Genomic DNA, 1,093,585 nt, shown 5'->3' with positions numbered 1-1,093,585 from the left:
GTGTTGTATCTTGTAGATATGGTTTACTCCTACCCTTTTCTTTTGACGTGGCCAGCACCCCTAGAAGGCTTGTGGCACTGCCCTATGCCAAAATATTGCAAATATGCCCCTTGGTTTTACACAAATTTGATGTGCACCCTACTCTTATTTGATTAATAATCTTAGACACTTTCAATGATATTGTACTTCTCTAAACCTTCTTCAATTTCTCCTTTACACTACTCTTCAATATTTCTTTTTACTTTAATACCCAACCTCACCTCAGATCTCAACCCTGCTAACTTTTCGTTATTGTTTTCATACAGTTCACCTGGCTGTTTAGAAACTAGGGGTAGTGCATTCATGTTCTAGTGCAGTCAGTGTCAAGACACCTCATAACATAACAGTTATCGTCAACCCAGACGCTAATGTTATCACTGGTTTCTGTTGGCCATGCCCTACGGGGAACTTCTTGCATTTTCACTTACTTAATGATGATGTTGCTTATTTTTATTCATCACATCAGGAATGTCTCTGGACCTTGTATTACAAAATCCTTGAAGCAGGTTACCAGTATCATCTTTCCACTGATTACAGAACACTCCTATTCCTCTCAGATTTTGACCTGGCTTCCCAAATCCTGGAACAGAGGAACTATAGTGCCACGGCTTCTCAGGCACCTCAAAGTGCACCATTCCATTCATGCCAACTATTGTTCAATATCATTTCTACCATAGGCATCCAAAATCGTTTAATCCATTGTTTATACTCAAACGTGACAGATATCCTAGCCGCAGTACTACAAGTGCCATAGGATCCGATGCACTTGTAATATTGCAGCCAGGCTATCCGTCATATTTGTGACAGAGTATCCCATCTGCCAAAACTCTACATTAGGCCAGCCCTCAGATACTTATTGATCTCATCCAAAGCCAGTTTTGACTGCATACACAAATTAAATGTGTAATTACTGGACTTTGGACAATCTCTTTTTCTGGACATGGGAAGCAGCTGTGCTGGCCCTCCAGATAGGGTGACCACCCGTCCGTAATTTCCACAGACTGTCTGTAAATTAGCCCTAAAATCCTGTTGTCTGTGATTGATGTCTTAACGGAGGGCATTTGTCCATAATTTTAGTCTCTTGGCTAAAGGAGAAAACTTAGGGGCATATTACCAACCAATAGAGATAATTTTTGTCTCTAACTTATTTAGAGACAAAAATTATCGCCGCAAATCGGCGATTTTTATCGCAGATAAACCTTGCCATTAGCAAGGTTTATCGCAAATGCGATAAAAAACGGCCGCAATGCATGAATATCACTGAAAAGTCAGCAATATTCATGCATTATCGAGCAAATGCTCTTAGCCATGTTATCCACCTCCCATTGGATAACATGGCTAAGAACTGCTCCTGGGCAAGTGTTAGCTTTTGGAGATATTCGCGCTTAGCGCGAATATCTCCAAAAGTTGGTAATAGGAGATAGCGATGTTAGCTACTGTTTTCAGTCGCTAACATCTTGGCACGCCCACTTTGCATGTCATTAGTGATAAATATCACTGACATGCAAAGCGGGGCCCAAGATGGTCACTATCTCCTATTAGCTGTCGCTAACTGGTGTTAGCGACAGCTTGGTAATAGGGAGATAATTTTATCTCTGCTTTCTTGGCTTTTAAAGCCAAAAAAGCGGAGATAAAGCCCCTTGATAATATGCCCCTTAATTCCCACAATTGAGATTCCCCAGCTGAAGTGGAAGGGAGGGAGTCTCCTGTGCTGCATTCCGGATGTAAAGGCTGCTTGGGAGGCGTTAACTAATGGAGTCACTTGAAGCTTCCTGATGACAAGATATTTTCTTTCTGAGAGGGTACTATAAGAGTGTTCCCAACCAAGCTGTGGAATGCCTGTTTTTAATGACAGGTATAAAAAATGTTTGCACTAGGTATAATCGGCATATAAAAAATTCTTCTAAAGTATAAATTTATACTTTAGAAGAATTTTTTTAACTTTAGCTAAATGTATATGTCCATTTAGTGGCAGCCTGTAGTATACTCTTTATAATGCAGGTTTAAAATAATGACAAACATTCATAGTGCTTTCATGGATCTCCTAACACAAAAAATACACAAGCCACTTTTCCCTGAGACACTAACAGAGGTTTCATGACATAAAATGGTGTCATTCCAACTGATTAGTTCAGCTTTTATTTATTTTTAAGCTAAGGTTCGTCCTATTTTACATATAGTTACATCGTCAAAGTACTTACAGATTATTTTGCTCTTTTTTTGCTCTCCGTGCTCACTGACCCCGTCCCAATGGCAGTATCCATACTGTTTTTAATGCACTTCTTCCACTGCATTGAAAAGCTTTGAGTTGCAAAAGCCAACAAATTAACAAGGAGATCGAGTCAAGGGTCTAGATGGGATCTTACATGATTCAAGCCCTGATGTGTTTGTTATGTAAATCATATAACAAACATCATGTAACATATGATAACATTTAAGAAGTGTATTTCCGTAACATGTGAAGCATTGACATTAATACGTCACATTGAAGTCTGTTGAATCAACCACAATAGGTTTTTAACAACTAGTATTTGAAACTCACGTATTACATTTTTTTTTTTATTTATTTAGGCAACTCCAGTTAATAGATATAAAAAGAGAATAGAAATACATATCAGTGTATAAATATATATAAATACATTTGTGATTCATAGATAAAGGCACCAGCTCTATACACACAAACAACATCAAAATGGAACCATAGGCTACCGAAAGAAATAATGACTTTAAAAATATTTTAGAGACAGATCCTTCATTAAGAGACATCATTAATAAACATCTTTCTACAAATGCGGTTATCTTATCTTACGGCCCTCTTACATCCCTAGACCAGGCCGCAATTGGTGACCAGATCTTGTTGCCGCGCATTCTAGAGTGTCTCCCTCTGGTGGAGTAGATGGCTTTTTCCTGGTTATACACGCCCAAGAACCTAGCTAACCACATTTGAAAGGTTGGGGGATCGGCATTCTTCCAATTAGCTGCCAGTAAAATTCTATATACCGCTGTTCCAACAAAAAGACAGGATTCCTCCTCAACTCTTAGCCCCAGAGTGTTATCATGGCCAAGAATAAAAAGTGTAGGTGATTACGCCACACTATGCCCAAATACCTCCTCCCAAAATCCAGACAGTATCCTTTTAAGTGGTGTTAATTTAGCACAATCGTAAAACATGTGGGGCAAGGTAGCTGGCCCTGATCCACACATGGTGCAACATTTGTTTATTCTTTTCCCCCATGCAAACAGCTTGGCAGGGGTAAAATATAGATTAAAGATGGTTTTATACAGCTGGGCTTTTAAGTTAGAGGATAAAATAATTTTTGATGTTAAAGATAGACTCATATCAATGTCAATATTGGGATTAGCTAGTGGCACAGCCCAGGACGACTCTGTGTGTTCCACGTCGTCTGGTAGTTTTTCAAGGAGCAGGCCATATATTGTTCCAATTCTTGTTGAGTTCTTAACTATGATATCAAAAAATTAAATCTTTTCAAGTGTGATCCTAGGAGTTTTTAAATTAAGAATAGTGTTAACCTGGATAAATTTAAAATAATGACTAATAGGAATTTCAAAAGTTCTCTGTAGGGTCAAAAACCGGGTATCTGTCTCTCCCTCCTAGAAATCCCCTATTGTTCCTAAACCTATGCCTTCCCATTTTTTAGCCATGTCGTCATTAGCCTGTAGGGGTAGTAAAGAGGAATGGCAAAGAGGAGTATACCTGTTAAACTTCGAAATTGCCATAAATCCAGAAGCCTTCCTCCAAACTTTTCAAGCCCCGGTGATTACCTTGAATTTAACTTTTGTATAGTAGCTTGGTTCTAGTTGTTTCAGCAAGAGCCCTTGGGCTTTCTTTCCAACCGATAATTCGTATATAGACGGTATTTCTGTGCCTGATGTATTTTCGTACAGGGCCATGTTATTAAAAAGAGGTGCCATTTGATGAAGAAGAGCAGCCCAGTAGTATAGCATTATATTAGGCCTTGCTAGGCCACCCCTATTTTGTGGTGGGGTAAATATTTCAATGACCTCCTAATCTTCCCATATTGCCAAACAAAATTAGCAAATTGCGATTCTAGTGTTTTTATAATATTATCTTCGACAATTAATGGAATAGCTCGAAACAAATACAATATCCTAGGGAGTACATTCATTTTTAAAAAGTTGCCCCTGCCGATAATTGATAGATGAAAACTATTAACTCACCTAAGATCTTTTCCTATGCTCTTAATTAGGGGTTCAAAATTCAAATTGCTAATATTTTCAATCTTTGGGCTTAGGCATACCCCAAGGTACGTAGCCTTATCTGTTTTCCTGGGGTCATCATAATCAATACTGTCAGTACATAACATTACCGTTTTATCTTTATTGAGAGAGTATCCAGAGTAGCGATCAAATTGCTGAGTAATTATCTCTATTTCTAAAATTGCCTCTGCGGGGTTCGATGTTAATACTGCCACATCATCGGCGTACACTAGTATTTTGGTTTCATACGCACCAATAATAACTGGTTTAATATTCTGGGTCTGTAACTGATTAATAATCAAAGGACTGATGTACCAAGCAAACAATATCGGAGGACAGGGTCAACCCTGTCTCGTTCCTCTCGATATATTAATGGCGCGAGATTATATACCCATTAGTTGCAGCCTGGCTTTTGGTTGTTGGTACATGGCTCTAATCGATTTAATAAGCCCAGGCCCAAATCTGTTTAGTTCAAGCACACCCCAAAGAAACTCCCATGATACCCGATCAAAAGCTTTCTCTGCATCATGGAGAATCATTGACATCTGGCCCCCTGTCCCGGACATGATATCAAACGGCGAGATAACTCTGCGGGTATGATCCGTTGTACCCTTACCAGGGATGAAACCATGTTGCCAGGGGGAGACCAGATGTTCATTGACCCTCCTGAGCCGATTAACTAGAATTTTGTCGTGGAGCTTAGAGTCAGAGTTAATCAGGTAGATTGTTCGGTATGAAGATGGATTCTCGACGGGTTTACCCTTCTTAGGAAAAATGATTATATTTGTCTCTTTCCAAGACTCTGGAGGGGTTCCACTTAGTTGTATTCCAGTAAACAAATCCAATAAGAGGGGTAAAATATTTGTGTTCCTAGTATTTTATAAAGTTCTAAGGGGATTTTGTCGGGGCCTGCAGCTTTCGAAGCTAAATCAGACAGGGCTAATTGTAACTCTGTAATACTTATTTCTTTATCAAGATCGTCTCTAGTCAAATCGTCTAGGGCTTTACACAACCCTGTATCTACTGTAAATTCCCTTAAGGCTTTCCTAATTTCATCCGGACCAGCTAAAGTATCATTTTGATATAGCTTTTGGTAATATCGTTGAAATCCTTAAGCGATATCCTGCCGTTTGTTTTTAATAGAGGCTATCATATTATATGAGATCTTCTGCCGAGTGCGTAAGGCCAACTGTTTACCCGCTCTCTCACCATTTTCATACATAGCACTTCGGTGCGACTGAAAAGTCTCTGCTATTTGCTGGGTCAGCCAGCTGTTTAATTCTGTTTTTAGGATCAGTATACGACGCAGGGTATGTTCCCCAACTTTTCCCTGGGCTATCGATAAAATATGTTCTTCTTCAGCACTGGCCAGATTTTGCATCAGCAGGCGATTTTTTATATCACGCAGTTTTTTTGTTCTAGCCACATAGCTGATTGTTTACCCTCTAAGGGCAGCTTTAAAACAGTCTCAAACGACCCCCCTAGATGCACTGTAACGGTTCATGTCAAAGTAACTTTGTGCCCAATCTCTAATAAATTGTATATAATCATTGTTTACCAAAAGCTTTCTATCCAACATCCAATTTGTAGAGTGTCTGGTAAAATTGGTAACATTTATTGTCAAAATTAGGGGATTATGGTCCGAGATTATTTTTGGACATTTCATAACTTCGGCTTGACAAACCAAATCACTTGTCACTTATATATAGTCTATCCTGACATATTTACTATGAGGGTATGAGAAATACGTATACCCAGGGTCAGGTTGATTTTTGACATCCTAGATATCTCCCAAAATCGTAACTGTCTCTGAGTTGGCTGATAGCTCCATATACCCTTGGTTTTCGACCTGAATATCTATCCGACGTGTGTTTCCTAAATGCAGACCCCAAGGAAATATTTAAATCACCACAGAAAACCAACAATCTTGGCCATGAGGTGAGCTCTAATTCAAGTTCCTCGAATATTTGTGGGTCCTCTTGGTTCGAGCCATAAACCGAACAAATAGTTACACCAGATATTAGTTCTATAATAACCCACCTCCCCAGAGTATCCACAGCTTTATGCTTAGCTAATCCTAAGGATATTTTGACTAAAATAGCTACCCCCGAGTATTTGAGGTTTGTGTTGTGCAGGCAAGAATATTATAGTCCCCAACACTTAATAAATCTTTTTTTTCCCAGGGCAAGTGTGTCTCTTCTAGACAGATTATATCTGAAGGTTTTTGTTTAATAATTTCGCCAAAGCGAGCTCTCTTACCCCTAACATTTAGACCCGCCACATTCCAAGAACAAATTGTTATCTTCCCCATTACAGTTTGCTACATATTTTCGAGGATCTTATCAACCTAATCTCAGGGCCCTGATAAGCTTTCAAAATACATTGTGCTTTTTGTTTTTCATTTATCAATGCTACAAATTTCACCATATCAGTATCAGTAATGTTAATGGAGTCGCTTTTTTTATATTAGATCCCTGTCCCACAGCCACCTTCCCCCCCCCCCCAACAACACCCCCAGCACCTAATGTGAGGCGTACAGGCTCCAAATGATGAACATGCAACACATGACCAGAGCTCAGTAATTATATCTTTATATAAATAGCACATGCTGAGCTCCCAGTTTCATCTCCCTTTTTTATTTTTATTTTCCGTTATTCTTTGTTTAGTATTGTTGTAACCAATTTAAAAGTATCATAATCAAAGCATTTCTGTGCTAAATCTAGCTTAACACATCAAGATACTCTTTGGCCTTAATTTCGGAGAGAAAAAACTTAGTTTACCCCCCCCCCAAATCACTTTAAGCCGAGCAGGATTGTTAAGGAAAGCCTGTGCTTTCTTATCTTGGAATGGCTTAATTAATTGGTGCAGCCTCCACCGCCTCTCGACGGTGGAGTGACAAAAATCTGGGCGCACAAAGTAGTTATTTTTAGTTCGTTTCGACTCAGGTCTAGCTTTCTCAAAAACCGCCTGACGGAGCAAAAAATTGCCAAAATACACAATAATGGCGCGGGGATAGGCCCCGGGTTTCGCTGGTTGCTTTAAAGTGAAGGGTACACGTTGGACTTCTAAAGCCCAATTCCACCCAGTAAGTTCTGACATAGAATCACAAAAAAAGGTCCACCAATAGGAACGAGCATCTTCCCCCTCCACCCACTCGGGGAACCCTAGAACTCGCAAATTATTCCTCCGCTTCCATCTAACATCTGCTAGCTCAGCTTCATGGGAATCCGTTCCTGGTTTGCCGCAGCCTCTGATTCGTTAGAAACAATCCTTGATTCTAAGTCAGTCAATCGATCCCCAAATATACTACAAGTCCTGGTTAGTTTACGAACAACCCCTTGTACTTTGCGCAAAGCAGCTTGGGCCTTGCGCCCATCCTGGCATGTCTCCTCGCGATGCAACGCAATAGCCTGAAGGATAGTGTCCAATGTTGGGGCAGCTGACACTGGGTGTACCGACTGAGCTGGTTGTTGACCAGGATTTGACATACAGGGGGGATTAGTGAGTTGATTAGTCAGAGTATAGTCCCAGGCCAAATCTTTTATTTCATGGCGCATTTTTTTCTTCTTAAGAACGGTTTTAGGTTTAGGCACAGGATCTTCCGTTTTTTCACCACCGCTCTCATCTGTAGTGCAGGAGGTAATATCATTGGGGTCCTTCTCCAGCTCTGTGTTAATGCTGCTCTCGATATTTTCATTAGCGAGGCCTATATTCTGTGCCCTAATAGGGTCTCCCAACATTGTATGATGCACTTGAGAGGTATTGGCTAAGTTATCGGGCTGAGTCACTTGAGTCACTTGAGTAGTACCCACAGATTTAGTCAGGTTGTTAGAGCACATTGCCCCATCAGTCACAGAATCTATTAACGTCAGAGGGGGTAGCGGTGAAGACATACCTTCAACTCCACCTGTATCGACATCGGCATCGGGTTGGTCCCTCACACTCTGCTCAGGCCTCGGCTTCAAACAATTACTTTCACCAGCCTCCGCTGGCATCCGTGCTTCAGGGGCACCGAAGGTGTCAGAGACAGCGTCTACTGAGCCAGCGTCTCTGTGCTCACTCTCGATTGTTACTGTGGCAGCAGTCTCCGTCCCGTTGTCAAGTCTTGCAGAATGCTCTGTAGATCCACCTTATCAGTTTGTTCCCAGTACCTATGGTGTAGAACATCTGGTACACTTCATGTAGGGTTGGTGCTAGGTGGCAGACATGAAATAGGGCATCCTATGATTGTTTAAGGTATTCCTAAGAAAGGAATCGACCTGGGTGAATACTCTAGTCTGACATAAGGGTTACAAACAAACAACCCAATTGTGACATACCTGCAGTATGCCACTGATGGGCTTGTCCTGAGCGAAGATGTTGTGTGTAAGTAGGAAGGCCTAGCACAGGTACTGAAGGAGCGTAGGGTTTCTTCGTAGAAGTGATTTTACAGGTTCTATTAATGTAAAAGAAATCCGGGTGGAATAACCCTGTGTGGTGTGGGGTAGAATGGTCAGTTAGAAACAATGAGTCGTGCAGTAACCCATCTCTAAAGTTTTTATGGGTAAGCCCAGTCTTATGCAGACAACAAGGAAAACAGCCAGTGAAGCTGTGATGTTAAGTAATGGTGTTCTAAGTCTAGACAGGCTAATCCACACCCAGTCACGAGTGGAAAGAGCTACCCGGTGGCACCCAAGGCCCTAAATCAAATGTGGGACATGCCGAGGGGTCTCAAAAAGGAACAAGGGATGAGTAAGTGAAGGTTTGCAAAATAATAGAATAACTGGGGCAGTGCTTAATTTGTGCCTGTGGTTTCAGGTTCCTAGCACCAGCACTTATTTCTCAGGGCCGGGTCTACACTCTAGTCGAGTCTACACTCAATATTGGTAAAAATTGGCTGAGCGCTGGTCACTAAGTTCAGAGTAGGTACCACTGTCCCACTCCCCTCCCGCCATGAAGAGCTGATATTGGGTGTAAAATATTTCAAATTGGATCAAAGCCTGACCACCTGCCTTTATTGTGAGCCACAAACATCGCATTACCGCCAGAAAGTTAAACTGTCTGGGTCAATGCCTCGGCATAGGTCACCGAAACGTCACACGTCACACCCCGTCTCACAGTCGTTTATTTGGAGCGCACTATCCTGGTGCGCTACCAATGAACGATTGCACAATATATTATAAGCCTGGCCCCATCTCTCCTTGGCGAATAAAGTGTGTGCTCCAAGTCGAAGCATGGAGTAGTGTTTTCGCCCGTGGCCCACCCAGCATAGTGCACAGCTGCAGCGCTAATCATTAGCTGACGACAGACGCAACCAGCGTTTCGCGCAGCAGGCCTGCCGCGCAGATTAATTGAAACTAAAAAGGAAGGCTGTCTCGCAGTCCCGGTAAATACTGACTGAGTCTTTGTCTACAAGCAGCGTCGGATTGGTAACACGGGCATTCGGGCGATGCCCGAGGGGCCGGTGTCCGAGTTCTGCTGTGGGCTGCTTTTTTTTAGCAGTCTGGGGGGCCATTTGGGCGCTGTCTCTATTGTTCGATCAGCCAGCGGCCCAGTGGGTGTCTGAGTGGCCTTTCTATAGGCAGATGGGTGTCATTACCTCCGTTTTACAACAGGCAGAGGTGTCACTCCCTTTGTCTGGCTGGCCGGCCCCTTAATGTGTGCACATACTGAGCAGGGGGCCTGAGTAGAAGTGGCCTCACTTGTTTCACTATTGTAAACTAATGCGTGCATTTTTTACCGCCCGCCCCCCCAAAAAAAGTTTTTTATAAGATTACGCCAAAGAAGTGATTTGACTGAGGAGTGATTATGCAAATGTGGGACGATCTTTTTTGCGTGCCCGGGCCGATTTTTAATCCCAATCCAACCCTGTCTACAAGTACAATTTAAGCACTGAAATGGCTCATTATGCTAAATAATGTTTTATAGTGTGTTGGGCCCACGGCTGCAGCCCTTCCCCCCCTGCTGCTGCCTTTTAATTTTGTGGCGAAATAAATCTTTTTTTAAGTTAAAAGGCAGCAGCCATGGAGGAAGAACTGCAGCTGTGGGCCCATACTATAACACGTTATTTAGCATAATGAGCCAGTTCAAGGCTTTATAGCCGAATATAACACTGTACACTGGTACACAGCTGATGGCAGAAAAACATGAAAAACAAGACTTCCCGAACGTGCCAATTGACGCAATATTGCCTTGAGTGGCATGTTCAGGTAGTCTTGGTTTTTTGCCATCAGCGTGTACCAGTGTTCATTGTTATATTTGTCAACAAAGCATTGAAATGGCTCATTATGTTAAATAACATATTTTAGTGTTGGGCCCACAACTGCATTTCCACTGCTGCTGGCTTTTAACTTTAAAATAAGATTTCTTTTGCCTCGAGTGGCACGTTCCGGTAGTTATGTTTTTCTGCCATCAGCACACATACTTGCAATTTTAGAAAGTGAAACTATAAGTCCCACAATGCAAAGAGCTATGCTAGTTCTTCAAAGCCTTGTACTGGCTAAAGGTAGCACACATTATGGGGCCAATTGGACGTTAATCAAGACAGCTCACCAACCTACCCGTACCAAAATGCTGCTACATAGATAACACAGGCAGTCATCACTGGAGTTACACCTTCCCGCACCGCAGGTTCCCATCGATAGGTGTGCTTAACTGAGCGTGGGGGAGTTGTTTTGGAAGTGGTGAACTGCCAGTGGCAATGTCTTGTGCAACTGCACCACTGCCAGTCTTTAATTGCTAGCCTTATCACATCTGGCAGTTGAGGATGTGGGTGGAGCCAATAGAGTAAGTGGGTGGAGCCAGTGGAGGAAGTTGGTGGAGATGGGGGACGTGGGTGTGACCTCCTACAAAAATGTGAGCACCTGGACTTTATATTTTAAAAAATTGAGCACTGAACGGGGGCAGCACCACCATCTTCACTGGTGCCATGTGGCCCATTACGGAAAGTGGAAGAGAAGACCAAAAAGCAAACTGGGCTCAGAAGGCACGTGTCACTCTGCCCCGATTTCCATCCTGCAAATCAGTGGGGTTATGGTAGACCTTAACCTCTTAGTATTGAAAGGTAACTGATTCCCAGTTCAATATGGGTTCTAATTCTACATAAAGGGGGCAAACACTACCATATGTTAAAAAAACACTTCTTACGTTATAGAATCGTTATAAGGTTGTTACATTTTGCTTATGCAATTTACATCCCAAATATTATGAAGATTCTGCATGTACTTTGGCTCTTAGGGACGAGCCAGATCACATGGTCAGCCTAGGCTCAACTGCAGAGCCATTTTAAGACGTGGAAAGAGTGATCAATTTCCCAGCACAACCTGGTCTGGCCCCTGCTCACCCTTCACAAGCACGACCAGTGGACCATTGTGCCAGCAGAGTTTGCCAGGGTGGGTGCTGGTTGTTAAACCATTTGACAGTGCCTCTTATGTTTCTGTGCTCTGCTGGTACACAACATTTTCTGACACTCGTGGCGGCCCACTTCGCCTGATTTTAGGAATTTTAGGATTTTAGGAATTTGGCCAGAACTTAGCTAAAACCCTTTGAATCAGTTGCTGTGGATCTCCCCCTCTGATCTTGATTTCATCCTGCTCTTTAATTCTCTTTGTCTGGTATTCTGGGCTCTCAGTTCTGAGCTAAATGTAGAGTCCTGGAAGCACACGCTATTGCTTTGAAACTACAGACAAGCTGTGGGTACCTCACATTCTGACATTAGGTGTGAGACTGTGACCACATCTGCTCTGCCTCATTAATTTTTTTTAGGTGTAATGTCAACTGGAGGTTGAAGTGAGCTAGATGCTTTCTTTCAACTTGCCTAAATTAGCAGATGGGCACTTGCCTTTATGTTTTCCAAACTGTTTAGAAACATAATCAAAATGTTGCTGTTACTTTCTCTACAAGAAAGTTTGGGTAAATCTGGATAGGGGTGAAGCCCTTGACACTCAATGGCATTAATTTACTATTGAACAAGGACATAATGTGCCACCTGAATGTAGCATACCTGGAGGCAATCACATTAAGATCAAAGTGAATACATAGCACTATGTAGAAAATAGTAAATAAATGCACTGATAAAGTAGTGGGATATGGCATCTCCCTGGATGTGTCTGTGAAATGGACCTTTTGTCCTGAATTTTTGTCCTGAATTCTGAACCCTCTGTCCTGAATTTTTGCCCTGAATTGTGACCCTTTTTCCTGATTTTTTTACAGTCATGTCCAGAATCTGCCTCCATGTCAGGTGGTCACCCTACCTCCAGGCACCTCTCAGCAGCTTTTGATATTGTCTCTCACACATTTTCCTTTCTCACTTGCACAAGGCTGGAGTAAGAGGTGGTGCACTGGATGGGATAAAATCTTTTGTGACAGATCGACAACAAGTCCTGGCTATTTCCTGCTTTCAGTCAGTCTTTTATCAGGTGAATTGCAGAGTTCTGTAGGGGTCATCTTTTAGCCCAAAACTCTTGAACATCTATTAGAGTCCCATAGCAAAGTTGATTAGTCTTAGGAGACTTCACATTTTCTGTAAAGCCAATTACACTCAATTGGTCATACGTCTACAGCACAAAAATGAACATGTTAATGTCCAGTCGATCTTTTGGAATTGCCTTGTATGGGCATTTCAACATGGATTTATGATAAACACCTTAAATATAAAATGGAGAAGAATGAAATCCTGATTTTGACCCATTTACCTCAATTTTGGCCCATGGTTTGTTGAGTTCTGACATGGTACCTGTTCCTAAAGCTCGTATCTTAGAAACCATTTTTGATCAGTAACTGCCTTTCAAGTCTCAATGAGCTAAGATTATTATTTTCATGTAATACCCACCTTAAGGAAAATAATCTCTTGTTCCACCTAACTTTTGGAGAAACATGTACAAATCTAAAAAATATAGAAAACATTCCTGATGGTTCTTTCCCCCAACAGACACAAGGAGATCCTGACACTCACACACATACATGCAGTACACACAGCATGCATATGTTGTTCTACTTGGTGTGTAACATTAGGGTATTTTCCTTTAAGAAAATTGTAGAGCTATGTTATGCTATGTTGGTTGTTTATATTAATGCACTGTGTACATAAACGGACCTGATGATTTATCTTCAATCCTTGGGTCACTTAGGGCGATGAATGAGGTGGACGTGTTCGCTCTGTTAATGTTTCTTGATCTCTGCACTGCAATTGACACACTCGACCAATATGCAATTGACACACTCGACCAATCACTCTTGCTGTCTAGGATTGAAGAGATATTGGGGAGTCACAGAAACCACAAGTTGGTTTCCTCGCTTCCCAGACAAAAGATGGTGCAGTCTACCTAGGAAAAACGTATGTCTCCCTGTTACCAGTCCTTTGTGGGTTTCTACCCTTTTCCATGACTTTCTGCAGGCGGGGCATCGACTCATGCATAATCTTGCTTTTCTGTTCCATATTTGTGCCAATGACATAGAGATCGTTACTAGGATTTCTTTTTCTCCTGAGCAAGATCTAGGGCCACAAGTATGAAACAATTTTGCATTTGCAAACGGTGCGAATCGTTACGTTTTGCAGTTTGCGAATGCAAAATAGCCATTCAAGATTTATGAAAGGAATTGTAGTCTCACTTTCAGATAATCGCAATTTTTTGTGATTACCTAAAATTGCAAATGCAAATAGGGAATCGCAATTTGAAATTCTGTAAGCACATGTGCCAAGCATTTTCTAGATGCAAACTCTGCATTTATGAAATGCTATTACCATCGACTCCAATTCAGATTGCCATGTTGTAGTGCACACATTCCCCTAGTGCATGTGTGTGCTTTACTTGTGCCCATTTTATTTTGGGGTGCTTCAGGCGGACCTTGGGAATCAATATTAGGTTATTGCTATTTTCTTACATACCGTTTTCCATCCCTTAAATAGCAATTACCTAAAATTAGCTATTTCAAGAATGCAAAATAGATTTTTGATACAGGTGTCCCTATGTCTTTATCCAGTCCTTTTTTTGCTACAATTAAAAAGCAGATGATCAACGACCCAGTGAGTATCAATGAGCCCAAAACTACGTTCCTATTTGTCAGCTTCACCAACATCACTTGCAAAATAATACAGTCACGCGTCACCAACAGATAAAAGCTATCACACTCACACCTCAGTAGAAAATTCAGACTGCAAGGACCTAATTTAGTGTTGGATGGATACAGAAAATCCTGCCATTTGAGGAGGAAGTGGTAAATCGTCTCTTGGAAGATTCTTTACTGATGGGGAATTCTTCGGGGGAATTACACCTGCATTTAGGATAGAATGGCAGGGGGAAATCGAGACGGACGATTCTCCACCAGAGCAGAATACTCCCTGAGGAGACTTCTCACTTTGACCTCAAATCTGATGATTTTCTCTAACTGCCCCAAAATTGGTATCATTTTTTGATTCTGCACACCATTGGAAAGCCACACAAAAGTAGTTTTACCTTCCCTTCATCAAACTACGACCTCAAAGTTTTATAAAGACTTAGAAACTTGAGCGATATGGAGAAGCCTTGCCTGTTACAGTCGAGAAACACGAGCTGTTTATTCGCCAGGGTCAGGTATGTATGGTCAAACGGGACTTTTACAGATACCACAAATTTAATTATTCATGAAAGTGCACTCGAGTCAATTATATAGGCATTCGCCATGACGTGTATGTTTTATAATGAATTGCCCTGTTTCATAGATATAGCACTGGCTTGACATCTGTAAACAGGAACACTGCATTAGTCAGACAGCGGCCATTACAGGAAAGATCAACAAAGAGGCATTGGGCTTCGACTTGTATAGAGGGATGGATTAATAATGAGACATTGTTTGTATAATGCTATAGGAAGATTTTTTTTAAACTGCTCCTTAGTGTTGCTTATGTTTGTAAGGACTTTATTATGGATTTAGAAAGGGGCTACTTGTTTTTCAAAATGGAGACCATGGAGCTATTTCCTGGCTCTTTTTCTGCGGAATGTAAAAGCAATGCCTACTTTTGTCGATAAGTGTTTCTCATACTTTAGGTCCTGGGTTAGAAGGTGTGGCAGTGAAGATATTTTGCCAAAGCCATCCTCCAATGTAAAAGGGATCCCTTGCCTGGCATCATGACTCCATGCGCCACACCTGGTTTTCAAGGCAATCAACAATGGCTCAACTGGAATCAAAACTATTACACTAACTTAGTCAAGACAGTCCACCCGCTGGGCCAGTGCTGCGGCACTGCAATACAACATAGTAAATAGCAGAGGATTGCTGTATGATAGTTTAAAACATCACAGTATAAGAAGAGATCCTGGCGAAATGGAACCCCGGGGGTAACTTCATGGGGGTGTTTGGGGTGTTACATCCCACGCCCTGATCATCTGCATGTGATGCTGGTATTCCGACTTTTATTTTTGTCCTGGCATCACAATAATATTGTAAGAGCCAGGACCAGAATGGGACGGGCCGCCATTATGGCGGTCGCCCTAGCCACGGGATCCACAAGGAGGGAGGGGGGGAAAACGCGTCATCAGTGACGCTGCCCTCGCCCCCCCCCCCCCACTGTAGGCTGGCAGCCAATCGGCACCGCGCACAGACACCCGCGAACCGGAAGCACTTCAATGCTTCCGGTTCAAGATCCATCCCCGGAAGTACCCCCTGGCTCCCCATCCCTTCCCTTAAAGCGGGAGCCTGCGAGGGAGACAGCCTCTTGGTTCCGCTGCTGCCTCCCCTTTTGCATCCACGCGCGGGCCGGCTGGCCCACACCTGTCCTTTATAATCGTTTGCCCACCCACCATCCCCTAAAAGCAGGAGTTCTGGGTAGTTGTTTTTCTATCCATATTGTATACAGTTGTTTTGATGACCTCAAAAATGTTTATATTCCACAGGTTGTGATATTGGAGTTGTAATACTGTAAATAAAGTGAAAGTTAATTTGCATGTTTTAGCTATTGTCGTATTTAGGTGTCCTTGGTCAGGCGGTAAGGTCAACACTGGTAAGCATAGTCTGCAGTCTTAGCGGTCAGCACCATGTAACTCCGGGGGTAGTGACAGCCGGTAAGTAGGCTGTCGGGGTATGGGGGCCGGGGGAGTCATCCTTCCCTGTGGGCCTGGGGCCACCCCTGTATGCGCATGCGCAGCAGTCTGCGGCCCCCTTTTATGGAGTTCAAGGACCGGGCGTAGGGGGGGCCCGGGGGAAAAAGATCCATCCGATAAGCTGGACCCCTTGCGCAACCTTGCTCCAGGAGTAATAGTGGCAGTACCCTTGGGACTGAAGGAGGGAGGGGAGAGAAGCTTGCCAGATGTTGACTTTGCCCTCAGGCTCAAAGGGACACGCAGAAAGTCATATCGTCCATTGTTAGATTTACCGTAGGAGTGCCTTCTGTATTAGCATGTGTTAAGGTTAGCTCTTGCAACAACATGTGTCTATCAATGTAAACTGTATTTTCTGCTTTAAATTTTTCTGTAACAAAAAAAAAATGTTTTTTGAATATTGTTTTGTACTGTTAATAAATACGGCCGGGGGGGGTCACTCCCCCCTAATCCAAATAACTTACAAACTCTTAGTCTGGTTGTCCAATTCCTGGGGCATGGGGGAAGAACAGGGCGGGACTAACCTTGCGCCAGGGGTTTTAAATTGTTGATAGGGGTCCTAGGGAGTACCCGGCCATATTGAATTTCTGCAGAGAACAAGGCCAGTCCATGATAATGTGAGGTCCAGAACTCATTATGTGACTTGTAGGGGTGCACAAAGCATGCCCTCATGATGGTGATTGGACTACTATCCATGCCCAGACGTATCACTTAAAGCAGCGGTGGTGGCAGCATAACATGGGCCATATTATCAAGAACAGGTGATAACATTATTGCCGCTTTAGCAGCAGGAAACTGCAGCTAAATCTGCGATAAGAGGCTTGATAATATGCCCTAAAGAATTCCAATAGAAGCCCAGGTTCTGGTGGGAAGGACATCAAACCTGGGCTTCTATTGGAATTCTCTAGGGCATATTATCAAGCCCCTTATCGCCGCTTTGGCGGCAGTTTCCTGCCACTAAAGCGGCGATAATGTTACGCCCATTCTTGATAATATGGCCCCATGTGTTATGAATCAATGGTTCAACCAGGCATTTTTCTCTGTGTCAAGGACCAGCACGCCTAATGACTCCTGGCAGGTCATGTTCCGGTGGTAGGTGAAACCCAGAACCTTGTGCTGTGAACGTTGAATGCCTGTATGTGCAGTTAGTGTGTATCATATGTGTGGTAGTAGGACTCTGTTTGTTGTGTGATCTTGAGTGCAGTGGTCATTGAGGTCCATTTTGGATGTCCTTAATTTAGCATGGCAAAAGAAGGATGACGTGGAAGAGTATTGCCTGTATTCCTGTGGCTGGAGAGTAGAGACCCAGAACATGAAGGGAGGGAGAATGGAAAAGGGCTACCTTTAGAAATTCAATTAGGACCTTCTTAGCAAAGGCCCGCTGTTTAGTTCTTCCTGACCATTGCCATATGGTAGATGGTAGGGGTGAGAATTGCGACTGCAGTCTCTGTTGTTCAAAGTGGGAATATTTCAAGGTAAGGCCTGTCTTTTTGCTTGATCTTGATTTCTGCTTTAAGAAAGATAATGACAAGCTAGGTGCAGAGATATCGCACTTCATTGCTCACAGTTTTCTATACTTGCGTTTGGAGGCAGTTCTGATTCTGCCTGTTGTGAGAACGAGATCTTTGAACAAAGGCTGTGTCTGAGGAGCAGAAATTTGTATAAACGCGTGATACCATTCCAGATTGTTCCAAGTTCTTCTTGACCAAGGAAGGGATTGGTCCATGGAAAACTCAAAGAGCTGCTGTGCAACCAGGGCTTGTAGTTACCTGACTGCCAGTCTCATAGAGGTTTGGGAACAAGTCTGCACTTTCTGTTGGACTGAGGGTCTGCCTAAAGTGGCTAGACACCTCCCTGCCTGCTGAGCGAGGAAAGGCTTGTGCCTGGCCGTGCAGGAGGAGAGACTGTCTAGGAGGATAAGACCACCATGTTCCTCGTTTGTGGAGCACCAAAGAAAAATTTACTATTCCTGAGAATGATGCCAGGAGAGTCCTAAGCCAAGAAAGGGTCCCCAGTCTAAGCGGTTTTCACATGTGAGCCACACTAAGACTGCTACACATTGAGTACCAGCATGATGCCCAGCACTCTGCTGGTGCATCCATTGCTTTATTCTAAAAAAATAATAATAAACAAGGGAAGATAATCGTACACTAGATAGAAAGTATGACTTTTGTCCAGCCGGACAAGAATTTATTTTCATAATATATTTCAATAAGTAGCTTTTAAGAAACAATCAATAACAAGTGGGCACAGCCGTGACCCACAAAACACAAGACAGAACAACGAAAGGGATTGGCCAAAAGGCAAGCCAAAATGGGTCTGTATACTTGTATTCAGTTTACACAGACATATATCAACTTTTAAACACCATTGCACACTCTGATACAGCTCAATCTTAGTGCATAAGGTGTCTCGGTGTCGAAGACGTTTCGATGCCCCTGTTAAATACCAGGCATCATCTTCAGGACAATAGAATTATACATTGTAGTCTTGACAGTTATATACTGCGCCTTTTTATGTTACTTTACATTCTATGGCAGGAGTTATAAACGAGTCTCACGTATTTCTGTGAGGTGCGCGGGCCTTCACAATGCAGTTAGTAAGGGTTGCTTGGCCAGCAGTCAGGGTATCAGTTCCACTTTTTTGGGTGTCAAAGCATCCCTGCGCAATTGCGTATGTTGGACGCCAGTTAGTGGGAAATGCACAATCGCATTATTGTGGTAGTGGTGAGCCAGATTGCTTCATCTACTTCCGTGTGACCCGAGAGACTGGCCAGTCTCTCGGGTCACACGGAAGTAGATGAAGCAATCTGGCATGTGCAGGCGCAGCAAGCGAGGACTGAAAAAGGAAGGTGCATGTGATTCTCCCACCGCAAGAACCTTTTTTGTAAAATGTGTTCAAATAGTGGGTATTACGGCATACAGTAAGTCACTGAAAACTTTGCACTTCAGTGTAAGGCAAAGAACAACAGCACAGTGTGCAGTCTTTTAACCAAGACATAACAGTACACATAAGTATGCACAGTCAAATTGAAACCCGTTTCCTGGCTTTGTACAAAGAGAAACCAGAAAATCTGGATAAATCGTGGCTTCCCTGCTTAAATTATGTGATCCTAAGCAAATTCTTTATTTCACCAAAACTTCTTTTTTTTTTTTTAACCACGTATGAAGGCACTTTTGAATATGTGAATTCAGACTACCTTTTGTTCAAAACTATCACTTTAGTTAAGTACTTCTTAGTGCAGTGCTATAAAGTGCCCCATTATTATTAAAGCTTTCTCATTGTAAAGAAAAAATTTGAATTTTGAAGAGACTGTTCGTTGCTGGAATTCCATAGCAAATATTCCCAGAAATGTACTCGTGCATGGACTCTAAGAACTTTGACTCGGCCCGGACTGGTAATTAGTTGGCTCGCCCACCTCTTCAAATGTATCGCCTGCACTGAAGCCCAAATAGACCGTCTTTCGTGAGTAGCTCTACTTCTACCATTGCAGCCTGAGGTTTGCTTGTGGACTGAACACTAATATGAGAGGGATGAAAGTGATGTGAGCAGAGCCGGACTGGCCATAGCCCCCCGGTGGGCCGCCAGGTTGGGGGACGGATTTGGGCCCTAGGGGCCGTTTTTGTTACCCGGGATTGGCAATATCAGCTACCGGTAACAAAATCAGCCGAAACCGGCCTTCGCACACAGCTCGACTACACCCTCCCTCCCCCCAGGGGGGACTAGCTGAGCAGTTTGCCATGGCCGGTTTCAGTTCCCAGTCCAGCCCTGGATGTGAGAGGGAGCGTTTTTGTATATGCTGAACAGCCCACTCCAAAAAGCACCGAGTTATGATTTCTTACTCATTCTCTTTGGATGTCCTTCTGAATAAATTAAACTAAGGAGACCCAGGTAAGCATGATGAAAGCACACAATACACAACAAACACAAAAACATTTACTTTCTTTCTCTCACTTTCCACCCCTCAAACACTACTCTCTCTACCCTAGCCCCTCTTTTCGCTGTACTTTGATTTCATGACGTTACTGTCTCTGTAGCTTACTGTCACCGCTTGCTGACCCCAGGGGGGGCCTGTAATGTGTCAGGGTCGCAACAGACAGACCAAATGCGTGCATGCTCACGGAACAATCAGACTGTGGCTTCTTGGGAAAGTTTACCTACTGAGTGATGATGAGGGCTCTTAAACACACACCTGTGCAATTTTACTGCTATCAGTCCACGCCTGTCTCTCTCCCAAAAACCAGAAGCGCTGCTAAAAAGGGGCACACACATATTTCCACTGCTCACCATCACCTCATCACCAGGGGCGTAACAAACGCCCCTGCGGGGCCCAACTCTGTTCAGTTAAATAAGGGGGCCCGCCCCCCTCAGCTCTTCTGAAAGCTGTGAGAGAGAGGCTTGCGCTAAAGCAAAGCCTCTCTCCCTCTGTGTCTGAAGCAGGTGCAGGCAGTCTGTTGCCTGCTCCAAGCCCCTCGCCCCCTCCCTCTGACTAAAGAGAAACAAAGTATCAACATTGTTTCTCTTCAGTGGACAAGGGTGGGGTGGGGGCCCCAGAGACAGCAGTCTCCACTGCTCCTCTGAGGCAGCTCAGAGCTCGGCCCCCACTCTCTCCTCTCCAAAAGCAAAGCCCACCCCACAAGAGAAGACAGGGACAAAGGTGGTGTGGGGGCCCACAAGAGAAGACAGGGACAAAGGTGGGGAGGGGGCCCACCCCCACAACAGAAGACAGGGACAAAGTGGCGTGGGGGCCCCACCCCACAAGAGAAGAGAAGAGACAGGGACAAGGATGGAGTGGGGGCCCCACAAGAGAAGAGAAGAGACAGGACAAGGATGGGGGTGGGGGTGGGGGTGGGGGTGGGGGTCCCACCCCACAAGAGAAGAGACAGGGACAAGGATGGGGTGGGGGCCCAGAGACAGCAGTCTCCACTGCTCCTCTGAGGCAGCTCAGAGCCCGGCCCCCACTCTCTCCTCCCCATAAGCAAATCCCACCCCACATGAGAAGAGAAGAGACGGAAAAGCATGGGGTGGGGACCCCAGGGAGTAGGAGGCAGCACAGAGCACTGCTCAGAGTCAGGACCCTGACATGGGTGGGGGTGGGGGCCCCCAGACAGAGCATTCTCAAGGGCAAAGCTCATATGATAAGGGATGATGCAGCACAATGGGGCCCTCAGGTAAGCACTCTTGTTAGAATGCACCATGGGCGTCCGTGGTGAGGGGGGAGGGGGTGCAAGGCAGAGGGGAGAAGGGTGCAAGGCAGAGAAGAGAAGGGTGCAAGGCAGAGAGGAGAAGGGTGCAAGGTATAGGGGAGAAGGGTGCAGAGGCAGAGGGGAGAAGGGTGCAAGGCGGAGGAGGAGAAGGGTGCAAGGCCGAGGGGAGAAGGGTGCAAGGCAGAGGGGAGAAGGGTGCAAGGCAGAGGGGAGAAGGGTGCAAGGCAGAGGGGAGAAGGGTGCAAGGCAGAGAGGAGAAGGGCGCAAGGCAGAGAGGAGAAGGGTGCAAGGCGGAGGGGAGAAGGGTGCAAGGCAGAGGGGAGAAGGGTGCAAGGCAGAGGGGAGAAGGGTGCAAGGCAGAGAAGAGAAAGGTGCAAGGCAGAGGGGCAAAGGGTGCAAGGCAGAGAGGAGAAGGGCGCAAGGCAGAGAGGAGAAGGGTGCAAGGTAGAGAAGGGTGCAAGGCGGAGGGGAGAAGGGTGCAAGGCAGAGGGGAGAAGGGTGCAAGGCAGAGAGGAGAAGGGTGCAAGGCAGAGAGGAGAAGGGTGCAAGGCGGAGGGGAGAAAGGTGCAAGGTAGGGAAGGATGCAAGGTGAAGGAGAGAAAGGTACAAGGCAGAGGGGAGAAGGGTGTAAGGCAGAGGGGAGAATGGTGCAAGATAGAAAAGGGTGCAAGGCGGAGGTGGAGTAGGGTGCAAGGCAGAGAGGAGAAGGGTGCAAGGCAGAGGGGAGAAGGGTGCAAGGCAGAGGGGAGAAGGGTGCAAGGCAGAGGGGAGAAGGGTGCAAGGCAGAGAGGAGAAGGGTGCAAGGCAGAGAAGAGAAAGGTGCAAGGCAGAGGGGCAAAGGGTGCAAGGCAGAGAGGAGAAGGGCGCAAGGCAGAGAGGAGAAGGGTGCAAGGTAGAGAAGGGTGCAAGGCAGAGGGGAGAAGGGTGCAAGGCAGAGGGGAGAAGGGTGCAAGGCAGAGAGGAGAAGGGTGCAAGGCAGAGAGGAGAAGGGTGCAAGGCGGAGGGGAGAAAGGTGCAAGGTAGGGAAGGATGCAAGGTGAAGGAGAGAAAGGTACAAGGCAGAGGGGAGAAGGGTGTAAGGCAGAGGGGAGAATGGTGCAAGATAGAAAAGGGTGCAAGGCGGAGGTGGAGTAGGGTGCAAGGGGGAGAGGAGAAGGGTGCAAGGGGGAGGGGAGACTGGTGCAAGGTAGAAAAGGGTGCAAGGCGGAGGTGGAGTAGGGTGCAAGGCAGAGAGGAGAAGGATGCGAGAGGAGAAGGGTGCAAGGCAGAGGGGAGAAGGGTGCAAGGCAGAGGGGTGAAGGGTGCAAGGCAGAGGGGAGAATGCTGCAAGGCAGAGGGGAGAATGCTGCAAGGCAGAGGGGAGAATGGTGCAAGGTAGAGAAGAGAAGGGTGCAAGGCAGAAAGGAGAAGGGTGCAAGGCAGAGAGGAGAAGGGTGCAAGGCAGAGAGGAGAAGGGTGCAAGGCAGAGGGAAGAAGGGTACAAGGCAGAGAAAAGAAGGGTGCAAGGCAGAGAAGAGAAGGGTGCAAGGCAGAGAGGAGAAGGGTGCAATGTATAGGGGAGAAGGGTGCAAAGGCAGAGGGGAGAAGGGTGCAAGGAGGAGAAGGGTGCAAGGCGGAGGGGGAGAATGGTGCAAGGCAGAGGGGAGAAGGTGCAAGGCAGAGGGGAGAAGGGTGCAAGGCAGAGGGGAGAAGGGTGCAAGGCAGAGAAGAGAAAGGTGCAAGGCAGAGGGGCAAAGGGTGCAAGGCAGAGAGGAGAAGGGCGCAAGGCAGAGAGGAGAAGGATGCAAGGTTGAGAAGGGTGCAAGGCGGAGGGGAGAAGGGTGCAAGGCAAAGGGGAGAAGGGTGCAAGGCAAAGAGGAGAAGGGTGCAAGGCAGAGAGGAGAAGGGTGCAAGGCGGAGGGGAGGAAGGTGCAAGGTAGGGAAGGGTGTAAGGCGAAGGGGAGAAAGGTACAAGGCAGAGGGGAGAAGGGTGTAAGGCAGAGGGGAGAATGGTGCAAGGCGGAGGTGGAGTAGGGTGCAAGGCAGAGAGGAGAAGGGTGCAAGGCAGAGGGGAGAAGGGTGCAAGGCAGAGGGGAGAAGGGTGCAAGGCAGAGGGGAGAAGGGTGCACGGTAGAAAAGGTGCAAGGCGGAGGTGGAGTATGGTACAAGGGGGAGGGGGAGAAGGGTGAAGGGGGAGGGGAGAATGGTGCAAGGTAGAAAAGGGTGCAAGGCGGAGGTGGAGAAGGGTGCACGGCGGAGGTGGAGAAGGGTGCAAGGCAGAGAGGAGAAGGGTGCAAGGCAGAGAGGAGAAGGGTACAAGGCAGAGGGGAGAATGATGCAAGGCAGAGGGGAGAATGGTGCAAGGTAGAAAAGGGGCAAGGCGGAGGTGGAGTAGGGTTTAAGGGGGAGAGGAGAAGGGTGCAAGGGGGAGGGGAGAATGGTGCAAGGCAGAGGGGAGACTGGTGCAAGGAAGAAAAGGGTGCAAGGCGGAGGTGTAGTAGGGTGCAAGGCAGAGAGGAGAAGGGTGCGAGAGGAGAAGGGTGCAAGGCAGAGGGGAGAAGGGTGCAAGGCAGAGGGGTGAAGGATGCAAGGCAGAGGGGAGAATGCTGCAAGGCAGAGGGGAGAATGGTGCAAGGCAGAGGGGAGAATGGTGCAAGGCAGAGAAGAGAAGGGTGCAAGGCAGAGAAGGGTGCAAGGAGGGTACAAGGCAGAGAGAAGAAGGGCGCAAGGCAGAGAAGAGAAGGGCGCAAGGCAGAGAGGAGAAGGGTGCAAGGTATAGGGGAGAAGGGTGCAAAGACAGAGGGGAGAAGGGTGCAAGGGGGAGAAGGGTGCAAGGCGGAGGGGGAGAAGGGTGCAAGGCAGAGGGGAGAAGGGTGCAAGGCAGAGGGGAGAAGGGTGCAAGGCAGAGGGGAGAAGGGTGCAAGGCAGAGGGGAGAAGGGTGCAAGGCAGAGGGGAGAAGGGTGCAAAGCAGCGAAGAGAAAGGTGCAAGGCAGAGGGGCAAAGGGTGCAAGGCCGCGAGGAGAAGGGTTCAAGGCAGAGAGGAGAAGGGTGCAAGGCAGAGGGGAGAAGGGTTTAAGGCAGAGGGGAGAATGGTGCAAGGTAGAAAAGGGTGCAAGGCGGAGGTGGAGTAGGGTGCAAGGCAGAGAGGAGAAGGGTGCAAGGCAGAGGGGAGAAGGGTGCAAGGCAGAGGGGAGAAGGGTGCAAGGCAGAGGGGAGAAGGGTTCAAGGCAGAGGGGAGAATGGTGCAAGGCAGAGGGGAGAATGGTGCACGGTAGAAAAGGTGCAAGTCGGAGGTGGAGTATGGTACAAGGGGGAGGGGGAGAAGGGTGAAGGGGAGGGGAGAATGGTGCAAGGTAGAAAAGGGTGCAACGCGGAGGTGGAGAAGGGTGCAAGGCAGAGAGGAGAAGGGTGCAAGGCAGAGGGGAGAAGGGTACAAGGCAGAGAGGAGAATGGTGCAAGGCAGAGGGGAGAATGGTGCATGGTAGAAAAGGGGCAAGGCGGAGGTGGAGTAGGGTTCAAGGGGGAGAGGAGAAGGGTGCAAGGGGAGGGGAGAATGGTGCAAGGCAGAGGGGAGACTGGTGCAAGGTAGAAAAGGGTGCAAGGCAGAGGTGGAGTAGGGTGCAAGGCAGAGAGGAGAAGGGTGCGAGAGGAGAAGGGTGCAAGGCAGAGGGGAGAAGGGTGCAAGGCAGAGGGGTGAAGGGTGCAAGGCAGAGGGGAGAATGCTGCAAGGCAGAGGTGAGAATGCTGCAAGGCAGAGGGGAGAATGGTGCAAGGTAGAAAAGGATGCAAGGCGGAGGTGGAGTACGGAGGAGGAGAGAGTGAGGGAGAGTGGGAGAGAGTGGAGAGTGGAGAGAGGGAGAGTGGAGAGAGAGAGTGGGAGAGAGTGGAGAGAGGGAGAGTGGAGAGAGAGAGTGGAGAGAGAGAGAGTGGAGAGAGAGAGAGGGAGAGTGAAGAGAGAGAGATCGTGGAGAGAGAGTGGAGAGAGAGAGTGGAGAGAGAGCGGAGAGAGAGAGAGTGGAGAGAGAGAGAGGAGATAGAGTGGAGAGAGAGCGGAGAGAGACAGTGGAGAGAGACAGTGGAGAGAGAGAGTGGGAGAGAGAGAGTGAGAGAGTGGAGAGAGACAGTGGAGAGAAAGTAGAGAGAGAGAGTGGAGATAGACAGTGGAGGGAGAGAGAGTGGAGAGAGCGTGGAGAGACAGTGGAGAGAGTTAGCGAGAGAGAGAGAGTGGAGAGAGAGACAGTGGAGAGAGAGTGGAGAGAGATTGGAGAGAGAGAGAGGAGAGATTGGAGAGAGAGTGGAGAGAGAGTAGAGAGAGAGAGTGGAGAGAGAGTGGAGAGAGAGAGAGAGAAAGTGGAGAGAGAGTGGAGAGAGAGAGTAGAGTGAGAGTGGAGGGAGAGAGTGGAGGGAGAGAGTGGAGGGAGAGAGTTGAGGGAGAGAGTGGAGAGAGACAGTGGAGAGAGACAGTGGAGAGAGACAGTGGAGAGAGACAGAGAGTGGAGAGAGAGTAGAGAGAGAAGGGAGAGAGGGCGGAGAGAGAGAGTGGAAAGGGAGTGGAGGGAGACAGTGGAGGAGACAGTAGAGGGAGAGAGAGAGAGAGATAGTGAGAGAGTGGGGAGAGAGTAGAGAGAGAAAGTGGAGAGAGAGACAGAGGAGAGACAGTGGAGCGAGAGTAGAGACAGAGTGGAGAGAGACAGAGTGGAGACAGACAGAGTGGAGAGAGACAGAGTGGAGAGAGACAGAGTGGAGAGAGACAGAGTGGAGAGAGACAGTGGAGAGAGACAGTGGAGAGAGAGAAGGGAGAGAGGGGAGAGAGGGTGGAGAGAGAGAGTGGAAAGAGAGTGGAGGGAGACAGTGGAGGGAGACAGTAGAGGGAGAGAGTGGAGAGAGAGAGAGATATATAGTGGGAGAGTGGGGAGAGAGTAGAGAGAGAAAGTGGAGAGACAGTGGAGAGAGAGTGGAGAGAGAGAGTGGAGAGAGTGGAGAGATTGGAGAGAGTGGAGAGAGAGAGAGAGTGGAGAGAGAGAGAGTGGAGAGAGAGTGGAGAGAGAGTAGAGCCAGAGTGGAGAGAGACAGTGGAGAGAGACAGAGAGTGGAGAGAGAGTAGAGAGAGAGAGAGAAGGGAGAGAGGGTGGAGAGAGAGAGAGTGGAGAGAGAGTGCTGAGAGAGATAGTGAGAGAGTGGAGAGAGAGTAGAGAGAGAGAAAGTGGAGAGAGAGACAGTGGAGAGAGAGCGGAGAGAGAGACAGTAGAGATAGAGTGGACAGAGTTGAGAGAGAGAATGGAGAGAGTGGAGAAAAAGTAGAGACTGACTGACTGACTCAGAGACTGAATACTGACTGACCGAGAGACTGACTGATTGAAAAACTGACTGAGAGAGAGAGACTGGCTGACTGAGAGAGTGACTGACTGACAGGGAGAGAGACTGACTGAGAGAGAGACTGACAGAGAGAGGGACTGACTGAGAGAGACTGATAGAGAGAGAGAGGCCGACTGGCTGACACAGAGAGAGAGAGAGAGAGAGACAGATTGACTGACAGACTGACTGACTGAGAGAGACTGACTGACAGAGAGAGATAGACTGACTGACAGACTGACTGACTAAGAGAGAGACTAAGAGAGAGAGAGAGAGACTGACTGACTGACAGACTGACTGACAGAGAGGTGAATGACAGAGAGAGAGAGACTGACTCACTGAGAGAGAGAGAGAGAGAGAGAGAGAGACTGTGATGGAATTGGGGTCAAAGTGTGTATGAAGCTATGCAATGCCTATTAAGATTGCTATTGTCTACTAATAAAAATGTATTATGAAAATGTGCTCTTTGTAGTTACATCTGCTTTTGAAATACTGCATTGTCGCATTGTCTAATGTTTTCAAACGAAACGAGAAGGAGCAGTGGATGCACTTTTGTCAAAACTGAACGATGAGTGGGCCCGATGTTGTATATCATGACAGGAGTCTGCATCAGGAAACCCACCTAACATTGGGCAAACTTCCCCAGTCTACCGATGGCATGGACCCTGTAATGAATGGACCACCACGTATGGTAGCCTGCTGGCAGACTAAGTCCAACATTTGACTCCACCATCCAGTGTTACTTATAACGGCTGTATTGGTGACAGTGGCGTAACAATCGCCCCGCACCCCCTGCAGTATGGCGGGTCGCTGGCCTGAGAGCTCTAGACTGGCATGGAGGATGGGAGGGGGGCCCCATCCATGTAGTTTGCAGGGGGGCCCCCTCCAGTATCGTTACGCCACTGCTCATCACAGCAAATATTGTTTTAAATTATTTGTCCCACCATGGGCTCCAGTCGAGCATTTGTTTCGCAGAGCAGAAAGGTGAAAAGCACTGTATTAAACATAAAGCGGTTCTCTGCAGGGGATGACTACAAAGTAATCAGTGAGAATGTTAACAATGCACTTAGATTCCCCCTGCCCTCATGTTTGGGAAGTGGAAGAGGTTGGTCTAACCCGCACTTAATTGGGAGAATGTGACAGGCTCTGGTAGAGTGTTTTATACCTTCCTAACTGAATTAGAAGTGTGCGTGCTCCTGGAACTGAAATGTACGGTGGAGTAAGAAGAGCTGCGCGGCCATTCAGGCACGCACCTTAGATGGAACATAGGCCACCACTGCCAAAGATACAAGTTGCCGGGTTACACCTGGCACAAGAATTTAAGGCACGCAGAGGAGTTTGTCACATATGCCTGCGTCTTTCCCGGAGTGGTAAAAAACATTGGGGCAGATTTACAAGGAACTGACACATCTGCATAGATGCGTCAATTTCCTTGCGCCAGTGCCAAATGTTCTCGTGCCACCATGGATGAACTGTATTTACAATACAGTGCTCCATGGCACAAGGATTTAGAAATGCGTCAGAAAAACTGACGCATCTGTTGTCACAAAAGTGACGCATTGCTGGAATTGCTCATGAAAGTGATGCAACTCCAGCAATGTGCCACAACACATAGCTGAGTCCCATACAAAAAGCCCTGTGTCATTCCTTACGCCTGGTCTGAGCAGGCGTAGGGATTCTGGCGCAGTGAAGGCGCAGAGTGACGCAGTGAAATGTAAATTTATCTGCATCAGTTCTACACGGCGTTTTGCCTGGGAAAGCCTAGCCTGCATACATTATACCTGGCACAGGTATAATGTGATGCAGGGCCTTACAATGTGATACATCTCCCTAGATGCGTCACGTTGTAAATTGGGCGCATTGTTTGGGCCGCCATTGCGTCAAGAAAAGTGACACAGTGGCAACGCAAGAAGGCGCAAGGGGCTGGTAAATCTGCCCCCTTGAACCAAGTTGCATTTACTATACACATTGGATCCGTCAACAAGGGGAAGAAAGGACGCCAGCAAAGAGGGCAAGGTGTAGTGATGTAATGTTAAATGCAGTTTATAGTATAATCCTGTATTACATTTTAACTGAATTCTATAGGATTGAGTTCTGATGCAAGATTAAAAATACTTTTTTTACATAAAATATAAGCATGAAACTACAATATCGGCAGGATACTGCATTACGATGTCTGACTGTTGAGTTCTGAGCTCTTGTCCCCCACACTAATTCACAGAGAAGCCTTGGAGTACTCGCCCTCAAAAGCATGAGAGTCACATGAAAAACGGTTGCATTTGGACAACTTTGCAGATGCACCACAGGGCACCAGTGGCAAACGTTGTCATCCACCACGGTTGAGGCCCAGTAGCTCCTGAATTGGTTTGGACACCCGCTCATAATACACTGTACATCAAAGTGCCTAACTGTGTCAGTAAACCTACTGTTTATGTCTGCCTTGACTTGTGGTATTATTTTTGACATCTGCATTTCTCCTGGCCGGCTCAGGCAGTGTGTGAAAGGTGTGATCCACTGTGCCAGACAGTTGAGTTTGACTCTGGTTTTAGCCAAAGGGTGAATGCTCTGAGTTTTGTCCTACTTTTTTGTTCTTGTGAAACCCAGTCTTTCCCATTCCCCATTGAGTGGCCTTTACTTAGCCATCTTTTTCATTGGCTTCAACTATCATATAGCACTGACACTAAACCACACCAAAAATACAAGGTCAGGCTCTCTACCAACAAAGCTGAACCCTAGTAAATCAAAAGGTTTGTTCATTAGTCTGAGAAGTAAATTTGATTAGATTTTATCACTTGGAAAACATTTTTAAATCCTAAACCATGGCTGATTTCCATCATTGATCATTCAGCACCACCAGAGGATTGTGAGAAGCCCCCATAGTTTCTTGTTAAGTATCACAATCACTACGTTTTAGGATCCTCTAATTGTGCCAACAGCCTGCACTGCATGGAGGCCTTCTGTGACCGTACCTGCATCGTGCACACCATATTGGAACCTGTGCTACACCCATTTGTTCATTTGTAAACTTTCCTAATCCTATTTGCAACCAGACCCATTCAAGATTGCATTCTGAAGTATACTTGCCGTCTACTGTTGTATTCTGGTACTTGTATGCGGTATCCCTTCACTGAAGTCGAGAGCTTGAGAGAGGATCTTCAGAGAATTTGATCATATTTGGAGTCATAGGCTTTCCTTCCAAGTTCTGGCACATGATGCATTTCTCATTCCATTCTCAAGGGGGCATATTATCGAGAACGGCGATAATAGGCTTGATAATATGTCATTGTGAATTCCCATAGCAGCCCAGGTTCTAATGTTAACCTGGGCTTCTATGGGAATTTACAAGGGCATGTTATCAAGCCCATTATCGCCGCTTTAGCAGCAGTTTCCTGCCGCTAAAGCGGCGATAATTTTATTGCCGTTCTTGATAATATGCCCCAAGATTAGTTAGGTTCACTTGCTGCTTCCTAGATTCTGTCTCTTTGAGGTGGAGAGATGGAGGAGGGACCTTAACTGCTGTCATATGTCCTGTATTTGCAGCTACTTTACCAGCTACCTCACAACTATAGTTTGTTGCAATTAGTTCCACCTTGTATGGGTATGAGCTAGACAGCACTATTAAAAGAGAGGCTTCTTTCTACAAAATGCATTCTAGCAAATGCCACTACTGTGCACTCCTGCTTGCTACTGCAGTTCCCTGTATCTTTGAATCTATATTTGACAACCTCGAGAATCCAGATTCCTGCTTGTGTCCTGCCTTCTTTCTTGTGGCTGCCTTGTGCCACATTCTGCTTTTTCTGTGAGCTCTTCCTACTTGCTCCAGCAGACACCAACATTAATCATGTTCATGGTTGTGTCTAGTTCCCCATTTTATACTTTCCTATGATAACTGTTCACAATATGGAGTTGCTTGGTAAATACAGAAGTGTGTCTTACTCCCATAGAATGCGTAGTCCTTTATATATACCACGTTAAACTAATGTATCAGCTACTTAATGCAGCCTCATATATAGTCTATTCCTGTAATTATAGTAATAAAAAATACAGTGTCACCATTTTACCTGAAGAATAATGCTTCAGATAAACAATAGTGGATAAAGATATTTTCAGAAATGTTTACCTGGACTTACATAGCTGACCATAAATGAAACCTTGTCAAATTGGGCATGTGCCATGCCATTCAATTATATTTTTTAATTGAAATATTAAATACATATAAATGGTTTACAGCATAAAGTTGGACCCTCACTTCTAAACCATGTATAAATGTATGAATGTATGTATATAGTATTTCTATAGTATGAACCTATCCAAAAGGCTGTGGAGTGCTCCACATACTCAAAGATATGCATAAAGTCAAGAGGAGGACGCTGGGTTGTGGGCTGTTAAAACATTGTGATACAGTGTTCTCCAAGGAGGTGAATCTTCAACTCTTTGCTGAATTGGAGCAGCGTTGGAGGTGTCCAGATGTATTTGGGGATGTTTCTCCAGATCCTGAATGCAAAAACGGAAAAGTGGTGATGTCTTGTTTTTTCTTTTTTACACTTCTTAATCTGCAGTTTGAAGGTGTCTTAGTTGTGGCTGTACCAAGAACCACCAAAGATGGTGAGCTTGACTGCAAGGTAATTGTGAGTGCTGGTTGTGATGGCTTTGTAATAATGCAGCTGGTTTTGAAGATGGATCTGGCTGGCAAGGGTAGTCAATGGAATTCCATCAAGATTGTGGTGAAGTGATCATATTTCTTAGGGCCCTGGATGAGAAGTGCTGTGGCGAGAAGGCTGCCCCAAAAGGGTGCCCATGTGGAATCTGGGAGACCACAGAGTAGGGCATTACAACCATCCACGTGAAAAGCAGTATGAGGGCTTGAACAGCAGTTCTGGAAGAAATCATTTGACTGTATTTAAAAGAGAGAGCTAGTACCAGGTGGTTTTTGTTGTTTTTGGCAATGTATTCCTTGAGGTGAGGTTTTTGTCCAGAGTGAATCAAAGGGACTTCTCATTCGGTGAAAGCGGAGGTTGGAAGCTGTCAATGTTCCTATCATTGAGCCAGATTTGTACTTGTATCTTGGGGGGCATATTATCAGCGGCCAGCGATAATTATCGCGCTTAGCTATTTATCGCAGGAAATTATCGCCATGCTTGTGCTGTATCAACAACGCCTAGTGCAATGCGATAATTATTCCTGCAATAGCGGTGTTTTCCATGGAACATCGCTGGTTTTCCAGCGATGTTCCATGGAAAACGGCTATAACCTTGCTGATACAACCCTGTGGTCGTATCAGCATAATCCACCCTCTAAGCTGTGAATAGGTAAATCAGGATTTTAGCAGATGTTAGTTTTTGCCAAAAACGAACGCCTGCTAAAATCCTGAGGGCCACCTTGTAAATATCGCGATGTGCATTTCGAGATAATTTACAAGGTAGTCTGTCAGGGGTACGCCCAGTGACGCCCACTTTGCATCTCATTAGAGATGTAAAGCGAGGTGTCGGCAAAACGGGTGCTAACATGCGCTGATGCATGTTAGCACCGGCTTGCAAATAGGGCGATAAGATTATCTCCGTTTTTTTAGGCTTTTAAAGCCAAAAAAGCAGAGAGAAGCCCCTTATTAATATGCTCCTTGGTGTTGGAATTATGTCTTGGTTAGGTTGAGCTTCAGGTAGGCCCGGACATCCAGGTGCGGTGATGTTGGAAGCAGTGTTTGAGGCATTACAGTCCAAATTTACTAAGACTCACGCAGTGCTGCATTGCACAGCACTGCATAAGAATGCGTTGTGCTACACCACTTTTGTGCACCATGGATGTGCCATAATTACTAAATGGTGCACCATGATGCTGGGCCGAAAGATGTGTCATGTAGCAAGACACAAGTCTGCAGTTCCAGTGTATCGTGACGTAATGCAAGAGCTACCAGCATGACGGAAAGCTGATTTGTGTGCCGCAAGACACCTTTACAAGCTGCAAGTCAGATTTGCGTCATTCAGGTGGCAGTTGCGTTGAGCGAAAGTTCACAATGGGGTGTAGGGCCAAACAATTATTAGTTCCAACATACCACCATTTTGGAGGCATGGAAGGAGTGTCAGGAAGGCAGGAGGGCACCAACCCTGAAGATGGGTCTGACATCCAGACCAAAAGGAAGAGGAGGGTCAAGTTAACAAAGGAAAAAAGACACATTTTGATCACCTTTTGTCAGTAACCTCTAAATTATCATTAGCCAAAAACTATGCTTTAGGGCAAGCATTAGTGGACAAGATCAACTGCGTGGCACCAACAAGAAGGACTGTAGCTGAATGCAAGAAAAGGTGGCATGATCACAAATGCAGGACAAATGGAAACTGGCCAGGAACCTGAAGGCTGCAATGAGGATCGGAGGTGGACCAGATGTCCAATAGGAGCTGAACCCATTCGAGGAGCAGATGGCATTTCTCATTCAAACTGAGCTGGCTACTGGAGTTGGGGCATGGACAGTACAGAGTGAGTGATAACATAATGCATGTAATATATATGCTTAAATTACCAATATCATCACTTACAAACACAGGGTCAGATTTACAAAGATGTAACAAAACGCAGCGCAGCAAGGCAACTTTATATTGCAACTACATTAACTATATTAAATTTATATTAAACTTTAAATTATATTAGGGGTTGACATGATGTCATAGGGCTCCCAGCCTTAGACAATATGTGCTGCAGAGTTGTGTTGGCAAACCCAGTACTGGAACATTAGTGAACAATACAAGTAAGGGTTGGCACGAATTGACATGGCTTTCGACTGCAGGGTTGAGTTCTAGTGTGCCGGGTGAGTTCTTTGAACTTTCAGTTTCGAAACAGCAGTACCTACTGCTAATCAGGGTTGACTTTTAAGTAAGAAAAACGTAAATCATTATTGTTCAAGGTTAGTTACAACTGGTCCAATAATTACTATATAAAGTTCATTGATGATAGCATATATTACTAATACAATATTCAACATATAGTTAGAAATGTAAAAACAAATACAAAGCATATACAATGCGATGGTTGCACTATTAGTAAGAAATTTCATAAAGGAAATGAGTTAAACTAACCAATCTATTACACTAGGTAAATACTAATGCATCTTAACGACAGGGAATGGATATTATGTATAGTGAAATCTCTGACCCTCCCAAGGAAACATTTCCTAGCTAACGTAACGGAAAGTTACAATTCTATTAAGGACTCGTAGGCGAGGATTATGCTCATCTTTCTTCATTTTAATGATTAGCAGCACTTCAAATTTAAACAAAAACCACTGTTCCCATGAACCAAAGGGAATAGTAACATAGAACAATAGAGAGTCTATGGATAGATAGTCCTCCTTCAATGCACCAATCACAGGGCTCCTGGGAGTATGTAGTCCTCGGTCCCTCTCCATTCCTCCTCTTTGTTCGCTCTAGGCCAGCCAATCCCAGATCCTCACGAGTCCTGTTTACCAGAGTCGCCTGCAGAAGTAAAGCACAGCATAAGCGGGAGCGGTGGCTAAGGTTTAACCCTACAGGGGGAGGAAGGCACTGTAACATATTCAATGGGTACACAAGAAAACTCAACAGTCTGAAAACCAGTTACTTACCCCAGTACGAGGGCGGGAAAGGTAACCACAGAACTGTTGCCCTGGGTGGGATAATCCTCACCTCCGAGTCCTTGATAGAATTGAAACTTTCTGTTATGTTAGCTAGGAAGTTTTTCATTCTATGTCAGGACCAGAGGTGAGGATTATGCTTGTTTAAAGCTTGCTCACCACCAAATGTGCCATATCCAGCACTGGTTTGAAATAAAACCACTGAAAGGCGGAATCCGAAGACCAATCTGCAGCATTGAGAATGTCTTCCAGGCGAGCTCCCAGGGAAAATACTTTAGAGGCCATAGCCCATCTGGTAGAATAGGCACTAAAAGCTCGGAGATCAATTCCTGCCTCCTGCATCACCCACCGCACCCAATAGGCTATTGTGGGTGAGGAGACTGCCTTGTGGGGTTTCTTGAGTGCAATAAGCAACTGTTGCCCCCCCCCCCCCCCCGGGGGCGGAATTCCTCCGAAATTTCTTCGTAAGCCTTGAGGCAAGACACAGCGCAGAGCTTGGGAGAATCCGGAAAGGCAGGGTATGATATGGAAGTTGTACCGCACTTCATCCGCCTCCGGACAGTAAAGGTAACCCCAGAAGGGGAGAAAATCCTGCCTGAGACATCCAGGGCCCGGACGTCTGAAACCCGCCTACCGGTTCGGTTGCCATGACAAAAACAGGTTCAGGACTTGATTGACATCCCCCAGCTGGGAATTAACGAGGTTCCAGTGGCAAAGAAAGCCGAATGCCCCGAAGGAGACGACAAACCAAAGGGTGTTCGCCCACCCTGGAACCATCCACCATGGAATGACCGGCTGAGATGGCTGGCCGAAAGGAATTAATGGTTCTATAAGCTAAATCGTCTTCTGCTAAGGTAGCTAAAAAATGTAAGATCGAAGTCACATCTGCAGCCACGGGATTGAGACCCCGTCGCACACACCAACTAACCCATCGTCTCCAAGTGGAACGGTACCGCTTGACCGTCCATCTTCCCCGGTAATCTGCCACGCCATCAGGGCAAGGGATCCCTGTGCAATGAGCGGATGAGGAACTCCGTCGGGATCGAGGAGAAGAGTCGGAAAGTGGGGGAGTGGGATTGGAAAATCCCAAGAAAGTTCCAGAAGAAATGGAAACCAAGCTTGAGATCTCCAAATTGGCAATATTAGCACAATGTCTGCTGCCTGGCGACGAACCTGGGCCGAGACCCTCGTCAGCATGGCGAACGGGGGAAAGGCGTAACCTGCCTCCTCCCTCTAGTCCTGTAGGAACGCATTGTGCTCATCGCCAGGGGGTCCGGCCTCCAACTGAAGAACAGGGGCAGCTAGAATTCCAAACAGGAGGCAAACAGGTTCACTGAAAACTGACCCCAGATGCTCTGGAGGTCCGTGAACACACCCAGGTGGAGTTTCCACAGGCTCACGTCTTGCAAATGCCTGGAGTGAAAATCCGCCACCTGGGTGTCCTGACCTGGGAGATACTCCACCGTGACCGAAACGAGATGTTCTAAGCATTACTGCCAGAAATTCGCCGCCAGGTCAGAAAGGGCCCGCGAGCGGGTACCCCCCAGATGGTTGATGTAACGGACCGCTGATATGTTGTCCATCTTGAGAAGGACGCAGGATCGGACCGAGGCCTTGGTCCAGCACCTGATCACGAATGAGCCCGCTAAGCGCTCCAAACAATTGATATGGAGCTGCTGCTCCTGTGGAGTACTTATACCTCCTATAGTGAATTCTCCACACCGCGCGCCACATCCAGACCTGCTGGCGTCGGACTCGATAACGATATCAGGCGCGGAACCGAAGATCCCTCGCCCATTCCAGGTTTCCATGTTGGCAAGCCACCACTGAAGTTCCTCCCTGGCTGTGGCAGAGAGGGTGACTTTCTGAGAGTACGAAAGGCCCCTGCGAAGGTGGTGGGCCTTGAGGCATTGTAGGGCCCGGTAATGCAAAGGGACCGGAAAGATCGCCTGGATGGAGGTGGATAGAAGACCTACTATACGGGCCAGCTGACACAGAGACAGGCGCGACTGGAAGGCTGGGGGTGGATGCCACTGAGTCGATAATGAACCCAGGAACACCACCTGTTGAGCTGGCACAAGGGTGGATTTCGTCTCATTGATAATGAAGCCCAAGCTCTGAAGAAGGTTGACCGCTGTCTGAAGTTAACGCAATAAGATCCGAGGACACTGAGCCATGATCAGGAAGTCATCTGGGAAAATGATCAGATGCATACTGGACGCCCTCAAGCGTTCGATCACTGGCCGGAGAACCTTGGTGAAACACCAAGGGGCGGAGGAAAGACCGAACGGAAGGGTGGTGAACTCGTATACCTTGTCCCACCAGGGGAACTGCAAAAATCGTCTGGGCGGAGGGAAAATTGGTATCGTGAGATAGGCGTCCTTGAGGTCTAGGCGTGCCATCCAATCGTTCAGCCTGAGGAGGTCGCGCAGGAGATGGATGCCCATCATCTTGAAATGACGGTACACCAGCCACCCATTGAACTCCCGCAGGTTGATGACCAGACGCTGCGTCCCATCGGTCTTGTCGACCAAGAAGAGGTTGCTGAGGAAGCCGCTGGGGTGCGGAAGCGTCTCCACAATCGCCTCCTTGCCTAATAAGGCAGAGACCTCTTGATCGACTAGCGCGTTTTGGCGGCCGAGAAGGAGAGAGGACGCAGAGGGACCGGTTGCGAAGGCTCCCCATGGAATTCTATATGAAACCCTTGGACGGTTTGCAACATCCAGGCGCCCCCTGTGAGAGACGTCCAGGCCTGGAAAAAATGCAGCAGACGGCCTCCCACTTTTAGAAGGTAAGAAGGGAAAACACTCACCGGAAGAGTTGGAGGCTCCGCTGCCCCAGCCGTCTATGTTTTTCCTTCGACGCCCTCTGGTCGGATAGAAGTTTCCGAATCTGGCTTGGTCTTGGTAGTTGCCGTTACCGGAGCCGTGCCCTCTGCCCTGATTAGGCCGGTCGGACGAGTGGCCCCTGCCTCGCCCAGCCCCCGGAAAACCTGAGGGCTGAAAACTTTCCTGATGGAAGACTGGGCCTTATCTAAAGAGGTAAAAGTATTTACAAATTTGCCCAGTTCTTTGATAAAGGGTTCTCCAAAGAGACCGCCTTGAGCCACGGAGCTCGCTTTCGAATCGGCCAAGTCCCCAAGCTCAGGGTTCACTTTGATGAGTAAGCTCCGGCGTCTCTCCGTGGAGAGCGCGCAGTTGGCGTTCCCTAGGAACACCACCGCGCGCTGGGCCCAAGCTTAGAGGTTGTCTGGGATATCAGGGAGCCCGACAGTTTAGCCTCCTCCACCATATCGAGAATTTTTGTAATGCGGCCAAGGGCATCGAGGAGCTTGTCCTGACAAGCGGACCAGGATCTGTCAATGCCCCTCTTGGGGTCCTTAACAAACTACTGTAAAAACGTCACCATGCGGGGATCTATCTCTGGGGTAGAAGCCACTTTCCCCACCAGCGAAGGCCGGGGGCATTCCGCCCTAAGACAGTTTCTGGCTGTGGCCTTTAACGGCCAGTGGATTCTGCTGGCGACGTTTTGGCCAACTTTCTCTGAGGGTGCCCAGTCAGAGGAACAGGGTGAAGGATATCGGCAGGGTCTAGCATATATGTGCAAAGGTTCTGCACATCGGGAGCTGGATCTGGACGGGTCGGACGCCAGGGACGGGACGGCCCGCCTCATCACCTGCAGCATACCCTGGTGTTGTGGGTGTCACAATTGTGGGGTTGCTCACTAAAAACGCCTGCTTAAGGTGGGCAAAAGCATCCACGTGGACCCCAGAGTCTTTAGGACGTTTAGCTGGTGGGAGCTGAGAATCAGCGGGGGTTCCGCCGGCGCTGGGAGAGGGAGGAGGGAGGGACTGCGCTGCTTTGGCCAATTTCACACAAGCCTGCTCTATTCTACAAGACAGGCGATCCTCCAAGGGCGCCATGGCCTGCTCCACCGCCTTATGTATAGAGTCGTCCACAGCATCGTAAAAGTCATCATCCCATCGAAGGGCAGTGAGGGGGTCCTCCTCCCACTGATCATCCTGTTGGTAGGGCTCATCGTCGTACGCTTCCATGCGAACAGGAAGAGGAGCATCACACAGGCGAGTGGGTATTGTAGAGGGTAACCTCAATATCAAGGGGGCAGGGTGTCAGCCTAAATCAGGTGCGGGCAGTGCTCGCTTAAAAGTAGGGTATAAAACCCGTGGGACAACAGCCCTGGTGCAGAGACTATAAAAAGGGCAAACCTGCCAGTTAAACAATGTCCCAATACAGACTCCACTCTGGAGCGTGGCTTCAAGGCCTATGAAATACTGATCCCAGGCGATGAAAACCGCCGAGTTAAACTCTGCCTAAGGGCAGGTACAGACTGGCGTTATGCGAGCGTTCGCGGATGCACGAAATAAAGGAAAAAACGCTGCCTCACGGCAGGGACAGACGACCCAGGTGTCACAGGCAGGCAAAGGCTCTCTTTGGCAAAGCTTCTCCAGCTGAGGAAAGCGCAAAATGTGCGGAATGAGGGGCGCACACAGGCACCCTCTGGCGGCGGGAGGGAGCGCCGCAAGCCAAGCACCACAGAATGATGGCCGTTAGGGAGTTCGATCATTCCCACGGCTGGGCGAGGGAAACCGAGGAGCGGTTACCTCGCTCAACACTCGAAATTATTAATACGGGTGAAAACTCTGTAGCGGAAAGCGCGTTAGCGGCGGGAAGCCACGCAACAAGTTAACACAGAGCTAAGCGCTAACAGGAAATGTCATAACCATTTTAAAATAAAGCGGAGCGATTAGAAACAGTCAGTATTATCGCAGAGAAGCATGAGAAAAAATCACACATTAACACAAATGTCCACAAGTTATGAGGAGAGAAGAAACAAGGCACTTATCTGGCTTCAAGCAGCGAAGAAAGAGGAGGAATGGAGAGGGACAGAGGACTACATACTCTCAGGAGCACTGTGATTGGCGCATTGAAGGAGGACTATCTATCCACAGACTCTCTATTGTTCTGTGTTACTATTCTCTATGGTTCATGGGAACAGTGCCTTTTGTTTACTTTGAAGTGCTTCTAATCATTAAAGTGCAGAAAGATGTGCATAATCCTCGCCTCCTGTGCTGACATAGAATTGAAGGTGAAGTGTCCTGACACACAGTATAACAAAACTAAAGTCAATGTTAATTAAAACTAGACCACCACATTGTATTCCTTCATCTACCTTTGCCTTACCTAATTCTATTCAACCTTTATCCTGCTTATAAATTAATACATTTTGCTCAGTTGTCCGTTTTAACTTTCCATGTTCTTTATAAAACTAATAGTCACTTGCTCATTAGATACACAAACACATATTGTGCAACTGCCCCATTTTGCAAGGTGCGCGCTTTTACGCAACCTTTGTAATGCTAACGGATCAGACCATAACGTCAAGACTTGCTGTGCTGCTTGCACGGCCAGAGTCCTCAAGTAACAGCTTGCCTGGTAAAATGTATCATCACTGTGGAGCAACTATTTCAAGTGGTCGCACAACCAAACTGAGGAACTATTTCCTAAAGGCCTTCCCTTCTTCATCTGCACTTTCCACACCCTGGCACTTTACCTTTACCGCTCAATCAAGGAGATTTACTGAAGACTACTCTAGCGTTTAGTATGTAACTGCACCTTTCAAGTGCTTCATGCTGTTAAAATGCACCCCATTCCTCACTTTTATCTGCTGTGCACTAGCTGTTTTAGGTCGGATTAGAGACAATTATTGAAGAGTCCCCGCACAAGCACTTTTTCTGTGTATGTTTGCATTAATTAGGTCAATTACTGCAGAGACCTCATGTTTTAAAATGTCATTGTTCTGATTGTATACTGGTAATACCCACACCAATCTCATCTGTGACACACTAGCTCTGGATGGATCCTCATGCTTAGGGCCTGTTACTGTATTACCTTCCATTGTGTTCTTTTATCATATAAAGGTTTTAAATAACTATGTCATGATTAATAAAACACTCAAGGGTAGATACACAAACAGTTGTTCAGTGGTTCCATACTAGCATTAACACACATTTTTCTATGTGAATGTTTTATCAGCAAGTAGGGTCTGGCAACAATAGACCACAGGGAATAACATTTGGACAGCCTGCAATGTCATGGAGGAGACATTTTACAACCAGTACTTTTGAAATACCAATCTCTGAGTAGAAATCATGGTCTAGTAAACTCATGCAGATTTATTTTGCAAAAAGATTAATTAAATAAGCTTCAAAGCCAGGAATCCAATACAAATCAATGACATATTTTGTCTTTTTTTTTTAACATGTGGATGGTGAGCAGGTAATGAACTCCAGAGTTCTCCTTCACTATTCTCCATGGCTTGTATAATGGTAATATAAGACCAAGGGCCAGATGTAGGTAGCCTAATACCGGTCGGTAACGGCCGAAACTACAGAATTTCGGCCCATAGTTCTGAATGGGAATTACCGAATCAGTAAATACCAATTCGGTAAATATCGAATCGTACCAATTTGGTAATACTTACCAAATGTTTTCCTACATAGCATTTACCGATTCTAAAATACCGAATCTGTAAAATTCACTATTTTAGAATCAGTAAATTTGGATTACCTACATCTGGCCCCAAGCATCAATACATTCCTGAAATGCTCTACCAAAGCCTTTGAAACATTATGTATTCCAATAGCAGGGCATTCAGTGTAAATAAACTGATTAAAATGGCCAACCTTTGAGAACTCTAAAATGAGGGGGAGTGGCCAACTGTATGGCCGGGTAGGACGTGTCTCTGAGAAGCTCCCGATGTCCTTCATTAAATCCTTCATAAAACGAATTCCAAACTTCACAAAAAACTGCAAATAGAAAACTGGAACTGTCGCTGTACCTGGGGAGCTGGGGAAACTCTAAATCCTGTGGAAGGTGAGCAGATAGCTCCCGCGGAGGAGTTGGTGGCGCGAATCCCTTCCACCAAGATGGCGGCCGGACGAGTCCTGGCGGACCAAGAGTGACTCTTCCCCGGAAAAGAAACCTCTGCCAAGCGGTGTGCCCTCCTAATTGAGGCTAGCAGGGTAAGGTCTGCTGGTGGTGGCGGGGCCCACCCTCCCCGGTGGAATCTGGCCGGAGGTGGTCTGTGGCTGTGGGAGCCGGGGAGACGCCCGGCTTTCAACCGGCACCTGATCTGAGACCCGCATCGGGTCGGGCGGGGACCACGGGGGACCGCTGCGGAGGAATTGATCGGTCCCCGAGGATCGGGGGCGCCGGAGGAGGGGGACCGCCGGGTAGACACTGCCGGTGAAGCCCATCTCGACCGGAGAAGTGCCGCGGCCTGGTGCGCTAGGAGCTGTCGCAGTGGGGTTTGGCGCCGACTGGGAGAGGTTTTGCCGAGGGTTGGGCTGCCGACAACAGAGAGCCGCCATTTTAGAAGGCCCGGCGGCCGACGCCCAGACACAGACTGACTGCCTGGCCACTGGGAACATCGGCCTGGGGCTGCACTGAACACACGGGGCGAACTGGCGGTGGGCACGTTTGAGGAGACTCACCCCGGCACGAGGGCCCCAGCACACTCCTCTTCGAGTTCTGTACCACGGAGGTGGCGGTGCGCTTGGAGCCCCGGCCCTCCCTGCCTTCACTGCTCCCTTGCTCTCCCCCAGAGCGACCTGAGGACCGGAGGGGAATTCCAACTGTACGGGGAGCGCCACTGGGGATGATTTGAGTGGCGACTGCGGTGCAAGCTGCCTGAGAGCCCCCACCAACGCCTACCAGGAGAGTGTGAATGACCACTGACCCCGCAGGGTGTGCACCACTGACCCCGTACTGATTGAGGCTCTCGGTGGACTTCCTAGTTAATACGAACTTAGGCTGCGCTCCTGCTCGCGACGGAGAGCCCTGATGCCTGGTGTGGCCCGACCGCATACCGCGACCTAAGCAACTGAGAGTCGCGATTCCCGCTGCGGTTCCTCGGCCTCTCCGCCCACACTTGCTCCTCCGCGGAGGCCCCCCGGGATAGAACAGACAGGAAAGAACCCTTCACAGTACTACTATTCAGAGTTGGGAGGCGACATGGGGAAAAGAGATCCGGTGGCAAGAACCGCACGACAGGAAACCATCGAAAACTACGCCACGACACGTGCACAGAGGGAGACGATCCCGCCGGCGCCGGCTGCACGCACCGACACCGCCATGCTGCTGGAGGCGATCCAAGCCTCTAGGACGGACATACAGGACTCTAGAGCAGCGCTGGAAGTCAAAATAGGCAAGGTGGGCTCAGAGGTCCTACTGCTGCGCCAAGACTTTCGGAACCTAAAGGAGAGGGTGACGACGGCGGAGACTCGTATTGGTGAAGCAGAAGACTCCCTCTCCACCCTCCGAAAAGACATGGCGGAACTCCAAGCATCTCACAGGCAACTGCTATGGAGGGTGGATGATGCGGAAAACAGGGCGAGACGCAACAACCTGCGCTTCGTGGGCTTTAGAGAAGGAATCGAGGGGACGAATGTGGCGACTTATTTACATTTCTGGCTCACGACAACCTTCCGCAGGCCGCAATCTCGAACTGTTTCGTCATAGAAAGGGCACACAGGGCTCTGCTGGTGAAGCCACCGGAGGGAGCACGACCGCGACCGATCCTCGCACGTTTCCTTAATTTCGCAGACAGAGACCTCATATTGAGAGAGGTCAGAAGGAAGGGTGAAATTCGACTGGAAAACACGAATATCGTGATCTTCCCAGATTACAGCTAAGAGGTACAGAAACAAAGACGCTCTTATGACTCAGTGAAAGCAAAATTACGTGATCTACACATATCCTACATGCTGCTCTTCCCGAGGAAATTGAAAGTAATTTTTAAAGGCAAGACGCACTTCTTCAATCGACCAGAGGAGGCTTGGCACTGGCTAGAAGAACACCCGCTTTTGAGCGAGGCCAAGGAAGAGGGACGCAGGATACGATCTGAAATGGTGGCCACCAGCTTCCGGAGAAGCCCTCCTAATCCCCAAAGGTCCCAGGTGCCGAGGTCCAGAAGGCATTCGCACACGTCCCCGTATCCTGACCCCTCCGGGTCGGGACGTGGGGGGCTGCATCTAACAACGCCTGCAGAGAAAACAGCAGCACCGGGATCCAGGTTTAGTTGCCTGGTGAACCACACTGGATCGGAGGCGGACGACGACACGGGTGGTCATATATCAGATGGAGAAGAACTTACGTAACAATCCTTACATCCTCTAGTCACTGGAATCCGAGAACTGGAACAGGGAGCGTCCGGCACGCTGGAGGAACCAGACATTGAGACACAGGACTCACAATCCTGATGAAGAATGGAACTGATATCCGGACCAGCAGCACATCGCTATGGGGGCACGCAAGTTACAACCGCTTACCCCCTTTGCTTAGACTTGTCCTGCTACTGTTGGCTTCTTGGGTTTCTTCTAGCTGTTTGCCCGATACGGGGAGCTCTGTGCTTTTACTCACTTGATAGTCAAGATACGGAGAGCTCCCTGGGCTGTTCAAATAGAACCTCAAAGATAGCTTAGTTGGGGTTCTACATTGGGAGGGCGATAGACCTTCACCTCCTGAAAGTCCAGTAGGTTACCTGTTATACTGATGGAACGGAAGGGGGGAAAGGTGGGGAGGGGGCGGGGGGGTTAGGGGTTGTTGCACAGTTCAGTTGGGGAGGGTGAGTTGGGGAGAGGGGGAAGCAGTCAGAATAATGCAGTCATGTGCCTCAGTGTTTCACACTATGCATCCACACCAGAGACCGACCACACTGAAGTATCCACATCTCGAATGGCGAGTGATGTAGCTGCGTCACGGGAGTGCAATAGGGGGGTTAGTGTCCTGTCGTGGAATGTGAACGGGCTGGGTTCTAAAATTAAAAGAGGTCTAGTGAACTCCTACCTTAAAAGACTAGATCTGGATATAACCCTCCTGCAGGAAACCCATCTTAAGGGAACTAACTGTGCCTTCATAGCCAGGGGTCACCACAAAGTTCTGGCTCATGCGGGCTACACGTCTGATTCGAGAGGGGTAGCTGTCATTATAAAGAAAACGACCCCATTCTGTACTACACGCACTTGGATAGATCCTTTGGGGACTTATGTTGGGGTCCAGGGGACATGGAATAGACCCACATACACTATCATTTCAGTATATGCACCACCCAAGTTGCAGGCAAATACGCTCAAGGCTCTCGCTCACATACTCCTGGAAACAGCTGACACCATTCAAATCTTAGGAGGAGATTTCAACAACGTAATTGATATAGGGCAGGACCGATCTGGGACGGCAGCTAGGGAAGGGAACCGGATCACCCTATCCCAACAGATTGCCAATATAGGGCTCACAGATGTCTGGGGATGGTTGCACCCTACTCAGACGACCTACTCATACTACTCAGGAGCACATAAGGTATTCTCGAGATTAGACTATATATTTATGTCTAGACAGTACTTGACAGTGGACGACTCTGCAGACTATAAAGCTAGGGGCATCTCTGACCATTCCCCATTGTTAGTAAGGGTGGGACGAACTCGGGGTACTGTGGGGACCACCTGGCACCTCGCAGCCTGGGATCTTCAAAACGCGACTATTCTGAGAGGCCTGAGAGCAGATATAAAGGTCTATGTTGCTGAAAACGAGGGAACAGTGGAGTCGGGGGTCACCTTCTGGGAAGCCCTGAAGCCGGTAATGCGGGATAGAATACAAAGTAGATTGGGGGAGGAAAGAAGAAAACTCCAATCTGAGGTCACTGGAACAGACTATCCTGGTACTAGAGAGGGAATACCAGAGTTTGAAAAATGCTGAGACTCTTAGAAGATTGATTGATACCCAGAAACAATATAGGGAATTGGTGACTAATGAGGCTAAAACTCAATCCCTAGCCACCCTCCACCGCCTCTATGACGTGGGGGATAAGTCAGGCAAACTACTAGCGTGGCTAAGTAAAAAGGAGAGCGCGACTAGATGGGTGGATCACATTAGGAATGCAGATGGGATGCTTGTTAGTTCTGATGCACAAATTGCTGAGACATTCGCTACACATTATGAACTCTTCTACGCAGCCAGGGATCTGGGGACATGTGAGGACGCTCTACAATATATGGCGCAGACGTACCTGCCCCTGCTGTCTCCTGAGGCCCTTCTGGCGTTGGAGGCTGAAATTACAGTAGATGACATATCGGGAGCCTTAGCCAGATTGAGACTGGGTAAAACAGCGGGACTGAACGGTTACCCGGCGGAGTTTTTTAAGCGTACGGCGGACCTTTTGGCTCGCCACTTGAAGGGTCTCTTCGCCGGGGCCTACCAGGAGGGGGGCTCCCCCCAGACCTCTCCCTGGTGACAATCGTCCCAATACATAAAGAGGGTAAACCGCGAGAGGACTGTGCGTCCTACCGCCCTATTTCCCTCCTCAACACGGAGGTGAAACTCCTAGCGACTATCTTGGCGCTCCGCCTGAGGTCGGTGATCCCAGACCTTGTACATCTGGACAACATGGGATTTTTGCCAGACAGAGCAACTAGACTGAACCTTCGACGTACCCACAATTGGCTGTAGGAAGTGCGGAGAAGAGAAGAACCACACTGGTTTCTCTCCCTTGACGCTGAAAAAGCCTTCGACGCGGTTCACTGGCCGTTTCTACATGCTGTTTTGCAAAAGTTTGGTTTTGGCCCTAGGTTCCAGAGGTGGGTCCAGCTCCTCTACACTGCACCAAGAGCCAGGGTGAGGGTGAATGGGAGACTGTCGTGTGAATTCCAGATCCAGAGAGGGACCCGTCAGGGCTACCCTTTGTCCCCCCTCCTCTTTGCACTCACTATTGAGATCCTTGCAGCCAAGATCCGACAAAAGGCAGGCATCTCCGGTTTTAGGAGAGCTGACACAGACCCCGCACAAGAAAAGATATCCCTCTATGCGGATGATATACTCTTGTATATTACAAAACCAGAGACCACTGTCCCGGAGCTATTCCGGGAATTAGAGCAATATGATGGGCAAGCGGGATACACAATAAATTGGCACAAATCGATATTGTATGACCCGGGGGGACGAGGCCGCTGGGGGAGGCTGCCGGGGCAACTACTGACGACGGTGGAGGGCTTCCAGTATCTTGGGATATACATCACCCTTGATAAGACACAATCATTCCAAAAAAACTTGGAGTGGATCATAATGAATTCCACGGCGGATATGGACCACTGGAGACAGCTCCCACTTACACTTCTAGGTCGAGCGGCCATGTATAAGATGATTGTCCTACCCAAGTATCTATTTGCCCTACAGAACGAATACTATCCGCTTCTGGCAGCGTTGATAGCTAAAATTCACTCGGATCTGAGAGCTTTTCTCTGGCTGGGTAAGCAACCTAGAGTGGCCCTGACTACTCTCCAAAGACACCAATACAGTGGGGGGATCTCACTCCCTAACCTGGAGGCCTACTACTGGGCGGAACACATGGTACCGATTAACGATTGGCTACATGCCCCGGCAGATCATCCCACTTATGCCCTAGAAAGGCTTAAAATGTCATCACAGAACTTACTATATTATCTTTATGGGGGCACTAGACGGGAACTGCTCCTCCCAGCGACGGTTATTAAGCTACTTGCATGGACCAAGGCCACAAAACGCATAGGATGGGAGAAGAAGCCCACCCGGCAAACACCGATATGGCACTGTCAGTGGTTAACAGAGCTCAATAAACTACGTGGCTTCCGAAGATGGGATGACATAGGTATTTCCACCATAGGGGACGTGATTGCCAAAGGGGAACTGAAATCCTTTATGGTCCTAAAGTCGGAATTTGGGCTTCATCACTCACAGCTCTTTAAATATACGCAGCTGCGACATGCTTGGAAGGCCCAGAATATCCAACTAAGCGACATCCCAGAATATGCACCTCTGGAGGGACGGCTCCTCCAAGAACGAATCCAAGGGAAGGCGGTCTCCCTCACATACAAAACCTTAACTAACAATATGCTAGGTGATCTGGCAAAGCTTAGACAGACATGGGAAACGGAGGTGGGAGGCATGGATGACCTAGACTGGGACATAGTACTAATGCATCCACGGGAGGTGGCAATTAAGTCCAGACTATGCCTTATTCAATTTAATGTGCTTCACAGAACCTATTACGATAGGGTGCGACTCCATAGAATGGGGAAAATAGAAGACACAAACTGTCTTAGATGCCGCCAAGATGATGGAGACTTTTATCACACCATATGGACATGCGACATGATAAAAAATTACTGGACACGCATCTTCACAGAACTTGGGGAGGTTTTGGGGGGTCCCGCTCCAACAGGAACCCGAGCTGGCATTACTGGGTATGACCAATGACGTGGACCTACTGCGTCCACTCCTCACCTTCCTGGTACTAGCACTAGTGGTAGCGAAAAGAGATATAGCGAAGTACTGGGGGTCGCCGGAGTCGCCAGGATTAGAGGAATGGAGAAGAGGGTTGGACCTTTACATGGCAGCCGAGAGAGTGACTTATAAAGCAAGGGGGTGCCCGAAGAAATTCCATAGGGTCTCAACCAAGTGGCGGCACTACCATGGATTGGATGGGGGGTTATGAGGGGGGGGGCTTAAATATCTGGCTATTCGGTCACGAGAGCACCTCGAGGAGGACTCCGGGTGGGACACAAAGAGATGATTGTACTTTGAATCTGTAGACGTTGAACCAGTGTGTTACGTATTGTGACAGAAATTTATAACTTTGGGGTGGGTGGGCGTGGGAGTAGAGGTATATGTACTGCTGACTACATGACTGAAATGTTGAGTTATGATAAAATGCAAATAAAAATATTTTTTTAAATCAAATGAAGGCTTCCATCTTGTCTCCTGCCATCTTGAACCTCTACATTGTGACCTTTGGGTCCTCACTCACCGATAATAGTATACAAATATATCAATCGCCAACACACAACTATATTTGAAAGTCTCCTCTCATATTGAAAGCTACCGCCTCAAACATGGCTTGTGCCTCATTCAATCCTAGATGTTCATCACCTACCCGAAGCTTAACCCCCAAAACAGAATTCCTGCTGTTTGCAAATATCAGCAAGCAAAAACTAGTCCAGATCAGACTAAAGGACATGACCTGGATGGATTCTAACCCCTACGTCCAACAAATGCCAAGTCTCTCAGTTTCACCATGCACACCAACCTCACACTTCAAAAGCACATTGACAAGAAAACCAAGACAGCCTGGTAGCAGGCTTCTCAACTGAAGATGCTGGGTCTGGTGGCTTAGTGCATCCACTGTAGGGGCCTGTTTTCTATCTCATGGTCACAGGTTCAAATCTCAGTGGGTCAAATCAGCTTTTCATTCTTCTGAGGTCACAAAAATGAGCACCACTGAGGTGAGAAGCAATAAACATCTGTTATTCAGTACCAAGATACCCTTGGGTGAACGTGCACTTTACAAAAACACATGCTCTGTTAAGAAAGTGAAACCCTTTCTCTGGGAAAGAAACTTGCAAATTGCACAGCCAGCCCGCGTACACTCTTATCCGGAAGTTGGAAATGTCCTGTTTTAGAGATCCCGGACTCCACACTTGCCACTTGTAGGGCACCCTCATGGCCCTGAAGAAATAGGAGCACATCACCTCGACTCTGACATACCTCTAATGGCTTCCTTTGCTGACCCCCACACCATTTTCAAAACCTGCCGCAATGCATTATCTACAAATGTATCAAGACCGCCATCCCTGCTTAGCTCCTTCTCATGTGTCTTTCGCAGAGCTGCATTGTCATTGGCCTTTTTATTCGCCTGTGAATGCTTTTTGGTAGATTCCTGAGGCTGTAAGCCATTGATGGTTGAGGCTTTCATTCTTTTGTGACAGGAACGTTTGTCTGGTGGCTAAACCCAGCAGATTCCCTAGTTTATGAACTTTGAAGTGAGAATGCAGTGGACTAAGTTAAAACCTAGTCTGCATCTAATAGCTCTTTAATTGCAGATAGTAGAACGTGTTAGCTTTAGTGTTCGCTTGACTCTTTGTATCAGATGGTTAACAGTCAAAATATCGAATTTTAATATCGAGATGGCAACATTTCAAGTTTTAAATATCGAGGGGACATATCGTCTTTCAAAAATATAGTGGTGCAGAATATCGAAATGCAGGTAAGAAATATCGTGTTGTATAATATTGCAGTTAGTAATATCGACAGTCATAATATCGTTGTTAAAAATATCGATTTTTTTAGTGTTTTAAGTGTTAGTATATGTGTTAAAAGTATATAATATTTTTGTAATGTATGTTCGAATTTTTTTTAAGTAATTAATTTTAGATTACATTATTTTTACGCATTTTAGTTCCATAGCGGGTTGTGGGTTTATAGGAGAATAGGGTGGGAAGTAATTTAGTTATAAAATATTAATTATGTTTCAAATTAATTAATTATATGTTAATTAATTTTTGCGTAATTTTATTCCGTAGCGGGTTGTGGGTTTATAGGGGAATAGGGTGGGGAGTAATGTAATTGAAATTGATAAATTAATACATTAATTCATTAACATTTTTTATTTAATAATTTATATTGTTAATTGTGTTACTTAATTATAAATTGATTAATAACTATTCATTTATTAGTAATTATGTTTTAAAAAGTTATTAATTAGTTATTAATTTGATATTAATTATTAATAATTCATTTGTTAATATGTTAATTGTGTACTTTTTTAGGAGTGGGCTGAGGGTTGATAGGGGAGTAGGGTGGGAAGTAATTTAATTTTAATTACATTTTTAAATATTTTTTATATAATAGCTATTTAAAGTTATTTTATAGTGTTAATTGTGTGAAATCATTTATATTTGATGGTTATTCATTTTATTGTTAATTGTTATTAGTTAAATAATTAATTGATAATTACGTTAATTTATTCATATTTTACAATATTGGTGGTGAAGTTCATAGGGGAATATGGTGGGAGGTTATAAAAAATTAATGAATTAATTAATTGTTAATTAATGTTAATTATATTGCCAGAGTGGGAATACTAAATTAATCCCCTCCTTGGTGGAGTGGGAATAGTAAACTATTCCCACCCACTATCCAACACTTTCCCTACTGTTGCACTCGCTGGAGTGGGAATAGTAATTTCTACCTACCTGCTAGTCAACACAACCCCTACTGTTGCACTCGGTGGAGTGGGAATAGCAATTTATTACCCACCCGCTATCCAACACTTTCCCTACTGTTACACTTGGTGGAGTGGGAATATAAAATTATTCCCACCCGCTATCCAACACTTACCCTACTGTTGCACTCGCTGGAGTGGGAATAGTAATTTTTACCCACTCGCTATCCAACACTTTCCCTACTGTTGTCCTCAGTGGTGTGGGAATAGTCATTTTTACCCTCCCACTATGCAACACTTTCCCTACTGTTTCATTTGGTGGAGTGGGAATAGTAAATTATTCCCACCCACTATCCAACTCTTTCCCTAATGTTGCACTCGCTGGAGTGGGAATAGTAATTTTTACCCACTCGCTATCCAATACTTTCCCTATTGTTGTCCTCGATTGTGTGGGAATAGTAATTTTAACCTACCTGCTAGCCAACACAATCCCTACTGTTACACTTGGTGGAGTGGGAATATTAATTTTTACCCACTCGCTGTCCAACACTTTCCCTACTGTTGTCCTCGGTGGTGTGGAAATAGTAATTTTTACCCTCCCACTATGCAACACTTTTCCTACTGTTTCACTTGGTTGAGTGGGAATAGTAAATTATTCCCACCCGCTAAGCAACACTTTCCCTACTGTTGCACTCGCTGGAGTGGGAATAGTAATTTTTACCCACCCACTATCCTACACTTTCCCTACTGTTGCACTCGGTGGAGTGGAAATAGTAAATTATTCCCACCCGCTATCCAACACTTTCCCTACTGTTGCACTCGCCGGAGTGGGAATAGTAATTTTTACCTACCTGCTAGCCAACACTACCCCTACTGTTGCATTCGGTGGAGTGGGAATAGTAATTTTTACCCACCCACTATCCAATACTTTCCCTACTGTTACACTTGGTGGAGTGGGAATATTACATTTTTCCCACCCGCTATCCAACACTTTCCCTAATGTTGCACTCGCTGGAGTGTGAATAGTAATTTTTACCCACTCGCTATCCAATACTTTCCCTACTGTTGTCCTCGATGGTGTGGGCATAGTAATTTTCACCTACCTGCTAGCCAACACTATCCCTACTGTTGCACTCGGTGGAGTGGGAATAGTAATTTTTACCCACCCGCTATCCAACACTTTCCCTACTGTTACACTTAGTGGAGTGGGAATAATAAATGATTCCCACCCGCTATCCAACACTTTCCCTACTGTTGCACTAGCTGGAGTGGGAATAGTAATTTTTACCCACCCGCTATCCAACCCTTTCCCTACTGTTGCACTCACTGGAGTGAGAATAGTAATTTTTACCCACCCGCTATTCAACACTTTCCGTACTGTTGCACTTCCTTGAGTGGGAATAGTCATTGTTACCCTCTTGCTATGCAGCAATTTCGCTACTGTTACACTTGTTGGAGTGGGAGTAGTAATTGTATCCCCTATGCTATGCAATGTTTTCCCTACTGTAATGGTTAATGTAGAGTGAAATATATATATTTTTTTAAATAATAATTTTAATTAATACATTTTTTATATATAAAATTCATTTTTATATTTATATTACAGGTTTATTTAGATATGTATGTTTTATAATTTTAATTATGGTTTTAACATTTTATAATTAAATGTAATAATTATTTATTATTAAGTTAATATATATAAAAACATTTTGAATTAGGCATGTTTATTTTTTTACATTACATTTATAATTTATTTTAATATTTTTTAAATAATTCTAACTATGTTTTATTTAATTATATTAATAATTTAATACATTTTATATTAATTTTAAGACATTTAAAAAAATAGATATTTTTATATAATTATATTTTTAACAACGATATTTTGGTATCGATATTTTGGTACTTACATGTATGGAGATAGGAAGTCGACATTTTGTCCATCGATATTTTGACCATGATATTCTGGTACCTTGAGATTCTGACTGACGATATTATGTCAGTTGTCCGTATCCAACAGTATGAGTCACTTTTTACTAGGCTTAAACCTAAAGTCCTCACACAGGTTTTCCAATAGGGTCAATCCTGTTAAACTCTTGTTTTTGTTTCATGTAGTAAATAATCTGCGCTCTCATCTTTTTAGTTTCAGCAAAATCAAAATGGCTGCCGTAACTGACTCAGCCAATCTCTTGCCCAAAATGGCTGCCGGCAGCTCAGGCACAGACACACCAGTTAGTAAAGGTTTCACTGTTTCGGGATATAGCAGCCATAGAAGATTAAGGTGACAGTCCTTATGGGAAACTTTATGAGACCAAGGGAGAGGAACATCTGTCAATTCAAAATAAAGCAAACATTTGCTGAATTAAGAAAAGAGGTAGAAACTTCAAGCCTTGTTACCCAAACTGGAACTATTCAGTTCCATCAGTTTACAAACCTCAAACATTAAGCAAAGAAAATAAAGAGGAACCTGAATGGACCTCCAAAGCTTCATTCCACAAACGATTCCTCTTGATTATGTTTGGCTTTGCCTATCCTTGCAAACGTATCCTTTGTAATGTAAATAAAATCTCAAGGGAATGTTTTACTTCCACTCCCTCCAACATCTATTTTTTCAGGATTACAACTGAAACAACATCCAGAATATATCACTTCCCCTCCTTTTCTGTCTTTGGCATGCTTCAATTCTAACAAAATGAAATGCGGTTACTCAGCTCCCTCTTATGAAGGAAATGTATTATTTAACTTGTAGGACAGAACGCCTGAGGATGAGACTCGTAATACCAAATGCTGGGCTGGCAACCAAAAATATGCATCAGCTTAATAAGATTAACATCCTTTCAAAATCTCTGGTTCGATTTTATTTTTCATAAATAATATGTATTACAGTCCAGGAAACATTTGTCAATTCTATGCACTACGGATATGAGACAGCCAGTAAAAACATGTCTGCATAAGTCTATTCCTGAGCAATAAAGGTGTCCTTGTTGTTTTATCTGGGCAGGGAGGATTTACGATAATTAAGATCTCTGCTGGAATGAAACTACTTCCCTGTGGCTGAGTAAGTGAGCCTGTGCATGTATGTGTAAAGAGCACATAGTACTTGCTGGCTTTCCAGTATCTTCTATTCCCTTCTAATCAGTAGTGGCTGCTCCGGGGCAGTAGTGGTGGGGCAGGGAAGGAGAAGGGGGTGGGTGTTTAAAAAATAAAGAAATGAATATATTACTCAGATGCCAGCCGGCCGGCTGGTCTCAGTCCTCTTCTCTTCCTGGCAGCACGGAAGCACACAAGCTCCCAGACTCCCCTATCCAATCACAACGCTGCTGTCACCCGCATGACAACCGCGTCGTGATTGGTCTGAGCAGCCTGGTTCAGACAGGGAGTGGGAGCCTATGCAAGTTCTCCACCCAGGCTGTGTAATACAGCCAAGTGGAGAACATGCTAAGTGCGCATGACTGTTTAGCCAGCCCAAGATGGCCGGCCAGACTGTCATGTGCACTTAGGTTCACCAACCACTCCTCCCCATGCCGACTGTGCCGACAATCAAGCCCCAACCCGGCCCTAAACTGGCTTCAGCACAGAAAAATAAAATGATGATAACATAGTGTTATAATTTTCTTTTTCCTTTGTTGCACTGCTGAAAAGCAGTGTGGCGACGCTCCTCTGCCTTAGCGGAGGAGACGACACTGCTTCTACCTCTGTAAGCGCTAGCTAGGAAAAAGGCTGTAGTCTACTTAAAAAAAGACCCCAGTACTAGCTACTTTGAACCACATCCCAAAAGGTTTTGCGCGAATGAGAAAACCCTAACTCATTATTGGAAGGTTTGTTAGAGGGGTTGGGTGGGGAAGAATGTTTTTAAACAAGATTGAGAAATAATGTATTTTACATGACAGAACAATTTGAAAACAATCTGCCCAAAAGCTACAGCTTTTCCTAGTAGATCACACAGAGCACTCATAACATAGCCCAAAACTTTAAAGACTGCCTACCACGGCTGCCTCTCCAGGGAATTAAAGTTTTAACACCAAGACAATTCTGAAAAAATGGGTCAAATCATGTATTTACAACATTGACCTAAAAGGTGAAAGACTATACCGCCAGTTCGGAATAGGCTTTCAGAAAAGGTTACTTGCGCCAGGCAAGCTGATTCTTTCCAAGTATTGGGGGACAGTCAACCCTCCTGAAATCAGGCATATCTGGTGACGAAATGAAGCATTTTCAGTTCAATGTTGGCTAAAAAGGAGGTTGATTTTTACTGCCAGTTCACATAGTTTGGGTATGCAATTTGGCGTGGACTCCTTTTCTTTTTCAAGATGGATCGGGCATGTGTCCTCTCTAGTATCTTACATCTCCTCTCCTAGTCCATCACACCTCTTTCAAGTGGATTTCCAATTGATGAAATGCCTTCACCTGAATTCTGAAATAACAGCCATAGCAGCAAGTGACCTCTAGCAGCAAGAAAATAACATTGTGAATAAGTATCCCCAGCTCACTAGGAAATACTTCTTAAATATCTGCTTAACATATAATACGAAAATTCAATATGTTTGACCCCAAAGCATCAGCTTATCATTTCTTTTTGAGTATATACACCCAAGTCTTCCAAAAAAAAAACCTTTGTAGTTATCAAACTAACATCGTTCCATTTTAAGTCAATCTGCTATTTTGTCTCTAAATAAAATCTTCCATTTTCCTCAAGGACTCGTGTGTACAGCTACCACAAATGAAGAAAATATACCTCTGATAATCACAAATCATGGATGCCCATAATATGATCGCTGTAGCCTCCAAATGTCAGGGAGACCACTGATGCCCCTTTTCACAATATAAGCCATGGGTGGCCATCATATGACAGCGATCGCCATCACGATCGCTGGGATGGCACCAATGATGGCAGATATGCTCAAAACAAGCAAGTCGTTACTACTTGATGTCAGGGTCAGCAATATGCCAGGGATAATGAACCTGGTGCCTACGATTCCTTCAATGTTCCAATGCCAGTCACATTATTCCAGGGTCTCCATAATGCCTAGATTACCCAAAGATTACCAAGGAAGGCCACCTTATGAAGGTCCGTCATAATGCCACCACATTGCCTCAAATGCCCACAATACGTCCAGAATGGTGAGGTTAAGGGGGCCTCCGTAAAGCCTACAATGCTCAACATATTCCAGAGAGGGCCAGTGCAACCATAATTCCTAGAATGCCCACAATATGGCAAGAAGGGCCACACTAATGCCTACAATTACCCACAATATGCAAAGGAGTAAATCATATTGGTAAAATCCTGCAATAGGGGCCAATATCATGTTTCAATATCGATTTTTCTCACCTTTATTATCACAGATTCTCTCTCACCTAAATCCCTACATATCACTAATCCTGAATGGACCAACAGGAAGTGTCTCAGACTTCGGGGTCTCAGCGATGGATCCACTTCAGAGACAACAAATTCTTGCTTGGGATCTAGTCGGGCCAAGTGACACTTTGGCAGGTGTAGCCTCTTCCAGCTAGTCATGGCTTCAGTAGTTGCAAACTTGCGCAGGCCATGTACAGAATGCAGTTGCAGCCCTGCAGAGGCTGATCACACCGGGCAGTGGCAGCCACCCACAGGCACATTTCTTCTGAACAAATGTAGCCATGTTCAGGCTGATCACCAAACTTGAAAGTTGTGACTGTGCACAGGCTGATCAAAATATTCAAAAGTTGAGTCCTTTAGCTGCTATAAATCAAGGGACATACGGTCGTCCGGACGATTCGGGATACACCATTGACAGATGGCTCCTCCCAGGGGGGATTACAGCAGAGCACTCTATTCTAGGCCCCGTAAATACCCCCTCACAGGTCCGACCGCACACTCAGTCCACATATGGCATGCGGTGAACAGGCATCTGGGATGGGACCGCAGACTCACCCTGGCAACACCCCTGTGGAATTCCGAAAAGCTGGGGCTTTGATAAATGGGATCTCATTGGGATTTCCCAGATTAAAGACCTCTGGGTTAAAGATGAAATCATTCCTTTTGCCTCCCTCCAACAGCAATATAGCCTAGCAGACACTGAACACTATAGATATCTCCAAATTGGTCATGCCCTCGAAACTCACCTTACTAGTAGATCCCCCCTCCCAGGCACCTCCCCCTTGGAGGATAGAATACTTGATGGCCATCTTCCCAAAAAAAACATCTCCCTGATCTACAAAAAGCTAATTAACAATTTGGAAGACCCACTCCAATCTCTCAAGGAGAAATGGATAAGGGACGGCCTTGAACTAGATGAGGAAGACTGGCAAGAGGCGGTCTCCTTCCCGGGGGAGGTGGTGGTCCAGGCCAGACTACGTTTAGTGCAACTTAAAATTCTACTCAGGATATACACCACTGGGCCAGGGTTGGTCCTTATTGGTAGAACAGTGTCGTGACCCGACAGATAGGGCGACAGGACAGGAGGACACTAGGACCCTGTGGGTCATGAGGGAGGTGACCAGGTCACCGGACACCACATCCGGTTAGGGACAGGAAAGGCAGCAGACTGACCAGGACAGCAAGCAGGGCGGACATGCCTGTAACCAGCTACGATACCAATAAATAAAGGAAGTGTAATAACCCAACCTGTGTCTCTCCGTTTGGTGTATCTCCGAGCTGCAGTGAGGACACTACAACTGGCGACGAGGGGAAACGAGCCGACGCGTAAATCGACGCGTAGCGGTCGACGGCGCCATCAGGAATAACCAGGTGCCCACCCTGGATGTGCAGGAGAAAGAAGAACAACGAGCGACACCGGAGCCCACCCGACCACTTCTGAAGAATTACCAGCAAACTGCAGTAAGCGCAAAGGAAAGCGTGTTCTCGGAATAGAGGCGCGAGCTCTCGCGAGAGTCTCGGCGGCCATTTTGGGATCAGGCGGCTGGGCCAATCAGAGGAGAGATCTGGGAAGCGGCCATTTTTAAGTCAGGCGAGTGAGATTTCGAACGCGAAATCTCGCGAGAAGAGTGGCGGCCATTTTGAAAAAAGGAGATAACGAAGAAACACCATAGAAATCAACAGGGCAGCCATATTAAGGCCAGGCAAAACAGAAAAGAAGCCAAAACACAATGAAAAAGAACAGAATAAAGGAAAAAAGGACCAAGAAAGCACAGGAGAGGCTAAACAAAGTAAAAGGAAGGAATAAAAAGAAGAAATAAAAGGGACAAAAGATTACAAAAGAGAAAAGAAGACAAAAGGCAAAAAAAAAAAGACAAAGACGAAGAAAAGCAGAACAACAAGGAAAGGAAGGACAAAGACCCCACAAAGTCAAGTGAAAGAAAATAATAATATAAAAGAAAAGAAAACTAGAGGAAAGATAGAACAACGCACAAAAGAGCGACAGAACAAAAAGAGAAAAGAGCACATAAAGGCAAGAAGGCAAGGATGGCAGACCCAAAGCCCAGCGCACAATACAGGAGGCCACTGCCGTTCAACTTATCGGAGCCACAAACAGGAATAAGATGGGGGAAGTGGATCAGACGGTTCGAAAGATATATGGAAGCAACAGATGTAACAGAAGGAAAGAGACTAGGGTTGCTGCTGAACTTAGCAGGGGATGACATCGAAGAACTTCTAGTGACACTGCCAACCGAAGAAACAAAGACATATGAGAAACTAAAGAAATGCCTAACGGCCAAATTTGACCCACAACGGAATATTGACTTCGAACGATATACGTTCACTATTGCGTGTCAACAAGTGGACGAGACGCTGGATGACTTCGCGACAAGGCTGAGAAAATTGGTGACACATTGTGAGTTCGACAAATTCGACAACGAACAAGCAATAAGGCTACGGATCATTGAAGGCTGTCGTGACACAGGATTCAGGGCAAGGATCCTAAAAGAACCGACCTCATTGGAGAGCATCCTGTCACTGGCAAGAGCAGAGGCGAGAGCAACGGCACATGCCAAGGAAATTGAAAGAGGGAAGAACGTCGAAATAGAAAACGCACACTACGTGACGAACAAATATCGCACAGGCCGGTGGAGGAACGACTGGAGGGAACAAACAGAGAGGAGACAACCTGAAGGAACGTGCTACAGGTGCGGAATGGAATTTCCACACAGAGGCCCGTGCCCAGCGTTTGGCCAGACGTGCAAAAGATGTAATGGAAGAAACCACTACGCCAGTATGTGCCAAGGCGTACAATTCAAAGATGACAGAGGAAGAACGGGAAGACCACAAGAGTCGACAACAAGACACGTCAGATATGTCGACAAAGAAAGGAGAAGTTCATCACGAGGGTCAGGCGAAGAAGAGGAAGAAGAGAAAGTGGAAAGGCTATATTACATGTCGGAAGCACACACAGAACTGAGTGGGGGAGATGAAAAAGGAGAAACGACACACCCAACAGACAAAAGCACATGGCAAAAGACAGACTCGGCAACAATAGGAGTAGGAGCACATGAAGTGGAATTTGTACTGGACAGTGGTGCAACATGCAATGTCATGTGTGCATCAGAATACAAGAAGATGGAAGCCAAGCCAACACAGAGAGCGTCCAGGGTTGAGGTTTTCACCTGGGGGTCAAAGAAACAGGTAACAAACCTGGGAAAGTTCACAGAGGAACTGAAGTACAAAGACAAAAAGAACAAAGAGGACATCCATGTGCTGAAGGGTGATGTTCCAGGACCTTGCCTGCTGAGCAACAGCACCGCCCAAGCCATGGGTCTCATAACCATGACATATGACACGGAAAAAACGAAAGACACACTGAGCGCAAGCGAAGAGAAGATGCAGGGACCAGAGAAAGAGGAAGAGAATGAAAAAGAATCACGGAGGGAACAAACACCACGAAGGGTGGCAGGAGAAAGAGAGGAACTTACAGAGATAGTGCCAGCCGGCCCGCACCACGGGGCACATGGCAAGGAGCTAGAAGCAGACGAAGAGAGGCTGGCAAGAGGAGAGCAGAAGGAGGACAACCGACAAACAGAAGCAAAAGCTGATGGCAGAGAACAGCGACCAAGAGAAGAATGCGAGGGGACAAAGAGACTAAGTGATGAAACGTAGGAGTCAGAGACTGGAGAGACGGGTCGACCAGACCTATGTACTCTCTCTCTCTCTCTCTCTCTCTCTCTCTCTCTCTCTCTCTCTCTCTCTCTCTCTCTCTATCTATCTCTCTCTCTCTCTCTCTCTCTCCCTCTCTCTCTCTCTCTCGCTCTCTCTCTCTCTCTCTCTCTCTCTCTCTCTCAGTACCTGTACCATGAACATTTGTTTGCAACAAAGGGGGAGATGTTGTGACCCGGCAGATAGGGCGACAGGACAGGAGGACACTAGGACCCTGTGGCTCATGAGGGAGGTGACCAGGTCACCGGACACCACATCCGGTTAGGGACAGGAAGGGCAGCAGACTGACCAGGACAGGAAGCAGGGCGGACATGCCTGTAACCAGCTACGATACCAATAAATAAAGGTAGTGTAATAACCCAACCTGTGTCTCTCCGTTTGGTGTATCTCCGAGCTGCAGTGAGGACACTACAAACAGATAGTGGGGAGTGCAGACGTAGGTGTGGGGAGGATGGCAGTTTCATCCACATTATATGGGAATATACACATACAAACTTACTGGCATGCCATACATCGCACTCTTAGTGAGGTACTCACAATAGACTTACAGCCAGAAGCACGCAGGTGCCTACTCAACATTTGGGCACCGACGGATCTTACCTCCTATACTAAGCAATGGGCAACTCTAGCAGTAATGATTGCGAAAAGGAACACAGCACAAAATCGAGGGGCCCTCCAACCACCCACATTAGGAAAATGGAAAGAAGATTTAGACTGGTGCATTTTCCGGGAAAAATCAATCTATGTTGCCAGAGAGTGTCCCAAGAAATGGAAGAGGGTATGGGGGCCGTAGAACACGAACAGAGGAGATATTTGCACCCCTGAATGAAGGCGAGACTCTTATAACCTCCTAATTGTAATATATTGTACACAATGATTTGAATCTCTGTGACCCTGCTCGGAAGCTTGGACAATGTACTGTCTCTTGATCATATGTCAATATGGTGAGTTATGTTGATGATGTTTAATTAAAAAAAAAATATTTTTTTAAAAGTTGAGTCGTTGCACAGGCTGATAAAGACAAACTATTGCACCGTCCAATGGGTCTCTGTATTGCTGGTCACAGAGTCACGGTTGCCACCAGGATTCTCCAAAACGAAACTGTAGGCTCGCAGACACTGGGGGTCCAGGAGATTGCTCTTCTCAGTCCTCTCTCTGGACACAGTATAGATATTGGGAACATGCTGCACCTCGCTCCTCCTGTACAAACATTCCCCCTGCAGGGTTGACAGACTCCTCCCTTGACACAGCAGATAGGATTTCAGGTACTTTTGGGCATGTACACACCTTTTCCAACAAGAAATCAGATGATGTCCCTGGACCTCTGGAAGACTGCCTAACAGTTAGACACAAGCTCTGGTTGCACAGTGGTACTCTGAGTACTCTAACGAGCACTCCCTTCCTTGTCCATGGACGACTTGGAACTGGAACAAAATGTGGAGTGGTAGAGTCCCACTTGTCTACACAACTGACAGACAGGGGATGTGTATCCTCTGTCTGAAAGTGTTGCACTGGCTTAAAGTGATTCTCCTTTCAAGCATCCTTCCCTGGCTGTTCTCCAGATGCTGCCTTTGTGTAGAGTGATGCTTCTCATAGCAGGGTGGTCGCCAGCATTAATCAAAGAGGTGTACAGTTTCTGCACCTGGCCCAACTGAAGGAGAAACCAGGGAAATACAAAAGGCCTGGCATCACGTTGCACAGCAAAGTCTGCAGTCCCACACCTCACCCTTACCATCCACCGCATGGAATACTAATCATGAGCTTCTTGCATAGCAAAAGGCCTAATCTCATTCAATAAGAACCCCTGCCTCAACTCCCTTCACTTCGGCGGGTAGGTCTCCTCCGTCCAGCTTCAGGAACGTAGCCAATACACATCCACTGCCTAGGAAAACAAACCTCATCTCCATCTTGTGCAAGGAAGACCAGGGGAATCTAAAATGGATCCCACAGGCCTCCATCACTTTGGCTCACTCACACACACCATGCAGCATGCACACTATGCACATCAACATGCATAACACGCACTCAGGTTATTAGTGCTAAAGATTGGGTGAGCGAAAAGAAGTGGAACTTTACACGAGTGGGTTAGTAGGCTTGCGCCTCTGTGACTGAGATAAAAAGGTCTTATTACACTATGGATTCTAAAAGTACAGTATGTTGCCACCACCATGTGATATGCTAACCCCATCCTTCCTGGAGGAGAACTCATTCACCGGTTTTGTCACGGACGAAGCACACCTTTGGAGCACAATTTGGAGCTTAAAAAGTGAAACCAAAGATTGAATCGGCTGTTTTACAACGTCCGCTGCCGTTCTTCAACCCGATTTCATAACTGATGTTTAAAAAACCACTCACCAACCAATTTGAATATGAAGGCACACCGCGTGAGCAAGAGTAAGCGATCTACGAGGCAGGCTGTGCATTGCCCTACAATGCAATAGACGGCTACCTGATGAAGGCACGTATGCCGAAACGCGCGTAGTTGACATCTGCCGCACTGCCTCCATTACAGATTCCTATGCAGAGACAAACACAGATGGTTCTGGTGCATTGGATCTGTTCTGTGCACTCCAGCATACATGTAGTTCTTCTGTTTCTGGGAGAAATCAACACATTCACCCTTGTTTGCACCTGCTTCCAGTAGGCGTCAGTGTTTGTAAGCAAACTTGGGGCGGAGAGAGGTAACCACTGGTCTTGATGTCAGCTGCCTAACTGGTCATTATGAGTAGCCCACTTAACCACTTATAAAAGTATAATTTAGAGCTGAAAACCTATACATTAATTTCAGGGATGTAACTTTCCTATAAAATTACAAATATATTTGAAATTAGGCGTATAAAGCAGGTGCCACCACCAAGGATAGGTGAAGATATATTTTAATGCAACCAAGAGTTTATATAAAACCGAAAGCCTGTAGTTTCTTAGTGTAACTGGTACTAGTCAGTCCAGAAAATTAGGTACTTTTTAGGAGAAAGAACAGGTTTTCCAGCCTGTTTAAAAAGTAGCATTATTCCTTGTGGGGGTGCCTGCTCCCATGCACAAGGGACAGTTTTCAATGTGCATATTACCTGTTCTATTTTCTAACAAAGAAGGCCATCCACTGGCGTAGGAATGGGTGCGGGCCGCCCCGAATGTCATCACTGAGGCCGGTGACAAAATGGCAAAAATATGTGTTTCAAACACATATTTTTACCATTTTGTCAAGCCGGGGGGGACAAGTGTCATCTCTGAGGGGGGTGACAAAATGGCAAAAATATGTGTTTTAAACACATATTTTTACCATTTTGTCAAGCCGGGGTTGACAAGTGTCATCTCTGAGGGGGTGACAAAATGGCAAAAATATGTGTTTTAAACACATATTTTTGCCATTTTGTCAAGCCGGGGGGGACAAGTGTCATCTCTGAGGGGAGTGACAAAATGGCAAAAATATGTGTTTTAAACACATATTTTTACCATTTTGTCAAGCCGGGGTTGACAAGTGTCATCTCTGAGGGGGTGACAAAATGGCAAAAATATGTGTTTTAAACACATATTTTTGCCATTTTGTCAAGCCGGGGGGGACAAGTGTCATCTCTGAGGGGGGTGACAAAATGGCAAAAATATGTGTTTTAAACACATATTTTTACCATTTTGTCAAGCCGGGGTTGACAAGTGTCATCTCTGAGGGGGTGACAAAATGGCAAAAATATGTGTTTTAAACACATATTTTTGCCATTTTGTCAAGCCGGGGGTGACAAGAAATTTTTCGCACCGGGTACCTTCTGAGCTTGCTATGCCACTGAGGCCATCAAGTACAAACGCAACTCTATCCCAGATCAATTACCTCACCTCACATTACTGCCTTGGCTGCTTTTCAGATAATGCTCAAAGTCACTCCCTGTAGCGCATTTGTACATTTACATAAAGCAGGATCCCTTAACAAGAAATCATCAATTTCCAGTCAGTTGGTCTTGCATGCACTGTCACTCACCAGTCAGCTATCATGGGCACAGGTGCATGATCTGATAGCACCTATTCCCTTATCTAGCATCTTTGTATCCATGAAAAGGTAGTGTAGTCTGGAGTAACCCTTTTGAATATGTGACTCATGAGTGGAGTCCTTCTCTGATACTTACAAATTACACCTTCTACCCATGAGAGCTAGGTCCCATTTATTTTTTTCTAGAGTCGTTTTGTTTATTTTTTGTACTACTTGTGTCCAATTCACGAGCACTGTGCCTTCACACAGTGGTTGACTCTGTTTCACGCTTGCATGACAGCACTACCATTAGAATTTGCTATAAATTATTTATTGCATGAATCTCGGGCTCACTGCTCAATTATTTAAAGTAAACGTATTGGGAGAGTATGCAATCTCGCTCTCTAGACACTGATCATTTGTGTGGGAGAATATTTGCCACAGAAGTTAAACTTTGAGCAGGTGGATTCTTCTATGGAGTCGTATGTGGGAACATTTTTGACCTTTAAATCATTGCCACGCCCAGACATAAAAATGATATGTAGCCCCCTTTTACAAAGTAAAGTATCTCACTGAGAACCTTCACAACTTAACTGCCTCCTACAGGCCCCTAATAACTTGACTTGCAGGTTAACCACTTGATGTACATGATGTGGTATGGGCAGGGCCACTGGCTTTATGCGATTGTGATGACTTTTGAATATTTATCGATTTGCTGCGTTTGCCACATGATCCATCATCTACCACATAATCTGCAGATTGTTTTTTTTAAAACTGTTTCTAGCTCAAACGGTTCAAAAGTTACAAAAAATGTGATGACTCGAGATGCCGCACAGTGGAAGGCCCTTTGCTAACCTGAATTTGTCACTTTTCTGTTGCATATTGCTCTATTTAGGTGTTAAATTGGTACTAATCAGGTGCAACCAATGCCCAGCAAGTGTTACAAAATTTAAAAATGACGAAATAAAGAAGAAATACTTCAAACTGTGCCGCCTAATTTGCCTTTTCCTGCCACATAATTGTAGTGTCCCCGCTCTAGTGTTCCGTCATCATGTGACAGTAGACGCTGGAGCGTGGGCGGCCATATTGTATTGATTCGGCAGCCCGCCCCAGATAGATCCGGAGCCTAACCCCGGTGCTCCGATCGGTACAATAAGCAAATAATTAAACCCAGCATAGTGTCTGCCTCCTATGTATAGAACCCTCATTACAAAGTGGCGACGAGGGTGGTAGGAGGAGACACGCCTGCAGCCGCACGATACGCGGCAGCCGCAACCACCAGCAGGAACCTGAGTTGCAGCGGGGCAGGGGAGCCGCAGGAGCCCAGTGCGCCCTCGCGAGCCACATCAACATCAGCGCCCAGAGGTGCGCACCACCGACACGGGGCGGCACAGCTGAGACCACCCTTGACGTCAACCTCACCACATTGTGAGTACTCTACACCCTCGCCGGGAGAGCACACAAGGCGCAGTGGGGTGTAGGGGGACACCGCATCCTCACAGCTAGTCCCTGGGATGCAGAGGGCGGGCAAGAGCACCCTCCCCGAATGCAGGCAAAGTGCTGACGTTAGTATAGCCAGAGGGACATCACCAAAACCCTGCGGCAGTCCCAACTCAAGGGCAGCAGTGCAGAGCACACCACGACCACAGGGAGCACGCCCATTCCCCGACTCAAGAAGAGCGGCATGTAACAGGACATACTCAGGTACCAAGGAGCTAGCTTCCAGGCTGCGCTCAAGCATAGAGTCACCCCGCCTGGCTGCAGTATAAGCAGCATGGGAAGGGGTAAGCGGCCGGCACACGTGGGCACCACAAGACGGGCTATGCGGGAGCTGACCAGCCGCCACACGGCAACGACACGGCCGGGAGGCCCGGTGTAGGACCCCACTTGTTGGTAAAACAGCCAGGCAGGCCCACACCTGACATGGTGAAGGACCGCGAATGGCAACCACGCACCCACACATCTGAGGAGGACCGCGAGGAACGACCAAAGCACAACTGACCCTGGCGGACCGGGCACAAAACAATGTGGCAGACCACCTCAAGCCCCAAGCAGGCGCTGCAGGTTCACACGACCAGAGAGCGCCAGGGAGCCCACCGCGCAGAGGATGCTCCACCCAGACGGCAACCAGCCATGTGTGCACAGACCTTCTCCCTCACGAACCCTGTTCCATTCCTTCCGAAGCCAGGGGAACCGGCCATGAAGTGGGAAGATTGGAAAGTGTACTTCTTGAACTATTTGTCGGCACTGGAAGACGAGGGTGGGGAAGTCTTTCCGAGCAAACGAAAGAAAAAGATCCTATTGCACAACTTAGGTCCAGAAGGCTTCAGGGTGTACGCGAACTTGGTGAAGTCCTACACGATGACTTCATTAGGGATCAGATCATCATGCACACGGTGAATACATCCATTCAGGAGAAGTTATGGGTCAGTGGGGAAGCCCCCCTCAAGGAAATAGTGGCCATGGTCAAGAAAGTGGAACTCTCTAAATGGTGCGCGGAAGCTGCTAAGAAGGACAGCACCAGCAAAGCCGTAGTAGGAAAGGTATCCGACGCCACCCCCAGGAACGCAAGCAGTTATTCACGGGAAGCTCAAGACAACCTAGAAGGTACACGCCCAAGACACCACCGAACCGGAAACCCCAAGGAGAGGACAAGAACGCGTGCTACAGGTGCTGCAGTCAAGCAGATGCAGCGAATGACAAACGATGCCCAGCCTTCAGAGCCAAATGTATGTACTGTGGCATATTGGGTCACTTCGAGAAAGTATGCAGAAGTAAACCCAAGAAGATATCAGTCAAATATGTGGCCCAGGACTCAGAGACGGAAGAAAGAGGCGGCGACGATGACGACTGTGTGCTGTGCATAGATGACCAGGTACTAGGCATTGACTGCTCACGCACGAGGAAGCCATTATGCAAACTTACAATAGGGAGAGTTCAGGTAGCAATGGTAGCGGACACCGGTTCGCCATACACCATCATACAACGCTGCGTTTGGGACAGGGACTTCACTCAAACCATAGGCAAGCACCTCCTAGCTCCGGACATCCGCCCGGATACCTTCACCAGGAAGCCCATCCCCATGGTAGAATACCGTCCCCTACGATTCGAATTCAAAGGCCGCATGGCGGAAGCAAAACTCTACATAGCAGAGAAAGGCCCATCGGTCCTAGGATGGGTGGACCAGGGGGAACTTGGCATCCAACTGAATCCGGGAGGCGCGACGCAAGTCCTGATGACAGCCCCAGCATAACCTAAGCACGGCACTCCGATCGGTACAACAAATAAATAATTAAACCCAGCGTAGTGTCTGCCTCCTATGTATAGAACCCTCATTACACTAATTTGCACACCCTTGTCACATATTTTGTCCATCTCCTGTCGCATAATACCAGGGGCCCTGGGTATGATGTTTCTTTATACCAGAATATGGTATACAGAAACATCTTCTTCTGACACAAATATAGTGGACTAATTATTGTTTAAACCATATTCTGTCATTAGCTGTATATTTTCTAAGCCTTTTTTTAAGTTTAGGAAGTAAAGTGTATTTGGTAAATATGCAAATACAATAGAATAAAAGATTTTCTAAATCTAACCCGGAGGTATTTTGTAGGTGACGTTATGGACATAACATTTGCATCAGAGGATGTTCTGACAATGATATTCTGAAACTAACCAATAACGGTAGTTAAATATGACGTATTAATTTGATCACCAAGGGTTCATCGCTTTCAATCCAAAATTAAAAAAATAACATGTCCTCGCCACACGGTATCTTTTGTAATAGAACATCGCTTCAAAAAATAGATCTGACGCACAGTGTGCAGTTCCCAGATATTATTCGTGGTTTGTGTTCGCAAATCACCCTTTTCTGAAGCAAGCGACGCGAGCCTTGCCCTATAAATAATTCACCTCGCTCAGGAGTATCTTTCCATCTTAGCATTTTCATCATTACTCTTTTAATGCTGCTGTATCTTGATACTGCAGCCTTCGGTGCACGCGGCAGCATTTTGTACATTGATCTGGACAGCAGGCCAAGGCTCTGTTTCCGGCATCTTTTATCTGTGGCTAACAAACTGACTTGGCATGACAATTGGAAATTGACACTGCTCGGAGCCCTGATCTCCTGTTCAGCCGCGTCTGGCTGACTCTTTTAACCCTTCACGAAATGCTTTTGCAGGAAGTATACGTCCGCTGGCCTACTTTTTACACACCAATCAAGATGGAAGGCGAGTCTGGCGTGCGACTAGATCACGCGCCCCGCCCTCTTGCTGCTCAATGGAGCGCCATGGCTAGTATTAATACCCGGTACCAGTGCTGACAACTTCACAGGAACAGTTCTGTATTTTTTTCCCAGCAGGGCTATTCGGATTTGCAGATTATGGATTTAATTAAAAACAGAGCATTTTGCTTCCATCGACTAGGGCTCTCCAGAAGTCCGCCTAATTCATTTTTTAGGTTTCGCATAGCGTTGCAGTGCAACGCACTGTTCGCTTTGCGAAAGATGCAGTATACAGTATAGTGGGGGAAGCTCCACCCACTTGCCTTCCATGTTTTTCATTAGCTTTAATCAGAAATGCTAAATTCCGATTTGTTTTTGGCTTGTTTGTCCCTCCTCCTCATGGCCATGGAAGCTTGATTCCGGTCCAGGGAAGACATGGCTTGGCAGTTCGGGCTGGACTGTTCCCATGAGGCACAGGGTCAGACTGATTTGCATATGGCCATGTCTGAACTGGGGTGGCTGAGTGGGCTAAAGAATGGTGATGGATTAAACCCAGATCAGTTGACTGGGGGTGAGTGTTTGATTTGCTCAAACGCTCCGTCCATCATCCCCTTTTGTATCGCTTTGTTCGCCCTAAGTGTGGAAGGGTATGCTCAGACGTGAGTCCCTTGCTCACTTGGCCACTGGATTGAAGATAGCCTGGCTGATGAGGATTATGAATCCGAAACCGGTCCCAGGATGCTTGTTTCCAGTCCATGGAAGACATGGCTTGGCAGTTCGGGCTGTACTGTTCCCATGAGGCACAGGGTCAGACTGATTTGCATATAGCCATGTCTGAAATGGGGTGGCTGAGTGGGCTAAAGAATGGTGATGGATTAAACCCAGATCAGTTGACTGGGGGTGAGTGTTTGATTTGCTCAAACGCTCCGTCCATCAACCCCTTTTTGTATCGTTTGTTCGCCCTAACTGTGGCAGGGTATGCTCAGACGTGAGTCCCTTGCTCACTTGGCCACTGGATTCATGATAGCCTGGCTGATGAGGATTATGAATCTGAAACCGGTCCCAGGATGCTTGTTTCCGGTCCATGGAAGACATGGCTTGGCAGTTCGGGCTGTACTGTTCCCATGAGGCACAGGGTCAGACTGATTTGCATATAGCCATGTCTGAAATGGGGTGGCTGAGTGGGCTAAAGAACGGTGATGGATTAAACCCTGATCAGTTGACTGGGGGTGAGTGTTTGTATTGTCAACGCTCCGTCCATCACCACCTTTAGTTTTTCTTTGTCATTGTAATCCTTCCATGGCTATCATTCCTTTTATTTTACAAACTCTTTTGTTCCTCTGGCCCTCCCCCTTCCCTCCCGCAGTCTGTAACTTCTCTGCCCACCCCACCCCACCCACTCCCGATCATGCCGTCTTGGAGTCACGCACTTTTGTTTATAATGCAATAGGAGGGCTCGAGTAATACGAGTCCTATTGCATTTAGAAATGCTTGTTTTCTCATCGGATTGGCTGACTGGGTCGCGCACTTTATTTTGCCTGACCTGGCTGTCTAGCAGCCGCTAAACAGACGCTCCTGCGCATGAAGCAATATTTTTTCCCGTTCCCCGCCCGACGACAACAACTTAAAACAAACTGCGGAGTGAAAGAACTGAACTAGGAGTGCACAAGAGCTCTTGTGTGGGCATAGGCTCGTAATTTTAGATAATGACACAGCCCGAGCACCGGAAACATGGGGAGGGCAGCAGAAGCAGCCAGGAAGTTCTGCACGGTAAGCCGAGGTAGAGGGCCAACTATTGTATTTAACAATCGTAATTACATTAAGTACATTGCAATGGCCGGCCTCTCACAGAGCACTTAAAATACATTTTCCGAGCATGGGAGCTGGAGTGTGGTGGCTGGCCTGCCAGGGGGACTCTACAGGTAGGTACTGCGCAAAGTTTCCTGCTGGAGAAGTTGCTTTGAAGTGCACTGTCAAAGGTGCACGGGAGGTAATATTGACTGGTAAAAACATTGCTCAGCCCTTCAAAGTGCTTCTAAAAGCAATTGTGCTTCCCTTCAAAGTTTTCTAAAAGCAATTGTGCTTATTAGGTCCTTCTCTGCCCACAAAGAAGAGGAACAGGTCCAATTCTATCCAGCGGTTGGAAAAAATAGGTACAATTAAATTCGCCTGTTTTGCTTTCCGTGCGGGCATTGCATTCGCCTTCAATTTCGAGCACTAGGCCCATAGGTTACATACGATTGAACATATGTCTACTGTTCCTTTGTACTGATCCACCATGAAACAATAATTGGTGTGATGTGCTGGCATCTAGTGGTTAATTATAAAATTACATACAAACGCTAATGGTAGTTGCATGATTTTTGCATACTGTTTTAATGTATATTACGATAAAAACTTTTATTGCACATGAAAATGTTCACAATTCCTTAGGCAGTGTCTTTGGAGAAAGCAGGCTAAACTTTGAGGCAGAAAACTGTTGGCCATCCGTATTTTATACATTTCTTAACGTGCCATGTTATCTCTGGGATCTAATTTACACATTTTAAATGTTTGCATCACATTGTTTTCTTGATTTTTTTCATTACAGTTACATGTGGGAATTACCACGTCTACAGTAAATTTGCTGGGACAAGAGCTTACATCTAGCTTCAGGAGTTGAGCAAGGGAAATCTAGTTAAGTGAAGGAGAGATGTTTCCTAGATGAGTCTCCTATTTAGAGAACACCGTACTAATATTTCAAATATGAAATCAAAATTTTCAAATAATAATGATTCACAATTTGTGATTTTTTGTTTGGAATGTATTCAGATGTATTCAGTAGAAATTATTGCAATTTGCACACCGCCTTCTGCTGAATGCATTGGTATTTTGAGAACTAACCTACGTATTAAATAGGTTGGCTCACAAAATACTGAATTGAAGTGGGTCGCAATTCAACCAAACATAATTATGCATGAGGCAGGTTGCAAATTATGACCCACTGCGACTGACTAGTTTCATAGGCTTGATGATAGACCACCATGCCTGAGATTACATTTAAATAAATACATCTTTTCAGGTGTCGCATAGGTTGCAGTGCAACGCACTGTTCGCATGCAGTATACAGTATAGTGGGGGGAAGCTCCACCCACTTTCCTTCCATGTTTTTCATTGGCTTTATTCAGAAATGCTACATTCTGATTTGTTGTTGGCTTGTTTGACCCTCCTCCTCATGGCCATGTCGTCATTTTAATCCTTCCATGGCTATCAGCACTTTTACTTTACAAACTCTTTTGTGCCTCTGGCCCTCCCCCTTCCCTCCCGCAGTCTGTAACTTCTCTGCCCACCCCACCCCAGCCCCCCACTCCCGATCATGCCGTCTTGGAGTCACGCACTTTTGTTTAAAATGCAATAGGGCTCGAGTAATACGAGTCCTATTGCATTTAGAAATGCTTGTTTTCTCATCGGATTGGCTGGCTGGGTCGCGCACTTTATTTTGACTGACCTGTCCAGCCAGCTATGGTGCACATGCATCATCCAGCAGCCGCTAAACAGACGCTCCTGCGCATGAAGCAATATGTTTTCCCGTTCCCCGCCCGCCGACAACAACTTAAAACAAACTGCGGAGTGAAAGAACTGATCTAGGAGTGCACACGAGCTTTTGCGTGGGTACAGGCCCGTACGTTAGATAATGACACAGCCCGAGCACCAGAAACATGGGGAGGGCAGCAGAAGCAGCCAGGATGTTCTGCACGGTAAGTCCAGGTAGCCATGCCTTGTGCAAAGCTACTTTAACCATTGCACTGTAAACATACTTTAGCCTGCTTCTATTATCCAAAAACAAGAGCGGCAGTTGCACAAACTCGAGGTGTTTTGCCACCCTAGGCGAGAATTGAAAAATGCCGCCCCCCTCCCTTTAACTACCATCACTCTATCACCCTGTCATCCAGGTGTTGGGGAATAGAGGCCTGCTTTAGTGCCTCTCTGTCTAGTCTGGACTGTCAAATCCATATTAAAGATTTTATCCCACATACTACACCTTTCACTCATTCTCCCTCCTCTCCAGGTTCACTTTGTGCCATGCTCGAACACGGTCCAGTGCTCAGCTGGTCATACTTCTACCTTCTTAGATGGTCTAAGCCCACGCTCTGCACAACCGACCCTTACAAAACACTCGCTTTACAAAGACAGTTTTCTATGCCGCATTCTTAAACACTCCCAAATTAGTCTCGTGAGATCAATATATGAAACACCGTCCCAGGGAATTATGTTCCTCTATTTGACCTAGCTGTGTCCGTGCTGGTTGTCCCGGGGTCATCTTTGGTAGAAATTATAACAATATGCAGTTCAGTGATGTCGTCAGACCCCTGCTGCCTGCTACCTGTCCTGAAGGCCTGGCTGATGATCTGTCACTGACAAACAATGTCGTACATCAAAGGGGAGAGAGTGGGTTCACAACAGCAGAGGAGACTGGCCTTCACAGCAGGGTACCGCTGTCACATTGTTACTTTGATGCACAGTCTGTACTATCCCATCTGTTGAAACATACATTGCATTGTGCTTGTTGTCAAACACCAGTTGGCCCACACCCCTCTCCCGTCTCCAGCCCAGCCCACAGCGCTGTTAAGGCAGACATCTCTGCAGCCCCTGATGGAGCTGCGGCCCTCTCCCCTTCCTTCATGTGATGTGCGCAGCCATGGGAGGAGATGTCTCTCAACGGCCAGAGCTCTCCACTACCTTTGAAAAATTAATCCGACCTTGTGTACTGTAATCTGGCTGTAGTGCTTGTGTAAAACGCAAGTTCGCCCTCTATAAAACTGCAACAACACAAAAGACTTGGATATATTTACTGGGGTTCTGGTGGTCTCATTTCTCACTGCTCAGAGTTTTCTTCAGTTATAAATTGTTTGAGTTTAACGGACTCGTGGGAGCTTTGCACACTTGGGAATACAAAATATGTGATTTGGACACCTGGCGAGATTGTTTAATGGCGTGCGTGTCAGAATCTAGTCCCAAAGCATGCACTGGGTACCCATGTGTCACGCGCTGCCTGCCCCTGAAGCCCTGCCCTTTGCTTTGCTAACAGGCTATGAAAATATGTGAACGCTTGTGAGCTGCGGTGATTTATACCTCCTAAATCCATCTGCTTGTCTGACAGTTTTTTCTCAATTTTCTTCCGAAGTGTCTATCGACTGGTACAACGCATGATACACATTTCCAATTGGACACAACAACTTAAATGCAACGGTTCGCAAAGTGCCCCCTCCCACGCATATGATATTTTTTGCCGCCCTCCCCCTTGTGCCGCCCTAGGCAGCCGCCTAGGCTTGCCTAATGGTAGAGACTCCTCGATCACCCGGGCCACCACTAAAAATATACATTTATTATGTTCTGAACGACCACACTTTTTTAAACTACGGGGCGGATGATGCGGATCACATGGATTTCCTGCGTTTATAATCCCCCTAGTGGGAGTGCGGACTGCAAAACCAATGAGCACATCAGAATTCTGTATAGCGAACTAGGTCAAAAAACCTGCGGTTAATGCTCCAATCCCAGGTGACTTTCCGCAAGGCGAGATCCTGACGCCTTCAGGTCTATGTTCAACCATTGGAGTGGCTGACGTCAACCCGGAAGTATCTAAATTGTAGGCAAATCTATCGTATTAAAAGGTCAACAACGGACAGTAGCCTGAATTAATTTTATGTCAAAGGCCCGGAGGCCAACATTATGCATATCCCTTTTATTACTGCCAAAACACAGCAGCAACAATATTATTAGCCTCCGTGCCTTTTTTATTAAAATCATGTTTTTCTTTACATTAAAACTGTGGAAAATCTGCATTTATGTCCCATCTCTGTAAGTAATGTTCTGGAGGCTATCTTGCTTATACGGAGGGTGCCTTCCCACTAATTACTGTACTTATGTGAATAGTTTCCGACTTTTCGAACTTGTGACAGCAGTTTTGTCTCACCTGCATTAAGGTTACTTCTTCATTTCCATCTCAATTTTTTTTTTTTAAATCTGTTTTATTGACACACTTGGCATACAGTTACATTTCTTGTGTGCAGAATTCAAAGGGGAAACAACAATTGGAGCAGTTCGTACACCATCAATGCGAATGTTGGCGACAGTTGAAAGTTGGTAAATGCGCTTGTTGTTAAAGAACTGCATACGTTGTCATGGGGTGGTCACTGCATTCACCAGACCATTCGCTTCACTGCTATCGTACTGCGCAGTGCGCCCCGCCTGCCTTTCTCTAGTGCCTGACCTCTCCTGCCGGGGCGGGTAGCTTGATGGCCAGCCGCACCCTTGGCGTTCGGAGCTCGCTAGCAAGTGACATTGCTCGAAGCCCCTCAGTGGTGGGAATAACCCTCTGGGCTAGGTTCCGGGCGGCTTGTATGTGTGCTGTGGTCTGCTAGGAGGTTCGGTGGTGTGCCTCCGCGTGGTGGATGGTTGCGGCAGTGGTTTGTGAGTGTGCTGCTCCCCTGTGTTTCGCCGCCGTGTATCAGAAGTGGGAAGTGTGCGTGGGGGAGGCAGAACCAGCGCGGACAACTGGGGGGCGTCCTTGCTGTAGATGCCACCAATTCGAACTGGGGAAAACCAGGAGAATGGGGGAGGGCGTAAAGATTCCGTTCTCGGGGTAAGGAGGGGGGGGGTGCTGCAGTGCGGGTCCTGTCTGGGTAGTTTCGGGTGTAATGGTCTCGCAGGGTGCTGGCCTCGAGTGTGCTCGGGGAGGAGGTCCTAGCGGTGTGCGGTTGTTCCTGGTCTCGGGTGGGGGCATATTGGTGGGGTCGACTGTGTATGTGGGCTCCGCCAACCAGTGGGGGGGGGGGGGTGGGGGGGGTGGGGCAAGGCGGGATGGGCAGAGATGTTGGGGGGGGGGGAGGGGAGTGGAAAAGAGAAAGAGAGGGGGGGGGGAAGGCCATGGGGGCGAGTAGATGACCGCATGGGCAGCGCGTCATGCCCGTATGTGTGTGGTTCCCGATTCTTCCCTTTCCCACTACGCAGCCTGTGATCCAGTCATGCCTCCCTTGCTCCACTGGGGAGGAGTCATCACCTTATGACATCCCTCGGCCGTGGCAGGCCCTGGTGAACTCTTTCAGGAAGCCCTCCCATGTTTCAGCTATTGGTATGGCCCTCCGCCCCGCCGTCTCCTCCCTACGTAGCACCGTGCCCTCTGCGGTTGCCCAGTAGATGAGGGAGGCACTCCAGTGTTTCGTCAGGGGTGGTTCCGCGGCCTTCCAGCGACGGGTTATGAGCCTTTTGGCGGTTATCAGCCCCAGATCCCAGAACCTCATATGAGCCTTGTTGTGTTTCGTTCTGGCTAGGAGCCCCAGCACACAGGTGTCCCAGTCGTGACGTTGGCCCAGCGCCGTCCCTTTTGTCAGCAGCGTGTTGACATCCTGCCAGTACGTCCGCAGCTTGGGACATGCCCACAGCATATGTAGGAGATCCGCGTTCAGTAGTGCGCATCGCGGGCATTTGGAGGTATCCAAACCAAAGTAGCGGTTAATCTTGTCCGGGGACAGGTATGCTCTGTGCATGATATAGAACTGTATGAGTCTGAATCTCGAATTGCGGGGAACGTGTTGCGGTCCCTCCAGGATCCTCTCCCAGTCTTTATCCGACCAGTCCCTCCCTCTGTCTGTGGTCCACCTGTCCCTGAGCGACTGAAGGGAGGTCGCCGTGTGGGATCTCAGCGCCTGTGTGAGCCAGTGCACCACGTGCGAACCCGCCCCCATTACGTGTAGGTATTGTACTAAGAGGTGCGTCTCGGGTTCCACTGACATATCGCCCCAGTGTTCCGTTAGGACCCGCAGCATTGATGTGTGCAGCAGGAATTGTCCCGCTGGCAGACCTGGATTCTCCACTAGTCCCTCGAACCGTACCAGGGCCCCGTCGTCATATAAGTCCGCCAGAGTCTCAAGCCCCACTAGCGCCCAGTCTTGCAGGCGTGCTGCAGTCACCACTCCCCCGGGCCTCGGCAGACCCTCAAGTGGTAGGGCCGGAGCGTAGGGGGTAGTGTCCTTGGTCAATCGCAGTGCTCGCCTGTAGCATCTCAGCGCTACTGCCAGGTGTAGTTGCGTCTCGCGTGTCGCTCGTCTGAGGGGGTGGAACAGTGCGAGAGCCGCCGCGTGGGTCAGTGCTGGGACTGTTGAGGCTGTGTCATTTAGGTTCCTACCCGCCAACCAAGCCACCACCCATTGGAGCTGCGCGGCAAGGTAGTAGTGCTCCTGGTTCGGGACTGCGAGCCCCCCCGAGGATGTCGGGGCATACAGTTTCTTCAGGGCCACTCTCGGTCTCCCCGCATTCCAGATTAGTGTACGCGTCAGGGTCTCCAAGTCTCGAAAGACCCGAGCTGGGACATACACCGGTATGTTTGAAAAATAGTACAGGAGTCTGGGTAGGACTATCATTTTGGTCAGGGTGATTCTGGCTGGGACATTGAGCGGGAGTGTGCCCCAGAATTGGATCTGGGCTCGCAAGGAATTTATGGCTCGAATCAAGTTGCCATCCAGTATATCTGCTGCGTTCCTATATACGTGGATGCCCAGGTACTTGAAGGTACCGGCATACCATGTCAGCGTTGTGTCTCCTAGTTGTACTGCGCAGTCCTGCATTTCCGGGTGAAAGGGGAAGACCCCAGATTTGCCCCAGTTGACCCTCAGTCCCGAGTGTGTTGTGAATTCACGGAGGGCGTCGGTGAGTCCCGGGGGTATCCGTTGTAGGTCTCTGACGTAGAGGAGTAGGTCATCAGCATACAGCGAGACCGCGTGCATCCCATCTATCAACGGGATGCCCCATTCGGCGCCTTGCATCCTCAGCACCTCAGCCAGTGGTTCCATGGCCAACGAGAAGAGTAGAGGCGATAACGGGCAGCCTTGCCGTGTGCCCCGCCCCACCCGTATGGCCTCCGATATCAGACCCCCTATCCGGACCCTGACGGTTGGTGTTTGGTATAGGAGTCCCACCATGTCCAGGTATGCGTCGCCCAGGCCAAACCTCTGCATAACTGCCCTAAGAAACGGCCACTCCACCGAATCAAATGCCTTCTCCAGGTCTAATACTATGCAACCCGATCGTGGCCATGGGCCTCTCGCGTACTCCTGTACTCTGAACAGCCGGCGGATGTTGTGTGATGTGCTGCGTGTGGGCACGAACCCGTTCTGGTCTGGGTGGACCAGGGTGGGTGTGTATTGGGCCAATCTCCTCGCCAGTGTAGAGGCTAGTATTTTGTAGTCTGTGTTTAAGAGGGCTAGGGGTCTATATGAGCCCACAAGCGTCTCTTCTCTACCTGGCTTCAGGAGGGAGACCAGGGTAGCTTCACTCAGAGACGGTGGCAGGGAGGAGTCCTCCAGAGCCGTCTCGTACAGTTTTACGAGTTCAGGGATCAGGAGGTCCTGGTATGCTTTATAGAACTCCGCCGGGAGTCCGTCGGGGCCAGGGGACTTTCCGTTGGAGAGCGCCGCTATGACTTCCCGGAGCTCCTCGGGGGATAAGGGTGCCGCTAGGTCAGCGCGCTGGGCATCGGTAAGTGACGGCAGCAGTACCTGGTCAAGATAGTCCTCCATATCCGGGGCGGGTGTGGGTAGGCAAGAGCGATACAGCGTGTTGTAGTGTGCGGTGAATGCTCCGTGGATCTCTGCCTGTGTGTGTAAGGGCACCCCGTTCATGTCTATTACTTTCGTGACTGGCTTCGTCCGGTCTTCTCTATTGATGAGCCACGACAGCAATTTACCAGGCTTGTCCCCCCTATCGTGTGTGCGCGCCGCATGAGCCGCGAAATTCAGACATCTGAGCCTCTCCATCAGTTTTTCGTGTGTCGCCTGCGCTGCCTGAAGCCCAGTGTCGTGTCTTCCCACCGAGTCCCGTTCGTGTCGGCCCAATTCCTCCTCCACCCTGTGTAGGTCCCTCTCCACTTGCCGTTTGAGGTTCCCCTGTGTTCCCATGCACTGTCCCCTAATGACCACCTTGAACGCCTCCCATTCCATCTGTAGTGAGGTGGCCGTGCCCGCATTGTCCTCAAAGTAGTGTACAATGTGTGCGAACAATGAGTTCCGGAAGGGCGCGTCTAGCAGGAGGTCCGGCTGCAGCCTCCAGGTGGGGACAGGGGGGCGAGTGTTCGCCCATGAAACCGTTAACATGTGTGGGTTATGGTCGGAATGTGTCCTGCCCATGTAAAGCGCTTCCGTCACTAGTGGGAGTAGATCATCCGTGAGCATGAACCTGTCTAACCGGGTGTGTAGGGTGTGGGCTCCTGAGTAGTACGAGTACATCTTGGCCGTTGGGTTCCGGTGGCGCCACACATCGTGTATGTTCCAGTGTGAGGCCCAGGCTATAAGAGCTTTCATGGCACCCACCACTGGTGCGCCGGGTAGAGGTGGGAATGAGCGGTCCAGTGTGGCATCCAATACACTATTGTAATCCCCCCCCAATATCCAGGGGATCCCGTGCCAGTGCGCTAGGGTTGTGGACACCATTTCGAGATATCTCTGTTGGTCTGTGTTGGGGGCATAAAGCGACGCCACCACCAGTGGCCGGCCATCCAGGCGTCCCTTCACTGCTACCAACCTCCCCTCCGTGTCTATGTGTGAGTCCTCAACTTCAAATGGGAGCCCTGGTCTTACCCATATCAATGCTCCCCTGGCATAGGAGGAGAACCCGGTCGCATAGATCTGACCTCGCCACCGCCTGCGCAGGGTATGTACCTCTGGGGTTGTCAAGTGTGTCTCCTGTAGGAGCGCTATCTGCACCTTATGTCTCTTCAAGTATGAATAAATCATGTACCTGCGTGCGGGTGTATGTATTCCGCGTACATTCCAGGTACACAGTTTGACATCAGCCATCAGCGTTCAACAAGGCAGTCACACCCGTTCTCTCCCCCGTCTCAGGCACCCTCCCCATGGGGCTCTCCACATCCAGTTTCAGAGCACCCCCACCCTTGTCTGGGCAACCCCTGAAGCAGTCCAGCGAGCACTCCTGTGGGTCATGCATGCAGCGTTTCACAATAGGGAAAGGGGGGGTAAACATTAACTGGGGATAACACCATCGGGTCGGTTGCCAAACGGGCAGCCGTCCAAACATTCCGCAAAAAGAGCGAACAATCCATTCTGGGGGGTTGCTGTCCATCACGCAGTGCAAGCAGCAAGTGAGTGTCTGTTGAGCGTGCAGGCGTGAGTGCCCTCCCAGGGGGGTGTAAGTATAGGCCCGGGTGGCCAACAGGTTGGCCCATCGTCTTTCGGAGCAGTGTGTTTGTAACGACCCGGGGCCGCCACCCTGGCCAAGTTTGTAGCAATTAACCATCGCCCACCCATGTGGACCCTCTGGTGTGATGGCCCACGTGGCGCGGGTGTCTTGGGGTGTCAGCACCACAGTCTGTAATTGCGGGCGGGGCTTCATTTCAACTTACTGCATATTCAGTGTCCGTCTCCGCCAGGCAGCATCGTGTCCATGTTTCCACCGCTGGGTGCCCCATATTGCGGCTCTTCCTCAGCCGTATAAGTCCGACGTTTGTGGGGTGACGTCTGGTAGCCCACCCGAGAGTTGCGAGTCTGGGAGACCATATATCGCCTCCTCGTCGCTCGGCGACATCCTAGGGCTGGTGGCGGGCGGGGAACGTTGTGGTGGGGAGCCGCTGAGTTCCGAGACCATCCGTAGGGCTTCCCGTTGTTCCCTGCGTACCTCCTCTTCCGGCGGGCTCGCGCCGTGTTGGCTGCTGCTGGCCGTGGGGGAGGGCGACCTGGCGCCGCGTCTTCTCTTGGATCTCCTGCGTCTCCTAGGCCTGTCCGTGTGTCCAGGCCTCCCCGTGCTCTTGTCCGTCCCATTGTCCAGCCAGGCTTCCACGTCTTCCGAGGAGTCAAAGAAGTGCGTCTTCTCATTCGCAATCACTCTGAGCTTCGCCGGGAAGAGGAGGGAGTACGTAAGCCCCAATTGTCGTAGCCTTCGCTTTACCATTAGGAATGAGTGCCTCTGGCGCTGCACCTGGATTGTATAGTCTGGGAAGAACATTATGTTTGCATTTTCAACTTGGATGGTGCCCAGTTTTCGAGTTTCTCGCAGCACAGTGTCTCGGTCCCTATAGTTCAGAATACGGATCAGGAAGGGGCGTGGGTTTGAGCCGGTGCGAAGGGGCCTGGTCGGGACCCTGTGTGCCCGTTCCACCACGAAGTATGGCGAGAGGGTGCCTTCGGGTAACAGGGCGCGTAGCCAGTCCTCTACGTGGGCGGTTGGATCCTTGCCTTCCCACTTTTCTGGCAAGCCCACTATTCGGACGTTGTTGCGTCTCGCCCGTCCTTCTGCATCCTCTGCCCTATCCTCCAGGAACTCCACCCTGTTGAGAAGGTCTTTAATTTGTTTGTCCGACTGGGTGACACGAGGTTCCATGCCCGTCACTGTGGTTTCCAGGGTTTTGGTGCGCTCGGCTAGTTTCTTATGGTCCTCCTTCAAGTGCGTGAGGTCTATGGCGACTCCGTCTATCTTCGTCTCCAGCGACGTCCGGGTGGATTGGATGGAATTTTCCAGGCGTTCCATGGCCGCCAGCACCGAGTCCAGCCTGGCCGCCACCGGGTCCGTGTCCGTCTGCTTCTGCGATTTGTCCATTTTGCCCTTTTGGGATGTGCTCCCCGTTCCTGTGCGTTTCCCGGCACCCCCAGACATGAGAGGGAGCTGGTTCTCGGTGGGTTCGGATGGGGCGGTGATCCTTGGGCACGGCGGGGGACAGAGCCGCTGGATGAGGTTGCGGCGATGTTTCCGGGGCTGGCTGTGCGATCGAGCCGTCTAAGGCTCAGCGTGTGTCGGCGGTGGTCGTTATTCCGCTCTGCACGGTCTCAGGCTCTGGTAGTGGATCGTGTTGCACCCCTCCCGCAGTTGGGCGCGTTCCGGGCTCCTTGCTTACCCCTTGCCGTGTCCAGCTGCGCCGCGATCTCTAGGGCGCCTGTGTTGTGTTTAGCGCGTAGCTGGTGGTGTCCCCCCACGGCGCCTGCCGCACTCCGCAGCCCCCACCGTCCGGTGCGCGCGGTCAGTGACAGTGCCCTTCGGTCGTCCTCAGCTGCAGTGGGCGTCGTGGGTAGTCGGGCCCCGTGTCCTGTGAGCGGCCAACGGCTCCCTCCGGCGTCACCCCTCGGTCACCTTGTGCTGTGGGTCGCGAGTGTGGTCCGCTGGGCGCCCTGGTGGGTGACTCTCAGGTGGCAGTGTGGCAGGTCTGGTTTGTGTCGCCTCGTGGGTCTGGGCCGGTAGACTCCGCTATGTATGGCGCGGTGAGCCCACGCTCTGTGCCCGCTGGGCAGGTACTGCAGGGGGTGCTAGGCGCCGCAAGCTCACGTTCTTTGCCCGTCGGGCAGTTGGTGCATCTCGCGCCGCGGCACTCACCACCCAAGGCCACAGCAGGCTGCGTCGGGGAGCAGCCCTCTGTCTCGGGGGCGTCCTGCTGGCGATCCGACTGTTCCCGGGTTGGTAATTGCAGCGTTGACCCGCTCCTCGGGCGTGGGCCGAGTGGGGGATGGGCTCCTCCTCGTGGTCAGGCCCGTCGCCGCAGTCCGGATGGCGGCCCCGGTAGTCCGCTGTTGCGCCACTTCTCAGCCCTCCGTGTGTTACCTATCGGGACGCCTCCGCCTCCGATGGCCCGCCGAGAGGTTTGATCGCTCCTGCGTGCCTCAGAGCCGCCGCCTCAGCTCGCGTCTCTCCGGCGCTCCGTCAGTGTGGCCTTCGCTTCCGGTCCCTGCACCGGGCTTGCCTGGCGGGCCTCGCCGGGCTCGCGATCACTTCCCCCGGCGACGGCGGCCTCACCGGTGCCGGTGCGGACCCGGGGCTCGCTGGACCGTGAGAGTTGGTCCGGTGCCGGGTCCGCTCTAGTTGTCCACTCGCTGCAAGTTTGGGCCACCTATGTGGGGGTTACACAGGATAATTTAACCCCTGAGTGGGGGAGCACTCCGGAGCTCCGCTAATGTGCAGCCAGTCTCGCTGCACGCGTAGCCACGCCCCTTCATTTCCATCTCAATGCATTGAGAATTTATATTCTAGGAGGGTCATCCAAGAGATCTGGTATGTTTTTATAGAATAAGTTAGTTGAAAGGAGGGTGGATCCTCTGGCTAAAGTCAGCTGTAATACCTTTTTGTGGGCTAGCGGTAATAGACAGCACCCAGGGCTTTAAGTGGGGTAAAAAGACTGGGGGCTCGCAAAGGGCCGTGGCCGATGTAATTAATGGCGTGGCTAAAAACACAAACTGAAAATCTATGCATAGCAAAGTGTGCCGCCTGACTGGTATTGTGCTGCTTCTGTCACTACATTCGGATATATAATACAACTAGTAATATTACACCTACAACAAGCCAGGGCTATTGGCTTAGTCAGTTGCATAAGATAAGTAACAACTATGGCTTCGTAGCATAGCATACTGGGGAGAGGATGTGGTCTGACGGTTTCAATTATATTGAATTAATTATCCCCCCGTTCGAGCCTTTAAACCTAATTGCACCTTTTGAAGCAAGTGACCTCTGTTTTCTGCTACGATTGATGTTTATTTCTGTTTACTGCTTTTGATGTTTTTTTTCTGTTATATATTTTTAATAAAGTAATTAAATAAGCTTCCCTGATTTCTGCATCATTTTAATGTCACCTTACTTGCTTGGTTAAATGTGTATTTAAAAATGCGGAAATCCAGCCACGACGAGGGAATTAAATGAGTCGATGTGCCCAGCTTGTGACCCGAAGGTCAGGCCAAGTTAATCTGTGATTTAGGCTCCATATGTCAGCTCGGTGATTTATCCAATCGGAAACCACGATTTCAGCACAGTTCGAAAAGAGAACATGCCAGTGTGCAGACATTTTTACATACTGTAAAACTCATCGTCCCCCCCCCCCCCCCCCCCCCCCCCCAGGGTTAACAGAGTTTAAGAAGGCAGTCACTGAGAGAAAATAACTTTTGAGAAAAAACAGAACAGTTTAAATAATTAAAAATATAAAGGACTTACCCCCAGATTCATCAAGGACACATTTTGCTATTCCTTAATAGCGAAAAATACCGAATCGCTATTAAGGAAGAGCAAAATGGTATTCATCAAGAAATCACTTACAAAATAGCGATTTCCAATAATTCCTTAATTGCGACTCGCAAATTGCGAGTCGCAATTAAGGAATATCTCCCCATTCATTCCTGTGGGCCTAGAGGCCCATAGGAATGAATGGGAAGACAGTCTCAATTTGCTAATCGCAATTAGCGATTCACAAATTGAGATTGCGATTTCAAGGGTGCAGTGGTGTCCAAAGGACACCCTGTTGCACCCCTGAAATTGATGTGTGCACATATGTTGCGCACACACATGCCCTTAGGGCATGTGTGTGTGTGCAACATGAAACTTTGAAAAAAGCACTTTAGTGCATTTTTCAAAGTTTTTGCTATTTACCACCTAGTTAGACTTCGCAGTAAATAGCGGCCCCAGATTGCGAATTCGCAATTTCAAAATGGTTCATGAATTGCATTTAGGAAATCTCAAATTGAGATTCCTTAAATGCAATTAATCGCAATTTAGCGATTTCTAGAATTGCGATTTTTGCATTTGGGATGATGAATCCCAAATGCAAAAATAGCGCTCGCAAAGGGCCAGATTCTCAGAATCTGGCCCTTTGCGAGCCGATTCTAGTTTGATGAATTTGGCTGCAGGTTCTTTGCATGTTCAGTCAATCACGATTTCCAGCGTCTGTCCAATGGTTTCTCCAATGGCCTTTTCCCAATTTCCACTCGTTGGCAATGGGTATTATAGTCACACGCATTATAACTATTTTCCACACAACCGGCATGAAAGATTGAACTAAGACAACACATGATTGGTGCCCACCTCGAGAGAGCACCTATGAAGGAAACAAGCATTGACAAAGCCAATAGGTCTCACCTATGCAAGAGATTTTGGCTTTGCTAATGTGTTATAGCCATGTTGTAAAACAGCATGGCTGCACTTCAGCACGGCTAAACGTTAGTGGTGCAGAGGAGAGTGGAGTGCAAAGTTGTAGAGTGGAGTGTCTTAGAGTGGAGTGACATGGAGTGGAGTAGGGTGTCGTAGAGTGGAGTGGCCTAGTGTAAAGTGGTGTGGCCTAGAGTAGAGTGGTGTAGAGTGTCGTAGACTGGAATGGAGTAGAGCAGCGGTTCTTTACCTTTTGACTTCTATGGATGTCCTTTGAATCATTACTGGAATCCGGGAACCCCATTGAGTCGTTATTTGAAGCTAGGGTAAGCAATTTCTATGATTTGAACCTCTAAACAATACACAAACAATGCAAAAACACATATACACCGACAGTTGGTCAAATATTGATTTTTTAAAAATAGATAAGCAACAAAAGGGGGAGGTAGAGGAAGAAAGGATGAGTACTCCACGTACTTAAAAGTATTCTCACACCCCCATGTGGGAAGAGAAAATATTTGCTTGTAAATAACCCTTACTCACCAGGGTTACCCCTTGGTGGCATGCTTCATCAAAGAGTTCTTCCCAAACCAGCTACGGACCGGGGCTTGCTGCGACCAGCGGGTACGTGGGAGCCCTGATAGTGTAAGAAACTATCCAGATGAGAAAGGTATAAATAGGGGTGGGGGTTTCTTTTGAAAAAGGTTACAAATATCTAGCTAGTATGAAAGTATTATTTAATAGCACCCCAAGTTGATATGATTAAAATAAGGGGAAAGTGAGAGACTTTAGGGGTCACGTCCCTGAGTGTCTCTGGTCAACTAGTTTCAAGCCTAACCCCAAGGTTTTTCACAGGAGCTATGGAGGTTTACTCCCTGTTACCACCCCTTCAGTTGTGGAGATCACAGTGTTCTTAGATGAATGCAAAATCAAAAATTAATATATACAGCACCTAATCGGTCTGTTCCTTTGTAATGTGTTAGAAGCCTCATTAAGGCATCATGAGTCCAATACGGGGGAGGAGGGACGGCTGTAGTCACACTTTCCTCAAGGCTACTCCCTCGCTATGGTAGAGATCCGTACACCCATTGCTTTTTTAAATACACAATCAAATATAAAACGTTTTCAGATTTTCAATTTTGCTTCTTCACTTGTATATACTTAATTAATTTTAATTTACTAATTTTAATATCATTTAATTTTTAAAAACAGTTTAGGACCCGAGTGGTCCCCGGACGACAGGTTAAGAACCACTAGAGTAGAGTTTTGTAGAGTGGAGTAGAATAGAGTGTTGTAGTGTGGGGTAGTATAGGATAATGTCCTCAAGTGAAGATTTGGTGAAAGGAGTAGAGTGGAGTAGAGTGCAGTAGAGTAGAGTGGATGACAGTGGAATAGGCTGGAGAAGTGTAGAGTGAAGTGGTGTAGAGTGTCAGAGTACAGTGACATAGAGTGGAGTAGAGTGTTGTGGAGTGGCGTAGAGTGCCGTAAAGTGGAGTAGAGTGCTGTAGTGGAGTGGTGTAAAGTGGAGTTGTGTAGAGTGAAGTGGCATAGACTAGTGTAGAGTTGAGGGGTGTAAAGTGCCATAGAGTAGAGTTGAGGGGTGTAAAGTGCCATAGAGTGGAGTAGAGTGGTGGAAAGTATAGTTGAGTGGAATTTTAGAGTGGAGTGCAGGGAAATGGCGTAGAGTAGAGTATCAGCGTGGAAGGCATAGAGTGGAATAGAGAGTCACAGAGTAGAGTGGCATGGAGTGGCATAGAGTGCTGTAGAGTGGCATAGAGTGGAGTAGAGTGTCATAGCGGAGTAGCATAGAGTGGAATACAGTGTTGCATAGTGAAATGGCATAGATTGGAGCGGCTTAGAGTAGAGTGTCATGGAGTAGTGTGCAGTGTAGAGGGCAGTGGAGTAGAGTGGAGTGTCAGAGTGGAGTGGCATAGAGTGGAGTTGCATAGAATGGAGTTGCACAGAGTGGAGTGGCATAGATTGTCATAGAGTGTAGTGCAGTGTCAGACAGTAGAGTGTGGTACAGTAGAGTAGTGTGTCGTAGAGTAGAGTCGAGTGTCAGAGTGAAGTAGCATAGAGTGGAGTAGTGTGGGAGAAGAGTGTTGTAAATTGGAGTGTCATAAAGTGGAGTGACGTAGAGTGTCAAAGTGGAATTTCCTGAATTGTCATGGAATGGTGTACAGTGGAGTGGCATAGAGTGTCATAAAGTGGTGTGGCGCAGAGTGCAGTAAAGTGTCGTAAAGTAGCGTGTCATAGAGAGGAGTGTCGTAGAGTGGAGAGGAGCTTTGAAAAGTGGAGTGTCAGAGTGATGTGGTGTGGAGTAGAGTGGAATGTCAGAGTGCCATACAGTGGAATGTCAGAGTGTCATAGAGTGTAGTACAGTGTTGTGGAGTAGAGTGTCAGATTGGAGTTGTGTACAGTGGAGTAGTGTTGTAGAGTGGATTAGCATAAAAGTGGAGTAGAGTGAGTGGTGTACAGTGAAGTGGAGTAGAGAGAGGTGGTGTAAAGTGTTGTAGAGTGGAGGGGTGAAGAGTGGTGTGGAGTACAGTGCCATAGAGTGGTTGTAAAGTGGAGTAGAGTGTTGTGGAGTGGAGTGGCGAAGAGGGGAGTGGTATAGAGTGGCGTAGAGTAGAGTGGCGTAGACTAGAGTGTCATAGACTGGAGTGGTGTACACTAGAGTAGAGGGTCATAGAGAGGACTTGCAAACAGTGTAATTGCGTGTCGAGTAGTAGAGTGTTGTTGAGTGGAGTTGCGTAGAGCGTAGTATAAATGGTGTGGTATTGCATTGCCATTACAGCGAACACATTTTCAATTGAAATGAACATTACATTTGCACAGAGATCCAGTTTTACTGATAAAACTATACAGTGCACAAACGATAATGTGTAGGAATTGGCATCACCTAGTATATTGATTTGCTTCGGCCTATTGAAATATGTGTTTCCATCACACTTCAGAATTAGGAAAAAATTTGCTTAATTTGTGCTTTCCCAATTCTGATATATTCTGAAATAGTTGTACAAATAATTTACAAGCATTTAAATGTTGTTGTGTGCTAGACAAAATAACACCCTACAGCCTTCCTACATTTCCATACCCAACAAGATTGCCATATGAATCCTCTCACCTTGCAGTGGAAGAGAAAAGTAAACACCAAGTTCTATCTATTTTGTGACAAGATAAAAACAAAACTTAAAGGCCTGTTTATTGTTCATTCACTTCTGAATTCCAGCATGGTTATTTACGGGGGGTTTCAGTACCCCTCGTCCCCCAGCTCCCAATGCAAAGGGCATGGGCGTAAAATTGAGAAAGAGGATTGTTTAACCATTTGGGTGCGTCCGACGGCCCCCGGCCGTCTGACATCACAGTGGGTGTGTGCGGAGGCTGGCCGGGGGCTGTCCGAAACACGCCCACTCATTAGTTCTCCAGCACCGCGGCATAATTTGCGCCGCGGTCAAGGGGTTAAGTTATGATAACAATAAAGAGCCCTGACCAAAGTAAACAAGTTCGTAGACAGAGCATTGTTCCTCACAGGCATCTGATAGTGGCAGATAAGTTGAATTGGTCAAGGAGAAATATAGGACCCAGGAAAACTTTTCAAAGAAATACAGCAATTTACTGCTGTCAATGCGCATACAGGAGACAATTGAAAACACAAGTACTTGCCTGGAGTGCATGACGAAAAGGAAAAAATAAATCCCAGAAAATGAGCAGTCATGGAGGACCACAAAGAGTCAGTCAGAGAGGTAGTACACAGGCTATGCTCCACGGTAGGGATAAAGATATGCTGGGCAGCCTAAGACAAATGAAGCCAGCAAAGAAAAAAAACAAGCAAGTATGAGTTACAAATCACAAAGCCAGCCAACGGTAAGCAATGGGCAGAGTGAATTTCCAGGGAAGCTTTCACAATGTCCACAAGAAGCGTTTCCAAACCAGACAGCTGCACTTTTTGGTAGACTTTGACCTAATAGGGCTTGGGGGGGGGGGGGTGGAGGCCTGCTACCCCTGGGGGGTTTTTGGGGCACGGTGAGGGGGGGAGTTAGGGCCAGCACGTACGTGGGCTGTTTTTTTCCCTTGGGCTGGCGGTAGGATTGGACTCCTGGTTGGGCTTTGTTTGGGCTGGCTTGGGCTGGGTAAATAAAAACAGCCCATTTGTGTCACTGGCCACCATTTCAGTGGCAGTGACACAGCAGCTTGGCAGGGGATCAGTGGTTGAGCGTTTTTTCCTGGTTTAGAGGTGTGGCCTGCACTAGTTCGGTGTGTGCCTCGTGTGGCTTACCTGGCTGGTTTTTCTCCGTGCCGCTTTTCACTGGTGCTGCTCGTTACATAGGGGTGCGGTGGTGCTGGGCATCGCCTGGTGCGCGGTGAGGAGTGGCCACAGGACCGGTGTTGGGGCGGTGCAGTGGAGGATCGAGGCAGGCGCGCTTGCAGGTTTCCTGGGACCCGGGAGACATGGCGCGTGTGGATGACCCGGGAGTCCGGGAGGCACTCCGGTTGCTCGGGGAGGCAGGCCCCATGGATCTATAGGAGGGAGGTGACTGGTCCGGGGAAGGGGATTTTGGCGGCCTGTCGGGGGGGAGATAGTTGGGGGCTGGAGCGAGGCGGGCTGGGGGTGCGAGGCGTGTGGGGGAGGGGGGGTCGGGTCGGGGGAGCCCGGGCAAGGGGGAGTGGGGGCGAGGAGGGGACATGGGTGGGGGTTGGAGAGTGGGGAGGGGACAGGACTGGGGAGCTGGGGGGGGTGGGGGGAGTGGCCGGCGCAGAGGGGTTGTCATTCCGCGGGGTGGGGTAGGGGCACGTGGAGGGGGTGGGGGCAAGTGGCGAGTTTGGGGGGAGGGGGGTGTTGGACTTGGCCCTTCTTGCAGGTTCACCCCTGAACTTTTTGCTTTTAATTGTGACATGGTATTAGTGGTTCTTGGTTTCTGCGCACTTTCACTGTGTCCCAGTGGAAAGTGCATGCGCACTCTGAGTGCGTGTGGTGAGATAGGTCTGCCCTCCCATAGGAATGCATGGGGAATGTATGTGTCCCTGGTAGTTCCTGATGCGTGGGGTGTGCAGGCTCGAGTCTGGTATGTGCGGACTCGTGTGATTGAATGCTGCAAAATGATGTATGCGGCGTGTATGTGTCTAGTGTGGAAGTGCCACTTCTAGACATGGCTGTGCGTGTGCTGTAAAGGTGCTGGCGTGTGATTGGCTGGAGCTGGCTGGGGTGCCTGGCTCCATGAGTCATGATGGGTCTGCCCGGTGGTGAGTGTTGAGATTAGCATGTGTGATGTGAGGGAGTGGTGCACCTGGGTCCTGAATAGGGCTGGGCTTTCCCCACACAATGCTGGCTCCGCCCCCTGTGGTGCATCTAACGACCCTTGCCCTGCCAGTGAATACAATGAGGGGCCGAGCACATCAAGAGTGCTCACAAACCAGCTGCGACTGGTTTTTCCCCTCACCCTGAGCAAAGGCAAAGGAATTCACTGTATAAAAAGGGGCTGTGTCTCCTTACAAAATGTTCTGGTTTCCAACTTGAATCTACCAGGGGCATGCTGCTGCTGGGGCCCTGGGGAAGGCTTGCCTCCCTGGGCCCTGCCCAGCCCCTGGACTGCTGATGTCCTTGACCCCTGAAGGACTCTTGTTGCTGGACTTTTTGTTCCTCTTGCGCCTGGGGGCGCTTGATTCCTTCTCTAAGCGCCTGGAAGCGCTTGTTCTTTGCCCTAGTGCTGTGGATCCCAAACTGTGCACCGCGGCGCCCTGGTGCGCCGTTATCAGTAGCCAGGGGCGCCGCGCACGATGTGAGAAAGAGCTTTGGCCGCGATATCAGAAGTGCAGAACGCCCGCCAGAACACCAGAGTAATAGTGTGTTGAAGCCTTGGAGCTTTCGGCCTCAAATCTGCGCAGTTTTTTAAAAATACTTTTATTTCTGCAGCTTCGATAGCTTGAAAGAGAAACTGTGGATAAAAGCCACGCAAAGCTCTGTGACTAGGAGTTACAAGTAACTGAGTGTGTGTGAATCAAGTATTGAATCACACAGTGAAAGCAATTATGCATGAGCCAGCGACGAATGAACGCCCTGGAGAAAAAGTTAAAGTTGCTGAACTGAATAAGAGACTGATGTTTAAGCATTCCTTTGCGACCATTTCCATTTGCCTCCACCATTTCCCGGGCATCATTTCTCGTGGAGCATGCAGATGGGGGGCTTGTATGTCCAGCTGCACTCAAAATAAAATATTATGCCACTTGTCTACACTCTTTGGGGCTTTTTGCAAGCCCCTTGCACCGCAAGTGCATCACTTTTAACATGTGTAAAGTGATGTATGGGCGGCGGAAGGGGCTTGTAAATAAGCCCCTTTATTTATAGTATTTGTTATTTTAAGAAATTACTTTTACAAGGATACGGTATGTTGGTGGGCTTTCAAACTTCAGTCACAGGTTTGAATCCCCTGCCTTAGCCATCTCAGTTCCAAGACTGACAGCTATTGAATGGGAGGCAGTTAAACTTGTTACTGCAGTGCTTACATTGTAGATATTGATTTAGGATTTTTTCTAGAATGGTGATTGTCATCTTGTGATAATTAATCAAACAGGGAGAAGAAAGAGCAAAGCAAACAATGAGAACAGTAACCAGTGCGTGGTCGCATGGGTTTACGCAATCTGCCATGCTTCTTTGCGAGTGACCCTGGAGGAAAAACTTCAAACAAATGATCCCTTGAAAAGTTCAGGTTTAAGCAGTTGTCAGAATAGAAGGTAGCATGGTTCACCTCAAAGTGTGGCATCCAAGTCAAACTTCATCACTCTCAGAAAATGACTGCCACGATCTGCTGGCTGAAGGGTCTTTGGGGCATATGTACGAAGACTGGCAATATCTATCGCTAACATTAGTTAGCAGCAATATTTTATCGCTGCGTACCTCACGTACAGGAGAGTGAAAGGGGGAGATTGACATGAGGGTAAAAAACAGAGGAAAGACACAGAAGGAGTGTGAAGGGGGAGCTTGACATGAAGGGGAAATGACAGAAAAAGTGCAAGAAAGAGTGGAGGAAAGACACTGAGGACACAGGAGAGTGAAAGGGGGAGATTGAGATGAGGGTAAAAAACGGAGGAAAGAGTCAACACTGGAGAGTGAAACGGGGAGCTTGAAATGAGGGGGAAATGACAGAAAGTGGAGGAAAGACCCAGAAGGAGAGTGAAGGGGGAGATAGAAGTGAGGAAAAAAACGAGTGAAACAGGAGAGAAAAAGCGGAGCAAAGGAATGGAGACAGAGGTCCACTGGACCACCAGGGATGAGGCACAGGTGAAACCTGCAGGTGGAGGGATCCGCCAACACCAACACTCAAGAGTGCAGGGGCTTGGGTGGGGAAAGGCTTCACTTAATGGGGATCTTGGAGGGAGAGCAATTTCACTGACAATGAGTCAGTAGTCAGATCCCCACATCTGTAGATCCACTGATGCCCCTCGGCTATTGCATTTATTTGTTACAACTAGCAGCCAGACTCACCTTTCATGTGTGAAAGTTTGAAAATGATTAGACCAGTGAGCTCTGCCAATATTTATCAGTCTTTGGCATGGTCCAGCAGGTAAAATTAAAATCCTGAATAAAACATGAAAAAAGAAACTTGCTGCATTGAGGATAGACAAAACAAAAAGTATTGCTTTGACCACAAAATGCATGTATGAAGTACAGATTATTAATCTGTGTGCTGTGGAGAGTTAAAATTATCCCGCCTGCATTCCAGTGCACAAACTCCATAATAAAAGGTGAAATGCCAATGGTATGAGGTGGGAGAGTGGGCTCTGGGTAGGCCACCATGTCAAGTCAACCCAACAAATATGTGAACCACCACAATATTTGAGTGCATCCTGTATCTCGCCCTACCTAATGTGCATCTATAAAAAATATTTTTTGTGTTTACTTTCAAAATGAATAAAGTGCTGTAGATGTGCACCCCAGGTCTTGCCAATATGCTACTCATCACCTTTAATTTAAAGAAAAGGTGAAAAATCATCTGTCCAGTGTTCCAAAATGTGCACTGTGATGCTCTCCGGGTACTACTTGATGTGCTTACAACACCTCTGAGAATGACTAATGGTCTGCTGGTAGTTTGTGAACAGCTAGCTAGCAGCTGCTATCCTTGTTATCCCTAATACCTTCATTGCATCCCAATTAATTTAAGGAAGCCAACAGGAAGTATTCCCGAGGTCTGGCTTACATCCCCCCCACCCGCCCACCGGTAAAAAAATGGTGGGGAACCACAGCCAACTGCCAGTTAGGTCAAGGGAGCCACGGGTTAAAAAAGTTTGGGAACCACTGCCCTAGCGCTTGGGAGCACTTTATCTTGCCATTAGCGCTGGGAGCGCTTCTACTTTTGAGCCCCTAGCGCCTGGAAGCACTTTATTGAGCCCCTAGCGCTCCGAGCGCTTTATTTTCACATGTGCGGTTGCCCACACCGCTTGTGGCCGTACTCCGGCCTCTTGAGTCCCCTGGCAGGTGCCCACCCCGCCAGGGACCTTGCCGCTGGTTTGTGGTTCCTATTTTGAGGGAGCCGACCCCTCGTGATATCCCCGAAATCACCGCCGCAAAGTGATTTATACTTTATGTTCTAAGTGCTAATTCTAACAGTATTTCTAGTTCTAAAAGTGCTGATTCCTGACAGTGGTCCAGGTGGCCCTGTCTTGTACATATCCCCTGTAAATTCTGCCCATGCCTGTTGGCACATTGTAAAGTGTGTGTGTTTATCTAATGTGTTTTGGTGTAATACAAAAACTATTTTTATACATAACCTTGTGTGGAGTTTCCTTTGTGGTGGGCCTTGGGTGTTGTTGCTGGGGGTGCGTGCGCAAACACTTAACTCACATTGCCTCCGAGTTTAGCCTTACTGCTCGTGCTACGTTACCAAGGGGGTGAGCAGGAGTTATCTTGGCGTGTAACTCCCTTGCCCCAACGTGGAAGTGGTGGTCTCTGACTGACTTTGGCGCAAGCCCCGGACAGCCAGGGATCCCATTTCAAACATTGGCTGGCAGCGAAAGGGATCCGGATTTGTGTTTGCGCTGTACCACAGTGGCAACTGGCCGCACTACAAAACTCTGAATTTTAGATGACCACATTTTGGGGATTATTGTTTTAAGTTGCTAAAAATGTCATTTCTGTGGAAATGTGTTTGGTGTGCACTTTGAGTTAGGTGTCCCTAGCTCGGGAGGGTAGATCATCCCCCTAAGTGCAGTGTGTTTTCTGGATTCACCAGAAGGGTGGGATCCAGTGGTGGCAGCATAAATGTGTCCAGTGCATGTGTCCCCGTCCCTGTCCTGGAGTAATGGTACCTGCGTCACGTGTGGTCAGGTTGAGAAATCAGGGGTGGTAGAAACTGCCTTACCTGTCTGGGGGGGGGGGGGGCGTGTGTGGATGAATGGTGTGAGAGTTCTCTGGATGGGGAGCTTGTTGAATACTTGTGTACTCTTGTTGTTTTGCTCAGATACCTAAGTCCCTTGTGTTGAACTTTTCCCAAGAACGTCTGCAGAAGTGGAGCCTGCTTTTGATTTCTGTGGTCTCTTTAGAGACATAATTATTTTGGAGTTGGTAAGGTTCTGGGAGGAGAGAGACAAAGGGGATGGAGTGATTTCAAAAGGAGTGGCTGAGGTGTCTTCCAGCCCAGTGTGGTGGAAGAGGTTCAGTGAAGCCCAGCTAGGTCTCGGTGTAGGGGCTCGCGTCCTGTCTCAGAGGAGAAGGCGTGGGTGGGACTTCGTGTCTCCAGGTGCCCGAAACCCAGTCTCAGGGCCTGGAATGTTTCCGAAGGGAACGTCAGGTCGGGGGCCTAGGCTGTACCAATAGGTCATTTGAGGAGGATCTCCCAGAGTGTTTGAAGAACATAGAACATCAGTGCACAGGGTTTCAGTAGTTCTGGTGTCTGGCAGTACCGCTCCAGTTGAGAGGGTGCAGAGGTCCAGATGGAGGGGTGCGAGGGGGATAGGTTCCCCAGTGGAAGAACCAGTGGGTCAGGGGCCAGCCAGAAGGGTTGTGTTGCCAAGCAGTGACCAGGGTGATGCCACTTCTGTCCTGAGTGACAGGCAGACTTGTACACGACACATTAGGTATGTGTCTCCCTCAAGTAAGTCCTGGTGTGCCAGGCATCTGACCAAAGGGTACGTCCCTCGGTTGGGGAGCCAGTAGCCGGTGTTTCCGGATCTGGACGTCAGGGCAACTGTACGTAGTGTCCTGAAGTTACAAGAAGGAACTTCTGCCTGAAGAGGAGGAACCGGGTAAGCTGCATGGGGGATTGACCTGCAGTGGTTGCCTTACTGCTGAAGGAGGAGAGGAAGTCTTAGATTTTTGTTTTCATCTTGTAGAAGTCCTGGTGCGCCAGGCATCTGACCAAAGGGTACGTCCCTCGGTTGGGGAGCCAGTAGCCTGTGTTTCCAGATCTGGACGGCAGGGCGACTGTAGCCAGTGTCCTGGCCGGTTTGTCTTCTAGGGGTACCCCTGTGAACACAGGTGGGGCTCATCTTAAATGAAGAGACCCTGGGCCTCATTTATGAGCCCTTGCCTCACTTTTACGCCGCCGGTGCGTCACTTTTTGTGACGCACCAGTGGCATAAACAATGCGCCTTGTTGCGCCATATTTACAAAGTGACGCATCTAGGTAGATGCGTCACTTTGTAAACCCCTGCGCCACATTATACCTGCGCCAGGTATAATGTATGCAAAGGGGGCATATTGACGCAAGAAAGGGTCGTAGAAGTGACGCAGTGAAATCTATGAGATTTCACTGCGTCACTTCTAGGACACTGTTGCGTCAAAATCTTGCGCCTGCCTCACAGCAGGCGTAAGACTGACGCAAGACCTTTCACATGGGGCTTGCCCCATGTGAAAGGAAGCATTGCTGGAGTTGCGTCACTTTTGTGACACACTCCAGCAATGCGTCACTTTTGCGCTTACAGATACGTCAGAAATACTGACGTATCTGTAACTCCTTGCGACATGATGCGTCATACATTAAATATGACGCATCATGTATGTCGCAAGGAGTGCACACTGAGAAGTGACGCATCGCTGCTTTCACGCAGCGATGCGTCATTTCTCATAAATGAGGCCCCCTGTGTTTCCCAGAAGGGGTGGTACAGGCCTAGCAGGGATCTTTAGGGTTACTTGGCTGAGTGTTGTGGTACTACCCTGAGAGCAGGTGGGGCCCACCTTAAGTGGAGGCACCCTGTTTTACAGTGGGAGGGTGGAGAACTCTGGAAGGGGGTCAGAGGAAGTCTGACCCCTGTGCATCCGGTGAGTTTGGATCCCAGGTGGTAGACCAGTGGAGGGAGAGAGTCCTGAACTGGTGGGAGAGTTGTGTTCTGGAGGGTGCTTCTCCTGGGAGAGTGTGCAACCCCCCAGAAGTAGAGGTAGGGTGGGGCATTCTTGCCCGTGACCTCTGGTCAGCCTGAGGGTACGTACCCTAGGTTGAAGGATCAGTGGTAGTTTGGAACTACACTGAGAAAGGGAGTGGAGAATGGCTACTGTATGCCAGGGGTTACCACCCCCCACTCTGGATTGGCATGGACCAGTGGTATCTGGGTGGCCTAGGGCCTGGTCCTAGCCGTGGACAACTAAGGAGTACCAGTGGGGTAGCCTGGTTGGGCCTGTTTTTTTAAGTATGCTTGTCTATAGAACAACAGGGCGTAGAACCGGAGGGTGTCCCTGCAGTACGGGCCCCCATCCGTGTTCTATCGCCCAAAGCAGGGAAGTCCATCACAGTGGTAATTGGGCTGCCCTGCGTTTTGGCTGGAAGGGGGTTGTGTTGGACTTGGCCCTTCTGGCAGGTTCACCTCTGAACTTTTTGCTTTTAATTGTGACATGGTATTAGTGGTTCTTGGTTTCTGCGCACTTTCACTGTGCCCCAGTGGAAAGTGCGTTCGCACTCTGAGTGTGTGTGGTGAGATAGGCCTGCCCTCCCATAGGAATGCATGGGGAATGTATGTGTCCCTGGTAGTTCCTGATGCATGGGGTGTGCAGGCTCGAGTCTGGTATATGCGGACTCGTGTGATTGAATGCTACGAAATGATGTATGCGGCGTGTATGTGTCTTGTGTGGAAGTGCCACTGCTAGACATGGCTCTGCGTGTGCTGTAAAGGTGCTGGCGTGTGATTGGCTGGAGCTGGCTGGGGTGCCAGGCTCCATGAGTCATGATGGGTCTGCCTGGTGGTGAGTGTTGAGATTAGCATGTGTGATGTGAGGGAGTGGTGCACCTGGATCCTGAATAGGGCTGGGATTTCCCCACACAATGCTGGCTCCGCCCCCTGTGGTGCGTATAACGAACCTAGCCCTGCCAGTGAATAGAGTGAGGGGCTGAGCACATCAAGAGTGCTCACAAACCATCTGCGACTAGTTTTTCCCCTCACCCTGAGCAAAGACAAAGGAATCCACTATATAAAAAGGGGCTGTGTCTCCTTACAAAATGTTCTGGTTTCCAACTTGAATCTACCAGGGGCATGCTGTTGCTGGGGCCCAGGGGAAGGCTTGCCTCCCTGGGCCCTGCCCAGCCCCTGGACTGCTGATGTCCTGGACCCCTGAAGGACTCTTGTTGCTGGACTTTTTGTTCCTCTAGCGCCTGGGGGCGCTTGATTCCTTCTCTAAGCGCCTGGAAGCGCTTGGTCTTTGCCCTAGCGCTTGGGAGCGCTTTATCTTGTCATTAGCGCTGGGAGCACTTCTACTTTTCAGCCCCTAGCACCTGGAAGCGCTTTATTGAGCCCCTAGTGCTCCAAGCGCTTTATTTTCACATGTGGGGCTGTCCACGCCGCTTGTGGCCATACTCCGGCCTCTTGAGTCCCCTGGCAGGTGCCCCCCCGCCAGGGACCTTGCCGCTGGTTTGTGGTTCTTATTTTGAGGGAGCCGACCCCTCGTGATATCCCCGAAATCACCGCCACAAAGTGATTTATACTCTATGTTCTAAGTGCTAATTCTAACAGTATTTCTAGTTCTAAAAGTGCTGTTTCCTGACAGTGGTCCAGGTGGCCCTGTCTTGTACATATCCCCTGTAAATTCTGCCCATGCCTGTTGGCACATTGTAAAGTGTGTGTTTTTATCCAAAGTGTTTTAGTGTAATACAAAGGCTATTTTTATACATAACATTGTGTGGAGTTTCCTTTGTGGTGGGCCTTGGGTGTTGCTGCTGGGGGTGCGTGCGCAAACACTTAACTCACATTGCCTCCGAGTTTAGCCTTACTGCTCGTGCTACGTTACCAAGGGGGTGAGCAGGGGTTATCTTGGCGTGTAACTCCCTTGCCCTAACGTGGAAGTGGTGGTCTTTGACTGACTTTGGCGCAAGCCCTGGCCAGCCAGGGATCCCATTTCTAACAGGGGGCATTTTTTCCCCCCGCATGCTGGACTCCACCTTTTTCTCTTGGCAGGAACACTTGGCTAGACGCTCGGGGGAGCAGCATGCGGCTCCAATCCACCGAGGGGATGGGCCGGCTCTGCCTTGTACGGGCGGTCGTGCTCCACCGAGGGACCGTTCGTGGGAGCACGTTGAGAAAAGGGGCTGTAGGTCCCCGCCAACCTCACCCCGAAGGGTCGAGACGGCCGCCGGGGGACGGGGATGGAGATCGGACGCTGTGGATCAGGCCGCGGTGTCATATGCGGAGGATGTGCGGAGGGAGAGTGTGGACTTGGGAGACTTGATTAGGGCTTGTAGGGAAAAGGTGGGGCTGAGCCGGCTGGAGTCCCTAGGGGGCGGCCGGGAGGTACGGTGGGAGATGGGGGAGATGACGAGCAGGGGGAATGAGGGCGGCTTGACTATGAGGAGGAGTCTGAGGAAGAGGGACATTCGGGAGGGGAGGGGGAGAGGAGTAATGTTGTTGGAAGTGTATTGCAGGTACGCCCACGGCAGGATGTGCCAAAAGTGATTCCCCCCCCCCAGCTCAACTGGTTAGGCGGCGGGATCCAGCTCGGACGTCGGCCTTGACGCCAGGTAAGGATGATGGCAGAGCGGGGAGTGGTTTGGGCAAGCCCCGAGGCGCGCAGGTGTCTGTGGGTACGGATGCTTGGGGGAAGGACCTGGTGCGTCTGGCAAAAGGATGATATGTGAAGGACACAGGGGTGGGCCCGGAGGGGGCATTGAGGAAGGACAGCAGGGGGTCTGGGAGCCCCGGGGCCTGCGGTGTCGGGAGTGCTGAGGTGGGGAATGCGAAGGCGGGTGAGAAAGCCATCGGGGACATCGGGGCGAAGGAGAGTTGCAGTGTCCCGTTGTACAAGCTCCCATACATGGGGGTGACTAAGCCCCTAGGGGCCCACCTGTCGTCGGCGACTAAGGAGAAAATATGGAAGGGGGAGTGTGTTGAGATCTTGAAGCTCCTTCACAGGGAGCTGACGGTGAAGGAGGGGTCGAAAGAAGAGAAACAAGAGTTGGCCAGGCGTCCCAAGGTGCCTCTGACGATCGACAATTGGTCGGCGGCGTTCCTGATATACGCTATCGTATATTGTGAGAAATATCCGGACAGGGCCATAGCTCTCTTCTAGTACATGGACGTGGCCAGGTGGGCTCTGGTTACATACGGAGGTTATGCCTGGTCTCATTATGATGAGAAGTTTCCGGCATGGATGGTGTCGGACCGGGAGGTGAAGTGGGGCGAGCTGGATTCGGACTTCTACCACCAGACTATGAGTGGGGCAAAGTTTGGATGCACTTTCTACACGGCCAGCGGTTTGCCGCTTACGCCGATCCTCTTTTCGGCCGGTGGGGCAGGGACAGAGCGCCGCGCAGAACACAGTCGGGGCATGCTGGGATTTTAATAAGGGCCCGTGCGGCAGGCAAGTGTGCCGTTTCCGGCACGAATGCTCCAAGTGCGGAAAGAGATATCCGGTGGTGCGATGCTGGGGAGTCGGGCGTGCCCAGGTGCAGCAGCCCACGGCGGCAGGGGCTCCGGCCGCGGAGTGGGGGGGAGGAAAAGGGGGGTCAGGATCCATGGGAAAAGGCACATACACCGGTCAGGCTGGCTCGGATCGAGCCCTTGTTGGTGGCTTATCTGCGGACGGAGGATGCAGCCGTATTGCGACGAGGTTTCTGAGAAGGTTTTCGTTTGGGATATGAGGGTCCGCGGATCGCCCGGTGGGTGGAAAATATGAAGTCCGTCAATGCGTACAACTGGTCATGGGGGAGAAGTTGTTCAAGGAAGTGAAGGAGGGCCGGATGGTGGGCCCCTTTCCAGAGCCGGTGGTGCCCAGGTAGGAGCCGGGGCAGTTTTGCTTGATACAGCACTTGTCATGGCGGGAGGGGGCATCGGTGAATGACTATATCTCGGCGGAGCTTACGTCGGTGTCGTATTCGTCCGTGGATGTGGCGCAGAAGATTGTGGCGGCGGTTGGTTCGGGCGCCCTCATGGCAAAATGCAACATTAAGTCGGCGTTCAGGCTGCTCCCGGTGCATCCGGAGGATCACCAGCTGTTGGGGATTCAGTTTGACGGGGGCATTTTGCAGACAAAGTGCTCCCCATGTGGGGCTCGATATATTGTGCTATGTTTGAGAGGTTCAGTTCCTTCTTGCAATGGGCTTTTTCCTGGCACACAGGCTCGGAGACGGTGACACACTATCTGGACGACTTCTTCCTGGTGGGACGGCCGGGTTCGACGGACTGCCAGCAGCAGCTGAACGGTTTTACGGACCTCATGGGTTACTTGAGGGTTCCCCTGGCGCCAGAGAAGATGCACGGTTCCAGTACAGTGTTGTCATTTCTTGGTAAAGAGCTCGACTCAGTGGCCATGGAAGCTTGCCTAAAGGAGGACAAGAGGACGGCAATGTTGGCATTGGTGGGAAGCATGTTGGACAAGCGGAAGGTGACCGTGCGGGAGGTGCAGGTCTTGTTGGGGCATTTGAACTTTGCGTGCCACGTGGTGTGGATGAGGCGTACGTTTTGCCGTCGGCTAGGCTTGGCGCTGTCGGGTTTGACGCTGCTGCATCATCATCTGCGGTTGTCGATGGGGACGAAGGAGGACTTGCGCATGTGGCAGGCATTTTTGGGGCACTTCAATGATGTGCCCATGGCGCCCCCGGAGGATTGGGAGTGGGACGTCACGCTATCGTTGGATGTGGCGGGGGTTGGCGGTTTCGGGCTCCACTGGGCCGGAAGATGGTGCGCGGAGCAGTGGCCCCCGAATTGGCAAGCCAGGGGGCAAAGCATTGCCTTTCTCGAACTGTTCTAGTTGGTGGTGGCCGTTACGGTGTGGGCGCTGGATTTATATATAATAGAAGGGGGTTCCCAATGGGATTTTTTGGTAGTGGGCAGGAAAAGAGGGGATTAGAACATATCAAATAGAACAAAAATAACCCTACCACATGTGGCAGGGTTATTTTTGTTCTATTTGATATGTGGGCGCTGGATTTGGCACATAAGCGGGTGTTGTTTTGGGTGGACAATAGGTCAGTGGTGCAGGTGGTCAACAGGCATTCGGCCAGGGACCCACAGGTGTTGAAATTGATGAGAGTTTTCATGCTCCGTTGCTGAGAGCATGATATCTTATTTCAGACTCAACACGTGCCGGGGGTGGACAATGACATTGCGGATGCTTTGTCTCGTTCACAGTGGAAGAGGTTCCATGGGCTAGCCGCGGACGAGCGCAGGACGCCGGTGCTAACGTATCTTTGGTCGTGGGAGACGCCGGGTCGTGCAACTGGTGAGGGCGTCTGTGGCGGCGTCCACCTGGAAGGATTATGAGCAGGCGTGGGAGGAATTCCGGCCGTTTGGAGCGGTAAGGCAAGGGGACCGGTGGTGGCGGGAGGAGCAGGTGGTACACTTCATGTTGAGCTTGATGGACAGGGTGTCTGTCAAGGGTAATGATTGCGGGTAAATTGTCGGCGGTGGCGTTCATGGGGCAGTTGTGATGGGGTTATTCGCCGTCGGCGGGGGAGTTGGGGGGGCGTCTCCTGGAAGGCTGGGAGTGGGAAAAGGAGGCGCGGGTGAGTCAGCGGAGGCCCATTACGGAGGATCTGCTTACGTCCTTGTTGCAGACGTTGCCGTCGATTTGCCGTGATTGGGGGGAGACTACTTTGTTTTCCACACCTATGTTGTGGATGTTTTTTGGAGCCTTTATGGTTTCGGAGTTGGTGGGTCTGAAGGGGGGACCAGGTGTGCTGTGGGAGGAGGTGGACGTTCGGGAGCAGGAGGTGGTTGTGTGCCTGCGACATTCGAAGACTGATCAGTGGGGGGAGGATACGTGGTTGGTGTTGGGGCCGGGGAGGTCTGCAGCGGTGTGTCCGGCGGTGTGGGGACGGCGGTTGGCAGCCGGACAGAGGGTGCTGGCAGGGGAGGTTTTTGGTCGGGGGATACGTCAGGGTGACTGCAGCTCAGGTATTGTGGGTCCTATTGCATGCCCTACGGTTATGGGTGAGGACCCGAAGGCTTTCGGGACGCATTCATTTCGAATTGGGGCGGTGACGGAGGCGGCACGCCGAGGATGGGGGAAAGAGGACATCAAGCGGCTGGGGCGATGGAAGTCGGATTGTTACAGGACATATGTCAGGATGCGAGGGTTAGGGGTGGATCACTGAAATGATAGATTTTCCCACCCTCTTACATGTGTGTCTTTACAGGTGCTGTGGCGGGGCCAGCTGCGGCGGCGTTGGACATTTACATTATAGGACACTCTTTTGTAAAGCGAGCAGAGAGGGAAAAGCACCGGAGCCTTAACTTGGAACTGGATGAACGGTTGTTTCAATGTCATTGGCAAGGAAAGGGGGGCATGCGCTGGCATGAGTTGTTGCCGGCTTTGAATAAGGTGGTAAAAGGGGGAGTGTGTCCAGATGTTGTGGTCATACACTTAGGAGAGAATGACCTGGTCCAGTGCAAGGGTTTGGCGTTGGTCAAGCAGATGAAGAGGGACATGTTGGAAATAAGGAGTAGATGGGCGGGGTGTCATGTCATTTGGTCAGAGTTCGTTCCCAGGAGGGTTTGGAGGGGGGCGGAGAGGCCAGCGGCCATAGATAAGACACGGAGGAAAATTAACAGAGAGATGAAGATTTTTTTTTTTACAGGAGGGCTTGGGTAGAATGGAGCACCCAGAGCTAAGGTATGGGGCGGGTGTACTTTTTCAGTGAAGATGGTGTACATCTGTCTCGGTATGGGATGGAACTTTATATTGTCCATTTGAAGGAGGCACTGGAGCAGGCTATTGGGGTGTGCAGATATCTGAGGGTACAGGCGTCCTATGGGGGGGTCGAAAGTCGTTAGTACGTCTTTCGAGTGGCGTTTCTTCCTAGTCAATGGGGGAAAATGGTAGGAGGCCTGGGTTGTTTGACAGGGGGGGGATTACATATGACAAGTTATTTAGTTAGGTAGTGAGGCATGTTGCAGTTGGTAATGTGTGCTTATGTTGTTCTTTGGGGGGAACCATTTTAGGGGTGGGGGTGGGGGTGGGGGGTTGTTAGGTAGTTCATATTTAGTGAGGTTTAGTTTTGTAAGGCACAGGCCAAGGGTTTTTGTGTTTGTAAGGTGCACCTGCTTCCAATAAAGCGGCCTTTGTCACACCATAAACTGTGTATGTGGTCGGTGCTGCCTCCCCCTCCCCCCCCCGATGGGCCCCAATAGGGCTTTGGGAGGGCGGCCGACCGGCAGGAGGCCTGATACCCCCGGGGGGTTTTGGGGGCCAGGGAGGGGGGAGTTAGGGCCAGCACGTACGTGGGCTGGTTTTTTCCCTTGGGCTGGCGGTAGGATTGGGCTCCTGGTTAGGCTTTGTTTGGGCTGGCTTGGGCGGGGGTAAATAAAAACAGCCATTTTGTGTCACTGGCCACCATTTCGGTGGCAGTGACGCAGCAGACGGGCTGGGGGTCAGTGGTTGAGCATTTTTTCCTGCCCTCCCTCCCTATGTGCATGGGGTTTTTTGTTTGCTTTTTGGGGGTGGGGGGTTGCGCGTTGGTTTGGCAAGAGGGTTTTGTAGGTGTGAGGTGGATTTCGGAAGGGTTTTCTTGGGAGCCGGTGCATCAGGGGGGTTTTTATTGCAAGGGATTTTTGTGTCGCTGGAACAGGTGCTGGTGTGCGTTGAAGACATTGGGCGTTTCTTCCTAGTCAATGGGGGAAAATGGTAGGAGGCCTGGGTTGTTTGGCAGGGGGGAATTACATATGACAAGTTATTTAGTTAGGTAGTGAGGCATGTTGCAGTTGGTAATTTGTGCTTATGTTGTTCTTTGGGGGGAACCATTTTAGGGGTGGGGGTTGTTTGGTAGTTCATATTTAGTGAGGTTTAGTTTTGTACGGCACAGGCCAAGGGTTTTTGTGTTTGTAAGGAGCACCTGCTTCCAATAAAGCGGCCTTTATCACACCATAACTTGTGTCTGTTGTCGGTGCTGCCTCCCCCTCCCCCCGATGGGCCCCAAAAACCAGAGGCAAAGAGGATACAGTGTCTGTTGTCCACTGTTTTCAGACTGCAAGTGTTGCTGAACTAAAGCAGACCCTTGTGCAGCAGGCATGAAGTGAGCTGGTCTAGCAGGCAATATAAGTAGGCTCACAACTGTTGCGGCACCACTGGGGGAGAGAGAGCAAGGAAACTGGTTGCCACATGTCTACAGCCAATTTAATTTCAAAAAGGGGGTGGTGATGGACAGAGTATCTGAGTTAATCAGAACACTCCTACCCAGTCAACAGATCAGGGCTTGATCCATCACCGTTTTTTAGCTCACTGCACCATCCCAGTTCAGAAACTGGCTATATGCAAATTAGTCTGTCCCTGGCCCAGTGCATCATGGGAACAGGGCAGACCAAACTACCAAGCCAATTCTTCACTGGAAAGGAAACAAGCTTCCGGGGACTGGTTTCTGGCATTACAGCCGTCTTCGGCCCGGCTTGCTTGAATCCTGATGGTGCAGTGAGCAAGGGACTCACGTCTGAGCATACCCTTCCACACTAATGGTGGCCAAAATAATTTCAAAAAGGGGGTGGTGATGGACAGAGTATCTGAGTTAATCAGAACACTCCTACCCAGTCAACAGATCAGGGCTTGATCCATCACCGTTTTTTAGCTCACTGCACCATCCCAGTTCAGAAACTGGCTATATGCAAATTAGTCTGTCCCTGGCCCAGTGCATCATGGGAACAGGGCAGACCAAACTACCAAGCCAATTCTTCACTGGAAAGGAAACAAGCTTCCGGGGACCGGTTTCTAGCATTACAGCCGTCTTCGGCCCGGCTTGCTTGAATCCTGATGGTGCAGTGAGCAAGGGACTCACGTCTGAGCATAGCCTTCCACACTAATGGTGGCCAAAATAATTTCAAAAAGGGGGTGGTGATGGACAGAGTATCTGAGTTAATCAGAACACTCCTACCCAGTCAACATATCAGGGCTTGATCCATCACCGTTTTTTAGCTCACTGCACCATCCCAGTTCAGAAACTGGCTATATGCAAATTAGTCTGTCCCTGGCCCAGTGCATCACGGGAACAGGGCAGACCAAACTACCAAGCCAATTCTTCACTGGAAAAGAAACAAGCTTCCGGGGACCGGTTTCTGGCATTACAGCCGTCTTCGGCCCGGCTTGCTTGAATCCTGATGGTGCAGTGAGCAGGGCCGGACTGACAATGCCGGGCACCGGGCAATTCCCCGGTCGGCTGGATGGGTTGGGGGCCGTTTTTTTTGCAGGGGGCCGGTTTTGGTGCTGGGGCCGATATTCGGTCCGGCCGGGGGCGTTACGTTACAAAAAGAAATCAGTAAATCAGATAAGTTTACACAATCATTCTCACGCTCCTTGCAGGAAAAAAAAGCAGGCACAACTCTGTGAATGTCTGACTCTCTCGGAGTCATTCAATTATTTACATAAATAACGGTGGCATGCATTTGTATATTGGAGCACTGTGAGGGTGGGTCGCGCTCGCGCGCAGCCGCAGATGTCTCCACGACTGCTGCCGCGGCTGCGTGGTCTCTTCAGTTCACCCACCTTAGGGTGGGGCGGCCGGTGGTGATCATGCGCATTAAAAAGTGCGCGTGACCGGTGGTGAGGCCAGGTCGAGGTCTCGAGGACCATTCCAGAAGTAAGCGGCCCTGCAGAGACTGAGACAACGTCAGACTCGACACCTGGTGAGAGAGCTGCCCATAATTTAATTATTTCTAGCCCCTGCCTCTGCTGTTCCAGTGCCACTCCCTGCTGTACCTCTACCTGCCTACATGGTGGTTACCCACTTATCTACCCGCGGGACGCATAGCTGTTCAATCTCTCTATCACATCACACTGGGCCGCCTGTAGAACTACATTGCAAAACGGAAGTGTGCATTTGTCCATTGTTTGTTTCCCCCCAGATTCCAAACATGATCAGTTTAGAAGTTGTTGCACATTATTGTGTATGCACGAGCGTGACATTTGTATAATGTTACCTTTGTGCCTAGTGCAAATAATGCAAGTCTCTTTGGTAACGTAAGAGCGCAGCGTTGGGATAATGCTGCACTCGTGTCTGTATTATAAGATGCATTTTAGCAAACTGTCAAAATTAAATGATGCTGTTATGCAACGGTAACGAGGCATTATCGGTTGAAGGTGTTGTTCGAGGGAACGGGAGCGTGGGATGGAATGCAGGGAGGTGATGAAATGAATGATTATCGTTCTGACTCGTTGACTGGATTGTGACTGTACCTGGTGTATTGCTGTTTGTGGAGTAAACTGCATAACGACAGAAAGTTACCTCCGTCTCCGTGGAAGTTATTATTCGGTGTGTGCACTTTCTTTTCCTACAAGAGTGAGCTCCAGTGGCATTTCCAGGGCCTCGGGCATCCTACGCTGGACCCCTCCAGAAGGAGCTTAGTCGTGGACACTCCCAGAGGGTAGCAGTGCTTGACTTGCTGTGCGCATCCCCTTGAACAGCTGTCATTTGGGCTCCTATTCATAGCTAATAGCGCCCCCTTGGTGAAGAGTGCCCTGTTGTATTTTGAGCCGGATAAGTCTGAAACCTGCCCTGCTCGCCGCCTCTCCTTGGTAACGGCAGGCCTCCCTCAGTAATCATCTTCCAATCTGCCGAGATATATCTCCTATCAGTCTCTCGGGGCCTGCAGCAGGGAGTTGGGGGTACTGTTGGCTGGCAGTGTGTTGGATATTGCTGAAGTGACGTGCTTGTGTAATGCGGTACCCAGCACTCTGAATTGTAGAGGCTCTCCTCTGGGATGACCTCGTTCGGGTTTATACATCCACTCAGAATGTGTCTTATTTGTACGCTTCACAGATATTGGCTCCTGGTTAACTCATATTGGGATTGAAGGTCTGCAAAAGTCACCATTGTCCCCTTATGTCCAGAGGTCTCCCAGCATCAATATCCCTAGGACATCCCATTTCCTACATTCTTCCACACCCTGTTGTGGTGCCACAGCGGGGTTTCCAAGGCGAGTGTGCCCTACCATCCAATATGTTTTTTTGTCCCTCCGTCAGGACTTGATTGCCAATGATGTCTAAGATGGTATTTCGGTCAGTTTCCCATTACTGTACAGCTCACTGATGTAATCCCCCGGGTCCATGGCACGCCTGTCTGCCATTAGAAAAGCATTCCTCTGTTCGTGAATGACCAGTAATTAATAACCACCAATTGGGTCGCCCAGGTGTAGAGGCATAGGTTTGGAAGTGCAATTCCCCTTTCAAATGTCATCCTGGTCAGCGTTGTCAGAGGAATTTGTGGCGCTTTGCCATTCCACAGCAGAAGCATGGTTGCGGCATTAACCAGCGTAAAGAAATGGTCAGGGATCTCGAAGAGGGAGCTCTGAGATTTAGGTGAATATATAATTTTAGAGAGAGATGCACAGCCATTAAGGATAGCGGCATTCTGTGCCAATGCCTGAGGTTTTTTTAAATTCCTCAAGCCAACTGCCTAGATTGTTGTCAAAAAAGAGTTGCCGGTCCAGATACTGGATCCTCTCTCTTCGGAGTAGGTATGGAGCATTGCCAGTTTTCCCTGGCTATCCACCCCACAAGTGGGTAGAGGCAGAATTTGTCCCAGTTTATACCTAGCCCAGAGAAGAACCCAAAGATCGGAAAGGTCTCTAGTATTTTCATATTGTAATCTTCCAATTCCGCTAAGTACAATAGGATGTCATCTGCAGATAGCGAGATTACATCCTCCCAGTCATGGCTCTACCGCAGTCCGCGGCCCAGGGCATCACAGGTATCCAGTTGGATACTGACTCCACAGCGCTCGTGAAGAGGAAGGGGTATCGGGATGCCCAGTCTTGTACCCCTCCCCACGTCAAACTCCGTAGATGCCATGCCATTCACTCTGATTCATTCCAGTATTGTAAAACTGTAGGGCCATTCCAGAGAATCAAAAGCTTTTGCTACATCTCGTGTGAGGAGGAGTACCTTCACTTGCTAGACATCGGTACAAGCGTCTGAGATTATGCCTGGTTGACCTGTAAGACATGAAGCCTAATTGATCACTTGATAAAGGCGCTTCGTCAGCACCTTAGCAAAGATTCTTGTTTCAATGTTGAGTGGGGAAAGTGGTCTGTAGGAGGACCAGAGATCTGGAGGCTTTCCCTGTTTGTGTATTTGGACTGTGGTTGCCTGTCTAAGGTCTCCTGGCAGATCACCCCCTGTCCTAGCCTCATAAAGTATTGTTCAGATTGGTTTTACCACTTGATGCCTGATGCCTGATGCATTGAAAAAATTCCAGCGGCAGGTTGTTTAGGCCTGATGCTTTCGTTACCCTTTAATTACGCCAGGGCATCCACAATTTCTCCCTCTTGCAATTTTCCTTCTAGGGACTTTGATGCCTCTCTCTCCAGTTTTGCTATTGGAATATCATTGAGGAAGCTATCAATGTTTCATCTTTGCTTATTGTTCGAATGCAGGGTGTACAGATCTCTCTGGTATTCTGTGAAGGCTTGTGCTATCTCTTTTGCCACTTCTACCGTGTTTCCCTCCACTGTGTTTACCCTCTGCACCCATCTCCAGCCTTCCCCACACGCCTGCTCCATGACAGACGTGACAGCCGTGCTAATGGTTTCCTCGCCGACTTACTGACTACTTTGTACATCTTGTTTTGTTTAGATTTGTAAATCACCCCAGCTTCTTGACACATCAGGCATTTATAGTCCTTTCTCATGCTCCCTCTCTACCCAGTTGCCAGTATTGCATTGGAGTGCGCTGCATATTGTGCCTTCTAAGCCAGCAACTTCTCCTCCAATGTCCTGCCCACTGTGTCTGTCTCCCTTTTTTCCGTATGGTGTGTGCAATTAGGTGACCTCTCAACACCGTCTTGTGTACCTTCCATATGCTGACCTCCATTAACAGACAACCCTCATTTTCCTTAAAATATGTCTTTGTGAAATCTTGGGGGAATAGTTTAATCTACTAATCTGTCAATACCATAGGGTCCAATCTCCACCCCAGAGTAGTATGAGGTGTGGACTGCATCAGGCACATGGTGAAAGGTGAGTGGTCAGAGATTCTCCGCACCAGGTATTGTGTGTCTTAGCACTTCCCTAGTTGTCAGGCCAGTGATATTGACTATATCAAGGTGTCCACATAGTAGTTTTGTCTTTCTTCCTGGTGCGCAGCCTTCCAGGGGTATTCCATACTAGGCCTTTCAGAAATGTGCTCAACTTGGTTTTTTCTCTGGGTAGTCTCCCCCCGACACACTATCTAGATTCCTGGGAAAGGTTAGGTTGAGGTTGCCCTCTATTATCAAAAGTGCCTCAGGGACCTTAATAATCCATTCTCCCTCTAGGCTCGCTGACTGTAGGCCGGCGGAGATACCATTGTGCCACATATAGCTCTTCACCTTGCCAAGTGCCTTATGCTGCTGCCCAATATCGCTGGGGATCTACCCACTTCTTGGTCACTAGATATGGTAGGGATTTGTGGTGTAGTATACATGTGCCCCAGAAACCTGTGTGTGATAGCACTGTTTATCTACCAAGGCTTGGGAAGACACAGTTGTTGCCCAATAGGTGAGTTTCATGCAGCCGGATAAGGTTGGGGTGAACCTGGCCAGGGAATTCAATACCATCCCCCTTTTCAATACCATCCCCCTATTAAAGTTGTTGTCTATCCGGTTCACATTCCAACATAAGATGGTGAAGGATGTTCTGGTCTTGCTATGGAGTCGCGGTTTCTCTGACTGATGCGCTATCTTCCGGGTGGTTCCTTAGCATCTTTCCATTGATTACCATTGTGTCACTCCCCACCAACTCCCCACTTTCCCTGTCACTTCACATGGTGAGCTTATAACTACCCCCAACCCAAATCCTGAGATACCTATCACCCTCCCCAAATGTATTATTTATTACCCAACACAATCTGTAGATATATAGCTTCAAAGGAGGAAGTCTTGCCCTGCAGGTCTGATGTCCACTGTCCACTCCAACTCAGTGTAGCGATACTCTGGGGATATTCCCAATCAACATCCCCAGCATTAATACCATGTTTTACCACCCTAGACCATTTAATCCACAGTCATGAGGGTGACCTCAGGCGGTGCAAACTCCGCTGTCTCATCACCTGTCAAACAGTTGCCACTACACTGTTTCAATGCTCAGTTGGTTTCCTTTCCATTGGCAGTCAGTTAATGCCCATTTTCCATAAGTGAGCCTTCTGGACCTCCGGCACTACTTTCAACGATTCTGGCTTCTATCCCCTGGGACTGCCGGGTGGCCTGCTTCCGGCCTGCCACTTAAGGATCGACTTGCCAGGCAGAGCATGTGGGAGCCGGCAGCATAACTAACTCTGTGTGGCTGCACTAGGTTGTTTGCATTCAGTCTCCTGTGGCGTTGGAGGGTGTCTATGTATCTGTGGGGCCGTACCTGCCCTCACTGGGTTGGCTGTTTTTTTCAACCTGGCGTGGCTCCCACTTTGGGGCCTTCGCACTCTGGTTGTGACCTCACCTGGTCTTGGTTCTGGGTCAGGCTGCACCTCTCTCTCTCTGGCCGGATCCCCCCACTGCTGGGGTTATCTGCTTGCTGCTATTTCCCTTTGGGGCTTGCTGGTTGCTGCTCAGGCCTGCACTGGGTGGACAGGCATCAGGTTTTTTCCCCAGGAGGCTGGAAGGGTGGGGGCCAGTTTTGCAGTAGTGGGGGCTGGTTTAGTTAATGGGGATCGGTTTTGCAGCGGTGCTGCGATATTATCTCCCAATAACAAAAGCAGCAGTGCTTCACACGTGTGCCCCTCCCCACCCCTGTCCCCTGGAGGCTGGTCTGACAAAATTGCCAGGGCTGCTTTGAGTTCCCAGTCCGGCCCTGGCAGTGAGCAAGGGACTCGCGTCTGAGCATACTCTTCCACACTAATGGTGGCCAAAATAATTTCAAAAAGGGGGTGGTGATGGACAGAGTATCTGAGTTAATCAGAACACTCCTACCCAGTCAACAGATCAGGGCTTGATCCATCACCGTTTTTTAGCTCACTGCACCATCCCAGTTCAGAAACTGGCTATATGCAAATTAGTCTGTCCCTGGCCCAGTGCATCATGGGAACAGGGCAGACCAAACTACCAAGCCAATTCTTCACTGGAAAGGAAACAAGCTTCAGGGGACCGGTTTCTGGCATTACAGCCGTCTTCGGCCCGGCTTGCTTGAATCCTGATGGTGCAGTGAGCAAGGGACTCACGTCTGAGCATACTCTTCCACACTAATGGTGGCCAAAATAATTTCAAAAAGGGGGTGGTGATGTCTACAGCCAGCACCAATGAAACATTTATCTTTCACCTTTCATAAAGCACAAAACATGACCATTTATATAATGCACACCACAAATGAAACTTTCCACAGTGTGTAAATAATGGTTATTTTCATTTCCGACTACAATGGCATCCATTTTTGACAGTCTTAGGATGAAAGGCTGAGATTGCCATGTCAGAGTCCAAATTGTGACCTGAAGTTTACACACAAATGTATGCAACAGGTAATTAATTCATTCAGTGTTTTGCTGTCTTGTTCAATAATGCAATCCATGTGTCCAATCATCTTTTTTACTCAGAGGTGAGAGTCTCGCATTCTAGTGAGTGTGATTATATGGCGTTGGCTTTTGTATAGTTTGCTATGTGCACTCTGAAGCTTGCTTCAGACCATCAGAAGGGAAGATAGCCAACCTCACTCTTGACCACTCTCAGTGACTCCATTCAGTTGATGATGAGTGGCAAGAACCTTCTGACTGCGGGCAGCCACGTGGAAGGGGCAGTTGGCGGTAGCCAGCTGATCTCAGAGCCTTTCAGAGGACAGAGAGCCTCAGGTCTTGCCGCACTGCTTCATTTGGGGAGATTCTCATCCAGTGGGGTGACATTTCAGTCTAGACTTGGGAAGCAAAGTAAACCTGGAGACAACGTAGAGGCTTTGAGTAAAGAGCAAGGAGTTTGGGGACCTGATTGTGACTAAGAAGTTCAATGATTGGCAGGGCCGACCTCACCCTGGCAGAGGTCCCGTGCATCCGCAGGAACAAAACAGGTGGGAGAGCCTTCTCCTACATCACAGCCAAGACCTGGAACGAGCTCCCTGTCAACATCAGACGCTCCCCGACCCTGCAAACGTTCAGGAAGTACCTCAAGACATGTGAAGCATAGTAAACCCGGAGACTTCATCGAGGCTTGGAGTAAAGAGCAGGGAGTTTGGGGACCAGATTGTGACTAAGAAATTCAATGATCAGCAGGTTGAACAGGAACTTCAAGAACAGCAAAGACGATGAGCTGTAATGACCTGCATTTCACCAGGAGCCTCAGAGGCCTATGGTGAAGAGCAGCTTCAAGTACCCAACACAGCGCAGGGGGCCCGAGCTCCAGAGAGCCCCTTCAGCACGGTACCCGGGCGTGACAGCTCCTGAGTCCGGGGGGGGGGCCTCCATGTAGTTTGCAGGGGCCCCGCAAGTTTCGTTACGCGAGTGACCCAACAGTGAGAAATGTTATAGACTTGAGGGTGAGCAGGAGCCCTTTGAAACTGAGATTGAGGCTGGATTCTTGGAGACCTGGGTGGAAGCGGGAGCCTAAAGAACCCAAATTGAGCTGGCCCTCCACTCAGACCCCAGGTTGGGAGAGAAAGAGCTTGTGAGGTTTGAGAGGGCAGGAGCTATAGAGACCTAGCCAAGAGTGGGAACCTCAGGTCCACGGTGTGTGCAGAGCACTAGGAGAGCTGAGAGTAAGCCAAAGCCTCAAGGAGTCTCACGGCGAACACGGTCTTCACTGACCTGAGGGAGAGCAGCAACTTTCCAGTAAGAGTGGGAAAGAGATAAAGGGCCTGAAATAGGACAGGGCTAGAAGCAGACCTGAGGGTGAGCTGGGTTGTAAGAGCACCTGAGAGTGAACAGGGGCCTCAGGGGATCTCAGCGTGAACAGGAGCCCCAGCGGTCTGAGTGTGAGCAGGAGCCCCAGGGGTCTCAGTGTGAGCAGGAGTATCAGGGTGTGTCACTGTGAGCAGGAGTCTCAGGGGGTCTCAGTGTGAGCTGGAGCCTTAGGGGATCTCATTGTGAGCAGGTGCCTAAAGGGGTCTCAGCATGAACAGGAGCCCCAGCGGTCTAAGTGTGAGCAGGAGCTTCAGGGGGTCTGAATGTGAGCAGGAGCTTCAGGGGGTCTGAGTGTGAGCAGGAGCCCCAGGGGCCTCAGGGGATCTCAGCGTGAACAGGAGCCCCAGTGGTCTGAGTGTGAGCAGGAGCCTCAGGGGGTCTGAGTGTGAGCAGGAGCCCCAGGGGTCTCAGTGTGAGCAGGAGTCTCAGAGTGTCTCAGTGTGAGCAGGAGTCTCAGGGGGTCTCAGTGTGAGCCGGAGCCTTAGGGGATCTCATCGTGAGCAGGTGCCTAAAGGGGTCTCAGTGTGAGCAGGAGCTGCAGGGGTCTCAATGTGAGCAGGAGCCCCAGAGGTCTCAATGTGAGTAGGAGCCCCAGGGGTCTCAGTGTGAGCAGGAGCCCCGGGGGTGTCAGTGTGAGTAGGAGTCTCAGGGGGTCTCAGTGTAGGCAGGAGTTTTAGGGGGTCTCAGTGTGAGCAGGAGTCTCAGGGGGTCTTAGTGTGAGCAAAGCCTCAGGGGATCTCAGTGTGAGCAGGAGCCCCAGGGGACCTCAGTGTGAGCAGGAGCCTCAGGGGACCTCAGTGTGAGCAGGAGCTGCAGGTGATCTTGGTGTGATCAGGAGCCCCAGGGGTCTCGGTATGAACTGGAGAGTGAGGAGTATCAGTGTGAGCAAGAGCCCTAGGGGTCTGAGTGTGAGCAGGAGCCCCAAGTATCTCAGTGTGAACATGAGATGCAGGGTATCTCAGTGTGAGTCGGAGCCCTAGAGGTCTCAGTGTGAGCAGAAGAGTGAGGGGTCTCATTGTGAGCAGGAGTCTCAGGGTGTCTCAGTGTGAGCAGGAGTCTCAGGGGGTTCAGTGTGAGCAGGAGCCTCAGGGGATCTCAGCAGTAGACGCCGGACATTTCAGTGTGAGCAGATGCCTCAAGGGATCTCAGTGTGAGCAGGAGCCCCAGGAGTCTCAATGTGAGCAGGAGAGTAAGGGGTCTCAGTGTGAGCAGGAGCCTCAGGAGTCTCAGTGTGAGCAGGAGACACAGGGGATCTCAGTTTGAGCAGGAGCCCTAAGAGTATCAGTGTGAGCGAAGCCTCAGGGGATCTCAGTGTGAGCAGGAGCCCCAGGGGTCTCAGTGTGAGCAGGAGCTGCAGGGGTCTCAATGTGAGCAGGAGCCCCAGAGGTCTCAATGTGAGTAGGAGCCCCAGGGGTCTCAGTGTGAGCAGGAGCCCCGGGGGTGTCAGTGTGAGTAGGAGTCTCAGGGGGTCTCAGTGTAGGCAGGAGTTTTAGGGGGTCTCAGTGTGAGCAGGAGTCTTAGGGGGTCTTAGTGTGAGCAAAGCCTCAGGGGATCTCAGTGTGAGCAGGAGCCCCAGGGGACCTCAGTGTGAGCAGGAGCCTCAGGGGACCTCAGTGTGAGCAGGAGCTGCAGGTGATCTTGGTGTGATCAGGAGCCCCAGGGGTCTCGGTATGAACTGGAGAGTGAGGAGTATCAGTGTGAGCAAGAGCCCCAGGGGTCTGAGTGTGAGCAGGAGCCCCAAGTATCTCAGTGTGAACATGAGATGCAGGGTATCTCAGTGTGAGTCGGAGCCCTAGAGGTCTCAGTGTGAGCAGAAGAGTGAGGGGTCTCATTGTGAGCAGGAGTCTCAGGGTGTCTCAGTGTGAGCAGGAGTCTCAGGGGGTTCAGTGTGAGCAGGAGCCTCAGGGGATCTCAGCAGTAGACGCCGGACATTTCAGTGTGAGCAGATGCCTCAAGGGATCTCAGTGTGAGCAGGAGCCCCAGGAGTCTCAATGTGAGCAGGAGAGTAAGGGGTCTCAGTGTGAGCAGGAGCCTCAGGAGTCTCAGTGTGAGCAGGAGACACAGGGGATCTCAGTTTGAGCAGGAGCCCTAAGAGTATCAGTGTGAGCGAAGCCTCAGGGGATCTCAGTGTGAGCAGGAGCCCCAGGGGTCTCAGTGTGAGCAGGAGCCTCAGGGGATCTCAATGTAAGCAGGAGCCTCAGGGGGTTCAGTGTGAGCAGGACCCCAGAGGTCTCAGTGTGAGCAGGAGAGTGAGGGGTCTGAGTGTGAGCAGGAGCCCCAAGTATCTCAGTGTGAACATGAGATGCAGGGTATCTCAGTGTGAGTCGGAGCCCTAGAGGTCTCAGTGTGAGCAGAAGAGTGAGGGGTCTCATTGTGAGCAGGAGTCTCAGGGTGTCTCAGTGTGAGCAGGAGCCTCAGGGGATCTCAGCAGTAGACGCCGGACATTTCAGTGTGAGCAGATGCCTCAAGGGATCTCAGTGTGAGCAGGAGCCCCAGGAGTCTCAGTGCGAGCAGGAGAGTGAGGGGTCTCAGTGCGAGCAGGAGAGTGAGGGGTCTCAGTGTGAGCAGGACCCCAGAGGTCTCAGTGTGAGCAGGAGAGTGAGGGGTCTCAGTGTGAGCAGGAGCCCCAGGGATCTCAGTGTGAGCAGGAGACACAGGGGATCTCAGTTTGAGCAGGACCCCAGAGGTCTCAGTGTGAGCAGGAGAGCGAGGGGTCTCAATGTGAGCAGGAGAGCGAGGGGTCTCAGTGTGAGCAGGAGAGCGAGGGGTCTCAGTGTGAGCAAGAGCCTCAGGGAATCTCTCTGTGAGCAGGAGAGCGAGGGGATCTCAGCATGAGTAAGAGACGCAGGTGATCTTGGTGTGAACAGAGCCCCCTGGGGTCTCTGAGTGAACAGGAGCCCCAGGGGGCTCCGTGTGAACAGGAACCTGAGGGGTTCTCAGTGTGAGCAGGAGCCTCAGAGGATCTCACAGTGAACAGGAGCCCCAGAGGTCTCAGTGTGAGCAGGAGCCTCAGAGGATCTCACAGTGAACAGGAGCCCCAGGGGTCTCAGTGTGAGCAGGAGCCTCAGGGAGTCTCACTGTGAGCAGAGACTAAGGAGATCTCAGTGTGAGCAGAAGCCCTAGGTTTCTCAGTGTGAGCAAGAGCCTCAGGGAATCTCTCTGTGAGCAGGAGAGCGAGGGGATCTCAGCATGAGTAGGAGACGCAGGTGATCAAGGTGTGAACAGAGCCCCCTGGGGTCTCTGTGTGAACAGGAGCCCTAGAGGTCTCAGTGTGAGCAGGAACCTCAGGGGTTCTCAGTGTGAGCAGGAACCTTAGGGGTTCTCAGTGTGAGCAGTAGCCTCAGAGGATCTCACAGTGAACAGGAGCCTCAGGGAGTCTCACTGTGAGCAGAGACTAAGGAGATCTCAGTGTGAGCAGGAACCTCAGGGGTTCTCAGTGTGAGCAGGAGCCCCAGGGGTCTCAGTGTGAGCAGGAGCCTCAGAGGATCTCACAGTGAACAGGAGCCCTAGGTTTCTCAGTGTGAGCAGGAGCTCCAGGGATGTGAGTCTGAGGAGAAGCATCAGAGGATAGGATCAGAGAGTGGAAGGAACTTCCGAGACCTGAGGGTGAGTGTGTAACTCTGAGACCAGCTGATGACGGGGAAGAGTATCACTGTCTTAGGGAGAACAGTGCACCCAGTCCTTGAAAGTGAAGCGAAGCCAAACCGAAGTGTGGACATTGTCCTCTGGGGACCTGTAGGTTAGTGGATATGAACATGACTGAGCGGGGGCTTTACGGCCTAAGAGCAGGGAGAGTGCTCACTGATCTGAGGGTGAGCAATGGAGAAGGCTGATTCATGGACCTGAAGAGGAGTGCCACTAGATCAATAGGTAAGACTTAGTGAAATATTGGAGTTCTTAGACTTGGCCAATGTTATTGGCCCTACAGGCTATACAAGGCTTAATTTACCACAAACTCTCCAAACTAGCCCTTGGTACCAATCAAGCAATGTTTCATGTAATGTTGCAATCTACAAATATGGGCAACTTTATTGGTGGTACCTGTGCCTATTTTTTCCCAATCCTACTGTGTGTGTGTGTGTGTGTGTGTGTGCGTGCACATGCATCTGGGTATGTAGGTGTGTGTGTGCATATGTGCATTTTGGTGTATAGATCTGTCTGTGTGTGTGTTCCCGCGTTGTGTGAGTGTGTATTTGCGAACACATTTGGACAAGTAGATCCGTCTGTGTATCTCATTGTTCGAAGGGAGGGGAAAAAAGTACGGGAACTGTGGGCGGAAAAAGTACGGGAACTGTGGGCGGAGAATCAGAGGGCGGGAATAACCCAAGGATGGGATCAGTGGACAGAGTCAGAGGTGTGGCCAAAATGCACAAAACATTCAAATTTTCAATATTTGTTTGGCATTTTACTGACCAGTTACAGCTTATTATGTTATTTAATTCAACCAATGGATACATGTGATTATTTAAGGTTTAATATGACTTATAGACATTAAAATACATCCACAAAGTGGGAAATGTTTCCAATCAATTAATGTCCCAAATACTCTTAAAAGTGAAGGCACAAGCCGTTTGCTCCGAGCCATGGTGTTTCTGTCGTCACTTCTCCTCCCTTTTTCCACAAGATCAGTTCAAACATGAATGGCAAAATATTCAAGTTTGCAAATGTTTTCTATATAATTATGTCTGCCATATTTGCCACATAATACATAATCTGCTGCATAATCTGACAATTTTAACAAATAAATTGTTTGTAGCTCAAACTGATAAACAGTTACTAAAAACTGTGAACTATGTTGCTATGAAGTGGACGGCCCTTTGCAAAGGTTGGCTGATCACCTTTCTCACTGCTGCATTTTATTTTACACTGGTAATAATAAGGCAAAATATTTGCAGAGACTGTTAGCATGTGTTAAAATGTCAAAATAATAAAGTATCAGAAACGATACTGAACTAGGCTGCAGCTTTTTTTGCTGCATAATTTAGTCAACACTGCTGCATCAATGTGTCCTCCTTTGCTGCATAATTCCAGTGCCCCCAAAGAAGGCAGCACATGTTAAAAGTGCATGTGCGTGAAGCAGAGAAACTGTGAATTTTGCAAACTTAGTTTGGTGTGCGTGAGAATCCTGCATTGACGATCCCTGGTGAGTTGCAATTACTACTAATGAAACAAAGCCAATGGAGGTACCAATGGGTGAGGCAGACTGGCCTCAAGGGCATGGCTGGCTTTAGCGCTGGTGACTCCCTGGGCAACAATGTTTGTTGGTGCTCCCCAATGACCACCTCTGTCACGGATTCCCTCACTACCACCCTTTAACAGTGCCCCTCAAGTCTCCATAACCGCACACTCTCTCAGATGCATTTAATTTGATTTACAGCGCCACTCATACCAGTGCAGGGTGTCAGAGCACTTTACATCACACACATTACACAGAGACATTCAATTATTTGTGTGTAAATCACTGTATAGAAAATACTACATATGACTAAGGACTACAAGGTGTAGGAGTCACAGGACAACCATACTAGTAACATAACATAACATGTGTATTTGTAAAGCACACCTTCACCCAGAGGACTCTTGGCGCTGAATAACAGATGTTCATTGTTACCCAACTCAATGGTACTCATTTTATCGACCTCAGATGGATGAAAGGCTGAGTGGACCCGCCGGGATTTGAACCTGTGACCATGAGGGCGAACACAAGCCCCTGCAATGGACGCATTAGTGCACTGAGCCACCAGACCCGTATAGTTTAATAGTAATTGATCTGGAGAAACACAAACTCAGAATTTAAAACATAATACCATGGTTGAGGGTTCTCTTTAATAATCAGAATTGATTTCTATCCAAATGAACACTTTTTTTTGCAACATTAGGATAATCAAAGACTGGGGGAAAAAACATAACGCTCTAATATATACCTTGTCGTTTGCATGCAGCTCTTATATGACAGTCAATAGCTCTTTGTTCTATGTAACCCACTGACCTATTTACATTATGTGCACTTTGTGATCTGCATGGTACATGTTCTTTGTAACAGGCACATTAACGCTCTGCGCTACCTTTCTATAAGTCAAAACTTCCACTAGTCAAAACTCTGATCTCTCTCTAGAAAGAACATTAATCACCGGAGTTATCATGACATTTTTATTGTTGCCGACGCCCCCACCCAAAGTCAGCTCCCGTTGTGGTCACACCGGTCGCACCAGCCCTTCTCAAGGGTTCTGTGGCCTCAGTGACAGAGTAACTGTTGCTCTAGGGTGTGCTGCTTCGTAGGCCTGCCCGCAAGACTGGAGGTGAACTTCAGTATCGATTGTGATGGACAGGCATCAAGGTTAACTCACGCTTGCCACCTGTAGGGTCCACCTGCTGGTGCTAAGACACCAGGGCCTCTAAGGTGTTGCGGGGTCCTCTAAGGTCTAGCATGGGAATGTGCTCCCACAGGAGAGTGGTCTGGGGAACTGGCCATGAAGGTTTAAACCTGTTTCCCCAGTTCCAAATTCAGCAGCTCTGACCATAGTGCCACATCCTCTCCCCACTGAACACCATACTGCCCAGCTGAGAGAAACTTGCACTGCCTTCAACTACAACCCAGTTGTGCCCCCCCCCTATAAACACCTGTATGCAACTCAATTCAAATTACGCATTAGACAAGAGCAATATGCTGCATACACAATAAGTAACAACATCCTGAAAAAGCAAACACTCATAGGGAACGCTAGATTAAGTAAAGCATGTGAAATGTAAGCAGGAACACCATGGTTACCTTAACACTTTCACACTCACTATTCAGAAATCAGTGAGTGCTTTTGCCTGAAAAGTTAAGGACAAGAATACAGGGCCAGGAATGGACCCAATTCAATGTCCATTGCTTATATTCTTACTAAACGTAATCAGTGTGGTTTAAAAAGACCACGTCCATGAACACAGAGCTGAAGTACACATTTTGTTTTCCAATTCACCCATCAATCAGGCATTGTAGTACCTCCAGGATTGATGTACTTCCCGACTCTGGAAAACAATGCTGTTCAAAGAAAGACAAGAACACAAAAGTAGATTTTCACTGGCAAACTCTGTAAAGTGACGCTAATGTGTTTGGGTGTGAATACAATCAATCTGGCCACTTTGCGACCACTCTGCTAGTTATTCATTTATTTTTCATATTTTTAACCATTAATTCCCGAGGCTGCACTGTGGAATAGAAAATGTTCAATTTTTTTTTTCAGCAAAAGTGTTTTTCTTTTTGGGATCCATTTCACAGGGTAACAAATAAACAAAAGGAGGAAAGAGAGAGTGAGAACCGATTCTTGAAGTCACGGTTTTCAGTGAGGAGGAGCTAGACAGAAAGAGAGGGAATAAGAGGAAGAAAGAGTGGCGGGGGGCAGCTGCCAGCAGCAGAGAGAAGGGGACACTGCCCTTGTCTTCTCTGGGCAAGAAGAAAAAGACAGAGTCCTCTGCTCACCCCGCCCATACCGGAACGGCCACGATCGCCGAGCCTTATCTGCAGGCCTTGGCTATTTCAACCGTCCTGGGATGCATTTTTAAATTTAAAAAGTAGGGGAACAGAATTTATTGAATTAGAGAAGTAGGGTCACTCCGTGCCCTGCCGATACCACCCACTTAAACCACTGATGTGTCTGCTGGTGTGTGTGCGTGTGGGCATGTGTGTGTGTGTGTGTGTGTGTGTGTGTGTGTATGTGTGTGTGGGTGTACGCGCGCCTGTTGCGCGTGTGCATCTTGCTATATAGATCTGTCTGTGTGTCTGCTTATATATGTGTGTGCACGTGTATCTTGGTGTAGAGATCGGTCTGTGTGTCTGCTCACGAGTATGTGTGTGAGTACGTGCAGGTGCATCTTGGTGTGTACATCTGTCTGTGTGTGTGAGTCTGTGCCAGTGCACGGAGACGCCCATCTTCGTTTGCTCCCCTACACACCAACAGGTGCATTAGCCCGGGTTCCTCCCCGTGAGCCCCTCCAGGTGGTGCTACGATGAAACCCAAGCTCGTGAGGCTCGGTGCTGGCCATGGTCCTGATCTCTCTGTGGTTAGAATGCAGGAAAGTAAATAAAGGTTTGTGCAAAGTCTCTCTGAAGCCCCACTGCGTATTTATTTGGTGTCCATTGCCTCAATGTGTTTATTATCCTTCCAGGCCTGAATACAGTAAATCTGGGATCCCTAGAGGAAACAAGTCTGCTTTTATCCCCTGGCTGCTGACCTGGGCACACAGCCCATGCTGGGTCCCTAGCCAAGGTTGGCATCAGGCCCATGCACTGCGGATAAGATGCTCTGTGTCCAGTGCGTGGTGTGCAGGGATGGACATACCGAGGAGGTGATGGTGAAGCTGGGAGAGGTCTAAAGACCAGAGTTGCAGACTTTCAAACTGGGGTACCAGGTTTGAGTCCCGGCGCTGGGGCTCATCATCCTATGATTCTGGGCAAATCACTTAATTTCCCCTGCCTTAAAACAAAATAAGAAAATACCCCATTGGTCTACAAATCTGCAACACTTTGACACAGTTCATACATCACTTGAGTGTATGTATTTCTGTGTTTCATAGTTTCTGCAAATGAATCATTAAACATTAGTTTTAAGATGCAAGGAGCTAAACCGACGGAAAACAATATATCAAACCAGTGAAATTAAACAGTGCTTATTAATAAAGGCAGTATCCGTCTAGCAGGTAGAGCAAAAGGTGTCAACCATCCTTTTGGTGAGATCGTTTCAGATACGGAATACACCGACTTTAAAACCCTTCAGATCTATGCATGGAGTTTCGCTATGGTTCTCGTGGAAAAGTCCAGTAGTTAAGATCAGTCAGTCTGATTCAACAGACATGGGGGGAAAATACAAGCAAAATGGATTATGTTACAGCCTCGTTAATGCTATGATTACGTATGGTAATCCCCATTACCCTTAGTCCTACTTGTCCTCGACCCAGTCATCACTCATGAGGTATTTCACAGACAGGAAACAAAACAGGAAACGCTTTTAGGCTCCACCCCCCCTCCTGCCAGGTGCTATATCACACCCAACCACCAGGAGCACATCCTGACACACCAAGCAACAAAGGCCTGGACAGGGAGGGAGGGTAGGAAGTATGACTGGGTCGAGGACGAGTAGGACTAAGAGTAATGGGGATTACCATACGTAATCATAGCATTACCTCTACGTCCCTCGTCCTCGACCCAGTCATCACTCATGAGGCATACCAAAGCAACGCCCAAACAGGCCTTCGGCAACCCACACACAACAAAACACAGACCAGACATAAAGGAGTGCAGCAAGAGAAAGTTGCAATAAACAAACAGAATCAGAGCGGAGGGGGAACCCCCGCAGCCAGCAACACCCCACGACCAAAACTCGGTCCGGCCAGATAAGGCACAACCCAACCAGCAGCGCCTCACAAACGTGGACTCGGAGGCCCAGGTCCCAGCCCGACAAAGCTCACCAAGAGACACACCCAGCAGCAGCCCAGGAGGCAGACACGCCCGAGCGGAACTCGCCTGGACACCCGCCAGACAAGGCAACCAGCACCAAGATAGGCAAGAGCGACGACAGCCGGAAGCCAGCGACCAAGAGCGAGCCCGGAAGTAGCCTCACCCATAACAGCCAAGCCAAAGGACATGGAGAGAGAGTCAGAAGAGCGAAACACCCCAGAACGAGCCACAGAAATGGACAAGGCACGTCGGAGGTTAAAAGAACCAACAGAAAAGCCACCTGGTATGACAGAAACCCAAGGGCCACAGACTCCAAAGGTTCAAAAGGGGAAGACTGCAAAACCCCCAACACCAAGGAGAGACCCCAAGGGGGCACCAAAGAGCGAATTGAAGGAGAAGAGAGAGAGAAACTCCGAAAAAGGCGAGAAACCAACAAGCCATCACAAGGAAGAAAGCAATCCGGGGCCCGGAAGGCAGGGATAGCAGCCCATTGGCCTCGCAAGGCAGAGAAAGCAAAGCGCTTCTGAAACCCATCCAGAAAAAACAGAAGAACAGAAGACAAAGGGCAAGAGGAAGGCGACAGACCAGAGGAGGAACACCACCTCGAAAAAGAAGACCAGTGCCCAGAACAGGAAGACAAGGAGACTCCCCACGAGAAGCCTGCAGCACCGAAACCAAGTGGGCGGGCAGACCACGGGCCCCAAGAGACAACCGTCCAACCACCAAACCGCCAAGGCGAGGGGAACCAGAAAGAGGGACGGAGACCTCAGAGGAGAGGGGCGGCAGAGCAGAAGCTAAGGAGGCCCCACCGCCAGACTCAGTAGCACAGGAAACCAGGACCACCACGGCCAGTGAGGCAGCACCGCCATCACCAAAGCCACCTCCCGCAGAACCCGCAGCAGAAACGCAGGAATCAAAGGAAAGGGAGGAAAGGCATAGAGAAGTCAAGGAGGCCAAAGGAGAGACATGGCATCCACCCCCCATGCGCCCACCTCCGGAGACCAGGAACAGAACAGGGGCACCAGGGAACAGGACCCCGAGGCAAACAAGGCCAGAGCCGGAGTCCCGAACCGCAGGCAAAGCAGCCGAAAGGGCCTGGGAGCCAGACACAGGGACAGAGACGAGGGAAAAACAACCATCTCAGGGAGACCGCAACCACAGTGTCCACACCCCGAACGTGTGGAGCAGACAGGGCCAGAAGATGAAGTTCCGCCCAAGCAGAGATGGAACAGGCCACCAGAGTCAGGGAGGAACTGCGGGACCCCCCCTGGAGATACAGATACGCCACTGTGTAGCTTGATCGCACCAGGACATGGCAACCCTCCAGATGAAGATGGAAACAGCGAAGAGCCCTCACCACTGCAGACAACTCCCTCAAGTTGGACGACCAGCGAGACTCCAACGGGAGCCAACACGCCTGCACCACCCAACGGGCCAGAGTCGCGCCCCAGCCCGAGGCGCAGGCATCTGTGGACACAACCAGAGGAGGAGGGAGACGAAACAGCATCCCCACGGAAGGCGGGAGGGGTCAGAACCTGGCTACATGCAAATAAAGAAAGGAATTGGCTTGGTAGTTTGGTCTGCCCTGTTCCCATGATGCACTGGGCCAGGGCCAGACTAATTTGCATGTAGCCAGGTTCTGAACTGGGGTGATGCAGTGAGCTAAAAAACGGTGATGGATCAAGCCCTGATCTTTTGACTGGGTAGGAGTGTTCTGATTAACTCGGATACTCTGTCCATCACCACCCCCTTTTTGAATCGTTTTAGCCACCACAAGTGTGGAAGGGTATGCTCAGACATGAGTCCCTTGCTCACTGCACCACTAGGATTCAAGCAAGCCGGGCCGACGACGGCTGAAATGCCAGAAACCGGTCCCCGGAAGCTTGTTTCCTTTCCAGTAAAGAATTGGTTTGGTAGTTTGGTCTGCCCTGTTCCCATGATGCACTGGGCCAGGGCCAGACTAATTTGCATGTAGCCAGGTTCTGAACTGGGGTGATGCAGTGAGCTAAAAAACAGTGATGGATCAAGCCCTGATCTTTTGACTGGGTAGGAGTGTTCTGATTAACTCGGATACTCTGTCCATCACCACCCCCTTTTTGAATCGTTTTAGCCACCACAAGTGTGGAAGGGTATGCTCAGACATGAGTCCCTTGCTCACTGCACCACTAGGATTCAAGCAAGCCGGGCCGACGACGGCTGAAATGCCAGAAACCGGTCCCCGGAAGCTTGTTTCCTTTCCAGTAAAGAATTGGCTTGGTAGTTTGGTCTGCCCTGTTCCCATGATGCACTGGGCCAGGGCCAGACTAATTTGCATGTAGCCAGGTTCTGAACTGGGATGATGCAGTGAGCTAAAAAACGGTGATGGATCAAGCCCTGATCTTTTGACTGGGTAGGAGTGTTCTGATTAACTCGGACACTCTGTCCATCACCACCCCCTTTTTGAATCGTTTTAGCCACCACAAGTGTGGAAGGGTATGCTCAGACATGAGTCCCTTGCTCACTGCACCACTAGGATTCAAGCAAGCCGGCCCGACGACGGCTGAAATGCCAGAAACCGGTCCCCGGAAGCTTGTTTCCTTTCCAGTAAAGAATTGGCTTGGTAGTTTGGTCTGCCCTGTTCCCATGATGCACTGGGCCAGGGCCAGACTAATTTGCATGTAGCCAGGTTCTGAACTGGGGTGATGCAGTGAGCTAAAAAACGGTGATGGATCAAGCCCTGATCTTTTGACTGGGTAGGAGTGTTCTGATTAACTCGGATACTCTGTCCATCACCACCCCCTTTTTGAATCATAATGATAATCAATGGGCAGAATGCATTACCAGGGCAACTCTCTGAAAAGGCTGCAACCTAAAAAACTTTTATGTGAAACCCCACTAAGATAAGCAGTGGCAAAGCCAATAGGTCTTGGCAATACAAACACTATTGTCTTTGTCAAAGTCAATGTGGTTCAGCATTGCATGGCCAGATGGTAAGTTTTCTCCAGGCAGATGCAGCATCCAAGCATCCACAGCTGATGCGCCGTTACGGCTTTGTGTAACCATTGGCATACACACCAGTGTTGGTACCACCCCATGAGACAATCGTAGCTCAAATGCCCGAGCTTTGGATACCCAGCGTTCCGGCAGAACTCGTACCAAAGCAGCGCCACTATGCCAAAACCTCTGCGTCCTTCAGAAGACACAGTATACTGTAATGCATAAATGGAAGAATATTGCGACCTGACACAACCAGGGTTATGCCCAAGAGACTTTTGGGAACCGTACAGATCATAGACAGACTCAACCACCATTGATATAAAATGAGTTAATTATTAGTGAATTGCATAAAGTTGAAATATACCATTCGACATGCAAAATACTAATTGTGATTTCAGAGTGATAACACCTTACGTACACGCCAAATGTCTTGATGTGATGTGCACTATATGCTATGAATATGAATTGTAAAAATGTAAGTGAAAAGAAAAAGTAACATATCAGAAAAAAAGGATACAGGTCACTGAGGATGTCTGGAGTTTTATACCAACCCTGACCTCAGAGAGTCAGGAAACGGAGGGCTCAAAAACAAAGAAGTAATGGAAGAAATGCTTGAAATAATATCAACCACTGGGGATCAATTTTACCGCATTCCAGTGCATCGTTTTTCACCCTCTCATGCTGTTCAAGACAGAGAGTAGCCATATGTGCTGCTTCTTAATAATTACCCAAACCTCCCTGCTTCAGAAATATTTCATAGAGGCATTACCTCTAGGTTCCTCGTTTCAGTCATTACAATTGTAATAACAGGGACAAGGACGAGTAGGATTAAGAGTAATGAAGATTACCTGTAAGTAATCAGGCAAATTGAGACGAGATTGTAAGCAATAAAAGCTCCTATTTTATTAGCCTCTGAATTGAGGCACAGATAAAACTTACTTTTTTGGGTAAGTGATATGACTGGTGCTAGTGTCATAACTGGAGGCCATGCTGCTTCCTAAACTAGCATTGATGCAATAGGTCTCGCCTTTGAATAAGTTAAAGCCGCTTGCTTTGCTACTGGTATTTCATAGCAAAACAAATGGCTTTAACTTAATAAAAGGTGAGACCTATTGCATTTTTAATGCTTGTTTAAGGATGTTGCGTTACCTTTTTTTTTTTTACAGGCAGCATATTGCTCTTGTGTAGTGCATAATTCAAACTAAGTCGCGTCCAAGTGTTTATAACGTGCACAATTGAATTGTGGCTGAAGATAGTGTGCACTTCTCTGAATTCCTGTCAGAGGCATAAAGGTGTTCAGAAATTGGGGTTGTTTAATCTTCAGCGCTGCTGCAAGGCAAACAGAGCAATGTTTCGGTATGCCGGTTGCCTTTTTAATTCTCTCAAATGTGTGGGATTAGTTGTTCTGAGTACTCGAGTGGAATTTTAGTGTGTATGTTTAAGCCACGCCCTTAATTAATTTAGGCTCTGACATTTCAGTGATCACTCCCCCCCCCTAATTTTTTCATCCCACTTAAAGCCCTGGGTGTTGGTGTGTAGCAGACAGACTGCAGAGTAAAGTAATGTGACTGGAAGAAAGGGAATTATTGAGACACTCTGAAGACTACCAACCCTTCTGCAGATCTTCAAAGGTTTAATTCACTCATATTTTCAAAACTGAACGATTTTTTAGTTCTAATTATTCACAACAAAATAAAATATCCAATACTGGTTACAAGCACTGGCAAAGCCAATAGGTTTGGGTTGGTTTAGGGGCATGTCTGTTACTGCGTGATAGGCCCTTGACAAAAGCTTAACGAGAAGCTCCAAAAAACTGGTGGGGTGGTAGTATGTAGAGCACAGGATTTTACTTTACATGTTTTAGTACTGAGTACGGTAAAACCCAGACAGATCCACTTGCCAAAAGACACAGATCTAATGGCAAAAACAGGTAATTGACCAAGTAATGGTGGGAAAACAGCAGCAAGAGGTGCTGTAATTTCGCACTCAGTATGTTATTCCGCATTGTGAGCCACAAACCAGTATCAGCACAGAAGTCACAGGTGATACACGCTGTAACTGTAATTTCAGGAGGGGTTGGCCTCCCCCCCACCATAACAGTAAAAGTCATAATTAGGCCCCTATTTTTCTATATCTGTGCGCACAATAGCACTCACCCCATGATATGCACATACTAACACCCATCTGAACACACAGGAGACACCCCCAACCCCATCTGTGCAGCAGCAAACAGCAAAACACCCACAACGACAATAATAATGTTCTATTGTAATGCCGGACCATTTATCCTCCAAATCATGTAGCCGTATAATTCCGGTGATGATCTCTCATGCACTGAGAAATGAGCACTGCATGTAGGGAAATCTTTTGCTGGCATATGTAAGAGATTGGATGTGCACAGCCTGAAAGTAAAACATCCTAACCAAGAGCGCTCCCTTTCCTGAGACTGCACTCGCCAGGCAGCAGGACTAGTAGTGTATTTTGAAGATGAGCCGGCTGTCCATTACCACCTGTCTTGGGAAATACAGCTTCTGCTGGGACAGGCCGCCCTCCGCGTTAGAGCTTGCCTCCCAGTGGCGCTGGGAAAGGGTTCAAAAAGGCTTGCTGGAGGAAAGGATTAGCCTACCTGCAAACTGGTCACAATAGATGTTCAAACTCCACTTTCAGAAGTTCAAAGAACCGCACTACATCAAAGGTCCCTGAATGGTGGGCAGATACAAGGCCCTGGAGCCCCCATGCACTAACGCCCGCCTCCCAGATACTTGTTTGAAAAAATTATCTGAAAAGTTCAATAAAAAACAAAATAAAGGATTATGGAAGCATGGAATGTAAGGGCGGAGCATAAGGACGAAGGGGAAAAGTGCCTCACAGGGATCCCAAAATATTTAATGACTAAGGGGTGGAGCCGGTGCAGGGGCATCCCCAAATAGAAATCAGTGGTCCTAGGCGATGGGTTTGAATACCTCACAGAGATGGCATAATGAAAAGGGGAAGTTAAACACAAAACAAACCATTGGAAACAGGACTATGGGGGCCCAGGGGTATAGGGTCAAATGTGCATGGGATGTGAAGAGGAATCTGAGCAGTAAGGAAATAGAAACCCCACCAACCTCCTGAAACAAGCGCTCGCCAGGCAGCCGCGGTTGATTTCTGCATCGCGCTTTCCCTTTTGTCTTTATGGGGCCATGTGTTTAAACACATGGCCATATCTAGGGGGTGGGATGTACTCTGTTTTTTCAACATTTCACTCAAATTATACATTCTGTGACGAATCTGCGTGCGTACTGGCTCAGTGTCATGCCCAAATGACACGCTTTAGACAATACTCCAATAAATGGGTAGACCTTTCCCCCCAACCAGTGCACATCAATGTAATGCCATTTGGCGCATTTTACTCCATGTCCATCAATTTCTTAAATGTTAGTCCTGTTTTTCTCCATCTTCACACTCACTTAGTAATTTAAGTCCACATGTGGGAATGTGAATTACTAAGAGAGTGTGAAATGGAGAAAAACAGGATTAACATTTAGGAAATTGATGGACATGGAGTAAATCTACTGGTTGGGGGGAAAGGACTCCCCGTTTATTGGAGTTTTAAACCCATGGCCCCATAAAGATAAAAAATCGTTTGCGACGAACGGAAAGCAGGCGAGCCGGTCCATCTGGGACGTCAGAAAAAGCCAAAAGTACACAACACATAAAGTTCTTTTCCAATGGCTGGCCACCATTTAGCATAAACAGTGATGCCAGCCAATGGAAAAGAGGGGCGGGGCTTGAAGCCCTTCATTGAAAGTCCTCAAAAACATTAAATCTCACCAAGCGAGGTACGCATGTGCGAAGCCACGCTAGCCGAGACCTAAAAAACAGTACAGCAACTTAATTAGTTAGCCAGGTTACACAGACAAGCTTACTTCACTGGGTAACTGAAGGCATCACCTCTCAGTTGTCAGACTTTCAGAAAATGAGTGAAAGAAAACAGTTGTAAAAAAAAAGGGCATTCACTCTGAGCCAATGTAGTCCCATTAGACCTAAAGTCAAATATCACCTGCACATTGGTAATCTTACTATTGGCTGCATTTACATACACAACCAGTCTCCAGCACACTGTTTCTTGAGCACTCTGTAGACATTGACGACATTGCAATATTCCAGGGATCAATTGTGTACCGGACAACTGGTTGTATAATCAACCCTATGAAGAAGACAGTCTCTTATTTATAACGGCCACACAAGATAAAGCAATTCTACCAGGAACACGTTCAAGTGACGTCCATTTGCTCGCTGCTGTGACAGCAGAAATGACATTTTAAAGCAAGAACATGATTATGCGCGACCCTAATAACATCCAGGGTCTATCACACTGCCTTAGGGTGTTTTTGCCAATAATACGCCACTTAAAATAATAAGCACTTGTCTCGGTCCAAGGTTTAGACACTGAACGGTGTCCACGGCACACAATCATTCACAGGGGCGTAGCTTCAGGGGGGTGTTTGGTGTTTTACACCCCTCCTAAAAGATGTATTTTCTGGTAAATAGTTGGGTACAGGTGCATCAGTCGGGTTTGGTGAGATTTCGGATCCGACACTGTACCAGAGACCCAGAAGTACCCTTAACACCGGTTCCAGATAGGTAGCCCTAATATTCTGTCTGGTTAATATCACTTGAATGGCACTAGCTGATTTTAGTGTGGCCAAGCCTATTTTCGAGTGCTCCAGGGCTTCATCATTGAAGGGACTGAAGAGGCTCCTCCTATGGGATGGCAAAGCATTAACCTCTTTGTATGTCTCAAAATCTAGGACCAAAGACTCCAGTCAGGCTTACAGGCCCTTGGACTGAATTATCTTCCTTGCCCAGGACACAGATTGATGAGATTCCAAGGCACAAGTAGGTTCTGCATATCTGCTTCTTTGCCTAAGGTGAGCATGAACCTATACTCTGCCTGGATATGGTGTAGCAGCGAAGAGCCACCACAGTTGAACTCATTTTTTTTTTAAAACATTTTTATTGAGGTACTTTGGAGTCAAAATAAATCAAAACATGTATAAAGTCAGTCAACTGAAAAGAGCAAAATGATCTCTCAAGAATATTAATTAATAATACTAAAAGACGAATACAGAGATAGAATCATAATATGCTTTTTGGACACCAAACATACAAATACACTCTAATCAAAAACAGAATTCCAGATTTTAACGAACTTTCTAGTCCCTCCGATTCGTTGTGCATATAGCAGTTCAGTCTTTCTTACTCTTTTCATTTTATCTAACCATTCCTGGAACGAAGGAACCTGTGTTGACTGCCAGCTCTGGAGTATCAAGGATCTTGCTACAGCTGAGACTATATATAGCAGTTTAACCAAATGATCTACCAGCCCAAGAGCAGAGTCGTAACCATATAGTATTAATTGAAAGGAGGAAGCAGGAGCAAAATGTTTACATCTAAAGCAAGTAGCGGACGTATTAGTATACATTTTAGAAATTAAAGCAGGAGTACGATATAACATCCATTTGTTGAAAAAGAGCATTCTGCGCCAGTTGGCCCCTCTCAATACACTAAAGTTTAATGTATTTCATGTTTTCCAAGTGTTCAAAGATATATTATGGTTCTCATGTTCCTGCCATTTTTTGATTGCTATTATACTGAGGTCTTTCTCAATACTTTGTGCGAGACAACGTTTCCATTCCCCCGGCTTTCTAGATAGTGAGGTTACAAAGAGGTTACAAAGAGGTCATATCTGATTTGGGGTACTAATTTGTTCAAAATCTAATAGATTCAGCGTTTTATAAAACCTAATATAGAAGGCACTTAGCAGGAAATTCCCTTGGATTAATTGTGACATCTGTGCTGGAGTTAGCCACCTGCCGTCTCTACAGAAGTCTGCTAGTTTAAGAAACCCCGCACGGTGCCAATTACCTACAATTTCTGAGGTCATTTTTATCTTGGTGTATGCAAAAACTTGTCTTAAAGGCGTCAGAAGGTTAATTTGTGGAAGAGAGTATCTTTTAAACATACCATCTCGTCTTTTGAGAAACCAATTCATTGTCTTGTATCTGACGAGTTTCGGGGATCTAGGCACTAATAGCGGAGAGGGAATTTGAGCTTCAAGACTAATTAAATCCATTAAAAAATTAATAAATAACTCTGGACTTTGTGTTTCGGGCTTAAATCTGTGTAGATATTGGGCCAAATAAGCATTATAATAATCTCTAACGTTAGGTAGCGCAAGTCCTCCTTGCTCCGTGTCTGCATATAGTGTCCTTATTGCTATACGGGGAGTTTTCTTACCCCATATAAAACCAGAAAATAGAGACTCTGTCTTTAAAAAAAAAGAGCTTGGAAGAAAACATGGTATTGTTGAAAATAAAAAATTGAAAAGTGGAAGGATAGACATTTTAATCAGGGCGACTCGGCCCAAAATAGACAACGGAAGCGTATTCCATCTAATAAACATGGAGCGAACTCTCTGAAGAAGCGGGTCAAAATTGAGTGCGTACAGATCCGATATAGACATGGAAAACAGAACTCCTAAATACCTTTTAGGACTCGGATTAATACAGTTGATTAGGTCTGGATGTAATTCTGGATCTGCCCCCCCGCCCCCCCCCCCCCCGCAGACCAGAATCTCTGTTTTTTTTTTATTGATCCGATAGCCTCCCAGTGCTTCAAATTCTTCGAAAATCAGTAAGGCCTGGGTCTGGGATTGCAGGTCAGGTTGGATTAATAACATGATGTCATCTGCATACAATTTAATTTTGGACATCGAAGTAATCGAAGGCGTAATAGTGAAGGAATTCCTAATTGCAGTGGCCAATGGTTCAATAAAAAATGCAAAAATGATAGGTGATAAGGGACACCCTTGTCGAGTCCCACTTTGCACCCCGACTGATCCCACCATAACAGAATTGATAATAATATTGGCTTTGGCACCCGTGTACAAATTTTTAATTAAGGTAATAATCTGTAAAGGAATTCTAAAGTGAGTTAAAATAGCAAAAAGAGTGTCCCAGACTACCAAATCAAAAGCCTTTTCAGCATCTAAAAACAAAATCAGTGCGGGAATACTCCTTACCTGAAAGAAATCTAATGCTTCAATTAAAAAGTGTGTGTTAGTGATTAATTGACGACCTGCAATGAAACCGTTTTGGTCAGGGTGAATTAAATCAGCAGCGATAGAGTTAAAAAGGATAGATATTAGTTTGGTAATAATTTTGTAATCGGAATATAATAAAGTGATCGGTCTATATGAGCTGGGATCTTTAGGATCTTTCCCCTTCTTCAAGAAGCTCACTACCCAACCTTCATGAAAAGAATCTGGGACTCGACCTCCATTTAACATAGAATTTAATAGTTTCAGCATCAAGTCGGATAGAGAGTTAAAAAAAACTTTGAAGAATTCTGAATTCAGCCCATCCGGGCCACAAGCCTTGCAGAGCGGTAAGTCCTTAATTACCGATTCTAGTTCAATTTTACTAAAGGGACTAAGCATTTTCTCCTTCTCAATATTCAAAAGAAATGGAATCTACCAAGAAAGTTCGAAAGCTTTTGAGAGTCAATGGTTTGATGTTTGCTATAGATCTGTTGATAGTGTGAAAGCATTAAGGAGCGAATTGCCACCGGATCTGATATCTCAATATTTTGTACGGGACATTTTAAACTGCGAATCTGGTTTGCTGCCGCCTGTTCTTTTGCTTGCCAGGCTAAAAGCTTGCCTGTGAAATTGCTTTCCTCGTAAATTTTTTGATTCTGTCTAAGAAAAATTGCTTCGCTCTGCAAGAATAGTTTAGAACAAAGTTCACGCTTGGCTTCATTCAGTTGGTTCTGAACCTGATTAGAAAAATCGGCTTGTCGTTTTAGGGTTAAAATCTGAATTTTTTCCTGTAGTAAGTTCCTGTCTTTCTTAATATTCGACCATTCCGCTGCGTCCTTACTTATGGCGATAGCTCGAATAAATGCTTTCAAGGAGTCCCAGATTATATACAAGGGGGCAGTGTCAGAATTCCGGACTATAAAATCCAAAATTTCCGTTTTAAGAAAATTAACCCAATCATTGTCTTGTAGATATATTTTATTAAATATCCAACGCTTCGGGGTTCTAGAATCTTCTCCCAGATCAAACTGGGCAATCAACATTGCATGGTCAGAGAAACCATTATGGAGAACTCTTTGCTGAGAAAATTTTAATTGCCGAGAGGCCAGGAAAAAATCAATCCGTGAGGAAGATTTGAACCTGCCTGACCAGATTTTTTTTTGTTGTAAATATTTTTATTGAGTTTTTAACACACATAAACCCCCCCTGCATTTAAAACACAATTTTGGTGGGGGCACATTGCTTGGTACAGTGCATGAGTAGTCTTTTTTCTCAGTAGGGTTAACATACTCACCCTGCTCAGCGCTACAGTAAACTTCCCAACCTCCTCCCTTTCTGTCAATATCAACATCAGTACATGCAATCAGTAACATCTCACCACAAAATGGAATCCAAGCTTGATGCCCCACATATGCTTGCCTCTCCCTCCCCCATCCTCCTAGTCCCTTCCACCGGTGTGCTCCAAGTAAACTAAACAAGGATTAACAATCATCAACATTGTGCTAGAAAGTGCGGATCTCCGATTTTGTTTGGGGTACGCTCTGATTCATGCAACTTCTGATCTAGCTTCCTTTCCACCCTAGTCCGGACGCGCCTATCTACGTTCCCTGTGCTCCAACATTTTGCTGTGTAGCCTCCGAGGAGTCGGAATCCGAGTCCGACTCTGGTAACTTCAGTAAGGCCACCAGTGCTTCCCACGCTTGCGCAGGTTCCATCCCTTTTTCATTGCTCGCTCTCCTGGCCTGTTGGAACCTGAACATACTCTCACTAGCCACCCAGTTCATGAATTCCACCCTCCACCGTGCCACGCTAGGGCCCTGCTTAGACTTCCACTGCCTTGTTAGTTCTCGTTTAGCCAATAGCAACCCCAAATCAATGAATTTGCTTGTGACCTTAGTTCGCGCTGTATGCGGAAACCAGTGCAGTATGCATGCTCCCATATCCGGTTCAATCTGCCTAACTGTCACTCCGCACAGGACTTCAAAATCCTCCTCCCAGTACGTTCCGAGCTGCGGACAACTCCACATCATGTGTTGGAAGTCCGCTGCAGTCATGTGACACCTGGGGCAGCATGCTGTGTCCACATTGAAATATTTATTTATCTGTCCTGGAGTTAAGTATGCCCTATGTATAATGTAAAAATGGATAAGTTAAAATCTAGCATTCCGCGAACCCTTCCATGACCTTTCCACTATTTTAGCCCAAGTCGTCTCAGGGATATCTTTGCCCAGGTCTACCTCCCACTTTCCTCGCAACTGAGTTAGCGGCTGTAGTCCCTCCTCCACCATCTGCCTATATAGGCAAGTCACTGCTTTTACCGTCCCCGCTGTCATTACAACATATTGACATGTCAAGGATGTTTGTAGTTCCAATAGCCCTTCCCCCCAGTGTGTCTGGATCGCGGACACCAGAGCAGCATGCAACAAAAAGTCACCCCTGGGCAAACCGTACCTCTAACACAGAACCGGATAAGGAAAGAGGGTCCCCTCCTCATATAGGTCCCCAATCATATGCAGCCCCAGATCCTCCTATTCTGCCAGTGCAGACAAGTCTCCTCCATGCGGGAAAGCCGTGCACATGCCCAGGGGAATTTCCGGTGCGTACGGGCGAGAGACGCCAGTCCTCCGCCTGCTCCTATTCCAACACGCTCTCAGCGCTTTCTGCTCACTCGTCAATTAGTCGAGTCGCAACCGTTGGCCAAGAACAATAAAGGACAGAACATGGCGCGGAAACCATCGGCCCACTGGGCCATCTGGCCCCCTAAACTCCCGAGCCACCGCCTGCATGAGCCACTGCAGTTGAGCTGCCAAATAAAAGCCTTCGAAGTCCGGGACCGCCCACCCTCCCTCTGCTTTAGGCCTCATCATCGTGGTCAGTGCCACTCGCCATTCCCCCAGAGAAATCCCCCCACCATGGAACGAAGGTTCCGGAACGCCGAGCCTGGGATCCAAATCAGTAGCGTCCTGAAATAATATAAGAGTCTAGGCAGTGCTACCATTTCAGAAGTGTTACTATCCCTGCCACCGAAAGTGGCAAAGTACTCCAAAACGCCATACTCCCTTTGACCCCTCGCACTGCTCTATTCACATTGCCCTCCAATAGATCCGCCTGCTCATGGTAGATGTTAGTCCCCAAGTATGGCAGACAGCAGTGCTCCCATCTTATTCCGTCCAGCTCAGCAGGCATACCCATCGCCCGGCGCACCGGGAACAGGAAAGTCTTCTCCCAATTCGCACACAACCCTGATACTTCCCCAAACATTCTTAACAGATCTGTCGCTCCCTTTAAGGCCTCGCCAGGGACAGCCAAAAACATCGCAAGACCATCTGCGTAAAGCGATATATTATGCACTTCTCCGCACATCTCCAACCCAGCATAATGCCTCCCTGATCTAGCCTGCACCACCAGTGGTTCAATCGCCAGCGCAAATAGGAGTGGAGACAGCGGACAACCCTGGCGCATCCCCCGTCCCACTGAGCAGGGTGATGACACCGTCTCCCCCATTCTCTCCGGGGCCGTCGCCGAGTTATATAGTATTTAAGTCCATCCCACGAATGTCTCCCCCATTCCCATCTTGCGCATGACCTGGAAGAGATACGGCCATTCCAGACTATCAAATGCCTTCTCTATGTCCACTGAGAGAATCAAGGCAGTCGGCATCGGGTCTTGACATTCTTACAAAATTTGCAGTAGCCGTCTCACATTAATAGATGTGTCACGCTTATGTATAAAACCCGATTGATCTCGGTGCACTAGCTGCGACATATATGGGAGAAGGCGGGATGTTAGGATCCTGTTCAGGATTTTGTAATTGGTTGTCAACATTGAGAGTTGACGACACGCCTTCATATCTGTAGATTCCCTTCAGGTTTCATTAGGGGGATGATAATAGCTTCCCTAGCAGTCTCAGGAAGTCTCTCTGCTTTATGCGCCTCCTGATAAACCACTTGCAGGGGCGGAGCCAGACAGTCCACGTACCTGGAGTCGAATTCTATTAGTAGGCCATCCACCCCAGGCGTCTTGTTACGGGCCATGTGCTTAATCGCACACCTGATCTCTCCCACCATAATCTCATTACCCAGCAGGTCTCCCTGCTCCTTACTCAAGCTCGGATTGGCCACCTCATCCAGATATTCCCCTATGCCATCGGCATCCTGAGTCAGTTGGCTACTGTACAGCCCAGTATAATACTCTAGGAAAAAGCTGCTTATCCCTGATTGAGTGCTCACCATCTCCCCCGTGGGGGCCATCAGGCTCAATATCGGAACTCCCCTGGAAATCGGGTTAGCCAACCACGCCAACAAAGCACTTGATTTGTCCCCCTCTGCATGCATCCTTGCTCTGTAACTCTTATAATCAAAGGAGCGCAGTCTCTCCATCTGTACTGCCACTCCCTCTCTAGCCTCTGAAACCTCAGCCTCCAGCCCCGGCTTCCCAGGTCTGTCTCTCTCCGCATCCCGCAGCCGACCTTCTGCCTTCTCCAGGTCATTCAATATCTTCTTCCTTACTCCCACCACCTTGCCAATACAGATACCCCTGATCACAACCTTAAACGCATCCCACTCAATTACCGCCGTCCCCTTGTTTTTCCCAAAATACTGGTCAAAGCCCGCCCCCAGCTCCTCACCAAATACCGTGTCTTCCAGTGCCTCCAGCCGGAGCCGCCAGGTCGGTTACCGCCCTCTCTCGGCTCCATCGTATTCGCACTAGTAGCGGGTTGTGATCTGATATCGTTCTCGCTAGATACTCGCTACCTATCATCTTAGAGTGAACATCAGGGGAGCATAATATTGCATCTAATCTCACATGCAAGTTGTGAAGGCCAGAGTATAAGAATAATCCCTCTCCTCCAAGTGCTGGGCGCGCCACGTATCAACCAGCCCCCAATTAGTTTGCCATGCGCTTCTCGCCTTGGATATCCTATGTACTGGTGCATTAGATAGCGGGGGATGGGATCTGTCCCGTTCCACATCTGCTTTTGAGTTAAAATCCCCCCCCATTATTGTCGTGTTAATTAAGTATGGCGCTAGACTCCCCGATAAGCTCTCAAAGAAAGAAGGCTGGTCCACATTGGGAGCATACTCGCTGCACAGTGCCACATCTACTCCATTTAGCTGCCCCAACACCGCTACAAATCTTCCCCCGTATCAATCAGTTGCTGCATTGGCTGAAAAGGGACTCCCGCTCTAATCAACACCAAGGTACCTCTGGCAAAGGCAGAGTAAGTTGTGTAGAATAATTGCTGCGCCATCGTTTCTTCAACACTACTCCCTCAGACCGATTAATATGTGTTTCTTGAAGGCATGCCACGTGTACCCCCGTCGTACCAGGTAAGCATGCACCTTGTGGCGCCTTTGCATTGTATGAAGCCCCCTTACATTCCAGGAGATACATTTTAAATCATGTAAAGTACCCATTAATCAAGCAGTCCCTCCCCTGAGCACATCCCTCATCTAAGAGCACACCGGTGGTACTAACTCCCCCCGCTTCCTCCCAAACCCTCCCCACCTCCCTCCCCCCAGAAAAGGCGCTACAATATTAGAACCCATCCAATCTACTACCCAACTACTCCCACTAGGCCCCTATCGAGCTACACCCACACAAACTTATGGGAGGTAAGACCTAAGCTTCAGAGAGTCGGACACCCAAGAGGCCTCCAACCTGCACTCGACCCCCTTAATGTTGAACTAGCCCCTTCCGGGGCTGCATAACAGCGGGACCTCCTTCACACAATTTCCACTGCCCCGACATACTCCCCTGCTCCCAATAATCAGATCCTAGCCAACCATGTTCATAACTGGCCCCCTCCTTATACCCATCCTCTCGCTTATTGCGCTACCCATGACCAGCCAAAGTCTACATCACCCATCTACAATCTCATCCGACGTCCCATCCGTCACATGAGGCAATTTCTGGCTTCCGGTGTCTGAGTGGTCATTGTCCTCTTCCAAGGACCCCCCTTCCGATTCCGTCCTTGTCGGAGATGTCCCCCTTCCACCTGGGAAATAGCTGTGACAGCCTGCAAAGCGGCCGCTCGCTCCTTCTCCGTCTGTGTCTCTGTCGGTTTCTGGGCCGCTGGTCTGTCTGCGTGGTCAGGTCCCCTCTACGCCTGCCCTTACGCCACTCCCTCCTTCTCCGATACCTGCTCTATACATCTCCAGCCAGTCCCAGGCCTCCTCAGGGCTGTCGTGAAAGGACATCTTGTCGTCCACGGGTTATCTTCAAGCGTGCTGGAAACATCAGAGAGTATTGAAAACCTTCATCCCGAAGTGCCCTCTTAACTGCCACAGATGATACTCTGCAGTGCTGGACCTCAAGCGTATAATCTGGGAAAAAAGTCACCTTGCTGTTGTCCACTGTGTAGGGGCCAGCTATCATGGCCTTGTTCAGCAGGAGATCCCTATCCTTGTAGTAAAGCAGCCTGGCCACCACCGGCCCCGGCGTTCTCCCAGGGGCCAATGGCTTGGCTGGTACTCTGTGGGCTCTCTCTAGAGTAAAGAAAGACGGTAGGCCTCCCGGCGCAACAGTCCCTTTTAGCCACTCCTCCAGATAGTCCACCATGTTGGGTCCCTCCACCCCTTCAGGTAGCCCCACCACCCGGATGTTGTTCCTTCGATTCCTCCCTTCAGCATCCTCTGCACGCCGCTCCAGGGTCTGCTGCCTATTTTGAAAATCAGTCATCTGTGCTGCCATAGACTTTTGAGCCGGTTCCAGGACTTCTATGGCTGTCTCCGTTTGTTTTACCTTATCTGCCAATTTGGCATGATCCACTTGGAGCAGCCCTAAGCCCTGCATCACATGTGCAATATCCAGCTGTAGGGCCTCTCTGGTGTCTGTTATGGCCCTTAATATTTGATCGACCTGTTGCTGGAGCTTCCCCTCCAGACGCTGTTGCATACCCTCTTGCGCCTCCATAGTGGCCGTGTCCTCTTCCTGCTCCGCTGGCACCCCTACCAATTTCCCTCTCGGCTTCCCCATGTTCCCCCAGGTCTCGAGTCCAGCCAATCCACCGGCCCCTCTTCTATAAGTCGCTGTCTCTCTGCGATTTCCCACTGTGCTGCCACGTCTCGCTGCTCTGCTCCCTATGTCGGGATCCCACGCCACTTTAACGTCGCACTCCAAACACGGCCCCGCTACACCACAGTCTCAGCCCTCCAAGTGGACCTCTATCCAGCTGGGTATCGAGGCTCTGTCCCAGCCCTAGACCCACTCAGGCCAGCGGTCGACAGCTGCAGCATCTCCTTCGTTGTCTTCGTCCACGGGCCCCCCACTTCATGGGTCAGAAATGCTAGACCCCATCACCATCACAATGCCCATTCCTGTCGAGCCAACAGCACAATCACTTATCTGTGCCAACTGAGTGAGTGCTCCCTTTGTCACTTCTGCCAGCCCTGCTGCTCTTCCTCCAGTTACACTGCCCGTTCACCTCTCACCGAGGTCACTGGTGTCTCCAGTCGCCTCTTCTTCCAGCCGCTTGTTTTCTCTTCCCCCACCTGTCCTCACCAACTGGCCATATGTCCTCTCCTCCTCAGTCCTCCGGGGTCAGTCGCACATGCTGTGGGCTCCCAAAGAGGGGGGAGACATCCATATGCTCGCCTGGCTCCACTCAGCCACCAGACCCCTCTCGCTGCTAGGGCACCCCCTGCCATGGCCGCACCGTTCTCAGGGATTCATCTGCCCCCCGGCTAATTTGCAAATGTCTGCAGTATGCCTCCTCACTGCTATTACTATGAGGGTGGTTCTGCCTAGATAGCTCTCTCCCAGGGCCGTCGCTCTGCCCCAGCTCTCCTCAGATTCTTCCGGCTGCCTCCTTTGTGCATGCCTGCAACCCCATGGCTCCAGATTCTGTCCAGCCACGCTGGGCTTTGCTACCTTCTTCTGCATCTGCTGCCCCCTGAAGTTTGCAGCTTCCTGCCCGCTCTGTTGCACAGCGAGCAGGCCCCCCCCCACAAGTGGCGTCGACTTTCCACGCCACTAAGGGGCCAGCTCGCGGCTCCTCTCAGTCCCACCAACGCCTTCTTACCCCTCCGCCTAAGGAGTCGCCGTGGGTTAACGAGGCAGTCAGGTCCTTCAAAGCCTCCACGAGGCTGCAGATTCCGTCCTCAGAGAGGGCCGTTATGCGCGCCCCGCTCTGATCAGTGGTTCAACCCAGCCTACCTTCGCAGACCTCCAGCATGCGTCCCGGTCTCTGCGGCAGCAGTGCAGTCCTCAGGGCCCGCTCGCGGCTTCAATCCTCTGCAGCTAGGAAGTTCTATCGAGTCGCTCCCGCCGCCATTTTCTGTCCCCTCTGCTGCCGGAGCCATCACTGTGCCGAGCGCTGATCGGGCTGATATCCTCGTCCTCTGTCTCCGTGGATGACGTCCTTTTCCACCGGCCGGCCTTGCCTGTTACCACAAGTCGAGCCGCCCTCACGGCTAGCTAGGTCACTGAACCCTCACGCCGCCATTTTGTGTCCGCACATCAGCTCCTCTTTCATTCTGCAATTTTCCCCCGACCGCTCTGCTTCCAGTCTCGCCTTCCTGGCTTCTGGTGCCTCCAAGCCCTCTCCTCCTCTGCCCCAGGAGTTTGGGGCTTCTTATGATGTCCCTGATCAGAATAAGAGAGGGGGTCGGCGCCGAGCTCTGTGCTCACGCATCCGCTCCCATCCGCCTCTTGGCCAGGCCCCCCACCACAGTTGAACTCATGCCACAATTATAGCCCTTAGATTGCTATGATGGCATTGATTTGCCAGAGTAGGAGGTATTCAGACTGATAAAGTGTCACTCTATAGTATCCAAAGTGTTTCGCCTCCTTATTTACATTGTAGGATCAGATTTGATCCTCTCTGGAAGCTTCAATTACTAACAACAACAAACAATATAGTTAGTTCCCAAAAAATTATTGAATCCTTTGATGGAATTGTGTTACTCTTCTGGAAATCTAGATTTTGGACTCTGCCAGAGTGTTTCTTGTAAAGGATTCTGAGCCCCCACCCACTTACTGAAGTCGCAAACTTCGTCACCAGGACAACTCCTCGCCATGGCGCTGGTTGCCAATTTCCCACTTATGTGAGTTCTGATAGGAGACACATAAAGCTTAAAAAGATGTCTCCATCTGCCAGGAATGATCCTGCTCTCTATAGGAAGTTGTCCCTAGGAGTAAGGGAGTGATGGACCTGTAACACTGTTAAAATTAGCTCATGGATAGAAGCAATCATTTTATTTTGGTCTTCCCGAAGGTAAGGCTAAAAAACAACTCAAGTGGCAGGGGGAGTTTTAGCTCTATAGTTTATGGTCTTTGTTGTTGTAGTTAATCAGGGTGGATATATGGCTGGTTGTAAGACTTACATGGTCTTATGCTCCTTTTTGTTTCTCGTGTTAAGCTTCAATATTCACCACTAGCTGGTCAGAGAAGTAGTGGGAAACAAAAATTGAATTTATTTGGGTGCTGGTTTGTCCAAGACAGTCTGAGATGGACAGTGGGTGGTGGCCTTATCCAGAACGTATGAGTACCGAATTCAGATGAGAGTGGGTGGTGTCAAAGCCACCACCAACACATACGGTGCCCTCATTTTCCCTTGGAGTGCCACTAAAAAACCTTTAATTAGGAAAGGGATGCATTTCTTGATGGTTAGCCAAGCAGGTTGTCTTGTGAGAAGATGGGTTGGAAGGTGGATTTGCTGGAGGTTCCTGTGCATCGAGAGGGCCAGCTAGGGAGTTCATACATGGCAGCTAAATTAGAGTGGGGAGTTTGACCGTTAGAAGGACAGGTAGTGCCACTACTCTATGATCTCTGTGTGTACCATTATGAATTTAGAGCATGGGTTCCTGAAGCAGATGATGCAATCTCCTGAGCCCTCCGCTTATCACTCAAAGCATCCAAAAAAAGAATCTGAAACGAGGGATCACCGTATGTTGGAGACCCCTGGCTGCGGTAGCCAAAGGTAGGGGATTGTCATTGGTGTCGCATGCCGACGACACCCAATTGGTGATCGCCTTCTCTAAGAAATGTAGCACCAATGTGGACAAGTTCAAAGAGGACCTTTTAGTGGTTGTGGACTGGATGGTGGCAAACTGCTAAGTCTGAGATCTTACTGTTCGGGAAGGACCGGGAGTTGTGGTCCGAGCAGTGTTGGCCGGATCGTCATAATCCCGCCCCCTTGCCCAAGGAGGCTGTGAAGAACTTGGACGTGTGGTTCAACAGTGGCCTGACTTTCGACATTCAATTTAAAGCAGTGGCACTTGTCTGTTTTGGGCTTTTGCGAGGTTTGAAACCGCTGTTGGGTTTCTTTCCTCCCAAAGTGCGTCAAACCATTGTCCAGGCGTCAATTCTATCTAGACTGGACTATGGCAATTCAATCGACCTGGGCACTAATAAGTTCAGTATTAAGCATCTGCAGAGAGTACAGAATGCAGCGGCTTACATTTTGGTGGCACTTCCGAAATCCTGCTCGGTTTCTCATGTGCTTCCTAAACTTCATTGGTTACCTGTTGAAAAGCGCATTCAGTTCAAGTCTCTGTGTGTCACACAGGATCCTGACCCTACAGGCACCTTTGGGGCTGGCCAATTTGTTAGAGTTTTACGTGCCGTGGTGCCCCCTTAGATCTGCTGACCAAGCATTGGTCAGCATTCCTCGAGTTCTGAAAGCTAACGCTGGTGGCTGTTCTTTTCACAGTCTGGCTGCGAAACTCTGGAATTTGCTCACCTGCTTCGATCAGAGCAATCCAGAATCACCTTGCTTTTCGATAAAAGCCATAAAGACCTGGCTTTTCCCTGTTTAACTTTTCATTTTCTTCCCTTGGTTCACGTCTATGGTCTTTGGTGGTGCTGGGATGCCCCGTTGCTGGGGCAGATATGCGCAATACAAATCTGACTAAATAAATAATAGCCATGTTAGGTGGGAACAGAGTAGCAATTCGCATCAGCTTCCTGCTAGTACTAATCTGAGGAACTGTATGAGTTCAATGTGTCACCGTTGCTCCCAACTTTCCAGGAGCCTACTTCACAACTCACCAGCTGATGGCTCAGACCCCCACAACATCTCCCAGTAAAAAGTAATTCCCAACAGCTTCCCTCCTATGCATACAGGGGACAACCCTTTATCAATCAGCCCCATTACGAAGTTCACTACATCATGTATAAGATTTCGACCCTCTGTCAATTACCATCCCTGCAGTTTGCTCCAGATCTCATTAATTCAATCCATGCTTGCTGATAGGCTCTCCTCATGGATGGTGCCAAGGACCTCTCCATCAACTTCGGCAATCTGCACCTCCTAATTCCCAAAGCTCCTCTGGTATGTGCGTTTTCTCTCAGTCTGTATTTGGCACTAACACACAGAATCTACTCCACTGCGATCGAGATAAAGCATTCGCAATGTCATTGTTGACCCCGGGGACATGCTTTGCCTGAAAAGTGAAATTTTAGAGTCTTCGACTCTCAGCTGCGATCCTTACTCTGTGTGAGGCAACTGTTTTCCGGACATTACCAAACCCAATCTCCTACAGAATGTCTGCCCTGCTTTCACCACACGACAAGAAAAATTCAAATGTCCTAGTAAAACTTGGACAACATGCCATCTAGCAACTGCAGCAATGCTTTCCTTTTTTCCTCCGGCAGCCTGGCTTTCAGAAGCTACATATCAATTTCAATACATAAATATAACAATGCAAATATGACAGTACTCTATGTGAATCAACTGCCTTTTCTGGGGCAAGCGTAACTTTAATATCCGCCATTGCTTCTTAAAATGTAGACAGCATTTCGTCCCACACTGCCAGGTTCTGGGATCCAAATAATAAAAAAATTGTACGGGTAATAAGTCACTGCCATGCAACCTGAGTAGCGCTCAAAGGCCACTGTAGAAAACAACTAAACGTCTCAAAAAGAGCACAATAAATTGAACATCGGTAAGACAAAGCCTTGTCAACAAAAAAAACTGTCCCTGAAACTGAATGCTCAGCAGCTGGAAGTCCTCCTGGTGACCCGGCAATAGCCGAAAAACAAACTTTTTTTTTAATTTTTCTTTTATTGCAAGCAGATCAGGTTACCAACATTTCCAAACAAATACAGAGAAAAAAAAAAAGCAATTACAATTGATACATTGCATTTCATTGCATTCCGTGAAGATTCCCACAAAAATATTGCATATGCAACTAACGAGAAAAAGGAATATACAAAGTACAATCAATATATCTCTACCCCAATTCGCCCTCCATCCAACGCTCAATCGGCGCCCACATTTTTTTAACCTAATGCTCTTTTTTTGCGCCCTTTCGTTCTATAGATAGCGCGCTTTAAAATAAACATAGCCAGCAGGCGTGCCCTCCATGAAAAAAAAGATGGCGGGTCTGAGCTAATCCAGTCTTTAGTGACACATGAGCGAAGGATTCCCATAGCAATAAATATTAGCTTCCTATGGGCCTCAACAAAAGCTGCCGAAGTAACTCCAATAAATACAAGCTCCGAAGTCAGAGCTATTGGGGTACCAAGTAACATAGAGAGAAAAGTTTGGATTTCAGATAAAATTAGGGATAGATGCGGACAAAGAAAAAACATATGCATGGTGTCCGCAGCATGCAAGCCGCATCTGCTGCATGAGGTACCGACAGAAGTTCCCCATTTGGATATTTTAGCTGGGGTGTAGTAGAGGTCAAACAACACCATGTAATGTTGTGTCCGGTTTCTTCCCGATAATAGAATGGAATTAGCCAGCTTGATAGACTCCTCAATCTTAATATGATCTACTCCCATTTTCTCAGCCCAGGTTTGTTGCCTGGCCACTACATCATCTGGGGAGAAAGACAACAATAAATTGTAGAAAAAAACAATCTTCCTTTTGTTATACAGAGAATCAATCAAAGGAATCCGCTGCAATCCTGCGCGTTCCTGAAAGCTTAACGAATTGAGCAAACTATGCCACTGAAAATATTTCAAATAATCGGCATTCGAGAGCTCAAATTTGGTTTGTAAATCCTGAAAAGATACCATATGATCATTCTGCCAGAGGTCACTCAGGTATATAATACCATGATTACGCCATCTTCTCAAATTGCTATTCCTACCAGCAGATGAGAAAATATGTTGAGACGCCAAGGGGGTGTTTCGCGTGATTTTAGGAATATCAGTGATACGCCTAATAATTTTCCAAGCCCTGAATGCTGCTTTTAAAATCTTACATTTTGTTTTTTTGTGGTAGCTGGGCTCAACCATTTTTAACAACCATCCCCTGGCCTCTACTCCTAGGGCCAGCTCATAGATGGACGGTGCATGTGCATCTGAGATCGGCGCCTTATCTCCAATTATTAAGGGAGTGATGAATTGCAACACCGAAGCAAGATAATAAAATAAGAAATGTGGGATGCCCCATCCCCCCCTAGCCTTTGGAAGTATCATTTTCTGATAAGCTCTACGATGACGCTTATATCCCCATAAAAATCTCCCTGTCATTCTCTCTAATTGTTTGAAAGTTGAAAGAGGAAACTCTAAAGGGATACATCGGATTAGATATAAAAATTTCGGCAGAATAAGCATTTTTAACAGGTTATTTCTCCCATAGAGTGACAAATGTAGACGGTTAATACGTTCGAGTGTAGCATTAGACATTTTAATAATAGGGTTGATATTTAATTCTAGGATCTGTGATATTGGAGATGTGATCTTAACCCCCAGATAAGTCACTGTGGAAACTATATTAGGGAGTGCCAGGGGCGACTGACCAGTAAACAGGATTTGTGTCTTTGACAGGTTCAGCTTGTAGTCCGAGAAGGCACCAAACTGAGTAGCAAGTTCCTCTATCTTTTGGATAGCTTTTATGTTATCCGTGGTGATAACCACCACGTCATCTGCATAGGCCAATGCCCTATATAGTGTGCCTGCCACCAGCACTGGTGTTATCTCCCCCGCATGACTTAGTTCATTTAGAAGAACATCAATATATATTGCAAACAATAGTGGGGAGGCCGGACACCCTTGTCTTGTTCCTCGGTAAATGGGAAACGGAATAGATCTATTTGACCCAATTTTGATGCAGGATGTTGGTGCTAGATACAAAGTTTTCACAGCCCTGATTATACCTGGACCGGCCCCTTTAAAAGACAGGATATCCTAGAGGTACTGCCAGGCCATCCTGTCAAATGCCTTCTCGGCATCTAACAGGGTGACACCTTTGGGTGTATTTGTACACTCGGCCCAATCCAGCAAAGCAATTACTCTCCGGACATGATCCGACGTGTCGCGATTAGGAATAAACCCATGTTGCCAGCGAGAGACTATGCTAGAAATTACTGATGATAAGCGAACAGCTAATATTTTGGAGAAGACCTTGCTGTCCGCATTAATGAGTGATATCGGCCTATAAGAGGCCGGGTTAAGTGGGGATTTGTCCTTTTTAATAAATGCCATTATGATTGATTGCCCCCACGAAGGGGGGGCAGCCCCTTTCTGTGCCTCCAAAAAAGTGGTTAATAGATCTTGTTTTAACACATTTCTAAACATTCTATAGAATTCTAAAGGAATCCCGTCAGGTCCCATGGCTTTACCCATAGCTAGAGGTAGTAATGCTGAGTCTATTTCTTCCCATGTAATGTCTGCATCTAAGATCTGAGCCTGCGCAGATGATAATTTTGAGATATTGTCAGATGACATAAAGTTCAAAAATAACTCATTAGAATAGTCTAAGGTGTCCTGTTCATAAAGCTTACTATAAAATTGCCGAAAAACTTCTAGGATCTCTTCGGCTTCAGTATAAATATGACCTGCCTCATCCTTGATTGTGCCGATAAAACTTGATGCCTCTCTTTGCCTAATCTTTTTTTGCCAAGATTTTCCCAGAGTGCTCCCCCATTTCATAAATCTATGTCCGCATTACTGCTGCCTGTTCGCCCAATTTAGATGCAAAGACTTCGTAAAGCTTTGCTTTATAAATGGCTAAGGTTGTTTTAATGTCTTCAGTGTCCTGATTAGATGTAATAGCTGATGCTAATTTCTCTTCCCACTCCCGTACTACTTTGAAATGATGATCCATTTTGTCCCGCTAATTTTCTGCTTTTTAATCGAATAAGCTAAGGACTCCACTCTCACCCCCGCTTTAAAAGCGTCCCACACAGGATGTACTTCCTCTATTAAATTAGAGAAATTCCGTTATCCATTTACCCATATATTCTAAATATGTTGGATCCGCCAATAGTTTCCTGTCAAAAGACCACGATATGTGACTGACAGCAGCACCAGCCTCACTTTTATTATTATTATTATTATTTATTATTATGCGTTCTTATATAGCGCTCGATTACCCGTAGGCATCTCGGCGCTTGCCTTGGGAACCCGTCCTGGCTTCCCCAAGGTGAAAGCCAGGCATCCCGCCGCGGGGGGGCCGTAGTGGAGATTAAGCAGGCTAATGCCCAGAGCTGCAGAGTGTGAACCCGTGATTCAAGTAGGCACCGAAACGAGAATTATCGAGTCCGTGGATATTTGGCCTCAAGACCCTGCCGCGTCGGGAATTGAACCCTGGTCCCGGGTCTGACCTCTGCTTCAGGGTCTGCCTCCTCTAACCAGTGAGCCACACTTCTCCACCTTTTAAGCTCAATCAGTATTGGATTGTGATCCGAAATTACTCGCGGAAATATCTCCAGTGCAGTATTAGTTAGGAGTGCGTAATTTATGAAAAAATAATCCAACCGCACCATCTTCTGATGCGGGGCGGAGAAAAATGTATAGCCAGGTGAGGTGGGATTTTTAGTGTATCCAACATCAGTCAGTCCTAGCTCCATAACTATGCCTTTTAATGCCTTATAAGTCTTTCTCTTTAAGCCAACATATGGAGCATTGCTATAAATATCCAAGCCACCTTGTAAGTGAATATTAAAGTCACCGCAAAATATTAACGGGGATGGCCATTGAGCTAATTCTAGGGTTAAAAAGTTCAACATTTCTGGATCGTCTACATTAGGAGCATAGATTGAACAGATAGTCCATGTTTTATTATCAATAATAATCTCAGATATAACCCATCTTCCATATTGATCGACCTTGATACGCTTAAGATGCCCTAGCCCTCTCTTGATGAGAATTGCCACCCCTTTCGTTGTCGTACCTTGACGGGTGCACCCCAACACATACATTCCCATATCATGTAAAAGAGGCCTGTCATTCCAGGTGAGATGCGTTTCTTGCAGACAGAGTATGTCTATACGCATACTCCGAATCATTTGTGCGCACATCCCCCTTTTTTTTATTATTGAGTCCACATATATTCCACGAGCAGATCCTTAATTTACCCACCATAGTAATTTATTTGAGTATACCGAAGGTGAACCCCGCATAACTTTTATGCAACATGTTCTTTGTAAAGATCCCAACCTTAGTGTTACATAATTCATTGTTAGACACACCATCCATTTGGTACTCCGCTTCATATTCAAATGACTCCAAATTTTTTCCACCTGACCTTGCTTGCCCCATTCCCACCACCCTGCCCCCCCTCTTGCCACCCCCATGCCCCCCATCCCTCCACTCCCTCCCACTAAAGGGACTAAAAAGTCCCTCAGATTGATGACGTGACATGCAACTTGTGTCTCGCCATTCAATCTCCTACACATTACCCAGCTAGACAAAATATTCAGTACCCAATACATTGTGGAGATATCAAGAGACAAAAAGCCAGAAAAAAAAATGTAGATAGCCAAAACACCACAAGTCTGCCTAGAGCACATAACTAATGATTCAAAGATACCAGAGATTGATATCCTAATCATGGAGTACATGAATACCTCCACAATCACATTGACAAAAGAACCTTATAGCCAACTAGATCATAATGTACTTAATAGTTCTTTCGCAGCCCCCTCAGACGTTAAAAAGTATGATCTCTCTTTAAATATAATTTTGAGTTTAGAGGGGTTAAGGAGAAAGGCCTGGGCGCCCTTCGCCTGGAAAGACGGGATTAACTGACGAAATTGCCAGCGCTGTTGTACAGTAGCATGGCAATAGTCGGGTCGAACAAAAAAGTCCAGGCCTTTTCCCCTGCATTTCCTATCAGGTCTAGCTAAATCATAAAGAGCCTCCCTAGCCCAAAAATTATTCAGACAGATCAATATGGCCCTGGGCTTAGTATTTTAGTCAGTTCTGATATTCTTTTGGAATGGAAATCTATGAGCTCTTTGGAGTTCCATATCCCATTTCCATTGGGTGAGCTCTGGAAAAGCCTCTATGAAGAGATCAATAACAAATTGTCTAATGTTCCCCCCTTCACTTCCTTCACTTCCTTCAGGAATGCCTAGAATTCGTAGATTGTTCCTACGTGATCTATTTTCGAGGTCCACCAGTTTCCAGTTGATCTCCTCTTTTAACCCCTCTAGCGAAGATAGCTGAGTTTTCTGCTGTGTCATTGAGTCTTCAATTGTCGATATCCGTGCTTCTGCTTCCACCATTCTGGCAGATACCTCATTACAAGTTTTGCCAACCCGACGTAGATTATTTTGGAGGCGACAAACCGCCCCCTGGGTGCGCCTGTTCTCCGTCCTGGTCTCCTCCCTATGCTGGAGCATTAACTGATATAATGTGCTTAAAGTCACTTCAGGAATCGAAGAGTCCGAAATAGCATCAGGGGAAGGAGATAAAGAAGAATGTTCACCATTGGCGCCCTGAACCATGAGTACCGTATGCTCATCAGCGCCCCAGTCTGGTCTGTCCGGTGCCTCATCTAGATCACTCTCTGAGTCATGTGGGGAGCTATGTACACTCTTGCCGCTCCCCTCATCCCCCCATTCTCCCCCTCCTTCAGCATCACCATCCGAGCTACCAATTTCCAAAGCAGTGTCCGACATTGAGTAGAATTGGCATGCAGAATCAGTTGAGTCAACATCCTCATGCAAATTCAGCGGCTCTGGTGCTCCCTGTATATGATTACCCAGAGACGGGACTTGCTCAGCCATAGATGAAATATTATTGCTTGATACATCCGACTCAATCTGTGAATGTAACTCTGTCCCAATACTCTCATTAGTTACTTGCACCGTAAAAGGGCGCTCTTTTCCAGTCTCGATATTACTCAGAACAGCAGAGGAGACAAGTAAGCTAATACAGGCGTCGTCATTAGATGGAATAGGGCTATCAGCTAATACTGAGTCTTTACCCGCCTGAATCACTGGTTGTTGTTGTTGGGTTTGAAATTGCTCTGCATTACTGGCTTTACTGACTTTATCATTGCAGGCATTAATGGTCTTTTTCATAAACATTTCATGAATCTTGGGATTACCGCCAATACCAGTTCCAGCACTCTGAGTCCCAGAATGCACCTGTGATACTGGTGATACCAGTATTGCTGGTGCTGGCTGATCCAAAGCCGGAAAAAAACTTAATATCAGACTTTGTCATGTAAGATCCAACATCAGTGTCTGCAACCAATTTAAATGGCACATCAATGGATGCTTATCACACTTTTGTCAACTCTATACTCACCTTGCTGTTTTTTGGCACAACCTCTATCGGGGAGATAATTAAATTCTGCAAAGGCCAATCCCTACATGGTCCTTCCATTCACCTTTCACTTTCCTCTTTCATGAGCTTAGACCAGACCACCTTGGGCAAAGTCTTAGCAGAACACAAGTTCTCCGCGTGCTGTGCCTTCTGGGGACCACTATATCGCAACTTAAAACGAATAGAAAACCCTTGCCAGAACATCGTTGCTTCCTTTTTTTTGTCATACTCTTGTAACTACACCTCCAACCTCTCCACCTTAATTGATGCATGCGCCCTTTCCCCCTGCAGAATGGGGCCTCCCCCTGCAGAATGAGGCCTCCCCCTGTCATTCCCTGTTGTGCAGGATCTATAGCTGACCCTCTCGCTCCTGTTTGCATGGGGTCTGCAGGCACACCGCAATGGGTAACTGGATGGTTGCCACTGCACTGTGAATATTCATGCCAGAACCAGCAGTACTCAGAAATTCAGTATCCTCTTTTGCAACTCCAGCACATGCCTGATGTTCCTCACGCTCCTCCTGCTCTATTTCCAATATCCACCCCTGACTGGGTGGGGCGCCTTTGAAAGGGCTGATAAATCAATGGCAGACCTAGTACCGTGCAGGTCATGGGTGCTGGCCGGCTTGGGGACATAGTGTAGAGCCATAGGTCATTATGCAGCTTCCATTTCTCTTCCGCATCTGCTGACAACCTAGGCCTATTTGATTCTTTCTTATTCCATCCATGTATTTAAACAGAGCAATGCTACTCTCTGGGTATTTTTCTCAGTACACATGGTAGTAAATTGAGAAAGGCATTGTCCAATTCCCTATAGTCATTGGCACCCTAAGCAGGCTCATATTCTTCTTCCCTTGACCCTTCATGTGTTCTTACCTCTGTATGCAAGAGCTTAAAAACCTCCAGATACATCCCTTTCCATGTTCTTTCTTTCATCGCTGTCATCAAGTGTGCGCCCAATGGCTTAGTAATGCCCATCTAGGGCAGTCCTTTATGTTTCACTTCTTTACTCTCCAACTTCCCTTGTCCCAAGTCCTTTGATCTACAATGTATTTACCTTTCCACAAATGTGCATTCTTGTGAATCTCCATTGCTATGTACCTCGAGCGCTACAGAGTGCACTGCGCAGTTCACTTGAACCAAATATCTCTTACCTGGTTGTAGGACTGGGGCCTACTCCAAAGACGTTCGCCCAACCATGGTTGGTCTTAACCACCTCCAGTGATCTTGTCCATGACACCTGCCATTCCTGAAACACACCAATTCTCTCCCTAATAGCTCCTCCCACCCTCTGATCTCAGCCACTGAGAATCGCTCAGGCTGCATCCCAATCCATCGTTTTTTTGCCCAATGTGCCCCCTCAGTTTGACTGAGATTAATTCAAGCATTCCATCCATTACCTTGTTGTTTTTGTATTTGCTGCCCTAAGTGCGCTCGGTATGCCCAGACGTGGGTTCCAGGCTCACGGTGCCACTAGAACCAAGCTATACCTGGCTGAAAATCCCTAACTAGGGTGAAAACGTCCTAGGATGTTTGTTTCCCGTCCAAGGAAGACCTGCCCGGGCAATTCGGTCTGGACTGTTCTCCCGGGGAGTAGGGTCAAGACTGATTTGCATATGGCTGGGATCAAACTTGAATGGCGTGGTGAGCAAAACAATAATGGATTTAGGCCCAGATCTCTGACTAGGGATGAGTGTGACATTGTTCAGCATGCCGTCCATCAATTATTTTTTTGCATTTGTCACCCCAAGTGGGATGGGAATGCCCAGACGTGGGTCCTGTGCTGCCATGCCACTAGATTCAAGTTATCCTGGTTGATGAGAGGTGATACCCCAAAACCAGTCCTAGGATGTTTGTTGCCGGTCCAGGGAGGGCCTGGCAGTTCGGGCTGGACTGTACCCATCTTTACGCACAACTTGTTAGCTGGTGAGTTCTGTACAGCTATTCCCATTGGGCACAGGGTAAAGACTCATTTGCATATGGCTGGGTCCAAACTGGAATGGCATGGTGAGCACAAAAACGATGGATTTAGGCTCAGATCTCTGAACTGGGGTGAATGTATGACATTGTTCTGCATTCTGTCCATCAATTGTTCTTTTTGCATTTGTCACCCCAAGTGGAATGGCTATGCCCAGACGTGGGTCCCATGCTTCCATGCCACTGGAGTCATGCTATCCTGGCTGATGAGGGCTGAAAGCCCGAAACCTGTCTTAGGGTGCTTGTTTCCAGTCCAGGGAGCACCTGACCTGGCAGTTTGGGCTGAACTTTTCCCATTGGGCGCAGGGTCAAGACTGATTTGCATATGGTTGGGTCCAAACTGGTATTGGCGTGGTGAGCAAAACAACAATCGTTATAGGCCCAGAACTCTGAGTGGGGGTGAGTGCTTGACAATGTTCAGCATTCCGTCCATCAATTGTTCTTTTTGCATTGTAGCCTAGAAAACATTATATAACTCCTGTCTGCACCTCAGACAAGACATGGGGGACCATGGTTTTCCCTCCCGTGCCAGGCAAACTTTCTCCAATCCTTCCTTACCCCTCTTCACCATTTGTCCTCAACCTGGCAAATTTAGGTCGGAAACACATTTTCCATTCTATGGGGTTTAACTTGTAATTTCACATTACTAGTGGTTGTTACCTCATAGTACCATATAATTACTGGTGCAGAATTTGAACCCCTCTAGTACTGTTCAACTTGTAATTGACACATGGTAGGATTCTTTTAGTGCCTGGAAATAGATCAACAGGGATGAAAGGATTATCTATCACATCCCACCAGATATACAAATACACAACAGGAGTACTTCACCACATTTTAACTTCAACAAAAGACAGAGGATAGATTCAAGAATCCATCAGAATGTAATAGAAATAAGCAGTGACATTATTTTCTTTTGCCAGTTGCACAGCACTTCCCTAACACTTGAGAGGTCCTACGTGCAGATAGTGCTTAGTTTTATTTCCTTAATTCTTTGAACCCATTGATAACATCAGGCACTATTTAAAAGGAAACTGAATGAAAAAATTATATACTCTGTCACCGGGTTTTATCACCGATTCTTATTAATGCTCCAGAACCTCCAAAGCCTATCCAATTTCTTGATGAGAGATGTTGCCTTACGCAAAGTGGGTGCCGTAGACACAGTTGCACTGTCCATAGGCGTGAAGTTCATAGGGAATTTTCCTACCACATAGGCTGTTTTGGGGTTGACTGAATTCACTCTCAGGCTTCATACCTGCCTGAATCCCTGAGTTTGCATCACCCAAAGGTAGCTCCCTTCAATTCAATGTTTTGCCCTTTCTTAGCCCCAGGTTCAATGTGGTTCATACTGAATATACACAGATGTCTCCACGGATGGCAGGTACTGGCTTCTGCAGCAGCGTCTTACCTTAAACGATTCTCCTACACTCATGAGTCAGTGCAATGACATACTTGTTTGATCGAGGAGCGGAGGCTTGCAGACCTAGGCTGAGAGGCGGCGATCACGTCAGTTATCATTCCAGGACCTAAAGGGTCCATCTGCCCTCCCTCCTATGAGGCGCAGTTTACCTCATCATAGGAATCATTAAAACCTATCATTACAGACAGTGGAGTGTGAGTATTGATCACCCCACCAAGTGGAATGCTCTCACCTAAGTTTGGTAAGAGTAGAGCCCTTTATATTATGATCCTGATGAATGCCGCGGACTCAGTTGGGCCTACAGGCAGAAACATGTTGATCTCACATACAGCGGTGGGGGGGACACTAATATCCATATGGCACCGATCACTTTATTTTAAACTACCATATGGATGTCGACACTATTAAAATTAAGTAGACACCCATAATGGCCTTTTAACTCACTGTACATTTTTCTTTGGGCCCCCACTTAGTTTAGAAGTGCATCCCTGTCGTCAGGTGTATGCCCGCCCTCTATCAAACCAAGTTTTTAGAGGGCGAGGACTGGTCAATGATGAATAACACATACACAATTATCCTCAAAGGAATCGTTTTCACCAATTTCAATAATTCATATTGTCACAGAAAGTGATCAATCATTTAACTGAAAGCAAGGTACATACAGTTTCTCATACTGTTTTATTATTTTTCAAAAGAATCAAAAATGAATTTATGCATTATGTAGTGTGCAGAAGGTGTTAAATACTACTGGAAATCAATTATTTATAGTAGTATTCTGTTGCCATGTTTGATAAATTCATTTTTGATTCTTTTGAAAAATAATAAAACAGTATGAGAAACTGTATGTACCTTGCTTTCAGTTAAATGATTGATCACTTTCTGTGACAATATGAATTATTGAAATTGGTGAAAACGATTCCTTTGAGGATAATTGTGTATGTGTTATTGATTATACCCAGTCCTCACGGGATTATTGGGTGGCTCTTTTTGTATACATGGTCAATGATGAAGCATGACACCCGGTGGTGTGTGAGACCAGTCCTTCACTTTTTGTGAGATGCCAGCACTCACAAAATAACACTTCACTTACACTAGTAATATTCTTACTGGTAGCGGTTCGTTGTGGTATATAGTTCATGTTGGAGGCTGCCGTCTACCAGTACCTCGTGCCTCTGGTTCCCTTAGCCCAGATTTATCTGGACATTGTGGTTACATACTTATTTTTAACACAGTTTCAGCCATATCCACACACCAACACATTTCTAACGTGGGCCAGAATGCACTCCCACACTTCTGTCCTTCAAATCGAATCGAATGTTTAAGCAACCTATCTCTCACTCATTTTCTCTTCAAACTCATGCAGAGGCATAGCAACAAAATATAACTGGCCCTGAAACAGGACATCAAAAAACTCCCCATTTAAGCGCACAACAAGCACGCACTGCTCCATCTATGGCATTCTATCGAGTAGCATGTCAACACTTCGCAAATGTGCTTTGGTGCCTCATTAGGAGGAGGAATCACTGTATAAATACAACTACAATACAAATTAACATGCTCAAGCCCTACAGCACTGAAAGGCCATAATAATATCTGTACAGAGGTAGACAAATCTCTATTGACATAACCTAACCCTGCTTTCTCTAAACTTCCGGACATTGCTTAGACCAGGATTCAAAGTTATAATTAAAATTCTGAGACATGTGCAAATTGATATTTGCACACAGATTTTGCCCCGTTTACCGCAATTTTCTCCTAACAGATTTCACCAGAAACGTCCGGAATAAATTCATCAGGGTAGAATACTAAGACGTAAGAGCAAAACATGCAGTAATCGTTGTGGTAAACACCAGTTGTTAGTTGAGCACGAAGATGTCTTACCAGTGTTTGTTTCACTTTATAAGTAACAACTCAACTCATATCTTGCATGTATATTTTCAATGTATCTACTGGATTCCCTCAGGCACTAAACACAGTAACGGTGGCAATTTTAGAAGAAATCAGGAAGAAATGTCGAGTTGTGTCTCTTGCCCTTTGGAACTGGATCATTGTCACCTGAGGGATAGCTCAGATGTCTGGGGTGTGACCTGTACCTGGACTGAGAGATAGCTCAGCTATGTGAAGCCTGAACATATCATTTATGTCTAAGCAGAGGCATACTTCTGCCTCCTAAAGCAAACACCTCTATGGTCAATTTCTCAGAATGTATTATAAGGCAGATGTAGAATTTGGTTTGAAGTATGCCTTGTATGCTTCTTCTCTGGGGTGGAGTATATGCAGAGGTACACCAGCACTTCCCATGTGTATGCATTGCATTCTGGCCTGCTCATCAAATTAGTGTAGTTTGGCAACAAAATGCTTCTAAAGCCTTTTTCGGATGTCAAACTCAGCCTAGGTCTGTTAACAGCAGGATCATTCCGATATAGGGTATAAGAGGCTACCAATACAAAAGCATTGCACAATAAAAACACTAGTTTGGGTACTATTTGTTCCAGTCTTACAATGGCAAAATGCAAACCATGTTTTCTGCCTGGTGTCTTCCTTGTGCTCTATTCAGGTGCGTTGCCCTTTCTCTACCCGGACCAGGCTAATTGCTATAACTAGCATAATCATTTAGGAACAACTAATATAGAAAATACGGTACCTCTCAAAGGATTTTTTTTTTAGAAAGTTCGGATAAATCGGTTGCATATTATTATGCACATCGTCCCTGCAGGATTTAAAAACAACATTGATTTGCTACTCTATGTGCCGAGGGCTTCAGAACAGAATTCACAGCATGGTTAGTCTCAATTTCTGTTTCTGTGGACGATATCGTTGCACGACATTGTCTGTCAGTCACACACTTTAGAAGTTCAGGAGCTTAAAAGAATACTTGTAAAACACAATTTTTGCTCAGTTATTTCAAGGCAACTATCTTATTTGCTAGTTCTTTAACCATAGTGGTTCCTGAATGGATGTAGCTCTGTCATCTCATATAAGAACTGCTCGATAAAGTGTGCTAACACCTATAACAAACATAGCACAGATTCCTGCCAGCGAAATTAAAAGGCGGTAATATGTCCAAACTGATTGGCACTCACTTATTCAATCTCAGACGGAAAGAAAGATCCGTTTAGAATCAAACCTGTGCCATGCCAGTCAGAGATCCCAATATTTGGTATGTTAACCCACTAAGATCAATATTCTGAGAACTGTACCTATGTCCGGCCTCAAACAAGCATATGTTGCAACATCCTAAAGAACAGATTAAAGACATAACTTTGGTCAGTAGTCTAGTAGTAGCTTCTTTCTGAAGATAGAATTAAAAAATATTTCATGAGCTCTTGCATTTCACAGAAGGAAATGAAAAAATGGCTGTCTTCTTGAATTAGCTCCTCGAAAACAGTTTTTAAAGTCCTTTGCATTGAAATCTGTAGAAGCTGCTTTTCTGTGTAGTCAGATCACTCATTCCTCTTTTAAAGATTTGTCCCAGTAGCATATAAACATTGTCAAATGTAGTGAGCCATGTTTGTGGTACATATATTAGGTTTGGCAAGTATGTTAAAAGGCACAATGTATCACTCTAGTTTCTTGTATTGGCTCTAAGGATAGCACTGCACCATTTGTAGGTCTCGTCTATTCCATAGGGATGGTAGGCGAGATTATAGTGAGGCTTCCGAAAAGTCTTCCCAAACAGCAGATTCGATACAGTTCATGTGAGCCAGGCGCGTGCACATCACATCACACACCATTTGTTATCAGCTTGTGAGCCTGGGCATCAGACTTCAAAGGGTCCGCTCAGCCCCCCATCAGACTTCAAAGGAATCTACTCCGCTCCCCAGCCCCCCAACAGACTTTAAAGAAATCCGCTCCGCTCCCCCGCCCCCCACGCAATGCCGAGAGCTTGTTTTTCACTGCTCTGAGAGGCTTCTTTGTATCAACCTGACTGCATGCTTGTTTAATGTGGTGGATACTCACTGCCATCTAGTGGCCATATTTTATTGTGAAAAGCTTCAGCCTCCTGCCCGTCCCCGAGCCTCGTCCTCCCCGCGCGGCCTCAAGCGCCATCGCTCCAGGGCTTCCATCCAAAGTACGTCAACAAAAAAAGGGGCATATGTTTGTTTAATCACAGTGGGAAGTGATAATATAGATACTTGTGTCTGTGCTGCTTTTCAGAGTTTCATTTAATTACATTTATCTTGCGCTTTCTCCGCCTTTAACAGTAGACACACTTTATGCAATTTGTTTTTCATATCACGTGATTATTCGTACATTGCAGTCCCTTAATGTGCACAGAGCATCTGTATTAATGTTTGTGTGATTGAGTGCATAATCTCACTAGCGATTTATTTCTGATGAACTATTTCCTGTTTTAGACTTTTGTTCCTTTGGAGATTCCAGGCTTTTTTTTTAGAAAAAGAGCATTGGATCACCTTTGATGGAACTATCATGGGCACCAACATTGTGAACTCCAGAATTATAACAAAATCCAAATTTACTGCTTGCAAAAAAACCAGAAAGCAGTCACAAGAAATGTTATAACTGTCAACAGACATGCACATATCACCTAATTTGCAAAAAAAAAACAGCTGTATCTGCAAACTGGAAAAATCATAAGCTTACGTACCAGAATTCACGAAATCTTAGGTGGACATTACCCTCCTTTACACAGGAAGAATCTGATCCACTTAGTTGTTAGAACTTTGCAGTATTAAAATCAGGTGACAAGAGCATTAAAAAGGTGCACCATTTTATATGACAGCCAACAAGTGCTAGATGCTATAGGAATACCAGGAAATGCCAACAACGTTCTATATGAATAAACACCTTCCTTTTACCTAATATTCACAATCAATATTAGCCTATAGTTCTGTTTTGGGTCAAGTTTAAAAGAGGAATCATTGCTTGTCTTTTTCCTCCCAGTGGGAGTTTTAACTCCTCCCTCACCCTCACACCCCCTCACCCTCACACACACCCTCACCCTCACACATCCCCTCACCCACCTTCTCACCGTCACACACCCTCACACCCTCTCACACCCTCACCACCGCACACCCTCTCACCCTCACACACCCTCACACAACCTCACACACCCCCTCACCCTCACACCCTCACACCCCCACACCCTCACCCCCTCACACCCACACCCCCTCACCCTCACACCCCCTCACTCTCACACCCCCTCATTATCACACCCTCACCCTCATACACCCCCTCACTCACACCCCCTCACCCACACACACCTCACACACCCTCTCACCCACACATATCCTCTCACCCTCACACCTCCTTACCCTCACACCCCCTCTCACCCACCCTCACCCCCCTCACCCTCTCTCCCCTCACACACACTCAAACTCATACCCCCTCACCCTCACACACCCTCACACACCCTCACATCCTCACACTCACAACCCCTCACACCCCCTCACCCTAACCCCCTCACACCCTCACACCCCCACACCCCTTCATCCCCCTGACACACCCCCTCCCCCACCCTCACACACCCTCTCACCCTCGAACACCCTCTCACCCTCACACACCCTCTCACCCTCACACCCCCTCACTCACACCCCCTCACCCCCACCCCTCACACCCCCACACCCTCACACCCCCTCACCCTCTCACACCCCCTCGCCCTCACACCCCCTCGCCCTCACACCCCCTCACACCCCCTCACCCTTCACACACCCTCACACATCCTCTCACCCTTTCTCACCCTCACACTTTCGCACCCTCACACCCCCTCACCCCCATCACCTTCACCTCCTCACCCTCACACCCCCTCACCCTCACACCCCCTCACCCTCACCCACCCTCAAACCCCGACCCTCACACCCCCTCACCCTCACAACCCTCTCACCCTCACAACCCTCTCACCCTCACACCCCATCACCCTCACCCTCACACACCCTCACACACCCTCTCACCCTCACACCCCCTCACCCTCATACCCCCTAACCCTCACACACCCTCACCCTCACACCCTCACACTCACAACCCTCACACTCACAACCCATCACCCCCCCTCACCCCCTCACCCCCACACCCCTCACCCCCACACCCCCTCACCCTCCCTCACACCCTCACCCCCTCACACCCTCCTACACCCTCACACACCCTCTCACCCTCACACACCCTCCCCCTCACACACCCTCACACCCCCTCACTCTCATCCCCCTCCCCCTCACACACACCCTCACCCTCACACCCCCCCTCACCCACCCTCACCCTCACACACCCTCTCACCCTCACACACCCTCACACACCCTCTCACCCTCACACACCCTCACACACCCCTCACCCTCACACCCTCTCACTCTCACACCCCCTCACTCTCACACCCCCTCACCCCTCACAACCCCACACCCTCTCACCTTCACACCCCCTTACCCTCACACCCCCTCACCCTCACACACCCCCTCACTCTCACACCCCCTCGCCCTCACACCCCCTCACCCTCACACCCTCACACCCCCTCACCCTCACACCCCCTCTCCCTCATACACCTTCACCCTCACTCACCCTCTCACCCTCACACTTTCTCACCCTCACACCCCCACCCCATCACCTTCACCCCCACACCCTCACCCTCACACCCCCTCACCCTCCCTCACCCTCACACAACCTCACCCTCACACCCCCTCACTCACCCTCACACCCCCTCTCTCACCCTCACCCCTTACCCTCACACCCCCTCACCCTCACACACATCCTCACCCTCACACCCACTCACCCTCACACTCACAACCCATCACACCCCCTCACCCTCACCCCCACACCCCTCACCCTCACACCCACTCACCCTCCCTCACACCCTCACACCCTCCTACACCCTCACCCACCCTCTCACCCTCACACACCCTCTCACCCTCACACCCCCTCACCCTCACACCCCCTCACCCTCATCCCCCTCCCCGCACACACCCCCTCACCCTCACCCATCTCACACCCTCTCACCCTCACACACCCTCTCACCCTCACACACCCTCTCACCCTCACACCCCCTCACTCACACCCCCTCACCTCTCACAACCCCACACCCCCTCACCTTCACACTCCCTTACCCTCACACCCCCTCACCCTCACACACCCCCTCACTCTCACACACCCCCCGCCCTCACACCCCCTCACCCTCACACACCCTCACCCTCATACACCTTCACCCTCACTCACCCTCTCACCCTCACACTTTCTCACCCTCTCACCCCATCACCTTCACCTTCTCCCCCTCACCCTCACACCCCCTCACCCTCACACCCTCACACAACCTCACCCTCACACCCCCTCACCCTCATAACCCCTCACTCACCCTCACACCCCCTCTCACCCTCACACACACCCTCACAACCCCTCACCCTCATACCCCCTCACCCTCACACACACCCTCACCCTCACACCCACTCACCCTCAATCACAACCCAGCACACCCCCTCACCCTCACCCCCACCCCTCACCCCCACAGCCCCTCACACCCTCCTACACCCTCACACACCCTCACCCTCACACACCCTCACCCTCACACCCCCTCAACCTCATCCCCCTCACACACACCCTCACACACCCCTCACCCTCACACACCCCTCACCCTCACACACCCTCTCACCCTCACACACTCTCTCACCCTCACACACCCAAACACACCCCTTACCCTCACACCCCCTCACTCTCACACCCCCTCACCCCTCACCACCCCACACCCCCTCAACTTCACACCCCCTCACCCTCACACACACCCTCACTCTCATACACCCTCGCCCTCACACCCCCTCACCCTCACACACCCTCACCCGCATACACCTTCACCCTCACTCACCCTCTCACACTTTCTCACCCTCACACCCCCTCACCCTCACCCCCATCACCTTCACCCCCTCACCCTCACACCCTCACACAACCTCACCCTCACACCCCCTCACTCACCCTCACACCTCCTCTCTCACCCTCACCCGCACACCCCCTCACCCTCACAACCCTCTCACCCTCTCACCCTCACACCCCCTCACCCTCACAACCCTCACACACCCTCGTAAGTTATAACTATTGGCATTGTAAATGACAAAGCTATTAATTACACTATTTTCAAAAACAAAACAATAATGTGTCATTTACAATACCAGTAACTCAAACTTTGCTAATGCAAGACCTATTGCATTGCAAATGCTTGTTTGAAGTGTTAGCCCTGTCTACATTGGTTGACATGTTAGTTCACAAACCCTAACCCCAAAAAACACTTGGGTCTAGTTGTGACCCTGATGAGGACAATACTATCAGTGTAAAAAACAGAAACAAAATCCAGTTGGCTGTGTTATTTTTCCTTGTGGTGACATACATTGAATGGATGCATCCCTTTAAGTCAATCCACCGACAGTGACGAGAATTATGCAACTCCTCAGCTGCAGTCATTTGCTTTCCGATATGTCCATTAGACACCGCTGCAGGTTTATTTCCCTTCCAAAAACCATGTTTGCATAAACCTGAAGAAGATGCACACCAGTAGTAGTCCAATCCTACCTGCCAAAGCCATCAAAGAAGGGTGTGGTGCTTCTCACAAAGGTGCCTTATTTTCATGATTGAATGATTCATTGTTGGCGAGCAGGGCTGAGGCAGGCATCTCCTGAAATATCCTGAGAGGCAGAAGCCATCAAACAATCACACTTACAGGGCTGGACTGTGAACAAAAATCAGACCTCGCAGATCAGCTGGCCCGCCCCAGGGTGTGAAGGGGTGGGTGCCAGTGAGAAGCACTGCTGCCGCTTTTGTTACACGGGGCTAATATTGCAGCACTGCTGCAAAACTGAAACCCAATAACACAACTGACACAGGCTTAACATGCTGTGTAACTCCTTAGGCCTGCCTCAAGCAGACACAGGGTTTTGACGCAGCATGGACGTAAAAGTGACTCAGTGAAATCTTGTAGATTTCACTGCGTTACTTTTAAGGGGCTTCCTTGTAACGGAACATCCACTCTGCATACATTATATCTGACGTAATGTAGCGCAGGGCTTTACAACCTGACGCAACTCACTAGATGCGTCACGCTGTAAATCTGTGGCGCATTGTCTATGACGCCGCTGTGTCACAGAAGTGACGCAACAGTGTCCTAAACATGTCGCAAGGGCTAGTAAATCTGCCCCTTGACTGACAAATAAAGTTAACAAAGACAGAAAAGCAGTGTAAAAATGAATGCAGAGGATTTCAAGTAATGTTCAAATTAAGACGCATTTCCAGGCCTTTGTGGAATCTTAAAATGAGAACAGATGGCCGGTATTGTTCTCGGTGAAAAATGGCAACCCTAAGGCCAAGTCATGCACCTAGATTCATCATTGTCTAGTTTTGCGAGTCCTTAATAGTGATTATTAAGGAATCGCTATTAAGGACTTGCAAAACGGGATTCATGTAGAAATCGCAATTTTACTTGTGATTTCTACAGCTTCCTTATTTGCGATTAGCAATTTGCTAATCGCAAATAAGGATGCGATTTCAAGGGTGCCTGTAGCACCCCTGAAATGTAAATGTAGCCAGATGTTGCGCACACACATTTCCAAAGGACATGTGTGTGTGTAACATACCACTTAGAAAAATGCACTAAAGTGCATTTTACTGAGTTTTCGCTATTTACCACGAAGTCTGACTTCGTGGTAAATAGCGGCCAGAAATAGCGAATTCGCAAATAGAAAATGGTTAATGAATTGCATTTAAGGAATCTCAAATAGAGATTCCTTAAATGCAATTCCTCGCAAATATGCGATTTCGCAATTAGCGATTTTTGCATTTGGGATGATGAATCCCAAATGCAAAAATTGCGCTCGCAAAGGGCCAGATTCTCAGAATCTGGCCCTTTGCGAGCCGATTTAACAATGATGAATCTAGCTGATGGTTCTTTAAACTTTCTTCTTTTAAATTTCCATAATTCCCCATTCGAAACTGTCACTTCCTTTAATTCTTAGTCAATTCACACGAGAAGGTAGGGAGGAGAGTAATGACGACCGGGTCTAAGACCGGGTCTAAGAGGATTTGGCCTCCGAGTTAGTAAGACTTAGTTAAGACTTAGAGTTAGTAATACTGCTGGTGAGTATGCAGGCCATGTGCAATATTCCACCGGATGCTCCTAGGACCGGTCCCATTATTCTTAGCAGCTCATTCTACAGTGCAGGGTAATATCAGCAAAATAACCATATTTCCGCAAATGTTACCCCCCCGCCCCAGTGTTGTGTTCCTTACTCTTCACTAGTTTTACTGATTGGCATGAGGGAGAACTCAGCAATTCTGCATGTTTTCCCTTGCTCCAAGTCGCAAAACTAAGAATGCAGCCGTTTTTCCTGTACAAATTTCACCAAGTAATAGCTGGCAAAATTTGTGTAGGGAAAAACTATTGAGTTAGTGCAAAAATTTGCACCGAACCTGCAATGCAGATTCAAGTACAGCCTATTCAGTCGTTACGGTGAACTTGTGGAACGTCTGCTGGTACATGAATGTGGGGCGCTGAACATAAATACCGTAACTTCCTTATCTCACATCACATAAAAAGCCAAGATTCAATCAAAATCTAGTAACAGAAAGAATTATTCTTTCTTCGCCAATGTAGAGCGAACTTAGGGCCAGATTCATGAAGAAACCGTTTTGCGAATCCCTAATTGCAAATCCTTGCGATTCGCAATTAGGAAATTGCAAAACGGCATGCATGAACGTGTGTTGAACACTTTTTATGATTCTTAGGTGATCGCAAATGACCTACCGCATGAATATTAATGAGGTAGGTCGCAATTTTTGTTGTTGAAATGCAGCCCTTTTTCCTTAATGGAAAACGGGATGCGTTTCTAAAACAAAAATTTAAAGTTTTCTTTTCATTTTTTAAGAGTGGCAGATGGTCCGTGGGACCACTGCATGGTCTTAAAAAATGCAGTAGTAAACATTTACAAAGGTTCCCATATGCGAATGGGTTACCACCTTCTAGGTGGTAAAAAGCTAATGTTTTGCAACCGCATTTCGGTCACATAACCTTCCTACATACCACTTCGCGATTCAGTAACAGGTTACAAAAAAATAGCAACTGAAGCATGTTATGGGTATTTGCACCAATTTTGCATGAGCTGTTAATGCCCTATCTTTAATTTGTGCTTGTGGTCTGTAGGTGCTCAAAACTGTACAGGTTCAAACCTCACATATAATTTACCCTCAGCTTTAAATCAGCGCTTCTGCTGCCTGCGTCCATTTTAGCACCGCTGCCAGAACCTAACCAAGGTCTTTTGTGTATTCTAAAGAGGAAGAGAATCTTCAATGTGCTCATAAGACTCAACACAATAGAAATTTGGAGCAGGGTCCAGCTACAGATCAAACTGTGTGAAGGGACAATGAAGTTTGCACACATCAAGGTTCAACAAGCACTTAAAAAACAAAATCAAGAGACCTCTTTGCATCAGCTTCTTTATTCTACAACACAAGCAACATAAATACATTTGTGATATATTTAGTTTTTTCAAAATATTTACTTTTTTTGAAATTCAGATTGAACAAAATATACACAAAATACATACATACTGCACATCTGTCTGGAGTGACCAAGTGGACCGTGAACAGTAAGGAACAGAATCAACCCAAAACCCTGCCACAAGCAACCCAGGGAAAATAAATTGGGACTCAATTGCTCACTTAAAAGAAATGATAACAGAAAGAGACAAACTCATCCTGACTGGCAGTGGATCATGCATGAAACGGACAACAAATATAGCAGCAGGAAATGAATACACACTGGTCCAACCCCCATTTTGACTGGCGCCTTCATCCCACTGCCCTGACTTTGAGCAAAATCCCATGAAACTGTGGTAGATGCTCTCTATGGAAAGGACCAGGGCACAATTAACAAAGATGATGTTATGAGTAGATGTGCACTGTTCTTGTAGTACTCCTGGCTTACTTCTGGCTTCAGAATTCATAGGTAAGCCTGACTTACTCTTGGAATTGAGAAGCAAGTCAAAAGTACTACAAAAGTAAGTCACAGCAAAATCTTTGTGAATCGTGCCAAAGAACAAAGCTCAGAGATTGGGAAAGAGTAACACTGGTGCAATAGGGAAGACTCTGAAATCGACATCACGGCCTTTCTCATTGCATCAGATACTTTTGGGTGAAATTTTGAGGAAAAACGGCATACGCAGCCGAACCAGAACCACCAGGTGCAAACATGCATACATTCAATAATTATATGATGTCCTGGATGCCACGACAAGCATCCAAAATATCTTCAGCAGAATATGGATGAGTGTTCCAAACTTTACTGTCCCCCATCAGTGGTTGCCTCGTCAGAACCAACTTAGCAGCTGAATAAAGCACATAAACACAAGGTACTCAGAAAATACATCTCCCAAAGATCTACGATTGTGTGCAGATCTCTACTCAACTCCAGTACTAGAATATGTACCAAAAAAGCAGTTGCTAGGAGTTTTATGCACATTTGGGCCAAACTTTAGTTTGTCAAAAGGGTCAGAACATTAACATTGCTTCTTGTGGATACAGTCCTGCCAACTAAATAAATGATGAAACCTTGTGAGGAGGGGGCAAGGCCTTGGAGAGGGCTGGCCTCATCCTGAGAAGCACCCGAGAGGCACTTGTGCCCCCAAACACGTCCCCAAACCCTCTCCTAAAAAAATTAATTCAACAAAAACATAAGCTTGCTGAGGCTGTTAACAATGTCCTGGGGTGTTTTCACACCCATTAAAGGAAGTCAGCAGTTCCAAGCCTCCGAAAACGAGCTGAAAACCACTGTGGTTTTGAGCTTGTTTTCCCTGGCACTGTGTGATATCGGCTCCTCACCGGGTGACAGTGTGAAGGGAGTTGCTGTCATGAGCCACAAGGTGGCATCATTTGAGTTGGCAGGTCTGTAGATAACAGGTAGTTTCATCTTTGGCCATTTGGAGGGGATGTGGAGTGTGTGCTTCTTTTTAGAACTGGAGACAGAAAGTATGTTGTTGTGCTGTTTATGAAATCTGATAGCAGAAGACACAAATAGCGAGTGCAGATGGAACACACAGAAAACCATACTGGGCTGTGCTTTTTGCTAATAGTCTGCAATCTTCGAGATGCTAAATGCTCTGAGGAGCTTTTACGGAGAGCTAGAGGTGAAGAAAGGCACACAAAGTAAATAACCAGATTTTAATGCTTATGGACAAACAATGGTTATATAGAGGACCATGTTTTGAGTGAGTGTTGAAAGGGCACTGAGATGGACATAAACCTGAAGGAATGAAGCTGGCATAAACAGAAGTGCAAAGGCTTGTGATCAGACAAGATCAAAGAAGGGAGAGTGGAACATGATCGGAGTCTAAAGATGTTACAGAAAGTGAGGAAAAAAGTAATAGAAGGAGGGACAGAAGGATGAAGGAGAACAAGGTAAATTCATAAGACTTAAAGTTCAGGGTATGGGTAAAAGAAAAAGACTTAAGACTACTTATTAGATGATGGCATTTAGATGTCCTTTTGTTCAAGCCTGAAGCATGAAGAGGGGAAGAAAGTGGTGAGGAGGGTAAGGGTTGGTAGAAACATGACTGCAGCAACGAGACAAAAGAGCAAACTGAGGGGCAGCAGACACACAAGACTGAAGCAGAAAGGGGCGGAAACAGAAGAAAAAGGGCATGGAAGAGTCACAGGAGACTGCAGAATCCGGAGGGATAATACGACTGAATCTGAAAGAGCACGCATCCTGTGAAAATCAAAAAAGGAGCGGGACAGAAACAGCGAATGAGGGGGGCATTAACCCAGGACCAGGATTAGGGAGAAGGGCAGTAAAGGAATACTGGAGTAAGGGAATGACAGAAACAGAGGAGCGAACTATGGATTTTGCCAGAAATATACGACTGGAGTAAGAAGTGGTGCAGATGAACAATAGTGGCAGAAACATATGACTGAAATGAGAGAGGTAGTAACTAAGGATTGCGGTAAGGAGAAGCAGGTGTTGTAAAGTCCCAGGAAATAAGCAGCTGCTGCTCATGGAGAGAACCCATAAAGTGTGAAATAATTAATCACACTGGCCTTCGACTAGTGTCATACAAAAGGAGCAACACAAAAACACCAAGGGACTTCAGCTGAGAAATCTTGAAATGCAGGCTTGGTAGCGAGACAAAATTAAACATTCATACCTTTTCTCTTGCACAGCAGGTTGGAATATACAAAATGAGAGGTTACACCAAATTCCACATTTAGATATAAAAGAAGAAAACAGACTTTGTGGATGATTTTTGGTAACAGTGGTGGCCTGCACCTATAAAATGGTTACAATCGCTGGCAATTTGTCACTTGCTCTTGAAAAAACACATTTCCAAAGAAAGCGATGCAGTCTACATGCTATATCCCATGACTGACATGTTTTGTGTGTTAATCCACTCGGCAGAGTGAATTAAAATATGGTTTATTCAGTGATACAGGAGAAATAACAGAGGGGGCAAACTAGAACAAGAGAGACAAATGGTGGATGATGCCATGCCCATGTCCTACTCTGCCAAGAATTTTCCATAATGAATCAGGGGGTTAATGCTGATCTCCAGTGGATGCAAAGACAAGTAATCTCTGACCAATGATGTGCTTCATATGTTCAGGTTGTTGCTTCTAGTGTTCAGGTTGTTGCTTTTGCCTGTATTGTAAAATGACTGCGAATTGTGAGGCCCAGATTCACAAAATGTTGTGCTCGACTAAGTAAAAAAACATAAGTGCACAAAAATGACTTCTGTAAGTACAAATGGCAGAGCCTGGTTCACAGATGCAGGATCTATGGTCATTCACATCTGCAAGTGGAACTTATACAAATTCTGCCAGTATGTTAGATTTGCTGCAGTAGTAGATTTAGGGGAAGGGACGGGAACATGGGTGTTCCCATAGGAAGGGCAGGGAGTGGAGCTTTTCTGATGAAGTCCAATAACAAGAATTTGTCTCAAACTCATACTTAGAGTTAATTTAAAAAGTAGTGTTGTGGAAAAATCAGAGCTGTGATCTTGTCATACATTAGCACAGGACATAGTATGGCTCATGTAAAAACTTGTGAGAGTTCATGATTTTGACAATAATACAAAATAATATAATTAAGAGCTCGTGGCCAGCCTGACATCATAAAAAATATCAAGACGGATGAAATAAGAGACCAAGGGCCCGATGTAGGTAGGCATTTACCGGTCGGTAACGGCCGAATTCGGCCGTTACCGACCGGTAAATGCCCTTTCCAATGTAGGGGGCATGTATTTACAGATTCTGTATTTTTACCGAATCTGTATTTACCGAATCGGTAAAATTACCGAATTGGTAAATACAGACTCGGTAAAAATACCGAATCTGTAAATGCAGATGTAGGTGGCACTTTAAACAGTGCCACAGGCCCTAAGAATTCGTTATTTACCATGTAATACTATTGCATGGTAAATAACGAATTCAGGTGTACATGCAGATCTGTGCATGTACACCTGTGCCATGTGACACACAGACATGCCCTTAGGGCATGTATGTGTGCCACATGGCACACAAGCCTGACATTGGGGTGCTACAGGGTGTCAAAGTGACACCCTGTTCCCCCTGGCAGGATTCGGTATTTACCGATTCTGTAATTACCGAATCGGTATTTGCCATTGATTCCTATGGGCTTCAAGGCCCATAGGAATCAATGGCAAATACTGATTCGGTATTTACCGAATCGGTAAATACCGAATTACCTTCATCTGCCTACTTCCAATTTACCTACTCTTAAATACCTACTCTTAAATACCGAATCGGTATGATTCGGTATTTAAGAGTAGGTAAATAGATTACCTACATCGGGCCCCCAAGTGTGTTGATGAAATAATGGCTGTGCGGGAGGCGTAAGTATAATTTGACATTTTTTTTCGGCCGGTAGATGCAACTGAAAGTAAACAGGCATCTGTTTTAATCCTCGTACCACTACAATTTCCTCAGCCAAGAAACACCAAGCAGAGCAGAAACTCAGTCAGAGGCACTGGGCTTTACAGGTCTCCCGATCATAATGTTTATTCATGTATTCACTTTAAATATCAAAAGGTAGTTCGGCTCGGTTTAAGTGAAAACAATATCATCCGAAATCCTAATTTTTTAACTTTGTAAAAAGAGGTCCAAAACTAAGCACTCCTTCACTTTATAAAAAAAATGCTGAAAATAAGTCTGCAAAGTGCTAAATCTTAAGACAAGCACTTTTTGAGAATTTGCTTTAGAAGCCTTAAGAGGAGAAGAATTTAGAGGATTATGTTCAGCCCTCGCGAAAAAAGGTGAACGATGAACACTGGAGAGGCAACTCCACAGGAGTGCGAGCTTATGCGTAAGCCCCCAGCATGCCGCATCGCAACCACTGAGTACGAAAGAGCAGCTCATTACCCCTGCTGGTCTCATCTTTGGAACACTGGGGCGGCAATGCCAGTTTTATCCAGTTGTCATGTTTTTGTTTGCCAAATGCTACCTTTAACTGCAAACAGTACCATCAATTGTTTTCACATTTGAAATTCCATATATGTGATCAAACCACATACAAAAGGCTTACAATGGTGTCTCAAAAGCCAGCTCCTCGTCCCACTTCTACACCATTGTACCCTAAAGTTTAACCGGCTGCTTTAATAGAGAAAAAGCTAAATGGAGTTTATAAAGAAAGGAAAATGGAGGCAGTGTTTTTCTGAATCAATTCCTAACAAGATATCTAAATTTTAAAAGTTAAGAAAATTAAGTAAACCTTCAAAAAGAAGTGAAGTTAAATAAAAAAATAGCTGGTAATTTTGTATTGGCCACATCTCACAATTAGCAAACAAAATCGCACTAAAATCCAATCCAAAGATTTGCCAAGAGGGGCTGACTTTAGGATCTCGGTTTTTCTCTTGATTTATCACAAGCCTCATTTATTGTATGTACGAGGTAGGATACTACAGTGCTTTCACTAGAGCGCTTTACCATACTTATCGAGATGGTATCATAAGAGCGCTAGCAAGTTAAACAGTGTAGAAGAAAGAGAAATAGTAAGGAAAAGAGAACAGCAGGGAGCTATCAATTTGGCAGAAAACGAATAGAAAAGTCATTTAAAAATAAACAAAATTACAATTAATAAATGCTTAAATCAACCCCGGTTCTCTCAGGCCTCCATAGAGACAGATGGATATATTTGGCAGCATCTCACCCTCACATGCCTAATAATATAGGCTTTGAAATCGTGCAGTTCTGCCTGTATTTGTCCAAATATTATGTCTGGAAGTAAAGTGCACAAAAATATGTAGGCATAAAAAACTTCATTGTTTATTACTTTGGTTTTATGAAAAATTGTTTGCAAGGGGGTGGAATAAGGATAGCAGATCTAGTTAATAATCAGAAGTGGATATTTAGTGCCCGATTTACAGCACTTTTAATTGTGGTACATGTGCTCAACGTTTGCCAACTTTAGGCATAAAAGGCAGATCCCACTTTATAAAATCAGAGTCAGTGGACACAAAAGTGTGCAAAGGCAACTTGCGACTAAGGAAAACATTAAGTAGCCCACATTTTACACAGTCATACATTTAGGACTGATTTAAGACCATTTTTGGTCCCTGGAGATGGGCAGATGGTGGCCATTGAGAAAGTAATTAGCCTTGTGGTCATTCACAAAAATATATTATGGCCTTTCACATCCAATTTCCACAAGAGAAAGGGTAAGGAGCATTTCCACCTTGATCGTAATGGTAAATTTGCTGGCTACATATAAGCCATGCATGCAGAAAACTATGTTTTTTTAAAGATTTAAATGCATATGCATAAAGATTTTTTAAACTCCCTAACACATTTGTACCTTTACTAAAATCAAGGGCAAAAGACCATGACTGCTAAAGCGACTGCAAGGTTGACCTCAAACTGAGTGTAATATTTTGTGCTAAACACAGTTGAACCCTGAGTCTTAGAAAACAATCGAATCAAACCAACTCCTACCAACAACAAGACACAGGCCTTTCTTTACCACTTTTTCTTATAATGGATAGAAGCCTTTATCTCCAACAATAATGCTGCAGGACAAAAAGACAGGTGAGTCTGAGCCAAAGGCAGAAGAATCAGAAAAAGTAACAGTCCCTTGATTGCTCATCACTCACATCTCAACAACTAGAAACACTCAAATATTTTTTTCAAAATGGGGCACCTTACAACTGAGAGAGGGGCAAATTAATTGATGTTTATAAGGTTTTCTGAAACAGATGATAAAATCACAGATATGGGTTTACCCCAATAGCAGCTGGAAAATAACTGTACAGTGCATCCCAACCTCCACAAAGCTTGTGTTGGAATATTGCTAATTTGGTGCACTGAACTGTTTTGCATTTAAGGCCAGTACCAGCATATTTATCACCCAAGGACAAGCACGACTTTGCCGCCACTGGCCCACAATGCCTTGGCAATGGGGTTGTATTTACAGCTTCCAGGGTTGCTTCCTGCTGCTAGCTGAGCAATAGCAATTCCTTCCCCCCTATAAGTGGCCCACTTATATCTTTTTTACTGGCTAAATGGGATTATAACATTAAACCATGCTACGCTTGGGACATTAGAGAAAGCGGGATCTAAAATGTGGTCTTACAAACCAGAGACACACGCACTGCCTACCACAGCACGAGGTAAAACTGTGAGTGTACTCAGTTGTCCCTGAAGGGTTTTTGTACAAGAGCTTTTATTTTTGTTTACATTCTGTCTGCAAGCTAAGAGGCAGCTTGCGGTGCAAAGAGGAGGCAGGGGATACTGGAGGTACATTTTATCCTGTCTGCACTTAATCAGGTTTCCTGTGCCTGAAATGCTTGGTGGTCAGCACAACAGCACTCCCTTTTCCCTCTGTTCTGCATAATGTTGCATAGCATCACCCTGTGATATGCCATAAGAAAACAATATGTTGAGTAGAAAGACCTGAGTTTGCTCCACATGCTCCACATGCCACCTGCGTGCACGCAGTAACGTAACGCAGAATCATGCTTCCTTCCCCACTGCAAAATGTGATGAGGGACCAGTGAGTCCCTTATATCTATGAGATATTCACTGTCTTTGAGTTTAATGTGAGCACAGTGAAGGGTTGGAGGCCCACCCTGCACCGTAAAGACCTCCGTGACGCCTCTGCGTGGAAGGAGGTGGGACCCAGGCTGAAGCACCTTATGACATCTTTGGACCATCGGAAGTGTGGGCTCAGTTGGAGGATTCACAGCGTATGGCATCTGATTTGAGTTTATCTGAGTTATAACCTCATTGACTCAGGCAACGTGCCTATATCCTTTTCATTGTGAGTAACGTGAGCATAGGAGAGAACTTGGTTCGAGTCTCGGTAACGACGCCAAAAAAAACCCTGTGATTCTGGGCAAATCACTTAATCTCCCCGTGCCTAAAATGAAAGTGTGTCCTCATGTAACGTAACTGGTGCTATGTAAAGCGCTCTGATAACTGATTCGGTTCGGTTCTAGTTCGCGCTATATAAAACTCTGCAAAAAAAAAAAAATGTGTACTTCTGAAGCAGAGCCTGTTGGATGTGGAATTTCTTTGTCTCTAAGATGCCATACTCTTGTTGCTTAATTTTGAACATAGAGGTCATACAAAATGCTAATAAAGGGAATGTTAAAAAAAGGACTAAAGTGGCTAAGGCGCTCGACCTCCGACCTGGGGAACTTGGTTCGAGTCTCGGTAACGACGCCAAAAAAAACCCTGTGATTCTGGGCATATCACTTAATCTCCCCGTGCCTAAAATGAAAGTGTGTCCTCATGTAACGTAACTGGTGCTATGTAAAGCGCTGTGATAACTGATTCGGTTCGGTTCTAGTTCGCGCTATATAAAACTCTGCAAAAAAATAAATAAAAAATGTGTACTTCTGAAGCAGAGTCTGTTGGATGTGGAATTTCTTTATCTCTAAGATGCCATACTCTTGTTGCTTAATTTTGAACATAGAGGTCATACAAAATGCTAATAAAGGGAATGTTAAAAAAAGGACTAAAGTGTATTCCTCAACTAAGACACCTACACACTTTGAGAACCAGGTCGATAAGTTCATGGGAAAAAGGAGGGGAAGGAGTCTACATCTCTAGTGCCTCCTGCTGGCTGGCTAGAGAACAGCCCTGGATGGGCGTAAGTCATTAGCTTGTTCAGGCCTAAGGAAGTTCACAAGGTGCTCCAAAGATGGGTAAAAACAGGTACAATGCAGACACTGGAACACAAGGAATCAGGATGGAAAGCGCAAAAGCTACAAAACAGCTTGGACGTCCATGTGGAAAAAACATTAGCGTATTAATAGTACCACGATATTGTGCAATCCTCCTGCTAACCCTAAGTGCACATTACAAGTTACTAATGAAATAGAATCACTAAGCTGAGTTTTTAAATTACAAAGTGTGAACGGTACTACACTGTCTCACCAATAGCTCCCTAGCACTTCATATGTCGCAGGTTGTGGGTTCATGAATGCCATCACCATGCCCTATTTTTTTTAAATGCATGTAAATGAAATGATCGTTTTCCTGAAAATCTGAAAAGGTACCGGGTCTCGTCGACCATCGATGCACACCCCATTCTTACTCCTATTGATCTCACATAGTGTTCGCACTTTGCATCTCCTATAAGGTTACATAATAACTTTTTAATTTCAAATTGAACCATTGACTGCATCTGCTCTGTATTTAAACACTTCTTTCTTTCTTTGGCAGAATACTTTGTGATCACTTAACATCTGAACAGATACATAATGAAATGTTTTCCCTTGTATATAATTTAAATATATAATTGCTGCCTTTTTCATACGCTAGCCTGGCTTACAATACACAATCACAGTGAAGGTAAAAGTTACTTTGGTTACCGGTTTTCTGATGGATTCTATAGTTTTCTGATCTTTTGAAATGTTCTTCTGGTACAAAAATGGTTCTGGAACATTTTTGTAAATGCAGTCGTGGCACTAGGTGGCGCCGCAGTAATTAGGTATCTTAGAACAACTCTGGCAACACTACCTAACGCAGTACACAATGAAGGCAGAATCTTCCAAACAACATTCCCTTCCACTGTCTCCTCTCAAAGGCAATTTGTGACCTATCATGTTTGCCAGAGCCACAGAAACTAGAAAAACCGCAATACACAACCACAAATAACCGAAGGTAAGTAATCGGGCTTCAGACTAATAAACTTTCACTTATATTTCTATTTTTTTTTTTAAGTCTCCCATGTGAAGAAGAACTTGAGGGAGACTAAAAAAACAAGCATCTGCAATGCAATACGTCTCGCATTTACGAGAGTTTGAGCTACTGGCATTGTAAATGACAGTCCCTTTTATTTATGTGTTGTTTTTAAAACAGATAAATAAAAGGCATTGTCATTTACAATGCCAATAGCTTAAACTCTCGTAAATACGAGACCTATTGCATTGCAAATGCGTTCAGCGCCTGTGCTATAAAGATTTTTTTAAAGCATTAGGAGAGAGCATGTCCTGCCTGCAACAACAGGCAGGACAAAGCTATTTGAGAAAATAGTGCTCAGAGGCTTTAATTAAAGCCTACAGAGTACCAACACACGTAACAGGGTGTGTCCTCATGGATGGTTACAAAATGAGACAAGGCAGTACTAAGGAGGGACTTCTAAGTCTATTGACCAATGAAAAGCCACAGTTTACAGTGCACAATGACAGAAGCCAATAAAAAATATGGGTGAAGAGTGGGCCGAGCTTCAAGTCCATACCTGACTACAGCATGCCTCGCAGAGCAGCGCATGCGATGCCCAGGCTCGACCTAAAAAAAGCAACTGAAAACTCTAGACAGACACCTCAAATGAGATCACGTTTCTTGAATTGGAGTAGTCAAAACATATGTCAACTTGACAACAGACCCAAATTAGGACATGCCCGTAGCAATGCCAAGGTAGCAACTCAAGCGGACGTTTCAAATGTAATGTGAAAACCTCCAGAGGTGTTTCACTGACCAAAGTTCTCAAACTGGTGCACAAAAAAATCAACCTTATTGGCATCTATTTAGGAGGAAAAAACGAAGATTTCCCTTTGGGTCTAACAGAACCTTTCCACCATTTTGGAAGTAGAGAGATGGGGAAATGCATGACGTTACATCTTCTCTGTCAGAGTGCACCCAGAAGGACATAAAAGAAGAGTATGACTGTTGTAGTCACTTGTTCCGGGTGAAAAACAGCATACATCTGATAAGTACAAATGGCATTCTATTCAATAACTCAACTGACAGAAAAAAACAGCCTTACATTAAAATAATTTCAGGCACAGGTTTAAAAGGGGAACACAAGCCAATTAAGGACCAGATAAAAATACCATATGGCTAGAGTAAACAAGGTTTCAGAGGAACAATATTCATCCACCCTTTCACTGCCTAGATAACTAGGCGTCTTGCAATAAGACTATAGTTCAGGCGTCCTCTTAATGGATGCCAAAAATAAACCCCCAAGAAGCAGGAGTGGGGCAAGGCATTAGGTCTTCTCCCTTGGAACTGCAGCTATTACCCTTTAACTGGTATGAGTCCCCTTAAACTTTGCATATGCACCAGATCCATTTCAATACATTATGTGGTAGATCAGTTTGTTTTTCCCTCCTCTTTGCACAGGGAAACCCCGGTGAACCTAATTTCCATAAACCTGCATGTTCACCATCTTCTGAGGTCCAAATGCAAGATAAGCCCCACACTGGTAAGATTACAATCAATGTCATGAAAAGCATTCTATTTGCTTAGAACCTGGAAACTGTAGGTAACAGAGGGAAGGCTTATACAAACTTTCAGTCTAAACAAAAAATACCTATGGTTTTCTGTTTGAATAAGTCCTTGATAAAAACTATTTTCATTTCTTAATGTGAGCTGTTTTGAGAACTGTGAGAACACGCCCGTAAGGTAGGCTTCAGATAGCCAAGAGCTGTTGGATCGTGTCCACACGCCTATCCTATGTATGAAATTAAGCCCGTCCTGCTCACAGAACCCACTTGTGACCGGTTTTTGCCAACACAATGGGACGGTAACCACCAACAGCACCTGTACTAGCTATGAGAGTCATACGCCCTTACCTAATATTTGTACTGCTTGCAAGGGTCAGCCCCAAATTTTAGTAGTAAGCATTACTGAATGAAAATCAAAAGGAGATCTTATTGAAAACGGCCAGAAATCCCAAGTACTTCCAATGGGAGTGGGGCATCAAAAGGAACTAGCATTAGTGGTATAGGCAGTGTCTTTAGTGTACTGGGATTTGCAGCATGATTCCTGGCCACAGAGGAGCTCTGTCTTTTCTCTTCTCCCCACCTGCAATTTCAAGATTTTCCAAATCTAATCCGTCTTCTGGTTTAGACTTAAAAAGCGAGGAATCGATGCTATGCATTAATTTGAAAAATATAAGCCATGGGACACAGGTATCCAATTGAGATTCTTATGGATATTGTTAACGTCTGGGGGCTCTTACGCCATTAAAGAAAAACAGTTAGATCTCGGAAAATGGTGATAAGCAGAGACGCTTCAGAAAATGATAGAAACTCTTGAGATCTGTCCATTGACTAGCATATTAGGTGTCGGGTATTTAAATCGGACTACCTGCACATGCACATAAAGGAGATTTAGTCTGGAGTGTGGGTGTTACAAATAATCAATTCGTCAACCAATCATACTTCTCAGTGAGACCTCAACACAGAGGCCCACCCCCAAAGAAGTCTTTTGTCTGTTTTTATTTTGCGCAGAAAAGGTTACCGCCCCAAAAGCAGAATGCGTGCTACCCCACAAATATCAATTAGCAATAGGCTGTAGATTTCAAGTGACATGTAGAGCTAGGGACAGCTCTTACCATATAGCACATATATACACATATAGCAAGGGCACAGGGTACATAGTACATACAAAGAGAGGGTTGTCCATCACTCTTGTGTAGCGGCAACTAGAAGCGGTGTGGCCTTACTGGCTGCCTGTTTCCTATATCCTTCATTTTCTTTTGAAAGCAAGGACTACAAAAGGAAATGCACTTGCTTGGCATACAGAGTGATCCACACCAGCCCAAAATGACACAAATAAACTGTCATCCTTTCTTCAGTATGGTGCTGTTTTAGAATTCACAAACTCCAAAGACTCGACTGTACTCATGTCTTCTCCCCTGCAAGACAACACACAAATCTGGCGGTGTCGAGTTTGGTGCTGGAATGGTGTCTTCAGAATGTTCCGTACGTCCCCACCTTCTACACCATGATTTCATAGAGCCGGCCCACTCTGCCTAGCCACTCCCTCACAGCCTGACGCACGCGGATGTCCGTCACATGACATGTCAGCTGGCTGACGCATGGGAACACAGCAGGCTGGAGGGCGGAGAAAGTCTGGTCTGGCAGCATCTGAATCTGGTTGAGGACAGTAAGGATCATATTGGTCCAGGCCTAAAGAAATAAAAACAGGGAGTGCAAATGTAACTACAGGCTTATAAACAATGGAAAAGTAAAACCACAAATATATGAAAATAAACATCAGACTGTACCCTATGCATGTGCAAAAAAATCAGTTCTCACACAATGGAAGACTATACTCTATCCATTTACACTTAAATTATAGTAATACAAATCAATGCAAGGTTTTAATTGGGAAGAAAAAAGTGGAGGGGTCTCTTAAAGGGGTGTGGTCTATGTAACTAAGGGTTGGCTTAAACATGTATACAACATTTCTATGATTTCCCCAGTGTGCCTGGTATTTTGGTTCCTCTCTGAGCTTTCTGTTATTGCATCCAAATATGTAACACAACTGACATTTGTCTAAAACAGCCAAACTATTTGCTTAGTCAATGGTTGTTAGTGGTTGAAGCTAAATGAGTAACACAAAATAAGTTTGTTTTAAATAATTAATATTGAAAATTGTTCAATTCTGAAAGTGTGAGATTATAAATTAAATATTATTGGGAGTGGAGTAACGCCAAAAGATGGGGCCTTCCTACAGAATGTGATTAGGTGCCCCTGAGTCTCCCATATCTCACGGAAATTAATTAAACTTGGGCTGAATGGGGCCCCCTTGAAGATGTGAGGGCCCCTTGAAGGGTTGGGTGCGTTCTTGCACCGCAGTGACAGAAAGGGCCTGCATTAACTCCTGCTGCAAGAGGTAGTGGTCTTCATAGTGTCTCAATCATCCCTGACAACCTCACATCATTAGACATATTTGACCTTTGTCTCTCATCTCCTCCATCCAGATTCAATTTAAAGAATCGGAAACTGTGAAAAATAACGAGTCAGAATTTGCAATTTCTTAAATGGAATGTGCAAAATTAATTTGTTAGAAGTGGATGCAATTAGTGCACCAACTTCTAACAAATCCATTTTGAGAACTGATCTATGTATTAATGAATTGCTTGGCCGCCATCAACCAGTGACCCACAAGGATTCTCTTCGATGGATATTGCTACATGTTTTAGTTCTCTGAGACCTAATATCACCTTCACTGTTCAGAAATAGGGTACCCTGTTATCTCTTTAATAGGGTTCAGCGCGTCTTTCTAAAAAGTGCAATTTTTTGGGGGCACGTCCACTGTATATGGGCTACATAGCCGTCAACTGATCCACATGTCCAGCATTTTCTGTCACCCCTAGGTATATCACCTGCAATCGTTTAAGTTCCTATAAAATATACGCTTGCGACAGCCCAGCTTGTTCAGCTGGAGTCCCAGGCGGCGCAGCTCGAAGCAGCTCAACTCACTAGCTACGCGAAGGATTCCTCCCACCAACTAGCGGTGGTATGCGAGGAGATCAGTTGGATCTCGTTCGGATCCACTAAGATGGTTTGGCGTTCATCGGTTGCTCGTATTTATGGGTGGGGTGACAAGAATGGCATGCTCCTCCACAACCTGGTGTCTTACCCCATAGTTAACCGTATTATTCCGGAGGTCCGCTCGAACATCTGGACCCTCCAAGTGACGTCCTCAGCCATCGCACAAACCTTTGCTGCCTACTACGCGACCCTCTACACCGCTCGTCCCCCGGGAGCTTCGCTGGCTGACTGGCTGGACGGGACTGGTACCCAAATGCCGTGTCTCTCTCCGGAGACTGCGGAGGCCTTGGACCGCCCCTTCACTCTGGAGGAAGTCCAGGACGCCATCGTGCTCTTACACCCCGGTAAAATGCCAGGTCCCGATGGGTACCCCCAGGAATACTACGCGGCTTTTCGTGATATCTTAGCCCCCCATTTGGTGGATCTTTTCCGCCATGTAGCAGAGACAGGATCATTCCCGCCCGAGTCGGATGTCGCCACGATCGTGGTTATTCCGAAGACGCAGCCGCCCTCCCTGAACTGTGCGGATTACCACCTGATCTCGCTGATCAACACAGAGATCAAGGTCTTCGCCGTGGTATTGGCTCAGAGACTTCAGCCCCTCCTGCAGGACCTTGTCCACCCTGACCAGTGCGGGTTCATGCCTGCCAGGGGCACTCGCCACTGTATTCGTCGGCTCTACTTGGTGCTGGCCCACCGGAAGCGCCTAGCCCCGTAATTGGCATTGCTCTTCGTAGACTTTGAGAAGGCTTTTGATACAGTGAATTAGGAGTATCTGCAAGATGTGCTGGACAGGATTGGAGTCGGTCCCTCATTCCGCCATCTGATCCGAGTTTTATATAATAACCCCAGAGCCCGAGTACCCATTAATGGGGAACTCTCTGAAGCATTCCCGATCCGGCGAGGTACGTGACAGGGGTGTCCACTCTCGCCACTCTTATTTGCGCTGGAACCCCTGGTGGCCCTTATCCGACAAGACCCACTTATTCAAGGCTGGGCCTGGGACTCGAGCCAGGTAGATAAGATAGCCTTATATGCAGACGATGTTCTGCTTTACTTGGCAGACCCGGATAGCTCTGGCCCCAGATGCATGGCGGCGCTAGCCGCCTTTGAGCGGGTCTCCGGACTCCGCCTTAATCCGGCGAAGTCAACTTTGATCCCCCTACATCTCTCCAGAGACTGCTATGACTGGCAGTCGGACATCCCCCTTAGAATACACTCTGTCAAATACCTTGGCGTCTGGATAGCTCTCCTGCAGGAACTTGAATGGGCTTTAAATGTCACGCCTTTGGTTGTCCGGATGAAGGCGGATCTTAAGAGGTGGCAAAACCTTCCCCTTAACCCTCTGGGCAGGAGTGTCCTCTTCAAAATAATGATTCTCCCCCGTTTTCTTTACATACTGCAAAACACTACTATCTAGCACCCTGGTAGTTGGTTCCGCGAGCTGGACGGTGTCCTCACCTGGTCTCTCTCGGGGGGGGGGGGGGGGGGGGGAGAAGACCACGTCTATCCTTGGCGCACTGTCGTATTCCCCCCTTTGATGGAGGTATGGGGGTCACCAATCTCCACCTCTATTACCTGGCCACGAAACTCATTGTCATTCATGATTGGTATGCGTGCAGCTGGTCCGACCCGGCATACCGAGTGGAACTCAGCGCGTCGGACTTCCCACGGATCCAGGCGTTTATGTATGGTAGCCCAGTGCCACAGGCCCTACCTTCGGTCACCGGGACGGTGTTTCTGGCCTGGCGTGCGGCTCTCCGCCACGTGCGGTGGGACCGGAAACTCACTCGGCAGACGCCACTTTGGCACGGGTCCTGGATGCAAGAGGTTTCGTCTCTGCAGGGGTTCCGACGATGGGACCTCATTGGAGTTTCAGTGCTCGGAGATGTATGGTGGGGGACCACATTTGCTCCTTTGCGGACCTGCAGCAGCACCATGCTCTTCCACACTCCCAACACTACAAATACCTACAACTTAGTCACGCCCTTCTTACACATGTCTCGCCACCTATTTCCCTCCCAGAGTTCTGCCTGCTGGAGGCCCAGTTGATGATGGGAAATTTGGGGAGGGCGGAGTGTCCCGTACTTATCGGTCCCTGGTCAATAATGGTCCCGCTTCCCTAGATCGGCTCAGGGCCTGATGGGAGGGCTGGCTGGGCCCCCTGGAAGAGGCGGATTAGAGAGATGCCCTTATAGTACCCAAAACCCTGACCATATCCTCCAAGTTGTGCCTGTTCCAACTCTATTACCTCCATGCAGCATATCTTACGCGACCCGTCTATTCCAGGCCCGACTGAAATCCTCTCCGGCATGTGCGTGTTGTGCCTCCGCCCCAGCCGATTTCTACCACGTGGTATGGTGCTGTCCAGCACTGGCGCCGTTTTGGGGGGAGGGGGTGTGTGGAGCTTGAGGTCACGCAGGCCCAAGGATGGGAGGTCCCCCATGATCCGCTGCGTATTCTGTTGGGGGTGTTTGATGGCTTGGATGGTTCTAGGGTGGACAAGGGCCTGTTGGGGACAGCTGTGGTGGTGGCCAAGAGAGATATAGCGGCCCACTGGTCCCAGGCCACGGCGCCTTCCGTAAAAGTTTGGAGGAGAGGAGTGGACTGGTGTGGGATACAGGAGGAGGCCCTATTCGAGGCCCAGGGGTGCCCGGACTTATTCAGTAAAGGGTGGGGTAAATGGTTCAATATGCTTACACTCTGATGATCTGCATTTTCCTTAGTTTATTTCAAGTACAACTGTACCCACTGTATGGTCTGTCAGATGTGCTCTGTTGGACCGCCTTTTCTTTGTCAACTGTATGCACTGTTATGTTTATCCTGATGATTGAACTGCAACCAATGCATTTATATGTTGTGAGGAAAAATTTAAATAAAAATTGATTATCAAAAAAAAAACATACGCTTGCAGCATTGTTCTTTATGCTGGACAATTTCACAGTTTCTTACTATGTTCTCCCAAAGTGTATACCCTTCCTCCTCGCCAATCTTCCTGCTCCCAGGATGTCAGGTATCTCCAGTTACCATGTTTCACCTTCTTTTAATTGTTTATAAATATTTTAGATTGCCCACCTAGGAGAGGTGCACCTGATCACTGTCTCAAAGGCTGATAATTCTGTTGTTGCCTCTTTGTTGCTTTGTTACTATACCCAGTGTTTTAATTGAGCACAGACTGTCTGCCTCTGTCAGATTAAACTCTTGCTTGCATTATCTGATATATCTCCACTTTTCACTAGAAGACAGGTGTCGTATAGTGCAGCATTCTCACCCTTTTCTAGTTTGAAAATGCCTCACTGAGAAGGAATTACAGTTTTTTGTTATCAAACTGGAGTGACTGGTGATAGATGAGTAGTAAGTCCCAGTTTTTAAGCTATAGAGTTCCAAGTAATCAACACTGTGTGTGTAATGGCACTGGCATGTTTATATGGATTTCTAATCTCAGCACCCACAGTGTCTGTCCTGCCTACCACTGCATGGTCAATAAGAGCCTAATTTTTTTAATCTTTTTCGCTGGATGTCCACAATTGTCGGAGTCTTAGGTGGGCAGCCTGATATCTCGAGAGGTCTGGACTAGCCTGGCTGCCCACCTGCCAACTTGAGGATCAAGCTCACAGTGTGAGGAGGAGACGGGGCCTTCAAAGAGGTGGAACCTAGTGCCAAGAAGTACCTACGAGGCACTTTTGAACTCCACTCCATCCCCCTCTTCCCGAAAAAAAAAGCAGCTTGCTGAGGCAGGTGCCGATGTCCTCGAGTGTTTTCACACCCCTTAATGGACGTTGGCAGTTCAAAGCCTTGGTAAAAGTGCTGGAAAACCACTATTTACAGTGGTTTTCTGCTCGTTTTCCCTGCCACAGTGTGATATCGGCTCCTCACCGGGAGACTGGGTGATGGGAGCCGATATCGTTTGTCACACAGTGGCAATATGTGAGTTGGCAGGCATGGCTTAGGTCTCAATGCCATCATGATTGTCTCAGACACCCTTGTCCTATTGGCCCCCCTGCCACAGAAAGAGTGCAGTATTGTTATTTCATTGTTATTTCATGTTTGAGAATTGAAAAGAGGAGTGCCTGAAAGAGATATAGAAGCCTGGGCAGAACATTCATCTGTATTATCTCGAGCTAATACATTCATCTTTAGTGTGGCTAAGAGACACAACCAAAACAAGAACCTCTGCTGGACTTCTGTAACCCTGAATAGCTGAGTGAGTATATTTTTCCACTCATTGGAATAATTTTCATAATACATTTTACATGGCCTAATATTCACCACCTGCATGCCATGTTTACACTGGGTGCTGTGAGAGTATTTTGTTTTAATTGTGAAGACATAAGACACAAGCCCAGAATTGGTCTTTTTATATTTTGAAGGAATAGGGGATAAATGATATTAATTCCAATGCAACATTATGAGTCATTATTGATAAACAATTAGTAGACCTCATTTGCTGTGAACGCAGGATCAACACAGAAACCTTAACACTTCCAATGTTTTAATCTATTTTATTTTACTTTTTCCCCTTTTGTCACCAACACATACTCACACACCACATCAAACTACTACCTGACACATGCAGCAACGTAGGCTTTTCCGATTCCTTAATTGCGATTATTAAGGAATCGCAATTAAGGAATCGTAAAAGCCTATGCATGTAGGAATCGCTATAAAAATTGCGATTCCTACACATTCCTTAATTGCGACTCGCAAATTGCTAGTCACAATTAAGGAATGCTGTCCGAGGCCCATAGAAATGAATTGGAGATTGCATGAGCAATTTGCGAGTACCAGTAGGTACTCGCAAATTGCTCATGCAATTTCAAGGGTGCAAGGGTGTCAAAATGACACCCTGTTGCACCCCTGAAATTGATCTGTGCACATATGTTGCACACACACATGACCGAAGGGCATGTGTGTGTGTGCAACATGAACCTTTGAAAAATGCACAAACGTGCATTTTCAAAGGTTTTTGCAAATTACCATGAAGTTCAACTTAAATATTGGTTGAAACATGTTGACCAGCTAGCTAATGGATACAAGCAAATGCTTCCATCCTCAGTGCCTGCCACTAAGTTTCAAAGATGTCGAAGGAAATCAACATAACAATTAATATAAGGTCTACCACTAGGTAATTGTGTCTATAGTTACGCAGGTGCTTTATCATTCTTTCAAAACTGGCAAATCTATGATAGTGAAAATGGAGAAGGGCCTGTAAAACAAGAAACTAAACACCTCAGAAGTCTCTTGACTCGAGCCCCTATTTAGGAGACCACCATGGAAAAATATCTCATCCACGGTGAGAAACAAACTTGGTGATGAAGCATGACACTTACGTGGATTAGGGTTTTACATCCTTCACTGAAGAAATCGAATCCGACTAACCAGGCTCGACTGCTATAAATTCGGCCTAGGCGTTAAATTCCGTTCCGCTCGCGAAATTTGCGGAATTTGGGTAATTTCGCATTCTGCGGAGAACGCGGAGTTGCAAAGAATTCCGCAATCCGTGGCTTTGCTGAATTTTTTGCTTGTTCGCGCTTTCAAAATGCGTGTTCGCAAGATATTTCCCGCCGAGCCCGCAAACAGCATACGCGAACAGGAAAAAAGCATCACGAACGGGCAGAACAAGCAATTCCGCATGTTCACAGAACTCTGCGCGTGTTCACGAAGATTTTTTACCATTTTGCGTAGGTTTGCTTATCGCGACTACGTAAATTTGGCCCACCCCTAAAATGTAATATGAAAAAAAATCAATACTAGTTTCACTCTGAAATAAGGTCTCTTACACCTTTAGTATGCTGTCAGTAACAGTAGGGATGTTGTACAGCTAGACTGATACATTTTGATTATTAGCCATTGATTATACCCCATCGTTCACTGATACATCAGAGTCCAAGATACAAGGTGTTTCTTTTCAATACAGCCGCGTAATATGTAAAATGTGTAATTGTCTGGTGGAGTGGTTGTAGACCTCTCTTTGAGAACTGCCCCACTGGAAAAGTTTAAGCCACTTTGCACCTGCAGGTCTTGAATTGTTTGAGTATTGTATATTATTAACCCCATGCTCAACATACTTCTCTCCATTCTCAGAGCAATAAACTCACTACTTGTTCTGACTCGGAAGCTGAATTCTGCTCTGCTTCATTTTTGTAGATTCTCAAGTCTAACTACGTCTCAGATGCGACTGAACACAATATCAGGGATGCTGCAGAAGTCTTTTGCCCTTTGCAGAGACATTAAGACTCCAGTCTGTAATGCAAGTGCTTGCTTGGAAACGATACTAAACATATATTTTAATTGGTCAGACGACTGTGCATCACTAGATTAATTTGATTTAAATCTCATATTATTTGCAAAGGTCCAGTAATCTGGCTTCTCTTGGAGTTTTATTTTGCAGTTAACGAGCCTCCTTCATCAATTTTGTGTCATCAGCAAATTTTATAACAATGATGTTCATTAACGTATCTACAATATATATCCATATTTTATTATAACATTAAGCGTGGTACTAACCCCTGAGATATTCCATGCATTACCCTTCCAGAATCTGCATCTACTTCTTTAACTATAAATCAATTAACAATTATTGTTTAGTACCACAATGCTATTATGGATGAGTTGGGAGAGCATTTCAGTACCACGTCTACAATATACTCAAGCTATTTGGCGGACAACCTATAATATACCCTAGTCTACAAAAAAAATATCATTATCAAGACTTCAGATCCAAATCTGGTACTAAGATTTGAAAAGTCATTAAAGTCACCCAATATGCCATATTTTCGACCACTGGCAGAGATAGCGTTAAGGATTTAAAGATGGACTCAGGTTTATTAAAGCATGCCAGCAAGCTTTTTGTGCATGTATAAATTTACTCTCAATAGGATGATGTGAGAGTTGGATGCAGATCCTTAAAGGGCTTCTTAACTTGCTCAACATATGAAGCCTGTCTTAACCAAGGGAATGCTATTTAGAACAACAGCTTATCCTATCCCGTCTCTTTAAACATTAAAGACACACTTGTTCTTCCATACCATTATTTAAGAAGATGCCATACCATTATCTGCGCCTCTGCATCCCGTACAGAAATGTTCATAGTGCTGACTGTTGAACCTGAACGAGACCTCTTGCCTTGTCGCAATATTTCGGGACCTGCGCTGAAGGAGTGCCTCATTTGAGTTTGGTCACCAAGATGCTGAGGTCGCTGAAGCATGGGTGAATCTTGGCCCCTTGAGCCCAACATGTCTCCCTTCTTATCTATCTTGGAATCTTTGACAAACGTATTCAAGTTATGCTGCTGCTTTCGTTTCTTGTACTCGGTCATGAGCTTCGATATGGTTTTGTCAGTGGCTATCGTGTAGATCTTATTGCCAGCACTCTCCCACCATTCCTTCTTCTTGCCTTGCTCCTTGGCCTCCAGTTTAGGGCTTGGTGGCATTTCCTCTCCTATGACCCCCAGAGGGGTCATATTTTCTGTAAAGTGATCCTTGTATTGAAGTCTATCGTCTTCTGATGGTGTATTCTTACCAGACAACCCTCCGGTGGATGGGGTGGAGGATTCTGACTGGAAAGATGGCAGGATGAAAAATGGATCACCTCGAAAAAGGGGGGGTTCCTCGGCACTGCTCTCCAGGTCGAGATGCATTTGTATATAATTATTACACAGCTCCATGATCAGTTTATGAAGTCTTTTGACCAGCCACGCCCAGTCTGCATTGCTGACTGGCTGAACGCTTAGAGATGGTATTCTGGTTCTCCACTGCCTTTTCTCTTTCCCTCTTGGCGGACTCACCTGAGCAGTTTCTTCAAAAATATCTTCATCCTCTGAAGAGCACTGCTGAGAAGAATCTGTACTGTGTTCTTCATCCTCAAAGAGGATCTTCTTGACTTGCTCACCTGTGATGTGCTCCTGATTGGTGAGGAGGGCACATACGAGAGCCTGGAAATAAATGTTGAAGCTCATTGCAGATTGGCGGTAGAGGTTGGCAGCTCCGCCAATGCCAGAGACCTTCATCAGAAGGCACTTTAGGCCAGGTCGAGTATCAAACTCTTGGGCGGTCCGGTATGAGTCTAGAAGTAGATCAAAGATGACAGCAAGATTCTGCATCGATATGTATCTGAGGAAACCAGCAGGTCTTGCTTCTGGCACAGTAGTTGTCTTTTCATCCATTTGTACGGGTCCTTTGACAAACTCTTCCAATAGGACATCATACAAATTCTGAAGAAGTACTTGGTGAGACAGCAAACTGACAACAATGGTCCTAAAAGGGATGCTTTAAGAAAGAAACAATATGTAAGTGTAAATAAGTTTATGAACGTTACAGTTAACAACACACGTAAAAAAATAAGCAAACTATATAAGTTTTAATAGGTCTATGGATCTTAGTAAAATAATAAGTCTATGGATCTTAGTAAAATACTTTAGAAACATGTTTAACCTGTTGAAATCATACACAATTCAGCATAGTCAAATGATGTATTCTATGTCTGTGAAATCCAGCAATACCTATCTGATTTGTTGTTTTGAATAAACTGTTCTAGAAACATTCCAACTAAATGTTTGTTTAATCAATCATTACACACCGTTTAAGTGACAATCTCAGTGATGCGTATCAATAGGGATAGCTATTCTGCGCACTATAATTAAGACTCTGAATAGCATAATGTCAAAAGGACAAAGCACTTTCCTTAATTACATTTTTTGTGATAGCTGTGTCTTAAACAAGGGCATACTTAAGTCAAAAAATCTTTAAATCATGGTGATAACCTTCTCAGATGACAAGATCTCAGAGTCATTTCACAGACTAATGAAAGGAAAAGAACTACACATTGTACAAGTCTGTTCAATTCTTTATCAGAAACGCCCTTACTAAACACAGCTTTCACAGCACATACAATAAAATAAAATTAGGTGACACAAATAAAATAGTAAAACAAAGTTAAGGTAGACTGAATTAATTAAAAAGAGACGGTAGAATGTTAACAACCAAGGATTTGGAAAATAAGACGTGGGAGGTGAAGGAGGGAGTGGGCCAATAAAGACCTCGAGAAGGATGGACTGAGGAGTGACATTTGTTGCTAGAGAAAAATGTTCTACTTTACTATGACCCTTTTTAATATCACCACTTGGCTTGAAAAGTTGTTGGCCTACACTGTAGATGGTAATGTATCACAGTGGGGAGATGGGGACAGAGCTGCTCCAAGGCAGGCAGCTTTCCATGGCGCTTCAGTATGGCTCTCACTCTGAGGATCGGAGTGGTAGCCTGGGACAAGAGATGAGTGGGGTCTAGGCCGCTAGAGCTGGTGGAGGGGCCAGGACATGGAATAGTCCAGCCCTGGGCCTCGGATCTCTATTTCTAACTCTGAAACACTGAAAGGTGACTTCTCCCCCGCCGCTGCTGCAGAGAGGAGATTCAAGATGGAGCCTTGGCTCCTTGGGCAGAGCCAGTGAAGGGCAGGATTATGCAGTGACCTGCAATCAGAGAGCCTGATTGCAAACAGAGGACACAGAAGGGACCTGAGGACCCACATAGGCCTGGTGTTGTGGGCAATATGCCCGTTTCTCTCCACCTGGTATAGCAACATGGTGAGCCCAGGGGGAGGCAAGAAGAGCTCAAGTGGGACCATAGGGCATGGAGCGGCCTCCAGTTGATAACAGATGCCTGCCACCACGAGGGGTCGTAGAGGTATAGCTGCTCGGTTGCCTGATTCTGCCCTTCTCAGGAGAGGTTGGATTTGGTGGGCTTTTGCTATCATGCTCCCTAAAGAGATGAAACCAAAGACTGCCAAATGAGAAAAAAACCTTTTTTGACACAAGCCATGCGGTGCAGCTCAAAGCGGACTGGCGAGAACGTTGACAGGGCCGGAATGACTACCGGGCAGTTTGGAATGCTGTCGATCTGGGGGCTGACTTCATTGCAGTGGGGGCTGATTTCGTTCATTGAGACCTACGTGTGCTTCAAAATAATGAAAACAAAACAAATTTCATTTAGTACACGCAGATCCCCATGAACGAAATCAGCCCCCAGCTCAGCAGCATTCCAAACTGACCGGTAGCCAGTCCGGCCCTGAACGTTGACCTAAAAAATGCACAGAGTAAAAACATGTGCTCTGAAAAATCATAACAATTATAAAGACAGTGATGTCAGACATTACTTGCCGTGCAGTATAAAAGAATGAACAGAAGATGATGCGACTTGCAGAGGATGTAAAGAAAGTATTGTGCATTAAGCGATGTGCGGTGCCTCACCTGGCCTATTTATAACTGCCAAGGCAAAGCCTGTAATATTTATTAAGGAAGAGAACTTTATATAAAAGGTGTGGGCTGTGCCTTACCCACTGTACACGGCTACCCTAGCACATTAAAGATATAGAGGCATTAGAATTTTGGGGTAACACTGTACAAAACATACTACATTCAAAACAGACAGCCCTTACCCCAGCTTCCTGTGTAAAAGTGCAGCGTTAGTGAAAGAGCAAAAGAAAACAGAAACTGTTGCAGCAGAATAAGACAAGGTTTGTACTGTGGTTACAATGTCAACATGCAAGAGATGGAGAAAGCATGCCAGATTTTGGAGAGCAAAAAAATCAGAAAAACATTAGAGTGCATTATCCTTCCATTTGTTATTCTCGTGGTAATCTGTCACTCGGGGATTGATGACAGGCAAATAATCTAGGAGTGATAATTTTAGGATCCTATTTTCAACTGTATTTTTTAATTAATTTAGTAAATTATGAAGTAAATCTTGCTTTCAATGTTGAGGTCTCGCCTACTAGAGAGTGCATGCACTGTCTGTTGTGAGACTACTGTTAGCTAACAGTTGGCTTGGTGCCCAGTAATTCCCTACCAGAGGTTGGCTTCATTGTCACTCTCATTTACTTACTTCCTATTCGTTAGCGTGTGTGGGCTTCCCTTCCTCTTCTTGTGTTTTTTCATACCCTGGAGCATGGACATATTACGTATTTCCTTCTACTGCTCCCTTTTCAGATGCTATTTTTTCTTTTTGTTTCAGCACGCTATACAGTGTTTGTGATTTCCAGGAGTCTCCCTTGTGTACTTCTCCCTCTTGGCCATGCTCCTTCGTATTGGTCTGCCGCTGCCTGTATGGGACATCCACACCATTCTCTGTGAAGCACTCGTGTGCTTATCAACCCACTCTGTTTTTTCACACTTGTGCTCCTCCTGCCTAGCTCCACGTAGAGCCTCTGTGGTCTCCCCAATGTTTATCTCTCTCTATCACGGTTTGCTTTCCCCGCCTGTCGCCTTTCCTGTTCCTTGCCACCACCTGTCCCATCCGTGTTGCTTTTATTCCCATCCGCACCGCCTGTGCTGCTTCGCCCCCCCCCCTTGTTTTGCTTCCACAGCCCTTCATGATCCCAAACACCCCCTTTCCTCTATGTTGCCAATTTTTTTCTTGACTGATACAACTATGATTGGCAACCAAAATAAAATAAAAAACCAAGTGTCATCTTGTAGGTGCATATAAGTCTGCGTGTTCCTACAAAATGACACGGCTGTTTGCATCATAGACTTTTTTTATTTTTAAAAGCCAAGCTCCCCAGCACAGCGATGCCGTACAACAAGGCTAGAGCCATTGGCGAAGCCAATAGGCCACAAAGGTGAGACCGTTTGGCTTTACCAATGCTTGTTTTGTTCTATGGTGGAACATCACTCCTACTTGCCCTTCAACTTTTCTTTTTTAATGGTTTTAATAATATTACCTAGTTTATTATTTTTGTAAATTACTTTTTTTATAGATACTTTTCAGTTACGAGGAGAGATGTCTGTCCCTCTTTCCCCTACTTTTCCCTACGATTACACCTTAGCTATACCCTTAAACCTTTAAAATTACATGTCTCTTCCCATTTTGCTCTCTCTAGTGTTTTGCTTTCCCAGTATTATTTCCCCGAGATTTTTGCAACTCAAGATTATGATACTTGACGTGCGGACAGCGTTGTTACTTCAGAGGTATTATCGACAGGGATATTCAACCCGTGGCCATACGTATGGACTGGGGTGAATGTATGACACTGTTCTGCATTCTGTCCATCAATAGTTCCTTTTGCATTTGTCACCCCGAGTGGGACGGGTATGATGGGAGTCCCGTGCTCTCCATGCCTCTGGAATCAAGCTATCCTGGCTGAAGAGGGGTGAAACCCCGAAACCGGTCCTAGGATGCTTGTTTCCAGTCCAGGGAGGACCTGGCCTGGCAGTTCGGGCTAGACTGTTCCCATTGGGCGCAGGATCAAGACTGATTTGCATATGGCTGGGTCCAAACTGGAATGGCATGGTGAGCAAAAAAAGATGGATTTCTGCGCAGATCTCTGTACTGGGGTGAATGTATGACATTGTTCTGCATTCGTCCATCAATAGTTTTTTTTGCATTCCTATGGAGAGAGCATAACATAAGGACTTATTGACGATATATCCTCTAATACAAAGAGGAGGAATCCTATCTACACAATTATTCAATTCAAGATTAAGTGGGAAAACTTCAATTTTTTATATATGGAAGCCCTGACGAAGTTCAAGTAACATAAATTGAAGGAAACGCGCTGGATGGATGTTTATAATGAAAAAAGATCAGAAAATAAAATAAAAAGGAATATCCATCATATAATTTCCTGACTTATTATTTTGGATAAGAAGATTACCGCTGCACCATTCCATATCATGTACTAATATTAAAAAAATGTATAAAATACATTTTAATTATCTATCAACTTAAGGTCAGCCCTAGGATTGAAATGACATTTAAAATACAGATGAGGGTCACTGCCAGCCCTACATCAAATGGCTCAGCTAGTCTTGCAAGATCATTTAAGCTTAACTTGACAATAATTCACCCCCTCTGTTATCAGTCATGTTGAGCTAATGCTTGTTACAGTGCACCAATGAAAATAGTGTGTAGCTCTGACATTGTTTTCTTGCATCCCACGGTGATTAGTTCTAGGTACCTATGCACCCTCCTCTTAACGTTTAGTATGACTATAGCAAACAGGAGCAGTCTTTGTCAGAGGAGAATTTATAGGAATGAAATGCACTGGTAAAGCCAATAGTTCTGCGTTTAACGTAACACAGGCAATATTAGAGCATATCACGTGGGAGAGATCTATAAGGAGCAGAGAGAAAAGGCTATAGTTGGAAAGTAGGCCCTCATGCACTTCAATGCAAGCACTCAAGGTGAGGAGGAAGGATACACCCAAACAGCCAACACTATTAGGTGAGATGGGAGACAAATTCTCCACTCGACTGAGCGTGACTGCCAAAGAAAGTCAATAGTTGAAAAGGGTGAACTCAAATCCCAGTCTTTGTGTATTGATTACAATGGGTCTGTAGGACAACTGACTTGTTAAAAACAACACCTAATAGAGAGGCCCTACTCAGTAATTGAAACAATGTAGTTTGGAGCTGCTGCAAAGAGGTTACTTTTTTTAGTGCTTGTTGGGCACTACTTCCAGCACTGTGGTTTTATGTTTTCCGTTGCTTTTAACATCTCAGGTTTGTAACTGTGAAGTTCTTACTTATTTAACTCTGTGTGCACTTTCATGATACACTAAAACGTGTGCCAAAGGGCAAATAAAATAAACCAGCGTTTTTTAATAGGTTCTCAGGCTAATGTACCAGGAGCTCAAAAAGAATGAACACTGGGATTTTAGATGAAACTCTCAGCCCATAAAGGAAGACTTTTGTTGAAAGGAGACAAAAGTATAGCTTGGATTTAGTGATCTTCCTTGTATTAGAATATTATCGACTTGCATGTGATTCAGGGCATACACTGTTTTATTTGGAGCAAAGAGATCATAGTTCTCATTTAGCTAAATAGTGTGATTGGGGTCAGATCACATAATATCTCTGCCTCCCTGTCCCTCTGTTAGAAAGGTGAACCCGGGGGCGGCAGAAGGTGTCTGACTGACCACCCCTAGGTCTACCACTCCTTCAGAGAAGGGACCGAGCGATGTCGAGGGGGCCTCCGACGGGGGGGCCCTCTTCTAGAATCGTACAGCAGAGTAACTACACCACTACAAAAGTACACAACACGTAGATAGAGTTTCCAAGCTTTATCTGGCAATAAGTATCGTTTCAATATATACAGCCGATCCTGGGACCGGGAAAGTCTCGTGACAAGGGGTTAGGTAGCGGGACAGTCTTATAGATGGTCGGTGGCAAGGAGACCCTACGCACAGCTCTCAATCCTCGAGCTGGGGGGTTCCGGAAGGTTGGGCCGCGGCAGCGCCAGCAGGCTCCAAGGTGGTTACTGCGAAGATGGACCGCGGCAGCGCCAGCAGGCTCCAAGGTGGTTACAGCGACGATGGACCGCGGCAGCGCCAGCAGGCTCCAAGGTGGTTACTGCGAAGATGGACCGCGGCAGCGCCAGCAGGCTCCAAGGGGGTTACAGCGAAGAGGGGCCGCGGCAGCGCCAGCAGGCTCCAAGGTGGTTACAGCGAAGATGGACCGCGGCAGCGCCAGCAGGCTCCAAGGGGGTTACAGCGAAGATGGACCGCGGCAGCGCCAGCAGGCTCCAAGGTGGTCACAGCGAAGATGGACCGCGGCAGCGCCAGCAGGCTCCAAGGTGGTTACAGCGAAGGTGGACCGCGGCAGCGCCAGCAGGCTCCAGGTAGGGCAATAAGGTGAGTTCGTCTCAGGGTCAGCCGACAGCGTCAGCAGGGCTTCTCGACTCCGTGATACAACTCCCGTCCTACTCCGGGGCTGGCCCAGATATAGGTCTGGAGTCCTTTGATGTCCGGACCCTCTCGCCTGGGGGTCAGAGGGGCCGGGATGATGGTGTCCAGACACCCAGCAGGGGGGTGGAGCCAGCGCCCAGGGAGGCCGGAGGGCGATCGCTACCAGGCGTCCGGGGATGGTTGGAGAGCCATCGAAACTCCCCTCTCCTTGTCTCTGGTTGAGTGGCCACTCTACCACCCGGAGGTTCTTGGTGCCTCGATGGCGGGCTCGCTGGGGCTGGGGTCGCGGCTGGGCCGGAACCACGTGCCTGTGACGTGATGGGCCCAAGATGGCGTCGGGCCTGGAATGTGGGTCCTTGGTGGGCACCGGACCGGTAACGCTGGGGCGGCCCAAGGGTGCCGTGACAGTGGTGGTGGGCCGCCGGGGGGCGGATCGGGTGGTTTGTAGGTCGTGCAGAGGTGTGCCCAGGGCCGACCCGGGCTGGGTGGAGGGCCGATGTCGTCCGGGGCCCGCCATGCGGGAGGGGTAGGACCACGCCACGAGGCCGGGTCCAACACACGTCCCCTCCAGCTGAAGGCAGGGGAGAGTCACCCATCTTCTTGGGGATTCTCCTCGCCAAGGCGGAAGAATCTGGAGAGGCCGCCAGCGTTGGCGTGGTCGTTGCCAGGGCGATGTTCCACGGTGAAGTTCATCCCTTGGAGGGAGATGGACAAACGCAGCAACTTCGGGTTCTCGCCTCGCATCTGCATCAACCACCGCAGGGGCCGGTGGTCGGTCTGTACTCGGAAGTGGGTGCCGAAGAGGTAGGGCCGGAGCTTCTTTAGGGCCCATACGACGGCGAAGGCTTCCCTCTCGATGGTGCTCCATCGTTGTTCTCTAGCCAGCAGGCGCCGGCTGATGAAGGCTACCGGACGGTCGACTCTGTTAGAGGTCATTTGGGAGAGGACGGCCCCAACGCCATGTTCCGAAGTGTCAGTTTGGACGATGAACTCTCGGCTGTAGTCGGGGGCCTGGAGCACCGGGGCGGTGCACATTGCAGTTTTGAGGGTCTCAAAGGCTACTTGGCACTCGGGGGTCCAGTGCACCTTCGGGGGTAGTCTCTTGGAGGTTAGTTCTGTGAGGGGCCCCACAATGCTTCCATAGTCTTTTATGAACCGCCGATAGTAGCCCGTGAGCCCCAGGAAGGCTCGGACGGCGGTCTGGGTGACGGGGGGTTCCCAGGCCTGGATGGCGTCGATCTTGGGTTGAAGGGGAGCCACTTGGCCACTCCCCACTTGGTGTCCCAGATAGGTCACGGACCCTTGACCGATCTGGCACTTGCTGGCTTTTATTGTTAGTCCAGCCCGTTGGAGGGCCGTCAGGACCTTCCAGAGGTGGGACAGGTGTTCATCCCACTGAAGGCTGTACACGGCAATGTCGTCGAGATAGGCGGCACTGAACTCTTCCAGCCCCGCCAGCACCATATTCACGAGTCTCTGGAAGGTGGCCGGGGCGTTCTTCATGCCGAAGGGCATCACTTTGAACTGGTAGTGGCCATCCCGGGTCGAGAACGCGGACCGTTCCTGGGCTCCTGGCGTGAGGCCGATTTGCCAGTATCCGGCCGTGAGGTCGAAGGTGCTGAGGTACCTGGCGGCTCCCAGGCGATCGATCAGTTCATCCGCCCTGGGGATGGGATGGGCGTCGGTCCTGGTGACTGCATTCAGCCCCCGGTAGTCGACACAGAACCGCAGCTCCGGGGGCACTCCGGGGGCGGCGGCCTTAGGGACCAGGACGACGGGACTGGCCCATGGACTGTCTGAGGGTTCGACTACCCCTAGGGCTAGCATTTTGGAAACTTCGGATTGGATGCAGGCCCGCACTCGGTCGGGGACTCGGTAGGCTCGGTGCCGCACGGGCGGACTGTCCCCAGTGTCAACGTTGTGAACACACCACTGTGTGACCCCGGGGGTGAGGGAAAATAAGTTCGCAAATTGACCCAGCAGTTTCTGGCAGTCCTGGCGCTGCTTGGGGGTCAGCGTGGGAGAGAGGGAGACCCCCTCGACCGAACCATCTTTCTCGGAGGTGCTCAGGAGGTCTGGTAGAGGCTCGGAGTCATCCTCTGCTCCGTCATCGGTAGCCAACAACAGGCTCAGTTCGGTGCGGACAAAGTGGGGCTTGAGCCGGTTGGCGTGTAGGACCCGGAGGGGGTTCCGGGGGGACTCCATGTCCACTAGGTAGGTGACGGGGCTCTTGCGCTCCACCACACGGAAGGGCCCTGTCCATTTGTCCTGGAGGGCGCCAGGGTCGACTGGGGACATGACCCAGACCTGTTGGCCCGGCTCGAATTCAATGGACGAGGCGTTTTCATCATACCAGCGCTTCATTTCCTCTTGACTGGCTTTTAGGTTGGTTTCGGCCAGTTCCCGGAACTTCCGAGTCTGGTTGCGGAGAGTCAAGAAGTAGCGGAAAACATCGGGTGGAGCATCGGAGGGGGCCAGCTCCCAGCCTTCTTTGACCAGGCTGAGGGGGCCTCGCACAGGGTGTCCATATAATAGTTCAAAGGGGCTGAACCCCAAGGACTTCTGGGGTACCTCCCGGTAGGCGAACAGGAGGCACGGCAGCAGAACGTCCCATTTGCGCCGGAGTGGTTCTTCTAGACCCTTGATCATTCCTTTCAGGGTCCTATTAAACCGTTCTACTAGTCCATTCCCTTGAGGGTGATACGGGGTGGTGAACTTATATGCGACCCCGCACTGCTGCCATAGGGACCGCATATATTTTGATATAAAGTTTGTGCCCCGATCACTTACGACCTCTCGGGGGAAGCCGACTCTAGAGAAGATCCCCATGAGTGCTCGCCCCACTACGGGGGCTGTGATAGTCCGGAGAGGGATAGCTTCTGGGTAGCGGGTGGCATGGTCCACCAGGACGAGGATGAAGCGGTGCCCCTGAGAGGTTGGAGGATCCAGGGGCCCCACGATGTCGATCCCTACTCGCTCGAAGGGAGTGGTCACCACGGGAAACGGTTGGAGTGGGGCTTTGATTTTCCCCCCACTCTTTCCACTGGCTTGGCAGGTCGGACAGGTTCGGCAGTGGTTGTACACATCGCTGCGCATCTTCGGCCAATAAAAGTGGGTCACCAGGCGGTTGTAGGTTTTGTCCTGCCCCAGGTGCCCAGCGAGGGGCACATCATGTGCCAGATTTAAGAGAAAGCCCCTGAAGGGGAGGGGGACGACTAGCACTCGGCCGGTCCCCAGCTCGGCGATTTTCTGTTCGCTGAATAGGAGGTCCTGGTCCCAATAGACCCAGTGGGACCCCAAGGGGGTTCCTGTGGCTTGGGTGGCGGCTTGTTGTCGGAGTCCCTCAAGGGAAGGACAGGTCCTTTGTTCCTGACGGAACTGCTCATGGGTGGGGCCCCCTTCTTGGCGCCACTGGGCTAGTTCGGGAAGGGGCCCGAGCTCGGAAAGTTCTTCATGGCTGGGGCCCCGCGGCCCCAGTTCGGGTTCGGTTGTGGCAGTGGCGGGTGGCGGAGGTGCCGGCCATTCCGGTTCTTCGGGCAGATTGTCTTCGGTGGGGACGGTGTCCCGGGTGGACATGGATCGGGTCGTTACGCAAAACCATTCAGGAAGGCCTAGCATCCCCAGATGCTCTCTTCGTTCAATTTGTGCCCAGGGGGAACTTTCCAGGTCGTTCCCTAGGAGGCAGTCTACTGGGGCATCGTCTCGGACGGTGACTTTCAGCATGCCGGACACCCCTCCCCACTCGAAGGGGATGCGGGCCATCTGGCACAGGCTCTCGGAATTGTCCGCTGACCGGACAGGGCACAGAACGTGTGGCAAGATTTGTTCTGGGGTCACCAGATGGCAGCGGACGGCGGTTATGCTGGCCCCCGTGTCACGGAGAGCCTCGGCCCGGCGTCCGTTGATGGTGACCCACTGGCGGTACTTCTGGGTGTTGATCGGAATCTGGTCCCGAGGGATCATGTCTTTGTCGCCCAGGGAGGCGAGGCACATGGCCGCGGACTCCCATTCTTCTGGTTCCATAGGGACCTCTTCTTCTTCATCTCTTTCTTCGCTTAGAGCGGCGGCAGTGATTTGTCGACCGGGGGGGCCGGTGGTGCCGGGCCGTTGGTTCATGGGGCAGAGAGGGTCATTGGCATAGTGACCCAGCCGTTGGCATCTGTGGCACGTAACGTTGGGGCGTGGTCCCGGTCGGGCCGGAGGGGCCCCCCTCGGGCCGGAGGCTGGGGTAGCGGAGGCGGGCGAAGACCCTGGCGGGAGGTCTCGGCCTCGGCTGATGCCCGACCCGCCGCCTCGCGGCCGGTGGTTCCCCGGGGACCCTCGTCCGTATTCTCCTGTGGGGTTCCGGTGGACACGGGTGCTCGCCCACCGATCTGCTTCGATCGCTAGTTTTCGCGGCTCGGTCAACTTGCTGTCGAGGAGGTGTTGTCGTAGTTCAATGAAGCAGTTGTTGGAGAGGTGCTCCCATAATATCAGGTCGACCAACTGCTGGTAGGTAGTGACCTGACTGCCTTTGACCCACCCCTCGAAGGCTCTGCTAAAAAAGTTCACATATTCCACCCAAGTTGTACCCGGGATTTTTTTACAGTCTCGGAACCTCTGCCGGTACATCTCGGGGGTGAGTCCGTAGCGTGTGAGTAGGGCCATTTTCATGTGTTCATAGGAAGTCATTTCGGTGTCAGGGAGTTCCAGCAGGGCGTCCCTCCCTTCGTTGACGAACTTTCCCCACAGGCCGGCGCCCCAGTCCTTCAGGGGCACCCGATGGGCGGTCATGGCCACCTCGTAGGCTTTGAACCACTGTTGGATGTCGTCGTTCTTGTAGTATTCTTTGACTACATCTTTCGGTAGGTGAACCTTGGTGTCCACGGGAGGGGCCGAGGTCTTGGCCCCGGCTGTGCTATCTTCGCTTAGTTTGGCTTTGATTTCGAGTTCTTTCAGGCCTCGTTCGTGTTCATAGGCTAATCGTTTTTCTTCGAGGTCACGTTGTCTCCGTTTTTCTTCTAGATCCCCCTCCAGCCGTAGTTGCTCGAGGGCTATCTTTCTCTCTGCTAGCTGGAGTTCTCCGTCTAACCGGAGTCGTGCAAGCTCCAATTCGTGTAGCCGGTTGCGCTCTCGTTCTCGAGCGTCTTCATAGATGAGGTCCGCGTTTAGGGTTGCGGTTCTTTCCCCCGTCGGGGGTGCGCTGGTTTTCGGTTGTCCATTCGGACTATTCTCCTCTTGGGGTGGCCCGTCTCGGGTTTCCACCCAGGCTTGTAGGGCCGATTTGAAGTCCTCTTTTGTATTCAGGCCAGTGGTAGCGATACCCATATCTTTACAGAATTGTTTTAGTTCTTTGTGGCTGTATTCTTCCATCTTTTCTTTCTGGAATTCGGCAGATGGATTTGTTCCTTGGGTCGTCATGGTCTCCGTGTGTTTTTTCGCTGTAGCGGGAAGATCCTTCTCTGTACGATTCTGCGTGAGCTCGGATCGCAGCGCCTGCCACCAATGTTAGAAAGGCGAACCCGGGGGCGGCAGAAGGTGTCTGACTGACCACCCCTAGGTCTACCCCTCCTTCAGAGAAGGGACCGAGCGATGTCGAGGGGGCCTCCGACGGGGGGGGCCTCTTCTAGAATCGTACAGCAGAGTAACTACACCACTACAAAAGTACACAACACGTAGATAGAGTTTCCAAGCTTTATCTGGCAATAAGTATCGTTTCAATATATACAGCCGATCCTGGGACCGGGAAAGTCTCGTGGCAAGGGGTCAGGTAGCGGGACAGTCTTATAGATGGTCGGTGGCAAGGAGACCCTACGCACAGCTCTCAATCCTCGAGCTGGGGGGTTCCGGAAGGTTGGGCCACGGCAGCGCCAGCAGGCTCCAAGGTGGTTACTGCGAAGATGGACCGCGGCAGCGCCAGCAAGCTCCAAGGTGGTTACAGCGACGATGGACCGCGGCAGCGCCAGCAGGCTCCAAGGTGGTTACTGCGAAGATGGACCGCGGCAGCGCCAGCAGGCTCCAAGGGGGTTACAGCGAAGAGGGGCCGCGGCAGCGCCAGCAGGCTCCAAGGTGGTTACAGCGAAGATGGACCGCGGCAGCGCCAGCAGGCTCCAAGGGGGTTACAGCGAAGATGGACCGCGGCAGCGCCAGCAGGCTCCAAGCTGGTTACAGCGAAGATGGACCGCGGCAGCGCCAGCAGGCTCCAAGGTGGTTACAGCGAAGGTGGACCGCGGCAGCGCCAGCAGGCTCCAGGTAGGGCAATAAGGTGAGTTTGTCTCAGGGTCAGCCGACAGCGTCAGCAGGGCTTCTCGACTCCGTGATACAACTCCCGTCCTACTCCGGGGCTGGCCCAGATATAGGTCTGGAGTCCTTTGATGTCCGGACCCTCTCGCCTGGGGGTCAGAGGGGCCGGGATGATGGTGTCCAGACACCCAGCAGGGGGGTGAAGCCAGCGCCCAGGGAGGCCGGAGGGCGATCGCTACCAGGCGTCCGGGGATGGTTGGAGAGCCATCGAAACTCCCCTCTCCTTGTCTCTGGTTGAGTGGCCACTCTACCACCCGGAGGTTCTTGGTGCCTCGATGGCGGGCTCGCTGGGGCTGGGGTCGCGGCTGGGCCGGGACCACGTGCCTGTGACGTGATGGGCCCAAGATGGCGTCGGGCCTGGAATGTGGGTCCTTGGTGGGCACCGGACCGGTAACGCTGGGGCGGCCCAAGGATGCCGTGACAGTGGTGGTGGGCCACCAAGGGGCGGATCGGGTGGTTTGTAGGTCGTGCAGAGGTGTGCCCAGGGCCGACCCGGGCTGGGTGGAGGGCCGATGTCGTCCGGGGCCCGCCATGCGGGAGGGGTAGGACCACGCCACGAGGCCGGGTCCAACACCCTCATTGTCGAAGTGAGCGGTGAGTGCCTAACGACAAGCAAATCGCAAGGTTCAAGCACTACATTAAAAGAATCGACATTTGCCGATGAGTCATATGGGCTGGGAGCCTCTATTTTCAGATCGTCTCTCTGGAAGTAATAATGCCTTTTATTGGGCCCAAACAAACAACATATCGAGTTATAATTATATGTATTAGCTTTTTATACTTTCCATATACTTGCTACCCAGGAGTGAATCTGTGCATCAGTTTAATGTTAAAAATATGGTGAACTGGATGTAGCAATTGGACAGCGGTCCAGATAACACTGTGAAATTATCATCCATAAGCTGTTCTGATTGGACGCCTGCAGCCAATCAGAATAGTCTGAAAGCATGGGAAAATGCATCAATGTGTTAGAGCCCTTTCAACTAATCACAATAGGTCAATATGTTAGGACCAATCTGACTGGCTGCTGGCGGCGAATCAGAATCATTGTGGACATTCCACACCGTCCTGAACCACGTCTTGGGAGGTGCAGGATGCCTGAACATCTGTGATTATCTGTGTTTGAGCAAAAAAAACACCCTTTTACTAGTTTGCCTGAAGATCAGATTTTGTTTATTTGCTTATCCCATATTTCCTCTGCCGACAGCAAAAAAAAAAAACAAATGTAATCGTGAATCGCTTTATGGTCAACTTTTTTGCCTGCCCTATGCACAAGGCGGCTGAGCACATATCTGAAGCGCGATCTGCTTTACAATTCATCCATTATACAAGTCTCTTTTAAAGTCATTTTAAATAATCGCTGTTCACATGCGAGTTTCTCTAACCCAAGATCATTGCTATCCTTAAGTCTCTGTTCCATTACACGGAGGAGCTTTTTGCAACTGTCTGCATTCAAGCCCTACTTGTGTCCTGTGCTTTCTTGATGTAAAGACCTCAGCAAGCTCCTCAAAATGTGGTCTGGCCACTTCTGTGGTAGCATGTCCTCGTACACGATTGCACTCTCGAATATAGTACGCAAGAATATCGAGGCCAGAATATTGAGAGACAAAATATCGAAAGGTAAGAAGGACAGAAAGAAATACAGATATACTATTCTTAACTCCATAGGTATGTATGTTGATGATACGTAAGATCACTATCTTGGCTGGCTAGCCAAGCCCCCTATGTATTTCTATTATTTATTATAAATGTTTATATAATATATATATATATATTATAACATTGTTTATTATGTTATTTAAAGTTCAAGTACCAGATGTAACGTTGTAACACTGCTTAACCTCATGTAAAGCGCTTTGATACCTCCGGGTCTAGCCAGCGCTATATAAAACTCTTCAAATAAATAAATAAATAAGATACATATATGTGGTGTTAGGTATAGAAACTCTATACATACTTACCTTTAGATATCTTGCCCGATATTCAGGAGCCACACCTGGTACACTCCATCAATGCATAACCATAACATTCATCGCCTAGTCTAAGCTGTCACTACACACCCGTGCTTAATTTGAGCCGGTGGTTTCGGGTGCTCGGCAGCAGCACTGCCTTCTCAACACCGGCACTTTTGACAGCCGCCACAAGGTGGCGGTATCTGGCTAATTTGGAGATCACCACAACAACAGGTAATTATTCATTCAATACACATTAAAAATGACTATTGGCTGTTGCTCAAGCCATTCTTAAAGGTTTTAGGGCCTGAAATAGTCCAAATTGTCACACTAGTAGACGTGTGACAGTTAGAAGTTGTATTGTTATTATCGGTGGCAGCATGGCAGGGGCATACCAGAGCCCTGGCACTTAGTTTATTTTACAAATTAAGCACTGCTACACACTATACAGTAGGACAGCAGCACGCAGGTGTGATACGGCACACAGGGCATACCTTTTCTGTGTGTGCCCATTAGGCTTTTCATCCTGTGGCAGCTCAATAATAAGCACACAGGACTGAGCATGTTCAAATCCCTCCTTGTGGTTGGGCGTCTTCGGGGAGCACTGGGTATCCAGCATGAAGACCTGAGAAACAAAAGGCAGTTCTCCATTAACAGTTGGTACTTACATATGGATGCTATTGCCAAGTCTGCAATCGTCGTCATTTTTCAGCATCCTGTTAAGGGTAGGCAGTAGAGCCAGTCGCGCCAGGTGTGTTGCCTGTTAAGTTTGTGTTTCATATATTCAACAGCTAATGACTTAACTAGCAGATTACGTTTTTACCTCTGTAACACACCTCGAACTCTTTTAAGGGGCAAGTGGGTTCACGATTGAGCACGACAAGTAGGGAAAATTCATGGTGATTGTTATATTCAGTAATAACTTGACAAGAGACGCCCATCTATACACGAACTACTAAGTTTTTACCAGGCACCTACCTTTCGGTTCACCTTAAACTGCAGACTCACAGTCTTTCACACTTGGTAGGGGCACCTGTCTTTTTACACTTAGCCTCGAGCCATTTGCAGTACTTTAGAAGATTTGAACATATGACTACGACCACCTCCCAAGGTAAGAGCGCTACAAATCATTACACTGGTTGATCTAGTTATCAGGCTTTATGAGAGAGGCAATAGATTGCCTCTATACATTGGGCAAACAATATGATTAACCACACTCCTTCTTTTATTAAACCACTATCAATTCAATTCAGTTGTTTGTTGACTTGCTTTATTGTTACGTATAAGAAAACTCAATAAAAACAGAATAGTATGGGGAAAATGGGATGTGGAGGTACTTCCCAACTATATCATGTCCTTATAGGTAATGCCCCATAGACACTGGAATTGCTTCAACAGAAAAGAGAGGAATGGATTAGGGAACTGGAGTAGGTTGAGTGGTGGGATGCATGTATGGCCCCTAGAGAGCAAGCGATTTCAGCCCGCTTGCATTTTGTATTACCTACACCAAAGCTATATAACTCCCCAACGACCGGTTTACAAAGGTATCCGTTCAGATGCTAGATGTGCCCGCTGTGAATCTCAGCCGGCAGCCGGGTTGACAGCCGGCGGCGTTCTTACACGGATTCACTCCGCGAACGATCCCAGCCCGAGCACGGCCCTGCCTGATCCCGACGGACTCGCTCCAAGCCGGACGCACTCGCGCGGCTTCTCTCGGATTCAATTACTGTGGATATATCCTAAATCGTCACGGACTGTTCCCCAGCCGGACGCTTTTTCATTACGGCAATCTGATTGTACTACACTGGTCTACGGCTCCCTTGGACCCCCACCACTATCGCCCTGACATCCATTGTTACTCACACGGGTGTGTGCCCCTCCTGTCCTGATGAAGACCCTCCGGCAAGACAAATATTGATGTCTGCATTCTCGAACAGGGTCGAAACGTCGACATACGTCTACCTTCCATCGCCAACTCCATTCCCTACTACTTTCATTAATTGAACTCTTTGGAGTATGGCTTTTTGTGAATAACCCATGAACTTTTTTGTCTCATCCCAATGTACAGTTTTTGTAACATTATTGAATGATTGACAATTGTTGATTTTACTGTCTATTTTGAAATCTCACTTTGTCCTTCACCATTTCCCCACAACCACCATCACTTCCCTCCCCTCCCGCTCTCGGGGCACCATGTAAATTACTGGTTACTATATATACTAATTGCATATTCAAATGCGTATTCCCATTGTGAAGTAAAACAGTGCGAGTTCAAGTTATGTTTCTTTGATTATTTTACATGGTTGTGTCTACATTTCCTACTGTGACTGGGACCCCTCTCTCTTCACTGTGTGAATCTCAGACAGCAGATTTCTTTAACATGGTGTGGCAATGCATGCAGATAACTCGTTATTGGTCCTGGATTAGCGCTACCCTCTCTACCATCCTTGCTACACTGATCCAACTGACCATAAAGATGGCACTACTGGGTATAATGGACAACTTTGGGGAATCCCGTGGTGATAGAACTCTGGTCGGACTGGCGACCCTGGTGGCCAAAAGTGATATAGCACAATCTTGGAAACAAACCAACCCGCCGAAATTGAAGCTATGGCAGCGTGGTATGGATTGGTGTGCTGAGCAGGAGAAACCGATCCATATTGCCAGGGGAAGTCCGAATAAGTTCTCAAAACTATGGGGAAAATTGTAGGAGTATTATGGGTTGTCCTCAACATTTCATTCTTTGCATTTTAATGTGGTTTGATTTGCAGGGGAGGTGGGTGGGAGAGGGGAGGGACTGGCATCGAAAATGAGAAGCTTTATTTTTGTTCAAGATTTCCTAATTTATTTGAATTCCACTAACCAAAACCAAATAACATTTATACAAAATAGAACAGAATAGTTTAAAAACCGTAACTAAACTTTTAACAAGAAATTATTTTTATGAACATTCACAAATATTTTTAGGCTAGTCCTTTTCTCCAATCAATGTATCATACCTCCTCTGATTTGTGAAGTCTCAACCAGCTCCACTTTGCACCTGGATCCATTAATCCTGATTCAACCAAAAGATGCCATATTTTTCATCCAACCTTCACTCAACCAAAGTTAAACAACTCACAGTTCCCATTAGGTGGCCATTTAGACAGTTCCTATTAAAACTACCACCAGAGATATACACAGGAAAGAGAACCCGATCTTAAGATTGCATCCCAAAAAGCAAAACTAAACTTGGTATTCATTTAGAACAAAAATGATACACAGTGATAATTTCCCCCACCCACTAACAGTATCATGTCCTGATATCTATCTCTTTCTATCTCTCTCTGTCTCGCTCTCTCTCTCTCTATATATATATATATATTTATTTGCCACCAAATTACCGGGCGTTCCCTGTAATTAATTGTTCACCAACTTGAATTATACTCGCACTCCACCAGGATGATTTTCTAAAGCAGGTTTATTATTAACCAACGCGTTTCAATCTTTCGATCTTGCTCACGGTTACAAACATTTGTCCCTTGTTAATTTCCACATTTATACCAGATAATCATGCTTGCATTATTAGGATGCATTATGGTGCTGGTAGTTACATCAGTCATTTAAGCATATTTTCTTTACCAGGATACTCATACTAGCATTGTTATGATGCATTATGGTTCTGGAAGTTACATTTACAATTTCATCAATTGTTTCAATTGTTTCATGTTTACGGCAAAAAAACAAGGTATCGTGCAAGAAACTGGTTTAGGTCAATGTGTATACGTATAAATCCTTACATAATTTCATTGCGCTTATTCTGCACATGAATATGTGATCTCTAAGTGAGAAACATTCAAATTTGATTAACACCTGCAGTTTTGATGTAATTGCAAGTTTTGAGATGAAATTAATACATCACAATTTCAAAATTCAATGTGCTTTTCGTTAGTACGTATTGCGCAGTGTTAATATTATATAGGGACTAAGTGCCCTAGTTTAAAGATGTTTATACTATCTACATATTAGACCTGTATGTTTCTTGTTCCCAACCAAAGTGTCTATTCGGGTGTTAAGGGTCATCAAAGGTGCACATAAAGTTCCTCATCGCCATTTAATCCTCCAGGGATTTTTGTTTTAAATCGAATGATGATTCTTGACTCTAATCTACGTAAGGTCATCAGTCTATTTCCACCTCTTTCTTTTATAGGCACAGTTGCTAGTCCACAGTATGTCATGTCCTTCCATGTTTTTTTCTCCTTTGCATGGGTTAGCATGTGCTTGGCCATAGCATAACTTAAGTCCCTGTTCTCAATGGCTCGGATATGTTCCAATATCCTTTTGTGTAGGGGACAGATGGTGCTTTCCGATGTACCTCTTTCCACAAAAACATTGCAGTAAGTACACCACATGTGTTGTTTTACACGTGATAGTACTTTCTACCATAAAGAATTTTCCTTTCGGATCCTTTATTTTCGATAGGTTTCGTCCAACTTGGCATGCCTTGCATTGCATGCATTTGGTAAAGCCATCCAACCAATTCTTAGTCTTTTTCTTTTCTTCAAAATGGCTGTTGACCAGTTTGTCCTGTAAGGACGGTGCTTTTCTAAATGTCATTTTAGGAAACTGGCCAAGTTCTTTTCCTATGTCCGAGTCTTTTTGTAAGACATGCCAATATTTTTGTAGTACTTACCGTATTTTCTGACTTTCTTTTGAGTAGGTCAATATCATTCTGATTGGCTCCTTCATGTTTTTTCCAGTTGTTATTTCTTCTTGCGGTATCAATGTTTCAATCCGATTCTTTTTTCTTGCTCTTTGTTCACCTCGATCTATATCACATTTTTTGTATCCCCTGTTGCTGAATCTATTCGCTGTTTCTTTGAATTTCTTGTTCATTTCAATTTGGTTGGAACAATCCGATTTCGTTATTGTTCAGGATTTCCATATATTTCAGAAATTCATCATTCGGTCCATTCCATATTAAAAATAGGTCATCAATAAATCGCAGCCAGAGGATTACTCTGGCTGTTAATTGGTCATTTCCTTCTCTCCAAGCCACCAATTTCTCCCACCATCCCATCACTAGGTTGGCGTAGCTTGGAGAGAAGGAAACTCCCATTGCTGTCCCACAGATTTGGGTGTAGTGTACCTTGTTGGAAAGAAAAACATTATTGGTAAGGCACATCTGCACCATGTCGATAAGCATGTCACAGTGTTTTAATTGATCTAGAGGTTTTTGTTTCAAGAAGTACTTTACTGCTGTCAGCCCCAGTTCGTGATCTATAGAGGTGTAAAGAGATACAACGTCTATGGTTGCCAGCCGGTAACCATCCATCCATTCAATGTTCATTAGATTTCTGAGGAAATCCCCCGTATCTTTTATGTATGATGGTAAGGTGGGCACTATGGGGGCTAAAAAATAATCAACATAAGTAGCGACATTCTCATACAGAGACCCACAACTGGAGATGATTGGTCTCCCGGGGGGTTTGTTCAATGTCTTATGGACTTTCGGGAGAAAGTACAATGTTGTACTTTCTCCCGAAAGTCCATAAGACATTGAACAAACCCCCCAGGAGATGGATGGTTACCGGCTGGCAACCTTAGACGTTGTATCTCTTTACACCTCTATAGATCACGAACTGGGGCTGACAGCAGTAAAGTACTTCTTGAAACAAAAACCTCTAGATCAATTAAAACACTGTGACCCAAATCTGTGGGACAGCAATGGGAGTTTCCTTCTCTCCAAGCTACGCCAACCTAGTGATGGGATGGTGGGAGAAACTGGTGGCTTGGAGAGAAGGAAACAACCAATTCACAGCCAGAGTAATCCTCTGGCTGCGATTTATTGATGACCTATTTTTAATATGGAATGGACCGAATGATGAATTTCTGAAATATATGGAAATCCTGAACAATAACGAAATAGGATTGAAATTCACTCACAATATAAGTTCAAGTGAAGTGGTATTTTTGGACACAAAGGTCTATATTCATAATGGTCAACTTGAGACGACTGTCCACAGAAAAACTACAGCTACTAATAGCATGTTACATGGACGAAGTTTTCATCCTGAGGTGTTAAAAAAGAATATTCCTTATGGAGAATTTATAAGGATGAAGAGGAATTGTTCCAACCAAATTGAAATGAACAAGAAATTCAAAGAAACAGCTAATAGATTCAGCAACAGGGGATACAAAAAATGTGATATAGATCGAGGTGAACAAAGAGCAAGAAAAAAGAATCGGATTGAAACATTGATACCGCAAGAAGAAATAACAACTGGAAAAAACATGAAGGAGCCAATCAGAATGATATTGACCTACTCAAAAGAAAGTCAGAAAATACGGAAAGTACTACAAAAATATTGGCATGTCTTACAAAAAGACCCGGACATAGGAAAAGAACTTGGCCAGTTTCCTAAAATGACATTTAGAAAAGCACCGTCCTTACAGGACAAACTGGTCAACAGCCACTTTGAAGAAAAGAAAAAGACTAAGAATTGGTTGGATGGGAAACGACATGGCTTTACCAAATGCATGCAATGCAAGGCATGCCAAGTTGGACGAAACCTATCGAAAATAAAGGATCCGAAAGGAAAATTCTTTATGGTAGAAAGTACTATCACGTGTAAAACAACACATGTGGTGTACTTACTGCAATGTTTTTGTGGAAAGAGGTACATCGGAAGCACCATCTGTCCCCTACACAAAAGGATATTGGAACATATCCGAGCCATTGAGAACAGGGACTTAAATTATGCTATGGCCAAGCACATGCTAACCCATGCAAAGGAGAAAAAAACATGGAAGGACATGACATACTGTGGACTAGCAACTGTGCCTATAAAAGAAAGAGGTGGAAATAGACTGATGACCTTACGTAGATTAGAGTCAAGAATGATAATTCGATTTAAAACAAAAATCCCTGGAGGATTAAATGGCGACGAGGAATTTTATGTGCACCTTTGATGACCCTTAACACCCGAATAGACATTTTGGTTGGGAACAAGACACATACAGGTCTAATATGTAGATAGTATAAACATCTTTAAACGAGGGCACTTAGTCCCTATATAATATTAACACTGCGCAATACGTACTAACGTAAAGCACATTGAATTTTGAAATTGTGATGTATTAATTTCATCTCAAAACTTGCAATTACATCAAAACTGCAGGTGTTAATCAAATTTGAATGTTTCTCACTTAGAGATCACATATTCATGAGCAGAATAAGCGCAATGCAATTATGTAAGGATTTATACGTATACACATTGACCTAAACCAGCTTCTTGCACGTTACCTTGTTTTTTTGCCGTAAACATGAAACAATTGATGACATTGTAAATGTAACTTTCAGAACCATAATGCATCATAACAATGCTAGTATGAGTATCCTGGTAAAGAAAATATGCTTAAATGACTGATGTAACTACCAGCACCATAATGCATCCTAATAATGCAAGCATGATTATCTGGTATAAATGTGGAAATTAACAAGGGACAAATGTTTGTAACCGTGAGCAAGATCGAAAGATTGAAACGCGTTGGTTAATAATAAACCTGCTTTAGAAAATCATCCTGGTGGAGTGCGAGTATAATTCAAGTTGGTGAACAAAAAATATATATATTTATATACACACACACACATATTTACACATATTTATTCTTCCCTGCTATTCTATCCCTCACCCCCCCAAATATTAGGTAGAAAATATCACTAATTTGATGACCAGTTTGTAAAAATGTCTTATTGTCTGCATAGACTTTTATTAAATAAATTATATTTTCTGTATCCCCTGTTGCAAGGAGTCACATTGTACCCTCTATACAGATAGAAGCTCACACTCCCTTGTACTGCGGTATTACAACGTGTGTAATTTATTATTCCGTTATTTGTTTAGACATGTGAGAGTTCCAATTTTAGGGCTAAGAAGCAATATCATGTAGACTTTTCTCTACTGCTCATCCAGCTTTAATTAAATATGATTTCGCATTCTTTCTGATACCATTATAAAATAGTTTAGACAATTTTTGATTCACTTTTTAAAAAAGAATCCATTTTTTAGTGCCACTTTATTGTCCAATAGTACATCAATGCAGAACATTTTGTTGCAAATATACTGGTCTGTCCATATATTATTGAGTCCCATTCCAAAGTGTATACCTTGATTTCACCTTAGCCTTGTTCATAGCTTCATTTAAAATGTCTTCCAAAACATGCCTTTCCACAAAGTTTTGTAACATTTCTTGCAGCTCTTTTAATGCTTGAGGGTCACATAACTTTATTATAATCCAGGAGAATAAAACCATTAATCATGCTTTGTGTCCCAATGACAAACTATGGTGAGCTGTCATTCTAGAATAGACATCTGTGTGTCACTGGGCAGCCTGCACTGACATTTCTACATTTAAGAAGTGGGTTTCTTCAGAACAATGTGTTTCTGTGATTATAATTCTTTCATGTTGGGTATTCAATTTAGCACAAAACTCTGAACTCTTCCTCCGGTCTTGTCCAAACACCCAAAATATTCTCATAGAAATACACACGTCTTTATATTTCAAATTCTTACATGAATGTATAAATGTCTGATTTGGATTACATTAGAAGCAAAAGCAGTTCCTGATATTTGGAGGGAATATTCTCTACTATATGGAAAGGAATACGCAATAGGAGTAACAAAAACATTTCAATAACTACATTGATGTTATTCCTATTAAAGGCCGTACAAACATGCCTATGTCCTTACTGTATGAAATATGGGTGTACAAACTAAAATAATTCAATGTTAATAAAAAAGAAACCATCATCCAATGGATTCCATTCTGTTTAATGAAAAAAGTGAGCCATGCCATGGATTTATGTCGGTGTATTGTCAATAGCTATTCTATGAATTAATTTATGTCAGCTCAACTGGATGGCAAAGGAGGAAAATATTGATCTTTATGCACCTTTGGTGTCTGCCATAAGACCTAAATCATAAGATTCTCTTGATAGATAAATGTTTTAAGCATTGTTAGAAAGAAAACCCTTTTCTTGAACCGTATCTAATTCAAGTTATATTCCTGCATTCCGCAATGTGGTCTTTTTCCAAATTTAAGTAGAAGACAGATATTGTTTGGAAGATTATGAAACGAAATTTGAGTTTATGATGTTGAAGGCTCCACACACTCATCTCCCATTTTAATGGTAAGCAATTTGTTTTGTTTCCTACAGACCTCTCAACATTTGATATTAACAAATAAATACCCTCTATTATTTTTTTATTAGCCCCATCCATGCCTGAAGTGGACATAATTCCTGGGGAGAAGAGAAGAAACTGTGACAAGAAAATATACTATGATGAGCTCAAATCTAGCCAACACAGGGCAGGAGACTAAAGTTGCCCAGATAGTTATGAAAGCCCCCTTAAAACAAATAATTTTAATGCTGCAGTACTTCATATTCAAGTTGAGTCAAGAGAAGAGTGTTTGTAGGCTACTATGCCAACATGTCACCATTGGTGTTCAGTGCTGGATCTATCAAAAATAGTGAATAGAACTTTAATGGGGACAATAGAGAAATTATCTCAACATATCTCATAAAAGAGTAGTCAAATTTAACATCTCTACATTTGTTCTTTTACTTCTGAATGCATCGAGACTCCCTATGCTCAAAAGAGTACACAGAGGAATTGCACCAACTGTAGAACACCACTAATGTTACTGAAAAAACTAGTTACACAATGCTTCTGTATACTAGAGAAAAGTAGATGGTTTTCAGGTTTCTTTACTTAAGGGCATTATCTACATCATCACTTTCTGCCATACAATGCAGTAATTTTCAGGAGCCAATGGAGAAGTTGCACCAGTTCATCAAGAGGGCTATATCTGATTGAATAATTAAGACAACTCTAGACCCAAGTAACATTGAGACTGCAAGCCAAAAGTCCTGGATGCCAATTTCACAAAATGCCGAATGGGAGGCAAATTTGATAATACTTAAGTTAGCATTGATTTACATGCTGATTGCTTAAGATGTCTTAACAATTAGATGAGCCTGTACGACATAAAACTGTGCTTTGCAAATACCCTAGAATAGCAACAGTTGACACTAATTTGACATTTGGTGGCCATGTTACGCTATTATTTATTTTTCAGTATTTAGTGGGAGAAAGCATTCAGTCTTCAAGCATTGGTCAGCAGGCACTAAGTACACAAAGCCATTTGATGAAGCTAAGTCATTGGAAAATAGTTACCTGCTGTGCCATGGCACGGATTCTCCAGTACTCTGCCTCGGCATTGGGGCACAGGGAAGGAGCGGCCACTTTCACTTCACAGGCATCTCCGGAAAAGCTCTCAGAGCCACTGTGGAAATACCCTAATAGGTTCTATGGACAAAGAAAACATCTGCTACATCATCGACTGAAAACTGGAAACACACATTACGTATTTCATTATGTTACAGGAAAATGCCACCTCACTGGAAAATTTGACTGAATCAAAGAACCTGCAAGTTACTTTCAGTTACATGACAGACATACTGGAGACCACAGTACAAGACTTGGTCCAATCCCTCTTCATGCTGCAAAGAAACTTCCCTGTTAAGAGTTAATAAAGGCTCAATGCATCAGCACACAAGGAATAGGACGTGTTGAGAGTTTTGGCCACCACAAGCGTGGAAGGGTATGCTCAGATGTGAGTCCCTTGCTCACTGCACCATCAGGATTCAAGCAAGCCGGGCCGAAGACGGCTGTAATGCCAGAAACCGGTCCCCGGAAGCTTGTTTCCTTTCCAGTAAAGAATTGGCTTGGTAGTTTGGTCTGCCCTGTTTCCATGATGCACTGGGCCAGGGACAGACTAATTTGCATATAGCCAGGTTCTGAACTGGGATGGTGCAGTGACCTAAAAAACGGTGATGGATCAAGCCCTGATCTGTTGACTGGGTAGGAGTGTTCTGATCAACTCAGATACTCTGTCCATCACCACCCCCTTTTTGAATCGTTTTGGCCACCACAAGCGTGGAAGGGTATGCTCAGATGTGAGTCCCTTGCTCACTGCACCATCAGGATTCAAGCAAGCCGGGCCGAAGACGGCTGTAATGCCAGAAACCGGTCCCCGGAAGCTTGTTTCCTTTCCAGTAAAGAATTGGCTTGGTAGTTTGGTCTGCCCTGTTCCCATGATGCACTGGGCCAGGGACAGACTAATTTGCATATAGCCAGGTTCTGAACTGGGATGGTGCAGTGAGCTAAAAAACGGTGATGGATCAAGCCCTGATCTGTTGACTGGGTAGGAGTGTTCTGATCAACTCAGATACTCTGTCCATCACCACCCCCTTTTTGAATCGTTTTGGCCACCACAAGCGTGTAAGGGTATGCTCAGATGTGAGTCCCTTGCTCACTGCACCATCAGGATTCAAGCAAGCCGGGCCGAAGACGGCTGTAATGCCAGAAACCGGTCCCTGGAAGCTTGTTTCCTTTCTAGTAAAGAATTGGCTTGGTAGTTTGGTCTGCCCTGTTCCCATGATGCACTGGGCCAGGGACAGACTAATTTGCATATAGCCAGGTTCTGAACTGGGATGGTGCAGTGAGCTAAAAAACGGTGATGGATCAAGCCCTGATCTGTTGACTGGGTAGGAGTGTTCTGATCAACTCAGATACTCTGTCCATCACCACCCCCTTTTTGAATCGAGAGTTTTAACTTATGCAAAGAGGCAGAGAGTTTCTCTGAACAGTCTCTAAATTGTTTACAAGATATAGATGTGAAGCAGCAAAGAGAATCGGTGTATATTCATGAATGGTTGCTCATACCTTCACTGGTTCAAGGGTAGCTGAAAAGGCATCTTGTAAGGCACAGCATGCAAGACGCCACATTTCTTCGGTAAAAACTGGCCCAGATGTTAGGAGAACATACCTGAAAAAAGAACAGGGAACAAACCTTCACTCTTTGTAGACATGGGTTTTCCAAGGCACTCTCAATAAGCAGCTCAGTACTTTGGCATATGAAGTTTAAGTGATCTGGAGACAACCGTACCTAAAACAATCACCCAGAATATGAAGTATTCTGCAGGGGTTGGGGCGCTAGAGGGCGCGCACACAGAATGGCCGCCTAGCAAGGAGGCTCCTGTACCCTGGAGCACAAATCCTACATCTATCCTACCTTACTGGAAACCTACCGACCCAAAATCCTGCTTGACTGATCGAGGGTGCGATTCCCCGGACTCGATACGAGTTTGGGGCGAATCCGAACGGCTGTGCCTTCGTGCTGGGCAGCGGCAGTTCCACCGGCGATGACGCCGGAACTACGTGGGAAAGTGAGCTCGGCGGCAGGAACTAAGCGAGGCCGGGGATGACCGCGAGGCGGTAGGCCTCACCACCGGACGGGAGCACCCGAGCCTCTGTCCCCCCTGTGTGCGCTCTCGCCTGGTGACGAGAACTGGATCGTGCACTTGCCTACTGCCTGGGAAGGCGGCTGCCGCGACTTCTGTGCCCATGATCTGACCGGAGCTGCTGTGAACGGTGCTCCCCCACGGCCGGGAGGCTGCTTGGTGGAATCAGCGGGGGGCACTGGCGAAACACATCTGGGGATTCCTGTCACTTGCCTTGACTGGTAAGCACCCCCGAGAACCATGCTAAGGTGCTGCTAACGGCGTGGACCGTGATTGCCTGCACGATCTCTGCACCGCCACTGGAGGCTCCTACTCCTACCGCCATCTTCGCGGGAAGCCAGACAGACATTGGCGTTGCGCGTGACTGGCGCATTTGAAAAGGTGGTGGGCCTGAGTGCTGGCCTCGCACCGTGCAGCCATTGTGCCGCCCTATGCTGCTGTGGATTTTGCTCCCACCGGCCCAGGCACTAATGGTGGGTCCTCGCTGACTTCGGCAAGCCGCTGGACGCTGGCGACATTCCTTGTTTTGCTCGCGGCTTGTGGGGCGAGGAGTCTGGCACGCCCGACTACGATATTACCTGATACTTTAAGCGTTGGTGGACCGCGTCTGCTGTGATAGCTCCTGTCTTGAGTCGATGAGTCCGGGGTAAGGCATATTACCGAGGTTTGCGCCCTTCCTACTACCCCTCGAGGAACATAGCGCTGACCACGGAGCCGCAATGGTTAGGCAAGACCACCGCCAACCGAAACTATCCCTTGAGGACGCGAAGAGGGGGCAGAAGGCGACTGTTGAGAAGCCCAATGTGGGTGGGTCGGGTGCGGCTGGCGGTGCCCCCCCTCCTGACAACCAAGATCTACAACAGATCCTGCAAGAGATGCGACAAGGCTTCGCCACGGTAGTGGACAAGGTGAACAGGATGTCCTCCATTATGGACGCCCTTGTCCACAAAGTTGATCAGCACGAAGAGAGAATTGTGGCTGCTGAACAAGGCATCTCGGATGGCGATGAAACCACGGCCTCCCACACCACTCAATTGGCCAGGATGGACAACCTACTGCGGGTCATTGCGGCCAACAATGAGGATTTGGAGGCCCGCAGTAGACGCAATAACATTCGCGTCACGAGTGTGCCGGAGTCCACAAACACGGGCAGAATGGAACTCTACATTGAAAAAATGCTCCTAGCGTCAATTGGTGAGGATGCGTTCTCCCCACAGTTCATTATTGAGCGAGCACACAGATCCCTTGGACCGATGCCTAAACCTGGAGCACCGCCGAGACCCATAATAGCTCGCTTGCTGAACTACCGAGACCGCGACACAGCCCTGAGAGCGGCGCGTGCGAAACAGACTCTAGCCTACAACGGTGTGAACTTCTCCATTTACCCTGACTTCACTCCCATGGTCCAAGAGGAGCGACGTAAGTTTCTTGCAGTAAAGAAAAAGCTACGGGAAGCACAGATAGACTATGCCTTACTCTATCCGGCGAGGCTCCGAATTACGCACCAAGGGAGGCAACGCTTCTTCACTAACCCGCAGAAGGTAGAGGACTACTTGAAACAACTTAAAAAGGCGCAGAGAGGGCCACGCGCACAGGGTGATGCGAAGGGAGACGGAGTGCCAGAATCGGATGGAGACGCCTAAGCCAGTGTGGACGTAACGATCATCGGTCAGCGGGAAGCGACCTTGCACTGCTGAGATGCTACATCCTATGTACTATGTGCAAATACTGGAACTAAGACGAGGGACGGGAACTACTTCCAGTGGTAATGTACTCCAGGGTCCACTAACCCCCACCTTGGCCTCACTCGAGGGCGTAACACACTAAGAGGCTAGTAGGGGGAGTTGTGGTTGTGTGACCTTTGATGCTGTTCCCCCTGAGGATATACCCCATACTTCTGTTTGGACTTTTTGAGGCTTGTTTAGTTTGGGAAAGAGTAAAAAGGGTGTGGATACAAAGAACCCTCCCAGCGAGTTGGGGCAGCTGAGGAGACCTGGGGGGTGGGATGGGGAGGGTATGAGTGGCTGCTGGCATGATTGGGATGCAGGGAGGGCCTGATGTGTGGAGCAGGATGTTGCATATCCCATCTGAATAGTAATGTCTTACATCGACTACTTCATGGCGTATTGCAATGTTACAGAATGTTATTTAAGCTATGGCAGGAACGGGAATTGCTACACAACTAAGTTGTATGTCGTGGAATGTCAGGGGGCTTAATAATGCCAGGAAATGCCGTGACGTTATTGCATATTTGGACCGTCACCAGGTTCAGGTTGCTATGTTACAAGAGACGCACATATCACCACAGACTCGCCCTACTTTCGCAAGTAAATGGGCCACTACACGTTCTTTCTCATCTTACTCCTCATACGCAAGGGGGGTGGCTATCCTAATTAAACGCAACTTCCCCTTCCAGGTGTTAGGGGGGGCCTCGGATGCCGAAGGGCGCTTTGCTATTGTATGGGGACGTCTTGGCCGTGGCACTTTTACGCTGGTGAACTGCTACGCCCCTAACGTGGATCAGCCCGAATTCTTCACCGCACTTTGGGGCAAGATCCTCGATGTAGGTTCCCAACATATCATCTGGGGGGGGTGACTTTAATGTGGCGCTAGTTCCCCGACTGGATAGAGCTGATGGTGTGGCACTCTACAAGCCCAGGTCGAGGACAGAACTTACAGGTGTGATTGAGGAGGGAGAATTGGTGGATAGCTGGAGACACCTATACCCAACCCAGCATGGAGGCACATATTTAACATCACTGACTAGTACATGGGCACGACTGGACTATCTGTTATTGTCTAAGGATTTGAGTATTGGTTTGACCAGGGCTGACATTTACCTAGGACATATTCCGATCATAGTCTGGTTTTGATACGCCTGCAGGTACCAGGCTGGGACAAACCCCCGGCCGCGCTGGCGGTTGCAACCTGCGGCGTTGCTAGATATGGTGTTCCGCGAGGAACTGCGCGATGAGATCGCTGCATTTTTCCCGCGCAACAAGGGGTCAGTAGACTCGGTTGACTCCATCTGGGAAGCCTTCAAGGTCACGGTTAGGGGATACTGTATATCGAAAAGCTTTGGAGTGTTGCGTGATATACAACGCACAATCCGTGCCCTGGATAGAGACCCAAAGAGCCTAGAAGCTAGGATGGTACTGGATGACGTAACTGACATACATGCAGAAGTATGAAGAGGAAGCGGCTAGGGGAGCAAAATTTAAAGGAAAACATTGGCAAGCGAGGAAATATTGTGAGGGAGATAGACCTGGTAGGGCACTGGCAGTACTAACTGGTCCTTCTAATTCACCCAATTTGATACTCGAAATTATAGATGACCAGGCTCAAAATGTTCGTGACATGGATGGTATACTATCTGTGTTCTTGTCACATTATCGCACGCTATACACCACTGCCACAACCGAAGACGTGCCATACGATGATTTCCTTGGAGAGGTGGCCCTCTGTTGGTTGGGGGATGCTGACAGGTCCTTTCTTGCTGCTCCCTTTGAACTCAACGAAATTAAGGAAGCCATCATGTCCCTCCAAAATGGTAAGGCCCCTGGCCTAGACGGGCTACCAGTAGAATTTTACAAGGAATACATTGATATAGTGGCTCCTGTCCTTCGAGAGATCTTTGAAGAGTCTCTGGCCGACGGAATCCTCCCCCGCTCAATGCGAGAAGTCGTTATCACATCGATCCTTAAGCCAGGTAAGAACCCTAACAATTGTGATTCTTACCGCCCACTGTCTCTCTTGAACTGCGACGTCAAAATATTGGCTAAGGTACTGGCCACCAGGCTTTCCCTATTGATGACTCGAATCATACTTCCAGACCAATCGGGTTTTGTCCCTGGCTGGTCCACCTCCCATAACTTGTGTACGTTGTTTTCCCTGATTAGAACGATACACCCAGATCTCCCAGTCGCAGCGGTATTTTTGGATGCCACTAAAGCATTCGACTCGGTCGAATGGCCGTACCTATTTACGGTCCTGACACGTATGGGATTCCCTACTTTATTTATCTCTTGGATTCGGCTACTATATACGCAACCCACGGCGAGAGTACTGATCAATGGCTGCCTCTCCCCCTCGGTTGCGATCACCAGAGGCACCAGACAGGGATGCCCGCTGTCCCCTCTCCTCTTTGCGATTGCTGTAGAACCTCTGGCTTGTAGGTTGCGACAGTTGCATCGGGAAAGTGCATTTCGCTGCCTTCAACGTCATATTGACGTGTCATTGTATGGTGACGACATGACACTTTACCTCAAGGACCCGGCGCAGAATCTTAACCCCTTGTTGAGAGAATTTGTCATTTTTGGCAGGCTATCCGGGGTATGCATTAACTGGGCCAAATCACAATTCTACCCCATCACGGATGCAGTCACCGACTTTCCATTGGACTTTCCTTTGGAATGGTGCCGAACAGACTTGCGCTACTTGGGAATTCAAGTCACACGCGATAAGGATGAAACACTGCGACTCAATTATGGAGTTGCGATCACAAAACTCACTGCATCAGTTGATCGCTAGATTTCTCTTCCCTTGTCTATGGCGGGGAGGGCATCACTTATTAAAATGGTGGCTCGTTTTCTATACCTTTTTCTTAATATTCCCTACTACCCGGGCGCTTTTTTCTTTAAAACATTACGGATGGAGCTGAGTAGGCTGTTTTGGGGCGTCAAGCACCCACGGCTTCGCTGGTCGATACTGATTCAGCCATATGATCAGGGAGGCTTCGATATACCTGATTTCGAGGCCTACTACGTCTGTGCGCAGGCACACTATGCGTACCATTGGATGCGCCCCATGCCTTTTATGCCTCAACTAGCAGTCGAGGACTGGATTGCGGACCCCCTACCGCTGAGTGGGCTCATTCACTGTTCAACGACGGCCATAGAAACGCCGTTTACTACGGTCACATGCACTGTTGACGCTTGGCGTCGACTGACTAAGATGTTGGGCTGCACTATGCCAAACTCTCCTCGACTCCCATTAACATTCCACCCTGCGTTGGAACTCCTCCAAGAGCGCGGCTTTCAGGCACTCTGCCAACGCTTGCAGATCACCTGCTGGGGTGATCTTTTTACTAACGGCCAGTTCAATGCTGTGGACTTGTTTTTCAAGACCCATAACCCCACTCCTCTTGAGTCATTCTATTACCTACGGCTGCGTCCAGGGATGAGACAGATTCTGCCTGACTTTCCTAATGAACCCGCGGTCCTGCCCCCCTTGCATTTCATGTTGTGCTCACAAGACGGCTTGCACTTGGTGTCGGGCATGTACCGACATGCTCGGACATCTCGAGTAGAACAGGGTAGCTCGGCCCGGTCACACTGGGCTTCCGACCTGGGGATAGAGATTACGGATGACCAGTGGTCCTACTGCAGCGGTCTCACAGCTCGTATTTCAGCTAGCTGTAGGCTCAGGATGATACATTTTAAGTTCCTTCAGCGCCTAAATTATACACCGGTCAAGAAACATAAGTTACGCTTATCCAATGATGACAGGTGTGAACGCTGTCGCGCAGAGCATGCTGGATTCCTGCATTTGTCCTGGGAATGCCCCTCAATCCAAGCTTATTGGCCGCAGGTACATGTTGCCCTTGAATCAATTAAAGAAACACCAGTATTTTGGGGGTCAAGGGGACAATATTTACCGACCTCGCCTAGTCAAAAACCCCTACTGAGAACGTGAATAACAAGAAATAGACTAGGAGGTCTTTATTAAATGAAGGAAAACGACCACAAAAAAGTTGACCAACACTTCTATCACAACTAACGGTGAGGGTCCATCAGTGATGAAAGAGTCCTATCAGCCCACCCATTCGGCGGAACCTCGTCATCTAGGACCTTTCCAGCAGGTGTACATCTGGCCAAGTTCAGTTGTATTTACTTGTTGCCAACAGTTCCCATGCTGAAAGAAGATGAGTCCTCACTGCGAGTGGTACTGATAGGGTGCAGTGCTCAAGAAAAAAATATATGTGCATAATTAAAATGGCGATCAGGGTAGAAAAAATTATTTAATGGTATCTCCCTGGACGCCAGGTTAAAACAGATGTGGCAACAGTGTGAAAATATCACTGTCAAGAAAGCATCTATAAATAGGCCAACATGTTTCTGCCTTTCATGTATCGTTTTACAGGCATTCGTCAGGGCCAAGCTGTGAAAATAGGCTACTGCAACATCTAATTAAATTATCATTATAGAAAAATTTAAAGAACACAAAACAAACTATAAAGCATGGTATGGGATGGTAAGTCTTAGTCGTGTGGCTCAGTCAGCCACCTTACCGTCTCCGATCTGGCCACCATGCAAAATACAATCCTTTCCCAACTCTGTGTGGGAGTCAAGCCTCACCTCACCCGGCAAAGGCTCGGATAGAGAGGCCCCGCTCTGTCCGTCGGTACCTCAGTGTGGGTTCCAGAACCGAAGGGGAGGCCTCCCCTTCGGTTCTGGAACCCACACCGAGGTACCGACGGTAAGGTGGCTGACTGAGCCACACGACTAAGACTTACCATCCCATACCATGCTTTATAGTTTGTTTTGTGTTCTTTAAATTTTTCTATAATGATAATTTAATTAGATGTTGCAGTAGCCTATTTTCACAGCTTGGCCCTGACGAATGCCTGTAAAACGATACATGAAAGGCAGAAACATGTTGGCCTATTTATAGATGCTTTCTTGACAGTGATATTTTCACACTGTTGCCACATCTGTTTTAACCTGGCGTCCAGGGAGATACCATTAAATAATTTTTTCTACCCTGATCGCCATTTTAATTATGCACATATATTTTTTTCTTGAGCACTGCACCCTATCAGTACCACTCGCAGTGAGAACTCATCTTCTTTCAGCATGGGAACTGTTGGCAACAAGTAAATACAACTGAACTTGGCCAGATGTACACCTGCTGGAAAGGTCCTAGATGACGAGGTTCCACCGAATGGGTGGGCTGATAGGACTCTTTCATCACTGATGGACCCTCACCGTTAGTTGTGATAGAAGTGTTGGTCAACTTTTTTGTGGTCGTTTTCCTTCATTTAATAAAGACCTCCTAGTCTATTTCTTGTTATTCACGCCCTTGAATCAATGACTAAAACACCAATGGACCCTGACCCTCTATTAATGTTACTGGGGTACACACCGCACATCCCTAAGTCCTGTAGAAAATTCTTAGATATTGCTCTCCTCCTTGCTAAGCGCCGCGTGGCGTGTCGCTGGGGACGTGGCAGGGCACCGAAGTTCAAGGACTGGCTAGATGATCTAACCTACTGCCAGGAGCAGTTCACTATATTTACTGAGACACTTCCGATCTCTAGTAGGCCTAGGGATGTTTGGGGCCCTCTGACCACATATTTACTTACCCAAGCACATGGGGATGAGGACGCCTCTGGGAGGGATATGCGAAGTGGAGGTGAAACACCTGTAACCGAAGCCCTGCCCATGTCATGATACTAGCTATGGATGGGGTTTATTGTTGTACATTTTTCGTGTGTGTGATTGCATAGCTGGGTATCTTGTGCCACGTGTCAACTATCATTGCTAATTTGCATGAAATATTGATTACTGAATACTGTGATTATCTGGCTCGAACCGCACTACGATCCTAATGTGTTGTTAAAGTCCTCTGGCACTCACCCCTATCGAACATACATTGCGCCTACTCAGGCGCCTGTCCCTGCCTTGGTCCTACTAATGTGCTGCCACGATTTATTTGTATGATGTGATGTAAACATTGCTGTAACGCTCCACGCTGCTCACCTCTGTTTTCTTGTTTTGCAAAAAACTATAAATAAAGTAAAAAAAAAAAAAAGTATTCTGCAGGGGTTGAATTCGTGTTTTAAAATCCAGTGTCTCAATTACTAAACGCTCAGTCAAGCCAATAACCATGATGCACTGAAATCCAATTTTCATATCACAATTCCTTTCAAGCCAGCAACAACAAAACATTCTGACCTCCTCTGTCTTCATCAGACTTGTTACCCTTCCAACACCCCTTTCCTTTCACCCGTGATGACCTGACCCTGCCCAGTCAAGTAAGGTGGAAACCAATGGAGAACACTTCTACATCGGATAATCCAGCAAACAATACATACTAGAACAGGGACAGATATGGAGTAATGGAGCAAAAGGGAGAGATAGACTTACTTTTCCAATAAGTAATGCACAAGATTTTCAGTGAAGCAGTTTTGTGGCATAAACATTGATAATATTAGAACTGCCCCATCCACATAAGGATGAACAGAGGGCTTTTAGATACTTAGAATGACATTTATGGGGTACCTACTAACTACAAGTATTGAATTTAAATCAGTCTTGGAGTATGTGTGCTCAAAAAAAGAAAAGAACATAAAATATTTTTTTGTTGAAAGTAACTATACTTTTAGTTTTACTTAAGAATACCAAAATGTTGTGATTACAAATAAGGATCCAATTCCTGTGTGCACTTAAAAAAGATACATGACCTTTGAATAAACTCCTGTGTTTGCTAAAATGACTCTTCACAAAGAACTTCTTCACAGATGGATTGAAGGCGGAACATGTCATGAATGCTTCCCTCACCTTATACAGGAACAGCCGACCCTGGAGATGCTTTCTGTTGGCTCGGCCACACACGCTACCAACAAGTTGAAGAGGTCCTTCAGCATTGTGTTGATCATGTTCTCATAGCCAATGTCTAGTACAGGGATACATAAACCAAAGGAGTACTTAAGGGTACAAGGCAAAATAATGCTTATCAATGTTATTAAAGCTTTTAGTGGGTATAGAATGCTGTGGTATTGCCAACAGCGGTCACTGGCATAATTTGAAAGTGACTGCTGTACCTCATTTACAACACTGCTAAGTTGGTTCAAACTTACAGTTGATGGGAGTAACCTCAACAGGTGTCAACATTAGAATCTTCTACCTATCCAACTTCAGTCTGGACCCACAGGTTTGATAAACCTAGAATTGAGCCCTCTACCAAAGAATGTCACCTTCTTTCAAAAATACGGCCTCTGGCACATCTTAATTGAAAAGGTGTTAGTAGGGATACGACCACAAAGCATATTGGGCGGTTAATGTTTTTTTTGTTTTTAAATGAGCAAAGGAGTTTTAGACGCAGACAAACTCAAAGCAGCTTGGAAGCCAACTCGATGCAAGTCAAAAGTTAAAATAGAGTCTTATAATAATGTTGTGATTACCAACAAATATGTAGAAAGAGCTGTGGGATACAGCACATGCTCTAAAATATGTAAAGGTTAACAAGTTCTTCTATATTGGAGAATGACACTGCCAATTGGCCATCCAAGATCGGTAAAATCAAAAGTCATTTAGTACCCTTGGGGCACAATGCACCCTCATACAGGACTTGTACTTGGTAGATTATATTATTTATCGCCGTATATTATTTTGGTTTAAAAGTGGACAAATAGAAATCTGTTGATACTATACAAAATACATTGAAAATGTGATATGCAACAGACTTCAAACAAAAAAATTGTAAAAGCATGAGATTATATCTCAATTCCGGGTATTAGGGAGTCTCAGTGACATACTCTTGTTCCCTTCTCATGCGCCTCACTCTCACTGTCCCACAACTCTCTTCTTCAGATTGTTCCCTAGTTTTACAGTAGTCTTTCACACTATGTCTCCTACATCTGAGGGCTTACCACTTCGCTGCCTCCCATCAACATTCAGGTTCCAGATCTTTATAGCAACTTTTCTCATTTACTTCTCGTGAAATCTCTTCAATTTTTTTCAGTTCCTCGTCTTGGTTTAAGCTTCTTTAATAGTTTTCCTGTTGAGTAATTAAGTTCTCCTCTCTCTCAATCTACAACTCCATTTCCACTGTAAAGCTTGATTCCTCTATCTACCCATACAAAGTCTCTCACGTGACTTTTTAATAGCTGTTGTAAATGTATGTATTAAGCAATTAGATCTTCTCAGAGTTTATTACCCGAGTGGATGAAGCTTTGCACATGTTCCACAACTAGCTCGCAGGACAGACCAATGGCATGTTTGAAGTTAGCAGAGGCGATGTCCCAGTAGGAGTGCTCGCCATGACTCCGACGAAGCCAAAGAGACATCACAGGCAGCAGAAGGTGGACAACCGCGTAGATGGCAAACCCAGGCCCTGAAAGAGAAACACAGCCAAGTTAGGAACAAGGATATTGTCAACACACAAATGACTGCGAAGGTGGTACTGTAAATGGCATTATGTGAAAACACTTTAAGCAAAATCAAAGACATACAATATTCACTTAACCGCAAATCCAAAATGAAGTAAAGCAGAATAATGAGATATAATAATGAAGAAAAAACAAAGAACATTGAGTCCTCATACATTTAAGAAATGTAAAAAAACAATGTAGCATAAATAAAAAGGAGTTAGAATTGAGCCAGATTAGGGTTACAAAAGGGTTAGGATTAAGATAGGAGATGTTGTAGGGGAAAAGGGTTAACATTATGGATGGGGTTTAGGTAGGGGCTAGAGGAAGGGTTTGCATTTGCATTACGTAAAGTGAAAGTGTTCAAGGATAAGGGATAGGGAAAGGTTTACGTTTGGTGATATATTTAGATTTTGGCATTTTAGATTATAGATTCTTCATTATGTTTACCGTAATGTAAAATTAAATATTTGTAGTGCTGGTTTATGGTGTAATAGTGTAGAATTTAGGACGATCTTTAGTACAGAATGATGCATTTTTTCATAGATCCATATATATACGAAGGTCATTCATATCCACTGGGAACTCAAAATTCCACCAAAGTATGCAATTCTTAAAGATTTAACTATTGCACAAGTATGAATTTTATTACATAGAAAGGAATGTTTGTATAAGTATGAGGACATCTTGAGAAAAACCTTCTAATTCTGGGGCTTGGGTGTGTTCATATGTACTTTTATTGGCATTTTAGGTTACTGCAATCCTTACAAGATCATGGGAGTGAGCATATTTAATCTAATAGCAGGCCCAGATTCATTTACAAAAGACTATTCTTTCGATGTAGATTTCCCTACCATACATGGTTGTTAATCTTGTGAGCTTTTGTGGCGCTGGAAGTCTGAAGAAAGAAAAATCTCAAGCCATCCCAATTAAACAACCAAAGGCATACATTAACACGTTGCTTACCTTCTGTAATGCATTATCTCGTACATACACTACCTAGCTGCAGATTCCTTACCTTAGAATTATCCCCAGGCATCACACTGGATTCGGAAAATTTTCGTGAGCACTACCCCTGCGCGCCAGCAGGTGGAGTAGTTCAGATACGCGTGGCTTCGTCCATGCCGGAAGTGACATGTGCGGTGCCTATATAGGTGCCACCCCAGCACGCTGACATCAGTTTCTTTTCATGACTTTCCACATGCGGGGAACGCAGCTTCGAATAACACTGACAACTGGTGTGGAAGACTAGAACCCTGATGGGGAACAGACCCAACCATAGAAATGCATTCGCGGGGAGAATGGGTGGGTTGGAAAGGAATATGTGGCTAGATATAATCTCTACCAGATAAGGCGTTACCAAAGGTAAGTAACTTGTTCATCTGATAGACTTAGAAATAGATTCCTTAACTTAGAATAGATACCCAAGCAATACCTCCCCGGAGGTGGGTCTGCAAAACAATTTTACATTAAAAAGTCTTGGAGGACCGAACGGGTAAAGTGCCCATCCCTACGGACCTGACTGTCCAGGCAGTAGTGCTTAGTGAACGTGTGCAGGGAAGCCCACGTTGCAGCATGGCAGATGTCCAGGACCGGAACTCTGCATGCTAACCCAGTGGTCACAGCCTTAGCTCTGGTGAAATGAGCACACAAACCTTCTGGGGGTTGCTTCTTGTCAAATGCGAAGCAGATTTTAATGCAGAGCACGATCTATTGGGGGATGGTCCATATCTGAACGTTCTTCCCTTTCTTGTTTCGACATATTCCATGAAGAGTTGGTTGTCCACCCAGAACTCTTTTGTGCGGTTTAGGTAGAACAACAACGCATTTTTTAGGTCCAGTTGATGGAGTCGCTCCTCTTCCTTAAAGGGATGCGGCGGAGCATAAAAGGTAGGTAGGGTGATTGACTAGCCTACATGAAAGGGAGTGCCAGCTTCCGTCAGAAAGGAAGCTCTAGTGCGAAGAACCAGCTTGTCTGGAATGATGGTTAGGCTTGGATGACAAAGCCTGAAGTTCACTGACCCTCCAGGCAGATGTTATCACCACTAGGAAGGTCGTCTTGATGTTAAGGAGCTTGAGAGGATAGTTATAGAGTAGCTCAAAGGGAGCACATATCCCAAATGTAAGCACAAGATTGCGGTCCCACTGAGGCATGCTAAAGAGTGAAGGTGGAAACATATGTTCGAGGCCTTTCAGAAATCTATTTACCACAGGTGATTTGAATAGACATGGCTGATCTGGCAACCACAGACAAGCTGAGATGGAAGACAGATAACTCTTCAACATGCCCAATGCAGAGCTTAGCTAGGCTCGGGTAAGAATAAACAGAACTGGGGAAAGGGGTGCAGATAAGGGTTCAACCTCTTTGGCTGTAAACCACGCCACAAACGTTTTCTAAAGGCCAACACATATTGTGTTGGTGAAGGGATGCTGGGCTGCCAAGGTCACATTGCAGACTTGGGGCAGAAGGTTGAAAGCTGTCAACTGTCAAAGCTCAATCCCCACGCGAGAAGGAAGAGCATTGACAGGTTCAGATGGCAAACCCTCCCCTGCTTCTGCAACAGAAGATCCTCCCGAAGAGGCAGTCTGATCGGAGGACCTATGGCCATGCTCAACCTCTCGGGATACCAAACTCTCCAAGCCCAGTTCGCAGCTACAAGGACTTTGAAACTGTCGTTCCTGATTTTCTTGAGAACACTTGGCAGGAGTGGTATAGGCGGAAAGGCATACAGGAGGTCTGAGCTTCACGCAAGACAAAAAGTGCCTCCAAGCGAGAACAGCCTTGGAAACTCCAGCGCACAAAATCACTGGCATGGAGTTTTCTCGGCTGTGGGAATAAATTTAAACAAGGGTCTCCCGATGGCTTAAAGAGACCTTGCACCACCTCCAGATGGAGATACCACTCGTGATCTGCTAGGCATCTTTGGCAGCGTTTGGCCACCCTGGGCTAAGGTGTTGAGCCACCAGGTATATGCCCTGACATTCTAGCAACGTCCAGAGCCTTTTGACAAGCAATCCACGGCCCCACCCTGCCCTCTTTGTTACAGTATCACATGGGGGTGGTGCTATCCGTAAACACTTGAAATAGCCTTCACTTGATGGACAGTAGAAAGGCTTTCAATGCCAGTTGGATCACCCGGAGCTCCAGTAGGTTGATGTGGAGTCCGGATTCCATCAGAGACCAGAGTCCTCTGATCTTCACCTCTCCCAGATGGCCACCCTATCCCAGGAGCGATGCACCTGTTACCACTGTCGGATCCGGTTGGGGAAGGGAGCGGGGTCTGCTGCTGACCGGATCGCGATTTGTTAACCACCATTGCAGATCTTTTGCAGTTCCCGCCGAGATCTGAACCATGCCGGAGAGATTTTACAGCTGCTGCGCCCACTGGAACTTTAGGTCCCACTGCAGAATACGCATATGCAGGAGGCCATGAGATCCAGCAGAACAGGAGTACATCTCCCAGAAACCCAGGAAAGGGGCTATAACATTGGTATCATAGCCTGAATATCCTAGATTCCATGTCTGGGAGGATATGCCCGAAACTGCATTGTGTCCAGAGCAGAGATTGGAGAAGACTGACAACCCTGATCTCCGCAGATGAGCTGCAATCACCGCCATCACCTTGGCGGACACAAAGGGAGCATAGCAAACTGAAAGTGCTTGTGACCCTCAGTGAACCGCAAGTAGCGCCTGTGGGTAGGCAGGGCAGGAATGTGTCCTGCAAATCCAACGCCACCATCCAGTCTCACAGATCGATGGACCGATGCCTGGTGGAGATGTCCTATGCAGCTATACAGGAGTCTGGCCCCTTGGCCGTCACCTACCCAGCCGGTCATCTGACATTGTTTTTTCTTTGTCTCCACGTTTTTGTGTCTCTTTCCCCACCCTTTGATGGAACTATGACGACGCCCCCCTGGGCGGACCCCTAAACTGTTTTTACCTACCGCAGAGCCCGAGCAACCTTGGCCGATGCCCGGTGGAGCTGTCCTATACAGCTATAGAGGAGTCTGGCCCCTTGGCCGTCACCTACCCAGCCGGTCATCTGACATTGTTTTTTCTCGTCTCCCTGTTTGTGTCTCCTTCCCTCCCCCTCCTCCTCCCCTATGATTCTTTGATTCAAATTGATGTAACTATGTAACATGTAACTCACTGATTCAACTGATTTAACTATATATCCTGTAACTGGCTGATCCTCATGTAAAGCGCTCTGATACCGCTGGGTCTAGCCAGTGCTATATAAAACTTTGAAAATAAAATAAATAAATAAATAAATGAGCATTTTTAATTTCTCCTTTCTCAGGAAGAAATTGCGGGGCCCAGGTCAAGTATAGGATAAAGTCCTCCGTTCTTTGTGGGCACCAGAAAGTAGCAGGAATAATAACAACAGCCTACTTCTGATGTTGGCACCCTCCCTATCGCTCCCTTGGCCAAAAGAGCCATCACTTCCTGGAGGAGAAGGAGACCTGGTCCTCCGTCAGCCTGTCGTGAGTGGCATGGATGAAGGGGTAGCCACAAAAGGGGGGGGGAGTTGTTCCTTTGGACAATCTGACAAACTAAGCAGTCTGATGTTATTGACCTCAAGTGGTGCAAGTGATGGCATATCCTGCCGCCCACAGTTTGTTTCAGACTTTCTGAGGGGAAACTAAAGGGGCTTGGAGGCTGCATCTGGCAGGCAGGAGGAGGACTGGGCCGACCTCAGGCTGCCTGACCCACGGCGTCTGTGGGAACCGCACCGTCAGCAACAAACAAGCTTGGAAGCTTGTGGGCAATGGTAGCTGGAGGGAAAAATTAAGCTTGGACATCTCCTGAAAATCCAGGTGTTCTCAGCGAGGTGTGGTGCCGCAAGGCCACAGACGAACAAACCACTCTGCCCAGCGAATCGGTTGTGTACAGCCCATTTCTGATTGTGAACTTAGCTTTGTCAGTCCCATCTGCCATAGCTTGAGAGAATATGGACCAGGCTTCTTTCGGGACCATGGGCAGAACCTGTGCAACTAAATCCCAGAGTGCATAGGAGTATTGGCCCATAAGGAACATGGTGTTTACTGACCACAGTGCCAGGCTGTTGGTAGAAAACATTTTCTTGCCTAAATTGTCCAACCTCTTGGATTCTATATCCGGTGGGGTGGTAGGAAATGTGCCAGGGATTACATGGAAGGTGGAGGCTTGGACCACCGAGCTCTCTGGGGTAGGGTGTTGTATCAGGAAATTGGGGTCCCCTAGGGCAGGCAATGGCGGCGGGCAATTGCCCTGTTTACAGGAGCTCTTGTGCAGGGCTTGGACCAGGTCCCAAGCAGAACATCTGTAAGGGCTTCATTGAAAGGAAGAAGTAGTTCTGAGGGGGACAATCTCAGTTGAAGCACCTCTGTTTAGACGTTAGTCTTACCTGCCGCTGAGGGCAGGCTAAGGACCATGACCTCAGCAAAAGAGGCTCCCTCCTCCATAGCCACGGTAGGAGGAGAGACCATGCAAGTATCTGGAAAGATGTCCTGTCCACTGGCGTCCACCAAGTCCTCGACGAAGATCGATGACTCAGCGACCAATCCCGGGATCTTCCTTTCAAACAGGATTGAGACTGTTGCGGTGTCGCACATTGAGCGACTAGGAGCTTGAGGGACCTCTCCCTCAAGGCCTTTCGGTGCACGGCGACGCACTCATGGCACCAAATGCAAACAAGATGCGGGTCTGTCACTGACATCTATCAGTAAAGGGAGCTGCAAGGTTTAAAGCCAGCCTTCCTAGTGGACATCTGTGACACACCAGGAGAAAGATCTCAAAAACCTTTGACAAAAAGTCAAAAAATGACTGGGGGTAGCTCTCTCCAGATCTGCGCTGACTGGTGAGGAAAGAAAAAAAATGACGCCAGCAAGCAGGTGTGGCGATCTCTATATAGGAACAGCGCACATCACTTATTGCACGGACATAGAGGGGGAAGGGGGCCGCACGTTCAACACCCAAATGGAAATACTGGACAGCTTCCAATCGTACTATGAAACTCTTTATAAGAGTGCGTTGGAGGGACAGGAATGCGAAATTGACACCTTCCTGGAGGGGCTGCAGTTGCCGCAGCTAGACCAAGAGCAGGCAGAGACCCTGGGCAGAGATATTGATCTAGCGGAGATCAGGAGTGCTGTGAAGCGGATGGCTCGTAATAAAACTCCGGGCTTGGACGGTTTGCCCATAGAATTTTACAGTAAATACCTGGAGCAGCTTGCGCCACGGCTCCAAATGGTATATAATGAAGCCAAGGTCAGAGACCGGCTGCCTCAGTCCATGTGTGAAGCTCTAATGATTCCTTTGCTGAAGCCAGGGAGGGAGAGCTGCAGACCAGCATCCTATCGGCCGTTGTCCATGCTGACAACGGACTACAAAATCCTGAGTACCATCCTGGCGACCAGACTGTTACAGCACATGTCGGGACTGGTCCATAATGACCAATCTGGTTTTATCCCTACGCGAAACACTACTATCAATATTCGACGACTAATACGACTGCTGGGAGACCCGCTGTCGAGTGCGCGGACGCCTTTAGTATTATCAATTGATATTGAGAAGGCGTTCGATAGTTTAGATTGGGAATATCTGTACAGGGTCATGCAGCGCTTTGGCCTTGGAGACGGTTACATATGTTGGACGAGGGTGCTGTATGCATCGGCGATGGCACGGGTGCGGGTGGGCTCCCTCATATCGCACCAATATCAGGTGTACCGTGGAACTAGGCAGGGGTGCTCACTATCGCCCCTGTTGTTTGCATTAGCGATAGAGCCCTTTGCGGCGGAAGCCAGGACGGTACAATATTACAAGGGTCTAGTCTACAGGGGAAGCCCCCAGTTTATCTCACTGTATGCGGATGACCTCCTGCTATTCCTAGAGGACGCAAGTGAGGCGCTGGAGGGCGCGGAGAGACTTCTCGCGCTTTTTGATAGGCTGTCTGGTCTGAAAGTCAACTGGTTCAAATCCTGTTTATTTCCGCTGCGACAGGGAGAGATGCGACCTGCCACCCGCCCGCTACTCAATTGGGAACCTAGTTGCCTGAAATACTTGGAAGTACATGTGTACCACACGGCTGCGGATATGCTGGAGGGCAATGTGGGCCACTGTATCGCTGTATACGGGCACTGAAGGGCAGCATGTCCATTTGGGCCACCCTCCCGCTCTCGGTAACGGGACGAATTTCATTATTGAAAATGATAGCTTTGCCACGCCTTCTCTACTACTTTCGCACGCTGCCTGTGTGGATACCCGGTTCTGTCTTTCAACAGCTGAGATCGATACTGATATTGTTTCTGTGGGGCACGGGCAGGCGCAGGATAGCGTTGGCGACGTTGCTCCGCCCGAAGGATGAGGGAGGCCTAGCGGTCCCGGATTTTGAGCTTTATTATCTGGCGGCTCAACTGCAGATTTTCACGCAGGAAGTGGCGAGGGTGTACCGGAGTCCGAGCACGAGAGGGACGGGGGCATCCCCCGCCATGTTCTGGCATATATCACCTTACAGCAGAGGCTCGCCCTCAGAGATTTGTCCCTAGAGGAGCAGACGTTTAGGTTCTGCTGGAATCGATCGCAACGTCGAGCGGGGGTGCGGCACCCGTACGCGCCTGAAATACCGCTGGGGATGGTGACGGCGCTCCCCCAAGGCGGCGACTGGTCGCGTTTACAGGTGTGGGAGGATGCGGGGCTGCAAATGCTAGGTGACCTATACGAAGATGGGGTGTTAATCCCATACCAAACCTTGCAAGATCGATTTGACCTTCCAAGCGGGGACTATTTGATGCACGCTGCTGTGACCAGGGCTATGCAGGCATACTGGGGGAAGGGATTCTGGAGCCCGCTACGTCCATGGCTTGCCAATATACTATGATGTCAGCTGGCACTTATAAAGCGGTAACGTGCCTTTACTCTAGAATGCTGCGTGAAACCTTGCAGCCCTTAACGGCACTGAAAGCTGAATGGGAATTGGAGCTTAAGACAGAGATCCCTGACACCACTTGGGCGCAAATAGTGAGGCGGGCAAGGAAGAGCACGAGGAACGCACGCTTCCAGTTGATACACTGTTATGTCCTCCACAGAGCTTATCTCACACCAGGTAAAATTGGGAAATATTTTGGAGTGGAGAACGCGGCATGCCCTAGATGTACTACGGCAGGGGCGGACTTAGGCCATATGCTATGGGACTGCCCTCACCTACGGGACTACTGGCGGGAGATTGGCGAGACATTAAACGAAGTAACGGACAGAGATTTACAATACAACAAGGCTGTCAGCATATTGCACTGGTTTCCTCACACGCCCAAGAATAGGATCACGAGTAAATTTATAGATATGGGCCTGCTCTTGGCCAAGAGAGCAGTAAAGAGGATTTGGAAATCGAGGACGGGTCCCACGCACAGGCGGTGGGTTAATGAGTTTCTGAAATGGGCGGCGAGCGAAAGCACACTCAGGTATCAGCTGGCTCGCCGCAAGTCAGACGACAGGGCATTGGAGGCGGCAGCGGCGTGGGAGACGTTGGTGCAGGCATTGCGAGATAGCACGTTGGAGGAGGAGGAGGGACCTTCCGACTTAGGTGCTGACGCTCCCATAAACACACCAGGTACACTTTCTCCATAAATAATCATTCACTCCTGTCAGTACTCATATATACACGCTAACAGTGAGCTCAGGCGTAGGTGGGGGAACTTGTGGGTGGAGAGGGGAGGGGGTTAGGGAGTTAAGAAGTTGTGGGGGGGTGGGGTCCGAGGGGGGGAGAAAAATTAAAAGCGGACTGAAGAAATCCTTGCATGAAGAATACAAATGTTAAAATGCTGCTGAGAATGGTGATCCATCGCTTGACACCGCCCGACCTCCGGGATGTGGGCTTAAAGGCCGTGTATGAAGACCACATGAACAACAATAGGCACTGGTGTTAGCAGTGCAGGGTCTTGATAAATGTATGCTGTATACCTTGGTTCTGCAATAAAAACGGTTAAAAAATAAATAAATCACTTATTGCACGGACAACGCTGACGATACCATGTGGAGCTGAATAATGCCACCTACCGGTGCCCAAGGGTCCTGCTCACGAAAAGTTTTTGGGCCCAGTCTGACACCTGGAGATAATTCGAAGGTAAGGAATCTGCAGCTAGAAGTCTCTATCAGATACTGACATTTTGCTTTACTCATTCTTAGCAGTTAGGGAAAGCATGAGAAATACAGATTCGTTTGGTTGCTTAAGTATTTATTCAGACATAATAATAGACAAGAGGGTTGTAAGGTGACCTTATGTATCCTTTGCACAAATCAAAAGCTCAGTGAGCTGTAAAGAGCACAACAAAGGATTTATTTCTCAAAGATAAAGAAACATAGTAAGCTCTAGCATATTGCTTTGTCTATTTTGCTCCTAATGTATGCTCTCTTTTTGTCAGTGAATACCATTGCTTTAATTAAGGTCACCAATTCTCCATAGTAATGTTTGCTGTACTTGAGCATCTACAGCAAATCAAGGAAACAATTTTTTAGATAGTCGTGGACACTCTGAGTAGGTGCTGCAGACCCCAGGGGTTCTCGAACCCAAGGTTAAGAACCACTGTCCTAATGCATTCTTTTATTTTTAACTAACCACTATTAAGGACTAATTCCTATTGAAACGCACAGCCAAAAATTCATCATTCACTTTAAATTCTACCAGAAGCACAAGTTACTTACCTTCAGTAACGATATATCTGTAAGAAACAGTAGTTAGTGTTAGATTCCTTACGTTAGAATATCCCCAGGCGTCAGACTGGATCCGGAAAGTTTTACGTAGCAGTACCCCTGCGCGTCGGTAGGCGTCGTCTGCGGCTCCGCGTCCGTCGTTGGCTTCGTTGGCGCCGGGATGACGTCGTCAGAGTACTTAGACGCCGCCCTCGCGCGCTGACGTCAGTTCTTATTCACAGCTTTTCTGCGCCAGAAACGCAGAGCCATGATAAAAACCAACACTGGTGCCATGAAACTAGGGCCCTCAAAGGGAAAACCTTAACCCTAGATATCGGTTCGCAGAACGTGGAGGATGGGTGGGGCGGTGAGGTATCTAACTAACTAATGTTTCTTACAGATATATTGGTACCGAAGGTAAGTAACTTGTGCATCTGAAAGAAACAGGTTAGTGTTAGGTTCCTTACCTTAGAATAGATACCCCAGCAATACCAACCCCGGTGGTGGGTCTGCGAACAAATGATCACACCAGAAAGTCCTGGAGAACAGAACGGCCGAAAAAGCCATCTCTCCGGACGTGGCTGTCCAGGCAGTAGTGTCTAGCGAACGTGTGCTTCGAGGCCGACGTAGCTGCCTGACAGATGTCCTGCAAGCAGACTCCCAGACCCAGGGCAGTAGTAGCCGCCGTGGCACGAGTGGAATGGGCCCGCAGCCCCACAGGAGGCTTCTTTTTAGCCGGTGAATAACAAGCCTTTATGCACAAAATGACCCATCGAGAAATGGTTTGTTTGTGCACCGCCCGTCCCTTTATAACGCCCACGTAACCGACAACGAGTTGGTCATACACCCGGAACTGGCGAGTGCGGTCCAGATAGAAGGAGATCGCACGTTTTGGGTCCAGACGGTGGAGCCTCTCTTCCTCTTTTGAGGGATGCGGAGGCGGAAAGAAGGTGGGCAAGGGTATGGACTGCCCGATGTGGAAGGCTGTGACTACTTTGGGCAGGAAAGAGGGACGTGTTCTCAAGACAAACTTTGTCCAGATGGACAGAAAGGAAAGGATGCTTAGAAGATAGAGCCTGGAGCTCACTCACCCTCCTGGCAGAGGTGATGGCAACCAGGAATGCAGTCTTAAGAGTAAGAAGACAGAGAGGACAATTGTGAAGTGGCTCAAAGGGAGCGCACATCAGATAAATAAGAACAAGATTCAAGTCCAACTGAGGCATCAAGAAAGGGGCAGGAGGAAACATGTGAGTGATGCCCTTCAAGAATCTATTTACAACAGGGGACTTGAAAAGAGATGGCTGATCAGGAAGCCTTAAGAAGGCTGAAATGGCAGAGAGGTAGCCTTTGACAGTGCCCAGAGCAGAGCCCTGCTGGGCAAGAGAAAGAAGAAAGAGGAGAACCTGTGAAAGGGGGGCAGAGAGTGGATCCACAGCCTTTGCTGTGCACCATGCCACAAATTTGTTCCACCTGCAGGCGTATACCGTTTTTGTGGAGGGACGCCTGGCTGCCAGAATGGCATCACAGACTTCAGGAAGCAAGTCAAATGGCCTCAACTGCCGCTGCTCAATCTCCACGCATAGAGGTGGAGGCTGGACAGGTTCGGTGGAGGACCGTCCCCTGCTGCTGCGACAGAAGGTCCTCCTGAAGAGGCAGATGAATCGGGGGATCGACTGACATGCTGCGTAGCTCGGGATACCAGTATCTTTGTGCCCAGTCCGGAGCCACAAAGATCACTTGGGCCCGGTCGTGCCTGATCTTCTTCAGCACTCTGGGCAGAAGTGGTATAGGCGGAAAGGCGTACAACAGACCGCAGCTCCACGCGCGACAAAAAGCGTCTCCGAGCGAGTGCCGCCTTGGAAATTCCAACGCGCAGAACTGATGACATTGCGCGTTCTCTTCGGTGGCAAATAGATCTAACCAAGGCCCTCCTCTTAGCTGAAAGAGGCCTTGCGCCACGTCCGAGCTCAGACGCCATTCGTGATCCATCATGCACCAGCGGCTGAGTTTGTCCGCCCTTGCGTTCAGGGAACCTGCCAGGTGTTGAACCACCAGGGTGACGCCCTGGTGTTTCAGCCATTGCCAGAGGCGCTGTAAGGATCCAAGTGTAGTTTCCACAGGAGTGCCAGGAATCGTCGACAAGATCAGCCCTTCCCCCCTGCACCTATTGCGTCTATCAAGCACTAGCACGCAATGGTGGTATGGAGGGAAAGGAGGGAACAAAACAAGGAAAGGCGGGGATGAAAACAAGACTCTTCGGGCTAGTATCCCTCAGTTTGAAGGCAGACGCTAAAAGTAAATGGGTTAGGTTACTACCAATCAACAACTGACAGATATTAAACATGAAACCTTGTACTATATCTTACCTAAAAGACAGTGAGAATGTTCGTCAGTAACTAGTCGAAATGACATAGGTTGTAATACTGAACCAGCAACTGTTGGCAGTCTTGATACCTAGCCACAACATTAATGGACATTATACCTCTTGGTGACTGTAGGGAGTGTGCAAGAACTGCAAACAATAATCTCTTACCATGCTGTACCAATATTAGGGATTGTGACTGTCCAGATTAGAGGCAATGCGAATGATTTATGTCTCATCTATGAATGCAATGGAATACATGGAAGATTGCACAATCTTGCTACAGGGTAATAATAATAAATGTGGCGCTACTAGCGCTTTACCCGTTCCTAATGCCACCACGCTGCGACGGTTGCCAGTCTCCGATAAGACACCAGTGAGTCCAAAAGAAAGGAACAACATAAAGAAAAAAAAAGATAAAAAATTCCCGGCGGACCACAACTCCCACAATCCCTTGGGGCGACCCCAGGCTCCACAAGTCCGGCCGGCCGGCGGAACAACGAGTGTCCGGCCGACAGGCAGAACGGCAAATACCCGACCCGAAATCCCCTCGGGACCGGAAAGGAGATAGCCGGCTCGGGAGGGAGACCTGTTCTAAACTTGGTTAGGTTCAGTCCAAGTTTCAGGTAAGTGAGGGCGAACCGCCATGGGACTCAGGATAACAAAGGGACAAGGGCGGTTCTGAGAGGGACAATCGAGAGATGGACAGGCAGCCGAAAACCGCAATAGAACGGCACACGGCTCCAAACCCAGATCAGGAGAGAACTACTGAAGAGCGGAAAATGCCGTAACACTGACAGCTCCCAAAACAACGGAAGCGGCTTCCACGGAAGTGACGTAATCTCTCTAACGACTGACACACTAGAACGCGAAGCCAAGAGATGCGGGAAGGTCAGGCTTTTGACTCAAGCCCGTTCCCTTCGCGCATGCATGTGATATGGACAGCGCGATCCGATCGGAGGACTGGCAGGCGTGACAGGCGCAGAGCCTCCAGACAAAGGGTCCACGACCCCACCCCGCCCTGTTTGTTGCAGTATCACATGGCGTTGGTGTTGTCCGTGAACACCTTCACTACACTTCCTCGGACAGAGGGAAGGAATGACGTCAGTGCAAGCCGGATCGCCCGCAGCTCCAGAAGGTTGATATGGAGCCGGGACTCCGCCGGAGACCAGAGGCCTCTGATCTCCGCCTCTCCCATGTGGCCCCCCCCGCCCAGCCCAGGAGAGACGCATCCGTCACTACTACGTGCTCCGGTTGCGATAGGGAGAGGGATCTGCTGCTGACCCAATCGCGGTCTGTGAGTCACCACTGCAACTGTCTCACAGCGCCCTCGGAGATCAGGACGTGGTCGGACAGGTTGCCCTGATGCTGGGCCCACTGAAACTTCAGGTCCCACTGCAGAGCCCGCATCCGCCACCTGTCGTGATGCACACGAAGGATGCAGGAGGCCATCAGACCCAGAAGCCACTGCGTCAACCTGACCGGGACTCGGGATAAAGGCTGAAAGATCAGAATCAGAGCCTGAATATCCCGAACCCGCTGCTCGGGAGGATAAACCCAAAACTGCGCCGAGTCCAGAACTGTTCCGATGAAGAGGAGCTCCTGAGAGGGACACAGGTGTGACTTCGGCACATTGATGGAGAACCCCAGCAGGTGCAAGAGGTCGGCCGTAGTCTGGAGGTGGCTGACGACTGTCTGGGGTGAGCCCGCCTTCAACAACCAGTCATCGAGATAGGGGAAGACTGACACCCCTAATCTGCGCAGATGAGCTGTGACCACCGCCATCACTTTCGTGAACACCTGAGGGGCGCTTGTAAGGCCGAAGGGGAGCACGGTAAACTGGAAGTGCTCGCGGCCTACAGTGAACCGCAGGTAACGCCGTTGGGCCGGCAGGACGGGGATGTGAAAATATGCGTCCTGCAAGTCCAACGCTACCATCCAGTCTTCTGGGTCTAGGGCAGCTAAGACCTGAGCCAAAGTCAGCATCTTGAACTTCTCCTTCCGGAGGAAGCTGTTGACATTCTGCAGGTCCAAGATAGGGCGTAGGCCCCCTTTGCCCTTCTTGGGAACCAGAAAGTAGTGAGAGTAACAACCACACCCTACTTCTGGCTCAGGAACGCGCTCGATGGCCCCCTTGGCCAAGAGGGCCGTAACTTCCTCTTGCAGAAGTTGTAAGTGATCCCCTGACATGCGGTGGTACTGCGGTGGCATGGATGTAGGGGTCGCCTCGAAGGGGAGGGAGTAGCCCCTTCAGACGATTTGCAGCACCCACCTGTCCGAAGTGATGGAGCGCCAGTGGAGGAGGCAAACCCTGCCCACCACTGGCGTCGAATGGGTCTGAAAGCTCGGACTAGGAAGGCTTTGAGGCGAATGCTGCAGGGGTGGATGTGGACTGGCCTCGCCGCTGTCCCCTGGCACCACCACGGTGGTTACCACGTCTGCCGCCACGCTGGATGTTAGTCTGTGACCCGTGGCTGGCAGGACGTGAAGGGTGCCCCTTGCTTGGCCACGAAAGGAGCGAAAGGCAGAAGTTTGCTGTCGCTGGCCCAACAGGCCCAAGGACTTGGCTGTAGCCCTGGAGTCCTTAAAAACGCTCAAGCGCACTGTCTGCCTTGTCGCCAAAGAGGCGACGGCCATCAAACTGCATGGCAATGAGGGAATTCTGGACATCAGCCGAAAAGTTGTCGGACCTCAGCCAGGTGTGGCGGTGAACCGCCACAGTCGTGGAAATCGCCCTGCCCAGCGAGTCCGTAGTATCCAGCCCACATCGGATAGAGTTCCGTGCTGCATCCTGCCCTTTCACAAGGGCTTGAGCGAGTTTGACCCGGGCCTCCTCCGGGCAAGCTGGCAGCACGCCCGCGACTCTGTCCCACAGAGAGTGGGCATAACGGCCCAAAAGGCAAGCGGTGTTGACCGGCCGCAACCCCAAACTAAGTGAGGAGAACAGCTTCTTACCAAACTGCTCATACCTTTTGGATTCTCGATCAGGTGGAGTTGTCGGGAATGCGGTCTGGGAGTTAGAGGCCTGGATAACCAGGCTCTCAGGGATGGGGTGGGTGCACAGGAAGCTAGGGTAGCCCGGGACCGGGTGGTGGCACCTGGCCACGTTCCGATCTACAGGCGGACCTGTAGCGGTCCTGGACCTAGTGCCCAACAGAAAGTCAGAAAGGGCCTCATTAAACGGCAGTAGAGGCTCCGAAGAGCTTGCCTGCGGTTTAAGGACCTCGGTGAGGAGGTTAGTCCTCACGGCCGCGACGGGGAGCTCAAGACCTAAGGCCTTGGCCGCCCTCGTCAGCACCATGCTGTAAGCAGCCCCCTCCTCCGTAGCCACGGTAGGAGGGGAGACAAAGCCAGTGTCGGGCGAAGTGTCCAAACCACTGGCCTCCCCTAGATCCACTGCCCAGTCCTGATACAACTGACACTCCCGTGCCAGAGGGTCCTCAGACCCCTCCCAATCCTCCTCGTCTCCCATCCCCATGATAGTCAGTTGCAAAAGATGGGGCTGGATCATAGAAGAATTGCTCTTCTCTCGGTGTCAAATGCGGCGTCGAGCGACGCCGGTCCGACGCCGGATCTGGACCGAGGACGACGACGTCCGGGGACGGCGTCGGGGGTGAAACCCTGGGGGTCGGCGCCGGCGGAGGGGTTGTAAGGTCAACCAGTGGCGACCCGGATCCGGACCCGGGTTCGAAGTCGCCGACGGCGCCGAAGCACCCGACGGCGCCAGGACCGAAATCCCGGCCCGCTTGGGCTCCCAGCCGGGGCCACGGGGCCCGGAGGCGCCACAGCTGGACCGGACGGAGGTGAGAGCGGCCTCATGGCCATGAGGAAGGCATCGATCTCCTCTGGCGTCGCGTTCAGCCCAGCCACCGGCGGGTATGGGGCTGGCAGTGGCGCCTGGGGCGGAGCCGCCAGGGCGTTGTCGTCTCTTCAACTTCTTGTGCCTCTTACCTGAGGACTTGGAGCCCGACGAATGGTGTCGACTCGCCGAGCTGCGATGACTGTGGCCCCGCTACCGGTCCTTCGACCTCCTCCTCGACCTGGACCGTGAACGGCGCGGGACCGACTCCCGGAGCTCGAGGCACTTACGCGACCGCTCCCGCCTAGCCTTCGACGTCAAGACCCGGCAGTCGAGGCACGACTTGTCGTCATGGTCGGCCCCAAGGCAATACAGGCACCGGCGATGGGGGTCCGTAACCGACATCAGTCAGTTGCAATCGGCACAGGGCTTGAACCCGGGCATCCCTACCGGCACCGATAGTCTTACGACTCGAAACAGGATCAAAAAAGATCGAAAAAGTTAGTCAAAAAGTGACTAAGGAGTACTGCTTTTTCCGGATCTGCGCTTGCTGGTGCGAAAAAAAAAAAAAGAAGAACTGACGTCAGCGTGCGAGGGCGTCATCTAAGTACTCCGACGACGTCATCCAGGCGCAAACGACACCGACGACGGACGCGTAGCCGCAGACGACGCCTACCGACGCGCAGGGGTACTGCTACGCAAAACTTTCTGCATCCAGTCTGTCGCCTGGGGATATTCTAAGTTAAGGAATCTAACACTAACCTGTTTCTTTCAGATCAAGGATGCTTCATGTTGACAAGGGCAGCTCCCAACAGATTTTTAGGATATCCACACAGGAAAAATTCACGTGCAATGCACCTAGCTAAGAATAATGTACAAAGTAAAAGAATATCCTAAAATAAAACTGGCAGAAATCTTAACCCATGGACCAACATGGACATACTGAATGAGTGGAGTGATCAAATTGGAATATAACCACAGCTAGGAATGTAGGGAATGGTGTGTTAGTGATCCTGTGGCACTATTGACTTCCTATAAGCTATGCTATAATTATCTAACTCAATACAACATAGAGCTATAATCCTCCAAGCCACCATCCAATCAAATTATAAAATCATGTGCTTTTCCAGCGGTCTGTAGTTCTGCTCAGTGTGACAAGATAGGAAGTTACTGCCAACGGGAGTAGTGGTGCGAATTGGAAAATCTGCACCCACACTTTCAACAGATTATATTTGAGTATGGATGTGATAGTGAATAGCCTTTTAAGTAGTTAATAGCAAGTACTTGAAGCAGTGGGTCAGAGACCTGTAACAATCACCAGAGAAAAGCTAGTCTCAGAGACGGTTCAGGTTGAAACAGCACTATCACTTGAGAAGACAGAGAGGTGGGGTGCACAGACAAATAACTGGATGGAGAGAGTTGTTAACTCTCATCAAGATAGAAACCAGATTGAAAGTGCAACACACAAGGTGGCAGTGACGTTAACAAAGACAAAAAATATCCTACCCTTTCAGCAGTTGCAGAAAGCGGAGAATCTCAAATCACAAAAACCCAATAGCACCATTGTTTTCTTGAAATGCCTTCATCTCAAGACCTCCAAACCGCAAAATTAAAAATTGATTGAACGCTTTTCGGCTTTCCATGTAAACACTTGAAAATAGACTGGACAGCTTTCCACTTTAAGATTCCTTGTTTCATTCTGAAACATCTCATCCACTCCTGTCATACAGAACAGACGTTCCCAACCCCATGCTATGCAACACCAATTACTTCTGAAGAAGTACTCAACGGGTCTACACTTGCCGTCAGACTTCAGCTTGAACAGAAATGCCCAATTTTGGTCTTATTTGTGGTAAGCATGGATCGCAGTGCACTTAGTGGCAGAAGCTAGGTAGCTTTCCAGATAAACCAAGAAGTATTACATTCAAACAAGATATTTGCTGCACATTTCACAATACTATAGTTAGCTAAGTGCAAATATCATTGCTGACGTCACACAAAGTGTGGTGCCTCTGACCCTGGGCCCTTGGAGAGAGCCATTCAAAGTTTTGCCATAAAGCATTCATGGTACATAGTGCCAAAAGTTTCAGTAGGGACAACCAATATATGGAGGAGATGAGAAGGCCGAGCAAGGACTGCTCATTGACGAAAGGACTTTCACAACCAGCTAATACGAGAAAGAGCCACTAAACAAGAATTTCAGCAGAATCAACTGGGAAGATGAGGTGGCATGGAGAGTCAGTGAGTCGTCTAAGAAAGAGCGATGAATGAGAAATAGATGGTGTAAGGCCACATCTCAGTGGAAATTTGTCGGTAAGATGACTTCACTGAGCCAGAAGTAAGAAATCACCATGCCCTACCCTTTACACCTTTATCTCGAGTAACAAAAGCCTTAAAAAAATGTTGCTAAACTGTGAAGGAACAATTAGAATAATTACAGCTATACTTTTGATAATACTGCTATGTTTTTGACAATAATACCATGATGAATATAAAAGAAAATGTTGTTAAATGAACAATAACATTACATATACACACCACTTAATGAACAGATAATGCAAAATGAAAAAATAAAAAATAAATACGTCAATAAAAGAATCATAAAATGATATACTGTAAAGCCATATTTATTTCGGCATTGTGCCATAAAAGACAGAAATCAAATAAAAACAATTCAAGTACAAAATGTTACATAAAATCCACCAATAAATTAAGATTATCATCCTTCTCCATGTTCATCAAAAATGTTAAAAAGGCTTTGAAAATTAGAGTAACACAACTTCACATAATGATTGTACATGTGTGTTTGGTAATGTGTGGGCAGTTGCTCTCAAACCGGTACTTTAAAAGAACATATCCCAGTCCATATCCTAAACAAGCAATAAAAATACTATTTTTCCAGACTTTAATAATCAAATATAGGGAGCAAGCTCTAGGTCTTTAGGTTTTAAACTGCGCACGCGTATTTTGTCCCAATATTACCATTCGCGGTTCTAGGTGTGGTGATCAGCTGAGGCAGTGAGGATGAACTTCTTCCTAATATACCCTATTGTGAACAAATATTTTGACACTGCAAATACATTATGCTGGGTTGTGTCTATTTGGAGTATTCTCAAAGACTCTGTGTGCCGGACAACTACCAAATTCCTACAAATAGTTCTAATCCATTTTGTCCTGGCCAATCTGTACCCTGGACAAAAGAACATAACATGTGCCAAGGTTTCAATAGACCTGCCACAGGTCGGACATACCTGGTCATCTCCACTATAAGAGGATGACCATTTGTGGGTAAAAGCACGCAAGGGTAGTGACCCACGTCTAAACTGTAGGTACAGCTTTCTAGCAAGATTGGGCTCCACCTCGTCCATGAATGTTTCAGCTTTGTATTGTTGATATACTTACATAAAAAGAAAAGAAAAGAAAAACAACTGACAATAACCTCATATTAGTACCATAGAGGTAATGCAAAGTATTTAAATAACAATAAAGTTACTGTAGCAGCTCAGAGATGCAGGCAGCAGCACGGCAAGTTGGGGCGGGAAGTGGGAAGGTAGCACTGCTGATTAACAGGAGGCTGGGAACACTCATCTGATTGGGTAGAAGGAACTTGGATATGAGTGGAGAATAGGCAGCTGCCATCACAAAGAAAGAGACGTCCACCACAGAAGGGCCAAGCACAAAGCATCTTCTGTAAAAAGTAGTTGCTGGGTGCTTCAGAAAATCAGAGGTTTGGGACTGCTGATGTCCCATGTGCCAGTGGGAGTATGATGAGTAACTAAGAAACTGGGAGAGGGAAGGCATGTCCTAAGAAGCAGTATAAAGGACAGATGCCCCTAGGATGGATGTTCATGTCCTCCTGTTTCACCCTGCAGGACGATTGACTGGCACCTAGGACACCTTCTCGGACACTCCCTGAATGGCATCGTAATGTACTCTCCACGCCTGGACTTATCAGAGACTTTCAGACTCTGATAGGTCCAGGTTTCTGCCAAACTCCCCAAAGTAGAAGGCCTACTCTATGTCCACAAAAAAAAAATAAGTTACTGACAAGACTAATGAATGTTACTTCTTTATGCACCATCCACACATTGAAAATAATTAATGCTCCAGCCCACTGTGCTGTGGGACAAGTTTGCTGGTCCACTCTTATAAACACAGATCACGGCTATGCAATGCTCTAGTTCTTTTTACATTATTAATAACATTACAAACAATTCTAGGAAGTTACATTCAATCTGTGTAGTAAGCCTTAATGGGCATGGAGAAAGAAGTGTATACAATATAAAGCATGCTTTCTTCCTAGACTCTCCTATAAATGATACATTTCCCTGAACTTCCATATATTTTCTGGGAATCGTCCACTCTTCTGCTAGCAGCCATAGTAACTGTTTCAAATGTAGCAGACTGTCCCATCTCTTTCATCCACTTAAGTATTTTATGGTGTATATGTATTGATCCAGAGAGGCTGGCTGTGGCCTGTGTCTGTTGGACCACTCCATTAAGCATGTATCTATTAGTGATACTGCTTGCAAGGGTGGAATATTAATTGTGGCTGTTGCATCGATGTATTTATATCGAACCACAAAGCAACTTTCATTGCCACACATCCTCAAGATAGCTTAAATGCGTCAAAAGTAACAGCAGAATATGGCTCCCTGGGTAATCACTTCAAAAATGGCTGTGCACTGGAATGAACGTGCCCTTCCGTAAGACTCCAAGTGGATGTGGCTCCGCTCCGAGTTGAGCCGTGAGCAGCTCATGCACTGACTTATACAGATACTGAGGTAATGTAGGAACTGTACATGGTGTTGAAAACTCGGTCGGGTTAAATAACTGCAGTACAAAGCTCTTGATTAACAGTGTACATATAGCAGAACAAGTATTGGCAAAGCCAACAGGTCTCGCCTATGCAAGAGCTATGGGCCAATGTCTTTTAGCCGTGTTGTACACCAGTGTGGCTGCTGGTTAGCATGGCTAAAAGTAGTATAGAGGAGAGTGGTATAGAGTGTTGTAGAGTGAAATGGCAAAGAGGGGAGTAGAGTGTTGTGGAGTTGCATTGATTGTTGTGAATTGGAGTGGCATAGAGAGGAGTACAGTGGAATGGAGTAGTGGGCTGGTGTAGAGTGTTGCAGAGTACAGAGGCGTACAGCGCAGTGGCATAGAATACAGGGTTGTACAAGGCATCATCGTAGAATGCAGTGGCATCGATTATAGTGTTGCATAGTAGAGTGCAGTGGTGTAGAGGAGAATGGAGTGGTGCAGATTAGAGTGGCATAGAGTACAGTTGTCGAGTAGAATGGCATAAACTACAGTGGTGTAGATTGGTGCAGAGTGCAATGGCGGAGAGTGGAGTGATGCAGAGTAGAGTGGTGTGGAATGCATTGCCACAGAATGCAATAGTGCAGAGTAGAGTGGCGTAAAGTTCAGTGGCATTGAGTGCAGTGTGGCAGAGTAGAGTGTCAGAGTGCAGTGGTGTAGAGAGGTGTATAGTGCAGTAGCATACAATAGAGTGGAGTGCAATGGTGTACAGTTGAGTGGAGTGGTGTAGAATAGATTGGACTGGTGTACAGTGCATTGGGGTAGAGTGTTGCAGAGTATAGTGGCTTAGAGGTCAGTGGCCTAGAATTCAGCAGCGTACAATGCAGCATCGTAGAATGCAGTGGCGTAGATTAGAGTGCTGTATAGTAGAGTGCTGTGGTGCAGAGCAGAGTGGCATAGAGTCTAGTGGCATAGACTGCAGTGGTGTAGAGTGACGTGGAGTAGAATGGCGTAGAGTAGAGTGGCATAGAGTGCAGTGGCTTAGAGTGGTGCAGAGTAGAGTGTGGTGGCGTGGAGAGGCATTTAATGGGGTAGAATGAGTGGAGTGGCGTAGAGTGCAGTGGCTTAGAGTGGTGCAGAGTAGAGTGTGGTGGCGTGGAGAGGCATTTAATGGGGTAGAATGAGTGGAGTGGCGTAGAGTGCAGTGATGCAGAGTAATGGCGTTGAGTGGCGAAGAGTACAGTGGCGCAGAGTGGAGTATGCATGGTGTGGTAGCACACTGCCATTACAGACAACATATTTTCAATAAAAATTACAATTACATTTGCACAGACATACCGTTTTACTGATAAAACTATACAGCGCACAAACGATTATGTGTGGAAATGGCATCACCTAGTGTACTGGTTTGTTATGATCATAATAAAGTATTTGTTTCCACCACTCTTCGGAACTAACAAAAAAGGTGCTACATTTGTTCTTTTCTAATTCTGATAAATTCTGCAATACTTCCCCCCCCCCCAGTATCCAGCAAGATTGTCAGGTAAATTCTCTCACTTTGAAGTCAGAGAAACAGACATAAACACCAAATTCCCTGGAAGACAGAGCCTGTCACTTGACCTCTGTCTGTGAATGCTCAGCAAACATGACAATATAAGAACAAGATTTACAGGCCTGTTTACAGAAAGGAGTACTCCTGGAAGAATACAAGGAGAGGTAGATTGAAAAGGCATTGCTCCTTGGGACGGAAAAACTGAAGCTGTACAGGCTAAAAAAAAGTAACACCAGCAAACAGAAAGCCAGAATTATAAGTTACAAACCACAGAGGCAACGGTAAGGAACCAGAGGAATGCATTCACAGAGAAGCTTTCGTAATGTCCTCAAGATGTCTTAAGCAAACCAGATAATCGACCTGAAAAAAGCTCAGAATTTCTCCCATTTGAGGGAAAGCCTTTCCATTTTATTCTGGTTATGGCCTGGGTGTGTGACATTCACGTAATTGGCTTTTGCGCAGTTATGCAACATTTTTGCAGAATTCTGCATAAATATGCAAAATGCAAATACGTCATTTCACACTATATTGTAGCGTGAAATGCATCCTCGCATCAGTGTTTGACACACAGACGCTTTTTGCGCTAAAACATTTGTGCAAAGAACACAAAAGCACCAAGAACAACAGCTGCTCATGTTCAGTTTGTGTGCGTTCCTGATAAATTTCTACCACAAATAGTGCATGATTACACACAAAACAAAATTCCAAAAATAAGTCAATTATGGTGGTACAATTTAAATTTTGCCCAAGCCTAGCCATGGTTATGTAACTGGCTTTTTCTACTTACCAGGTACTTTGGTGACTTCTCGCAACAGCTCAAACAGCAAATCCAGGGTGGGAGGCTGGTGCTGCCGGGGACAGTTTGAGATGGTGGTTGTCAGCTGTTCCAGCAAAATGATCCAGACTTCTATTAGGCCTACAAGAGAGAAGACACATGAGGGCTAAAAACCAAAGAAGCAGCAATCTTCTGGAAAAAACACAGCAAAATATACAGCCATTTCCAAGCAGCATGGCTGTGGCACTCTTATTAGAACCGTTTGGGCCTAGATATCTATGCAAACACCAATAACGGGAGAACATGTTCCCTTGACTTATGTGGCAAAAATAAACAATGTGTTCATTTTCTGTTGTGTATTCTGCTCAGTGGTTGTACCACTCAGGTCAGAAGAGAGACTCGACTTTCTAACCAAGCCATCAGGTCAGAAACAACACATCACAAGAACTAAGACCTCCCACTGACTCAGGAGAGTCCGAGGCACCGACGGATAGGGTGAGGTCTCCCATACCTGAGTTGTTACCGGGTGAGGTGAGGTTTTTTATCTCATACAAAACAGGTGTGAAGATGCAGTAGCAATCTTGTATTTAGGTCCTGAAGAAAGCCTGGGCAAGGGGCCCTTAAGGTTGACCATATTGTGAAGTGGCCTATTTGTTGAAAGCTGCTTTTGCACTATTTTAATAGGATTGGCAGGGATATTTTTATTAAAGTAATTTTTCTCTCCCAAATCCTTTTTAATCTCACTCACATGCACTACACTGACAACTCCATCACCCAAGCTATTGATATCCATTCTTAAATGGAGATAATAGATGATCGAGTAATAATCTTCTTTTTTACTTACACTTCCTTCTGTTGCTATTTATGTGACCTGGTCGCAACCCCATCCACAGAACCTCTCACAGTGATCTGGAAGAGTTGTGGTAGGAAGGAAGGATATCCAAGTGATGACACTGTCCACTCTTTTCGAAGTTGATGGACATCCTATCATCCTGTGAAGGTCGTTTCTCCTTCTACACTTCTTTTTGGGTTCATTACACTTTGAATATGCGCTGGGTGTTTGCAATCTTAGTTTTTGTGATAACCTGTTTTGCTCGCTTCTCAGAGACCACCAGATTATTTTGTAGTTGTGATTAATTGTACTGGGGATTACATCTGTATTTGGTCTTTAAACTCTCCCTTGGATCCTTCTCTTCCCTCTGGAGGTGTAGTAAATGTTCAGAAGAAATTCAACACAAAGCACAAAGCATGGAAACATTACAAACAAACCTACTCTTTATTTTGTCTTGTGTTTCTTGCAAGGCCCATTGCAGTTTTCCCTATGTTAGCCTAACTGCACACCTTGTAGGCCTTATTTTCCTTTGCCCACATTACTATATACACATGCTTGTCTTTGTGCCACATTGTAATTTCACACGGAACCTGTATATGCTTTCACGTTCTGTTCTATTCCTGGGATTTAGTCTGAGCCGACAAGGTCAGACAACAATGTCCATTGTTATTCTTTCTGGCCAGGCACTAGCACCTAGACATAACACAATAATGCAGCTGTTGTGTCTGTGCACACATGTCCTATCATATAGATGAGTACATGAGCCACAAAGGGGCATATGGAACAAGAGTTCTGAGACAAGAGCACTGAGTCTGCTGAGATGTAGAGCATCCGTATGTGTATGCTAAGGTATGGGATCTACCGGTAATCCCAGAAATCATTCATACACTCATTTAGCTTCAGTAGCAGGGGAGAGGGTTAAGTTACTCTCTCACATAAAATAACAGTGCTTTCATGGTATATGGATTATTAACAGTGCTTACAACATTTTCATTATGCATCTGTTTTCTAAGTGTGGAACGTATACTGCATTTCAGAGCACGATAGTTTGAATAAATATTCAAAACTTTCTTCGTGTCTCATGGTTATCTCATTGTGGACAAAAGCGAGTGAGCGAGCAAAAGGGTGTGTCGTGTTACCGCGATTCCGGTGAGGGTCAAGAGTGTTGTGTTCTGGGGGTGCTAATCCACTTCTCTTGTAAGGTTAGGAGGGCAAGTGAGGCACGATAGCTAGTTGGAACCGGACTCATGGACACTGAGGTGGTATAGTAACTCAGTCCCTACATACTGATGTTCTATGGTTCCAAGCATAGTTCAGTTTCAGAGCAGAATCCCTGCAACAGTTTAAAATTATTTTATTTAGAGAAAAAGGGGAAAAGGAACTCACGAATGAAAGGGATATAAATGCAAATGACAATTATTACACCCTGGTTTGTAATCTCCAAAGAACTGATTGTTGGACAGTGTTTCATTAATCGCTTCACCATGGCAGGAAACGAGAGCAGCCTCGAATGCATGTCAGGTTACACCGAGTTTGCATTCAAATCAGGTTCCGCAGTCAACAGCGGACAACTGGGTAATCAATATGTCATAAAGACAAAAGTAGATATATTGGTTTAATTGGTGCAAGGATTGGGCCAGTGCATTGCAAAGCTTTGACCCTACACATGAAACTTCATAAAGTGACAACCTGAAAGTGCATATTTAGTCTCTTTCTACCACTGCTGCTAGAATACATTTTTAGCAGTTTTATGCAGCCCGAATGCGGCCCAACGGCACTAAAGCGCTTTACAGGAGCACTAGAAGGGCAGATTCTTTTTTTTAAGACACAGGGAGATTAAGTGGTTTTCCCTGGCCTGAATCACAGGACATTGAGCAGATGCTGGGACTCGAACCTGGCTCCCTAGTTCGGTCAGCATCTCTGACAGTTAGGCCACATCTCCTCCTCAATATATACTCATAACCCTTTTTATGGAAGCAAGTTTACATTTTGTTCCAGAGTCTCCCCTCTACTGTTCCAATTGTCCTCTAAGAGTGAACTTCTTGTAAATATGTAGCCTCCATTCTGTGCCAGTTACTGAGTATTAACCCTTTCCATGCTGATGACGGAACCGCTCCGTCATCAGCTGCGTTTGGGCTGTGCTGATGACGGAGCGGTTCCGTCATGGCCCCGCCGCCGCGCCTGTGCGGCGCTGATTTCGCGCCTGCGCGGCGCATTCTATTGAGCGGGCGGGGCCATGACGGAACCGCTCCGTCACGAGCACAGCTCAACCGCGGCTGGTGACGGAGCGGTTCCGTCACCAGCATGCAGCCGCCGCGGTTGCGATGCGGTTAATAATCAGTTAATACCAAGATGTGTACTTCTTCACGCAGGAATTCGGTGACTGCATGTATCTACCCCTACAAGTGAACGAGCGGACAAATTAACTGGAAGAGCCGAGCCAAAGGCCTGGATCGACTCTAAGAGCTTGTGCACGAGCTGAGCCCTGAAAATAGTTGGGACTGAAAATATGCAAAAACATCATGTGGAAATATGATTGTGTATTTAAAATTAAAAGGTGTTTCTTTAGCATGCAACAGCGTTTCACCTTAATACACCAGAATATTTTTGTACAGCGCACACCATGTAATCGCATACTACAAGGTACTCTCAGTTAAGATAACAAAGAAAAAGGAGGCTCTGTGATATAAAATATTGGCCAAGGGTCACACAATTTGGTCAAGAGGGGAAGCCAGGATTGGTCCGGGGTTTTCTGGTTTACCATTATGCAATTCACCCAATAGATGGTACCTCTTTCTCTCCTTTTTAAAACCAAAGGTTTATGCTTTGTTTTTAACTCTATGCATATGATGTTAGAGGTAGGTGGCAGGCAGAAGCCACTTTAAAGTTTGGCTCATTTTGGGCTTGGGGGCCAAGAGGAGCTCGAGCTGAGCCAGGCCTCAGAATCAAGCCTTAAGTAGCTTGCCTACCTTTAGTCATTCATTACTAAGTCATCTGCAGGGCTGCAATGAAGCGGATGGGTACACAGATACAAATGAAGATAGAGACCTGTAAGCATGGCCAGACTGGGAACCTAAACCAGCCTTGGCAACTCCTCTCAACCGCCACCCCCACCACCCCAGGAGGGACGATTGGGTGCTACTCAGAAGCTCCAGCCCTCTGGTGCATCGCTACCACTTTTGTTACAGGTACCAGCCACCAACCTTCCAGCTCACCGGAAAAGCACGGTGCCCGCTATGGCCCTGCCTGTGAGTAAAGGAACTGTGGTGTTTTATTTCCCAGAAATGATTTGAATAGATCTGCTGCAACAGGGACTGGACTCTGCCCTGTTTTATCTGTGTGTCGCCTGGCAGAAAGAGAAATCCCGGGCATTAGGCTTCTTCTCTTTCTTCCGATTGGCTGCGGCAGATGAGCAAGCTACAATGCTAAATGTCTTTTTCAGGTGGGTCTGCTGAGAGCATGGCAAGGGCATTCTAACAATCCCCATCAACCGCGCAGCATTGTCTGTGCATGTTCAGATTTAACACCATCAATTAGCAATTCTCAATACATACTTAGATTTATCACAATGCAATAAGAACAGATGATGGACGTAATGCTGAACAAATCAAACATTCACCTCTGGTCACAGATCTGGGTTAAATCCATTGTTTTTTTGCTCACCATGCCTAGCCACTTATTTATTTATTTATTTATTAAATTTATAGAGCGCACTATCACCTTACAGGCATCCTGGTGCTAAGCAGCTCAAAGACAGAGGTGAAACAGAGAACAAAGACCGGTCATCTAATTCTTGGGGAATAGCCAGGTTTTTACGCGCCTCCTGAAAGGGAGAAGTTCCCTGATTAGCCTGAACTCCCAGGGAAGACTGTTCCACAGTCTAGCTGCTGCCACTCCGAAGGATCTACCCCCTGACCTGACTTTCCTAAAGCTAGGCACCTTCACCAGTCTAGCCGAAGACGAGCGGAGCGGCCGGCCTAGAAGGGGTGTACCAAACAAATTTTTTACGCAAGATCATAGGCAGTGGCGGCTGGTCCATGGGGGCGTTAGGGCGCCGCCCCACTGCTTTCTCGCCGTGCGAGAAGGCAGAAACACATGGTAGTTATTACCGTAATAACTACCATATGTTTCTGCCTTCTCGCACGGCGAGAAAGCAGAAGTTAGAGTGGGAGGGGTTACTCGAGGGCAGGGGGGAGCGGCTTGCCCACTGTTGTTAATACTGTCTGTTTGGGAAGCCTGAGAGGCTGCCAAACAGACAGTATTAACAACAATGGGCAAGCCGCTCCCCCCTGCCCTCGAGTAACCCCTCCCACTCTCCCTGCTCTCTGTATGCTGCAGCATACAGAGAGAAATGACGTAGGTAGGGCAGCCGGCCGATCCAATCACAGCGCTGGCTGCTGTGGAGGGGAGGGAGGCTGCCTGCAGCCTTCCTGTTGACGAGAGCCCAGACGTTTTCAAAATCCAGGACGCGGGATTCGGGAGTCTGCAGTCTCGGGAGAAAAGCGGGAACTGAAGCCAAGGTAAGTTTTATAATATTTTATCATTTATTATCGTCGATGTCACGGTGTCTTTCCCTTCGTTTGTATACCAGTCTCCCTTCCCTGGAGAGCTTTTATGCGCCCTCCTGATTCCTCAGCTTTCACTTCTCTTCTCCTTCCCGCCTCATTTTTTTTGTCCACGCGCAGGTTTTCTACAGGCTGTTTTTCTTTTCACTTTTTTCTCAGTCTTGTTTTCACATCCTGGTCTTCTTAATTCCCTCCTTTAGTTTCTAAATGTCACAACCCACATTTCGCTGCGCACGTTCTACTGGATGTGTTATTTTATTCCTCAGACGTTCACCATAAAAGCATAAATCAGGCGTTGTGAAATTATGCCGCTAAGGTGTTACTGCGTCGAGATAATAAACAGAAAAGACACACGATTAACAACAAGCGCATCTTGGTGGCTGGCTGACTGGCTGGCAGGTGAGGGCTCCCCTGGGCATGTCCTCTGCCTTTGCAGGATAAAAATCTGTGCCGCCGCCGGGCCTCCAAAATCTACGGTGCGGGGGTGACATGAATGGCGCCTTCAGTAAACATTTGCATAACCATTTCTACACTGAGAAATTATGGCAGCCAGTAGAAAGGTTCCCCGAGAGTCGGTGTGTAAGATTGACTTCAGTGTCTTGGTGGGCCTATGTAATCGTGCAAAAGGCCTATGTTGGCATGAGTCACTGTAGAAAGCAGGTTCCCCCAGAGTCGGTGTTGTCTTAAGTTCAGTGTCTTTGTGGAGGGCTATCTATGCTATGGCGGCATGAATGAGTCACTGTAGGCGTGCATATCATCTCGCTGTATATCTGGAGTGCATTGTTGCTGCGCGTGCCAGCTGGGGATTGTAGGATAAAGGTCGGGATGACAGCCCTGTCAGGCCTACCAGCCCACTGGTGCAGATTACAAGCAGATGGTCAACATCAGGCGCTCAAACACACCGAGCAATGTTACCACCTTTAATGTTCGCCACAAACAGCGTCAACTCTGACATGAAAACATGTTGTGTCTGCGTGTTTTTGAATATAGGGATGTCCTCGTTTGTACTGTTGCTTTAAGAGCGAGAAATTTTGTGCTCTATTCTAGGAAGTCTGGTTGAGTACAAAACCTCCCTGACAGCTCCATGGCAGAGATGCGTGCTGTAATTTAAAATAAACTTTGAGCACCAGCTGTGCTTCTCATCATTTTGATTCATTTTGTATCCATCTAGTTTACAATCTATTCATTATCACTCAAAGTTTTAGCTTGGTGCTACAGAAAATCATTAATCATGGATATAATTTAATGACAGCGGGGTCATGTCCCACGAGGTACACCTTTGTTTGCCTCAAAATGCTAATCACTCCTCTGCAGCATTAATAAGGGGCTCTGGTTATAAAATGTGATAATAATGTGTGGTCTTGTTAAAATGCATGTAAAGTGCAGTAGATTATAAAAGTATAAAGCAAAACACTTTCACAATTGCTTTATTACCCTTCCTGCTTTCTTACATTTGCTTGAAAATGCATCATTTGGCCACTCTTTTTTCAAACTTTTCTCGGGGGAGAACTCCCCGAATCCCCCTCTAGGTAGCAGTATGGCTAGCATTTTACGCCCCTCCACTTTCAAATGTCACCAGCCGCCACTGATCATAGGGCCAATCCCATGAAGGGCTTTGAAGACAGGCAGATAGATTTAAAATGCACTCTCTGTCTCAATGGGAGCCAGTGAAGTTTTGCCAGAGCTGCCGAGGCGGAGGACCTTCTAGGCAACCCTAAAACTAGTCTGGCTGCTGCTGACTGGATCCTTTGTAGTCTATCCAACAAGAAGTTGGGGGAATCCAGCAGGAGGGCGTTGCAGTAGTCAAGCCTACTGAGGATGGTACATCTTGCCACTTGAGCGTGCGCCTGAGAAGGTAGTAACGGAAATTTTTTACGGAGGGACCTAATAATCGCGAAACAGGAAGCTGTTGTTTTTGTCACCTGGGCTTCCAAGGTAAGCTTGCTATCAAACATGCTGCCCAGGTTATGGACAGTTTTTTGCGGCCGGACTGAGGTTGAGAATCCTGGAGGCCAGAAATTGCCAGGCAGGAGATACTTAGGACCTAGCCATTTGCAAATCAGTCTTGACCTTGCTCCCCATGGAAACAATCGAGCTCGAACTGCCAGCCCAGGTCCTCCCTGGACCAGAAACAAGCATCCTGGCACCGCAGCTTACCATAACTGGTGATTTCTTTGGTAGATTTTAATTTTCATATCGTTAACCATAAAGTCCTTTCAACACATATATTTACGAGCTGTACATGAAAATACCACATGATTTAGAACAAGTGTACTAACGAGCACACTTCCAAACACTACTTGAATGCAAAAGTTAAATTATGCGTTATCACCACAGTGCAGAGAAAATGACATGAGAAATTACTGTTTACTTCCTGACAGATTTCATGTTACAATGACTTGACACAGGAACGCATCCTGCTAAGTCGCTTGCACTCATCAATATGATTTAATCAGACTCGACAACTTTAACCCCTTGTATAGTGATTTGTTTACATGCCTTTTAACTAATACACATGTAAACAAGATGTAGTATATAGAGTGACTTCAGGTTTCCGTGCCATGTTATCCAAAGAGATGATCAACATTTATCAGAAGAAAGGGAAGTACTCATATATATATATATATGAGTGGTGTTTCTCCGAGGTATCGGATTTCTGCTGGACCGCCTTCTGACCACATCTGGCAAGTGACCGCTGTAAAATACAGCCCGTGACTGCACGGGGAAAAGGGATCACGGCATCACCGATTCACGGCCCTGCTTGGTTTGTGTATTCAGAGGCAGAACGTTGGGGACTTGAGGGAGTTCCAGACTTTGGCATTGGGGTCAGTCATAACTTTAACTTCCGCCATTACTTGGCAATTCAGCGTCCACTGTCGGACATTAATACAGCTCCGTAGCAGGTATTATTGAAGTGATGACTTCTGGGAGCTGCAGTTTGTGACATTGGACTGCAGCTGCAACCTATTCTGCGGAACTTGCTGACCTCACGACATTGGTAGGGGTCTCAGTATATTAATGGAGGAAGTTGGACTCACCTCATTTCAGCTACGGCATCTGAGGAAGGCTCATGCGAGCCGAAATGCATTATGCCACACAAGCTGCTGAATAAAAGAACCCCCACCAAACTCCCCGCTGTGTCCTCTTGCTTCTTTTTGGAGAGGTGGATCTTTGATATATATATATATATATCAATGCTCCAAGGTGTCCACCTTTGAGTAGCACGCGAACAGCAGCTTGGTTTATGTATAGGTGAGGACGGGGATCCATTCGTAGACGCCGCTCCGTACGGGATCTGCCGGACGCGTTTCGAAGCTCCATATGCTTCTCTTCAGGGGCTTTAACGGAAGCGGTGTGCGCAACCGCCGACCCACTTCCCCATTTTATATATAACACACCCACCAATGGGAGGCTCAAATGAGACTGTGCATTCTGGGAAGTGTGGTCCGGGAAGCACACAATCAAGTCCTGTATGGACTCCACAATTGGGCCTGTCCTCGATTCCAAGTACGACTGCTGCTTCACTTTCGTGACCCCCAGGGTACCGGGGTGGTGCATACTCCACGGCTGGACGGCCGCGTATAAATCAATGCTCCAAGGTGTCCACCTTTGAGTAGCACGCGACCAGCAGCTTGGTTTATGTATAGGTGAGGACGGGGATCCATTCGTAGACGGCGCTCCGTACGGGATCTGCCCGACGCGTTTCGAAGCTCCATATGCTTCTCTTCAGGGGCTTTAACGGAAGCGGTGTGCGCAACCGCCGACCCACTTCCCCATTTTATATATAACACACCCACCGATGGGAGGCTCAAATGAGACTGTGCATTCTGGGAAGTGTGGTCCGGGAAGCACACAATCAAGTCCTGTATGGACTCCACAATTGGGCCCGTCCTCGATTCCAAGTACGACTGCTGCTTCACTTTCGTGACCCCCAGGGTACCGGGGTGGTGCATACTCCGCGGCTGGACGGCCGCGTATAAATCAATGCTCCAAGGTGTCCACCTTTGAGTAGCACGCGAACAGCAGCTTGGTTTATGTATAGGTGAGGACGGGGATCCATTCGTAGACGCCGCTCCGTACGGGATCTGCCTGACGCGTTTCGAAGCTCCATATGCTTCTCTTCAGGGGCTTTAACGGAAGCGGTGTGCGCAACCGCCGACCCACTTCCCCATTTTATATATAACACACCCACCGATGGGAGGCTCAAATGAGACTGTGCATTCTGGGAAGTGTGGTCCAGGTAGCACACAATCAAGTCCTGTATGGACTCCACAATTGGGCCCGTCCTCGATTCCAAGTACGACTGCTGCTTCACTTTCGTGACCCCCAGGGTACCGGGGTGGTGCATACTCCGCTGCTGGACGGCCGCGTATAAATCAATGCTCCAAGGTGTCTACCTTTGAGTAGCACGCGAACAGCAGCTTGGTTTATGTATAGGTGAGGACGGGGATCCATTCGTAGACGCCGCTCCGTACGGGATCTGCCCGACGCGTTTCGAAGCTCCATATGCTTCTCTTCAGGGGCTTTAACGGAAGCGGTGTGCGCAACCGCCGACCCACTTCCCCATTTTATATATAACACACCCACCGATGGGAGGCTCAAATGAGACTGTGCATTCTGGGAAGTGTGGTCCGGGAAGCACACAATCAAGTCCTGTATGGACTCCACAATTGGGCCCGTCCTCGATTCCAAGTACGACTGCTGCTTCACTTTCGTGACCCCCAGGGTACCGGGGTGGTGCATACTCCGCGGCTGGACGGCCGCGTATAAATCAATGCTCCAAGGTGTCCACCTTTGAGTAGCACGTGAACAGCAGCTTGGTTTATGTATAGGTGAGGACGGGGATCCATTCGTAGACGCCGCTCTGTACGGGATCTGCCCGACGCGTTTCGAAGCTCCATATGCTTCTCTTCAGGGGCTTTAACGGAAGCGGTGTGCGCAACCGCCGACCCACTTCCCCATTTTATATATAACACACCCACCGATGGGAGGCTCAAATGAGACTGTGCATTCTGGGAAGTGTGGTTCGGGAAGCACACAATCAAGTCCTGTATGGACTCCACAATTGGGCCCGTCCTCGATTCCAAGTACGACTGCTGCTTCACTTTCGTGACCCCCAGGGTACCGGGGTGGTGCATACTCCGCGGCTGGACGGCCGCGTATAAATCAATGCTCCAAGGTGTCCACCTTTGAGTAGCACGCGAACAGCAGCTTGGTTTATGTATAGGTGAGGACGGGGATCCATTTGTAGACGCCGCTCCGTACGGGATCTGCCCGACGCGTTTCGAAGCTCCATATGCTTCTCTTCAGGGGCTTTAACGGAAGCGGTGTGCGCAACCGCCGACCCACTTCCCCATTTTATATATAACACACCCACCGATGGGAGGCTCAAATGAGACTGTGCATTCTGGGAAGTGTGGTCCGGGAAGCACACAATCAAGTCCTGTATGGACTCCACAATTGGGCCCGTCCTCGTTTCCAAGTACGACTGCTGCTTCACTTTCGTGACCCCCAGGGTACCGGGGTGGTGCATACTCCGCGGCTGGACGGCCGCGTATAAATCAATGCTCCAAGGTGTCCACCTTTGAGTAGCACGCGAACAGCAGCTTGGTTTATGTATAGGTGAGGACGAGGATCCATTCGTAGACGCCGCTCCGTACGGGATCTGCCCTACGCGTTTCGAAGCTCCATATGCTTCTCTTCAGGGGCTTTAACGGAAGCGATGTGCGCAACCGCCGACCCACTTCCCCATTTTATATATAACACACCCACCGATGGGAGGCTCAAATGAGACTGTGCATTCTGGGAAGTGTGGTCCGGGAAGCACACAATCAAGTCCTGTATGGACTCCACAATTGGGCCCGTCCTCGATTCCAAGTACGACTGCTGCTTCACTTTCGTGACCCCCAGGGTACCGGGGTGGTGCATACTCCGCGGCTGGACGGCCGCGTATAAATCAATGCTCCAAGGTGTCCAACTTTGAGTAGCACGCGAACAGCAGCTTGGTTTATGTATAGGTGAGGACGGGGATCCATTCGTAGACGCCGCTCCGTACGGGATCTGCCTGACGCGTTTCGAAGCTCCATATGCTTCTCTTCAGGGGCTTTAACGGAAGCGGTGTGCGCAACCGCCGACCCACTTCCCCATTTCATATATAACACACCCACCGATGGGAGGCTCAAATGAGACTGTGCATTCTGGGAAGTGTGGTCCGGGAAGCACACAATCAAGTCCTGTATGGACTCCACAATTGGTGCTTGTGTGCTTCCCGGACCACACTTCCCAGAATGCACAGTCTCATTTGAGCCTCCCATCGGTGGGTGTGTTATATATAAAATGGGGAAGTGGGTCGGCGGTTGCGCACACCGCTTCCGTAAAAGCCCCTGAAGAGAAGCATATGGAGCTTCGAAACGCGTCGGGCAGATCCCGTACGGAGCGGCGTCTACGAATGGATCCCCGTCCTCACCTATACATAAACCAAGCTGCTGTTCGCGTGCTACTCAAAGGTGGACACCTTGGAGCATTGATTTATACGCGGCCGTCCAGCCACGGAGTATGCACCACCCCGGTACCCTGGGGGTCACGAAAGTGAAGCAGCAGTCGTACTTGGAATCGAGGACGGGCCCAATTGTGGAGTCCATATTGGACTTGATTGTGTGCTTCCCGGACCACACTTCCCAGAATGCACAGTCTCATTTGAGCCTCCCATCGGTGGGTGTGTTATATATAAAATGGGGAAGTGGGTCGGCGGTTGCGCACACCGCTTCCGTTAAAGCCCCTGAAGAGAAGCATATGGAGCTTCGAAACGCGTCGGGCAGATCCCGTACGGAGCGGCGTCTACGAATGGATCCCCGTCCTCACCTATACATAAACCAAGCTGCTGTTCGCGTGCTACTCAAAGGTGGACACCTTGGAGCATTGATATAGATATATATATATATATATAGATATATATATATATATATATATATATATATATATATATTACCTACTGGCGATAGCCAGTAGGTATATATAGTTAGGACCTAGCTACCATAGGAAATCCGCAACATTCTATTGGGAATAACTTTGGCGCCGGTTGAGGAATTTGCGTGTAATTTTCCAAAATGTTGGCCAGCTCCGCTGCGCTCCTTCCCTGAAAATTTCAGGGAGATTCGTGAAGTGGGGGCTGAGAAAAAAGGGGGGTCCCAAAATGTGTTTTCCCCATGTTAATTTCCATAGGACGTTCTGACAAGGCTACAGCCCGAACCGCTGAACGGAATTACACCAAACTTGGCAAAATTATAGGGACTGGTACGCAGAAGTGCCTTTGCTATATTTGGTGAAAATTGCTCCAGTGGTTTTTATGAAAATTAACTTCAAAAACACATATATATCTGGGCGGAGCCTAACCACACATCTCATCGTGAGATCTGATTGGCTGTCAGCACTTCATCCAAGAAGTGTTGGCAGCCATCTTGGGACCAATATACATGATAGCACCTCATTAAAAAGCATTGTAGTTAATAGAGGGTTTTAGGACGTTAGTTACATTATAAATCATTTGTTGATGGTACCATACTCATTTTAGGAATTGTGGTGTGTTCTAAGGTGATTTTACCATGTGAAAAAGCCTTCTGCTGGGATATCATGAATCATGTTTGAAAGAAAACTATTATCTCATGCTTTTCCCACAGTGGTTTGGAAGGGGATCTATAAGCTAAACGGAAAGCATATTTTCTGTAAATTCACATTATCTTTCTCAGTCATGTGAGAATGAAGTCTGACATTCTCAGTAAAACATGTGCATCCAACGAGGACAGAGACTGTCAGTTGATTCCTTTGTGTTCTACTGCAGCCTCCTAGACTGTTCTAAAGAACAACAAGAGCGCTAACAGTCCTACTTATTACAAAGGTATGGCACACCTGAAGCCATCTTGAGTGGAATAAAGTGGTAACTCTTAAAACATTTAATTTAATAAAAAGGAACAAAATGAGGGGTATATTTTGCCATAGAAAGTATGATTAGTGCTGCAGAAAGAAAAATTAGGGCACATTTTGAGTGACTTCCCAAATCCTCTTCTATTTCATTAAAGAATTCTGACATGCAGTCTCCCAAGATGGCCACCAGAGACAAAAGAGCCCAAATGTAGCCCAAATATCACCCAGATGTAGCCCAAGTATACCCAATGACAGAATTTCCCAGAGTGTTCTAAAGAACAACTAGAGCGCTAACAGTCTTACTTATGACAAAAGTATGGCACACCAGAAGCCATCTTGATTGGAATGAAGTGGTAAGTCTGAAAACATTTAAGTTAAAAAGGAACAAAATGAGAGGGTTCATTTTGCCATAGAAAGTATGATTAGCAGCAGACTTCCCTGGTGAGCAGTAGCTTTACTAAAGTGATCTAATGAGCAACTAGAGTGCTAACATTCAGAATTTATGGCAAATGTGTGACACATCTGAATGCCTTCTTGATGGAACCAAAGTAAGCAAGCATTGAAAATGCAATAGATCTCGCCCTCGTTTAAGTTAAAGCCATTCTGTTTGTAATGAGGTGGCTTTTAGCTTTGCTTTTATTAGTGTTTTTAAAACTTTCATGTAAATAACATGCATATGTATGTATATATGTATATGTATGCATGCATTTATATTTGTATTTATATAGATATGCAGATTATATATATATATATACACATACATAAATGCATATGCATATATATGCATATATATATGTGTATATGTGTGCGTGTAGAGAGAGGTAGAGGTAGAGGTGTAGAGGTGTAGAGGTGTAGAGGTGTAGAGGTAGAGGTAGAGACTAGTAGAGAAAGAAGTAGAGAGAGGTAGAGAGAAGAGAGTGAGTAATAGAGTAGAGAGTGAGTAGTAGAGAGTAGTAGAGAGCAGTAGAGAGAGTAGCAGAGAGTGAGTAGTAGAGTGAATAGTAGAGTGAGTAGTAGAGAGTAGTAGAGAGTGAGTAGTGGAGAGTGAGTAGTAGAGAGTAGCAGAGAGTGAGTAGTAGAGAGTAGTAGAGTGAATAGTAGAGTGAGTAGTAGAGAGCAGTAGAGAGTGAGTAGTAGAGAGTAGTAAAGAGTGATTAGTAAAGAGTAGTAGAGAGTGAGTAGCAGAGAGAGAGAATAGTAGAGTAGTAGTGAGTAGTAGAGTGAGTAGTAGAGAGTAGTAGAGAGAGAGTAGTAGAGAGTGAGTAGTAGAGAGTGAGAAGTAGAGAGTGAGTAGTAGAGAGTAGTAGAGAGAGAGTAGTAGAGAGTGAGTAGTAGAGAGTAGTAGAGTGAGAAGTAGAGAGTGAGTAGTAGAGAGTAGTAGATAGTGAGTAGTAAAGAGTGAGTCGTAGAGAGAGAGAGTAGTAGAGAGTGAGTAGTAGAGAGTAGAGAGTAGTAGAGAGTAGTAGAGAGTAGTAGAGAGTAGTAGAGTAGTAGAGAATGAGTAGTAGAGAGTGAGTATTAGAGAGTAGTGGAGTAGTAGAGAGTAAGTAGTAGAGAGTAGTGGAGAATATTCAAAAGTTTGGCACAGCACCACTTGCACAATAAATCCAATCAAATCATATCACTTAGAGTCCTTATTGAAGCGCTGAATCTTGGTGTATATTCAAATGCTTTTATTTTCCTTAAGTTTATGTACCACAGCCAGCTGACGCGTTTCGTTCTGTACAACAGAACTTCTTCAGGGCGTTCTTATCTCCTTCAAGTTATGTCGGTATCCTGTTGTCATATAACTAGATATTTCTTCCAAATGTTAGACGAGACGTAAGTACATTCTTATTCAAAGTGACTAGGTATCAATTTTACCCACACAATTCGGGCAGACTTGAGTAATTTATAGCATCCTCAAAGTCAGTCTTTCAAAAATTCCAAAGTATAGGACATGATAATCCAAATCTAAATGTTTCTCAAGAAAAGTCATTTTCAATCGTTCGGAATTTCGGCGTTTGGGCAGATATGACCCAGGGACCCCCCCTCTGCAAACGCGCCAGTGGCCTGCGTTGCAGAGACATGTAAAAAGAGGCATAGCCTCATTACACCTCTGTGCAGTGCAGCCCCCTGGCGCATACTGGAGGTTCCAGGTGGGCTAGTTGGCCCCTAGGGACCCCCAGTATGCAAGGGGAATTAGTTCCCCCTCTTCAAACATGCACAGGCGCTGCGTTGCAGAGAGGTGTAAAAAAGGGTGTGGCCTCATTACACCTCTCTGCAATGCAGCCCCCTGGCGCATACTGGAGGCTCCTGTGGGCTAGTTGGCCCCCAGGGACCCCCAGTATGCAAGGGGAATTAGTTCCCCCTCTGCAAACGCGCCAGGGGGCTGCGTTGCAGAGAGGTGTAACAAGGGGCATAGCCTCATTACACCTCTGCAATGCAGCCCCCTGGCGCATACTGGAGGTTCAAGGTGGGCTAGTTGGCCCCCAGGGGCCCCCAGTATGCAAGCGAAATGAGTTCCCCCTCTTCAAACATGCACGGGGGCTGCGTTGCAGAGAGGTGTAAAAAGGGGCGTGGCTTCATTACACCTCTCTGCAATGCAGTCCCCTGGCGCATACTGGAGATTCCTGGTGGGCCTTCAGGTCTTATATAGTTAGGAATTAGCATTAAAAAAACCTTTGAAATTCACTGAAAAAAACATAGGTTTCAGGCCTTATATAGTTAGGAATTAGCATTTAAAAAACCATGCAAATTCACTTAAAAAACCATAGGCTTCAGGCCTTATATAGTTAGGAATTAGCATTTAAAAAACCTTTCAAATTCACTCAAAAAACTATAAGTTTTAGGGGTGTTATAGTTAGCTGGACATTTCACTCATACAAAACCATTGAAATTGCTCCTATATAGTTAGTTGTACTAACTATATTTCGCACACCCGCAATCCACTGCTGATGTCACATATTGCATCATTCATGACATGGTCAGTGACATCACTGATGACATCTCAAATGACATCACTGATGACATCACTGATGACATCATCCACGTGACAATCACATACACCTTTTCATACACTAGTAAAATCTTTCATCACTCTTTGTAATATACAGAGTATCATATTTGAATCCATTGTTACAGCAATACAAGTATCTAAAAACCCACTCAGTGATTCAGAGATGTATACACACATCTAATCACTTACCTGTAGATTCACTCATACATGCTGTCAATGAACAATAGAACACTATCAAAAATACTTATACACCTAAATCGACATTACACACCAGCACACATCCTATTCACATATGAAGTCATCCTACTCACTTATGCAAACAATGGATCATATTTACTTAGCTACACACTTATACAAACACAACTTCATCTATTCATTTAGATAGTAAGTCATACTTAGTGAATTATAAAATCATTATTACAAGTATAAAGTTATCCATACAGTCACTCACACAATCATTGAGTCTTATGTATACTTATTAATATACAACAACTGACACATACACTGCCTTTTATTTTTCTAGTTTGTTGGACATGTACCATTGAGAAATATATTTGCTCATCACCACACCCATAAAGATATTCACTCACCCAAACAACTGTTAGAACATGTAGTTTTAACTTCATATATCTAGTGAATCAACTTTTCACACATCTTTGGGCAGTCACCCCCCTCCCCCACCGAACCACACACACATTCACTCTCCCATACAAATACTCAGTTAACGAATCAATAACTAATACAGACTTTCACATAGCTAGTAACCAACTGGAGAACCAGTTTACACAACAACTGACAAAGTGATACAGATATTCAAACAGTTTAGTCACTATCCACTATATTTAGTGAGACACTATAAATTGGTCAAGTAAACAGTCAATTACACTGCTACTAAATCCTCCATCCAAATATTTATTTTTATATATCCACTCATTCTTCAATGCAAATTGCTATATATATAATGCATATTTAAATAACGAAGCAAACCACATTCACTGGATGATGTCATCAGTGATGTCATTTGAGATGTCATCAGTGATGTCACTGACCATGTCATGAATGATGTAATATGTGACATCATCAGCAGTGGATTGCGGGTGCGCGAAATATAGTTAGTACAACTAACTATATAGGAGCAATTTCAATGGTTTTGTATGAGTGAAATGTCCAGCTAACTATAACACCCCTAAAACTTATAGTTTTTGAGTGAATTTTAAAGGTTTTTTAAATGCTAATTCCTAACCATACAAGGCCTGAAAACTATGGTTTTTTCAGTGAATATATATATATATATACATATATATATATATATATATATATATATATATATATATATATATATATATATATATATATATATATATATATATATATATATAACAAACTAATTGATTTGCTAGCTTTCATCAATCCAGTTAACTTCTTCTGGCAGTATCCACCCGAGCTTTGAAAGAAACATGCAGAACTTTTAGATGAAAATATCTATCAAGACATAATAAAGGGGGAAGTTCACTGAAGATCTCTAGACCTAGAGAAGTCTTTGGATACATCGAGTCTGACAACACAAACAGTACATAAACTTCCAAACGTCAACCGTGGGATTCTTCCCATTTTATCACTTTTGTTGGGGCAACCATCAGGCGCCATATTGCGTTTACCTACCGGTGTCATCATCAAACTCAGCAAGGACCGACTCAATTCCATCTTCGCTGCTAGTGGACCTTTCCTGGACCCTCCTGGGCAAGTTAGCAAGGCGTCCACTGAGGAACACTGGCTTCAATGGCATTTTGTAAATTTTGGCAAGCAACTGTACAGGATGAAAGACAAAACATATTACAATGATACAATGTGGGTTGAACGCTGCATCGGTACATTTAAAGTAAAGTAACATACGTAGGCAGGCACAGAATCGAGGTAACTCCTGTTACCGCACATATATGAATGATACGTTTTGAGATTTTTATCAAACCCAGTAAATAAACGAACGGTGTGATAAAAACTGCATCGTCTGGAAAAATTCCGGCAGGTGGAACCTAGCGATATTTATTGGGGAAAACTTTCCGGTAAATACTGAGACATGCATTTGCGTGCAATAAACACCACAATCTGCTTGTTATTTCCCATTAAAGGAGAAAAGTTTGTAATGGGTTCTATTTATAGTATCCGATAAATAAGGGCCACCAAAGTATTGTTATTGGTTATCACAAATATTGCCCCTTATAATGATGGCCTACATCTAATTATTTTAATCTTGCAGTAGATACCAAGGGAGGACAAAGTTAGAAACGTTTTCCCTTCGAAATTTTATTTTATTTTATTTTTTAATTTTCCAATCTTGGTCTTTTTCTCAAAGTTAGCAAAACTTCTATTAGAAAAATAAATAAGGGGTAATTATCTAAATTAGGTTTGAAGAAGGAAAAAACCCTGCTAAAATCTACATCCAGCAGGCAAATTATCTTGCAAAAACATTTTGTGATAAAATTATTTCGCTCGCGAAGTTGGAAAACTTGACAAAGTTCACAGAGGGCGAAGCTTGACACCGCTCAACTTCAAAGGAAATGATTGAACCTTCGTTAACTCCAGTTCATTGACACTCCTTATTTTTGGGTCCACCTTCTACAGTGCATAAGGTGTGATCTTTGGATAGTGACCTCTTGAATCTATAAGGCTTCAAAGTAATACTGTCCCAGGATAATATTTGGTCTCTAGCTAATAAATGTGCTATCTGCTCTTCAAACTGTCTTCTGGTGCCCAGAGTACATAGAAGTGGCATGTTGGCATAATACAAAGATACTCGGGTATCCAACACAATCGCAGCAAGCCAAGTACACTGATGTTTTCTTAGCGACAAAAGTGGGGAACACACACCTGAGAACATCTCCTGAGATAATCGAGGGCAGGAAGGCACAGATCTGTAGACATGGGTCCCAAGCTTGGCACGCAGTCACCAATCTCTTTACAATCTGCTTCCCCTGGGAAGAAGGAGTAGAGGGAAGGGAATGAGGGGGTCCGGAGAGAGAGAGAGAAAAAGAGGAGGGGCAGGAAAAAAGACCCGAATATGTTAAACATACAGAATAACGCAACATTTTATAGCATAGATATAAAACGGGTAAAATCACATCACGCTGGGCTGAACGTCGCCGGAGAGACTCTAGCCGACTGAGCATAGGAACATCTACCAAGCTTAACTGTCAATGTACAAACAATTGATTTTTTTATTTAAATGTTACAGGAAGACGTTAATTCTTTTATTCAGACAAGATAACATCTACTAATATCCAGAAAACACTCTTTCATGTAATAACTGATCTTTCTGATGCCACTCAGATACATCTAAATTATACTCCTTCAAAGAAATTATGTGCTGAACTCAATACTAATTATATTAATAAAATTAAGATTCTGAGAGGAGATTCACAATTGTAATCCCCTCCTGCGAATACTACCCCATTGCCTGCTGATAATTCTCTTGTGACGGTCTCTGCTTTTTTTGTCAGGACTTCATGGATTCTTTTGAAGCGCCCAGGTCAGGGTCTCCAAGAGATCTGTGCCCTGTAGAACATTTACACAACTCAAGCATGTGATAGGAAGTGTGGTTATGTCTCTACTCAATATATCTCTGGAAAATGGTGTTCTTCCCTCAGCTTTTAAAGATGCCCGATTTTGAGTTTGGCAGCTGAGAATTTACTCTGTCAGGACAATGGACTAAAGTACTTCGTCATCCTGAGGGAGGACCTGCCCGCCAAATTCTGAGATGTCGGCTGGCCCAGCAGACAGCTCTTGCATTCACAGGAACTGCCATCATGGTGGTTCCTGCAAATGCATTGATAGTTTGCCAGCGGGACGTTAAACATTCAACTTTTTTTTTATTTTCCAAAAAAGAATCCCAAAGCGTATTTTTTTTTTAAAATATTACAAACAAAAATCCCTTTACCATGGGAGAATTTTACCATGCTTTGGGGGTCAACTTACCCGTTCGGGCCGTCAGAGGTGTTTGTAGGCAGCGGAGACAAAGTAGTCTCCACCATCGACATACTGAAGTTCCAACTGTCTCTAAATGAGGCAGGCAGAAATTTGCTTTGGCAAAGAAGGTACTCTGTTGATTCTGTGACGGTGTACCCTCTCCGCCAAAGTCTATATCGGGCCCATAGTTATTCCACTTATGAAGAAACCAGAGGCTGACGCCTCTATTTCTGAAAAGATTTCGCCCAATATCTCTGCTTCCTTTCGCGACCAAGAAACTAAAAGAAGTTGTCACTAAACAACTTTGCAACTACCTTCGAGATATGAAGTGTCTGGCCAATACTTGAACAGGATTTCACGCAGTCCATAGTACTGAAACTGTGACTTTGTCCAGTATGGATGAACTAGGATGGGAACAAGACAAGACCCACACAAATGTCTTGACACTATTAGATCTATCTGCCGCTGTTGACATGGTCCACCACTTCATCTTTTTAGACCATGTCGAAGCTGCTGGCATTGGAGGACAGGTCCTTATGTGGTTTAACTTTTTCTAATCTGACCATTCACAGACAATCATGCTGAGTACTTTCACATCGCAGAAAGTAGACGTGGCCCCCAGGGGTTTTCAATTTCCTTATTTGTTCACTATCTGTGTGATACCTCTAGCTAATGCCTTAAATGAAAGGCATGTTAAGTCATTCAAATATGCAGATGACACACCGCACTTACGACTACACACTAAACCCCCCATACATTATAAATTTCAATAAAATATGTCTTTTATATGGCAGTGCAAGGGAAGCATAACATTTACATTTAATAAGGAAAATACAGAGGTAGGGATTGTTAATGGCCTAAATAACATATGGCTGAACATCTACTGGTCTGTAGAGATGCGATCTGTACCTTCACTTGCCAAGTGTAAAGTGCCTTGGAGTAAAAGTCGATAATTCGGTCTCTTGGCTTCCCAAATCCGCTCAGTAGTATCCTCCTGCTTGTACCACTTGAATCCTTGAGAGACACTGGTCCGGCAGAAAGCCCACCCTCTATAAGACAAGCCTTCCAATTTTCATTTTTTTTCCGAATTGGAAGTCATGCAAGGCAGCCAAAGACAACAATGTCCTGTCACACTGGGAGAAAACTCACAGTGGCTCAGGGACATTTCCATTTTAATTTACAGAAACAAACCGTAACTCAGGAGTTTGCTACTATAAAAAAAAAAAAATCCTAGCAGCTACCACGAACGGTGGTCGAGGCGGCATAACATTGCTGAGGAATGTGATACAGGCAATTGTCTGAAGCACTTTAGTCGAAAGTAGCCCACTGAAGCGGGCAGCCTGCAGAGGGAAGGCTCTTGTGGGGAGGCCAAAGCTGGGACTTTGTCTCCCCAAACATCTGGCAGGAAAAGATATCCCGACCCGCCCACTTCTCAACAGATCTCAGTCCTCGTGTGTCATTATCTCATTTGGTCTGTGCTGCACTGCTGTTAGATCATCATGAAGCCATGATGGCGTTGTCCAGTGTTCTTGCTTTCTGTGCACTTTCAATCAGTCATTTAGACCACAGGGATACAGGACATCACAGGTTTCATGTATATTTTGTCCTTCGATGTGTAGTTCATAGACCTTCTATTTCTAGCCGGTGCCTTTCCTTGTTTACCTTACTCCTTCAATGAAGATACATGGCAGATAAAGAACAGACACCGCACATCCTAAATGCTGTTTCGTAAATGAAGACAAAGTCAAAATAAGACACATACCTAATCCTTTGACGAACTTCATAAGGCACATTATGTAGTCAGTGGCTGCGTTAGCAAATACTTGAATGTTGTCGGTGTTGAGGAACGCTTCAAAGACATCAAAAACCGGAGCCTGGCGTTTTCCTGTTAAGGGAAGAGTAAGAAAGTAAGGAATGCCTTTTGTGTCCATCTTCATGACCATGGTGTGGGCTAAAGGTTCCAAAGTCAGCGCCAGGAGGTAGTCACACTATGATCTTTAGAAACTCCCCAACCTTTCCTTATCTCGGTCATTCTGCCACTCATATGAGGTGGGGCTAATGGAAACCACAGTATGACTGTCTAGGAACCTCTTGAATACCTGAGTTCATGTAAAAGCAAAAGCTCTCTGATAGGTGAGACCTGCTAGCTCTGCTTATGCTTCAAATCGTCTGCACGTTCTAAGTAGAACAGGTTTTTTTTAACTATCATATGAGACTCCGTGGTTAAAAATGTGTGAAAACTCATCAATTGTGTTAATCTTAAACATTGGAAACAAGTCCATTCAAACATTGCTCTGAAGTGCCTCGAGTGATATAAAACTATATAAGTAAGTGCTGCTGGGGCACCAAGTGATGCAAGACAAACAACATATAGACCATATATAATCAAGAAAATAATGTACCCATTGAATAGTCTCCAACTAGATACTCTTTGACGTCCGACTTGGTGCTGTGAACAGTTTCCAAAGCACTGAACAAAGGCCTCCACCCCGACTGTATCCTCGGGGAGCAGACCTCCACTAGCTCCCCGATGGATGTGACCACCTGCAAACACAAAGCAGAAGCACCCCAAAAGATGCACTTGTTAGCGATGGTATGCCACTATTTCTGGTTCAGCTTGGGAGCTTAGTGAAAGAGTTTATGTTACGCTCTAGTGTAAGTGCACTCCGATGGTAGGCCAAGAGTTATGTTTGGTGAAGGGCACGAGTAGGCAAGACAGAAGGCTTCATCGCTGCCTGTGGCACTGAAAAACACTGAGCATGTGTTCTTCATTGGGATAGGTCAATGTATGAGATCCAGTTTTAAAATGAGGGACTCTAGTTTAAAAGGATTTGCATCACTAATGCAAGTGGACTTGCTATATATCTTTTAACCAGGTACAAATCAACCCTGCCACAACATGGCCACGTGGAGGGTGGAGTGAGGGTTGACTGCATTATTACTGAAGATGCCAGTACAGAAGGACTCAGTGTCTGATGGGATTTTCAGCTGCGGATTAATCACTTGGAATAGCCCAACTGGCTGGTTTTGATTAGTCCCCAAAGTAGGAAATTTCAGTAACTAACAAGCATGCAATGGTAAGAATGTGAAGTAGCAGTTAAGAGTCACCAAACCTAAGAATCACCTCCTCTGATTTCTTTACATAGGATGTAATCACACTTTGTAATCCTCTACAAGTAGGAGACAACAATATACTCTGGATTGGATACTTTCTTTGGGAGTAGAAAACACTGTCTCCAAATACCTGGAGTGAGTTTGTCGAAGCCAGGAGAACAGGAGCCAAAGATTCCACATTGCCTGGCACACTGCCCTGTGAATACATATGTATAACACGTGTTCACCAGAATCCCTCTATGCTGGTTGTGTGTAACTATACATGGAACATGTTGCCTTCCAACAGTGATTGCCTGTACATGGTGGGAGAGGAGTGGGTCAAGTTGCAGTCAATCGCAGATCCCAAGAGATTCTGGGCCCTAGCTGAAGAAGCTGTGGGGCAACCCACACCTCATATAGCGGTAGTCTAAATACCTTTATGTCCAGTGATGCCTCCTTAACATGGAGACGTGTGGCACTGAGGGACAAAACAGAAAATGACATCACCTAGACCGTACACACAATCCTTTCCTAATATATGTGGTTTCCACTCTGTGCTTAGTATTGCTGGCTTGTCTTAGAAATGATTGTACATGTAACAATAATAGCCAGAACTGTGTGGTAAAGAAATCAGGACTCACTCGCTCTGTGAAGAGGAGCCTGGAACAAATAACCTTCAGCAGTGTCAGTGAGGGTCAGTGGGGTAAACAACGGAGACACAAAGTCCCTGATTAGGCTATTTTCGTGCAAGATTCCCCAGTAGCCTTCTATTATTAAATCCATTTGGTCAATGTTTTCATACAAGCTAATAATTATGGACCAAAATTCATAAACTACAAGAAGCTACAGAAATTAAATGTGCAAAACACTGATCTTCTGGTGGACACTTCAGATCTGATTCACACAATAAGGCTCAATAGACACTTTCTCCTGATCAGAGGGCTGAAAAAAGACTTTCAACTATGAACAATTTGCCACTATGGCAATGAATCTGCAGCCATTTTGTTTTTGTAGATGCACGATAATTAAAATTGTTCATGCAAAATGTGACGAATATCCATGAACTCCTAGGTCTGTTGGGATTTACAAACACATTGCAAGCTCTTTTTTCAACCTGGAAATATATTAATGTAAAAAGATGGATTAAGTGCCTTTTTTAGCATTGGAAAGAAGTAGGTATACCCCAAAGTCCGTGGTGGTTTTCCAAAGGAGCATTGTCCCCTTTATTTTCGTAGAATGTAGATACATTTAAAAAGAAAAAATGCCTATTACATATTTCCTCCAGGTATACCACCAGCATTTTAAAATTAGACTTGTATCTCTTTTGGGCTTCCCAAAGTTACGTTTCTTGACCCAACACCAACAACTATTAAGTAAATCTGTAAGGGTAAGCCTAGGCAAAGTGTACTAAGGGAAAGTGTTTACCACACCTCACATGGGCATTTTCTGTCAGTACTTTGTGTAGGTTACGCTGTACATACCCTTCTTCATGGCTGAGGTTTGCTTACCTGGTCTTGAACATCGTCATCGCAGAGCTCCAGCTGCATGATACGCTCAAAGGGGCGGAACAGCGCCTCGTTGAAGTGAAAATGAGCTGGCTCATTCCAGTCCAACAGGATTTCCGTCACAATATCGTGAATTACAGAGACGGCCTTTTGGGAAACATACCGCTCTTTGTGGCAGGCAGCCTTAGGATAGAGAAAGGAGGAAAAAATTTAAGATATGTCTTTGGAATGGTACAGAATTAAATTTTACATGATTTCCCACCATCAGTTGCCTAGATTTACATACCAACCGTTAACTTTGTGGCTCAAAGTTAAAACAGTATCTAACTGTGGGAGAGTAAGGATACAAAGGTAAAACAGTATCTAACTGTGGGAGAGTAAGATTGCAAAGGTAAATCAGTATCTAACTGTGGGGGAGTAAGACTGCAAAGGTAAAACAGTATCTAACTGTGGGAGAGTAAAGATGCAAAGAAGTTAAAACAGTGTCTAACTGTGTGAGAGTAAGGATACAAAGGTAAAACAGTATCTAACTGTGGGACAGTGAGGATGCAAAGGTAAACCAGTATCTAACTGTGGGAGAGTAAGGATACATAGGTAAACCAGAATCTAACTGTGGGAGAGAAAGGATGCAAAGGTGAAACAGTATCTAACTGTGGGAGAGAAAGGATGCACTGGTAAAACAGTATCTAACTGTGGGAGTGTAAGGATGCAAAGGTAAAACAGTATCTAACTGTGGGAGAGTAAGGATGCAAAGGTAAAACATTATCTAACTGTGGGAGAGTAAGGATGGATAGGTAAACCAGTATCTAACTGTGGGAGAGAAAGGATGCAAAGGTAAAACAGTATCTAACTGTGGGGGAGTAAGGATGCGAGGCAGAACTCCAATTACTGTTTTCAGAAAGTACTGGCAAGCACAGATCAGAGTTCAAAGGACTCTAGAACCCAAACAGTCACCATGTGTCCATTTTGAAAACAAATTGGGTTCTGGACACTAGCTGTCAACAACCGTGGTCGTGAGTAGGCTCCCAAAGGGACCATATTAGCTAATTACAGCTTCTCTGTCCTTGCATGAACAACCTTTCTATTCAGTTTTACAGTATCAGGACAACCGAGTGAGTATATGCCGGCCTCTGTGCATGTGATGTATAGTTCTCTTTTTCGACATGTGAATGAGGAGTGAGATGAAAGGGCGAGGTGAACTCTTTTGCTGGTTGTGCTGATATTTTAGAGTTGGCTAAACCTTTTCATAGAGTGCCCCACCTTCTGAACACATTATGGGGCTCCATCTTTGGCCACACCACCTAATATTCAGAAAGCCACATTCTGCATTGCAACTGCACTAGCACATGTACATGAATATATCCCTACTGTTGGAAAATTCAAAGCATACAGAATCAAAAGCATTTGGGAATCCCTGGTATTACCACCCAGGCTCTAATATCCTAGCAACTGTCTTGCAGCTGAGATCACACCATGAACATCTCATTTACGTAAGCAGGAATTTGACTCTTTATCTCCCTAGTATATTCTTTAGTTTATCATCATTCGGAATATAAAATCCCAAATTCGAACTGGGCACCCACAAATTTGAACTTGCCACCCCCCACAAAGCCAATGGGTCATCGTAATGACCTACTGCCCTGCTCCTTAGTGCAAGGACTGGCACCAACCTTCGAGAAACATTACCCCCCCTCCCAACTCCAACACGAAGCCTAGGCTATTGCAATAGGTTTACTGTAATGAAATAAGTTTGAACAAAGTCAACAGGTCTATTAGCCAATGCAGACATAGTGACTTTTCTAATGCTTTCTTTGCCTATGATATTCAGCATCAGCAAAAAATAAAAAAAATAAAATGAATGCTGTTCGACAACAGCAAAAAAATGTTTTTTATCACAGATGCTGAACAGCATTGGCAAAAAAAGAGCAAGGTACTTACCTTCCGTAATTCTCTTTCAAGTGGATAATCTATCTAAATTCAGACACCTCACCTTTAGAATACTCCCAGGAACACGACTGGATATGGAGACATTCTTCAGCAATGCTCCTGTGCACCAATAGGTGGCACTATATGGCTTGACAGTGACTCTGTACTGTCCTAGCTGCAACAGAGAGGTGCTGCATATAAGCTCCAGCCCTTAATATTTCTTTCTCTGCGCAGTTAGAAGCAGAGCACTTTAAACAAATTGTTGATTGAAATGTGGTGAACTTGAGGCCCTATTAAGATATTAAGCAGTCCACTCCACAGAACAGGGAGGTAGAAGGGCAGTGAGGATTCTGCAGCTGGATAGAAGAACTAGAAAGGTCATTACCGAAGGTAAGCAACTTGTTCTTCTGTTGGATACCTCTAACTGAAGATTCCTCACCTTTAAAAGAGATACCATAGCATTAACTCCCAATGGTGGAGGGTCTGTGTGGTGGACTTAAAACAAAAAGTACTGCAGAACTGAAAGCGAAAAAGTGGCGTTCTTGATAGGGACCAAATGTCAAGGCAGCAGTGCTACATGAACATGTGCCCTGATGCTCACGTTGGAGCTTGGCAGATTCCTAAAACCAGCACCCCTTGTGTCACTGCTGTCATAGCTGCTTGGCTATGGTGCAATGAGCCTGCATGGAATCATGGGGTCGCTCTTGGCTAGTGCATAGCATATACACTACAAAGTTCTGTTGGTCCACACAATTGTCTTTGGCAGTCACTATAGAAGTTTTCTCACACAATAGAGCGGAGAGGGTCAAACAGCTACTCTACCACCCCGAACCCCCTAAGTCACTATACTACACTATACTACACACGTAGAGGGGTGGAGAGGACAAAACCACAAATAGTGAAATTTTATTTGACCGTGGCGGCATCGGATTTAGGGGCACGAGAGGTGACGGAGGCGTCCAGCAGAGCAGTTGTGCTCTTTGGAACTCCACCCCAACCATGCCTTTTCGAGTTTAATAGGTTAATAAACTCGTTTATGTACTTCGTGTTGACAGAATTTCCTCCACTTGAACAAGATCAACTAGATCTAGCATTATCTGATTGGGGGCACACTCAAGTCGAAACATGTTGACTCCAGCAGTTTAGGAGGGGTGTTATAGGTTCCTAAAATTCCTTCCCTAACACCACCATCCGTTATTGAATTTTAATCCTGACCTTGGAACCAACGAATGAAGGGATATTAGGTATCCATGAGACAGTTTTAAACTACTTTTTGTGACTGTACTTTGTCTTATCACTGTACCCAGTCTTGTACTGTTAATGTTAATGTTATAGGGTATTTATACAAGCGCACGGCTACTCCAAGGAGTGTCCCGGCGCTGCTGTAGTTAAGCAAGAGACCCCAGAGAGAAAGCCCAGCGCTTCCTCCAACTGATACTCCCACAGAATTATTGCTGGAAAAGCCAAGTTTTCAGCTGGCGGCAGAAGCACAGAAGGTCTACTTCTTGCCTTATAGATAGTGGAAGCTTATTCCATATTCTGCTCACAACCACCTGAAAGGAGCGACCGCCTCTCCTGGTCAGGTTGAATTTAGGCACCCGCAACAAGTATTGTGTCGATGATCGCAAAGTCCTGGCAGGAAAGTAAGGCACAATTCTTTTCCTGATATACTGGGCTACACTGTTATTCAATGCCTTAAAGGCTAACACAAGTGCCTTAAAAACCACTCTGTTTCTAACAGATAGCCAGTGGTGTGATTTCAACAGGTTTATCATGTGGGTTCTGGGTCCCACCATAGAAACTGCTCTGGCAGCAGAATTCTGAACAATCTGAAGACGATTTAACAAGTATTTGGGAATGCCCAGATAGAGTACATTCGCATAATCCAGATAAGACATTATCAAGGCCTGAACCACTGTCTTTCTATAGGCTACTGGTAATAACACCAAAACATTCCTCATCATTTTTAACATCCCAAAACAAGTTCCAACCACTGACTGCACCTGTTTCTTCATAGAGAGATCACAGTCCATCATCACTCCCAAATTCTTCACTACCGTGACAGGGGAGGCAGGCGTTGATTGATTCGATGGCCACCAATTTTGCCATTCATCCGCTGGGGTATGGCCAAAGAAGATAATTTCCGTTTTAGCGGAATTGCAAGATAACTGGTTTTCCCGGAACCAATTAAACACAGCCTTTAAACACGTATGTATTTGGTTTTCATCAAAAGGCCCCTAAACTCTCAGCCAGCGCCGCCAAAGGGGACATATAAATATTAAAAAGAGTAGGGCTCAGCACTGAGCCCTGGGGCACTCCCACGCTCAGTGCCGGGATATCCACTGTAAAGGGTGGTGTCCAAACCGCCTGCTGACGGTCCTTCAAGAAGGAAGAAAAACATCTTAAAGCTGTGCCCCCATTCCCGCAATCCTCCAATCTCTGGAGGAGTCGCCCATGGGGCACAGTATCAAAAGCAGCCGAGAGGTCCAGCAGTATCAAAACTGCCTTGCCCCCTCGGTCTAGCATGCCCTTGATATTTTCTGAAACCTCTAGCAGAGCTGTCTCTGTGCTATAATTCGCCCTGAAACCCGATTGACTGGGGTGCAGGACATTGGTGTCCTCAATAAACTTAGTGATGACCTTGTTTACATGCTTCTCCAAGGTTTTTGCGAAGAAGGGTAACAACGTGATGGGCCTATAATTAGTGGCCACCAGAGGATCCGCTGATGGCTTCTTCAGAAGGGGGATGATTTTACCCACTTTCCATCTGGCCGGGACCTGGCCGTTAGACAGAGAAAGGTTCAGGGCTTTATTAACTGCGGGGTTTAACACTTCCACAACACCGGCTATTATCTTAGCTGGACAGGGATCTATAGGGGATCCAGATTTTATTGTCCTCATAATCGCCAGTGAGGTCTCCAAGGTCATAACAGGAAATTCCCGCAGTATATCTTCCCTAAGATCTTCCTTCTGAAATAGACAGTTTTGATTCTGATCGACCGGCACGTCAAAGGTCTCTTGGATTGCCTTAATCTTATTATAAAAGAAGTCCGCAATCTGGGTAGCCCATTCAAGGGTTGGAACAAAAGATCTTTGGATCACTGATGGTGAAGCAAAGTCTTTCACTATCTTAAAAAGCTTTCTACTCCTATTGCTGGCTAAATCAATTTTTGTGGCCAGGTACCTTTTTTTCTCCTCACGGACCTTATGGTAATGAGCTTTAAGTGCCAATTTGTATGTCTGTTTGCTGTTGGAATCAAAGCTTTTCCTCCACAGACGTTCCAAGCATTTACAGGCACTCTTGCTTTTCTTCAAGGCTTCTGTACACCAGGGGGTGAAGACGTTGCCTCTCTGTACCCTAGGAGGGGCTAGATACAATGCCCAGTTCTGCAGCCATTCCTCTAGACTAGATGTAATGTCGTCTAGAGACCCATCTCCAGGAATCGGATGGGAGTTCAATATGGTAATCAAGGCCTCAGGTGTAATAGACTTAAAAGACCTGGATTCCTTAATTTTCCCCCGACCTTGCCTAGCGTCCTAGGGGTAACTTTCTCCAGATAAAACGTTAGCACACAATGGTCTGACCATATAATAGGTAAAGGTCTGTCAAGAATAACATGACATGTGGAGAAGATCTGATCGAATATATGCCCCTTTTCATGAGTGGGGGATATTACGTACGCTCCCATATTAAAAATTTCTAAGCATTCACATAGCTTCTTCGGTTCAGGGGCATCAGTTTGGTCAAATTGGAGGTTAAAATCTCCAAGTACCAGACATTGGCTGAATCTTGTGGCAATAGGTTCTATGACATGCTCAAAGGACTCAAAAAAGCGTACTGACACGTCTTGGTCAGTACACTGTTTGTCACGTTTAGTGTTTGTGATTTCTTTCCGTTATATGTTCCCCCTCCGTATGTGGCTACGCCAGGGCGTTGCAGCAGACCCGATGATGAAGCATGTCACACACATTTGTGTGTGAGTGAGGGCAGTTTTTTCAAACATATGAGTTAGTCACTATAGAAGCTCACCACCCTTTTAGGAAGGGGCCAATGGATCCCCTTCTCCCCTTTCGAGGGGGTAAAGGTGAAGTAAAAATGATTGGCTGAGGATTGGCAATTGTGAGAAGGAGTCACAACTTTTGGAAAAAAAAACTGCCTTGGTCCTCAGAACCAATATGTCTGGGTAAAAAGGTGCTGTAGAGCAGTTGCACCGAAAACGCCTGCAGTCACTCACGAGTGATGTTAGCAATGGGACAAAGGGTCTTGGGCGTCAAAAGTCACAATTAGCAGCAGTGCATTGACTCAAAGGGTATGTCCTTGAGAAATGTTACGGCTAGGTTCAAATCCTGTGGGGAACATGAGTCACACCTTTCACAAAACATATCACGACAGGCAATTTGAACAGATATGGAGGACTGAAAGGGCAGATAAATAACCTTTTACTGTACCCACTGCAAGGCCTTGTTGGGCTAACTAAGGTATGAACATTAACACAGTAAAAGGTTTGGCAGCAGAGTGTCGGTATGTCTAGCATCATATCAGCAACACATTTCTTGCAGGTTAGATAAACTTTGTGGAAGCACCTCTGGCCGAATGGATAACATCCACTACCTCTGTCATCAAGTTCAATGCATTTAACTGCCACCTCCCAGTCTCCACATATAGGGATTTAGATTGTGGGGGCTAAGGTGCATGACAAACATGCGGCCAACCTTGTCTCTAGCCACCCTGCTCCACTTGTTTCACCCTTTTACACAATCCAACGCACCTGAAACTTTGCTTCTCAAGGTGGCACACAGATGTTATTGAAGGTGCCTAGATATTACTCGGAACACAACACCATACGCACCTGCCTTACTGCTCCTGGGCATGCCTAGGGGTCATGCTGTCACCACAGCAGCCAACCTGCGCAGTTGGGGGGAGGTGGGAATCCAGGAAATGGGAGACATGTATAGAGATGGCACCTTGATACCATATGCCACGTTGGTCAAGGAGGACGGTTTGAAACCAGGCCAGTTCCTGCTGTATCATTAGCTCCTGTTTCCCGGACTTCCAAATGGGGAGATATAACTAATGCACTAACAACGCACCTAATGATCCAATAGCTGCATGTGATGGGTTGCGGTGGACACCTCATACAGTGGTTTGCCACTTCCCTTTGGCAACACACAGAAATCCCATTAACACCCTGAGGCTCCATTGCGAGGGGGACCTGAATCGCCCATTCAATGTTCCCCAGTGGACGGCTGTATTAGAGAGCCCCATGCCCATTCACCGAAACATGCGTTTCCGCCAGATACAGTATTACATTACACAGAAAGCATATCTCACCCCAGCCAAGATCAACAGATATTTTCATCGAGTTGATGCCGCCTGCCCTCGCTGCCACCTTGTTGACCCGGACCTCCTACACATGTTATGGGGCTGCCCCTCTCTTCAGGGATACTGGCCTGTGATTGCGGATGTCCTCTTCCACTGCACACAACGTGACATTCCTTTTGAGTGGGAGACTTACATCCTACACTTCTATAGCAGAAGTAAAAAGCACAAAGTAACTTCTTGCTTCCTAGATTTAGGCTTGGCAGTAACCCAAAGGTTGATCACTAGGAGATGGAAAGCTCCTGAGACGCCACATGTGCTGGCCTTGAGGCGCTCTCTATTTACTTTGGCCGAAGCAGAGAGTGTTGCACTACTCTGGGAGGATATATTGGGCATCTGCAAGCTCCCAATTGCTACAAACTGGGATGCAATATTGATTGAGTTGCACAATACACATAGTGCTGAGCTGGATGCACCAGACTCGAACGACGGCACCACCTCTGAACATACGCTTAGGGACTAACACGGGGCCTGATACAACCATAACACAGGGTCAAGGGCTGGTGTGCGTGCTTATGCTATGCTTGTAGCGGATCTCAGAGAGGGCATAATAACTTCACACGTGGCACAGAGGACAGGTGGACAATTGGGGATCATAAGTGCTCCAGCTCGATACACAAACCCTCCATTATGTTTTACTTTGTACCGATTCATTACTGTCCCCCTCCCCTATTACCAGACCACCACAAAGTAGACACTCACTGAAACTACTAACACAATGTACCCGAATGCTCAACAGTTGCAGATAACACCTGAACTCAACTATGATATGTTTTTCTTTTCATGTTGCACATTAGTGCATGATTATTGTTATTCCAAATTGCAGCCATGTCCCTTCATATTGTCTATCAAAGCCGCTAACCTAATATGGCTGGGGCGGAAGATGTGCTACACTGTATATGTCTGTGTTGTTAATCAAAATGAATAAAAACAGAATCAACCAAAAAAAAGGAGCAAAAAGGGGATTTCCTATAAAGTGAAATAGTAATCTTAACCACAGAGGAACAACTTCACCTGGATAATATATTAATATATAGTGCAATAAAACAGGTCTCAACATGCTGCACACATTATTTTAATAATTGAAGGAAACACATTCACTGTAAAACCACTATTTGACACAACTGTAAGTTAAACAGTAGATAGTTAAGAACACTATTTTACTAAAATGAATAAACATTGTAGTGAAAATGGCACATCAGTCACACATAAACTTAGAGACATTGTACAATGTGTCAAATAGCAAACAATAAATACGTAAGCCCCCCCATTGTAAATGCCTTACTAATGTCATATACCTGCTTGCAAGAAAAATGGAAAGTAACAATGTGACAGCCTACCTCCACCAGGGTAATCAACAATACAAGAATGTTTGAGATAGTCATTAGTGCTTTTGCACCATCTCACCTCTACTAAGTGAGGAGCCACCACGCTCCAGCAGCGCATGAAGTGGAGCAGGGGGCGGGATTTACTTCGAACAATGCGAATCATCACATCCCCAAGGCGAAAGAGGTGGAGGGCACTTCTTCTGTCCTGGGTGGATTTAATTTCTCCTAAAAAAAGAGAATGAAAAAAATATTTGAGGCTAAATTTGGCCAATTCATTTGCATCTGAAGAACAGAAAGTTAGAGGTTAAGCATCAAAAATATTTAAGGCCACAACCATTTGTGTTCACAATTACTTAACTTCGGTTACGATCTCTCTGGTGGATACAATGTCTATCTGCAGATTCCTAACCCCGTTGAATATCCTTCAGGCATCAACCTGGATCTGGAAAGTTTTATAGCTCTCCTGAACTGGTGGGGACCCTTGTCCCATCTCAGCATTGGAAGTGACAACATGGTGGCATGACTGAAGAAATAAAGTACTCATCTCAGGGCATCAACATACGTTCCCAGTCTGTTTTTTCTGTACTCTTAGAGGCAGAGACGAGGAAATGACAGCAAATGATAGACTGCATTTCAATCTCCACTGGAACCTTTTTCATGTGGCCTATGACCATCCTTCAGAACAGGAAGATGTGCGGGATCAGTGTGGAGTCTGCAGGTAGATCGAGTATCCACCAGAACGATTTTTATCAAAGATAGGTAACTTTTTTTCTGATGGATACTTTTACCTGCAGAATCCTCACCTGTAAAACACATCCCAAAGCAGTTCCTCCTGGGTATAGGATCAGAAGGAATGTCAAACAAGTGAAACTGAAGCACAAGCATGCCACATGGCCATCCCTCCTCACGTCTGAATCAGACAAAAAATGTTGCCGAACATATGAAGAGAAGGCTATGTAGTCGGCCAACAAATCTCAGTCACGGAACACCCCTGGCTACTGCTGAAGTGGAAGACTTTGCCCTGGTGAAATGATCTCAGACTGCCTCTGGTGGCTTCTCCTTGACAAGGGCATAGAAATCTTCATTGAGACAATTAACCATCTGGATAATGTCCTCTATTGGACTGCTTTGTCCTTGTGCTGCCTGTCTAGCCAACTAACTGCTGATCGGCTCTACAAATTGAAGCCAAACTGATACCGTTATAGGGTCGATTCGATGTAGCTTCTCTTCCTTGGTGGGATGAGAAGAAGTATGAAAGATGTGGACAGTAATGAACTGCCCCAGATGGAAAGGGGTCGCTATCTTGGGAAGAGAAGTCACTTCAGTTTGGAGTACCAACTTGTCTAGAAAGAAGCATGTGTATGGAGGACAGACGCTCAGTGCTTGTAACTCACTGACGTGTGCCGCTAAAGTAATGGCTAAAAAGAATACAGTTTTAAACATCAACAAAACAAAATACAAATCCCATTAGGGAATAACAAATGGGGTAGGTGGAAATTATTTGTTATTCCTCTTAAAAACGTCATCATTATCGGGGATCTGAACAGGAATGGCTTGTCTGGGAGGCAGAGAAACGCCAACACTATCCCTTGATAGTGCCCACTGCACAGCCCTGCAGGTCCAATTACAGCGCAAATTGAAGGACATCAGATTGGTTGCCCTCAAGGGTTCCTCTTGATGCTGTGTACACCAAGACACAAATATATCCCACCTTCAACAGTATACCGTTGCAGTGGAGGGGCAACAAGGAGACAGGATCACCTCTGGTGGCATCTGAGATGTGTTTAGGAGCCCCCACTGAATCTCCAGGTATGGAGATTGATGCTCTGGAGGTTGGAGGTACAGAATTTGCCCCCCAGATCGGGAGGGGAGGCATGTCCTGAGAGGAAGATGAGCTGGGGACATAGAGAGAGGTGCAGAAGAAGGTCTGCGTACCACCCTGATCAGCCAGTCGACGGTGATGAGAAATTACCTGCTACCAGTCCTGGTGAATCATCCTCAGAACTCAAGGAATGAAGGGTACTGGAGGGCACAGAACTGTGGACACTGAACATGGCTGCAAGGAGCAAAGTGGTCCTCCACAGATGATCGCATGATGTCAACTTAGACTATGTATACCCATGGTGGTGTAGAGAAGGGTGTCAGTGGCTAAGGAGTCGGGATAGGCCCTGGTGCCTTCACCAGCACCAACGGCACCATTGTCAGACGGTCCACGGTTGAAGTTATCTCCATCAGCTCTGGCGAAAACTCCCCAGGCAGAGAGTGCTGAGGTGACTTATTGTTTTGATTGGAAACACCAGTTTACCGAACAATTTCCAAGCATCTTTTTTGTGTGTGTTTTTAAATTTTTCTTTTGAATACTTCGTTGAAGGACAGGATCTAGAATGAGCTCTCTTGGAGTGCGAACAGTGAGCAGACCAGAGTATGTTGCGGGTATGAGCCAAAGAAGTTGACCTTGCCCTCTTTAATGGCAAGGCCAAGGATACATAAGCACAAATTCAGCTGCATAATTGTTTACAGCATGTTTTGGTGGTGGTTTTTGTGTACTATTTAATGTATTACATGTTATAAATTGTTCAACTCGTCATCTATGTTTAAAGACATGAGATTACTGTTGGTTACTGAAGGGTCTTTCTCGAAGGTATTTTCGCCTGAAATGCATTGGGTATATCAGTATGGTTACCTAAGATGAAAAGTGAATTCCAATATGCTGTGGAAATAAGCCTGGATGGACATTTCATTTGCATTTGAAGATTGGAATCACGTTGCCTCTGTACAAACTTTAAAACTCTGAAGAAAGGGAAATAAATAATTGATTACTTGGATTAAACTGGACTCTCATTCTTCAACATATGGTTGCGCGTCTTGGGTTTGGTGCGTAACAGTGCACCACTTAGTTGTGACATTTTTTACGTGCTACGGGAGCAGAGTATAAGTCGCATCTGCACGCCAACATTTTGCTTGGAGCATTTGTTCAAAACTTATTGTTAACTATGGTTAAAACAGTAGAGTGCATTCTACCACTTACTTTGATAAAATAAGCCTTTTGCCAGGCCCAAACCGCCCCTTTTTATTCATAGAAGTCACCCTAAGGTACTCCCTGGACAACACACAGGGCAGGGTGCAGTGTATTTAAAAGGCCGGACATGTACGTTTAGGTTTTACATGTGTTGGTTGTGAAAAACTCTCAAAGTCGTTTTTCACTACAGCAAGGCCTACCTCTCCCGTAGGATAATATTGGGATTACCTTATAAGATTTTATACGCGTAATTTCCAATTGGGAAGAGATCAGACCTCCAAGCCTTGTGTCTCTGGAATCCTGATTCAAAATTTAAACTTATGATGAAGTCAGATTTAAAATTACAAATCTAAAAATGCCACTTTTAGAAAGTTGCAAAACCAACAGTTGATGGACAGAATGCAGAACAATGTCATACATTCACCCCAGTACAGAGATCTGGGCCTAAATCCATCGTTTTTTTTGCACTCCACACCACCCCAGTTCAGACATGGCCATATGCAAATCAGCCTTGACCCTGTGCCTCATGGGAACAGTCCAGCCCGAACAGCCAAGCCAGGTCTTCCTTGGACCGGAATCAAGCATCCTAGGACCGGTTTCTGGCTATCAGCTATCATCAGCCAGGATAGCTTGACTCCAGTGGTTTGGAGAGCCTGGGACTCACGTCTGAGCATACCCGTCCCACTCGGGGTGACAAATGCAAAAACAACAGTTGATGGACAGAATGCAGAACAATTCCATACATTCACCCCAGTACAGAGATCTGGGCCTAAATCCATTGTTTTTTTGCACTCCACACCACCCCAGTTCAGACATGGCCATAAGCAAATCAGCCTTGACCCTGTGCCTCATGGGAACAGTCCAGCCCGAACTATCAAGCCATGTCTTCCCTGGACCGGAATCAAGCATCCTAGGACCGGTTTCTAGGAGTCAAGCTATCCTGGTTTCTAGGAGTCAAGCTATCTTGGCTGATGACAGCTGATAGCCAGAAACCGGTCATAGGATGCTTGATTCCGGTCCAGGGAAGACATGGCTTGGCAGTTCGGGCTGGACTGTTCCCATGAGGCACAGGGTCAAGACTGATTTGCATATGGCCATGTCTGAACTGGGGTGGTGTGGAGTGCACATAAACGATGAATTTAGGCCCAGATCTCTGTACTGGGGTGAATGTATGACATTGTTCTGCATTTTGTCCATCAATTGTTGTTTTTGCATTTGGCACCCCGAGTGGTACTGGTATGCTCAGACGTGAGTCCTGTGCTCTCCACACCACTGGAGTCAAGCTATCCTGGCTGATGACGGCTGATAGCCAGAAACCGGTCCGAGGATGCTTGATTCCGGTCCAGGGAAGACATGGCTTGGCAGTTCGGGCTGGACTGTTCCCATGAGGCACAGGGTCAAGACTGATTTGCATATGCCATGTCTGTACTGGGGAGGTGTGGAGTGCAAATAAACGATGGATTTAGGCCCAGATCTCTGTACTGGGGTGCATGTATGACATTGTTCTGCATTCTGTTCATCAACTGTTGTTTTTGCACTTTTAGAAAGTTGGCATTTTCTTACTTTAGCCATTTAGTGCATGCGGCCTGTCTCTGGTCACATGTCTGGGCTGGGTGGCAGCTTATCTTTGTGTATTCCCCCTATACAGCCACAGACAATGGGAGCTTAATGTGATTTGATAGGCCATCGTGGCAGTATGGGGAGGAAGAGCTGGACCCAGCCTCACTTACACCTGAATAGGATGTATCCTAACCACACATGAAGGGCTGCATATCCCCCTGTAGGGAATCTGGAGCCAGGGCAGGATCTCTGTGCACTTTAAAGCCCGGTCTCTGGAGTCTCCTAACTACTGGACTACCACTTCAGTAGACTTCTGGACCAGTGGATACACTGCCAGGAAGAAGGACTTCAGTGCTTCGGAAAGGACTGTCACTCATCTAGACTACAACTCTGAAGGAGCTCCTACCTTGCTGTTCTGACCTACTGCCCTCTTGTCTGGGGAAGAAGAACTGGTCCTGGAATCCATCTTGTACTAGGACCCCAGAGTGACCCAAAAGGCTAGTTTACTGACCACTTGATCTTAGCCTCAGGGACATAACAGGCTCCCCACAGCTACTGTACCCGTCTTCAATGAGCTCCAGACCGCTACGAGGCGAATCCAAGGTCCTGGGTGCTTGGTGTGTCTCTCAAGCCCTTTAAATCAAGCTTTGCAGTTCTTCATGACCGAGCCCGTTCGCATCGGAACCAAACAGCTCGCACAAAGAATCAGTGCGGGCCATTGCAAGTTCGTCTCTTTGCACAGCAAGTATTGTTCGCCAGCGTGGATCATCATCGTGAGGCTCCAGCTCACCCATCCACAATGCACGGCCTGCTCTTCGTGCCATGCCGACCATCACCAGTAACACTCTCCTAGCTCCCGAAGACATTCTTCTCCACAAGCAGGACTCTTGGCACAAAACTTGAGACTGTAAACCTTCAGCTGGACTAATCTGGGACTGTATCCGACCGGCGCTCCATCATGATTGTCCTGAACTTTTCTATTTGAGTCAGTCTACCGTGACCACATAGCCCGGTTGATGCTATATTCTTTTAGGCACTATTTTACAATTTCTTTCTAACCTGGTGTGGGATCTTTTTGTGTGGTGTTTTCACTGTTTTGCAATTTGAAGTGTTGCAGAAATACTTTATACATTGCCACTAAGTTAAGCCTGACTGCGAAGTGGCAAGCTACCAGGCAGTTGAGCACATGTTAATTTTGGGTTAGCTTGTGCCTTCCCCTGACTAGGATTGTGGTTGCTGCTTGACCAGGGCTAACACCCCAGTCAACCAGTAATTCAATTTTTAACAAGATGCGTGCAACAAATTAAGCAAACAGAATGCCGTTAGATGTTTTAGGGCATTTGAGAACATATTCAGAGTATGACTAACAGCTGACAGGTGGAACGTTGGGGCATTTCAATGCAATGTATACAAAGGTGCTGGTGAGGCAATGAGGACATTCAAGCAAATATAGCAAGACTCTATTCGGCTTGTCTCCGTGGGCACAAGTATGTGCTGGCACTCCAGCAATTAATTCAATGCAGAATCGTTCAACTTTTCAAAGAATTTAATTTTTATTTTCAGTTCAAATAGCGTTCCTTGATGTTAATTCACATCGTTGTAGAAATTTTCCATGATTTCACATCAAAATAACTTTCTTATTCATCTCAGTGAGTAACCTCCCAATGCATTTTGGCGCGATAGCGCCTTTATCAAGGGATCTGTGGATCAGAAATAAATTTCATTAGTACTACCCTCTTTTCGCCATCCACAGTGTGTTTTTTTAAAAACAAATCCTCAGAATATAACTAGTGACGTGTGTGTAATGATACGTTTGCCCAATTGATACAGTTCAATACAAATTAGTTAACATGTTATTCGTAACTGTTGCATATTAGACTGTTCAAGAAAAACGAAACCAAAATCGTCAATGCGCAGGTTTGTTACGCGTTACTGAGCTCTCAATCCTGACGGGGTTGCTACGCTTGTATCGCGGCTAGGGGAGCGGGTTTCGTGCGGTGATTGAATTAAAACTCACAAGATCTTGGGAAAATGCGGTATGCCCGGTTGTAATAATTCCGCCCTCCTTACAGATGCCTGGACTTAAAATCCCAACCCGCTTAAATGCTTAGTGCCGCTCAGTTGAAACTCTCGCTTACCGCTGATCAAAGTTGAGTGACGCGCTCTGGTTACCGCTTCAATGAACTCCGTTTCGTTACGGCGGGGTTCTGGCCGGGAACCTATATACAAACGTCACAGGGACGCGTTGTGTGATACGCCTGTGCGCAAAGAATGTTGGGACATGTATTCCATAAAAAATTAAAGGGCAAGTTACACAAATTCGAACAACCCGGTCAAAACATAGCAAGCAGTTCATGAGTTGCATTCATTGAATATCACGAACAAATTATAGATAGCATAAAAGTTCCACTCTTTCATTGAGCCCCCCAGGTTTTAATGAATGCAAACGATAAATTCATTGATTTTCTCTCTTGAGAAGTTGCGTTTTATTGTTGATTCCTTCATGTCTCTCCACAATTTCCAGAATACACGCTCTCAGTTGGGTGATATCATGCTTGGCTTCCATGAAATGTGTGGCCACTGTAGATTTGAGCATTTTAGTCCTTATGTTACTTTTGTGCTCGTTTAGTCTCACTTTTAACTTACGCTCTGTGTGACCTACATAGTGCAGATGGCAAGGGCAGCTTAACAAATAGATGACGTTCATGGTGTCACATGTCCCATTAACCTTTAAGTCTATTTTTTCCTTGAACTCAGGAGGCAATACATAAAGTTTCAAATAAATCTATAGCTTTATGGCTGATGGGAGCCATATATGTACTTTTGGGTTTCAATCCTTTGAGTTGATCTTGATCTTGAGTGTCACTTTGTTTATCCCATACTGGAGGAAGCAAAACAAAGAATTGAGAATGTAACAAGGGAAGAGCTACTGTCCACCACATCTTCTACGAAAGAATCACGTATCACATGCGTCAGTAAATTTTCCACATCGAGCCAATCTTTTAAAAAAATCATCAGAAAGCACTGGTCAATTCTACGTGCAGAACCTGATTTCAAAGGAGCATTTGTGGAATACCCTCTGTTTGCACACACAAGGTCCAGGAATATAGGACAGTTGCTTAAGCCCACCAACAAAAGTCTAAGCACCACGATATACAAGGGAACACAACCGTGTTTAAATTGCCACAATTGTGCCAACATTACTAAAGGCAATACGTTATTGCCTCCTGAGTTCAAGGAAAAAATAGACTTAAAGGTTAATGGGACATGTGACACCATGAACGTCATCTATTTGTTAAGCTGCCCTTGCCATCTGCACTATGTAGGTCACACAGAGCGTAAGTTAAAAGTGAGACTAAACGAGCACAAAAGTAACATAAGGACTAAAATGCTCAAATCTACAGTGGCCACACATTTCATGGAAGCCAAGCATGATATCACCCAACTGAGAGCGTGTATTCTGGAAATTGTGGAGAGACATGAAGGAATCAACAATAAAACGCAACTTCTCAAGAGAGAAAATCAATGGATTTATCGTTTGCATTCATTAAAACCTGGGGGGCTCAATGAAAGAGTGGAACTTTTATGCTATCTATAATTTGTTCGTGATATTCAATGAATGCAACTTATGAACTGCTTGCTATGTTTTGACCGGGTTGTTCGAATTTGTGTAACTTGCCCTTTAATTTTTTATGGAATACATGTCCCAACATTCTTTGCGCACAGGCGTATCACACAACGCGTCCCTGTGACGTTTGTATATAGTTTCCCGCCCAGAACCCCGCCGTAACGAAACGGAGTTCATTGAAGCGGTAACCAGAGCGCGTCACTCAACTTTGATCAGCGGTAAGCGAGAGTTTCAACTGAGCGGCACTAAGCATTTAACCGGGTTGGGATTTTAAGTCCAGGCATCTGTAAGGAGGGCGGAATTATTACAACCGGGCATACCGCATTTTCCCAAGATCTTGTGAGTTTTAATTCAATCACCGCACGAAACCCGCTCCCCTAGCCGCGATACAAGCGTAGCAACCCCGTCAGGATTGAGAGCTCAGTAACGCGTAACAAACCTGCGCATTGACGATTTTGGTTTCGTTTTTCTTGAACAGTCTAATATGCAACAGTTACGAATAACATGTTAACTAATTTGTATTGAACTGTATCAATTGGGCAAACGTATCATTACACACACGTCACTAGTTATATTCTGAGGATTTGTTTTTAAAAAAACACACTGTGGATGGCGAAAAGAGGGTAGTACTAATGAAATTTATTTCTGATCCACAGATCCCTTGATAAAGGCGCTATCGCGCCGAAATGCATTGGGAGGTTACTCACTGAGATGAATAAGAAAGTTATTTTGATGTGAAATCATGGAAAATTTCTACAACGATGTGAATTAACATCAAGGAACGCTATTTGAACTGAAAACAAAAATTAAATTCTTTGAAAAGTTGAACGATTCTGCATTGAATTAATTGCTGGAGTGCCAGCACATACTTGGGCCCACGGAGACAAGCCGAATAGAGTCTTGCTATATTTGTTTGAATACTTTACTCCTGGGTAGGGAGTTAACCTTGGAGCACAGTGAACTATATTACACAGGCATTAAACGAGCAGTGCTCAAACTTACCTATTTTTTGCAATGAGGACATTGCCAGATCTAAACAGATCTATGAAACAGAGATTACTATGTGTGCCCCAGAAATGTGAATTGAACAAATCTCTTCATATTGAATCTGATGACACTGGTTGAATTTGCACTTTATGTAGCCAGTACTTCAAGACTTCTTACTTTTCTGAATCTTTATTTTGTAAAACTATTGTTTTTTCCCTTTCTCAAAAGTATTCTTCTAAATGGAAGTTCTTTAAAAAGGCTTTTCCATTGCATATATGTGTTAGCACTCAAGTTTCACTGGGACTGGGTAACCTACTCATAAAAAACCAAGCTGTATGGCGTAGATGGAGGGGAATTGGGTAGAGTTCTAGCTTTCATTCACATCAATAGGGTGACTGGTGAAGTGACCAATATCTTCTTCTCAATTGATCTGCAATTGAAGTGGGGGCAAACTTCTCACAGCATGTGGTATAATGGTGTGATTTATTTTGTCCCACTTGTCAAAGTGGGAGTAAGTGCTGGGTACTGTCCAACTTGGCGGGTGCTGCTTCCGATTTTCACAGATGAGATTTTCAGTTGGGTCTAAAGGGCATGGAGGGCCAGTTGTATAGTCATAAGCTCTGCGGCACTGATATAAAAGTTTCTATTGAATTGAAAATGGTTTGCTTATTATCAATTTTTCTAGATGTTATTACAGACCTTCCAAAGTAAGCCTTCAGGCTTGGAGGCTTGAAAGATGGTGCCTGTATGGACAACACAACAGTCGCCACATTCTGTGAGCTTTTCTTCAGGATTGTGTTGATACATGGTTTTAGAGGCGACCAGAGCATTCTAGCCACGGTCACTGGTCCAGTCTGGAACTGCAAAGTTGAGGTGTAAGAGTAGTATTCGGGTCTCCAACTTCTGCTGCTTTGTGCAAGACACCGCACCACATGGCTACGGTGAGAGAGCAGTATGAGGTTCTCGGTCTCCTGGGGTCCTCTGCAGTGCAGAGTACCACAAACCTCTGGTGTGTGGGCAGTTGATTATTCTCCAACTCCTAGTGCTCCAGACAGTGCACAGCACCACAGAATAAGGGTCTGGGAGGAGCATGTGGGGGGAGGGACACCCAAGGACGTCCTACTGTCAATTCAGGGCCCATTACCAAGCTGTAGAGCATAATTTGTTTTTTATGTTTCAGACATATCTGTGAGAACCACACTGGGCTTAATCACCTCCTTTGCGTAACAATTAAGAACCTGGACTATGTAGATTGCCGGTGGGGACAGATGGAAGTCAGTGAGGGAGGGAAGGTATGTTATGTCATCCCTGTCCTCCACACATGAACAACAGGGGATACTGAGATACTTCCACTTCAAAAGAAAAAGAGAGAATTCAAGGTCCCATCAAAAGGATATTAAGACTGAAAGACAGTGACATGAGAGAAATAATCTGAGAAGGAGGCTGCCTTCCTTGGAAAGGTCAATAAAAATGTACCACCATAACTTATGTTAGCACTTTTTTTTTCTTCCTGCTGTGAGGCTATTTCTAACCTGTGGTGTTATAAGAAAAGGAAGCTACACAAAAAGTGAACAGAAGAAATGTTGCATCCAGAACTTTAAGCTAAGTAGTGAGTAGTCCACAGATTATTCTATTTAATTCAAATAGTATGGATGTGTATGCAGATAGGAAGACGTGCCTTCTGTATTGTATTGAATTGTATTGTATTGATGATTTGTAAAGCGCGTTGGCTACCCAGGGGCGTCCCAGCGCTATAGAAAAGAGTGAGTTGGGCTGGAGAGGCTGGAGTAAGAGAAGCTGAGTGAAAAGTTAGATTGGAATTTTGCTGAAGAGCCAAGTTTTTAATAGTTTACGGAATGTGAGAAGGTTAGGTTCTGATCTGATAGGGAGGGGAAGGGAGTTCCAGATCCTAGCCAGGTTGTAAGAAAGCGAGCGGCCTCCACATCTGGCCTTCCTAATGCGTGGTACTGAGGCGAGGTGGGAGGTCGTAGACCTGAGTGGGCGGGAGGGTAGATAGGCTTTCATCAGGGGGTAGTTAATAGAGGGGCCTGTACCCCAGTAGGATCGGTGTGCGATGCACATGCTCTTAAATTAAATTCTGGATCTCTGCCAGGCATATAATCTACAGGACATTGGTATAAACCTAGGCATGGCATATTAGCATTTCATCCTTCTAAGACTGATAAAAGAGTGTCACTGATTTGATTAAAAGGTGAGACTGATAACATTGCATCACTGTTATGACTCACAGGAACAACTTGGTATTTAAATTGCTAAAATACGGCACCATATGCTATAGGACAGCAACATATAACAAGTTAATATGTGTTTATTTACTGGGAAAAATATAGATTTCACTGGAAGTTGGCCTATCGAATGGCTGTTGATTTGCACACTGCTGTGAGAGACAATTACTCCAAAGTTTTCATAGAACTTATATACACATAGGAGGGGTACTTAACTTGACATTTGTGCCCCACACCTACGATGTGCAGATGTCTTAAGGACATACTGTGTTAAAGATTTTGTATAGCACCATAATGTGTTTAGTGCAAAAGTAACTTCATTTAATTATTTCACTGTATTTTAAGTGATGTATACTGCAACTACCCAAACCACATGGGTGACGTTTATACTAATAACCCCCCCCCCCCCCCCCCCCAGATATATTCAAATGTAGGGTTATGGTGACATGATAATAAAACAAAAGGCATACTGGTTTGTAAATGTCACCAGAACTCCCAGATATATCTAAAAAAACTGAATAGGAAAATGAATATTAAAAACGACACTGCATAATGATGTTGTATGATGTAGTATACTTTACTACTTACCAGCCTTCTAATGTGTTGAAATCGGTAATTCACAAGGATACTGTCATTTCCATGAATTATTAAAAAGAATATAAATACTTCGTAAGTATGACATTATTCTTGTGAAATGTAGGTTCTAAAACCACTGCTGAAATGTCATACCATACCAACTCACATTCACAGTGTCTGCACTTCATACATGCTTTGTAGCGTAACTTGGTTATGCCTAGCTTACAATGAGCAAAGGTAACCAGCAACCAGTACCTGTTCGGCTCGGCCTTCAGCTATACCCTGCTGGCAGGGAACTTTGTCTGAACTAAAGTCCTGTGCCCAGTACACCTGCTTACTGTACATAGAACGATGATGGATTCAACCCAGATATGTGACTGGGGTGTGTGTCTGAAAAGATTCAGTGCTCTGTTCATCATCTCCTTGTGTTTGCTTTGTTGGCCCTGAGTTGGCAGGGTATGCCCAGACGTGGGTCCCTTGCTCACTTTGCAACTGGATTCAAGCTGGCCTGCTGATGAGGGGTGTTACCCCGAAACCGGTCCAAGAGTGCTTGTTTCCGGTCCAGGGAAGACCTGGCTGGACTGTTCCCATCAGGAACAGGGTCAAGGCTGATTTGCATATGGCTGGGTCTGAACTGGGGTGGCAAAGTGAGCTAAAGATCGATGATGGATTCAACCGAGATCTGTGACGGGGGTGAGCGTCTGAAAAAATTCAGCGCTCTGTCCATCATCTCCTTGTGTTTGAACTGTACAAAGTGGGTACTGGGCATGGCTAATGGCAGCTCAATTGGAGGCTAATTTCCGGGAGCTCCCTGCCCCGCCCACCTTCTAGAGAATGTTCATTACCACGCTCGCCATTCTAAGACGAGATAAGAATAGACTGATTGAATTTACCCCTGTGAGCGCCCCAACCCATGGAAACTGGACTATAGTTGCAGTATATATTTTAACCTGCCAAATATTGGCGCCTAAGAAGCCCATTCGTCCATCTTCTCTATTTTCATATGGATCCTTTTGGTTGAGCTGGTCTCACCCTAACCTTCCCTATCCAAGTCTATGTACTTGGATGCCCTGCATTAACGTGGCTCCTTCCTTGTGTCCCACTTTTAATCTGGTCGCCCTGATGAAGGTGTGACCCACATTGGGTTAGACACCGAAACACGCGCTGGCGCTGGATAATATTGTGCCTCCAAATATTTCTACAATCTTCCATTGAGAGGGCGCATGATAGTTGTTTTTGTTAATATTAATCCCTTGTATAGAACCCTTATTTACCTTGGATTCTGGACGGCATTTCCTATGATGAATTGCTCTTGAGTGGTTAGAGTGTATGAGTATGTGTGTATTTGCGGATGTGTTTTTTGAGTATATGAACGTGGGACCCTATTTATCTGTTTTGTTTGCTGTAACAAAATTATGTCTTATGTTATTGTTTTGGAAACTTTGACAAAATGTTGTAAATACCAAAAATAACAAAATAAAAATATATCTATTTTGTCATACATTTAAAAAAGAAAAAATCTCTATTTTTTGGGGGGGAAATTTGTTTTTGTTAGCTCAGTGAGGAACGTATTTTGCATTGACCTTGACAGGCACTCCCCATATTATCGCTAGACAGGTTGGGTTCTTTGATTGTTACTGGTCAGCTCAATTAGACCCAAACTTGCTAAAGATATGCAAGTTTAGCTCCTTACGCATCTCGACACAGGAGCGACGCTGTCAGGTCTCCGAAAACCCTTTGTTGATTTTTTGCCAGCTCACCCATGCATCTCGATGGTGCTCACAGACCGAGTCTTGAAACGGGTAAAATGGTGGAACTGTGCAGAAGAGTAGAAGACAATAATCTCTCCCACAGCATCATTATTCCATATGGGTAAATTCTCAACCTCATTCAGGTCTTGAGGGCTGTGGCAGGAGGTTCTCCAACGGCTGAGAGGTTTCTGCTTGTGAGATGGGCAGAGTTTAGAAATTGGAGAATTCTGTCTCAAAAGATTCTCCACTTGTTGATATATGGAGGACTGATAAGTCTTGCTGAAGCCTTCACATTGGAAACATACTTTCTGAGTGAAGGAAAAAGATGGGTAATTCGCAAATATCCGTGCAATCAGATTTTCACTACAAGAAGAATTCTCATTTTAGGTTAGGGCAAGGGGGAATGGCTACATAGGGAAAGAACCCCCCTCCCTATCGTGTGTGGCAGCCATGGCTGAGACAGCTTCCCGGGAACACACACACACAGCCGCACCAGAGTATTTCACAGGTCTTAAACAGACTATTTACTTTCTAACGATGCTCTGTTGTCCCGACCATGATCTTCGTCACTCAGACCCAAGAGCGAGACAAAGGCTTGTTCGGTTTCTGCCTTGACAGCACAGTGCATCGGCCTGCGTCATGCCACCCTTCTGTCCCCATTCCTTCATGCACGCCTTACACTCTTCTTGAATCCCAGATACCCTTGCTCTTTCTAGTTTACATCAAGAGGCCTCCTTCTGATACAGGCCACGATGTTCGCATGTGAACGGAAAAAGGAATCGCCAAGTACCGGAAAGGGTGTAAAGGCAAACGCCAATGGATACATGAATAATGTGAAAAATACCAGTCCTGTCAAGTATCACGCATCTCGTGTGACGCTCACGCATTTCAGTGCGGTGTTCCGCATCACCGCACTGAAATGCATTGTCACGCATTGTGGGCACCTGCCAGCGCGCGCCACCGTCGGCGCCTGGGAAGGCTCTCTCCTACTCCGAGAGACGTGCTGCTTGCTGGGCTTTAAATTCATAAATAGTTAATTCTGCGCTCAGCTCTATGGAGTGGCTGAGAGCGCTACAATTTAATCACTGCCCAGCTGCCTGCTGTGTCGCCTCGAACAATCAATGCGCTGCGGAAATAGTGGCTGCCGCCTGCGGTGCCGCTTACACACACAGTCTCACAAGTGCTCCGATTAGGGGGGAGGGGCTGCCCTCCCAGCAGTCGATACTGCTATCAGTCAACTGTGGCACACCATGGGGGGCGGGATTAATTATCAGGATGTGCTGGGCGGCGGTAAAGTGCGCCATCATGTCCGGAGGAAGTCAGAGGCAGTAGGCGGCAGAAGCGGCGGGAGACTCATCTGAGTCAGGGGAGTCCTGCACGAGACTCGAGTCTCTCATGGACACCCACCGCGCAAGAGAGCATGATCGATTGCGGCGGCAAGCAGGAAATTCTGATTTTAAAGTAAGTGTGCCATCAATGTGCACTTTGCCTCCAGTCTTCACCCCAGGCTGCTGGCACTCGAGTCGACTCGTTCCGGCCATCGACTCGAACATAAGGCAACACTGACTACTACTATCAGTGGGCTGCCTGACCAGCAGCCAGCCCACCTTGCATATTAGATCACGAGACCTCATGATCCGATGATCTAGAAAATGCCGCGGCCTGCTCTGCCACCTATAAACGGCGCCTAGCTAAGTAAACACGACATGGCATGCAGGCTGCTCTGCCACTATAGAAGCAGCTCTAAGTGTGACAAATTCACCTCCTGTCAGTAGCTGAGTGTGATCCATATGCCAGCAGGTGTTGGGTTCTTGCGCAGACTTGTCTACAAGTTGTTGGAGTGACAATAGACACAGAACAGTGCAGCGAGTGCGCGCTTTTGTGCTGCTCAACTGCATAAACAAACACAGTACTATCAGGGTGCTTATGCTGAGCAAAGAAAGTACTTGTTCAAGTTCAAAGTCCTGTGTCCAGTGCAGGCACACAGCATCGGGCCGCACGGGCGCACAGCATCGACCCGAGACAGCGACTACACTAGTCACTAGTCTCTCAGACTGGTCTGTCTGGTCAGTCTCATCAAGGCCGGGCTTCCGACACGGCATCATCAGAGGGCTGAGGAGGATCATCGCCGGATCCCCGGCGTAGAGAGACAGTGCCTGCACTGGACACAGGACTGTGAACTTGAACAATTAAGTACTTTCTTTGCTCAGCATAAGCTCCCTGATAGTACTGTGTTTGTGTCAGTGTTGTCTTTATGTTACCTAACCTCGTTATAATGTCAGCAGCACGGCGCGCACACTTGGCACTGCAGATCTCATGTGTGATCTAATCTGTAGGGCTGCTCTGTCTCGTCATCCTTCACACCGTCCGTAGCAGTGCGGCCCGGGACCGGGCCCGGGATATTATCATCACTGACGATGGGCAGGGACCTGTAGGTGATCATGCTCCTGGGCAAAGCCATGTGTTTGAACACTGTCCAAGCCCAAGAGCAGACCTTCCTCACTCTGCACCCCTGTGATCCCAAAGTATGGCCCCAGTTAAAAGATTATTACAGCTATCGCCTGGCTCAACCCGTCGTGACTGTCATGCCTGGTCAGCATCAGTGTGCACAGTGTCCAAGTGTAATGTACAGGCAGTGTTCACTTTAAACTGCATAAAAAATACAGAGCACACACTTCAAAATGAAAGACAAGTGAAACTTAAATATTCAGAAGGCAATATATTTATTTACATTACGAACGCTTAACCTTTTCCATTATGAAATGTTTTCATCACATCCATCATAATACATGAAAGACTAAGAAGAAACGTAGCATTTTATTTTGATTTCTATTTTGTTTTCCATCTGACTGCAATATTATGTCATTCCGAATGTTGTGTAGCTTCAGTCAAGTGCTCGCTGGCTGCAGAGCTGCCCTGTTCTTACTGGCGTTTCTCTGTACTTTCAGTGAACGTTTTCAATAACACTAATGTGCACTCTGGTATTGTTGTTAGCATTGAAGCTGAGACTTCCAACCAGTAACAAGTGGCCTGTTGGGGACAGGGCTCTCTATGTGTCATGTTGGTTAGTGTCCTTCCGTTTCTGGTGTCTAGCAGCAGTTTTAAGATCTTTTTAGAGTTTCTTGTTGCTCAGATGGGTCTAATTTCTAATATTTCTATGTTTCCCCCGTCTTCATTGCATGATTTTGCTCGCGAGAAAGTGTCACTCATAGTAATTGAAATGTCACTCCTAATCACACTAAAATTATGAAAATGTCACACATAGCAATCTCAAATCTTGGCAGCTATGAAATACGCATGTTCACTTTTCCTTTCCAGACACTACTGCGTGTTGTGTGGGGTAGCATCTCTTGCTTCTAACAATGAACAGGTGTCTTGAACCGGAATTTTCAATACCGGATATTCATGGGCGCGTGGACTGCTTTCTGAATAAGACTCTGGGGACATCTCGTGGCTGGAAGTGGGAACTGCAGCTCCTTGATATCGCCTCAGAACCAAATTGAAAGCACATATTTTCCAGTCTTATTCAAAGAGCATTTTTCTGGCTTTTTAACGCATGTTTAACTTTCTATAGTTCACTTGCTAAGAGTACGATCTTTTGGGACGCCAGTTAGCACATTTTCTAAAGAAGTTCCACTTTTACACTTGCTTTGAGTGGGTTTTTTGTGAAAGGTCAACCCGGTATATGTGTTCTTGCCATTCCCATGGCTGTCAGTTCATTCCCCAGTGCACAAGATTCTAATTGTGACATGGTCGCATAGCGCTAGATGCATTTGCTGTAGAGTCTAACCTGCAAAAAAAGGGTCCAAAACAAATAATTTAAACCACTGCAAAGATGCACCACAACAAGAAATTGAGCAAATTACAATGCTATTAATAAGCATGTATAAGAACGTTTTGCATTGACAGGATGTTGTTAATCTTCAAATGATCTTTATTTTCAGTGTATTCAAAACAACAATGTACAGCCGACGCGTTTCGTCCCAAGCTGGGACTTCTTCAGGGCTTTTGTAAATGTGAGCTGTCCCATAAGGAGTGAGAATATGACGAGATTGCCTTGGCCACGTATTCACAGATTCAGTCATCCAATGTGTATGAATTGATGTATGGAAAATCTGATGTTTCCTTTTCTCATTCGGTATGGAACAAACCAGGTTGTACTATGTATCTATTTATTAGGTCGGGACTAGGTCAGGTTGGAATCCTGAGTTTAGGAAATAAGAACTCCTCAGGAATTCATGTGTGAGATCTCACGGGTGTTTCGGCGGGACGGAGGTCTGGTGGATGGGCGCCGGCTGCTTCTAATACAAGCGGCCTACTGGAATACAGTGCCCACCTCCTTCTTCTGGGGACTTATAGGATTTGCTTGTCCTTGGTTTCCTTGTTAATTATTACAGAACATGCATATGATGTTCAAACACATGAATTCCTGAGGAGTTCTTATTTCCTAAACTCAGGATTCCAACCTGACCCTGCTGGGCGTCTGGGAATTCCCGGACGCATCTCCAAAGGATCAAAGAGCCAACCGCCAGACCTCTCCAACGGCCAGCCCCCAAGGCCTGAGACCTCCGCCGGCGAGGGTCCGGAAATCAAAGGGCCACTGGACTATATCAAGGTCCGCACCACAACTAGCCGGCAGTTGTATCCTGGACAAGAAAGCCCTGCTGATCTGATCGCGGCTTACCCTTAGGAAAACTGAACCTGTGAATCCTTGAGCCCTGCTGACGCTGTCGCGGCTCATCCTTGCAATGACCAAACTAAGACTTCGGAGCCCTGCTGACGCTGTCGCGGCTCATCCTTGCAAGGACCGAACTAAGACCTCCGAGCCCTGCTGATGCTGTTGCGGCTCCTCAAGTACATCTCTGGATCGAGCCCTGCTGACCTCGTCGCGGCTCGAGGAGTACTCTGGTCCGGCTGGACCATCGTCACTACCACCACGACCTGAGTCGACTCGAAGTGCGTGAAGCAGCCAGTACGACCATCATCTTCCGTATCCCCCGGCTCGAGGACTGAGAGCTGCGCGCAGGGTATGCTTTGTATTGGCCTAAAGACTGAGACTGTCCCGCTTCCCTCTTCCCGAATCCCCAAAGACTTTACGATCCCTCGATCGCTTGTAAAGAAGAGTGCTAATTTCTTCTTACTGTTTGATAAAGAACTTGTTACTGAAAACCTACGGTGTGGTGTCCGTTCGTAAGTGTGGTGTGAGCTCAGTGTGTATGATCCTAGACTCGAAGTCCCCCCCCCCCCGGTGGGGACCTCACGATAAGACTCGGGAATATCCGTGGGAGAGGTGGGTCCCGGGGTGGTCGGGTGAGCATAACCTGGCCCTCTGAGATCGCTCCTTCTATTATTGGTGGCAGCGACGCGATAAGAACCTATGTCTAGGGATCGAACAGTAACTGACACACTACCCGAACGAAGAACAACCATGAGTCTCATCCTAACGAGCGACAAGACCACCTTCCAGATGGACCTTCTGGAAGATTATACACACCGAGAGCTAAAGCAGTTTTGCAAAGACCTTCATATCACTACAACTGGGTTAAACACCAAGGAGGACTTTCAAAAAGCCCTGACAGCATGGGTAGAGGCCGGAGCCCATCTTCCCCCGCTTGCAGAAGACGGTGGAGAAGGAGGACCCCCGACCGAAACCCGCGGCCAAGAGGGTGAGAGAGCAGAATCCCCGACGCGGAGTCCCAGCACGGAGAGAGGTCTGTCATCGGAGGAGATGACCGACCGAGAGCGCAACCGAAACCACGAGCTAGAACTAGCGCGCCTGAAGATAGAAGGAGAACTCAAGTTGGCCGAGAAGAAACTGGCCATCGAGCAGTTGCGGCTGCAAGGAGAACTGGAGAAGAAACTACAGAGAGAACACGAAGGCAAACAACTCCAGCTAGAGCACGAGCGCGGCCTGAAGGAGATCGAACTGAAGGCCCGGAGCGACGACAACCGAACCTCGGGGACCCGAGAAGCTGTTTCCTCGGCAGAACCCAAAGTCCACATCCCCAAGGATGTGGTCAAAGAGTATTACAAGAACGATGATATCCAGCAATGGTTCAAGGCCTACGAAGTCGCCATGACCTCCCACCGAGTTCCGCGGACGGATTGGGGAGCCGGGCTGTGGGGACGATTCCTGAGCGAGGGGAGGGACACCCTACTCGATCTACCGTCCTCCGAGCAAACATCCTACAACCACAAGAAGGAGGCCCTCCTCACAAAGTACGGGCTCACCCCAGAAATGTACCGACAATGGTTTAGAGACTGCAAGAAGATCCCCGGCACAACATGGGTGGAATATGTGAATTTCTACAGCCGGGCCTTGGAAGGGTGGATCAAGGGCAGCAAGGTGTCCACCTTTGAGGGACTCATTGATCTCCTCGCCTATGAACATTTGTCCACGAATTGCTTTGTGGAACTGAGACAGCACCTTCTGGACAGCAAGTTGGCTGACCCCCGGAAGCTGGCCGTCGAAGCAGATCGCTGGGTGAGCACCAGAGTCCCCCGGGGTCCCGGGGGAGACTATGGCCGAAACGAGCAAGAATCTTCCCGCCAGAGGGGAGGGGGGGGTCAGAGTAGACAGAGGGGGTCCCAGGTAGGGTCCCCATGAAGCCCCCCAGAAACCAGTCCTGGACCTCTCCTCCCACCGCTAGAGCAGGGTTTCCTCCAGCCAGACCGGGATCCCGAGTCAGCCAAGCCTGCTTCCATTGCCAGCAACCAGGGCATTATGCCAATGACCCCCGCTGCCCTCTGTTCAAGAAACCCGCTGCTGCAGGTCCCTCAGCGCGCCAGCTAGCCTCCGTAGCCCTAGAAGTAGAAGGGGGGGAAGATTTCGAGGAGGGTGACTCAGCCGCCATGATTTTAGTCTCCCTGGGTGATAGGGAGATGGTCCCCGGAGCCCCCCTGCCAGACAACACTGAGAAGTACCGACAGCAGGTGACCATCAATGGCCACCACATAGGGGCACTCCGAGACACAGGGGCCAGCATCACTGCAGTAAGGTGTCACCTAGTCACAGAAGACCAAATTGTACCCCAAGCCTCCTGCAGGGTGATCGCAGCCGACAATTCCATCCGCACATGCTGGATAGCTCAGGTCCCGTTCAAATGGGGGGGGGTCTCCGGAGAGTTACGAGTAGCGGTCCGCACCAACATGCCCGTGGACTGCCTACTCAGTAACGACCTGGAGAGCTCCCCGTGGAAGCAGGTAGAACGAAGGACCCACCTGGAGATGGTGGGCCTGCCCGAATGGGCCTGTGTGAGCACCCGTTCCATGACCGCCCGAGTGCCCTCCCCAGAGGAGGTAAGCCCCGAGCACTCCCAGCCAGTCCCCGAGGATCCCGAGGTCCTCGGATCATGTGAAACCCCTGAGCTGTCTCCCAGTAAGAGCCTTGTCCCCGACGCAGGTCCCCTTGGCCCTGACGTCGAACAGACCCCGAGCTTGGACGACCTTCCTGAGTTGGCCCAGTGGCACCAGGAGGGAGGACCGCCCCGAGAAGAATTCTGCCTAGAACAGACCTCCTGTCCGTCCTTGGTTGGGCCGCAGCAGCAGGCCGCCGCCCAGGCCGCCGGTGACCAGTCCGGCTCCCACCTTGTCTATTGGGAAAACGGCCTGTTACACAGCGAACAGAAGTCTGCCGAGCTAGGGTCAGCCCGGGTGCTGGTGGTACCCCTACGCTTCCGCGGCTTCCTCCTGAACCTGGCCCATGATGTACCCCTGGCGGGACACCTGGGACAAGACAAAACATATCACCGCCTGGTCACGCACTTTTACTGACCCGGCATGCGCGCCGATGTGGAGGCCCACTGCAAGTCCTGCCCCACGTGTCAGTCCAGCGGGAAGAGCGGCGGGAGGCGCAAGGCCCCCCTCCAACCCTTACCCGTGGTCAGTACCCCCTTTGAGCGGGTGGGCATCGATATCGTGGGGCCTCTTGACCCCCGGACCAACTTGGGTCACCGATTTATCCTCGTCCTGGTGGACCATGCCACCCGAAGCCATCCCCCTCCGAACGGTGACGTCCCCCGTAGTAGGGCGGGCCCTCATGGGGATCTTCTCCCGGGTGGGATTCCCCCGAGAAGTAGTGAGCGACCGAGGAACAAACTTCATCTCGAAGTACATGAAGTCCCTCTGGCAACAATGTGGGGTGACGTACAAGTTCACCACCCCATACCACCCCCAAGGTAACGGCCTGGTTGAGCGATTCAACCGGACCCTCAAGGGAATGATCATGGGTCTCGAAGAGCCCCTGAGGCGCAAGTGGGACGACCTCCTTCCCTGTCTCCTGTTCGCGTACCGCGAAGTCCCCCAGAAATCCTTGGGGTTTAGCCCCTTCGAGCTGCTCTATGGGCACCCCATCAGGGGGCCCCTCAGCCTGGTCAAGGAAGGTTGGGAAACGGCAGCCCCAGAGCCCCCTCCGGATGTGTTTCGATACATCCTGGCTCTCCGAAACCAGACTCGGAAGTTCCGAGAACTGGCCGAGGCAAACCTCGAGGCCAGTCAGGAAGAGATGAAACGTTGGTATGACCAGAATGCCACTCTGGTCGAGTTTCAACCCGGCAGCAGGTCTGGGTGATGACCCCAGTGGAACCCTGTGCCCTGCAAGACAAATGGACCGGGCCCTTCAAGGTGGTGGAACGCAAGAGCCAGGTGACCTATCTCATCGATGTGCAGTCCCCCAGGAACCCCTTGAGGGTCCTCCATGTGAACCGCCTCAAACCCCACTTCGTGCGGTCCGAGCTGAGTTTGCTCCTCGCCACTGACGACGGAGAGGAAGAGGAAACGGAGCCTCTCCCCGATCTCCTGTGTGCAAAGGAAAATGATGGCTCAGTGGAGGGAGTGAGTCCCTCCTCCTCCCTCACCCCTGAGCAGCGCGAGGACTGTCGCCAGTTACTGGGACAATTCTCGGACCTTTTCTCTCTCACCCCCGGCGTCACCGGCTGGTGCGTCCACGACATGGACACCGGGGACAGCCCTCCGGTACGGCACAGAGCCTACCGCGTCCCTGACAGAGTCCGGGCCTGCATCAAGGCCGAAGTCTCTAAGATGCTAGCCCTAGGAGTGGTCGAAGCCTCTGACAGCCCCTGGGCCAGCCCGTGGTCCTGGTTCCGAAGGCGGCCGCCCCCGGTGCTGTTCCCGAGCTGAGGTTTTGCGTAGACTACTGCGGGCTCAACGCAGTCACCAGGACCGACGCCCATCCCATTCCCCGAGCAGACAAGCTTATTGACCGCCTAGGGGCTGCTCGCTATCTCAGCACGTTAGACCTGACCAGCGGATACTGGCAGATCGCCCTCACAGAGGGGGCCAGAGAGAGATCCGCCTTCTCCACCCCGGATGGTCACTATCATTTCCGGGTGATGCCCTTTGGGATGAAAAACGCCCCCGCCACCTTCCAGAGGCTGGTTAACCAGGTACTGGCTGGGTTGGAGGAATTCAGCACCGCGTATCTAGACGATATCGCGGTGTTCAGCTCCCACTGGTCCGAGCACCTCCAACACCTCTGGGAGGTGCTGACGGCCCTGCAGAGGGCCGGGCTCACCATTAAGGCAAGCAAGTGCCAAATCGGACAAGGGTCCGTAGACTACCTGGGGCACCAGGTCGGAAGCGGCCTCGTAGCCCCCCTCTAGCCCAAGGTCGATGCGATCGTGGCCTGGGAGGCCCGCACGACCCAGACGAAAGTGCGGGCGTTCCTTGGGCTCACGGGGTACTACTGAAGATTCATAAAAGGATACGGCAGCATCGCAGTCCCCCTCACGGAGTTAACCTCCAAAAACCAGCCGAAGAAAGTCAGCTGGACCCCCGCCTGCCAAGAGGCGTTCGAAGCATTGAAGGAAGCCATGTGCACTGCCCCAGTACTACAGGCCCCCGACTACTCCCGAGAGTTCGTGGTCCAAATGGACGCGTCCGAACATGGCATCGGAGCAGTACTATCCCAGATGAACGACAAAGGCCTAGACCAGCCAGTGGCATTCATTAGCCGGAGGTTACTCCCTCGAGAACAAAGGTGGAGCACCATCGAGCGGGAGGTATTCGCGGTGGTTTAGGCCCTGAACAAGCGGAGGCCCTACCTGTTCGGTACTCACTTCCGGGTCCAGACCGACCACCGACCCCTCCGGTGGCTAATGCAAATGAGAGGGGAGAACCCCAAACTGTTGCGCTGGTCCATCTCCCTCCAGGGGATGGATTTCACTGTTGAGCACCGGCCTGGTGCTGACCACGCCAACGCAGACGGCCTGTCCCGATTCTTCCGCCTCAGTGAAGAGAACCCCCAAGAGGATGGGTAGTTCTCTCCGCCTTTCAGCTGGGGGGGACGCGTGTTGGACCTGGCCTCGTGGCGTGGTTCCCCCCCATTCCTCAGCACCCCATTAGCGTAGCCCTGCAACCAGAGTCCCCTGGTCGTCCTGCTCCCTGTACGCCCAAACCCCGTAATCAACGACCAGCCCCGCATGTCCCGTCCCGCTCCTGGCTCCGAGCGCCCAGAACCTGCATGCCCCACAAGGCCCGGCAGCCATTTTCCTTCCCCGAGACCCCTTACTCCCTGGGCCTAGCATGACCCCGGCCCCAGCGAAACTTAGACTGCAAGGCGCGCCAGTCCCGGCTGGGGAGTAAAGGGCTCCCCGAGTGAGATAAGCCGGGGAGTTTCGATGGCACCTCCGGCCTCCCCTGAGAGACTGGTTTTTGTCACACCTTTGGCCCTCCCCTGTGGGCCAGTTTTGATTGCACCTCTGACCTCCCCGAGTGCTGGCTCCAGACCCTGCTGGGCGTCTGGGAATTTCCGGACGCATCTTCAAAGGATCAAAGAGCCAACCGCCGGACCTCTCCAACGGCCAGCCCCCAAGGCCTGAGACCTCCGCCGGCGAGGGTCCGGACATCAAAGGGCCACTGGACTATATCAAGGCCCGCACCACAACTAGCGGGCAGTTGTATCCTGGACAAGAAAGCCCTGCTGATCTGATCGCGGCGGACCCTTAGGAGAACTGAACCTGTGAGTCCTTGAGCCCTGCTGACGCTGTCGCGGCTCCTGCTCGTAACACGGAACTTGACCATCGGAGCCCTGCTGACGCTGTTGTGGCTCATCCTTGCAAAGACCAAACTAAGACTTCGGAGCCCTGCTGATGCTGTCGTGGCTCATCCTTGCAAGGACCGAACTAAGACCTCCGAGCCCCGCTATCGCAGCTCCTCAAGAACATCTCCGGATCGAGCCCTGCTGACCTCGTCGCGGCTCGAGGAGTACTCTGGTCCGGCTGGACCATCGACGCTACCACCACGACCTGAGTCGACTCGAAGTGCGTGAAGCAGCCAGTACGACCATCATCTTCCGTATCCCCCGGCTCGAGGATTGAGAGCTGCGCGCAGGGTACGCTTCGTATTGGCCTAAAGTCTGAGACTGTCCCGCTTCCCTCTTCCCGAATCCCCAAAGACTTTACGATCCCTCAATCGCTTGTAAATAAGAGTGCTGATTTCTTCTTACTGTTTGATAAAGAACTTGTTACTGAAAACCTACGGTGTGGTGTCCGTTCGTTAGTGTGGTGTGAGCTCAGTGTGTACGATCCTAGACTCAAAGTCCCCCCCCAACCCCCCCGGTGGGGACCTCACGATAAGACTCGGCAATATCTGTGGGAGAGGTGGGTTCCGGGGTGGTCGGGTGAGCATAACCTGGCCCTCTGAGATCGCCCCTTCTAACAACCTTTAAAATGGAAAAGGTTAGGCGATAATGTAATTTGTGGGGTGGGATATTAAACAGTATTTTCTGGTGTCTTAGAGGGGGAAATGTCTCGGTAAGTAATGCATCTTACCTGCTACTAAGACCTGCATGCAAACTGCAGCTTAGATGTCTAACACTAGTGAGCACCGTTAAAGCAAATCCCATTAAACATTGAGAAATCAAGACAGGCTGATACCTCTAAAAGACAAGTATGGCTGGGAAAAAGGAGGCACGAGTCCCATGTGCTTGCTTCTGACTTTGAGTATTACGAGTTGTAATAACGAGGAATCAGGGATGATTTCAAAAGTCTTTATTCAAGAAGCTCCAGCTACGTACTAACTGTAAAAATGGTACTCCCAAATAAAAAACTCATAAACATTCTAGAAAGACAGCGTGCAGCAGGGGACTCACGTACAGATATGAAAGGGAGGAAGGACAAGGGACAGGAAAGGGGATGACGGGGAACACAGAACAATGCGTGTACATTTATGAAACCACATTTAAGTAGCAATCGAGCGCATTACATCTTTTTCCAAAAATGAATTCAATACGTAGGGCCTGATTACGATCTTAGCGAACAGAGTTACTCATCACAAAAGTGACGAATATCCCGCCCACCAAATTACAATTCCATAATATCCTGTGGAACTTGTGACACGGCGGATGGGATATCCATCACGTTGGTGAAGGTGTATCCCAATCGCCAAGTTCGTAATCAGGCCCATAGTCTTTAAATCAAACTGGTGAATTTGCAAGTCTCCTGGCTTGAATATTGTTTGCGAGATACATGTTACCTACGGCTGTTGAAGCATTCACTGTCTGCTCCTGCAGACCTAATCTCATCATAGACACCATACTTCACCTTCTTAACTAACTCTGGCATACTGACTTGTGCAGATTCATTACTGCTTGAAGGCTCAGGTGTGTTTAGGACAACAACCTTAGACTCATTCCACCTGTCTGTTGTCTAATAAAACAGCTGTACCTTTTGTCTTTACCACCTGTCTGGGCTCACTAAACTTGCTCATGTTCATTCGTTTTCTTGGGTAATTCACCCAAACTTTGTCACCTACACTTACATATATTCTTTCCACAGCATTTCTAGCATTGTAATCGCTATGCATTTGTTTCTGGGGTTTTTTATCCAAAGGATCGCATTTTGATATTCTTGTCTTTGGTGTTCTCACATTCCTATTTGTTACATTTTAACTACCAGTAGGGTTGCACTGATTGAAAACCCACCCTTAAGAAGCTCAAAAGGGCTTCTACCTGTAGTATTGTGGGGAGTGTGCGATAAGACCACAATCTGGTTCTGAGTGTTGCATCAACTGGAATGTGAGAACATAGTGCCAGTTAAATTGTTTCTTTGACTAAGGGATTTGCTCGCCCAACGCGCTCGTTACTTTGTGGATGATACAAGGAGGATTTTAGGTGGCTTATTCCATTTACCTTCAAGAAATTCACCATTTCCAGTGATATTGTACTCCATTATCACTAACCAATTGGTGAGGAAATCCTTCCCCGCAAAATAACTCCTTAAGAAATTCAATTACCTTTGATGTAATTGGTTGGTGTAAAAACTTAACTAGATCCACTTGCTGTAGTAATCTATTAAAACAATGCCATAACGCTTATTAAGGGGTCATGCATACTTAGGTCCTATGAAGTCTATTCCAACCTTTACCCAAGGACTTTCTGGTAACTCAACCAATGTCATGGGGCACTTGTGAGTAGTTAGGGCTTTGTCAGCTTGGTTACAAGAGGCACACTGATTCACTTACATATCTACATAACGGCCCATTGAGGGCCACCAGTATCTTTCCCTAAGTGTACTCTTACTTCCCATCATACCTACATGACCATCGTGGGCTATTTTTATCAATTTTCCCTCCCTTAATGCACGGGGTACAATTAATACATCACCTCGCATTACAACTTCTTCAAATATGCTGAGATCATCTTTTATCTTCCAATACGGTCTAACAGTTTCATCCACCCCTTTAGAAAATATTTCTACACTTCCATTAGGACATCATCCTTCCCAACAACTTCCATCCAATCTTCTTTTGTGACCACACCCTCAGAGTTGTCATTGTCAAACAAGCAAGCAATCAGCATGTCATTGTCATCTTTACTTTCATCGCAATCAAAGTCATCGTCACATGGAGCAGATGACAAGTAATCTGCAGTGACATTCATTCTTCCTGGAATATGTTCTACATTGATTTGATATTCTTGAAATTTGCATGACAATTTGGATATTCTTGGTGACATTTTACCCTGCTCACCCCCTTTTAGGATGCTAACAAGGGGTTTATGAGCTGTTCAAATTGTAAACTCTTCTCCGGAAAGGAAACTTTTAAACTTATTGACTGCCCAAACACAAGTCAATAATTCCCGTTCAATTACTGAATACTTAGTTTCTGGACTTCTTAGTTTATGCAACGCAAAATAAATAGTATTTTCTTTTTTCTCAGATGTCTGACTTAGTACTGCCCCTAATCCAATTTGGTTTGCATCCGTGGTCACAACACATTGTAATTTTTCATCAAATGACTGTAAAATGGTGTCATTTCAAGTTCTTATTTAATCTCATTCATACTGTTCTCACATACATCAATCCACACACATCGAACATCTTTCTTAGTCAGTCTTCACACTTTGCTTGCATAGATTTTTGTAAAGATTGAATTAAATTCACACATGCCCAAGAAGGACAATAACTTTTCTTTGTTTCGTGGAGCTGGCGTAGCAGATATAGTCTTTACCAAGGATGGCTTTGGACGCACATCATGTTCATCAATTAAGTCCCCAAGATTATCTACTGTACTTTTTAAAAATTTGCATTTACTTTTTGTAAAGTCAAACCATTGTCTTTTATTTTTTGTAATACCTGGTTTAGTGTACGAATATGCTTCTCTAGTGTTTTGCTGTATATTAATATGAAATGTTCTTACACTTTGCATCCCTTCAAATAGGTTGTTCATGACACGGTGGAAAACCGCAGATGCCGAGCACAGCCTAAATGGTTGTCTGCAAAACTGGAATGCTCCTTCTGGTGTGATGAATGCTGTGTAAGCGTTGGATTTTTCATCCAATTGCATCCCAAGATAGGCTGCGCTGAAATCCAAGGTTGTGAATATTTTTGCTTGGTTTAATTTCATAACCATTTTATTTATCAAGGGCAATGGTTGACAATCTGCTATTGTATTGCGGTTGAGTTGGTGCAGATCAATGCACAGACAAAGCATGCCATTTTTTTCTTTACAACGATCACAGTCAAAAGCTATTCTGATGCATTAAACGGTCTATCACTCCGTCGTCACACCACTCCTTGAGAATGACCTTCACTTTACTGCGGACCGACAAAGGTATATTTTTATCGTGCTGCTTGAGTGGGCGTGCGTTAGCCTTTAGTATTATTTCATGTTTGAAGTCATTTAAACACCCTAGTTTTTCACCAAATACTTCCTTATATTCATCAAGAATTGTATCTAGGTTGTTTCTTGAATACTAAAAAAGTAAGGTGGCTGACACAGTTTTTTCATAATTTTCAATTCTTGTGGCTCTAGCTATCCTAAAATGTTTACATTTTAATCCAGCACATATACCTTTGCATATATTCTTCTTTGAATGCCAAATGTGCTTTAAATACTCCTTCAAGTTTAATCCAATGTCCTTTATATGCTCCAAGAAGGACTCTGCTTTGTTTTCAAGGTAACGGTAAGAGTCCTTTGAAATCAGTGTTATTCTTGACCGTGTGTCAACTAATACTTCAAGTTTTTCTCATTTACTTTGACTCAGCATTTTGGTTGGTTCTGGCCTTCTTTATTAATGATTGCCACAAGCAGAACCACATTTTCAATTAATTAGTTTCCATCAGAGTCTCCTCTATTTCACAGTCTGTTACTGTGTGCACCCTTTTTTGCTTGTGTAGTTTTACACACTTTGTAGAAGTGACCCTTTTCTCCCCATCCTGTGCACATTTTATTCCATGCTGGGCAATCCTTACTTGATGCTACGTGTAAAGCAGATCCACAATGGTAACTCGTTACTTTGGAACCATGACATCTTGTTTCTTTTTTAATATTTCTGCCTGACATATCTTTTGAAGTTTCTCCCTCTTTGTGAATGAGATTTACCTCTGCTTGGCGACCATCTGGTTTGAGAAGCATCTTAATGCCTTTAGTGGACCTTTCAATACTATTGATTGTAGAAATCACCTTTTCAAGGCTTGTATTTCTGTGACATAGTTTTTTTTGCACCCTGACATCTATTTTGCATCACTATTTGTTCTCGAATCCTCTCATCCATGTCTTTGAAAGAGAACGTAATTGCTATCATTCTTAGTGGTGCGACATAGGATTCTATTGGTTCGTCAGTTGCTTGGTATCGGTAATATAAATGATATATTTCCATTATGACACTCACGGTTGTGTCTAACTAATTCTTCATTCTTGTAATTGCCTCAATTAATAGATCCCATTCCTCATGCTCATCTTCTTTATCAATTGGGGCAATATGATCAATTAATCTTCTCACTTTAATCCCCAAACAGCAATACATCATAGCTTGTTTTCTTGCTGCATTGTAATGGTTGCATCAATAGCTTCCAAATGTTTTCCAAAACACCTAATCCGTTGGTTCCAACTTTCACTTGGTGGACCTGGGACTACTAAAAATGTACATAGCATAGCTACTTCATTCATTACACCAGACACTTTAATATTATTTATTTATCAATATTATTTTTGATATCGACTGGCTGAAATTAGTTCCCTATCCTCGTAGGAATTTTGGGGCACATGCATCAAGAAAGTTTGCGATCGCAAACAGTGCGATTCGCAAAAATCGGCCATTTGCGATCCCAAAATGGCCTTTTGCAATGCATGAACGTTTTCACGTGTGCAATTTCGGTAATCGCAATTTTTTGCGATTTCCCAAATTGCAATTGCATTTAAGGAATCGCAATTTGAGATTCCTTAAATGCAATGCTAGAAGCACTATGAAATAGCAATTTCACTATTTGGGGCTGTAAATTACTGAAAAATTAAACTGGTCGGGAATTTGCAAAAACTTTGAAAAAATGCAGTGCATTTTTCAAAGTTTCATGTTACACATACACATGCCCTTGGGGCATGTGTAGGCGCAACATGGGTGCACATCACAATTTCAGGGGTGCAACTGGGAATCCTTTTGACAACCATGCACCCTTGAAATTGCATGCGCAATTTGCGAGTACCTATTGGTACTCGCAAATTGCGCATGCAATTCCCCATTTATTCCTATGGGCCTGTAGGCCCATAGGAATGAGTGGGAAGCCATTCCTTAATTGCGACTCACAATTTGCGAGTCGCAATTAAGGAATGTTTAGGAATCTCTATTTTTTTAGTGATTCCTACATGCATAGGCTTTTGCGAGTCCTTAATTGCGATTCTTTAACCCCTTCCATGCTCATAACGAGCTCAGCTCGTCATGAGCCATGGTGGCCGTGTGCTCATGTCGAGCTAAGCTTGTCATAACGGCCGCAACGCTCGCACGCGGGGCTAATTCCCCCGCTGTGCTGAACGTTCTACAGGTACAGGTGTGGCCGTGACGAGCTCAGCTCGTCATGAGCACACGACCACCGTGCCTCATGACGAGCTGAGCTCGTCATGAGCACCGGGGCGCTGTGCGCCCCTCCCCCAGCACAGCGGGGGAATCAGCCCCGCAGGCAAGCGGTTAATAATCACAATTAAGGACTGCAAAAGCCTACCTTGATACATGTGCCCCTTTATTTATTATTTTATTATGTCATTAGTGCTCCCTCAAGTGGCCATTTGACGTAATTTTTTTTCACAAATTGCAATGTGTGAATAGCTCATTACATTGCTGCTTCACTTAATCAGCACGGTAGATGTGAAGTGATTAACCCGGCTCTATACCGCTTCTCCACTCGTCACCAGTTTTGTAATAACAAGGAATCGGGAATGAGGATGATTTCAGTAGTCTTTACTCATGAAGCTACAGTCACGTGCTAACTGTAATAACGGTTCTCCCACATCAAAACTAACCCTGGGCGTAGTATGCGTAGTGGGGCTACGCAAAGCTACGCAAAGTGGATGAGGAACTACGCCCACCTACGCACTTCGCGTAGCCTCACTACGCACCGCCTGCCCCCCTCCCCTACATACCTAATTTTTGTAAATGGTGAAATAAAAGTAAATAAAAGGCACTTAACCCTGCCCGCTGCGTCCCGGGGCTCCCTCTGCTCATTCGCGCCGCCGTCGCCGCCATCTTGGATAGAAATGCGCATGCGCGGCCGCCTGTGCATGCGCATTTCTCGCGAGAAATGCGCATGCAAGGGCGGCCGCGCATGGGGAGGGAGGCGGGTGGGGAGCAACTTCGCTACGCCCACGGGGAGGGCGTAGTGTTGCCTGCTATGCCTACTTTGCAAAGGGCGAAGTAGGCAACACTACGCCCACTCAGTGGGCGTAGCGAAGTCCTTCACCCAGGGTTAATGAAAACCCCCCATAAACATTCTAGAACGACAGCGCACGGCCCGTGCCTCGTGCACAGATAAGAAAGGGAGGAAGGACAAGGGACAGGCAGGGGGAGGACGAGGGTCATGACACAATGAGGGTAAGCCACATTTAAGTAACAGTAGAGCGCATTAGAGAGTACAAACAAACAACTCAACCAACGAGCGGCACACCTCATACTGACAAAAGCAAAGGAACACTGAAGAGAATGAAGTGTTGAGGAAGCAAGGGAATGTCAATGGCACAACTGAGCGGAGGAAGCAGGGGGATTACAGAAGGTCGAGGAAATGAAGGAGGCTCATAGCCCTAGAGAAGGTAGAGAGGGGTGCACTTCATGAATGTAAAAGAACCCAGGAGAGTTCAATAATATTCTAGTCAAAAATTACTTCAATAGTCTCCTGGGTTCCTTCATTAAGAGACGTGAGCAGGTAGTTTGGATGAAGCCGTATGCCTCAGGAGCAAAAAAGCTGCAGTGGGTAGTGCCACAAGGCTCCTCCCTAAACCCCACGCTCTTCAACATTTATATGGCCCCTCCCGGGCAAATTCAGTTGAATAATTTAACAAAAAGGTTATCTCATATATGGATGATTGCCAACTCCTGCTCACGTATGGTGGGGATTCCATGAAGGCAAAGGATGCATTTGCTCGATGTATGGTAGCACTGCTGGATTGGCTGAAGGCCAATAAATTGTAGTGCAACCCCAATAAAAACGGAAATCTTGTTGTTCGGGTGGATACCCTTCCAGGATGGGTAGGAGCTTGGCCCAACACGGTGCCCAATTCATCCCCACTAAAAGTGGTGGCTAGGAATCTGAGCATAATGTTTGACACCCAACTTTCGTTTAAGGCACAGGTAACAGCAGTAGTAAAACATACTTCTGGATTTTTCGCATGCTGAAGAAGTTTCACTTGCTTCAGCATCATGCCCAAGTCACAGTGGTCAGGGTACTAATTCTTTCAAGGCTGGACTATGCCAATGTGTTATTTCTGGGCCTCCTAAACTATATGCCCCAGTGGTTACAAGTTATGCAGAATATGGTAGTCAGCCTTCTGTATAAAATATCAAATATCAGTATCAATATTTCGGGAGAGACTTTACTGATTGTCAGTCGAAAACACAAAATGTAAACGCACCAAGCATTTCACAATAAAGGGGCCTGCATACCTTAATGAACGAATTAAGGCATACAGCCCTGCAAGATCCCTGCGTTGCTGAATTATCGGAATAATTGCGGTTCCCCGTTTTAAAAGGCTACGGAGGGGAGGTTCTTCCTTCACTGAGTGGCAGATATATGGAATCAGCGCCTTGAACATGTGAGGTCCATTGCAGATGAAGCAAAATGTTAAAAAGAGCTAAAATCTCTCTTACTCAGACTGCAATGATGACAGATCAGTGGTTTATGCCTCAGTTCCGCTTTAAGTTGCCTAAACAGCATCGGGATACTCTTTTTGAGTAGCCGTGTGCTACGCAGAGTGACCAGCTGCACAGATTCCCTCCAAAGCATTACCAAAGGGGATGATGGACGGAGTGCTTGAGCAAATCAAACACTCACCCCCAGTCAACTGATCTGGGTTTAATCCATCATCATTCTTTAGCTCACTCCAGCACCCCAGTTCAGACATGGCCATATGCAAATCAGTCTGACCCTGTGCCTCATGGTAACAGTCCAGCCCGAATTGCCAAGCCATATCTTCCCTGGACCGGAAACAGCATCCTGGGACCAGTTCGGATTCATAATCCTCATCAGCCAGGTTATCTTGAATCCAGTGGTAAAGTGAGCAAGGGACCCACATCTGGGCATACCCTGCCAACTCAGGGTGAACAAAACCCTTTGGTTTTGCTTTGTTTGCCCTAAGTTGGCAGGGTATGCCCAGACGTGGGTCCCTTGCTCACTTTGCCACTGGATTCAAGTTAGCCTGGCTAATGACGGCTGATTAGCCAGAAACCGGTCCTAGGATGCTTGTTTCCGGTCCAGGGAAGGCATGGCTTGGCAGTTCGGGCTGGACTGTTCCCATGAGGCACAAGGTCAGACTGATTTGCATATGGCCATTTCTGAACTGGGGTGGCGGAGAGAGCTAAAGAATGATGATGGATTAAACCCAGGTAAGTTGACTGGGAGTGAGTGCTTGCATTGTTCAACACTCCATCCATCATCCCCTTTGGTTTTGCACATTCCCTCCAGGCAAGCAGACACCCTGGCAAGAAAGCTTGTTTCGCTGTCTGCCCCCCCTCCAACTTCAGTTTCACAGCTCAGTAGACTTCCTGCCTTACACTGCAGCTGAAGCATTTCAACTCTCGGAATTAACAGCCTTGGGGCGGTTATCTTTTCACAAGTAGGGGAACTGTTTTTCTTAAATAAAAAAAGTATGGGCACGTTGCACCCCTCGATACCTCCTACTTTGACCACTGCTCTCGACCCTCCTAGATGTATCACACCCAGAAGACAGCCTATTTGGTCTACCTCCTATTGGTCAGGGCTATGTAAACATTTCTTTCCTGTTCGAGGAGGTTTGCAGATATTAGAGCAGTTTTCACCTCATGGAAGCCTGGAGCTAGAAGAAATACTTGTAGCTTCTGTGGTGTACCTGTAACACTGTGTGGTGATGTACTCTTCATCCTGCATCCCATATTCTAGTGCTTAGGAATGTGGAATGTGCATGAAGGATCGATAAACGAGGATTCTACCTCTAGCAGTTGAGGCCTGAGGCTGTTCGAGACTGTGGGCAAAAAAAACTATTCTCTTACAAACATCTTCAGTGATCATTGTCATCCTTGCTCCTGAATCAACTAACAGGTTTAACACCTTCTCATCAACCACATTATTTTCATACGGGTCTACACAGTTGAATTCACCACCCTAAACAACCAATACCACATCCCTTTCACAATTTGTGTTCGTCCTCTGAGCTATCACTAGTCACTCTGGCAGGCACTGCATTCACCTTATCCTTTACATATTAACAAACTTTGGCAAAATGTCCCACCTTCCCACATGATCTACACTTGACATTTTTGGCAGGACAAGGGTGACCATTGGGCGCATTATTGGGATAACCACACCTGAAACAGACGTTTTTTTGGCTAAAGAATCCGTCCTTGACTTCTTTCTTTTTAATATACTTCTTATTCTGCCCACTTTGTTTTGAATTCCAATTATCTTTCACAACAGCGAATCCACTCTGCTCTTTGCATGTCAATTCATTACATGACTTCCCAGATAATTCTATGCTATTTACAATATCTGTAGTTTCTAGAAGTGTCGGATTCTTCACAGTCAGCAGTTTTTCTTGGATGTTCTTGTCCCAACAACGCACGACTATCTGATCTCGGATAAGTAGAGGAATGAAATTTTCACACTCACATTCTGCTGCAGGCATACGCAAAGCTGCCAAATAGCAATCAATCGATTCATCTTGATGTTGTTCCCTAATAAAAAAAGTTATATCTTTTTACAATTAGGCTAAGTTGTACATCAAATTGTTTTTCTAATTTCCTCACAACCAACCAATATTAATCTATATCTTCTTCCTCCTAAACTAATTCATGCGGTGGCAGGTGTTCGTGAATAGATTGTGTTTAGGGATGTGGGAGAAGGATTGATGAACAAGGATTTTACCTCCAGCAGCTGATGCCTGAGGCTGTTGGACACTGTGGTCAATATACCTGTTCTCTTACAAACACCTAAATGTGGTGTTTTGGATGTTATATGTCCTTCCATTTAGTTTGAAATCAGTATCAAGGGTGTTCACAACATTGATGCTCTGCTGGTGGCCTCCCTGCACAATCAATTTGTTCCAGTAGATCTTTACTTAGCTGATTGGTCAATTTATTCTCCGTCAAAGTTTAAGACCAATGATGAGCATTCTCTTTTTTTGCTGCAATCCCACTGTTTCCAGGTAAATTGTGAGAAACTGAAGCTCGAACCAGCACAAGACAAGGAAGTTGTCATGGTTAGATTTAACACAGACAAAGGTGTAGTAGTTCTCCTTGATCAGAGTGGCAAGCTGCAGATCTCATCGATGCCTCTTATCGATCAACTCTGCCCCAAACGAGGTCCTTGTTGCAAATTCAGAGAAAGACAGAGTCAATTTGACAGTGTTAAATTTGAGCCGTTTGAACCGGTGGTTTCTGGTGCTCCCAGCACTCTAGTATCAACGCCGGCACTTATGGCAGCTTGCCACATGGTGGCGTTGTCTATCCAATTTTGTGAAGAGCACAACAATAGTGTTTTAATAATTCAATATATATAAAAATGACTAAACCCGTCACCCAAAGCCATAAGAATAGCTTAGGTGGCAGGTATTAGTCGTTTTAATGTATACTAAAAGTCTGAATTGTCACACTAGTAAGAGTGTGAAGGTTAGTTGTGTTGGTACGGGCACTGGCAGGGTCTATAGGTGGTGCTAGCTGCAGTGGCCTCATGAGAAGGGCCCTGGCACTTATGTTTTTCACAAACTAAGCACTGCGTGGAGCTTGGGTCAGATTATGCTTGATGGTAGATCCCTGGGTCACAATTTGCTTGGTTCGTTATGTACTATCGGCCTGGAGACCAATTTCCCAGAATGGGTCAGCATGCCTTCTCGGATTCAGAAGGAGTTGTATTGGTAGTTACAACCCCTACAATTCAGGAGAGGAGCCTCTCTGTGGTCAGCATTCCCACCAGACGCAATCGGTTATGGGTGGAGAGTCACTCAGGTCTGCTGGTCTCTACAAATTCAAAAGGCGATCACAAGAGTTCTTCTGGACTGTGCTTCTCAAATTCAGAATGCAAGACTGCTGATCAGGATGGACAATGTGACAGCAAAATCACAGATCAACAAGCAGGCAAACATACTCTTATGGGACATTGCAGCACCGATTTGTCAATGGGAAAACACATCATCTTTCTTTGACAGCAATTCACATCAGGGGTTTGGAGAAAGTGACAGCAGACGGACTGAGCAAACTATTCGCATAATGTCACAATTATAATCAGAATCCACACATTTCAGAGAAATCTGCAGGAAACGGGGAACACGAAAGTTTAACTTATTTGCCAGTCAAGAGAATTCCCTAACTCAGCTACTTTTCTTAATAGTTAGGATGAAGTAGGTTTGGGCTGTCAAATGTTCTTTCTTATCCTTGGCCTCGTAATCTTTTCTATACGATTTCTCTTTTTTTCCTAATATTAAGGGTTCTGTTGGAAATCAATAGGCAAAGGCTTCAGTGGTACTGATTATTTCTGCTTGGCCCTGTTCATTTCTTCTTTGACTGATATGGGAACCATAATGGGTATTTCAAACGCAAACATCACGTTTGAGATATCCAAATCTTCCAATATTACACCTGTAGCATCCACACTTGTTGGCAAGGAGACAGAAAGGGTAGGGGCTCAGAATATGGGGTTTCCCTTACAATTAGCAATCTCTGTTCAGGTTTCTAAAAGGTCGCCCTTTGAAAGATGGTGTATGAAGGGGGTCAATCCCATTTTACAGCCGGAGGTTAATATTCCTTTGTTTTTATGGGAGGGGTTTGAACTGGGCAACTTTCAATGGCCTGCAATCAAGATTTTTGGTGAACCCTGGGAGATGATGAAGCTTTGAACCTTATGCTGTTCGACAACCCCACACACAACCAAACAACCCCACACACAAACCCACACACAACCACACACACACACACACACTTCCATACAGTACAGAAGACCATCTTCAGTTCTGCTGTTCCCCACACAGATCTTGAGCAGGCATACATAAGCAGTGGCGGCTGCTGTGACATAATAGTGGTGAGGCAGCACAGGGAGAAGTGGGGAGCAGCTGGGTGGAATAAAACAAAAAGGCATTAACTGCTGGCTGCCGCCTCGATGCTCTTCTGCACCTCTCCTCTCAACTCCCAGCAGGAAGTCCATGCCATGAAAGGCTCCCAGTCCCCTATGCCAACCACAGCGCTGCTCTCATGCTGGTAATGCATGAGAGCAGCAACGTGGTCAGCCTGAGCATGCTGGTTTACTGCTCAGTTAGGGCCTGGGAGCCTCTGCTTGTTCTCCACTAGGCTGTGCAAAACAGCTCGAGTTGCAAAGATCTATGTTTGCATGCCGGTTTGGCCATCCTAAGACAGCAGGACAAATCATCATGAGCACTTGCAGCAGTGTCCACCACTCCTCCCCCTGTCGCAGATGCTGTCTATCAGCATAACCCAGCCCCGCCCTGTGCTTGACTCTGCTCAGCGTGGAAATATAAAATGTTTTATGTTTTCACTGCTGAGAGGAGCAGTGGGGCGATGCTCCTTCGCCTTAACCGAGGAGCTGCCACAGCACATAAGTCTTGTCTGTTATGCATCGCGCCCAGAGGTCAGTTCATTGACAATCATTTGCTTTGTAAAACTCTAACAATACATTCTGTTGATTTTAATGTACCTATTCTCAAGAGGTAGAAAAGGCTGCAGTAGGTGGTGTGATTACGGGTGCCCCGTAGGGCAGGTGCTGTTTATCGTACCCAATAAAATCAGACTCCATGGGCTACAACATTTATTTCCCACCAAGCCCTTTCTCAGATGGTCAAAGGCCACCCTTTAAATGTACCTTCTCTGGAAGTTGTACACAACTCTTCACAAAGGGTCTCTCCTTTGACCTGTTTTGCAGCTAATGCTGCTTTCCTGATTCTAGTACTAAAGCTTGTTACTGCTCTGGCTGTTGCTGCCTCAACTTCCAGTGGCTTCCCATTCGCTTATTCTCTGTAAAAGTACATGAAACCCTGGAGAGATGTGTGGCAGGCAGTGGACCCTGTGGAATAAGCCCCTCCTAATTCCCCACTCTTATTTCAGGCTGTACCCAATGTATGTCAGAACAAGCTGCACAGAAGTGACTCTCTGCCAGTTGCTTCATTAGACTGAGGTTTGCTGTCACCCCATTTAAAAGTTTTGACTTCATCTGTAACAGTGTAAATGCTAACAGTCTTCAGCATATATGGATATAGGCTGGTCAAATCAGTTGTATATTTACGCTTCAGTGGAAGGTATGGGTCAACTGAAGCACTAGCAGCTTTGAGCAGGAGAAGCCGAATACCACTAGTGCTCAACAGCCCCACAGACAGGAGTCAGGCGAGCTGATCAGTGGCAAAAGGAAGATGCAACTAACTCGTCTCTGGCGTGCAGTGCTGTGCTACACATGCTGCTCCGGCACGATGACCACCGACTGCAAAAGTCATTTGCCTTGAGCAGTGCTTAATTTGTAAAAGTATAAGTACCGGGGCTCTCGTCGGGAAGCCACTGCAGCTTGCACCTCATATAACCCATGCCAGCGCTGCCAAAGACAGTACATACACAGCTACTAATCTTCACACTCCTACAAGTGTGACAAGTCAGACTATTCCAGGCCCCCAAAGCCAGAAGAACGGCTTAGGAGGCAGATATTAATCATTGTTATTGTAATTTGAATAAATAAACTGCTGTTGTTGTGTTCATACCGAAATTAGCTGGACAGCGCCACCATGTGGCAGACTTCCATTGCCCCGGTGCTGACAATAAAGTGCCGGTGCTGGAAAGCACCGGCTCAAATTAAGCACTGGTCATGAGGAGTAGAGATGAGAAAGGCACTGCGAGGCATATTGGGACCATCCCTCTTCGAGTACAGAGCCTGCATGGGACACACACTATAGTCTAACACAGGAAGGTTGGCCACCCTACACTGACAAGAAGGACAAGGAAAGATCAGGAAAGGGTTTGTGAGGTTGATGGCCAGGAATGAGGCACAGTAATTAAAAGGTTCATGGATTGACTGGGGGATAAATAATGCAGCACTAGGGATGAGATTGCTAAAGTCTTGTTTTTCTCTCCCACAGTTATGTGTCAATTTGCATAATGAGGTTCATCAGGCCATGCTTATGGCAATGCCCTTGAATTGAAAATAGCCTTTGTGGGAGAGCCGGCACTGACAAGGAAGAATATGTTGACGCAATGTGTTACTTTGTGGCTCCTGTGTTATCGTCTTCAAACATCACTGAAACAAGTGTACATCAAACACCATTGTGCAAAGTGTGGTGGGGTGGGAGGCTAGAGTGAGAGGAATCCCCAAAAGATACAAATCAGGAGTGGACAGTTGTCCCCTGTCCCAGTATTAAAAATCAGACATTAAAGATTTTAAAGAAAAACACAATGGTGTTTTTATTAATGATGTTTTCAGCTAGATCTCAAGGCGACAGAAGAACACCAGTCATAGTCACCTAGCAAATATCAAGATACAACAATACCATTCTATAGGAATTGAACCAATTATCCAGTCTAGGAGTTCAACCTAAACATCTAAATGGCTGTCCATTTTACCCCTTAACAGAGCATGATATTTCAAATCTGCCCTGGACCGCTGAGACAATTGCACCAAAGTTCTATATGACAGAGAAAAGCCAGATAACAAGAAGTCTTTTTACATCTCCGATTAGATATTTGTTGAACAACAAGCATAAAAACCAAAGGACGAGCAAGATATCAACAGTTACTAGCATCTATGTTGATCACACCTGCAGAAAACATCAACCATCAGATATACCTCTATTTAGCTCGCACGTTGGGTTTCATTTTCATTCTCATTTTATAGGAGTCTTTGATCAAGGTGAATGTAGAAGACAGACCAATATGCTTGTCAGCAGATGAGGCTTTATTACCTGGCATCGTCAATGAGTAGTCAACAGTGTCTGTGACGGAGTGAAAGAGCTGTGACTGAGAAGCTTTCTTCAGCTGGTAGAGGAAGCCTCCTAATGCGGCCAGGTTCAGCTTGTCCGCAGCACCATCAAAGAGCCTGCCGTGAGGGAATAAAAACAAATCTACATGAGTGCTTGAGGCACAGACTCTCTTTTCTGCACATCTTTACACTCATTGATCACAAGAACAGGATCATATAAAATCTCTGGTACTGCTCTTGTGTATCAATTCACCCTTTCTTTGAATGGTTCTATGTAGACAGTTTATCCTCTTAACTTTGCTGTTTCTCAGAGATCGTGCTTTTGCCTTCTCTTTTAAGTCTATATTATTCCATTATGTAATATTATTTCTCATTCGGCTTCGAATCACATCTTTATGAGGTTGACTCATAAACCTTTTTTTCCTTCTCTTCTTTTTCTTCCCTCAAACTCTGCCTTCTTCAGTGCATTGAATGTCCTTTCATTTTCCTAAACTCAACCCTAAAACGGTCTAAAATTCAATCAATTCCTGACTCTGTTTACTACTACACCTCCTCAAATTCCCTTTCATCCTTCACAACAACCTTTCTCTCCTTCTACTAGTAAACTAAGCTTTGTATTTGATTCTTTACTTAATTTATCTTCTCAACCACTTCTATCCCTAACATCTGCCGCTTTCATTTGTACAACATTGAAACATTGAGATCCTTTATTCTTTTCTTATCTTTGAAATTGCTTCTTTAAATGTTAGTTTTGTATCATCCTTGCTGCCTTATGTCAATCTTCATCAATATGTTACTGCTGCATTAGGGAACATCCAAAATTCTTGCACTTATCTTCTCTTTTATCTCCCTTTTCATGCACACCTTTCTCCTTATCGATCCTGGCTTTGCTGGTTCCCTTTATTTTTACAATTTATTTTTCACTTTCTCAGCCTTTAAGTGTTCAGTTGATAGTGCCCCCTCTTTAACTTTGTTCATTGGTCTCTATATTGCATTCAGTTACTCATGAAGAATTAACTCCTGGTTCAGGTCATAAGTGTCCTAACTCTGTCTGCATTTCGGATACCTTTGCAAGGACTCACGGCAATTGGCTATTAGCTGGAGGTTTGATCGTATTCTGTGCCTTGACATAGTTCAGAAAATCGGCTCTCTCTTGCTAAATTCCCAAAAATGGGAAAGTGGATCTTGCTTCGTTTGGCTTGCAAAAGTAAAAATGTGAGAAGGTGCATTCAGCTCAACACTGAAGAATACATCTGGAAAATAACCTCCCGACATCAGAAATATCAGGAAACATATTTGCTTTAAGAACTGAGACGGGAAAAAAAGAAATCTCCTCACTGGTCAAAGCTTGACCAAAGCTGTCCAGCAGATGGAACAGCAAACCGATGACTTGCTAAGGCATTCTGGATGAGCTGAACCCCAGGCCAGCCTGATACTTCTCAAAGAAATATGAGGATAAGCATCCCTAGCAGGTGTGGTCGGTACAGGTAAGAGCAGTGGGGCAGTGGGGCAGGCTGGGGGAGTCGACAGATGACGGGATAGGTAAAATAAAATAACAAATAAATAAAACCACTTACCTTGCGCTTGCTGCATCGCCGAGCGTAAGGTTTTAAAAAATAAAAAAAATTTACTTTACCTATCCCTTCGCAAACTGTTCCCGCCATGTCCCACCACCCAACCGCTCTTACCTGTACAGGCCGCTTCTGATCCCTAGTGGTAACCTCTCAGCTTCCAGACTGCCAGGTCTTGATTAGCACTGCCCAGCCCACCTCCGGTGTCTTACCCCGTTTCAGTTATACAAAAGATAATTTGTCAGTTGTCTACACATATTCATTAATAGTTTCTTACTACTCAGTTAATTTCTCTTACCCGCTTAAATCCTAATGGCAGACTACCTATGATCTTGACTATAATAATAATAATAAGGGAGTTTCATAAAGCGCCTGGTTACGCTCAGATGGCGTGTCCCCGCGCTAAGACAGATGAACTAATGCCGGCCGGCCGCAGGGTCTGCTCGATTACCGTGTATAGAGGTGTGTTTTCAACTTCCTCCTGAAGCCGAGCTCAGATGGCTCCAGGCGAAGGTCCAGAGGTAAGGCATTCCAGCTCTTCGCCGCCAGGTAGCGAAAAGATCTACCTCCCATGCGAGCCCTTTTTATCCTAGGGACCTTTAATAGGCCTCCATAAGAAGAGCGAAGGGCGCGCGTGGGCGCATATCTAGAGACCAGACTCTGGAGTGGTGCTGGTGCCTTCCCAGTAAGGATTCGATGGCAAGTACAAAGGGCCTTAAACTCAACCCTGGTCCTCACTGGGAGCCAGTGAAGGGTCTGAAGGGCAGCTTTGGAAGCCGACTGAACTATTACTGCTAAGTTCTTATGGAGCAGTCAGTGTTTACATTCAAATATATATGCAGTTGCCTTGCCTGGGCATTCTGTTTATTGTTTCTTGACGATTCTGAAATATTCTCAGTTGTCCGTTACATCCCAGGACCGTACTACTACTCACTCAAGTTGTCAGGCCAATGACATTTTTGTAGGCACGTCCAACGTCTCTGTTGTGGCCTTAATATCGCTGTTATGAGCATAGATGTCTGTGTTTGGACACAGTAGTTATGATTATAGGGCAGTGACAGTAATCAATGTATTAATGAGATTATTTGATATTTGCGAACCTACAATATTCTGACCACCAAGCATTAAAGAAGGCCCCTTAAATTTGTAAAGACTTCCTTTTTTCTGAAACGTGCAATATGTATCTCATCCCTCCCTTGCTTATTCATGTTTATTCTTTATATATTTATAGTACTATTTTTGCTGTGGTTTTCCTCTGCTGACTAGCACCTTGAAATGGCCACTGAGCAGTATGTGGCACTGTACAAATAGCTATGTAAAACAAGATTTGGCAAAGAAACTTCTGGTACACTTTTTAAAGAAGTCATTGATGGTTTATTCTGCTTTATCACCAAAGCAATGAGTCAGTTGAAGTACATTATTAGCCATGTCAGGGTGAAGTCTTCTATTTCCGTGTACAATCCATTCTCTTCAAAAGAGTCAACCCTCACAAGCGACTTCTCCAACCCCTAGAAGTTTAGGTCGACTAGCAGAGACAGGCATGTGTGAGCAGTGAGACCGAAGAGCCAGAGGGCTATCTGATAGGGCCCATGTTTCTATAATGCTATGTCTACCAAAGACTATAATGCAGGTGAGAGGATAATGTGCCGGGCTGAAGACGATAGAACACCTATTTCCTTAGAATAAAAATGGTGTGAAAAATAGATTTAAAAAAAACAAAACAAGAAAAAACAAAAAAATAGGGCCTAATTACAAGTGTGCGGTACAAAAGGGGGTGGTGATGGACGGAGCATCTGAACCAATCAAACACTCACACCCAGTTAACAGATCTGGGTTTCTGGCATTTCAGCTGTCATCAGTCAGGCTTGCTTGAATTCAGTGGCAAAGTGAGCAAGGGACTCACGTCTGAGCATACCCTGCCAACTTATGGCGAACAAAGCGGTACAAAAGGGGGTGGTGATGGACGGAGCATCTGAACCAATCAAACACTCACACCCAGTCAACAGATCTGGGTTTAATCCATCACCGTTCTTTAGCCCACTCTGCCACCCCAGTTCAGACATGGCCATATGCAAATCAGTCTGACCCTGTGCTTCATGGGAACAGTCCAGCATGAACTACCAAGCCATGTCTTCCCTGGACCGGAAACAAGCTTCCTAGGACCGGTTTCTGGCATTTCAGCCATCATCAGCCAGGCTTGCTTGAATCCAGTGGCAAAGTGAGCAAGGGACTCACGTCTGAGCATACCCTGCCAACTTATGCCGAACAAAGCGGTACAAAAGGGGGTGGGGATGGACGGAGCTTCTGATCCAATCAAACACTCACACCAAGTCAACAGATCTGGGTTTAATCCATCACCGTTCTTTAGCCCACTCTGCCACCCCAGTTCAGACATGGCCATATGCAAATCAGTCTGACCCTGTGCCTCATGGCTTTGGACTGCCACCACCTGTCCGCCCAATGAATTAGGAGTGTGGCAGTGGGACAAGACCGCCGCCTCTGCCGGGATCAAGGATCCCGCTGTGGCGGCTGTCTACAAATGGCCTGAATACGCCGGCAATGCCGATGCCAGCACTGCGGAGCATATTACGACCTGCATATCCACTGCCCATTCTAAACTAGGTCCCCACTATGAAAAGGGTGGAAGACGTGCAGTTTAGGGGGCCGTAACAGGGCCCCCGGATGAATATTCACCTGAGGATGCGTTTGGGGGGCACATGTTGTGCACCCCCTGGAATAGCACCCTCGTTCCTCCGCGGTGTGGAATGCTCGACATGGTGCATACCACACCATGCAGGAACGTCCTGCAGACACTCTCACGGCGGTGGTATGCTGTTAAGGCTCTCCTATGAGACTAACCCAGACCCCGCCGTGAGACAGCCCCCACACCACCCACCCGCAATGGATTAAGCTCCTAATCCGGCAGGTGGGCGCACCATGGCCTTAGAGGTCTTCCTGGTACCGCCGTGGTGGCAATCCTATTGGAGGACTGCCAAAGTCATAATAAGGCCCTAAATATTATCCTCAAGGAGCCTGTAAATGCCCATGACAAGGTCATTCTAATCACAGAATGTACCTTGAGAAGCTTGCCAGGGGCTCAAATGCTTTAAACTGAAATGCTCCATCAGAAACAGCACTGACTCACTCCCTAGTTACTGGCAAGATGTTAACATGTTAGATAATCATGGAAACCAAGCTTACCTTTACTCCCACCATAAAGTGCATGCCGAATCATTTTTCAAATTCTGAACAAATTAACTGCAAAACTGTACCTGTCTGCTTGTGCAGAGAGAGTGCAAACTGCCTTGGCGGCAATGCTCCCGCTCATCAGACTGCCTCCGCGGAAGTCAAAAGCTCTTCCCTTGCTGCATTCCTTGACAAGATCCTGTATTGGGACCGGCTGGATAATGGGGAACTTTCCCAGAGCAGCATCATGCTCGGACATCGCGTTTTGTTGATAGCCCTTGCAGGTACTGGTCTGCATCCCCTCTGTGCTCTGTTGCGATTGAGTTATGTTCACCGGTGGTTGGGAAGTGCCATCACTGAAGTGGGTGTGCTCCAGGGTGCTGATGTACTCGCATACCCTAGGAGAAAAATCACACAGACAGCAATTAGTGATGAGGCAAAACAACCGCCGAACGAAGTCTGAGTACTCATCTGTCAAACATTAAATTCCTTCAGATTAACACAAACTATCAGCTCTGTCTTATTCATGCACTAGAGCAGATATAGGCTTTCTGTAAAATGGGACAATATTTCTTACAGTATTGCAAATTAAGAAATAAGCTTTGAGTTGGAATAGTTTACCACTACAATAATGATTTTAGTTAACATGTTAGCATTACTCCAATGTCATTGGAAAATTGATAAGAGTGGCTGATCTGCTAAAAAGAATTCTGCTACCTTGAGAGCAGGGATGTAGCTTGACGAAGGGTGGTGTTTGGGGTTTTACACCCCCCCTAATAACCGTATTCTCTAGTTGATACCAAAAGTACAGCCCAGGGGCCGCATGCGGCCCTCCTGATCTTTACATGAGGCCCCTTGGGCAAGAGCAGCATTAGGTTGCTGTTTACTAGACTCAACAATAACAATAAAACAATGCTAAATAAACGTGCAAGAAATTATTTGAAGGATAATTCAAGTAAAAGAAAGGAAGTAACTAGGGTGTCCTGCGCCACTAAACTTTAGAAATGCCTCTTTCATTTTTAAATGCATCTTGTAGCAAAAGTGTAAAAGTATGAGAAAGTCTTTTCAAATTACAAAAAGTGTATTACATTAACCCCTTTGTTGCGGGGGTTAATCCCCCGCTGTGCTGGGGGGGAGGGGGGCGCGCACAGCGCCCCCATGTTCATGACGAGCTGAGCTCATCATGAGCTATGGCGCTCCGGTGCTCATGACGAGCTCAGCTCGTCACAGGTGTATTACCTCCCGTGGAATGCTCAGCACAGGAGGGGACTTCTCCCCGCACCTGAGCGTTCCATGGCTCATGACGAGCTGAGCTCGTCATGAGCACCGGAGCGCCGAGGCTCATGACGAGCTCAGCTCGTCATGAGCCTCAAAGAGGTTAAAATGCAGAACCATTTAACCTTAGTACATTAGATTATATCAGTGCATTGAGAAGATTTTTTTTTTTAAAGTGATCATTTTCAAACATCAATTTAGAAACATCAGTTATGTGAACTCTTTGGGCAGCCTGGGTTTCTATTATACGTGAACAATATAGTTTATTAACTCATACACAGAAGGTTTTGTAGCACATCCTGAAGTCATGTATGTGATGAAGAAAAAGAATGTAAAGTGAAATAAAACAATTGCCTAGGATCACACAATTTGGTTAAGCGAAGAAGCCAGGATTAAACCCAAGCTTTTGGTTCCACAATATGCAATTCATACACTAAATGTATATGCTTCACTCCCCCTACACACAAACACACACACCTTGCCAAACCACCCCCACCTCCACTTTGTCCCCATTCCCTTACCGCCCCCCTGCTGGCATCAATGCATCCATCGGTCATATCACAGACCAAACTTTGTGGCCCCTGGGAACATGTTTGTCAGTACCCGTGCCAGTCTAGTAAATAGTGGGGTACAGGTGCTTTCAGTTGGGTATGGTGAGGTAGCTGTCGGTTTTCACGTAGGATTTTTACATGCACCCACAGACTAAAACTTACACACACACACACTCTCATCTGTTTTGAAGTTCTTAAAACTGATGGTTATTTTACAACATATTGCCTTTTAAGCAACTCTAACAATTCGCACTGCTCTCCCTTTCCAATGCCCCTTAAGCACCCTCCTGCTCTGCTTCCCAAATAACTTATTGTACCATCATATGCCAGTGTGATTGTTGGGAAATTTGAAGCTCACACAATCCCCCGCCAATCTTACTGACCAAGCTACGCCACTGCTTGAGAGGTTCAGTTATTTGTGGAACCAAAGAGTTTGTCTGTTTAAACGTAAAGAACAGTAGAAAGTACACTTTATTTCTGAGCACAGAGCAAGGACAGTCAGGAAGTATTCAATGAGCATTGCCAATGCATCAGCCTGTAACATAATCCTAATTCATTATAATCATCAAGGGCAACCATAACTCTCCAGATAACACTGATTTGTCACTGGTCTCCCAAGAAGAGTGTATCTGTGCGCCAAGATTGACCAGAAATGAATGTCAAACCCCTGGAGAGGAATCAATGCCTGATATGAAGTACCTGCCTCTAGGCATCATTAGCAGTACTTGACACCAGTTTAGCTGACCTTCTTTCCCATCAAGGCTCAAAGAAGGGCAGATTTCCTTTAAAGAATCTTAGCACTCCGGTATTTAACTTTGTCTCTACCTGTTCTTCAACAGCGATTCAAGAAAAACACATCCCTCAAGAAAGGAGTTCTTCCCCTTCTTCATTCCAAAGCATATACTGGGAGGTTGATGCTCCAGGAAGCATAACTACACTGGGTAGACAGAAGAATCCATGAGGAAATATCGGATATTCCAGTGTAGGACTTGGCTTGTCTATTCCTCCAAAATATTGTTTGAAAATATTGTGAGACACAAATATCATGTCAAAAATATTATGGGACTGAACATAGATCTTATAAGAATGTCATTTTTTGAAATTGTTTATATTGGTTTTTTTTAAGTATATTTAAATATAATTTCGGTTTTCAATTCTTTACTTGAGTTTTATTTGTGATATGAAATATTTTTTTAATGTTAAGTATGTTTAATTATTTGTTACTGTGTTTTTTTGAAAATATTTTGTTTTATTGTCTTATGTCAATTTTTTAGCAGATTGTTGGGTTTGTAGGCGAATAGGGTTGGGACGTTTTTAAAATATTTGTTTTAAATTTATTATAAATTTTTCTAAGTTTTGGATTTGTAATTACATAATTATGTGAACATTATTTTAGATGGTTAACAGAAAATATCAACATTGTAATATTGTATTATTTGTTAACTGGTTAATAAGATAATTGATTGTATTAAATATGTTTTGTAATAAATTGAAACATGTATTGTTATTTTTTTGTTATTATTTTAATGTTTTTTGTGGTTGTTGGAATTTTAGAGTAATTGAATGGTAACTATGTTAAACCTATTCTGTTTGAGTTCTTAATTGAGATAATCTTCAATACCGTTTCCTGTATAATTGTATGTTAATTTTGTGTTTTTAATAATTTAAAGACATTATATAATGTTAATATTTTAATATGTTTATGGAAATACATTTTGTCAATGTATTGTATATATATGGAATTTATTAGGAAAATTAAATATAGGCTTTCTAAATGTTAATATGTTCCCTACTGTTGCGCAGGTTGGAGTGGAGTGGTAAATGTGACGCCCCAGAGACCAACACTTTCCGTACTGTTGCTCATGTTGGAGTGAGAGTAGTAAATCTAACACTTTCAAAGCTCAAACTTTCCCTACTGTTGCTGATGTTGGATTGGGAATAGTAAGTCCAACATTTTCCCTCCTGTTAGTCAAGAGGGAGCTAAAGTGGTGAATTTGACCACTCAACGTATATTTGTATCTGATGTTTTAAAAAAAATGTAATATATATTTTTGTTTACATTTTGAAAATTACATTCAATATCAATTATTTTTATTTATATTTTATAGTCACGATGTTAATAAATGTACTTTCTTCAATATCTAGATTTTATCATTATTTTATTAGTATTGATTATTATTTATGTTTAAATATTTTTAAATGCTGTTTATTTTTTGCAATATTTTGAAGTGTCTATTTTTAATGTTTGTAAGTTATAGTTTTTATACATTTTATATTAGAAGTATATTTTATAAATGTAATATTTTTAAAGGTAATATATGTTTTATAGTTAATAAAGTGTATAGTCACCTATTTGTTTGACGATATTGTGGTCTTCCATATTTTTGTTGCCCATATTTGTGACTTTAAATACATACTATGTATGTATGTAATGTCGATAGCTGTGTCCTCAGTATGTTTTTTGGCAATATTTATGTCAACAAAATTTCATCATACAACCCTAGCTTGTGTTTGACCTTCACCTGGCAACAGCTGCAAACTTCCACGCATCACATGAGCATCTCTCTCCAGTGCCAACGAGATGGTTTATAATGGTTTAGAATCTAATTGTCTCCTTCCTAAGAGGGTTCCATAAAGGTTGGGTTTTATTAGAATTGAGAGTCAGCAAGAAGTGGACATTGAAGCCTGCATTTAATTTACCGCCCACTTAGAGTGACTTTCAGAGAGATGCATGCAGTCCCCTTTATTTATGGTCTGGAGACACCAATTACACGTGTGTGACATCCATTGTCCAGCGCATACAGACATAGTGTACAAGATATTAATTCAGATTAAACCAGAGCTTTTATTCTGGCCACTTCTCCATCGCCTTGTGATATCTTTGCCTGTAATTTCTAGAAAAAACACACAAGTTAAGATGAGGAATTGTTTGAAATGTTTTCACAAATGACTGTTGAAAATGCCTTTCCAGAAATTCTGCCTTTTAAAGACAAAAGTGGGAGGGCGGGGTTGCATGTGCATAACAAGCAAGCATAGGCTCCACTAATTGATACAGCCATAATGCAAATGTGAAAGGGAAAGGGAAGGAAAGGAATCAAAAGAATAAAAGTGTTAAGGAAAATTAACTTCAGCTCTAGAGATATATGGAAATAAACACACACAAATTGCACCAGAAATATGTGACTGTACATCATCCTTCCCCAAAATGTTTATATGTTTATGTTTATGTGTTTATATTTGTATAGCGCATATGTCACCGTTCGGTCTCAGAGCGCTTGCTGAATCTAAAAAATTAGAGAGACGAGGGGCGGTTAACAGATTTAAAATAGCCAGGTTTTAAGATTCTTGCGGAAAGTTTTGTGGTTTCTGATTTCTAACCACTTCTTTACACTAGAGAGTTTAGTTTCTCCTGGGACTTTAGGTATAGGTGGGCAGCTGTCCAACCTCATTCCAACAGACACCCTACTCCAGTCCAGCGTTGCATAACCCAAGCCGTACTGCACACCGCACATTCTTCATTCAGCAATGTGGGTATGCTTGAAGAACCAGTCTTGGGCTGATTGTGTTCTTTTTCAGAGATGACCTTTGGACTGGACTGTTCCTATTGGAGAAGGACTGAGGCTGATCTGCATGTGGCTGTGTCAAATGTGAGGTGGCAGTGTGGGCAAAATAACGATGGGTTAGAAAAATAGTTGGACTACCCCGGAACGTTCAATAGCCCATCCACTGACGAATGACTTCTTTCAAGCATATAGTAATTCACATCTTCAGGTTTCAAAGCACAAACCTGTCCACCACTTGAGTCAGGACTGCACCTACCACTGTCGTGTTGGTATCTGTAGTGAAAATCGAGTGCCTCTTGACATAAAATTGGCTTGGTGATGGCATCCAACAACTATCTCCCTTGATCAAATGAAACACCTTCTTGAACTCATTCAACCACTGAAACTGAATATCATTCTATATCATCCCAGTTAATGAATCCTCCTTTTTCGGAGAGTCCATCACAGATTACCCTAACTTTTATCGAATGCTAGTTAGGAACTTGCAGTTCAAGTTGCGCATTTGTAGGGAAGGGTGCAGGACTCTCCTCTCCATCCATGGACCAAAGAACCCTTCTCTGACAGATGTGTTCTCATTAAAGGAGGTAGATTGGAAAACCAGACTTGACAAAGCCAAGCAAGGTGCTTTAAAAAATCCAAAACTTCATTGGTCCGTAGGCCTACTGCCATAAGCATGAACTTCACTCCTAAAAGCATGCACCTGAAGGATAGGTTTCAAGAGCGGCAATACAGTGATATGGATGTGCAGGTGTTAAAGTTATGACATTTTCCATCATCCAATTTACATAGAATACTATATGTGTATCTATACCATTCGCTCCTCTAGCAGCTAGTCCGTCACACTTCTAAAGTGCTGCGCTTGTACCTGAAAACATGGGGCCAGCAGTCCTGGTTGTGGCTTCCCATCTCGAGCCCCACATTCAAGATGGCGTCCATGCACAGCACGTGCGCTGTGTGCAGCCGCACACCTGGTGTCTTCCCCATCTGCTCCAGCTTCTGTTCTACCTTCTGTTTTACTGAAAGGAAAGCCGAAAAACAAAATCACTCTTACACCGTGCATTTCTGGCAGGTGGCCTCAGATTTGCATTAGCTGGCAACAGGAACCACGATTACGATATTTCACACCAATATTTTTTTAATTTGAAGCTAGGGCACCATACAAAATCGTATATTAAATGCACTCTCACTGAATTAAGTAATCATCCCCTCATGAGAAAATAAGTTTCTAAGCAGCAACAACAGGATAAACATTAGAACTTTAACATTTCAGCACCAGAAATTCAGACATTTATTTTTGTATTAGTTAGGGATTTATTACGATGGTGGGCAGACAAGCGTCTGACCGCCATCGTTGCAGGAGAGTAACCACCCGACTAGTAGTTGGCTGTTCTACCCAACATATTACGATGTGACCGCCATTTAGGCAGTTGGAAACATGTCCTTTTCTATTGCGGCTTGTGCTACAGCCTGGAAAACATACGCACCACAAGCCACAATAGCAAAGGACATGTTTGTAAACATCCATGCAGCGTATGCCAGGCACTACGTGGTACCTGGCACACGGTGCATGGATGTTTAAGGCGGGGCACCCCATGTGCCCCCTGGGCCCATAGTGGAGGTCCATGGGGGCCCTGCTAAGAGCCCCCAAAGTCTCTTTCCGACTGCCTGTTCATGGCGGTGAGACAGCCATAAACAGGCAGTCAGAAAGGGATATCCTAATCCCTACTGTGGTGCCGGTGCAGGCACTGCCCCACTGTAGGGATTAGGAACCCCGCAGGCTCCATGAGCTTGTCGGAGGTGGTGGTCTTTTCTCCCCGCCTACCTCGCTCCGACCACCGGAATCGTAATTTGGCGGTCGGACCAATGGCATAGATGTCTGTGGGACCGCCACTGACGGCTTGTTGATGGCGGTCCCACCGACATCCTAATGAAGCCCTTAGAGAATTGATTGAAATAAAACCGAGCTCAAAAGGCTATTGCATGCGGAACAATAAACAGAATACAAAAACAGCCAAGAGGTACCCCAGTGGAGTTGGTTATGTGAGCTTTCTTGGGTATGGGGAGACTTTTCTGAAAGGAAGAATATGTGTTCGGGTACAGGACAGTAGCAGCATCTGCTTACAATCCAGGAGGTTGCTTAGGAATCTTGCGGTACAACTTATCGGAGGGCAGTTTGACATTGTTGGTAAGAGTATTTGTGACTGCTGAGGAGGCACGCATGTTCTGGACTCAACAGGCGAGGTGAAAGAACTGTCTGAATAGAGGGATCATTTTTATCTCAGCATTCATCTCTGGAATCCATCCTTGGCAAACATCTCAACCTCCAAAGTGATATATCATCCACTGCCAAGAGTGCTTGGCTCCAGCTAAGGATGCCTGGCAGAATCAGGCACCTGATCCCAGAGCAGGACCTAAACTCAGTTGTCCAGGGGCTAGTCCTATTTAGACTTGACTATGGAATCATTCTCCTATCAGGCATCCCCCAAATCCATCTAAGACTGTTCAGAGCAGTGCTACATGCTGCAGCACCCTTTGTATCAGATCACAAGAAATTTGATCACATCATCCCTACTTTACGGTCGCTTCAGTGACTTCCCATAGAGGGGAGAGCCCAATTTAAAACTGAATGCATCACACGCCAAGCACTTCACTCCTCTTCACCCTCGCACCTAATGGAAAAACTGAACATTTCAGGCAGTAGTTGAGATTCAAGGAGTGCTCAGTCCTTTCTTCTTGAACCTTTCACCTTCAAAAGTGAGCGTTACATGTCCAAATCACTCTCTGAAAGTGCCACACGAATCTGAAATGCCCTTCCTCAGAGTCTCCTGTCACAGCGCCTTCAAAAAGATACTCAAAGCTCTCTTATTCGAACAAAACTCTGTTAACTACCCAAACCCCACGTCACCTTTGGGTGCACCTTATCCTATCCCTGCACTATTTATTGATGAATCTTACATAGTAGCATACGCCATTGGTTAATAGTACCTGTTCTTCATTCTATATTTTTATGTGCATTTTCCCCTCATGAGGGGTACCTTGTCGTTCACTCTTTCTAGGGTAATCCTTTCATTTGTCAATTTGTTACCGGTCTGTTTTGGCTCTATTGTAAAGCGGTCTGATGCTTCTGGGCATATTCTGCACTATATAAAATCACACAAAACAAAAATACATCAAATAAAGTGTGGCCTTCTCTCTTTCTTTCTCTACTTTTATTATTAAATTGTGGGCACAGTGGCAGGAGCAGAAATTGCTTCTTTAAATCTACTAAACAAAGATACAGAGCCGGTACCACGCACATGGGTATATGTAATCGATTGGCAATTCCAATGTAGAGGTGCTCAAACTCACAAGTTTCACTCTTTCAAAAAAGCAGACCTACCATCTTACACTTTGCCACCATATGTCACAAGGTCACTCACTGAAGAGCTCATATCACAAGGTGAGCTGGAAATCCCTGATCAGAGTAGGTTTTAAACTCATGTGAGGAAACTATGCACAACTGAAAGTATAACTGATGTTGCAGCCTCTCCATGACACCGGAAGTTACTTTCAAAGACTTTTCTTTGTATTTTGGGGCATTGGAGGAGTGGTGAGAGAAACATAAAACTCTCTCCCCCCTTCAAGCCCACACCTGTCAATCCTTAACCTCCTTGCCCGCATAGTGAAAATGTTCCAAAGTTGTCGAGTCCGAACAAGCACTGGCAAAGCCAATATCCTCCGTGAGAACCATTGGCTTTGTCAATGTTTTGTTTAGCTATGTTGTACAGCAGTGCCACTGGTATGCAGCATGGCTGAAAGTAAAGAAGGAAAAAAGGAATATGACGCGGTCAGTGGTGACTAAGTCATAGCACTTTTTAGGTCCCGTATAGCGACGCAGCGCATGCGCTGCTCGCTTGTGAGATTATTGTGGTCGTTTTGCTTCGGAAGCGGGGTGGAAGCTCCCCCCATGCTTCTGATTGGCGTGCGTTAAAAATGCGTGCTTTTAATTGGAAGAGAGCCATCTTTGTTTCCTCCCTGTCTCCTGTTTGTCGTGCCAGCCCGGACAGGGGCTGTGCACGCGCACAACATCTCTTTGGCTCACGGCGGACTCAACATTGTTCGTTAATAGAAGAGCGAGGGATATATAATCTAGCCTGGCGGGCGTGGGATGCAGGCAAAGGCTTTCACAGGTGGGTTTATTCATGTTTTGAGCCTGTCTTTTGTGAATCTGACCAGTCCCTGTTAACTTTTGGGGAATTGACAGCCCCTCGTTAACAATGACTTGAGATGTATATATCTCATGACTTCAATCTTTGTCTGACCTCTGATGGGCAAGTAACAGAGAAAATGGACTTCTAGGTTACTAGCTCTTCGGCTGTAAGGGGCTTCCTGTCGGCTGATCTCTTCCTGTCTTCTCCTCGTCACGTGCGCTAGGTTCTTCAAGATACGTCACAGGTGCGACTAAAGTACGCTATATAACAAATACCTGATTGACTTGAGTGAAGCTGATTGGCCCGTGTGTGCAGCTTCGAAAGTAAGGCCATGAAATCCAGCATTTGGCTGAAGATAACACCAAGAAGCTGGAGGGAAACTCTCTCCTCTGTGACCCACGTGCACAGCACTCTTATTCCGTTGCATGTCTCATTAGTGGAAGTGACAACAGAAGCCTAGCTCTCTTTCTAACCCAACCCGCCCACCCCTCCCCCTGCGACCTCCTTGCATCTTGGGATGGTGTTATTAATTTTCTCTTCCTTTTAATGGCTTATGCTGCGCGATGGGGGGGGAGCAATAAGGCGTCAGCCTATAGTGGGGTAATGCAAAGAAATTACAGATCTGTGGCTCAGAGGATTCTGCAGAAGGCCCAGCCTTAGCGCTAATGCTCACTAGCCTCGCAGAGCCCGGAGATCAGGCTAATCGCCCTATGGGTTTCTGCGCACGCCTATTTTAGAGTCCTCTGCATTGTAGGGTCAGTTGTGAAAAAATAAATAAATAAACAGGCCTTTGTTCTTCCATGAGGGTAGAGAGGATATGTTCTTGTGGAAGTCCCAGCGGGGATAACGAAGCATGTTCACGATCTACCACTGCATGTCAACAAACAGTTCTCTCTATCTTGTTTTTTCATTTATTTTCTTTTGTATTGTATTTCTTATTTTTTTTGTATAGCATTGCCACTGCTTCGTGGTACTTCCTGAACACAGCAGCGAAGGATGTAGACTGGTCCTACTAATGCAAGTCACCTGATGATACAAAATCATCCAGAGTTTAGACCCTTTGGTTCACCAGAGGATGTCTTCCCACCTTGCTGCGCAGAAGGGCCGATGGAACTAATTCACAGGATGGAAGTCTCGTTTTCACAACCGCTCCAGGATGTTCACTAACTTGGCATTTAAGAACATAGCCAAGAAAGTAGCCCTAAACCAGAGGTGATGTAGGCTCCCAAAAGTGAGCAGGAAGATCTCAAATTTAAATGTATTTTGAAATGCTAATGAGGATATGGGTGCCAGCAGCGTGCATTTGATGTTCAATTATTATGGGGCTGCTTAGGTTGGTCGGAATAGAGCCAATATAAGCATATTAGGATGTCAGATGGTACCAACACCTGCTGAATTCCATACAAGAAATAAGGGGTCTCTGAGACCCGGTTTTATCAGCAAAAAAGGGTGTGTCAACAATAATCGGAACAACAGGATTGTGGTGTCTCCAACTGCATAAAGTGAGAATAGCCAATGGATGTGGACATTCTGCCTTGTGGTTTTTTGTGTCCACACCAGCAAAGATGTTGAGGAGGATGTGCACTAAGGCATCCGCAGAAGTTGATATGATGAGTTGTTCTCTTTGCAATGAGTTGATGTTAGGTGCCCTCGTCCCTCTTGTCCTGTGGCTCTCTGCAGGGTGTCCATGAGAGATGTTCCTCTGTTGACGACATTGTTTGTTTGTACTACTGCTCTGTCGGCTAAGAGATAACTTGTCTCCCTGTCCTAGGTTTTTGCACAAGAATGTACCAAGTTACGTCGTATTCTTGTATAGCGCTGAGACCACCAATTCTAAACCTTTAAAGGAAAAAAATGAAAGAGTGAACAAGAGAGGGAAAAAGGGGAAACAAACTAAAGAATGAAGGTTTTGGGGAAAAAAACAGAAATAAACTTGATGGGCACATCTGAAAAAAAAACGGTCGTCCCCACTCTTAGTTTTCAACTTCGTATGAGTGAAAATGAAACTGTTTGCAATTAAAAAAACCTTTTTCAGGTTTACCTACAAAACTTTGCCAGTTTTCACTGTCCAGTTTCAGGTAAGAGGGTGTCTACAAGGGATTTTATTCAAATATTGATTAGCTTGTTTCTTGACATTAATCTTTGAGTTTGTTCTAACAAATCTAACTCTCATATACCCAAAGGGTAACAGTAATCACTCTTAATTGCATAGAATAACGAATTCTATGCAATTAAGAGTGATTACTGTTACCCTTTGGGTATATGAGAGTTAGATTGGTTACAACAAACTCAAAGATAATGTCAAGAAACAAGCTAATCAATATTTGAATAAAATCCCTTGTAGACACCCTCTTACCTGAAACTGTATACTGCCCAAGCCTACAAGGGTTGATTGGGTTACCCTCACTCCTATCAGTTTTCACTGTCCAGGCATCATTCTGAAAGAGTTTTATAATGTAGTTTTTCGACATTAAGTGGTCAGCAGGGTTGGAGGATGACAGCGGGGATAGGACAAATGCACTCTCTAACCTTTTCTTTTTTTTCTCTCTCTTTGTGCAAAAAAACCCCTCTTATTCTACATCACCATCGACTTTAGGGTGTGCTCCCTTCTCACCCTAAAAATGTAAATATGCATCTCTTTCACTTTTCATCTCCTTCCCTTCCTCTTCGTCACACCACCATTGTGCAGATGCTTTATTTCCATTCCTCTCCTCCACCTCACCACACATACATTGGATCTCTCTCCTTGTGTGTCTGTTTTCACACTGCCTTTTACTTTAATTGGATATTGCGACCGTTGTGTACATCGTACACACGTTTTTCAATAAAATCATTATTCCACTTGTCATATTTTGCACAGAGGCAGCATCTGGTGTTGGTGCTTTAGTATATATGGCTAAGGTACCTCGGTGGGTTAAGGCGTGAGCTGAAAAGAATTCTAACCTGAAGGTCAAATGCTGGAAATATTAATGATATTTACATTTCAGTCACCTGATCTTAATACGAGTGCATTACGTTCAGTAACAAGAACTTCAATCCATAAGTTATCAGCTCGTTTTGTAAATTGTCTATTTGCGGAAATGGGAAGGAAATGGGAAATGTTTTCTTTTATCACGTGTGGAGATCACAGGCTGTGTAGTATTTTTAAACATGCTACAACACAAATTGCATTATAACAGGTCTTGGATATAACAGCACAGCATGCTAAGTTAAGCACATGAATATAGAGCCTAGTAGGGAGCCTTTTCAATATCGTTTTTAGGTCGAGCCTGGGCAGCGCATGCGCTGCTCTGCGAGGCATGCCTTAGTGAGGTATGGAATAGAAGCTCCGCCCATTTCCCGCCCATCTTTTCAATTGGCTCCTGTTACTGTCCTTTTGAAATCTTTGCTTTTGATTGATAAATAAGCTTAGTAGTCTCTCCTGCATTTGTAACCTGCCATAAGAACTGGACTTTTTTGCTTGTGTTGTTACACGGTCTGCTTCATCTAGCCTGTGAGCACTATTTTCTTTGATGATCTTCCACAATTTCACACACGACGTGCTTTCCTACAAGGCAGCGTGACGCCCACTTTTATATTTTTAATAGTAATGGCAGCGGGTCTGCTTTAACTATAGCGGCCGCGTTTATTTAATTAATTTGCAGCGCGCTCCGCTTTCACTTTAGCGGACATGGTTTTTTATTTATTTAATTTTCCAGCACGGTCCACTTTATCTTTAGCGGCCGCGCTACAGAACTTTTGTTTATTTATTGTTGGGTGAAAGCGTCCCTTACCGCGCTTTCACTTTAATGTTGGCAGCGTCCCTTTCTTTAGACGTTGCTCATTATAACCTGAATACGGTGAACAGTCTAAAGAACGGGGCGCGCAGACACCATTAAAGTGGTCTTTCATTTGCGGGAGTTTGAGCTATTCCCATTATAAATAACAATGCCTTTCATACTTGTGTTAGTTTTTAAACACATGAATAAAAGGCATTATCATTTAAAATGCCAGTAGCTTAAACTCTCGCAAACGCGAGACCTGTTGCATTGAAAATGCTTGTTTTTCTTTACTTTCAGCCATGCTGCACAGCTGCAAAGCTGCTGTACAACGTGACCAAAGACATTGACAAAGCCAGTTGATCTCACACAGGTGAGACCTATTGCCTTTGACAGCGCTTTTTTTTTGCTTGTGTAAAAAATAAATAAATAAATTATGGCAACAAATAAGCGTGGCATACAACTTTTGAATTGCAATCAAGAACTAGGGGCTAATGGGTCCCGATCCTTTGCAATCCTTGGATAATACAGCCAAATAGTTGTGATTCACTTGTCCTTGACAATGGGAGACCCCTTCCCCATTATGATACTGTGCTTGAAGATGTGCCAGAGCAAGTTAAGATCGTCACTCTTTTTTAGGAAAAAATTCCAATGTAATGCTTTTTTAAGTAGTCCTAATGATGCTTGCCTCTTTTACAGAATTCAGAGTCATGTACAACAACAGTGGATCAGGGATCCATAAATCAAAAAAAGGTAAAGTAACAGTCAACACGTGTTTTGCCCCCTTACAACGGCCGTCTGGCCTGGGGCTTCCTTGGGGCGTAATTTTAAATTAATGGCGGAATGAGGTCCTTTGGCAGGCACTGCGGAAATAAGGGTATTTTGAATGGAGAACGTTCGGTCACTGCCGTATCGTTTTAATCGGTCGGCATTAGCCCCAGGCCAGACGGCTGTTTTAGGGGGACGAAACACGTGTTGGCTGTTACTTTATCCTTTTTTGATTTATGGATCCCTGATCCACTGTTGTTGTACACGACTCTAAATTCTGTAAAAGAGTCAAGCATCATAAGGACTTCTTAAAAAAGCATTACATTGGAATATTTTCCTAAACAAGCATTTGCAATGCAATAGGTCTCGCATTAGGAAAGTTTGAGCTATTGGTATTGTAAATGACAATTTTTTTATTTATGTTTTGTTTTTGAAAATAGCGAAATTAATAGCTTTGCCATTTACAATGCCAATAGTTATAACTTTCGCAAATGTGACATCTATAGCATTTGTAATGCAATACTTACATGAAAGTTATTGTAATTTATAATAGCACTAGCTTAAAGTTTTGTAAATAACTTTTGTGAAGATTATGTTCAGTGTATTTTATTGTGACGAAAATCCAAGAACAGAAGTGAAATATTAATATATTTTTGTTACATTTGTAATAAAGTTTGAAACATTGAGAGGCCATATGTAAACCAGTTGTTGTTGAATGGTTGCACAGGTTGATGCTGTGGTGGCGCTGAGTGATGTTGTGATGGCGAACGAGTGATGCTGTGACCTTCAGTGATGCTGTGGTAGCGCATAGTGATGTTGTGTTGCCCCTGAATGGTGATGTGGTGGTGCAGAGTGATGCTGTATGCTATGTTTTGTTTTGCTATGCCATGTTTTGCTATCCTATGCTTTGATTTGTTATGCTGTGCTGTGTTTTGTTATGCTATTCTATGTTTTGTTATGCTATGCTATGTTTTGCTATGCTATGCTTTGTTATGCTATGTTATGCTTGGTTATGCTATGCTATGTTTTGTCATGCTATGCTTTGTTTTGCAATGCTATGTTTTGTTATTCTATGCTATGCTATGTTTTATTGTGTTTCGTATGCTATGTTTTGCTATGCTATTATATGTTTTGTTTTGCTATGCTATATTTTGTTGTGTTTTGTTATGCTGTGGTATGTTTTGTTTTGCTATCCTATGCTTTGTTTTGTTATGCTATGCTATGTTTAGTTTTGCTATCCTATGCTTTGTTTTGTTAAGCTATGCTATGTTTTGTTGTGTTTTGTTATGCTATGCTTTGTTTTATGTTATGCTTTGTTTTGTTAAGTTATGCTATGTTTTGTTCTGCTATGTTTTGTTGTGTTTTGTTATGCTATGCTATGTTTTGCTATGCTTTGTTTTGTTATGCTATGTTTTATGCTATGCCATATTTTGTTGTGTTTTGTTATGCTATGTGTTGTGTTTTGCTATGCTATGTTTTGTTTTGTTATGCTATATTTTGTTTTGCTATCCTATGCTTTGTTTTGTTATGCTATGCTATGTTTTGCTATCCTATGCTTTTTTTGGTATGCTATGATATGCTGTGTTTTGTATTGCTATGCTATGTTTTGTTATGCTATGCTGGTGAGGGTGTGTGCGGGTGTGTGAGGGTGAAGGTATGTGAGGGTGAGGGTGTGTGAGGGGGTGTGAGAGATGGTGTGTGAGGGCGAGGGGGTGTGAGGGTGAGTGAGGGGGTGTGAGGGTGGGTGAGGGGGTGTGAGGGTGAGTGAGGTGGTGTGAGGGTGAGGGGGTGTGAGGGGTTGTGACGGTGTGAGGGGGTGTGTCAGGATGAGGGGGTGTCAGGGGGTGGGGGTGTGAGGGTGAGGGGGTGTGAGGGTGAGTGGGTGTGATGGGAGGGGGTGTGAGGGTGTGTAGGAGTGTGAGGGGGTGTGAGGGTGTGTGGGGATGTGAGGGTGAGGGTGAGGGGGTGTGTGAGGGTGAGGGGTGCGAGGGTGTGAGGGGGCGAGGGTGTGAGGGGTGCGAGGGTGAGGGGGTGTGAGGGGGTGGGACGGTGTGGGGTTGTGAGTGTGTGGGGTTGTGAGGGTGTAGGGTTGTGAGGGGCAGGGGGTGGGGGTGTGAGGGGGAGGGTATGAGGGGGAGGGTGTGAGGATGAGGGTATGAGGGTGAGGGAGGGTGAGGGTGTGTGAGAGTGAGGGGGTGTAAGGGGGTGAGGGTGAGGAGGTGTGTGAGGGGGTGAGGGTGAGGGGTGGTGAGGGTGAGGGGTGGTGAGGGAGGGTGTGTGAGGGGATGAGAGGTTGTGAGGGCGAGGATGAGGGGGGGTGATGGGGGTGAGAGTGAGGGGTGGGTGAGGGGGTGGGGGTGGGCGTGAGGGGGTGTGAGGGTGAGGGGGTGTGATGGTGAGGGTGTGTGGGGGGGTGAGGGGGGGTGGGGGGGTGAGGGTGTGTGGGGGGGTGAGGGTGAGTGAGGGGGTGAGGGTGTGAGGGTGGGTGAGGGTGAGTGAGGGTGTGAGTGAGGGGGTGTGATGGTGGGTGGGGGTGGGTGAGGGTGAATTAGGGTGAGTGAGGGTGAGGGTGAGGGTGAGGGGGTGTGTGAGGGTGAGGGGGTGTGTGAGGGTGTGGGGGTGTGAGGGGTGAGGGTGAGTGACAGTGAGTGAGGGTGTGTGAGGGTGGGTAAGGGAGGGTGGGTGAGGGTGAGTGACGGTGTGTGAGGGTGGGTGAGGGTTTGAGGGTGAGTGAGGGTGTGTGAAGGTGTGTGAGGGTGTGTGAGGGTGTGTGAGGGTGAGGAAGTGTGAGTGTGAGGGTCCGAAGTAAATGGTGGCAGGGCAGACATCGTAAGACCGAGAGAAGAGACTGGTGGTGACTGCGTTGGTCAATTACAGAATCAGGAGGGGCAGAGTCAGCACAGTCTGCGAGGGATCAACGCGTCTGGAGGCAAAGCATAGCGGATGTAGCATTGCAGCTAGCAAGTCGAGTGTTTTCAAGCTGAGTGTCCCTAGATGGATGGCAACACAGCAACAACATTTGAGGAGCAAAGCTACTGTAAACAAGCACAGTAGGCTTTCACTTTCGTCCAGAAACAAGCTCTCGGCATTGCTGTGGCGGGGGGGGGGAGACGGGGGAGCGGCAGCCTTTAAAGTCTGATGCCGAGGCACAGACAAATGGTGGTGCGCAATGTGCACGAGGGGGGGAGCGGCAGCCTTTGAAGTCTAATGCAGAGGCAAAGACAAATGGTGGTGTGTGACGTGGCTGGCATTGTGCACGTGCTTGTCTCACATGAACTGTGTCTAATCCGCAGTTTTGGTCGAGTTTTCGTACGGCTTACTAGAATCTCGCCGCAATGCTTAAGCATTGCTCAGCGAGACCTAAAAAGTGTGACGATCTTACCTTGTTCTGGCACATCTTCGAACTTTTGAATTGCACATCGGTATGGAGTTTACACTGGGCAAAAAATAAGAAAACATTTGTCCTAAGACAGGCATGGGTGGCCCTACCAGAGCCTTTACTTTCTGTCGCTCAGCGTAAAGTAACGCTAGTGAGCTGCACAGGCGCCAGCACCAGTTCGAAACCTCCCTCCGACTGTCCCCAGGAGCAGGCAGGTGGATGGAGGAAGGAAAAGAGGTTGGCAGAGAGCCAAGCTGGTGGCAAAGAGGAGACAGCACCTTTCTTCCAAAGCATCCCATACTGTCATCAGCACCCTGCCACTGCACAGCACCCATTCCCTTGCTCCAGTCTCTCTTCTATTTGTACAAAGGGGTGGGCCCTGCACATGAACATTCTTTGCATAGAAGGGGTCTGTTCTGGGGAACGAGGAGACTTGCAGCCAGAGCTCCACATAAAAACGCTTCTCTCCCTAGAGCCCATGGGAAAAGACATTGTGTAGAGTTATGGGGTACCATGCTGAGCTCAGCAGTGAGAGCAGGAGACAGCGACAATATGTTGCTCAGTGGTAGTCTTACAGCCCTGGCCACATACACATTTCATCTGATGGAGCACGCTGACTGAGTGCCTCAAAGCTCTCTGGGAAGCAAGGTTAGGCACTCCAGGTATCTCCTGTCAATCTTGATTGATGTTACAGGGGTCACCAGAAGCACTGTCTGACCCTCTGTGCTAATGCATAGGCAGCAAGTACAGAGCGGGTGCAAGCAACACAAAAAAGAGTTATGGTGCAGGAGGAGACAAGTAAGAATGGGGCATGAAATTAAATTTAAAAAAGTACTTCAAGCCGAGCAGTGGACGGACATCAATAAAGAGATTATTCAGTACTTAGTCCCTGCTACAGGGAAAGCACGAACACACGAAAAGAATGTGAATCTGGCACACGATTACCAATGAGAAGCAAGGACATGAGAGTGATGTGGAAGTCAACGAAAGGCAGGTTCTAAGCCCCCCGTAAGTTAACAGAAGATCTTGAAAGTGACAGTGTATAAGCTGTTTTAGGCGAGGCCCATAAAGTAATGTAGCGGTATACATTCCAGCCAGTGGTTGGCAGGGTGCTGCCAATAACGAGAGAGTCTAAAAGTAAAAGAGACACCATACAGATAACAATACTCAACTCTTATCTCCTGGTCCGCTCCTATTTTCATGCTGCGAGTAGATCCCAAAGCAAAAAGAATAGAGTAGGAGGGGGAGAGAGAGCAGCGTTGGTCAACTTAGATCGAAGCAAACAGTCTGAACGGAGCGTCATAGCAAAATCGTGCATTGGAGCTGAAGATTCAAGAGCACAATGACCACTGAACATGTGGAATAGTCAATATGTACAATCTTCTTATTTCTTTGACAGGTATACACCTGTGGAATGCCACTGGTCTTGTCTTAACTCAGCTTGAGCATACTAGAACACAGAATGGATGGCCTGAAAATGCAGAAGATAGCAGTAGAAAATAAAGGATATAATCCACCTGACCATAGTGGCCTTAGCAAACGCCTTTATGTCACAGTTGTCCAGAAAACTCATGTATTAGTAAGCCAGTAAACCGGAGAGATAAGGGTCTATCCAAGAAAAAAAGTAAGGCCCTCCAGTTATCGAGATTGTGCAACATCATCTAAGCAAAGGAACCATGAAAACGCAGGACATATGCAGGGAAGAATATCTCTTTGCTGAGGTTAAATGGATTTAATAACTTTGGAAGAAAAAGGTAAGTGGGTGGAATCCTTAGTACCACTATGTCCTGATGGAACAAACAGTATATAAGCCAATAGGGGTTGAAGCTCTCTTGTAGAGGTAGCTGTAATGATTACAAGTAGGAAGTGTTCCAAGAGCATCAGTTGGCCAGAACTATTTTTCATTTGCAAGAGACCAGAGACTGCTTAAAAAGAGGAAATGGGTGTAACATGGGTGTAAGATGTCATGATTACTTTACTGGTGGTGGAGAAGGATTCTCCATGCCTGTTCTTGTAGGACCATATGGCAGGGCTCAGAGTCCACTTGAACACCTCAATCCATTAGATATCTAGAGAAAAACAGGGCACTGAGCAAATGAAAAGGCTCATATTTTTTAGTAAAGCCCAAAAACAGAAATAGGATATGCTCTGGTAGAGGACCTTCTGGAAGTCACAAAGATGTCTAAGGTCTTTGGAGAAAAGCTGAGGAGGGCACAACCTAGCTACTCAGCTCAATCACTCAAACTGAGCGATGGCAGGAAGAGGTGCAGGAGCCTTCCTACCACTGTGAACAGGAGTTCCCTTCGCTGGGGGAGGCAGATGTGTTCCACTGATGGAGGTAAAGGTGACTGGAAAACCAGACCTGTCTTGGCTTAGAGGAGGGTTCCTAAATAATAGAGTCCAAGAATTATTTATTTATTTATGTATTTATTGAGCTTATAAAGCACGACAGCTACCCAAAAGGGTTTTCCGGCGCTACGAGACAGTGTGCTAGAGGACCGAAAGGTTAATACAATGCAAAACAGAGGGATTTATTGATTGAATAACCAGGTCTTGATGGCTCTGCGAAACTGGACATAACTAGTTTCGTTGCGAATAGTTAGAGGGAGAGAATTCCACAGTTTGGGGCCCAATAAGGAAAAAGACCTGCCGCCCATTCTGGAAAGTCGGACTCTAGGCAGGCTAAAAAGGCCATGAGATAAAGAACGCAGGCAACGGACAGGAGTGTACATATGCACCAGAGATTGTAGGTATCTCGGGGCACTACCCCGTTTTATTTTATGCATGTAGCTGAGAGTTTTAAATGTTTTTTTATTTCTGCAAGACTCTCAAAATCATAGGGGCTGAGAAAAAGTCTCCAGTCTAGTGTTAGCTCTTGCAACTGGTGCTGGTGGATGGCAAAGATGGCTGAACCTATTCATGATTTAACTGAACACCTCTTGGTGGAAATCTCACTAGTGGAAGATGTTAAGATACCTGCTGAGACAATGTCCTTAAGGGGTGGTGGTTGTTATCCTGTAATGTGCATGACCAGCACAAACATGCCCCTTGTGATTACCCATTCCCATAAATCCTACCGCAAGCCCACTGATGTTTATATTGCTTTGTTAAGTGGAAGAGGGCTGTGGTACTACTATTGAGGGTGTGAGCACTGGAAGGAAGGATTTTGGACCCTAAACTGATTTCATTCATAATACATTTATGTGGAGGGTTGAGGCTGTGTTTTCCCATTTACAACTGCAGGAGAGATCCCCGCAGTGAGGCTGTACATTTAAATCTTTATGAGTCAGGAGTGGCTACTGTAGAGAGAAGGGGTGGCCTAAAATTGATTGAGAACTAAGATCAATGTTCTACAGATGGCTGTGCCAGAAATGGCAGAGAATGAATGTTCAAACACCTGATCCTAGAATTCTGCTAGCTGTAACTTCAGAGAGCGCTGCTTAGCTTGGCATATTGTACACTACGCCCCAGAGTCTGTATCCCTAAAAGAGCCTGGAAACACTATGCCCACTTGACAATGCTTTCCAGTTAGTGATAATTCAAATATTTTGCATACTTTTCCAAGTGGGAGAGTAGTGCCATGTTATAAAGAGAAGCATGGGAGGGGAGGGGGGTTCACATAGACACAAATGGAGCTGTTTTTGAGTTCCCAATATTTGTTGTCAAGAAAATGTAAACTGTGTCTTCTAGCCATCGTGAGTCTGCTTGAGGACTGGGGCTTAATGGCAAATGCAGCTTTCATTAGAGGTGCTAACGAGCAAACACTCACATAAATACACTCATTTTCCATAGGGAGCCCATGTCTAAATGGACAGTGCTTCAAGAGCATTGGCTAGTATTGGTAAGTGTGACTTTGTACAGTGAAGTCATCATACTCTCTGGTAAAAACCTCAGTATTAGTGCCTCAGTCAGTCTGCTAGTTCTCCAAGAGTGGCCTCTTTTTGGTAAGCTATGCCCCTTCATGGTCCTACTGGGGTTTTTGGGATTGAACCAGGAAAGGTCAGATTGGCTGGCACAAAGTTTACTGGGAGAGACAAAGAGATTGGTGTCTGCAGGAGCTAACCTCTGGTGCAGGGAACTTCTGGGAGGGCAGTCCGATTTGTGGAGGAGTTGGTCCCAACAGAGCAGGCGCAGTTTTCTTAGCTTTCAGCATAGCTCACAAAGCAAGAAGAACATCAGAATGTTAGAGTCATCAGCCTTATTCAGAGGGAAAGGAAGGCAGACTGAGCCAATTGTAGAGCCACTATTTCTGACATGATGGGCCAAATGAATCAGAACTGTTCCCATGCGGAATCAACATTCCCAGCAAGGGAGAAAACTAGATGCATACTTTGAAGCAATGAAATTCTGAGGAGTCAACATTCCCAGCAAGGGAGAAAACTAGATGCATACTCTGAAGCAATGAAATTCTGAGGAGGTGATACACAAAGTGCAGGAGCCTAGCAATGCATGAGTGGAGGTCAATTGTAGTGGCAGTCTCAGGTAATGCTGGTGCTTTTTGAAGCCTCGGTTTCTTATGCCTTTTGTGCACAAAGAGTGAAACTTGATCCAAAACTGTAATAGAATATCTGGCTAAATAGAGAGTTTGAGCTTTGTAGGGACCCAGCCTATGGTTATTTAATCAGGTACTTTCTGTCTGGGTTATTTAGACCATTTATGTACAGCCAACGCAAATGATCACATAGGAGGTGTACAGAAAGGTTTTTCTTCCTGTTGGCCTGTTGATGAAATAGAACCTCTCCTTGGATAGGGTCAGGGTTACTCTGAAAGCTTGCCAGGCTGCCCTAGAGAGACCTCATATCTAGGGTAGCGCACAGTGTATGTACATGCATACATACATGCATTGGATAACTTTAATCCATGCAGAGACTATATGAGACAATTGCTGCAAACAGCCAGTAACATGAGGAACATGGCTTAACACCCGGGTTGAAGCATGATCTAGGACAGCTGAAAGAAGAAACCGGTCCGGTCCTCGGATGCTTGATTCCGTTCTGGGAAGGACATGGCTTTTGTAGTTCGGACTGGACTGTTCCCATGGGGCAACAGGGTCAGAGCTGATTTGCATATCGCCATTGTCTAACCCAGGGTGGTGTGGAGTGCAAAAAAACGATGGATTTGGGCCCAGATCTTTTGACTGGGGGAGTGTGTGACATTGATCCACATTCAGTCCATCATTTGTTGTTTTTGCAATTGCCGCCCTAAGTGCGCTGGGGATGCCCAGACGTGGGTCCCAGGCACTCCACACCACTGGAATCAAGCTAGCCGGGCTGAAGAGAGGTGTTACCTCGAAACCGGTCCGGTCCTCGGATGCTTGATTCCGTTCTGGGAAGGACATGGCTTTTGTAGTTCGGACTGGACTGTTCCCATGGGGCAACAGGGTCAGAGCTGATTTGCATATCGCCATTGTCTAACCCAGGGTGGTGTGGAGTGCAAAAAAACGATGGATTTGGGCCCAGATCTTTTGACTGGGGGAGTGTGTGACATTGATCCACATTCAGTCCATCATTTGTTGTTTTTGCAACACCCGGGTTGAAGCATGATCTAGGACAGCTGAAAGAAGAATAAAATCAAGACTGAGAAAAAAAAGCATGATTGAGAAAAAAGCAGGGACAGATCACACGGAGTAAGCCAGAGAGTAGCAGGTAGTGCTCCACATTGTAGGTTGCTGCACACCAACATAGGAGAGCAGGTGTACCCATACACCTGCTTCTTTGATACAGGGTACACAAAGGTCTTCTAAACAGCTACCAAAACAGTTCTGGTCCCAACACCACATGCAGGGTACCCACAGCGAATAACGGTGGAGCGCCATGACGTAGATGAAAGTCAATCAGACAGAATCTGTTCTAGAGGAAAAACTTGCCCCGTCTACAATTTTGGCAAACAAGTATTACATAGTTTTGGATAAACATAGGTGTTCACCAAAAAAACAAAATCACAAAATATAACCAAAAATATAACTATTTAATTGTAAAACAGTAAAAGAAAACATTTAATATGGAAAAATAAAGCAGCGTCTGTTAAAATAAAGAGCATTAATCTCTGCTCTCAGAGTCTTTCTGCAGAGTAGTGGTAAGTCAAAGCCAGGTTGTTCAGTGAATATGTTACCTTGTGTTATAGCATCACTGGGTTCCTGAGTTTCTTTGTCTTCTTTTTCTTCCTGGACACAGGATGCAGCAGCCATCTGAGCAAGCGCTGAGGCGCAGTTGGCCGCAACACCTGAGAAAATGAACACATTTCATTTTAGGTGACTTTTTCTTCTTTTCTTAACTTTACTACTCCACAACAAAATAAAAGAACTAAACTTCTATCACCAGGTCTAGGATTTACCAAGATAAAACTATTCTTAGCATCGCACACAGTACTCAGCTGCTTGTAAGACAGTAATAGAGGCTGCAGTATACATGGATCAATTTTATTGCTGGATAAAATTCATCTATGCAGCAGTAGAAGCAGAGCAATTCTTCTCGGAGGGAATTCTTTAAATGCAGTATTATCTGTACAAGGCTCATCTCTTGTAGGTATTACGTGTGACAACAGTACAGATAGGACGCTTCACCAACTCTGTATGGTCTACTCAATTAAACAAGCATTTACAATGCAATGGTTTTGCCTTTGTTAAAGTTGGAGCTATTGGCATTGCTCTTGACATTATTTTTATTTATGGTTTTTTTAACATAAATAAATGGCATTGTCATTTACAATCCTACTAGCTTTATCTCTCGCAAATGACACACACAAACACACACAGAGCCCCCCACACACACAGCCACACAGAGCCCCCCACACACACAGCCACACAGAGCCCCCCACACACACAGCCACACAAAGCCCCCCACACACACAGCCACACAGAGCCCTCCACACACCCACACAGAGCCTTCCACACACACCCACACAGCACAAGCAGGCAACAGGGGCACACGGAGGCACAAGCAGGCAACAGGGGCACACGGAGGCACAAGCAGGCAACAGGGGCACACGGAGGCACATGCAGGCGACAGGGGCACACGGAGGCACAAGCAGGCGACAGGGGCACAAAAACTGAGGCACAAGCAGGCGACAGGGGCACGAAAAAGGAGGCGCAAGCAGGCAACAGGGGCACACGGAGGCACAAGCAGGCAACAGGGGCACACGGAGGCACAAGCAGGCAACAGGGGCACACGGAGGCACAAGCAGGCAACAGGGTCACGAAAACAAGCACAAGCAGGCAAAAGGGTCACAAGCAGGAATTGTAATTTAGACGGGGCTGAAGTGGAGAACGGTCAGTAGGGAAGTAGTGCGGCTGGTGCAGTGGTACCAGGCCGAAAGGTGAGAGGGGCTGTCTGCACCCCAGTTTGGACAGTTTCCACTACCTAACAGGGATTGGTGGGAGGGGGGCGTACTTCTTGCTTGCTTTAGGGCTGTTACTTCGGGGACGCAATGCACGCTCTTGCCTGCTGCCTGCTGCCGCCGGGACACGACAACAAGCAGGGAGAGGACAGGCTGGGAGAGGGCAGGGAGGGGACAGGCTGGGAGAGGGCAGGCTGGGAGAGGGCAGGCTGGAAGTGGACAAGCTGGGAGAGGACAGGCTGGGAAAGGTCATGGAGGGGACAGGCTGGGAGAGGGCAGGCTGGAAGAGGACAGGCTGGGAAAGGGCAGGGAGGGGACAGGCTGGGAGAGGGCAGGCCTTTTTAATATCTAGATTACGTTTGCAAGTGTGTTCCCTTTTCAGTAGGTGAGACTCGTCACTGAGATGTATATAGTTCAGGGCTAGTGTACCTCTTACATGTCTGTGTATATGTGTGCAGGGGAGGAGTTGTGCTCGCTTCATTTAGGATTCATCTCCTCTCCACCGAAGGAGCATACCTTCCTCTCCACTTAACATCCTCTGGAGCGATTGCCTTTTTTCACCCTCGGGAGGTGTATGTGTTTCTCCAGAAAGTGGAGCGCTCATCTGATGTCATCAATATGCTTTGATCTGGGTAGAAGGAATAGCCGTGTGACACGTGCTCTTTTAGGCTGTCATTTCCATTCATTCCCAGGTAGTCTAAGATTTCTGAGCGGCCTGTCAGCTCGCCCACCTTCTGCGTGTGTGTAAGATTATCCGGAAGTTACGCGTGTCTATGGTCTGCTGCGTATTGTTTTCGTTGTCAGATTAAACTTGCTTTTGAGATGGGGTCACCGGCACATGCGAGCGCTGTGACCTGTGTTCTCGAGACCTGTCCCGGGGTATCATGCGTGTGGCTGCGCGCCGTCTGCATGTGTCGAGGGCGAGGCCAGGACACGGACTGCACCCTGGGAGCGGCCAGACGCCGGCACATTCTCGCGCCTGCCAGCTGTATCTGAGTCGGGCTGATGCGCTGTGTGAGGGCAGACACCATCAGCAGGGGTGTAGGCAGAAAGTAATCTGCCAACTATACCACAGTAATCTAACACACACTGCACAATTGAAGGGAAAGCAGCCTCCGCGGCCACAAACAGCAGCACTGGTGTAAACTGCGGCATGGACCGGGCGCGCACAGCAGCACAGCGACTCTGCAATGATGTCCATTTAATAAGCGCTCATCGTGCAGTAGCAGGCACACGCATGACGACTGGCTGCCTTTTAATGAAGTGCTTTAGAGCAGTAAACGCGCGGCGCTGCAGAACCACAGCTGCTGGCCGCGTGCACACCAATCACTGACCAGAACATCTGGCAAAATTGAAAGGCTCGCTCATGGTGTCCCCTCGGCTGCAGCCTGGTCCAACTCTGCCCCACATAGATGCCCCAATCCGCAGGCGCTGCCCTGCGCCTGGGTCTCAGCAGACCTGCTCACCCGTCGGACAAACAAACATTGGAACGAGCAAGCAGCGCCTTACCTTAGCGCGGGCTCCTGTCGCGGCAGCTCCTTCCTCTAAATATTGGCTCCGTTACTCCAGCCACCGCCGGTACGGTGCTGTAGTCTCCTCAGACGGTGGCCGCGGGGAGGGAGGGGGCAGTCCCTGGAAGTTTGGTGCTCCGATAGCGAGGGGAGGCTGCGGACTCGGCGAGGCAGGGAGCAAGCGTCTCCTTCTGGTGTCTCCATCTGCGTGATTCATTCAGCCCCATCTCCCTGCCTGTCAATACTGCAGCGAGGTGACGGATGGGTGGTGGGGGGCTGTAAGGGAGGGCTCCGGACGGCTGGGCGCGAGCAGTAAGGAGGGAAGGTGGAAAGAGTAAGCCGGCAAGGGACGGTATTGAGGGCGGGTGCCGTCAATGCCGGACCAGATTCGGGGGCGTTCCCGGCTGTTGGCTGACGTCGCGTGACGTAGCCAAAAGGGAAAAATTCTCGGGAACGCCCCCGAATCTGGTCTGGGATTGACAGACAGAGCCCTCTACCAATGGCTAGCCTCCATTTATGGAGCTAGCCAATGGGAGGAGGGGGCAGATACCCGACCCCACATAGAGAGATATCGAGATATCATTAGATTTTGCTAGCGCATGCGTACTTCGTACGCATTGCGTAGGCAAAACCTAAAAAGTAGTACATCCGATGCAGTTGTGCATTAGGAAAAGTGAAACTATGCGTCTCTCTGCTTTACTGGCCAGCGGTCAGGTCTTAAAATGAGGTTGATAGGCTACATATATTGAACAACTATTTAAATGCAACTGAAGTAAAGATAAAAACTATTGAAAGAATTTGACTACAGAAGATTCCCAGCCTAACAACGGGAAAATAATTAGAGCATGTAAATCTATAAAAGAACAGAAGCCAGAGAAGTTATACTTAACTAGGAGAATTTTAACCCCTGAAAGAATTGTATCTTAAGCATAAATATGTACAAGCAATCCAACGTTTGATAAGTGTGACACTATACCTATATTTATATAGAATGTTAAACATGGAACACTCCATATTTTAGAGCAATTTATCTAAACAGCAGTATTTGTCCATGCATGTTGAAAAGGAATTTTCGTAAGGGCAAAGAACACAAACTCTTCCTCAGTTCACAGTCTAACACTTTCCTCTGCCTACGCCAATGAGTGAATGACCTGTGCAAATACATATGTCCTGTGCTGCTTTTAGATCTGCACAAAGATAGATCAAAGAAGTCAAAGTAATATAAAAATGACAACCATGGCGCAAGCCATACAAAACAATCGAGGATAAATACAGGGTGATTTTAAAAACATTTTGGGCTTTATGAATGTTTATGATCCAAGAATTGTGGATGTTCAGTATAGGAAACAGAAATACCTTGTAGAGTGTTACACACTACCTACACACATATGTCTATATTATTTAAAAGCAAGAGCAGGAGAAATACAACTGTCCTTACACACACATAAGTACCCTCATATCTATTTGTATCCTTGGATTGTCTAGGACTTGATGGAGGAGAAAGTATTATTCATTCAGTTCTTAACTCATCAGTCACTAATCCTAGTGAATGTGTTAATTAGCATAAAATATTAATCTGGTTGGGACTGTGATGAAGGGCACACACACCTTTAGAAAGGGGGCTAACATTAAACGCATTTGGCACAATCTATCCAACATCTGGCAGATGTCCCTGAGTTACATTCACTAGTGACATTGTAGAAGGTAACATTTGTACACTAGATTACACCATAGAGTAGTTGCTAAGTGCTGAGAGAGTTGCCAATATGGTGCTGAACCCGAGGAGGTATCTAGTTGAATGCAAGTGAAGCATGCGATAGATAGAAAAGCTTAGCATCACACCATCGTGTTCTCGAGTACATTGTTGCCTCACTCTCAGCTCATTGATGGACATTCTTCTAAACAGATTCATTGCTCTGATGATGTTATCTTCTTTTCATTGCTCCACTCAAAGCATCTTTTGGGAAAGTTGTATACTAAACTCATCCAACCAATTCAGATGTCAGAAATGCAATCCCTTAAACCCACTCCCTCTTTGATAAATAATCATGGCTTCTCTCTAAACACCTGGAAACAAGACAAACTAAACATGCCCTGGCGCTGGACCCACCCATGTGTCAACCTTTTAGCAGAAACTCTACTTTTATTTCTTCAACTCGCAGTACAGTACCTAAGGCACAGCTGAGACGGGCAGCCTTCCTGAGCCCATCGAGGCTCATGCATATGGAATCCCTCTCCCTTTGGCTCTGCTCTTTCACACCCTCTGCCCCCAAGATGAAGGCCAATCCTTTGGAGCTTCCAGCCATTCGTCCTGTCAATGGCATGGATAAAGTATCGATCAGGTTCTTCCAACATCCGATCAGGAGGTAACGGGCAAACGTAACACCTGCAGAAGAAAGAACAGTGGAAAATCACTGAAGATAACTGCAGTACAATAAAAAAAAAAATGATGTCACTAAAGAAACAAAGTTCAAGATTGGGTATAAAGTACACAGGAACACAAAACTTGAAAATCAAGTGTTGATGCTAATGTACCGAAATTCTTACGGTATAGTACATGACTGAGGGAGGATAACAAATAAGGACCGAGGCACTTCTGAACAATCGACCGGGGATTCAAAACTTCTTGTGATGTAGGAAGGACTTGTTGATCAAGACTCCTGGATCATTCTCTCTTAAAGAAGGACCTTCCATAAGAGTGGCTGCTTGGTTGATGGAGCCAGACCTATGCATCTTCTACCACACTATTTTGGAACTGCAAGACTCCAGGAGCAACTTTTGCCAAAGACACAGTCTGTCAGAGCAATAAATGCAGGAATAGGGTATAAGGGGCATGTCATACCTAGCACTGTATGGTCACTAAAGATTCAAGAAAGTATTTAAATAAGGACAATTCAAAATTGATATCACTCACTGAGATGCCGGGGGCGGGACCCTAGACAAGGATGTTGTCGTAGGCAGTGCCTGTTTTTCATTTTGTATAATGAAAAAGAGCTGCAAAGGCACCTGGGGGAAGTAGACCATGATAGGGGTGAAGAAATGCGAGTATGACTCCATATATTTGGTCATATGGGCACTATGAGATTGAGTCTCTGGTTAGGCATGAAAAACACTTCTGGTTCACCCTCAGTTAAGTTTCTGCAAGGGCTGCATGCCATTGACTGCTTGCATCATCTCTGGCGTAGTACTCATGCAGAGAAAGAACAAGTCAGTGAGACCTTCCCCCATGCACGTTTACAGAACACCAGAGAAACATGGATTCCAAATCCAGGTTAAAAAAAAGGATCATATATGTAACATATGTGGGTGGAGAACTGATGCCCCTTACACTGTGAACATTGCCTATGTAAGGAAGCCTCTAAGAAATTGGATTTTCAAGACTGTGTTGAGTGCTCACCTCCTCCTGCTCCCCAGGGGAGAGGCCACAACTATATTGAGGGTTGACGAACAGACACCTACACCTACAAAAACACAATTAGAGTTTACACTATAGGTGAACAAGCAGGACTCAAGCCTGGCTCAGGCGACTGTCCGGTTTGAATCTGGCCTTGTTCCAATATGAGTGTAAATCAAAGAGCCAAAACCAGTCTAGCAAGTTTGCGTCTCTAAAGCAGGTTTTGGAAGATAAAAAGTACTCCATGAAGAACAACTGGCAACAGTGCTCCGCAGGACCATAAGTAGCATTTGAAAATGTGACTTTGTGCTTCAAATTTGAAGCAATGAGTTTGGACTTCAAATGCAGAACCTGCAAGTTAACCCATGTCAACAATCTGAAGCCATACTGCACTTCTGTTGTGCTCCACTGAGGATTTGTCAACATAGAAGTTCCAGGGATCTTTGTGACCTTTCTCTTCGTTTTGGTAATCCATCTAATTGACTCCTCTGGTATACTGTAACCATCCTGAAACAGCTTTTTAAATCAGGGGCGCTCTAGATAATATCATACAAATACTGTGTTGTATTGACTCCCTTACTCTTAAACTTCAAACTATGGAAAATAACTCACATGTATTTTGGATCCAGTAGGTTTGCTGGATTGCCTTATGTGTTCCAACTATTAATATTATTTTGTAACATTGGCAGTTTGATAGAACGTGCAAAACATTTTCTAGAAAGCTTCTTATATAGCATCAGCTTGATTTATTAAGTATTACATGTATTATTGCGATTCATGTATTTTGAATAGTATACTCATTTAGCTCCTGAAAGACAATTAAACTCAGACCACTATTCTTTGGTAATAAATTGGAGAGAGGTGATATCCATCCAGTGATTGGATTCAACAGTGTGTATCCTGGAAACCTGGGTTCAAATTCCAGCTTTCACATTTCTAATTATTTGGGTGGTCATTGGCAAAGCAATTCCCTTCACCTTCCTTGGCTGTCAAATCTGGGAACGTCTTGCTGTAATTCAACTTAGGATGTTCTCTATATCAAATTCCCTCTTTTGGGTAGTTTAATGTAATGCAACGTTGCTCCATACTTAATGACAAAATTAGGCAAATATATAAGTTGGGTTTTAAAAACAAATTCTAGCAACCTTTGATATTTTTCACCAAACTTACGCAAAGTTTGCCTACCGTATGTCCTATGGACATGAGCTTTTGCATTAATAGAGGGACTTTTACAATTATTTAATCATCGCATAGTCCCAATTTAAACAAAAAAGCTTTCCAGGTCTTATAAACGTCAGAGGAAAACTTTCTTCATTCTTTCATGCACAATTTTTTATAAACTAATCTAATCTGTCACCTTTTACTCACTGGTGTCAGATTGCACTTAATTTCACCGTAACCTAGCGACAAAATGCTTCACCTATTTTCAGCATCAAGTAACTCTCATGAAAACTATCTAGGTAAGAACAGAGGAAAACTACACTTGGGCATAGTCACAGGGCAAAAATGAAACTTAGCAAACTACGACAAAGACAACAATCTTAGCACACTCCTTCATGAGGCAAACTGATTTGCTCATAGCAATGTAACCACTGATTTTAGGTTCTTTTAAAAAAACTAGTACCTTAATAAATATTTCTTAGTGCAGCAACATAATGTAGTGTACTACACAAAGCCACTCACAAAAGTTAAAGTAGTAAATGTTTGAGAATTTTAGTCTTCATGACATTTAGGCAACTGTTGCATGATTTAAATGCCAAATATTGCAATGGCTAAGCTTGTGGTTTGGCTCTTAGGGTCCTGACTCATCTCCTCCACTAAATTTGCTGGCTTCAGAACCTATAAGGGACAGAAGATAACTTGTGAGTCGAACATTGGTACCTGCCAGGACGGCGCTGTCGGTACTTCTGTCCTGGTTGAGAGGCGACTGTGTTGATGCAGAGGACAATAGCTGTCCACCTATCGCACTGCTCCCCAAGCCATCCATATCTGAAACACAAGGTTAACAACAATGAATGCTTTCTTTAGACATAAACAGTTGGCTGGAAAGATTTTGCAACACTGACAATTTGTTTACCACTGCAGTAATACAACTTTAAAAATCTTTGATGGATTGTTTTCTAGTAGTTTTTTCGCAATTTGTATCTGCATTCTACCATTGGTTTAAATTGACAAATACAAATCTGGTTGTGGAAAGGTTGTATCCCAGTGGTCAATACGTACCATTGGACGGTGTTCACCCGCCATCTTGCTAATCCTCATTATGAATGACTGTAGCCAACGTGCACATAGCTAAAATTCTGCTGCTGATGCAAGATCTTTTCAATTTCTTCTACTGGATAAAGTGTGATGTGGATGAGGGTGTTAAATGTTAGGAAAACCTGTACCCCAGGGCCACTTTTCTATTTATGGCCTGTGACTAAATCTTTCAGTGCTACTGACATGTTTGGATGATTGGCAGATTAGCAGTATCCCAGGGAAGTAGCTGCAAAACCAGGTTAAGATCCAGTAACAGTAGGGAACTCAGAATTATCTATTGGGTTTCAGGGTAGTTTTACAGCCATCAGAGGACAACGCACTGTGATCCATCAGTTACCAGAGAAAGGTGCCACCAGTTATAACAGTACCACAGGCGAATCCTAGGAAAAACACCATCCTGGAGCCTCAGATGTCCATTCTACTGTTGCATATAAAACTCAAGAGAGGTCACCAACAGACCTCCCTCAACCCAAGGGGCTAGTATAAAACTTCCTGCACCTCAAAACGTGCTCTTGCACAGGTTCAAACAGATACCTATTTCTTCATGTCTCGTAATGAACTGTCCCCCGCCCGTCCCCCCAGACTCCATAAATTGATCTGTTAACTAAGGCAAAATGATATAACTGAGCAAAGATACACGCGAGCTCCCTAACATGTTGTTCCACTGCAAACGTATTCTCCCAACATAGAAAGAGATTGGTTCTTATTTAATGGAAACATTTAACACACAAATTAGAATTTCGCAACAATGAATTTGCCAATGCCCACATGGTTTAGATGAACCTTATGCTAATAAAAGTGACAAGACCTAGTCTGTTAAAATGAAAATCCACTAAAAGTCTGTCAATACTTATCAAGTGGACTTGGCCCAAGTTGATGCTCGAACTGTATATGTAAATGGTTCCTTCACTGACTAACTTCCATTTTAAATACCCTTCTGTTTAAATCATCACTTCAAATTGGTAGCAAACATGAATCACAATTTTGGAGCACTTTTGTTATTTCTTTGGTGTTTAAAAAATGCAATAAATATATCTGATTTTTTTTAACTCAGTGTATTGCACTGCACTGTATTTTCAATGAGTCTGTTTTAATGGGTGTGGAAAAAAATGTCAATCTGATACTTTATATGACTGCTCCTTTTCACTGCGCTGTTCCTGAATGTGCTCCAAATCAACTGATTGCATCAGTGATTCTGAGTGTACCTGTGGTGGCTCTAGGGGAGGTGTTCATTTCTGAATAAATTTAGATACCCACATTTGCGCATGCCTAATCGCTTTAGTGCGAGGCCGTCTCAGTGTAACATTGGCCAACTTTCTTTCTTGAAAGCTAGGCAAGTCTGAAAAGAGAATTCGCTATGGCTGGAGCTAATAACCGTTTGGTCCAAAGGAAATGTTTGCAAAGGGCATGGCTGATAGAAAAACACTTCAATAATGTTAGGGAACAGTCGTATCACACTGCTGTGGCCTTCTGCCAAAGAGTTCCCCTGGTCAGATTCTGCCCTCTACCTTCCTCTTTCTCCTTCTTACCTTTAACCTTTCTGGCCTTTTATTCTCTGTGTCTTGCCTACTAGCCCTCCCTGGACCAGCAGATAACTTGGACACAGGCCAAGACAACTTTCGCAATCACCACTGAACATGTCATCCACTGTGACCAGTTATGCAGGTTAACAGGTGAAAATGGTTTAGTAAAAGAACGCCATTCAGAACTTATTTTAAATGTTATTCTGGCTTTTGTTACTGTTCTATACTAATATTGCAGAATTTCTGAACAGATCTATGTATGCACTTTCAAAATCAGGAGGAATAAAAGTAATATTTAAACGCTGCATTTGGAGCATCCTCTCCTGCTTATGTGAAAACGTGACATGCATTTGCACTTAGTGGTGTTGCTGTAACCCTGCTTCAGCCATGTTATCTTGCTTAGGGTAACATTCCCCACAGGAAGTGCCTATTTCAAACTTTGAAAACCATGGTGCTTTGATTCATGGGGAGTGAAATAATGTAATAACTTGCTCAGTAGAAAAATGTTACTAGTTATGGAAGCCTGTTTTATTTTGTGTGGAGTCCATCTTGCCTAGTTCACCTCCTGTTATATTCAGTGATGACAGGGCCTGCAAAATGGGTGCCAAAGTCTAATAGCCTCAGATAAGCTAATATACCTGGCCTAATATCTTGTAACACAGGGCTTGCTCAAAGACACCTCACATGACATGCATTGCTTCAACCGCCAGACATGTCGATGTCCACATGCAGCAAACACCAAATGTTGAGAATTGATTAAAAAGGTATCGTGTAAAGCCCTGTATGGACACATTTGATGATCCTAGCCACCAGCACAGTAGGCACCTTACCTGTCCTCATCTGCATCACGCATATACCAAATGGTGTTATTTCACTATGACTGGCTAGGAGCTTAATGTTTGCACTGCATCGTCCAATCAGCAACAAGCCATGTATTTGTCCATAATAATGGAAAAATCCCCTTTTACTGTATCATGATTGGATAGGTGTTTAACATGTCTTTTTGAGGTTTTTGTGTATAAAAGATCTTTTGAAGGTTCTGAAAATTGGGCATGGTTCTATTTTGCTCATGCCCCTGTGACTCACGTATAAACATGGCCCATGAAATTTGACAAGTGTCTGTGTTCTTTGGTTTAGCTTCTAGGAAGGTTCCTCCCCTATTCTTGTGAGCTCAGCTAGTCACCCACTCGTATTCTCATGTGAAACGTACCATGTGACCAATACTAGAACCTCTGTGTAGTAAAGTAAATCTGGAACTTTCCTGTAGTCTATGAGCTTGCATCCACCAATCATTTGAGTGAATCCCTGGCAGACAGACTATGTGATCCATGGAGTATTCATTTTTCTTTTGTATATAAACATTTGCAGAATCTCATCTCATCTTACAGTGTTTGCAAAGATTTATTTCACACATTCAACCTGCTGCTCTCTGGGCACAGTGGAACACGCAAATAGTTGAATTATAACTTTTAAAATGGAACCCTGCTAAGAATCTTTTTTTTTTTTTGTAGAGTTTTATATAGCGCGAACTAGACCCGAACCGAATCAGGAATCAGGTATCAGAGCGCTTTACATAGCACCAGTTACGTTACATGAGGACACACTTTCATTTTTAGGCACGGGGAGATTAAGTGATTTGCCCAGAATCACAGGAGGTTTTTGGCATCGTTACCGAGACTCGAACCCAGATCCCCAGGTCCGAGGTCGAGCGCCTTAGCCATTAGGCCAACCCCTCTCCCCATCTTGTTGAAATAAGTTTGACTTTGTTTCATACCATAGTCACATAATCCCAGGATTGAGTTCTGCATATGCACTTTCACTAGGTTTATTATTTTCTACTGTTGAACGCTATACTGATTACTGGCCAAGTGTGTCCTTCATTCCCGGATGAGTCTCATTTCAAGAGGTACCCACTCATCGTCTACCGGATTCTCTTTTCAATGCCAAGCTAGTGAAAAGAGTTGCTCTCCATTCTCTTTCTCACAAACTGTTAAGACAAAGTACAGACAAAGAAGCTACTATTAGAAACTCCTAAAAAATGTAATCCATATAATGGAGGAAAGTTTGCCTGCGAAGCGTCCCCCAAATTTAGCCCTTCTTCCACAAATCGACCGATTTTCCAATACTACCTATTTCAAATTTAGGACATTTGTCAGCTAGTTACACTAGACCTGCAGATTTCTGTAATACCTGTAGTACTGGGGTTCTATTAGCCACTGCATTGAATGTCATGATTCAGTTTTTTGTGTGTTTCCCATGCTTATTAACACATATTAAAAAAAAATCTTAGTTATTTTTGATCTAAAAGCTAATTAAAGTGATTAATGCATTTGCTAACATTTGAGTAGCTAACCAGTAAAACAGGATGTTCCCTTGGGTGTGGATAGATGAAGTGAGCCAAAGGGTCAAGAGAAAATAATTACAAATTACAAATTAAGTCAAGAATTCTTACAATTTATTGAGAATACAAAAAGTTTTTTTTTAAAACGAAGAGTGGACCAGAAGGATCCCACTCCACACAACTAAAACCATAAAAAAGTTTTTACATTCAATATTGGCCAGCAAGATTGAAACACAAAAGACAGAAAGGACTGTAAGACATAGAATAATGCAATACTGATTGTATATTCGGACCCGTTTGTAAACACCTAAGCTATGTACACCATAATTTTGTCTATCAGCAAAAGATGTCGAGATCATGAATTATACTTGGTGTAGCGTCGACGCATTTCGGTGGTATTTCAAAGTTATATCCACCTTTATCAAGACAATGTTTTGATTTCTGTCAGAGTTCAGGGGTCGATATAATTGCCCTAGAAAAATAAACATACAATAAATTCCGATGCATATCAAGTAATTTATGAGCGTTATTTTTAACGGTGTTATCTCTTTAGCCTGTAAAACATACAACATGGCAATACATTTATATAAACCCACTCTAAAATATCTTGGTGGTATTGTCACTGATGTTTTTTTCAATACATCATACACGTAGGTATACCGTCACTGTTGAACAGATTATGGTTCTTCTTACAAATTTATACCAAGGGAATTAACAGTTATAATACATGTCTTTATGCAGGATCAATTATTTACCCTCCTTTCACAGAGATAGAAAATTCAGTTCGTTAACCATTTACTAGTTTCTTTATATCACTCTCTTTGAGGAAAACCTGTTCTTATTTGAGTGGAAATTAACAAATATTGTGCATCATCCAAAAGGATGAAAAGCTGAAAGGCTTTTAAAATATACAAATTTGATACCATGTCTAACCATCTGTAAATTATTTCCTGCCTCTTTCTTCGAAGATAAACTATTATCTTAAGGGTATAGGTTACCAGATTTTATGAGGGAGAAAGACAATGCTTTTAAGAAATGCGACTGGTTTTTTATAGTGGATATCCATATGAGACCGTATACCAGATTAAGAAAGCCGGACAATTTAGTCTATTTTAAAGTGTTTATATAAAGTGAAAGATAAGTTTACCTGGGAGTCCGTGTTAGGAAGATATTTAAAGATTCTATGTTATTCGGTATTTGTGTAGAAATTGTTAAAATCGCAAAACAAGTTGAAGCTGCCTATAGAGTGCTCTTGTGGATCGAAAAAGGATATAGGATAATCATAAGGGGGGGAAAACTGTGCTCTAACGCTTTTTTAATTAAGAAGATGTAATATCCCAGGCGGTTAGCTAGGCATGATTCGTGACAACTGGACCTACCTGCTCATATAAGCTTTTGCGCATGAAGTATGGGCTATCCAGAATTGTTATGCTCCATGTTGTTTTGCTTCTTTTCTTTCTAATTTTAAAACCCAGAGGCGCCAAAGTCTTGTCCTAGCAATGTCAGCGTTAGTTTCGCTAAACAGTAGATGAAAGAAAAAGGGGAGATGCAGATATGGCAGATAAGGGCATTGCTTTTAACCTCATGGTGTTACATACTGCCCCAGTGTTGACTTGGCTTACCTATTTATCTGCAAAGGACTGCTCGCTTCTCTGTTTATATATAGCCTTAAGGTAGCAGAACCAGAGGCATACACTTCATGTCCTCCTGTTTAGTAATTCTTTTCCTAGTAAAAAAGTAAGAGGAGAGCTCAGCGGTTGGATCTAACTTTGTCTTATTTGATAAAGTATCCCTCTGGATTCCTATTTGTCTATTTGCGATTTTAACAATTTCTACACAAATACCGAATAACATAGAATCTGAAAATATCTTCCTAAAACGGACTCCCAGGTAAACTTATCTTTCACTTTATATAAACACTTTAAAATAGACTAAATTGTCCGGCTTTCTTAATCTGGTATACGGTCTCATATGGATATCCACTATAAAAAACCAGTCGCATTTCTTAAAAGCATTGTCTTTCTCCCTCATAAAATCTGGTAACCTATACCCTTAAGATAATAGTTTATCTTCGAAGAAAGAGGCAGGAAATAATTTACAGATGGTTAGACATGGTATCAACTTTGTATATTTCAAAAGCCTTTCAGCTTTTCATCCTTTTGGATGATGCACAGTATTTGTTAATTTCCACTCAAATAAGAACAGGTTTTCCTCAAAGAGAGTGATATAAACAAACTGAATTTTCTATCTCTGTGAAAGGAGGGTAAATAATTGATCATGCATAAAGACATGTATTATAACTGTTAATTCCCTTGGTATAGATTTGTAAGAAGAACCATAATCTGTTCAACAGTGACGGTATACCTACGTGTATGATGTATTGAAAAAAACATCAGAGACAATACCACCAAGATATTTTAGAGTGGGTTTATATAAATGTATTGCCATGTTGTATGTTTTACAGGCTAAAGAGATAACACCGTTAAAAATAACGATCATAAATTACTTGATATGCATCGGAATTTATTGTATGTTTATTTTTCTAGGGCAATTATATCGACCCCTGAACCCTGACAGAAATCAAAACATTGTCTTGATAAAGGTGGATAGAACTTTGAAATACCACCGAAACGCGTCGACGCTACACCAAGTATAATTCATGATCTCGACATCTTTTGCTGATAGACAAAATTATGGTGTACATAGCTTAGGTGTTTACAAACGGGTCCGAATACAATCAGTATTGCATTATTCTATGTCTTACAGTCCTTTCTGTCTTTTGTGTTTCAATCTTGCTGGCCAATATTGAATGTAAAAACTTTTTTATGGTTTTAGTTGTGTGGAGTGGGATCCTTCTGGTCCATTCTTCGTTTTAAAAAAAACTTTTTGTATTCTCAATAAATTGTAAGAATTCTTGACTTAATTTGTAATTTGTAATTATTTACTCTTGACCCTTTGGCTCACTTCATCTATCCACACCCAAGGGAACATCCTGTTTTACTGGTTAGCTAACCCCAATTCCCTTGACTCTTGTTAAGGGGTACCTCTCATACCTACCGCAACATTTGAGTAGCAACTTAAGCTGCTGGTGGAAATCAACCAAGATAGAGGAGTGATTTCCAGATTTGACAAAGCATTGTGTGCCAATACACCTAACTAACTACTGCTGGTTTGACCAAAATAGAAGACAGGCTGTGGGTTGAAATTCACAATTAGAAAATGAAAGAATGCTCAACTGCTGGCATGCCAGATCTCCTGTAATGCTAGACTCTGCGTTAACTACTTCAATCGATTGCATAGAACATGTGTATCCTGGAGAAACCACATAGCCACACTAGCAGCCCAAAATTAAAGCAGACAGATATCATATTTTTTCATTTGACTTGGGCTGTCCAATTTTGCCGTCTTCTTGGGGTGCTAAAAGAAACAGACTACTGGAACATATCCACACTGACTACACCCATCTACTTAAATCTAACTATAATATCAACAAATAACTTTTACTTGTACACTTGCTGGCAAGTAAGATGCACTCAATTACAGGGGATGGCCCCTAGGGCTACCAAAGTCAAAGGCTGGATACCAGATGTCCAAGAATGGACATTAGCAGAATAAAGATGAAGCTGACTAGAACTGATAATAAATTACCAAAAGACAGGGATATGTGGTAAAAACTTTTTGAAATCTGATATCCAATCCAGATTTAGGCCCCTCCCCCTCGATTGACAAATCCCCCATATATGTAACATGTAAGTCATATGTATACTGGTGTAAAGCTCATTGTCTTTTGTGACTGTGGGCCTATCCTGTTGAATTACACTGCGCCTGATGATACGCCCTTAAGTGTAATGGCACCAACATTGTATGTTACTTGTTTTCAATGTGAGAAAATAAGAGAGTTTAGAAAACATTTGAGAAGCATCTCTGTCATACACCTCACCACTTTTAAGCCACTAAAGACATTTGTATTCTGTATTCGTTAAATACAGAAACAGTTAGAAACTATGTAAAAAACATTAACTAGTTAAACAATACATTTTTGTGAGAACTGCATGAAGTATAAAAGCTCTTTTTATTGACTTTCTCAATGGCAGATCAGGAAAGAATAGATAAGTTTGAACTATGTAAGAGTTATTTTAGAGTGGCAGTGCACCACCTACCAGTCAGCATGGTGATCAGAGGAAGACCGTGCTCTTCGGGGCTTCCACAGTATCCGGATTCACCCAAAATATTTTTGTCCAGCACCTGGTGGTAGAGCTCTTCAATCCAGATTTGCGAAAAAACCAAAAGCACTCCGCTGGACTGCACTTGCTTGAGAAACTCCTTCTACAGAGGACACAGAAACCAGATAGTTCAGGTGGCAGCATTAGAGAAAGTAATACAAGAGTCAGTATTATTTCACAAGTTGAGGAACATTAGAATTTTTGGGGATAATCAATCCGGTCTAGATATCAGAACCTTGTACATAGATGTCCTGTGACTCATACAGCTTCAACAATATATGCTGGACAGAGTATTTCCCATAAAATAGATTGGAGTTACTTTTACTGCTCAGTTCCTTTGGTCATGCCAAGGTGAGGTGGTCCGTAGGGGAGGCAGGATGATACCTGCAAAGATTCAGTAGTGTGTCTACCTGGGCAAGAACAGAACATCTGTTTTGAAGCATAGAATGTAGCTACTCTTTCTGACTTGGAGACCGACCTATACATACAACTATTACTTTGGCACCCTTCTTTAATAAGACCCGGTCACAATGATGTTTTTACTGGAAGGACTGGGAAGCTGACTGGAGAATGCTGGATGGTCGACTCTACAGCAAATATGCAACTATCTGATGGCCAAAGCTCAGATAATCAAAAAAGTGCTCTTAGAATAATAATGGGATAGAATGTAGCCACGGGTAGGTCCAGGGCCGGACTGGCCGTAGTGGGCACCGGGCAATCCCCCGGTGCGCCGTAGGGGTTGGGTGCCGGTTTGGGGCACCTGGGGGCCGTTTTTGTTACAGGGCCATTTTTGCAGCAAAATCGGCCCTGTAATAAAATCGGCCGAAAACCGGCCCTGGCAAAGAACTCAGCGGCATCCCCCCCCCCCCCTCCTCCACTCCCCCCCCCCCAACCACCACCCCCCAGGATAGGGGGGGGGTGGCGGACGAGCACTTTGCCAGGGCCGGTTTTGGTTCCCAGTCCGGCCCTGGGTAGGTCCTGGCTGCAGGCTAGGGTTCCAGCTTAAAGTGGACACTACTACTGTTCATATCTAAGTATGTGATATTAAATATTCCGGAGGGAACACCATTTTTGCATTTTCTGTTTACAAAATATAATAATCAGGCAAGTAACAACTATACACATGGTGAAGAAAGTAAACTTAGTGTTTTTTTAATGTAGATATAAGTACCATAATGTGTACTGTGATGCCATCAATGACACTGTGAAAATGGCATAATAGTGTGAGAAATATCATTGTTTGTCAGGTCAAGATGCTTTTTCCATAGGAGATGCCCTTTTTAGGTCTCGCCTAATCAGCGTGCAAGCGCTGCTTAGGAGTGACCTCTTGTAATCGGTCTGCACTTTTTGGAAAACTCGTGCATGTGCTGCCCTGTTTCCAATAAGTGCTGGTTCATTTAGGGCATCCGACTTGCGGAAGCGAGCAGCTTCGCCATCTGTTTCCAATTATCGTGCCTGCACCGCGCTTGCTAATTGGAAACAGATGGCGCTGCAAGGTAGATGCTGTACATGCACGAGTGCTTCACCTTGTTCCCGTCTCTTTGTTGCTTTGTCCTGCTACTGGCTCCTACCTCGTCGCCTCCCCTGTTCTCACTACTGTGCTTTCAGCTTCCCAGTCTACTTAAGTCAACTTTCTGTGGCAACTTTCTAAATCTTGCCGTACCTACCAAGTAATAAATATGTCGTTGTAACATAACTGGTGCTCATGTAAAGCGTTCCCAAAAGTTTATAGTGCTTTAATTTGTACAGCCGCTTTTATTTTTAAAATTTGAAGCCCTCCTCACGGGGAAGTTTTCCATAAATCTTTGTGTCCCTCTGGTGCACAGTTGCTGAAAACACCATGGAATGGCTCCAGGGCGCGCTCTGCTTCAGTGCTGAAGTCAGTGACTTTGCCCCAGCCCTACCTAACACTCATAGAGTGGTGCTGTGGAGTGGTGTTGCAGACTGGTGCTATACAGTGGTGCGGTAGAGTGGTGCTGTAGAGTGGTGGTTTAGATTGGTGCTGTAAAGGGGTACTGTAGAGTGTTGCTGTAGAGTGGTGCTGTAAAGTGGTGCTGTAACGTGGTGCAGTAGAGTGATGCTGTAGCGTGGTGCTGTAGAATGGTGCTGTAGAGTAGTGCTGTAGAATGGTGCTGTAGAGTGGTACTGTAGAGTGGTGCTGTAGAGTGGTGTTGTAAAGTGGTGCTGTACAGTAGTGCTGTAGAGTGGTACTTTAGAGTAGTGCTGTAGATCGTTGCTGTAGAGTGGTGCTGTTGAGTGGTGTGGAGTAGTACTGTAGAGTGGTGCTGTACAGTGGTACTGTAGAGTGTTGCTGTACAGTGGTGCTGTACAGTGGTGCTATAGAGTGGTGCTGTAAAATGATGCTTTAGAGTGGTGCTGTAGAGTAGTGCTGTTAAATGGTGCTGTAAAGTGGTGCTATAGAGTGGTGTTCTGGAGTGGTACTGTGGAGTGGTGCTGTGCAGCGGTGCTATAAAGTGGTGCTGTAGAGTGGTATTATGGAGTAGTACTGTAGAGTAGTGCTGTACAGTGGTGCTATAGAGTGGTGCTGTAGAGTGGTGCTGTAGAATGGTGTTGCACAGTGGTGCTATAGCGTGATACTGTAGAGTGGTGCTGTAGAGTGGTGCTTTAGATTGATGCTGTAAAGGGGTACTATAGAGTTGTGCTGTACAGTGGTGCTATCGAGTAACTGTAGAGTGGTGCTATAGAGCTCTTCAACACAGCTTAAAAACATTGCAAAAGCCAATCGCTGTGGACAAAAACTTACAAAGGTCCCAAAGGCGAGACCTATTGGCTATGCCAATGCTTGTTTTATTTTCTAATAACTCTGGCTTTGCTGGACAACTCTGTATGGAATTTGGTAGTAACTTGATGCGCTCACCTGGCTTTCTTCATCTCAGTTAGATCGGTCAATGGACAACAACGTTTATTTAGGGTGATCGAAAAGTAGCATGGCCAATCATACATCCCATATGAATTTTGGCTCTCTGCTACATCAGGCACTGAATGGAATTATGCAAAATATGGGACGAAGGAAGAGATTTCCCCATATAAAGTCCATAGTCTGTTTTTGTATAAATCTCTTCAGTAGTTTGAGACTTTTCCATTAAACATTGCCCACATGGCTTATTAAGGGTTCAATTATGTACATACAGATTTTGGTTTCCAAACTTGTTTTGAATGCTCCACACAATCTGATATGATACTTGTCCTTACGTTCATTAACTGTCAGGAATCAAACATTTTGCTACAGTCTCCTTTACATGAAACAGGAAGTCTATGAACCACTCTAGAACCCACATTGTGAAAAAAATACATTAAGCCAAATGGGACAAGGGGGCACATCTCACTGCAAATGAAGGACTAGAAGTACAAACATCTCCTTTATTTGTCAAAACAGTTTAAATCAGGATTCTAAGCTTGAGAACAAGAAAAAGGGTTCTCAAACAAATTCAAGGAGCGTTGGAGAAGCAGAAAAAAATAAACTAATGGGAAACCACCTACACGAAATATAAAGTCCTACAACATCTTGGAAACATGGTGGCAAAGACGTTCCAATCTTCTGAATGTCAGATGTGGGCCAAGTGGGTAGACGCTGTCCTAAGGTCTCTGGTTAGGGTACACTAGAGGTTTATTCAGATATTCTGGGTTCTTGCGCCAGTAATCCTTGTGGATTATGTATAGGACCATAAATGTCATCCTTGCTTGTACCGGAAGTGGGCAAAGTGTCTTTGGCTGCCTTAGTATGGTCAAGTTTGCAAAGGTTTAGGACTGGTGCACCTGCTTGGTTCTAACCATTGCAGCGTTGCAATGATTTTCACGAATAAGCCAAAGTAAATGTTTTAGTAATAGATGAGTGCAATAGCAGTGGCTCTTTTCAGCGCCACCCAGTGGTCAGTTTGCAAAGAGGAAGGATTTTGCAGTGAATGGTGAGCTGGCGTTTGATGCCTACAACTACAGTGTTGACTGGGGAAAAGGTTCTTGAAGAAGGCAATAGCTGCGAATTGAAACTTTATGAGTCCATCCGGTTACACAACATAACAGGTGCTAAACAAAAGACAAAAATTTGGACCCAAGGCCTTGATCAGATGAGAAAAGAGTGTCAGATTAGATCACAATGACGAGTTAGAATATTCTCCCTTACAGTTAAAAATAGCACTTCCTTTCTAAGCTTCAGGAAATCTGAGAACCAGAATCTGTTGAGCTACATGGGAGCCAACAGAACCATTTATTATTCCTGATAACTCGCAGGAAAGATGTTCTGAGTAGGGTACGTTCTCTAGGTGAAGACATCTCTTAGCCCAGCTAAAAGGCAAACTGCCTCACTCTGAGTCACCCTTGAAGGTAAAACACTCTATAACAATCAATCCTGTGTGTGAAGAGAATCACCACTGCTTAGTTTTATACATTTGAGGTGTTTGCATAAATCGCATGCACAATGCCATCAAGATGTTTATGATGTATTAGATAAGTGGCCGACAGTACAGTGTTCATGTTAAATAAAATCAACATTTCAACTTCAAGCTTGCATAAATGGGTGAAAGAGTATTACTCTTCCGACTATTTGTAAAAACCTGCACCGGGTCCTTTAGGTCAAAGAAATAACATTTAGCCTCAACAAGATTGGAAGCTATACGCCTTCAGTTGACCCAGAGTGCCACTCCACCTAAAACTGGAAGCACTACATGCAATTCACACCTCTTTTCAGCAGCAAAAAAACATCTGTAGCAACTCTGTGTTTAACCACATCCCACGTCGACTATAATTTACCTAAAAATAGATGCCATCAGGCTGTGATGATTTATGTTCTCCCCTCAGCAGTGTGGAAGGTTGCATGAGCATATGTCATGCCTAGCAATTCCCCTGTAAACAACATACATTGGATAGGAATCAGAATTGACTTTGCCTTGATCACCAAATGGCGCAAGTCAAAAAGTAAAGACACCACATCATGAGGTGTCCAGAGATTTCTGAGTAGGCGGTGATGTTGGAGGCGCTCTCAGTAATTAGTTGTTGAGATATAGCTATGGATGCAAACACTCTGCTAACTCAGGAAATCAGGATGCTTTGTTTGCAGGGCGTAGGCAAGAATCTTGAAAAGCAAATCATTTACATGTAAGGTGTGGAGCCAATATCACATCTGAAAAGCGGAGAGTAGATCTGTCAGCATAACAATGAAAGACTCCTTCGGAAAGAATGTGCCAAAGCTGTGGATTTGTAAAAAAAAAGCTGCTGAGAACCCCTTCCTCAAGTCCACAACAAATAAACTGGAATATAACACCAGCCTGATTTTCCCTTTTTATGTCGCAGCCTACCAGACAGCACAGCTGTGTGGTACGCGAAAGACATCTCGCGTAGTTTCCGAAAATTGACCTGGGACTGCATTGTGACTGTCGCTTGGCTTTATGGTTTGTAACTCCCCATTTTCTGGCTTTATTTGCTTTAAGATGTCCAGCTTGAGTTCATACCTCCCCATGTGAAAGCCGCGTTTACAGTATTCTTCCACAAACTCGTTTTCTGTAATAAATAGGCGTGTAAATCTTGCTCTTATCTCGTCTCATATGCTGGGAATTCAAAGAATGATGTGAAATGTCAATCTGTGTCTTTAAGGGAGCCTGATGTTTATTTTGCTTTCAGCTGCCTTGAAAGTGAGAGTGTTTACAGGAAAGAAGAATGCAACATACTTTCTCCATGGACCTCGCTTGTGCCCTTTTTTAAATTTTATTTTAGATATTGCCATTTCAAAAGCTATTACATTATACAGCTGCACATAACATTTGCCTTTCATTCTTGGGGTATGAAGTTCACTATTGGCATTATCAGGGTGGAAGCATGAGCGTTTCCAAAATCATGTTTGAAAACTATTACTTGCAACAACAAAAAAACTTGCACTGCTTTAGCCTGATGTACTAGTTACTTGCTGTCTTTCACATTGATTAACTTGTAAATAAATGCTTAACCATTTTCAACAGGAGTTTTCAATGGGGGTGCATGCAAAGCTCAGGAGGAGGCTAGCGGACAGGACTCATTTAGTCTGATGTACTAGTACTACTAAGATGAAACAGTTCTTGCATGTGACTAAAATACATTTTTGGAATTTTTATAGAGACTTCTTTATATTTAACACGTTTATTGCAAAATTCCTCTTCTTTTGTAAGTCCATTTAATTTGTGACCCTGCCTTTTTTAGTAAGAAAGTACAAAATAGCACTTCAGTCTCAGCTTCATCCTAACATACGGTGATCTTGGGCAATTTACACTGTTTATGGCCCATTTGCTGTCAATCAGAAGATAAGATATTTTCTCATGAAAGATGCTTGGTTTTCACTTTCACGTGGAAGCAAATGCTTTATTTATGGCATCTGTGGCAACTCGTTTTCGAGAGTTGGAGAACTTTAAAGTCACTTTTTATGAAAAGCTTTTGTGTTTAGGATTAGCTGCACAATCATTGTGTATTCCATCTGTAACTGTGCCTTTTATAGAAAACTTATATTACTGGATATAAACGATTTCCTCATGTGTCCTTTCAGGCACTAGGGTCATGATTTGAATGGTGCAGCATGTGCAGTGGCACAGTGGCCAAAAGCTCTAGGAAACTCACTTATTATTGCCATACTTTACTACTAAACAAGCAGTCACAAGTGCAATTACCTTTCATCCAATAGGGTCCTGATTTGAATGGTGCAGCAGGTGCAGTGGCACAGTGGCCAAAAGCTCTAGGAAACCCACTTATTATTGCCATACTTTACTACTAAACAAGCAGTCACAAGTGCAATTACCTTTCATCCACTAGGGTCCTGATTTGAATGGTGCAGCAGGTGCAGTGGCACAGGGGCCAAAAGTTCTAGGAAACCCACTGATTATTGCCATATTTTACTACTAAACAAGCAGTCAGAAGTGCAATTAACTTGCAAGCACTAGGGTCTTGATTTGAATGGTGCAGTAGGTGCAGTGGCACAGGGTCCAAAAGGTTTAGGAAACCCACTGAACACTGATTACTGCCATATTTTACTAATACCTCCAACTCAGAACCAGCTCTAGGCGATATTTCTCTGCTCCCTACCGACCTTCTGCCATCCCACTGCTCCCTGTGGTGTAGTGTGAGCACTGCCTCCTCCACAGCACCACTTCCTGACCCTTCCTCTATCCCCTCCCAGGCTTTCTCCCTCACAAGCTTCCTCCTCTCCTCGCCTAGGACAGTGGCACACCTTAAAAGTGTACATATCACCTTTTTTCACAAGTACGGGCAGCTTTTATAAAAAGCACTTAAAAGTTCTAGAAAGTATTTGAGCGCTTTATGAGAGCACCCGTCATATTGCAAAGACACTTTTTTATGGCACTTGGGAGATTCAATGATTTGGCCAGGATCAGAGGATGTTGAGCCAAAGCAGAGACTCGAACCCGGTTCCCCAAATCGGCAGCTCTTTCTGTTATTTCACATCTTAATACGATCTTGAAATGCATGCCTTCTGGATGTGCGCTGTACTGAAACTCCTCCAACATTTTATTTTACTAAAATGTTGTCCATGTAAAATGACAACCAGTCAATCCATAGGGTGCACTTAATGGACTAGTTCACTATTGGCACTGTCAGGGTGGATGGAAGCACGAACGTTTCAAAATTCATGTTTGAAAACCATTCCTTAAAAAAAAATACTTACACTGATTTAGTCAGATGTACTACTATTAATAAGATGAAACAGTTCTACATGTGAATAAAATACATTTTGCCACTGGATTCAAGCAAGCCTGACTGAAGACGGCTGAAATGCCAGAAACCGGTCCTAGGAAGCTTGTTTCCGGTCCAGGGAAGGCATGGCTTGGCAGTTCGGGCTGGACTGTTCCCATAAGGCACAGGGTCAGACTGATTTGCATATGGCCATGTCTGAACTGGGGTGGCAGAGTGGGCTAAAGAACGGTGATGGATTAAACCCAGATCTGTTGACTGGGTGTGAGTGTTTGATTGGTTCGGATGCTCCGTCCATCACCACCCCCTTTTGTACTGATTTGAACAGGGTGGTCGCATGCAAAGGTCAGGAGTGAGCTTGCAGCCCCCAGACTATAGGTCTACAGGGACGTTTTAGTATAGATTATACAGCAGCGCTGGCTTCAATGCGCATAGCAGCAAGTAAACAAAAAAAAGCTATAACGCAGTCAACGCTGGCTTTGTCATAAAGCTTTTTTCTTTACTTTCAGCCATTTGCAACATTGTTTTTTTTTTGTTTTTTTTTTAAAACCTTTATTGAAATCAAAAAGGAGAGACAAGTCAAGGCCTACAACCCAGCCGGCCGGCCGCAATGTACAAAACAATCAGGAGTCATCAGGCAAATATCACATAATCAATCAATACAAAGCAGAGGCCGTACAATCATAAAAGGGGGGAGAAAAAATTCAGGAACCAAAGGGCTAAAACACAGGAGTAAATAAGGCTTAATTTTATAATATGGGGAGAAGACATATGACAGGCGCACTTTCAATACGGAGGCATCCGATATCCCGTAATCAACTGCAACATTAATAAGGGGGCATGGGGCCAGAAGATCGGGGGGGATAATACAATGCATTCAAGAAATCAGGATATGTGAGACACAATCAGCCCCTGAGCATTCTTCTCGTAACATGCCCGCCACCCAAGACACCACCGAGCCAGAACAGAGGGATCGGAAAGACAATAAACCAAAACCAGCTCGTCATAATAACTTCTAGGACACCGAGAGGAAAAAAGGGGGGGGGGACGAGGCAGGGAAGGGGAGGGGGAAGGGAAGGGAAAACGGAGGGAAGACAAAATAAGACAATCAAAAGGGAAATAAAGAAATAAGAAAAACGAAAGGAAGAAGACACGCCGACCCAGGCCCCCCGTGGCAGGAAGACAGGAGACAAAAGGAGTAGCGGCCCAAGTGGGGGTATGGCGATCGGGGAGAAAGACAGCCGAAACCTATCAGGAGGATTAACGACGCCACACCCCCCACCCGAAACACACCAGAGGAGGTCAGGACAGACGCGGCCTCACGAAAAAGAGATAGAAAAGGGCCATAGAACCAGAGGACAAACAAAAAATAGTACCCAACCCACCCGTCCCACCCTGCACCCCTGTACAAGGCTATGGCCTACCCTTCAGACAGCGTGCCTGTCGCCCTAAACCAGAACCCGAAATATAGCGAGAAGTAAGAAAGAAGAACAAGACAAAAAAAAAAAACAACAAAAGCGAAGAAAAAAGGACAGGAGGGAGGAGCAGAATAACTATAATCCGAACGGGCGGCCGCAGCCCTCCGCCCAACCAGAAAAGCACAATCAAAAACAGACCAGGACGACACCCCATCACGCGCTATAAAACATTGAGAGTAGGGGACCGCCCACCTTTCTACGATTAAAAACAATGATGCTACTAAATCGTATACCGGGAATCAAACAGAAGTCGTACATTTCACCCCCAACCCTTTCGAGCGACAAACCCCACCCACCACATGGCAATGTAAAACCACATACTAAATACGAAATCAGCATATAGTCGAGTGGAATGGTGACTAACATACCTACGTGGGGGGTAGATAGATCCACAAGGGAGGAATAGTCCGAACCGAAAGTGTAGATGCATCAACAATCGCAGCACGATCAGTGTAAAACAGGAGTTCAGTTGCGCCACTCGATCGGGCGAGGTGGCCCCAATTATAGACACAGGCAAAGTCGTCGAAACAAGCACAGGAGGCAGTCCACCAATAGTTTCAGGCAACAATGTCGAACATGGTCGCAGTACAGCATCCAAGTCCCCGGGGTCCGAACCATGAAAAGCAGGGTGCCCCAAAGTCACCGGCGCACTACACGATCTTCGATCAGTGGCGGAGACACTCAAGTCAATCGAGGGGGGCGAGGCAATGAAGTCATCGAAACAAGAGGGTGACAAGAAGAAATGGCCGCCCAAAATGGCGGCAGATCGTGGCGGACCCACCGAGACTCCCAGGGCCAGGGAAGCGTGTAGGGACCTCAGGGCCTCCAGGATATCTCTGACCGTCGGCTCACGTCCACCAGATCCGCTCCCCACACGATTAGGCAACACGGGCCCGCCGCCACAGGGTGATTCTCGTTCCAAAGGGTCAGCCGCCATTTCGTGAATCAGCCCAATCGCCGCCCACCAAGACCCCCGGAAATAACAGTTCGCAAATGTAGGACTTTACAAGCTCCGGGGGCCCCAGCAAGGGCGGCCTCGATGCCAAAAGGATATCCGCCCAAAACGGGTCTCCGCCAGCACCAGCCCCGGTGCCCCAAACAAGCGGAGTCCGGGCCCCGAGGACCAGGGCCGCCGGACCAAGCAGCGGCGGAGGGAGACCCCTTCACAGAATCAGGTCCCGGGGCCTCTCACCCACGTCGGCCGCGCGGCCACCAGGGCAGGCCCGGGTCAGGATCGCCGGGATCTTTGCACATCGGCTCCCAACACTGGTTCTCGCTCTCGGCCGGGCCGAGAGCCGTCGGATCCCGCCGGCCAGGTCCCGGTCCAAGTCTCGCAGAGGCCCCGATCCCTCGGAGGCCACAACTCCGGCGCCACTGCACACCGAGACCCCGGGGTCGGATGGTAAGTACGAACAAGCCGTTATGTTTCAATGCCCCAAAAGATGTGTCGTCCTCGGACAGGATAGAAGACAGGATAGTCAATCAGGACGGAGGGCTGCGGGAGCCGAGCTAAAGGGCGACCATCACGGCTGCGAGCTAGCCATTTGCAACATTGTTAAAAAACATTGACAAAGCCAATAAATCTCACATAGGCAAGACCTATTTGTTTTGCCAATGCTTGTTACTTAAGGACCACCTGTGTGGGGCCCATATCCATGTTGGCAGTGGGGACACTGGAGATAAGTGAGGAAGCGAAGAAGCGGTCAGGTGATTGTCTGAATATTTGACCAACATAGAGTAAACCAAAGGAGCCTTCATGAAAAACAGACACACGTCTTCTCACTGGAGTGGAGTGGTCTATAAACGCAGGGTGATGGCCAGCTTTGCTTCTTAGGCTCAATATGTATGGGGGAATTTAAGAGGCCCTGTGAGGATAGTTGATAGTCCCTCATTTCCCCACTGTACTATTTAGAAATAGGACAACCCCCAAATCAACTGGGAAGTCTAGATCCAGATACTAGATGTTAAAAAAAATCCAGAGGCAATATTTTACATAATACATGGCCACTATAAATACAGTGAGGTAGAGTAAATTCATATATCTACCCACAGAAAACATGCACCATAAGTTTTAGTAAATTATTTTCATAACAGAGTCACTATCGAAACTATAATTATCAAATACATATTTAATTAAAATAGCACAAGCTGAATTATAGATCAAACATGATATGAAAGAAGTGAGGGAAAGTGACATGTCAGCATCTTAGTGAAAATGCAAACAACCTGAAGTAAACTACAATTAACTGTAACAACAAAAGAATGGATGTTGTTGAGACACAAAGATACAATTATAACTGCAACCAAACATTTGTAAATGTTTTAATACTTACTAATCTAACAAGGTGGACGACCATCATGACACACCAATAGAAGAATGCAATCTTGAAAGCACAGTTAAACTACAGCAAAATATCTTTCTAAGCAGCGACTTAATATGTAATTGGAATTCAAATTAAACCCCTTTCTCATAAAGAGCATGTGATCAGAGGCACCAAAACGCCACACGATATTAATCTATGTGAGGTATTATGAAGGTTACAACATAAACCATTATAGTATTCATGTAGCTAAATTTAAAGACTCCATGAAGCTTTAAAGAAAAATTGTATCTACGGGAAGGCAATTATAATCTGAAAAAACAGAAATACTCTAAAAGAAGACAACTGTACAGACCAATGTCTACAGATAACAAAACCAAAATCTATGGAAGGAATTCTATTCTCAGGAATAACTTTTGCTGAACTTTGATGCTTGTTCTCCTGCCATGCACTTAAAGGTCTGAAGGATGAAAGCTTTGTCCTGGTTGATTGGAACTGAATCATGCTTCTGCCTTCCTAGAATGCCCCTCTCCAGCCGATTTTGCAGCCAAGTTAAGAATAATTGTAACAACTTTTTCCTCAGCCTTGCGCCAAAAGTGAAATGCCTATGACCTTTACCCTGGCAGTAAATGTGGGACACGTGGTCAGCCCTAAATCTAACATAGGGCTATTTTTAATAGCTCAGCCCATGAATAATTCAAGGGGAGGAAGTGGAGTGCACGAGAATAACGCGGCCCCACCCTTCCCCTCTGGAAATACTGAAACTGTGACCTCGGAGATGCCCTTCCGCTGACGGGATCTAATTTTGACAACATGACGAAATGGCGCGGTTAATTTGTAATCAATTGTAAAGCGTACAAGATAACCCCAAACCAGCCGTGCCCTTTAGCTCACAGATAGCTGGCTTCCATTGTGCGTAGAATGACTTGTAAAGAAAAACCTTAAAATGCTTAATCAAATGCATTACCATAATGACGGAAACAGATTATGCAGTAAAATAAAAAAATCTATGACTACAGTATTCGCCCTGCATGCAAGCCAGTGTTTTGAGCCACAGATAAAAATGGAACTCATTTCAAACCGGTACAAGTGCCACATTATAAGAAACTTGACAAAATGGCTGTCAGAAGGATGCTCCTTATTTATTTTTTATTTTTTATTTATTTATTTTATTTAATGCGAATTTATATAGCGCGAACATTACCCGAAGGTGTCAGAGCGCTTTACAAAAGAACCAGTTGCGTTACATAAGACTTTGGATTACACAAGTTACATAAGAGATACAAACAGAAACTAGAAGTAAACCTCTTCTAAAATGAAAACAGGCACCGTGGTGAAACAGAGTACAGTGCCCTTCTTCATTAAAACATTTGAACATTCACCAGGTAATTCATTATGCCCACAAACATCAAAAACGCTCTACACACACTAACCTGCCATTCAGCATAAGTGCCAGTGCCCAAAGCTCTGCTCCGAAACATGCAGGTTAAGAACTAAAACACCCGGGGCTACGAGAAAAGACCACGGCACCCGTCTGTATAAAAAGCATGTGCGTGGCGGTCCATGGTGTATACATGGAAGAATACATTCTGTGGGCCAGCTGCGAGTGTTGGTGACCGTAGAGCTTGCGAGAAGCAGGAAGCAGGAAACAACAAGTCGGCCTGGAGCGGAGAACAGCCTAAGCGACGCGGGAGGGCAGGAGCGTGACGCCGTGAGCGTGCACGTTGGCGTTCCCTGCAGCTCGTGCCAGTTGCGGCGCCTGCAAAGCGCCTCTTAGAAGCGCGTTCACAGACCGGTGTCTGCTTGTGCACCGGTCTGTACCACTTGGGGAGGCAATACAGTGACAATAAGGCTCGCTGGCGGCAGCGCTTTGCGCTGCAACGCCAGACGAGCCCTAAAAAGGAGACACCGAAGTGCAATCAGGTGCTTTCAAGAATATATTAACCTCGGACAATGTTTTTTTTTTAAAGAAATGAACTAAAAAGAAGTATTATTTCCTATGGATATATTTATAACAACTGGAGTTCATCAATTGCAAAAAACAACAAAATGGTGCAAGGAATGCTTGAATGAATCCCAGTCACTGTTGAGTGCTACGCCCGCATTCCAGAACAATGTTTTTCGCCCACTATGCCACTCTAGACAGAGACCAGCCACATGCAAAACAGTCACCGCCTAGCTCCCATAGGAACACTCCAGAACCAACTGCTTGGCCAGGTATCTTCAAGATGGAAACACAAGCAAACACAGACCAGGGTCAGCCTTATAGTTTTTTCATTGTGTTATTGCTTAAATCCTGTGGCACACTGAGCACAGGATTCAGGTCTGTGTAGAAAGGTGTTGGGGGTAGGGCCCTAAATAGGAAGGCACTTCTGACGCAATTCTTACTGAAGGTGGGTCTGCTAACCAGTTATGTGGCTGACATCACTGACCTCTCAACCAATGAGAAAACCACCATCTCCTTCACTCCAAAAGGAGGCAATGCAAAATGTGAGCAGAATAGCTCGCACTATTTCGCGTCTGTCGTGTTACCACCCATCTCTCAATGAGGACTTCTTTCTACTTTCTGCTGCCAAGACGAAAGGACATTTCCTCATGGGGTTTGGCTCTGCTTCCTTCAGTTTGAGGCATATGGGTGTGCCATTGAACAGCGCATGGATAAAATGAACCCTACTAATGCAGTTTTTCTCAACTTTGAGACTGTCACTGTGCCATAGTGCTTAATTGGAGCCAGTGGTTGCCAGTGGCGGCCACCGTAACTCATTTTTAGCAACCAGGACGTATTTTTCTTGATTGTTTTTCTCCCTCTAGCTCTGGAATGTACAAACGAGAAAGAAGGAGAAAGACGGAAAAAACGCCACAAAGCGACATAGCAGGGGTTAGCTTTAGCCTAGAGTGAGATAAAGGTGTGTCTTGGAGTGGATTAAAGAGGCAGATCAGGACGGTGACCGTCCTGACTCGTGCAGATCCGGTTGCTCCCCTCTGTCCTCCTGGGTATCGTAGCGCTACTCATAAGCTGCCTGTGCTCTGTGCTTTGTTCCTAATATTTCATCACTGCGCCGCATTGTCTCTCATCCTGGCTCTGACATTAGCGCTGCTTTGCTGCTTTGTTTACTGATTGCACTGTGCTTAATTTCATAGCGCCGACTTGTACTTTCAAGTGCTCTGTTCATTGCGCTGCTCTGTGACCCCTCACTGCGTCCACCACTCAGCCATTTGATTTGTGGATTTATTATTTCTGTAATAGCGCTCCAGTGCTCGCCCCAACCTCTCCCTGCTTACTGTTGTTGTTATTGTTGCAGCCATTTGCTGGCTGTGACGTCCAAGCCCGGCCCTCCAATCACGCTCCCGCCTCCCAGCTGAGCCTGCCTCCCACTGATAGTATAGGACGACCCATCCCCCTCCGAGAGCTGTGACCGTCCTGACTCGTGCAGATCCGGTTGCTCCCCTCTGTCCTCCTGGGTATCGTAGCGCTACTCATAAGCTGCCTGTGCTCTGTGCTTTGTTCCTAATATTTCATCACTGCGCCGCATTGTCTCTCACCCTGGCTCTGACATTAGCGCTGCTTTGCTGCTTTGTTTACTGATTGCACTGTGCTTAATTTCATAGCGCCGACTTGTACTTTCAAGTGCTCTGTTCATTGCGCTGCTCTGTGACCCCTCACTGCGTCCACCACTCAGCCATTTGATTTGTGGATTTATTATTTCTGTAATAGCGCTCCAGTGCTCGCCCCAACCTCTCCCTGCTTACTGTTGTTGTTATTGTTGCAGCCATTTGCTGGCTGTGACGTCCAAGCCCGGCCCTCCAATCACGCTCCCGCCTCCCAGCTGAGCCTGCCTCGCCCCTCCCCTCCCAATATCCTCTTATGACAGAAGCTTTTGCGCGCAGCGTTCACGCGCAGCGACCGCGCCCAACCTGCGCCGAAGGTGCGCCAAAGGTAAGCCCGTCTACGCCCGTCCGCGCATGGACCGCGCCCAGTGCCAGACCCCCTGCCCCTCGCGCTGCCCAGCCCCCCCGCACTACCTACGATACCGCCACCCTCCTAGCCCTTAACCCCGGTCGCGCCCCCAACTGCGTCCAAGCCGCTCCTGGACGCACCCATGGACCGTTCTCCTGCTACTCCTGCAAATTTAGCGGCACCGACAACATCTCCGCTACGACCACACCACAGATTCCCGACCCCAACCACCTACAATGCATCCTTCTCAACACCCGCTCGGTCCACAGGCACGCCATTGACCTTTGGAACCTACTAGACACCATCTCTCCTGACGTCGCCTTCCTAACGGAAACATGGATGAACGCTTCCTCCGCCCCTGACATCGCCATCGCTATCCCTGATGACTATAAGATCACACGCAAGGACCGCACCGACCATACAGGAGGAGGAATCGCTATCGTCCATAAGAAATCCATCCGCATCTCTACCAGCTCCGACGCCAACCTCGCTAACTCCGAACACCTTCACTTCCAGATCCACTTCGACCCCAAGACAACTCTCAGAGGCACCCTCCTCTACAGACCACCAGGACCCCGCGCAAAATTCAGTGAAGACATCACGGACTTCATCACCCCACACGCGCTCCCCTCCAAAGACTACATCCTTCTGGGAGACCTCAACTTCCACCTTGAAAAGATCAACGACCGCAACACCGCCACCCTCTTAGACAACCTCGCCAACCTCGGACTTAAACAACTGGTCACTTCCCCCACCCACATCGCAGGTCACACACTCGACCCCATCTTCACCTCCAGCAACCATGTCTCCTTCAGCCACACTACGGATCTCCTCTGGACTGACCACAGCTGTGTTCACTTCACCTACAACAAGCCGAAACCCATCATCCACCTCCAACCAACTCTACAAAGAAACTGGAACAAAATCACCACGGATCAGATCTCCACATCGCTCCTTCGAACCTCCCCAGCCCTCTCCTCTAACGCCAACGAAGCCGCCTCCAACCTCACCCTTTGGTTATCCAACACCGCCGACACCTTAGCACCACTGAAAAAACGTCAACACAAACTTGGCTACAAGAAGGCCTCATGGTTCAACGATGATCTCAAGAAGTCCAAGAAACTGTGCCGCTCCCTTGAAAAGGCCTGGAAAAAAGACCCATCCACCAGCAACAAGGACGCCTTCAAAAGCGCCACCCGTACTCACCACCAACTGATCCGAAAAGCCAAGAAAACAGCATTCAAGGATCGACTTGACAACAACGCCCACAACAGCAAGGAACTTTTCAACATCGTCAAGGAATTTTCCAACCCCTCGGCCAACTCCAACGACATCACCCCCTCTCAAACCCTCTGCGACTCCCTAGCCTCTTTTTTCCACAACAAGATTGCTGACATCCACAACAGCTTTGACAACCAACCCGGAAGCCAACCCACCCTACCATCTGCTGACCATCTTCCTCCCGTAAACACCCTTAACGCCTGGAACCCAATCTCCACTGAGGACACCATCCGCCTGATTAATTCCATCCACTCTGGATCCCCCACAGACCCATGCCCTCACCACATCTTCAACAAAGCAGACTCCGTCATAGCTCCGCACCTCCGAGACGTCATCAACTGCTCCTTCAACTCCGCTACCTTCCCAGAAGACTGGAAACACGCTGAACTCACCGCCCTTCTGAAAAAACCAACAGCAGACCCCACCGAACTCAAAAACTACCGCCCCATCTCGCTTCTTCCATTTCCGGCCAAAGTCATCGAGAAAGCTGTCAACAACCAGCTCGCCGCCTTCCTCGAAGCCAACAAATCACTCGACCCCTCACAATCTGGCTTCCGAGCCAAACACAGCACTGAGACCGCCCTCATCGCAGCAACAGACGACATTCGAACTCTACTGGACAATGGAGACACAGTCGCCCTCATCCTCCTCGACCTCTCTGCAGCCTTCGACACAGTCTGCCACAGCACCCTTTTACAACGCCTCAGAAACATTGGAATCCAAGGAAAAGCACTGGAATGGATCACCTCTTTCCTCACCGGAAGAACACAGAGAGTCCGCCTCCCACCATTCAAGTCCGAGGCCTCTGAAATCATCTGCGGCGTACCTCAAGGATCCTCACTCAGTCCCACCCTCTTCAACGTATACATGAGCCCCCTCGCGGCCATCGCCCGCCAACACAACCTCAACATCATCTCTTACGCGGACGACACTCAACTGATCCTTTCTCTCACCAAGGACCCCAGCACCGCCAAAACTAACCTACACGAAGGAATGAAAGAAGTCGCCGAATGGATGAAACAAAGCCGTCTGAAACTGAACTCAGACAAAACAGAAGTCCTCATCTTAGGTACATCCCCCTCTGCATGGGACGACTCCTGGTGGCCGGAAGCCCTCGGAAAAGCACCCATCCCGACAAACCACGCACGGAACCTTGGCGTCATCCTGGATTCTTCACTCTCAATGAACAGACAAGCCAGCGCCGTATCCTCTTCCTGCTTTAACATTCTTCGCATGCTCAGAAAAACATTTCGCTGGATCCCCTCCGAAACAAGGAAAACAGTCACCCACGCTCTAGTCACGAGCCGACTGGACTACGGAAACACCCTCTACGCAGGTACCACCGCTAAACTCCAGAAGAAACTACAACGAATCCAAAACGCCTCAGCCAGACTCATATTAGACATCCCACGCAACGAACACATCTCTGGTCACCTTAAAGACCTCCACTGGCTACCCGTCAATAAGAGGATCACTTTCCGACTGCTTACCCACGCACACAAATCACTCTACGACATCGGACCAGATTGCCTCAACTCTCGACTGTCCTTCTACACCCCCTCCCGCCAACTTCGCTCTTCCAGCCAAGCCTTCGCCACTGTACCTCGCATCAACAAGACCACCATGGGAGGCAGATCCTTTTCATACCTGGCTGCCAAAACATGGAACTCACTCCCCGCTTACCTTCGCCTCACCCAGAATCACCTAGCGTTCAGAAAGCAGCTTAAAACGTGGATATTTGACAAATAATCCTCCTCCCCTTCCTAAGCGCCTTGAAACCCTCTGGGTATGTAGTGCGCTATACAAATTTTATGACTTGACTTGACTTGACATCAAAGACTACGCAGCTTTGGTGTTGGCTTGCTGGCACTTAATAGCACCTGACCCAGGCTGTTGGGCAAAACTTTGGGCATCGGCTCTCATTCTGTTACAAATAAAGTATTGATGTGCCATGAGATGTGATAGAAAGAGAAAGAATGGGGACGGGTCTGGGCAGTGGGAGAGCACCTCAGAACCACCCTGACGGAGGCTCTTGGACAGTGTGTTATTGTCAGACCGGTGCCTCCTATGTAAGAGCCTCCACAGTGATCCTGGAAATGGGATCTTGAAATGAAACCCCATTGATAAGGAAGACTAGGAAGGTTCTCAGTCAATCATGTGGTGCTTGAAGCTGAGGTAGGTCCAATAGATCCATGAGGATACAGAGTGAACCCAGATCATCCATAGCTAACCTTGGCTTAGAAGGCAGACAGTCTAGGGGGGGCGGGGGGCTCATTGTTACCACCGCTGGTTGATTCAAATCTCAGTCACGGGAAAAACCCTGGCAAGTGCTGATGTGGAAGACTGGTGGATGAGCATGGATTCCCTCAGGCGGCTCTTTCTCGACAAGGACAGAACATTCATTTGAATGCACAGGACAATCCAACGTGACAAGGCGCCCTTCTGGACCGCACTGCCCTTTTTGCTGCCTACGTACGGAACCAAGAGCAGGTCGACGATCCTAATCTCCCTAGTTTAGTCAATGTTGTAACTACTGGGGAAAGGAGGAGGAAGAGAAAGTAGGCAAAACGAGGACAATGGGAGAAAGTAGAGGTGAAAAAGAACTGTAAGATTGAGATGAAGAAGTCTAGTGGGGAATTAACAGGCTTTGATGTGGAATCAAGACTAGGCAGCCTTAGGGCCTGATTACTAGTCTGGCGGTCCGAGGAGCGCCAGACTAGCAGTAGCACGGCAGTCCAGCCACCACCGCACTGGCGGTCCGGCTGCCGCATTACAACTTTGGCAGTTGGACCACCATAGCACCGTTGCAATTGCCAGGTCTCACAATATGCTGGTGGTGCCACTGTGACACAACCACGCATATTACGAGTTTCTGGACCCCAGCAGTGTCATGGAGGTTCTTCCGCCATGTAAATGCTGGCAGTGATTAAACAAAGGGGGCCTGAATGGGGCCCATTCGTGCCCCATGCATGTGGATGCATGAGAGTGTGCGTGAACCCCCAGTTCCAGCAAAGCGTGGACTTCGTAGTCGATGCAGTGCTGCAATGCGGTGTTGCAGTCCTGCAGCAGTGCCTTTTCAAAGCATACATAGGTGCCTTTGAAAGGCATCGCCACAGAACCGCCATGCCGCCCGCCCACCAGACCACGAATAACTCATAATCTGACAGGCGGGTGGCGGCCCTGTCTGGTGGTCCTGGAGCGGGCAGTGGCTTGGCCGCCCGCTCCAAGACTACCAAACTCTGTAATGGGCCCTTAGTGTTCAGCACACTGACCTTCAATAGCGCCAGCTGTGAGATTCTAAACAAAACCCTGGGCACTGCCACTTTCTCTTTTACAAATTAAGCACAGAAAGAAAGGAAGAAAGCAGCAAGCATAATGATTACCCCAGATGGAAAGGAGGAGCACCAATTTAAGCAGGAAAGTCACTTTAGTTCTCAAGAACTATTTATGTGGCTAGGTGCATGGGAACAGCGTATGGATGCAACTCGCTGAAGTGATTGGCGCAAGAAAAAACATTTTAAATGTCAACAACCCCAACTAAAAACTATGCAGCGGTTCAAAGAATAAGTCAGAACAAGATTCAGATACCATTGGGGCATCACAGAGGGTGCATGTGGGAACACATAGCCATTGGCTGCTTCAAAAATCCAAGCAGACCTGAAGACTTCAACAAGGAGGCTGGAGGGGAATACAAGCAAATGCTGCAGGAACAGCAATGTAGCTTTGACATTGCTCACGGCACAACCCTGCTGGGCTAGCGAAAGGGCAAACTGCAAAGCATTAGACAGATGAGCCTTCAGTAGGTTCACATCCTGCTCTGTACATCCTGCATCACAGCAGATCCACCTTCCTCAATAGGCAGATTTTAGGGTGGGGCATAAGCTAACAATATGACATAGATCAAATCCAAATGCAAATGAAAGAACTTCAGGTGTCTGTGCCTAATCTCCTAACATGACCTTGGCACCTCTGGAGGTCGTGGTACAGAACCTGCCCCTTCTACTGGGAGAAAAGGTCTGCTTCTGAGGGAAGGTTCAAGTGAAGAACACAGGGAGAGTTTCAGGAGGTCTGTATAGCACACCCTCTTTGGCCAGTCATATGCGAGAAGAATGACTTGGGCCTGATCCTGGAACAGCTTCATCAAAAAGTTAGGAATTAAGAGTATGGTCACTTACTTGATCCCTCTCAAACCGGCTTTAGGCCCAAGAACAGTACAGAAAACAACCTTTTGGCTGTCCTACACAGTATAAGAGTAGAAGTAGATCAGGGCAAAGCAGTTGTACTGATTCTACACGATCTGACAGCAGCATTTGAAACTGTCTCACACAGCCTTTTAATTAACAAACTCCATGAGTTTGGGTGTCATTCGACTGCCTTACGATGGTTTGATTCTTTCTTGAATAATATGACTCAGTCAGTCCAGATAGGCACTATAATATCTTCTCCGCATAGCTCCAACTGCGGGGTGCCACAGAGCGCTTTGCTGATCCCAACCTTTTTTAATGTGTATGTTGCAACCCTTGCAAAGCTGGTGTTCAAGTGAGGCTTTAAAATCTGTTCACACGCCATTGGTCATCTCCTTAGCTGAGCAACGTGTAAAAATCAGACAAAGCCTTCCTGGCGGCCTCAAGGAGTTAGCCAGTGGGATGAAGCTGAACGTTTAAAAAACAGAGACTCTGCTTTTTGGAGGTGCCCACGATATTTGGGACCTATTATGGTGGCTGGGCACATTGGGGCCCGCCCCTAACGCAAAAACAGTGGTAAGAAATCTGGGGTTCTTGATCGATGAGCCCTTCGCAATGTGTGAGATAGTTATTGCTACATGTGGAAAATACTATGGCCTGTTGATACCTCTTAAGATATTGTTCCCCTGGATTCCAGTCAACTGGCGTAGAACCATAACCCAAGCCCTTGTGGTAAGTAGATTGGACTAGGGTAATGCCCTCTACTTTGAGATGTCGGACCATCTTTTTTCCCGCCTGCAGGTTATTCAGAACATGGCTGCTAAACTCATATGCAACCAAGACAGATCAAGCTCTACATCTGCCTGCCTTAAAACCCTGCACTGGCTACTTATCCGTTTAACACTGTGTGCCTTTTCCTTTGTCTCTCCCCCCTCATACTGTAAGATGTGCTGGGCGGGTTGATGGTGGCAAAAACATATCCCCTGGAGTATCCCCAAAACGTACTTCTAAAATGGTCTGTAGTCTTGGGCTGGTGAGTGAAACACCAAGACAGGGTAATAGCCCTTGCTGACTTGAACCTTTCTAAAGCTGAGTCAGCTTTGTTTACAAAAAGGCGAGCCCCATGAAAGGGCATGTCCATGAGACCCATCCGCACATCACAGGAGGAGCCGGTGGACCGCAGCCATGGGTGCCTCCTCGGGGCTATAATAAGACAAATAGCCAGGAATCCCCGATTATGTTAGGAAGCGTCCTGTCCATTAATCACCACTTCTACAAAATGTTCCTTTGGGTGGTCTAATAAACTTGACACCAAATTCACCATTTCTTTCAAAGCCATGGTATACCTGGCGAGCAGACATGTTAAGTCCATGGATCTGAGCGCTAATCTGCTGGCAGAGAAAACTTTTTTCCCTTCTGCCTCCCATTCCTTGGAGTTCCTGTCCTCAAGGGCTGTAATGGTCGCATCTGGGTTCTCCTTGGTGCAAGACAAGGCCTTCACCCCCACGCTTTCTGGCAACAGATCGGCTGAGAGGAAGGCAGGATCTACTGGGAGGTATAATACCACCTGGCAATCAGCCAGTTTATGGCTGAAGCAAAGGTGGGTTTGGCCCAAATTACTCAAGTGGGTTCGAGTACACCTTCATTAAAAGGAAGCAATGGCTCTGACGCTACTGAAGCAAGCTTCAAGACCTCTGTCTGTATATTAGATCTGCCCACTATGTAGTTAGGGGCAATTCCAACACTTACACTGCATAAACAGGAACAGGTCATGGGACCAGAACTGGAGCCGGCACTGACCCTACAGCACAAAGGGCAGCTGGCAGTGGGCCAAGGACAAGCACTGGGGATGGAGCCAGTGCTGGTAGAGCTGCCAAGAGTGGCTACTCTGGTAGAGTCAACAAGCTCTAGCTGTGAGGAGACCTCTGCTGTAGGCAGACATTGCCAAAGAGACCTACTTCAGGAACTCAAGGAGAGTCATCGTTCCTTCTTCTTCTCTTCTTGTGCTTCATTCGTTTCTCTTTGGCTAGCTAGGATGACAGGTGACTGTGAGACCAGCCTTAAGAATGACCAGTGTTGTGTCATAAAGAGTTTAACCTTGCGCTTCTTAATGGACTAGGTATACATGACATCACATTTGTCACCTGAGTTATGCTTCAGCCTCAGGCCCCAAAGGCTGACAGCCTGAGGGTGTTCTATGCGGAATTTAAATTCCATTGCAGGAGTGGCAAGGCTTGAATCCTGATTTCTTGGGGGAGACATGTCTCAGAACAGCACAACAGCAATTTTTCTGAAAAAAAAATCACAGGGGAAAAACAGAGAGCACCTCTGGATCCTCGTCTCAGAGAGAAGAGTAACCGAATGGAAATCCGTGTGCTAGGGTGGTGCTATATGGCTCCAGTGACTTCATACCGGCCCCTCTGCTGGTGCTTGGATGGAGCCAACGCCACCTAACAGAGGAGGTTAATTATGACAAACATTTCTGTATCCAGTTTGATGCCTGGTGATATTCAAAAGAAGAGGAATCTGCAGGAAGGAGTATGCATCAGAAAAAAATAGACAAATGTTTGGATACAAACAAGATACATTTTTTATTAATTTGGACTTCTCATGTGTGGGCACACCTTTTTTGTAAATATATCCAAACTAAAATAACCAAGCCTCTTTACTGTATCTACTAAAGACAAGTAATGTTGATCATTTACCAAAGTCACCGGTGCCAGGGAAGGTTTCTTCTTGTAGTAGTCATAGTTGGAGAGCTTCAAATTTAGAAGAAGTGTGTGATAAGAAACCATGTAGAGGCTATCTGCATTTAGAAGCGTCTGGAAACTAATGTTGCTGTTCCCTTCGAAGCCTGGTGAGTGCATTACACCTGCAAAATATAGAAGAAAGAAATCCTTATGTACTGATGCACTGATATAAGGGAAACTGCAGCTCTGTCAGTGACCAAGCTGATTGCAGTGCTTAATAAAACATTAATATACAGTTCATTTAACTGGTCATCTGATTATTGTTATTTATAGTAAGAATACAGTTGAGCTGAACCACAAAAAAGGTAAACATTTAGGTAGCTATGTACGGACACTAAAATCCGTGCTATTTTAAAGATTAAGCAATGTGTAATTCAAACCACTTTCTTAGGCCCAGGTATAACAGATGTGTCACTAGACCCCAAGTGCTCAGGACCTGGGGTACCTTTCTGTAGTCACCACAAATGTTAAACACTATAGGATGGGAATGTAGGACTAATTTGGATTGATAGGACCTCCACTCCCCCAAAGCCCCTCTCCAAAATGGTTAAAGCAAAATGTATTATATACGCATATATATTACCCATTAATAAAACTCAAGGAGCAGAGCAGGTGAGGATATACTAAATGGTAAAATACTCATGTTCATTATCAATTTATAAACACAAGGCTTATAGCCCAGTCACAACATGTATACATTTGTGCTTGATCAGCTAAGCTAGTTTCCACAGTGCTACGTTTGATACCTTGTCTAAAGCTTGCATGCCAAGCTAACGTAAAGATGTGTTTATCAAATTGCATATCTACATCAGATACTCAGCTGATCAAAATAGCAAACCATCCCCAAATCCATGCATGTGGCCTAGTATCCAATCATGATCCTGCATAAATAATCACTATTTTAGCAGAACGTTTGTTGGACTGGATTCCAATAGTCCTGTTGTTCCTCGCCCTGGCTCGCCATTCCCAGAGAGAGAGAGAAGAGCAGAAGGCAGCACTGCCATGTTCCTGCACCATGAAAAGCCATATAGCAAGAGGACACAAGCCAGCAGCAGAACAATAGGGGATCAAAGGTGGAGGAGATGGAGGTAGTAAGGAAGTGTATGTTTTTGAAATGGCGCAAGTGAACATGTGAGGAGGTGCACAGGAAAGTGATGTGGTGCATGTGAATGTGCTATCCGATGGTGAAGGCAAATTATTCTTAGTCAACAAGTTTCAGTCTTTGTAATTGTCACTAAGGTCAAGAGGCTTGCATCAGACTGTGTGTGTCACTTCAGTGGTCCTGGTGTAGAGATTACACATAAACCAACAGAACAAAACAAAAAAAATAATGCAAAGACAATCACTCTGTATCTGGTGTCAGGATTTGTCCTGTACCCAAGGCCAAGAGGTATATCTCCCTGTGGTCACACATGACCAGCAAGGAGTGATGCACTCAACGGGTGCATCAATCCCATGATGAATGTGTGAGTACAGGGAGATGTTATATTTGTAATCTCTGAAAAAAATCCAAATGCAGTAAAGTATCACCTTGGATCCCTTTCACAAAATATTAAGTGCTGCCATCTGTGATGAAGTCTGTTTTTTTGCAAACAACCATATATCGTGATTTGAATATAGACTCCTATCAAGCCTCCTATTTAGGGAGCTAAGTTGTACTTTTGAGTGACAATAGTTGAACTTAACCAAAGGAAACTATGACTGGGCAAGCGAGGCTGTCCAGGGGTGTATGACGGTTGTTCCTGAGCATCCTGTGATTCTGGGCAAATCACTTAATCTCCCCGTGCCTAACAAAAATTAATGTGTGTCCTCATGTAACGTAACTGGTGCTATGTAAAGCGCTCAGATACCCCACTCGGGTCAAGTTTGCGCTATATAAAACTCTGCAAAAAAAAATAATGAGGTTGTAAGTGAGAATAGACAACTCTGTATATGAGATAGTATCTGGGTGCAGGATGAATGGCCCTGGGCATATGATAGTTGAAGCTTGCCAGAGCGAACAAATCAGCTTCCCAAGGGTGTTTGAGGCTCTTTCTATGATAGAACAGAAGTGCAAGCTCACATGAGGCATTACTTAGGAATGTGTAGCAGTACCTGAACTGTCAGGTTATCCTTAAGCTGATTCAGTTGCACCTGAACGCTTACGGTTGTGCACAGGTATAAAAGTCCCCTTCCTGGAAATATGAAGATATAGTTGTACGTGTGAACCTGCTCCTGCCACATAATGGCAGCCATATAAAGCAGTCACTTTCCCCAGCATATAAAGAAGCATTCCTAAAGCTGTACGTTCCACACAAACAAAATGTTACTCCCAAACTAACTAGCTGCTGCAGCGGTTAAAAGCATGGGTTGGCAGTCAGTATTTGGGACAAAGTGGCAAGCTGATATTTTGAGGCAAAATGAGAACATATTCAATGTTTTTCGGGCATATATTTGAATGTTTTTTCATTTGACATCAACAATTACTAAACTTATTTCCCCAGTGCTAAATGGCACTTTGTTGTTGCCATTCATGTTATCAAATAGCTTCTGCAGAGGCAGTTCATGAAATATATATTAATAGCTATTATGACCTTTTTGTGACCCCCCCAACCACAAGGACCCTTAAAGAACACCCCTTATTCAAAGCAGTTCAAACCCTTTCCAAATAAGCCCTACTTAGACCAGACCCTCCCCCCCCCCCATTACATTGTTTTAGGAGAGCTAACAAGCTCCACTACTGTCCTAACACTATTCACACGTTTGGGTTAAGAAACCCAACCAGGTCTTCTTCAAGTAGTTCCTTGTGATCAGTATGCCTCTCAAATGTGCCTTTAATTGGCATACTATGCCCTTTAAAATAGGGTACATCAAGCCCTGGACCTAGTGGCACTTTTGAAATGTAGTAGACCTAAACCCAGCAAACCGAGGATCAACAAATGGCTCAAAGGCAACCACCACATTGCAAAATGCGAACAACTATAACGTTTGTAGAGGAAAACTACAGACTTCTCTGATCTCAGAGCCTGTCATATGCACAACCAAGGCCACAGCTGATCTAAAATTCAGTGCAGCATATTTTTACAACAGTATTACTAAAGATGACGATTCATACAAAGTTACACATTTCTAGTGAGCTCACAATACTTGCTCAGACCTGTTCATATCCTTGATTACAACTCTATTGTAATAAACACTCTGCTATAATGAGAATTTTAATAATTCAACACTGCGGGGAGAAAGCTGTATTCCCCTGGGCCAATCCATCAACCAACTTCATTCACCTTTACTTCTAGCTACCAACCTTGTTCCGAATTCTGTGATAGCTCTCACAGTTTTCACTCCAATCTCAGAATTCTACACTGCTAAGACTCTAATGGGATCCAAACTCTCACATGCACCTTCACAGAAGTGACACTGGATCGCTCAGCTTTCACAACCATCCTTACTTAACTCATCAACATGTCTATTCGAGAGTATTATCCCATGTAAGTACAAGGAGACTGTCATCACCCAGTCATAAATCGCCCTCTCCAGAGGAGGTGTCCTATCGAACTTCAGGTCTAACTTGGGCCCACCCTGTGCAGTCAAAGCACTAGAAAGTGTGGCAATATGCAGGTCTTTGTCTACTCTCACAGAGTGGGCTACTCAGTGATTACAAGTCTGGTTTCCTATGTCACTGAGGTACTGAAACTACTGTCTGAGTCATTGGAGAAGAGCTGCTTGAGACCAGAGAACAGGGCACAGTGTGCATTAATCATAATGGATTTATCTCTGGCCTTTTCTGCAGTTAATCACTGTATTCTCCATCACTGCAGGAAGGACTTTGTGGATGTTGATAGAACATCTCGCTAATCTTGTACATACTTAATTGCTTATTATACTCCCAAAGATATACTATGTTCTCAACATCAAATATAACAGGTCAGGTGCGACAAGGCTCTCCCCATATGCAACCCAGATCAACACCTGGGTGGTACGATTTGCACACATTGCTGATACAAGATTGGCCTCCAGGTGTATGTCAACAACACTCAGACCTCAGCGTCTTGCTGGCTGCTCTGCACACACCCAGGACATGACAAATGAAAATGTACTCTGTCCAAATGATTTTGATGCTTAAAGTCACCCTCCTAGATCCACACTAGTTAACTGACCTTAATTCACCATTCTAGTTATTCGGGGATAAACCCCACAAAACACATCTTAAAACAATTTACAGCATACATAAAAAGTTAAATACAAGAGAATGTTAACATTTACAAAACAATCAATAAATGCACAATATAATCACCAGATAATGCTAATATTAAGTAACCTAAAAGTCCAGTCATACACATTTCCTGTTAACTCACACACAGTATTAACAATTATTCCAGAAGCACACTATTAAAGGCAAGGTGCCAGTGCATATTATTTTTAAGGCTGGCATGAAGTTTCTAAAACCCAAAGGGCAACATAATGGGAGTATCCATCTTTTTCGGGAAGGGTGATAAGCAGAACAGAAGAATAGTATGTGGGGAATCGCTTCTGTGGCCCCCCTCGTGGCACATTAAACAACTTTACTGGGCGAGAATGACATATTCCACTTGTATGTAGAACTCTTATTTCATAAAATAATAATAATAATAATCCACATTTGTAAAGCGCACAATCACCCGTAAGGGTCTCTAGGCGCTGGGGGCCGTCGGGAAGATTAAGCAAGCTATTGCCCAGAGTCACATGGTGCTGGGCTAACCTGCCGCCGGAGCCGGGGATCGAACCGTGGTCCCCAGATTCCAGCGTCAGTCGCCCTGGCCGCGGCGCCACACCTCTCCCTAATACCAACTGACTTTACTTAATGGCCTTGCCCTTGACCCTTAGAATTCATGGCTGTATCTTTAGGAAAACCATGCCAACTTGTATTTCATATAATTAGTGACACAGATCACAAAGACTTCTTTTTGCCATACAGGACCTACCCCACCTACAGCTGTACCATACGATTTTATTAGTAGGTGCAGTTGTCATGCCCAGACTCACTTTTTCCAGCTACGCAAGGCTCTGGGCTACAAACCTCAACAGCTTGCAGTAAGCCACAACTATGACACCCATGTCATACTTGGTTTAAAGAGATTGGGCCATATCACCCAGTCCTCCAGACAAAAGAATGTGCTGACATCATCATCCTGTTCCTAACCCACAAACCTCTTTAAGGACACACACACAGACCACACGGCTAAAATCAGCCTGCCAAAGCCGCATGCCTGTCTGCCATCCAGAGTAAATCCCTTTTGATGGCACATACCTACATTTACAAAGGCCATCCCTTTTAATCTCACTCCTTATACTCACAGAAATTTATGACGTTCTGAAAAACACGAAGACCCATCTATTCCACTTTCCAAGTAGATCTTAGAACTATTACCCACTCGGCAAATTTACCCTAAATCTCTATAACTTAAACATTAGCTATGCTATGTGACAATGTAACTTGAGGGCCTGACATAATGAGAGCTATGAAAACTTTCAATTTCCTATCATGTCTCTCCAAGCAGATTCAAGCCTTACAATACAGTTGAGAATTTACTTGGACAAGACGAATTGAAAAGGAAATGGGTGGCCAGAGTAAAAGGAGATGATTTTATAAATTACAAGAGATCACAAGAAACTGCATACCCAGATATCTAAACTAACAGCTAACTTCTTTGGAAAACAGCAATATAAACATTGTTTTGCCAGAGTATGAAAAAAATAGTGTTTGGGAAGGACTGCCACAAGAGTCAGTGTCAGTAGGCAGATCCCAAATTATTTTGAATTTTCATTAGTTCCCCTTCAAATCTGGCTTAAAATGTAATGCCTTATAGACAATTCCTTTGAATGATTGTCTATTAGGAAGAAAGCTTTGGCCCCATTTTTAGGTCTCGGCTAAGCGCGCGGAAGCGCGTTCTCGCCGAAGACCTCTTGTCGGCGTGTCTGCTTTCCAGGAGACAATCCTGGCCGCGCGCATCTCCTTGGAGGCGATTTGAAACTGGCACGCGCACGCGAACGCGCTCGCTGTGGCCAGCTGCTGTCTTGCATTCACACAGACACACACGAGCGCCCATGCACGCATGCACATACAGACCCCCCCCCACACATACACATGCGCGCGCGCACACACACACACGAGTGCTCCCCCCTCCCCCCGTCGCACACAGACACACACACACACAGACACACACACACACACACACGAGCGCCCATACACGCACGCACATACAGACACCCCCCCACACACATACACACGTGCGCGCGCACACACACACACACACGAGTGCTCCCCCTCCTTCTCCCCCCACCCCGTCGCACACAGACACACACACAAGTTCACCAAGACCCCCCAGCCCTTTTTAACTTACCCGGCCAATCTCGGGGGACTCCGCCACTGCGGCTCTTGCCAGCTCCTTTCCCGGGGCTCCCTCTTGGTCAAGGGAGCCCCGCAACACTTTCGTAACCTCCTGCTGGCGGCCCCGGGGCTCTCCACCGCTCACAGGAGCCCCGGGCCGCGATACGCATTTACTCCGCCTGCCTCCTCTTCCGGTCCGGACGCGGCAACGCCCCCGTCACAGGCGACATTGCCTGACTTCCGGTGCGTGCGCCAATGGAGCCACAAGACTGCAGAAAGGTGTGTTTTGAAGGAAGTTCATGTTACCCTTATTTTCCAGTCTTTTCATTGTCAAGTAATGTAGCGGTATTTGTTAGGGATAACATATTTTAAAAGTGTGAATTTAGTTTCAACGGAGGCGGCATAAAGAATGTAGCTTTGTATTTTTCTTCATGCCCAGTACCAAACAATACACTTCCTGTATTCCAGTCTAGAGGCTAAGATTATTGTGTATCCAAATGCAGTGTTGTCAAAGTTGTTTTTTTTGTAGAATAATGTCCTGGTGTTCACCATCATGCTGTTTGATAGAGAAGGTCCAGTCAGGCCCTGGCATGTCAATCACATTCACACTATCGTGTGCATTTGTGCAACCACAAGGAATCCAGGCAGCCCCGTGATCGCACCAATTAAGAAAGCCATGGGGGGTAACAAGTTCAAAATGCCTTTAATCCCACCGGAGTCTTTTGTGTGAGTGTCTGTTTATGTCTGTGTGTTTTTGTGTGAGAGAAAGAGGGAGAGATTCTGGACATTCTTAGGAGTTATTTTAAAGGAAATGTGTGGAATGATGTGTGTGTGCTTGCCTACTTATTTCTGGTTGTGCGCATGCTTGAAAATATATAGCATTATTCCAAACAACAGCAAATAATAGTACTGAAGCTACAAATATTACAAAACAAGGAAATGTTAACAGATAATCACATTTGCCTTTCATTTTGTGAAACGGCTCTGTTTTGTTTATATAAGCACATTTCTCATGTGCTTTGGGATGTGCTGCAATTGGTTTAGAAGTCATTAAGTCTCATCGTGTGTTGCCCTTAACCCCGCCCCTAGCCCCGCCCACGTGCACAGCCCTACCTCATTTTAATGAGTACCTGCACTTACATTTTTCATTTAAAGCACTGGGTAAAAATTACTTGCAAAAATCCCCAATAATTTATATGATAGATTTTTTTAATTCACCCCTTCACTAATATTTTTGTAGCTTGAAACTCTCTATAAAATTGTGTTTTAATCCTAGTCGGTCATGACCCGTGCTACTGGACAAGAGTGCTTTGAAATCATCATTTAATTTGCCTCTACCTCTGATTGTAGCAGTCGTTCCTCCCACCCACTACCAAAGCCAGTCTCCATGGAAAGTTGTCCTTAAATCATTTACACTCAGTATTTGATGGATACTGAGCTGCAAAATGCACCATTTGTTGCACATTTTCAGTTCTGTTTCCCCAAGCATTGTGTTACCAAAATCGGCGTACCTCGTAAATACAACATTGACCAATTATTTCTGAGTACTCTGCCTATTTGTTATCCCACGTACACGCAGAAAGGCAGATTTGAAAATGATTTAAAAAAAGTAGGAACTTTGGTGAAATACTGATTTAGAGTGTGAGATCGTTATTGGTACCACCAGCACACAGTACTTATGGCTCATTCATCAGCTGGGATGTCCCTTGCCCAGTGCCTGGCTGGTACATTCTGTTAGACCATTCACCTTTGCACCCCCAAAAGGATTTAAGAGGCTGAAGGGTTGCAGCTTTGGGGTTGGTACGGTCAGCTATGTCTGTTGCATATAAACAATGGTGAGGCGGGTGGAGAGGGTGCGGGGGGAGGAACGCGGGGGGGGTATTAATGAAGAAATAAAACGTATCGGATTCTGCTTCTGCTGTCTCGTGGCACGATGCTCGAGAACAAGAGGCTCCCTAGAAACTTCCTCTAGACCATACATTTTGAAATTTAGCAAATAGTTTACAATCAGCCACACTTTTGTGGTTTCCAGGAGATTAGGCCTTTCATATTTTTCAACCTCCGGTGTGATGGCTGTTCTAGTGCATGGTCCAGTTTCCATGTGGGGTACCACTGAGATTATTTAATTGCAGTGTTGATATATTTTGGGTTTAGCCGGGGAAGGATTATGGTTGTCTCTGCCACAAAATCTTTCCTGTAATCGAGCCTCAGAGAGAATGGGTTAACCTGATGTTGAAATGGACGAAACCAATTTAGATAGTCTGATGTATTCTGAAAGTGAAGATTCTCTACCTGAGGACCTGTGCTTGGAATTCCAATTGTGTCTGCAAGTCCGTGACCTACTGCATTACTTAGAATCCCTTAGAGCAATAGATGCGTACCTTTCATTTTTCCGGAATAGAGAGTCAGTGATTTATCATACAGCTTTCTACATACCACCTGCATATACAATAAGGTATTAGCATGCCTAACATCTTCACACGAGGACAATGTGAGCCATGTGCTGAGGTAGCGAAGAAATGTGACACCTTTATATCTCTTTACAGGTATTTTACCCAGTGAAGGAAACACACACCAAGAGTAATCCCTGAGTGGGGTAGTAGTGCAAGACAGGCCCCTTTATACAGAATTAGGCAGAGTGAGATAACTTTGGTACAAATTGTGAGTGTCCAAAAAAAGAAAATGGGGGGAGATTCCATTTGAGGTTCATGAATTCCCCTTTGCTCAACTGACTGAGCAATTGGCATCAAATGTGGGTATTCTGTGGTAGTTATGACGTAGTTGGTTGTGTCACTAAAAAAACTGAAAAATAACAAACAATGACTGCCTCCAGCATGGGAGAAGGACATTATTTTGTGACATTATCAGGCATGACACCGTTGGCTAAATTAAAACAAAAAAAAAGTTTCCCACACTTGAGCATGCAGCTTGGAAATCATAACTAGAGTGCAGATTATTCTGTGCATAGCACTTTGCCAGCCATGCTTCAGTCACACCCTGTAGAGCCAAGGCCCATTACAGATAAAACAATTGTTACCAGTCCCCCGCATGGATCTTACAGCTACCCATAAGAGACTGTCTGAAAAGCACCCTCGTGCACATTATGCCTCATGTGGTAGGGGTTGCTGTCCTTAGATTTCAACCAAGCTACACATCTCCATTGGCTCCCTATTCTCATTCCTCATTTAACCACAGAATCTAATTTTCCGAGGTCAGAATTGTTGTAAATGTGGCTCAAAGCAGCAAAAGACCTGGATGGCAACTCATGCAACTAGTGGGGGAATAGGTTCAAAAGATTTTCCTTACTCTCCCAAATACCGGGGATGATGCGGATAAAAAATTGTGGTTTTGCTGCTCGCCATCAATGCTATGCCCAGACAATACCAATTGCAAGGTGTTCTTACTAATCATGGCCAAAAAAATCCTGGGGAATTTACAACTACTTTTTAGGTCTCGTGGCGATTACAGCGCGAAGCGCTGTCTCGCTAGGAGATCTATTGTTACCGACGCAGCTTTCCAGGAGACAGCACCTGGCCGCGCGCATTTCCTCTTCGAGGAGGCGATCGGAGCGGGCCACGCGCACCCGAACGCGCTCGCAGTGGCCAGCTGCTGTCTCCTGGGAAGCTCCAACACCACACACGCATGCGCATACACAGAGACACACACACGAGCGCCCATGCACGCGCGCACACATACAGAGAACCCCCCACCCCCGCCGTCGCACACATACACACACGCGCACACACACACACACACACACACACACACACCGACACACACACACACACACACAAGTGCACCGAGACCCCCCCGCCGTTGCACACATACACACACGCGGGCACACACAAGTGCACCGAGAGCCCCCCTCCCCCTCTACAACTAAGGCCCACTTACCGCCACTCCGGACTTCAGCCGCCACCGCGGGGCTCTCCCTCGGGCATGGGAGCCCCGCGTCACCAGCACTGCTTCTCTGGCCATCCGTGGGCACGTGCGCGGGCTTCCGAAGATGGACGTCCCGCCCCACGGAAGGTTTCGGTTTCGTGTTGTGGGAGCAGAGAAAAAATTATTGTAAGTACCTGCGTGTATTTTTACTGTTGTACCCGAATCATTAATGTACTAAGAATCATCAATGTTGGGTAGTACGGGTAAGAAACATTAAGCATGATCTACCCCTAGCCTTCGCATCCTTTTGTTTGTAGAGGGTCGTGCCCAGGCTTGAATGCTGTCACCCGTATATGACTGCGGCTATCGCAGTGTCGTGTCTCAGTGTGCATTTGTGTCTCATGTCTCACGTCTTGTCTTGGTTACTGTGTTAGACTTTGTAATGATGCCAGTTTGTGTTTCTTTTTATTGCTTTTAATTCTAACAGACTAGTGTTTCCATCGCTATTGCTATATACCCCGCCCACTTCAAGCCCCGGATGTACACATATCTAAGAGTTTTAGAAGCGGGGCAGTTAGAGGAGGGTGCACCGATGATGTCTCTTAGCCTCTTAAATAGTAGATGGACCTGGCCCTCGTGAGGTTTGTTGAACGCACATGGCTCGTATGTTTCCCCATCCCCTGCACGTCTGCTTATCCCGTATGTGGCATTAGCTGTCAGAGTTGTCATGTTGTTCAGGAATACAGATATGAAGGCAGGAGTATAGCAGGATGTAACGTTGCTGCCTCGAGTACACCGACGTCAGTGCAGGCTGTGTGTCTCGTCCTTCTGCCCCCCTGCCTCATGGCAGCAGCTTTGGCAGGAGGGGTGCGGGTCGTGCCCAGGCTTAAATGCTGTCACCAGTATATGACTGCGGCTATCGCAGTGTCGTGTCCCAGTGTGCATTTGTGTCTCATGTCTTAGTGTGCATCATTGTCTTCCTGGAGCTGTGTATTCTTTTCTCCTATCCCCGTGCCCTGTTGTCCTGTTCCTGTGTCTCCCTGTCAAAGTATGGTTAAGGGTCTCCCTTCTCCAGTGATGGTATTGGTGCTTCCTTGTGCCATTGCCTGTCACTGTCCCTCTGTCTCCGCGTGCATTTCAGTGCCACCTGCCTCAGTGTACGTCTGTGTCTCCATGGTATTGGCATGCCCTGTGGCAGAAAGAACGGAGTCTCGGTCCCAAAGTGCGTCGGTGTTTTACAGTCACCGAGCATGTCTCCTCTCCAATTGAGCATGTTAGTACTTCCCATTACCGTGCGCTGTCACTGTGCCCCTGTTCCATCCTCCCTGTGCGTATATCAGGGTGTCTTTGCGCCTGCCAGAGCATGTCGGTATATCAACACGAGTGTCCGTTAGCGTCTCCTGTGTCGCTATCTACGGTCTCTGAATGAGCCTATCTCTCCCAGCCTCAGTAAAATTTCAGTGTTGCCTGTTAATACTTGGTCACACTGTGCTGTGCTAGTGCCTGTTAAACGCCATGTGACAGTGTCTCCTTCAGACAGTGCTGTCCTTGATACCCGTCATTGCACCGTCAGTGTCTCATTGCCCAGTTTCAGCTTGTTAGGACAAAAAGCATGAAATAGTGACAGCAGGCTCTCCCTATAGTGTGCTGTCACCCTATAGTGTGCTGTCACCCTATAGTGTGCTGTCACCCTATAGTGTGCTGTCTCCCTCTACTGTGCTGTCTCCCTGTACTGTACTGTCTCCCTATAGTGTGCTGTCTCCTCTCCTAGAGTGTAGTCAGTCTTCCGTGCCCAAGTGTAAGTGAATGTCGGCCACTTGACTCAATGCCTTGCCATCCCAATGCACATAAGTGTCTCCCTAATTGAACATGTCAGTGTCTCATCTCCATTCTGTCCGTTTCAATGTCCCAGTGTACTGCATGCGACTCCTGTCCTAGCAGTCACCGTCTCTTGTTCCAGTGTACAATGGTGTCTTATTCTCCAATGCTCGCATAAGCAACAGCTAACCATTCACAAACAATGTTTATATACCAATTGAAAAAACATTAATGCAAAGCATTGTCATTTACAATGCCAGTAACTCAAACTTTAATGCTGCGAGACCTATTGCATTGCAAATACTTGTTCTAAAACCTTTTTGAGGTAGGAAACCTTTGAAAAAATCTTCAGACACGCCCACTTCCCTCAATGTGGTGCGGTTCGTGCATACGTCTCACTTGACTGAAAACTCATAGGCACCAGAGGATATCAGCACTTAAAGTTAGCAATTACATGTGAGCTTAAAAACCAAAGAGTATGAAGATCCATTGTGAGTTCTGAATACATTTATGTTTTTGCTCTTACATTGTTCAGATATTTATACGATAGTCAATGGTTAATGGGCAGGACAGTGATGGTACCGTCACTTACCACTGGTCTCCCAGGGACTCAAACATTACTGTAGGTCAATTGTATATATAATAACTACTGTTCTACTCTTAACACTTCAAGGGCAACCTTCTTGAGCAGTCAAGGAGTTGATCAGAGGTTAGGAACTCGAGAACAAACACAGTAATCACACACTATAAAATGAATATGCAGTCAGAGATATTACATTTTAAAATAATAGATCATTATAAAGACGTGACAAAGGTAGGTGCAGAGATTTGGACTTCCAATAGGTACCTTCAGGGGAATCCAACTTTAGGAGTCAATAGGTTGTGCTAAACAACATTCCAGTTGCAGGGCTCTTGTGGGACCTGGAGCACCCACCGGGTTGTATCAGCTCCTTTATGGTTAGGGTCAACCTGGATTTCAAATGTCGATATCTCCAAAATGTAGTGATTAAGTAACATTATCGAATCGCTAAATGGATTTAGAAAATTATAAAGAAATCATATTTGGAAGGCGCATGTTTAGGGCATTTCCCCCAAACTGTAATTTCTTGTGGTATGTATTAATATTTTGTGACCAAATGCTGGATGTGGTAAGCCATTTGCAAAAGGGAAGGTGTCCCTAGCCCCTTCCTCTTTGAGGATGTAAAACAATATATATATTTTTATGAAATATATGAAAATAACCCTTGCCTATTCTTAAAAAAGGAAAGTAAAACGTTTCATTTTTGTTTTTTTGAACACATCCAGTTTTCCTTTACAGAAAACGGGTGCATTTCCCAAATAAATGCTTTATTTAAAAGCAGTCATGGACATGGTGGTCTGCTGACCCCAGTAGGCCACCATCCCTGTAATGACTGTCATTCCTAAAGGCTCGCAAACTGCAACAATCTCACTAAAATTAATGAGTTAGGTCTATTTGCAACCCACTAGGAATCGCTAATATAAAAAGAAAACTTTCTTATATTAAGAATAGCGATTAACAAATAGCGTTTAGGAAAAAATTGCTAATTGGAAATTGCTAACCTAAACATTCTTACATCTGGCCCCTTGTCTTACCGTCAGGGCACAAGGGCAGGGCTTTGCGAAGGATTAGCAACTTCCAAGTTCTGGTACGGGTCCGATATCTCTCCCAGCTGAAGATGCAAAACTTGTGTTTTTGTGTTCTGCTAAGAGTATATATATTGTAAGGGAATGTCTATGTGGACTTTTGGGGATAGGAATCTTGTTGGTGTTCTAAGCCTGGGTGTTGCTGCCAGGTTGGGGTAGCCTGTGGGTGTTTCAGTGTAAGTTGATTAAACTTGCTGCACCTTTCTCTGCTTGATTACTGCTTCCTTTCAGCTGGCTACAGGGGTAATCGGCACAAAAGATACTGAAAATATTGAGGAACATTGGAAGGACACAGTTTGGACATATTGAGGAGCACCAACAGCAGGGTCGGTCTCGGATAGGAAATAAGACCACCAGAATAAAAGTGCCCCGCCCCCATTGCTGACTTAGATAGTTACAAAAGTGTGCTGTGTTTGCACACTGGGACAGTTATGAACTTGAAAAGACACACAATATAAGTGATTTGCAAGGTATGGAAGAACGGGTGCATTTGTGCTTGCTGCAGGTAATGTTTATTTTAATACCAGAGAAATCAACATTAAAAAACAGGCTTGCAGACCATGAAACAGACCGTCATACAGACAAAAAAACAGGCCCATATACAGCCAAAAAAAGACCCACACACTGACCTATCAGTCTAGCCCCTTGGGCACTGCCTGCTTGCCCTACAGGCCAGTCCGCCCCTGACCAGTGAGCAGACCCAGGGACAAGGCTGCTCAGACACCAAATCGTTTTAGTCAGTCCTTTACAGGCCTGAAGAAATCTACTCGCTCACTCGCTACGGCGAGTCAGACTTTACCAGGGTGAGCTATTTTTAGGGCCTACTGACCAGATATGGTGAGAGAGCTGGAGCTGGAAATGAACCAGAATTCTGTTCATTCAGAAAGTGAATGGGTGATACAGATATATGCTTTTTAATCTTGTATTTATCTTGTCACATTTGTTGTGCATTCAAAGACAGAGGTGAAATGTCAGCTTATGTCTTCTTACAAATTGCTGAATTTAACCTGGAGATTGGCATTTTCAAAATCCTCTAACTGTGCAGTCACAGAAAGTAAAGTGAACTGCCTGACAATTGTGCTGGGGTACAGACAGTGTGAAATGAAGGCTGTAGGATGTATTGTTTTTTATAAGACACAACATTTAAATAGCTTGTAAATCAACTGTACAAACATTTCAAAATATATTTCAGAAGTTACGAAAGCATTTTCTTTGTAATTCTGAAGTGTGATAGAAAGAAAGATTTCAATGGGATTGAAACAAATGAGTACACTTTACTTGGTGATGTGCAAATTATATATATTTGCTGAAACCCAATTTCCACACATTATTGTTTGTACCCTATATAGTTTTATCAGTAAAACTGCATGTCATTGGGAACGCTTGATCAATGAAAATGTGGGGTCTGTAAATGCCAGTGCGCTACCACATCAGTTATATATTTATTAATAGTGAGTTTTTATACATGAACAGAGAAAACATTCCTGCCCCCGCCTTGATAACAATGCGATTGGTGAACAAAGAAGCAAGTCAGGGGTCATTTGTATTATATATATGGCTAGATTTTTATTATACATGCAACAAACGTTCGGTCTATTAAATCAAACAAAAGGGTTTTTATATAGCAGATATGCTGAACTCATATATTTGAAGGCACTGTCATACATGATTTACAAAAATCACCAGGGCACATCCTTTGTTAGTCACTATTATCCAATGGGCATCCGGCCACGTCAATCCAATATCTCAATTGTTCATTTGATCCACAATTGATACGCACGCCCTCCGCGGGCTTTTTCAAGGCGAACACTTTTCAGTTGAGCAGCGTGTGTTCTAAGAGTTGATAATTAGTAAAAACCTTTGGGCATTGTTCCTCCGAGCCTTTCGCTTTCACACGTAAAGATGCTGTAAGTGTAATTCCGTGTTTTAGGATCCATCCCCATGTGATATATCAGAGTTCAGGCGCAATAATTGGAGCCTCGATAGGTTCCATCGCCATTGCGCGTGTAATGTTGTCGGAAAAGGTAGCCTCCTTCCGCGTTTCCCTTCCCGGGAGGAGGCTACCTTTTCTCGGAATAACAATGCCCAAAGGTTTTTACTAATTAGCATTTTCCCCTTGCAATTTCCCATCGGGATTTTAGACACAGCTACAGCCCAAACCGCTAAACAAAATGACACCAAATTTGGCAGAAAGGTAGATATTGGTCCAGAGAATTGCCTTTTACTGATTTGGTGTGAATCGTTCAGTAGTTGAGTTAATAAAATTAATTCAAATTTTTATATATAGGGACGTGGATCCCCCTAAGATTCAACAGACCCCGTGCTGAAATCTGATTGGCTGCCAACACTTCTTCCAGTATGTATTCACCGCCATCTTGAGATTCAGCTTCTGCCAAGTCCCACAAAAAACCTTTTTTTTTTAAAAGAAAGGGGACCAAGTCAGGGTAAAAAACATATATATTTTTTTTAAAGATGTTTTGCCGCAAATGTGTGATAGGTGTTGAGAATCTGCGGTAAAAAAAACCTAAAAGCACGGTCTCATTTTTAGGTCGAGCTTGAGTTGCGCACCTATTGTTTTTAGTTTCCTGGGAATCTGAGACAGCATTTGGCCACTCGCCTCTGCGGTCTCAGATTTGTCCGTGTGAGCGCGCTTTCGTATCTGGCTGCTGGCAGCTTGCTGGAGACAGAGGCACACACACAGGCACAACACACGCAGGCACATACAAGTGCACCCCCCCCGCTCACGCGCACACACACAGCCAGGCACGCACCCCCCCCGCCGCCGCGCGCACGCACATACACAAGCACACACGCACACACACAGACAGACAAACAGAGACTCAGACGCGCGCACAGCCCCCCCCTCACCGGGCTCTTTCCGCGTGGTACCTCTCCCTCCGCAGCCGGTCAGCATGGTCCAATTCACACTCGGAGCTCGGCGTGTCTTCTCCTCAGCTTGCGTGCACGCTCACGGCGACGGCCGGTAACCACAGTAATGAGCCTTACGTATGACGTAGAATGTAAAAGGCGTCAATTGAAATTGGATTGGCAGTAAGCAGAAATGGGTGTGCGAAATGTTGGCCACAATACTGTTAATCCTATGTCGAATAGTTTTCTACAGCAATATTCCAGTTGTAATGAACATTGTTTATAGCAGCAGATTAATCTGAGTTTCTGATTATTCTGTCATTTTGTCGACGGTACGTAAGTTTGCGTGCAAACAGGATGTCGCTATTAAAAGCAGTCTTTCGAAGTGCATTTTGTAAACCTGCTTCTTTTTTTACTTTGTTCCAGCACTAGCAGAACCAGTATGTCCGGATTTTAGTGCTACAAACAGCATTCGTACACGTGAAAGGAGCTTGTGAATGGCTGCATGCCAGACAGCCATACCCCAGCAGAGCGTGCAGCCTATCGACGTGCAAGAGGGAGGGCGTAAGGGGGTCTCTGAGGGGCGTCGGTCACTGGTCTCTTTCATGGCCGGTCATTTTAAAGTCCAGATTTAAAATTTGCTTTTGCAACGACAGGCTCAAACAAACACGTCTTTCTGAACCATGCTGTTGGTGTCTGGACTTGGACAGGCTTGAAGCCTTTAACATTTGGAGGTGTGGCCACCAGTTGAAATGTTTGACATCCCAGTAAATGACCCTGGGGCACGCCCCCTTATTTCCTTTAAACGTGCCCTTCAGACATTTCACATAATCTTGGCACCGCTTCAAAAAGTGTGCTTTGGAAAAGCCCTTGCGTAGTTTGTACAGGTCAGTGCGCTTATAAAAACGGCACAGGGAATTCCAGCTGTATTTCTACTCAAGTGTTTTATTGGAAGGATATAGTCGATAATTCTTGCACGTTTTATTGTTCTTTCAGGGCATTTCTGGTATCAGAACGCGCCTGCTATTAGATGCGAATTATAAAGGAATAAATTGCTCAGCTCCCTTGGTCCTTTCTGGCAGCACCCTCTTGCCTCTGCGCGATTTCAGAAATCCCTGCTGAACTATCATCAGAGTTAAGGGGACTTGGTACCTTGTGTGATCTTATGACAGAATGTTACTTATCTGGTGAGTAGTCCGTGTTGGTACACATGTTATTTCTGAATGGACGGCGCCGCGCGCTGTTTTTTCCTGCGCAGCGCTCCTGGCAATGCGGATGTCTGCCCCAGACAGGCTACCTGTGTGAAGGGTTAAACACATTTTCTCACAACCTTCCTCATTTAAGAATTGATTTGGGGGCTGTTAATGTGATTCTGTATTGTTATTTTTTTCCCCTGGGCCCCCATATAAAATAAAAATAAATCTTTTCTGGTGGCTCCTGCCCGAGTTCTCCTGTGGTCACTGGAGATTGCTGTCCTTGTATCCCAATGTTGAAACTTGGGGAAAACTGAAATATATTCAGGCATCCCACCCACCCAAGTCATCCCCAGTGTTTTCAACTGTTGCGACTCAAACGCTGAACAAGTGTCCCACCCCTTCTTGAATGCGTGTGTTTTATTGGCTAGTATTTCTGCAATTATGTCTTCTCGCGCAGACCTGTGGCCGGACCAATAGGGCAACTTTTTTGCGGGGGAAAAACCCTTCCATTGGTTTTTGTGGCTTTCAAACAACCCCTCCACCTCCCCCCCCACACACACACACACACCTCAAATCTTCCTGAATAAAATACAATCAAACTGCTTAGTTGCAGCCACTGGATGGTCCTGTTCCATCTTCCTCCCACTTAGTCTTTGATTGTATTCGGTGCGTTGTTCTTTAATGCCTTAATCTTTCACACCACACCAGTGGTTCCCGTGTCCACCAGCAATGCAGCTTCCAGTAGGGCGCTTCAGGGAGCACCTTCCAAAATTTGGACCTAGTTACTCACTGTATGTCTTACTTGGATGTATATAAAAAATGATCTAGGTGAAGTTCAATTCCTTCGCTTAATTGCTTGAACGACATCCTCCAGTATCTCCCCCAGAAGTCTCCTACTTTTAAAACATCTATCTATCTATCGCCCTCCCTCTATCTATATATCTCACTCACTCTATCGCATCACTCAGAGCCACCCCTGCATCACTCAACGCCACCCTAGCATCACTCAGGGCCACCCCAGCATCACTCAGGGCCACCCCAGCATCACTCAGCGCCACCCCAGCATCACTCAGCGCCACCCCAGCATCACTCAGCGCCACCCCAGCATCACTCAGCGCCACCCAGGCATCACTCAGCGCCACCCAGGCATCACTCAGCGCCACCCCAGCATCACTCAGCGCCACCCCAGCATCACTCAGCGCCACCCCAGCATCACTCAGGGCCACCCCAGCATCACTCAGCGCCACCCCAGCATCACTCAGCGCCGCCCCAGCATCACTCAGCGCCACCCCAGCATCACTCAGCGCCACCCCAGCATCACTCAGCGCCACCCCAGCATCACTCAGCGCCACCCCAGCATCACTCAGCGCCACCCCAGCATCACTCAGCGCCACCCCAGCATCACTCAGCGCCACCCCAGCATCATCACTCAGCGCCACCACAACATCACTCAGCGCCACCACAACATCACTCCGCGCCATCACTGCATCAATCTGTGCAACCAATAAACAACAACTGGTTCAAATATGTTCTCTCAATGTTCAAGCTTTATTACAAATGTCACAAAAAGATGTTAATATTTCACTTCTGTTCTTGGATTTTCGTCACAATAAAATACACTGAACATAATCTTCACAAAAGTTATTTACAAAAGTTTAAGCTATTGCCATTATAAATTACAATCACTTTTATTTAAGTATTAATTATTTAAAAAAATTAAAAGCCATTGTTATTTGTAATACCAATTCATCTAAGTCACGTAAATACAAAACATGTTGCATTACAAATGCTATAGGTGTCACATTTGCGAAAGTTATAACTATTGGCATTGTAAATGACAAAGCTATTAATTTAGCTATTTTCAAAACCAACAAATAAATAAAAAAATTGTCATTAACAAGACCAATAGCTCAAACTTTCATAATGCGAGACCTATTGCATTGCAAATGATTGTTATTATAGCTCCCAGGTGGGCCATGTCCCGGGGCATACTACCAAAATATTAGGGGGGTGTACAGCCACCCCATCCTAGGGTATATGAAAGCCGCAGGACCTGCCATCTCCCCAGGGCATAGTAAAATATGTAGGTGGGCAGGTCGGCCATTTATTCAAAATAAGGGGGACCGCTCAGCCCCTCTCCCCCACAGCACTGGAGACTGTCACCATGGAGCTATTTATGGCCCTGGTGATCACCACTCCTCAGAGTCGGCTTCTCGTACCTGCCGAGGTGCCAACCCTCAGGAGGTAGCTTTTGCTTGGTTGGAGCTAACAGCTCTCGCCATGCAAAAGCAAACATAACTCCGCTTTCTGCAAGCCGGAGCTATGAAAGATTTACGGCTTGCAGAAAGCGGGGTTTTCAGCTGTTCCCTTGCACACAAATATGCGTGCAGGGAAACAGATGGAATGTCGGCTCCCACAGGCAGCTGGGTCCGCAGGTACCCCTGAGGTTCCCCTATGTTCCCTTTGCACACTGAGTGCCTTGGGGCACACAGTAGACAAGGCTGGGCCCGGGGGTGGGGCCCCAAGGCCAAGATCGGACCCCCCCCTATATAAATAGAAATTAGCAGAAAGAGGCTAAATAAAGGTGAGAAACGAACAGCAAGATGCAGAATAGAGGTCAGAAACGACCAGAAAGAGGCAAAATAAAAATGAGAAATGAGCAGAGAGAGGGGAAAGAAAAGAGGTCAGAAATGAGCAGCAAGAGGCAGAATAAAGGTCAGAAAGGAGAGCAAAAGGAGCTGAATAAAGGTTAGAAACGAGCAGAAAAAGGCAGACTAAAGGTCAGAAGGGAGCAGAAAGAAGCAGAATAAAGGTTAGAAACAAGCAGAAAGATGCAAAATGGAGGTCATAAATCAGTAGCAAGAGGCAAAATAAAGGTGAGAAACGATCAGGAAGAGGCAAAATAAAGGTAGGAAACAAGCAGAAAAGGCAAAATAAAGGTAGGAAATGAACAAAAAGATTCGAAATAGGTCAGAAAACAGCACCAAGTGACACGGCCGGGCACCCGGGGATGAGATCCCCTGGCCAAAATTGGCACGAGGGGTGGGGCGTGGTTGCGCTGCCCCCCTTATCCATTTCAATTATATATTTTTAAAGGCTGTGCCCTGGGAATGTCGTACACAGGGCCACAATCAGGCCAGGGAGGGGTGGGTTGAGTGCCCCCCCCCCCGAGTTATGGCTAGGCCTCGGGGAATAGGGTCTTTGAGGCTGTATGTGGCCAAAGAAGGGGGCCTCGCGACTTCCTCCCACTTTAATGAATGTATTTGGCCCCAGGGAGATGGTGGTCCCTGGGGTAAACAGCGTTAACAATGCATGCGAAGCAACGCATGGCGTTACAACGCGGTCGTTACAACAACCGAGTTGTTCGTTCGCATACCGTTGCAACGCAAGTCGGAACAACGATTTGCGTCGTAAGGGGCAGAAAGTGTTGGATTTAAAATCCAACACCTTCCCTACTGTCCACACAGACTGGAGTTGGAATAGTAAATTATACTATTCCAACATCCAGCGCCCCTTACAACGCAAGTCGTTGTTCCAACTTGCGTTGTAACGGTATGCGAACTAACAAAGTGATCGTTGTGACGACCGCGTTGTAACGCCATGCGTTATAAACGCATGCGAAACAAGGTACCTTGTGCCCGGGTGATCTGCGCTCCCCTCATATTTTTAAATAAAAAGCCCCAGGGAGGTGGTGGTCCGCGGGCCCAGGGATCTTCTCATGTCCCCCCCCCCACATTCATATAAAAATAAGCCCCGAGGAGGTGGTGGTCTCGGGGGCATACAAATGCCCATGGACGGGGCCCCATGCGTCCCCTCCTTTAATTGTAAAATAAAAGGACATGTCCCCCGGCCCCAGGCTCACCTGGGGGCTTTTTCCTAAACAAGTGCTGGAGCCCTCGCTTTTTTTTCCATTTTTGCCACAACACTCACACACCCACTCACACCACTGAGACACTCACACACCCACTCACAGCCCCACTCAGAGACTCACACACTCACTCACAGACCCAGTGAGACACTTATGCAGCCACTCCGAGGCCCACCAAGACACTTAATTAAAAAATCTATGAAACTCACTGAGAAAAGCTAAGGTTACAGGGGGTCATAAGCAGTGCATTGCGCAGGGGCGTAAGTTATAGTTACCTCAGGTAACTATAACTGCTGAATTTCACTGGTTTTGTACGAGTGAAAATCTGAGTCTAACTATAACATCAGTGAATATATATGTGTGTATTTATATATGAAAAACATACAAATTCCATCAGGACCGTATGGATTATGAATGTGGAAGAATATTCACGTTTGCCAAAAAATATGACAAACTTAAGGTTTCAAAGTATGGAGATGCTCAGCAAACACACAGGGAAAACCAAGCGGCCCCTAGCACATATCCAGATGGAGCCTCTAGCTCGGACCTCAGCTTGGCATTGGAGAGCGAGACAGAAATGTATTCTCGCCTAAAAAAAATGAAACAAGTTCCAGCTAAAATCTCCTTAGAAGATGTAGTGGATTTTTTTATGCAGGGAACGCAGGGAAACCCTGCGGCCAAAAAAAACAACAAACAAAATGTCCGAAATAGAACAGTCAAACGCCGACAAAGGAGGCAGGCAAAACGAAAAAGAACAACCAAAACAGTTATTGAAAAAACAACAGAAACGCAACTGGAGGCGCTAACTCAGACTCTGACATTAATCAAACCATGATTAACCTGAACAATGTAGATTTGAACAAAGCTGAACTCCAACTGCTACAACTTGGGTTGTCATACTGGCCTGAGAGTTCCTTTGGATATGCTGCAACAAGATGTGATATATTTAAGAGCATCAGAAAACTTAAACTAAAGAAATACTTTCTCCAAAAAAAACAAGAGTCTGATAAAACCGAAACAGGAACAATGCTTGGCCTAATAACCAGTCCCATAGAAGCACGTTTTAATGCCAATGACATGACAACTCTGCACACTATGATTGAACTTGCCCAAGAAAGTAATAGAAGCAACCTCAACAGTGGCAATGCTGATGATACACTGGTGCAAAAAAGACCTTCATCACCGTTCAAATCCCCGTCAACCTTTAATCCCATTACTATTAGAGACTCTATAGAAGTGTTCAATGAACAAGTTACATCTAGCCTAAAAAAACTCAACTATAAAACATGTGCCTCAACCAAACGCAAAGCAAACAAAAGAGACATCCAATATTACAACCTAATGACCAAGCTCAAGAACAATAAAGATATCATTATCCGTAATTCAGATAAAGGAGGCAACTTAGTCCTCTCGAACAAAATAGACTATGTTGATGAAGAAATGAACCTGAAAGACAAAGGATGTTACCATCGAAGTGACCAACATACACTAAAAGCCATGTACAATGATTTTAGGATAAAATTGGTAGCTTGGAAAAATGGGGGATTATTGTCACTGAACAAATTCAAATTCTTAAAAAATGACACTCCAGTAAACCCTATCATGTACTTCATATCAAAAGTACACAAAAATCCGACAAAACCACCTGGCAGGCCTAATATTTCGGCTCGAAATAGCCTCTTGGAAAAACCATCAGAATACGTGGATTTTTTTCTGCAAGACCTTGTACAACAGCTACCATCCTATATCAGAGATACGGGGAGTTTCTGGCTAAAATACAAACAATTGACTGGCAAGACAACTATTTATTGACACTAGATGTTACATCCTTGTATACATCGATTCAACATCAGGATGGTCTCAAAGCCATACAGTACTACCTGGCAAAGAGAGCATTGGAATTCGAACTCCATAATACAATGCTAATCAATATGATTGAATTAATCTTGAAAAACAATTTTTTCATGTTCCAAAATGTCATTTATCAACAGCAACGGGGAGTTGCCATGGGGGTTAGCTTCTCCCCCAGCTACGCCTGCTTACATATGGGCTCGTAAGAGGAGCTGGTCCTATGCAACCAGTACCCAATGTATTTAAATAACAACATCAAAACATGGCTAAGGTTCATCGATGACCTTTTTATCATTTGGCAAGGCACCAGAGATGAGGCATTAAAATTTATTGAGGAATTGAATGTCAATAACCTGAACTTAAACTTTACGACATCTATTAGCTCAGAAACTGTGAATTTTCTAGATGTACAAGTGTATGTGAAGGATGGCCTGATACAAACCAGAGTACATAGAAAAATTACTGCGGGGAACTCAGTACTCCATGCCAGTAGCGCCCACCCTCAACACCTTGTACAAAGCATCCCCAATGGGGAGATGCTGAGGCTTAAGCGTATCTGCAGTGAGGCTGAGGATCTTAGAGAGGCCCAACTAGCTAGTAAGAATAGATTTGTAGCTAGGGGATACTCCGTGCCATGTATTGACAAGGCTATTGAGAGAAGCAATAAGATCAACCGTGATACTCTGTTGATCAAAAAGCCTAACACGGCACTAGAGACAGAAAAACAGACTGACACTTTCAGATTCATTCTGAGTTACAATAAACAGAGTAAAGCCATTAAAAAGATCATTGACAGAAACTGGCCTATAATTTTAGGGGACCCTATAATAGGCCATTTACTGCCCAAGAAAGCAGCTATTACGTATAGCAGTGCCCCGTCCAGGAGGGATTCATTAGTCCATAATGACCCTGGGGCAAATACCATCACTACCTGGCTAAATCACTGCAAGGGATTCTTTAAATGTAGGTCCTGTAAAGCCTGTACACACGGGGTCAACACCTCCAAATACAAAACGCCTTTTGGAGAACATGAATATCCTATCACCAACACCCTAACCTATAAAATGGACCACGTGGTCTATGTGCTGGAGTGCACTTGCAATCTCAAATATGTCGGCAGTACTATCAGGGCTCGACAAATTCACTCGACCGCTCGCATTTGCGAGGTAAATTTTATGAGGTTGAGCTATTTTTAGGTCCTACTCGCCCTTTCTGGCGAGTAGGAAAACATACTAACTTTTGTCCTCCGTCTTTAAAAACGGAGCAAATGTGACAAGATAACAAGATTTAAAGGCCTTTTTATTGCTCACAAAGCAAATGAGCAATAAAGATGCCTTTAAATCTTGTTATCTTGTCACATTTGCTCCGCTTTCAGAGACGGAGGTCAAGTAGATTACTGTTAGGTCGAGGAGTTTTTTTTTTAAAGTAGTAGACCTGCAGGACTAATACAATTTTTCAGATTTTTCAAAATAGAGATCAAACCTCACCCGTTGCCCGACATTTTGAAGAATGCCATAACAGCAATCGCAATCTTTTAAAATTCTTTGTGATTGACAAACTACCTCCCATGAAAAGAGGTGGGGACAAAATTTGTAAGTTGCGGCAACTTGAAAACAGGTATATTATAGATCTAGACACTTTGATTCCTGGTGGCCTCAATTCTGAAGAGGAAATGATCTGGCATCTCGGGGAATAACATCTCAATACTAATTTGGCATTGTTTACCTACTGTCTATGCTAACTTTCCTAAAAGTACACATCCAATATACAACTGAGTCTCCTACCTTATACTCCCGTTGTTTTTAATTGTTAACTTTTATATGTTGGTGTAATGCACTTTGATATTTTAAGTTCGTTTGGTAAAATGCACTGTTATGTACTAAGAACCAGAGGCCTATATTTGATGGACTAGGTGTCTTGGTGATGAGTCTGATTGGCCTATTTTTCATTTTTTTGCCCAGGTATTTATGAAGGAGCTACATACCAGAAAAATGTTGAGTCCCTATTTGAGCATTGAACATGGAGATTATTGGTTCTGTGCCAGAAAGACACATATAATTGTTCTCTCACTTGGGATGTATTAACAAAAAAGCTTTCTAAAAGTTTCCAATGGCTTTGCATTGTTTTGTAATTTATGACCACTGTTTGATTATCCTCCCACGTGGGTTACACATTAGTATACTGCATTTACAAGATCAATAAGATTAATCTTGTCTTCAGTTGGCCACAATATATACGTCATTTATTTACGTTAATTTAGTATACAATTCACTATGCGAGCCTCCTAAATTGCATGTTTTGCTTATATGTTATTACAGGGACAAGCTCATGGACATTTATCCGCAACATATTTGTTATTATGAAAATATGTGGCATCATGTTATTTTGGAGGGTAATATGTAATTAGCCAGCTAGTATTGAACAGCAACTGGTAATCTATAACTAGCTCGCACTAACTACACCACTACAAGATGGCCCCCGTATATTCTGGTCCTTTATTTATTTTTACACATGGGAAATCACACGAGATTGAGTGTCACTGAAACTTTATTTATTGTTTTCAATTTGTCATACAACCCACCTGTGATCAAGGCGAGTTTTTGCTGAAACGCGTTGGGGCTGTTGTTCCATACCTGATTTATCATGCTGGAATTGAATTAAATAAATAACCCTTGGAACACGCAATTGGATTATTGGCGATTTTTTGGACTGGAGTGCATCGGCGCAACCCTGGTTGTGCTGGGTGAAAACTGAATATATATATATTTCTCAAATTCCTGGCACACTCTTCTTTTCAAGATACCAGAGTCGAGGCCCAAGTCGTTAGTGCAGTGCTAAGGATTATTGGCAAAGGAACAAACCCTACGCGTTTCGAGGTAAGCCTACCTCTTGCTCACCCGAAACGCGGTAGGCTCACCTCGAAACGCGTAGGGTTTGTTCCTTTGCCAATAAACCTTAGCACTGCACTAACGACTTGGGCCTCGACTCTGGTATCTTAAAAAGAAGAGTGTGCCAGTAATTTGAGCAATTTTGGGGTTTGGCGATCCCGCCGAGTGCCCGCTGTGAAAGAAAAGTGGCAGAAGCACGCCACCTTTGTGTTTTTGATATATATATATATATATATATATATATGTATATATATATATATATATGAGCACAAAAGTTCCTCCTCTGTCTGCTCTGTGCTCGTGGTCACAGCCTCCGCGCCAACAACAAAAAGGATACGGACCACCAAATCAGCAAATGATGTTATTTATTTTAGTTACACAGAACCAAAATCAGCGACGCGTTTCGAGCACAAGTGCCCTTGTTCACGCTGCAACTAGATGAACAATCACAGGCTTTTTATAAATGCTAACACTCTATTACCACCCCCTGGTGGTGACCTCCGGTGTCACGTGAGTAACAACAGTGAGAAAAGACTTTTGCTGCAAATGTCAAATATAAACAGCGCACATAAAAAACAACAGTCACAGGTTAAATCCACATGATGAAAGTAATGACATAGTGGCACAGAAAAATGTTTGTTGATAACTGGTTAAATCCAGGAACTGAGATTCAAGAATGAATTATTAAAGTGCAAATACTCAGTACATCACAATAAAAGTGATCTACTAGCTACATTACTACCCATCGAAATAAACGATGGTACAAACAGTTTAAATTCCCAAACCAACGCTGATAAATAGGGAAATGTAAACATATCGACTGTCATGTGCAAAGTAGCAAAATTTGGTAGCAGCAAAAGAGAAAAAAGTGCATGAATAGATAAAGTGCAAAAAAGTGATTGTGACGAAAAGTGCACAAAGTGCATAGTGAGCCGCATTTTCACAGGACAAGAGATACCATATGAGATATAATTGTTCATAAAAATTTAGATCCCTGAGAAGAATGAGCAATATATATGATAAATAACAGCACTCAAAGTCACATATGATAAAAGCTAGTATCAAAAAAGCATATCAAAATTTAAAAATGGATATATATATAAAAAGCACTATATCCCATATGACTACAAGATAAAAAGACAAAGCACAATATCAAATACACATTTCATAAAGCACAGACAAGTATATATAAACATTATATCATGAATGAATAGAATAAAGTAATGTACAAAAATTCTATCTACATAGTAAGAAACAGTCCATTAAACACCTATTTCAACACCAGTGTGGGCAAATATGAAGCATATCACAAATAGGGCACCTAACTTGTGAAAAGGATGCTCCTGTTAGGGCTAAGACCAATAGAAAGGAAAGCAGAGACTAGAAATGCATGTACAGAGATCGATAGAATGATAAGATAATAGGTCATTCTAAAAAGTGATGCATTTCTTCAATATTATTTAGCCCGTTGGGCCAACGACTGTCGAGCTCTAAGATAAACCGAGCTTCAAGCTTTCTCAGTAACAATTCCCTGTTACCTCCCTTTCTTTGCAAAGGAACAGACCCGATCACAAAATAAGTAAGGCAGGATAGGTCCCTATTGTGGACCTGATTAAAATGCCTAGCGACCGGATAGGCAGAGTCGTTGTGCAATATAGCCCGTAAATGTTGTAATATCCGCACATGCACCTGGAGCTTAGTACTGCCAACGTACCTAAGCCCACAGGTGCATGTTAGGACATAAACGGCGTGATCCGTTTTACAGGAGTAATTGCCTTGAATGGATTTCGCCACTGTGCTGAAAGGAGTGTCATAATGTGAAGTGGTTATGCCAAATTTGCATGCCCGGCAGCTTGAGCATTTAAAGAAGCCCCTGGTAGGTCGTAACCAGGGTGTTTTGGTTTTAAGCTCAGGGGCTGCAGTGTCTAGATAGTTCCCCATAGTCTTCGCTCTTCTGAAAGTGACAAGAGGAACAGAAGGTAATCTAGTGTTAAGCACATGGTCACTAAGCACTATTGGCCAGTTCTTATTAAGGATGGCCCTAATTTTTCTTTCTTCTTTACTGAAAGTAGTGATCATGCGCGGGCAAGATATAGGGGGCTCACTAGCAATAGGAGTCACTGTTTCTAAGATGTTAATGGGAAACAGGCTCTCTCTCGTCCGAGAAAGAGACTTATTGTAGGCAGTTTTAAGCACTGATTCTGAGTACCCCCTGGCTTTGAGACGTGTAATGAGATATTTAAGACATACCTCATAATCAGATGGCGAACTACAAATCCTCTTTAGTCTCAACATTTCGCCATAGGGGATGCCAGCTATCGTGTGCCTAGGGTGCATGATAGCAGCGTGCAGAGTGGCATTTCCAGCAGTCAATTTTCTATGTAGGGTAGTGTTGATTTTATTAGCCTTAATGTACACTTCCACATCAAGAAATTGAATATATATATTTTATGTATAAGCAGCTATTGCAGGAGCAGCCCCTGGTACAGTGGAGATCTACTTATTGCACGAATTTGGATATTGTGAAAGAGCTGAATGTAGTCACTCACAGCAATACTGAGTGAATACACGTGTCCGCTTGCCTGTTTGCGGGAGTTAGTTTGCCTGCCTATTATCTGCATTCACCCCATTTGTTTTGTTAACAATACAACGCCGTCTGCATACGGCAAATAGAGGCTATTAACTTTAATGAGAAAAGTTGTCAAGCGTGAAAAACAGTTCACCTAAAGCAGCATGCATCGAACAAGACCGTCATTTTTAACTATCGGAAATTCACTGAATTATATTGATATTCCTAAACTGCAGTGGTAACGACCGGTAAAGATCACACCAGGTACAATCATACACAGTGTGTCAAAGGGGTCATATACGAAAAAAATGCACATTTTTAACGATTTCTCTTGAATTACCTTCTTATGTGCATGACAGTACATTGTATGCAAGTGTGAACTGCAGCTACGCATTAGCTTCGACAGGGCTGCTAGTGTACTGCAGACACTGCTTAATAATGTAATAAATATTGCTCTTTTTTTTTAAACTACATACATATAGGTCCAACAAACACACGCTACTTCAACATTCCCTCTAAAAAATCCATTAGTCCTATACCGCTTATAGGATCTGAAATATGTCCACCATAGGATATATAAATATGTCACTGCTACTTTATGGGTGCCTGTCTGCATCTCCATACTCCATAGGCCAACTTCTCCTATATTTTTGAGGAGTTTGGGTAAAAAACACTACATGAGTGGCATGACTTCATACCAGATTGAAACTCAAAAAATGATTTCCAGCGAAGAGAACGGGTGTCCTTACTTTTCATTTTTTTATGCGCATGATCAGGTGCCATCCCATGACATTTACATTTTAGCTGCCACGTCATTACTAATAATAAAAAAAAGGGTAAAAAGATTTTGAAGAAGGAACTTGTGCCCAGCAAAAGCTGTAGCCTGGGGGCACGCTCTTACGCCCCCCCCCCCCAAACACACACACACACCACCAGCTATGACATCTTTTCTATTAGATTTTTTAGATGTAGCTTGACAGAATAGCTGTCTAGAAGAAATGCATTGGGGCGATTTTGCATCTGAAAAGTACAGTGAATCATCAAACATATTTTTATCTCATATGTGCACTATGGACAAAGATCAATCATTCTTTGCTTTGCTTTTTTTTCACTGCAGCAGTACTTCTTTAATGTTTTAGTAAAAAAGAATGCTGGAGTTGCATACAGATTTTTACACCGAACACCCTCCCCCCATGCATACAACCATGAACAAGGGCACAGAATTCAACTGCTAAAAACAAAACAAACATTGGTGTGGTGGTAACGCAAGGAAACACAGACATGCACAAATGCAGTCAGCTTGAGTTAGCACAATAAAGCCAGGCCTATTGGCTTTTCCAATGCTTGTTAACAATAGGCAACCTGTTCCTGGAGTGGTATGGTGCTCTGCCTGTCTAGGGGTTGCATGTCATTTGCATTTGTGGAGCACTCAACAAGTAGGTCTCCCACGTCTCAGGGCAGTCTCTAGCCCTAAGGCACCAACAGACTGCTCTGAGAGTCGTGCACTCTTCAGTGGCTCACGTACAATATCTCTCATTCAGGCTTTCATGAAGTGGCAATACTGCATACTCACTGCTCTAGAAGCACATGGATAGAAAAACTGCACCTCCACAAGAAACAATGGAGAAGATATAAGTATTTGTTTCATCTAGCGCACGAAACATGATTGGTCCTTGTAGACTGGTTCATCACATTATGAAAACAGAGAGTAACACCCCCCACCCCACCCCCTTCCTCGACAATTAACATACCCGTGCAGGCGCTAGACTGTACATACAGATAAAATTCCCAATTCCAGGGCTGGTTGAGAGAACCTTTTTACAGTGTTAGGGACAACACCTCTGTGGTGATGGTTGGGCCACAGGAAAACACACTTTGTTTCAATAGTAACCTTGGAGCCAATATCTGACTTGTTTTCCGAGAAATTCAATTTACTCTTGTTTGATTATTTAAATCTTGCAAGTCTTAAGCCAACTTGTAAATGGGGGAGGGGCAAAGTTACAGGCGGAATGTGTGTGGCACCAAAATGTGGTCTCACCATTTGAATTCTCATATCGATTTTAGGAATGCGTCACAGAGAGAACAGCCGAATGGAATGACACCAAATATGTCATGAGCACAGACCTGGTTTCCTATAGGTGCTTTTCCAATGCAACTTGTCATAGGTTACTGCCAAGCCCAGAGCGCACTACACAACCACAAGATCAGTGCACAGTACATATGCAACCAACACACTTCATGCATGCCATACCCAACTATCATCAGCAGCACTTTATTCCAAACAAAAGCCACTGAAGAACACCTTTCTATTTAAATGCCAAATTTGGATTACACAAACTGAACACGTTACACATAATAACCTTGGCAACCTCATATGCCCAAAGCAGCAACAAAACCATTTAGTTGGGAAAGCTGTGCACATTAGCTGCACCTATCATACACCACTCCAACATACATCCTGAAAATATTCTGATACAATTAAACCAAACAAGTAACATTGATTTCTATTATGATATAATTCAATCACTTTTAATTAATTCTATACATCATGTTTAATAATGAATACATAATTAACACAATATATTTTCTCACTTTAATGTAGGTTCAATTTGTTCACCTTAAGTTTAATTTTAAAAAATGTCATTCAATTTAATATATTCAAAATAATTGCATTTTAAATTTAAATTAAGGTAGTAATGCTGTAACATTTTTATTTGGTTCTACATTTAAAATAAATATATATCATGTATGTTAATTAATGGGGGGCGCTCGTGAACCCCGCAATTATCCTGTAAATCGACCCTCTTGACCCCCCCCCCCCCCGAGTAGCCACGGGGGACATGAAAGCGAAGGGTGGCTGCCCTGAAGGGAACCAGTGATTTTGGACGGTAAAATCCGGAGATACGGAGTGATTTTCGACTCTGTGCCAACCGTGGATAGAAGATCTAAGATGGCGGAGTCACCCTCCGGAGCGCCCACAGACCTGGCGGAGTGGTGAGCGAAGGAGCTAGCCTGGAGTGTGGGACGGATCCCTCTGAGGACAAGCTAGGAACATTTGATATCTGTAGAGAGTGCCCGGTGGTCACTGGGTTGGCGCCATCCGGAAGCCTGAGGTGCTGGAACGGCGGGGCTTACGATCGAAGAACTGGGCGGCCATTTTGAGGGCCTGCTACGCATCAACTTGCCCTGCGTCTCGATCGGCTATGGAGGGCCCTGGAGGCTGCTGATATGGGCAAACCCAGAGGGAGGAAAGATGGGGAGGCGCCGCCCTCCAATGCGGACGAACAAGACACAGCTGGGCCACCGAAAGACCAGGGACTGCAACTACAGCTCGATAAAATCCTGACCGCCATATCGGAATCGCGCACTGCCCTACAACAGGACATTGTGCAGGTGGCGACTGGACTGGGCCTACTACGGGCAGATCACTCGAAGTTGGCAGAGAGAGTGAAGCAAGCGGAGATCAAGATTCAGGAGATTGATCCTGCTCAAGCTGCACTAACTAATGGCATGGCGAGCGTTCTGGAACGAATTGCAGTGCTGGAAAAGCGGGCGGAGGATGCGGAAGGGAGGAATAGACGGAATAATATTCGAGTGGTCGGCTTGCGGAAAAGATTGAGGGATCAGATATGGTGAACTATTTGGAAGCCTGGCTGCGGGCAGTGGTGGCCCCGGACGGCTTATCTTCCTTCTATACCCTGGAGCGTGCACACCGAGTTCCCGCTAGACCACCGCAGCAGGGGCGTCCACCTCGGCCTGTGGTGGCGCGCCTGCTGCACTTTCGGGACAAAGACTTACTGCTACGGAAGGCCTGGATGATGGCCTATTCCAGGTGGACAACAGCAGAGTCACCCTGTTCCCAGATTACTCGATCGAAACGCAGCGGTGCCGTATGTCCTTCCAGTCCGTCAAGAAGGAACTCTGCGTGGAGGGGATTCAGTATTCCTTGCTATTCCCGGCCAAGCTGCACATCGCTTTGGAGGGGAAAACTCACTTCTGTGAAACACCGGAAGAGGCATGGACATGGCTGGAATCTTATAGGGCAGGTACAGATGGACAGACAGTGAAAGCATGAGAACTGGCTAGAGATTCCTTGCCCCGTCGATCCCAGCGATTGCGACGCAGCAGGAGGGAACTGCAAAAATCATCTACTTCGCAGACTGAACTGGAGCGCAGGGGAGCACTGCAGGCGGTGACGCAGATCTCTGGTGACTTGTTGCAGTCCTCCCCGAAAGGATCGGATTTGGACACTGATAAGGGGCAATCGGAGGCGGACTCGTTAGCATCGGACAGTGCACATCTGCCGCCGGTTACTCCCGGGCCGGCGGATGGCCTATTAGATGAGTAGACTCGATAACTCTGGCGCGATGCGAGGGGTTTGGCACTAATTAGGGACGGAACAGGACACGATAGTTCCTTTTAGAAAAGTTGGATGCGTGACTCGGTGGGTTTTCATAATGATTCACTAAGTGCGCTATTGAATGGGGGGGCTTGGAGGGAGGGGGGTTTAATCTGGGGGATTCTGAGCTGGAAACAGGGCGATGCGTTGATTTACCACAGACTTCTTGTTAGGCTCTATCCAGCCCCACCGGATGGTCCTAGTTTATCTGCCTTAGTTTAATTGAGGCAATTGTTGGGTTGGTTTGGATGGGATTCACTATGTTGGTGCCTGTTCTGGGGGGGGAGGATGAAGTATTGGGTGGGGCGGGTCTGTTGGGGAAGGGTTGGTTCTGGTTACAGGGAAGAGCCTGCTGGCGCAGCAGCAGAGGAAGGAGGAGTGCTGGGGATATTTCGCACCTATAGAATGGGTCCAATGCCAGACCTGAAATGTGTGACTTGGAATGTGTGGGGATTACACTTAATGCAGTGGAGGTATAAGGTCCACTCCTATTTAGTTAGAAGGGGCCCGCAGATAGCGTTCCTGCAAGAAACACATTTGACTAAGGCAGAGGGGGCAGCGCTGCAGCGAAGATGGCGAGGGCAACTGTATTACACTACTTATTCCGCTTTTGCGCGAGGGGCCTTGATTTGGGTTAGAGTGGGGGTTCCGTTTCAGATGACCTCACAACTGGTTGACCCGGAAGGACGATATGTGGCGGTTGAAGGCCGCCTGAATGGACAGGAGGTAACCCTCTGTAGTGTCTATGCCCCCAATGCGGAGCAGATACCGTTCTTTGAGCGCTTATCTGATGTTCTGGCGGGCTATTTTACGAGGCCGGTGTTGCTGGGGGGAGACTTCAACTCCATTGCGGACGTGGACATGGATAGATCGCACCCGAGATTGGCTGGTGCTCCGATCCACAGAGTAGCTAAATTTAGAGCCCAATGGCAAGAGCATTGGGGGTTTGTGTACATTTGGAGAGCACAGCATTTGGCTGAGAGGGATTACTCCTTTTTCTCGGCTCTCCATGGCCTGCACGTATGACTCGATGCGCTGCTGTGTAGTCCTGGCCTGGCTGATCTGGCGGCAAGCAGCGAATATTTGTCCCGCACGATCTCGGACCACAATCCCCTGTTGGACTGAGCCCCGCCCGGCTATCCCGACCTGGAGACTGCGTCCGGAGGTGTTGGAGGATTCTGCCTTCCGAGCGGAGCTGGGTACGGGCATCGCACAATACTTTGCTGAGAACGAGGGCACGGCTGGGACGACTGCATTGGAGTGGAACGCCTTTAAGGTGGTGACCCGGGGGTTCTGCATTGCCAAATGGGTCGGGTGCGGAAGCAGATATTGCAGGACGTTGAGGCCGTGGAGAAAGCCCTCAGGGAGGCTGAACGCGCTTTATCGGCTAATTCTGCTGAGCGAGATGCGGTCCAGGCCGGGAAGGAAGCGGTAGTGGTTGTAGTAGAGCAGTTAAGATCTTTTGACCATAGAGCATATCTGACCCGTGCGCATGCTGAGAGAGATAAGGTTGGCACATTGTTGGCATGGTTGGCTAATCCGATACCTAGATGCCTCCCAATCTTGGCGTTGACAAGTTAGTTTATATGCAGCACCAAATTAATGACCGGTTCCACTCTTTCTATGCGGACCTCTATACGAGTCGTCTGCAAGCTGCGGAGACTGACATTCAGGCGTTTTTAATGGGTCTGGAGCTGCCTATGATAGAGGAGGAGCAGGCGGACTCCTTAGGATGGGATATTTCGCTTGCCGAAATTCGCTGTGCGATTAAACAACTGGCACGGAATAAGACCCCAGGAGGAGACGGGCTGCCAGCGGAGTTCTCCTCGACCTACATCGACGAGCTGGCTCCTAGGCTGCTTTTGATGTATGGCGAGGCCAAATTGCTGGGGGTGTTACCGGCTTCCGCAAGGGAGGCGATTATCATTCCACTTCTCAAGCCTGGGAAAGATCCCACGGATCCAGCAGCGTATCGTCCTTTGTCGATGCTCACTACGGATTATAAGATCCTAAGTCAGGTGCTGGCTACTCGGTTCCTTCCTTTAATGACGCAGTTGGTACACACCGATCAAGCTGGGTTTATCCCTACCCGAAACACTGCTGGCAGTATACGCAGGCTTATACGAGTGCTGGGGGGAGACAGTGCCGATGCTGACGAGGCAGTGATCCTCTCTGTGGACATTGCGAAAGCATTTGATAGTTTGGAATGGCCCTATTTGTTTTCGGCTATGAGGGTGTTTGGTCTTGGAGAAGGATACATCCGTTGGACAGAAATATTGTATTCTGCTGCGAGTGCTAGGGTTAAGGTGGGTCAGGTAATTTCCGCCTCATGCCCGGTGGGACGAGGCACCAGGCAGGGTTGCCCACTCTCCCCGTTGCTGTTTGCTCTGGCTATAGAGCCGTTGGCGGCCCGCGCTAGAGCGGGGAATGCTTACCGGGGCATACGGCTTCGTGGGCGGACGCATTATATTTCATTATATGCGGACGATCTGGTGCTCTTCTTGAACGATGCGAATGAGGCATTGGTAGGAGCGCGGGAACTGCTCGGCCGATTCGGAGAGGTTTCGGGCCTGCGAGTCAATTGGGCAAAGACTTGTGTCTTTCCACTAACCAGAGATCGCAACCCGCCTGTGCACTTGATTGATGTGATGTGGGAACCCCGGTGCCTCCCCTATCTGGGGACGCACATTTGCCATTCTCAGGACGATTTGCTTGAGGGTAACATTGGTAGGGCACTTAGGGGGCTCAAGGGTAGCATGCACTTCTGGAGCACCTTGCCACTCTCAGTGGCAGGACGGGTGGCGCTGTTGAAGATGGTGGCGCTCCCACGGTTGCTGTATTTTTTCCGTACCCTGCCAATACGAGTGGCTTTATCTGGGGGACGGGGAGGCGCCGGGTGGCATTGGACACGCTAATACGACCTCGGGCGGAGGGGGGCCTCGCGGTCCCTGACTTTGAACTGTATTACCTAGCGGCGCAGTTTCAGTGCTTCACCCAGGCAATAGCACAGGAATTCCGTGGACCGGAGCGGGAATATGAACCTGATGTGCCGCGACATGTCTTGTCATTTGTGGTATTACAGCAAGGGTTGAGAGCTGACGGACTGTCGATTGAAGGAGCGTTAAGGCACTGCTGGAAGCGCTATCACAACAGGATAGGGATACAGAGACCTTATGCCCCAGAGATACCGTTAGGTATGTACACGGCTCTGCCCCATGGGGGGGATTGGTCAGCCCTAGCTGAGTGGGAGATGCTTGGATTGCAGATGGTTGGGGATTTATTCGCTGACAGCACACTGTTACCCTACGGTGACTTACAGGAGACTTTCGGACTCCCACAGGGGCACTTCCTAATTCATGCGGCCCTAGTTACCACTATTCAGAAACACTGGAGGGCGGGCCTATCGGAACCTACAGTAAACGCAGCATGTCAATATGTAGTGATGGCAGCAGGCACCTTCAAAGCTGTAACTTGTTTATACAGACGCATGCTGGGGGAAAGGTTGACCCCATTACAAAGGCTACAGGCGCAGTGGGGGCGGATATAGGCAGAGAGATCCCGGACTCAGCCTGGACACATGTGTTGAGGAGGGCATGGAAAGGTACTAGCAATGCCAGGTTCCAGTTAATTCAATTTACATTTTACACAGAGCATACCTCACACCAGAAAATATCAATCTGTATTTTCACACAGACTCTGCGCAATGACCCATATGTAGATTGAAAAATGCAGATTTAGTGCACATGCTTTGGGATTGCCCACAACTTGGTACCTATTGGGAGGAGGTCCTCACCTCGCTCTGCAAGGCGACGGAGAGGCAGATTAACCTGGAAAAAGGGGCTGTCTCTTGCATTGGTTTCCACACACGAGCAAAACAAAGGTGACAAATAAGTTCCTGTATTTGGGGCTGCTCCTTGAAATCACGTCCCACTGGAAGAATAAGGTAGGTCCCAACTATCTTAGATGGAGGGCGGAGATGCTTAAGTGGGCCAGCAGTGAGGGTGCGGTGAGATTGCAGCAAGCTCATAGATCTCATAACGATAGGGCTTTGGAAGACGCTCGGGCATGGGAGGCATTGGTGATGGACTTGAAGAAGGAGGATGAGGATATTGACTCAGAGATGAATGATGTGTCTGTGGAAGGGGACTAGTGGACCACACGCCTAGCTGATTGGGATAGGAACAACGTTATGTCTCCCCGATTCCTTAACTTGTCACACTGAACTAAGTGGACGCCATGATGGTGTCAATAATCGACCCCTTGGTACTAATAGACCTTTTATAACTCTGATTACAATCATAGTTCGCGCCGGCAGGGGGGAGGGTAGGGGGGTTACATGGGTGGGGGGTGGATGGGTTGTTGCATGGACTATTCTGTCAAGAACACTTGTTACTTTCTACTCTGCGAAGGCCTTAAAATTATACTGATGGCTATATTAGATACTTGGGTTACACCTGCTGGGTACTCCTGAATAATGGACTTGGATGAGTCGTAACTGTTCAGCTATGCAAGACAATTATGCTTTGTAATACCGTGCTCAAACTTTTTTGTTTGTTGATGTTGATGAAAATAATAGAGATTTATAAAAAATAAATAAAAAAATGTATGTAAATTAATATTAACATAGACATATTTTGACCTTTTTTTTCAAGTTTAATACATTTTTTTCCACTTATCCCTGTACATCACAATAGTTAGAACTCCAAACCCGAGGTGGAGATCTCCCTTAGGTAAATTATATAGAAAATATTTTTATGTTAAATATTAATGTAAATTCATTTTACTTATTTATTTTAAATGTAGAACAAAAGTAATACAAAAGCTTCAGCACAACTTACATTTAATTAACTATTCAATTAATTTAAATATATGAAATTAAATTATTTTAACGATTTAGAAATTAAAATATTCCACATAAAGTTAAAAAAGTATTAATATAAACAGTGATAAATGGAATTAATTAAAAGCAATTTAATCATATTTTAAAAAAATTAATGTTACATTATTTATATAAATTAAAAAAAGTTTATTAGATATGTTAAAATAAAATACATGTTTTGTTTTTAAATAATGTTTTACCCTTATATAAAACGTATTTATATTTTTAACTAGTCATTTAATTGACCCATACTTTCTATGGGGTTTTATTTTAAGTCCCTAGGTTCATTATTTTCTATAGGAGGATGTTGCAGTACCAGTGGTTGGCCATGTGTGGTCTACTGCTCCTTTCAGGCAGTAAATAGTAACTTACACATGTACATTTGGGTCCACCCCCTGTTTCAGGGAGTGGAGAAAGATAAGACTAGACTTTTGATTAATGTTACACTTGTAGATGACAAATAGCCAAAGTACAAAAGTTACTCTAAACTTTAAGAATAAACTTACATCTATAAATAACTCACAAGAGTAAGTTATGTTTGTGAATAGCCCCAAGCGTGTCTGAGGGCATGTTAAGGATCGGCATTGCTGATATGGAAAGGTCTATAGCTTAGTCAGAGGCTGTGACGTTCTAAGAAAACCCAAACATGTATTTCAAAAATTGCTATGGCCTAAACATAACTTACTTCAAAAGCTCATAATTTCAATCATAGTTAGTCTGATGATGTGGCGGGATAGTTTACTTTAGAAATGCCGTCTACAGCTCCAGCCAAGCGCCCAGTAAGGTGAAAATGGCCTCTACGGCAGTTGACCCATCCTTTGAACTAGGAGCTACAGTGCACGACTGTGGACATCATTCTCCTATCCATATTATCGCCATATCAGGATCTATACCTTCGTGGCGTTTAAAAGTAGAATCCTATCTACGCTGAGAGCTGCAATCTCGCATCACATTATGGTGGAGTTTTTCCTGTATACAGGATTTATACATCTGTGACTTTCCAAAGTAGAATTCTTTCCATGCTGAGAGCTCCAACGCCGTGTCACATTACGGCAAAGTTTTCCTTCTACTCAGTTTGTATGTACTTGAACTATTGGACATCAAAACAACATATTTTACAGTCTCGATTCATATCCTTTTTCCTGGTTTTACAGTACGCTAAGACAGTGACCTGATGAAGGCGATCTCACCGAAACGCGCGTAGTCTATACTACCGCCTTGCCACCATCATTTGTGTCTATGTTTTATTTTGTACTGTGTACTTGTATCATATAATAAGAAAAAATTGTTCACCATGATTGAGTAGCAATATTTTTGATATCATATTGTAAAAACTATAATCTTTTTTTTTTTATACAAAAACAACTATAAATTAAAAATGATTGAAATTATGAGCTTCTGAAGTAAGTTATGTTTAGGCCATAGCAATTTTTGAAATACATGTTTGGGTGTTCTTAGAACGTCACAGCCTCTGACTAAGCTATAGACCTTTCCATATCAGATTCTTTCCCTATGTATAGCTAGTCCACTCACTATAACAGGGGTCCCCTGTTTTCCAATTAAAGGATCGGCATTGCTACAGAATTTTTATGTACAGTTCAGTGGATTGGAAATGTTAAGATTATATATAAAATAATGATAATGACGTTATTAGACACAACATAACAATTACATCACCTAAGATATTGGATATGTCATATGTGAGGTCAAGAACTGGTGCATGAGGAAGTTATGATTGTGTAGGTAGATGTTACTTGAGAATTTTAGTGGCTTTTAGTTTTTAGATTTTAACTATAACACCTCTTCAACTGAAGTTTTTTTCTGTGGATTTTTCTTTGCTTCTTTGTTTTTATAAAAATAAGTGACCGATTTTTGTTTCTAAATGGAACAGTCTTCTTTACAAGCTTGTTTTCTGTGAAAGATATATTTTTCCGAAACGTATGTTGAGAAATATAAGTAAATTATAGGCATCAGTTTGGATGAGTGTAGTGAAAAAAATGCATTTTGAAATCAGGAAGTAAAATTAAAAAAGATATATCCGTATTATGAAAACCACAGAATAAGCTAGAAAGTCAGTAACTACTGAAATGATAATACATTACAATCAAAATCAGTTGTTTGTGAAACGTGACTGAAATTTGGTTAAAAGTCATTCCACCCTGTAGAGGGTTTTTAATGTGCACCTTGGCATAGTTACATTTTGCAAGTATTAGTAAGCTTATTTGTTTATTTGGTGTTTATGGCTTTAATATGGAACTACTACACATAACATTGGGTTAGAAACAGGTTATTCACTTCTCTAATGTAAAAGGAGTGAAATTGTTCTTATGCCTTATGTACGGGTGGTGGTGGAACTGCTGATCCCCCTCTTCAGGCCCAAGGGAGTTAGGGAATTGTAGGAAAAGCTCTGGCACCCACAGTTGTCAACTACTCTGAGGGCCAGTGCAGACATGTGGCTGACATGGGATTGCTCTGTGTGTGGACAGCGGCTCATATACAACGGAGAATGTGATACGAGTAAATATCAATGTAGGGATGATGTTCACCTCAGGGATCCAAGTGGGCTACACAAGATGGCAGCTTTGGTCACTGCTGTTAAAAGATGAATCCCAATAGAGAAAATTCCACTGCTATAAAAAGTAAGCTAGGAACTGACACACTCAGGTAAAAAAAAATAACACTAATGCTAATACGCTTCAATGGTGGCAGATATATGGCTGTCTATCGGGGAGATGGCTACAAAGGCACATTATGTCCCTATAACTAAAGGTGAATTTTACATTCCAAGGCAATTTTCCAAACCACAGCCGTAAGATGTAATACACATCTAAAAATGAAGGGGAAAATACCGAATGCAATTATTGTTTAGCCTCCTATGGGATCCCATTTTGAGTCTGGCTTAACTTAAGGGACTAATAACACCAGGTGATAATTCAAAAGCTGTGTTTTCAGTAAATTCAATTTGAACAATACTATAATTTTACAGTACCTTTGCTGTGGGTCACTAAAAATGAACTGTCATATGTGAATGTATTGGCTTTTTTCTGAAAATGTGTTGGTGTAATTAAGTACCCGTTTCCTTTTAGGTTTTGAAAACACCGTACCCAATTTGCATCACTTGGAATTTGGAATCATCATGATATTCTTTATTACTTATCATAATTGAAAGGCATCACACAACTATCATTATGGTGCCTTAACCTAGGATCCATGACACAATTGTTCTAATGAATGGGCACAATCCATGTTGGCACTACCATTTGTGTTAAAGAAAGAATGAGAAAACCTGGTAGCAACACTAGTACTAAGATGGACTAGTCAATGAATAGTTGCAAGTGGCAAAAGTCCACAGTCCCTCAAAAACCATCAGGAGTTCATAGGGGCCATAATGGAAACAAATCCATAGCCTCAAGGTGGATATAAGAAAGGTGGCAGGAACTGAGCGCAGTGCCAACGGCATGCGGATAGGCTACACTGTGCATTGTACATCCTTATTTTTTTACCTGCTAGGGAAGAGTTTCCAGTCTTGTCACTAGATGATTGAGGTTTTCCCGGAGCTGGGGAAAAAAGAAGGTCGGGCATATGAGTACTTGATAACTACCTGTTACCATCCAGCTCGAGACTCCTACATTGCCTTCAGTTTCTGACACATCCTAAGTCATGTAACAATGGACCTCTGCAGCACATGCCTCCCTAATCAACTCTGTGTATGACCCTCACTACAACTCTGTCATTTATGTGCTTTGCCTGTTGTGCTGTGATTTCTTTGTTTTCATTACAACAAAAACCCTTCTTCAAAACCCGCTTGCATAACAGATACAAATAAATCACAGCCATATAAAAAAGTATAATAAAATACTGTACCTGCTTGCAAACCTGAGCAAAATGTAGAAGCAAAGATCTGGATTGCAGAATCCACCTCCTCCATTCTTTGGAAATTTAGTAGCCGAGGAAGAAGTGTCTCAAGGGACTGTACAAACAGCCTTGCACTCTGTTGATCGGCTTCCTGGTTCTTAAGTAGTTTCAAAGAGAGAGCAGCAGTACGTAATGATCTATGACCAGGACAATCCTTGGGCGTCTGGTCTTCATCCGCCAGGGAACAGTTGTCAGATCCCATGTCTGAGACATCAGACCTCCCAGAATCCTTTTCTGCAGCCATAGAGTACTGATCACATGAGTCAAATTCTGTTCTAGAAAGATCTTGGTCATCAACGCTGAAATTACTTTCACTGTATCGTGAACCATAGGAACGCGTCCTGCTGTCAACTGAAAGAAAGTTAGTTATGTCTGGGTAAACCACAGTGTGACTTCGCTGGACAACGTCGGGCTGGTCTACCGAATCAGTCTCTTTGTTCTGATTTTCCCTGCCCTCTTGCCCAGCTGGTGAGTGCAGACCATTCCTTTGAACATCAAGGTTATCCTCAGGAGTAGTTTGCCCTAGGTCGCCTTCCAATGTCGTTTGCCCTGTGTCTGTAGTGACACTGATACTAATATCAGGACTCTTTTCAGTTCCTGACTCCCAAGGTGTGTGCTCGGAGGAAAGGATATGCCTCTGCCACCTGAAGTCTGCGTCGTTAATCTCCATGGATTCTCGGCTTGACTCAGCACCATCTCTCAGGTCCTCAAGGCGCCTGAGAAGGTGGTGAATCTGTTCTTCCTTGAGGCCTTTTCCGTGACTCATTTCGTCTAACGCTCCGAGCAGTGCACAAACACAAGATACGGATGTGTAACATGCCTCAATGCCTCCTTTCATACAAGCTTCTGTCATCCCATCCATGACTCTACAAAAGGTAAAATTGAAAATTAAAAACTTATCAGAAATAGATAAAGAATATCTCAAGCACACTGAATTAAAGGCAGGGGTGCTGAGCTCAGGATAATGGCATTTAGCATAGTTAAAGTTTGAACAGTAATGAAGACAATTGGTACAGCACATTTCCGAATCTCTGTAACAGCAAACTGCTTCTGATTCCACAGATATTGCTTCCCCCATAAATGGGGCTCCATGTTTGTCTGAGTTATTAATATTCCAAACCCGACAAAGAAAGCTAGTGAAATGCGTCTCAGGCTTCTTATATACAGATTAAGCAAAGTTTATTCACCCCATATGTTTTGGTTGGAACTGATCTTAATCATCAACGTTCTTGTGAGCACATCTGCTGAAGGAACCAGTACACCAGAACTGTAGGTCAGTGACCACCTGGATCAGCTTGTTTGTCTTGGCCCAGTGTGGACTGCACAATGTAAACTATTATATTTAATTAAATTTTAAGGTACAAAGATGCTTTCATGTGAACGGTAGCACTTTGTAAATATCAATACTAAATAAAATAATGAATTGTGGTAAAGAAAGAGGACTCCAGATATATGAAACACACTTGGCTTTAGGTTACGGGCAACAGAACTGTGTGACAAGGTAAAAAGCAAGCAGGTTAAGTGATGCTTAGATAGTAAATAAGTGATTTTTTGGGATGGATATAGACAGGCTAAGGTAATGTTATTTACATCAATTGCATATTATGAGATCAGAGCTTTAGAACCCCTACCAACATACTTAATGCTAGGAGTTCAACAGGAAGGCTCAAAGTAGGTCTGGATTACAGGTCTAGATTCATGCAACATTTTCAGGATAACCACTATGTAAATGATTTACATACAAATGTATCTTTGGGCACATATCTAGCCCTCCCACTCCTACATAGACAACCCTAACTAAGATGACCAAGGCCCTTCACAAATGCCCTGCAAGATGTTAGTAATGGAGATAGGAAGATACAATGCTCTCTGGTTTGCAAATGACAGAAAGTGCAATTGTGTGCCACTTTCTTTTACAGTTGTTGAATTCTGAAGTCAAACTCATCATGTTTTGGGGGAGGCTAAGCTAGTAGTGTCCTTCTACCATCTCTGTGAACCCAACCAGTGGCTGCTGTTAAAATGCCTCACAGAGGAAATAATGCAAAGGTTTGGTGTATCCTACCATTGTGTATGATTAAATATGAATTGTAAACAAAACTCTAATTGTGAACTGTGAAGACAAAGTATGATTTAAGTTTTAAGGTGGCTCATCTCTGAAACAATACGACACGATCACTAGGGCAATGTCCAGCTGAAGCATCTGTAGCAAGCTGCCTAACTTGTTTTCTCTTCCCTACCTGAGTTCATATGCACAGAATATAAGGAATGCACAAGAAATCCATGTAACCTTCATACCAAAAATCTCTACATGCTGCTGTATTGCTTTTTCTGTGATGTAGAATGTTTAATTTTGATAACAGACAGATGTTCATACACATCAAAAGATAGTGGCCCTCATAGGTGACTCTGATGCTGTCGGGCCTCTACTTTAACCAAGGAATGAGGAAACATAGGATCACAGAGTGGTGGAACTTGGTAAAGGCCCATGGTATATAAATACCATTGATAAATAAAAACGTTTTTTTTTATGTTACTAGTGTTTCTCAACAGTGATAGCCCCTCATTCAGAACTTTGAACCCATTATGAATACAAATGTTTGTAATTTTGAGACAGTATGGCCTGTGTCTTTGAAAGACAGGGAGCGAATGTGTGTCGATGGACCACGGTGGCACATAGAGACTCAAAATGTGCATGCCTCAATATTTAATCTGATGAACATGTTGGATGCCAGATGCCCCCCTCCTAAAACCCACAAACTATTAAATGATAAAGAAGAGCATACAATTTGAGCAGGTCCAGGTGTGATTTCCTTTTCGAGATGGACCTCTTCCTGGGTTCCTGCTCATGGGAGCAAGGTCCTGCCAAATCGAAGAGACGCTGAGGACTGCCAAGTATCTGTAGATAAAGACAAATGCATACAGATAAATGGAAAAGCACATCAGGGAAAACATTTTAGTTCAATTGACCAATTAGATCCAAGAAGAACTCCAAAATTAGGAGGGCTGGTTCATATAGAACAAAGAGATTTATAGACAGGGCATTGGTTGGGGCTCAGTCTGTAGATTATATCTTTATTACATTAATGGAAGCAGCATTGCATTTTTTGTAAGTACAAGGATACTGAATTTAGATAACATCAGGTAGGTCTGTAATTCTGACCCAGGCTAGCAACTAAAGCTAAGAGCATATTTTGCCACTAAAGGCACAGAAAACAAAAGTATCTAGAGTGCATTTGTTTACTGCATGTTGTATATGCTAGTATGATACAAATGCTCACGCATGACATAGAAGTGTGTGGTTTTTGTTTAAAATCAATTTTTCTGCAAAATGTTGTGTCAACGTTTTGCTTTGTTTCCCTTCATGGTAAGTTAAGGGGAGTGATGAGGTTAGCGTGCATGTAGGTTTACCAATTACATTTTAAGGGGGCGTGACATGATGTGCGCATCTTCCTAATCCTCCATTTTATCATTATGCTAGTAATTGAACTAACTTTGCTTGATTCACAAAAAAGATATTGAGATAAATCTATCAAATGAAGTTTACTTTTGCAGAATTGTACAAAATCCATTGAAATTATAACATGTTTACACAAAAGTCGAGAAAGAAGGATAATTATTCATCAAAAGGCTCATATTTAGTTGACAAAATGTCTATCCATCTAAAATCACAGACTCTTGTCCCTATATTTAATATGTATACGGAAAAATACCATTTGCCCATCTACTGGGTGAAGATATCTGCTGTCCCACCTCACTGGATTTGTGATGCAGATTTAATTAAGACAAAACTGCACTGGATTTTGCACAATTGCTTATTTCCCTTCACACTAGCATGCTACACCCGACGTGCAGCGGCTGCACTCGAGAATGTGACTCATGATTGCTTTCATCTTTTCATGGCTTATTGGCCATAAGCCAATCAATCCCTCCCCCCCAGGAAAGTTCTGTTGTTTCTCTTTTCTCTTCCAAGGTTCATCCAATAGTCATATATGTGGACCCCTTCTGACCCACTTGATATAAGAGGCAGAGGCTGCATAAGCAACACATCACCCTGCCCTTAACACTTCCAGATTCACCAGTTTCTTCATCTGCTTCTCGCAGTAACTTCTCTCTCCACTCGACACCTGGCTCCAAAACATGGGATCTGTTTATTCCTTCAAAGGAAAATTATTCGCATGCAGGGCCATCTCGAACCCAATAACGCAATACAGGAAATTAAATACCACTGCACTTATTAGTCGTACATATCTAGCATCAACAGAAGCCAAGACAAATTGACTGTTGACCTATTCAAACTCAAGCAGCACTGGCTAATTTTTGTAACAAGCAGTGTCTTTTAGCCAGACAAATAAAAAGAGGGCTAGTGTATGGGCCAACAGTGTGGGCTGCTGCACATAGCTTACTGTTTTAATTTGCTATGGAATATTATGTACATAAGACCAGTCCACTCCGCGGGGAATGCCAGATCGGTTATGGGCACTTCGTTATATTAGGGTGCATTTCTTTGGCATGAGTTATAGACTATTGTACAGCATTTGTAGGGGGGGGCAGACGAGGGGGGCAGCAGTGCAGATTGCCATGAGAACATCCTTCTATCATGTGTGATATGACCATGGTGGTTTGTAGCTTTATAAGATGTAGCCATAATCCTTGAGTGCGACCAGGGAAAGGACTGTTAACTTCTTCATCACTTTGCGTGCTGGAGTGGAAGCGGGTGGATTATGGTGTACAGGGATGAATGCATACAGAAAGTACACACGGTGGGAAGTAACTGGTGAGGGGGTAACTGAGTGGGTGAGAGGCTTTGCGTGCTGGAGTGGAAGCGGGTGCATGATGGTGTACAGGGATGAATGCATACAGAAAGTACACACGGTGGGAAGTAACTGGTGAGGGGGTAACTGAGTGGGAGAGAGGTGGTATGGCGAATGAAAAAGGTCTGTATTCTGTGATGCATTCTGTGGGACTAGAAGTTTGACAAATTTGCTTATGGCATACCGTCTCGTATCCTTGATTGTAAACCTCTTAATCATGAACATGATTATGGGATGTGCTTGGGGGAGGTAAAGTCTGAACTCACTCAGTTGCATACAGTGTCCTCAAATGAAGTGCCTTATTGAGTGAATGTACCCTTCTCTTTGGTATATTTATGGGAGCCTAACACCAAGTATAAAGTGTTTATGTACATAGATTTTATTTGCATCAGACCTTTAGTATATCATTTGATCATGCAATTCTTTTTCTTCTTTCCTCTCATATTTTCAGTTTCTTTCAGTGCCCGCAAGCAATTATACTGCAGCACAAAAACTTTACAAACACTTAACGTATCAAATAGATTGGATTTCCTATGTATTACTTCAAATCAACAATGTCTAGCATGTAGTTATCCAGTGAGGACCAGGGATAGTGGGTGCTGTTTAGGAAGAGAGCAAGATAATCATGAGCCGGCCTATCTAAACTGTTGAATATGGGTGTAGGAGCTCGGCCTAATGTGTTGTTTTGTAGATTTATGTGTGGCATTAAAAGAAACTGTATGCTACTCTATACCCAAATAGATGGCATTTCTGTGACCTTCTGTCTAAAGTCTTTTTTGAATGTTGTTTTGTTTCTTAGCGGTTAGTGATATTGTGAGCATAGTGGTATTCAACTACATTGAATATCTGTGTTGTGTTAGATGTATCTGTGGTGTCTTCTTGCATGTTATGACGTTGCTTCAGTTACATTTAAGTTCTGTGTTAAATACTCCCTAATAGAAAGAATTTGACATTTTTCTATCAAATCTTGTAATGACAGTTGATGCTGCTCAAAAGTTACAGAAATTGATTATCTTCCTATTCATTTCCATTTTTTGTCATAACTATAGACCTAAATATTAGGTAATTAGCACTAAACCCAACAGATTCCTAATCAACTGGTGTTGCTACAATATATGATCCCATTGTGTTTTTTAAGAGATGGTTTAGGAGTTTGCAAAGTAGAGCTTCAAACAAACATACCCAATTTATCGCTAAAAGGAAACATTTTGTAGGACCAATTTCAGACAGTGACAACTTTGGAAACAAAGCACCCGGTAGTAGTGACGAGTTCAGAAGTGGAGAACACTTGATGGCAATTCTATACTTTATAAGTCTTTAGAAATTTGTCTGAGGAGGATAGCCAAACCCCAGCATTTAACTCTAAAATATATTTGAGACTGTGCTTTAAAAATGTTTCCCACAGTTATCCCACAACTTTTTTTTAGCATCACTGACAGAAAAGGATATGGTTCAAATTAGTACATTGCGTTAGGAGTGGAAAAAACTACATTACTGAAAGGTCATGGAATGGCTGCAGTAATGGGGAGATTCACACACTACAGAACAGCTTTGCAGACTATTCCAGTTGGCTAATGCTTATGTTATGCCCAACATCTTAAACAGATAGTAAGAAATTCCGGTTTTAACTCACTGAATCTTTGCGCATTATGAATTATAAAAACATAATGTCTAAGTAGAACATTGACACTATATAACCAGATAGATACCTTATAGAATAGCCATAAGAAGTTACAAATCTTAAACATGGCTTTTTCCAGTAAGCATTAATCCCACCCATGATTATCTGACCACCCCAAGATCTGTTGTTTCATAGCTTGAGGTTTCAGGAATGAGCTAAAGCACTTTATAGACATGTGCCCATCGTAATTGTCTGCGAAGGAGAGGGCGCTCACTTCTTCCCCCTAGACATCAATGTAGCTAGTTTGGGGTCCAAGGTAATGTAAAGGACTGGCTTGTGGAGGAGTTAACTCACAGAGCACCCAACACTAGCATTCAGTCAACAACACCTTAGTTACCTCTTTCATGATTTTAATGGCTTCCACTCGATGCTGGGGCGGAGGATAAAGCAAAATGCGGTGATATAAGGACTGCAGCACAGGTTTCATAGACTCCACCGACCCCATCAGGCGAACCAGCTCTGCAGCAATGTAGTATATGGTGCGTGCTACAGGCCCGCTTAGTGCTGGTGCAGTGGAAGAGCATCCCGATCCCCGGCCTTGGTCAGAAACCCCTGTGCAGGCGGATTCAGAATCAAAGCAGATGTTGTTGTGCGCCGAAGTGATGGTCTTATCATGGATAGGATTCCCCAGGATCACAATGAGTGCTGGACACAGTTGTTTCCTAAGGAAATTATAGCAGCAGAGAGAGAAAGAGCTGTTAGGATAGGGGCATTCCATAAACCTCAGCAATACACAAATCTGAAGGCAAGACCTTTCTTTGGGACGCGATAACTGACACAATCATCTGAACATAGATATATGATTTGGACTAGATTACAACATAAGCCTAGACCTCAGCAGAGTAAAAATGTACGATACAACCACATTTATTTAAAACAATAAGATATCTGTCAATGTTATCCATAGAATAAAATCATAATAAATACTAATACTTTTGTGCACATAGTTACTTACTATACTTTAAAGAAAACTAATCATGGCTTTGCTTCCCTATAGAAGGCGAGATACTCCTAATAAACTCCCAGAGTGCCCAATGTGCAAGATAATTGTGTGCTTTATCATAGCAAAGACCCACGGACTCACTATATGTCTGTGTACTTGGTGTTTGCTGAAACAAAGGGAGCACAGACATATTTCCTAAGCATTATAGAGAAAGGCCAAAATAATAAAGTGAGCCATTGAGTCAGAGGCCAGATTTTCACAATCAACCTACAGTAGAAAACTTGCCAACATGCTCAGAATACATTGCATGCGCAAAGGGCACAATTCCAGTCGGTTACCTTCAGTCCAATAGTGTTAAACTTCAACATCATATTAGTTGATAAAGTATCTATATCTACTTATAAAAGGTTAATCTACCCCTAAGCAACAGAGATCTCTGCAGTGTGAGGAGTGATAACGGGGGTGAAACAAGCATTGTTAATTCATTTAGAGGTTGAGGGGTTACTAGTGAATCATTCAGGGTCTGCCAGAAGTCTGATGACAAGCTACCTCTTCAACTCCCATTGCAGCTGAAGGCCAGAGAGTGTTTGCCGGATGTACATCAGGATAGAATCCCAAATCCTAGCTGAGTGGTAGAAGAAGGCATGTCATCTGGTTTTCTTTCACATCTAGTTTTCAAGTCTGGTATTTTACTGCCGTGGATGTTGTGAAGGTCTTCAGAGTACCTGATCTTGCTGCCCGGATCGTGTGGCATACTGAAAGGTCGCAGTCTTGAGGTGAAGTTCTTTGAAAGTATGGATGATCCAGTCAAACTGTTTATGAATTGTGTGTCTGCATGGAGGATGTTCTTCGGTTGCATCAGGTGGAAGCCTGGAATGCCAACGATCAGGGTGTCGCTAATCTATAGGTGAGAAAGGACGAGTGATTGTTTGAATGTACTGAAGTGTAGATCAATGATGGGTATATAGGGGAATGCCTTGATTCTAAACAGCAGATAGAGCTGGCGGCATGGTGTATGCAGCTTCCTAATGATGACTTTCTTGAAGGTGAGGCCATTGAAAGGCGCAGGTGCTGGCTGACAGTTCTGGGGTAAATATTTCAAAGGTTATTGCCCAAAGACAATATGCACTCTATACAATATCTCGTTTGAGGGACCAATATTCTGCCACGCTCAGAAGTTCACATGACAATCCCAAACCTTCTCAGTCCAGTGGGATCCAAGAGGCCATCCACGGTGACTGCTGCACCGCATATTTCCAGAAGAGGAAGCGCCCAGATCCCAGCTAAACTAAAGCCCAGAGACACCAAGTGCCACACGTATTCCTACTGGTCTCTTGAAAAGGCCCTCACCGGTGTCTCACCCTCTATAGAAAGGTGAGGTTCCAGAGCCTGCGTGCTCTACTTCTACAGAGATTCCAAAGAAGTTTGTGGAGACCACTGTGGGTCACTAAGCACAAAACAATGATAAATTGATCTAAACCATTGTGTCCAACTGTTAAAAATGATTACTGGATCTCAAAAAGTGCAGTGAGATGGAAGTTGCCTGTTTTTTATTTAAGCCACTGACAACAAAATACCAAAACACACAGTCACAATATATCCCTCTAATGTTGATATGGCTCAGGGCCACACCATTTTGCGGATTGGGATTTGCGGCATACAAAATCTATGGCCATGCATGATATATGATGATATGCAATAGAAAGGGCTGAGAGGGGGTGTTATTATTATCCACTGTTTATTTCACTAGTATTTGGATTCATTTTTTGAGCATCTTAAGTGCGGTAAGTCTATGAATGTGCTTTGAAAATAAAGGAGTTAGAAAGGGCTGAAGACTATGCAAAAAAAAATGCAGTGTTAGCCATGCTATTTATTAGCATAACAACAACCCTAATTTTGATAGATTACTACACAGATTAGGGAGAGATTCCTATAAATAACGTGATAATCCATGACGTCAAAACCTTGCATCAACACACAATATTTAACCATGTAATTTGTTTAGACAAAATCTTCTTTTGACCAGACAGACATCTTCTCCTGTCATGCTCCGACCTTTCCATGTTGTCGTTCAAGTGTGGAGGCAACCACATATGGTGGAATATTATCTCCCACCTTCTTTCCATCCCAAAGACCGAGTAAGACAGTTCCTCCCTTCAGCACTTCAATGTGTCCCGGAGAGAGTAGTTTGAAATACAGATGCACCAGTTTGAAACTCATGCCATGCTCACAATTTACCTAAGTCTCTTGGAAACCAGATCCAAGCCATTTTCCATTTCACGGTTCGCTGTTGCACTGTGGGACTTGAAGGTCTTCCCTGAGAGCCGGAGGAGATTTTCAGGGAAGCTAATTATACTTTGAATGCTGTGTTATCACAGCAAGCATGCTGCCGTGCTCCTTTGCATGCTTTCCTGAGAAGGTGAGCAACAGGAGACATTTGAAGCTCCATTCTGAGTTTACTTCCATCCACTTGTTACTTCTTGGAACTTCCATGTAATCCTTCAGGTAGAGCGCAGGAAGGTGAACCTTAACTGCTCTTACTTGCACTGTGTGGCAGCTAGCTCACATTTATTCTGTGTTTCAATCAGTCTCACCCTGTGTATGAGCTAGAAGGAGGAAATACAGACTGGCTTCTTACTTCAGAACTTCTGATATCACCTACTTGCATGGGTAATCCTTACTTTGAGTATCTGAGAAAAATCCAGATTCCTGCTACTACTGTTATAGTGACGTTCCCATGTTCCTGTGACTGCCTTGCACAGCATTCTGTTTTCCTTTGTTTCTTCCTCATTTCAAAGACTCAACTTCTTTCTGCCCTACCTTTCTACCCTAACAGCCTGCATGTCTGCTCTTTACCTATTAGGTTTTGGACCATGTGGTCACTAAGTTGGCAGTTGTTCCTTTCTTCCTTGAGTCTGCTACTTTTACCTGCACCCTTGTTCTTAATTCTGGTGCTAGTGTCCATGGACCGCTATCGCCCTAGTTGTCCCATTGCCTTTTAGGCACATCCCGGAGTTCTTTGTTCTGAATCCATGTTCCAGTTTACATGTGCCATAAGGGCGCATATGTCCCTGTGCTTATTGGGCACATCCTTGAGTTTCTCGGTCGTGTTTCCTTGTGCTAACAGTGCATTATTTGTAACAGTGCCTTTTGGATACCGCCTGATCGTTATCTCTGAATTCCTATTCATGATTTCTGTAGCCCACTTCTAATTTGTCTGGATCGTCTCACTAGCTCCTTGCCATCTCGCTGAACAGTTCTAGTTACCTACCGTCTGCCTCCGTCTCCCATTCATTCCTAACGCCCGGATTTCTAGTTTTGATCTAGGTCTATACTATAACTTTGTTATTCTCACTCTGGTTTTCTGTTCCATTCTGAAACTGGCACCCTCTCCCTTGAAGCCCACTATGCATTTAAGTCTTATCTCTTGGTTAGTCGCAAGGTCTTTTGTTGCTGCACTCAGGTCTTTTGGATTCTTACCTTTCTCAGTGTTGTTGGCATTTTGGTCCACCTTCAGGAGTACAATAGCCTCTATACCAGTGAGTCCAAACGGTGACTTTGTTGTTTGACTGGCATCCATTGAAGGGCTTTCTCAAACTACCTGGAGATCCCTTATCGTATTCCAGTACATCCCTTACTTTGATCACACCTTGTAATCCAGTGCTATTGCATCTCTCCTGTCCCTCATCTCTTCATACATCAGGCGCCTATCATGGTATGAGCAATGTGCCTTCACTCACTCCCTCACACCTCCACACTGCATATGCTGGAATTCATAAACATTAACCCTACCCATTCTTTCCCTTCTGTGACTGTGGTGAGACATCAACCCCCTTCCCCTGTCTTACATGGACTGGAAATAATTGTCTGCAAAGGCATGGATGAAGGAGCATAGATTAATTACAATATAATTCCACTGCATAGTTGAACGCTCAATAATAATCACTGGCCAACCAATATTCTTGTGTGTGTGATAGATTTCAAGCACTTGTCATATTTACAGCTGGGACAAAATGTTCAGATTATCCGAGCTCTGTATGTCTTAAAATAGAGAGCCTGGGGTCTTTTCAGAAGCGGTACAACCAGCAATCTACTTCAAATTGTTCCATACAAAGCTTTCCACAAGCGCCAATCAATGCTTTCACAGTGAGGCGGATCATTTTATTGTGCATGTACCCACCAGATCAGGTCAGTGAAGCCTTTGTGCTGATGCATACTGGGTGAGGAACTGTTGAGCATGGACAAAATGCACTCCAGGTACAGCAACTGCAGCTGCTGGTTTTCACTGAGCAACAGAGAGAAAAAACAGTCATAGGCAATACAAAGAGACCTCTCAAGTACATTTCTTTAGCTCATTTGAAAATCTCTCTGCTTATTAGTTAAAAATGCTAAAATTTCTATGTTATTTCTGCCTAATTAGATGTTCCAATGCAACATATGTAAATAGGCTTCAAGTTTTAAGCTCCATGAAAGATATGGTGCTGCTCATGTCTATGGAACAGAATAGAAAGTTGGTAAATGCACAAGAATTCGCAGCATATTTTACCCTGTAACTGGGACTTGACTCCGATGACAAAGTCTGCTGTTAGTGTGAAATATTTACAGATTTTGAAGTTTCAGGGAGCATTGTCTCTGCTCACAAAGAAACCCTTCCCCAGTCCATCTACCTCCTACCAAATACCAAACATAAGCAACAGGAAGAGAAAACCAGTAAACATTCTGGTTTCATAAATCTGCAAAAATAAACATATATTAGAAAGTCCTCATTTCGAAGCATTGCCAACTCATGGACACACCCTGGAGCATCCAAGAGCAAGAACATAATTATCACACTGATCTAATACCTTGCCTGTATCTTTCTTTTTCTATTTCCATGCATTGTTACAAAAATGGCAGTAAGATTACATTAGTACAAACTCTTTGTCTTGATGATCTTCAATGACCCTACGACAAAACCCCTGATGCAAAGTCAAGTTTTCTCTCCAATTTACTGACATTCTATCTGAATTCACTCATATTTTTTTCTGAAATTGTGTTTTAAATTATGAACATATACAAACACATCCTTCCACATCTGCTCTACTCAGATTTGTAACTCCTCGTGGTATTTCGGTTATGTAGAGTTCTGATGGAAAATATTGCCAAATGTTTTAATTAAAGTGGTTCTAAACAGACACCACCTAAACATATTGGAGACAAAACCTTTGAACTTTACTTTCAAAATTTCAAAATCATTGAATCAATTGGAGTTATTCCATGACTAAACATCTCGAACTTAACTGAGTTATCTCAACAATAATTCTGTGCACCAACTTCTACAGTATTCTCTAATCCTATTTTAATTCAATTAAAACAAAGATTGGCTAAAGCCAAACTCGACAGCAGACATGACTACCACCATCCCCACTGGCTACAAGATTGTTAGGAAAAACTGTCAGCACAAGTCCAGAGGCAGAGTTTTCATCATATTCAAAGATACCATCAGCTGCACTACCTGCACGCCCCCCCCCCCTACCAGCTACATGGAGCACCTGACGTTCAAGATAAACATTACAGCCAGCTTCTCCCTCAGCAGAACCCTTGTATACAGACCACCTCAAAACCGTGCCAAATTTGTCAGCGACATAAAGGACTTTGTCGCACCCCTCATCATTAAAGCCAGCGCCTTCATCCTCCTCGGAGACCTTAACTTTCACCTAGAAGACCAGACTGACCCAAACTCTATGGCCCTTCCAGAAAACCTTGTAAACCTTGCAGCACCGAACATGTTACCGAACCCACCCACACTGATGGACACCCAATGGACCCAATTGTCTCCTCAATCAGCTGCATCACAATCCTCAAGCCAGCAACTATGACCTGGACCAATTTCAGTATACCCATCCTGCACCTTCACAGACCTAACACCACAATAACCGCCCACCAGAGCTGGAAAAGCATCTGAGAAGAGGAGTGGGCTTCCACTCTCTCCAAGCATCAGCCGGAGCACACCAGCACCTTGCTAAAAGTCATCAAAATCCTCAACAACTAGATCATCGCATGTGTCGACACATTGGCTCCCCTCAAGCAAAACCCAAAGGCAAAAACCTGACCACAGACCAGCTGGAACTCAGGCTGATGAAACGCCACTGAAAGCAACTGGAGCACAATTGGAGAACAAGTTAAGACACCACAGATAAAGACATCTCTAAATCACCCCTAAGACGCTACCACCTGCAGAAACGGAACACCAAGTGTAAAGCTCTTGCAGATCGTATCGGCGCTAGCACTAACAGCAGCATGGACATTTTAGACAATTATCAAAGACTACTACATGCCTCCTGTCACCTTCAGCAACATTACCCCCTCACAAGATCTTTGTGCAAAGCTCTCGGAATTCTTCTGTAACAAAATCACCCTCATATACAGCAACTTCGATCCTCAACTGGAAGCAATCTAGTTTGCGCTGTGTGCCACAAAAGATCCAAATACAGTAGAACATATAGGAGTAGAAATAGAATAGGGAAAACACATATTTCAAATCACAGTTGAAAATACTTACTTTATGACGGCTTGTAGTTTTTCACATAGGACAGTGAAGACAAAGACAACATCGTCACAAAGGGATTCTAGTGATTGGCTTGCTCCTGTGTGATAAAGAAAATGGTTTGCCTGTTAGTATTGTGTAAGGTTAGAGTCCATAAACACATTTAATTATGCTTAGACTGACTGTGTTGTCGTAAGATTTTTTTCACCTGATTTACAAACAGACAAGACTAGAAACAATCTCTCTGTAGACGCTATAGCAGGATAAGGCTAATTCATGGTATACTATCCTAGCTAGGGTCTGCCAATCTGAAATTTTAAGAAAGTGAATATGTGGAAAGAAGTTTAGAGTGTAGGCTTCATCTCTTAATGTTATACAAATTAAAATCTTCTAGCTTGAAATTATCGTTTCACCTGTATATTATGTGAAAGCATCTCTTCTTGCTTTATTTGCTCTCTGAAAGAAAGAGATAATTTAAAAATACTAAGTCTGATCTCTTTGTCTATTCTCTATGTGTGTTAAATACATATATATTAGTATATGTATCGCTCTCCAATTTGGCGATCCTGCATTTTTTCTAAAAACGTGAATTATAAACCTGGACCAACCCCAATTCTGGACCAGACATCGCAATCGCCTTCCCGATGGCTACAAAATCACTGTAAGGACCGCACTGACCGACCAGGCGGAGGCATCACCATCGTTCACAAGAAAACCCTCTGACTGACCAGGCACTCAAATGACCCAAGAACAACCATGAAAGATCTCCACTTCCAGATCAACCCCAAGACCTTCCTCCAAGGCACCCTCATCTGCAGGCCCTCTGGCCCCGCCACCCATTCACCAACACCATTGTAGACCTCATCGCTCCCAAGGCTCTCGCATACACCCCAATCCAATTACTTACACATACATTTGATAGAGAAGGTCTTCTTCGACAAAGAAGATAAATACTGCTTACTTACTCTTGCTATCACTAGAATGCTGAGAATGCCAGCTCTTTTTCAAATAGGGAAATATTAAGAATACTGCAAATATGGGACAACTTTATACTTTGTCCTGCTCATTGCCTAACATTTTCTATTCTGGTTGTTTTTAAATAAAGAAAATTATGTTTTTTTTTCTTTTTAGGTTATGTTCAGCACAGGTTTGTACAGTGGTTTTTGATTGATATTCCTCAGAATAAATACTAAGTTAATTATTCATGGCCTAGCTCAAGCTTTAAAACTATCTATAATAGCAGTGTGCAATGTGTTCTTGTTAAGGCGAATAAAATTGCATAGCATTAACAAGAATGTAGAGGAAGCCGGTGAATCTTGAATAGCGCTGTACCAGACACTCTTGCATGCATATATTGTGGGACTAAAGGTCTAAGGAGCAAGGGTACTTTCCCTATGAGAAGCAAGAAAATCAAATCAATCACAGCTGCATCTAAACCTATTCCTGGCACTGAACCACTACCACTACCATTAACTGTTCTTCCAGAAGACATCAGATGTCAGGAGGACATTGGTGGCTTTCAGAAGGAACTCAAAACACAGCTCTTTAACTTGCACCTAAACTTCTAAATGTGTTTCTCTCCCACATTCACTGAATGAAAAACTGGATACATTTTCCCCATTTGGTTTCGTTTTACGTGCATTTTCCGCACTTTCTATCTCCTCTCTACCTCTGGACTGGACCACGTCCTTCCTCTCCGGCAGAACCCAGAGTCTGCCTCCCACCTTTCCAATCCAAAGCCACCGACATCATCTGCGGCGTACCCCCAGGGCTCATCCCTCAGCCCGACCCTGTTTAACGTCTACATGGCCCCCCTCGCAAAAGTGGCCCGGAAGCATGACCTGAACATCATCTCCTACGCCACGACACCCAGCTCATCCTCTCCCTCACCAAGGACCCTCACACCGCCAAAACTAACCTCCACGAGGGAATGAAGGCTGTTGCCGAGTGGATGAAGAGCAGCCAGCTGAAACTGTACTCCGACAAGATGGAGGTCCTCATCCTCGGCCCCACTCGATCTGCCTGGGACGACTCCTGGTGGCCGACCACACTGGGAACAGCACCGACACCCATGGACCACACACGCAATCTAGGATTCATCCTCGACTCCTCCCTCTCTATGTTAAAAAATCTCCTCCTCCTGCTACAACATCCTCCGTATGCTCCGCAGGATCTACAAGTGGATCCTGACCGAAACCAGAAGAACGGTGACCCAAGCCCTCGTCAGCAGCAGGATGGACTACGGCAATGCACTCTACGCAGGAATACCGACCAAACACCTATGACGACTGCAACGCTTCCAAAACGCCTCTGCCCGCCTGATCCTCAACATCCCTCATCGCAGCCACATCATCCCCCACCTAAGAAACTTGCACTGGCTCCCTGTCAACAAGAGGATCACCTTCAAGCTCCTCACTCACGCACACAAAGCACTCCACAACACCGGACCAGCCTACCTGAACAGTAGACTCAGGTTCTACACCCCCACCCGCCAGCTCCGCTCCGCCAGCCTCGCCCTCGCCGCCGTCCCCCGCATCCAACGAACGGCCTACGGTGGCAGATCCTTCTCCTTCCTCGCCGCCAAGACCTGGAACACCCTCCCGACCGAGCTGCGGCAGACCCAAGACCTGCTCACCTTCAAAAGACTCCTCAAGACCTGGCTCTTCGAGCAGTAGCACCACCCCCTCCCCTCAGCGCCTTGAGACCCTCACGGGTAAGTAGTGTGCTTTACAAGTGATTGATTGATTGATTGATCTGCTTAAACGCTGCTTTTCCTAACAGCAGCACAATATCTTCATGGTTTCTTATCACTGTACTTCTGAGCCCTGGAGTCTAATTTAATTGCTCTATGTAAAGTAGTCCGACACCAAAGGAGTAGAGAAGGACTATATAAAAACCTTACATAAAATAAATAAATATGAACATTATTATTATTTCATTTTATTTCTTGTAGTTATCAGGAACTTGATAGTTTTCAGGCTTGCGCTTTTAAAAAAAATGAGAAATAATCAGTTTTCACAAAACAAAGCATTGGTGGGAGGTGCCAAGAAAGTGTAAAAGGCACTTTAGTATATGCATAAAAATAGTTTGATTTAATCACTGTTAACTCATTTAAAAAAAAAAAAAAACGAATGGATACCTTGATTTCTAATTTCTGGCATGACTTCGCTGCTTTCCGGGTTCTGACAAGTGAAGATAAATAAAAAACAATTATAAATACAGGAAGTCTTCAAAAACATAACTTTTAATGGACACAATCACTTTAGTTTGCAGACCCTGGAAGTTAAAACCAGCACTCATTGTGTTGATCAGAAGCGTCTGAGTGCATACGTGGAAATTCGCCTGTGTGATAAATGAATTTGCCAACAAGTTGCAAATTGATGGTGAGAGCAGTGCTAAATTAAATTAGCAGATACCTAATATTATAATCAGCTGTTCAACAAGCAGATTCATGATATTACGAGTTCCTAAATGCCAGATATGTAATATTAGTATGAGTTCCAAAAAATGTCTTTAGTTATGCTTTTTCGCCATTATAGACTGTTCCAAGGTTAAGTACCGATTTAATAACGGATTTGAATTTAGTGCAGGGTGTCCAGGAGTATTTAAAAATGGCGACATTAAAAAAAAAAAGTCTGCCCTTTAAGCATCTGAACCAGTGCATCACCAGGTTTCCAGTTGAGACAAGAGAATCAGTGTACACGAACATAGCGCACATTACAAGGTATCTGATTAAGAACAGACTCAAATATAAATCTAGGCAAAACTGTTAACCTGGAACAGGCAAGTAGGAAGTGAATGGAAACGGTGCGTTGATTTGATAAATGAAGTAGACAGTCCTACGGCTTTGACTAATGAGGAACTAAAAGACTGTGCAAAAAACCTCAAATGGGTGGCGCATGCAGCCTATTATCAAACATTAGCGCAGGAGGCCTGCTCCAGTCAAAGGATGGTTCAGGGATTCTTTTGTGGAGACGTGTGTCAGCACAGCTGGATGCTCACACATTATGTCTTCACACTCAGCAGGCCTTAGGCCAGTTTGCCATCAAAGTGACAAAAGGGATAAATACATATGTACACTTCACGTGCACGCTCTCTCAACAAATGCAAAGGATTTCCCAAAGAATTCTGTGGATGGCACCAGAAGAACAAGTGGAGACAGCAGAAATTTAGGGTGGACTATGTTTCCAACTCACTAGGGATGCTGTTTCCAGTACTAAACTTTCATGTGACCACCATGTATTCTGGATTTCAGTCTTGCTTACCTCCCATTGAACTAATTAAATTAAGACACCTGAAAACAATGATTTGTTTGTAGAAGGGACAGACAGGGCTGGAGTTTGTCCTTAGTAACCGGGAGCGAGATGGCCACCTTACTGCAATTGCTTGCTGCAAATTATGCTACATTCTGTCTTATAAGAAAAATGAACATCACAATTCAAAGCACATTGACAGTAATGTGGCATATGCGTGGTAAGTCACGCAGCAGTAACCAGGGTAACAGTAACCCCAGATGTTAACTGTGCATTATTAAGTCCTACCCCATCCAGTGGTACTCATTTACTCTTACTCCACGCAAAAAGTCTTCGAGTCTGCCCGGCAAGGACTGTTTCTTACACCTTCATTTTGCGCTCTTTAAAAATATTTTGAAACCCACTGCGCTACGTTATAAGGTTTCAAATAAGATCTAGAAGTTACTGAAATGTAAACCTTATTGGTCACAAGCAGATATTTGCAGCCCGAAAAGAGCTTCAACATCCATCAGGGGTAACAAGTGCTTTATGAATGCAAACCTTTCTTCCCCTTTTATCCCTCCGCTATCCTTCTCACTCCAAATGATCTGATTAAATATCCACCACTGAAATTACTTCATATTTCACCATATTAATTCACCACTAATCCTTTATGGGCTTCCTGAATAGCGTGCATCAACAAGCGCTATATAAATACAAACCTTTTTCCTCCTCTATCCTTTCTGCTATCATTCCATAACCAAATAACTGACTAACCTATCCACCACTTAAAATGTACATGCATGTTTCACTATACTAATTCAACACTAATCCTCTATGGGTCCCGGAGTAGCGTGCTCCTCGCCGAAAAAGCGCTTCGACGCCTCGTCGTGGCTAGTAAGCGCTATATAAATGCAATTACAATACAATACAATACAATAAGCCATTGAACTACTTACTATTCCAGGATAGGAACTTGTGACCTGCTGGCTGCCCAAGGAGCTATTAAAAATGATGGTGATTTTATGAGACGACTTCTAAGAAGTGAAGAACAGGGAGTAGGTTTAATGGAGGATGAATGGGTTTAATGGACGGCTGCAATTTAATGCGTATTGTATTAGAGAAGCAGAATATGTGCCTGCAAGGCATTGCCACGGAACTATTTCTCTTGAATACACCTATTTAATTTAAACGAGCTTTGGTAAAGCATAAGGTTGTTAGACCGGCGCCACCAGGAAAGCCAGGCCATCAACATTTAAAATTACACCTGTAAAGAATTCTGGGCAGATTAGCACGCCCCTCCCACGGCACACCGAGAACAGGTTTTGTGTTTGCAGAAGGAAAGTCTATTTCGAGCTCGGTGAACATTCCCTGCGCAGGTCCCACTGTTTTAACTACATTGCCCGCTATATATAATTACTCAGCACAACATCCACTGTGGAACAAATGAGGCTTAAGAGAACTCATCAGTTACTGTGACGGGGATAAATCTCCTGTGCGGGCGCAGACAGCGCGAGGAGAACCTCAATGATTATGTGACACACGAAAGCTCCTGCACGAGGGCACAGAGGAGGCGTTCGGACGTCAGACGATCACGTGGTGCCACGCTCACCGTGTTTTCCTGCTTCTGACGCAGTTGCAGAGTCAAGTCGCTCAACATCTGGCTGAGCGTCGCGCGCACCGCCGTGTTGATGCTCCGCTGGTGACAGCTGGTCACGTAGGTCTCGATGCATACCTGGGGGAAACAAAAGAACACCAGATCGTAGCACGTTTATCACGCAGCAACATACATTTCAGTTATGTGCATCATTATATGTGGGATAAAGTGCTGGCTAACGTCCTTTAGAGGATTACACACGCGCCTTCAGTCACTATAAAGAGGTCTGATGCTCAAGACAGTACCTTAAGGTATCGGTACTCTGACGCAGTGCGGCGTGAATTCTCTTTTTAACTCATAGTAAAAGGAATATAATTTTCTCGTAAAATATGTGACTTTCACAGATTTCCATATCTGGTATCATGCTTCCTCTGGAACAAGAACGACTTCTGGGAGCAGGTAGGTATGAAAAAACATGAAAACCATACTGTGTAAGTAAAATAAACGAATAAGCAAAGTCGCACGAAGAATTAATAAGTTTAGTTCCCTCATAAACTAATTAGTAGCCTCTTGTAGAATTTCTGACGCTCTAGATGGGGTGTGCTGTAGCATGTAGGATGGTGTTAAGGGGGCCAGTGTGTGCCATCCAGGCCCCATTAAAACTCAATGTCCCTCTGTACATTTCACAAGCTGCACTGCCTTCCTGTCTGTGCACACGTGTGTCACGTGCTGTCCAGTCCTCATTGACAGTTGGATGGTGAATAGCCCTTGTGCAAGGTACAAAGTTCTTCTCTGTGCCTAGGCACAGCATAATTTGGCACGCTGTCGTCACAGACTTCTGTGCACTACAGACAGATGGATCCTAGTGTTACCATACTGTAAGATGTCAATGCCATACACTAACGGAGCCTAGAGTGAAGGTTGTTTTTTTAATCCAGGTTTCAGTTATGTATAACCGCTGAACATGCTTTTTAGGTATCTCAAGTTGTGTATTACAACGCCATACCTCCACATTTGGTGCTATGACTGTGCAATGTAGTCTCTGTGTGGATTGAGGTCTGCAACATTTACATAGTTATCCATTAGCCTTTGCACCCAACGTCCCAATGCTAATGGTTTGCTCAGACACCAGTGTTGCTATTGTGACCCACTTATCTAGTGCCATGGTGTCTTGTGGTTAGCGTCATCCACCAATGTCAATGTGTTTCTTTTTTGTCCTTGCTGTCCTTACTTGTGTCATTGTGCTTGGTCATTTCACATCATCTGCATATTTTCATGGAACAGGCAAGTCAAGTCATGTGTTAACATTTTCTGTTATGTATCAAAAAGAGAGGGGGGGACCAAGGAGCTTATAAAGGTCCAGTGTCCATGCTCCGAAAATCAATATTTAAACAACAAGGAGGACAAAGTTCCTATGCCAGGGTGCAAAAAGTCACCCATGCATCGTGGTACAAAAAGTCACCCATACTTAAAAAAATGGAAGAAAAAGAAAGGAAAAAGAGAAAGGGGGATTCCTAGGTATAAAAGACCCAAAATTATGAGAGGGAAAGACATTGTGTTTCCTCTGTTGCCCTCACACACCCCGAAGAGTGTCATGCTTCATCATCGGGCGTTTGCTCCTCGTAGGGCCGGCGCTGCAATTCCCTACGGGTCCCCCGAAGGGTCACTTTATCGGAGATCTTTTAGAGGAATGCCGGATGATGCATGCGGGTGTGCGGGTAATGAGTCAAGAGGAGGGTAAAGAAAATCGTGCCAGTGTGATGAATTGAAATTAAAACAAGGGTAAACATGCAGCGATATGTTTGAAAGTATACCCTTGGCAGTCAATACTGCTAAAAATTATTGACCCAAGAGGCCTATTATGCCTAGGTGTCAATTGTCAAGCTCAACATGTTTCGCGCTTCCGTTGCCCATAGGTCGTTAGCGCTTCGTCAGGACCATAAAGAATATGTAAAGTGCACATGATTTAGTGAGTATAAAAATTACCCTCTTATCTCAATCAGGGTGGAGTAGAACCTGTGTACCCTTATCATGGTCACAGCTAATAGGTGGAAGCCACTCCTGAATGAAGCCTTCACTTGGAGGTGTCTCTCGCTCGTGCCCCGGTCCACCACGGGTTTCCCGATTGCTGTGGAGGGTGTGAGCGATCCTGGGACTCAGTTTCCGGCTTGTTGCCCAAACAGGCCTCTTGGGTCAATAATTTTTAGCAGTATTGACTGCCAAGGGTATACTTTCAAACATATCGCTGCATGTTTACCCTTGTTTTAATTTCAATTCATCACACTGGCACGATTTTTCTTTACCCTCCTCTTGACTCATTACCCGCACACCCGCATGCATCATCCGGCATTCCTCTAAAAGATCTCCGATAAAGTGACCCTTCGGGGGACCCGTAGGGAATTGCAGCGCCGGCCCTACGAGGAGCAAACGCCCGATGATGAAGCATGACACTCTTCGGGGTGTGTGAGGGCAACAGAGGAAACACAATGTCTTTCCCTCTCATAATTTTGGGTCTTTTATACCTAGGAATCCCCCTTTCTCTTTTTCCTTTCTTTTTCTTCCATTTTTTTAAGTATGGGTGACTTTTTGCACCACGATGCATGGGTGACTTTTTGCACCCTGGCATAGGAACTTTGTCCTCCTTGTTGTTTAAACATTTTCTGTTATGTCTAATCATATTCTGCCCTTTGCCATTTTTGTCCCACAGTGTTTCTTGGTGAATTTCCTTCTTTGTTTCAAAGATTTGTTTCCTCTGCTGTAATTTTATTTTCCCCATGATCCCGCATTTTTTGGTACTGTGTTGCATGCCACCCTAGAACATGTGCGCATGGCCATAGTTATGACTGGGGACCTTAATTGTGTACTAGATGGTAGGATTTATCACTATCCCCCAAAGGTAGACACTAACCTAGTGATGACAGGTGCACTGCGCAAATTGACGAAAGATCTGGGGCTTCAAGAAGTTTGGAGAACACACCATTCACAGAGTAGAGTATACTCCAGCTATGTTCCGGCTACAGGGACATATAGATGTATTTATTACTATCTAGTATCGGATGTGGCCGTACAGTGGGTGGACGAGGTTACATACCTGGCTCGCTGTAATTCAGATCATTCACCACTATTGGTCACTTTCCATATGCATGTTCAGGTCCCTGCGGTGCCGCTGTGGAGAATGAGTGAGGGAGCGTTGACAGACCAAGTATTTCCGGGCGAAGCGGCAAAGGTGCTAGATCACTATTTTACTGGGACCTGGGGCAGTGCGACCACTAGAGCCATGGACTGGGATGCAATGAATGTCATCCTGAAGAGTGAATGTATGAAAATTACATATGGGGTCAAAGAGCAACTCACCAAAATTCTGGATAGCCTAGAGAAACGACTGGGTGCCTTAGCAAGGTATGAAGTTTAGTGGCCCCTCAGTTTAGCAGCATGGCAAATCGGCAAGGAAACAGTGACACACTACTTTGACGACTTCTTCCTGGATGGTCATCCCGGTTGAACGGACTGTCAACAGCAGTTGGCAAGGTTTTACAAGCTCATGGGTGAACTAGGAGAGCCCCTAGTGCCAGAGAAGACACAAGGTCCAAGCACAGTGTTGATATTTCTGGGGATTTAACTGAATTCAGTGGCCATGGGATGCGCCTCCCGGGGGACAAGAAACTACACATGCAGACAGATGTTGCATGACAGTATGCCGGCAAAGCCAAAAGTGATGTTACGGTAGTACAGGTACTGTTAGGGGATTTGAAATTTGCGTGCAGAGTAGTGAGGACAAAGAGGACATTCTGTAGGAGACTGAGTCTGTCTTTAGTGGTGCTCTTGTTACCATTCCACCACATGTGATAGTCAGCGGGTACCAAAGAGGATCTACGCATGTGGCGCAGGTACCAAGAGATTTCAATGGCATCCCAATGAAGATCCCAAAGGAATGGGATGTACAAATTTGTGACACTGCAGGGGGCATCGGTTTTGGGTTGTACTGGCACAGTAGGAGGTGTGCCGAAGAGTGGCCAGGGTACTGAAAGCATGGGGCAGGATCATTGCCACCCTAGAATCTTTTCCTATAGTGGTAGCAGTCACGCTCTGGGGCAGGAACTGGCACATAGGAAGGTCATCTTCAGAGTAAACAACATGGCAGTGGTACATGTGGTGAATAAACAGTCGGCGAGAGATGCACAGGTACTTAAGCTGCTGTGGGTCTTCGTAATGGGCTGTTTGAGACATGGTATAGCATTTAAGGCCAGACATGTGCCAGGGGTGGATAATGACTTCACGGATGCTTTGTCTCGTCCACAGTGGGAGAGGTTCCATGGGCTGGCCACAGAGGCAGACAAGGTCAAGACAACTGTGCCAGCAGGATTGTGGACCATAGGCGAGAAAGGATTTTGCAGTTGGTGGTAGGGTCTTTGGCAGAATCCATTAGGAAATTGTACAGGCAGGCTTGGCAGGAGTTTCTAGCCGGTGGAGCTAGGCAAAGGTTTGGGTCAGGGAAGAATTGTTCCTGAAGTTGATCAAAAAGGGATTATCTCGGATTCCGATTACAGGGAAGCTGGCAGAGATTACTTTCATGGGCAAGCCGTTTTTGGGTTATGCACGGTCGGCCAAGAGAACTGGGCAGATGTATGCTAGAAGGATGGGCAAAGAAAATGGGTAGCAGGCTACAGTTCAGGAGGCCAGTGTCGAGGGAACTCGAAGGTAGCGTATTAGGAGTATTGCCAGAGATATGCAGAGGAAGGGGGGAGATATTCTTGTTTTCAACATTAATGTCTTGCATGTTCTTTGGGGCGTTCAGGGTGTTGGACATATTGGGGAGGAAAAAAGTTGCAGGGTGGGATTGGACAGAGGTGGTGGGGTAGGAGAGGGGAGTGGAGTGGGGTAGCTTACAGCTGCGACTTCATCAATCTAAGACCGACTAAAGATGTAAGGGCAAGACAGTTTTGTTGCGTGCTTTCCAAGATGCAGACTTGTGCCCAGTCAGGTGGGGAGTTAAGCTCAACGCAATCAGTGGGTACCAGTTATGGGGCATTTTTTGTCGTGATAATGGGAAATTGGTGACTCCTTGTCAGTTACTTTGGGCAATGCTGAAGGTGCTGACAAAGCTGGGAATAGCTTCAGGAAACTACAGAACAGCTACTTGTGACATGGTGACAGGTTAGGATTAGGGATGTGAAGAGAGGTGAAGCAGGAGAAGAGAGGTGAAGCAGGAAAAGGGGGGTGGCAGGAAAGTTACAATGGGAGGAAGCCACAAATGATAAGTTAAGCTGTAATATACTTACATAGTTAGATGTGAATAGAAGTAGGTTAAAGGTTACAGGAGTTAAAGGCCAACAGTTAAATACAGAGTAGGAGTTAAACAGTTGCATAGAGAGGATGTAAAAGGGGTGCGAATGTTAGGGGTGCGGGGAGTAAGTGAAAGTATGTAAATATTTGTATAGTGAAGTTTAGTTTTGTAAGGCGACGGCCTAGGTTTAATTTTGTGATGTACACTTGTATGCAATAAAGCGGTCTTTTTCACACAAAAGAGGATCTGTGTGGTCCGTACTTCCCACCTTTGGCCCAAAAACCAAAGTGATGGAAGAGCCTTGATAATTTAAAATAATGGTCCTTCACAGAGGAGGTGAACCTGGAGCATACCAAGATAATTAAACTGTATCGAAATGCAGCCAAGTTTTCCTCATCATTAAGGTTAACGTCATATATTCATTGACATGGATTTTGTTCTTATGGCAGAATGAATACACAATATGAAGCTCGACTCCAGTATGGGCCACTAAAACTCTCTTGCCTGCCTCTTATTTGCCACTGGACTTTAAAGACATGGATTTGAGTTAATAAACAAGTTATGCTTATTATATTCTTTCACACCTTCGCTAAAGAAAAAAAAATGGCCAGTGGCATAGAGTTTTATATAGCACAAACTCAGATACTGTTTACGTCAGAGAGCTTTATATGGAGTGTACTTACATTCATGGGTGCATTCTCAAAGGGGGGTGGAATATTTGCCTTAACAAGCACACCAAAAAAGTAAGCACTGTATAAACAGAAAAGAAGTGAAGCAGGAACAACTCCATTCTTAGCCCCAGGCGAAGCATACACAAGTTTGGCTTTGCTGAAATGAAGCCAACCCACGCCTTGCAGAGCAGGGACGCACGCTTTCTCCACAGGATGGCTCAGTTCACACGATCGACCATGAAGAAATCAATAAAAACACAATAGAGTGGGGCCAAAAAAATGCGCACATCATTAGAACGGAAACTAAGTGCCAAATGCTGACCTGACTTCACTTCTTGCCTAATTAACCAGATTTGTTCTCACCATTTCTTTTCACAAATTACTTCTCTGCAGCAATTTATCAAACACAATAGAGCAGAATTAACACAAGGCAATCATTTGTGAAAAAGTCAATCAATTTACACTGAACGCCTTGCATATCTACAACGTTCAACTTCACCGCTGCCGGTTCAACCCTGGCTGTTATTTTATATGCCTGGTTTCCGTCTACAAATATATGCAAGCTCCGAAATTAAAGTAAATACAAATAAAAGGAGGGAATGGACCAGGTCAGACAAAAAAGATGCTAAAATTATTAGCTGAGGAAATCTGGTGAGAGATTGCATTTAGTACCCGAACAAAGTACCCTTCCTACAGTGGTGTCCAGGCATCCGTTCTACCAAGTGCGCCTAGTATTCGTCCTCTCAAGCCCCTAGGGCCTCACTTCGATCTATTCTCCATAATATCATTTTTACAGAGCCCCAAAGTAACCCTTTGCACCCAATATTCATAATATTATTCCTACAGAGCCCCCAAGGCAGTGGTGTAGCGCAGGCGAGGCCACAGGGGCGGTTGCCCCGGGCGCAAAATTCTTAGGGGTGCAAAATTTAAAAGAAAAAAAGCTTGCAGGGTAAGGGTCTCAATACTGGACTCAGGAAGTGCTAATGGTCCACGGGTGAGGGGCGCAATACATGCCATTCCCTGGGCGCAGGCAACCCACGCTACGCCACTGCCCAAGGGCACGTCTCCTACCAAGTATCCAGAGTATTCTTCCTATGGGACCTCAGGGGGTACCCTTTCTACCCTGTACCTAACATATGATTCCTACGGAGCCCAGGGGTACCTTTTTTACCCAGTATCTACAGTATTCTTCCTATGTTGTTCCGGGGTACCCTTTCTATCCAGTATATTATTCATATGGAGCCTCCTGGACACAGTTTCCATATACTATTAATATTAAAACCCCTAGAGTACCCTTTACACTCAATATCCAGAGTATTCATGTCCCCGTTGTATACTTTCCCCACAAACTTCAAAATACCCTGCCCGCTGAGCTCCTTTGTCCCTCTCCAATTTAATGACCATATTACTTTCTCTGTACAATTCTCACAGTACTCTTCCTTTAATCAACAACAGTGCCCATTCAGCACCAAAAGAAGTCCATCTAAACCACCTTAGTATTATTCTTTGAAACTCCATGGTAACACCCTTTAACTCTTTTCGAACAGAGCCAGCATATCACTCTCCCTGCCATGTAGGATTTTCAATAGGCCTTCTGTATGATTAAAGCTGCATTATGCAGAATTTCCCATGCATTTCACACTTTGGCAGCCTCATATCCTGAGAGTACTTTGGAGAGAGCATGCTGTACCAGTCAGCCAGCTCATTAATGCACTCCGGTAAATAAATAATAGAAATGTAGACCTGTCTTTACAGGTGCACGCGGTCGGTGGCTGGGCCCTGGAAATGTTCCACGCTCTTTCTATAATCTAATCCATCAACATTGAGTTGCCTTCAGTTCTATCCGGTTTGCTTTTAAAGTGGAATCTATGTTCAGAGCAGGCGTGGTGCGCGTGACACAGGCGTGAAAGTGGCGGGAGGGGGGCGCTGGCTTACCTCAGCGATCTTCAGAACCGAACTTCCATTCAGCTCAAATGTCGAGGAGTAGGTTATGCAGAGAAGAACCTGTACAAAAAATAAAGAGGTTATTGAATTGTGATCTTTGGAAATTTGGTGGAGCGGAGTTGGAGGGGGGATTTCGGTGCAATTTGGGGACATGAGGGATGACAGAGCAGAAATCATCGCAAATTCTAATCGGGCAAGATGATGCAATCCAAACACTACAAAACATGTGTAAAATGTAATGAGACATGTATACCTTGGAAACTGGCCTGCTAATACATAGTTTTTACCCGCCCAACAACCTGTCCCTCAGCCTAGCAAAATCCTCTTTTTACTTCAACAACTGCCCCCCAACCAACCTTTCACCCTTCCTGAAAAAAACACCTTTTGCCCCACTTAACTGTTAAACTGCAAACAACTCATATTTGTATGAAACACCCCCTGTGCGGATCCGCCTGTACTACAGGGTAACCAACCTTTGTTATCTGCCCTTACCTAATGTAGCAAAACTGCCTTGCTCCTGCTCAATAACCGACAACATCCTAATTTGACAAAAAAACAATGCTATAAACGCGCCTGTACCATTCCAGCCCGTCACTTACCTCACAGGTTTAAAGAAAAAAAATCCTCAAAGTGCCTCTATTACTATTACATACAGAGTGGCTGGGTAGGCAAAAATATTTGCCCTGGGTCGTTGTTCTCCTGGTGACTGACATGCAACCTACCTAAAGGAAACTCAAAATGTCTTACCCAACTTCTTACCCCATTCAAGCCCCGCCCCACCCACTCGCCCAAATGGCCAATCTTAAATCCAGCAAGCACTAGCCTGCTCCACTGGCTAGAAATCCCCGGGAAGCAATGCTCCTGATTCGCTACCACCTAGGTCCCCAGACATCACGCAGACACAGGATTGTTTTCTGAGATCTAACGTGTTTACTCGCTAAAAAGACTTGCGCATTACAAAAATGCCAAACCAGTAGGAAAGGAAATTAAACATTATGAAGTGTTTTGCTTGATGGGCATGTCATATACACCAAAAAACAATAAAAGGCTTGCTTCGTATTGAAATAAAATAGACTTTGTCCTGAGGATGAACGGGGATTCATTTGTGTATTAACACCTTGATGCTCGTGTGCTCATGACGAGCTGAGCTCGTCATGACCGTTGGAACGCTCGCATGCTGGGCTAATTCCCCTGCTTTGCGAGCGTTCTACACAAACGGGTGTGGTCATGACGATCTCAGCTCGTCATGAGCACACGACCACTGTGCCTCATGACGAGCTGAGCTCGTCATGAGCACTGGGCGCTGCGCGCGCCCCCCCTGCCCCCAGCACAGCGAAGGAATATGCATGGGGGCTCATATCATACATCCTAGACGAGAATATTTAGACAGGGGTGCCAATTGTTTTATTTGGTAGTTAAATTACTTATTATTATGGAGTCCTTACACACAATTATAGTTGCTGGGACCAGCAATCTGTAGTACGCGCTGAGGACTTCACCCTTCAGGTTAATCCAAATGTCATGTGAGGGCATGAGGAGAGTAATTCATAAACAATGGTCTTAAAATGTATATTTTCATATTGGACTCTGGTATTAACGAATCAGGAGCTATCACGTGTCTTACTGTCACAAACGTTGAGTCAGTTGCATTCTCCTGTTTTACAAGTTGCATGTTTACATGGCATTTTGGGGTTAATGAGCTGGGAGGTGCAGCACCTGAACTTTACATGTATGCTAGCTTTGTCAGCCACAAAACAATCCTGCAAGTGCAGAAGGCAGCAAGTGCCTTATTGATGTCTGTAACACAGTCAGGCTAACCCCGGCAATTAAAACCCTGATGCTATGTCAGTTACAAATGGATGCAAATACAGAAGCAGGGCACCTTCTTGGCATGCCCACTCATATTCAAGTGCCTACTCAGGCAGGCTCCCAGATACTAAGATGAGGTTTAAAATCTGCAACAGAACTACCAGCTCCTTCAACCAAATCCTGTACCAGTTTCCTTAATCTGCTGCTGACAATTTGCTGGAACAGTCCCTCTACTAAAGACCTTCTAGCACCCACCTTCCTGACTGCCCCTGATTCTCCCTTTTCCTCGCATTCAGGAAAAACCCCAAGACCGCTCCTCTAAATCCCGCCCACAAGTCCTTGTCATGCATGAACGCAGAGCAAGTGGATTCATGTGGCAGTAGTAGCTTGGCTGAATTAAGCAGGACAAAAAGACAAACTATGAAGTATTTTAGACAATTTAATTCATATTGTTTGCATCACATTCTGTGACTTTTTTGTTATCTGTTATGATATTTCAATACATTTTGATACAAAAAGGTCCCAAAGCCATAAAATATACTTAAGAGAAAAAAAACTGTACACATTCAGCAGTTCCTATTCAAACTGTTACTCACCATGCCTTTTTGATGTTGCTTTGCATGAAATTAGAGCAACAAAATGTTACTATTATTGTCCTTGCTAGCTTCCTGAGTAATAAAGATTGTGTCAACCTTCTACAATACTGCCCTCAAAATTAGGACCTCTTCTAAAGATGGACGGGAACGGAAAACCTGCAGAAAAACTAGTGGGTTCCCAGACCGCCAACATTTACAGGTGGGGAAGCCACATAGTTGCCGATAGTTGAACCTCAGCCGGCTCTGCCATTGCAAACAACATGCACGCTGGCAAGTCACCAGACAGCTTCAGACTCATCAGCGTCTGAAGTTTCGCCCTGGTGAGAGAAGGCATGTCCAAGCTGTGTTTCTTTCTGCCAGGGACTGCCATGCTTTGCAAGACATCTCATGAACTTAGAAAAATACACAACAATGCCCCCACTAAGGTGGAGAACAGGGTCTTGGGAGGCAGCCGACCACCAGGAGGTCTGCCCCCAGGATATTTGGGAAAATGGAGCAGTCTGTAGACTGCTGGCAGTTAGGGCTATTTTTATAGCCAAGGGTATAGACCGGGCATTTTGTTGCACCATCCACCATTTTGTTTGGTAACACAGTGACAGGTAATGTGTTAGCGTTTTTGGGTCTAGTGGAAGCGTTTTGGTAGTGTCGCTGAGGTATTATTGCGGCGGTTAGTCAGCGATCTCAGTTTCAGATGTGCGTCTTTTCAGTACTTTCAATTTCAGGATGGCGGGGACTGAAACTGTGAGGTTCTTAGAGGAGATGGGGCGCCTCGATCTGTTGGCGGTTCAGATCTGAGAAGGGCGCCCAGTGCGTAGAGCATCGCAGGGGGCTGCGGCAGTGGTACTAGTGTGTTCCCTGCCGCGCCCGCCCACTCCCAGTGGGGGAGTTCATGCAGGTGAGCCTGCAGGCCACTCTCGTGTGCAGAGATTGGCTCGAGAGGGCACACGGCCTGCTGCAGGGATTGTACGGGCCCAAGCAGCCCACCCTGGAAGCAGTTGCGGCAACGATATTGTGCACCCAGCCCTCAGGGGCCTGCAGGAATGACGCAGGTGCGGGCGAGCAGGCTCAGCAGATGGGAGAGGCCTCACGCGTGCTCGGAGAGTCATACAGGTGAGCACGTGAGTCCCGGGAGAGAAAAGGTGGTGCATAGAGTTTTCCAACACAGGAATGGCAGGCCTGTGAAGGCTTTCCAACTGTTGGCTGTGTTACGCAAGGTGCTGGCGCGGGTAGGGGTTGAGGCCAAAGGTAATGCATCTCATTACTTTTGCATCGGGGTGGCGATGGAGGCGGGCAGGAGAGACTGTTCTGAAAACAGTATTATGGGTCTCGGTGGATGGTCATAGGAGTGTTTTCGGCGCAATGTGCAAGGAGGGAAGGTGGTGATGAAACATTGCTGATGGTCAACTGCTTGTTTGTATCTTTCAGGTTCGGACATGGAGGCCAGCAGATAGTCCATATGGATCGTGGGCCATTCTTCTGTGATGTGGACGGACAGGCAGGCAAGGTGGAGCAGCCATGGGTGAAATCTGGGCCTTGATTCCGCCACGTATCATGTGCAATGGCACAGGAAAGATTGTATGCACGGAGGAACTGTTGCCTTTGTTTGAATAAGTAGTTTCCTGGGGTATGGGCCCATATTTGTTGTTACTGCATCTTAGGGAAAACAACCTAGTTAGGTGAAAAAGGGCTGGCACTGATGAAAACTATGAAAGAGGATTTGAGGGAGATTCAGCTTCAGTGTTCAGGTTGTCATTTGATTTGGACCGAGTTTATCGCAAGGAGTGTTTGGAGGGGCTGCCATAAGCCAACAGCCATAGACTGGGTCAGTGGGAAACTGAACGAACAAGATGAGATTGTTCTGTAGGACCGTGGAGTTGAGCATTCGGATTTGGGGTAAGATGAATTCGAGTTTTTTCCAGGGGACGGGGTCCACCTGTCTAACTACGGGATGGAGCTGTATTGCTTCAAGGGAAGGAAGTTTTAACTAAGACACTGAAAATCAGGCAGTGAGCATCAGCGGTGGGGCTAGGGGGGCAGAATAAGTCATGCAGGGCCTTTTTCTGGGTGGTGCTTGGCTGAGAAGTTGCCACGTTTAACAAAGTTTATTGTTGTTCACTGTGGCAATCCAGGCTGGAAGGGAACTGATAGACAAGTTCACGCTTGGACGAGCCAGTTAGAGGTTAATAGTTGCAGTAAAGCTGGAAGGGAGTTTAAAGGTCTCAGAGGCAGAAGAGCATCATAGGAGGAAGTAAAGACTTACAGAATTAAGTTGTTGTGAGGGTGTCAGTTTGGGGTGGGAGGAAGTTAACATAGGTGATCAATTTTGTATAGTGAGATCTTAGTTTTAGAAGGCGCCAGAGATATTTTATGTGATGTGCACCGGTTTTAATGAAGGGGAGAGGATGTAGCCTTACGACTAGAGGGGTTGACGTGGAAGCTGGGAAACCGGATTCGAGTCTCAGCAACGACGTTCAACATCCTGTGATTCTGGGAAAATCACTTAATCTCTCTGTGCCAAACAAAAATGAATATGTCCTCATGTAACGAAACTGGTGCTATGTAAAGCGCTCTGAAACCAGATATCTTCAGGTCTAGTTCGCGCTATATAAAACTCCTCCCCCCCCCCCCCCCCCAAAAAAAAAAAATGAAGTGACCCTTTTCACACAAACTTGGTGTAAGCGGTCAATGCTGCTCCATCTCTTTCCCAAGCCTGTTACATCGCTAAGGACATGTAGAAAGAAGCGCTATCTTTGGCTTGTTTCTGAAAAACAAAAACAAAAACAAAAATGCTTCCCAGTCCGCCATGCCTCTATGACCTGGCAGAACGGACGAAATCAAGCACTTTTGCTGAAAAATCATCACCAAGCCCATAGAAAAGGCTAAGTCAAGTTGGTGACCAGCAGCAAAAAATGGAAGTGCCTTCAAACAAACACAAAACTTGCCGGCCAACACTTTGAGATCTATAGAACACCCCCAAAAGTCAAAATGTGCACCTTCTCGAAGTAAAATGCATGTCTCCTCCAATGTGCACAGCCCACTAATGTTTTTGAAACTTTTCTTCAGTTTCTGAATTAATCTATGTTCAGCTAATAGGGCCGTTGTTAGAACTTCTTCTTTCATGTAAAAGGCCCCACTGAACTGTATATTCATTGCAAATGTATTATGTAAGTCTCTAACTTGGAATCAAGATACCAGATTTTTTTTAAAGTTAAGAAATACCCAGGGATTTCTACACTATAAGATAAACATGGAAAACTGCTTGTGTGAGGACAGGGTCTGCGAAGTGAACATGTATTTGAATGAAACGTGAAACAAATTATTTCTTACAAATAAGGAAGTATTCTTCTCCACACCTGAACTGCATTTAAATATGGAAGGTACTAGATTCCTGCTGCACACAAAGCCGTTCATAGCCTCTCTCAACTGGGACACAAACAACATCTAGATCAAATTCTTACCTCTTCAAAGCCTGAATACAGTAATCAACCGGTGACAGATGACCAGTTAATTATTACAAAGTCTATGAAATCTTCAAATTACGAAGCATAGGTTGGATTATGTGGCAAAAACACAAGTACCTAGAGATGCTGTGACATCACAGAATTCTAGATGCCCGACCAGCGGGTGAGCCACCATCCCCCTCTTTACCCAGTCTCCTAGTGGTAATAGGGTACACGTGCGGGTGATTGATGACCCCGATCTGATCCTCCATGACCTGCAAAATGCTGCTGGCCTCAGGGGTGGGCGTCAACCGTCACCCGCCTCTCTATAGGGCAAATATGGCTAAATGCAACTGAGCTCTCAGGTAAATCTACAACTGTCGCAGACTTCCTTGAGTACACAAGGGATTCTTTGTGAATGCCATGAGCATCATTTGATCCGAACATTCAAGCAATCCTACTGGAGCAAATTTACGCCTTTCTAAACAAAGCGTTTTTAAATCTAGCACATAGCAAGGTTATTCTATTGTTTTGAACAACCGTGTTTCCAAAACAATGTGGCAGATCATGACTGTCCTTTCCCATACTTATTATAATCTTTGTAATCCAACTGCACTTGGAAACAACTGATATGTGGTGCACCACACTTTACATAGCTAAAAACATTTATACATATTATTTTGATAGTTATATTTCAGAAGTTATATCTTATACTCAGACCCATTTATTATTATGCATCACATATGTGGGTGCTTTTATTGCACAAAAGCATTGGTTTCATGCAATGGGCAACCTAGCCTCAGTCTGATGATGACATAATTCCAGTAAAAACAAGGATTGCATCAAAAGGATGCCTAGGCTAGGCCTCATTTACTTCCACTGGCTAATTCATCTCTAATCATGACAGTGCACTCTGGAAAATGACACCCCAAACAACCCTGTTACATTTTTCCATTGCTCTTCACTTAATCCCCATTCTGTTGATGAAAGCTAAACATTCTAATTGCAATTAAGGCCCATCGTTAGCTTTACATTGAAGATCGCAGCTTCACAAATCTCTCACTTCTGCAGACAAAGTTTTGTAAAAAGCATAATATGTCTTTGGTAAAAGACAACTTCCGAACTCCATAATTAAATATGTTTTACTCATTTTACCACAGACAAGAACATAGTGTGGTACTTCACTTAATGTTTTGAATAATGGTTTAACTTTTTAATAAACAAGAAAGGCCATTTTTATGCTAACTGTACGAAAATAAACATGTAATGTAAAAATATGTAACAAGAAAAACAGATTATTAGGTTCTTTATATCAATCTAAGGGTTTAGGTGACACCTACATACCACTCGGAATTTAGTTTTTTTAGTTCACTAGATATTAAACAGTTAGAGGTTAAGATATCCTCTCTATATTTACTAATTTTATTTTTATTTTCAATTTGTTTACAATTTGTTTATTAAAGGAACCAACTTATCAAACATACAGTATACCTATTTGATAAAAGTCTGTGGTGTAGGTGCATTTGATAAAGCACCGAAGTAAGTAGGGGCACATTTATTGTGGGTTTCCCTAGATCATTTTTGGAAAAATGTCTGGAACTAATATTTCCATACGTTTTACTTACTAGGTGTAACAGGAAGCATAGGTATGTGAAATATGCATGCCTAATTAATTTATGCACTGCGGATACCATAACAACATTTGATAAGGATAACAGGCGAGGCTTTTGTTTACAGGGAAAACTATACACGTACAGCTGTTCCTTATGATAGTTGTAAGTTATGTCTACTTCGGGAGGAAAGTAAAAGCCCAAAACCAATTGTAACTTACCATCAGACACATTAGTAAATAAAGAGGGCCCGTATTTTCTAACGCAATTGGCTGCTAAAGTATATATGGATTCTTGCTTTACAATAAATGGAATTGTTTATTTAAAATAAAAAGGCCAAATATTCAGGGGACAGCTCACTTGGTAAAACTATCCTTTATCAAGGTCACCTGTCGGAAATAGGTGCGGCACAACCCTGCCCCTCCAGTAGTCACCTTTTACAATTAACTTATCCATATTCAAACTCCCAAGGGAGATGTTACTCTTAAACACCATTTCACAGCCTGTTAACTGGGGTCATCCAAACCTCTCTGGGCACTTCACCCAAATAGAGGAGGACTCCTGTTAATTCACTGTAATAACACCTGCTACAGGACTTGGAATTCTGTCTGGATTGAGGATTAGAGTCTGGCAGAAAGATTGTTGATCTAGCAGATGTTTGCATGTTCTATGTTCTGGGCAAAGGAGGAACATGGCACATAAAATCGTATTGGGCCTCGCAGACTGCGATATCTGGTGTTTTATACTTTGCATCTCCCCTGGTGCTCTGGTCCTTGCTTCACAGCCAGTTTGAATGTGCTGTATTGAATGTTGGAGTGCATGGTGTTGCAATAGAAAGCTTGTGTGCTTGTGTGGTGCTTGAGTGTCAGTTGGGGTATGGGCTGAGCAGTGGGGAAGCTGCTCCTGGTGGGACTTATCACAGAAGCTATCCTAAGGGCTAATCCAAGAACCTATGATTATACTTGCCTGCAGCTAAGACAAATACATCATTTTGTGTAATCTACACCTCGGCTAATGGACTCACAGACCTATATAGATTGATACGGGTTAGATAACAATCAGTCAAATGTATTTAATTACGTTCGTGTTTTTTCATTCTCTGCAATCTTCTATTCTTAGGGAGAAAAATCAATTTACCAAATGATGTTGCGCAGTCCGCAATAACAATCAACTTTATATATTTAGGAGCAGAATTAACTTCTCAACTATCTACAAAAAGAAAAGGATCTCATAGTTTACCTGCAGGTGACTTTACGGTCAACATATGGCCATCCTTGATTTCACAGTGAGAAACCAATTAATAACCGCAATTTGATTTTCTGTTTAACTGAACTACAGATCTCAATTAAATCGTCCATCAGCCTGCAATATGGCAATTCTTTTGCTTGTTTAACAAGATACAAAATAGACAATTCAAAAATAACAGAGACCAAGATTCCTGAAGAATTAGAGGATACAGATTCCTTATATTGTTTTTCATTACCAAATTTCACATAAATAGCATGATCATGGGCCTGACAATAAGTAGGTCTGACAATAAGTAGGAATGCAACTGTTTAGTACAGTGGTGTCCAAAGAAGGCCCAGAACAGCCAGATATTCAGGATATCGGCATCAAACGATAGATACCATTTATCAAAATGGAGCCCCTTTGCATAGTTAGTAGTGATCATGAAAATCTGGAAGGTTCTGGCCCTCCTGGGCATACGCTGGAGATCCCTGGTCTCGTCTTTTTGTCACGCAAGGTTTTACATACCTCATACCAGCAGGCAAAGGTACTGGATTCTACAACTGACAATTTAGGAAGCATGGGCAGGCAATTGTTAAATAATGCTTCAAATGGGTTTTCAGCTACATCTACTCTACTTTCTATTGAGGCTGCAGACTCAGTTATGTAGTTGCTAAAGGGCAGCAGATTAAAAGGCCAGGCTGACATCGCTCTGTGCTCCTATGTGCACTATGTTCTCAAAAGAGAGAGAAGGCTCTTCCTGTGAAGAATTGAAAGGCCTGCGTCTCTTATATTGTTGTCATATCAATTTTAATTTTAATTCCAAAGTAGCAAGACAGGGCCCAACCTTTATCTTTTGAAAATGCTTTTGTTAAAGAGCATTAGGCTCAGAGCGAGTGTTCTTTGAATATCATTTTACCTTTCAAATTTTGATTCATTTGTTAAATACTCCTTTGCTCCGCTCAGCTAGCTGCAGTTTGATTTAGACTTAACATAAATGGAACCTTACTTAGTACTGGTGAGACAAACGAAGAGGAGAAAGTGCAGATTTTACTTCCAGTGCTCGTCTCAATCACCTGAGAAAGACCCCTGTCAAAGTCAATAGGTCTGCACTTAGCTAGCATGCATTTACAGAAAATATATCATGCCACAGAAAGAAAACCTTTAAAAGTAAAAAAAAGGTACATAAAAAAATAAAAGGGTTGACTGGCCCACCAGCCCTGGCACTGAAGTGCACTACATTACTACATTTGTAGGGGATATTAACTTGTGAGCAGGCTAAAACATTATTCACATTGCAAGTGAGCCAAGTGGGATGACCCATTCCCCGATCCAGGTTGCTGGGCAGGAGCAAAATGTGAATGGCACTCTAACAGAGCTGTGGAAGAAGGTGACTGAGGAAAAGCCCTTCAATTAATGTATATGCGACTGCATATTTATGCTTTGTTTGACAAATGAGGCTGGCAATATAGTTAAAGCTGTCTCTAGGCCAGACCTAAATAGGCTGGATTAAATAGATCTGCTGCATAGAGAATATTCTGTTCATTTTTTCAGTTTTCTCCCCAATAATTAACAAAGCTATAGTTTTCTAAAAAGTCTCAGAAAGTAAAGACATGATCTTGGGTTTGAGTGCAGAGCAATGTCATGTCAACCAGAATCTCTATGATCTCTATGCCAGCCGGGAACCCCTCTATGCCAGTCAGTCAGAATCTTGCTTACACAAACCTGGACTTAAGGTTCACAAACCCAGCCTGTAGGGATGAATGCGATTTAGTAGCTGCTAAGCTCCAGCTTGGCCTGCACTTTCCACAAGAGATGGCAGCAGTCATGTTAGGTCTAAATGGACCACAATCCAGAGATGCTTTACATAGTGGCTTCTCGACCAAGATAATAAGGGCACTTTATAATGAACAATAACTAGTCAAAACATAGTAAAGGATTCACCATGACATATTTGTCCAACACTTTCTACCATGGCGCCCAAAGAATGGAGTCACAAATTTCCCCACAGCAATTCCTTTGCTACTTCAACGATTTGTCATGTAGTTCCTATAACTCTATATAGGATCTGCGCGTTTAGACAATATACACTGCGGGCTTGGTGTCCAAACTGATTCCAGACACCCCGCCACATATGTCAGCCTGTATACCAGCTAGCTCACAGTGCCACTAGAAACCCCTCTTACAAAGGAGAGAATAGTTCTTGGCAACTATCGAACTTGACAACTCTGTCCCATCAGGGATCGTGGAAACAATGCTACTTTTCACTCAGTCACTTGTGCTCGCTTTGTCTCGGAGACAGATACACCGTATAAATGATGGGGACGTTTTTCAATAAGTATTTATTGAACCAGCATCATTCTAGTGCAAAAAAGGTGTGCTGAAACAACCATCAGACAGTAACGGATATAAATGATTATAAGCACTAACAGAGTAAAAGGATGGTAGATTTCTACCATAGTGCTAAAACAAATAATACAGACAAGTATAAAAATACAAGACAGTAATAAAAAGCGTACTTCTACGATGCAACCCTAACTTGATGTACCTAAGTGTACCTAGCATGTATGTAGGTGTGGAAGCCAAGAATCGCTCTAGGATCAACACTATTATCTGAAGTGAGAGACTGTGGCACCCCGTCTTGGTCTCGAGATGGACATCCCGGGAAGGATGTCAGACCACTGTGAGATGGAGTGTCTGCATGCAGGATCCCCAGTGTCTCGCGTCAGTGTGTCGGCATGGAGGTCCTTTTCTCCTCTGACTATCTTAGCAAGAGATGATGTATATATACCCAAAGTGGTAGCCTCTGGGGATATACCTTGCTGTGTCATGTCGGACTGGGATGACAGAAGGAATGACCCTTATACATAGTTTTTTTGCAGGAGATGATAGACCTGCTGTCCAGCTGTGATTTCAAGAATCCTCATGCATAATGAATGAGGCTTAAGCTTTTCTGAGAAAACCCCATGTCCTCTAGTCATTACCATAACTAGGTAAAAAGTCAGCAATAAGAACAGTTATGTAGTGTAATATCAGGGCAATATAGGTGAAAGGTGCATCCAGTACCTGAGCTGATATTGGTGTACCTATATGGAACATAACAGATTCTTAGTCTATTTTAGAAAATGTCCACCCTTTGCTTCCCCCACGTCCTTGAGATGACCCTGCAAGGTGAGTCCCATATCTGACAATAGCTCTTTACGATCCGATACGGTCGCACATTCAATCTTGATTGACCGCTTGGAGAACGCAGGTATAGGAGGAATGGTGCTGGCATGGCTCACTAATTTCCTTCTCAGAGACGTCAGGTAATAGTACTAGGTGACTATAAATCTGAGGAAAAGATCATCAGCTCAGGGGTCCCACAGGGCGCTAGTTTGAGTCCTGTTCTTTTTAATCTTTATATGGTCCCCTTGATTGAGCTGATTGCGTCCTATCAGATTGAAGTCATATCGTACGCTGACGATACCCAGCTGATTTTAGTGCTGGATAGGGAGCTGCCTGGGGCGGAAGAAAATCTGATGAACTGTCTAAGGGCTACATTTGAGTGGATGACTAACAATCACCTCAAGTGTAACTCGGGGAAGACAGAAATAATATCTTTTGGACCTCAAAATCTGTTCTCCCCCTCACAATGGTGGCCCGAGGATGCAGAAGCACCTCCTAATACTATTGCTTCTGCGCGAAATCTTGGGATTAAATTCGACGACCAACTTTCATTCAAACAGCAAGCGGTGGGCGTAGCTGGCTCGTGTTTTCAGATCATCAAATCACTGAGGAAGTTTTTTGATCTTCTTCCTCTGGCAGCCCGAAAGACTGTGGCAGTAGCCCTTATAACATCCAGATTGGACTACTGCAACAGTCTTTATGCAGGCACTAATAAAGCAGTGCTGCACAGGCTGCAGATGGTCCAACATGCTGCTGCTCGCCTGGTACTCCGCTGGCCGAGAAGGTCATCTGCTTCGGCGGCGCTTAAGGCCCTACACTGGCTGCCCATCCATAAGCGTGTATTATTTAAGATTCTTGTCATCACCTTTAGAGCCTTTCAGTTTCAAGGCCCCAGATATCTTCTGAATGGCTTTAAACGCTATGTGCCAGCACGCTGCTTGAGGTCTGCCAATCAAAATCTCTTGGTGATACCCAGATTCAGACTGGCCACCAAAGGGGGGAAATCTCTTTTTGTGCTAGGATCAAGAGCTTGGAATAAATTGCCAGCTCAGCTTCGCCGTATAGTCAAGGAGAGTGATTTTAGGAAATCCCTGAAGACATGGATCTTCTCACTCTCCGATGCGGCTTGCAGAACATTAGTGTAAAGCTTGTACTGCGTGATACTGCCTCTTGTCCACCAACTCATTCCAGCAGGGTTGGGTGCTGAGCGCCAAGATGCTCCTTGGAGCGATAGTAGCGCTATATAAATGTGTGCTTACATTACATTACATTACATTACTAATTCTCTTGAACAATAGGATGATCTCAGTGCCCACAATGAATGTAGATGATAACATTCTGCAAATGCATCTCAGGAATGCAGACAATAGTGACAGAGCAAAATCAAAGGAACCAGTCATGCCTCATTCCTGGTAGGAAGGCTGCATCATGGTTTGATCTAAATGCACAAGACTATGCATTTTCCTAGCTGGAAGCCAAAAAGCATTTACACTACAGAATGTGACTGTTATTTAGGAGCTTGAGCATGGCTTTCAGTCAAGGGATGGTTGGTTGTGTAAGATTTCTATAAAATATTCCAATGAGCAAAAGCAGAACTGGTTGCTTGACCTATTACAGCTGGGCACTCCAAAGGGGCACCCAGTGACATTGTGTGTTTTACCATCTGCTTTTGGTACTCTTGACCATTGAACTCTACTTGATAGGCTGTTGGTGGTGTCCGATCTGCGCTGCATTGAATTCAGTCCTTTGTATCAGACACGAGCAGGAAAGTTGCAGTAAGACAGAATTTAACAAACACAGTCAATGTGCACTGTGGGAAAGCAGCATGGATCTTGTCAAAACATGTACCCCCTATTTGAATCCCCATGCGGAGGCACAGGGGGCCCTACCAATAATGAAAGTGGAAGTTTTCTGGGAGGACGTTTTAGAAAGTCAGGGGGATGCTTCATTGAGTAAGCTGAAAATAGCAAAGGTGTCTGGGATGTAAGTTCTGTGCTTGCACAGAAGGGTTAAAACAGAAGGATAACAAGGGAAAGACAGATCAATTATTGATTTGTCAGGGCAGCAACCTACCAAGCGTTTCATCTGTCACCCTCACATGTGGAGGGTGTCAATCTGGTGAGGGTTTGAACCATTACACTACTAGGATTGACCCATCTGGTGGTAATTTTGTGAGCATGAGAAGGGCCTGAGGAGTGAACCCATACTCACATGTTTTGCCTTCTTGATTCAAACAGAAGTAAGAGAAATCTCCCCCAACACCGAGCCTCGGTTCTTCCAAACTGGACAACATATAAATAGGTCTCCTAATTTATGGTACTTTTTTTGACATTCATCTGTAAATATCCATATTTATTTTACCTATTTTTGTCAGAATTTCTCAGGATTTAGCGTGTTTTATGAAAAAATAAACCTGAAACTAGTACATTTCCACATTTATTTGACTGATAAAGGGCAACTTTCTCCTGTAGGGCTAGTCTTCTTGCTTGGAGAGACAACTTCTTCTCAATCTCAAGGAGGGCAAGCTTTCCATCCAGTTCTTTGGGTCTCCCTATGAAAGTGAAGCTCCTTTCACTTCCAGATAGTGAACCATTTCTTGATCTAGCTCTGCGGCCCACACAGTTGTTGCCCCACTCAGTCTCAAAAGGGCTTATGAAATTGTCCTCTTCATTACCACTGTCAGTAGTGACTGCTCCTGCGAATTGGGCCTCGGCTCGCCTTGATTCTTTCCATCCTCTGAAGCTTTTTCCAATTCCTCCTTTTTGGCAGTCATGCCTAGACCAAATCCCCTTCTCCTGCAGTACTCTCAAATCATGAATTTTCACTATTGACAGGGTAGCCAAGTCAATTGCCATGTTATCCATCTTTAAGCCTTTGCAAAAACTTTTTTTGCCACTTAGGAAAAACTGGTTGTCAACGTCTCTGGCTCTTGGAAAAACAATGCCTAGTACATACAGAACATTTGGCAAACATCTGAAACTTTTTCTCAATGTCGACTTGACAATCTCTTTCAGTGGTTAGAAAAGTATTAATTGTATGGGACAGCTAAACACAAGTTCTAGATCGCACCGCTAGGCACCAATGTGAGGATCTGGGTTTACTATAAGATACAGCTGTGGGGCCTTATCATGGAGTACAGGCACGATTGTATCTTGGTTTCAGTCAGTATTGTTTACTTAACCTTAGCTCAACCCTGGGTAGCTGTGGCTGTGAGCAGTAAGGATTGCCAAAGAAAGTTAGTGTGAAGCATTTAACAGCACCAAACAACAGAATAAGAAAATCACACACCAATAAAGAGACACAAGAAGAATTAATAAAAATAGAGTGTATTTTTATAAATCTTTAGAGACCCTGATCATCGAAATCCACCAAAGGGTTCAGGAGACAAAGATTTTAGAAGCTTTTATCACTTTTAAATACAACCACAAACAAGCATTGTTCAATGAAAAGTTTGTAAACTTTTCAAAAGTATGAAAGTTAGTGCGAGTATTCCAGCCTGGGTGGAGCAACCAATCCAGCAGGGAAAATGTCTACGGGGGAAGAAAGGATACTCTGGACAGTTACTTGGCCACCAGAGCATTTTTAAGCTAATTCCAAACTTTACAGGATGACCACCATAGACTTCAATGGAGTGGTCCTGATACTGAGGATACAGGCAGAAGATGCTAAAAAATTGCTCCGGTTGTGATGCCGTCGAAGGGTGTGTCTCTGTGGTGGGTCCTCGGTCCCCGGGTGACGTGGGGCGACATTGGCCACGAGGATCAGATCCCTCAGTCCTCTACACTGCAGTAAATGGACAGCTGATGATGCGCTACTGGTCTTGTTGCACCACGGTTGGAGGCAAAGCCTTTGGTGTGGGCTGGTCTCCCATGAGTGCGACGATTCTGACTTGTATAGCACTTTCAGGTCCGGCAGACATGGGTGCAAGTTCTGGCTATCTTGGATTTGTCTCGTCATGCCCGGCAACTGGTAGCAAAAACAACAGGTGATGGACAGAATGTAGAACAATGTCATACATTCACCCCAGTACAGAGATCTGGGCCTAAATCCATCGTTTTTTTGCTCACCATGCCTTTTCAGTTTGAACCCAGCCATATGCAAATCAGTCTTGACCCTGTGCCCCATGGGAACAGTCCAGCCCGAACTGCTAAGCCAGGTCCTCCCTGGGCTGGAAACAAGCATCCAAGGACCGGTTTCGGGCTTTCAGCCCTCTTCAGCCTGGATAGCCTGATTCCAGTGGCATGGAGAGCACGGGACTCACGTCTGAGCATACCCGTCCCACTCGGGGGGACAAAAGCAAAAACAACAGGTGATGGACAGAATGCAGAACAATGTCATACATTCACCCCAGTACAGAGATCTGGGCCTAAATCCATCGTTTTTTTGCTCACCATGCCTTTCCAGTTTGGACCCAGCCATATGCAAATCAGTCTTGACCCTGTGCCCCATGGGAACAGTCCAGCCCGAACTGCTTAGCCAGGTCCGTACATCACCACTCCCTTTTGTACCGCTTTTGGCCGCCATAAGTGTGTCAGGGTATGCTCAGACGTGAGTCCCTTGCTCACTTTGTCACTGGATTCAAGCAAGCCGGGCTGAAGACAGCTGGAATGCCAGAAACCGGTCCTCGGAAGCTTGTTTCCGGTCCAGGGAAGACATGGCTTGGCAGTTCGGGCTGGACTGTTCCCATGAGGCACAGGGTCAGACTGATTTGCATATAGCCATGTCTGAACTGGGGTGGCAGAATGGGCTAAAGAACGGTGATGGATTAAACCCAGATCTTTTGACTGGGTGTGAGTGTTTGATTGATTCAGATGCTCCGTCCATCACCACCCCCTTTTGTACCACTTTTGGCCGCCATAAGTGTGGCAGGGTATGCTCAGACGTGAGTCCCTTGCTCACTTTGCCACTGGATTCAAGCAAGCCGGGCTGAAGACGGCTGGAATGCCAGAAAACGGTTCTCGGAAGCTTGTTTCCGGTCAAGTGAAGACATGGCTTGGCAGTTCGGGCTGGACTGTTCCCATGAGGCACAGGGTCAGACAGATTTGCATATAGCCATGTCTGAACTGGGGTGGCAGAGTGGGCTAAAGAACGGTGATGGATTAAACCCAGATCTTTTGACTGGGTGTGAGTGTTTGATTGATTCAGATGCTCTGTCCATCACCACCCCCTTTTGTACCGCTTTTGGCCGCCATAAGTGCGGCAGGGTATGCTCAGACGTGAGTCCCTTGCTCACTTTGCCACTGGATTCAAGCAAGCCGAGCTGAAGACAACTGGAATGCCAGAAACCGGTCCTTGGAAGCTTGTTTCCGGTCCAGGGAAGACATGGCTTGGCAATTCGGGCTGGACTGTTCCCATGAGGCACAGGGTTGGACTGATTTGCATATAGCTATGTGTGAACTGGGGTGGCAGAGTGGGCTAAAGAACGGTGATGGATTAAACCCAGATCTCTTGACTGGGTGCGAGTGTTTGATTGATTCAGATGCTCCGTCTATCACCACCCCCTTTTGTACCTCTTGTGGCCACCATAAGTGTGGCAGGGTATGCTCAGACGTGAGTCCCTTGCTCACTTTGCCACTGGATTCAAGCAAGCCGGGCTGAAGACGGCTGGAATGCCAGAAACCGGTCCTCGGAAGCTTGTTTCCTGTCCAGGGAAGACATGGCTTGGCAGTTCGGGCTGGACTGTTCCCATGAGGCACAGGGTCAGACTGATTTGCATATAGCCATGTCTGAACTGGGGTGGCAGAGTGGGCTAAAGAACGGTGATGGATTAAATCCAGATCTTTTGACTGGGTGTGAGTGTTTGATTGATTCAGATGCTCCGTCTATCACCACCCCCTTTTGTACCGCTTTTGGCCGCCATAAGTGTGGCAGGGTATGCTCAGTCGTGAGTCCCTTGCTCACTTTGCCACTGGATTCAAGCAAGCCGGGCTGAAGACGGCTGGAATGCCAGAAACCGGTCCTCGGAAGCTTGTTTCCGATCCATGGAAGACATGGCTTGGCAGTTCGGGCTGGACTGTTCCCATGAGGCACAGGGTCAGACTGACATATAGCCATGTCTGAACTGGGGTGGCAGAGTGGGCTAAAGAACGGTGATGGATTAAAACCAGATCTTTTGACTGGGTGTGAGTGTTTGATTGATTCAGATGCTCCGTCCATCACCACCCCCTTTTGTACGGCAACTGGTAGCAGCAAAACTCCTGCAGTGGTTACCAACTTGTTGGTTTGGGCTCTTTCAGCTCTTGTGTCCCTGAAGCTGGTTCCAGGAGATCAGCTGACTGATCCTTGCGGTCACTGCTATAGGTGAAGGCAGGAAATCAATCTTTCTCTATGGAGGGAACCGCCTGTAAAGTGCCAATCTCAGTAGCCCAAAAGTGTGGCAAGTGCAGTCCTCTCAATGGTGTAGCTTTTTTGTGCAGGTAAAAGGCAGCAGGGCAGTCCTTCTGTCCTATCTTAATTTCCAGTGTGAACTGAGGAGCAGGGTGGCAGGGGTGCCCTATTTATTCCAGAAAACAGCCCAGAGAGCACCAGGCGACAACTAGCCAATAGGCAAACATGCCTGTAAAGTGGTGGGGAGACACACACACACACACACACACACACACACACAAACCTCCCCCCACCTTTGCTATCCTTTCGTAATTATGTTCCAGCATCCTCTAATTTTGTCTTTGTATAAGCTCCTCTTTCTTCGAAAAGGCATTCTGTTGTCTGAATAATTTTACCTTGAGAGGTCAGCTGGTGCCTGTAAGGTTTTGGTTTGCATTTCTGAAACCCCAGCTCCTTTTCAAAAGCCAGAGAGCACTCTGGGAACAGCCTGGGCAGACTGCTTGCTCAGAACGTTCAGCTCTTAAAATTCCAATTACCATTTTCATGGCCACTGCAGCGAACTTCTCTTTTTTATGAGCAATAAAACTGCTCTCTATTCCCAGGGTAAACCCGGTCTTTATGTGCGTTTATGTCAATCAGCTGTCAGAGCACACGGTGCTGTGGAACATATACCTTGGAGGTAGGTAGGACTTTCACGCGTAATCCCAGCTCTCGAGGATTATTAAAATGGCTTCCATGAATCAGAACACGCTGACGGACATAAGTAGAACATTCCTTTTTATCCAGTTAAATAACTATATATGTGCTGATAAGCCTGCGGGTCTGGCTGTGCGGCTGAAGATCCAGTGGGTGCTGAAGAGTGCAGGAATTGCCCAGTTCCATATACAATTCCATTATGAAATGTTTAACAATCAAAAGAAATGAGCATGTGTGGTGTATGATTTTTCTACGTATGGATAAAATGGGTGCGATAAACTCGAACATATTCCAATATTAATTCTTGTTCAGGAAGACTGCTAAATTTTCTGGACATTGAATCCTTTAATGCAGGGTTCTCCAAAGTCAATCCTTGGCCGGATCCATGCCAGATTTTTTGTATATCCCCATTTAGATAAATATAGTTATCCTAAAAATCTGACAAGCCAGACTTCAGAGAACCTTGCTTTAATGAAGCTCCAACTCCGTTGAATCTTTGGAAAAGCATTTGCTTTCTTCCCCGAGACTTTGCTTTACCTCTTGGGAGAGGACTCCTTTGGTCCCTGGAGACTCTACTTAATGGGCTGGAAGATTATTTTTCTTTATTTCTGGAGACGCCAAGTCATCTATGAGGGACACATTTCTTTATTCCTTCAAAGTCTACTTGATTATATTCAAAGGTAATTCCTTTATTCCCCTGACTCCCTTAAACTATTGGAAGATGAATCCTTCGCATTTTGGACTCGGAGGAACTGATTCTTTATTTCAGGCAACGGTAATCTGCAGAAAATTGTTCCCTTTATCCCAGAAGGTTTAACTTAATCTGTTAAAGGAGGAATACTTTTTAAACAGTTTATGATGGGATACACTCAAAGTGCCAAGGGAAAAGAGAAGGGCTGAGAAACATCTGAATAGAGCACAATTAGCAAGGAATTTCACAGAAAAAAGCATGTGTGAAGTTAAAGTTCTAACTCACTGCTGGGGCAATGTCCCTCGGACTCAGAGGTAGGTACAATCATGTATGTATGTATGTATGTTTGGATTTATATAGCGCTTATAACCCAGGGGTCTCTAAGCGCTTTGCCTTGGGAACCCGTCCTGGCTTTTCCCTGTGAGATAGCCCCTACAGGGCATCCCCAAGGTGAAAGCCAGGCATCCCGCCGCGGGGGGCCGTTGTGGAGATTAAGCAAGCTTAATGCCCAGAGTTGCAGAGTGTGAACCCATGATTAGGTCAGGCACCGTAGCGAGAATTATCGAGTCCGTGGACATTTGAGCTCGAGACCCTGCCGCGTCGGGAATTGAACCCTGGTCCTGGGTCTGACCTCTGCTTCAGGGTCTGCCTGCTCTAACCAGTGAGCCACACTTCTCCATCTTCATTGCAACAGCTCCTGTACCCTTCTGTGCTGTATGTTAAGCATTTATATAGCACAGTGCCCTCATTACGGGAGCTGAAACACCAATATCCTAGATTTTAATTTTCCATCAATATTGTGAGTTCACTATTCACTCCTCTTCTTATTCAAGACTTTTTGTGCTTGTAGCTCTTTTACAGCTTCTCTTTTCCAGAAGTCCATTTTTTCATTCACTTACTTTGTATAAAAATGTAATATCAAACCTTTTTTTTAGTATTTTTTGCTTTTTCCTGATGGAACCAAATGTTATGTTATGTTATGTTATAGCTGTTTTTAAAGCGCGTGTACACTCGGGTTTCGTGGTGCTACATGGTATGAACAGGAAGGAGAACAGAACACCTGACATGTCTGTTGCAGATGCAAGTTGTTAAAGCATTTTCTAAAACACATGTCATCTGTCTCTCCCCTTAAAAATTTTGCAAAAAAATCCGAAGTTTTGGGACGCAGAAGGAAAAACCCTTTTCCCTATAGTATTTCGAGTCCAGGAACTTTCAACAGATAGTTGCCTGATGATCGCTGACTTCTGCTGGAACAATATTTCTCAAGACTTTTTTCTAAAAATGTTGGCACCCTTTCATTAAGTGCTTTACAAAATGAGGCACAGAGCCTTGGATTGTGTTTATACCCGAATTAAATGAGAAACTATTTGTGGTGATCTGGCTGGACTGTATCTTCAGCCATGTCATATGCCCATGTCACCGGAATCTAGAATGTACAATGCTTTGCCTGCCTGAGACATTCCATGGATCTTCAGTTACTCAGGACCTGGTACAGCTGTGACTAATAAATACTCTACTTGTGATATCAAACTATTTGTCATCTTTACATCTTCACAAATTGGCGACGAGGTGGTCAAAGAATCCACGCAAAGAAAAGAATTTTACTAAAAGAAAGAGTTTTAAAAAGGAGAAGATTGATTTATTAACAACTTGGAACAAACTCGTTTCAAATCAAATGGAATAGGCCTGTATATTTTCATATTTATAATCTAATTCAGCGCAAAATAACTATTTGTCATCTTTACATCTTCACACTATTCCTCTTGGAAAGTAACTCCAGAACTGCTGTCAATCCCTTGTACTGTTACATCTGGATAGTCACAACTCCCTGTGCCGTGGCCCTCCAGACTCCACAATGGTCCATCTTAAGGACATCACACAAGCCACAGCACGTCTCTTTTCTAAGGCCTACAGAAAAATGACCACATCACCCCCACCCAAATGGGAATTCTCTGGCTTCCTTTGCCTGCCCAAACCATCTTCAAAACCAGCTGTATTATCCGCATTAGCGAGACACTGTTCTGGCGGAGCACTTTTGGGAGCCGGCACTAACCTGGGGAATTCAGCGGTCCCACGCCACACCGTATCCTGCCTCGGAGGAACCAGCTCAGAGACCGCGAACACCAGGCACGCCACCGCCGCCCCGGGACTCCAGGTCCCGGCAGCCTTTGCGGCAAAGGCGCGTTCCCTGACGCCTGACTAAGGCGCCAGGAGGGGCGGATAAAAACAGGAAGCCCTCAGCTACGCGGGACGCGAGCGGGACACCCGGGGCTAAGTCCGGGCAAAGGGCGGGCCCTCTGTGGCCCTCAGAGGCACGAGAAGGCCAGGCAAGGCCACCCCCCTGATACCTACCGTACGAAGATTATAAGGTACTGTTCCCAGTTCGATATTTTATTCACTTAATACTGCATTGATGACATTGGCCTGCCATTTTGCTGCCGCTGATTGACATCCACCTCACATCTCATAGTTACCATATACTGAATCCATTTGTGCTTAGTTTTGATAGACTGTCCAGCTTCAGCCTCAGACAACCTTTACAGTCTGCAGTGAACATGGGGAAAAAACTGGTACCTGCCCCTACTGAGCCACTGAACACTTTAGACTCCTACCTAGTACAAGTGGTTAGTAACATCAATAACAAGAGAAGGCAATCTATTGGTTTGAGCCAATCACCTATCTTGCCTCCAGAAAGCCCGTCTACAAGCGGACTAAGCGCAATGACATCTGAAACTCCGCTTGAGAATCCCTCGATAAACCTAGCAGATTCCATTCCTCAAGATAATGGTATCGAGGCTGTCGACGACTCTGACCCATTAATAGACCTAATAGACTTATCAGACAACACTACCGCTGATTCAAACCATCAGGTATCTGTTACGGACGAGGCCCTGCCACCCCCGCAGCCTGCTAGACGGGCTGTTAGAGCATGTAGAAAATTCCCAGCCAAGCGGGGGGGGAAACAACTAGGTAGGAAAAAGCCTGCCACCCCACCCCCAAGACGGGATGGGAAACATGTAGAGCCCGACATTGATGTAGAGTCAAGACGCATTATTGACGACGACCTATTTAATAGGATTCAAGACATGATAGACATTAAAATCAGGACTATAATTAAACCCCTGATCGGGAAACTGGATAAATTAACATCTGAGGTCAAAAAGATGGGCGGGGCACATAGCAAGCTGGCTGATGAGGTAGAGAACTTATCCTCCCTTGTTACAAATCTAGCAGTCACGGACATGGAGGCTATTTCAACCGTAAGCAATCCACAGTCCACCCAACAAGGGTCGCCGCTACCGTTACCACCTCCTTTACTACCTGTTCCTGGACAGGATGTAGATGTCGGAGACTCCCACATCAGCGCAACTGCCGCTATAGCGGTTTCACTTCAAGAGGATGTCTCAGCCCAATTCATTTTGGAAGCCTCACCAGTAGTACTGGTTTTGGCAAATGTTCCTGTTCTATCACAAAATAAAATAGAGTCCAACCAGGGTCTGAAAGATAAAGCGTTACATTGGCTTACCAACAACATGCACATGGCACATCAAGGGTTCGATAAATTGGCAGGGGATATCGTCATGACCAGGAGGGTATCTTGGATTGGAAGTAAGCCAAAAAAGTTTAAAGGGGACTGTGTTATTCTAAATTTTGCTAATGCGGAGGTTCTCCCTGATATTTTGAGTAACGTTTTCCCACCCCAACGTCGCAGTGGCTCCATAATCCCACTTACTCTCAAGTTTTTCTACAATGAGACTCAGCTTGCAACCTTACCTAATATCCCCAGATATAACAGATATAACAGATATACTAACATCAGTAGCTGGGGAGGGGGCACTAGATCTCGAAATCCTAATGACTATTTTCAGCCCATAGCAAACCGGGAGCCAGGTAGACTTAACTATCCGAATGAGCTAAACATCAGGCCTGTCCTGGCACAGGAGCCAAGAACAAATGGCTGGGGTCCTGGTGTCCTGGGTTATGATCATAGCGCGGGGGCAACATGCCGACTCGCTGGCTGAGAAATGACCAGTTTTCAACACGCTCAAACATCCCACAACCCATGTGGAATTCAGCCCTATATGGACAGGGTCAGGTAGCTACTCCCTTCGAGTGGGGTTTTGGAACAGGAAATAGGTTTGGTCCTTTATCAGATCTAAATACCTGTGATTGACTTGAAGTAGGAGTCAACCAAGAAAGGGAGGCGCTGAATAACCCAATATTAAAAAATGGTGGTCATAACATTGTCGAACATCTTAATGATCCTACCCCAAATGAAACACCAGAGTCTCAAGTGCCAACAAATCCCGACCATTTACCGAGTTTACATCGGTTAGAGGCCTGTGCTACATCAAGTACGATTGGTGAGGAAGCACAGAGCCTCACTCACGAGGAATCTAATGAGGGAACATTAATGCAACAAACAGTTGAAGGGGACTCAGAGGGTGTAAACGAATCAAGGGCATCCACTGACTCTTGCAAAATTATAAGCTGGAACGTAGCAGGTTTAAACGCAAAACGTCAGGATCATGCTTGGTTGAGCTTTGTCTCAAAACATCATATCATTGCCCTGCAAGAAACTTGGGACACATCCAACAATCTTTGGTGGGATGGATTCACCAGTTTCACTAAACCTGCAGTTCCTAGTAGAGTGGGAAGAGCTAAAGGTGGTTTGGTTATTCTGTTTTCTTTGGATTTAAAAGGAAGCTATAGGCAGATCAGCACTGATTCTGATAACATCTTAATGGTTGAAAGGGTGATCAACAAAACCAGCCGGACCTTATATGTTAACTTTTATAATTCTGGGAACAGCGACTATAGAGGTCGCAATATCGCCTGTCTGGACAGTATTTTAAACACAGTATCGCAGAATATCAAGTTAGCTTTTGAGTGTATTTTATTAGGCGATTTTAATATTCATCTATGTAACTTAGCCTGTGAGGGAAGAAGTGTTAACGAGGCTGACGACGCGGCTTTACAGGGACCTCACTTCGAACATTCTGCAGAGGGGCAGGAGCTTGAAGACCTACTTGCTAACTATGACCTATTTGAGCCTGACTGTGGCCTGAGATTGCCAACTTTTACTGGCGCCCAACATGGAACGGTGATCGATTACATTTTTGTCTCATCAGGCATTCTAAATAGGACTACGGTCTATCGTACAGTTTTTACACACTATAGCGACTATAACCCCGTACTACTTGAAGTGGCCTGGGGAGTTCAGATGGGGCCGCCACCAACAACTGTAAAACCCGCACATCCCCTGAGGACTACTGATCAAGATAGACGAGTGAAGTGGGCTAAAGTGATCCCGGAAAACTTTTATGGAAAATGCTTCCCTAAAATTAAAGACCAGGTAGAGCTCTGTAAAAATCCGGGCACTCAAGGGAAAAATATAGTAGCAGCTTATGAGGCAATATGCGACCAGGTCTCAAAGGATCTTCTAGCCAAACCCATCCAGGGAGCCCCAGGACATAAGCGATGGTTCGACTCTGCATGTTCGAAAGCCCATAGAGAACTGTTGGCAGCCCTAAAAAATGTTCCTAGGGTCAAAGAGGATATCTCGAGACTAAGGAAAACCTATAAGGTAGCCATAAAGAATCGTAAAGATACCATTAAACGCGAAACATGGGATAATCTCCTCTCAGCGGCAGTGCTGAGGGACAGCAGGAGATTTTGGGAGATCATCAAACAGCCCCTATTCTCTGAAGAGTCTAATGCACCCATGGACTGCGTGATTACAGATGATAAATGGCTGTCTTCCTTTAAAAATGTCTACGGGGGTGACGATGAGGGAATCAAAAAGGTCCCTTTGGGTAACACAGTTGTACATCCTATCACCTTTAACCCCCAAGAAGTGGAAAAAGCTCTTCTGGCAACCACCAAACATAAGGCACCTGGTCCCGATGGAGTTCCCGCTGACTTCTTTATGTATTCACCTAAATTGTGGGCGGAGGTTATGTCAAATGTGTTTAACGCAGTTAATGGCAATTCACCCCCTGCCTCGTGGGCCATATCCACCATCGTCCCTATCTACAAAAATAAAGGCCAGCGGGACGATCCTGCGTTCTACAGGCCCATATCCCTTTTGGACTCAACCATAAAAATTTTGGGAAGAGTCCTTTTATCCAGGTTGAGGGAGAACGTTGAGGGTTGTGGTGGGCTGTCCGAACTGCAATATGGCTTTAGAGAAAGAAAAGGGACCATTGAACAATGTATTAATTTGCATTTACTCATCTCTAAATATACGGTGGCCAAGGAGGGTTCCGTGTTTCTTGCCTTTATGGACCTCTCCTCGGCCTGCGACCTGGTCAATAGGTCAAAACTATGGACAATTCTGTTGGAGATGGGTATCGACGAGGCTTTGGTCGCGTTCATGGCCACTTTGAATCAGGAGCTTTTTGCAGCCGTCCGAGTGTCAAATAATGGCAGATGTACCCCACTGTTTAAATCTTTAAAGGGGGTACGACAAGGTTGTATCTTAGCCCCCACGCTTTTTACCATCTACATTAATGGCCTGGGGGCACACCTGCGAGGCCAGGAAGCGGACGTTCCGCGTGCAGGAGATACCCAAATTCCGGCACTCCTGTATGCGGACGATGCCGTGTTGATCGCTCGCACTGGCGTTGGTCTCCAGCTCCTTTTGAATGCCTTTGGTTCTTTTATGGACAATTTGGACCTTAAGGTTAATGTCTCTAAGTCACACACGATGGTTATGGGGCGTGAGTGTACTAAAAAAAGACATAAATCATTTTTCTGTAGAGGGGTCCCTGTCTCTAAGGTCACCACATTCCCCTACTTGGGTGTACTGTTTGATCAAAAAGGATCGTGGGGGCCACAGATAAGAGCAAAGAGGCTGGCGGTAATTAGATCTTCCTCAGCGCTCTTGGGCTTTGCTGGCAAGTTGGGAGCCAGGCCCATGGAAGCCCTTTTAAAAATCTATAAGTGTAAGCCTGTGGCTATTGCACTATATGGATCCCCTTTGTGGGGGTATGTAAATCTTGACCCTATTCAGAGAGCAGAAAATAGATTTATTAGATCTCTCCTCTCCGTACCCCAGTCAACCCCAACCTATTCCATCCATAAAGAGGTGGGCCTACCCTACCTGTCAGATTTACTCAGCCTAGCCCCCCTGACCCTGTGGCTGAAAATGTGGCTGAATGAAGATCTTCCTTTGAACCACAAAATTTTAAATGATGTTTTATCCCTTGATAGACATAGCAGTATTCCATGGCTGGCCTATTTACTTAAATCATTTACAGATTTGGGCCGTCCAGAACTTTTTTCATGCCCAGGAAAAATTAGAGCTCAGGATATAGACTATATAAAAAAGTCATTCAGGGATAGGAAGGAAGCTCGCCGCGAGGAAGTTGAACTGTTGAAACCAGCAGTTAGGGCACACAGCCTTTTGGTTAGTGTACCCTCCCTCGCACCTTATCTTAGTTTCGTCACATTCCCTTATCACAGGTTTTTATTAACGAAGTTCAGGTTCAACCTGTTACATTTTTATTTAGGTTCTTTTAAGTGCTGGCAGAAGCCAGATCTAGCCCCTCCCTGCAGCTGCGATCACTTTTCCGTGCAGGACACAATGCACTTTGTCATGTTTTGTAGCTTGTACCATGAGCATGGGAAAAATATTTGCTCCCCATCCTGAAAGAAGCGGGATTCACACAGGTGCGTCCGGCGCTGCTCTATTTACAGCTCCTGTCAAATCCTCGCACAACTTTTTGCATTGCTAACTTTTTAGTGGCTGCTGCCAGGGTGAAAGCTGTTGGCCAATTCTCGCCTTAATACTTAATGGTTATGATGTTCTTCTTGACATGGAATGTAAAATCTATTTTTAATTCTGTATATAGTATTTTTAAATGCGCATCTAGTTTGATGCTTTTTAGGAAATGTAGGGTTATGTTTTGCATGTCATGTTTTATTGTTTTTGTTTCTTTGTATGACTTGGAATAAGTCGAATAAAGATATTCTGACTGACAGCTGTATTATCCACACAGCTATCGCAACCAGCACCCCCAACTATTTAATTAAATAGCTCACCATCACCAGTGGCTCTCTGCACATCCGAATCCAGGATACAATCAGAACGGAGACAAACAAGGGCAAATAAGAAACAAACAAATCTACAGGCCTTCTTCTTGTATGCATAAAATAACTGGAACATCCCCATATTAATCAATCAATTATTCAATCAAAACAGGGATCTTGTAAAGCACAATTAATCACCTGTAAGGGTCTCACGGTGCTGCAAGGGGACTGCTGATCCTTCAAAGGTGCTGAGGATCAGTCGAAGAGCCAGGTCTTGAGGTTCTTCCTGAACTGAGGCAGTGACTGTGATTGCCTGAGGTGGAGAGGCAGGGCGTTCCAGGTCTTTGCTGCAAGGTAGGAGAGACGATCTTCCTCTGGCTGTGGTCTTGCAGATGTGTTGTATGGAGGCCAGGGCCAGTGGGCAGAGCGGAGGTCTCTAGTAGGTGCGTGGAATGCGAGGTGGTGGTTGAGGTATGCAGGTCCTGTGTTGTGTAGGGCTTTGTAAGCATGTGTAAGGAGCTTGAAGATGATTCTTTTATTGACTGGTAGCTAGTGGAGGTCTCTCAGGTGGCCTGAGATGAGGCTGTGGCTGTGGCGCAGGATCTTGAGGATGAGCCTGGCAGCGGCGTTCTTAATGTTTTGTTATTTCTTGAAGAGTTTATGGGTGATGCTGGTGTAGAGTGCATTGCCGTAGTTGAGTCTGCTGCTGCTGAGTGCATGGGTGACCCATCTTTCTGGACTTGGTGGGGATCCATTTGAAGATCTTTCGGAGCAGGCGTAGCGTTTGAAAGCATGATGATGAGACAGTGTTGATCTGCCGGTTAATGGTGAGCTCGGAGTCCTGGTCGATGCTGAGTTTTCGTGCATGGTCTGTGGGTGTGGGGGGGGGTGTTCCAAGTGCTGGGGGCCACCAGAAGTCATCCCAGGCGGAGAGGGTGGAGACCAGGATGAGGACTTCGGTTTTCTCTGAGTTGAGCTTGAGGCAGCTCTCCTTCTTTAAGGAGGCAACATCCTTCCTTACGTAGGAGAAGTTGTTCTGGGAGACTGTGGGTTCGTTGGTGAGGGAGAGAATCAGCTGGGTGTCTTTGGCATAGGAGATGATGTTAAGCCCGTGTTTCCTGATGATGGCTGTGAGCAGGGCCATGTAAACATTGAAGAGGGTGGGGCCACAACCATTATGACTGCCCCAGTCTTGCTCCACTTTAGGAAAGAGCTGAAGACACACCTCTTTATAGATTAGTATATCTCAATGCAGTCAACTTCCTCTTCAGAACCCGGCTACTCCTCCAATCACAGTTTTTTTTGGGGGGGGGGGGGGTTTACAGGTTGACTGTAGCGTTGCGTTTGACCCTCTACTATGCTACACTGCCTTTCAACGAGGCTTGCACAATACCAGTACCACATATGTAAGTATTCTTTCCAACTAATGCTTTGCTTGGGCTGAGTGATCTCTAGAACGAAAGTGAGGAGGGCTGAGAAGAAGCGGTCTCACTGCTCCTGTCTAACTCTCGAAAGTATCCAGGTCAGATGCTCAGTTACTATATAGCATGCAGTACTATCCCTTTATCCGGTCTCTACACATAACAAGCTTTGGCAGATGGGGAACCTTTGCCTGCCTTGCCGAATGTGCTGGGAGTAGAATTGAAGGGAAATTCAATACATATTTTAAGAACTAATAGGCAATAGCAAGTTGTTGAACTGCCTCCAATGACATAAGTTTTAATACATTTTTTGTTTAATAGTGCTACAGGGCTCTTTTGTCGCCATTTTCCAAATATACGTTGTGGATGGTGAACCGCCAAAAAACGCCTGATAGGAAGTACTGAACCACCTCCTGAATAGCCAATAGACCCTATAGATTTTAGCAAGTCTATGTACACGTAACCTAAATGGAGGAACTACAGCTCACTATTTCACTCACTTACTCTGTACAATTTGTATTTTTTATTTACACCCAATCACTGTCAGGCATCAACCGTCACCGCTGTCAATGGCTGTCCTCCATGTCACCCCCTCGTGCTCAAAGTTCAGCAAACACAATGGACAATGATGGGCCTTGTGGAGCATCTTGCTCCCATTGGTACAAAATCTACCTCTGCCACTGGACAGGACTGCAGAGTATAGCAAGGTATGGCAGATGCAGGAGCAGGATTGAAAGGTGGCATGGTAGGAGGCAGGATTAACATGCATGTAATGTTTGTGAAAAGCAAACACTGTGTAACCTTTCACTTTCCAACTCTGGGGGTGTAAGTGATCGACAGAGCTGCACCTCCTGTGTTAGATCACCCTGGTTCCAGGGTTCTGTGAGTTCAAATAGTTTACAAAAGGAATGGCTGCTGAAGGCAGCTCACAAAATGGAGGGCAGCATTTGCAGGAAATATGCTTACAAAAGAAGCACCTGTAAAGGAGCTTTAGGCTGGGAAATCAGGGGAAGTTAAAAGATTTATCGTGAAAAAATCTCAAGCACTAAAGTAGCCCTGACTTTTCGAATAGTTCAAAAGTGTACCTTCAGAAGGCAAATAATTTAATTGTAAATTAACCTTTTGATTAGCGGAAAACATACTTATGTATATGTAGTTACAATTATTTGGTTGGCCAAATATTTGGTCATTTATACCCACAGCAAACACCACGAATGAACAGTAAGGATTAGTGAATATTCACTATCATGGAATGAATCATAAATATGAATTCGACCTGAAGGAGATAATAGTTGTTTCAACATAACATGTGTACACGTATGACCAGTGTCGTAGCTCACCTCCGCCGCCCCCAAAAACAGTGCGCCCCCCCCCTCCCAGCTACGCCACTGTGTATGACTTGGGAGACCATGCCATTGTGGGCATGGTTTCCCACCTCTGATACATTGGCCTCATGGGCCTCTGGGATGAAGTTAACTGTATAGGAGCAGGCTTACCCCTAGAACCAGTGGGCAGGAGTGTATTAACGTTCATGATGTACTCTATGGATTATCTAATACACGCCCTCGTTGTTATTTTATAATGCCTCCACATGGTGACTGGGGCCCTACCCAGGACAACATCCATTCCAACCATACATATGAACCATTTAGCAATCACGACGAAGACTTCGCTGCAATGGTGCAATACACTGAGGTTGCTTTACAACAAGTTCCAAATATGTATGCTACCACAACTTTCTCTGGCCTCTCATCCATTTGTAGACACATACATGGAATCACTCACTAATTCTGGCCCGCAGCTCATTCACTCTCACAAGCTAATGCAGTATCTTGTTTGCTCTTATTCTTACTTGCTAAAAGATTTAGTTTCTTCACCCAGCCCTCACATCATGCCCCACTGGTAACACAGAAGTGTCCTACAACTTCTCCCTGGGTTGCTAGTAGTCAGCAGAGAGGTGGCGTTAGACAGTTTGAGGGAAAACTCCGTCCAAGTCCCCTCACCTTTGTGTTGGGTTGTGCTTCAAGTTCCATGCATGGAAACCACCAAACATCTGGCTGAGGATGGAGTGTCATGTAGGTCCCACCTCCATGTTTGGAGTGCTGAGGTCCAACACCCACCTGGGTTGGCAGGCATAGCAGTGATTACCATCCAGTAACCACCTACAAAACAGTCATCTGGTCTGGAATCCTGTGACGCCGTTTCATCTCCTGTGCCTCATTGTCAGACCCCGTTCATGGGACTGCCACGCAGGCAGGGGCTACTGGGCCACAACCGTGGTGGTTGGGGTAATTTGCCACTGGTGTCCCGAGGTTCGTCCTGCTACAGTTCTGCAAACTAGACCACATACACGCCCTGTGTACTTGATTCTCAGGGTAGCAAAGGAGAACAGCCAAAAGCTCCTACAGGCGGCAGTGTGGAGGGCGGGGGGGGGACAGACTCAGCACTCGAACAACAGCCACAATAAATCACTGTTCAGCTCAGTGCTTAACTTTCGCAAAAGAAAGTACTTTAATATCACAGCAAAATGTCATGCTACACAATTAGATGAGGATATAGCAACAGGGTACAGAGTCTCACCTATGAGCTCTTAGTCCAGCACTACGCCCTCTCTGGTGCCCTATACACCCTAAGTGCCGCCCCCAATATTTCTAGGGATACAGACACAGGCAAATATTAGGCGCATATCCAAGTTTACTAAGCAATCACCATACTTGTAGTTCGTCAATGAGCTCAAATAGTGCTTGAGCCAAAGAGTTCACACTGTCAAAAGGTTAATTTGCTAATAGCTAGATTATTTTTGTGTTTTTAAGACATTGTTTTGCAGCCTCATGAGCTGCTCAGACCTTATGTTACCTGCACAGGGGTGACATGGCTGTTGTGGAGCTGGATTGTGTGTGCGCATCAGGATCGCACTGTCTGCTCCACTTCGGCTATCCTCAGTCAGGATGCTGGAAGCATGGCACGGCTGCCGCAGTGGTTAGCAAAGAAGCCTGTGGTATCCTGGTTCTAGTGTGGTTCATGCTAGGCTAGTGGAATTATCCCTGAATGATGTAATATGGAATGCTGGGAGTAACAGGCTACAGTGACTATATGTTGAAATCCCGCATTCTTTTTCTCCGCGGGGAATCACAACGCGGTCGTTATCACGACCGCGTTGTGATTCCGCATACCATTACCCCGCAAGTAGGAACAACGACTTGCGAAGGGGGGTGCTGGAAGTTGGAAAAGTATAATTTACTATTCCAACTCCAGTCTGTGCGGACACTCGGGAAGGTGTTGGATTTTAAATCCAACACCTCCTCCCCCCTCCGCAAGTCGTTGTTCCGACTTGCGGAGTAATAGTATGCGGAATCACAACGCGGTCGTGATAACGACCGCGTTGTGATTCCCCGCGGAGAAAAAGGAATCGTTGTAAACACTGTTTACCGGCTACAGTTGAGAAGGGCTGAACAGCATGCTGGCTGCTCCTGGTGGGGCTGTACTACTTGTGAATGTGCCCTCTTCCTGCCCTGCTGCCTTTGGAGAGCTGATTTTCTTGCCCTGCTGTGTTCTCCAATTACAAGCTTTCATACCAGCCGACCTACTTTATGGGGGAAGATTTTATGGCAGTGTTTTGGGAATAAACTCAGAGCCTATTTTTACCAATTGTAATGCCTAACAGGGCTCCGGCATGCCAGCGTTACGTCTGGCAGTTCAACTGCAGTCTTTTGAATTTAAAAAACAGGGCATGTCTGTCTCAGTGCAAGCGACCTTATCTGATGTGTGGAACCTTCCTGCGTCTTCAAGGGGGCCGTTTCCTTCGTCGTCGTTTACACGCAGCTGAGAGGTGCTGAAGGATGCTTTTCTGCACCGTGAGCCATCCGGCGCAACATGCATAACGTGCCGCCATCTTGCGCTTGGCAGCACTACACTTGCATCGGAGCCTTATTGTGTCCACCATGCAGTGTTGTTTTCTGCCAATCAAACATTGTCTGTGTCATTAAAGTTTTATGAAGAGGTCTTTGAGAGGAGCAACATCTCTGCCGCATTTTTTCACTGGTTACTGTACGTTTTCGTGGACATTCAGGTGAGTTTTCAAACCAAAGGTACTTTCTTATGTCGGAGTATAGATGCTGTCAACCACTATTTTGTTTTTAGGTCGAGCAGACGTACTCTCAATGCGTGAGCATTGAGGTGTCTGCTTCAGACCTATTGCTACACGTATATAGTTTTGAGGACACCAATCTGACACGAGCTTTTCTTTTCCAGTTTTGACCGCGTGAGCGCGCGTCAGACGCGCATGCGCAGAGTAACTTGCTCACACACAGGCAGCCCCCACCCCTCCCACCCCACCCCGGCGCACCCACACACACACGCACGCACGCACACACACACACACACACACATACAGAGACACCACCACCCCCCCCCGCGCCGCATACATAGAAGGGCCCCCGGCCGCCGCATACATGAGGCCTCATGCCCCTCCTCTCTATTCGGGACTCACCGGGTCGGCTGGCGCTCGGCGGCGGGCCGGTCTCTCCTTCTCCAGCGGGGGCTCCATCTTCTGCACGGGGCGCCATGGCTGGCACGGCATCTCCGGTCACAACAGGCAAAGCTTCCGCAAGGCAGTGGGAGTGGACACACCTCTTCCCGGCCCCGCCCACAACCAGGCGGCGGGCCGGACATCTGCTTCCGGTGTTTTCCTCCGGGCTGCGGAGGTGATTGTTCTCTCGTCTCCTCCTGTAATGCACCGTTCGCTCCTCTTGTATTTTGTTTGCTCACGATGATCACTTTTGCCTCATGCAATGTAACATTTGCTTTTTTTATTTCTGTTTCAAGCACGGGTCTAGACAATCCTGTCAAAATAGTCCCATTATAGTATTCGGAATCTCGAACTGTGTAACGCATGATGCGTGGCACTTGACACGTTTATACGTGCATCTCATGCTAATTTGTTGCATGGCTATACTTGGCTAGAACCAGATTATGTATGAATGCCACGTGTTCTGTGTCATCTGTAACCATATGTGCTCTTGGCCGTACATTGCCTTAAAACCATCCTTGGGTGGCGCAAATCGTGCCCCGGTGCTGCCCGGTTCCCACTGAACTGGAAGACAACGAGCCGCTGTCAGTACGAGAGGGAGAAGAGGAGCAGGGGCCCTGAGCTTCACTGGAAACGTCTGCAGTCCGTGATTGGCTGAGGGAGCCGCGGCGTCAGGTAATGAAAACAAACAGAGCGGTCCGCAGGGGGAGGGGATCTTGTGCCTCCATATCCTTGTCCTCTATCGCCTCCTACTCACTGGTCCCTCCGCGACCCCTCTAAAGTTCTCTGGCACACCCCACGTGCCTCCTCTTCTTCCTTCCTTGTACTGTGACGCTTTCCAGCCCCTCCCACACCCCCTCGTTGCCCCCACGGGTAGTACCGACATCAATTTTTTGCAGTGCCAGTCTGTGGCTCACAGTATTAATCCACGAAGTGCCAACACCGTGCCAGTCGGACCTCAAATTTTGTAATGCAGGGGATAATAAGTCTCAAATAGTTTATTTTCTTGGATTAACCTCTGTCATCTACTGAACATTTTTTTGAGGGGACAGAGTTTATCCGTCGTTTGAGGCTTCTTCACCCTTCAAACGCCTCACATGGACTTCGGTGGAATCAGTCGCCCATAAAAAACCTTCACAATCCTTTAAAAATATTTAATTACAAATAATTTGTATGGGCTTGCCTTTTAATGTCGCCCTCTGTTGACATTGAATACGGTTGTGGTATGCAGGTATCCTATAATTTACACACCCGTGCCCCCGTTCTATCTCCTGGGACTCTTTGTATACATACTAATTTTATCAATCGCAATACCTGGTAATTGTCTTGACTTGTTAGGAACGTTTTGAATAATGAGTACAGTAACGTAATTGGATTATATATATATATTTTGTCGTTATTTCTGCTTGCACCTCCACACCCGAAGTTCCCAAGTGATGGCCTCCGAAGGCTGACATTCCACCACATTTAGCGCCACAATAAACAAGCATTTCCAATGCATTCGGTCTCGCCTTTGGGACCTTATAAATATTTAGCGATGCAGCCCATTATCGCATATTAATGCTTATCAAAATGAATCTTTTATGAGTTGGCACATGAACGGCGTCCTTATACCATATATAACAGGGTGGAAATACATATTTTATTATATCACCGATGGTGGGGTGGGGCTGTGGAAGAAGGCCTAGCACTTAAACTCATAAACACTATGAGGTTGGGTACCACTGTTTAAAAAAAGTACATTGCATAATTCCAAAGTATGTATGAACAATTTTAAATGGTTACCATACCCAGGCCCCAGTAGGTGATGCGTCAGAGAGTATAAGCAGTCAGTAAAATAACAAGTGCTTGCGGCTAGTTGTTGTTCTAGCGCTCTTGCTACCAAAACTGTTTTGTATAATAAATTGAATCTCACTGAGCCATACAGCATTTACTAAGCAGGTTTACAACATCCGAAGAGGGGGGAGGTGGGGGAGCAGGGGTGCTGGAAAGAGGATTCTTGAGCACAAAGTTAAATGCTGCAATCGGTGGTAGGATTCTCGACTGTTTCCATTGTTAAGCAGAGGCCAGTACAGGCGTTTCGAGTTGTAGGGTGACGCTGGCAGACAGTGAGCAGGAGATGTGGGAGAGGGGAATTCTATCAGGTTTAAAACTCTGCACTCCTGCTCGAATTCCTAGTAGACACACTGGCACTGCACTATAAAATAACTGTCTTTGGAGCAAATCTCTGCCACATAACAAGTGACAGTGGCTTTTCAGTACACGCGTCCATACACATAATAAGCCACACCAACCCTCATCAAAATCTGGGCAACCACTGTCCAGACTCCCGCCTATGCTCACCTCACCGACCACCACCCACAGTGACCAATCTCTAAAGACTTTGGGGCAGATTTATGAAGGCCTTGCGCCGCCAGTGCGTCATTTTTAACATGGGAAAAAGTGACGCACCGGCGGCGCAAGGCCTTCATAATTCTGCCCCCTGAAATGTAACCAACTACCAATATCAGCAGACCATTTTGGCTCGGTGAACCACTAGCCAGATCTGATAGTTGCGCCCAGATTCCAAGAGCACTATGGAACCTTACAAACAATAGTAACCACTATTTACAAAATGGTTGGGGGCAGGAGGGGTTGTGAAGTGGGCAGGCAGGGTATAGCCAGATGGGAGGACAAAAGTGGAATAGGTTTCTCGGGTTCAATTTACTCCATGTCTGGCTGTATATGGTGATAACATGCTGCTTAACCCCTTCCATGCTGCCGCGATTCTGCTCCTGTGCTGAAGATTTCAGCGCGGGTGCGGTCATGACGGCCCCCAGCCGTCATCAGCACACGAGCACTGTAGTGCTGGGGGCCGTCATCAGCATGCAAGGGGTTAAGGGCCTTTAACTGTACTTGTCGGATGTTTTGAATCAGAGAAACCTCTGGTGGACAGTGGCAACATGTGATCCTCAATGTTTGTTTAGTTCTAAATTTAGCTCCGGGTGGCTTTAGGGCAGATGCAGCTTTGAGGCTGGCTCCAGGCATGCCTGTACAGTAGACTACTGGAGAACTGGAAAGAGGAGGTTGTGGGGGAGGGCCGTCTGAACTAAGCAGCCACAGTTGGTGAATTACTTCCGCTGCACACTAATGCAGGGGTCATGATGGTGTCTGCTTTTCAAATGTAAATGACAAAGCTATTAATTTCACTATTTTCAAAACCAACACATAAATAAAAAAATTGTCATTTACAATACCAATAGCTCAAACTTTCCTAATGCGAGACCTATTGCATTGCAAATGCTTGTTATATATGTTAGCCTAGTGACTTACAATTTACGGACAACATGTTTCGATTTTGTTTCAGTTCTTTTGGGTTCTCTCTTTTGTTCATCTAGCTTCTCCATCTTGTTTCTGCTTTTCTCCTTTTCCTTCACCTGTTACAGTGTTCTTTTCTGTTTTTCTTAGGAAGAAAGGAGGTTCTAATGTGGTTCATGCTATGCTAGTGGAATTCTCACTGAATGATGTAATATGGAATGTTGGGAGTGAGAGGCTACAGTTGAGAATGACTGAGCAGCATGCTGGCTGCTCCTGGTGGGGCTGAACATATGGACATGTAACTTGTACAATAAATACTACTGAAATACCACTACCAGTCTGGACCAAGTTACTACAAAGCCTTGATCGGAGAGTGCTTGTCTTCAGCAGCTGAGGCCTGCAGGTCGTGGGCAGGTCTTATGCTTTGGTAACCGCTCCCTGCAGGATTGATCACACTTTGGCAAGTGGCAGCACCAGTCCTTTCGGCACCATGCAGGGGTGCCAACCGGCATGCTGTTGTTCGAGCTTTAATTTCTTCATGAAGTTTGCCACATGAACCATGGTCTGGGATCTGGATGACCCTGCATGACCCGGGTCAGCACTGCCTTTGTCCTGATGGCAGTCAGCTTCTTCTGGGTGCACATCCATATAAGGAATACAACGGTGGGTTTCTCTTCCTGGATAATCTCTCCTCCTGCAGAGCCAGGTACTCTTTCCTCAGTGAGCAATCAGGCTTCTACGCAGTGAGCAGACCCACAGCTTCTTCAGCAAGGTATGCCTACTTCATGCGATGTCCCTTCCACTCTGAGATTGGCTGTTACGCAGACACCAGCCCTGCCCTCACTGCAGATCTTCGACTTCTCTACAGAGGCATCTGTTTTTCTTGGTCAAGAACTTTAAACTTGAATAGAGTAGGATCTTTTGGGTTCCACTTTTGTACTCCTTTTCCAGACAGGGGATGTGTATCAAATATCTATGGTGCTGGGACCGGTTTAGGGTGGTTCCCTTTCAAATGATACAGCTTTTGTGCAGGGTAATGCGTCTCACAGCAGGTAGCAGTGGTGCTAGCTCCAAACAGGAGTACCCACAACTTGGGCACAATGAAGTACCCTGGTGAATCTGCCCTTGGGGGCTGCCCTAAAGTCAGACCATCCAAGCTTTGGGTCTAAATGATCCAGAAGCTCTTCAGGAGGGGTTCCGGTTCCTCGAGAATGAGGGTCCTCTAGAAGGTGCACATCAAATGAAAAACCCACATGCCAGAAGGCATCGCAAATGACTGGTATGGCTGCCTAGTTTAAAAAAACTCATACGTATGAAGTTGACTATTTCTGTGTCGAAAGATTTTCATTTATGCAGTGGACGTCTACACTTCATGTCTCCATAATTCATCAAAATGGAGAAAACAGTGTCTAACGCTGCTAGACCAAAGGAGAGTAACTATCCTCTATAAAATTAGATATCACAGTGCACACAACGAGCATTATTAATTCCACTGTGCTATAAATGTCATATGTAGAAAAGGAGTCATTTACATGCTCTGTTAAAAGAGCAAAAATAGTCAGAAATATTGGCGAAAGGGTGGAGTATGGGTAAATTGACCATGTTTTTCAAATGCATCATACATGAATGTTTTTACATGTATTACAGAGGGGAGACCTTGGTAGTTTTAAACAGTTCAGCTTCCCTTGTGGGTTCAATGCTTTTAGCAGAATTAAAAGGAAAGTACGGCACCACCTCCATGTTTACACACATTGATCAAGTAACATGTAATTATCATCGCGGAAGGGCGGTTTGGCAATGCCACTTTTTTTAATTACTGAATTTTAGCACACAACCCATTCAAGCAGAGGCTCGATAGTTACAAATGGTGATTAAGAAAATAAAGAGCGTTTTATATTAAAAAAGGCCACATTTTCGATCACACACCAGATTCAACAATATTTCTGTCGAAAATATGGTAGAGGGAGGCATGGGCAACCAGGCTTGAAGGTCGCCACTGCCCCGTGTGCTTTAGACAGAGCAATTTACATCTCCAGCCCAACAGCAAGTAGGGAAGTTGTTTCCAGGGGCGATGACCGCCCAGGTGGAGGGTAAGTCTCCAAGCAAGACATAGGAATACATTCAACGCCTTTGCTTTATGCATGGATGAAACAATGTGGCGGCAGCGTACCAATTTACAGCACTGAGGCACTGCTCATATTCGAACTGGGACCCTCTGATCCAGGGAGTCTCACCAGGAAATAGTTGAGGGGAGCTAGACATGACAGTGAAGATCACTTCTCCCCAAACCAAAGGAGAGGAAGTTGCACCATGCGTTTGATGAAATTGACAATCGTGGACTTGTGCATCGGAAAAGGTGAATCCTGACTGAGTCTGAGGCAGCACAGGGGGCCTCCAACAGACCTGTCCAGCCTAGGCGGGAGACATACTCATACTGGTGTGAGAAAGCAAGAAAAGATTGTGAGACATCAATACCAGGGTAATATTAGGAGATTGCTCCTCAGCTCCTACCAATTGCTTATCATTGTAGTAAGAATTGAGCATGAAGTGGGTTCGAGAAGTAAGTGCTTCATACAAAGAAAGTAAATATAAAATGAAAGGCAGCCAACATTCCGTAGCTGCGTTACACTCATTTACACTGATCCGCTGGCAAAGGTGAAGGCTAATGGGACCCTCTCTGAGCAACTCCTATTGGAAAGTGCACCAGACAGGGCTGCTTCCGATCATCTATTTTAATTGTACTAGTACTGGAATCACTTGCATGTTGGATAACGGAGGACCCATTGATAAGAGATTTTAGATGGCATGGGGATTGGGGATTGGAAGTCCAAATCTCGATGTATGCAGACAATTTACACCTGTATCTAGCAGACCCAGATTCACTCTTAGAAAGGGTTTTCTTTATCCTTAAGGTATTTGGTCAATATTCTGTTTTCTGAATGAATTAGTCAAAGTCGATAATGTTCCCTGTGACTAGATGGTTAGCTCTGGTTCCTTCCAATTATCCATTGGAGATCTCCTGTCTTTGTTTCAAATTCTTAGGGATCCGTGTTACCCAGAGTAGAGAGGCTGTCACTGAACAAAATCCAACACTTGCACAGACTCAATTCAGAGTATTCGTAGCCCAATGGAGAACACTGCCTCTATCCTCGGTCTCTTGGGCCACCGCGTTCAAGACGACCACCCCGCATAGATTTAAGAATAGTTTCCAGAATATACCATTCAGGGTCCCAGACAATTTCTTTGCTAGCCTGGACTCACCAGTTCACACCTTGCTCTGGGATGAGGACACACCCAGAATATTACTGGAAGCTTTGTGCAGAGGTGTATAGGACTGCAGATTAGCTTTGCCGGCTATATCCAACAGTATCAATGCACCTCCCACTTAGTTACTGTGAACAACTGGGCCATTTCCCCTCCCCCCCAGAAAGAATCATCTCTCTGTATGCGTTTGATATTGGGGTCCAATTTAAAGGTCTAGATGAATACAAAATATCGGGTGTTATACTAGGCTCTATACAGGCAGTGCTAACTACTTGGAGAGCTGCCCAATCATTATCAGGATATAAAGGGATTATCACATGTGAAATCCACATGTAGAACATAGATGATCGTAGTATTCAAAAAGAAGGAAGGGCCCAGGTTGATCAGTAATCTATGGCTTCCGGCTGCTGGCATGACCGGTGACTCAGCTGAGTCCTGATGAAAATTTTAATATTTGAACATTAAATGGATTTTGTGCCATGATTTACAAAATGTATTGTATAATTTTTAGTTTAGAGTGGACAATGTATTGTTTTGATTAAGTCTGTATAATGTTTTAAATGTGTGATTGCAGCAGCATTTGCTATTGTGCATAGTGTTCAGGTCATACTGACCTGAGATAAGGTGTATAGTTCAGGCGTGTTTAGGCAACACATATATAACTGTAGCACGCTTGGTTAAAAATTTCTGGAAAGTTTAGTTTTTCAAAAGTAAGGTGTGCTTCACTTATCCAATAGTGTTTATTTAAGGGTCTGTGTAACCCCATCATCAAACAAAGGGTCCTTACACATTTATCTAGATTGGATTGTAAAATTGCCATGCTACAAGAAACACATTTAAACGAAAATTATATTTGCACTGGAGTGGTGACTTTATTTCATAAATCTCTTTCCCCTATTATAAAGACAGAAGAGAGAGATGCTGATGGCAGATGGCTTCTTCTACACCCGATTATAAATGGATCCCCTTTGTCTCTCATTAACATATATGGTCCTACTGGTATAGACTCACAGTTTTGGCAGTCCATGTCCTCTGTTTTCCAATCTTGTTCTAGTTCCAACCTCCTGGTGGGCGGGGATTGCAATCAGGTCATGGATCCCTTTACTGACAGGAAATCCACTTTTAGATATATCCCCAATAAAATGCAAAAAACATTTGCAGGTGCTATTCGTTCCAGAGGTTTGGTAGACGATTGGAGGATATACAATCCAGATAGTTAGGAATCCTCCTTTTATTCTCCTAAACATAATTCTAAATCTAGAATTGATAAAAAAAATTTAAGTCCTAACCTTCACTCTAATTTAACTCATGCCGAAATTAGATCCATATTTATTTCTGATCATGCCCCTGTTTTTATCAATTTAGATCTCCCCTCTGAACCCTCCAAATCCCATAGATGGCATTTTAATAATTACTTACTCAAAGGTCCCATATTCATTGAGCGCTTCAAGGATTTTCTATCAGAATGTTTTCTCATTAACACCAATCCTGATATTCCTGTCCACACAACTTGGGACGCTTTTAAAGCGACAGCCAGAGGATTTATTATTGAATATGTAGCTACTAAGAAGAAACTTCATCTCAAGGAATCATCTTCCATACTATCCTCTGTTAAACAACTTGAAAACACCTATTTTTCCTCTAATGATGATGTTACTCTCAAAAAATGAATATAAGCCAAATTAAATTTCAATAGGAAATCAACAGAAGAAGCCTGGGATGTTACTTAAAATTAATTCCTAATTCTACGGCGGGCATAATAGAGCTGGTAAACTGCTAGCGAACTATTTGAAGGTCAAATCTCAAAATGTTTACATTGTGAAAATCATTGACGATAATGGTGTCAACCATTTTAAAGATGAGGAAATATTAAAGTGTTTACAGATTTCTACCAGAACTTATATACTCCTAAATTGTCTGCTTCTGACACTGCTTTGGATTCTTTTTTTGATTCATTATGTCCTCGCTCTCCTCCTTCTCATGATTGCTCTTTTTTAGATAAAGATCTGTCTCTCTATGAAATCAAGTCAGCTTTAACCCAGCTTCCCAAAAATAAGGCCCAGGCCTGGTGGCATTACTGCCGAATTCTATTCCTGCTTCTCACAGATTCTTCTTCCCCATCTTTTATCTCTTTTTCAGTACTTCACCTCCCATCATGAGGCTCGCGGTTCCTTTCTAGAAGCCATGATATGTTTAATCCCAAAGAATGATAAAGACCCTTCACTCTGTGCTAACTATCGCCCTATCTCTTTAATAAACTTAGATTGCAAAATGTTCACTAAGACATTGGCCCTTCGTGTTAATCAGGTAATTCCGGATCTGATTGGTTCTGAACAGACGGGGTTTGTCAAAGGAAGATCACTGGCAGATTATTCAAACTTTTAAAAATATTATTCATCTTGCGTCTAAGAGTTTCTTACCCGTTGCAGCCATTACTCTAGACGCCGAGAAAGCCTTTGTTTGCATTCACTGGCTCTTTATGATGGGGGCACTTAAATGGCATGCTTTTGGTCCTGTTATTCTGTCTCTTATTAGTTTGCTATGTTTTTACCCTACCACTTCGGTTTTTGTTAATGGTTCTCAATCCTCTTACTTTACCCTCAAAAAGGGCACTCGACAAATCTGTCCTCTTTCACCATTACTTTTTATACTATCTCTTGAACCCTTTCTTCATTCTTCTCTATTTCGAGGTTATATTTACAGAACTATTGAAATCAAGTTCTCGCCCAATGCTGATGATATTTTCTTATATATCTCCGATCCCATTACTGCTTTACCCGCTTTAACCAAAATCTTATCTTCATACGCTGCCCTATCGGGTTATAAGTTAAACTTTTCTAATTCCGAGTTACTTTCACTTAACAAATATTGCCTAAAAAACATGTTTGAAGGAACAGGTTTCAAATGGACTACCAATTGTATTACTTGCTTGGGGATCAAATATTCTTCCCCAGTAGTTAAAACGGTCAAACTTAATTTGGAGGAAGTTTAATTAAAAGTGACACGTATGGCTGAGAAATGTTCTCCCTTATTTTTATCTTGGTGGAGTAGATTGGATACTATTAAAATGATGATGCTCCCTGTTATTAATTTGTATTTGTCCAAGTTACCAGTTAGGCTTCCTTTAATGTTCTTTAAAACTGTCAATAGTATTTTAAGTATATTTCTTTGGAACAATCGGATGGCTCGCATCTCTCTGTCTTCTTTGTCAGTACCTATGGATCGGGGTGGTGTCAACTTTCCCAATGTCTGACAGTATCACTCCTCTTTTTTAATTTGTAAAGTCTTACCCTATTTATCCCCTTCTGAAACACCCATTTTATTGGTCTGGCATAGATTGAAGGACTCTTTGATCCATCATCTTCCCTTCTCCTCGCTTTCCAATTTCTCACACTCTCCTCGCGTATTCAAGTCCCCACCCATCTCACAATTTATATCAACTTTTAATCCGATCCTTAACAAATCTCTTTCCCCTATGGAAGTGTACCTGGATTTCCCCTTTATGGCACAATAGGTCCATTAAACATTCAAATCGTACCATTTTTTGAAGAGATTGGATAGCCAAAGGGATAATTCAAGTTACGCATCTCCTCCAGGGTTCACACTTCCTTTCCCCTCAGGAAGTACGTTTTTCCTGTCCGTCTCCTCCCTTCTTCGGTATCATTCTTTAAGAATACTCTTAACCCAGCAGTTCTCTCTTCTCTCTAGTTTCCCTTCTTCTTCATTAGATCCTTTAATAGAACCACTATCTACTTCCCTTTCAGTTTGGGCTTCTCATATCTACAAATATCTTCATATTTCTCTTCCCACTCATCCCAAGACTAGGAATGAACTTCTATGGGAATCTGATTTGCAGTATATTCCTTCGGTACACACATGGAACTCCATATGGACACGAATACAACACACCTCATGCAATGCTAGCACTACCCAAACACTCTATTACTTTCATCAGAGGTTGTATTTAACCCCGGCATCTATCTCCAAGTATAGCTCTGAGATTTCCCCTAAATGTTGGTCCTGTACAAACACTCCTGGTTCATATTTACATTCTTTCTTTCGTTTTTCCTAGTATTTCCTCTTTTTGGTTAAAGGTATGCAAATCAATCTCCTCTATTTGCTTCATTAATTTTTCTTTTGATATTTACTTCATAGTTTTAGGCAGTAACTCTGCTAAATGGTTTGGTACCCACAAGCTGGGTTTGTTTGTGGACTTGCTGCATGCCTTTGAATTTCAGGTTATTACCTCTAATTGGAAGGAAGCCAATAAGGTTTCTTTTTCTGGCTGGTGGAACCTTCTTTGCAACCATCATAGGTTGGACAGTGCTTCTGTAATTACCTCTCAGCAATTCATTCGAAAAGAGGCCTTCTAGTCTTCACTTACTAACTATTTATCTTTCCAGGTAGCTCATAACTAGGACAGTACTTTTGTTTTTCAACCGCCATGAGCTTTCTGTTGTGTTCTTTTTATATTGTTCAAATAGAGATAACATATTATTATCCTCTTGTTATTTGAAAGCTTAAAGTGCTCATTACCGGATGTACCTACCTATACAATTTGGTAAGGATGTTGACTTTTTGTTGACTACCTTTTTCTTTTTCCTTTTCTTTTCTCTCTCTCTCTTTTCTATGTTTATTTACAAAACTTATAAAATGCTCATTTGTTTTGGTACATAATTCATCATTATTGCTCCTAGACCTTGGTTTTTACTTTAGATGCTTGTAGCATTATTAGGTGTTCATCTTACCAGGTTTATATGTATTGAGTGATATCTTTTGCAATTTTTCCTATCAGAGTTGTAATGTTGTACCCATGTTTTTATTTGTTTCAATAAAGCTCTTTAAACTAAAATAATAATAATAATAATACCTTACATATTCACAGTGCTTTCTGTCACAGGCCAAGACTTCGTAGCACTAAAAATACACATGTCACTATAATCCACGTCGCCAACCAGGATTAAATTCTTTGGCTTTCTAATTACACATACAGACCTCTACAGTGAATTTTCATAATGTAAGATAGTGCATTCCCACTGATGAGCATAACTTGTATTTATTTTCTATTTAAGCTGTTCATTACCTGAAGATGAAAAATCTAAAAACTCCAGAATATTTAGCTTTTCTAGCCACACCTTTAACCCCGCTCCCATGCTCACGGACTTCGCCCCCACTGCACGCAGCATCACAGTTCACATACTTTTTGAATGCATTTTGACAGTTGATTTTACTAATTCCCTCTGTTTTTCTTGCACAGTGCTATGAAGAGGCTACAGGTTGACATGTTGTCACGTTATAATCCCATCAAAACAGTATATAAATAATTGGCACATAGTATATACATAATAGTATATACATCAGATTTATTGTTCACCCCAAAAGCTTCCTTTAGGTACTTGATGACTAAGATGTGTGGGAAAAATGAGCAGCCAGCTTGCTGGATGCCTTCATTAAATCAAATAAAAAGTATGTGCATACTTTATAATCACAGCTATGCAATCTAGAGTATATAAACCTGTTATTCGAGAATTAAGCAAAGGTCAGGTGGTATTAGATATATATTATGCTGTGATACAGGAGTGTTGAAGATCACTCTAGGTTACGATGGGAATGTAAAGTAAAGTCCACATTTGTAAAGCGCACAATCACCCGTAAGGGTCTCTAGGCGCTGGGGGCCGTCGGGAAGATTAAGCAAGCTATTGCCCAGAGTCACATGGTGCTGGGCTAACCTGCCGCCGGAGCCGGGGATCGAACCGTGGTCCCCAGATTCCAGCGTCAGTCGCCCTGGCCGCGGCGCCACACCTCTCCCTAGGATCCCTGAGGACGGATGTAAGGAAATAAAAACATTTTTATGATTTAATATGAACTTTTAAAGTTTAAATGTATCATCATCAAATACATAATACACACAAAGGTCTTCAAGAGATGTTTGCAGACACCTGTGTTAGTTGCTCTTCTTGTGTTACACCACTGAAGGATTTTTGTGCATTTCACTTTATGTCCCACAAGATATGCACAGTGGAAAGATATTGTAGCTACACCCTAGGAGATTGTAAATTTGAAAATATTTACAAAGCCACAATATATCAATGACTACCTGGAGCACAGTGAGGGCCCAACAAAGAAACAAGACGAGGGGGAAAATGTGGTAATGAAGAATCTGCACACTGCTGCGGTGAAAGATGTGGAAATGCCAAGTGCTCAACAAAGGACTGAGTTTTCTTCCGCCTGAAGGACAGGACCTTTGTAAAGTCTGCACTGAATTGCATGACTTTTTCAGAAAAGATAAAAGAAAAATTGTTTGGCTCAGCCCAACTTATGAATTACCGTGAAATGACAGAGGCATGCCACAGAAAGAAGTTTAATCATGTACCTCCTCCCAAAGTGATTCCATTGAGGGTGAAAATTTTGCGAAGGCAGTCCAAGGGGAATTGGAAAACACAGAAACACAGGACAGGAACTATTTTAACAATGTATCCAAAGTCCAACAAAAACACTTTGGATTCTTTAAAGAACCATCAAGGGATAATAAAAAGGAAACATCAGACAATGGTGGTGTTAATGTCCTAATTGAAAAGAAGGCTTGTGAGTCCTGTGTAATTAAGAGTCAGAGCCAGACCAGGTATGAAATAGAGAACTTGGGTGACAGTATAGCGCTATATAAGAATGCAAAATAAATAAATAAACTTGGAGACTGAGGTAGTGGTAGCCAGCTGGCTATCAAAATAGAAACAAAAGACACACAATTGATGGAGGGAATGCAGAACAAATCAAAACATTCACCCCCAGTCAAGAAATCTGGGTTAAATCCATCATTCTTTTGCTCACCATGCCACTCCAGTTTAGACCTTGCCATATGCAAATCAGTTTTGACCCTGTGCCTCATGGGAACAGCCCAGCCTGAACTGCTAAGCCAGGTCCTCCCTGGACCAGAAACAAGCATCCTAGGACTGGTTTCGGGTTTTCACCCCTCTTCAGCCAGGATAGCTTTAATACAGTTGCACAGTTAGCCCAGGACCCACGTCTGGGCATACCCGGGGCACTCAGGGCGAGGAAGCAAAAGACACACAATTGATGGAATGAATGCAGAACAAATCAAAACATTCACCCCCAGTCAAGAAATCTGGGTTAAATCCATCATTCTCTTGCTCACCATGCCACTCCAGTGTAGACCTTGCCATATGCAAATCAGTTTTGACCCTGTGCCTCATGGGAACAGCCCAGCCTGAACTGCTAAGCGAGGTCCTCCCTGGACCAGAAACAAGCATCCTAGGACCGGTTTCGGGGTTTCACCCCTCTTCAGCCAGGATAGCTTTAATACAGTTGCACAGTTAGCCTGGGACCCACGTCTGGGCATACCCGGCGCACTCAGGGCGAGGAAGCAATAGACACACAATTGATGGACGGAATGTAGAACAAATCAAAACATTTACCCCCAGTCAAGAAATCTGGGTTAAATCCATCATTCTTTTGCTCACCATGCCACCCCAGAAACCAGTCCCAGGATGCTTGTTTCCGGTCCAGGGAGTACCTGGCCTGGCAGTTCAGTCTGGACTGTTCCCATGGGGCACAGAGTCAAGACTGATCTGCATATGGCTGGGTCCAAACTGGGGTGGCGTAGTGAGCAAAAGAACTATGGATTTAACCCAGATCTTTTGACTGGGGGAGAATGTTTGCATTGTCAGCATTGCGTCCATCATTTGTTTGCTGTAACACTTTTCGCCCTAAGTGGGATGGGTTGGCCCAGACATGGGTCCCTTGCTCACTTTGCCACTGGAATCAAGCTATTCTGGCTGAAGAAGGGTGACGTATCCTGAAACAGGTCCCAGGATGCTGGTTTCCGGTCCAGGGAGGACCTGGCTTGGCAGTTCGGTCTGGACTGTTTCCATGGGGCACAGGGTCAAGACTGATTTGCATATGGCTGGGTCCAAACTGGGGTGGCGTAGTGGGCAAAAGAACGATGGATTTAACCCAGATCTTTTGACTGGGGGAGAATGTTTGCATTGTCAGCATTCCATCCATCATTTGTTTGCTGTATCACAATAGAAAAGCAAAATTCATATAACAGACAAGCCTAAGATCCCCTACTTTTCCATTCTTTAAAAGATCCCTGAGGATATTTTACCACTCATGGACAGATACTGTTTCGGTCATAGGATGTATGCTTTATCAGCAATCATCGTTTTGAGACTGCTTTCCGAGACCTCTGGATAAGACAAAGCCATCATATTTAAAAAAGTCTAAGACAGTGATTAATATGAAGATAAAGGATATCCTCTTTAACTTGAGATGGGAGCTAGGAAGAACCTTTGATGTGTAGTCCTTTAAACCAACATGCAGGTCACATTAATGGTAGCAGAGAGGATAATTAGCGTCACAGATGGCAGTATGATACTCCAGTATCACTTATGATGGCCTTGGCCAAGAAAGCCGAAAGCAACATGTATTTTCTGTTTGAAGAAACTATTTTCCACCAAATAGATGAGACCTCTATGGGCAGAATCTTTGACCCAAGTGATGGCTGTCTCTTTGTAAATGATTTTGAGATGAGACATACCTATGACACACCAGCCCATTTCACAAGACTGGCTTATAAAAAGACTACATAGATGATGTATTAATCATCTGAAAAGGTTACAGATAGGAAACAATACATTTTGTGAACTTAATGAAAATGACCCACAATTGTTATTCACACAACATGTAGGCAATCTTCAAATTCTGTTTCTTGACCTTTTGATCAAGGTAGAAGTCTGTTGAGTTATTTGTGAAGTGTATCATAAACCTAGACAAAAAACACACTACTGTTGTTTAAATGTCATTATCCACGGACTATGAAAGAAAACCTCCCTTTTAGACAATTTCTGTGAATTCACAGGAATTGCATGAAAATAGAGACTTGTAAGAAACATTATAATGACCTCTCTAGCAAATTATATGCAATGAACTACGCTAAGAGAATAATTCAGAACTGAAAGAAAAGGGCCAGGAATAACAGAAATGCCATATCTTTACAAAAGAAGATTGTGACAGACTGGCCTTTGTTACCACTTACTCTCCAGCTTCAAGTGGACTAAAAAAGATTGAGAACAAACAATCCTACATGTGGAGGGCCTTGCACTAGAAAAAATTATGTTCTGATACTGAAGAGGGAAACAATTGCAAGACCATCTCGCCACACTAGACCAAAATAGAACAGAAACAAAAAAGCCTATTTGACACTGTGGTCTTTACCTTGAGTAGAGGGGCTCAGCCTATGTGGGAACTGCGATGTTTGAAGGTAAACTACAGACAGCACAGAATCATATCTGCAACTTGGACACCCATGAATGCAGAACTCGCATAACAACTCTTAACACTGATTCTTACAACCCTTCAGGGAAGGTGTCCTAACACGTTTCGGGGAGGCCGCTGGCTGGGACATACCACAGGAGGTTAAGCAAGTGTTACTGGGCCTACTACCCAAACCAAAAACCAAGAAATTGAGTAGAAGATTTGTTAACTTGGAGTTGGTGTGGGCCAAGCGACGGATTGTTATAGTGTGGATGCAACCCCAACCCCCGAAGCATGCGGACTGGCTGAGAGATATAAACAAATGGGCAGCGGCGGAGTTGGTCAGAATGAGATTGGTTAGAAAGGATGAAAAGGCCGAAGAAGACAGAATGGCGTGGGCCTCCATGATAATGGATCTCCAGGGAGATCAGAAGCCGTCTTCTCAACAGACTATCCAGGGGGATTCTCTCTAGAGGGGCAAGCCACATAGCAACCCAAAACAGCAGAGCCTGACACTCAAATGATGGGGACGATACATACTATAGGTGATCACAAAGTTAGGAAAATAACTGACCGGAATAACAGGTATAACGGAATAATAGGGGGGGTTATTGTTAATGTTCATTTGCTATACGAAATGTTAGCAGGATCCAAACCATTAATAGTTATTAATGCACTGTTTTACAATGTATAGAAGGATGAAAACAAATGGATATATACAGCCTAGATCAATTACAGGGCAATAGGAAATATGTTGAGTAATTTAAATTGATCTGCTGTGTAATAATGTACGCTGTATATAAGACTAAATGGCAATAAAAAAAATTAAAAACTGTTAACACTGAGTCTGTGGTGCGTATGATCAATGCCCAGGTTCAATCCGCTAGAACGGCATGACGACACGCAAAATCAAGATGAGTATTATTGAACACAGATGCAACAAATTCACAACAAAGTTGATCAGGCACTAAAATGAAAACCAGCACAATGAATGTAACCTTCAATGGACAGTGATAAAGTCAAGAGTGAAGACCCCACAGCGCTTCTCTGGTTCGAAAACTGCTTGGGCTTCCAACATAAAGGCCATATTTCAATTCAGAATGACAAAATCAAAGGGAGTCAAATTTAAAACACGTTCCTAAACAACAATTGTGGGAATAGGTATCACTGATAATTAATCATCTAAGGCATAAAGGTCTAACACACACAGAATTGTCTTTTACATTATTTGGGTTAACCTAGATATACCTTTGGTACATTTCAAAGTGATCAGAGAAGAGCAATGACTTAATAAACAATGAGAGAAAAAAACAGAGAATTACATATCCCAGTCTTAAAGTGTCACACCACAGACTGCAGTCCACATGTACCACTTGCCTCCCAGGAATGACTCCAATAATTTTCAATTGGTCACAGATGGTACATTTTTCCCCCACTATTCTTTAAATAAGGTATCACAGGCTAACCCTCAAATTGAATACAGAATAAACACAATACTTCTTGTAAATGTCACACTTGAGTCAGTGGCTTTTGATTACCCTAATCACACACAAGTGATTCTATGCCAATAAAGAACCCCTTTTCAGCCTTCATGCGCCTCGCTTAAAAATAGCGCTCTAACAATGGTCTATTCCAGACCGAAACTTTATACAAAAAATGAGTACAGAGGCTTTTAACAGCCCTTTAATTACAACCTACGCTCTGCCCTCAGATGATGCCTCAATGGGCAGACTTGACCCCTAATGACATCACAAATTAAATAATGCGAACATGCTTAACTTTGTGACAATTTTATCTCATCGATGAATGTCCCCATCAAATGCAAGAGCAGGAGTTCATCGCGCAGCCCGCTTCTGCCGGAATCAAGAAGTGCATGTCTGGCCCTTTGGGTAAGCGATCTTAAGATGTCTCAGAAATACTTTTTCGATAGAGGCGCTTACATTTAATAATTGATATTTATCTTGGCATTAGTGGTGCAATACAGACACTGGAAGGAGCCAGGTGGTTCTATTGCTTACCATATCTGGTGATCCTACACAAATTCGGCAGTATGGCGCCTGTACCACGTGGTGATGGGTTGTACTTTTGCGCTTGGTGGTGCACAGTTTGTATGTATTCTACTGTGTGCCTTAACCCTGCGTGTATACACTTTACATGTAAAAACAGTTTGTATACCCGGCACACTTAGGGCGTTTAATGCAAAAATAACAAGGTGAAGGATGGAATGCTTGGATTAATCATAGCCACTGGTCATTACACAGGGCCACATGCTACTGCATCAACTTTCATCCACCAAGTCACCTCAGTTTGGACCCAGCAATATGCAAATGAGTCTTCACCCTGCTCCTCATTTGAACAGGCCAGCCTGAACTACTGGACCAGGCCCTCCCTGAATCAGAACATAGGCAACCCAGGACAGGTTTCATCATTAAAAGTGGCACGGTGAGCCCGGGGCCCACTTTTGGGCATGCCTGGTGCACTAACGGTGTCAAACGCAAAAACAACAAGGTGGTGCAGGGAATGCTTGAATTAATCTCAGACATAAGGATGGATTGGACGCGACCCAGAGTAATTATCAGTGGCTGAGATGAATTCAAACATCCCATCTATTACTTTTTTGTATATTTTAGCAAGCCTTTCTTATAGCTTTGTAGGAGATTTATGGTCGCTAGTCGTGTTAATATGGCATTGGCAGAGCTGGCAGGGGCAATGGGTGGTGTACCCTGCAGTGGCCTCCAGATGAGGGCCCTGGCACTTTTTTTTCTTCCAATTAAGCACTGGAAAACCCCAAGCACTATCTTTTAAGTTGTGTGCTGGATGCCTTTGTGTTACACAGTGAAAATACTTTTTTCCAACCTTCCACACCTCCTTATGTGTTTTCAGCAGACTGATAAAATGCTCACAGGTCTGTTTTTTTAGGTCGAGCCCTGAACCAGTGGGCAAGCGCTGCTCTGGGGTTGATCTGTGGTAGTGGAGTATGGGGGCGAACCACACCCTCTCCCCGTCCATCTTTTTCATTGGCTTGTGTCTTTGCCGTTCCTAAATGCTGCCTTTGGATGGTTTATAGGCTTGTTAGTCTCTCCTTATGCCGACCATATCATCATTTGTATCCTTCCAAGGCTACTGGCCCCTTTACTTCGAGTGTTGCACGGCATGTGCTCTTTAGATTGGGAGCACTATTTTCTTCCTGTGCCTTCTCCCCCGCCTGTACTCCTGTTGTTCGTGCCTTCTTGCCCCCTACCCGCACCCCTGTTTGCAATACAATAGGTCTCGCGTAAATTTGAGTCCTATAGCATTGCAAATGCTTGTTTTATTAATGTACTGTACGAATTCAGTGGTTTAAAACTGGCTGCTCTATCATCAGAATCTCTGTTTTTCACAGTATGACAATACGTTTTTCTCTCTTCTACTCTGGAGTGACATTGTGGAGAAGTGTGGCTCAATGGTTAGAGCGGCAGACCCTGATGCAGAAGTCTGGCCCGGGACCAGGGTTCAATTCCCGCCTTGGCTGGTCTCGGCGGATCTTGGGCTCATAATTCCTCGGACCTGATTTCTCGCCTCGGTGCCTACTCTAAGCATGGGTCCCACGCTGCAACTCTGGGCAATAGCTTGCTTAGTCTCCACAACGGCCCCCTACAGTGCTAGGGATGCCTGGTTGCACCCTGGGGATGCCCAGGAGTGGACATTTCACGGGGAAAAACCAGGAAGGGTTCCCTAGCGGTATGAGTACAGCGCCAGGACACTCAGGAGTATCAGTGCGCTTTACAAGTACGGCTACATTTACATTTTACATTTACATTTACATACTATTTATTGTAAGACCTCGGCACATCATTTCAGTTCGAGATTGTTATTGTATAAACGAATACATTCAAATACAGTGCATCTGGGAGTAACTGTGCAGATGAAGCGTGGGAGCACCCAGGGCACCCGCCCTCTACTGACAACCCCCTGTTAAACATCCTGCTCATTAGAAGGCCCCAAGGTACCCACCTTCATGACCTCAACCTGCAGGTCCTCGTGAAGGGACGGAGTCACTTTCATGGCATTCAGCATCTGACTAAGCAACTGCCTCTCGTCAGCATCCGTTTCCAGGGAGATGAATCGTTCATCAGACAGAAGCTTCTGAGGAAAGCAACAGAAACAAGTTAATGCCTTAGAAGGTCATCTTACTGGGAATCTAACGACAAACCTACCTATCACTCAAAATACTTGCAGCCGCAGGCTCGCACTAAATTCTAGAAAGCACAGTAGATGTCTCAAACTGTGATCTGCACATGTTTTCAGTGTTTTGCTACTGAATTATCCATTAGTGCTCTTACATACAGTACTATATACAAAAAATGTGGGGGTGGGGGGCATGGGGCATATAATCCTCCAGAGTCTAGGCGACACCACAGACATGTGACCAAGAAAGGAGCTCTAGCAGGAAAAATATGAAAGGAATTTAAAGAGAAGCAAACTTTCGATTTGCAAGCTCTGCTGAAACAACTCACCTGATATAATCCCATCATTTAAAACATGTAATATGCATTGCTTACACTTATAGAGGAGTTGCTGCATCCGAGTCAGACAAAGGGGGACACTGAATGCAAAATTGATTTCTTATTCAAACCATTACATTGTTTTGAAGTCTTTTATCAATTTAAAAAAACAAATAGTGAATGACGACACTTTAAAAAATACTAAAGTTTAAAGTAAAACTGACAAGATCTGTGTTGGAATTACAAACAGCATCAGAAGTGAAGTAGAGATACATGGATGGCCATGACCAACTGTTACAATTTCATGTTGTGCATATATTCTGTTCTTGTCTCCCCAGTTCTTTGGAAAATCTAAATGTATGAATAATACACTCACAATCACTTTATGGCATGAGCACTGTAGAGTAACTACTTTTGGTATTTTGTATTGTAAAGGATAATAAAATGTGTGTTTACTAACTATAATCCACAAACTCCAAACTTCTTACTAAGTACAATAAAAACTGGCCTTAAGAATGGCAATCAGGTTTCCCAGTGGCAGTCTCTTCTCAATGTTGACATAAGCAGTATCCCTGGTGAAGTGGGGAGACAGCCTCAGTCAATGTTCCCATTGAGGAGAATATGCATCCCCTTACATTTACAATCTACGGCTGCTGCTCACCGCTTCCTGGGACATGGCCGATAACACTGCTGTGGCATAGTTTAGATGCACCCACCTTCATCACGTTACAAGGTATGCCAGGAAGGCAGGGATATGCATGGGAAACAAGCATTTGTAACGTTCTCAGGTAGTACCCAGTCTGAACACCCGAAGAGGGAAGCAATCACTGCCATAAAACTATACGGATATTACCCAATGGGCTATCCATACGTTGGGAAGTGCCCACTGTCATAACCCTTCTTGGGAAGTACCCAATGCTCTTACAGTACTCAGGCAGTCGCCAATGCAATAACCCTATTGAAAGTACCCAATGCTCTATCCATACTTGAGAAGTGCCCACTGTCATAACCCTTCTTGGGAAGTACCCAATGCTCTTACAGTACTCAGGCAGTCACCAATGCAATAACCCTATTGAAAGTACCCAATGAAATAACCAAATTCAGACAGTACCCAGCGTCATAACCATACTCAGGAAGTACCCAATCATCTACCATCATAACAAGGGATACTTAGCTTGTTGAGGATTCACAACTTAAATCACATATTGTTTATGTTTGAATGGTGGGAATAATCAGAATAACATAAATGACTGAGCCCTGGAACAATGGAAGCAAGAGCATGGTCAATACAGGTGCCAGTTCCGTTAGATGTAACAAGACTTAGCGTGGGTGCATTAACACCATCATCCAAGATGTGATAAGTAGAAGGGAAGACCTAGTGGTGCTGACGAGAAGATAATAAAAAAGAAAACACGTCTCAGGTTATTTTGTGGCTGTACATGTTGAATAAATTATGCTTGGCTCTGAAGGACAACAATGCAAAGGTATATTGTTGCCAAGTTCATTACTGAAAGCTTAAAACCAAAGAGAGGAAACTGTGATAAGAACATGATTTAAAGCACAATTGGTCCAGGTCAGATTGGCATCAGCGGCATTTACTACTTTCAATAAATTAACAAAACAAAATCAATAGTTCTTACCTGCATCCCTGCTAAGGCATGCTGGGCCAGCTTCACGCTCTTCGACTCCAAGGCGAGTTGAAGTGGGAGCAGGCATTTCTCCCTGAAGAGAAGACAACATAAAAACCAGTTAAGAACCAAAGAGTGCCAGGCTATTCTGTCATTCTAGGGAGCAGAAGTTTACAGACTCATAGCTGACATGCTAAGCAGGAATCCACATATTCTGAAACTGAAAAATCAGTTGTTAATTCAATGACTTAAGAGTAAACTGAGAGAGCAAACACATTAATCAAGGAGAGGCAGCCATGCGAAGGAAGACATTAATGAAATCAGAAGTACAATACATCATCATCTTAGTCTTAATTGTATAAACTGGTGAAAACCAACAAAAAAACACCCAGGAAGTCACAAAACGAGATGCCCGGAAGAGGGTAATGAGAAATACCCAGTATACATCTAACCTTAGTTGACATCTTTGCAATGGACACTCAGAACATGATGTGATTGAAACAACCGAGGGGGCCTCATCCTCCAATTCCAATGACTGGTCTTGGTCATTCCTTACGTGCACTCCAACAATCTCCAGGCAAAGGAGATGCCCTATGAGAACTCGTCCTCATGGAGGTACAAAACTAATTAGATTCCAAAGACTAAACAACAACATCCCATATTCTCAGCATGGTGTTGTAGGACAACAATGTGTCACACACTGCATTTGACAAATAATTGCAAATGTGATGGTGGACCAAAAAATTAATTGTGCTGATTTATCAGACTGGTAAATTATACTGATGTTTGATGCCTGCATATTTCCAGAAGGATAATAAGCCATTCAACACAATACATTAGACTGAGCTTACACAAACAGCCAATTCAACTCAGACATGCCTTGTTGCCACCAAGAAGCTTCATGTTCTACTACACAACACAACATGTTAGACAATCTTACCACATCCATCTAACACAGCGCGGATATGTCATTTAGTAGACTTTCATTGGAAACCCAACAGCGTTTACCAATTAGCATCTGAGAGATCAGCTCCGTTGAGCTATCTGGATACCTATGAAATATTTCTCATTCCCAAAGCAACATGTTAGACAAACCTACCAGCTCGATCATACTTCATACCTCGGTACCAAAACCAAGTAGTTGGCAAAGGATTGCTCCCTCGTTATGAAAAAGTGTTGTGTTTCGCTATGGGAACAGGCCGAGACTGGAAACCAAAAGCAGCCACCGCAAAAATGTTGAAACAAGTCCTTATTTTTTTTTAATATATCTCTATTTTTCTCTTCCCATATACACCAACTGAGCAAGCAGCAAACACTCATGGAACTGGAGCGATTGGCCCAGGTGGCTGTGGGCCTTCAACAACTTGCCTCAAATGGCTCCACCCCCACACTCTTGGAAATGCCCAAGAAGAGAAACGGCCAGTCCGGCGCTATATGGGAGCCGTGCTTTGCTGCAATACAATATCTTTTTTTCTACTTGGACCTGTTCCCCCCCCCACCAAGTGGATTTGATAAACATGGATCCCACTGGGAATACTGTAGTTTCACTGGACAGAGACCTCAAAGCTAGGCTAGGAGTTCAGGGGGCAATCAAAGTGCACCTCTCTTTAATAGAATGTTTAGCAGCTTTCCTAATAAGGCTAAGAAACTAGCAGTGGTGATAGCGTGAACTATAGTGTAAAAAATGCATTTAATCTCCCCTTATCAGGGTCAATGGCCTACATCATGTCTATGATATGCATGGTGGGTATGTGTTGTGTGCGGGAGGAGAGGGGTCTTGGTCTGTCTGTGGTTGTGTGTGAGCTTTGTGGGTGTGGTATTTAAAACAGTGGTTAACGTAGTGCAATTGCCACACTAGTCAATGTCATGACTAGAAGTTTGCACATTTTGCATTCCTTTTTTCTTTCAACAAGGTGATTGTTCCTGTGAATCTTGGTGGTAGACCCTTTAGTCTCTGACGCAGCTGCACTGCAGTGCTTTTGCATATGCTGTGAATGGACAGGATCAATACTTAGTTCCACGCTCTATAATTATCCTAGGAGGAGTTGCACACAAGTGTAACTGAGAAGGGATTGTGATTCAGGGCAAAGCCTTGCTCGTTAATTTCTATCCAAACGAGATCTAAGATCCTGAAGATCCAGCTTCTGTGGCTAATCCCTGGAGAAAGGGGGCCTTCCTGCAAAGAAGGCGATGAACTGCATCTTCCGAGGGTGCCTTCCTGCAGTGATGTTCGCAGCGTAACTGAATAGAGAGGACCTGTGAGAGCTATCATTCGACTATATCTTCAGGGTATACAGCGGCCCCCAGACAGCTGCTAAGGAGCCATTGTTTTATGGTCACTTGCTTCCCCACATCACCATCAGTGCTCAAGGGAAGAGTTGTTGGCTGCTGCAGCCATGAAGGTAACCCTGCATTAACCATAATCCCTGATCTACAATAAGCATTGTGTGAGTACTATAGTTGATTGCAGAAGTCTTGAGGATTCCCTCACCTCTTCTCAGTGGACTGTGGATTTGGAGAGGTTGCTTTGGAAGGTGGTCTTGTATAAAACCATGGGTTGCATCTTTCTACTCCAAGATATCCTGGACAGATTCAGCCTTAAACCCACCAGCCCCAAAAGTCACATTGTCATCTGGAATGTCTTCGTTATCTCAGTTATCATCGCATAATGAAGTTACTAAAGATGTTGCGAACACAGTTGTGATGGACTCTGCAGACACAGATATGGGACCGAAACTAGGACAATGTTGATGTTGCCTGCACCTCTTGAAGAGACTACTTTGGCTTGTGAGATTTGAGTGGGAAATTCATTTCTTGGGTATGAGGACAATTCTTTGGGCCTGGAGAGGATGCATGGCAGCTACATCAAAATCCCATTAAGATTCAAGTGCCATTAACTTAAACTAATAAACTAATAAAAACTTCCTGTATCCAAAAGGAACACAGGTGGGTATGGACATTATAAAAAGTAAATCTATGGAATCAGAGTGTTGCAAAGTCTTTTCAAATTCTCAGCAGCTTGGGGTTATGCGGGTAAAAGTTACCAGCTTCTGGATCAACAAATCACCTAAAAAAACTCAGAGATCACCACATACGAGCATGTTTCAGCCTCACCGTCAACTAATGACCTTTCTACTCTTCTTTTCGATTTTAGCTCGACATGTAATCTCCTGCCAATACTGTTACTGGTTCTGTTATGATGTGATAATATGCCTGCCAGCATCATCGATACTCTCAGAAATCTGTGGGACATAGCTCACTCTCTTGGATTGGGATCCATGAATCTCCCGTCTTCCATCTATGTACAGCCAAGTGGAAATCCAAACACATCATACTGTCCTGTGGTGAAATGAGAAGTGGGAGCAATACAAACAAAACAGACAAATGGGGGTTTTATGTCGTTACTACAAATTCCGTTTCAACGCATGCCTTTTCCACGCATGCGTTACAACGGAATTCGTTTTCCACGCATCACCTTTACCACGAATTTTCCTTTACCACGCATAGATTTACAACGATTTTCGTTGTAAATTTATGCATGATGAGGGCATACTCGTTTTAAAGGTTATACCTCTCCCGTTACATGACACCGGCCCTCACTCCTTATTATTACCCCTGCCCTTAACCCTTAATCTTTTCTTTTTTTTTTAACTAAAAATCCCCTTACCTTTTTAACTTCATCTTCGTTTGTTACGTAGGTCACGTCGCTTGTACGTCGTAAAGAGGAAGCAGAAGTTTATTCCAGCTTCCTCTCTAACGACGCTGATTGCTTCGGCATTTAAGGTTCGGTTCTTTTTTGGGGGGGAACCCCCCTTTTTAATCCTACGCTTTATTTTTTTATTTTTGGGGGGGGGAGACCCCCCTTTTTTTTGTTTGCATTTACCACACATGCCTTTACTACGTATCTCGTAGTAAAGGTATGCGTGGTAAAGGCTGTCGTTGTAACCACGCATTTGTGTTGTAATGCATGCGTGGTAAATATTTTCGTGGAAACGGCCTCGTTGTAATGGCCGTTTCCCACAAATGGGTACCATTTTACATTGAGGACATTGCATTTAGTTAACAGCACTTTTCTACTCCGAGACGCTTTTAGCTGCTAGCTAAATGGAATAGGATGCTGAAAAGTTTGCAAATTGCTGAGCTCAACAGTGGTAGACGCTTTCTGTGCTGTGCTCGAGACAGCTTGAAAAGTCCTACACATTTGCAGATATGAAGCATGAGATCTGCAGTCAGGAAATCTTGCACTGCAAACCAAACTTCTTTATTAAACCCAATGAGAGTCCAGAATCAGGTTCTGGAGAATGTTCGACAGGGTACAGCAACACCCGTAATCTCAAGCAGCATATCCCAAAACCCAGATTAGCTCAGATGCCACATTAAGCGGACGCCTTTCACATACAACTTTCCTGACTACGCCTCCACAGCTCTGCACCACTGGGGCAAACCTACTCTGCACCCGCTGTGAGGAGAGGATCTTGTGTTGAGCACTGGTGAGGCGCAATTTAAAAGGCCCATTTACTCAACAAGCATTGGAAATGCAATAGGTCTCGCATTAGAAAAGTTGGAGTTATTGGTCTTGTAAATGACATATTTTATTTATTTGTTGGTTTTTAAAATTGCTAAATTGATGGCTTTGTCATTTACAATGCCAATAGTTATAACTTTCGCGAATGTGACACCTATAGCATTTGGAATGCAACATGTTTTGTATTTACGTGACTTAGATGGCAGCTCTGGTCGTTAGGCCACATCTCTAGAGAGCAGGAGAGTGCAGCAGGGGAGAGAAGCACAGCAATGCAATAGGTCTCGCATTAGGAAAGTTTGAGCTATTGGTATTGTAAAGGACACATTTTTTATTTATGTGCTTGTTTTGAAAATAGCGAAATTAATAGCTTTGTTATTTACAATGCCAATAGTTTTATCTTTCGCAAATGTGACACCTATTGTAACACAATATGTGTTGTGAGGGTGGGTGAGGGTGAGGGGGTGAGGGGTTGAGGGTGAGTGAGGGTGAGGGGTTGAGGGTGAGTGAGGGTGAGGGTGAGTGAGGGTGAGGGTGAGGGTGAGTGAGGGTGAGGGGTTGAGGGTGAGGGTGGGTGAGGGTGAGGGGTTGAGGGTGAGTGAGGGTGAGGGGTTGAGGGTGAGTGAGGGTGAGGGTGAGGGTGAGTGAGGGTGAGGGGTTGAGGGTGAGTGAGGGTGAGGGTGAGGGTGAGTGAGGGTGAGGGGTTGAGGGTGAGTGAGGGTGAGTGTGAGTGAGGGTGAGGGTGAGTGAGGGTGAGGGTGAGTGAGGGTGAGGGGTTGAGGGTGAGTGAGGGTGAGTGAGAGTGAGGGAGAGTGAGGGGTTGAGGGTGAGGGGTTGAGGGTGAGTGAGGGTGAGGGGTTGAGGGTGAGTGAGGGTGAGGGTGAGTGAGGGTGAGGGGTTGAGGGTGAGTGAGGGTGAGTGAGGGTGAGGGTGAGTGAGGGCGAGTGAGGGTGAGTGAGGGTGGGTGAGGGTGAGTGAGGGTGAGTGAGGGTGAGTGAGGGTGAGGGGGTGAGGGGGTGAGGGTGAGTGAGGGTGAGGGTGAGGGTGAGTGAGGGTGAGGGGTTGAGGGTGAGTGAGGGTGAGGGGTTGAGGGTGAGTGAGGGTGAGGGTGAGTGAGGGTGAGGGGTTGAGGGTGAGGGGTTGAGGGTGAGTGAGGGTGAGGGTGAGTGAGGGTGAGGGGTTGAGGGTGAGTGAGGGTGAGGGGTTGAGGGTGAGTGAGGGTGAGGGTGAGGGTGAGTGAGGGTGAGGGTGAGGGTGAGTGAGGGTGAGGGTGAGGGTGAGTGAGGGTGAGGGTGGGGGGTTGAGGGTGAGTGAGGGTGAGGGTGAGTGAGGGTGAGTGAGGGTGAGGGGTTGAGGGTGAGTGAGGGTGAGTGAGAGTGAGGGTGAGTGAGGGGTTGAGGGTGAGGGGTTGAGGGTGGGTGAGGGTGAGGGGTTGAGGGTGAGTGAAGGTGAGGGGTTGAGGGTGAGTGAGGGTGAGGGGTTGAGGGTGAGTGAGGGTGAGGGTGAGTGAGGGTGAGGGTGAGTGAGGGTGAGGGGTTGAGGGTGAGTGAGGGTGAGTGAGGGTGAGGGTGAGTGAGGGTGAGGGTGAGTGAGGGTGAGTGAGGGTGAGGGTGAGTGAGGGTGAGGGTGGGTGAGTGAGGGTGAGTGAGGGTGAGTGAGGGTGAGTGAGGGTGAGGGGTTGAGGGTGAGTGAGGGTGAGTGAGGGTGAGGGTGAGGGTGAGTGAGGGTGAGGGGTTGAGGGTGAGTGAGGGTGAGGGGTTGAGGGTGAGTGAGGGTGAGGGTGAGTGAGGGTGAGGGGTTGAGGGTGAGTGAGGGTGAGGGTGAGTGAGGGTGAGGGTGAGTGAGGGTGAGGGTGAGTGAGGGTGAGGGTGAGTGAGGGTGAGGGTGAGGGGTTGAGGGTGAGGGGTTGAGGGTGAGTGAGAGTGAGGGTGAGTGAGGGGTTGAGGGTGAGGGGATGAGGGTGAGTGAGGGTGAGGGTGAGGGGTTGAGGGTGAGTGAGGGTGAGGGATTGAGGGTGAGGGTGAGTGAGGGTGAGTGAGGGTGAGGGGTTGAGGGTGAGAGGGTGAGGGTGAGTGAGGGTGAGGGGTTGAGGGTGAGGGTGAGGGTGAGGGTGAGTGAGGGTGAGGGTGAGTGAGGGTGAGGGTGAGTGAGGGTGAGGGTGAGTGAGGGTGAGGGTGAGTGAGGGTGAGGGTGAGTGAGGGTGAGTGAGGGTGAGTGAGGGTGAGTGAGGGTGAGTGAGGGTGAGTGAGGGTGAGTGGGGGTGAGGGGTTGAGGGTGAGAGGGTGAGGGTGAGTGAGGGTGAGGGGTTGAGGGTGAGGGTGAGGGTGAGGGTGAGTGAGGGTGAGGGTGAGTGAGGGTGAGGGTGAGTGAGGGTGAGGGTGAGTGAGGGTGAGGGTGAGTGAGGGTGAGGGTGAGTGAGGGTGAGTGAGGGTGAGTGAGGGTGAGTGAGGGTGAGTGAGGGTGAGTGGGGGTGAGGGTGAGTGAGGGTGAGGGGTTGAGGGTGAGTGAGGGGTTGAGGGTGAGTGAGGGTGAGGGTGAGTGAGGGTGAGGGTGAATGAGGGTGAGTGAGGGTGAGGGTGAGGGGTTGAGGGTGAGTGAGGGTGAGGGTGAGTGAGGGTGAGGGTGAGTGAGGGTGAGTGAGGGTGAGGGGTTGAGGGTGAGTGAGGGTGAGTGAGGGTGAGGGTGAGTGAGGGTGAGGGTGAGTGAAGGTGATGAGAAAATACAGTTCAACAGGAAAAGTAGCACACTAATTTTTCCGCAAATGCTATAGGCACCTCGTATGTGTGAAGCCTTAACAGAGCTGCTGAACAAAGTAGCCCAAAATAAAAAACACGTTTTTTTACACAACACCTTTTGTGATCATGGCACGAGGTTGGGACGGAAGCATGCTTGGTTGTTTAATACACCAGCTACACCCCCCCCCCACCCCCAACAAAAAGACAGATACTGTTGGCAACAGCGGCCCGGTGTAAAAAGCCAAAGTGCTCACTCCATTCAGACTCTCGAAGCATGAAATACGTTTAAAAAGAAATCAAAGCAGTACTCAGAAATCAGACGTATTAATCCCAGCAGGGAAGATCCAACAAAATATGGCTGGCAAAGTAAATAAAATCACTGCATTATTCTAGACAAAGCCAGCGCTTTGTTAACGGAATTGGGTGAAGGTAGGCCGTACACAAACAAATCCAGCACAAAGTGGCAGAAAGAAGAAAGTGTTTCTCTTTACCCATAATTACTTGACACAATCTCAGTTTTCCAACATGAAAGAACGTGCTTTTTTTGCCACGTTTTGTTGTATTCATGTACGGTCACTAAACCGAATGAACTCTGCAGGATCTCAGAGCGGGGCAAGAAGGGCGTGGCTAAGCAGCTCCGGGCTGGAACATGGCTGCGACACAGTCTGTGAATCTGCTGCACACTGCGTGGATTCTAGCCCAAATTCTGGTTGCCCATACTACTTGATTATCCCCTCGCACAGTTGGACAAAATATCGCTGAACTGTGCGAGATGGAGCCCAATCTGGTAACCCTACCGCAAAGTGGTCATGCAGCACACAGGGGGAGGAGCGAGGTGGGGGGAGGGGGGGTTGGAGGCTGGGGGAGAACAGGGAGAGTGGACATGCGGGGGGAGCCTGAGCTTTACCATGGCGGGTTGTTTGAAGTGTTTATAAAAAGTACAAAATGCATTGTATTTTACTGCCGGGATGACTACAGTGAGTGTGATGCGGAGTGGATTTGCCCCATCGGCTGTCAGGCCTTTCTGTTCTGCACTGCCCAGCGGTGACAGTGTGGTGTAGGAGAACTGTTACCAAATTGAGAGGGGGGGCACGGATGTTTCGGAAGGCCAGACCTGCCGAGGAGCTGTGCTTTATTGTCCAAAGTTCCGAGTTCTGCCAGAGGGCGTTTTAAACACAAACACTAGTGTTCCGTTCAAAAACACATTAAAACAAGTAATACAGAGGCAGCGGAGAAAGTGTGGGGAGGCAGGTGAAAGACAGTCTGTTAAAAGACAAAGTAAGAGGCACTGGGCAGGGAAGACAGTTGCGAAGTGATAGAAACAATGAGAGAGACGTAGGTAAACAAGCAAAACAAGTCAAATAAGGAGACACGGCCGGCCAAGCGGCTGTGAAACTGAAAGCACGGCCGGCCGGCCGTGAACGCCTTTGATCCGGCAGGGGGTGGAGCGGCACCAAGCTGGGCAACAGATGGCTGGCGATTTGATGCTGTGCACGCGCATTTTAGGTCAATGCGCTTGCGCATTGACCTAAAAGCGCACGGGCACAGCACCAAATCGCCACAGTTAGGTAAACTTTGTTTAAAGCCCTATAGTCTCGCTTCTCTCAATGCGCATGCGCATTGATAGGTCACGAGACCTAAAAAGCAGCACCTGCTACACCTATTGTAAGGGCAATCATTTCTCCAGGTTCTGCACAAGCACTTACAATGGTAACAAGAAGCTTGCGGGTCTTAACGGTGACCATATGTAGAAGATACAGGGGACAAGGAGAACTTATCTTTCTCATCCTACCAACCATAAATGGTGATGAGTTACAAAAAAGCAGATACAATGAACGTGAAGATACACATTCAGACCAATTATGGTCTGACCAGCACAAAAATTAAAATTAATTTCATGGCACAAAATGAGAAAATTATCCTATTGAAAAATCTGTAGCTAGTACCAACTCAGATATAGTTACTCACATGGACGCTCAACCGCTTTCATTTTAATTGAGGTATACACAAATCAGTCAGCAGCACCTAAAAAGCACAAGCAAGCACCAAAACTGATATCCTAAGTAAGCAAAGGAACACCACTCAGAAATGAGTGCAACTAAACCTCATCAGGATTATATGTCTGATTTAGAAGTCTTAATTCCAAGCACTGAAAGACGGGTTTGGTGCCCTCAGTTTCTAAAACCACAAGACCTACATATAATATAAATCAGGTCAACATGGCCATCCACAATGTGATGCTGCCAACAGAAAAATAAAACGCCCACATTAGAAAATGTGACATGAGCATCTGGTAGCCCTAGAATCAGAACACTTCATTGGGAAGCCACCAAATCTAACCCACCTCGGTCATATTTTGCTATTATGCTAAGCCAAAGCAGTCAGAACAAACCTGGCTGTGTATGCATGAGTTTTCACCATGTTGTAATAAAAATGGCATTATATTCACCAGTGTTTGTAATGTATTTGTAAACTGGATCAGAAGAGTGCAGACCTGATGGTGCACGTTACATGAGCACTGAAGAGTGCTTATATGTGGAGAGTACACTGTGTTATTCATATGAAGAGCCACTGATAAAGAGAATGTGTGGACTGGAGCATGTATGGCAATAATTTAGATAAGCTGGAGTTAATCATCACAACAAGGAAGAAGATAAGAGGGAAAAGGGAGAAAGGGGTGTCATCTACTCACACAGTCAGTCAACCAAAGAAAAACCCCTGCTCCAGCACCCAGTGTATTACACTACATTCATAACCTTTAGTCCATCATTCAAACTACAAGGGTCTTAGACCAGCCACCGCCTGGATCAGTTATTGGTGCTATCAACTTTAGCAGTGAACACTGGAGATTACTGTAAAAAATAGAAGACATCTCACGTAAGCAACCAAGATATCAATTCCAGTGGCACAGACTCATCGTATGTGTACTCCGATGCGTGCAAGGGTGAAGGGCTGCGCTCTAGTCTTTTGCCAGCCCAATGTAGAAGCTAATGAATACTACTAATGACGGTCAGTGTTATGTCTTTGGTCATGTAACGTCCCTTAGTTGTTAATCCTCTGTTTATGAAGCCATCCTATACTTTCTGTTTCTCAGTGGTTCAAATGTTTGTCACAGAGACCTTCCATACTTTGACTCCATGTCCTATCCTGGGGACATGTTAAAAAAACACTGGCACACGCTACAACTTGTGAGTTACGTCTGGCCTACATGTTTCATTGCAGCATCTTCTCGTGGCGAATTCATGAGAGCCAGAGTACCGCTGTATCATTCATATACCGCAAACCATCTATCCAGAAGATGAAAGCCTACCGTGGGACATCCACAGGTGGAAGCCTACTGCCTTGCGTCATGTTTTTGCAGTTAAAACTGTGCTAGAAACAGCCTAAGTTCCTTTCCGAAATGCTTGTGACACAGAGGCAGGGGCAGGTAGCCAAATCAGCTCTTTCAAACATGGACTAATGTGTATCTGTGTTTTTTACAAATGTACAGCCCACTCCTAAGGTACCTGGCTTTGTGTAGGATCTTCAATCAGATTAACCTCCAGCCTGCTTGTATCACCTCCTTCTCTGGCTCCTTCAGCGCAGCATCCCAAGCAATGGTTTCCAAGGTCTCTTTCCTTTGATTTTCTAAGGTGCTGCAGGTAGTCCAGCACAATATTCATAAGGGTTTTAAAGATAATTCAACTTTTCCCTTACCTGACTTTTCCATTATGACTATATGCTCCAGAGGTGATGGACCAGCCCAGTGAACAGTCAGCTGTGCCATGATGCAGTTGTGTATATTTGAATTCTTGGAAGGGGGAGAGGTCACATTTCCCTTGCATCTAATTGAGCCGGCTATAGCTGTCACTTGTAGATGCTGAAGAGCAGTGGAGACAACAGGGAGGGCTGGGTAACTTCACAGTTGCTGTGTTGACTGGTGAGGTATACGTCTGTATACAGAGTTTTAGTTCTTTTTTTCAGTAGTTGAATCCTCGTATGACCGTACTAGTGTCTTCCGCCATTTTCCTGCATTGAATGAATAGTTTTTCCTTGATATGGACGAAGTCACATTGGACGCTCCTCCGCAATCTGAACCACAGTGGGTCGTCATGTAGGGTGTTATTTGTCTCCACGTACTCCCGACACTAGATTCCACAGGATCCTGGCTATCAAACATTTTCAGGTGAAAGGGAGTTTAGAAATAGGTCAATAAATAACTAGATGTTTGTGGATGAAGTGAAACGTTGACTCTCACTGTGTTGACCACTGCTAGCGTGTGAATGTGGCCTTTCAGGGAGTCTGGACATAGTGTAGGCAGCAACTTGGAGTCTTTGGTTTCTTTTGCAGCTAAGAAGGCTTGATTGCTTCTCAAACTCGAGAAAACAAAGGTGGTAACCTTGATCAGGGGAGGAATTATGGGTTGGAAGGTGATATATTCACTTTTTCACCAAGTTGAGTCTGAATTGCCTCAATGTAGTCAATATAACAGTCAAGCAGGTGAAGCTGTTAAGCTGTGAAAAGCATAGTAAACGTTCTTAAACGCTTCAGATTTGGTCACCTCACAAAACAATTAGAAGGATGTGCTGGTCCTGGTTAGCACGCCTGCTGATTTGGGAGCTTTTTTTGCTCTTCAGATAGCCACGTCCTTGCATTCTCATGCAGACATTAGAGCACCGCGGGGGTACGCAAAGCCTCCTCGGGGGTAAGTGACTACTTTGAAAATGAAATAATATTAACAGCTTAATAAAGTGTACTTGAATAAAGAAGCTAAATGTGCAATTGAACATTTTTAAATGTACTGTAAATGTGAAGGAATTTGAAATCGGAAGCTAAAAATTAAATTAGTGTCCTCAGATTGATTTGTGGGAGCAGTGCAGGTGCAACAACAGGGGCGGCCTTAGGCATGTGCAAGCTGTGCACCTGTACAGGGCCACCAAACCCCAGGGACCACCACGCCAATATATATCCGTAATATAATAATCCTCTGAGGATGGATACATATTTGCGCGGCGGCCCCTGGCAGGGATTTGGCAGCCTCTGGCTCTGTTCCACTTCCAAACACCCTGACGCAAATCCCCCCCTCTTCACTGGCTTGCGCACTCCACTCCGCCCGCCCCGCCCAGACCCCCTCTTCCGGGGCCCCCTACCTATGCTCCCTGCCCAGGGCCTCCATGAGCCTAGAGCCGCCCCTGGCATCAAACAGAATATAGTATGGACGATGAGTAGCCTCAATTGAATTTAGAAAAGCTCCAACCTTTCTATTACATATTTTTAATTTGCATTTATATTTGTTTGCGAATTAAATCAAATCTGTGATCATTTGGGTATTTGTTTGATGAATGAATGTTTTTTCTGTATTTTTTGTGCATTGTTTTGCAGCTCTAATCATCAACAATGCGTAAGCCGGGGCACCCGGCTTCCAATAATGATTCAGTGGAAGTCCCCGGGTTCCAATAATGATTCAGTGGAGGTCCCCGGGTTCCAGTAATGATTAAGTGGGTCTACCCAGTAGTCACGTTTTGAGAACCACTGCCTTAGAGGAAGACATCGTCCGATGCAGCCAGTGTTTCCAATTTGCAACCCGACTTTTTCAGTTACAAAGGTTTTTCGCACACCACTTATTAGATAAACTTTGACTCAGATTGTGATTCTGTGATGTTTTTGAGATGCAGTGCCTAAGGAGGGTCCTAGGCCCTAGTTGCTCTTTGGTGGTCTTGTGCAGGTGAAATATCACCACAGAAAGTGCATTTTGCCTAGAGTCTATTGGACAGTAGCACAGTTTCCCGACCAGAAGAATGGAATTTTTTTCATTAAGCCTAACAGTGCGCTATGGCCAGGCAACAAGCTCACTTCATGTTTCAATACACTGTGTTTTATAAGGGAATAATGGCCTCATCAGTGTCGGTCTTTGTTCGGCTTTGATCCGCTGCAGGCACACAAGCCATGAGCTGTAAATGATACCTAACAGATCCCAGGATTTCTCCAGGGACGGCTCGAAACCGGTACTGCCAGACAAACAGGAGCCACTTGCTTGCTGTAAATGTACGCGCCAAGGACGCACATCCGCCCTTTTCGACAACAGGCGGCGTCTTTTGTTGAAAGACCTGTGACAGTCAGAGATTCCTTGTTTTTGGCTTCCATTGAATCTAAACTCCGTCATCTGCACCAGCCCTCGGGTGTTGTACGGCTTAATTGCAATTGCTTAAGTACAGGTTGCAGTTTAGAAAAAAATCAATGCTGCCTGCAGCTAGAAGTCAGAGGCCCCCTGTCTCGAGCTCCCTTCACAGCCAGTAAAGGAATATCATGGATTTTTTTGCGTCAGATCTGCACACCATTCCATTCAATCAATGCCGCATCGAGTTCATTTTAAGGCACACGTTGACAAAGTCAGTAGGCCTGTCCGCGTTTTCTTGCAGTGAAAAGGCTTTTATAGCGGCCTCACCCACTGTGGTCCCTGTTGTGTTCCTGTTTATTATAAGCTCATGACGCCCCCAGCGCGCAACGTTAGGTCATGTGACCTCCCATAATAAAAGACGCACGCACGCGCGTTCATTCGGGTGCGGAGCAGAGAGCCAGCAAGCATACACCTAGTGTCCGTCTGTGTTATTTCTAGGCCACGTGCAAGGCCTGTAATCACCCTAGGTGCCCCCTGAGAGTAGGGCCCCTAGTCACAGCCCCTAGGGTTCCCACGATCTGCCGCCACGAAGAACACAACAATTGGCGACGAGGGTGGTTGATCGAGCCCTCGCCACGTGTGGGTGGTGTCAGCCCCCTTTTGTGCGGCGGCTGCGAGCGTGCTTTCCGCTCGCGGTGCTCGTGCCACACTGCTGCCCACACGCTGTGCCCCTGCACACACGGACTCTCGCCGATCGGGCGTGCAGGTGAGCTGGATCGCCGCCCCCGCCTCCGGCCTGTCGCGCTCTCCTTCCGTTTCAGTGCACTGCGTGCAGTGCGCCCCGTGCTCCTTGGTCCGTGGGCCGCCTGGTAGGGGCCACGCTGCTCCTAGGCCAGCGCCGCACTCAGCTTCCAGGCCGGTGCGTGAAGCGCGCTCTTGTGTGGCCCGGCCCGGCCTGGCTGACGCTCATCCACTAAGCCGCGCCCTGCCGTATCCCACGCATCGCGCGGACGCGGTGTTCTGCGTCTGGCCGTTGCTGTTTCTCCGTGCTCTGCTGGGGAGCGACGCGTGGAAGGGACGAAGGACCTGTGCACACGACGCCCTAGTTCGGTGGGCACTCCTGTGAAGAGGACACACACACCCCCGCGAGGCGACAGGTTGTGGGGTCCATCCAGAGGCCTACAAATCACGCTCACCGCCCCACCTGTCACGGAGGGCCCTACTGCTCACCAGTCACGACATGGCCACAATTCCACCTATTGAACCGTTTGTGGTGGAAGGATCTCCATCGTCATTAACCCCCAAGTGGAAGGAGTGGGTGGACAGACTCCTGGTATTTTTTGAAGCCACAAAAGTCCATAAAGAGCAGAAGCGGGCCATGGTGCTCCACCTAGGAGGCAAGGATGTGCATTCCATTGCCAGGACACTAGTAGAAGCTACTCCCAAAACTCACCACACACTCATCAATGCCTTGAATGCTCATTTTGAACCAATGGCTAATCAGGACTATGAACGATTTGTATTCAGGCAAGCGAGGCAATTGCCCGAGGAGTCGTTGGACACGTACCACACCAGGCTTAAGAGGCTGGCGTTGTCCTGTGGGTTTGCGGATACCACCGAAGAGATAAGGGGTCAAATCATTCAAGGCTGTGCATCGGCCAAGCTGAGAGAACGGATTCTGGAAGAATCGGGTAAGCCGCTAGCTGACATCCTGACCCTCGGGCGTACCAAGGAACTGTCCAAAGCACGAGCCGCCCACATGGAGGCAGCCCTACAAGCACCGGTCAAGGCTGAACCAGTCAACAAGCTCCAAGTGCGGGCGCCGGCCAAGTGGAACAAGAAACCTGTGAGGACACAGGGAGGTGCCTCTTGCTCCCCGTGTGGGTACTGTGGAGGCCCGACTCATCCAGCACCGGAATGTCCAGCTCGAGGGAAGCGTTGCTCAGGATGTGGCAAACTCAACCATTTCGAAAAAGTATGCCGCTCAAAGAAGTTTCGCAAGCCCCGACAAATAGTAAATGCACTGCCGGAAGGGGACCAGAGTCGAAGTGACATGGACGATGATGAGGAGGAAGAAAGGACGGTGCACAAGGTACACATGATAGGAACAGCTGCACGTCGTGCCAGGAAACTGCCACAATGCTCACTCACAGTGGCGGAGCAGGAAATTATGGCCGTGGTAGACACAGGGGCCACCATCAATCTGATGAGTGCCGCTCTATACAGAACATTGACTCGCCCTCCGAATCTACATCCCTCACCCATCACGGTCTTTGCTTATGGTCAGGAGACACCCCTCAGAATCAGGGGAAAGTTCCGGACATCCATTACTCATGGGGATAAAACCATCAATACCAATGTATTTGTCTCGGAAGACGGGCAAGGCATGCTATTGGGATGTCGAGCGGCTGAAGATTTAGGCGTTGTCACTTTTGCGTTTGGAGTCCATGAAGAATCGGTGCAGCAACTTATAATGGATTTCTCCGATATCTTCCAGGGCATCGGACGTTTTACAGGGAGAGAGATACACCTTCATGTGGACCCGACAGTGCAGCCAGTCGCGCTGCGACACCGCCGCATAGCCTTCCATCTCAGACCTCTGGTAGAAGAGGAACTCAGAAAACTGGAGGCGGCGGGTATCATTGAAAAGGTCACAGGTCCCACTCCCTGGGTGTCACCCATCGTGGTAACAAGGAAACCAAAGCAACCCGGAGCTGTTCGGATATGTGTGGACATGCGCCTCCCCAACGCTGCTATCAAACGAGAACGACACATTACACCCACAATCGATGACCTCATCGGAGAAATGGCCGGGGCCTGTTGGTTCTCAAAACTGGACCTTCGGTCTGGGTATCATCAACTGGTATTGGACAAAGAGTCGAGGAACATCACAACGTTTTCAACACACGTAGGCCTCAGAAGATACACCAGACTCAGTTTCGGAATATCCAGTGCGGCTGAAGTATTTCAAAATGTGATCCAGGAACTGATTGCAGACATACCTGGGGTGGTCAATGTCAGTGATGACATCATGGTACATGCGAGAACCATTGGGGAACACAATCAGCGACTGGCACAAGTGTTCAGAAGACTACGAGAGGCTGGCCTAACCCTACATCGAGAAAAATGTGAGTTCCTGAGGCGGAAAATAGGGTTTTTTGGATACACCTTCTCGGCTGATGGAGTTCAACCGGACCCGGAGAAAGTCAAAGATGTTAAGGATGCCAAACCTCCCTCCACGGTCACCGAAGTCCGCAGTTTTCTAGGGATGGTCAACTACTGTGGACGGTTCATCAGAGACCTTGCCAATCTGACACTTCCTTTGAGGGAACTTACGAAGGACTCCGCTCCCTGGACATGGGGACCGGAACAAGAAAAGGCATTTGAGAGTATCAAGGAGGCACTGTCAGACGACACCACTCTGGCCTTCTTTGATCCCCGAAATCTCACCCTGGTGGCCGTAGATGCCGGCCCTGCAGGTCTAGGTGCAGTACTTATGCAGAAACAGAGGGATGAGTTGGATTGGAGGCCGGTGGCTTTTGCGAGTCGTTCACTCACGGACACAGAGCAGCGATATTCCCAAATTGAAAAGGAGGCCATAGCCATACATTGGGGTTGCAGACATTTTCATCTCTATCTGTATGGAAAACCATTTACTGTCATCACAAATCACAAGCCGCTGGTGGCCCTGTTCTCGGGGACCTCAACGAAACCACCACCTCGCATAGAAAAGTGGATGCTGCAACTCCAAGAATACAACTGTAACATTGAATACCAACCAGGAGCCAAGAATCCGGCTGACTATCTTTCACGACACCCTCGGGCGGCTACCCCTGAAGAGATAGAAGAGGCAGAAGAAACTGAAGCGTATGTCAAATGTGTAATGGCCAGGTCGTGCCCCCGCTCCATCTCTGTCAGTGACGTGGCAGCGGCCACCACCCAGGATGCTTGCCTCCAAAGGGCTAGGGAAGCAATGCAGAAGCGAAACTGGCATAGAGTTAAGGAGAGCTGGAAGACACTCACACCAGAAGCTCGACGAGTCATGGAGAGTTTATACCATGTGAAGGATGAGTTGAATGAGGACAACACTGGTTGCCTACTAAGAGGACATAGGTTGGTAATACCATCCGCGCTAACGGAACAAGTGGTTCAACTGGCCCATGTTGGTCACCAAGGAATTGTCAAGACCAAGGCACGTCTGAGAGCCAAAGTGTGGTTCCCGCTCATGGATGAATTCGTGGAGAAGATGGTAAGATCCTGCGCTGCCTGCAGGTCACGGGGGATGTACCACGGGAAGCACCGGTCATAGTGGAACCCCGTCCGCAACAACCGTGGAAACTGGTCAGCATGGACTTCGGCAGCCTTCCAGATGGACGACACACCATGGTGGTGATTGACGATCACTCAAAGTACCCGGAGGTTGAAATCATAGCCAACACAAGTGCTGCGGAAGTACTCCCCAAACTAGAAAAGATAATAGCTGCTCATGGAGTAATGAGAGAATTGCGCACTGACAATGGACCCCCGTTTCAAGGCCAGGAACTAGCCACCTATCTGAGCTCTCTGGGTGTGCGACATCGTCGGATAACTCCCCGCTGGCCACAAGCGAATGGCGAAGCAGAACGATTCATGAGGACTCTCAATAAGGTGATAAGGATTGCGCATGATAAAGGACAGTCAGTGGAAATGGCTATATTCACATTTCTTCGAAGTTACCGCCAAACACCTCACACCACCACGGGAGTGGCTCCGGCGCACCTTCTCATGGGACGGGTAGTAATGGACTCTATTCCGCATCACCCAAGCTGGATGCCGAAGCAGACGGATGAAGATAAGATCGCGGACAGCCGGAGAAGAGCGTATGCCCAAGTCAGTCAAAGACGGAGAGCCACAGCAGTGAAATTCCGCAGAGGAGATGTGGTGCTATTGAAGAACAGAGTGACCAGTGGCAAATTCAGGCTAACTTATGAAAAAGGCCCATGGCGGGTGATCAGTGTGAAGGGTACCCGTATAATGGCCACCAGAGGACGAGAAACAGTAACCAGGAATGTGTCGCACTTCAAGCATTTTCACACAGCACTGAATCCAAGGGAGAGCCCACAGGAGGCCACAGTGCAAAAGAAGAATGACAAGTCAGTCGGTGCCGATCCCATGGACAGCTCAGAGAACTCGTGGAGAGATGTCCTTTCTGATGACTCTGGTAGTGAAGCTGAAGAAATGGTCAGTGATGCTGGAGCTCCAGAGGTGGCGGATGAGGTACCGGATAGCCATCCATCCACCGAGGGGACCAGTGAAGGAACTGTCACAGGGCGGGACAGTTTGCAGTATAGCCTGAGAAGAAATCCAGAGCCCTCCTGTCGGCTGCGAAATTATTTCACGTAAGAATGTTCCAATTTGTTTCATAGACCAGCCTGGCATCGTGGTGCCACCCGGGACATGTTTCTACTGTTTAGCTAAATCGTGATATACTAAGTATGCCATTTGTGCCTGATCAAGTTTGAACTGTTGCACCGAAAAAGCACTGTGTGTTTGTTTTTCATGTTTTAGGAGGAATGTTGTGTTCCTGTTTATTATAAGCTCATGACGCCCCCAGCGCGCAACGTTAGGTCATGTGACCTCCCATAATAAAAGACGCACGCACGCACGCACGTTCATTCGGGTGCGGAGCAGAGAGCCAGCAAGCATACACCTAGTGTCCGTCTGTGTTATTTCTAGGCCACGTGCAAGGCCTGTAATCACCCTAGGTGCCCCCTGAGAGTAGGGCCCCTAGTCACAGCCGCTAGGGTTCCCACGATCTGCCGCCACGAAGAACACAACAGTCCCTACCCTATTGTCCTATTGTATTGATTAAACCATTTCATCTCAGCCACTTGGTTGGAGCCCGGGCCAGGGAAGGCAAAGCCGGACCCAATGGGGCCCCGGGACAAACGCAGCCCGGAGGCAGGAAGGTCCTCCACCCCCCACGGGGGCGCAAGCTCGGGGAAAAAGGGGTGACCGCAATTGGTCGCCCCAGGTTAGGTTTGGTTTCCGAAACAGACAAAATTATCTGTGGGTCAATCGTGTTACTCAGCGCCCTAAGGCGTCTCTATCACAAGAAAATAGTACCTACTCTCACACAGAGAAGCCCTAGTTAATTATACTAAGATCCACCAGATGATAGGCTAAAGTTTGTTACTAAGTGATGGGCGCAGTGCTCGAATGAAAAAGAATGTGATGAATGTGTGATAAAACTAACTACCACAAGAAAAAAGTTCTAATATGTATCTCGTGGTATCATGATTAAAAACAGTACTAAGGCAGTTTTCAAAAAATAACTGCAACTATCTAGTTAGAGGGTCGGTCCCTCTAGCTAGATAGTTGCAGTCATTTTTTTTCATTCGAGCACTGCGCCCATCACTTAGTAACAAACTTTAGCTTATCATCTGGTGGATCTTAGTATATCCCAGCACACATTTAAAACTTCCCTGAGCTCCTCGCTCACAGTGAGGGGGTTGCAGCCCTCAGCTGTACTAGGAGTTACAGCAGGGAGGAGATCCCAGATGATGAAGCATGTCACCTTGGTGAGTGATGGGATCCCGTCCCTTAATTAGGGCTTCCCTGTTTGAGAGTAGGTACTATTTACTTGTGTTAGAGACACCTTAGGGCGCTGAGTAACACGATAGACCCACAAATAATTTTGCCTGTTTCTAACAGCCAGATTCATCAAGGGAAATTGCGCTCGCAAAGGGCCAGATTCTGAGAATCTGGCCCTTTGCGAGCGCAATTTTTGCATTTGGGAGTCATCATCCCAAATGCAAAAATCGCTAATAAAGAATTCGCAATTGTGCGAGGAATTGCATTTAAGTAATCTCTAATTGAGATTCCTTAAATGCAATTCATGAAACATTTAAAAATTGCGAATTCGCATTTTTGGGACGCTATTTACCGCGAAGTCAAACCTCGTGGTAAATAGCGGAAACTTAGAAAAATGCACTTAAGTGCATTTTTCTAAGTTGTATGTCACACACACACATGTCCTTGGGACATGTGTGTGCATAACACCAGCGTCCAATATCATTTTAGGGGTGCAACAGGGTGTCCTTTGGACACCCCTGCACCCTTGAAATCGCAAACTCAAAATGCGAATCGCTAATAGCGATTCGCACATTGAAATGTGTTCCCATTCATTCCTAGGGGCCTTTAGGAATGAATGGGGAGTTATTCCTTATTTGCGATTAGCAATTAGCTAATTGCAAATAAGGAAGCTGTAGGAATCGCAATAAATATTGCGATTTCTACTTGAATCCCGTTTTGCGAGTCTGTAATAGCGATTCCTTAATAATCGCTATTACAGACTCGCAAAACATGCCGATGATGAATCTAGGTGTAAGTCTTTTAGGGAAAGTATCTGTGCTGGTCTTTAAATTTTCACTTGGACCCTCCTACCCCCCACTTTGTATCCTAGGTTTGGTCTCCCCCAATCAGGGGAAGAGGCCACAAGCTGCTGAGGGGGTTGAGAATGGGGCGAGAGGCCCCATTGAGCATACAGGCGTAAAGAGACAGGAATCCCATCCACCCACCACACCAGAGAAAGGCAGAAAGGCGGGCTTAGCAGCCGCAGGGGTTTGAGGCGAGGCTGTAAAAAAACCTAGAAGGATAGAAAAAGGAAATTTGCTAAAAGTAGATGAAAGGCTCTTGCAGTGTCCTTGGGATGCCTCACAGCAGGGGCACTGAGGGAGCCAGTAGTGGACATTTTAGCCACAGACAGAGTAGACGGGAGGCTCCCACAGGGCCCTTGGGATGCCTCACGGCAGTGGTACCAAAGGAGCGAGAGGTCAGAAGTCATCCGCAGGCTGGATAGATGAAGTGCTCACATGGGGTCCTTGGGATGCCACATGGAAGACCCAGAGGAGCAGGGGGGGCCTATATGGGTCTGAAGGCAAGCGGGACAGCATTTCTGGCCCGGAAGTAGCCGGACCGGCACCCGCCAAATCGGTAGTAAGTTGAAGCCTAACCCGTACAACAGTGGCCTTGGTAATTGGGCCCCTCCCCAGGAAGTAATCTGTCTGAGAGCAGAGAACAAACAAAAACCTAACTAAGTGAACTATGATGGCAAATCAGTTAATGAGTCAATTGAAATGTATGTATGACCATGAAGAGGAAAAATGTCTAAATGTTTATGTGTTAATAAACTGCGACCTAAACAAGTTGTCATTGGTGTGTGTGAAGGGTCAATGGGCGCAGTTTGGAAAAAGGCTAAGGGAGGAGGAATGGGGTATGACTCGCCTCTTGGGAGGGGCTTTTAACCCCCCCCCACCCCCTCAAGGGGTTTAGTAGCTTTGATCCTGGCCTGGCTGTGCATGCGGTACAGCTGGCAGAGGCCAAGCAGGGCATCTGCGTGCTGAGAACTGCAATGCTCCCATTCAGATGGTTCTACATAGCTTGGTCGGGGCTATATTTGGGGACCCGCCATCCCACAATAGGGCATGCAGTTTGCCCTCCAAGCATCAGATGAAAGCATCCGGGACTATATTGGGGGGGCACTGTAACACATTTTCCCCCACATGCATCAACCTATTTAGGAAGTGCAAACGGTGCGAATCGGTAAATTCGGCCGTTTGCACTTCCTAAATACGTTTTTGGGATGCATGAAACAATTCGCTATTTTTTGCATTTCTTAAAAATGCAAATGCAATTAAGGAATCGCATTTGTGCGATTCCTTAAATGCAATGCATCAATTTGTAAAAAATAGCGAATTTTGAAATTGGAAGTGCAAATTAACATGAGGTTGACCCTCGTGTTAATTTGCGAAAATTTTTAAAAATGCAAAAAAATGCATTTTTTAAACTTGCATGTTACAGACAAACATGCACTTGAAAATACATTTCAGGGGTGCAGGGGGGGGGGTCCTTTGCAATGCATCAAAAAATTGCGAGAGCAAAAAAAAAAAAATGCAAAACGGCATTGATTCCTATGGGCCTCTAGGCCCATAGGAATCAATGTAATGCCATTCCTTAATTGCGATTCGCAAGTAAGGAATCGCAATTTCCGAAAATTAAGAAATCCTAAAAACTTTTAGGATTTCTTGATGCAAAGGATTTTGCATTTCCTAAATAGCGATTCCTTAATTTTCGCTATTTAAGAAATGCAAAATCCTAGATTGATGCATGTGGGGGATAGTAACTTGGGAATGGATGGTTATCAACTTAAACATGGCTGTTCTTCCCAGTCCCAAAAGCGATAGTTCGAGACACTGCTTCTGATCGTCCTGAAAGATATCTCACTTCCAAATTACAGTTAGGAAAGGCCCATTTATTTCTTAGTTTATTAGAAATACTTTAACACAGAAAATGCACACAGTTCTCTGATTCTAGTGAGAAAATAGAATCACAAGTTTCTAGGCAAAAGAAAAGCCAGCAACAGGCAAAGAAGCCAACTCTACCTTGGAGTAAACAGATTTGATAATCTTGCATCACTATGGGAATAGCAATATGTGGACATCTCAGGATGTACATGAGCGAACAACAGTTCCCCTTAGCCCCTTTGCTGCGGTGGGGAATTCCCCTGCTGTTCTGGGGGGGAGACCGCGCACAGCACCCGCATGCTCATGACGAGCTCAGCTCGTCATGAGGCACGGCGCTCCTGTGCTCTTGACGAGCTGAGCTCGTCACAGGTGCACCGGCTCCCGTGGAAAGCTCAGCACAGCAGGGGAATTCTCCCCGCACCTGATCGTTCCACGGCTCATGACGAGCTGAGCTCGTCATGAGCACCGGAGCACCGTGCCTCCTGACGAGCTCAGCTCGTCATGAGCATGGAAAAGGCTAAGCGAAACCGGGTAAAGTTTCTACAATAGCAGATCGCTACTGTTGTTTAACGTTTGAAAAGACAGAATCAGCAGTAACCTACGGCAATCAGTCATATTGGACTTCTCATTCCTAAAGGTTCTCCTGAACACAGGCCTGCAGTTCCTGTGAGCCTTACCGAGTATGGCGGCACTCCAGGCCAATGCTATCCCTGCTCCAATGGCAGATTTCCTTCCCAGTGCATCCAGTCACTTAGGCTGCTGCCTACATCACGACCCAGTCACAATCCAATTTCTTTATCAGTAGCTAGTTCTCTTTCCAGTCTCTCTTTTGGACTTTCTTTACCTGCAGACAGGGCTACACTGCCTTTTGATTAGACCTTCACAATACAGATACCACATACATACATGGCCGCTGCACTGGAGGAGGACTGAGGATGGGGAAAGGGCATAATTTCACGCTGATCTGTCAAGCGGGGTAAAAAAAGGAAGGGGTACCAAAAGTGTGATTTCCCCTGCTAATAGTTCAGAAAAAAATAGTAGAACAAAATTACACTAAATTTAGCGAAATATCAGAAAGTTACTCAGAGAGCATATTTTTGGTGATTTGGTATCAACAGCTGTTCTTGAGAAATTAGCTTTTAAAGAGTGGGTTGGGTGTGAAGGGGTTAATACTCAAAGTTAGGTGTCTGGATAATTGGTCCCATGGTAATCTGGAAGTCTCAAAAAATTTAATAAATAGGGCCTTCTGATTGGCCGAAGGAGCTTCTTCTCCCAACAGAACGTTTGGTACCACAATACCGAGTGATCTGATTGGCTACCTGCAAATCTGAACAAAATGCTGTGGTGGCCATTGCAGGGCTCGGTCCCAGAGTCCTGAAAAAAATGATAAAGCCCATATGGGATCAGGGTGGGCACACCCTGACCCCCATAACCATGTAGGGGGGTGAGGAGTTCTATAGGGACCCCCCCTTCCCTCTTATGTAAAATAAAAGAAAATCTGGGGTGCCAGTACAAGGGTACCCGCACATATCTACGCATACACTATGGGGTCTCTGTTCATGATCCATAGACTAGACCCGGAAGCCAATTGGCACTGTACGGGTCATAGGCCATATGCAGTGGGGGTTGTCCATCTGCAGTGGGTTAGACACAGGGTCAACCTACTGCACGTCGGTGAAGCCCGTGATCAGTGGGAGGTTAGTCGTCCATGGAGGGGTTGAGTTCAGGACCGGTCCAGAGGCCATACCCTGAGAACAACCTGCCCCCCACATACACACACACACACCTACCAATGGTTGGCCGGCTATGGATGGGTTGGGCCCATGGGAGGCTCAGGTTGCTGTGAATAAAATTAAAATTAAAATTTTGCTGCGCAGTTTGCAGACTTTAAGGCCGGATACGTAGTTGCCTGCTTGTTCCTTGAGATCGGCAAACCTAATCCAGGGACTGTGAACCACACAAGCTTAATGGCCAGGGACCGTGAAGCCATGGCAAGCTCCTTGACCAGCAAGCTTTGTGACACGGGAATGCGAACCTACGGCAGGCTTCATCAAATATGCAACATTATAATAACTACCAGCGGGACTATTGGCTTGACATTTTACCCTCTCGCAGCCTGCTTCCACTCAAGTAGATCATTCCACCCAGCCAGAATTATTTTTATTAGGTCTATGACAGGGTTCAAAATTTGCCAACTTTACTTTATTACGAGATGGTGCCCGGAAAGTGATGAATGTCGCTGATCAGTAAGTCAGGTAGATGAAATTCAAGTCTTCTAATAATTGACTTTCAATGGAATATCCCTCATTTAAATGTCCCTATATCAGTGGAATGCAAGGAAATGTTAGAAAAGGTCAAAGGGCACCTTAATATGTAAAAGATGCAGCTTTAGCCAACGAACAGCATAAGAAAGCTGAAAGCACATCTGGTTTTTATAAGGAAACGAAAAACATCCTTAAAAAAAAAACACACGGTTTGTGTTGATTTTGTTGCCGATGGTAAATACAAATGGGAAATGAGCACATTAATCCTTCTTATACGAGACGTAAGGAAGGCACAAAATAACACAACATGTTAAAGGCAAACTGACATTTCTGCTAAGCCTAGGCAAAGATCAGAAACATTTGTGAGAAGAATTGCCTGAAAGATGCTAATGTTAGCGATGAATGGGGCAGGCATGTGTAAAATAGGTCTCGTTTTTCAGAAACTATATGGTGTTTGAAAAAAAAATACTGTATTTTCCATCTTCGAAAATAATAATCTACACTGTAATATAACACTCGCTGAGAGTTTTTTTTTTTGTTTTTTTTTTAAATTAACGCTTCTTTCAGAGCTTTCTTTAACCCAAAACCAGTCCGAGGATGTTTGTTTCCAGTCCAGGAAGGACGGAGCCTGGCAGTTCGGGTTGGACTGTTCCCATGAGGAGCAGGGTCAAAACTGACTTGCATATGGCTGGGTCCAAACTGCGGTGGAATAGGGAGCAAAAGAAGGATGGATTTAACCCATATCTCTTGACTTGGGTTAAGTGGTTGAAAAGTTTCAGCACTCTGTCCATCATCTTGTTGTGTTTGCTATGTTCACCCTAAGTGGCCAGACATGGGTCCCTTGCTTGCGGTGCCACTGGATTCAAGCTAGCCTCGCTGATGAGGGGTGATACCCCTAAACCGGTCTCAGGATGCTTCTTTCTGGTCTAGGGAGGACCTGACAGTTTGGTCTGGACTGTTCCAATGAGGAGCAGGCTCGAGACTGATTTGTATTTGGCTGGGACCAAACTGGGGTGGTATAGTGAACAAAACAAGCATTGGCATAGCCACTAGGTCTCGCCTTTGGGATCTTATACGTTTTTTGCCAGAGCTATTGGCTTTGACAATGTGTTTAAGCTCTGTTGTACTACAGTGTAAAACGGCCCAGCCACCAACAAAGAAACGGCCCACATACTGACCTGTCAGACGAGACCTCCGGGTTGCTCTGTAGGCCAATCTGACCCTGCCAACCATACTCTAAACTGGGATTTTTTAAACCCATTTGCCTAGCGCTAAAAACACAACTGCACTCTATGGTGGGCAAAGAGGTGTCGGATAAAAAAAAGTCAAAGTTGGCTGTGTGACGGTGATCTTGTCCATGGCCACTGCCAGGGAAGTCTGGCCTCTAATCGATTCCCTCCCTTGAGGTGCGATGGCCCAACGGTAAACCATTTTGCTTCCCACAACAAAAGAAGCACCTACGAGAAGCGCAAATGGCTCACGTGCAAAAAGCATATACAATGTGCAGTGTCAGAAACCGTCTCGTAAGTAACTTGCCGTACAAAGTTTGAGTGAGCTTGAAGTGGTGGTGTTGGGGTGGGGGGGATGAATGGGCCACAGGGAAGCAACCCAACCAGGGCACTTCTTGAAAATGACAGTGTGCAAAAATTTCCCTTAGGCGCGCACAGCAAGAATGTCTCGCGCCACACATATGAGCAAACCCCAACAGGATCACAAAAGGTAAATAAAACCCGGGCTACTGACCTTTGCAAGTAAGCAGCGCCCTAGTTTTTTTCTTTTTTTTAAATATCTTTATTTGCATTTTGTCGAACAAACAGGTTACAGCTGACATAAATGGAAGAGGAAAGGAGGGGGAAGGGGAAAATTGGAAAGGGGGGACAGGTGATTGATCGTGCACAGATGGAGTAATATGCAAATAAGCAGCGCAAGTGTGAAAAAGGGCTAGCAGTCATGTCTGGTGCATTCACGAGTTGTGGTATACATTAAGGCCACATGGCCAGTGGTTGACCACAGATTGCATATTCGATGTACCAGCTATCAGAGGGACCACATTTCAGTGTCCATACAAATCAGATAAAGTGATCCATCCTATCTCAACTTTACACATCCATGACTGTACCTGACTACACGGCTCAGTGCCAAATTGTGGCAAAATCAGATACAAATTATTAGTCTCATAAACCTTACAACTAAACATAAAACAAACAAAGAAAATCATTGTCACGTCCCGATAAGCAGCGCCCTCGTGGCCAAAAGGCGGCACTGTGACCCGGGTGTATCCAGTAATGTGCCTTCTGTCTAGGCGCTCAGTTATATGCATTGCGCTGCACCTTAGACCGGGCTCTTTTGCACCCTCGATTGCATAGGATGATCTGAGCAAAATATAATTATCAGGTGATTCTTTGCTCTGTGCAAATGTTTTGCTCTTGTCACCCTGTGCAGAATTTCCCACTCACGATGTTACCCCACCCCCGCACCGGCGGAGTGTAATAAGCTCTGTTTCCAAAAGCATTTTAATGATCTGACCAACACATATTTGCCCACAAAAACAGGGTGAACTGTGCGCAATGTCATCATGCGCCCGGGCACACTTTTCCTCCCTTACGTTCATATAAGTTTCATTAAGTCTCTCAAGCGTATGGAAAGCTTCAGAGTCCCCGCCATATCTGCACGCACGCGCTGGACTCCTGTTGCAACATGTGTGTTCCTGAGCAGATCGCGCTGTCGCATGGCTCTGTCCCCTGCCTGCCTAGATTGGTCACTCTATGAAGCGGGGTAACGCCCTCTGGGTTGGAAATGTGGGGACTTTAACATTGTAGTGGTAACTCTGCACCCTCTTCCCCGTGAGTAAGTACATTGACGCGCTTACAGAAAGCTGCGCGCTCCATCGAATGGTGATACTAAGGTTACGTTATACACACAACATATCCTGAACCAGGATCAATGATTCAGATTCACAAAATGCTCTATTCGATTTTAGAAAATTGATAAAATCATAAAAGCAACAGTTAAAAAGACAAATTCATACAGAATAAATACAGCAGTCAAAAATACAGGTTCATACAAAACATTAAAAGAAAAATATATTCCATGTATAAGCAGCAGTCCCATCAGTGCGTAATTTCATTTTTTATTTGTTTTTCCTTTCTTATTTTCAGGATCAATGATTAAGTGACCAGAAAGGCGGTGAACCGTATAGAACCCCCGTATATGCCTCTAGATCGTTAACAGTGACTGTGCGCCTTCACGGTGCTGGGCGTGTAACCTGACCCCAGAGGAGAGGAATGTAGTTGCCACCCTGCATGCCGCCGCTGCTCGCTCCTGCAAACAAAACGCTGTGGGAGTGAACATTTGACAAAAAGGTGGGACATGCACCCGCCTTTAGCCATTTGCAGGCAACAATAAGAAAATGACAATGGCAACAGCCAACCCAATGCGTGGGGGGAGTCAGACCCACTCAAAGTAAGTTTTGAGTGCTTACAAGAAGCCTTGCAGAGCAGCGCATGCGCGCTGGCTCAGGCTCGACCTACAAACGATTAATTCAACCCAGATCTCTTGACTGGGAGTGAGTGGTTGAAAAGTTTCAGCACTCTGTCCATTATTTTGTTGTGTTTGCTGTCATTAGGCTCTACATAAAACATGTATACAAGAGAATTTACCCCTAAAATCACTTGCATTTAGTTTGTGGACTACTGAAGGATGAAACGCTGAGCCAGCTGTAGTCGGAGGCAGCACCCACACCTTCTCAAAAGCGTCTTTTGCATGATTGATTCATTGTCTAGTTTCCTGAATAACCTCTATTAAGGAATAATGGAGAACTGCTTTTGTGCCCTTCTAGTAGCTTACAGTGTGACATTTCGCATCTGGGACGATAATGTCCATTGTACAATGATCGCCGACATCGTGAAATGTTTTCAGGTTAAGAGATGTATGCTAATGGGGTGAACAAGCAGTACATTTTCTGTTCGAACATATTTTAAGAACGTTCTTGTCACGTGTTACCAGAATATTCAGCTTTTCAAACCATTTTAAGTATATATTGCAAGAACATTAAAAATATGAAGGTCCTTCAAGATAGTTTAGTTCTGTTTCGAGAACCAGAGATTCAAAATTAGAAGTAGTTGATTGTACGGCGTAGTAGGTTTTGAGCATTTGTGTACACAGGAAGATGCGTCAAGACACCTGTAACTGCCCGGCAGCTCAAAGGCAGAGTCTGGGAGTGGCAAAGTAAAATAGACAACTGTGTTTTTTTGTACAATCCTTCGCAGCCCTCACAAACTTTTTTTACAACTGATGATGCACGATAGGCCGTACAGAACCCAGCTGTGGTGGTGCAGAGCATGTGTTTGTGTCTGCACACATCATGGGAGTGTTCGTGTGTGTGTGCAGGGGCGGCTGGTGACATTTGAAAGTGGTGGGGCGTAAACTAATTTGCATATTGCACCGCAGCGAGCACAGCGAGCGAGCGAGCCCGAACCACCTTGCATCCATCCATACATCATTCATGCATCCACCCATCCATCCATCCACCAATTCTGCATCCATCATTCATTCATGCATCCACCCATCTATCCAGCATCCATCATTCATTCATTCACCCATCCATCCATCCTGCATCCATCATTCATTCATGCATCCACCCATCCATCCATCCACCCATCCATCCTGCATCCATCCATCATTCATTCATGCGTCCACCCATCCATCCATCCACCCATCCATCCTGCATCCATCCATCATTCATGCATCCATCCATCCACCCATCCATCCCCCACCCACCCATCCATCATCCATCCTGCATCCATTCCTGCATCCATTCATGAGTCCACCCATCCATCCACCCATCCTGCATCCATCATTCATTCATGCACCCATCCACCCATCCATCCTGCATCCATCATTCATTCATCCACCCATCCACCCATCCATCCATCCATCATTCATTCATGCATCCATCCATCCACCCACCCACCCATCCATCAATCCACCCATCCATCATCCATTCCTGCATCCATTCATGCATCCACCCATCCATCCATCCTGCATCCATCATTCATTCATGCACCCATCCATCCACCCTGCATCCATCCTGCATCCATCATTCATTCATCCACCCATCCTGCATCTATCATTCATTCATGCATCCACCCATCCATTCATCCACCCATCATTCATCCTGCATCCATTCATGTGTCCACCCATCCACCCATCCATCCACCCATCCTGCATCCATCATTCATTCATGCACCCATCATTCATTCATGCACCCATCCATCCATCCTGCATCCATCATTCATTCATGCACCCATCCATCCATCCACCCATCCATCCTGCATCCATCATTCATTCATCCACCCATCCAACCACCCATCCAGCATCCAACATTCATTCATTCATGCATCCATCCATCCATCCATCCACCCACCCATCCATCATCCATCCTGCATCCATTCCTGCATCCACCCATCCATCCATCCATCATTCATTCATGCACCCATCCATCCACCCTGCATCCATCCTGCATCCATCATTCATTCATCCACCCATCCTGCATCCATCCTGCATCCATCATTCATTCATGCATCCACCCATCCATTCATCCACCCATCATTCATCCATCATCCATCCACCCATCCTGCATCCATCATTCATTCATGCACCCATCCATCCACCCTGCATCCATCCTGCATCCATCATTCATTCATCTACCCATCCACCCATCCTGCATCCATCCTGCATCCATCATTCATTCATGCATCCACCCATCCATTCATCCACCCATCATTCATCCTGCATCCATTCATGCATCCACCCATCCTGCATCCATCATTCATGTATTTTTATGACCATATAACTTGCACACAGCTTGTCAGTGTTTAATACCAGTCTCGAACCTTGTACTCCAGCACCAATGATACATGATTAATATTAATTGTTTTTAAAAACATGTATTTATTCGACACCAATTTCACACCTTAGTCGTCATCATTTTTATTTGTTTTTTAAAATATCTATTTATTTAACACCAAAGTAAGTCATGTATACATTTTTATGGTTCGATAAGAGGCTCGAACCTGGTTTCCCAGCACCAAAGTCGGCCGTGCTATCCGTCAGGGGTTATGTAACCGGGCTATGTAGTGACCAGCCAATCCTGCGCCAGGATTGGCTGGGGGGGCACCATGACTCCTCGCCCAGTCGCCCTGTGTAACCCCGGGGGCTGCGGCCCGCCCCCTGGTCCTCTCTCTAAGGGGGAATTCACAAGAAAACGATCTGCGCATGCGCGGGCATGTTTGTGCCCAAAAATACACTTGCGCAGCTGCAGCAGCCCGATCCTCCGCCCCCCCCCCCCTTGCGCACTCCGGGAAGGTCGGGTGTCTTCCGGTTTCCCGGCCGGCAGATAGCGCGATTTTTAAAAATAATTGTGATTGGCTTCTAGTGAGGACGTGGTGGGTCCATGGGGCTTAGTGGGGCTTCGCCCCTACGCCCCAATGGACGCACCGCGCCTGTGTGTGTGTATAAAACGACCAGGGAGGTGTGAGGTGCAACTATAGGGGTGCAAGAGAGGACAGATCACTAAAAAATGTGGGCATGCAGGGATTGGATGAGCGCCAGGGCCGGACTGGGAACCAAAACCGGTCCTGGCAAGGAACTCGGCCGGCACCCCTGTGGGTTGGGGTGCGGCTGAGCTGTTTGCCGGTGCGGTTTTCGCCCAATTTTCTTTACGGGGGCCAATTTTGCAGAAACGGCCCTGTAACGAAAACGGCCCCAAGGGGCCCAAAATCGCCCCCCACCCTCGCAGCCCACCGGGGAAAAGCCCGGTGCCCGCTACGGCCAGGCCAGCCCTGATGAGCGCGTGCTGTAAGGAGCGGGAGGCTTGGAGAGGACAGATGAGTGACCTCGGGTCTCAGAGAGCATGCACCGGGTATGCAGAATGAAGAACGCATGCAGGGCGTGGCTACATGGGCGAACTGTAGACGTGCAGCCCTAATCTCACCGGAGGTGAAGGACAGCAGCAAACATGAAATGAGCACAGAACTCACCTGGGTGATGCAGAGCACTGATGAGGGAATATAGTAAATAGAATGAGTGCACATCGTGGCTATATATACAGCTGAGGGTATGAAGAGCCAGGCTCGGGTGAGGTGGCAGGGTTGGGTGAGTGAGAGGCATGGGTGACGGGGCGTTGAGAAAGCGGAGGGAGGGCCCGGGCCGCCATGGCGGAGGCACCGTAGAGAGCGGCTGAGCGCGAGCACAACTCGCCTCTCTGGGTTATGATAAGCACAGGTGAAGCCAGAAAAACATTGCTGAAGTCTGAAGGAACCCGGATAACTCCCGCTTAGTCCAGCTCTGCACCTTGTGGAAGGCGCACAGAGGTGTGCAGAGTGCGCGTGACAGCTTGTAGGCCTTAGCTGAGCCCAGGACTTTAAGAGAGATGGATAAACTTGGGGGTCTCTCAAAGGGGCGTGGCTGATGTAATTAAGGGCGTGGCTCAAAAACACCCCAATTAAAAATTCTGTGCCCGGTTGGTATTTTGCTGCTTCTGTCATTGCATCAAGATATAGGATACAAGAAACATTACACCTACAACAAGCCAGGAATATTGGCTTTGCCAATGGCTGTTTTGCACAAGATAAATGGGCAACTTCTATGGCTTCGTTGTATATAACATTGAAAACGCTTCAGTTTTGAATTGATGAGATTGAAAGAACTATAATGAGTCTCTTTGATGTTGCCTCAAAGGCAGTGAAGGGTGGCACTGCTGCAGAGTCAATGATATTTAGGGTATATGGTCTAAATATCGAGTCCAAAATATCGAGTAACACATTGAATGGACAGAATATAGACATCAAAAATATCGTTTTTAAGGTAAGTAATGTAATATCGATTTTAAAAATTTAGAAAGTCAAAATATTGAAGTACATAATATAGGTTATTAAAAATATCGAATTTTTAATAATATCAATTTTTTTAAGTGTTTTGTTTGTTAGTATATGTGTGAAAAGTGTATTTTTTTTGTAATTTATTTTAAGTAATTAATTTTATGTTATTTAATTTTTGCGTAATTTAATTCTGTAGCGGGTTGTGGGTTTATAGGGGAATAGGGTGGGAAGTAATATAATTATAATTAATTAAATATGTTAATTAATGTATTGGTATTTATTTTTAATAAATTGTTAATTAATTTTTAAATGGTAATTAATTAATGCTTAATTGATAATGAATTTTTATTAATTGATAATTATGTGAATAATATTAATTTATTTTCTGTAGCGGGTTGTGGGTTTATACGGGAATAGGGTGGGAAGTAATTTAATTTTAATTAAATATGTTAATTTATTTATTGGTATTTATTTTGAATAAATTGTTAATTTTTGATTGGTAATTAAATAATTCTTAATTGGTAATTAATTTTTAATAATTGATTAATTGATAATTATGTGAAATATATTAATTTATTTTCACTAGAGTGGGAATAGTAAAATTCACCCCTATGCTATCCAACGCTTTCCTTACTATTGCACTCACTGGAGTGGGAATAGTAATGTTTACCCCTACGCTATCCAACGCTTTCCCTACTGTTGCACTCTCTGGAGTGGGAATAGAAATTTTTACCCCTACGCTATACAACGCTTTCCATACTGTTGCACTCTCTGGAGTGGGAATAGTAATTTTTACCCCTACACTATCCAACGCTTCACTACTGTTGCACTCTCACGAGTGGGAATAGTAATTTTTACCCCTACACTATCCAACGCTTTCCCTACTGTTGCACTCTCTGGACTGGGATTAGTAATTTTTACCCCTACGCTATCCAACGTTTTCCCTACTGTTGCACTCACTGGAGTGGGAATAGTAATTTTCACCCCTACGCTATCCAACGCTTTCCCTACTGTTGCACTCTCTGGAGTGGGAATAGTAATTTTTACCCCTACGCTATCCAACGCTTTCCCTACTGTTGCACTCTCTGGAGCGGGAATAGTAATTTTTACCCCTATGCTATCCAAAGCTTTCCCTACTGTTGCACTTCCAGGAGTGGGAAAAGTAATTATTACACTTCCGCTATCCTACGGTAATAATATTGTGTATTTTTTAATATTATTATGTTAATAGATATATATATGTTTTAACATATATGATTGTATGTTTTTATTTTAAGGTAATTTAAGTATTTTTAAGTATATTTTAGCTATTTATTTTTAATATTTTTTAATTTTACATTATTTTTAAGAAATTCAATATCTTTACAAAGTATATATTTTTAAACGATATTTTGGATTCGATATTTTGGTACTTACCTGTTTGTAGATAGGAATTCGATATTTTGTCTGTCGATATTTTGGCATCGATATTTTGGGTAGTCTATATTTTGTCCCTCGATATTTAGTCAGTGATCCAATTTTTAGGTCGAGCCTGACCCAGGGCTTGCGCTGACCTGGCCAGACCTTCAGTAAGAAGGGCTTTCAAAAATGCTACCCAAAAAATGCGCCGGCTACAGCTTGCAGTGCATGTCCTCATGCTAATTAAGGCTCTTGTGCTCCTTGCATTCCCCCCTCCCTTTTAGCCCATCCCTTTGAAGCGCTGCTCGCATTTCCCTCCTCCCTCTTTTTTTTTTGTCAGTTTAATTCTGGGTCCTTGGCTCCTTGCATTCCCCCCTCCCTTCCCGCCCAGCCCTTTTATGCTCTGCTGGCTTCTCCCTCCTCCCTTTCCGTTAGTTGCATTTGCCAGCACTTCACACTAGGCACTTATTCCAAATTTCTGAGACTTCTGCTGCTCAGCTTGCGGATCAATTTCTTTTTTCGTTGTTTTATTTTGGCTAATCTGCTCCTTGCATTACCCCCTCCCTTTTTGTCAGTTTCATTTTGGCTCCTCGCATTCCCCCCTCTCTTCTCGGCCAGCCCTTTGATACTGTGTACGTTCTTAACTTTCAAAAACAGTTACATTAAAATTTAATTTGGGACCGATTCAATTCAGGGCTTTGCATTCCCACGTTCTCACAGTAAACATGCCCGAGATGCCAGCTGAGCATAAGCCACACAAACACAACCACATCCACACACAACCACACACAACCACACACAACCACACAGACAACCACACAGACAACCACACAGACAACCACACATCCACACCCACAATCACACCCACAACAGCACCCACAACCGCACCCACAACCGCACCGAAACCCACACACAACCACACACACACAGCCACATACACAACCACACACACAACCACATCAAGCATTGGCATAGCCAATAGGTCTCGCCTTTGGGACCTTATAAGTGTTTAGCCACGCAACAGTTGATGTGGTTGCACCAAGGATATTGTGCTGCATAACTAAATACTTAGAAGGTCCGAAAAGCGAGACCTATTGGCTATGCCAATGCGCCACTGGGTGTACATCCGAAATGCAGGTATAGCAGAAATGGAGCAGGGCAAAAAACAAACAAACACGGGTGCAAGGCAGCTGAAGAAATTCGTGCTGCTGCCTAGAAGCAGGGCATGGGTTAGGGGATGCACAGCGCTGCTGTGAAGGTGCAGAGGTTAGTTGAGCGTATGAAGAGCCCAAATGACACGGAACAGCAAGTTTCTGCAAAGTCGTAGAACAAACATCGGGCATGCGGAGTGCAGCTGAAAAATATGCCGAGTGCAGAGACGTTTTAAGGCATGGGGTAAGTGGGCTCTGGCCCAGGGTCCCAAAGTTTCAGAGGGCCGCCTGATAGAGCCAGCTCGGTTGGGTCTCACATCACCCATATTCAAAATAAAGGAAAGGAAAAAGGTATTTGAAACCAACATTTTGCAGGGAAATGTTGTGTTTATATTTCAATCTTTAAGATCAAAGCAATACCTCACATATTCATATGTCCCAGAGATTATTTGCAGTGATATTAGTGAACTGCTGCTGTGTTACAATATTGAAAACATACCTCACCATCTTTAAATATTAGATATAAACGCATTTAGAATTTGGACCAGTGTGCCTGTCCACTGTCAGAGACCTGGCCAAGGGGGCATGAAAGAGTTGAAAATGGATCATAAATTCAAAGCTGTTCCGAACAGGGGCCCCCAAAATACATTTGGCCCAGGGCCCTCCAAATCCTTAAGAAGTCCCTGGCCGAGTGTAGAAAAGGTTAGGCAGTAAGGAGTCAGGCAAAGACCAAGGGCTTCATTCACAGGCTGGTCGAGAGTGTGCATAGAGTGGCAGAGCATGTAGAGCATGGGAGGATGGGGCAGAGAGAGTGCGTAGCACGGCAGACAGCATGCAGATAGTGACAGAGGGAATACAGAGCATGGCTTAGCATGTGGAATGTGTTAACATGTGCAGAGCATGGCTGAAAATGTGCAGATCATGGTAAAGGTTGTGCTCCACGTGGCTCAATAAGGCAGAGCAGGGCAGTGAGCGCTCAACTACTGTGCCTGCACCACACCAATGTTAGTATAATATTGCAGCTAATTCAACAGTACAGGCTGCTGACCAATCCCAGCTTTAGAGCACTTACAGCAGTTTTCCCAAGGTCTGCTGTAGCTTACTCTTGCAATGATTCAGTGGTGACTCAGACAAGGAAGGCAGATGGCTGCTTCACAGATAAACCAAACCTCAGGTCAGAATGTAGGTGTAAGGTACACACACCTGCTAATGTAATGGGTGTTCTGCAGCATTAGACCCTCCACTGAATCAGCAAAGAAGTAAACACATCAATCAAACGATCACAAAAAACCCTTACTGCATCACATTATTCATATCAAAATTGTGTGGCATTAACCTGCATCCAGCAGGCACCTCACAAAGCAAAGGACATTGGGATTACTCACCGTGTTAGTCCATCTCTTCACCATAGGAACACATCTACAGAACCAACAGAGCATGATGAAACAGACACCACTAGACAAACACTCCCACCGGGGCTCATGGCTCCGTGGATAATGGACCATCATCAATCATCAAAGGCAACATGCGAGAATAAAAAATCATTATCCATTTCCATCCTTAATGTATGCCACAGAGTAAACAAGGCAGCGAGGCTTTTCTGGCACCCATTCAGTTTTATGATGGCCAAAGTACTCCAAGCTCATTGGTGCACAGGAGGGTTCTAATCAGCATTGGTAAAGAATGCTTAATTATTCATGTTGGTTTTATTTTTTACCTATAGCTCCAACATATCATCAGCAACTTTATTCCAACCCTCATTGTAAAAGGTACAAAAACAGGTTGGGGCAACTGAAGATGCCGTGCGGTCGTACTATGCTGCCAACAAGTGCAACAATAAGTGTGAGGTTATCTGCACGTAGTCAGTTGCACAGGAAGCAGAAGCACTTAAAGGTCTGTGTTATATCTAAGGTTTTTACCTTACATCTTCCCTGTTTCTCTACCTCTGCTGTTCAGCCAGTGTGAGTGGAATGTTAGTGTGAATGTGATATCATTGGAATGTTTGGTATGATGTGAGTGGACTGTCAGGATGTAACAGTCTGGTACCCCAAACGCAGAACCACAGAAAAAGTTAGATCAGCCTCAGCTGAATAAAGGAGCAGCCTTGAAGTACCCACAGAAACTGGCCATTAGTGGCAGTATGAGAGACAAACCTGGGATTCCTTTAGAAATCTGGATGAACTGTGCATACAATGTGGACAGTTCAATAACAGTGAAAAATAAATGGTGAAACTCCAGACAATAATGTTTTGAATATATCCAAAGATCTGTGAGAAGGGCAACAACAGATAGTTTGAGGGCATGAAAAGTATGGGAATTGCCAACAAAAACCCATTAGCTAGACTATTCCCAGATCTGTTAAGTTGTTTGGGTTGGCTAGTAAAATCAAAGGCCCTAAGGGTCAGGATGAGATGGACAGCTGGGCCTCTAAAGCAACCTTTGACTCACCTTGGTAAGTTGGTGAGCAGTGAAGCTATATAGCTCAAATGGCATAATTTTACTGTATTTTAATTGGATTCATATAGCGAATAGGACCCCTGACATGGGGCTGTAGCTCTTGGACCACACAACACACCCACATTGGTTTTAATAAGCAATGAATTTCCAACTCGAATTACTTACTTAGAAGCACAACTCGTTAATGACATCTTAAATATATAACTAAGCACAGTTGACTATACAAAGGCTGTGATCTTCTCTCACTAAACACAATGGACTTGTGATGCCCTGCAGGAAGGGATCTAACCACTCAGTCTGCCAGCCAATCATGCCAACATATTTCCAACTTATGACACCTTCCACAATAAGTAGTTGATCCCAAACAGTAATAAATATTAAGAGTAAAACAAAATAGCGCGCATGCCATCCATGGAAAACTTCAACCAAACATTAGCACATTAAGAACAAGGATTATTAGTGCATTCATTTGAGAGTTACGCCAAGGAAACCTGTTTTCTCTCCCTGTTTATGATTGGAGATTAGTGCCTTTGAACCTGGACAGCCCATACACACATCACTTGAATGTCATTTCTTTACGCTTTATTATTTATTTTGTATAAAGCAAACTTTCCAGATCTATTTATGGTTAAAAACCGCCCCCACCCCCAATCAGTTGGGAGGGAACACTTACCAAATGTTCAGGTCTACATTTTGACAGTGTATCATGAGGCACTCTTGACAGGATGTCATTAAGATTACACTTGGAAAAAAAGTTATGGGTTTACTATAATGTATGATCAAAGTTTTGTCTTTTTTACTTGCTGAAAAAAGATGTATCCCTCAAGATAATTAATGGTATATAGTGTTATAAAGCCCTGAGGGGGTACTATTTATCTACCGCCTTTGCAGAGCTTATGATGCTGCAGTCAATGCACTCCTGATTTGTGGAGTTTATACCAGTTTAAAGTGACATGAGATCAGGTAAGCTCAAGTAAAGCCAGGCTCTGCTAATTGTCAACGGTATAAATATAATGTGTATTCACTATTTTATTAATGAGCTAAATCCAGCTGTTATTAAGTTTAATTACAAGTAGAGTCACTTTCAACAAAACCACATTTAACAAAGCAACCAAGAGAAGCAAAAAACTCTTCATGGCGGTCAAGCGCTGTGGCAATCCACTCCACAACCCACATATTCTACACTCGGATGACAAGTGTAATGCTATAAAGCATTTCTTTAGTGAGAAAACAAACAAAACCAGAAACAACATAAACAACTCACAAAGTTGTCCACACTGTATCCCAGCTCCGAGCCAAAAATGGCTAACCTACAACTACACCTCACACGCTGAACTCACCACCGTCCTCAACTCCCTCAAGACCACCTTCTTTGAAGATAATAGTCTACCTTTGCCCATCATAAATTACCTCTATGCATGTGCCCTTTTCCCCTTGTCAACATCATGAATTCCTCCTGCAGCCACAGAACATTACAAGAAAGCCTTAAAACTGGACAGATCCATTATCTGCTGAAAAACTGTAAATCTCACCACCTATATTGCACCATCACTCACCTACCATTCCTGATAAAAATAAGAAAGAAGAAAGCAATCCCAACTCAACTTATGATCCGACCAAAGATCAAAACCTTGAATATGACTATTAATCAGGCTTCAGAAAAGGCAGCGACACAGAAAATGCTACCGTTCCAGTAATAAACAACGCACTCCTCATCAGCCGGTCTTCAATTCTGCTCAATATCTCCACCGCCTTCTTTTCAGTCAATAATCAAGCATCGATCCACATCATGGAGACAAACATGGGCTTATCTGCCAAAGCTCTACAATGGTTTATCTCTTGCATTGAAAAGCACCATCACCTTGTCCAGATAAGAATCTCAAAATCGATGAAATTCCTTGTCTAATGCAAAGACCTCCAACGATCAACCTTCGCCACTTCATCTTCAGTCTCCCTATGGATTGCGTTAGCTACAGAACTCACTGGCAAGAGCATCAAGATATGTGAGGAAGGAACATTAAAGTGTAACAAAAAACAAGAGCCTTTCTCGAACACGTGAGCTAATCCACCCTTTAGAAAAAGCTAAAAACTTTTTATAGTAGAGCCCTCACCCACCCGGGTTACCCCTTGGTGGCATGCCGCATTATTGGGGTCTTCTTGTTCCGCTGCAGAACAGGGTGGGCTGCTACCCGTGTGTCACATGAGAACACTGTGTAGCATCTAACCACAAAATGATGGATGATAGGAGTTGGAGGGGTAATAGCCAGTTCAAAAATAACGAAAGGCATCAAAAACACCTCCAAGAACTCCATCGCCTACAAAGCCACTGAAAACATGCAACAAACAAGTTAGAGGCGGATTAAGTCAAAATTACCCTTACGTGTGCACTTTGAAGCAATTAAATATATTTACACTTAAAATCCCAAGTACACAAAGAATTGACAAATGTGATCTGTACATAATGATCCAGTAATAATCTCTGATGCATTAAAAGCATAACAATCCAAAGGGAAGGTGCACAAGAAAAACAAGTCCAATTTAACCCGTTCCGTGCTCACTTTGGCCGTTGGCCGACACAAGCACTACCTTCGGGTGCTGCGCATGACCAACAGCCGATGCAGCCCTGCCCGCTGCGTAGAACGCCCGCACCGCACGGGAATGTCCACCGCGGTAAACGGGTTAAAGGACCTGAAAATGAAATACTAATCCTCTGACGCAGGAAGGGAAGTGGGGTTTTCAGACAAGCTTATTCACTTTCAGTAAAGAATCAAATATGGTAGGAGCCCCATTCAGTAGTTCGCAATAACTTCAAATGTCAGCTGTACCAAACACAATACCCACGCCTCCAAGCATGGGGAAACAAGTCATACATTCAATGTGTTTGAAGATTTAAATGAACTGCATAGTTTTTGAGGTGAATCCCTTTCCCACTTCACTGTAGCAAAAGTGCTGCACAAAAAAACAGTTTGGCTTGTTTCCAGTAATGTAATTGTACATGTCAATTTATGAATCCGTTTTACCAATTCCTAGTTGCCTGGTGATACTCCAGTAATGGCTTCTAATTCAGTGATGAAATGTTATCCATCACAAACCATTGCTTCTGCTGGGAATTCTCTAAATGAACTGCAGAGCCTCTGTGAACTGAGCCACTCCCAGTTTGGCCTGTAGCTAACATTACTACTTGTTATGAATCTCCCTTTACTACTTATCAATTTGACCTGAAGCTACAGGCAACAAAATCAGTGAATATTCAGCCTGGCCTCACCCTAAGTTACTCTTAAGACTCGCCTCTGCGGCATCTCGTGTTCGCGTCAGCTGTATTCATGGTCATAAGTGTGTGTGTGCATGTTTACTGATACTTGGATAGCACACACTTAGCTCGACAGGTTGCTCATAGGTTCCTAACGTGTGGGTAGGTAGTGCGGATAGAGGATGAAGGTGTGTTAATTTTTTCTAGATTGGAGCAGAGTTGGAGCCATTCTGATATTGATGGGAATGCTGTTCAGGTTCCTTAGTGCTTAGATGGAGAAGGATTACCTTCTGTTTTTCCATCTTACATTTCCTCCATTGTAGTCTGGCCAGGCCCTGCTCATAATTTAATGCTGTCCACTGCAGGTGGTAATGTTTACATCCAGATATGCCCAGATGGCCTTCCTGGACCCGTCCCAAACCTTTCTGATTACTATGAACTCTGAAACATCCTTTTCAAACGTCCTCATCCTTTTAAGCCAATTCACCCAACTATCAGGCGCACCGTTACTACTACCAATAACAACTTACTATTACCCCTTTGGAATCCATTCCCATCATTCTATCCTTACTCATAGCACTACTAAACACACCAAAACTCGAGAGTACAAACCTAAAACAAGTAATCCATTAGGAAAAAAGAAAGGGCATATTACTAATCTACTGTTTAATTTTGGATACCGCAATAGCGGGCTACTCGCTTCAAAGCGATTCAACCCCTCATCAGGGGTAGTAAGTGCTATATAAATACAATTACAATTAAGACAGTTCACTGGAGTGAGGTGCACAGACAGGGTAGTGGTGCAACACAGACAGTTGTATCCTGCTCCAAGGCACAGCAAATAAGATGGAGGGTGGAGCACAGCCATTGGCAGCCTTATGCCTTCACACAAGGTGAAATGCACCTTTTTTTACTGGAAACAAATGCTTTGCAGGTGGTCTTTGGAGCAGCTGATGCATTACATATCATATTATATTTGCATCTTTAAAACTTCCGACAGCTAACTTTTGAAATCCATCATTAGGGTAAAATACATTTGGTAAGATGCCCTGTCTGTCGAGGTAACTAAAGCAATGTTTAACAGCACAGGTCAGCCTTTGAAATGACAAAATGTATAGCTGTCAGCACTGCAACGTTTCATTGCCTCTTTACACCCCATACCTTGTTGAGGAAGGAAGCTCGCGTTACACTGCAGTCTAACTCACGCAGAATAGAAAATCAGGGTGACTTCCCCTCTGCCCACCCCAGCCCCGGGGGCGGCAGGTGAGATCTGCACCCACTTTAGTTCTGCAGATAAGTTTTTTCAGGTATGACTTGGCTTGGCAGTTCGGGCTAGACTGTTCCCATGAGGCACAGGGTCAGACTGATTTGCGTATGGCCATGTCTGAACTGGGGTGGCGAAGTGAGCTATAGAATGATGATGGATTAAACCCAGATCAGTTGACTGGGGGTGAGTGCTTGCAATGTTCAACACTCCGTCCATCATCCTCTTTGGTTTTGTTTTGTTCACCCTAAGTTGGCAGGGTATGCCTAGACGTGGGTCCCTTGCTCACTTTGCCACTGGATTCAATCTAGCCTGGCTGATGACGGCTGATTAGCCAGAAAGCGGTCCCAGGATGCTTGTTTCCGGTCCAGTGAAGACATGGCGTGGCAGTTCGGGCTGGACTGTTCGTATGAGGCACAGGGTCAGACTGATTTGCATGCATGTGGCCATGTCTGAACTGAGGTGGCTGAGTGAGCTAAAGAATGATGTTGGATTAAACCCAGATCAGTTGACTGGGGGTGAGTGCTTGCAATGTTCAACACTCCGTCCATCATCCCCTTTGGTTTTGCGATGATTTCATTGGCACCTCGAGCAGGTCAGAAAAGTGGGCTGTGTGGCAACACCCTTCTCAGGCTGCTTGCCCATCCTAGTACCAGGTCTTGAAGGTGGACAGTGTGGCAACATCCCACTGAGGCTTCTTGTCTATCCAGATGCCAGGATTTGAAGGTGGTTTGTGTGGCCACATCCCGCTCAGGCTTCTTGCCTGTCCTCCTAGTAGCAGCTTTTGAAGGTGGTCTGTTTGGCAACATCCCGCCCAGACTGCTTGCCCATTCTAGTACCTGGTTTTAAAGACAGACAGTGCTGCAACATCGCATTCAGGCTCCTAGCCCATCTCAGTATGAGATCTTAAAAGTGAACAGAGTGGCTGCTAGCCCAGCCTAGTGCCAAGTATTAATGGAGGTCAGTCAGGCAATATCCCGCTCAGGCTGATTGCCCCTTCCTAGTCCCAGGTCTTGAAGGTGAACAATTAGACAACATCCCTTTCAGCTCCTTGCCCATTGTAGTACCAGGTCTGTGGTCTGTGTGGTAACGTCCCACTCTCACTCCAGTAAAATCAGACTCTTCATGTGTTGTATACATGCACAGTGCTGCAAGCACTTTCTTGACACTGCAGAGCAGCACTTTCTCAGACCTGCAGAGATGGGGCAATGCATGTTGGTACCACTGCCATCCTTGGAAAGCGGCATAGGGAGTCCTGATGAATGGCAGAATGGGCATTCAAGAAAGCTAGAGAACAGAGGAGCTTACACAGAAGACACAATCTAGCACCAGGGGTCGTTTACTGGATGAAATGCGATGTACAAGCACAGCAAGGTTATAAAAGACTACCTTTCAGTCAGAGACGCTTTAAAGCATGGGCAAAGTGGGCAACTGTCTGGGCTCCCACCATGCAAAGGGGCCCCTGGGAAAGTGACTTCTCTCCCTATATCACCTCTATTTGTTTATCCCGGCCTCGTCTTTTCTGACTCCATCCACCTCGTGTCACCTTCAGGATTGCAGAGCCCCTGCTGAGAGGTGGGACTTTGTTTCTGATAATTAACCATATAATTTAATATTGTTAGGTATCCTGCAGACTTGAGTTAGCAGTAGGTAGGGGTGGGCGGAATTTGTGTAGTCGCACTACGCAAAGCTCCGCGAAGCGGTAAAAAATCTTCGCGAGCATGCAAAAGTTCCGCGAACACGCAGAATTGCTTGTTCTGCCTGTTCACGATGCTTTTTTACGGTTCGTGAACACTGTTTGCATGCTCTGGGAGAAATATCTGGCAAACATGCATTTTGAAAGCGCAAACAAGCAAAAAATTCCACAAAGCAGCGGATCGCGGAATTTTTGGCAATTCCGTGTTCTCCGCGGAATGAAAAATTACGCAAATTCTGCAAATTCCGCAAGCGGAACGGGATGTACCGCCCAGGCCTGGATGTATGATGTTACAACGCATACTTTTACATCGCATGCCTTTACAACGCGGTATTTACAACGAATACCATTACAACGCATAGTGCTTTTAGGCGCTGGATAGTGATTTATTTAATTTACTATTCCAACTCCAGTCCCCGTGGATAGTAGGGAAGGTGTTGGATAGTAAATTAAATATATTCCCTATCCTAGAGCGCCCCCCCAGCGCAATGGGTTGTAATGGTTTGCGTTGTAAAAGTTGCGTCGTAAAGGCACTGCGTGGTAAAAGTTGCGTTGTAAAGGTTGTACACCCCCAGGCCTAGTTAGCAGAACAAGGACAATAAAATTCAAAGTTGTTCTGAAAAAGGAGCAACAAAATATGTCTTGCCGGGCTCTGAAGAATTCTTAAAATGACACTGCTTTCAATACATGCCATTTCCCATGCCTCTCTCAGAGGGAAACCCAGATTACAACAACACGACATATCTCACGCACGCGATGAAGCGACACAACCTTCTTCCTTTTTAACGTTCTAGGATATTTTAAGCGCTACATTCATTTGTGCTCTTTACTTCCATTTTAGGCATGCGTGTTCCCTTACCTCAACAGGTACGGTGGGACCTTGCTTCCGCCTTCATGAGACGTCAACGTTTCTGCATAAGAAATATTGAGAAACAAATTTAGATTTAAACAAACACACACAAAGAACGGATACTTATGTTTTGGTTTTAAATCCAAACGAATCTACATTTTAAATAGAGAAACATATTAGACATTTGGAGAGTAAATGATAAACGTGAAATATACAATGTAGTTCTAATTTACTTCAGAGGAACAGTTAAAGGAAACATTTTTTTAATTTGTTTCTCAAAATCACAGTCTTGCAGGAGAACTTTCATCCAAACGAAGAGTTAAGCAGCAGCATCTTGGACAAGATGACATCTGTTCTTTATCATGAAGTGGGTTTCCGGGCACAGAGGAGACACGGCTCTAGAGTATCCTAAATAAATAGGTATTGAAAGTAGAAAATGCTTTAAATCTGATTCTCTACATTTTAAGCAGTAGACTTTACCACACCGGCGGACAAAAAACAAGCATTGAAAATGCAATAGGTCGCGCCTTTGATTAAGTTAAAGCCATTTGCTTTGCTAATGGAATTGTATAGCAAAGCAAATGGCTTTAACCCCTTCCGTGGTCATGATGAGCTCAGCCTGTCATGAGGCCGTGTGCTCAGGATGAGCTGAGCTCGTCATTACACCCGGGGCTAATTACCCCGCTGCGCTGAGCGTTCCATTGCACGGGCGTGGTCATGACGAGCTCAGCTCGTCATGAGCACAGTGCCACCGTGCAGCGTGTATGAGAAGGAAAGCAAAATCTTGACCAAGGAACAAACAACAGTTTATGCTGTTGGTCACCCATTTTTCAGTGGCCTCCCAGTTGCACCAGGGTTGGCACATTTGATGCCGTTTGGTCCACTGTTCTAAAAGCAAAATATTCCACCCATGAAGTGGTGGCACTGCTGCAACGCTGGAGGACTCTCAACACGATGGGACACAGTCTGACATTACACTGACTCCAGGCAGTGGTCAGTATCACAAATTTCAAATTTTCTTGATATGCCTATTTTAAGCAGTGATGGTCTACCAGAATTAATATGAAATTCCACTACTTTCCTCCTTTGGGGGTAGCTTGCTTGTTGCAGAACGGATTCCTCCTTCCTTTTGCCATGTTTAACATCTAAATTCAGACTCTGTCAACACTCTTTCAGAGTATTAAAGGGTATTGGATTTCAATCCTATGCATACTGTACACAACTTCTGATCAATGTTGGATGAGAACTTAGCAGTTTGTTAATCAGAAATAGTGGCATGGGTGCATCAGGATTAGTTACAAATATTTGGTTTCTTAATAGTATTTATACCATTGGAAAGCAAGAAGAGTCTTAACAGTGTCTGCACACGCCTGGCTTTTTCAGCCAGAGAAGTTAAAAGTTAATAACTTTTAGAAGTCCTGCTGGATCAGTAGATGACCACAGGTAGCCATAATCATGGGATAGTTAAAAGAATGAACAAATAAATAAATAAATGTAACTTTATTTTAAGCGGATTAAGCATTTTACTATCAACGTCAAAATATAAGACAAACTGTAGCAAAATTAGTGATACCTGGCCATATGTATCAACAAACTATTTTGCGATTCCTAAATAGCGATTTTTAAGGAATCGCTATTTAGGAATTGCAAAATGGTATGTAGGAAGAAAATCGCTATTTTTTAGCGATTCCTTAATCTTCCTTGTTTGCGAATTCGCATTTTGCGAATTCGCAATTAAGGAATAATTTCCAATGCATTCCTATGGGCCAGGAGGCCCATAGGAATGATTGCGAAATAATTCTCAAATTGCGAATTCGCAATTTGCTAATTGCAATTTGAGAATTATTTCAAGGGTGCAGGGGTGTCTCAAAGACACCCTGCTGCACCCCTGAAATGTACATGTGTGTGCATATGGCGCACATACATGCCCTATGGGCATGTGTGTGCATCACATGCCACATTAAAAAATGCCAAATTGTGCATTTTTTGAAGAATTCGCAAGTTACCATCAACTACAAGTTGGTGGTAATTTGCGAATTCTTAACCATAATTCGCAACCCAAAAATGGTACATACATAGCATTTAAGGAATCGCAAAATTGCGATTCCTTAAATGCTATGGCAAAATAAGGAATCGCAAATCTTTGCTATTCCTTATTTTGCGAATATTACATACATACCAAAACATGCAAAAAGGCCGTTTGCGATTCGCAAACGGCTTGATACATATGGCCCTAATTCCTCTATCAGTAGCAAATATCTAGGAAGTACAAAACCATTATTATTCATAGCACAAGTTGCATGGAGCTCTGATGCACAACTTATAATGAGAATAGGAAGGCCGGATCATGTCTATACTGTCCAAATAGTGTTCTTTATGCTGAAAATAGAGACTAGGAGCACCTTTAATAGGTACCTGGCAGCCCACTTTGCTACCAGCAAAAGGAGCTCTGTCTTCTCCCATAAGAAAGTTGCTTCTTAAAGTCATCAGACAAGGGTCTGCTGCAAATATTTAATGAGAAGCAAAATCTGGTTGGCGTGAACAGATGTTGCTCTTGGGTCTGATATCAAAAAGGCTAAAATCAGACATACGTTTATTTATATATACACTCTCAGCCAGAGATTCTGTTCACATTTTTTACGGGTGTTTCTAGATGAAACTTTTAAACAATCATTCAATTTCCGCAACAAGGTAGTAAATTTGTTAACCAAAAAATAAAAATAAATTAAAATGCGTCACTTTCTGCATTTTACCCCCAAACCTGTATTCTTAAAAAACGTGGAAAGTGCTATTTAAATGCAGGACTCCATTGTACTCCATATTTTGCCCCTTTCGTTTGTATAAAAGTCCTCTTGTGACATCACTTCCTACCATGAAATAGCACCACAGCAATGTCACAGAACAGCCTATTAAATGGGAAGAGAACTAAGGCACGCCATCAGGATACTAAATCATATATATTTGTCAATAATGCCGCAAATAATGGTACAAATAAAACTCAAATATAAAAGACACATTAGATAATCATACATTAGGAATTTTGAAGAGATACCTTAGACAGACTGGCATAGCTGCTCCGGAAGGGCAAGAGTAGCAGCAGATCGCTCCTGGTCACCAGCCAATATTATCTTTATCAGGATACCCCCGCAACCTCATTATTGTTAAAGTAACACTTTTTGCAGGAGTTCCACTTTAAGAGAATCTAACATTCACATGGTGTATGATTAACTAAACCTGCGGCTAGGCTCCTGCTTTAGCATCATATCCGGTATAAGTAATTTGTTGTTTCAATAGGGCCACTTAACTTGGGCTTGGGGTCGGATGGAATGAATGAGTGCCACAGACTGCTAAGCGGGCGCGTGGCCATGTCATGCAGCTCTCATTATCTGCTAGTCTATTTTCAGCCTCTGCTTTAAAAACATGCTTCTAATTGCCGGTGGGCAGCACAGATAGGGTCCGATAAGCAAAGCAGGTAGATGCGAACACTTTCCACATCTCCCTTCAGCTGAGCGACGGTACCAACTATTTCCTTTGGCAACAACGCTGAGGAGTTTCTGCCTGTCTGAAAGCAGCGAGTATTAAGCTTGGCTGTGTCTCGCCTCGTCGAGAAGGTGCAGGCCCGTCCGTGAAAATCCACTGGCTGAAACATAAGCGTATGGGGTCACTCTGATCCCTACGATGACATCTAAACCTCAGGAAGAGGCAAAATAAAACAAGCACGGCCCGTCATGGCACGGACAGAAGATGTGCACGCGGGGACTGCCTTTACTGGTGGCAAAAAAAAAGTCCCCAGTGTATGATACCGTCAGTAAAGCATACAATCCCCGCATGCACATCTTCTGTCTCGTTTGTCTCCCCCTGTGAATGCTGGAATCGTATTGATTCCAAAAGCCCTATGCATGGCAGGGCAGCGCATGTGCTGCTTTCGCCAGGCCAAGACCTAAAAATCCAGCTACCGAGAATGACAACTTGCCCAGTGAGGCTGCTTTGTGGGCAATGTGCGAAGTATGCAACCGTGAAGGTTATTATGTCTGTACTCCAAGCATGACCTCCAGAGTGTGACAGGAAGCGTCATCTTCTAACGTTTGTTACGTTCTAAAGCAGTGTTTCTACAACAGCATCTTTGAGGTCCCTACGAGAGGCAGAAAGTTGTGATAAGGAGTCACCTGTCAGTGTCAGATGAATTGCTCGTGACCTGAAAATGAGGTATCGGTGGGATGCACGGGCAAACTGGAATTACTCCCAGAACAAGCTTTGGCGAAGACAACAGGTCTGGCCCTAACAAGCCAATGCATAAACGTAGTGGCAGTGTGGCAGACAGTGAGCTCTGGATATGGTACGGTGTAAAAACCCACCATGCATTTTACAGAATGCAAAAGCTGAGTGAGCAAGTAACACTTCCGCAGGTTAAGTTCGCCCTCTCCCATATCGAAAGTATTGATAAAACTGTGTCAAAGTGTGCACTATACAGTACAATCTTCACACAAATTGTCTTCTAACTAAGTTCTAAAGGAGCTCTAATGAAATATGTTTAATACTTTCTTGCTGTGTGTTAGAAAGTGGCATATTAGTTAGGGTGGATGGTAGTCCACCACAAGCAATGAAGTCACTAACCTGTTAGTCCCAGGTAAAGACTTCAGTAATTTAAACCGGAGCTCAACCCCTGGTAGCTATTGCACAAAGCAGACAGGCTTAACTTAGAGAAAACATAAAGCATAGCATTTAGAAGTACCAAAACAGTTAAAAAGTCCAAAACACACCACAACAAAGATCCTACAACAATTTATAAAAATATAGAGAACAAAAAGGGAACCTGAGGTATGAATTTCAAAATATTCAAGAGAAAAATCACCAAGAAAAAGTAATGTGCCGATAGAAGGTGCAGCTAGAGTGTGACAGGATCAACGTGTAACATCAGGCTGACCTTGATGGAGTGTGGGTCGGATGCACCAGGCAAGTTTATCCCAGTCTAAGATTTTCTATTCTGACTTAGTCTCTGAAAATGGAAGTCGAATTCCTTTAGTAGGGCAAGGTTGCAGGCTGTACCTGAGGAAGTTCTCTCAAAGCTGGACAGCCGTTGGATGGGGCTCTGATGAAACACTTGGCTGTGGCAGGAAAAGCTTGGAGTGGGAAAAGTTGAGGCCCATTTCTGTACACTTTAGTAGCGAGTGGGTGGTGATAACTCCAGGATTCTCTCTAAACAATGGGTAAAAACTTCCCAGAGGCAAACCTACCCTTTTTTTGCAGGAAACCCTGTGTTTATTACAGCAAAATGGCCCCGAATTCACTATTCTAGGGGTAAACCAAGATGACAAAGGCCTTCTGCTCTTGGAGAGAGATTGTGTGCCAGGCAGGGAGTGTGTTTAGGGAATTGAACAGTCTCCTCCCCCTAAGCTACCCCAAAGTGATCCTGGGACAAGTCAATCCCCCACTCTTCAACCCACCCCTGACTAGACAGGTGCCCATTTGGCTATCTGGGGGCTAAAGAACAAACCTACCCCTTGTCTCCCCTAACACTAAACAATGAAAGAGCAAGCTTCACCTCTGTCTTGTTCAAGTTAATGAAGTTTCTGGAATTTCCCTCAGATGCCCTTAATGATCTGATATGCATCACACTCTCCACACCCAGCTTTTCCAGTTGCCAGGCCCAAGCCATAGTCGCTTCTCTGGAACAGTTTTCACACTTCATTAAGGTCAAGCACTGGCATGGCAGCTGCTGTCAGGTTAATGCAAAGTGACCTCCAGGAGCTTCAGACAGGGAATAGGTAACCTTCTACAAGTTACGTTTCCCAAATATTTTTCCAACTCTAACTGAATTGGATTTTTACGAAATATTAAAGATTGTGGTTGAATAATTTCTCCAGCTTGTTCGAAATATAAAACAGAATAATTAGTTTTTTAATCTGTGTTCTAATTTACCTCATAGGACAGAGCCATTCACAGCAAAAACTGCTTTTGGTGGCTTGTCACTGTAGGGACATGGTTACATTACATTTCCACATGTGTCACTTTTAAATATAATGCACCCTACCTTGTGGGTTACAAGTCTTAATAGGAGTGAATTCATATTTAAAAGGGAGGATTCCCCGGGGGTTGGGCGGGAAGGTCTTTTTTCTTTTGGTGACTCCCCTCTCGGTTTGCTTACTAGTTTGCTTTAACTCGCTTAGTACTACGATGGGGGATGTCTGCTTTTGGCGGGGGGTGGGGAGCCCGTATCGTATTGTAAGACTTTCCTCCTCCGTCTTTTCCCTTCCTTGGGGTGTAGTTTAGGGGGCGACAGGCACGCTGCTAGTGGGGTTAGGTCGTAGCCATCTGCAGGGGTGCAGGGTGGGGGGTTGAGGTTTTTTTTTTTCTTTATTTTGTTCTATGACCTTTCTTTTTCCCTTTTCCCTTCTTCACAAGAGATGTGGCATATTCCCCTGAGCCTTGCGTTCCTCATATCTGGGTGTCGAGTGTCCAATCTCATATCCTGTATCCTTGGTGGGAGGGTTCCGATGATGTTTGCTTATGGTTATCTGCATTGTATTGTTTTGACCCGGCTCTAAACTGGTATTGATAATTTCAGATGCCTACAATTGTAATGTATTTCTTCAATTCATTTGCCCGTTCACCACTGTACTATGTTTCACCGAATGATATCCGATATGTACATTTCTACTCTTGTGTTATAATCAATAAAAATATATAACAACAAAAAGGGAGGTTTCCCTGTCAAAAAGGGTTACTTTGACGGGGCGGAGTGCAGGTTTAAACTGCATCAGTCAGGCAACATTAGTAGGCCTGAAAACATGTTTTGCTTGTCACAGTAGTGGAAGGCACAGTAAGCTCTACAGTTTACAGGAAACATTTAACTTTCCATGTCATGGGTGTAGATTCTACAACATATACACTGGCCTTACAGGAGAGTTAAATATGCAAATCGCTGTTAAAAAATATTTGGAAGATTTTTTTTTAGTGGGGTAATGAAGAGTTCACACAAGATGGTATATTCTTTAGAAAATATGAACAGATATGCTAAATGTTTTGTTTTTCGTTATATTGATGTATCAATTTCCACATAGACTATTGTTTAGAGATTTAATATTAGGACGTTAGAGATGTAGTTTAACGTGGGAAAGTAGACTTAGATGAGAAAGCAACCTCCATGAATCTGAATGTGTTACTACTAAGTTACAAGTTTGACGATTGCTGTGTGTGGACTATTGTATTTTTTGATGACAAGATGGAATGCAATCCTGTTCTCATGAAGACATTGAAAGCTGATTTGCTGACAGAAGAACAAAGATGCAACATGCTAAAAAAGCTTAGATTGTGAACTCTGCCGGGCATATCGGTTATACTGGATTAAATGCGGAAGATCTTATTAATTGCCCAGAGACTATTAATGAACAATTAGGCAATGTTGTATATACAGCCCGAACCCCAGCGGCCCAAACCCCAACGCTGTTCGATACGGATCAGCGTAATTTGGCACATGGCTAGGAGAGTAATCCATGCACTACTCCTGGCGGGGCAAAGGGTCTTAAAAATAAAAAATGTAATACTGTCAAGATGCCTAAGGGTGGACGGGGAGCAAAGCAACAAGTGACTGACATAATGGGGCGATTAAAGGAGGCTTCTGCTAAAACTACCAAGGCAGCTACAGGGGTCAGCCCACTGCGTACATGGGTGTCATCTAAAGGGGAGGTAAAAACTATTATTTCAAGGCTATCAAATATCAGCAGCACTGTAAACTCTCCTATCGAAATATTAGAGGGAGACAGAGAAGGAGCTAGGGCTGGAGTGGATAACGAGTGGCAAGCCTCGGTGGTAGTACCTGAGAAGTTTGTAAACTCTCCCATCAGTGCATTATCAACATCTTCAGTTTTCTCCCCTGCCTCAAGCCCTGTAGTGCCATCATCAAGTCTGTCAGAATCGGGTATTAAGTTCCAGGAATTAATGGGAGAGGAGCCCTCACTATCTAGCATTATGCTAGCATTGAGCACTCAGAGAGCAGAAGCCCAGGAATACTACCAACAGGCTAAAGCTGATTGCTCCGAAATTAAGCAAACTCTGGTGGAGGTAACATCCAGAGTTGGTCCACTTTCCTCAGAAGTCATCGATTTACAACAACGAGTGGCAGCTATGGAAGAAGCTAACACGTTTACAGTCAACCTTGTAAAAACACAGGACTCTCAATGGTTGTCAATGCAATCTAGGATTGAAGACTTGGAAAATCGACAGAGGCGCCAGAATTTGCAGATTTTCGGTATTCCAGAGGGCAGGGAAGGCAACGACCCGCGTGCTTTCATAGTTAGTCCTTTCCAAAAAGCCTTCCCGGATTTAGTAGACTGGGATAGGGACACTCAAGTTCAAAGAGCACACAGACTGCCATTGTCATTATCAGCTTCTCATGGAAGTCAGTCCAAAACTAACTTTGCTCAACCAATCCTCGTGTTCCTGGGTCATTTTTTACTGCGACAAGCCATATACTGTAAGGCACGTCCAGCGGCACCAGTCAAGGTGGATGCAATGTCTATCTTTGTGCGTTCCGATCTATGTAAAGTAACTATGGATAAGCAGTGGAACGTTCGCCAATTAATGGACCCTTTCAAAACCATTTGTACACAGGTGTTTCTACAAGAGCCGGCGCGTCTAAAAATTATAAAGGATGGTCGACAACATTTTATTTTCAAAAAGCAGGATGCCAAACAAGCTCTGTCAAAATGGAAAACAGTTGGCAAGGAATGATTTCAAGTTCAAAGTCCTAAGGCAGCAATTACTGTAATATAAGAGAGGTTGCACCTGTAAAAGAGATTTTGTTTTAATCGTACTTCTAAAGAATTTATTTTTTCTTAGTTTATCACCTCTGTTTCTCACAGGTACAAGTGTTACACTAGGAGGTTGGAGTACGGTGTTGGAATGGTATAGGTTGCTGAGGCCGGAGGGGGTGGTACAGAGAGGACGTCTTTGGCATGCTGTCAGCAAGGGACAGCAGGGAAGGGGGCGATTCCTTTTCAAAGTTACTGGGGTGAGGGTGGGTGTAAGGTGTGGAATGGAGGGTAGTTTTGGGAGGGGGGAGCCACAATTTAGATAGTTTAGATATTTATGCTTGGGCAGAGCACGGGTGGGAGAAGTACGTAATTTTGGGTACTGATGATTTGATTGGGCTGATAATGTTGGAATTCAGATGTATGTGCTGGAATGTGGTGGGAAGCAATCAGGCTGGAAAGCGACGGTTAGTAGCGGAAGAGCTGCGTGTTTTTAAGCCCCATATATTGGGGCTTGCGGAAACGCACATTGCATATAAAGATAGAGCTTTATTAAAGCATTTGGGATATGATATTATATTGTGTACGTCGCAAACAATTTCTATCTGTGGGGTGGCTTTGTTAAAATCTAAGTTGTGTCGGGCTGTTGTCCTTCGATTACTGGCTGACTCTAAGGGGAGATGGGCACTCTCCCAAATGATGATCCACGGGCAGAAGGTCACAATGTGTATGGTACACGGCCCGAATATCGATTGGCCAGATACTATTTATCACTTGAGCTCCGAGTTGCTGGAGTGGTCTGGTGAAATGATTGTGATGGGTGATTTTAATTGTATACTTGATGGAAGGATTGATACTACCAATACCACCGCTTGTGCTAGAATATGTAAAACTAGAACTGCTATTTTAGAACTTCTTTACTTGCATCAGTTGGAAGACTCCTGGAGGAGGCTACCTCCAAACGTAACAGGTTATACTTTTTACTCTTCACCACACAAACATTACTCCAGGATTAACATGATATTTGCTAATAATATCATTTTGGAAAATGTACTTGTGGTTGTATGCCCAAAAATCACGTCCGATTATAACCCAGTTATGTTAACAGTGTAGATACAGCCAAGTCTCCAGGAGCTAATTAGGGATTTTACCTTTCCCAGTCACCTTCTTAGTAATTTGGAGTATGTGGAGCTTATGCGAAAGGTACTCGAGGAGTTTATAGATAATGATCTGGGCTCACCATCAATCTCAATAGTGTGGGATTGTCTAAAAGCCTATGTTAGATTGGTCACTTTACAAAACATTATCAAGCAAAATCGGCAGGCTTACGCCTGTGGGAGCAGGAGCAAAAGCTTTGTCTTGATCTGGAGCGTCAGCATGCCGTAGCTATCGCCGCAAAGGATGCGGTTGAGCAGTCGATATACCAACAGGTTGTCGAAGTAAGGGCCAAGTTAAAGAGACGGTTGAGGGATAAAGTTGCTAATAATGATCATAGGTATCAAACAAAACAATACGAATATGGTGAAAAAGAGTAGGCCGACTACTGGCTAATCAAATAGCGGATCAAAGGGCAAAAACTCACGTTAAAATGATTAAAGGGGTGGACGGCTTGACTTACACCAGGCCTAATGGATATAGTCGAACAATTTAGGTTGTTCTACGCTAACTTATATGGCAATTTGGGTAGCATCGATCAGCATACCGTTTTAGATTACATGCAGGAGTGTGATATGTCTGTTTTAAGCCTGTCGCTATCCGAGCCTTCGGAAAAATGTAGATGCGAGGGAAGTGGAGGAAGCCATTAATGCTTTACCAGCTGGCAAAGCAGTCGGCGAGGACAAGATCCCGCTCCAATTTTTAAAATACTTTAAAAACTATATTGATTCCTATCTTCCTTAAGTTATGTAATTCTATCATACAAGGAGAAGAAGTTTCCTCTTCCTGGAACGCAACTAATATTGTTGTCTTCCCCAAAAAGGGGAAGCCGATTGACGATATGATCTCGTACCGACCTATAGCACTGATTAATGCTGATGCCAAGCTTTTTTCCAATATTCTTGCCGCACAACTGGCCCCGGTTAGTTTCAGAGCAGCAACATGGCTTTGTCCCCGGAAGAGATACTGCTGCACACATCAACACGGCAATTGCTGCATTTGCCGTTTCCGGCCTATTGGGCCAGCAGATGGGGATGCTGATGTTAGATGCCAAGAAGGCCTTTGACCGAGTGACTTGGGGAGCATTATGGGCATCTATGTCTCTAATAGGTCTTGGTCAAAGGTGTATCTCGTCAGTACAGAAGCTGTATAGTCGTCCAACGGCCGCAATTATACTTAACGGCCTGTCCTCATCTTTTTTTTCAGTTCAAAGGGGCACGCGGCATGGCTGTCCGCTATCCCCCTTATTGTGTGCCATATATATTAAGCCTTTTATCAAGCACTTAATGTGAAATAGTGATATTTTACCAGTCACTTTAAATGGAATGGATTTAAAATTAACCGCGTTTGCGGACGATATTGCTATCTTCTCGGTTAACCCAGTTAGTGCCATGGCCGTGATAATCCATGAAGCACAGCGATTCGGTTCTTTCTCCGGTTATAACTTAAACCCACAGACGAATCCCTGGAGCGCTACGAGGATACTCTGCCCGTTTGTTACCCCATACCTTCGCTGACGCCACTGACGCCACTTCTGGCCGCTCCCGCTTCGCGGGAGCCGCTGCGTGGGAGGACCGCCCACCAACGTTGTCCGTTTGCTCCGCGCTTGCCGCTGGTCACCGAGGGCGCTGAGAGGCTGCAGGGGAGCTGCGCGGCAGGGACTCACTTTCCCCGGAGTCCCTGCGAGACCAAACAACATCCGGTCAGCGCCCCCTGCGTGCCCCGCCCACAGCCGGCAAACAAGAGAAAAGGACTCTGGAGCAGGCTACAAGCGTGACCCACAGACGAATCCCTGGGGCGCTACGAGGATACTCTGCCTGTTTGTTACCCCATACCTTCGCTGACGCCACTGACGCCACTTCTGGCCGCTCCCGCTTCGCGGGAGCCGCTGCATGGGAGGACCGCCCACCAACGTTGTCCGTTTGCTCCGCGCTTGCCGCTGGTCACCGAGGGCGCTGAGAGGCTGCAGGGGAGCTGCGCGGCAGGGACTCACTTTCCCAGGAGTCCCTGCGAGACCAAACAACATCCGGTCAGCGCCCCCTGTGTGCCCCGCCCACTGACGCCCTCCACACCTACAAATTAGGAGAGAGATCGCCTCGCGGGACGCGAGCGGGACGCCCGGGGCGAAGCCCGGGCAAAGGGCGGGCCCTCTGTGGCCCTCAGAGGCCTGAGGAGACTGGACTGGGCCAGTCCCCCTGGTTGCGGGACGTCAATCAAGTAAGAGTGTAAACTCCTCGTACTTTTGCTATTGTTGGTAATGTCAGTCACCGTGAATACACCACCCTCTGCTATTGCCCCGGACAAAGTAGGGGACTTGTTGAATGGTACCCTTGATAACTATTTTACTAAAACTGCCTTTGAAGGTACTAGAGTGCTATCCTTAGCAGAACGCCGGGACGACCGCCGCCGTTCTATTGAACGAATCAAGAACAGGGCATTATCTGAACCAATTCCGGTTGTTACAACAGTCAATGACTTTTGTGCTGACACCATGGATGCCACATTAATTGGGGACAGTGTGCCCATATTGTTAAGGGAATGTTTAGCACCTTCTATCGGTTCAATGCTTACTGATTCAGTTCCTATCCGCCTTGATTTTTCCAGTACTCCTAATGTAACAAAAGTTATGATTTCACCAACACTCAGGCCTGGGAAGATAGTAAGAGGAAAAACAACGAGACCATTGCCATATAAAATCTATGGCCCACCGCCGACTAAAAAGAGACGTAAAAGATTGGACCCAACAAAGCCCAAACTAAGTCATTCCGAATTTGGGAAAAAGTCTAACTCCACTACCATTGAAGTAACGGAAGCTATGGCAGTGAAGGGAGCTGCAGAGACAGTGCCAGACCCTTCAGCTTTCTTATTATCGACATCACATTTGGCCATTAAGCACAATACAGAACATGCCATAAATGCTGAAGGGTCCCTATCAACTCCCACTAGTAATTTACTAGATAGCATAGAACAAATTGTAAGGAGTTATACGTTAGCCATAGTTGAAAGATTAAAAGGAGAGGAGACAAGACTAGAGAAAATAGAAGCGGACTTGGTTATACATGATAATTCGGCTAGGGCTTTAGGAAACAAGGGTCCATTAATAGCACCGATCCCTAGCAGAGCCTCTACCTCGGCCCATGTTACTACATCAAACGTAGTAGTGGCAACATCTTCCACCACTACTCCTTGTCATTATTCAAAAACAGCCACACCAGTTGTAACTAAAAACCAGCCCACAGGTACATTACCTAAACCAAACCAGACTCAAATAGTGAAATCAATATTACCTGTAGCTTCAAACTATATTTCTGATATCCCTGTTAATAACAACCAAGCAAGGGAAGTGGGCAACTCACTAAACGGGCCACCTAGAATGGAAGGGGAAGAAGCCAAATATACAAGAGGGGTCCAAGGTAGGAGACCACCCACAGAACTTCCACCAGAAGCTGTACCCTATGTGGTGGTACTCACCGGGGTACCAGAACTGTCTGGAAATAAGCGGGAAGGTTTTTTCCAACTTAAAAATAAAATAATGCATTGGCTAAATTCACATAGACCAAAGGCCAGTAAAATTAATGGTGAAATAATCCACGTCCGACGGTTGCCTTGGCTTGGAGGAAGACCGAAGGACATAGGGGGAGACGTGGTTGTGGTGAATTTCAGAGATAAAAATGCGGTACAATATATATTATCTTGGCCACATGGTAATGAGAACAGTTGTATCATACCCCGTCCATTGACTTACTTTTACCCAAGATCCATAGTATTTCCAAATAAACCAGTAACTAGCAATGCCCTCTTGGATAACCATTCTTTTTTCAACTTGGAGCCTGCTAGAAACCTTGTTCATATGTACCAACCAGTATCAGCCCCTGTCTTACCTGGGTGGAATATTATACCACCAAGATACAATACAAGTGAACATAGAAGAACACCTCACATCATCCCATTCACGCCACTGGAAACATCAAACAGCTTTGATGTTTTCGGTGGTCTGGATGAATGTGATTGAAGTTTAAGGAACAGGGAGGTAGTTAATGGTGGTGCAAACAACAATAATACTGATGGAGCTAGGGAGGAAGAAGGAAGTAAATCCTTGAGGCCAGACAATTCTGTTACTGTAATTGGTAGTGGGATTAATTGCAGTTTGTCTTCACCTATAATAGTTGGCAATAGTGGGTCAAATGAGAGGCATTCTCTGATTACATTAGTTACATGGAATGTGGCGGGGGTGCGTGCAAAAATATGTGACCCAGATTGGAACAGATACATGAACACCTTTGATATCTGCATGCTCCAGGAGACATGGGCCACGGACCAGGTCCATAGAGTGGGATACAAAACATACCAAATAGAGGCTGTCCCTTCACCAAGAGGTCGAGCTGCAGGAGGCCTAATAATATGGATCAGTGTTTCCATTAATATCGGTATAAAGATCTTAAATACTGATTCCATAGGAATATTAGGCCTGGAAATAACTACAGAGGACAAAAGGGTGATTAATCTTATAAACGTATATAATAGTCCCCATCCAACTCATAAGGTGTCGCCATGTATTGAAAAACTGGAGAGTTTTATGGGCACCCTAGAGCCTGACGCAAGTGTAATCTTATGTGGGGATATGAATTGTAATTTTGAACCGATCTCGGGCATGGTCAACTTGTACGAAGATGAGGATGTGGCTAACGGTATACCTCTTCTGATTGATAAAGGAACTGTTACTGGGACTACACTAGCCCTTCAGATCACAAGGTTGCTCACAAGTCATGGTCTGAGGGCTTGCAATGGGCGCATGCCTTCTGATAGCCCGAAAGCACCCACCTTTAATAGGCGGAATTATAAAAGTAATCTTGACTATGTTATTGTTTCGTTTGACTTGTGGCAATATACAATTGATTTAAAAGTTACTGAGAGATCTGATAGTGACCACTACCCCCTTGAAACCAGCTTTCTTAAAAACTTATTAAAGGGGCAGGGAAACATAGAGGGAGGTGTTATAAATGCACAGTTACAAACACCAGATAATATTATTGTTAGCAATAACAGAAGGGCTGTTAAATGGGCATATATATTGGAAAGGGAGGACCTCTTATCTAATATCTACTACACTGTAGCAAATACATTTGAATCTTATTGTCCGTCCGGAAGTGAACATGGGGAATTTATTAATTTACACAAATCCTTTTTTAGCCAATTACTAGACCTTTTAACAAAAAAACTAAAAAAAGGGACTGGTATTGTAAATGCTAAACCAGTTGGGAAACCATGGTATAATGAAGAATGCCGTGTTGCCAAAACCGCTTTGATTGAGGCAATTAAAAGAAAAAGTTCCGTAGAAATTAAAGACAAAAGGAAATTACATAATATAATATTGGCAAAAGCAAAATCCTCTTGGGACGACGGAATATGGTCCTGTATGTTACAAGCAGCAAAAACCAATGACCAAAGGCACTTTTGGGAGTTAGTGGCCAAGGGGAACAAACGCGAGAAGGGCTCAAGAGAGGTCTTTTTAGACGAGGCAACGTGGGTAAAACATTTTACCAACTTGTATGCAGCTAAAACAAGCAAGGTTGCTCCCTCGGAAGAATCGACTTCTCTCCAGCCAGCGAACTTATACCCACCGGTAGTCTTTGATTTACACGAAACTGAGTTAGCAATTGCTTCAGTCAAACAAGGGAAGGCACCTGGACTTGACAAAATTCCAGGCGATCTTTATTTGCATAACATTGACGTTTGGGCACCATATTTGAACCATTTATTCAATGCTATTGCGGCTGGTGATCAAATGCCAGAAACTTGGGATGGTGCAGAAATTATCACTATTTTTAAAAAGGGGGATAGAGGCGATCCAGCCAATTGACGTCCCATTAGTCTTTTAGACATAACTCAAAAAATATATGCAAGGCATATATTAAATCGTATAAATACGTGGTTAGACGAAGAATTAGTTTTATCAAAATATCAGGCAGGGTTTAGGGAAAAAACTGGGACCATAGATCAGGTTCTAAGGTTATGCTGCTTGTATTGGAAATATGTCATCATCTGCAAGGGCCACTTGTAGGTGACCTTTGTAGATTTACGAGCAGCATTTGACCTAATTCCCCGTGACCTGCTTTGGAAATCCTTGGAAAAGCAGGGATTTTCCGGGGAACTCTTAAAGCTGGTGATGGGCCTTCACCAGGAAAATTATGCTAAGGTCAGGTGGGGCCCTAATGGGGAACTTACAGACCCAATCCCAATAAAAAGGGGAGTACGCCAGGGATGCGTACTTGCTCCCACACTCTTTTCCCTTTTTGTTAATGATATTGCGGCTTAAATGGAGGACTGTGATAATGATTCGCCTCGATTGGGAGGGGAACGTGTACGGTCCCTCCTTTTCGCGGACGACACGATCCTTATTTCACAGACTCCAAGGGGACTTCAGATCTTATTAGACAGGTTCCAGAAATATTGTACCTTAAAAGGGTTAGAGATTAATACAAAAAAAACAAATATATGGCACTAAACCCTCATAAAAGTTTTTAAAAAAATCTAATGTTAAATGGTCATAAGCTTGACTATGAACAGGGTTTTACATACTTAGGGGTATTATTAGATTCAACTATGGGATGGAGACCTCAGCTAGAAAAATCTAAAATAGTGTTTAAACAAAACTGTCTCCCAATATTAAAAAGACACAATAAGTGTGTGAACAAGGCAGTAACCCCGGCAATAGAGATTTTTAGGTATAAGGTCCAATCAGCTGTTTTGTACGGGGCGGAACTTTGGGGACCAGTATGTAAGAAGACTTTTGAAACACTGGAAAATAAGTTTATCAGGGGACTACTAAAAGTTCCCATTAACACCCCATAGGTACCATTATTTTTAGATCTAAATATCAAGCATACCGACCATCATGCAATGTTAAGACCATTATTATTATGGATCAGATTATGGACAACACCCGAATTGATTGATTACAACAGTGGGTTGAAAGAAGTTCAGGACCTAGATAGTGGTAACCGAATTTATTGGTTTAAGCATGTAAGAGTGTGGTTATCCAAACTAGGACTAGCGCACTTTTGGAGTGAGCCGGAGTCCTTAATTATGGCTTCCAAGAAAATTGTTAAGTTATCCTTCTGGTCTTATGTGAGCCACGATTCTGCGTATGTTAGGACACACGGCCCATTAACCGAAACATTTTTAATGGTCAAAAACGTGGCGTGTTTTGAAACATTTCTTGATGAGGTTCAGCCGCCGCTGGCCAAAACCCTATACCTAAAATTCAGATATGGGACACTGAGAACCAAAGTAACAGAGAAAAGCTGGGGGAAGATAAATAGCGATTACTGCACTTTATGTTCTAATAATATAAGGGAAGACGTTTCACACATATTGTTCTTTTGTCCTAGTTATAGTATACCTAGGAAAAAATGGATAAAGCCATTATGTTATATTATTGGCTCCAGATCCCACAAGGAAGCTGGCAGAATTTTAAAAACAGATACTAGCCAAGCTATTGTGTTTGGAATTAGTAGATTTCTTCTGGCTGTAAATTTTATTAGAGTAAAAATGTCTCTTCCCTTTTAAATTGTATTCCATTTGGACCTGTTCAAACCACGGATTATGTTTTTTATTTTTATAGGTTGTAATTTTAAAACTTTATGCCTTGGATGTTATAAACATTGACTCAATTTAATAATGTTTTAATAATTGTATAATGTGTTTTAAACTATTTATCAAATCCTGTGATAATTCTAAACCATGAAATATTGTCTAAAATAATGACACATAGTATTGACTACTGGTTTTTTGGTATGGTATAATGAATTTTCTTTTATCATGTATTATTGTATATCTTTTATGTTGCAATGCAACGAAATAAAGATTTTTGAATGAATGAATGAATAAAACGCAGACTATATTACATTTCGAATCCTAGTTGGCTTGCATACCAGTTGGCTTGCGGACCTAGCACCGGTTTCTTACTGTATAAAACATCTGGTCCCAACTATTTCAAGCGGGTATGGTTAAAGGTAGTTAGGGACAATACTAATATATGGCATGCAATTTGTAAGGCATATCTGTTACCCGACTTACATGGTAACACTGCATTGTGGGGGAACCCTGTATTGCCTAATATATTCCACAATCAGATCGGGAGGGAATGGCAATCTAAGGGTGTGGTGCGGGTGGGTCATTTAGATGACGAACAGGGATTTCAAGCTTTTTAATCTTTAGAAGAATTTGATGTGTCACAAATTCATTTTTTCAAGTACTTACAAGTTAGGGATTACTTTACTTGCGGTCGGAGATTGCTACAACTGTCTAGTCCTTCTGAGAACTTGTCAACCTTTTTTGGTACTAGTGGATGAGGAACTATAGGTAAAACGTACCAAAAGTTTATCGAGATGGTTAGCGGTGACAGCATACAAATTGTGGTTTAACTAAGCCAGATTTTTAACTGTGACATAACTAAAGAGGAAACACAGGAATCCCTTCAAACCATAGATCTAGCTGTAACATCCGTCAATTTGAAACTACAGCAGCATAGAATTAGTTTTATGCTTTATTATACCCGTGAGCGAATGTCTAAATGGGCAAATAATCCAACTGTCACTAAAACACACTGCCCGAAATGTCAAGAATATGGTGCCTTCTCTAATGGGATTAAGGATTTAATGTATTCTTTTTATTATCTTTTTTTTTCAGAACAAAATGTTATTGTTTTCTTGAGAGAGAGTGCATGTAAACCACAGTACTCCGAACACCGGAGGGGCTGTGAGCATATGATCAAAATGCATAGAATTGCAATCAATACATTCGTTCAATGAAGCATAATTACCACAACTCTCCCACCCCCCTGCCCCTTATTAGCTACCCCCACCCGGATCCCACCCTAGCTCCTTGCACGATGTCCTCTTGGGTCCAAGAAATAAGAAAGTTATGTAACAGGTATTGCAAATTCTCCTCCACCCAGGTTCTCACAGCACCAGTCCTTCATCTATGTCACGCTGTGCTGGCGGCTCCAGCCACAGTCCCCTGTACTCTGCCAGTCTCTTCCATATTTTGTAGTGTTTTCTGGGGCAACCCCGGGCCTCGAACACTGGACGCTCCAGCCCCATACAGTAATCCAAACCTTTTTTCCAAACTCCCACCGGAGGGGCCCTAGGGTCCCTTCAGGCGCGGGCAACATCCCTCTTGGCCACGGTGAGGCCAAGGAGCGGTAAGTGATGTTTATAGAGGTTGCCACCCACTTGTTCCATGATATGAAGAAGGCCCAGCTGCGGTGTACGGGGGAGCTCCCAACCCAATACTTCAGCCAAACAGTCCCAAACACCTGTCCAGAATCTCTCCCGCGCTCCACAGGACCATACCGTATGCAGGAAGGTGCCCACCTCCCGACCACATCTCAGACATTCAGGGGACGCAATCAAACCCGCTCGCCACAGCCTCTCTCTAGTATAGTATGCTCTATGTAAGTATTTAAATTGTATGAATCGTAATCGTACGGCTACGGCCACGCCCCTGGGGGCAGCAAGGGCCTCCCTCCAATCCTCTTCTTCTAATACTCCCACATCACCCTCCCATGTAGTCCCAGCTTATCAAGGGAGGAGGAACAATGTGTAACTAATGATTGGTAGATGCGGGATATCTTCTTATCTTCCAATTCACCCATGAATACCTTAGCTTCTAGAGGGCTGAATTCAGGTAAGGAGTCTAGTCCCTCCAGTGCGGGGAGATGGCATGTCGGAACTGCAAGTATTTAAAGAACTGGGTCTGGGGCATACTATATTCGTCCCTTAGTTCCTGGAATGATTTTAGGGTCGTGCCTTTCATTACATGGCCCAACGCCGAGATTCCTATTGCGTCCCAGCCACGAAACCCCTGTAAGGACGCCAGAGCCGGTAAACGACTGTTCTGCCACAGTGGAGTCTCCTCGGTCAGTCTAATCCAGCATCCCATACGATGAAGCGCCCGTCGCCAGACCTGAAAGACCACCTGTGTGACCATCGGGAGCCTCTTTCTCTTCCCAGCCGAGTACAATAAGGTATGTAGGGTGTCTGGCTCCATCAGATATATCTCTAGAGCATAGGCTGGTTCTCCCCGTTCCCCATACCACCACTCATTCAATACCAACAAGTGGGACACCTGATAATAGGACAGGACATCTGAAGATGCTAAGCCGCCGCAATATGTGGAGAGGAAACAAGTACGAAGAGCCACTCTCACCGCACCCCCGGCCCAGAGGTACCGAATTGACCTGACGAAACCACTGCGGTGGTATAGGGTAGGGGTAATTCTGTAGTTGGTAGAGTTAGCGTGGGAGGGCCACCATCTTGAAAATGGCCGAGCAACCATAGAGATTCAGGGGCATATGGGACCACGTTTTCATGTCCGACCGGACCTGGTCCCAGACAGGAACGACATTTCGCTCCCATGAGACTCCAGGTATATCTGTCAGAAACACCCCAAGGTATTTAAGGCCCCCAGTCGCCCCCTGCAAGGCCGACGCCCAGGCACCCAGCTCCGCATTGCCCCCCAGTGTCCACAGTGTGGACTTCCGCACATTCAGATTGAGCCCCGATACCTCCCCAAACACCCGCATAATTTCCAGGACCCTCGGTCCTGACCTATTGAGGTCCGTGAGGAAGAAAAGCACGTCATCGGCGTAGAGCGCAATCCTGTCCGATGGCCCGGCCTCCCATTCAAAGCCCCTCATCTGTGAGTCGATGCGCACCCACGCCGCCAAGGGCTCCATGGCAAGGGCGAACAGGTACGGCGAGAGGGGACACCCCTGTCGGGTGCCCCGTCCAATTGGAAAGGCGCCAGACACGGCGCCAGCCACTCTCCCCGAGGCCGTCAGGTCAGTGTACAGCAACTGAATATACGATAAAAACCGGGGTCCGAGATTGAGGCAAGGCAGAAGTTCTTGTAGGTAAACCCAACTCAACGAATCAAAGGCTCTATCAATGTCAGCCAGTAGAAGTGCCGCCTGGGTTCCTGTGGCCCGCATCATTTCCATTGCCACTTGAGCGCGCCTGATGTTGTGTCTCGTCGCTCTATGCGGCATAAATCCTGCCTGGTCTGGACGGACCAATTTAGTGATGTACGGAAGGAGACGATTGGCAAGGGCCTAAGCCAATATCTTCGCCTCAACATTGAGAAGCGATGTGGGTCTATATGATTCGTGACGTTCGGGGGCCCTCCCTGGTTTACAAAAGACCACTATTTCAGCATGTCTCCAATCCGCCGGTAAGCGGCCACATTCCCTGGCCGCATCTAGCGCCCTCTTATAATGCGCCCCCAGCTGGAGGTGGTATTTCCTAAAGAACTCGCACGGGAACCCATTGGGTCCGGGGGCCTTCCCTGCATTCAATTCCCCAATGGCCTTTCCTAATTCTTCTGCTGACAGTGGAAGCTCGAGGCGATCTCGCTCCTCCTCCGATAATGCTCGTGGCGGGAGGTCTGCCAGAAATGTATCGATAGCATCTGCTGGGAGAGATTCCCTGGGGGCATATTGTGCCACGTAGTAGCGCGCAAAGCTGTTTGCAATCTCCCGGGGAGCTAACAAGGGATCTCCGGCCTCGTTTCTAAGAGCCGGCAGTGTCTGCGCCTGGAAGGTGCCCTGGCAGAACCTATACAGCATCGTGCTGGACTTATCTCCCATTGATAAATCCTGCTCTGCGTAGCTAGCCACACCTGGCGTGACTCCTCAAGGTGTAGGGACGCAGAGTCCTGCTGCGCCTGTAGCAGACAGCGCACGTCTTCGTCATTCCCAGCCGTCGTGCACCGCTCTTCTAATTCGCGGACCCGATCCGCCGCCTTCTCTAGGCCCTCCCTACATGTCCTGCGGGCTGCCGCACACCAGGCTATATCCATCCTCGGAGTGTGGGCTTCAGTGCCTCCCAGAGGGTCACGGCATCCATCCCCGATCCCTCATTGTCTTCCCAATAGTGGGCTATGGCCTCCCTCATGTGAGACTGGTAGTCATCGTGTTGCAGGTGCCAAGTGGAGAGGCGCCATCTGAACGGCAGTCACCTCTTGTCCAGGAGGATATTGATAGTAATAGGGGAGTGCTCAGAGAGACCACGTGGCAGTATAGCCGTCGAGTCCACCCTCCCAATCCGAGCGCAGGGGACAAACAGGTAATCTAGTCGTGAAAAGGATTTATGTACCCCAGAAACATATGTGTATTCCCGGCAATGTGCATGTTGATAGCGCCATGCATCCATCCAACCCATTCCTCCCCCCATGTCACTCAACTTGGTAGGGGCGCCCACCGTCTGCCCACCACCGGGTCTGTGGCGATCCATCTGACTATTCATAACGTCATTCCAGTCACCCCCAATGACAGCCATCGTGTCTGGGATCTCGGCCCAGACGGTGAACAGTTTTTCCACAAGTGACCACTGCAGCGGGGGAGGAGCATACACACTACCGAAAACCACTGGTTCCCCTCCAATCACTCCTTTGACAAATATGTACCTGTCCTGGGCATCTGCCCATTGTGTCGAGTGGACGTATGACACCCTGCGGTGAATCAGAACCGCCACTCCCCTGGAGCCTCTAACGAAACCAGCATGATACACCTGCTGGTATCCGTAACGCTGCAAACTTAGGGCATTAGTGCCCAGGAGGTGTGTCTCCTGCAGCAGTAGGACATCTGCCTTCTCTTTCTTCCTTTGTTTCAGCACAGCGCCCCTCTTTATTTTATCCAGCATGCCCCTTACATTCCAGCTGACTATTCGCAGCGACGCCCTGGGGGCCTCAGGCTCGGGACCTCTAACCGCCATCTATCAGTTGTAACTCCAATTGCCCGGGTATCGGGGACTGAAACTGCACACCTGCCTGCAATCGAACCTGATGAACCATCGTGCTGTAGAGGACTGCCCCCCCCCCATGAACTCTTGCCTCCCCCCACCCCTCTACCCCCCATCAACCCCCAGTCAAACAATCCCTCAACTTCCCCCCACCCCTCCCATACCTCAGCAACGGTGAGGTATCTGCCACAGTGAAGGTGCGCTCCGACCCCCAACGGGAGGCCGGGAGCCACCTACCTCAATGGATCCCCATGAACCACTCACTCAACCCCCAACTTACCCCCTAGAGGCAATAAACTTCTCTAAACCCGAGGGACGTGTCCGCCAGCCAAATCATTGCCCCCCCGCCCATATCCACCCCCATCCCATCTCAGTTTATTTGGAACTGTACAACATCGGATGTGGTTAGTCCCCAATCTGTTAGTCGTCCCCAGTAGGAGCTATGAAATGTCACTCGCCCGCCATATATGAGTAACTGCAGAAAGTATCCTCAAGTCTTCTCTAGTATTTTCAAGGATCTGGCTTCCGGGTGTCTGGTACATCTGGCCCTCCGTCCTGTCCCTCTCGAGAGGGAGAATTTTTCTTGGGCCGGGACCTCCAGTGTTGCTCGCACTTCGCGCTCTCCGGGAAGGCTGCCGTGACGCCGTTGTCGAGGATGAATCCGAGTCATGTCCAGGTGGAGTGTGCGCTCGGACTCTAACAGTTTCATCGGTCCAGTTAAACACTTCCTCCGGTGAATTGAAGAAAAGGGTACGAGACCGATACACCACCCGTAGGCGGGCCGGGAAGAGCAAGGCGTATTGAATCTTCAGATCTCGCAGTCGCGCCTTGGCTGCTGTGAAAGATTGCCGCTGCTGTTGTACTTGTTTAGTATAGTCCGGAAATATTAGGATCTTCTGATTGTCATACATGAGGGGCTCTTTCACCCGTGCTTGCCGCAGGATAGCGTCCCGGTCATGGTAGTTGAGTAGCCGCGCTATCACTGGCCGTGGGCGGGCACCAACCGGCGGTTTCTTGAGGAGCGCTCTATGTGCCCGCTCGACTATGAAGTAGCGGGAGAGGGAGTCCGCCGGCATCCACCCCTCCAACCACCGTGTCAGGAAGACCTCCATGTTGTCTTTCTCGCAGTCTTCCGGAAAGCCAATAAAGCGCAAGTTGTTGCGCCGAGCCCGCCCTTCTGCATCTTTGGCTCGGAGCACTAGGCCCTTTTGAATTCCCTCCATAGTGGCCACTTTTTTCTTTCAGGTCGCCATGCCATCCTCCACCTCCGATAGTCTGGATTCGGCTTCAGTAATGCGGGTCACAGCATTCCGTAGGTCTTGGCGCAAGAGGGTAACATCAGCCCCCACCGCCCCAATCTTTGCGTCTAGCATATCTCTGGATTGCGTGATCGCCGCCATAAGGGCCGCATTGTCCGGCCCCGATGTCTGGGGGCCTCCGGAGGCTCCTGAACCTCCGCCTGGGCCCGTAAATTTGACCATGGGACCCTGTTTCGAAGTCCCCCCGCTATTTCCTCCTCTGGTCATGGCAGGTCACGGTCCTCCCAAGCGTTGTACTCGGCCTCCGCTGTGTCGTTGGAAAGGGGCCCTCGTCCCAGAATTATTACACTGCGCGTGGGCTTCAAAGGCGGCAGCCGCACGTCGTCCGAGTCATAGCCAAGGCACACAGCCTCTAATGCCCCATGCCAATGCCCGCCAGACACACCTTCAGTGCCACACAGCTCCTTCGCAGCAGTCACAAAGTGGCGTCACGGCCCCAGAACGCCCTGTCCCAAGGATCCATTCAAGGTCCTCCTTCTGCTTGACCTCGCACAGTCACTGCCAAGGAATAGCCTTCCACACTCGTGTCTCGCGGGCCCACCTCCGCCAGGAGCATTCACCAGTCACCAAGAGCACTCCACAATGTCCACCAGACCTCGCTCTCCCTTAGGCCCAGCGCCCCGCAGACGTCAATCGTCTCCACACTACTCCAGCAGACCCAAGGGGGCCCCAGACTGCCTCTGCATGAAGGGGGGCTCCCTGCTTATTGCCCACTATCTCCGCGGCCCGTATCGGCCACCGGGGGGAGGGGGCCGTCGATCCTCATAACCCCCCTTCCCTCGAGCACGGACAGTCTCAGCCCAGGAGCACACCTCCTTACTTGCGCTACTGCGGGTCCGCCGCTGCCAGGATATATTGCCGCCTCCACCGGAGCACCAGCCTCTGGAATGCAGTCCCGGGTCCCGCAGCCGTCTCCAGGCCGCTCTGTTGCTGCTTACGCCAAGGCCCTGTGGTCCGAGGTTGACTGTCCCCCCTGCAGGGTCCTCTGCAACGCGGAGGCTCTCTGTCCACCTTTCACCGCCTCCGAGGCCCGATCTGGCTGCCGGGGGGGGGGGGGTCCGTCGATGCTCAGGACCCTCCCTCTGCTCGGCCCCCGTCAGTCGCCAAAATTTAGGCCCCGGTCTCGTGGAGCACACCAGGCCTCGCCGCCGTCACTCCCATCTGGGCGCCGCTCTCCGGTCTCCGACCACCACCTCACTTCCCTGCAGATCGGCAAGGGCAGACCACTCCGACAGACGCCGTCCACCCCGGCGCCGGATCGGCGCCTCCGGCAGCTCTACTCGGCGTCGCCTCACGCACCGGGGTCCACGAGACTCGAGGTCCCCGGCTCCGCCTCCCAGCATAGGCCTCTCGCCTCCGGGGTTCCCTGCTCAGTCCCCGGTGGCCCGGGCCAGCCAAAACTGCTCAGGAATGTCGCCGCCAATGTCCGCCACGGGGACCCTCTGTCGGGGTATCGCCAGATGGGGAGGGATCAAGGATAAATGGACGGATTCATGCACGGCGGGACGGAGTTCTCTCAGGCTGCGTCCGCCATGATGGCTGCCTTGGCCACGCCCCTTTTATTATCTTTTTGACATAATTTTGGATTCTTTATATTGCTGATTGCAAACAGATGTATTTATAATGTGGTTGTCTTCGTCGGTCTTTTTTTCTTCTCTAATGCTCCTCTGTGCTCTGTAAATGATTATCGATTTGTTATTATTGAATTTTTTTTTCACTGTGATGATGTTTTTATGTTGTTTTCAAAACACAGGGGCAACCCTAGCACAAGAGCCAGGGGCTATAATGATAATTGTCCAAACAGTGGCTCCTCGTGGTATTTTGGCCCGGTACATGTTGGATGGAGACTGCACGCCGAGTTCTCACTAATAATTTCTCTAAGGAAAGCTCGGATGTCATATTGAGCTCCTCTTACATTCGAACTCTGCTCCGCTGATTTTTTCATGCCATTTACTGATGATTTGATACTCAGTTTTTTGCAGTTACAGCTATTGGTTCTTCTTGTTAAATTATAATTAAATAACCGAACTTTTTTGCACATGTTGAAGACAAGGAGGATTTTCATGCTGAACAGCTTTTAAATTTGTGCTAAGTGGTCGCTTCCCACTCCTGAAGCTTTTAGTCCTTATGATGACCCTGAAAACCATCTGGGGTTGAAACGCCGTCGACGCCTCCAACATGGCCTAAATCATTGAGGACATCAATACTTTCATTATATTTTGTGTTGATTGTCGTATAAGTCTTTTCCTCTGCCATTGTGTGTTTTTTGATTTTTTCACATGTCCTGTGTTTTATTTTGTGTAGGAGTGTAATTGTTTTAATTATTTTTGGGTATGATTAAAACTATTTATACATTGTACATGGCTTCTTTGGATATCATGGTTTCTTCAGGCCTCTCTTTACCTTTTTCTTAATTTCTCTTGTATGCATGAAGCACATTTATGGGTACTTAATCCAATGTATGTATGAGTATTACTCAAGAGCCACTGTTTGGACAATTATATTTATGTTTGTGGCAATAAAAATAAAAAAAAGAGATTGTGAACTCTATAAAGGTGCGTGCTCCAAGTGTTGGGCTGGTTCCTCTCTTCCTTTACCCTATAACTCTTTGTTCATATTCGACAGAGGATACTGCTTGTGCTGAGACTCTACAGAGTTTTGTGAATTTCTCTTTATGAGAAAGTCTGCTGTATTTTAACTTTGAGGCTGAAGCTTTTTGATTATGATTTCACTCTCTCCAACCGGAGATTCTTCATGAGTTTCTGACGGACACCTTTCTATTTCCTCATTCCTAGAATATGGATTCTTTCCTTCATGGAATGAGCTTAATGCAGTTCATTCAATTGTTGAGTATATTGATGTAACTGATTGATATTGATGGATTTATATGCAAATTCTAATAAAGATGAGCTACTAAAAGATAATTAATATAATCTTTAAAACCATATCAAACTCTCATCATTGCCAAAAGATTAGAATAGAAATTGTGATGCTATTGATATTGTGATGCACAGCTCCTTATTAATTACCTCTTACTTCAAGGTTCCATAGACCTAAAGACAGAGACAGCAGGGAATTTCTCCCTGATGGGTTGGTAGATAATTTAACTGAGACTCCCCGCTGCGACGGTATTATAGTGCATTAAAAATCTTTGTAGATGCAACTAAAACAGTGTATCACATTAAAGAATATATGTAGCATCTGTCTTCACTTCTACAGCTTGCTTCCCTTAATCTTTCCAAGTGGATCCTAAGAGCTAGGTGGGTTTTACACATCACATAATGCATCAGGCACCTAGAGGAACTATTCAAAACATTTTAAAGAGCCATAGGCTCTGGCTCCAGACAACAGAGCTATTCCTCTAGTGACCAGAAATGTTACAAATCAATCTTCACACTTCACCGCAATCCATCAGGTTACACATACCATAAAAGTGACATCAATAGACACCAGATCTACCCCTTGCATTACGCAGATATTACATGCCAATGCTTGTAAGTAGAGCTATAGCTCAAGCTTCATAAACTTTACAAGCTTGAGCCTCACACAAATGAGCTATCTCACACCAGACACATTCTAGCTTTGGGCAAAATAGCTGTTTACAAGGATATTCAGATCTTATCAGCGATTGCTTTAGACATCACAGCTAGCGGCCACTTCACACAGAACATGCTCCGGCAACAGTCGGCGGAATTAAGTCTCCAGTTGCAAAATATACACTTTGACGCTTCAGATAGCAATACTGACAAGCTCTAGTCACTAACAGCAGAACTATCTCACAGGATAAGGGATCCAACTGCAGAGCTATCTGTCTGATTACATAACTCTGATGGTCTGAGATTTTAACCCTTCGCTGTTTGCGTCAGCCAACGGCCGTCGCGAGCGCTACCTCCGTAGTGCAGCGCACAGCAGTTGGCCGGCGTGGCCCCGCCCGCGCACGGAAACGATCGCACCAAGGCAGATTCAACACCACGCTTAACGGGTTAAACAGAACACCTATCCCGTAGGCTATACCGATGAGTAAACATAACACAGACCAATCATGCAAACCCCACAAGATCACATAAGAGGGCCAGCAATAAGCTGGGAACTAAAGTCCAGCCCAGCTACATTCCATCAACCCTTGTCCTTTCTTTCTTTCGTGTGTACTACAGAGATCGTAGATCAATTTGATTACTTCCATTAACGTTACTTAGGCATCAAAGTGTGTCTTGCACAGTGCATTATTAAGAAGCCTTTAAATGCCTTCCTGCAGCGGCAATGAGGCATTAGGAAGCAATAACTCTCTATAAATAATAATAATAATAATAATAATAATGATGCATTTATTGTTTGGTTACTTAAAACCATTACCATCAATAATAACAAACAATAGCAAAATTCCAACTCGGATAGCTTCCAAAGCTAGATTACATTAAAAAAATTACTTTCGCAACCAATGGTCATGTGAGCAGTCTTAAAATACAAGATGAGTGTCTTCCCAAGATTTTGCATTTGCCAATATTGCTGGTGCAGACAACAGCTCCAGCAGCTAATACAAATAAAATGCAGGCTACACTATGTAGAGTAGCGACTGATTTTTGTCAACAAAAGATATGCGCTAAATCCTAATGTTCACTCCTGGAACAAGCGCCTGGCTTAATTTTGTTTGTCGGAAATACTGGTATAGCCAGCTGCCCTGACAACTAATAACAGCAGAGTGCAGAGTGAAATGTATAAAATAACAACAGACTTTGGTCAATAGAATTTAGGCACAGGAGCTTAATGTTTCCTAATGGGGCTGGTTCCTAGCTTGTGCAAATTACATTAAGCCATAGCAACCAAAACAACGTTAAAGCAGCGTAGTGGAAGAGCACCAAATGCATTTTAAAAGGGTCAGTAAGACAGGAACAAGCAAGCTACACCAGCTACTACTAAGGCCAAAGAATGCTAAGCAGACAACAGACCCATGTTGTCTAGCTGCTCATCTGCTGTTCAGTACAGCTGAAAGTTGCTGAAAGCCCAGAATCACAGTATGGTGAGGCGACCCGGAGTCTCTTCACCTCCCATGTTGAGTTTATTGTCCCGCCCCTACTAGCACAAAAAAGCCCAATGACGTGGCCAGTGCTGACCGCATCATAGCACTTTTTCCAGTGACTTTCAGCTATGCTGCACAGTAGATGTGCTGCTAGACAACATGGCTAAAAGACATTCAAATTGACAAAGCCAATAGCTTGGGCATTGCTGAGATCTATTTGCTCTGCCAATGCTTGTTCGGTGTTGACGGGGTCTTGTTAAAGAAACGTAGAAGTGATAGTAAGAAACAGAAACAGTTGAGGAGTTTGAAGTGAAGCGAGGATTTGGCATAATGGCCAGAGCTGCCAACAGGGGACCTAGGGAACCAGGTTGGAATCTCTGATTCAGCTGAACAATTTGTGATTCTGGGCAAATCACTAACGCTTCCCCCTGCCTACGACAATGAACGTTTCATTGTGTAATGCAACTGGTGAGCACTCAAAGCGCTACAAAACCATTGGCTGGTGGTAGCACAATGGCAAGATGGAGGACAGAACAAGCACTCCAATACCATCTGATCGTGTCAAAAATAAAAAAGCAGCAGCGACAAGGGAGGTAGTGGAGAGACGGGTCAAGCAGGGAAGCGGAAAGGGTGATTGGGGAGATGAGCAAGCAACGATGGAAAGAAAACTTTTTTTGAAGCAGCATCAGTGACAAAAATATTGTGTCATTGTGTAATGTAACTGGCAAGCACTTTAATACCATCAGCTTGTGTTTGCGCTATGTCAAGACAGACGATGGAGCGAGTACTCTAATACCATCAAATTTTGCACAAAAATAAATAAAGAAATGAACAAGTGTTGTCCGTGTTTTAACAACTTTTTAAGAAATGCATTTGTTTATATACACGCTCATGCACTTTAGTGGTATGTGTACAAGGGAAACAGCCTGAAAACATAAGTACTCCTATGGAAAACAAAGAAAAACATAGCTCCACAAATCGGAAGCAGTGTAAGGAGACATGTACTTGGTCCAGGGGCTGGGAGAGGGCCAAACAGAGGAAAAGGGCATGACGCCCACATGCCACGACGAATTGCTTCAAAGTAAATGAGAGTGACACTGAAATTTGCCAATGGTAGGAGATGGGCAGCCTGTGGGCCCTCAAATAGAACACAAAGCGTCTCTTCAAGACAGTGCATGCGATGTCTAGTGGAGACCTAAAAAGGTTTATATCAAAAACAGTAAGTACTGGGCAAATTACTCTCCGTAACGTCTAACACGTAAATAGGCTCAATGCATCCGCAATAATTACATTGGTCTCGGGAGCATTCGGTGCGCTGTACATGCAGTGAAGAAAGCAGAAATGTCATAAACAAGCTCTATGAAAACAAAAATCAAGTAGGTAACACTAAAACGAGGAGTGAACAAAGCACTCCCTGAGACTAAAGGCGACAGACTACAAGTTTGCCTTAGTGAGCTGGAAAGCTAGCGGGGAGATCAATAAATTGTGTGAACTAATGGCTGTTAAGCCCCCAGACTTAGCTTCTTATCCTAGGACCACGAACTTGACCAACAAAATGTCCACGGTGGTATTGTCGGGGTTGAGAGGTTTGCTGATTGCCTGCCGGTACATGCGCGTGTCTAATATGTTTTACTCCCGCAGCAGACAATCCCGTCTTTAAAGAGACGTTATTCAACAGCACTCGATGGCACATCTGCTTATAAATAAGGCTTTACTTTGCTCAAATCTTATTCACTGCAACATATATTCAAGAAAAGGAGGTCTGTAACAGGCAACAATGACTGCATTGTCCTGTCGCTAGTTTCCAAATCTGTGCAGCATTATGTAATACGATGTTCTTACTATGCAAACATGGATTTAAACTGATTTTGCTCCAGGTTTTCATTTATTACAGGCCACGTAACAGTGATTGGGTTAATTATAGCCCGTTTCTCTTCCATGCAACTTTGAATCGGCTGGAGGCGCAGACTCTGTAGAGGTCTTGCTTTTAGTCTTCAGGGCAGAACAGGAGAGGGAAGCAGGGGGTATGCAGGGTGAGTGGAACAGTACTGCCAGCAGGGGCGTAGCTACCATCAGTGCAACAGGTGAAGCGCACCGGAACCCAGATCCAAGAGGAACAGGTTGACTCCTGATATTTGCTGTATTTTACTACCCCAGCAGCAATTTGTGGTAGTGTTGTGATTGGTCCGAGCGCCGAGGTTCGGCGTTCAGACAGGCAGTGAGAGCCTATGCACGTTCCTCACCAGGCTGTGCATTACACCCAGGTGGGGAAAATACAAAGTGCGCATGACTATTTGGCCAGCTCAAGACTGCCGGCCAAACATTCATGCACACTTAAGTGCCCACCACTCCTCCCCTTGCTGGCTGTGACACAGCCAAACCCCTCCCTGTAAACCTGCCTGACAACAGAAAATGTAAACAATAATAACCTGGGGCCATATGTATGAACTGCAATGCAAGAGTCTATCCTGCACTCCTTGCTTACTCCCCAATGTTTAAACTTTTATGGATTGTAGAAGGTTTGTATTGGGAGCTTCCCAGTGGTCAGTTGAGCCCACAACTGAATGTAAACGCTATGTAGAGGCCTAGTGCAAAACTAGGTCTGGAACCGGGAGCTCACTCCTAATGTCCCTAAGGCTTCAGTTATGTTAATACTGTAATATAACTCATGCAAAAATTTAATCAAAAATTTATAAGAAAATACTTCAGACACCTCGATTTCAGCACATTTTGGCTTTTTTAGTAACCATTATTTCAAACATATCAACACAAATTTTACATACTTGAAATCATAAAGAGGTAATATCAATTTTGTAATCAAATTGGTCTCCATACATCGAAATTCAACAAACAAAATTTGAACATTTCCCAATGCATTTCGGGTCAAATCGACCCTTCTTCAGGGGAATTTCACTTGTAGAAAAGAATCTGTACTTTGTATATCAGTATCACGCACATCAATCCGAAGTAAGGCACTGCAAGGTTAATAAAAACAATTGTTCACCTATGAAAACGAAGTTTTGTACAGTTTAGCATTTTAGAATTAACAATCATTCCTGAGCGAAATGTGCAATTTTAAGAAACCTGTGTGATCCTCAGTGACATGCAAAAAATAAATAAGTAAAAATAAAATCGTTCCATGCCAAGGATAAACGTGTATGTTATGCTGCAGAATGTGAACAAGAAAGTGTTTTAGAAGGTCAGCCACTCCCGTGTGACTCAGAGAAATAATATGGATCATGCCTAACGAAGTGGGATGTTAAAACTAAAGGGCATGTACCTGTAAATAGCCGCAGGACATAAACGCGGATGTGGCGAGATAATATACGGGTCCAAACCTGTGTGCATAATATAAAAAGCAATAAGAGTGGGTCAGGCCCCCATGGGGTATAATGGAAATGGAAGGACGACTATCTTACCAACAACAGTGTTGCCAGATAATAAGTAGGGTAATGATGAATCACTCAATGGGGTGTCTCCTCTGATCGAATACAAACACTGCAAAAATGTAACGAAAACCGTTACCAAAAATTACTACACTTTAAAGGAAAGTAAGCAACCCTCAAGTGAGCTGATAAGTTATCTTACCGTTACTCCGCTGTTAACGGTTTTCAAAGGTTTGCCCTCAATGCTGCACGACCCTGTTGGCGATACGCCCTGTTTTGAAGGAACAAGAGGGGAAGGGTAAGGTCTGACCGTATAACTAAGGATTGAAGGAAATATCATGCAGGAAATATCATACAAACGCCATAGAGGCGCGAACGCCTACCTTCCGGCTCTAACGGATCGCGACCTTTGCTCCCAAATCACTACCGGTGTCAACATCCGGTGCGGGAGATGTTGACTTAAATGCTAAGACGTAACGTAAACACTACTGACTACACATGAAGGGGGTGTGTTATAAAAAGAACGCGTGTAACGTTTATACCAATGTGGTACTAAGGTTTAGGACTTAATTAAAATTAGAAAATAATAAAAAATAATAAATAAATAGTAAATAATAAAAAGTCGTGAAAAAATACGTGAAAAAATAAGGGTGAAGAAATACAGAAAAAATGAGTGGAAATGAAAGCGTGATGTTACAAGCTGGTGCCAATATAAAAACATGTGTCAAAATAGTGAGGGAATGTATTGTCAATCCTGTACAAGGTTGGAAACAGGTCAACAAAACTGACCAGACGATCAAATTCTGTCTTTACTGTTGCTGGATGTGTATGTTCAGATTGTGTGACATTATAAAAAGCATACCATCTCATACTGGTCATTAAGCCCACCCGGTGTCAAGGTTCCCAACCTTTTTATCCAGAATGTCTCTCTCCGTGCCAGGGCTACATTGTGATCTACACCCTTGTGTTTTTCTACAACTTCTAAGATGGTGAATCTAAGTTGAGGTATTGTGTGACTGGCCCTAACCCAGTGTGTTGCTAAGCAAGATGTGGTTGACCTGTTGCGTATAGTACTTTTGTGCTCGATAATTCGAGTTTTAACCTTGCGAGAGGTCCTACCCACATAGGTGAGTCCACATGGGCATAGTATGGCATAAATCACACCTGTCGTGTTACAATCTCCACTGTGTTTCAAACGAATTGCTTTACCAGTGTGAGGGTGCTTAAACTCTTTGCTCAATTGTGAGCAAGGTTAAAACTCGAATTATCGAGCACAAAAGTACTATACGCAACAGGTCAACCACATCTTGCTTAGCAACACACTGTGTAGATCACAATGTAGCCCTGGCACGGAGAGAGACATTCTGGATAAAAAGGTTGGGAACCTTGACACCGGGTGGGCTTAATGACCAGTATGAGATGGTATGCTTTTTATAATGTCACACAATCTGAACATACACATCCAGCAACAGTAAAGACAGAATTTGATCGTCTGGTCAGTTTTGTTGACCTGTTTCCAACCTTGTACAGGATTGACAATACATTCCCTCACTATTTTGACACATGTTTTTATATTGGCACCAGCTTGTAACATCACGCTTTCATTTCCACTCATTTTTTCTGTATTTCTTCACCCTTATTTTTCCACGTATTTTTTCACGACTTTTTATTATTTACTATTTATTTATTATTTTTTATTATTTTCTAATTTTAATTAAGTCCTAAACCTTAGTACCACATTGGTATAAACGTTACACGCGTTCTTTCTATAACACACCCCCTTCATGTGTAGTCAGTAGTGTTTACGTTACGTCTTAGCATTTAAGTCAACATCTCCCGCACCGGATGTTGACACCGGTAGTGATTTGGGAGCAAAGGTCGCGATCCGTTAGAGCCGGAAGGTAGGCGTTCGCGCCTCTATGGCGTTTGTATGATATTTCCTGCATGATATTTCCTTCAATCCTTAGTTATACGGTCAGACCTTACCCTTCCCCTCTTGTTCCTTCAAAACAGGGCGTATCGCCAACAGGGTCGTGCAGCATTGAGGGCAAACCTTTGAAAACCGTTAACAGCGGAGTAACGGTAAGATAACTTATCAGCTCACTTGAGGGTTGCTTACTTTCCTTTAAAGTGTAGTAATTTTTGGTAACGGTTTTCGTTACATTTTTGCAGTGTTTGTATTCGATCAGAGGAGACACCCCATTGAGTGATTCATCATTACCCTACTTATTATCTGGCAACACTGTTGTTGGTAAGATAGTCGTCCTTCCATTTCCATTATACCCCATGGGGGCCTGACCCACTCTTATTGCTTTTTATATTATGCACACAGGTTTGGACCCGTATATTATCTCGCCACATCCGCGTTTATGTCCTGCGGCTATTTACAGGTACATGCCCTGTAGTTTTAACATCCCACTTCGTTAGGCATGATCCATATTATTTCTCTTAGTCACACGGGAGTGGCTGACCTTCTAAAACACTTTCTTGTTCACATTCTGCAGCATAACATACACGTTTATCCTTGGCATGGAACGATTTTATTTTTACTTATTTATTTTTTGCATGTCACTGAGGATCACACAGGTTTCTTAAAATTGCACATTTCGCTCAGGAATGATTGTTAATTCTAAAATGCTAAACTGTACAAAACTTCGTTTTCATAGGTGAACAATTGTTTTTATTAACCTTGCAGTGCCTTACTTCGGATTGATGTGCGTGATACTGATATACAAAGTACAGATTCTTTTCTACAAGTGAAATTCCCCTGAAGAAGGGTCGATTTGACCCGAAATGCATTGGGAAATGTTCAAATTTTGTTTGTTGAATTTCGATGTATGGAGACCAATTTGATTACAAAATTGATATTACCTCTTTATGATTTCAAGTATGTAAAATTTGTGTTGATATGTTTGAAATAATGGTTACTAAAAAAGCCAAAATGTGCTGAAATCGAGGTGTCTGAAGTATTTTCTTATAAATTTTTGATTCAATTTTTGCATGAGTTATATTACAGTATTAACATAACTGAAGCCTTAGGGACATTAGGAGTGAGCTCCCGGTTCCAGACCTAGTTTTGCACTAGGCCTCTACATAGCCATATGTATGAACACATTTTCCCATAGACACAAAATGGGTAAAACCCTTTGATAAATCTGGCCCATAGTGTTATTACCATTTTATTTTTCCTTTTTCCACTGCTCAAAATGTAGTGGGTCGGCACTCCTCTGCCTTAGTGAAGGAACCGCCGCTGATGTGATAGTGGTGTGTCATGGCAAAAGGGCGCTTAATGCAGAGATGGAGATAAAAGAAAATATTACTATTAGTGGAAAAGTGCTAAAACTTCCACTGGAGGATTTTCCACTGGTGGAGAAGTGGTCAGCGAAAACTACCTTTGTCTTACTACAAAAGTACAAAGGTAATTCTTTTGTGGGCTCGCCACCAGTGGAGAATCTAGGAGCAAGATTGAGCCGTAATTCAGCACACGTCATCATCTACAATACCTCTTTTCACAGGAGTCAGCCCGCGAACACCTGTGGAGTGCATAGGAGCACATATTTGGGTGCCTTCATATACCATCAATTCAACTAACAAAACACGTTAAAACACAAAAATCCTGTTATCGATCGTATTTATTTATCTGTGCACCTGGCTTAAACCCCAGTTTTTTCCCTCAGACATTACCTAAGGTTTTACCTCAGACTTTATTAAATCCAATAATTCATCTTAATGTATTTACGTGTCTCTTCTGCATAAAGCCTGGGTACATGTGAATCCGTAACTGAGAATTAATAACCAGGCCCTGATTACCGAATCCACTTCTCCTCAGTCCCTGCTGTCAAACCGCCAGGTGTTACCACCCACACATGGCTCTGAGTGTTCCTGCAAATTATGTCACTTTAGAAAGAATGTTTCAGCTGAACGCTTATTACATTAAGGACGTGACACACCTCCTGTGTTTTTAAATGTTTCCAAAAGGATTGCAATACTTTAAAGAAAGTTCTTCACTGAAGTAAATTAGGAACTATTTCATTTTTAAGTAAAACTAAAAACATTCCCTGATCGCGTCCCGAGTTCCCAATTGTGGCCATGGCTTCAGCTACAATTCGTTACCCGTGTGGAGCTATGTTCCGAGCCGCAATATGTAAGAATGGACAGAGCCCCGCCCCTATAAGGGGGCGTGGTGTTTAGGATGTGGGAGCCCATTAGTGATGACTTCCTGTCGCATCGCAAGATGTGTGGGGGGTAATAGGAAGTACAGGAGTCACGCTATCTGCGCATCACTTCCGCCCGCTGCGATGGTCAGAGGTATATATAATACCGCGCCCCTTTCTGAAGCAGAGCTTCGCGGCGTTGGGTGCACAGGACAGCGAATCTCCCCAACCAACACTTACTTCTAGGGGCACAGGATCGTTAATCCTAAACTGATCCCTAGTCAGCAGAGGGTTACCCCAAACGCAGACTTCCCAGAATGGCACCAAGGGTAGGGTCCAGCAGTCCTGAGCGAACCAGAGGATGTACACATCTGCTTGGGGGCTAGGGCACACGGTTCATCTGGGGTGGGCATGAGGCTGCAGCTCCTGACCACCTAATCGCAGCCCCTCAAGCAGCTTTGTGTTTGGGGGGCAGTTGCCTGGGATGCGGACAAGGGTACAGTGAGGCAGAAATCACCCATCACCAACGCAGGTGGATACAGCTGTGGGGTTCAATGGCTTTTTGGGATTGGCAAAGACCCTGGTGTTGTTGTTCATCAGTCATGATTTATTATTTATTGTGCATTGTTTATAGGATGGTGTTTCTCTTCTCATGGTGTCACTGTTACTGCACTAAAAAGGAAGGTATACTGCAGTGACGACATGATCACTCAAAACCAGTTCATTATGTATTACAAATTGTTTCTATAGGACATCAATCGCAGCAACTTCCCACCTGATTGAAACCGCAGAGGGATTAAGCCCTGTGCTTTCACTATTTTCTTTTCAGTTTAAATAATCTTATCCTAGAAACTGTAGTTGTTGTGGCGCCATATAGGTAGACAGCAAGTAATCGCGAAGGGGTCCGCACTCAAAATGCATCCTTACCCAATTAATAAACATCCTGGCATTGCGAATTAGGACTCAGCAACTCTCTGATAGGTAATTTAATTTCTGAATACAGAATCTTATCCAGACTGCGGTGACTGCTACCCAGTGCCCGCAGAAACCAAGGACAGCACCTTCAAACCTTGAAGCAGAAAGGACAGCGATTGAGCTTCACAATTGGAATTTTGAAACCCACATATTCTCTAGGGGTAAATTACTATAATCCCCCCACCCACAGGAACTACCAGTGTATGCCTCTCTATATCTTTCCTATGTATCTTACTTTCTTTAATATGGACTAATTGATTTTGTTTTTTATATAGAAGCCGGCTGGGTTTCTTAGTGAGTATCTTTAACTTTATTTTCACTTGCATATGGTTCCCACGCACTTCATCAACATTGAGCAACTCCAACACCAGGTAAAATCCAGCCCACAATCCTCTAAAACAACGTCTTAAACTACAGTTTGGTTTTAGATTCTAAATACACATTTCTATTTTCCCAGATGTCGACCACATCATAGGTCCTGAAGAGACCCGATATTCATGTTGGGGTTGAAACGCCGTCGACAATTGAGAAAAGCGAACCAATAGAACTGACACGCTATCATTCTATAGATGTTATGTATTTGGAAAAAGAAATTGGTTGTTTTTTGTATATAACAAAATTTATCTGAAACCTTGCACATATTGTTTCACAAATTTTTCCATATGCTTTGGTTCATAATTTCACTTGGGACACAATACACGACTGTAAATAATTATAGTAGATTTTCTTTGATTTAATTTTTGTTTTATTTAATACAATCATTGTACAACCAAAACCAGTGCATCTGAGTCTCTTTCTATCTGACATCCCACTTACAGCCTGATTCATGTACATGCCGTTTTGCGTGTCCCTAATAGCGAATCATAGCGATTCGCTATTGAGGACACGCAAAACGGCATTCATGTAGGAATTGCTACTTAAATAGCGATTCCTACATGTTCTTTATTTGCGAGTAGCAATTTGCTACTCGCAAATACTCCCCATTCATTCCTATGGGCCAAGAGGCCCATAGGAATGAATGGGGATTTGCGAGTAGCAATTTGCTACTCGCAACTAAGATAGTGATTTTAAGGGTGCCAGGGGTGTCCAAAGGACGCCCTGTAGCACCCCTAAAATGCACTTTTGGACAGGTGTTGCGCACACACATGTCCAAAGGACATGTGTGTGTGCTACATGCAACTTTGAAAAATGCTTTTAAAAGCATTTTTCTGAGTTTTTGCTATTTACCGACAGGTCTGACCTGTCGGTAAATAGCGGCCCCAAAAGTTCAAAATCGCTATTTCTTGATGTTTCATGAATAGCATTTGAGGAATCTCTATTAGAGATTCCTTAAATGCTATTCCTCGCATATTTGCGACTTCTTAAATAGCGATTTTTGCATTTGGTATCATGAATACCAAATGCAAAAATCGCACTCGCAAAGGGCCAGATTCTCAGAATCGGGCCCTTTGCGAGTGCAATTTACCTACATGAATCAGGCTGTTGATCCCTGCCTATACATGCGAATTTCGCTATTTGTATTATCAATAAATAATAAGTATTGTTCCACATGAACCACTGTCCTTTTTTTAAAAAATAAAATGGATATAATAAGTGCCAGAACCACTTGCTTCCGTGCTTGGTGAGGGAAAAAAAGGAAACACTTTCCTAAGGGATCTAATTATCCAAGAGATTGAAAGAAAATATGCATGCACTGTAAGAATGTCAGATGTGTTGGTCTGTCCCAGTATTTACGCAAATAACTATTTAAATACCACCATTTTATTTATTTCATAGCTCTACTCATCCATCAGAGCTCTTTACGTAACATACACATTATACATTGACAATAAATCACGTAGATGTGTAAATCAATGTAAACAAGCATTTACAATGCAACGGTTTCGCCTTTGGAAATGTTAAAGCTATTTGCAATGTAAATGACAATGCCAATTATTTATCTGTTTTCAAAACCAACACATAAATACAAATGTTGTCATTTACAATGCCAATAACTCAAACTTTTCCAAAGGCGAAACCGTTGCATTGTAAATGCTTGTTGTTTTATGTTTCTTTTTATTTTGGTTCTTGTGTTTTTTTTCTGGGGGCCAGTTGATTACTATTATTTTTTAACTGGGTTTATGTAAGCAAACATGCATAGCAGTAGTGGCCCCAAAGAAGGGGGAGCATGGTGTTCCATAACTTCACAATACATTTCAAGGGGCCAGTTGATTTAAGACTTACAGAACTCTAATTTTTTAGCACTTGAAGAGCTGCTTATGGCAGAGACAAGATGCCCCATGATCAGGAGACGTTTGTGATAAATATTGAGCTTCTTCACTTAATCGTCAACACTGGTGCTTATAGCACAAACTCGAACCAAAGGGATTGGAGCGCTTTTCATTGGCACACATTCATTTTTTGTAGGCATGGGAAGATTAAGGGATTTGCCCAGAAATACAGGATGTTGAGCCTTCGCCGGGACTCGAACCTGGTTCCCCAGCTCCAAAGGCAGCAGCTCCGGCCGTTATGCCACATCCTCGCACCGCTTGAAGGGTTTCATGTTTAGTAGTAGTTCTGCTATAAGTGGCGCGCATAGGAACAATGGACGAGGGACCAGGCACTTTTTTCACAATTTAACCACTGCATATCATGGATCTGCTAACGTGGTCTTTTGTCCATCCACAGTTCCTAAAATTAATAATAGCTGTGATAAATGTGCTGGGTTCTAAGTAAATTGTTATACATCGCCATTTGTACAGCGCCTTGTGCCATTCAGATGCCACTCAAGCCTTTTAATATATATTACCTTTTCATACGGTGCGGATATTTCCCTCCAAAGGTTACATACATACAGCTGTCTCGAATTATTGGTCATTAGCGCGGTTGCATATTTTGGTGGCCATTGGCACGCGCACCGAACCCCTGCCCACTTGCGCCTTCTAAGACACACACAGGCAGCATCGATTGGGCCAGCTGTTTGAAGCTGCCAGGCCCGGCTCCTCCAGCTGAGCGCTCTTTGTGAGCCCGGGCCTGTTGCCTAGCAACCGGCCTCCGCAGCTGCCATGCGTGGCAGGTCTGAGGGAAAGGAAGCACATGCTCGGGAGGCAGGGTGGGGCACCAGCGCGGTGCCATCCTGCAGCAAAAAATACACACTGCACCCACGACCAGGGACCATCAGCAAGCGGGCGCCTCGACTCCACGCAGCGCCCTCTGCCTCGCAAGGAATCAAAACCATCTGAAACAAAACCCAGCCAGCCCAGAGCACTGGTTTGGATTTAAAAATAGCCCTGTGAGTGGTAGAGAGCCAGGAAGCCGCAGCGTTTAAGGCTGCTTGCAGAACCGAAGGGTGTGCGGGAAATAAATCAATGGCGCTTGTCACTTCCAGCTGTCTCGAGCTTGGTAAACCGCGCGATGCTTCCCCCTCTGCCTTATACTCTGTGTTTCAAGAAATTAAAACTAGGGCAACAACTGTCTCGTCTGCCAATGAGGACGTGGGCTTAGCTCAGTGGGGTGGAAGGCGGGGGGTGTGGGTGTTAAACAGTTGAGCGTGATCTGCGTCGGACTAATGAGGAGGTGCAGTATAGAGGTGCCTATATGCCGCCGCGTAATTAAAGAGTGTTTATGTCAACAGTGTGCCACGGGCTGCGCGGGGACTGTATATTGTGGCACTGCGAGCAGCTCTGACGGGGATCCCTGGTGAGTGAATCCTACGGAAAGGGAGCCGGCAGGTCAAACACCTGCTGCCGCGATCTGGCCCGGGCCCGAGATCGAACCGGGAGATAAACGGCTCGGCTCGTCCACGGTAAATAAATAAATAAATCCCTAAAATGAGCACACTGAGAGGTGGATGTAACTAAAGCTCCGGGCCGCGCTGTGATTGGCTGACGTCACGGGGGTGTCCCGGGCCGGCAGCCAATCACAGCGCGGCCCTGGAATGACGTCACGGGGTGTCCCGGGCCGGCAGCCAATGGCAGCGCGGCCCGGGACAAAGGGGCGGGGCTTAAAAAAAGCACCAGAAACGCCCCCGAATCGCGTTTTCGAGAGAAAACGCGATTGACAGCCTCTGCCTCCCAATGGCTAGCCTCCATTTATGGAGCTAGCCAATTGGAAACAGAGGCTGTCCTAACCTCACTATTAAAAACAACAGATTTCGATCTGGGAGGGGCTTCGCCCCTCGCCAGGTTACGAAACCTAAAAATGAGTCACATAAAACAGTGAGGGTTACAAAGGGAAGGAGTCCCATGTCTTTTGTAGCTCACTGTGCTATATTAGGATTACAATTTATTTACTGCAACAAAACGATCTCTGTGTTTAAAGCAGCAACTCACTTACCTAGCTACATAAAATAACAAGCATTGGCAAAGCCAAGAGGTCTCGCCTATGCAGGAGCTATTGGCTCTGCCAATGTGTTTTAGCCATGTTGTACACCAGTGTTGCTGCTTTTCAGCATGACAAAAAGTTAGAGGCATTGAGGAGAGTGGTGTGGAGTGTCGGAGCGTAAAATGGCGGAGAGTGGATCAGACTGTCGTAGAGTGGAGTGGCATAGACGGTCGTGTATTGGTGTGGCATAGATTGGAGTCACATAGAGTGGCTTTGAGGGACTGGTGTAAAGTGTATTGGTGTTGATTTTTGCCTAGTATAGTCGCGTAGAGCGCAGAAGCATAGAATTCAGTGGTGTACATTGCAGCATTGTAGAATGCAGTGGCGTAAATTAGAATGTTGCATAGTAGAGTGCAGTGGCGTAGAGTGGAGTGATGCAGAGCAAAGTAGAGTGTTGTAGAGTACAGTGGCATGGAGTGTAACAATGTAGAGTAGTGTAACAGAGTGCAGAGTGGTGCAGAGTAGAGTGGTGTAGAGTGGTGCAGGGTAGAGTGGTGTATGGTGTCGCAGAGTACAGTATAGTGCTATAGAGTGGAGTGACAGAGTGAACTGATGCAGAGTTGAGGGTAATGGCATAGAGTGTATTGGCATAGAGTGCAGTTGTGCAGAGTAGAGTGACAAAGAGTAAAGTACAGTGACATACAGTGGAGTGGAGTTGGTAGAGTAGAGTGGACTGGTGTAGAGTGCATTGCTGTAGTGTGTTGCAGAGTATAGTGGGGTAGAGTGCAGCAGCATAGAATTTAGTGGTGTGTAATGCAGCATTGTAGAATACAGGGGTGTAGATTAAAGTGGTGCATTGTAGAGCACAGTGGCATACAGTGCAGTGGTGCAGAGTGACGAGGTTCAGAGTAGAGTGCAGTGGTGCAGAACAGAGTAGAGTGGCTTAAAGTGCAGTGGCGTAGAGTGCCTCAGAGTAGAGTATACTGGCATAGAGTAGAGTGACAGAGTTCAGTGGCGGAGAATGCAGTGTTGCAGAGCAGACTGTCTTAGTGTGCAGTGGTGTAGAGTGGCGTAGAGTGTATTGGCTTAGAGTGAAGTGGCGTAGAGTAGAGTGGTGTAGACAGCAGTAGTGTAAACCACAGTTGTGCAGAGTAGAGTGCAGTGGCGTAGAGAGCGGTGGTTTATAGTTTACTGGCGTAGATTGCAGTGGTTTAGAGTGTAGTGGCGTAGAGTGTAGGGGAAAAGAATAGATTGTTTCAGAGTAGAGTGATGGGATGTAGAATGGAGTGGCGCAGGGTAGAGTGAAGTGGTGTAGGGTGGAGTAGTGCAATATAGTGTACAGTGGTGTAGAATAATGGCATAAAGTGGTGTAGAGTAGAGTAACATTGAGTGCAGTGGTGCAGAGTAGATCAGAGTGGCATACAATGGATTGGCATAGAAAGCAGGGGCATAGGGTGGAGTGGTAAAGAGTAGAGTACACACTGGAAAGATTGGATAACATTGTCCTCGAGCAGTGGGTCACAGAACCCACACACAAAGCAGGACACATGCTGTACCCCATCTTTATGTCCAGCAACAGAATCAGATACAGACACACCACAGAACTTACCTGGTCAGACCGCTCTATTGTACACTTGACCCTCACTAGACTTCACCACACCACCCCTAACCTCCACAGCGCCCCCCTCCGCAAAAGGACCAAGGTCACTCAGCACCAATGGATCGGCCCTCTCAGCCTCACACAGCCCAATGTCACCACCAAACTGAACCATGCAGTAGAGAACTTCAACGCCTGTATCACCAGCGCCACTGACTGAGTCGCTCCCAACACAATAGCCAAAACACACATATCCACCAAACGAGCCAACTGGTACACCCCAGAACTCAGCACGTTGAAGCGCAGAATCAAACAACTGGAAAGAAAATGGCACACCAGCAGGAACCACACTGACCAAGCCACCATTAAGTCCTCCCTCAACAACTACTACCACCAGCTCAAAGCTGCGAAAAAGGAGGCCCTGACTCACCAGAAAGAGACCAGCACCAACCAAGTCAAGGAACTTTTCACCATGTCAGAGAGTTCAACTGCCTGTCAGTCACCAAAACTTGATCCCCTCCTCACAGGAACTCTGCGACGCTCTCACCGACCACCTCGACAAAAAGATAGCAACCATCTACACAAACTGATACCCAACCTACTGACCTCCTCAGCATTCCATCGATCACTACCGCGGACCACCCACTCACCACATGAGAACGACTCAGCACACTGAACACAACTACTCTATTGAACTCCATTCACTCAGGAGCATCCACTGACCCATGTCCCACCGACTTTTTACCCTTTAACCTCAGAAGAGACGAGATCAGCCACCAGCTCACCACCATTCTCAATGCTTACATCACCACAGCCACCTTTCCTGACACCTTAAAATACGCAGAGTTGACAATCCTCCTCAACAAATCCTCTGCAGACCCCAGCAAGCTCCAGAACTTCCGTCCCATCTCACTACTCCTGTTTCCCTCCAAAGTCCTGGATAAGGCCATAAACCTCCAACTCACCAAACACCTGGAAGAAACAACCTGCTGGACCCTTCCCAATCAAGTTTCAGAGTGAATCATTGTACTGAGACGGCCCTGATCATCACAACAGGCGACATCTGCATCCCATTGGACAGCAGAAAAATCAGCAATCCCGATCCTGCTAGACCTCTCCGCAGCATTCAACACCATCTCCCACCACACACTCATCAATCAATTGCACCAGATCAGGATCACAGGCGATGCGCTCCTATGGATGGCATCCTTTCTTGCAGTGTGCACCCAGAGAACCCATCTCACTCCCTCCACCTCTCAACCCAAGCACCCCATCTGTGACCAGCCCTCTTCAACATCTACATGACACCACTTGCAGACATCGTCAGAACCCACGCATCAACATCATCTCCTACGCTGAGGATACCCAACTCATCCTCTTGCTCTTGGCGAACCCAACCTCGACGAAGACCAGATTCTACAAATGTATGAAGAAGTCGCTGCCTGATTGAAGAACAACTGCCAGAAGCTCAACAGAGACAAGACTGAAGTTCTGATCTTCGTCAGACACACCACCCTCTTGAATGATTCCTGATAGCCATCGAAATTCGACCTAACCCTGCTCCAAAGACCCCATCGCAACCTCAACATCATCCTGGACAGCGAACTCTCTAGGAAACAGCAAGTCAATGCCATCTTCTCAGCCTGCTTCCACACTCTCCACATGCTCTGCAAAGTCTCCAAGTGGCTCCCCAGCAGCACCAAGAAAACTGTTACACAAGCCCTAATCACCACCCGGCTGGACTACAGAAACGCACTCTATGCAGACACCACCACCGAACACATGAAAAGACTCCAGACAATCCGGAATGCAGCAGCCAGTCTGATCCTCAACCTGCCCAAGAGGACCCACATCACTTGGAACCTGAAGGACCTCTGCTGGCTCCCCATCCACAACATATGTCAATTCAATCTTCTGATCAGTGCCTACAAAGCCCTCCACGACCAAGGACCCACTTACATGAACCACTGCCTGAATTTTCACCAACCTTCTAGGAACCTCCGCCCTGCTCACCTCGCACATATGCTCCGGAAGACGCTCCTTCTCCCACCTCGCTGCCAAGTTCTAGAACACCCTTCCCCTCCAACTCTGCACTTCACCCATGCTGACCCATTCCAGGAAGGGACTCAAAACATGGTTCTTCACCTGATACCCGCAGCTAGCACCTGGATACCCTCTCAGGTGATAAGCCACGCTATATAAATACTGCTTGATTGATTGATTGATGCAGAGTACAGAAGGGAGGCATAGAGTGCAGTGGCATAGAGTGGAGTGTTGCAGAGTGGAGTAGAGTGAAGTGTCATGGTGTAAAGTGGAGTGATGCAGAGTAGAGTACAGTGGCATGGAGTAGTGCCAAGTAGAGGGGAGAGGCGTAGAGTGGAGATGCATGGTGTGGTAGCACACTGCCATTACAGACAACACATTTTCAATTAAAAAGACCATCACATTTGCACAGAGGTACAGTTTTACTAATAAAACTATACAGTGCACACATGGCAATGCGTGGAAATGGCATCACCTAGTGTGTTGAATTGTTTTGATCAAATTAAAGAATTTATTCCCAACATACTTCAGAATTAACAATAAACGTTCTTCATTTGTGCTTTGTTAATACTTATGTATTCAAAAATACTTTAACAGTTCATTTAAATGTTGTTGCGTGCTAGAAAACACCCTTTCCTACCCCCAGTACCCAGCAATATTGTTACATAAATCCTCTTACTTTGAAGTCAGAGAAAGAAAAGTACACACCAAGCTTCCTATGAAGACAGAGTCTGACATTTGACCTTTGTCTTTAAGTGGATAGCAAATGTGGCAAGATGAAAAGAAGATGTACAGTCCTGTTTACAGAACGGAGCACTCCTGGAAGAATACAAGGAGCGGTAGTGTGAAAAGGCTCTGCTCCTAGGGAGGGAAGAACTGAACTTGGACAGCCTAAAACAAATAAAGCCAGCAAACAGAAACCTGGAAAATGTGAGTTACAAATCACAAAGCCAATGGTAAGCAACGGGCGGAATGCATTCCAAGGGAATGTTTTTGAATGTCCCCAAGATGTCTTTAGCAAACCAGACAGCTCTGCTGTCTGGAAGGCTTTGACCTAAAAATCTGTCTTCTGCATGTCACATGTTGTGCTTTGCAGGAGACACACTAACCTTCTAAACAACTCTGATACAAATCTGGGACTACATAAAACACAGATCTTTCCAGCAAAAGTATTATCCTCCAGAGTTATCTTACCATTATTATTACTCCCTGATATTCACTGGGCACACAACTATCTGTGCAGCAGGTTCCTTAACTCCGTAAGATATTTTAAAATGCAGTTTTTGAAACCAATTAAGAATAAATCTACCAAGATGTTTCTCCTTGTTTTTTTAACTCTGCCAATTTGTTTGTGGCAGAGTTTAAAAAAAAGTATTAGTTGAGGCCCAGACTTTGTGTCTGAGTTGCGCCACTTTTTTGGCACAACCCTGATGCTAAATCTCATTTGTTAAATTTCGTTATGCGCTTCGATGTACTTGTGATAGACCTGCTAAACAGATGTATGAGGTCTTAATATCTGATGTCACATCCTGGGATGTCACGCGCCATGACGTCATGTACTATGATTTTACGTGCCATGATGTCACTTGCATGCTGCCAAATTTCGTTAGTCCCACTGCTTTTTAGGTCCTCCCTGAGCCAGCGCATGCGTTGCTCTGTGAGACATTTAAAGTGCTACCACACGCTTTTGCTGACCTCAAACTTGCGTGCGGGTACACGCGCAGCCGCCATCTGCCTTTCCGTCATGCCTCATTAAGCACATTGCTTGCGGCACCCTTCCAGTGTGATCACTTTTACTTTTTTCGGTTCACTCTTTCGTGTTTTTTTTTACTTGCAGCGCGAGGCGCGTGCGCTTGTTTTTTTAACTTTCACTTTTGCCGCAGCTACACTGCATTCCTCATTAACTTTCGCGGCCCGCGCTTGTATTACAGTGCTTGTTTTTCTTGTTGCACTTCCAGTAGTTCTCTGTTGCTTTTTTAACTGAAGGCACATCTAGTTTCATAAATATCTACCAAACATTCTAGAGTCGCAACAAATTGGTGCACCCTCACTGTTTTGGCAGCATCGGTTTCATGTTCATCACTAAATAAAGAACTGAGTGGGCGACCAACACGCATTCTTCTTAGCACATTACTGCGGTCTAATTAGATCTGACAAAGTACACACGCACAACAGATCCAGGTGTCAGCCAATAACGTTGCTTCTTTGATGTACGCCTTCCTGTTTTCCTCCCTTTCAAACTGTTATGCCTGTTCTCAGTGAACGCTTAATTGTGTACGTTTAATTTAAGTACATTTTTCAGCCTAGTTCAGAAGGTCCCAAAAGCTAGACCTATTGGCTATGCCAGTGCTTGTTTTTTTAGGACTTGTCCCTGCCTGTATCCATGCCCCTGCCACAATAAGTGACAACGTGCTCTGTATCCATGCCCCCAGCCACACTCAGTGATAATGTTCTCTGTATTCAAGTCCCCAATCGCAATTAGTGACAATGTCCTCTGCGGGCCGCAGCACAAGCAGCAACAGTAAACATGCACTTTTAAACATCCCTACACTGTGTGTCAGGCACCGTGCGGTGCCGTCACATGGTGAAGGGATGTTTAGGGGGTCACCTGAGGTGCCCCTCAGAACTCCTAGTAGGGTGCGTGGAGGGTCTGGGCCTGCTAGGGGCCCTAAAAGTCTGTTTATGTCTGTCCTTTCAATGGAGGACAGACCGCCATAGAAAGGCGGACCAAAAAGGACATCATAATCCCTACAGCGGTGCCTTAGCAGGCGCCGCCTTTGCTGTAGGGAATGCATTCCGACTGCTGGGTCGATGGGCTCTTAGAGCCCGTCAGAACAGCAGCGGTGGACCCCTCCGCCTGCTGCCTTCTACCACTGCATCGTAATAAGTTGGTCAGACCGCAGGGACTGATGTCGGTCGGACCACAACCGACGGCCGGTCGGTTGCGGTACAACCGACATCGTAATGAGGCCCTTAATGTCTACCAGTATGGATGATATGCAACTCCTGCACCTATTAGCCCTCACTGTCTTAAGTAACCCTTCCTATACATTAGTTTACAGACTTGAATGATTCATTATCTCTGTATAATGTGTGTGTGATTTAAAGCACACTGACACATTGCTTTGGGATAAATAGCGCTATAAACAAAATTAAATGTGAAAAAGGGGCTGATGAGGGGCACGGTGTGGGGTGGTAGTGAGAAATGCATAGAGAAGGTCATTGAGGGAGGGGGGCACCAATAAAGATCATTGCACCGGGCACCACCAGCACTAAAGCCGGCCCTGGCTGTGTCCACCTATGCACAAGTCTCCAGCCAAAAATGTTTAAAATATCCTCTGTCTCCACGTGGCCAGTGTCCTGCCCATATCCCTAGCCTCAATGTGTGACAATATCCTCTCTGTTCATCCATGTCTATGTCCCAGCAACAAATTGTGACAATATCCTCCGTCCCCTCATGTAACCATGTCACTAGCCACAGTTCATGGCTCAGCAGTGCCGGATTAAACCCTGTGGAGGCCCCTAGGCAATCGAAATTTCGTGGCCCCTCCCTCACAAACTATCTCCTAATACACCGATTTTTTTTGCAAACTGACAGCTGCAAGAAGATGAGCTTTTAAGAGACTGACTTATGTGAATCTGATGTCTCTCGTTTATGTACTTTAAGTAGCATTTTGATCAATTGTCGCGGGCCCCAAAAAGGAGTGGGTCCAATAGGCCGGTGCCTACTTTCCCTATTTGGTAATCCGGAATTGTGGCTCAGCATATGATCCCTCTGAATTTGGTGAAAGTGCCATTAATCTAGGTAATAGCATCTGTTAATTACAATGCCTAAAAACGCAGAAGAGCTGTCTGAAGCAATAGGTAAAAAAAAAGTTATTATATGTATTTGACGAGAAGATTGACAAACTAGAGCACACAGAAAATGCAGCGCTAAAACGAAGCATTCACATACTCCAAGCTTTCGACAGGAGCAGTGGTGTTCATGTTACTGCCTGTACACCCACATCAAAGGTGCAGGGCTTCCAGTCTGAAGGACAACCTTTTTGAGAAATAGATGTCCACAGGCAGCCAGTTCCATTCCAGTAGACTGAAACATTCAGCTATTTGTACAGCCGGCATCAAAAAAGATAGATGGTCCATAGGTAGCAAAGTAATTCTTCAGTCACTTTTTATTTATTTGAAAAGGTACTTATTTTATGGAAGCTGGCATAAAAGAAATGTTCATATTTGAGTCATTGGCCCATATGAAGGAATGACTGAACAAGAGTACTTTTAAACGCGCCTACAACCGAAGGTCTCCTGGTGCTCGGACTGGTCAGTCAACAAAGTTTACAGGACAAGAGAGAGTTAACAGAGGTAAGTCTTAAGTACCTTGAAAAGCAGCACTGAAGCTCCAGTGAAGCAGAAGTCAAACCGTTCCAAGATTGAGTAGCAAGAACAAAGAGTGCCTTCTCTTCCAGAAAATCTCTCCTCTGGCAAGGTATTGTTTACCTACACAGGGCTCTAGGTGGAAGGAAGCATATGAGGACGTCATCTAGAGAGGAGAGGCGTAGGCCTCCGTTAATCAACCAATCACTAGATTTGTAGCGCGCTACTTGTCACCCGTGAGGGTATCCAGACGCTGGAAGGGCATCAAAGGCCTGGTGAACAAGGCATACGTTCCAAAAAGTGGGAATACCCCTTGCAAATAAAAAATCCAAATAGGATATTTCTAGGCCTGGAATTACACTTTAGACTTTTGGAAGATCCGCATGAACTTAAGGCACTGCTTGGAACTGAGAAAGAGGACCCTTTGCTGAGAGCAGCCTGCTGACAGGCAGGTGATCTTGACACCAACATTAATGATGATTGAGAGAAATTTCCCCCAAAACTTTCCAAGAGCGATTTCTTTTCAAGTGGCAAAAGACCTCTTCTTAAGAATTTAAAGAGAGTTGAAAGAATTTCTGACATCTTAGTAAAAGTCTTTGGAAAGGTTCAACAGAAACTTTGAACAGTAAGGTCTTTTTTGCAGCCATACATAGTTACGATAGAATGACTTGGATCCGAAGTCCGAGTTTGGCGGTCCATGAGACCGCCAAACTCGCGGTGGAGGTGTGGTGGTGGTTAGGGACGGCCACACCAGTGGTCCGACCGCCATATTAAAAATCCACTGGTCAGACCTCCAGGGGTCTGCTGCAGCCGCCAGGGATCTCTGATCCATGGAGTTGGTGCAGCGGTCTTGAAGCTGCAATATGCTTGGTGGTGCTGCTGCGGCACCGCCATGCATATTACAGAATCCTTCATTTAAATGGCGATATCTATGTCCAGTTATGAACTGTTACTGTTTAACCCCCCAACATGGCTAGAATTAATTTACCTTCAAACATTCAAGTGCCAGGTATCCAACAGTTTGCAACACACAACATTTTAACCCAAAACGCAAGAACACAGCAAGCCCTCACTAGATTTAATGGCAAAAGTAATGTTCTTCAACAATAAACAATGCCAAAGATCCTATGACGAACTGTAGAATAAACAAATTAGAAGAGGAATCATATGGTCCCATTTTCAAGGGCTGGAAAAAGGCCTGGTTGTTAATTTCCCGAGGGCTAATATTCACAAGACGAAGCCCTATGCTTCTACATTTCGCGAGGTCTGCTGCGTGAATGACGATGAGATCATTGCCTAATTGAAATGGATAAGCAAGGCAATATACATTTACAGACCTCTCAGAAAAGAATTAAAGCAGGCTGAAAAGTCAAAAACCATTCAGAAAGGTAAGTCTAAGCAACCACAGAAATTTATTAGGAGTGGGTGGGGCTTGCAGAGTTCTACTCCATGTAAATGCAAGATTCCACAGAGTTCCGCAAATGGGTGGAATTCGGCACGTAGTGCTGCTCGCACTGATTTTTGGTGCCTGGAGCTTGTTCTGCTCTGTAAAATCAGCGTGAACGCCACCAGATGGCACGCCAGAGGGTGCTGTTTCTTGCTGCTGCTCAAGTAGATTTTCTATCCGAGCTGCAGCTTTCTCAACGTGAACAGTCGCGACCTGCCATGACCACCTGCGTTGAGGAAATCTCGCTGGGAGGCATGCCAGTGCCAGAAAATTGCACTAGGGGATGCAAATTCTCACTCGCGCTCGCCAACTTAACATTGGCAAGCTGCACGCAAGAAAAAACTCCACCATGCAGTGCTTGGCAGAGTTTTGCCAGAACTCTGCGATACTCGCATAGCACAGAGTAGGATAAACTCTGCGAACTCGGTCAGTGGAGCGGCATTTTCAGCTCACCCCTACTATTCAGGATAGTGAGTGGAATATGGGACACATACTCATTAGTGCACATTGATATATTTAAGGCAGATTGCAATCAAATGCCTAAAATCAAATTTGGGATCATAATGCCATACAAAATTCAGCTGAACAAAACACTCTTACAGAGTCGGCATTGTTGGAGGTGTCAGAAGCAATCAAGGAAGTCCTAGATAAAGGTGGGAAAGCAGTTTTGGTATTATTAGATCTTTCGGCGGCGTTTGCCACCGTTCCCCATGACCGGCTCCTGGCGAGACTCTGGGAGATCGGGGTTCGGAGAACGGTGTTCAGATGGCTTGAGTCGTTTCTGTCTAATCGACATCAGACAGTCTGGGCTCCTCCGTACTCTGCTACAGTGCCGCCTCTGGAGGTGGGAGTGCCTCAGGGGTCAATTTTGAGCCCCACTCTGTTTAATATCTATATGGCCCCCCTCGCGGCACTGGCAGAGTCGTTTGGCGCCCAGATTATATCGTACGCCGACGATACCCAGCTTCTCTTCACCTGCGGTAAGAACATGGACTTTGATGGCGAGAGCATTATGAACTGCTTGGGCGCAATATTTACTTGGTTCCAACTTAACCAGCTGAAATGCAACTCCGACAAGTCCGAGCTCCTTTTCTTCGGCTGCCCCACTGATCCCGGATGGAAGACCTGGTGGCCTGCAGGAATGTTTCCCCCTGCTACTGACTCCATGGTAGCCAAGAACCTGGGAATCAAGATGGACAATTGCCTTTCGTTGAAATCTCAGATTCTTGGCTTGGTGGGGCAGTGTTTCGGAATACTCAAAATGTTGAGGAAGTTCCTCCCCCTTCTCTCTATTGCCCATAGGAAAACAACGGTGCAAGCCCTGATTGGATCGAGGTTGGACTACGTGAACGTGCTCTACCTCGGCCTGCCTGAATATCTTTTGTCACGGTTGCAGGTAGTGCAGAACGCGGCGGCTCGGGCCATTTTTGGCCTTGGCCGCCGCTCTCATGCCACTGGCCTTCTGGAGTCCCTTCACTGGCTTCCAATTAGGAAGCGCATTAAGTTCAAGGCCCTTACCATGGCGTTTAAAGCCCTTCATGGCATTGGGGCTCTTTATTTGCGGAAGAGAATTGTCTTCCACCATCCAACCAGAGCCTTACGATCGGCTGCCTTGTCACTGGCGAGGATCCCTGTAATCAGGCGTGCACGGACTGGGGGCCGTTCTTTTCAACATCTAGCGTCACGTGCCTGGAATGATTTGCCTCTTGCTCTGAGAAAAAGCGAGAATTTGGCATCTTTCAGGAAAGATCTTAAAACGTGGCTGTTCGGCCTCTAATTTGACCCCCGATGGATGAGTTATGCTGTGTCTGATCTGTCAGCGCCGGGACACTCTGCTAGAGTAGCTGAGCGCTTAATAAAACCTACGATAACATAACATAACATACAATGCAACAATATAAACCACATTCATTCCAAAATGGTGCAGCATAGGCAGCCCACAAAAGAGGGTCCTCTCAGCACCGACAAACAGGCAATAGACAGATGTAAGTCTTAATGCTTCGACAGTTGTAGAGGGAATGGACCTGCACAGTAGAAATGAAATATAAACCCAAAGCCTGTGATAATAAATTCACATTCTCAAGGAAAAGATACAAGTAAAAACAGGTATCAAGAATAGGGCACATTTTGGCCTAAGTAACCTGCAGATATAAGCTATCAGTAAAGGGATAAACCCACTTGGAGATATGGGTGGGCAAGTCAGAGGCTTTGGGTCCCAAAAGCAGATCCAACCGTCACACTTATCCCTAGTAATCAGCAACAAAAGGAAGCCAGATACTGTCTTCTTATTGTTACTGGCTCATTTAGAGTCTGTGCTAAATTCAGGGACAGTGCCTTGATGAGGTAATACTGTATCACACGGCATTTGCCTCTGATTTAGTGTTCATGCAAATAAATGCGGATTTCTCTGCAACACTGAGACTATCATATATATATTCTTTGTCTATTTTGATGGTGGCAATTTTTCACACTTCTTTTGGGGCAGAATTTAGAAATGGCATGGTTTTCTAAACCTGCAAAAATATTGTATGTGGGTGAAATAAGTTTAATACTGTGTGGTGATCCAGGAAAGACGGAGACTTCAGGTATATAGAAATATCACTTTATGCAAGATATGCTGCAACGAGCTGTTCATGAACATGAAAACAAGTTACACTAACTAAAACAAGCCTGAACATAGGAATAAGCTAAACTGTAACAGATTTCATATGAAACTAGTGCACCAAGCATATATGATTCTAAAAGGTAATAACTCAACTAGCACATACATACAAATAAACAATAACAATTAGAAAAATAAAATCTACTCAAAGAAAACTCTACAGTATAAATAAAAAGGCCAAAAAACATACAACTTAAACACAGACATTTTAAAGACTAGACAAAATCTCTGTACTTGAAATGTGGATTTTTCTTGTGCTACATCTCAAACCAAGATCCATTGCTGGAGCACTAGCAGAAGAGTGTAAATTATGTGAACTAACGTCTTCCCTACCTCTTACATCCCTATCTTGACACACCCCAGGATTTCTCCTCTCTTCCTGCAACATGTTTTCCGCAGACTCCACTCTCACCACTCTTCTACTGGTCCTCCATTGTCCCCCTTTACCTTCACACTACCACCATTCACCTTTGTGACCATAACAGGGGACCAAACGTGATCCTTCCTTTAGATACATGAACAGATTTACACACAAAAACCATATCACAAGCCTTAAAATCCAATGGCTTAACTCTGTTTCTTTCATCAAAATGTTGTTTTTGCTGCACTTTGGAAATACTTTCCCTGACTACACCATCTGGCCATTGACCTTGTCCAGACCCTACCCATTTATTCAAAACAAGTGGTAGCCCTTCTCCCTCGCAACAATTCGAATGAAGAGACCCCTGTCGCCGCATGGGGAGTTGTACGATAAAACTATAGCATACTTTTCACCGCATTGATGACTACACATTTATTGGAAATCACCCAATGGATGCACACCCCCAAAACATTTTTCATCCTCTCTACAAACCATTTGTTTGAGGATGATATAGTGAACTCCTGTTATATTTTATACCTCGTCTCCAAATACAATCTAAACTCTTCTGAAACGAAGTGGGCAGCATTGTCCGAAACCAGAGTAGCCGGAAATCCTTCCTTCAAAATACTTCATTCATAAAGTCTACAACCACTTTGGACGTGGCCTCATTGACGAATTTCATTTCAGGCCACTTACTGTAGTAGTTCATCATGACTAATGCAAATCTAGAGGTGCTAGTTAAGGCATGGAACGGTCCAACAATGTCAATACCGATCTTCTCACAGGGACCAGTAGGTAATTCGATGGACACAAGGGTGGAGTTCTTAATTTCAAAGATTTGTCACAACTTGAAAAGATTACAAAATCTTTGAGAATGTGATCTATCTCAAGGTCCATAGACAGCCACCAGAAAGACAACCGCACACGTTTCTTAGTCATTGTAGCCCCTAAATGGCCATTATGGGCACCCCCAACAATGGTTTGTCTCTAAGCAATATGGGGAACAAATTTGTTAGCCCTCAACAGTAGACCGTCCGACACCTTAACAAAGGGTTTAAAGGTCAAAACAAGATTTCTCTCCTTTGGCCATCTTGTGTTAATGTATTGTAGTTCATGACTAACGTGAAGTGCAATCTTCCTTCAGAGCTTTCCTCTAATCCTGCTCAGTAAAAGCTCCTACCAGAGGCAAATCAATAGACGCCACAATGCAGTTCTCCTTATCTTCCTCATAACTCATTTACTTATCCTCCTCAACTCAATTTGAATTACGTGATAAAAAATCAGCACAGCCATTTTTCACATCAGGGATGTATTCTGGTGTAAAGTCAAATTGTAACAACTTGGTTGAGAGATGTGCAACCCGTGGAGTAAAAACTTTTGAATTTTTACCACTTAGGGTGTAGAACAAGGGTTTATAATCAGTCTGGATGACAAAATGTTTCCCCCACAGACAGTTCCAAAATTTCTGACTGCCCACCAACAAGCCAACAATTCTTTTTCCATCACAGATTATTGTTTCTCCATATCTGACAACATAAGCAATGCATATCCAATTGTTTGCATATGGGAATCTTTAATTTGGCCGAGGACTGCACCCAACCTCACATTGCTTACATCGACCATAAGAACACCCTGGAGCTCTGGTCATAATTTTTAAGCAATGCTAATTGCTCTTTCACCCACTAAAACACCTCTTTACAATCCTTGCTCACTCAAACGCAACAACTCTCCTCAACATACTGGACAATGGAATTCATTTGGTTCCATAATTTTTGACAAACCTAGAGTAGAATTCACATATGCCAAGGAATGATTTTAAACCAGGCTTGTCTAGAGGGGGTTTAACTTGTGTAATGCTATTAACCAGTCCAGGTTTTGGTTCGACACCTTGACCAGTAAATAGATGTCCCAAAAATTCCACTGTATCTGTGAGAAAAGCTCTTGTATTCCTCCTGAGCACAACCCCTTGTGTTTTAAACCTGTTCAGCCCCTTATCCAAGATCAAGTCATGGAATTGTCTGACTGGGGCATAAATCAAGACGTCATCCTGGAATATAGATTCTCCTTTGATACCTTTAGGCATGTTAACCATAACTCTCTGGAACATCGAAGCTGTTGATGCCAACCTAAAAGGCATCCAGTGATATTGGTACGTGCTAAAAGGGGATACAAAAGCTGTGCGATGTTTAGACTCATCATCCGACTGTATTTGGAGACAGACTGAAGCTAGATCCAGTTTCGAAAAAACGTTGGCCTCCTGCCGATAGTTCAGAGATGTTGAGCAAGGGATGTGAGTCCACCCATATTTCAGCTCTCCGTTGTGTTTACAGACCACAACTAAGGGTGACAACCACTGTGAAGATTCTACTGGTTCAATTATACCCCTCTTGCATAACATGTCTAATTCCTTCACAAGATCTTTGGAAATGCAAAAAGGCACACTTCTAAGTTTATGCTTCACAGGCCTCACTCGATGATTTTATGTTTAAGCCCCGAAATCTTTCTCAACTCGCCTGAGAACACATATGGATATTTATTTATAATATTTGTCAGATCTGAATCATCCCTAATAGCTAACAGCTGCCCTGAACTTCCTGGTTTCAAAATGATGCCAAAAACCAATGGTAAAACCACCCCAGGATATCAAGTCCCTTGTTTGCTACATACACGGTCCTCACTATTCTTCTCCCTTTGAATTCAAGTATGTCATCAAGATAGCCACAAAGGTCAATGCTACGGCCTTCCGATCTGGTGGTAATAATGTTCTAGTAGGCCAGACCTTATCAAATAGCTCCTGGGTAACCATTGTTATCCATGCCCCAGAATCTACCAACGTTACCATTTCACCTCCCACGGAAATTTCAACATAAGGATCAATGCAAGAACTGGGATCCACACTCTTTATATCCTCTGTCTTAACAACAAGAACCATGTATCCCAGATCTCTTCCAATGTTGCCCTCATCTTTAACTACACCTTCATCTGTAATGCATTTTACCAATGATGTCACTCTAGATTTGTGACTTTGGCACACCTTTGCAAAATGTCCCACGTTTATTGCATATCATACACACATTGTCTGCCAGACATTGTCTTCCACCTTTACTGTGCATGCGATTCCCGCAACAGAAACATAGATCCTGCTGCGACAAGAAGTTTTTAGGTATGTCCAGCTGCCTGCTTTCTTTGTGGGTTTTATCATTCTTACTACTGAATTCCTTCGCCAACACTTGTGATGTTTCTATACTCTTTGCCACTTTGTTAGTTGCTTCTAAAGATGGATTTCCCATGGAAAATGGTCTTTGTTTTATTGTTTTGTCACTGCAGTGCCCAATAAACTGATCTCTCACCAACTGATCTGCAAAATTCTTGAATTGATATTCCGCCACCAGCCTTCTAGGTGTTGTTACATATGAGTCAACATCTTCACCTGCTGAACTCTTTTAAGGAACTTGTGTCTGACCAACACTAAGCTAGGTTGAACATCAAATCCATCCTGCAATTTCTTAACCATTTCATGGTAATCATCTAATTCCTGTTCCCCTATTGCTACTTCAGGTAAATGTTTCAAGATGGTCTGCCCTCAAAGCCTAATGATTCTGGACTAAACCGAAGAACACCAATGGCAACTAAGTAAGTTTCAAAAGCCTCAAACCATTGTTTCCAGTCTATTGATGGATCTCCTGGTGTTTGCAAATAATGAGGTGGTGGACACACAGCTTGCATTGTTACCCAACCTTAGTAAAAAAAAGACTGAAACCACTTAAAAATGTAAAGCAATATCAAATTACAATTCAGTGACTTATGCAGCTAACTGAGCTCCTTGCACACAAAAGAACTGTCTCCAAAAATCCACCTACTATATGAGTGATCTAAAAGTTAGTGCAAAAACCCAAAATATTAAAATCAATTGTTTAAGAGAATTTCCATTTACTTCTTTGAATGAGCTCAATGCCAGCCAAAATCCTCCATTAGATAACCTTATAAAAAACACACAAGAAATGTGTGCGTGTCACAGATGCAGAAGTAATTCCGGAAATAAATAATTCCATTTGTTTCTTATTATTTTGCTTTTTATGTGTATACAATATGTTTGTATCAAAATCAGTGTTAAGATGAGCCAGAAATACACTTGCTGTGCATGTTAGTGAATGCCCTTTAACTGCAACACAACACGTGATATAAATCCAATATGAGCAGTACGCGTCAGCGTACTTGCTCCCATAAGACCGTAGCGGTGTCTTGAACAGGTGAGCAGCAATACTCATGACACGCATCCAATATGAGCTGTGAGTGTCAATGTACTTGATCCCATTAGACCGTAGGCCTTTATGCTCTGCTATCAGTTTGATTCCGACTTCCCAAAATGGCAGCAACGCATATGTGTTGTACGCTGTAACGTTGCGTTCCAGGCTTCCGCATGCGTTCCAGCTTATGGACATGCGCAGCTCATACCATAACTTATCTGCGGAAAATCACTGTCATGCGCACGTGAGGTTGCCAAATTATTCACCACGCTGAACACGCTGGCGGAATAACTCAAACGCTGCTTCACAATTATATTCCACAACAGTACCTCATTGCTGTCAGTCATCACAGATTCCCTTGCTTTACCAATCTTCCACAGCGTTGCAGGGTTCCATGAAAACAGCTCACCTCACTCATCGCCATGATAACTTGTGGTGAGTAGAAATATCACTTTATTCAAGATATGCTGCAACGAGCTGTTCATAGCGGCACTGTCAAACTCTAACTGCTACCAACGCTCTTAGCGTGGAACCGTCGCATAACCATGCTATGGTTCCAAGTGTAGCAGGAGGTTGCATGACAAGATCACCACACACCGCACTTTATCTGCCTTACCGCATAGCTTCAAATGAGCTTACCAGAAGGTATTTAGGTTGACAAATAGCCGGATCCACGCCCTGGGGCTCAATAGTCCGAGGGGCGCAGCAGGGAGCTACCTGACAATGTCTTGCAAACTGCAGCTTGTCCATCCCACTTGGTCTCAATCAGATCCCATTAAATACATTGTAATCAGCCCTTAATGTACCTCAGTGTAATTGTTAGCACCCCATCAACTCCTTTCCCTCCTCTGATCTTCCTCACACCTCCTGCCATCACACCGCATTGCTCCCCTCCCCCTCAACTAACAGCACATTTTCTTTCCGCCCAGGGCACTGTCCCTCTGAATCAGATTTAGGGCCGTGTCTGCGAGCGATTAATATTAAGCCTCACTAGCACTTTCAAAAGGCCAGACTGGCTTGTTCAGAAATTATGACTGGCCAAATTTGGTGTCATACTACCACAACAATTAGCTAAACAATACTCACACCTTTTGTGATTTTAACACGCAGGAACAATGGAGGAACCATGCAACAGGGTACGCATTTTGCTTACTTGAAAAAACAATGTGCAGGTAAAAAACAAACAAAGAAAACATGTACTTCATCTTCCAAACCCATTCTATTTTCAAAGTTCGTTCTTCCTGGACCAGATTTATGTAAAAAGTCAGGAAGAGAACCTCAAAGTTAGCGCGGGTCTCGTCTGGTACAGTTCCCTTAGAAAAGGGTCTGTATCCTGCCCCAGTGAATATCACTCTTACAGTCTAACAAGGATGAATGTACTAAAAGCAGGCAGTGTTCGCATAGGTTCTGCATTCACATAGGCCGCGCCTTAAAAACGCAGTCCTGGAACAAACATCTGCACAGCTACAAAAGGAAAAAATATTCACTCTACAACTGAGACAAAAGTAACTTTAATAATTTATTTTTGGTGATGCCTTCTTATAGGGACGCTGATAAGCACTCTATTGTTACTACCTGGGGCGCAGTTCATTTGTGAGAGTAGCAGATTTGGGCTGACAGCCCCCCAGGGTTAAGCTTGATTAAAAAAATTGCTAGACCATGGAATAAGGCACATTGAGGATACCAGACCGGTGCAGCAACAATATTTGTTTGCGGCATTGTGAAAGCATGCAATTAATAATACCAATTTCTACACCTACTAACGGTATAAACCCTATACATTTTCACCACTATATCAAGATGCCCACTACATCCCCAGATACTACATCAGCAACGGTAAAAACAATTGTATGTTTTACATGTTAATCAAAATCATTAAAAAAAAAAAAAATCGGTAAAAGTTTATTATTTAACTGAAAAGTATATATTTTGTACACATTCAAAATACAGTTGAAAAGGACGGTTTGGTGATTCCCCTACATTATGTGTTACTCTAAAATACAATAGATTAACTTACTTTAATGTAAATTAATAAAAATATAAAGAATAACTTTTAATAAAACATATTTAAAGTAATATTAACAAGCATTTGCAATGCAATAGGTCTCGCATTAGGAAAGTTTGAGCTATTGGTATTGTAAATGACAAATTTTGTATACAAATCTTGTACCAAGGCAGTTTGCACTGTGATTGGATAGGAGATTTGAAGATTACATTGGACTTGTTCTCTGTTGTGTTTTGGGTCTAAAGCAATATGTGTTCCATCATTTGCTCAAAACACATGTGGTAGTGGAGCCAACTCATGATACTCTCCCTTCACATTGGTCTAATCCTCATCTGTGTTGGTTTTGAAAATAGCTAAATTAATAGCTTTGTCATTTACAATGCCACTTGTTGTAACTATCGCAAATGTGCATAGCATTTGTAATCCAATATGTGTTGTATTTACGTGGCTTAGATGTATTGCTATTACAAATAACAATGGCTTAACATTTTTTTAAATAATTAATACTTAAATAAAAGTTATTGTAATTTATAATAGCAATAGCTTAAACTTTTGTAAATAACTTTTGTGAAAATTATGTTCAGTGTTATTTTATTGTGACGAAAATCTAAGTACACAAGTGAAATAATAACATCTTTTTGTGACATTTGTAATAAAGCTTGAGACATTGAGAGAACTTATTTGAACCAGTTGTTGTTGAATGGTTGCACAGATTGATGCTGTGGTGGCGCCGAGTGATGTTGTGGTGGCGACGAGTGATGCTGTGGCAGCGCATAGGGATGTTGTGGTGCCCCTGAGTGATGCTGTGGTGGTGCTGAGTGGTGCTGAGTGATGCTGTGGTAATGCGAGAGATAAAGTGAGTGCGATAGATAGATAGATAGCGTGAGTGCTGCGATAGATAGATAGAGTGAGTGCGATAGATAGATAGATAGATAGATAGAGTGAGGGCGATAGATAGATAGATAGACTGAGGACGATAGATATATAGAGAGATAGAGTGAGTGCAATAGATAGATAGATTGTGGTGTGTGTGGTTCTGTGTGTGGTTGTATGTAGTTGTGTGTGGGGTTGTGTGTGGGGGGTTGTGTGTGTGGTTGTGGGGTTGAGTGTGGCTGACTGTGGTTGTTTGTGGGCTTGTGGTTGTGTGTAGTGTGTGTGGGTGTTGTGTGTGTGTGGGGGGTTTTGTGTGTGGGGTTGTATGTGTGTGGGGGTTGTGTGTGGGGGGTTGTGTGTGGGGGGTTGTGTGTGTGCGGGGTTGTGTGTGTGGGGGGTTGTGTGTGTGGGGGGTTGTGTGTGTGGGGGGTTATGTGTGTGTGGGGTTGTGTGTGTGTGGGGTTGTGTGTGTGTGGGGTTGTGTGTGTGCGGTTGTGTGTGTGGGGTTGTGTGAGTGGTGGTGTGTGTGTGGGGGGGTTGTGTGTGTGGGGGGTTGTGTGTGTGGGGGGGTTGTGTGTGTGGGGGGTAGTGTGTGTGGGGGGTAGTGTGTGTGGGGGGTAGTGTGTGTGGGGGGTTGTGTGTGGGGGTTCTGTGTGGGGGGTTGTGTGTGTGGGGTTGTGTGTGTGGGGTTGTGTGTGTGTGGGGTTGTGTGTGGGGTTGTGTGTGGGGGGGTTGTGTGTGTGGGGTTGTGTGTGTGGGGGGTTGTGTGTGTGGGGGGTTGTGTGTGTGGGGGGTTGTGTGTGTGGGGGGTTGTGTGTGTGGGGGGTTGTGTGTGTGGGGGGTTGTGTGTGGGGGGGGTTGTGTGTGGGGGGTTGTGTGTGTGTGGGGTTGTTTGTGTGAGGGGTTGTGTGTGGGGGTTGTGTGTGTGTGTGGGTGTGTGGGGGTTGTGTGTGGTGGGCTGTGTGGGGTGGGTGTGTGTGGGTATGTGTGTGTGTGTGTGTGTGTGTGTGGGATGGTGGGTGTGGGATTGTGTGTGTGGGGGGTGGGTGTGTGTGTGTGTGTGGGTGTGTGTGGGGGGGTGGGGGAGGTGTGGGGTTGTGTGTGGGGGGGTTGTGTGTGTGGGGGGGTTGTGTGTGTGGGGGGGTTGTGTGTGTGGGGGGGTTGTGTGTGTGGGGGGTTGTGTGTGTGGGGGGTTGTATGTGGGGGTTCTGTGTGTGGGGTTCTGTGTGTGGGGTTGTGTGTGTGTGGGGTTGTGTGTGTGTGGGGTTGTGTGGGGGGTTGTGTGTGTGTGGGGTTGTGTGTGTGGGGGTGTGTGTGGGTGTGTGTGTGTGTGTGGGGGGGGTTGTGTGTGTGGGGGGTTGTGTGTGTGGGGGGTTGTGTGTGGGGGGGTTGTGTGTGTGGGGGGTTGTGTGTGTGGGGGGTTGTGTGTGTGAGGGGTTGTGTGTGTGTGGGGTTGTTTGTGTGAGGGGTTGTGTGTGGGGGTTGTGTGTGTGTGTGGGTGTGTGGGGGTTGTGTGTGGTGGGCTGTGTGGGGTGGGTGTGTGTGGGTATGTGTGTGTGTGTGTGTGTGTGTGTGGGATGGTGGGTGTGGGATTGTGTGTGTGGGGGGTTGTGTGTGTGGGTGTGTGTGTGGGGGTGTGTGTGGGATGGTGGGTGTGGGATCGTGTGTGTGGGAGGGTTGTGTGGGGGGGTTGTGTGGGTGTGTGTTGGTGTGTGTGTGTGAGTATGTGGGGGGTTGTGTGGGGGGGTTGTGTGTGTTGGGGGTTGTGTGTGTGGGGGGTGTGTGTGGGGGGGGGGTGGGGTTTGGGGTGTGTGTTTGGTATGTGTGTGGGGTTGTGTGTGGGGTGTTGTGTGTGGCTCTGTGAGACCTAAAAAAACCTCTAATCTGCAGAGTTCATGACATGCGGGAGACTAAAACAGTCAAAATTAGTCTCCATTCCGATATTACGGATTCTAAATGGTTATATATTAAAATGTACTGTGCAATTTTGCACCAATACAAAAGTAGAATGATAAAAGGAAGAGGCACGAATCTCATGCACAGCTTGGTATAAATCTATTGTTTCCATTTTGCTCTTACTGGCATCTGGAAATATTTGTATACGCCAGAAAGTGCTATACACTTCCATCACGGGAATTTGCTGCTCAAAATCTGACAAAAAGCTACCGAGGAGTTTTGAGAAAAATTTCCTGTAGGCTGGTCAAACGTGGACATCTTAGCGATCGGTTAAAGCTTTGCCTGCATTATGAAGCTTGAGAACAAAGTACAGCAGTCTGTGTTATAAAATGCAGGGACGGAACACGTTCAATTAGGTACCTCTGCTGACTGCTGCAGGATGAGCCCTGAACTTAAAGTTTGGACCCCTCAAAAGGCGGATGAGAACACGTTTGCGTGCTCTGTGCTGGGGAGGTGGAGGGCCATTACAGGAAGGGGGTGGAGAGGAGCCTGTGAGAACTCGCTGCGGAGATCAAAGGAAGGGTGGGAGGGACACTGGTGAACAAGCATATGGTGGGTGAGGGGGTGTGCTGCCTGGTGAGCTGAATGCGTGTGGCAGCAGAGGCGGGGCGCGCGCACAAAGTGTCTGGTGGCAAATGAAAGCTGTGCACAATGCGCATGGTTGCAGAATGCCCCTATAAAAAATTGTTGAAAGCTTGCCCTCATTTGAAGTTGAGACAAGTCCCCAAACTAAGTTACAAACATTGTTCAACTCTACAGGCAGAATTTAAATTCTGCACAGACCTACTCTGTATAATGATTGTCCTTTCCTATACTGTGACATCAGTGAGAAGTGAATACCATGGGAACTGAGAGTAAGCCGCGTGCTCCGTGAAGTGCGAGCCACCCAGGAGTACAGACTTCCACTTACCTACGACCAACGAGACTGCTGCGCACAAAATGTGAAGTAAACGACGCACGCAGCCAGGGCACTGGCGCCGATTCAGTTGCGGGAAGGGAGCTGGGTGATGCAGTCCTTTTGAGTTTCAACAGACAGTGGCACTAGAGATAAAAACCATGTTTCCCACAGTGCATTGCGCATGACATCACCACCAATGGCTGAAAACAACTCTCGGCATTGCTGTGAGGACCAGGCACAGATAAGTTGTAGGGGGTATAGGATGGACCTGTGTAATGTCTGGCCCGCCCTACAGCCACCATTCAGTAGATCTGGGACAGGAGAGGAGAACGGGGGTGGTGGGCAGGGCTGGAGAGAGGTGCGGGAGGAAGCAGAGCAGCAGTAGGCAGGGAAGAGGCTAAGCACACACAGGGAGGCAGAGGGAGGAAAGAAAAGCGGGAATGCACAAAGAAGGGGAGAAAAAAGAAATGAGCTAAAAACAAGCAAAGTGGAAATATGAAACGCGAGCAAGATGTGAAAAAGTAAGGAAAATCGAAAAAAGAGCAGATACGATCAATTAGAGAACGAAAGAAAAGAGCAGAAATCATCAAAAGAGAAGAGTGCTGAAAGAACGGAGGTAAGAGTGAGAACGAAATGAATGAGAAAATAAGACTAAAAGCAGTGAAACGGCACACAAAAAACAGTAAAGTCAGAGGCAGCCAACAGGCAAAAAAGTGTCTCGGCATTGCTGTGTGAGGGGTGGTGGGGTGGGCGGGGGAGCTGCAGGCACATGCGAGTGGAGCGCGTGCTGGAGAGGGAGGGGGTGGGAGGACTAGGCAGCTGCGTGAACAAAGTGAATAGCCAATGAAAGCTCTTGAAAACAAATGCCTGTGGGGAAAAGCGCGTGCTTGTGTTCACGTGAACTGTTTGAAATCTGCCGATGGTTTGAGAACTTATTTTGCCTACTATAATTCTCCCCTATCCATTCCTTGCGGAATGGGATATGCGAGACCTAAAAATTAAGTGGTGGTAGCTCATTACAATAAATATATTGTTATTAATAGTATTTAATAATAGAAATCCTATGACAAAGTTAAATTCAGTAAGAAGCAACCACTGGCATAGCCAATAGGTCTGGCCTTGGCAAGTCTTGGTAAAGGTTAATTTTATTTTACTGCAAGCATGTGACTCAAAAAGAAAAAAAAGATATAGAAAAGAGAACTTGTGCTGTGCATAAACATGACGACCGTATACTTGCGATACAAAATTAAATGGAAAAATAACCATCGTATTTAATTTTAATAGAACAGTAGTATGGCCTCCTAGCCAGCAGCTGTACCTAGAACAGGGATACAAACAATTAATAGCCATAGGGAACATCACAAGAAAATGTGATTCTTATTGACAAGTAGAACATGTATTAGTGGCTTGGAATTACTGTGTCCTGAACACATAATTAAACAGAGAAGCCTGACTGAAAAAATGTATAAACATGGCAAAGAATGGTAAGGAACAATCATTGTCGAAGTATTGCCTAGCAGCCTGGGCACTAAAGTTCACTTCTTGTTGGACAAATGTGCGCATATGAGGAAAAGGTAATTGATCCGAGTGCAAGATAGTCAGTAGCTGAAGGGAGCTTACCCATCTCCCCATGTTGCAAGCTAGGGTGTACTATTTGTACCAATTTTCAATAGTTTGTCAGTGACTTCTTTTTCAGAAACGCTACCTTTTCTTTTTTTTTTTGTTTTACTTGGAGCTAAAAGTACAAAGAATGTATTTGGTAAAAGTGGCAATTTGCACACCAACTTTCATCGAATGCATTGGTATTTTGTGAACTAACATGTTCTGATAGGTCACTTCAAAGTATACTGAATCATAGCTGTCGTAATTTGACCTACCTCAAGAATATAAATGAGGTAGGTCGTCAGTTGGGACCCACTGTGATCTGCTGCCACCCCAGAGACGGTGGGCTGCTTGGGTTTGCAGCCCACCATGTTTGCGATTACTTGTAAATAAAGAAATATTTTTTTTAGTACAGCCCATTTTCCAAAAAAGAAAAAAACTAGATGTGTTTAAAACAAAAAAAATGAAAAGTATTACAAACTTCTTTTTAAGACTAGGCTGTGGTCCATTGGACGAATGCCTACTCTTAAAAATGTTTTTCTCAACATTCACAACGAGGAAGGGGTAAATGTGTTTACCACTTCCTTTGAGGTGTTGGTAAAATATTAAAATATTAATGTTTTGCAAGCAGATTTCAGTCACTGACCATTAATACATACGATAAGAATCGATATTTAGAAGTGAGCACCCTGAACACACCTCTTCCAATTACCGATTCAGTAAGGTTTCCTAAACCCATTTTAAAATTCAGAAAGCCTTTTTTGAATTTAAAAATTAGAAGGATTACCGGGTGCCTTTTTCAAGGGCTGGCAAAGGACACGTTGGCTACTTTACCCACATTTGAGAAGTGTTCAATGGGCTTAGTACCTTTTAAAAAGGGTTTTAGCTTTTGAAAACCCTCTGATTTACTGAATATGAGGGTTTGTTAATGCTAAAATCCTTCGTATATCTAGCCTTTCGGGTCTTTATATCTTAACTGTATGGCTGGGTATCTACCTAGTGTACATAGATTACACATCCATTTTCCGAGTTTCTGCTTGAGAGAAGATACCAATGGAGAGCCTAGGATTCTTTACAGAACCCAGGTTAGCTCTGTAGGTGAGACTGGCTGGGCCTTCTGGGAGCTCAGTGATAGCCTACATCAAGCTTAACATATCTCTCCCATAGATCTAGATTTCAAATCCCCTATAGTCAGCAATTAGGTTTTATGTGATGTTTGCGGTTTGCTTAATAAAAAACATCAACCTGTTGAAGACAACATTAGCTACTTCCCACAAACCTCAAATACGTAGAGACCCTTCTATTGCAGGCTCTGCCTTTCAGGTCTTCTTTCCACTTCTGCTATGCTCTGTTTCACCTAAAACCTCTGGTGTGGCACATCCTTCCGTCATGGATCTGCACTCTTCTCTGGGAGAAGCCCATCACTTCAAATGGAGCGACGTGTCAAAGGTCTCGGAGTACCTCCTGGTTTTTTCTTGTTAAGTAGCAGGTCTTTCCTCTTCACATACTAATGAATACATTGATCACCAGTGTGAACTCTACGGGATATATCATTAATGGTCCATTCATGGGCAGAGATTAAGCAACTCTCCTACATCTGTATATGTTTCAGTCCCAATAATGTCTGATTAAAATGTTGGTCTCCTATTTGGTATATTTAATAAATAATGTTAGGAGGCAATTTTTCCTATGAATTGTCATTACATTTCTGGACTTTTTTGTCTGAATTTCATCTGATGCTGTCGTCCTGTAATTCCACCTAAGAATGGTGGCTTAACTTGTCTAGTGTGGGTAAACAAGAGGTGACGTGGGGTGAAGACCTCTTGTATGCTCTCCACTGTGCCATATGTCCCTGGAGGGAGATCTAAAGGGCTAGGCTGTGTATTATTTCTTTGATTACAAACCAGCCACCCTAGAAGATGTAATCAGTACTGCTGATTCTTTTGGTTGAAAGCCGAATGTGGATGTTGCTAGTCAATCCAGCTCACATTCATTCCACTCCTCTATGGCAATTGTCCACCTTTCCTTATTGGAATGAGGTCAAGTCGTTAGATATGCAGTACCATGGCTGCTTCATAGAAACGTTATATTCATCCAAAATTTTCTTAAACAAAACAGAATATTCCAAGCACAGACCACATATATTAGGTTTTGACCACTTTTGCTTACTTCAAATATGTATCAGACATACCTATGTAATTTCTACCGACATACATGACAGAGAATTCAAAAGAGCGTCAATGGAAGTGTCAACAATATGTCACTCACATATTTTAGCTTTAATCTCAGGAGCCCTGTTGAGGCTTCCCATTCCCCATTGTAGACTCGAGTTCTTCCGTCTCCACAGAAACCTCATTGGAAGACCATATAAGAAGAGTTTCTTAATTGTTTTTCTACTGCCCATCAAGTCGACTAGGAGAATGGAAGAGCTGGGCACCATTTGGGTCCATGATCCAAATCTGACATTTATATCAGAGAAAGTGATCCTTCAGCCAAGCCCATGTTTTCCTCCTAAGGCCACTTCCTTTTCGCACTGCAACAAGAACAATGTTGTTTCTGTTTGTTCCCCAATCCTTCCTTTCTGCTTGATAAACTGAACGTCCTTCCGGCACAGATGCCTGAAGTCACAGACATTCCAACATTCTAATTCACTGTTTGTAACTTTACCCCCCTCTTGTTCAAATATCACCCCTTCACTGAGCCCCTGAACACATGACTTTGGTTGGTGGTCACCAGGACCTATAAGCCGGTGAATATGGGTCTTCAGTTGAGTGTCCAGTGTTACTTCACCTGGACTCCGTCAGCTTCCTGGGGCAAATGGCAAGCTATGTAAACTGACATTTGTTAGGCAGCAAATATTGCATCTCAAATATTAATTGATAGATGGAAGTAAAGATGCTGAACTATTTGGTACCAGAAATGTTCAACCAGCTGGTTTGTGCAGTATGACATTCAGCTTCTTTCTTTTGTTTCTAGAGGTGTCATTCCTTGGGTATATCCTCATAAAGTAAGGCCTATGATATGGATGATATGGCAATCATCCAAATTACACACCGATATCCTTCAATATGCAATGTTATTTTCTTCCTCATCACAGCCCGTCTGTACATAGTATGAACATTCCTTAAAAAAGGACCAAGATTGGACAATTTTATTTATTCAATATTTCATTATTCAAAGACGTAAGGATTTGAGTAAGACCTTTTTTTAAATGTATTTATTGCTTTTTGATGTTGCAAACACCGGTGCCAGTGTGAAGGGAAATAACACAAAATACATTACCACTCACTTTAGAACTCCCTTTTCCAGAAACTACATTCATAATTACTATACATAGGGGAGGTGGTAATTGACATACCGCCTTACGAAGAGCAAAAGATTGTTTCGGTGACAACTGTGTTCTACATCTTAATGATTATCCATCACACATTTTACTACATGGAAGTCGCCCCACTATTACATATGTTCCAGGGAGCAGCTCTACCAGAACCATTTTACGAGTGCTTCACAATGTAGAGTTGGTCAAAATATCTCAAGCCCGGCTTTCCCACACTGTAGTAAGGGTCGTTGGGTCCTTCTTTCACATCATTTTTTACAACCCAAAATCATGCGTCTTGAAATTCCACACCTGCAGCTCTTCCTGTGAGCAGGTATAACCAGAAATATTTCTTACAAGGTTCGCATCCACCTTCTCAAAGTGAGAATAATTTGCTCTTGAAAATCCTGACATTGCTTGATTATGGCATTTAATCTCCTCCTTCGGCTCTGTACAAGTTTAAAATCACAGTTGAAGGAAATCTGCCAAGAAATTAAGATCAGAATTTATCCAAATGGTCCCCTGCAACAGAAAATCTGGAAGTATGTATGGAGAAGAGAAACACTAGCTGTGAGACAGATTCTTGCTTTCCTGCAGAATCCATTCTAGTGCCCTAGTATTTTCTTAGGTCTCGCCTACGCAGCGCTCATCCTATGCAGCGCGCATGCACTGCATAGGAGACCTTTAGCCGTCGGGCAGCTCTTTTTCAAAGCACATACTCGTGCTTGTGGCGGCATACGCCTTGTGGGAGTGCGCAGCGGCACGCCACAAGCACGAGTATGTGCTTTGAAAAAGAGCAGACTGCTCTCCCCAGCACGCGCTCACGCAGCACTCGTGGGTGCACCACTCCACCTCTCTCTCCCGCTGCAGCCGGCACGCCTTTTTTTTTTTTAAACTTTCCAGCACGAGGCGGCGCTTGTTTTCCTTTCAGGTTACTCTTAACCTGGCTCTAGACCTATCACTCATCTTATCTAGGCCTTGGTGAAAGTTGTCTAACATCCTTAGTGGTCTGGGATTATGCAATATTTTTTGCGCAAAATACATGGATTCGTTTCGTGCCAACAAAAAAGTTCAACAGCAGCTGCTCATGTTCTGTTCATTTGTGTTGTTACTGTGCTCCCACAATGCAATTCTTACCTGAACCAATTCTCATTGTGTCGTAATTATGTAACCACTGGTAAATGGTATGAGAAGCGAAAGTTATAATTTTGCCCCGGCTTAATCTTAACGGTAGCCCGCCCTATTACGTAAAGTTTCACTAACCTTGAAACCTAACTATTTCTCTTGCTCCTAACCTATACCGAATACTTTTCCTCACCATATATCAAATCCTAGCCACTGTGAGCCTCACGAATAGCCCTAATATTTCCCTTACAGTAAATATAGCCTTACCCATTCCATAAATTACCATAACCCCTACATTGTCTTCCATTGACCCAAACCCTGTTATTTAACAATGCATTCCTGTTTTTTCAGTGTTTTTTTCCCACTTAACTGTTATCTGCCCAAGATTTTTGCCTTTTTCAAGTCAACCACCACCTAACCTTCAGATGTTTTGTGTTGTCATGTGATGGTACCGGCTGTAGTAGAGATGTAAATTAAAGCTCCTGGCATGTGCTGATGTTGGGCTAACTTAACCTATTATGGCTTCAGCCATTGTGTGAACGGTGCATTGCATGGCATTGTCAGTCCACTGTTTTTTTTTTGGGTGCTACTTTGTATGTTTATTTTTAAAACATGTAAGTAGAATTGGAGTAAGTTGACTTCTTGCACTTAAATGTCCTTATAGGTCAAAGGCCTCTATAGTATTCCATTAATGACGTGCCAAGATTAGACGTCTGACTCGGAAGGGGGAGAAGGTGAGCGGGGTTGAACGTTTCAGACACTGACGAACAACTCTTCGTCTGCCATGTTTCAAAGGTGAAATGTAGGCTGGCGTGCTGTTTGTAGACGCTGCTACTGTCCCACTTACGTCAAAAATGATTCTGCCGCCCAGTGGCTCTTAATGTACTGGCTCTTGATGCCTCGTCTCAGAACCTTTTTCTTTTGATGTAAGCCCATAAATATTTATATTATGGTGTTTGCTGTTCCTTTCATTGTATTTTGTTGTTTGACTGGATTACTTGCTATATGAGATATTCCTCTGCGTGTGTCTGTTTCCACTCAAGAGTCCTGCATTCATGACGTTGGTATCCTAATCGTAGGAGAGCACAGCATTTGTAAGGTTTAAAGTCCACCAGGTACTTCTTTATATGTATGAAGAGTTAGTATGCTGTAGTCCTACCTCCAAAAAAACAGTAAGGCGTGCTCGCCTTTACTGAAATGAAGTCCCATACACTTCCCAAACCACCTGGTTTAATAATATGAGAAATGGTTACAGAAAAGCCCTATAAATGTTTTCTGCTAGATGGAGATAGCAGGCAGGGGTTGCCATTGTGTAAGGACAGAGGACAGCTTCATTCTGGAGTCAGGCGGAAAAGACTGCGGAGTGTAGGTAAGTTTCCAAACTATAAACCTAGAGAACTTTACCCCGGCTTCTCCCCTCTAGGCAATATTACATTAAATAGATTAGAAAACGTTTTTAGCAGACAGAACCTCAAGAGAAATGTGTATTTTTTAAGCATGCCCCTCCAGTTACGTATGGACACCAGCTAAACTTGAACATTTCCTTCACTGCACCCTGTTACTCAACGCTGTAAGGGATAGGCTTGGAGCGAGATTCTTTGCACTGGGTCAGGTCTGCTACCAGTGGAAAGCAGCCTTCTGAGGTTTCCTAGGAACTGAATGTATCTTCTGCAATTGAAGCTCGCATGCTTTCACTTTTTATCCATTGTAGACCTAAATGTTATTTTCCTCCTGGTTAATCTAGAATGTATATTATTGGCCCAATGGCTGCATTACCGGTGTACTATATTGAAACATGATATTGGGGGCACACTCACTCACACTCACACTCTCTCACACTCTCACACACTCTTTATCTCACCCTCTCTCTCTCACACGCTGTCTCACACACACGCTCCCTCACACACTTATAAAGTGAAGTAAGAGTCACATTGGAGAACTCTTAATGCAGATGTTTTGTTTCATGTCGTGGACCAACTCTAATGCCTCCTACTTTTGTTTTAGGCTTGATCTAAGACAGGTCTTGAGGTGGATTGTGCACGTCCTGGATCTATATTTAACACAGTTGTTAATCTTGCTGTTGCCTCAGGGCACACCTGTGTAAAAGAAACAAGCATTGGCAACGCAAATAGGTCTCGCCTTTGGGACCTTATAAGTATTTAGATATGCAGCACAATATCCTTGGTGCAACAACATTAACTGTTGCATGGCTAAACACTTATAAGGTCCCAAAGGCGAGACCAATTGGCTATGCCAATGCTTGTTTGAATAAAGAAAGGAAAATAGAGTCCAATAACATCTGAATATAACTGCGCATCTCGGCTTTCCTCGCAAATAAAACTAATTTAAGAACACCTTTTTATCAATTTAATTTTTCAAAGGCATCCAACTGTTGTACATGTCAACAACCCTTCCTGGAATATCCAGAAGTGCCACCATCTCATGCCAGGGTACCCTAGTCCTCCTTCCATGGGGCTCCAGACTGCTAAAGCTCACTTTGGCCAGTGGCGTAACACAGGCCCCCGCATTCCCCGCAGTGCAGGGGCCCCCATGCACAAGGGAGACCCCTCAGCACAGAACTCTGGGCGGAGAGCTCCCGATTTAATCAGGAGGGGGCCCCTCAGCATACATTGTAGGGGGGCCCCCTAAAGTTTCACTAAGCCAAAGTCTTTGGCTGCCTCATTTTGCCTAACAAATGCCAGTACTATTCCCATTCTCAAAAATGTGATTCGGAAGATGTACAGCTATCGTTTCCATCAATTTTCAGATTGTGAAATACCTTTATTAACTCAAGTTAGCACTCAGTGTACGTCACTAATTCTTTAAGATCTCCATTTCAACACATGTAAAGGATGGTATCACACATCTGCTTTGCTTTTTCTGAGAAGACCTGCCTTTTGCAAAAGTTCAGGGTCAGTAATGTTCTGTAGAATTACATTTGTATGCACAAAATACCTAAACTCCATTTCTGTAACCCAAATAAGCCATAATGGATAGTCTTCACTGAGCTAAGAGCCAACTTTTAAAACTTCTTCTCAAATATTGGTTTTCTTTGGACTAGCCAAGTCAGAGTGTTCCTTTTCCATACAGGTTAAAAGCTCATTTCTATTGTGGAATAACTTAGCGTTCACTGAAACACACATACCTTGCTTCTTAAATCATTAGTCACGCACTCTAAAAGAGAACCGCTGCTTGACAAGAAACTGCACCCTCACTTGTCTTTGGCCAATAGCGTGGATGGAACTTACTGGTCGGAAAGGAACAGGAAGGATTATTTGACATTAAGAGAATGTTGAACAATGTAAATTCTTGGGTAGAGTAAGGTCAATCGGGGTTTTGTTTGCCATGGAGAACCCATTAGCAGGGGTAGTGGGTAACCGGAGCAGACACATGTTTGTTGGGAATGATGCCTTCAGCAACTTAGCTTTACTTTTTTTCTATCCCCATTAAATGCCATATTAGATTTGTAAATAGGCACTCACAATCTTTCTAACAGACATATATGATCCTCAGTGATGTACAGCTATGATCATGTATGCGCACTGGCTCACAACTCTTATCCAAGCTTTTCTTCTCTAGTTTTTTTTATCAAGGATGTAATTATTAAAGAACACTGTTTTTCACCTGTAGTTAGGTTCTTTTTATTCTTGCAAACTTTTAAACCCAGGATTTTTATTAATAGTTGAGACACTTAATAACTTGGGTGCACATGCCTTACTCAGATCAGGGATAGTCAAAGCAGACACCCTCTGAATCTCAAAATCTTGAAATGTCTCATCTGGTGACTGTTTCAAAAGCAACTTTATTAAAAGCGCCAAATGGACTTATGTATCAGAAGCGGCACTCTGGAACACTAGGCTGGCAGATTCTAGGCTTTGTCTGTGCTGCATTGTGGTCGGTATCCCAAATTCCAAACATTCAAGAAGCACACTACAGGCCATATTACGCATTGTCATTGTTTGCGCAAACAATAACAATGCACCATATTACTATGTATGTGTGCCGACGGGGCAGCCGAAAACTTGTGCTGCTCTGGGGGCAGCGCTTTCATGTGAGAACAAGGAGCAGCTGCTGGCAGCCGCTTCCTGTTTTCACAGTGCAGGCGGCAACCCGCCTGCACTTTTATAAGCGATTAGAGATGTCTGGGGGGTCTATAGGACCCCCTTTCCTCCCCTCTAGAAGGCTGCTCTCAAGGGAAGCACTCGCAGTGAGCATTTCTTTGCCTCTGCACCTGTATCTGTAATATGGCGCGGGTGCAGAGGCAAAGGAAGTCACTCATTTGCATAGGGCACGCCACTATGCAAATGAGGGAACGCCCCCTGAAGGTAGAGCTGGCGCCTTAAATGCGCCAGCGTTATAGGTATCACTGAAGGGGAGGACAAACGTCTGCGCCCCCTTTTGTAATACCAAAGTGACCAGGGGTCACGCAAAGTGGGGGCAAACGCCTGTTGCGCCCCTGGGGCACTTATTATAATACAGCCTCACATATTCAACAATAATCGTTAGTATTTGAGCGTTGTTCTTTTTATTTGTTCAGAAGTTTTATATTCCTTCAGAATTAACAAAGAAGTGTATTCTTGAATACTTTACACAGCCAACTTGGATCGCCCTAAATAGACTGTCTCAAGGTTATTAAATATGTATAAAGATATCTATGCATCATGTACCCAAAGCCGAAATAGAGTAGCTATCTATGAAAATCAAATACAACAAAGCTGCCCACTGAACAGATTGCAAAAATTTGAAATCTCGATGGTAGACTATGACTAAGATATTTGATGTACAATTATTTAATTACTAAATACAAATAGATAATTTCCTGCTCCTAAATTCAGATAAAAAAAGATAGACACAAAAAACAAGTGTATTAGATGAACTAAATCTAAATCAAAAAGCACACAATTCCAAGGGTTGTCTACTTTCACTTGTCATTCATTAAATGGAACAAGAGTTAATACAATATTTTTTGTGTTACAGGACTATCGAAGTCACCATCATTGATGTTTCAGTATAAAAATTGAATAAATGCGGTAAATCATCATCAGGGCAGAAATAGCACATTTTTTCATTTTTCCAGACTGATGAGTCAGAGAAGAGCATATGCTCTGCTAGTGGGACTAAATTTGAAAATAAAAAGTCTTCATATGCTGAGACAGTGCTTATAGATGCACTAAGTTGCACAGGGGTACCTGAATGTGAGCATCAAAAGGAGGATTGTGTGTCTTATGGCAGAAACATCAATTTATTCTACACAATTAGTTCCATGCAAGTGGAACAGTAAATAATTTGCAAGAAGGTCAACAGGTTACTTCTAGTAATTCTGCAGCCTAGCACCAAAATCAGCTAAGCGCCAAAAGGGTCATCCTAACAGAATAAATGCTCAGGACGCAATCAGCATCAATTTCAGCTCTTACAGTGAACGCTACTCTACAATTCACACACCACAACAAATTTGGTAACGTAAGATCATCAAAGTATGCAGCACACTCATCAGACACGTATTCAACTCTAGGTATAAATCATTCTAAATCAATCAGGATCCATTACAATTAATTATGTTATTTGGGGTGGAACGCTGATGGTTTTGCATGAGTGAGGAGTTGTGTGGGGTCTATGTGAAGAAGACATGGGATGCATGCAGGGATCCTGTCTTCTAGCAATTTCCAGGCCCTAACAAGGCCTAACAGTAATCACTCTTGTCTTGTCAACTCTTATCGTCAAGGATGGTCAGGATATCTTGTAGCTTCATGACTGTTTGTTTCTATGGGGTGGCATTTAGCTTGGGATTGACTGGTTAGTTTCCCTCCTGTTGGTGGGATTTTCTCTGGGTGGAACTTCTTGTGTGCCTTCTTTTGGCTCCTGATTGGGTGCTTTAAGTGACAATGGACACTGCTACACATACCATCCACATTACTGAGGATCAACAGATTTTATGAAGATTTGGGCGTCAAAGAGGAGTTGTGTCTTTACCCACACAGGCGGTTGTATGACAGAGGCAGGCATGGCTAAATCACGCGTGCCTCTTCAACGTTGCCCGAATAACGAATGCATCTCAACAATGCACGCCTTTACCACGTGATTTCGTGGTACAGGCATGACTGGTAAAGGGATATGTTCGGCCCCCCCCTGCCCTGAACCCTAAAAGCAAACATGACCCCGCCCCTCCGAGTCCTAAAATCAACCTGACACCCCCTGAGCCCTAAAACTTACCCGACCCCCCAAGCCCTAAAAATAACCCAACCCCGAGCCCTAAAACAACCCAATCCCAACTCGAGCCTTCAAACAACCTCGAGCTCTGAAAACAACCTGACGCCCCAAGCCCTAAAAACTACCCCACACCCCTAAAAATGATCCTAAAAACAAAACTTGCCAAACCACGTCCGTGTCTCTCGACCTTTCCTCTTCCTGTACCCGCCCATCCGCACATCTAGACCGTGCACTGGCCTAGGCACGCATACGGGTGGTTAAGGCATATGCGTGGTTAAGACAAGAGTGGTTTCACTTGCGGGGAAACGAAAAGCATGGCTCAGCCCATGTTGTAAAGGCCAGTTCCCATGAGGAGTGGTCTAAGATTTTGGTGAGCATTCACAGGCCTCACATCCAGGTTACTTTGATTCACTTCAAGGATAAGAAGTAGCAGCAGCCATACTGATTCACAAGGCACACACTAATGTTTAGCAACAGCTGCTTTGGATAATTTTCTCATAACCGCCCTTGCACCTGTACTGGCTTGTCCCCAACTTTTTCATTATTTTTCCTTGTTAACATATTGAGTGTAATTCCATGGGAGCATAGTAATTTGCTGTGAGGCTGGGGATGTCAGCTGCTCATGGGTTTTAGGAGGATTACTGCTAGTCACCTCTGGGGATCTGTACTACTCCCATGCGTGAATGCCCAGTAATATCTTGCTTAATGTTAATCTTATCCTGAAATCCCCATTCCAATAATTACTTCCTGTACTCACAGTGTTCTCTCTGCTTCATAGTAAGTTGTTGCCCACAGGAAGAACCTTGCTGTAAGTAACCCTCAAGACTGATAGGATGATTCCACATCACAATTTCTGGCACCTACCTTGCAAACTAAACACTCTCATCTGTTCAAAGCCTTCCTGGCTAGAACTGCTACTTCTCTGTCTCTTGAGAGGTTCTTGAATTGGATTGTTTCTGCCTCCCTAGTGTTTTGAATAAAAGGTTCTCCCGCTAGTTGATGCACAGCACCCTTAAGTGAGATTTGTGCTTAACAAACAAATCAATAAATACCCTTTGAAAAATGTCAGAATGTTATAGAACAAATAAATTACACCTCACATCAGAAATTAATTTCTAACACACTCAGCAAGGATTATTACTGTTCACCAAGTTCCTTATATTTCAGAATTTATATTCTAATTTTGCAATGCCTGACTTCTGATTCTATGACAGATGGAGGGAGAACTCCAGAGGGTTAGGTGAGAGACATGTTCAACTGCAGAACAGGATAAATTAGAGGAAGGACAATTAGGCACTCAAGGCATATCTCGAAGGACACCAGCACCAATCAACATCCACTTTTCAAAAACATCAATTTAGAAAATATTCACACATCTTTTTAGCTTAATCCTAGGCCTTAATTAACGCAGACCGCCTGCCCATTCATATTTGATGCTGTAGGATACTGGAGGTGGCTGATAGATTACATGCTGTCAGCACTGGACATCCCACCTTTCAAGAGATTGATAGCAGGTCGTGCTGTTACCGCTAAAACAAAGAAACTTCTGGTTCAGGGACCACAGAGAACGCAGACAGAAGGACATGCTTTTCATTTCAAAGTGTCTACACTATATCGGTCATAAATAAGAGAACAGCAAGAATCAGACAATCATTAATATGAGAAAAGTAACATTGTTTTTAATCAGCTGAGACGGCCCTGCGTGATGTGGACATGTTTGGTAGGACCCAATGGGTGAGAGTTCTGCGAGGGTTTTTAAAGTATTTAGAAAAATGTGGCGCTCATCAAATAGCGGTTGGCGTAGAGAAAATAAATAATATATAATAAAGAGCGGTGCTGCTAGAACAAGGGATTGGATTGGCATCTACGTACTCACCCGACCAGGACCGGGTTGGAAGTATCACCGGTCCCCCGATACCGCCCCGTACAGCACGTTTTCAGCCCTGAAGAGTCACGGGTTACTGCCCGATTTGACGAAACACGTGTCGGCTGGTTTCATGTTCTCAGGATCTCCTCTGCAAGGAGAACCACTTTCACTTATAAAGCAAAAAGAAAAATGAACTCTTGTGAACGATCTTATTTCTCGTAAACACCCATGACTACTTCTCAAAGAACTCTTTGCGTGTGCATTAGTCCTTGTTTGATGACCCCATGGGTAACCGAGGCCACAGAGAATTCAAGTTAGACCTATGGACGACAACTGAATACATTTGCCACAAGTGGAACCCTTGGGAGGGTTCCTTGAGCAACAAAAAAAAAACTTCAATGGGAAATGTCCCTATTCAGATCCCCAGCCTCTGGAAATTGAAATACATTTTTATGAGGGATTTACAAAATGAATTCTTATAACCGACATGTATTATTAGGTCAGTAAAAATATCTAAATTTTCATAAGGTGATCAGCTGGGGCAGCCGCAATCAGCGCTGTGTACGCCAGGAATCTGAACAAATCAGTGGAGCAGTGCAGGTGGATGTAATAAAAACACACTGGTTTCGAACTATCCATTTATCTGTACTTTTGTATTGAGTATTGGTTGGGTTGGTTATCTTTTCTCCCTATTTCGTACGGACTTTACCAAAAAAGCTTGAATGTCACTTATTCGGAGCTTTGAGAATAGTGCACCAATCAGGTAACCAAGAAATGCTTTATTAAATTAAAGGTCCTATCGAACTGACACCCTCATGGGAGAGCAAGCAAGAACTATTGTAGGGAAAGCTATTCATAGTCATCCAGACTACAACAATATTATGTTTGGAGGATACCAAACGTAGGATGACCGGGATGCCAACGATCCAAAATAGCATGTCCAGAGTTGTATAATGGGCAGCAGTAACAGTTCGCATCACGACTTACATCAGGTGCTAAGACTAGCTGCCAGTAGTAACCAAAGTAGAGTTCTCAGCAGTAGGCAAGATGTACAAAGTGCTAGAATCTAGACACAAATGATTGGAAGAATATTATACGGAAGCATATTACATGTAAAGCACTAAAATATATGATCCTCACCCCGCCCCCGGATCAGTACCGTATAACAAAAGAAAATAGGGAGATACCCCCTTTTTCTGTGAAGGTTCACCTAACCTGCTCTACCTATCTAGATATCAGTGAGCCCAAGTGGCAGTGTTCTTTGTTGTGGCTGGCACCAGGGTACCACAGCCCCCAGAGACCTTGCACCTGGGAGGCGCCGTCAGCTTTGAGAGAGCCCGGAGCCGCCGAAAAAAATCACAGAGGGCTTCGCCGCACAGCGGGAGCCCACGTGGCAGAGTTCTTTGTTGCGGCCGGCACCTGGGGACGACAGCCCCCAGGAGACCTTGCGCTTGGGAGGCACCGTCAGCTTGGAGAGCGCCCGAAGGCACATAAAATCACTGCAGGCTTCCCGCAGCGCGGGAGCCCAAGGGGGGTTTGGGGGGGTGGACGACTGCAGGGAGATCCCCCCCGGGCGGTTTGGGAGGGGTGGGGGGGGTGGGGTTTAGCTGAACACTGGCGGGCATTTTGGGTTTGGGCTTCTTTTTATAGCCCAAATGTAGCCCAACGTATAAGGGCGTTGGGCTACTGCTCCCAGCCACCATTTGGTGACCTGGTGGCTTTGAGCTTTAGTCAGGGAAATGTTTTGCCCCTCCCTCCCACCCTTTACATTAAAAATGTTCAGTAATTTTTTGACAATTGTTTATTATATATTTGTCTCGGATTCTTTTCTTTTCCTTCTCTTTCTTTTTTCTTATATTGGTTTCTTGGTTGGTTCTGGTGCGCAGGGTAAGTTTTATGTATTGTCGCTTGGAGCAGGTGCAGTGCGGGGATTAGTGGAAGTTTGCCAGGGTTGGCAGAGTTTTTGTTGTTTAGTTTAAAGCTGGGTCCTCGACAGGGATTCTTTAGGCAGGTTAATTGGTGGGGTAGTTTCAGAGGTTGGGTTTACGTATTGAATTATAGTGTTTGTAATTTTGTAATGTTTTAATGCTCGGGTGGGGGCAGATTTTGAAGAAATGTTAGGGGCGGGGGAGGGGGGTGCGGGGGGCGGGGGAGGGGGGCGGGGTTAGGTAATGTTTGTTTAGTGAGGTATAGTTTTGTTAGGCCTTAGCCGAAGAGTTTTAATTGTTATGTGCACCTGTTCCAATAAAGCGGCCTTTTACACACAAAATCTGTTTGTGGTCTGCTTCCCCCCCACCCCTCCCTCCCAAGTGGCAGTGTTCTTTATTGCGGCCGGCACCAGGGGACCACAGCCTTGGAGGCGCCGTCAGCTTGGAGGTGCATAAAATCACCACCGAAGTAGGGCGGGTTGGGCCATCCCTCTGAGGTCTGGCACCGGATATCCCTGGCCCTGTGGTCCCAATTTGGCAGCTGAGACGAGGTCAGTGACTTTAACCTCCTGCTCTCCACTCTACTGCTCTAGTATCTGTAAGTAGCTGTAGTCTTTTTGTGAATACCTGCATCGTCATCCAGTATTCACTTAAAAATCCCAATTTTAGGTACAACACTGGGTAATCACCTCTAACACGAACCACCAAGAATATTGATTGCATCCATAGCCACTATAAAGGACCGGGTTGTTCCCATTCGCCACTCTTCAATTGAGAGAATGCTTCAGAGGGCAATTGGCGTAGTTGCCACGGAAATTGAACTGACTGAAAGGCGCCTATCATTAACCCCGGACCTAGCCCTACCCTGTACCATCCCTGACCCTGTAAGTTTCCCTTCTATTTTGGCCTAGGACTCTCCAAGAGTTCACCCAAGGACACGTGCGATGGTTTGTGTGACTCATACTGTTGAGTCGTACCCGGAGGGAGCTCGCCCAAAAAAAAGGGAGACATAAACCCGCCACAACCATGGGACCAAAACGCAAAAAACAATCGGAGGACAATGCAACGATCAGTGACCTGGGGGAAGCCAGACCAGGGGCTCCATCGCAGGCAGGCATGAAGCAACCAGCTTGGGTGACTAACCTGGTGTTAGACCTACAGGTCCAAATAAGGACCATTGTGAAGGACGAACTTAGTAGTCTATTGGAGCGGTTTGACAAGCTTTTGACATTGGTTGATTTATGGGTGGGTAAGTCAGAGTCAATTGGAATGGGGGTAGAGACAGCAAAGCTTGCAAATCCATACCCAGCCCCTCTCACTACCAAGCTGGAAGCCCGGGCAACAAATACTAATTTAACCATACTACCCAGGAGGGTGCAGGTAAACGCCTGAGTATCCCATTGACGTTAGGAACAGAGGACAGCACCCACTGCCAGGGGTTTCCCCAAGGGACAGAGACAGGAAATACTTCTAGGCCTCCTGTAGCAAGACCCCAAGTACTTGATCTCCCTCAACAAGGGCCAAATCACAGGGGCAGCGTAAGGGCAGCCCCTCCAGAAGAAACCCTTGAAACTAGGCCAGCCCTGCCATGGATCAATCGCAACCCGGCCTCAACACCCTATGTAATCGTATTAACAGGAGTCCCAGAGTTGAACAAGGGGGGACGAGAATCTCACTTTGAATTAAAAAACAAATGCATCTTTTGGTTAGCTAAGCACAGGCAATTCTCCTACAAAGATGCTAACGACATTCTCCCAACGCGAAGGGTAGGTTGGGTGGGCTGGAGGCCAAAAGAAGTCCCCGGTGATTGTGTAGTGATACATTTTAGAAACACAAAGGTTGTGGAAACTCTCCTAGATTGCAGCTACCAAAGGGAGAAGGGGGCATTGGGTCCTTCCCCTTGGGCTACTTCTTACCACCAGGGATTATGCCACACAACAGAAGAAGCGATGGTCATGAGAGGGGGTGTGGAACCAGAATAAGCAATAAGCTACTATGGGCCAGGACATTCCAAGGCCATTATTTTACAATCTACCTTTTTCAAACAGATACAGTTCCCAGGTGTCAGTAGATTGACTACTGCGCACTGGACCCCCCAGGAGAGACCTGGCGGCAAAAAGGAGATCACTGGGGGTTCACCCCATCAGGGGGAGCTCGCACAGTGGAGAGGGACCAGGAAGCAGAAAGGAGTTGAGGGGATGGTACACTAGGGCGGTGAGAGAGGAGTAGAAAGTGGAAAGCAGATGAAGGCCCCCATTAGTTCTCTATTGCACCAGCCACCCGGACTGGATCCACGGGTAACTAAATTCGTCCTGTCTGAAGTTGAAAAGCCCCCACCCGCCCAAGTTGGCAACCAAGAATCAGGTACTGGCCTAAGGATGTCAGGCCCGGAGGGAATTGAATAACTCGCCCTGGCCTAAACAAAGGCCTGCAACATTCAGCCCCTCAATCCAGTCAATGATGTAGGTCCCACTGGGCTGCAGTTTCTATCCTGGAAAACAGCTGGCCTCACCTCCAAATTAGATAACCCAGAGTGGGGGCTATTTATAGAACAACATGAGATATGCATGTTGCAGGAAACCTGGGCTAGGGTGGATACACACAGACAGGGCTATGCGTCATTTAGCATTTTAGCCACCCAAGGGGGCAGGGGAAAGCCATCTGGGGCACTGTGCAGTTGGGTTGGTGTGCACCTGGGCTGCGAGGCAAAACAGATAGAGACCTCCTCACGAGAAATTCTCTTCATTTTCCTGACTTTCTCCACAAAAGCAAGAATTGCCCTGATTAATGTCTACTCACGTCTGGTCTGCTATGGCCAAGTATAAACTACCCTTGATCAATGTACTACCTTTCTTTTATGAATCCCTGATAATTTTTGGATAATCATAGGTGGGGATTTTAATTGCCAGTGCGAACCTCTGACTGGACTGGCTACAGGCCTTTCTAGTGAGGAGGACTCACATTGGGCTATTCCAGAGGCCAATATCTCACCCATACAGGCATTGATTATGCTGGGGTTACAGGTGCATACCCTCACACGGAGTTTTTTACTAAGAGCATGTAATGACCGTACAATATCGGATATCCCAGGCAAGTTTACCTTTAGTAGACCAGGGCAGGCCTCAGTTATTGATTACATCTTGGTAGACACCAAATTGTGGCATAGGAAACTAGATTTTAAGATAATCCCTCGTTATGACAGCGACCATAATGCTCTAGAGGTAATTTCACCATGTGCCGAGAATGCACCCAAAACATCATCCCCACCTGACCCTAGATTAACATTGTCTAATGGAGGGAGGAGAGTCAATTGGGGGGAATTTTCCCAACCGCAAGAAATATTGGCTTCTTTAGATCAATCAATTATTCAATTTCTTGCGGCTGGGAACCAATGGCAACCCCACTTCCCAAACTAAAATCTTCAACAACCATCAAGAGATACTTTCTACTATGGCAACTATCTTTTACTCTAATAAAAGTCCTAGGTTGACTAGAAAACCTCGACATCCATGGTTTAATGAATGCTGTAGCGTAGTTAAGTCTGCTCTTATAGTCGCCATCAAAGCAAACAATAGGCCATTAATTAAGGAAACAAGGGCAGTCTATAAAAATGCCACCTCAAAGGCAAAAAGTAGCTGGGAGTGCGAAGATAGGATTCCCTCAGAAGTGCACTAAACAACCACGATATGAGGGGATTTTGGAACGTGATCAACAGGAGATCCGTAGAAGGTAAATCAGCTTTTTTAAAAGGGCCTCCGCTCTTCCCGCCAACTACCACCCTATCAGCCTCATAGATGTAAGCCAGAAAATATTCGCCCGTGTACTCTTGGGGCGATTGCAGACCTGGATGGAGGAACACAATGTTCTTACCCCCCTCCAAGCCTGGTTTAGAGCAAAGATTTCCACAACCGATCAAATTATCAGGCTGCAACTTGTATTTTGGAAATCTGTGACCATGGAGGGTCGCAGCCTCTATCTAATATTTGAGGACCTTAAATCAGCATTTTATCTGGTCCAGAGGGATAAATTATGGGTCATTTTATTGGATATGAGAGTCCCCGAGTACCTTTGCCACCAGTTGAAACGTCTACATCAATGTAATTTCACAGAAATTAGGTATGGGAAAAATGGTGTACTCTCAGCTCCTTTTCCAGTTAAGAGAAGTGTTCGCCAAGGCTGTGTCTTGGCCACAACCTTTTTCTCTCTTTCTATTAATGACCTAGTCGAGTCATTGATTGCCGGAAAGAACATTGATGCTCCCAGGTTAGCGAACCGCAAAATACCAGCCATGATGTTTGCAGAGGACACCCTCTTGCTCTCAAAATCCCCTAGGGGAATCCAGAGGGCACTTGATATTTTAGGTGCCTTCTGTAGAAGTCAGAGTTTGGAGATCAATCTCAAAAAAACAAAGTACATGGTATTTAATGCGTATAACAGCACTCGCCCGAATCCCTGCTTAGAAGGAAGGCCAGTAGAGAGGGTATCTATCTTTGAGTACCTGGGGATCACGCTTACTGAGAAAATGGACTGAGGGGGCACAAGTAAAGAAAGCAAGTCTGAAGCTGGCCCAGACAGTGGGGGGCATCTTAAAGGCATATAGGCATTGTACCCACAAACTGGTTGGCCCGGCGGTGGAATTCTATAAAGTACCAGCTAGGGGTGCTGCGCTATATGGAGTTGAAATTTGGGGTCACTGTTCATCAGGCTCTAGCTCCCCATTAACACCTCTCAGAATGGACCTCGGGATTAGACCTATTGTAGAAGAAGTAGCTCTTAAACCTCTTTTATTTTGGCGACATCTGTGGAGCACTCCCGAACTGGTTCCATATGGGGACGAGCTGAGTGAGCGAAGTTATGGACCTCCAAGGTTCGGGAAAACTCCTGTGGTTGACATATATCAGTAATATCTGTGAGGCTTTGGGAAGGGGCAACCTGTGGAACACTGCAGAAGAAGCCTGTCTAGTGACCCCCAGAAAGGTACTCTCAAAGAATTATAGAGAATATATACTGGATTAGCTACAGAGGAGGCATGGCCATTTGACCCCTAGGTTTCTGGAAGTAAAAGACCACATTCAGCCTCTCTTTGCCAAGAAGCTATACCTCCAATTCAGACACTGGGGCTTCGGCTGCGCACATTTACTAATAAATGGGCGGGTTCTCCCAGTCTGGGTTGCCCAGCTTGCGAGAATGCACACAAGACTGAAATACATGTGCTATTTTTCTGCCAAGGCTATTGGAGGGCAAGGATCTGTTGGCTGTTACAGCTATGTAGGATCTTGGGTTTTTTAGGCTATTCAAATATGATACTGATATACCCCTTGTGTTTTCTATTTCACGCTTTTTATTTTCCATGTGGTGTACTCGCAGAGCAACTTTAAAGAGGAGCGCATAGGTCTGCCCAGTTTACTATTATCCATCATGTAAATTGGGCCCCGCTCTCTCACTCTCAAAATTAATTAAATCAATTGATGACCTTCATGCTTATTATCATTTTAACTAAAAAGTGGTTTTATAAATAGTTGTTTTTAAACTGCCTTATTTTAAACTAGTTGTCTGTAAAAAATGTTGGCCTTTCTTTGTAATTGCATTGGTCTCTGTTTCACCCGAGTCCTGTTTATGATTTCTTAGTATCTATGGCTCTAATTTTAAGCAATAACCCTAATACTGCCAAAGCTTTGCATGTGCACTTTTCCCATTTCAGGAATAGTAAGTCAAGTTGGTGTCTCCCCTGAATCACTTTGGATTTCTGTAATGTGTAACCCCTGTCTAGACATTCATAATGCATTTTATTGAAATTGTTTTTTTTTTAAATATTGTAATTGACATCTTGCTGTCCAAAGCCTTTGCTCATGTTTCATTTAATGAGATTACATTGGAGCGAAGACGATTTTTTGTTAGAGCTACCTTACCGTTCATGCCTATGTACTTTATTGATCTCTGTCCTGTGGCTAATGTAAAGGCCAAATGTTGTGTGTATACTGTAAAACTATTTTACATCTTCTACATTCGTGGTAAGGCTAGCTAAAAGGGGAGTTGAACTCGCCAACTAAAAAAATCAGACAGGAAATGTATATTTATGAAAGCACTTTCTGATCTTATGTAGCCCAAAGGACTTTATCAGTAAGTTGTATGCAATGTATTGTATTTTGACTTGTGCTTTTATGGCCCCACAGACCGAAATAAAGTTTTAGGAATGAATGATATCAGTAGCAAAAGGTAAACTGTATTTAAGTGTCAGAATGCACTCATTGGAATTTTGGATCCAATGGGAGTGATGCTCTTTTATGTGCGTTTTCATATCCAAAGCCAACCGTGCACCACAGCAATATGTTTGCTAGCAGGAAACCCGTTCAAAGTGGAACGGGTAAGAGAGAACACAGAGACACTGAATGTCGCACTCTGATAGCCTATCAATACAACAAAGAAACAACAGTGCTAACAACAATAATAATATATCTTTAAAACGTAATCAGTGTACTGACTCGTCTGTCACCTGCTATAGAAATGATATACCTTAACCTCATCACTGTGGCGCAAATTCCACCGCTGTGCTGAGCATTCCAATCGCGGGCGTGGTCATGACGGCTCCCGGCCGTCATCAGCACACGCCCACCGTGACTCATGACGGCCGGGAGCCGTCATCAGCATCGATGAGGTTAAAAATATATCCAAATCTCAAACTCTCAGTGCTGTGGTGGACCTCTGACATTCCTGGAACTGTTAGAACATCCCTCAGTTGAATTCATAGACCATGATCAAAAGATTAAGCTTTTTTGTCTTCAGGCCAGTCAGTATCAAAAACTATACGATGAAATGCGGTAATAAAACTCAACAAATCTTGATGGCACTGTTTTAGATTTAATTACTCACTATCCATGGAAAGAGTATGTGATTTCTGTCCAACAACTTCTAAGGTGTGGTGGAGCGGCCAGGGCAACTGACTCCGGAACTCGGGGGCTCACGATTCGATCCCCAGCACCGGTGGCAGAACAGCCCAGCACCATATGACTCTGGGCAATAGCTCGCTTAATCTTACGGCGGCCCACAGCGCCTTGACACCCTCGGGTAATTGTTTGCGCTTTACAAATACTGGACATTTGCTCACAGAAGGCAGACAAGTTATACAGCAATGGAAGGTTTCTCTCTTCTAATGGAAGACTTTGATTTGAAGCATTTCCACTTAAACATGACAGTACAAAAACTACTTTAGATTGGTCGCCAGGAAATATGATGGGTTTGCATAAAAAATGCTACTTACACTGGTGAACGAATAGTGTGAACTTCTTTGGCTCTCTCCCTGTAAACCTACTGGAAAGTGTTAGCGGTATACTGGGGATTACCAGCGTATATATGTGTGTGAATAGAGCACTTCACTGGCTCTTTTCTTTTCAGTCTTTTGCAGATATCTTCTTCTTGTTTGACTGCAATTAATTCTGATTGTAAAACTTTATTCTCAGATGGTACTGAACTTTCTTCCTGTTGTAATTCTGTTGCTTTAATATTCAGACAGAGTAGTTTCTGAATCTACCACTCAGGTAGGAATAGAATATGGGCATGACAACGTCACTACTGTGCATTTTTGTGAGTATCAGCTCGCCGGTTAAGATATATCTTCAATGGAGTATTTTATTAAAACTGTAATATAGCACACATTCATCAGAGGTACATTGTTTACACTGATATCAATTAATCACTCCCCTGACACCAACACTACCTTAAACACAACATATGCATTGTGAATAGTTCAACTGTTTTTTTAAAGGTGACGCTATCTGTTTCCTTGGCTCCAATAAATGGGCAAAAAATATACTTGTATACTACTCCTTCAAGGAAGACTGAAAAACAGTACTTCAGGTATCAAAGTTTGCTTCCAAAACACAACTTAATCCTTAGAAAACGTCTCAGCAACCAGGTTAGATTCATCTTCCTTCTCACTGGGATAAACATAGTAACACTAGTGAGTGCAGAGAATTGCACTCACGCGCCTGTCAAGCACAATAAGACAAGACTTGAAAATCTAGAATGGAAACCTGTGTCAACTGGGATGACTTGGCTGTAAATTTGTAGTGCGGAAATGCTATTTTTCTATGACATATTTTCTTTATTTTAAACTAAAAATTATTAATTTTCCACATGAGTTAGCCTCTTGTAGGCTGAACTGTGGATCATGAATGAGTTGGTAATTTAAGTTTTGTTGCCATTTTAATCAGTTCACTAACAGGTAAAACCCTTGATGGCTGTCGGATATATAGTTGTTCTTGAAAAGTAAAAGTGATGGGTTGAACATTTTTAAAAGTCTAAGCCACTGGCATTTGCCTGGGGCAGCAATAGAGTTCCTGTTTTTTTGCTCACTATACCACTCTAGGTGGCTATTAGCCATATGCTGTACTTGGTCCTATATTAGAACAATGCAGCCTGAAATACAAGAATGTCCCGCCCTCTTTTCTTTGACCTTCTATGCTAGCTTAGCATATTTAAAGTGTTGATGCCTCCAGGGAATTTCTACCCGAATAAAGTCAATTTTCAATTCCTGTAAAGTTTTTAAAAACCTGGGGCTGGATATCTGTGCCCAACTTGGTTCAAAGTTTTTTATAAAGTTTTTCATTTAATCATTTTACAGTATTCAATAAGCATCACTTTTTATTACACAAGTAAAGAGGTTAATTTTAGTGAGCCTCTATTAACTTAAATCTTTTAGTCTCATATATTTTGCTGTGCCAGGTTCAGATTAGCTCTGCTTTCTTAGTCGGATTAGACACATAGGGGGTTATTAGGATGGCAGCACCTATCGGCTATCGGGACCGGCCGCCTAAAAGGCGGGGGTCCCGACATTGGTATTAGGATGCGCTCGCCACAGTGGCGGGCGCATTTCTCAATTTAACATTGTGGCGGGCGGTGCTCACTGCACCGCCCACCACAATGTTAAAAATAAATGCACGCATTTAAATGATCGAAGCGGCAGGCACCTCACGGTGCCTGCTGCTTCGATCATGTAAATGCAGGGGGTATCACAGGTACCCCCAGTGTGCCACCCCCCTTTGGCCTTCACTCTGGGGGCCCCCTGTGAAAACCGCATGCCTTTCAGTGGCGGCATTGCCGCCACGGAGAGGCATTGAAAAATGCACATAGTAATATGGCGGGCGGTGTCTAACAGACACCGCCACCATATTTCTCGTTTTCCGCCCCGGCCGCAAGGCGACCGGGGCGGAAAACAGGTGGGCGGTGTTTTTCACCGCCGCCATCCCCCCCCCCATCCTAATATGGCGGGGGGAATTTGGGCTTGCGATGTCGGGCGGATTGCCACCGCCAGCCTGGCGGAGGCAATCCGCCCGACATCGTAATGGACCCCATAGTATTTTTTTAAAACATAGAGAATTCAAACTTGGAGGGGGAGAAGAAAGTGAAGTGCACGAGCATTTTACATGAGTAGGCGGTTAAGTAGACGTGAAGGGTATGTTGGGCAGGAGGTGCCTGCAGCGGACTATCCACCAAAATCTGTGCCCAATTTGGTACCATGGAATTAATGTATGCATTATTCTGTTAAAATCCATTGAAGGAAGGCTGTACAGATGAGATTTGGTCTTGTTCGGGAGTATGCTAGAAGAGAAGTAGTGGTATGTGCCCTTCCATTCATACTTAATGGAAATCAAAAGTTCTGTCCATTATGAGAGTAAGTGTTCCAGTGGACCAGCAGTCCAATTGGTGGCTTATTGATGGAAGGCATAGTGGCAGCATTTGTGGGCACGCCAGACAAGGGAACGGTCCACATCGCATGGACAGAAGAAAAGATGATAGTTTACCCACATCTGACAGCTGGATTGTTGTCTCCTTGATGGAGGGGTCTACGGAATGAAGACACTATTGCTGGTCTCCAAAAAGTATGGAAGATAATTGTGCATAGCAAACCTTCATTCACACTTCTGGGCAGAGACTTGTGACTTACTCATGTATAGCATCCTTTCTTCAATTACAAGCATATAGGGAAAAAAGGACCAAGGTTTTTCATGGGGGGGAAGCATGATGGGTGGTCAGGCTTTTCCAAAGTGGCGATGGAGTGCTTGGCATCAGAGAACCTTATAAATGGATTTTGGCACTGGATTTTACAATGTTAACACTACAGGTGGCATGATGAACAGTGCTTGAGAAAACATGTTGTTGGTTGTTATAGAAACCAAGGGGAAATAAGGTGCGAATCCAAAAATAGGCAACAGCTTGATATCCTACAATAGAGTAAACTATTCATTATACGTTAATCCTGTTTTGAAGTCAGAGTATTACTCAAGCAACAGAAGTTACAAGACTGATATTTCTTTCACTACCTACAATCCCTGAACGGGTTACCCCTGGAGGCGAGAATTCAGCTGAAAATTGCATGCATGACGCACAGAGCCATGCATCACATGACACCCAGCTACTTGGCACAGAAACTGACGATCTCGGGTGGGATCAGATCCTCAAGAAATGCACAAAAATTACTACTGAAACCACAAAAATTCAATAAGAAAAATACTTCTAACAGATCCTTCTCTGGGATGGCACCCGGAATTTGGAATGCATGAGCTCCGGAAACCAGACTTAACCCGTCCACTACCTCTTTTAAAAAAGAAGTAAAATCCATCCTCATGGCCAAATTCACGTGAGTATGGTCTATTGAATCCCTGTAACGAGACGCAAATGCGCTCCCAACCACAAGACAGACTTGATGTTGCATCTTACTATGCCGTTTTTACAGTATGCTTTGTACATATGTTTAGATTTGCTCTTATTTTCTGTATAAGTAACATTTATTGATTGTATAGCGCTCTGATATCCGTCAGGATCTTGTTCCCGCTCTATAAAACGTTCAAAATAAATAAATATGTGGAGCAATGTAACAATTCGAATTAATAAGGCGAGTAACTGTTTATATTTGTTTTTGATTCTATAGCATGACAAATTCTGCTGTGCCAAAGATCCCGCAACAGATTTAACAAAGTGTAAAGATCGGGAGGACATAATCAGCTCATGACCATGAAAACATAAACATATTAAAAAAGAAATGAGAGTAAAATTACTGTAAAGGCAAATGGCAATTTAGTGCAAATATAATTCTGATAAAGCAACACTTCTCACTGCGGGAGAAGAAAGGGCCTAGTCAAGACTTAGAGCAAGGGTACTCATAGTACGGCCCGCGGGCCGATAGCGGCCCGGCAAGCCTTCCCTGGCGGCCCGCGGACCTTGCACACATCGTACCAGTGTTTTAATTTTTTTTTTTTTTTTAAACAGAGTGTCTGCACACACAAGTTGCAGCAGCGCGACTCGAAGACTCTGCTGCTCTGTGGGGGCCGGCCGGGCGATTCCTGCCATAGTTAGAGTGGAGCTGCAGGGGCGATAAGAGGTGAACAACACATCCTCATTAACATGCTAATGCTCTTTTAAAGACCTGTTAACGCGCTCGGTGCGGCTGTGTGTGTGTGCTCCGAAGCGGTTTTAGCCTGGGCTGACACAGAGGCAGGGTGAGATGACAGAGGGAGAGGGAGGGAAAGGGAGAAAGAGGGAAAGAAAGGGAGACAAAGTGAGGGAGGGAAAGGGAGACCGGGTGAGGGAGTGAGAGTGAGAGAGGGAAGGAGGGAAAGGGAGAGCGGAAGGGAAGGGAGGGTGAGGGAGGGAAAGGGAGTGACAGTGAGGGAGGGAAATGGAGACCGGGTGAGGGAGTGAGAGAGGGAAAGGGTAGGAGGGAAAGGGAGGTTGGAAGGGAAAGGGAGGGGGAGGGAGGGAAAGGGAGTGCCAGTGAGGGAGTGAGGGAGGGAAAGGGAGACAGAGTGAGGGAGTGAGGGAGGGAAAGGGAGACAGAGTGAGGGAGGGAAAGGGAGTGACAGAGTGAGGGAGTAAGGGAGGGAAAGGGAGACAGTGAGGGAATGAAGTAGGGTAAGGGAGACAGAGCGAGGGAGGGAGGGAAAGGGAGACAGAGTGAGGGAGTGAGAGAGGGAAATGGATGCAGGGAAACGGAGGAAGGGAAAGGGATGGAGGGAAAGGGAGGGAGAGAAAGGGAGTGACAGAGTGAGGGAGTGAGGGAGGGAGAGAGAGACAGTGAGGGAGTGAGAGAGGGAAAGGGAGACCGAGTGAGGGAGTGAGAGAGGGAAAGGGAGGGAGGGAGTGAGAGAGGGAAAGAGGGAGGGAAAGGAAGGGAGGAAAAGGGAGCCACAGAGTGAGGGAGTGAGAGAGGGAACGGGAGACAGAGTGAGGGAGTGAGAGAGGGAAAGGGAGGGAGAGTGAGGGAGGGAGAGAGGGAAAGGGAGGGAGCGAAAGAAAGGGAGTGAAAGAGTGAGGGAGTGAGAGAGGGAAAGGGAGACAGAGGGAGGGGACAGAGTAAGGGAGAGTGAGAAAGGGAGGGAGGGAGACAGAGAGAAAGAGAGCGAAAGAGAGAGATGTGTGTATGCCGTGTCTGGTGGCTCAGTGGACGAAGGTGTTCGCTGCAGGGACCAGTGATCAACCTCATGGTCAGTTTTTTTTTGTTGCTCTAGCCCCGCCCCCTCCCCCACTGACCCCGCCCCCACTGGTGTGTCCCTCGGGCACAAACCACAGTGTAAATTTGGCCCCCGAGAGAAAGTTAGTGAGTACCCATGACTTAGAGCTTTGGGTTTGGAGAAAATGTAAGACATCTATCGGGAGGGCACATTTGTTCTCTACAGGAAGTGCGGGTCCATAAGGAACATACACGCTTGACATTTTATTCTAGTATCTAATACACAAGACCGCTCACAGTGCATCCCCTCGAGAGTCTGGCACACTCCTTCACTAGACTGCATGCTTAGCATCCCCTACCCTAGGAGGCTAATCACTAGACTATATTCAAAGAAAGTTAGGGTTTACCCAAATCACCCTCCTCTACCTGGGTAAGGTACTAAAATGTAGAAAAAAGAAATGGGAAGGAGGAAAGAATCTCTATCTACTAAACCAAAGGTGACCTCAAATGACCCTATACACAGTACATAATACTTTTGTTAATTAATATGAAATATATTCAAACAACAAACCACAAGCACATTTTTGAAAAAATAAACATTGTTTTTTGTTACTCTTTTGAAACATACAAACATATATACATATATATATATACATACATATATATATATATATATATATATATATATATATACAAACAAACAATATTTACAATTGACATCACAATTCAACAAAACAATATTAATCATATTCGAAATGTCCTTCTCAAAAAGAACAAGTTCCTACCACCCACTTATTTGGGACCACAAATCAGTGTGTGTACACTAAATCAAGACGATACACTGCGAGTTAGTCTACTCAGCACACGAGGTGACCACACCGCTAACTGCCTTATTTATAATGTGCTCTAAACCAACCGGGAAATTATTTCTCATTTCCAATTAGACTCCTCTTCTCATGAACTGTCGACGCAGAAGCGTTTCGGCGTTCATTGCATCTTGGCCTCCTCAGGACCTCACGTGCAGCAAACAGTATTGACTAACTGTAAGCTTCTAAAAAATTTGCCTTATGGCGCTCTCCAATGGACCAGTCACTGGTTGCATCACCTGTAGGTGACATAAGAACATGTCACTAATGATTATCCTCAAGGACCCAATACCTATGTAATGCATCCGAGTCCCTCCATACCTGAAATACGTAGAGACAGGCAAACTCATGGGAGATGACAAATACCAATGAGCTCAATCCACAATTGGACCTTAATATTTCACACGACAATAGGAATGAGAACAAAGTTTTAATGTAAAGCCACAAAGGCATTAATCAAAAGGTATGCATACACATACCCTAATCCAAGGGGCTTACCTCCACTTGATACCTCAGGTGGAAGTGCGATACACCACTGATACCTCCTTTTTAACGTGCGCTCCTTTTCTATTTTTCAAAATGCGCTCGGTCAAAGCCAACAGATCCTCGCTCTAAAACAAGACGTAAAAGCAACCTCAGTACGCATGCTATCAGACACTCAGAATAGTATCTCGCTCCAGTTTAATGATCACTAGACTATATGCAGGAAAGCAAGATAAAGTCCCCATGGTCACACCTAGGGAGTAGCATAAAATTAGCCCCCCAGCCTCCACGGTGCTTGGGATGGGGGGCCCACAGCTCCAGGGAGCCCCCCCCCCGGCACTGTGAAGAGGTGGCAGAACCCTGGCCTGAGAGCTCCTAACTGGGTCTGGAGTGGAGAACCCCCTCCATGTACATTAAAGGGGGCCCCCTCAAGTTTCGTTACACCACTGAACCTAGGGCATTTGAGAGATGGGGAGAGGCACTGGTGAGGAGTTAACTGAAGAGAAATGGAGATACTGTCAGTCCATTACGCAATGCTCTCCCTAAAGTAGTCTGCACCTCATTCATATCAAAGTTCTTCCTCTCCTATACTACACTCCCACCATACTGCCAGAAACAGGATGCTCATGGTGTACCTGTGAAGATGCTGATTTCTTACACTTGGCTTAGAGGAGCTCTGGGATAACGGCCTATGGTTTGAAATATAGACGTGTCTCGAGGAGGTAATTGTCCGCTGGGTGCCGAGAACGCCACTGGTGGCACTGATAGGCTACGTCAAGAACATTCCGGTCGGCACTCGTCAACTGTTGGCCATGCTGCTGCTAGCCAAGAGGAAAGTGGCAAAGCACTGAGGGGGGGGGGGCGACATTCCTGCCCACGCCTAAAAGACTGGATGTCAGGTGTGGCCTTTTGCTACGAGAGGTTAGAAGAATATTTAGTAGTCATGCCCGAGAAACCTCGCCCACAGGACATGTGGACTCGCCTTAGCACCTATTTCGCTCTCCATGCAGAGTGAGAAAACCAAATATGCCGGTGACAAGCTGTATCTGTGAGCTTTGGAGGGAAGTGGAGAGCTCTGCTAGAGACACTTGTGTCATAATGCTTTATACTATTGATGTCTCTGAGGAATTACCTTTGCTGCCATAAGAGATGAGATGGTACGAATGCGCAATGTTACCACCTGACTTGCTAAACGATGATATGTGCTGAATGTGGGGTTGCATTGTTTATTTTGTATTGTGAACAGTTCTTAAAAATCTTACTAAAATTTTTTTTTTTAAAGAGTTCCAAACAATTGATTTAGAAAAATTACTAATACAGAGCTGATAAATTCTACTCATTGGCCATGCCCAGAAACTGTGGCTTCTGTTTTACAGTTTATGAATAGTTTTATTTTACTAGGTCTGATTAGGGACCTGTTGGATCTACATATGATGTTCCACCTCTTGTGTATTTTAGTACCACATTTTCCCACGTTTAATTTAGATAGGAGACATTTTACATAATGTAGGTAGTGGAAGTTTAAGCGAATTTGCACTGGGATATGTGTAAGAAGTATTTGTCTTGGCCCAAGAGGAAGGAAGTCCAATCGGTGGCTTATTCGTGGAATGCCTGGAGGCAGCACTTCTGTGCAAACCAGAGAAACGAACTGCACCCATGCCACGCACAGGAGAAAAGATGATAGTTCATCCAGCTCTCAGAGTTGGGCTGTTGATTGCATGTTCGATTTCACAAGCATACTGTGCAAAATAACCGATGGTGACCACTCAACTGCTAGGCGCAAGCACAATAGAATACAACTGAAGCACATGACATTGTGACATCGAGATACATCCTCCTACTTAACAACAAGGACAAGACTGGCAATAAAATACTAAAAGCAGAAGAGAAATAATAAAGTAGGGAGCGTATTTGAGCGAAGTGTGAAAAACATACTACCGAGTCATCTACAATGTAGTCATGAAGTTTCCTGGCGAAACAGCAATTTGTTCTTTACCATTATAGACAGTAGTGTACTTTTGTGAAGTTGGTGACTTGAGTAGGGAATTGCTTGAAGGAGAATCAGAAAGTAGCCCATCTCCAGGGCCAGTGTCCACAATGGTTTCCAACATGTCGAGCATTGTTCTCTGCATCCTTACGCAACACACACTCAAACCAAATACATTGCTACTCTCCTCGCCATCCCTTGGCACTCTTCTGGGCACCTTGCACACTTTACCGCACTTTTCCACCACTTTCCATTCTGGGTACATGCAGAATACTTTCATAATTTCATCACACTATAAAGTTCCCAAAAATGTTGTGTCATCTTTGTGAAAAAAAAGAAAGAAGGAAAGAAAGTTGTTTTTGTGGGACTTAAAGTGATACTGTCCTATGGATTCCCATCATGGTCTGTGTTGGACCCGTCTGCTTCTGAGAGTCCCCTCACCAATATGATTTCTTTTGTTCCCCTGAACCTCCCAAAATTTGCCGCTTTTTATTTGTCTACCAGGACCTTTTTGTGTGTTGTTTCATGGGGCTAGGTGTTCCTTGACACCCAGTTGCTCACAAGGTTTCTGGCACCTATGTACAAGGCGCCTGGCGAAACCTGTGGACATGAAAACTGAGGTTGGCAACCAGTGTGTGTTTAACCTTAAAATGGTGGACACATATTTCCCTCATGTGAGTGACTCCCATTGGAGCCTCCTTGAACCCTGACCTTTTGAGGTTTTGGCGCCCTTTCTGGTTGGCGCGCTTTCCTGACAGGAATTTCATAACTTTCCTCAGGTACACAAAATGGCTGCTCCAGAGCCCCAGTACGGTGGCTCTGAGTGACCAAAAGACACCTCAAAAGTGCCATGCCATTGACACAGCCAGGGAAGGTTCTAGAACCTTCTGGCTCTTGCCAGTACCTCAGGGCACTGGCTATATAAAGCCCAGTCCCTGGTGGCCATTTTAGATGTAATTCAGATTCCAGACTTGACACCAGAGTGACACCTGCCCTGCTGACCCCTGAGGTGGCTGAGAGCACAGGCAGTAGAGTGGCAAGGGTTAATAGCCTGATTCCTGACTGGCGTTCCAGTCAGGCGTGTTTCAGTAACCTTGCGCCTACAGCGCCTGCCCAGCTAGTGCCCCATTGCCCCAAAAGACTGTGGCCAAGTTTATGTGCCTCCCCGCCCCCCCTGTGGCGAAGTCGTGAAGAAAAGGCGAGTCGCGACCTTCCACAGTGCCCCCTTAATGAATAGCGCCTATCGCGGGGGACTCGGACGTCTCCGAGCCCCACCGGCGTTGCGCGCTTCCTGGTTGTGCAGTGATCGAAGGTGAGGTGGTGCGCCGGGGCGGGGAGAGGCCGGCCTTCATTGGGCAGGATTAGCGTCCCTGCCCTTTCCCAGAGACCCGGGAAACTGTTGCCGTGGGCGGGACCAGCGCCCGTATGAGGAAGTCGGAGGGAGGTCCGTGAAGCCCCTGAGAACCCTGATGCTGGCGTAGGAAGTGCTGTGCCCCGACTGAATCGCTATTCGATTGCAGCCGTAGTGAGGTGGGTCGTTTCCCCTGGAGGGGTGCCGCGTTATGAAGGAACTGTGCACCGGCGTTGATTTGAGCGAGCGCTGAGACTGAGTGACCCCGCTGGCAGCCGTTCGTTCGTCTACTGACTTCGAACTGTGCTACCCTGGTGCCTGCGATATTGCCATAGGCTCAAGTAAACCACACCGGCAAGCGGACATCCTTCCACGGTGACAGCGGAGGGCCAAATGTCATATTTACCGTGTTTCCTTGTCTTTAGGTACACGCGCATGGGGCCCGCGTGAACATAAAAGAGTCCCCAGTGCACTTTTCAAAGTGGGTTTATCTTGCAAATGTAAACTTCCTGATTTATTTAATTGGTGGCAGCGATACCAGAATGAAAATGTGGTTATGCATTTAAATGAACCAGGCTTTATTATTCCATGTATTGGTGATATATAAACGTGATATGCATTTTATTTATTGATAGAGCTATTCCTAATATTTATGCAACACCAGTGTTCCTGAAGTCCTATTTACTGTATTTATTCTCAACCTGAATCCCAGAGTGCTGTAACAAATGAAATGTGAATGTGCTTCCCCAATTGATCCCTATTTACAGCAGAGAACTTTTATATAAAGGAATCGTATTTTTCTACAGCAGTGGTGTGGTGTACTTCTTTTTGGTGTGACTGTGCAGGGGGTTATTATTGGGTCAGAGCCGGCTTAGCACTACAGCCTTCACTGCCTCAACACTTGAGCCAAGCTACCCCCTTTGTGATGGGCTTGCCCATCGCAGGTCCAACATAAAATTGGTGCTCAGCGGGTGGGATTGCGAGCCGTGCTTGTTCTGTACCCCATAATAATTCAGTGTGCGTCACAGGTACACACCCGGAGTTTTCTCCTAGCGCCCCTCGAATTCAACATTTTGCTTTTTCTAAATTCTTTCCTGGAGGTGGGTGGAGGTGACCCTCAGAGTTCCTATCCTGGTAACCTACTTCGGGGTGGTTGTCCACACTTTTCACTGGCAAGATGGAATTCGAAATGTCAGAGCTGGAGACCTATACTGTGGCACAGCTCAAGCATTTCTGTCAGGAAAGGGGAGTGTTCGTTAGGCGAGGGGCCAAAAGAGAGGAGCTCCGTACTAGTCTGCGAGCCTGGGTGGAAGCGCTCACGGAGGGAACGGTGGAGGAGGAGGAGTCAGACAGAGGTACTGTCATTGATGGGACTGCGGAATGTCTCCCGGGGGTGGGTGAAATGTCAATCAGCCCTAAGGTAACCTCACGGGAGGGCAGCAGTTTGTCATCGAGAGGGTTGTCAGAGACCGAGTTAGCCGACAGGAGAGAGGAAAGACAGTTAAGGTGGGAAATAGCAAAAATGGAGATGGAAGAAAGGAGGGAGGGGAGGAGGATGGAACACGAGTTCAAGCTACGAGAACTCGACCTCCAGGCCCACAACATCACTCCGGAGGGTGTCGAGTCAAAGGAATTTGCCAGGGAGCCCAGGCCCCATTTACCCAAGGACGTAGTCGCCAGTTATACCGCTGGAGACGACATAGCCAAGTGGCTGGCAGCCTATGAGGTCTCCTTAAGAGCCCATGGGATTCATGAGAAGCATTGGGGTGGTGGATTATACCGGTACATGCCTCCGACAGGTAGGGATGCACTATTGGCCCTAGCTCGGGAGGAACAGGTAAACTACCCTGCCATGAAGGTGGCGCTCATCAGGAAGTTTGGGTTGACCCCCGAGAAATACCGGCAAAGGTTTAGGGGCAGCCACAAACTGAGCTCACAGAATTGGGTTGACTTCCTGGATTTTGCCAAGAAAGCCCTGGATGGGTGGGTCCAAGGTAATGAGGTGGAGGACTATCGAGGGTTGTACGCCCTAATACTCAAGGAACATCTACTCGAGAAATGTCTTCCCGAGCTGAAGCAACACCTGGTAGACAGCAAACTTACTTGCCCCCGTAAGCTTGCTGAGGAGGCGGACATTTGGGAGAGTACCCGAGTGTCCACGAAGGGGACGGGAGGAGATTCTCAGAAGTCCGGACAGGGCGCTCCCCAGAAGAAAGAGGGGGGAGATAACAAGAAACAGGAGTCCTCCAAAGGCCCCCAAAATAACTTTAAGGGGAAAAGTTTATTTTCCAACTCTAAGGCTAACCCGCAGAAGAACCCTAATCCTGGCCAGAGTCAGCAGCCAAGGGTTGTCCATTGCTTTGAGTGCGGTGGTATTGGACATTATAAGGGAGACGTGAAATGCCCAAAGAGACCACCCCCTCCCACTGGAGGAAAGGCCCTGGGAGTCGCTAGTGTAGCGCTCGGGGAGGAGATGCCCTTAGTTAAGGGGAGGGAGTGGGCGGGAGTCACCTTAGTGTCCCTGGGTGATCGGGAGATGGTTCCAAAGATCCAGGTGCCCTCAAATACTACCAAGTATGGGCAATGGGTCACCATCAATGGCCATAGAGGGGAAGCTCTGAGAGATACAGGAGCCAGTATGACTATGGTAAGGAGTCATCTGGTGTCCTCAGAGCAGGTGATTCCAGGCGTACTTCATCCAGCCGCGATGGCTGACGGCAGAATGGGCCACTATCCTGTGGCCGAGGTTCCCTTTGAGTGGGGAGGGGTTGCAGGTTCACTTCGAGTTGCCGTAAGCCCCGCCGTGCCAGTCGATTGTCTGCTGGGTAATGATATGGAGCACAATGCTTGGAAGGAGGTGGAATACCGGACTCACACTGAGATGCTGGGTACACCTGATTGGGCCTGTGTGAGTACCAGGTCTGCGGCTGCTCAGGAGGAGAAGTCGTGTGGGTTGGAGCCTGGAACAATGGCCCACCCACCTGCTGATGAGGGAGCATCTCGAGGACAGGAAGAGCCTGCCTCGATGTCCGTGCCCCGTGAGACAGATAGGCCACCTGTGGAGGTGGACCCGGAGTCCGCGGAGGTGGACATGGTTCCGTTGGAGTATCTGCCTATCCCCACTGAGTGGCGAGTGGAGGGAGGACCATCCAGGGAGGAGCTAAGCAAGGGACAGAGGGAATGTCCCACCCTCGAGGGTCTGAGGCAACAGGCTGAAGCCCAGGCAGCAGGTAACGAGTCTGGGAACTATCGTGTTTACTGGGAGGATGGTCTCCTCTACAGTGAACCAAGGGCGCCAGGGCACCAGTGCACGGACTGTCACGGGCCCTGGTAGTCCCACAGTGTTACCGAGCCTTCCTATTAGAGTTGGCTCATGAGATTCCCTTGGCAGAACACTTGGGTCAGGACAAAACCTTTGCCCGGCTTGTCCCACACTTTTATTGGCCTCGAATGAGGGTGGCGTCCGATACATACTGTCGGTCGTGTGTGTCATGCCAAGCCAGTGGGAAAACAGGGACGAAGCTGAAGGCTCCCCTGGAACCACTTCCCGTCGTTGGCACTCCCTTTGAAAGGGTGGGCATCGACATTGCTGGGCCCCTAGATCCACCGACATCATCCGGTCACAGGTTTATCCTGGTACTGGTGGATCACGCCACAAGGTATCCAGAGGCAGTCCCTCTGAGAACCATTACTGCACCGGTAGTGGCGAAGGCCCTGATGGGGATCTTTACCCGAGTGGGATTCCCCAAAGACGTTGTGTCTGACAGGGGGACCAACTTCATGTCAGCATATATGCGGGCAATGTGGAAGGAGTGTGGAGTGACCTACCGGTTCACCACTCTTTATCACCCACAGACCAATGGTCTCGTGGAGAGGTTCAACCAAACCTTGAAGGGTATGATCAGAAGTCTACCCGAAAGCCTGCGGAGGAAATGGGACGTCCTCCTACCCTGTTTGCTCTTTTCCTACAGGGAAGTGCCACAGAAGGGAGTGGGCTTCAGCCCCTTCGAGCTTTTGTCCGGGCACCCTGTACGTGGACCTCTCAGCCTGGTGAGGGACTCCTGGGAAAAGTCTCCCCGGAAAGTTCCCCAGGATGTGGTGAGCTATATGCTGGCCTTCTGAAGCCAAATGGCTAAGTTGTGGAAGCAAGCTTCTGACAACTTGGAAGCCAGTCAAGCAGTTATGAAAGCGTGGTATGACCACAATGCTCACCCAGTGGAGTTGGAGCCTGGACAGAAGGTGTGGGTGATGGAGCCGGGGGAGCTGAGTGCTCTTCAGGACCGTTGGACAGGCCCCTATGAGGTATTAGAGAAGATGGGCAAGTCTACCTATCTGGTGGACGTAAGGACTAAGGGTGGGCGGCCAGCTACGCTCCGTGCACGGAGTGCACGGAGTGCCGTCCCCTACGCATTTTGCGTAGCCAGGCGGCACTATGCGCGCTCTGCAGACGGTGCGTAGCCGGCCGCCACCCGCCTCCCTCCCGCCCTCCCTAAATACATAAATAAATGAATAAAAAGCTTTTAAAAACACTTACCTTGTCTGCCGCGTCCCCGGGGCTCCCTCTCGCCGTCCCGTGATGCGCGCCGCCATTTCGGATCCTAATGCGCATGCGCGGGCGGCCGCGCATGCGCATTTCTTGTGAGGAATGCGCATGCGCGGCCGCCCGCGCATGCGCATTAGGATCCGATTCGGTGGCGGCGCGAATCGCGGGACGGCGAGAGGGAGCCCCGGGGATGCGGCAGACAAGGTAAGTGTTTTTAAAAGCTTTTTATTCATTTATTTATGTATTTAGTGAGGGCGGGAGATAGGCGGGCGGCGCGGAGTGGGGCTACGCGGAGTGCGTGGGTTGGCGTAGTTGTGCGCCCACTTCACGTAGCTCCGCGGAGCCCCACTCCGCCCACTACGCCCAGGGTTAGTAAGGACCCCTCGGCATCCGCATCAGGTGTTACATGCCAATCGCCTCAAGCCCCACTTCGAGAGGCCCGAAGTCATGTTGGTAATGGTGACTAACGGGTCGGAGGAAGAGGACACAGAGCCTCTCCCCGACCTCCTTGCGTCTCAAGAAAAGGATGGGTCAGAGGAGGGAGTAAAACTCTCACCATCCCTGACTCCTGAGCAGCAGGAGGAATGTCGCCAGGTCCTGGGGACATTCGCTCCGCTGTTCTCCCTTGTCCCGGGTAAGACCCATCTGTGTACCCACGACGTGGACACAGGAGACAGCCCACCTGTGAAGTCAAAGTCTTACCGGCTGTCTGACAAGGTGAAGGCCAGCATCCGAAGCGAGGTAGCCAAGATGCTGGAGCTAGGAGTCATCGAAACCTTCGAGCAGCCCTTGGTCCAGCCCGGTGGTTTTGGTACCCAAAGCTGCCCCACCTGGCACCACACCAGAATTATGATTCTGTGTGGATTACCGAGGACTCAATTCGGTAACGAAAACCGATGCTCATCCGATCCCTCGGGCAGATGAATTGATTGACCGGTTGGGAGCTGCCCAATATCTCAGTACCATTGACCTCACTGCAGGGTACTGGCAGATTCCCATGACTGATGGAGCCAAGGAAAGGTCAGCCTTCTCCACACCTGATGGACACTACCAGTTCTGCGTTATGCCTTTCGGGCACAAGAACGCTCCTGCCACTTTCCAGCGGCTGGTGAACACGATCCTCACCGGGATGGAGTCATTCTCTGCTGCTTACTTGGATGACATAGCTGACTTCAGTAGCAGTTGGGAGGATCACTTGCAGCACTTGCAAGCCGTTCTCCCGGCCCTGAAACGGGATGGCTTGACGATCAAGGCCAGCAAATGTCAGATTGGACAGGGGTCGGTAGTGTACTTAGGTCACTTGGTGGGCCGGGGAACGGTGCAGCCCCTTCAGGCGAAGATTGAGGCAATCATGGCCTGGAAACCCCCCAAGACCCAGACTGAGGTCCGAGCCTTCCTGGGCTTCACAGGTTACTACAGACGGTTCGTGAAGGGGTATGGCACTATCGTGGCACCCCTTACAGAACTCACGGCCAAAAAGCAACCCAGGAGAGTCATCTGTACGGAGGCTTGCCAGCGAGCCTTCGACACTCTGAAACAAGCATTGTGTAAAGCTCCAGTCCTGAAGGCTCCAGATTTTTCAAAAGAGTTCATTGTCCAGACAGATGCATCCAATATTGGCATTGGGGCCGTGTTATCGCAACTCAATGAAGAGGGTCTGGATCAACCCGTGGTCTTTTTGTCACGGAGACTGCTTCCCCGGGAACAGAGGTGGAGTGCCATTGAGCGGGAAGCCTTTGCGGTGGTCTGGGCACTGAAGAAGCTGCGACCATACTTGTTTGGTTCACACTTCCTTGTTCAGACAGACCACCGACCCCTTCGCTGGCTCATGCAGATGAAGGGGGAAAACCCCAAACTGTTGAGGTGGTCTATCTCCCTACAGGGAATGGACTTTCGGGTGGAACATCGGCCCGGAGTTGACCACGCCAATGCAGACGGTCTCTCCAGGTATTTCCGCCTTAGTGTTGAGGACTCCCAAGGGGTTGGGTAGTTCTCCCCACTTTCGGCTGGGGGGGACGCGTGTTGGACCCGTCTGCTTCTGAGAGTCCCCTCACCAATATGATTTCTTTTGTTCCCCTGAACCTCCCAAAATTTGCCGCTTTTTATTTGTCTACCAGGACCTTTTTGTGTGTTGTTTCATGGGGCTAGGTGTTCCTTGACACCCAGTTGCTCACAAGGTTTCTGGCACCTATGTACAAGGCGCCTGGCGAAACCTGTGGACATGAGAACTGAGGTTGGCAACCTGTGTGTGTTTAACCTTAAAATGATGGACACATATTTCCCTCATGTGAGTGACTCCCATTGGAGCCTCCTTGCACCCTGACCTTTTGAGGTTTTGGCGCCCTTTCTGGTTGGCGCGCTTTCCTGACAGGAATTTCATAACTTTCCTCAGGTACACAAAATGGCTGCTCTAGAGCCCCAGTACGGTGGCTCTGAGTGACCAAAAGACACCTCAAAAGTGCCATGCCATTGACACAGCCAGGGAAGGTTCTAGAACCTCCTGGCTCGTGCCAGTACCTCAGGCCAAGTTTATGTGCCTCCCCGCCCCCCCCCCCCCGGTGGCGAAGTCGTGAAGAAAAGGCGAGTCGCGACCTTCCACAGTGCCCCCTTAATGAATAGCGCCTATCGCGGGGGATTCGGACGTCTCCGAGCCCCACCGGCGTTGCGTGCTTCCTGGTTGTGCAGTGATCAAAGGTGAGGTGGTGCGCCGGGGCGGGGAGAGGCCGGCCTTCATTGGGCGGGATTAGCGTCCCTGCCCTTTCCCAGAGACCCGGGAAACTGTTGCCGTGGGCGGGACCAGCCCCCGTATGAGGAAGTCGGAGGGAGGTCCGTGAAGCCCCTGAGAACCCTGATGCTGGCGTAGGAAGTGCTGTGCCCCGACTGAATCGCTATTCGATTGCAGCCGTAGTGAGGTGGGTCGTTTCCCCTGGAGGGGTGCCGCGTTATGAAGGAACTGTGCACCGGCGTTGATTTGAGCGAGCGCTGAGACTGAGTGACCCCGCTGGCAGCCGTTCGTTCGTCTACTGACTTCGAACTGTGCTACCCTGGTGCCTGCGATATTGCCGTAGGCTCAAGTAAACCACACCGGCAAGCGGACATCCTTCCCCGGTGGCAGCGGAGGGCCAAATGTCATATTTACCGTGTTTCCTTGTCTTTAGGTACACGCGCATGGGCCCCGCATGAACATAAAAGAGTCCCCAGTGCACCGTGAATCCAGAGAAGCCTGCATGCATTCCCCATGATTCCACAAGTACTGTTATCCTTTTCAAAGTGGGTTTATCTTGCAAATGTAAACTTCCTGATTTATTTAATTGGTGGCAGCGATACCAGAATGAAAATGTGGTTATGCATTTAAATGAACCAGGCTTTATTATTCCATGTATTGGTGATATATAAACCTGATATGCATGTTATTTATTGATAGAGCTATTCCTAATATTTATGCAACACCAGTGTTCCTGAAGTCCTATTTACTGTATTTATTCTCAACCACAATACATTATATGTTCTTGTTTTGTATATTAAACATGCACATAGGTTTATCACCTCACTTGCATTTACCCATTTGAACCAACTTATCAAGATTTTCTTCCATGTCAACTTACAGTACAGACTCCTTCACTGTGTATGTTCCTGCGCATTCTTGCATAGTGGTTTTTGTTCCCACGTGCATTACACACCTTGTCTCATGCCAGACATGACTTTCCTTGCATTTCTTGGTGACTGGAGCCATAACAGTCACACACCTCCTTAAGTTTGCTGCCCTGATATTTTTCCCTAATTTTATCTCCAAACCTTTCTTGATCAACACATACCTTTTTGTCCTTAGTGAACAAATGTATTGCTAATCCACTGGGAGTTCCCCAAGCTCCTGTTAGTTTAGAAGTCTTAACAACTGCATAGATTGCGTATTTCCCTTGGCAATGGCAACTGCCTGCGCAAGCGTTAGGTTTTTACAGGGTAGAAGTCTCTCTTGGACCCTCTTGGTGTAGCAATGAAACACAACCTAGTCTCTTACCATTTGGTCCAAAACGCTCTCATACTCGCAATCTGCAACGAGTACACAGTTTAATATATATTGATGTGCACTGTATTTCTTGTGAAGGCAACACAACTAAAAGCAACAAAAAACAACTGGTTACTCTTTGCTGACACCCTATCAGTAAGCTGACAGTCATGAGAAATACAATATTTATGTTGCTCCCCAGTTCTCCAATTTGTTATGCACATGCATCACAGTGCATGTTGAACAGTTCTGGAGCCCAACGAATGTGGATCCAGTGTGTGCAATGGCAATTGCTGCTATATGATTGTGCCCACATTGTAGAATAAAGATTGCATAGTACCATTAGGTCACTCAAGCGTGCTCAGCAGGAAACGTTCATCGCTGTGCAGGAGTCACAGCTTCGGTGCTACTCACTTTCGGCACAGATAAGGCAGTGTTTACAGTCCCCAAGATGGTCAACACCTTCAGAGGGAGACTTGGAATGAAAGAGTGCTGTACAGTGTGAACACAGATGTCTGTGGCCTAACAGGGGGCAGTGCCATACTTTGGCAGGCGGGATCCACTGGCAAGAGTACTACTTCCAAAGTGTCACCCGCCTTTAGCTCCTGATGCTGGAGCAATAAATCCCAAATTGAGTCTAGGCAAGGACTCACAAAGGATTCATACTGGAATAATGTACACGGTTAGGTCAGTTGTACACTAAGACAGCTCTCTGGCTTCCCCAGCAGACTTCTCTGACTCACCGTCAGAGTAGAGTTGTAGCGACCAGCCAGTCCTGGACCTTCTTGATGTCCTGGACAGGATCCCATAATTGTCTTAAATGAAATCATTACAGTAGGCCGCAATGAGTCCAAGATGCAATTAACAATGGATGGTGCAGAAGCATTGTTGGTCACCTCTCAAATGCTGTAACTAATGCAGTTATAACAATATATATCGGCAGAGTGCCCCCCTCCCCTCCCCCCCACCCACCTCAGACACACTACTGGAGGGCAGGGCATTATGGAATCACTACAGTTTGTCTAGCCTTTTTTCTATGCCTGTTCTGAAGGAAAAATAGGGTGGACTGACTCATCCTAATGACTTTGGCAGGAATTGGTGACATAAAGCAGGGTATGGGCTATCTTAGACATATTGATTGTGCAAGAGTTAATCTCTCCAAGCCATACACAATATTTCCATTCTTTACCTAAGCAGCAATCAAAAGGCTCCATCACTGCAACCACACCCTTAAATCAACAAAGTAAATGCTGTGTATAGTGCAATATGCTGGCTGAAGCCAGACCTAAAAAAGACCGGGTTGAGAGTATCTCATAGTTGTTGTACGAATTGTTATCACACACATCTTCCGCTTCCAAACAATAACAAGGTGACCACCAGAGATAAGGCAAGGATTAAACTAGGGAGTCTCTCTGTAGGTCACATATGTAAATTTATTGAACAGAGTAGATCATGCCATATACAAGGCCTAATAAGCTAAGTAGCAGAAATCTTGCAAAAGGCACAGTAGACTAAATCAAAACATAGTGATATAACCAGGGCTGGACTGGCCATTCTGCCACACTGGCATCTTCAGGTTGACTGAATATAGATAAGGCTACCTGCAGAGATCAATGGGCTTACATGGCTCAACCATGAAAACTCCCACACCCCGTAATCAGAATTCTCAAAATACACAGATTCGTGTACGAGTTGATAATCTAGTCCAGGTTTTTTTCGTTGCATTCTGGAATATGCAGTCCTATTTTAACCAATATAAAATTAGGACTATAAGAATAAAACGAAAATTCCTGGGCTAGGAGGCCTACTCAAGCACTGAAATATGAATCTTGAGAGCTGTGCATTCTAAGTGTTGTCTCCTGCAGTAGTGACTAGTGTGATCATTTCTGCCAGTCAGGCCCGGACTGGTCATAACGGGCACCGGGCAATCCCCCGGTGCGCCGCAAAATCGGCCCTGCAACAAAATCGGCGAAAACCGGCCCTAGCAAAGCGCTCGGCGGCACTGCCAACCACCCCCGCCGCCTCACCGGCGAGTGGGGAGGGGGGGCCGGCAGAGTACTTTGCCAGGGCCGGTTTTGGTTCCCAGTCCGGCCCTGCTGCCAGTAGCCACATCTGATTTTGGTTTCCAATCCAACACTGAAGATAGTTCTCTAAATGTTAAAAAACTAATGGTATATATATGTGTGTGTTCCAGTTTTTGTGGAGCTTTGCAAATATATGTGTGTGTGTGTATATATATATATATACACACATACACACACATATATATGCACACACATATATATATACACACACACACAAACACATTTGCAAGGCTCCGCAAAAACTGGAGGAACCGGACAGATATAGAAGTAAGACTAAAAGCTTTAGTCCTATTTTTATTTCTGGCAGGTCCCGGTTTTTGGCTCTCAAAATATGTTCACACTACCAAAGCCCCATAGGTGCGAATGGTTTTGCATTACCTAATTTGCGATTACCTAATTGGTAATTGCAAATTAGGTAATGCAATACTAAGGGTGCCCTGGGCATAAGACCCTCCTGAAGCACACAAAAAAGAAACATTTGCACATGTAATGCGCCCACATGCCCTACATGTCACTTTGAAAAATGCATATTTAGCTTTTTTCAAAAGTTGCACAGGGTTACCCTCGACTTGGGAGTCGATGGTAATAGCATTTTCCTAAATGCACAATTTTGCATTTAGAAAATGCTTGGTACATGTGCTAAGGGAATCACAAACTGTGTTTCCCTATTTGTTGTCGCAATTTTAGGTAATCACAATTTTTGTGATTATCTAAAATTGCATCTACAAAGCCTTTCATACATCTTGAAAGGCTATTTTGCATTTGCAAAAGGCCGAAATAAATTACCTATTTGCACTGTTAGCGAATGCAAAAAAAATTCTACATGTGTTTCTCAGGGCCGAACTACGGAACAGCACACCGGCAAAAACAATACAATAATGGCTTCCTTGATTACCATGACAACTGTGACATTCACGTCACCCAAGGAACTCATCTTTTGCCGGAGGCCACGGTGATCGCCTTGTGCAGCAGTGGCGGAAGTGACTCATTCGAACCTGCCTGACTGTGTGACTAGGGAGATGCGTGGTGCTAAAGACAGCAGAGGCTTTTTCACAGGAAGTGCGTCTACAGTGGCCCTATAAAGCCCAAGTTTAGTCCTCAAGCATGGCTGCCTGAGGGGGAGATTAGGGGCAGGAGGTGCACATCATAAAGCAAGACAGCGTCCTCCAGTCCCCCCAAACCCCCACTGTCTCCTTAAAGCTGGAGCTGCTCCAAGGGCCTTAATCCCCTGTTCTTAACGAAGAGTTCTCACACAGGCTAAAACAGCCAGCCCTCCACTTGCTGTGGAGGAAGCTGAAATTGAAAGGAAATCTCCTGTGTTTCCTGTACTTGCAGCTATAGCATTATCTGATATTTTCAAAATCAGGCCATCTCTCATATTTCACATTAAAAAGCGTTTCATCCTCAAGCCTGCAATTTCCGCTGCATATTAATTGATCACACTCCCAGCCTACGCTGCGGCCTCTTCCAATCTGTTGGGAATGCATTTCAGTCACTGTCACGTTTAACTATTGTTCCTACAATAAAGTCAATCATTTATGTGAGCTTCCACCATCAGGCTCAAGCATGCTGCACTTCCGGGTTTACCCCTCCCGCTGTGTTAACAGCTGAAATAAGAAGGCCTTGTGAATTGAGCTCTAGCCACTGCCCTTGGCTATGCCAGACAGGTCATGAGTTCTGAATCCTGGCAGGGCCAACTCAGCCTTCTATCCTGAGGTTATGTTAGTTTGTCCTTTTGCACCATTAACATTCATCCAAAGCGCCATCGAAAGAAAATCAAAGGCTCGAAAAGCTGGAACCAACTAACCAGGCTGGAAGAACTATTAACAGAAATAAGTGTAGAACCAAGTCTTCAAGGCCCTCTTGTATTTCACTACATTTGACTCGGCTTAATTCAAGTGGAAGAGAATTCCATGTTGAAGCTGCCCCTCTAAGAAAGCCCTATCACCCAGAGACTTCACAAGGAATTTGGGGACCTCAAGAAAATGTTGGCCCCTGGTTCTCAAAGAACAACAGGTGTTGTACCACTTGAAAATTGAAAAAAGAAGACAGGTCTGCTTGGACAGCGCTGTGTAGTAGACAAAGGGACTTGCACACAATCCAATTCAGGCAACCAGTGCAAGGAGGCTAGGGCAGAAAAAATATGTTCTTTTTTTCCTTAGGCTCAGTTTTAGCCTATCACCAGTGTTTTTCGCCAGTGTGAGCTTGCACACATGCCATTGAGACAAATCAAGGTTGCTTCTATCACACTCACTCAAATGAAGGTTTTTTTGCACTTTACGAAGAAATAAGAACGAAAAGAATATGCTTCAAAGAGCACAGTTGGGAAAAAAGGAACTAACCACTGCATTGAATTGACCAATCATAGAAATTGAAGAGTCAAATTAGACACTAAGGGGTCGATTAGGATTGCGGTGAATCCGCATCCTCCGGGCCAGCGGAAGCAGATTCACCGCTGCGGTACATGAAAAGACCCCCGCCACATTAGGATGGCTGGGGGGTCATTGGTGGACGGGAAGACCGTCCGCCGCTTTTCCGCCACGGAATTGGCGGAAAAGCTCTAATATGGTGGCGGTGTCTATCAGACACCGCCAGCCATATTAGGATGTGCTTCAGGACATGCGGTAAGGCATACGGTCTTTTCTTTGGGGGCCCGTTGCCGGCCCCCAGGGTGAAGGGTGGGTGGGGGGTGCCCATGGGGGTTACCTATTGTACCCCCCTGCATTTACATGCACAAAGCGGCAGGCACCGCGCGGTGCCTGCCGCTTTGTGCATGTAAATGCAAATCATGCATTTTTAACCTTGCGGCGGGTGCTGCTTCAAGCAGCACCCGCCGCAAGGTTAAAGATACGGGATGTGAACGCCAGGGTGGTGGGCACATCCTAATTGCACCAGAGGGACCGCCGCTGCCCCTGCGGACGGTCCCTCCACTTCGGGGGTGGCGGACGGATGCAGGTCCGTCCGCCATCCTAATAGGCCTCTATGTTTTTTTTGTTCACACAAAACAGGGACTGGCTTTTGGTCAATATGGAGGGTCAGAAAGACAGATTTTTTTTGTTTATCTGAGCTGTCGGTAGAGCCAGATAGACATCAGTGAAGGCCAATCCGAATGCATTATACATTCCAGGGCGGTAAACACTACACATGTTGACAGGATGCTGCTTCTGATGTATATCGGCCCCTTTCATTTATCAGCTGTCGAAAGCCCTGCCATAGATAGTGTAGATATAATCTTGATCCCATAATCCTTCATTTTGATAGCAGGGTAGGGCAACCATTTGCAAAGCTTTTATTATAATTGTTTAGTCCAAGCTGATATCCATTTTTGATAAGTTTGTATGTGTTTGGTTGCACACATTAGCTGTTTTTAAATATAATTGCATTTTAAGCAGCATGGAGTTTGCTGAGTCACAATGATTAATGTTTAGTCGATTTGTCTTTTTCCATTGAGTTCCAATCAGTAGTTATTGATTTAAAACTCTTGAAAAAAAACTGCATTCTGACAGGTCAGCTACCAGTTTATACATAGCACCACAGGCTTGTGGGATAAACAAACACAAATTATGTGGTTGAAATGGACTGATTTTAACATTCCATAGCCTCCTAGCTCCAAAATGCTAAAATCCTCTCACTTTCTCTCCTGATCACTCCTTAATTCATGTTCAATTCACCAGAATAGTGTTAGCATCCATGAAATGACTCAGAAAATAGCTATGAACTACTATTAGTGACAGAAACATGGCTAAGCGACGATGCCCCACCCATGTTACACCCTGCTGGATGGAAGATGCTCCAAAAAAATAATTTTGCCAAAAAGACTACTTGTGGTCTAGTCATTGTCTACAGCAGCTCTTCAATCTGACTGAGAATCAACCCTAGAATGAGAGTTAATGTTTGTCCGAAGCTCCGCATCGCTAACCGAGACATGCATTTCTCCAGATCTACAAATCCCTTTTCTGGACTGCTCTGCTGAGGCTACATTTCAGCAGCTAAACCTTTGCTTATTCTCAGACTCTAAATCCTGTTTTATTAAGCAGGACTCATTACAAACCAATGGCCTACAATCTGACCTTAAACTGATTAATTTTCTTGAACAGGCCTCTGGTTCCACCCGGTTAAACGTTCTCCTAATGCAATATTTGCCTGTCCTAACAGCATCTCGTGACCAAGACGTGGCCTCTCTGACGAGCCACCTCTCTATTGCTGCACTGAAAACAAGTCTTTCAACAAGCTACTGAAAAAGCATCAAAACATGGAGGATCTATGTAAATCTCCCTAATATCTCCAACACTACCTTGCTCCTTAATCACCAGTTTGGCAACCCGGGCTCCACCCATCAAGATTTGAACAACTGTTTGAGACAAACTTAAAGTACTCAAATCCATCTCAGCACATCAGCCGTCTAGGAAATTTGACTGGTTGGCACTGAAACTAAAAGCAGTAAAATCGAACAGCAGGATCTTGAAGAAATGTCATTGCTATAATGAAAATTCAGCACTCCAGTGCCATTCAATCACCTATACGCCCACCATCAAAACAGCAAGAATATTCCATTACTCGCACAAGTTTTCAGTAGCCTCTTAATTATCTAGAAAACTATATAAATTCATCTATGAGTTCCTGATTCCAGGATGATTCATTTACCTGAAAGTGGCCCACTCATGGACTTTGTAATTCTGGATCCTTTCACTTAATCAAAAGAGAAAAAGACATCGAAAAATACCTTAAAACGAAAAAAGAGGCAATCTCGTCACCACCACCCACCCTTTCACTTACTCCAAAAGTTAATCATGGCCTAAATCTCTTTAACCCTCTACCACCCGAATACCTCATCCACATCATAAACGTCTGTGGCTCATTCGGATAACTAACAGGCCCATGGCTGACATATATTCAAAGACACCCTACTTAAACAAACATTTTGCTGCCATTCCAACCAGAGGGATCTACCTACTAATATCAAGCTGTCCAGTCCATTTCTAGGTAATCTCATTGAAAAGTCTGGGTTCAATCAAATTTCAGCATTTGGTGAAGGTAATAACCTGCTCTTGGAATATCAAAAATAATTCTGTCCTGGCTTTGGCAATGAAGCAGAATGGATAGAGGCATGGGGTGATATACAAAATAGCACTGACTCAAAGGAAGTAGTGGCACTCCTACTCCTTCATCTCTCATAGATCAGCGCCATCACCCTAAACGCCTTCACAGACACAGAAACATAGAAATATAATAACTGACCAGAAATGGTTTACCTCCTATCTTGTTGACAGATAACGCATCATCTCACCTTTTCCCTTCAATTCCCCAGTTGTCACACCACAAACTTCAACCATAGCTCCCCTCCTGTTCAAGGTCTATCTCGGTCCATTACCTGACGTGATAACCTCAAGCTACCATCACTTTATTATTACCCGGTTCTTTTTATGCTAATGGATAGAACTTGCAGCATCACTCTTAATTCTTCAGAAATTACAGAGGATCCAGAATGTAGATACTAGACAGTTCCTCCAGCTACCTGTGTACATACATAACACAACTGGCATCACATCCCTTCACTGCCTGCAGGTAGATAGACGGATCACATTTAAAGCAAGGTGCATTGTTCTTCAAGTAATCTATGCAACTGGACAAATCTTCCTTCAATGAAAACTCCAAACCCATCATCACCAACCCTACTGCACTCAGCCTGGACATGATCCTAATCAGGACACCCTTTAAAAAGCCCCACATAGGTGGAAGCTCCTTTTCAGCCTGACAGCTGAACTTTCTAACTAGTCCCAGCACAAATAACAATAAATGATAATCACCTAAAATTCCAGAGAGCACTTAAAATAAGGCTCTTACCATCAATATAATCATGTGATGTAGATTTTATATATATATATATATATATATATATATATATATATATATATATATATATATATATATACATACACACACACACACACACACACACACTGATAAGTAGGTATGCCCAAATCAGTCAATTCTTCTCATACTTTCCAGAACATCTCACACTCATGCACAGCAATGGTCGCCATAGTAAGTTTGAAGCATGACTTTGAACCTCAGGCATGTCACACATCTCTCACATACAACATTTTATATTGAATACCTTTCCACCCACATATCCCAAAAGAGCACCAAGGAAACAAACTTTTATTTGAGGCACTCTAACTTGTTATGTGGTTGGTCGCCACTTGGATGAGGGTTGAGAATGTGATCTGAACACAGTGTGCGTATAGAGGCCCTAATCAATGCTGTCTAGGAAAACACACACAGCAGTGTAAATGGTCTGTTGTGGAAGGAAAATGTGTCAATGAAGATTAGGAGCTACTTTACAGTTGCTTATAATGTGCCTACTCTGCCATTCGTATAGCCTCAAAGTGCTACATATCAGATGGTCCTGTAGCAGTCTTCAGATCTACTCAGCTCCTCGTGTGGTTCTCCTGTACTGTCATTTAGAGTAGAATGGCTAAGTTAAAATGTTGCACAATTAGAATTGCTACCCCTTCCTGTTCACAAGCTCTTTTCAAATGTTTGGCAGCATTATCTCACAAGCAGTAATACCTGACATAAGGTACAAAAATGCATTTGGTAAATCCACCAGGTTTAAGGGGCACCAGGACCACCTATAACTGCAGGTTTAGTCCATGAAAACATTGCCTCCAAAGGCAGACGGTAAACAAGCTCCAGCCTCTTATGCGTCCAACAAGAATTCCCAAGTTCACGAAACTTAACGTGTTGCAAGCAGAAAATGTCAGGACAACATCTGCAGTACATGGAAAGGTGACTTCTTGCAGTCTGTACATAAGACTGGTCAGCCATGGATTAGGAATGTGCACTCGACAAGAAAATGTTAGAAACAATGCACGACAGCCCTATGAACTGGCACACTTCCACGATGATTCTAAAAGCAGGTTAATGTTAGGGCACTTGTGAGATTTGCAATAATATATATGATAAGACATATGCATTATTTATGCGTGCTTCAAGCATGGACATTATTTATATATTTTTAATGCACGTTTGATCAAACATTTTAGCATGGCTTGAGTGAATATTTACATTTCAGCTCCGATTACTAGTGTTCTGAAATGGACTGTGGTAAATACAAACATGAGGGGGTAAGGTATTTGCCATGTGCCGTAATTATGTCCTATTCCGAGTTGATACTCGGAAAACAGGGAATAACATGCTAAATCTAGTGCTTATATTGCACGAATTCCAGAAGTATGGGTATTTCTTAGGCATTTCTGTCAGAACATTTAAGTACGAGTTACCACTCATATCAGAATTTCTCAGCCCACTTGTAATTGAGTGAACATCTGTTCTTTTTTGCATTTGTTACCCTAAGTGGGAAGGGTATGCCTAGATATGGGTCCTGTGCTTGCTACACCACCAGATTCAAGCTAGCCTGGCTGATGAGGGGTGTTACCTTGAAACCGGTCCCAGGATACTTGTTTCTGGTCCAGGGAAGACCTGGCCTGGCAGTTCGGGCTGGACTGTTCCCATGGGGAACAGGTTCAAGACCGATTTGCATATGGCTGGGTCTAAACTGGAATGGCGTGGCGTACAAAAAAAGACTATGGATTTAACCCAGGTTTGTGGCTGGGGATGAATGTTTGATTAATTCAGCATTCTGTCCATCATCTATTCTTTTTGCAATTGAGGCTGAAGTGACATTAATGTTCCTACGGATTGCAGTAATCTTATTAAGGCACTGGACTATTCGTCACAGAATGATCCCTCCGTTGTAAATAAGGAAGTACTTCAGGCAAGGTTTGTCAAGTGAGGTGGTTCATATGACTTCACCCTGATTTTCAATTCCCAGCTATGTGAACTGGGGGACAGGAAGTGGAAAGGAGATGGTGGACCCCACAGATCTGGATGAGCTAAAGCTCGGGCCAAGTTTTTAAAGCAGTCTGGGCTTCCTGCCAGACCACTCGACATGGCAAGCTGAGGAGTTTGGACTGAATGTGCGTCACAGATAATGGGCTTCAATGACTCTCGGGGGTGGTTTCACTCGCTCGCTACGCCACTGACATTGTGGCTGCTCAAGACTTAAATCTGCTTGCATCTTCTATGGTTGAGGGGGGGTGGCAATGCATAGGGGCAGGGGATGTGATGTTCCAGAACTGTCTCATATTGTTACAAGCAAACTAGTTTATGATAGATACATATAGAAAGTTCACGCATTTAAAAAATAATTTGTTTTGTTGGGGGCATAAAATCTACCCCAATTGTCCTATTGGACTAGTAGGCACTAATACACTGATAGCCATTTTGGCTTTTTTTTTTTTAAATCATCTGTTGATGTTTGCAAAATGAAAACATGGAAAACAAACTTTACTTTTGAAAATTAAAAACATGACAAATACTTTACTCATTATTAGTAAGGTTAGATGCACAAGTCTCATCGTCTAGGTTACAAATTTTCTTTGAAAAGAAGACATTTATGCATCATTGTCTACTCAAATAACGAAAGAACAGAGCAATGCAATGCAATGCTACAATAATAGTGCAGCAACATAGCGTGGCCTTCCACTGCCTGTCCTGCCCCTGGAGCGAAGCACGGCTTGCTATGAGCAGCGGTGTCTGCAAACAGGGCTGTATTCGCCTGTATGCGTGAACTCATCTGAACAGATGGATGATGTTAAATGTCAGCTATCATGAAGGCGCCCTGCTGGGCGCTGGCAGCAGGCCAGGATACGATGCCCTGTGACTCGTGTTGGCCTGCAGCGGCCTGGAGCACCCTGGGCAGTGACCAGTGCATGTGTGAAGGCCCCTGCTGTGAAGCGTGCCTCTGCTGAATTCACAACACGGGCTGTAATGAGTGTTTCTATTATAGCCCCTTGAAGGAGGACTTTACAACAGTCTGATGGGGGAGTGAGGGGTCTCTGTTGGATACCTGGATGTGCGAAAGCTTCCTGGATCGGGTGGGGTGTCTAACTGTGAGAGGTGGTGGTGGTCTGTCTGGATGCAGGGGTCGTGTGCCGCCCTGGCAGTGAAATGAGCTGCGAGAGGCGCTATGCCTGGTTGAGAAGACTACTGTGTCTGGCTATCCAGGGATATGCGTGGTTGGAAAAAAGGCATGTGCGTGGTTGGGAAGGCGGGTTGTGAGAGGCGCTGAGTCTGGCTGAGAAGATTACGGAGTCTGGCTTAGAAGAGTACTGAGTCTGGCTGAGAAGAGTACTGAGTCTGGCTGAGAAGAGTACTGAGTCTGGCTGAGAAGAGTACTGAGTCTGGCTGAGAAGAGTACTGAGTCTGGCTGAGAAGAGTACTGAGTCTGGCTGAGAAGAGTACTGAGAAGAGCACTGAGTCTGGCTGAAAAGAGTACTGAGTCTGGCTGAAAAGAGTACTGAGTCTGGCTGAAAAGAGTACTGAGTCTGGCTGAGAAGTGTACTGAGTCTGGCTGAAAAGAGTACTGAGTCTGGCTGAAAAGAGTACTGAGTCTGGCTGAAAAGAGTACTGAGTCTGGCTGAAAAGAGTACTGAGTCTGGCTGAAAAGAGTACTGAGTCTGGCTGAAAAGAGTACTGAGTCTGGCTATCCAGGGATATGCGTGGTTGGAAAAAAGGCATGTGCGTGGTTGGGAAGGCGGGTTGTGAGAGGCGCTGAGTCTGGCTGAGAAGATTACGGAGTCTGGCTTAGAAGAGTACTGAGTCTGGCTTAGAAGAGTACTGAGTCTGGCTGAGAAGAGTACTGAGAAGAGCACTGAGTCTGGCTGAAAAGAGTACTGAGTCTGGCTGAAAAGAGTACTGAGTCTGGCTGAGAAGTGTACTGAGTCTGGCTGAAAAGAGTACTGAGTCTGGCTGAAAAGAGTACTGAGTCTGGCTGAAAAGAGTACTGAGTCTGGCTGCCCACGGATGTGCGTGATTGGGAACAGGCGCTGTGTCTGGCTGAGAAGAGTACTGAGTCTGGCTGAGAAGAGCACGGAGTCTGGCTGAGAAGAGCACAGAGTCTGGCTGAGAAGAGCACAGAGTCTGGCTGAGAAGAGCACAGAGTCTGGCTGAGAAGAGCACAGAGTCTGGCTGAGAAGAGCACTGAGTCTGGCTGAGAAGAGCACTGAGTCTGGCTGAGAAGAGCACTGAGTCTGGCTGAGAAGAGCACTGAGTCTGGCTGAGAAGAGCACTGAGTCTGGCTTAGAAAAGCACTGAGTCTGGTTGAGAAGAGCACTGAGTCTGGCTGAGAAGAGCACTGAGTCTGGCTGAGAAGAGCACTGAGTCTGGCTGAGAAGAGCACTGAGTCTGGCTGAGAAGAGTACTGAGTCTGGCTGAAAAGAGTACTGAGTCTGGCTGAGATGAGTACTGAGAAGAGTACTGAGTCTGGCTGAGAAGAGCACTGAGTCTGGCTGAGAAGAGTACTGAGTCTGGCTGAGAAGAGTACTGAGTCTGGCTGAGAAGAGTACTGAGTCTGGCTGAAAAGAGTACTGAGTCTGGCTGAAAAGAGTACTGAGTCTGGCTGAAAAGAGTACTGAGTCTGGCTGAAAAGAGTACTGAGTCTGGTTGTGCACGGATGTGCGTGGTTGGGAAAATGTGCTGTGTTTGGCTGAGCAGAGTACTGGCTGTGCAGGGATGTGCGTTGTTGGGAAGAAGGGCTTTGAGTGGTTGTGAAGAGGCGCTGTGGTTGTGGAGAGGCGCTGTGCTTGGCTGAGGCGCTGTGTCTGGCTGGGACGCTGTTCCAGTCTGGGTGGGGAGAGTGCTCAGTGCTGGATGGATGGCAGGATGGCAGGATGGCAGGATGTCTGTCTTCCTGCTCAGGTGCGTGTTGTGTTTCCACCGGAGCTGCCTCTGGCTGTGATTGGTGATACAGAAGCGTGCGCGCCGGGCTCGGGTGCCAGGCTGTGGATGTGGCCGTGCGCCCCCGCAGGTGCCTCGGTGCCCCCCGCTCGCCCTCACCTATGGCAGAGCCGCAGCAGTCCTTGATGGCTTTGTGCTTGCTCCCCGACGCCTCCTTCTGCAGCCGCCTCAGCGTCTCTTCCATCTTGTCGGGCCGAGGGTGCCCCTCCATGCGCACGGGGTGGGTACCGGAGTCTGCGGGTCCCTAGGCAGCCGCTGCCGCCGCCTCCGACTGATGAATCACGCTGAGCGGGCCCGGGGGGCGGCGCTGCTCCCTGCCCGCCTCCGCTCCGTCCCGGCTCGGTGACAGCAGCGCGGGCGGGGACTCCGGGGTTGTGATCGGAGCCTGTCATCCAGGGGGCGGCGCGACGGGAAGCCGGAGCGGGATCCGGTGGGCCGGGCGGGCCTGTGACTGGAGCAGGCGCCGGGAGAGGAGGAGCGGAGGCCGCACCTGCCCGGGGCGGAGAGGGCAGAGGCGCACCGGAGGGAGTGCCCGTCCTCTGGCCGCGCCTTCCCACCCCCCCCCCCCCCGCTGACAACCCTCGCGTTTGACACCTGACAGTGTTTCCGGATTGTGTCCCTCTGAGGATGAGGGACCACCTATACAGAGCCACACACGTTTCCTAAAAGTCCCCATGTGTTTATTTTGTGTGCGATCGTAGCATGATAAAACCACATGGAAAGCGTTGCGTGATATAAAACATAGTAACAGCGAAATTGATTTGGCGAAAACAGTCATTGACACAGATTAATATTCGAGGGAGATTGCACAGAAAACACCCGGACAACCATGATTAGAGAGAAGAACTCTTTGTTGGGACTGTTCTGACTCTGAAGCTAGCAACATATGTTACAATTCGAATAGGTAACACTGCCTCATGCCAACAGGCTCCATCCAGACAGGTCATTTCAGATTTTTAGAGCCAAAATGGCTTTAATTTAGCCCCTCCCACCTGAAATTGTCCCCAATTCAATATTAATGGGGAATATAAATCCTCCACTTGTTTAATCTCCCTCTTTCTGCATTTTAGACATTGGCCTCTATGCACTAATACATCAACGTTTTCCTACTCCCAGGGACTTCTTATTTATTTATTTATTTATGCATTTTTATATAGCGCGGACTTTACCCGAAGGTGTCAGAGCGCTTCACAATAGGAACAGAACTGATACATGAGAACATTACAAGTGAGCAAAATACAAAAGCAAACGTTACATTAAATGAAGCAAAAATGACAATCGTGAGCCAACAAAATACAAGAGGTAGCAAACGGTGCATTACAAAAGTGACAATCGTGAGCCAACAAAATACAAGAGGTAGCAAACGGTGCATTTCAAAAGTGACAATCGTGAGCCAACAAAATACAAGAGGTAGCAAACGGTGCATTACAAAAGTGACAATCGTGAGCCAACAAAATACAAGAGGTTACAAACGGTGCATTGCAGGAGGAAAAAGTGACGTGTGCAGGTTACAAAAGTGTACAAAATAAACATAGAGGTATAATACTGCAATAAATGGAGGACACTCAAGCACAAGAACAAACGTTACGTAGGCACTGGTGGCACTTGTGCAGGTATCGAACAAACAAATGTAAGAGGTAGAAAACACTGTGTTACAAGAGAAAGTGACGGGTGCATGTTACACACGAGTCCCAAACACAGGTAGAAGGATAATACTGCAATAAATGGCAGACTCTCAAACCACAAGAACACACTGGGAAGACACTTCCATAGTCTTGTAAAGTAGATTTTTCAATAATTGAAGGCCAAACATGATTTGGAGCAAGGCCGGCTTTAACACTGCTGGCGTCCTGTGCGACAATGTTTGTTGACCCCCCCTCCCAATGATCACTTCTACCACGGATTTACTCACTACCACCCTTTAACAGTGCCCCTCAAGTCTCCAGAACCACTGTCACTCAGATTCATTTAGTTTATTGCACCACTCACACGCAACTCTTTGATGGCTGTTAAAAGCTCAAAGTTCAATGCTAGGATTTTGACCTACAAACGACAAGTAACAAAAGAAGCTCTCTTACAGAAGCAGTAACCCACTGACCTATTTACATTACATTCACTTTATTATCTGCATTGTACACATTTATTTAAAGAGTTTTATATAGCGCTGGCTAGACCCGAAGGTATCAGAGCGCTTTACATAAGGTTCCACATAGTTGCAAACTTACATCAGTTACAAGTTACCAAAGATATTAATACAAACTTTTAAGGAGCATGGAAAAAAAGGAAAATGGAGTGAGGAAGGGAAAGGGGGAAGGGGAAAAAGGGGTAGGGTATAGATACGACAGAGAGACGAAGGGAAAGTCTACCCAATGTTCTGCTGGGTAGGTGACGGCCGAGGGGGAATCCGCAGCCCATCTCCTCTTCAGCTATAAGGTAGCTCCACAGGGCATCAGTCAAATTGCTAGGTCTCAACAGAAAAACATTAAAGGGATAGAAGACGGGAAGAAGGGGGCATAGAGGGGGGAGGGGGTAGTGTGAAGGAGAAGGAGGGGGATACTACAGAGAGACAAAGAAAAGTCTGCCCAAAGTCTGGCTGGGCGGGTGACGGCTGAGGGGGAATCCACAGCCCATCTCCTCTTCAGCTAACAGGTAGCTCCGCCAGGCCTCGGTCAAATAGCAGGGTATGAGCTAATAGATCATGTAGTAAACTCAAGTCTCCTAAATGTGATGGATATTGCCCCAATTAACATCAACTGGAATCCAATTCCCACATATAGAGGACTAGGACGAGCGTCAGTTATTGACTATGTTTTTCTATCTCGCTCGTTAAAAGGTCACCTCCTTGGGGCAGAGGTAAAGCCGTCCACCTTTTGAGACCACAACCCCATAATTGTCCTGTTAAAGGTAGCACGTTGGGCCAATTTCAGGAAAGAACTGGGAGCGAGCAACTTACATCTCTCTACTGACACCCTGAGAGTTAAATGGAGAGGTCTAGACTATAAAGAGATTTTTGTGAAGATGATAAAAGCATACCCCATTCTATGTGAGACGTGCCTAGTCTTGTCAGACCCTAATCCTGAGGCCGTCATTGCATTTAACGAATTATGTGTAGGTATAAAAAATGTGATCTCTAGACCAGTGGGCACACGTAACCCCGACCCCAAATGGTTTGATAACATCTGTTCCAGAGCTAATAGGGATTTGAGAGTGGCTTTGTCGGCACACCCAGAGATCCCACCCTTATTCGGTACTAAGGTCCAACTATAAAAGGGAATTAAGACTCAGGCGTGACACCGTCCTGAAAGAACACTGGGATAGTCTGGCCTGTGCCACCAACACCAAAAGTACAACTGTCTTTTGGTCCGCAACCAAATCCCTAAGAACTCTTGGGAACCCTTCCACTCCCCTCGACTGCAATATCTCTAGCGAGGTATGGGTCGCCCACTTTTCTAAGATATATGCCCCCCATTATACTGCGATAATTCCTTGTCTAATATGTGTCCTACCGAAATTTCAATAACCATAGGTGAGGTTGAGGAGGCAATATCCCAGAGCGCGGGCAATAAAGCCCCAGGCCCGGACGGCCTACCTATAGACCTTATAAAATTGCAACAGGAATTCTGGGCCCCCCTACTGTTAATTTTTTTAATAACCTAATTACAACTAATATCCCCAGTACATGGTCAACTTCTGTATTTGTACCAATTTTTAAAAAAGGATCAAGATCGGATCCGAGTTTCTATAGGCCGATTTCACTAATCGACAACACCCTCAAAATATTAGGCAGAGTTTTATTTAATAAAATCAGGGCATGGGCAGAGGAAGAAAACATTTTAACCCCTTCCATGCTCATGACGAGCTCAGCTCGTCATGCAGTACACTGCTTGTGTGCTCAACAATGGGATTGATCAATCCTCAGCACAGAGGATTAATCCCTGTAGCATTGATGGTGTTAAATAAATGCCATTTGGGATTCCGGAGTCACCTGGGTACAGTGGAACAGTGTCTGAACCTGAACCTAATAATACGAAAATATACCATCGCCCGACACAGTCCACTGTACCTGGCTTTTATGGACCTCTCGTCCGCTTTCGAATTTGTTAACAGATCAAGGCTCTGGCAACGCCTCTTGGACTATGGTCTGGATAACAATTTGGTATACTTTCTGGCATACCTCCATAGAGATTTAAAAGCCAGTGTAAGGATAAGTATGGATGGAGCAGTGTCAGGAGACATAACGGTCGGTAGAGCGTTAGACAAGGGTGCGTCCTTGCCCCTCTTTTATTCATTTTATACATTAACGAACTCCATAACGTTCTGTCTAACCTAACTCCCGATGTCCCTATAATAAATGGCACTAACCTCCCCGCCCTACTCTATGCTGATGACGCAGTTTTAATGGGTCGCACACCAAATGGCCTGAGGATTTTAGTGAGGGGATTTGTGGCTTTTATGTATAGTCTTGACCTTTGCACCAATTTAAAAAAAATCGTTTTTAATGTGCTGTGGCCCAAAACAACGCCACATCAATAGGATCGCTCTGGACCAGGAATCACTGTTATGCACTCGCACTTTTCCCTACCTGGGCTTACAATTCTCCGACAACGGTTCATGGACCCCACACTTGGCCTATGGTCGGTCTAAGTTTATTAAAGCCATAAACTCTGTACTGACCCTTCCCAAGCCTAAGAGATTTGAGGTGGTACAGTCTTTATTAAAAATCTATAGGACACAATGCGATCCAATTATGACGTATGGGGCCGAAATTTGGGGATACTCAAACTTAAAAAATGCCCAGGCTGAGGAGAACAGATTCTGCAGAAGGCTTTTGGGTCTACCAATTTCATCATCCACTTTTATAAGCCACACTGAATTGAAATTGTCTTATTTGGAGGACTACATTAAGGCACGTCCTGTGTTGTTTTGGATTAAGGTTTGGAAAAACCCCGAAGCCTCATTGACAAGAGAAATACTGGCTGACTACCTAAAATGTGATCAGGGTATTAAAATCCCATGTCTGGCCCAAGTTCAGGCAAGCCTGGCAGCAGTCAATCTTGAACACGTTTGATAATCCAAATGGACTAGAGGGGATTAACGGGAAGACAATCCGTAACATTCTTTACAGGCACTACGGGGAGACCAGACACAATGTAGAACTAGCCAAATCATCTGTGAAACGGTATATTCAAATAGAAGGCGATATTGAATCCACTTCGCTTACACCAGCCAGTTACCTCCTTAAAGAGATTACATGTTGGGAGCGTAGTCTTCTGTTTCGCTTAAGAGCAGGATCTATAAAGTACCTATTGTGTTTCCCCATGCGCTACCACTCTAACATTGAGAATATGTTTGCCCGTGCCAGAACCCAGGAAAACAAACACTAATGCACTTTTTGTTCTTCTGCTCTTATTATCAAAAATACAGCAAGTTCCTCCTGATACAATTCTTTAGAGTTAACGGTATAAAGGATTTTAATGTGGCATTTAAGACTGTTCTGCAGCTTAAAGATGATGGATTAATATACCGTGTGTGTACTTTTTAAAAAATGGCCATTCGATCTCGTATTTCTATGAATTAATATCTATTTACATGGACTAATGTGATCTTTACAGACCGGGGGGAGGCTTTTTTGCACCTTGCACTTTGCACAGTTGCACTTTAACCGATGCTGCTATTTGTAAATATGTGAATCACAATAATCTGATAATTAACGCCTATCTAGCCAACATGTTTTTAGAGATCTTACATATCAGCACTTGGCACAGTTGCACTTTTCCCCGCATTTCCATTTGTAAATACGGAGGCATAGATAACGGCCCACCTTTGATATTTGGATGACATTGCATTCTGCACTTTACCTAGATGGCCTATTAACTAGGATTAATACTTCATGCACTTTACAAAATCTATGCCCAAAATAACACTGCTAAACATGTGTTCCATGTATATATTGCTGCTAGTTTAAGGGTGATTCCTGTATATGTATATTTTACCTGATAATGCCTTAGAAATAGACACGAATTTGTGGACTCGGACAATAATGATACCTTGCACTTTTTTGTTGTCACTGTTTTTATCACGGAAAAACGCAGTATTGTCACCGTATTTTAATGTGATTTTATCTTGACCATGTACATAATTATGTGTGTACTTTTATGGATAATGCAATATCCAAATAAAGGTTATTTGAACTTGAACTTTGAGCAGGGTCTCCATGGTCGAGGGAAAGTTCAAAGAGTACATGTCCTGGAAGTAGCGCAGGATCAAGGTCAGGTGAGGGATGTGATTAAGATCAGGTCGATGGCCAGTTCTATTGTACAGGAGTGGTAGAGCATCGTGGAGAGATCAACTGAGGCGGCCATCTTGAGGTCAGGCAACGGGGTTATGACCTTGGTGTTAAATTCCGCAAGTCCCTAAAAATGTTCAATGACTCAAAAGCACAGGGGGTGTAATCTATGCATGTCTTCAGAGGGAGATGAGTGATGGGGATAAAAACAGCCAGTGGGAGAGGTAGCTACCATTAGCAGGTCATGCGTGGTGCCTCCAGAGTCATTCTCACATAACCAGGGAGTAAATCTGGTTCATCCCTATAGGTTAATGTGTGACCCCCTCCAGCGGCAACTGTCGGTTCAGTGGGAATCCATAGCCTACCTTCTTGTAGCTGCAGCGGAGTTCCGGTTGCTAGTCACCGTCCCAACTCTCCAGCTGCATCGATCCCACAGCTCTCGGGCGCCATTTTGGAGTCAGGCAGCCCCTGAAGCCGAGCGGCCACAGCGTGCTTGGTAGGTCCAAAGTAGTGCCAGGGAAGGGACTCTCAGCCACCAATCCAAGAATAGGTGGAGGTTGCCCGCCTATTTTGTGGAGGCGGCAATCTTGGGGAGCTCCAATATTCCTTCTCCCGGTGCACTTCGTATCGTCAGAGAATGAGCCACTGCTCAACCCTGAGAACGCTTGCTGGTCTAGTGGGACGGCAATGGGGATATTTTTAGTTCACCATTCAAGGCAAGCTAGCAAATATTACTTGCAATGTAATTTCTTTTTTTATAATTCGTAGAATATAAACATACTTAGATTGTTCCCTTATTCACAAAATGAGAACACAAGATGTAATCATAGACAAATATATCCAAACACGGGTATAAGTATAAAAATAATTATATATTGAGAATTAATATAGGGTTCTTGTAGGTTTAACTCGCAATGAAACAAGAAGGAAAAAAGTTTTTACAATAATTAACCCCTTCACTGTAACAATTGTGTACACTTTTTCATATAAAACAAATGATATTTAAGAAAGAAGTGTATTTGTCGACGTTTCGGTCCTTATGCTTACGCCAATAAGACCATCTTCAGGACTGTAAACATTAAAAAACAGTTGACCCCTTGTAGCTCATTCAGAAAGTTGAGCAGCTTATTTAGGTTTTTGAGGAAAGTAATAGACGCTTGATGATTGAGTCTGTAATGTCTCATGCAGCAAGTCACAGCGTGAGTAATGGCAATTGTTCTACCACTCCTTAATAGAGAAAGACTTCAGTTATATATACTCCAGAGATTCACGGTATGCCTCAGAATTCCAACAGCCTTAATCTGTAGTAATCTTTTATAGTAGAACTTCATGAAGCGAACCGTCAGTCTTCTAGTCAGCAATTATAAAATTATTTTTATACTTACACTCGTGTTTGGATATATTTGTCTATGATTAGATCTTGTGTTCTCCTTTTGTGAATAAGGGAACAATCTAAGTACGTTTATATTCTACGAAAAGAAATTATAAAAAGAAATTACATTACAAGTAATATTTGCTAGCTTGCCTTGAATGGTGAACTAAAAGAGTAAAAACAAGTATTGAAATAAATCCTATGAGGAGCAAAGCAGCGGCTCTGGAGCTGATGCCAGTGATTAAAGCCTGGCCGCCATTTTAAAGTCAAAACACACAAGAGGATGGACGGAATGTTGCACAATGGCAAAACATTCACCCCCAGTCACAGATCTGGGTTTAATCCATCCTTATTTTGCCCACCAAGCCACCCCAGTTCAGACATGGCCATATGCAAATCAGTCTAGACCCTGTGCCTCATGGGAACAGTCCAGCCCGAACTGCCAAGCCATGTCTTCCCTAGACCGGAATCAAGCATCCTAGGACCGGTTTCTGGCTATCAGCCGTCTTCAGCCAGGATAGCTTGACTGAACTGGGGTGGCAGAGTGGGCTAAAGAACGGTGATGGATTAAACCCAGATCTGTTGTCTGTTGACTGGGTGTGAGTGTTTGATTGGTTCAGATGCTCCGTCCATCACCACCCCCTTTTGTACCATTTTAAAGTCAGGCATGGCTTATGACTTGGGCTGCAATGTCAGTATTCCTCCCTCTCCCACCAAAGATAGATCGGCTGATGGGGGTGCTTAACCCAACAATAGAACAGGCGGGTGCCCCCGGTGCCCTTTCTCGCTGCGCATATACCTGTCGGGTTTGTGATGTCTCGTGCAGCATTCAACAGCCCGTGTCGGAGCACGGACGGCCGCAGCGGTGCTCTCGCTGTAGGAGCCCTGGCATTCCTGGTGGTGAATATTGGCAGTTTTGGCCAAGGTCAATGGTACCGCGATGTCGCCACTCTTCGCTGGGCGGTTCCCTGGGTCTATGGCGTTCCCTTCTCCCACGGGGTGACGGGCGCCATCTTGGTGCACTCTAGAGATTCCGTTACTAAGCTGCACCGCTGGGTCTAGGAGTTACGCAGCTGGAATTGGTGTCACTCAATGTGTGCTCCATATCTTCAGCCGGCCATCGTGTGCTTTCCGACGAGAAGTCGCAGTTTACTAGCAGTTAGGTGATCAGGAGCCAAGCGCAGACTGGGAGCCGAGACAAGCTACAACCGTCCGGCCATCTGTCCTCCTCCAGTACCAGTATACATTCTTAGCAGCAGGCACTTTAACACTCTGCGCTACCTTTGGGTGAGTCAAAACTTTCACTAGACAAACCTCTGTCTCTCTTCAGGAAAACTATTAATCACCATTTATCTTGACATTTTAATTGATGCCTGAAAATTGCTGGAGGTCAGGAACGCAGCAGCAGGTGCCTTTTAAATGATAATATACTTGCAAAAATGACGCCCCTACCCCAAGTCAGCGCCCAGTGCGGTAGCACTGATGGCACCGCCCTAGAGCTGGCCCTGATTTGTAGCCCCTTGCTCAAAACAATTCAGAATTTTGTATACATTTTGTGTGTTTATTCACGCCTTCAGCGACTTATGTCCGATCATTGACCAAACTCTTCGTTGGCCAGCCTTTATCTGGCCCCAACTATGGAGCAGTCTCTCTGTGGGTGACCAGCACCTGAGAAACAGAAAGACTAGCAGCCTGAACAACCCGGCTGCATGTGGTGTAGTGTATTAGTGTCTCACCTTTGGGGCCTGTGAATACAGAGGGTGCTTTTTTTGTTTACTATTAAAAATACAAATAAAAATAGGTTATATTTGTATTAGTTTTTAGAGTCCTTGATAAGCTAAATCTACCAGAGGGTTCCCAGAGAAACAGATTTTTAAAACTTTATCACTTTTTAATTCAACTGCAAACAAGCTTTGCCCAATTTAAAGATTGAAAACTTTTGAAAAGTTAGTAAAAGTTAGTGTGGTTACTCCGGCTTGGCTTGGGCGGCCAAATCCGACAAGGAGAAGGTCTGGGGGACCAATGAGGTAGATTTCAACAGTTACCTGGCAATCAGAGTGTTTCCCAGTCCAGTTCCAAACTTTACAGGACATTTGCCATAGACATTAATGGAGTGGTTCTAATTCTGAGGATACAGGATGAAAAGATGGTAAAAGATGCTTCGGTTGTTGTGCAGTCGACTGGGTGCCTTGAGGGGCAACTTTGGCCACAGAGATCGCGGTCCCACTAAGTCCTCTTTGAGACCCTAGATGGCCAGCTGCAGCTGGGCTACCTGTTTCCGTTAACAGCGGTCACAGCAAAATCCTTCGGTGGAGGCTAGTGTCACTCTTGGGTGACCAATCTGGACTCTGATGACCCTCCCGGGTCCAGCGGACTTGGGTGCAGCTTTTGGCAGTCGAGGATTGGTCTTTTGGGGCACCCAGCGACAATCAGCGGTGATTTCTCTGAAGTGGCTACCAACTCGCCAGTTTGGGCTTCTTCAGCTTTAATGTCATTGGTGCTGTTACAGCTGGACAGTCAATTGACCTTTGGAGTCACTGCTTTGGTCTGGGGCACAACTTTTACCCAACCAGGATCCAAAGGCACAGCCCTAACTTCGCTAGACCAAGGTGCAGCAGGTGCAGTCCAGCAGAAGGTGCAGCCTCTCTTTGTGTGATCCAGGGGTCAGCAGGCCAGTCCTTATTCGGTTCTTGTTCCAGTTCCAACATGATCTCAGGTTTAGGGTGCCAGAGGTGCCATATTTCCCAGGAAAGTGCCATGAGGGGACTAGCTAATGGTCTACCAGGTCTCCTCCCTCTTTCTGACAACATTCCAGCAATGTGGGGCACCTAACAATCCCAGAGTGTACTATTCTGCCCACTCCCAAGATGTCAGCACTCCTCCTTGGCGGTTAGTAGCCTGGGGCTACACGTCCACAGGCAAACTGGTTCGGGCACTGGGCTTTCCTCTCTGTCCCTGTCTCCAGCCTGTCTACCTGAACAAGGGTCAGCCCCTCAGGAGTGTTATCGCCATTTGAACATCAAAGGGAGCCTCACCTTTTGGGCTAATACCCTGAGTGGCTTCCTGCAAGGGAGATGCACCACCTCTCCCTGCAACGGGTTAAGCCTGGGAGTCATTCACACGACTTCCCAGGTGGTCAGAAAGCTGTCTGTTGGTCAGTGCCATGTGAGGCCACTGGACCAGCCGAGTCACAGAGTGGCAACTTCCTAAAAGTTGCATTACTTTAATAGTGACATTAAATTCGACCTGGGCATCAGGTCGTGTTGATACAACAATTAATTTGATTCCTTACAGTACCCAGTTGGGTAGTCTCATTCAGGAGTTAGCCAAGCTGAGGTGCCATCCGGTAACCCTGTATTAGCCAATGGGGCTGCTAACTTTTCCACAGCAAAATGACAACTTGAGGGGTTTTGCTGCTCGGACACATATAAACATATATGCCCTGCTTAATAATATACATCTCCCTGACTTAGTGCTCAATAGGCCTTACTTAGGGGAGACTTACATATATTGCTAAGGGAAGTGGTGGCTTTTGCCATTAGTTTGAATAGCAAAGTCGACTAAGCAATGTTAGCATTGCCCTTCCAGTCTGCTGTGGCAGACACAAAGCCATTTTGTACATTGTTACACACAGGGTGGCACAAACAGTGCTATAGACCCGGGTAGACACCATGCCTTACATGCCCAGGATACCCTGGGTACCATATACTAGGGACTTATAAGTAGACCAGTACATGCCAATTGGGCACATTCAATTCAACATATACTTTGTAATGGGTTAGAACACTGGAACCGAGGTCTGGTTAGCAGGCCTCAGTCTACTCTCAGAGTTGAAAAACCAGCAGCTAGTAGTCTAATGGGGGCAACAAGTGGGGGGCACCTGCAAAAAGCCTGTTTCCTTACAATTGTTATTGTCAATATACACACACACATATATATATATATATATATATATTATTATTTTTTTGGTCAAGAAAGCAATGGTGAAATTGACCTTAAAGTTAGGTATGGTAATATGGTCTTATTGTACATTAAAAAACCTTTGAAATCCACTGGAAAGCAAAGCTTAAAGTGACATTATAGCTAGGTGGTGTAATAAGATCTTAGCTTACACTTAAAAAAAACTAGAAATTCACTAAAAAAATAAAGCTTAAAGCAATGTTATGGTTAGGTGTTGAAATAACACCAAAACTAATATTCACCACTTATAGATCTGAGCTAACTATAAATTACACCCTAGCCTTATGCTGCTTATTTAAAAACAATTTTTTAAATGATTTTTATATAGTACAAACTTGACCTGAACATATCAGGAATCAGAGCGCTTTACATGAGCACCAGTTTCGTTACAGACGGACACATTTATTTTTTTGTTAGGCACAGGGAGATTAAGTGATTTGCCCAGAATCACAGGATGTGGAGTGTCCCTGCCAAGACTCGAACCCGGTTCCCCAGCTTCAAGGTCGACCACTCTAGCTGTAAGGCTTATGAGCTCACACATTACATCACTCGCGACACGTTAATTGACATAATCAATGATGTCTCAAATTACTTCATTGAGCAAGCTACAGCTAAAGGGAATTTACTATTACCTCCGCAGTGCTAATGGGCGTACACTTTCACAACATAGTGAACATGAAACATATCTGTAAAATCACCCACATTTAATAGAAATTATGATCTGTTTTTTAGTTGTATTCAGGTGCATAAGAAAAGGAATGGGTTTATAGACATTTAAACAATCATCAACTTATTACACCTTAAATACAGTGTTTGGTCATATATACCTTAATGAGACATGCCTGCTAAATATCTCTTTCAGCATAGATGTTTAAATCAACAATTCTACATCTATGCATTATCCAATGATAATGCTTGCACAGCCAGGCCATATTGACAACCCTCTATAGTATGTAAAAGGACCCTAAACATTTTCCTAATATGCACAGAAATGCATACACTGTTTTAACAGTGCTGATAAACTGCAACTTGAACCGTTTGTGAGCCACTCACACATATAACATCCCATAAAAATGTGTGTCTCAGAATTTTCAATGAAAATATGGAAATAAATATCTGCACTTTATAAATCTCCAGTTTATATAGACATTGTTGATAGCACTTCATGAAAACTCTTTAATCTCAGTATGTGTGCAAAAATCCACAGTTAAATAATGTTTTGGAAGGAGAAGCTTTATTTTTTTGCGCATGTTTTGGCAACAGGGCTTTGATTTAAGCCACAACTGAGATGAAACGTGTGTGCAACTCACACTAGTTGTGCTCAGTCTCTACCTTGTTTAAATGCTTGCACTTTAAACTTCACAGGTAGCTAAAGTGTTCACCATTTAACATGAAATGCTCAGCTGATATTAGTAGCATCCTCTTAGGCAAAAAACTCCAACATACTTTTTTTGAGAACAGGTCTCCATAACAATTTCTATTCAGTCATAAACAGTACAGGATCAGGCCCAACGGTGTAGCTAGAGCTTGTGGCGCCCGGGGCTATCCTTCAGATTGCCGCCCCCTGGGTGGGTGCTGGGGAAAACGGACAGCGAGCACCTGAAAGAGGTCCGAGTGACACGTAGTATCGCCGCAAATAGTTACCTTGATCATGCAAGTTACATGCACATACATGACACAGCCCAGGGCTAGACACCCCTGTCCCCAAAATAGTGCCGCCTGGGGCGGACCGCCCCCACCTAGCTATGCCGCTGAAGGAAAAGCAGAAGGAAACTCAAACTTACATCAGTTCTAGCTACCCTGTTTGTGACATCTCACTCATAATATCACAGCTTTTGCAGGACCCTTGTCCCCTATCTGCCCCGTCCATGACCTCAGCAATGTCTGCAGACCGGTGGACCACACTGGGTTTAACCACAATTCCCCTGGCAGCACCTTCAGGATACTACAGGTGAGTCCAATGCACCTGATCACTAGACTAACTTGAGTTCTGCAGTTGGGGCAGTACCAGGCCGGATGAGGGGGAAGAGGATTGGGAGTGGCAGTAAGTTAAAAACAAAGCTGGAAGGACAAAATGGGTTTATTCTGTCCCAAGTTTCGATTGTCTTTACCTTCAGGTAACAGCATATAAAATAAAAGGCACACTGTATATTTCAAGATAAATCCAAGTTAAAGTAATCGGTAGGAAATGCATTTGTTTGCATTATAATATTTTATTGATTAATTCAGTCACTACAGATGAGTGTAACCAGACAGTAAAGGAATAGATTCCTGGTGGTGGTGGTGGGTAAGGAGTGGTGGTTAACGACCTATGTATTTAAAGTGCTACGATGTCCCAGCCCATGACTTAAAGCACAATCAATATGCAACTCATTATTTCAACACAGTACAAAATGTTTTTGAAGTGTCACATTTCGCTGTGGAATGTCTTTCATAAGTCATTACATCAATGGAAATGTCACATTAGCAATGCGAATACTTGGCAGCTATGATATTAACCACCTGCACTAACTCACACAAAAGAAACCTGCCACTTCAGGCCTAGAGCAATAATGTCAGAAACAGGCCTGATGCCAAACTCCATATACAGAGGCACCAAAGGGTGCCAGGGCCTAACCCAAGTAAAGTGCTCAAAAGCTTGTTTCAATCTGTAGATCCCTAAGCTTTGCATAGCCCCATAGTTCACTGCTGTACATAAGGCAGCCACTGCTTTTTGTTGAGACACATCTAGTATTATACTGAATTCTTGTTTACCAACCTTCTGCTTATACCCCAGTACAGCATTATTCAATCGCTTGTATATGGTTATGGCCTTTTCTAGATGGTCACTCCAGTCCAATTTATTATTGAAGCAAATACCCAAGAAATTATGATTTGTGACACATTCAATATATTGGCCATTGACAAAATGTACGCAGGAGTTTCTTCCACAGGATATACTGTGGCACGGTAGGGGCAAAATCAGACAGGTGGGAAGTCCGTTGATTGCTTCATGCGGCGTGCGATTGGCCACAGCTTTAGTCCTTCTTTCCCCCCATTTCTACTGTGCAGGAGTTATGTTCACTCTTTCATGGATCAGTGTGTCCTTTATAAGCGGTGCCTCTGCTGCTCACTGGAAAGGACCGAACAGGGAACAGCAACCAGCCCTGGCAGGTTGCTGCTTGACCAGCCCTGGGGTGGGGGTGGGGAGGGTGCTAGCTTTTCTTACAGGGGGCGCTATAGCAGCACTGCTGTAAAATCGGCCCCAACAGGCACAAAACTGGCCACCCACCCTCCGGCCCACCTGGGAAATGCCTGGTGCCCGCTACGGCCAGTCCAGCCCTTTCATTGGATCTGCTAGTAGTAGCCCGATTAATCCTCCATCAGTTCAAACAGACACGCAGGGGGCAGCACAAGAGTTGTTTCTGCTCTCCTCTGAACTAGTCCCGCTCCATCACACTGCCAGTCTCTAATTTGGGAAAGGGTGTTCCAGGGCTATCCTAATGGCTTCTGCAGCTTTCCTTTTCTGAGAGGGGTGAGTGGGGCTATTTGGCGTCTCAGCACTGGAGGAAGGGCTGGTGTGGAACTTTCGACAGTCCCACTCCACTGGACCTCTTACTCATTTGGGTCACTGTGCCGTGTCGCTCAACAGCCATTCCTTTACTTCACAGCTCCAGGGCAGCACGCCTGCCAGTCCACCTCTGGCCGCTTCATTATTCTGTCTTCTCCAGGTACTGCGCCGTGCTCTCCACAGGGTCAGTGTAAGAAGCTGGCCTGGTATATGATGTCCACTAATGTAAGTGGGCACCCTGCACCAGTGGTAGTTGTGGACAGCAGCCTTCAGACTTAGTCTTGAAGGAGTGTAAAGCAGCTTGTTTTATCAGAATGCAATCTTATAGTATAGATTAAATGAAAAGGAAGCACACAAAGTATTTATAAAAATATGTATTTATTAAATAACATTATCTAGTACGTTACAGTATATCTCACACGGAAATAGTCACAAAGCAGACAATACTTTAGCAAGAAATCACAGTAAATAGCACTAATACACAATGGGTCCCAGGGGGGGACCAAACCATATACTATGAAAGCGGTATAAGAACCACAACTCGAGTCAGGACAATGTTGAGAGGATGAAAAATCGCTGAGGACCCACAGAACCACCCAAAGTAAGTAATAGGGACCCCACGGGGACCGAGTGCAGTGTGGGCACATGACCGCGGGCTCTGTACAACTCTACGTGTAAGTTGCAGTTGGATTTTTACAGAATAAGGACCCTTCTCAGTGGACCCTAAAGAAACCCCAGGGAAGACAGAAGGTTGGAGAGCCACCCCACCCGTGGATACCTTAGTACCCATGTTACCTATCCCAGGGAAGCCAGGTGCATAGGGGTGAAGTGGTGTCGGAAACCACAGTCAAACCCAATGGAGGTCTTCAGGAAAGTGCAGCTGCTGGAAGAGAAGAAAGTGTCTGTGGGAATACAAATGTAGATTTTTAAAGATTAGCACCTGAAACCAGAGGGGACAGAGTCTAGGTCACTCTGGAGTGACCAGGAGACTTGGAGGACAAATGCACTCCGATGTCGGGTGCTTCAGGGATGATGACGATGACCATGGCTCTGCAGCTGCGGGGACCAGGTGATGGATGCTGAGGATGACCAGGAGCTGGATATGAGCTGTTCCATGAAGGATGTCGAGTGTTAAGGGGTCAGTGTCCGGCAGGAGCACCAACAAGCCCTGGCAAATGCAACCCACGCAGGAAGTCAAGAAGGTGCACAGTGAGAACCAGCAAGGCTCAGGAGACTCACCACAAGCAGGGGAGTCAGGGCGGGCCTGAGCAATCCGGGGAGCCCAAGGAAAGCAAAAGTGACCCTCAAATGGACCCACAGGCCGGAGGCACAGTAGTCACGAGAGGAACTCGAGCAACTCACCAAAAGGAGCAGACTGTGATGCCCACGAGGCTGTGTGGGTGAAGATCTTGGTGGAAGAAGTTGCCGGAGGTTGAGGCTACTTGGAGCCTAAAGCACTTGTCGCAAAGTTGCCAACAAGCATTTGCACTTGCTAAAGTACGTGGTGCACAGGGGTTCAGTTAACGCAGCTCCCACGAGGATTCTGGCCTCAAACTTGGTGAGAGGACAGCTCAGGCCTCGAGCAATGTAGGAAACACCACCTATGTTGTTGAACCCTTCGGAGTCCGCAGGAACTCGGGTTCAGCAGACCGGTCAGCAGTGTTCAGGTGCCTGTGAATGCAGGGAAGTGACTCCTTCACTTCAAGGGAGATTTTCTTTAAGTGTCTTGGATGCTCCACAGTTCCTGCATGGATCCTGTATGATGCACAGGCACAGACGATGCAGCAGACTGAAAGGGAGAGGAAGTAAGGCCCAAACAAAGTCCAGCAAAGTCCAGAGTGCCCAGACGTTAGAAGTGCAGTGGTTTCAGTTCTGAATCTTATCCCATGACAAATCTAGGGACCTACACCCAGGTAAGTTCGTAAGTACCCTAGGGAAAGGGTTTGGAAGATTCAAGGAACCCTCCCAGGGGAGGGTCTGGACATGGGGGAGGTTATTCCCATGTCCTTTGTCCAGTTTTGCGCCAGAGCAGGAGCTACTGGCTCCCAGAACTGGCTTGAGATGGACTATGCACAGGGACACCAAATGTGCTCCTCATGCAGACTTTCAGGCTCTGGCAAGCGCATCCACCCAGCCCTAATACACTAAATCCTGTCTGGGAGGTGCTTACACCTCCCTGTGACAGGATGCCTATTGTTCCAGCTTCCTCTGCTCGAGCTTGGCTCAGCAGCAGGAGGGCAGAAATGTGTCTCTAGTCAGCAGCAATCATTTTGTGCTGTCCGGGTCAAGAAGGCTGGTACCGGGAACACCGAGAGCCTATCAGAGGGCTCTTCCAGTGCTTGAAATCATACCTCCCACACCGTTTATGGTGTGGGGGTATGATCTTAAAACGTTTGATACCAAACATTATATGATTAGTTGCAGCAGTTTTTGAGATGGTCATCGCATGATTAAGCAGTGCCCCTCTATATAGTATATGGCTGCTTAAATGACAACCCGGAAGAATGGACTCTGTAGGCTGCAGGGGTGTCCTGCTCATGCATTGGCACCCTCTCACTTAGAACCAAGCACCCTGCCCTCAGGACTGCAAAGGCCTGCTATAGGGATGACATATAGGTTTTAAGTGCAGTGACCTTTAAATATTAAATATAGTAAACCTATATCTTTAGTGAGTGGTGCAAGCACCAACTTACACAGGCTGCAATGGCAGACCTGTAGTTCCATTTTGAATGGTCCCCCTTGGGTGGCAGAATCCATGCTTCAGCCCATGGGGGCCCTCTGGGGTACCTATGCCCTGGGTACATGGGTACCATATATGAATATATGACGTTACAACGCATGCAATTACAACGCCTGCTTTTACAACTCAGTCTTGACATCGCAACTTCCATTGCATTGCATGATTTTACACCACATGCCATTACAACACATTGTTAAAAACTACCATACCAACGCATTCATTACAACGCATACCATTACAATGCATACCATTACAACGCATAATACTCTCAGAGCAGCAGTAGGGTAAGTGTTGGATAATGTAGAGGTAAAAAATACTATTCCCACTCCAGTGAGTGCAACAGTAGGGTAAGTGTTGGATAGTGTAGGGGTAAAAATTACTATTCCCATGTACCCCAAAACCCATACCCACCCTAATACTAAAAAAAATCCATTACTTACCTTATAATGCATAGTAAAGGAATGCGTTGTAATGGCATGCGTTGTAGTGACATGCCTTGTAATGGCATGCATTGTAATGGCATGCAATGTAAAGGCAGTTGTGTTGTAACAGCTGCGTTGTAAAGGTAGGTCCTTGTAATGACTGCGTTGTAATGGATTTTTTCCCCATATACTAGGGACTGACAAGGGTACCCCAGTATCCAATCTGGGGTGCACCTAGATACTGATGATAACAAGTTAGGGAGAGAGCAGATAGGCTGGGGTCCTGATTAGCATGGTCCCAGTCACATTAATCAAAAACAGCATCACATCAAGCAAAAAGTGGGGTAACCACAATCAAATATCTAAAAAAGTGGGCAACATTTAAAATGTGGTAGTTTTGAACTTGTAAAGGCACTTTGAATAGGTATTTTGCAAAGTACGTGCCTGTTGCACACAATGTTTCTGGTAATATTTGGGAAATTAATACTAAAACCCAGCCCACCAGACCATAAACAGGCATACAAATAGCCAAAAAATTGTCCTACATGCTGACATGTCAGACAAGCCTCTCGGGCACTGCCAGATTGCCCTATACGCCAGTCCGACCCTGGCATTCCAGCACATTTGCTTCATTTGGCCGCTGCCATCTTGGACGCCACACACTTGTACCTCCGATGTGCTCTCCACTCCAATCTCAGGAGTGCATCCCGGGCCAGATCTTTACTTTTTTGCAGGAAGCGTTTTAATTTTGTGGCACCTCTGCAATGATACTTTCTTAGTTCAGGGCACCACACTGGTGAGGGTGATTGTGATTGTGGAAGGCCGCCTGGGAGTCCTCGCTCTCATTCTTGTCTTGCTCCATTGTTTGCTGGCTGCCACATATCACTCAAGATCTCACTGCTATTGTGAGCACAAAACGGTTTGGAGACCAGTGAATCGAGGTAATCCAGAGACTATATTGAGCCCAAATAACTTTTGGATGGCTTTTTTTCCAGCTGGGCCTGACCTAAACTTGGATCCATGTTTCTGCTCATCCTTTCAATTTCATGTTCTTGTGGGGGCTGTGTCTGTGCTTGATATTGTTTTAAATCTGTCAGCAGTAAGTGAGATTGTTGACCACATTGTGCTAACGAATTGCTTTCAGTTCACTGAGTGGTTCAGTACTAGATTGTGTTTGTTCTATCCTCGCTAACAAGCTGCAGGCACAACTTGATACTCTTCCACAAGACCTCTGTTTTTATACAGTGATCCTTGCTGTCATCCAGCCTACTCAATATCTATGTTGAACCTCTGAGCTCCCTTATCTAATTCCCAGGACTTCTATTTGTTTCTATATGTTCACCGACAACACTCAAGGATCTGGGCCCAGTGTGTCCAATTCCCAGATCTTGCTACTCTGTCAGGTGTCAGAGCAATCTACAGAGAAATAAGTTTGGAGATGCAGTATCATACATATCAGAAATACACAAGGAGTGATGTAAGTGTTTGGAGTATGCCAGGCCTAAATAGCTTAGTGCATGGTTCAGGATCACATGGCGTTAGAACATTACAGTAGTGTATGTAGGGCAAAGATTAAACACAGCAAAAGAGGAAAGGACTAGAGAACTGACATTTATTTATTTATTTATTTTAAAAAGTTTTATATAGCGCTGGCTAGACCCAGAGGTATCAGAGTGCTTTACAAGAGAAGCTAATATATATCAAACATGGCAAACAAGTAGATGAACAATAATGAAACATCATGTGAGATATACTAATCAGGATATATATACATAATACATAGTAAACATGGCAAACAACTATGTAGGAGGTAATGAAACATCATGTGAGATATACAAGTCAGCATAGATATTCAGGTGCCAGAGCTGTACATTTCAAGTAATTAGGTATATGATGTTCGAGAAATGAACAAGTATCACAAGGTGATTTACAATCAGGTGCAGGACACAGGTTAGGACTTCCAATAATAATATTGGTCAAACATGGAATATAAATAGATAAGAGATCACAAAAACACCATGGGAAATATATAAATCAAATAGATAAACATGGGGAAGAGCTATACATATCAAGTAATTAGGTAGATGATGTTCAGGCAAATGTACAAATATTACTGAACTAGTGTAACTTGTTGAATTGGCGATCCAGTGCAGGACACAAGATTAGGATCCCCTGTAATAGTTGAGGAGATGGATTTTGAAGTCTTTTTTGAAGCTGAAATAAGAGGGGTTACAGCACAGGTTTTTTGGGAGGGCATTCCAGATAATGGGGGCATTGCCAGAGAAGGAGTGTGATTGTGTGGCTTTCTTTTTATGCAGTGGTGGGATTGAGAGGAGGGTGTTGGTGCTTCTCAGAGGTCGTGAGGTACCCGCAATGAGGAGTTTCTTAGAGAGGTACTGCGGAGTGTTTTGGTGGAGGACTTTATGAGTAATGCAGGCGGTTTTGTAGGCAGATCTGCATTCAATAGGGAGCCATTTAAGAGATTTGAAAGCAGGGGATATATGATCGAAGCGCTTGCAGTCAGTGATGAGCCAGGCTGCAAGGTTGAGCACAGCTTTGATTGGAGCGAGGTGGACCTTGGGGATACCGTTGAGGATGGCGTTACCATAGTCAATACGTAAAAGAACAAGTGACTGAACTACCAGTTTAAAGTCCTTAGTGGGTATGGAGGGTTTGATTTTCTTGAAGTGACGTAGAGTGAATAGGGCTCCTTTAGCAGAGTTTTTGATGTGGACGTTAAGGGTTAGGGAGTTGTCAATAGAAATATCAAGAGATTTGACGGAGTTGGACAGGGTGAGTGAGCAATAGAGTGCGTTAAGGTCAGAGATCCATGATTGAACGGGTAGAGGGTTATTTTTGGGAAAGAAGAGAATGATTTCAGTTTTATTAAGGTTAAGTTTAAGATGATTTTAATGGAACCAGGTTTGGGTCTTGGTGAGGGTGTTGTTCAGGTGTAGGGTGTCAGCATGAGTTTTAATCTTGTAAAAGATTTGGGTGTCATAGGCGTAGAGGTGGTAGTTGATGCCTGGGTTCGGGAGTTGTCAATAGAAATACCAAGAGATTTGACAGAGTTGGACAGGGTGAGTGAGCAATAGAGTGCGTTAAGGTCAGAGATCCATGATTGAACGGGGAGAGGGTTATTTTTGGGGGAGAAGAGAATGATTTCAGTTTTATTAGGGTTAAGTTTAAGATTATTGGAATAGAACCAGGTTTGGATCTTGGTGAGGGTGTTGTTCAGGTGTAAGATGTTAGCATGAGTTTTAATCTTGTAAAAGATGTGGGTGTCATCGGCGTAGAGGTGGTAGTTGATGCCTGCTTGTTTAAGAATGAGGGTGAGGGGTTCCATAAAAAGGTTAAAGAGGGAGGTGGAGAGAATAGATCCTTGGGGGACTCCAAGGGAGACAGGAGTTGAGTTAGAAAGACAGTTTTGAATTTTGATTTGCTGAGTTCCATGTTGTAGTTAGGGGACAAACCATTTGTATGCAGTACCATTAAGGCCAAAATGGGCCCTCAGCACATTATGTAGGGCTGAATGGTTGACTGTATCGAACGCTGCGGAGAGATCGAGGAGGATGAGAAGGCAAGTCTCGCCATTATCAAGTGAGTGGTGGATGTCATCAACTACATTGAGCATTGCCGTTTCGGTGCTGCAGCCTTTCATGAAGCCTGATTTAAAAGGGTCTAGTAGGTTGAAGTTTTCGATGTGTTTGTCTAGTTCTAGTAGGACACATTTTTCAAGGACTTTTGAGAGAAGGGGAGGTTAGTGATGGAATGTCAAGAAGGCACACAGATAAATAAAGGGGGAGAGGCAGGAGAGAGAGAAAATGTTAAGAGGCATAATAAGTTGGAACAGAGCAATCAAGATAGGGTTTCACAAGAGGTGAGACAGTGGTGATGACAAGAAAAGACAGGAAAGTAGAAAGGAGTAAAAAGAAGAAAGACTGAGGCTGAGTGAGCCATGTGATTATCTAAATTGAGGAGCAGAAAGACAAAGTAGGTTACACCAAAAATGCACATGAAGCTATGAGGTAGGGGCTAGCAGAAGTAAAGTTCGAACAAGAGTGTTTTTAGTTTTTTTTCACAATTAGAGAAGGTCATCAGTCAGCTTCAAGTCCCTTAGGAGAGAGTTGCAGAAAATGAACCTGAGGATGTCACAGGTTCTCCGAAATGTATTCTCACCTGAGATTCTGAGTGAGCAGCGGAGCTATTCTAGGTGTGGGTGGTGCTGCCCTTTAAAGGTGATACAAGCCATGTTGAATTTTATCCAGGCTTCCATTTGGAGCCAGTTGATACCCTTTAGTACAGGTAAAATGGGGCCAAATAATCTAGAACCAGAAAGCATCCTGGTGGCTCTGCTTTAATTAAACCAAAGGAGCTGTAGGAATGCTTTATAATAATGCTTTGCCATGGTCAATCCAGGATAGAGCCAGGGTCTGCACAATACCACAACAGTCTTCTTGTCGGTTTTCCATTGGCCATCAGTCTGACTTGGAATAAACTTTCCCACTTGGAATAAGCTTTCCGTCGGCGAGGTCAACTGAGGCACCGCTGACGGAAAGCTGACAGTTCAACCGATTTACATTAGGGCAGGTGGAGCAAAAGTTTGGCAGACAGGGTGCTTGGAGTACCCTATCAGCCAAACTCTGAACCGGGCCCTTAGTCTGTTATCACATTGGGAACTACCACACACAGGGTCACATGCAGTTACTAGCGCTAACTGAAATATTGATGGTTGAAGACCATGAGAGATTTTGACATTCATTACCAGCAAATTAGACCGCCAACCAGTGGTTAATTTGTGAAAAATAATAAATGCTGGTCTCTCATCCTAAAGAGGCAGCCTGCACCTGCCCATTGCTCCTATTAGCACCACCTAAAACAGAACTAACTACTAACTATGAAACTCTACAAGTGGGGGGAGGATGTGGTGTAAGGGCCAGAGCTGCAGACTTTGAAGCTAGGGGTCTTGGCGTTGGCTCAACATCCTGTGATTCTGGGCAAATCACTAACTCTCCCTGTGCCTACACAAAATGAATGTGTCCTTAGCTGGTGCTCATGAAAAGTGCACCAATACCTTTGTGTGGAAAATGACAATGTATATATACATAAGCGGCGTTCATTTATGTTCACCCTCGCCACTGTTGAAAGTAAGCGAAATTCACGTAACAGTGGCCACGCCATCTTGCCCCTTTTTAGGCCCCATCGCGAACATAGACAGCAGCCATTTTGTGTGTCATGACCTCTCTGCCCACTGCCAATAGCCTGCGCGTCTCTCTCTCCCCCTCACTCCCCAGCCTCGCAAGTATCCCCCCCGCGCCCTGACAGCCCCCGGTCTCTCCTGCTTGGGTCATAAACGCACCTCTAAACACGACCCTGTCTCAGAGCCACATCCCGTGCTGAAACCCCTGCCCCCTCGCTCTTTCATCCCACCCTTAGAACAGACCCTTTGATAACCCCTTCCTCCTCGCCCAATTGTCCGGCCTGATCCCAGGCCATCACTTAGCCCAACAGATGCAGTTTATTGCCCCAACAGTAGGACCTCGCCTCACTTCAAAGGAGCGGGGATTAATCAATGCCCTCACACCCCTAGATCCGACCGATCACCCGCATTTCTGTTCCCAGCGGAATGACCAGCTGCGCGATAGCCATCATGCTGAGATTAGGGTTGGGGACTCCTACTGTAGATATGTGTGGGAACGAGCCTGAACCGGGGATTCCAAAGATGCCTTTTCCGTACTTCAAAGCAATACCACGGATGTCACAAATGTAATAAAGCCATAAAACTGTGTATAAGAGGCCAGGCCTCAGAGTTGCGGTTAGAGCACCTCGAGAAGATACCCTGTTGTCTGATTTGACGTGTTCTGCTCCGTCGGAATAAACTCCTGTTTCCTGCCTTCCAGCCTCCGGCGCCTGCCTCTTTATTTGATAAATTGTGAGTTGGGTGAGAAGCGGCTAACGCCGGGCAACCCTCAAAAGGGATAATCGACCTGATCTGCCTGAACCCTTTTGTTTAACATTTGGGTCGAGTCTGTGCTATAATCGTCGGTGTTGACGATTAGATGCCTGTTCCAAGCACCGGAAACCACTGGCTCAAATTAAGCACTGTCACCAATGCTAAACTCTCTCGCGCAGGATATCTGCTGCCAAGACATTTAATTAACTTGATGAAAGGAAAATGCACGTCACTGGACCGTCATCACAGCCGCAGAAGCTGAGATTATCATGTTTCAACACTGGAGGTTGATTCACATTAAAATATCCTTTATTTGTCATGAAGGAAAGGCGTTACAGCTGGACTTCCTTTTTCATTAGCACCTTTCTCTGGACGTAAGCTGCACCTGGTCTTTTTTAGTTTTTTACGTAGTCCCCATACACGTCACCAGTGGTGAGTGTAGACCCTGTGCGTAGTCTCAGAATCTCACAAATCCTTTTGCGCACATATTTTAACCTTAATTGTGAAAAACAAGTGTTTTGTGACTGAAAAATCCCAATCCTGATTAATAAATCTGGGGTGGTGGATTTTGCGTGATGAAAGTATGCTTCTGGTTGTGGGAACTGGACATGTCCCATTTGCACGTTTAGGCTGAGGGCTGGTTTAGTTAATGGGCGTTTCTGGCTAAGCCACTCTCCAAAAGTACATGCCCCAAGGGTCGGACTGGGACAGAAAATTGGCCCGGTCACCAAAATAAAAGTGCCTCCATTAGTGAATTAGAAAGCAAAAAAAGTAGCTCATATTTGCAAATGGGGCGGTTTAGATCTTGTAACACATGTTGGATAAGTGTTTTGCAAGATAACATAGACTCTACAGATTTGAGCGTGCTGCAGGCAATGTTTGTTTTAATATCAGGGAAATCAATAGAAAAATCAGGCCAACTAGGGTTACTAGACCTTAGAACAGGCCCTCAAACAGGAAACAAACCAGCCCACACGCTTGTTTGTCAGACCAGCCCGCCTGGCACTGCCTGATTGCCCTATATGCCAGTTCGACCCTGAGATTACGCCCACAAATATGAACATTTTTAGGGCATTTACATACTCCCTGCAGGTATATCCCCACCCAGGAAACACCTGCAGATTTGTTCCTGTCGAAGGCAGGGGTTAGTAGTACATTTCTAGAGTGGGGATCCAAAAGGAACACCCTCATCTTTAATGGGGTAAAGGACATGGAGATTTTTCTATGGGACAAAACATTTTCTATGTACTGAAAAAAGGCTATATGTGCCATATTTCTGCATACTAATGTTTTCCCCAGTGAAAAACCTGCATGTGTAAGTGTTACACACTCAATCATTCCAGGAAATGAACTCCTGGATTTCTTTGCAATTTCCTGAAAAGGAAGAAATTCCCTTAAAACATATGAATAATCACAGGAGTCCAAATGTATGAATACTCAAATTTCTGAATATTGAACACTGGCCTTTTTCATTCGGCCCGTCAGTGATTCCTTATTTTCTAATTTTTTTTTGTCATTAGCATACGTGTTACAGCAAAGAATATGTACAATATTTGGGTTCTGACAGGGTGCACATTACAAAAGCAGAGGCCGATCCTGCCCAGAAGTAGACTAGGAACCACTACCCAAATAAACAACCTTATTGTTCCCTGATGGAGGCTTTTGCCAGTGAATTGTGATTTGAGGCAGATGCTCATTTGCATGGCGTTGCCTTGATTGGAACAAGGTCCTCCTGCTGGCGAATAAATCAGCATTGCATTTCTGTCTGTAACGGGCAGTACTAGCGCTTCCATAAAGTGACACAATGTACCATCCTTATGGTGCTATCTCACATTTTGGCGCTAAATCACTGAAAAAAAAATCCAGAAAATTCCCTTATTTCAGTGTATAGAGAGTGCACCTGTCCTACATAGCTGCCAACTTGAAGAACAATGTCATAGAGTGAGGAGAGGGCGGGGCATTGAAGGGGGCGGGCCTTGTCCAGAGAAGTGCTAACAAGGCACCTTTGAACCCCACCCCCAACACCCCCCTCCCCCCAAAAATAATTATAAAGCTTGCTGAGGCTGGTGCCGATGTCCTGGGGTGTTTTCACATCACTTAATGGAGGTCAGCAGTTGAAACCCTTGGATAACAAGCTTGGAAACCCCTATTTACAGTGGTTTTCAGTTTGTTTTCCGTGCCACCGTGTGATATCGGCTCCTCACTGGGAGTCTGTGTGTTGGGAGATGATATTGTGTACGACACGGTAGCACCGTGTGAGTAGGCAGGTATGATCCTATTATGCCTGGTACACTGAAAATCCTCACGCTCATCCTGGTAAAAAGGGCCTGTGGTATTTGAAGACTTTTAAGGGACACAGTTCACCCTTGAGAAGTGAGTAACAGAGCCCCCATGAAATAGAATAGGTAATCTAGGGACCACACTTGCAGGAACTGATTGACCTTGTTTGAATTATGGCCTTTCTTTGATAACAGCCATTGAAAAGTCCTGATATGTTTATAGCAGAAATGCTATTATGCACAAAGGCTAATTTTTGAGAGTTTTTATTCATTTGGGGCCCGATGTAGGTAATCCCAGATTACCGATTCTTAAATACCGAATCATACCGATTCGGCATTTAAGAACAGGCAAATGGGATGTAGGTAATTTTACCGAAAAAAATTACCGAATCGGTAAGTTTCGGTAATTACCGAATCGGTAAATACCGATTCGGTAATTGCCATTCATTCCTATGGGCCTGGAGGCCCATAGGAATGAATGAATACCGAATCGGTAATTGCCATTCATTCCTATGGGCCTGGAGGCGCATAGGGATGAATGCCAATTACCGAATCGGTATTTACCGATTGGATAAAAGGGGGAAACATTGAAGGGTGGCAGGGTGTCACTTTGACACCCTGTTGCACCCCTCAATTGTTTATGGGTGCACATGTTGCAGACATACATGCCCTGAGGGCATGTATGTCTGCAACATGGCACTGTTGGAAAAGCAAAAAAAATGCTTTTTCCAAGGTTTTCATTATTTACCACCAACTTGTAGTTGGTGTTAAATAACGAATCCTAAAAGGGGAAAAGCACTCATTTGAGTGCTCCATACATAGCAAAATCGGTAATTTACCGATTCGGTATTTTAAGGAATCGGTAATTTACCGATACCTTAAAATACCGATTCGGTAAATTACCGAATCAGTAAAATGCCCACCTACATCTCATTTTCCAAATACCGGTCGGCACGGCCGAAATTACTGAATTTCAGCCGTTACCGACCGGTATTTGCCTACCTACATCTGGCCCTTGGTGTGGCGTGATATTTAGGACCCTCCAGCGTTTTACAAGTAAACTGCCTTTTAGTCATGCATGAATGAGTTCTTTCCATTGCTAACTGGAAATTAAAAATGTTTGTGGACTTTCTGTGGAGGAGTGCATTATGATAGTGCTACTGTTTCAGCAGTAATATGTAATATGGCAAAAACAACATATGAGGTAAACAGGTTCTCCTAAAAGCTAAATAGAAATACATATCACTAAACAAAATATAGTTAGCTGACCTGTTTTCAGTATTTTTTTTTCTGTGGATTTCAGTGGTATGTTCCAAATCTTCCTAAATCAGTACTCATCCGTGTTTATTCAGCTACCTAACACCCAAAATAGACAACAAATGCGTTTTTCCAGTGTTTACAAACCATGTTGTTTATTACAGTAGTTGTTATAAAGCACCTCTTTAATTTAAAGGAGATGTAATGCAGGATATTTAGGGCCAGACTGACTGAGGAATGGACTCACTTGAGTGCCCTCTACATTACGGATTCGGTAATTTACCGAATCGGTATGTTATGAATTCGGGAATTTACCGATTCCTTAAGTTACTGATTCGGCAAAATACCGAATCCTACAAAAAGGCCACCTACATTCCAAATGCCAAATACCGGTCGGTAACGGCCGAAATTCGGTAATTTCGTCCATTACCGACCGGTATTGGGTGACCTACATCTGGCCCCAAGTGTCTTCCCATTGGCAGTGAGTCCAAAGGACTTATCCTAGATTGTTTTTTTAAGTAATCTGTTTATTGAAGTTTTATGAGTCTTTAACACACATTTGATCCAAAGAAAAATAAAATGAGGCTAAATTAAGCATAGAAAGTTTGTGTACGGTATTCTCACTCACACATCTTTTTACACTCTCTGGCGTCCCATTACTTCTCACACCCAATCTTTCAGGACTTAGGTGTACAGGGCAATTATTGGATTAAAAACAGAAGAGTGCTCTATTTAAATGTTTTAATAATTTCACAAATTACTGGAAACAGCTGGTGGTCATTCACCTACTCCTTACTGAATGTTATGTATTGTAGGGGTGGTCAACAGCAAGCACGCTTGATTACCCTGCACTGTAAGGCGCCAGAAATTACATGCTTTGAGCATACTCTCCACAGCTATTGTGCACTCTTTGACTACATTTAAGTGGTGCTGCTGTTTTGTGGATATAGCTGCCATGTATCCCCATGGCAAATGTCTCCATTTAAATCAGTCCTGACCTTTTAACAGACATCACGTTGTATTCGGGGAGTTGAAATGTTGCTGTTAACATTGTAACAATGGGCTCAATAACCTCAGCAGTAAAGTGAAGCTGGGTAAAAAGCCAGGATTAGCTGAAGGTATCACACATAACGATAGGGTACCTTGCAGCTATGAATATTTTTGGTATGTGGAAAGTCTTGTGTCATGTTTTCACCACTATCCCATGTGCACGGTCACAACACTCTTTTTCACAGATACTTGTCACTATATCTTGCATTGCATGTTTACAGCCTGGGGTGTTTGTCAGGTGACCTGCTAACAATATTGACTTGTTAGACAGGGGGGCTGATATATCAAAGGGTTTTACCCATTCTGTGACTGTGAGTAAACTTGGCAGTACATATTGGCCACGATTCTTATACGCTAGCCCCTTCACCAAATCTTTAAAAGAAATAAACACTGCTGAAAGATCAAATGTGATGTAATATTCCTAGGCTCTCTACAGCGCACATAATAATTAAATCAGACCTAAAGATGGTTTAAAACTCTGCACTTTAAATCCACGCACACAAAACTGGAAGAACCAAAAGAAAGAAAACAATATTTTAGTGATATCCCCAAACAACAAAACTCAAGCAGAATGATCTAAGACCAGTCTTTCTTGTTGCTAGCTTGTATAACAAATTTACATTCCGGTTCAAGGAGGACCCAGCCTTGCAGGTTGCGCTAGACTGTTCCCATGAGGAACAGGGTCAAGACTGATTTGCATATGGCTGGGTCCAAACTGAGGTGTCGTGGTGAGCAAAAGAACAATTGGCTGGTATGCTACCCCGAGCGATTGTCAGTGGTTAGACAAATCACAAGCATTCCTCACGTCACTTTTTGTATGTGTCTTGTACTGACCTAAGTGGTATGGGTATGCCCAGACCTGAGTCGCGTGCTCACTGTCTCTCTGGAACCAAGCAATGTAAAGACTTGCGTTGCAGTGGCATGCGTGGTAACATCGCAGTCGTTGTAACGGCTGCGATGTGACAGCATTGGGTGTACTGACTGCGATGTTAAGGATGTTCCCCAAGCAACAGAATGATGGGTTGGGATGCTACCCTGAGCGATTGCAAGCATTCCTCCCAGCACCTTTTGTCTGTTTCAATAATCTTTTCTTGCCAGGGCTATTGCAATTCTTTGTACATGGGCCTTCACATGCTTGCCTTTAAAGAACTCAGAATTCATCAGTGAGGCCTTTTTTTTTGCTTTCTGTTTCAAAGCAGATTTTGTTTAAATCTCTGTCTGGTTAATAAAGCATTTGACAAGCATAATTTATAGCCTCTGCCATTGACCAGATGTAGATTAAAACCCCTAATCTTTCAGGAAATACACATAACGCACACTCTTTAAATAAAAAAAATAATGCAAGTTAAAGTAACCAGACAGTCACAGAACTGAATCCTGGTTAGTTCCCTGAGAATTGTGGCAAGTGAATTTGCAGCGCTAGGAGGTCCCAAACGTGAATAAAAGCTCGGTGAATATGCAAGTCCTTATTTATAAATGTTATGAGGCACAGTATAATATAGGTTTTTGAACAATGTGCAAAGATTTACTGGTCTGATGTTTGAAATTTCCATTCACAAAGGGTGGTCACATATTGTGCACAGACTTTTTGCATTTGGGTACATTTTTTGCAAACTAATCTATGTAGTAATAGGTCTGTTGAAAAAAATTCTAAAATTGTAAAGGCCCACTACCTCATCCATATTCATTAGGTATGTTGTAAATTGTGACTCATTATAATGCACTGCCACCACATGGTTGACCACCATGTCTATAATCGCTTTTTACATGAAGTAAAGTTTTTTTTTAATGCATTCTTTTTTCCTAAAGGAAACCGGAGTATGGTTAAAAAGAAAATGCCATTTATTTTGTTTGTTTGAAGGTCAACTCCCTAGCACACTTGTTTTACATTCATAAAGAGGAAGGGGGTTGCAGCAGCGGGACTCTCTCTTTTGTAAATATATTACCACTGCAACTCAGGTATCAGTAACTTTTCATTGCTTTGTGATCTGATTTTGGTTGCAAAACATTGATACATACCATAATGAATCGTTGTTTGGAAAGGCTGTCCAAAACACACCCCTTCAAAACAACAATTCCTTATGCATTTCTACTTTCTAAACCCATTTTTTTCAGTTTGGTAACATGCTACAGAATCACAAAATAGGTTTATTATGTTTAACAAAGCCTTTTGCACTCCTAAACCCTGTTAATTTTTCAAATTGCAGGTTTATCACCGCAATATGGTTTTGTATGTCAAGCCCCTAGTATTTAAGATAAAACAAGTGACATAAAATATATTTTTTAAGTATGACGCAATTAGACTGCACCTAGTGCAACAACTTTTTTATGTTTCAATTAGGACACACTCCAGAACTCAGCTGATATCCTAAAAGAATAAACTTTAGTCACGAGGAAGCCTCAAACAAATCCACCAATAAAAGCTATATACTGGCTACTAAGCAGCCTTAGATTTGCTGATTAATCACTTTTTGCACACATTTACACATCTTTAAGACTGTGGCAAGAAAGCTTATTTCTTCTTTTGCTGTCTGCCTCTTCCTTGGCTTCACAGCACAGGAGACCCCTCACTTGCCTTTCAGAAAGACACCTGAAAATTGGCATTGTCCATTCTGGAACGGTTGTGTTTTTTTTAACCAAAAGTATATGAACAGCATTCCCAATAGGTCCCACAAACATCAACCACTGAGGTCATCCAAAAGATATTTATAGGTAGAGGAGGCTTTGTTTGTTTTTTCATTGGTTTTCTTGCCTCATAGTGTTGCTCTTTTTGAGCCTAATCTTCCCACGTCCTAGGTGCCCATAAAATACATGGGGCCTGAGTGGGAACTGTGCGGAGTGAAATTACCGTGTGGAATTATGTTTGCACAATTATAAGAGGTCCAGTGTCCTGACTAAGGGCAGGTGGGAAATGCATGTTAAACCCCACAGAAAAGGGAATACCTTGTGGATTGCCGCGTTGTGAATCTAGGGCCACAGTAATTACCCATTCCGCTGGGTTTAACTTGTAATTTGCCCGCCACTGTTGGGTTGTTACTGCACAGTGCTTGTAATTTCTGAAGCGGAGTCTGCATCCCACCAGTACTGTGAAACTAATAATTGGGCCATGGAGGGCTACTTAGTATACCTGGAAATAGATCAACAGGGATGACGGGCACAGTTATCACATCCCACCACATATACAAATACACAGCAGGGGTTGTTCACCACACTTATATTTTAACAAAAGATAGAGAATGCAAGATTCCATTAGAATGTTTTATCCATATATAGCAGTGGCGGCTCGCCGAGGGAGTGCTGCAGTGAGGCGGGGAGGTGCAGGGTGGGGGGTTAGTAAACTCCGGCATATGGCAGAACGGAGTTAAGTAAATAAATAAATAAAACAATTTACATTGCGTGCGCTGCAACGCCAACTCGGCGATGCAGCGCGCGTAATGTCATTTTTTAAATTAATTAATTTATTTATTTACTTAACTCCGTTCTGCCGTGTGCTGGAGGTTACTACCCCCCACCCTTGCCCTCCCCCCTAGAGAGAGAGAGAGAGAGAGATCCTAATGGAATCTTGTATTCTCTATCTTTTGGTAAAATATAAGTGTGGTGAACAACCCCTGCTATGTATTTGTATATGTGGTGGGATGTAACAATTGGGCCCGTCAGCTGTGTTGATCTATTTCCAGGTGTACTAAGTAGCCCCCATGGCCCAATTATTAGTTTCACAGTACTGGTGGGATGCAGACTTCGCTTCAGTAATTAAATATTGAGAGAGAGAGAAACAGACAGAGAGAGAAAGAGAGAGAGATTGTATTGTCCATTTGTATAGCACTTTCCTAACCCTTGAAAGCCCACAGTACAGTTCTGCCAGAAACATTGCTTTGTTTTTATTTTCCTAATGCTTTAAATCCATAAACAGAAACTGAAAAAAAATTTATATATTCTGTCATCAGGTTTTAGAAATGATTCTAACTAATGCTTCAGCTCCCCAAAAGCTGTCCACTTTTCTAAACCCAGGTATTTGTTGCATTAGGTCCAGTTTTGTTGTGAGTGTTGTATGCCCTGTTGTGCTGTGAAGTTTATATGGCTCTTCCCTTCTACAGAGGCAGATTTTGGGTTGATTAGATCAACTCTCAGGCCTCACTACTGCTTGAATCCATGAGTCTGCACCTCCAAAGGGGAGCACTCATCATCTCTGTCCACTTCCTTAGCACCTTATTCGTTGTTTGTCAAAATCTATATACACATACCCCCGGGTGGCCCGTTGTTAAGGGAAGAGGGGCCCAGCATCCCACCCTTTTGCAAACCATGAAGAGTGTCTGTCAGGCTGAGCAAAGGACATCCAGACAGACACTCTTCAAGGTTGGGTCGGGTACTGTAAATCCACTAAATGGGCAGGCACCTGGCAAGCTGAGTTAAACTTTGCCTGCCTGCAGATTTCAAAACCAGAGGGCAAAGAGCCTTGGGGTCTTCCCGCTCATGACGAGGGGGCGTGTCTCCATAGATTTGGACTTTGGCACTTCAGTTTTAAGCCCTGAAGTGCATAGGGCTGACTGTCAATCATGGATGCCACGTCACCGAGTGAAGTAGGGCCAGCAATTCTCACTATCCTCATTCCAGTGTGTGGCGAGGTAGGGAAGGACCAAAATGAGGAGGCGTCAGGATCTTCTGGCAGGCCTTTGCTTCCCTGAAGCCTCCAGGACCCACAGAGGCTTCTGCTTTTCTCTTTTGCAACCCAACATCACCTTCGCGCCTGGTAAGTCCTTATTGAATAAGTGTGTGTGAGTGTATGTGCTTGTGAATGGTGAGTGTATGAATGCACGCGGTGAATGGATGGGTGTGAGTGAGTGTACACGTAGATCGCTGTGAGTGTGTGTTGTTTTGTGTAAGACAATGTGCATATGTGTGCCTGCCCCACCCCTACTACACACTACGGGCTGCCGCTACACAAACCACTCCATAGATGGCAGGAATTGGCTTGTGTGGCTGTATTTGTCTACACACTTCTGTCCTATACTCATGAGTCGGTGCAGCTACATGCTTGTTTATGACACAGTTTCAGCAGTTTCTTCAGCCATATGCACACACTTCAAACACAGGACAAACTGGACTTGCATACTTCTGTCCATCAATTACATTTTATTACTAAGCAACCTCTCTCTTACTTATCTTCTCTTCAAATTGTTACCAGGCATGGCAACAAAACTGATTAAGAGCATGACTCGGATCCTGACGAATGACATAAAACAATTCCCCATAGAGACTGAAGAACAAACATGCAATGTTGATCCATATCACTCCACAGAGGTGCTTGCTACTCCACAAATGTGCGTTGGCGCCTTATTAGAAGCCGTATAAATACAACTACAATACAGTACAGCATACTAAAACCCTACAACACTGCGAGGGCATAACAATGGTAATACAGAGCTATGTAAATCTCTATAGATATAACCTATCCTTTACGCCTGTAAATGTAAAGGCTTTACTTGGACTCTGATTCAAAGTTGTGTTATAAAATTCCAATCCATGCACAAATAGATTGTTTGCACACAGATTGAAATTCTGAGTTTATGTCAATTACCACATTCTGCAATTTTCTCCTGACAGAAAAAGCCTGAGGAGATCTAGCAGAAGAAAATGGAAAGATATAAATACAAATGCATTCTGAGGTGGTAAACTCGGAAGAAGTTAAATATGTCACTCATTAAATACACCATGCAAGGGTAGCAGTAATTACCGTGTGCACTAATACGGGCCGTGGATGTGAATCGAGTAGGTTATCGGGCGGGTAGTCGCTCGGGAAGAATACTTACTCGGGCGTGAAGGTTTCCCCTGCCACGAGCTCAGGGGGCATGTCTCCCTATTTGGAATCATTTTACAGTCCTCACGAGTTGGAAGGATAGCACGTGACTATTTCTGTGCATCGACTTACACACAAGTTTGTAAAGTCTTTTTACTCTCTACTCCTCAAAGACATGGCGCCATAGGGTATGCCTCTTCTGAGGCGAGGGTATGTATGGTCCTGAGGAATGCTGAGCTGATGGTTGGCTCATTAGCAGAAACATGTCGACCTTTATTTAGGACATGTGGTTCAAAGTAACTCAACCACTTATATGTCCGTCTCTTTACCACGTTTTTAATAAAGTTAGAACTTCCCCCACATTAAAATAATCTTTCGATTTGGGTGGCAGTCGATACTCTTTTTAACATGCACTCTCTTTTTTGTCTACGTAGAATTTCACGTATTCACATGGAGGACCCAATGAAGACAAATGGCAGCCAAATGTCTTTTTGGTGCCTGAGGGTTCTTTTTTCTTACTAACAGCTATTCTGTCTGTCGGATTATTCTAAATTTATGGTGGTGGTTTGAATCTTTTCACTCCCATAAATATTTTTCTCTACTTTTAGGTACTCTTCTGTTGTTTTGAGGCACTTATAATAACCCCAATTCTACATAACTTTGAACCTTGGCCGTATTCTCTTAATATGTCTTGTGCTTCTATCATGAGGATATCCATACAATTAAATAGCTAACAATATTTAATCTCAGTTTGGGGTCACAAAGCCCACTGAGTTTTCACATTTTTCTACCTGCTGTAACCTCAAAGCCTCTACTAAATCTCCACCTTCGTCTTTGCCCTGGCAATACAATTACATAGTATAAACAGGGAAGGGTGTGTGGATGTGTATGTGTGGGAGGGGGGGGTAAGGGAGTGACTGGACCTATCTATTTTGTCTATTTTCCTGAAATCACAAACTCTGTCTTAGCTCTTGCAGTATGATATTATAGAGGATAGCTGGATAGATAATTAGGATCATGTATAGATATTGTTCATACACAAAGACTACCAGACTCGCCTAATATGTCGAATTCCCAGCCTACTGTAACCATGTAGATCATTCTTAAGGAAGACATTTACAAAGTGGTGGACAGTCAGCAGATCTGCCAAGGCGGGTAAAGCACCTTGCCTCCACCACTCAGGTAGATCGCTGCCCACTCTATTTATTTATCCCCCACCTACCTGGCTGGGATTTGTGTGTTGTAAGGACAGCTGTAGCTTGCTGAGCAGGCCACCACTCAGCAAACTTCTATGAATTGAGAAAATAAACTCTCATAGTGGGAGTTTGTTTTCTCAATACAAAACACAGATGACCTGATGTGCAGGAAGCTTTCTTCCTGTAAGCAGGGGCCATTCTACATTTCCTCTACATGTATCCACCAAGCTTCAGGCAGGGGAAATGAGTGCTTGTAGCTCTGCCCTCATTAGTGTGGGACAACCATCATTGTGACTTTGAGGCCACGTGGCAGATTGGCCACCAGGTCAGTGGTTTACACCAGCTGAGCCAGCAGAGACCCTGTCTGCCAACCATAAAGAGAGAGGGGGAACGGCGAGTTTGGCAAGGTAAAAGCACCACTGAGTAATAGGACTGTTTTGGTGCTAAAAACTCTAAACTAGGCCCTTAGGTTCACCTCTGACTTTTGCTCCTGGGAAACTGCTGCATGTAGTGATCAAGTAAACAATAAAAACCATCTAATAAACAACAAAGCATCATTCATTAAAGAGTACATAAAAATGGAGGTAGTTTAGGAGTATCCGGTTGAGGTCAGGGTAAGAGAAACAGGCCTTCAACCCTTCCACCTATGTGTGTAAAAAAAATAAAAAAAATTGTTGTTAGCAAAACATTTAGCAAGACATTTGCATGTACAAACACACAACTTTAAAAATACCACATAACTGTTAATAACCCATGCATTACTAATTTTCTCTTACTGCTATTAAGGCATCTTTTTTATTTAAATTAAGCTTCTCAGACCTTCAACTCCTCTAAAGCTCTTCTCCAACAAGTCTCCAATTTTATCAGTTTGGTCCGTGTCAAAATGACACATCTCAGTGGTGTGTGACATTCTGGACTCTTTATTTATGAGAATACCAAGTCAATTCCTGATTGTTTCGCCTAGCTTCCGGTTTCACCCAGCAATGACATGCCTTTGCCCTTTGCTGTCACTCCTCTCACAGCTCCACTCAGGACTCTAAAATCTTTATCTCTGGTTGTTACGCCTGCTTTCAACTTAATCTGGCACTGTCCCTAGAAGATCGTAAAAAAGGGGGTCGTCAAGCCACTTAAAGGTGTCAAACTTAGACCTGTTGGAAATAGCTAACCATATGCTCATCTTTCTTTTTCTAGCAGTAATAGGATATTTGGTGAGAGGTTCTAACTCCTTGTCTTTCTAAATATCTTGAAGAGTCCCAGTTATTCAATGCTAGTTGTATGAGTTTAAGGCCTGGGTAAGGCACCAAGACTTTCCCTGTGGCTGTATTGAATGAGGTCAGACTAGATTACAAAAAATGGGGAAGAGGGGACAAGGAGCTGGATTTAGGTCCAGTGATTCGTGCTCCTGAAAAGTAGAATCGTTGTACGGTGGAGTCACAGTTCCTACAAAAGAAAAAGTGGTGGAAAAGGGGAGAATGCCTTTCTCTTAAGGTAATGACAGGGGACGGTATGTCCTTGTCTTGGTGCCCCCACACACCCCAAAGGATGTCATGTTTCGTCATTGGGCAGTGCTCCTCATCGGGCCGGCGCTGCAATGCCCTACGGGTCCCCTGAAGAGTCACTTTTTCGGAGAGCCTTTAAATGATTAAGCCGTAAAGGTGTGTGCGGGTCTGAGTTGGAGTGGTGTCCAGTGCAGTGTTAAAAGATGGCTGGAGGGGGGTAGTAATAGGCTTAATGAGAAAGATCCCCTCTGTCATCAGTAAAAAAACAAAAGGCTGTGCTGCTCGAGGGTGGTCCCCTTCTATTACCTTAAAAGAACAGCATTCTCCCCCTTTTCCACCACTTTTTCCTTCGTAGGAACTGTGACTCCCCCGTACAATGGTCAGGCTAGATTACACTGCCAACAACTCCATCTGGCTCATCCTGCTGTTCCAATTGGGTCATCCTGTAATCTCCTAATGCGGATGTTAAATAAAAACCTTCTTTTATTCCATGCCACCTGAAATTTTGCTTTGTTAAAGCTTTCTACTTCGGCCTTCCGGAGGCAGCTATTTACAGGCTTCACTGAGTTCAGAATATTGCACCATGTCTTGTCATGAATTTCAGGAAATTAGATAGGTTCTCTGAGGCTCACTGACAGTTTCTAGGCCAGAGATCTTCAAATCCTAGGGCGTGACCCCCTGGGGGTCCTAGGTAGTGTTAAAGAGGGGCGCAAATGCCTCAGTAAGTACTTGTAAATGAAGATGGCCTGGAAGTGCAGCTTGATTTTTCCTGTTTCCAGGATTTACATGAAGCGGTTAAAGTGCATACAAAAGTATGACAATTGTCATCCTGAGCACTGTGGTGGTTTGGGTCAAAAACATGGTTAAAAGTACAAAAATATTTTGTTGCATTTTCATCTTAACAGTATCTGCATATAAAATAATGCAAGCACCTTACCTGAAAAATAAATTGCATATTAAACTAATTTGTGAGAAATGCACACTTTTACTTTATGAAACATAGAATGGTTAATGCAATCACTGCAACTGTCTGTTTTTGAGACCAGAGTGTCACATCACTGCCATTGCTACAGTAGGTGCACTGGCATCGAGGTAATGGTGTGAAGGGCCACTGCATCTAAGTAAGGATGCGTTACTACCAAAAAGGGGTCTGTGAGCCACTTTCCTTGTTAGCATTGGGCTCAGGTCACCGTTGCTGCACAGGGAACAGGTTCCAAGCACCAAGGGGGCATGTTGTGGGATTCTTTCATATTTTTAGGACACAAAGTGGCAGACAGCCTACTTTGGATTCAGGCCTGGGAGTGATGGCCTAGTGGAGTAGGCCAAGGAGAAAGTGTATTTGGTGCTGCAGGTGCATTGGCACCAGGGCTCAGTGGTGTGAGTACCCAGCTAATTTCCTATTGCAGAACCTCAATTAAAGAAACACAGACAATTGTCAAGTTTCATAAGCAGCTTTATTTGTGAGTGTTGTGTTGCTTAGTTATATAGAATGTTAGGTATAGGGTGGAATGTATTCGTTCGAATGTAAAGATCTGTTGGTGGACAGTTGGAGGAAGGACGTTCTGGAGTGAGGAGTATCCACCAGTTCTACTCAGTTACAATAAACAAATTTCCTATTACTGGGATCAGGAGTGTTTACTTCATAGCAGTGACAACGAGGACTACTGAGGAGCAAGAACATATGCAATTTTGGAGTCATTTCTGACACTTGTGAGGACATAACCTGGTACAGTGGGAAATGTTGCTGTGCCACTACTTCAGAACAAATTGGGAGTGGAATTACCTCCAAACAACGTGGAGCAATATCAGAAGGTCTGATCTTGTTCAAAACGTAGTTCGGGCCGACCACTCACCCTGGGTGCAGGCTGGGTTGTTTGTGTGTGGCCTCGCAGCAGGAACTGCCACATTTAGAGTGAGGGTGCCTGCGTGCCACTCCACACATGGCAGGAATGGGCTGCTGCCTTGGAGTGTGCATGCTATCCTCTACATTGCAGCTACCAGTGGGTCTGTTACTGAGGTGACGTCATTATGTGGGATCACGCTGCGTGATCTCACATGTCGGCCATATTGGATTGGGAGAAAACTAAGAAGAATCTGCTATTTCTGGTATTTTTCATGAGGTTTAGAGGATTTTACAAGCATCACATGAGTTCTCCTGAAGCATTTTACTCAAATTGTTGCAATTGTTTCAGGAGCTTCTGGTTACTCTGGTTAAGATGATACCTACGTTAATTAGCTCTACTTACGACAGTTGCTCTCTTTTAATATTGGTGAAGAAAGGACAATGTAGATTTTCCTAATAGTTTATGACCGAAAGTCTTAATTTTATTAAAGACACGGAGGCGAGTATTATGCTTTCTTATCTTGCTTTAATCACAATAGCAGCCAAGATAAGTAAGAAACTACAGTTCCCAGAGGGCCAGGCAAAACAATTGGCCAATGGGAACACAATATAACCAAAACCTTATATTCAATCAGAGCATAGTAGCATGAATAACGTCCCAACTAACATTCCTCTTTTCGCTGGCGAGCAGCTCAGATAAAGTCAATAAACAGCGGAACAATCGCTAAAACAATTGAAAAGGCTAAAGTCCAGGAATAAAACTCTTCACCCATATGCAACCAGGATTGTCGAACCGCAGGAATCACCACAGAAGAATCTAAACAGGAAGGAGAGTTGTCCAGACGAGGTGGAAGACGCTCTTGCCAGTTATTAGTTCCATCACGAAGATGCAGGCGGCATCGCTGGAGTCGCTGAAGGGAGGGAGAAACACAGATTAGAAGTGTAGAGGTGGGATAATACTCGCCTCCGTGTCTTTAATAAAATTAAGACTTTCCGTCATAAACTATTAGGAAAACCTACATTTTATGTCAAGACCGGAGGCTCCTATTATGCTTGTTTAAAGCATATCAACCACCAAAGAAGCAACAGTATCAACAGGTTTGCAATAAAACATACGAAAAACATTGTCATTAGACCAATCTGCTGATCTCAGAATGTCCTCCAAACGGGAGCCAGCCCAAAAGGCTTTGGACGCCATGGCTCCCCTGATAGAATGGGCTCTGAAATTGGAGACATCAGTGCCCGCAAGGGACATGCTCCAACGAACCCAACATGCCAGAGTAGCGGAGGAAACAGGAAGGTATGGCTTATGAAAAGAAATGAGGAGCTGGGATTGAGAGGACGCTCTGCGATCAGAAGTTCTTTGTTCATACACTTTGAGACATTGACCTACACATAATTTAGGATGGGGAGGGAAATAAGGGTAAAAAACAGAGTTCAAATTTGTCGTTGTCCGTCTATTAATCTGAAACAAACCACCTGTAGGGGAAAACTGACAGGAAGAAATATCCAACACCTTAATATCTGAGACGCATTTGATAGAAACAAGACACAGTAACATGGTAAGTTTACCAGACAACATTTTCAGAGAAAGAGCAGAATTATCTGGCCAATCGGAAAACAACTTAAGAACTACATTAACATCACATAAAATTGAATACTTAGCCAAAGGAGGTTTGGAAAATCGAACTCCACACAGAAGGCGGCAGAACAAAGGGTGAGCACTCACTGGCTTGCCGTCAATCGGGGAATGTTTAAGAGAAATGGCAGATCTATACAAATTGACTGTTCTGTAGGACTTATCTGCACTGGCTTCAGAAGCCAAGAAATTGACCACAAAATTTAGAGGGCTGAAAAGGGATCGATATGTCTTTCCAGACACCAGCATGCCCATAAATACCAAGCGGATTTGTAAGCCTTGGAGGTCGCAGGGGCCCAGGCTTTGCTGATAAAGAGAGAAGCTTCTCGCGAAATGAGGAGGTCAGGAGGGACAGGCTGGAACCTTTCCAAGCTGACAGAACCAGCGAGTTGTCCAGAATGAGACTGTGTGAAAGACCTAAGGGGCTCTGAAGCTAGTCTTTGCGAGTAGGGAGGAGAACTGGGAAATCCATTGCCATCTCCAGAAGGGAAGGAAACCAAATCTGAGACTGCCAGAAAGGAACCACAATGACCAAGGTTGTCGATTGACGACGTATTTGGGAAAGTACTCTGTTGATCATGAGGAAAGGAGGAAAGGCATAGTTGAGGTGAAGGGACCAATCCTGAAAGAAAGCATCCATACCTAGTGCCGAAGGATCCGGGCGCCAGCTGAAGAACAGAGGTAATTGGGTGTTGAGGCGAGAAGCAAAGAGATCGATATAAAAAGGGCCCCATTTTTGCGATACAGATCAGAAGACGGATGGAAGAAGCATCCAATCGCTGGGGTCCCGAAGATAGCGAGAATGCCAATCTGCTATAGAATTGAGATCTCCTGTAAGATACTCCGCTGTCAGCGATAGTTTGCTTGACAAACAATACTCCCAAAGGCTCTTTGCAAGTTCCCCAAGGGGCTTGGATTTGGTGCCACCTAGGTGGTTGATGTAGCGCACCGTAGAAACATTGTCCATAGGGGAATGGAACACCGAACCCTGTTCTTTGTGAGGCTTTGGATCGCAAAGAAGCCGGCAAGCATCTCTAAACAATTGATGTGCAATTTCGACTCCGCTCAAGACTATGTACCGCCAGTCTAGATTGGTCCACAACGAACGCCCCAACACGACAGGCTTGCATCTGATTCTAACACAAGATCTGGGTCCGAAGCAAAGATAGTTCACCTGTTCCAAGCATCTAAAAGGTCGATCCACCATTGAAGTTTGACACAAGATTCTTGATCCAAAGCGTTAAAATCGGCGTAGGCTAACCTTTGTAGCAGATGTCTGATTTTTAAACGTTGAAGGGCCCGATAATGGAGGGCACCTGGAAAGATGACTTGGATGGTAGCAGAGAGAAGGCCTACGATTCTTGTAAGAGATCTGAGAGAAATGAGGGCAGTCCGAAGAACTTGAGAAATCTCTGACTTGATAGTTGAGACCTTTGATTGTGGAAGCAGGAGAGACGCCGTGGAAGAGTCCGCGGGGAAGCCCAAAAACTCAATGCGCTGGGAAGGAAGGAGCATAGACTTATCGAGATTGAGGAGGAAACCCAGATCGTGGAGAAGAGACTGAGTGGTATTGAGATCGGACAGAAGAAGCTGTTTGTCTGTGTTCATGATCAGAATGTCGTCTAGATAAATTATAAGCCTGATCCCCAGGGATCATAGAAAAGCCACCACTGGTTTCATGACTTTCGTAAAGCGCCATGGTGCTGATGACGGACCGCAAGGAAGAGAACTGGAGCGATAGGTTACGCCTAGCCATTGGAATTGAAGAAACTTGGTATTAGAGGGATGAATCGGAATGGTGAGGTAAGCGTCCTGCAAGTCTAGTCTGATCATCCAATCGTTTGGTCAGAGGGTATCTCGTAAATGAATGATAGTCTCCATTTTGAAGTGGCGATACACAACAAATTGATTTAACCATTTCAGATTTATAACTGAAAGCATCTTTTTGTTCTTTTTCTGCATCAGGAAAATAGAACTGAGAAACCCTGTAGGATCTAAGGGGGTGATTTAAATAGCCTGTTTTTGGAGGAGGCCTTGGACCTCCAGAGAAATGAGCTGAGACATTTCCGCCGAGAACACCAGAGGAGGAGGGAACACAGTTTGAGAAGGCTGCGCATAAAGCTCTATAAGATAACCTTGAACTGTATTGAGGACCCATTGAGGACCCAAGGATCTGCGGTGAGAGTCTGCCACTTTTGTAGAAAAAGTTTTAGACGACCTCCCACCGGGAAGGTGGTGAAGGACCTACCTTGATGGTTGTTGTTGCGGAAATTCTTTTGACCTCAACCTCTGAATCCATAGCCTCTTTGCGGATAGAACTGAGGTTTGTAATCTTGGGAACCGGAGTTGAAGGAACCTCTGGAGCCTTGGTTGGGATAGGAACGGCCGGTAGAGCGACCCCTTCCTCTGCCGGCCCGTCCAAAAACCTGAGGTGCAAATACTTTTTTTTATTGACTGTTGCGCCTTATCCAAGGAGGCGAAGGTAGAAACAAATCTGCTGAGGTCCTTAACAAGAGAATCCCCAAAGAGAAGACCATTTGCCTTAATAACAGGATTCTGTGAAGCCAAATTGGCCAATTTGGGGTCAAGTTTAATCAATAGCCTTTGCGGCGTTCATGTGTAATCACAGCATTCGCATTCCCTAAAAGACAAAAGGCTCGCTAGACCCACAGAGAGATATCGTCTGCAGACAACTCAGTACCCTCCAGGCGAGCAGATTCAGCCAAATCAAATATGTGTGCCAAAGGACCCAGCACATTAAGCAATTTATCCTGGCAGGTGTACCAGGCCTTGTCCACCCCCTTGCGCGGGTCTTTGCCAAACTTTGAGAAAAAGGTGAGTAAGGGTTGGTCAATGGGAGGGACGATGGCAACTTTCTCAGTTAAAGAGGGTTTAGGACACTCAGACTTCAACCTAGATCTGGCAGAAGCCTCCGAGGGAAGACAAAGTCTGGCAGAGAAATAATCAACCTTGTGAGAGGCAGGGAACCACTCGGTGGAATTAAGGTGTCGGATGGAAGAAGGGTCGAACATGGGAACCCCTTCCAAATCCAGGACAGGTTCAAAATGAAAAGAATCTGATTTAGGTTTTTTAGCAGGAGGGGAGGGGGCTCAGACACATCAAATAGATCAAATAAATTATCCGCGTCATCCATGTCATCGTCTGTGTCCAAAATGGTGGAAATAACCAACTTTTTGGGTACCTCTGTATGCTTCGATTTATTTTTGCGTTTACCATCTGAGCTTAACAACCCCTTCTCGGAACGGGGCCTAGGAGGCACGTAGTCCTCAATCAAATGCGAGGAAACCTCGCTATTCAAACATGACACAGTATTAGAAACAGAAATAGAAGCAGAGGGAGCCACCTTTCTTTTTCTGCTATCCCCGGGGACTGGGCCAATGCTTTGGACAACAGACTCATCATGGAATTCTCCGTGCCTTTTGAAAAGCGTCTCATAAACGTTTCCACTGCAGACTCCACTGAAGTATTAATACATTTATTTAAATCATTATTGAAGGCCTCGCCTTCTTCATGGTGCCGATCTGAACCGTGGGAGCTTTCAATTTCCATGGCCTCTGAGGGTGAAAGAAAGCGGAGTAAGAAAAGGGTTAACACAAAGCAAGGGCAGGAACACAACCAGGACACTCCCCTCCGGGGCGTAACCACTACAAACAAACGGAAGCTCCGGACAAGTAGAACGAGCTAACAGAAGCTCCAGAACCAGCCGCCGAAACGGTAGGGAAAGCGGGCACTCCGTGAGGGAGACAGCGGGAGAAAGCAGGAAGCGGGAGAAACAGCCACTGCGCGACGGTTGAGACCAACCGAAACCCGTGCGCATGGGGGGGAAACAAAACAGAGCGGAATGGGGAAACCGCATTGAAATGCACTAACAATGCAGCGGCGAGCTCCGCATGAAATAAGTAAGGAAACACATGTTAAAACAGTACAGTATAACGCAATACAGTTCAAATATTAAACTATGAGAAGAGCAACGAAGAAAGTCACTTATCTGACTGCGAGCAGCAAGACAAGAGGAATGTTCGCAGTCAGTTGTGACGTTATTCATGACATTATTCATGCTACTATGCTCTGATTGGCTATAAGGTTTTTTTTCTATTGTGTTCCCATTGGCCAGTTGTTTTGCCGGGCCCTCTGGGAACTGTAGTTTCTTACTTATCTTGGCTGCTATTGTGATTAAAGCAAGATAAGAAAGCATTATAGGAGCCTCCGGTCTTGACTAGCCAATCTGTGAAGAGTGGGCACTGGATAAATCCGCAGTAGATCTTTCCTCTTCATACCACCAGATTTCGTTATCCCTTGAATCAATTAAATTAACGTCATTTATTACTCCTGTTGGCTGCTTTCAGTTTAAGCACATGCCATTCAGCCAGGCATCGGCAGAAGCTATTTTTCAGCATCTTATGTTCCAATGATTCAGCAAGGAACCGGGTGTAACGTTTTTCCAGAATGACATTTTAGTATTTGGTGCAAATAAAGAAGAACATGAGTCCAACTTATTGAAACTTTTAAGATTTGTGAAGGAAGAGGGGCTTACAGTAGCGCATTCCAAATGTAGTTTTGCAGAGAATAATGTCACTTATTTAGCATACATCATTGATGAGCACGGTGTTAAACCAAAACCAGACATAGGGGTCGATTAGGATGGCGGACGGAAATGGGTACTGTCCGCCATGGTCGGGGAAATTTTGCTCCCGGCTGCGCCGTGGAGATTCCGCGGTTGCGATTAGGATATTCATGTCACGAAACTCCGACCGCAGCGGACGGATCATAACAAACACCGTCCGCGGTGGACGGAACACATCTAACTCCGTCCGCGGCGGACGGAGCCTAATGAACAGCCACCGCCGCGGACGGGAATGACCGCGGAAAAAAACATATTTACCGCCATACCTGTGAATACTTCGTGTCCGCAATTAGGATAAATCCGCCTGTACCACGGAACGCACAGCCATCCACGTCCACGGCGGAAAGAATGCAATGATAAACAGTGCATCACTGCGGAAGGCCAACACGTACAACATCCCTAACGTCAAACAAATGTCAGAAAGTGTACCGCAAGTACAAAGCAAACATACGAACATTGACAACGCCCCCCCCGATACACCAACACCAAGCACAAGCCACCATGACACGCCCCAAGTACCCAATAATGCACACTAGTCAACACGCCCACCTACCACCTGACTGGCAACAACCATTGAGACACGACTATAAAATGACACCCACACACTACCACAATCCTTTGCATCACAGCATTGCTGCTAGCAAGAGGCCCTAATCGATATACAGCTTACTCAAATAGAAGACACACAACCACCACCCTACCACACCCACCACACAAACACCCACCACACCATTCCTACAAATCACACACCACACACCTGCACCCCCCAACTCACTCAACCCACACACTGAGCACCACACACCATGGCACCCAAAAAAAAAAACTAAATTCACGGAGACCGAGTTGAAGGTAATGGTAGATGAAATCATCCGTGTTGAGCCCCACATCTTCGGGGCCCAAGTCCAGCAGACGTCCGTGGCGCAAAAGAACCACACAAGGGACAGGATCGTCAGTCGGGTGAATGCGTCAGGGACCGTGCCGAGGACGAAGCATGAAATTCAGAGGCGGTGGCATGACCTGAAGATCCGGGTGAAAGGCATCCGCGCCAAAAACTATGCAAGAGCCAATCATACTGGCGGCGGAACACCCCCGGAGCCCATACCCTACACCGATTGGGAGGAGAAGGTGCTGGTGATACTTCACCCAGAGAGCCTAGACGGACTTGATGAAGGAGAAGAGGCTGGTAAGTACAAACCAAGCACCACGATCAGTACGACATGGTCAGGCTCACACAACTGAGAAGACACATCTCCTACGCCCCAACCCATGCACGTCGGACACCTACTCACCAACATGTACATGGCTAACAACAAGCCCCCATGTTCACGGGGAGGGTGGTGGTGGTGGAGGGTGGGGTGTGTGAGAGGTCCAAACTACAACTCCCAACAGGCCCCCATGTTCACGGGGAGGGTGGTGGTGGTGGAGGGTGGGGTGTGTGAGAGGTCCAAACTACAACTCCCAACAGGCTCCCATGTTCACGGGGAGGGTGGTGGTGGTGGAGGGTGGGGTGTGTGAGAGCTCACAACTACAACTCCCAACAGGCTCCCATGTTCACGGGGAGGGTGGTGGTGGTGGAGGGTGGGGTGTGTGAGAGCTCACAACTACAACTCCCAACAGGCCCCCATGTTCACGGGGAGGGTGGCGGTGGTGGAGGGTGGGGTGTGTGAGGTCAAAACTACAACTCCCAACAGGCTCCCATGTTCACGGGGAGGGTGGTGGTGGTGGAGGGTGGGGTGTGTGAGAGGTCCAAACTACAACTCCCAACAGGCTCCCATGTTAACGGGGAGGGTGGTGGTGGTGGAGGGTGGGGTGTGTGAGAGGTCCAAACTACAACTCCCAACAGGCTCCCATTTTCACGGGGAGGGTGGTGGTGGTGGAGGGTGGGGTGTGTGAGAGCTCACAACTACAACTCCCAACAGGCCCCCATGTTCACGGGGAGGGTGGCGGTGGTGGAGGGTGGGGTGTGTGAGGTCAAAACTACAACTCCCAACAGGCTCCCATGTTCACGGGGAGGGTGGTGGTGGTGGAGGGTGGGGTGTGTGAGAGGTCCAAACTACAACTCCCAACAGGCTCCCATGTTCACGGGGAAGGTGGTGGTGGTGGAGGGTGGGGTGTGTGAGAGCTCACAACTACAACTCCCAACAGGCCCCCATGTTCACGGGGAGGGTGGCGGTGGTGGAGGGTGGGGTGTGTGAGGTCAAAACTACAACTCCCAACAGGCTCCCATGTTCACGGGGAGGGTGGTGGTGGTGGAGGGTGGGGTGTGTGAGAGGTCCAAACTACAACTCCCAACAGGCCCCCATGTTCACGGGGAGGGTGGTGGTGGTGGAGGGTGGGGTGTGTGAGAGCTCACAACTACAACTCCCAACAGGCCCCCATGTTCACGAGGAGGGTGGTGGTGGTGGAGGGTGGGGTGTGTGAGGTCAAAACTACAACTCCCAACAGGCTCCCATGTTCACGGGGAGGGTGGTGGTGGTGGAGGGTGGGGTGTGTGAGAGGTCCAAACTACAACTCCCAACAGGCCCCCATGTTCACGGGGAGGGTGGTGGTGGTGGAGGGTGGGGTGTGTGGGGTGTGTGAGACAGGACACAGAAATGTGTACAAATCTATATGAACATGTAATGTCCACATTACTGACCAGCTCTATCTTGTCCCTCAGGTGATCGTGAACTGACTGGGGAAACCAGCACCCGGCCGCAAGCCTCGCCTCCCACACATACCGGACTCTCTGGTGACGATGACACAGGCAGCTCCGGTGCGGAGGATGGAGCGGGCCCAAGCAGACAGCCAGGGCCATCTGGCTCACAGGGACTCCCGGGCCCGACAACCGTCGCATGTGTGACTCCAGCGACACCTGCCTCAGTGATCTGCAGAGTCCCCACCACCACCACCACCACCAGTACCACCACCACCAGTACCACCAGTACCACCAGTACCACGACTCCTGCCTGTGCCACCCAGCCTAACCCAGCGCACGACGCAGGTCCATCGGCCTCACACCCAAGCAGGGTGAGTGGGCCACAAAGGAGAGAGGCGACGGGACATCAGGCAATCAGGCGACCCACACTCCGCCGTACAGAGGAAGTCCCTACAAGCCCTAGCCAGGTGCCAGGCGTCATACGACCGTTCCCAGGAACATGCAGATCGTGCACACCAGGACTCAGTGGACAACACGAACATGTTGCGCGAAATGTCGGGGTACCTTGGCCAGATAGTGCACAGCATGGGCCAGCAGACAACAATGTGGAGGGAATGGATTGGCCGGAACAACCCCCCCCTCCACCAATTGTCGTAGTGCCACCGCCACCGTCACCTCCACCTCCACCGCCACCATCACCTCCGCCTCCACCGCTAGCCGCCACCACCACCACCACCTGTGCCCCTGGCGACGGATGTGGCCCATGAACAACCTGCACCCCCAGCTGACTCTGTTCCACCTCAGAGACGGAGGGGCCGCCCAAGGCTGGAAGTGGGTGAGAGCAGTGTTGGACCGCCATCCACACGCTCCAAGAGGGGCCGCCAATGACTTTGTCACTGCCTTTGCCAGACATTCACCCTGCAAAGTATCCTGTCCCACATAGACAATCATTGCCACTGGTCTGCTGGACTAGCCTGACACCCCCCAATGTGGTGTCAGCACGGACATTTCATCTGCCATTACCTTCAACTCCAACTCCCTCCCCCCCACTTACTTGTAAATAATCACCAGCACAAATGCACAACCTGTAAATAAATTTCACTTACACACTCAATGATGTTTTGCCTCCATGTTTATTCACATGATTGCCTTCAGAAACAGACGTAAACAGGTTCAGGGATCCTAGTCGTACATGATCATGGCGCTGCGGGAGTGACCTAGGGAAAATCAGAGACAGCAAACACACGGTAGGAAACAGATTCACACACATCACAACACACTGCACAGCAACATTACACAAACTACACTCATCACAAAAGCATGGGATGAGAGGACACACATCATGGAGACTTGTATGTCCAAAGAAATGAAGACACACATATGCAACCATCACAAACAAGAACACACAGCTGATGCACCCCACATCCACACAACACCAGCAAACATACATAAGGCATTGTCAACTGGCACAAGAGGTAGTTACTCACATTCAAGGGAAGTAGCAATCAATGAGCTGGCGCCTCTGGTCCACACCTTCCTCCTCACCACTATCCTCATCAGTCGACATGGGTGGGATGGGAGGCCGAGGAACTTCTTCATCTTCAGGGTCCAAGAGCAGTTCAATGTCATTGCGCACGGCCAGGTTGTGGAGCATGCAGCAGGCAATCACGATCCTGCATACTTTTCCTGGTGAGTAAGGCAGGGCCCCTCCGGTCTTATCCAGGCACCGAAACCTAGACTTTAGCAGTCCAAAGGTACATTCAATCACTCTCCGTGTCCTTCCATGTGCATCATTGTAGCGCATTTCACCCACTGTAGTAGGATTACGTATGGGACTGAGGAGCCAGGGCCGGTTTGGGTACGCCGAGTCGCCTATGTAGGGGGATGACAGACACAAACATCACAACAAGATATGGTGGGTACCCCATGCCACACAGAGATCACAAGAGTCCCCACTGCACACTCACCAACAAGCCACGCTTGACCGGGTCGCAGATTTGCCATCAGTTGGGGGACAATGCTGCTCCGCATGATGTGGGCGTCATGGGCGGAGCCAGGAAATCTTGCACACACATGGGAGATGATGTTGTTTGCCAGGCACACCACCTGCACGTTCAGCGAATGGAAGTGTTTGAGATTCCTAAAAACCTGCTCACGTGCCTGTGGTGGAATGATAGCGATATGTGTGCCATCAATTGAACCCACAACGTGTGGATGTGGCCCAGTGCATAGAAGTCTGCTTTGACTGCTGGCAACTCTTCCGGCCGTGGGAAATGGATGTAGTCATTCTTGTACAGCATCATAGCTGTTAAAACATCTCGCATTACCGTGCTGAACATGGCCTGTGACATCCCCCCGGCATGTCCAACTGTGTACTGAAAGGTGCCAGTAGCAAAGAAATGTAGTGCCGCCATAACCTTTGCTGTGGGTGAATAGAACCAGGATACGTCCTACGTGGCTGCAGATGAGGAGACAATTGGGCAACAAGCTCCATCAACCGTCGTCGATCCAGCCGGAATTTCCTAATCACCTCCTCGTCAACCATATCCTCCAGCACAGTGTATGGCCGATGCACATTTGGATCCCTCCTGTGTGGGAGAGAAATGTAACTTGAGTCAACTTACAAACGACGCATACGTGTGCAACTCCATCACATGTAAGCCAACATTAGCAACAACAAATTTTCTAGGGAGAATGGTCATATGTGTGACATCTCTGATAGTCTATACAATACGGAGTGGGCCTTTAACAAAGTGCAGCCACTTGCAACAGGAAGTGTGTCAACACGTACAACGCAACGTAGTCACATGTGAACCTTACTGACAATACGTGTGTCTTTACCCTAATGTTTAGTAGCCACATCACAGACACACATGCAAGTGCATGCACACAAACGATAATGATACACACACCCCATGTCATCATGCACCAATGCCAACACCAATAATGTTGTGCATACGGTAATTACATGCATGGTGACACAACGTCCAAAACACATACACTGAATGCATGTGTACCACCACCATTGTAGTCACCTCGCCAGAACCACACACTGACAACAGATTCATAATTTGGCCATACAGCCGTGATGTACTGTGTAGTTGTGAAGATGTAATAACGTCTGTAGGGTCACACCCGACGTCAACACGTCCAAATGCACATCTGTTGCCCATTGTGTGCCCACCGATGGGCATAGTATGGACACACATGCAATAGTGTATGACATATGAACTTTCCCTATCATGCTCACAACCCTCATGACGCAACTGCAGACAACACATCACGGTGCAGCGTCTGACAAGATAACATAATTGGCGCCGCCATGGCGGTGCACAGCTTCCGCTACTTCCCAATGGCCATACGCGGCCAGCGGCCCTCTTCCCATTGGCTGCATGTGCACGGACCGTCAAGGGCACACATCGGCAACCGCACGTGCAAGCTTCAGGCACGGATGCTTCAGTTGCAACAATGTTCAATCGCTGGCGCCACCATGGCGGTGCACGTACTCAGCGGGGGAGGTGCAGGCCTATACACCCTTTAGATGTACTCAATGGATATGCCAGTTCATGTCCCCTCTTACAGTCACATTGCATCATCCACCGTACACCGGCCGGAGCGGCCGGGCCTAGGACGGCCGTGCCGGCCATGTCCACAACCACCGTGCCAGGCCATGTCCACAACCGCCGTGCCAGGCCATGTACACAACCGCCGTGCCGGCCATGTCCACAACCGCCGTGCCAGGCCGGGCCTAGGAAAGCCATGCCGGCCATGTCCACAACCGCCGTGCCAGGCCATGTCCACAACCGCCGTGCCAGGCCATGTACACAACCGCTGTGCCGGCCATGTCCACAACCGCCGTGCCAGGCTGGGCCTAGGACTGCCGTGCCGGCCATGTCCACAACCGCCGTGCCAGGCCATGTCCACAACCGCCGTGAAAGGCCATGTACACAACCGCCGTGCCGGCCATGTACACAACCGCCGTGCCAGGCCGGGCCTAGGACAGCCGTGCCGGCCATGTCCACAACCACCGTGCCAGGCCATGTCCACAACCGCCATGCCAGGCCATGTACACAACCGCTGTGCCGGCCATGTCCACAACCGCCGTGCCAGGCCGGGCCAAGGACGGCCGTGCCAGCCATGTCCACAACCGCCGTGCCAGGCCATGTCCACAACCGCCGTGCCAGGCCATGTACACAACCGCCGTGCCGGCCATGTCCACAACCGCCGTGCCAGGCCGGGCCTAGGACGGCTGTGCCGGCCATGTCCACAACCGCCGTGCCAGGCCATGTCCACAACCGCCGTGCCAGGCCATGTACACAACCGCCGTGCCGGCCATGTCCACAACCGCCGTGCCAGGCCGGGCCTAAGACGGCCGTGCCGGCCATGTCCACAACCGCCGTGCCAGGCCATGTCCACAACCGCCGTGCCAGGCCATGTACACAACCGCCGTGCCGGCCATGTCCACAACCGCCGTGCCGTGCCGGCCATGTCCACAACCGCCGTGCCAGGCCATGTCCACAACCGCCGTGCCAGGCCATGTACACAACCGCCGTGCCGGCCATGTCCACAACCGCCGTGCCAGGCCGGGCCTAGGACGGCCGTGCCGGCCATGTCCACAACCGCCGTGCCAGGCCATGTCCACAACCGCCGTCCTAGGCCCGGCCTGGCACGGCGGTTGTGGACATGGCCGGCACGGCGGTTGTGGACATGGCCTGGCACGGCGGTTGTGGACATGGCCTGGCACGGCGGTTGTGGACATGGCCGGCACGGCCGTCCTAGGCCCGGCCGCTCCGGCCGGTGTACGGTGGATGATGCAATGTGACTGTAAGAGGGGACATGAACTGGCATGTCCATTGAGTACCTCTAAAGGGTGTATAGGCCTGCACCTCCCTCGCTGAGTACGTGCACCGCCATGGTGGCGCCAGTGATAGAACATTGTTGCAACAGAAGCATCCGTGCCTGAAGCTTGCACGTGCGGTTGCCGATGTGTGCCCGTGACGGTCCGTGCACATGCAGCCAATGGGAAGAGGGCCGCTGGCCGCATATGCCCAATCGAAAGTAGCGGAAGCAGTGCACCGCAACAACAGGGCCAGTCATTGGCCCATTTCACGAACACGCATCCAGGGCTGACCAATTGCTGGCGACGTATGCCACTGACACGTGCTGAGGGCCCTATATATGTGTGTTGTCCAAAAGCACACATCCTACCCTGGGGACCAGTGCTGCCTGTTCACCTCGACCTGCTGCTGCTGCTGAGCTGACCACCGACTGCTGCCTGTGACCATCACCTCGACCTGCTGCTGCTGCTGAGCTGACCACCGACTGCTGCCTGTGACCATCACCTCGACCTGCTGCTGAGTTGACCACCGACTGCTGCCTGTGACCATCACCTCGACCAGCTGCTGCTGCTGAGCTGACCACCGACTGCTGCTCTAGTGCCATACTCCGTGATCTTGCCATGTCGAGAGCCAAAGAGATCCGGTCTCATCCCTTCACTGCCGCGGAGCTTGATGTCCTCGTGGACGGTGTGCTCCGCAACTATGGACGCCTCTACGGCGTACCCGGACAGGTGGTAAGTGCAGTGTGGGACATGTTGGTGTGCATGAGGGGGCCAAATAATCCTGCCTACTGCAATCTTAGCTGTGTAGTGTGGGCTCGACATATGTTCCGGATTGTGCATGGCTGCTGACAGATACGTGTTGCCCCTGTGTGTGTGACAGGCCAACTGTCCACTGACTTACACCCTTTTGTCTCCCATCATGGTAGGTCAAGCTGCACCTTCGCAAGGACGTGTGTAGGAGCATTGCACGTGAAGTACGGGCATTGGGGGTGTGCAACAGACGACATACACACTGCCACAAACGCTGGGACGACATTTCCAGGCTGAGCAAGAATGTAGCGGAAGTGACACTGGGGATGATTCCAAGGACGCCCCATCTGGCCCGACGCTCCATGACCCCTCTCATGCACCGTATCATTGCAGTGACGCATCCTGAACTGTCCGAACGTCTGAGTGTCGATCAACAGCAAACTAGCGGTGAGCATACTGTCTGTGTAGGAAACTTGTGAGTGCAATGCATGTATTGGTGCACAGACACAGTATTGAGTTCCGTGGTGCGTATGTATCTCTGTGATGCCATGTTGGTCCCATTGGGTGGGTGTCATTTGACATCCAGGTCCACCATGTTGACACGCCACTTGCTTAGTAGTTGAGTGTTGAAGCACATCCCCTAGTGGTCCATGGCCCCATGGCAGGAAATGTGTGCAGATGTACGTGCTTCTGCCCTGTCCGCATGCTGTACATTTGTCACGGCCACCAACGCTTATGTAATGTGAGGATGACTGGTAGAGGTGGGCCGTGTGCAGGATGGGTGCTACAAAACTTTGTCAGCTATGGAATTTGGGAATCCTTGTCCTTCTGTACGTGAGTGTGCCCATGACTTACACCTCTTTTATGTGCATTTCAGCTATGACAGAGGACACTCAGCCACAGACGGAGGAGATTAGTCGAGGAAATGAGTCCGGGTCAGACTTCGCACACACGCAGACTGACACAGAGGAGGGCAGCGCCGGAGAGGGGGACAGGACCGTCCCTGAGGACTCGCATGTGGAGACACCATCGTCCTCATCTGCGGAAAATCTTGGTGAGCCTGCACTGTTGTCACAGACTGGGAGTGGGCAATCATCACCTTCTGTCGGAACACAGCACACAGGGCCCACACTTCCGCCAACTGCACCATGTACTGTTCGTGCCCGCAGGAGTAGGGGGAGCAGAGTGGCGTTCGGTGCAGGCACCGCTGCCCCTGCCACGGTGAGCCAAAATGCACTGTGTGCTGAGGCCGTTGATCTGCTGCGACAGCTGTGTGTGGGGCAGACCAATATGACAAATGCTTTCCAAGACCATGATAGGAAGTTGGGGCAGGTGGTGGCATTCATGGAAGGGATGCATGGCGATCTTGCTGGTCTACACAGGACAGTGCAGTCATTGGCAAGCAGTGTGTCGTCTGCAATAGTACAGTTGCATGGACAGGGTGCTACTTCTGTTTCCCCATCTACACCACTGGATGTCTCAGGGGGTAGTGATTATTCTGAGCAGGACTCAAATACAGGTTATTGCACTAGAAGCAGCGTCAGACAGCTCGTCAGGGCACACAGGGCACAGACCCCATCCCCTAGGTCAGCAAAATCTGTTCACGAAGACAACGTCAGATACACTGGAGTACACACACAGGATCCACAAGTGTTGTTGGGGGACATGCCTTCAGGAGCTACACAGGCATTCAACACAAAAGGTACTCCCAAGGCAAGGGATACTCACAAGTCCATGGACAGTCCCTTGGACAAGGCCACTCAAAAGACAAAGGTACCTCAAAAGAGCAGGGAAAGTCCCAAGGGCAGGCCCACAACAGAGGAAAGGGCCACTCCCAAGGACACGGACAAGGACAGTCAAAAGACAAAGGCACCTCCTAAGAGCAGGGAGACTCCCAAGGGCAGGCCCACAACAGAGGAAAGGGACCCTCCCAAGGACAAGGACAGTCAAAAGACAAAGGCACCTCCTAAGAGCAGGGAGACTCCCAAGGGAAGGCCCACAACAGAGGAAAGGGACCCTCCCAAGGACACGGACAAGGACAGTCAAAAGACAAAGGCACCTCTTAAGAGCAGGGAGTCTCCCAAGGGCAGGCCCACAACAGAGGAAAGGGACCCTCCCAAGGACAAGGACAGTCAAAAGACAAAGGCACCTCCTAAGAGCAGGGAGACTCCCAAGGGCAGGCCCACAACAGAGGAAAGGGACCCTCCCAAGGACAAGGACAGTCAAAAGACAAAGAGCAAGGTCCATCTCCCAAGGCCAGGGACACACACAGAGAGCAGGTGTCTACTGGAGACAGGTACACCACAGACGACAAGTCTGCTGGCAGGAACTCTGTCCATCACCACCCCCCTTTTCCAAAATCGGTTTTATCCACACTATGTGTGGGAGGGTATACTCAGACGTGAGTCCCTTGCTCATTGCACCATCAGGATTCAAGCAAGCCGGGCCGAAGAAGGCTGTGATGCCAGAAACCGGTCCCCGGAAGCTTGTTTCCTTCCCAGTATAAGAATTGGCTTGGTAGTTTGGTTTGCCCTGTTCCCATCATGCACTGGGACAGGAACAGACTAATTTGCATATAGCCAGGTTCTGAGCTGGGATGGTGCAGTGAGCTAAAAAACGGTGATGGATTAAAACCATGATCTATTGACTTGGTGAGAGTATTCTGCATCATTCAGAAACTCTGTCCATCACCACCCCCCTTTTCCAAAATAGGAACAGGGCGCCGACCAGGGCACAGGCAAAATCCAGAGACAACACTCCACCTAAGGATAAGGCACATCCTACGGACAAGGCTTCTACCATGGACAATGGCGCAATCAAGGACAGGCATACTTCACCCCTGACTGCACTGAGGCGGATGTTTTCGACTGAACGCCAAACAGATGTCTCCGCGGCGGAGTCCCCCCATACCTCCACTCCCATCCAGCCCAGTCAGAAGCAGAGGAGAGAGTCCCCTGTTGTTGCATCCCCCATTACACATGATTCTGAGTCCAGACGGCAGGCACACAGCAAACGACAAGCAGGCTCCAGCACGTCCCCAGAAACCCGATCCCCGGCTGCAGATGCTCCACCTATGGTGGGTGATATTTGTTTAGAGTCTCCACCACTTGCCATTCCTGTCCTGTCCAGGGTGCACTCACACATCCCTAATAAACGCAGACACACACCATTGACACCTGCCCACCCCGATGTCGCTCAAGGTCAGCTATCCCCAGCTCCCAGGGCCACCCTGCCTCCTGGCCCATACAGCCCTGTGGCTCATCATTTCAGTGGTCCCAGTGGCGCAGGTGCAGTTGACTCTCATGTATCAGATAGTGGCACTGTGTCTGTTGTTTGCTGTCATGCATCATGTAGTGGCACAGTCTCAGTTGTGCCCTCTCCTGTTGCAGGTCCTGGCAGTGTATCTGGGTCTATGGCTCACGTGTCAGTGAGTAGATCTGTGGCTGTGTTGCACACTCCTGTTTCTGGTGCTGGCAGTCTGTCTGCGTTAGTGGCTCACGTGTCAGTGACTACATCTGTGGCCGTGTCTCACATTCCTGTTGCTGGTGCTGGCAGTGTGTCTGGGTCTGTGGCCCATGTGTCTGTCACTCGGGCTGTGGCTGTGTCTCACACTCCTGTTGCTGGTGCTGGCAGTGTGTCTGGGTCCGTGGCCCATGTGTCTGTCACTCGGGCTGTGGCTGTGTCTCACATTCCTGTTGCTGGTGCTGGCAGTGTGTCTGGGTCTGTGGCCCATGTGTGTGTCACTCGGGCTGTGGCTGTGTCTCACACTCCTGTTGCTGGTGCTGGCAGTGTGTCCGAGGCAGGTAGTTCACGCAGTACACCTGATTCAGTGATGTGAGGTGCTGATCACTTCACTCACATGTTATTTCACATGGTGTGTCCATTGTCCATTGAGAACTGCGTTGCACTCTTGTGGTCCCTGGGACGGGTTGGTTGGGACACGTACTTGTGCTGCCTCTGATGTCGCTGCTCTGTACTCCACAATGCCCTGTTGATGTTCTGATACTGCTTTCTGCCCTCTGATGTGCTGCCTCTGATGGACATGTTCAGTGCTATGGACAGTTGATGCACTTGGCCCCTCTCGCGTGCTGCCTCTGATGGACATGTTCAGTGCTATGGACTGTTGATGCACTTGGCCCCTCTCATGTGCTGCCTCTGATGGACATGTTCAGTGCTATGGACAGTTGATGCACTTGGCCCCTCTCATGTGCTGCCTCTGATGGACATGTTCAGTGCTATGGACTGTTGATGCACTTGGCCCCTCTCACGTGCTGCCTCTGATGGACATGTTCAGTGCTATGGACTGTTGATGCACTTGGCCCCTCTCACGTGCTGCCTCTGATGTCGCTGCTCTGTACTCCACAATGCCCTGTTGATGTTCTGATACTGCATTCTGCCCTCTGATGTGCTGCCTCTGATGTACCTGCTCTGTACTCCACAATGCCCTGTTGATGTTCTGATACTGCATTTTGCCCTCTCACGTGCTGCCTCTGATGTCGCTGCTCTGTACACCACAATGCCCTGTTGATGTTCTGATACTGCATTCTGCCCTCTCACATGCTGCCTCTGATGTAGCTGCTCTGTTGGGCACAATGCCCTGTTGATGTTCTGATACTGCATTCTGCCCTCTCACGTGCTGCCTCTGATGTCGCTGCTCTGTACTCCACAATGCCCTGTTGATGTTCTGATACTGCATTCTGCCCTCTGATATGCTGCCTCTGATGTACCTGCTCTGTTGGGCACAATGCCCTGTTAATGTTCTGATACTGCATTCTGCCCTCTCACGTGCTGCCTCTGATGTACCTGCTCTGTACTCCACAATGCCCTGTTGATGTTTTGATACTGCATTCTGCCCTCTGATGTGCTGCCTCTGATGTACCTGCTCTGTACTCCACAATGCCCTGTTGATGTTCTGATACTGCATTCTGCCCTCTGATGTGCTGCCTCTGATGTACCTGCTCTGTACTCCACAATGCCCTGTTGATGTTCTGATACTGCATTCTGCACTCTCACGTGCTGCCTCTGATGTACCTGCTCTGTACTCCACAATGCCCTGTTGATGTTCTGATACTGCATTCTGCCCTCTGATGTTCTGCCTCTGATGTACCTGCTCTGTACTCCACAATGCCCTGTTGATGTTCTGATACTGCATTCTGCCCTCTCACGTGCTGCCTCTGATGTACCTGCTCTGTACTCCACAATGCCCTGTTGATGTTCTGATACTGCATTCTGCCCTCTGATGTGCTGCCTCTGATGTTCATGCTCTGGTGCCCACTTTGCCCATGCTCACGCATACACTGTGATTATACCCCTATTATGTGGAATAAAGGTAGTCTATCATGTCTCGTGGTTTGTCGTTGTCATTCATGTTAGCGTACTACAAATGTGTATTTCTATTTGCTTCTCATCAGTGGTTTCGGTAACATGACACTCCCCCTCCCTACGTCACGACCCTTGCAGGTATTCCCCTCCATGCAGCCACTGGTTTGTGCCTTACCTGCGCCGGCGTCGATGGTGGGCCAAGACTAGGACGTGGTGGATCGCGAAGAGCATCGGGAAAGCGTGTAGCGCTGGGTCCATGGTGGCGAGCAGCTTGTGGTGGGTCTCTCTGCTATGTATCTTTTCTTCGCTGTGGGGAATCCGCCGTGTTCAGACAGGTTGTTTTTCCGCAGCGGTTTTATGTGTATTTTCCGCCATCTTGATTTGGGGGACGGTCTTAGACGTCAGTACGTACGGCGGAGCCTCCGGATGTGTTCCGTCCGCCGCGTGGTCGTGTGTAGTTCGGCGGCGGTGCGTGCTTTTCCGTCGCTGACGGAAATTTGACACGTTTTCCTATCCTGATATGGCGGACGGAGTGTCCGCGGCAGGCGGACCCGGAAAAGGCATTTTCCGCGTACTCCAGGGCCGCGGTGGCTCTTCCGTCCGCCATCCTAATGAGCCCCATAGTGACTGCCATTGAGAATGCACCTAGTCCATCTAGTAAGATTGATGTTCTGTCATTTCTAGAAATGGCCGAGTTTTGCACAATGTATATTCCCAACTTTGCAGAAAAAAACATACAATATTCGTCAAGTACCGAAAAAATCAATACATTTCATTGACCCCATCATTTTTATGAGGGTTTTAGGGTTATTAAATCAGTGATTACCAATGCCGGTGCCCTAAGGAGTTTTGACTCTTCTGCGGAAAATATCTTTACTACAGATGTGGGTAACAAAGGGTTATACTTCAAGATCTCTGTGTCCTAATGAGGAGAAGTACCCGATTATTAAGAGGGAGGCATTATCCTGTGCATGGGCTTTAGAACATTTCAAATCCTTTATATGGGAAAGTCATGTACGATCCTTTGCAATCATAAAGCTTTGGTCAAAATCTTAACTACAGAAGGTTCCATCGTTGCATCGTCAAGACTAGACAAGATTTCAATTCACATGCAAAATTTTGTATGCAAAATTGTCTGCACTCATAGGAAAGACAATGTAGTTGCTGATTTTCCTTCGAGAATTTCTTTAACATACTTTATTGGTTTTTGAATTTTTATATCTCATACCAGCACATTACATATTTTTAGCGTCAGTAGTCTTTTCTTTATATCAATTCCACATATTTATGACATATTCCTGTTGTAGTATAACTGTACATAGTCAGTCTACATAATAATTGCAGCAAGTCCCATTTTTCTTTGGGATAGCAATCCCAAGTGATGGTAATGCATGTTTACATTAATACAATAAACAGTCCCCAACTCCCCCCTCCCACTCCTCCCCAGTCTCACGCATAGGCCCGAATCTTACGCCTTTTGCATCATCCGGTATATGCTTGTGTCAAGTCCATGTGTGCTTATAATACATCTCCCTATTTATTCGCTGTTAACAAGATTTAGTTACCCCTCTGCGCAGTCAGTTGTATACTCTGTTCAGGGTCTTAAGCTTCATCTACTGATTTGATGGCTTCCAGCATCACATCCCATTCCAGTGCTATTGGTATTTTTTGCAGGCCCCTGAGTTCTTCTCTACGCAGTGCCGCACTCTCAGCAGTGCCCCACCGCAGTAATTTCGTGTGCCAGGTCAATACATCTGGGGGTTTCTGCGATTTCCATCTCATAGATATATTCCGTATAGCTAAGATGAGTGCTAAGTCTATGAAGCGGTATTGCACTTTGTGTTTGGATAATTGTTTGTGGAGTCCCAAAATGCAATCCTCTATTGTGTTTTGTATTTCCCGGTTCGCCGCTTCCCCTGTTCTTTGCCTGACAGTGTCCCAGTATCCCCGCACTTTTGGGCACGTCCATAACATGTGGAGTGGGTGCGCTCCCTCCAGTAAGCATCTCGGGCAACAATGTTGAGTTTGGGAGAACATTCTATCTAATTTATGTGCAGTAAGATAAGCTCGGTGCAATACCATTGTCAGTATGAATTTGAATTTCGTGTTCCTCCTCGATGTCTTCCTCTGGTGTTCCAGTATCCTTTCCCATTCTTTATCTGTTATGTCCCTATCTATGTCTCCCACCCATGCAGTCCTCAGTGTGTCTAGAGCGACCTTCGTATGCAAACTTATTCCTGTATAGAGCTATCTTATAAGGTGTCTACCTCTCCCCATATAATATATCATCTTGACCAGGTCATTGGTAGGGGGTTCTTGCCTTTGCTGGCCCAGTGCGTTTTTATGTATCTCAGCAGTGCAGCGTGTAATATGTATAAGTGTGCCGGGACCCCAGTTTCATTGACAAAGGTATCATGGTCTAGCAATATTCCATCCCCAAACAGATCTGACACCGTACTAACCCCTGCTTCCAACCAGGGCTTCAGCTTGCGTTTCGTGATTTTGCCCCCCGTTAGTGGGATCCCCAACAGAGGAATGTTACCTGCATATGCCGGTGGTGCTTGTGTGTAATGTAGCTCCGCCTTCCAGCATAGGAGCGCCGTGGCCAACAGTGGGGTGAGATCTTGCAGGAGTCTGCTACCAGGTAATAATAGCATATGCAGTGCACCGTTGTCAATGTCTGTCTCTGTGAACCCTATTTCATGTAAGTTGCGTCCCGCCGTCCACTATGATAGCCACTGTAATTTGCTCGCATAGTAGTACGCTCGCAAGTCCTGGACACCCAGGCCTCCCATTTGTGTGCTCACTTGCAGCTTCTTCAAGCTTATACGTTTTCTACCGTTTCCCCAAATAAGGTCAGTAAGCATTGTGTAGAGCAGTTTGAAAGTGGCCTGTGGCACAATTGACGGTAAACTAGTGAAATAGTATAAGAGCCTCGGCAGCAGCCACCCTTTTTGCTAGGGCCACCCTCCCCATAACAGACAGTGGCAATGCCGTCCAGGAAACTATACTGGACCTCACAGCCGGATTGCTTTATGCAGATTACCTTCTAGCATATCTTCACGCGCCCTATAAATTTGTATGTCTATGTATTTAAAAGTAGTCGGGGCTACCGCTAGTTAAGCGTCTCCAAAGTCTATACTTTCAGTTTCTGCCTGTTCTGTGAAGAAGAAAGCATGGGATTTCCCCACATTGATAGCTAACCCAGACATAGTTTCGAAGCGACGGAATGTGTCGTATATTGAGGCTAGTGGCATATGGAGGTCCTGTAGATACAAAATGATGCTGTCTGCTTATGCCGAAAACAGGTGTAATGTATTTCCCAACAATATGCCCCAATCTGCGTACTCTTTTCGCAGTGTTATGGCTAAGGGTTCCAGTGCCAGTATAAAAACAAGAGGCGATAGGGGACAACCCTGCCTAGTCCCTTTATGTATGGAGTATTCCTCCGAAATGTGGCTACCAGTGCGGGCTTGCACCGTAAGGGCCTTATATAGCAGACGCAACGAGGCGATATACCTCTCTGGGATCCCAAATTTCACCAGGGCCTGAAACATATACTCCCAATTAATGGAATCAAAAGCTTGCCTTAAATCTAATGAAAGACAGCCCGCGTGCGGGTATCGGCTCGGGGTCTCCGTCATTAAGTGGTGTAACTTCTTAATATTTAACGATGTGCTACGTGACGGCAAGAACCCGGTTTGATCAATGTGGATTAATCTGGAGAGAATGCCTGTTATGTTATAAAGGTCACTATACAGATGGCAGTGTTTCATCGTAATAGTTCTTCTGCGATAAACAGGAATGAGTGGAACACAGAATACATGAATGAGAAGGTACTGCAAGAAGTAATGTTGTACATGTCGAATGGCTGACCTAAGAAAGATGGTTTAAATAGCCTTGTTAGACCTTTATAGGTGGTAAGCTCAGAGTTTAGGTTGCATGATGCAACACTTTCTAAAGGTGATAGAAGTATTCCTATTCAATAACAATAGGAGAGGTAGGGAGAATGAGGCACTCTCTTAGTCCCCGGTTAGTTATACAAAAACAAGAAAAGAGAGGTCAGATCAAACACTTGATCAGTCTAAGCGTAAACTATACAGACCGCAGTTCAAGGAGTCAACACAAGATTAGATTATCACATCCGATTTTGGTGATAAAGAAAGCCCTCACACACCGACCTAGTCAGTGTCATGCTTCATCATCGGGCCCCACCGACAGAGGCCGAATGCCTCTGCGGTGTGCTACGACGCCAGAAAGACTGCGGAGCAGGTTTTTGTGTATGGAGGGCGTGCTCTTGTTTACAGTGAAATATTAAAAGTGCCTAACAAAAGGGTATCGAAAAAATATATTTAACAAATGATCCCTGAGGCACAAAATAAAGAGTATTACGTGTCTGTATTTATATGCCAAGGTTCAAGGTTGGTAAAATACAGAATATACTCAATTCCTTCCAGTCAACATGTTTCAGCCATAAGGGTGGTATATTACCGTGGCATTCATCAGGACTATACCCCGGCGGTATGGGCTCTCTAATCACCCACCCTGACCTGGGGACGTGAAAGTGAAAAAATAAGAAGTGAAAAAAGTGCATAAAAATTAGTGGAAGAGTAAAATACTCGATTCCAAAAAATACTCCGTAAATTTGGAGTGTCACTGCACCTGTAAAGTGAGAAAAACACATAGACAGACAGAAGACAAACATAAACATTATTAATATGAGCCTTACTGAGTAGTCATAGTGCTCCATAAAGTGTGGCTCAAGTGGTATTTCCCAAGATAAACATAGATTTTATGCACCATCCAGATAGCCCCTAGAGGATGATAGCAGATATCTCTGGGAAGTGATGTGCTAGAGGTGTGCTATTTACAAGAAAAACGATTAAAATGGGGGATTTAAAAACGCGATTGCGTGTACTCCTTATAAAGGGATCAATGGACCTAAAAGGTCTGTGCCCCTTCAAATAGGTATTAAATGGTACATGTCTCACTTTCAAAAGGGGCGCTACTAGCACCATGGGTCTCGGGAGGGGGTCGGAGCGACCTGGCACATCCTAAGGACAGAAAAAATATGGTACATTGGCAAAGCCTATACAGGTACTTAGCTCTGGTGACAGAAGGAGCAGCAGCTAGCGTGTCGTCGTTACTCACGCCCTCAGCGCTCCCGACCCGCTGGTCAACCTAGTTGTGACCTCCAAACCGGACCCCGAAGATAGAAAAACGGGGCCGGTAGACTTGTTTTTAAGCAGAGCGGTCGCGTGTGCGCCCTGTTTCCGGGTGGGCGTGTCAAGCCGATAGAGAGGCTAGGAACGCACACGCCCACCTCGGATTGCCCCGTCTCGCTCAAAGCGAGGCTTGGGCACTTCAACGCCCTCACCAGCATGTTAGTTCGAGGCTTGGGAGTCGGCTTGGTCCCAAAAGACGGGTAGCGCAGTAGCGCTAATGTTGATTAAAATGCATTACACCACGTAGTGCAAAGCATGCTTACCATTATTACTGTGTACATAAATTTAAGTGTGTACCTAAATTACAGGGAAAGTAATATGTGATGGAAGCAATAGGTTGCACATGGGAGCGTAAGTGTTTATTCAACCATTTGAACACGCAGTGCAAATACTACCTATCGATATTACTGTATAGATGAAATTAAATACATCTATATTGGAGGCAATACATTGTACATGGGAGCATACCCTATAGGTAGGGACTAATCTGTATGTGCAAGGCTAGTCAATGGAGTGAATCATAATGGCTATTTACAAGTAGGCAGAAAAAAACCGGTTTGGTTCTGATAGGTGTATAAGGAATACTCTTTTCAAGATAATACTGAGCTCCATGGAATGTCATCGTTGAGCCCATTGACATGGGTGCCCAGACGATACACCCAACGTTGCTCCTTTTCAAAAAGTCTGCTGGTAATGTTCGTTGTGCCCTTCACTTCCTCGATTACCGTCCACCTCATGTCGTTAGTAGTATGGTTGCTGTCCAAGAAGTGGCGGCTCAGCTTGGTAGTTAGTTTTTTACATCGGACGTTGCTCCGATGTTCACAGATGCGTTGTTTTATTCTGCGCGTTGTCATCCCAACATACCGTAGCTGGCACGGGCACGTGATCAAATATACCACATTCATGGTGTTGCAGTTAGTATGTTCCCTTTGGGTCCATACCTTGCCCGCTTCAAGTGAAAGGGTTTTTGTTGCCTCTGTCAAATGACAGACACTACAATTGGAGCACGGAAAATGCCCTACAACTTTGGGCATCCCCCATGAGCTGGTGACTGTAGGTGTTGGTTCAGAGACTTTCTCTTTAGGACGGGTGTGCACCAGAGAGTCCTTGAGGCTGCGACCCCTTTTAAAAGAAAATAGCGGTTTCTCCCAATTCTCTCTAAAAGAGGTCAGAATACTCCAATGTTTGTTGATGGTTTTCTTCATCATGTTAGACAAACTGTTGTATGTTGTCACACACGTGAGGGGTATTGTATTCTGGTTGTTGACTTTCTCCTCTAGTAGTGCCTCCCTTGGTTGGTTCCTCGCTCTCTTGAAACCTTTGTTCAGGATTGGTGTCGGATACCCTCTGTCTTTTAATTTCTCAGTGAGGCTCAGGGACTGTTCTTTAAAGTCCGAGATGGAGGTGCAATTACGCCTAAGTCTCAGAAATTGCCCATAGGGGAGGTTTTCCTTCAAAGGGCGTGGGTGGAAGCTACTGAACTCGAGGAGGTTGTTTTTTGCGGTAGGCTTGTGATGTGTCTTAGTCACAAGGCCAGTTCCTTGCACAGAAATCTCAACATCCAGGAAGACGATCTCAGACCTACTCTTGGTGTTTGTGAACCGCAAATTCCGGTCTAGGGTGTTGATCCAGTTGAGAAATAGATCGAGATCAGTGTCATTCCCAGTCCATAGTAACAGAATGTCATCTATGTAGCGCTTCCACAGAAGCATTGAAGATGAAAAGGGTTGGGAGGTGGGTAGGATGTGTCTAGCTTCAAAATCAGCTACATACAACCCTGCCACGCTTGGAGCAAAAATGCTGCCCATGCTGGTACCTGAGCATTGAAGGTAGAGTTTGTCTTTGAAGGAGAAGTAATTCTCTTTCAGGGCAATTGTTGCACATTCAATGATGAAGGTTTTCGGAGTTTGAAAATCCCATTCGGTGGAGTCTAGTGATTCACCCAGGACTCTGATCGTATCGTCCTGGGGGATGCTGGTATACAGACTTTCGACGTCCAGTGTAACGAGAGTGACTGAGTTTTCAGGGAAGGTGACATCAGATAGTAGACGTAGGAGACTTTTTGTATCCTTCAGGTAAGTTGGAGTCGACTGCACCAAGGGTTTCAGGAAGTAGTCACAGAATTCGGATAAGGGCTCAAGGAGGGAACCGATACCAGAGACAATGGGGCGCCCAGGAGGTGGAAGCCTGTTTTTGTGCATTTTTGGTAGTGTGTAAAAATAAGGAATTACATGTTTAGAATTCGTCAAAAATGCCGCCTCGTTTTTTGACACATGACCCTCCTCCTCTGCACGATGGACAAGGTTTTTGATCCTGCTCGTAAGGGCTGCGGTGGGGTCTATTGTTAGTGGAGTATAGTTCCGGATGTCCCCAAGTAGTTCGTAGCATGTTTTTTCGTAGTCAACTGTGTTTTGGATCACAATACCCCCACCTTTATCAGCCGGCTTAATGGTGATCATACTGTCATTCTGCAGTTGTTGCAACGATTGGTATTCAGCAGTGCTGAAGTTACCGAAAACCACGGGGTTTTCACAGGCCTCAAGGTCTTTAAACACAGCCTGCTCGAAAGTGGTAATCGCTGCGGGTGTGGTATGAGGAGGAGGGGTAAAGGTTGAACTTGGTCTCAAACCTGTATCCCCTTTTCTTATAGCCTCGTTCGGGTCATCCTTTCCTTCGAAAAAAGCTTTGAGTTTCAGTTTTCTGAAAAAACTGGCGAGTTCGCAGTGAAGCTTAAATTTATCAGGTCTGGCTTTTGGAACAAAACCCAGGCCTCTCTCAAGCACCTGTACTTCAGTGGGTGTTAGTACTCTGGTGGAGAGGTTGGTCACTAGGCTTACACCCCGCTTGTTCCTGGTTGTTGGTTGCTGCGGGTGTGACTCGCTACAGGGTCGTCCTCCTCCCAGGTGACTCGGCTGTTGCCTCTCCGCTTCCCTCTCCCTCTCCGGCCGCTCTCTAAAAAAGGCTGCCTTTGTTGGTTCTGGAAGTTAGGTGGGGGCATAAACCCTGGATTCCAGCCCATAAAAGGGAACTGTGGTTGGGGGAAGGCAAAAGGGTTATGGCCCATCATCATTTGGGGTGGTTGCCATTGCTGATGTTGGCCCTGGTATCCTTGTCGGATCACTGAAAGAATATCGACTACCAAAATATCGACTACCCAAAATATCGAGGAAAAAATATCTACAGCAAAAATATCGAGTTTGTATGTACAAACAGGTAAGTACAAAAATATCGAGTACAAAATATCGTTTACAAAAATATAGTTGTAAAAAATATCGTATTTACTAAAAACAGTGTTAAATTAAATTAATATTAATAATTAATTACTAAAATATACTTAAAATTACTTAAATTAACTTATAATAATTAAATAATTAATGAAAGTTAAATAAATATTTTTTTATTTCATATTTATTAAACATATATATATAGTAATAAAATATAATAAAATAATACCCAAAAACTGAAAACTGACCCTGAACCCTAAAAATACCCCTTTACCCAAAAACTGAAAACTGACTCTGAACCCTAAAAATACCCCTTTACCCAAAAACTGAAAACTGACCCTGAACCCTAAAAATACCCCTTTACCCAAAAACTGAAAACTGACCCTGAACCCTAAAAATACCCCTTTACCCAAAAACTGAAAACTGACCCTGAACCCTAAAAATACCCCTTTACCCAAAAACTGAAAACTGACCCTGAACCCTAAAAATACCCCTTTACCCAAAAACTGAAAACTGACCCTGAACCCTAAAAATACCCCTTTACCCAAAAACCCAAAACTGACTCTGAACCCTAAAAATACCCCTTTACCCAAAAACCCAAAACTGACCCTGAACCCTAAAAATAAAAACAATTTATTTTACTATCTATAGTATATACTTACATATTTTCACTTTCTATATTATTTACAGTCGATATTACTGCACTTACCTTAAAAACGATATTTTGGCTGTCGATATTCTGTCCAGTCGATATTTTGTCCAAACGATATTTTTTCCTCGATATTCTGTCCAAACGATATTTTGGAGTCGATATTATGTCTGTGCACCATCCTTGTCTACCCCTTGCATTTCTATTACCACGATTCCCTCTCCCCTTTGTTTGCTTGAATGAGCTATTACTTGATCCACTACTGTTAGAGGATTCATCGTCAGATTGGTCAGATTTGTTGTTGTTACAAGTAGGAGGAGTAAAAGTTGGGGCTGAATAATGATACACCTTTTCAAATTCAAATTTCTTTTGATCTTTCTGTAATTTGGTTGCTTTCGACTGCATCAAATTATCTCTGTACTCGTTCAGTTCCTTGTTAAGTTCGTCCAACCGTTTCTTAAAACCCGTGATTGTAGTTTTAAAGTTTCTTTCAGTTTCTGTAATCTCCACCATCAGTGCTTCAGAGAGTCTCAGCGCTGTTTTTATGATTAGGACTAGCCAGTCGCGAGTACAGTGCCAAGCGATCATGGCCCAATCTTTACGGAAGGTGGCATCATTGAGGAAGATGCGAGGGGCATTCGTCACTAGCAACCCTTTGGGTGCAGAGTTTGACATCAGGTATTGTTTCAGAATAGTCCCATGGAGAATAGTGCGGATATGCTCTCTTTTTTTCTCTGTGAGATTTTCCCATTCAGTGGTGTTAGCTATTGCCTGTGATATTTGGGGATCTGCAAATATCGATGTGTCCGACATCAGTTCCTCTATCTCAGATTCGGAATATGTCAGGCCCATGTTTGCCATGGTGAAAGTAGGAGAGAGTGAGGCAAAGGAGTAAATCTTTAAAAACCAGCAATGAAAGGGGATATCCTGCCGGTAGTAAAAGAAGCTCTCACAGCTGTGCGCTGCTATAATATTCAATAACAATAGGAGAGGTAGGGAGAATGAGGCACTCTCTTAGTCCCCGGTTAGTTATACAAAAACAAGAAAAGAGAGGTCAGATCAAACACTTGATCAGTCTAAGCGTAAACTATACAGACCACAGTTCAAGGAGTCAACACAAGATTAGATTATCACATCCGATTTGGGTGATAAAGAAAGCCCTCACACACTGACCTAGTCAGTGTCATGCTTCATCATCGGGCCCCACCAACAGAGGCCGAATGCCTCTGCGGTGTGCTACGACGCCAGAAAGACTGCGGAGCAGGTTTTTGTGTATGGAGGGCGTGCTCTTGTTTACAGTGAAATATTAAAAGTGCCTAACAAAAGGGTATCGAAAAAATATATTTAATAAATGATCCCTGAGGCACAAAATAAAGAGTATTACGTGTCTGTATTTATATGCCAAGGTTCAAGGTTGGTAAAATACAGAATATACTCAATTCCTTCCAGTCAACATGTTTCAGCCATAAGGGTGGTATATTACCGTGGCATTCATCAGGACTATACCCCGGTGGTATGGGCTCTCTAATCACCCACCCTGACCTGGGGACGTGAAAGTGAAAAAATAAGAAGTGAAAAAAGTGCATAAAAATTAGTGGAAGAGTAAAATACTCGATTCCAAAAAATACTCCGTAAATTTGGAGTGTCACTGCACCTGTAAAGTGAGAAAAACACATAGACAGACAGAAGACAAACATAAACATTATTAATATGAGCCTTACTGAGTAGTCATAGTGCTCCATAAAGTGTGGCTCAAGTGGTATTTCCCAAGATAAACATAGATTTTATGCACCATCCAGATAGCCCCTAGAGGATGATAGCAGATATCTCTGGGAAGTGATGTGCTAGAGGTGTGCTATTTACAAGAAAAACGATTAAAATGGGGGATTTAAAAACGCGATTGCGTGTACTCCTTATAAAGGGATCAATGGACCTAAAAGGTCTGTGCCCCTTCAAATAGGTATTAAATGGTACATGTCTCACTTTCAAAAGGGGCGCTACTAGCACCATGGGTCTCGGGAGGGGGTCGGAGCGACCTGGCACATCCTAAGGACAGAAAAAATATGGTACATTGGCAAAGCCTATACAGGTACTTAGCTCTGGTGACAGAAGGAGCAGCAGCTAGCGTGTCGTCGTTACTCACGCCCTCAGCGCTCCCGACCCGCTGGTCAACCTAGTTGTGACCTCCAAACCGGACCCCGAAGATAGAAAAACGGGGCCGGTAGACTTGTTTTTAAGCAGAGCGGTCGCGTGTGCGCCCTGTTTCCGGGTGGGCGTGTCAAGCCGATAGAGAGGCTAGGAACGCACACGCCCACCTCGGATTGCCCCGTCTCGCTCAAAGCGAGGCTTGGGCACTTCAACGCCCTCACCAGCATGTTAGTTCGAGGCTTGGGAGTCGGCTTGGTCCCAAAAGACGGGTAGCGCAGTAGCGCTAATGTTGATTAAAATGCATTACACCACGTAGTGCAAAGCATGCTTACCATTATTACTGTGTACATAAATTTAAGTGTGTACCTAAATTACAGGGAAAGTAATATGTGATGGAAGCAATAGGTTGCACATGGGAGCGTAAGTGTTTATTCAACCATTTGAACACGCAGTGCAAATACTACCTATCGATATTACTGTATAGATGAAATTAAATACATCTATATTGGAGGCAATACATTGTACATGGGAGCATACCCTATAGGTAGGGACTAATCTGTATGTGCAAGGCTAGTCAATGGAGTGAATCATAATGGCTATTTACAAGTAGGCAGAAAAAAACCGGTTTGGTTGTGATAGGTGTATAAGGAATACTCTTTTCAAGATAATACTGAGCTCCATGGAATGTCATCGTTGAGCCCATTGACATGGGTGCCCAGACGATACACCCAACGTTGCTCCTTTTCAAAAAGTCTGCTGGTAATGTTCGTTGTGCCCTTCACTTCCTCGATTACCGTCCACCTCATGTCGTTAGTAGTATGGTTGCTGTCCAAGAAGTGGCGGCTCAGCTTGGTAGTTAGTTTTTTACATCGGACGTTGCTCCGATGTTCGCAGATGCGTTGTTTTATTCTGCGCGTTGTCATCCCAACATACCGTAGCTGGCACGGGCACGTGATCAAATATACCACATTCATGGTGTTGCAGTTAGTATGTTCCCTTTGGGTCCATACCTTGCCCGCTTCAAGTGAAAGGGTTTTTGTTGCCTCTGTCAAATGACAGACACTACAATTGGAGCACGGAAAATGCCCTACAACTTTGGGCATCCCCCATGAGCTGGTGACTGTAGGTGTTGGTTCAGAGACTTTCTCTTTAGGACGGGTGTGCACCAGAGAGTCCTTGAGGCTGCGACCCCTTTTAAAAGAAAATAGCGGTTTCTCCCAATTCTCTCTAAAAGAGGTCAGAATACTCCAATGTTTGTTGATGGTTTTCTTCATCATGTTAGACAAACTGTTGTATGTTGTCACACACGTGAGGGGTATTGTATTCTGGTTGTTGACTTTCTCCTCTAGTAGTGCCTCCCTTGGTTGGTTCCTCGCTCTCTTGAAACCTTTGTTCAGGATTGGTGTCGGATACCCTCTGTCTTTTAATTTCTCAGTGAGGCTCAGGGACTGTTCTTTAAAGTCCGAGATGGAGGTGCAATTACGCCTAAGTCTCAGAAATTGCCCATAGGGGAGGTTTTCCTTCAAAGGGCGTGGGTGGAAGCTACTGAACTCGAGGAGGTTGTTTTTTGCGGTAGGCTTGTGATGTGTCTTAGTCACAAGGCCAGTTCCTTGCACAGAAATCTCAACATCCAGGAAGACGATCTCAGACCTACTCTTGGTGTTTGTGAACCGCAAATTCCGGTCTAGGGTGTTGATCCAGTTGAGAAATAGATCGAGATCAGTGTCATTCCCAGTCCATAGTAACAGAATGTCATCTATGTAGCGCTTCCACAGAAGCATTGAAGATGAAAAGGGTTGGGAGGTGGGTAGAATGTGTCTAGCTTCAAAATCAGCTACATACAACCCCGCCACGCTTGGAGCAAAAATGCTGCCCATGCTGGTACCTGAGCATTGAAGGTAGAGTTTGTCTTTGAAGGAGAAGTAATTCTCTTTCAGGGCAATTGTTGCACATTCAATGATGAAGGTTTTCGGAGTTTGAAAATCCCATTCGGTGGAGTCTAGTGATTCACCCAGGACTCTGATCGTATCGTCCTGGGGGATGCTGGTATACAGACTTTCGACGTCCAGTGTAACGAGAGTGACTGAGTTTTCAGGGAAGGTGACATCAGATAGTAGACGTAGGAGACTTTTTGTATCCTTCAGGTAAGTTGGAGTCGACTGCACCAAGGGTTTCAGGAAGTAGTCACAGAATTCGGATAAGGGCTCAAGGAGGGAACCGATACCAGAGACAATGGGGCGCCCAGGAGGTGGAAGCCTGTTTTTGTGCATTTTTGGTAGTGTGTAAAAATAAGGAATTACATGTTTAGAATTCGTCAAAAATGCCGCCTCGTTTTTTGACACATGACCCTCCTCCTCTGCACGATGGACAAGGTTTTTGATCCTGCTCGTAAGAGCTGCGGTGGGGTCTATTGTTAGTGGAGTATAGTTCCGGATGTCCCCAAGTAGTTCGTAGCATGTTTTTTCGTAGTCAACTGTGTTTTGGATCACAATACCCCCACCTTTATCAGCCGGCTTAATGGTGATCATACTGTCATTCTGCAGTTGTTGCAACGATTGGTATTCAGCAGTGCTGAAGTTACCGAAAACCACGGGGTTTTCACAGGCCTCAAGGTCTTTAAACACAGCCTGCTCGAAAGTGGTAATCGCTGCGGGTGTGGTATGAGGAGGAGGGGTAAAGGTTGAACTTGGTCTCAAACCTGTATCCCCTTTTCTTATAGCCTCGTTCGGGTCATCCTTTCCTTCGAAAAAAGCTTTGAGTTTCAGTTTTCTGAAAAAACTGGCGAGTTCGCAGTGAAGCTTAAATTTATCAGGTCTGGCTTTTGGAACAAAACCCAGGCCTCTCTCAAGCACCTGTACTTCAGTGGGTGTTAGTACTCTGGTGGAGAGGTTGGTCACTAGGCTTACACCCCGCTTGTTCCTGGTTGTTGGTTGCTGCGGGTGTGACTCGCTACAGGGTCGTCCTCCTCCCAGGTGACTCGGCTGTTGCCTCTCCGCTTCCCTCTCCCTCTCCGGCCGCTCTCTAAAAAAGGCTGCCTTTGTTGGTTCTGGAAGTTAGGTGGGGGCATAAACCCTGGATTCCAGCCCATAAAAGGGAACTGTGGTTGGGGGAAGGCAAAAGGGTTATGGCCCATCATCATTTGGGGTGGTTGCCATTGCTGATGTTGGCCCTGGTATCCTTGTCTACCCCTTGCATTTCTATTACCACGATTCCCTCTCCCCTTTGTTTGCTTGAATGAGCTATTACTTGATCCACTACTGTTAGAGGATTCATCGTCAGATTGGTCAGATTTGTTGTTGTTACAAGTAGGAGGAGTAAAAGTTGGGGCTGAATAAGGATACACCTTTTCAAATTCAAATTTCTTTTGATCTTTCTGTAATTTGGTTGCTTTCGACTGCATCAAATTATCTCTGTACTCGTTCAGTTCCTTGTTAAGTTCGTCCAACCGTTTCTTAAAACCCGTGATTGTAGTTTTAAAGTTTCTTTCAGTTTCTGTAATCTACACCATCAGTGCTTCAGAGAGTCTCAGCGCTGTTTTTATGATTAGGACTAGCCAGTCGCGAGTACAGTGCCAAGCGATCATGGCCCAATCTTTACGGAAGGTGGCATCATTGAGGAAGATGCGAGGGGCATTCGTCACTAGCAACCCTTTGGGTGCAGAGTTTGACATCAGGTATTGTTTCAGAATAGTCCCATGGAGAATAGTGCGGATATGCTCTCTTTTTTTCTCTGTGAGAATTTCCCATTCAGTGGTGTTAGCTATTGCCTGTGATATTTGGGGATCTGCAAATATCGATGTGTCCGACATCAGTTCCTCTATCTCAGATTCGGAATATGTCAGGCCCATGTTTGCCATGGTGAAAGTAGGAGAGAGTGAGGCAAAGGAGTAAATCTTTAAAAACCAGCAATGAAAGGGGATATCCTGCCGGTAGTAAAAGAAGCTCTCACAGCTGTGCGCTGCTATAATATTCAATAACAATAGGAGAGGTAGGGAGAATGAGGCACTCTCTTAGTCCCCGGTTAGTTATACAAAAACAAGAAAAGAGAGGTCAGATCAAACACTTGATCAGTCTAAGCGTAAACTATACAGACCACAGTTCAAGGAGTCAACACAAGATTAGATTATCACATCCGATTTGGGTGATAAAGAAAGCCCTCACACACTGACCTAGTCAGTGTCATGCTTCATCATCGGGCCCCACCGACAGAGGCCGAATGCCTCTGCGGTGTGCTACGACGCCAGAAAGACTGCGGAGCAGGTTTTTGTGTATGGAGGGCGTGCTCTTGTTTACAGTGAAATATTAAAAGTGCCTAACAAAAGGGTATCGAAAAAATATATTTAATAAATGATCCCTGAGGCACAAAATCGCGTTTTTAAATCCCCCATTTTAATCGTTTTTCTTGTAAATCGCACACCTCTAGCACATCACTTCCCAGAGATATCTGCTATCATCCTCTAGGGGCTATCTGGATGGTGCATAAAATCTATGTTTATCTTGGGAAATACCACTTGAGCCACACTTTATGGAGCACTATGACTACTCAGTAAGGCTCATATTAATAATGTTTATGTTTGTCTTCTGTCTGTCTATGTGTTTTTCTCACTTTACAGGTGCAGTGACACTCCAAATTTACGGAGTATTTTTTGGAATCGAGTATTTTACTCTTCCACTAATTTTTATGCACTTTTTTCACTTCTTATTTTTTCACTTTCACGTCCCCAGGTCAGGGTGGGTGATTAGAGAGCCCATACCGCCGGGGTATAGTCCTGATGAATGCCACGGTAATATACCACCCTTATGGCTGAAACATGTTGACTGGAAGGAATTGAGTATATTCTGTATTTTACCAACCTTGAACCTTGGCATATAAATACAGACACGTAATACTCTTTATTTTGTGCCTCAGGGATCATTTATTAAATATATTTTTTCGATACCCTTTTGTTAGGCACTTTTAATATTTCACTGTAAACAAGAGCACGCCCTCCATACACAAAAACCTGCTCCGCAGTCTTTCTGGCGTCGTAGCACACCGCAGAGGCATTCGGCCTCTGTCGGTGGGGCCCGATGATGAAGCATGACACTGACTAGGTCAGTGTGTGAGGGCTTTCTTTATCACCCAAATCGGATGTGATAATCTAATCTTGTGTTGACTCCTTGAACTGTGGTCTGTATAGTTTACGCTTAGACTGATCAAGTGTTTGATCTGACCTCTCTTTTCTTGTTTTTGTGATAGAAGTATTCCTCCAGAAGGGTTACACAACATGAGTGTGGAGTTATGCCACAAAGGACATTCAGATATACATTATAAGTGACAACTCAACTCATATCCTGAATATATAGGTTTTCAATATATTTAGTGGGTACCTTTGGCCAGTTGCAATTTTAAAAGAAACAAAGCAGAAAGATGCCGAATTATCACCTGTAGGATAGCTCCAGTGTCTGATGTGTGACCTATGGATAGGCTGAGAGATTATTCAGCTACGTGAAGCCTGAACATAACATTTATGTCTAAGGGGTATGGCCTGAAAGACCAAGCTTGAGGGCAATGGTGGATGCTCTGTTGTACCTTTTTAGAATTCCCGCTGCTGGTGGAGATATTTCTGGTTGCAGCTGGACTGCTCTGTCTTCTGGCTATCGCCCGCCTGGAAAACCAATTATCCAGACCTGAAAGCAGAGCCTGGGCCATCATGGCGGCCGTGCAAGTCTTGAAAGGCTGAGAGACCCGCGCTGATCTCTAGGAGGTCTGCTTTGGCTCTGCCGCATCCCGCAAGCAAGTCTCAGATTGCTGGTGAGCCCTTGTGCCTGATTGCCTGAGCCGTTCAGTTGACGGTGACTGGGTATCAGTGTTGGCGGGGCTGACCCTGAGATGGGCGGGGCCGACTACTTTGGTGGCCTTGTGATCTCCGAAATGGTTCAGATTTGGTCTACTGCAGACACACTCTGATTTACCCAGATTCTGGTAACTACTCCCTACCTGACACATGGGTGATGGTTCTGTTTCGGTCCACATTAGATAATTTCATGATACTATGTATTTGAAATTACAGCCCTGAAGAAGTTAAAGTATAGAATACCATATGAGGAAACACGTGTTGGCTGTATCAAATTGTATTGTTTGAAGAAACCTTGAATTATAACTTGGATTGTATCATATGGATTACAGGCTGTAATAAGAACTTGGATTGAACCTTGATCTTGAACTGGTGTCTATGGATTAAAAGTGGACTAGGATTACATTTATGAACTCGTGATCATTATGGACATTCTTACTACTCCAATGTGTGCTCGGAAAGGACCTCTGTTGCTATTTGAGTTGATATTTTAGTAGATTTAACACTATGTGTGCAAGGGGCTTCAGATCAGAATTGAAAGCATGATTGTTATTTTAATTTATGATATGAAAAGCCATTATTTCTGTTTCTGTTGGAGTGACCTCTTGGCAAAACATTGTCTCTGAATCACACATTCTGTGTATTATGGAGCATGAAGAAATACTTGTATCCTTCGTATGCTAGAACACCATTAGTTGCAAAGGTATTTGAAGGCAATTTCCCTTTTGCCAGTTCTTTAGGCATTATGGGCCAGATGTAGGAGCCCTAATACCGGTCGGAAACGGCCGATTTGGGCCGTTTCCGATCGGTATTGGGGTTTTCAGATGTAGGGGGCTGAAAATTACTGAATCGGTATATTTACCGATTCGGTAAAATTACCGATTCGGTAAATATACCGATTCTGTAATTCCAAATGTAGGTGGCACAGTTTACAGTGCCACAGGCCCTTAAGAGTCGGTATTTTACCACACAATCCTATTGTGTGGTAAAATACCGAATTCAGGTGTGCATGCACATCTGTGCATGCACACCTGTGCAATGTGACACACAGACATGCCCTTAGGGCATGTATGTGTGCCACATGTCACACAAGCCTGTACTTGGGGTGCTAGAGGGTGTCAAAGTGACACCCCCTGCACCCTTGCAGGATTCGGTATTTACCGATTCGGTAAATACTGAATCGGTATTTCCCATTGATTCCTATGGCCTTCAAAGCCCATAGGAATCAATGGGAAATACCGATTCTGTATTTACAGAATCGGTAAATACCGAATGTTACAGATTCCGTAATTCTGAATTTAAAATTACCTACATCTGCCTCCTTCCTATTTACCTACTCTTAAATACCGAATCGGTAAAATTCGGTATTTAAGAGTAGGTAAATCGGAATTACCTACATCTAGCCCTAAGTCTTCCTGCATGGATGTAGCTCAGTCATCTAATATGAAAACTGGTAAATGAGGATGCTAATAACACCCATTTTATTTTTATTAGAATAGCAAAGATTCCTGGCACAGTAATTCACAGGAGGTAATATTGCCAACTGATTGGCACTCAGTTATGCAATCACAGGAGGAATGGAACGTGCTTTAGAAATCAAACCCAAGACTTGCCAGTCACACATCTCAAAATCACGTACACTATCCCCCCTGAGCTAAATATTCTTAGACCTGTATAAGTGTGCTGCCTCAAACAAGCATATGTTTCAACATCCTGATGAGAATACTGAAGATGTGCCTTTGGACAACAAGCAGACAGGAGAATTTTTCTTTAAATGAATTTAAAAAATATTTCATGATCTCATTGTCATTTCATAAAAGGAATTTTCAATTAGCAAAAAGTGTGGACTTGAAATACTTTTGCGAAAACTGGTTCTAAATTGCATTGTATTAAAATCTGTATAAGCTGTTTTTCATTTGTCAAATCACTCATTCCCCTTTAAAGGTCTCTGTAAGTAGGTTTGACCAATTCCTTAAAAAGCACAAGTTATCACTATTTTCTTGTATTGGCTCCACGGATAGCTCTATTGCGTAGTTTGAAGTGTTAGGGCCACCTCCATTGGGGTTTGCCTCTTGCCAACCCCCTCTAGAACTCAGGTTTAGTTGCGTTCCTAACAAGGAGACTGCCTTGTTTGCAGACTTATAACTGAGTCTCTTAAGCTCTCTTGTAATTTAAGGCAGACTGTATGGTTTGTGAGCCACTGTACTGGTTTAATACCTCTCCGTAGGCTTTAATCAGGGGCGTAGCTTTGTCAGTGTGATTGGGGAGTGAGCTTCGGATTTTCATACAATATAATGTTAAAATACATTATACCACAAGCAGGGTGCATGATAGGGGCTTAAAGGGCAGTGAAAAAGCAGAGGATTACGGATTGGTTGGGGTACTGAGAGAATTTACAGTATTTTGTAAAATTACCAAAATTTTTTAAGACTTTCAAAACAGAGAGAGTGAGAGAGTGTGTACATTTTTGTCTGTGTGTATGTTAAAAGTCCTGGAGACAGACACCTCACCATACCCGACTGAAAGCACCTGTACCTAAGTATTTACTAGAAAATTTATTTATTAGGGGGTTTAACATCGCAAAGACCACCCTTGACGCTGCACCCTGATTGTATTTCAGATAAGTTAAATCATAGAATGGTGTAGCATGGTTGCATCACAACAACAGAACAAATCAGTAGCTTGAAGTTTCCAGTTGTCCTTAGGAAAGGGCCCACATGCTTCACAACACAAATACTGGAAGATCTCTTTACTAGTTTATTCCAGCTAAATGCATGTCTCTTGGGTTAGTATGCACTCCTGGAATGGAATGGAGATAAGATTTATAAAGAACAAACGCATTCCCTAAGGTGTAAAGGCGCTAATTAGAACAAACCAAGGAAAAGAAAAAGACAGACTAACCAAGATTAAAGAGCTAAGTCTTAAGGCTCTTCGTAAAAGAAGAAAAGGATGTACAAGACAGTGCCAAGAACAAAGCTTCTACCACCCCAATGAGCTCTCCTGAATTCAGGGGCGACCAGATTATGTGATGATGCAGAACGCAGAGCTCGTGGAGGAGTATATCAAATAAATTTCTTTTGTATATATACTGGAGTCATGATGCGCAAAGCTTTAAAAGCTGTGCTCAAAGCCTTGAAATCAATGAGCTTATGCAATGGTAGCCAGTGAAGTTGGACTAAGGTCTGATATGCAGATTGGTACTTGGGAATACCTGTAAGCAAACAAGCTGCAGCATTCTGTGAAATCTGTAACCTGTTAAGTAACTGTTTCTGCAAGTTCAAATATAGAGTGTTGCAGTAGTCAAGTTTGAAGAGGATGAGGGCAGCGACCACTAGTTTCCTGAGGTGAATAAAAGGAAAGATCTTTCTCAAGATCTTTAGGATGAAAAAGGATGAGGATGTAACAGCAATAGCCTGCTTGTCAAAGGACAGTTGATCATCAAAGATTATACCCAGGATTTACCCTTTGGATACTGGAGTGGGTAAATTACCCATTTCTACTGGCCACCAGTCAAGAGACCAGAAGGAGGTGTTTTTACACAGGAGCGGTACCTGCTGACACTGGGTCATCCCAATAGAAAGTAGAATTTTTGAGTAACAAACAGTAAGATTGATTATCTGTGGGTTCCAAAGAAGGACTCTGATGTGTTATTTTTGTTGGTCTGATGTATTCAGATCATTATGCTTGAATTGTGTCATGTCATGTGCTTTTTAGCATTGTTCTGCCCAATATTTTTTGTTTGCAGGCTACATCACCCTTAATGCTATAGACAGACATTGAAGGTGTGGTCTTGTTTGTTTTGGGAGCTATATGAGGTCTGGTATGATGGGTGTGATGAGATTGCATTGCTTCTTTCACAGAAATCCTACATGAGATCTTCTCATTGAACCTCTGTATTTTGTTACTATCCTCCAATTTCCCACCCAGCAAACATGGGTATGGAAGCAAAGCCTGGGTATTTTATCAGCAGACCATCAGTCCATGTCTCGAGCTGTGGTCCTCATGAGTGGCAAGGGTTTGTATCTAATGAGGCACCTAAATCGGTTAACTCTTAGTGCCTAGATGCTTCAAGTTGTGTCCCTATCAGACCTGGGTTCTGGAAACTGGAGTACCTATTGATCGGATTGATTCATTAACACATTTATTTTTTCTGAGGTCTGCAAACTACACAGTAGATTGTGGATTATGTGGCAATTGCTATAAATGCAAAAATATGCAAAAAGAAACTTCCGGCCGCAGTATCACATAATTTCAGTGACTTTTGTTAGATCTCACGATATCCTTGCTACTCTTGCATCTGAAAATGGTGTTTAAGAGTTTCCCAAGTTTCTTAATAATGATGTAAACAGAACTACAAGAATTAACATGCAAAAAAATACTTGGATTGAATTAGCTGCTCATATATGGACTGGAGAAGCTGTGGAACTCAGTATTGATTTTACCAACGATTAGTCCATGAGAAGCGCTAACCAGGCTAGAGATGTATTTTCATAGTGGAATGCATCAACATCAAAGTATAAGATTGGCAATTCATTGTTTCTATTTTATCAGTTTTTTTATGTTTTCTCAAATTTTCATAATGCCTAACAGTTGCAAAAAATATTCAGAATTATTCCTCATGTTGTCAGCAGAACTATTCTATGGTTGCATGCATAGAGTCTAATAAATTGGTTATGAGATCCCACTAAAACTAAGTTAAGATCATATCAAACCTGATACTCACAAAAGCTTAATGAAAAAAAGGAATCAATATCAGGAACATTGAAAACAAATTGTGCATATCCAAGTCAGCCTCTCTACTCTCCACATTGAAAACATTATTAAAGGACTTCTTTGCTGAAATAGGAACATATATATAATAGAACAAATCAACATGGCTCGAATTAGGATCCACTCTCTTTTGGCACATAAACTCTAACTCATCTCTGCAAATAAAAACATTACAAATCGCTTCTGAAGTAAATGTAAAATTTCAGAGCATCAGAAAAACCATTGAATTCCCATCCACATATATTTCAGGCTTGCCACTCCAACTTTCAAACACTTGGGAGACTATTTCCTTAATAAATAGTGATTCTCTCGTGGCGATTTAAAATAAACTATAGACAATAAGTTACTTCAAAGACTATATACCGTCTAAGATCAACTCCTTGCTGTTACAATTATCCCCAGACACATTCAAATCCAGCCTAATAAGTCCTATTCTTAAAATATCCACCCTCAGCCCTGGCATTCTTACCGATTGTTAATCAGTGTCCAACCTTCCCTGGAAAGGTAAAGGCCTCAAGCATTGTGAGGCAAACATGTTTAATGACTACATTGATGAAAATAAACGTTTGTCACCTCTTCAATCTTTTGACCTGGGTAAAGCATCAAAACAGCAACCATCACTAGAACTGGATGATGTTCTTCGCAATGTAGATTTGGGGGACTCATGTCTACTCATTCTACTAGACGTGTCAGTAGCTTTCTATACAGTGGACCACAGAAAGTTATTGAACACTCTAGATCCCCACTTGGGGGCAAGGGGATTGTCTTTATTGGTGCAAAGCATTCCTCCCTGACTGTCATCAATTGGTGAAGTGTAGACCTGTTTCTCGGGTTGTAAAATATGACAATGAGTGCGCTGACGACACGCTCAGACCCTTCGACTTCTGAGTAGAACTCCCCTGTATAATTGTAATGTAGATCACTGCTTGTTGACTTCGTAAGACATACTTACAGTAATAGATATATTGTTTTGACTCAATGGAAGATGAAGGCACAAATGTCTCAAGTATCATTTGTTTACTGTATTTTTAGTACAAAACCCCAATAAAAATCAGTTTTAAAATTTTCAATTGGAGAAGCTAGCAAGTCACACTTTCTGAGATAACAAGATGATGTGGGATTTCCAAGGCTCAATCATTTCACCTGCACATTTCAACTCCTGCCTTAGCCTTTAAGCATGTTGTTTGACATGCCTTGTGTGTCCTTCCATGACCCCCAATTGTACCTCAAAATCTCAACCATTACATACATCTGCATTCTCATATCATGCCTGATCAAAAACCAAAGCTCATCTACTGAACCCAAGAAAGTCAGCTTTCTGCTCTCTTTCAATAGCAAACTCAGTTGAAAACTGGAGTTCATGCTCTAGAGATTTCTAGAGTTGACTTTGGCAACAACATTTTGATGGTCTTCCTCAGTAGCAACGTGCCCTTCTAAAAGTTGTATTCCACTCTGCCAGGTTAATGACAGCATCCCCCAAAAAATGAAAACACATCTCCAATATTATGCAACCTGCCCTGACTGCCACTGAAAGCAAGAATTATTTTCAAAGTTGCTTGTACAAATTCTGTGGCCAACTGATCCACCCTACTACCCATATTTTGAGGCTAAAAAAACCTACCATCAGCAGCAACCGGAGGATCAAAGTCCAGGTCCAAAACTTCCTTCGCTGGGAAGGAATCTTTCCAGGGTCAGCCATACCAGCATGGAACTCTCTACCAACAAATATCAGTACCCAACCAATCCTCAACATTTATTTTTGCTGAGGTCTGCAAACTACGCACCGATTTTGGATCATGTGGCACTTGCTATAAATGCATAAATATGCAAAAAGAAACTTGCGCCTGAAGTATCACATAATTTCAGGGACTTTTGTTAGATCACATGATATCATTGCTACTCTTGCATCTGAAAATAGTGTTTTAAGTTATTCCCAAGTTTCCTGATAATGATGTAAACAGAACTATAATTAATAAAATGCAAAGGAATACTTGGATTGAATGAGCTGCTCATATATGGACTGGAGAAGCTGTGGAACTCAGTATTGATTTTATCAACGATTAGACAATGAGAAGCGTTAACAAGGCTAGAGATGTATTTTCATAGTTGCATGCATCAACATCAAAGTATAAGATTGGCAATTAATAGTTTCTATTTTATCTGATTTTTTATGTTCTCTCAAATGTTCATGCTTAACAGTTGCAAAAAATATTCAGAATTATTCCTCATGATATCAGTAGAATTATTCTACAGTTGCATGCATAGAGTCTTATAAGTTGGTTATGAGCTCCTACTAAAACTAAATTAAGACCATATCAAACCTGATACTCAAACAAGCTTAATGAAAAAAGGTATCAATATGAACACTCCCTCAACTCATGCTATTGACCCAGACTCAAATAAAATTACTGTTGTTTCATCCTAACAACAGAACTAGGTAACTCGCACATGAGAAGATGTTCCTCTCGTGCGGAAAGGGACAAGACGGGCAAACTACTGGCATGGCTGGCCAACCCATCCCGCAGAGGTTATAATATTATAGAATTAGCTGACTCAGTAGGACGCCCCTTTTACAAGCAGACAGACATAAATAGCAGGTTCCTCGAATACTATAAACACTTATATAAGAGCTTTGGGCCCAGGGGGGGAGGGACGATAAGCGATTACTTAGAGGGGATTCCCCATTCTATATCTGGAGAAGATGTCGATCAGCTGGGAGCTGACATTTTAGAACTCAAAATTAGAGTAGCTATCAAGGGCCTGGCGAAAGGCAAAACCCCAGGAACAGACGGATTCCCTACGGAATTCAACGCCGCTTACATGGAGGAGTTGGCCCCCATGCTGGTGGAACTGTACACAGCGGCAGGGGAGGAGGGAATCCTGCCACAGACTACCCGAGAGGCAGTTGTGATCCCACTTCTAAAACCGGACAAGTCCCCCCTTGACTGCACGGCTTACAGGCCCTTATCAATGCTCAACCTCAACATCAAAATACTAAGGAAAATACTGGTGTTTAGGTTGCTCCCGCACATAACCTCCCTAGTCCACCTCGACCATGCGGGGTTCATACCGGGCAGAAATACAACCTTGAATATAAGACGACTCCTTTCAATTCTAGAATTGGGCAGGGCAACTGCCAAGTAGTATGCTCCGAACACAATGGGTAATGGGGAGGATCACACCAGTTAGGGGGTGCCCCCCTTCACCCCCTGAGAGATGAGCTGCTCCGAACACTAATGAGGAACGCAAAGCCACAACACATACACACCAACAAGCATAGAGTGATACAGAGGTGTTGGAATAGGTGCCTCCAGATGACTCAGAGTAAACACCCACACTCGCCGGAACTCCCGCTGACGGCGATCAGGGCACTGCCGCACGGTGGACAATGGAAAGGCATAGACGACTGGATACAGGCAGGGGCAACAAAGATAGGGGATCTCTACAGAGATGGAGAACTGCTCTCTTCGAAGAATTTAGTACTGATTGGGATATCCCGCAGGGCCACTTTCTGCTGCACAGAGCTATTAAGGGTGTGATGCGACGGCATTGGCAGATGGCTACAACAGAACCACCACAACATGCCTCATGTGAATATATTGGCATAGCCGGAGGGGTTATAAAAGCAGCCACTTGCTTGTGCAGGGCGATTGGAAGAGACTCTGCTAGACTGCTAGAAGGGATAAGGAACCACTGGGCAGAGGATAGAGGGCGCCCCATAGAGGACAAGGACTTGGAAAATATATCGCAAAGGGCATCAAGGGTGTCTAGAAACACACGATTCAGGGTCATAAGTTTTTACACGCTACATCAAGCACACATTACCCCGGAATGAATAAACCGAAATTTCCACAGAGAAGACACGGAATGCCCTAGATGCAGGGAAGTAGGAGCGAATTTCATCCCCATGATGTGGCACTGCAGAGCATAGGAGCATTACTGGCAGGAGGTCCCAAGGGAGACGGCCCGAATCACTGGTAAATAGTACCATGTACACCCGCACACTGCCTGCTTAACATGTTCCCGCACACTGCCAAGATCAAAGTTACTGCCAGGTTTCAGGACCTGTCTTCCATATTAGCCAAGTGGGAAATCACCAGCAGGTGGAAGGCACCAGATGGGCCTAGCATTATTAGGTGGAAGTGGAAGCTGGAGAGCAGGGTCCCGATGAGGAATGCGAGACGAGGCATAGGTAGAATAGAGCGGGCCCAAGCATGGGAGACACTGGTGGAGGAGATGAAACGTAATGGTCAAGAATTTGGCAAAACCTCCCCAACAGCGGAATCCGGACAGGGGAGCCCCCAGAGACAGGGCCCCTGACCTTACCCAGACCTGGGACCAGGGGAGAATGGTCCACAGTACTAGCAAAGCGACTGGACTAAACATGACAAGGAGATGTAGACATGAAGACTACACAGCCCACTAATGATTAATAGGGAATCGATACAAACAATGGAAGGCGAGGGTTGCGATGGCCGTGCGAAGGAGGGAGGGTGGAGTTGGGGGGCAATTGGGGGGATGTTGGGGGTGGGAGTTTGAATGAACACAACCAATATGAAGATACCAAGACTGTAACTGGGTTACTAATAAAAGCTGAATGTAATTCAATAGTAGATGTCTATGTAATGTATACCATGTAACCTAAATCGATGACAATCTGGGAACGTGTGTCACACCAAAGTTCAATAAAATATGTTAAAAAAAAGAGATGCCCCTCCCCAATGCAATGAACTGTCGTTATGTGCTTTACTCGTACTTGTTATTTGCAAGGTTTAGTGCTTGATGTAAAGCACTTAAATACCTAAACTGGTGCTACTGTCCCACATAAGACATAAATAAATAAATACATAAATGAATAATTAAATAAATGCATAAATAAAAAAAATTTAAAACATGCCCTGAGCTAAAGTGTGACTTTTGTTTGAGTCGACACATCTTATACACTGTGACGTTGCTTTGCTAGCACTAATTGTTGTAGTAACTGAGGCTTGTAATACTATTCTGTATATATGAATAGGTACCATGATATCTAAGTTATAGAAAAAAATGTATATGTATCAATCATACATGTGTTCTTTTATGTCTGCTTCCGCTCATTTATTCGGCAGAGTAAATTACAGCTTGTGAGACAGAGTGACAGGTACGGTATGAGTACCTTGCATATATTCACAGGACTGAACTTGAGACTCCTTCAAAACTTAAAGCTGTAGCCCATGACACAATATACATATTATATGTCATTCCCATTATATATTATAATTCCTTTGACCAGTGCACTTACTCAGGGGCAAGTAGGAGAGAGGCTCTTTTTATTATTATGCAGGTGGGTTTTGTAATCCATTTCACGATTTTCTTAGCAAACCATCTATCTGAAGTTGGTTTACTGTGGAGTGAATTTGTAACAACTGCTATTCATAAGGGATGAATAGGAAAGGAGAGTTAGGGCCCGATGTAGGTAATCTCGATTTACCTACTCTTAAATACCGAATCATACCGATTCGGTATTTAAGAGTAGGTAAATGGGATGTAGGTAATTTTACTTTTGAAATTACCGAATCGGAATGATTCGGTAATTACCGAATCGGTATTTACCGATTCAGTAATTGCCATTGATTCCTATGGGCCTTGAGGCCCATAGGAATCAATGCCAATTACCGAATCGGTAAATACCGATTCAGTAAAATTACCGAATGTGAAAGGGGGACAGGGTGTCACTTTGACACACTGTTGCACCCCTCAATTGTGCATGGGTGCACAAGTTGCTGACATACATGCCCTTAGGGCATGTATGTCTGCAACATGGCACATTTTTTAAAGCAAAAAAAATGCTTTTTGAAGGGTTTTCATTATTTACCACCAACTTCTAGTTGGTGGTAAATAACGAATTCTTAAACCCTTGTAGCACTGATTACAGTGCTACCTAAAACAGAATCGGTAATTTTACAAATTCGGTATTTTACTGAATCGGAAAAATTACAGATTCGGTAAAATTACCGATTCTGTAATTTAACATGCCCCTACATCTCAATATCCAAATACCGGTCGGAAACGGCCGAAAATCGTTATTTTCGGCCATTTCCGACCGGTATTTGCCTACCTACATCGGGCCCTTAGTCATTAAACCTGCTGCATATTCAAGCAGCACTAATAATCAAGTGTGCTTCTTTTGAGACAGATATAATAAGGGTGAGAAAGAAGAAATGTATGATGTACAACTACATGGTCCATAATCTAAAGAAAGACTAGAAACTAAATAAACAAGCATTAGAAATGCAATCGGGCTCGGATTTATTTGAGTTTGAGCTAATGGCATTGTAAATGCCAATGTATTGTTGCTATGTGTTATGGAGTGTGTTCATGTGGTGTGTACTGCCAGTGATCTCATTGTGAGTGTGAGAATATTGCACTGCTGCTGCCTGTGATGTCGTTGTTGTGAGTGTGAGAAGCTTGCACAGCTGCTGCCTGTGAGTATGAGAAGATTGCATTGTGCATCTCTGTGCTGTGCCTGTTCTTTATAAGGGACTCTTGCTCTGTTGCTGCTGCTGCCTTGGCACAGTACCTGCTGTGAGTGTGTGAGGGAATATTGCACCGCTGCTGCTTGTGATATCCTTCTTGTGAGTGGGAGAAGCTTGCACCTCAGCTGCCTGTGGTATCCTTGTGAGTGTAACAAGCTTGCACAGCTGCTGCCTGTGATGTCCTTCGTGTAAGTGTGCTCTGTCATCGGTAGTTGAGAGTAGTAGTGGAGAGTGGAGAGTGTTAGTGGAAAGTGTTAGTGGAGAGTGGTAGTGCAGAGTGGAGAGTGGTAGTGGAGAGTGGTAGTGGAGAGTGGTAGTGGAGAGTGGTAGTGGAGAGTGGTAATTGGTAGTGGAGAGTGGTAGTGGAGAGTGGTAGTGGAGAGTGGTAGTGGAGAGTGGTAGTGGAGAGTGGTAGTGGAGAGTGGTAGTGGAGAGTGGTAGTAGTGAGTGGTAGTGGAGAGTGGAGAGTGTTAGTGGAGAGTGTTAGTGGAGAGTGTTAGTGCAGAGTGTTAGTGGAGAGTGTTAGTGGAGAGTGGTAGTGGAGAGTGGTAGTGGAGAGTGGTAGTGGAGAGTGGAGAGTGTTAGTGGAGAGTGTTAGTGGAGAGTGGTAGTGGAGAGTGGTAGTGGAGAGTGGAGAGTGTTAGTGGAGAGTGTTAGTGGAGAGTGTTAGTGGAGAGTGTTAGTGGAGAGTGTTAGTGGAGAGTGTTAGTGGAGAGTGTTAGTGGAGAGTGGAGAGTGTTAGTGGAGAGTGTTAGTGGAGAGTGTTAGTGGAGACTGTTAGTGGAGAGTGGTAGTGGAGAGTGGTAGTGGAGAGTGGTAGTGGAGAGTGGTAGTGGAGAGTGGTAGTGGAGAGTGTTAGTGGAGAGTGGTAGTGGAGAGTGGTAGTGGAGAGTGTTAGTGGAGAGTGTTAGTGGAGAGCGTTAGTGGAGAGTGGTAGTGGAGAGTGGTAGTGGAGAGTGGTAGTGGAGAGTGGTAGTGGAGAGTGTTATTGGAGAGTGTTAGTGGAGAGTGTTAGTGGAGAGAAGTTAGATCACAGAAGCTCTTTGTGCTCCACGTGCCGCCAAGCTCTGCAGAACAGGAGCTTAAAGCGAAAGAGAGAAACTGGTGTGCTATAGGGGAGAGGAAAAAAAGAAAAGCTTCAGACTTCAGTTGAAGGCTAAAAACGCGTAGACAGACAGGTCCAAAAAAATATTAACGTTTCTTAACAGGCAGACGAGAGGATGTGGCTTAACAGCTAGAGCGGCCGACCTCCAAGCTGGTCCAACTATAACTGCAGGCAAATGCTATTTTTACAGCATAAACCCGAACACATTATCTCCAGGCATGTTCGTGGTATACAGAATAGAATGGTATGTCTTATTTATTAATTTTCCTTCCCAGAAGGTACCGAGAACGAGAGACGTAAGACTACAGGAGAGAAGAACAGGAAAGATGCAAGCTTGTGTGGGAACAGGCACAGAAGGGAGAACTGACACTAGGTGACTAATGGGGATTAGGAGCAGGGTAAAGAGGAAGTGTTACACTACAAATCCCACGATGCACCGGAGAGCTGCAGCAGCACCCGGGTGGCACCAATGTCGGCCCGAGATGCCCACTGGCTGGATCCCGTAGTTTCCCGTTGAATTTCGGCAATCTTGGAAAGGAAAGAGGCCCGGCCCTTTGCCCAGAATCGGAAGGGTGCCCGATCTACGGGGAGCACGTGACATCAGAGCATGAGAAAGGGCACGCGAGAGATGTGCAGCGCGGAACCCCAGGCAGACAGCTGGAACTCATCTCTGGCAAGGCGGGGGTGACCACGGCAAGGAGCGCGAGCCCGCCCCTGGGTGCCAGGGAGGGGCGCGCGGTCTGGAAGGAGGCCACCGCCTCCCTTAGTTGTGCTTCCCAGCCTGGCATTCCCGCCTAGAATGCGGCATGATTATGAATCCAAAAGTTGTGAATAACATTTTAATAATATATTAAACATTCTGCACGGAAAAGTAAATTGTACTGGACATTCGGTAAACTTCGCATTAAGCATTAAGCATCTAAAGAGCCGAGCATCGAAATGTGAGAGGCGCTTCGATAAATCATCACAAGGGGGTCGTTGCCTCTAGTCTTGTTATACGCAGATGACATCACTCAGATTAAAATTAATGTTTACCCTCCATGCATGAAACTATTATGTTCGCCTAAAAATACCGCAGGAACGAATACAGAGAAAGAGCAATTCTTGGGCGTTATAAATATATAATATAGCCAATCAGCCGGAGAGCAGCGATGCGCCGCAGTTTTCTTTCCGCTTTCTTCTGGACATCAGCTGCAGCGTAATTCTGCACACAACCCGCGGCAAGTAAAAGACACACAAACGGAGGAAGCAGGGTTTAAACTTCGACAAAAATAGAGAGCTCTGAGAGCGGCAGAAGCTGCAACGGTGTGCACAAACCAGCAAATGACAAGTCCTGATTAAATGACGACTCTGCTTCGTACCCCGTATTTCCAGTGCCCAAATGTAAACAAGCCCCGGAGACCACCGCAATGATCGGCATGTCTGGACCTCAGTGACATACGAAAGAAATTAAAGCGGCGCCATTACCGTATCCCCATTTAGTCATACAACGCAACGTAGTCATAACATGCAAGAACAAGGAAGCTGCGCGCTGAGCGCTGCAGAATTGTGAACGCGCCCGGCCATCTGGATTCACTAACGGAGGCACCCTGACAGCTCCTAATTATAATTTATGTACTTCTTTGCGCGAGCACGAACGAAATATGCCCAAAATGGCGGAACAAAACTACATTTACCCTATCACTTCAAGCCTATTAAAACGAAAACACAAGGAAGACGAATCACTGGCCAGATGACAGAAAACGCTAAGGAATGTGTGGAATTCCTCTCGCCAAGGCCCTAGGAGATACTTCTTTTTTTTCCTTCTTTAACATTAGTTCTCTAACTCCTCCCACTTTCAGTGGGGAGGAGTCCGAGCCCTAAAAAGGGCTATTGAGGCGATGCATTGTAACTGATGTACTTGTCTGATGGGGTGTGCACACCATTCTGCTGTTTACTGGATTTTCCATTGTGGCTTCTGTACTGTCTTGTAAATAAAATAACATGGACTCTTTTGGTTTCCACTGTACATCCTAAGGCCTGTGATGTAAGCGTTGGAGAGATATGTTGAAGGCAGGCTTCGAATGTTGAGTTCTGACTTACATGCAGCGGAATAAAGACATGTAAAATGACTCTCTGTGTGTGGCGTGTGTTGTTAGCGAGTACCTGCGCTGGAAGGACCCTACAGCTTCTTAGGAGCAAAAGATGGCATCACACCAGGTGAAGAAGATCCTTTGTGAAGAGGCTGTTATTGAACAGATATTCGCACTATTTTGTAAAAACTTGAAATTTGATGGCTTTAAGTCCAGCTGTGTTACATTCCTTTGAGGAGCTCCCAAAAGTGTGCTACACATAACAGGAATCACACTCAATATATTTGTTGTATTGTAATGATCATAGTCCACTGGCATGTGCTAATTAAGCCATGATGTGCAAATGTTAGGTGCTTGCTGGCCTGATAGTGTATGCGCCCTTTGTGTTGTTATTGGATTTTCTTGTGAGACATCCCTGGTTCCTACATTGACTGTTGTAGAAATTCCATTATGCCACTCACTCGAGTTCCTTCATGAATAAACACTCTACTGTATTTTTCCTCTCACTGCAAATCAAGTAATGCCTACAAACACCACTTCCTTCCATGGAGCAAATCCAAGTTAATATGGACCTAATATGTCTCTCAATGGTAATGTATGTCACTATTGCATTTAAAAAGACAAATGTAATTAATGTGTGTTATGAAAACATATTTGTTTACCTGGATGATGTCAAGTCTGCTTGCGTTGGACACAGGTACATTGGTAACCTTTTGGATAGTTCAGTTTCCATAACAGACGCAAAGGATGTTCTGATTGACCTTCAGCACTGCATATGACTTGTCCTCTTATATTGGTTAGGGATATAAGGAGAAACCCAGTTCCTTTCTTCCGATCCTGGTACCAATGTGTTGGTATGGAGTGTCACTCCATCTCCCCCTCACTGGCGTAACGAAAAGTGAGGGGGCCTCCCTGCACGTTACTTAGGGGGGCCCCCTCCGGGCTCAATCAGGAGCTCTCCCGGCCAGAGTTCAGTGCCGAGGGGGCCCCTTGGAGCTGGGCCCCCCCCCCGCACCGCGTTGGCTGCGGGGGCCTGTGTTACGCCCCTGCTCCCCCTATGGCCCTCTTCGTAGAGAAGCCACACTGCTCCCTTTTTTCAATTACACCTTTTAACACTTATGTATACTGTCTTACAGCGCTCATTTCATCACCCAGTTTGCCTCCTGGTTCTCAGTAGATGACAGTATATATACTAGGGTGAAACCACTTGTACATCAACCTCATAGACCCTATCATGCTTTCTTACAGCCGCGGCATGTGCAGGTATGAGCGGTGAGGTCGGGTGGAGCGGTATTTCGAGAGATGGCGAAGAGGGAAAATTAAATAAATAATTATTTTTCCTTCATGGTCATCTCTCGAAATTACCCCCACCCAGCCCCACCACCCACCACTCTTACCTGCACAGGCCGCGGCTGCTTTCTAAATGCTAAATATTAGGGGCCTCATTTATGAGGCCTTGCGTGAGTTTTGCGCTTCCGATGCGTCACTTTTTGTGATGCATCGGCGGCGTAAAACATGCGTCTTGTTGCGCACTATTTACAAAGTGACGCATCTAAGCAGATGCGTCACTTTGTAAACCCCTGCGCTACATTATACCTGCGTCAGGTATAATGTATGCAGAGGGGGCGTTCCCCCGCAAGAAGCCTCGTAATAGTGACGCAGTGAAATCTATGAGATTTCACTGCGTCACTTTTAGGACGCTGTTGCGTCAAAATCTTGCGCCTGCCTCACAGCAGGCGGAAGACTGACGCAAACCCTTTCACATGGGGCTTTCCCCATGTGAAAGGACGCATTGCTGGAGTTGCGTCACTTTTGTGACACACTACAGCAATACGTGACTTTTGCGCTTACAGATACGTCAAAAATACTGACGTATCTATAACTCCTTGCGACATGATGCGTCATATTATAAATATGACGCATCAATCATGTCGCAGGGAGAGCGCAGTAAAAAGTGACGCATCGCTGTTTTCACGCAGCGATGCATCACTTTGCCCCAGATGTGGAAGGAAACCAATACATTTGAAAAACTTCTCAAAGTAGAGAATTGTTTTGAAAATCAACGTCTCCCGGTCACACTGACCTCCAACAGCACTATAGCCACCTACTACAGTTGTGTTCCTGATCCAGTCACATGGGCAGAGCCTCCTGCAAATTTTTAGCAAGTAACTTTAAGTTATTCTTTTCAGTGCATTGGAGGTCCTCCATGGCCAGGAAATCAATCAATCAATCGACCAGGATTTAGTGTGGCTAATCACCCCATAGGGTATCCACGCGCTTGCAGGTCCTGGAGGTTTATTCGAATAGCCAGGTCTTGAGGGCCATTCAGAATTCCGGAAGTGAGGTGATGGTTGGGTGGTTTGTGGGGAGGCTGTTCCAGGTCTTTGAAAGGAAGGAAACACACCATTATCTACAGCAACCTGTTTTATTGTGATCATAGTTACCAACACTCCTCATGTTGGGCTAATATAACCTCTTTTTATGACTTGCAGGTTGGTCCAGTCTCAGAACTTTCTAAAAGCAACAGGGTAACGTGTTACCAGCAATTTGCACAAAGTTATGTTGCCCTACGATTACATTTTTTTAACTGTTTAGTTTATCATATAGACACGATTTACCGCACATGGGATCAATCTAGTACAACAATAATGTAAGTAGCTTCAATCGCTCGAGTCGATCCAGGATCATCTTCAGGGCCTCCCCATTTCCTGCCCTAATTATCCATTAGTCGCCTTCATGGGATCATGTGGCACTATCCAGAATTTATTGTGATGGGTCATCTCCCTGAGTTATCCGCGTCTCCCAGTCCATACTGTTATACAGCCACTCTGTAGCACTCTCTCACCCCTTTCTGTGAGGTAGCTCTTCTTCTAAGGGGTGACAGTCCAGCTGAAATGGGAGGAGTCACCAGGGCCCACAGAACATCTAGGGAAATGGGACAAATTGAATTTACCAGACATAAGCACAATTCAGTACTGTAGACAAAGGAGTCTTGCTTGATAAGCCCTGATGCGGGCAAGGAAATGAATGAGTGAGTTATTAACTTATAACCTGATGTGCAATTGAGAGATTACCTTTATTTATGGTCCTTGATAAAGGGCTGTCCTAGCAAAAGAAATTGATTACAAAGATGCTTTAACAAAATAAATGGCATGATCTGGGTGTAAATTTGGGAAAAGGAATCTGAAATTAATAAAGAAGAGAATGATTCAAAAGGAGCAAAGTCAATATGTTTTCAAGTTAACAATTCAACCTCATGCCTCTGAGCATTAAAAATTAAGAACTTCCTACAGATATGCCTTAATTTATTTATTTTAAGTACCTTTAGAGAACGCTGTGCATCGCTTTTCCGTAACTTCAATGCACTAGATGCACAAGGCTAGCTGCAAATTCAGGTTACTGCCTTGATCTTTTTTAAAGGTAAGAGGTAAACTGAGCGCGATGAAAGCCCTAGGTCGAAAAGAGAATTGTCTAACCAATAATTCTGTTCTAGGACTTTCAAAAACAAGCCTCTTTTTCCGGGCCAAGGTATTACACCAAATTCAGGATGCAGGTTTTCGATGTCATTGCACACACCTTTCCTGCAGCCTCAGGTCGCAAACATTCAGGGCCTCATTTATGAGAAGTGGTGCATCGCTGTGTGAAAACAGCGATGTGTCACTTCTCAGTTCGCTCTAAAAAAGAGAGAGTTTTCCCAACAAAACCCAGAAAGGACCGGGAAGTAGTACAGTAAAAAAGAATTTCCTTTCTGTGTGTTTTAGACTCCTACATGTACATTAGTTACACAAAACCATTTGTTTAGACCCCTTTCACAGTTTTGCAAAGCCCTATCTAAGAATGTAATCATACCGTAAACATGTGTGTATCTTAGTAATTATTTATTTTACATTTTACATTAAAACAAACTTTAAAATAAATGCATGTTCATTAATCAAACAATAAAGAATTGATTACATTCATTATTTATACTAACATTGCATACAGGTACATGTTTCACAATATACATCAATTAAAAACTTTTTTTTCTTCTATTCTTATACATAAAAATAGTCCGTGTGTCGACGCGTTTCGGTGCTTCATTTATTAGGGTACACCTTCCTCAGGACTGAAATATTTAAAAACATAGAATCTTCATTCTAAAAAAGATATACATAATTAATATCATAACACAATATTTGGATCATTTTGATCAATCTAGCGGGCTAATCAAGTGAAAGGTCATAAACAGATCTTACTTCTGTAAAATTCGAAATTATGGGTACCAGATGAGTATCCCTGGCGTCACATTTGACGAAGAGCACAGTTTTAGTTGTCTATTTCATCAGAAAATCTGTGTAAAAATGTTATACAGTTTTAGTCTTACAGTTTATCTTATTATTAACTGATAGTATTAAATTATAGAACCACAGATCCAGATATACACTTACTGGATGCATGGACTGCAGTGCCTTATTGTAGTTTGCACTGGTCACTGGACTCTCAGGCTTTGTCAGTTGCCACCTTTATTGACAGGGGGATATTGCCTCCTCTGTCTTGTCCAAATACGGATCCCTTTTGTAGCCTTTCTTGGATCCTGTGTGCCTAAGTCATAAAAATATGGAGTGTCATTGCGGCTATGTCTACCCCTTGTGGTACAGATATAAATTACAGTTCCCTGTACTCATACAGAGTTCGAATTTATCAGCACTGACAGGGATATATGTCATGCTTCTGTGTCCTTATACTGATCCTTCATTGTATCAAAGTTTATAAGCAACTTAATCAGTATCATCTATTGTATTCATCAAATCGACAAATATAACAAACATGACCATACTACACTCTGACGTTACCGTTATACGTAACAAATGCCGGCTAGGTCTTCACGCTTTCATTATTTAAGGTTGTAATGGTCTCAAAGCAGACTCGTTTATATAAGTAACAACCGTCCAAATTAATATTTTATGAACGGGACATCAAGTATATATTTCTAGTTGTGGTTCGTTTTACAACTACCCCTTAGCGAGGCGAAGAAACCAGAATATCCCCGGTATCTAGTAGTGCTCGCAAGTAGATCTAAATACCCGTGAGCGGCATGAATTGGCCCATCATGTTCGTCTCACCTTTAGAGAATAAAGCCGCGGTTCCCCGTCCCGGTCTCACTGGTTCCCGGAGTAAGATAAACCGCTCTGGAACCACTGCGTTTATATACCCCATCCTCCTCGCAGTAATTATATTAATAGGACACAGGTGACTATTCGATAGCGTCTATGATTTTGTTGAACGCCATTTTTGTAGTTTATAGCGGTAGTTTTCGCTATGTAGTTTGAATCGAAGACGTAACTAATGTACATGTAGGAGTCTAAAACACACAGAAAGGAAATTCTTTTTTACTGTACTACTTCTCAGTTCGCCCCCTTACAACATGATGTATGTGTTATATTTACTGTATGACGCATCATGTCGCAAGGAGTTACAGATACGTCAGTATTTCTGACGTATCTGTAGGCGCAAAAGTGACGCATTGCTGGGGTGTGGCTGAAAACAGATGCAACTCCAGCAATGTGTCCTTTCACATGGGACAAGCCCAATGTGAAAGGGCCTACGTCAGTCTTATGCCTGAGGCAGGGGTAAGATATTGACGCAATGGCGTCCTAGAAGTGGCACACTAAAATCTCATAGATTTCAATGCGCGACTTCTACAAGGCTTTTTGCGGGGAAACGCCCACCTTGCATACATTATGCCTGGTGAAGGTATAATGTGGCGCAGGGGCTTACAAAGTGACACATCTGACTAGATGCAGCACTTTGTAAATAGGCCGCAACATGGCGCATTTTTTGCGCTGCCAGTGCATCACAAAAAAGTGACGCTCAGGCGGCGAAAAGTGACGCAAGACCTCATAAATAATGCCCTCAGTCCTGAGTTTTTCAGAAATATTTGATTGGCAGGATTACAAAGGCACTTCAGTGGTGCTTTGGCTGAATATTCCGTCTGTTCCCACTTTAGTAACCTGGAATTTCAATTGTTTTAGTAACTAAAAACAGGATCCTCGTCTTTTTCCAGAAAGGTGACTGGTTCCTATATTGATTAATAAAAGGCGCAGACCCATAATACAAGCCTATAGTCCATTTCATTCGAAAATACCTAATTTGTTATATATATTACAAAGAAAACAATTCTAAACTGTAGATTATAAACATAGTGGCCAGTTTGGGGTCTATTAGCAGAGGACTACTTGAATCTTTCATGTAGTTAGCAACGGAGAATATATGGATAAAACAAATAATTATCAAACATACAAGAAAAATCCCACACTCAACGCGTCCCTGCCGGAGAATGTTCAGCCAATCTCTCTGCTCCCATATTTAGCAAAGATTATGGAGTCCCATGTTAACATCATTCTGACCAAAACTCTGGAAGCCAATGAGATTCTAGACAGTTCACAAAACGGGTTCCGGTCCAGACACAGCATTGATGCAGCTCTTTGGCGGTTACAGAGTAGCTGTGGGCCACGCTAGATGTAGGTAACACTTCGGGACTATTTTTACTTACCTTAGTGCGGTCTTCGACACGGTCTCCCATAGGATCCTACTCCAACGGCTAGAGGAGATTGGGGTTACAGGAGGGGCTTTGGCCTGGTTTGCCTCTTTTCTATCCAAGGGCTCATTTCAGGTCCACGCCCCTCCTTATCTGTCTAGTGTCCAGCCCCTTAGCTGTGGTGTGCCTCAAGGCTCTGACGAGGGGGGGTGTCACTGATTGCCTTGGACCTGGGCGCTTCAGTTCTAAGTCTTGAAGTCCCCATGGCGAGGTGTCAATCACTGACATGTCTTCACAGAGTGGGGTGGGGTCAGCTAGTCTCTTTGTCCCCATCCCACCCTGTGACCAGTAGGGTCTGCTGCTTCCCCTCAAAGGATGGTCTAAGGTGAGTGAGTGAAAGCAGCAGTCCCAACCCTGCTTGGAACTCCGAGACAGAGCTGCACAGGTTTAGATTTGTTATGTTTGCAGTGTGGATGCTTGAATATTTGGGAGTGAGTGGTGTGTGTGTGTGTGCGTGAGTGTGTGTGTGTGTTCGTGTGCATGTTTGTGTGTGTGTGCGTGAGTGTGTGTTTGTGTGTGTGTGTGGGTGTGTGAGTGTGTGTGCGTGCGCGTGCGTGTGTGTGTGTGTGTGTCAGTGTTTATGTGTTCGTTTGTGCCCAATTCACCCCCTCCCTCCTAAAAGCTTTTTCGTGCTTGAGAACAATGTGCATTAAGACAAAGATTTGGTTTGTTGGGGTCTCCCCAGAATCTCGCTTGAAGGCTTACAATTTAGCAAATGATTGGCCTTCACGAATTCGGCTCTTAACTTGGGTCGTCCTATAAATTGGGACACGTTACACAGTTTTCCATAATTTTCGTATGGTATTGAATGCCCCACGCAAACGACGAACTATGCTGGAAAAAATCTTTTCTCTTTTATAATCATGTGCTCATCTTTTATTTTCTTACTATTTTCTATCTTTTTTCCTCAAAAAATATAGTTGAAGTGCTGCAGGTCACATTTCGACTGATGCTGATTTAACCACTTTTGGGTTAGGATTCGGATTCTACATGAAACGTTAGTGAATGCTGTTAGTAAATCACTTTTTTTGCACATTGACAATATATCACCTGTGATAGGATTGATCCAGCGAGTGAGCAAATGGCTAGGAACATTAACTGAAATGCCCACACCTGACGTCAAAACCAGGCTGTTTCGAATTTTTTGAAAATTTAATTCGGGATTCTGCTGCCATCTACTGACCAGTAATGGGTGACACGTGTTATTAAAATATCCGCAACAAACTGCATTAGTTTGGACTCGTGCCTTTATTTAGAGAACAAAAACTAACAATGCCTCCACTGGTTTCAACGAGGAAGGCAAATATATATGTATGCTCATGATTTTGTAAAAAGTGCTCATGGCATCATATATTTGAAGTCGCAGTTCATACAAGACAGTTATAACAGCACTGTAAGCATGATGTTGCACGCGAACGTGGTGGATTCTTCGGATTCATTTCCTTCCACGAATTGTCTTTCACACGGAATCAACCTGACCGGCTTCCTGCACAGTGGATCGGGCCCAAGACCCTGTTACCAGCCCAACCAAACATTACACTGGTTGGTCATTTGGAAACCGCAGTCCTCCCCTACTTTGGGGCATATTTACAAGTTCTGGCGCATCTCCGAAAATCAGCAGGGATGCGCCAGAACAGATGCGTCATGCAATCCCCTCCTTGCGCCACCACAGATGCGCCGCATTTTCAATGCGGTGCGCCATGGTGCAAGGAAGGGCAGATGCGTGACGCATCTCGTGGCGTACGGGTGACGCATTGCTGGAGTCGCGTCGCAAGCGCGACGCAACTCCTGCAATGCACAGGGGCCACTTATACTCAACGTGGTACGTCACTCCTTACGCCTGCTTCAAGCAGGCGTAAGGATTTGAAGCAGCAGCGTCGTAAATCTGACTCAGTGAAATCTTGTAGATTTCACTGTGTCAGTTTTACGGGGCTTTCCTGTGAGGGAACGCCCACCCTGTCACGGAACGCCCACATGAAACCTGATGCAGGTTTCATGTGGCGCAGGGCTTTACAACGTGACGCATCTGCCTAGATGCGTCACATTGTAAATAAGTCGCAACGTGGCGCATTGTTTATGCCGCCGCTGCGTCACAAAAGTGATGCAACGGTGGCGTAAAAGTGTCGCAAAGGGCTTGTAAATCTGCCCCTGTGACTCTACGCAGACGTATCCCTTTGCTGCGCCATACCCGTGTTATCCACACCTGTTCTTAGCTTCAATCATCAGGCTAACCTCAATGCCCCTTGCTACTGGCCACGCTCGCCACAGACAGCACCACTAATTGGCAACCCGGTCCTGAAGATGATCCTAATTGAATAGGATCGAAACGCCATCGACCGTCTTAGCAGCGCAACTCACGCCGCACATTCTGCTATGGGCCATTAAAATGTTCGAAATCATGACCAAATCATTGTAAATAACCATCCACTGAACAATATATACTTTTATACAACTTATTCATCACCTTGTCACCTTGCGCCTTCGCTGTTTTTTCCACTTGTCACTTGCGCTGTCACCCTTTTGTGTCACGAGCACCAAGTTCCTTTGGGTTTCCTCTGCATTTCATGCTTACAGTGCTGTTATAACTGTCTTGTATGAACTGCGACTTAATATAAGATGCCATGAGCACTTTTTACAAAATCATAAGTCTCCCTTTTTCCTTTTTTAATGTCATGTACTTACATATATATTTGTCTTCCTCATTGAAACCAGTTGAGACATTGTTGGTAGTTTATGTTTTCTTACACAGATCTCAACCTGGTCTATGGGTTTCACTCCTGTTGTTATTTACTTTATTTAGAGAAGGTTTCTCCAACTAGTAACTCGGAGACTGCTGGTAGCACCAGCTACCTGTAAGTACCTCTCCTGTGTGCCGCCCGCATACTAAATTAGTAACTTTTGCTTGGTTGAATTACTATACGTTTCAAAATTGAAAAGCATGTATTTGAGACGAAGCTGATGTTTTGAGAAAAATGTTTGACTTTCCAAAAGATCTTAAAGCAGATATTTGAGTGATAGGCCCATTATCATAAGTATATTTTTGGGGTGGCATGACCCTCAACTATGACCAAACATTAAAGCTCTCCTCTGTAGTTGCATTAGTTCCTAAATACAGGTTTTACCCAGGGGCATCACGGAAGCCCACTGCAACCCATGCGGTGTGGGGAGAATCCAGGGTTTCTTGTTTTGGAAGGGCCCATCACCCTCTAATCCATGCCATTGCATGCCTTACAGAATGTGTGCAATGGCATGGAATAAGAAATAGTTAAATACTCGGAAAAGCCACTCTGCTTTAACAAGCAGGCCCCTGCAGTGTAGTGGGGGGTAAGGGGCAACCGTTAAGGGTGCCCCAGTTGAGCCTTTCTGCAGAGGGCCCCCATCATTTTGCGCTACATCACTGGTTGTACTACTAAATATCAACACCCGGAATATTGACTATAGAATATCGAAAGGTAATATAGGGAAATATAGATTTACTATTTACTATTCTAAACTCCTCATCTCTATACCTTGAAGATATATATATACATATACAGAGGTACACATGTAGAGTAAGGTATAGAAAATCTATACTTACTTACCTGTGGATGTTTTGGATTTGATATTGTGTACCATCGATCTTCAGGTTTCGTTATTCAAGGCGCATGTATGATTCCATGTGATTTATTGATTGTTTTACATATTAAAGCACACTCAATCAACTTTCCACAATCCAACTTTAAATCCCATCAATTAGATGAGATTTAAAGTAGAGGGCACTAAAGTTGTAAAGTAGATTGGCTCAGAACTTTGTATTTTCTAAACTTTTCAAAATTTGTGAAATGCAAAGCTAATGAGGTTCTTTAACAAAAAAAACTGGCCTCATCTCAGAGCCCTCCATCCCACAGCTCTTACCTCAGGCTGTGGATGTCTATCCTCCACACTCAACATTTTTTGCTGGCAGATGGTCTACTTGGAAATCGTACCACCTTGAAGGCCCAAAAAGATAAACCTCACCTCACGTAAAGTTAGTGAAAAGTATCTGCCTCATTAAGTGTGGAGTTCTCTAATTCCGCCCACCTTTGTAAGTGAGTTATTAATTTAACTCCCACTAATTTAAAATATCTTTACAGGGAGCTTAGAGCATATCCATCAAGAACATTTTGGGGAATTACTTGTGAGTTTTAAACATTTTAGGGCTGCAACACTGGTGACAATTAAGTTGAATTTAGATGTCAGTATAAAGAGGAAGTCGGGAAGGTCCCACACTGAATTTCACTATAAGGTTGTGACAAAAGATGGATCATTCAATTACATGTGATCAAAAGCACCAGTCAAACCTGCATGGATTTGAAGCAAACTTTGACATTGCATACACCCCTCATAGTTACAGGCAGTTTGTGCGAAAGGTGTTGTACAAAAAGAGACCTTCGGGAGACATCGACCAGCAAGACAGGTGGGCATGGTAGGTAGAATTCAAGGCCCTGTGCACCGCACACAAACTTCTCAACGGTCTCGGCCCTGCTATCCTGAGAGACCTGGTTACCCCCTACAAGGCCCCCAGATCCCTACGCTCGAACAATGAGCATCTGGCTAACGTCCCCAGATACAGGAAGGCACGCACCGGCGGTCGACGCTTTTCTGTAAAAGCATCCTCAGGATGGAACTCACTTCCTCGCCCCCTGAGGCAGGAACCCAGCCATCTCCTTTTCCGGAAAAAATTGAAAACGCTGCTGTTCCCAAAATAAAGTCCCCTCTCCCCTCTGGTCTCCACAAATGCTACAGCGCAGGTATGCCTCCGGGTCACCAGGCGCTCTATAAATCGCTAAATAAATAAATAAATAAAAATGGTAAGGGATAGGCAACTGTGTGGGTCTGGGATGGGTCCGTTTGAAACATGTGGCTGGCTGAGGAAACTTGTTCCATCTCCAGGTAGAGGAGCCATAGATGGGCAGGCTGCATCACCGCCTCTCAGGGTTAGGATGGTGGTTTCGTGGTTTGCATCTAAACTCCTGCTCTGAGATAACATCTCTCTTTGATGCTGTAAACATAGCACCTCCCATTTGGATTCGACAGAGTCTTTCACTTCTGGAGTTGTGGACATTCTCCACTCTGACATGCAGTAGGCTCTTGCATAGAATCCTCAAGGTAGCACGCTCTATGTGGCTAACGTTGATTGGACAAGCATGCACTTTTCTAAGGGGTGAATATACAAATCATAGACGCCTGCCATGTGCACTAGGGATTGAAAATATTTACTTGTAGAGGGATTGTTTGGCAATACTACAGGTGCAGATCAAAGTTAAGCTTCATGTTATGAAACAGTCAAGAAACTGCCTTATTTCAATCTACACTAGAAAGCCAAATCACCTACTTAATGGTACTTGGACTTCTCAGCAAGTAGGTTGTACTTTCCAGCAATAATACAAGCAAATGTAGACATGGCTGATATGCATTAAAAGAGAAGGTGTCAGTACTGCTCTCATCAAGAGCATATCATCAAAAATAACTAGAGGATGCCATTATTAGGAAATTTGCAAAATGCAATATGGATCAAGTAGTTAAGGTTAGACCTTATTAGGACTTTAAAGACCACTGTCAAAAGTGATTTTTGGATGTTACACTAAGATTATCTTTTAGCAAATAAAATGCACCATTTTGTATTGAAATCATATTGGGCCTGGTGCATTGGCCACACATGATAATCTATAATTATCACATAAAATCTCCAATCACATTTTCTCCACATGTATCTAGCTCTCATTTTGCTTCTTTATGCGTTCTCTTACTTTCTCTCTTTTCTCTCTATCTCCGAATTTCTGCCCTCACTGGCTCGCTCAACCCTTTTTGTTTGCTGTTGACTAATCTTTCCCATTCCTGTCTCTCCTGCTTTCTCTATTGCTTTTTCTATATTCTCTCCTTACTTTCTCTCAATCAAATTTCCTTTCCTGGACCTCTCACCTCTATATTTTCTTCTATCTCCTCTGTACTTCTCAATATTTGTATTCTCTCTCTCTAGCCCTGTTCCCCACAGACGAAGTATGACAACTGAAACTTTTTCTTGACTGTGCAGTGCCATTAGCATTACCTTCCACCTTTCTTTCACTACTGTCATGTTTACTCTTCTCCAGTCCCATAAGCCTATTATCCTGGGGGCTACTGGAACAGAAGTCCCCTACGATCATGGAACAGGGAAGTTAGTGTAATATGGCCATCGTATCCCTGCATCTTGTTGTCAATTTATGTTAAGCTGGCCATCAGGCTGCTTAGATTTGGATGGTTTTACCTGCTTTAGGGCAGACGACGACCCGTTGATGTCTACCATATTACCTTCACAGCGCGGTGTCATCCACAATGCTGGAAAAGAAAAATGTTTCTGGTAAGAGCACAAGAAACATTTTCTCTTAAAAAACTTAAAGTCAGGACACCAGGCAAATGCTTCCTATGAGTCGAGTTTTTTGTTTTTGTTTTGCTGTATTGTGCAACTAGCTGTGTGAACTGACTACACAGCAAAACAAAAGTGATAGCAGGCCGCACTAATGGAATCTGCGGGGATGTACAAATGACCTACAACAAAGCATCACCACACTTCTGCTAATTACAGCAGTACCCCACTTGTGTGACAGAACTATCGCCCATGAAAGGAAGGCCTCCCTAAGCCCTCTAAGACACAAGGAAACATCAAGGTTTTGCCTTGCAAATTGACCCAATTTGGCAATGTCGGTGGCTGCAGTATTTAACCAGGGCACAGTTGGCACCCAAGAAAACCTGCCAGGCCCAGACATTTCTGAAAAGAATGCACCTAGCATAGTCTTACATAGATCCCAATGTATTCTATTACCCAGAATGCCCTGCTAACACCAAATGTTGGATAAATCACAGATTTTCCTCATATTTCTGTAAATTAAAAGTCCGGAATCTGCGAAGAGCCATAACATTCCTACCACCCACCATTTCCACACTTCTCCTAATAAAAGAAATGGTTGCCAACTATTATGTATTTAGTACATTAACTAAATAACAGCAATTTATTTGCTATAATGCAGAAATTAGATAAAGATAAAGCAGAATTACAAAGGAGTCAATACATTTCAAAAAGCATATTCTTACTACACAGGTCTTAAATCACAATACATATAAATTAGAATAGTTGATGTTCTGTGGAGAGCTCTGGCTAGAGAGGTCAATTATAAAACTAATGCTTTCAGCCTCAGATGCCCTGATCATGGTTTCCACTATATTTGGTTTAAAGAGATGAATACTCAGCACGTTGACCCTGGTAGGATTATCTAGATATTAAACTATTATTGAAAGATAAATAGTTTGTTACAGCACCCCTTTGTGACATGGCAGGTAGTATTGGGTCATTTATGATTCACAATACTACTAGTTAGGGTATTTGCAGCCCTCTGCAGCAGGCCTATAAACCTAACAAACCACCTAGCCCGTGCAAACAAAATAAAGATCTCTAAAGCAGTACATTATCTCACCAGGCTATATTTCACATCAGACCAGTGTAGGCTGGAACAGTGTCAGGCAAATTTAAGTCATACCTGACTTGTTATTACTCTGCACCAGCACAATATGCTAATCAAAGCACCATGCCAAATTGGAATCTGGAGTTTCCTCCTGCTTGGATATTGCTTCTGAATGCAAATCATCGGCACTCAGGACAATCTTGACGCTGCTTTCAGCAGCATGAAAGCAGCGTCAGGATTGGCCTCAGTGCACTCTGGTAGTCTTTTGCTGCAGAAGATAGTGGGGTGATGCGTCTCTCCGCCCCCCCTGCCTGTCCCTCCCTCCGCCACACCCCCTCCACTCTATCCACACACTGGCCGCTACTGGCAAGATCTTGAAATAGCTATACTTTAATCGTGCCTTGCTCAGTCCCCTGACATGGTCTCCCAATAACATCTCTGAGTCATCGCCCACAAATTGTGTTTGTAAACATGTTTCCCTTATCTAAAGATTTCAAAGGAGTTAGCTTTCCTAGACAACAAGAGTGGTTCATAGTGGGCTTTTAGGAGTGTGTGTGTGTGTGTGGTGGGGGGGGGGAGTAATGTTCTTCTTAATCTTTGGCACGTTTAGAAAACAGACCGTAGATAAACAAAATGTCCTATCAGGTCCTCCCTGGGGGTGGTTGGTTCATGCCGCACTATCAGAGGAAACCTTTCGGGAAGAGGAGGATGGCTTTTTTCTTTGGTGAGGGACAAACAATGACTGAGGTTCCTCTGCAGCAGAAAGGAGGGGGATTTAGATCAGACATGCACTTTTTAATATTGGGTCAGTCCCTCCGATCGATTCACTTCTCGCTACACAAACATCCGCAGTCTCTTGGAAATTTCTTAAGTCATTTCAACTGTTACAAAGGCTTCTGGCACTCAGGATCTCCTGGTTTAGATTTTCTTAATTTTTCATTTATAATTGGTATTTGTAAGTGCCTGTACACCACGTGGTTTCATGGAATTACAATAACAATTACAAAAACTCCACCAGGGGCCGTATTACAGAGAGTGTCCTGGGGGTGCAACGGGGGTTTACGCCCCTTTGCATGACCCAGGGGGCACTTTGGTATTAGAAAAGGGGTTGCAGACCCTTGTGCGGCAATTTCTGTAATACCGACAGCACTGGCACACATAAAGCACCAGTGTAATCTGCAGGGGGCGTTCCCTCATTTGCATGGGGGTGTGCCCCATGCAAATAAGGAAATCCCTTTGCGTCTGACATATTACAGAGGCAAAGAAGATGTCAGGAGGCGCTTTGACAGAGCAGCCCTCTGTGGGGACCCCCCCTAGACATCCCCTTGCAGGTGGGTGCAGTCACTGACTGCACCTGTCTGCAAGGGGATCTCTAATCCTCATATAAAAGTGCAGTCAGCTGTCGCCTACACAGTGAAAACACAGAGCGGCTTCAAAGGGGATTCTGGGTATGGAAACATTGTGGGATCCATGCAAGCCATACCTCACTAGACTCTACAGGGTGTCTAGTTTTCAATGTGTGGGTTTGGTAGTTTTCCCTAGATGGCCGCTGAGCCCGTGGCCAAAAACCCTGGTGCGCCCTCCCCCTGCAAAACCAGGTCGTTTTATGATAGGTAATTTTGAAGTCTCCACAATACGTTTAGGGCCATTTCCTGTTGCCGCTACTATGCCTACTCACACAAGTGAGGTACCATTTTTATCAAGAGACCTGGGGGAACGCTAGGTGGTAGGAAATTTGTGTCAGCCTGGTGATCCCACAATTTTCCCACACAGAAAAGTGAGGAAAATGTGATTGTTTTCAGCTAAATGTGAGTTTTGCAGGGGATTCCTGGTAGGGAAACATTGGGGGATCCATGCAAGCCATACCTCACTGGACTCCCCAGGGTGTCTAATGTTCAGAAATATGTGGGTTTGGTAGGTTTCGATAGATGGCTGCTGAGCTAGGGACCAAAAGCCCAGGTGCCCCCTTGCAAAACCAGGTAATTTTGTGATAGGTAATTTTGATATCTCCACAATACGTTTTGTGCCCTTCCCTGTCGCAGGTACTTGACTCACCCACATGAGTGAGGTACCCTTTTTATCGGGAGACTTTAGAAAATGTGGGGTGGAAGGAAGTTTGTGGATCCACGCAAATTCCAGAAATTTCAATCACAGAAATGTGAGAATATTTTTTTACAAAGTTTGAGGTTTGCAAGGGATTCTGGGTAACAAGACCTTGTGAGAGCCACACAAGTCACCCCATCCTGGAGTCCCCTGGGTGTCTAGTTTAAAAAAATGTATAGGTTTGCTAGGTTTCCCTAGGTGTCTGTAGAGCTAGGGTTCAAAATGTACAGCTAGGCACTTTACAAAAAAGGGGTAAGTTTTCACAGAAAAAAATGTGGTGTGTCCACATTGCGTTTTAGGTTATTTCCTGTCCTGGGAACTAGGCCCACCCACACAAGTGAGGTAACATTTGTATCGGAAGACTTTGAGGAATGCGGAGGGTGGCATTTTGTGGATCCAAGCAGATTCCAAAACTTTCCATCACAGAAATGTGAGGAAATGTGTTTTCTTTTACAAAGTTTGAGGTTTGCAAGGGATTCTGGGTAACAGAACCTGGTAAGTGCAACACACAAGCCACCCCATCCTGTATTCTCCTGGGTGTCTAGTTTGAAAACGTTTATAGGTTTTCTAAGTTTCCCTAGGTGCCGGCAGAGCTAGGGTTCAAAATCCACAGCTAGGAACTTTGAAAAAAAGGGTCAGTTTTCCCTGTAAAAATGTGGTGTGTCCATGTTGCGTTTTGGGCCGTTTCCTCTCGTGTGCACTAGGACTGTGCCCAAACAAGTGAGGTACCATTTTTTTCAGAAAACTTTCGGGAATGCGGGATGGGTGAACTTTTGTGGATCCATCCCAGTTCCGGAACTTTCCATCACAGAAATATGAGGAAAAGTTTTACAAAGTTTGAGGTCTGCAAGGGATTCTGGGTAACAGATCCTGGTGAGAGCCACAAGTCACCCCATCCTAGATTCTTCTGGGTGTCTAGTTTTCAAAAATGTATAGGTTTGATAGGTTTCCCGAGGTGCTGGCTGAGCTGTTTTCACTGTAAAAATGTGGAGTTTCTCCGTTGCTTTTTGGGCCGTTTCCTGACGCGGGCACTGAGACTTACCGCGCAAGTGAGGTACCATTTTTATTAGGAGACTTAGGGGAACACAGAATTTTAGAGCAACTGTTATTACGTATTGCCTTTCAATGCATTTCTGCCTTCCTAAAGTAAGACAATGTGCAAAAAAGAAGTCACTTTGAAAAATGTCCTATTATTCCCATGCTAGTATGGCTACCCACAATTTCGGAGATGAGCAACTAGCTACTGTTTTTAAACTCTATATTTTGTTCCCATTTTGGAAATACATAAGTGTTTTTCATACCGATTTTTTACTGTTTTCATTTTCCCAAATGAATTGATATATACCCAGTACACAATAAAAAACCATTGCAAGACCCTGCTCTGTTATTGGCTCTGGGTTCCTCAGGTTCTTGGTGAACCTACAAGTACTATATATCCCCACAACCAAAAGGGCCCAGCGGATGCAATGGTGTATTGCTTTAGAAAATCTGTCATACTTAGAAGAAGTTACAGATGAAAACGTTGTCACAAATGTATGATTTTTCAACTCATTTTCAATTTTTCCTATTTTCAGCTGTTAGTTTCCATAAAAAAACCTTGAAGGATCCACACAAATGACCCCTTGCTGAATTCAGAATTGTGTCTACTTTTCTGAAATGTATAGCTTTCTAGGATCCATTATTCCTTTCAAACCCATTTCTACCATTATCTGGAAGGACGTTAAAAGCACCAAAAATATCAAAAATAGGCTGTGTCCCAGTAAAATGCCAAAACTGTGTAAAAGAGTTTGGTTTTCTGATAAAACTCTGTCAGTCCCTGAAAGCTGGGAAGATGGTGATTTCAGAACCACAAACCCTTTGTTGATATCATTTGCAGGGGAAAAAACAGACACTTTCTTCTGCAACATTTTTCAAAAACATCCCCATGATGTTGGAAGAAAAGGACGCAAACTTGGCATTGATACCTTATGTGGTCAAAACTTTACAGGGGCCTAAGTGCAAACTACCCCAAATAGCCCCAGAAAATAAGGCTTAGCACGGGGGTGTGTGTAAAGGACTAGCAGCGAAGGGGTTAAACCCTTCGGTGCTGCGGACGGCCCCCGGTCGTCCCACGTGACGGTGGGCGTGTGCGGAATCCAAACCCCGCCCACTGATTAGAATGCCCGCACCACGGCGGAATTCACGCCTCGTTCAACGTGTTAAGGAAGATGACAAGTTTCATATAAAATCAATAGGATTTATTTACAAGCCCCTTGCACCAACGGTGCATCACTTTTTCCCATTTTAATGATGAGTTGGCTTACATGAACCTGACACTAGATGGTGCCAGATGCTATGTTTTCTCACTTTATGGACATTTATTGTAATACTTAGAAACAAATGTATATTATTACAGCAGGCAGAATTAGGAGAAGCGTTAAGAGACACCACATTATGTTTTTACCCCCAGCCTTTCAAAAACTTCTCACGAGCCTGCACTCGCTTAAAGCCAGAACATTTACAAAAAGTTATACGGAGTTTAGCCCCAGATCTAAGTTTTCGGATGGGTGCTTGGCAGGTAATGAAATCTCGAACAAGGCCAGACCTGTCCTATAAAATGCTTGATGCACTATGCATAAAACCTGAAAATGAATTTACTTCTTAACTGGGAGTCAATTGTAATGTCCTCCGGCGCGGGGTAGTGATGCAGTCTACCCGCACCGGAGAGGTCACGCTAGCGCTGGCGCGTGTCGTCACACGCCAGCCACAAATAAAGAAGGCGTGGCCCGGCGAGGCAGTCCGGGACTACGCAGAAACGATAACCGGGTGTCCCGAGTGTTTCTTTGCTGCGTCGCGCTGCTGCTACGTGCGCGTGCGGCCCCACACCCACTACACTGCCAACGAGGGGCAGTAACGGCCCCATGCAGTGCTGTGCACCATCCCTAAGTGGCTGGTGGTTGAATCCCTCGGTGTGCCTTTCATCTGGGCTCTAAGCCCACAGAGCACAATCTGGCTATTGCTGACCTGCTGGGGGCACCAGAGTATGTCTGCTGAGGCTGAGGCTGAGGCAGACCCTGACGCCCATGAAAGTGCCTGATGGAAGGGAAAGACCACTCCTGCATATCCTGGGGAGGAGCCTATATCTGGGTGTGACCCAGCATCCTGCCTGAAGAGGAAAGAGAGAGGGGAGAAGCACCACAATGTAGCGGCCGACACACAGGCCACAGGAGAAGGCCTTAACAACTGCATCATCACCTTGACCAGGCGGCTGCTGGAGTGCCCAGGAGGTGAGCAGTGCACGTGCCACGAGGTGTGACTGCGTCTGCGCCAAGATGGCATCGATCCCCGCCATTGAGCCCTTCGAGGTGGATGGCGCACCCTCATCCCTTGCTCCGCGATGGAGAGACTGGACCGATCGCCTCCAGATCTACTTCGAAGGGGTGGGCATAGCCCGGGGAAGGCGTACTCCTCCACCTCGGTGGTAAAGACATCCACCGCATCTACAAGACTCTAGTAGAAGCCACACCCAAAACATATCTCATGCTCAACGCCCTAAACGCGCACTTCGAACCGATGGCGAACAGAGACTACGAGAGGTTCATTTTTTGCCAGGCCAAGCAAGAAGCGGAGGAGTCGTTGGACGCATTCCACGGACGGTTAAAGGAGCTGGCTAGCACGTGCGGATTCCGCGACGAACAGGAGGAAATTCGAGGTCAGATAATTCAAGGGTGCTACTCGTCCAAACTCAGAGTAAACATTCTTCAACAAGATGGCAAGCCCCTGGCGGACATCCTCACGCTGGGCTGCTCAAAAGAACTGTCGCAAGCCAGAGCTTCTCACATGGAGGCGGCCCTCCATCGACCCATCAAGACGGAACAAGTCAACATGGTGGAGAAGGCGAACGTGGTGAGGCCAAAAGCGCGCCAATTCGCAGGGAGAAGACAGCCAGACAAGAAGAAGGAATGCGGCTACTGCGGAGGCACGCCCCATAGCATGCAAGACTGCCCGGCAAGAGGAAAGAAGTGCAGTGCGTGCGGGTGGATGAACCATTTTGCGGCAGTATGCCGGTCAACAAAGTCAAAGAAGGAAGCAGCACAAACCGTAGCGGAAGAACGAGACAGTGAGGATATGGATGACGACGCGGGAGACTACCCGGTCCACTATGTATTTGCAGTCGATCAGCCACGACAGAAGAGACAATGACTTCCAAAGTGCAGAATCAAAGTCCATCACCAGGAGGTGAGAGCCACTATTGACACTGGGGCCTCGATTGAACTGAAGGCGGCCAATGCATATATCCAACCAAGCACACGACCACCCCTGAGAGAGGCAAGGATCAGAGTGTTTGCGTATGGCCAGAAGACACCCATCCCGCTCCTGGGCTGTTTCAAGACAGAACTGCAACACCAAGATCTCAAGGTCCCCACCACGGTGTACGTGGCAAAGGAAGGCAGTGGTATGCTGATAAGTGGGCAATCGGCTGAAGAGTTGAGGCTAATATAATTCGCCATGGCAGTACAGGAAGAGAAACTAGAGGCCATCATGGAGGAATTTGAAGACATCTTCAGAGGTATTGGATGCCTGAAAGGGAAGGAAGTCTCTCTCCATATCGACACGTCAGTCCAACCGGTGGCGCTGAGGCATAGGCGCATTGCATTCCACCTACGGAAAAAGGTAGAGGAAGAACTGGAGGCATTGGAGAAGCAAGGAATAATCGAAAAAGTCAGCGGGCCCACCCCGTGGGTATCCCCGATTGTAGTAGCACGGAAACCGAAGCAGTCGGGGCAAGTTCTCATCTGTGTGGACATGCGCCTCCCTAACGCCGCTGTGAAGAGGGAACGTCACCTAACCCCGACACTAGACGACATACTGGGAGAACTGAACGGCGCAAGGTGGTTCTCGAAGATGGATCTCCGGTCTGGGTATCACCAGCTACCACTACACCCAGATTCCCGATACATCACCACTTTCTCTACCCACGTTGGCCTAAGGAGATACCGACGGCTCAACTTTGGAATTTCAAGTGCGGCACGGGGTTCTCCAAAGGATCAAAGAATCCGGACTAACACTCCACAGAGAGAAGTGCCAATTTTTGAAAAACAAGATCAGTTTCTTTGGCTACACCTTCTCGGACCAAGGAGTGGCCCCAGATCCAGACAAGGTGCGAGATGTACAAGAAGCCCGGCACCATCCAACATCTCTGAGATAAGAAGCTTCCTGGGAATGGTGAACTTTTGAGGATGTTTCGTCCCCGACCTGTCCAACCTAATGAAGCCCCTCAGGGAACTGACAACATCCTCCACCACTTGGCAGTGGGGCCCCGAACAGGAACAAGCCTTCAGGGCTACCAAATCAGCCCTATCGGCGGATACTACACTGTCGTATTTCAACCCGACCAGATCCACCAACGTTGCAGTGGACGCCAGCCCGTATGGGCCCGGAGCCGTGCTTGCCCATTTGCAAGAAAATGGAGAATGGGCCCCAATAGCGTATGCAAGCCGTTCACTGATGGACACTGAACAGAGGTACTCACAAATAGAACGAGAAGCGATTGCCATCCACTGGGCCTGTAGGCACTTCCACGTCTATGTATACGGCCATCCATTCACAGTGTCCACAGACCACAAACCCCTCATCCCTCTGTTTCAAGGGTCAGCGTCCAAACCTCCACCGAGGATTGAACAATGGATCCTTCAACTGCAGGGATATGACTATCGGGTGGAGTACAAGCCAGGTTCGTCCAATCCAGCAGACTACCTCTCGAGGCATCCCCGAACAGCCACCAGAGCGGAGGAAGTGGAAGCGGAAGACACGGAAGAATACGTCTGTTTGGTATCGGAAAGATCCCGACCTCTGCCCATGAGTCTTGAAACTATTGTTGAAGCCACCCAGAATGATGAATGCCTACAACTGGCCGTAAACGCAGTCCAATCAAATGACTGGCGCCCCATTCAGTCCACCATGAACAGACGGACGCCGCAGGCCAAGGCCGTTTTGGAGTCCCGGGTGAGGGTCAAGGATGAACTGTCGGTTGACAATCGAGGCTGTCTCCTCCGAGGACCACGACTGGTGATGCCGTTTAGCCTGACTCAGCAAGCGGTAGACCTCGCACATAGGGGACATCAAGGCATGGTAAAGACCAAGAGCCGGCTGAGAGCCAAAGTGTGGTTCCCAGGAATGGACACACTGGTTGACCAGGCAGTCAGAACCTGCACATGGTGCCAAGCAGCAGGGCAGCCAGATCGCCCTCACCCCATCATCACGGAAGACAACCCACAACAACCATGGGAGTGCGTGAATGTAGATTTTGGACACCTCCCAGATGGGCGCTATGCACTTGTAATCATCGACGACTTCACAAAGTACCCAGAAGTTGAAGTCGTAGGGAGTCAGACGGCCACTGAGTTCATTACCAAGTTCGAGAAGACCATCGCTACCAACGGAATATTCGAAGTGGTGAAGACAGACAACGGTCCACCCTTCCATGGACAAGAGTTCGCGGACTATCTAAAAACCTGGGGGATTAAGCACAGGAAGGTGACCCCGCGCTGGCCCAAAGCAAATGGGGAAGTAGACAGATTCATGCGTACTCTCAACAAAACAATACGCATTGCGCATGCTGGTGGATCACCATTGGAGAGGGCCATATACAGTTTCCTGCGAGAATACCGCCTGATACCTCATTTCACAACGGAAGCAGCCCCGGGACCGGCGAGCATGGGCCGAGTAGTGAGAGACACTATCCCGCATCACCCAAGCTGGACCCCATCACAGATTGATGCTGGAAAGACCTTAGCCAACCGAACAAACTCCATGATCAAGCTAGTGCCAGACGACGGGCCCCGCGGTTGATCATCCAAGTGAGAGACAAGGTATACATCAAAGATAGAAACCCTGGGAGCAAATTCCGGTTCCCCTTTGAGCACAAACCATGGACAGTCATCCGCAGGACCGGCACCATGATAACAGCCTGGAGGGGAACAGAAGTAGTCACTCGCAACATCTCCTTTTTCAAGAAGGTGCACGCCGGAACTACGGACCTGCAGGCGTCAGAATACCTGGAAACCCGGCCACGTCAACCAGCGGCGGAAGAAGCCCCAGAGGTGCCAGGAATGACCCCCTCTGAGGACGAGAACCGATTCGACCAGGACACACTGCCACTGCCGGTAGCTCCAGCGGAGAGTCTGCCGAATTCTCCTGCGAGATCCCTGGAGAGTGAAGCCTCGCAAGGGGGGACCCCATCATTGCTATCATCACGGGGAGAACACTCCCGGTATGGACTGAGAAGAAACCCGGCTCCATCCTCTAGGCTGGCCGACTTCATGGTGTGACAATCCTGGAACTGGCATCCTATTGACTGGTAACAACTCTGAATGATAACTATTCATTTCGCTATATTTGTTTTGTTTAATAAAGGTTAGAAGGAATGTAATGTCCTCCGGCGCGGGGTAGCGGTGCAGTCTACCCACGCCGGAGAGGTCACGCTAGCGCGTGTCGTCACGCGCCAGCCATAAATAAAGGAGGCGTGGCCCAGTGAGGCAGTCCGGGACTACGCAGAAACAATAACCGGGTGTCCCGAGTGTTTTTTTGCTGCGCCGCGCTGCTGCCACGTGCATGTGCGCCCCACCCCCACTACATCAATAACCGTCAATGCCAGTAAAACAGGAACATGTTAGAATTTCTTCAACTTGGGAAGGTTACATTTGACATATTTTACAGCGTCTAATGCCCTCAGAGTGGAGTCCAGGTCTCAGGGCCTAACCATGAATGAGGCACCAGTGATCGTCATATGGAGGGAAGATAACATGAATGGCAGAATTGTGTTCAAAAGACTTAACTGATCAAAACGTGAGACCAATATTAACATGAATCTGGACTTCGAGCAAAAAGAAAATCCAGTTTCTTAGCTTTAAGGACTCGGCTAGACAATAAGGCCATAACATCAGGATGGGGATGTTGTGTCTAATGTTCCAGATGCATGTTCAGTTTTTAAAAGTTTGATATCATCCACCCGTGCATGGCCGCAGGTGTTCTGGAATGAGCGCTAGAGTTATATGAATGCTGTTGTAAGAACAAATGTTTGTTTTTAACTATATTGTGCCTAATTTAGGTTTGCTTTAGTTAGCATGTGTAGGCCAACCTAGGCTGCAGCATTTAAAGGAGTGCTTACTTTTTTGTGTGCATGAGCCCTGCACGTTCATGTTTTCATTCTGTTCCAGAAAATCATTTTAAATTCTGCTGCAGTTTACAGTGTCTTTATCTCTGCGTTTAAATGTAACATTCCTCCAGCTTCCCTGGTTGAGGAAAAGAACTTTGCAACATGCAAGGTTATGTCCACTGTTATAGATCCTGCAGAAGCTGCTTCTTGTGTGAAATTGCAAGTTCGTTTTTATTTCCTCTGTGCGTCTGAAACGTAGATTTACTGACTTGGATATCACAGGCAAGTAAGCGTTAAATAAATTATCAGTTTGGTTGCTATGCAAGAAACATTTCAGCACTGCCCATTTAGGTAATCTCATGCTATTAAGAATGTATGCCATCTTTGTCTACAACATTATAAAAGATGTGCTACTGGGGGAACAGCCAAGATGTAATGCATTTTACTTTTAGCTTCAGGTCAGTGAGGGTTAGAGCCTACATGCATTGGGATTTAACTTTGGACTTTGAATGAGACAGACCTTATGTCAGTCTGCTTAACAGGGCTCACTACCTGCTTACAGTCTTTTGCTTATGAAAAGATTACTCTAATTGCTTTGATTGAGTACAAACCTTATATCTTCTGTAGTGATTTTTTTGGCATTTGACTAAATTAACAAAACCGAGATTAGTGTCGCAAACATTTTCCTTAATGTTATTGGCTACCTACATAATTCCAGGATTAGTCCCTTTCACACAACTTGCCCCTGCCCCCTAAAATTAGATATGTTTGTGTGTCAACAGATTTTGGTGGAGAATAGACATACAACTAACTAGTGGCTAATTAAGTAATATAGTACAGATTTGGCATTTAATTAGCGCGGCTAATTACTTAATTAAATCCTCAATTGGAGAATGTTGGCTCATTGTGTCCCATGGTGAAAAGTGCTCTGGAGTTGGAGTCTGACAGAGGTGTTTTGGCAGTGCGATTCAGTGGGTTGGATTGATGAGCATTAAAAGGGTCTTTCGAGTTGTGTTTTGCAAAGCGCGTTTTGCTGTTGATAATTGTGTTCATGTTGTGGTAGGGTACTGTGTTTGCACAAGGTTGTTGAAAATATTGCTAGTAATGGTGCATGTCTAAATGCTGCTGTGATTTATTCTTTTGATAATGTATTTTATGTGAAGATTCTGGATTGTAGCGAATTCTAGTTATATCAGGAACACTCAAAGTACAGCCCTCCTGACCTTAAATTGCGCCCCCCTAGTGAACAGAAGCACCTATATGCTGTTCACCTGACAGAGCAGAAACATTCAGAAAGCTGTGACACAAACAGGTATACTTTAATTACACATTAATTAATTAATGGTATAGAAGAACAGAAGGTGTCCTAGACAATTTATCTGAAGGAACACCTTTAGTTTTAAAGACATCTTGCACTAAACACGTAAAACCATAATAAAGTCTCTGCAGACTTAAAAAAAGTGTATTTTATTAACATGCATAAGCGTTTTACCTTAGTAGATTATATTACATCACTACATTGAGATGCATTTATTAGCAGTGATAGTTTTCAAACATGATCTTAGAAACATTCATGCCTCCCTCATTCTGAAAACAATGCCATTAGTAAAGCAAGAGGCAGGTCATTCGTTGGGTGCACCTTGTGTGTAGCCTTCGTTGTTATATAATTAGAACAACATTACGGTTTATTAACCGCATGCGCACTAGCGGTTTTCCTGCTGTGCGCGGCACTTTTAAAAAACCCGCGTTACATGACGAGCTCAGCTCGTCATGAGCGTACGAGAGGCGTAACATGCTCGTCATGAGCGTCGAAGGGGTTAAATAAAACACAAGAGAATGTTTGGTACAGCACAAATCCTGAACTCATATATTTTAAGGGGCTCTGGTATGTGGTAAGGCATAGGAGGCAAAGTGAAATTAACCAATTGCCTAGGATCACACAAATTTGTCAAGTGGGGAAGCCATGGCTGATGCCAGATTTTCTGGTTTCACATTTTGCTGTTCAGCCACAACGTTCTACATTAGAAGTTAATGCTTTGACTTTAATTCTTAGTGCATGAGAATAGAGTGTTAATGGCAGACAGAAGTCACATGAAGGCTTGGTTTGTTGTCCACACCATGCATCTGCTTCACGTCCCCCAACGTCCATCTTTCAACACCCCGATCCTCACATTGCTGGCATCGGTTCAGCCCTCAGGCATGCCACAGACAGTACTTTGCAGCACCCGGGGAAATGTTTGTGAGTACCCATGAGTTAGATGAAGATGTCTGTAGAAGATTTTAGTGTGGCGCCAAGGGTTTTGAATTGATGACTTCCTTATTAGTCTAGCTGTGCATGTGCTAATTTGGATTGGAATAGTAATGGTTTGTTATGTTGCCAAGAGTGAACTATACCAGTTCTAGGGTTTGGTTATAGTTGGTCAAAAGCCTAGCTTGATGTGGAATTGTGTAGTGCCTTAAAGTTCTACTTCTTTTGTGACGAGTTTGCTTTCTGACCCATTTCCCAGTATACAGACACAGGTTTTAATGTTTTGTTTTATTCAGTTATTGTGTTTTGAGATAGTGAGGTAAAGTTATATTGTATTTGTTCAAGTATTTTATTGTGAAGGTTGTTTGATCTAAAATGAATGCAAATTTAGTTAAGTCTTAGTTGCTATCGAAAGTACAGCCTACACCACCAGTCGGAAGTCCCGCCTTTGAGATGCTCTTAAATTCTAGCATGCACATTTGTTTGAGATTTACACAGTGGCACGACGACACTCAAGATAAACAATTATAGTTTCCTGAAAAAGGATACTTTTGATCTAAAAAGAATTGCGTACTTGAGACGTTGCTTGTTTGAAACTAATAATCTAGAACTGAAAATTGTGCAGTTTGAAGCATTGAACAAATGGTATATGAGAGGTTATACAGAGGCTCAAGAGAAAAGGTTGAGAGGTGAGGTTGGTAAGGCTTCACGTGATTGGCTGGATCCTATATTGTGTATGAAGAAAAAGGTGTGGCATACAAAAGTGCTTAAAACATTTGGTGCATTTCTTGGGATTGCACAGGTCTTAACAAAAAGATAAAACAAAAGAGAATAAACATAATAATGAGAAAGAGTATTATATCCTGGCCGCAGCCAGGATGGTCTTGAACCTTCCTAGGCTTGCGTCTGCAACGCAAGCTAGAAAAGACCTCCACTGGCTACCTATACAAGCCAGGATCTCTTTCAAGCTTATCTGCATGGCCCATAGGGCAGTATTTAGATCAGGCTCTGAGGGTATTAGTGCACTGGTTAGCCCCTATACTCGTAGTCGAACTCTTCGCTCTGCCTCTAAAAATCTGCTCTCTGTCCCCAGATTTAAGAGGGCGAAGTGGGGGGGAAGAGCCTTTTCCATCTTGGCCCCAAAACTCTGGAATTCTCTCCCCCATGAATTATCCAGTCACCCCTCACTGGGGATTTTCCGCAAACTTCTAAAGACCTGGCTCTTTTCCGAGGCCTACGGATTTTAGGTCTCCCGCAATTTTGTTACTTTTATGTCTGCTCTCTGAGGTGTCTTGCTTGTCTGTTTCCTGCGCCTTGATGCCTCACTAGTGAGTAAGGAGATTTTAAAGCTAGTGAAACATTGAAGAGTGTGAGAGCAGTGCTCAGAATGGTGGTACTGTGAGTCAAGTGAACGTAAAACAATGTGTTGAATCAGATCTTGATCATTACAAGATTCCCAAATTGACTTTGATGAGCTAGTGTTTTTGAATTTGGCAGCAGGGAACCAAGCTTGTAGCGCACATAAAAAATTAGCGAGAGTTGCTAAAGAATTAAGAGTAGTCATGAATAAAAAGAAAATTTGCAAGCCTCACAAAATAAAAATGGCAGAATGTGATTTGCGAAAGAATCTATTGCAAGATTGGCAGCAATTTTTAGAGACACCATAAGATTAATCTGAAATTGGGGGGATGTGGAGAGGTACCCACGGGTATTTGTTGCGCTCTACAAATTGCCTAAATAAATATGAGGGAGGTTGGATTGAAAAGCAGGTGATAGGTGAGGTGAAAAGAGTCATGAATGATTCTGAATGTGATGTTGTATTAGGAGAATTCCCGTTGAGAGAAATAACAGGAAGCCTTGGTCTAGTTTATGTTCCTGTACCTTGGATTAGGAATGACCCATGGACTTTTACAAAAAAAAATAAAAAGCTTAAGGAATATAATGAAAAATGGTATGCAGAGGAAGAAAGAATTATTGCAGTGACTAAGGTGCTGTGGGCAGGCCTGGATGCATTGTTTTCAATGATTGTTCCACAGGATTTGTGGACTGATTGCAAACTGGTAGAGAAGTAGCAAGGTGAAGAACTGCATTGGAATGTATCGCTTATTAGCCTTCATCTGTGGTGAAGGCAAAGTATACCGCAGCTATTAATCATTTAAAAGCAAAGATTCCAACAAAACAGCTTATATGGTCAAAGACCATGAGAGAAACTCAAAATTCAGAGGAGTTAATACATGCATGCTAAAGATTGATGCTGGTTTATAGGCAAAACAGTAGAATGGAAGATCTAATGGAAATAAGTGCTTCAGTGTTTCTTTCAGCTTTTGTTTTGGGCCTGTGTCTTCAGTTGACTTAACAGCTTCCGTAGAGTGTGATGTGCTGGTGAATAAAGTCCCTAGATGAAATATTGCATAAGCAAAATAATGCCGTGATTTTTTTGACTCTTAAACAAATTGACAAAGGAGAACCTGAGGATGGCACAGACCAAATTCCTTCAGCAAGGAGGACAAAGAGTAGGTCATCAGGGAAATGGTGCACAGTTATAGGGTTCTTCCAGAGTAGGAGGAAATAGTTCTTGAGGCAGAGGCAAAGGATTTCAGTGACAATGCTAATAATGGTCAGATGAGACCAGACTTTTGTCACATTAGTGGTAAAGAAGGACACTGGAAAATAAATTGTACATTTAATGTAAAATAACATGCTTATTGGAATTAAAAGGTGCTTCAAGTAAATACTATCAACAACAACTCCCATCAGCCATAGATATGACAAACACTTCATGCGGCCTTGTAACTACTCTGGACCTGTACTCAATAAGCCTCTTATTCTTTTTCCACAGTCTCTTTCAATATTCTCGTTCACACATATACCAAACCCGACCATTTAATAGTCACCTCTAAGTAATCAGCATCACAGAGACATTACTCAAAAACATATATCTTAACTACATAAGGTTACATAAACAAGAGCCCAACATATAACTCACAAAGGTATGTTATTATTTCATATAATTTTTATTTTTAACATGAAACATCCTATGGCCTGAAGAGGTTGTGGCCTACAATTACACCCTTCTATATATCTTGACAGTCCAACTTTGATTTCTATAGAAAATTATTACAGTCAATATCGTTGTTGTAGGCACACCCTCCACCTAATTTACTACGTCAACTCATTTCAACATTCTTGATCTCACCTAAACGTATGAGTACACCTTCGCCGCCTCAGAGTGGCCCCAATAGATTCTTTACTGAGATGTCTTTGGGATCCATCTCTTCCACACACCACAGACCCTTTCCTGAAGAAACTTTGAATTTCCTCTGGTTGCATCTTAACCAAACTGGTATAAGCACCAAAGACCTTTTACTGAGGTGTTTGTGTATTGCACTTCCTGCACTACAAGCTTCCTTAGGCTAGACCTTCACCATATCTAGATGGGCAGGAGAACCCTTTACTGGTGTATCTCTGGGTTGCACCTCCACTCCTCTTCTGGTGAACACCATAGAAGTCCATGAGGCTTGTATGAGAATCACATTTGGTTGCAGCTAATAACCCCTGAATAACAACACAGACCCTCTTCTAAAGCGTCTGTGAATTCCACTGCAAATTCATGGCTTTGGGAGAGAACAACATAGACCTTCTCCGGAGGGTCTCTGAATAGCCTTGGGTGGCACCTTACTTGCCTCTTGATGTACCCCATAGATTCATTAATGAGGCATCTGTCGTATTCATTGTGTACTCCTTCCTCATCTGATGGACTTCTTAGACACTCTACTGTGGCACATATGGCATTCTTGGGTCTTGCCTCCACAAGGGTGAATGTTATTGTTACAGGCTGGACATTAAGCGACAACTACTTTTTTTTTTTTATGTTTTAAAAACCTTTATTAGCACGCCATAAGAGACACATCATAGCGCATACAACCCTGGAGCCGGCAGCGTACAGCAGTGAGTCAGCAATCACTTCAGATGTAACACAGCCCTTCAGCCGACAACGCTGGGGTCCGGCGGCAGCACATCTATAAATGTATGTGATTCAGGCAACTCCAGCATAGTATACACTGTAATCATAGTGAGGCACATGCGAGATAAATCTCCTTGTAGACCTTTATAACCTTTGATCCACACTATCAAGACAACTGAACATTAGGCAAGCAGGTTCCAGGCGATATGAAAACCATCATCGTTATTAACAAAACCCTCCCCGTTACACACACACACACAATGTCATTAAATGGCTATACAATATCAAAAACTATACGGAAGTCTGTGCACATTCGGTCCTCTGCCCACCTCTCGCAGATAGGCATCAAGCATTCCATGTTTGTCACTCTACATGAACTTGTCGCCTCTCAAGGTGCACCAGTGCCCTATTGTAGGTAATGTCTTGGGATTGGTACTCTGCCCACCCTCCCCGCCAGACACCCTCCCCTTTCCCCCACATCGCATGGAGGCTCAGAGTCCAGGTGCGTAACCACCCCTTGTCAGTGTCTACATAGCTGTACTATCAGCATTACCTTCTTGAGACCCTCCAGCTATACCCGCCGCGTCCGAGTCCCCCTCCTGAGCAGCGCCACTTAGGTACGATTGATATAATCCCCAGAAATTTCTGGGGCGACTTGTCGGGGGTAGAATTTTGCTATAGTTTTCAGTTTGGGTACAACAGAAAAGCATATCCCGTGCCCAACGGGCAACAGCAGGAAGAGGCCCTCTCATCCAACAGATCACCACCACTCTTCGTGCTATAAGCATTCCCATGTCTGCTAGCCGCCAGAGCGCAACCGGGAGTCCCCTAGAATGTCCTATGAGCGCCAGTGCCGGATCGGGAGTCAGCTCAACCTTAAGTATCTTACTCATTTCGGAAAAAATCCTGTCCCAATATGTCTGTATCCCGGGGCAGCTCCACGCTAAGTGGAGAAAGTCAGCAATTGGCGCACGGCATCTCTCACAGGCTGACGATTGGCAAAGGCCATATCTATGTAACCTCTCTGGGGTATAGTAAACCCTTTGGAGAAATTTGAAATGTACCAGTCTATTCCTCCCGTTTAGCGAAATCTTCCTAGTGTTTACACAGCAGTAGTGCCACATACCGTCGTCTATTGTAGTCAATAGGTCTCTCTGCCACGCCACTCTGGCCTTCATAAGCTGGTGCTCCTCATGGGTCATAGCAAGTTTGTATAAATTAGTCAATAATTTACGGGGAGTCTCTGTTTTGAATACATAGGTGAGTTCCGGAACTTCCGGGGGTTGCGCCAGGTCTGGCCTTAATAACTCTAGGAAAGCACTTCGCACTCTATGGAACTGGAAGCGGAGCAACAATGAGAGGTCACTTCTATCACCTACAACCTGATCCCAGGTTTTAACCATGCCGTCTTTGAAAAAGTTTCCCGTCAGGTGAATGCCGAGCTGGTGCAGAGCCCGGACTACACCCCTTTCTCCAATGGGGGACAGCCACAATGTCCAATCCACTGGCATGATCGGAGAGTAGAGCAATACTCCTCCCTGCCTATGCAGTAGTGTGTGCCACGCGTGGTTAGTAGCTGTGATGGAGTCTAGAATCCCAGTTCTGCGGTCCATAGGCTGGAACACCGTGACCGGAAGAAGAAGTGGCTCTGCGAACAACCTCTCCATACGTACATGTGGGATATGCTTGTCTCCATGAACCCAGGTGTGCATGTGTCATGCCTGCGCCACTCTGTAATATAATTCTAAATCTGGGGCTCCAAGGCCTCCCATGCTGTATGGCAGTGTGAGGATCGTCCATTTAACTCTAGGCTGCTTACTAGCCCAGGCTAGTTTTATCATAAATTGGGTTAAACATTGGAAAAAGGCCTTAGACAGCACAATCGGGATAGCGTTGAGTAGGAACAGGAGTCTAGGCAATACGACCATTTTCATTATAGCAATACGTCCCAGGAGGGAGAGCGGGATCTTGCTCCAGATTGCCACATCATCCTCCAGTCTACTTATCGCGACTCCGTAGTTTTCCCAATGCAAAAGTTCTGGGTCAGTGTGGATACGCACTCCCAAATATCTTATCGGGTCCTCGGTCCATTGCAGTGGATACTCCATGTCAAACTTCTGAGTAGCTGGAGTTAGTGGGAGGGTCAGCGATTTAGTCCAGTTTACTTTCAGGCCCGAGAGAGCTCCGAAATGGACAACTTCCCTGAGCGTAGACGAGAGGTTATTTTCTGGATCACAAACATATAACAGGGTGTCGTCTGCGTACATGGACACAACAATGTTATATGTGGGGAAGCGTATGCCCTCGTTGCCGTGGTATTCCCTCAGCGCGCAGGCTAATGGCTCCGCGACTAATGCACATAATTGTGGGGAGAGCGGGCAGCCCTGTCGAGTTCCTCTACCAATTGAAAAAGATTCCGTAACAAAATTGCAGATTCGCTCCCTAGCGGAGGGCTTGTTATAAAGAGCCCTATCATTTGGAGAAAAGGCATGCCCAGTCCCATCCTCTGTAGAACCTGCCGCAAAAAAGGCCATTCTACCGAATCAAAAGCTTTCTCCATGTCTAGGAACACGGCGATGGCCTTCGTGTCCTGTTTAACATGCTGCATTGTGCCCAGTACCGTGCGAATATTGTAGGTTAAGTTCCTACTAGGGATAAAACCCGCCTGCTCCGGCGCCACCAGCTTGGGGGCCAATAGCGCCAGACGAGTCGCTAACCCCTTAGCGAAGAGCTTAGTGTCGACATTTAGCAAGGAAAGCGGCCTATATGAGCTGCACTCGTCATGCGCCTTTCCAGGCTTAAGTATAGTAACTAACAGTGCCTCACGCATGGACTGAGGCATGCTACCCTCCACACAGATGTCATCAAACAGTGCAGATAGATGGGGTATGAGTTGATCCTGGAAGGCTTTATAAAAACCCACCGTAAGACCATCTACTCCCAGAGCGCTCCCAGCTTGCATAGATGCCAGAGCATCGATTATTTCATCCTTCCCTATGGGATGCATCAAGAATTCCCTATCCGAGTCGGAAAGCATGGGCAGCTCTATGTGCTCCAAATACTCCTTGATTTCGTCGGTGAGGTCTCCGCACTTCGAGAAATACAAGTCAGAGTAAAAGCTCCTGAACGTGTTTGCTATTTCCAAGTAATCCGAGCTAGTCTGGCTGCCCATAGTCTTCAACTCAGTCACCTGCGGTTTCCCTCTCTTACCCTTCAGTATCCTAGCAAGGACCGAGCTAGGCCTCTTTCCTTCACCGTAGGTACGCGCTGTCGCGTATTTGCTCATATGTTTAATTTCCCTGTCGCTTCCTCGTGGTCTTCCATAAGAAGGGTTTTCAACTTCTCCGTGACTACAGTGTCTGGGTGTCGCAATTGTCGCTCCTCCAGTCTCGATAGTTGTCTCTCCAACTCAGACAGCCTCTGTCAGATGGATTTAAGGAAACTACAGTGCTTGGACATAGCAACGCCTCGCATTTAGACCTTAAAGGCCTCCCACACGGTTTGGAAGCTGTCAACCGATCCCACTTTGTTATCAAAAAAGACATCTATGGCCTCCGCTAACTCACCCCTGAATAACGGGTCAAGGAGCGAGAACGGGGGAAAGCGCCATGTGAATGGGGGGATCGCCTTTGTTGGAGCTTCGAGCACTAGCAAGAGAGGTGAGTGGTCCGACAAGGTGCGCGGCAGTACAATACAGTCTCTGATGCGACTTACCAAGGTGGAGGCAGCTAGCCAGTAATCAATTCTGGTATGGATGTTGTAGTAGGCAGAGTAGTGGGTGTACCCCCCCAGAGCCTTATTTCTGTATCTCCACACGTCTTCCAGGTCTAGACTAGTGAGCAACTGGACCGCTGCCGATGGTCTACGCTGGAGACCAGCAGATCTATCTAGTGTTGGGTTGAGTACGAAATTGAAATCTCCCCCCACAGAACTTGCGCAGTGCTGTAATTGCTAACTATATCCGCTAGTGACTGGTAAAAATCCGGGGAATCATAGTTCGGTCCATATACATTAACGACTACCAAGTCCATAACTAGGCCTTTACAATTTGCTATCGCATAACGGCCCTCCGTATCCACCCGTAGGGGAGTCAGAACCAGTTTCGATTTGGGATTCACCCAGGTTAACACCCCTCTGACGTGGGTCATGAAGCCTGCAGCTGCAATATTACCTTCCAAGCCCTTGCCGTGTAGCATCTTGCTAGTGAGAGGGAGATGTGTCTCCTGGAGGAGGGCTATATCCACTCGAAGACGCTGGAGATAGCTTAGTACTTCCTTAACTTGCGGAAATCGTTTAGCCCTCGTACATTCCACGTGAGTGTGCAGATCATGACAGGAGACTGACTATCCCCCAATTTAGGTAAACTTGACATTGTCACTGAAACTGTGTTTTGTAGCAGCACGGTGTCTATATGAGCCTAGTATGACCAGTGTGTGCAAACAATATAGAAACACATCCCCCCCCCAAATAACTCAAATCAGCGAACATGACCTCCCCCCTCCCACAGCAGACCCCCCCAACTGGGCCTTGCAGAGCGCACTACCACCCCTCCCTTCCCCTTCCCACATCCCAAACATGGTAGTCTCCGTAGAGACAAACAGGTGCATTGCACGTGGGGGCCGCGGTTGCCTAGCAACCAACCAGGAGTGCTGGAGCGCACTACCCTGGAGACCCTCCGGCTACCACCCGCAGCATCATATAAAGAGCATCAGTGAGGCTACTCATTACACAATCAAACTTAACAGGTCAAGCATTCTGAGAGGCAATCTGAATGTGTAGCTATGTCTCCTGTCGTCGGACTGGCACACAGCCGCACTCTCCCCAGGCCGCATACATAATCCCGCAGCCACTATGCAGACCCAGCAGACGAGAAGCGCGGCGGAAGAGCCATCTCGTGCCTCAGTTCAATAATTCGGAGCATGTCGGCCCGGCCTGATCCATCACCACAGTCAATGACCCCCACCCCTACAATAACAGCCCCGTTGACAACCTTAATAGTCCTTGCTGCAATCTGCAGCCACTCCACCTTACCGCCTTATACCGCCATCAGGAAGTAGACAGTCACTCTTGCTCATCTAGTTGACTACCCACCTCCGCTCTTTCCGTCGGTAGATTTGACTCCCTGCGGTGTTCTTTTGACCAGGTCTTTAAAGCTCGTTGCAGTGCTCCAGGGTCCGTGAAAAAATGTGAATATCCCTGTTGATTAACACGAAGCTTTGCCGGGTACAGCATGGCGTAGTCCAGTCCAAGATCCCTTAGTTGTCGTTTGAGCGGGGCAAAGCGCTTACGGGCCTCCTGCACTCTGGCAGTGAAGTCTGGGTAGAGCGAGATCTCCATATTGCAGCGATTTCTTTTTCTTGGCTTGTCGCAGGGCCACATCCCTGTCCCTATAGTTAAGCAACTTGGCTATGATGGGGCGTGGAGGGGCCCCCATGCGCGGACGTGTACCTAGCGATCGATGTGCTCGCTCCACTACGAACATTGAGGAGAAAGTTTCATCTCCGAGAAGTGTGGTCAACAATTTTTCGATTAATTTCTCCATATTGCCAGTCTGGGTCGATTCCGGAAGACCCGTTATTCCAAGGTTGCAGCGACGGGAGCGAGCTTCCAAATCTTCCGTTTTGTCCTGCAAGGATTGCATCAACTTGTCCAACCTTTTGTGGTCGGTGTCCAGCTCCGTCTGCGCCTCCTCGACCTCCGTTAGCCTCCTCTCGGACAAGTCGAGGCGTTCTGCGTGCTTGTCTATGCGCTCCACCATTCTGTCCATTCTGTAGGTGAGGGCATCTAACTTTGACCCCAGCGACGTCATGCTGTTTTGGAGGCCTTTTTCCATTGCTAGGAGCATGCTTTTGAGGTCTGCGCCCCTAGCCGTGTCGTCGTCACCCTGCTCGGCATTTTTGTCCGCACCCGTAAGGCCCTGAGACCTCGAGCGCCTTTGATCGAAGGTGCGTTTGCTCTGCGTCTTATCGCCCTTACCCATTGTGCAGCGCAGTGTGCAGTGCTCCAGGTGACTCAGCTTCACAGGGGGTAATGGCTCCTATTGATCCGGGGTGGTGGAATTGATCCAGCGGCCTATAGAAAATATGCCATAAACAATGCTACCCAACTCTACAACCTATTACCTAAAATATTTCTCTAACTCATGGACCCATTAACTAAACCTGACATATTTTGACCTACTGAATCAGGTGATCAAATTAAACCTAAATATACCTTAATTACAAATTGTATACAATCTATATACAACCGCGGTAAATGTTGACATCATTCGAACAAAACCTAACTATTTATATGACCACCATGGCGATGGCATCTAGCTAATAGTAACCTACGCTTCTGAATAACCAAGACCAGCTTGTTTCAAAAGTAAGATTTTATTAACTAATTGTAGATAATTCAAAATATAGTTTCATAAATGCAATTTTATTAGAATTATAGCAAGCATGTTTGAAAAGTATCATAAGAAAATTACAGTCTAAGTAAGAATTATAAGTTTAGCATTTCTAAAATCCTAAGTCCCTAGCTAAGCTAAATAAATGAAAATTAAAGTTCTTTGAGGATTCTTACGTGCTCCACGCAAAGTCCATCAGCACGACACCCTCATCGGAAAGTCAGAAAGCAGCAGCCAGCCCATCCCCAGGGCATGGACTTTTTATACCTTTCTATGCTAGCTAATCTAAGTAAAGGAAAATTTTCTGCAAACGACGATGTCTCATTGGACGAAGAGTGACAAGTGACATGTCACCTACATTTCAAAACTTCCATTCGGTCATATTCTTTGGGACCATTGTCTTTCTTGTACGTGTTCCAAAGCTTCCTTGGATTGCAACAATTTTAACAAGAGTTCTCACTGACTCCATTGCACTTCCGCGGATGCCAAGTTAACAAAATTTTTCTTTTTCTACCGGTTTCTGACCTTGGCCACGTCCGACAGAATGATGACAACACATCATCTTTGCTGAATGAATGCAATTTTGATGGAAAACTTTTCTTTCACAGAGACATCTCGTGCTCCTTGCAGAATTAAATTCATCGTTTAGCAAACTCGAGCAAACTAGGCCCAAAAGCAGGCAACTTATTTTTCTAGTATAAAACAAACACAAGAAAAGTATTAATGTAAGAAATATTATTTATTCTGTTTCCACCCTTTGTTTACTAATTGATTAACCCACCCAATTAGTCTAATGTTACCTAGCACCAAGCAACAAATAAGCAGCATTTTATATCTACCAGTCTTCATGAATCCATAAAAACCTTATGTGCACCTAAAATAGTAGAAATGACATCACATAGACAAGGAAAGCAAAATAAGCACATGCTCTTTTAAATCTGCTGCAGTTTAGTAATGACAAAACAAAAACGACAAATTAATTTATTATTTTTGCACAAACAAAAGATGCAACATTTATGCACATTTATGAGCACACGTGTTACCAACCCCATGTGTAAAGTTTAATGTAGGTTGTGTTAGCAAAATACACCACAAAACATTAATATTATTATTTATGTTATGGAAATGTGACTTCACGAGTTTAAACAGATTTCTGTTTTCTATCTCGCTCCATCAACTCCCTCATCTGGTGATTAACAAATCACCACACCACCACCCAAAATTTGGAATTTTAAACTTCCTGGAAAATGATTCAAATTCATCTGTGTCAGTATTTCTAAAAATCTGTTTCTGCAAAATCCTTGCAATTATCATAACGAGCTCTATGTAATTCCTGCAACTCAATCTCCCTCTCCTCTTCTTTTTTGAGTTTATAAATTCTTCTCTTTTCTTTCATTTGTCTCTTTCTCTTATGCAACAAACAACCAATTTTTGTCAAAATGAAAATGAATACTATCACAATCAAAGGTGCCAAAATCTTGCCAAGAACTGAACTTCCAATGTCATGAAACCAATTTTTGATTGATTGGAATCTCTTTGAAAGTCTTTCTGAAAAATCTTCTTCTTCCAACGGAATTATCTCCGAATGCATCTCTGTGATGTTCTTAATGTACATCTCAAGGTTCTTACTTTCATCAGGGATATATGTGCAACAATGTTGCACATGTAAAATGCCACAGACTCCTCCCTCTTTTGCCAGGAGTATGTCTAAAGCAAGGCGATCTTGAATCACCATGGATCTAATTGCAATGACCTCAACATTCACTAATTGGAAACCATCAGCTGTGTCTGTTGACAATCTGTCAACAATTGTGGACAATTTTCTGATTCTACCTGAGTTCAGGGTTATACCTACAATAGGTATCACTGCTTGAAAAATATCTCCAAAGACTTCTGTAAAAGTTTCTCTTTTAGCCCTATTTACATAATTGTGAATTTTGAACAAACCTTCCGAATCTCTGTCAACATGGAATATCTTAGGAAACACAATCCCAACATAACAAGTTCCATACCAATGGTCAGGAAGGTTGTAATAAGCCTTGTCACCACACACAAAATAAATTCCAGGGAAAATTGGATCTTTTCCACCTTTGAATCCCCAACCTCCCATGATCTGATATGTATCTTCACAATTACTCGCACCCACAAAGTAGTTATCGAAAAGTGTATTGTCTCTTCTAATGCAAAGCTTACCACTAACTGGTTTGTCTATGTGAATTGCAATATTATCAAGCATTTTGCCATTTAGCTTCTCATCCTCTTTCTGCCAGAACCTAGACTTGGTCTGTTTGACCATTTCATTTCTCTTGTAGATTGCTCTCCTCTCTTCAACTAGGTTCAAAAACTTCTTTCCTTTAACACTTAGTTTGCAGGTTAGATTGTTCTTGTAAGCATACTCATAGGTGAGTTCATTAGTGACAAGGAAAAATTCCCTCATCTGTTTCGCTTTTTTATGCTTATTCAAAGCACCCTCAATTTTTAAATTAGCAAAAATCTCGTCAAAATCTGAATAATAGTATTCTAAGCGCCCAGTCTTGTTGAAAGTTGGACTGAGACCGTCAACATTATCGGCGCCCTCTTGCTCTCCTTAACCTTTTTGTGCGCGTAAAACAGCCGCCATTTTGAACACCATGGCTTCCCTGCTCCCGCCGAGAGCCAGCGCGCCTCTCTCCCACTCCTAGCTTCGCCGGCATCCCCCGCATACTGACAACCCCCCCTGCCTGCACCTGCCGCGAATCATAAAACCCCTCTTCAGCGCTGCTCTGCCCCAGGCCCTCGTCCTGTTCCCAGCGCGACACCTCCCTTCTTCCCATTTATGATCCCCGGCCCTTTGATGCAAACCCCTTTTCCCCGTGTACCCGTTTGTCTTCCCCGTTCCCAGGCCGACACCCAGCTCTGCCGATACCAATCCCTTGCCCCTCCCCGTACAATAGAAAGTTTCCCCCCAGCAAGGGATCCCCGGGTTGATCAAAGCCCCCCGCCCTACGAGATCCGATCAAACCCCACACTCCGTGAATCGGCGGAATATCCAGCTGCGCGATGATCATCACCTGTTGTGAACGGGGCGGGGACTCCCACTGTAACCTTGCGTGGGAACGGGCTGGGAAGGGGGGATTCTGAGGATGTCTTTCCGTACATCAAAGTATCGACGAGAATGTGTTACATGCAATAAAAAGATAAACTTGTGTATAAGAGGCCAGGCCTCAGGGATGCAGTTAGAGCACCTCAGAACGATACCTTCTGTCCGTTTCGTTGTGTTCTCCTCCGGAGAAAATAAAAACCTTGTTTCCTGCCTTCCAGTCTCCAGCGCCTGCCTCTTCAATAGTTTAACTTCTTTGTGGGTTCAAGAGGCGACACCGCCGGGCAATACTTAAGGATCTTATATTCTGGTTGGTAGTGCCCCCCAATTATTTTCACAATTGGCGTCCCAAGCGTGGGGCCCATCAGCGACCCATGGATCCAGTGGGAGAGGTCCTGACGACAAAGTGAACGACTGCAACGATCGGGAACGCGTCTGTCCGATAGACCCTCGTCTGACAGCCGATCATCCGAACTTCACTGGTTCCGAACAGACCTCTCTCGAGTGATCTACGGTCCTGACTGGGAACCATCAGGAGTGCCGCGAGGATAACGAAGAAGAGAGGACGATCGGGCGCTGGATTCGGAAGACAGGAAACTGTCCATGCGGTCCGGGTAAGGTCGTGTAACCACGACAAGTCGCGAAATAATTGCTTGATTGCTTGTTTGTTTAAAAATACTAGTATTGCTCTTTTTATTTATTTGGAGATTCACTGTCTGCAAACGGAGAAACAACGGGCTCTCTCTTTGCAAGCAGTGGAGGATAGGTAGGGCAGCAGCCGTGCTTATTTTTTCTCCCCCACTCAATAATCACTTGAAACTGAACTGTTGTTCGCAAAACTATTGTTTCCTGGAGATTCCCTGTCTGCAAACAGGGAAGAGACCACCCTTTTTGCAGATAGTGAAAAGGGTAGGTAACGCAGATCTTTGCGGACCTGCTCATTCTCCCCATTGTTATTTATTGGTCTTTTGTTATTTTTGATCCATGAGGTATTCACTGCCTGCAAACAACGTAGAATAGAAATATTCTGTCCAGTCTTTGCACCTAGTGATAAGATAGGCAGTGCTGACTTTTTAGTCCCTCGTTACGAGCCGTCATGTCTGTCTTCTCCCCACTGATTAGTAGCCTGTTTAGCCCGGACCGCCTATTAGAGATGGACCATCCAGCCCCACTGGAAGGCACCCCTAATAAGGACATGTTCATGAAGCATGGATTGACCGCTATAGCCTATAGTAAACTATGGCATAAATATACAAAAAAGGGTCAAGAAAGTCAATGGCCCCTGATAGGATCCTTCGATGATGATAAAATAAAAACGCTAGAAACTGCCCTGGGTAAAAACAAGACAACACCTACTATGCTTGACAGCTTCGGCATGTGGCGAAAAGAAACTGAACAACGTAAAAAGAAAACTGAGAGTAGGTTGGAAAAAGAGCTGCGAAAAGCAGCCCACCTAGCTGCTCAGAAACTAGAAAAAGAGATAAAGGAAAGAGAGAAAGCTAAACAGAAACTAGAAATGGAAACGCCAAGCCAGTGTCCGGTTAGAACCCCCTCCATGCTCTACCCTGATTTACCCTCGAAACGACAAGCCAATGAGGACCTGCTGTTAGGTCCTCCTATCATCTACATGCCCCCTCCATATGCCCCTTCTCAACCCGTGGCGCAGCACGCGCCACCCCCAGGTACAAACGAAGGTACCGCCACAGCGTCGGCCCCAATGGCCTCTGTGCCAGCCGAACCCCTTGTATTAAAACCCGCATCAACAACAACGTTAGACGACCATGAGACTCGAGGGGCTGGCCCTGCAAGAACAAACAGACTAGACAAAGATGAGCGAGCGGGGATCGACAAAATAGCAAGGACACTGGTAGAAAGGAAGGATGATGAAGAGTACATCACAGATATGTTCAGCTCGTATACAGGGAGTCACAGACGACATTTTACCGTACGACTGTGTTATCATGTCTTGAATGCATACGAGGACCGATATCGAGACAAAGGTCCCGAGAGCCTAAGGACTCTGTACCGGAAGGTCGATATCGGGGATGAGGGCGAGTGTGATGTGTCGGACCTCCTTACGCGTACGCTTGAGGTTTTCCGCCACCTCACTGAACGAAAGCCGGGAGCTAAATCCGCAGCCCCCGTAGTGACCGAACCACCAACCGAGCAATCTAACACCATGATGCCGATACGTGAGGCTGCCCCTTACTGGGTTCCTCCTCGGGGTACAGGGACTCACGATGATGCAAACAACCAAGATGCGAAGGGAAGGGTAGTATACAACTGGGTCTACCAGCCATGGGACCGGCAAGAGATACTGACATTCCGGAAATCTCTACCCGACCTACGTAAAAACCCCACTGCCTTCTATACTGAATTGGGTACAGCCCTGGGTTCAACGATCATGACCCTGGCTGACATCGACTTGTTCTTCGGGTTATGTCTACCAGCTGATGTGTGGAAGCAAATCCGGAAAGTCGACCACCTTGAGCTGTTTGGACATACCTGGTCACAACTCGATGACCTGGACAAACAACGGGGACCAGGACAAAAGCCGTTGAAATCCATTCTAGACCTCCCAGATAAAATCGTAGAGAAATTAAAAACCCTAATCCCAGAAAAGAAAGTGGACTGGTCGATAGTAACAGCCTGTCGCCAAAAACCCCAGGAGGATGTATCGGAATACTTCTCCCGGTTTGAAACGGTGTTCTCCGATTACAGCGGCCAGGACATGACCACTGCAACCGGACACCATCTGTTTGTCCAGAATTATGTTAAGGGCCTATCATCGGAAATCTCCCAGAAACTACAGGCCAGCGAGAGCAGTTGGGCAGCCTCCAAACCTACAGCGATTCTCCAAATGGCCCAATATTATGAGCATCAGAAAAATGAAAACGATAGGGCGACAGAGAAAAAGAAGAAGGACTTAAAAGGGAGGGGTGCGCTTTATCTGTCCTGACCCAGGCCATCGGCCCTAAGCAACGACCGTGCGCTTACTTCTCTGCCACTCTTGACCCTGTCGCCAGAGCCTTGCCTGCCTGCCTTCGAGCTGTAGCTGCTGCTGCAGTCTCTATCCGACAAAGTGAGGGGATCGTACTCTCGAATTCCCTCACGGTACTGGTACCCCACGCAGTCGACACCCTCCTGAACCAAACCAAGACACAACATCTGACGAGTGCACGACTGACTGGATACGAACTGACCTTGCTTGCCCCCCATATCACCCTGAAAAGATGCACCACACTGAACCCAGCAACTCTGTTACCCCTGCCAGAGAACGATCCCAATGTGCACCCCGTACATGACTGCGTGACTCTTACGGACGAACAGACCAGGAGTAGGGTCGATCTCAGAGACACAGCTTTCCCTGACCCCGACGGGGAGTTGTGGGTGGACGGTTCTTGCATCAAACTCTCCGATGGTACCACTTCCGCTGCCTATGCAGTCACCACGGCTCGAACTGTAGTAGAAACAGCCCGCATCACCCAGCGATCTGCCCAGGCAGCGGAACTGATTGCTTTGACGCGAGCCTGCATCCTGGCAACAGGAACCACAGCGAACATTTACACTGACAGCCAGTATGCCTTCGGGGTGGTTCACCATTTTGGGCTCCTCTGGAGGGAGAGAGGATACTTGACCTCACACGGCACACCCATTTTGCACGGGGATTTAGTCTCCGCCTTAATCGAAGCTGTCCTCCTCCCCAACAAACTTGCCGTTATCAAATGCCAGGCACACAAGAAAGTGACAGACATTATTGGACAGGGAAATGCACTAGCCGACATCACCGCCCGAACGACAGCTGAAAATAGAACGACAACACATATGTACGTGACCAGGTCACAAGCAGAAAACTGGACTGACGCCAAGGACACAATTAGAGACATACAAACGGCTAGCACACAACACGAATTGACTGAATGGACACGGGTGGGATTGAAAGACGATGAAGGCTGCTGGCGGACAAAAGACACGAACAGATGGTTGCTACCTGATTCGTACTTGATTCCCATATTAACCATGGCACACTCCCCTGCCCACATAGGATCAGCCCCCATGATCGAACTTGTCTCCAGGGTTTGGCACAATGACAAGATCCCAGATTCCGCCAAACGCCTGGTCCAACAATGCTTAATATGCCTGCAACACAACCCCGGGAAAGGAACTGTAGTACCCCGGGGGGGATTTGGGGTCCCAAACCACCCATTTGAAGTCCTGCAGATGGACTACATCCAGCTAGACAGATGCCAAGGCCTGAAATATGTACTCGTCGTGGTGTGCGCATTTAGCAAGTGGGTGGAAGCATATCCAACCCGTGACAACACCGCTATGGCCACTGCAAAGGTTCTGTTAAAGGAGTTTTTCCCCCGTTATGGCCTCTGTCGTGTTTTATGGAGTGATAATGGCCCCCACTTTGTAGCCAAAGTTATCCAGCTCATCCTAAATGGGCTGGGTATTAAACAGAAATTCCACGCAGTCTTCCACCCTCAATCTGCTGGGCTTGTCGAACGACACAACGCCACACTAAAGCTTAAACTGGCCAAAATAGTGGCTACGACGGGCCTGAAATGGCCAGACGCCCTCCCATTGGCATTGCTATCGATGCGCTCTACCCCCACCCGACATCACTTAACCCCTTATGAAGTTGTCTTCGGTCGACCCATGAGCGTCTGGTCTGCCCCGAAACCAACTTCCATTCATGACGTTCCGGATGTCCTAATGTCTGATTATCTGTACAAATTGACTGAAACTTTGTCTGTCCTTCATCAGCAGGTGCAGCAGGCCATCCCCGATGCTTCCAGGGGTCCGGGTCACGCCATCCAGCCGGGGGACTTCGTGCTGATCCGAAATTTTCAGCGATCAAAGAGTTTGGAACCCCGGTGGACGGGCCCCTGGCAAGTGCTGATCACCACTCGGACCGCACTTCGAGTGGAGGGGAAGAAACACTGGCTGCACGCTCATCACTGCAAAAAGGTCTCTCCAGCCCTGGCCACGACAGACACCGTCAACACCCAAGAAGAGCTCCTGAACCAGGACCGACCATCGTTGAACTGCTACCCTGATACTGAGACACTTGAACTTTCAAAACATCCTGACCCCACTGTGCCATCTCGAGAAGGGTATTTCCTGCGTCGAAAGGAGGGAGCTTCGGCTAAGTAGGCCACGGACTAGGTTAAAGGATCTCAGAACGGTGACCCAAACTACCAAGGGTTACCCGGAGAGAAGCTAAAACTAAGTCTGTGGTCCTGCCCACTACCGAGCACCTTGAAGACGAAGATGATGGAAGCGCCAGATAAGAAGATGATGGAAGCGCCAAATAAGAAGCCGACGGAGACAGCAGGAAATACCCACTACAGAAATCCGAGAATAGACAGACTCCATAGCTCAAAGACAATTGCACTCTTCATCGTAATCCTCCTCTGTTTTCTCCTCATGACTACGCTCTGGATTATGGAAGAACACGCACCTGCTCACGAAACATTCCTAACCACTGCTCAGCCTACCACCATGAAGGAACATTATCTAATTTCGCTCTCTCCTCAACTAAGAGAGAGGCGAAAGGAGTTTTGGAACAACTCTTTCGTGCAGCTACTTCACCAGCACAATCTTGCCACCAATACCACCAACTGCTGGATCTGTGGGTTGCTACCCCATGCCACTGGACATTCAATACCATTCATCCCTTCACCCTTCTCTGTCCACGGCTCCTGCCTTGCCTGGCTGATCCTCCTGCAAGAGAGCTATACGGGCAATGCCACCTCCAGCAGAACTGCAGCACATTCTTCTCATGGGGCCGGGCGAAACAAGACAAAGACACACTTCTGCCCGCTGACCCCCAGCGACTCGAACCAAATGGACATCCCGGCTAAAGAACGAATCGAAATGCAGGTGTTCAACAATCCAACCAGACCCACCTTCTCCTATCTGCGGAAACGAACGGCTGCCACTCTGACTGTGGCCCTGACGGTCATCAACGTCACAGGCCACATGTGTGTAGAAGGACTTGGGACACAGCTGGTGGGTCGCAGCGCTTGCCGCTTTACCAGAACTCTGGATTCCACGGATCCACCTTCCTTTGTGTCATCCCCAAACATGTATTTCATCTGCGGCACGAAGGCCTACACCTGGCTCCCCAAAGGCTGGGGGGGCACTTGCTACATCTCCTTCGTCCTTCCTCCAACTTATGTGGCCCCAGCGAATCACCACAGGCAAAAACGAGCCAAAGACGTTGAGCAAGCCGACTCAACAGGGGCGCAGTTCCTCGATGCTATGAAAGGACTCGTCCCCCTCTGGGGCCCGATGGCAAACAGCCGTGCCATCCGACATTTGACTCAGGCAGTCGAGACAACCATGAACATCACAGCGGGCATCTTTGCCAACAACACTGCCGAGCTCCAAGCGGTCCGTTTGGTGGCTCTTCAGAACCGCCTCGTTCTAGATGTGGTTCTGGCGGACCGTGGAGGAGCATGCCGCATTATTGGGTCCAGCTGTTGTACATACATACCGGACAACTCACCCTCAGTGTACAAAGCCATCGAACATCTTCACAGACTCTCTTCGGAAGTTCACCAAGAGCAAGAAGAATGGTCGCTTGGTGGTTGGTTCTGGGACACCGTCAAAAGCTGGGGCTGGAGACTGCTCACCATTATCCTGATTCCCGTAGTTGTAATATGTGGCCTATGCTTAGGAATTCAATGTTTGCCACCTATGTGTTCTTTATGTGCGAGCTGTATTTTTCCCAAAACTGTGGACATTGGAAGCGAACATATGAGAGCATTGTATGATACCGAAGTTAGAAATTTGATGAAAATTGACATTGAGTAAAGCAAGGTGGCTAGATATGTTGAAAAGGGGGGACTGTTGAAAGTTGGACTGAGACCGTCAACATTATCGGCGCCCTCTTGCTCTCCTTAACCTTTTTGTGCGCGTAAAACAGCCGCCATTTTGAACACCATGGCTTCCCTGCTCCCGCCGAGAGCCAGCGCGCCTCTCTCCCACTCCTAGCTTCGCCGGCATCCCCCGCATACTGACAACCCCCCCTGCCTGCACCTGCCGCGAATCATAAAACCCCTCTTCAGCGCTGCTCTGCCCCAGGCCCTCGTCCTGTTCCCAGCGCGACACCTCCCTTCTTCCCATTTATGATCCCCGGCCCTTTGATGCAAACCCCTTTTCCCCGTGTACCCGTTTGTCTTCCCCGTTCCCAGGCCGACACCCAGCTCTGCCGATACCAATCCCTTGCCCCTCCCCGTACAATAGAAAGTTTCCCCCCAGCAAGGGATCCCCGGGTTGATCAAAGCCCCCCGCCCTACGAGATCCGATCAAACCCCACACTCCGTGAATCGGCGGAATATCCAGCTGCGCGATGATCATCACCTGTTGTGAACGGGGCGGGGACTCCCACTGTAACCTTGCGTGGGAACGGGCTGGGAAGGGGGGATTCTGAGGATGTCTTTCCGTACATCAAAGTATCGACGAGAATGTGTTACATGCAATAAAAAGATAAACTTGTGTATAAGAGGCCAGGCCTCAGGGATGGAGTTAGAGCACCTCAGAACGATACCTTCTGTCCGTTTCGTTGTGTTCTCCTCCGGAGAAAATAAAAACCTTGTTTCCTGCCTTCCAGTCTCCAGCGCCTGCCTCTTCAATAGTTTAACTTCTTTGTGGGTTCAAGAGGCGACACCGCCGGGCAATACTTAAGGATCTTATATTCTGGTTGGTAGTGCCCCCCAATTATTTTCACAGTCTGATAAAACAAGCTAGTTAACACACTGCATGTCACACCATATGTAAGAGGAAGCATATTGTATGTCACTAAGAAACAAAACAGGGTATGTGGAGGGTCAGGGGGACAGTTTAATGACCTGTCTGCTCGCTCCCCAGTCTTACAGATACAAAACACAAAAGAGCAGATCAAGTCAAAGAGAAGTGTGTGTCTGTAGTAACACCCGTTGCACACACGTGAAAACAATACAGACACACCTGCACGAATAATTTACATTCTGCATTGGAGAAAAGCATACTAGCTTAATCACATTGAGGATTTGCCTCAAAGGTGATACTCACCCAGCTTTGTGTGGGTGATGGCCTCACCTCACCCGGCAACCGCTCGGGAGTATGAGGCCCCGCTCTAAGATGTAGAAAAAGACACAGTAAGCACACAGCTTTCCCATGTTCAACCCAGTGCTACTACAGACACACACTTCTCTTTGACTTGATCTGCTCTTTTGTGTTTTGTATTGTATGTCACTCCATCAGAAACAGAAGCAGGTAACTTAACACAGACATAGCAGTACTTTGCATCATTACCTTGACATATTTACTCAAAAGCTTTGTGAATGTATTGCTTGAAAAATCACTGATAGATTTATCCTGATGAATGTTAGGTTGATGATCAATAACTTTGCCAGTTACACTATGTTTGTTTTGACTAACTGAAGTTTTGCTTGTCATATTGGCTTTGTGAAAATCCTTATTAATTTCAAATGGAATAATAACAGCTAAAACTAACCAGAGCAGAATTAGAATGAGCAGACACACCAGAGTCATCTTACAGCATCTCTAAAAATGGAGCATCTTGAAGTACTTTGTTCCATAACGTAAGGCATCTTTGATTAGTTTTGCCTCAAAAAGGAAAAAGGAAAAAATTAAAACTATTTTAAAAATTTAACTAAAAGAATTATTTACACCCCCCTTTTAAAATATATATATATATTTTTTTTTTTCAACCCTAACAGTATTTCTTCGACCTTATGTCACAAATGAATTTTCTTCAACTAAACAACCTTTCTTCGACCTTGTGTCACCTAACAAGATTACTTCGGCCTTATGCCAAAAAAAATTAAAACCCAAAACCCAATTAAAATTTCTGTACTTCAATCATTGTCACTGATTTCTTCAATTTCTTCTTCCTCTTGACTACTATCGTAAATGTCAATAACAGGTGGAATTACTAGATAAGTCCACTCAGGTGATTTATATTTTTGATTTGGCCTTATAATCCTCTTTCCTTTTCTTGTCACAACTTCAATCTTTCTTCCAACTCCAACTTCCTTATCAGAATCCTTTTGACTACTGATTTCTTCCACCTGCTCTTTCGGCTTTTTGATCAACCTAACTCTCAATCTTCCACCAGGCCAGAAATCTGTCTTTCTCACAAACTTTCTTTTTGGTTCTGAAGCTTTCGTCTCAGACTTCCAAGACCTTTTCTTTGAACTTCTTTTTTCACCATCCACATCACTTTCTCCAGTATCACTGTCTGAAACTTCAATTATTGACTCAGGAACTTCTCTATTCGGCAGTTTTACTCCTTCAGGAACTATACTTTGTCTTCCATCACTGGTACTCGGTAATTCGTCTTCCTCCTCCTCTTCAATTACCTCCAACTTCCCAGATTCTGGACCTCCGTTCCTTACTTCAGAGTTTAACTTCTGCTTTTTGATACTCTCCTGGTCAGAAATGTCTTTTGGCTCAGCCTCACTATCTTCAATGGAAATCACTCCATTAATCTTCTTGACTGAGTCCTCAGTCGTTTTTCCTTCTGATAGATTCTCTTCTTCCCCAGAATCTATTTCAATTATTTCAGAGCTTTTTCTTGTCAATTCTTCATTCACAGGCACAAGTTCCAGATGTCGACCTCTTTGTCGATCTTCAGTCCCTGGATTAGTTTCTCCTTCTACTTCTGAATCAGAATCTTCTGTAGTATCACTTTCTACATCAGAACTCTCAGGAGTAGGCACTGGAATGGTATGACTAGGATGTATCCACCTTTTCAATCCTCTGCATTTCACTGCGTTTGTAGTAACCAGAATTATTTGTCTAGGCTTCTGCCACCTAGGAGCCAGACAATTTCTTCTCCGATGTACTTTTGTTCTGACCCAATCACCAGGTCTCAAATCATGTGTCAACACTTTCTCATTTGATTGTGCTTCAGTTCCCACCTGATTAGACACAGAAGTCACTATATCAGATAACCTTTTACAGTAATCCAAAATAGCACTGTCATTTATGCTCAACAATTTGCCTACAGGTACAAAAGCCTGCCTCATGACTCTTCCCATCAGTATTTCATGAGGACTCAAACCTGTCTTTTTATCAGGTGTACTTCTCAATGACATTAAAACAAGTGGAAGAGCATCAGTCCACTTTACACCTGTTTCCAGACACATTTTTCCAATCCTGTTTTTGATTGTTCCATTAATCTGCTCAACCACCCCAGATGCCTCTGGTCTGTATGCACAGTGTATTTTCTGCTCAATGCTTAATGCCTCACATATCAGCTTCATCAATTTGTTATCAAAATGGCTTCCTCCATCACTCTCAATAGTGACTGGAAAACCGTACCTTGGGATGATTTCTCTCAGTAGCAATTTTGCCACTGTGATTGAATCACAATGTCGTGTAGGAAATGCTTCCACCCATCTTGAAAATAAACAAACAATTACAAGAACATATTTTAGACAATTGTGTAGGGGCATTTCAATAAAATCCATCTGTAACCTGGTAAAGGGACCACCCTCTCGACCAATTACCCCTGTACCCACCACTGATTTTCTGTTTGGGTTCATTTGTTGGCATGACAAACACCTTTGACAAAAAGACTCTGCAATCGTTCTGAATTTGGTATTGAACCAAGTCTCTCGGAAAAGTCTAATCATAGAATCTCTTCCAAGGTGAGCTGGACCATGATACAATCTGGCCATATCAGCAATCAAACAATTTGGTAAGACTACTCTGCCATCTTTATAGACCCACACTCCATCCTCATCACGTGGTCTACAATCTGCTCTTAACCATAGATCTTTTTCCTCATCATCTGCTTCATTTTGCAAGTCCCTGATCTCATTTCATGTTTCTACCACTGTTGTTAGCATTAATGAATTTGAATCAGTTTCTTTACTCTTTTCCCGATTGTATGCACAACATTTTCTTGCGCAGTATTTTGCTGTTTCATCTGCATAGGCATTGCCTTTTGAGATATAATCCACTCCTTTTGTATGTGCAGCACACTTCACAATTGCGATTTCTTTCGGCAACTGTATGGCTTCAATTAATCTTTTGATGAAAACTGCATTTTTAATTGGTGACCCTGCTGAGGTCAAATAGCCTCTCTGAGACCAGAGCTGTCCATAATCATGCACAACCCCGTACCCATACTGACTATCAGTAATGATGGTAACTCTTATATCCTTTGATATTTCACAAGCACGAATCAAAGCAATCAATTCAGCCACTAGTGCTGAACGAATTCCTTCAAGACATGACGCTTCTTCCACATCTGCAACTGTACAGACAGAATATGATGCTTTCAAAACACCTCCCTCTGTCCTCAGACAGGAGCCATCCACAAAGTAGACAACATCTGATTCAGGCAAAGGTACATCTTTAATGTCCTGCCTTGGTTTGGTGCAAAATTCCATGACATCCAAACACTCATGTTCCACTTCATTTTCATTAACAATTTCAGAATCAGGCAGTAATGTAGAAGGATTCAGATTCAAACATCTTGAAATAGAAACATTATCTGCTCCTAGTATGATTTTCTCATACTTAGTCAATCTACTGCTTGTCAAATGCTGAGTTTTACCTCTTGTCAGTAGTATTTCAACTGAATGAGGCACAAAAACGTTCACAGGAAATCCCATTATGATTCCTTCGCTCTGCTCAAGACTAACACTTGTAGCTGCAACTGCTTTCAAACAACCTGGTAATGCCTTTGCAATAGGATCAAGAACTGCAGAAAAGTATGCAATGGGTTTCTTTAGATTCCCATGTCTCTGAATTAACACAGACAATGCACATCCTTCTCTTTCACTGCAATACAGTTCGAAATCTTTCTCATAATTCGGCATACCCAAAGCAGGAGCTTGACATAAGCTCTTTTTCAGGTTCTCAAAAGATTCCATCTCAGCTTCGTTGAGAATAATTGGATCTTTCACATCAGACCTTGTCAGTCTCTGTAGTGGTTTCGCAATTACCGAAAATCCACTTATCCATTGTCGACAGTAGCCAACCATTCCCAAAAACATTCGAACCTGTCTCTGTGTTCTGGGTGGTTGCATTGCTTGAATCATTTTTATTCTCTCAACTGTCACCTGTCTTTTTCCCTTTGCAATTCTGTGACCAAGATATTTCACCTCTTGTTTGCAAAACTGTAATTTTGCTGGAGACACTTTATGTCCCTCGTCTGCAAGATGATTCAAAAGTGTTATTGTGTCTGTCACACAATTTTCTCTCGTTTTAGCAGCTATCAACAAATCGTCGATATACTGCACCAACGTAGACCTACCAGGTAAGTCTAAATTCTCTAAAGACCTTTTTAACAACTCATTAAAGATTGAAGGACTCTCTGTATACCCTTGAGGGATTCTACACCATGCGAGGGTCCTACTCTGGAATCTGAAAGCGAAAATTTCCTGACTCTCTGGATGTAGAGGAACAGTAAAGAATGCATTGCAAAGATCAATGACAGTGTACCATTCAGCATCGTGTGGAATCTGATATAAGATTACTGCTGGGTTTGGAACCACAGGACAACATGGAACAACAATCTGATTAACCTTTCTTAAATCCTGAACTATCCTGTACGTTCCATTCGACTTTTTAATTCCCATAATCGGTGAGTTACAAGAGCTACTCTCAATTTCTTTTAAAACACCTTGTTTAATTAATTTTTCAATCACAGGTATGACTCCCTCAATTGTCTCTGCTTTCATTTTGTACTGAGGAATATTAGGAAATTCTATTCCCTGCTTTAGTGTAATTTTGACTGGATCGACATGTTTCATCAGACCCATTTCATTCCCAGTCAAATCCCAAATCTCAGGTTTCACTGTTTCCTTGAGCTCCTCTGGCAGATTTTCTTTTTCAAATGCAGGAAACAATTTTGTTTCCTCCGTTTCCATTAACATCATTGTCAATCTGTACAAGCCATCTTCTTCCATTGTTTGTAATTCAACTCCTTCAGGAGAACAATATATTCTGCAATTCATCTTGCACAATATATCTCTGCCCAATAGATTCACTGGACTACTGTTACAAACCACGAATCTGTGTTTGTCTTTGAAATTTCCAATTTCAACTGGTACTGGATCTGTCAAATCAGTCCTGATTTGTTGATTGCTTACTCCTACAACTTGGATGGTATCCCCTGAGAGAGGTAGGTTTTCAATTTCCACTGATCTAACAGTAGAACGGGTAGCACCAGTGTCCACTAGAAAAGTGATGTCTACATCATTAACTTTCCCATTTACAAATGGACCAGACTGGTCAACCTCAAGAGTGGCTCCAACAACACACTCTTCCTCCTCTCTCGGGCACCGTCAGTAATAATCATCAGAATCACTCTCTTGCCCTTCTGTTAATAAAAACTGTTGTGCTGCATTTTGCACCCTTTGCCTTTGCGGTTTAATTACCTGGTCATCTCCTTGAAATCCCACACCTGAATTATATTTCTGAGTTCCCCCACAATTTGGAAACGGTGCCTGTGGCAATTGATTCTGACGGTTATTCACCTGATTCACCTGTTGCTGGTTTACCTGTTGCTGCAACTGTCGTTGAAGACTCAATTCGTTTAAACTCTGTTGCAACTGTAGCTGTTGCTGCAAGTCAACATCATTCTGCATCTGTGGATTTAACAATGGGCTTTTTAAATGTCTAGGTGGTTTCTTACACTCGTCTTTCCAGTGTCCAATCTCGCCACAATTAAAACAAAGTAATCTTTGTTTCATCTCTTCGATTTTTGGATTAATTTTTCTCACAAAATTATTACTTTTGAACTTTCCTTGCCCTTGGTTCGAATTTGTAGTTTGCACAAAATTTGTGTTTTTATTACCAAGACTGGCAATTTGTTGCTCAGCCACTTTTACCTGAGCCCACATGGCTTTCTCCTTGAGTTTCTTTTGTCTGACTTCTAACTCATCACTGCAGTACTTTGCCTTTCTCAAAATGTCATCAACGGAAAGTGCTTGCCATCCGACAATACTGTTTCTGATCATGTCTGCAATTTCTGGTTTCAGACCATAAACAAATCTATAGACGAAATGACTCATATCTTTCTCGTCTAATTTCTCATAGCCACTATATTGTTTAAAATCAACAGTAACCTTTCATAGAATGAATGAACTGATTCTTTTGTTTCCTGGTTTGTCCTTTCTATTTTAACCCAATCAACCTCTTTTGGTGGAATTTTGTTTTTTAACCAGTAAATCACTTTTTCATAAAAATCCATTACTAGGGGATTTGGAGCACCTGTTTCTTTATTTCGATCCGGTTCTTCTTTTGGCCAACTTATGGATATTTTGCATTCTGTCCAAAGATCTGATGGGACAACAATATCGAAAAATCCATCCAGATCAATCCACAGGACTTTTGAGACTTTGATGAATCTGTCCACCTGCCTATACCACTCCACTGGCTTTTCCCTCAGCTTTGGAAAATCATTTGTGAACAGCAATATGTCCTGTCTTGACCATGGGACATGAACATATCCTCCACCTGCAATCTCTCTCATTGGAAATTGTTTTGACAATCTTTCCAATTTCTCATCTTCCTTCTTTTTCGTCCATTTCACTCTCCACTTGCTCAATTCTCCTAATTTTTTAATGTAAACAATCAAATCTTTTATGTGCATTATTCTTCCCATTGAGTTCAAACTCTCAATGTCACCTTCTGAAAAGTCTAATCTGTAATGTTTTGCAAAATTCTTCTGCCTGCTCACATCAATTTCAAGTTCAGCTGCCAGTTCTTCCAACTGGTCATATTTGTTTTTCGTTTTCCACTGCATACTCTTGCAAATGAACAGTAGTTCATCATCTCGATAATAATTTAGACTGTCAGGACCAATCGTACCAATTATTAATTCCTCAATATTTGCTTTTAATTTTGCAACATCAAGTTTAGGTTTAGTCACCCTAACTTCAGGACTCTCAGCATCAGATTCTGCACCCATCGGGGTTTTTGGAGATAAATCCTCATTAAAAGTTAAATCAGGCATTCTCGATCTTGAAGAGTTTATTTCAGATATGTCTGAATAAAAATTTTCAGCCACCTTCTGGATTTCTGCATTTAAAGGAACAGTTAACCCTGTCTTATTGGCTTCTCTTTGCTCAAAAACAGGCTGAACAGGACCAATAGTTACTGGAACTGTCACAGCCTCCATGCTTTTTGTTATTTGTCTAATTAATTCTTCCTTTGATCGTAAATACTCAGAAGAATCTCCAGCCTCCACATTTCTGGCTTCTCTCACATAATTTTTGGGAGCTTCCCTTGCTCTTGGAGTCACTGAAAAATGTCTACCCTCATTACGGACATTCTCAAATTCTGGTCTTTTTGGAGTTTCAACAATTTCACAATTATTTGGATAAAGTTTAGGAGCTTCACTTATCGGAGGTGCACTTGGTGTAGTTTCTGTAGAAACCACCGGAGTAGACCATGATCTAGGAGGTCTCAAAGGCTGATTTCTTTTATCTGAAGTGTAAATTTCCTCTAAAACTGCATCTTCAGATTCACTCTCTAACGGGGCATTATTTCTCTTTTCAGTTCTTTTTCCCGCAGGAGAACCTAAAACCATCTCTCTAATTACATAAAGTCCCTCACTCATGCTTCCCTGTCTCCACATTCTCATCCTGTCTTCATGTGTTTCTCTTCTATAACTTGGAGGTTTAGAAGGTCTTTTAATTCCGCTTGCTTCTCTTTGTAATTGGTACATTTCATCCTCCCATTCAACTAGAGCTTCGAATTGAGTTGGCCTCGGCTTGGGTTTAAGAGCATTCATTTTCTCTCTTAAATTTCTCAAAACCTTCACATTAAACGAACCATCATCAGGCCAAGTCAAAACACCGTCATCCTTTGTATATTGTTTCCAAGCATCAAACCACAAAACAGTATGATAACCATATTCACCTTCCATATACGCTGCAGGTGTTTTGTACTTATGAAGTAATTTACCACCTCGCGTTTCAATTTTCTTGTCAGGCGAAATAAGATTTTTGAGTTTCTGAAATAACGTTGGCTTTTTCTCAACGTGTTTAAAATGATAACTCATTTTTACGAGTTAATTCCAATTAACAAAATTGTTCGTAAAATATTTCCGGGATGTTCCGCTAAAACAACCAATCCGTGCGCGAAACACACCAACAGGCAAATGAGGGTTGAGCTACGTCACTTTTCCACTCAACCAATAAAAATGAAGATTTTCTGAAGAACCAATCGGCTTACAGTTCGTCAGAGACTCAAGAACCAATCAGAGCACAGCCTGTGACGTATGTCGCCCAATCCCAGCGCGGCTCTGTGACGTACACAGCAGCTGCGGTTTCTTACTTCTCACTCCTAGCGCTTACCCCTCCTTCACAAAATCTTTTCACAGCGCCATTTTGAAAACGCTTTCTCGATGTAAATTAACTTTTAACAATGACAATAAGGACTCATCTGTCTGTTTCTCTAAATAGGATAGTTTACATGCATTCAAGTATTCACAACTCGGAATAGTCGACGCTATTCTCATAGAATAATTTTCAATTGCCAGCAGAGCAACTTTACTCTACCCTTCTATCGAGTAAAATATGAACTCATTTTCCTCAGAACGCACAACTAAGTGACTGTCCGAAAGTTCCACTTGAACATACCTTACAAAACAATCACGCACTTTCACACGGAAAAATCCCTAACTTCAAACACACATGAAATCCGTACAGGACTCTCACCTGTTTATAGAAACCATGCACCGTTAGCAAAATAATGACGTTATCCGTACAGGACTCTCACCTGTTTCTAGATATAAAACATATACCCTTACAGGACTTTCACCTGTTTATAGGTAATTATGCACCGACGTTACCCTACCCTTCACTCAAGCTCGAATATGACTAATACTCTTATCACAGTGAGTTTTACAACAGGCGCTTTGTCCCTATTCTCATGCTGCTCTAATTTCTTAGAAAATCCTCACTATACAACATTCACACCTAGCCCTATAACTGTGTTGCACGACCACAACACTGTGTTGCACGACCACAACACGTGATACACGGCGATATCACTTGTGATACACGACGATATCACAAACAGATCAGATGTCTTGCGTGACTACCTTCTCATCACACAATCTGTACCGGTACAACTCACATATAGCACGGAAAACGAACTCAACATGTATTAAACATCGATCCTATTTCTATACCATAACATACCAATAACATCTTGGTTACCCCTAGCAACGCCTTGGTTACCCTTAGCAACCATCAATTTCTGCTACCAGAAGAATTGATCCAGCGGCCTATAGAAAATATGCCATAAACAATGCTACCCAACTCTACAACCTATTACCTAAAATATTTCTCTAACTCATGGACCCATTAACTAAACCTGACATATTTTGACCTACTGAATCAGGTGATCAAATTAAACCTAAATATACCTTAATTACAAATTGTATACAATCTATATACAACCGCGGTAAATGTTGACATCATTCGAACAAAACCTAACTATTTATATGACCACCATGGCGATGGCATCTAGCTAATAGTAACCTACGCTTCTGAATAACCAAGACCAGCTTGTTTCAAAAGTAAGATTTTATTAACTAATTGTAGATAATTCAAAATATAGTTTCATAAATGCAATTTTATTAGAATTATAGCAAGCATGTTTGAAAAGTATCATAAGAAAATTACAGTCTAAGTAAGAATTATAAGTTTAGCATTTCTAAAATCCTAAGTCCCTAGCTAAGCTAAATAAATGAAAATTAAAGTTCTTTGAGGATTCTTACGTGCTCCACGCAAAGTCCATCAGCACGACACCCTCATCGGAAAGTCAGAAAGCAGCAGCCAGCCCATCCCCAGGGCATGGACTTTTTATACCTTTCTATGCTAGCTAATCTAAGTAAAGGAAAATTTTCTGCAAACGACGATGTCTCATTGGACGAAGAGTGACAAGTGACATGTCACCTACATTTCAAAACTTCCATTCGGTCATATTCTTTGGGACCATTGTCTTTCTTGTACGTGTTCCAAAGCTTCCTTGGATTGCAACAATTTTAACAAGAGTTCTCACTGACTCCATTGCACTTCCGCGGATGCCAAGTTAACAAAATTGTTCTTTTCTACCGGTTTCTGACCTTGGCCACGTCCGACAGAATGATGACAACACATCATCTTTGCTGAATGAATGCAATTTTGATGGAAAACTTTTCTTTCACAGAGACATCTCGTGCTCCTTGCAGAATTAAATTCATCGTTTAGCAAACTCGAGCAAACTAGGCCCAAAAGCAGGCAACTTATTTTTCTAGTATAAAACAAACACAAGAAAAGTATTAATGTAAGAAATATTATTTATTCTGTTTCCACCCTTTGTTTACTAATTGATTAACCCACCCAATTAGTCTAATGTTACCTAGCACCAAGCAACAAATAAGCAGCATTTTATATCTACCAGTCTTCATGAATCCATAAAAACCTTATGTGCACCTAAAATAGTAGAAATGACATCACATAGACAAGGAAAGCAAAATAAGCACATGCTCTTTTAAATCTGCTGCAGTTTAGTAATGACAAAACGAAAACGACAAATTAATTTATTATTTTTGCACAAACAAAAGATGCAACATTTATGCACATTTATGAGCACACGTGTTACCAACCCCATGTGTAAAGTTTAATCTAGGTTGTGTTAGCAAAATACACCACAAAACATTAATATTATTATTTATGTTATGGAAATGTGACTTCACGAGTTTAAACAGATTTCTGTTTTCTATCTCGCTCCATCAGAATCAGCAAGATTCACGACACGTGGCAGCAGTATACCTTGTGCGTTTTCCCAGCGGCGTCCAGGTCAGACTCCAAACTCAGGGCTAACCGGGCTCATCACAGGCCAGCCAAAGCCTTCAAGTACCTCGCCCAGTATGGCCACCCACAGCCGTAGCAGTCTCTCAAGAACCAGCAAGTCGGGGGGCCCAACTGAGGTAGGATCGTCAGGGAAAGACCATGCCCACTCCGTCGAGACAGCGATGCGGGCAGCAGTCCATCCAAAGGCAGCGGGGAGGAGAGGAGGGGGCAGCCGCCGCTCCACGGATAGTCGCACTCACCCTTCTTGCGTGAGCCGGGGTTTCGCCACCTCTATGCCTCAGCCGGGGAGGGGGTCAACTGCTCTCACCGCGGGCCCTTCGTGGGGGGGGCCACCCCGAGCGTAGGTTTTACAGGATCTGAGAACTCCACCCGTGCCTGGGTCCCAGCCACGCGTTTCCCGCCGGCCTCCCCTACTAGCCGGCCCCGGTCTTGCCCTTGAGCCACCCAAGAATGGTCCGTTTCGTCACCTGTGCAGGGCCGACGAGGCCGAAAGGGAATGTCACCTCGGCAGTGCGGCCGCTGGGATTCACGGCGTCCACAGTCCCCCGGCCACCAGGACCCAGCGTATATGCCGAAGGCAATTTAGTCTGGGCAGTCCTCCAGCAACGTTACGTTACGTTAAAAATATTTATACCGCGCACGTTCACCAACGGTTTCATGGCGCTCTTGACGTAACAGCAGCTAGGGTGGGGAAGTTACTCAGGTAGTTGTTGAAATAAGAAAGTCTTAAGGAGCTTACGGAAATGATCGTAAGTAGGGCAGAGACGAAGTGCAGTGGGAAGGGAATTCCAGGTGGCAGGTGCCATGGCGGAGAAAATAAGGCCACCATGCTTTTTCCGCCTGGTTTTGGGAATGACCAGGAGATTGAGGGTGGCGGAGCGGAGGTCTCTGTGAGGGACGTACCGTGTCAGACAGGAGGTAATGAATGCTGGGGCTGAGTCAGACAAGGCTTTAAAAATGACACAGCCAAGTTTAAAAAAACAGCGTTTGGTGATGGGAAGCCAGTGAAGACTACGTAGGAGAGGAGTGACATGCTGGTACTTAGGCTGGCGAAAGATGAGGCGAGCTGCCTGATTCTGAACAAGTTGCAGCCGGTGGAGGTGGATAGATGGAATTCCGGCATACAACGTGTTAGCATAGTCGAGTCTGGAGGTGATGAATGCTAGGATGACTAGGATCAGAGCATCTCTAGTGAGAAACCTGCTGATCTTACGAATCCGCCTAAGGTGAAAAAAACAGGATGAGGTGACTGCATTGATTTGTGGCCTCATAGAGAGGTCCTCCGAAATGATCACCCCCAGACTCTTCACCGTGCCAACCGGGTTAGGTGGAGTACCCAGAGAAGGGGGCCAAAAGCTAGAATTCCACGGATTGGTGGAGCCCCCAACTAGTACCAGCTCAGTTTTAGTTGGGTTTAGTTTTAATTGACTATGAAGCATCCACTCAGCGATGTTAAGCATGGTGGACTGAAAGTTGGAACAGGAGGAAGGGAGATTGGAAATAGGAAAAATTAACTGAAGGTCATCTGCGTAGTTAAAAATAGTGACCGGGGTATTCCGGAGGGAGACAAGAAGGGGCTGAAGATACAAATTAAACAATAAAGGTGAGAGCGCGGAGCCCTGAGGGACCCCACAAGTAAGGGGTGAATAGGAGGCAGAAAAGGTAGATAGGTGTACTGTCTGAGTACGATGTCTCAGAAAAGATCTGAGCCATTCGAGGGCCACCCCCTGGATACCGGCATTGTTGACACGGTCGATCAGAATGGTGTGATCGACCGTGTCAAATGCAGCCGACAGGTCCAAGAGGACAAGGGCCTGGGGGATGTTATTGTCGGCACCTTTCCTCAAGGCATCCATGACGGCTACTATGACCGCCTCGGTGGAGTGGAGGGGTCTAAAGCCAGCTTGTTGGTTATCCAGGAAGGAGGAGTTCTCTATAAAGGTACTCAAGCAGCGAGTAACATAGGTCTCAAGGATTTTACCCAAATAAGGAAGAAGGGAAATTGGGCGGTAGTTACTTAAAACGGTGGGGTCGGCATTGGTTTTCTTGAGGATGGGAATAACAGCTGCCTGTTTGAAGGAACGAGGGACCTCCCCAGAAGCAAGAGAGTGGTTAAGCAAGGCTAATGGGGGGCCAGGACATGACAGAAAGGCTTCTCTAAGAATATGGGGAGGGCAGCAGTCATTAGGTGATCCTGAGCTGACTTTACGAAGAAGAGCGAGGAATTCCTCTTGAGAGATAGGTGGAAACTGAATCAAACGGCTTGGGTTCATTGGAGGGGGGGGTAGAGTAAGAGGTGATGAGGGGGGGGGAATATTATCTTTGATGGTAGAGATTTTATCCGTAAAATAGGAATTCAGAGAGTCACATAGGGTTTGGGTAGGTTGAGGTTGTGGAGTAACCCTATCTGGCAGGGAGAGCTCAGTGACGATGGAAAAGATGTCTTTAGCCTTGGTGTTGGAATCCAGGATTTTTTGAGAGAAATAGGCTGTTTTAGCAGATAGTATAGCTTTTTTATAAGTATTTAGGGTAGTGACATAGATCAATTTTAGATGGGGATCGTAATTGCGTCTCCAACGGCGCTCTGCCTGACGCAGCGCAAGTTTATCAGTCTTAAGCTGATCAGAAAACCAGCGTTGGGCGTCGTGGGGACGCTTAGCTTTGATCGTTTTATAGGGAGCAACTTTATCACAAGCAGTTAACAGCCATTCTTCTAGGTGGGCGGCTTGATCATTGACCAAGATCGCAGGGACTGGGGCTGAAGAAGCCAGTAGAGCATGGAAGTCAGATATATTGGCGTTCTTCCAGTTGCGCGCAGATAGGTTTTTAGTGAGGGGAGGAGGGCAAGGGATGTGGAGGTAAAGAAAAAAAGAAATTAAACAATGATCAGACCAGGGACAGGGAAGTACCGAAGGAGGGGAAATATCAAGGTTAGATGTCCACACCTGGTCAAGGACATGACCTTTGCAGTGAGTGGGGGTATGAATATGTTGGTAAAAATTCATGCCTGCAAGCAGGTCCGTAAATTCCACGGAGAGATGACTTTCGTGGGAGTCGGATGGCCAGTAATTAAAATCTCCTATGATCATGATGTTAGCATAGTTGATCGATAGCTGGGAGATGGAATCGCCAAAAAGCTGGGAGAAGAGAGGCATATGATCCGGGGGCCTGTAGACCAAGACACAGACAAAAGATGATTTGGGTGAAGAGAATTTTATAGTAAGGCAATCAGTTTTGGGGATAGGGGTCATAGCCAGCTCCGAGAATTTTAATTCAGAGCGGATAATGGCCGCCACCCCTCCACCCATCTTGGCAGCAGGTCGGTTGGCTTGCATGATATAATAACCTGCTGGAATGGCGGCTAGAATGTCAGGGCCGGAGTCCTCATTTAGCCACGTTTCGGTCAAGAGGAGGATGTCGATCAAGCCATCATGCAAGAGTTGGAAAACTTCGAGCTGATGGCGGACTAAGGAACGGGTGTTTAAATACAGCATCCTCAAAGGGACAGGTGGAGGGGGCGAGAAAGATGGAGGAGAGGGAGAAAGGTCAAGGGGGGAGGTAGTGATCGGGGTAGGAATATCTGGGCGAACTAGGATGCCACATAGTTGGGCAGCCCTAGTGGCCTGGTCAGAGATGGGCAGAGGGAGATTCAGATTACGAAGCTCAGAGGAGGAATATGTTAGCAGGAGGGCATTACGACGGGGCCCAGGGCCTGGTCGGCCGCGGACGGGCGCAGACGGGCTTGACTTGAGCGCGACTTTGGCGCGAAGTCGGCGCTCCCGCTGCGCTCGTCCGCTGCGCGTCCTCCATACTGCCATTTATACCTATGAGAGGGAATACTAGACCGCTAACCTGCGATGCCTGGAAGCAGGGCGGAAGTGGTGTTGCCGGCAGGCAGGAAGTGACGCTCCTCTCACTGACCCTCCGCGCAAACGGCACAAGCCGGGGCGGACCGGGGTCACGAGCGTGGCAGGTAAATTAAAAGTGAAATACAATTGCGCGCTAGCACACAACAAAAGAAAATTCCACAAGTGCTTTTAAAATCAGCATAGACATTTGTTTTTAAAAGTAATGCAGCAGCCACAGCGAGTGTGCATCCGCAGCCTAGCTCGCCGCTTTAGTCACTGACCGGGCGCTGGGAGCAAGAATATGACTACACCGGCTCGGCAACACTAGACCGCTAACCTGCGATGCCTGGAAGCAGGGCGGAAGTGGTGTTGCCGGCAGGCAGGAAGTGACGCTCCTCTCACTGACCCTCCGCGCAAACGGCACAAGCCGGGGCGGACCGGGGTCACGAGCGTGGCAGGTAAATTAAAAGTGAAATACAATTGCGCGCTAGCACACAACAAAAGAAAATTCCACAAGTGCTTTTAAAATCAGCATAGACATTTGTTTTTAAAAGTAATGCAGCAGCCACAGCGAGTGTGCATCCGCAGCCTAGCTCGCCGCTTTAGTCACTGGCCGGGCGCTGGGAGCAAGAATATGACTACACCGGCTCGGCAACACTAGACCGCTAACCTGCGATGCCTGGAAGCAGGGCGGAAGTGGTGTTGCCGGCAGGCAGGAAGTGACGCTCCTCTCACTGACCCTCCGCGCAAACGGCACAAGCCGGGGCGGACCGGGGTCACGAGCGTGGCAGGTAAATTAAAAGTGAAATACAATTGCGCGCTAGCACACAACAAAAGAAAATTCCACAAGTGCTTTTAAAATCAGCATAGACATTTGTTTTTAAAAGTAATGCAGCAGCCACAGCGAGTGTGCATCCGCAGCCTAGCTCGCCGCTTTAGTCACTGGCCGGGCGCTGGGAGCAAGAATATGACTACACCGGCTCGGCAACACTAGACCGCTAACCTGCGATGCCTGGAAGCAGGGCGGAAGTGGTGTTGCCGGCAGGCAGGAAGTGACGCTCCTCTCACTGACCCTCCGCGCAAACGGCACAAGCCGGGGCGGACCGGGGTCACGAGCGTGGCAGGTAAATTAAAAGTGAAATACAATTGCGCGCTAGCACACAACAAAAGAAAATTCCACAAGTGCTTTTAAAATCAGCATAGACATTTGTTTTTAAAAGTAATGCAGCAGCCACAGCGAGTGTGCATCCGCAGCCTAGCTCGCCGCTTTAGTCACTGGCCGGGCGCTGGGAGCAAGAATATGACTACACCGGCTCGGCAACACTAGACCGCTAACCTGCGATGCCTGGAAGCAGGGCGGAAGTGGTGTTGCCGGCAGGCAGGAAGTGACGCTCCTCTCACTGACCCTCCGCGCAAACGGCACAAGCCGGGGCGGACCGGGGTCACGAGCGTGGCAGGTAAATTAAAAGTGAAATACAATTGCGCGCTAGCACACAACAAAAGAAAATTCCACAAGTGCTTTTAAAATCAGCATAGACATTTGTTTTTAAAAGTAATGCAGCAGCCACAGCGAGTGTGCATCCGCAGCCTAGCTCGGCAATTTAGTCTGGGCAGTCCTCCAGCAAGCGCTTCACCTTATCGGGATTCCGGGCCCCCGGCCTCTCAGGCTAGTCCGCCAGGGTCCCGCACCTTGGTCGCTCTCCCAGGGGCGATGAGTGCCTCGCGCTGTGCTGCACAATCAGGCGGGCCTCGCCGAATCCGAGGCACGGAAGTCTCAGCAATCCACTCCCCAGGGGTGGGCGGGGGGGAGGCCGCGGTGATAACAACCCCCCCTTCGAGGCAGGGGCCGAGAGCCGGGGAGTCCGCACCTGGTCCGGGCTTTCCGATCGCTGTGAGCTGCGTCACGGGGCACAGGCCATGTACTAGCCGCACGCACGATGACGCAGCGTGGGCAGTCCAGTCACTCCAGGTCGGGGCCTAAGGGCCTCCCGATCCGCCACGTCGCCTCAAGGATCTCCCGAGCCCCGGCACCAAACCACAGCCGCGATGTCGCCGCCAGGCGCTCTGTTGTTTATACACCGCCGGGGTTGGTGCCAGAGCCCTCAATGGCTCCACTGATGCATGATTTTGAAGGATATTATTAGTTGCAGGATGGAGCTTCGGGATTACTCGGCCATCTTAGTCGCCGGCAAGCTCCGCCCCCAAGCGACAACTACTTTTATTTGTGACTTGTTGCATTTGTTTTTTCCTGTTTGTTTAGATTTTTTGTGAGCCTGCACACACAATGTTAACAGCGGACTACTGGCTACCAATAACCAGAGCATGCTTCTGGATTGCCACTCAGTTACTTCTGGGTAGCTCATAAAAAGCATTCCCTATGGCCTTGGGCTTCTAGGTTACTCATCAATGCTCAATGACAGCCTCTTTATATCATCTAAGAGGTCTGACTGTGTCCATTGCATGGCTGCAGAGAGATTACCTATCACTCCACAATGGACCCAATAGAGCATTTACTTTGGCTACTTGTAACAAGGGCATTCAAAGTCACTCCTGGACAGCACTTCTACATCACGTTTCTCCAGGAAAGACCCTAAAAGGCATGTATCTTGTCAGCCTTTAAACAGTGCCCTACTGGGGGCTGCTTTCTGATGGATTTAGGTCTGTGGCTGGCAGTCACCTGCTGCTCCAATAAAGAAAATATATAGCAAATCTGCCATCACTGCGTGTACCCAGTGCAAGCCATGGGCTGCTCCTCTGTTGCTTCTGTGTGCATTCAACAGGGACCCTATCAGTCAGTCAGTCAATTTCTAAGAATGATTTATTATACAAATAGAATAATACAGAAAAAAAGAACAGCATCTACATTATGTAAAAAGCTAGCTTAAATGTTGACAATATACAAAAATTAAAACCCTAGGTTTTCATCACCTTTTTTCTGAAGCCAGCAATTCTCCAACTAGTAGTTGGAGACGCAATATTATGCGCCTTATATTTCTGTCAGGTATCCTATACATATAAGGTAAAGTCCCAGCATCTCCAAGACTAGTTGCCATATGCGCTATTGATTGCCTCTTCTCCAATTACAAATCTATCCATAGGGATCTTTTTAAATGTTTTAAGGGGCAAATGACTAACAATCATAAAATATCTATACCTAGCTCAGAAATTTGAATAAATTCATGGATGAAATTCAAAATTTGTACAGATCAAGACAGATCTAGCCAGCAAATCCTTCAGCATTAGAGTGGATTTTTTTTTCATTGCTTGAGCAGAAAAATAGAAACTGCAGGACTCATGAGCATGGGAGTGGAGGCCAAGGGTCAAAACCTAATTCCTCCCAACTTGCCTGAATCACCCCGTTTTAGGTAGGTCCAAAAGTGTCATTAAGCTACGATTCTCTGAATAATGTTCAAAATCTGCACACTTATCAAGGACTAATAATTCAGCTCAATAAAGTGCCTGTGCAATAAGTTAGCCCTGTGTAGCCTTCCTAATATGCTCAAATGTATATCTCCCAAATCGTCGGTCAACCATTTCAGTGCATTTACAGCTGATAGCACTAGGACCTCTCTATTTGCGATATGCTTGCCCCATTTCAAATTATTTGCCAACAAGAGTCGAAGACATTTATTTTCACTGACCTGTTGCAGGGAAGTTTTATTTAAATACCACATACATTTAATCAGGTGTTTAGAGAAGATCAGGGTTTTGTTTTTTCGACATTTACATTATGTTTATTTAATGTGCAATAAGAATGCAGAGCCTGTCATTTTCTTTGAACGCCCACCGGTGTGTAATCCATTGCAACTAGATTGTCAGTGTGCATGAGAAAGCAAACGTGTAATGCATCTATCTTTGGAGAGAAAGGGTTTGTATTTCTTAAGACACTTGGCAGGTCATAGATGAACAGGCTAAAAAGAAGGGAGCAAACTCACAGCCCTGTCTTAAACTGTTTTGTTACAGGGATATTTTCAGATAATGCTCCAGATCCATTTAGGTCTGCCCGTACCCAATTATTTGTGTGCAGTTTTTTTCATCCTAAATAACAGGTCCCATGAACTGCTTCATTTAGAAAGTTTTTCCAAAAGGATACTTCGATTCATTCGGCCAAAACCTCCCCAGAAGTCTCCTCCCTCACGATGACCAGACAAGTCAACGCCGTGTCGTGATCGTGCTTCAACACCCTGCGCATGCTCCGTAAGATCTTCCGATGGATCCCCACCGAAACCAGGAAGACAGTCACCCAGGCACTCGTCACCAGCCGACTGGACTACGGGAACACCCTCTACGCGGGAACCACTGCCAAACTACAGAAAAGACTCCAGCGCATACAGAACGCCTCCGCACGACTCATTCTGGACATCCCTCGCCACAGCCACATCTCGACCCACCTGAGAGACCTGCACTGGCTCCCCGTCAACAAGAGGATCACGTTCAGACTCCTCACCCACGCACACAAGGCTCTCCATGACATGGGCCCGAAGTACCTCAACAGCTGCCTCACTTTCTACACACCCACCCGCCAGCTATGATCGGCCAGCCTCGCCTTCGCCGCCGTACCACGCATCTGCAGAGCCACCACTGGAGGAAGATACTTCTCCTACCTGGCGGCCTAGACATGGAACTCCCTCCCCATCCACCTACGGCTGACCCAGGACCACCTCTCCTTCAGGAAACAACTCAAGACTTGGCTTTTCGTGCAGTAACGGACCCCCCCCCCCCCCCCCCCAGCGCCTTGAGACCCTACTGGGTGAATAGCACGCTATACAAATTGCGGATTGATTGTATCTTGTCAGCCTTTAAATAGTGCCCTACTGGGGGCTGCTTTCTAATGGATTTAGGTCTATGGCTGGCAGTCACCTGCTGTTCCGATAAAGAAAATATATAGCAAATCTGCCATCACTACGTGTACCCAGTGCAAGCCATGGGCTGCTCCTCTGTTGCTTCTGTGTGCATTCAACAGGGACCCTATCAGTCAGTCAGTCAATTTCTAAGAATGATTTATTATACACATAGAATAATACAGAAAAAAAGAACAGCATCTACATTATGTAAAAAGCTAGCTTAAATGTTGACAATATACAAAAATTAAAACCCTAGGTTTTCATCACCTTTTTTCTGAAGCCAGCAATTCTCCAACTAGTAGTTGGAGACGCAATATTATGCGCCTTATATTTCTGTCAGGTATCCTATACATATAAGGTAAAGTCCCAGCATCTCCAAGACTAGTTGCCATATGCGCTATTGACTGCCTCTTCTCTAATTACAAATCTATCTATAGGGATCTTTTTAAATGTTTTAAGGGGCAAATGACTAACAATCATAAAATATCTATATCTAGCTCAGAATTTGGAATACATTCATGGATGAAATTCAAACTTTGTGCAGATCAAGACAGATCAAGCCAGCAAATCCTTCAGCATTAGAGTGGATTTTTTTTCATTGCTTGAGCAGATAGTACAAAAATAGAAACTGCAGGACTCATGAGCATGTGAATGGAGACCAAGGGTCAAAATCTAATTCCTCCCAATTTGCCTGAATCACCCCGTTTTAGGTAGGCCCAAAAGTGTCATTAAGCTACGATTCTCTGAATAATGTTCAAAATTGGCACACTTATCAAGGACTAATAATTCAGCTCAATAAAGTGCCTGTGAAATAAGTTAGCCCAGTGTAGCCTTCCTAATATGCTCAAATGTATATCTCCCAAATCGTCGGTCAACCATGTCAGTGCATTTACAGCTGATAGCACTAGGACCTCTCTATTTGCGATATGCTTGCCCCATTTCAAATTATTTGCCAACAAGAGTCGAAGACATTTATATTCACTGACCTGTTGCAGGGAAGTTTTATTTAAATACCACATACATTTAATCAGGTGTTTAGAGAAGATCAGAGTTTTTGTTTTTTCGACATTTACATTAAGTTTATTTAACGTGCAATAAGAATGCAGAGCCTGTCATTTTCTTTGAACGCCCACCAGTGTGTAATCCATTACAACTAGATTGTCAGTGTGCATGAGAAAGCAAACGTGTAATGCATCTATCTTTGAAAAGAAAGGGTTTGTATTTCTTAAGACACTTGGCAGGTCAGAGATGAACAGGCTAAAAAGAAGGGAGCAAACTCACAGCCCTGCCTTAAACTGTTTTTTACAGGGATATTTTCAGATAATGCACCAGATTCATTTAGGTCTGCACGTACCCAATTATTTGAGTGCAGTTTTTTTCATCCTAAATAACAGGTCCCATGAAATGCTTCATTTAGGAAGTTTTTCCAAAAGGATACTTCGATTCATTCGGCCAAAACCTGCCCAGAAGTCGACAAAACCGCAGCAAAGTTTACCAACTGTTTCCATCTACTTTCTGCCCGCTCCCTTATAGGGCAAAGCAATGATCTATTTTATAATGACTTTGTCTGAAACTCATTTGGTCTATTGGGATAATTCCTGCTCTGGGTGCCCATTCCTCAAGTTGTCTCAACAAGGGTTGGGCATAGAGGATATGTCCAGAAGGGATATTAATCAATAATTTGCGTGGTCAGAACTTGAGCTCTTCCAATAAATGGGCTTTATGATTCCTTTCCCCCCGAAAAGTTCAGGGACTAGCCCTGATATCAACAGATCAGTACTTGTTGTATCAATGAGTCATACCACTGTATGTTCTTTAAGGCTTTCGTCTGTAATGTCCACCCTTAACCCATGATTAAAAACTACTTCAAACGCAAGTCATGCCACCTCACACTTAAAATGTCAGCCAGCAACTGTGGTTTCTTATAGCCCGGTGGTCGCTTAGTCCTAAATTGATCATCTTAAAATCCTTGATGGATCCAAACTGCTCAAGAGATGTAAATATATAGTTAATCCGCAATCTAGAGTTCGCATGCCAGAATGTTGCGGCTAGTCACCTTTAAATTGTCCAGTTAGATTTTTAAGATTATCTGAGACTCAAATAGATCAAAAACGGTAACCTCTGCCAGAGGAATGACTATAGAGAAAAGTAACCATTGGGATCTTATAACAATACATTTGTTCATTGAGGTAATCATCAATACCAGAAAGAGATATCTTTAAATTAAAGTCACCAGCAACCAAAAACAGGGCCAAAGGGAAACTGCATCGCAAATTTAAATACATCATTGTCAAGACTTTCAGTTCTTATTCAAACATTGTACAGTTTGGGGTAATAATATAGACATTTAAGCAGACCAATAGGTGGTTTGTTCTTTGAACCTCAAAGGATAATGTCGTTCTTTTTTCCCAAAGAACACAGATATTAAAATGAATTCCCCACTGATGAGTGACTAGATTTTGACAGAGCAGTACTCTTTGAAAAACAAGCAAAGCCATCTACTAAGAGACCCACTCAATTGAGTAGAACGATGATTTTATGTAAATTGCATGCATTTTCTTACTTCTCTTCCTACTATCACAAGACTAGGACAAGATGAGAGCAAACTGGCCAACCACGCAAGATACCAAGACGCTTTTCACACTGCATTCTATCACTCTTTCAACTGGCACTTCCCCATGGTGTAGTAGGCTACCAGTCCATTAATATGCTTCTTGCGCCTCGTCAGGATCATTTACAGTATAATATTATGCAATAGTATACCTAAGATATAGCTGTTTATAAAGACAGCTCTGAGAGTTCTGAAACTTTTCATTGATGTGAGACCACCTTCCTTTAGCAACACAAGTTCAACAGTGCTTTGGCTCAGTCTCCTCACTTTCTCTTATCATGTCTTAGTTTGCATTGATAAGGCAACACATTGTAATATTAATATACTATTGGCCAGCACTGATGTCGCAACCGTAAGCTTTAGAAATGCTGTTGTAGTGCATTAAAAGTACAATACGACGGAATATATTGTTTCTTATCCTTTAGAATTATTTTTCCAGAGCATGTTGGGCAAATCCAGTTATTGCATGCTCACTTGTTATTTGATACCACTTGTGGATTAGTGTTTATTGTTTATGTCTGAGAGTCTACTTAGCTGGGATACATTACTCAGTCTGAGGACATTCCTAGGGATCAAGCAGTTGTGTAACAAATCCACTCACAAATTTGTCTATGGTTAAGACAGGTCTCACAACTTCAGGTAACTTGCCACATTCAGAATATGTACAGGGTTGGCAACTACTGTGCCCTTAAAAAATATGCATGCTGGTTTATAGTGATGTATACAAAACAAAGTGATGGATGGAACGATTGAATTAATCTCAGCAGCCAGAATTAACTCAGAACCCAATCCCAGGTCATTATGAACACCATGCCACCTCAGTTTAGACCTAGGCCTATGCAAATCACTCTTGGCCCGCTCAAAAGGGAACAGCGCAGTCTGGACTGCCAGCCCAGGACCTCCCTGAACAGGAATACAAGCAACCCAAGGCTGGTTTCACTATTGTTATGGCTTATCATTCAGGTATACCCTGGTTCCAGTGGCACAGTGTGCACAGAACCCACATCTGGGCATACTTGTCGCACTGAGGGTGTCACACTGAAGTATACAAGAAAAGTGATTGATGGAATGCTTGAATTAATCTCATCCACTTGTAATAACTCAAGACAGCATTCAAAATTCATCGTTCTTTTGCACAACATGCCACCTAAATTTGGACCCAGCCATATGCAAATGGGCCTTGACCCTGCTCGAACAGAAACAGTCCAGCCCGAACTGCCAAGCCATGTCCTCCCCGAAATGGAACACAAGAAACCTAAAACCAGTTTCTTCCTTGTTAGAGCTCCTCAGTCGGAGCTCCTCAGTCACAGATATACCTTGGCTCCAATTGCTTGTTCCGGTTCAGGAATGTTCGAGCTGGACCGCTCCCATGGGAGCAGGGTCAAGACTGATTTGCATATGGCTAGGTCCAATCTAAGGTGGCATAGAACGCAAAATACAATGGACTAGGAAGCAGCCCCAATTAATTATCAGTGGCTGAGATCAATTCAAGAATTCCATCCACCACGTTTTTGTATACTTCAGATTTAGAGTGGTATGGCAATACCAAATCATATCAAGCCGGATCTGGTGGCTTACTGGACTAATGCATCCACTGTAGGAGCCCGAGTTTGACGTCATGGTCACAGGTTCTAATCCTGGCGGGCACACTCGGTCTTTCATCCTTCTGAGGCCGAAAAAATGCATACCGTTGGGTAACAATAAACATCTGTTGTTCAACACCAAGATTCCCCTGGGTGAACGTGCACTTTACAAATGCACGTTATGTTATGTACACACAGAAACTCAAACCAGGAAAATGCTGGTGGTAATCAAGCACTAGAAATGTGGTAAATACATGATGGTGCATGTGCTTGTAATAAAGGTAATTCCACAGTAGAAATTGAACACCAGCTTCTTACATTTATTCTTACAGCACTATGCTATAAGTGCCTTTCTTAGTATTTTAACTTGGCTTCATTCTTTAGGCCTGCAGTGTCTCATAAGGCCTGTGAGTAGGTATTTTGTTCTAGCTCCTACTCATGTAACATTCTTGTAGTTTCCCATGAGACACAAGGAGAATTGATACATATTGTGTTAAACTTATTGATACTTATATGAGAACTGGACATTTGCGACTAGAACACGAGAAAAGTCCAGCAATATATGGTCCTTTGTGATCCAACCTGAGGGCCTGAGATGGACAGTCATTTCCCATGCTTGGTGTAGGAGGATTTTCTCTTGTTGCAACTTTTGCACCTTACCTAATGGATGTCTGATGGTAATGGTGTACATGGGTGTTACATCTGGACTGATGAACTATAATATCAAATGCTCCCTGGAGGAGAGGGGCTTCTTCTACTTTTTTGCGGATGGAGTCTTGATGCGACTACTTCTTGCTTTCTGTATGGTCAGATTTGCTTTGTTGCCCTTGCAAACAGCAGGAACTTCTTGTTTAGCGGACTTTCCTTGGACTCCTGGCTGAACCATATCTCGTAATGTCCTGCCTAGATTTCCCCTTGAGCTTGATAATTTGAAACTCCTCCGATTTATTCCTACTATGAACTTTAGACTTTACCTTTCAACTTTGTATTAATGTGTAGTTTTACACTCAACCTGAAATTGGCTTATTCGAGACTCATAAATAGGCTTTCTACAAGACGTTTGATGTATTGATTATCATGACTAATTCCAAAAATTAACTAAAACTCTTTAGATGTCTGAGTCTTTTAAATACATTACCATTTATTCGCCAGGAACTGTGCCAGGGATTTTTATCTGTAGCAGAAATAGTCATAAACTATTCAGAGAACGTCAGGTTCTGCTGTTGTTGTTTTGTATAGGTGTAGCAGTGTTGTTAGTCTGTGTAATTCTAGCCCGTTTGAACTTCTTCAGGAGATTCAGACTTCCTATTGCCATCCTGTACATTTACAGTATGGTTCTGAGAGTAAGATATCTAATTTGATTACAAATGTATAAGTTGGTTACCAATTCCTGGTCCTCGCTGGGTAACCAGCGCCCACACCCTAATTTCCTTCACCCCTCAATGCGATGAGTAAGATCCATCGGAGGACCAAATAAAAAATAAATAGAGACACTAAGCCAAGGTAGCAGAAAGGTCAATAAATAAATGAACTATTTTCTTTTTTCCTTCCATCTTGAAAATCTGCTATTGACTGATTTTGTGTCTCCTTCTGATCCATGCTCCTTTTACCATTCCGTCTAAAGTATCCTAGTCTCTACATCCCTTTCCTCAATTCTGACCACTCTATTCAGATTGCATATTAATGAATCCTTTGTTTTGATTGTATTTTCAAAAACGTTTATCACTCTGACTACATTCTTAGCAGACTCTTACTTTCCTCTCTACATCTGGGTCCAACCCAAGCCGTCAAAAATGTATTTGAATTCTTTCTTTTATTCTACAAATTCCTCAACGACCTGCTTGGTATTAATCAATCAATTCTTCTCCGAGTGACACAGGCACAGCTAATCATGTGCCTCTAGCTAATACTGCCTCACAATCTGATAATTCATAGATTACATTCCAAAATATACTACTTTCTTTACTACACAATTTGTTTTGTTCCCAACCTTCTTTTAGTTTCTCACATACTTCTTGTAAGGTCTTATCCGTTAATATTGTTTGCTTCCTTTCTTGTTCTTTGGTAGCACCCTGAATTATGGAATCTACTTTGTACTTACCAGCTTCATCCTCTGTCCCATAACACTTCTCTTCATGTTACCCTACTAGCATAGAAAAGTAATCTGCTATCACATTGGATTTCCCTGGTATGTACTTTATTTTGAAGTCATATTTCTCTAGTGCTACTTTTATTTGTACATTCCCCCAACCCACTGTTAATTCCCTTTTTCTCACATACTTGCTTTAGTGTTTTGGGATCCGTCTTTATAACAAAACCTTTCCCACACAGGAAATGTTTTATCTTTCAGTATACCTCTAATGCTTTCATTATCATCAACGTGAACTTTATTTCAATCACTAGGATCTTAAAAGTACATCATACATAAATATACATATAATCATACTAAAAAGTGGTTGCAAAGTTAAAAACACACAGAATAAAGGGCCAGATGTACGACCTGCCAAATGGCTCCTCGCAAATTGCATCGCATTTGCGAGGCGCTATTTGGCATGTACAACAGTGTGTTTAAAATGAAGAAGGCAACCCCCCAAAAGAGAATTAGTTTGCAGGTCAGGAAACAAGGGGGAAAATATTCACAACAACAAGAGAGAACCCTCTAGTCCTATATTTCTTTTATAGCTGGCTGAACAAATCTCAAAGTAAGGGTATTAAAAAAGTATTATTCTACACACTAAAATTAGTAAATCATTATTACAAATTTGTATTTCATATTTTTAATTTTTTATATCTTATTTGTCAAATATTTCATACTTTTTTGTTTAATGCAGCTCGTTTTTCCTAAAGGAAAATGGGATGCACTAATAAACAAGCATTTGCAATGCATAAGGTCTCGCAGTAGGAAAGTTTGAGCTATTGGTATTGTAAATGACACATTTTTTATATATGTGTTGGTTTTGAAAATAGCAAAAATAATAGCTTTGTCATTTACAATGTCAATAGTTATAACTTTTGCAAATGTGACACCTATAGCATTTGTAATGCAATATGTGTTGTATTCACGTGACTTAGATGTATTGATATTACAAATAACAATGGCTTTGAATTTTTTTAATAATTAATACTTAAATAAAAGTTATTGTAATTTATAATGGCAATAGCTTAAACTTTTGTAAATAACTTTTGTGAAGAATATGTTCAGTGTATTTTATTGTGACGAAAATCCAAGAACAGAAGTGAAATACTAACCTCTTTTTGTGACATTTGTAATAAAGCTTGAAACATTGAGAGATCATATTTGACCCAGTTGTTGTTTAATGGTTGCACAGATTGATGCAGTGGTGGCGCTGAGTGATGTTGTGGTGGCGACTAGTGATGCTGTGGCATTCAATGATCATGTGGTAGCGCATAGTGATGTTGTTGTGCCCCTTAGTGATGCTGTGGTGGTGCTGAGTGATGCTGTGGTGATGCGATAGATAGAGTGAGTGGGATAGATAGATAGTGAGTGGGATAGATAGATAGAGTGAGGGCGATAGATAGATAGAGGGAGGGCGATATATAGGAGTGAGGGCGATAGATAGCTAGACAGATAGATAGAGTGATGGCAATCAGTATCTAAATAAATAGATAGAATGAGGGCGATAGATAGATAGATAGAGTGAGGGTGATAGGTAGATAGAGTGAGGGCGATAGATACATAGCGTGAGGGCGATAGATAGATAGCGTGAGGGTGATAGATAGAGTGAGGGCAATAGATAGAGTGAGGGTGTTAGATAGATCGATAGATAGATAGATAGATAGATAGATAGATAGATAGATAGATAGATAGATAGATAGATAGATAGATAGATAGATAGATAGATAGATAGATAGATAGATAGAGGAGATAGATAGAGTGAGGGCGATAGATAGAGTGAGGGCGATAGATAGAGTGAGGCCGATAGATAGAGTGATGTCGATAGATAGAGTGATGTCGATGGATAGAGTGAGGCCGATAGAGTGAGGGCGATAGATAGAGTGAGGCCGATAGATTGATAGATTGATAGATTGATAGATAGATAGATAGATAGATAGATAGATAGATAGAGTGAGGGCGATAGATAGATAGAGTGAGGGGCGATAGATAGATAGATAGATAGATAGAGGGAGATAGATAGATAGAGGGAGATAGATAGAGTGAGGGCGATAGAGTGAGGCCGATAGATAGAGTGAGGGCGATAGATAGAGTGAGGGCGATAGATAGAGTGAGGGCGATAGATAGAGTGAGGGCGATAGATAGAGTGAGGGCGATAGATAGTGTGAGGGCGATAGATTGATAGATAGATAGATAGTGAGGGCGATTAGATAGATAGAGTGAGGGCGATAGATTGATAGATTGATAGATAGATAGATAGTGAGGGCGATTAGATAGATAGAGTGAGGGCAATAGATAGATAGAGTGAGGGCGATAGATCGATAGAGTTAGGGCGATAGATCGATAGAGTGAGGGCGATAGATAGATAGAGTGAGGGCGATAGATAGAAAGAGTGAGGGCGATAGATAGAGTGAGGGCGATAGATAGAGTGAGGGCGATAGATAGAGTGAGGGCGATAGATAGATAGAGTGAGGGCGATAGATCGATAGAGTTAGGGCGATAGATCGATAGAGTGAGGGCGATAGATAGATAGAGTGAGGGCGATAGATAGATAGAGTGAGGGCGATAGATAGAGTGAGGGCGATAGATAGAGTGAGGGCGATAGATAGAGTGAGGCCGATAGATAGAGTGAGGGCGATAGATAGACAGATAGAGTGAGGGCGATAGATAGATAGAGTGAGGGCGATAGATAGATAGATAGTTGTGTGTGGTTGTGTATGGTTGTGTGTGCGTGGTTGTGTGTGTGTGGTGTGTGTTATGCTTTGTTTTGCTATGTTTTGTTATGCTATGCTATGCTATGTTTTGTTGTGTTTGGTATGCTATGCTATGTTTTGCTAGGCTATGATATGTTTTGTTTTGTTATGCTATGTTTTGTTTTGTTTTGTTATGCTATGTTTTGTTTTGTTATGCTATGTTTTGTTTTGTTTTGTTATGCTATGTTTTGTTTTGTTATGCTATGTTTTGTTTTGTTATGCTATGTTTTGTTTTGTTATGCTATGTTTTGTTATGTTATGCTATGTTTTGTTGTGTATTGTTAAGCTATGCTATGTTTTATTATATTATGCTATGTTTTGTTGTGTTTTGTTAAGCTATGCTATGCTTGGTTAGGCTATGCTATGCTTGGTTAGGCTAGGCTATGCTATGCTTGGTTAGGCTATGCTATGCTTGGTTAGGTTATGCTCTATGCTTGGTTAGGTTATGCTCTATGCTTGGTTAGGTTATGCTCTATGCTTGGTTAGGTTATGCTCTATGCTTGGTTAGGTTATGCTCTATGCTTGATTAGGTTATGCTCTATGCTTGGTTAGGTTATGCTCTATGCTTGATTAGGTTAGGTTATGCGCTATGCTTGGTTACGTTAGGTTATGCGCTATTCTTGGTTAGGTTAGGTTATGCGCTATGCTTGGTTAGGTTATGCGCTATGCTTGGTTAGGTTATGCGCTATGCTTGGTTAGGTTATGCGCTATGCTTGGTTAGGTTATGCGCTATGCTTGGTTAGGTTAGGTTATGCGCTATGTTATGCGCTATGTTATGCGCTATGCGCTATGTTATGCGCTATGCGCTATGTTATGCGCTATGCGCTATGTTATGCGCTATGCACTATGTTATGCGCTATGTTATGCGCTATGCGCTATGTTATGCGCTATGTTATGCGCTATGTTATGCGCTATGTTATGCGCTATGCGCTATGTTATGCGCTATGCGCTATGTTGCGCTATGTTATGCGCTATGTGCTATGTTATGCGCTATGCGCTATGTTATGCGCTATGTTATGCGCTATGTTATGCGCTATGTTATGCGCTATGTTATGCGCTATGCGCTATGTTATGCGCTATGCGCTATGTTATGCGCTATGTTATGCGCTATGCGCTGTTATGCGCTATGCGCTGTTATGCGCTATGTTATGCGCTTTGCGCTATGTTGCGCTATGTTATGCGTTATGCGCTATGCGCTATGCGCTATGTTATGCGCTATGTTATGCGCTATGTTATGCGCTATGTTATGCGCTATGTTATGCGCTATGCGCTATGTTATGCGCTATGCGCTATGTTATGCGCTATGTTATGCGCTATGTTATGCGCTATGCGCTATGTTGCGCAATGGTATGCGCTATGTTATGCGCTATGCGCTATGTTATGGGCTATGCGCTATGTTATGCGCTATGTTATGCTCTATGTTATGCGCTATGTTATGCGCTATGCGCTATGTTATGCGCTATGTTATGCGCTATGTTATGCGATATGCGCTATGTTATGCGCTATGCGCTATGCGCTATGTTATACGCTATGCGCTATGTTATGCGCTATGCGCTATGTTATGCGCTATGTGATGCGCTATGCGCTATGTTATGCGCTATGTTATGCGCTATGCGTTATGTTATGCGCTATGTTATGGGCTGTGCGTTATGTTATGCGCTATGTTATGCGCTATGCGTTATGTTATGCGCTATGTTATGCGCTATGTTATGCGCTATGCGCTATGTTGTGCGCTATGTTATGCGCTATGCTATGCGCTATGTTGCGCTATGCTATGCGCTATGTTGCGCTATGTTATGCGCTATGTTATGCGCTATGTTATGAGTTATGTTATGCGCTATGCTCTATGCGCTATGTTATGCGATATGCGCTATGTTATGCGCTATGTTATGCGCTATGTTATGCGCTATGCTATGCGCTATGTTATGCGCTATGTTATACGCTATGCGATATGTTATGCGCTATGTGCTATGTTATGCGCTATGCGCTATGTTATGCGCTATGTTATGCGCTATGCTATGCGCTATGTTATGCGCTATGCGCTATGTTATGCGCTATGTTATGCGCTATGTTATGCGCTATGTTATGCTCTATGTTATGCTCTATGTGTTGCGCTATGTTATGAGCTATGCGCTATGTTATGCGCTATGTTATGCGCTATGCGCTATGTTATGCGCTATGTTATGCGCTATGCGCTATGTTATGCGCTATGTTATGCGCTATGCGCTCTGTTATGCGCTATGCGCTATGCTATGCGCTATGTTGCGCTATGCGCTATGCTATGCGCTATGTTATGCGCTATGTTATGCGCTATGTTATGTGCTATGCGCTATGTTATGCGCTATGCGCTATGTTATGCGCTATGTTATGTACTATGCTATGCGCTATGTTATGCGCTATGCGCTATGTTATGCGCTATGCGCTATGTTATGCGCTATGTTATGTGCTATGTTATGCGCTATGCGCTATATGTTATGCGCTATGTTATGCGCTATGTTGCGCGCTATGTTATGTGCTATGTCGCGCGCTATGTTGCGCTATGTTGCGCTATGTTATGCGCTAATTATATGCGCTATGTGGCGCTATGTTATGCGCTATGTTATGCGCTATGTTATGCGCTATGTTATGCGCTATGTTATGCTGTGTTTTGCTATCCTATGCTTTGCTGTGTTTTGCTATCCTATGCTTTGCTGTGTTTTGCTATCCTATGCTTTGCTGTGTTTTGCTATCCTATGCTTTGCTGTGTTTTGCTATCCTATGCTTTGCTGTGTTATGCTTTGCTGTGTTTTGTTATGCTATGTTTTGTTGTTTTACTATGATATGTTATGTTTTGCTATGCTATGTTTTGTTTTGCTATCCTATGCTTTGTTTTGCTATGTTTTGTTATGTTCTGCTGTTTTGTTGTGTTATGTTATGCTATTCTATGTTTTGCTTTGCTATGCTCTTCTATGTTTTGCTATGCTATGTTTTGTTTTAAGTTATGTTATGCTATGTTTTGCTATGCTATCCTATGCTTTGTTTTGCTATGTTTTGTTATGTTCTGCTGTTTTGTTGTGTTATGTTATGCTATTCTATGTTTTGCTTTGCTATGCTCTTCTATGTTTTGCTATGCTATGTTTTGTTTTAAGTTATGTTATGCTATGTTTTGCTATGCTATCCTATGCTTTGTTTTGCTATGTTTTGTTATGTTCTGCTGTTTTGTTCTGCTGTTTTGTTGTGTTATGTTATGCTATGCTATGGGTTTTTTTGTTTTACTATGCTGTGTTTTGTTTTGCTATTCTTTGTTATGTTATGTTTTGTTTTGTTATGCTATTCTATGTTATGCTATGGTTTGTTTTGTTATGCTATTCTATGTTTTGCTGTGTTATGCTATGTTTTGTTATGTTCTGCTGTTTTGTTATGCTATGTTTTGTTATGCTATGATGTTATGCTATGTTTTGTTATGCTATGTTTTGTTCTGCTATGGTTTGTTGTGTTATGTTATGCTATGTTTTGTTGTTTTACTATGATATGCTATGTTTTGCTATGCTATGTTTTGTTTTGCTATCCTATGCTTTGTTTTGCTATGTTTTGTTATGTTCTGCTGTTTTGTTCTGCTGTTTTGTTGCGTTATGTTATGCTATGCTATGTTTTGTTTTGTTTTACTATGCTATGTTTTGTTTTGCTATTCTTTGTTATGTTATGCTATGGTTTGTTTTGTTTTACTATGCTATGTTTTGTTTTCCTATTCTTTGTTATGTTATGCTATGGTTTGTTTTGTTATGCTATTCTATGTTTTGCTGTGTTATGCTATGTTTTGTTATGCTATGTTTTGTTATGCTATGTTTTGTTATGCTGATTTGTTATACTATGTTTTGTTATGCTATGTTTTGTTCTGCTATGTTTTGTTATGCTATGTTTTGTTATGCTATGTTTTGTTCTGCTATGTTTTGTTCTGCTATGTTTTGTTGTGTTATGTTATGCTATGTTTTGTTGTTTTACTATGATATGCTTTGTTTTGCTATGCTTTGTTTTGTTATGTTTTGTTATGCTACGCGTTGTTGTGTTTTGCTATGCTATGTTTTGTTGTGTTTTGCTATCCTATGCTTTGTTTTGTTATGCTGTGCTTTTGCTATCCTATGCTTTTGTTTGTTATGCTATGCTATGCTGTGTTTCGTTATGCTATGCTATGTTTTGTTATGCTATGCTGGTAAGGGTATGTGAGGGTGTGTGTGTGAGTGTGTGTGAGGGTGAGTGAGGGGGGTGAGGGTGTGTGAGGGTGAGGGTGTGTGAGGGTGAGGGTGAGGGGGTGTGAGGGTGAGAGGGTGAGGGGGTGTGAGGGTGAGGGGGTGTGAGGGTGAGGGGGTGTGAGGGTGAGGGGGTGTGAGGGTGAGGGGGTGAGAGTGTGTGAGGGTGTGTGAGGGTATGTGAGGGGTGTGAGGGTGAGAGTGTGTGAGAGTGTGTGAGGGTGAGAGTGTGTGAGGGTGAGAGTGTGTGAGGGTGAGGGGGTGTGAGGGTGAGGGGGTGTGAGGGTGAGGGGTGTGAGGGTGAGGGGTGTGAGGGTGAGGGGTGTGAGGGGGTGTGAGGGGGTGTGAGGGTGAGGCAGTGTGAGGGTGATGGGGTGTGAGGGTGAGGGGGTGTGAGGGTGAGGGGGTGAGTGAGGGTGAGGGGGTGTGAAGGTGAGGGGGTGTGAGGGTGTGAGGGGGTGTGAGGGTGAGAGGGTGTGTGAGGGTGAGTGAGGGTGTGTGAGTGTGGGTGTGTGAGGGTGTGTGAGGGTGTGTGAGAGTGAGGGGGTGTGAGGGTGAGGAGGTGAGGAGGTGTGTGAGGGGTCAGGGGGTGTGAGGGGGTGAGGGCGAGTGAGGGGGGTGAGGGCGTGAGGGTTAGTGAGGGTGAGTGTCTCCAATGAATGTCGCTGCTTCGCCTTCTTTGAAAATGTTCAGTGCTGCAAATAGAGCATGCTGCCCTAATTATCACAGCATGAGGCCCCAAAGTGATAATTATCACAGCATGCAGAGAGCCGCCCCACACTGCTGGAGCACTCAACTGCACATTAATTATAGTTGAGTGCTCCAGCAGCCTGGGGCGCCTGTTGACATGCTGTGATAAGTGGGTCTCATGCTGTGATAATTGTTGCAGCGCCTGAGGAAGTGGAGACTCCTGCTGGGATAATTGGTCTTGTGGCCTCAGGAAGTAGAGTTTCATGCTGGGATAATTGGTCTGGCGGCGCGCCTGACGTCCAACAAACGTGCACAAGCTGCTCAACCTTGAAGCGCGTTCACAGACCTGGGTCGGCTCGTGCCCAGGTCTGTATCGGGCTCGTTCACAGCTGATACTCCCTTGACAGGGATGAAGGCGGCTATAAGTCTCGTTGGCGGCAGCGCTTCGCGCTGCAACGCCAGCGAGACCTAAAAAGGGCAGGCCTTGAAAAATAATATTGCAAACATTTGTAAAGGGGAAGGGGTCCCCTGAGGACCGCTTCCCATTTGCAAATGCATTACCACCTACTTGAAGTAGCTGGTAATTTGCGAGTGTTTTGCGACCGAAATTGCAAACGCAAAACTTTGGTACATAGCTTTGGGGTCATTATTAGGAAGGGAATGCCCCTTCCTAATAGCGAGTCGCAAAACAGTATTTTGCGAGTCACATTTATTTTCAAGTCGCAAAATACTCTTTGTACTCTTTGGGCCCATGCTTTTTAGCGTGCGCAAACGAGTTTAAGACCTGTTTGCGCACGCTGAAAAGCGTCGTACATCTGGCCCAAAATCTCAAAGCTGCCCTCTAAAAGTAAAAATCAACTCATTCTGACAGCGCGTTACATTTGCAAGAAGGTTGTACGAAGCCCAGCCCTCATAACAACAAATTGACTTTAGCAGCAGGTCAGAAAATATGGCCTCCTAGGCCCACAATGTTTTCCTAACGTCAGCATACAATTAGTTGTCATGTGAAGGGCTAGCTGGAAGCTGTTGAAGGTGCTGGCCATTTCCAATGCAACAATTTGTAGCAAGCACAATTAAAATTTCAAGTGCAATAAAAGCTTTAAAATACAACCACACACATTATCCAATCACAAATAAGAGCATAGCAGGTGTTTGCCACATATAAAAGGCAGTCAAACAATAAAACCCATTAAAAACGTGCCTTTCTTCACTTTAAAGGCTAGACATAGGCAGCGAATAGTGCCCATCCTATTACTGGTTTTTGAGAGAACACAAATCTAGCAATGTAACATTTTAAAGCAAAACTGTCTACTTTTTATCATTTCGGTGGATAGCAGCTCAAACTGGGATGACGCAAGAAGTGGATAAATCACCTATTGTGTTTGGAATTCACACACCAATAGTTTTCTGTTCTTATAATACCCTTTGAGCCCCCATCTATAGGGCCATCAAATATTTAGCCATACCATCCACCACAACTCTGCTTGTGTCTGTGCTGAGTATTCTGTATGCTTCAAGGTGCTGTCTGGTACCAATTGTCCTGCACAGTGGGACAATTAACGTTGCCCCTTATGTTTTTGTAACAGGGCAAACAAATTATAAATGTAGCAAAGTTTCCGGCCCACCTGAGCATACTGGGCACGAGTCATCTGGCATGCCTTTTGTTTGCCATTTTCTGCAAAACATTTTAGTGGGAAGGGTCCTGTATCTGAATTGGAAATACAATTTCTGCACAGCAGCAGGGTCGAGGGTTTGATCAAATCACGGGCTGGGTTTGAAATCTATGAAAGCTAATGTAAGCGATCCCTTGCACTTAATAGCATTTTCCACATATGTGAATTCCCAGTAAATGTCTTTAACTCTTCCTTCCGGTATCGAGCACATCATCTTGGTTAGGTCCAATATATATTTTCAACCGCAGCTTCCTCAGGTGTGCCCTAATGGATCTCATCCAGAAAATGTTATTGACACTAGGGATGTACTAAGATCGCTTAGGGCCACCTGATAAGTTTCAAGAGCCTCAGTAGACCACACCCAATGCCAAAAAAGTAAGCGTCTTCATTCTATTTTGTGTAGGTTTCTTCTTTAAGTCTAAAAGAACATGGATCTGGGGAGTGCTCACCGGGAGATTGAGGAGTGATCTTATGAACCTATGTTCAATAAGTGGTAAACTGTCTAAGTTCCAGCTTCCCCACAGTTCTGCCCCGTACAATTCAACCCCAATGTCTTGGTATTGTAAATCTCGAAGGCAGGGACCACCCCTTTTGACACTGTCCATCTGTGGATGTTAGCTATACTTGTAGTCTGCTGGATTAGTGACACATGAGTTTTTCCAGCTGTGGGGTCCAACTCAGATTAGGAGTAAGTCCCAAAGTTGGCACCAAGTCAATTGGGTACTCTCCCACTAACATGCGTCTCTCACAATTTTTTGTTTCTCGGTTAAAGAAAACCATACATTTGCTCTATAAACTATTCAATTCCAGCCCGCTCATCCCAGAAGGAATAAAAATGATTTAATAACGTTGGAGCCCCTGCGGTGACTCTGATATTAATAGGCAGTTGTAGGCAAAGAGGAGGGCCAAAACCCTCCTCTCCAGACTTTAGGTGCATCACACCCATCTCTATCCAGATACTCCACCATCTAGTAAATGTATAATGAAAACCGAGTGGGGCTAGAACACATCTTTTTCTGACTCCAGGTTTTACCTTGATGGGTTCGGTTAGTTGTCCCTCCTTTCCAGCATCTAACCTGGGCAAGGTTGTCCACGTGCAGTCTCACCAAAATATCCAACAAATTTGCAAGAATTCAATTTTTTGACAAACACCCTCCAGTGTTTGCCTCTAGGTACCAGTTCAAAAGCTGTTCATAAATCAACAAAAGCAACAAAAAGTTTGACCCTACTTATTATTACCTCATTCCAAAAGATGCAAACAAAACAGAAAAACTGGTCCAGGGTACTAACATTAGCTCAAACGCCTGCCTGAAAATCAGACAGGACATCTTCATCCAAGATCTACTCCTGAAGGCAAGCGAGTACCTGTTTGCAGAACATTTTCTGCAAGGAGTCGATCAGGCTAATGGGCGTGTAGTTCCCGGGCTAAGTCCAGTCACCCTTCTTGAAGACTGGAATAATCTCTGCAAGTTTCCAAGATGCAGGATTTCCATACCCAAGAGTATAGCATTTGACTAAATGTGGATATCAGGCCCCACACTACCAGATCTGCCTGATATAAATTATTAGGAATCCTATCTGGACTCATTTAAGGGAAATGCTAGGAACATGGCTTGCTGGAGTTGTCCTCTTCTGGGGGGGCTCCATCTTCCTGCCCCTCAGAATTTCCACATGCTTACAAACTGTCAATGTGGGCCACCCACTTCTGTGGTTGAACACAGAATCCAAGGGCAGTTTTTATTATTATTTGTTAATATTGTTATTTTTTCCGCATAAACTCTATTTGTACTAAATTTTTATGGAATGACAAACATCCTCGAATAGCCTTGCATAAGCTGATTCGTCCTAAAAATGAAGGTGGTGTTCGTTTCCCTAATTTTAAAACATACCATTCCGCCTTCTTGATTAAACAATCCTTTTCCTTGGCCTATGATTTTACTGATAATCCGATACCTAAATGGGTTCTTCTAGAACGCTCCCTTTTGAAAGATTTTTCATTTCAACATACTGTTTTTATGTCAAATTGTTCTTTTTTAACAAAATATCCCAATTTAAAATACTCCCAAACAATGTTACACAATGTTTTCTCTACTGATCTTTCTCCTCTTCAATGTTTCTTATCATCTGTAGTGTGGTACAACAAATTCCTTAGATACAAAGGCAAATCTTTCTACTTTAAACACTGGAAAGAAAAGGATATTTTGTTTGTCCATCAGTTTTTTGATGGTGGATCTATCATTCCGTTTCCAGTACTGCAAAATTTATTTCACTTGCCTTCCTCATTTTTGAATGAATACACCGTTATAACGTCTGCCATCCAATTGAACTTATCCTCCCTCTCATTAACTGACGTCTTTCCTTCTTTCTCCCCTATCACTCTACTTTACCCTCTCTTTTCTATTCAACAACCTAAGGCTGCTCTTGTTTATACCATTTTGTTATCAAATGTTAAAGATCGCCCTAAATCACCTATAGAGATCGCTTGGGAAACCGATCTTGATGTTTCCCTCTCCGTCTCATTGTGGGATTGTTTATGGTCCAAACTGTTTAAAGTATCTACTGCTGCTCGTATTACTCAATCCTTATTGTTTATATACCATAGAGTTATTATTACCCCTGTTAGTATCCATAAGTTTGCACAAACTTCTTCCTCGTTCTGTTGGCCATGCTCAAAAGAAATTGGAACACTTAAACATCTATTGTACGACTGTTCTCCTGTTTTCTCATTTTGGAATGAAGTTTGGAATATCTGTATGTCAATGTTTTGTTCATCCGTATCATTATCCAGACCCCCCAGGATATAGCGGCATGGATTAGCAAATTTAGCGGCACAAAAATGGAAATTTAGCGGCACAAATATGGAAATTTAGCGGCAATTTTGCGGCATTTTATTTGCCCATTCTTCCTACAACAAACACAGATATCTTAGTTTTTTTAGTTATTTAACAACATGAAGATATGTATATTTGATTTATTTACAATGTAGACACAGTGAATTAATTATTATGGTCTGTGGAAGAAAAAGCCACTTCTGGAGGGTCTCAGACACTCCCATTCTCACTTCCCCCCATTTTCCTCTGCAATATCTCACTGTTAGACACCTATTTCTCCCCACACTTTTCTGAATTCCTCCATCTGCAAATCTCATGTCATAAAGCACCATCTTCACTTTCTCATGCTTTCTCTACTTCCTTTTATCGCCACTCCCATCCATTCCCACAAGCATAAAACTCACCCACTCATCTACAAGCATTGCACTTTAATTTTTTGGCACTGTATATATTTTGACAGCTGTGGAACTCGCTGACACACTTACCAACAATTACAACTGACAGATATGAAACTACTGCTGCGTGCTTGCTCTGCAGAGGTCAAGGACTGGTTGTGAATGTGGCCTTCACAACTGTATGCCCCGCTGATAGGCACTATGAGAAACTTGCTTCATTTAAAGCAACAGTGTGTCTGATCAGTGTGGGAGATGCTGTGCAAGTCTTCAGTCTAAGCAGTTCACTATTAAGTAATGACCTCGTGCTGATAGCGAGTCAAAGACATCTCACTCATAGCACACAACGTTAATTCACAGTTTTAGCTTGAGGTCTGGCATATCCAGGCAACTGCAAGACAGATATCATGTGTCACTAATAAAATCAATACTGCGATTTTGGCAGGGTCAACTGTCGATCCTACATAGAGTCTTAGGACTTTTGGCTGCATTCTGGTTAGAATACTGCTTTAGCTCGAGGAAAAGTGGTAGGATAAACACAATACCTACAATGTTTAAATCCCGCCCACAGTGTCACTACTGATGATGCTTTCATCCAAGGAGAGCCTTAAATGCCATCCAGCCAAACCTGATGGACCTCAAGTCCGCCTCCCTTAAAGGTTACAGTTGGATGCTAGCAGTCGTGGCAAGGGATTTCTAACGGTTGACAGGTCGGTTAAGGGCTAGTTCGTTAAGTAGCAGCTGGGTTTAAGCACGGTACTAAATGAAGGGACGGTGCAATGAGCGTAATGAAGAAACCAATGACACTGGACAGCTGACCTCAGCAGGGTATGAACTATCCGACCCACCCTCCACCTTGCACTCACGTTATCAATTACAACGGGCTGGTTGGCGATCACATCATACGACTCCATGGTGCTTCCTCAGGCAGTAGGAACTGGCTGGGCACAGCCGCGCATGCGCACACTGTCCAGAAATCGTGGATTGTGACAATCTGCGCATGCTCGAAGAAACTGCTTCAACTGGAGCTTCACAGCTGACATCGGGAGAGTTCAACGTGGATGTGCAGTGACGTCGCATCTATCCTGCTGGTTCGAGCGTACACAGTGTCCACTGTTGAGCTGCGGGGACCCTTAGGGTTAGTCAGGGACGCAACTAGACGCAAACATTCCGGGGCGTGGGGCTAGCACCTTGAACTGTGGAGGAGAAGCCATCTTCAGAGACGATAACAGGCGTCAGTGGCTGCTGAAGGTGGGGCAAGGATCTTCATTTCCGGCTTCCTCGAGCCAGGTGTACACAGCAAGCCATGAGGGCTGCGCAGGAGCAGAAAACAAATCATGGTGCACCGAGAGGGGCAAGAAGGATAATCAGTCAGACCCCCCAGGATATAGCGGCTTTGGTAAAAATGCCGCGATTTCAACAAAAGTGCCGATTTCGCGGGCACTTTTGTAAAAATCGCGGCATTTTTACAAAAGTGCTGATTTCGCGGCAAACCGCGAAATCGCGAAATCCTGGAGGGTCTGATTATCCTTGAAGAATGTTTTCTTAGGATCTCTGTCACCTGATATTGATACTCCATCTTCCTCTTCTAGATTGTTGGATCTGTTTCTTGCTCTTGCGTTTAAAGTTATTTTATCTTGCTGGAAAGATAATTCTAAGCTTTCTGTTCATACTTGGTGGAATTTTATTTGTGATGAACACAGGATTGCAATTGCCTCATCCTCTTCTGTTTCCCTTAAAATCAAATCTGATCTACTTTGGCTCCCCTTTTCCTCTTATCTTTCTTCCAAATCTCCTACTTGATTATCTTTTACTATCCCCACACGTTAAATCTTGTCCTCTCTTTCTCTTTCTCCTTTTCTTCTTTTCCTTCTTTCCTCTTTCTTTTCTTTTCCTCCTATACCTTTCTATTCCCTTTTTCTTTCCCCCTTCCAATATTCACTTCTTTCTTATTACATACGTTTCGTAATCCTTATTAATATATATTCTCTTCCAATACTTATGACATGTATACTGTTTTCTATTTTAAAAATATTCAATAAAAATCTCTTAAACAAAAAAAAAGAAATACCTTTGCTCTCTATTTCAAAAAGACTTGTTATCTCTGGCTATCAGGGCTGTTTGGAGGAAGGTTTGGAGGAATGCTCTCCCAATTCTGTCTTGGTCCAATGTCAGCTTATATCGAGTCTTACACTGTACCAGGTCTGGCCTAGAGTTTGAATATGCTGTGGCTAGAAGCTAAATTTTGGCTATCCGCCAAGCATGATCATACCAGGTCGCTGTCTTAGCCTCTATCCAATCCACTCGTTTTTCTAGGTCTAATAGGTCCCTTTTCTGGGAATACAGTAAGTCGTGAATGGTTTTCATTTCTTCATTTATACATTTTCTAGGAGGAAAAGTAATAAATCAACTTCCTTCACTACTTTGTTTTTAACTTTCTCTTTAGCTAAAGGGTTCTCTTCCACCCAATTCCATTGAATAGTCTTCATGGCGTTATGGTCACTATCTATTTTTTCCACCACCGACCTGTCCTGTACCGCGGGCTAAAGCCTTAAATCAACCAGAAAATAGTCTATTCTGCTTGTGTGGTCTGGTCTATTGTAGGTCATTTTACCATTCCTATCCAAGCAGGTCCTTCCATTGGTGGCTCTTAGATCGCAATGTAGTCCCTGGGCTGCTTTTTGGAAGTTAGAACTGGGGGATTTTCCATTTCCTGTCACACTCCACAATCATACCAGGAGGGGCGACTGCTAGCAGTTCAAAGGCAGAGTTGAAATCCCCTGCCACCAGTAATGAACTATTCCCCTTATATTCGGAGAGGGTGGATTTGAACACATTTACAGTCCTGGTCTCTGCTTTGCTAGCTCCGACTCTGTTGTATACATTAAAGACTCTCAGAGACAAGCCAGCAGGGAGCTCAAGGTTGATTGCCAAAATATCAGAAGAGTCAATGGAGACGATTTTACTTTTACATTGGACCACAGTTTTTACCCAGATTGCTAGTCCCAGAGGATCTTCCATTCCCAAACTGGACCACATTTAGACAGAAGGATGTGCGCCCACTCCAATAAAACGAAAAAATGCACCAGGTGTCTATATATTGGCCCCATTCCTCCTCTGAGAGCAACTTGGAGATCCCCCCCTACGTTCCATGGGATAATTTTGATCTGGGACTGTTAGTTCAGAATCATATTGGGTGAACACAGGGGTTCAGAGCCTTCAATACCTAATGCCTCCATATTTAATCTCCCACAGCTGCCCTCCTGGGTGGACACTACTGTAGGCGTGACCTTGTTAGAGACCTCCCACCCCACACATGATGGATGCCTTTGGGCGAATTCAGGGTCCTAGGACGATGAGCCATCAAATCCCTCTCACCCGACCTTGCATCCCCCAGAGAACTTTTCATACTATCCATGTGCAGTCATTCGGCATTGGTGGGTTTTCTGCTATTGGTGTTGCCTTCTGTTAGACAGCTATCACTTCTGATCTGGCGAGGCTCCTCCTGGAGAGCTTGAAACCTACTCGATATGTGGGAGTTTGCCTTGGAAATCATTCATGAATCTATGGCCATTAGGCCAACGATTATATCTCTATGAACAAGAGACCTTCACCACATCATGTATTATCCCAGGGATGGCAATCCTTTCTACTCTGGCTATGTTGTTCCTAATGATAGAGTAGCAGTGTCTAACCTCATGCTCTTTCCTAGAGATTTTTGCCATTGACTTGGGATCATCATAGAATTCGGGGTAATTGATGTAGTCACAAAAAGTTTTAATGTATCTCAACCATTTCACTCGGTGAGCGCCCTCCAATTTCATGGCGTCCCCCAGTATGAGGCGATTTAGATGACACTCATCCGTAGTCCAGACCCTGTGCCACAGAAGAACCGGTTGCACCCTAATAAGATCTTCCAAATAGGGCATGCCGAGTTCAGTGTGGCAATTATGGGTCGAAGTACCCTCCGGAACAGAAGGAGATATCGCCAAAAGCTGTTCTCAGTCAGCTGCAGGCTAGAAACATTAAAATTACCCCAAATTCCCGCACCAAAGTTGCAACGCAACTGGCTTTATAAATACGTAGGAGCTCCTTTACAGGTCTCTTTCCCATCTTTTTGCTAAACAGTTTAAGGGCCATAACAGACTTGACGAATAGCATATTTCTACTTTTGATAGCACTTTTCCATTGCCCTGTGCAGTCAAATAGTATGCCTAGGTAAGGGAAGTTAGAGACATGATCCAGTGGCTTTTTATCAATAAACATAGTTCTTTTCCTCTGTTTGCCATTAACGCCACAATTCATAGAAAAGGTTTTAGTGCAATTCACCTTCAATTCTAAATTAGTCATGAAGGTGGAGAACGATGTAATCATAGTTTGCATCGCCACGGGGGTTCTCGCCATCCGGACAGCATCGTCTGCATAAATAAGTGCCGGTATAAGGCGTTGCGATGCTGTAGGCATATCTATACAGTCCTTTAGTAAAATATTCTCCAAATTGTTAATGTAAATAGAGAATAAAAACGGGGCAAGGACGCATCCTTGTCTATGAACAAGAGACCTTCACCACATCATGTATTATCCCAGGGATGGCAATCCTTTCTACTCTGGCTATGTTGTTCCTAATGATAGAGTAGCAGTGTCTAACCTCATGGAACCAGTGTGTGACCTTATTTTCGAGTGAGTCCTGGTTCCAACATTTGCCTTGGACACCTGCACGAGGAAGATTATGGCCTCCTTCCTCTCTACTTGTTTGGGAATGTAGAAGCCATTCTGAACCATCCCCCTGTTGTGTAACAAACTAGGTTTCCCATCAGGGAACTCACCCTGGTCCAGCGCCATCTCTCCCCTTTCTATCTCGTTTGCAGGAGTCCTCCTAGGGGGGGGGCTGCCCAGGGTGTGTTGGTCCTAAGCCCCACCCAACCCAGGCCATTGTATTAGCAAGCTCGATGTGGAAGAAGGCGAAATACAAACAGAGTCAGATATTTAGTATCTAAAATAGGGTGCTGGATGGGGACAACTGGACTTGATTTGGGGGGACCTCCCTCTGAGTGCATTCATGTGGAAGACCCTCCTGCTCACTCATTACCACCCCAGGTTGGCTGGCTGGGCTCACTTCCCATTCGCTACCCACCCTCCATTACCAGCCTTCCAGTACTTTTTTGAGTGCCTCAACTTCATCCTTCAGACCCCCAATTATGCCTATTAGATTATAGAACATAGATTGAACTTCCTGGTTGGACACACTTAGCAAGCATATGTGGGACCCCTCAGTTCTATTAGCATCTGTATAGAAGACAGAATATAGATTGCAGCACTCAATAGTTTCTGTTCCATGGGCAGCTGGTGACTTCTCAAATGTGTAGGGAGTCGATTTTCCAGTTTCTCCCAAGACGTCTACGCCTACACTCAGACGAGGTTTGCTAAACATTTGTGGGATATACTTAGTGGTATTCTTTTTGACACATGGGGGTAGGCACGACTGGGATATAGTTAGTATCTTTGGGGCTAAGGGAATGGTGGGGGTTAATAATACCTTCACATTCGGAGATCAAGGTGTCAATCTTATTCATGACGCAATTACCAGCTGCCGAAGATAACAATTGTTTGGGTCTTGATGATCCAGAGGCCCCGTCCTGTGCCTTCCTTTTAACCATTAGGGATCTAGTTGGGTTTGATTGGGTAGTATCTCACATGTGGCTATTTTTCCTTAAGACAAATCATGAATTCTACTGATTGCGGCCTATGACATACACAAAGAACTCTTCATCCACTCCAGATAACTGTGCGATACAACAAAATAAAATAACACAACCGACTAAAGAAACTAGAACAAAACAAAAGGAGACGATAGAAAGACCCCTGTGGGCCTCAATTGCACAATATGAACTAGCTATGGAAAAGAGAAGAAGTGACAATACAAAGTAACAGACAGCAGTCTTAAAAGTCCTAGAAATCCTAGTGTGAGGCAGAGGTGTAGACTCTCAGTCCAACTCTCCCGGGCTCTCATCGACTACAAGTGAGGGTTATTGTATAGATTGATCTGCTGGATCTCAAAAAGAAAGAAGGACTCGTGGCGGGCTCCCCCTCCCACTTCAGTCCCTTATAAAGTAGTCAAAGTGAACAAAACGCCCTAGTAGTACATCCCAACTGGCTCTCTTGACAATTCCATATGGGCTGGTTAAACAAGGTCAAGATCAAGGCCAGCAACCATACGAGAGGGAGATTTAATAAACGATTATGGGCATACCTGGCACCCGTAGGCAGAATTGCCAAATGTGGTGGGAAGACACTCTACCACAGGGCGAAGGGGGTGGCCTTGCCCTGCCTCTTCCTGTCACAGGACAGGCCTGCCCTTGCCCTGCTTTGGCCGGGCACGGCCTTAGCAGGCGGCCTATAGTGGCCCTTTATAGTGGTTGCAGGTGAAAATTATACTAAGGGGGCCGTCTTTAGAGCCCCAGAGCTTCGTGGGATATGCAGTCCCCCATAGCGCTGACTCTCCCGCACAGCGGGGTCTCAGATCACACTTTATAGCGCTTGCAGGTGATAATGATGCTAAGGACTGCCTCCAGAGCCCCAGAGCCTCGTGCGATATACAGTCCCTCAAAGCGCTGCCTTCATTTTTGCTACAGAGCATCTCTCAATGATCTAGATATGAACAATATTGTCCTTCCTGTATTGCCTATTCTCTGTTACAGAGAAGCTCATAAGCCTTTGGTGCTCGCATCCATTATGACAATATATTCTGGTTCTACATCATAACTCTGAATAAACTGAGTGTTATATAATTTTTTTATGTTCTCAAATTACTAACCACAAATTTTTCCCATCTAAATTTTGTTCTAACCTAATACGAGATCTCATTCTGGCTGTTTTGTCAGCAGATTTACTATAAAGTTCCATAAACCCCTATGAACGATATTAATTCTTACTTATTTTCTGGGGCAGATATGCTCTTTATAGTGTTCAATAATTCTTCATTTGATTTTATACCTTCCTCAGTCAACTTGTGGCCTAAAACAACAACTCTTCTCTACTAAATTTGCATTTTCCCACTTTCAGTATTAACATTTTCTCCTTTACTCTTTATAACTCCATCCTTAATCTTCCATTGTGCTCTTTCAAATTCTTCCTAAATATTAAACTATTATCCTGTTATACCCTAATTCATCAAATTCCTTTCAAAATGCCATGCATGGCTCTCTGAAACACAGTCTGCAGAAATGAATCCAAAAGGTATCCTCTTAAACCTAAATGTTTCATCAGGTGTGATCAATGACCTGTAATCCTCATGGATAGTGATCTATGGTATGTTGATGTTTGCAAGTAGATTTTTGTCAACATTTACATTTTTTTAGTGCTTTGAGATCAGTGCACAATCTTATCTCTCCTGCCAGGTTGCTAACACTGGGGCTAGCCATTCGGTTGCTTCCATGTGCACTATCACCACTTCTTCTAACTTCCTTAATACTTTTGTCACTGCTTCCCTTACAGTCTTATTTTATGTCTGTACCTTTTTAAACATATTAAGCTGTTGTTGAAGACCAACGGGAATTCCTCTTCAATCATTTCTATTTCCATCTCTTATTTCATTGCCATTTTAAGTTCCAATTAAAATTATAAGAGGATCTGAATTTTGATATAGCAATATACCTAAATATTTTTGGTGAAACCAGATGAGCACACAATCCCTCTTTACAGCCAAATATATTTTCCCTACTGCAAGTCTCTTATTATTTTGTATCCCTCCCATAAAGCAACTTTATTGTTTAACACCCATATCCTGTTGGTTTCATATATGGTTTCAATGACATTTCCTTTTATTCCTTATTCAGATATCCCCTATAATATATGTGTTAACTTTACCCAGAGTTAAATATCATTTGAACATCCTTTCCTTATATTTTAACATCATCCACTACACCATCATTTAGAAGACAACTTGTTCCATGACCTAACTGCCTTCTTCAGTCGTAAACTCTTCATCATTTATCAAATTCATTTTTTTCTTTGGTCTTCTATCTGCCTTGCAACATTTTTAATGGCATTTGTATATTGCTTTCCATTCTGTGTACATCTTGTTGCTAACCTTATGTCCAATTTAATCACGTCTACAACACTTGCATGTAAACTTCTTTACGTTATCTGATGCTTCTGGTGTCATTTCTCACAATTTTTCGTTTGTTCTTCATTCACTAAGTTAACAGCTTCCTCTTTAAAACCGGACTTCTTAATCCCAGCTACACAAGCTGAACAATGTACACATTTTTTGGCCAATGTTATTATTTTGTTTAATGAGAGCCCATCTCTTATCCATAGTTCTTAACTAATCTTTTCATTCTCAAGACCTAGCATAAATTGTTAATCCTTTTTCTAAAAAGGTTGTCAAACTTTATGAGGATGCTAACTTTCTTAAATCTCTTATGTAGTCTTCAACTGACTCTGCTTTCCTTTAAACCTTCTTAAAAAAAACAAAATCTTTCTAATATCAAATAAACTTTTTTTTTTTACACACAACTCATATTCATTGATCCCCAAAATCTTTGCGTAGGACAGTTCTGGCAACCAGTAAAAGACTTCCTGTCCTTCCAGAACCAAAAAATGTAAAAGTAGAGAGGTTTTGTTTTTCTCTCTGCACTTGTCCCACACACTCTGACATATCTAGAAAGCACACTTTACCCATGTTATATAAGTTTCCGCAGGTGACGTTGATTAGAAAATGGTTGCTGCCACATTTTATATGTTTGAGCACACTTAACACAGCATTTAACTAACACACAGGACAAACTGCACAACAACAACACACATGCAGAAAAAGTTTAACTATTTCTTAAGTGGACATCCAATTTGATGTCTGAGTAGCACCTCCACCTTTATTGAAAAGAACAAATAAAACGGACCCCAAATTACTGTTTATAGTAAGGTACAATCACATATTATCCGTTATAGAGATTCTCTTACTATCACTTGGATCAATATGTATTTTCTTCCTATGTTCCATCCAAATGCGAAATAGCTCACAAATCTACTTACGTTTTCTTTTTGTGTGCTACCCTCTTAATTTACACTTTTGCACGCTTTCTTTTCACTGATCTCTACTAATCAGCACTCTAGTTGTTTGTAAGACACCGGATTTTCAACAAATCCAGACGCTGGCTGCTCCTCGAATCCAGCAGGCCCCAGTTTTCACTTTTAACAATCATGCAGGTTATGGCATAGTTCACTTGAGCGCATTAATACTGGACATTTGATTCTTCATAACCAGCGTTACCTGGCTTTTTGCGTTCCATGCTACCCGACGCTTTGTTTTGTACAACCAGCGGTGCCTTCACTTTATCATTCAGTGAAGCCTGGCACCTGTGTTCAAGTCTCCACACTGCACTCTAACGTGTTATGTGTATTATGTGCGCTACATCACAAACCTGAAGAGTGCAACTGTTCACCCTAGCAACCTGCACCTGCATAACATCAATTCTCAGCACCTTGCCCAGTGACAAAAGTTTGTGAACATACGATTGCAGCAGCCCGCGAAATGGCACAATAAAGAGGTGTGGAAGGCTGCCTATGACTACTAGCCAGGACCTGATTGCACCTGCCACAGGGAGGCCGTGGATGTGTCTGCCTGGCTGAAGACCCCACCAGCCAAGGGCAGAGAGAGAGGGAGCCAGTAGCAACTTTCCCCCCCCAATCGCAGTGCACTACATGTGTGGGCCTGATTCGTCTCCCCACCCACCTGAGGCCCACAGATCGGGTGGCCTGAGGAGGCTTGCGATGGGGAAAGGCAACATGCACCAGGGTAAGCTGGTGTTTGAATCCAGAAAACCCTATCAGGACCCCGAAAACGATCCGGAAGCAGTCCACTGAGGGACAACAGCTGGACAGACACAAGTCCCTTCAGACCCAGAGATGAAAAGCCCCCTGAAAATAATGAACAATAAACTAACTAAAATTATGGTTAGAATGATGCACTAACACACTGGCTAAATGCTATGAGGGGAAGGCTGAAGAGATATGACAACCGAATCACCCTAATTGAACAACGAATTTCAGACGTGGACGACACCCTCACCGGTGTTGTTAAGATGCAAAAGACACTAGCGACTGAACTTGAGCAGGTGAGGAGGAAACATTAGGATTTGGAAACACGCTTATGCAGGAGCAATGTGTGCATCATGGAGGTGTCTGAATCTATAGCAATGGGGAAAATGGAAACCTTTGTGGAAAACCTGTTTGTGGAGGTGTTTGGGTGTGATAACCTATCCCTCATGTTTGTGAATGAAAGAGCACACCGCATACTGGGTTCTCAACCAATAACCGTGGTACCACCCACACCAATTCTGGCCAAGCTATTAAATTACAGAGATCAAGATACTATCCAAGCAATGGCCAGGAGCAGGACAGACATCACACATGGGGGATCTCAACTGGCACTCTAACCGGATCACATGCAAGTGGTGCAGTAGGCCTGGGGGGAATTTGTCTCCATAACAAAGCACCTACTTGAGATAGAGATGACATATGCAATGTTGTACCAAGCAAGGCTTAAATTCACTCTGTCTGGGAGGGTGTATATATTTTTGGACCATCAGGCAGCTTTTGCCCTTCTCAACAAAAACTCTAAACCCCACATCAGGGGTCAACGTGGTGAGGACTATGACCCCATCCAGAATCTCAGCAATGTGGAGTGAATGTTGGGTAGGGGTGTGCAGTGAACTCCGCTCCGCCAGCGGAGTTTGCAGAGTTTTGCCACTCCGTGCTCCGCTTGGGATGCGGAGTACAGCAAAAAGAACTCTGAGACCGCTGGGGGAGCGAAGTTTATCGGCACGGCTTTGCCCATTGCAGCCAAATTCACTTTTGTGTGTTTGGGGAGCATAGGAGTGGCTGCTCTTGCACAAAGCTCCACCTACTTCAAGCACCTTCTCTCTAATCTCCCTCCATGGTACTCATGCCATGTGATGGTTGGTTTGAAAGTCCTCCTATCCCCTCTCAGGCTCGCCCTACCATCCTCACATTGAAGACAGGTCTTCTCCTTGTCATTGGCAAAGGAGCCGACGCTATAGAACGAACCAATCAAAATTGTGAGCATCCTTGTCATCCTCCCACTGTCACTGGCTTTCTAAGGAAACAATAACCTGCGCCTTCTCTCTCTCTTCTTCCCAGCGATGGCAGAGGACAGTGAGTCCGCGGCTAGCCAGCAGAGCCTGGAGATGGACGACCAGGACAAATGCGGAATCGACAGGGACAACGAAGAGGAGATAGAGATGGAGAATGGTAAGGGTTAGGCGACTTGTGGCGGCTCCAGTGCCGGGCGTGTGGGGCTGCTTAGCATATTTATTGGTGTTACTGTTAACGGCACTGAATTTCACAGGGAGGGAAAAAACATTAATATTGAAAATGAAATGTACATTTGGATTATATTTACAGGAGTAGAATTCAGCTTGTGTAACTTTACAGAGGTAAGTATTACTGCAGCGGGAAACATCGGGGTGTTTTGCTTGTGCAACCACCAGTCCCCCTATGCATTGACTACTATGTTAAATTGTATTGGTCACAATATACAAACCAAGCAAAAGACATACATCGCTACCTTGAGGGGGTCACATTAACAAGGGTTGAAGCAGCACGGAGGGAGATATGCTCCCTATCACGGAAGAGGACATTACATTGGCCATAACTGAGCTGTGGAACCGCAAAGCCCTGGGTAACGAGGGCCTGACTAGTGAGTTTTACAAAGAATACAGTGACTTGCTCACTCCACACCTGCTAGACATGTATGGAGAGGCAATCCAAAAAGGGTATTTGCTACCAACAGTCATGGAGGCAATAGTGATCGCACTGTTAATGCAGAGTAACCCACCTCGGAAATCCGACTCCTACTGCCTGCTGACACTCATAAAGATTGATAATAAGATGCTTGTGAAGGTACTTGTGGCACGGTTGCTTCCCCTAATGCAAGGGCTGGTATTGCTAGACCACTCGGGTTTTATAAAGAAGTTCCCCAGTGTGCTGGAAGGTCCTTTAGCCTGCAGACACTGTTTATTTCAAAGAGACCTGATAGTAGCGAACACATAGACACCTAGGCAGTCACCGGATCGAGAAGCAGCAGGCCTAAATAGTATATTATGTAATGTGCGTTCCTCAGCAAAACACCCTTTCGAAATATGGGATTTGATCACCTCCCATTCCCCTGAAATATGTTTCTTCACGGAAACTTGGCTGAAATCTTCCAATTATCCCCTTATTAATTCGGCCATTCCAGAGAACTACAAATTCTTACACTTGGAAAGAGAAGGAAAAACAGGAGGAGGCATAGCCATAGCTTTCAAACACCATCTCACTGTCAATTGGATCTCCACTTTAAAGAATGACAATTTACAAATGGGAATTTTTAAGGTTACCTCATCCCCTACTGATAGCTGGAATGGAGCACTAGTATATCGACCTCCAGGTCCAAGAGCTAACTTCACTGACAAGCTAATAGATTATATAGCCATCCATGCACTCGCATCTAATACATTTCTTTTGTTGGGAGACTTTAATTTCCATGGTGAAATACACACACCATGAGGTACATAAACTTTTTTCCAGCCTAGAGCAAATCGGACTAACCCAAAGAGTTAAAGGCCCAATACACTTGGCTAGTCATACGTTGGATCTAATTTTTTCCAACATAGACAATTTGATCTGTAATCCTCCGGATTCCCTTACATGGACGGATCACTCTATTATTAAGTTCTCCATCCAACATCCTTGTTCTAAGAACTTACACCAGATTGCAGGGCGCAAACAAGAGGCACACAGACCATGGCGTAATCTTTCTCCAGAAGCCTTTGATGAGGCGTTCTATCCGGAACAACTAAAGAAGGACACAGAAGTCTCCACAACGTTGGATACTTTTAATACAACCTTTGTGAAAGCACTGGATTCTGTAATCCCAATAAAAAATAACAAGGGCTTTATCCAAAGGCCGACATCAGCACCCTGGTATTCTGCGGAGCTGAGGTCTGAAAAATCCATCTGTAAGACATTAGAGAGACTCTGGCGAGCGAGTAAGGACCTCCAGAATAGACAAAAATACAAACAAGCATTGTCCAGTTACGATCTCAGTTTAAAGTCAGCCACACGTACATTCATTATGAACCAAATTGAGATCTCTAGTAACTCCTCAAAAGCTCTCTTTGACATAGTAAGGGACTTCGTATCTCCTCAAGTCTGCAGACATTCCCCCGTGGAAACTCAAGAATTCTGTAACTCCTTAGCAATCTACTTTCAGGAAAAAATATCCAATATTTATTCCAATTTCTCATCTACCGCCAAGCTGAATCCGGAATCTCCAGGCAACTCCGAGGGACTAGTAAAGCTGGTAGATTGCACCCTCGATTGCTTTGAACTTACCACGCTGGAAGAGGTGTCTAATGCACTGTCCACCGCCAAATCGGGTTCACCCAAAGACCTCTGCCCTCCTAAAATCATGGCTCTTTTAGCCACTAGCTGTGCCCCAGCCATCCAAAATATGTTTAATCAGTCTATACAATCAGGTATCATACCAGCAATTTGGAAGGAAGCGTTTGTACGCCCGATACTGAAAAAGCCCTCAGCGGATCCTCAAGAACTTGGCAATTATCGCCCTATTTCCCTGCTACCTCTACTGGCTGAATTGTTGGAAAGCATAACAAACAGGCAACCAAGCCTACATCTGGAAAACAATAAAATCCTGGACCCCTCACAATCGGGCTTTCGCCCGGGCTTCATTACGGAGACAGCCATTCTGGCCGTGACTGATTCCCTTAGGCTGACAATAGACGCAGGTGGATCAGCTGTACTGATTCTCCTAGAACTCTCCGCGGCGTGCGATACCATCTCGCACGCAAAGCTCGCGGAGAGGCTATCCTCCTGTGGCATACAAGGGGTAGCCCTGAAATGGCTGCAGCACTTTATGTCCGACAGAACCCAAACCGTCATCTTAGGTCCTTATCAGTCAGGAAAAATGTGTCTGGATAAGGGTGTACCTCAGGGCTCCTGTCTGAGCCCAACCCTCTTTAATATATATGTGGCTCCTCTGGCAAAAGTAGTAGAACAGCTGGGCTTCGAAATTATTTCCTACGCTGATGACACTCAATTTATGTTCACCATCGGCCCTAATCCAGAAGCCGACAAAGTCCGTTTCTCCATGGGTATATTGGCAATCTCCAACTGGATCCAGTTGAATCCTGGAAAAACGGAAGTTATGCTACTGGGGAAAGCCTCGGCTGTCTGGTCAAATGAATGGTGGTCCTCACAGTTGGGTCCATCCCCTGTTCCCAAACAAGGTGTCAAAAATCTTGGCCTAAAACTGGACCAATCTCTAACAATGAAGGATCATATAGCAGCTACGATGAGCTCTTGTTATTATAGTCTACGACTACTTCGTAAAATTCTCCCATACTTGCCTACTAATCACCGTAGAACCTTGGTACAAGCAAGGGTGATTACCCGCTTAGATTATTGCAATGTCCTGCTAGCTGAAGTGGGTGAGAACCTGCTAAATATATTGCAGGTGATCCAGAACACAGCGGCCAGAATGATTTTAAACCAGCCAGCTGGCTCCCTCTCTGACCCCTTACTAAGAGAACTGCATTGGCTGCCAGTAAGGAAGAGATCCTTTTTCAAAATCTGCTGCCTTACTTTTAATGCTCTAAATGGTAGAGGCCCTTACTATCTACCAAAGAAACTGGTAAAACACGTACCATGTAGAAATCTGAGATCTGGTACATTAGGACTTCTACAGGTCCCTCGTTTACGCTTGAGCCGGACTCGGGGTAAAGCTTTCTCGTATCTTGCTCCAAGTTACTGGAATAGACTGCCCAAGGCCTTGCAGGAAATACTGATTTACAGCACCTTTAGAAAACAACTAAAAGCCTTCTTGTTTTAAAGCCGCTGCTGACCTGACTTTCAGCTATTAGGTATTTTTCTAGTCAGCGCCGAGATGCCCCAGGGTGAGTTGTGCGCTATAGAAGAATATATAACGTAACATAACATCCCAACCTAAGAATGTTGTTCACAGTTGCACCTCAACTGAAGCCGACGAGAGAGCGGTGGCTGTCTTTCTAGATGCCACCAAGGCATTTCATTCTATCAAATGGCCATTTATGACGGTGACACTTGAGAGACTAGGCCTGGGCTGATGGCTACTATGTTGTCTAGGGTTACTATACAAACGTCCCATGGCCTGAGAGAGGGTAACTGCACAGATTTCTGATCCCCTGGAGATTCAGAAGGAAACAAGACAGGGCTGCCCCTTCTTACAATTATTATTTGCCCTGGTCATGGAGCCCCTGGTCTGCATGCTTTGTGAAACATATAAACAAAGAGGCATCCAATTTGGTGTGCGTCGACTAGAATTTTCTCACTCTGTAAAAATGGCATCCTGTTAAAAATGAAAAAATAGGATGTTAACATCCACCCAATAATATCACATGTAATAATGTTCAGGGAACAGTCTGTATTGACCAGTAACTGGTTGAAATGGATTATGATACCCCTCAAGCCTAGCACCACACAGCCATGGCTGGTGTACCCTCTACAATGGTAAGAGGCACTAGTGGGGATAGTAAGTGAGAACCATGGCAGAACAGTAGACATAATAACCACTAATATTGAAAAACGGATACAACTGCTGCTTATAAAGGCTGGCAGAATTGGTCTCAATAAAATGGTGATACTACTTCACTCACTATGGGGCCGATTCACAGAACAAATCTGAGATAAAATCCTAAACTTACTACTTTTGGTATTCACAAAAGGCATTTAGTAGTAGTAGTAAAGTTAGGACTCCTAACTTTACTCCTGCTAAACTGAGATAAAATCCTAAACTTACTACTTTTGATATTCACAGAAGGCATTTAGTAGTAGTAAAGTTAGCACTCCTAACTTTACTACTACTAAATGCCTTTTGTGAATACCAAAAGTCGTAAAGTTAGGATTTTGTCTCAGTTTAGCTGTAGTAAAGTTAGGAGTCCTAACTTTACTACTACTAAATGCCTTCTGTGAATACCAAAAGTAGTAAGTTTAGGATTTTATCTCAGATTAGTTCTGTGAATCGGTCCCTTTACCTCTTCCGGAATATACCCATCCACCCAACCAGTGCATTCTTCAACTCTCTCCAGTCGTTAATGACGTATTGCTGCCCTAGCCCAGCCCTGCTGAGCGGTTAAGTTGTGGCTGATGTGAATTTGCACTCTGCATTTTTGTTTGCCTAATTTTAAAACTGTTTTAATTCGTTTTCACTCTTCTGTTTTAATTAATTTTAATTCTTGTTGTGCGACCGCGGTGCCTGTATGTAAGAGCGGGCCCGCCAGGACAGGTCAGTGCTCTAGTTGTATTCTGCCCCGTCCATAAAACACACGATGTTGCGACTGCGCAGCGGGGGCGCTGTGGTGACGGTCTAGCTTACCTAGCCGGAACCGGAAGGGAGTCACAGGAAGCGGAAGGCGGCCATTTTGATTATCGGCGCCGACCGCATCCAAGTTAGCGGTGTATCCCGGCGCTCCGGGGAAATAAAGTTAAAAGAAACAAGTTCCCGGCTCCTGTAATTATTGGTAAGGGAACTTCTACAATGGCGACGAGGCTTACTTATCCACAGTGTGCCCAGTGAAGCAAGCGACACTCGGCGACCTCACCTACCGTGGCGACGGTTCCCGCCGTAGGTTTGGACACGCCCACTACCCGGAGCGCGGCAGCGGACAGAGCGCACTGCACTCACGGCTCCTCCCGACCCTACCTACGATACCGTGTCAGCGGGTCGACGGAGTGCTCAGGACGTTGGTGGTGAAGCTGAGCAGGCTGCTGCAGGGACCACAGCTGAAGCCCTCCACCACAGAAACGCGGCGATTGCCAAGTTTGGTGCCGAGCCAGCCACAGGTACATACTGGACCTCTCCTGTCTCAGGAGGCCACGGGGAGGAGAAGTTTGAACCGGCGCTCGTGTGGCAGACAGAGGGCACAAATCACGTAGCGCAGTTCGCGCCAAACTGGCGGAGGAGGCAGCCCAAGGCGGAAAGTTGGCGGCGGTCGGCAGGGAGGGACAGCGTTCCCTGCACATGACAGCAGCGACGTCGAGTAGCGCTACTGGGAGCAGTGGGAGTGTAGCGGTCACTGACACCAGACAGACGCCTGGCAGCCCTCCCAACCGAGACGTTGCGGCTCCAGCAAATTCCACCGTCGTCAGGAGAATGGCGGTGCAATCCACAACACTCACGCAAATGGTGCCTTTTCTCCCGGCCAGGGGTGAACCGGTGATGCCCTGGGAGGATTGGAAGAGGTACTTCCAGAATTATCTAGAGGCATTAGAAGAAGAGAGTGGGGCGGCATATTCCAGCAAGAGGAGATTGAAGATCTTGCTGCACAATTTGGGCCCTGAAGGCATCAGGGTGTTCGACACCATTGTGAAAGGTCAACGGGATGACGCTGATGACGACGTGTTCAGCCACGCCATAGCAGACCTAGACGCGCACTACAGACCCGTGGTGTGCGTGGCTATAGATAGACACCGTTTTTTCCACAGGAAGCAAGCGGGAAGCAAGACAGTGGATGAATATGTGTCTGCGCTTCAGAAACTGGCCCTCACATGCAAGTTCGGTCCTCTACACGATGACCTCATCCGTGATCAAATAATAATGCACACTACGAGTACGCACATCCAGGAGAAATTGTGGGTCAACGGCGATGCCTCCTTGAAAGAGGTATGGGCCATGGTGAAGAAGGCGGAGATGTCAAAGAGGTGTGCGCAAGCAGCCAGGAAGGACACGGGAAACACACAGACGGTCTGCAGAGTCATGACGAATTACAAAGGGGAGAAGAACAAACAGAAAGAATCAACGAGAAATACAGACAACAGAAAAGGCCCGCAACAGGCAGGAACCACAGCCCGGAGGACAAACAGAGGAGGTAAACCGAATTGTTACAGGTGTGGAAGCACAACACATTTGGGAAACGACAAGGTATGCCCGGCGTTCCGGGCGAAGTGTGCCTATTGCAATATTTTCGGACACTATGAGAAGGTGTGCCGTCGCAAACCCAGAGGTGCCACCGTTAGATACGTGGACCAGGAACAACATGAGGAGGAAGAGAACCCCGCAGAAGAAGAAGATCTGCAAGAGTTTCTATACATTGATGCACAGATATTGGATGTGGGGTGCACGGAATCGGACAAGCCAAGGTTGGACATGCACATAGGAGGCGTACCCATAGAAATGATAGCGGACAGCGGAGCTCCCATCACCATAATTCAGAAGCAGGTATGGGAGAGAGAGTTTGAGACTAGGATGAAGGAGAAGCTACATCCGATGGACTTACGACCTGTCACATATACAGGACAGAGGATACCCATGCTGGGTTACTGTCTACTCCTGTTTGAATTTCGGGGACGACAAGCCAGGTGCAAACTATACGTTGCCGAGAAAGGCCCATCGGTACTCAGCTGGAAGGACCAGGGTGCCCTTGGCATACAATTGAACCCGGGAGGAGTGGAGAAAATCCTATTGATGGACATGGAACAGGTCGACGACACCGAAGCTTGGCGCAGAGAGTACCCCAAGGTGTTCAATGGACGAATAGGAGAGCTGGTTAAATACCAACACCTCATCAAGTTAAAGGAGGGTGCTCAACCAGTTGTACACAAAGTAAGGAATATTCCTCTCAGGTGCCGAGAGGCGGTCCAAGCTGAACTGGATAGACTGGAGAAGAGTGGGGTAATACAGGCCATTGACAGCTCTGAATGGCTGTCGCCATTGGTGGTGGCACAGAAGCCCAACGGGAAGGTGAGGCTATGTGTCGACCTTAGAGAACTGAACAAAAATATCTTGGTGGACAAATTCCCCCTTCCCCGCATCAACGAGATGTTGGCCAAGACGAAAGGTGTGAAGTGGTTCTCCACGTTGGATCTGTCCTCCGCATACCATCAGGTGAAGCTCCATCACTCTTGCAGCCATCTCACGTCTTTTATTATGCCTTTTGGGTGTTACAAATTTGTCAGGATGCCTTTCGGATTGGCCTCGGCAGCTGCCGTATTCCAGAACCTCATGCACAGACTCTTCAGGAAGATGGAGGGAGTTCAGTTCTTCCAAGATGACATCATGGTCATGGGGGCATCCAGACAGGAACACAACGAAAAGCTGCACCAGGTACTACGCACGTTGCAGACCAATGGATTGACGGCCGAGTGGTCCAAGTGCAAGTTTGGGGTTCAGTCCGTGACTTACCTTGGGCACGAAGTGAGTAAGAAAGGAATAGAGCCAAAGAGAGCCAACATGCAAGCTATTTTGGATGCGCCCACCCCAGGAAAGAAGGAAGACGTCAGGTCGTTCCTGGGGATGGCAGAGTACTATAGCAAATTCATTCCCAACTTTGCCACCAAAACACATTGCATGCGACAACTACTTAAGGAAAAGAATGGATTCCAATGGGAGGAGAAGGAACAGGAAGAATTTGCCGTACTCAAACAGGAACTAGGCGCGACGATACCTTTGAAAGGATTCGACCCGGAAGCGAGTTCGATCCTCACGACTGACGCCAGTGATCGAGGTCTGGGGGCTGTGCTGATGCAGAAGTCGGAGAACGGTGAGATGTCCACGGTCAGTTTCGCTTCGAGATCCTTGGCGCCCAACGAGGAAAAGTTTAGCGTCATTGAGAAAGAGATGCTAGCAGTGGTGTGGGGAATGGAACGATTCCGGCAATATCTATGGGGAGCGAAGTTTCTAGTGAGGACAGACCACAAGCCGCTGGTAAAAGTGTTGCCTTCGAGCGGTCATGCCCACGCCACGCCCCGCATAGCAAAAATGACACTCAGGCTGTTGGACTTTGTATACGAAGTAGAACATATACCAGGACCACAAAATAAGGTGGCTGACTTTCTGAGTCGAGCAGCCGCACAAGAAGGCCCGGAGGTGCAAGTGACTCCAAAATGGGATGGTTACGTGGTTGCTACCATTCAGGACATGGAAGGAGTAATCAGTGCCCAGGAATGGGAAGACGGATACAAAATGGACGAAGATCTGGAAACGGTCAAGGGCTACGTGATCCATGGATGGCCAGAGAAGAGACATCTCAAAGAGACATTAAGGAGATATTGGGAGGTGCGTGAAGAAATGTCACTAGGAGAAAACCCCCTTTTCCTACTCAGGGGTGACAAAGTAGTGCCCCCCCAAGTGGTGATTCAACACTTGCTGCACTTGCTGCACGAGGGTCATCAAGGTATAACTAAGACAAAAGCTCTGGCGAGGCAAATGTACTGGTGGCCAGCCATAGATTCCCAAGTGGAGCGTTATGTAAGACAGTGTGAGTCCTGTGCCAAGGCAGACAAATCACAATGCATCCTAAGGCCACAACTGGGGAGATTTCCCATTCCAGAAGGTCCTTGGGAAGTGGTCTCCGTCGACATCGTGGGGCCCATTCTAAACACAGAAGGCACACCAAAGTACGCAGTGGTGTTGATAGATAATTACTCCAAATGGCCAGAGGTCGACGTACAAGAGAGCATGGACACGGATGCAGTGATAACGTTCCTAAGAAACATCTTTCTCAAAGAAGGGATTCCTAAAGTAATCATCAGTGACAATGGCCCTCAATTTACCTCAACGAAATGGGAAGCGTTTGTATCAAGAAACGGAATAGAGGTCAAACACACCCCAGTATATCACCCTTCTGGAAACGGGCAGGTTGAACGCTTCAACAGGGTGATCATGGGAACTATTCAAGCAGCCATCAGTGACGGATTGGACTGGGAGAAAGAATTGCCAAAAATGTTGTGGGCCTACCGCATCACTCCGGGCAGCACAGGGTACAGCCCATTCAAAGTTCTGAGAGGGAGAGACCCTTTTACCAAGGACAATGCCGTGTGGAGGAAGATGGTTGTGCAGAGCAAATGGTCTCCAGCAGTCGTCAGGAGAAACTTGGAAAGGGCACAGGAGACATACACTGAACACTTTAACAAAAGACACAATCTACAAGGAGTAACATTAGAGAAAGGTGATTGGGTAAGAGTGAAAGTAGCCACACTCAAGAAAAAAAGGGGACAGTAAGTTCACACCACCCCTTCAAGTACTGGAACCATATGCAAGATCAGCACTCCTCAGCGACGGGAAAGTATGGTCGCAAGACAGGATGGCGAAATGCAGTAAGATACTAAATTGGGGCAACGAGACGTGTGAGGAGGAGGAGAACGTAGAGGAAAGAGAGGAAGCAAGGGGAGAAAGAAGGAATGAGCAAGTAGAAGAAGGCGTACAGCAAGTTGATATGGGAAAGAGAGCGGAGAGAGGAAGAGGAGAAAATGGAGGACTTAAGGAAGTGAAGAGCGAAGGAAAGGAAGAGGTGAACACGAGCGAAGAAGGTGAGAAGGCAGGGACAAGTAAGGTTACAGAAGGATAAAGAAGGGAACAGCATGATCGCGCCAACACGACAAGAGCAGGAAGAACAGTGAGGAAACCAGAGAGATTCAAGGACTATGAAATGGACTACTAGTAATACTGTTTTGTTTAAGGGTTGCATAAAGGAGGGAGATATGTGGTGACGGTCTAGCTTACCTAGCCGGAACCGGAAGGGAGTCACAGGAAGCGGAAGGCGGCCATTTTGATTATCGGCGCCGACCGCATCCAAGTTAGCGGTGTATCCCGGCGCTCCGGGGAAATAAAGTTAAAAGAAACAAGTTCCCGGCTCCTGTAATTATTGGTAAGGGAACTTCTACAGGCGCGCGTGCCAAAGACAAGCCTGTCTGCGCCCGGAGAGCACCCAGTGCCAGAACTCCTGCCCATTTCCCGCCGCAAACTTACACACAAAATGAACTTCTCAGCCTTAACACTGGTGAGTGCCACAATCCTACCTTACTGATAATCTGTGGTAATAATGGTCCAACCATATGTAATTTGTGCGGTCTTGTGGCCATGTACCTGCCCAGCAAAAATAGGTCAAGTAACAATAGCAGGGACAGAGCGCTGCCACCTCTAACTAAGAAAAGTCATGATCACACACAAGGGAGGGGGGCCTCACTAATACCAATAACACACCGAGGCTTTAGCCCAGCAGTTACCCACATAGGTGCTAGTACCCGCAGTGTCCTATTACAGATATAATTAGGTGTATTCTGTTGAACTATCAACAACAAGTGGAGAAGTACCGCCTGGAGGCTTCTCAGTGCTTCTGTCTATAGAATATATCGAGGTGCACACGGTGCCATAAAGTAGAGGACAGGTTTTATCCTTTGTTAGAAGACCCCTCACTCACCAATCTAGTTGGTGACATGTTTCATCATCGGGGTCCCACCCGGACAGCCGAGTGCCATCCGGGTGTGCTGCGACACCTGACTACAGTGGAGCGTGTTTTTTGATTTTTATATGTGAAGAGTGAAGGATTGAAAGTGAATAATAAAAATTGTCCAATGAGCTACTCACTAGTAAAAACTTTATTCTGGAGTGATTGGACAACAGGTAAAATTAAGTGGGACACCTGTGTCTGATTAGGTAGGCTGGTGGTGTCAAAACAATCGTGTAGTGAATTAAAATGTAGGTCTACATGTTTCAACCATAATGCGAGTGTAAGGTTTTCATCAGGACCAGTGGGGGTAGTCCGGGTGGTGTACACACGCGAAGGCGTACCTTGCCCTTGACTACGTGAAAGGACACAACCATTAATTTGTGGTCGGTAAAAAGCAGTAATTCCTCACCAGAATTCCTAGAGAAAAAAATTGAAGCGCCTAATGAAACAGCTTCATGGGCGTCCGGGTTGCAGAAAAAATCCACGCCACAATTCGTGGAAGGTTCTTAGAAGGCAGGTTTGCCTTTTGTGCAGCCTCGGAGCCCCGTGTTGGTGCGTTTTTATTTAAACAAGCCATAGATATTATTGGGGACACGCTTCATATTATCGTGCTGGAGAGGTTATTTCTGTAGCCCTGCAGAAGGGGAATAATATATTGTGCATGGGTGACCATGCATGTTTGGCATCCCTGCTAATAAGTTGATTGTGTTGTGGTTTAAACCCCAAAATGTCACGGTAACAGAGTGTGGAGGCTGCATACTACACATTGCCAGGCCACATTTAATGAGTACTGTACGGAGAGTACACTATTTTTTTGTGTATTATTTTTACTATGGCAAATGCAAGGGAAATGATGGGTTTATAGCTAGTATTTTTCATGCAGCTCCTGACCAACTGCTGCACGCAGTAGGGGTGCACGGTAACAACTACATATCAAACACTACGATCATTAGACGTGATGTGATACCACCCTTCTACTTCATTGTCTATTTCATAGAAGTTGTAGAATGCCTGGATGGCCACCAATGCATTAGCCAATGCTAGTTTAGGATTTTGACTTCATCCAGAAAACAATGCCTTTGCTGGAAAATAATAATGATAACTGGACAAACGAACAATGGGAAAGACAAAAGATCTGGCTGCTTTAGAGTGCTAATCCCTCCACACAGCACAGCCCAACTGATATTTGTGTGTGTTGGCAGATTAAATCCAAACCTATTGGTAAAGAAAATATGTGGACTATTTCAGTTTGCTGTTCCTGGGTGCAGGGCTATTAGACCTGGCCCTTTTTACAGGTATATCTCCAGACTTTTTGCCTTTTGCCTCTTATTTTTCTGACCCTGTTTTTGTTGGCTATAGGATTCTGGAAACTTTACCACTGCTGATCAATGCTAAAGTGCATATGCTCTCGGTATAAATTGTGAATGTGATTGGGTATCTATGATTGGCATACTTGGTTTACTGGTAAGTCCCTAGTAAAGTGCACTGAGTATGCCTGGGCCTGTAAATCAAATGCTGCTAGTGGGCCTGCAGCATTGGTTGTGTCACCCACGTAAGTAGCCCTGTAAATGTGGCTCAGACTTGCCACTGCATTGTCTGCACTCGCAGTTGTAAACTGCCATGCTGACCTGTCAAGGTCATCCACTTGCCAGGCTCAAACCTTCCCTTTTCTTAATTATAATGCACCCCTCGGGTAAGCCCAAGGCACCCTCATGGGCAACGTGCAGGGTAAGTGAAAAGTAGCGGTTGTACTGGTATGTGTGACATGTCCTGATAGTGAAATGCTGTGTATTTCGTTTTTCACTATTGAAAGTCTGTATGTCCCATAGGCTTTCTTTGAGGCTGCACTGTAAGAATTTTACATGTGTAGCTTTCAATTGGGACAAGATGGAAAAATGAAGTTCAGGCTCTTTGAACTCAGAATTTATTAACGCACCTTTTAGTAAAGGTGTAATTTAAATTGTTTGTTTAAAAATGCCACTTTTAGAAAGTGGGCATTTTCTTGCTTTACCGCTCTGTGTGCCTCTGATTGTTTGTTTATTCAGCATCTGGTTTTGGAGTGACAGGAGCTAGGGATGTGCATTCAATCTAGACAGTCTCAAGGGGGGTTGAGGTGTGTCCTGCCTTGCCTGGGAGACTCATCGCTAGGCTGAATAGACCTCGTCTGCATTTAGAGTGGTGGGAGGAGTTTTGCTTGCACCTGAATAGGCTGTGTCTACTTTGCATAATTCTGTCTCTACCGCCTGTGGTCATGCTGAACCAGGGAGGACAGGACTGGTTTGGACCTTGCCACAAAGAGAACAATGGCAGAATGGGGTACAAATATTGGACCTTAAACCCCAGAACTTTAGATTACTTCAAGAAACAAGAGAAATCTGCCAAGAAGAAGAGCCGAAGAACTGAGTGAGTCGCGCTGCCTTTTCTGTGTGAAGGGTGGGTTGGCCTGCAGTTGCTGCTTCTGTCTATGGTGGAGGAAAAGGCCTGACTCTTTTTGCCCTGCTGAGAAATCCTGCTTGGGAAGAATCTCAAAGGGCTTGTGTGTTCTTTCCTCCTGTTGGAAGTCTCAGGGAGACAAAAGACGTCAGAAAAAGATCTTTGCTGGATGTACAAGTAACATGCCTGGAAGGAGGGCATGGAGCACTGGGTGAGGAGCACTACCCCTGCTGTGTGCGGGGTGGGCAGGCCTGCAGTGGAGCAAGAGAACGACTAGACTGTTCTTCACCTTTTGATAAAGTGCATAGTGAGCACTTTATTTGTGTTGCTTCCTAGCGTGTAGAGCGCTATCTTTGGCCATTTCCCCTTGTCCAATATTAGCACTCTGGGAGCACTTTACCTTATCCCCTATACTTGTATCCAGCAAGTGGCGTACGCTTCCATTGAAACTTTCCAGGGGGCGCTCCAGTTCAATAACCCAGCCCGGGTTGCCGTGCCTACGTTCTGCAAGGAAGGCGGGGTCAGGGGAGGGAATTCACCCCAAACAAATGAGCTGCCACAGAGCCTCTCAGCGGGACAGCTCAGGGAATGTACTGGGGCGCATTAGACATACCTTATATAATGGATGCAAGACCTAATTTAGAGTTTACTAGCTGAATATCTGTCTGCATATGCGCTTGATTACCATCCTCCACTAATCCAGTAGTGACATTGCCACTGCATATAGATATTGTGTGGCGGAGTTTGTCTGCGAAAACAGGCTTCTCAATGCCACATAAATACACCCCACATAAATACACTCTATGCCACATAACAACAATCCACTTAAATACACTCCACAGCATGCCACATAATTCCACTCAACATAATTTCACACCACACTGTTTCATGCCACACTATTCAACACCACACAAATACACTCCACACCACATAATTCAACACCAAACCACATAATTCCACTCCACTACACAAATCCACTCCACACCACACAGTTCCACAACTAACAATAGCAATCCAAGCCACATAATTCCACTCCACACCACGTACATCCACTGCAATCCATAACATATAGGTAAGAGACATTTACATTTACAGCGCCAATAGCTCTAACTTTCTTTCTTTTTATTTTAAAACCCAAACACCCACATCTGGAGCTTAGCTTCTATTTATTCGCACATAATACAACTCAACAACACAATTCCACAACACACCACAAACATCCAATACACACCACACAATGCCACATCATGGCACAAACTTCAACAGCACACCACATAATTAAACTCCACTACATACCACTCCAAAACACATAACGTGGTAATGCCAGTCTAGTTGTTCAACGTTATTCATGGACCTCAGTATTTGCGTGGCGAAACTGGGGGCGGGGGGTTTATGTGTGCTCACTCATGTTTGCATAAGTGTTGGTATGACCCCCTGTACCATGTGTCCAAGATGTAATAAATACGGGTAGTCAGTGTTGGGAGAGACCACCTATCCCAGATCTGAAAGACAAACGCCCGCGTTTCATGTGTCTTTTTCTTTCTTGGCCCAACGCCGTCACACCTCGTGATGACTATTCGATCGGCGCCCTGCTGCCTAACGAGGGTGCCAACATTACAAATACCATTCCACAAAATGACACTAAATAACACACAATCCCACTCCATACAATTCCAGTACACTCAAAACCACATAATTACTATCCACATAATACCTCAGCACACCTTGCCACATAATTCCACTGCACAAATCCACGCCACACGATTCCATGCCACACAGTTACACAAGTAACTAATCCAATTAATCCCACATAACTTCACTACACAACACATACATACACTCTACAACACATAGGTAAAAACATTGCCATTTACAATGCCAGTAGCTCTAGCTCAAACAAATGCCAGACCGATTGGGATAGGATCAAGGCCTGTTTTCAATCTCTTGCGCTTCCTCCCTAATCTTCACTGTATGCCCAATCATAATGTGTTGAGCATTGCTCTATATATAACCTTGCGCTCTTGTCTCCTGCTATGTAACGTATGCCTAATTATTATGTTGTAGTTTAGATCTTTATGCATCCCAATGCCCTGCTCTGTAATAATGCAACTTGTGTTCCCGTACGTACGTACCTCCTCCCCAGTGTGTTCTGATAGTTTAATTGTTTAGTAATATCCCAATACCTGTGTATGGTACCCTTTTGGAACTTGCACACGTCACTTTTGTCTTGTAACACACCGTTTGCTACCTTGCACATTTTGTTTGTTTTAGATACTTGCATAAGTGCCACCATTGTTTGTTCTTGTGCTGGAGTGTCTGCCTTTTATTGCAGTATTATACTTCTACTTGTATTTTGTACGTTTTTGTAACCTGCACCCATATCACTTTTTTTCTCCTGTAATGCACCGATTGCTACTTCATGTATTCTGGTCATAGCTGCCAAGGTTTCAGATTGCTACGTGTGACATTGTCATGTTTTCAGTGTAAGTATGAGTGACATTTCAACGACTATGAGTGACACTTTCTTGTGAGCAGAAAATCAAGTAATGAAGATGAGGAAACGTATAAATATCAGAAGTTAGACTCATTTGAGATACGAGAAACTAAGAAGATTATGTAACTGCTGTAAATGTCTGAGGTGGCTGGCTCATAATTACAACAAAGTTATCAAAATGTCACACACAGCAGTCTGAAACCTTGGCAACTATGAAAGAGGGCAGGCATCTCTTCACATGACATAGCATTTAAGACCGTGCCCATACTCCTGTTCTTGACACCGAGCCTTCTTTTCGCACTTATTTCCTAAACGTGATAGGAAGACTGTGTGTGTTTAATCCTATTACTGTTTAAATGCTTGTCTTGTACAATGCTGATCATATAATCAACTTATGAATTTTGAATGGCATATTGTATTGACTAATAAGAATAAAAAAGCAGAAGCATTGCCAAATGGGCAAAAATAAAAGATGAGCAGCATGCCATGGTGAAATAAGGAGAATGAAACAAACCACTTTTACCAGGTGGTGTTTGCTGTCCAAGACGAGGTCACGCAAAAAAGTAATGTAATGGGTAAAGGTTTATCACTTGCTGTGGGGTGAACTGAGTTGGAAAGCTGCCACTGCAGAGACCACCTTATTCATAAGTGAATACTGTAAGCAGGAAACTAACACTTTTGAAGTATCTACTAATAGCAGCCTCAGATGTCACCACTAGAAAACAATAAAAAAACGGACATCTAGAAAGCAGGTCACATTGCTGAGCTAAGAATTAACACCACAAAGACAGAGCACTTGGGTTTAGGCTACGAGAAGAAAAGAGGCCCTAACATAAATCTCAGCTGCCGGGTGCCCCAGACCGCTATATGCCATAAATTAATTAGAGTCAGCTCTCTGACTCACGGACTCTGGTGCCGCCCTCAGCAGTGTCACGACAGCATGATTTCTGGGCAAGCCCGAGAGGCTGTGAGACATACACAGCGGTCACAGCCAGGCAGGCTGTATTATTTCGAAATGTCACTCCAGTAAATTAAGCTACCCCGGTAACCTGCGCGCCACCCCCTACACAGATAACTTACTTGCATGAGTCAATAAGGGAACTGCATGGACTGTGTAGCAATGAGGAACCATTTATGTCATTTAAAAAAGAAACTTGCTGCATTTATGTTTTACCGTTGGTTTTAGTACAAGCTTATTCGCACAGTTCACCCTGCAGCGGAGCTTCTTTTACTGTTGCAGAGTAGATCTCCTCGCCCCCGCTGTCAGCCAGCCCCTTCCATACGTGCTCTCTGATCTCTCCAAAATTTAGTCCACCGTCTGACAGACTCGAAGTGAAAAGTTATGACCTTTCCCAAAGAGGTTTCTTGCATTCTTTTTATTACGGCGCCACCCGCAAACGAACCAGCCAGCGCAAAGCCGCGCCTTCCTCCAAACTTCCCGCTTCCCGGCAGCACAATGTGACGTCCCCCGCGGCGCAATTTTAAGCAACAACCTGACTGGTCTCATTGGACACTGCCTGGGATCCTGACGTCAGGCCGCTGCGCCCGTGGTCTCATATGCTGTTGAATCCATCACAAATCAGGCACAGCAGTTCAGTTGTCATCGTGAGCCTGCCAACACTGCCTTAGCTCCCAGTGCGAGAGCCAAAGCCAGCCCTGCCAAGTATCACGCATCAGGCGTGATACTAACGCATTTCAGTGTGGTAATCCGCATTACCGCACTGAAATGCATTGTCACGCATATCTTTATTGTATCTTAACCTTAACCTAAAGCTCCATGGGCACGTAGCAGCAGCGCGCCGCCCGTAGCGTGAACTTCGTGCACTGTGCTCCCACAACAGGCTTTGGCTCTCGCACTGGGAGCTAAGGCAGTGTTGGCAGGCTCACGATGACAACTGAACTGCTGTGCCTGATTTGTGATGGATTCAACAGCATATGAGACCACGGGCGCAGCGGCCTGACGTCAGGATCCCAGGCAGTGTCCAATGAGACCAGTCAGGTTGTTGCTTAAAATTGCGCCGCGGGGGACGTCACATTGTGCTGCCGGGAAGCGGGAAGTTTGGAGGAAGGCGCGGCTTTGCGCTGGCTGGTTCGTTTGCGGGTGGCGCCGTAATAAAAAGAATGCAAGAAACCTCTTTGGGAAAGGTCATAACTTTTCACTTCGAGTCTGTCAGACGGTGGACTAAATTTTGGAGAGATCAGAGAGCACGTATGGAAGGGGCTGGCTGACAGCGGGGGCGAGGAGATCTACTCTGCAACAGTAAAAGAAGCTCCGCTGCAGGGTGAACTGTGCGAATAAGCTTGTACTAAAACCAACGGTAAAACATAAATGCAGCAAGTTTCTTTTTTAAATGACATAAATGGTTCCTCATTGCTACACAGTCCATGCAGTTCCCTTATTGACTCATGCAAGTAAGTTATCTGTGTAGGGGGTGGCCAGCAGGTTACCGGGGTAGCTTAATTTACTGGAGTGACATTTCGAAATAATACAGCCTGCCTGGCTGTGACCGCTGTGTATGTCTCACAGCCTCTCGGGCTTGCCCAGAAATCATGCTGTTGTGACACTGCTGAGGGCGGCACCAGAGTCCGTGAGTCAGAGAGCTGACTCTAATTAATTTATGGCATATAGCGGTCTGGGGCACCCGGCAGCTGAGATTTATGTTAGGGCCTCTTTTCTTCTCGTAGCCTAAACCCAAGTGCTCTGTCTTTGTGGTGTTAATTCTTAGCTCAGCAATGTGACCTGCTTTCTAGATGTCCGTTTTTTTATTGTTTTCTAGTGGTGACATCTGAGGCTGCTATTAGTAGATACTTCAAAAGTGTTAGTTTCCTGCTTACAGTATTCACTTATGAATAAGGTGGTCTCTGCAGTGGCAGCTTTCCAACTCAGTTCACCCCACAGCAAGTGATAAACCTTTACCCATTACATTACTTTTTTGCGTGACCTCGTCTTGGACAGCAAACACCACCTGGTAAAAGTGGTTTGTTTCATTCTCCTTATTTCACCATGGCATGCTGCTCATCTTTTATTTTTGCCCATTTGGCAATGCTTCTGCTTTTTTATTCTTATTAGTCAATACAATATGCCATTCAAAATTCATAAGTTGATTATATGATCAGCATTGTACAAGACAAGCATTTAAACAGTAATAGGATTAAACACACACAGTCTTCCTATCACGTTTAGGAAATAAGTGCGAAAAGAAGGCTCGGTGTCAAGAACAGGAGTATGGGCACGGTCTTAAATGCTATGTCATGTGAAGAGATGCCTGCCCTCTTTCATAGTTGCCAAGGTTTCAGACTGCTGTGTGTGACATTTTGATAACTTCATTGTAATTATGAGCCAGCCACCTCAGACATTTACAGCAGTTGCATAATCTTCTTAGTTTCTCGTATCTCAAATGAGTCTAACTTCTGATATTTATACGTTTCCTCATCTTCATTGCTTGATTTTCTGCTCACAAGAAAGTGTCACTCATAGTCGTTGAAATGTCACTCATACTTACACTGAAAACATGACAATGTCACACGTAGCAATCTGAAACCTTGGCAGCTATGCAAAGCCTGTTGTGGGAGCACAGTGCACGAAGTTCACGCTACGGGCGGCGCGCTGCTGCTACGTGCCCATGGAGCTTTAGGTTAAGGTTGAGATACAATAAAGATATGCGTGACAATGCATTTCAGTGCGGTAATGCGGATTACCACACTGAAATGCGTTAGTATCACGCCTGATGCGTGGTACTTGGCAGGGCTGTCTGGTTGCTCACTAGTGTCACTTTGCTCCATGTAACTTATGGTTTGTTTTTGTATTTTGTATTTCGTATTTTGTTCCTCGTGTATCACTATTGGTCCTTTTGTGAAGCGCTCTGACACCTTCGGGTAAAGTCCGCGCTATATAAAATTGCATAAATAAAATAAAATAAAATATGTAAAGCGCTTCATAAAACTTATATATATAATAATAATGATGATGATTGTATTTCCAATGCTTGTTTTTTTTCTGTCACTACCCTGCAAAAGCCTCGAATCTCACTTTTATGTATTGTATACATTAGAGTGCTTCAGGCGGGTGTTGAAACAGGACTGTGCCTGCTTGGAGTGCGAAAAGTACAATGGGCAGCTGTTCCCCGGCCCCACCCGGCCAGGTACGGGTTAAGCGCCGGGCGGGCGGGCAGGGGGTGCGGTGTAACCCGAGCGCCTCCTTGCCCAGGCAGCTGCGGGCGGGCGGGGTGGGTGAGAGCTCAGGTGTCGCCCAGCCCCGCGGTGCCGTGACTCACTGAGCGCTCGGGAGGGGCCGCCTGCTTTGTGCTGTTGTCGGGGCCGCCTCGGTTAGTGTCCCGGGACAGACTCGTGAAGCGCCCGTGCCGAGCCGCCCTCCCGCTCCCGTTGCATCCCAGCCCGTCGCCCGCGCGCCCGGCCTCGCCATGTTCAAGTGCGGCATCGCCTACCCGCGCTGCAAGTGGATCCTGCCGCTGCTGCTGCTCTGCGCCATCATCTTCGACATCATCGCGCTGGCCGGCAATGGCTGGGTGGAGACCGAGTCGGGCCGCGAGCACGCCTCTCTGTGGAGAAAGTGCACCACCAACACCAACTCTAACACCGACACGTGCGACATCTCCATCATGGACTACGGTAAGAGCGGGGGTCAGGCCTGCGGGGCACGGAGACCCCGTTTTAGGGTGAAAGGAAAGTCTAGGCGCAGCCCGCGGACGTGTGTTTATCTTGGACAGGCAGGGACTCGACCGCACGAGCCCTACAGTTTTGTTATTAATCTGTTGTGCAGTATGAAGACATTTTCCACATTATTTGTAGACCTCGGTATTGCACAAAAATTACATTGAAAACAAGGTTTTGAAAAAAAATAAGTCAGAAAAAAAGTTAAAAAATGCGCCTGATAAGTATTTGCAGTCAAAATCGTAACCAGCTCGGTAGAGTTTATCGGGGGTTCAGGGAGATTTGAACTTTATCGCCTGACTTCTGCGACTCCATGTGACTAAGATGCTTTTAAGTGGAAAGCGCGTTGTTGTAGGCCTGTAACACGGGCAGGACACTGCATAGTTACCAAGTGACACCTCTCAAAGTGTGGCAACTTCATCTAGTCCTGTGTTTTTAACTATCATCACTTTCCATTCTGAGATCTTAGAGTCTATGCCTACAGTTTGTTTAATTATTTACTTGAGAGTTTTATGACGTGTCAGTTGGTCTAGTGTTCAGGTAGGTTCAAGGGTCGGAGTATGATCGTAGAGGCAGAACCTTTTCTAATATTATTCACTCGCATTCCAAGTAAGAGCCGTCAAGTTTCCTTTGTCTGTGTAAAAGCAGCGAATCGATGTTTTTTTCTGTGCATTTTTGGGCCATGTAGTGCTGATTTTTTCATGGAATAAAGAAAAGTGTGAGTTCGAGAATTCAAAAAGAAATAAACTGGAATTGGATATCAAGTTATGCATGAACTAGAGAAACTTGAGTACTCTGCCCATTGCAAGTTGGAAATCTCAAGTGCTGGCAAGTTTGAAAAGTTCCACTTTTAATCGTGCTCTGTCTGCACCGCACGTTGATCAGTCGACTCTCGGGCTGTGGTTCAGAACTTTCCATAGCCCGGAGTCCTGGACTCCCAGAGACCTGCCTCCGTCCCGAGGCCACTTGAAGGATCATTAGATGACGAGCTGTGCGTTGCTGAAGCAGGTTCCTGGTTGTGGAAGAGTGGGGGGGGGCAGAGATTGTGAATACTTTGAGCCTTTCCCACTGAAGCTTTTGTGGACAGAACCCAGGACCTAGAACTAGATCTTTGCATCCACAAATGTTTTCCATGTTAGGATGATGATGTGGCGTTTGTTTGGGTTCCAGCACATGTTGGCAGCCTTTGTTTTGCAGTCTTTAGATAGATTCTATTGATACGTTTCTTTGGAAACCCCGGGTAGATGACAGTGCAGTAGTCAAGGCATCCCATGGCCTGTTCTCTCAAGGGCTCCATGATGACCTGTCTGGAGCAGAGGAAGAATTTTGCGAACACATCAGAGTTGACTGCTCATAGTGTAGCAAGAATGCCAAGGGCCCTGGTGCTAGCTGGGAAATGACCCCTTTGAGTGTTGTTTGGGTAGTAAAATACACCAGTTATCGGGGTTCAGTGGGTCTTTCAAGGCTCTGGGTCCCGGTGCTATTACACCTGCTGCACTAATTGTAGCTACGCCTCCATGCATATTAGCCCACCTCAAAGTTAAGGTAAAACTGAAACTACTAGCCCCAAAATCAAAGTGCTGTTGGCTAAAACATTAGGTATGGCTGAACCTGGTTTTACAATATCACATGCGGTCCCTTGGGCAGCACTCACAGTGGAGGAGAGCGCTAGTTGACGCTTCTAAGCCCTGCAGCACTGGCAGTAAATTGCCTGAGGGAGCGTACTCTTGTAGCGCCCCAGAGCACTAACTGAGGAATTTCACGCAAGGCATATTAAAATGTCATGCAGTGATGTGCCAAAAAACTCAAGGGCGGTTCTTCACAGGACGAGGATCTGTGTTAAATGTGTGTGTGTGTGTGTGTATATAAGAACGAGATAATATAATAAACTCCTACAGTGAAGTAGAAAACAATTCAAAACCAAAATCTGGTGTCATAAAGTGATACAAACCTTGTTAGCTAATTCGGCATTAATATATAGGGCAATTTCGCTTCAAAATTTATAAATGAATGTTGCAGCACAAGTGCAGGGCCTTTAAAAAGTGCGGTCCTTTTGAACAATAACCCCTCTGACCTCCTATTTTTGACGGGCCTGTCTGCGGCCAGGGCGACTGACGCTGGAATCTGGGGACCACGGTTCGATCCCCGGCTCCGGCGGCAGGTTAGCCCAGCACCATGTGACTCTGGGCAATAGCTCGCTTAATCTTCCCGACGGCCCCCCAGCGCCTAGAGACCCTTACGGGTGATTGTGCGCTTTACAAATGTGGACTTTTTACTTTACACTGCAGGAGACAGTAGACCTGGTATGGTAAAGGTTTCATTTAATGTGTAATGAAATCTTGACTGGAGGAAGCACAAAGTATGTCTGTGTGCAGGGGGGTTCGTGTGCACAGGACTGGAGCACTGTAAAATGTACCTTTTCCCTTTCATAATTTGAAACATCAGCAAAACATTATTCTATCTGGTGTTGAATTTTTGATTGTAAGTCCTAAGACCTAGATCACGTTGGTGCTTATTCTAGTTTTCTACTTTACGTGTATTTATGATGTGCATTGTATCCAGTTCATTTATGCAAATGCCAGACTTTGTGAAAAATACACCCAACAGCATGAGCCTTTCCTTGTACAACAATGGCAGAGGAGATCATGTTGCAACCATTTAAAGCGGTGCAGCTTGTTTCAATTAAGGGTTGGCAGCCTGTCCGAGGCAGCTCTACTCTCTTCATGAGTTTTTGTTTTTATAAAATGGGACCAATATTTAGAAGACTAAATTGTAATTGGAAAGGGTTTGTATTTTTATGTTTCACCTAGACAGCGCATCCACTCTCAGACAGACTTTTGATTGAATACAGTGGACTTAGAGCCCTACCATAGATTTCCATTTGTTTGCTTCAGCACCTCTCTAATTTGCTTTGCTACCATTTGTCAAGGCATGCGGGCGACATGTCTCTTCATGTGTTTGAGCCTAGCCGGGAGCATGGGCCTAGCCTGGAGCATGGACCAAGTACTTGTGTCCATCCACTGCTCTCTGTTTTGGAGTTTTTTTGAAGCACTCCATATGAGTGCTTGTGTTTTCACTCAGTTTCCCATATCATCATCCATGTAGCTTCTATTCCCTCCCATCTGCCCCTTCCATGTTGCTTCTTTTCCATTCCCCCTTGCCCTGCACTCTACGCTGCTCTACTGTACTCTGCTCTACTGTACTCTGCGCCACTGTACTCTGCGCCACTGTACTCTGCAACACTGCACTCTGCAACACTGCACTCTATGCCACCGCAATCTGCACCACTTCACTCTGCACCACTACTCTGTCACTCTATGCCACTGTACTCTACTCTGCATTACTGCACTCTATAGGCCAGTGGACTCTGCACCACTCTACTCCTCTTCACCACTGCACTCTACTCTATGCCACTCTACTCTGCACCAATCTTCACCACTGCATTCTACTCTCACTGCACTCTACGCCACTGCACTCTTAGCCAATGCCCTCTGCACCACTTTACTCTGCCCCACTCCATTCTACGCCATGCACTCTACTCTGCACCACTCTACTCTGCAAATCTGCACTCTATGATACTGCAATCTGCTCCTCTCTACTCCTCTGTACCACCGCACTCTACTCTTCACCACTCTGGTCTATGCCACTCTGCCCCACTGTAGTCTACTCTGCACCACTGCACTCCACTCTATGCCACTCTGCACCACTGCAGTCTGCCACTGCTCTCTATAATGCACCACTCTGTTCTATACCACAGAATTCTACTCTATTTCACTGCACTCTATACCACTCTACTCTGCGCCACTGCACAGTACGGCAGTATCCGCAGCACCACTCTAGTCTGCCCTACTCCATTCCATGCCACCCCTCTACACGCCACTCTACTTTACGCAACACAGTGCCTCTCTACGCCATTCTACACCATGCCATTCTACTCCCCTTCACACTACTCCACTTCACTCTACACCATGCCAGTTTTATTTGTTTGAGCCGGTTCATCCACTTTTTGTCCATCCCTTAGAGCATGCCTGTGTTTGCCATCTGATTGGCTTCTTTTATCCTTCCACAAGTGTCTGCTTTTTGGGAACTTTTTTTCTTTTTCTAAAGAACTCCATGACGGAGCATACATGTCCCCCTTCTCTGTGTTTTTCCAGCACATTTCTTTTCATGGCATTATAAAAGTATAACTTTCAACACCTTTTTCCTTTGAACTACTCTCAGTGCAATTACTCATTTTTTACAAGTTGTCTCTTCATTTGCCCTGACTGTTTTAAACCATTTCATCTAGGATCTTACCTATACGGTAAATGGCCTAACAACGCTGGCAGAGCCACGTGTGCCATTTCCCCGCAAGCTCTACCGCACATATGCCTGAACCACGCATATGCGTGGTTAAGGCAGTGTGCGGTCTAGATGCTGGGATAGGCGGGTCCAGGAGTAGGAAGTATCGGGAGAGGATGCGGTGAGGTGAGTGGGGCTAGGGCCGGGTTTTGGGCGGGCAGGGGTAGTTTTTAGGGCTCAGGGGGGTCTAAGTTGCGTGGTAAAGGAATGTGTTGTTTAAGCGCATTTGTTGGGGCTGCATGGTAGAGCCGCGTGTGGCTTAGTCATGCATGCCTCTGTCATGCAACCTTCCTATACATGTACCTACACATTCCGTTTCTTACAGTTAACACTATAATAATTTTAAAAAACATAACACTTTTATTAAGCATTGCATGAGAGTGCATTTGGTTTTACATTCAATGTTTCCCTGCTTCTCTTAGCACATTTTGCTTCACATCTTTTAATTTTCCACAATGTTGACCTCTTATATATGCTTAATTCACTTTTATGCAGCTTCAACCTTCGAGCCGCTCTCCTATGCGCTTTAACACCATACAACACTCTTGTTCATTGGCTTCCACACCCTTTCATGTTGCTTTGTCTGTTTGCTTCCCTCCTCCTGCCCTCTGTGTTGCTTTCACTCCACTCTGTTGCTGCAGCCCACAACCTATGTTGCTTTTTCTACTCTCCTATTGCTTTCCCGCCCTCAGTGATGCTATCTGTTCAACCCCCTGTGTTGCTTCTCCACACCTGCGTTCTGTCCCCCACATGCGTTTGTCCCCACCAGCCTGTATTACTTTTTTTTAGTTTACTGATCCAGCTTGGATTTGTAAACAAAAAAGAAAAAAACACTCTGTCATTTTGTAGGTGTGTGCTTGCTTGATGCACGTGCCTACAAAATGTTGTACGCAACAGCGTAAGCATTTTTTCCCTGTTTATTATCCGTGCTGCATAGAATCAAGTATGCTGTCCAATATGGCTAAATCCATTGGCAAAGCCAGAATGCCATAAAGGCGAGACCTATTGCTTTTGCCAGTGCTTGTTTTTGTGTTATCAGTGTTTATAATAAATACATCTAACTTCGTACTTCTCCAAATTAATGCATGAACTTCAGAAAGCACAAGTCAGAAACAGTGAAAATAATTGCCTCTCCTAGTTTCCAAAAAGAACAAAAGATGGACAGAATGCAGAACAATGTCATTCATTCACCCCAGTACAGAGATCTGGGCCTAAATCCATCGTTCTTTTGCTCACCATGCCATTCCTGTTTGGACCCAGCCAGTTGCAAATCAGTCTTGACCCTGCGCCCAATGGGAACAGTCCACCCCGAACTGCCAGGCCAGGTCCTCTCTGGACTGGAAACAAGCATCTTAGGACCGGTATCAGGCTTTCAGCCATCATCAGCCAGGATAGCTTGACTCCAGAGGCATGGAGAGCACGGGACCCATTTGGCTGGGTCCAAACGGGGGCGTAGTGGGCAAAAGAACTATGGATTTAACCCAGATCTTTTGACTGGGAGAAAATGTTTGCATTGTCAGCATTCCGTCCATCATTTGTTTGCACTCCTGGTTTCCGGCTTGTGGTGTCTAAAGTTCATGCATTTACTGACAATTTGCAAGCGCCACAAATGCAAAAATACAGGTGCTTCGCTTCATAGGACCCACGGGGCCATGTCACGACGGACTCCGCTGGCTCTGCACAGAGCCAAGAGCCTGTTTTTATACATCTGCATTCCATAAAGTTTGTTCATTTAACAGAATATGTCTAAGACTTAGCATTATTTTAGAAAGCACAGCTCCGAAACAGAAAAAGGCAAGCCTTGCTCACTGGTTCTGTGGTGTTCTGTCTGAAAATGAAGCTCTAATTCTGAGAAATATTGGGTTAAATTATTGGTGCATAAAAACAGGCGCTCGTCTCTTGGCCGCCTGGAAACCTTCATGTATGGCATCTGGGCTCCCTTTCAGCTGCTTCTACCAGTGGTGAACTAGGAAGATGAGCACAGATACATGTTGGTAAATTCAACACCTCATAAATGATCACAGAACATAGCAGTTACAAATCGTTACAGTTAAATCAGCAACATGCCCTTAAGAAATTACGTCTTGGTTCTCTAAAGAAGAGGCCCGCCTCCTGCAGAATGACAATGTAAATAATTCTGTAAGTCTTGTATAAGAACCTTCCCCGCCTACAACCAGTCTCTCCCAGTGCAGGCGAAAGAAGGGCAAGCGAGGGACCCCTCACCAAACCACTTTCTCACATTGTGGAAGGGACAACCCTGGCTTAACAAAACAAATCACTTGATACCAGCACATGGATCCCTTGGGCAGAGCGGTGTAAGAGGGGCAGAACAGACCAGCCGCAAAAACATTTTTATAAGAAGTAAAAGTAAATATTTTCAGTTCCCATAAGATTATTTCTCCAATATATGTGTCTTTTATGAAACACATATTGTGTCAAAGAGCAGGGTCTAGAGATTTTTCCTGTTTTTTTATTGAATAGTAACTCATGACAAATAACATAATCCCAAAAAGAGAACCAATAAAATACACATGCATCCTCAATCATCAGAACTGTGTCCAACTCCTAATATAATCTTGGTATGGAAATGGAAGGTACAGCTCGCATCCCACAGCCACGTTGGGCAGACTGGGTGATGGGGAAGAGCGACGGAAAAGAGAAACCTACCAATTTTTGCTCCATCAAAAAGTACCCATGTGCTATGGTGCAATATAACCCCAAACCCCCAGGCTAAAAATGTAGGGAAAATACATCCTAGACAGCAGAACATTTGAATACACGATTTCTTGTAGTCAATCCACCGCTGAACATCTACATAGATATTTTCTTTATCGTGTGTAGAACCTCCTCGGCTACCGCAACTTGTATGAACACATAGAGCATCCTTTCTGCTGTAACCTTGAGTCTTAATGGATGCCACAGTGATGTTTAATTTTGTATTAAACCAATCCTTAATCACCTTCAGCGTTGGCTTATGTTGTATGGTCCCGTGGATGTAATCGGTGAAGAGCAAGATTCTCTTGCCATCAATGGAAGATAGTTTGTACTTGCTGACTTAACAGAAATCATTTGCCGTCCTGTGGACTGCTTAGCTCAGCTATCGTTGCACCTTTGACTTCTCCCTAATGGTGCTGGCTAGTAGCCTGTATGTCTTCTATATTTAACTGTAGGCGAGTTGTTGGCCAGTAGGACTTTTTTTGTAGAACATCCTGGATCGCTGCTCAAAGAGGTACCTCCTCTGCATGCTGGACTGCAACCCACAATAGGAGCATGTGGGCAGCCCGCTGTAAATCTTCTGTGTATAATGTTTGGGACTTCAAGTGATCAGAGATGACGTAGAGCAGGATTTAAATTCACCCTCAAATAGCCTGGCACCCTCCTTATCTCCATGACCCCTCTAAGCCATTTCCTATGACCACAAAAGTGGCCTTGGGATAAAGAGGCACTTGTCTCTTTGTTTTTTTTTCCTCTTTGTGAGTCATTGTGCTGCAGACTCACTTCCTGAGCTGGACATCGGCCCCATAGGAGACCAACATTGACGTATGCAGGCTCCCAATATGCAGCTCTTCTGCAACATTCAGCACAGAATCTTTAACAGGATCGGTCTACGTGGCATGCATGTGCACAGATCATACCAGACCCATGACCTTTCCCCAAGATCGCTTTCTGCACCTCAGCCCTTGTGGCAGAATAGGCAGCCAGTGGGAGATCTGGTAGGCTCCCCAGTCCTCCATATTGCCAATACAGCTGCTCGTATCCCTCGTCATAGGCTTTCAGATCCTCCCTCTTGCCATGCTTCTCACTCCTGTGGCCCGGGCGAAGTGTCTGGCGCTATCTTGGCCCTCGCAGTTTCTGGGGTGACTGTACTGCTCCTGATCTTTGTGGCTCGCATGAGGAATAAATCGCTTTCCTCAAGTCCCAACGGACACAATTGCTCCTTGCAGAGTAACGGTTGGGCTGCTCTCAGTCCTGGACTACTGCACCGTACACAGAAAGGTAGAAGTGCCAGGACCCCTAGGAGACAACCCTTTTGAGTGCCCATTTAGCCACACCCCTGGGTTTTTATTTAGATTTAGAATTTACTCTAGAGATTGAGGTGGTGGGGTCTAGCACACTGTCACCACTCTATCTATTTTCGCAAGAGCCTTCCTACTTCTAGAATATTGTATCCTTTCCACTTTCTCCCTGTCAGTAACACATTGACGCATGTCAGTAGGGGTTAACGAGACTCTGGTGCTACTCCAGCTCCCTTGCCCTTGTGCAGTATCTTGGCCACCATGTTTCTGAGGAAGCAGACATTTTTTTAATGTGCTATGTTTCAATCTGTAAGGATGTTCTTACAGACTGAACACCTAGTTACATTGGGTACTATATCGACTGATAAAGGTGTGGGTCGCAGGAGTTGTTGACTAAATTGAGCAGTCGCATTCTGTTGGAGATGAGGTGAAACCAAGCATCTACAGTCCCATTAAAGTGAAAGTTTATACAGACCCCGGTTCTATCACATACTGACGGCGGGCGAGGTCAAGCATTTGTTTTAGAACCGCTTAAGACTATTTTCCATGTAGCAGCATGCCTTGTCAAAGGATCTAGGAACTGTGATCGCCTCAATCTCATTCCAACAGATCTACACTGATGCCAGAATTAACTCCTACATCACACATACAAGGTGTAAAGGTGTACATGGTGAGCTCAGTTACCTGAAGAATGCATTATGTGCCAAAGAAGGATTAATGGAATCAATGATAAATTCCCCCTTCTATTCGAATTTCCGAAAGCAAAATCTTTGAAGCAGGTCTTCTTCATTCAAGCACCAAAAATTAGGAACCGTGCCCCTGAGAAACGTAAGACTTATTGCAACCTTATTTCCTTTCCACCGGACCTAAAACAAATCTGTTCAGAATCTGCTTGACTTCCCAGAAAATGTTTTTTTGTCTTTATTGTCGTTGGGCACAGGTGTTGGAGCTTCGGTCAAGCAGACCATGCCGTAACCTCTACCCCTCCAGACTGGCAGCCCATCAGGGGAACAAAGACACCACTGGTCACCTTAAGCTATTTTAAGAGTCAAAACTGAGATTAGTAATTGCGAACAGCTCTCTACAGCAAGTTCATAAACTGTCTGAGCTGTCTTACCACTAATAGGGTCCTAGACCTGGTAGTTAGACTCTTATCTCAGCAGCTATCATAAATTGTATTCTGTTGCAAATCAAGTAGTCCCGAAAAGCTTTGCTATCAATTTTTCGTGGTTTTATTTAAGTTAGATGTTTGAGCATATGTAATGGCAGACCATCGACTGGCTGTCTTTGACTCCACTCTGCATAATACATCCTTTCAAGACCCTGCCTCGCTTGACACCTCCATCTTTCTGCTCCTACACCCCTACAACATTTGTGGGTTCCAAAAGTAACTTTTCCCATTTCAAGGGCCACTTTTTAGGTTTTGCCTAGCGAAAGCTGCGCTAGCTTTTCGCGCAGGCGAAATCCTGTTGAGAACTGTAGGGTGCTTTGGGTCGGCCCTCGTCATTGATTGGCTGGCTCCGTAAACGGAGCCTTGCCATTGGACGAGGGGCCTGTCCGTCAATGCCGGACCAGACACGGGGGCGTTCCTGACATTCTTTCCCTTTTGCCGACGTCACGCGACGCCGGGAACGCCCCCGAGTCTGTTCCGGCATTGCCGGCACCTCCCTTGCTCTACTGTCATCACCACAACACTGCGCCCATTTTATCCCAAGCTAAACACTCGGAGAGGCGCAGTGACCGGGTCTTTGAAGGCCGCTCTCCCAATGAAAACAAGTTTTCTCTCCGAGTCAGCACGAGCAGGAAGACGAGCAGCGCGCCTCCCAGCTGGCCTCTCGCATCAGCATCCAGAGCTGCCCTGCGCGGTGTGTAGCTTCAGTGGAGCTTCAGAGTGCAGAGTGGAGCTTCAGAGTGGAGCTTCAGAGTGGAGCTTCAGAGTGGAGCTTCAGAGTGGAGCTTCAGAGTGGAGCTTCAGAGTGCAGCTTCAGAGTGGAGCTTCAGAGTGCAGAGTGGAGCTTCAGAGTGGAGCTTCAGAGTGGAGCTTCAGAGTGGAGCTTCAGAGTGGAGCTTCAGAGTGGAGCTTCAGAGTGGAGCTTCAGAGTGGAGCTTCAGAGTGGAGCTTCAGAGTGCAGAGTGGAGCTTCAGAGTGCAGATTCAGAGTGGAGCTTCAGAGTGCAGAGTGGAGCTTCAGAGTGCAGATTCAGAGTGGAGCTTCAGAGTGCAGAGTGGAGCTTCAGAGTGGAGCTTCAGAGTGCAGAGTGGAGCTTCAGAGTGCAGAGTGGAGCTTCAGAGTGGAGCTTCAGAGTGCAGAGTGGAGCTTCAGAGTGGAGCTTCAGAGTGGAGCTTCAGAGTGGAGCTTCAGAGTGGAGCTTCAGAGTGGAGCTTCAGAGTGGAGCTTCAGAGTGGAGCTTCAGAGTGCAGAGTGGAGCTTCAGAGTGCAGAGTGGAGCTTCAGAGTGGAGCTTCAGAGTGGAGCTTCAGAGTGGAGCTTCAGAGTGCAGAGTGGAGCTTCAGAGTGGAGCTTCAGAGTGCAGAGTGGAGCTTCAGAGTGCAGATTCAGAGTGGAGCTTCAGAGTGCAGATTCAGAGTGGAGCTTCAGAGTGCAGAGTGGAGCTTCAGAGTGGAGCTTCAGAGTGGAGCTTCAGAGTGGAGCTTCAGAGTGGAGCTTCAGAGTGGAGCTTCAGAGTGGAGCTTCAGAGTGGAGCTTCAGAGTGCAGAGTGGAGCTTCAGAGTGGAGCTTCAGAGTGGAGCTTCAGAGTGGAGCTTCAGAGTGGAGCTTCAGAGTGGAGCTTCAGAGTGGAGCTTCAGAGTGGAGCTTCAGAGTGCAGATTCAGAGTGGAGCTTCAGAGTGCAGAGTGGAGCTTCAGAGTGCAGATTCAGAGTGGAGCTTCAGAGTGCAGAGTGGAGCTTCAGAGTGGAGCTTCAGAGTGCAGAGTGGAGCTTCAGAGTGCAGAGTGGAGCTTCAGAGTGGAGCTTCAGAGTGCAGAGTGGAGCTTCAGAGTGGAGCTTCAGAGTGCAGAGTGGAGCTTCAGAGTGGAGCTTCAGAGTGCAGAGTGGAGCTTCAGAGTGGAGCTTCAGAGTGCAGAGTGGAGCTTCAGAGTGGAGCTTCAGAGTGGAGCTTCAGAGTGCAGAGTGGAGCTTCAGAGTGGAGCTTCAGAGTGGAGCTTCAGAGTGGAGCTTCAGAGTGGAGCTTCAGAGTGGAGCTGCAGAGTGCAGAGTGGAGCTTCAGAGTGCAGATTCAGAGTGGAGCTTCAGAGTGCAGAGTGGAGCTTCAGAGTGGAGCTTCAGAGTGCAGAGTGGAGCTTCAGAGTGCAGAGTGGAGCTTCAGAGTGGAGCTTCAGAGTGCAGAGTGGAGCTTCAGAGTGGAGCTTCAGAGTGCAGAGTGGAGCTTCAGAGTGGAGCTTCAGAGTGCAGAGTGGAGCTTCAGAGTGGAGCTTCAGAGTGCAGAGTGGAGCTTCAGAGTGGAGCTTCAGAGTGGAGCTTCAGAGTGCAGAGTGGAGCTTCAGAGTGCAGATTCAGAGTGGAGCTTCAGAGTGCAGAGTGGAGCTTCAGAGTGGAGCTTCAGAGTGGAGCTTCAGAGTGCAGAGTGGAGCTTCAGAGTGGAGCTTCAGAGTGGAGCTTCAGAGTGGAGCTTCAGAGTGGAGCTTCAGAGTGGAGCTTCAGAGTGGAGCTTCAGAGTGGAGCTTCAGAGTGCAGAGTGGAGCTTCAGAGTGCAGATTCAGAGTGGAGCTTCAGAGTGCAGAGTGGAGCTTCAGAGTGGAGCTTCAGAGTGCAGAGTGGAGCTTCAGAGTGGAGCTTCAGAGTGCAGAGTGGAGCTTCAGAGTGGAGCTTCAGAGTGGAGCTTCAGAGTGGAGCTTCAGAGTGGAGCTTCAGAGTGGAGCTTCAGAGTGGAGCTTCAGAGTGGAGCTTCAGAGTGGAGCTTCAGAGTGCAGATTCAGAGTGGAGCTTCAGAGTGCAGATTCAGAGTGCAGAGTGGAGCTTCAGAGTGCAGAGTGGAGCTTCAGAGTGCAGAGTGGAGCTTCAGAGTGGAGCTTCAGAGTGGAGCTTCAGAGTGGAGCTTCAGAGTGGAGCTTCAGAGTGGAGCTTCAGAGTGGAGATTCAGAGTGGAGCTTCAGAGTGGAGATTCAGAGTGGAGCTGCAGATTCAGAGTGGAGCTGCAGAGTGCAGATTCAGAGTGCAGAGTGGAGCTTCAGAGTGCAGATTCAGAGTGGAGCATCAGAGTGCAGATTCAGAGTGGAGCTTCAGAGTGCAGAGTGGAGCTTCAGAGTGCAGATTCAGAGTGGAGCTTCAGAGTGCAGAGTGGAGCTTCAGAGTGCAGATTCAGAGTGGAGCTTCAGAGTGCAGAGTGGAGCTTCAGAGTGGAGCTTCAGAGTGCAGAGTGGAGCTTCAGAGTGCAGAGTGGAGCTTCAGAGTGGAGCTTCAGAGTGCAGAGTGGAGCTTCAGAGTGCAGAGTGGAGCTTCAGAGTGCAGAGTGGAGCTTCAGAGTGGAGCTTCAGAGTGGAGCTTCAGAGTGGAGCTTCAGAGTGGAGCATCAGAGTGGAGCATCAGAGTGGAGCATCAGAGTGGAGCTTCAGAGTGGAGCTTCAGAGTGGAGCTTCAGAGTGGAGCTTCAGAGTGGAGCTTCAGAGTGGAGCTTCAGAGTGGAGCTTCAGAGTGGAGCATCAGAGTGCAGAGTGGAGCTTCAGAGTGCAGAGTGGAGCTTCAGAGTGCAGATTCAGAGTGGAGCTTCAGAGTGCAGAGTGGAGCTTCAGAGTGCAGAGTGGAGCTTCAGAGTGCAGATTCAGAGTGGAGCTTCAGAGTGCAGAGTGGAGCTTCAGAGTGCAGAGTGGAGCTTCAGAGTGCAGATTCAGAGTGGAGCTTCAGAGTGGAGCTTCAGAGTGGAGCTTCAGAGTGGAGCTTCAGAGTGGAGCTTCAGAGTGGAGCTTCAGAGTGGAGCTTCAGAGTGGAGCTTCAGAGTGGAGCTTCAGAGTGCAGATTCAGAGTGGAGCTTCAGAGTGCAGAGTGGAGCTTCAGAGTGCAGATTCAGAGTGCAGATTCAGAGTGGAGCTTCAGAGTGCAGATTCAGAGTGGAGCTTCAGAGTGCAGATTCAGAGTGGAGCTTCAGAGTGCAGATTCAGAGTGGAGCTTCAGAGTGCAGATTCAGAGTGGAGCTTCAGAGTGGAGCTTCAGAGTGGAGCTTCAGAGTGGAGCTTCAGAGTGGAGCTTCAGAGTGGAGCTTCAGAGTGGAGCTTCAGAGTGCAGAGTGGAGCTTCAGAGTGCAGAGTGGAGCTTCAGAGTGGAGCTTCAGAGTGCAGAGTGGAGCTTCAGAGTGCAGAGTGGAGCTTCAGAGTGGAGCTTCAGAGTGGAGCTTCAGAGTGGAGCTTCAGAGTGGAGCTTCAGAGTGGAGCTTCAGAGTGGAGCTTCAGAGTGGAGCTTCAGAGTGCAGAGTGGAGCTTCAGAGTGGAGCTTCAGAGTGGAGCTTCAGAGTGGAGCTTCAGAGTGGAGCTTCAGAGTGGAGCTTCAGAGTGGAGCTTCAGAGTGGAGAGTGGAGCTTCAGAGTGGAGCTTCAGAGTGGAGCTTCAGAGTGGAGCTTCAGAGTGGAGCTTCAGAGTGGAGCTTCAGAGTGCAGAGTGGAGCTTCAGAGTGCAGAGTGGAGCTTCAGAGTGCAGATTCAGAGTGGAGCTTCAGAGTGCAGAGTGGAGCTTCAGAGTGCAGATTCAGAGTGGAGCTTCAGAGTGCAGAGTGGAGCTTCAGAGTGGAGCTTCAGAGTAAAGTGCAGAGTGGAGCTTCAGAGTGGAGCTTCAGAGTGCAGAGTGGAGCTTCAGAGTGGAGCTTCAGAGTGGAGCTTCAGAGTGGAGCTTCAGAGTGGAGCTTCAGAGTGGAGCTTCAGAGTGGAGCTTCAGAGTGGAGCTTCAGAGTGCAGAGTGGAGCTTCAGAGTGCAGAGTGGAGCTTCAGAGTGGAGCTTCAGAGTGGAGCTTCAGAGTGGAGCTTCAGAGTGGAGCTTCAGAGTGGAGCTTCAGAGTGGAGCTTCAGAGTGCAGAGTGGAGCTTCAGAGTGCAGAGTGGAGCTTCAGAGTGCAGAGTGGAGCTTCAGAGTGGAGCTTCAGAGTGCAGAGTGGAGCTTCAGAGTGCAGAGTGGAGCTTCAGAGTGCAGATTCAGAGTGGAGCTTCAGAGTGCAGAGTGGAGCTTCAGAGTGGAGCTTCAGAGTGGAGCTTCAGAGTGGAGCTTCAGAGTGGAGCTTCAGAGTGGAGCTTCAGAGTGGAGCTTCAGAGTGGAGCTTCAGAGTGCAGAGTGGAGCTTCAGAGTGGAGCTTCAGAGTGCAGAGTGGAGCTTCAGAGTGGAGCTTCAGAGTGGAGCTTCAGAGTGGAGCTTCAGAGTGGAGCTTCAGAGTGGAGCTTCAGAGTGGAGCTTCAGAGTGGAGCTTCAGAGTGGAGCTTCAGAGTGCAGATTCAGAGTGGAGCTTCAGAGTGGAGCTTCAGAGTGGAGCTTCAGAGTGCAGATTCAGAGTGGAGCTTCAGAGTGCAGAGTGGAGCTTCAGAGTGCAGATTCAGAGTGGAGCTTCAGAGTGCAGAGTGGAGCTTCAGAGTGGAGCTTCAGAGTGCAGAGTGGAGCTTCAGAGTGCAGAGTGGAGCTTCAGAGTGGAGCTTCAGAGTGCAGAGTGGAGCTTCAGAGTGGAGCTTCAGAGTGCAGAGTGGAGCTTCAGAGTGGAGCTTCAGAGTGGAGCTTCAGAGTGGAGCTTCAGAGTGGAGCTTCAGAGTGGAGCTTCAGAGTGCAGAGTGGAGCTTCAGAGTGGAGCTTCAGAGTGCAGAGTGGAGCTTCAGAGTGGAGCTTCAGAGTGGAGCTTCAGAGTGCAGAGTGGAGCTTCAGAGTGCAGATTCAGAGTGGAGCTTCAGAGTGCAGAGTGGAGCTTCAGAGTGGAGCTTCAGAGTGCAGAGTGGAGCTTCAGAGTGGAGCTTCAGAGTGGAGCTTCAGAGTGGAGCTTCAGAGTGGAGCTTCAGAGTGGAGCTTCAGAGTGGAGCTTCAGAGTGGAGCTTCAGAGTGCAGCTTCAGAGTGGAGCTTCAGAGTGCAGAGTGGAGCTTCAGAGTGCAGATTCAGAGTGCAGAGTGGAGCTTCAGAGTGCAGAGTGGAGCTTCAGAGTGGAGCTTCAGAGTGCAGAGTGGAGCTTCAGAGTGCAGAGTGGAGCTTCAGAGTGCAGAGTGGAGCTTCAGAGTGCAAAGTGGAGCTTCAGAGTGGAGCTTCAGAGTGGAGCTTCAGAGTGGAGCTTCAGAGTGGAGCTTCAGAGTGGAGCTTCAGAGTGGAGCTTCAGAGTGGAGCTTCAGAGTGGAGCTTCAGAGTGCAGCTTCAGAGTGGAGCTTCAGAGTGCAGCTTCAGAGTGGAGCTTCAGAGTGCAGAGTGGAGCTTCAGAGTGCAGAGTGGAGCTTCAGAGTGGAGCTTCAGAGTGCAGAGTGGAGCTTCAGAGTGCAGAGTGGAGCTTCAGAGTGCAGATTCAGAGTGGAGCTTCAGAGTGCAGAGTGGAGCTTCAGAGTGGAGCTTCAGAGTGGAGCTTCAGAGTGGAGCTTCAGAGTGCAGAGTGGAGCTTCAGAGTGGAGCTTCAGAGTGCAGAGTGGAGCTTCAGAGTGGAGCTTCAGAGTGGAGCTTCAGAGTGCAGAGTGGAGCTTCAGAGTGGAGCTTCAGAGTGCAGAGTGGAGCTTCAGAGTGCAGATTCAGAGTGGAGCTTCAGAGTGCAGAGTGGAGCTTCAGAGTGCAGAGTGGAGCTTCAGAGTGGAGCTTCAGAGTGGAGCTTCAGAGTGGAGCTTCAGAGTGGAGCTTCAGAGTGGAGCTTCAGAGTGGAGCTTCAGAGTGGAGCTTCAGAGTGCAGCTTCAGAGTGGAGCTTCAGAGTGCAGAGTGGAGCTTCAGAGTGCAGATTCAGAGTGGAGCTTCAGAGTGCAGAGTGGAGCTTCAGAGTGGAGCTTCAGAGTGCAGAGTGGAGCTTCAGAGTGGAGCTTCAGAGTGCAGAGTGGAGCTTCAGAGTGGAGCTTCAGAGTGCAGAGTGGAGCTTCAGAGTGGAGCTTCAGAGTGGAGCTTCAGAGTGGAGCTTCAGAGTGGAGCTTCAGAGTGGAGCTTCAGAGTGGAGCTTCAGAGTGGAGCTTCAGAGTGCAGAGTGGAGCTTCAGAGTGCAGAGTGGAGCTTCAGAGTGCAGAGTGGAGCTTCAGAGTGGAGCTTCAGAGTGGAGATTCAGAGTGGAGCTTCAGAGTGGAGATTCAGAGTGGAGCTTCAGAGTGCAGAGTGGAGCTGCAGATTCAGAGTGGAGCTGCAGAGTGCAGATTCAGAGTGCAGAGTGGAGCTTCAGAGTGCAGATTCAGAGTGGAGCATCAGAGTGCAGATTCAGAGTGGAGCATCAGAGTGCAGATTCAGAGTGGAGCTGCAGAGTGGAGCTTCAGAGTGCAGATTCAGAGTGGAGCTTCAGAGTGCAGAGTGGAGCTTCAGAGTGCAGATTCAGAGTGCAGAGTGGAGCTTCAGAGTGCAGAGTGGAGCTTCAGAGTGGAGCTTCAGAGTGCAGAGTGGAGCTTCAGAGTGCAGAGTGGAGCTTCAGAGTGGAGCTTCAGAGTGCAGAGTGGAGCTTCAGAGTGCAGAGTGGAGCTTCAGAGTGCAGAGTGGAGCTTCAGAGTGGAGCTTCAGAGTGGAGCTTCAGAGTGGAGCTTCAGAGTGGAGCTTCAGAGTGGAGCATCAGAGTGGAGCTTCAGAGTGGAGCTTCAGAGTGGAGCTTCAGAGTGGAGCTTCAGAGTGGAGCTTCAGAGTGGAGCTTCAGAGTGCAGCTTCAGAGTGCAGAGTGGAGCTTCAGAGTGCAGCTTCAGAGTGCAGAGTGGAGCTTCAGAGTGCAGAGTGGAGCTTCAGAGTGCAGAGTGGAGCTTCAGAGTGCAGAGTGGAGCTTCAGAGTGCAGAGTGGAGCTTCAGAGTGGAGCTTCAGAGTGGAGCTTCAGAGTGGAGCTTCAGAGTGGAGCTTCAGAGTGGAGCTTCAGAGTGGAGCTTCAGAGTGGAGCTTCAGAGTGCAGCTTCAGAGTGCAGAGTGGAGCTTCAGAGTGGAGCTTCAGAGTGCAGAGTGGAGCTTCAGAGTGCAGAGTGGAGCTTCAGAGTGCAGAGTGGAGCTTCAGAGTGCAGAGTGGAGCTTCAGAGTGGAGCTTCAGAGTGTCAAGAGCAATGCCAATAGCTCTAACTTTAACAAAGGCAAAACCATTGCATTGTAAATGCTTGTTTCTCTTTACTGTACTCCCACGGTCATTTTGAAACGACAGTTGTTCACTTTTGATAAAAAAACAATAATCTCTTTCCATCCTTGTAAAACAGATTAAGATGGCTGATGCAGTTTAATGGAGTTGTGTTGAGAACTCACAGGTATGCCGCTAAGGGACTGTAAACATTAAAGGATAGGTGACCCTTGTATTTGGTGCTAGAGGAGGGCAAGGCCCTTGTGTCCACAGAGGTTTGGACAAAGCACACAAGTCTTGTCCGTCCACAGATTCCTTGTAGTATGTGTTACCGTCAGCCATTTTGTGCCCATTTATCCCCTGCCTATCTCTGCTAGTGCTCACATGTCTTAAAAATGGAAATCTTGGCCTCAAACAAATTTGTTGTGTTGAAAAGAATAAACCTTATTTTCAGTAAGTCCAGGTCCCTTGGTGTGGTCCAGTAGTCAAGTGCTTATATAACATGTGTATTTGTAAAGCGCACGTTCCCCCAAGGGTATCTTGGCACAGAATAACAGATGTTTATTGGTACCCAGCGGTACTCCTTTCAGGCTGAATGGACCCTCCGGGTTTTGAACCTGTGCCTATGAGGTCGAACACAGGCCCCTCCCCTAAGGCCCCTCCCCTACAGTGGACACATTAGTCCACTAAGCCAGCAGACCCGGCCTAAGATATACAGTTATAAATGTAAATATGTTTGTATTTATATAGCGCCTTCTACCCTGAGGTCTTGTAGCGCTGTATTCATACCACTGTGGAACCCTTCCTGGCTTTCCTGTGAAATGTCCACTCCTGGGCACCCCCAAGGTGAATCCAGGCATCCAAGCGCTGCTGGGTCCGTTGTGGAGATTAAGCAAGCTATTGCCCAGTCACAGAGTGGGACCCATGATTAGACTAGGCACCGAGGTGAGAATTATCAGGTCCGGGGAAATTGTGTCCAAGAGTCGCCAGGGGCGGGAATTGAACCCTGGTCCCGGGCCAGACCTCTGCATCAGGGTCTGCGCTCTAACCATTGAGCCACGCTTCTCCACTATACAAGTATACTGTTTGTTTTTGTCTATTAATTCTGTCCTGGTAAAATGTTTTGAAACTTTGTTCTGCTTCTCATACCCATTTTTAGATGGCCTATTTTTTTGTTGAATTTTCTTTTTTTACGGAGTTTAATATAGTGCGAACTTGACCCGAAGGTATCTGGTATCCGAGCGCTTTACACGAGCACCAGTTGCGTTACATAAGGAGACATTCATTTTTGTTAGGTACGGAGAGATTAAGTACATTGCCCATAATCACAGGATGTTGCGCGCCCTTGCTGAGACTCAACCCTAGTTCCCCAGATTTCAGGTCGACCGCCCTAGCAGTTAGGCCAACTCCTCTCCCTCTCCTCTTCCTTTCTTCGTCCCCTGATTTGCATAGTAATATTTTGAACACAAACCTGTTCAGAAATCAACAGACCATCTAAATATAATGAACATTTTTGTGCACCCTAATCGTGCTGCGATGTTGTGTGGATTTCACAGTCGAGCTTTACTTGGGCATACATAGACTAGCCTTGTGTGTTTGGACACTGTTTACGCACTGACAACCGCGCGCCGCAGGACCTGGCGGCTTCTTGCAGGGTCGGTGCCCAGACCCTTCTTAAGTTTTTGCAGATTTTCCAGTGCAACATTCCAGCATATTTTTGGCTCCGCATCGGAACTTGTGCTCTCAAAGGGAAAGTGTAAAGCTCAGTGTGGGAGAGAAGGCACGTGATCTCAAGTCTCACTTATTGCGAGTAAGGTTCACGCATTTTGAGTGCGAGTTCAATGCTTCCTCGCAGAACGGCTAATGTTAGTTACACCTGGTCCGAGGGGCTGGAACTGAACCGTAAATGTGACTCTCTTTAGAGCTTCCCTGTGTGGTGAGCTGCTTTTGAGTGATGAAGTACCAGTGCTTGAAATTGACATACAGGGGTGACGGTACCGTGTCCCAGAGTACTTTGGTGCTGCTGAAAAGGGCGAGTACTCTCCCATTGAAAGTATAGGAGCAGTGAGAAGTGCCAGCTAGAGCTATCCTGAACAATACATAATGCTACATTACACTTGACCAATTTAAGGGAGATGGAAGCTCTACATCATTAGATATGTTTGATTATATGGTATGATACATGCAGCAGCATCTAACTGGGCCTCCTTCCCTGAGGAGCCACCAGAATTCTTCCCGCTCACCCAACTCATTCAAAAACCGAAACCGAGAAGTAGAGTTCCCACACTATGCTCACTGTATGCGGAACTCTGCACAATCCCGGATCACAGAGCCTTGGATAAATGGCGGGCAGGCATAGCGCTTGACATAAACTTAGACTTGTGGGATTATTATTACAACCAACCTAAGCGGATATTTCTAAACTATAGACACAAGCTGATCCTTGTTGCATTTATTAATAGATCATTCTGCTCCACACTCAATTTATATAGAATTGATTCGGGTAAAAATATGCAATGCTCTAGGTGTCTGTGTGACCCTGCTGGGTTTTATCACTTGGCCTGGGAATGTTCAGCAATCCGAAATTACTGAGGCAAAGTATTCCACTCCATAGACGAAATAGTTAAACCCTTTATAGGATGTGCCCAGCTCATAGCACTGTTTTGGAGGCGTAGCTGTAAGGAGGATTTTGAGTGGAAATGTTGCCGATGTGCTACTTGGATGGTGGAATTTCAAACACCAGATATGGACATTGAAAAAGTGTTCCCAAAGTAGGGACAAGCTGTCTGTCTTCACATGTCTACTCTCCCTAATATGCTATGCTTACGGGTGTTTCTCAGCAAGGCATGGGTGATGTACTTGCCCAGAGGCTGGCGTTGGCTGGGTTTATGGTGACGATATGCCCATACTTTAATTTAACAAAAACAGTTCCCCCAACTTTTTGGTAAAAAAACTGCGGTCTCGGAACGGACAATGCCAACTGGTTAGATGCTTTAGCTGTGGAGCCAACAGTGAAACATAGAACTAAAGAAGACACAAACCTTTTTGCCAGGATACCATCTACCTGAAAGAAATATAAATGTGTGTAACTGGTCACTTGAAGACTCGTGATGAGAAAAATGTATTCTGTTTGAGAAGTAACGTAAGCGTGTTACCAACTGAGTTCTGGAGCTTGTGCTTTTAATGGACACTTAAAAAAATTGTTCTAGGTACGTCTGACTGCATATTACTAAAACTTATATTTTGAAAGCACTTCTTTATCTTAAAACGAAATCTTTCTGCGCATTTTGCAACAGCCTCTTATATACTGGGTGCAATGCAATTTTAAAATAATGACTTCCATATTCAGTACTTTCTATCACAGGATGGGACCTCGTAGCACTAAAAACACGTAAGACACAATTTCCCGCTACACCAACCCGGATTCAGTTCTGTGGTTCTCTACACACACACACACACACACACACACACACAAATCTGTAGTGATCACATTAACCAATAGAGGTTTCCTACAGCATAGTGCATGTTACACTGATTAGTTTAACCTTTTCTTTTCATTTTCACTCAAGATGTCTGTTATTTTATATGCAGTTGCGTGAAACTGAAATACCAACATAAGTTATAAGATCATTTTTTCTTCATAACCACATCTTTGACCCCGCCACCACACTCATTGACCCCCCTCCCCATTGCATCCGGGATCACAGCCCCCATACTTTTTAAAAAATTTTTTTGACCGCTATACTGACCTATTTGTGAATGTCGACTAGGCATTGCCACTCTAGTTTAGGTGTTTAATCTGCCATCTTTTTTGTTGTTACATTTGCGCATTGGCGGATTTTGTTGCACTGTGTTTCCACAAACAGGATGTTGATAGATCAGAGAATAGAATGGTTGTACTGCTAGAGATGCACATGGTGACTCTTTCCTTGCCCATCATTTTCATTACCCCCGCTGTTCCTATGAGGGTGTAAATTCTTCTAGAAATAATCCAGCATAGATAATCCTAAATCTATGGTTTTAAGGACTCTGTAGTCTTTGCTTGCCTTTAGAGGGAACCTCCAAAACTTTGTGTTTCAAAAATGCACAATGTTTCTTCTTCCTTAACCTCCTGCTCAACTACACTAATATAATTTTAAAAGTGGGGAATGCCAACTCCCATATCTGAGGAATTTATATCCTTGTCTGTATTTCTATTTCAGAAATTGTGATTTTAAAATACTGGACGCTGTAACATTTTCGTTTTTTGGGAAGGCAAACAGAGGGAAATATTCATGTGTTCGATTAAAAAGTTTAAATTCGTTTAGTTCTCACATTCTGCTTATTCGTCTGGATGAACCCTACTTGCTAACCTGGATTGATGCCAATTCGTCACCTCAATGTTTCTTTACAAATATTTGAATGAGGCATACAACCCAAGAAAATGAAGATAAAAGAATCTTATAACTAGTTCATTTTCATTTTTATGGCGTTTTATTTTCAAAATGGAGACAACCCTTTTTTGCAGAACTCATTGCAAATTCAGTTTTTGGAAAATACTTCACCCTGCACTAAGAACTATGCCATGCAGGATTCCATTGCATCGCTGTTATTCCTTTAGACCCTGTTAAACACAACAGCATAGGTGCACCACAACATTTGACATTTGGTTTCCAATTGCAATAAATCACGGAGAATAAAGTTCCTCAGTTTGATTTATTTATTTCAAAAGGCGAAGCACCATACAGCCGACGCGTTTCGTCCCAACAGTGGGACTTCTTCAGGGCTTCTGTTATTGGGGAGAAACTTCAAATGGAGGTAAGATATGAAGTTCTGACGTAATGGCACCGCAAGAGATGGACAAAGCTTGTCTCATTAGATTAGGGACAAGAGTTCCAAGCGTGTCTGGTAGATATATCCGTTAAATTTCAAGAGTATTTTGTGGTATCTGAATTACAAGACTGCGACGTCTCGAATCTAAACTGATAATTAAATAAAAAAAACAAAAGCCCTGTGGGATTGAATGGGGACGATGAGATGTACGTACATCTCTAAATGGAAAAACTGTTGTGACTTAGGACAATACAAGCAAAAGGCTTTTTGGTAAAACTTTCTGGTGAAATGTGACAAATTTTTGGTTTCCAAAGAATGTATTCAGTATGTATTAAGCATAAGTAAATGTGGTAGATAAGCAGAATTTAGAAATATTTTGTGTTTCCAAAGACCTAGGATTTGAAGGATAACACGATGTTGGGGCATCTCTTTGAATATGGCACTCAGCCATTACTCAATCTTAATATGAGACATTTACTAAACATAATGTTTTGTCTCCTATATAAAATTTCTTCATAAATGTATGAATTCATTTCATGAATGTTAGAAATGTTGCCCCGACTAGCCCGTGTAACATTATAAATAATCCGAAGAACTTGGGAATTGTTTGATAAAAACGAAACTGCAAAATGCCTACAACACCCATAATGCATCGTAACTGGCCAGGTGGGAGGTTGTGTATAAAATTGCAAAACAAACAAGGGACTATTGTTTATATACCGTGATCAGGGACTGGAAAGTCCGAAACGCGTAGGGTGAGAGAAAACCTACTGAAAATAAAGCACTTAAACCATCTTTAAAGTGGTGCGCGGTGTCTTCTTTATTGAGGATTTTTGGAAAATATAGCGAGGCTGTCCCATTCCTCGCCGCCAGCGCCAGCCATTGAGCTCCCCCCGCCTGGGACATTTGTTTGAACGATATATATATATATATATATATATATATATATATATATATATATCTTTTTTAGCCACACATATACATTCAGAGTGTTCCATCATCCCTGTTCATTCATTTGCCTGTTCAGTTGCCATTTATATCTTGCTCTTGTCCACCACAGCATAAGGCAATGAATGGGTCATCCCCTAGCTTACCTCACTGTGAGTGGCAACGTTTTGCTTGTGTGTTTGCACATTGCCTAAAGCTGGTGGGTCAGGCTTGGTATTTAATTCGTATTTGTATTTTTACGATGATTTTTTTTAAATAAGTTTTTTTTACAATCATATGAATGCTACCTTAAGACTGCAGCACTTTATTACTTTTTATTGTGTTTAAACCTTTGAGGCATATTGAGTATGTCTGCATAAAAAGTGCGAGCTTGCCAATGTCAGACCTATTGGCTCTGCAGGGTATTCCTTGAGGAATGTGTCTTTTTAGAAATGGAGGAAGCTGGTTGCTTTCCTCTCCCCTATTGTTCCCCAAAGCCCATATTCCATGTTGTCTGGCACCTTTAACATATAGAATGGTTTCTGTTTTGTGATTAATTTGACATAAGGGGTGGTGCTTGACTCTGCTAGACACCTCATTCCGCTGGCAGTTTCTGGGAGTTTAGAGTTTGAACAAGGAAGGTGTCCCTTGGAGACAGGAGTTGCAACAAGGTGACTCAAGCAGGAATCATCACAGACATGTCAGTGAGCAACCTAGTGTGGCCCTCCCAATACCAGCTGAAACTTTACCTGAATCACACATTTTTACAGCTGGCTTCATAAACCGCGACTGTGCCTCCTTCCCTCAACGACACATCTCACACCCATCCTTTTACCCACATGAACTTCACTCCCGCCTTTTGGCTTTTCTATAAGACTCTTTTTTTTATCTGCTGAATTCGGGTTTCTATATGACTTATTGTTTTTTGGTGGGATTACATTCCCATGGTGTTGCCTGGATTAAGTATTTAATTACTATATTAATGCAATTACAAAGCAGTTCAATACAGTGCATTCCATAAAATCCCTATTCTGCTGTTAGGTTTAACAGTGCCCTTTAATTTAACATTCTGCATAATCTGAATTCATGAAAAGGGCACAATAAAGAACATCACCTGCAGGAGTGTAAATTCACACAAGAAAGACAAACCCTTACCCGAGGCCGAATAATTATGCGTATCCTGCAACTCTTGGAGAACCACCAGATGAACCTTATATGAGGCCTAGCTATGCTTGCGTGCTCCGCGGTGCCATACAGGAGGACTTGAAAGCATTCTTGACCACTGGAAATGTAGCCCTAAAACAAGGCCTAAACCTCCAGTACACGAGACCTTCAGACCTCTTACCTGATGCCTCAAGTCCATTAGATGGTGGCTAGTCAATTACATGGGGTCTGAAACTCTTAAAATGACTGTTAAGCAGCTGAAAACCATCATGATCTGCAAGGATCTGAAATTCGTTAAACACTGTGTGAAAGCTCCTGAACTGCCAACATTCAACACGTATATGCTAGGTCAACTGCATGTGATGGAATTCAATTAATTCGATCATGACTTCTTGACATGTTGCCTGAAATCAGTTGTGTTGACATAAATATAATCCTATATGCTTTATGGCCTGGACATTCTGAAATTTGGTTTAAAATTAATTATATGCAGCTACCTTACTTTCATTCTCGCACATCAAGAACTTGAGCAAAAATGTATTTCTTCTGCAAAAGAAAAATCCATTTAAATTGCTGGTTGTGGCACACCACATAGAGATATTTTTATCTTGGACAATGGCTGTTACACCCAGCCTGGTGGCAGGTAACTGTAGCATTCCATTGAAAAGTATGCATTTTCCTCTGATCTCATTCCCATAGTATGCAGGAATGGATCTGTGGTGTCGCCCAGCCACGCAATGCGTTGACTCATGTCGTCATCTGGGAGAGGTTACCTGCTTTGGGCTCTTGGTAGTTGACGAAGTCACCTCAGTCAGTGTCCTGGGACCGAGGCGCACATATCCCCAAATATACTTCTTCTTCTGGCTACCTTCTAGTCTGCCCGCCGCAAGATGATCCAGTGTGGTTTCTCCTACCCACGCTGCAAGTGGATCCTGCCACTGATGCTACTCTGCGCCCTTGCGTTCGACATCACTGCACTGCTGTGCAATGGCTGGGTGGAGACGGAGTCAAACCGCGAATATGCCTCTCTGTGGAAGAAGTGCACCAATTTCCAGGACTCCTGGACCTGCCAATCCATCTGGGACCTCGGTAAGAGCATTGCTGGAAAGAGGCCTCCTTGGCTGCTGCATTGCGCACTCCCAGTGATGGGCACCTGTCAAAATGGTGTACTGCACAGCTGGACTAGGTCCCTGCGTCTGCCGTCATGTACTACTACGTAAGACTAGAAGGCTCAGCTTAGGGGCATGGTGGGTTCCAAAGAACTATAAAATGCCCTGGATGAAGAACATTTTGATTCTCAAAAGGATGCCTTTCCTTTTTAAAGAGTGGCATTTTTGATTTGTGAATCATATGGGCAGAAAAACACACAAATTGCACATTTCATTTTCAGAATATAGAATGTCCTGATAATTAAGGGTTTCCTGGAGGCTGGTGAGCTCATCACTATGTTCGCAAGTGTCTGGCAGTTGTTTCTGGTGTTATCTGAGAACTTGTGGTAGCACCACACTTTAAAAAAAATCCCTGTTTATAGTGGACCCATTCTCTTCCCTGTCCCCTGCCTGGATACCTTTAGAGCATGTCAAGTCCATATCCTTCCTGTCAGAAATGCAACAATAGACGTCCTTGGGGAATTGAGAAGTCCTTGGTGTTCCCTCTCACTCATTGTTTCTTCTGCAGTCTGTTTAGCCTTCTGGCATGTGTAAGTCATTTGTAATTTATTTTCTAGTTTTTGTAGTCGATTTTTTGTACTACATTTAGAAAATTCATGGCTTAATGTTTCAAAGTAGACCATTAACAATAGCAAATGTGATATCAAACTCTTGTGAATTAATTATTATACAGATTCTTTGTTCGTTGTAAGAATAATGTACAGCTGAATAAGATATTAGTTTTAGTCTCACTTCTTTGGCAACATAATCCACAAATGCAGAAAATCTCGTTCAAGCTGCAATTGCGCATAGAGCGCACAAATATAAAACACATAACACTTTTTCTGCCTTCAGGATTATTAACAAGTCAAAATAGCACATAAAGGACTGCCAAAGACATAAGCATGACAATATTGAGCATAAAACGGCTTTCCGAGAAGATGAAGTCTTGCGCTCTTCATTAGTAAAGATCTTATAGCCTTCTTAAAGATGCTCAGTGCGAAGGAATGATCTTCTGACGTTGCAGCAGCTGTTCTGAAATGTTATTGGGTGCACAGTTGAAGTGAAGCTGCTAGCAAGACCGCAGGTCCTTTTGGGTTGTCTGTACAGATGTATTTACCATCTTGTTACTGGAGGATGTTATGTAAAATGGGCCCAGTGATCACTTCCCACAGGTGAGCCTTCAAGTCTCTTTAATAATTCCTCAAACCATTCCCTCTTGGGAAAACAAGATTTGAACTTTGTTTGATAGAACATTCTTCATTGTATAATGAGTCAGATTATGTAATCATGTGGTATATATTTACTGCTGAAGTTGTCCTTGCCAAGAATAGTGTTTGACATTTTGCATTGGTCCCATCCATGCTCTTGGCTTTTGTCTCATTCACTGTGCAAAAGCAAGCCAACTTCCTGCCATACCATATCTTTTCTTGGCCTAACCGTAGTAAATGTGACGTAAAAAGCCTCTTTGCCTGCATGAATTAGAAGCGGTGTTGCAAGCCTTGTTGGCCAGTTAAGTAAATCGGATAATTCTTCTGCCGGCTCTTGTTCACACTGGTACGGGTATAACAACCAAGTGCCCCCAAACAGGCAAAACTCTAGGATGAAAGTTTGAGGGAAAGTATCCTTCAGTGTCACAAGTCCATTCTTGCCACATTTACCGTCTTTACTCTCCCTTGCTTTATTTCTTCCAAACTGTAATCCCCCCAAAAACCCTCCATGGCATCCCATGGTAGTCTTTCCACATACCCTAACATCCAATCTCCCTGTCTTTTCTTTTGTGCCCTTGGTCTATAGAGCGAACTAGCATGCTGGTCCCACATTGGAGCCTTGGAAAACTGAAACAATGACACTGCATCCTCTAGTAACCAGAACATACGTAGTGGCCTACAGAAAGATCTAGATGAGAAAGTATTTGCCTTCGCTTGTGCTTGGGAAATCATTTGACGGCAACTCCAAATGTACTGGGTTAGCAAGGACTGCTCTTCCGTTCCATTTTGAATCACAAAGTCCTTAACCGGGTTACTAATACCTGCCGTGCTCCAGTGCAATCAAAAACATGTTAACTGGCAGATTAAGAAACCCCTCCTCAGTACCAGTAACTTCTAAGTTTGTCGTAATTGTATTGTAATTGCATTTATATAGTACTTACTACTCCCTGATGATAAAATTAAAATCAAGTCACAGAGCTGAAATGTAAACACCAGCCAGCTGATAGCTTGCATTCAAGTGTCACTCACCTAGAGGTTTAATTATCAGTCTGACGTGGTGCATGCGCCTTTAAGAAAAATGTAAGAACTTGCTGCCATCAAGGCTTGGATTCCCTGTGCAGAATAACAGACTTGTTTGTAAAAAAAAAAAAAAATGTGTTTTCAGTATTAGTGTCTGGTCTGCACTAGCTATTATCCATGATTTACAAAAGCAGGATAGATATCAGCGTCTTCCTCATCTGGATGTGATGGAGTACCTTATATTCACAAACTCTTTGCAACCAAAAATGTACTCTTTACAGGAAGAAAGTAAGTGTGAAGTTCTCACACTTTCCACATGATCGACCCCTTCAGGGCAGACCCACGGTATACATTCTGCTCTGTTTGCTGGTAAACCACCTCCCTTTGTAGAGTTTAGAGCTGCAGGAGTACCCTATGGCTAGCACCTGGAAAGCGTACAAGAGAACATTGTTATTATTGGAAGAACAGGATATTGGATGGTTTCTTGTTTCAACCCTCATTTTGAGCAAGTCATGTGATATGAGCCTTTTTTGTTCTTAAAATAAATACCAGATTTCAAGTGAACGCCTTCCAAAAAGCATCATTTTTTTGTCTTGTAGTTTCCTTTTGTCTTTTGCTTTTTAAAAAGCTGCAAAATTGACCCTTCTTTCCTTTTACTGACTTGTCTCTCTGCCTAGGTTAATGTCTCTTACCCATGGTGCTTTGTACTCCAGTGCTTAGTATAGCTGTGACAGGTTATTGCGATTTAGTTCTAGCTGTTGCGCCTTTAGACAAGGCCAGCACACTATAAAATACTCGAAAAATATAAATAATTGAAATTTAGGGCACAGGATATGTCTAATGTGGACATTGTGATTTTTCTTTGAGTTACCATGATGGTATTTCAAGAGTGCCTGCAGTGATCATGTTCCTTTATGTGTGAAATCAGCAACTCTCCCTAACCCTTTTACTCTCCCGATTGTTTTGGCGAGAAGACTTAAACCTTTCTACATGTGTTATGACTGCCTTGTACATTTTGGCAGACATTTGCCTCCTTCACAACTTCCATTGTATAGCTGGTTTTATAGTTAAATATCACATTGAAGTCCACATAGTATGCATGATTGCTTCATTTTCTTGTGTTTCCTCTGACGTTTTCATTCAAAGGCTCAAACCTCAGTTTTGTATTTCTTGTTACTTATGTAGTATGTAAACCTTGCTTCTTCAGTTGCAACTTTAGGTTGCTTACGATGGTTGTTCTTTGGTGGTTGGTGATCATATCGGTATCCGCTAGAATTTGTTTCATGCAAAAGTGTTGTTTTTTTCTAGAGCTTCCTACTGTTGATTTGGCTGATTATAGAGTGGTGGAAACGTTTCAAAATCTGGCTTCAGCCGAGGGACCCCTTTTTTTGGCATAGTGGAGAACTCATCTGTTAGTTGAACCGAATACATCTGGATTGGGAGATATTTAGGAAGGATGGTTGGTTGTGTGATCCATAAGAAATGGTGTATGTTACCATTCTCTAAGATTAGGTTGTTTGCAGTGGCGGCTGGTGACATTTGAACGTGGTGTGGCGGAAAATGATTTCTGCACTGTAGCTCACAAGCGCAGCGCGCATGCCCGAACACCCTTGAGAAAAAATGTGAACATCGAGTGGTTCATCACAGTACCCTCTGGTTCACCACTGCCACCCTCTGGTTCTTCACAGCACCTCTGGTTCATCACAGCACCCTCTGGTTCATCACTGCCACCCCCTGGTTCATCACTGTCGCCCTCTGGTTCATCACTGCCACCCTCTGGTTCATCACTGCCACCCTCTGGTTCATCACTGCCACCCTCTGGTTCATCACTGCCACCCTCTGGTTCATCACTGCCACCCTCTGGTTCATCACTGCCACCCTCTGGTTCATCACTGCCACCCTCTGGTTCATCACAGCACCCTCTGGCTCACCACTGCTTCACCATTGCCACCCTCTGGTTCATCACTGTCACCCTCTGGTTCACCATTGCCACCCTCTGGTTCTTTACTGCCACTCTCTGGTTCATCACAGCACCCTCTGGTTCATCACTGCCACTCTCTGGTTCATCACTGCCACCCTCTGGTTCATTACTGCCACCCTCTGGTTCACCACTGCCACCCTCTGGTTCACCACTGCCACCCTCTGGTTCACCACTGCCACCCTCTGGTTCACCACTGCCACCCTCTGGTTCACCACTGCCACCCTCTGGTTCATCACTGCCACCCTCTGGTTCATCACAGCACCTCTGGTTCATCACAGCACCTCTGGTTCATCACAGCACCCTCTGATTCACCACTGCCACCCTCTGGGTCACCACTGCCACCCTCTGGTTCACCACTGCCACCTCTGGTTCATCACTGCCACCCTCTGGTTCATCACTGCCACCCTCTGGTTCATCACTGCCACCCTCTGGTTCATCACTGCCACCCTCTGGTTCACCACTGCCACCCTCTGGTTCATCACTGCCACCCTCTGGTTCATCACTGCCACCCTCTGGTTCATCACTGCCACCCTCGGGTTCATCACTGCCACCCTCGGGTTCATCACTGCCACCCTCTGGTTCATCACTGCCACCCTCTGGTTCATCACAGCACCCTCTGGTTCACCACTGCCACCCCCTGGTTCACCACTGCCACCCCCTGGTTCACCACTGTCACCCCCTGGTTCACCACTGTCACCCCCTGGTTCACCACTGTCACCCCCTGGTTCACCACTGTCACCCTCTGGTTCATCACTGCCACTCTCTGGTTTATCACTGCCACCCTCTAGTTCATTACTGCCACCCTCTGGTTCATCACTGTCACCCTCTAGTTCATCACTGCCACCCTCTGGTTCATGTCCCAAGGGGTTCAACTCTGGCACAATTATGTCCACTGATGACATACTGGCACAGTAATGGTCAATCTTGGCATATATAGGGCATCCTTGGGTGAACCATAGCATAAGGGTCGCACGGCTATCCTCATCAGAGCATGAGCACGCGGGGCTAATTGTGGCCTTTATGTCACATAACAGTGGCTGTCATTAGAATATTAACGTCCGTGACTGACACTGTGTGGTGTTTATGCACGAGGGTAGGCACCCGCTGCACACTTGTGGCGCTGGTACAATGTTGACATCCTTGGCACGTCCTGGTAACACCTGTTCTGACGGCGCAGAATCAGACAATGTGATGCAATTGTCTATGGAAATTGAAAGCTGACATTTGGGGGAAAATAGATGAAATCGGATTTTTGAAACAAAAATGTACTTTTCTTTAGAAAAAGGAAAGATTTTTTTTGTGCGTTCACCAAAAATGGAAAGTGCATAGTGGATAGAGCACGTGTATTTTGAGAATCTGTCATGCTGGTGTTTGAAAACAGAATGATAAATGAGCAATCCCCATTTACAGCTCCTCTTTGAAGGGTAGTTGGGGGGGATTTACAGCTGCTCGTGTTTCCTCTGTGCCAGGGGGCACTTGCTGCTGTCGTTGTTATTGCCTTGGTTGTGTGGGCGCATCCTATCCCCGCCCCATTAGGAGACCGGGGGCTGCGGCATGAGGCAACCCCCGGTCTCCCAAGGGGGAGGCTAGTGCGCATGTCCGCGCCGGGCAGGAAAATGACCTGTCCGAAAGAGGACACGGCACTAGCGTGTCTGCACAGCCCCGCCTCCCCCTTTTCCTGATGGTTTCTGGTCCGGCACAGTAACCGGCCGGCCAGAAACTCGTTCCTGAATGTGTGATTTAGGCACACATTGGCAGTCCGGATGGCGGCGGTGTGCATTGGGAGGGCAACGCCCCAATGGACGCACCGCCGCTGGTGTTGAAGGAGTGAGGTTGTCTTGTCCAAGTATGAGTGTTGGATTTGTTATTGTGAGTGTGCAAGGCAGCTGCTGATATAGGTGCAGAAGAACTGACTCCCTTTTGGTCTTCAGTTCTACCAGTTTGAAAAGAATATGCTTTAATTTTTGTCTAGAATGAAAAATAGCCCGAAGCTTGAGAGCTAGGACTCTGTAGCACAATGTTCAAGTCTCTACTAGCAATCAATTAAGTATTTTTGAGTTGTTCCCATGATTTGTCTGTCTTCCAGAATATATGTAAACGAGTGCAACTTTAATTTGAATGAAAGGCACATTTTGTTTGTAGTTGGTGGTTGTTTTTGTACTTTCAAAGTCTTGTCTCATTTCTTCTTATAAATGTTTTTGCTCATCCCGTCTGTCATAGCATCTCATCAACATGATGTCGTGACTCATTGGTCCACTTGCATATTTGAAGCCACTGGGGTTTAAGTCGTGCTTTGCTAGAACAGTGATTTAAAGGTGAACATCAAGTTGTGCTGTGGGGTTTGTTCGTTCCTGTGACCGTGATTCGCAATATTTCAATGGTCCTAAGACTCCTCTCCCTTAGCAATGCCAGTAAATGGCATGTGGGGCTGTGGCTGTCGCTGTCTTTAGCAGATAATTACAGTATGGCGCAGAAGGTGATTTAGCCTATAATCAGTCAGCATAAAAAGTATTTAACCAATTACATACACCGTGACAGCAACTTTTCAGCTGTAATAGAGTAACATCTCACTTTCAGTAAAATAGTTAAATCACACGCCCCCACTGTGCAAACGTTTAGGACACTTGTATAATGTTAGGAAAGTTCCCCATACAGTCGCTGGTTAAAATGTTTTTAAGGCATTGAAATTCAGACCAGCTGGATTAGTAGATTGACAGTTTAACCTTTTGCACGCCCGCCTCCTCTCCAGAGATATGTAAAACGGGGTTGAGTTCCCAGACAAGCACGAGCTGAAGAGCTGTCGGAAGGTGAAGCAGTTTGTAATAAATCGTTCTCTTTTTTGCTTGTTCATGATCTGCTGTTTATATTGCTACTTCTGTCTCGCTTTAAATCGACTGTAGAGTCTTCTGATCAAACAAAGGAGAGATTTTTTTAGTAGATTATTATTTTAATGCTTGCGTGTAAACATAAGCACGAGACTTTGCAAACTTTAAACATAGCATTGTCTGCAGGTTCAATCGATTTTCCTATAGGTCGCTGTAATGCGCAGCGGCTCAGGGCATGGACTCCCACGGGCTGCCCTTTCTATGAACTCTGGGGCGATGGGTCTGTGCTTTACTTGACTTTGCTAATGCTTGATTTCGGATTAATAGCTGGCTGTGAATATAATACGTTTGCCACATGTTAAGTCTACATCGGAGATTTAATCCGTTTACCTTCAATCGGACACCAACATCAAAAGCAAACCTTTGATCCACAATAAACGTGATTCTATTTTTCAGTACAGAGAGTTTGCGGTTTTCTGGTGACCAGCACATAAACGTCAACTCTAGGTATTTATAGACGTCGCCTAAGCAAAGGTTCAGTTCTATTTGATGACCTACTGCTTATAATAGGATACGCATAGGGTGAGTTTTGGGTCAGCCCCTTAGGATTGTATGGCATTTGTTTATATCTCAATTACCTGCTCTTTATTTGGTGGCTTCCCTCCCTGTTCTTTTCAGTGCCCAGGAGAACTTCTTCTATACGTTGTTTCTGATTGGATGACCTGTGGCCTGAGAGGACTTTTTTTACTTTCTTTCAGCACTCCGCTCTTGTAACAGTTATTTGTGCGATGGCCCTTCAGCTGCTTACTGATAGCAGGCAACTTGATGAAAACTTGTAAGGGATAATTGTTAAAATGCAAATATTTAATCTAATAAAGTACTTATGTTTGTGTTTTCGAACAAACATTGTTTGAATTATCAAGTTTTATATTATCTTCCAACTTCCCATGAATCCTGTGAAAGCGGGAAGTGATGTTACAGGAAGTGGCGTAACAGTAAGGTGGGCCATCCTCCATGAAAATGAGGGTGGGTGGAATCTAAACGTATTTTGAACAATGGCAGCGGGCACCCAAAAGAACATAATATAGACAAGTAAATGTTTATGCATCTAGTATAAAGTGTGGGTTGTAGCTATTGAATATCAGGAACATCTAAAGTATAATGGAGACCAAGTGACATAAAAAGTAAGTGTCACCCGTTTTAATTTAGTTGTTTTAAAATTCCAAAGCTCTTGAATTGGGTAATTCTGTTGAAAAGTACAATGTTAATTTTTAAACAAATGAGAGACTCCATAGAGTAATCTTGGTTGCTGAATCTGGTAATAAAAGTGATTAGCAAAACATATGACAATGAGCAAATTGTGTCACCAAATAAAGCAGGTAGACAAATAATGGTGTTGGCCAGGAGTTTGTGGTGATAACCTCAGAGAATAATTAAGAAATTAGAACGAAAGGATGACCATAGCTGTGAGATGTTGAACTGCCAGCACTAAGACACAAAGGCTAGATTGACACAAGGGCACTTGACTTGGGCACTGAGAAGATACTTTACGGCAGTAGCTGTCAGAATTCTTCTTTTCACTGACATTTCTTTATTCTAATAAATTAAATTTGTGTATCACTATCACATGAAAGTACAAACTCACAATCTCACTCTATACTTGATGCACACCAAGAGAAATATAACTCTAGAGAGAGTCAAGAGATAGCGAGCAAGACTGAGCTTGCTAGTCAGCTAGTTGTGAAAAAGATTGGCCACAGAAGGAGAGGAACACTTACAGGAGACCTAAGGATAAAGGTATAGAAAGGCTGTAGAAGCCTAGGAAATGAAAGGCTGAGCATAATGAAAAAGAATGGAATTAACTTTTTTTTACTTTATTATCCAACTGGAAATTATGTTTCAGGGTCAATAAATGCCTTCTCATCTGCCCTTGATAAAACATTAGGGGTGTTTGGGTGCTTCTTTCACACAATGACTCCAGGCTTTTTGGAACCAAGTAATGGTGTGCAAGTTGACATGAAAACCATAGGAAAATTGGTTTTCGCTACTCTTCCAACGCCCCTGCAGTCTTTCCTAGGAACGCACATTTTCTCAGCCCCAATTCTCAATATATGGTTGTGAAAGATCTGCCACAGTGGCGAGTTGCGTCAAAAGATCCTGATTGGTCACTTTTTGATTCAAGTTTATGATTATCTAAGTAAAGTGTCTTAAAGGAAATCAAGATGGTTAGGGTGAAATAAAAGATGCTGAAAATTAAACACTCTCTGAAGACAACTGCATTCCATTCTTTCTGTGGCCTTAAATCTAGAAGGTGTTGTTTTGTTTGATATGAGAGTATACACATTTCAGGATGTGATGCTCACGTTGATATATTTATCTGTATTTTAATAGAATGCAGTCTACTGTACTAGTAGATACTGTACATATCTACAAATGCCCCCAAGATAATCTATGCAGATGTTAATGAAATAATAGAAGGGACTATAAGGTGGTCCTCAAACTAGTCTAACGTGAATCTAGCTGGTGTATGCGTTGGCCGAAGGCTGCAATGGGTTTGACTGGCTGGGCCATTGGCAGACTTGTCCATGTTATGATCAACACTGACATTGACTTCTAGTTAAATTGTATGAATGGGCCTTAGAGTGTCAGCATCAGAAGTGCTATTAGTTTAAGAAACCAGGATGAAGGTGTCTCACATGATTAATTAACTTGTGAGATATCTGATAAGGGCCAGAGATAACTTTCTTGCCATGTAGCAACCTGTTTTGTTGAATAAGGAAGCCGGGAAAAGATAGTTGTTGGTTGTCTTGTTGATCATTGTCTCTTGGTCGATTATTTTCGAGGCTCTTCATCTGCAGGTTCTCCAGCAATCTGTGTAATGTTGTTTACAAATCTGTGGTGAATGATTGTCAATAACAAGGTTTTCTTTCTTTCTTTCTTTCTTTCTTTCTTTCTTTCTTTCTTTCTTTCTTTCTTTCTTTCTTCTTTCTTTCTTTCTTTCTTTCAATAGTGTTGAACTTGGGTTTCCAAGTACAGTGGGGTTGCAGCAGAGTTTCAGTTCAAATGCATGTACTTATGAGATGAAAATAAACATTCAGGTTCTGAAAGCTATCAAACGGTCGAAGTTTAGTTCTTATGAATATGATGGCTAAATGCACTGTGTTGCCATACTTACTGCTGGTTTGCACGGTGTAACTGCCTGATGACAGTAAGTGGCTTATGCAACTAGGCTGTGGGACAGCAGGGAAATGCTGAGCTAGCATTGGAGCACAGCTTGATCGTCACATTGTATCTCTTGCATAATTCCCAAAAAAGAAAAATTGAACAAAGTGTAATTTGTCGTGGGTATTTGGAAGTGGATTAGACTGTGAGATGGTAGGCAGACAGTGTCGTCGCCTGATGGTTTTGTCTGCTGAAAAAGTGTCCTTCCTACGAGCGTTCTAAAAAAAAATGGACTGTGAGCACAAATATTCTCAGCAAACCACCAAAGAATTTCAGGATCTCGGAATTCCACGGATTTGTTTTTACAGTTCTTCGGTTCTTTGTAGTCTCTTGGCAGAGGCTCTGCCTCTGTGAGTTTTCCTTGCAGTGTGTGCTCTGCCTGTCAGCCAGGCCACAAAGCTGCAGGTCGTGTTTGGGGCTGTGCCTGGAATGCGGGCCGCACCTCAAACAGTGGGGGAGGGCGGTTTCCAGGCGGGACGGCCAGTGTTTGCTGCCTGTGCTGTTCAGAGAGAAAAGGAGCTGTTGCTAGCTAGGCAGGGTCAGAGTTCAGGTTTGCCTGCATTGCCGAAAAGTTTGCCCGCAATGCCAGTGAAAGGGCACAGCTGTTGTGGTGGAGACCTTGGGGTGGGGTCTGCAGGGCCGGTTCTAGGATTTGCGAGTCCCTGGGCTAAAAGGGAATGTGCGAGGCCCCTCTAATGTAGATAAGTGCCCCCCCTTGCAAGGAGACCATTCACACACACTGTGGGATGCCCATTGTCCCGCATTTTTTGCACCCCCCCCCCCCACCCCCGCAGTTTTAACTTTCAGCCCACTAGCATTTATCACACCTTCAGTCCGATAGGTGTGAGGATTTCTTGTGGGCTAAAAGTTAAAACTGCAGGGGCGGCAAAATGCTGGACAATTGGCATCCCACAGTGTCTGTGAATGGTCTCCTTGCTATTAAAGGGAGCGTTTCCCTCCCCTATGCCTCCAGACACCATCCCTGAGAGGCACGGGGAGGGGGAGCCCTCCAATGGACCTTAATTGCAAGGCAACACCATTCTTTAAAATGGATCACCAGGGAGACAACAAGACTCACCACCAGTGCGGGGCCCCATGCTGGTGGGCTGAGTGCGAGGCCCTGGGCAGCTGCCCATGCCTAGCGCCGGCCCTAGGTGGGGAATACTGCACACATTTAACTTTGTACAGGGGATATAACATGTTTAAATTGTCCGTTTGGAACCACTGACTTCCTGAGCTTATGTATGACAAGTTCCAGAATAAATAACATGTTAGGCTGCAGGCTTCGGTGCAATGCCCTCGGCTTAACCCGCAGGCGCTGAAGAGCGTGACAAGACTGCTTCTAGGTGTTATTAATCATTTCACTCGAACTCCTGTCTTTGACCTAAAGAATGCAGCGTTTGGAGCTGAGACTGTGGGTGTCAGATGTATTGTACCCCATTGGTAAACACGTGCTCCCCTTAAATCTATGCGTGGCTGTTCTTTAGGTGGTATTAAAATAAGTACCCTGTGTTAGGCAAGAACTGTGGACTATGTCGCTAATAACTACAAGGAAGAGGGCAGTTCCAAATCTCCACTGTATGAGACAGCAAATGCATTTTCATAAGCGGATAGCCCTGCTCGCAGTTCCAGTTAACAGTTTACAAATGGTTTCCATTTGTTGACTTATTTGTATTTGTGCCTCTAATGCACCTTTACGAGTAAAAATCTAGTTGTCTGTTCAAATTGTTTATTGGTGTTTTATTGTGTCTGTTGGTTTCAGATGGTGTTTTAATGTGGCCTGTATGATATCTGTTTGATTCATTCCTCTATGCGGGACGTAGCTCTGTGTATCAGGCGTTTTGCCGTCGATACATTGATCAGGCGTACAGGCCTGGTTCAGAACTTCCTTGTGGGCATGCAGTGTGGTGACCGCTTCCGTAGATACTTTGGCCCTTTTCCTCCGTCGGGTTTATGCACAGTGACGTGGACTTTGAACGTGGTTTATTACACCCACTGGAAGCCTTGAAGTGACTTTAGAGCCAGTTTGACGTGGTTCAAAGTCTGCGTGTTTTGGCTGCACTTGCGCATACACCAACAATGAAGGGTTTCACAAAGTGTGTGTCTGGCTGCCCTAACGAGGGACACAGGTGATGTAGTGTTTTTCTTCTGTGCCTGACTGCACTAAGAACATGATGCATAGTATTATTGTCTTTACAGAATGCCTGTCTAACTGCGCATGCGCACGACTCAAACAGTACAGTCGTTAGATGAAGTGCACTGCGTGCAGTAAGCGCCTGAAAGAATAGGTGCAGTGTTTGCTATAGGTGTATGCATGGCTGCACCAATCGCATCGTGGGAATTTGTGCAGTATTTGCTTTCTGATAGCAGATGCTACAAAGAGCACGCCCCTTTGTCTCCCTACACTTAGCATTGATGCACACAGTGGCCTGTTTCCAGCCTGTCCTTGTGGGTCCCTCCTCTCTTCCATAGTCCTCAGCTCTCCCTTACCTTCCTCTGTGCAGCAGGACTGCTGCTGATACTCTGGCCTCCTCGCGTCCCACCTGTTGCCATATCATTTTCAGTTTCTCTCAAAGTGAGAAACAAAGTGTTGGGAGGCCTGGGGCGGCCGTCCTGAGCCTCTTCTCTTGACAGGGCCCTGTTCTGATTACCGTGCTGTGATAGTACAGGACCAATGCGGTCTGATGTAGAACTTTGTTGAATACACTGCCCTGGCCAATCATGGTGTACTGATCGAAAAGGTGCAACGCAGTCAGGGTTCCTGGCACACAGCAGACTAGGTTGATCTTCTCTGGCCCGGTCTGCTGCCTTCTGATAGGCCTATTCGCTACAACCGAGGGCTGATCCCCTCTGTGCCGAGCCCTGGCCGTCAGAGCTGGCTGCTCGGCCTTGTTAAACTGGTTCCACCCAGTCTCATGGATGTTGTGACTGGTGGTTACTCAGCGTGCAATCAGTGTGCTCTGCTGTGCCCGTCCCTCCCTCCTACATTGGAATATTTGCCTGACTGACTCAGTTTGAAGCGCGGTTCAAGGCCGGGCGCGTCGCTGCTTCTGATGGCATTTAGGGATGTGTTTGTTTTGGAGTCGACGCCCCGGCTCTGCAGACAGATAATAATTAACTCGGTGTTCTCATTGGCGTTGTCATCACTTTTAAGTGCTTGTGCGTTTCAGAACGAAGGTGAGAAAATGAGGGAGAAGGAAAAGAAACTCCCCTCGAGACATCGCGTCACTCACTGCTGAACGGTGTCATTTCCCTGCATGGACGGTAATGGAGGCCGTGGGACAGCAGAGCGGCAGCAGATACAGACCGCGTTTTACATGGGTTTATGCAAAAGTATATGGACTCCTCTCTTCAGTCTGAATCATAATTGTGATCGATTTCTGACATACACATTCATCTTTTTCTGCTTCCAAAATTCTGAGAGTGTGCAGTTAATTTACAGTTTACAAGTCACACTGTTTCACTAAAATGATCACATTCTTACTGGACCCAAGGAACAAGCATTTTTTCCTTTTCTACTTTAATAGCGTACTAAGGTCCTCAAAAAGAGTGCCCTATGGAGAATGTGATAGTTATTGTACCTTTTAAAATCCAGTGGGATGGGGGGGTCCTATTACTCTTGTGTAATAGGGAGGAGGGTTGTGAAGGGATCGGAAAAGAATGGGCCCCCCTTTTACTGAGCAGAGTTCTTTAATTGCACAAGCTCTCCACTTCTGTATTTGGGTTCGCCATGCTGAACTCTGTTTGTATTTTGGAGTGTAGTGGTGCAGCCACTAGAGGGCAAACGTGTTGCTGTGCTGTTTGCAGAAGAGGGCACATTAGTCGCACAGCGTACAGGCAGTCATCAGTACCTCTCTTTCGACCCTCCTGCCAAAGAGTGCTGCGATTAACACCATTGCTGTGTGGTGTTGGAATTGGATGCAATACTTTGGCAGCACCACTGACTTAAAGCTGCAAGCAACTCGTGGCACGTGGGACCTAGAGTTTTGTGAGGGCTAGTAATGTCCTAATGGGTGAGCGGGAAATGTTGGGCACTCCAGGCGAGTCCTACACTTTCCCCTGTACCCCTCTCTTGCAACACCTGCATGACTGCAGTAGTCACATGGATGAGGTCCAACTGCCTCAAGCTCAACACGGACAAAACCGAAGTGGTGGTCTTCGGAAACAAAACCTCACCGTGGGACTCCACCTGGTGCCAGCAGACTTCAGACCCACCCCAACCCTGACTGCCCACACCAAAAACCTGGGAATCATCCTGGACGGAAAAACTGAACACAACAGCAGAAGTTAACACAATTCTCTCCATCTGCTGAAGATGCTGCAGAAAAATGTCAAGTGGCTATTGGAAAACACCTGGAAAACAGACACACAAGCCCTCATAACAAGCAGAATGAACTACAGCAACGTACTATACGCTGGAATGAACAAACAGCTCCTGAACAGACTCCAAAACATCCAGAGTGCCGCAGCAAGACTCACCCCAACCTCCCCAAGGCACCCACACCTCAAGGAACTCCATTTGCTCTCCATACACAAACGCACTATCTTTGAACTCCGCTCAGGCACCTACAATGCACTACACAACATAGCCTGCTTACCTCAACACCTGCATATACTTCTACCAACCCTCCAGGCACCTCCGCTCAGCCGGTCTTTCACTTGCACACATCCCGCATACACAAGAACAGAGATGGATGCCACACCTTCTTATACATCCCCCCGCCACCGAGGCTTGGAGCAACCTTCTCACCACATCAGGTCTTCTTTGTCGCTCGAATTCTACAAGAAGTGGAAGACCTGGCTCTTAGATGAACTCCACGCAAGACCCAGCTTACCCACTGGCAAGCGCTTGGATACCCTTATGGGTGATTAGCGCACTAGACAAATCTGCCTAGTAAAGTATAGCTGTAGCCACACCTAACCTGATAAACATTTTGCCTTGGGAGGGGATTATACCTGTTCTGTTGCCCAAATGAGGGCTCGTAAATGTGGCCTAGTGGCTCGAGCTGCCAGCTTTGGAACATTGGGCTTCAGCGCAACATCTGGTGATTCTAAGCAAATCATATAAATGATCCTGCCACCCCCCCAAAAAAAATCTGTAACGTAACTGATTCTATTGTGGAGTGCTCCAATGCCCCTGGGACAGGTTCCCCCAATAAAAATACTGCAAGAAAAAGTCCCATGTTGCAAGCTGTTATACCTATTCTACATGTCGGGTGGGAAGCTTGCACCACTGCTGGCTATAATGCACCTGTTAAGTAGGTTAATGACACTTGTTAACAAGTTTTCGCTATACAAACGCCAAAACTATTTACTTGTACTTGGAGGAGTTACAACGAAACGCAGGAAGATTGGGTGTGCGGTGTTGGACTAAACAGATGAGTCAATAGAGCAACAAAGCTATAGCCTTTCAGTTGCACACCAGGACTCCTGTGTCTGGCAGCTGGGATCAGTGTTTCGCACACTTTTGCTGTGTTTTGTGTAGCTGTTACATATTGTCATGCTGCTACTACAGAGCACTTATTGTTAGTGTGGTAAGTTAGTGCTCTGTGACTGGATGAAGAACATGCTAGCTAGTCGTGAACATGCTAAAGACCATTTATGTGGTGTCTGGGCATTGGGTGAAGAAGTGGGTTGTGATGGGTTGTCAGGGCCATGGTTCACAGCCCACTTATATTTTAGAGAATGTCTGCTCCTTTCCATCTAAGGGGCTGTGGTCAGTCACAAAGGGAATAAAAACCCCACCCACTGCCCTCGCCTGGCCGCAGTTCCCTTTTACCCACCTGAACAGACGTAGGCCATGTATACATACAACCTAGAGCCATAACATGTCTGTCACTCTCTCAGGAGCAGTCCTATTGTCGGATCACAATGTAAACAAAAAACATGCGCATTGGCTTGTTCTTGATGTCTTTCTTGCTTGACCACAAGTTGACACATTTTTTACACCACTCTGTGGTAACCCCACTAAGTAATGTGTCGAAAATGAAGCCAAGAGTCAAAAGGTAGTTAGACAGGTACCGGCAAATTTTATTACAAGAGCTTACCTTGATAAGGCAAGGCTTTCTTTGGCTTTTGGAGATCTGTCTTGACTCTTGAAAAAAATATTACACCCTTGTGAGTATTTATATATTTTTTGCGGAGATCGGATTGATTCCCTACTTCATGGGACGGAGCAGATTACATTACAACTTTTATGAGTTGATACAGAAGTTTGAAATCGCCGTGTCTCCTTCCCAAATTCGCCCCTACCATCAAAATGGTGATGGGAAGGATGATCTTTTTGACTGTCTATGACAGACATAGGCACTGTTTGTAGGGTGTGTGTGTGTGGGGGGGGGGGGGGTAGTGCTGCACCCTTAACATAACCATGCTAGAGCCCAAATGGCGGAAACTGCCGTTTACTTCTATTTCGCTGACTGCAAAGTGAGAGGATTTTGTAAAAGTGTCCTATGTGATAATGTTGCTGGGATCCAGGAAGTGAAGGGAAAGGCTGTGGAATGCCCGTCTTTTCTAACCCATAACAACATTTAAATAGATGTAAAATAACTATACTACTATTTAAAAATATAACAGCAATTAGGAGAGAAAGATTGAAGCATTTTCTTTGTTATTCTGTAGTGTGATGTAAACACAGATTTTAGTAGGATCAAAACACTCGGGATACTTTATTTGGTGATGCGCAAATTATACATTTTCGCTGACACACAATTTCCACACATGATTGCTGTGCTATATAGGTTTACCGCTAAAACAACATGTCAAATAAAACGCTGTGGCCATTTCACCGCAAAAAGTGCTTTCTGTTAAAGAGCGTGCGCGTGCCACTACACTGTTGCTACAGAATGCAGCACCTACTACATACCGCACCCTCATACCGCACCCTCATACCGCACCCCTACCGCCCCTGCTGTACGGGTGTGGCACGTTTGCTACACTTGTTTTTTGAATGACGCTTGGTTTTTTGACAATCGCTTTGAGTTACGTGATATAAGATTAATGGCAGCAGCCCCACTCTGAAAACTGTCCTAACTCCACTGACGACAGGCGCAATGTTAAGTGGAGGCCGCAAAAAATCTGTCTCTCGCGACCCCCCCCCCCCTGTCCCCCGGGGTTGCAGTCCTCCCTTAACTTCAAATTACGGGAACAGCACAGAACACTTGCAAGATTGACTCACACACACAGAACTTGTCCTCCTCCTCAAGAGCACGCCTCCACACAAACACACGCACTGAAAACGGGCAGTTCCTCGTGCACATTACTTATTCTTAACAATATGTCACTTAAAACCACACGACACGAAACCGGTAATTGGATATAACACTGGGACACTTTCGGCCTTGTCCGAGAAAAGTATGTGAATGATTTATTTCTGCTCTTTGACCCCCTCCAGCAGGGAGTAGAGAGGCTGTGAAGTTAAATTACAACCGAAAGACAGATGCTGTGGAACGCACGGGGCTTCTGAACAGGTGCTGAAGAAGGCTTATGCGCCCTCCTGTGAGGGCGAGTGCTATAAGAAACATGCTGAGTGAAGGGAAACCTGGCAAGTGTAGTCTAGGAGAATCCTGGTTTTTACCTGGCCATTGATTTTGCTTCTCATCAAGAGTCCAGGAAAGTAGATGGCAATTTGTGTGAGAGAAAAATAGGTCCTTTTGTAGAGAATATTTTGTGGTTTCAAGCCGGTGAATTTCAAAACCAGAGTATGAAACCACAAAATACCTTTTGTGATGTAGAAAACACCTTTTGCATTCTGAAGCCTCTTGCAAACTCGCAAAGGCGGTAGTGTGACTCCAATTTGCAAGTTGGATGGCACGAATCAGCGGTTTGTAACTGCAGTTTTGTTCATAAACCAATGATCAGAAACTGACCTCCGATTTGGTTACAATTTGAATACTGCGTGGTGCCACCTTTAGAGCGACAGATGGTGGTGTAGGGGGACCCTCAATTTCTTCCCAAATGGGGAACATTTTTTCTAAGCAGGAACTGGACCTTTAATGGAGATGGACTGGATTAAGTAAAAGAAATGTTTCCTTTTCAGGGAAGAGAATGCCGGAATTGGAGCCTATCTATCCCTTGCATGCCCCACCTCTGTGTTCTTAGCTGATTGCAAATTGTTGCAAATAGCGAATTTAGGTTTATGACCCTTTCTGAATCCTGCTAATAGTAGGCTGCTTAGTGAATGACCAGCAGATCACAAACTCCATGTGCAATTTACAGCTGCTATTTGCACCCTTACTGCACCTCAGATTAATAGTTTTCCTTAATTAAAGGTGGTTTGGGTGTGAGGGGTGCGTGGTCTGAGAATCTGAAAACCTTTACGAAGGACTTTACCTGCTAGTCTGGAAATAAGGAACTCTCCCGTTTTTCACGCCTAAGTCCATCTTCCATCAGTCACGGCCACCTGAAACCCAGAGCTTGATTTAAAGGGGGAAAACTAAAGTGCAACGCAGAACTCTGAGCTCCAAGCAAACTAGTCGTTTCTCTGTGAAAAGAACAAAAGACTAAATGACCAATAACTAGGGGCTTAGCAACTCAACAAACTTTGAGCTCCAAGCAAACTAGTCGTTTCTCTGTGAAAAGGCTAAATGACCAATAACTAGGGGCTTAGCAACTCAACACACTTTGAGCTCTAAGCAAACTAGTCGTTTCTCTGTGAAAAGGCTAAATGACCAATAACTAGGGGCTTAGCAACTCAACACACTTTGAGCTCTAAGCAAACTAGTCGTTTCTCTGTGAAAAGGCTAAATGACCAATAACTAGGGGCTTAGCAACTCAACACACTTTGAGCTTTTGCAAAAGTCATTTGTACTGCTCTAGCCTCTATTAGGTATTAAACGTACTGCGTTTGACTAGTATTTTTTTGTTGTTGCTGTTTTTGCTTGACTGATTTTTTTGCTCACTACAGTATACTAATAGCCCTTCCTCCTGTCTGGATCTTCTGCTCAGATTTCAGTTGCCAAGTCTGTCTTTGAGGCTGACCTAGAGTTTTTGCAGTGCTAGGTGAAAATATCCAAGTATTCATCTTCACACCATGCCTCGCCCTGCATGCGCCCAGTCATTCCAGAATGCAACCAACAAAGAATGGCAAATCCAATAATATCTCAGTAAATCATATGCCTCTTGTCCACAATGAATTACTGAACTTGGAGCCCAAAGTCAAAGGAACAGTGGTTGCCTTGTTTAGCAAGTTGCACCTCAGATTGAGAGATGTGAAGTTGTCGGTCTGTCTATACATCTATCTATCGATCGATCTATTTATATGTATAATATGTATATTTTACGTGCCATTGTTTTGTTTGTTAAAAGTGAGGGATGGTACAAAAAACCTTTGTTTAAAAAATAAATAAATACAAACATTGCATTTTATTTACTCAGTTGTCTGCTTGTTAAAGGCCGCCTTGAGCTGCCTAGATGTGCCTCAGTGGCAGCATCTAGGGTTCTCTAAACAAGAAATATTACATCAACATTAGAGGTGTTCTTACTTAGTCTTCCTGAGTAGAAGAAAATGTAGATTTATTAATTTATTTATTTGGGGTTTCGTAAAACTCTTCTACCATGAAGCAGTAGTCTAAGCACCCTTTCAGTTAATACATCAGTTCAGCAATCAGTCAACAAGCTTGTATAGTTAACAACTAGACCAATAACCTTGAATGCTGATAACAAAATAGTGTACCATTAGATAAGACTTAAGTCCAATTTACAAATGACCACTTAATTCTGATGGGGCCGATAGTACAACGAAGGCATTAATAGCGTTTTAGAATAGACCCCGAGAAGTGGGTGGAAGCTGGTGTCAGGCATCTAATTACCACCCAGGGAGTTCTTGGATACAAACAACTCCACTTGTTGGGTGTTTCCCAAGATAGCGTCCCAAGAGAGGCCACACAGTACGCTGGTGGTAGTGTGAGATCTGGAACAGTGGTTCTTAACCTGTGGTCCGACGTCCCCTGGGTGTCCTCAAGGCCTACTCCAGGAGTTTCAACTGTATTGCTAAATTAAATAATATTAACATTAGAACATTAAAATTAAATAAAGTATATACAAATAAAGGAGCAAAATTGAACATTTGAAAACTTTTTCTGTATTTGATTGTGAATTGAACAAAATATTTCAATATTTGTCCATTTGTTTAGTGTAAACTTGATTCTGTATTTTTGTGTACTGTAGAAATTGCTTAGGTCGAGGGTCCCCGGCTTCCAATAATGACTCAATGGGGGACCCCGGATGCCTGTAATGATTTAGTGGGGGTCCACAGAGGTCAAAAAGTTAAGAACAGTTGATCTAGGGAAATGAGAGAACGTTTGGGAAGTCTTGGGACACCAAGAAAGCACTGCTGATCTGAAATAATCCATGTATTTTATTTATAAAATTGTGCTCTTAGTTTAAACATTTTCTTTTTGTGACCGTTCATACGAAACCCTGTCACTTTTGCCAGTGGTGAACCAGCCTGATACTACAATAGCTCTATTGACATCTAATCTGTGTAAAAACTATCCAATTTACCAGCCTCTCTAAATATAGATAAACTATTGAGCTATTGAAGAAGCACAGTGTACATTTGTATAAATGCCCTCTTAAAATCTTCTTTACAAGTAAAGCTAGGAGGGGTAATAGACTTCACAACTTGCTTTCAGTGCAGCCTGCATGGCTCATATGTCAGGCATGGCTGGCCTCAGATACATACTTATTTTGGATTAGCAAGTGCAGCAAATAGTCAAAATGTTATTGCTCATATTTTCCTTATTTTAACCGAATTGAATGGATTGTATCCATTGTAATTGTGCTGGTGCAATGTTACACTACATGACCACTGTAAAAAGACATGTGTACCAACTGAACAGTAGTAAAACATTTTGCATCTGTCAGCGTACCAATGCCAAATTGCATCTACATCCCCAGTGGGGTCTAGGTAATCCCAAAACGTTGGGACAAACTGCACCCATACTAGTGTAATCCAGGCCCAGGATTTTCTAAAACTGGAAGGGAAACTCATATTCCTTGCCCATATTAAAGGAACCGAACATAAGCAATTGTGGCATCTTCACTTGTGTCTGTTTTTCCAAGTCGAATTTGCTCAAAAACCTTCTGCCAATTCTGTAGAACTCATATGTCGCTTAACAAAGATTTAACGGAGCAGTCAGTTCACTAACCTTATTCAATGTGGTACATGGATAACATTTCAGGATGCCTCCCTTCTTCAGGTTAAACTGCTACTAATCTATCAGCGCCTCTGTTGAGTCAACCCTCACAGACCTAATTAAGATAGGCTGCTTTCTGCAGGCTCTATTGCAAGCAGTCCTGGTTCCTTCAGACTTTCAGAGACTGGCTTGTTCTAGAAAAATGCCAAGTCCAAACATATGTTAGAAACACATGACACAAATATATCAGAGCCACCTCCTTAAGTATTGCTTTCAGCAATGTTTAAGGTTCATAACTTTTGTAAAAATCAAATCCATTAAAGTACGCTCGCTGTAATAGACTCATGCTAGCTGTGATCAATTCGTGGTTCATTTTTCAATCGTAAGTGAAACCCCTAAATATGCTAAAGCAAATTAAATATAGTTATGCATTGCCTTCCCATACTTCATGTATGAAATGTGGTCGATCCACTGAAGTGAATAATGTTTTGTCTAATCATAAACCTGAGAACAGAACTTATCATCATCTTGTGATGATGACAATAAACAAGTATCCATAACATAAGTCTAAAAATGTAACTAACATTGGAAAGGACTGAGCTAACACTGCAGGTGGAAAAACGGGAAGTATGGCGGCGTCTTGCTAGCAGGCATCTGACTCCAGTCTTGTCGAGGATTATGTTAAAAAAATCTGGAAGGCGTAGGCCTAATAGATATGTTTCTGGATAGAGGGCCACAGATCGGTGCAAGTGAATTAATTATTATTGGAAAAAGCTGCAACAGAGAGACTGCGGGTGGAGAGTAAGAAAACAAGTGTTTTAGACTACTTGCATTTTAATTTAGGAGAGTCTCGCTCGGACTATTTGTGGAATACAAATAGGAGTTGGGTACAGTTTTTATTTACTGTTTAGTTTCAGGGCTGGTACAATAAAATATTTTTTATGCTTCCCATTTGGGCACCAACATGAGCTTTATTTAAGGACATGCCCATTCAATAACTAGTCCAAATCAACTATGCTGTACTTTCACTTTTTTGTGGTTTTTATGTGCTATATACAAGAAAATTTCTTATGCCGCTTATGAGATCTAGAAAGATACAGTCTTGCACGCTGGCATATTGTTTTTTTCGCACCTTGACTGATGACGAATCCTGCTGCTGTGTAGCTAAGTTTCTTCAAGCTGCTGTATTCTCTAAGAAAACAATGTTAGAGGATTGACTTTTTATTAAGTTTTATATATTTTAATATTTTATGGCTTATGAAATATACTGTATTTGCCCTTTTTTGCACAGTGTCTATTATATTGCGTGTTTTATGACTAATTTGCAGCCGAATAAAGATGAATTGATTGATTCTTGAGGACTAAACCGTTCATAGCATGGATGGAAATGGTGAAACATAAATTCCCCAATGTGTATGTCCTTGAAAGATGTTGTTCATATCTTTAATTGCACCCCTCCAACTCCTCTGTTCCAGCATATGGCTGTAAGACACAAAATGATATTGTCTTTCGTACAAAAACTCCCCGTATTTTAGGTTTACAATGCACATCATGATAGCATTGTCTCTTTCACACACAGCTAAGTTGGTCTAGGAACTTACTACGAACACTAGCCAAGCACAGTTTTCATACTGAGTTGCTGATGATGAAATCGTTGTACGTGTTTAGTCGTTACTTGCCATGTTTTTTTTTTTCACAACAATTTTATTGATAAAGATGAGCATATGAATCAAAGTGGCATCCCACATTCAGGACGACACCACCAGGCATTGTAATTACAATCACAATATAAATCTGAGCGTTGAAACAAGGAATCAATGGAATCAAGGATACACGAAAATATTAACCCCACCTTCATCTTTTCAATAATCTACCCACCCAACTCCCTGAACCCTCCCTCAACCCTCCCTAACCCCATGCATGCGTGTGTGAACCATGATGACGGAAGCTTTTGACGTGTCAAGTGTGTGTGCGGGAATGGGTTTCGCAGGAGCTTATAGGGCTACAGGTCCTCCACTGGGTCCGCCGGGGGGTCCAGTGTCAACCCTCTGTAGTCCGCCCACCTCTTCCATATTTTGAAATGTTTACGAGGGCATCCTCGTGCCTCAAAGATTGGCCTCTCCAGGCCCATACAAAAGTCTAAGCCTGCCTTCCATGCAGTCAGGGGGGGGGGCCTCACGTCCTTCCATGCTCGGGCCATGTCTCTTTTGGCTACCACCAGCCCCAGGAGGAGCAGGTGTCGCTTATAGATATTACCACCAACCCCTTCCAGGATGTGTAAAAGACCCAGGCGGTGGGTACGGGGAAGGGTCCAACCCAGCACCTCCGACAGACAGCCCCATACACCCCTCCAGAAGCCAACCAGTTTGGAGCACGACAACACTGTGTGGAGCAACGTACCCACCTCCGCCCCACATCTCAGACATTCCGGGGACCCAATCAGGCCCGCCCTCCACAGACGCTCTCGGGTATAGTAGGCCCTGTGTAGAATTTTGAACTGTATGAGGCGAAACCGTATCGCTATAGCCGCCCCCCTCGGGGATTCTAATGCCTCTCGCCAATCATCCTCATCTAATGGTCCTACATCGGCCTCCCAGTTCGCCTTCAGCGGAAGAAGAGTGGATGAGCAATGCGTGACCATGGTCTGGTAAATGCGTGATACTTTTTTGTCCCCAAGATCGCCCATGAAGACCTTCGCTTCGATCGGGCTGAATTCCGGGAGCGAGTCAAGATTGGCTATACTGGGCGTCAGCGCATGTCGGAATTGTAAATAACGAAAAAATTGAGATTGGTGCATATCAAATTCGGTACGAAGGGCCTGAAAGGACTTGAGAGTCGTCCCGGACATCACATGGCCGAGCTGCGAAATGCCTATTGAGTCCCAGCCATCAAAGCCTGATAACTTAGATAGTTCCGGTAGTAACCCGTTGCGCCATAACGGCGTTTCCGCGGTCAGTCGACCCCACCAGCCCACGCGACGCAGGGCCTGTCGCCATATCGCAAATACAAGTTTAGTGACTCTCGGCAGTGGCCGACGTAGCCGGGATGAGTATAGGATGGTGTGGAGCGAGTGATCACCCATCAATGCACGTTCCAGGGCATAGGCCGGATCTCCACCGTCACCATACCACCATTCATTTAAAACAAGGAGATGAGCGGCTTGGTAGTACGACTGTATATCCGAGGTGGCTAGGCCCCCACAGTATGTGGACAGAAAACAAGTGCGCAGCGCTACCCTGGCAGCACCGCCAGCCCAAAGGAAGCGGCCCAGCACCGAGTTCACCTGCCGAAACCATTGGGGTGGGATAGGATACGGATGGTTCTGTAGTTGGTAGAGTAGGCGCGGTAGTGCAACCATCTTAAAGATAGCTGACCGGCCAAAGATTGATAGAGGCATCCGGGACCAAGTCTTGACATCCGTCTGGACCCGCTCCCAGACGGGCAGTAGGTTACGTTCCCAGGCCGTATCCGCCGAGTTTGATAGAAACACCCCGAGGTATTTCAGACCAACTGTGGCCACTTGCAGTTCCGAAGCCCAGGGTTCCGTCACCGTGTCCCCATGTAGTACCCATAGGGTGGATTTACGTAAGTTCAGGCATAAACCTGAAACTTCCCCAAACAGTTGCATGACCTCTAGGACACGCGGGCCGGAGCGCTGTAGATCGGTGAGGAAGAAGAGGACATCGTCCGCGTACAATGCAATTCTATCCGATAGGGTGGCATTCCATTCGAAGCCCCGAATCAACGCATCGCTACGGACTCTGGCAGCTAGGGGTTCCATGGCTAAGGCAAATAGATAGGGGGAAAGAGGGCACCCCTGCCTAGTCCCCCGGCCAATGTGGAACGTCTCCGACACCGCCCCAGCGACTCGCACCGAGGCCGTGATGTCCGTATAAAGTAGTTTGATATAGGACCGGAAAACTGGGCCTAGGTTGAGCCACGATAGCAATGCAAATATGTACGACCAGCTGACCGAGTCGAAAGCTTTGTTGATATCGGCCAGTAGTAACGCCGCCCGGTCCCCCAAGACTCCAACAGCGTCTATCGCCGCCTGTGCCCGTCGAATATTATGTCGCGTCGCCCTGTGGGGCATGAAGCCTGCCTGATCCGAGTGGACCAGATCCGTAATATACGGAGCCAGACGGTTTGCTAGGGCCTTGGCCAATATTTTGGCCTCGATATTGATGAGGGAAATAGGTCTATATGAGTCATGGCTACCCGGGGGTCTACCAGGCTTCTGAAATACCACTATTTCGGCATGGCGCCAATCGGGGGGCAACGCGCCCCGCGTTCTCGCCGCCTCAAGAACTCGGCGATAGTGTGGCCCCAGCTGTACGTGGAATTTCTTAAAAAATTCACACGGGTAGCCATTAGGGCCAGGAGCCTTACCCGCATTGAGTTGCCCCAGCGCGTCTCCAAGCTCCTCCGCTGTGAGGGGTGCGTCCAAGGCCTTCCTGGCCTCGTCTGACACCTGAGTGGGCGGGAGGTCCGCGAAAAACCGGGCTAAATCGCCCTCAGGCAATTGGTCACATGAGGCGTATTGGGCTTCGAAGTACGTGGCGAAGCTCGCTGCCAACTCGTTAGGGTCAGTCAGTACCTCCCCATTGTCGTCTGTGATGCCCGGCAGCACGAGGGGTTGAAAGTTGTGCTGGCATAATCTATGGAGCATGGAGCACGACTTGTCCCCCCATTGATACACCCTACTTCTTGTGGCCAGCCACGCCTGTCTGGCTTCATCCATTAAGAGGGACGCGTACGATTGCTGCGCTTGTAGAAGCAGCCTCAGTCCGACCTCATCGCCACCCTCGCGGCGTTCCCGTTCAAGGGTCACCACTCGCTCAGCCGCCATCGCAGTCTGTTCCCGGCGCCGCCTACGGGCCTCCGAGCACCATGCGATATCTACCCCACGTACGGTAGGCTTCATCGCTTCCCACACCACTTCTACGTCAGCCCCCTCTATCAGGTTTTCCCGCCAGTAGTGATCTATTGTTTCCCGCAAGTGTTTAGTATAGGCTGGCTGCAGGAGATGCCACGAGGACATCCTCCACCTGAACGGCTGCCGTTTTCGCAGGAGGTCCACGCTAACTGAAACTGGGGAGTCGTCGGATAAGCCTCTCGGCAAGATGTCTGCGCTCTTCACCCTACTCAGGTATTCCCGAGGTAAAAACACATAATCTAAGCGCGAGAATGACCCATGTACCGCCGAGACATAGGTATATTCACGGGTCGCAGGGTGCATATGTCGCCAAGCATCCACCCATCCCAGCCCCTCACTCATGGCATGCAGTCTGGTGGGTGAAAGGGAAAGGGGAGGAGCTTCAGTCGTCTCTTGGCACCTCCGGCGATCCACACACACATCCATTACATCATTCCAATCTCCCCCAATTACTGCCACCGACCCGGATATATCTTCCCATACAGAAAACAGTCTCTCAGCCAGGGCCCACTGCAGGGGGGGGGGGGGGCGTACACACTCCCAAACACTATAGGTTCCGTGCCCACCATGCCTTTCACAAACAAGTAGCGACCCTGGGGATCCACCCATTGTTTCTCATGGACATAAGGTATTCTACGGTGTATCAATATGGCTACTCCCCTGGATCCCCTCGAAAACCCGGCATGGAAAACCTGCTGATACCCAAACCTCTGCAGGCTCAGCGCCTTCGTGCCCATCATATGCGTTTCTTGGAGCAATAACACATCTGCCGCCGCACTCTTACCCCATCGCAACACTGCCCCACGCTTGATTTTGTCCAGTAGCCCCCTGACATTCCACGTAATCACCCGCATAGAGTCTTCTGGAAGCCGACGAGTCGAATCAGCCATAATCCTTTGGAGTCCACCACACGAGCCCCCCACTCCAGCGCCACCCACCACACGTCACACGAATCATTATAACGACACACACATGCAGTGCACCATCTACCCCAGCGAACAGCACCAACCCCCTAGCCCCACAATCCCCAACATTCCCCAACCCCAACTCAGCAGCCACAACCCTGACCGCCCGACCCCTGCCTCCCCCCACCCTATACCCCAATGAACTATGAGGTACCTGTCGCGGCATGGGTAGTCCCGAGACCAAAACAGAGGGCTCAGGCCCATCCATACCAATGGATCCCAACATCCCAAAGAGGAACAGTGAACTCACCCCCTCCCCTCAGTGTCCCTCTCACAAACGGGAGAGTGGCAGCCACCATTATGTAGTCCCCGAACCCTACCCCACAACCTCATCCACGCTCAGTAGACATTGGGTGTACTGTCACAAGGCCGCGATACCGCTGGTGATACAGTGGGTCTCAGGCGACCAGGTGTGTCCAGCTAGGATTGGCAGCAGTAATAGCAGAAGAGGGAGCCGAGGCCCCGGAGACTTCAGTGATCCGTGCTAGATTGTTCGGAGTCCTCGGTTCTAACAGTGTTGCGTGTGCCATCGGCCGAGGCCGCGCGCTTGCGTGATTTGGAGCGTTTGGTTCGCCCGTGTCTAGGCGTCTGATCTCGCTGTGGCCGAGGCGAGCCCTCAGGGGAGCCCGGATTGAGCCCTGGTTGAGAATGCGGTCTGACCTGCACCGTTTCATCGGTCCATCTGAAAAGGTCTTCCGGTGTATCAAAGAACAGTGTCCGTGACTGGAAGATCACTCTCAGGCGCGCCGGGTACAGCAGGGAATACTGTAGCTTAAGGCCTCTCAACTTTGCCTTGGCCGCCATGAAAGAGTGGCGTTGCTGTTGGACGAGTTTGGTGTAGTCAGGGAAGATCAAGATCTTTTGATTTTCACATAAGAGGGTTTCTTTATTTCTAGCTTCCCTCAATATGGCGTCCCTGTCGTGGTAGTTCAACAGCCGTGCGATGACCGCCCTAGGCCGCTCGTGCTCGGGTGGTTTCTGCGTCAGGGCGCGGTGTGCCCTTTCAATAACGAAGCATGCAGACAGCGTCCCCGGGGGCATCCATGATTCTAGCCACTGTGTAAGGAACTGTTCCATGCCACCCTTCCCACAGCTCTCTGGAAATCCAAGGAAGCGGAGGTTGTTTCGGCGCGCCCGCCCTTCTGCATCCTCCACTCGGAGCGCTGTAATCCGCTGCGCAGTTTCCATCGCCGCCATCCTCTTTTTAAGGTTACTCACGTCGTCCTCCACCACTGACACCCTGGATTCTGCTTCCGTGATCCGCGCCACGGCGTTCCTCAGGTCCTGGCGCAATAGGGTCACATCTGCGCCAACAGCCCCTATCTTGGCATCCAGCATGTCCCTTGACTGGGTTATGGCCGCCATAAGGGCCGCGTTATCCGGCCCCCCTCCAGGCGGGCCGCCCCCTGATGGCCCAGGGCCCCCACTAGGCCCGGTGAATTTATCGATGGTTACTTGCTTAGCGGAGCTGTTACCCCCCCTGGTCATGATCGCAGAATTATCAGGGCCACTCGACTGCTGCTTGCCCCCGGGAGGGGGGGAGTCTCAGACAAGTCACTTCGGGTCGGCTTAGTGTTGGGTATAGCGCCGGGTGGACCTCAGTCACCGCCCCCACTTATGCTGTCCCCCCCAGCCGCCGATGGTTGTGGCTCTCAGTGACCGGTATCGCTCCTCCAGTCGGTGCGTGGACCCACTGCGTCTCGCGCCACAGCGTTGATGTCCCTTCTGGTCTGTGGGCCCGGGGGGGGGGGGGGGCCCACTACTCACTGTTGCTGTCGGTAGGTCGAATAGTCGCCTCGGCACGTTCACCGCCGATCGGGCTCTCCAGGGCGTCCGTCCCCCCGCTGCGCTGCCGGCCCCTGACACCGGGCCGCGAAAATCGAGGCCCCGGCTGCGCCCGGGCCACCAGGCCACCTCTGCCGCTCCGGTCCGCCCGCCACGTCCACACTGCCCCAGGGCCCAGCCTGGCCCTGGGAGGATGAGTGCCAGCAGTCTCTCGGCCCCAGGGCAAGCGGGGCGCCGCGGCCGTCCCCTGGCCGCAACCCACTCCTCGGCTGCTCCAAAATCGAGGCCCCGGCTGCTCCGCAGTCCACTAGGCCGCACCTCGCACCCCGCTGTCCAGCTCCGCTCGGGAGCGCGGGATCGCCACCGAACACACCGGATGGTCACTGGCGCCTCTGGTAATCGTAGCCCCGTTTTGGTTGCGGGTCAGTGGCTCGGGGACCAGGATAATTTGTCGGATCAATGGCGGGCCGGCGGGAGCTCTAGCAGGCTACAACCGCCATCGCCGCTTGCGTAGCCACGCCCCCTACTTGCCATGTTTTTAGTATGAAATTCCCATCATGTTAGCTAACACGCCCCAACAAGAACGTCAACATTTCATACAAAAACACCCTATCCGTTTCTTCCGTCTTTGCTTACGAGCTAATAAATATTAAGACCATCTACAATGGCATAACTGGTCACCAATTTTTTTTCAGACTGCAATCAAGAACACATTGTGTTCATGAGTGTCTATTAGTCACTTCATTATTTGGAAAACTCATTTGCAGAAAGGATTTGCACATGTATGTACTGTACTTTGGCCAGGTTCCTCTTACAAATCGTTACTTTTTGTGAAAGGTTTTGATGAGAATCCAGGATTTGATACTGAATCGGGTGAATTTATTTGATGAAAATCATCAAGATTTCATAAACAAAAGTTTTCCATAGTTTGTCAAAATGGAGCTTCTTCACCTGCTTGGGAGCATCAGACTGATGGTCCCTATTTTAGTATTTCACAAAAATAAGTTATAGCCATGTGCATGCTTACTTCAGCCTTTTTGGTTCTAAAGTTCAGTGCCCAAATTGGATTTGGAAAACCTTTCGGAATATTTGTCTCTATCCACCGACTTCTCTATTTTCCCAGTGCCCACTCCCTTTCACCTCTCCTGTGAGCCCTTGCATAGATATTTCTGACACTAAACGTTGGACTGGAAAATAAATCTATCCTACTTTCCGATTTTCCAGGCATTTTGTAGGTGTAAATGCTTGGAAATCCCAATTCTGTAAATCTGGGTATGGCATTTACCCTTGCAGTTTTTATTTTATTTTGCGCAATCGATTTTAACTTGGATGCTCAAAAAGTGTTATTGGACTGGGTGCTTTTAATACCTGTGGTCTTGTGTTAGTTTCCTTGTGTAAACTGGTGGAATGGTGACTGGGTTCTTGTAAACCACTTGTTCCAGGCAACATACCAGTTGAAGATTAGTGTTAATTTTGAGCAATTACGCAGAAAACCTTCTCTGCCAGTACTCTAAACAGATATCTTTTAAGGCTTGCACCTTATGGTTAGCTTTTGGAACTCTGTTACATAGCTCCATTTGCCTCACTGTACAAGGATGTGCAGATTAATCAACTTTTACGAAACAATATGAGAGAGAAAGGGTATTTTGCCAATGAAGGCAGGGTCGCAACAAAATGAGGAGTAAACCCTTTCAGTAATACCCAACCACATTATGGGGCGGGCGAGGTGCGTTAATCACAACCCATTGTGGGACATCCTTTGTCCTTAGAAGACCCCTCACTCACCAACCTGGTTGGTGACATGCTTCATCATCGGGGTCCCACCTGAACAGCCGAGTGCCGTCCAGGTGTGCTGCGACACCTGACTACAGTGGAGCTGGTTTTTTCTTTTATATGTACATGAGAGGTAATCATGTGTTTAAAAAAATATCCAATACTACCCACTCAAAGAGTTTATTCTGGAGTGTCTTGGATACTAGGTTAAAATATGGGACACCTAATGCCTGATTAGGTGGACTGTTGGTGTTTAAATAAGTCGTGTAGTGTTTTTTAAAAAAAGGTCTACCTGTTTCAACCTATGTGTAAGTGTAAGGTTTTCGTCAAGACCAATGTTGCGCCAACGGGATGGTCTACGTTCGCTAAGGCGCACCCTATCCACGTCAGCAGCGGTTGCAGAATCATAAAATGTGATTCTCAATCAAAAGTGTGTTTCTTTTCTTGAATTCTGGAAAAAACCTGTGGAAAAGATGGGGAAAGGGTTGTGGGTAACAGACATGTATACGTACAAACATATATAAATATATACATCTTATCGTGAAAAAGTGCACCTCGTGAGGTCCCAGCACAACTAGAATTACTGTCTCGTGGGGGACCTCCAACGATTAACCAAGGTCGCCAGAGATTATTCTGTGGCCATTAGTACTACAGACACTCTGCGCTATTTCAAAGAAACAGCCGTGTCTCTGTATCTAAATTAGTTCAACCCACTGAAAACGTGATGCGCGTGAGCTATCAACCATACGTGTGGCCAGCGCTAATGAGAAGGCAGTCACACAGAACAATTAACGTAGTGGGTGTCTAGTGAGGCTAAACGGGTAAGATATCTTATTGGGACCGCTGTGAATCACGGCTCCATGGGCGTACCGCCGGCAATAGCCCGACCACCACACTACAGGGCTCCCGTCAGAACCAACATAGGCACTAACTGCGCCCGTCATCCCTCCACAAGTAAGGCTGTTTGTCCTCTCAACGTAGCCGATGAGTGTTACAAATGTAGGCACTTGCGTGTGTTTTGCATGCGTGTCGCATGCATTGCGCCCATCTGACCTCGCTGCTTTTCCTCTTCAGATCGTTGCGAGGGCTCTTCTTTGCAGGTTCGGGGACGCCCATGGAGCCGTGATTCACAGCGCTCCCAGTAAGATATCTTACCCGTTTAGCCTCACTAGATTTAATTGCTCATACAGAGGAGGGACTCTGGTGGTTACAGGTTCCTCTGGAAGACGTGTTTATTTGTATGCAGATGTGTTTGTGCTTATAGTAACAACGCGCAACGTTTCACGATCACAAAAACCTCGATCTCGAGGTTAGACACCCACTACGTTAATTGTTCTGTGTGACTGCCTTCTCATTAGCGCTGGCCACACGTATGGTTGTTAGCTCACGCGCATCACGTTTTCAGTGGGTTGAACTAATTTAGATACAGAGACATGGCTGTTTCTTTGAAATAGCGCGGAGTGTCTGTAGTACTATTGGCCACAGAATAATCTCTGGCGACCTTGGTTAATTGTTGGAGGTCCCCCACGAGACAGTAATTCTAGTTGTGCTGGGACCTCACGAGGTGCACTTTTTCACGATAAGATTTATATATGTATATATGTTTGTACGTATACATGTCGGTTACCCACAACCCTTTCCCCATCTTTTGCACAGATTTTTTCCAGAATTCAAGAAAAGAAACACACTTTTGATTCAGAATCACATTTTATGATTCTGCAACCGCTGCTGACGTAGATAGGGTGCGCCTTAGCAAGCGAAGACCATCCCGTTGGCGCAACATTGGTCCTGACGAAAACCTTACACTTACACATAGGTTGAAACATGTAGACCTTTTTTTAAATAACACTGCACGACTTATTTAAACACCAACAGTCCACCTAATCGGGCATTAGGTGTCCCATATTTTAACCTAGTATCCAAGACACTCCAGAATAAACTCTTTGAGTGGGTAGTATTGGATATTTTTTTTAACACATGATTACCTCTCTTGTACATATAAAAGAAAAAAACAGCTCCACTGTAGTCAGGTGTCGCAGCACACCTGGACGGCACTCGGCTGTTCAGGTGGGACCCCGATGATGAAGCTTGTCACCAACCAGGTTGGTGAGTGAGGGGTCTTCTAAGGACAAAGGATGTCCCACAATGGGTTGTGATTAACGCACCTCGCCCGCCCCATACTGTGGTTGGGTATTACTGAAAGGGTTTACTCCTCATTTTGTTGCTTAGATTTAATCAACTTGCCACTACAAAATATCCACATACTTAAGTGTTGGGGCTTTCCACTTTTTCGTTGGTGGTACAAGTTACTCAACATGGGGCATTCATTTTGGTTCAAGCATCTGTTAAGTTAACTTTATTTCTTTAGCTTAAACATCCCCTTTTCGTAGCACCTATTTCGAGGCATTACCATAGTTCCATGAGGAAGGAGTGAGTGTAAATGCTTCTAGGTGCAGTGTATGCTGACAGAGGAGGAGATGCGACCTAGAGGCTAGAGCTGCTAACTTTGGAACTTGGCGAACCAGGTTAGAATCCTACTGTCTGCTCAGCGTTCTGTGATTCTAGCCAAATCACTCATTCTCCCTGTGGCTACCAGAAGTGTAATCTAGTCTGCTTCTGTTGTAAAGTACGCTAATGCCTATGGGCTACACTCACGCTATATAATGTTAAATTACAAACGTATGCCAAGAAAACATATGCAGGACTTAAGCGCCTACAACAATTAGCCACGGTTTGGCTATGTAGCCCTGTCCTTTGGCATTTGTGAGCACTAATTATTGTGTGAATGATTACTGTTAAAAGGATTGTATGTAAATCTATTTACTGTGGATATGCAGAAAATATAGCCTACTTCTGGATTTAGTGGAACAAAATTGAACACCTGTGGCCTATAGACTTGATTGAGAGTATGGACTTATGTTATTTTCTGTTTACTTGAATGAGTTTTCTGTTTTTGTTCAGCTTGGGGAAAAGCCACGGCCGCCCTGTTGATCATCGGCTTCATCATCCTGATCATCTGCTTCCTCATCTCCTTCGTAGGACTATGTGTGCCAAATATTGGACTTCTGAGAGTCATTGGAGGCCTGCTCTTCCTTGCTGGTAAGACTTGTGTTACATAAGATCCTGTCATGAATATCTGTGGAAAATGTTTTTTTACCTTTGTTACTGTTAGTAGTCACTTAGCATCTCAAAACTTGTCAAAATTGTAAAAACAGCATAGGAAATAAATAGTTACTCAGGGTATCAGTTTGTAAGTTGTTTTGTTATTTATAGACTCCGACGGGAATGGCCAAGCAGGTTTATCGCATTACATCCATTGACAGGATTAGATGTGATTTTTGCTTTTTTTTTTCAGCATGTTGAAAACGAAGTGGGGACTGCCCTTTTTCATAACTTTATTAGTTGAAGAAAATACTATTGGTTCTAGGAACCCTGCCTTTGATTTAGATTTGTACCATAAACATATCTCACTTTTTACTTTCTGGTGTAGTTATGGCTTAAGTGAAACAAATGATAGCGTTACCAGAGTAAATGGGATGTCAGACAATAATATTGATCAATAGGAGTTTTATATAGAGGATAAGAGTTGTGCAGTTTTGACAGCGGCTTCCTCAGTTGGTGGTTGAATAGATTTTTGTGTAGACTAACTCTTTAACAAGAAGCGCTACAGAAAGGACACTTGTAGCATGGCAGTCCCTAGTAAAATCAGGCAGTAGTAGGAAGGACATTGTTCGACGAAGAGTTCATGAAGGTGAACGCACAGGGTTAATACACCATACTCTGTTTGATGCATAATTTGGTTGCACTGTCCTGAAGAGTCCAACACGTTCAAAGCAAAGGGGTTATTCTCTAGAGTGTGGTTTGTGCATAATTTGGATGTATTGATTCATGATGAGGAATCCTCTCTAGTTGAACGCAATATTTCTGAGAGCTCCATTAAGTTGTTCAGGAAGATGACAAAAGTAAGGTAGAATGTATCCTGTTTAAAAAAATCTTTTGTCTTCATTCGCCTTGAGATGAAATGGATCATAACCTAAGAGGTGTCCATTTGCCATCTGAGGTATTGCTGCCGAATAGACCAGTGCAGAGGAAAGAAAACCCTTTACAACTGTTTCCTCTCTATCAATCCAGTTTAATCACATGAGCTGAGAGTTGGACTACCCTCTCCATACTGTATAGTTTGACCATAACAGTACTGTTCTCCTGCTATTATTGCTGCAGTCCAGACCACTCTGCATACTTTATCTACTGCCTCTGCCACCTACTCAACGTGGGAGGGGTTGCCAACAGTCAGTTCCTACAAATCCCTCATAGCAAGTAACATCATGTAAAAGAGGAGTCTTTTAACACTTGAGGTGATTGTTGGATCCAACCGGGCATCCGTTCCAAACAAAATCAGCAGCAGGTTTACCACTAATTGGGAGCATGCAATCTCCAAAATGTCCCAAAAGGTGCTCAACTTAACGCAGGAGACAAACACAAATTCCGTTGGCTCTCTCTTCCCCACACGGATTACAGCATGGTGCCTTGTGAGGTAGAATGTATCCTAGTCGAGCAGCGCAGGAAGGGTATGCTGAATGATTCTGAATCAGGCACAGCTATGCTTGAAGTCACGAAGCAGTTTTGTGAAAGGACACAGAGTGTTTGGCGGTGTTCTGGGGAGTATTTGTTAGAGTTGGCAGTAGATTGATCAGTATACTTGGATAGAAGTAAAGCGCTATAAGTCTTCTGGCTTGGTGGTTTTTGGGGGATGTGGGTGTAAATCTTTGTAAGATGCAAGGGGCACGTGTGAAGTCTTTCTGCAGAGCCTAGAATGGTTACAGGTATTGTTGCATAAGCCTAGCTTGATTTCAAGTGTGTCAATTAGTGAATTAGCCTAATGGAACGGGCAGTTGGACTGTGTTCTTCTGATGTTAGAGATGTGATAGCAAGCCCTGCTGTTGTGGTGGAGATGATGAAGGTAAATATTTGGACTTTGCCTTTTCCCATTTTGCAAGCAAGGGGGAGTGTGGCATGAAGCATTGAAATTCCATGTGAAGTATTGGACGATTATTTTTGTTTTACTTGCCAGAGTTTGCATCTATAGTATCCAAATGAGAATGTTGTATACAAGATGGAATTAAGGAAGATATTTCCTTTTGCTTACTGTCTGCGGCCTATTGGTGGGGTGATGGCTAAGTAGAGACAAACTCATGAACACTGCATGTTGAGGTGGCTAAGCTAGAGGGAAATAAGGAGAGTAGTGTTCCAGTAATTTGCAGGCTTGACATAATGATGTGACGGATGTTGTGTTGACTTTGTGAGAAGCCATGTAGAGGTAATCTAGTTGGATGAGAAGAGATAAACGATGGTTTGATAGACTGAGGTGATAAAATATGGAGACAACTGATCAGGAAGTTTCAATAGACAGAAGTTTACAAAACCACAATTTTAAGCATCTGAAGATGGAAATAGACAAGATATGTAATGATCTTGGTGAATAATATATATTATAGAACTTTGAAGAAGAAAAGAAGAGAGACTGAGCAAATTGAAAAAGATGGGCTAGTGTTATTAAATCCTTTATGATTAAGGGCACAATAGATGCCATTTTGCAGCAAGAAGCATGTGCCAGAGTGAGACCTGTGAAAGCCCCTGGATAATTGATAGTGTGATGGCTATCAATTTGTAGATGTTTTTTGAGAAAGGGTCTGAGGAGTGAAGTGTAAACATTGGTCCAGGTACAGAAGACATTCAGTGCTGGCTAAGGGTCAGATGGGTGGGAGGGTTCAAATGCTGGATTCTGGTTGTAACGTATGGATGAAATCCAGTCAGTTGCAGAGCAAGGGGGTGGTTGGTGGCAGTGTATTTCTGATAGTAGTTTTTGTGTTGGAGAATTAGGTCTACTAGTTCTCCTAGAACCACCCTGTTTTTGACTGAACTGAAATTAAGGATATTCAAACTGGTAAGATTTGTGTATTTCAGCAGCTAACTCTTATGCAGAATTGTCACCTTCCATTCCTGTAACTTATTGAAGTTATTATGATTTCATAGCTTCCACCAGATCAAGTCCATGTAAATATTTCTGCAGCTAGTGCCCACTTGAATATTTAAAAACATTTTTTTGCACATATAGCTCAGTGTCATGTGTGACACCATCAGCCGGTCCTAGCTTTTTACCATACTTCAAGTCCCAGAGTCAAGAGGGATACTGACTATAAAGCCAGGACAGGCTGAAAGTGCCAACTTTGGCAGCATTGTCCATTGCACATCTTTTACATTTGTGTAATGTTTGGAAAGTGGAGCTCACTGCATAAAAGGTGGTTAGTAATGGAATGGGAGTAAAGGCAGATTAAATGGATTGATTCTACTTTAGGAAAATCTATGAACAATCACCACAATTCACAATGTTTTCTCTCCCTGTTCCCTTTGTGTTCTTGCAGTGATACTCCAGGTCATCGCACTGATCATTTACCCGGTCCGATTTACGGAGGAGCTGGCAACTAGCGCCGACAAGTACATGTACAGCTGGACCTATGGGTTCGGTTGGGGGAGTACCATTGTCATGTTTGGCTGTGCCATCTTTTTCTGCTGCCTTCCCAGGTATGAAGACGAACTACTGGGCAATGTCAAGACCAAGTACTTCTACACGTCTGGCTAAACGTCACCTGCATGAGACCCCCCGACAGTTGACTTTCGGATTCCACAGAGACCTTTGCTTTGATACTTCCATTGAATTTATTAGCGTCTGAGTTCTAAAAAACAAATAGATTTTAGGTGAACCCTATATGTCATGCTTTTCATATTGTATGATATTTTGTTTGGATTCCTTATTCCTGTCTTTGTCCTGGACCTTTTTCCTCAAAAGAAGGACTAAAGTCGAACCCAGAAAAAACTGCTTTCATATTTGGTATATTCCGTATTGCATACAGCGAATTTAACACATATATTTTCATAGTTCTCCTTGTTGTACTGTCCATCAAGTGCCTTCACTGTCTTTTACAAGCAGAGCCTTCACTTACATACGAAAGCCAACAATCAGCAAGTGCTTTTTTTTCAAAGTTATACAGAGGACACAATATTTAAAAAATATCTTTTGTTTGTTAAATGGAGTTTTATATATACATAGCGTTTCTATAAACAACCATAAATGAGAAGGCAAACAATGTTGAAATACATAGTTATATATTTAAAAAGGAAGAGAGCACACTTTTCTGAGTATACACCTTATCTCCCAAGTCCTCTTACTGGATGCCTTTTTCCTCCATTAAAGGGAAGCAAATTGCACTTTCTCTTTCGATGCATTGCAGGAAATTAAATATGGTCTTATTTCATCTATGTTTATCTTATTCTTTTTTTTTCTATTTAAAAAAAAAAAAAGGTGGATAGGCCATTATGATTTGTTTTCTGCTGTGACCCATCGAGTCACAATCCATCTACACCAGTTTGAAACGCAAAGACTAGGCACTTGGTGTTTAGTAGTGGACGAAAGTGTTAATTATGAACGGAAAGAAAATGGAATGAATGAGATCCAGTTATCTATTGGATTTTCTGTAATTGCAGAAATGGAGTAACCCTGATAGACTGTGTCCACACATTCCAACAGGTGTGACATGGCAAATCATTTTGGGTCGTATGTATATTTCCAAATAGCGTTTTCATCCAAATCGCTATTTGGAAATTGCTATTCCTTATGTATGAAACATTTTGTTTCATACCTGTGATTTCTAGTGGGTCACAAATGGACATGTCTCAAGAATATTAATGAGGTAGGTCGCAGTTTGAGACCCATTAGGAATGGCAGCCATCAAAGAGGTGGTGGCCTGCTGAGGCCAGTAGACCACCTTGTCTTTGATTGCGTTTAATAAAGGTTTTTTTAGTTGTTGAAATGCACCGCGTTTTCATTAAAAGAACCTGGGGCCAGATGTAGGTAATTTTATTTTACCACCTCTTAAATACCGAATCATACCGATTCGGTATTTAAGAAGTGGTAAAATATAAGTACAGAGATGTAGGTAAATACAGATGTGCATTTACCGAATCGGTAAAAATCGGTATTTACCGATTCGGTAAATACCGACCGGTAATACCCATTCATTCCTATGGGCTTTGAAGCCCGTAGGAATGACTGGGCATTACCGATTCGGTAATTACCGAATCGGTAAATACCGATTTTCACAAGGGTGCAGGGGGTGTCACTTTGACACCCTCTAGCACCCCCAAAACGGGTTCAGGTGCCATGTGGCAGGCATACCTGCCCTAAGGGCAGGTCTGCCTGTCATATGGCACAGGTGTGCATGCACACCTGAATCGGTATTTTACCATCACATAGGATTTGATGGTAAAATACCGATTTTTTTAATGCTTGTGGGACTCAGAAGAGTCCCACCTACATATCAATTTTCCCGAATCGGTAAAAATACCGACTCGGTATTTTACAGAATCGGTAAATTTACCGATCGGTAAATTTACCGATTCTGTAAAATACAGCGCCCTACATCTCAAATTGCATTTACCGGTCGGTAACGGCCGAATTCGGCCGTTACCGACCGGTAAATGCCTACCTACATCTGGCCCTTGATGCGTTTATACAATAAAAAAACTTGATGTTTGTTTTCATTTTTTAAGAGCAGGCAGTGGTCCGTGGGACCACAGCTGCTCTTAAAAATGTTTTCCCAACATTCACAAAGAGGAAGGGACCCCATCTAATTTGTGAATGCATTACTAGCAACTTTGGGTTGGTGGTAAACTGCGAATGTTTTGCAACCACAAAACATTTGTACATACCAATGCGATTTGGTATTTGGAATGGACGCCCTTAACAGACTCATTCCAAATTCCGAATCACAAAACCCGAATTGCAATTCAGTACCAAGTTGCTGAATCGCAGTTTGGGCTTTGTACATTCCAAACAGCCTTTTTGCGGTTGCAAACTGGCCGATTCTGTGATTCGGCTAGTTTGCGACCGGGTAAATGCTTCGCACATATGGCCCTCAATTTAGTAGTTGACAACAAAAATCCTCTTACATTGTTTCATGTTGTTTTGAACCACTGTCCATTCATATGGGCTTATCCTTTGACCTTTTCTTTCTGCTGAAGATCGATGCAATGAAATTGTGAGTATGTGAAATGCCGTATGGTAAATGCTTTCCTGCAGTGGGAGAGTGCTAAAAGGTAGACATTGGAAATTCAAGCTGATGTGCTTAGCATTTTGCCAAAATGTCCATGATTTTATAAATGTTTTATAACATCAACATGGAAATAAGGGTATTGATGCAATGTGCTGTCTTTCAATTGTATTAGAGGATTTTGCTCAAGTAGGTCGAAAAAGTAATTTTAACCTGAAAACCCAGTGCAGCATTGTCTACCATGAACCTGCTGAGAAATGGTGGACGAATTCTAGATTCAGTCACTGTGAAACAGTGACTTATAGCAATTGTCGCCTTGTATTTTTGACCTAAATATGCCAGTAAATGAACCACAAAGTTTACTATCTTTCACTTTGTAAGTTTTGCTAACTTTTGAGTTCCTTACAGAACGTAGAGTATGAATTTCCAAGCTTAAAATATTTTTAGAGCAAATTCTTCTACTAAAAAATCGTTTATCCTCAGATTTATTTCTGTAAAAAAATTGGGGAGTGGGGGTTTCTCTTCCCGCAGTTTAGTCTTCTCAATTATTAAGTTTGTGAAGAACGCTTCACAAAGTTTGTTGAAGAAAACTATGAAACATCACACAGCCCTAGTAAGAAGGTTTAGGTTGAGACTTTTCACTTGTAATTGCTTAAGTGCTGCCAGATCTATTAACTCCTATAATAATACTGTATATATGGCTGATACGTAATGCTAGTGTTTTTATACTAAGTGTGGTTTTCTAGTAAAGGATTATGAGTGAAACATTTTTCAGTAGAAGTGTGTGGAGCAAATGAATTTAGTTTCTTAATACTAGACAGATTAGACTGACATGTGACATGTATTAAAGCAGGCACTCCACTGTGAGTGGTTAGTAGCGCAGTACAGAAAGCCTAAAGTAAACGATAATGGAAAATGAATATGCAACATATTGAATTCAGTGCCGGACTGGAACAGAAATCAGGCTGAGCTACATCTGTTACTGGGCAAAGCGGTTTCTTTCCTCTTTAAACTCCCGGTCTTTTGCCAGTCTGGGTCTAAACACTTTCGGTGAAATTAATAGCATATATACTCCAGGACTCGATGAGGAGGAAGTTATTTGCCACTTGCTGCAAAATAAAACACAGATTTGATAATGTATAGTTTAGGATTCTCAAGATTATATCATTTGCAAAAAGGATTCTACATGATTACGTCTTAATTTAATGTGCCTCAGATCTGTTTGTGGTTTGATGTGTTCTCACTGCACAAATTTAACCCCTGGCCCTAAGTTTATCTATTTAATAATTACCCAGCGGCACGTAATATGACAAACCTTCAGCAAGATTTGTTTTTCTTAAATTAGGCCATGGATCTTTCTTTTCTTCAGTTTGCTTTCAAGAGTGATCATAGTCTCAAAGCAATATCTTCCATTTGAACTGATATTCCCTATTGTGGTAAAAAGAGTTCCCTTCAAGTAACCAGTTTTCTTTTCTCGGTGAGGACCAACATATTGCTAGGTAAACCCTTTACAGTTCCATTATACATGCTCGTACACTTCACTGAGAAACCTGGTGGTACATATTTACTGAAATGCAATACATATTAGCCTCCACATTATTTCCTTTTTGTTTTGTGTAGTTTTGTTTTTAGGTTTGCTGCAATTTACTGTGGGCATATAAACTTCTTTTTTAGAATTAACTAAACTCATGAGGTATGTTTTACTCTGTAACGTATTTTATTTTCTGTTTGATAAAGAGAAAATATGTTTCAGCCTTGTTTGTCAGTAATGAAGCATACACTATACTTGTTTAATTTCTAAGATGCAGAATTGTAAACTGATAAATTGGTACTTTAAATGTGTATGTAAATATCTGGCCCCAACGTTATTTTTGATATACAGTTTAAAGAAAAATGTAATAAAACAAACTTTACATATTAAGCCATTTTTGATTTCCTTTGAAACACTCGCCCCAAGTTGAATGGAATTTGCAGTGGATCAGTTTATATTACCTGAAAGCTCACTCGGAGTGAGACCTTTTAATGAGCTTCAGTGGTAGAGCGAGCAAGACATCTTTCATGTGTTGTCTTCGAGTGAATTTGTCATTGTGGGACTTCTTAGCCCTTTTCTTCACTTCTAGGTTTGATCTACGACTGTTGTTTACAATGGATGAATTTCAACTACATGATGTTTTTGAGGTTTACCTCCCTTTTTCTTCCAATGTACACACTGCTTTTTCCCAGTGTTTGCTGATTGTACAGGTTTGTAGGAAATAGGTGTTCTACATTGGTCCACAAGGGCTGGAGCCATGTCTCATTTTCAAGATATCTACATGTGGCTGATTTGAATGTGGTAAATCTAAATGGGAATCGTTTATATATTTACTTTCCTGAGAATGTGGAATGTTGTTTGCACTCCTGGACCTAGGTTGGATGATCCCCCGTCATTGTAAACAGTGATGTGCCTGCAAGGTCCGTTTCTCTCTGCTGCAAGTTGTTTGGTCTTGAGATGCTTTAATTGCGTTAACATATGCGAGGCGCATATTTGATATATGGTTGAATCCACCACCCACTGTCAACGAAGGCACTTTTCCAAGAAAGTGCTCAGTGATCCTCCCAAACCAAGGCTGCATGCATTGGCTCTGTGCAAGGGAGATACCTGTTTTTTCTGGCTAACACTTAAGACACTTAACTAAGACAGATTATTATCTGTAGCAAGGTTTGAGCCCCTTTACATATTACAAGGAAGTGCCTTATTTCATCAAAGAAACACGTCAGACTATGAGTGGTTCAGAAGGTGTTTCTTTCTGATTAAACCACTGACTGGTGCCAGCTAGGAATGTGATATCAGACCATCACCTCTTAACTGTATTTCCTGCTGCACCATGAGATGAACCAAGACAACATCATGACCTGCACCCTGAAATGTGTGTGAGATCACTGATGCCTCTTAACTTCACAGTCAAAATGCCCTTTCCCAGTGATTCTCTGAGTTTAATATGTGATGCACAATTTCCTTTATGAGCATTTTCCCTTTAAAGACAAACTTTAGAAGCTCCTCTAACTCCAGTTTTTTAGGTGGGACATTTTGGCTGTTTGTCCTCAGTAGGTTTTTGTCTCCTCTTTGATAGAGATTACTACATGAGATTTATTTTTTAATCTATTACCATGTTACATCTGAATAAAGTTTCTTTCTTGGAATTATGCAGGTAATCCAGCTATTCTTTGCTCCGCTGCAGTGATGAGAAGCACAGTCGATCTATATGACACAGAATCCCTCCGAAGAACTAACCCATTTTTAGGCCAGAATTGTTATTTTAGCAGTTCTGAGGTTTTGTTTCTATCATTAAAGAACCTGAACCACCAGAACTCAGACAGGAAGTGATACGTGGGGGGGGGGGGCAGTTCAATAGGATGGTGGGGGTGAGAATGGAAGCCTAAAAAAAGTGTGGATATCATGAATGCATGACGTGATGGTGCAGGTGAATGGCATTTAGTTGCAGGGCACTTGAAGATGCCAACTATTTACTGTGGTAATGAGGCTCTAGGTCATGGGCAATTAGGAAAAGGAGACCAGAAACTTCAGTAATCCTCGATAAAGCTTGGTCAGTGGAATAACCCCCACTCCAAATGTACTCTGGAAGACACCTTTTGGTTTATTTAAAGAGTGATAGCCACTTAACTACATTTCAGGTTTAAATCTTTTATTTGCAACAAGTCTAGCTACATACAATACATCCCTTAGAAGAGAGTCACAAAATGTGCCACGGAGCTTCATAATCAGTATCAAGCACAATCACTTTTTAATAGTAATCCAGGATTTCTTATAGCTTTGATACACAGAGCATTAACATACACTTAAACGTATAAGAACAAACAATCAAAAGCTGTTTGGGGAAGGCATTGGTCTACTTTCATTGCTACGTATACACAGTTTACGAAAGTGGGCTGGTGATTATGGTCAAGAGGCTCGCCCATCTATCTCGACAACTATACAGGTTGTACCTTTTAAAAGTCATAATGTACAAATTGGTACGCTTGTACTCCAACAGCATGCTCCAGTATAATTGGGTAATGACCCTTTGACCTCTCTGACCTATGATGCCACAGGCCCAGACCATATTGTTTTTAACCAAACATCAAAACATTTTAAATCATGTTTATTATAAATATTACTGATTTTTCATTAACATAAAAAACGTGACTAGTCTGCCTGTAAAGCAGTAATGGGTATCAACCCTCATCTAAGAGGCAACAAGCACCCTATTACGCTCGGGGAGAAGGTCCATGGTCTGAAAGTTGAAAAGCAACGTGGCCTTAGCGCCAACTGTTTTTAGTCCGAGCAATTTGAACTTTATCTGAAAGAATGTTCATTCATTTGAATATGTAGCGGTATATTAGAATATAACTCCAGTACGGAAGACGACAGACAAGTTGGAGTCCTAAACTCATCCCATTGACTTTGCATGTTAACTCAAGTACAGACAAGCGGGCATGTTCCGCTTTCATTGCCTGCTTTGCCATAAAATATAAAGCGAGGAAGTTTGCGTCGTATGACACCTTGCACGAAATGCCCGGTTACTCATCGGTAATCTTCATGACTCAGAGTCCTGGTCTTTCCGTTCCATTCCTGAGCCCGTCCCTCTCTCCCTGGTTTCTGTTTATGGTTATTGTTTTTTGTTGTTGTGTTTTATGAGCTTCTTTGGTATGCTCATGATGTCCTGGCTGATGTGCTTCCCCCTTTATGCATGCTGGGTAGCCGGCGCCATATTCGGGGACGTATTGTGCCCTCCACTAGGTAATAGTGTCTGTGCAACAGGCGTACTGCTCATCCTTAAGGAATGGGACGGAAAGACGGACGAGGAGGTAATCCAGTTTGTGTTATGCCTTGCTAAGAGCGTTGTAGAAAAAGGGCCATAGTCTGATTGCACAACCTGATGCAAAACAATTATTCTCTGCTTCTTTTTTGTATATTGCACATAAAAAGCCACCACGACCTTCGAAAAAATACAAAAACAAACCTGTTTACAGACAACAGCCAGATCATTGTTGCCACTCAATCAACATAACCTTGGTAGGGCTATTGGGCACCAATCGAGCACCACCTCACACAGACAGGGCTGTTGTTACAAGTACAGATTTCATTTATTTTACTGCTGTGCAGAACTTGCTTCCTTCACGTTCATTAACACTTATCTACTTGGGGAGCTTTATTCTGTTTTTTGCCATAAAGACAGATCAAACACTGCCCCCAAGTTTACTTTTTTCTGTGGTGTTTTACTTTGGTAATCAAGAGCAAATTGGCACCTGTGTCTTCTAAATCTACAGCCTTTTGACTGGAGTCACCTTGGGCCCAAGATTACCGCTTTCTCTTGAAGCTCCTACTATTGGTTCCTTCTCACATGTCCTGAAAGAAGTCCCAGCTAGAGGGGAGTAAGCTTTAACCATCACAGGCTGCAAAGGCGTTCTTTATACCCAAAGGAATCCCTATTCAGCTTGAATGGTGATGCGGGTTAGGAGGAGTGCCATGAGAATCTGATGCATGGTTTTGGTGGGAAAGATTCCCTCCTCTGGTTTCACAGATGGGGGGGGGGGGGTGAGTGCTCCTTAAGTGAATTACAAGACTACATAGCAATTCTAAATTTAAATCAATCGCTTTAGAGCAACTGTCATTGCTGCATAAGTTGAACTACAGGGGTTCTCTGAGAGAGTAGTGGAGGTTTGCAGAACTGAGGAGAGGACAGTTGTGAGGATCAGCTCCTTGAAGACCAAGCTTTCTCAAAGCCAGTCGGTGTCGCTGCTCAACAACACAGTTGGGAGTGTTTGAATTAACTCAATCGGAAGGAAAAGGTGGGAGCAGAAGAAAAAGCTGCAGCAGTGGTGGAAGCAGAAGCACTGGAATGCGGGGGTAGAGACGAAGAGCAAAATAAAGGTGCAGGAGAGACAATCATTTACCACACCCCTGGTTTTTGCACCCCAAAAATGCAGATAGGGTGGTAGTATGGGTGCAGTGGGAGCTGTTGCCCAGCTGTATTTTTGGGTCTTCTTGAGTGGCTGAGGTTGCTGGGCTCTGATGGAGAGATGGAAGGTGCCATCGAGTGGGAAGAGCCATTGAGCCTGACAAGGGGAGAGACAAGTGTTGAAGCACCATGAGTATGAGAATCACAACTTGGGAAAGAGCAGTGAAGTAGGGTGTGGGGAAAGAACCTGCAGAGGAGAAACAGAGTGGGAACACAATAGGTAAGAGAGAACTTCAGGAAGCAGCAAAGAGTAAGAGGCTGCCAGAAGAAGCAAGGAGCAGACACACTGGAAGGGAGCAACAGATGCACTCCCATTGAGTTCTAAGAATCAAGTGGTAAAGAAACATGCAAAAGGAAATAAAGCTCATTGGCCTCAGTATTGGGCCGATGTGATTTATTCTACCAAAAAACTGCATCTATCTGCTGGAAGGCCATTAATCAGTAACCGGGAGCTTAGATAGACAAGCAAGCCTTGACATTATGAGCAAGGGCAGATCTAAAGCCCACTCTAAGCGTATGTTAAAGTATTGCTTATAGTACTGTCTGTGATGGGCAGCAAAATCTGATTTTAGTAAGACTGTCAAAATGTGGCCAATCTGTACTCTTCCGTGAGAGATAAAAATCAATGGATGTCTGGCAATGAGTAAGATACAGATCAAAACCTTCATGGAAGTCGTGAACAAACTGTGGCCAGGGGAATACAGATTAAAGGTGAGATGGAGGTTCCGCTAAGCCTTTATACAAACATAACTCAAAGAGGATTTTCTCCTGAAAAGACGTCTTTACAGGCCATCATAAAGTGGGTATGGCCATAGTCGTGTTTGAGACTGCGAGGGGAGCAAGCAGGAGTTTCCTAGTTTTAAACTAGAGCTGCCCCATGGTGGAATCACCTCACCAGAGGATACTCAATAGTCATTGCTTTGCCAGAAATAAGGGAGGACATAAACGATGCCCGTCATGAGTATTATAAGTACCAGTTGTGATTGTTCCATAGTTTTCTACATTTGCGGTAGTAACCTGGGCCCGGGCTCTCAGTGGTGCTTCTAATGTTACTTTCTCACCCCTGAAGATACCAGGTTGGTGAGGAAGTCTGAGGGCTCACAATCTTTTAACTAATCCATTTTACCCGGATAAAAGGCTGAACTCAACAAAATAACTTACTTCAAACAATAATACACAAATTATTAACATACAGTCCAAATTTACTGAAGCCAAACTTTTTTGAATTGGTGAGTGGTATTGAATAGGTAACAGCATTACACTTCATAGGATGATCAACAGCACTAAACTTGAGTTGTCTTGATTTCATGTACATCAGTATACATAGTGCTTCTCTCCCTGAAAGAAGCAAAGATAGCTTTGCAGTTCTGCTTTTATTTGTTGAAGGATAACTTCAAGTTGACCACAACTTTTTTTTGCTTCCATTAGAACATAGATGCTGGGCTGCACTTCTACGCAACTTCAGCTTTTGGGATTTTAGATTGTGAGATCTGTGCATCCCCTTGTCATCAACAGACCAGATGCTAGCTTAATGGCCAACATCTTTGAAAGAGACTCTTTGGGAGAAGATTAGATCTTCACACATTTTAGCACTTTCCTGTTGTCATTTGCAAAGATGAACTTGAGTAAATATCTTCTACATTTGTTTTTCGTAAGTGATGTTGAGGTATCTTGAGAAATGTTGAGATAGCTGAAAGATTACAAGTGGTGGGGGATGTTGATAATTTTAAGATATACCATCTGATTATTTTGCCCACTCCAAAAGAAACTTTACTCGACAGAAGAATAGTACGTAAGTTATGATGATTAATGTGGGGTGTCCTTTTACTGGGTCTGAGCTCTGATACATCTGAGAAGAAGGTGGCATTAATGGCCATAACGGAAAAAAATTAATGATTTTGGGCCAGATGTACTAACATTAGGAATCCTGATTTCCTAATTGTGATTCTCTCACAATCGCAATTAGGAAATCGTTATTCCTAATGTATGAAACTCTTTTGAGTTCCATAAGTGATTTCTGGTGGGTCTCAACTAGACATACCTTAGGTCACAATTTGCGGCCCATTAGGAATCGCAGCATTCACATGGATGGTGGCTTGCTGAGGTCAGCAGACCACCGTGTCTGTGATTGCTTTTTAATAAAGCAATCTTCTTTTTCTTTGTAAACTCATCCCGTTGTCCTCAAAGGTAAAACGGGATGTGTTTAAAAAGAAAAAATTAGATTTTGCAGTTTCATTTTTTGAGTAGGCAGTGGTCTATGGACCCACTGCCTGCTCTTAAAAAATACCTGTTTTCCATTCTTAAAGGGGAAGGAGTCCATTGGGGATCTCTTCCCTTTCGCGAATGGGTTACCACTTCCATCAAGGAGTTGGTAAAATATGAATGTTTTGCGACCGTAATTCAGGTGGAAAACATTCATCCCATTCAGATTCAGTATTTGGAAGGGATACCCTAAACACGCCTCTTCCAAATACCAAATTGCAAACACAAATTGTAATTCGGTAACATGTTACCGAATCGCAGCTTGTGTTTTGTACATAGGTAATAGCATTTTTATGGTCAGAAACATCCCGATCGCCATTTCCGAACAAAAATGCTTTGTACATGAGGCCTTAATCCTTTAGGCATCTCTGTCATATCCTGGATGCTTCTCATAGTAAATCATTAGGGAGAAGGTTTACCTTTGCGCAGGTTGAAGTAGCTAAAGAATTTATCTTGAAGTTAAGGGCGGGGAGTGAAGCCAAGTCAGCTGATAGGGGGTGAGCTTTTACTTTGTGGCACTCTTTGGAAGGAGTGGGACCAGACATGAAACCCGGTGCATACCCTGGTAGAGCCACTTTTCCAAGTGGAGGGAATGGGCTGTTGGAGTTTTCATCTTCTTTTGAGTCATTCATTTCTGTCTAGGTCTTTTTCAAGCGAGTAAGAATTCTCCATGTGTTAACATACTTACAGCCTCATTTAGAGTGCCCCTGTGCTGGCTCTGTTTAGCCTCAGTTTAGCCTCAGGACCTTCCGTTACTGCCCCATCAGGATTACCGGGGCACTTGCAATCGGTTATGAGTGTCCTTCTCAAATCAAACTGTACCAAACACAGAACCTCACCTAGAAAGGAAGTTATTGTTGAGATGGAGTGAATATGGTTGACAAGGCTCCTTATCTCCAACCCTGATGTGGTTTACTAATTAAAAAAAAGTTTAAACAAAAAACCTACAACATTCACTGGCTATCAACTGCTTAAATTAATTTATCTACTTATCATTGCAGTGGGGATTTAACTAAAGTGATACAGCACCAGTAGTCCGTCCAGTAAAAGCCCTCGCGAGTCTATTAGTGCCAGTAGAGCTGTCCTTTTGTTCAAGACCTCTTTTGGGAAATTGGATACTGTTTCTGCATAAATCATTCAACACATCATCCTCTGTTGGTAATGAACACTGTCAAAATATGCAGTTGCCAGTTGATAATGAGACCGAGTTCGACATGCTGCTGACAAAAACTATCATGAGTTATTTTCTAATAATCTTATGAATGTTTCTGACACATGTTTCTCATTCCCCTTCTAATACCCGGTGCCTTTTGCAGGGCCGACCCCTCCCGAGTCTGTAGGCCGGGCCTCTGCTGGGCCTTGCGCTGCTGGGATCTCTCCCGCCTATGCTGTGAAGTGCATTAAAGTAAGAGCGGTAGGGCGGATTGGGGGTGGGATTCGACAGACGACCACGAGGTAAAATGTATTATTTATTTAATTTTCCCTTGTGGTCGTCTGTCAAATGCACCCCTCCCAACCCAGACCCAACTCTCCACCGCTCTGACCTGCATGGGCCGCGGCTGATTAAACTATGGGAACTGTAATGCTGCATGCAATAGGTGTGGGGGATGGTAAGCATAAGGGCTGGGTTATAGGTCTGCCTAAAAAACGAAATATTCTGTAAGTTTTTATTGGCTCTTTCACCTTTAGGTACATATAAAACAACACAGAGCTTTCATAAAAAATAAATATTGGTTTAATTAATCTGTGGGAAATGCACTATCGCACATTATGAAACCTCGATTAATTAATGTACTATAGAAGTCTGTGTGTGTAACCAGAAAGCCACAAAATGAATCCTGGTTGGTGCAGTGGAGAATAGTGGCATGTATTTTTAGTTGTACGAGGTCCCAAACTGTGGCAGAAAGTAAGTCATTATTTTAAGCTTGCAGTACACACAGTAGAAGGCAGGTTGCTACAAAATGCGCAAAAAAGTTTGAGACAAAAAGGTGCTTCTAAAATATAGATTTGACTAGTACACAGACTGTACGTTGTGAAATCTTTTTAAATAACTGTCCCTTAAGTGTACACACATGACAGCTCAGTTGGTAACTCTCTTGTCCTACCACTGGCAAAGAATAACTTTGTCATTGGGAAGCTTAAAGTGATTCCATCAATTAAAGCCACCGTAGCCAATATAGACTTCTGTGCTTCCTTTACATTTGCAGATTAACCAGTTGAGCACATTTGCATTTCTTTCGGGCAGCAGGCATCCAGGCAAGAAGACTTGTTTAGCTGTCTGCCCGCCTTCGGAGTCACAGCACAGGAGACGGGACGGGACGGTTGCATTTTCATATAAAGTAGGGGAACTGTTTTTCATAAATTAAAAAAGTATGGCAACGTCGTGTCCCTCTGATCCAGCCCACTACAACCTCTACGCCTACCCTTTAAAACCATGCAATCTTTTGAAGCCACATGGTTCTGTCAGGTGCCGCCAGTGAACCACTAAAGAGTGCCATGCAGCTGGCATGAGGTATCATGAGTGCAGTACCAGCTCGTTGAGCACATTCATGGCCATCCAAATCCCTGCATGCACAAGGTTTTGTCAGGCTACATGCCAGCTGGCAGAAGCAGGCTGCCCACTTCAGCACTGCAGACTGTCAGCTCTGCCATGACATGTGCATGACTCTCTAGAAAGTACTGTAGGCAGCTTTGGGGTTTCCAGAGTCAGGTAGCCCTCGAGGAATGATCGCCTACAAGCCACTTTCTGTATGCTTATTGACTGCAGGCGCATCAAAGATTGTAAATAATGTGCCTTTGCAGAACAATTTGCCAGCTCCAAGCAAATGGCTCAATCGACATGGACTGTGCCAGGTTCAAGGGCCCACCCTTTGAATACATCCAGCCATTCCTCCTATCCCTTTCACCCAAATGGCAACTCTGTATGCCAAGTAAGGGCCAACCTTAGCCCTAAAGGAAATTGTCAGCTCTGTGGAAGATTTCCAGTACTTTTGCTAAATTTCATTATGTTATCCGTAATTGCTTTAGATGTATAAGAAATTTCCAAACATATCCCCTTAAGTGTGTCATTCATGATGATTAAGTATAATTGAATATATTGACATCTCCAGGTTGGACACCTTTATAAGTCCAAGAAGACTTTTCTCTCTAATCTGTAAAGTAAGTGTTGCAATCCAACCGGACATGACGAAGTATTAGCATGTCACCTGCCTAAAAGAGTGCATGAATATGCATGCTGCTTATCTTGGGTGGGATGTCATTCTCTGCATGTAAATGGTATTTCTAAAGTGCCATCCTCTCCAAAAGGCAGCGGAGTACTGTACAGGGTGAAAGACGAGCATAAAGTCAACAAGTGATAGGAGCGGTAGCTGTGTTTCGGACCTTGAATGCATTGTGATGTTCTCGGCAAGAAGGATACCATAAATGTTTGCAATGACCGTGTTACGAATTAGGGAACCGAAAAGGCGGCAATGCTTAATTCTCCGAGCAATGGGGAATTTTATGGTAAAACATTTTTGCCTTGCAAATTACACAGAAGCTCACATATCTGTATACAGCAGAACCAAACTTCTCAAAATCTTCCAGGGTACCTCTAGTATTTGTAATTTGGAAATAAGTAGTAATCTGTGTACACAGGAGCATTTGTTTTTTGTTTTAGTGCCAAGTTATCTTGTTGCTAAGTACAAAACAGTTAGTTACTTTTGGATGTTCCTAACAAATCCAGTTTGGGCAGTAGAGAGAGCATGATTTTGCTCAACTAAATTCTCGAAAGCCATAAGCAATGTGTGTGCAATTATATTACTATTGAGGTTAGCATTGCTAGTAATTGATAGTTTGGCACTGCAATTGTATAGACAATTTGAAGACCTCCACCAGAATCGAATCTTCCCACTCGCTTGTGATCAACCCAAGTGCCAGATTGTCCTCATACCTTTACAAAGGATTGTGTTCCATCATTGCGGTAAGTAGTGAAAGGCAATTACTGCCCATCTGTCGTGACCACTCACTTTAAAAGGCATAACAGATGAAATCATTCCCATTTAACATTCCACATAAAAAGTTCATTAACTCATTAGGCATCATTCTCTCTTGGACCCAGCACCCATACTGAACTGTCTAATATTGTTTTCCTGTGAACATTTATCAATCATATTTCGAGCTGCAGGCCTCTCCTTAGATTCTTTAGCCAGCACATGCCAAATGTTGCTTGAATAATTGTTCTGTAATACAGAGAACATATAAGCCAGCTTTATTCTATGTATTGATTCTTTTTAATTCAATCAAATACTTTGGTCTGTTGTAATGATTCCAGGACAATGTTATTAAACTTCAACTTAGTAATTGTTAATGAGGTTTGAAAACAATATGTAGAGGATTGTCCACCTTTTTTAAGACACCATCTGCCCACCCATATAATTGGACAACCGTTCTTCTCTCTGCTGTCATTGGACTACAAGCTAAAGTAGTCTCCTGTGTCAGGAAATCAGATAGTTCAGTGTAGGCCTCTCAAGCCTCCCAGGCTTCAGCTCTATCTTTGCTAAGCATTTCATATTTTTTAATTCTATGTCAGGACCGGAGGCTCAGATTATGCTTATGACTTTAGTCTTTTATCACATCAGTAGTCTTATTAACAAAGAAACCACCAACTTTCAGCGAAGGACTACAGCTCCCAAGAGTCTAAGCCAAGAAGATCAACATCCACCAAGAAACTGTGCTGGTCACTGTAAAAGAGCATCCTCAGAGGAAGCAATTCTCTTTCATCACTGCTCAACAGCCAATAAAGTGCTTTCCTTGGGAATACTGTTATGTTTTGTGATGTGCTTGCTTTGGTACCTTAATTACAGTGATGTTATATGATCGATAGACTATTATTAGTGATGTTGTTTCAGTATTTGTTTATTGCATAACTGTTTCCTGTTTGGTTGATAATTTCACATTTGGCACAGACGTATGCCGTGTCAGGCTGACTAGACCTTTGTCTCCCACTGGTGAGTTCTTTTCCCCTGGCCTGCATTTTGATGGAGATGCCCTCTTTCCTGCTTTGGTGGCCTGCCACACAAGGGCAAATGGCTACAGTTTCCGTGGTGGAGGGGAAATCGCTCATCGGGGCCACAGGGTGCGATTTCTTTTCGGCACCATTAGGGGCGCTGCAACAAGGAGAAGCTTGCGGATCACACTTCACTTGTCTCTACTCCTCCAAACTCAGACAGAGGACAGGATTGCGAGTGTGTGCAGCGTGTTTCTCCTCTGATCATAAGAACTTAGCCTCAAGTTTAGAGCGATTAATGCTTAAGAGGATTCCTCTCGGGGCTATGCCCCGAGTACTGGGCCTTCTGCGCTGCCTGTCTTATCAGCGGTGCTTAGGCCGAGGCCCCATACAAATCTACTGCCCTGTGTATTCTGAGGGCTCTACATCAACATACAGGTGTTTGTACCTAGTGCTTGGCACAAGTTATTTCATATTGCCTTGCACAGCCAATTGGCAAGTGTACTTATCAGCCCCAGTTACTAGCATGGCAATATATTTCTCTTGAGCACACCATGGTAGGAGCCAGGGCAAAGGATTGTCATACTGACCAGGGGAGCAAGATGTCCCATTTCCCCTAGATGAGAAATTAGTGGAGGCGGTAGATGTATCCTCAGGACATGCCATGTTCGATGGCCTAGAATCCCAGAGTCGGCGAATTCTATTGCTAACAGTGCAACAGACCTGCAAATTCCTAATGGGGGGTAAACTGGGCCCTTGGCAGCCACTAGAACTTCAGGGGTTTACTGGACAGCCTCCTAGGGCTAAAACCAAGACCGCAGCATCCCCTCCCTTGTACGCCTTTGAACGACTGTGGCAGGTGTTCTTGACACGTTGTGCATGCGTCAACTGCTACTATGCCTGGTTGACTCCCATCGAAGAAGGAGACTCTTGCTGCTCAGACGATATGGATGATGGGGAGGATTTTGGTGACCCTGATCAAGACTTGGGTGAACCAGAGCCCAGTAGCCATGGAGGTTGGAGGGCAGCCCCAAATGTCCCAGGCTAGAGTCTTCTACGTCGGGAGATGTAGAACCAGAAAGCATAATTGACCCAGAGAATATATATCATCGTAGATCAGCAGACTGGGCTCTGACACCTATGGGCGGAGTGCCATAGGCCACTGTTGGATTGTAAAGTGGCTTTGACACTGGAGATCGATGGCAAGATGGCCACATTTGTGGCTAAGTTTATCAAGTTTCCAAGAAAGGGTTAGATAGTTCTTGGAAAGCTTACCAAGACAAGCTTTTGGATATCCTGGGACCACCGGGGAAAATTCTTGATATGGCCGTTGAAGCGGTAGAATCTGGCAAACTCATTCCACATAATATCCTCTCGGGTTAGGCCCAAACTGCCGTCTGTTTCTTAGGCAATGCTAATTCCACCTTCTCTACAGAGAGATGCCAATTACTGCTTATAAAGATAGACCCTAAGTTATGCGAACTAACGACTTCCGAGGCTTGCGCTGTGGCAGATGGGGTCTCTTTAGGGACCCATTTGTGAAAGAACGGGGGAGCTCGTCACCACCTTCTTCTGTCTGGACAAATCCCAACAAACCATTTAGATGGTCTTTGATGAACGGGGTTTGGTGGAGCCGGTAGAGACAGTGGGCGCTCTTCTGGCCGCCATTACACCCCAGCCTCCCAGAGATACTAGAGAAAGAGGCAGTATCGGCACCAAGACTAGAAATGGGTTGTATGATGTTACAACACATGCCTTTACCCTGCATGCCATTAAAATGCAAATCTTTACCCCGACTTGCTGTCAGGGGTGCGATGGAAGTTGGAATAGTATAATTTACTATTCCAACTCCATAGTGTGCAACAGTAGGGAAGGTGTTGGAGTTAAATCCAACACCTCCTACCCCCTTCAACAATCCATTCGCATTGTAACGACATGCAGGGTAAAGGCATGCGTTGTAACGCCTGCATTATAACGGTTGTTTCCCCCAGAAATGCCTTGGAGGTTTCATTCTAAGCTGAGGAAGAGGACGCGTAGGAAGAGGAATGTTCCACAGTGCCGTCAGAACCTCAAGGGGCAGCTCAGGTAAGGACTTCCCCTTCTATCAAACCAAATGTAAGGGGGCATTTGGCACAATTTCTTAACAAATGGCGGGCGGTGACAGGGAAGCCTGGGTTTTATAGACCGTCTTGGGGTTTCAAATAGAATTTTACAGAACTCTGAGGCAAGGGAAACTTCCCACACCACTGGTCTTCTCGGAGTAGGACAGCCCCTTAATCTCTCAGAAGGATAAACCCCTCCTGCTCAAAGGAGCTATTGTCCTGGCACAATTTCACCCTTAAGGATTCCTAAGCAAACTGTTTCTGGTCAAAAAGAAAGACAAAGGCTTTTTGGCCAGTAATACATTTAAGAGAGTTCAACAGGTGGGTGGTCTACCAGCACTTTAAAATGGAGGGCCTTTACCTGCTTTGAGACATCCTCGTTCCAGGCGACTGGATGGCCAGGGTAGACCTGAAGGACGCATATTTTACAATCCCAATTTTTTCACCACACCACAGATTCCTGCAGTTTCGTTGGGAGGGTCAGGAGTACAAGTTTGTCGTTCTTCCCTTCAGCCTCTCTTCCGCTCCTTGGGGCTTTACCAAAGTGCGGAAACCAGTAATGGAGCTCATCCGTTCCAGGGGTGTCAGGCTTATAGTTTACCTGGATGATATGCTACTCCTTCACCGAGCGGTGTCTTGTCTTTGGGAGCATCTTCAGTTGGCATATTCAATCCCTCACAGTGAATATGTTCTCTGGGATTTCTTTTTGATTTGTTATGGCAAAGGCTAGGCCTCACCACAAGAAGTTTACAATGATATGGAAGGAACTGAGATGCACGCTGATGAGGGAGTCTGTGTCCCTTAGGTATCTTGCAAGGATAGGTGGCCTCCTTGCTTCATTGATACATGCGATCTTTCCTGGGCATCTGTGCTATTGGTCGTTTCAACAACTGAAGGTTGAGCATTTGCAAAATAATTACTCATACATAACGCTTGTCCACATTTTAGGAGCTCCAGTGGTAGTTGGACCACGTGAGATCCTAAAACGGCAGGGTCATCTTCGGTTCGGCCCCAGACGTGGTCATTGAGTCTGATGCCAGTCTCTCCGGTTCGGGGCACATTGCGGAGAGGTTACCACAGGATGTCAGTGGTCTTGGCAGGAACAAGAATTGGATATCAACTGTTTAGAACTGCTCATAGGATCCTTTGTGGTCACTCTTTCACAAGGAACACAGTGTCCTGTGCCATTCTGGTAAAGATGGACAATATTTCCACTGTCTGATATATATATAAATTAACTCAGTGGCATGAGATCAAAGGTGCTGGTGGACCTCACCAGAGACCTTTGCATTTCTGTCTCGAAAACAAGATTTCCATCACGGCAGAGTACCATCTGGAGAAATCCAACCGCATTGCAGATTGGAATCCCAGACACCTGACAGACTTCAGCACATGGAGCCTGGATCCAGCAATCTTCTGGAAAATTCTCTCAAAATGGGACCAATGCCAGGTGGATCTGTTTGTGTCCCGTCTTGATCACTGGTTGCCTCAGTTCTTCATTTGGAGGCCGGATCCTCTGGTGCTAGACACTAGATTGGAGTCAAATAAATGGGTATGCCTTTCCGCCTTTTTCCATGATAGCCCCTTTGACGGAAGAAGTCAGGTGATAGTAGGCATCCCTAGTCCGTGTCACTCCAGTTTGAAGATCTCAAGCTTGGTGTCCAGTTCTTCTGGAACTTTCTATGCATTCTCTAATCTTCTCCTCAGAATCCAAACATGTTAGAAGATGTGAGAGGCAACCCGCACCCATTGATGTGGAGCAGAACTCTCAAGCTGATGCCTTGGGTAATTACAGGGGACCTTGGTGTGTCTCGGACCTTTTGGAGTGGGCTGCAGAAGTCATCAGAAGAGCATGGGCTGGCTCTACCAAAAAGCAATATGGCTCCACTTTGTGCAGATGGTCCTGTTGGTGTCAGAGATGGAATCTGGATCCCTTGGGGACAAGTATAGTACACATTTTGAATTTCCTGTTGGAACTGTCATCTCAGGGTTTGGCTTACTGCACTAGTAAAACGATCAGGTTGACCATCTCAGCGGGGACACGACCCGATTAATGGGATCCTGGTGGGGAAACACCCACTGGTGTGTCGCCTTCTCAGAGGACTTTCCAATTCCCTGATGTGTGTAGATACTCTCCACTTTGGGATGTGAATGTGGTTCTTCACTTACTGGAGTTCAGGCAAGCTAGTAAATTCTAAGTATGGGCGCAAAATCCGTTCCGCTCGCGGAATTTGCGGATTTTCGGCAATTTCGCGATCCGCAAATCTCACGAAATTGCTGAAAAATCTGCTCAGGGGAAGATTTTTTTTTTTTTGCACATGCCCGAGTTGAAGCTCAAATTCAGTAACGCATTATAATCAGCCCAAACAACTAGTGAACACGGTCGAGGCTAGGCAGGTGTGCTTCCTCCCTATATCTACCGTCTACAATTAGATGTAATCCTTGATGGAGGTCTTTGCATCCAAGAGTTTCTCGAGCCCAATCACCGTGTACTTCCTGTGACCAGGAGGCTGTTTCCTTCTCATCTGCTGCTCTGATCGGTCTCTGACCCTTTATAAACAAGAGGCATGTGAACTCGCGTAGAAGCCCCGCCCGTTTGGCCCCGCCCCACACACACTAGGGTATGCAACGTCTTTGCACCCTTTCCTCACTATGATGGACAGCTCACTCGAGGGACCTCGGCACCTTTCGGCGCGGTGGCAAAGTTACAGACACACGTGGTCACTGGAGACAACTCTTCTTTACGCAGCTGCAGTGTAGGAAAAGCACTATACATTTACCCAACGAGCTTGCACTTACTGATTAGCTAGTAGAAACAGAACTCTAATATATTTGTGCACATCCGCGAGTTCGCAGATTTTTCCGCTAACTCGTGGATTTTTTTGCCATTTCTCGAGATTTTGCAGAACGCAAATCCGCAAAATTCGCCCATACTTGTCCTGTCAAGAAAGGAGTTAACAGGTAAGCTGGTGATGCTTTTGTGTTTGATCTCTTGCAAACAGGTATCTGACATGAGAGCATTAGATATATCCTCCAGGAAATTCACCCCATAGGACTTGACATTCATGGTGTCCCACAATACTGAAACTAACATTAGGACCATTAACTATCTGGCATTTTCACTTCACCCCACATTGTGTGTAGTGCACTGCATGAAAGCATATGAGGCCTTCACAGAGGAGTTCAGACCTGCAGGTACTGCTCAACTACTGATTTCTCTGAAGAAACCATACAAGGTAGTGAGGATTATCCCGCCCTAGGGGCACTGTAGTCCGCCCCCCCTCCCACGAACATTGCATGTGATACTTATATACAGTTGAAATGAGAATACTTCCTGCCACATTTTGAGTACTATTGTTGAGGGGATGGGGAAAGTATACTTCTGAAATTAAGTAATGTTTGATGTTGAATCTTATCTTCCTTTAAGCTTTTAAAACTGTAGCTTTACCTTGCGCATGTGTTGAACAGTGAGCTGTAATTTCATCCTTTGGGTTCTTGGGATCTGCCCAGAAACGAGGCTTTCAGTGACGGTTTGCAGGCTGTAGGGATGGTTACACACCGAAAGGGGAAGTGCTGTTCCCCAAGGATGCTCTTATACAGTGACCGACACAGTTGATTGGTGGATCTTGATCTTTTTGCCTTGGACTCTTGAAAGTTGCAGTCCTTGGCTGAAAGTTGGGGGTTATATTGTTAATAAGGTTGCTGAGCTAATCAGAGAAGACAGTTATGAGCATAATCCTTGCCTCCGTGTCCTTAACAGAACTGAAAACTTTCCTTCATGTTAGCTAGGACATTTTTCATATTATTTCATATTCATATTTCATACTATTTGATGCATTTGTATTTTGATTATTAATTGATACTAATCTGATTTTTGGCTTCAGTAAATCATTGACCTTAATAAACCTTCATGGTTTTGAAACTTAAATATTCTTTGTCTTTCTTGTGGAGCCTAATGTGCTTCACATTTATTGAATGTGTTGACTTGTTGACCAGGCTCAGTTGTGGTCCTTGATCCATGCTTTATGGTCCCCTGAATCTGCACAAAGAAAATCGCTAACAGGGAAAGCTGTTGGCTTTTCCAATGTTTGCTGGGCATGGTGTGTACTCAATGCGAACAAGTACACCCTAAGGCAAAACAGTATCATTTTAAGCTCGCCATTTTCTTTTATGTAAACACTCATGGGCTTTTGAAATAAAATGATTAATTTTTATTAGACATGCCGTTTTTTGGCTGCCCTACACACACATAGCAATAGGTAGAAGTTGCATAAACGTCACTTATTGAAACTTTATGCACAGTATAATATTTGTGTTTGACTTCCACGTGTAGATAAAACCGTCGAGCTGACAGTTTTTAGCAGAGCATTTTATATATGACCATGTGGTCACATAGACTGCCTCAGTGACCACCCCAGATGTCTTTTCACCTCCTGTGATTTAACTCGTCTGATTTAATACTTATATAAAGTACATGAAGCGTTAGTGCTTGGGTGTCAGAGAGCTGCTTGAGTAAGATGCTGAACTCATTGTACATTTAAACTCTGGCATCCTCCCCCTTCCTCAGTGTGTCTCAGGTAATGCCAACAGGTCCCAAAGGAAAATGCATGTCACTTCCTGTGTTGTCACCAGGCTCCTGTTTTAAGTTTTGTCGTGGAGTCAAATGGAGCGTGATGCGAAGAACCCTTCCTTTGATTTTTGGTGAATATCTCCTCTGTGGCCTTGCGGTTAGAGATAAGCACACAGTTTCTTTATGCAGCTGGAAAGCCCTGCTGTGAACACGGGCATAAAAGTACAAACCACTCGGGCACCACATAAGTAAGGGGGATGATGAAAAAGTAGGTATCATTAGTGTCACAGATGAAAAGTAAGAACTCTACAGATGTTAGCCCATCCTTTTTGCTCAATTAAAGCATCCCCATCAATCCAAAAAGAAAAAGTAGTCAGCTCGGAGTCTATCTAGGGCCTACATTTAGAGTAGATACATTTCAATATATTTCCACTTTCTGTTTTTGTATTACCAATGTATAACTATATGTTCAAGGATTCAAGTTTCCATCCTGTTAAATAGAATTTGTTGAGTGCAGTGCTACACATAATAACAAAGATGTTGCCCTTTTATTTTTTGTTCAAGTAATTTTTCTTTTCATACAAAGGCATATAGAAACAACAAAGGTATCCAGTACACTCCTGCTACCGCACATATAGGAGTGCATGTCGGTAGACCTAATGAAATACAGCGGTACAAAAGGGCGTGGTGATGGACGGAGCGTCTGAATCAATCAAGCACTCACACCCAGTCAAGAGATCTGGGTTTAATTCATCACCGTTCTTTAGCCCACTCTGCCACCCCAGTTCAGACATGGCCATATGCAAATCAGTCTGACCCTGTGCCTCATGGGAACAGTCCAGCCCGAACTGCCAAGCCATGCCTTTCCTGGACCGGAAACAAGCTTCCTAGGACGGGATTCTGGCATTACAGCCATCTTCAGCCAGGCTTGCTTGAATCCAGTGGCAAGTGAGCAAGGGACTCACGTCTGAGCATACCCTGCCACACTTATGGCGGCCAAAAGCGGTACAAAAGGGGGTGGTGATGGACGGAGCGTCTGAATCAATCAAACACTCGCACCCAGTCAAGAGATCTGGGTTTAATCCATCACCGTTCTTTAGCCGTCCATCACCACCCCCTTTTGTGCCGCTTTGTTCGCCAATGAAATACAGCAACATCTGGTCTTGGGGTGACTGGAGAGGTTCTGCATCGATGTTCTAGGAAATCTAGCTCAACAGGAGTGTATAGAGGTAAACTTTGGTGGCTCATAAGAGAAGAGAGAGAGTGCGGGGGGAGCCCTAAAGAAGGGTGAAGGAAAGACAGGAGAGGGAAACAGAGGGAGGAGGGAGGCTACACTCGGTTGGACTCGCAGTATTCTCCAGAGGTATCATCCAGATGTGAGCAACAAGTCAAAAGAAAACAGTTTAGTCCCCTGTGTAGGGGTGGTGGTCTTCAAGTTGGATTCATGGTGGCTTGCTTTCTTGTAAATACTTGTCTAAAGTATCCCAAAGACGCCTGGGAGAGACGGTGACATGTGGTTTTGTATGTAGAATGTTATCAGCTCCTCTGATAGAGCACATAAAGTTTCACCATTTGTCCAAGGAGCTTGGGGGTGTGGCTTTGCAATCCACGAGGTTGTATAGTTGCCAAATATCTACTAGGTGATTGTTGTTGCAACAGATTTTCATTTGTTTGTGAGAGTTATTACCTATAAATGTATGAGCTGAAATTCTGTGTAGGTTACCATGCATTGGGAGTTTGAAGTCTCCACCCAGAATTATACCCAGGTTGCCTGTGAGGCCCGAGAGTTGTTTATCTAGGTCATTCCAGAATGTTACAGCCTTGTTGCTTTGTGCAAATATATTAATGATGAAGAATTTTAGATCCCTTTTCTTCACTTTAGAGATGAGCCACCTTTCTCCTTGGTCGTGAGTACGTGATAGTACTGAAATGTTGGCTTTTTGTATATCAGGGTGACCACACCGTTCTTTTTTGCAGGACAGGCAAGAGGCCAGTGTCTGCAATCCATGAGCTGTCGAATTTCGCGTCATGAATAGATTTCAGGTGGGTCTCCTTTAGAAGAATAATATCCCCTTTGAGTTTGTTACAGTAATCCGCCACCACTCAACGGTTTAGTGGTTGGTTAAGCCCCTTTGTGTTACAGAGAGTATGCTTAATGGGATTGTCATTCTTTGAGTGTGTGCTGTTTTGGGGTGCTAAGATGATGTTTTTGTGGATGAAGTTTCAGGTCTGTGGGCGTGAGTGGTGTTTTTTGTGTTACCCTGCTTAGCAGGATGGGTTATAGTAGAGACTCTCTAGGAACATATGTGATATCCTTCTGTGAGGTATGTGGTTTGGTGCAGTATGCTTCGCTGGACCACCCAGGTATTTATTTATTTATTTGAACGTTTTATAGAGCGCGAACAAGATCCTAGCGGATATCAGAGCGCTATACAAACTGTAAAATGTTACATATACAAGCAATAATAGTAGATCCACACAGAGGTACAAGGAATATAATAAAAACATTTTTTTTAAAAGACAATATAGTTATATTTAGCATTAATAAGTGTCTTGCGGTTGTAGCCGAGTGAATGGTAGGAGAGACAAGCGTGGAGATAGGTTATGGTCGGAGTAAGGGGGGAGAGGAGGAGATGAAGCAGTGAGAGAAAAGAGGAGAGGAAGAGAGAAGAGAAGAAGAGCCAAACTAATAGAGCATACTGGAACAAAACATCCCACCCCATACCCACCCTCCATTCAACCCCTGAAATGTGCATAGGGCGCATTTCCCCAACCCTAATCTAAGTGGGACTCTCTGGGGCCACGAGCAGGCCTGTCCCAAACCAACTGGGTTGCTACCCAGTCCTACAGTTCAATTGCTGTGAGTCAAGAAGGACTAAAGACGCAAACCACTTCATAAATCCCAATCTTACATTGGTTAGACTGACAGTAGGTGGGTACACCTGTAGGTCTTGACATTCTGGAGTGCGTAACTCGAGAGACCCTTGTGTTGGGCCTCTTTCTAGGTCTAAATGATGGCCCGTAATGGCACAGTATGTTGAGATTGTTAGGGTCTTGTGCAGTTGTAGATTGTAGAATGACGGTGTGCTCGGAGTACCGATATCCACTCAAGTTGGTGGTCAGGGGACTATAGTCATAACAATCGGGAGGCGGGAGTATAGAAGTCACCGTAACTGTAGCCCCATGTAGTTATTTGGTAATTTGGGTGATATCCCAAGAAACATTGAACAAAGTATATTAGTCGGGAGAGAAAAGCAATATGAAACAGCAACATTCATTACGTTTACATTTCACAGTTTGGGTAAGTCCTGCTATTAGTAATGGGAAACGGCCTTTATAACACGGGCAGAGCCTTGTGTGCCATTTCTCCGCATACGAAACCACACTTGCCTTAACCACCCATATGCATGGTTAAAGCAGAACGTGGTCTAGATGTCCGGATGGGCAAGAACAGGAACATGAAGCGTTGGGGCAGAAAGCTCAACACAGACAGGTAAGGGGGCTGGGCCAGTTTGGGGCTGGAAGGGTAGTTTCGGGGTGGAATAGTTTTAAGGGGTCTGGGTTGTTTATAGGGCAGGAGGCCGGGTTTTAGGGCCAGTGCTTAATTTGAGCCGATGCTTTCGAGTGCTCGGCACCTGCACTTAATTGCCAGCACCGGCACTTGGAACAACTGCTCATTTAAAGATGAGCAGGAAAACAGTTATTTATTAATTCAATACATGTTTAAAACAACTAATACCAGCCACCCAAACCATCTTTTTTAAAGCTTGGGGGCCTTGAATAGTCTGAATTCTCACACTTGTAGCAGTGTGATGGTTAGTAGTTGTGTAAGTTTTGTTATTGGCAGCGCTGGCAGGGAAAATGTGTGTTGCAAACTGCCGTGGTCTCATCACGAAGACCCCGGCACTTATTTGTTTACAAATTAAGCACTGGCCTCAGGGCAGGGTGGGAGTCAAGGTAGTTTTAGGTTTTAGGGGTGGGGTAGTTTTTAGGGCTCAGGGCGTCAGATTGTTTCTAGGGCCGGTGCCAGGGTTTTAGGACTCTGAGCGGAGGGACTGGGGTGTGTTCTTTACCACACATCCCATTACCAATCATGCCTTTACCATGAAATTGTGTGGTAAAGGAATGCGTTGTTCAGAAGTATTCATTGTTTGGCATGCGTGACATGGTTTAGCCATGCGTGCCTCTGTCATACAACTGTTAGTAAGACATTAGAGCAATACAAATTAAATGAGTTGCGACTATATAGCCTAAGATAGAGAGAGTTCAACTATATGTATTATGACAGCCATATACATCATGTCTATAGGCCTATGTAAGCAACCTTGTGGGTCAGATCTGTGCAACACAGTTTAAGGATGAGGAGCATTACCAATTCCTGGAAATCGTGGGCGTCTTTGATTGTTACATGAAGTACCAGCAAGAAGCATCTTCAATCTAAATATCAAGATTCAGTACAGAGGAATTGTGGTTTGGTCACCAACGAGTTAGGAGCTTGGACTCTGTTAGATTACCATAGGTGCAGGCACAGAGGCTTCTAAGAGCTATTGCAGGTCTGCCGGATCTGTAAAGAAGTGGGTCTTTCCCTGGAACACAAGACAGAATTTGGAGGGGCCCGCAAAACCAAATGGGATTTTATCTTTGACGGATTGCCAGAGGGCCAGGAAACCCTTTCTAATGGCAACTGTCTCTTTTGAGTAGTCTTGTGCGATGTTGATCCTGGAGCCGGTGCATAGTATGTGCTGAGCTTTTCTCAAGGGGGCAATTATGGCTTCAGAGTGGCAGTATCTTAGAGGTCTGAAAATCATAGCTCTGAGAGCAGAGGACCAGTGTGGAGGACCAATGTGAGGTTTTCCCATCGGTATTCTATGCACCCTTTCTATCTCAAAGTATTTCTCAAACTATATTCCAAGGCTCCGGGGTATCCAGACCTCCAGCGACTCAAACCAGGAGTAAGCGCCCTCTTCAGCTTTTTCTGGAAGCCCAAAAATCAGCAGGTTGCCTCTGCAGTTGTGATCCTCTAACTCGGATATCTCTTTAGTCAGGGACTTGATCTTATTGGTAGCCGCTTAAAGTATTTTCTTATTGGATGAGGAAGAGTCCTATAGCGCACCAACCCTTAATTCTTCTTCTGTTATTCTGCCCGCCATACTTTGGAAATTGTTCCGTAATGCTTGGAGATCATGAAGCATGGCATCTGTGTTTGCTTTTATCTTTGAGCTGGGTCATGTAGGGCTCAAGGAGTTGCAGTATCATTCCTAGACTAGCCCCTAGGCCTGATTCAGGTTTGATCGGAGAGTCTGGCGAAGGAAGCCTCGCTTTTGGTTTGTTTTAAGGTCGACTTATTGTCTTTGGGTTCTCTGCTGTCTTTGGATTCCATGCACCTATGATCAACCACCATCGTGAGATAGCAAGGGGTCCTGGGCATGTTTGCCAAGATAAACGTTGTTTATGTTGATAGTAGAGCGTGTTTTAAGGTCTGAAGTTGTAGAACCTCAATCTTGGGGGTCTGGTTTGACGAGGCACGGGGAGGACCAACGTTACACCGTAGGTACTTCTTTGGTACTTTTCAGTAGATACTGATATCTTTCAGTAGATATCGATACTCATCCAGTCGATACTCCAGATGTTGATCCTGGTAAGGTCAGTGTAACTTTACGCAGTAGCCAGGGGTCTGGTGGTCCTCTGGTAACGTGTTGCGTTTGTGTAGTTGACCTTCTCATCTGACTATGGATGCTTCGGTCAACCAGTGCGCTTCCTTACTAGATTTGAGGGCAAGAGCAGATTGCTCCGAGTCTGGGGAGGCACACGATACGGGATTTGAGTGTGATGATGTGTACAAGATACTCCTGGCAGACTGCAGCACTATAGCAGGGTCTTAAACTTTCCACCTCCTTTCTTCTCTTCATCGGCCTAGCTGTGATTCGTTCCGCGGGCTGCAGTGCTGAAGGCAGACACCATTTTTTTACGGGTACGTGCCTCCATGTGGCCCCTGAATTCAGCTTGGTTATGGCCTGTGATTTAGTAGCTGTGCACTCCGGACATTGTGAAAGTGTCACTGGCATCGATTTGATTGCCATTTTGTGAGACGGGTATCATGTCTCCATGTGGCCCCAGAATTCTTATGGATTGGGGGCTGATATTTGTTCGTAATGTGGCACTCCGTGTTGAGTCTAGCCTGGCATCTGTTTAGTAGTTAGTAGTGGGAGGGAGGCGCACACCGGAGTCTTGCTTTTGTTGAGATGTGGCAACCTGTCCTTCTGCAGGCATAGCCATGGCTCGTTCCGTGCCGTGGGATGCAGTGCTGAAGGCAGTTGTAATTTTGTTTTCAGCGGTTGTGTCTCCATGTGGCCCCTGGAATCTGCTGGATTGCTGCCTATGATTTGGTCGCAGTGCACTCACTGTTATGAGAGTGATGGCCTCTGTTTGATTGTTAGTTGTGGGAGGAGGTGCACAAGAGTTTCTTGCTGTAAGATAAAGTAGAATTTCGGTGGGCTCCCAGTTGCACTAGCTAGATGCGCGCTGATCGATGGGGAACAAAGAGCACTCTCTCCCCAATCCAGACGTGTTAGTAAAAGTGATCTCCTGGGGCCCGCAGGGTGGTCTCTGTGTGCTGGTGGGGCTTAATTCCTCCTGTTTTCCAGATATACAAATGCAGGTTGCTCCGATGTGCGCGGATTCGTAGGTGGCCTTCACATTCTTTCTCCAAGATGGAGATCAGCTGCCTGTGCAATCCTCTCAGATTAATCGAAATATGGACTAAAAACAGTTCTCGTAGCCTATCTCCGGGATCTGGTTGCTCCTATGGGAGCGCATGGGTTCATACAGCCACACATTGACCAAGCCAATGAGCCACAATGACGAGACCCATTGGCTTTGCCAATGCTTGTTGATCTTTTTGATTGTAAATATAATTGCTCTCTCTTTCCTATATGCCAATACACTATATTTCTCTCTCTGTCATTGTGACTTAACTCAGCACTTAATGTTATTACACTACACTTAGTTTTTGTCAACCATCTGCTCTCTTCTTCTTGTCACTCATCTGCTCTTTCTTACTCTTGTCAGTCCTTCTTTCTCTCTCAATGTCAATCTTCTACTTGTATGGCCACTGTTCTTTATATGCCACTCTGTCTCTCTGTCATTTGTTTTATAATATGTTTTCTTATTTTAGCGCTTCTGTACCTTGGTAGGTGTTGGTGCATGTTACAAAGAACCAATCGAAAATAATGAAGGATACACATTTAGATCAGTGAAAGATATTAAAGTCTGAGACAAATTTCTAGTCAGTGATTGTGTACTTCTAAACTTTAAGGAGAAGCAAGGGACAAGTAGCACAAGTGAGAGAGTACAATTAAGAACAATGGTAAAGGTAGGGGGTAGTGAAAATCCCAGTGAGTTCAAGAAGGTCAAGGACAGGTGAGTTTTCAGCAACTTCCTGAAGGAGAGCAAATACAGTCGAGTCTTGAGTGATAATGGAAGAGATTTGCAGAGACTAGGTGCAGTGCCAGTGAATTATTGATGTATTGAAAGCAGGACACTACATTAGGTGTGAGTCTTTGAGGCACTCTTGGCCCTCATAAGATGGTAAGAAATTATGCTAAACAGGCAGTAGGAACTAAATAAAGGAACAACTAATTTTGATTTGTGTTCTTGTTTCGATGGGTAACAAGTGTAATTACTTAATATTAGTGAGATGTGGTAAAAATGTTCTCTTTATTGGATAAGATGTGCGATGGTCCTCCTTCCTATACTTTTTTGGTTTGCCTTGTCTGTCAGTCTCTCTCTTTCTCTCTCTCTCTCTCTCTCTCTCTCTCTCTCTCTGTCCCAACCTTTTGATGTCTTGTGTGATTTTCTTCTGACTCTTTCATAAATGTCAGTTTCTGATACCCAAGAATTTGCTAGGTTTGCTATCAGAACAGTTTTTATTTTTATATAATTGAGTTAAACTGTTCTAAACTTCCCTGCGTGTGTGTGCACAAGGACCTATTCTGGGTGTTTGGAGTAATGGGAAGAGGGAGAGAGCTGAGTTAATGAGCAGTCGGGTTCTCACTCTTGCAAGATCTTACGACTGCCCCGCTTCGTTTTGGGACGGAAGTAAATGTTTAGCCAGCTTGTCTTGCGGTTAAGATAAGGTCTAGCTTACCTCAGTATGTACTTACTTGCTTACCTGGGGGATAGGCCATCAACCAGGACTCTCCAGCCATCTGTGTCCTGAGCTTTTCTTATAATCTGACTCCAGGTGGAACCCATTTCCTTGCAGTCAGCCTCGAGGCCCGGGCAGCATGTGTTTCTTGGTTTTCCTCTTTTCCTTTTCCCTTGAGGGTTCCAGCTCAGGGCTTACCTGGTGGTGTTTGATGCGGGCTTGTGGAGGGTGTGACCTATCTAGCTTCAGCGTCTTTTCATGATTTCTTCAGGAGCAGGGAGTTGAGAAGCCTGCTGCTGTAGGTCGTACTTCCTATTTAATAATGGTGATCATCACCACACATAAAAAAAGTGAATCTTGGCTAACAAATAAAGGTAGGGCAGGGCAATAAGCACTGCTTTGATTAACCACCAGGGTATATATACATACCAGTGAGTGATATTCATTCATTCTCGGCACTGGATAGAAAACTGTGCCTCTATTCTTCAGTGATGAGGACCACTAAAAGGTTTGGTTCCCCACATTACTAGAACTTACACTTGATCTTGCAGTGCTGTATCAACACAACTCATGATGCTTCTGTTTTCTAAAGACTAAAAACAGCATGTTTGAAAAAACCATTTCTGTAAATGTTCTGCTTCCTGGAATAGTCCTCTACGTGAAAGGTACATTTCGGACATTATAGAGTAACTTAACAGGGCTTTGTCTGGTTTCATTTTTACATATGATTGTACATTTGTTTGCCAGTGAAAATTGTTTATTGTTGTAATCCTCCATCTGTTCTTTCACTTTCTTTCATGTTATTTCCCACATGCGTACTATTTGACCTTTCATACGCCCTGAAAGTTATCCTGTGGTTAATGAATTGGAATACAGTAACGGTGACAGTATTTTCAAGGTCAACCGTGTTTTTTGCTTGGGAACTGGCATTAATTGCGATTCCATGAAGCTTATAAGTTGTGTTCCAAAATGGTACCATACATCATATAGCCTTTTTGCTGTACTTGCCACTCAGCCCTTCTGACAAAGAGTGAGGGAGACACGCCGAAGCCCTTGTGGAGCACTCACCGGGATTGGGACCTGCACGCCGGCAGGGGACGGGACTGCGAGACCCAGGAGGCAACGCGCTTTGACAACCCAGCGCACCTGGTGTCTCTTCCCGCCCCCCAGCGCCAGGCTACTTACGGCTCGCGGCCCCCGCTCCGCGGGAGCCGCTCGCAGCCTTTTTGCTGTACTTGCCACTCAGCCCTTCTGACAAAGAGTGAGGGAGACACGCCGAAGCCCTTGTGGAGCACTCACCGGGATTGGGACCTGCACGCCGGCAGGGGACGGGACTGCGAGACCCAGGAGGCAACGCGCTTTGACAACCCAGCGCACCTGGTGTCTCTTCCCGCCCCCCAGCGCCAGGCTACTTACGGCTCGCGGCCCCCGCTCCGCGGGAGCCGCTCGCAGCCTTTTTGCTGTACTTCCCACTCAGCCCTTCTGACAAAGAGTGAGGGAGACACGCCGAAGCCCTTGTGGAGCACTCACCGGGATTGGGACCTGCACGCCGGCAGGGGACGGGACTGCGAGACCCAGGAGGCAACGCGCTTTGACAACCCAGCGCACCTGGTGTCTCTTCCCGCCCACTCTCATACCTATTTGAACACGCTACAGTTCGCGCACGCGGGACGCGCGCGGGACCAAGGCCGGGGCTTAGCCCGGGCAAAGGGCGGGCCGTTTGAGGCCGTTCGAGGACCGGAGAGACCGTTACTGGGCCACCCCCTTTCGCCAGCACAGTAAAAATATTGCCTTCATTGGTCTCTGGCTACAGGGAACTCATGATGACTACCAGGGAAACCAGAAGCAAATCTGCACTGGCCGCTGCTGGAGTCCCTAAAGGTACTATCGACAACTATTTTGTGAAAGCTGGCTCACTGTTGATAGACGAAATCTCTGTGCTAGAACGTCGTATCTCTCAAGAGATCGACTGAGTGAGGAGATCGTCTATGGGACCACTGGCTCTGGCGAAAACACCAGAAGAAAGGATAGAACCCAATAGTGTTATTCAGACGGGCTCACAGTCAATCCTTTCTGCTTCAAACTCTGATCCCACTGGGGAGGTCTCGGGGGACCTAGAGGACACAAGTCTCATGATCCTACCCATGACCCGCACATCGCCCGCCCCACCCCTGGCCACTAGCAAGGACCTGTCTGTTCCTTGCAATACCATGACCACCTCAGAACTACAGAGGGGGGATAGGGAAGGAGCAATACAGAAAAAGAAGAAAGGGGGGCAATCCAAAGGCATCAGCAAGCCAAAACCATCGGAGCCCAAATCTGATAGCAATACAGGAACCCTGGGGGACAATACTCAGAGACAACCATCTAAGAGTACTGGGAATGGCCAGAAAACATCCTCTCGACCCAGGGAACAATTTGTCTCACAAGGAGATATCTCCTCAGACTCTGCAAATGAGGATATAACCCTTGCAGACATTGGTTCACTAATTAGGTCACTACTAAGTCCACTGGAAGCTCGACTGATAAAAATCGAAGCAAGACTGGTCAACATTGAGAAATCCACAGTCCAGTTTGCAGACAGTTTAAAGCTGGAATCTAGGGGCACTAAATTAGGGTCACATAATAATAATCTGCCCAAAAAGAGCCTAGTGCACATAATCCCGACAAAGGAAAATGACTCCCTAACCCCGCAAAATATAACATCGATTGCTAACCCAAATAAGATGACACCAACTTCCGCCAACACAACTAAAATCACAGTACCTATACAAACTCAAACTCCAACTACCACGACTTCAAATATAATTAGTAAACCCACACAAAAACATGAACTTCCAGACAAAGTTAAGAACGATACGCGGCCCTTAGACAATAACCAGACTAACACTCGGAAACTTAAATCCGTAAATCTTCCACCAGAAGCATCCCCCTATACAGTGATTTTGGCGGGAGCACCTGAATTAGTTCCCAATTCTATTGAGACGTCAGCCTCGCTCAAAAATAAAGTCATCAACTGGTTGTCGACATATAGACCCCTACCTCAAGGAACAACGAGTGATGTATCAACGGCGAGACGCGCAACCTGGGTGGGTAAATTGAGGAAGGCAATCAGGGGCGACTGCATTGTGGTTAGCTTTAAGGATACCAGGACAGCCTCCTATATCTGCAGTTGGGTATCTGACGACCAAGGGAACTCTATCCAGGCTCTTCCCCTTTCGTTTTTCTACCCATCAAGCATCTATCAAGTAGAAGACCCAAGATGGGGTCATCACCAAGAGCTACTGGGAGACTGGGAAAACAATAGAGTAGGAAGAAGGGAACTACACTACCATAGGAATATGCAAATGGCACATTTACCGCTATATGACGAAGGGGAGGGGTGGGAGCATGTCACCAGAAGGAGAGGAGGATGGGGTGGCAGACCGAGAGGAGTCCCTGGTCCACATAGACTGCACCATCCAGCCTATTTCCCAACCTCAAATAGGTATAGTACCTTGGAAATGATAGATTGACTGGCTGATTCCGATATAAAGGTGGTGGACCAACTTGCTGCAGCATATACTGCAGTGGATGGCCCCACCGATGGAGGCCAATCTGGATTACATCCCATATCTAGAACTACCACTGACACTCCAAATCCTTCCCAAGAAAGGTCAAGCTTTACACCTGCTAATAGGGATAAAACCACCAACCCAGAGTCTGAACAAGGAGAAATCCTACAAACCCAAATGGCAAATAATACTCTTGTCCCCATAGAGAACACCAGGCCTAATATCGAGCAACCACCCCCAAGGCCTGCTACGCTCAATTTAATTTCATGGAACGTAGCAGGTATCGGCAACAAAATTGACTGTCCCGACTGGTTGGCATTTATCAGTTCAAAAGGAATTTGTCTTCTACAGGAAACCTGGGCATGAGAGGAGTTCACATGCCCAGGCTTTGAAGTCTTCTTTAAGAAGGCAAAGTGGGGGGTTAAGGGGCGTCCGGCTGGAGGGCTGGCAACCTTGGTTGCCTCCCATTTGGGTTGTAAGGCCAGTTGTCTAGCCATAGACTCTGAAGATATTCTACCAGTTCTCCTGGAATGGCCGAATCTGGTTAAGTTATTGATCATAAACGTCTATTCGAGACCCGTGTCCTTTGCGGGGGAATCGAAAACAATTGAGGATCTCTCAACCCTTTTGAGTGACATTCCAAGGGATCTCCCCAAGTTGGTAGCAGGAGACCTCAATTCTCAGTACGAGCCATTGCCCGGACTGCTGGAAGGCCCTCTTTTAGAAGAGGACGTCAGCTGCATGATACCAGACACGGTAGCTCCCCCACCAAGAGCCTGGACACCCCTTGCACTACAAATTACAGCCATGACCCTTAATCACGGTCTACGCGCATGCAATGGGCGCACGAAATCAGACAACCCCTGTAAATGCACATTCAACAGACCCGGTAGCGAATCTAGATTAGACTATATCCTTGCCCAAGTATCACATTGGACACGTATAATCGACTTTAGGGTACAACCTAGAGAGGATAGTGATCATAACGCAAACGCACTCATACTTGAATACGCCATTCCTGGCATAGATGACACTGGAACGGATAACGAAATTGGGACTATTGGGTTACTCCTAGCGAACAATAGGAGGAGAGTGAAGTGGGGGAAATTAGCAACCAATGAGGCAAAATTATCCAGCCTCTACGCCAGAATTACCCCGGTTCTTGAAAGGGCATTTGGTCTTTCGGATAAACTAGCAGACAGAAGGAATGTAGAACTACTGGCCATAACCCATAAAGACCTAATAAATACTCTACAGTCAGACCTATTCTCAGAAGCGCCAATAAAATCCACCAGGCTAAACAAAAAATCCTGGTATAATACCGCATGTCGGGAATCGAAGCGGGAACTTTTACTCGCAATTAAGACTCATGAATCCCGTGAGACAATACAAGGGAATAGACTACTGTTGATATTCAATGCGGTCCTGGGGGGCATGGAGGTCCCAGATACTTGGCTGGGCGCAGAGGTGGTCCCTATATTTAAAAAGGGATCCCCTCTGCTCCCAGCCAATTATCGCCCTATAAGCCTCATCGACGTCTCGCAAAAGCTCTTTGGCAGACTAATCCTGAATCGCCTGCAGAACTGGCTGGAGGAAACAGAAACCCTCAGCCCATACCAGGCTGGATTCAGGAGGGGTGTATCCACAATAGACCAAGTATTCAGACTAAATCTAATATACTGGAGAAGGGCGCTTATCGAGGGCGGCACCCTATACACGGTCTTTTTGGACCTGCGTGCCGCCTTCGATTTAGTGCCAAGAGCAAAATTGTGGCAGGTAATGATAGAACTGGGCGTCCCAAAAGACATTCTCGCGATCTTGCTCAAATTACATCACAACAACTTTGCAAGGGTCAGATGTGGGAGAAGTGGGATGCTGACTGAAAGATTCCCCGTTCGCAGAGGGGTGAGGCAGGGATGTGTGCTCGCACCAACCCTGTTCTGCCTCTTTGTGAACGGGGTAATCGCACATCTGTCCGGGATAGCTAACACCGATGCCCCTAAATTGACTGGCAGCAGGGTGCCCGCCATAATGTTCGCGGACGACACCCTGCTGCTATCAAAAACACATATGGGCATCCAGAGGGTAATTGATGGCTTCCAAGACTTTTGCACTGAAAGGGGCCTTGAAATAAACCCCCAAAAAACTAAATTTATGATCATGAATCCTAAGTCCCAAAAGCGCCCAAACCCTTTACTCGGCTCTGTGCGGCTGGAAAGGGTACACATCATTGAGTATTTGGGGCTAACCCTAAATGAAAACCTAACATGGGGGGCCCACCGGTCAAAAGCCAATATGAGGCTAGCTCAGAGGGCGGGGGGAATTATGAGAATCGCATCCAAATCAACTTTTCGCCCTCTGTCCCCGGCCATTCAAATTTATAAAATGCAGGCTCGGGGTGGTGCCACCTACGGGGGAGAGATATGGGGTCACACGTCACCTTCCAATCTACAGGTGACGGAAAACAAATTCATAAGACAACTTACAACTCTACCAATAAGTACCCCACTCATGCCTCTGAGACTGGACTTGGCTCTGAGGCCCATTACGGAAGAACTAGGACTCAAGCCCCTAACATTTTGGCGCCGCATATGGAGCAGTGAAGACCTCGCTCCATATCGATCTGAGCTGCAGGAATTTTTAACCCTACCCAACGCTGCAAAAATACCCTGGATAAATTACATAAAGACAACATGCGAGACCCTTGGTCTAACAGAGCTGTGGTTAGATCCTCAAAGGACAAGTACCAGGATTTCAAGAAAAACACTTTCTGGAGTATACTATGAAAATAGGCTCACCAGAGTCCTGGCAACTACTCGGGAGGGTTCTCTGACGCACGCCTTTATGCTAATTAAGGACTCATACAACTTTGAAAGCGTGTTGGACGGTATGGCTCCTGCCCTTACAAGGAAACTCTATTTACAGTGGAGATATGGGACCCTCCCTCTAAAGACCTTCACTAAAGCATGGACAGGACATTTGTCGAATGAGTTGTGTCCTTCTTGTGCCAAATCTAGAGAAAGTGAAGTTCATGTCATCTTCTTCTGCCCTGTATACCGCAAAAGTAGGCGTTATTGGCTGATTCCATTACTTAGAAATCTGGGTTTCAGGACACTCCTTCCTGCATTCAGAGTTTTAAAAACAGACCTGTCCCCATCAACGGTGTCTGCCCTGGGTACATTTTTGACAGCGATGTGGCACGCTAGAACCCGACTCACAAAGATGGCAGACGAGCATTGACATTCGTTGTTTTATATACTGTAATTCTTGTTTTAAACCATTTTTAAACTTTTAACGATGATGAATGTTGTATATCTTTAAGGGTCAAATGATCGAAATAAAGATTTGAAATTTGAAATTTGAAATATACCTTAATATGAAACACTAGCCATGTATCCCACTGGTGATCAGAGGGTAAGTGCCATCAGCTCATGGATGTTTCTTTGATTATTATATTGAGCATCTGGGTTTACCCCTTATATTTGTCACAATTTCACCTCATCCAGCAATCCTCTGATCTCATTTCATTTAACATTTCCTTAGCTGCCCTTGTAGGGGCCTTTTCAAATCCTGCTAATAACATATTGAAGTTCATTAATATCGTAATCCTTACATTCATTGTGTACTTTGAGACCAAGCTGCTGCAAACAGGTAGTCAGCCTCTATTTTGATAATGCTTCTAAGAAATTAGATCTTACCGCCCCCGCAATTGATTATTAATTGACTGATTTGCTTTAGAACAGACTTCTCCAAAGAGTAGCTTGTGCAGCTTATTCTACTAAATCAAAAACTTTTGCTTCGCTGAATTAATATATTTGATCGGTTATCCATTTCGATTTGCCTGTGAAATGAATCCCTACCCAAAGCATATTGCACTTTAACTTTTTCTTGAAATGTTATGCTGTATACACCAACTGATTTTTAATCTCCAATCTGAGTAGTTTTGGCTTTGTTACCTGCAGGCCCTCTCTGCTATTCCTCCAGCAACTTAGCGCGCCCCTCATATGTTCCAGTGTTTGCTCTTTCCTTAAATCTGCCTTTTGTGACAGGAAAATATTTCTGTTTTAATAGTCTTTTTATCGCTATAGCCCTTTTTTGTATGAATTATCTACCGAGTCATGATTTTTTATATTGAATGTTTGTATTTTTTACTGATTTACGCCATTTTATATTTAATCTCTGTACGCTTAGTATGCTTTTATGATTGTTTCTAAATGATTGAAATATGAATGAATATAGTTATACCAACATTTTTAATTGTGTATTAAAGCTGATATTTGAGTGATAAATCATGAGGCATTGAAGAGCCTACTAGTATATTACCTTGGAGCCACAAACATTGGAGCTATGGCTGTTACATTTTTCCTACGTAGAAGCATTCCAAGTTGACAACGCTTTTATTACAGTACTATTGGCAACCCTTCCTGATGCAATGAGGTGACCACAGTTGATACTTGCATAGAGTGACTGCTAATGTATTCTTGTCTGATGTATTCACTATTACAAAAATAATAATATGTAGGTTGGGATAATTTCTATTGAACATTAGTGACTCTTGTTACAGAAAAGGTTGGAGACCCCTGCTTTAGCACATGATTTAGTTTTCAGAAGAATGTTATGTTGTCTAAGCATTTCATTAAATGACTAATTAATATGCTTCTGTCGGGATTGGGATTTTGCACAGCAGGACTTTAATGGCAACACCAAACTTATTTCCTAATATAGCTCGTATATGGAGATGGAAACCCATTTCGAAGCGTATACGCAAAGGGTAAGGGAGGAGCTAGGTTGGAAAACAAAAGATACTCAGAGGGGAAATAGAAGAGGTAGGTTGGAAAACAAAAGATACTCAGAGGGGAAAGAGAAGAGGTAGGGTGGAAAACAGAAGATACTCAGAGGGGAAGAGAAGAGGTAGGGTGGAAAACAGAAGATACTCAGAGGGGAAGAGAAGAGATAGGGTGGAAAACAGAAGATACTCAGTGGGGAAGAGAAGAGATAGGGTGGAAAACAGAAGATACTCAGAGGGGAAGAGAAGAGGTAGGGTGGAAAACAAGATACTCAGAGGGGAAGAGAAGAGGTAGGGTGGAAAACAGAAGATACTCAGGGGGGAAGAGAAGAGATAGGGTGGAAAACAGAAGATACTCAGAGGGGAAGAGAAGAGATAGGGTGGAAAACAGAAGATACTCAGAGGGGAAGAGAAGAGGTAGGGTGGAAAACAGAAGATACTCAGAGGGGGAAGAGAAGAGGTAGGGTGGAAAACAGAAGATACTCAGGGGGAAGAGAAGAGATAGGGTGGAAAACAGAAGATACTCAGAGGGGAAGAGAAGAGATAGGGTGGAAAACAGAAGATACTTAGAGGGGAAGAGAAGAGATAGGGTGGAAAACAAAAGATACTCAGGGGGGAAGAGAAGAGGTAGGGTGGAAAACAGAAGATACTCACAGGGGAAGAGAAGAGATAGGGTGGAAAACAGAAGATACTCAGAGGGGAAGAGAAGATATAGGGTGGAAAACAGAAGATACTCAGAGGGGAAGAGAAGAGGTAGGGTGGAAAACAGAAGATACTCAGAGGGGAAGAGAAGAGGTAGGGTAGAAAACAGAAGATACTCAGAGGGGAAGAGAAGAGATAGGGTGGAAAACAGAAGATACGCAGAGGGGAAGAGAAGATATAGGGTGGAAAACAGAAGATACTCAGAGGGGAAGAGAAGAGGTAGGGTGGAAAACAGAAGATACTCAGAGGGGAAGAGAAGAGATAGGGTGGAAAACAGAAGATACTCAGAGGGGAAGATAAGAGGTAGGGTGGAAAACAGAAGATACTCAGGGGGGAAGAGAAGAGATAAGGTGGAAAACAGAAGATACTCAGAGGGGAAGAGAAGAGATAGGGTGGAAAACAGAAGATACTCAGAGGGGAAGAGAAGAGATAGGGTGGAAACAGAAGATACTCAGAGGGGAAAAGAAGAGATAGGGTGGAAAACAGAAGATACTCAGAGGGGAAGAGAAGAGGTAGGGTGGAAAACAGAAGATACTCAGAGGGGAAGAGAAGAGGTAGAGTGGAAAACAGAAGATCTGCCTGGACTTGACCAGAGCTGGCGCATGTAATTCATGATCACAAATGTATGGCATCCAATCTGGGCATTGGATCACAGGGCTGCACTAGATGACCTCTGCCGGTCGTATGCTACAAAACATATCAGACCATATGATTCCTTCTGAACTAAACCCCCTCCTCATGTCAATATTTACATTCAACAATGTGTTTACCTTACCTGCTTCCCCCAGAGGGAAAGTGATGATTAACCCAAGATAAAAGTATACTGCCTTCAAATACAGGCGAAGCAGGATGAAACTCTGCAGTACAAGATGGTCAAGGAGAAAACATGGAAGGTGTACACAAATTAAACTAATGCGAGGGGAAAGAGTGACAAACCAAAATAACGAAAGTTGCTAAGCAGTTGTGTGTTCTTCTGCCTTTGTATATTTGGAACTATTCCTGCACTTCCGCCTCCCTGAGCTGGGTCTTCTGTGCCCCACCCCTACTTAATCTGTGCCCCAGCCTCCACAGGCCCGCCTACCACCTTTTCCACTGGCCTGTCTCTGTTCTAATCTTCTCACCATTGTGCTTCACTGGTAACTCAGTTCTGAGGCTTGGAGTAGAAGGGAGTTGGCTCTGATGTGAATCTTTATAAAGTCACCATAATTCAATGTTAAGCAATTGCATTTCCCCTTTTCATTATATGCACATTCGAGACTATACCATAACTACATGTCCTAAATGTTCTCTTTTGTATCCAGCACCAAATGTCCTATGTAGTTGCTTTTGGACATGTGTATGTAGGAATTGTCTCTTAAGTAGGTTGAGTATATTAACATGGGTATAGCACTTACTCACTTGATTGTGTGAACTAATAAATGCAGGTGTACATTGTTAGCGGGATTTAATTTGTTCAACCCCTGAATGAGTTGCATAAAGTGAGATTGGTATATTCATTTATGATCTGTGCCACTATTAATAAAACTGTATTCCTCAATTTGAATGTTCCTTTGATTCGTTAATACACACTTTCACCATTCCTCGAGTTATGTGATGAACTTTAATTGCTGTGCAATATCTTAAGGAATATGGTGTGTGAAATGTATTTGTTGTCCTACTTGTATTTAAATTACAGCCTTGCGGAAGTGGTGTGTTACTCCATGAAAGATGTGTTGATTGTTGTTTGTGAAACACACATGTAGCTGTTTATGAATGGAAATTCAGCTATCGCTTTAAAGAAGGTTTGCATTAGACAGGAAATAGTTCAGGGCATTCCTGTAGATTTTAGTCCTGGCCCTCAACAGTCTCGCATGAATATACAGAGTTTCTGTCATTTATCCAACACCCGCTGTGGACAGCAACATATGAACTTGTTGGATCAATTTACTTTATAAAGTGGACTTTATATATCACTGCAAATACATTCTTAAGTGTAAACATTTTGTGATTGAACAATCTCCAAACTACTCCGTACTTTGATGTTTACAGATGACTTTGGAAATATTGCCTAAATAGGATTTTTGCACTGTACAAAACATATGTGGGCAGTTATTGATTAGAAGTGAATATTTCATGTGGTTAGCAAAGGTGATGAAAACATACTCCCTCCTAAACTTGATTTTTACATCTCGGAGTGCAAAGGGCAAGCATAGAATAACAGAAAATTCCAGTGTTGTGCCATGGATATTTTTTTTTACTGATAGGGTTGAGTCTGAAGGCTTCATGTTGTGTATTAAACTCTCAATAATACTGCAGTGAAGCAAAAACAAGGTTGCCTATTGGCTCCTTTGTTGTTTTCCTTGTATATAGCTGATCTCCCTCAGGTTTTATCTGCAAGTAAAGGTATTGTTCCGTCCTTGGGGGGTGCCCCAATTGCATGTTTAATGTATGCAGACGACATACTGATTATGGACCTTACTCCAAAAGGTTTGAACAGTCGCCTGCATGCTCTATATAAATATGCGGAGGTGCATCATCTGAAGATAAATACTGCAAAAAGTAAAGTAATGTGCTTTATGGGTAGGAAAAAGTCAAAATATGCTAACTTTCACTGGTCTGTGGGGGGTCAAAGGCTGGATGTAGTACATTCTTATACTTTCCTCGGAAAAATAGTCACTAGCAATTTAAGTGAAAAAGCACATATAGCTAATAACACACGTAAAGCTATTGTCCAAGGGAAGAGTTTGATTTCACTTTATAAAGCCACTGGTAGAAGGCACTTTGCGACATTGCTGGAGGTATATCGAGCAAAAGTTCCTGCATCTCTACTTTATGGTATGGAAATAGTTGACATGAAAAGCTGGAGCTTTCTGAATGCAACGGAAGGCAAAATTCTGCGTAGTCTAGCTTCAGTCAATACAGCAAGTTCAACTGCTTCCCTAAGACAGGAATATGGCTTACGCAGTAGCTGGGTTCAAGGCTTAGCGGGGATAGTGCGCTGGGTTTTTAACCTGGCAAAGGGAGATCCTGGCACTTTAAGGTATTTTATAAAAACTGAGTTATTGGGAAATTTTAATAAACATTCGCTAATTGTAAAGAATTTCAGAATTGCTGCTGATCTTCTGCAATTAGATGAATCAGTTTTATTTACTTTATCAGCACATCAGCTGAAATCCACTCTGAAGTCGGCCTCCTGGGAATTAGGTTTTAGACTGGATAGGGAGGCTTGCATAGCAAAGAAAGGTATTTCTCCAGCCATTGACTCTTGCTTAATGAGGAAAGCCCAACCATATGTTTTTTGGAACCTCCCTCATGGAGTTCGGCGCTTACTGTTTTTATTAAGGCAGGATTTACTCCCTTTGAACTCCCTAATGTCCAGATGGTATGGCTCCTCATCTTTATGTGACTTCTGTAACATCAAAACTCAGGATATGCACCATGTTATTTTCGTATGTCCGGCCCTAATGGTGCATAGGCGCAAGTGGTTAAGACCAATTTGTCTCCAACTGAGTATTCTTTCAGCTACTGCTTTCCTTGATGCTATTCATAACCCTCCAAATGAAATGTTCTGTTTTAAATTGTATAACTTTTTTAAATGTTTCTTAGCGATATATTTGATGGCTACAATTGTCTATTTTTCTCTATATTGTAATTTTGATTATATGTCACTGTATTAAATCTGTTAATTCTTTTATGTGGCTCTCATCTGAGTTCCGAAATCATAAATAAAATAAATTTGGATTTGAAGCAAAAAAGCAAAACCATAAAGGACATAGAAAGTCTAACGTAGAAACAACAAACAGAACCAATGGAACAGCCACCAGTAATAAGTGTATGCAGTACATGGTGGAAAATAGTGAAGCAAGTCACTTTTCTTAGACGTTTTCCTGTTCCAATCCCTTCTTGAATTTGACTCAATTTTCGGATAAGGCTAAATAATGTGTGTTGAAAATAATGGTTGTTTTTTATCGTGTTGGATATGATATTTCAACTGTAATGCTTGCTTTTTTTCCTGTGTATAGTGTCAGCCTTTTTACTATTTGACTAGTTGTGCCTTTGTGTAATAAGGTAATGTTTTGCGTTTTAAAATTATTATTTATTATCCTTACCCACCTAAGCCATGAAGCTTCCTGTGTACGCTATGAAGGACCAGTTGAGGGACATCATATCTTTTGGTTTTTTCCAAGAACACTGTAATGGGTTCTAGAACAGTTCGTAGTTCGCGTAGTTTCACTACGCGGAACTCTGCGAAGTGACAAAAAAACTCTGCTAAGTTCCGCAGTGCAAACTGCCGTTTGCGCTGGTATTCCTGCCACTCGAGCAGTTCATGCTCACGAACTTACCATTCGCGAGCGAGAAAAAAAATGCTTCACATTTATGCACTCCATGAGCTCCACGGAATGTAGAAAGCTCAGCAAGCTCTGCGAACGGAGCGGAGTTCATCACCCAGGCCTACATAAATTAGTACAGTGCACTAGTATTTGCATGTGCAGGGTTAGTGAAGTTTAACAGTTTCATTAGGCAGTCAGAAACTATCCCTCCTGGCCCCCCCACTCCTCTACTCCCCACCACTCCAGAGGGGGTTCACGGGTGATCACATTGCTCCACATTCATAGCATCCTATTAGACATTTTTTTCAAACATTGATACAATAATAATAATAATCCACATTTATAAAGCGCCCAATCACCCGTAAGGGTCTCTAGGCGCTGGGGGCCGTCGGGAAGATTAAGCAAGCTATTGCCCAGAGTCACATGGTGCTGGGCTAACCTGCCGCCGGGGATCGAACCCAGATCCCCAGATTCCAGCGTCAGTCGCCCTGGCCGCGGCGCCACACCTCTCCCACGATACGGATACACATTTTGGAGAAGACCTTGTGTCCTTTTCTCTATGGTCTCGCAACTAACTCTTATGCTTCTTTTTAGTGTCACATTTCCCAATACAAGGTAAGCGCTCAAATGTTTCTACAGTAGGATAGCGATGGCGTATGAGTTTGCAGGTATATAAGTAACAGGTTTCCATGCTGTTCACAATTTGGTTCACTTATTTGTGATATCAATTGTAAGCATTTCCAGAGCCATAGCTAACTATAACCTCCTAGACCAATAAAGTACAGATGGTAGTGCTATCTTTTTCTACTTCTGCACTATCTCTTGATTGGCTGCTAGGAGCATATTGGATATAAGCGTACAATTGTTGTTCAGTAGCCCTCCAGGTCTCAGGCCTAAAACTACTATCCCAGGGTCTTGTGGTATAAGAAACTCTACCACTCTCTAGATACTGTTCAGTTTCGTTCCTGTAGGAGTTCTTTACTTAGCACTTTCACCAGATGTGCAATTGTACCCCTCTATGCCACACTGTCTCCAACAGTTTGTTCCATTCATAGAAACAACCTGCTCAGCCTATTTGGGGTGAAAGAAGTAGAGATTCATTGGATTTGCCACTTTCTACGGACAGTTTATTCAGTACTTTTCCATCATCGTACAGCCTATATTTCAGTTGGCCCATAAAGGAGGGAAATTTGTGTGGGACAAGCATTTGCTTGACTTAAAAACATTTTTACCTCTGCTTCTATCTTAAGACACCCAGATGACAGACTTTCTTTTACAGATGCCTCTTCCGATGCAATTGGAGCAGTTCCCTCACAACGTCCCACAGATACTAAGGAACTTCCCCCTGTTGCTTACTAATTGCGGACCTTGATGGATACTGAAAAGAACTATGTTATATTTACGACTGAGATGTACGAGTTACTAAAGAGGCTGTCTCACACTGGAGTCATCATTTAAAGGGGCATGTCATGAGATAACAGTATGGACTGACCATAAAAATTATTGTATCTAACCAGCATGATGTGTGCCAATGCAAGGCATGCGCGTTGGATGCTTTTTTCATCTCAATTTGATTATGGCAACTTATGATCCTGGAAACAAAGCTGATACTATCTTTTTGCCAAACAGGGAATCAATACAGAAATTATTTAGTCTGCTCCCTATACTGAGGTCCCTCCACAACACAAAATACTGAATTCTTAGATTTCATCAAGTAAGTGCAGGAGGGGGGGGGCGTGGTCTGCAGCCCAAGATGGTGGTCGCTTAAGCGACGAGCTCCGGGCCGGGGCTTTTCATCCGTTTAATTATCCGACTTTTTCTACCTAGTCGGACGGTGCTTTTGGTGCTGAGGGGCTATCCTTGCTGGTGGGCTGCCTCAACGATGTTCTGTGGAAGCCTGTGACCCCCCTGGAGTGGTCTTGTGGACGGTGGCATTTCTCGGCCTCCCTGCGGCCTGCTGGGAGAGTGGAGCCACGGACTGTCCTGAGGGCTGGCTGAGCTGCGGACGCCTGCTCCCGGCCGCAGTGATAACTTTAGATCCCGGCTTTGGGCCTCCGAACCCTCACTGTCGTCGATCACTTTGGCCGCATCCTGCCCGGGCTTGCTGGGGTGATCCGGGTCGCTGATACCGCCCGGGAAGGTGGGTGATGCACCGGCGCGCTGGTGCACCTCTACCCACTGCGGCAAGGGCCCTTCCAGGAGAGGCCCCGGTTGGCTACGGGGCCGTTTCGTGCCATGAATCGGAGGTGGGTCCCTAACTATGCCCACGTTGCTCCCCTGCTCCACTGGCCTGGCTGTGGCGGGTGGCATCTGCATGACTGAGGGGGGCCCTATCCCACCACGTGTCCGCAGTGGATTCCTGCCTAGGCCGGTGGCGGCCTGCGTTGAGCTGGGGTTGGCGGCAAGCTGAGACAAGTACGCAGCTGCATTTGGTGGCCCGCCTTGGTGTGGTGGCTGGAGGGGCACCGGGCCGCACTGTGGACTGCCTGGACTGCTTGGGCTTTGCGCCCTGGGAGCCGCACAATATTCTCTTGAAGCCCTGTCTTCGATCGCATTCCGGTGAGTTGGAGGGGCCCGCTGCTGCCCGTGATATCGGCTGTCATACGCCGCCTGGGTATCCCAGGTTGCCCTTGTGATCAGTTTGTGTGGCTTTCAGGCCACTGACTTGTACTGCTGGTTAGTGGTGGATGCTTGTTCTCTGGCGTAGCTCCTATCTGGCAGTGGTAGAGTCTCTGTCACCTACTTGCTGTTGCAGAGTGTTCCCTGCATTGCTCCACCACGCCGCCGGCCATGCGCAGGGGAACGCCTAGGGCGTCCACGAGGTCGGGGAGAGCAGGTTCTCTCTCTCCGTCTTCGGGCCATTCCTCCATCCTTTCCCATCAACGGAAGGAAATGTGGATGCCAACACTTCGGTGGACAAACTGGGAAGTGCAATTGGGCATGATCTCAGTGGATCTCAACTTATTGAAAGATGATCATGAGAAGCTTGTTGAGAAGGTTAAAACAACTGAGCAGAAGGTGGACACCATGGTACCTCAGGTACAGGCCCATGAAGAGCAATTAAATCATATGCGCCAACAGATCGACTCCCTCCAGTCACGGGCTGATGATGGGGAAGGCCGGGCACGCTGGAATAATCTCAGAATCGTGGGTCTGCCGGAGGGAACGGAGGGGTCTATGCCCACGGAATATATAGAAAACTGATTAAAATCTTCTGTGGCCCCGACCAGACTGTCAGCACATTTCACAGTCAAACGGGCGCATCGCGTCCCTACATGTCGCCCAATTCCAGGTGCCAACCCACGTCCCATCCTGGCCAGGATTTTGAATTTCAGGGATTGGGATCACCTACTGCAGGCGGCGAGGGACAATGGTCCACTGCAGATTGACAATGCGAGGATTTCAATATTCCCGGATTACACCCTGGCGGTTCAGCGCAGAAGATTTTCTTTCATGGAGGTGAAGGCACGAGCTCGGGCAGCGGGCCTGACGTTTGCCTTATCCTATATAAACAGCGCTCCCTGTCTTTTAATACCCCTGACACCGCGTGGAAGTGGCTGGACAAGACGTTCCCCGATGTCCAACCTATGAGACGCATAGATTCCTCGCTGCCCAAATCACAATGCCCACATTGGAGGCTTAAGAGAGGGCTTATTACTCAAAGTTCAGCCTCCAATTCCCTGATTCGTCAGCAAGTGATGGAGGGCAGGCGAAGGGCACTACATACTGCCCAAACCTTCCGCACCACTCGCCCGGCTATCAGTTCCAGTCCGGAATAATCATATCACAACTCCTCTCTATGAACCACAAGGAAATGGGCAAGTGGAGAGATTTAATATAGTTCTTAAAGAAGGGATTATGTGGGCTCGGGGTTTTGGAGCACCCTGGAAGGATAAATTGAGGGAGAAGTTGTGGTTGTATCGAATAACCCCTCATTCTACTGCAGGAATCTCACCTTTCCGGATGTTAAAGGGAAGAGATCCTATTTCTAAATTGTGTCAGTGGTAGTTTAGGAAAAGTGTTAAGGTTCATTCTCATGTGATGGACAAAGAAAGTTTGGCCTGCAAAATTGAGGATAAATAACAAAAGAGTAAGAACTCATAGAACTCATATGACCTTCGTATGAAAGTCAGGTTACCTGATTTTAAAGTTGGAGATTTTGCCAGGATACAGAAGCCTGGTATTCTGCTTAAAGGTGACTCCAAATTTGGTAAACCTATAAGAGTTGTAAAAGTCAATCGCAATAGTGTTGTGACACATGATGGACAAGTTTGGAATGTTAGGCGTGTTTCGAAGTGTAAAAATGTGTCTTTCCAAAATCCTTAAGAAGGGAAATGTGTTACATTCTGTATTATAGTTCTGTATTGCTCTTTTAATGTATGTTGCCCTTTTAATTGGAGTGTGTACATTCAACCTGTTTCACATGCACTGCTGTTGTGGTGGCATCACTTGGAATGTACTTGGGGATTCTTTATCCGGACCTGAGCTGGACAGATGTACTGTGCTTCTTGGAATAAACTGGATTTTCTTCATTTCCATTTTTCTTGAATTTATTATTGGAACTTTACACCCTCGAACTTCTTGCGCAATATCTGCATCAGACTATGGTCCCTTATGGCATCCCCTTGCGTGGGGTGATACATTCAGTATCATTATACGCAGATAATATGCTGTTGTATTTTTCGAGATTTGGATGCTGATAAATGCACGATAGCTGCTGCCTTTTCTAGTTTGGGGAAATATCTGGCCTGTGTCTTAACGCCTCTAAATCAGTCGCCTTCTCCTTCTATAATACTTAGGCTTCTCCCATTTTACAATTTGGTCAGATGCAATTTAGGGTTGAGCCTGTCACTTTTAAATATTTGGAAATTAATGTCTATAGATCAAACGCCAATACCATAGATGGTAATGTAGTGCGCACCATTAATTCGCTGCGCTCCCAGATCACCTTCTAGGATACGTTGCCATTGACGGTGGAGGGCCGCTTGGCAGTGTCGAAAATGGTTATGTTACCCCGCCTCCTTTATTATTTTGTTAATTTACCGGTGGTCCTTTCGGCCTGGATTTTTAAGCTACTGGACACACTGTTGTCATCTTTGGTATGGGGGACGGGCAGGCACAGGTTGGCACTGACTAAGCTGCAACTACCTAGTGCAGCGGGGGGCATGGGGGCACCTGATTTTAAAACGTATTGTATAGTGGGACAATTACAGTGAATGGCATATTGGTTAGCGGGTAAGAATTTATTTGAAATTGGGTACTCCCTGGAGTTTTTGAAACTTGGAACCCTTCAATCACAGCTCTGCCCGGGTGCACAAAAGCTGCATGATCCTCCTTATTTGCAGCACGTTGCATTACATTATTGCAAACAGGCGAAAAGGTTGGCAAAATTGCCATTTCCATACGCCCGAATATCCCGCTCTGTGGACTGCCTTCTAGGCATGGGGTACTTTCGATGAATCAAATACAGGGTGGACGCGAGAGGGGGTAGGGACAGTCGGAGATTTATTCTTTGAGGGCCACTTGATGCCGCATGATGAGTTTGCAAGTACTTATTCGGTGCCTGAAACCTTGTTTCTCACTCATGCTGCAGTTGTGCACTTCACTCGAAGTTATTGGTACACAGATCAGACAGAATCCCCAACTTTCCAATTGCTGAAATCACTACATATTATGGGGCACGGCCGACACTTGGTGCGCTGGCTCTATCGAGGCTTGAGGGAACATTTACATGCTCCATTATTGCATCTTAGGTAGAAGTGGGACTTGATATTAGGGCGGGATTTAGAAGACAGGGAATGGGCACAAATGTTACAACACCCCCGGCGAGTATCTCGTAATTGTCGTCTAAAAGCAATTCAATTATTTATATTACATACAGCATACCTTGCCCCAGCAACGATAAGAAAGATGTTTCCTATTGCATCCTCTGCATTCCGCGGTGTAAGGCGCCTGAAGCTGATTTTCTTCATATGATATGGTATTGTCCGGTGTTGCGGGGGTTTTGGTCGGAGATTGTTCGGGGTTTGGAGATATTGACAGAGCGCACACCATGGGACACGGTTGAGGCCTGTCTCCTGGGACTTTTCCCCCTCCCGTGGAAGGCAATATTGCTACGCAGATTTTCAGGTTTGGCTGTGATGCTGGCTAAACGTATGACAACGCAGCGCTGGAAGTCTAATCTAGCGCCCCGTGCAGGCGCTTGGCGCAAAGAGGTGGGCAGGTAGGCAGATGCTGAGAGGAAGGCTTTACAGCGCAAAGAGTACAGGGGACTGCGAAAGCGTCCGATTTCTCTGGATTGGGTGCACCTAGTGGAAGTATTTAAGGCTGCCGTGGGGGATGAGTCGGAAGAATCACAAAGTGCTATGCAAGAAATTGGTACAGATGTCTGACTGCTAACGGTATGATGCCTTGCCTCACTCTACCCTTGTGCCTCCCATTCCTTTCCCCTCTCTACTGCTCTGCTCGCTTTATTCTTCTTCGACTATATCTCCTTCGGAGCCCCCCCCCCTTATTTCCCTCCTTCCCCCCTTGTCCCCCCCCCTCCTTGCGCACCCTTCCCTGATGATCTTAGACCTGACAAACACCGGAAGCAGGAACATCAGCGGGTGTATTGTCTCTGTGGCGGCAAATGGGTTACTTGTGTAGTTTGGGTAATGTTTTGGGGGGGGAGTTTTTAAGGGCTACTGCGACTAGTCGTGCATAATTGGGTCGTCATACGACATACAAGTATACAGTTTGTACCCTCATACTGCAAATATTGCTGTACTTTATGTAGAGTGGTTCCATTCAATATCTGCTTTGCTTCGGGATACGAGTAAGATTCATGCCGAATTGCTATTAGAAATGTAACCAAATGCTTACTATCGACTGTGTACACTTGTATGTTATCTACAGTACTCAATAAAAAAAAAATTTTTTTTTAAAAGGAAGTGCAGGAGAGAGTTTCACAGCAGCGATGGTTACAGTTGGAGCCAGACAAGTGATCTTGAAGGATGGAATGCTTTACAGAAAAAATACAATGTACCTTCCTAATCAAAAGTTACAGTCTCAGGTTCTGAAATGTTATCTTGATTCTCCAACTGCAACACCTGCTGGGCAAAGAAAAATGTTGGACTTGATTCCCGGAGACATTCGGTAGTCTTATCTGAAGACATCAGTTAAATGTTATGTAGTATGTGCACACTCCAAATCTTTTCATATGCCAACAGAAGGAGTGTTACAGCCACTTCCCACACCTCACCAATCATGAAATTTGATTTCAATGGATTTTATAGTGAAACGTCCTCCTTCTCATGGCTTTGCCACACGATTAGTAGGTATTGACTATTTCACAAAGATGGGACACTTCATATCATTCAAGAAACTCCTGACTACTGTTGAATTGACAGACACCTTTATTATTCATATTTTTTTACTTCATTGCCTCCCAGAAACCATCATTACTGATATAGGGACCCAGTTAACGACACTTTTCTGGAAGGAACTAATGAAAAGAATAGAAATTTTAAATCCACCAGTTATCACCCACAGCCCGATAGACAACCACTCTCTAGAAACAATAGTAATGATGCTTTCTCATGAACTATGCAAATGCCTAGTACTGGTGGATCGTTTTAGAGGAATGTTCAGACAACAACTTCCTATGTTCCTCTTTAGGAATGTTACCCTTCTTCTGCTCTTACACATATCCACTGACTCAACCAAGAAATGTTCCAAGTTCCTCCATTCCCACGGTGACTGTCCTTTTATCTCAATTGCAGAACATACTGAGAGTGGCATTTTGGACAGGCAAAAGGTTCCTACAAATACTTTACGACTAAACATAGGAGACAGACACCATTTTATCGGAAGGGGATAAGGTGTGGTTGTGCACTAAATATCTAACAAATCCTGGATCCCATCATAAATTCAATCCCTGTTTTATTGGGCCATTCACAATTGACGGAAAAGTAGGAAGTCCTCCAGTACGCTTGACTCTTCCTGCACATTAGCACATCTCCAGAGTCAAAACAACCTTACCTGAAACATCCAGTAGACCTCCGCCAGTGTTAGTAGATAAATCGCCTGAATATGATGTGGAAAGGATTATGGTTTCTTGTATCCATCCGGACCAACTCCAATATCTTGTGGCCTAGAAAGGATACAATGTGTCTGAAAGCCCTTGGGAACCTACAGACTTTGTCCATACCACTACATTAATTAAAAGGTTTTTATAAACTTCATCCGTTGAAAACTAGATCCAACCTTATTTTTTCAGGGGGAGATTTTTCAGGCATATAGGGATGCTGTAAGGTTTGAGTGCAATCGTAAGCAGTATAACATGCTTGGAGGCGAAAATGGTGGACGACTGATCAATGAAACCTCATGAGATCAGTCGCACTAGACCGCTAACTTCATTAAATCACACACTCACTTCCTGATGTTAAAGTCCCACCCAGGAAAATCGTGTCAGACTCATACTTGAGATCGTTGAGGGCTCAGGTGTCATGGCTACATGACCTAGCGGTATCATAAACTGTAGAGTTACAGGAAACAGCAAGTGTAAATGGTGTTTGCCTAATGCTTAATGCAATTGGAGTGCTAAATATGATGATGATCAGGATCAGAATAAATGTGGTGTGTGGAGCAGTGAACGAAACTAACTTGAATCTTGAGGGAAATGGGATTCCCGAATAATTAGCCATCTTGGAATTTTTTTTCTTCAATATATCTTTCTTGACATTTGAAACAAAATGTATTATATGTTACAGTCGTTTCAGGGTAGTAGCCATCTTGGATGTTATTGTATAAAAAGAAAATGGGCTCAGAGTTTTGTTGCTTTCTAAACAGTCCATGGCTTGCAGCTATTGAAGGATCACAGCAGCCCCTGCAGAGAGGAAAATGTTAAGGGGAGGAGAGAGAAAACACTGATGTGATGCTTGCCATACTTCCTTTCAGACAGCTATGGAAGTCTGTACGAAACATATCATATTAGTAAAGAACCTTGCATCAGTACAATATAGAATCCTTCTAGCTAATTACCTTAAGTAACAAGTGCTCTAACTCAGCCCTTTCTACTCTAAACTTAGATGCAGTTCTCTCACTGAAAATATAGAACAATGATTACTATAGTTCTTTGGAATCCATTTGGTGTGGTTTGCACGTACGACCCTGCTACTTACTAGAGAGTTCAATGCACTGTACTCTAAACTAGGTTATTCTTGAAAATCCCGGGAAATTATATGTACAAAGGCGACAGGCAATCAAAATGGGAAACACCAAGTGCAAAATATATATTTGCCCAAAAACACAAAAATGTGATAAAAATTGTGCTTGCAGATATAGATCTACAAATATACAAGGCCTTGAAAATCATGATCAATTGTAGGTATGATCTGAATGGGCAAGGAATTGCAAAAAGCAGGGAGTCAGAGTTTCAACCCGACTCTCTCTACCGCAAGATACTGGCTCCTCAATGAGCTCACCTCTGGCAAGGTTGCATCACCTCTGCAAAGGCCACACCCATCATATCCTCTTTTGAATAACCATGTCTGGAATTATTAAAGGTAAGAGTTGGCTCTTATGTGCTACGTACCCGTGTTTTTGACACTTATTTTTTTCTCCATTTTCTCATACTTTTTTCCCACTCATTACAGCAGGTTGGTTCAGTTCACTTATTTTAGACGTTCTGTTTACTTTATGGTCAGCTACAATGTTCCTACTTTCCCCAGTGTGGAACTTTTTGGTTGGCTAACCTCTGTAAATCTACTCTTTTCAACCTTGAAATGCTGTCAATAACATTCCATGGTACAGCCATTATCCTGTTTGCTCCTCCTGATAGCCCGGAATGAAATTTTGTTTTTGGGGTGTAAATGTTTATTAGTCAAGCCTGGAATTTTCAGCTTCCAAGATGCGGCCCTCTAAAACAAGGACAAGGCGGGAAGCGAAGGAGGCTGTAACAATTGTGGCGCTCCTGCAGAGTGTCTCATGCTCCATTCAACATACTGCAGGGCTTTAGCCAAATATCTAAGAAACAGGGTGGACTGGGAAAAATCCCACCAGCTCCCTCATAGTAATTTTAAGAGAATATACAAGGCAAGAGACCAGTCCCCATGCAGTGCCGTAGCTGGGGGGGCACTCTTTTTTGGGGGCGGCAGAGGTGAGCAAGTCGTGTCCGTTGACTACCACCATACCCTCGCCCCCGAGAAGTTGTCTGTTGTACGCCCCAAACCCCACCCCCCCTCCCCCCGGAACAAGTTGTCCGCCACCTCCCCCAGGAACAACTCGTTGGTCAGCCGTTACTTCCCCCCGCCCACTCTTACATGCACCGGGTAGCAAACTTGGGAGCCGCCCAAGTGGCAGTAGGACCAGCTATGCCACTGGCTCCATGGTGAGACTTGTATCTCAGCAATACTTACTGAAAGCCAGGAAAACCTTTATAGATATAAATGTAAAAATAAAGAAAGTTGGTAACTTTAAAAACAATTACCACTCTTTAAGGGCCAGGGAACGAAAAAGGTGAGATACATGAACCTGTGCCAGCCAGCCCACGAAGCACCTGTTTGCAAGAAGCAGACAAGAGAAACAAGACTTGTTTGGGGCCTTTCTTTACTCTGTGGCTCTAGGTAAGAGGTGGAGTCTGTTGTGTATGGACAGGGAAAAAGTTTTTTGTTTACATGCTGCCCCCTAAAATTGTGAGCATTAGGAGGAGGAAAGGTAATTGGAGTAAAGAATATTACTGGTTAGTAACTGGCACATTTATATATGCAATTGAGTAATAATACAGTATTTCTTTTGTATTCCTGTTTTGGCTGTTGTGTAATGTTTTTCTCCAGGGAGGCAGTGACAAGAAGAAATATCTTTCAGTTTAATAAAAGAAATGGTGTGCAGACTGCCTCAATCGGTTTTAGAGAGCTTCCTTCATGGAGCATCAGGTATATATCCTGGGAAGGCGTGTGGTGTAAAGCTGCAGTGCTTGCAGTGACGAATTAATGCTTTGTGTGACACCTTAGTATGGGCGTTCCCTGTTTCAGGGAACGCTTCCCTCTCCTAGGAATACTGATCCCATTACACATCTGCTTATAGGGAACTTTCAAGGATACCTAAGGGCGTGGGCACGCCAGGGTGTGTGGTGTGTATTGTCATTATTTGGACACGCCCAGGGTGTGCCTTGAGAAATTTCAGTAGCAAATAGTTCATTACTCCGTAAGTGAAGTGACTGTGCCTTCTCACAACCTCTTGTGCCCTTTTCCGTGTACAGTGTCCTGAAATGCTGTAGTGTAGAAATAATAGGACTCGCCTTTAAGCCCAACATAAGCCTGGGTAATATCTACAGTGCATAAACAAGTATACGTTCAAGCATTCTACACACACTTGCAATTTAAATCAGAGATCATAGACCAGCTACATTACCACTGAATCTGGCTTTATCCTCTATTTTTGCACAAGACAGCCAACCTCAAGTCTATATCAGATACCACTTAGGAGGATTCCCTACCATTAATGAATACAGGTAATACAATACTGGTCGCCTGGTCACCCAACCCTCAAAACTGTCCCATTCCTCTTTCAGACCCTCAATATGGTTACTTTCTCTCCGACTGGCTTTTCCCATCAACCTGACCGACCTTACTTTAACCAATGATTAAAATATTGACAGATGTCCCAACCTGTTTTCAAGGTAAGAATAACCTCCATTGATTTTTAATTCTATACAGGAAATGGCTCGCCTCCATTGTCTTGGGGCCCTATAAATAATTCTGCATTTAATAATTCCGATCGGCTATAGTTTCAACTGCTTATGAGTTAATATTGACTCTCATTACCTATAGATTGACCAGTTGGACAACTCTCTTTTAATGCAGATTGACCTCATGGTTCTGTTTGCCCTACTATACTGCAAAGGCTCTAGCACGCAAAATGGTCTGGTCGAGTCCCAGTATAGTCAGAAGCACACTTCTGCACCTTCCCTGTATCCCACCGCTTTTTCTTCTCAAGCAACCAAGCAGGGGCACACAACTAATCCACTGGAAGAACCAAGGGACCACCAGTCTCATCAGTTCTGACCACAAACAGAATTCCTCCAAAATTAACATCTGCTGCCTACCCTGTCACCTACGGTTAGGTCATCATTTTCCATCTCATTGTTTGCCTGCATTACCTAAATAGTTTGTGTTGGAGAGAATGATCTTTTGCGTGGTATTCCACCAGATTGTTGCCTTCCCTATGCTGAACCTGTTTTTGCTAGCCCTAGGCCTCTGAGCGCTTTATTCCTACCTACCAGAGGTAAAGTGCTCGTGCTCTCCGTTGAAAAAACTGTTACATTGGAATATAGCTAATTGGCACATTTAATTTACTTATAAGTCCCTACTATATGGCACTACTTGTACCGAGGGCTTGTAAATGTATTTGCTACTAGTGGGCTGCATCAGTCATTGTGCCTCCCAATAAAGAAGCCCTGTACAACATGCATCCAGGCCTGCCCTGTAGCCTGCGTGCCTGCAGTTTTAAGCTGCCATCTTGCCCTGGCAATAATAAATATTTTTGCAAAGCCTAAACCTTTCTTTTTAGTGCTTATATGTCATCCCTAAGGAAGGCCCTAAGTGCCCATTGGCCAGATAGTATATTATTTAAAAAGTAGGATATTTATATTTAAAGTTTTACATGTCCTGGCAGTGAAAAATCTTCAAAGTCGTTTTTCACTGTGGCAGGGCTGGCTTCGCATAGGCAAACACTGGTTTACCTTATTACATTTAAGAAGTGCTAAATTTACTTGAGGAAGAGCTAGAGAAAGGCTTCTTCCCTCATTTCAGATGTAATTTAAAATCCTCTTTAATGGTGAAATCGGATTTTAACCCCTCCGCTGCGCTGAACGTTCCGCGCTGGTGCGGAACGTTCTATTGCGCGGGCGGGGCCGCGACGTTCAGCGGACGTGTGCAGCACTGCCAAGGTAGTGCACGCGACGTCCGCTGAACGTGCGCAGCATTAAAGGGGTTAAATGACTATTTGAACATGCCTCTTACAGAAAGTTGGCATTACCCTGTTGGATGGTCTGTGGAGTCGAACCCAGCCCCTTCCTGAGCTTCAAAAGGTAGCCTGAGGGCTGTGCCCTGCCCCTTTCTGACTTCAGAAGATGCCTACCCTGTCATTGGCAAATGCAACTCACACCTTGGTCTGCCTGGCCTCTGTTTCACCAGACAGGCTCGAGCCATACTCATGAAGGGGGAGAACTGAGCAGAACCAGTTTTAGAGTTAGACAGAGGTGTGGCCCCCACCCACAGGCTGGCACTAGACAGCAGAACATCCCTGGGCCTGAGAAGTTTTTAAGCCCTTCGCTGCGGGGGTAATTCCCCCGCTGTGCTGGGGGGCGGGGGGCGCGCCCAGCGCCACCCCCAATTAAAAACAAATTTCGTTGTGTGCACTGCATCCCCAAATGCAAAGCAGTGCGCGCAACGAAGTTCGTTTTATTTATTTAAATGTTTACTTACCTGTAAAGCTCCGTAACCCAAAGATTACTACCCCCCACCCTGCCCCTCCCCCTGCCCACATCACCGCCCTGCAGGTACACCCATTACCGACCGCGGCTGGCGCCAGGACACCCTCGGGTAACCGCTGTGCTTTAAAAATATCCATTTTTTTTAATTATAACAAGGGGACCCAGTGGATGCCTAAGGACCATGTGCAGACAGTCTATTCTCGAAAACAGAGGTCCTAAGGTAAAAGTATTTGAAACATACAATAAGAATATAGTCTAGAATCAGTACTATATTTTGTTTTCCCGTGCCCAGCCGGGACGGGAAGTATTTATTCAATATATTTTCCAATTTGGTGACCACACAGAGGGTCAAATAAAAGCATTGGATAGGGTACAAGCCTGCACCTAATAGTACTGATTCTAGACTATATTCTTATTGTATGTTTCAAATACTTTTACCTTAGGAGCTCTGTTTTCGAGAATTAAAAATATCCATAACATAACATAACAAGCTTCCAGAGACCTTTCCTACTTTTCAGCTGACCATACCCAACTGGACTTGACCTGGTCCCCTCTGCTGGCCTCTCGAGAGGGAGTCCTGACCCCCCAGTGCTGTCCTCATGGTCCTGGACCTTTAATTGGAGTCAGAGTGCCCTTCTCCCTGCTTAACTGAAGATTTCACCGGATCTGATGCTAACCGTTGCAGAGTGGTGCAGGGCCTCACATCGCAGCACCTCACAGATCCTGATCAACAGTTTCACTGGATCCACTTTGCATCGCAGCTTCGCGCAGCTTCTGATCAGCAGCTACACTGGACCCAACGCAGCATGATGCCAAAATCCCGCCAAGCCACTCCCTGTTAGAAAGTTTCACCGGATCCAGCACAGCGTGATGCAGGATGACACAGAGTCACACAGAATTGCACTGCTCTATCTTCACATCAAAGTGAGAAGGTAAACCTTCCAGAGGGATAAACCTGGTCCTGTATTCTGCATCCGCTCCAATGCGGTCAGCTTGAACCTGCAGTTGCCACTTAACATCTTTTGGTGCTATTTTTACCTAGAAAATTTTAAAAATTCATAATTCAGGTTCAGCTGATTGGATTATTTGTCATTTTGGTGCCATTTTATTTATTAAAATATTCTCTATTTTTCTAAATTGATTTGGGGTTTATTTGTGTGTTGTGTTTTCACTTTATTAATGATTGGGTGTTGCACAAATGAATGCTTTAAACATTGCCTTTAAGTTAAGCCGGACTGGCTTGTTCAAGCTACCAGAGGGTTAAGCACAGGTTTATTTAGTGACTTTTGTGGTTCATCCTGACAAGGATTGTGATTATTATTTGAAGAGGGTTCTCATCCCACTAAACTAATACCCCAATCTCTTACAGTTTGGCTTCTGTTCACATCACTTTTGTATCACTAGTTTATGGTTACACATCCAGTTTAAAAGTTAAGAACACAATTGCTGTGACATTTGTGTGAACGCTGCCCACGAGTGCTGGACCTAGATTTCTGAACTTTGTGCAACCATAGTAATATATAATATCTAACCTTTTATTAATGTTACAGCCTGAAGAAAGCCCATGCCCACGTGCCCAAATGGGGCGAAACATGTTGGCTGTGAAATCTGCTCTTCTACCATATTTTAATGGGAGGAAGTGTTCCTTCTTTGAACATGGAAAACAACATAACTTGACAGCAAGCAGAGTTGCTGCCTTGTTGCTGCCATGTCATTTCTTAACTGCTCACAACCAGGCATGGACATTGCCAATATATATTGTTTCTCAAAATATGTATGGTCTTCTTTATTTGAATTGTTAATTAAAAAGATTGCATTTGTAATATACCACAAAATGAGTGTATTAGACTTTTTATAATCTGTTCCACAGCAATGAATACAACAATATGTATGTATTATTAGTCCGATTGGCTAAGTGTGTCAGAACGCCACATATTTTCGTTATTGTGGAATAGAAAAATGAATCTCCACTCCAATATTACATTGGAGGTACAGATAGCGCATAAGCTATTTAGGGTGCAATCATGAGCAAACAGTAATAGTGGGGTGGCAAATCAGCCCCAAAAAGTACATTTTGCATGTGGAATCACCATTCCCTTACAGTGTAAATACCAGTTTTTGTACTGGCTTGGAGAAGAACAAGCAGGGTGTGGAATCATTGCACCTATTTCCATATGTTTTCTGGCCTTAAAGTGTAAGTCACAGGCATATATTCTACCTGGTTTTGGCAGGTGGTACTGTGCTTGGGTTTTTACCACGTTCATAATACCTGCCAAAGTAATACCGCCACCTGTAACCCCAATCCGACATAAATGAGAGTTTTGGGCCATAAGGAGGTGACTGTGTGACAATTGATCGGTCCATAATCTAGTACAAACTTCAAATTGTGACAGGAATACTTAGGAAGGTGTTCCAGTGGCTTCTGGGGTCCTCCCAGAAGACCCTAGTCCTGGCACTTATAATCAGCCCTAGCAAACACAAGGAGATGATGGACGGCGCTGAAACTTTTCAGACACTCACCCCCAGTCACAAATCTGGGTTGAATCCATCATCATTCTTTAGCTCACTTTGCCACCTCAATTCAGACCCAGCTAAATGCAAATCAGTCTTGACCCTGTGCCGCATGGGAACAGTGACTGGGGGTGAATGTCTGAAAAGTGTCAGCACTGCGTCCATCATCTCCTTGTGTTTACTTATATAATCTGTCGCCTGTACTATGGAAATGAGCTACTCCCAGCATTCAGCTAATCCCTTCTATCAAAATTACAGGTGGTGCAAAATACGGCAGCCCACCTGCTTAACCGCATCGCTGCGGCTACTATTCCGCCGCAGTGCAAAGGGGGCGGGACGGCCGCGTGGCGGCCGCATGCTGGTGACGGAACTGCTCCATTACCAGCCGCGGTTGCGCTGTGCTCATGACGGAGCGGCTCCTTCATTGCCCCGCCTGCTCAATAGAACGCGTCGCGCAGGCGCGAAATCAGCGCCGCGCAGGCGCGAAATCAGCGCCGCGCGTGGCGTGGGCCATGACGGAACCGCTCCGTCATCAGCACAGCGCCACCACAGCTGATGACGGAGCGGTTCCGTCATCAGCATAGAAAGGGTTAATAAACAGCCACCAGGCTCGGGAACCTTAATTGGTTCCACTTAAAGAAAAGAGCGATTTTTAAACTGCTCTGTCTGGCCTTTAAAGCTAGGACAGGCAAAGGACCAAGATATCTGCAGGATAAGCTAGTTCCCTATCTTCCTAATTGAAACCTCAGATCAAGTGACCAGCTTCTCCGTCAACCAAGACGTATTCAAACTCTAAAATACAGTGGTCGAGCCTTTTCTTATCTTGCTCCTCACCTTTGGAATCAGCCCCTCCTTCATATTAGGGCATGCACCGAGTTTTCAGGATTTAAAAAAAAATCTGAAGACCTGGCTCTTTAAATGGCAAATTTCTACCTGACTTGCTATCCGAGCGCCAAGATGCCCCCTCGAAGACAAGTCGTTGCGCTATACTAAGCTTTAAAAAAGAAACTGGATATGAGATTCTTTGTCTTGCTAAACTGAAAGTAATGATGGGGGGTAAAGGCGAAATGTTACTGCAATGCAATAAAAATGCTCTTTAAAATGCCTTGAAAAAAAGTCTAAATTAATAATTGGAGAAATCTTATTCAAACTATTATTGCATGAGTGAGTGTGCCAGTCTGACTGTAATCCCTCAGACTGGAATGAAAGTAAACATCACGTGAAGAGGCAGATTCTGCCTCACAAATGGCCGCGCCTGGCAGGGAACGGGTTAACTGTAACCTTTGACCACAGGCACATACTATCTGGCAGAACAGTCGGTGTTTGCTCGAGGAGAGAGCTGTGCACAAACTTGCAGCAACAAAGGCCTAGAAGTCACGGAGGAAGGCGCTGGGAACAAAAGCCTGCATTGTGTTGAGGGCTGGCTGCTTTGTCCTTGATGACAGTGCGAGGAGGAATAGCTGGACACCTGCCAAGTGTCTCCAATAATTGTGAGAACAGCTTCACAAAATCGCTGCGAAGGCATAAATTGTAACGTGCGTCACCACAGGCACTTCTTACTGCCTCTTACAAACTCTTCCAGGGGCCGACGGGGCAGTAAATAGCCCCGCCACCGAAATAAGGGTGGCTCCCTTAGCGAATCAAGTAGCAAAAACAAAAAAGGCCTCCATTTGTAAATCAGGTCACTTTTGGGCAGCGTAGGTACCTGCGCTTGCTGTAGGCAATGTTTGTGGTAATATCATGGAAATCAACAGCCCATAACTGCTTGCCTGTGAGGGCCAGGCTCAACTCTGTAAGCCAGTCTCACTTCGCACTGCATTTTAAAATATGTTTTTTTAATTTCAAATATGTTGGCTAAAATGTTCTAGAATTTCTCAGAAAGTTCCAAAGAGGGGAAGTTAAAGGTTACATTGCATTACATTTTATATCCGAAGCGCACTCTCTCTCCTGAGCTTCTTGGCGCTGTGAGAACTTGAGAGCAAACTATAAAAGAGATTGCTGGTGAATGGTAAAAGACTGGAATAGGAGCGAAAGAGAGTTGTAGACATTAGCCGAAACCAAAACCAGTCCTGGTACAAATGTTCAACCAGCTCCACAAAGCAGCAGATTAGGGCTTTTGAGACTATAGTGCTGTAAAAGCAGCCCCCTGGCCTGTGGAGTGGCAGAATGGCATGCCAGGCCCTGTAGTATTCGTAGGGTTAACCCAAGAAACGACTGGTAATGGACTTGCAGATCTCAGTGATTGGGTGTAGCTATCATCAGGGTATCAGGTGTGGTTGCACAGGGTACCTTGGGCTACATGGGGTCCTTGTACTTCAATTATGGGTACTTTTAGCTCTCAAATTAGGAGAGGGGGGTATATTTTCATTGTTTGTATTAGGGTACATTTAACTCTTTCTACGCGACTGCTTCCGGGAAATAAAGGTAAAATCTTATAACACGAAAGCAGGGGTCAGAATCACAGAGGATCTAGCGATCAACAGCCATGACGTTGAAGAGCAGCCTTTTAATAACTAGACGTTTGTGTCCGCAAACCTTCAATGACTCTTGCAGGAAAGCAGCATGTCAGGAATCTTTCATGTGCCCTCAGGTAAATGTTGTTGTCATGATCTGACCTAGATCTTGCTAGGGCATTACCTAGAGTTATATGCAGGTTCGGCTCTAGGAAAGGACGAGTTCTCCACAGGGTTTATTGAGGTAGGAAAACATGAGCCGGTCACACCAGCCACCAGGGGATCCAAAGATAGTTTTTTCTTAAAAAGATTTCTGGGTTCCTCACTGCTTTCAAAGAGAGGGTTGATTTCCTAATGAGAAAGGAAATTCGGTGGAAACCCAACAGCGAGAATGCAGGTAAGAAAAACCTCAGGGTTCAATTAAAATAAACAAATTCTCAGGCATTCACAATCGGACTATAAAAAGACACGAAACAAAGGCCTCTGGTTGCTGATCACTGCCGCTGTCAGCAAAAGAAGACTGCCCGACAGCTGAGTAAGAGTAAGTTCACTGCCCAGACACCCCAGTTATCCACCTCCCTTCTTAAATCATCCAAGCCTGAAGGGCACTAGCTCAGTGCTTCTTCCTGGTAAGAAACCTGTTTAGAAGAGGTCAAGCAGGTTGTCACGTGTTAGAGGAAAGCTGGACCTAAACCATAGCTGTCTTCCTTCTCTAGCAGTTTGACCACATAAGGAAGAAAGGAGATAGGACAAAAAACATTTGAGTGCACTGGACCTTTTTAAAGTTAATGTCAGAGAAAGAAACAAGGCTCAGACGATGAGGGACTAATGTCCCCCTTAACCCTTAGAAGCAAGCATTAGCTCTTAAGAACCCACAACCAAAATCCCAGAAGATATACTCCCTAAAGTCCCTGAAAACATCCCAGACCAACTACCTCCTACACCCACTTTAAAATGTTTAACTGCACAAACTAGAAAAAGACATCATCGATACTCCTCCTGCACCTAGAAGATACAAAGGTATAGAAATACATGAACATGAACATATAAAGCTGACACATAATAAAGAACCCTTCCTGTTATATGACAACCTAAACAATGATAAATGGATCCTAATATTTTCTACAGCAGATAACTTACTAAAATTAAGCCATTGTCAAACCTGGATGATGGATAGGACCTTCAAAATGTGTCCCGAACGATTAACTATATATAGTAAATATCCAAAACCCAAATACTCCTTTTATACGTGCCCTATTACCAAATAAACAATGTACCATTTACTAAAAACTCTTAAACCACATTAAACATAAAACAAATAACTACTACCCATAAAACATAATCATAGACTTTGAGCAGAACATGATTTAAACAGTTTTAAAAATGTATCCCCACACAGCCATACAAGGTTGTTACTACCATTTCAATCAAAGCATATGGTGACACCTCCAACAATCTGCACTGTGGCCTTGATTATGACTTTGGCGGTGTGGCGCCGTGTCCGCCCCGCCGCCACAACACCAAAGCCTTGGTCGGGCCGACGCCAGATTAGGAGTCTCCTCTTGTCTGGCGGGCTTTTTGTTTGTGTTCCCATGGCGGTGTCTTGAAAATGGGCATCGCAATGGGCAGGTCAAAAACAGTTCCTGCTCGGCATAGACTGTTAAGTCCATGCCGTGCAAGAACTGAGGTGCATGCAAACACCCACTTGTGTGCATCCCCATGCAGAGGAGGCACAGGGGGCCCTGCAGGGACCCCTTTGTTCCTCTCCGCCACGTTGTTAATGGAGTAGGAAACTTCATGACACCGCTAGCGGAGAGGAAACTTGTAATATGCTTGGCGGGACCGCCGCAGTCCCGCCAAGCATTTTGTGGCCTTCTGACCGCCGCAACACTGCGGTTCCCTGGTGGCTGCGGGGGGGGGGGCTATGGCAGTCCAACTGTCCTAATTGTAATAGGGCGGTTGGGAGACCGCTGCACCCCCACAAGACTGGCACTCTGATGACCGCCAGACTCGGAATAGGGCCCTAACTGTAGAATATCCTACAAACAGCCAATTTGCCTTTGAAATAAAAAAATGATAGCACTAGCTAATGTCTGTGTCACAGAGGTAGCTAATGACTGCAATTTAGTCATAGAAAGCCATTTTTACCAACAAAATTAAGACAAACTAAGCCCCCTAATGGATTATTTAAAAGACACTTGGGGGGAGGAGCTTCGCGGGCATCCAAGATGGTCGCGTGAGTGAGGAGCTCCCGAGACCCGCGCCGCCCTTCGCATCTATCATTTCTAAATCCTGATTTTACCGATGGGCTTTTGAAGGCAGACTCTGGCTGACTTCAACATTCTTCGAAAAATCGAAATCGGACGCTTGGGTCCATTTCTACATCGTCTGGACCTTTCTCGGCCCGCTCCGAGGCGACACCGGAGGCTCAGTTGATTTGCTGGCCGGGGAGTAGTTGAACAACATCGGCCGAAGGGGTTCTCCCCCTGGACGGCCTCTGTCTAACTTTCGGTTTCACTTCCTACTCCCTGCGCGGATTGACTGGACTGTGGCTCAGATTGACTCCTGCCCCAGCCTGGTCTAGCAGCTCTGTTTCTGGCCCTTCCATTTGACCACCGTGTCCTCAACATTGTTGACATTTGCGCCCATTTGGCCCTGTTTCGTGGTCTTTTGGCCTCATCGCATTCGGCCATTTTCACCAGGTCGCGCGGGCCCCTCCGGGGTCCCTATTCCAATATGGCCGCTAGACACGAGCCGGAGAAACGTAAGACCAAGGCACCGCTTCGTGGGGGCCCATCCCAGATGAATATTATGGATCATTATTCTCAACTAAAGGGATCCCCCGGCAGTGCTGGCCATTCGCCTGACAATACTAAGGCTGTACCTGCCGCGACGGAGATATAGTTGCAGGATGTCATGGGCGCCATCACCGGCCTTAGGACCTCCATGGGACAGCAATATGAGGCGCTTGCCTCCAAGATAGACACGGTGGCTGTGGATGTTACGTTAATCAGAGCGGACTTGGCAAAGACCAATGAGAGGGTCAAGGAGTTAAATTTGAAGACTTCCAGTCTGACTACTGATGTTACAGAGATCCAAACGGAGATCGGGAACCTGCCTTCCGCTCGGGACATGATGGCCCGTCGTCTGGAGAATTACGAAAATCGGTCCCGTCGCAATAACGTGTGCATTATTGGTGTTCCAGAGACTCCCGATCCCTCTGCTACTGACCTCCTAGTGGAACATCTGGTCTCGAATTATCTTGCTCCCCCCGGGCTTACCAAATTCTTTGCGGTTGAGCGAGCTCACAGGGTTCCGGGAGGGAAGGCTCAGCCCGGGGCTCCCCCGAGACCCATTGTTGCCAGATTGTTCCACTTTACGGACAGGGACGCTATCCTGCAGGCTTCCCGGGACAAGGGCCCGGTGAAGTTTGAAAATTCTACTGTGAACTTCTATCCCGACTTTACTCCAATTGTTCAGCGGCAGAGGATGGGGTTTCAGGGAGTTAAGAGACGGTTGCGGGACCTGGGACTCAAATATGCCATGTTGTTTCCGGCCAGACTTCGTGTGGAACGTGGTGAACTAACGTTTTTCTTTGATCGCCCGGACAGTGTCAGTGACTGGCTTGACTCTTTGCCCAAAAGTGATGATCGAACTGAGCACCCTGGTGGTGCTGAAGGTGGCTTGTCCGAGCAGGAATGATGCTGTGGGCCCTGGCGTCTGAACTTCTCTACTTTCTCGGCTGAGTCTGGACTTTGGTTCTTTTGTTTTTATTTTATAGCTTAGGCCTGAGGGTGGCGGGGGTTACTGGGGACTCTTTCTCCTCCTGGGTTCTTTGTGTAGAGTAGTTTCACTATGGGGTGACAGGCACACTGCAAGTTGGGGTGGCTTCTGAGTCGTACGCAGGGGTGCAGGGTGGGGGCATTGTAACGGGTCTCTGTTGGGGGGTGGTGGGGGGGACTGTGTGTGTTTTTTTATTGTCACATGGCTTCATATTGATTTTTCTTTCTGCTCGTGTCATTTGGGTTCGTGTGTGGGGTGCCCTGCTTCGTTCTCGGGGATGGGGGGTGGTGAGTTGAGACTGTTGTCCTGGAATGTTAATGGGTTGGGAGACAGAATAAAGCGGGGGGTGGTCTTGCAGTTCCTCAGACGCCATTCTCCCGATGTTGTTCTCCTACAGGAGACGCATCTGATTGGTAACGTCTGTCAAGCCTTGAATAGGCGTGGTTATCGCTTAGTCGCTCACTCTGGTTTCACTTCTGGCTCCCGGGGGGTGGGCATTCTCATCAGGTCGTCTCTCCCTTTCGAGATCGATGAGGTGATACTTGATGATAGGGGGCGCTATGCTGCCCTCATGGGTAGATGGGAGGGGAAGACTCTCTCCATTCTCTCGATCTATGTCCCTCCGGTCCTACAGGCCCCTACTTATGACGATGTGGGTAAGGTTATGCCAGGGTTACCCGAGGGTCTTCTTATCCTTGGTGGGGATTTTAACTCTGTTGTCTCTGGTACTGCTGCCCGTTTTCCACCCCGGGAGTTGGTCAGATCTCAGATATGGCTAAGTGATTTGCTGGAAACTTTTGGGTTCATTGATAGATGGAGACTGATGCATCCCACACAGCTTCAGTACACCTTCCACTCTGGGGCACATGGTAGTCTCTCCAGGCTAGATTATTTCCTGATGCCCTCAGCCCAATCTTCCCTCATCGATGAGGTTCGTCACCTTCCCAGGGGTATATCGGACCATTCTCCTTTGTGGCTTCGGTTTCGGGTTGGAGCTAGCAGTGCGGGTAGGATGGCCCCCATCAACCCTTGGTATTTCCGTAATCCTAAGACCCGTTCTGAAATTGTTAAAGCTATTGACCACTACTTCAATGACAATGTGGGGTCTGTTTCTTTTTCTGTTTCGCTGTGGGAGGCTTTTAAGACGGTTATCCGTGGGCAGTCACTGTCACTTATTGCTGCTGCAAAGAAGGCTAAAAATGAGGAAATTGTGCGGATTGAAACTGATATCACTACACTTGAGAATGATCTTGGTTCTGGAGTGACACGTTTGGCGTCGCATTCCCTCAGTTTGAAGCAGGCTGATTACAAAGCCCTCGTTACTGATGCGGCTAAGGTGATGTACAGTGAGCAACAGGGTCGGCTGTATGACGTGGGGGACAAGGCTGGTAAATTGATTGTGTGGCTGGATAAGAAAGAGAGAGAGAATCGTGTTGTCCCTGTGATCGAGAGGCTGGATGGTGAGCGTGTTACTGAGCCTGTTGGGATCGTTGATTGCTTTGTTGACCACTTTCAAACTGTGTATGCCTCGGTCTCTGTCAGAGACGAGGATGATTCCCGGTTACTTCTTCGGGACATTGCGTTGCCCTGTCTTTCAGAGGACGACAGAGACCTCATGGTCGCGCCCATCACGGTAGACGAGATCGCGGTTGCTATCCGTTCCCTCCGCTCTGGTAAAGCAATGGGCCCCAACGGCTTGCCCATCGAATTGTATAAGCTGCGACCTGACACCGTGGCACCCTATTTAAAGGGGATGTTCCTGGAGGCTTTGGACTCTGGTTCCTTGCCCGCGGATCAGCGGCTTGCTACCATTGTGGTTCTCCACAGGGAGGGTAAGCCTCGTGATCGCTGTGCCTCGTATAGACCCATTTCATTGCTTAACGTTGAACCCCAAATTCTTGCTAAGCTGTTGGCTACCCGCTTGGTTACGGTTATTGGGGACTTGGTCCATCCGGATCAGTCCGGTTTCATTCCTCATCGTAACACCGCCCTTAATCTGCGGAGACTCCATGGAGTTCTCGCGCGGGCTGCGACTCTCACTGAGTCGGCCATTTTAGTTTCCCTTGACACGACGATGGCTTTCGATACCATTGAGTGGCCCTACCTTTGGGCTGCCCTCTCGAAGTTTGGGTTCGGCCCGGGGTTCATCGCTTGGGTTAAGCTTCTTTATGAGAAGCTCCTGGCTCAGGTGGTGGTTAATGGTGAGGTGTCCGGGCCTTTGCGCTCGGGCGGGGTACCCGGCAGGGCTGCCCGCTATCTCCGTTACTCTTCGCCCTCGCTTTGGAACCGCTGGCTGAGTGGCTCCGTTGGGAGCCTTCCATGAGGGGCATTCGGTGGACTACCAACTTTGAGGATCGTATCTCGCTTTACGCGGATGACATCCTCCTGTACCTTACCTCCCCTCGGAAATCTCTTAATGTACTTTTCGATGTTCTGACCTCCTTCGGGAAGAACTCGGGTCTCGTTATTAATTGGACCAAATCTTGTGTCTACGTTTTGGCTGGGGGACTCCCCCCATTGCCTCGTAGATGTCCGATTCAAGTGACTGAGACCGGCTTTAAATATCTGGGGATCTACATCTCCTTGGATACCGCCGTTCGTTATGAACGTAACTTGCTACCTCCTCTTTAAAGGCTGAAGTTAGATGTCGCTCGCTGGCGTCGGTTGCCGTTGTCCCCGCTGGGTCGTGCGGCCCTTTTTAAAATGATGTCGCTGCCCAGATTTCTGTACGCTCTCCAGAACTCGTTTGACCTTGTTCCCTCTCGGTACTTTCGTGAGGTGGAGGGTCTACAAAGGAGACTTGTCTGGGATGGGCGTGTGCGCATTGCTTTGTCTAAACTCATATTACCGTGGTACGACGGAGGTATCGCCCTCCCTGACATTAGGCGCTACTATTGGGCTTCCCAGCTGAGTGCGGTTAACTACGCGACGTATGCCCCCGGTCCGGCCCCGGCCTTTGCAATGGATAAACACCTTCTGCCGGGGGGAAATTTCAACAGGGCGCTTTATTCCCGGAGGCTCTGTAAGTCGCTGACGGGCTCCACTAAAATTGCGATACGAGTGTGGCGTGATGCGACTGCGGCTCTTGGATGGAATGACAGATTCACCCGTGCGACCCCCCTGTATGATTCTGAATGTTTGGGTAATTTGTGGCGAATGAAAGGTTTTGATAAATGGGACATGATTGGTATCAGCAAGGTTGGGGATCTCTGGTCCAAAGGAGACGTTAAATCCTGTGCGGTGCTTCAGGCTGAGTACGACCTGGGGGATAGAGAATATTTCCGATATGCCCAGGTCCGGCATGCCCTATTGTCGGTTTTTACCGTGGGTACGGATCTTCCTGAGTCCTCTCCCCTCGAGGATCGTATCCTTGATGGACATGTAGCCGATAGCACTATTTCTCTGATTTATAAGAAGCTCATAAACAATAGGGCTGATCTGCTTTTGCGCCTCAGGTCTTCGTGGACCACTGATGGTCTAGAAGTGGACGATGAGGACTGGCAATCCGCCTTGTCCTCGCCTAAGGAGGTCGCCATACCAGCTCGCCTTCGATTTGTCCAACTCAAGATCCTCCATCGTGTGTACGTCACTGGTCCGAGTCTGGTTCGCATGGGTTATTCTACGGATGCTCAGTGTAAGCGTGGATGCGGCATGATTGCACCTTTTTCCATATTCTGTGGGAATGCCCGGTGGTGTGTGAATTTTGGTCCCGTGTGCATGCTGTAATGGAAAGGGTGACTGGTGTTGCGTTACTTCCCGAAGCCAGGTGTTGTCTCCTTAATGTCTGGGAGCCCACTGACTACAATACGGCTCAGACCACCTGGGCGACCCTGGGCAACATGATTGCGAAAAGAGACATTGCACAGCTGTGGGGATCCCCCGCCCGCACCTATTTTCCACTTAAGAAATATGCATTAAGAAATATGCATAAAGCAGAGGTTTTCCATATGGCGCTCTATGTAAGACATGCGCGAGCGACTAGTCAGCCTTCCCCGCGCATGCGCTTTTGACCCACTATCCGATTGCGGAGGTTAATAGAGACACTACCGCGATGCGCAGGCACCGGTGAGCATCATCACCCCTTCGCACATGCGCACCACCATGGGAACGCCCTACACATTCAGCGCAGAAGCGGATTGGAACCGGAGGGTTAGGACCTTGTATGGGCCATCTCCGTTTTCAATTAGTGGTCAATTAGGGACAGGGGCAAACTATAAAAGGGCTCTCCTCTGACCTAGCCGACCATTCGTCGGAGCCACGTGGAGGGGAAGAGAGCCAAACAGCCCTGGAAGTAACCGTGAGTGTGTTTGTGTGTATGGGAGCTTTTCACTGGCCTGAAACCTTTACAAGGAATGAGGGCTCATAATGCTTTAACTCGATCCTTTGAATACCTCACAGGTCGCCACACTGGGCAGAACGGACCCCCATACCACGTTTCTGGTTCATGAGGCAATTTGGCCCATTACTATAAGTAAGCTATATACATCTATGTCTTATTTTGTATATTATCTCCAAGCTTTTTATCTCATGACATCTCCAGAGACCATCAATGTGTGTCCCAGTCTATGTGTTGTTCGTTATTTTCTTTTTCTTTTTTAGGGTTCCTGGACCTCCATTTTTTGTTCCTTGTTACCCGCCTGTGTATTTACACAGTGTTTCCTTAATATGTATATTACTACATGGTTTATCTGACCTTTTCTTTTCACAGGTTCAGTTCTTCGCCAATTGGGCGCAACGGACTTTATGACCTTTAAAACAGATAGGTACATTTACACCTAAGAATATTTTTGTAGAGCACACTTTTATATCTACATACATGTGAGTAAGGTGGGGATAAGCAGTGCACATCCTCGTCCTGAAGAAGGAGTTTTTCACTCCGAAACATGTCGACGCACTAATGGTTGTTTTACCCTAATCAGTAAAAAACAACCTCTCTAGCACTTTTTTAATGATACCAGCCGAAGACTAATTAAACTTTTTTCAGTACTTACGTGCCAGGTATCTTTTAATTTTCCACTTTCACCCCACTACTCACTTTGTTCACCCACACACACCAGCACATAGTTCACTTATAGTGCTCCTACGTAGTCGTGAGTCGTAGCACGCCGCATCCCGTAGAGGTTTGCGAAGACCCCGATGATGAAGCATGACACCAAGGGGCCTGTTGGTGTGTGAGGGGTATTTAAACAACACTGGTTGCTCCTCACCATTGCAGTGACAACCGAACCCCACTTAGTGGATTCCTTTTGTTTATGACTGATGCATCCCACACAGCTTCAGTACACCTTCCACTCTGGGGCACATGGTAGTCTCTCCAGGCTAGATTATTTCCTGATGCCCTCAGCCCAATCTTCCCTCATCGATGAGGTTTGTCACCTTCCCAGGGGTATATCGGACCATTCTCCTTTGTGGCTTCGGTTTCGGGTTGGAGCTGGCAGTGCGGGTAGGATGGCCCCCATCAACCCTTGGTATTTCCGTAATCCTAAGACCCGTTCTGAAATTGTTAAAGCTATTGACCACTACTTCAATGACAATGTGGGGTCTGTTTCTTCTTCTGTTTCGCTGTGGGAGGCTTTTAAGACGGTTATCCGTGGGCAGTCACTGTCACTTATTGCTGCTGCAAAGAAGGCTAAAAATGAGGAAATTGTGCGGATTGAAACTGATATCACTACACTTGAGAATGATCTTGGTTCTGGAGTGACACGTTTGGCGTCGCATTCCCTCAGTTTGAAGCAGGCTGATTACAAAGCCCTTGTTACTGATGCGGCTAAGGTGATGTACAGTGAGCAACAGGGTCGGCTGTATGACGTGGGGGACAAGGCTGGTAAATTGATTGCGTGGCTGGATAAGAAAGAGAGAGAGAATCGTGTTGTCCCTGTGATCGAGAGGCTGGATGGTGAGCGTGTTACTGAGCCTGTTGGGATCGTTGATTGCTTTGTTGACCACTTTCAAACTGTGTATGCCTCGGTCTCTGTCAGAGACGAGGATGATTCCCGGTTACTTCTTCGGGACATTGCGTTGCCCTGTCTTTCAGAGGACGACAGAGACCTCATGGTCGCGCCCATCACGGTAGACGAGATCGCGGTTGCTATCCGTTCCCTCCGCTCTGGTAAAGCAATGGGCCCCAACGGCTTGCCCATCGAATTGTATAAGCTGCGACCTGACACCGTGGCACCCTATTTAAAGGGGATGTTCCTGGAGGCTTTGGACTCTGGTTCCTTGCCCGCGGATCAGCGGCTTGCTACCATTGTGGTTCTCCACAGGGAGGGTAAGCCTCGTGATCGCTGTGCCTCGTATAGACCCATTTCATTGCTTAACGTTGAACCCAAAATTCTTGCTAAACTGTTGGCTACCCGCTTGGTTACGGTTATTGGGGACTTGGTCCATCCGGATCAGTCCGGTTTCATTCCTCATCGTAACACCGCCCTTAATCTGGGGAGACTCCATGTAGTTCTCGCGCGGGCTGCGACTCTCACTGAGTCGGCCATTTTAGTTTCCCTTGACACGACGATGGCTTTCGATACCATTGAGTGGCCCTACCTTTGGGCTGCCCTCTCGAAGTTTGGGTTCGGCCCGGGGTTCATCGCTTGGGTTAAGCTTCTTTATGAGAAGCCCCTGGCTCAGGTGGTGGTTAATGGTGAGGTGTCCGGGCCTTTGCGCTCGGGCGGGGTACCCGGCAGGGCTGCCCGCTATCTCCGTTACTCTTCGCCCTCGCTTTGGAACCGCTGGCTGAGTGGCTCCGTTGGGAGCCTTCCATGAGGGGCATTCGGTGGACTCCCGACTTTGAGGATCGTATCTCGCTTTACGCGGATGACATCCTCCTGTACCTTACCTCCCCTCGGAAATCTCTTAATGTGCTTTTCGATGTTCTGACCTCCTTCGGGAAGAACTCGGGTCTCGTTATTAATTGGACCAAATCTTGTGTCTACGTTTTGGCTGGGGGACTCCCCCCATTGCCTCATAGATGTCCGATTCAAGTGACTGAGACCGGCTTTAAATATCTGGGGATCTACATCTCCTTGGATGCCGCCGTTCGTTATGAACGTAACTTGCTACCTCCTCTTTAAAGGCTGAAGTTAGATGTCGCTCGCTGGCGTCGGTTGCCGTTGTCCCCGCTGGGTCGTGCGGCCCTTTTTAAAATGATGCCGCTGCCCAGATTTCTGTACGCTCTCCACAACTCGTTTGACCTTGTTCCCTCTCGGTACTTTCGTGAGGTGGAGGGTCTACAAAGGAGACTTGTCTGGGATGGGCGTGTGCGCATTGCTTTGTCTAAACTCACATTACCGTGGTACGACGGAGGTATCGCCCTCCCTGACATTAGGCGCTACTATTGGGCTTCCCAGCTGAGTGCGGTTAACCACGCGACGTATGCCCCCGGTCCGGCCCCGGCCTTTGCAATGGATAAACACCTTCTGCCGGGGGGAAATTTCAACAGGGCGCTTTATTCCCGGAGGCTCTGTAAGTCGCTGACGGGCTCCACTAAAATTGCGATACGAGTGTGGCGTGATGCGACTGCGGCTCTAGGATGGAATGACAGATTCACCCGTGCGACCCCCCTGTATGATTCTGAATGTTTGGGTAATTTGTGGCGAATGAAAGGTTTTGATAAATGGGACATGATTGGTATCAGCAAGGTTGGGGATCTCTGGTCCAAAGGAGACGTTAAATCCTTTGCGGTGCTTCAGGCTGAGTACGACCTGGGGGATAGAGAATATTTCCGATATGCCCAGGTCCGGCATGCCCTATTGTCGGTTTTTACCGTGGGTACGGATCTTCCTGAGTCCTCTCCCCTCGAGGATCGTATCCTTGATGGACATGTAGCCGATAGCACTATTTCTCTGATTTATAAGAAGCTCATAAACAATAGGGCTGATCTGCTTTTGCGCCTCAGGTCTTCGTGGACCACTGATGGTCTAGAAGTGGACGATGAGGACTGGCAATCCGCCTTGTCCTCGCCTAAGGAGGTCGCCATACCAGCTCGCCTTCGATTTGTCCAACTCAAGATCCTCCATCGTGTGTACGTCACTGGTCCGAGTCTGGTTCGCATGGGTTATTCTACGGATGCTCAGTGTAAGCGTGGATGCGGCATGATTGCACCTTTTTCCATATTCTGTGGGAATGCCCGGTGGTGTGTGAATTTTGGTCCCGTGTGCATGCTGTAATGGAAAGGGTGACTGGTGTTGCGTTACTTCCCGAAGCCAGGCGTTGTCTCCTTAATGTCTGGGAGCCCACTGACTACAATACGGCTCAGACCACCTGGGCGACCCTGGGCAACATGATTGCGAAAAGAGACATTGCACAGCTGTGGGGATCCCACAGGCCGCCTACTGTATCGTCCTGGAAGGAGAACATGGACTGGTGCATGTTTAGGGAGAAAACTGTTTATCTGTCCCGGGGTCGACCAAAAAAATGGAGTAGAATTTGGTCGCAGTGGAACTCATATCGTGGAGATGTTTGCACCCCCCCCCCCCCACATGCTTTGCTTCCCGACGTCGCTTTGTCCCCATGATTGACATTCCACTTATTGGCTTTTCAGGTATTATTGCTTGTCTCACAGCACCGAGACCGCCCTCATCGCCGCCACCGACGACCTTCGAACCCTGATGGACAACGGAGAAACAGCGGCCCTCATCCTCCTGGACCTCTCCGCGGCTTTCGACACTGTCTGCCACCGCACCCTAATACAGCGCCTCAGCAACATCGGAATCCAGGAGAAGGCACTGGAATGGATCACCTCCTTCCTCGACGGAAGAACACAAAGAGTCCGCCTACCACCGTACAAATCAGAGGCCACCGAAGTCATCTGCGGCGTCCCTCAAGGATCCTCACTGAGCCCCACCCTCTTCAACGTCTACATGAGCCCCCTCGCGGCCATCGCACGCCAACACAACCTCAACATAATCTCCTACGCCGACGACACCCAGCTGATCCTCTCCCTGACCAACGACCCCGCCACCGCCAGAGCCAACCTGCACGAAGGGATGAGAGACGTGGCCGAATGGATGACGACCAGCCGCCTGAAACTGAACTCAGACAAGACGGAGGTCCTCATCCTGGGCTCCACGCCCTCCGCCTGGGACGACTCCTGGTGGCCCCCCGCCCTGGGCACCGCACCCAAACCGACAGACCACGCACGCAACCTGGGCTTCATCCTGGACTCCTCCCTCTCCATGACCAGACAAGTCAACGCCGTCTCCTCGTCATGCTTCAACATCCTGCGCATGCTACGTAAGATCTTCCAGTGGATCCCCACCGAGACGAGGAAGACGGTCACCCAAGCCCTCGTCACCAGCCGTCTGGACTACGGCAACGCCCTCTACGCCGGAACCACTGCAAAACTCCAGAAGAGACTCCAGCGGATCCAGAACGCCTCGGCGAGACTCATCCTCGACATCCCCCGACGCAGCCACATCTCCGGACACCTGAGAGACTTGCACTGGCTCCCGGTCAACAAGAGAATCACCTTCCGACTCCTCACCCACGCACACAAAGCCCTACACGACCAAGGCCCGAGCTACCTCAACAACCGGATCAACTTCTACACTCCCAAGCGCCTCCTCAGATCAACCAACCACGCCCTCGCCGCCGTCCCCCGCATCCGAAGAGCGACAGCAGGAGGAAGATCCTTCTCCCACCTGGCCGCCAAGACCTGGAACTCACTTCCGACCAACCTGCGCCTGACCCAAGACCACCTCTCCTTCAGGAAGAAGCTCAAGACCTGGCTGTTCGAGCAGTAGCGGCACCCCCCCCCCCCAGCGCCTTGAGACCCTACGGGTGAGTAGTGCGCTCTACAAATGACCTGATTGATTGATTGATTGATTCTCCTCGCTGCCCCCCTCCCCCCCCTTTCTTATGGTTACTGACTGTATGATATATGCCATTGCTCCGGAGCGCCTTCTGCACGGACCCATGACCCACTGCTCAATTGTCATTATTGCCTTGTGATGTTTGTTGTGTTCTTGTTATTGTTTCAATAAAAAAATGAAAAAAAAAAGTTATAAAATGTAATAAATACATTAAAATAGGCACAAAAAAAAAAGACACTTGGGTTGGCAGACTGCATCGCTCCGGACACAGACACCAACCCACATTCCAAATACAATGGTGGAATTTCTATGACAGCACGTTGGCACAGGTAGCCAAAACAAACTACACAGTGGAGGGATGACACACTACCTTCAAATCCACATTGGGCAGAACCCAACCTACAATATATACAAGTATAGAAGCATTTCAAAAAGAGTAAAGCAACCAACTACTACGAATGGAGCAATCTGTTACCTAAAATACTCTTGAATTTAGCAAACTAATAAAAAAAATCTGATATTCTACAAAAGTTTGGCTGTCCGTAGGACAGCCAAACCCGTGGCCACACTGCTGGACCGCCCGTAGTATTAGGACTGCGCCGGTTGAACCACCACGAGACCGCCGGCACAGTGGGGATCAAGTATCCCACTGGGCCAGCTGTCTAAAACCGGCTGTAATATGCTGGCTGTGCTACTTCCAGCACCGCCGAGTATATTAAGAGTTTATTTATTTATAAAGTTTTATACAGCGCAAACTTGATCCCGAAGGATATCAGAGCGCTTTACAATTTGAGGCAAAGGTAACGAATCAGAACATTAGTCTAACATGGGAAATCGCATTTTCATCCCTCCATGAAAAGCGTATCGGAAAGTCAACAAAGCGTGCCCTAACAAAGCCCCCTAGCAGATTTGGGCCGGGGATGCATGTCTGGGAGGAACATATGTAGTGCCCCCTGTATTTGCACCCACACTTCCTGCACAATGTGTTGTGTATGCCACACCGTGCAGGAAGCAGCAGTCGGTGGTCAGACTGTGGCAGGTCTGCATTATAGGCTCTTCTATGAGCTTTGCAGACTGCCGCAATCAGACCTCAGCAATATCGCCTGCCAGACCAGGATTTAATTCCTGATATGGGGGGTGGTCACTCCATGGGTTTGGACAGTGGTGGACCCTCACCGCAGTAGGACCGCTAAACTTGTAATAAGGCCTAAAGTCTTAATACGCAATAAAGGAGTAGATCACTTAAAAATAATAGGCAAAAGTATATTAGAAAATAAATAGTAACCTACAAAAGCCCCAAAAACTATAACAAAATCTAAAGTGAGTCAAATCATTTTTATATAAATAATAAACATAATATTTTACTACATCAGTCAGCACATTAAATAAAACCCCATTCTTAAAGAAGGCTGATATAATAAAATAATATATAAAGTATTTACATATGAAATCTAAACCTCACCAACCAGAAAGTTCAAAGAACAAATTAAATCTGTCAAGTAAAATAAATACAACACATTAACCACACATTTGCAAATAACAATCACATAATAATTAAACACACAATAAAATATACAATTTCCCACCCAAAACAAATAAAATATGGCTTACCTTCTGTAGTTGCAGATCCTCCTCTGTATCCATGTAGTCAAAAAGAATAATTCACCAAAAACGGGAAAAATATTTTCTAAAAAGCCCTCAAAAAATGCAAAACAAAAACAATCCCATAGAGATACCTCTAAGCAATTCAAAGGGGTCTAATATGATGTCGGCGGGCGGTGGCGATCTGCCCGACATCATCCCCCGCCCGCCTCCGATTTTCCCCCCCGCCATATTATGATGGTCTGACGCTTTTCAGGGTTGAATATGGTGGTGGTGTTTGCTAGACACCGCCATCCATATTACAATGTCAGCAGAAAGGCATGCGGATTCCTCAGTTGGGGGGCACATGGGGGGTACCTATGGTACCCCCTGCATTTGCATGGACAACGTGGCAGGCACCGCGCGGTTCCTGCCATGTTGTCCATGCAAATGCACAAGTGCCTTTTTTGGATTGGGGCGGGTGCTGCTGAGAGCACTGCCTGCCGCAATGCAAAAAATGCGGAATGCGCCCGCCAGTGTGGCATACATACATACATACAATATTAATTTTTGTGTCATTAAAATCATTGACATTAAATATAAATTAAAATATCTACTTTAAAAATCTCCCCACTACTTATCCTCTAATAAAACAATATCCTGCTGCTAAAAAACACAATGATAACTATTATTTTTAGACATTATCACAACTAAAATAAAAAATGTCATAAATAATAAATTAGCTTCCTAAAAACAATTTTTTTAAATAACCATATATAATGAAACACAGTACATTAAATTACATACAAAATAACACAAATGATATGACATACAACGATATTTTCTAAATCAATATTTTTTACAACAATATTAAAAACAACACTTAACATAATCTTCTTACCTCCGACATTCCTGTCGAGTATATTTTTGAAATCCTGATATACTTAACAGGATATATTTGTATCACAATATTTTTGTATTTTATATTTTGTCCAAACACCCCTGTGTCACCTGTCCTGCACTCACATAGAGCACAGAAGGTGGTTCTGGTTCCTCCCAGTACTCCAATACGCAGACTCATACTCCCCACGGTGGAGCTGTAACAGTTCTGCCATTGGGAATACCACATTCTATTGCATTCTAAATGAGACAGGCTTAGGGCTGGCTGCAGCACCTGCCACAATGCAAAAAAAGGGACACCGTACATATCTCTGCACTACGTGGCAGGCACCATGTGGTGCCTGACACATGTTGCAGGGATCTGTAAGGGGGCACCATAGGTGCCCCCCAGTGCCCACAGCTTGGGGCTAGGGTAGAAGGGGGGCCAGCTATGGGCCCCCAAAGTCCCTTTGTGCCTGTCTGTTAATGGCTAGTTAACCTCCAATAACAGGCGGGCGGAAAGGGGCATCGTGCCTGCCAGACACCGCGACCATTGTAGGGAATGTGAGGCCCTCTACCGCACCGGCGGGCTCAAGGTGCCCGTCAGATGTGTGGCGGTCGGGCTTTTCGACTGCCATCTAAACGCCCGCCATTATCATGTGGCGGGTGGAAAGATGCAAACCATGGCGGTGGCGATCTCACCGTCATCGTAATCGGCCCCTAAGTGAGGAGAGAGAGGATGGGGTGTTTGTAAATCAAGGGGAGAGGAGAGGAGTTGGCCTAACGGCTAGGGCGCTCGACCTCGGACCTGGAGGAACTGGGTTCGAGTCTCGGTAACGACGCCAAAACCTCCTGTGATTCTGGGCAAATCACTTAATCTCCCCATGCCTAAAATAAAAAGTAACTGGATAACGTAAAAATGTAACGTAACTGGAAAAATATGTAAAGCGCTCTGATACCTGATTCGGTTCGGGTCTAGTTCGCGCTATATAAAACTCTGCAAAAAAAAAAAAGGCCTCCGATCTTTCTGTCCTGATAACCTTCTGGGAGCTGGACTTTCAGGATTGTCAGATTTACAACAAACCATCAAAGTAGCATCTACAGAAATGAAATAAACTGCTCACCAACAGAGGTACTGTTGCTCCTCACCTCAGCATCAAAAGTTTGCCCACACTGCTCGGTTCTGGTAAGTAAGTAAGTAAGCAGGGCTCGAGTCGGGGTACCACGCGGCCGGACGGCGTCCCCCTACTTATTTTACCGGGTGGACTCCGTCCCCCCTGCCAAACAGCTGGACTTAACTCTTTGGCCTCTCTGGGACGAGGAGTTTGGCACCTTTCGTGACGTCACTTCATGTTGTGACGTCACTTCCGGTGACAGCGTCCCCCCACTTCTTTTTTTACGACTTGTGCCCTGTAAGTAAGGGTTTTATATAGCGCTCGATTACCGAGGCGTTTTGGCGCTGGAGATAACACAGAAGAAAGGGATAAGTCCACAAAGATAAGATCGACTGCTAGGCTGCAAAAAGCCACCTTTTTAATAAGCGTCGGAATTTAGACCGAACCGATTGAGATCAAATTTCCAAAGGCAGCCTGTTCCAGAGTAAGCCTTTCTTTACAGTAGTTATTTTCTTAGACAATGCATATCTTCAGCACACCAGGCTCAGGCTGGAGAGGAAGGAGGTGAAGTGGTCGTGCTGATAGTAAAGTGATTTATTTAAATTACATTAGCACTTTGTCCTACCTAGCTGACAGCTACCTGGCAAGTGCATTCTCATTCAAAAGAAAAGATCCATACACAAATCCTGAACAAAAACAGCACCACAAAAACTGGCCTTAGGAGAGCTAGGAAACTTGGCCGGGCTGGCTGACAGGCTCATCCAACCCTGAGGGTAAGCACCAGCTCCAGGTTATAACGAACACTGTTTCCAATGCTGGAGTTTTGTGTGATAGCCTGTGGCATATACCTGTGTTTTCACACAAATGTCAGTAGTGTAGACAATGCGCCTGGGACCCTAAAGCAAGCAAAGAAATTGTGTCCCTTTACTCTAGTTTCGTAGTAAAAACAACCACTAAATAGGGGAAAGTGTGTAACACATGCCCCTAGCCTAGCCCATGTGCCACTCACTGCAGCTTCCACACTCTCTGATAGCCACGTCACCCGTGATGGAACCAATCAACCCCCAGCCTGACACGCCCTCCACTTCAAGCGAGGCCCAGACTCCCATAACACGTCCGTTTAAAATGCACAGTAGACCCCTTTTGTTTCCAATCATCTTTCCTTTTAAGGTACAATACAATAAAGCACTCTCAAGAGTGGACAGCTGGTGATTATTTAGCTGGGCGGGAACAAAACGACAAGTTTATACACCACTGACAGGATCTTGACCACGCCCCCCAGAAAGAGCTGAGGCAGCAACCACGCTGAAGAGTGAAACCGTAGCGCTGACGCCCTGCCTAGAAACTGCCTGCCTGCTGCCTGAAGGCAGGGATGGTCCCCACGCCCTGGTGAATAAAATCCTGAGGCAGCAAACACCTCCGCGAGAACTTGTTCACAGATCAAAACCCCAGCTGGCTGAGGGAGAGGCGCCATTTGCAAATTAAAGAAAATAAAGTAGGAGGTAGCTTTCTCATGGCAGAGAGAAGTCGGTCATAGCAAAAACTGCAGAGCTTTCAGTTCTTTATCGGACTTCGTGCTTGTTTTTCAATCTATATTCATTAATATTCTGAATTACAGTGTAGCGATGGATTATATTTACAATGAAGAGTCGCCTGCCGAGGGTATTTTAGAAGGGATGGGAAGTCACATCTGTGAGAAAATGTGAATCCTGTCAACAACCTATGAGCTAACCCGAGACAGAATGGGGCTAGGAGTACATATTTAGGTCGTGGGAGCCCTTCTTGCGGTGAAACCAGCCCGGGCCAGCCGTACACTTGCCACCCGGCTAGCATTTTATCAGCCTTGCCTGCTTATTTATGTCCATGTCATTAGAAAACTTGATGAAAGGAATTTAAGTATTCTTCCTTTTGAAACATAACTCTTGAAACAGCAAACACAAGAAATAAAAAGCATTTGCAAAGCATTTGGTCTTGCCTTTGGGACCTTATATGTATTTAGCTATGCTGCATATTAGCCTGGCTCTGAAACATCTACTGTTCTTTAACATGTAGCACCAAACTGCGTGACACGCCAGGTATGGGAAAACATGGAGAGAAATATTGCCTTTCAGCGGTGAAATGGTATAGTCCAAATCTCTGTTCTTAATATAAAAGCAGAGCCTTCGGTGGTCATATCACTGGAAATACAAAATTTGAAAAAGATATTATTGTCTACGGGTGCTCATGGAAGACAATTTCTATGGACTGGAATCTAGAGAATGCTAAAGTGATACTGGTATTTTACTAACCCCTGCTGGTCGTTTTCTATCAAGAAAATTAAATAGAGGCAGTTGAACAGAAACATTTAAAAAAGAAAGTCCATCAGCAGAAAGCAATTCTGGTATTTTACTGACCTCTGCTGGTCAGTTTCTACCAAGACAGTTAAATAGAGGCAGTTGAACAGAAAAAAAGTCCCTTAGCGGAAGCAGACAAATCCTTCGGCTGATCTCCAGAAGTCACAAAGTACATACACATAAGTATATACTAAAGTATGTATACTAAAGTATATACTAAAGTATATACAAGAGGTCTCGAATACTCGACCTAATCATGAATATCACTCAATTTGAGCATTGGAAAAGTTTCATACGAAGTCCAGGTATATCTCCAAAGTGCATTTCAAGTGAATTCAATTGTCCGGGAGTCTTGAGCATGTAGTCAAATGTAGACTTCATCAGGGTTAGGTAGGAAAATTTCCGGCACATTGGGGGCTGAGATACGGACAAGAAAGATGACAAAGGGGTATTATACATCCTGATGTTTGATATTTGGTTGAAAGAAGAGACTTGACAGGGACATCTGTACATACAATGTAGTTATAAGTGTTTCATGGATTGTCCTAACCCTGATGAAGTCCTAAGGGATGAAACGCATTGGTTGGGCTGATTGCATTTTATTTAAATGAATCAATAAAATTGGATTTGACTGCATACATAAGACTCCCAGACAATTTAATTCACTTGAAATGCTCTTTGTGGATATACATGGACGTTGTATGGAACTTTTCCAATGTTCGAATCGAGTGATATTCATGATTAATTACACGCTCCTGTTCAAATATTGCGTTTGGTATTGGATTAAGCGTGGTTCCTAAGCAGCGAGGTCACAAAGAGTTGAGCATATTAATATATGTAACATTGAAACAATGCAAAGGTGTTACATTGAATGGCCCACACTGCTTTTGTTTAGTTCTTGCATATTTGAAAGCTGTCAGAATTATTTCTGAATACTGTACAAAGCAAATATTTTTCATGTTACAAAAGAATACTGAGAATGTTACACTCATTTTATTTTGCCCACCAGCTCTAAGCCCTTCCAGAACAGCAAAACATAAACAAATGACTACTATTTTTTCTGAGAAAAGCAGCAACTCTAGCCTACAGCTAGTGCTTAATTTGAGCTGGCGGGTCTCACCAGCAGACACTTTTGGGGACCTAAGTTCGTTTTCATGATCAGACTTTGAACCATAGCAAGAGAGAGAAACTTACAAAAGTAGGAAAGAAGGAGGAAGAGAAAGATGGAAAAACAGTGGCAAGGAAACCAAGTATGAATAAGGGCAGGAAGGAGTGAGATCATGCGGCAGAGACTGTCTGGCATTGGATTAGAGAGGCACGAGGTGGAATCAAGACTATGCAGCCATGGTATTCGGCACCCGAACTTCGATAGAACCGGACATGGGCTTCTGAGCCATATTTTGGGCTCGAACCCATATTCTTTTACAAATTAAGCACTCCTACAGCCTACCAGGAAAATGCCAGAATGGCAGAATAACCACTGTGGCTCTGGTGGTGATGGCTTGTTTGACTTATCTATGGATCAGCAGACCTAAAGAACAGAAGGCCTCGAGCAAATGGCTAGCAAATGCTTAGTGGCTAGGAGAGTAAACATGAAGGCAGAACAGGGAGAGACAGCAAGACTCAGAACATCAGAACAGTAGCGTAGCTGGGAGGGGGGGGCAGTCCACCCCGGACGGCATTGTTTTTGGGGGCGACTGAGGTGAGCAAGTCGTGTCTGTCGACTACCACCCCTGAGAACATGTCGTCCATCACCCCCTACCCCCTCGAACAAGTCATTCATCTGCCGCCACCCCCTTTCCCCCGAACAAGTCATCCATCAGCCATCACCCCCGCTCTTACACGTGCACCAGGCAGCAAACTTAGGGGCCGCCCTGGGTGGCGGTAGGTCTAGCTACGCCACTGCATCAGAAACTGCACAGACCTTAAAATTCAAACAGCAATGCAATATGTCTGATTTGTGGTTGTATGACATCACAACGCATGCTTTTACCACGCATGCCACTACAACGCAGTTTTTACAACGCAAGTCGTTACAACGACTTGCGTTGGGGGCGCTGAATAGTGGAATAGTTTAATTTTCTATTCCAACTCCAGTCCCCGTGGATAGTAGGGAAGGTGTTGGATAGAAAATTAAGCTATTCCCTATCCTACAGCACCCTCCAGCGCAAGTCGTTGTAATGACTTGCGTTGTAATGGTTGCGTTGTAATGGTAGTGCGGGGTAAAAGTTGCGTTGTAAAGGATGTTCCCCCTGATTTGTGAATGATGAAAAGGCTAGTGGTCCCCTGACTCCTTGGCAGCAAGGAAACTGTTTTCAGCCATAGGCTTTTGTGCAACTACCTAATGCATTCTGGATGTTGTAGTCTTGGTTTGCTTCCATTGACCGAAATAGACTAACGCACATGATATTAACAATGTGCAGATGAAAAGCCCAGTACTGGAAGAAGTGCCAGTGATGATATGGTGAGGTCATTGCTTTCATGAACCCGCTTCTCTAGCAGCTAAGGCTGGAGGGCCAGTGGGGTTGTAAGCCAATATCATGTCACAGCTGTGGAGTCTGGGGCCACTCTGCCAAATATAGAGAAGGAGACAGAGAAAGAGAAACACCGACAACGGGGAAAGAGATAGAGTGAGAGAGAGAGAGAGAGAAACACAGTGTGTGATAAGAGTGAAAGAAAAGACTGGCAAAGTGAAGAAATGAGAATAGAACGATGGGTAGACAGAAAAGGTGAAGAAAGAATCAGAGAAGGATGGTAGGACGCATAAAAGGAAAGAATCGTGAAGGGATGGAAAGGGAAACGCAGGAAAAGGGGAGAAGTGACAGGATGGGAGAAGTGTGGAAGGATGTGAGGGTAAAAACAGTAATAAAAGGATGGATAGATGGATGGTTAGAAGCATGGATGGATGTACTGACGTTTGGGAGAAAGGATGCAGGGATATAAAAATGGATAGAAGAGTAAAAGAAATTATGGATGAAATGACAAATGGAAGGGTGAAAGGATTATTATAAGTAGTAGTAGTACTGATAGTTTTGTTAATAATAGCTCACATCTTTACCCAGGACCATCATGGCACTAGGAGGAAAACAAAATGAACAAGAATAATTTGGACACAAGGAAGGATGATTGGATGGGTGGGTGGATGGATGGATGAATGAATGGATGGGTGGGTCGATGACTGGATGGGAGATGGATGGATGGATAGATGGATGGATGGGTTGGTGGCAGAGTGGCTGGATGTGTAGATGGTTTGATGAATGATGCATCTATGATGGATTGCAGATGGAAGGAATGGTGAAAAGGTGAAAGGATGAATAAGAATGCAAATGGGGAGATGGATAAAAGGATGAATGGATGGATGGATGAATGGATGGAATAAGTGACTGATAAATGGAAAGGAGGATAGGTTGTGATTAGGTGGAAAAGTGAACGAATGGATACAGGTTGGGTGAAAAGATGGCTGGATGAAAACGTGAAGAAGTATAGATGAAAGGAAATGTGGATGGAAGGAAGGATGAATGGGTGGGTGAAGAGATGGATGAGTGAATTGAAGAAGGAAGGATGCACAGTTGGATGGAATGGGGAAAGGATGGATAGGTAGAAGGGAGCTTGAAAAGGAGGAAAGCTAGAATGATGAATGGAGATAAACAGGGGAGGGTGAAATGAAGAGGGTCTGGCTCGCTTGTGACACTCGCTCAGTGCAATCAGAGGGTATTTTAATTTAATTCACCTGAAATGCTCTTTGTGGATATACATGGACTTTGTATGGACTTGAGTGTGGTGGTCCCCGCTTCAGAATACCCCTTTGCTCTTCTAGGCTTGGTTCATGTCAAGAACAATTTTTCTTCTGCCGGTCATTGGTTGGAAATGATAGGCGCGAAGAGGACATGCCAACAGTTCCCTATATCCACACCAGGAATCGTAATCTTGAAACAGCATTTATTTTGCACCGCAGACATTTTGACAAAACATTGTGTGCACAGAAGGTGCCAGAGGTTGTTAAGCATAGCATAGAAAAATACCTGACATGACGTCTGCAGACTGCCCCACCTTAAGTCACTTTTAGGGACAGGTTTTTCAAGCATATGAGCGTCCTATGTTAAAAATGAGTGATGCTTTTCTTGTGGAATTTAGACAGGTTTGTACTTGCTTTCTTCTGCCTAAGTTGATCAACTGATCTACAGGCTGTTTTTTCGCTCAAAGCTGTTAAGTGTGCATTCGGGGAAGAAATTCTGCTCATAGGGTGCGAATAGTGTGACCGCAGACCCTGACTTACGAAAGAGGTTCAATAAAGTAATTGCACATAGAAAGAGCCATTGGCAGAGCAAATAGGTCTGGCATTGGCTGCCAACCTTTAGCTTTATTATTGTTTTATCATGTTGTTTTTATTGCATTGTTAGGAAAGCTGTCTGGCCTCGTCAATGTAAAAAAAAAAACATTGGTTAAAAACTAAATATTTTTTTCGTTTCTTAAAAGCACACATTACCCTAGTGGACCCTGGCACTGGAGCGAACTACTTTGTGCATTGATGTGATCTTTGTGAAAGGGGAGAATGCTCTCACTTACTGTGAAGTTAGCCATTGCAGAAGTAGGCTGACCCATTGCCCCTTGCTCTATGCTGAAGTGGGTGGAAGAGAATGTGAATGACACAATAATGCTCTAATAGTTGAAGAGGGCTTTCTGAAAGTGCCTGTAAGTATATCATGCATAAAATGTCATTACATTTTAAAAAGTCTTTGCTGAGCTACGCTTTAAAAATCTGAACCAAACTTGGAGGGCACAGATTCCAGAAAACTGTCTAGAATATGAGACCCATGTAGTTGAAGAGTAAAAGTTAATATGAGCCAGTGGGTGCCAGTGGGGGCCACAGGCACTCATTTTTGTGAACCAGCAATTATTTTAACTCATCAGTCATCTACCAAGGGCAAGAGAGAGAAAAACACATGAAGTGGAAAGACTGAGAAGACAGTAAAAGCATCACTAATGGAGAAAGCAGGAACCTGCAAGGGAAAGATACAAGGGTGGGGAATGTCTGCTAGTGGATTAAAGTTGCATGTGGTGGATTGAAGACTACGCATGCTTGTATCTGACGTGTGCCAACAATTGTTTGCACCAACCATGGGCTTCTGAGCTGAGCTTTGGGCATCGGCACTCATTCTTATACAAACTAAGCACCCAATAGAAGGCACTGATCATGTGCTGCTGCCTATGAAGGTTGAATGTGACATTTGAACTGGGTGGGTTGTAGGGCAGGGCAAGTCTAGGCTGGTTCCCAGCACCCCACCAGCAGGTGTAAGGCACCATATTGCCCCTAGGTGGGGAAATGACCGGTTACTCACCGGTAATATACATTACTCCGAGTCGAAGCCCTCCCCGTCCCAGTCCTAACCGCATTAACTTGGACTGGGACGGGGAGGGCTGACGAGGAGGTAATGACCGGTTACTCACCGGTAATATTCATTACTCCGGGTCGTAGCCCTCCCCGTCCCAGTCCATGTTCATGTGGTTAGGACTGGGACGGAGAGGGCTGACGAGGAGGTAATGTGCACGATACATGTGCACACCAACTTCCGAGATGCAGTGCTATGCCCAGGAGAAGTAAAAAAAACATTATCCGCCAAAGGTCGTACGTGTATGTTGGTTTCCTTGTTTATGCAAACTCATTCCCTATATCTTCTCAGGAATCTAACTTGAGGGTGCCTGAAAAGCCTGCTCCTGGCCATGCCCTAACAGAGCCTGACCCAGGAACGAGCGTTCTTCCTGACAGCCGCCATCTTAGGTAGGTGAAATTATCTTCCTAATATGGACATGCTAAGTACACCCAAGGCCATGCTCCTTCACTTTGACACAGCCTCATCACTCAAAAATAATTCCGAGTGAAATGACTACTGGATGTCTTACCATCTTGGATACCCTGGGGTTTTAGCGCCTATTAAATTAGTATGCCCGTGATCATGCAAAATATTTTTGCTTTAGAAGCAGAATGCTTGATTAAAGTAGGATCTTTTGCTGAGTGTAAGCATTAAAATCAGCACTCGGCGTATTTTCTTACCTCTGCAATTTTTGCTAAACTGATTTTTTTTGTTTTAATAATGAATGTTTTCATTGATAATTGGGAAAATTGAAGTACTGGGCGGGAGAAGCGCTTTTCCCTTTAAGTTCCACCCACCTGCTCGGAACGTTGCTTGTTTACAGAGAAACAACGCCCTGGTGATTCAGGACCGAGCAGTTAACAGCAGGGATGGGCTGCTTTAGTCAGACACTGACATTAGCCAATGAAAATCGGCCTGCATGTTTCTGTTCAAAGGGTGGAGAGGGCTGCTCAGTTGTTTAATATCGTATTTCTATTATTCATCGCTATTTCTATTATTCATTATTATTATTATTATTTTAAAATTGAATGTAGTATGTCGTTTGGAGTTGTGCCATGCTTATGTTTGCAGTATAGCGCTGTGCAGTGTGGTGAGAATGAGGAGGCGTGGGTAGAGGAAAGGGCAGAAGGGAAAGAAGAGAATAGAGGGAGAGAGTGGACGATGAAACCAGTGAGGGTGGAGAATGGACAGGAGAGTAAGAATGGGTGGATTAGAGAAGAGAACATGGGAAGGGCAGTGACTGATGGAAGGGAAAGAATTAGGAAAGGAGATCAGGGCGGGAGCAAAAGGTTGAATAGAAGAGCAGAGAGGAAGAAGGGAGAGGACAGAAAGAAAGAGTGGGGAGAAACAACAAAGGAAGGAGAGTGAATGTCATGATCATGAGAAAGGCGTATAAACGCCTTGAAGGCCTTTCGTGCAGAATCTACAAAGCAGCTGACAAAACTACTTCAATGCGCTAAAGGAGTATCATAAAGTACTTTTATGCACTCTGACTCATTTTTTCGCTCAGATTGAGATGGCCAAATATTCTTCTCTGGAAATTTTCTGCATAGTTAAATCCCTTTCTTTCCTATTGGGTGTTTCAGCTACTATTACCCCCTCTATCAATAATTGTAATCGGATTGCTAATTTTTTCTCAGATAAAATACCCACTATCTATGCATCTTTTCTGGAAAAAGCAGGGAAATGTCAGTTCTCTATCCCCTGGCAACCACCATCTGTTTGTAGAGCTTCTCGAGTATAAATACTCTGTCCGTAGCAGAGACACGTGCCCTCACTTCTAAAGTGAAATGAGGTTCTCCATATGACCCAGCCTCACCCGATATGTTGGAGCGGGCAATGGAGGCCATATCACCCACGCTCTGTAAACTACTTAATTTTCCTTTACCACTTACCAGGTTCCATCTGATTGGAAACAAGCCATGGTGATCCCCCTTTTAAAGAATCCCTCATTTAGATCAGTATAAACCAGAGAATCTTAGACAGATATCTCTGCTTCCGCATTTTGCAAAGATTTCTGCTAAACATGTCAATCAGCAGCTGATGAGATTTATAGAAGAGAAGGAGCACCTTCGTGAGACTCAGTCCAGTTTCAGACAGCATTTTAGCACTGAATCTGCACTCTTACTGGCTTCTGTGTCTCTGAGACTTATTGCCGATGAGGGCAAGACAGCTGACCTGGGTATGCTGGACCTGAGTGCGGCCTTTGACACCGTGTCCTAAGGTCTGTTATTGGAATGGCTGTGGAAGCATGGTTTTGGGGGCCGTGTCCTAGGTTGGATTGCGGATTTCCTCCAAAATCGCACCTTCCATGTAGCAGCCATGTACCTCTGAGATGCTCCCTCTGCAGCAGGAAGTGCCACAGGGCTCGGCCTTGAGTCCAACTCTTTTCAACCTCTACATGCGACCCCTGGCTGAGGTGATGAAGCGCCATGGCATTGATCCTGTCATATGTTGATGACACCCAGCTGATTATTACTCTGGCGTAGGATGAAGGCATTGCCGCGATTAATTTTAAGGCATGTCTGTTGGATCTGGCTGAATGGATGGACACCAGCTGCCTTAGACTTAATACTGGAAAAACTGAAGTCTTGGTGGTCAATACGGTCCACCGCCTGCTGGCCTTCTTTTGGGTATGACTCCTGTTTCCGAACCAAAGGCTTCTTGTATGATTCCACCCTATCCTTTGATAGCCAGATTTCTGATCTTTCCGGGACCTGTTTTGGCATTTTAAAGATGCTCCCCAAGATCTTGGAGCGCCTCCTTGAATTTGCAAGGAAGACCGTAGTCACAGCTGTTTTTGTGTCTAAACTGGACTACTGTAATGTATTCTACTTTGGGGGCTCCCAGGACATGCTCCAAAGGGTGCAAAAAGCTGCAACTCAGATGCTTCTGAACATCCATAGATAGGCTTCCACCGGCACAGCTCTTTTAAAGCTTCATTGGCTTCCTATTAGGGAAAGAGTATCTTTGAAAGCACTCTGTTTCTGCTATAAAATCCTGAATCAGAAAGGTCCCCGTTACCTCTTCTCTTTGATTAGACGCTATTACCCTAATATGTGTCTTAGATACTCGGGGACTGCATTGACTGTGATCCCGAAAATAAACAGAGTACGGATGGGAGATTGCTTCTTTAGCTTCCTGGCCGCTAAGTTGTGGAATTCACTCCCTCTCGACCTGAGAATGGAGCCTTCTGAAGTCATGTTTCAGAAAAAACTTAAGACTTGTTTTTTCAGATAAATCGAATTCACTAGGTAGTATAGGGTAGCTTTCTTCAGGCCTTTTCCATTGGAATCTAGTGCAGGAGTAATCAGGCGCTTCACAAAACTCGTAACATAACATAATATAACATAACAAGGTGAAGAGAAACGAAAGCAGAAGAGAATGGATAGAGGGCAGAGAGTACGAGGGGGACACTGAGATGTGTACAAAGGCAGGAGAGAAAGGAGCAGAGAGACAATCTATGGTGGGAGGATCGGATGGAGTGAGAAGGGAGGAAATGTGGGCGGAAGTGCCATGAAGAGAGAGGGTATCGTTGGAGAAGAGAGAGGCACAAGGGAAAGGCAGCAGAAGACTTAAGAGGGAAAAGTGAGAGAGGTGCCTGTTAGAAAAGGGGTAGCACGGTGCAGAGCGGGCAGGCCAAACTCCAAAGGACATGTGTGAAGCATCCACGCAGTACACACAGACGACACACAAGGCACGCCACAAAAAGAGACCACACCAGATTAGATGGAAAGAAAAACTTTAGTATTGTATAAAACATACAAGAGTAACCACGTATGTAACCACAGTAGTCTCTAGACTGCGGCAACTGGAGCCAGGGCAATATATACAAGGGGATTATTTACAGGGTAAAAAAAGAAGGTAAGTCCATCACTGTCAATAGTGCAATTAACACATAAGCATTAACCTTTAGCATAACACATTTGGCAAGAAACACAGTGTGCATAAAAATTGCATAAACACCTTGGGCATAACCTTATGCAGGTAAGTACATCATACCTTATACCCACACCAGTACCTTGGGCCGTTCCTCACTGGGACCATTAGGCCTTCCAGTCGTGCCAGGCATCCAGCATACAACAAAAACATTAGGCACGAATCCCATTAACAGGTGGTATAGTCTTAGCGTAAGTCAGGGCAGGCCTCCACAGGTGCATGGGGCAGCAGTAGGGGCCCACTGGGTATAACCACAGGCAGTCAAGAACACATCTAGCATGAAAGCAACAGGCCTGACCTGTGGGCATACTCTTGTGCAATGGGCATCATTAGGACCTAACCAACACAGGTATGCAGTAGGCTCATTGAAGGTAACCTCTCCTAGGCCTGGTTTCAACCTTCAAATACCTCGGGTGCGTGGGGATCCGGGAAATAACCCAACATGTGCATAACATTAGCAGTAGGCACATACCGGTAAGCCTTTCATTATCTAGGGGCATCATAGGCACCACATTCCCCGGTATGGGCACCCCTGTCCTTAGGGTGGGCCCCCCTTTTCCCACATTGGAGTCACCTCCCGGGACCCGGTAATGGGAGTGCTGTGGCCCCCCCAATCGTCGTCCCTGCCCATTGTCCAGCGGGGCAGTGGCGTCCGGAAAAATCAGTTTGGGGCCTGGGGGAGCCCCCACAACAAAACACTGGTCCCGGGGGCGGGCACCGACCCTGTGCCCCGACACACCCCCCAACCATGTGTGAACAGAGCCCCACTCACCGGGCTCCTCTTCTGGATTCGGCTCTTGGCTCCGGGCTTCCAGTTGCAGCCGCTATTACAGCCGCGGAGCTCTCCTTGCACACGGTAGCCCCGCCAACACCAGCGCCCCTCCCGTCTTCACCCGGGCACCCTCCTGGGACCTGGGGCTTCAGTAGGCAGGCGTGAGGCTCCAGACGGCTTCTGGGGCCTCCCTCCTCTCTCCTCCTGTGCAGCCTTACTCGCGGGAGCGCTGACCGGCGGGGTGGGCTCCCGCTCCGGTCCTGGTCACGAACCGGGCTCCCTCTTCACCACAGGAGCCCCGCAACACCTCCTGCTGGCTTATTCCGGCTTCCCGACGACAGCTTCCGCCGCGTGTGCCCCGCCCACCTCCAGGCGGGCTTCCGCACTTCTGCGTCTGAGGCGAAGAAGGAGAAGAGGAAACCAGCACATTAGACAATTTATTATAGCTCCTGAGAGTGCCTTGTGCCCTGCTGGACCTAGGTTGCACATGATTGTCACCAGATATAGTAAAGCTGGTCGTCTTACACCAGTATACCTTGGTGGTGTTCGTTGGTGTTTGCTAGCAACCATTCTGGCTAACACTGGTCGTAGGATGCTTCATTTTATCACACAGATGTGTTGAGTACTCTTCTTACATTATGTGACATTTGCTTGGTTGTCAGACTGCATCTCCACACTGAGTTGGTACTGGCACTTAGATTCTAAACTGCGTATCCTTGTACCTTTGGTGTGCGGATCTATGGGGGATCTTGGCAATTTATTAGAAGCACTAACAGTGATGATGTTGATTACCTTGACAGAGGACATCCGGTGGGCTATGAACTTCAATTAGTGCAGTTGGTGCCCTATGGCAGACCATTAAAAGAGGAGTCAGGGCTTGAGCATCTTCCTGAAGGTCAAGGGATGTGAACATTGAGCGAAGGTGTAGGGACAGAGCATTCCAGAGAACTGGTGTTATTACTAACAAATGCACCGTTTTTATCACTTCAAGGCGAATAGTCTGGCTCCTCCATTTCATACCTGCTGGAGTACCCTTGTAAGTAGTCTGGGAGATCTAGGAACAAGGAGGTTGAAGATCCCCTCCTAGCAGGATAAAAGTGTTGGGTAGGGCATGTAAGGAAGACATGGTGCAGAGTGTTGATATTTGATTAAGCTTGTCTGTAGTACTTTATTAATGTCAGTTCTAGCCAGAGGTTGAAGCCCAGTGTGATGCCTAGGTTCCCGATAGTTTTGCATGGGGCTGAGAATGTGCCAATGTTGATTGGCAAGCAATGTCGGGTGTTCACATATATGTCAACATAACTCTTGTCATGGTGAGATTGCTTAGCATCAGTACGTTGACTTCTGAGACTCAGTTCTGGTTCTGCCCTCTGATGCATGGACCCAAGATCCCCATAACAACACCAGATTATTGATGGCAATGTCATGGAGGAGGGAAGCCAACAGGACCTTCAGGATTGGGGAAGCAGCTTCCTAAAATAAAAATAGGGTACTGTAAGAGTTTGCAAAGATCTGAAATGAGAAGCATATGTAATCCCTATGAGACAAATATCTAAGCAAAGTATGCCTGCTACGGACGTCCTTATTGTTAGAATAACTCTAATGGAGAAGTGGAAAAGTCCAAGGACTATGTGCAAAACTAGTTGAGATCACAAGCAACCAGTTGTCACACCATCTAACCTAAGGGCATGTTCAGAGTCGGTCAAACCGCAGTGAAGGTAATGTCCATGCTACCTAAACATAAGTATACTTTCGAGCCCTGAGCTCATCACAAAGTGGCCACTCACACACATCCCAATACATGACGCGGTTACACCTGAATAAGATCTACACACATAGGGGGATCCTTACTGCTTAATGCAGGTTTTCCAATTGGTTGGTGGTGCAGTCGGTTTGAATGCGGTGGGTCTGTTATATAGCAAATGATCTGTCGTCAATATAATTGTGGCATGTCAGGCCAAATGAACGAATTAGATGCATAAAGCATGGTTCACCTCCTATCTCTATAACCGCTCCCAGCTGATAAAAATCAACAACTCGACCTCAGACATGCCCATCATAACCAGGGGTGTCCCCAAGGCTCAATCCTATCTCCTACACTTTTCAGTATACCCAAATCTATCTCGAAATATCATCACAGGAAGATGTTCAATGACTAAACTCCACTCTCATAAAAGTCCAACAGTGGCTCTCAGTCAACCACCTGAAACTCAACCAAGACAAGATGGAAAACCTACTTCTATCCAACAATGGCCTGACCTCCCAGGTCCAAGAGGGGATAAACTCCATTGATGTGCTGAACTGCAAATGGACACTTTCCAAATCCGTAAACTATTTGCGTATCTCCCTCAACCCAAGCCTGAACATGAACCACCACATAAAGAATACAGCTAAGAGGTGCATTTCACAGCCTAAAACTCCTACACAAAACCAAACCCCACCCCAATGATCTAAAAAACTGCTTGCAAGTGATGGTACTGTATAGACTGGTCTATGAGAATGCCTCTCTCATTGGCTCTGCAAAATTGCACCTAGCCCCCAAAGAGCCACACTTAATTCAGCAGCAAGGATGGTTACCAGAGCAAAATATCATGATCACATCTCCCCCTCCCTAAAAATATCTGAAATGGCTCCTGATCAATTCCTGCTGCTGTTTCAAAATGGCCTGCCTCACCCACAAAGTCCTCCACACAGGGAAACCAGCTTAACGTGCATCCAAGCTCTCTAAGGCTGGTCAATCAAGAAACCTAAGCAGCACCAACACTCTGCACCTCATCCCACTAAAAACCACACAAACAAAAAGCCCCAACGCAATCCTTCTCAGGCAATACACCCAAAAATCTGGAACTCCCTCCCTGTCATATAAGGACAAACCCCTCCTATGTGAGCTTCAAAAGACAGCTAAAAGATCTTCTCCTCGAGCAACACCCCAACCCTTCAGACATCAACACCTAATCCCCTCTGAACGTTTTTCCTTCATATCTTGGCCTATCCCCTCACAAACTACTGTTACGTGACCCACAATGAACACGTATATTGTAACTTGTGCTCACCAATCATGGCCTTTGTTAAATGGTCTTATATGCACATGAACTACTGTTACCTGACCCACAATGAACATTTATATTGTAATTTTGCTCTCCAATCGTGGTCCTTGTTACATGGTCTTTACCTCTGTCTGTAAAGCGCTCTGATACTCCAGGGTCTTGCCAGCACTATATAAAACTATCTAAATAAATAATCCTTAAATGATCATAGAGGCAGGGTTGTATCTTTTCCTCACTGGCTTGAGCATAACCAGGCTTCTCTCCGGTTATTGTTAGGTAAGTCTTCACCGCCTTTCACTCCCATGTTACTTTTGTGGCCCTTGGAACACACTACATTCCTATGAATAAAGATGCTAACACGTGCTTTAATTGACTCTATAGGCTGCCACTCTCCCACTCCAACCCTGATGAAGACCCACCTGATGATATAATATCGCACATATAGGTTTGAAACGTCAAAGATATCCTGGTCCAGTTCAAGGACCCACTCGCAAAATATTGAAATTAATTAGAGCAGCAGGGTCATTGTGTTGGTGTTTACCCTGGCCTCTTACAAACATGTATATATTTTAACCACCTTGTAAATATCACACACTTATTGTGTCACTGATCACACCATGTCAATTGATCACAACTCACTCTTTTCACGTTGTTGGTAGCCGTTTTTGCAACAAATTTTCTTGTATATGGGTGAATATAAATGATGAAATTTATATATAATATCCTATCACCCTCCTGAATTGGGCGAGACTGCAGCCCTCATCCTACCAGACCTCTCGTCGCTTTTGACACCGTCTTCCGCCACACCGTAATCACCAGACTCCTCGTCACCAGCATCCACCACAAGGTTTTGGACTAGATCCACTTCTTCCTCACCAGCTGGACCCAGCAAATCAGACTATCACTGTTCCTCCCAGAATCCACAGTTGTGGAGTATCCCCGGGTTCTTCCCTGAGCTCCACCCTCTTCAAAGCCTACATGGCCCCCTTTGCACCCATCGTCAGAAGCCACAGACTCAACATCATCTCCTATGCCAACAACACCCAGCTGATCCTCTCCCTTACCAATGAACTCACAACCGCCAGAACCAACTTTCAACGTGAAATGGAGGCCATTACTACACAGATGAAAGACAGCTGCCTCAAGCTCCACTCGGAAAAGAACGAAGTACTCATCCTGGGATCCACACCTTCAGCCTAGGAAGACTCCTGGTGGCCAGCTACTATGGGAACTTCTCCTATGCCGACAGACCAAACACACAACCTTGGCATCATACTGGACTCCTCGCTCACAATCAACGGCTAAATCAACTTAGTTCACTCAGCCTGCTTAAACACGCTCTTTAAGGTTAAGTTGGATCGCCACAGAATCCAGAGGGACGGTCAACCACACACTCAACACCAGCAGACTCGACTACGGCAACGCACTCTATGCCGTCATCATCCAGAAACAGCTCAAGAAAGTACAGAAAGTCCAAAACTCCACCTCCAGACTGGTCCTCGACATCCATCGCTGCAGCCACATCATGCAACACCCCCGACAACTCCACTGGCTCCCAGTCAACAAGAGAGTCACTTTCAAGCTCCTCACTCATGCCTGCAAAGCCCTACATGACAAAGAACCAGTGTACTTGCACACAGCCTCACATTCCACGTACCCGCCAGACAACTCCGATCCACTCAAGTCACCCTCGCCTCCATCCCCAGGATCCACAAGACCAGAACCGGAGTAAGGTCTTTCTCCTACCTCGCTGCCAAGACCTGGAACACCCTGCTTCTGCACCTCAGGCAATCAGTGACACTGACACCATTCAGGAAGGGCCTCAAGATCTGGCGCTCCAAATGATCCTCCACCCAGTCTGACCAGCAGCTCCCCTCCCCCAGCACCTTGAGACCCTCACAGGCTTTACAAGCCCTTGATTGATTGATTGCTTGATTGATCTTGACCTCCTTCTCTATAGGCCACGGTAAATGTGAGGTTCTGTAATTCTCGAGTCTGACTCCATTTTGTTCTGTGCCACCATTTTGTGTTGCCCTCACGTAGGCCTGTGAAGGTAGCCTGGCGAATAAAGTGGCCTGGCCTTCTTAGTTCATGTATACATTAACTAAGGTTTCTTTTTTACTCTGAAATGAACTGTAAGAAACTGACCTCAAAAGCCAATTTCCCTGATCGATCTTTGTCTGAGATTGCCAATCAATGTTCAGGATATCGTTAACTTTTAGTTTCCTTGCACATGCCTTATCTTGTTCATCATCTGTTACTGTTTCTTTTTATGTTTCTTCATTACATGGGTTATGCTTTCAATTATAGGTTTGTCCGCCTTTTGGAGGTTGAATTTGGGACATTCTTAATGATTAACTTTTGGGTTGGGATACTGTACATGTAATCATGCCATGCCCTGCAGTGCCACCTAAATCAGATTAACCTTTGTGAACTATGTAATTATAATGTTTTGCCCATATCCTGCTAAAACCCCAAAGGCTACTCACCTGCTGACTCTCCAGATTTTCCATTTGTTTAGGAATGTAATTGGTACAACTCCCTTACATGCCTGGGGCAGGATCAAGAGTATATAAGACGTGAAATAAGACCATTCTGGCAGACTGCCTCATTCAGTTGCTAAGGCTTCTGTGTGACGTAGTCTCACTCATTTGAGGTTAATAAAAATGTACTTTTATATTCCAGCTTCTGTGTCAAGTTCTTCTTTGTGAGTTTAAAAAGGACTAAGTATCAGTGGAACCCCTGAGAAGTGGATTTTTGATTTCTACACATGACAGGGGTGCCCCCTCTCCCGTATTATTTTTGCCCTTGCCATGGAGCCTTTGGTGCAGGGACTCTGGTTGGAAGGGCGATGCTGGGGCATCCCACTGGATGGCAAGGTGCATGCAGTGTCCTTATTCATGCACGACGTGCTACTATACCTTTGGGATGTGTTGACTGATGTAGCCTTCATTTCAGTGGCCTTTTGATATTTTGAGCAAGTAGCAGGTATCCGGGTAAGCTGGGGGAAATCATGCGTCTTCCGGCTTAGACGCGATGTCCCGTCACAGGATATCGGGCTAGGCGGAGAGCCATTGGCCTGGGAAACAGCAGCGGTCTATTATCTCGGGGTCCGCCTCAATCACTCCTAGCAGGACTTATTCTACGGTAATCTGCAGCGGGCCTTAAGTTCCAAATGTGGGTTTGGCATCAGTTACCTCTAGCCTTAACAGGAAAGGTCGCTCTCTCCAAAATGATCGTCCTCCCCCAGCTACTATACTACTTTGTTATTAATGTCCTGGCATTTACCAACCAATATTTTTCCTTGATTTGGATTGGGCACTGGGAACTCTGTTTTGACGAAAAGTAGCTTTAATAAGCTTCAGTTACCAGTTACCAGTAGGTTGCAAAAGGCCATCTTTTGAGGCTTATTACCTTGCAGGGCAGCTCCAATGAGTGGCTGGGTCGCTGTGGGGAGTAAACCTTTATAAATCCAGTGCCAGGATGTTCCTCTCCCTTTACATGTAATAAGACAGCCTCTCCGTCCCACCGCTAAACTACATCACTCATGGTCCCTCCACGTGTGCGCCCAGAGGTGCATAGCAAGAGTCGTCCAACGCCCACTCCCTTACTCCCTGGCCACACCACTCTAGGGCCTCCCAGGATCTTTGGGGCATTTTACTGCTGACCAACTAGCAAACTGGCATGAGCATTCCATCGACACAGGAAGCCTAGATACTTTCATTCAACCAGCTAAGCCAGGAATTTAGCATTCCTCTCAATCAATTTCTTTTACACGTCGTTATTAGGAGCCCTCAGGTCACAGTGGGGTATGATTTTTGAGGGACCACCCACCCATGCAGTGATACGTACGCTACTTATCATGGGAGGACGGCGACACCTCATCACTTGGCTTTACAAAGCCATGAGGGAACACACCGGAATTTTGCTGACACATGGTAGAAGTATCTGGAGTGACCCTTACGTGATACTGAATGGACACGGGTACTCGAAACCCCCATGTCATTTCCAGAAACGCATGATTCAAGAACCTCAAATATACGATTCTCCATTGGACATACCTCACACCTTCTGGATTAAACCACATGTTCCCAGCGGTCAACCTTAGCTGCCACAGATGTCAAGCCCAGTCAGCCATTTCAGCACATTCTTTGACCATGCTCCAACATAGCCGGCTTCTGGCACTCCACACATCCTCTACTAGCCACCATCATAGAGCTTACAACACTCAACTCATGAGAGGCCACGGCATTAGGCATATTTCCCAAGAAGAGAAATCACATGGTGCAGGCGCGTTTTTCTAATCTGGACCTCCTATTGGCTAATCGCTTGCTTACCTCAACAGCATCCGACCTCCTCCCAGTGGCATCGGGCACTACTCTGTTGGGGAGATGCTCTGCATTACACTGGAAGGAGGCCTTTTGAATCTGGAAATGACCCATAGCAGGAACCTGGGACCGAATGCTAACACAATTCAGGGAATTCACAGCCGAGAACCCCCAACCCCCCAGCATCCTCCTAATCCCACTTGCCCCCCAGCCCTTCAACCAACCAATACATCAGAGGGGTTTTATCCTGCGCCACGGTCAGCCAGCAGGCGTCCCCCCACATGTTCAACGGTCACACCTAGGGGGGCTCATGGTCACCCCTTTCACCTGAGGAAGAAGTTGAGGCACACTGTGGAAACATGTTTCAAACCACTCAGCACTTGGCCCATCAGAGGGCCCTACAGCCCACGTGTCCCTTAACCCTATTATCCACCTATATATGATACACGCTTGTGCACTCCACTTTATCACCCCTCCCCCGCCCCCCGCCACCCCCCTCTCCAGGTTGGGGTCTCCCGTAACTATCAGCCTCATCCTGTTCCATGATTGAGCCCCCACATATCCGGCTATATTTAATCGGATCTAGATCACATTACATTATTGATGCAGTAACATAACTGATGAAGAGTAAGCCTGGCTCAACCAATTATTCGCAAATTATAGCTCTAGGAGACTAGTGGGTCTCTCTCTTCACTGGAGACACAACACAAACAACAATAAGAGAATGCAACTGTATTTATTACTCTCTTGAACTGACTCTGTTAGTTTTCACTACATACTGAATGTAGCAGCATACTATTGTGCTGTGCTGTGCTGTCCTAATCTACACAGTGGAATAATAATTGAATACTGTCAATTTTGTCACAATTATTTATTTATACAATTTCTAAAGCGCGCTACCACCTGACAGGCATATTGGCGCTAGTAACTCAGAGACCATGTCAACACAGGAATGGGGCTAATGCACAGGCCTAGTTCTTAGGGAAAAGCCAAGTTTTAAGGTTCTTTCTGAACGCGAGGAGATCCTTGTGTTGCCTCAGTTCAAGAGGTAAAGTGTTCCGCAGCCTGGCCGCAGCCACCCCAAATGATCTGCCCCCTGCTCTAACTTTATTGAAACGTGGGACTTTTATTGACATGCCTCTCGAGGAGCGGAGCACTCTGCCCGGAACGTACCACTCAAACTTTTGCTGGAAAGAGGTGGGTCCTTTTCCATGCAGGGCTTTAAATACTAGACACGGAGATTTAAATTTAATTCTATGTGTCACGGGGAGCCAGTGCAGCTCCGTCAGTGCTCCAGAGGCAGAGGACCTCCTTGACCATCCTAATACCAATTTAGCAGCGGCAGATTGTATCCGCTGTAGCCTGTCTAGCAGGAATTTAGGGGACTCAAGGAGCAGAGCATTACAGTAGTCCACCCGACTAAGTATCGTGCTCCGTGCTATCAGGGCGCGGGCTTGATGGGGTAAAAGAGGAATAATCTTCCTCAGAGAGCGAATAATCGCCAGGCAGCAGCTCACCACCTTCCCCACATGCGCCTCCAGGGAGAGGTTACAATCAAATGTTACTCCAGGTTACGGACTGTTTTAACCGGCTGGCCGGAGTTGGGAAACTCTGGGGGCCACAGATTCATGGGCGGCCCTCCCGTTTTCCTATGCGTCTCAAAATGCATAAGTTCAGTTTTAGCTATGTTAAACTGTAGGGAATTCTCCTTCAGCCACTGTGACATATCTTCTAAACATCTATGAAACCCCTCTACTGAGATGGACTGCTCTCCCTCCAGGGAGAGAATAGGTTGCGTATCATCAGCGTAATTGATGACTTTGATGTTATAGCGCTTGATGATCGTCAGCAGAGGTCTCAGATAGACATTAAAAAGAATGGGGCTGATGGCCGAGCCCTGAGGCACCCCATGTGAGACAGGAGTAAAGGCAGATTGGTAAGGAGGAAGGGACACCGCTTGCTGTCTCCCTGAGAGAAAGGAGTGAAACCATCTAAGGGCCACTCCCGTGACTCCCACCTCACTCAACCGTCTCAACAAGATGTTGTGGTTGACCGTATCGAAGGCGGCAGACAGGTCCAGCAGAATCAACACTGCTGCCTGGCCCCTGTCTGCCCGCCTCCGAAGCTCATCCATTACGGTCACCAGTGCCGTCTCCGTACCGTGAGCCGGTCGAAAACCGAACTGCTCCTCCTCCAGATGTTTAGCCTGTTCCAGGTGCGCGGACAGTGTGCCACTCACTACCCGTTCTACTACCTTGGCCGGGAAAAGGAGAAGAGATATTGGTCTAAAATTCTTCAGACATTCCGGAGCAAGGGAGGGACAATGTATTACTGCATTAATGCGGCGTTGTAAAATTTCAAATAAAACTTATTTGGAAAAATAAATGTTGGTGAAGACCCTCGGGCTGATTTTAGGCCAAAATGAAGAACTTTGACTTGCCAAAGGAGATTCCCCCACTACAAACCTCAAAATCGGTGATGTTGGGTGGCAACTTGAATGTGCAAGTAAGCATCCATAAGGTCACGGGTTATCAGAAAGTGGTTAAGGGGGATCAGGGGGATTAATTATTTGAAGGATTTCCATTTTGAATCTGATGTTGTGAATGAAGGAAATGAGATTCTTCAAATCGATGACCAGGCGAAAGTCCCATTAAGCCTTTGGAACAAAGAAGACAATTGAGTAAACCTCCAGACCCCACTCTTCCTTGGGGACAGGAATAATTGCACCCTTTCGTTAAAGCAAGGACATTTCCTCCAACAGTGCCTTCTTCCTGAGCGGGTCAGAGGCAATGGAATAAATGATCGCTGTAGAAACTGGAAGAGACAGGAAGTCCATCAGACAACCCTCTTCATCACCAGGAGCACCCACAGATCCTTTGTCAACTGTTGTCACGGAGAAGCGAACCTATTGAATCTGTCCACCGACCTTTAATATGGAGGCCTCTGTCTTGGTATATTCAGGAGCACTGCCCTTTACAGTTTGCATCCGTTTGGTCTTCTTAAAAGATTTGAAGGAGGATCTAGGCTGAAACCTAGCTGTCTGGTCTAGATTCTGTTTACTTCTTGAAGGCTGTCAAAATGATCTAAATTTTGAAGAACTCACCCCTTTTGAGGAATGCCGTTGGAACGTTGAAGAATGTTTCCCTTCCTTAAAAATACGATGCAGTCTATCCTCCAGTTCCACACCAAAGAGACGAGAGCCTTTAAACAGCATTTTAAGTGTGACAGCGCTTTGTGCTGCATCAGTATTCCAACTTTTCAAAGAAGGATTTCTTTTTGCAGCAATCGATGATCCACCTATGAGAGTCACCGATCTAACAACATCAAAAGAAATGTCAAAGCGGAACTCAAACTGGCATTCTATTCTAGGTTTCCAGCAAAGAGAGGTCATCTGCCCCTTTCTGAATACAGGTTAATAAGGTCCTGAAATCAGGGAGTGCACCGTGTATGCCCCATAAATTACTTCTCGCAATGCCACATGAGCACCATAAAAAACCTACTTTAAAGAAGAATCCAATTTTTTGTCTGAAGAGTCCTTTTAAATGCCATGGGAGAGCGACCCACAAGGATGACCATCTCAGAGTCGACATGAACACTCTCTGGAAAAACATGGGCCAGTTCCTCGAGGGCATACAATTTCGACATAAATCTAGGTAACATAATCTTATCAGGGTCCTTCCACTCCTATTTATTTGACATCCATAACAAATTGATAGATAGGTAGCCCAGAACTAGAAGGTCTTTGGAATTGCCTCAGTAAGGATTCATCAGAGGTTCCAGGCTTATCAATAGGAGGAAACCCCATAGTTTCCCTTATATGGCCTAAAAACTCCCCAAGCATGTCTTTGAAATATACTTCCTCTTGAAATTAGTAGGAATAGGGGCTTCATCTGAAGAACCCGAGTCCCCAGACACAGACAGCTCCTCTGTACCCTTCTTACTTTGAACAGGAGGAGTCTTGTCTCTGAAGGCAGCCAAGGTTTCCAAAACAACACGCCTTATTCTTTCCTTCCCAAGCTTTCTTCTAAGCTTTGGGGCAGGAGACTGACCAGGAGAGAAAGAAGCAGTAGAAGAAGAGAAGGAAGCATGCCTCTTCTTGGCTAAATGTTCCCCCATAATGCCCAGAAAAACAGCAGGCCCAGGCTGCTGTCACAGTTACCAACAGAGGTGAGGATGCCAGCAGTAAGAAGCAGCACTAAAGCTTAGAGGTTAGAGGGATCCGTCACTATAATCACCAGAGTGATAAGCGAGAGGAAAGTGATAGTGCTGCGACTCTGAAGGTGAAGTGTAATGCACTGCTCTACCTCAGCTGCCTGTCAGGTAAGAGTGGTGGGGTGGAGGGGCTGGGTTGGAGAGGGATTCGCGTAACGACCACGAGGGGAAAGTAAATAAATAATTAATTTACCCTCGGCTGGTCCCACTGCCCCCCCCCGCTCTTACCTGCATGGGCCACGGCTGGAAAAGCGTGTGCTGTAACAAAAACAAAAACACTTATAATCACAGAGCAAACAGTGGAGATATGATGGTTGCCAGCAACACCGAGAAGTGTTGGTTGGGTGGAGAAAGAAGCAGCAAGGGGAGAATTTTTTTTTTAAGTACCTGAACAGTATGAGCAGCAGAGACACTAATTAAAGAAAAATCAATCTGTGCTTGTTCCATGTCAACCAAGTCATGGAGGAGGTGGACAAAGTTACAATTTCTGCATAGGGTTACGAACTGGTGTACAAGGGAACTAATTATATATAGGGTTTACTGTGGAGTCAGCTATAACAACAGTTCAGGAAGCAGTAACAAATAGGTCAATTGTGGCAGTGACCTTGGAAGACCTCTCAGCTCCTTCTTGAATAGGCGAAGCTCTTGCAAGTTTACATCTGTGCATCTTCATTCACCTCAACATTGCAATCTGGCTTTTTCTGTCTCTCCTCTGGCTGACCACTAAACATGGCGAGGTGACTGTGACTCTCATATTGGCGCCTCGCGAGCCTGGCAGCACGGAAAGATTTCATAATGCATCAGCAGACCCCTCATGTCTCTCACACCTAGGACCATGGTGCCACAGTCTCAATGGGCTAATTGGCAACAACCCAATATCACGCCTTGCCAGCATCATTTTTAAATGTGAAGATGAACATTTGGATCCAACTCTAACCTCTGCAACTGCATGATTGGGCGGAGCTGTGGATGGAAAAGTAGGTTATTTCCAGGGAGGGCAACGCCCCTTTCTACCTCAGTGGCCAAATCTTTGCAAGTCTCCTCTGACTACACCTCAAACCACACCCGAGTCTGGATGTCACAGGAAGTGAAACACGTTGAACTGGTTTAACCTCCCCATATTTAAAATGAACCTTTTTAGGTGAGCCTTGCATATCAGCAGATCATGTGGCTTCCATGAGCCTACCAGAAACATATCAAGTTATTATACGGCTAATCTGATCCCTTAGCGTAAGGGTTGCCCCGACTGTCGGATTTATGCCAGGAAAAAGGATTTTATCATGGAACAAAAGTGGAATTTTACAAACAAGTCTCCATAATTAGAATAAGCATAAGTGGTTTGACTCATGGACACATCAAACAGCAAAATCCAGTCAGGTTTTCAGAATGGCCAACACCCATGGAAATAATCACTACTTGCAACTCAACAACTGTACATTCTCGAACAGTCATTGTAGACGTCTTGAAACGATGACTGGAGCAAGCCAAACAGCAGCCGGGAGGAGTCACAGGGAGTCACAAAAGTACTGGAAGGCAAGAGACGCGAGTAAAGTGCTTGCTGATTCTCAGGAGGACCATCCTGGTTTGCCACAAGGTGACACGTTGCAAGCCGGTTGCTAGTTGTTAAGGGGCCTGGGTCAGCACCCTATTGCTGAGTAATGGAGAGGTGCTGGAGGTGTTAAAAATATTTCAGAAAATTGAACTCCGTACATGGTATGCTTCAGGCACCCGGGAATCCACTGAGTACAGCGGTCTGGTACTGCAGTGAGGAATTAAAGCTGAGATGAAAGCAGAATGGTGGTAGGTGGTGGAGTGTGACCGCTGGTTGGTGGAAGGACAGCAATATTTAGAGATCCTGAATGCAGCAGCCAGGAGTGCCAGAAGGTCCTAGGGAGCTAGCAATAAGGCCTTGCTGCCCTGATCTCTGGGGTTCTTAAGTGCTGCAGCATTGCAAGGTCACAGTGTTTACGCGCTTAGAGAGAGTGCCATCCTGGTGTCCAGACTTTTTGAGCACCTGACATCCCCAAGGTGGGAACAGTCATGGATCATTGGAATGACACACTATGGACTGAGTAAACCCAGGCAGGCCTGGGGCCAAATTATACAGGTTACTCTTTCACCATGAATGAAGAAGGGAAAATAAGGGATCTCCAGAATGTGGAAGCAAGGTTTGCTTGAAGTGTGGTAACCTTGCCTAGTGAGGCTAATGTGAGTGTCCCTAAAAGACCACCTGATTGGTGGGGCCTTTACCCTTGCCTGAAACAGTGTGGAAAGGGGCTGGAATGCAAGAAGTGTCACAGGGGCTCTTGGGCAGAAGTCAATTTAATCAGAGGAGAAAAAAAGAAATGTAAAGGGAGCAATCTCCTTGTGTTACTAAACACTTTTACTTCTATAGACACTCTCCCACAAAAGGCTGCCATCCACAAGCACTTGAAACTAAAGCATTGTGGCCCTCCTGCCAGTATAATCGAGACCTATTTCTGGGAGAAGATCTTCAAGGCATTAAAGGAGCTCCGTCTAGCAAATGGAGTAGTTAGACGTCATCTGGGAGTCACAATGTTGAAGGAATCCCTGAAGTGGTCCTCTAAGGCCCAACAGAAGTGTTCAGCAAGGGGGTAAGACAACTCAATTATGGATTTCACTGGTAGACATTATTTATACAAATCCGAGTAACTGCCTGGCATGGCATTTTAGAGAACTGAGAAACTCAGATGAACCAAGGCTTGTGCAAAACTATGGAGATGGCTGGAGGCAGATAAAGGAGAAACAGCGGGGCATATTAGTAAGAACCTCGTTAAAATTATCGCCTTTTTAGCGGCAGGAAACTGCCCCTAAAACGGCGATAATGAGCTTGCTAATATGCGTTCTAGAATTCCAATAGAAGCCCAGGTTAGATGTCCTGCACATCTAACCTGGGCTTCTATTGGAATTCTATAACGCATATTAGCAAGCCAATTATCGCCATTTTAGCTGCAGTTTCTTGCCGTTAAAACGGCGATAATTTTAACGAGGTTCTTGCTAGCCTCTGGTCCATAAAGTACTGGTAATGAAGAACTCAAATAAAGACACGAGAGTAAGCATAAGTAATGTCCAGAGACTCCCGTGGAAGATATGTCCAAAGTCTGGAGGGTAATTGAATACCGCAGAACTACAAGACGAACTTCCTGAAAGACATCAGGTTGGAGGTCAGGTCCATACCAAATGATAAGTAAAGTCAAATTAGTATTACATTGTTATGAGAGAAAGAGTTCATAGAATTACAAGCGAAATAAGTATCCCTTGAAAACCATTCATGATACATACACATCAGGGGTATTCATTGAGGGTAAAAGGAAACAACGCACATGGCTTTGACAGCCCTTCCTATGCTCTGTTAGGAACCAACCAGAAGGATATGTGGTGCCCCTTAGATCCTAAAGGGAGGCATCTCCAACATCTTAAATAAAGATCACTTTTACGATGAAAAAGAAGAGAACATGGAAATAGGGTAGATGATAATTTTCATCATCTACAATAACAAACAAAAAAGTGATGGAAGGAATGCGTGAATGAATCTCAGCTGCTGTGAAGTCCGCAGTGCCGCTCTACAGAGAAAGCAGCCATCAGTAAATAATTCTTGATCCAACTCCTGTATGAAGAGTCCAGCCCATACTTTCAGATGTGGTCTCTCCGCAGTCATATGGGAATCAGTTTTGGTCCTGCAGCACTGTGCACTTTTTACACTGTGAAAAGGATAAAGCAGAGTACTGCCTGCTCAGAGTAAAAACACAAATACTCTGAAGAGCGCAAGCTGACTGAGAGCTAAATTAGTTCATCCTGGAATGGGCTAACTCACAGCATCTATAGTAAAATCTATGTATGGAACCCTGTTCTCTATGATTACAAAACCAAGAAAAGGCATATGCTCTGGACACAGTAAAAGAAAATAAGTACTTAGGCGTACTGCTAGATGACAAGGGAATGATCAAACAACAACTCCGGGCCATCACAAACAAGGGCAGGGCCCTAATTATTTCTTACATAAAAGATTGAAAGGTCCAACACTTGACCCTCTTTTAAGGGTAATGGCGGCAATGGTCCTACCAATTATAACCTACGGCAGTGAGGCTCTTCACGGCCGCGACTCGGCCTTATTGAACAAATTGCAAGTAAAAGTTTCTTGTTACATTTTAAACTTAGCACAGAGCTCCTCCTCCAGCCAAATACGGTTGGAGACGATCGATCGAGAGGCAGGGTGCAACAGTCAAGGACTCTTTTAAATTAAAACACGCGGAGCCTAATACACTGGACAATATTCTGTGGTCAGCAATCGACAACACAGGCAGTGGCAATTGCAGCAGCAGTTTCACAGAATACTTGGACAAATCTCTAGTAAATATGCAGCTGGGGAATCTGTGGGTTCTGCCAATTACATCTGATGCTTTTATAAAACCAGTTAACTTTGCAATGGTCAAAATATCTCTTTCAAAAGACAAAGAGGAGCTTGCACAAAGATCACACGCCTGGAAGGCCATCAATAATTATTCACAGTTAAAGCAAGCAAAGAATTGGCTTGCACATACTCACTTCATCTAAAATTAAAGCAGCTGCAGGGCCCCCTGGGCTGCCCACCTACATTAGCTTAAAAACCAGCATCGCTGCCCTCCAGTGAGAAAGGCTGTCTCCCTGATGTGTCTCAAACACAGAGAATTTTTTGCACTTCACCTGCATCTGGCTTGAGATGACTGTGGACAGGAGGCCCCTTTTTTGCAGAGTTATATAGCACAAACTCAATCTGAAGGCCTTGGAGCCCTTTACATGAGCACCAGTTACGTTACACAAGGACACATTCATTAGGTCTCGCCTAGCGTTGCAGCGCGCACGCTCTGCACGCTCTGCCAGACATAAAGTGGATGAGGAGATTTCAGAAGGGGACTTGAAGCCCTGCCACGCATTTTCATTAGCAGGCGTCATCGTTTATGTAAAACAGTGGCCTCTGATTGGAACTAAGCCTTTTTGGTTTCTGCCCTTTCTCCATTTCGTCCGGCCCATACGGACTGGATCGTCTGTTTTTCGGCTGTCATGAAGGTATTTCTTATCTTTAGTAGGCGTGTTTCTTCTCACCCTCGCCCTCCCTTGTTTAACGAGTGAACAGATGGCCCAGTGCCTCCAGGGACACCTTATGTCAGCCCAGTCACGAACCGACTAGCCTGGAAATGTAGTTCAATTGAGGTGACCTAGGAGTAACACTCCCAGAATACATTTTGTTGTTGCAGGAAATCCCAAGTCTTGAAAACGTGCAATCATCAAGGTTAGTTTTACTTTCATAGAGCTAAATACTGCCATGTATTCTCTCAAAAGTTCGGACACTCAAGGGACATTGGATAGCACAAGATCACACACCGAGAAGTGTAAAAGACAGTTTTTGCACGCAAGTCCCCTGGTCTAATGATCGACAACTTGTTATTTCTGTCTTCTATTGGTGAAGCGCATCGTTCGCCTATAAGGCGGGATTGTCATTCGAGGACATTTAGTTGTCAACCCACGCCTCCTAGAGACACGCCCACCTCTCTCCTCTCCTGACCTTGTCCAGTGCTGCCGAAGAGACATTATTCTGAAGGGAGAAGCAGACGCTTGAAAGAGCCACTGCTCTCCGGCTGCGAGGCCTGATAATGGGAACAACCCCCTCTTCAGTGTTTTGTTTGGCTACAAGGTGACCAGAGCTGGGGTTCAGCTCACTACAGCATGTGATATTGGAAGCAGCGGAGAAAATAAAATTAGTCTGAAATACGTTTAAATTAATGGAAAAATTTCCCATTGAGACAGCTAAAAACGCAAGCTGAGCCCCTAGTGGGGGCGCAGCTGGAGGTCTGTGCAGACACCAGGGTCAGCTGAGGCCGGGCTCTGCAGATTAAAGGGCCCAGCTGAGATGTTCCAGACCCAGCTGCCTTCTGTAGTGTTTTTATCAAAATAAAAGGACATATCTTTATTCCCCCTGCCATGCAGGTCTCTTGCGTGGAAATATTTTTTCTGGGAGCCCGTAGTTGTGATCTTTTAATGCACCAGCACAGCACTAGCTTTTGATAATTGTTAAACTCTTATTAATAAGCATCAACAAAGCCAATAGCCCTCCCCCACATTCAACCCCAGGCAGTCGCAGATTTGCAGTGCATTTCTGCTCTGTCTCTGCACCACGTTTCTATATGTGCATCCTCTATTCTGTACTCGGATTTTTGCTCCCTGAGCAGACGGTGCTATGAGGCACCCTCCACGCTGGTTTAAGAAAAACTGCTGCCATATAGTGACTTCTCAGCCTTGATAGCCGGCCAATGAGAGAGACTCTGAAGTCCCCTTCCGATAGACATGTTTTGTCATTTTCACATCCAGAGTTCATATCCACATATATTAACAAGCATTTACAATGCAACGGTTTCGCCTTTGTAAAAGTTTGAGCTATTGGCATTGTAAATGATAAATTTTGTATTTATATGTTGGTTTTGAAAGAAGATAAATAAATGGCATTGTCATTTACAATGCCAATAGCTTAATCTCTCACAAATGCGAGACCTATTGCATTTGCACACACACACAGAGCACAAACACACACACAGATCCACAGAGCCACACACAGACAGAGCCACACACAGACAGAGCCACACACAGACAGAACCACACACACAGACAGAGCCACACACACAGACAGAGCAACACACACAGACAGAGCAACACACACAGACAGAGCAACACACACAGACAGCAACACACACGGACAGAGCAACACACACGGACAGAGCAACGAATTATGCGACAGGGGAGCAACAAATTATGTTTAAAAGTTGAATGAATTATGAGGCAAGATATTATGAAACATAATGCAGTCCATTTATTGATAGTATTTCATTATTTGGTCATTTTTGCACATGGTAATGATGTCTGGGCAAAGATTATGTGGCAAATCCTTAATTAAGAGAAAAAAAACTGCAGCCAAATAATTTCAATGGCCCTGAAGATAGTAGACGTACCAATGAAGGAAACGCAGCTCTATACACCCACTTCAGCAGCGTATCAAGTGACATCCCACAACATTTCTTTTCCCACCAGCAAGATTCTCATATGAATAAAAATTAAAGGCACCTTTATTGTTCAATCACCTTTGGACTCCAGCACGCTTATTTTGGCGGTGCTACAGCACCCCCTTCAAACCTACTTCCAGCGCCTATGTTACATATTAGAGATCTGTATACAAAGGTTGTTGGGTTCTGACTTTTCAGAGGGAGGAAGGTGTTATCCTCACTTCCTGCCAGAAGAGCTCCACAGGTGGCTGATCGGTCAACCTCTTTCTCGGGAGCAGCCATACTAGCAACATTGATATGTGGAAACCTGGCCAAGGGCCAGCCGGGGGTTTGAATGAAGCCCCCGAGGCTTAGAAGGAAACTGACAGCAGAGCAATTATCAGATTCAGATCAACAACAACTCGAGAGAGAGAGGGAAATCAGGAGTCCTGCTTGGGATGGAAGGGTTGGGAAGTGGCTATGCCTTTCGATCAGTAGGTGGGGGTAAGAAGGGGTACATACAGTATTGACGACCACCCTAACCTCCTTTTCTAATAAAGGCTACTTCACAACACGATGACAGGCCCGCCTCTGAAACCGCATCCTACACTCACCGGGAAGGCCCGGATCCGCATCTTGGTGTCCTTCCGGCCCGTGCTCTTGCTGAGGTTTATTTACAACAAGGGGTGGTGAGGGACAGAGTCTCTGAATTAAGCAGAATACACTCACCCAGTCAAGAGATCAGGGCTAGATCCAACACCGTTTTTTAGCTCATTGCACCATCCCAGTTTCAGAACCTGGCTGTATGCAAATTAGTCTGTTCCTGTCCCAGTGCATGATGGGAACAGGGCAAACCAAACTACAAAAGCCAATTCTTACACTGGGAAGGAAACAAGCTTCCGGGGACCGGTTTCTGGCATTACAGCTGTCTTCGGCCCGGCTTGCTTGAATCCTGATGGTGCAATGAGCAAGGGACTCATGTCTGAGTATACCCTTCCACGCTTAGGGTGGACAAAATTATTTACAACAAGGGGTGGTGAGGGACAGAGTCTCTGAATTAAGCAGAATACACTCACCCAGTCAAGAGATCAGGGCTAGATCCAACACCGTTTTTTAGCTCATTGCACCATCCCAGTTTCAGAACCTGGCTGTATGCAAATTAGTCTGTTCCTGTCCCAGTGCATGATGGGAACAGGGCAAACCAAACTACAAAAGCCAATTCTTACACTGGGAAGGAAACAAGCTTCCGGGGACCGGTTTCTGGCATTACAGCTGTCTTCGGCCCGGCTTGCTTGAATCCTGATGGTGCAATGAGCAAGGGACTCATGTCTGAGTATACCCTTCCACGCTTAGGGTGGACAAAATTATTTACAACAAGGGGTGGTGAGGGACAGAATCTCTGAATTAAGCAGAATACACTCACCCAGTCAAGAGGTCAGGGCTAGATCCAACACCGTTTTTTAGCTCATTGCACCATCCCAGTTTCAGAACCTGGCTGTATGCAAATTAGTCTGTTCCTGTCCCAGTGCATGATGGGAACAGGGCAAACCAAACTACAAAAGCCAATTCTTACACTGGGAAGGAAACAAGCTTCCGGGGACCGGTTTCTGGCATTACAGCTGTCTTCGGCCCGGCTTGCTTGAATCCTGATGGTGCAATGAGCAAGGGACTCATGTCTGAGTATACCCTTCCACGCTTAGGGTGGACAAAATTATTTACAACAAGGGGTGGTGAGGGACAGAGTCTCTGAATTAAGCAGAATACACTCACCCAGTCAAGGGATCAGGGCTAGATCCAACACCGTTTTTTAGCTCATTGCACCATCCCAGTTTCAGAACCTGGCTGTATGCAAACTAGTCTGTTCCTGTCCCAGTGCATGATGGGAACAGGGCAAACCAAACTACAAAAGCCAATTCTTACACTGGGAAGGAAACAAGCTTCCGGGGACCGGTTTCTGGCATTACAGCTGTCTTCGGCCCGGCTTGCTTGAATCCTGATGGTGCAATGAGCAAGGGACTCATGTCTGAGTATACCCTTCCACGCTTAGGGTGGACAAAATTATTTACAACAAGGGGTGGTGAGGGACAGAGTCTCTGAATTAAGCAGAATACACTCACCCAGTCAAGAGATCAGGGCTAGATCCAACACCGTTTTTTAGCTCATTGCACCATCCCAGTTTCAGAACCTGGCTGTATGCAAATGAGTCTGTTCCTGTCCCAGTGCATGATGGGAACAGGGCAAACCAAACTACAAAAGCCAATTCTTACACTGGGAAGGAAACAAGCTTCCGGGGACCGGTTTCTGGCATTACAGCTGTCTTCGGCCCGGCTTGCTTGAATCCTGATGGTGCAATGAGCAAGGGACTCATGTCTGAGTATACCCTTCCACGCTTAGGGTGGACAAAATTATTTACAACAAGGGGTGGTGAGGGACAGAGTCTCTGAATTAAGCAGAATACACTCACCCAGTCAAGGGATCAGGGCTAGATCCAACACCGTTTTTTAGCTCATTGCACCATCCCAGTTTCAGAACCTGGCTGTATGCAAATTAGTCTGTTCCTGTCCCAGTGCATGATGGGAACAGGGCAAACCAAACTACAAAAGCCAATTCTTACACTGGGAAGGAAACAAGCTTCCGGGGACCGGTTTCTGGCATTACAGCTGTCTTCGGCCCGGCTTGCTTGAATCCTGATGGTGCAATGAGCAAGGGACTCATGTCTGAGTATACCCTTCCACGCTTAGGGTGGACAAAATTATTTACAACAAGGGGTGGTGAGGGACAGAGTCTCTGAATTAAGCAGAATACACTCACCCAGTCAAGAGATCAGGGCTAGATCCAACACCGTTTTTTAGCTCATTGCACCATCCCAGTTTCAGAACCTGGCTGTATGCAAATTAGTCTGTTCCTGTCCCAGTGCATGATGGGAACAGGGCAAACCAAACTACAAAAGCCAATTCTTACACTGGGAAGGAAACAAGCTTCCGGGGACCGGTTTCTGGCATTACAGCTGTCTTCGGCCCGGCTTGCTTGAATCCTGATGGTGCAATGAGCAAGGGACTCATGCTGAGGTTTGACATGTCGGGGGCTCCCAAACCACTCCACTCCCGGCTCGCAAGGTCCCCCCGTTCCCGCACTCAGTTGGATGGGCTGGGTGGGCTTCAGTATCCTCCACCTCCTCCGCCCCCACGATGGCGACCGCTCATCCCCCTCTGTGCGCAGGCCACAAAAAGCTACCGCACAGGAGTCTACGGGGGCCGACACAGGGGACAGCCGTGATCACGCGACACTTCACAACGACCTGTGAACCGACATTAAAGAAACAGACGAAGGACTATAAGGAAGTGTAAAAGCCCAGTTTCCGCGCCTACTTCTCCGGTTTGTATGGGGTGGAGACATTAAGGATCCGGGAACAACAAATACCTTGTGGATATTGTTCAGAAAGAAGAACTGGAACATGAAATAATGCTACAGAGACACAGTGAACGTTTTTAAAAAACAGCGCAGGACTAACAGACGCCTAAGCTGAGCGGTATTTGTGGAGACCAACCGTAGATGTTAACGATCCTCTGACGGATGCTCAGACTCATTTGGCTCACGATTTTTTTGTATGTAAATTCTGCATTTTTCTTCCACAACCCTCCTAAACAAGGGGATTACCATACCCCGACACCGAGCAGTAGGAAAGGCCGAGGCCCGGCTCCTGCCTGCACGTCAGCCACGAACAAATGATCAAAACATGCCGTCCCCCCAAAAAAAAAATAACATCCGCCCACCGCCGCAATGACGTTGTTAAAGGGGCGGAGAGTGAAAAAATCGCCGGAACGCCCACGAATCTGCTCCGACAATTATGGACAGATCTCTCTTCCAATGGCTAACCTCCATTTATGGAGCTAGCCAATGGAACAGAGAGGCGGGACAAAGCCCCGTACTGCTAAAACATAAGATTTCGCCTGCGCGAACAGTGCTGCGCAGTGGACGCCAGGCGAAACCTAAAAAGGGGAAGCGATTTGCGGTTCTATGCAGTGCATACACTGGACAGAAATGAATGCTTCACGAAGGGGAAATAAACCCAATGACATTTACAATGCCAATAGCTCAAAATGATGTAATTGCGGGACCTATTGCATTGCAAATGCTTGTTTTTGGTAGGCACGGGAGATGAAGCGATTAGCCCAGAATCACAGGACGCTGAGCCAACACCGAGGCTCGAACCCGATTGCCCAGCTCCAAAGTCGGCAACTCTAGCCGCAAGGCTGCATCCTCTCCCCGAGCCCTCTCTCAAGCCTTACTAAAAAGTAAAAGGATCCGCACATGCAGACAGTCAGTTGTATCCTGTCTGGAGCCAGACGACCCGATACTGAACTGACGCTTTGGGAAATTTCTAAATACATTTGAACTAGAAATAAATAAACAAGAAAAGGAGCACAGCGATAACTGGGCCAGGTTGCTACTTGCTAGCTGGGGAACGGACACTTACATTAAAGCCCTGGGCTATCCTGTCACCTTGGAACTTTCTGACAAAGCCATGTGCCTGTGCTTACGCCAATTTATGAGGCTGGCCGATAAATTATAACCTGTACACTTGCACTTTAAAAAATCTGTTTACTCTACCCGGGGTGATACCAAGACCTTGTAAGGCAACTTGACAAGCCATGTGCCGTTGCGGATGACCTCGTGAACTTTACGAGATTCTCATTCTCGATAAACTCAAAGCTGTACCCTTGCACCTTAAACACCTTTTTTTGGAGTGAAGCCATGTGGGGCCATCTGACAAGTCATGAGTATATGTTGCTGTTGCCCAAACTTGCACAACTGCACCTGAAAACAGCATGTGCTTCCTTTGATTTTATGAGACTCCCGACAAAGTGGGTGCCACGCTTGACGTACATCGAACCTGCAAATTTGTATCTTATAAATATTACTGTCTAACTTACTTGGGGGTCTATACCCATTTAATGGCACAACTGCTTCGTGTTTACCCCTCTCTGATTCGTTTTAGAAATTGCAATTATTGTCTTTTCTTTTCGTAAGATTTTAATTAATTCACGCAAATAAAGCTACTACCACAACTATACAGTCAAAAGAGTGTTATAAAAGATGTGATAGAAGCACTCCGACCAGCAAAAGTTCAAATGAGACATTTATTATTATCAGCAGAATATTGTTCAAGCTTTAGATATGGTCTTGAAAGTAGTTGCACAGATGAGGAAATTATTTCACAGAGAGGTGCACTTTGTAAGCCCCTGTGTTCGTCAATTTGATGCCAAGTGTTGCACTAAGCTACCATGTCTGCTAGTGCTTTGGTGGTTTTGTACAAGTCAGCAGCATTGTTGCATTCACCTCTCAGAGGGTGAAAGGTGAATTATGGTATCCTGCAATGGAGAGGGTGGTGTTTGCCTATAGTTGGGCTACCATTCATTACACACTACTTATGGTGGATTCTCTTGACAGTGACTTGGAGTCATGTCCCAAGCCCAGGCACCAAAGACTCACCTCTTGCGAATCTGTGACCAACACCTGCTTCCTACAGTCAAGGCATGGCTTGAATGCTGACGTTTTCAGTGGGACATCATTCCCTAGCACACTGGTTATAGTTTGGAAGTTGTCAGAAAACGAACACATTCAGAAACAGAGCTCTGGGTCCACTTTAAAAGGTGTGGTAAGCCAGGAACTCTTGTTAGCGCACAGGGTTGGCAATTGTATGCAGCTTTGCTCTGACACTTCCGGGGGTGGCATAGGAGCCAATGCAAAGCCGCACAGCGCCACCTAGAAGTGCACAGGAGCACTGCTATGAAAAATCTAAAGATGAGGAAGAGTGCATGGCCAGCCAGTGATGGTTAGTCATGATACAGGTAGATGCCTGGGTATGTAGCTGTGGTGTGAAGTAGAGAATATCTGGATGTCATTAGTGTATTGGTAGAAGCCGAAGCAAGAGATCACTCTCAAAGAGGAGTTATAGAGCAAGAATAGCAGAGGTCTTGGAGGAATCCAATGGGATGAGGGGCGTGTATGGACTGCTCGGAGTGTCAGGAGACTGAGAAAGAACAGTTGGAGGTGTTAAAGGTCTCATGTGGAAAGATTTTACACCAAGGGCGACATTGCCAACAAAGGCCCACTGTCCGTGGACTCTGTGCTTTCCATCCCCAATTTACAAACATATCACTGCACCAGCAGGAGCACAATTAAACACAATAAACCAGCCCAAAGTAGCAATTGCACACCATGGCATTATGGGTTTGCAAATGAGCCCAGGAAGGCTTCTTTCCCCACATTGCAGTATGCCACCTGTAAGAAGTGAAGCCAACATTTCAAGTGTAGTGGGGAAAAAATGACAATTTTGCAGTGAATCTCGCGTTTATTCAAAGACAGTTAAATAAGCCTCGGCACACTTTCTTTGAGATTTTCAGGACAGGCGCAAAGTACAATTCAGTGTCAAAATTACATTCTGTTCGTTTTTCATGAGTAGACGTGCTCCACTGGAATTCATTCTCCTTGACCCAGCCCTGAGATGAAAGTTAACGTTGAAGTGCTTAAAAGTCATTTGTCAAAGGCCAGTGCTGCTGTACGGGGCGCACTTTGTAGCAAACCAGCAGACCCCTCTAAAGTGTATTGTCGCCACAATCTGTATATTTCATAAAGTTTCCAGCATGCAGAGCCTGTGACTCTGTACAGGGTCCAGAGTGCATGCACCCCACCTGCTAGGGATGTAATCACAGAAATGTCCGACCTCAGTGGGGGCAAGAAGGTGGGTGTGATCTGTTCTGTGTTGCCACCAGCAGACCCCTCCAAAGCTCATTGCCGCCCCCATCTGTACATTTCAAAGAGTTGCCTGGCAACAGAGAACACATCTCTTACGACTTTAATCACAGAATACAACGTCTCCAGTTCCTGCAAGATGGTCTCCAGGGCACCCTGGGGGGCGCGGGGCACAATATAGGTGTGGGGGTGAGTGTCCCTCCTCTGTCTCCTGAAGGGGCGGGGCTCTCTGCGCGCCCTCCTGCCCTGTCTATTGCCCATGGCTGGAAGGCTAGCTACTAACAGATGACACTGTGCAGCGCGGCTCTAGGCGCTGCTTGGCTGAGGGCAGTTCTCTGCAGACTGCTGTTCCAATGATAGGTTGAGGCCGGTGATTGACTCGGAGGCAGTTCTCGGTATTTTCCACAGCTCCAACAGTAGTTGTGCAGCTCCAACAGTAGTTGTGTGATTGTGTTAATAGATTTTCTTTTCCTTCAGCAGGTCGAAGTAAAGTTCTTGGGACTCACTGCTACAACAGTAGTTGTGTGACTGTGTTAATAGATTTTCTTTTCCTTCAGCAGGTCTAAGTGAAGTTCTTGGGACTCACTGCTACAACAGTAGTTGTGTAACTGTGTTAATAGATTTTCTTTTCCTTCAGCAGGTCGAAGTGAAGTTCTGGGACTCACTGCTACAACAGTAGTTGTGTGACTGTGTTAATAGATTTTCTTTTCCTTCAGCAGCAGGTCGAAGTGAAGTTCACTGGGCGCCTTCCTCAGTCATATGATTTTCTGCCATTTTAATAGTCACTCATGCCCCGGTTACTTACCGGTAATCTTCATTACTCCGAGTCCATGTCTTCCTCGCCACAGTAATATACATATGAGCCTCCGGCTCCACACAGAACTCCAAGTAAATTAAAAAGAGCAGCGCTCTAGTCTCCCCTCCCTCCTCCAATATGGCCCCAGAGGCTTCATCCAATCCTATAAAAGGATACATACCAACCAGCCCAGCCTGAAAAACCAAGCCGCAGACATGAAGCCACCACCAGGGCCGGGAGGGAAGGGAAACTATACTGTGGCGAGGAAGACATGGACTCGGAGTAATGAAGATTACCGGTAAGTAACCGGGGCATTACCTCCTCGTCCTGTCTTCCTCGCCACAGTAATATACATATGAGCCGATACCAAAGCAATCAGCTTCATGTAAGGAAAACAGACCACACCATCAGTGCAGCGAAAACATATTTTAATATACAGAGGCATAACAACCCAAAAAATGGACAACCTCTTAAGGCACCCCAGCAGTCAAAACAGAGGAGGCAAACGAAACAGAACCCCCACCCCCAATCTGGAGGCGGTAATGGGACATAAAGGTATGCGTAGAGGACCACGTAGCAGCCCTACAAACATCCTCCATAGACACCCCTTTGAAAGAAGCCCAGGAAACAGCCACCGACCTGGTGGAACGACCCTGAACCGGAAGGGATGGAACCTCAGATACCGAAGCATAAGCCAAGAGAATGGCGTCCTTGATCCACCGACTGATCGTGGACAGGGAGGGCTTCACACCCTGACGCGACAAACCATAACTCACAAACAAGCAGTCAACCTTACAGAAGGGAGAAGTGCGAGAAATGTAAATCAGCAAGGCACGCCTAACATCTAAGAGGTGCAAAAGTGACTCCTCAGCCGAGGAGGGATCAGGACACAGAACCGGAAAAACCACCTCGGCAGACCGGTGAAAAAAAGAATCTACTTTAGGAACAAAAGTGGGATGAGGGCGCAAGACCACCCGTTCCGCCAAAACCAACAAAAACGGGGCAGAACGAAGGAAAGCACCCAACTCCCCCATACGCCTGGCAGAGGCAATCGCCACCAGAAACACCACCTTGAGAGTCAAAAACTGCAGGTCCACAGACTCCAAAGGCTCGAAAGGAGCCAACTGCAAGGAACGCAAAACCAAAGGAAGGTCCCAAGGAGGAGGACACATGATAGGACGTGGCCGCTGGAAAGAAAGAGACTTAAAAAGCCGAGCAACCAACGGAGAAATGGAAACCAAAGGCAGTACATGAAATGCCCGAACGGCGGCCCACTGAGCCCGAAGGGTCGAAATGGCCAATCCCAACACAAACCCATCGTTCAGAAAGTCCAGAATGCGAGCCGGATCCAAAGCATCCAACGTCAGCCCACGATCAACACACCAAGAAGCAAAATGATCCCAATGCTTGGCGTAAGACTCAAGCGTAGAAGGCCTCCGGGACTGTGGAATGAGACCAGCCACAGCCACCGAACAACCTACACCCATCAGAGACTCCCTCTCAAGAGCCAGGCCCGCAGACCCAGGGAACGGAACACAGGCAGAGGAAGAAGAGGACCCATCAGAGGATACGGCACGAACGGCAAGGGCCAACCTGGAGACACAGCCAATTCCCTCAGAAGGGGAAACCAAGGGCGACGCTCCCAACAAGGAGCAATCAGAAGCACCAACGACTCCTCCCGCTTGATCTTCTGTAACACCGCTGGAAGCAGGGGAACAGGGGGAAATGCATACAGCAGACCCTCCGGCCAAGGGAACGAAAGGGCGTCCACCCTCCAGGCGTCCCGGCAAGGCATAATCGTGCAAAAACAACGGGTCTGGGCATTGTCCTGGGACGCAAACAGGTCCACAATCGGACAACCAAACATCATCTGCAACCTCCTGAACACCCACTTCGTGAGAGACAAGGAACCCATGGAAGGAAACACCCGGCTCAGACAATCCGCCACAGTGTTCTCCGCACCCGGCAGGTAGATGGCAGACAGGGAATCCAGACGCACCTCCGCCCAAGAACCAATCCGACGAGCCAGGCAACTGAGGGAGCGCACCTTGCACCCCCCTTGATGGTTCACATAAGACATCACAACCTGATTGTCCGTCCGGATCTGCACGTGGTGACCCCGAACAAGATCTGAGAATTCCAACAGACCCAGAAGGACGGCCTTCAGTTCCTTGTAGTAGGAGGAACATGACAAAACCGACTGAGGCCAAATCCCTTGAGTCGTCGAAACCCCCAGAGTAGCACCCCATTACAGCAGGCTGGCATCGGTAGTGACCACGCGGGTGGGAACAATCAGAAAAGGGCGGCCCTTGGACAGATGACCCACGTCCAACCACCAACCCAGGACCACCCGAACCCCCTCCGACATAGGAACCAGAACATCCATATCGAGGGAACAGGGGTCCCAATGCGACAAAATGTGGGACACCACCGGGTACCTATGGAGGCGAGCCCACGGCACCGTCAACAACGAAGCCGACAGCAGACCCTGAACCACAGGCACACAGGATGAGAAAAACCCCACCAACAGGGAACGAACAGCAGACATCAGGGGCAGAACACGGGGAGGGGGCAGGAACACCATCCCCAACTGAGTCTTGAACAGAGCCCCAATGAAAACAATGTTTGTGCAGGAACCAGGGAGGACTTCGGCACATTCACGAGGAACCCATGATGCGCCAGGACATGGCACACCTTCTGGACATGCAACTCCGCCGTAGGAAGAGAAGAAGCAGAAATAAAAATGTCGTCCAGATAAGGAAATACAATAACGCCCCCCTCCCGCAAATGCCCAATAAGAGGAGCCAGAATCTCAGTAAAGATCCGGGGAGCACAGCAGAGCCCAAGGGGCAGTACCTGGAAAAGGAAAATGACGACCCAGCACGCAAAACAGGAGAAACTCCGAGAGGCTGGACGAACAGGGATATGCAGATAAGCATCTCACAAGTCGATCGAAGCAAGGAAGACGCCCTGAGACATCAGAGAAAGAACAACCGAAGCGAAACCAATTCGAACTTCATGTGAGGGATGCAATCATACAACCACCTAAGGTCCATCACCGGCCAAAGAACCCCAGTGCGCTCGGACATCAGGAACAGGATGGAATACACACCCAACCCCAATCGAACGCGGGGAACAGGAATCACCGCCCTTTTTGACCACCAGGGAATCGATGCCGTCCCAAAAGCGCCAATCTCCGTACAGGGTCTCTGGGACAAGGCGGGGCCCTGAAACAGTCAGGGGGAGTCTGGGAAAAACCAAGACGAACACCCTCCGAAACCACTCGAAGAACCCGCATGACCGACACAGTCTCGCGTCAAAAGTCAATGAATCAAGGGAGACGACCCCCAACCGGGCCGACACCTGGAGCGAGCCCTACATGATTAGGAAGTGGGAGCGGAGGAGGCAGAAGTACCAGAGAACCGGGACTCGCCAAAGGAAGGAGTACCCCGGCCACGCCCCCTCCCATGAAAGGGCCGACCAACCAAGAATGACCAAAAGCATTCAGGGAACCAAAGGCATGGAAGAGATCAGTACGCCCAGGAGCAAGGATCATACGGTCCTCCGCAGTCAACTCCACCATGACATCCAAAGGAGGATCAAACAACTAAACACCCGAAAAAAAGGATCATCATCCGGAGAATATACAGCGCAGCACCATCTATCCAGGAGCGAAGAACAAAGGAAAACATCAGGAAGCAGGCGCACCCGCAGCTCCAACATCGCCAGAGTAGAAGAATAACTACCCATGGGGAATAGGCAACACGCCTGATAGAAAAACAATGCAGCTGCAAAAGTGCGCTTCACCGCACCAACCATTACTCACAGCAAAATCCCGCAGCGGGTATCGTGTACACAAAAAAGTGAAAACGAACCCCTGACCACATACTACCATACATGTATCCATACCAAAACAGAAGAATGTATAGGCAAAGAATCAGTCTCAGGGTGCTGATACCGCGAAAACAGATCGTCCACTAGATCCACCAAAGATGCAGGAAACACCAAGTTCACACGAATGTAACCCAGCACCACCATCAGGCATCACCCAGCACAAAGCGACCTCGGACATCAACGTCCACAACAGCGACAGAATCAGCAGCAGTAGCGCCATCCACCTTCACCAGGAGGAACAGGCACATGACCCTGCAATGCCGTAGCCATAGCAGAAGTAATCAAAGCTGCAACAATTCAAAGAATGAATTGCCACCTCTGGACCAGAAGTCCCCTGCAAGGACCCAGGAGCAGGAAAGTTTAGAGAACCACGCCCCATCATATCCACACACGAGTGGACGAGTGGAGTCAACACAAGCAATGAACAGGACAACATGCCCGGCCGAAAAATGCCCCGAGGTTGCTAGGCAACCACATAAATCAACCCACGCATGACTACAATAACATAAATGCATTGAAGAAGAGCCGCGCGCATGCGCAAAAAGACAGCCATATACCGCCTTGCGTGGTCGGAGAAATCCGAAAGCTCATCGCAGCTAAAGAATATGCCCAGAACAGTAGCAGGCAAGGAATGCGGCCGGGAGCCTCTGGCCCCCACAACAAGCGCACCCGGCCCCGGCAGCAGGTAGGGAAATGCGACCGGGAGCCTCCGGCCCCCAGAGCAAAGGCACCCGACCGCGCAACGCCCGCTCAGCAGGACGCGCGGTCGGAAACAAAAAATTAAAAACGGCTTCCAGGAACCCATGCGTCCCGCAAAACAAGCCGAAAGAACAAGCCCAGAAGTCCGCTAAAGCAGGACGAGAGAAAAGAATGGCAAAAGAAGGGGGCAAGAAAAATTAAAATTACGAGACAAATGAAAAACACAATCCACAAAGTGCATAGAAAAACAACACTAGCACAACACTACTACCCCCAAACTCAATACCAAAAGGGCAGAAGGGGACAGCTCAAGCAGAATCCCAGCCCCACTCACCTGACCAACAGGTAACACAGCACTCGGAGAAGTGCAGAAAAAAAGAACAGGCTGGGCTGGTTGGTATGTATCCTTTTATAGGATTGGATGAAGCCTCTGGGGCCATATTGGAGGAGGGAGGGGAGACTAGAGCGCTGCTCTTTTTAATTTACTTGGAGTTCTGTGTGGAGCCGGAGGCTCATATGTATATTACTGTGGCGAGGAAGACAGGACGAGGAGGTAATGGTGAGATTAATCTATTGACTAATAGTGAGATGAATCTAGTGACGGCTGGGTTTGTCGCAGCTGAGCTCCCTCTGGCGGCTTGTGAGTGTATTGCAGCCGGAGACTGAGCTCTCTCTCTTCCGGCCGGCGCCCTTCGCTGTTGCTCTGATGCAGGCCTCAGATGCTGCGGCAGCCTCGAGTCGGCGCAATGTTGTCCCTGGATACCTGCGAGAGTCAACCTCAGAGGCTATAACATGCTACTGGCCAGTTAAATCTCGCGTTTATTCAAAGACAGTTAAATAAGTCTATGCACACTTTCTGACAGTTCTTCACTCCGACACGCTATATAAAGGTCTCAGGTGGAAAGATTTTACACCAAGGGCGACTTTGCCAACAAAGGCCCACTGTCCGTGGACTCTGCGCTTTCCATCCCCAATTTACAAACATATCACTGCACCAGCAGGAGCAAAATTAAACACAGTAAACCAGCCCAAAGTAGCAATTGCACAGCATGGCATTATGGGTATGAAAATGAGCCCAGGAAGGCTTCTTTCCCCACATTGCAGTATGCCACCTGTAAGAAGTGAAGCCAACATTTCAAGTGTAGTGGGGAAAAAATGACAATTTTGCAGTGAATCTCACGTTTATTCAAAGACAGTTAAATAAGTCTCGGCACACTTTCTTTGAGATTTTCAGGACAGGCGCAAAGTACAATTCAGTGTCAAAATTACATTCTGTTAGTTTTTCATGAGTAGACGTGCTCCACTGGAATTCATTCTCCTTGACCCAGCCCTGAGATGAAAGTTAACGTTGAAGTGCTTTAAAGTCATTTGTCAAAGGCCAGTGCTGCTGTACGAGGCGCACTTTGTAGCAAACCAGCAGACCCCTCTGAAGTGTATTGTCGCCACAATCTGTATATTTCATAAAGTTTCCAGCACGCAGAGCCTGTGACTCTGTACAGGGTCCAGAGTGCATGCACCCCACCTGCTAGGGCTGTAATCACAGAAATGTCCGACCTCAGTGGGGGCAAGAAGGTGGGTGTGATCTGTTCTGTGTTGCCACCAGCAGACCCCTCAGAAGCTCATTGCCGCCCCCATCTGTACATTTCAAAGAGTTGCCTGACAACAGAGCACACATCTCTTACGACTTTAATCACAGAATACAACGTCTCCAGTTCCTGCAAGATGGTCTCCAGGGCACCCTGGGGGGCGCTGGGCACAATTTGGGTGTGGGGGTGAGTCTCCCTCCTCTGTCTCCTGAAGGGGCGGGGCTCTCTGCACGCCCTCCTGCCCTGTCTTTTGCCCATGGCTGGAAGGCTAGCTCCTAACAGATGACACTTTGCAGCGCGGTTCTAGGCGCTGCTTGGCTGAGGGCAGTTCTCTGCAGACTGCTGTTCCAATGATAGGTTGAGGCCGGTGATTGACAAGGAGGCAGTTCTCGGTATTTTCCACAGCTCCAACAGTAGTTGTGCAGCTCCAACAGTAGTTGTGTGATTGTGTTAATAGATTTTCTTTTCCTTCAGCAGGTCGTAGTGAAGTTCTGGGACTCACTGCTACAACAGTAGTTGTGTGATTGTGTTAATAGATTTTCTGTTCCTTCATCAGCAGGTCTAAGTGAAGTTCTTGGGACTCATTGCTACAACAGTAGTTGTGTAATTGTGTTAATAGATTTTCTTTTCCTTCAGCAGGTCGAAGTGAATTTCTGGGACTCACAGCTACAAGAGTAGTTGTGTGATTGTGTTAATAGATTTTCTTTTCCTTCAGCAGGTCGAAGTGAAGTTCTGGGACTCACTGCTACAACAGTAGTTGTGTGATTTTGTTAATAGATTTTCTTTTCCTTCAGCAGCAGGTCTAAGTGAAGTTCTTGGGACTCACTGCTACAACAGTAGTTGTGTGACTGTGTTAATAGATTTTCTTTTCCTTCAGCAGGTCGAAGTGAAGTTCTGGGACTCACTGCTACAACAGTAGTTGTGTGATTGTGTTAATAGATTTTCTTTTCCTTCAGCACCAGGTCTAACTGAAGTTCTTGGGACTCACTGCTACAACAGTAGTTGTGTGACTGTGTTAATAGATTTTCTTTTCCTTCAGCAGCAGGTCGAAGTGAAGTTCACTGGGCGCCTTCCTCAGTCATATGATTTTCTGCCATTTTAATAGTCACTCATGGTGAGATTAATGTATTGACTAATAGTGAGATGAATCTAGTGACTGCTTTGTTTGTCGCAGCTGAGCTCCCTCTGGCGGCTTGTGAGTGTATTGCAGCCGGAGACTGAGCTCCCTCTTCCGGCCGGCGCCCTTCGCTGTTGCTCTGATGCAGGCCTCAGATGCTGCGGCAGCCTCGAGTCGGCGCAATGTTGTCCCTGGATACCTGCGAGAGTCAACCTCAGAGGCTATAACATGCTACTGGCCAGTTAAATCTCGCGTTTATTCAAAGACAGTTAAATAAGTCTATGCACACTTTCTGACAGTTCTTCACTCCGACACGCTATATAAAGGTCTCAGGTGGAAAGATTTTACACCAAGGGCGACTTTGCCAACAAAGGCCCACTGTCCGTGGACTCTGCGCTTTCCATCCCCAATTTACAAACATATCACTGCACCAGCAGGAGCAAAATTAAACACAGTAAACCAGCCCAAAGTAGCAATTGCACAGCATGGCATTATGGGTATGAAAATGAGCCCAGGAAGGCTTCTTTCCCTACATTGCAGTATGCCACCTGTAAGAAGTGAAGCCAACATTTCAAGTGTAGTGGGGAAAAAATGACAATTTTGCAGTGAATCTCACGTTTATTCAAAGACAGTTAAATAAGTCTCGGCACACTTTCTTTGAGATTTTCAGGACAGGCGCAAAGTACAATTCAGTGTCAAAATTACATTCTGTTAGTTTTTCATGAGTAGACGTGCTCCACTGGAATTCATTCTCCTTGACCCAGCCCTGAGATGAAAGTTAACGTTGAAGTGCTTTAAAGTCATTTGTCAAAGGCCAGTGCTGCTGTACGAGGCGCACTTTGTAGCAAACCAGCAGACCCCTCTGAAGTGTATTGTCGCCACAATCTGTATATTTCATAAAGTTTCCAGCACGCAGAGCCTGTGACTCTGTACAGGGTCCAGAGTGCATGCACCCCACCTGCTAGGGCTGTAATCACAGAAATGTCCGACCTCAGTGGGGGCAAGAAGGTGGGTGTGATCTGTTCTGTGTTGCCACCAGCAGACCCCTCAGAAGCTCATTGCCGCCCCCATCTGTACATTTCAAAGAGTTGCCTGACAACAGAGCACACATCTCTTACGACTTTAATCACAGAATACAACGTCTCCAGTTCCTGCAAGATGGTCTCCAGGGCACCCTGGGGGGCGCTGGGCACAATTTGGGTGTGGGGGTGAGTCTCCCTCCTCTGTCTCCTGAAGGGGCGGGGCTCTCTGCACGCCCTCCTGCCCTGTCTTTTGCCCATGGCTGGAAGGCTAGCTCCTAACAGATGACACTTTGCAGCGCGGTTCTAGGCGCTGCTTGGCTGAGGGCAGTTCTCTGCAGACTGCTGTTCCAATGATAGGTTGAGGCCGGTGATTGACAAAGAGGCAGTTCTCGGTATTTTCCACAGCTCCAACAGTAGTTGTGCAGCTCCAACAGTAGTTGTGTGATTGTGTTAATAGATTTTCTTTTCCTTCAGCAGGTCGAAGTGAAGTTCTGGGACTCACTGCTACAACAGTAGTTGTGTGATTGTGTTAATAGATTTTCTTTTCCTTCAGCACCAGGTCTAAGTGAAGTTCTTGGGACTCACTGCTACAACAGTAGTTGTGTGACTGTGTTAATAGATTTTCTTTTCCTTCAGCAGGTCGAAGTGAAGTTCTGGGACTAACTGCTACAACAGTAGTTGTGTGATTGTGTTAATAGATTTTCTTTTCCTTCAGCAGCAGGTCTAAGTGAAGTTCTTGGGACTCACTGCTACAACAGTAGTTGTGTCACTGTGTTAATAGATTTTCTTTTCCTTCAGCAGCAGGTCTAAGTGAAGTTCTGGGACTCACTGCTACAACAGTAGTTGTGTGACTGTGTTAATATATTTTCTTTTCCTTCAGCAACAGGTCGAAGTGAAGTTCACTGGGCGCCTTCCTCAGTCATATGATTTTCTGCCATTTTAATAGTCACTCATGGTGAGATTAATCTATTGACTAATAGTGAGATGAATCTATTGACTGCTGGGTTTGTTGCAGCTGAGCTCCCTCTGGCGGCTTGTGCGTGTATTGCAGCCGGAGACTGAGCTCTCTCTCTTCCGGCCGGCGCCCTTCGCTGTTGCTCTGATGCAGGCCTCAGATGCTGCGGCAGCCTCGAGTCAGCGAGAGGCAACCTCAGAGGCTATAACATGCTACTGGCCAGTTAAATCTCGCATTTATTGAAAGACAGTTAAATAAGTCTCTGCACACTTTCTGACAGTTCTTCACTCCGACGCGCTATAGAAAGGTCTCATGTGGAAAGATTTTACACCAAGGGCGACTTTGCCAACAAAGGCCCACTGTCCGTGGACTCTGCGCTTTCCATCCCCAATTTACAAACATATCACTGCACCAGCAGGAGTGTGATGTATTTCTATAGGTACTGTATCGATTCCCCTATTCCTGACCCTGGTTTGGTTAATAACAGCAATCCAACGGTGCAAAAACCGTTATCTGATTAAGCCACACCACGGCACAGAAGCGCGTTATCTGATTAGGTCATAACGCATGCCATCTAATTAGACAAGCGATATTCCTCCAGCCCCTGATAAGGAATACGGAGTTCTCAAAACAAATCAAACCTACAGCGACCTGGGAAATTCCCGTAGCCATTGTTTTGATTTCACCGAGAACTTCAGTAAAAGAATGTGCGAACGAACCTGTTCGTATGACATCCTTATTGACGAATATATGTCCATCCTTACATCAATCTCGGCACCTTTAAGGTATAAATATTACCGACATTGCCTTAAGCAAACACACGCGGTGGTGACGAGATTGGAGCAGCGAGACTTGCCGAGGAGCCCAGCAGAGAGCGAAGCCCACAGGCGCTGCCCCGCCTTCCTGACGCGCTGAGAATGAGACACTGCCTTTCTCCTGCCGAGAAATCCAGCTCCGGCGCTTCCAAGCAGCCCTCGCAGGCAGCTGGAATATCAAGACCTGGGATAAGAGATACCAGCCCTCCACCATTCTAGATCTCAGGTACAGAACTGAATAACCCCTTGCAGAGAATTCTTGAGTCAGTCCCTTGGCAAAACAAACTTAACTTAAACTGCTACTTATCTACTCCCGCCCACGTATTAGGCTTAGGTCAGGTACACTGGGGTAGGCATGGTTAGAAGCACCAGTTGAGTACGATTAGTCAAATGTATATATGTATGTATCTATTTTATCCATTTTAAAGTATCATATGGCTCAGAAACCATATCAATGCTTTTTCAGTATTATTTTATAATTCTGTCTTTACTGTATGCACTTTACTTAACTATAAGTATTGCAATAATAGCGATTCATTTCTCTTGTACGAGAAAAGAGACTGATCAATAAATACCATCTTTTATTGAACACGCCCGTCTCTTCCTTTTCTCTACAAACTGGTGAAACTAAGAATGCACTGAACTGACTGAGTAAAATAAGTTGTCTTTTGTTTTCACACGACTCTAGAGATACACTCTTGATTAGGGGAGAGCAAAGTTGTCATGTTCTATGGTTGTCAGAAACTAAATCCCTTCTTGTCTATCCAGGGAGGTTAAAATCCTCCTTGCCTATTCGAGAAAGTTTCTAGTGAACTCTGAGCTAGCTGGCAAACACAAAACTTTAAGTCTAATATCGTCGGTAGAAGACCTAGTTAACCTCTGCCCTAGGTCTATACTATTGAAGATATTATTCCAATGCGCAGAGCCTATTGTGATGATAGGAACTACACTACATGCCGCCCAACGGTTTGGATAGGCGATAAAACTAACGCAAGACATTAGAGTAACTCAGTCGTGCTTTTTCACACAGAGCCCCTTTTTTCCCATAATACTCCAAAGACGTCTGGAGTGGGTGAAAGGTCATATCCGCCAAACTTCGCAGGAGGAGACTCCTATGTATGATTCTTGGTTTATTCAACGTTGAAGGATACACTGTTCCAAAATATTGTGCATCTAATCTTTGTTTCCGTAGAAACCTGATCTGTAAACAAACAGAATAACCTTCTTGTCGGTAAAATGACAGACAGTGAAGAAGAAAGAGAGACAGTTAGAATAGCAGCTGAACTACTAGCAGCTGATACTACTATGCAGGGAAATGACCCGGATATAATACTCATCCCGGTCAACATAAGAAAATCTATAACTTTAAAACTTATAGAAAATGGACTGACATCGAGAGGTGGTACAGTCATATTTGTAATTGAGGCACACGAATATCGGCAGACAGAGGTATTCTATTCATGGATAAATTTCCCAGCAGCAAACGCTGTAACAAAGGTCTTCCACTATTACAAAACAGAGGAACCTCCTGATGAGTACATTCCTTTTGAGGAGGTGGAAATACCACTCAAATTCCAAGAGCACCTGCTCTTGTTTAATGGCGCCCTAAAACATAATAATCACATCACCAGGCTCGGTCCACTAGGTAGACCAGGAGCAACGTGGCCGGTCCTAGCCGGATACACACCACATCCAGACATTGAAGAAATGCCTGCACCAGATCTTTTAGCACAACTAAAACAACTAATTAAAATACATAGACAATTAGTCCAATATGTAATGCGGACTTCAACAGTCCAACCAGCAATTAAAATTCCACAGCTGACCCCTACTCAGGGGAACACAAATAAAATTACACCACAGAACATACAGTCCTGTCTAGGTAAAGTACCCGCAAAACGGGAACAAATACCTTTCTGGCTAGCACAAAAAATCACTCAAATAGAGGCTGTGTTCCCAGATACCACCTCTGTTGAGAAACACAGGATTCTGACTATCTGTCTTCCAATGGGAATCGCACCACATGTGGAGGACTGTGACACTTGGGGAACAGTCTTTGCTTCCATTTACACAAAAACACATGGTGTACCATCCATGTCAGTAATTCCAGATGTGCTAAAACAAATTCAAGCTGATTATGGTCCAGAACCCGCTTTAACTCTCGGTATGAAATTACTGAAAGACTTCAAGCAGGTCTCGGCAATATTACTAGCCAACATAAAGGGAGAAGCAGCAAATGTGGCGATCCGCAAGAGGTTAAAAGAGACAAATATAGCAGACCAACCATCTGAAATTGCCAGAATCATAGAAAAATCCTATGAAGAACTAGGAAGAGATAGTTTGGATGGAATACCAGTGAAACCCCAACTAGTTGAAAGTCCTGAAAAGGTATTTATCAAAAATAATCTGAACACTCAAAAAAAGAGCTGGGATGGAAATAAACAATCCAATCCTAAAGAAAAAAGATTCCAGTCCAGAGGAAGGTCTCCTCGGCGGAGAGAAAGATCTCCGGACCAAGGACGCAAGTCTCCCCAGAGGGAGCCCTCTGTGAAAAAATACAACCTTAGAAATAGGGATAATATAAAAAACCTGATAGATATCAAGATATTGATACACGTCCCTCTCAATCTTTTCAGACTTCCTCGAAGAAATTGGAAAGAAAAGGATGATCAGAACACAGGGAAGAGCACGTCAAGTCCAAGGACAAGGAACCTGCTCACCTGAATAAAAAATTACAATTTCCAAAAAAGAAGGTAGCCAGTATTAAAGTAATCAACAATGCCGAGAATACTGAGGACACAGCTGAAAAACGGAGAATGGGCTCAGACAATGCTAGACAGCGCAGCACAAGTGAGCGTAGCTCGCAATGTCCTTATGAATCATCTGGAGACAGTGGACACGAATGAATACATTCAGGTGGAAACTGCCGATACCAGAGTTAGCAAACCTCATAAAATATATGAAATAACATTACGTATAGAGGGGGATAAGACTAGAAAAATAGGGGTCTATTTTGGGATAATCTCTCCGAGGGCTATGACATCCTTCTAGCTGAACGAGACTGGCCACCCGAGTTTGTCAGGGAGTGCCCACATGGCGAAGAAATAATTATGCCTGCCTTCTCAAATCATATCCCAATTCATAAAAAATATACACTTGCAAGAAAGTGGGCAGTAGCTCAAGCTCCTGCTTTATATAAAAATCATGTGGGATGGGATGAGGACTCTCCTCCTCACAAAATCCAGTTAAAATCACAACCTACTGCACAGAGGCAGTACCCGATTAAGCAAGAAGCTAAAAAACAGGGAAAAGAGATCCTAGATCAACTTGAATACCAGGGGGTGATTGAAACTTGCACCTCACAAATGAACAACCCTTTCTTTCCTGTCTCCAAACCAGACAATTCATATCGTCTTGTTTTGGACTACAGACACCTGAACTCATGTTGCAAAACCTTTGCAGTACAAAACTCGCATAGTGCTGCACTAATGAATAACATAGTGCGCAAAAAATACAAAACAACATTAGACATCTCTAATGGATTCTTTTGTCAGAATATAGCACCAGAAAGCAGATATTTGACCGCGTTCTCAATAAATGGCGCGCAAAAAAATTTCTGTCGTTTGCCCCAGGGGTTCAAGAACAGCCCAGGATTATTCTCAGCGAGAGTAACAGAATTACTACAAACATATGATGACGAGGCATTATCTTATGTCGACGACATCTATCTAACAGACGATGACTTGGATACTCACTTGAAGAGAGTGAACGCCATAATACTTGGGTTCGCAGCAGAGGGTTACAAATTCAACTTTAAAAAATCAAGAATTGCCCATCTAACAGTCCTGTTTTTAGGATATGAACTATCAAGTGAAGGCAAAAGCCTGGCTGACAATTTCCTAAAGAAATGTGCTGTAATCCAAGCACCTAGAACACTAAAAAACCTACAATCAATTCTAGGCTTCCTAAATTTCGGAAGAACTTACATTATAAATTACGCAGAAAGGGCCAAACCCCTTTATGATCTAATAAAACCAGATTTTAAAAGAATCAATTGGACTCAAAAACACACAGAAATTTTGAGATCTTTACAAACAGACATGTTAATTAAAACAAAATTACAAACACGTGATAACACACGCAACCTTGTGATTCGAGTCATCCCAGGAAGATGCGGATTCACATACCTGACCTCTAATGAGGGAGAAAAGGTACCAATTGCATACAAATCACACTTGTACACAGAAGCTGAAAAAACGTTCAGCATAAAAGAAAACATTGTTCATGCGGTTCAAACGGCTGTAGCAAGAGAAAAAGACAAAGCTGACGGTAGACGTATTACAGTCAGAACAGCAGAATCAGCCTTTGAGGCATTAACAACCCCATGTAATTTACCGACTACAGCATTGAATCCAGAATGGATACAATGGGTAAATTCAATTGCTACGGACAAAATAAAATACTATTTTGATCCAGAACTGAAAGAATTAAAATATCTAGAATATGAGAGACAATACCCTCTGCCAATCAACATTCTGCCCTTACAACAGTACGCCTGTGTAATTTATACAGACGGCCATGCTCAACCGCCTGGGTGGGGAGAACAAGCGTACAACCCCACATGTGAAATTACAAAAGAAGTATGGCGTGGAGGAAAACTGAGACCTCTATTAATAAAAACACACTCAGTAGAAACTAATTCAGAACAACAGACTGAAATAATAGCATTGAAAATGGCGCTAGATAATGCCGATCGCGAATTCCCGACACTTATAGTGTCCGATTCGCATTACTGCGTCAAATCATACAATAACGATTTGCAGAAATGGATTCTGAATGGTTACAAAGATGACACAGGTGCCACAATAAAGCAGAAAGCGCTTTGGGAACAAGTAGTTCTTTTAAAGAAAGAACTACCAAAAACTCACGTGATACATTCAGTGAGTCATCAGCGTGATGGCGTTCACGTTGCAGGGAATTCATTGGCCGAGACAGCCACAGCGGGAGCAACTAAACCGGCTTCCGTAGCTACAAAAAAGCGTACAGTAAAAAACATTGACGGTGAAACAGTGCTGGCGGTGAAAACGTCATCAAAGGGCGACTGCTCAGCGCTACCGATCAATTACCCACTCAACTATACATACATAATCGATGCAAACTCCGTTCCTTTTGCTCGAATCCCTGGAGTGGGGGATAGAGTAATTCCAAACACGGAAAGGAGAAGCTTGTTAATAGCGGACGCACACATGGGTGAGGGTCTTAGTCACCTCAAGCTTAAAGATTCTCTGGAAGAATTACAATCAGTGTACTGGTGGCCAGGCATGAGCCTGCATCACCACATTTTTGTAAAAAACTGCCCAGACTGCAACAGAGATCGCAGCGGCGAGAGAAACGGTGTATTACCATGGAGTTTCACTCCAGACGGGCTAGACAATAGTCAATAAAACCAACAAAAAAGAATATATATATATAAAAAATAAAAATAAAAAAAAAGCGTCAGATTAACATAAAAAGACTAACTTTCACTTATAATGTAGACCCCAGCGCTCGGCTGACGTCTGGACTGTTATAAAAAGATTTGCGAGTCTATAATGGCATATACGCTAGGAGCATGCTACGTTTTGACTAATAAATTTCCCTTTAGCCCTGAAGCTTATGGCGAAGCATGGCCAAATGAGCATTGCATAGCGGGACTCTTCTCACTTCCTTCCTGAGAGATACGGGATGGTGTAAAGAAAAAACCAAGGCATAAAGCTATCTATAATGGAAAAGGTATTAGGTTCGGGAGCTGGGTGGGTCACACATCCAATAAGTGTCCAACGTAGTCTAAATAACCTGCCAAGAGATTCTCTGAGGGGATTCAGTCCGTACGAACTACTGTTCGGGACTAGAATGATGATCCAAGATCTTGACAGTCAGACTTCAGTGGTTAAAGATAAATGCTTTGACATCAAAGATCGTTTGGCATTTTGCAGGACTTAAATGAAACAGGAAAAGACCGGAGCAACATAAAGTTGAAACAACAGCCAACAACCACTGAAGAGAAACCACCTGTCCCAGCAAGACCTGTCTGGATTCCAAAAGTCGGGGATCTAGTCAGAGAGAAGATCGCGGTAAAAAAGGAATTTGGGCCTTCTTACAGGAAAGCAGTTCTTGTCTTGTCTATCAACGGGACAAGATCAGTAGTACTACCGCCCCTTGCCGGTAAAAAGGAGTACAGAGTTGTATCCATCGACTTTGTAAAACCACAATCATGCGGCCGATAACAAACAGTAGGCCAAGTGGAATCCCAAGAAGTAGTAGAACACCGATGTTTGCTACAAATCCAGAGGTTCAAACTAAGAGGCTAATCACATTCGAAATGCCCACAGAACATCAACAAGGAATATGCAACAAAGCAATGGAACTTGAACCTCTAAAACCCAAATAAAAACATTTAGTCGAGACACACCAACCTACAATGAAGTAACATATGAGTATGCTGATAAAACAAAGGAAACTTCTAGAACAAAAAGTAATCCAGAAGCAATTGGAACAATTGACAGAACAGCATCCGGCTACTTCATCAACTTCGATGATTCATCTGAAGATCTGAGTGAATCTAAGAAACAGCCATCAACAAAAACTTTTAAAGATAAAGCTAAGGAACTTTTTCAACAGCTGAAAGAAACCTATCTGATTTCCCCATGGATTGAATTTTGGGTGGCCTTAGGTGCATTTATCCTCATACTTTGGCTCATCATGGTACTATGCTTGGGACATTTCATTGAAGGAAAATATGCTAAAATGGACACAGCAAGCCAGAAAATCAACTTGGTCCTTAAACCACACACATCTTCACACGTCGAGAAAAGAGAACTTTCTTCAGTGAACTTCACAGCCAATCCTATACCAGGCGGTGTAGCATGGGAAAAAACTGATTATGAAATCTATGGTCCGGTTGAAATCCTGAAGTATCCACACCAATTCAAGATCTCATTGAGTGACTTTGTAAAACCAAGCACATTTGCTGATGATTGGAACTTTGAAAGTATTAATGATATGATGTCTGATCTTGTGATGTCTGCTAAATTTACAGAACATGATTATTTGCAGGGTTCGCCTAATTATGATCAAATGTTCTGCTACAACCACTATGGTAACCATTATCTACACAAATCTGCACAACCTAGAAATGTTTTAAATTATAACCAATGGGAACATTGTGCTACTCCTCCAAAAGGTAGCTCGAAAACATTTTATGATAAATATTCATACTTTTCAGGGTTTAACACAAGTAATGCAGAAACATTTTATTTCAAATTGTCAAATAAGACAGGTATGAAGACCATGCTTACAAACACAAAATTGATATGTTCAGATTCATATTTTGAGCGAATGAATACATTTGGTTTTGATTTCTGGAACATTAATATTGAAGCAAAAACTGTTTGGGGTACAAGAGATTGGCAAGTACAAGGTATAGAATCATTGTTTAGAGCCTGTATGATCCCAGAACAAAGTATATTTTTGAATGACACTATTCAACAAACTACCTGTCTTGGCTTAGCCAAAATCAAAGATTTAAACAAACCGTCTATTCCAAAGCCAACAGTGAACGATAATAGCTCTATAGATGTTGAGATAGACGTAAACCATTGTGATGTATTCCTATAGGTTCTGTATCGATCCCCCTATTCCTGACCCTGTTCTGGTTAACAAGTTAACTAGCAGCCATCCCATGATGCAGAAACCGTTATCTGATTAAGCCACACCACGGCACAGGAACGTGTTATCTGATTAGGTCATAACGCTTGCCATCTAATTAGACAAGCAATATTCCTCCAGCCCCTGATAAGGCATACGGAGTTCTCAAAACAAATCAAACCTATGACAACCTGGGAAAAACCCTGCGGCCATTGTTTTGATTTCACCGAGAACTTCAGCAAAAGAATGTGCTAACGACCAGTTCGTATGACATCCTTATTGACGTATCTATGTCCATTCTTACGTCAATCTCGGCACCTTACAGGTATAAATATTACCGATATTGCCTTAAGCAAACACACGCGGTGGTGACGAGATCGGAGCAGCCAGACTTGCCGAAGCCCAGAGCAGAGCAGACCCCGCTGGCGCAGCCCCGCCTTCCTGACCCGCTGAGAACGCGACGCTGCTTTCTCCTGCCGAGAAATCCAGCTCCGGCGCTTCCGGGCAGCCCTTGCAGGCAGCCTGGAATATCGAGACCAAAGACGAGAGATACCATCCCTCAACCATCCTAGATTCCAGGTACAGAACTGAATAACCCCTTGCAGAGAATTCTTGAGTCAGTCACTTGGCAAAACAAACTTAACTTAAACTGCTACTTTCTATTCCCGCCCACGTATTAGGCTTAGGACAGGTACACTGGGGTAGGCGTAGTTAGAAACACCAGTTGAGTACGATTAGTCAAATGTATATGTGTATGTATCTATTTTATCCATTTTAAACCACCATATGGCTTAGAAACCATATAAATGTTTTTACAGTATTATTTTATACTTCTGCTTTTATTGTATGCACTTTACTTAACCATAAGTATTGCGATAATATCGATCCATTTCTCTTGTATGAGAAAAGAGACTGATCAATAAATACCATCTTTTATTGAACACGCCCGTCTCTTCCTTTTCTCTACAATCTGGTGAGACTAAGAATGCACGTACTGACTGAGTAAAATAAGTTGTCTTTTGTTTTCACACGACTCTAGAGATACACTCTTGATTAGGGGAGAGCAAAGTTGTCATGTTCTATGGTTGTCAGAAACTAAATCCCTTCTTGTCTATCCAGGGAGGTTCCACTCCTCCTTGCCTATTCGAGAAAGTTTCTAGTGAACTCTGAGCTAGCTGGCAAACCCAAAACTTTAAGTCTAATATTGACAATAGAAGACCTAGTTAACGTCTGGTCTAGGCCTATACTATTGAAGGTATTATTCCAATGCGCAGAGCCTATTGGGATAATAGGAACTACACTACATGGCGCCCAAACGTTTGGAAAGGCGATAAAACTAACGCAAGACATTAGAGTAACTCAGTCGTGCTTTTTCACTCAGACCCCTTTTTTCCCATAATACTCCAAAGACGTCTGAAGTGGGTGAAAGGTAATATCCGCCAAACCTCGCAGGAGGAAACTCCTATGTATGGTTCTTGGTTTAGTCAACGTTGAAGGATACACTGTTCCAAAATATTGTGCATCTAATCTTTGTTTCCATAAGAAACCTGATCTGCAAACAAACGGAATAACCTTCTGGACAGTACAACGTCAGACAGCGAAGGAGAAAGAGAGACAGCTAGAATAGCAGCTGAACTAGTAGCAGCTGATATTACTATGCAAGAAGCAGACCCGGATATAATACTCATCCCGGTCAACATAAGAAAATCTATAACTTTAAAACTTATAGAAAATGGACTGACACCTAGAGGTGGCACAGTCATATTCGTAATAGAGGCACACGAATATCGGCAGACAGAGGTATTCTATTCATGGATACACTTTCCAGCAGCAAACGCTGTAACAAAGCACTTCCACTATTACAAAACAGAGGAACCTCCTAATGAATACACTCCTTTCGAGGAGGTGGAAGTACCACTTAAATTTCAAGAGCACCTGCTCTTGTTTAATGGCGCCCTAAAACATAATAATCACATCACCAGGCTCGGTCCATTAGGTAGACCAGGAGCAACGTGGCCGGTCCTAGCCGGATACACACCACATCCAGACATCGAAAGAATGTCTGCAGCAGATCTTTTAGTACAACTAAAACAATTAATAAAAGTACATAGACAATTAGTCCAATATGTAATGCGGACTTCAACAATCCAACCAGCAATTAAAATTCCATAGCTGACCCCTCATCAGGGGAACACAAATAAAATTACACCACAGAACATACAGTCCTGCCTAGGTAAAGTACCAGCTAAACGGGAACAAATACCATTCTGGTTAGCACAACAAATCACCCAAATAGAGGCGGTGTTTCCAGACACCACCCCGTTAGAAAAACACAGGATTCTGACTATCTGTCTTCCAATGGGAATCGCACCTCACGTGGAGGACTGTGACACTTGGGGTACAGTCTTTGCTTCCATTTACACAAAAACGCATGGTGTTCCATCCCTCTCGGTAATACCAGATGTGCTAAAACAAATTCAAGATGAATACGGTCCAGAACCCGCTTTAACTCTTGGTATGAAATTACTAAAAGACTTCAAGCAGGTCTCGGCAATACTACTAGCCAACATAAAGGGAGAAGCAGCAAACGTGGCGATCCGCCAAAGGTTAAAAGAGACAGATTTAGCAGACCAACCAGCTGAAATTGCCAGAATTATAGAAAAATCCTATGAGGAACTAGGTAGAGATAGTTTAGGTGGAATACCAGTAAAACCCCGACTGATTGAAAGTCCTGAAAAAGTATTTTTTAATAATAATTTAACATCACAAAAAAAGAGCTGGGATGGAAACAAACAATCCAATCCTAAAGAAAAGAAATTCCAGTCCAGAGGAAGGTCTCCTCGGCGGAGAGAAAGATCTCCAAACCAAGGAAGCAGGTCTCCCCAAAGTGAGCCCTCTGGAAAAAGATACAACCTTAGAAATAGGGATAATATAAAGAAGCCTGATAGATATCAAGAAATTGATACACGCCCCTCTCAATCTTTTCAGACTTCCTCGCAGAAATCGGAAAGAAGAGGACGATCAGAACAAAGAGAAGAGCACGTCAAGTCCAAAGACAAGGAACCTGCTCATCTAAAAAAGAAATTACAATTTCCAAAAAAGAAGGTAGCCAGTATTAAAGTAATTAACAATGCCGAGAATACTGAGGACACAACTGAAAAACGGAGAATGGGCTCAGACAATGCTAGACAGCGCAGCAGAAGTGAGCATAGCTCGCAAAGTCCTTATGAATCATCTGGAGACAGTGGACACGAATGAATACCTTCAAGTGGAAACTGCAGACACCAGAGTTAGCAAACCTCACAAAATATATGAAATAACTTTACGTATAGAAGGGGATAAGACTAGAAAAATAAGGGGACTATTTTGGGATAATCTCTCCAAGGGCTATGACATCCTTCTAGCTGAAAAAGACTGGCCACCAGAGTTTGTCAGGGACTGCCCTCATGGCGAAGAAATAATTATGCCTGCCTTCTCAAATCATATCCCAATTCATAAAAAATACACACTTGCTAGAAAGTGGGCAGTAGCTCAAGCTCCTGCTTTATATAAAAATCATGTAGGATTGGATGAGGACTCTCCTCCTCACAAAATCCAGTTAAAATCACAACCTACTGCACAAAGACAGTATCCAATCAAGCAAGAAGCTAAAAAACAGGTAAAAGAAATCCTAGACCAATTAGAATACCAGGGGGTGATTGAAACTTGCACCTCACAAATGAACAACCCTTTGTTTCCGGTCTCCAAACCAGACAATTCATATCGTCTAGTTTTGGATTACAGACACCTTAACTCATGTTGCAAAACTTTTGCAGTGCAAAACTCGCATAGTGCTGCACTAATGAATAACATAGTGCGCAAAAAATACAAACCAACATTAGACATCTCTAATGGATTCTTTTGTCAAAATATAGCACCAGAGAGCAGATACTTGTCCGTGTTCTCAATAAATGGCGCTCAAAAACAATTCTGTCGGTTACCCCAGGGGTACAAGAACAGCTCAGGATTATTCTCAGCGAGAGTAACAGAGTTACTACAAACATATGATGACGAAGCATTATCTTATGTCGACGACATATACCTGACAGATGATGACTTGGATACTCACTTGAAGAGGGTGAACACCATAATACTTGGGTTCGCAGCAGAGGGTTACAAATTCAACTTTAAAAAATCTAGAATTGCCCATCTAACAGTCCTGTTCTTAGGATATGAATTATCAAGTGAAGGCAAAAGCCTGGCTGACAATTTCCTAGAGAAATGTGCCGTACTCCAAGCACCTAGAACACTAAAAACCTACAGTCAATTCTAGGCTTCCTAAATTTCGGAAGAACATACATTGCAAATTACGCAGAAAGGGTCAAACCCCTTTATGATCTAATAAAACCAGATTTTAAAAGAACCAATTGGACTCAAATACACACAGAAATTCTGAGATCCTTACAAACAGACATGCTAATTAAAACAAAATTAGAAACACGTGATAACACACGCAATCTTGTGATTCGAGTCATCCCAGGAAGATGCGGATTCACATACCTGACCTCTAATGAGGGAGAAAAGGTACCAATTGCATTCAAATCACACTTGTACACAGAAGCTGAAATGAAGTTCAGCATTAAAGAAAACATTGTTCATGCAGTTCAAACCGCAATAGCTAGAGAAAAAGATAAAGCTGACGGTAGACGTATCACAGTCAGAACAGCAGAATCAGCCTTTGAGGCATTAACAACACCGTGTAATTTACCAACAACAGCATTGAATCCGGAATGGATACAATGGGTGAATTCAATTACAACGGACAGAGTAAAATACTACTTTGATCCAGAATTAAAAGAATTGAGAAATCTAGAATATGAAAGAACATTCCCTCTGCCAATCGACATTCTACCATTACGACAGTACGCATGTGTAATCTATACAGACGGACATGCTCAACCCTCCGTTTGGGGAGAACAAGCATACAACGCCACATGTGAGTTTACAAAAGAAGTGTGGCGCGGAGGTAAACTAAGACCTCTATTAACAAAAACACACTCAGTAGAAACTAATTCAGAACAACAGACTGAAATAATAGCATTGAAAATGGCGCTAGATAATGCAGATCGCGAATTCCCGACACTTATAGTGTCCGATTCATATTACTGCGTCAAATCATATAACAACGATTTGCAGAAATGGATTCAAAACGGTTACAAAGATGACACAGGTGCAACAATAAAGCAAAAACTGCTTTGGGAACAAATAGTTCTGTTACAAAAAGAACTACCAAAGACTCACGTGATACATACACTGAGTCATCAGCGTGATGGCGTTCACGTTGCAGGGAATTCATTGGCTGAGACAGCCACAGCGGTAGCAACTAAATCGGCTTCCGTAGCTAGAAAAAAGCGTACAGTAAAATACATTGACGGTGAAACAGTGCTGGCGGTGAGAACGTCATCAAAAGGCGACTGCTCAGCGCTACCGATCAACTATCCACTCAATTATACATACATAATCGATGCAAACTCCGTTCCTTTTGCTCGAATCCCTGGAGTGGGGGATAGAGTAATTCCAAACATGGACAGGAGAACTTTGTTAATTGTAGACGCACATATAGGTGAGGGTCTTAGTCATCTCAAACTAAAAGATTCTCTGGAAGAACTACAATCAGTGTACTGGTGGCCAGGCATGAGCCTACAGCATCACATTTTTGTAAAAAAATGCCCGGACTGCAACAGAGATCGCAGTGGCGAAAGAAACGGTGTAATACTATGGCGTTTCTCTCAAGAAGAGCTAAGCAATAATCAAAAAGACCAGTGTGAATAAGGCGTCCTATTAACAAACAAAGACTAGTTTCCACTTATAATGTAGACCCCAGCACTCGGCTGACGTCGGGACTGTTATACAAAGATTTGCGAGTCTAAATGGCATATACGCTAGGAGCATGCTACGTTTGACCAATGTTTTCACTTTAGCCCTCAAGCCTGTGGGGAAACATGGCCAAATGAGCATAGCACAGCGGGATTCTTCTCACTTCCTTCCTGAGGGATACGGGATGGTGTAAAGAAAAAACCAAGGCATAAAGCTATCTATAACGGAAAGGATATTAGGTTCGGGAGCTGGGTGGGTCAAACATCTAATAAGTGTCCAACGTAGTCTAAACAACCTGCCAAGAAATTCTCTGAGGGGATTCAGTCCGTACGAATTATTGTTTGGAACTAGGATGTTGGTCTTAGATCTTGACAGTCAGACTTCAGTGGTGAAGGAAAAAAGCTTTGATATCAAAGATCGTTTGGCTATTTTGCAGGACTTAAACGAAACAAGAAAAGACCTGAGCAACATAAAGTTGAAACAGCAGCCAACAACCACTGAAGAACCACCACCTGTCCCAGCAAGAACTGTCTGGATTCCAAAAGTCGGGGATCTAGTCAGAGAAAAGATCGCGGTAAAGAAGGAATTTGGGCCTTCTTACAGAAAAGCAGTTCCTGTCTTGTCTATCAACGGGACAAGATCAGTTGTACTACCGCCGCTTGCTGGTAAAAAGGAGAACCGAGTTGTATCCATCGACCTGGTAAAACCACAATCATGTGGCCGATAACAAACAGTAGGCCAAGTGGACTCCCGATAAGTAGCAGAACACCAAGGTTTGCTACCAATACAGAGGTCCTAACTAAGAGGCTAATCACATTCGAAACGCCTACAGAACAACAACAAGGACTATGCAACAATGCATTGGAACTCACACCTCTAAAAACCCAAATAAAAACATTTAGTAGAGACACACCAACCTACAATGAAGTAACAAACGAATGTGCAAGAAACAGTAATCCTGAAGCAATTGGAACAA

The 1,093,585-nt window shown here is 45.6% G+C and overlaps 2 protein-coding genes, 1 long non-coding RNA gene and 1 pseudogene across 4 annotated transcripts; 3 read left to right on the top strand and 1 right to left on the bottom strand.

Annotated features, from left to right (window-relative positions):
* Positions 1-173,592: 173,592 nt before the first annotated feature.
* On the bottom strand, positions 173,593-679,292 carry ARFGEF3 (ARFGEF family member 3). Its single transcript, XM_078649342.1, has 35 exons — positions 679,087-679,292; positions 560,063-560,114; positions 515,218-515,299; positions 513,087-513,218; positions 459,704-459,772; positions 451,829-451,951; positions 449,124-449,166; positions 446,000-446,084; positions 443,639-443,743; positions 438,853-439,177; positions 434,807-434,919; positions 431,973-432,889; positions 431,612-431,665; positions 389,835-390,001; positions 366,162-366,327; positions 357,760-357,867; positions 354,655-354,870; positions 349,750-349,860; positions 332,409-332,559; positions 326,241-326,552; positions 321,381-321,514; positions 280,837-280,982; positions 272,127-272,306; positions 269,928-270,069; positions 269,288-269,410; positions 266,431-266,534; positions 265,225-265,369; positions 247,260-247,388; positions 224,124-224,300; positions 222,746-222,860; positions 213,607-213,709; positions 212,056-212,187; positions 202,330-202,460; positions 185,974-187,189; positions 173,593-177,551 (listed from the first exon to the last, which is right to left on the bottom strand). Exons 1-35 carry the CDS (start codon positions 679,196-679,198, stop codon positions 177,360-177,362), a joined length of 6,612 nt encoding a protein of 2,203 aa, XP_078505468.1. The 5' UTR covers positions 679,199-679,292; the 3' UTR covers positions 173,593-177,359.
* Positions 631,698-867,219, top strand: LOC144763599 (uncharacterized). The gene is made up of 3 exons (XR_013596237.1): positions 631,698-631,786; positions 692,447-692,556; positions 867,113-867,219. It is a non-coding gene; the product is annotated as an uncharacterized LOC144763599 (long non-coding RNA).
* Positions 867,220-887,416: 20,197 nt separating this feature from the next.
* PERP (p53 apoptosis effector related to PMP22) lies at positions 887,417-955,291 on the top strand. 2 transcript variants are annotated; one of them, XM_078649340.1, is made up of 3 exons: positions 887,417-887,791; positions 947,225-947,362; positions 950,686-955,291. In XM_078649340.1, the coding sequence occupies exons 1-3, from the start codon at positions 887,584-887,586 to the stop codon at positions 950,901-950,903; spliced, it is 564 nt and encodes a 187-aa protein (XP_078505466.1). In that variant the 5' UTR covers positions 887,417-887,583; the 3' UTR covers positions 950,904-955,291. The 2 variants fall into 2 exon arrangements, with proteins under 2 accessions (XP_078505466.1, XP_078505467.1); XM_078649341.1 differs by lacking the exon at positions 887,417-887,791 and adding an exon at positions 913,111-913,348.
* Positions 955,292-960,246: 4,955 nt separating this feature from the next.
* On the top strand, positions 960,247-960,942 carry LOC144761818 (ornithine decarboxylase antizyme 1-like; annotated as a pseudogene).
* Positions 960,943-1,093,585: the final 132,643 nt, after the last annotated feature.

The sequence above is a fragment of the Lissotriton helveticus genome, chromosome 6 (genome assembly GCF_964261635.1).
Source record: "Lissotriton helveticus chromosome 6, aLisHel1.1, whole genome shotgun sequence".
NCBI lineage: Eukaryota > Metazoa > Chordata > Amphibia > Caudata > Salamandridae > Lissotriton > Lissotriton helveticus.
The sequence above is the reverse complement of the archived record's forward strand: the minus strand, read 5'-3'. Positions and strand labels throughout refer to the sequence as shown.

Bases quoted from the DNA above. Each gene is read 5' to 3' on its own strand.
- PERP (XM_078649340.1), top strand. From the start codon at position 887,584: ATGTTCAAGTGCGGCATCGCCTACCCGCGCTGCAAGTGGATCCTGCCG. The intron at 887,792-947,224 runs GTAAGAGCGGGG...GTTTTTGTTCAG, and splicing joins CATCTCCATCATGGACTACG to CTTGGGGAAAAGCCACGGCC. The intron at 947,363-950,685 runs GTAAGACTTGTG...GTGTTCTTGCAG, and splicing joins AGGCCTGCTCTTCCTTGCTG to TGATACTCCAGGTCATCGCA.
- ARFGEF3 (XM_078649342.1), bottom strand. From the start codon at position 679,198: ATGGAGGGGCACCCTCGGCCCGACAAGATGGAAGAGACGCTGAGGCGG. The intron at 451,952-459,703 runs GTAAGCCAGCGC...TGTTTCCCCCAG, and splicing joins CGGTTCTGAAGATCGCTGAG to GTATGCATCGAGACCTACGT. The intron at 439,178-443,638 runs GTGGGTACATGC...TAATTTCCTTAG, and splicing joins GGCTTCACTGACCTGATCTG to GAAACAACTGTGTCCAGCAC.